This window comes from Poecilia reticulata, chromosome 5, assembly GCF_904066995.2.
Source record: "Poecilia reticulata chromosome 5, P_reticulata-male-v2, whole genome shotgun sequence".
Taxonomy (NCBI): domain Eukaryota; kingdom Metazoa; phylum Chordata; class Actinopteri; order Cyprinodontiformes; family Poeciliidae; genus Poecilia; species Poecilia reticulata.
This window is the reverse complement of record NC_088834.1, coordinates 12,397,992-13,526,396: the sequence shown is the minus strand read 5'-3', so window position 1 is coordinate 13,526,396 and position 1,128,405 is coordinate 12,397,992. Positions and strand designations below refer to the sequence as shown.

Here is a 1,128,405-nt window from a genome sequence, read left to right as displayed (position 1 = left end):
GTGCTATTGTTTAGAGGGGGGAAATACAGAATGCGTGTTTTATTTAATCAGTTGTTCTGCAAACATGTGTTGCAGACGTCTTGAACATGTCCACATTCTGTCATGTTACAAGCACAAACTTTAGTATATTTAGTGTGACATCTGCATGGAAGTAGCACATAATTGTGAAGTGCAAGAAAAATGACGCATGGTTTCCAATTTCCTTATTTGAAAAAACCCTGAAAAGTGCGGCGTGTAAGAACGTATCCAACACTTCTGAGTCAGTACTCTGGAGAATCACCTTCAGCTGCAGCTGCCAGAAGAACGTCTTCCACATGTTTTCCTCTGTTTATTGCCGCTGTTGCGTACATTTTTTAGATTTGTGGAGTTCGAAATGAATAATGATCTGAGTTGTGCATCTCTACATCTTCTCCAAAGTTACTATTAGCATCTCGGCTGCTTCTCTGATTAATTATTTCCCCACCTGGAGTGTCAGTTTAGGTGCACAACTGAAAACTTTTTCAGTTGTGCAATGCAGTTCTTATTTTCTTATATTTTAGGGAACAGTGTCCTCTCTCAGGCTACATTTACATGGAGTTCGACAAAAAAAAATCAATAACAATAACAATATTGTGATAGGCACAATAATAAATCTGAGAGATTATTCAATATTCAATAAAATATTCTGACCCAAAACCGCACAGCATTCTGGGGGATGTAGGCAGAGGAAAGGCTTTTGTGGATCAACAGCAAGCTAGACAAGGTTGGTGGATCAACTAACTCACTGGTTCCTTGGTTACCTAGCAACTCAGTCATTCTTTGGTTACCTAGCAACAACCTGCTGAGTAACTGGCAGCAGTTTCAGGTTTTGCTTCTGTGCCACATAATGGCTTAAAAATAACAACAACAAAAAAGAAACTGTGGTCACGCCACCAGTTTGGCAGTATTAAAAAAAATAAATAAATAGATAAAACAAAAAGCTAATCAATAATTGTCAATAACAGTAATTATTATGACATCATCGTATTAGTTGCATTTTAATTTAGGGAATCCAACCAATGGGAGCTTTATACGAATGTGTGCTTCAAGACATGATTTCTACAACACTTATCAGTGTTTTAATATATATTAAAACATTTTATTTGATCTATTTTGGAGCTAGCTTAAACCACACAGTAAAACTCACTCGTTTTCCTTCAGCTTTATGTGGAAGTTTACACAAAGTGATGAATTCAGATGAAAAGAGTTTGCAGCTCACATTCCGGCGGCAGCTAATGCTGGACCTCTAGTGGAGTCATGTCAGGTGAGCCTGCTGGCAAGAGCCCAGGATATAAAGCTGTACGTTACAAAAGATGGAGCCCACCGCTGAGCTGGAACCACGGGAGTGACAGTTTCATGATGTAATTCAGAAATACCCAGAATGAATATCCAGTGAAACCACAATATTACACAATGTTACATTCAGTCAGAAACCAATACGGTAAAGCGTTTAATTCACTAATAATACACGGGACTTCTCAAGTTATTTTAGCAAAAAGCAGAGTAACAAGGAAAACATTTGCATAATTTTGTGGCAGTTTTTCTCAGCATTTCAGTCAGGGTTACCAGAAGCTTCTGCAAGTGCTGCTGAGAACTTGTAGTCATTTATGAACTGGACCTGTCATCATCTTTACGTATTACTAAGTGAAAGAGAAGAGAAATCACCCATCAACGTCCACAATAAGCCTCTATTAGCTTCTGCTTGTGCAGAAAAAAACAAAAACAAAACATAGTTGTCGTATGCACAGGTAAAACGTTGGTGCCAAAACCAACAAGAGGAAGACACTGCAGGGAGCTTTTTTTTTTTTTTTGTAGTGTGTCCACATGTGAGAGTTCAGTGGCCCTCTGCAGTCGGAGATTTGGTCGGACTCTGATCTTGAGGTTTATTTAAGCTGAATTCCGTGGGCTCATCAGGACCGGGTTACAAAAATCCTCCTATAGAACTAGAAAGAATGTGCAGCGCATACAGTTCTGCATAAGGCACAAAGGCATGTCTTTGGAGGTGGGGGCAGGCATCAAAAGACAGGCAGAGGAGGGATTTCTTTTTAGAGGCTGGGGGCAAAGAATGTATTTTGGAGCTCCCACTCAATGCCAAGGCGAGACAGGGGGAGGCGTACAGTTTTGTAGTAATGGGAGTACTTACAGGGGGGGGTGAACGTTCGGATCTTTAAAACTCCGCTGTAAACAGAACTTTCTCTTGCTGTGCTTCTTATCTCACCCAGATGGGAAACAACTCATTTGATACAGTTCTTTGCAAAAGTATTCACACCTCTTTAACTTTATTGGGATTTTGTAATGGGTAATTAGAAAGTGTAAAGAAAATGCTTTCAATTATTGGTGTGGATATGTATTCATCCATCGTCTATACCAGGGGCAGGCTGACGACTGATATCCTCTCCCTCCAGTAAAATATGGTGGAGGCAGCATCATGCTCGGGGGATATTTTTCTTTGAGGATGGATGGAGATAATCATAAGAAAATCCTTGATGAAAACCTGCTAATAGCTTCACCTTCCAGCAAGACAGCAATCTTAATCTTACAGCAACAATTAAATGGTTTAGCTACAAACATATTGATGTGTAAAACTGGCTGAGACCTAATCAAAAATCTGTGGTGATACTTGAAACCTAAACGTGTTCTTTTTTAATCTGACGGAGCTTCAACCATTTTGCAGAGAAGCATGAGGACAAATTTCAGTCTCTAAATTTACCAAGCTGGTAAAAATACCTCAAAAGATTTGTAGTTGTGATTGCAATAAAAGCTGCTTCAAGGTTTTGAGACAAACATTTTAGATTTTAATTTACATTAATATTGTACAAACCAAGTGTGAAACTTTGTGTTGGTCTATCAAACAAGATCTCAATAAAAGACAATACCATATTCAAGGTGCTGTTCTTGTTTCAAATCCTTTTTTCTTTTTTTTTTGTTAATTATCTTTTCATATTTGGCATGAGACTACATTATATAACTTTAAAAAACAATAGTTATTCTCAGGAAGAACATTTATTAGAGCAGGAGTCAGAATGTAGATGTACCTAAATTAATCATGTAGATGTATGCATTAGCATATTATATATTTCTATACAAATTTGACTCTGAAGAACAGAAAAATCCCAGAGGATGCACCAAAAAGTTGGATTTCCAACTTGGAAAGTCAGAAATGCCTCATCTGCTCCTCTAAAATGTGGTTAGAAATTGGAGATTTCACCTCTTACACTTTTGTCTGTCCCTTTGTCATACAATTACTCCAAAACATACTTAGCAACTTCTGTTAGTAAACGTGTTGCTGGAGGGATTGAATGCATTAAAACAGATCAATATGTACTTGCAGCTTCTCCTCGTTTCAAGATGCAGCATTCAGCTCCTTCAGACTAGCCAGCAGCAATTAGCAGACACCAAGTGGATCTACGTCTGCTCAGTTCATTATAGGAGCAACTTCTGAGTGAAACTCTGGTAAAAACGTTGTTAAAGGGTTAATGGGGGAACGTTGTTGTGATGACTTTCTGAAGGCAGAGTTTCAAAAAGAGCAAGAGCTTCTTAAAGAGACAGAGGCCCAATTCGAAGGCATTAAATTAGGAAGCAAAATTTCTTTTAAGTTGTGTTTGACATATGCAGTATTTTTATAACGGCTGGAAGTAATGTGCTATCACATGCTACTATATGTCTTGAAAATACTGGCCCTTTAAAAGGTAAGGAAACACCAACATTTTCAGAATGAATTATCTACAAGTTTAAGTGCAATAAAAGAGCTTAGAGCAGATACAAAACAACAAATCACACTGTGTTAATGCTTACAGTAAACATTAACACTGTGGCATCTTGGCTATAAAACCCTGGACATAAACCTCAATTGTACGGTTTGATTAGCACAAGTTTTAACCGCTAACAGAATAAAAATGTGCATCTCTTGCGAATGTTCACGCGTTTGCCAGTTCCTAGACGGCTAAGCCATCTCCATGACCTTCTTGATCCAGTCTACGTACACAGACACGCGGATGAAAATGTTGGGCTGCCCCGGGTGTCCGCAGCGCCTCATGGGGATGATCACGCCCTCCAGCACCCAGCAGTCGGCGTTCTGACACGCCAGAGGGCCGCCATAGTCTTTCTGCAGACACACAGCAACAACACTCCGGAGTCATTATTTGTCTCTGTTATGACTGAGTGTCACTGCCGAGGTGGGAAACATCTTGCAGTCACATCTTGCCAGTTCACTTACATTGGCCATATGGTGGATGTGTTTGATTTATAGGAACTTATAAATAGCTGTATGTTCTCTCCTCAAAGCAGGATAAATCAACAGGGTTTTTTCTGTATGAGGGGATTTAATCTACAGCAGTTCACATGCTTTACTTGTCAAAGGAACAGTTTCATATTTAGTTTTCACATTTAGTCACTTTTTATGAAAGATTTGGAAAGCATTATTTATTAGCTTTTAATTTCTGGAGTGACATTTCTATTAGTGCTTCTTTTCTGTTATATCATTGTTTTGGGCTATTGGAGACTTTAGTAAGAATAAAAGAAAATGCTAAGAGTTTAGGTTGTCTTGTGGGCTTGGCAGTGGGCAAAGTCCAATGTTCTGAGTTATATATGCTGGTGTGTAGTAAACATAAGGTTTATTTCCTCTCCCTGTCATCCCAATAAACCAGAGATCTAAAACAGAGTTTAAGTATTTGGCTTTTTGGGCCCTTCATAGTGACTCCTAACCCAACAAAAAAAAAAAAAGCAAAAACAATTGTGCTTTTAACACTGCTTCTAAATAGAGAAGGTAATTTAAAACACAAGTGTATTTTAAATGTAATTTTTGCGCAGAATTTCCACAACACATTGACAATAACGATGCAAGAAATATTAGAAAAGGAATGGCTATTTAATTAAACCACAAAATAAAAATTTTCTAGCACCTAGAAAATCAACCTCACGATCTCCATGATGCTGTTTGTTCACTAAAGTTTTCTAACAAAGTTGTGAATTCTTCATCTGCTTACTAAGTAGACAACCTCTGAAGTCAGTTGGTGGCACTGGATTTCATTTAGGGGCATCAAAGTGCCACGGGGTTGGATTACAAATGCATGAAATACGTTTTATAATTTTCACTTGTGGTTAAAGTTGAAAACTTTGTTGTATTTTCTTTTCAATGAATCACTCTGCTGGTTTATCACATTAAACCATAAAAAAGTGCATTGAAGCTTTGAAGAGATAAAGTGAGAATACTTTCGCAAGACACTGCATACCTCTAGGCTACACAAGGGGTCAGCTTAATGCTTGCATGATAGTCAAAAAGTGTGTTTATTGTATTTATAATGTCCATTATTTCTGTAAACGTAAAGAAAACTGCATGAACTAAGAAGAAGGCAGCCATCGACATGTTCACTGCAGACACCTACCTCACAGGCACCAACTCCAGCCTGAAAAGAGTTTGTGCACATCTCATTTTCTCGAACGCGACCTCTGAAGTATCTGTTGCATTCAGTGTTGCTGATAACCGGCACGTGTGCAACATTGAGGACAGTCTCATCTCCTGTACCTGAAGAAACAGCGACAAAAAAACTACAGCAAGCAGTACGCTCAGAAAAGGCGTGGAGATTTCGCCCTCTCTCTCATTTGCATGCAACGTTACTTCAACCTCAAGTTTTTAATCTTTTGCAGGAAGTGCATCCGTAGCCTCCCGACTCCAGAGTCTCTCTTACCTCTTGTCTCACCCCATCCGGCTATTTCACACTTTGTGTGCTCGGGCACTATGTAGCGCTCAGGAGGGAGGCAAATCTGAGAGACGCGCTCGTTGAACTGGGCCGGACTTGAGACAGACAGAACGCACAGTCAAAGGAGAAACTTTGGTAGCTATTATGTGCAAGTGGTTGTGTGTGAGGGTGTGTCCTGATGCACGATTATACACACTACTCCAGCTGTAGCATGACCAGCTGAGACTCAGAGGGTCCACACACAATCTTGGTGAGAGGAATGGTTTGCATGCCAGGCTCTCCTTCCTGCGGGTCACGGAAAAGAGTTCCCATCATGGCGGAGTACCCAGGAAGGTCCACATAGCTGTCAAAAAATAAAAAATAAACATGAAGACAAGCATAAAAAAGGCTGCTGCTTATGTATTTAAAATAAAACGATAAGATTATGTCATGTATTTTTGTTTTAAATCTTTTCTGTAAATACCTAAAGGGTCGTAATTTAACCCAAGGTTATCATAAATCTCATACAGGCCGGTGCTTGTATATAAATGCAACAAATAAATAGTTATATTTTTATGGAAAAAAAAATCCTGTGTTACAATACACTACCACAATAAAAGATTATTTTATTTTATTTTTTGCAACTACCAATCTTCGTTTGAAGATTGGTAGTTGGTAGTTCTCGATGCTAACAAATGCATCGAGAAAAGGACGCCATTTTTAAACCAAACTGATGTAAAATGTTAGATCTTCTTTTCATTTTCTGTGTTTTCAAAGTTAATAATCTGACAAGAACTTAAAAAAAACAAACAAAAAGCAGTTGTAGTTTGAAACTATTACAATTTATAAACCAAAAGTAAAGGTTGGTGTACCACACTCACTGACTAAAAAAAGGGTTTTTCTACCTGATATTTATTTATATGTTAACTAATAAATTAGCCATTGTACATTGGCATTATTGCTTCAATTGAGCTATGTTCACTGTTATTATATTGTCGATTTTTACATTAAATACATATAAATTAGCTTGCTATCCCAGCTCCACGTTTGACGTGTAAAATCTTCCTAAATGAACTACCAGGAGGAGAAGCACTGCTTTGTGCTGATCACCCATCTGGGATTCACCAGAGATCCTCCACAGAAGTGGTTTCCTTTCCTGCACACAAAGAGGTCAGAGGTTATTCACAGCGCAACAGAGACTGTTTTGATAGTTCATCACCAAACGCCGTCAGCTGTCAGCCTGACCTGTCTCTGAGGCTCACAGTCCACGGCGAGTTCCCAGGGATTCCATTCACGATACGCAACCTGGTCGGCTGGGGACGGTCGTCTCTCTTCCCGCACTCGCTGAACTCCACCGTCTCTGTGTTCACAAAAAGACAACAATGTGACCGCGCAAGAAAACCACAGCGTCTTCTGAGCAGCTTTTAGTCCATGTTAATTTGCAAACTAACCTACTGTTTCTGTCAGTGGCAATTTCTCTCCAGCTGTTTGAAAGCAACAGAAAACAAAACAAAGGCATTAAAGTAATAAAAAAAGAGGACTGGATAAATGGTTTTCTTGAACTAGTTTAAACTTAACACACAAAAAGCAGAGGTAAGTACCACACTGTTTAATGGCGCAGTAGTCAAACTCAGTTTTGGGGTCAGTGGTGTAGCACCAGGGCCCGTGTTGGTCCCCGTCTGGGTTACGACAATAGTTCTCCGTCAGGTTGGCGTCCGGGTGCGTCCGTGGGTTTATCCTAAAAAAAAAATTTTAATCGCACAAATCTAAATATATTAGTCAGTAATGTGCTTTGCTTTGTAGGAGGAGGTTGTCTGTTACTGCGGATTGTTTGTGTAAATGCCCCAAAGTATCACCACACCTGGTCTGATGAGGTGTGTTCACGTTCCATTTCTGACAGGTGATGCCTTTGCGAGTTTTGCGGACGACGCCTCTGTAGTTTTTCCCATTTTCATTGTAGCAGTCTGGGAAGATAAAAAGATTATTGTCTTAAGTAGAGCTGGACGATATGGCTGAACGACTTATCACAATACAGGCGTCTCGATACAAAACTTATCACGATACCGGCGTCTCATATTAATCGATATTGATCATTATTGATTTGTTTTTTTTTTTGTTTTAAATATCTGAAATACTGTGAAACTGGTGGCATGACCTTTCAAGTTTTATTTATAGCTTTCACTCCATGCAATTGTTTATTATTTTTAAGCAGTAATGAATGACACCTTAACCTGCTACAAAAGTTACTCAACAGACTGTTGCTAAGTAACCAAAGAACGAATGAGTTGCCAGGCAACCAAACAGCACAGTGAGTTAGTTGATTCCATCAACCTTGCTTAGACCTTGCTGTGAGAGATGGAGCATTTAAAGACTTTCATTAACCTGTATCAGACGTATTGTCTGTTGATATTGATCACGTGTCTATTGCTGTATATATTGTTATTGATTTATTTAGCCCTAGTTATAAGTGAAATAAAACTGTCACGGAAGCGGAGGAGTGCATTGAGACCTTCACTGGATTTATTCTCAGATCATTTCTGAATCGAGGCGACGTACCCTCGGCCTCTATGTCGTCAGCGCAGCGTTTGATCTGCAGGCAGAGAACAGTCCTCATCTCTGGCACCGACGTGAAACACCAGGGAGCCTCAGAACCGTCTGGGTTACGGCAGTAGTTCTCCTCTAGACCCCTAGACGAGACGTAACCAAGAGTCAGTTTAGCACACAAATGATCCTGCTAATTTAGAGAATTAGACAGCCCACCAAATTTGCACAGTACCTGGCAAAAAGTGTTTTCACATCTTAAATATTTTCACATTTTTCCTGTTACAGTCACAGTCTGCTATATTTTATTGGGATTTTATTCATAAAGTAGTACAGAATAGTGAAATAAAAAGACAGCTGGCAAAAATAAAAATAAAAATTGTGCTTGTATTTTGATCTTTTTCTTATGGTTCAACATGTCTTGCTACATTTAGTTCATCATTATTGCCTATCTAATCCTTCTATTCTTCTGTTCTTTCTCTTGAATGTTGGTATTTATATCCATTTTGGTTTTAGATCTTTTCAGTCCATTTCAGCCATTTCTTTGTTTTATCATCCATTTTCCCTAAACCTACCTGTTTGTGTTTTAATCCTAAAGCTAATGATGCACTTCCACCCGAACACACCATGTTCACAGCAAAACACAGTGATGGCAGCATCGTGTTGTGGAAAGAATAGTTAATGGGAAGATTAAAAACTTGTTGTTAAAGGTGGTAAAAGTAAACGATGTAACATTTCCCTTCAATGATCCACTACTTTGTGTCGATCGATCACGAAGAATCCCAATAAAGGATATTGGGAGTTTGTGTTTGATACGCAAGCTAAACCAGTGTGATCGCTTTTACAAGACACTATACCTGGAGAACATTTAGTAAATGAAATTAAGTAAATCGTTGCTGAACAAAAAGTCTCAAGAAAACTTAAAACACGTCACTCTGCGGCCAACCAGTTTCACTCTGGAAATGCTAATAACCTGCCAGCAAGTGTTAGCAGAGAAATAAGACTGCAAGTTATTCCCTGCAGCTGCACTTGCACTAATTATCCTAATATACCGCCCCTTCCATTAAAATGAACGCAGTGCTTACTTGCACTCATAGATGTTTGGGATGAAGGGATGCCGATGAGGAACCTGGACGTCCCACCGCTGACAGGCGATGCCCGACGCCGTCTCGTTGACTTTGCCCCGATAGTCTTCGCCTCGGCCTCTGAAGCAGTTGGTGGTGAAGCTGGAGCGCTGCCTCTTCTCCACAAGGACTTCAGCTAAAATCAGGGAGAAGTGTTTTGAAGAAAAATTTGCTTTCGCATGCACATATATGAAGAAGGACAGATGCTATCATCAGAAGACACCTAATTTATTTAGCTGCAGCATTTTAAAGGGGAAGTATTTTGTATTTTCCATGGAACGTAATTACATTTTTATAGCACAATCAAGTAACTATGTTACCTTTAGTTGTTATAAACATGCAATATACACCAAATAGAACTTAAAATGAATTTAACTTTGTAATTTAACACCTTGAAAATGGGTCTCTGTCTCTTTAAGAAATCCCTGCTCTTTTTGAAACTCCGCCTTCAGGAAGTAATCACAATATGACTCCTCTAGCAAACACTTTTACTAGCGTTTCACTGAGAAGTAACTCCTATAACGAGCTCAGCTGATTGTCTACCAGGCGTTTGCTAATTGCTCCTGGCTAGTCTGAAGGAGCTGAGAGGGGGAGGGCTGCTCTGTGAGTAAGTTCAGTAGCTTGGAAACTGCAGCTCTCAGGATGAATGTTGAAGGTGGATCTATGTCCATTCAAGCATTTTGCATAGCTGAATGGTTACCATGGAGATTAAAGGATTTCTCAAACATGCATGAAAGAATCGAGTATTAAAACATGACGTAAAGCTCAAAAAAGTTGGCTTTACACAAAACTCAAGTCATATTTTAGACATGTCGCTGCATAATTCAGCCTTTAGACTTGGTGAAACACAGTGAATTAACACCCAGCTGGCAGTGTGGCCCATGTCTTTGTGAATCGCATCTTTCTGTTGCGGTTCTCATAGTTCATCTCAACTGAAGCTTTTGAATGTTCTTTCCTTTGCAATACTCTCAAGTCCACATTTATATCCATGTTTTCTGCATATCTTTTGCCACATTTTTCCTTCCACTCAACTTTCTGTTATATGCTCAATCACAGCCAACTTTTTCAGTGATTATTCAGTGATTAAAGAAGACAGCAGTCTCCCTAACGAATGGATAGCTTACATTTCTGTTTAAAAGATGCAATTGTGTTGGTCTAGCTATAAATCATATTAATCCAGATTAGCAGAAAAAAAAAACATTCTACGTTACTATGTTGCTATGAAAACAGTTACTTTCCTACCATGGACTTTCTTTGTTGAAACTTTTAAACATTTATTAAAACATAGCCAGCGTTTCTGAATAGATTTAAAAGGACAAAAAAAAAGTCAATAAAAGGGACTCAAGAAAGCATACAATGCAATTAAATAATGTAAAATAAAGTATTAGTGGCGTGTAGTGTTTTCATCAATTATCTCACCACAAGATGGCGCTCTTTTCAAGCTTTTGTTGCGCCATTGATCTGTTTTATCGCCAGATAAGTTTGTGCTGTTATTGACACGTTACACAACTCATGCTGAATGTTGTTGAAAACATTGAACTGCTGCTTAAAAACAATTACATAAAAATAATCCTTCACATTAAATTCTATTAGTTTTTTATCGATCAGTCAAAACAAATCAGCAGAAAAATAATAACAAATAAGAAACCAAGCAAATAAAAACTAATTTAATCCTTAACAAGTTGCATGAGCAACAAAACAGCTTTAGGGAGTTTGCTTCAATTAACCCTCACTGAACCGAAAAACGTCTGAGAGTCAAACTTAAAATCTTGGACAAACATCTGTTTGGTTCTGCTGAACCCGACACACCGGTACCAACCCTGAAATGGGTCAGATTTAAGAAGCTAATGTGCCAGACAATAACAAGGTGATTTAATTACTGCAAATTAATAACACAACCAGTCCCATGGTGTTTTTCAGGAATCAGTTTTTTTTCTTTCCACACTAAAGCAAATAAATAAATGAAAACAGTAAACTAAACTATGTAATAAGACAAACTATTGCAACTAAATCTACAGTCTATAATTATTAGAATAAAAAATGTTATCCACAATGTTTACATTTAGCATTCAGTGACATAAATCTGTACATCCAGCTTTAAACGTGGAAAACATGGACAAGTTTAGGATTTTTGTGCAGAAAAATGAATATTTTCTTACTGCATTTGCTGATGTCGCAGCTCTCTCTCTCTGTTTCCGGGTCGGTGGTGTAACACCACGGCACCGGAGAGGCGTCCGGGTTACGGCAGTAATTATCATCTAAGCTCTTGTCAGGGTACCTGAAATAGAAACACATTGCATTAAAACATAATAAAAGATTAAAGCCAAATATTAAACAGTGTTGATTAAACTGCCACAACAATTATTTGCACCTCTTGTAAAGATATATTTTAACTTACTGTTGTTTCTACACTTGGGTCTGTGGTCAGCCTTGTTTTTCCACAAGATTTAATAATTTTTCTGACTGAATATATTGGTCAGTTGCTTTCTCTACATTTATGTGGTTTACTTTAGAAGACATGTTGTTTTGTGTTTTCCATTTCAAACAATGTCTACAGAAAAATAGGTTTCAATTTTGCATCCTACAAAGACAGAAATGCCTGGATACATTTTTGAAGGAAGTAAAAGTTCCTCAACACTGAACATGAAACAGTAGCAGGTAGATAATTTAAAATTTGTCCAGCTTCATTTATCCTGAAAAAAGTAAATTATTTGAGGTACCAAAATGTGCAGCTAATTTAAAACAAGGTTATTTCATAATCCCCCCGTGTCTATGCTAATAAAAATTTTACTTTACTTTAAATTTCTACCCTGAGGTGCATTTCTTAACCACTCAAACACAATCGAGTGTAAAACTAAACGAAACTTAAAACTTTAAAGATCATTACTTCGTCTGCTGTGCGTGTATTTTGCTCAGTGACATCACAAGAGGCACAGGAATCAAAGGTTCAGCAAGCATAGTGTTAACTAACACTATGCGAATTTGACAGACTCTGATCCATTCAAGTTGCGCATGAAGGGGTTCAACCATAAATGAACCAAAGTTTTACTCTGATGACTCCTGCGCCTTGGAAGATACTGCCACTGATGACAAAGTAAAAGCTAGAGCTGAAGCTGAAGTAGTTTTTTAAACTACAGTTGGTACTATTCTGATTCTGAAAACACTCTATTCTACATATATCACCTTAAACAGCTACGTTATTTCCCTTTACAGTAGAACTGCAGGTAGTCTGAACTCATATTCCCAGAGCAACTTCTCTGTTGCTCTTAGGCTGAGACATTTTTATTTATTATCTCCTCTAGTTTGATTGGAATTATCCATCGGCTAATAAAGACACAATAACGGCTGAATATCTTCCATAATGAAATTTGTCCTTTTCACAAACTGCTTCTATGTTTTTTTTTATTATTATTATTATATTGGACGATCTTATTGAAATCCAAGATAAATTTTCTCCTAGAGCACAACTACTTTGCTACTGCTATAAGGTAAATAGAAATGGAGAAATTTGATTGAAAACATGCAGAAAAAGGGAGGAAAGACATTTCTGCAGAGGATTTCAAATAAGTTGCCTTATATCTTTGTGATGTCATCCCAGGATATTGCACATGGAAGCTTAAATTGATTGTTTATCCTGATTGAAAAATTTAAAACTGAATACCCGGAAAAATAGCAAAACCACAACACATGTCCCTGTCGGTGACCAGCAGCATCTAAAGAATAGCAATGCATTGCAGCAAAGAAGCCAATCAGTTTGGTAAGCTCACTAAAAGCAGAGCAGCCATGCATGAACATGTACTTTTCAGGCTGGTAGATGTGTTGATGAGGGAATTGCTGATCCCATCTCTGGCACTCTTTGCCGCTCTCAGTGTGATCCACCTGCCCTCGGTAGTCTTCTCCGTTGCAGGTGATGCACACCTCTGCAAAAAGTCAGACATTTTTATACAAGCAATGAGAAAAACTCAAAAATAAGCAAACCATCAGTTGTTGCTAATAGAGTTAAACTTTTTTAAAAATCTGTTATAATCTATTTGTGAGACAAAGTAAGAAGAACAGGAATTGATTCATATTTCTGTCAATGATCTGTTTTTTTAGGCAAATGTTTTTACAAAGATGCTGAAACTCAGCCAGAAAACTGCAGCCATGTTTTCCATGCATATGATGTTTCAACAAATCAAAAGCTCTAAGCAGCGATATTTTTAGTTTCTCTTCCCATTGAAGTCGTACATATAACAATCTGCTTTGCAAAAAGATGATTTTCACAAAAAATATCTTTTGTGAAAATGAGTGAGAACCTGAATTTTTCTGTCAACGACTTTTTGTTTGTTTGTTTGTTTGTTTGTTTGTTTGTTTGTTTGTTTGTTTGTTTGTTTGTTTGTTTGTTTGTTTGTTTGTTTGTTTGTTTGTTTGTTTGTTTGTTTCAGGCAGATATCTTTACAAAGATGCTAAAACTTGCATTCAACAAAACTTCAGCTACTGTATGTTTTCTGTACAATATTTCAACAAACCAGAAGCCAATACGTAAATCAGTATATAATTTGTTGCTAATAGAGGAATAGTTTTTTTTTTTTTTTTTATTTGTGAATATAATCTTCTTTTTATGAAACAAAGTGAAAAAACAAACAAACCCCGAATTGTTTAACTCGGGCATCCTTTTTTTTTTTTTTTTTTTTTTTTTTAAGAAAAATGTCTTTACAAACACGCTAAAACTTGCACTAAAAGCTGCACCCATATTTTCTGTACAACATTTCAACTACGCGTTCTTCAGTTTTCCATCCTGTCAAATATGGGGTTCCATTCGTGTCAAAAATAAGTAGAAGCTATTTGTGTAGATGTCGTTGGTCTATGTCGTTGCTATGTGTCTTTCGTAGAGGTGGTTGGTCTATGTTGCATGTAGATGATGCATATGTAGATGTTGCATATGCGTTCGCTGCATATGTGGTTCATGTCAAAGTCGTACCGTCTTTGCACTGTGGGATGTTGCAGCTTTCGTAGCGCCGCTCCGGGTCGGTGGTGTAGCACCACGGGCCGATCCGATCCCCATCCGGGTTCCTGCAGTAGTTCAGCTCCAGACCGTTGGTGGGCGAAGGAGTCCATCTGAGACAAACAGGGTGACGGATTGACCCACATAATGTGTGGGTGGTGACATTCACTTTACATGCTCACGGCGGCTGGATAAACACAGGACTGAGAGAGAAAAGCCGCAGCGCTCTGAAGAGTCACTGCGATGTTTGTTTTAGTAAAATCGACAGAGATCTGGACGTTTCATCTGGAGTTGCACAATTTGGGTTTCCCATGAGGTTGGCACACAGTTGGGCGAAAACAACTATTCAAATGTAATCAGACCATCTTTATTTATTACATCTGTTTCTTTTTGCATAATTTTGATGTGTGTTTTGCATGTTTATGAAGAAAACCGGGACCAGATTGCTTCTGAACAGCTTTCTTTCTCTCTCTCTTTTTGACGTTAACATTGGTTAGACTGGAAACTGAAGGCAAAAACAAAACGGATAATCCAACTAAAAAAAAAATTAGTTAATAAGTTACAAGTAATTAAATCAAGTTTAACCGAGTAAATATATTAAGTGTAAGTTGTCATGTTAAACAAATGTAAATAATTAAGTAAATATTTTATATCAAGATTTTAGTTGTTCATATTTTGTTTTTGCAGTGCATTCTATGGAAATCATTCAGATTTACTATCAAGTTTTGATATTTTTCTGTAAAACAACTGATTTATGTACACTTATTTGTTAATAAATATTACAAACAGAAACAAGAATTAGATACTCTTAAGTATTTTTTTATTTATTTTGTTAGTTTGAAGTTAATATTTTTCTATTTCCTTCACTGATTTAATTTTAAGCAATCAAAGCAAAAACCGGATCTTCCAAAAATAGCCAGAGAGTAGACTATCCTCACTTTATCTGTGTTTATATTTTTTTAATGTTTGAAAAAAAGTTATTTTTTTGTTAAATAAATATAAGATAGGGATATATAAGGAATACAACTTGACATTTCTCAGTAAAGAACTGACTATATGATGATTTGTCATTTTTTAAATTATTTGTTCGTCACATTGGAGTTTAAATGTATTTTAAAATTGAATTGAATTCAAAATTAATTTATTAATTATTTATCAAGATAACCTCAATCACAATTAATAACAATAATAATTAAAATAATAGTAACACCTCTAATTTTAATAATAAAAATAATGAATAATTAAGTTGGTCAAGTTTAAAAATAACTGAAAACAGACATCCTGAATGTGGGGATAATAAATCAGATCATCTCATCTTTTGCAGAAGTTTTTTTTAATTATTATTATCTAAATCATCTTTTGGCAATAAAACCTTTAAAAAAAATTTCTTTTCTTTTTTTTCTCATTTTTATGCAAATATCAGTTTTGGCAAAAGGAAGAAAGTGAATATTCTTGGTATTTTTAAATAAATCATTTGCAAAATCAAATTGACAGAAGTAAATATTAGAGATAAACTCTTAATAAGTGATATCTTTAAAAACCCCTCTATATGACGCATGTTTATGATACTTGCTGACTTGTACAGGAAAAACAAATCACCTGTGATCGTGAGGAAACTTTGACCACCACTGCTGGCAGGTGAGTCCACTTTTAGTGGTGAAAACTTTCCCCCGGTAGTCTTCCCCTTTACCTACAATGCACTTCCTTACATAAACTGCAAAAACAAACCAAAACAGTTGTTTAAAAAAAAAAAAAAAACAATTCCTGCGAAGCTGATTTTCACCAGTCACCTCTTCACCTTTCTTCTCGTAAAGATCACAGTTGACGTTTCTCTTTACTTCTGCGTTGCTTCCGTCGGCAACCCAGGGCAGATGTTTACAGGTGCCAACCGGACGAATCTCGTAGTTGAAAGCTCTGGAGATGAGAAATGTTTTTCAGTGTTTTTTTACAACCAGATAAATTACTAGTTATGCATGTTTGGAGAGGGAAACTGTGAGCGATGTTATCGGGTGTGGGAGATTCAGTGTCTAGCTGCAGAGCAGGGAGGAAATGTGTGCAAATAAAACACTTTTTTGTCACAAACAAAGCTACAAAAACAGTAACTTTGAGGACAAAAGTATATCTTACAGACTGTTTCCCTATTTAGGAGCTTTGGCAACTGCTCAAACTTCCAACTCTGACAGATATGGATGAGGGGTTTAATGCTGAATTTGCATCATGATTCATCACGATGTAACATGAGGGGCGGGGGGGCGGGGGGGGGAGTGTACGTGGATAGAGTTTTTCCTCTCTTTGGGCAGCAATTAAGATGTTTAAAGTGACAGCAGGAGATAAAATTAGCCTGGAAGAGGACAGCGCTTAGTGTAGGCTGATGGCAAGACACGTTCTGCACATGCAGGCTATGTTGGCGCTTGTTTTCTGCTCACTTTTAGAAAATCGAACTAGAAAATGCTGCAGAAATCCAGAATATTTATGTTTAAAGTGAGCATAAAAAGAGATTGGAGAAATTTTACTTAAAAAGGTTCAAATTATTATTTTGTTTTGAAAAATTTCAGTGCAACTAACAAACAGGGATATGTTTACACAAATGAATCTAATTTATGAGCTTTATAAAGGTTTAGTTGGGCAGAAAAGTGTGCTTTACATCTCTGTTGACTTCATTGATATCTGAAAGCAAACCTCTGGTTTTAATATGAATACTACTGAATATATTGACCCTTGCAAAGGTTTTCAACCACATTAAACTTGTTTTATATTCGGTAACAACAACTACTAACTCTGATGTGTTTTATTGGGGATATCAGAAAGCACTGGTTGTGTTTTTCATGTTATATCTGAAAAGATACCAAAAAAGAAATGCTGTATATCTACCAGACTGAATTTTATGCCCATTTTTCTTTTCAAAACAGCACAACTGTAACTAAAATGAAAGGAAAGAGTCTGTAAACATAATGTTTACATTTTTGTAAAGTATTGTCAAGTGGTTTTATGTTTAGACTTTGACTAGGCCATTCAACTACAACTTTGTAGATCTGGTTTTATATTTAAGTAACAAAAAAACCCAAGTAAACAAATAAAAACTAAATCAAGCCCAGTGTTAGTCTCTTGCAGCCTCTAACAAGCTTTACTTTACATACATTTCCTGTAGTTAACCATATTCCCAAAGAAAACAATTCCCACAGCATGATGCAGCCGCTACCGCACTGAAGACAAGGGATGGTGTGTATTCAGAGAAATGCGAAGCGATTCTTGTCTGCAGACGGTGCGGTTTCACCTGCAGTCCTGAGATTGTGAGCAGCGGCTTGCACACTCCTCCAAGTTCAAACCCGGCAACATCTGCATCCGAGCCGCGTTCCAGGCGGTGGGAACGAGCTCCCTGCCCTCGGAGCGCTGGTAGTCGTTGAGAGAGCTGCGGAGCGCTGTTCATGCACAGCAGAACCCCAGAGATAATGCACATGTGAACGTGTTGATGCTGACAGAAACGGTCAGCAGCAGATCAGTGGCACCATCAGGAACGTTTGGACATGACCCTGCACACATGCAACCTTTGGACCAAGACTCTCCTGCTGCTGTTTTGTGTATTGTGACAAAGGAGAGCTTCAGATAGCTGCATGTTTGCACTTAGCTGCTGAAACACACCTAATACTTTTGTCATTTTTTTTGTCATGTACCCAAAACAAATCAATCTTCTAACTATTTACTGGGAATTATCGATTACTTTTTCTGATTTCAATTTTTTAAATCATATTTTCTGTCTGCGATACAACTTAATTTCAGCGTAAATCTGGTAAAGTGTCTCTATAAGTATATAAATGAAACATTTAAAGGTCTTAACTTAGTATAAATTTGGGGAAAACCCAGGATCTTACCAGTAGTCAATCCAGTAGTCAGGAGAATACAGAGCAGAAACGGCTTCATTGTTTGCTTTTGAGGATGATAGCACTCTTTTGAATGATCAACTCTGATTTAATTACAATGAGGTGAGTCTGAATTTTGCACTTCTGACTACAAGCCCACCTCAAATAATTTTAAAAACAATAAAAACCCTTAAAGGTTCAATAAATCGTCAAAAATCTTCACAGAAAGTCAGAAAGCAGAAATCCAACAGCCCAGCGCAGAGCACTAAGCCGCTAACCAAACAGTAGCCTTAATCCCCCAAACAGCTAATCAATAAGCTTATTAATCATTAATAAGCAGTGACACATCGCCCTGTGGTCTGTAGTTGTCCAGACAGCCGCCAGGGGGCAGTAGGGTCGTTTTTAGCTGTGTTTTCCTTCTTTCTTCTCATTTCCCGGGGAGTTAAAGTGAAACTGCAGCTGCTTCCTTGTTTGCATCTTTTTATTTTCTACAGATTAATCATCGCTGTTCGGGTAAGAACATGCTCACAGTCTCACCGCGGTTGTCATGAAGGTGCAAATAGCGTGAACTAAATGGAAAATGAGTTAAGGTGGACTTTGATCAAACCCCGAAACTCTGCAAACCTTTTCACGGTGCAATGATCACACATCAGCTGCAGACAGCAGAAAGAAAAACATGTGGATGAACAATAAATGGAGACATAAAGCAGATAGATGTTTCTTTTTGTGTGTGAACGGTCTAATCTGCAACCTGTGATTTTATTGCCAATCCTTTATTAAATCAGCAGGAAGTCACTTCAACCTGTTGTTTCTCTGCTGAATCAGCGGGAATACTTTAGTTTTTGATGCAGTCTCTACAGGTGTTCCAACACTTATCAGAGCTTTTCTAATTTCTGCTTTGGCTCCACTGGGTCTGGTGTCTTTCTGTGCTGGAAAAATACAAAAGTGTTGACCCATGCTCCACATCATCCATTAAATATTTCTAATTTTTACCCTACTTTTGTATAGATGTTTGTCATTTTACTTTAGTGCTGCTTAAAAGTATTCACTACCGTAGTTTTTTACAGCCTGTAATGGATTACAAGGCCTTTTCTTGGGCTTTGAGGCTGTAAAATCCCAGTGAGATCTTAATAAAATTACTCCAAGAGCATGTAGTTCTGCAACAATGATCCATAACACGTCCAAGTCCACCTCTGAGTTACGTAAAGCAAACAAACAACTAGAAAAAGATTACAGTTGTACACTGGTCTAGTCTAAGTCTTTACTAAAACGAAGCACAGATTATTGATCAAGTCATTAATTCTCAAAATCCCTTCAATATGGCTGAAATAAAAGCATTCTGCAGAGACGAGCGGGACAAAATTCCTCCACAGCGATGTTAAAAAACATAAATGTATGCAAGTGGAAAAATAAATAAAATAAAATGGTGGTACATTTTAACGTAAGGCAATGCAGGTTTGGATAGCTTTTTTCCTAATAAATAAAGGAATCATCACTAAAAATGCTTTTTGCATTTACTCGGGTTAAAATCTGAAGATCTGAAACGTTTAAATCTAACAAAGCAAAAAAAAAATTTTGAAGGGGAAAATAATTTTTCTTACAGAGCTTTGTTTTCAAAAATGCTATTCAAGGTGACGATTAATCTGAAGCTCAGAAATGTCACTTGAATTTTAAAGAATATTTCTCACAGAAGGATTAAAGAATATGAATAAACAAATTAATCTGATTTAATGGCCTCTTATCAGTTTTAAGATGTTTTTTTTCTTATCGTTTCTATCTATTGAGTTTTGTTTTAGAAACTAGCGACACCATAAATAAGTCTTCCTAGGGACAGAAAAGGGATTTTATGTTAAAGCTGCTTCCAGTTCTGCATGTTTGATTGTTTTGCCCATAGATTTAAATTAATCAGCCACTGGTTCTTGCAGAAAATGATGAGCTGATATTTCAACCATTCATTCCGGCCTGCTCCAGCAGAAACACTCCTGTCTTTCAGAGGGGTCAGAGTTCAGACTGTGCAGCTTAAAGTTATGGGGTTTCCTGTTTAATTCGACTTGATTTGGTTGTTTCTCTCCAGGATGTCGGCTGTAAAGATGAGCGAGGGCAGTGTGGAGGTGGAGAGCTGCAAAGCTCCACTTTTCTACAGACAGAGCGAGCCGGGCGCGGGAGAAGCAAAGATGTCGGTTCTTCTCCTTCATGGTATTCGTTTCTCATCGGAGAACTGGCTCAACATCGGCACTCTGGAGACGCTGGCCAAAGCCGGCTGCCGAGCGGTCGCCCTCGACCTGCCAGGTGCGTCCAGTGTGAACAAACGTCAGATCAGTCAGTCAAAGCACGTCGGTAGTTGCCATTGAAAGAGCTTCACAAACGTAAATGCTAAAACTGTTGTCATGCGGATGCATGCAAGTGCAACACCGAATATAAGACAATAAGAGTTAAAGGGGCAGTATTATGTATTTTCCAGGCACATAGTGCCATTTCATCACATAGTCAAATAATTGTCTTCAGATTTTATAAAAAAAAGCTATATATCAAATATGACTTAAAATCAATGTGGGTTTGTAATTTAACGCCTTGAAATTGGACCTGTCTCTTTAAAAGCTCCTGCTGTTTTTGAAATGCCACGTTCAGGAAGTCAACACAACTTTGCTCCACTATTAAGCCTTTAGCAACATTTTTACCAAGATTGCACTGAGAAGCAGCTCATATAATGAGCTCAGCTAATGTACAGCTCCACCAGCTAATTGGTGCTGGCTAGTCTGGAGGAGCTGAGTGGGGGAGCTACATGGGAGGGCTGCTCTGTGAGGCAGAAGTTTGAAAACTGCAGCTCTGAGGAGGAGCTGCATCTCGGAGGCGGGGCTAGGTCCACCCAGGCGTTTTGCACATCTGAATGGAGATTAAAGGATTTCTCTAACATGCATGAAAGAATCAAAGCAACAATCCAGGCATGTTTTTGATGAGGGAATAACATAACATGATGGAAAGCTAAAAAAAAATAGATTTTACTTCATCTTTATTAGAATTAGAAACAACAAAACTCAGAAAAGTAAAGGGATATCAGACCGTTTAGATCAGTGGTGTACAAACTTTTTGCACTGGGACGACACTGGCACCTCAGTGGTTAACTATACTCAATTTAAAACAAAATAATTTTATCTGTGCAGCAATAAATTTAACATGAAACAAAGCAGAACAGACCAAATTACTGTTAGTCCGAATAAGGGTCCTAGATGTTCGCCTTTGCAAAAAAAAAAAAAAAGAAGAAAAAAAAAAGGTTTGCATCTTGCTAACTTTTCTGGTTGAATGTTTTCTATGTTGTTGGTCTAGAAAACAGTTTTCAATCTCCTTTAGGAGTCCTTTCTAAGTCTACTGTGAACTTTCCTGTCCTCAGAACTCGGCCGGTCAAAGTCGGCCAAAGCGCCGGCATCGGTGGGAGAACCGGCCCCCGCAGCGTTCCTGAAGGAAGTGTGTGAGCAGCTGAGTCTGAGCCCCGTCGTAGTGATCAGCCCGTCACTCAGTGGGATGTACTCCCTCCCTTTCCTCCTGGAGCATCAGCCTCTAATACGAGCCTACGTCCCCGTGGCGCCAATCTGCACTGAAAAATTCACAGCAGAACAGTACCGGAGCGTCAAGGTATTTATGCGAGAATGTGCAGAAAATACGGATTTTTTCAAATCTAAAAAATTAACTCTGTGTGTGCGCTTAGGTCCCGACACTGATCGTTTACGGCGACCAGGACACTCAGCTCGGAGAGGCGTCGCTCCGTAACCTGAGCAACCTGACGAACCACAGGGTGGTGGTGATGAAGGGGGCGGGACACCCGTGTTACCTTGAAGACCCAGACACCTGGCACAAAGCGCTTATCAACTTCCTGGAGACTCTGTGAGGCTCTTCGCTCGCTTTCAAGCAAAGAAATTCCCAACTAACACGCAAAGGACTGAAAGGAGCCAAACAAACAAATAACTCACAAGACATAAATGCACTACAAAACTACGCTTGCAAATCAAATCACTGGAAGGTTTTGATGTTTAATACATTTAGAAAGTCAGCGGCTTCTGTGACCACTAAGAAAAATGTCAGAAGTGTGATATCTCTACTGTTCCAGCTAACAGTTTGATCAAATCAATGCCTATTAACTATTTATATGAACTGCTTTTTTCCCCCATGTCGACCATTACTGCCCTCTTGTGGGCTGCATCAGTAACTGTAGGAAAGCCTTAACACCTGAACCTGTTTGTAACTAAACACATACCAGCATGCACATCTATTAAAAACCATAAGAAATAAAATTAACTCATATAAAGTTTGTAATTATTTAGCTTTCTGATATACTAACAGGACTTATTGATGGTTGACTGGAAAACAGACCAAACCAGGCTGTAGGTTTGGTTCTGGTCATTTGACCCCAGTTTCTGTTTCCATCCTTAAATTACGTTTTATTTACTTATATGGACTCCTGTGCTGCACTTTGCATCACGCCTGAAACCGATGTAAAGAATATCTTACCAGATCTATGGAGACAAAAGACCGGATTGTTGCTTTGTGATCCAAACTCATATTTTTAGATTTAAGTAAATTTTGCATTTAATTTGGAAACTGAAGTCCCAGAGTTTGTGCCAAAAGAGGCACATCATCCAGGTTCCTGGAGAACCTCTGATTTGGGAAGCCCTCTGCTGGCTTTGGTCCACTGTAAGGAAAATACCTGGACATTTCAGAGCCCAACATTCCCGTCTGCTGACGAGCTTTATGCAGATTTTAATTTCCTGCAGGGTTTGACACCTGCCCACACTACCAAGAGTACCGATACTTAATACTTAATGGCTGTAGTTTATTTGACAGCAAACATACAATTTAAAAGCTGCTTGAATTCACCTGAATAACATGATTAGGTCATCAACAACGCTCTCTCTAATTGTCTGATGCGTCTGTATCCAGTTATTTACAGGTACTGAATATTTTTGCCCCACATTTTTTGCCTGCAGACAAATAAACACACCACACAGCTAGATGAAGTGAAAAATATGAACATTATTTAATAACTGATTCTCTGTAATAAACAATTTGAAAATATTTTACAAGGAGTCACAGACACAATATTTTACAAATTTTGCCCTCTTCTTCTTTTTGTTTCATTTTTTTTCTTTTAAGCTTCATCTGTACAAAAGAATGGAGCGACATGGACCAGTGCCCAAAAGAGAAGGAGCTAAATCTTCCACGCGCACAAACATTCACGCTCACACACACGTACAATAAGTAAAACAAAAACGGAACAAAAAAAAAAAGAAAACCATTTCGACGTCAGATCTCAAACTTATCAACAGTGCTGTTTTCCTATATATAATTTTTTAACGTCACTTTAACTTCGACTGATTTAACTTTTTTTTTTTTTTTTCTCTAAATGTTGCCGTTTTTTTCACACTCTTTGTCAAACATGGTCACATAGCACCAGACTACAGACTACAGAATCACATACGCACGTCTTCCCCACAGAGACGCACCAACACAGAGGCAGCGAGGGTCGCGGGGGGGACGCTCTTTATGAAAACATTGCTTGATGTCTTAAAGCTGATCCCTCCCTCTCATCCCCAAGCTGGTCCAATTTGATATATTTTTTCTGTTTTTTTTTTTGTTTTGTTATTTTTCCGTTTTTGGCAAAAGGAAATCTGTCAAACCAGAGAAATCAGATGCGTGTTTCCAGTCGGGATTCACGCAAAGATGAAGCTGCAGGATTCGCCCGTGACCCTCAGTTTGACAGAACCGTGCTGCTCTGTGGAGACCCACTCCCCGAGCTCACTTCTGACACCACACACAGGGAACAGGGCTCCTACGCAATCTTGAAAAAAGACACGGAATTATGGGATTTGATCTGAGAATTTTCTCAATCTATGATAAGAAATGGAAGTAACTGTTCCATAATTTGAAGTTCTGGATTCAGGTAAAGCTTCTAAACATCTCAACTATTTTCTGACTAAATATAAAGCTCTGGAAAAAATTAAGAGATCACTGAAAATGACCAGTTTCTCAGATTTTACTCTGTATATGTACTCATGTAGATGTATATATTTGAGTAAAATGAACATTGTTCTTTTATTCTATGAACTATTGAGAACATGTCTCTGATATTCCATGCAAAATTTTAGTATTTATTTAAATGAGAAATGCTCATAATAACAAAAAAGATGCAGTTTTTCAGACCTCAAATGATGCAAAGCAAACAAGTTCATATTCATTTAGAAACAACAACACCAATGTTTTAACTCAGGAAGAGTTCAGAAATCGATATCTGGTGGAAAAACCAGGAGTGCATTTTTTTCCAAAGCTGTATTTCTAAAATTGACAAAGTTTGCACCACATGTCAATAAGAATCCAAATAATTCACACATACAAAGAAACGAACGCAAATTAATTTAGAAATTATGTGAAAAATGTATAAAGACACAGGGGAATAAATGTTAACTGTTGTTCAGAAAGCAATCCTGCCCCCTGGTGGTGCCAATTAATATCATCTGGTTCAAGCCTAATTCATGGTCCATCAAAAGGTTTTCTCATTACCATTACTGCACAAGAAACATCTCACCTGCATCTTTAAATCTTTAAATGTTCCAGTGCACAAAAAGATCTATCGTCTCTATTACAGTCATTGCACAAGACTCCACTGCTGAAGAAAAACTGTGCATCTTAACTATGCTGCGTAGCTTTTGAAAAAGTTGATCAAATTCTGGGAGAATCACTGGACCGACAGTGAAGTTTTGAGGAAGTAACATCATAGTGAGGGGTTGAGAAAAACTTTGATTAGAGGAATGGAGAAAAGATAAAACGGCAGAAGGGATGAAATTCACTTTAACACATTTTAGCAGGCATGTCTTATACTTATTCCCTGTGCTAATTCATTTTGTATGTGTGGGTCACTTGGGTTCATGCTGTCATCTGGTGAGAACTAGTTCCAGTAAAATTACATATTTACTGAGAAAAATGAGCTTATTTTTCATATTAAATCTTTCTATTGCCAAATCTCAACATAAGTATTTGTTATAACACTTTATTTGAAGGGGTGTGCATAAGACTGACATGTCATAAACATGACATAACATCTGTTATGACCATGAAGGAGTCTTCATTAATGGCTATGACTGATAACATGAAGTGCATTTGGCAAATAATGACACTTTCAATGCAAAGTTGTACTAAAAGTTGCATTAAAAGTCCAACTTTGCATTTAAAGTCTCATTATTTACTGAATGACACTTCATGACAAGAATCATTACCATTCATGAAAACGCCTTCATGTTCATAACAGGTGTTACAACATGTTTATGGCAGTATTATGTTAGTCTTATGCACACCTCTTCAAATAAAGTGTTACCGTATCTGTTAACTTTGATGATTTTTAATTTTGAGCTACATATAAAGGCACAGTTAGTCATAAATAAAAATGGGCCATTTTACAGGTTTGTTGGCCTCATGATACCAAACTGCGATAAATCAAGACGTTATAGATCAGAATTGACTTTAAAGACTCTGGACTTGGTACAGGATGATCTAGTTCTGATCGAACAACTCTTAATTTAAATACATTCAGTCCAGATTCCCCAACATTTAAACATTTTACTGTACCGATGAATCAAAATTCAGATGATTTGGGTAATTTGAGGTTAAGGTTTTGTTCTTCAATGTGGCAAAAACTACAAACAGGAAAAGTCTGAAAGCTTTGAGATCGGTAGGAACCCTGCAAAAAACATCTATGGATCGACGTCCCTTCTTCTGTCCGCCCACCGGCTCAGCGTCTCCCAACTGGGCACGAATAAGTGTCATTACCACTTACAGGTGCTTACAGGTGTGTGTGCACAACGTCTCAGTGCAGGTGCACAAAGTGTAGGTTTTCATATTTAGTGTACAGATCCTGGAAAAGAGGGGAAGTAGCAGGGGGTACATTTCCACAGGCACGTGTTTAGCGTTCATTTACACAGTGGAAATAGGGAATTACAGACAGAATTAATGGCACAGGACAGAGACAAACTAATGCCAGGAAAGTAAAACTGCATCAGGCATCAAAAGACGCCAAAAGAGTCCAATTGATAATACTCGTCTTTAAATTTAGCTCCTTTAACAGTCTCTTTTTTTTGTCTCAGGTTTACTAGGAGCTGAGCTGCAGTTACTGTGCCAGCATGATTTGTCACATCAAATAGTACCGACGACTGTACAGAGTGTGTGGCGAAGGTTCACACTGTTGCATGACTCTTTCTCACCTGAACTGCACAGTGAGATCTGAGTGGGTGTGAACATCCAAGGTCAGAGGCTTTTAAAACGGGAAATCTCCCACCTGCGCTCAAGCAGTTTTAATGCAAACATGCATCGATCAACAATTCATCAGGAGAGAAAAATAAGTTAAAAAATAAAACAAAAATCAGAGCTCAGTGCACCTTAATGCATAACACTAAGAAAAGTCTGTGGAGGGAGTATTTTAGAATCGGATAGGATATCCATGAGAAACGGGGTTAAAGTGGGGAATCAAAGCTCCTCACTGAGTAACACTAAGGCATTTAAAACGGCTTTGATAACTCTTTAGCATTCAGACAGAAAACACTAAAACTACACATTCTGCACCTCCTCTACATCAACATTTAAATAGAGCGGCACCTGTCAGTTCTGGTCAGAAGTTTACATGCACACCATCTGTATATCCCATGGATTTAATACATCTTTTTTTCTCTTGCTGGAAAACTTTGTGATTTTTAAACATTTTAGTTTACGTTGGATATTTTCTAGTTCTAGCTCCTTCCATTCCTGGTTAGATGTTTGACCTTTCCTCTTGGCAGGATTGGTAGAGCTCATTATAAACGGTTGGTTTCCTGGCACAGACCACATGTTTTAAGCATAGATCACACATTTTGATGTCAATGCCATTTCAGAAACTTATTGTTAGCCAGCCTTATCCTTTGAAAATCTGGTTCTCATTTGGGATTTTTGTCTTGTTGGGACTTCCATCTATTTCAAATTTCTCAGTCACTTAGATGTTGATTTCTACTGAAGACGAGTAATTTGGAGGTAGTGCCTCTTCATAATTGTTGCACACTGCAAAAACACCAAATCCTACCAAGTATTTGTGGCTTGGTTCAAGTGTAAATGCCTAAGTACTCTTGAAGACAAAACTAGCTTACAAGTGACATTTTAGCGAGATGTTGGAGCTTGTTTTAAGTCAATAATTGATGACTGATTGACTTTGGGACATCGAGGACTATGTTTAAAAGCCAAGTTTGTATCAGAAAACCAGTCAGCTTGACTGAATCCTACCAACAATGCCATGAAGAGAAGTCCATTTCTAAGCAGAATTATGCAAAATGTGCAAAATATGTTTATCCAACTATTAAATGTAGCCAATTAATACATTTGAGATTGAATTATTATTTATCCAAAATCACAGAGGTGATATGTAATTATTCTCAGAATGTAGGGCTGAATGATATGGCTGAAAAAACGCATCACGATATGAGGGTTTCATATCAATTGATATCAATAATGTTTGATTAGATTTTGTTTTAAAGATCTGAAATGCTACCAAACTGGTGGCGTGACTGTTCCTGTTCTGAGCAGGAACCTGGAACTGCTGCTGCGCAAGTTGCTTGGTAACCAGAAGTTCTCAGGTTGTTGCTAGGCAACCAGAAGTTCTCAAGTTGTTGCTAGGTAACCAAAGAGGGAGCGAGTTACTAAATGCCACACATCTTTCTTAGTTATCCTTGAGAGGTTGAGAGGCTAAAACTGATCCTTTGCTTAAATTCCCAGAATGCTGTGCGGTTCTGAACCAGAGTTCAGTGAAATCCCATCAGATGTATCATCTATTGATACTGATCACGTGTTTATTACGACTTACATTGTCATCGGTTTATTGTCCAGCCCTACAAGAACGATTCAAATCCATCGATACCAAATCCGATATGCAGAAGAAGCTCTGTGACTTTATGTAAACTCGCGACCGGAACGTAACGGGTGGATCTTTTAATTTATTTCTCCACCACAACACTAGACTTTGCCTGCTGCCACACAGAAACAGTAAGAAACAGCTGTTCTAGCTCAAATATTACCCCCGACTCCCCGCCCCCAAACCCGCTCACCGAACCCAAGATCCTTTCGAGAGCTTTTAAAACAAATGCACATACGCACACATCCACAAACACACACACAATCCAGGCAGAACGATAGCAGTCAGGTGGCCCTAAGAACACACTATGGCCAGTTAACTCGCTGTATATTAATAGTGTATCATAGCTCTATACATGGTTTAGTAAAGGAACTGTATAGTAATCCCCGTGTGATGGCGGACCGGAGGCTCTGGAGGGGGGGAAGGACGTTAAGCAGAGCCGGTCAGCGCAGCGGCTCAGTGTAAAGCTAGTTCTACAGCGTCAGCCGACATGTTGAGTCTCCTGCAGCGTCCCAAGCCTCAAACATGGCCGCTTCTTAAAGGTACTATACAGTAGCTTCACTCTTATACAGCCAAAACAAAGTGCGTAAAGGCACTATGAAACAGCTCCTAAACGCGGGAGTCTGAAAGAAAAAAAACAATTATTATAAAGAAAATCCATACATTGCAATGGCTAAAGGACAAACTGTGACTACTACTGTACGTGATCACCATATTTAGTGGCCCCTACTGCGCTATAGATGGAAAATAAAAATAAGCCCCTATCCCCCACCAGCAGCGGATGGTTTTAAAGATTAAACAGTGTCAGTCAAAGGTAAAATTAGACATGATCGGCCGTCCCAAAGAAAGGCTTTGATTTTGACACGAGTAAACCACACACACACACGACAACTGTGATTGGTTGGTGAAGTACTTTTTCTTTAAGAGGTGAGTTTTTTTCTTCTTGTTGTTTTTTTTCCGAGGTCAGAATGGTTCGATTGATCGTAAAAGAGAGTAATACCACACGACATCAACAATGTTCCAGCAGCAACCGAATGCTGATTCAGATTTTACAGCCGGGGGGCCAGAAAGCACTAGCACTGATAAACTATAATAAACACTTCAAGAAAAGCGTGGTACTCCGTCGTATAATTACAACAACACTCCCCAGTGGATCTCTTTTGTTTCTTTTTTTTTTTTTAAACAAACAATAATCTGCTAATTAGAGCTGCACAAAATGAGTCAGAATTCAGCTGCTGCAAATCTAAATCTGGTTTCCTCTTTGTGTTTTTGGCTACAAAAGTAAGACCACGTGAAAGTATATCTCATTTTGGCAAGTAGATATAGCGCGTTTTAGGTTAACACTTAACTTTCTTTTCAAATTAAATCCTAAGCATACGGCATGTTTGGAATACTCATCACTTCAGCAGGTAATACTTGACATTTTGAATACTTGTTGAGTTTTTTTTTCTTTTTTCTTCTTCTTATTATTATCGTCTATGGTGGTAGAGCTGGCTGGAGGGTCCACAGCCTTACGAGAGGCAGATGGTGAGACACTGAGATGAAGGAGAAGAAGAAGTCCGGCCGTCGGAGGAGGAGGGCGGACAGTCAGCCTCAAATCTCCAGTCTGTGTCTCTCTCTTATCTAGATGAAGGTGGTGTTTGGAGAACATGGGGGTCGTTTTCTCTTCTCTGGGATGCTTTGACGGTCCTGCACCGACAGCTCGGCTTGCAGATGTAGGTCGGTCGGGCGGAGGACACAAACGACCAGCGCCGGAGCCGGACGGCGCCGCACTCGGGGCTCCGGAGGTCCAGCAATTAACTATGACTAAAACAACATCAGGTATGAAGGCGAAGAGTCGGGAGGGACGAAGGTTTTTTTTTTTTTTTTTTAAGGGAAGGGAGCGAGAATGAGGAGAATGAAGTTAATGTAACAGAGAGTGATGATGGGGGCTGAGAGCTGGATAAAGCAGCAGCAGCTGAATGAGCAGGAGGGTGTAGAGAGGCGGACGGAAGGAGTGACCTCTTCCACAGTCTGACGTGTTCTCCTGCAAATCGACAGAAAAGACGTCGCACTTACACATCTTGTTTCATTCCAAAACACTGACTGCAAATGTAAATTATAGCTCCTGATTGTAGCCTGGAGCGAGCGCTTTTCACTTTGGGATCATTTTGACCAAATTAGTTGGACTAATCTTCAAAAATTACCTCTCTCTGGTTTCAGATTTGTGTCTGAATCTATTTAATCAACATTTCCGTTAATTACTTTCAAGCTGACATTTTTGGAAAGTGTTCAGGGGGAAGCAGAGCAACAACCAAGTCAGGTTTTTAATAACATGTACCTGAAATGCTGAGTGAGCACCAAGACTAACAGAGAAAAGTTGCAGCTGGTTTTACATTTACATCAACATTTGCAAAGTGACACTCACATCTTTAAGTTAGCAAAACAAGCCGTTGTTGATTTCCTTATCTGCCTCAAAGACCGACGAATATTAAACTAAACTATAATCAATGTGGTTATTATAAACCAGAACTGGGTAGTAAATAACCAGTTACATTTACTTGAATAACGTTTTGGAAAAAATGTACGTAAAGTCAGAATCTGCTTTAAGTCTATTTCTGTCTATAAAGGGAGCAGTTTAACGACGCGACTCTGAGTAAACAGCCGTTTGAAATCAAAATGAAGAGTTAAAAAATTCCTGCAGACTAATTATTTCAGAAAAATACAAAAACAAGTAGAATACTTCACTATTGTTGATACCCCAGGTGAAGATCTCAAACTTTAAATAGACATCGTCGACCCCAAGATCACATTTTTCTCTGTAATTCTCTTAAAGAGGCATGGAAATTCATTTTTGCTTCTCTTACCGTCCTCGTCTCGTTTGTCAGAGGACGTCGAGATGCTATACATTTTCTCATTTAGGTTCTTTTCTTTCCAGTTTTAAAGGGAGAAATAGAAATATGGATTGTATCATATTTTTACCCAAAGCAAACAAGAAGTGATGGCGTACAAATCAAAAGTTCCTTGACACTGATCAATGCTTTGGAATCATTTTGTTGAGTTTATTGGGTTATTTATTATCTTTAATGTTGATTTTTTTCTCTCACAGATTTCTCTCCAGAGCACATCCTAAATATTAGGAAAAAATGCAGCTTGTATAGCTGAAATATTTAGCTGCAATGCTACTTGAAGATCGTCATTCATTTTTTTCCATTGCCGTTGCAAGGCTGTAATTTTAGCTTCTGCAATAAAGCTTTTTCTCTGTGTGTATTAATGATTATTAAGGTATATTTGGTGTTAGAACTATCAAAATAGACAGTTGTAAATGTTTTAGAGGGGATCTCAAGAATTTGTTGATTTTAACTATTCTGTGCTGAAACTCCATAAATACCTGGGTCCAGTGTTCTCAAATTAAAGGTATCAAATTTTATGTTTCTTTTTTGCATCACTGCAACACAAAGTGAGCATAAAAGCTTTATGAATAATCCTTACAATAGGATAAAATAAGTAAGCCAAAGAACATCTGTTTTAGTGCTGCAGCTCACAGTTTCATTTTCCTAAGTGATGACAAGTTTATTTAAACATTTTTAACATGTCCTATGTTTCCTTTCCCTCGGGAAACTCTGCGTTGTTATGCATAAAATAACTTTGTCTATTCCTCCCAAGAAAATGACATTAAAACATGTTTTTAAGTTGAATGTGTGATAACAATCGGACACATGCAGACAAGAAAACATGACATGCAGTTTAAAAATAAATGGTGCAAACAAAAGTCAGTTTTATGGGAAAATCTTTTAAGCCAGAAAAGTAGGTGGTCTTTATTCACACAGCAGAACATAAAATAAAATACACTCTATTACATGTTGGAGCATGTTATGTACTTCATTTTGCATATCTTTTTACATTGAGGTTGTCAAACTGAGCCTATAATAACAGGATTTTATGGTTGTCTGAGCCTTTAAAAACAGGTTTTGATGATAAAATAAGGTTGTTGTTTTAATGATTGCTCATATTCTAGAATTTGCGCTCGGTTTTGCAGCTTGCATTATGACACATTTTAAGGGACTATTTTCAGGTGCGGATTAATACACATTTGGGACAATAAAAACGTTTTCACAGCAGGAGACTGCATGCTTTCTTGAGCCAATTTATGCCAGTGTGTTGACAAATTATTACATCAGTATGTGTTTTTTTAAAATAAGCTGTATATCATTACCTTTCTAAAATAAGTTTTTTGCCAAAAGTGTTTTTTGTTTTTTTTGCCTAAAATATTTTGGAAAGAAAGGAAAAGAGGTGGTGATTTTTTTTTTCTTTGTTGACAAAATCACTTGGTAAAAATTACTTATGCCATTATCTTCGGAAAGTGAAGATCTTGAAAATAATGGAATTTTCTATGATTTCCAAATGTGTTATTGTCTGGTTGTTCCTGAACAAGTGCAGTAAAACTGACTGGCTGAATAAATCTCAGTAGCTGCGGAAAAGAATAACATCTAAAACTCTTACAGCTACGTTGCTGTCGAAGCAGGTGGAAGGTCCTTTCCGATACCGTGCAGTCGTCATTTCTTCACACGGATTTTCCTCCTTGACTGATTTATTACTCCATTAAGGAACATTTAAAAATATTCTAATAAGAATTAAAAACCCAACAGCGATGAAGGAGAGGCAGGTTTGTTACTGTGTCTGCAGTGGAAAGGATACACTCCTCCTTGTCCTGGGAAAGATCTTCTATCTCGCAGGAGCTGCATGGCAGCTTTTCTGCTACCACAAACAGCAAGTTGGTGTTGTTTATCCTTTTGGCATGAATCAGCCTGCAGTGAAAAAGACAGCTTTGTCAACAACCTCCCTCTGCTTGCTTGCATCTCGCACTCATTTGCTAATGGATCAGCAAGATTTATGAGACAGCCTTACAAGGCTCATTTAGCCAATAATGTGACCATTTCATTTAAAAACGACGCAGGTTTACAGTCTGCAGCACTTTTCAGGCTGCTTGCTAACCGCGCCTCTGTCTTTCCGCATGATTTGCGTGAAGGGACACGTGCATGACCTGGAACAGTTTCCGCAGTCTTGGAGGATGTTGTAGGAGTTGCTGAGGTTACTGAAGTAGTACTGGGTTTGGATCATCACACAGCTCCTCTCTTTTGACTCTATTACTTCTGCTTCCACCTCGTCTGCAACATCAGCAGAACAGAGAGAGACACGTTGGTCACCCGAGGTTCTGCACATGTCCGATGATGGTGAATTTTAAACTCTGCTCACACACACCTGTGACAAACCAGCTGTGATAAGCCAAACCGTATAAAAGCTGTTGGAACAAGGACCTGTAGCGACGAGAGATGCAATTAAGAACATGGAAGACCAGGAACAGGTTAGAGGAAAATTATATGGAGTTACATTTTCAGCCTTTTTGTAAAACAAACCCATAAAATACAGCATAGAGAGCTGCAGGCAGACATTAATTCAAGTAGACAGAGCTGGAGGGAAAAGAAGACGTTCTGAAACATTTTTCATTCAGTTCATTAAAACAGTTTTTAGTTAGCAAAAAGTGCCACTGTTGATTTCCTTATCTCCCAAAAAGACTGACAAATATTAAACTAAACTATAATCAATGCAGTTACTAAAAATCAGAATTGGATAGTACATTTACATAATAGTTACATTTACTCAATTACTTTTACTTTTTGGAAAAAGTACTTTTCAGAGTATTTTTACTACATTGTACTTTTTACTTTTACTTGAGTAACTTTAGTATGAAGTACTGTTCCTCTTACTTGAGTAAAATTTCTGGTTTCTCAGTAACTTCACTGAATTAAGAACAAGTTTGTTTTAACCAAATATTCACCAGACACAGACAAACACCTGCAGTTTTTGTTAAAGTTTCATAAGTTTTATACTGAAAGAAATTGATTTGGAAATCTGCATGTCACTGTAGTCAAAAGCACTTACACAAATTTACAAAAAAATCCACAAATAACTACTTAGTTATTACTGAATGGGATATTTCTTGACATCAGTGACATTAAGATAATAAATGCACTTAGTCATGTTTTTAAAGATATTGATATTTGTTGCTGCTACCACAGAAAAACAAAGAGCAAAGGTAAAAATCCCAACCTTACTTTGGCTTTTTGTAGTTTGCAAATATCACCATGTATAGTTCAACATTGAAAAGATAACTCAGTTTTTTTTTTTAAATAAATGGCCGGTCACCAGCATTGGCTCGTGTCCAAAATCTGAGGCATTTCTAGTATTTTATGGCTCTGCTGCTAATGAAACAATAACTTAAATATAAACAGGAACAACTGAAGATTCTTTCACAGCCATTTTTTTGTTCTCGTCTACAACAGAGCTTCAGATGGAGACATTTTTATCAGGCTTCAAACTTTGATGTTCTTTGCTGTTGCTGCTTGTATAAAAGTAATAAGTTAAGTAGCTTAAGTCAGCTCAGGTGTGATGGCAGCTACAGCAGGGAATAAATGTTGGCACGAATGGAGCGCTTTAGATTTTTATCATGATTTAGTCATTAAACAAGAAGGACTAGAAGAACATGACTTAAACATGACCTGTTAAATATGGAAATGTAATTACAGTGTGAAGCAAAAAAGGTTTTTTTCTTTTCATCCATGTTACCAAACTGCTACTGCCACAGGTATTACATCTAAACCAGGAAGTCTTTAAGAGCTTTCTGTGCCTCCATGATCGTTTATTATTTGATGAAGAAAGTTGGTTCTATTCTGGGGACTAAAGTGAAGGAAGAACTTCCTATTGTGTGTAAGTATTGCTTTTTATGTCTACAGGTCATAATCATTGTATTTCAATGCTCAAAAATATGCACTGCGTGTCTCTCTTGACAATTTATTTGACCAAAGAAGTAACTGCAGTAAAAGAAATGCAACGAATCTTTGAAAGCACCAACAAAATTGTTTTGGCTACCTAGATAGCCAGTCTCCTACTTTGAATCCAGATACAGCTAATAGCAAAATATGCACATTATTTTATGCAGTTTATTGACCCAGAGTGCAAACCGCAAGGAGCGAGGTGCTTCAGATCTTACCAGGCAGCAGCTGACGTCCACCATGCCAGGTTAACAAAGTCTGCAATCGTAGGCTGCAGACACAAAGAAAAGAAACTTTTATTCATTTCTTTCTGCTAAACGGGTCAGTATAATTTATTTGCAGCTGCCTCTTACATGTTTATCTGTCTAAAATTACTACTTATATTTTTGTCTTTGACATAAAGTAGCATTAATTAAAATGAAGGAAAAAATGTGACTGTTTTCTGTGATTTAACAGAGGAAAATTATTACTGAAGATGAATAAAGAAAAATAATCAACTGCCAGAAGAAAAAATGTTTTGTGGGAGAGTTATTAAGCAATTGCATAATTTTGCTGGGATATTGGAAAAGGTACTGAGGAAAAGGTACTTAGGATCTTGAATACTTTTGGTGGATCACATAAAAATAACTCAAAAACCTGCAAAGCTTTAGCAAAATGAACTCAGTCTCTTGAAACGCTCTCCAGCATTTTGAAAAATCTTTTGCATAATCTTATAAAAATAACTCCGGATCCTGCTAAACCTTTGGAAAAGTAAGGAAATATCCCAATGAACCTTTTCTTTTTTTTTTTTTGTGGGATGTTGCAAAAATAACTACCAGTGTTGCTAAACTTTGCTGGAATCTTAAAACCAAACTTGGATCTTGTAAAAGTGCTCAGTGTGTTTGGAGTCGTGTTCTTACCACAAACACTCCTCGCCTTGCTGCTCCTGCTTCGCTGTTTTGTACTCGTTCACACACAGACTGATAATCAAACGACTGCTTGCGCTTGTAGAAGGAGTTGTTGTAGAGAGCGTACATCAAGTTTGGGTCAACGACACCAAGAAATTTGCCCACCTGCAAGGATACAAAGCTCTGCTCAGCACTTTGTGACGATTAGAGTAAATCTGGGATGTCTGAAAAATAAATCTTATATTTAATAAAACCTCGCTCCAGTCATCCTTCTGATTTGACATGATTAGGAATCCGCCGTCATCAATTAAATAGCACAGGAGATCCTGCAAAAAGACACACAGCAACAGGAGTTTGAAGATGATTCAGGTGAGAAACAGAATATTAAAATACATCATTTAAATTTGTACAGCTAGCATGAATACTCACATCACTATTAGCTTCACAGTCCATCTCACAACCTCTGTTGGGTCCACACTGTCATGGAGGAAAACACAGTTTGGTGCAAGAATTAAAACTCGTCAAAATAATAATTTTTTCATTAAATGAACAGTTAAAGCATGATAATTTATACCGTATTTGAGCCTTGACGGCTGTCTGTGTGGTTGCTGGCAAGAATCTTGAATTTATCGGTCCATGCTTCCAGGTCTAACTTTACTCCAAGAACTGAGAAAAACACAGTAATCAATGCATTAAAATGTATATTTAATGCAGAAAATAACAGAAGAGAAGTTACATACTTCACCTTTATCTTGATATGAACCATTTTCTAATCTGTAATGATGTTTTCCTGTTTGCTCACCTGCAGGTTTGACCGTCTTCCCGCCTATTGTGATATCCAGAGCCGTGCTGACCAAAATTCCCACTGTGTCGTTTTCTGGGTTCAACAGATCGGCCCCAGCTGCATGAGACACACACACACACACACACAAAAAAAAACAACAAGACACATGAAGGGGGATCAGAGGTTCAAGCTGTGGTTTAGTTACGCAACGAAAGAGGATCATTCACCTGATCGATACGGTGCTGTGAAGATGTAACCCTTGTTGTCAAGGCTACGGCGGTAATAGCTGGCGTTAAACGGCTCTGGGTCTTCCTCCCAGGTTTCTGCAGCTCTGAGATTTAAAAGTAACAAATATCTGCTGTTCAAGCTCCCTCCTCGACCTTATGTAACATCCTAACTTATCATCCAAAAATAGAACCGAGTTGAGAAATGTGAGATCTAAAGAAACAGCTGCAGTCAAGACACACAGCAGTGATGAAATCTGCTCTTACTTGTTTGGAAAGACTCTTGTTATGCCTCCATCTGTTGCAGCGAACACAGCCAGGAAGCCGTATCTAAATGTCAGGATGGAGGAGAAACAAACAAGCAGGACTCAGATCTACGTCTTCCCCGCTGGTGATGTTGGAGAATAAACGTCTCTCAAAGCAGCTTGGTGCTACTCACGTGTTTAAGTCTTTATTCTTCCACACTTTATCGACCAGCTGCCGGATGATGCCGGTGTCCAGAATCAGGTTGTGAAGGAGCAAACTGTCACCTGGATGAAAATTTAAGAAACACAGAGAGGATGATGGAGTACTGAGACTGAAACAAATTTTATTACTACCTTGCTTTTTGTAGTCAAAGCAACATTAGCTACACGTGTTTCTGTGTATTTGAAAAGGACAAAGTTACTTTTTTTGTGTGCTATAAAAATAAAAAGTCCAGCAAACCATTTATTAACTGCACCCTTCAGAAACAGAGCTGCGTTCGGGGTTTGACTGTAAAATGCGCAACGCTGAACAATTTCACAACCATTACTCAAAGATGAATCTGTGAGGCATTTGTTAGAGGCTATTTTCAGCTGTAGATTAAAACATTTAAAGCGCTGCAGCATTTCTGGCAGCAGGATGGTGGATGTGGGATTTACTCAAAATAAACTCACCAAAACGGAAAAAAACACAAGGAAACGATACTTTATCAGTGGAAAATGCTACAGAATGTAGATAATCTGGGCTATATTTATTTTCTTAATCAGATTAATTTAGAGATTTTTTCCTTCAACATGCAAGGCTCCAGACTGATGTTTTTGCACTGGTTGTTCTGGTCCACCTAACAGAAATACATATTTTTGTTATTTCATGTGTAATTTTGACAGTATGTAAATAGGAGAGTAAAGATAAGAACATCTTATTTACGATTTGTATGTGAGTTTAACAAAAAATGGTTAAAATCATATCAGAAAAGTAGGATGGCAGGCTACAAAGATTAGCAGTAGTCATGGTAATTACATTTTTTTTGTTTCTGCTTCTCCACAACAGAGGTTTCTGTCTGCATCTGATTATATCTTGTTTATGTCTGAAAAAGGTTTTTCTAAAGAAGTAGCGCTTGTGTTGCAGAAAAAATATGAAGTCAGAAAAATTAATTAACTTCTAGATTTGTGTATCTTCAACAGATTGTGTGGAGGTAAAATCAGTGTAAAGCGACTTCTTTGCAAATGTTTTCTGTGTCAATTTTACTGCTGGGAAAAATTACATAGTCCAACAACTGAATCAGTAAAATTAATTTATTAGATGAAACATACAGCTCTGGAAAAACTTGAGATGACTTAAAAATGATCAGTTTCTCTTATTTTACTTTCTACAGGTAAATGTCTTGAGTAACATGAACATTGTTCTTTTATCCCATGAACTACTGACAACATGTCTCTGAAAGTCCAAGCAAAAATTTAGTATTTATTTGCAGAAAATGAGAAATGGTCAGAATAAGGAAAAAGATGCAGAGCTTTCAGACCTCAAATAATGCAAAGAAAACAAGTTGATATTAATTTAGACACAACAATATTGATGTTTTAACTCAGGAAGAGTTCAGAAATCAACATTTGGTGGAATAACCAGGAGGTTTTCAATGGGGCTCAATGCAGTGGGCTGTTAGTTTATTCTAGAGCTGTATGTGAGGAGTGGATCGCAGTCACCAACACAAATACAAATCACACATTGCTCAGCATTTAAATCTTTTAAAGTCATATTTTATGACATCTTTAAGGCTTATTTTGGAGACTTGACACAGGTTGTTTCTCAGCTTATCTTCTGAGATGTTCCTTTTGATAAAATATGACCACCTGACTGCTTCAGGCAATAAAATGTGTTGTTGTTTTGGTAGTAATCTGGAGCACAGACATGATGACTATGATGCAGCTGCTTCACTGGACAGACAAACCAAAGCAATATGACGACAGCATCCGGCAAAACAGTAACTAATTTAGCATTAGCTGCAGCTAGGGCCGTTATATGTATTTTTGTTTCTAGAAGACATCAAATGTTGGGAAACCAATAAGGAAACGGTTGTTTTTGACAGATTTTTATATGCTTATGCAACCAAACTGCTTAAACTCTGGAGTCCAGACTTGTAATAGGAATAAAACTTACACTGCTTGGAGTCTGGCGTCACCTTCTCCATCAGGGCAATGAAGTTGAGCAGGAACTCGGTGTTGTTGTTGGCAAGTTCGAGATCATTGCAGTACTCCCTGAGAAAAAGGCAAAGGACTCAAATGCGGGAAAGTAAAAGAAAACAACAACAACAACAAAAAAAAGCAACAATGTCGTCATTGCCATCACCGACTCTTTTAGATGTTTCTCATTGAAAGACACAAAGCAGGATGGGGGAAGCATGAGTCCACACTCATGTTGAGTGTTGCTAAAGTGAGTGGCATGCTCAGGTTCACAAAAATACACTTCCACAAAGGACGGGACAGCGAGGCAAAGCATGAGAGTAACTAAACTTAGTTTGGACTTTTTTTAAATGTGGGTTTTGGAGGAGAGGTTATGGGAAGTTTGTATTTTATTTTCTCAGGCTGGAGAAACAGGAAGCGGTTCTGTCGGGATGAAAAGCCAGTCTGACTGGGAAACGCTCCTAAAAGCTTTAAAACAGTTTAAACGACTAGTAATTAAATTAAATTGTTTTAAAATTAGAAGCTAATTTACCTAGCAAACAATCTAACTTTATTGAAAATCACATTGTTCTGCCTTAATAATAAAAATAAACTAAAAAAAAAAAAGATTTTCTTGGTGCGTTAATGATACGTCCATGAACAGCAAGCATGAATTTGTTTCTTCTCTTAACCACAATTCAGTCTAAGTCAATATATCTTGGTTGAACTGCAGGTAAAGTCACATGATGAATGAAATAAGACAATTAATGTATTGAACTGAACAGGAATAATTACTGATCTGTCCTCCAGTGAATGAAACATGGAGCTAGAGGGAAATATTTAAAGTTTACTGAAGGCAACTGATGTCTTGTTCTTTCTTTTAGGCTAAATAGCTAACTATTTCTTTTAAATAATCAAAAAGAAATGCAAGATACAGTTAGACAAAAATGGTTTCTACTGGGCACTAAATGATCAACAAAATGTATTAATTGTGGTTCAGCCTCCAAAACAGAGAGTAAAGAAATAATGGTTGATTACTCCAAGTGATCAGCACAAATACTTTTAAATGTTTCTTCAACTATATTAGATTATCCACACAATCAGTGTGAGGCAAACTGCACTGGATCATAAAAAATATTGAATTATGCTGGAGTTATTCTAGTTCTCTTTCCAGACAGTAGGGGTCACTGCTGATTTCTCCGGGTCACATAAGTAATAGCAGCAGAAGAAGAAACTCTCTTCTTCTGAAGAAATTTCAAACTTCCTTAGCTTTTATTTTTCCTTTAAACAGATTGGATTTTAGTGATTCAAACATTTAAAACTAATGTATCTGCTCTGCTCAATCATTTTTATACCAGATTGTTTTACATCATATGATTATTCTTGCCAGATATGCCAGATTCATAAACTCTCCAAAAGATCCCACTTCAAAAACTCCAAACTCAAAAAAATATACAAGGATTTTTTTTTCTCAAACAGAGACAGACACATGCATTTTTTTCCCCTTTTTGGTGAAACCAAAAATATTTGTGTCATAAAAATAGTTTTTTCTGAGTAGAATCACAATCTAATCTCTTCAGATTGTGTTTTTGCAATGCAAACATGCAGGATCACACAACAGCACCATGCAAACATCCAACACGTTTTTGTAGTTAATTTTTCAAGAATTAAAAAGTACGGAACAACAGTTGTGACAGTAATTGATGATCCAATTCAAAGGTTATCGGCTCCACTACATACATAACAAGAAGACGAGCTAACAAATATAAAAACTACATAAAGTGACTGAAACACGGTGAAAAACTGATGACCATCAACGACAGTAAGCATTCATACAAAGGGCTACCTGGGAGCAATGAATACATGTCCTTCAGACTCAAAACTGTTTGGCAGCAGAGATTCAAAATCTGCAACAGAAAGGGGAGATTATCCAGGAAGAGCAGTGGGCAGAGCAGCGGGGAGTAAACTGGGTAAACAGCAGCTGTTCTTCAGAGGTGCAGGGACGCAGAAGGGACTTTACCATAGCAACAGTGAGGTATCATGGGAACACCAGCGTTAGCCAATATGGTGCCTAAAACACAACCTGACTCGATGCATCACCACTTTTTACTTCCACAAGCACTCGCATATTCTGTTTGACTGGTTGCTTTGCCAACAAAGACCCTGTTTTTCTTTCTGATTAGGTTCGATTTGAGTCTGATTTTATTTGTTTTTTTTCCGGACGTCTGAGAACTGACTTTACCAGGCGTGATGTGTCAAGAAGCGAGTTCTCAGACAGATTGTGCATAATGAGTGCTTTTAGATCAGGCAGGCATCAACATGGCCAACTATTTGCAGGGGGGGAGGAGGTGGGTGAAGGTCCTAATGGAAGTGGTCACCCCTCAGACCGACGGGGGGAGAGGACTCAGAGAGACACTTAATCGGGGGAAATGCATGACATTGTGAAAGGCATGATGTGGGGCAACTTGGGTTGATCCGGCTGGAACAAAACAGCAGAAAGGAATGCCACTGAACCCTCAGAAGAGTCCCATATTTTCCTAATCGACTCAGAAGAGAAATTTAACTTAGACGAAATGGGGTGCCCAGGTAGTTTTCCGCCCACAATGCCATGCACATCCGGGGTCAGGTTTACAGAGGAAGCACTGGGCCATGCCCCTGGCGGTCTGAGGGGTGAGGAGGGAGGGGGAACAAGCCGATGGAGACGAGGAGTACAGAGGGACAACATTTAGGAGTCAGGTGAGAAACCCGACAGCATGGGGAGACCTGCGAGGCCAGGATGGAGCTCAGCCCTGTGGCGTTACTCTGCACACTGCACTGTCTCCAGCTAAAGGCAGACAAACTACAGCAGCCAAGCTGTTACAAGTCTATCAAATTTGGTCAAAGTACATCTGCACCACGGCGTCAGTAGCTGCGTTTCCATTAAAAATAAAACTGTGCACATCGAAATTCAGAAAATTAATTTGCTAAACGGAAACACACCAGTTTTGAAAAACTCAGAAAAAGCAAATTTTTTTTGAAAAAACTGCAACAGAAAAATGTTTTTTTTGCGTCATACGAGTCACGTGATCAACAGCTGGACGTTACTACTGGTGAAAACGACAAGGAAGACGACAGAAAGTAGTAGAAGGATGACGGTTTGTCTTTTTCTGACAATGTGAGGGTCACAGCATCGTGCAGTTCATAGAACATTGTGTCATTTTAACATGTTGAATCCACAACTCTTCTGTTTAATCACCGGCAACAATTTCCCCAAAACACCACATAAGTAGCTCCAACGCCTGAATAAGACGTCAACGTCTCCAACGCCATGACTAAATTATAAATATAGTCTGATGTAGCTGTTAAAATCCGTTGCTGCTATGATTTTTTATGATAATTGCCTGAATAAACTTATTCTTGCGTGCTTTCAATTTAATTTCTTATATAGCAGAGACACTGAATTAAATAAATTGTGTTTTTGTTTTTTTTTTCCGACTTCAGCTGAATAAAGACAAAGATTTGCGCACATTTGTAATGGAAACGCAGCTAATGAAACTTTATGACTATAATCTGAAGTTTCTTGTCTTATTAGAAAAATATGACAATGTTTTACAATTATAAGAAATATGTCTGTTCACCTTCCAGGTTAAAAGACTCACACATGCATCACTTTTTGTTGGTCTAACTCATAACATTCCAATAAAAACACTACAAATTTTAGCTAGACTGTGACAAAATGTGGAAAAGTTCAAGAACTATGCATAATTTTGCAAAGCAGTAAATAAATGTGTGATTGTGCAGATTTGGCACTGAAAAAAATATATATATTTAAGTCTAATACCTGAACGCTAGTGTAAAATGAACTAGTTACACTGTAGGAAAAAGATGAAAAGAAAGTCTGAAGTTAATTAGAGGGGAAAATAGAGAGATCATGGTGAGGTGAAAGAAACAGAGCCAGAGAAGGGACAGCTTCTCTGAAACTGTCCACAAAAGAAAAAGGGATTGATGTGGGAGCGGGGACAGAAGACAAATTTAAACAGAAAACATAAACGTCTATCATCCGTGGGTGCTGTTGCTTTGCTTTCCCCTCAAAATATATATCTATATATATATATATATATATTTAAGGTTCCTGGAGCAGCAGATATGTGAGAGAGAGAGTGAGGTTGAGGATCGGAGGAGTCATTGTGGGATCTGAGCTGCAGCAAGAGGGTCAAGAGGAGAAGGGATTAACGAAGGAAGAGAGGAGGGGAAAAGGAAGAAAGAAAGGTTGGAAGGGCTGAAGGCATGGTTGGCAGGGACAAAGGCAAGCAGGCTGGGACAGGTGAGAGGAGGGAGGAGAGGGAGGGTGAGGACAAGGGGTGAGGTAAGGAGGAGGAAGCGGTAGGGATTAGGAAGTAAAGGTAGGGAATGTGGACCGATATGGAGTATACTTGCCCTTGATGTATGAGACTGTGTGGATCCATCAGAGAAGGAGTGAGCAAGAAAAGAAACAGAGGATCGGGTAGGAAGGGGAAGGGGGGATCACAGACAATATTTTATTCAATAACTGTTTGAATAAAAATATTGTTTTCTTGAAAGAAAAGAAACCAATTCAAGTCAAACCAGACAACAGAGAAAAATAAATGAAGAACAAACATTCTTTCTGCAAGACCAAACAAAGAAAAACAAAGACATCCTGGGCAAAGAAAGCCAGGAAACGAAATGCACTTAACACAAACCGTGAGAAATAACCATGGCAGAACAAAAGAGAAAAAAATAATATGAAAAAAAAAAAACACCAGGAAAAGAGAGGAGAATCAGGGTCTGGACAAAGAAAGAATGAAAGACACAAAATGTGTCCCAAATCAGACCCAGAAAAAAACAAACTCCCACAGTTGGAAAGCCATTTTTCCAGGCCATGTGGGAGTTTAACAATCGAATGATTCCAAAGCTGATCAACATCTCACACCGTCCAACAGAAGAGGAAATAAATTCCCACACATGACAGAAAAAAAAAGAAAGGAAAAATCATAAAACTCATCATAAGGAGTGAAAAGCATGCATTTTTTCACAGCTTTCTGGTCAGAAACATCCAATAATTTAAAACACAGACGCTTCAGAATCATTACTATGGTGGAGAAGAGGCGAGAGCGTTTGGTAAAACAAAAAATAATAGCACAAAGGTCACCATTATTTTCACCTGAGGAGTACAGTAAAACCACAGCTTTCACCTTTCTGTCTGTTCAGTTATTTTTTTCTTCAGCCAGTGTGAAGAAAAAACATCACCATTTTACAGCACAGCATGAAGACAGGAGGGAGCGGGGGGAGCGGAGGAGGAGGAGGAGTCGAGGGACTCGGGAACCGTATGATCCTGCCTATCAGAGAGCATAGAGAAGGGGGAGAGGGAAGCTGAGGGGCCGGGGCAGACCGATCCCCTCGGACACTCCATATGATGATGTTGGAAACCCGCGAAAAATGACTGAATTCGAGTGTAAGGTCACATCGGAAAGAGAGAAAGAGAGAGCAGAGAAAAGAGGAGGACAGACTGAGGGCAGGAGGACGCCGGGTCTGACCCAAAGTACTTACACTGCACCTGGAGGATCTGGTCACTTAGGTTGGCCTTGACATGGTTCTCACTATATGTGGGCAGTACCAACCCTAGACTGAGTTGGGGAAGATAAGGAACAACGTAAGCAGACATAAACATTCAGCTCTGGAAAAATGAAGAGCCCGCTGCACTGAAAACCTCCTGGTGATTCCACCAAATGTTGGTTTCTGAACTGAGTTAAAACATCAGTGTTGTTGTTTCTAAATCAACTTGTTTTCTTTGCATTATTTGAGGTCTGGAAGCTCTGCAGCTCTGCATCTTCTTGTTATTTTGACCATTTCTCATTTTCTGCAGATAAAAATAAAATTTTTGCTTGTAATTTCAGAGACTTATCAGTAGTTCATAGAATAAAAGAACAATGTTCATTTTACTCAAACATAGACCTATAAGGAGTAAGATCAGAGAAACTGATCATTTTAAGTGATCTCTTAGTTTTTTCCAGAGTTGTATTTCACATTTTTGAAGTTTATTTAACGCTCCAATGAATACACCTTCATTCTACGTTCAGATTCTTGCTTAATGCAATGCATTTAACAACAATAATAATGATAATTGGGGTGCACTGATTGCAGTTTTCTGCCCGATCGTCGATTATTGATCTTTAAAAAGCCTGATCTGCCGGTTCCGATTTTGACCATTTTTCTTGTCTGAAATTTTGCTAAATTTACAGTGGGGAGAATATAGTCAACTGAAAACATGCAGAAATGACCTGGAGGGTCAGTCTATCAGTGAAACCTCACTGCAGCGCAGAAAAGGTCAGTGGCTTATCTTTTGATATACATATGTCAACATGTAAATATGGGGTGAGGTAGATGAGCTCAGCTTCACGTTTAAGAATCAGCAGATCACCAATCTCCTAAATCGGCTGGCCAATAAATTTGTGCACCCTTAATTATTAATGACGCTAACAATGCTGTGTAATAACAATATAATACATCAAGACAGTTTCTCATCTTTATTGTAAACCATTTCCTTATACTAAAGTTTGAATAGCTTAATGTTTGGACATTACTTTAGTGGCACAGTCAGATTCTTCTATAGTTTCAAACCACAGACTAAAAAGCAAAAACTTCTTCTCCTGGTTCTGATCTTACAGGCTTTTAATTTGCATTTCCCTCTGGGATGATGAAGTCCTTCTTCTTTTGTAAATATTTTTTGAATATTACATTTTTAAATAAGATGCACACCGTTTGTAAATTTACCATTTCAGTAATAATTTAGAGTTTATAAATACTGGAGTTGTGTGATCCAGGTAGCCAATCTTATTGATAATTCAGCAAAGAATGTGCAGCTCTTTCTGTTTATTTAATAAAAAAATACTCTTTGATATTTTATTTTGTACATATGTATACATATTTCATATAAAATATGCTTTAGGAACATTCCTGCGACGTATGTGGATGTTTTAATTGAAAACATCACTCAGAGTTGTGCAGAGCTTTAGATGTTCTCCGTCTTTGATTTGCTGTAATTTCCTAAAAGCACGAAAGCCTTTGTCTCTTTGTGCGACAGCAGCATTTGATGTGCCACATTTTCAAACAGACCTTATAATCCACTGAATGTGCTATGATTTCCTTTTTTATATAAAAGCAAATCTAATTTAGCGCATCTGTGCAGTGACAACCTTTGCAGACCCCCTGTGATCTCCAACAACCCCATTAGTGATTTCTAAGGATGGGAGTAGTGGAAGCGCTTCGAGTTTCACTTCACATTAGCTAATTTTCCCCAAATGAAAATGAAGCTAACTTGGTCCTCGTCAAACTGTTCGTAAACCCGGATGTTTCGGTAAAAACTGTCCTTTTCATTTTTCATTTAATCTATTTTAAGAGACACAAAATCCTCATAAAAAAAACAGCACTGTCATCAGAAACAGACTGGTGAATCCAAGTACGACTAACAGTTTCTAATGTCATCAATAAGGCCAACTTGTAAACTGAAGGAGGAGAATAATAAGATCCAGACTAATGGTTCGGCCTTTGTTGCATCAGTCTTGCATTTGCACATTCAAGAGAAACAAGGTACTCATCCCCCCAATGCATAAAGCTCATCTATCCCTCTGCATCACCAATAAGCTTTGAGAAACTACAACTGAATAGCCGAAGATTAATGATGGCTTATCTTTGGCCCTGATTCAATTCTCACGATTGAATACTTTTCAAACCCATTTTTAAACTAAACATGAACTGTTCAAAAGGTTCACTGATCCTTTTCTAGTCTTTGTGTTACTCTATTTTACTTTGAAATGTGAATTAATTAGGAGATGCATGAAACTCAAGCTGTCCAACGAAGAGTTTTATGCATCTTTGCACTTTAAAACACGGCATGTAAATGAAGCTCACACATCTGTAAGCATTTCTAGTTGACAAATGATTTATACAGCAGGAAAAGATACATAAATAGGCTTAAAATTTTAGTTTGTCTTTCTTGCAAATAATTGTCTTTGCCATAAATTGAATTAAGTAGTTTTATAAATCATAGTTAAAAATATTAAGGTTCTACAAAACACACACACTGCTTGCATTTGGCTTAAAAGAGAGAATGAGGAAAGAAAAGCACTAATGTATGGTTTATTTATAAAGTGGTGAATAAAAAATAAAAAGGTGAATTCATATGATTTTGTTGTTGATCTTAAGGCAGAATAACATTTTCCCCTTAGGATTCTTTTGAAGGTTTTTATTTCAACACATTTTTCTTATTTTTTACTGAAGCTAACAACAAATAATTCAGTTTCAAAATTCAGTTCTAGTAATTTTTCGGGAATCAACAGGTGATTGATAACTATGTCCATTTGTGAAGAGTCTTAATTTCTCAGATTTTTGTTCAAATAAAATATTCTGGAAGAAATCCAGAATATTTTACTCAATGTGTGCAAACCAAAGACTTTTGAGTAGCACTTTGACCAAATTCATGTGAGGACTTACAGAGTTAGTATAAAAAAAATATATATATATATATATCTTATAAACTGATTCTGCCTAATCCATCAATCTGTTGCAGAACTAAAATTTTGAATTTAAACCAAATAATTCAGCAAATGACATTGCTTTTTTAATTTTGTCCTTTTCAAGGCGTAAATGTATGAAAACATCTGAAGTACAACACATAGCAGGATTGTGCTTTAAAATATCTCACTACTTTAAACCATAACAGTCAGATTTTAAAACTGCATAACCATATAATTTCTTAGATAAATATTAACAGACCTGGGCAGATGTAAATCAGAAGCCGGATTGCCTAACTATGTGCAACTTTAGTATTAAAAACTGATTTGTATTTAAATAAGTTTTAGACTTAATTTGGTAATTTTAGCCTCTAAAATGACCTAGTTTTGGTATTTTTACAACCTATTAAGACAGTAACTCAGTTTGTGAGATGCAGCAGCTGCACTTCATATTTATAACAGTGAGCTGCTCCGAAGTGAAAGAAGATATTTAAAAAAACACTTACAGGTTCCACTATTTTGGTCTGAATGTCAGGTAATGCGTTGTTAGATGCAAACCCACCTGTAGTTTGTACCTTCTACGGGCGTCCATGTGTACGTTCGCATGGCTTCGTCGATGTATCTCTGTGGGCAAACATGAAACGGTGAGCTAACCCTGCTAAAGCATCTGCACATTTCGCCTCCCATAATTAGAAGGAAACAAAGGACAGTGAACACATTGACTGATTCAGATTCATTACAGCGCCATGCAGGAAGGTGCTACTTTGGATCATGATTGAGTCACATATATTGATGACTTGCCTCATCAACTGACTTAATGAGCGTCTTGATTTTTCTTTGCCCCGATCTGCCATCAATCATCTGTCGGCGGATCTGCAGGAAAGCAAAACAGAGGATGCAATGAGAAGGCACACAATACACACAAAAACAAAACAACATTAACTGAAATACACTGTATAAAAATACATGCCACCTTTTTTTCTTGTGTCTTAAATCAGACTACAGTTTTAAGTCAATAAGAACTTAAAACATGAGTTTGTTTTAAGTCCTCTAAGAGTATTATTATCCACAGTGAAATGTGTCCTCAGAGAAAGAAATAACTTATTACCAGGTACCATAAAACACAGATGACCTCAGGGGCAAAGATTTTAGTCTTTGGAGGCATGTCCTGTGTTATGACAACACTAAAATTTAAGTATTTGACCCTGATGAAAGCCTGACGGCAACATCCTAACATGTAGTAGAGGGGTGGCAGCGTCATGCTGTGGGCTGTTCTGCTAAAGGAGGGACTGGTGCACTTCACAAAATACATGATAACATGAAGAAAGAACATTTCAAAACATCAACCATGATGTTAAAGCTTGGACATAAACTGGTTTTCCAAATGGACAATAATCCTAAGTATTCTGTCAAATTAGTTACAAAGAGTCTCATGGACAACAACATTTGAAAACATCAGTTGATAATTATGTATTATTGGAAGAGTAACACTTGAACATTAAGTATAAAGTCTTTAAAAAAGGGACACATTGAAAACAGCTAAAGTAGATAAATGACACTTATCCTGGTGGGGGCACAAGTAAAGCCTGGCAGCCTGCCAGGCTTGTAATACGCTGGGGGAAACCCTGAAGTTTAAATTCTATCAGTCACTGAAGAAATATTTAAAATTACAAATTATTGTTGGTATTGTAGTCTACTGAAATAAGATAAAGTTAGATCGCTTCAGTGTGAATAAATCTCATCTTTCTTATCCAGTTATTTCTGATTTTTAACTATACTAAAAACACCTGAGAACCAATTTGTTCCTGATAACTCGCTTTACCTCCTCCTTGTTGTTATCTTCTAGTTCTGCATCCAGAAAGTCCAGAGTGACGGGCTCCCTGAAGTTAATGATCTGAACAGCACAGAGGGGTGGGAGGTAGTGGGGGAGGATAAACATCATTTAAAACGAATAAAGTTTCAGAATTAGAAAACTAATTAGATGCACAGAGACGGACCTACCTTGGGTCTTAGGTTGGGATGCAGCAGCACGTAACCGTTTGGGTCAGTAGCAAATGTGTAGCCATTGGCCCCAAGCTGCAGACAAAATAAGTTAGAAAATGATTTATTAACCTTTCAAAGATAAATATGTGGGTATGATAATGAGAGCAAAGAATGCTCACTCTGTATGTTGGAGTCTTCTTCTTGATTTCATTAATTGCAACGTCTACTCCCATAACCCCAAGGATGAGCTGATTCTGTAGGATGAAAAGAAACTATTAGGATTCTAATATAATAATATTAAGAACTCTTCTTTTCCTGGAAAAGGAGGAGATGCAAAGTGCCGCAGCTCGGGCTGAAAAATCTATCAGGATAACGATTAGTCATGCATTTCACAAAGAATAAGAAAAAGAAAATCACAAGCAAAATGTCTCTGGTAGACTGGCACAGAAATGTAGCTAACATTTAGTATCTAGATGTCTAAAAGCTGCACGCCATAATGAAACATGATAGTGGCAGCATCATGCAGTACAGATGTGTTTCTTCAGTGGGCACAGAGAAGCTGCTCAGAGTTTGTGAAAAGATGGATGTACAATCTCAACTTTCATAATTTATTTTTAGACGTAATTTGTTTGTAAACAATGTTCAAAACCATGCATCCTTTTGCTTAAACTTTACAAAACGTTGTGTTTGTCTATCACATGAAATTCACTAAAGCTTGTGGTTGCAATCTTCTTCCTACATGACTGAGGAAAACCATTAGGGATATGAATATTTTCAAGGCATTGCGTCGTTGTGGTCAGTGGATGCCACAAACAATTTGTTGTAATGTCGGATGTCACCTCAAGGGGGAGGTGTTGCCACAGAAAGTCAGCGCCGTGTGAACATCATTATAGATGATTGATGATGGTGACACACAGATAAATAATGAATACAAAAGCTGAAATCATTATGTACGTTTGTGTGACTTTAAAGCTTCGCCCACTTAAAGGGCAAGAAAAACTTTTTAACAGAATAATAATATTAATAGATTGGTTTGTGAGTCATACTGATTTGTGTGTGGGTGAGCGTATAGGAGACAGTCAGTTGTTTTTACCTGAGAGCTAGCGCTATCTGCAGTGAGGTTGAAAACTGGCATCGTTCCTGTGATGACAAGACCCAAACCCTGAAAAAAAAGTCAGAAATTTATAACTACAATTAGATTTTAAATAGTCAAAATTTCTCTTCAGAAGAAACTGGAGACTTATAAACAGAAAATAAGTGCCTTCACCTTGATTTTGCTAATGAAAAAACCTTATAATGATACATAATATGAAATAAATTAGCAAAAGCACATATTTTTTGTTTAAATATACATTTTGTGTACTTACCAGAGCATCCTGGTAGACGTTGGTCCACTGCACCTGTTTACCTTTAGGCCCAGCCAGCACCATGGGACGTCCCAGGACATCCAGGTATTCCTGCAGGCAGAAACATTTCTTACCGCTGTGAGTGTCCACAGTAAACACAAATAAACAGACATTTATGGCAGCCGTCGTGCATTGGCTTTAAAGGTAGAGAGCTTGTAGAGCCCTCTGATGTTCATCTGTCATAAAACCACAAGACCCTGACCGGCCTTGTCTTTGTCACCACATAAAACCAGCGGGCCACCACCAGCGGCAGCAGCATCCCGGTCCGACAGAGCCATAAAGAACCTCACCCTCACCCCCCAGTCCCGAAGCCACTTCAGGCAGTTTCTCATCGTTATGAAGCAGCTATTAAAAACACATTAGGGTTGTCAGGGGTGCGACGTACAAACATTTCCCAGAAGCTCTACTGTCAACAATGGCAGTGTGAGAATATCCCACAGCAATTCTGAAGGGAGGTGAAAGGTCAAGTCTCCTGGTAATTTGTTGTATTCTGCTTTTCTCAGGAGACCCCATGTCAAAGAGCTAATATTATTTTAGGTAAACAATTATTGGCTCTTGTCACTTTGGAGATGGTGTGCTAAAATTATTAGGTGCATAACCTGATGGCAAACTTAGGAAACATTATGGAGCCTGATTACAAGCATGAGTCACTACCTTTCTTAATATTTTCAAAAGCATTGAATTCATTCATCTTTTGACTGTTTTTACAGTATAGTGAAAACGTTTTGTTCGTTTTACACACTTAAATATTTCAGATTATCAACCAGAGTAAATGCAATGCAAGTCTTTTACGTTCTTCTTTGCAGAAATGTTGCAATTTAGCAACATGGAAAGGATCTCAAACACTGAATGGCAGATTAATCAATCTGTCAAACATTGAATGGCAAAAACGTTATGATACATAGTATGTTCAATAAAATATTACATTAAATGGCAGGTTAATCTGCCATTCAATGTTTGAATGTCAGAATCTTTCCATATAGAATGGTCACTCCATATTCTTCCAATAAATTTTAAATCCTGACTTTAAATACTCTAAAACCTTCATTTTTATGTGTTTAAGATATTCAGAGTCCTGCTTCATAATTCAAGTGATAAAGAAGAATCAATTATGCCAATAAATCAATAGCAACATATAAAACGATGACACATGATCAATATCAATCTGATAGAATATTCAATATTTAATATATAAAATATTCCCTGAACTCTGATCTAAAACCACACAGTATTCTGGGGGATGTAGGCAGAGGAAAGGTTTTAGCCATAGACATAATATAAGAGTAGACCCCGCACTGGCTGCTCCGGCGCAGGAAATGCGGCGGCCATCTTGGAGCGGTACTCCCTCCTACTTTGCTCAACGAAAACAGCAGAAGATGCCTCAGCACTGAGGGATATTGTTGTTCTGATCTATGAATTATTGATGTGAGGGGTCCACAAACAACATTTCACAAGTAAGATGGACATATTATTGTGTATATATTGTGATTGGAATATTACTTTACTGTATTTATGTCCACTGGCGAGATACCAGCTAATATTAGCTACAGTGCTTGGTATAATATTTGGTTCAGCCCCGCTATGAAGGCTAACTGAGATTCTGTACATCTAAAAAAATTTATTATTCTCTAACATTGACTTAGATTATCTGACACAAGAGCCTATATTAGGCGTCTATTCTGATATTATGTCTATGGCTTTAGCCACCCAACCTCTCACAGTCAGCTAAGCAAGGTTGGTGGCACCAACTAGCTCACTCACTCTTTGGTTACCTAGCAAGTCTTTCACTCTTTGGTTACCTAGCAACAACCCACTGAGTAACTGCCGCAGTAGCAGTTTAAGGTTTTGCCTCAGAACTGCTTAAAAATAAAAAAACAATGACATGGAGTGAAAACTGTGTAAAACAGGAAAAGTCATGCCACCAGTTTGGCAGTATTTCAGATATTAAAAAAAAAAAATTATCAATAATTATTGATATCGAGTTTTTCAGTCATGCTTAAAAGTTGAATTTGTGCCCATGTGTCAACCACTTCAAATGAGTTGAACCAACTCTGCCAAGAAGAGAGGTCAAATATTCAACCACAATTATGTTTACAGAAAGCATCTGATTTGGTAACAAATAACTATGTAATATTTATTCATATATGAATAGAAATGAAAGATTTCGACCCCGTGAGTGTTAAAGAAAATGTATGATAAATCCAGGTACGTGCATAAAAATTTTGAAGTCTTAGAAAAATATTCAGGTTTTATCCTGAATTACCATCGCACCCCGGAGAAGGAACTGTTAAAATGCATAATTAAAAGCTTAATAATATAATAGCAATCAGACTCATGGCAGAAGTATGTAAACTTTAACCATGAAATGTAATTTGACTACGTTTTAACAAACCTTTCCACATTAAAATGAACAGAGAAATTTGTCCAACCCCTGCTTCATGCATAAAAGTAGATATATGCATAAAAAGCAGCCATTTCAGTAAAATGCTTTTGTCCATTTTGTTTTCTATCGTCTGAACAGCGAGGTGCTGACAGCCGTAACCTATTCTATTATTAGCTCAATAAAAGTCCAGTTTAATGCGCCACGGGGAGATATTCCATCAGGACACTGACAGCCAGACCTTTTCACGGGATATAGTGGAAATTTTCCGCCTGGCTAGAACAATCTAGGAAAGCATAACAAGTCAGCAACAGACACATGGCACAGAGGAAGCAGAGCCACACAGAGTTCTGCTGTATCCACCTGTGTTGATTAAATGCTATTTTCTTCCTAACTGGGAACCAGCAGCTATAATTGCTAAAAGTAAACTTATCGGTGTGCACCAGCACCAACTATTTCAAGACTGGACCTGCAGTCCTATAAAAGTGACTCAGGACAGTACTTGTAAAGTTATTCCATCTGCAGTCCATCTGTTATCCGAATGCTGCCATCTTATCCAAGTGAGACGGTGTAATGAGTGATTTTGAAGGGCAGAGTACTGGTAAATGATGTAACGTCTCACTGTTTTCTTCTACAACCACCTTCAGAAAACCTATTAGAGTAAGTGGCAGTTCTCAGAATATAAATATGCCGGAGTTAATGGAACAGCTGACAGTCTATTCCTGGGCTGGCTGGCTGGACTTGTGGGTGGGTGGGTTGGCAGAGAAGTGAGGAATAAAAAACAAGAAAGTAGGAGGAGAGTGATGGCGTCGTAGCTCCACCATCAGACAGAGAGACAATTTTTACGCCTGGAATGAGGCTATACCAGGGGTCTCTAAAAGGTTGTTGCCTTGAACAAATGTGACATTAGTTGAGGGGCAAAATGTTCTGAACGCAAGAGGAAACTCAAGCAAAGTAAATTTTTAATAAGTGTTAAAGAGTGAAATGTGGTAAATCTAACTTTCTGTAGCTAATTCAGCTGTTTATGAAAGTATACCAACTCTAACCATTGGTTCTGCTTTGTGCACTAAAAATACATTTGGAACAAAAAAATATATATTTTTTTATACGTTGCTTTGCAATATAGCTTTTGCTTCTTAACCCAGATAATAAGTGTCTGACGATGGATTTCCACAAATAATCCAACGGATACATCGCTGTTTGGGGACTTGTGAAGCTCTGTCAGCGTTTCAGAGGAAATCTCCTCCCAACTCTTCAGTGAGCTTTGCTTCACAATTATATTAAAGGTGTTGCTTATGCATATAGTTTTTCCTTCCACTCAACTTTCCATGCTTTGCTACAGCACTCAGTTTCTTCAGCAATGGTCTTTTGTGGCTTAGGAAGGTCAACTGTCCTGTCAAACTAAATATTGGGCGTTGATTACCCATAAGTTGCAATTACCATAATGAGAAACACTTAAAATATATTGCTTTGTGTAATGAAGCTGTATAACTTATGATTTGTGAATGCTGAATTGGATTACTAATATGAATTAACTTTTTGATGATATTCTGAATTATTCAGATGCTCCTGTACTATTTAAAGATATGACGTTTGCCATCTGCCCTTAAAGATGTTAAATGCCCTTTGTGTAAGAAGCTGAGCATTTTCAAAACTCAGTGCTGTGAGTCAATCTTACAGAAGTAACTTTCAGAGCACTTCACATAAAACCATGTCATCTGAGTCATCACTACGGTGCTAATCCTGATCGAACCTCCATCAAAACATGAGGGATTTCATCTACTGGGAAGTCAGCTTTGATCCAGGATGCTTCTCAACATATTAAAGTCATTTACACACCTACGATACTCTACTTTACACATATTAACACAGATTTCACAGCACTGTTAATGGATTATGAGTTTGTAGACTTTTGAATTGTTTTTATGCGGTATACAATAATTGTGAAGAAGTTAAAGAAATATCATAATGTAATTGTTGCCCCAAATGTCCAATTTATGCTCAATTCTGATTCTGTGTTGGGTCTATAAATGTACTGTGTCTTACCTGTGTGTTGATTCTGATGGCTCCAATTGATGGTATTTCAAAGTAGTAACCTGAAATAAGAAGAGACAGACAGTAAAGTTTAGAAATATTATCTAATATATTCCACTCTTTTTCTTGGGTATGCAGGTGTCATATTCAGTTCATGCATAAATTTCAAAGTGTGTCCTAATGTGAACCATTTTGGAGACCGGAGCCTCATCTCCTCACGTTCTTATTAGGTGCATGCATGGTCATAAACCCCGGCGGACGACGGTGGGACACACGGACACGACGGCGCTCGTAGCCGCTGACCCTTTGTGTTTGAAGATGTACTGCAGGATGTAAATGTGGAAGCTCATTGAGAATGCTGAGCCCCAGGCACTGCGGCTGATTAGGAATGGACGAGAATGACCGACTGGGTCAATAACCGGGCTGCTCAACAAGTTATTAAAGCCATGAGTGTTTATACAAAGAGCCGTGAAATGGAGGCAGCGTCTCCAGAATGTTAAAAAGCAGAGGCAACTTTCATTATTTCGACACATTAGGCAGCCTTCCCCCTCCCCGCCGCACAGTGTTTGGTGGTGAAATCTCCCTTCTCAGTCTCAATTCATTAGAAAAATGAGAGCACTCATGCACATCCGTAAACATTTTTGAGTTTATAATTCACAAATGCACACACACTGGCATAATGTTTGGTGCCAGGGCTCTTGTCTGAATGCTAGACAAGCAAAGCACCACAAAAAGGTGTAGAGAGGAAATTATGATTTTGATTGTATAGGTTCACACAGCAACGGATGTGATTTCAGAGTCATGGCTACACTCGATGTTCAGTGTCCAGTCTACCAGATAACATTGATTTAGATCTGAATACAACTGTTTAGACGACTGCTAACTGAAAGACTTCAGCTTTTACAACCTCAAAGAAATCTAGAGAAAAACTACCACTGACTGTATCCTACTAAAAAACAGATCAAATTATACAAAGACACTCTTAAATAAGGTACAATTAATTGTGACCTGAATGTTAAAGATAAAGATAAACCGTCTTGTTCAGATTTTAAGGAAAATTGCAATTATTTAGCATGAGACAATCTTTCAAGACATGTCATGTAATCATTATATTTTACTAAAATTAAAAATTTAACAGTCAATTTCAGACGTCTTATACACACACATCATACAAAGACATTTCTTCAGTCATATTAAATCAAATCACTATTTCCCTTAGTTCAGTCAGGATTACTTCGGTTCTTTGTATTGTAGAAGTTAAAACAAACTCCTTAAAGAAATGTTCTCTCATTTGTGTGAAACTGAGAAGCAGCTGTGAATAAGCCATAAACACTTCGCTTTCTTGTGTCACATCATGGGAAAATAAAAAAATATAAATCAACCAAGAAATCAAGAAGATATTTATGGACCTCCACAGATCTGGTTCATCCTTTTCTACAAGTTCTGGATTCCTAAAAAGCAAAAATATGCAAGAATATTTTTGCATATCTCCAACATCTCAAATATGTTGGAGATGTTTATTCATAACTGTTCATTTCTGTGTGCCACAGATGGACGTACTTTAGTGCACAGCCTGTGTTTCAACCCCACAATACACCAAAACACCTTGAGAAAATGCCGACTGAAGCTAGTAAGGAATTCAATTAACCACAATAGAACAAGTTAAGCATTAAGATGGGCTGAAAATGCCACTCAGAAAAGAAGAAGCATTGGCTGCAAAAAGCAACACCTGCCTGTATCCCAGTTATCTCAGGAAGAATCAATTGATTTCCCTCAATCAGTAAATTTCTTTGCAAGAAGCTTCTTAAAGGCTCCCAAAAGGAATCAAAATGTTTCAATTTCAGTTTCTTACCAAATACAATGAAAATATATGTAAACACATGTGTTTATCTCTCATTATTGTGGAACTGAGCAGATAATTTAAGAAATCACAACTAACGTAAAATAGAAAATCTTATGCTAATACAACAGCAGAAAGAAAAGAATAATTTTGTTATATTTCTTTTAAAAGAAATCATTTAAATATCTGGTTTCAGCTGTATAGACTTAAACACTAATAGATCCTTTGCACCTGGCTCACCAAGATAAGAGCAGCACTTGTTACGCAGAGATGACAAAAAGATGCCTGTGGGATGTTATGCAGGACGTAGTTGAGTTCACATTTCACAGAGATTAGAGAAGCGCTTGTGGCCTGGAGCTGGCGAGTTTGATCCTTGTCCCCGGAAGCCTTTATTGAAATCTATATGAATAAAGTCTAAATATAGAGGTCCAAAATTTGATTTACTGTATATGTGGCATGACTGCATAAAATAGCTAACAGTGATTTTAAACCAGCAGACCTTTTCTGTATTTGCTCACTGTCCCTATGTGTATCTAAGAGTCAAATAAATGCAAAGATGATATATATTTTATAAATAATATTATAACTTTAATACTATACTTAATACTATCTTTCCAACAGATGTGATAGAACTAAAAATTTCTTCTTCATTCTTTACGTCTTAATTTTTTTGAAATCCATTATAAAACTGTAACAAAGTGCAATATTGTTAATAAGAGTTAATTATCTGTTTTCTTCATAGTGCATGGCAACACAGTTATGTTTTATATTCTTTGAGCAACTAAGAGTTTGCAGAAAATATCAACATAATGTATGATGATTCTGTAGTTACAAGTTCAAGGATGTAAAATACATTTAGTTCTGTGATTTAAAAAAAGACCTTAATAATCCATGTTAAATTTTTTAATACATCAATACAGTTGACCTTTAACGCAGTTCAGTAAAGTAATGTGACTGAAATACACAACGGATTGTAGCTGTTCTTGTAAAAGCTTTTGGACACTTGCATCCTTTAGGTCAAGCCAGAATGTAGAGATCGTCAAGGATCAAAAGGTATCAGTCAGGAAAAGGGCAGAAGAAAAGAGTAGACTACAGCATTACACACATTATGACAGAGTGGAGTCAGTGATCAATAATAATGGAGAAAATATTGAACAGGGACATGGAAAACTGAACATTTCTCCAAAACTGATGGGAAAACAAGAATGAAAACATTCAGTGAAAATAAATCACTAAACTAAACACTAAAGTACAAGCTTCCTCAGTCAGATGGCTGAGCAAAACCAACATTGTTGTGAAAGGATTAGCATCTCTCTCTCCATGTAAGCTTATTCCTCACGCCTCTGTTATTTATTAGAGCAAAACTCTCAATAAGAGCTTAAAAACACACACAACATGTTCTTCTTTAGACAAGATTAAAACAAAATTCACATTTTGCAAATTTTTGTACTTGTATTTGGGTTCCTACTGCTTCTATAAACATCACAAAAAAACCCTTAAGAAAAAACACTCATCCAGTTTTTGGCAATAAGTTCATGTTTTTTGGTGTCTATAAAACGACCCATTTCAAAAACCTCTGGAATGTAACGTCACAAATCAGTAGGCACTGCCCCAGCCAAGCCCAACCCGTGACCTAGCAACCCCAGAGAAGTCCAGCACATCACCTAGCAACCCCAGAGAAGCCCAGCACATCACCTAGTAACCCAAAATGAGCTTCAGGACATTCGGTCAGCTGGTTTTACTGCTACAAGAGCTGTACAACTTTTACAAAAGAGTGTAAATTAACTAGGGGGCGTGGCCAGCAGCAGCTTATTTGGATATAAAGTGACAAGAGCCCCTAAAAAATCTAAATCGGAAAGGAAATCAAAACATGAAGAACTGACCATACTAAAATTTCATTATGCAAGAATGATTTAGTGCAAAAAAATTAATTATATAGTTTTTTATAGCCCATAGATCTATCATAAGCTGTTCAAGAAAGCCTATTTGGTCCCCTGTAAAGTAAAAATTAGACAAAAGCTAGCGTCTGCTGGAATTGCCCACATGGGTGTCAGCGTCTGTCCACTGAGGCTGGAGCAGCAACACTATTGTGTTTAGTACTATGGTAATCACTACAGTTGTGAACAGCAGAGAGCATGTTGGCTCAGAGGCATAATCCTGGACTTCCCCCTGTCTGTCAGGGAGATGGTATGCTAATCGCTCTGCAACCAGACTTCTGCTGCTAATTAATAACAACTGCTGGGGAGATGCTTCCACGACACTTGGCTCCATTCGCAATAAGCTAATCGACAGAGGAGACTCTTCTAAAGAAACAGCTTCAGATAATTTGCAACATCAATTTGAACCTACCCACAAAAGACAAGACAAATGTGAAGGAGAAGTGTTTATGGGTGAAAAATAATAAGTGTTCAGGAAAAAAAGCACAGCAGGAGCAAGAAGTTAACGCAGACCCACATGAGTAAAGTGGAGATCAGACAACAGAGCCAACAGGAAACGGAGCTGAGTCAACCGTCAGACTGTTAGTCAGAGACCTGCAAGTCTGCTGGGTTATTTCAGAGCTCAAGGCTGATACAACAGATTTTATCACCCACTAAAGTCCGGCAGTCATTTTTACATAGGTTTAAAATAGCCAGAGCACGTCAGTACCGCAGTTTTAAAGCTATTTTCTGGTTTCGTATCATTTGGTATTTCATTGTCTGGAAACCCACTAAACATCCAAGGAGATCGTGAACATTTCCACCAAAGAAGAGCTCTTCTGTTAGAAGTTTGTTACTCATTAAGGAAATCAGACGAACCTTGAATTATATTTTTCAAGCCTAATATTATTAAAAAAACTTCTTATTTATTGTGACTAAAGGCAATTTTGTTGCCTTAGAAAAATAAGGCAGGTAATTAGATACAATAAAATAATTGCAGTAAAAACTACTGAAATATGAAAAAAGCTGACATCATTGCTCATGTTGCTAAACTCTAAATGCTTGTTTTGTTAGAATAAAATCAAGCAACAGTTCATTAATTTAACAAAGAAAACATGGGAAACCCAAGTGGCAGGACCACAGAAGCTACTGCTTCCTCTTGATCCCTTTTGAAATCTTTACAGATATTTTATTTTCACTTTTTACACAATTCAAAATGAGGATTCTCCCATCATGGGTTTTCTAAGGATTCAATACTAAATAGACAACCAACAATATGTCGATCACAGCCACAGCTGTTTTCTTTCTTTCTCTTTCTTTCTTTCTTTCTTTCTTGCTTACAATAAAACTTACCTTTATTAGCACATGCTATCCACTGCAGAGGGGTGACGTCATAGTTATGCTGCCCAACAGAGAAGGTGAAAACTCGAACCTGGTGCAGGACAAGAAAACACACAGAAAAATAAACTATACTACATTGTTTAATTTGATAAAACCAAAAACATTTCACAATTAAATCTGATTTGAACTGAGGTGGACTGTAAGGAAAATTATGCTTCGTATCAGAGTTTTAACATACAGGATAGAATAGAAAGAATTACAGACAGATTCATTTAAATTTATGACACCTTAAATTGATTTCTCCTGCGTTTTGTTATTACATAAAGTCACAAAGCTGACTGAAGCTTAAAATGGCAGATTAGTAAAATGGATGAATTTGGTGTTGACAGCAAGACAAAAACAATAAAATAAGTAAACCAGCGGCTGAACCACCACATGCTCTGATGATATAGCGGCTAATTAGTCATCAGGTCAGAGCTGTTAACACCAGCTAAGAAAGAAAGAAAGAAAGAAAGAAAGAAAGAAAGAAAGAAAGAAAGAAAGAAAGAAAGAAAGAAAGAAAGAAAGAACAAAGAAAGAGAAAGAAAGAAAGACAGAAAAAAGAAAGAAAGACAGAAAAAAGAAAGAAAGAAAGAAAGAAAGAAAGAAAGAAAGAAAGAAAGAAAGAAAGAAAGAAAGAAAGAAAGAAAGAAAGAAAGAAAGAAAGAAAGAAAGAAAGAAAGAAAGAAAGAAAGAAAGAAAGAAAGAAAGAAAGAAAGAAAGAAAGAGAGAAAGAAACGATGGGAAGGAAATCTAAAGACTGGAAGAACGACAAAGGAGATAAATCAAAAGGAAAGGGAAGAAATCTTGGAGAGGACGGTTTGTGCACAGATTGGGATGCTTGGCATGTCTGACTAACACAACTGTCTGCTTAATAAAGAGACAAAAACATGGAGACAGGAATCGATGGACAGAAATCAGCCGAACTGAGACATACTCACAGTTTTGTTGGGCCAGTTATACTTCTCAAAGATTTCCTGAGCGCGATCTTCACCGCCATCTGTAAACATCATTATCATCTTATTGCAGTTGGCCCTCGGGGCACTGCTCTCCTGTGACAGGCGAACGGAAGACAGTGAAGGAAAACAGAGAGACAGATTACAGAAAGTATAAAGCAGTAATGATATAGCTATCTTACACCACACCATCTTTTCAACACCAGCTTCACTTGTTTGAGTTTTGCAGAAGTTTCATTGCTAAATATTGAAAATTGCCCAGTATTTGTGAAGTGTTAGGAAAGTGTGGCACCCCTTAATTAAACTCTAGTGCAAATAAATATTCCTCATAAGTCCCTTAATTAATAAATAGATTCTACTTATGTGAAATATAACTTCATTTTTAATGCTATTAACTAAACCGAGGCATCATTATAAAGCATGGTGGTGGCAGCATTGTGCTAGCAGGGAAAGTGAAGTTGGGCAAAACATTGCCAGACATTGCAAAAGATAACTGTTCATTTTAGGAATAACCAAGGAAAGTTTGAACCTAAATCCAGATGAGATTTTGTGGCGTCTACAGTCTAACTGAGCTTGGGCTTTGAGAAAAGGTCACTGGACCATAAGTATCTTTATGATAAAGATTTCTTTATGAAAAAAAAATAATGAAGAAGGAAGTAATGGCTGAAGGAATACCAAAAGAAATCCGTTTCCAGTTTGCCTAACCAATACAGCAAATATGTAGGAGAAGGTGCTCTAGTCACATGGGAAAAAATTTAACTTTTTAATCTAAGTGTGTGGAAAATTAACACTGCTTCTCAAACACACCATTACCAAACACTCTTACACATGAAGCCTAACCTACAATGGAGGTGGGTCTCCAAAATACTGATGAAAATTGAAGCTAGGTAACCAAGTGAGTTGCTAAGTAACCAAAGAGTGAGTGAGTGAGTGAGTTGATGCCACCAACATTGCTTAGCTTACTTCCCCCAGAATGCTGCGCGGTTTTGGACCAGATTTTAAAAAATACTCTACTGACTAAAGTATCAGATGTAACATCTACCGATATTGATCATATATCTATTGTTATTTATGGTCCAGCCCAAGGTGTGGCTGGTTTGCCCTGTGATGGACTGGTGAGGGTGGATAAGTGTGAATAGCTAATGGAAGGAATGATAATTTTAAAAACCATGTAACAATTTTCTTCCACTTCACAATTATGTGGACATTAATGTAATTAGTTTGCTTTGGTCCATCAAAATTTACAGTAAATTACAAATACAATTTGAGAAAGTTGTATAATTTTGCAAAACGCTGTAAGCGCTCAACCTAATCTTACAACTTCACTGCTATAAAAGTGTGTATATCTCTCTTTATTTGCAGCACGCACAAAGTTAGAATTAAATCTACAGTACATTATATTAATCAACCATTAAATACTGCTGCTCCCCTCCCCCCCACGATACGACAGCTGCGGCTGATATGCAGGCCAATCTGACAAGATTCTAATAAAGATAAATAATATTGCTGCGATTACATATTTTTATTGTGCTTCTGCCACAAATCATTCAGCGAGCCGGCAACAGACAGCGATTAAGACCCCCTCCCTCCTCCTTTTTTATTTCTCTTTTCTCAGACAAAATGCGAGGATTCTTGGCTCTGTGCCTCCCAAAACGCACAGAGGAATATAAAGTGTCTGTGGCTGATCTCCTCTGGGCTACGCTCATCAATCATCCTATCAGAGCCCATTAGCGTGGCAGCCTCAGAAAATGCGCCGCAGCATACGGAGCTGAGGCAGCACCTGTGCCGGGAGCACGTGGACGGGCTGCTGCTGAGAAACCTCGTCTCCATGTCGGCTGCCACTCCGCCGCAATGGCAGCCATAATCAAGCCTGCCGTTAGAAATGACAGCCTTCTGGAAATGTCTAATGCAAACCTGGGCTGCTCACTGTCAGACTTGTGGTATCACCATAGTTTGATTAATTAGATTAGACAAAAGCATCAGCCTTAGAAAAACAAAGCTGCCTTTCCAAGAAAAGCTTGTTAGCTCTTACATTGAGAAGTTGCTCGAAGGCAAACGTGAAGCCCGATTTGTAATCTGTGGTTCCTTTGGCCTGCATATGCATGACGGATTCCTTGAAGATCTTTTTATTGCGGACGTTGGCTTGGACCAAAGTCCTGAAGCACGGGACGACAGCCTCGGCCTTTTCATTAAACTGAAAACAGAGGAGAAAAAAAAACAAAAAAAAAAACATGTATCTGAGCATTGATACAAAAGAATACCACAAAGTTTGCCAAAACACAACTGTGTCCAGTTGAGTATCTCAGTGTTACTGGTCTGGTGTGTGCAGTTCATGGAGGCAGGATGCAGACGTGGGTGTGTGCAGATGCAAGCTGCCCTGCCACTCTCCGCCTGGCAGTAAACACCGATAATTACAACTTTCCCCCACAAAGAACAGGTGCGCCTGAAACGCCGCTGCAGCGCTCCGAACGGAAACCCAGCCAAGGTAATATCATCTGTCTCATCTCATCCACCAAATTAGCCTAAAACTGCGCTTCCGTCCCTCCATGTCTGTGTGTTTACATCTGTGGCCATGTCTGCATGCGGTGTCTATGCATGATTATGACATTAGCAGCGATGTCTGAAACGCCGAGTTTCAAATGTTTCTTCTTGAAGGTCAGATTCAGATTTCGCTGACATTTTCAACACGGATTGATGTGAAACGCTGTGTGTGAGAAAAGCTGACATTTCTCATAGGAGTCGTCGTCGTCACATATTTAAAGAGGCAAAGAAATCAAAAGCAAAGAGAGTTAATATTATTACATTGTTCGTGCGCATAACGTAAAATAAAGCTGAGTTCATGCACATAGGATGAAGAAAAAATTATTTTATATCTATTAAAGATTAAACATTTATTAATTTTCCAGTTTCAGCTTTTTAAAGCTGATTTTAAACTACAAATTACTGAAATTAAATATTATGTTATTGGAAAATAGTAAATATTATAGTGGTAGTAATGGTAGTATAAAATAGATGGACGGACGGACGGGAGGACGGAAGGAAGGAAGGAAAGAAAGAGAGGAAGGAAGGAAACAATAAGAAATGGTGGGAAGCAGGAAGAAGCAAAGTGCAAGGAATGAAGGAAAGAAAGAAGCAAGTTAGGAAGGAAGGAAAGAAGGAAGGATTCCATGATAAATGATGGAAGGAAGGAAATGGGGTGCGAGGAATGAGAACATGAGGAAGGAAGGAAATAAATTATAAAATGGAGGACAGAAATAACAGAACAAATGAAAGTAGGAGACAAGGAAGAAGATGGAAGAGTGTTGAACACAGACAGGAAGAAAGGAAGGACACAAGGAAAAAACAAAAGAGAAAAGAAGAAAGGCAGGACAGAGATTAAGATGGAAGGAAATAAATAAATGAGGATGCAAAGAAAGAAAAAATGACACGGGGAAAGAATGAAAAAATTATAACTACATAAAAAAGAAAGAAAAGACACAAGTAGGGAATAAAGGGAGCAAAGATGGAAGGAGGATAGCAGGAACAGAAGTTGGACAAAAAGAAATGGAGTAAGGAAAAGAAAGAAGATAGAGTAAGATGAAAAAAAGTGAAGGAAGAAAGGACTGAAGAGAAAGTTCTGACACAAGAAAGGAAAATAGAAACAGGAGGGGCACAAAGAAGGAGGGAATAACTCACAAAACGAAGGAAAGAAGGAAGGACACTGGCACTGTGTAGGAAATGAAAAGTAGGAGAGAAGGCTGCAAAGAAGGAATGATGAAGGAAGAACAGAAGAAAGGAAAGAATGAAAGACAAGAACAGGAATGAAAAGCAATAAGAAAAGAGGGACAGAAATAAATTAGGAAAGACAGAAGCTGAAAGAAAGAAGATAAAATTTATTAACAGAAAATTAAGTTTGGAAATACAAATATGTTCCATACTTATCCAAACCTGCCTGTTCAGGAGCCCAAATTTATAGAAAAAACAATCATTGTTGTAACTAAATTTGTGTCAGAAGTAACGTCTTTAAAGTCTTGAAGAACGGAGATGCAGAAGTCGGTGTTTGGTGATAATTTTTGGGTAATTTCTCATGTCATTAATGCATTTTGTGTTGTGCAAATAATGCGCAGCAGGCTTGTGTAAACCCTCACTTCCTTCACAGTGGTGGAAATCAGATGCGTTCCCACCCAGATTAGCATGCTCATTTCTTGCTCTTGGAGATGGGATTTAGGGCCATACAGTGGCTAAAAGCAATGGATTATGAAGGATTACCGAAGAGAGTCGACAAACAGAAGCACCACACCAAGCAAGCAGACGTGTATAAGTTAGGGAGTGTGTGGGTGTGTGTGTGTGTGTGTGTGTGCGTGCGTGAGTGCGTGTGTGTTTGCACTGCAGAAAGCAGGTTTTGTGTGTTATCTGCCCTGCAGAATAGAATAGCAATCATATTCCCACACATATTAGTTCTAGTAATAGAAAACCTGGTGTTCAGCAGTGACAGAAAGACACAGATGGACACAATCCTATATGGACATAAATGTAGGAAGAGCAAATAGAGGAGAGACGTGGTTTCTACCGCAAATAAAGAACTGGGGACAGAATGAGCCCACTGCTGCGCCTAATGACTCCCAGCTTAATTAGAAACCGCCAAATAAAAACTGCAAATACTGGCAGTAATATCACTTGCAGTAGTGAGTCATTATAATAATTGCAAATAATGACTTTACAGCTTCGACGTACCTTCGCCACATTGACATAGTCATCGTCTGATAGCGTGTCAAGCATCTCCATGACGGAGGTTTTCATGAGCTTCAGAGTGAGTCCGCTGACACTGCCGCTCCTGCAGAAAGCAAAGAGACAACGACGCTCAGAAACATGCAGAAATATTAACATTTGTTTTCTCGCTTTAGAGGTTATAAGTTGGAACTTTACTAACATTTGCATCTATTTCCCCCCACGATCCAGTTTTTATTCTTTGATGAGCTGATGATGAGGATGCAAATAAAGGATAAGATGTAGAATAAGATCAACTAAAAAAGTTAAATAATCCCAATTAAACTGTAGTGAGTCGATAAAAAGAAGTGAGATAAGTATTAGATTTGTCCATTTAGCTATTATTTCTCTCATATTATATAATATGCAGGTATATACAGCTCTAGAAAAAATAAGAAACCACTTAAAATGATCAGTTTACTCTTTATAGGTATATGTTTGAGTAAAATTAACATTGTTCTTCTATTCTGTGAACTACTGATGCAAAGAAAACAAGTTCATATTCATTTAGGAACAATAATGTTAATGTTTAAACTCATGAAGAGTTCAGAAATCAAAATTTGGGGGAAAAACCAGGAGGTTTTCAATGGGTTCAGTGCAGTGGGCTCTTAGTTTTGCCACAGCTGTATATATAAATCTACAGCTATAACTGAAATGGACAAATTATAAATACAAAATAAAGGAAAATTACACAGAATATTTATGTGTGTTCTTTAAATTTCCAAAATACTATAATAGAAATCAATCTCTTTTATGGCAGCAAAGCAGGCTACTTTTAGAAAGTCATCACAATTTTTTAAGGTTGATAATATAATTTAATGCTAAACAATTATCCATAAAGAAATAAATGTGAAAGAAAGAAATATGAATGTGTTTGAGTGAGAGAAAAAAAGACTTTAATAACTACATTTCTCATCATAAATCGCATTCAGCTTGCATATTTAAGTCCTCTGGTTCTTAACTTGTCCAATGTCACTTTTCTCTCCCACATCTCGAAGGTTTACCTGAACCAATAAATCAGGATGTAAGGCTTAAAGGTCAGAGGATAAGAAGCAATCATCGTCTTAAACTTTCGCCTCCCCTCAGACCAACAGGTGGCACTGGTGTCCTTTGAAGGCAATAATCTCTGCTGGATCCAGGGACAAGGTGAGGGAAAAGTGAAATACTTACACATCTACAATGATGACCATGTCCTTTGGAGACGATGCACCTTGGATATACCTGCACAAAAGAGGCAAAGAAAGGGCTTTAATTCGTTCCCATAATCTCTGAAAATTGCACTGAAGAAAGAGGCCAGAGTCACAATGAGCCCAGTCATAATAGTACGGAGCAGCCATAGCTGAGCCCACTTAAGCTACAGAATAGTGAAAAGGCTTATGTGCTTAGAAGAGTTAATAAGTTGTTATATACTTCAGTGTTGGCTACAGCCGCTGTTGGCTGACTTCAATGCAGATAGTCCTCTTCAGTGAATACCAGAGCCTGGTCTGAATAATTGTTGCATAAGCCGGAGTAATTACTAGTTGATGGTTTCAGCATGTAGCAACACATCTGGCACAATAGCCTGCAGTGAACTGTAAAAGCCTCCAAACAAATGTGGAGATGGCCCTTGTAATGGGCCCAACAAACACATCTTTAACACCATATTATCAGCGTTATTATACTGTTAAAAGTGCAATCATCCCTTTAGACAAAGGCTGAATGTGTAAAATGTCTTAGATATTTAGACCGTATTACACTAAACAGCAATCTTAAAAGCTGCTTAATTATAGAGATTTGTTTTCTATTTTGGCATTAATGACAGAAGAAATTTCAGGGCAACTTTACACAAAGTCACATTTATTTAAGGGTAGAATAACTACACTTTTTTTTAACCTTTTTTCTGATGCTAATTAAAAGACAGCGGGATTGTTAGAGTCACTTTTATATACGGTGCCTTGCAAGGCTATTCATACTACATGAACTTTTTCACATAATTGTCCATAATTCATTACAATTCTACATACTTGTGGATCGGAAAGAAAATGAGACATGCTTTCAAACATTATTCACAGCTAAAAACCTAAAAAGCTCCCTTTTCTCTGATACAGTCAAATAAAATCAAGTGCAAACAATTAAATCCATCATCTGAACGTGGAAAGAGCTAAACGCAAATGGAAAGCTGTACAAAGACATGGCTGTCCAACCAAACTGACTGGTAAAGGAGAAAACCAATCAGGAAAGCATGATAACTCTATGGGAGCTGCAGAGATCCACTGCTCAGGTGGGAGATTGTGGGCAGAACAGAACAATATAGATAACATGAAAAAATTTACTTAAGTACATTCCCTCACTGGATATAATCAACTTACATGCACATTTATGGTTGCTTAGCAACGTATTATGAAGAAGTTTGGTGTTTGGTGCGTTCACACCAAACACGTTACGCGCATCAAAAACTCGTCCGACACTTCAGGTTCAATGCACTTTGAATGCAGATGCTTGACATTTCGCTCCACACTTAGTGTTTCATGTGTCTGGTTTACATTCAAAGTCTATGTGGAGGCGTCAGACGGATCAACATTGCTCTAGCCGTTGTTTTCCGTTGCAGGCCTATTTGTTGGACACGCTCGACACGTCAAACTCTTCAAATCGTGCCGCGACTCTGAATGTAAACCAGATGCGCAAAACGTGTTTGGTGTGAACGCACCATAGTACCTGACTCAGCTCCCGGATCAGGTCTTTAAAAAGCCTGACCTGTCGATTCTAACATCGGCCAATACCAAATGTTTTTGTCTGAAATGTTGCTGAATAAAGCAAGAAAGTTGCTGATTTTGTAACAGTGAGGGGGAGGGGGGGTGTGACTATTGCTAACTGAAAACATGCAGGCATGGACTTTTGGTTGGTTCTGTCAGTCAAACTTCTCTTATGGGAAAGCAAAACAGGACAGTGGTTGATTTTTAGACTTTCATCGAGATAAGAGATAAGATAAGATCACAGATAAGATCATTGGATAAGATCGACTTCACATCTAAGTATTGTCCAATCACCGATCTCCCAAAATTAAGGAAATCAGAGCCAATTTATTGGTGCACTCTTAGACTAAGTGATTTTTCTCAAAGGGGATGCCATAGCCAACTCTCTGGTGCGTTAGCCATTGAAAACATGCTTTTTTTTTTATTATTTAAACATGCTTAGGACTTTCATAGACAACACCTGCAAGACCAAAGTCTCTTTGCACCTTTTAGTTGTAACTGGGAAACTAGTAAAACCTCACCTATCCACTCAGCGAAAATTTACTTGTCAAGGAACAGCCAAAGTGGAGCTGGCCTGAAAGCCCACGGTGACCCGAGTAATTTCAGTAAAATAAGGTAGCCGATGTTCCGTTCCCTTCGCCGGCTCTTCAGCTGGGTGTCAAATACGTCATTGAGTCTGGCAGCGGCCCTGTTGCTGCTTCAGATTGTTAAACGAAGCACCTTCCCAACGATGTGTGTAAGCTCACCGGACAGAGACGGTAATGAACTAGCCGGCGCGTGTAACATCTGAACATTGTTGATAGAGGATGACATACAGAGGGAAATCAGAAATCCCTTCAGTCTCTTCCAGTGGCAATTAAATTCACATTTGCCAGCGATACAAAGAGAGCTAAGATGGATGGACAGCCGGGGCTTTTCTGCAGCTCGGCGGCGGAGGGGAGGGTTGTCTCAGATGTGAGTCTTAGTTTGACATTCTGAGGAAGTGAGCAGGCGAGCAGTTAGCAGCCGTCTTAGGCAGAGCCAGAGCAATCATCAGGGGTCTCTTTCTGCTGATTATCGGCCGTTCTGCTGAGTGCGGAGGGAAGCCAGCTGCCCGCGGGCCAAAGAGGCTCTTTTTGCTCACTCGGCCAGGCTGATATGGAGGTTTGAGCGACGGAGCCCCAGTAGGCGCCACTCTAAACTGTTGAGTGACCCCTGACCTGTGTTGACATCTCATTGCCTGGTCTGCTCGAACCGCTTTGGTGAAAAGCTTAAGTGGAAATCTCAGGAGAAACAGAGGCTGCTTCATATGAGGTCAATAATTGCGCTCAGCTGTTAGTGAATATAGGCAAAATATATGTGTGTGTACATAAGAGGGAGATGGAGAGAGAGGGAGGAAGATGGAGGAGTGAGAATCCAATTATTTTCAATAATAAAGAATGCTACATCAAAGGTAGAACTTCCACAGCTTTCCACTTCTGTGTGGCGACAGAAATCAGGTCTGGAAGCATGAGGCATATAGGCGTGCATGACTTTTATCAATTTAATTACTGAAATCTTAATTCAAGGCAGTGAGGGAGAGGGCGGAGGAAGGACCTGAGACTCCACGCGGCGGGGGCCGCTTTCTTTTTAGCAGACCGAATTTGTGAAAGCGATCATCGATGCGGGACGGAAAGCTCGGTCAGAATGAGGCACACGTCTCAACTCCCCGAGGCTCCCAAACAGAGTCACCTCGTCTGGAGATTAAAGGAGGGTCATTTGGCAACGGCTGATGCTCGCAGACCAACTGCGAGATTTCATTAACTTCCTTGGTCAGTCTACTTCTCATCGAGGAGAATGGTCGTTTAATGGGAATTCAACTTATTTTGGAGGGGGTTAAATGTTAATTATAAGGCAATGCGGGCTTTCATTACCATGTCATTACAGGTCATCTTCATCTCCACCATTGCAACAATCTCAGACTAAAGAACTATGCAGGCTGCACACCTAAAATATGCTGAGGAGATATTACTTTCAAGCAGATCATTTCTCTGCAGCTGTGAAAGAGGCAGCATTGATCAGTGGTAATAGGGTTTAAGAGAAATGTGTGAGCCGTGATGGAGTAAGAAGAGTAAGGCATGAGTCAAAGCTATATAGTGCTGCCATGGCTGATCTTCCACACAGATTGGCCTGGCATATCGGCAACGGCCCCAGTTTTTTTTTTCCTCGTCGCCTGAAGTGCGACTGAATTTTGTCTCTGCCTCTGAGCGGGAGAACATCAAGATCAGAGGAAGTGGGATATAGAATCAAGGATTTTCAGTCTACGGACCTGATATCGCACTTCTGACGGATAAAAATCACAAACTGCGGCTGGTATCCGGGTATAATTCACCACATTTTTGACTCGCGGATCCAGATGTGTCGTTTCTGCATGGATTCCAGTCTGTAATTACCTCTCGGCTCCTGCCCACTGATGCCATTCTTTCCCTGTCATTACCCGGTATCCTGCATGCCAAGGCCAGGTGACAAGCAGATGGGCCTGGCTGGTGCTGAACCGAGCCCGCTTGCCCATTCAGTCCCCAGCAGGCAGCAGACCCAGCCTTTCAGCTTTTTACCATCCACTAAAGGTTATAAAGAACAACTCATCACTGCCAGTGAGCCATCAAGAGCAGTATCCTGTTTCAGACATGGCCGCTGTATTTCACATCAGAATAAACAGGAGCTGACACGTCATTACGTGTCAGCTCCTGTTTATTCTGATGCACCAATTAGAGAAGATAAACAACTGCCATCCCAGAATTTATATCAGTGCCACGGTTCATTATAAAAAATCTTGGATCAAGATTTAGGTTGACATAACACGTTAAGTACAAGTTGAGTCATGGTACACCTCCAGTGATTTTTTTTTTAAGTAAACCTTACTGAAAACCACAAGTCACGTCTTCAGTGAGCTAATGAATGAATCCAGCTTGCAATAAATAAGTAGTTAACAGCGTCATTCAGTTTTTGCAGTATTCCTGTCAATCTAGTGGATTAATTTAATCTTAGTAGCATGTTTACCGAAAGGCAGATGCAGCAGACCATAGATGCAAAGAAGGATTCTTCATAAGCTCAACAAAATTATGGACAGCCTTGACCATCCTTTTCATGAAACTGTCTTGGGAAAACAGAATATCTTCAGTCAGAGGCTTCTTCAAACTCACTGTAACACAGACTGCTACAAGAGCTCTTTCCTGCCTACAGCCATTACTATCGACAATAACTCTTTGACGACTTTTAAATTAATGAGTTACAACAACATTTAATTTTCTTTTGGGGATCAATAAAGCATTTTTGAATTTTAGTTGAATTTGACTTTGCATTGAAATCTCTTTCTTGTTTTCTAAAGACTATAACTGTGAATCTAGTAGCTAAAGGATAAATATTTTACTGAGATCAAGACAGATTTCCTGTAGCACTATCAGCCTACGTTAGGGTTAGGGCTGGAAAATATGGCTAAAAACGTATCACGATATCAGCGTTCCATATCGGTTGGTATTGATAACTATTGATTTACTATTATTATTTTTTCTATATCTGAAATCCAGCCAAACTGGTGGTGTAACCTTTCCTATTTTATCCACAGTTTTCTCTTCAAACCGTTGTTTAATTTTAGGAAGTTATGAGACAAAGTGTTGAAACCTTAAACTGCTGCTGCTCAAGTTACTCGGTACTTTGTTGCTAGGTAACCAAAGTTTGAGGGAACTTGAAAGCTCTTGTTAGCCAGCAGGTTGTTGCTAGGTAACCAAAGTTTGGGGGGAACTTGAAAGCTCTTGTTACCCAGCAGGTTGTTGCTAGGTAACCAAAGAGTGAGTTGATTCCACCAACCTTGATTAGCTCACAGTTAAGCAGCTAAAGCCTTTCCTCTGCCTACATTTCCCAGAATGCTGTGTGGTTCTGTATCAGAGTTCAGTGAATATTCTTACTGAATTTTGAATATTCTATCAGATGTATACTCTATTGATCTCGATCATGTGTCTATCAGAATCAGAATCAGTTTTATTGCCATTGCCAGCAATCAAGTTCACAGGCCAGGAAAATGTTTTGATGTATTGATGCAAAAATAAATACTGAAATAAACTATGATAAAAGAAAAATATGTATCCATGTGAGAAAAATATGCAACCACGTGAGTGAACGTTAGAGAGAAAAATCCAAGGTAACAGAGTCCATGGTCCCCGTCTGCGAAGACGCACAAGAACCCTTAACTCTTTTAGTCAAGAGATGCACTAAATCTGCTGCAGATGCTAAAAACACAGGCAGTAAATCAGTGGAGGCAGTAGATCTAATGTTTAGGAGCTCTTCACAGGTGAAACAGCTTGCTGACACTGTACTTAGACATAAAAACAAACAAGGCAGCGAGCACCAAGACATATATATCATGTTGTTTATTGTTATTGATTTATTGTTCAGCCCGAGCCTATGTCTAGTAAAGTCACAATCCAGATGCAACAGCATCAGATGGATTTTAAAACATGCTGAAATGCATTTACATTGTTTTAAAAATTCATGCCCAGATATTTAATGTTGGCTTGTGATGTCATCCAGAAGTATTGGATCCCCAACAGATTTCTGTCATTGCTGCTCCTTTTTCCAACCCTTGAATGCGGTGAAGAGATCAGCACAATTTTATCTAGATGGAATAAAGCCCAAGACTATTTTTTATATATCTGTTTTATTTTAAGACATATGATGGCAAAATAAACACAGCAAGATATCAATAAAAGCTAACCGCTTCCACATTTTCACAGAAATCATCAATAGGAAAGATTTTTGCATTATTTTCCAACTGCTTACATTACTTTGGCAATAATAGCAAAATTATGTAATTAAACAGGGAAATCCTTGATTAAAAATGTTGAAAATAAAAGCCCAACTCCTCACATATCTGCATCCTCAGCTTGTATAACCATAAAATACTAACAAACTCTAAAACATATCACGCATTTTGTAATATAAAAGGGTTCCCAATGTAACAGATCTGTTTGTGACAACATCTCTGATCTAGATAAGGCCTGGTACAAGCATGCAGCCAACTTGTGCTCTTTACACTGAAGGCAGAATAAGGTATCGCTCCGAGAGAGACGAGATTAAAGCGGCTACATTCACAGCCTCCCCCTCCCTCACGACTCCCCCCAAACCTCCACCAAAATAAATCTAAAAGAAATGCATTATACAAGCGATGAACACAACAACATATTCTGCGTTGCGGTGATTGCAGTTCGCTGCTTTTGTAACAGTCAGGTAAAAGAGTCTCATTGGAATTCATGAAATAGTTTTATCACAGCCCAGCGCTGTACAATCAATACATTAACTGCGCTGGGAGGGGCCGACTCTCTAGCAGGAGATTGTGTTTATGCACCCTGACCCATTCTGCAAAGCGTTGAGCGTTACATTTAAACGGAGGGAATAATCTAAAGCATTTTCAGAAACATGCAACAGATGCACGGGATGGTTGGGCCATGTTTTATGGTGAAGCTTGCTGTTGATGGTTTTTACTGGTAATCATGGGTGTGCACACGGTGAGCATGCTTTGACATTAATGCATCATTTACAAAAGATGTGAGGACAGTAAGCACCAAATAATGGGGAGACGCTATAGAGCGCAGTGAGAGAGCGAGTGTGTGAATTTGTGCTGTGCTGATGGGCTTATTATTTTATGGACTGCTGCTCTCTTAGTGCTCCTGTGGATGTGCAAGGCGAATTGAGATTGAATTAAGATAAAAATATAGGGGGACAGTTCCCAGCGAGCCTGCAGGAGACAGAGATGTTGTCTGCTGCTTATTTATTCAACTTTGTGTTGATTACTGGAAGCGTTGCTGCCACCGTTCAAATTTCCGTATTTTCGTGTCGAGGAATGTGAAAAATGTTCTCTCTTTCAACTTCTCTGCTGTTTGAGTATTTCTCATGCAACCCGTTCACAGACCATTGCAGCCCTTGATGCACTTTAATCTTGCGGTAAAGCTCTTACAGCCTTGTGTCACCTTCAGCAACAACAACAGTGATGTCCTCTGACTCAGCGTCCACCTGAAGTGGGGTGAAAAAAGGAATGAAAGGAGGAGGCAAGGCTCCGGGCTCGGGATATTGGGAATAGTGTTTTAGGGAGCCTCTGCTTCAGGGACTGACCAGCAGTCATAATATTTGTGACGAGGTCAGATTGACTTTTTGAAGAAATCAATATGTGATATAGCCTACATGCTGTTGTGAACCTGGGAGGTAATGGGATCTTTGCAACGCTTGGCTAACAGGACTCCGTGCCTTTTCTCTTGTTATTCCTCTTTCTATTTTCCCTTTCTTTTTCCTCTGCCTCGCCTTACCCTCTGCTTTGCTTCCTTTGGTGAAAAAACCAGACATAACAATGAATAATGTTAATATTTAATATCACTGTAATTGGTGACAATTAAGTGCAATGACTGGATCATTCATTTTCTCGAGGGAGCTGCTGGAAGAGCGGAAGGGGGCGGAAAAAAAAAATCAGATTTTTCTTTTTTTTAAAGCCCACCTGGTCAGACAAGAAACTGTCAACTGGAACCAGTTAAAGCCACAAATTTACAATCCAACAAACAGCAACAACTTCCTCCATGCCAACCAGACTGCAGCTTTGACAAAAGGAGGACAGCTACAGGTCTGCATCAATCTAGACAGAAACATGTGATTAGATCTGTTGCAATCTGCTTGCAGCATCTCTCTTGCTCATCGACCAATGAGATCTCACACATATAAGAGAGGTACTGTTCTACACTGTTCATCATCAAAAGTTATAATAATACATTTAATCAGGGCTTCTAAATGTTTTATTTCACATGTTTTAAGCTTAAGCTTTCCAATTTTACTGTCTATTTCTGTGACAATGTTGCATCCAGGTCACTAATTTGTTTTTCCAGTTTTCAGACTGATATCCATCTCTAATTGTAATTAAGAGAAAAAAAAAATCTAAAATAAAACTGTCTGAATACTTTTTACTGTTAATGTGAAGTGACTTATGTCCTTTTTGTCCCTGGATTGAATAATCCATCCATCCATCCATTTTCTTTACACCCTTGTCCCTTAATGGGGTTGGGAGGGTTGCTGGTGCCCATCTCCAGCTAACGTTCCGGGTCACCCTGGACAGGTCGCCAGTCTGTCACAGGGCAACAGAGACACACAGGACAAATAGGACACACACAGTCACACCTAGGGACAATTTGGAGAGGCCAATTAACCTGGCAGTCATGTTTTTGTGGGAGGAAACCGGAGTACCCGGAGAAAACCCACGCATGCACAGGGAGAACATGCAAACTCCATACAGAAAGACCAGGACCGGGAATCGAACCCAGAACCTTCTTGCTGCAAGGCAACAGCTCTACCAATTGCACCACTGTGCAGCCTGGATTGAATAAATAAAGAAATAATAGATTCAAATCTGTTTTTTATATGAATGAATATAAATTAAAATGCTACATTAGCCAGTTTTCCAAAGTAGACGTAAAAACAACATTATTGCAGTCTTAGTGCGACGCTAAGGAAGATCGAAGCAGATGTCAAAGACCGACAAGGATGTCCCGTCAGACCATCAGTTCCCAGAACCACAGAAAAAAAAATAAACGGAAACCTTCTTGGGACTCTGGAAGGATTATGAACTTTACAATTAATTTTAAAACAAGACATAAAATAAAAACAATACTGAAGAACCACGCCTATCAAAATAAAATAAAAAATCAACTACTTAAAATTTGTAAGTCTTGTTTAATATAATGAAAACTTCATATTTTAAATGTGTAATTTTTGCTTGGAATTTCAGAGACATGTTATCAGTAGTTATTAAACAAAAGAACAATGTTCATTTTACTCAAACATATAGCCATAAAGAATAAAATCAAAAAATCTGCATGTAGTGAATCTAAAATAACCTCAACCAACCAAAACAGATGGATAAAAACAGCAACAATCTTTGCAACAAGTAGGAATGTAAAACTGATTTTATGCTCTATGCCTGTGATCTGTTCACGTTTTATGCAAACATTGAAAGTGCTATTCATGTCACTGTCACTCTGAAGGACGCTGGCCGCCTCTGATATCACAGAGACACATTCGACGACCTCACCTGACCCCAACCAAATGTTCCCGCGACTGTTCGACCTCCACAGCGAATGTCAGTCAAGAAAGCAGCATGTTAGGCTATAATCACACAAGCCTGACCTGACACATCATGACCCCGCCTTCCGCGCGCCCCACTACTCCGCTCTGCTACGCTTTGGCACAGGTTGCTAAGCAACAGGCTACAGGAGCACCTCTGAGTCCAACATGAGGAAAAGCTCAACACAATGACAGTGACAAACATGGAGGGCCACGGAGGTGACAAGGTGTCCCTCTGCAGAGAACAAAAATCGCCTCTTCCTCCGTCTATCCTCGTCACACAAGCCGCTTCCGCTCATCCTTCCCATCCATTGTTTCTTCCCATCTCCGGTCACAACACTCACAGGAATTAAGCTCCGGTGTAGTTTGGGTTTTGAGCTGACAGATGAGAGACAGGATTAATGTTCGAACTTGTCCTTCAGCGCCGCAATTTCTGTTTACAGCAGTTTGCATGTTCACGGCGAAGCCTCAAGTGACAGTGCAGCACTAAGGAGACTTTTGTCTGCTGTTAACTTAATTAAGTTGTCAGAGGGAAGCCTTGTTGGTTTCATGCTTGTAAAAACAGTGCTAAGAGATTTATTTATTTATTACTTAATTACAAGCAGTCTGACATGAACTGATACAACAAAAGAATCTCTTTGCATGAATTTGACTCTGATGTCTTACAAAATAAGAGATAAAGGTCGAACCATTTTACTTTACTTTTAATGAAATAATCTATAATTATGAAGATTTAAAAAAAAAACTGAAACATTGACCAATAAATTTGATGTGTACTGATGACAAAATGTAATGTAAAATAAATAAAACGTTGCTGGTTTTTTAACTGTGACTGTATGATGTTTTTGTGATTTTTTATTTTTGTGTTTTTATGATGTAAAGCACTTTGAACTGCCTTGTGCTAAATAAACGTCATTGATTAATTGATTGATAATACAGATGATCACTAAAGCCGTTTTCGCACTGCAGGGAACGGAACGGTTCCAGCCCTGATGTGTTTGCATATACACTGAGGGCGCCATCGAAGCGGTACCTGACGTCATTATTTTTTAAACTAAACAATGGTTTCGATGTAGCGGCCGAAGTCTTTTCCTCAGAGATGCAGCGGAAAACTTTCTCTTTCCTCGCTGACCGATCTAGTTCATTCTGTACTCATTCATCAGCGAGTAAGCAGAGGAAAAAAGTACCTCATCATTAGACCAGGTGATTGCACTATATTGAGACGAATCCATTGCTAATTAAAACTAATAATAAAAATATTGAAAACAGCACTCTTTACAAAATAAAATACAGTTTAGTGAGAGCCAGCTGTCAACGGAAAATCAACGTCTGACTCCATAACAACCAGCGGCCAATCAGCTGCTGGTTCTAAGCAGAACCGCTTGGCCGGCCCGATTGGAACCACAGCTCTTGTGGTTCCAAGGGGCCGGGTGGAACCGGTTGCAAATTCTAATGCAAACACGGTTGAAACCGTTCCGTTCCATTCCTTGCAGTGCGAAAACGTCTTTAGTTTATGTTCTGAGTTCATGCTTCAAATGGCTCCAATGTGCTGAAAGAAAACAATTAGTTTAGTAGAAAGTTGGACATCTATGACAATAAATAATAAATCAATTCGATTACAAGACGTTTAATTTCAGTGTTTTCTATTTGCTCAAACCTTTAAAACGTAATGTTTCACATTTATTTACCACCAGTTTTCTTCCACTTTCAGTCCGTCTCAAAGCTCAGGTTAGTGTACAGATTGAATATTTGCTTAATAAAAAGAATAATAACACAATTGAAAGTTTCTCCTGTGTGTGTTTGTTCAGTGCGAGCTCTCTGGCCTGACCTCAAACAGCCACTCAATTTAAACCGGCCGGAGACCGAGATGGAAAATGGGGTCAGGTCTAATCAACACCGCTGTCATGATTATGTCCACTCCACTCCAACCTGTAACCAGGCAACAGGCAGGGCTGCCACAAAACCGATGTGACAGCTGCAGGTAGATTGAAAGTGTAAAGGGTGGACAGAAACCCGTGGGTGGGTGTGTGAAGAGGGTAAAGTGGGTGAATGGCCTCGTTTTTTTTTGTTTTTTTTCCCAGCCAGATTTTCTTTATGCGTCTCTGTTCGTCGTCACTTACAGGTCAGAAAAAGGCTTTTTTATATGTATAATAAACAACACTTCTGAACCCAAGATTACAAAACATACATAAGGATGGATTAATAAAGCTAACAAATATAGAGTTATAAAATCTTTCACTCCTATGTCACTTTTATTGCTGTTTCTTGTGCTATTATCTGGTTAATTATTTTGTAGATCAGTACCCCTTTTTGCTTTTGGTCAGTTTGTAATGTTATTGTATACACGCTAATTGGTGAATTTAAGAAAGTGCATGTTCACATGTGTTTTGCAGGTTATTATGATTAAGTAATCTTATGGTCAGGTTCTTTCCAGAAGTCAAAATGCAGTTCCAGTACATATTCAAGAATGTCAAATTAATTTAAGGATTTTTATTTTCATTATTTTTCTGAGGTTTTGAAGGTTTTGCAACAAAAAGCACCAGTGATTTTTAAAATCATGAAGTGGATGCTCATGTTTTTGATTTATTTGAGAATATTGTCTAATCCATGCTGGCTGAAAGAATTATACATGCAGGTTAATTTTACTTCTTGAAATGTATATTTTTATCAGAACCAGAAAATGTTTAGCTAAATTGCAATTTTAGGTAGTTTAATAACTTGAAACTGAAAAAAAAAAAGTAAAAGTTGACATTCATATGTGTTTGTTGTCTAAGCAATTAGGCAGATTATAATGATTAAATAATCTTATAACCTTTCAAATCTGGAGCTGCTGAATGATTGTGTCTCGTCTCCAGAAAGCTTAGCACAGATGATACAACAGCACTATAGAGTTCACCATTTTCACCACTTTTATTGTTGTTTTAATGTTTGGACTGATTTCTCTAAACTGCAGGACAAATTCAACATTCCTCCAAAAGGTTCTTAGGGCATTTCAATTCATTTTAAGATGAAAACTTTACGACTTATCTGGGAGTAACAACAGCACAAACCCATATTAAAGTCAAGCTTTAAAGGTACTTCACATTTTATCAGAATTTGAATGAGCCAATTTCATATTGAGAGCCAGAAACTCTGTTATTAAAGCATGACCACCGTGTAATACTGTATCCCCAAGTATAAAATCCCCAGTAGATCCTTCTTGTAATAATCTGGAAGGTAAAAGCTACTAAACATGAGTTCATTCCTACCATGGCCTTCTGCGAACGTCGTAAAGGTCAATCTTGTTGGGCGCCCTCCAAGGAGTGGCTGCAGAGAGCAAGAAAATAAGTTCAAATAATCCTCTCACTGTCGGACAATTTCCACCAGATCAGATCAAAGTCATCATAATTTCATTCTCTCCGTCAAGCCACTAGCACAGGAGGCTGATAAGACGTTCAGCAGCGGAGAACCGGATGGATTCATTCAGATTTTATCTTGCCATGAAGCAGAGGGCAGAGTGTCGACCCGATGGAGCCTACCTGGGTAGTACCGCGTCACGCCCGTGGCGCTGCCGAACACCTGCCAGCGCAGAGAGCCGTCCTCGCGCCGGTTTTCGATGAAGACTCGCTCCAGAGCCTGCGTCCAGTTGAGCTCATTCAGGATCACAGGCGCTACAGAAGAAAGAAGATTACAAAAATATAATAAGCCCCAAAATAACAGAGTTATAAGCTTTAAAAAAACATCTCAAAGTAATTTGAGATTTAAGTTGTTTACAGACTACCAGGCAAACCTGGAACTATGAAGCATGTCTGCAAAAAAAAAATATATATATATTTATTTGGGAATAAAGCAGGCCGGTGAAAATAGCAAATATTAGACACGTTTCTTCATTGACTTCATTCAAGTCATTGAATTAAAACTTACGGTACTTACATAATAAGGCTTTTAGTATTTTAATCATTTTGTATTTTTATTACTTTATTTTGTCTTACATTTTTATGTATTTTAATTGATTGGGTGTATCTTTTGTGTATGTTGTGTCATTTAGGATGTTTTAATTAATTTGTTTTAATATGAAGCAATTAACATTTGTTTAAAATGTGCTATTATTTATTATTATTATTATTATTATTATTATTATTATCTCATCTCTGTTCAAAAACAAAGAAAAATTATAAATTCATAAAAAGTTGCATTAAAAAAAGTTTGTTTCTGTATAAAATGGTAAAAACACTTTTCATAAGCTTTCTATTACATTTCTGGTGTGAAAAGTTACTTAAAATTTGACTCAAAACTTGACTTTTTTAATGTTATAACAGTATTAACCATTTGTTCAAACTAATAAAAGCTCAATTAGTTCTCTGAGTTGTTTCAGACATCTTGATCTTAATAAATGTATCTTTACACCTTCCCATTTTTGTACATTGGTTCTCTCCTTTTTTAAATTTTGTGTTATAGTCTAGTTAAAAATCCCAAATAAAAAAACACTAAAACCCGTTACAAAGACACTGGTCAATAAAAGCCAACACAACTCCAGGTTTATCTCTGTAAATAAGCCAAAGGTTGAGGTGAACAACCTTGTCTCTGCCAGCAGAAGTGGGTTGAGAGCATCAGGATGGATGCATGCAGGAACCTCAGGCCAGCAGCGCGTCTGAGCGCCGCCTTAGTCTAATCTGGGTGATCTCTGTGGCGCACGCAGAGCAGATCACCTTGAAGGAGGGTCATCCTGCACGTCGCTCACAGCAGGCGGAGGAATCTGCTGCAGGTCGGACAGCAAACTACTGCAACTTTTTCTGCAAGTTTGGTAAGAAATCTGTGGCTGTTTGTTTAAAGCAGAAAAGTTACTGCGTGTGCTCCTGCAATGGTGGCCATTTTATAGAGAGAATATAAAATTTTTAACCTTTAAATATTGTAATTATGAAACAGATGAATCATAATTGGATTTTCTGGTTTTGTTTAGTGTTTAAAGGCATATTTTTGGACAAATATTTAAAGCCACAGTCACTTTAACTGCTGGACACATTATTATTAGCTTGATGAAAAAATGACTTTTTCCTTTTTCAACAAGAACACGATGGATGGATGTGCACTGTAAAACATTTCAGCCGCATTTAGTTGCATCAAATAAATTTTGTGAGTTTTAGATTTTGAACCTGAATGTGAGTTTGTGAAAGATAAACTTATAGTAGTAAGTTGTGTTAACTTTTTATTATGAGCTGAGAAACTAGAGTTTTTATGTTAGCACTTAAAAAAACTGAAAGAAGAAAAAGACAGGAGTGGGAACTATTTCCCAGAATGCTTAGCGGCTTGTTTTTCCTCCTGAGATGGAAATGCGTTACATCGATCTGACTCCTGTGTTATTAAGGCAAATGTTTATTTTTAACCTTGAGGATAAAGTCCCCTTCACAATAAATGTTCTTAGCAGAATTCACTGTGATTTTTAATAAAATTCATTATCAGATCAGAAATGTTGTTAATTTAATATGAAACAAGAATTTAAATTATTATAAAATAAAATAAGCATTTATTTTAGGTTGGTAATGTGAGTGAAAATAATAAAGGAATGTGGCTCTAACTAGTTGAGGGAAGGTTTTTCTTGCATATTGTGAAATAATTATTTGGTTTAAATTGCAGCATTAAGTTAAAACTCTCAATTCAAGATTCATGAACTTAAAAACAATGTTTAAGCAACTTGTCTCATGTTGTTAAATCAACTTTATGAACTTTAATTTCTGAGTTAAAACCAAAACAATTTTCTGTTCAACTTAAATTTCATTTTCAAGTTAAACCACCTTCAAATGTTTTACAGTGTGCAGCTGATTATTGCAACACAGAAAAAGAATGGAGTGAGTTGTTTTATTTCACAATGATTTTAAAACTTCTGTTTTCCATCAGTAGGAAATGGGACAAAACGAGAATAATTGCTTTTCCAAACGGGTCCCAGTGAATGATATTTGACTCCAGTTTCAACCTGAGTGTCTATCAGTATTTTAACTTTCCATCCATCCACTTTATTATTAGAATTACATAAACGTGAAACATGTTGTGGGAAAACAACATGTTTCCCACAACACTAAAAGACAACGATAGTCTTTTAGTGTTAAAGACAATATCGTTGAATTATTATTCTGATTCCGTTACTGTGGTTCACTTAAATCCTTAGGAGTAAAACTACAGTTTTGTTCTACATTGTGGAGAATTACAGGCTGGCTTGGTTCATCACATAGCGTTTTTAAATCTCTCCATAGAGTACCTGCTTGCTATGTCTCCATGGTGCTGCTCTCAGACAACATCACTTCTTCTTACTGGATAAATCAGCATAAAAATCTCAACCGTATGAGATTAAGCTTGAACTGGGGACTGGTTTGCGTTAAGAGTTATAAAGTATCATTCCTGTGTATCACTCCTATGCAAGCTACATTCCATTTAAGTTTAAAAAATAAGATTTTAGGCATCTGAAGTTAGAGGTAGGAAAAGTGTGTGCATGCAGAATAAAGCCTTCATCGCCTGTTCAACAGTAAGTGGTGTAATACACCACAGGTGGTGAATAACACAAGTACCGCATCAATATTCAACTCTCTGACTTCTACTTTGCACAGTCCTTATTTTCCTTCCACTTGTCGTCTCGGTTATTTTTTATTTTTTTTCTATTCTAATAAATCCCTTCAACGACACACGACATGGAAACACACAAACACACACATATCCAGACACTGCAAATGCTTTCAGTCTGTGTTGAATAGCCAAGCCAAAGTCAGAAGACGGGAGTGCAATCAGAGGTTTAATAGCCACCTGATTAAAGAGGAAACAAGAAGAGGCGCTGAGCTGCGGAGAACTTCACTCGCTCCTCTGATTTAATTACTCAGCCAACCAAAGCTAGATAAGCCTCAGAACAGACAAGTCCAGCTTTTCTCAACGCTGCGTTTTAATTTTACACAAATAAACGATCATTATCCACTTTTCCCATGCTTCCAATTACTGCAGCGTTTCTGCCGAGACGTTGGTCTGAAGGTAGCAAATAGGCAACGAGCATTTTCTCGTTCTGTTTGTCCGCTGAAAGGTCACGTTTTAAAAATATAGTCAGGCAGAAAATCACTCAATCGCTAATTTATTTTCTTATTTTGCCACCAGGAAGCCATGTTCCGTCGTGCAAAATTTACAAAATTGCAGCGCCTAAAAAAAGCTTGGCATTATTACTGTCTATCAGAGCGCAAAAACAAACAACACAACAACAAACACACAGCCAAAACAGTATCTGGAGGACATGAGTGTGTGAAAGCCAAATTGCCGCCATCACCGAGGGGAGCTCCTAGATGTGTTTTTCTTCAAAATTCAAAGACAGGAGCACAAAGCAGGAGCGGAGGAGGTTAGAAACGGCTCTACAAGTGAGCAGAAACTTAAAGACCGATCTAGAGAGGAGGTAACGGATGACTGACGGAAAGAAACAAAAAAAATCAACGTGAGTGAGTGGCTGCTCTACAGAAAGGAAAGGGGACATTTCTAACCCATGTAATCAGAAGTATAAAAATCAACCAACTGAACAAAATCTAATAAAACACCCAAAAAATATTGATCAAATTCTAACATTTTCAAATAAGTTTTGTAAAAGTTAATGACCGCAGCACAATTGGTGATTTATCATGAAAACATATTTCCATAAGTTTTGCCTCTGTAGCTGTTTGATGATTCATGTCAAAAGGATTCATGCCAGTGATTCACTGCAAACTCCCAGAATGAGAAAGTCAAAGAGCTTCACCCCTCATAACTCAGTGTTTACATTTGCCAAGAGTCCAGATGGCGTGAAGAACCAAACGGTCGGAGCTACGGAGAGACATTAGTGAAGGTTTTAGTGTCAGCAACATTTACAGCATAAAATCTTCTGACTTGTGATGCTTGTGCTCTAAATATTTGTGGGTGAAATCATTGAACCAACATTTCCAGTTTTATCTAAACCTGAATAAATAACCACTAACTATATACTACAACAGGATGTCAAACTCATCATCGTTTTGGGCCAAATCAAGATCATCAATGCTCTTAAAGGGCCGGTTCTGCCAGAATGTATTGATAAAACCTGTTCACAAATTTCTAAAATATCAAAATCTGCAAAAAACTCCCAATTATTAGCACCCCCCCCCCAAAAAAAAGGGATTTGTTGTTTTTGCATGAATTTCTACGGTACTTCTCAAGAACCTGGAGAGGGACTGATTGATATAATTTGGCAGTAAGCAGATAAAAAAAAAAAAAACTTAATTAATTTGATTGATAACATAATATTTAAGTGTTTAGAACCTAGAGGACCACATACAAAGCTGTGACGGGCCGGATTTGGCCCACGGACCTCAAGCTTGACACATGTGTACCATAACAATAAACTATATCCATCAATCAATTAGCTTCACCTACTTATCCTTGCAGGGTCGAGGGAAAAAAATTATAATTTAACACACTTTTATTATACTGTATTTTCCGCACTATAAGGCGCACCTAAAAACCTTCAATTTCATCAAAAGCCGACAGTGCGCCTTATAATCCGGTGCGCCTTATATATGGACCAATATTGAGCCACAACAGGTCTAGCAACTACGGTAAGCAGCCGCCAACTTCATTTTCGCCCGTAGAAGAAGCGCGCAATGCATGCTGGGATAGTTGTCAGAACGCAAAAATAGGCCATTATAATCCGGTGTGCCTTATAGTGCGGAACATACGGTACTATAGTAATGCTACAATTGTATCAACCAGTCAGAAAAGAAATCATAAATTTCAAAAACAGTAAAAGATTCCAACTAAAACCTGAAATACGATCAAAAAAAGTTTTATCTTTTAATTGTTCATAGCTTATTATATTCTGCATTAACTGAGAAAATACGTTAACGTTTTAAACTTTATCACAAGTCTTTTTATAAAGACCCAAAATGGTTTCTTTTCAAGATTTTTGGTAATTTGTCAAAAAAAAAAAAAAATCCTTTTTATGTAATTTAGATTACTGACTTTCAGAAAACTGCAAAACAGCTGAAACGCTGAGTTGCTTTGACCCGTTGACCATTTGAAGCGTATTGAATATTTTAATCGTAAATAATTCATAATTGATGACTTTATGATGTTTTCATGATGTTTTTAAGTTGAGGCAAAGTGTTTTGAACGGCCTTGTTGCTTAAATGTGCTGCAAAAATACACCTGATATAGCTTGATTTATTAGTGAGTGGCTTAAAGTTAAACAAGGTCAACAAGCAGCCAAAGTGCAACGAAAAACAATATTCAGAAAACCTGTAGAAATGTTAACACATTATTTTAAAAGATTAAACAAAAGCAAAGAAAAATCTAAAGAACAAAGGTTTAAAACTTTCCCACATTGTTACTTAACTAACCTAATGAACACTTCATTCAGTACGAGTCTGCGGCTGCCGGCTGATAAGAGCCATAAGGAGGTCCGTGTGTGTTTAGGCTGCTAGCCAAAGCTAAAACAGTCACATTTGAGCCGCCTCCCGCAGCGTCGGGGCAAATCTGCCAAAACACACACATCCGCACGCGGGAACGCATATCTGCAGGTGATCTCTGCAGAAAAACTGGCACATCAGAGATAAGAGAACACAGCAAACTAATTCTCTTTGATTTATTCAGTAAGGATATGCTGCGACTTCTCTGGACAGTTGATAAAAAGACAAATTTCCCCTGGGTGGTGGAGGTGGTGGGAGGGCGTGCTCACCCAGTCAGACGGGGCCCAGGAGCGCCGGTGTGGCCTCATCTTTCACCTGAAATGCGCTTCCCTCTGATATCTTTAAAAGGTGATTCATCAGCGCGCCGCTCCCTTGACATTTAAAGCACCCTTGGCTTTGCACCTTTATGGAGCAAGACTGCACACCAAGTAGGGAAACAATTATGAGCAGGATTTATGGAGCATCGCTGCATGAGATCATTCCTCAACTCTCACCGCCGCGGCCGCTCCCCTCCCCCGAACGCCGGCGTTCGTACATTCTTCACAGTGATGTACCTCAGATTAAGACTGAAGCGATCTGTCCCTTATGCCCTGTATTAATCCAACTCTATAAAAATAGGCACACGGCCTTATTATGCATACAGAGCAGAGAAATAGCACCATAGTAAAGCCACAAGTGGTGCCTCATGGGAAATCCACGATGGTGTTAGAAGCCAAACCTATTAGCTGAGGCACTTTGAAGATTTATAATCATTCACACTGAACTGCTTACACATTGTGAGAAATTAAGTTTTAGGAACATTCTGATACAATCATTGAAAACTTTACATGAAAAGAGGAAAACAGATCCTTAGATAATTTAATAAATTGGAACAGAGTCACCTGAAGGTGGCAGTAAAGAGTATGTTAATAGGGATTGTAACTAGTTACATTTACTTGAGTTATTTTTTTGAAAAAAAAAGAAGAACCTTAGTAGTAGCTTTACTACACCATACTTTTGACTTATGCTTGAGTAATATTATTATTTATTCTTATTTGAGTAAAATTTCTGGATACTCTATCCACTGTGAGCAGAGCCGATCCAAACCTTTTCGGGGCCCCGAGCAGATGTCCATATGGAGCCCCCCAACCCCGATGCTTTATCACCTCTAACTTTTCTGTTGCAATGTTTCGCTTTTTCTTTGTTGATTTATTCTATTGTGTTTTTAAAATGCTATGTAAATAAATTTGACATTGACATTATGTGTGTAAGACTGCTACTGTTATTAGCATTGGTTGTAATTAGTGTTGTTACTGCTATTGATTTTAACCTTACAGGAGAAGCAAACAACAAAACAAAATGATTTTGAGAAGCACAGTGGTGTTTAAGTGCGCCATGTCCCTTTAATTATTTGAAGGTAACATCAGCTGATAAATACTAAATTTACAGTAAACAACAAGATTGATATCTCATATTTCAGTAGCTAACATACTTCATATTTATTGCAGAGGAGGAATATTACTTTCACTGGAATACGGCTCGATTAATTTTACTTCATGTCTTCAACCTCTGCAACTCGACGCAGCTCTGCTTGTTAAACTTTTCAGCCTTTTGTCTGCAAGTGATCACCAACACAATACTGCTGACAAAGACTGAATTTGATTAACTAAAATATCTAATCAACATTCCACTTTGCAATTATAGTTATTTTGCTCTCTTTCTGTAAATAAATGCCACATCTTTTCAAACTCAATTGGTTGGAAAAATGTGGATTTCAGTATAGACCACAAGATTTGAGATGATTTTCCTCCTTAATTATGAACAAAACAATTATTTAGCTGATAAAACAAAGAAAAGCAAGAAGGTAATTCAACGTGAGCAGCCCAATCATCATCTCAGTTTGTGGCTGTTTCTTATTCTTGTGTCAATAACAATCATAAAGAAAAAATCATAAAGTTTATAGATTCCAGTTCAAGACCTTAAAATCTGATGACTACAATGTTCACACAACTTTTAGCACATTTGTCTGTGCTAGAAGATTATAAGCTAAGATTTTGTTATTAAATGCATTTGTTTTAAATGTAGCATTCTCTATTCTAATAGTTTAAGTTATGAGCTGTATTTTTCCAATCCAGATGTTAAAGTTAATACTTTATAATAAAGTGGATTTAAGAAGAAAACTGGACACCTGATCACCTCAGATGACCAACAAAGTCGGGTCCGGACTCCAACTTGGACAAGCTTTGGTCCAACCAATGTTCTTGCAAAGATTTAATAGAAAATAATCTTATTCCCATTCAAGTTTGTTCCTTTTGAAAAGATTGGGGCCAATTTACTTTGCCAGTGAATGGGAAACTGTTCTGCGCTTACAAAGGAAGGTTCTTTTCACACTTTGTATGTTTTATATTCATATTTAAATTTCAAATTAAATAAAACCCTTTAAGCCTTTTTTTCTTAGTTACATAATCTAAATCATCTGACGGTAGCTCTGCTGCTGTCCAAGTAGAAAAGCTGTGCTGCACTCATTCAGCTTGCTCTCCACAGGAGACGGTTTATATCTGAAATTCAAAGCATTATATGCTCAGATAATACACCAATGCTCTATTTAAAATAAAATAAAAAATCCTGTTAACCTTACTCTGATTTTGTCTATATTCACTCATCTTGATTGACTGTTACAATATTTTCCATATTTCTAGTTTTTCACTTCTCATATCTTTTCCGTTTGCGCCTCTGAGCTGCAGATTTTTTCCCACAGCGATGTGTTTTCTGAGCAGCAGAGATCAGATGCTGCTGTTTATTCTGAAGACCTCACAGACTCCAAATAAAAACAAACCAGCAGCCTGATGTACCAATAACTTCCTCCACAGTTCAAAAACCACTACGCAGCGGCACCTCTGCTTCTGCTGCATGTATCACCTTTCTTCTCTTCCCCGCCGTATTGTCAGCACAGTTCATTCTCCATCTCTCTCCTGCTGTTCTCCTGTTTCCTTCCTGTCTCCTCTTCTTTCCTTCAGGCCTGATTTTGAGCATGGCTGAGTGTTAAAAGAGCCTGAACCTTAAAGCCTTTCATCCCGCGGAGGGAAAACGGCAGCAACAGGAACTGGCAGCATCTCACACATTCGAACGCACAGATTTTTTTTTTTTTTCCTCCCCCATCTTCAGAGAGAGAGAGAGAGAGAAAAAAAGTATTTTTATGGCTTTGTTATGAGGAGAAACAAAATGTAGAGAATAATCCAAGTTCCAGTTTTTATTATTTAAAGTTCACAAAACTGTCAAACTGTAAAGCAGCTACTTAAATTATTTTTAGCCTTAGAAATATCCTTTTGTCAACACATTGTGTAGGAAGGTGAATTTGTTGCACTGGGTATTTACTAACTGGAGAAAACTTTCTCTAAGCTAAAACCTGAAGCCATAACACAAAATATGACTTCACTGGTTTGAAAAAAGTATTTACACCTTTTGATCTTTACCCCAATTTGTCACAACGCAACAATAAACTTCAAAGTATTTCACAGACATTTTTGGAGAATAAATAGAAAGCAGGAAGAAAATAATGCATGACGGTTTTCAGTTTTTTTTACAAATAAAAATTAGAGACTCGGTCTGGATGTGTGTGTGGACTTTGACTGGGCCATTGCAACTCTAATAGTGCATTCACACCAAATGCATTTTGCCTATCAAACCTCATCCGATGCTTCGAGTTTGACGTGAGCACTTTGAAGTCCGACGCTTGATATTTTGCTCTAGATGCGCATCAGTCTCATCAAAATCTCTCTAGACGGGATTAGACTCAAACGATTCCACCATCTCCTGCATATTTAATCCAAATAAATACGTTTATTTAACATTTATTTAGCGCTTGTTCCAGCAAAAATTAGACATTTCTGCTGGATGGATTTGGATAGCTCAAATGTAGGGAAATATTTTCAAACTAACTCAACATTCCTACTTCCTCGCTGATATTTCTTCCTGCTCCTGCCTCTGTAGTCATAACTGAATTGGTCGTAGATTACAGAACGAGGGCAAACACCGACAATTAGTTTATCCTCCACAGTTTTTTTGTTTTGTTTTGTTTTTTCTGAGATCATGTTAGAAAATGCACCACTATGTGCCGGTTGATGCTCAGCATCGAGTGGCAAAAGTTCAGATTTTCCAATTCCAGCGTCGGATGCGTCAAATGCTAAAAACGCTCCAAATCGCAATGCTAGATGCACAAAATAAGCCTCGATGTGCCTCCACAAGACGTTTGAATGTAAACCAAACATGGCTGACGCTCAAAACGCGTTTGGTGAAAACGTACCATTTGATCGACTGCATTCTTCTTCATGAATATTAACACTGGTGTTCATCTTTGTCTTCAAGTTGCTGCTGGTTCAATAATGCTCTGTAACAAAACCTCTGAGTCTCCACAGCTGGACGGGGAGGATTTAAATTCACACATAGGGACTCTATCCACTAATTAGTTTTGACTGTTTGAACTGGACTTTTTAGGGGCATCAGTGCAAGGCAGCTGCATATAAATGCAAACCACATTGTTCAGATTTTTATTAGTAAGAAACTGTTAAAAAGCCTATGAGTTTTGCACAAATTCAAGTTGTTCTGCTACTCAAAATCCAAATAAAATATCCTTAAAATGTAGTTGTGACTCTGCATTTTGAGCTTTTATGTAAAACCTTAAAGATGCAAATCATACAAAAACATAATTTATTATACATTATGTCCCAATTTTTCCGTCTGACTAATATTTTCTGGTGAAAACACTTTTTTCCCCAAATAGTGTGCTTGTTATTAACAATTTCAGTTTTTGTAAACATTAATCTCATCCTCCGATGGCGGGCAAACAAAAGCCAAATCTGCAGAGGAAGTGCGATAATTCAGAGAGAAACAGACAGGAGACCTCCTGAGTGCAAGTCAAAGTAGTTTTTCCAATTAAAACCACAGCAGTAAATAACAAACACAGAAAATGTAATTTGTGAGCCTGGTGGTGAGTGAAGAAGAGTTTGCCGTGCTGACTGTTCTAATTAGAGTGAGGGTAAATGATAGTGCCCCTTCACTGGGCACACACTATAGGGCTGGGATGAGTGCAGGGCAGAAAAAGAGAGAGAGAGGCAGACAGAGAGAGAGAGAGAGAGAGAGAGAGAGAGAGACAGAGCGTCAGTAAAGTCAGGAATGAAAGAGATGCAGCCCGCGGGTTTTAGACAGTCTTTTGGTTTTACTTTAAATCCCTTTTCCTCACTTTTTTTTTCTATTTTCACAAATTACTTTTGCTTTTTTCCCCCTACATTTAAATCTGGTTTGATGTTGAGAGAGACTGAGTTGATCTCCAGCATGGTGTGAGCTGGTTGACAGTGAAGCTTCCTCTGCTGGAGGCGATGTGTTGAAATGAAAACAGACTGCATTTGTACAAATGGAAACACACATACAGATGTACTCACTGGCTGACAAAAGCTACACTTATCTATTTGGCTGTGCCCAATCCCTAAACTGTATTTGGGTTAACTTTAATAAAATATTAAGGGGACATTTATTAAGTAAGTAATAACAAGAACTAACAAACATTTTGTTGTGGACAAACCTGCATGTCTAAAATGTTGCTATTTTTGAAGATTCACTTTAAGCCAGGTAAAATTTAAAAGTCTGAATCATAAATAACCTGACAAATACGCATCTTTTTCTCTTTGTTTTTGAAACTTCACACATCTCAACCCTCTGTTGACTTTATCTGCTGCATCTCTTTCACTCAGTTTCTCCACGCGCTGCATATGATCTTCCTCCAGAGGTGCCCCAAATTGTTATTTTTTTATTCTGAAGCTTCTTTGCTGGGAGGCAGCCACAAAGCAGACAGAACTGCAGCAACATAAAAGCAACATTTCAACAAGCAGCAACTTTAAGGGGCTAAATGCAACATTTTTTGTTGTCGTTCGCTTCATTGTGAGCTTGAATTTTCTTGGAGTTTAGACTTTTCCATGCTGATCTCATCTTAGATTTAGTTTGATTTGATGCATAGCCTTTTATTTGCATGCAGTAATAACAATACGTCGCTGTTGTACGACAATGTAGCTGCAGCCAAATGCTAAAATGTTTGTAAATAACTTTAAATTATGGTTGCAAACCCATAACTGGAAAAAGTCAACAAAATTTTAATTTATGATGTTCCATCAATTTAAATCCATTTTGTTTAGATGTGAAGGCTAGGAACGACTTTTTCTCCATTTCGATAAGGCATCAAGTGTGATTACCCCAATTCCCTAGTGAGCAGTCAGTCAGCTGTTTACAGCAACTAATTATATTCTGTAAAACATTTTCACAGTAAAAAAAATGTAAAGTAAACAGTTTGGAAGTTGTTTTGTTTTGTTTTGTTTCCAATAGAAAACTCAGACTGCCATGGCTCGGCTTATAACATGGGGAAAATGTCTTGCAAGTGAAATAATACTAATAATAATAATAATAATATTTCTTGCTGAAAAGTTAGTTTTAAATTAGTTTTGTCTTATTTCAAGTGCACTAAGATATTTGCACTGCAAACTAGATCAAAATTACATGCTAAGATTTTGTGTTTTTGCTGTGAACAAAGGCTCGCTGTAGAAAAAATAAAGAACCAGCTAGATGTGGAACGAAGTCTTGCAATTTTAAAACTTCTTTCTTTCTCAAGAAAAGGCGACTTTAGTGAGGTAAGTGTAAGCTATTACGATGAGGCCTGAATATGAACCGGGTGCCACAAATGGCTCAAAACTCTTAATTTGAAGTAAAAACAAAAGAACTGCACTTTGCATCTGGTTAATAGTTTGTGTGGCAGCATTTTGAATATCGGATACAAATTTGTGACAGAATGAGTGATAAAATACTAAAAAATATTTGGAAACAGTAAATTAGTAACTTCATTCAAAACGGCTTGGTAGTAATGATAGGTCAGCATCTGAGCTACAGTAAGTAAAAGGCTGTTTTATCATTTTAATCTGCATGAAATCCTCTGGTTTAAAATCTAAAATTCCTTGACATGTCAATATGCAGGGCTTTTATATTTGTTTCTGTACAAACAAAGGTTTTATATGCACATTTCTAATATTTAGTAGGATTGTCTTTTACACCTTGGGGGTCTTGGGTTTAAAATTTAAACAAGGAATTGACAGACACGTGACAAATATTTTTTCACAGAGAGGCATATTATTGAGTTCATATTCTCAAATTTCCTCCTCTGCAGTTATTTCCAACTTTAGAAACTTACTTTGAGAGAATAAAACCCGTTTCTCCAAGACAACCGTGCCCACATCAGTTTATTCATCTGTGCCAGTGTGGCGGTGCCCGTTTTGTAATCGGCAAAGATAATTAGAAGTAAACTGCACAAATGTTTGACCTGAGCTAATTAGGAAGTTTGCAGACTTTGCAGCAGAGATCAGTAGAGGGATAATGAATTATAAAATGGTTCATTACTGCGCTTAAGGGACCTGCTCAATCTCAATAAACGGACATGGGGCCTAGCAGACACATCAAACCAAAACGCACACGTCGCCTCATTGAGCCGCTGAAAGACTGCTATTAAAAGAGATTTTTTTCCACCTTTTATTTTACTGAAGAGTCTCCTCTTCTTCTCTGACATCTAACCTTTGTTTTGTTACAGCTTTTCAATTTGTTCATGAATATCTACTGTGAAAATGCTGTTTTGGGGGAATTCTCCAGATAACCTAAAAACAAACATCAGCTGTTTGCATTATACTGTACTTTATGCTCCACATTTTTAGCTTTAACTTCCCCTGCCTTTCCTCCAGCGTCTCCCCGAGGACCGAGTCTGCCCACTCGCACTGCCCGTCTTCTGATAATACTAAACCCACAGATTTATTGTAGATCTGGACCCATCAGGACCCCAGAGGACAACAATCTGCCCACATTAGTTTCCCCAGACATGCTCTCCAAGGCAGCCTGCAGGCTGGACGTAGAGCCAAGCATGACAGAAAATAATCCTCTTCTACCAGCCGACACAGCTCCTGTTAAAGCCGTTTGGTTTGGGTTTAAAAATATTACGCCGATTCTGCAGCTTGGTTTGATACTCTCAGACAAAGCTATCGAAAATAATCAACTGAACTTAAGAGCCCCATGCAAATAGAGATATTAATTAAGTTTATGTCACATCGTTTTTAGTCAAAATGTGGGGTCTGCATGAGTGAGTCTAATGAACCTTGAACTGCTGGATTTCAGAAGTTATAGCAGCGGATGCTAATTCAGCCGCAGGCTACTAACGGCCAACAGGGATGAAGAGCGGTGAGCTTCACAGCCTTGGATTTGTCTAATTCTTTAAAAGTTGGCTTGCAGGAACAGTTGCTAACCTCAAATAGATGAACAGATCCTGGGTACATGCAGCTTGTTCAGATCTGCCATGAGGGAAACAGAGACAGGCACCAACATAGACACTTTGTGTGAATGAATTAATGAATACAAATATTTCACCAGGGCTGCAAAGTGACGCAGTTGGTAGAACTGTTGCCTTGCAGCAAGAAGGTTCTGGGTTCGATTCCTGGTCCCGGTCTTTCTGCATGGAGTTTGCATGTTCTCGCTGTGCATGTTGGGTTTTCTCCAGGTACTCCGGTTTCCTCCCACAGTCCAAAAACATGACTGTCAGGTTAATTGGCCTCTCCAAATTGCCCCTAGGTGTGAGTGTGTGTGTGCATGGTTGTGTGTCCTGTGTGTCTCTGTGTTGCCCTGCGACAGACTGGCGACCTGTCCAGGGTGAACCCACCTCTCGCCCGGAACGTTAGCTGGAGATGGGCACCAGCAACCCTCCCGACCCCACTAAGGGACAAGGGTGTAAAGAAAATGAATGGATGGAAATATTTCACCAGCAAAAATCTAACACAAGATGTTTACATCTGAGGTTTTTGTTAAATATTTATCAATCAAAATACTTCATGTTGACTTTCTGATGTCCAGCAGAGAGAAACATTAAACAAATGAATTATTTTTACCAAGTCATGATTGGTTTGGCTGATTTAAGGAAACTTTAACTCTATCAAAAAGAGGTCAGCTGTCTCTTTTTTGCAGAATTGTTCTGCAAAAAATAAAATAAATAAAAATAAAATAAATAAAAATTTTGAGCATGAACAGCTTATTTAAAACCATGTTTCAGCTTCCAGTTGTATTTAAATCCAGAGAGTAAAGTAAATTTGCAGTATTATTCAAAATGGTCAAATGTACCTTAGAAGCTTATAAAATATAATCTGAACAACATTATGTGTTTATGGTCCATAAAAACGATGTTACCTTTAAAAATCTTCCTTTCTTAGAATACTTAAGGTTGTGCAGTAAAAATTAAATTTTAACACTTTTCACATCAACATAAGCTTAAAAACAAAACTTTTTATACAAATCCAGGTGTTTGCATCAGAAGCCACATCCATGGTAAAATACTGATTTATATGGATTTTACTGTATTTATACTGTAAACTTCTGATAATCACAGCTGCTGGTGTTTTACCAGAAATTACAGCTGTGTTTTTACAATGTTGGTAACTCCAAAAAAAAATCTAATTTTAATTTTAAAATGTTTTTTTAATGATAAAAAAAATCACTACCACTACCTGTAATCACTTCCCATGACTTCATATGCAGACGTGCTGCAGTAAAAATTTTCAATATTTACTGCAATATGTCTGCACTTCAATCATTTGACAGCTCAAATCAGATTTGCAAACATAATGCATAAAGAAAACATTGAAGCAGCTCAATGCATGTCAGAGAAAGAGGATCACAGATGCACAGCCCCAAATTTTTATTGAAGTAATTTTTAAATGACTGAAAATTCAGTTGTACTCGGCTTGAAAAGAGACTCGTACTGTCATCTGGGGAGCAGGTGTCCTGAGCTTCAAGCTGCAGTTTAACAAGCTGCAGACAAACTTACATTGCTCTGAGCTGAGAGGCAAAAAACAAAACATCTGATCCAGGATCCAACCCTCAAACGTTTTACGACTTGTAAATACGGACAAACTGAGAACTTGAGGTTCTGCTTAGTTTAACAACACCTTCTGTAAAAAAATTTAATAAATCCTTCACCTTGCAGCTGTATAAATAACATTAGCAAACTGATTGCCATAAAACAAAGTTGGAAATTAAGAAAATCATAGTAAGATGATGAATTTTGCATCAAACCAAGTCTCTGAAAAGATGCAAATGTTTGATCAGAACTTTGCCAGGGACATGCAATTTGGTTACAAAGGACCTTAAAGAATGGCTCTGCACATGCAAGGCTAAAATAATTCTCAATTGCATTTTTATCAACAACTATAACACAACACACATGCTTATAATTGGATTGGCACAAATCTGCAGTTGGCAATCTGAGCAGTGCAGACCGTGCAATGGGAGCTAACTAAACAACATCAATAGTAAACATTTTCCACAGAGAAGAAGGGGAGAAAAAATAAGTAATTCCATGCACCGTGCCACTCTACTCCTTTAGATTTCACCAGGCTCAATCAAGAGCCCTTTATCCTCTGGCTCACATCCTCAGACAGGGGAACCAGAGCTGCCATAAAATGGTTCTGGGAACAATGCACAGCCTTGATTGCTCTATTGTGAGTTAGCTTTGGCCTTTGACATCTTCTCCTGAACCAAGAGTGTCTAATTCTGACAAGATTTGTCTGGAGAGACGCAGCTGGAGGGCATTGTTACAGACAGGTGCCATACACTGCCTGCTTGACAAAGAAAGTCAAGAGTAAGACAATGACGGAGAGGAAGAAACCGCTGCAGTAGAAATGTCTGCTCAGTCCCTGTTTCTCCTTTTAGTTTTTTTTAAGAGTCAGGGTGAAAGTGTCCAAAAGGTTAGAGAGGTGGATAACACAGGAAGCATGTCAATGAAAACCCCAGAGGGTACATGCGCAGCGTTTTGCTCATTTAGCGGCTGCAGACTAAGGATGGTGTTATGTCTGCAGGGCTGAAGAATGCAGCGCAGGAAGGGCAAGGTCTACGATAAAAAGCATGAGCGCAAAAAAAAAAAATAAAAAAATACAGAAAATACAGTACGAATCAGTTTGGGAGCGAGTATCTGTCATCTGAAATCACTTTACTGTGCAAAAGTGCAAACCGATATGAAAGGAGATTAAGTTACTGAGTGAGAGTGGAGAGGATGTGTCATCCAGTCATGACCCGAATGTCTGAAAAGACCAGGAGGATGATTGGTTTCACCGGAAAAAACAGACGGCAGGCATTCATCGTTATATACATTCAGTATTTACATAAATATTAAACTAAAAACGAGGCTGATAATGAGCTTTATGACAGGACATTTTGAGCCTAAAACAAAAACAAGAGTCAAAAGTGTTTGACATGATCGAGTGGCTACAATATAAAAACTGAAAAGCATTAGTTATTCCCATTAATGTTAAAATAATAGACTATTACAGTCATAATGTCTATAACATTTAATCAATGCTACTTTAAATTCCATACATAGAGGACAAATATAGAGTAATTAAAGCTAAATTAAGTGTTAGATTATAAGTGATCATTATGCAGTTAATTAGTTAATTAAAGTGAATGTCTGCAGCGCTTCACTGACATGCTGCTTGCATCGCAGCTCGTTAACTGTACTTCTAAAACAACATGGCGGACCAAACAGCAGACATTTACTCCTTTCAGATTATCTCTATATGCAATTTTTAACCCTGTAATATCACAACATTTCTATTTTGACTTTAAAAAGATGCACAAATGTTGACTTTTCTTCACATTTTTTATGCAGACTTGGAGATTGCACTTATTTTTCAGTGGCAAACGGTAGTTTGTGCCCCACAAGACCACAAACTACGATATCTTGCAATATCTTTGCTGAGCAAGATATCTGTGAAAAACTCTGATTTTCTGTGCAAGAGTTATCAGAAAGTATGTAAAACGCCTTCCAATTTTTGGGTGATCATTTCAACGTCTAGAAGATGAGTAACTTTTGTACAACAAATGTAGAAAATACAGAATAGAGCATGTTTTATAACATATTTAACATTAAAACATTTTCAGAAAACCTTACAAAACAAAACAAAATCTGAAAACATCCTGTTTTTAATCTTCAAAATACCCATCTAGGTTTGTTTTTCTATGCCCAGCTCTTCCACACATTTACAAGGTCTTGGATTGAGGTTAGTCCACCATTATTATGTTGCTGATGTAATAAGAGAAAAAACAACAATCTTTCTAATTACGTTTATGAATTTGGGTTCAACTTATTGCAGAAACTTCAACCTGTCGTACTACTTTTTGCTCATTTGAACAAACTCATGATAGTAATAATAACTGAGGAATTTTCACACAATGCACTGTAAAACATCTGAGCTGCATTTAGTTGTTTCTACTGTTTTCTACTCTTTAAGTCAAATAAATGTTGTGAGTTTTAGTTTTGAACCTAAATGTGAGTTTGTGAAAGATAAAATTAAGTTGTGTTAACTTTTTATTAATTTTGTCAAACCTCCAAGGGTTTAATAAACTAGTTTTTATGTTAGCACTTAAAAAACTGAAAGATGAAAAAGTGGGAACTATTTCCCAGAATGCTTAGCGGCTTGCTTTTGCCTCCTGAGATGGAAGTGCGTTACATTGATCTGAGTCTATATGTTATTAAGGCAAATGTTTATTTTAAATCTTGAGGATAATGTTCTGTTCACACTAAATGTTTTAAACAATTCAGTTTCATTTTTAATCAAATTTATTATCAGATTAGGAAGCAAGAATTTAAATTATTCCAAAGTAAAATAGTTAATTTAACTTGATAACGTGAGTGAAAATAGAAATGTGGCTTTTTAACTAGATGAAGGCAGTTTTTTTTTCTCTTGCATATTGTGAAATAACCATTTAGTTTCAATTGCAGCATTAAGTTAAAACTCACAATTTAAGATTCATGAACTTAAAAAACAAAGTTTAGAGAACTTTTCTCTTGTTGTTAAATCAACTTCATGAACTTTAATTTCCAAGTTAAAACCAAAACAAATTTTTGTTGAATTAAATGACATTGTCCAGGCAGCAGGTGGACTTTCATTTTCAAGTTAAACCATCTTCAAATGTTTTACAGTGTACTTATAATGATACATTTTCTAATCTCATGTAATACAGATGTAGTTTTTTGAAGGATATTCTTCTGTGTCTCAAACAGTATTTTTATTACATTACTGCTGTTCTGAAAAGTGAAACAACTTACAGCCTTTGTATATATCTGTAGGAATCTGGACGGCACTGGAGGAGTAGTTGACCTTGTTTTTAAAATTTGGATCGTCGACAAACTCCAGCTCCAGGGAGGACGAGGTCTCTAGCGGAGCTTCCTCCTCTCCGTCCTCCGTCTGCTGAAACACACAGAGAGGGAATAAATAAGAGATGAATCCATGTCAAAAACAGGATTACAGAGCTGCATTTTGTGGCTTTCTACACTGCGATTATGGGAGACGCGTATTTGTCCTCAGCATATCTTAGCTTTCTTCCTGACTTTTTGAATCATGTTAAGCATAAAAATGTCAATTATTCTGCCTTCTGTCTGACCTCAGATTCAGTGGTTCTGTTCTCTGCCTCTAATCAGAGAAAAACAGCAGGTATGAGCTCAGTTATGAAACAGAGGGAGCCATTAGTAGCTATGATAACCATCACACACCAACGTGGTGTTAGAAGAATTAACCCCAACAACTGGCATCACTTAATTACTGCTTATTTTCTCGCCCAGCATATTTGATTACAGACTTTCTTCTCTCCTGCCTCACAATGTGAGTATCAAACTCCCTTTTTTGGGTGTGTTGTTTGCAATTTGAAGCCATATGTTGCATCTCAGAAGAACCAAATGTCAAACAAACCCAACATATTAAAAAAATTTAAAGTTTGTGTGATTTGTTGGATGAAACGATTGGAAGAAATTTTTATTTGCTTGTTTCTGATCTGACATAAAGAAGTGCATCCAATAAATAAAAAAATAACTACAACAATTTCTACCACTTATAATTAATGAATTTATTTTATACTTGTTGAATAAAGAAAGAATGTCCTCAATCCTGACAACGGCGAAGCTTCCTGGGTGATGCAAAAATTTCATTTTGATAAAGCAGCAAGGGTTAATTGGATGTGACACGACTAAAAACACGTTTGTTTTGTCCAAAGAATGTGAATCAAAACCTCTTGTCCACAGCAGAAACTGATTGATGGGCTGGCTGTAATTGACTATTAAAACGCAATTACAAACTGCTGTCGGGACGAGCCAGGGGACGTTTGAGACGGAGCAGCTCTGTAACAAAACAGAGGCGGCGATAACGGTATGAAAGAAAACGACCCACGAGACGATTTCCAGCTAAACAGTTGGCAAAAAAATCTGAGGTTGACCTGAAAATGAGCAGCGACATTTTAAAAAATGACAAAAAACTAAAAAAAGGCTTATTAAAACATAATTCTTTATATTTCTCTTGCTCTTAGATATTTCTGTAGTTATGCTGCTATAGAGTTGGGCTGCTTGAGGACAAACCAACCACTTTTTCTCACTTCCTTCTTCTTCTACTCTCCAATTTGCATTATTGGCTGTTATTTGAATTGTTCATTTTATGCTTTAAAACTTGAAGAAGACATCAGTTGAGATGTTGCTGCCAAAATCTAAATATTCTCCCTCCCTGCTTTTAAAGTTTTACTTTTTATGAACTTAGAAAATAATCCTACTTGAGAGCATCTGTTTGTTTTTTGTGCATCTGATTTCCACTCGGCCCGGTTCTGCTGCAGGTTTCTTCTTGTTAAAGGGGAGTTTTTCCTCTTCACTGTCGCCACATGCAGGCTCAGCATGATGGGTTGCAACACAGGCGACAGTCTGCTGCCTCCATCTGGTTGTCCAGGAGGAACGAATGGTAGAATAAAATTTTGTGAAAAAAAAAAAAAAAAAAAAAAAAATATATATATATATATATATATTTTTTTTTTTTTATACTGATGTATTTCAGGTGATCAATTCTAATTTTCTCCAAATACAAAGTTGTTATTTGAAAAATACATCAGTAGTATTGTTCTTTAGCTGTTATCTGATGTCACAATATTTTTTTTTCCCGTCTACACTAGAAGAAGGGACCGGGTCGGTCGGCATGCTTTTTTTGTCTGTCGGCCATATTGGATTTAACAAAACTAATTTCTTGCATTTGCAGCTGATGGCCAGTAGTTGATAGTGTATTTTATGATGCATTAGTGTCCACACTTCAGTGGTCTGTGTGCATTTATAACATAAAACCACAAGAAGCTCAAGAAAATGGATTTTAGACAGCTGTCCACTGTAGAGACCACTATGCATGAAAGGGTTAAAGAAACTTTAATTTCCACAAATAGCTAAAAGTGTTTGTTTTTTTGTGCTTTTGCAACACAACTGGGTTTTAAAATGTTGGCTTTTCCCTAAGTTGACTGTCAGAGCTCAGTATTTGTTTGTCATTTAGAGTGACTAATTCTCTCAGTGTTGAGCTGGCGCCACCCCCTCCCTCCTCCTCCAGTAGAGCCCAATCATAATTAACCAAGGCAGTGTCTAATTAGAAGCTGAATAAATCCACACAGGAAAGACTGATTGGTTCATTTTCTTCAACCATCTACCACCTGTTTTGCTCGATCCATTACCCAATTTGTTAATTTTATCTCCCCGTTCTCGAGGTTTAATTAAAGGCTGAAGGGGCCAGAGATGACATTTCAAAGCTTCTTCCAGTCCCGCCCTGAGCCGACCACGGCTAACCTGAAGCATCACTCATGGACCTGGGTGTGCGTCAGATCAAAGCGACATCACACACACCTTCTGCCAGGGTAAAACAAACATTCATCACTCCACAGACGGGAGCATTGTTACGTGACGGTCCGGGATATCGCGCCAGTCATGCTGTAACAGCCTATAAGCAGAAAAAGTTTGATTGACCAACATCATAATCAAAGTTGTAGCAATTCATTTTATGTGTTTGAAAGTCCTGCTGCAAGCAAATTACAACCTAGAGGCATGATTGGCAGTATTTCTCTACCAGGCAGATTAAAGTGCTGCATTTAATGTGAAATTATGCAGACCAAACAATATTTTTATGTTTTAATTGCCCTTTGCTATAGAATGAGGCGTAGCCATTTCTTTCTAAACATACAGGTCTGGAAAAAATTAAGAGACCACTTAAAATGATCAGTTTCTCTCATTTTACTCTTTATATGTAACTGTTTGAGTAAAATGAACTACTGACAACATGTCTCTGAAACTCCAAGCAAATATTTTCTATTTATTTGCAGAAGGTCAGAAAGCACCTTTGAATTGAGGTGCTTTCAGACCTCAATGCAAAGAAATCAAGTTAATATTCATTTAGAAACAACAATACTGATGTTTTCACTCAGGAAGAGTTCAGAAATCAACATTTGGTGGAAAAACCAGGAGGTTTTCAATGATCTCTTAATTTTTTCCAGAGCTGCCACCATCATAAAGATATTAAAAAAAAACCTTAATTTAAATGAATTACTGCTGAGACTCACTCCCACATAATAAAAAAATGTAAACAGATCTAATCTTTAACTAAACACATCTATTTAGGAATAAACTCTTACATAAATAAATTATTGTAGAGTCTACATGGGTTTTAAGGATTCAGAACTAGATCACCTTGTTCTTGTTCAACAGAGGTAAGAACAGAGTTCATGTCTTCTGCACACAGTTAAACTGGTTTCCAGTGCAGTTTGGACTCCACCAGTCTGACTTTTTCAGACAGAATATAATCTAAATATATCGACAAAATCTGTTCTGTTGATATATTTAGGACAGTGGTCCAAAGTTGGTCTTTGAGTGCTGCTGTCTTGCATGTTGTGATCTTTCTCTGGTTTATCACAATGAAAAGATCAGAACCGTCGCTCATTGCAAGGCTTCAGTAAAACCCGATGACATGCTGAGAAGGTAATTAGGCTGTCTGAATCAGCTCTGTTAGAGCATGGACACATTTAAAACATGCCGTGACCTTCAGCATGCATAGAAGCACTTTGCAGTCGAGTGTTGAGAGTACAACCCAAAAAGGTTAAGTGCTTTTTTTAAAATTAAGAAATGCTGGTGTCTTGTTCATGAGAGAAGGACGGGTGCAGCAGGAGAGACGAGAAGGCAGGCTTGGGAATCTGACAGCGTCAAGCCAGTTAGGCAAAGAGAAAAGGCCTTTTAATTTACCATGTTAAGACTCTACTTGTGGTTATGTGATATGGATCCTTTCTGAAAGAATCGCCAATAAAAGCGCCTGATATGAGTTTGCTGTGTTGAGCAGCTGTACCTGGATTTTAGGATGTGGTGAGGCGCTAGCTCATCCATAAGGAACTAAGGGTGCATTCACACCTACCCTCTTTAGTTCACTTTAATCAAACTCTGGTTTACTTGCCTAGAAAGTCGAGTTCATTTGGGGAAGTGTGAATGTGCAATTAAAACCGAGGACTCTGTTCGCCTGACATGAACTCTGGTGTGGTTTGAATGCACGTGTGAACGCCAAGTGAACTGGAGACCGCTCCAAAAGCAGGAAGTGAACTGTAGGGCACGGCATTCTGGGTAAATAAAACCTAAACAAATGCTAGAGCTAGACAAAGTGTCTAGCAGGAGAAATGGATCATGGCCTTTTACGAAAAACAAAAATATTACAATTGCTAAAATTTGATGCCACTCCATTTTTTCAAAGAAGGAAGTTGAGGTCATTTCTTCTCCACAGCTTTCTGTGTCATTTCCTTCAGCAGTTTCTGATTCAGCGCCACCTCAGGCGAGGAGGTGAACAGGTTTTTCAAAGAGCTCAGATCGCTTCATATAGTGCAGATTGAAATTTAGCCACATGAAAATGTGACAAATGTTGAAATTTTGATCCCTAAATGAACAGAGTCTTCCGGACTGTCAGGTGTGAGAAAATCCTGAGTATTTCTGCTGCTCATCAGCACAGAAAGGAGTCGGTTGTGGTTCCAGCATCTCTTTGGAGGTTTTTTTAAGAACATCGCACTAAAAGAGAGAAGCTGTCTGTCCATTCTGGACTGGGTTGTTCGATAAGGGATGTCTGGGTGTTTCTTCTTGACCTGCTTCCCCAATGAGCCAATTCACAGCAAATACATATAAGGACGGATACATTTATTGTAAGACTTTATATACAACTTCACCAGGATCACCAATAATTGTGGATTGTACTGCATATTTTATTCAATACCCAAAAAGGTTTCTTTGTCTGGTTTACAGCAAGTTTTAACAAAATGTTAAGAAAACCTGAAAGTGTCAATAAAAAATTCTTTACCATAAAAATGAATATCGGACATGCTCGGGTACATTACACTTCACTTTTGTAATAAGGGTGAAGCGACAGGGGGAGAAATTAACGAGGTGCGGTGCACAGGAGGGGAAAAGAGCCTGACAATGACTTACCTTTTGCTTGAAACCAATTTCATGTGACATCCTCTTTATAGTTCAGGATTATATTCAAGCATCAGAGCTTAACCGCAGAGATTCACCAAGTGAGACCGACTGGGAGGGTTGCTGGTGGGGACTCGGAGAGGAACGACCTCTGCCTGACTCCCGCCATCGGTTCCGGGAGGTCGTAAAGTTGTAGACGAGCGGGTCAGAGGTGCGTCACAGACTCGGCCTCAGTGTGCCATGTTAATGATGACCGATGTTCTCCAATTAGATGTGCTGACAGGCCCTAAAGCGCTGTGTCATTAATCACGACACTGTCGTGCACAAAGAGAAAATCACACCATGATTTATTGCTCCTCTGCTTCTCTTTCCTCACTCTCTGCTCCATCTTCTCCCTGCTCTGGTGATCTAAAGGGGATTCTTCCCTGCCTCCTTGAAACTTAATCAATCAGTCAGTGTGATTTCAAAACGCACTCCGTGCAGGAATTCCAGGAAAAATCTATGTGTTTAGCATCTGAAACTTTTCTTTGACTGACATAGATAAGAGAAGAGCTTTGCTGCCGCTGGACGTCGACGGCAGTAGTTCAGGTTGACCGCCAACAACAGGCTCATCCATCGGACAAAAGAAACTCTGGAGATACAATCTGGGGGAGGACACCAGGATTCACAGACTCATGCATGTCGACCTGGCCGTGCTCACCAGACAGCAGTGCCAACTCACTAATGCACACAGACAGCGCAGGATCCTACGACCCGAGAAGGAAGGGCATCAACACCGAGAAGGCCAGGGGAAGGGGCGGGAAGGGCTTGCAGGAAGGGGTGAAAGGGAACAGGAAGTGGATTGAGTGGGATTTTGTGCGTCTGGAGGGGTCAAGGCAGGCAGACGGTGTGAGGAAACGGGATGAGGGGTTAGGGAGCAGTCCATACTGTACTCACATAGTCTGAATCCGCTTTCGAATCGTAGTATGAAATGGCATTCTCCTGTGCAGAAAAGAAAAGTAAGAAGAAGAGATGGTGAGAGAAGATATAGCTGTGCCTATATCAGTCCCGACCTGTGGCGGTGAGCAGGAGAGAGAGAGAGTCATGGTTATATTCAATCACACCGTTCAGCATGAGAATATAATCAGCATCACAGAACACAGGAGGGGTAGTGTGATGTAAAATGATAGTCATGACGAGGCAAGATGTACGAAACTTGTGTTCAGCACAAGTTTGAATCTCATAGTGTGACGTCGGATGGTCTGAGATGAACCAGAAAAAGGACCCGGCAGCATAGTACTGTATTTTTCTCCATCCAGATTTTGGAAACCAGAAGGTGGTATAACATAAAAACCAATCACATAAATACATAAATACAGGGGAAGAACGTTCTAAACATGGAACATTTTAGTCAAAATATAAATTAACGAATATTTATATCAACACGGAACCAAAACATTAAGAGTCTCGCATACAGTGGACCCCGTGAATAATGTTCATGGATTCACCTATTTGCAGATTTTTCTCCAAATTATTTGTAGATTGTTTTGTAGAGCAGATCTAAAAAAATTAAAGATTATGCAGCTTAGGCACAAAGCTAGTTAACAAACCTATTGGCTAAGGTTTGCCAAGCAACCAATCCAGGAGCGCTATATATTTTCCTTGGCTCTGATTGGCTGTATTCACAAAGGAAGATGCATTTACTAGCTCCTGCTATGCTACTAAGACAGTTTCCAATACATATATTAATGTTTATTAAGGTGAATTTGGTGTCTGAACTACTAAAAACAGTTTTAGAGAGGGTTTCAAGAACTTCAGCAATTTGCAGGCGGCTGCGGTCTGCAAATTGGGGTTAGAGGTTGCAGTGAATACAAAATATTCATTTGTCGCATTAAACAAAGACCTACAGTTTTTTTGAGTGTTTGGATAAAATGCTTTTCTATTTTTTTTGTCTAGATTTTAAGTCTGTTAACATTGAAACCTGGATGAAGTCCTCCTCATTGAAAACGGCCGAATTAAGAGATTTTCATTTTTCAGAAAATATCACGCTATAATGGGCAAAATCCGTACCAATCTTGAACTGCAGTCAGCAACCTCACAAAATCATTCAAGGGTTACAAACGACCTTGGAAAGAGTTTCAAACAAATTTAAATTAACCACATATTTTAAACCAAGTCAAATGTTGCACAAAAGCACGTTTGAAACAAATAAATATTATTTTGTAGAATCTTTTAGCAGCCAGTAAAATTTTTGTCTAAGCAGCCACAAGGGGGTGGTTTCTGTTGTGGGTGTGGAGAAAAAAGTCAGCTGTGATTTTATGCTTTCTCCATTTACATAACTACATTATAAAAAAAAAGCTTTGTAAAATCTTCACTTTGGAAAATTTGTTTTTCTCTTTCTCGCCTACAAATTAGTTTGCATGTAAATGAAAGAGTCAAACAGAAAAAAGACTTCTTTGAAAAGCATCAGTGTTGGTGTGGACGGGGCCTTTTCCTCTACTTTCTCTTCTCTGTGGGGGTTTTATCACCCTCTGCTGTTACTGTGGCGTTGAGGTAAACAGCTCCCAAGCAGAGAGCAGAAATGCGCGTACCAAAAGTTAAGAAGAGTGAAAATTTATCCCACTGTTTAGCTGTTCTGTTCCACTTAACCACTTGAGTTTTCAGCTACCAGGTTCAGATTTTTACACCAGAGCTTTCAGACTTCATCCACCCTCGTTCTCAGCAGGTCGGCTAGCCAGTCGTCCTCGTTTCCCTCTCAGCTGGAGTCCTCATCAGCTTCCAGGTGGGCGTGAGGGTTTGGCGAGCAGCAGCCGCCGTGAGGTCGGCCTCATTATGATGAGCAGAGACCGGCTGAGGACGCGCTCTCAAGGGCACCGGCTGAGCTGCGGTCGCAGTCTGGTGAGGGAGGCCGGCTGACAGAGAACTGTGGTTTAGTGTTTTACACACTTTCTATTTATTTCTATCTGAGCCTTAGAGCGAAGTCAGGGGTGATAACTTTCTGATTTTCACACGTGCATCCTCTTCATTTTAAGTTGAAATTAATTTCTCTATATTCCTTGACACTTAACTCAAAATTTCACACTGTAAAAAAGGACACACATTGGAAAGACTGATAGATTATCATAATTAGTAAACATGTTTGGTTTAATACGCTGTAGGAGTCAAGTTATTGATCTCAGATCAGGTGCTGCATTTTGTTTATTATGGAGGAGAAAAACATATCAGCAAATGTTGCCTGTTAAGAATATAACATCTATTTGGATTTATTTAAGAATGATTTAATTTGATATTGTATCGCAAAATATGCTAACAAAATAATTAAATGTACCTTGAAAAACTATCAATGCCCGTTTTCACATTTTGTCACAAAGGTTCTGCAGAATACAGCTCTGGAAAAAATTAAGAGACCTGCAAAATGATCAGTTCTCTGATTTGACCTTTTACAGCTATATGTCTGAGTAAAATTAACATTGTTCTTTTATTATGTGAACTACTGACAACATGTCTCTGAAATTACAAACAAAAGCAGAAAATGAGAAATGATCAAAATAACAAAAAGATGCAGAGCTTTCAGACCTCAAAAAATGCAAAGAAAACAAGTTAATGTTCATTTAGAAACAACAACACTGATGTTTTAATTCAGGGAGAGTTCAGAAATCAACAAAACCAGGAGGTTCAGTGCAGCAGGCTCTTAAGTTTTTCCAGAGTGGTAAATTACTGGGATTTTTCATCACAGTAGTAGTGCATATATGTAGAGTAAGAGGGAAATGACACATGGTTTGCAAAATTTGACACAAATAAAAATATGAAAAGTGCAGAATACATTTTAATTTGAGCCCTTTTACTATTTTACCCCTGGATAAATTCAGTATAAGGTGATGGGAAAGAGGTTCAGGACAACATCTCTGAATATACAAAGAAATGCTTTAGATCAGATCATATCCATGTGTTTGAATGACCTGCATCCAATCTAGACGCCTGAACTGAGACCAGACTGAGAAACGAGTTTTCACAGATATCCGGTTTGACTGGTACAATTATTTGAAAGGGAGAATGAGCAAACATTTGGGTCTGAGTTACTGATGACAACATCATTTTCAAATTACTTGCAAAATAAATTAAAACCCATGTATCATTTTCCTCCCACTTCATAGTTATGCTTTACTTTATGCTGATTAAACACATGAAATCCCAAATAAACAAACTGCAATTTGTGGATGTAATCTGAGAAAATGTGGAAAACTTTGAGTCATTAATACTTTTCCAACACGCTGCACTATAGGGTATAAACTTGTCCAAAATAACAGACTTGAATTATACTGATAATTAATCAGACTGCAACCATAACTCAGTGCAGAAAAATTTAATGCACGTCCTGCAATAGTTGTCCTCTTGGATAATTAATCAAAATACTTTATCCTTAATTTAGATTGTTGAAATGAACAATATACTGGTGGGTATAAGGGTGAAATATTTTAAATTGAACATTTCCGCTATTTTCTGTGGCAATCACCAACAGTTAAAAAGTATTTGAAGACTTAAAACGAAACATCACTGCTGTTCCTGTCCATGAAAATATGTTTATGTTCAATTTCCTTCTTTTATCTCCTGCTAATCTTTGTTATCACGTGTTTAGTTTAAGAGTCCTCCCCCTTTTTTTCTAATTAAAGACACTAGCACTTAAAAACGTAGCACTTAAATTTAAGAGCAAGCGATAAAATGGGATTCAGACACACCCTACCAATTACAGAGATCATATTCAAAGAATAACTATTTTACTTTTCTAAATTTCTCTGGGTTACTCTCAGGATATGCCGTCTGAAGACGTCACTGCTAAGGTCTATAGCACAGGTCAGCCAAGAAAGTAGTACAGTCCCAAAAGAGTTGAAAAAAAGGAAAAGGTGTGATCAAACTGAAACTGACACCAACACAGCGGACCGATTGTGTTCAAGTAGGAACAAGAAGAGAAAGAACGGATTCTGCCTCCCTGACACACATCTTCAACTTACCAGCAGCTCCTTCTTCCCTCCAGCTCTGAAACGGATCAGGAGTGAAGATGGAAGGAAATGGGAAGAGCGGAGGGATCGGAGCGGATCAGTCAGGGAGCAAGCTGGCCGAGTTGGAGGTTAGGTTTAGGTCGGGCTGATGTGAGGGGATGGACGGAGAGAAGGGAGATGTATGGTGGTCAAGTGCGTGGAATGAAACAAAAAAAGAGACTGCCAGGGCTAAAAATAGCCGATGCCTTTGCAGAAAGAGTAGAGGAGAAAATCAGTGAAAGAAGGAGGGGTGACGGGGTGTTGTGTCTGCCAGCAGGACGGATCCGAAGCCCAGTCCTGCTCAGACTGCTCTGTCATTTCTAAGGAGTTTACTCTTACAGCGGCAGCGTTACAAGTCCTAATTCAGGACAGCTTCCTATCGAGAAACGTCTGGTTCTCCACATCCAGAGCCCAACACGAACAAACACCAGACAGCAGCTGTGTCTCCATGACAAACGTGGACAAATCTTTGTTTATATTCTGCTGATTCCGAAAAAAATATGTTTCGCAATAAGTAGTTCTCATGCGACGTCACACGTCCTTGAACAGCCACCTTGGCAGGCGGTTGCTATGACAACAATGAACAAGCCACAAGCTTAGAACGAACTGTTGCCTTGTTCCTAACTTATAAACAATACCATAAGTACATTATACGTATCACTTAGTCGCAGATATTTATGCTAAGATAAATATCAGCAATGTTTACTGTAGTTATTACTGTCGAAATAGCAAAATTAGCTTAGCTAATGTAGCTTTTATCTGGCAAGCAAAGATGAACATGTAGCCTACATGTATGTTACTACATGTATGTGCTTTGTGAGTCACCAGAACCTTTCTCAAGCACATTGGTCAAGAGTGTCTAAATATTTTCCTTTTGTTGGTCTTGAATCCATGGGTCCGCTATGCACTGCACAAGCATTTGCCTACTAAGATGGTGCAGATCAGAGTTGTGGGAACAAGGTATTGCTGTGTTTACATTAAAGAAATAAAATCAAAGTCACACTACCATAAGCTTACTCAAGTGATAAGCCATCAAAAATCATGGCAGATCCGGATAAAAACAGCTACATGATATATGTCCATATATCTCATATAGCTGATATTGTCTTATCAGTCGATATAGATAATTATTGATTCTTTTTTGTTGTTTTAAAAATCTGAAATACTGCCAAATTGGTGGCGTGACCTTTCATGTTTTATCCAGTTTTCACTGCTGCTTAAGCTGCTGCTGCGCAAGTTACCCAACATGTAGTTGCTAGGTAACCATAAGTTACTTAACAAGTTGTTTCTAGGTAACCAAAGAGTGAGTGAGTTGATTCCACCCACCTAAAGTTTGTTTTTCCACTGCCTACTTTAGACTTTAAAATTAACTTTAAAATTAAATAACAATATTGTCTTTATGTTGTTTCACTGTAAAGAAATTAACTATAATATACTAGAAGCTATTAAACGGTATTACCAAAAACAATGCTTTCACTGCCTGCTTCTAAACAGACCACCCATGAACTAGATGCCTAAGCTATTCTGATAAAAGCAACTAAGCTGTTAAGGTCCAGAAAGGCAACATACGTCAAGACAATATTGGACTAGATAAAGCCATATTTTTATCCAAATATTCCACAGCTGCACATTGCAGTTCTTTCCCTAGCAGCCCTGGGTAATTTGTAGTTACTCATGAATGCAATCTGAGCACACATGCACAGACGAGACGGCTCAATGCTTGTGCTTCCAAAGCCACCATGACCCTGAGTCATGACCAGGGTCAGCGGAGCCATCTGCTGCAGCTGGTCACAGGTCTCTTTGGGTACGGATTTAGGTTAAACACACATCTGATTCCACATAAGCGCAGCAATTATCCTTCGCTGATCTCCTTACCCTTTATGTACATGAACTGCATGTTGTTTACATACAAAGAAAATTGCATAAGGTATTGATTTAACTTTTAAATTCATTTGCACACATATAGACTGTGCATGGGCTCAGTGTTGAACGTAGGAGAAATTGCCACCGACACAAAGTGCTATCAGTAAATTAAATCTATGACTCAGAGTGAACCAACAAATACAAAAAGGGAGACAAACACTGAGGTCAGGTGATGATCTCCTGCCCCTCCCCTGCATCAATCTCCTCCGCTCATCTTCTACACCTGCTATCCTCTCCTCACTCTTATCTCACTCTGCTTCCTTTCCTCTCATTTTGCTTCATCACTCCTTATCCTCTTCCTCCTACCCTCCTTCTCCTCCCTGCCATGTCTTATCTTCATCTCTCTCCTCCCATCTCCAACCAGCCTCCTCGCACCAATTTCAGACTTCGGCAAAAGCAGCAGCGTGTAGGTTAGATGTCTAGCGTTGCTATAGAAACCGCCTCTCTGCTCCAGATTACAATGTGACTTTGTCGCTGCTGAAAATGTCTGCTCACTTGAACATGTGAGCGGATACGTGTCCGCCTGTCTTTCGCTTTGTTTTTTACTCAGTTTCAACATGAGAATGATTTTTTTTTAAAAAAACATCAGATGGGAAGAAAGAATATCCTTCACCTTAAAGCTGCAGTATGTAACATTTACCAAAAATATGTTTTTTTTTTCATTTTTATTAAAACTGTCACCATGTTGTGACAGTATGAGACAAATAAATTGTGAAGAGATTGATCTGCTTCACCTCTTTCCAGAGCTACTACTGCTGTCTGAAGAATCACACAGTCAAAAACAACCAATCACCGCCAGGAGGAGGGTCTTAGTGCTGTCAATCAATTCATGTACGCTGCTTAATGTGCTAATTTTGAAAAACAATTTATTGCTACAGAAAACATTTGCCCAGGGTCATCAGTGGCTATGCTAACTAGCATTAGCAAAACCACTGTTGTGGTGAAACAGCTTAGCAAAGAAGAAGAGGGAGGTGGTGAGCATGCGAGTGATTGACAGCGCTAAGACCCTCCTCCTGGCTCTGATTGGTTGTTTCTGACTGAGTGATGTATTTCTGCAGGTAGCACTGGGTAAAGACACAAAAGTTTTATTTTTCATATATTATCTGTCTGATATTACACTGTCACAACATAATGATAATTTTAACAAAAAATTTTTTTTATAATAGTTACTGAAGATTTAAGGTCACATCCTTTAACACCTAAAATTTCAATATGTGCAATTTGTTCCATTAATGATTCGTGTGAGCAGGGCAACAGCAGCGACTGAAAAATGGCCGACACATGGAGACGGCTGCCACGTTGGGGTCCGCGCCATGAGTGAGTAGTCGCTAGGAGTAAACCTTTTGAATCTGAACTCCCCCGATGTGCAGGTGGAGACAGGCTGACATTTGAGTGTGTGACAAGCGCTCCATCATGGGCGAGGACAGATTACAGTCATATTCATATCTCCTCTGGACACCTGCTAATGATTTTATAATTACAGACGACACTCTCTGCCTCTGCTGTGCCCTGGGGTGTCCACACAAGCGTGAAGTAAAAAAGCCAAACACACACAAGCGGCACACCCTCTCCCAGATAGTCTAGCAATCATTCCTTACACCAGTTTCCCTAATGGAAGCTGACATTATATCAAACACAATAAAGGATTTCATTTACTGCTCTTCATTAACCCGCACGCATCGGCCCCGAAAGGTAAACACCCAACCGCCGCCCAAACACACATGCGCGCGCGCACGCGCACACACACACACACAACTCAGTTGCTGTGGAAATTCAGCAAGAAAATACAAGAAAATCTTAACATTAGTTTGTAAAGTTTTCAGTTTGGATGCATTAGGAATGGCGGTACAGCAGGTAACAATGCAGTCCAGCTCCTGTGTTTGAATCCTGGCCGTTTTTTTCATGTTCTCTCTCTGACTGTGTGGGTTTTTTCTGGGTACTCTGACTTCATCCCACAGTCCAAAAACAGGACTGGGAGGCGAGTTGGTCTCCAAAAATGATCTAAATTGCCCTAAGGTACGAGTGTGTGCGCATGCTTGTCTGATGTGTTGGTGTGTTATGGGCTCCAATTTGACCTCGTAAGGTCAGACACTGAAACATTTTACCTGTTTCCAATCAGTGAATGCAGCATTTTAAAGGGTGAGGGAACAACACTCCTTGGTGTGGTTACAGATTATAAAAGACTCATAGTTGGCTCTATTGGGACCATAAAATACAGTTAGAGTAAGAACAGAGATTTAAGAAGAAAGACATTTTTATTTTCTAGATACCAAGCGACTGATTGACTGAAGCAAAGTGATAGAACGAAGCAAAAATAAAATAAGATGTTATGTACATGCTGTTAGAATGTCTTAATAGACCATAAGGTAAAAAACAAAACCATACATACAAAAACTAAAAGAAATAACTAGAAATACATGAAAAATAAAATAAAAAGAATGGCTGTAAGAAAGAGCAATTCCTTCAGCAGATAACAAGAAGGTCAGCTCCATAAACATTTGTCTAAATACTTAACGTCTGCATGCAACAAATAAATTGTAAAAATGCTTTTCTTTAAAACTTCTAACAATAATTGAGAATGTGGAATCATCTTAAATCACTGTTGAACAATTTTATTGTTGCATCTCTGCTTCTTTCTCTGTCACTTTTTAGACCCCGGAGAACCTTACCGCCAATATTAAGTGGTTAAAAGTACAAAAAAAGTAAATTACTCAGTTTAAGCAACAGATAACCTCCACCTCTCAACCATCACTTCTATTGCTCACACACCAAACTTACACCTTACAATTTGCATTATTTTTACTCGGTAATGACTGACATCTAATTTCTTCTGGAACACAAGGGCACTCTCACTAAAAGGACAGTTGTCAAAAAAAGAAAAAGGAAAATCACACAAACGCCATCAGAAACTAATTTGCTCAGCTCATTTCCTTTAGTTTATGTGGCCCAGAGGTTTTTCCCAGTGTGAAAAGGTGAATGTGTGATTTTTAAAAGGCTGTAAATTAATCACAGACATGTGAAAAATGTCAGAGATCTAAAAGCCCTTTAACTGCTGTGATCTTGAACTGGGGAGGTCATCTGTGAATGAGATATAAAACATTTTATGTTTTCAAGAAACAAAATCCTAGAAAAGGTGCAGGTGCTTAAACACAAAATATGCCCTGTTTTCCTGTTTTACCCTAACAGGAGGGAAAATACACTAGTGCAGTTCAGTCAATGCACAAGCTTTAAAAACACCTTTGTACATTTTGTACTTCATTTGTTGAAATCGGTCTGCCCAGGAGAAAAGTGACTGGACCACAACAACACATCCTTTGTGAAGGATGCACAACAATTTTGTGCAGGGCTGCTATTGAATTTGAATTTCTTTTGTCTTTTGTTTTTCATGTTCCAGCCTCTTTGTGATGAAATCCACTGTGATTGTCTCCCTTTGTATCAAACATTCAGCCAATCGCTACACACTGTGTGTATAAAGAAGGAAATTAGATGCAACTCCAAACGTTAAAGTGTTGTTTCACTTGATTCTTGGGGATTTATGTTTATAAAGATAATGTATCTGTAAATATCTCAGTTCTTAAAGGGCCAGATGGAAAATGCTCTAAAACCAGAATGCACCTGTTGAGTAACCAGAGACTGAAGTCTGTTTTTCTTCTTTTTTTTCCTGGTACTTGAATGTGCCTGTATGAAGTGGCCAATCTGCACTAGCAATAAACACTTCTTTTATGTGAAAGAGAGTGAAGAAGTATCATTTCCAGATAACTTCATGTGTTTTTCACAGAGAAATGTGCTATTTATGTTAAAACAATGTTTTACAAAGAAAAAGATTCCCTTATGATGCAGGGTGGATGGCGTGGGAGATAAAATGGTCTGGCTAGTAAACGGTGCAAAAACACAAAATATTACCAAGTATCTTTGGTCTAATCTCTACTGCAAATATCTCAGCACACTTGAAGACAAAACTAATTAATAAATCATTTTTCATCAAGAAATATGAGCTTGTTTTAAGTCAATAAATCCTTAATATTGACAAAAAAATTACTAGCTCCATTGGAAGATTATTTCTCTTACAACAAAACATTTTTCCCATGTTAGAATAAGTTAAATAATTTACCAATATTATGGTAATATTGACTCAAATAAAGCTCATATTTCTTGTTGAAAAGTTAGTTTTGCCTTATTTCAAGTGTACTAAGATATTTGCTCTAGAAACTAGAGCAAAAATACTTGGAAAAATTTTGTGTTTTTGCAGAGAAGGAAGCATATTTGAACATAAATATTTGTTTTTCCTGTTTGTGCTTTCTGGGTTTTTAAAAGCACACAAACAAAAATAAACCAAACCGATATAATTTTTTGTGCCTTGTAGGTCTAAAAACTAAATGAAATGTGTGTTAAATGAAGGTGGGGAGTTACTGTTGCACAGACAGAATCCCACTTTTTATCTTCTTATTGCACTGAATCACAATTGGCAATTTGGATGTTGGCCTCAAAACTGTGTGGCCAATTTGAGTTAGAATGCTTTTAAGAAAATGTGTTGTCTCACAAAATGCCTGCCCATAAAGTGAAGCCAATAAATAAAACAACCAGGCGCCTTTCTATAAAATTAAAACTGTTGGCCTGCAGGAGGAGAAAGAGGGAGAGAGCGACTGAGCTTAAGTGAGACGCAGATAAAGGAGTGCATGACAGCGGCCTTGGGCGCGGCTGAATCCCTCTTCTTCTGTTTTCTCGTTGGCATGCTCCACATCTCCAGGCTCTCAAGCGATTAGGGAGCTGCGGAGACCGTGCCGTCCAAGCATAGCTCCATGCAGATGTTCATTTTTATGCCAATAAACAAACGTGCCCCCAGATTAAAGCTCCAATGCACAGTGCAAATTCAGCAGAGTGAATGGCATTCTCCATGCTTGTGTCATCAGTGTCCTGCCCCCTCTTCAGACGGAGCCTCATGGCCCGTTCCAGCTGCACACTCACTTGAATGACTTGCACAGGGACGGGCAAGACGAATACGGGTTGAATAAAGAAGGGAAAACAAAATGAAAATAAATGCTCAATTTTAATAAATGTGGCTGAAAATGCTGCAGTTATATCTCATGCCCCCAATTTTACCCATCAATCTGCAATTTCCAGCCTTTTAACATCTCTTTGTAAACATCCTGCAGGTCTCGTTATTTCTTTCCCCTCCTCTTTTCCGTCTCTGCTGTACCGTCTCTCTCTTCCTGAGCCTGACACTTCCCCTTGGTAAAAGCAGCTAAATCACTCTGTGAATATTCCAATCCCCGAGATAAGAAAAGGAGGCTTTGTCCTGCTGCACTCTGGGTAATGCTGTTCTCCATTGTTGGATGACAGGGCTCCATAGAGAAGCAGGTTTTAATTCTGATAGCATCTCCACCCTGCATGGACACAATGCCAGATAAAAACCCCTATCCGGCGTGACACACACATGCCAGCGTCCCCCAAACAAGCCTCAATCTGTGCAGCACAGGAGAAAGGTGGTGCAGCTCCGAAAAGAGACACACAAGATAAACCGGTCACAGCAAAATGAACGCTATCACATGATCCCAGAGCAAATGCAATTATTGCCCTGGTCTAACATTTTACATCTATCGCCACACTGACCATTTATGCACAATCTGAACCTCCACATCCAATCCCACCACAGCCTCTGTATGACACGGGTGCACCAACGTTTCTGAGCGGAAAACGATGCCAGGTTCTACTTTTGCAGATGGGCTGAATGCCGATTTTCATTCCTCTGAGATTTTTTAAGCCACATTACCTCTGCTAGTCCTGAAAAGTCAGTCGCCACGTCCCATCCCCCACCCGCTGACCGAGTGCCCAATCAACAATCAGCGCTGGCCAAAGGAAACCTGTAATTTTCGACCCTGTAATCATTTCTATCAGATGCTTTGCTGTCCTTCACAATGATTTGAAAATTCAAATGACAATGGCCACTTTGCTTTAACATATCTGCAGGCAGCCACCAATGACAGCAGGGATACAATACGGCACGAGTAAAACTCCAGCTGCAGCTTAACAAGCACCTGACCACTCAGAAACGTAAAACATGGCTCCACAGAGACAACACATCCTCACAACAACACAGCTGATGGAGGGAAAAAGCTTCAGAAGATACACAGATTAGAGCGCAAAAGTATTCACATCCTTCAACCATTTTTTACACTGTCTCTTCAATAAACAGTCAAAGAACTAAAAAAAAAAAATTACTCTGGTCAGATGAAACCACAGTTAAAGCAGCATTATGCTGAGGAGACTATTTTCAACAGGAGCAAACAAGTTGGTCAGAATTGATTGAAGTTGATTTGTGCTTAACATGAAGTAAAACTCAAAGAAAACCTGTTAGAGGCTGAAAAATCCTTAAGACTGGGGGAAGAGCTTCACCTTTCAAAAGGATAGCAACCTTAAACATACAAGCAGAGAAAACACTTTAATTTAATTCAAGGCCGGTAAAGTGCCGCTGTACTCAAGTAAAAGTAGCACTACTTCAACATATTTTTACTAAAGCAAAAAGTAAGTAAAAATAAATGACTGAAGTAAAAGTAAAAAAAGTATATGGTAAAATGTCTACTGCTGTACTGAGAAACTGATCATTTAATATTTAAAAATCAGACGGGCCAAAGTATAAAGTTAAGTGAAAATTTTGGTATTTTAAGGTAAAAATTACAATAATACATGTAAGTAACAAAAAATAAAATCAGGGAAAAGAAAATGTATTCAAAGCAGTTTTTTTCAGTATAAAAACTTATGAAACTTTAACAAGTTTGTTCTTCATTCAGGGAAGAGAAACCAGAAATTTAACTGAAGAGCAGAAATACTTCATAATAAAATTACTCAAGTAAAAGTAATAAGTACAGTGAAGTAAAAATACTGTTAAAAATAATTTAAAAAGTTACTCAAGTAAAATAATTGACTAAATGTAATTAGTTACTACCCAACTCTGAAGTGAATTATTTTGCCCCTGCTGCTACAAAATAAAATTTGTGTAAAGCGAAAAAGAAAAAAAGAAATCATGAACAAAAATACTAAATAAAATCATCTGTAATGAAAGCTAAGGGAACCGAATGAATCATCTAATTGCTACAAAGAGGAAAAAAAACGTAATTTTGAATGACTGAAAAATGATAAAAAAATATAAAGAGGATAGGAGCTAAAAAACATTAAATTGGTTTTCAAAGTTTTGTTCCAGTGGCATCCATCTGTTGTAGATACTCTATGTTTTTATGTTGTACTCTGGATGTACTGCATAAAAACATTCAGAAGAATTGGTAAAATCAGATCATTTTCCCTTTATAATTAAAAACTTTTCTTATTTGGCTCTATAGGAGCCCAAAGCTTAATGTGGCTACATGTGTAGTTTCAGACTCTTGGTATAGTCAAAGTTCAGATGTAAAGTTTTGAGTTGTAAGGCTCAACAAACATGCACGCCACACTTTTCAGATTTGTATCACATGTCCTTTTCCTCTGACATGCCACTATGCACTGAGGAAAATCCTAATAAGATTCATGCTAATTTGTAGTTTTAACTTGACAAAGTGTAAAACAATCAATGAAATTAAATAACGCATACAGCCACATTTAATAAGAGGCTCATTTGTCAGATTAAAAGTCAGTTTTGGAAAAAAAAACTGACTTTTAAGCAAGTACTAAATATATTTTACTTTGATCTCACATTTCTGGAGTAAAATGTTTTTTGTTACTCATCTGATGTAATATTCTTAAATGTCATGCTTTTATTAGCTCTACACAGAAGATATCATTAACAATAATAAAGAAACAGCAGTCTGTGTAATGTATCCATATAATGTGTCTCACTTAGTGCAATGAATTACAGAAATAAACGAACCTTTAGACAATATTCTTCTTAATTAATGGATCTCTAGCAGTGAAAACAGATATGCGTCTCGAATTTTGTTCCTGAAACTTAAAAAACGTTCCCTCTGTAGCCAAAGTGAGATATTTGTCATATTTGTCCGGCTGTCAGTGGAGGCAGCAGACAGTTACAGCCAAGAGCATAAACAGAAACATATGTGATTCAGGTCTCGTTTGTGACCCATGCATCAACCATCTTTCTCATCCATCTTTTTCTCACCTTTTTTCCTCACTATAAAAAGACCAAAATGGTTTAAAAACTTGCCTCTGGCCAGAAATTATTCTGATAATCCCCAAGTATTGAAATCTGTCTCACATTGTGTAATGCCAACTCAGAATCCAAAAATGTTTTTCACCGAAGAAAGTTATCACCAGTCCATATTTCATTCTTTTTAGGAGTCTGCCCCAAATGGACGGCACAAATAGAACCAGGTTTACCCTTTAAAATGACATTTCATGGGTTTTGACCATGTGGCGAAATGTGAAAATCAGGGTCTGCAACATGGCTCGCTGGATTCCTCTGACTATCGATTCCCATCTTCTGTGAGGCAGTGGATCGATTGGAGGGATTTAGACATGGGGGCCGCTTTCTAAACATTCCCTCCTGGCAGGCAGGCTGCATCCCAGCTGGCCCGACTCCGCCTGACAGAAAGCTTCACCGCCACACCTGAGCTTTTTTTATTTGCACACATTTTCCATCTCAGATTTTTTTCATTAGCTGTTTTCTTATTTTAAAGCATCTTAGGCAACATTCACACTGCAGGATGAAGTGACCCAATTCCCATTTTTTGTCAAATCTGTGCTCATATTTCTTCTTTTTTTTTTTTTTTTTTGCAGTGATACTCCCAAATATATGCAACTTGGATGTGATCTCCGGCGTGAACTGCAAACAAGCTGAGTTTCCTGCATGTGCAGTAGAGGGCGCAATGATGTCGTACATAGAGAGCGCGCTCAGTGTTATGCCAACCGTCATAAACAAGAAGAAGAAGAAGTGCTCAGTCTGCTAACGGTGGAGCATTTCTTACGATTTTAAAGTCGTTCTCCAACCGGAGCCAACACTTAACAACTCAAACCTCATTACTGTCCGCCATGATTGTTGTTTTCATTCCCGCTTGTGCATATCAGGACGCAGAATAGTGACGTATGTCGAGAATCAGTGACGTTCTGGTAGGATGAATGTGACCTAAACTGTGATTATGACCAGACTGTCATGATCAGATGCTGAAGATCATTGATACTTGACAAACCTCACTGTTCTGCATCCTCATACGCGCAAGCAGGAAGAAAAAAATCATGGTGGACCATAATGAGGATTAAGTCGTTAAGTGCTGGTTCCGGTCGGACAACAACTTCAACATCGTAAGCTATGCTCCACCGTTAGCATCCTTGTTTACTCCCACTAACACTTAGCACTTCTTCTCCTTCTTCTTTAAAACACTGAGCGATATTGCGCCCTCTACTGCGCATGCAGGTCGTTTGCGGTTCACACCGGAGATCACATACAAGTCGCATATATTTGGAAGTGTGAACGACCGCGGCAAAAAAATACAATTTCACAAGAAAGTCAGGCTTGGTCACTGCAGGCTGCAGTGTGAATGCAATCTTAGATTCAACATATTCCTCAATGTACCTGCAGTTTTTGTTGAGAAAAAATATTTGAGACAAAATTGAAACATAAAAGGGAAAAAGACACAGGAGCAGCAGCAAGAGGAAAAAGAAGCTCAGAAAAAGCAGGAAAAAATGTAAGTAGGCCATTTCAAGACTGTCAAGCACCACTTAAACAAATTACAGAAGCTTACAATCAAGATACAGAAATTACAAAACCGTTGGGTCACCACAGCAACCAAAAGTCTAATCAAAGCTGTGATCAGTGTAGTAGCTGATGGAATGAGAAGAGGAGGAGATGATGAAGACGAGAGAGAGGCTGCAGTCAAAATGGACCTATATGCCGTAAATTGGGCTGAGAGAAAAAATCAGCTTTGCTGGTCGGTCAGTCTGTGGTACACAGGCTGGATATTAGAAAACACTGAACTGAGATAATATTCCTGAACATTGCAAAGATAATATCAATCACATTTCACCTTCTTCAGGGAGACAAAATGCATTGCTGCTTTCAATTAACCTCAGACGTCAGAGCAATGACATGATCGTGTTCAAGGTTCAAATCAGACAAAAATGTTGAACTTGCTAACTGCTGTGCTCTTCGATCAGGTGTAACATAACAAAAAGGACTCAATAATGATGCTTTTATCAATATTTCTACATTAAAGTGGGCAATAAGCTGATCAGGTCCAAAGTTTTGGAAATATTTACAAATATTGAGACATTACTTCATCATAGTGTTAGCATGCTTAGACGGCTCTGTTTTCCATGTGTGCAAGTGTTGCACAATTAATAATTAAACTAATATCTGTTTGTGTGATTTCAGAGGTTTTTTTACAGTTGACAAATAGCCGTGTGTGCAACAGTTACAACTGCATAACAGGCAGTACACATAATTTGATGAGCTAATTTCTGTACATTTGGTAAGTTAAACTTAAGACTTTTGAAGCCATGATGATCGAAAACATAAACAACTCTGGAAAAAACTAAGAGACTATTTAAAATGATCAGTTTCTCTGATTTTACTTTTTATAGGTTTATGTTTGAGTAAAATGAACATTGTTCTTTTATCCTATGAACTACAGACAACATGTCTCTGAAATTACAAGCAAAACTTTAGCATTTATTTGCAAAAAAATGAGAAATGGTCAAAATAACTAAAAAGATGCAAAGCTTTCAGACCTCAAATAACACAAATAAAACAAGGAATGTTCATTTAGAAACAACAAAACTAACGTTTTAACTCAGGAAGAGTTCAGAAATTAACATTTGATGGAATAACCAGGAGGTTTTCAGTGGGGTTCACTGCAGTGGGCAGAGATGCATAAAACAACTTAACATGTTTGATACCTTAAACTTGAGTAACTTAGTGATTTAAATAAATTAACTTAATAAACTTATATTGGCATTTTTGAATCTGGTATGTGAGTCACTTAAGCTAGTTAGCTTGTGTCTGTCTGTCACTGCAAACAGATTTTAACCAACTATGTGTCATTATAAATGCACACTCCTTCAGCTAATTTTTTTTCTAATCAGAGTGGAATACATAATAAAGTCCATCCAATGAAATAATAATAAAAATAAACAGGAGGCCCTTTTTCTCTGAAGCATTGGAAATAAACAGCAAAAAATGTTGTGAAGCCAAACTAAGCGCATCACAGCCACACCACAGGTGGCGTTTCTTAAATGAAAACATGCTGTAAGTAACAGCATTAGAAACAACACGACGATCGCACATAATAACAAACAATTTGTATCCCTTACAGACTGAGAGGGTGAGCTCCACCAAATAGTGCCAGAGACAAAGTGATGATCTAGAAGAAAGAAATGAGTGAGAGGTAATCTCAACAGATAATTAAAAAATGATCCTGCAGCTGCAAGTTCTCTTACTTTTTTGCAGGCTTGAAATTTCAAGCTGTAGTTCAGTCACACGTCTCCTCAATACGGTTAAGGAAATCTTCATCAAGAATAAGATAATTCACTGCTTTACATATGTTGTATTTTTATTGAAATGGCTTGCTGTATGTTGGTAAAACCTAAAAACCGTTGGAATGAAACTCAGTCAAGCTCCATTCATTTAAATATAATTATCAAATAAAAACAACACAGTTATATTCCTATTCAAATGCAGTTACTTTAACAATTTTAAAAAACTAAATACCAGCGTACATTTTCAGGCGAGTTTGTTTTGTTTTATGGCTAAAATTCCAGTTAAACATAATTTACAGACAAACGCGACTAAAGTTGTTCAGTTGCTCAGCAGTTTAACTGACAGCGAAGTGACGCGATGCGGTCGGGAAACATTTTACGATGACAAAAGAAGAAATTAAAGTGCAAAGAAAACGGAGACATAAAAACAAAACCATGTGTGAGCGTTGTGACATCTCTTCATTTCTGTCTGTTTTACCAGAATCTGAATCGGTCCAGCGCAGCCCTCATGAGATTAATGTATTCTGTGGATAATGGAGCTGGCAGCCTTGAGGGCTCGGCTGAGAGTTGCCACAATGATTCTCAGTCATTTCCTCTGAAGGACCAATTTACGTCAAATTGAGGCATTATAAAAGGAGTCAAACTTGGACAAAGTGAACAAACCCTTGCAACTTTCACTTGCATCTCTTCAGGTCATGCTTCACCTCTTAAAGGGAATTCATTGCGAGTTCAAAGCGGGTCATATTAAAGTTTCTATTGAAATCGAATTATCTCAGAAGTTTTGCAGAATACCATTTTGAGAACTGCCAACATAACTTTACAGGCTGAAAATGTGAACTGCTGGTTATATTTTACAGCACTGTAAAACATTTGAAGGTGGTTTAACTGGAAAATGAAATTTCACCTGATGCAGTTAAAATGTAACTTAAGTCAACAAGAAAATTGGTTTGGTTTTAACTCAGAAATTAAAGTTCATGAAGTTCATTTAACAACAAGAGATGAGTTGTTAAACAATTATTTCACAATATTCAAGAAAAGAACTGAACTAGTTAAAGAGACACATTTCTCTATTATTTTACTCACATCATCAAGTTAAAAATAACGATTTTACTTTAGAATAATTTAAATTCTTGTTTCAAATTGAATGAACAAAATTTCTGGTCTGATCATGAATTTTGTTAAACATCACAATGAATTCTGCTAAAAACATTTAGTGTGAAATAACACAGGAGTCAGATCAACGTAACACATTTCCATCTCCGGATACAAAAACAAGCCGCTAAGCATTCTGGGAAATAGTTCCCACTCCTGTCTTTTCTTCAGTTTTTTTAAGTGAAGTAAAAACTCTAGTTTATTCAACTCTTGGAGGTTTGACAGGATTAATCAAAAGTTAACACAACTTAAGTTTATCTTTCACAAACTCACACATTTAAACTAGCTAAATGTATTTGACTTACAGAGCAGGAGACAGTAGATACAACTAAATGCAACGTTTTACAGTGAGGCTGGATGCAGCTGAACATGCATGTGTACAGAGGCAAAGCGTGAATATTACTCCTATGCATCAGAGTGGGTGGCTGAGTGGAGATGAAGGGAGAAACGGAGAAAAGAAAGGAAAGAAAAAGAGGAGACTGTGTTGTCCTATGATGAAAGGCTTGATTGATTAGAGAGTGATGATTGCAGTAAATGGCCTGGAAGATGGCTCCATCTCTGTTTCCCGTTTCCCCCTCGTCTCTTCCACCTTCTTCCCCCACGCCGCTTTCTCTCTCCCTCTCCTGGTTTCATCATGGCAGCCCATCAGCAGAGTGCCCCTCTCTCTCTCCTAATGGCACAGCTATTAGCACTAATGCATTTCCCAACGTACAGCAGCTGCCACATCACAATCTGAATGAAAGGACATGTCTTCCTCCAATCTCCACAATCTCCGTCCCGTCTTTCATCCAATCTCGTCTACCGGTTCCGAGGTGCCACGCTTCATGTCAACGCCTCTTCATCTATGTCAAAGCAGTCATCATCAGAGCCGCGGTGTGACAGAGGGGAAGAGCGGCTGATGATAATGTAGCAGATAATATATTGTTGATCATGTCATCAGTCTTAAGGTGATGATGATGATGATGACCAGAGACGATGTTTCATTTCGTGAATTCAACCTTCGGTTTGCTCAAAGTTGTTATCTTAGTGACTCCAGGAAACACCGTCTAACACTATTTGTACATGTGTCAAGATTCTCAACAGGCTTCATTAAGCGTTAAACAACTGGAAGTCAGAGGCAGATCACAAATGACAGCTCCAAGCCAACAATCTGTGATTGCAAAGCTTTCTAAGAGAGCGCATAAACAAACAGCAACAAACTACCAGTGTTCAAGCTGACATGTGTTTGCATTTGCGTTCTCTGGATTTTTTCCTTTTACTTGTAGCAGATAAATTCAGTTTTCAGTTGTTTTTGGATGTTAAGGGATATGCACGCATACAAATCCAGAGCATGTACTTAACTACTATTTTAGCAGGAGGATAAGTAAATACCAAGGTGTTCAAAAGTTACAGCTTGAAACGGCAAGAAATAAATAAAAAAAAATAAGATAAAGAAACAAAAGGTGCACCGATTGCAGTTTTCTGGCCATTAGTAAAAAGCAGGACCTGCTGATTCTAATTTTGGCTGATACTCTTTTTATTTTTGTCTGAAATAATGTTAGATATAGCAGGAAAGTGGATGAGTTGGTAACTGTTAACTGCAAACATGCAGATATGACCTGATGGGTCAGTCTGTCAGTCAAAACAGCAGAGCAAAAAAGGCAGAGTTTGATAAGATCAGTGGATGAGATCGGCTTCACATTCATGTATCAGCTGATCACTGATCTCCCATAACGAAGTAAATTAAGATCAATTTATCAATGCACCCCTAATAAAACAAAATGCCAAGGAATGCTCCAGATTGACCAGATTTCTGCAGCTGCTGCCCTGCTCTTCAGGGTGTGTCACAGCTTTGCAGAGGTTGCAGAAACCCAAACTGCAGTCGCACCGTGTCTTCCCTCGTTGTACATGGTGCCGTTTTAAAAAGTGCAGGCTACAAGGCAACAAGCATGAGGAAAAGAAAAAGCTGTGTGTCCTGCTGGGTTATAACATTACTTTCACTTGGCCTCCTCATTTGAAGTTTCGCTACAAGTTTATCTTCTGAACGTGTCTTCAGAGCTGGAAAGCTGCTTATAAGAGCATGAAGGCTGTTTCTACACTAAATTATTCGCATTCTTTATGCTGCTGTAATGTTCATCTGTTTATTTTTGCTTACATTATTGCAAAAATGTAAGCATTTTTGCTGTAAGTGTTTACAGTAAGTGTTTACTGAAGCACAGTAAACACTTGTGCTTCAAGTGTTTACTGTGTCTTTACTTTAGCGAAATGTTAAATATCTTCTCCATGAAAAGCCCTACCACACACACACAGATGTTACAACATTAAATGTTTATCTAATACCATATATTCTATATTAAACAAGGAATTAAAAAGTGGAAGTTGTCGGTCAGCCCTAACTTTCAACTTTAATCATTTTTATTATTTTTTTATGGTTTTAATGAAGATTGACTTTCACTAATTGTACAAAGAGCCACCAGTGTCTGCAGCTGAAAACGATGAATACAAAAGCAAATACAAAAATAAATCCTTCTGAAGTCCAAAAATCTATTTTACATCCAGTATTTTGCATCTTTTATGTGATTCATATTTTTTTTCTCCATTCACATAAATCAAATTTAAACATTTTGTGTGTAAACTCTGTGCTAGAGGGAGTTTCACTGATAGAGACATTTTATCCTGACTTGGCAAACACCCAGTTAATCACATCAGCCAGAGAAACGCATACTGGCTTTCAGACAAAAAAATATTTTAAAAGGATTTCATCCTTTAAAAAAGGCATTTTGAAGATTTGTTAAAGGAACCAAACCAAAAATGATCTAAAAGCATAAAAATTAGTTGCATCTGGATGCTCCTCTCAAAGGCCTCATCATTTTTTGTCTGCCATCTTTTGTGAACAAAGGAAAGAATAATGTGACATTTGGCTGCAAGCCAAGGCTCTCTCTCTTTCATCCCAATGAGGATTGTAAATCGGGAATGAAAATCACTCTGCCACCTTAGAGCAACTCTGCTGCCAGCGCCATTTTCAGAAGGACGGACACCTGACCTTGACAAATCATCAGCTAGCTGACACTGAAATGTCTATTTCACACACCATTTCATTCCAAAGGATTTAAAACCCTGAACGGCCATCGCAACAGTTGTTACAGTCAACATTTTGCCATCCGTAACGTCCAGCCGGTCAGACGCTGTTGGTCCAGGAAGAAAGGAAGGAGCAGACCTTCCCGTCGTTACCAGAGCAGCTGCCGTGGCAGGAGGACCAGACCGGGCCAGGCGCGGCGCGGCACGGCCGGTTTGGTGAGGTAAGCAGCTGGGCGGGCCTGGTGTTGAAGAGGCCATTACTGAACACAAACTGTGGATCTCAAAAGTGTGCACGCCTGCAAAAAGGTTAAATCTGAGCCTCTCTCAATCACAAGACCAAACAATTTTGCCTATGGAGACAAACTTGGATAGATTATGTGAAGATCTGATTATATTTTCAGAGACCAAACTTGATGAAACCACCCTGGCAATCCACTCTAGATAAACCTTATATGCTTTTGGTTCGTGTATTTTTGTTTATTTTTCTAGTTTTTCTTTTTTTTTTTTTTTTTTTACATTTTTCTTCTTTCACATTCAGTTTTTTATTCCCATCATCAAAATCTTTCTCGGGGAAGTGGAGTTGATACTTGCCCTCCTTCTCCCAAATGTTAAAGTCGACTTTGTGATGTTTATGCATATTTGGGTACTAACTAGTTACATTTACTCAATTACATTTACTCGAGTACTTCTAGAAGTACTTTTATTGTGCTGTACTTTTTACTTTTACTTGAATACTTTTATTATGAAGTATCATTACTCTTACTTGAATAAAACTTCTGAAAAGTGTGGCATGCATATGTACTGAGCCCGTCCATCTCAAGATGTTGTAGAAACATATGATGCATCTGGACTTTGACTATACCACACATTAAGCTTTTGGGCTCTTATAGAGCCAAATAAGAAACATTTTTAATTAAAACAGTAAAATGAACAGATTCCAGCGGATCTTCTGGATGTTTTGATGCAGGACATCCAGAGAGCGTCTACAACAGATGGGCATCAATGGAACAAGGCTTTAAAAAGCTATTTAATGTTTTTTAGCTTCTATGTGCTTTATATTTTTAAATAAACTGCATATTATTCTTAATTTTTCATGCTGAAAAGAACTCATAAAATTTTTTTCTTTGTAAGTCAGGTGATTAAGTTTGTTGTAAAATTAAAAATACATTTTTATTTCATTCCATTAGCTTTCATTACATATTATTTGATTTAGTCTTTTTGTTTATAATTTCTATTTATTTATTTATTTTTTCTGCTTTATACAACATTTTATTTTGAAGCAGCAGGGGCAGAAGACATAAATTCAGAGTTTGTTAGTAACTAATTACATTTAGTCAATTACTTTTACTTGAGTAACTTTATTGAAAAAAATATTTTTAGAAGTAATTTACTACGAAATACTTTTTTATTTTTGCTTGAGTAATTTTGTTATGAAGTATTTCTACTCTCACTTCAGTTAAATTTCCGGTTTCTCTTCCCACTGAATGAAGAACAAACTTCATGAAGGTGTGTGTCTGTGAAGACACAGACACACACCTGCAGTTTCTGTTAATGTTTCATAAGTTTTTATTGAAAGAAACTGATTTGGAAATATTTGTCTTTTACCAGATTTTGCTAATTTTTCTTATTTATATGATATATTATCATTTTGGGCTTTAAAATACCAACATTTCCACTTAATCTTATAAATTACTCTGTCTGATCATGTAATTTTTAACTATCAAATGATTGATAATTTGACTTTTTACCAAATACTTTTATACTCTTACTTGAGTAACTTGCTGGATGACTTTCACTTGAGTAAAAATATGTTGAAGTTGTGCTACTCTTGCTTACAATACAATTTTTGGGTTCTCTGCCCACCTCTGGCCACATATGCTCTAAAAACAGACACACACACACATCCACTCTACCCAAAAAAACCCTCGTCTCTCATGCATCAACACCTTTTCTTTCCATTTGACAGGCTGCTCCACCCGCTAGTTTAAGATGCAACGCGTTTCTCCTAATATGCCCAAAGAGCACGAAGCCCTAATCTAATTAGAGTGTCAGTCAGCAGAGTGTTCAGCCAAAGAGAAATTAGGAAAGCACAAAATCTACAAACAGGGGAAAAAAAATCATCTAGCAGGGATGTAGCATATCTAACCGCCCCACCAGATTCTCCCCTCCCCGCCCACCACCACCTTCTTTTTGTGATATTTTTTTAATGGGCTCACTCTTGCCCCCGCTGAGATTCATTACCTGGCCTAATTATAAAGGCAAATGAAATCAACTCAATACATTATTAATAGAGAAGCACTATTGGGATTCATTTGCAGCATTTGCAACAATGTGGTATATTCCAACTGTTTTCATGCCTGATTTAGCACGCACACCGATAAGAATGAGGTACGTGAATAAGGTGGAAGTGAAGAGAGTGAGGACGACTACAAAGCTGGACCGGACAGAAAGAGTTTTGAGCAGAAGAGAGGGGGGGAAAGGATGGAGCGAAGAAAGGTTTTGGAGGAGAAGGAAGAGGGGGTAGGGATTAAAGAGAGAGCTGGTTTTTCCACTTGAGGGTCTATTGATGCTATATTGGATGCAGCTACTTATGAACAGGTGTGCTATGTGTGGAGGACTGTGACCCAGGCACCACTTCCTGCATGGCTACACATCCGATTGAGGCGCATTGGAGCCGGACAGAGAGAAAGCCAGAGAGAGGGAGAGGCAGGCATCAGCCCCCTCGGGCCTAAGATGAAGGGACAGCCGTGCCGCATCCTCCCTCCTTCAAACCAGGAGGGTGAAAGCGAGGAGCGCAGCCCAGCCACCGCAAGACTACAGCTTCAGAGTGTAAGCAACCATGAATAAAAACGGACTTTGCAGAGAAGTAGGGCTTATAATTATTCGCTCTGAATCAGTTAAAGCCTTTTCTCAAATATCCCCCAGGAGGCATCAGGTTAAAAATCCATTTGTGGGAAGTGTAGCATGACAGTGAGCTCGTCTCCCTGGAGACCGACGATATGACAACAGGGGAAGTGTATAAATATCTGTTTTACATATTTATATGAAACATATACTACAGACATGTGGAAAAGGAAGGGCGTCGGTGTTCAACTGGTCTGTGTCTCTGCGACATTAAAGAAAAGTAAATGTTCTTTAAACTGGACAAGAAGATTTTATGAGGATATCATCTGAATTTCAGTTGTTTATAAACTAAATATTCTCCTTGAAAAAGGAGAAAGAGCTCAGATCATTTACTGCTTGAGCAAAACCAACTTAACTGCAATTAGTTTAAATATGAAGACAATTTAGTTCATTTGAAAACTTTTGTTTATTCCAAAATACATGAAATCAATTCTTCCTTAGTTTTATTCAATAGAAATCTTTTAAAAAACTGAACCGTTTCAATGTTTTGACATAGTTTTACGTATTAATCGAAGAGTAAATGTACTTAGGGTACAGTTGGCATATTTAGGTTTAAATGAATCTTTTTGATTTTTGATTTGGAGTTTCGACTTTAATCTAACTGAGAATCTGTGAAGGGAGTAAAAATTAGGGTGATGGTAAGGAGGGCTCCTAACCTCACAGACTTTCAGCTGATTACCAAAGATAAATGGCACCATTTGCCAAAATCCAGTTTGCATTTGTAACAAAGGTTTATGGTTGAAATACCAATAAATATTTTCCAGTGACTAAAGAGAAAAATGAAAACAGCTTCCAATATCCAGTTTTTAATGCTAAAATGTAGATAAAAATGTAAACATTGTTCAAAACCGAGCCTCCTTTTACATTGTTTTATTATCTTCTGAGGAACTCCTGTCTCGTTTCCTATCAGATACAAACCTTTAATAAGTGTTCACTTCCTCCTACTCCTTTTCAAACAAAAAATAAACTTGGTTATGTATGCAGATGTCTTCTCTGTCCTACTGACCGCTTGCCCTCTTGTTTTTACAAACCTTTTTGAAATAAATAAATCAAATAACTCAAGCTTTGGCTGCATGATCTAAATCTAAATCTGCCACCGGTATGAATAATTTTGGGCTGAACAGGAAATGTAGGAGTGAATGTTATGTTGGCATTTAAATGTTTATAAATTGAACAGTCAGCGGACCACAGCAGCATACACATCACAGTATTTCATTTTCTCCTTTTCTAGATTAAAAGTGTGCACCCTCTTGCTTTAAAGGTCAACTGCAAGAAATGCAAAGTTCAACACATTGAAGAAATGAAGCCCTACCACAAGGTTTGATATTGAAAAGGGCCATAAAAATACCAGCGTTAAAAGTGAACAGCTTCACTGAGTCTGAGTGTAAACAGAGCTTGTTATTGCACTAATTATCCTTGTGATGCTGATCACATTGTCATTTTGCACTAACAAGTTGGAAACTGCCAGACTGAAGGGGAGGTTGGTGGGAAGTTATGTTTGTTTTTAAGGTTTACAGAGAGGAGGGAAAAAAAGATCCTGGGAAAGACGAAGACAAGCTGGAGGTCTACTTTACCGTCACGCCGTCTTTCCACACATGCTCCTTCTGCAGCTGCTCCGCCTCTCGGACCAGTTTCTGGAAGAAAACACACAAAAATCAGAAATCTGCAGCATTTGGATTTAGAGACAGGATACTGATCCAGGAGAACCTTTTTGAAGTCATCACATTATTTTAGCCGCATTACAATTGTTTATTTTTATTTTTATTTAAATTTTGCTGCGGCCCGGGGGTGGGGGGCGTGAACCGTCAGATAAGGCTTCTGGATGTTGGTGTTCCCGCTAAATCCTGAATATACTCAATTTGGGTTGTCTTGGCCCTTTTATCGCAGCCTGTGGGGTTTTCCCTGACTGGGAACGAAAATACAACCTGCTGAATGTGACAGGTAGCCAATCAGAAAGCGCGGTGACGACAGAACAGAGGGGAATCCCAAACAGCTGACATATGAGCAACTGAGAGTCCGGTGGATATTGGAGATGATATGTGGAAATGTTTATTATTATATGGAAAAGTCATTATTATATGTTTATGTTTATTCAGTTAAAAATGTTAACTATGAAAAAACATATTCACCTCCAAATCATAGTGCAGCAAATAGAGCGGCTGCTCCCGTCGTCTTTTATCCACCGCCTTTTCTTTTTGTTACATCTTTTATCTCTTAAAATGAGTCCACAAACTATCACTATTGCTTCTACATCGTCATCCGTGTTTAGTTATTCTAAATTCCCGTATGCTATGTTGGAAGCTTTGTGGAGTTTCTTCTGGAATCGCGATGTTCGTGTCTGGAATCGGTTCGTGTTGCTCCTGCCTTGGAGACACGAACCGATCGAACCTGTTGTTCTTTTATCAGCTCTGTGGTCACAGAGGTTTGGAGAATCGGTCGACAAATCTTAAATCTTTCCGTCTAAACCAGACTTAAGACTCAAGCTCTACTCATCTCCTCTCGACCGCAGCCCAAACGGTCTCTGACTCTGGTCGCTATGGTAACATTTACATATCCCTTCAAAATAAGATACAGATGCGCCACAAAAATTTACATTTTACTTTCGTGAACATTTTAACTCACGATAATGACTAACGGTAGCCCTGAGCTTGTTTCTCTGCAACGAGACAGTCCCATCTGGGAGTGACGAGAGACAATGACACCCGAAGTGTTGCTTATATCCACAGCCTGCTTGGCCTCTATGTGGCAAAACAGTTTGAAGCTTCACTGCTTCATTAGCAGCCGGTCACCGCATGTTACGCAGAGCGGCTTGTAATGTGGGACTCACCTACAGCTCCGGGATAAATTCATTCTCCTGTCTCTTCTCTGGGGCTTTTCCCCTTTGCAAAGAAACTTTCCAAAGACATCTGATCTGTTTCTTACTCATTTTGCTGCTTCTGGGCTCAGTGTTGGCTCGCAAGTAACCAAGAGAATCCGGTTAAACGATTTTCAAAATAAAAGATCCTCCAGACTCAAATAATACATAAAACGGAAATGCTGAATTATTTATTGTGCGGCCCGGTGCCAATTGGTCCACGGATGGGACCACTGCTATACGTGATATTTACAGTTTTGCTCCATGCAATTAATTTTATTTTGTTTGTAACTGTGGATAACACAACTATTAAAGACTTTCTTTCATGCTTACTAGCACAAACACTGTGATTTGTAACAAAATGTATTTGTAAATGCAAATGTATGAAAGAATACGAAATTTAAACAATTATTATATAGCCTTTTATAGCCAATGCTATAAAAAGTGTAGGCTACATTTTTCTACAAGTAGTAATCCAATTAAAACGGTGCCAAACAACAATGCTTCAATACCTTAGTTCTGCAAACCTCTTATCAGGTCATATTGAGATAAAATGTTCAAATAATTAGTATTTTTATCTTACGTTTGCTGTGTGTTTTCATCATAACACTATAGCAATAAGTTATAACACAGAAGTAAATGAGTAAAGTAGTTGAGGGAAAATTCACTTCATATTTGTGTGTTTACAAACTTTTACCAAGAAAGAGCTTCATGTTATCCTGGCATATAAACATGACGTGATACAAAAGCCCTTTTCTTAGCCTCTCTTCAAAATGGAAAATATGAGAAAACATGGCATTCAAAGAAAGGAGGTGTGATGATCTTCACAAGTCAGGAACACCTAGTCACTGCAGAGCAATAATTAAATAGCTTAATGTGACAAACAAAGCTGGATGAGGATGAGAAGGATGGCAGCTGATGTGAAAAACTCTCCAACACTCGCTGGTAAAGAACTGCAGCACTGAGTGACATTTCCAGGTAATTTAGTCGACCATTAGATGATGTCAATAACACCAACCTAATGATATGGAGACAAGCAGGAAAAAGGTTTTTCTGTCCTACCTTCACAACTGCTGGGTATTTAGGCAGATCTGAGCTCAGATTAAATGAATAACTTCAGCTTTTAAGTAGCATTTACTCTTCTTGTAATTGCAAGTGATGAACATGTGGAAAAGAACCTCAAGCCCATGTTGAGCATGGTGAAAGATATGTGGTGCTGTGGGTCATTTTCCTTGCATTTGCCTTTGTAAATGGCATCATAAACTTTTTTAAATGCTAGTACACTTTAAGATAAAGTCTGCCAGGTTCTACCAGGAAAAGAAACAAAAATGTGAAACAGGTTTGCTTTTACAGAATCCAAACTCTTTCCACAGACATTTCAGTACTCACTTCAATCTAATGTGTCTGTGAACGTTTTATCCTAAATTACCATAAAGTACCCCTGCAAGGTTATGTTGTTGCAAAATGTTCTGTCATAATGTATTCGGATCTTCAGCGCTTTTTGGATGACCTTGAAGAACCCTCCACTCTCGACTGGGAAGTAATCCAAGTAGCAAATACATCTCAGCCTTCGAAACGTCCCATCCTTTCTCCTCTTCTCCCTCACTTTCATCTTGTGTCTGTATCTAGGTTTCCACAGGCCTCTAGGGGGCGATGGTGAAATTATTTTTGTCCCAGAATGGCGTGATTGGCCACAAATCCCCAAGGCTCTGAAATTACTCACCCCATTTAGACCCCCTGTTACAGCTAGAGCTCATTCATCTGAGGACGGGCCACGAAGACTCCCGTCGCCTATCGAGAGAGACGTTTTATCTACAAAAACACTCAAAATATAAACTCCCACTATAATAGAAGCTATCTTATTTCCTGCCCACCTCTTCTTAGCGGTTCCAACAAAGCCTCTTCATATAATGTAAACAATTTTCCCGGGATAAGAACGTAAAGCTCCTATCATGAGGCAAACATACTATGCTGACTTAAAGCGTCAGCACTGTATGTTTTAGTACATATAAAAGTGCAATATGAAGAGGAATTTGCACTGATTTTAATCCCTTGGTTGCATATTTTTATTTTTAAAAATAGCTAAAAATAATTTTAAAATGAACCGATGTTGGTGTACATTTGATAGGAATATAAACAACAAAATAAAGTGCCAACACAGCACAAACATAAGCTTGAGACGAAAGCCAAAGTAAGGAGATTTAAAATCTCAACCGTCTGTTAACTGGGGTAAACCGTCCTATAAATTTGGGGCAGCCAGTGGAAAAGTCTAATCACCTTTATGTTGGATCTGCAATGCAGAGAAACTGGCTGGTTGGCAGCAGCCTTCTTATGTTTATTAGACTGGATAAGAAAGATGGAGCCAGTCCACCAAAACTTTGAAAGTAGGAGCTACTTTCAAAGTCAGTCTGGAAATGCACTTAGAAAGAGGGCAAAGATACAAAGACTGGATGCAAATGACTTATTAGAAATTCGTTTGTTACTTTTAAAGGTTACATTAATATGATCAGCCCACCCAATGCAGATATAAATGCTCCTCTGGGAAGGCTTTCCATACAATCCAGGAGTATATTTTGGAAATTTTAGAAAAGAAATACATCACCAAGGCAGAATGGATCTATACTTTCATGTTGTTTATATAAAATTTTTACCCCATGCTCTGAATGGCACAGCTAGAATTGAGACGCAGTGGATCAGGAAACGCTTTCCAGACTTTTCCTGTCTAATTTTGGTCAACCTATGCAAATTTTATTCTTAGTTTACTATTCTTAGCTGACAAGAGTGGGATTCGGTGTTCCCTTCTGCTGCTGTTTCCCATCTGCTTCAAGGTCAGAAGTGTGGTACATTTTATATGGATATTTTACATACACTGGTTTTAACAAGAGGTTATTGTTTGAGCTGCTCTTGACTTTCTATCAAATCAAACCAGGACTCATTCTCCTCTGACATCAACAAGAGAGATTCACAGTTTCTGAAACATTCAGCACATCAGCCACCAACAACAGTGACATGTTCAAAGTTACTCAGAGCTAGCCTGTAGTGCTTCCTTGTTCAGGTTATGTTAATGGTCTATAAAAAACATGTTCTTAGATTATGAGATTTCAGTCTGGTCAGTTCTGCCAATTTTGAGCTCCTTCCAGAATGAGCTGGTTTCAGGGCGTCTTGTCACTTTAAATCCAAATGAGCTCCAGCCGGCCACGCCCCCAACTCAACGTCTACACTCGCATGAGACAAAGGCTGCAAACAGATGCAAAACTATATAACTGTGCATCGTTGAAAAGCAGAGCTATATGCACCTGCACAACCAACAAGAATGCAGCAAGTGGTTTCTGAATAGTAAGTCAACAACAAAAACACATGTCTATTCCAGCAGCCATTGTACAGCACATTCAGCAGTAAAACCAGCAGACCAAATGTGCTGGAGCTCTGCTTGGGTTGCTAGGCAACACTCCTGAAAATGGCTGGGGTTGCTAGGTAACAATGTGATGCCCTTGGAAAGTGACGTAACAACAGGGACGTTTTTGAAACAGTTTATTTTCAGATACCACAAAAAAAATGTGGGTTTTTAAGCACTTTAGCTATGGAAGCAGTTGAGACCCAAATGGAAAAACATAAAAAAGCAAAATATGGATTTTGAATAATAGGTCCCATTGAAATCTCCTGATTTAAGTAATATTCCGATACTCAGTTTGAACGTAAGGTAGTCACTTAAGTAAATTCATTGAGTTGCTGCCACATGGTCGGCTGATTCTGTTTCTGTGGTTGACAAGCAACTCTTCATAATCCAAAATATCTCCAACAAACACACTTATTCAGTTTTAGAAAGAACAATTCAGCAATTTTTCATTAAACAGGACGAGTTTCGCAGCAGTGGAATCACAGTGGTAATCTCTTGGTAAAACTATAAACATTACAGGAATCAGTTTGGGATTTAAAAAAAAACAGCCACACAATAATCTCCAGGGACATTTGATTTCATTTCGCCGTAACAGTATATATATGTGACTTGGATGTTTTTTAATGTATTGTATTTTGCATTGGTTGATATTAATCACATGTTATCTTTAATATGGCAGCTCTTTCATCCCTTTAGCTCAGTCTTTTTTGGGAGATTTAATCTCTCGGCAGAACTGTACTTTGTTCTTTGTGAATTTTCAGCTCATATTTCTATCTCTATGTTCCTCCAGCCGTTTCTCCCCAAGCATTCCTCCAACCACTCCTCCCTCCTGGTGGACAACCATTTCTCAAAGAACCGCTCTCTTCCAGAGCAGGGTAACGTAGCCACCCCGCCCCCTGCTACAAAATTGCCATGTGTCTTAGCGTGGCGTTCGCTCTTCTGTGTTAGCCCAGATGGATTGGCAAGACAAACAGCCAATGAATCACAGTGAGAGATGTGGGAAGGAGGGGGGAAGGGATATATCATCTATGCTGGTGGCTGGAGCCCAAGCAGCTTAGAGCGCCGGATGAACATAGTGAGATCAGCACAGAACAGCCCAGATAAGCTCTGTACTGGCCCACACAACACAGAAAATAACACAGGCACAACCACACCACAAGCGTCAACAGCACCAACTTGTACTGCAAAATACATCATGTTGTTGGTTATTTGTCACCCAGCCAACAGTCAAGGTCAAGAGCCAAACAGAGTTCTGTGATGGATAGCTAAACGTGAAGCGTGGGCATTTAAACACGGAGGAATCTGACATATACAGCACTGTGCACATGTTTAAAACCACTTCTGAGGAAAAAGCTAGACATTGTTTTAAAGATGATTTCATCAATAGTGTGGAAGTCTCCGGAGGTCCTAAAGGCAGACCTGCTTTTAATTTTACTTATGCACAACCACAGCAGCTTCGAAGCATCTCCTTAATAAATGTGACAGTGTGGACAGATGGAGGACAACAGAAGAAGAAGAAATTAAAAACTATTGACAGATGATAAACAGTATAGCATTAAGTAGCTAATATATTTAACAAAAAGGACTAAAGGACATGAAGGGATGATCATCTGCTATTTACCGAGATTTAATCTAATGCAGACTATGGCTGCATCTAAAAATTATTTTAGTAATCAAGTATTCTAATGATTATTCTGATGATTAATTGAGTAATCTTGAAAAGAAAATAGGCACATTCAGCAGATTTTTCATGTAACCACTTAAGTGTATTTCATGCAATATTACAAATACATAAGAAAACGTAAATAAAAAAGTAATTCAACTCCTTTTGTAAGTAAAATAAAAATTGTATTGCTTAAAATGCAATAGCAGGCTTCCTTTAGTATACGCTTGATAATTTGAAGAAGGACGCATCTGTGGCTGGAAAAAATACTTCTGACATCAACATGTGAAAAGCTCAGCCTTTCTGTTTGACTTAATACAGTGTAGCCCTAATGTGTTGATTAGTTTTTGATTAACCAATTAATAATCGACTGTCAAAAGGTCCTAAACAGGAGATATTTTTACATTTGAACCAGGTAATGCCAAAGCTATGCCACGTAGGACGTTTAAAATGCTTACAGACGAAGGAGGTTTGTCATCTAAACTGAAAAATATGCAAACTTTTTGTATAATTTTTGCCTTAACATCAGATCTGAGGTTGATGTTCGTTCAGTAAATGGCATGTTTTAAAGTTTGTATACTCCAGATAATTATTTGATGACTAAATTATTTGAGGATTATTTCAACAACTGATTAATCTCGATTAATTCAATCCCATTAATTGTTTCAGTCCTAATACAGACCTGGTTTTCAACAGCCCCTGGTCCTAAAACAGCCAAATCTCTGGCAGCTTTTGTTGCTTTAGATTTCTGATATGACCTCACAACAGTCACTTGAGAATTTGAACTTCAGCCTGTAAAGCATGTTAAATTATTAAAGAAATCAGAAAACACAGGTTTAATCTTGAAGGCAAATAGTTATTTTCTGTTTGGTAGCTACATTAGCTACCAAACTAAAGAACACAGGGTAATTTTTTAGTAAAGGCTGCAGTCCACATAAAAAGTTTGCACAAAAATACAGAGGAGTGTCCAGAATGCAGTATTTATTGAAAGTTGTTTCCTGGTGTCAATGTGACATTAAGCTGGATGGAGGCCCACCTGACACAGATCAGTGCCCAATGTGCTAAAAAGGTTTAATCACATTCTTAAGTATTTACTTAGCAAAATCAAAGGTTCATGAAGAAGAGACTGGGTAACACTTTATTTGAAGGGGTGTGCATAAGACTGACATGACACTGTCATAAACATGACATAACACCTGTTATGAACATAAAGAAGTCTTTATGAATGTTTATGTCAGTTGTCATGAAGTGTCATTCGGTAAATAATGACACTTTTAATGCAAAGTTGCTCTAAAAGTTGCATTGAAAGTCCATTAAAAATGCCAACTTTGCATTAAATTATCATAATTTACAAAATCATGCAAAGTTAACGGCACAATAAACGGCTTTCATGCAACAGTAACTTCTTTCTCCGGCATTAGCGCATTTAGCGCTAGCATGCTCTTCCTGGCTCTGATTGGCTCTGATTGACGGGCAGCGGTGCATTTCTTCAGACAGATATAGTAGGTCAAGGAGAAAGTGGAGAAGCCTGACTTTTTCAGGATACTTTATGGGAAAAAAAAACAAAACATTACTGTAAAAGTTTCATCCTGCTGCTTTAAGGAAGCCCAGCTGATTCCAACCATTCAATAACTTTTCAGCAACCCATCCTATTGATCAGGAATGTGATTAATATAACCAAACAAATCTATTATAGGTTTATTAATCTGTATTTGTGGATGCTCCATGCACAACCAGGTGATCTCTGATCACCGTTTTCCAACAGGGCAGCGAACGAGAGCCACACACTGCGATTCAACCAGGATTTAATGAGATTCAAATATTGGCAAAGCTTTTTCGGAATGGATTTGGAAAAGTTTTTGGCTACAAACAGTAATTGTCAGCCCAGGTTGATCCAGCACATTGACATTCATATAACTCTGTGGCAGGATAGCTTCAAACAGCCTCTTTCTAACTATACATTAGTGTTGAAATTTTGAAGAATTGCCTCAAATTAGGCAGAATAAGCAACAAAAGTGAATGATTCAAGTCTTTATGGAAACACTGTTTCAACAAACCCCTTAAATGGCCAAAATACAACAAGCTGTTGAGGAACTCCACTGGTGAAGAAGTTGTGGTCGTCCACAGTTAATTCACAGAGCAAGACGGCAGCGCGGAGGAAATAACCAGAATAACGGAAAGCTCAGCAGGGGATGATCGGGATCTTTAATATTCATAACAGCTGAGTTTGCTCCGTTCCGGAGGGGAGCGGTTTAATCACTCAAAGTCATGTTGTTTCTCAGGGAATGACAGCACAACAGGGACGACCGGCGTCATGCTGGTGAGCGCCGACTCGACACCGGTCCGCCTTCTGTGATTGCTGCAGCCCATTCGGCCCCTTCACTGAGCATTAACTTAAAGGGCACTCGACACACCGCACCGTCGTCCGCGTGAGCCGCAGGGACTCTTCGAAACGGCCCCACAGTGTGGGTGTTTGAACGAGAGGGCACTCGAGAAAGACGCAACATGGACTGTACATGTGATTGTGGCTTTGAATAAGGTACTCAACATGTGTCAAATTAACCCCCTTTGCCTAGTCTCTCAGAGCACTCGAGTCACCTTGGGGACCAAAAAGACTGTGAAATGACTCCGCGGGGGTCACTTAACCTTCTCAGAGCCACTAAGGCAGCAAGGAAAGACCTCTGGTGAATTTTGTAATGATTGGCTACAATGAAGAATCACAACCACAACAGCAAGTTCCACAGCTCATTGAAAACGATCCCTTAATATAGAACTAGAAATCCATCTCACATTACAGAAAAAATAAAGATCTGATACGATTTAAAAAAAATCTTTTTATACTCACATGATCAAAAAGAGCCATACTTACCAGATTATTTCAAAACATCTCTTAGGGATGATCAAAGATTTTTCATTACAGCTCAAAATGCAAAGAGATTTAATACTTAATTGAAAATTTAATTTGATGCTGATTATTTTATAAATTAGTTTTCTGTCATGAGCTGAAAGAGTAGTTCAGAGGAATGCGTTGCCATGCAGCGGTTGTCCATTAGGGGGCAGCAGACGGAGGAAGTGAGCAGCAGCAGCCAGTGGAGCCTGTCAGAGTGAGAGCAGTCTGCTTTAAGCTCTTCATTCTGTCTTCTCCACTCGGCCGGGATTAAGGCCAATCATAGAAATCACTGAGTCAGAACCGGCCCCACAATAACAGATGGAGGGACTTTCCACTCCAGAATTTTAAAACATCACAGACAAACTCACTCTCACTTCGCCTGGCAGCTCCTCGTCGTCACCATTCCCCCCGTTTCCCCGCCTCCTCCACCGTTCTTTTTTATCTCCCCTCTTCGCCCGTCTTTTTTTTATCCTGCCATCATACCCCGTACTCCATTTCTCTCCATCTGTCTCAGTTTGCTGCCCTCAAACTTCCCCCCACACCCCCTTTTCCTCTAATGCCTTATTAATTCCAGCAACATAGTTACAACTTCAACTTCAAAACAGTTTAGCTGACTTCACAGGGAGCGGGGCTTGTCAGGAACAAATTGCAGAGTTGGGAAGAGGCTTGGGAAGTTGAAATGGACCCGTTTGTGTTGCTTGTCCTATTATTAAATGATCCCATTGCACCAAATACAAACAAATTGGTGTGTGGTGGTAGGGCCGAAGGGTACAGCTGAAAAACGTATCCCAGCATGTGTTTTATATCAGTTGAAATGTAGATAATTAAAGTTTTTTCTTTTAAATTCGTGATACACTGCCAAACTGGATGTGTGACCTTTCCTATTTCACCCAGTTTCCACTCTGCTGTTGTCTTTTTATAAGGCTAAACCTTAAACTTCTGCTGCGCAAACTACTCAACAAGTTGTTGCTAGGTAACCATAGAATGAGAGAGTTGCTAGGTAACCAGAGAGTGAGTGAGTTGAAACCACAAACCCTCCTTTTCTCATTGAGCTGCTGAAGCCTTTCCTCTGCCTACATCTCCCAGAATGCTGTTTGGTTCTGGATCGGAATTCAGTGAATATTTTTTTGACCCTTTGCACGTGATGTCACGCTCTCCAGAACTCCGCCCACTCCGCCATGACGGATGTCAAAACAACCAACATGCTCCTTTAAAGCTAGTCTAAAAACAGACATCTGCAACCTGACATCGCTTCTATTTAGTTGACGTCACTTTAATAAAGGCTATAGGGTGCTGCACGATTGGCTGCACAAACAGACAAGGATAGAAACCAAACTTGTCATTTTATTGTGTAACTTAATGAGGAAAGATGGCGGCGATGGACAGCAGCCATCAATCATAATGACTATCCGCCCTAGATGTGATCATGAATTTGCAGAGAACACTTTTTACAAACAGAAGACTAACTTTCATGACCTGTATAAGTAAGCATTTTTAGAAAGATATCAAATATTGCATTATAGAAAAGGTACAAGTGTAACTGTTAGTAACCATGGAAACAATGCCGCACCGCCATGTACCCTAGCATGTACGGAAAGAACTGATAAGCATCTCGTCTTTTGAACGTTTTTAATGTTGCTCCAGTGTAAAGGAGTAACGCTGTTTATGACATGTTGATATAAATCATGAGGTGTGAATTCAGGCAAAGTTGGTAATTTGTTCAACACCTCAGGAGGGATGAAGAACGGGCCGGTTTCTAAGCTAGTTGTTTCAAACTTTTATAAATACCGCCGTCTGTGAGCCACAACCAGGTCTGTTACGTTCACAGACTAATAAACTGGACTGGAACAAGTAGAAACCATGAACAAACTGGAAAAAACAATTTCAGTCACTCTGTTCAATACTCCCATCCCTCACTCCCAATTTCCATCACGGCATCTTGAATTATTAAATTACATAGTTGCAAAGGGTCAATATATTTATTATTGAATATTATCTTTTGGTATTAATCAAGCCCTCCGTGGTGGATATTTCTTTAATAGATGCTCCTCTTCAGTGTCACTACACAATGTACATGTCCGTAATGGCAAAAATAATGACCCATAATTCCAGGTCTCTGGTCGAGTGACAACTGGCAGATGGGTATTGTAGTCCTTATTAGCAAACTGTAACAGAGGATGTTCATGGATGGGTGGGAAAGCACGTCTTTGTTCTGAGATCCAGAGCACCCTGAGGCAGGCCCGTTTGCAGGCGCCGTGCATGTATCACTATTGTAGCATTTGCTCAGATAATCCCTGCCTTTGTTTCTATCCCATAATCTTCCCCCACCACAACGGAAATGTGAACAGTTTCTTTAGCCGTTCTCCAGTCGTTTCTCACTCCACTTTAGCTGTTTCTAAAGAGACTGGATCTGGAGCGAGCTCTCACCTACCCACAGCAGCAGCAGCTAGTCACCAGCTTTTCACAAATCAAACAGCAGCTTTTATACGCTCAGCGAAGACCCAGAGAAGCACCATATTCCAACAGCAGCCTGCCAGCATTGTTCTGAAGCCTCTGTGAAGATCTCTGAGACAAAAAAGGCAGATGTCTTTACTTTGGAACAATACAGTGAAGCTCTGCAGCAGCTATATTCATTTATAATGGATCCTAAGAGTTTCACTGACAGTAATTGACCTTGATCAGAGGCTGTTGTGTGCTCATCACTCTCCTTTTAAATTTATGATGACGGTATAATCAAACTACGATTATGTTAGAAGCTCAAGTCAAAGAAGCAAATAAGCTTTTACAATATTCTGACTGCTGATATATCGCCATCAAAAGCAATTTCTGAGGCTTTATTCTGTAGATGTTGGGATGCTAGAGGTCGACTTTATGACAATAAAGACCCAAAACTATTATAAATTGTGGATGCTCAGACAAAACGGAGAGCAAAAGAGCATTGTATATACAAACTGTCCTTACGATCCACTGACAGATAAATGCATGAAATTAAGTGGCATTATATTCTCAAGCCGTAAGGAATACCATCATGTACGACCACTCTGCACAATTTATTAAATATTAATCCTCAATATCAGTGTGTGCTAAATTGCAGTTGCTATAAGAAATGCTTGCATGTCAATTTTATAAATTTATATTACATATAAATGAAAGGTTTATATTTTAAGAGCTATTTGTTCACACTTTGTACATTAATGAAACATTCAGATAGTTGTGCCTCCCTCTACGCCCACAGCCATTAGAGATTTAATTGGCTGAAAATGACAGTTTTTAATGAAGCAAATAAAGTTGAGGTGAAAACATTCATTGATCACGGCCAACATTGCAATATATAGCAATACTGTCATTAAGCTAAGAGCATCATGCATTTAAATTAATCTAAAGGTATCTTTATTTTCTTAGTCAGCTTTCAAATGACCTTCCATTCTTTAGCAATACAATATTGATATAACATTGCCTTTTTTACTAATTAGTAAAAAAAAGTACAATATTTACAATAAAACTACAAATACCTCTGTGTATTTGTATTTTAATTATTGTATTATTCATTTTCATTAACTTATTTTAACATCACATGAATATGAACAGTTTAATTTTCTTCATTGTCAGCAGATTTTTATATATGTGTGTTTGTTTGGTTCCTTACGCCATGTTTTTTATTAGATAAATGTTGTTTATTAATACTGGAGGCAGTTATTTGGGTCAAGGGTCTGATTTTAAATCAATAAAGTACTTTTCCTTGGTTAATTGGCATTCAGCACAATCTGTCCATCACTATTCTTCGCTCTTGCTCCGACTCACTTGTCTTATTTGCTTCCTTTCCCTATAGTTTCATAAACTACTTTTTATGTAGGCGTACATTTAAGTGGAGAGTTTCTGCTGCTTTTCACTGTTTGAATCCAACTACAGGGTTTATCTAATCACTCTAGACTGTCTAAGACAGAGCGTGCTTCAGATCTGTCAACCTACTTCTTAAATGTCAATTGTACTTGACAAAGGCTGGCAAATTTGCACAAGCTGATGAAAATGAGATCTTCTGTGGCCTTAATGCTTTGTTATACGACATTAAGTGAGATGTATTTTGCACAGGAAAATGGTGTTAAAATCATGATTCTCATTTTACCGTGCAGAAGAAGAAAAAACACATGGCTTTATGTTGTTACCAAATTGCCCACTTCAATGCATTTTATCTATTGAATAAAGCTTTTGCAGGGAAGTGAGAATGAGAATCCTCACGTTGTACAACCAAGCAATGTAACCACTTCACTGAACAATCCGCAGAATTTACATCCAAAGGTTGACACAGTCAACAATGAAAATTTACCTTTAAACTGCATTCACATTTACAGCTTATAATGGCTTATTATTTTAAAACCTTCTGAATTGAACAAAATACAATTTTTGCTCTCAATGACGCTCTGTGCTCAGTCTGATCTGAGGGAAACTGTCAAACAAGCGGGCAGCACTTGGACAACCAACTGGACAATAAAAGTCAAGAAAGATAACAGACTCAGCATGTTTCCAGATCACAGCCTGAAACCTGCATTGAATGGAGCTTGTATTGATTATTTATTGGTTTAAAGTGACCTACAAAACCCAAGTTCTAAGCTAAAATTAACACCTCGTGAGTGAGCTTTGCAAGATTACGTAGTCCTATCTGCCATGTCTGTCACTTTTGCTGTGTGAACACGGATTACGTGACCATACAAGCAAGGAACGTACTAGATGACATTTGCGGATTTCCTGAAAATAAATGCTTTGAACTGGATTCTAATTTAGTTTCTTTACTACACTATAAATTTTCAATTAAAAACAGGCAGTAAAAGTTTCAGTTTAACCCAAAATTCTGGCTCATCCAGACCCTTTTGGGCAAGTCAGAGCTTAAAAAAAAAAGAAAATGAAATCTGAAATAAAGCTCTTCTCAGTGTACATCAAACCAGACTGCGGCTCAGGATCATTCATCAAAGAAACCATTCTTCCAAACCAGTTCTTCTTTTTCATCTTTCTCCATCGCAGAAGTAAGTCCATGTAAAATTACACAGATATTAAGGTCAGGGTGCATGTATGCCGTACCAGGAGTACAGTCTCCTCATAGGTAGCATGAGCTGTGAATGCAGCAGACCTGTAGGGGGCTCAGGATGAGCAGCAATGAGTGTGCTGAAACAGGCAGAATCAGCTCACTGACACGAATGTCTGGTTGGGTGGACTCACACTCTATTGTTTGATTCACAGTCATGGCCATACGCAGCCTTTTTGCAGGAATTAACGAGACAAAATCAGAGAAATGGAGTGAGAGAGAAGCGAAGCTTAAGAGTGGCATTTACATGAGAGCAAGCACAATAGTTTCATCCCACTCTAGCAGTATGCAACGCGTCTCAGACGGACAAAATTGCTCTGTCTGGAGCGAGTGAGAAACACATAAAACAAAACACAACACAATATTATTCCACTTGAAGGAAACTGAGCCCATGACCGCTAACAGATGCATTAGATTGCACACTTGTTTTGTCCACTTCCTCAGCAGTGTGAGGGGGGAGGAGCAGATTGAAGTGAGAGTGATGAATGGAGGATGCTCTGACAGAGCAGCCCAGTTAGATTTAAAGGTGTCGCCTGTAAACTGATGCAGCTGAAAACATATTTTACAGGAACTGTACAAAAAGTCAATCATTGCTACATGTCACACTATGTATTTCAGAGTTTGGGTAAATTTCCTTGCAGTTTCCCTATATTAGCTCAGTATTTGGTAGCCTTCTATTTGAACTGCATGACTTGGGTATAACTTTTTTCTAAAAGCTTCTTAAGATCTGGCATTTTGGCTCATTCCTCCTGACAAACCTGGTGAAGCTCAGGCCTCAATGCTTACATTTTGTTTTTTTACCTCTACCCATACATTTTTTTATGAATCTGAATTGAAGACTGAAGTCGAATAAAAAACAAGTATTTTATTGTTCTTAATCTACTTTATAAGAAGATTTTGTGAGTCATTGTCCATTTTAAAGACCCATATAACTTCCTGGCTGATGTCTTGAGATGTTGCTTCAATATTTCCACATAATATTGTTACCTCACTATGCCATTTAATTTGTGTGAACATCTTCAGCAGCTTCCTTGCTTTGGTTTTGTATTCACATTTGGCTTTAAACACGTGTCCCAAGTTTTGCCTCAGATTAGGGCTGAACAATATCAAAACATGCGTTATGTGATAATATTGCTAAATCTTGTTTTAACAACATGACTTGCAACGAATAAGCAATTAAAACTGTTTATGTCTATCAGCCTTTGATTCATATTAAATATAGTATGTGGGTAAAGAAAATGTTATGCAGCAAATTAAAAAATAATCTAGTATTTCCATCTCAATAATTTTAACATAAAAGTTGCTTCTGATTTCTGGCATTGAAACAAGTTAGTTGTAGTTATTTTAGCATCTCACTGCCTCTTTACCTTGTAAAGCTTCTTGTGTTGCATTAAACAACAAGTGTCAACAAATATACAGGCGCATGAAGAGAGCCTGAGTCCAATAATTAAATAATTGCCGTACACTTATTGTGGTCTTAGCAATTCTTCAAAAAATGCAGATTTCAGACAATGATGTTGTATTACTAATATGTGGCCCTAGCACTGATTAATCAAAATGTTGTTACTTAATCAATCGGAAACTTTTGAAAGCTGTGAATTCATCATCTAGTTTTTCTCAATGTTTTATAAAGGAAAAGCAATTTAAACCTTTGAATTTGAATTTACTTTGGTAATACTAACTGATGTAAAATGGAAAACATTTAGTCAAACGTTAATTTAGACAGTGAGCGAAAGACACAATGTGCACACACTGTATGGATACATCTGTTTTCAACTTTATATGCATGTTCTATATTTGTAATCAGGTCAGAAACGGCCCCACTAATCAACATGCAATCAGTTAAACACTGGTATTTGCATTGCAGTTTCAACAAATATAAAGGTGGAAAAAGCCACTGCAATCTTCATTTCTGAAGACTGGCTTTTAGAAATACTGAATCCACTTCCCTTTTTCAGTCTATAATTTCTTTTATGTAACCGTTTCACCAAATAGTGATTTGAATGGGGAGTCGGAACAGAATAATGTCACTGCAAAATAGGCAATTCACTGGAGGAAGTTGATTTTATTCCTCGTCTCATTCCCACCTCAAAGCCAGACTAAGATAATCTCCGTCCATCAGTTTAGAAACCTGTCATTTCCCCTCACCTCTGCACAGCAACGTCTGCAGTTCAAGGGTAAACAGTTTATTTTTTGCCTCCCGTTTTTGCCCTTTCACTTCAATCAGCTTCATTCTTACTTGGAGATTGCTGATAGATTGCTGAACGCAGTTCGCGCCCATGGCTTGCGAGGGCAGTCGTTATTCAGTTAAAAGGTCACAATGTGTTCCAAGAGCAATATTGTGATGTATTGCAGACGTACTTTGCTCCCTCCTTCTGTCTTCGCTGCTTCAAAGGGAAAAAAATATGACAAACCCATTGTCAAATCGTCAGGGAGCCCGGTGACAGAAAACGGGTTTTGACAAAGTGTATCACTGACAGTGTGTGGCCGGTCGATTGTTCAAGACTTTACACACACATGTGCCCACACACACGAACACACACCCACGCACGCACCCCACAGAGTATTCCAGCAGACATAGGAGTGGAAAAACATGCAGACACGGCCGTCTCTCAAAGCAATTACAGCAGATTGAAACCAAATTAAATTTGAAGCCTAGAGCAACACCGGCGACTGAACGCCCATGACAGATATGACAGGGGAGGAATGGGAGTGCTGCGGGACCAAAAGTGGGAGCAGTGATGTAGGAGAACGGCAGGTGTGGGTCACAGGGGGAGAGAGTGGCGTGGAAAGAAGAGAAGGTAGGGAGAAGTAGGGCAGAGAGTCGGTGTCATGCAGAAGAAACATCAGCAGTGAAGTCTAGCAAGATTTAACACACCATATGGATGGCTTTAACTATATATTTTATGTGATTCTGCAGAGACTTTTGAAAGCAACCCATATGTTTCTGGTCGTACCTTAAGGGCTGCCGCTAGTTGAAATGACTTTGCTTTACATTCATTACCAAAATAAACCACGTTGTACATTTTAAACTGGCTTACGATGTATCCTCCATCACATTGCGTTTCATTATATGCACTTTTCCACAGCTGGAGGCTAGCATGGTGAACATTGTTTTTTAATTCAACCAGTGACAAAATTCACATGACTCAAATCACAAGCTGTTTTTTTCTTTTGTTAAACTAGTTTAAGTTGCAACTACAAGCTGTTGTTGTCCTGCAGATGAAGCCACAATAATAAAGGGAAGAAAATGAAGTTTTTCAATATTAATTTAAAACTAAAGACTGAGACTAAATTTATTTTGTTAATTTTATATTGGGAGGAAATCACATTAAATAATCTCTGCAAAGACATGGACACCATTTTTACTTACGCTGGAACTGTCTCTGAAAAATAATTTAGATTTCTGCAATAATAATAATAACAATAATAATAATAAAAGGTTTTTTGTTTAGATGGTGTTTCATTGATCCATTATACTTCAGTTTTGTTTGATGTTATAAACTGTATTTCAGTTGTTGTTGTGTAAATGGGCAAAACCGAGCAAACACAGGTGAGCTGAGCTGTGGATCAACAAAGTATTGAGTGAATACTTTGGTTTCTTGGTTTCCTATTTTTAATACATTTCTAAATCAGCCAAAACTTTTTTCCCGCATTATCATAATGGGTTGTTTGTGTGTAACAAATCTGAAGATCAATTTCTTACAATTTAAAAAAAGGCTGTGGCATAACAAAATGTGGGAAAAGTGAGGCGCTGCGAATATTTTCCTGAATTCACTGAACACCAGGCCAGTGAAAGCGTACAGCAATCTGGACAACGGGAAAAATTTAAAACACAGTACATGCTTGGTACAGTTAAGTAGATTTTCACAGTTTTTAGTCCTCCACAAAGTATCACTGCTCCACTTTCATTATTCCAGTCAAAGAAATCACAGAATTAGTTCTGGTGGCTCTTAAACATCTGATGTTATCTCCCCCTCCTGAGTGAACAGCTAATCCTCCTCTCTTCATTTTTTCTCTCTCTAACCAAGCTCCATCTCGTCTCTGTTTCTCCTCCCCAACAGCAAACTGTCTATCTCCCCCCGAGGAGGTTTTTCCTTTTTAAAACTGGAGAGGAATAACGCTAAGTGGCACAGCATTAAAGTACAAACAGAGTGTGCTGTGTAGCTATGTGAGCACACATGAGGAAGACTCCAATCACCAGCCAGTGGACTTAAAGTGTCTGATAACTCAGGAGTTCTGGCTCTTCTCTCTCTCTCTCTATCATTTCCTTCATTGCTTTAAGTCTGAATTTTGAAATCCAACCCCAGCATAAAGAGCTCTGTTAGTAAAAGCATAATCATGGATCTATACTGAGGTCTATACTTCTGCAGCAAAATGATGTAATTTCAATTGATAATCTGCTGCAGCTTCCTGTAAGTATGAACAAATTAAAGATGAAACAAAGTTTATGCGGCAGGTATTTTACCACTTCTTCATAGAAATATCATTTTGCAGGCAATCCAAATGATCCGTCTGCTCTGTGTCCTCCTCATTCAGTCGTAATCTATCACTAATAGTTTGTAAAACAAAAGCAAACCAAACATTCGAAGAGATGCAATTTACAAACTATGTCACTTTCTTAAAGAAACAGAGGCCCGATTTCAAGGCGTTAAATTACAAAGTCATATTTCTTCTGTAGAGCATTTTTATAACTGAACATAGATACTTGATTGTACTATAAAATGACACTATAGTATTGCCCCTTTTTGACAAAGCTAACACAAAGTGCACAAACTCTGCAAAAACAAAAAAAATGGTTAATTTACACAAGCTGGCACCAACAAGAACAAGAGGAAAACTTCTGTATTTTTGTCATATCAATAAATGCATGTTGTTCATTTTAGCTGTAAGAGAATGAATGCATGTCTTCTGATTTATAAAAAATTATGAATAGGCTATACACAATATGTTGTGGTTTTCTCTTGATGGCATGTGTTATTTTACTGTGGCCAAATTGCATCAGGGGGAGGTTGTTACCTTGGAAGAGTCAATGTTGGAGCAGACATACCTATACATCTAATTTTAGATGTATAGATAATTTTAGGAGCACAAGCAAACTCAGACTTAAAATCATTTAGCACCATCTGTTCCTAACAGAAATCATTAATGGTCACTCAAGGCAGGATGAATAAAAAGAATACTGTCTCTTTTTCTTACATTACGGTTCTTAAAGGGAAATATGAATATATTAATACCAGTATCAGTAGGTCCAAGTGTTACAAACCCTGAAGATTTGAAATAGGCAACAGACCAGTGAATATTTAATTATTTGTTTGTTGGGCCTTTGATAGATTTTTGGAAAAAATCTCTACTAAATCTAATAGAATGGCTTCTAAAGCTACAGAAAAGAACACAGCAGAACACATAAGCAAGTCAGATACTTCAGAAACACATAAAAAGCGAGAAGGAGGGAGAGGCGAGACGACAGGTGGGCAGCAATGGCGCAGTATAACCTTGACGAAGAGCGTCTTCTGACAAGCATCTGCCTCGCGTAATAATTTAGAAATAATCTCCATCCACAAAGGCCCAGCAGTCTGGCGAGGAAAGCGCTCTCTGGCTGATCGATCACTCCGATTCAGACAGCTGCCGCTCTCATTGTGCACAGGCCTGACATCGATCTTAGCCCGTTCTCCTCCCCCCTCCGTCGGACGGAGGAGGAGGATGAAAAAGTGGGACAGAGTGAAGCTGGCGGTGCCAAACTAAGGGAAATAAAAAGGCATGCAGATTGGAAATCTGATTTTAGAGAATATAGAGCAGAGAAAACTGGCTGAGGGGGAAACAGAAAACCTTAACAAAAGCAAAAGGGCGCATTTCCACAAACTATTAAGCAGGGCAGACGTTGTCCCCCATGACGCTTCGCTGTTCAACCAATATCATCCACCGGACAGCAGACAAAGCTTCTGTTGAAAGCCTGTGAAAGAGCAGCAGGTGGCCACCCACTTTCATAGAAGAACACACACTAGCACACACAGGCACAACCCTTCAACACATCCAATTACTACTCAGCATTGTGACAGCATTAACTGCCACCGTGCATGTGGCCCCTGGCTATTAATTGACTTTTAAATAGTCTGCCATTAGCACCAATTTAAATGAATAGATGTACTCCTCCGCCTTAACTCAGCACACTATGGTGAGGCTGCTGTTAGGAAGCAGAACCACTGAGTCATCTGAAAAAAAAAAACACACTGCGCAACAAGAACGGTTTAAAGTAGCAGAGTGATGACAAAGTGAGCCTCTAAAATATGCCATTATCATACACACCCTGATTGCAGAATTAGAAATGCAGTGGAAAGCCTCACTGAAACCCCTGAATGTAGCACTTGTCCTATCTAGAGTTTTCAGCTTCTGGAGGACAAGAATAGAAATTTTAGCCTTTCATCTTTGTTTACTCAGTAAAACTTGAATAAAAATTAAAAAGGGAGAAAATGCAGAATTTTTTTCCACCCCCCATCTTCAAAACAAACTGTTGACACTAACAAGAAAGCAGCAATTATCTGATTAGTAGCCTCCAGCCTTAGCCAACATTTAAGAGTTGGAAGTGCTCTTGAGAGAGAAAAAAACCCAATTAAGCCAAAAGAATACAAGTATACTTAAAAACACAAAATAACTGGTTTCCATGGATATGTTGTCAGCCATTTTGTATGCAACATTTTTGCACTAAACTGCATATTAGATTTTTTTTGACAGTTTTTCAGTTTGACATTCAGCCTGGTTCGGTTTATCAACTCTGCTGGTTTTGGGCGTATCATAGGTAGTCAGGAAGCTGAATATAAGGAGACAAGATGTGGAAACAATCATCTTACCTTCAACGTAGGTCTAGACAACATGGATGAAAAATTTATCACGGTGAATGTGTTTCATATCAGTCAGTATAGAAAACTATTGTTTAGTTTTTGTTTCAAATATTTTAAATACTGCCAAACTGGTGACATGACCTGCTCTGTTTTATCCACAGTTTTCACTGTACACTGTTTTATTTTTAAGCAGTTATGAGGTTCCTCAAAAACTTAAACTGCTGCAGTTACTCAGCAAGTAATCGCTAGGTAACCAGAAGTTCCTCAACAAGATGTTGCTAGGCAACCAAAGAGTACGTGAGTTAGTTGATAACACCAACCTTGCTTAGCTGGGTGAGAAAGCCTTTCTTCTGCCTTCATCCCTCAGAATGCTGTTTGGTGTCCAGGTCAGTGAAACTATTGAATCTATTGATGTTGATCACGTGTCACAATATATATCGTTATTGATTGATTGACCAGCCCCACTTGAATGTGAACAAACTAAAGGAAATAGTTGTAGATTTCAAGAGAAACAGGTAAACACTATTTCCATCTTGGGAAACGACATGAGAGTGATGGAGGAGTTTAAACACATCCGTGGTCACATGGACAACAGAATGAACTGGAGTTGTAACAAAGCCGTCGGCAAGAAGAGAGAGTAGACTTTACTTGAGGAAAATGTTGCATATCTTTGATAAGTCTATTGTGGAGACTGTAACCTCTTCTGCCATCATCTGTTAAGGTAGCATCATCAGAGCCAGGGACTTAAAAAGGCAAAACAATCCACTAAGTGTCTCCAGTCGGAGGCCTCTTTAGAACCGCTGCAACACAGACCTCTACAGGAGGTCTTTTGTCCAAAGCCATCAACAACTCTGAAGAAAATTGTATGATACGAGTTATAACAATATTTAATTTCTCCCTGGGCTTAATAAAGTATTTTTGAATTGAATCGAATTTGAACAATGTTGTAAAAATGAAACTACATCCGGTTAGTTTTGTTTTAAAGTTGCAGTTGAAACAATATCTAGACCACCATCCATGACATTTTATAAATGTTCAATGGGGGTAACTGGGAATTTATTTCTGAGTTCTGTCCACACATGATTTGCTGGAATGCCACAGGAATATATTAGAAAGAGAAGCGTATCAGAGCCATTTTTAAAACACACAGTAAAAATGCAAAAGAAAAAACTTTAAGTCATGAACTTTAGCAAGACAGAGGTTTAATGAAGACTGTAGCTGCATGTTTCAACTCAGATATATCTTTGGAAAGAAACAACTGTCTAGCAGAAACTGGAGCAAAATATCTGTCATGGGGGAAAAAAGAAAAGAAAAACATAGTACAGCATCTGAAACATCAGGGGGGAAAGAGTTTAGTAGGTCACAATCACAATATGTAGGCCAAACAACATGTTTCTTGCATCACATGCAAGCTACTGAGTATTACAGCATTTTCATGAAACTCATTTCCATAAAGTATTGTTGAATGACTAAAATTTGCATCAGGAAATAAAATCCTGACCAGAGCATCCCTTGTTATAAACATGTGATCCAGGTGGCTGGAGGATAGAAGGACCTTTTGCTGGAGGTCAAAGGGTCACAATGAGAGCAAAGACTGTTTCTGTGGCATTTTATAAACATTTTTCTCCTCAAAATATATGCAACACATATATATAAATATACGTATGGAATTCTGAAAGATTATTTTTGTGGTTATAAAGTCTTATTTTTGAAAAAAACTTAATATTCCTTGATATTGGTAACCAGCCCCAAAGAGAAATTAAATGTTGTTGTAACTTATTTTATTTCATTCATTCATTATTTCTACAAATACACTAGCACACTTCCATTTCCTCCTGGCTTTTTGGTGTTCTCATCCAGGCAAACTAATTTAACAATATTCCTCCTTTAAACACATTATAACTCTTAACATGGTGGTTCTGAATTTATGCCTTCATTTAATTTAATACTTGAGATTAAGATTAACTTGGATATTTGACAGTGACAACTTTTCTGCTTAAAGGCATACTTTTGTAAAAAATAATCACCACAGGTCAGTTCATAATTCCAATATGGACACTTTGTGACAAACAAGGATTTAAAGTCATTTTCTATAATCTAATATAAGCAACAACAACAACAACAAAAACTGGTTATGTGACTAATATATATATTTGCAACAACTGGGAGTTGATCAGAGTTATTTTAGTTTCCACTGTGATCATATTTGGTCATATTTCCGTGAGTCTCCTGGTCCAAGTGGAGATCAGAATCACAGTGAATGGAAATTGAGTGTAATTTAAAATGTTTGGTAACACATTATTTGAAGGGGTTTGGATAAGACTGGCATGACACTGTCATAAACATGACATAACCATCGTCATGAACATGAAGGAGTCTTCATCAATGTCTATGACTTGTCATTCAGTAAATAATGACACTTTTAATGTCATTATTACTAACTTTGCATTAAAAATGTCTTTATTTACAAAGTGTCACTTCATGACAAGAGTCATAAATATTCATAAAGAATCCTTCATGTTCATAGCAGATGTCATGTCCGTATTATGCACATCCCTTCATAAAGACCAAATGTTTTTAATTATATATTTGATTTGTTTCTAATCAATTACCAATAGTTCACTGCTGCAATGTCTGGCGTACGGTACAACATACGTCTTTCAGCATGAGAAGTAAGAGGTCAGATGTTCTGGTCTTATTGAGATAAGTTGAACTCTAGCTTGTAAATTTGTAATCAATGATAGGGATTAATGTGTATCCAAGGAGGAGAAGAAGAGGTAAGTTACCTTTATCAGCGGCTGCTAAGATTACAGAAGCAAGAGACGCCGACAGAGAAAATGTGCACAGAAAAGAAGAAAAAAAAAAAAGAGGAACGAGTGAGATAATTATTATCACAAAGGTGGTTTTCCAAGGTCAATATTTGAGATTCTCCTCAACTATCTCTTTGAAGCAGAAACCCCCTCCAGTGTATCGTCTCTCCTTCGTTGCCTCCAGGTAAGCTCCTATCAACCCTTCACCGCCTCTCCAGCTACAACTGTCATTCTCCCAGTAGGAAAAACTGCCTTCAGTCCCTGTGGTCACCACGGCTCACTTCTTTTCAAGCACAATCATCCGTTTAGTTGAGAAACAACAGGGCTTCTCTCCATGCAGTTTGGGTAACCACCGGCCGATGAGGAAATTGGGTAACTTGGCATTAAAGCACTTCTTTTGGCTTCAACTTTATTTGCACAGAGGGAAAACAACTGCCAGTCATAAAAAGTTTCAGGTTATTAGGTTCATGCAGGCTAAAACAGGGTGACAGAGTTATGACGAGCTGTCAAAGTTCAAGACTGGGGGGCAAAACCATAAATGAGGAAGAGGAGGAGGAAACTTTGGAGGATGAAGGGTAGTGAGCCGTAACAGCGAGGCAGGTGAACTGAAAACTCCTCCTGAGGACTGAGAAGTCTTTCTGTCTTAAATCACTGAAACAAAATGATTTGCAAGACATTTAATTAAGTATTCTATATTTTATATATTTATCCAATATTCTGTATTTTACGCTTCATGTATTGAGAAACAGCACAGTTAAAGACACATCAAGACACTACAGTGTTTATTCGCTGCACTGGCCAGCTTATATGAGTGATTTTTCTCCCTAATTGACACAAAGTTGCTTAAAATGAGCTGAAAAATAGCCGTAAGTGAATCCAAGAGAATGAATAATGCCATGCACACTAAAATAAACTAGATCGCAGTTCTGCAACGCTAAGAAGATACTGAGCTCTTTAACATCTCCACATTTTGAGACTATAACCACAGACCTTTGTGATTTATAATTTTATGTAACAGATCAATAAAAAGTTACACATACAGTAATATTCAATAAATTAGAATATATCTCCCATTGAGTTTCTTTTGTTAGACTAAAAATAACTTTTGAAATTAATAACCTTCAAGCAGGTATTACAAACATTTTCATTAAGACAATATTTCTGTTGACAGTTCAAACGGTATGAGTAATTTCTTAAGATATGGCATATTGTAACAGGGTTTCATTTTAGCAATATTATAGATGGGAAAGTTTGTCAAAATTAGTTTGTTTACTCTTTGATTTTATTTTTGTTAAGTCAACAAGTTGTTTCTTCAGACATTTATTGGTATTGTCTGAATTTATTGGTGTTTTAAGTTCTGTTCCTCTGCTTTTGGCAGTTGGTGGTTACCATAGTAACCAGTAACTGGCAGCTCCTCCCCCTTTTTTCTGTTGCTTTCAGTAACTGTGGTATTTATTATCATCAGCTCCGTGTTTTCTTTACAAATATTATGTTTTAACATATATTTTAGACTGATTTAATAATATACATTGTTTATGAGTAATTTGTTTATCGTTTGTATATGTCTCATTAATGTTCTCCATTTTAATTATGTTTAATTTTACGAATGTTAACTGCTGTTAACTGTTGCTAGCTGCTCATTGGGAGCCATTGCTTTGTAGTTTGTTTAGGGTTATTTATTTTATTTTATTTTATGTATAGGTGCAGAAGCTGCTGAACTGATGTTAACCACCAGCTTTATTTCCTCTTTTGTTACAATAAATACGCTAAACCTGAACGTGTCTGTCATGAAGTGAACCTACTGGACCTGAGACGAACATAGTAGGGTTACACATACTAAAAAATAGTTTGTTCAGGATCCAAGCTGTTTTAAAACAGAAACAACAAAACAGGCTTCACACATTCAAGAAATTTCCTGTTAACGGGATGCCAGCATATGTTGCTCCTAAACCTGTAATAGAGTTCAGCCTCAGCGGCGCCTTCACAGATGTGCAAATTTCCCACACCTAGTGCAACAACGCAGCCCCAAACCATCACTGATGCAGGCTTCCTAACTGCTGATAACAAACCACTCACTTCCTCTCCCCTTCAGCCCTAAGAGGATGTGAACTCCACAATTAAAAAAAAAAAAGATTTAAAATGTTGATATTTCAGACCACGTCAGTTTTAAATCAGGTCATGTTATGAAAGGCAGCAGTGTTTCTGAGTCCTTAATTGGGATTTGTTTTAAATCCTAGAGCATTTGCACATCATTCACCTGCAGTATATATTAGAACTTATTCGGACACGTCGCCTATGTAAACCAGCAGTAGGAGATCAAACTTTGATATTTATGTTTGTACAAAAGGAGAGAAAAATATGGAGCTGAAAATGTCCTGTTTACTTTTTATCTTGAAAAGATGCTAATTGGGAGAATTTGTAATGCAAGAAGATAAATGCTACTGTAAAAGCAAATAATTTAAAAAGGACAAAAAAAAATAGAGTATTTATTTTTGTGAATTTTTGTTTATGTACATTTTCATGCCCTCTATTTTTTGTGCAGCATCATAAGCTTTTGGAAACCAGGTTGAATTTGCTCATACAGTTACAAATTATGAATGAAATGCTTTGTTTTGAACTTGAAGAAAAAAAACACTTACTGCTTATCTGTTAAAGCAGGGGTGTCCAAGCAGTGGCTCGGGGGCCATTTGCAGACCTTGGAATGATCTTGAATGGTAGAATTTTTTTCCCACCAGCAGAAATGGATAATGGAAAAGGACATATTTTTTTTTACATTTTTTCTGGTATTAGTGGCCTCTATTTACAATAAGTATGGAACACCAGCAATGTCAAATAAAATCAATACTCGAAAAATCATGGCAAAAAATTTACTACAGGGTACTGTTGTACATTTCTTGTTTAAATGCCTTTAAACAAGAAATGGTTTGTCGAAACTGGATTTTTTTTTTGTGACTACAGCAATCAAAACATTTTGAGTAACTAAACAAACATTGCTAATACCTTGATCAACTTCAAATGTAGCATATTTAAAAACGATTTAGATACATATATTTGTTTAATTCAGATTCAAGATTATATTTTTCTGTTTTTGTCAGTTTAACATAAGGCTGCTGCTGCAAAAAAGCACATTTACTTAAACGCCAGTGTGCCAGTAATCACTGTTGTGGATGTTAGTGTCAATAGTTGCCTTAAACCTGTAGGTAAAACATACTTTGTTTATTTTCCTGAAACACACAGACAGTGTGTGTGTGAATCAGTAGGCAGGCTCTGGCCAATCACTTCAGCGAATGCCTTTATACATCAGTAAAAGCCCTGCTTCTGTTTCGTATAACCACTATTCCACACCACTGCCAAAACTAATATGAGACGAAGCAACAAGCAGAGACAGACTCTGAATGGCTTCCACTTAAGGAACAAACACAACAGAAGAGAAGCGACAGCACAGTGCAAATAAATGAAAATGTGGGAGAAATGGAACGGAGAGAATAATTTAATCTGAATCTCCTTCATCCAGCCAAGGAGAACCGAGCTCGAGGGGGAGACACAGGCGGGGATAAAGAGGTGAGGAGCCCCAGGCGTGTCAAGTGCTCTCGCTCGCAGGGCAGAGCTGAGGTGGTGGGGGTCCAGAAAGCTGGGGCCAAGAAAGATTAACTACTTTCTCTGATGAAAGAAAACCCAAACCAAAATAAAAGGCAAGCCAAACTTTAACCATCATTGGCCTCTGAACAGTGTCCTAACCACACCTAACAATTCAGTTTATTTATGTCGCCCCAAATAAAATAGACATATTAAAGATCAATATTCACATCCATAAAAGGTTTTCCATCCAATTAAAACTGGTTGATTTCAGGCAGCAATCCCTACTGAATGAGAATGTGGCTACATCCTGATAGCATTGGGTCTTTAGCTTTGCAGCAATCTTTCACACTGAACATGCATGTAGTGACTTTAACAGAAGGAAACCTTATGAAGTTTCTGGACCATGATGAGCATTTTACATAAAACAACTCAGCCAGAAAAATAGAAAGAAAACGCTGCCCCTTTGAGATATAGGCTGTATGGGCCTCGAGGGGTTGATAACATCAGTTTAACTTTTACTATTATTGTATAATGATACAACAGCACAAGAGGCTAAATAAGAAATATAAGTGATGTTGTAGATCCACCAATTAGAGAAATCATATTGCAGAAAGATGAAAGTACATTTTTGGTTATCTTTTTAATGGTCTTCTAAAGAACCATTTTCATTTGGTGTAACTGAGCTAACATTTTCTAACTGAACAGATTTTTCAGAGCACTACTTTTCACCTGTAATGCCGTGACTTTAAATGATACAATTGTTTGTACTGAGAAAAGCCACAAGCTTTTCACTCAATTAAAAAGTCAAAATAAATGTCATGTTTTCTGAAGTTCAAAGTTTTTCAAGAATTCAATTTTCTTTAAAAGAGCTTTTGTATAAAGTGCATAGAGAAACATTTTAAAAAGTGCTACTAAGATGCTGGAGGGTTCACTTTCCAAATGTATAAAAAGATTTTCTCTAATGCTACCGCTGTTATAGGTTAATCCTACATTTATCTAGATCGGGTGAATTGAACCTTTTTTTAAACGTATGGCTCACACAAAAATGTATTACTTCAGCTTTTCGCTCTAAAATACAACAATAATCTAACATTTTAATTAATTTGTTGTTTCCAAGTACATGACTTGAGTTTAGTTTGTTTTGTCCAAGTGTTTAAGAGCAAAACCTATCTGGGTGTCCAAAGATTATTTTTCATTTCAATAGATTTCTTGCAACTGGAGATACTTTCCAACAGCTGAATAGATGTAAGCAATTACTGCGTAATTTAATATTATCAAAGCAGAAAACATATAAATGCATTTTGTGATTTATCGGGTTACAATAAAACGTAACTTTTGGATACCCCCTGCTCTGACATATTGAAGAACCTCCAACCACAGACAGTGTGTGACTAAAACTTGTAGTTTTTAGTATCTTAAAAGCACACGTGTACTTTAGTAGAAAAAAATAACCAATGCTATTTGGTATCTTTGAAAACAGTAGTAGTAGATCTACTTCATCTCTAATCCTCCTAGATTTCCATCTTGTAAGTCATTTAACTTCATTACCTGGCTGATGACTCAGCTTATGAGGATCAACCAAACGGTTCTCATTGGAAGACGTTGAGTACAGATGTTTCTGTATTCAAACAACACAGATGCTTCGATAGAAAGTCCTTCTATCTTTGTTGCTCATAGATAGTAAGTAGCCGTTGTTAGTGAGTAAATGTTTCCTTTCGCTGACAGCTGGCCTGTTATCCGCAGTCCACCTCCGATCCTGGAAAGCTGGGATTTATTCCAGTCGAGTTCTGCTTGAATGAGAGCCTTTTCTTGTTTCTTGTGGAAACAAAAGGGACAAATAATGGGCTTGTCTTCTAATAAGGAGCTCTTAGTTTCTGACAGAGCATTGATTGGGAGAACAAGGGCTATTTTCACAGCATGTCGCTCTTTGGGAGCACGATACATGCAAACGCACATAAAAAAAAAAAACACCATATTGATGTTACTGTGAAAGCTGACGTTCCTAACCAGTGTTCAATGTTCTGGATCTCCATAGACAGCAGGGCGGCCTGCTCTGTCCCTTCCTGAATATCTGCAAGATTTTTGAAATCTTTGAATTGGGGAACTTGATGATGGATCTACTAATTTGTGACAGAAAGGCAATGACAATAGTTTGTGGGCTATTCTTAACAAATAAAAAAATAACACTTGCCACAGCATTATGCTGTGTTTCTTCTGTGTATTTTGGATTTCCCTCCATGTTTCCATCACCTCGTTTTCTGATTGTTCAACAGGAATACCATAAGACAAGATGATCCAACGAGCTAAATATTCCCAATTTGAGGTCGGAGCAGTCCTGACGTCCATCTGAGCAGACTAGGTCACTCTTAGTGCACCACACACAGCAGGAATATCTTACTGGATTATCCTTAGAGCCGTCATGATAATCTGCATAACTATGTTGCTGTGTAAACCAGGCATTACCTGCATGTGCTAGGTCAGAGTTCCTCTACCAAATGAATATTTGACAACAGGTTAAAAAAATAACCTGTTGTGCTTCTGTAAATCGGTTAGGTCAGTTTATACCAAGCATGTTGCTAGGTGATGAGCTGGAGTTCTACTTGGGTTGCTAGGTCTATCAAATCTAAATGAATCGGTAGGTTTTTGAAACAGCTCATTTTTCTGACACCAAAAAAACATTGCCAGAAAATGGTTGTGTAGTATTTTAAGTCTCTTTTGCTGTTTTTAGAAGCAATTAAGACCCAAATAAAAGTACAAAAATATGAAAAATTTAAATTTTGCATAATAAGGCCCCTTTAATAAAATAAGTCTGCCTCTAGCATCAAAATGGAGCGGCCAGATTGCTGGAAAAAGAACGTGTTTGACTATTTGTGTATGTGCAAATGGGAGGTGCTTCTCATTTATTGTCACCATAGTTTTACTTCAGCATTAAATAAATATAAACTTAATAGCCATAGATTTGGAACTACTTAAACTCCTCTATTTCTCTGTGTTTTTCCTTTATTATTGAGTTATACCAAATAATCATTGCACCTGAGGCACAGTCCTGATTATTTTGCAGATTTCTTATAAGATAAAGGAGAAGAGAACCCTTTAAGTATAAAAACTTTCTAGCTATAATAAAGTACAACATGCCTGCTTACCTATTAGTTTCTGATTCAAAACATTAAGCATTGGTTATTAGACGTTTTATTTTGAAACAACATTAATCTGCTGGGGTTTTTTTCAGGTGTGTTTGTGGGGTTTCCAAGAGCGACATACTGTGAAAATGGCCCTTGTTCTCCCGATCAATGGTCTGACAAAACTAGGAGCTCGTCTGCGGAAGACAAGCCCATTATTTGTCCTTTCTATTCCACAAGGAAGAAAAAAGGAACTCACTCAAGCAGAACTCGACTGGAATTATAGCACAGCTTTCCAAGACCGGGAAATACTGTGGATAACAGGCCAGGGTTTCACCAAAAGGAAATATTTAGCTTATCAAAATATATTACAAACTGCTAACCAGCATAACATTAAAATTTTACAGCAGAAGCATGCTCTCCACAAAAAGATGCAAAAATAATGGCTTACACCAGTATAGTTTAAAAAAGGTTCAGAATGTTTTGTTCTGTGCATCCTTCCTAACTAAAAAGCTTTGTCCTGTTTGGTTTCTCAGTCGATGTTACTTTAAAAAAAAGGAAGTGAAAGACGACCAGTGAGAGGACTGAAGGTTTGAAAGGATTATGACAAACGTGGGAAGTAGGACAGAGTAAATGCGTTTTCATTTATCATAAATCTGAGCAAATCGAAATTACAAAAATGCATTTACTTAAAGGAAATGCACCAATTTTGAAAGAAAACACATTTTTGGATAAAGAGTTTTTGTGACAGGATGAAGTGGTTTTTCAGCCATGTTAGAATTTTTGGAAAACTACAATGGAAACACTGCTTTTAAAATCCTTCCAGTTTGTGGATACAGCAGCAATCACTAGAGGTCTCATAACATCTCAGTTCATCAAAAATTGAGTTTGTCATTTGAAAGTGTTGAAACCATAGCTATTCTATAAAATTTCCAACTACGATCTCTCCAAAATGGCGCACCTATACGTAGCCGCTTCAATGGCTGAATAAGACGCCAACGTCTCCACTGATGGCTTACGACAAGCGCTGAACTATAAATATATTATATCTCATGTAAGTGTTTACATTTGTCATCATCATGAATTTTAATGACGCATCATAAGAAAAAGCGTTTACATGTGTGATTTTGATTGCATTTCTTGAGTAATAGAAACACAGCAAATGTGACATCAGCAAAACATTGGAAAAGTTTTGCACACATTTTTAGTGGAAATGCAGCAACTGTCAGTTTAAAAAAAATAAAAAATACCCAAATGTTTTACAGCAGGAACACAGAAAAACAAATTTCATGTTGACCCATGACGACTAAAAAAACAAACCTAACAAGTCGCTACTTTTACACTGCACTTACGTTCTGCATAGCACAATGTCCACTTTTTTTATTTGAAAGCTAAGGCAGTTTTCAAAAAAGCTCCTTTCCTAAAATTGATCTTTTCAATTGTGCCTTCTAGAAGAGAAAACAACGAGTAGACTGCCTTACGGGGAGGGAAAAAAGGGCTGCGTTTTAGCACAGCAATTCTCAATTCAAGTGTCTGTGTCCTTTTCTCTCCCCGCTCTGCCGATACAAAATCACAAATGGGAGACTAAAAATATATGTTTCATGCCGCTTGGAGAGACAGCTGCATAAAAGCAGAAAGCAGTCATTTCTATTCATTTGTCTCTCGCTGACGGGGAAATGAAGGAGTGAAGCAGATGCTATGGATACGTGAACGAGTTGCTTAAACAGGGAGGGTCTTTTTTCACTTTTGTGTCAAGTAGAAGTTTGATAATTAATTGCTTTTAACACCAGTCCACTTCCCACCACCACAGCTAAAAAAAAATTGGGGGAAGGAGATAGTGAACTACCCTGCTAGTCCAATTCACTGTCCAACTGTGAGTCCTTTTAACTTGCATGAATGCAAATTAAACAAAAAAGCAATCAGGAAGAACCAGTGATGAGACCAAAGTTGCCTTTGACCCATTTTTATGGCAATTTCTTCCATAGTTCTGCATTTAGCACCAGTTTCACTACAAGTAGCATCTACCAGAACCTGAATCTGGTTTATCATGTTGTCCAGTTTTCGCAGTATTTTATAAGATTGATTCCCTGCCTTTACAGGGAACCATCATTTTATACAAAGATACTGTAGCTGGTCAGAACCTAAGAGATCAAACTCGTGTTTGTAGAAACAAAAGAAGAGATATACCCTCACTGGTCACGTTGTTACCTGTCTCACTGTTTAACACAAACTGTGACTGGTTATATTAGCAAAGCAGGAAGTACATTTAGGAAGATGTGGTGAAGTGCAAACTGAGCATCAGGATGAGAGAGAAATGGGATTTAAGTAACTTTGAACGTCACGTGGTTCTTACAGATGGACTGGTCTGAGTATTCCAGAAGCTGCTTAAACTCCTTGGATATTAAAACACAACCATCTTTAGGTTTTACAGAGAATGGTCCAAAACAAACAAAACAAAACAGAGAAAATATCCACTAAGATGTATGGAGGAAAATACTTTGTTGATTTCACAGAGTTTCTGTGAACTTCAGATGGTGTAGAAAATGCTGTAGTGTAGACCACATAGCAGTGATGTTTAATATGTTTAATATTTAATATGAATGTGTTAAATAACGACAGGATTCATTTCCTCCAGCTCCTGATAGGCTGCTGATAACTTAGCAGATAATAGGAACTTGTTTAATACTTTGCTGATTTAAAGGAGAATGTACTCGATTTCTAATGAATATCAGATTGTTTAGCTTTAAGATGCTTTAAGTTTATAGTCTATTTTTTTAATCCAATTCTTGGTGGTATAGTTTATGTAAGGGCACAATGACCTTATCTGGCTTTTCCTATTCCCCTGCCTCACAGGTGAAATGCCTCTAAATAAAAACCTCGTCTTTTTAACAGAAGAGGAGCACTTTGAATTGCCTTGTTGCTGAAAATGTGCTATATAAATAAAATTACCTTACAAAACCTTTTACAGGAACTTTACACCTCCTGATTCTAATATTTTACTATTGTATATTCTTCTTGCCACGATTTATGTCTCATGTTTACTTAAGAGGATGTAGAAAGTCAATACCAATACTGATTCAGACTTTTTACAATATTCTTTACAGAGAAGGATTAGTACTAATGTTTTACTCTTTTTAGTTAGCAATAAAATCCTTTTCAAAGATATAAAGAGGTTCAGCCAAATCAGTATTCAGCTTGTGTAGCAAATACAATAAAAACAAAATGTTTATGCAATGGATATGTGAAGAAAGGTGACTGCGGCTGCATTCAGGAGCAGATTAAGCAGTGACATTTTGCCAAGGTACGCTGGGTGCGGCAGCGTGACCTTTATCAGTGAGAGTGATTGAAGGACCAAAACCTGGAGTTAATGTAATCTACAGATAAAAGACGAGATACATACAGTATCTGTGTTTACAGCAGAATGCTAAGACTTGCACCTTTGTGTGTGTGACCTCACATTTTGTCTCCACGTACAAGTGCGTGTCTTAGGGCTGGTGACCCATTAAAGCGTTCGCAGGGTGGCAGCATAGCATATCACAGGTTTTTGTGAATCTGAAGGTTAAACAGGCAACGCTTCAACAATCTCTCTCAAGGCTTGGAAGAAATTTGCCAACCACACTTTGGGTGAGGTAGATGCTCCCATTCTTATCGTTTTTGGTGTGTGTGTGTGTGTGTGTGTGTGTGTGTGTGTGTGTGTGTGTGTGTGTAAGCGTGTGAAGTGTAATAGCTTTGCTGCAGGTTGTAACAGATGGTTGCTAATGGAAGTTCATAGATCTGAATGACAGGGGCTAGACGATCAGGGATGAGATTAGGGGAAGAAATCTGTGATTAAGTGCGTGGCATGTTTGTACGTGACAGTGTGCACAAGCGTAGTTAAGAGTTTGCCCTTGTTTCCATGTAGAAGCTCAGTCCGACCGCATAGGAAGAATAAAACCCAGCAATATTTTATTATTAAATGACTGCAGTTAAAAGGAAGAAAATGTCAATAATTCCTTCAAGCTTTATAGTTTACAACATGAATTGTTTAGCTGGATTGCAACTTGATAAAAAAAAAACAACAACAACTGTATATTTTAGTAAGGTTTTTATGATGCTACATTTTGGAATGGCAAGCATCCAAAACAAGGGAGTTTAGTTTTGCCTCTTCCTGGTTGGGAATGACTGACTGCCCTAATGGAGAAGATCAAGCATTTAAGGATCTTTCTGGAACAGAACAGGAGCGTGAATAAGGAAGGTTGTTACGAAATATTCTGGTCATCTTTGGATAAAGAAGACCATCACGGGATATTTCAAACCAACCAAGCATTACTCCATATCCACCTTCATATTTTAATTAAATTAAATAAAGTGAGCATTATCTCTATCATCAATAACAATACTTCTTTAAAAACAAATTATGATCCGATACTCAATGATTTAGGTATATGGGTATAAAGTGGATTGTTGACTGGAAGTAGAAAGGCAGGAAATACTAATGGTTGTCATAAAATGAAGGTACAAATTGGTTAAACGGCAAAGTGACCCTGAATTATTTCAGGGTGTGTGGGAAGAAATGCTGCTTCAAGAATACAAACCCTTCATTTTTATCTTTCTATGCCTCTAAAACTGCAGAATCAGCATTTTCTGTCTTTTTTTTATCTTGAATATTTTCAGATCATGAACTCTTGAGCACCATATTTCCTCAAGAGTATGTAAATATGTACCCTAATGTATGGAACTGGTACAAGACCTACTATAATGTCACAGCCTCACTATGCAGATGTTCTGTTTGCACCACTGAAAATCCACTCACATCAGCATGCCGATTGCTTAGTTTGGGTCCACTTGACCTTCATTCTGCTTATTTCACCTCGTAATAATTAAACCAGTTAATGCTTAACTTTCTATAACACAGATTAACATTTTTAGAAGATTGAATTTCTGTCAAATAAAACACATTTTTGACAAAGCAGCATACTTTAACATGCATAGATCACAGATTTATGCATGTAACACATAGCTCACAGATCACTTACACCCATAAGTGGCACATACATATTTCATAGAAGTCGCAGGACAAAACTGTATTTCTTCACATTTAGACCCACGTGAGAAATGTGTTTTTTGATACCCACATAGCGGGGAAATAAACATTATGACAGCAGCTTTAGGGGTAGGATGAGAAATGCAGCACATTTATGTGAAGCTTATCTGCATCAAAAGTTGCCAAATAAGTTGTTTTAGGCATCTGGGTTGCTTCCCATTAGGGAGGCATTTTATCAACTTGTTGGAAAAGTGGATGGATGGATTTCAAATATCCAATCAAAATCGAGAAACTGGTTAGCACCTGATTTCTTTCCACAATAATTACTGGAAAATTCTCAAAATAAATGCCATGTGTCAAGACACAGTTTGGCCAATTCAGTTCAGTTTTCTCCGCTATTTTTACTCAAGTAGAGCTTGGCCTACTTCCCCTGTTCTCCGCTGATGGGACCTGGGAGTTATAACTGCCTCTCAAAAGGCCTACAGGAAATGGAAAATCAAATTTCTTTGTTAGAGTCTCCTATGTCGTTTCTTCACTTTCTCGAGGTGGTAATAGTGGGAGGTTGTAGTATGTAGCCGTATACTTTGTCCAGCCGCTCTTACAAAATGTTCCAGTGCATGTTAAAGTCGACTTGAGACCTGGTTCATTAGTTATTCAAACCATCTGACCTCCCCACAGCACTGCTCAGACACAGTCATTATAAAGCCCTTGTAATTCATTAGGCTGCCTAAATGAACACAAACCATACCAAGGAGTTCTCGCTGTTACCAAGTGACATGCTGTGCCTCGGGGAGGGCAGTAGTACATTTGAGGATAAAGTTTAAATGCTGTGATGAGGGTAGGGACGGAGTGTAATTTAGCTACCTAGACCCCAAAAGGCTGTAAAAGGTCACACACTGTAAACAGAGTAAATAATTAAGTTAGAAATCCACTTTTGTGTATGTAAGTACTGTGATATTCAACACAATGATCAGACGGTTCCTGCCCAGATTACCAATCCCATATTGAGTCCCCGAGTTTACACGTCTGCACGGTGTGTGTGTGTGTGCGTGTGTGTGCAGTCCTACTGTATTCCCACAAAGGCAGAAAACCAGACAAGGTGTGTGAAATATAATGTATTAAAATAACAAAACACATTTCAATGCAGGGTCACAAAACACGCCGACCTCACTTAGCAGCAGGGAGGTCAGTTCACTGCTGCTACAATCTAATCACAAAGCAACAAACTGATCTGGCCAGTAAGAGAGTTAGACACAGTCTGTGCTGGGCTACTTTCACACAACAGGTCTTTTGTTTGTTTTTTTAAGGTTTCATTGGCTTTAGTGTACGGAGCCCCCTAAGGGACATGAGGAAAAATGTTCTTTTGCCTTAACTCGCGATAAGCAAATACACCCTGTTCTATTTGGCATAGTCACAAATGTCAATGTAAAAACATATCACATTTAAAGAGCATCAGTGTAAACGTGTTTATATATTCTTAATTCTTTGGTGAAAAAAACTGATTTGAAATGTTGGTAATCTGAATAGTTAATAAAGGGCTGCCTTCATGTGCAGTTTCATCCCAACCTTACACAAACAAACAAAACTGTATTTTTTGATTGTTGACTTTATTACCCCATAAAAAGTAACTCAGAAGTAGTCCAAATAGTTTGGATGTAGTTTTTCTTTCTTTCCTTCTTACAGAAAGTTTCTGTTTATATCTTGCCTAAGCTGTGTAAGACGCTTATCTGTTAAATAAATCAATGAATAAAAATGCAAAAAAGAAATAAAATATTCTCTAATATTCAAAACAACATATTGTAATACCATATTTGCTAGATAAAAAAATATGTGCATACTTTAACCAGTGATGGTTGGAGTTTCAAGCTTCTGCCACTTTACTCCTAGTCTAAGCCACATATTGGAAGAATTACAATTATTTATCACACCAGCGCCATTCAAAGGAGAGTTTCACTTTATTAAGCCCCTCTCAGTTGTACACTCGACCACCAAAATCCCATCAGGTTCCAGTGACAGCTTGCACTTGTTTCAGAAGCTTCGCATTGGTCTGCTAGCAGGATCCTGAGTTTTCAGAACGGAGAGCTCTTCAAAGACTGAAGGCTAAATTTAGATGGAATAAATTGGTTATTTGTGCCGGATGCCTGTTCAATTAAAGCCAGGCATCACTGAGGCGCCTGAGATCTCCCAAGGATGACAACCTCCAGACGTCAAGCACACACACCGAGGAAGTGGTTATATTCCCAGAGTTACGTCAGTCAAGGTTAATTAAGTGTGCTTTTTTTTCTATTTATTCCTTTCTCTGCTGAAAAATAAAACTCTCTTTGTTCTTTTTATGTGGCAAAGTAATATAAAACTGATTTCTGAAAACAAGAATTGTGTGCACTTGCTTGAATTAATTATAAATTTTCTCAAATGCAACAAGGTATGAAATTATAAATACAGAAAACCCAATAATATTTGAATAAGTACTATAAACATTTAGTTTCCAAAACAGAGACAATACACTGTGTTTCCTGACTATAAGTCACACTTTTTCACCTTGGCAGTTTGTTAAAAAGCAGGTAATTGAACACAACGTGTCATCAAATCATCCACTAAACTGATACAAATATTTAAATTGTGATTCAATTTTTGAAATGTTTCCATTTCTGAAGCCTAACTTGTAGTTTTATATCTATATAAATTAAATATAATTAATTTTGAAAAAGTAGTACATGAACACACATGTACATATTCAGCTACTGCACTGAACCCCATTGAAAACCTCCTGGTTTTTCCACCAAAGGTTGATTTCTGAACTCTTCCTGAGTTAAAACATTAGTGGTGTTGTGTCTAAATGAATATGAATTTGTTTTCTTTACATTATTTGAGGTCTAAAAGCACTGCATCTTTTTGTTATTGTGACCGTTTCTCATTTTCTGCAAATACTAAATTTTTGCTTGTAATTTCAGGGACATGTCAGTAGTTCATACAATAAAAGAACAATGTTCATTTTACTCAAACATAAACCTGTAAAGACTAAAATCAGAGAAACTGATTATTTTGCGGTGGTCTATTAATTTTTTCCAGAGCTGTATTTTACACCGTTTATATTCAGGAGCTTGTATGTATAATTTTGAACCTGTGATGTTTGTAGAAAAGCAAGAGTAAATTCTAACATGTTAATTCTTACTGCTATAATTGAATTAAATTGCCTCGGTCATTAAAAGCTCGCCTTTCTGCAACATTCAAGTCATGATGAGATTATCTCAGCTCTTCAATAGTTAGCAGTTTTACATCTTCAACCTTTCTCCTCAAAGCTTTACATCCCAGTGGGAAAGTGACTCAACTTCTGAATATTGCATGTAAAATGAAGTCACAATCCTTTTCAGTTTTCAGGAGGCTATGTGTTTTCCTAGACATGGTAATATAAAACCAATAATGGGGTCTATGATTGCCAAGATGCCCTACTTAAAAAGTATTCAAATGCAGGTCAGAAATAAAACAGTTTCGTGTTGCACCTGTTTTGCAGTTTACTGATAGTTATTAAGTTCCTTCTTTTGTATATATTTAAATTGACATTTCAACCATTATTTGAACATAATGTAAAAATGTTAACCTGCTGTAGAGTGAATACTTCCAAATGTTCATGCCTGTGTCAATAGGAGCACACTCAGACAAGTTGGCAGTGCACGCGCTGGGAGTCGGTGTCTTTGTGAATTATTAATGATGGTAACGTAATGTCAGATGAGATGACTCTGAGAGGCCTGACCCACCCCGTCTCTGGCCCGGCTGTGTCATGTTGGTTTCCATGGTCAGGAGGAGACAGAGGTCCACACATGCAGCCTGAATGATTAATACTGTCAAACACACTTCTGCTGTCCTTGCACAGTGTCTAGCCAACACTCTCCAGTGATCTAAAAACAATCACTGTAAGCATGACCGCATTCATTTCCGTCTGGCTTCAAAGCAGTACATGTCTATTAAAACTCCTGAATATTAAAAAAAGAAAGGAAGTAAAATTGTAGAACAAAAATATTCTTGTAGTTGACTCATTTAAATTATAGCTGATGTAGGGCTGAAACAATTCCTCGAATGATTTGAGTACCTTGATTATTAAAATTTCTCGAGGAAAATTTGTCTGCCTCGATGTTTCGTTAAATTATGTAGCGCACCCTGTTCCGCCCAGATCATTTTTGTGGTGGGCAGCGCTGTGAAGCGCTAACAGCATGGTGTTGAATTGTGCGGCGCTTTGTCAGGGTTTGGGGACAAATAAGGATTGTTGAATTTAGCGGCGTGATGGTTGGAGTATGATAGCGTTTCTGCTGTCGGAACCGCATCGTCACAGTTTCGGAGCGAACGAAGGAATGGCGCTGAGAGAGAGAGAGATACGATTCCTCGATTATTCATAAAAATATTCTATAGAGTATTCGATTACTAAAATATTCTTTTACAACAGCCCTAAACTAATTTAAAACAGGGAAATTTAGTTTGATTCAATGTCAGCCGCTGAAGAGAAAAAAAAGATATTAGTCAAAATTTAAATTTTCTACTGTGTATTTTATTTGTAAGTGTCCCAGATTTAACTCCTCTATATCATGAAGATCTTTGTGTTTTAAGTTGGGTTTGTTTTTTGTTATCTGTGAGGATGTTTTCTCCTTGTTTCTCCTCCTCAGTTCCTGTTGGTCTGGCTTCTTGGTTCTGGCAGTCCATTTGGCGCATCTGATTCTCATCAACTCATCGCCACGCAGTTTATCTTCCCTGGGATTCACTCAACTCTTGAGTAGATTTTTGTACTTGCCAGTTGGATCTTCTGCCACTTGCCTTCCTGCTCTATTTATGTTGGTCCTTTTAACTCCTGATAAAGAGCTGATGCAACGTGAAGAAAGAAGCATGCTGACTGAAGAGCCGTCCAGCGATACTGGGGCAAGAGGAAATGCTGCATTGGAGTCAGTCTGGTCATGTTTCATGTTGTATTTGACCAGGAGATTAAATAAAAGTGAAGTTACATCTCCCACTCAACTTTACCATCCACTAAGCCTGTGTAAATGCATCCTGGTCATTTTGGCCCTTCATGATTTTGTACCGGACTTTTTCAGTGGCTGTCTAATACCGTAGACCACATGGGTCAAACCTGAGGCCCATGGGCCAAATCCGGCCCACCAGAGTTTCTTTTGTGGCCCTCCAGATTATAGACTAAACACCAAGTGTCTCTAAATATTATGTTATTAATCAAATCAATGCAGTTTTTATCTGCTCACTGCCAAATTATATCAATCAGTTTCTTGAGAATTATTGTGGAAATTCACTCAAAATCAACAAATCCCAGCACTTTTTGCACTAATAATTTGGAGTTTATTGTAGATTTTTCTCAAAAATTGTCAAAAACGTTCTTACTTGTACTAAACAGCTGCCTGAGCCTTAACCAACATCAGATTACAGTCCATGATCTTTACAGTGAGTAATAAAAAGTAATAAATAAGCACAAATATTTCCAGATTTGTACCAGAAACACTTTCACTTTTATTGCAAAAAAAAAATCACAAAAAGAATCATGAAATCCTGGAAGTACTGAAACTATGTTCAACAATATTATTTAATTTTAAAAATGTATTAATATTTTTAAAAGGTTTTATCAATACACTCTGGCACAACCGGCCCTTTAAGAGCGTTCATGACCTTGATTTGGCCCAAAACGAAAATGAGTTCGACACCCCGTCATAGACTTTATTATCATTCAATTGTGCATCTAAAATATGCATACTGAGTGAAATTGTGTTGCAATAATAAATAATAAAATAAACAATACAAAGCGTCCATAAATTGTACTTTACATATCAGCCATGCCTCAGTTCGTACCCACTAGGGAAACATTTTATACTCACTTTAAAAAATATACAGGTATACTGTAGGGCAATTACATAGATGCAATATGATTTCTTTGCGTAAGGAGAGACAGATAATGGCAATTAGCAGGATGTGGACTACAGCGGAAATACATTTCCTGCTTACTGCAGTCAGGATTCTCCACATTTCCTCCTTCAGAAACAATTGGGGCATTAAAACTGGTTGGCATTTGGTTGAACTGACCCTAAAATAACATGAATGAAGGTGAGTGTCTTTGCAAAGTCCAGGAATCTAAATATGGACACAACAGATGTGTCGCAAATATAAAATAAAATAACTTCACTAAAGATCCTTTTCCATCACAGTAATATTTCCTCAGCCATATAAACTCTCTGCTCTTGATTGTTTAGTAAGTAATTTAGCTGATGAAACTTTTTTTAGACTTCAGTGTAGCAGCCAGAGTCTCCCATAACAGAGAGCGGACATTAAGCATTAGCTTGTTGCTCAGGTAACGAACAACACTAAGCTCATCCTGTCTGGTAGTCATAAGGAATCGATCCTCTCCAAACTCATTAACCCTTAAGTCTCCACCAGCTGGGAGTCACACAGTTCAACGATCACCGGGATCCAGAAGTCAGCTGCAAGACGTGCAGGATATTTTCTTTTAGTCTTGAATTCAGTCATTCTGTCTGTTCAATGTCCTAAATAAATAATGTTTTTTGTAATGTCATAAAAATAGGAATTACAACACTCTGCCTCTACTTCTTATAACATTATGACAGCAGCCAGAAGGCCCATCATCTCCCAACCTCTTGCTTTCATGGGCTGTTATTTCTAAAAAGTACACAGAAGCCATCCTGCATTTATTACCAAGGTCTCATTAGCGCTACAGGATACATACCTACTTGAGTATGCCTTCCCAGCCACCTGCCTTAACCAGAGAGTAGAGCCATTTACTCACCTAATCTTCCTGCCTTTTCTGAAGCCCTGAGGCCAAACAAGCTTTTAACCAGAAAAATGTACATAAAATTAACTCGTGGCCTGAGATATGTCAGACGCAGATCTCCAGTTACAGCGCAATGTGCAGTCGGAGTGAATCATATCCAATTATATGGGTCAGCCCTCGTTTCTCCAGAGCACAGCATGAACACTTGTGAAATAAAAAGGGTCGGTTCAGACGGCGCTCTTCCTTGTGGCCTCTATCTGTACCTGCTTACGGCTCGGCACACTGTGGAGGCTTTTCAGTGTTTCCTTTTGTCAGAAAATGCTGCATTTAACCCTCAAGCCACACTTTATTATCTAGAGTTTGACTCTGTAAATGTCCAATTCAATAACAAACACAGCCGAGGACATGGTGGTTCATTTTTACTTCTGCAAAGCTGGATTACATCAACATTTGTTTTCTTTTGTGTTTTCTATCAGTCATCTCTGTGAAACCAATATTAGTTTTGCTTTGCATCTGTGGAAATGTCACTTTATGTAGCTCATTGCTTTTCTCGCTGGTGCTAGAAAGGCAGCAGCATCAACACCGCCTTGCTTTGACGGCACACAGGACGCTATGCTGTCTCAGCTGGTTCTGAAGCGCCTGACTGATCTCCAACCTCTGTCGCAGTCATATGACACATCACAGACAGGAGCAAAGAGGAGAAGAGGGCCTGTCAGTGGGAGGTCTGCTGTACAGCATTACGCCGGTTTGGCTTATTGCACATGGCAGATTAAGCTAGGCTGGGTTATGAGGCGTCCCAGAGTGATACTTTTGCAGAATTGGCCTAAAGCCTGTTGCTCTCATGGCGCTTACAGGCATTCAAAGAAAACATCAAGACAGAATACTAGAGTTACAATCAGAAATACTAAAAACTATATTTGAGGAGAAAAGAAATCAGCTGCTGACTGAAATTAGTTGATTATTAGGAGGGAGAAAATAGGGTTAGCTGTTTTCAGTACGAGGAAGGTGCTGAAAAATGAAGTCAGAGGAAGAACAAAAGATGTTAGAAGCTAAAGAAAATGTCTATGGAGGTCCATTCAGGCTGCTACGGCAGAGATTTAGACTTGGTACTGGACGTTTCACTTATTTGTCATCTATTCATTGGAAATGTGGTTATTTTGTACCAGATCTTTTCTTGAAAATAATAAACAATCTGCCTTGTGAAGTAAATTTCTGTCTGCTGTGAACTACTGAAGGAGAATATCAAACTCCCAATAAATAAACTCAAAAACTGAAAGGTGTTACAGAAAAGTTATGTTTTATTGTTTTACTCCTTCAAGCTCTATGATGGATTATGATTGGCTTGTTGGCATCTTGGACTTAATGTAGCAGTCTGCATCCTTTTCACTGAGAGTGACATTTACAGAGTGCTAACCATGCTAACCACACTAATCATGCTAATCATGCTAATAAGAGCCTAAAAAAGTTGTTTGTTGTTTCTTTTTACTTTGTGAATGAGAAAAATACATTTTCTGCTCCTGAAATACATAGTTTCTAAGTAGTAGCGATAGTAAGAGTGAAAAATAAATATTTTGAATTTTGTTGTTTATAGTTGAGAAGAAATCGGAATTGGCTAAAACTGACAACTAGTTGGTTTTACAAAAAAAAACTTGAAACGGAGACCTCTAATCTCTAAGTATGGAACTTTTTGCAATAATTACAAAAATACCACTTATAAGGACAGATTCAGTTAAAGTTTGAATTTTTGGATGGTTGTACATTTACTGTTGATGAACTTAAGGTTTTGTAATAACCAACCACATGACATTGTTTAAAAGTAAGTGAATAGAGGTAATCTAATGGGATAGTTTCTTGTTCTGTCTGTAATTAAATGACCTTCTTAAAAGGTTATTTAGAGATCAAAAAGTTGTGTAGCAAGTTAGCAGTAAAGGCTCTAAATGTTTAACTGCAAAAGGATAACAAGCTAAAACCTGCACAGGTAATGAATGCAAAAAATAAAAACAATATGCAACAGTGCTGTGAAAAGTACGAGTTCCTTTTACTTCCTGTTTTGCTTCTTGTCATAAATAAATGCTTCAGATTATTAAACTAACATTAGACAAATATGTCTGGGAGACATTAGGAATAAATTTAACCACAACACTATTGCTGAAAATTGTGAATATGACATTAAGACATGTACTGACATTTATTTAATTGCATTTCACAATAAGCATCTCAGTTAGGTGACAATTAAGACAATTAGAGTACTTCAAATTGGCCAGATGTATTATTAATATGAGTTGTGTGTTTATCTGACATTTGAAATATAATCGCCTCCCTAATATTTAATGCAAGCAATCCTTTACCGGTGTAACATTGCACATCAATGCTACAATGACTTGAATAAATAGAATTTAGTTCTCAGCTGGTGTCCCAGTTATCCAAACCAAACTGGCTCTACATGAAACTGCAGTTAACCTCTGAATGGCTCGAAACCATCCAAGACATGTTGTAGAGTGGCCTAGTCAAAGGCAGGGCTTGAATCTCATTGTGATATAGCCTTGAACAGGTCATTTATGCTCCAGTGTGGTTGAATTAAAACAATTTTCCAAAAAGAAAAAAGAAAAAAAAACGTGGGTTAAATTCCCTTCAGTGATTCAAAAGTCTCACTGCCAGATTCACGCTGCTTGATGACAATTGTTGATGCCAAGGGCGGCACAAGCAGCTATTAGGTTAAGAAGGAAGATTATCTTACTACATACTGCTGGGTTTGGAAAGCAATGTTTCTGTTATAAGTGTATTTATATTTTTGTATTGGTGTGTAACAAAAACAAAACAAATCTGCAAGGAAGCAAACTGTTCTGCCAATTTCAAATATCTGCTAAATAAAAACATGGTGCCAGGTGGACAGATTTTTATTTTTTTCTGAAACTGATCAGAGAAAAATCAAAGAGATTTTATATTAAATATCCATTGGCAACTTGCAAGTGTTTCAGCCTGTGGCAGTTTATGCAGCGTTTTAATTTTGGCACTGACCGCAGAATCAGATCATTGTTTAAGACGACTAAAGCCAGAGGCAAGAAAGGAAGAAGAGCGAACACGGACGCAGAGTGGGGGAGATTAAGAAAAGGGAAGAAGGAGAACAAATAGTGGCTCGACTTTTGATGAGCAGTAAGTCAGATTATGGCGTTTCCATTTTTAGAACGAGGGCTACGTCGAGTGCAATGACACCTTACATATGGCTTTGTGGATCAATCTGTTGATTACAATAAATGTTGAGATTACAGCTTAAAATATACAGCACAGAAATAATGTGCATTAATTGCGCTCCCTTTAATAGCTGCAATAAATAGTATTCTGAAGAAAGAGCTGGACAGAGCAGCCAAAGAAAACAAACTAAAAAAATAAAAACATTTTTCCATTTGAACTGCAGGGGGAAAAAAACGAGCTTTTAAATGAATAAAACGTTCTACTAATTAAAAAAATGAGAGACTAAATCATATAAATCTGGAACATGGAGAAATATTTCCACTATAAATCAGTCACTAGAGTCTAGAGTTGATGTGTATTTCCTCATTAGCAATATAAACATGGATTACAAAGAACCACCCGAAGGAGCAAAAAAATAGGTTGCAGAAGAGTAATTTATTTCCTTCGTGCTTTCAAACACTGTCTACAAATACACACACACACACACACACACCCACACACACACACACACACACACACACACACACACACACACACACACACACACACACACACACATTCCCCTTTCTTAAATGTGTCTCAGGAAATTTTGGGGGACTAAATAACCATTACAGGGCACAGAAACTGCCTGGAATATAAAACACTGTCAATACTGAGCCGAGGAGAGTGTGAGACCTTCTTATCTACAAACTGCATTAAGACATGGCTTTCACTTTTCCTCCTTGAATGAATAATAATTCCACATAAATATATTTGCCTGCAGCCTTAAATATTCAGCTGGAGCAAAAATAAAAGAAAATCACAACCTGGTTCAATTAAATATTGATTTGTTGAATATTTTTTGTACTTTTATTGGTGATTTTTGTTAAACTGGTTACTCCCCTGTGATGCTTTTTTTTTCTATCTATCTGCCTCTCTTCCCCGCTCTTTCCATCTCGCCTGCTGCTCATTTTTAACATCAATTTCTTGATTTTCTTTCCCATGCCCCAGGGAGACATTCTCATTCCAGGTCTCCTTTTTTCTCACCCCATTTCCTCTCGCCCCTCGAGTCTGAATCTCCCAGACAGGATGTAAGGTGACACTGTGGAGGTAAAGGTGTGGCGCTTGGATTGTTTGCATGTGACTGTGTGTATATTCAAGAAGTCGGAGGAGGTGAAAACCGGAGAAAAAAAGTTAGTGAAAAGAGAAATGTTCACATAGATGGTCACCGCCATTCCAAATCCAATCCCAAACTTGGCCAAGAGACATGAGAAGGGACGCCTTCTTTTACTTTAGGGATTCAAGAATTAAGTATGCTTTTCACAGACTCATGCTCCTTACTGTGAATATGCCTCGTTTTATCCCACAAGGCCTCGTGCTCCTGAAAGATATACACTTCTGCTCCTTTATGAGGCTTTAAACCAGTGCTACAAAAGTACTGCTTTGGCTTGAGTGGTCATACTAAAGCAGAAACAAAAAGGTAGAAAAGTGGACAGATCCTTTTTATGCATACACTGAAACAGTTGCAAATGTATCCGTACACATTTTTATACTCATGCATGTAGAAATCAAAACAGCTCAGTGGGAAAATAATACAGCTTTGTGACACATAAGCTCTGGATGCAGAAGTTAACATGCTGCTTTGTAAAGTATGTCACTGTTTTTGCTTGTTTTCATTGAACAACCACAAACCTTGATGCATTTGAATGGGATTTTATATGATGAACCATCATTAAATCCACAAATAATTATAACATAAAACCTTCTAACTGCGTCTCTACCAGGTTTGTCCATTTAGAGACCCAAATGTCTGTGAAAAATAACGTAAACTCATCTGTGAAATAACGTAAACTCATCTGTGAGTAGCAATTCTCAACTATTGACTAACTAAGCTTTGATATAAACCATGTATGTGTGTTATTGTTGTTCTGCTGCGAGATGAAACTTCCTTAAAATTCACCCCGTTTACTGGGCAAAATTAGAACATCAGAGTAAACAGAGTCAATCTACAGAGATCACACTGGACCAACAAGAAAATAAACAAACACAGCATTCGTCAAAGGAGCAACATTCAAGGTAGATGAAGCGAGAGGAAAATGGACAAAGAAATATTAATTTTTGAAGTTGAGAATTACAGTATTTTATGACACCACTCATTCTTATTGTCACTGACTTTATTGCACAATCTTTAATTTCCCCCACATGCTTTTCGGAGCACCTCTGGGCTTTAAAATGGAGCAGAGTCACACGTAGTGTAAGTCAGAGTGGCAATGAATGGCGGTGAAGTGCGCACCAGAGCGCCGCTGCATGTAGTGTAAATCCGGGGTTAGCTTCATGTGTTTTGAAGACTTTAGCATCGATCACCCTGCATTTAGCTTCACTATCAGGGTGATATGCATTCTACATTTTCAGCAACATGCAGCGTCTTGCATATACATCAAAACGTTACATTTTTCTCAAGTTTTCCGAGTCTCAGGCGCTTGCAGCAAACTGCAAACAGGACTATTTATAGATATGTTACTGCACAAGTAATTGATGACTGCTGTTGTTAAAATTGATGTTGTTAATGTTCATTTTCACAGATCTTTTGCTGCTTCTGTAATAAAACACTCTCCTTGTCAGCACTGTCCGTTTATGTAGACCAACATGTTTGGTTGGGTTTCCAGCAGTGCTGTGTAATTTTTGGATGATAGATAAAATAGTGAGATGTTTGGAACATAGTATATTATTTTATGATTTAATTCGACTTCAAACCTCTTCGCAACTTTCTGCCAGCAGTGTTTCTTGATCTTCATGGTTCTCAGACCTTCTCAGGACAGACAAACATGTGGACGCTATAATTATTTGTCTTCTGAAAATAATTATTTGCACTGTATTTTGTTTGGGATTATCAAAGTAAAAGTGGCTAAGAATGTTCTGATTTAATTTGAAAAAGTGTTTGAATACCATGCGTCATTATTCCTCCACTTCACATTTCATGATTACTTTGTATTGGTTTATCACCTAAAACTCTCAAAAAGTTAAAAGGGTTTTAATAAGTTTACAAGGAATTGCATATTGATTGATATACAGATATAAATACAACAGCATCCATCATCTGCCATTGTAGAGAGAAGGGACGAGATGTTGTGGTGTCAGCTGAATTTGTAATGCTGTTCTTCCCAATTAGAGCTCCCCTACTTTCCCCCTCGATTTCTAAAATTAAAAATTGATTGTTTGTACTTTTCTCATTTCCCTTCATGTCACTCATCCTTCCTGAAACTGTATCCCCACCTTTTTTCTCAGAGCAGTGAGAAATTTCCAACTGAGAGACCAAAATGCATTTTTAGCTAATCACAGGGCCTGCCTGAGCATAACAGTAGCAATAATTATACAGCAAAACACAAGACACTGAAATGATAACCTTTTCAGGCACAGTCTCAGTAGAATGTATTGTTTTAATAAAAAACATGGGAAAAACTCTAAACTGATGCAGAATTAAATGAGAGAGGTAATAGCATGAAATTATATTTTTTTTAATTGAAAGTAAAAACATCCTAATGCTTTCTGCTTGTAATATGAACATACCTGTTTAAAGCAGCAGTACAGCCTTCAACAAAATGGAAAGATACTGTTTGATGAAAATCTTCAGTGGTGATCAGTGATCAATACTGTGTACCTCAACGTAAAGCAGAACATTTTCTTCTATATAAAGTCACACCAAAGGTTTTATATTAGGTAGGAAGTCACAACTCTGCTTGTTTTAGCCAAAAATATCCAACATAATTGGCTAAGCTACATTTTTATGCTGTCTTTTGGGTTTATAGCAGTCTTTCTCTAACTGTGATCTGTGGGCGCCCCGTAGTGGTCCATGAGGTACTGCATGTAGACAACTGTTTATTTGCCAAGTCCGACGCTGCAGCTAGCTTACCAAAGGATTGTGTTTAAAAGTAATAATGGGACGGTGTGCTGTGGTGGCGCAGGGGTTGAGCACAACCCATGCATGGAGGCCCTAGTCCTCGACACGGCTGTCGCAGATTCGATTCCCAGCCTGGCAACCTTTGCCGCATGTCTTTCCACATTACCAACTTTCCTGTCAGATAAAGGCCAATAGAGCCAATAAAACCTTTTAAAAAAAGGTAATAATGGATAAATGGCTTAAGACCAGGACATTGAAAAGAACAACTGAAGAAAAAGGTGGAAAGTTTTTGAGTTGAGTTGCAAAACTTGTTTTTTTAACACTCTCATGTTACCCAGCATGTCAGGGTCATGCAGATCAGCACGGTCTGCGGCTGTGCTGAATGCAATGTGACGAGGCGGTGAACAGCACTGCGCCAAACTGCGCCCCACGCTGACTAATTGCATCTTAACACCTAAAATTAGAAACAGCCCTAAAAACAATATCAGACCACTCTGTAGAAAAAAAAAAAAATTTGATTTCCACGTGTTTTATATAATTGAAGAGCTTAGAATCCAAACTTTCAGAATCTGTAAATAACTAAAAACGCCCAAGTAGATGTGTTCATGGTTCATGGTTACATTTACAAAACAGCGACTCTCTTCACATGAGGCGGAACAAAGACAGTTAAGAGACTAAGAGTTGTGTCACTGAATTTGAGAACCTGGATTAGATATATATTTTTATGTATGTAAAGTGAAGGCGCACACAGCTTTTAAGGTTACTGGAAACCTTGACGTTAAATCGCTGCAGGTAAACACAGCGGCTCAGACTGCTTCTTGGCATTTTCCTTTTGTCTTTGTTGTTGAAACAGACAAATTATCCTTATTTGTATGAAAAGCAACTGAACATTTCAAAAGAGTCCATGATGCATGTGGGAAGTGAGGCATGGCATCAGCTTGCAGACAGGTGACAGTACGTGAGGAGTCTCTTACCTCTAAGGCTTTGCTCTTGCTGTTTAGCAGCTTGGAGATGTCCCGCGCCACTCGCTCCACCAGATCCTTGGGGTTGTTTCTCTTGATTTCAAACTGGCTCTTCTTCTCATTATAAATCTGCACATGGAGAGGAAAAAGGAGGGATCAAAGGTCACGCAACCACATCCATTAGCTTAATTAAAGAGATCACAGAAGGGCTGTTTGCTTATTTTCAAGGTGGAACACACGATGGTAAACATTTACTGTAGAGTGGGCCGTCTGCCGGCTGCCATTATACCCACAAGCCTCTGCTCTGTAGAGGAATTAAGCGCAGAACAGAGCCTTAATGGCAAAACACTTAGCTAGCCAGCTGCAGTCTGGCAGTCAGAATGAAATTAAATAAACGAACACCCCAGCAGATTCTTACTGCTGGGTGAACACCTTGTGTCTCTACAGTTTTAACTCTTAAAGAACAAATAAATGGGGAACATTTTAAGCAGTTTGGGAAGAAAGTCTTTGCATTTTGTCCTTTTTTTGTAGGAGATCCTTCCACCCAGCAGATGTTAGACTTTGCAACCATCACAGCTCTCAGCACACTCAGTGAGTGTTAATGTACTTGCCGTTATCTGTCCAACATCAACGCTGCACAGCTTTTCATTGTCACCATTTGTGAATACATGCATATTGTGCACATTTTTTACATTCTTCAGAACTGGAGTTCATTTTGTCTTTATGTGAGTTTGTTTGCTTTTATTGCACAGAAATGTCCCCATTCTGGGACAATAAAGAATATTTCTATTTATCGCCTCAGATTAACCAACACAGTTAAATTCGCAGAGTGGAAAATCTGAAGCAGCACAATCGTACAATGTAAACGTACAAAAAGAAGTATCTCCAAAGGATGGAAGTTATATTTAAGACATTTAAAAGAAAGTCAAGATTTGTTTGAGTTACACAAATAATAGTTATTTTATCCAACTGTTAAATTCCTTATTTTATAGGTAAACCTCATAACGTGCACTTTCCCATCCACTAGATGGGAATTTAACAGTTGGATAAATTCCCATCTAGGGTGTTTCTCAACCCTGGTTGAGAAACACTCAACCAATGTTTCTCAACCCTGGTCCTCACCGCCCTCCCTGTCCTGCTGTGTTTTAGGTATTTTCCTTCTGCCACACACCTGAATTGTATCTCTGGGTGATTAACAGGCGTCTGCAGTACTTGTTGGTCATGCAATCATTTGAATCAGCTGTTCTGGAACAGAGGCACATCTAAAACATGCCGAGCAGGGGGGCGCTGAGGACCGGGGTTGAGGAACACTGCACTAGAGGAATATTGATTAGTTACAATCGTCTGACTTTAAACATACAAATTAAAATTCTAAAAATTTAAATAAATTTGATGGCAGAAGCAACAAATTAATGAACACATATTTATGTAACTAAATAACATTTTGGACCTGTCCAAAATGTTATTTAGTTAATTTATAATGGAAAATGTGGGCATATTTAAAGGGGCGGTATTAAGTATTACACCTGGAGGAACTGCAAATCTCCGGAGCTTGCAAACTCCTTCTCAGTCCAACGCACCTAAGAACGGTTTTAAACGGCATAATGGAGGAACACTGTTATGGAGACATACGGTTTTGGAAAGAGCAGGAGCTTCTTAAAGAGACAGAGACCAATTTCAAGGCATTAAATTGACGTTTGCAACATACTTGCTTGATTAAAGTGAATAAAGGAAAATATAGTTACCCCAATTGTTAAACAAGTAATAATTAATCAGACTTTCCCGATAGATTAATCAGAAAAAAGTAACAGCAAGTAGAGCGTTGGTTCCATGAGGGATGGGAATGTTTGTAAAGCAGGATCAGGAAGTGATCGAGTGGCAGTGGACTGGATGGCTGACAGAAGAAGGTACTTGGAAGATTAATGAGCTTCTCTGTAGGAAATGTGAAGGCTGACTCAGCAGCCTGAACTCCTCCTGTAGCCTCCGACGGAGGGGAAGACAACATTTCCTGCTGCCTCTGAACACCGAAACATCCAGCTTCATAACAAAACTAGCTAATATTTGCTTTCTAGAATAAAATCAAGCAAACGTTTATCATTTCTGCTATATATTACAATGACAAAAATGTCTGTTTCTGCCGGTTTTCATGGTATTATATTTGTCTGCCCATATTTAGGCAACTATTAAACTGTTCCTACAGGGGAGGAGCATGGTACAGGGAAACACTTTGTTTGACTTAACACCCGTCAAGAACAAGAATGAGTCTTCATAAATGTTTGATTGTTGTTGCCATTCTGTAAATAACAACACTTTTCACTCAAATTTAACATTTATAATGGACTCTTAATGCAACTTTGCTTTAAAAGTGTCTTTACTCACCAAGTAAAGCAAAACTGACATTTTTAATGTAACCTTTAATGAATCTTTGCATTACAAATGTTATTATTTACCAAATGACATAAACAATCATAAATAGTCATGAATGCTCCTGGTCATGGCTCTGTCGTGTTTGTCATGTCAGTTTTATGAACACTCCTTCAAATAAAGTGTTACCCAAAACAGGATCCACCAGCAGAAAAAGATTCACAAATATAAATGCTCTTCAGTAAAATAGCATCTAAAGCTTCAGCTTGCTGAACAAAATACATCATATGTACGTAATGATCACATCTGGTTGGAGGCGGATATTGGTTCATAGTTTCAATATAACCAAACAAATAAAATAAGTTTCTTAAACGTCGACTGTCATTTATGCAAAGCGAAGCAGGTCGTTTTCCAAATCCAGACATTCGTGTTACTGAAACCGGTGGATTTCATCAACTTTGTAAGATTTTGAATAATAAAAGGTTTAGGTGCTTCTGACAGCTGAACGCGTTGAGGTTTCAAACCTTTGACAGGTAAAAAATGTTTTTTTTTGTTCATAGTATTGCGAGTTGAAAAGTATCATGACCCAAACACTCTTTTAAATGAATCAATTAAGTGATTTAATGTGCCATCTGTGTGTCACGGCACCAGGACACTATCTGGTTTGTAGTTCAACATTTGTAAACCTGTCAAGTGCACACTAATAAAAAATACGATTATTCTCCAATCCAGAGTCCTACTACACACCTGATATATGAAGTGAGGAAAGATAAGCAGACAGTGATAAAACTGGTTGTTAACTTTATCACATTTACTCAAGATAAAAAATATAAAGTATATCCCTCAGACAGTAGCAGAGACTCTGGGTTTGTCTAGAGAAACCATTGAAACCTGTATGATTGTTTTATTTGTCTAATTACCTGCAGAAAAAATATCTAAAAGGTTAAAGTTCTGAAGTTGATACAATGCTAAGTTGTGGTATGTAAAAATGTGGACTGCATCATTTTGATCAGCTTCATGTAAAACCCCTGCTGTGCAATCTGTTTGTTGACGGCCTCATTAAAGGTCTTAAAGTGTTGAGGAATACAGAACTACAGTAAATAACATAACCACTGTAATATTTCATAATATTACAGAGTTCATGTCGGACTGTTTGTGTTGTAAACCTGATGCAGCTCAGAAACAGAGATGTCTGAACTTTCAGAGAACCTGCCATCAACATACCAACAACACTCGCGTTCTCGCTGTGCACTTTCATATCATGTTAAAGCGCCAATACAAATAAAAATTAAACATTCTGTAATGTTAGGATCAATATTTATACTTAAACATAACCAAATGTGTTCTGTGTAGACAGAAATAAAACTATTTAATGACTGCTTTCATTCTAAGGGCAAAGATTTGTTTCATTTGCATCAACACTTTAGTGCCATTAACTTCATCTTAAAGATTAAAATTCAGAAGTTTTCATGAATTATTGTAACATTTGTTGTTATTCCTATCAGAACTGGTGTAACCGAGTCAGGTTTGAAGTTAAATTTAGCTGGACAACAAATTGTCCCAGTACTTGTTGAGATAGACGATAATATTATTGTTTTGAGAATATTTTCAATTAATTTGTTAATAATGGCATAGTAATGTAAGTTCACCCTCTCAAAGACCAATAAACTTTGATTTTGTGAAGAACCCTCCGAACTGGAACCAGATAAATAAAACACAAAAAGCAAAAACAGATAATAAAAGGAAAATAAAATCACACACAACTGAAACCATGAATAAAATGGATTATGAGGTCTAAACAAAATTACTCTTCAAAAAATAGTAACCATTAGAGCGCAAGTTATTGAGTTCATTTTAATTTAAAATGTGATTAACAGATTAATTGCTTATTATTGCAACAGGCTTCAATGGTAATGCAGGAATGCATCCTTAAAGACCAATAAACTTTCAATTCTAATGAATATTTAACACTGGAGCCCAAGACATTTTAAATATCCAAAACAAACAAAACAACGGAAACCACAAACAAAATTCATGATATGGCCTCTGTAAACAAAACTGTCCTTCAAAATAGTTGCTAGGTGAAACAAATTGAAGACTTTATCTCCCAGTTTGAGGCAGAAAGAGAGAAAAGGTATTTGACATGTTGCTAATTGTGACAGGCCTGATCCAAACTTCAACGTTCCTGCTGATGTCTTGAGATGTTGCGTCAAAGTTTCCACAGGATGTTTTGTGGTCATGATGTCAAGCGCACTCGTCTCTCCCGCTGTAAAACAGCCACATGATGCTGCCACCGCTGTACTTCACAGCTCGGATGCTTTTCTCGGGCCTGCTTCCCTTTTCTCCCTCCAGATGTAATGATGATCATTATGACCAAATGCTTCATTTGTTTTTTCCATCAGACCACAGGACATGTCTCTAAAAATAAGATATTTGTCCCTCAGTGCTTTTGCAAACTGCAATCTGACTTTATGTTGCTTCTGAAGTAATGGCTTCTTCCTCACCCTTCCTCATCCTCCTGGTGTTTATGCTTGCATGTGACCACAGAAACGTCAAATTGCCCCCAAAGACGAACCAGATTTGTGAAGTTCTAATATTTTCTTCCTGATTTTACTTTAAACGGATCCACAGGTGAGAATCCAGTTAACACAAAGGTTGTTTATTATGATGCTATTTTAATGTTGTTGTATCAGAAGCTAACAAAGAAACTACATCATCAACCTGTCAGTACAAATTCAATTAAAAAATACTTTGTTGATTCTGAATGGAAATTAAATAAGTACTGTAATAGTAGTAATCTTAGTGTATGTAAACTTATGACCTGGAAGAAAGTTTAGGAGGAAAAATCTCAATTTCTGGCCTTTAGCAAATTTAAATATTTTTGGAAATCATAACTGATCTAAAAAATATTTAATTACAGATGTCATTTAGAAAAAAAACATTTTTTTTAAATACATTTCAGAATAAACCAAGAGCCCACTGCACTGAACCGCATTGAAAACCTCCTGGTTTTCCCACCAAACGCTGGTTTCTGAACTCTTCCTGAGTTAAAACATTAGTGTTGCTGTTTCTAAACAAATATAAACTTGTTTTCTTTGAGGCCTGAAATCACTGCATCTCTTTCGTTATCTTGACCATTTCTCATTTTATGCAAATAAATACTAAATTTTTGCTTGGAATTTTTTGTCAGTAGTTCATAGAATAAAAGAACAATGTTCATTTTACTCAAACATGTGCCTATAAAGAGTCAAATCAAAGAAACAGGTCATTTTAAGTGGTTTCTTAATTTTATCCAGAGCTGTATGTGTACAGCATATATAAATATAAATTTTTCTCACTAATCTAAATCCTGGGGTCACTTTAGTTTCTTCACCAACTGGGACAGAATGGTGGGCTGAGGAATCCATGCCCCAACTCTGAACTCTCCTTCTGTCAACCTCACACAAAATCAGACCTCGATGCACTCGGTCCGCCTCTGCATTCATGCAGCAGTGTGACTTCACATCCGCTGCCTACTTGCATCATGCAGAGCACTGTTGTGAAAGCATTTGTTTCTGTGACACTCCTCTCATCTCATTTATTTATATTATTCTTTAATTTTCAGCCCATTTGCAGTTCATTAGTTGGCTGATGCATTTGGACCAGTTAAGAAGGGTGAGTACGCACTTATCTTTGATCTGATATAATGTTTCATTCCCGCTCAGCACGTCATTATAATTAACAGCAGCAGGATAATTTGTACAGTAAACGAGACCGACTTCAAAATCTGACATTTTTTCAATTAAACAGTTGATGACGAACAGAAAGGTGGAGTTTGAAAGCTCAAAACCTCATATCACGATTCTGCAGAACAAGCAGCACAAATGTTATTATACACATTATTATCGCTAAAACCTGGGTAATATAAAAACATATATACAGAAAAGCAACTGCGTCACTGCGCAGCCATGTTGGTTTAGTGGTGAAAGGAAAAGACCTGAGTTGACCAACTGGGCAAAGCGTTTTGCTGTGTCAACCAACATGTCTTTGTTTGGTAGATTAGTATAAATGAAGCCTTCTGTTGTGAGCACTGTTGCCTTGCTGCAAGAATGTCCTCGGTTCTGATCCGATATCAAAATCTGCCCAATCCATGAGGGCAGATCTCTTCAGCCTAATTCTATGCTTTGTGCGACGTCATGCTTTTTTGTTTATTTTACATTATATTTTTAATTGCACTTTCTGGACCATTTGGAAAAAGGTTTGTTGCAGTTTATTCTTTAGGTACTAAACCTATTAGGTTTGTTAGTTTCAGTTTCAGCTTATTATTTAGTTTTCATTGGCTGTTATACTCCTAATTTAACCGACTGAACAAACTAAAGTTGTGTTTTTACACGTTTGGCCAAACTTGTGAAGCTATTGCTGAATTTAAGTGTGATGTACTGGTGCAGAGTTATCAAATAAATTTGTCATTCAGTACGTTTATGTTTGTGTTTAACAAAAGGAAAAATTTAAGTCAATTATGTTTTTCTGTATCGAATCGGTATCGACAGATGCAAAACCCCATATCTGTATCAGTATTGGAAGTGAAAACAGCGGATCAGTGCATCCTTAGCGAATCCTGCAAGGTTAAGTTTTACTGTGCCTTGCCATAGTATTCATACCCACTTAACGTTTCTACATGTTGTGACATTACAACTCAAAACCTCCATGTTAGGATTTTATTATTGGATACTTGTGAAGTGGAAGTAAAAATCATTCATCATTTACAAAACAATAGTGGTGTGAATTTATAATTACCATGCTGGAGTTCAGGCTCCAATCCTGTGTCTGTGTACTGACATAAACAGCGTTCATTTACCAACTGGTTCATATTTATCCATCACAGGAAGTACGAATAAAATAGAAAAGTTGAAAGAGTACGAATAGTTCTTCAAGGAACTGTAGAAGGGCTAGTGGATAAAAAGTTTCTGAAAATCTGCAGAACATCCCAAACAACTACATGCATCTACGTCAAGGATCAGTCGCTCAGTTATTAAATATTATGTCAGAGGGATTGATGAGTTGATGTGCTGCAGTTAGGAGAGGGAGAAAAAAAACAAAAAAAAACAGCGTCTGCACAATCCGTCTCTGTCTAACCAAAAGCTGGACGAGCAGCCGGGGGGAGTTTCCTTCCACCGGCCCACTAAGCCAGCAAACTTGGCCCCGGAGACTAAAACCACGCAAGCAGAGCCGCTTCAGTGCGATCGCCTGGTGTCTTATTCTAGCAGCCATCAAAGGGACGAGGAACGAGTTCACACATTTTAAATGACTTCAGGCAAAAATTGTGTTTTTCCCCCCCCAATAGAATTAAAGCGTTTGTAAAAAAAAAAAAAAAAAGATCTTTCTAAAGCACAAGGTGGTTTAATTTGGTTCAGCTTTAAATGAAACCATCACCTGCTTTCAGTAAAAGCCTCGACTGGAAACCTATCGCACCATAAAACAAGAGCAAAGTTTCTTCCCACTCCATTGGCAAACTGCGAACCGTGACGTCTTCAAGTGAAGCATTTCTCGAGTCGATTTAAAAACCCCATGTCAACTTTGTTTTAAAAATCAATATTAATTCTACTAATGTGCTGATAGTCTCCAGATCTGCCTCCTCCTGGAAGATTCATGGCAGGCTCAGGGACATTATAGACAAAGAGAGATTTTTCTCTTCACACCTTAAAGACAAAAACCAAAGAGGAGGAAGAAGATCAATAAACGTTATATCCAATAACACGGGAATCATTTTATTGGCTGCACAAAGGTCATTATTATTTAGTATTTTCATTCTTGTGTCATTTTTGTAGCAGTTTCCAGCAGGGAAAGGAATTCTCTGAAATGCCATTTCCATCATTTAGGGAGTTGAAATTATGCCAGTGTTGCTGTATAATTGTGCTGCGACTACAGAGTGAACTCCTCAGACGGCCTCGCTGGAAAACGCCTCGCCCTAATCTCATCATCAGAAAATTGAGCCAACGCACTGCTGGGAAATTAAGCCGACTACTGTCACTGCGGTCCAAAATGTATGGAAATTAGCTCCAGCCACACAAGCTCAAACTACCACATGGAAAACGCAAATAATAGAAGGATTAATAAACGAATGCTGCAAACTGCATGGCGGAAGAAAAGAGCGACGTTATCATGCATCATCTTTCAATTTTGTGACATTTTTGTTAAATTATTACTAATTAAATTATAATTTTACACTAGATAAACTTGTTAAGAATAGAGGAACTTTACTGTTTTGTTTATTGACTGAGTCGATGGTAATATGTACTTATAGATGCAATACTTATGGATTTGATGAAGATGTGCCAGAAATATTCTGGACTAAAATCCTTACAGAGCTACAATTATTAACATTTATTATTATTAGAGCATATTAAACTGTAGTAGAGGCACTGCTTTTAAATAAATTCAAACAGCTTAGTAATATGTTTTTTCTAAATGTTGTAAATTAGATCTGTGTTTTGAAAGATTTAGGTTTCTCTTTTACCATAAGCCACTTGTCATTTCTATTGTGTTTCAGGTATTTATCTTAAATTTTTACATATTACTTTCACTGTAAGCTGCTCAAGAAATTTGTGCAACTGTTTAAACATCATACGCTAAAACGAAATGAATACATTCAGATACTTAGAATAGTCAGCTAGGTTTTTTTAAATGATAACTTTTTAATCAACTGGTTCATAAGTTACATTTAATCGAGTATGATTATTATCACGTCCATTTACCTTTAACTTGCTGAATTTTCCCACTATGAGGCAATAAAGGAAGTTTCTCCTCTATTCTCTTTCTAAATGTGCAATAAAGCAGATGCACAGAAAAAAGCTGAACTAAAGAGCAACTAAAGCACATCAACAAAAAATTTATTTAAATACAGTTTCTGAGTTAATGGCTTTATTTCCCACTATAATTCCCACAGTATGGGCTTGAAGGCTGCTTCACAGGGGAAAATGCTCAATAATTTATTAATTTATTGACTTGAAAGTATGTTGGTGATTGATGTCTTTTCCCCCTCCCCTCACAAAGATTAGGGGCATGGCTAAGCCCCATTTACATTACACAGACGTGTCATCACTGAGCAGCAATTTACCATCTGAAAAAATAAAACCCTGGAAACAGAAATCATCTGTTAAAAGTGGTGCCCACCCCTTTTTTCTTTTCGTTTTTTTTTTTTTTTTTTTTTTTTTTGCAAAGACCACTGATAGCTTATGGACTGGAATGGCTGTGGAGCAAATTAGCAGTCTTAATCAGTTATGCTGTTGGCTCAGAGCTCCGCGGCTCAAACAGCTTTCTGTGTAGGCCTGTCATTCTCATGGGGGAAAGAGGAGAGGTGGCTCGGCTGCCTGCGCCGCTAACAGCCAACCCAACCTTCTGCTGCTAACGCTCACACAGGACACGACAGACGTAACTATGCCAATCGGCACCAATATGCTTCCTCTGGCAGCCGGGACAGTCAAACACACAGAGAGAGAGAGAGAGAGAAAATCCCACACGCATGCAAATGGACAAAACAAACTTGCATTTCCACTCTGTGCAGCTCAGACACGTCAAAGAGAATTCACATTCTCATCATTAGCTGTGATGACTGGTTTCACTGTGCCAACCTCTGAGTATCACTGTAAACACACAGATGGAAAGACAGAGGGTGGCAGGACTCCAGGAAATTACTGTTAAAAGTGTGATGCAGATTCATCTGGCTCCAAAAATTCATCAAACGATCGAGTTCTCCTTCTTTGCCAGTCAAGTCCTGCAGCTCAGGCAAGTAAATGCTGCATAAAAGTTTAGCACCAAAACACTGTCAGAAAAAAACTCAAATCTAATGGTGTGACTTTTCAATGTTTAGTTTTTCTCCTGGATTTCCTAGTAGTGCTCATGCTCTTTGGAAGAGTTGGTTAATAACTGTTACATTTACTAAATTACATTTATTTGAGTCACTTTTTGGGGAAAAAATGTACTTTTAGGAGTATTTTTACTGCGCTGTACTTTTTACTCTCATTTGAGTAAAATGTCTGGATTCTCTGCCCACTGAATGAAAAAGAGCAGCATAACAATTTAAATGTCAATAAATGTCAGGCAGAGTTGGGTAATAATACAGTTACTCAATTACATTTACTTCAGTCACTTTAAAAAAAAAAAAAAAACTTTTAGGAGTATTTTTACTATGCTGTACTTTTTACTCTCATTTGAGTAAAATGTCTGGATTCTCTGCCCACTGAATGAAAAAGAGCAGCATAACAATTTAAATGTCAATAAATGTCAGGCAGAGTTGGGTAATAATACAGTTACTCAATTACATTTACTTCAGTCACTTTAAAAAAAAAAAAAAAACTTTTAGGAGTATTTTTACTATGCTGTACTTTTTACTTTTACTTGAGTTTATAGTTTATAAACTAAGTGTAGTTTATAAACTGATTAGAACAAATTAGTTTATAAGATCAAGAGAAACTCCTATTAGTTTGTACATTGTGGATTAATTATGCTTACTCCTTACATAAACTCCTATTAGGTTGTAATTGTGAAGTACTTTTGTTGTCATTTTGTTTGTATTTCCTCTAATAAAACACTTTGAAAAGTTTTGTTGCTGAAAATGTGCTGGATAAATGAATTTATCTTACCTTACCTTGAGTAGTTTTATTATGAAGTATTTCTAATCTTACTCAAGTAAAATTATGGATTTTCTACCCACTGAATCCATCCATCCATTTTCTTTACACCCTTGTCCCTTAGTGGGGTTGGGAGGGGTTCTACCCACTGAATGAAAAACACATTTTAACCAAAGATTCACCAAACAGAGACACACAGCTGCAGTTTTTATTAATGGTTTGCAAGTTTTTCTATTGACAAAAATCTGATTTGGAAACATGTTCTTTATTTGATTTTGTTATTTTTTGTTACTTTAAGGAATTATTGTCATTTTTGTGCCTAAAAAATATCGAAATTTCCACTTAACTTTATGTTTTGGTCTGTCTGATTATGTAATTTTTAAATATTAAATGTCAACTCTACCAAATACTTTTTTACTCTTGCTGGAGTAATTTCTTGGATGGCTACGTTTTACTTAGTAGTGCTACTCTTACGTATGTACAGTTTTCTGTACTCTGCCCACCTCTGCTCCTTGGTGGCACTGATATTCTTGACTTTTCGCCCGTGTCTAAGAAACAGCGACATGCTTATCTCTCTTTGAAGTCAGCCACAACAGGGCGACGTCTGGCTGCGGCAGTGCTAAGAAAGTTGACAGAGACAGATGGCGCGTCATTAAGGAATATTAGTGGGCTCCGCCAAGCAGACCCAGCTTCCACGGGCCCCAGGAAGAGTTCAATAAGAGAGAACACGTAGGGAGAGGACGCGCCCCTCGGAGGAGCTCGATAAGAAACAAACACACCAGAAAGCTGTGGTAGTTCAAACGGGATGGAAGCCTCCGGAGGAGTCCAGACAGGCACATAAAACGCTCAAACGTTGACTGCTACCGTCAGACTACTTTCTCTGGGAGGTTTTTCTCTGTAAATCAGAGACAGGAGGAGAGAAAGAGCCTCCTGTGTGACGGTGATGGACAATTTGCCACCAGCTTTGATAAAACACACGACTGACTGCATCTGAGATTTGATGGTTTCCTTTAATCAGCAACTTTTCACAAACTGATATTTTATAATTAACAATCTGAACATGGTTGACTTGAACTGGACTTTATTTAATTGAATATGAACCAGTCTGCTTCTGATTGGACTGCGCTGGAATGAAGTGGGTTGATTATAATTAACATGGTCTGAATTTAATGGAAATTTCACCAGTTTCTCTTTATAAATGCCTTGTGATTATGTTTGTTATTATTTGGTACAATATAAAAAGCAGAATTGGTTTCAATTAAGGACATTTACAGGATTCTCTCAAACACATACAGCTCTGTAAAAAATGAAGAGTCCACTGCACTAAAAACCTCCTGGTTTTTCCACCAAATGTTGATTTCTGAACTCTTCCTGAGTTAAAAACATTAGTGTTGTTGTTTCTGAATGAGTATCAACTTGTTTTCTTTGCATTATTTGAGGTCTAAAAGCACTGCATCTTTTTTGTTATTCTAACCATTACTCATTTTCTGCAAATAAATACTAAATTTTTGCTTGTAATTTCACAGTTCACAGAATAAAAGAACAATGTTCATTTTACCCAAACATAAACCTTTAAAGAGTAAAATCAAAGAAACTGATCATTTTAAGTGGTCTCTTAATATTTTCCAGAGCTGTATGTCAAACTCAATACCAGCCGTAGCTTTTAATGTGGCTCTCTGTATTACAGGGAACCTTCAAGATAAGTTTATCAATCAAATCAAAGCAATTCTTATCTTTATGCAACCAAATTACATCAATGTGAAAAGATGTTCCACATCACTTAATTTTAACAAACACTTATTGAATACAGAGATGGTTATTTTATTAATATTTAACCGTTTCTTTATGGGGTTTTCTGCCACAACAGGCCCTTCATGTGACCGAAAATGAAAATGAGTTTGACATCCTTGCTCTAAATGAAAAACACATCAAAAAACAAACCACAAATTAATGAAGCCTTGCTTTCTGGTGATTGCTTTACATTATTGGGCACTAAAACATGAAATCTGACAGGAGTGAATCAACGACCGAAGAGGTAAGATACTGCCTTGCTTCTTGTTCTTTCACCTAATAATATCAGATAGCAATTTGTACAGTTTAACAAAAACATTTCCATCACAGATTTCTCTCAAGACTAAAGTATGTTGATTTGAAAAGAAGGAAAACTGATCTTTTCTTTTAATCATACTTTTCTATTTATATTGTGCGGTATTTATTCATGCCTTAATGATTCACTATCAAAGTTTGGCTAAAATGAACTGCAGGTCAAAGCAATCAAAGAAAATATAAGATTTAAAAAAAAAAACTATTCCTGAACCTACCAGGCTTTTCTATGTTTAAATATGTATCATCTCTTTTTAAGATGGATAATTTGGCAGGTAAATAATCTGAGTGCTTTGACAGACATATAATCTGCATTATGTGTTTTCCTATCAGCAGTAACAATGGAAAGAAACTCATCCTTTGCCAGTCCAGCGTGCAGCGTGCAGCGTGCAGCGTGCAGCATGCAGCGTGCAGCGTGCAGCGTGCAGCGTGCAGCGTGCAGCGTGCAGCGTGCAGCGTGCAGCGTGCAGCATGCAGCGTGCAGCATGCAGCGTGCAGCATGCAGCGTACAGCGTGCAGCGTGTGCAGGATCTGCTGCTAATGTCCTGGTGTCAGATATCAAGATGTTTGGTCTTGTACAAATGCATGCTTCAGCAGGCCAGAGCTGTAATGTTGGTGTAGAAAACACTATGAGGGGTCAGTTTGTTTTCGCTACAACACCATCCAGCGCAGGGCTGACTAAACAGATCAGTGGAAATTCGGTTCGTTTTCTGGCACGCAGATTTTGCCTCAGTCTTTAAGAATGACTTACTGACAATAAATTAAAGGAGTTGCTCACTGAACTTTTCCACAGTTACAAATTTCAAAGTTTTTAATTGGGATCTTACAAACAAATGGAACAATACAAACAAACATTGTGTTTTCCTCTCAGCTAGAACTTTTCACTGCAATCACAACTGGAAGACATCCAGACTTTTAATTTTTGCCCGTTCATCTTTGTAAAAAGGTTCAAACTGAGCCAGACTGGATGACATGCAGCTATGATTGCCAACCTTTTCAAACCTTGCATTAGACTCTTATTCAGCTGCCTGAACTTTGACTGGGTCACTTCAATCAAAGAACATCCTCTGATCAACTCTGGCTGGGTGTTTAGGATTATTGTCCTACTAGAAGCCGAGTATTTGTTCCAGTCAATGTCATGTATAAAAGCCCAAAACTTAGGTTTTATCTCGCCACATTTTTCAGATATTTATTAAGCCTGTTGCAATAAGCAGTAATTTACATTTTATTTTGGATATTTAAAACGATTTTTAGTGTTTTCTTTAAAAAAATGTACTTTATTAACCTGTGAGAGGGTAAACTTGCATTATTATGCCATTATCAACATATTACTTGAAAATATTATTGTTTATCCCAATAATCAGTTGGACAATTTATCATTTAGTATTATTTATTTTTGTGAAGAAAATGGGAAACAATGCACATTTTACCCACTTGACAATTTATTCATTCTGTTGTAATGTTTAATTCAGGGGTGTGAATACTTTAAGACACTGAATAAACAAACTTTCATAAAAGATGTTCTAAATCTAGTAACCCTTTGTTGTGCTTGGATAAATACGTTTTATTTTTTCTTCGCCTTGCCACAAATTTGAAATATTTAATTTTATTGTATTCGCCCTTCATATTTTAATGCAGCCAAGTTCACTTTATAGATGATTTCTTTTTTTAATCAAACAATTTCTAATCTTCAAAAGCTACAGATGTAAATTCAATAAGCTTCTAAACCAAAATCCCTGAACTGTGTTCAAAGATGATCCTTGAAGAAGTGCTGCCCTCTTACCAGTAGGCATAAAAAAGCAACAGGGGTCCAAGTGAGCCGAAGCTCAGCCAGAACATGAAGCAGAGGCTTCCTGTGGACATCTGAGTAACAGTATGCAAAGGAAACAGACATCCCAGCACAGTTTGAAAAGCAACACAGTGTGCCAGCGCCTACAGAAAATAAGTGAGCGCAGACCCTATCCTGGCAGCTGATCCTGGGAAACAAAAGGCTAGGCTAAATATTTACATAGAGCCCGAAGGGAGAGTTTGATATTAGAGAGAGAGGAAAAACAAAAAGATGAAATGGAGGGTGGGGTTAGGATGGGCTGGCTGCTGCAACATTATCTGAGGGGCTGTTAACCTGAGATACAAGCAGGTCAAAACAAAGGAAAACATTGTTCACATGCACAAACCTGCAACTGCACACAAACAGGATCCTGCATTCGCTCAGCTTCGCCTCATCCCCATGGTCCTCTTCGACTGCAGGTAACAATATGATCCTATTCAAATGTCTGACTGGTCTTATTGTGTCTCAACAGGCCTGAAAGCATCTGATACAACCAGAAGGATATCTTTAAGCTGAAACGCATATGCACCACGTTTTTCAAACTTCAAAACAATAAAATTGTTTTAATTCCAATTTCAATTATCCTTGTTATGACATTTTAACTCACAGATAATTGAAATCTTTAACTGAACAGAAAATTTCATAGCTACACTTCATCATCTAATAAATAGAAAACAGACAAATTTAGGAAAACATGGAATCACGCTTGAATATTCCAGTGATGATTTTGTTGTCATAACTCTCCATGACCCAGATTTTAAGCCAGGTGTGAGCGTTAAGAGCAGACGAAATCCATCCAACTAACTGGATGTATTATTATCATTCAAAGTATAAATGTCCCTGAAATGAAACGCAATAAAATGCAAAGCAAATATAGCATCAACGTTTACTGTGGGATTAAAATACTGAACACACAGGGTTGACAGCCGAGGTTTGATGTACAGGTACATCTCAATAAGTTAGAATATTATCAAAAAGTTTATTTATTTCAGTAAATCGTTTTAAAAAACAAAACTCAAACTATATTAATTCATCACATATTAGATGATTATGGCTTACAGCCAATCAGCAGACAACATTCACTTTCTCAGGAAATTTAAACTTTACATAAAACCAGGACCAGGTGTTTTAACACAGAAATGTCAGCCTTTACAGAAAGGTGTGTCCTATTGCGCAAAATTCACATTTGTAATGTTTTTGTACTTTCATTTGGGTCTCAGCTGTTTCTAAAGGCAGCCAAAGCACAACAGAAAAAAAGAAAAAATATCCACCGTTACCTAGCAACCTCTGCCAAGCCCAGCCCATCACCTAGCAACCGAAGTGGAACCCCTCCCCATTTGGTCAGTTGGTTTTACCTCTGTATTCTCTACAGGGTTTGGATCAAGTACAGTGACACAATGGTAAATAAACCGGGTGTTTGTACGTTCGGTGGTGAGGCCAGGTGCTGGAAAATGAAATCAGAATCTCCATAAAGCTTGGCAGCAGAGGGAACCATAAAATGCTTTAATATGTCTTTGGTGGATGGCCACGCTGACTTTTGACTCCATAAAACGCAGCAGACCAAAAACAGCAGGTGACCCAGTTACCCAGATCGTCACTGAGTGTGGAAATCACACACTAGGTCTTGATTCTGTGCGAAAGTCAGTCTTTCTACTGACTTTTATTTCCAAATATAACTGAAGATCGACAGTCACAAGTAAAGTATTTGAACCAATGAGCTTGTTTTTCTTCTCTTTGTTATAGTTAAGACATCATCTCTGGTTGAGAAGAGGTTTGACAAACTATTGAATGGACTCTGCTTTTAAATCCTCTAAACCAGACGTGTCAAACTCGAGGCCCGTGGGCCAAATCCGGCCCGCCACAGCTTTTTATGTGGCCCTCTAGATTCTAGACTAAACACTGTATGCTTAAATACTATGTTATCATTCAAATCCACACAGTTCTTATCTGTTTAGTCCCAAATTAAATCAATCAGTCCCTCCCGTTTTTTGAGAAGTATCATGGAAATTCAAGCAAAATCAACAAATTCCCGCACTTTTTTGCAGTAATGCATAATTGGGAGTTTATTGCAGATTTTTCTCAAAAATTGTCAAAAACTTCCTTACTTGTACAAAACGGCTCCAGCCTTATTTGATGTCAAATTATAGTCCATGATCTACACAGAGTAATAAAAAGATGTATTTACCGTCACAAATATTTCCAGATTAGTACCACTAGCACTTTGACTTTTATTGCAAAAAAAAATAAAAAAAAAAAATCACAAAAAGTGATCAAGGAGGGACTGAAAATATGGTCAATAATATTTAATTTTAAGAATTCATTGATATCTGAGGTCAAGATATCCACTATATCATGGCACAGACAAGGTGAACCAGCAGACACAGCTGGACCCCAAAATGTTTTTTTAAATGCCAGTTAGTATCCATTTATTAATGAACGCTGGGAGAAGAACCAAAAAGGGTCCAGCTAAAGTGGAGTGTAATTACAGAGAAAACCAGTAGCCAGCCAGTTGGGAACCATCAAGCGGAGGGATTAATAGTAAAAGACTTGCTGGGAAGAGGAAGTACCAAGGTAAATGTGGGGTATCTTCCTCCTTTTCTCATCTCCGTCCCTCCATCCTGTCTCAGTCAGGACATTTGTCTTTCAGACAAAGATAAACTGCAGTTCTTTTATTAACTTGCTGATGGTTGGGAATTGTTTCTTTCCCCTCATCCAGGAGATTTACTCAAACAGACAGCTGCAAAAAATACCCACCCTATAATTATTCCTCCTCCCCCCATTCAATAGTTTATGTTGGACCAAAATTGCATGCAGATTGTCACAGTAATGCCATTGTCAGGAGCTGCTGTGTATCAAATGCACAATCATCCAAAATCCATCACATCCCATCGCATTAGGGCACAGACGAAGCAAAAATAACCTGTGCCTGTGAGGGATCGAGTACGTTATGTTTTGGGACGTGGATGCATGTTGTGTCTGTGTCAAACAGACGTAATTTAATTTGCAAAACAGTAGATTATACTATAAAATCTGCATGAATTTGTGAGTACATGGCTGCATTTTTATGTTCGCGGGTCGACAGAGGTCCTCCTGCTGAGGAGACACACCCTCAGGGGGATTCGCTCTGTGCAGCGTCTTCTTCCCTTCCTCCTCATTTGACAAATTACTGTGCCGATTCCACTCCACTGAGGCAGCCTGGCACCTGTCCATCAGCCTCACTGCGAGCTCGACTTTTCTCAGTCGAAAACGGTTTGAAAATGCTGTGATTGGGAAAAGATTTGTGATATTTTAAAATAGCGCTCAGTCGCATTATATTTGGTTTACACGCTGATGCTCATCTTCCTGACGCTCATCTGAGGTCATCTGTAAATTAGACCTTTCTCGCATCTGCCCGTCTCTTCCTGAGGTTTTCGTCATCTTCTTAAACAGAAAGCGTTTCTCTGCCAAAACAATACATACTTGTCATGTAAGGTCGCACTTCTGTGAACTTTGTAACTGACAGGCAGTTGCTTGTGGCTTGTTTAACATTAAACAAGCCACAAGCTTAGAACTAGCTCTCACTTCATTCCTAACGTAACAATATAAGTACATTACAACTGTTACTCAGTCGCAATTTTTAGTATTCTAACCACCCCTGTGTAAATACTAAGTTAAATATCAGTGATATTTACCTTAGTACTTACTACTGAACTAGCAAAATTAGCTTAGCTAATGTAGCTTTTAACAGCGATCTAAGGCTGCATTCCCATTGCAGCCTGAAGTGACATAATTCCAGTTTATTTGCTTTAATGTGACCTGCATCTGATCTTTTCATGACAGTCTGAATAACACAGGTTGGACATCTGATACGGATCAGATTCAAATGCGACCTAACGTCCAGGTCGTGTTCATCCAACCTGAACGTCACTAATACTCGACAAACGTCACTATTCTGCATAATGATACGCAAGCCAGAAGAAAAACAACAACCATGGCGGACCATAATGAGGATTAAGTCGTTAACATACTCCCTCCGGTTGGACAACATCTTCAAAATCGTAAGCTATGCTCCACCGTTAGCATCCATGTTAACTTCCACAAACACTGACCACTACTTCTTTATGGTGGTTGGCTAAACACTGAGCACGCTCTCTAGCAATATTGCGCCCTCTACTGCGCATGCGAGACACTTTCAGGTCGTTTGGAGTTCAAACTGGAGTCACATATTTGGAAGTGTGAACGGGCACGGCAAAAAAAATCTGATTTGACAGAAAATGGGAATTGGGTCACTTCAGGCTGCAGTGTGAACGTTGCCTAAGACAGACATGTATGTGTATGTTACTACATGTACCTACTCTGAAATTCACCAGAACCTTGTTATTTACTTGAAGAATTCATAAGTCATTGCATAAGTATGCATAAGTACCGCAAAGATTCTCCATATGGAACGCACGCTGTGTTCATTAGGAAGTGAACTATGAGATCGGATGCAGCTTAACAACATCTTCTGACATATTTCTTCTCAGTTTGTTCATGTATCTGTAGCACGTTGGTTAAGAGTGTCCACATATTATTTTTTCGTTGGTCTCAAAGCCATGGCTCCATATGCACCTACCTCTTTTACCCTGATGTCTGGTATTCAATCTCCCACGCAAAATTTGCTCTAAAAAATACATCAGTGAGTATGACATGAGTAATGACCAACAGGAGAAAGCAACTTTTAGAGCCAAGTATAGATTTACTATAATCTGGAGTTCAGATGCTGAGGCCGGTGATGTGGTGTTACATAATTTAAATGACTGAAAATCTGCTGCTCCTGATGTTAAGAAGTGACAAAGTGCTCATTAGACCGAAGCTCAATATAAAAAATTTATGTAAAAACACATTATAATCAGTCAGCAACATTTCAAGATCTGGAAATGACTCCAATTAATTTGCTAATTGCAATTTTATTTAGAATTTGAATTTTTTGCTTTTCACACAAACCCTCAGAAAAATAAACCCACAAAATTTGGCTGGGCTTAAATGAGATTTAAGCAATATATACAACATGATGGTAAGTTATTAATAGTTTTAAAACAAACTTTTTAAAACAAAAACATCATCTAAACAATAACTGGCTTTTCAATAAATAATTTTTATCTAAGAATGAGTTCAATCACCAATTTTTCAAGTATTTTAAAATTTTAACTTATATCAAGGAAACCACTTTCTACAATCAACAGTCTAACTTTGTTCTTTTCTTTAATTGCTTTTTTTTATTCCAGGTTCTTGTAATTCAGTCTCATCATTACATACATTAGAAGAGCACTGATTACAGTTTAAATAATTTGATTCAATCCCTGATTTTCCAAGATATCTTAGAAAAGGCATTTAGGCAGTTTTAGGCCTAAATGCCTAAAACTGCATTTTAGGCACTTTATCACCTCAACGCAATAACATAGTTTTCAATTTTGTTATTGTTACTTTTCATGCAAATGCAAGCAAGAATACCAGCATAACATTATTTTAAGTAAAGAAACTTTTATGTTTACATTTGTCTCTCAGATGCAAATTTTGGTTTTGTTTTATCTAATGAGTAACTTACATTGTTTTTATTCAATCTAGAAAAACCGGGATATGTATGTTGCCCATCTACGTATGGAAAAGTAGAACAAAATATGAAAATTTATTTGTGTCTGTCTATTCACCCACTCATGTATCCACCCATTCATCCATGCATCAATTCATCCACCCACTTCATGTTTATGAGCCAAAACAGTAATAAAATGATATTTAGGGGTTTTAATCAGCCACTAAGCCAGTTTGCATAAAATAAAATGGTCTGATTTGTCCAGCCCAACAATTTACTGGTAGATGAATTAAATTTATCCTTTCATGAAAAAATATATCTGCAAAATTTAAATTCTCTTAAAGTTTAAAGAAAATTAAATTGAACACTTTGTTAGGAGCCAACTGAACTATCTCTAGATTATAAAGGCATGTCATGTTTTCAGATAAAACGTGAATATTTTCATTTTTGCAGTCTTGAGATAACAGCTAATGTGGTAGTAAAATTAATATCACGGTTAAAAATGGAGTCCAGGATGTTGGTTTGTAGGTTCAGTTTAACGTGCGACTCCTGTTGGCCCGGCACACCACCTGACTGACAGCCACTATGACAGCTATTTTCCTCCGGCCAACTTATCTCTGCCTTACCACAGGCACAACAGAACAGAAAGGGGCGAATTCAAAGACAATTTAAACTCGGTGCAGATTACGTTTCAAAACCCCCCAGAATGAATATTTAACTGGTCTGCCTTTCGATAAGCGATATGGGGAAATTTCACTGAGTCAGGAAGTCAATTTAAACTCCCCTGAGAGAGTAAAGGCTACTTCAACGTCCTGCAGGCTCGCCCTTGGGGACGGACGAAGCCCTTCCTCCCTCCTGCTGCACGGTGTGACGCTAACGGTGACTGTCTGCTCAGCCTGATACAGACAAGCTCCATGCTAAGTCATTATACAAGGTGAACTGCCTAATTACAAATAGACAGTCCCCTCCCTGCACCACCGTGACCTACCAACAGGGTCACCGCTGCTCTTAAAAGCGTCTCAGAGAGGAGCAGTACGAGTCCTGGATGAGAGAAGAGGAACATTCGGGACGTTTTCTGCCTTTCATGGGAGTCTCTTTGCTAAGATTGGGGTGTATTTTCCACAGAGTAAGGTCAGAGTTGCTTCTTTTCCCTTCTGCTTTATGACCAGCAACTGAAGCAGGTTTAAAGTGTCAAATGTAACTGGACAAAACCGTCAGTCGAAAGCAGACAGTCCTTTGTGAACGGAACATCAGAGGCCTGTTTTTATAGCGCGCCAGCTCCTGCCAAACTGGTTGTTTCCATGGAAACCTAGCAGCTAATGACCGGTAACGAGAGAGAAGGGCTTGTTTGATAAAAAAAAGAAAAGAAAGGAAGGTAGTTGAGGACGAAAAAGAAAGACAGTGACAGAGACGGATGGAGGGAGAAAGACAGAGATCTTGAGGAACAAAAGAAGCAATTTAGTATCGGCGGACAGCGTAAAGCCTGATTATGTCATCAGTGTAAATGATCATTAATTTCCTTCTGTCCAGCTGGACCAGATTAATGTCTATCCATTTGCTTTGGAAGACGGGAGCCAGCTAAACCATTTCACTGGGAAGCAACACAAAAGCAACCATAGACAAATATACCATGCAAGACAAAAATACTATACTTTCATAGCATTACAGAAATAATAATAATAAAAAAAACTTAAAAATATTAAGCATTAGGCAATCTTATTTAGTTTAAATCCATATTTAGGAATACATAAGAATACCATAAAGGTTGGAAAAACTCCTGCAGTGTTATTTATGGAGCTGAGATTTAAAGTCACTCTAAGCTCACACACTAAAAAGTAAACAGCGTTTTAAAATACCATAAATGCCAGTGGTGGTATTAAATTAAGTATGTTTGTTTTACAAAACATTTGTCCTTTTCTGTCTGTTTGATAATTTTAAGTCAAAATAAGTCAATTTTAGCTTCAAATCCTTTGTAATTTCAATTTGAGGCACGTCTCCTGTCTACCCTTCGAAGCCAACCCTTTCCAAAAGATTTATTGCAGGCTGAACGGGAGATTTTTCTTCTTGTACCAATGACGCACAAAGCAGGAGAGAAGCACAGTTTTATTAGGCTTTTATAATTTTCTTAAGATATGTTTGTTAAAATAATTATTGTAAAAAAAATTTAAGGATTAAATGAGTAACAATAAAACTCAAGATTTTGAGCTGCATTTTTGCCAGCTTGAGTTTAGCTGTGTCGCGGTTGCTAGGCGACAGGACGTGCACCATGGTAATGGCAGTAACAAATCTAAAGATTAGACAATCCAGTTTCACAACCACTCACTGCCGGTCTTTGTGGTCGACAAAGGACACAGCTACTGAATCTGGACAAACCCGGTTTGTTTACCAACAGACATGCTAACTGCGCCAGCTAACATTTATTTAAGCAGTGTTATTTTAAAAGACTGGCAATTAGCTTGTCTGTTAGCGAATGAATGACTGGTGTAAGTTTCACTAAGAGCTACTTCCTGCTCTACCTAGCTTATGCTAACAAACAATACTATCACTAAATAAAAGTTAAAAACACAAAAAAAACAAATAATACATGCAGTTTTTTGAGCTATGAATCATATGGATCCTTTTTTGTTAAAACAGCTGAAAAATTATGCTTTCAAACATAATTTATATTAATAAAATTGGGCTGGCCTTTCCAATGGAGGGTTTTAATCTTCTGAGAACCAACAATAAGCGATTCCAAAGATAAACATTTTATTGTAAACCACGCCCTCACAATTTCATGTTAAGTTCACTTTATCCTCCTGCAAGTTCAACAACGGACATACTCCAGATTATTAAAAGACAAAATATATTTTTAATGTCTTAAAGTAATAACATTACTGACATTAAAAGAAAATTAAAGAACTAAAATGCCATTCAAACAGCCCATCTCTAGCACCGTGGTGAATTCCTGTTTTTACATTGACGCAGAACTCTTTCACTAGTTTCCACATAATAAAAGTTTTAACCTTAACATCTGAACCAGAATGCTGCCTGGCGTGTGAAAGCCCGCCATTTCACTTCGCTTTACATCCTGATCCAATTATTCATAAAGCCGGCAATTATGCATCCATTAAACCTGTGAATCCAAAGCTCAGGATCAACAGCGGTGTCATGTGGATCGGCTTCATTACTTAAAAGCTCAACAACCTCTGTGCAAGTGAAAATACGTGTGGTTGACAATCAGTTCCAATACAATGGCCACATATGCTTTTAAAATATTATTCATAAGGGCTTCACGCAAAGTTTTAAAATCTGCAGGTCAGGTTCACGTAATAAAACAACATTAACAGGAGTTAGGAGCAATTATATTTATAAAGACGTAATTGATTAATATAATAACAGGCTTTCGGTAAAAACAATATTCCACAAAATTACATAAAAAATTTATTATTAATAAATTACATAATTTAACTAATCCTGATTTAATTCATCTTTTTGTGGTATAAAATGTGTTTAATACCAAGTCATTCTAGTCAAATCTTTCTCACAGTGGTTGATTTTTAAACCTTTGCTTCAGTAGATAAGATCAGTGGATAAAATCAGATCCACATGTAAGTATCAGCCAATCTTCTAAAATTAAAAAAAACAGTTGATCTATCGTGCACTCCTAACTTTTATCTGAAGCATAGAGTACTGCAGCAAGCACTTTCCCACCAGCTGCTGTGCACTGCCATTCAGATGGCTAAAACAAGCTGAAACTTTGCCCCAAATTTGACCAATTAGAAATATTTGGAGTCAAGTGATTTTTTTCCTTTTCTGCTTTAATTAAAATCTGTTATTATCATTTTCTAAGGTGAGTTAATTTTACTTATAAAGGACATTTTCAGCAACAAGGCAATTCAAAGTGCTTTACGTTAATTATACGGAAATACAAAGAAAACAACAAATAAAAAGTATAGAACTACATATTGTATCCCCATAAGAATACAAGAACAAGTAGCCCATAATTTATAAACTATTCAGGGTTTCTCTGGATAATAATCTAAAAAGTATAATATTGGACTAAACATAATAAAAATAATTATATTAAGTATGTTTCCTTAACCTTTTCCTAATTAAAGTTATTTTACCATTAAAATAACGTTTCATACTGGCAAAGGTTTTTTCAACAAAATAGAAAATATGTTTTGTTTTTTAAATATTCCCATACTACCCAGAATCTATACTTGCAGTGAATCGAAGAGCAAAACCACGTTGACATTGTCTGCACAAAGCTGTGCAATCATCGCAATAATTCAACAACAATATTGCACATAATGTTTTCCACAATATTGTGTTGCCCTATTATACGCAGACATCTAATCACAACATATTTTTTCTTTAAGTTTCATAGCATTCAAGTTAACAGCTTTCCCAGCAGCGGAGGAAAAGAACGCTGAAGTGTATTTAGACAAGATCGTGATGTAACATCTCATTTTACAGAGATAATTGGAAATACTGTCTTCTGCTACTTTTCATTAAGACAAGGGCAGCTCAGTGCAACTGACAACACTGTGTGTGTGTTTTAAATTAGGTGTTTACCTGTTTTATGAAGTGTGTAAATGAGCTCTCTTCGTTTTCTAATACTTAACAATGTGTCTTTAATGCAGCCGCAGCCCAAGTTTCTCCGTCAAACATCAGATTCCTCCAGCCACAAGCTTGACATGAAAGATTTAAGAAGTCCTAATTTTAGCTTAGTTAGATAACCTTATAAAATGATGACAGCACACGCTCATTCTCAGAGAACAGAGATAAATTAACACAAAAAAGCAGAACAGGATTAAAGATAACCTAATTCAATTTGAATCAAGAAATTCAGATGTTCACCCAAAGGCTGAGTGAACTTTAAGACGTTTATATTTCTGGGTGTCGCAATATCAAAATTGGAAGAAATTTGCCGTCTGGTTCCAGTCAGCAAGTGAGAAGAAGCTGGAAAATATAATTATCTGATCACCTTTAGCTCATAATATAAAATAACTGATCAAACCTAAAGAGAATTAATCTACATTGAAAAGTCTGAAGTTAATGTAAAAAGTTTTAGATTAAATAAAATTATTCTAAATTCTCATTCATTGAACCTCAGATTTACCACATACCTCTTGTTTTTAACAAACTTGACATAAATGTGAGGGGAAGGGCTCCATATTATATCACAAATATGTCACTACGACGACATTGTGTGTAATATCAATATGACAAAGTATCTTCTTCAGTCAGAAGATGGTACAGACACTAAGACTGACTGCTACAGACAATCTACAACAACTCTGAAGAAAATTGTACTTCCATTAAGATTTAATTTATCTTTGTGATTAGTACTGTTGTTAAATAAGATATTCTGGTAAATGCATCATGAATGTGTCAGGTGTATTTCAACTAAAAAAACATTGTTGGAATAGAAACTGTGGCATTTATTCCAGTATCTAGATCAGTGGTCACCAACTCCAGTCCTCGAGTGCTACCGTCCTGCAACTTTTAGATGCGTCTCTGCTCAAACACACCTGGATCAAATAAACTACTCATTTCCAGCTTATTGCCGAGAGGAATGAATGCTGGTGAGGAAATTCAGACATTTTGGAGCAGAGGTGAATCTAAAAGTTGCAGGATGGACTGGAGTTGGTGACCCCTGCTCTAGATGAATTATTTGCTATGTAGGGTCAGTATTTGCTGCATTTCGCATGTTCTCCTTATATCACGCAGCCCAAGTTAGCAGTTAGTGGTTTTGATGCTTAAATTGAGATAATTTAATTCCTTTAAACTAATGCCTCTTCAAAATAACCTGCAGGACTCAAACAAAATCTGCAAATTGGTATCAGTGGAAAAAAAGCAGGATTTTTTCTATGTTTCATTTATACTTTTTGGCATGACAAGTACGGAGAGCCATTCCAGCCAAAATTAAACAAATAAATTAAATAAGTAAATAAATAAATGATTGGCTTCTTTATCCTTACATTCATGTATTATTTTATTTGTTACTTTATTTGTACATTTATTTATTAATTAATGTAAACATTTATTTATTATTTCATGAATTTATTTGTTTATTTCTTCCCACATTTATTTCTGCCTGTCCTTTTTCCATCTCCTTTTTAATTTCTGCTTCATTATGATGAGACAAGAACCTAATCAATTACAAAAAGCAAAAAATGAACTAGCCGACACCAGAGCAGAGCACTTTATACTTTTTACAAATTCCTACTTTGTGAAATATTTACTGGTGAAAAGAGGGAAAGAATGGTGGCATCCAGACTTTCTTCCATAAATAAAGCTACAATCTTATAAACCCATTTTATTCGTCACGGGTCGTGAGCTGAACGTATCCAACGCTATTCAGACTAAAAACACACGTCTTTTAGTTTCCGTTCACCTTTTATCAACTTTTGGAAAAACCAAAAAGCTCCTCGTTTTATGTGTCAGGATTGTTCGCCATTTTCTCTTCAACAACAACAGCTCAGTTTTGAAAATGCATTTTAGAACAACACATTTTAGAAAGGCAGCTTCACTCCCCAACTCGTAAACCATAAATGAAGACGGTATTCAAAAAGCAGCTGTCGATCAGCATTTCCACAAAGGCGTGTGACTGAACAACAATCAATGCCTTGAAAACATGGGCTGCTCTGTGAAAAGCTCTCCAAACACACTATTAAAATAGAGATCAATGCCGGGCCTTGCTTACAGTGTTATCATACAACACAGACACACATGCTGGGTCCAAACGACGTCTTTGTGCTGACGAAGACCAAACAGAAACACTTTTAACAGCATCCCTGCACAGACGGTTCAGACCCAACATAATGACCATGTGCCTCAAATCAGCTGCATAGCATTCTGTTTATTTCACAACAAAAGACTAACCTTCAATTTATTTAAAAAAAAAACATATTTGTTAAACAAAGTAAAGGGTCATTCTCATAAACATTCAAAAAATTCACAATGTAAACACAGGAAGCTGCAGCTTTCCAATTCCAATAATTGATTAAAACTTAAATGTTAGGCTGCAAATTTCACTCCACCTATTTAAAAGGAATATAAATTTATATTGGTTCCAGCTGATGTATGTTTATTATGTTAAATTGTTTAAAGAGAAGGCCTCAGCTGGATGAGTGTGGCGCTAAGTTGTGCTGATTCACTGATGAAAAATGTCATTATTTCATCACTCGTGTCTCCTAAGTATCCCTTTGTGTCAGAAATATCTGCAGGAGAGGGACTGTGAACCTGCCTTGCCTGAATAACGGCTGGAAAGAATTATCGTCTTCAGAGCAATAACGTTTAAGCTTCACTGCAAGCAGTCGCCAAGCCGCAGCACAAAGAAAGAATTCCTCACACCGTTCTTTTTTTATATATAGTTTTTCTTTTTTTATTTATAGTTTCACTGAAGTGGCTCTGGAAACGCGGCCGCTTTCCGTCTGCAAGACAAAAAAAAAAGGCTCACTAAAATACTTACACCTAAGTTACCTCTTTTGTATTTGATATTTTTAAATTTTTTGCCTCTCTGGAATAAAATTGAAGGCAGAATGAGGTCATTTGAGCACAATAACTTATTTAATAGGAGCCAGCTATTACATATTTCAATTGCTCTATAGATGGAGCCTAATTTGCACTTAAAACGATTCTGAACTGCATATGTGTGACTTCATTACACCAATCAAGAGCAGATGGCTGAAAAGCATTTTTATGCTTTTGAGTGTTTGCCTGAATACCTGTTTCTTTCACCATAATTTGAAATTATGTGTTATGTTTTATCACTTGACTTAATGGAGATGGTGCAAACTTTCAGTTTATGTTTCACGTGTAAACGGTTTGTCCACACTGAAAATAAATTACTGACAATATTCACAGCTTTACAGTTACTGTGAAGTCTTATTTCTCTGTCCTCGCTGAAACAAGGTTGTATTCTTTTCTTTAGGTTTTTAAGCCCCTTATACTGGACCAGTTTCATGGTGTATGGTCCCAATTTCTTTCCTCTGTATTTGTTGTGTTTGGAGAATTGCAAATTATTATGCTGGTCTCTGTTGCGACAGTTTTCTCTTGCAGCTTAAGATTTCCACGCTCTGGAGCTGCTGCAGAAACTCTGCAACACATGCAGGCTTTTGTTAGGCACAGACCTTTATGTTATGTTGAACTTTAATTCACAGACATGTCATGGCCTTTTAGTGCTTCACAAATAAAATTCACATTACTACAAAAATAAAGCTGGAACGATTAATTCAATTAATCGTGATTAATCGATAATTGAAATAATCGTCAGCTAGTTTAGTGATTTATTAATCGTTAACTGGAGAATACAGACTCTTAATGCCAATTTGGTGGAAAAGCAACATTTTCAGAGCAGTTTTTTGAATTTAAGATGAGAAAAAATATCTTCTTTGTCTGTAAATATATTCTACCCAGAACTTCTCAGGTGGCATTTAAAGCTCAACCTGGTTAAAAAAAAATAAAAAAATCTCCTACTAAGCACATTTTGCTGTCCAATTATTAATCAAAAATAACCACAGATCAGCTCTGCATTGTACTGATGTTAAGTCAAGAAGAAAGAGCTGAACTTTTCACATGTCGATGTTGGGAGTATTTTTAGCTGCACATCCATCATGCTTTGCTACAAATGATCAAATGTACACTACACAAAAGCTGCTCTTGCATTTTAGGCAATAACATTTTTATTTGCTTATTTAAAAAAGGAATTGAATTATTAGTTTGAGTATTTAATGTATTACTAGTGTTGTATAAAAAGGATCAAATCTGCAGCAGGTAACCTTTATAATATGTATATATGCAGGTCTGAAAAAAACTACTGCAGTGAATCCCATTGAAAATCTCCTGGTTTTTCCACCAAATGTTGATTTATGAACCGAGTTAAAACATCAGTGTTGTTGTTTCTGAATGAATATCAACTTGTTTTCTTTGCATCATTTGAGGTCTGAAAGCACTGCATCTTTTTCCTCATTTAGACCATTTCTGATTTAAATACTAAATTGTAATTTCAGAGACATGTCAATAGTTCATAGAATAAAAGAACAATGTTCATTTTACTCAGACATAAACCTATAAAGAGTAAAATCAGAGAAACTGAAGATTTTAAGTGGTTTCTTAATTTTTTCCAGACCTTATATGTACATATAAATACTTGTATGTATTTGTACATGTATTTGTTAAAACTGTCACCATGTTGTGACAGATTAACATGAGATAATCTGTGAAAAGTTTGATCACCTCCTCCCTGAGCTGCTATTGCTGCTGAAGAAATGTGTGGCTGCAGACCAAAAACAACCCATCTGAAACAGGAGGAGGGTCTTAGCGCTGTCAATCAATCTCATGTACTCGCTGCTAAATGTGCTAATGGTGGAGAAACAATTCACCATTTCAGGAAAATCGTTCATTCATTGTCAAAAGTGGCTATGCTAACTAGCTTGAGCTTTCACAACAGAATCTGTTGACAGAAAAAAACTGTAGCAGCAGAGAGCAAGGCGGGAAGAGGGTGAGCAGCGCCACACGAGATTGTGATTGACAGCGCCAAGTCCCGCCTCCTGTATCTAATTGGTTGAATCTAGTCAGAGGAGTTCGATTTTTTCACAGGTCGTCTCTCTCTTACCGTTCTGCCTCGACATAGTGACAGTTTCAACAAAAATATTTTTCATAAGAGTGTCACACTGCAGCTTTAAGCAGGCAAACGGAAAGTCTCCAGAATGCGACAGTTTTTATCAGATCAATTATCAGAATAATCGATTGATAGGCTGATCATTAGTTGCAGCTCTATTCTGAATTATTAACAAATCCATCTATTCTTCATAAATGTCCATGGATAAAATGTTGCACTCTTTCATCGGTTGTGCAGTGAGAAGACCCTCCAGATAAAGCACAGTTGACCTTAACCTTGGCTGTCTCGCTCTCACAGAGCCCTCATTGTTGAGTCACACAGAAAGCTGTGACTAAAAGCTGCTAATTTGAGAGCAGCAGTCTGCTCGATACAGATAGACTCTTGCTTGTGTTCGATACAAGCCTTTTGAGGCGAGAGTCGACTCTATCTTAATGGCATCACAGACATAAGCCCGAGTGACTAACAGGCTGTTAGAAAATGTAGACATGGTTCTGGTAGAACAGGAGTGGCTAAACCTCGGAGGCCAGCGCGCAGCTTTCAAGTCTGTGTGTCATTAGCTCATGTGGACTCGTCTTGCGGGGCTGAGGGGATCGCAGTCTCAACAGGAAGCCTCTAAACACTGAAGAGTGAATTTAGCATTATAGACCTTAGAGGCCATGAAGGATTTACATCACTGGCAGGCAAGACTGTTCCCAATCCCCGAAAGACCGAAACGCGCATGCCCCTGAGCCACCTCCGGCTCCAAAACCTCTTCACATCGCGCCGGTGAACAAAAGGGGATTTTACCATCAATGTTTCTATTCTGTCTTCCTCCTGATGATGTGGCTGTGACTTATTATCTCCCTACGTAGACAAACATAGATCTCAGCTGCACGCACACACACATGCATGGTGCATTACAGCGTCCTGGCTTCTGTTTCACATTACGAGGCTCCACCAGCCCTGGTTGGACTATTTATCCTCCTCATTTGACGGTAAATCCTATCCAATACAAACAGCTTTATCCCCTTCCTGACTGTGCAACCCCAGCTACAATCACAAACACACGCAACATAAAAATACACCTAGATCGTTTTGGCTGAGTGTAACTAAATAATTCATATGGGACAAATGTACAGCAAACCTTCATTATGAGCAGGAACAAATGCTTGTTTTGAGGAGGCTACAAAACATGTTAGAGCAGGAGTTTCAAACAGAGATGATGAATGTTCTCAGAATGTTTTGATGAAAACCCATCAGGAAACTGTTAAAATGCTAATCAGTAAAATATCAAACATCTTTTCACATTGATCAGTATCTTCACGAACTTTATTGTGATACATTAGAAATACTTGGAAGAAATTTTGCAATATTAATGCTTACCTGTGACAGTTAATGTGACTTTTTGCCAATCATGGACTTTAACTTGACATAAAGTTAGACTTGAAATAAGACAAACTAACTTAAAAGTAACTTTTCAGCAAGATTCAGAAAACTGTTTAAAGTATATTTCCTCAAACAACCAAGTCAGAAGTGTGTGCAAAAACCAAAACAGCCTTTATTGGAGGTTTTTGGTTTTGGAAGTGAGACGTGTCGATCAAAAAGTTTTTGGCTCCTCACCTTTGTTGTATAAAAACAATACAAACAAATGTATCAGCCTAACAAATCTCCACTGCAGGAGTTTTAACATCTACTTGAAATCATGTTGCATAAATCACCCAGAAAAGGCAAAAAAAAAAAAAAAAGCATTCGCTGGTGATTTGTCAAATTTACTCTCAAACTCCAGAGCTGCTCTATGCAGCGCCGCCCACAGGCCCAAAAGGGTTACATAATGTTATATCATCCATTGTGTGCTCTTTGAGTCTTTCTCTAGTGTACTAAATGAGAAAGAATATGTGGGTGAACAAATACCCACACAAAATCCACACAAAAAGCATCTTCAACATTTCGAAATGTTATGAATCAAATTCCTTAATAGCAATTTTGATAATTCAATCAAAGACGTGTCTGTACGCATTTAAAACGAGTAAAATGGCTTCCATATGAGGGTGTATAAACAATGTACAGAGAGGGCTGAATGCATGTGGGAGTATACAAATAAGGGATGCACACAGTGTTAAATTTAGCAGTCATTCAAACAAGAGGGTGTAGCAGAGAAACAGTGTAGCATTTTGAGCTTTGTGTGCGTTTAGGTGTTAATAACACAGAGGGATGCGTTGAGGTCTCAGTGGATTACCAAACAACCTCTCAAGGAGACAAACAGGCCATCAAGGGGAGGATAGAGGAGCCGCAGGATCAATGAAATATTAATGTGTTTGCTGAACAGTTGTTATGGCAGCCTGCTAATGTTTGGACTATATTAGAAGCACAGAGTGCGGCTGACACGTTCACCTGCGCGGCAGCGACCCCCGCCATCTTCAGAGGCCACTCTAATCAACATACAACTCCTCGCAATCACGGCCGCCCAAAGAAACAATCATCATCATCACTCTCTTCATCATCATCATTTCCATCTTCGCCATCACCAGCCTGTTCATCTACATTATCGCCTCCGTCGTGCAACAGGATCGAGCCGCTACAGGAAATTGAAGTTGCGCCGATCAATAAATACAATATAAAAATTAAATTAGCTGCCAAGATGGGAATGAAAACATGGAAGCGAGTGTTTTTACTTCCACGTGAGGTAACGGCTTTCAGGGAAACCATTAAAAACACATTTCAGGCGCAAGCAACCAGTGTTCACGTGTGAAAGGTAAAGGTGGTCCAACATGTTGCAAAAGCATTTTTTCTTAAAAATGTCCACATTTTGTCAAGTTCCAGGCATTTTACCAGGATTTTTTTATATGTTGGAATGGATAGAAGAAGCACATAACAGAAGGGGAATGAAAGTGACAAATTTTTACAAATAAAAAGCTGCAGAGGTGTCAGAGTAATGTACTGCAACCAATTAATGCGCCTATATGGGGGCTTTGGGAGACAGCATAATGGAGACCAGACAGGTAAGAGATAAGGTCACGGAAACATTTTAACATTTTAAGCTTTGTACATCTAATGGAGCAGTCCATCATCAGAAAGAAAAAAAAGGTTGTAACAACTAGAAAACAACCAAGATTTAACAGTCCATCTGATTTGTTACTTTATCAGTGAAGAGGCTGAATCTGTTGGAGGAATAAACAAAACATTTACAGCAAAACCTCTGGAAAAATGTCCTCTGGTCAACTAGACGTTTTGGTCTAGAAAAATACGCAGCTTACTCTGCATCCTGAACACACCATCCCTATGGTGAAACATGGTGGTGGCAGCATCATGCTGTGGGGATGCTTTTCTACAGAATCCCAGAAGCTAACTTTAGTTAAAGGGAAGCAAACTGCTTCCTGTTGGAGCCAAAAGGAAAATTTAGTTTGCAGAAACTTAACTGATTTGCTGTTTCTGTTGTTTTAGTTATTTTGAATAATTAAAATGTCTTCCAGTTCCTTTGTGAAATGTTCATTAGAATTTAAAGTTCATTGTTCTTTAAGAATGTGTTCTTAAGTCGTTATTATATTACTTGAAAATGGTTTTGAAACAATATTATCGTTTATCGCAATATCTTGTGGGACAAATTATCATTCAGCAAAATGTCTTGTGACAGGCTTAAAGATTCTCTCCAACTAATCTGACTAAAGTTAAGCTATTTTCAAAAGAATAATTAGTCAAAATGTAATCAGATTTTCACTTTTCCATTTTACAATTTTTAAATGTGAAAAAGTTTAAGAGGTGTGAAAACTTGCTTTTAAGAGTGTCTCTGTTTGGATCTGCCATTTCCTGCGGTATTTAATCAGGGAGAAAGTGAGTCAGGCTTAATAAGAGTGGTCTAATGGAAATACAATTGACCCTCTTTACGCTGGAAAAACAAGACAGTTGCACTTTGCCCACACTTAAAACAGAGACAGCCAACATTTCCACTTCACCTGCACCCAGAGTACACTCGGCAAAAACTACTGAAAGATCCATATGCATCTCGGCTCGTTTGAAGTTTTATCTCCCCTCAGCGAAGGATGACGATTCGCTGCATCGCCAAACTCCATTTGTTCATTTCAATATGAATGGGCATGTAAGTTTGGTGCTGCTGGAGCGACGGGGATGTGAAATTGCGCATGGCATGCAGAGTGGCCTCGACACGCAGGGTTAATTCAAGGCCCCTTTGATGTCTGGCTGCGTGTGAAATGAGCTGCTGGTCCAGAGTTCACACAGGCGCTCTCCAGCACACACATCACCGTGCGGCATGTTCGAACCGTCACGCTGAACACTCAAAAGACCAATCGCACGAGGCCACGTAGCCCGAACCGCGTGGCGAGTGAAACCGGTTCATATTCCAAATAACAAAAGTTTCTTCTGTCGTGTTTCAGTTGAGCAGCAAATCCATTGCACTCCTCGGGGTTTAACTCCTGAGCATCCCCAAACATTCACTCACATCGCATTCACATGACAATAGGAGCTAAGCTGCCTGTAGGCAATAACAGACTGCAGGCTTACGCACACAATACCTATGTATAGCAGATGGAGGAGCTATAGAGGAGCTGCAGTCAGGGTGAAATATTATCTGGCACACACCAAATGTATTTCTTTGCTAAATGTCATATTGTGAAACTGAGGTTATCTGCATAAAAACAAGAGACGAACCAGAGCATACCATTGTTAAAACAAACAAAAGGTGCTGAACTCTAATAACCGTTTTTGGGATAGAAAATATTTACGCCCATGTTACAAGCAGAGAAGCAAGAACACAAAATTCAGCTTCTATTTACAAATCTGGGACAAACTTACAGAAAACTGCAAAACAGCCGAAACACTGAATTCCTTTAAATCGAGACTAAAAGCTGCTGTTTAGAGTTGCTTTAGAACCTTAATAATATTGACCAAAATATCTGATGAGTGTGATTTTAGTGATGGCACAAATCAAAATGTCTGTTAAGCTGTACGCCGTTTTCTTTATAACTTTGAAAGTTTCTGTTTTTATTGTGTGAAGCACCTTGGACCACCTTGCTGCTGAAACACTGTAAAACATTTGAAGGTGGTTTAACTTGGAAACGAAAGTCCATCTGCTTGCCTTGAAAATTAATTTAAGTTAAACAGAAAATTGTTTTGGTTTTAACTCAGAAACTAAAGTTCATGAAGTTGATTTAACAAGAGACAAGGTGTCTAAACATTGTTTTTAAGTTCATTAACCTTTAATTGTGAGTTTTAACTTAATGCTGCAATTTAAACCAAATAATTATTTCACAATATGCAAGAAAAAAATAACTGCTCTCACCTAGTTAAAGAGACACATTATTCCTAATACCAAATTAAAATAACTACGTATTTTACTTTAGAATAATTTAAATTATTGTTTCAAATTGAATTAACAAAATTTCTGATCTGATGATGAATTTTATTTAAAAAAATGAAACTGAATTGTTTAAAAACATTTATTGTGAAGGGGACGTTATCCTCAAGCTTTGAAATAAACATTTGCCTTAATAACTCAGGAGCCAGATCAATGTAATGCACTTCCATCTCAGGAGCCGCTAAGCATTCTGGGAAATAGTACTCACTCCTGTCTTTTCTTCAGTTTTTTAAGTGCTAACATAAAAACTCTAGATTATTCAACTCTTAATAAAATAAAACTCTTACTACAGTAGGTTTATCTTTCACAAACACATTTAGGTTCAAAACTAAAACTCACTAAATTTATTTGACTTAAAGAGCAGGAGATAGTAGACCCAACTAGATGCGGTTCAAGTGTTTTACAGTGTATACAATCAAAACTTTAATTTGAACACCATATATCGGTAATCATTACAAAATTTACAGCATCCTGGAATGAGATCAATAACTAATACTTGCCTTAATTGATAGGAGTCGTTCAGGTCCAATGTCACTATAAAAAATTCAAACTCTGTGCCAGTGTCTTCATATATCTAATCACTTTGTGCTTGCTTAAGCAGCCCTGTCCTCTCACATTTTAATTTCACTAATGTGTTTTGACAGGCCGGTTCCAACACAGACAGAGGATCAGATCTTAAGTGATATAAGAAGCACCTTGGCCAGATTTCAGCTTCAGGAACCTGTTCAGGGAACAAGGCGGTCATTTTTCTGGTCTTTCTTTTCCCAGAGTATCAGATTTTACAGCTTTGGTATGGAGGTTTTGCCGTTTTTTATCATGAACTATTAAATGATTTTCAAACTGGTTTCTCAACATTTTATTTAAGTTTTCTTTCAAGAAAACTTGAACCCCATTGAAAACCTCCTGGATTTTCCACCAAATACTGATTTCTGAACTCTTCCTCAGTTAAAACATTAGTGTTGTTGTTTATAAATGAATATTAACTTGTTTTCTTTGCATTATTTGAAGTCTGTATCTTTTTCCTTATTGTGACCATTTCTCATTTTCTGCAAATAAAAACTAAATATTTGCTTGTAATTTCAGCGACATGTCAGTAGTTCATAGGATAAAGAACAATGTTCATTTTACTCAAACATAAACCTATAAAAAGTTTAACTCAGAGAAACCGATCATTTTAAGTGGTCTCTTAACTTCTCCATCACAGAATGTGCAGATCTGTTTGGGTTTAAACATGCAACACACACCGTTGCATGCAGCATGTAAATGTAGGTTTACAAATCTATTCAAACAAAACAGCCAAAGGGGAAAAGATAAATTAGTCCAAGCTGAATGTAAAATGAAGGAGGTTGATGGGAGTGTGGAGGAAGAGGAAGGTTCACCTCCACCCTTTACTGGGAGAAGAGCAAACAAGCCAGAGGCCATCAGGAGACCAGCGTTAAAACATTTGGCTTACAGAAACTGCTCTCAAAGGCAGAGGAGAATCCTCTCTGCCTACATGGTGAAAATTCAAACACTTTGCTAAGTCTTAAACAGAATCTGTGCTCTTAAGAACCACCCACCACTGAGGGAAGCCAGTTAAACTTATTCAGAGCTGTGACCAATCAATGGCAGACAAGAGCAGGTGGAGGTGGAGGGGGAGAAGAAGAGGAAGACAAAACCTCAGAGTAAAACCCAAAACCATAAAAAAAGAGTCTCTTTTACACAAACAGAAACAATAGGAATATATATATAAATACACATGCGATCAAAACGGGAAACAAACGTCACGGCAGCCGAGCAGAAACGCCCCCTCTGCAGTGAAATGAATAAAACACTTCACACCTGGAATTTTCTAGGGCATCACGCCACTCCACATTACCACTGCAACCCACACAGGTAACTGCACCCCGTTGTTTCCCTCTGTCAGGCACGCACAGTACCAACGACTCCCGGAAACATCAAACAAGATGGCGAGTGGAAATTACACACGCATGTGAACACATATACTCCTGAAATATCTAAAAAAAAAATGCATGGAGATGAGAGAAGAGAACTGCAGCGTCTGCAGAAACACTGAATCTCTGTTTCTCTGAAGGGGCTGGAGCTTCAGCTGAGCCCTAATCCTGTTTTGACACGTAATGCCATATTGTCTCCTTTTAAACAAGCGCATGGCCTTTTTTCCTCCCCTAAAAGCCACACGGACACACTAGCTTTTTGTTTTCTTGAGCTCATCAAAGCAGCAATTAGCTACGCAAATGCAGTAACCAAACGTCGCCACAGTGAGAGTCAGACGCTGCTCTGCTCTGCTAGAGCTGAACTCTGGTTGTTTCCTTAATTCAGAGCCATTTTAAGATATTTCAGCCACTAGAAACACAAAAAGAAATGTTCTATAAAATGTCTGATAATTTATGGAGAGACAACATGTTACAGTCAGCGCTGTGTTTCCAAGATCTGAATTATTCGTCCCAATCAGCTCACTGACCAAAAAACACAGGAATGCAAAATATATTGTTTTATTGCAGTGATGTCACAAAAAACTGAAATTACAAGAAAATCTCACAATTTCTCTAAGAATGTTCTGGTGCAAACAGAAAACAAGGTAACCTTACAGAGTGCATGCAAAAGAAAAACAAAGGGGATTAAATGCCTAATATAAGAAAAATTTATGTAAAAACACAAAAAATACATGTAGTTAAACATAATTCAATGTTAAATTAAGCATGAGATTTGAACAGTATGATATCATCAAGTATTAACTCAAGAATTGCTTTTTATTTTAAACAAACAACTGTTTGATTGATTGATTGATTGATTGATTGATTGATTGATTGATTGATTGATTGATTGATTGATTGATTGATTGATTACACACGTTACTTGTCAGCTGGCTGAAAGCGGAGCCCAACACTTTTCCCAACCTTATAAACTCAGAAATTGGGAAATAAAAAAAACTTTTAAAAAAACAGAGTCACAGTCTGGAAACAACCTGAGGACCATCAGTCACTCTTCTTAAGATACCAAAGCTTTAAAATTACTGTTTTCTAGGGCTGAAACGATTCCTCGAGTGATTCGAGTACCTCGATTATTAAAATTCCTCGAGGAAAATTGACCTGCCTCGAAGCTTCGTTAATTTATGTTTTATCATTTAGAGCACCATGTTTCAGCCGGAACATTATTTGCGTTGAGCGGATCTCTGACTTCCGCCTCTGAGTTGTTGACGGAAGCTACGTGTTAGCGGCATAACGTCCAATCTTCAAGTTCGGCCCGCGGGGATTTTACTGATTGGTGATAATTCCGGGTTTTCATCATTTTTGTGGGACCAATAAACATCCTTAAAATGACCGGCGCGATGCCGGGAGTTCTGCTCCAGAGCTGCTGGTTGAACGGCGGGAAGAATCTGAGGAGGATTTATACAGGTGAGCGGAGAGACTGAACACGGCGGGCGGCTGAGGGTTGATGCTTACAGGGTAAGTGCAGCTTTACGGACGAACCGCACAATAAACTTATATCATCCCGGTCTGAACAAACGGGAGGCGGAACATGGCTGGTAGATGAGTTTCTGAACGGAGGAGCCGTAAATATCCCGTATTGCTCCCCCGGTCTACAAAAAAGTAACTGGTAGGGAAGCTCAAATGTGGAAAAAATAGACTGATGTTGATATCCGATAGTAACACTGGTGTTATGGAAGATTTACCAATATTTTATTTTATAATTGTTTTTATCCGATTACTCGATTAATCGTAAGAAAAATCTATAGATTACTCGATTACTAAAATAATAGTTTACAACAGCCCTACTGTTTTCTTAATTAAAAATAATACAATTAGTATGTATTTTGGCAAGGATTTTATTTAAAATCAAATAAATGAAATTAAGTAAGTTGGCAGTTAGAGTATTTGTTGCCTTTTGTTTGAAAAAAATATATCATCTTTTACACATTTGTTGTTATCTGTGGCAATTACATAAAGCCATGTTATCATAATCAGACAAATACGAGAGGCAAAAGTAAAGATTGCAGCAGATGTTTTTGCCTGTGTCATGAAATATCAGTGGTCAATTTGGCTTTAAACTTGGATAAATTAGCATAATGTGAAGCCAGGGACAGAGCAATGGCATTATACAATGCAGTTCTTTCAAAACCATCACATTTTCATTGCAAAGCCATTTTGGAATAATTCCATCAACACCAACTCATGGTTATCTGCATGCAGGGCTGCACTCTGCAGATATATGTATTTTCATTTATATAAACACCGCACACCAGTGCCAAGCCATCAAGCTGGGGAGCTGAGGAATCCTTGTAACCTTCCCCGGTGTCAGAAAACCAATAAAAAGGCAGAAAAATAAATACGGAGGGTTTGTGTACCCTTCTGTTCGGCTGTCAGCCCAGGGGAGTCTGGGCTGGGTGTAATGGTGTTGACTGGCTCCCGCACTCTTTAACGTGGAGCCGATAACTGGCTTTATGCGGCGCCAACGCCCGCCATTATTTTGTTGTGTGCTCGGTTTTTACAGGTTGGTGTGAATATGCAGCGAATGGCACACAAACAAAGACAGACCTGCGTTCTAAACAAATAAAAGCTGGATTGGTAGCAGAGCATGCCTAAGCTTTTACAACCCTGACGTGAAACCGTCAGAATGACAGGAAGTCTGCGTGCACGCCGAGCCAGACAGCAGGAAGCTCCACAACGACTGGCGAAGCATTTGCAGCCGCATCAGCGTAACATAATTAGTTATTTGCTCTCTTGATTTGGGATCGTTTTTGAGCCATTCCTCGTTTGGCACGTTTTAAATTGTTGCTTTTAATTCACATTTAAAATGAATTTACAACAACTCGCAGACCCCTCGTTTATCTGACATCTCTACTCACTTCACAGTGTGAAATCCAGCAAAAAGCCTAGCCATCACCTTTTACAGGAGCTGTGCGATTAGAGCGGTTTCCTGCTAAATTCATTAACATTTCCTTTTAACTGCACATTCGCTGACACTTAGACAAAAAATTTTTATAAAAAGCCCAGAAAATTAGCAACCCGTCAAATATTTTTTTATGTAATATTTGGTTTTAAAAATTCTGTGTGCAAGTGTTGCAGAGTATACTAATTTGACCTTGTTAATATTAGATCCAATTGTTTTGATTATCTGCATTAATTTAGTTTGGTTTGGGGTATGCAAGGAACGTAGTTGGGTCCTTTGTCTGCAAGAGAGGTGCGTTGGCGCCATAATCAAAAGAGTCCACTAGGGGGCCTAGTGAGCTCTTCTCTACATTCAATAGAAGAGTAAGTGAAGGCGCACTCATTTTATCTTGTGATCATTTCTTCTCTTATAATTGTCCATAATTGTTATAAGGTAATAAATGGGATCTAACTTTCAGGAGAATGACATGCATGAATGTTAGGCCTGATGTGCGACTTTGTATGTATTTAGTTTGTTTTGCGTCACGGAGTAGTTTATCTTGCTTTAATGTGATGTGGAAGAGTGTTTGGCCAGCTAAGTTAGCTCTGTTGCTAACGGCAGTAGGCCTCATGTTCCGTTTCATTTGTTTAAATGGGAATAATAACTTGTGATTTTTGTGAAGTACTACAAGTAATGTACTGTTTTTTTTTTATCATTTTGATTGGAAACATATTTTTTTTCATTATAAATTTAGTTCTGACTGTACCATAAAAACTTTACTTAAATAATCCAGCGTGAAATGTTTAAATATTGTTAAATAACTGTAATGTGAAATACTTGATTTTGTCTAAAAAAATATATATATATAGTATCAGTAACTTGCAGTTAGAAAGGTTAAGAATTGTATGAAAAGAGATTTCTGTGTTCAGCATCTGGACATTAAGTACAAGAGTAAGTGAAAGCGCACTGATTTCATCTTGTGATCATTTCTTCTCTTACAATTGTCTGTCTTATAAGGAATAACACAAGTGTGTAAAATAAAAATAATTCCAACAAGCTGAATTTCTGTTCTAACTTTACCATAATTTTGATTGTATGAGCAATAATCTATAATTGTTGTTGCAAAAATACTCCTTAAACTTTTTCACACTTTGCTACAACTACCAACAGTAATGCATTTTATTGAGAGTTTATGAAATAGAGCAGCACAGAGTCGTGGCTCATTGGGAATTTGAAGAAATAACACATGGATTAAAAAAAGGTTTTACCAAAGAACATGTGAAAAGTCGAAAGTACATTTGTGTTTAGGCACAATAAGAAAAATAAATGCCAAATATGTCCTATCGCCTGAACAGTTAGGATGGGGATTAATAAGAGAAAAGAGTCCTACAGTAAAGACAGGACGACTATGAGACCATTTTCTCCATCATGGGTGAGTAGAAAGAAAAAAATATATATGCATGGTCATTTTAGGGTCATATTTGGATTTATCTATTTTAGAGGCGTGCCGATGGATCGGCCACCAAACATAATCGGCCGATTTCCGTGAAAAAGTGTATGATCGGTGATCGCCGATCACGGTCTCTTATTGCCGATCACACAAACCGATCACCTGTATCTCATTTCGCAGCCTGCCTGTGCAGCTGGTCTCCTCTTTCCTTCACTCTGCGCAAACGCGCAGCAACAAATCCTAAGCGATGTGGAACTATAACGCACTGAGTGAATGGGGAAGTTTGCGTGTTGTGGCGGAAAATTGAAGCACGTGGGGTGAAGCATGTCAAAATGCATCAACACAAGAAGCTAATATGACATAAAAACAATGCCATACTTGAGGAGTTTGGCTACATTGAGGCTCACTGCAGTATAAAAGACATATGGAGGATCAGATGGCAGGTAAAGCAGCGCACAGCTACAAACACTCACCCGGATTAGCATGACGGTCAGAAAGCTAAACCCGCAAAATTATTTAAGTCTTCGAGCTGCGATGTAAGACGCTGGTTCTGCTCTCGTTGAACCGCTGCTATGCGCTACAGGTAGTAATATTTCACAGACGGAGCGCCACTTCTGCTCCACCTGGTAGTGACTCTCACACCGAACCTGTTTAAAGCTGCAGTATCTAACTTAAAAAAATAAATTTTGCAGACGTATCAAAACTTTCACTGTCCTAACATGAGACAGATAATCTCTAAAAAAACAATCGATCTCCTCCCTGCTCTGCATAATTACTCCGCTCAGTCAGAAACAGCCACTCAGAACTAGCAGTAATCAGCTAGCCGCCATGCAATCAGGAAGTTTTCATTCAGTAACTCTGGGTTGTTTATTGTAATGGATCCTGTATTTGCCTTTGAATGCCAAGTTTTATACTTGAATTTTTTTGGCAATGTTGAGAGGTTTTATTTTGGCTCTTTGCATTATTTAGCCTCTTCAGAGCCTTCATATGTTTTCAGTCTGTTAAAGATAGTATTACCGATAGCAGTACAATTTGCAGAATGCCTGTTTTTTTTCTTGGAAAAAGTTATTAAAAACAAATTTTTGTCTAAATTAAGGTGAATTCATGGTTCCTTTTTTCCACATAATGTAACTGGTAGTGTTTATGATTTAAAAAATAATAATTATGTGATTGGTATCGGTGATCAGCCCTCACATCTCTAATCTATTTCAATCAGCAGGTCAGTTTGAGTCCAGAGAAAAAGTAAAGGATGGAAGATGATTGTTGCAGCTACATTTTAAAATTGTTTGGGTTTTTATTCATGCTATTAGATTTTGGTATCTCTGTCAATTTTATATTTGTCTTATTAGTTTTACTAAACTTAATTTATTTTTATTTTTTCATTTATCTGCCTGTGATGTTTGTTGTGAAGCACTTTAGTCAGCTGAGGTTGTTATAAATGTGCTATATAAATAAACTTTGACCTGACTATTTGTGCACAGAACAAGTCCGAATCCTGCACCATGTTTCAAAAAGTGCTTGTGAGAAATGAAGGAATAAAAACCAATATATTGGTTATTATAATATAATATAGCTGTGCTGACTAATCGTTATTATATATCCAAAATGCTGCAATTTACATGTAAATGCCTGGGTTTTAAGCTCACAGAGCTATTTTCAATATTTGTAGAAAAACTAAAGGCTGATCCGCAAACGTGAAGCCGATCTTATCCAACGATCTTATGAACCTCAGCAAAGGGCTGAAGATCAATCCTCTTCTGCTATCGCATGAAGAAGGTTTGACTAGCAGACCGGCCCTCCAGGTCTTCAGATAACAAGTCATCCTACTGTTACCAATTCACCAACTTCACTGCTACATTTAGCAACATTTCAGCCAAAAAAACAAACATTTGAATCGGCAGGTTGGTCTTTTTAAAGATCGATAATCGCTGATGAGCTAGAAAACTGCAACCAGTGCATCTCTATTAAACATACAGCCAGATATAGCGCTCTCTGTGATTAGGGATCCGAAAGACAATAAAAAGAGAGGGGCAGGCAAATGTGCTTTCAGAGCGGTAGCAGACTGTAACTGAAAGCACATCTCTGTCTGTTCTCGCGAGTAAGCCAAGGAATCCAACTCTTTCCTGTGTTATTTAATCTGTGTTAATAGATGTCAACTCTGACAGAATGGCTTAGATCAAAGCACATGTATGTTAGAATGGCCCAGTCAAAGTCTGAACCCAAACTAAACTTTGAGTCTGTGATCAAGTTTGAGCGTTGGTGTTCAGAGGTGATCTCCATCCAATCTGACGGAGCTTGAAATATTTTGTAATAAATGGACAAAACATAAAGCAAAAAATGCTGGAGCGGCATTAACAGTGAAAAGAGGATATACAAAGTATTGATTCAGGGATGAACACAAAGATATGCCAAACCTAGAATTTTGAAAAAAAAAAAAAAACATGCATCGTTTTGCTGTTATGCTTTAGTCTATCACATAAAATCCTTACAAATTAAAGTTTGAGGCTGTGACTTGACAAAGCGGCAAAAAGTTAAAATGGTATTAAAACTTTACATCAATGCTTATGTAAAGGAAAAGAGGTTTTCCATTCAGTTTTTAGTAAACATCAAATTGCTCAGTGGAAACCATTAACTATTTATCCCTTTCAACAAAAAAAAAAAAAAAAAAAAAAAGCGGCACAGAAAGGATGACGAACTGAACCGATAAAGTAGTGACTAAGGGTTGCAGGAAGGAAGCCAGAGCCTCAGCGATGAAGCTGAAATAGCCTGTGATGTTTCACATAAACAGATAACTTAAGTGTCAGAGTCCAAACCAGAAGATAGAAGAGGAGAAATCAGAGACACAGAGAGAGAGTCACCAAATCTTCTCCCTCTCTCCTTTAAAGGCAACGTCCAACTCCTCTCTCCTTGCTTTTATCAAAAGGAGCTCTTTGCAGTAGCCAGCTCATTAACAGTGCTCTGAAAAAACGTTTGGACTCTTATAGATTTACTGCTCACTTTATATATTTTCTTTTATTAAAGAAAAAAATGTTACCACAACCAGCAAGACCCCATGTTAAGAAGTAATTGCTCAACTAAATTTAGTGATTCTTTGCTGCAGCAACACTTGGCAGCAACAAACAAGTGTTTGCAATAACTGGGAGTGAGTCTCTGAAATTGCTCTGGAGGACATTTGACTCATTCTTCTCTGCAGAACTGCTTTAAAGGAGCAAATTATGTATTTTCCACGCATGTTGTGCCATTTTACACCACAATAAAATACCTGTGTTACCTCCAGTTCTTATGAAAATGTTGTAAATATCAAACTATATATATATATGTGTGTGTGTGTGTGTGTGTGTGTGTACCCCTTCCAGACTGAACGTGTAACAACACGTTCAGACGGCACTGTTTTACAAGCTAAATTTGCTTTACCGTAATTCCAAGACACTGCACTATCTGAAAAATTTCAACGGTTTCTGAAAGGGGAGACGTTGCGGTTTCCAGCCAATATTGGGTTATTACGGTAATTTCTCTCCTGCCGTAGCAACGGAGCATGTGACGAGACACTCTTTTAATAGACAGTAAATTGCAAAAATAAGTTGATAGATATTGAATGTTCCAGTTGTTATGGAGAAATGGGCAAATATATTCACTCACAGGACATTTAAAGAACTTTGTACAATTAAAATAAGCAAAAATATCCAGGCGGAGAGTTAAAACTTATGGTTATAGAGGTGGGTAGAGAACCCAGAAACTGTACTCAAGTAAAAAAGTAAAAAGTAGCCATCCAAGAAATTACTAAAGTAAGAGTAACATAGTACTTAGTAACTGATTAAATTATCAATCATTTAATATTTAAAAAAGGTTTAATCAATTGGACATTTTGGTATTTTAAGGACCAAAATGACAATAACAAAAAATAACTAGAAAATTCCTGCAGAAATTTTAAAGGGGCATGCCAAAGTGTGCCCGTCGGCTTTGAGCCAGTGTTTTTATACTAAAATTAGCATTAATGCTAAAGAAAGCTGCAACGTAGTCAATAACCTGTGGAGAGGCAGAAGCATGTAGAATAATCTGTACTTGTACCATTCATTATGTTAAAATTGATGCATATGCTAAAATTAGCCAATATGCTAATGTTAGCTCAAATGCTGGCAGTAGGATGTGGAGCAACACGACCATGTTGTTTTAATTTTACTACTCTATTCAGTATACTAAACATTTCTAATTAATGAGAAAATTAGGTAAAAGCTAACTTTAGGTAAAAGTGCTAGTGCACTAGTCATAGACAGTGAAATGCTAACTTTTGTACAAATGCTAATGACCTGCCTTGCTGAGCATCACCGCTCTTTTCCTACGAATCCTCTTCTGCTCTCTGTCAGGTTTGTGATCTGTAGCATCGCAGGCGCTGCGTCTGTGCCGCTGGTTCCTTAAAGGAGCAGCGACGTTATTTTCTGTCCATAGACTTTTAATCAGCTATTTATTCTTATTTATGTCAGATTTTAACATGGGGGGACATATGTGTAATGGTTATAGTCTTGAATCAGTAGTATAATGCTGAAAACACAAGCAGTTGTAAATACCAGTAAACCCTACAGTGCAGTCCTGGGGAGCTGCAGTTCCAGACACTCTGTTCTTCTGTTGCTATGGTAATTAATCCCCTGCAGCTGTGAGAGCCAAAGAGCGGGAAAATCCTCTTCAGACACAGTTTCTATACTTGGGAGACACCAGGCGTCAGTCTGAAGGACCCTGACAAAAAGCATAAGCCCTAGCAAATTTTTGTAAACATTGTACATGAGCAGGCATGTGTATCTATGTTATGACCAACTTTCAGACCAATAGGGCGATATTTATGCCTGTGAGGGGGATTTAAAAAGGGTTTTTGAGTCAGCCATAAACAGTCCTGTGTGTGTGTTTCATAGAGAAAGATTACTGATTCTGTGAGACACAAAATCTCAAATTTTTTCGTTTTTATTAATTTATGTAATCATTTTAACTCCAATCCCCAATAAAAGTAATAGCTCACTTGCCGGGATTGAGCCGCACGTTTTGATACCACTTTTGTGGGTCAGCATGCAGCGGTACGAGCCGCATTAACGGTAACGGAAGAATAATAAATTATATTTATAACTAGAAAATTCCTGCAGAAATTTTAAAGGGGCATGCCAAAGTGTGCCCGTCGGCTTTGACGCAGCGCTATGATGTTAAAAATTAGCATTAATGCTAAAGAAAGCTGCAACGTAGTCAATAACCTGTGGAGAGGCAGAAGCATGTTTAATAAACTGTAGTTGTACCATTCATTATGTTAGAATTGATGCATAAGCTAAAATTAGCCAATATGCTAATGTTAGCTTAAATGCTGGCAGTAGCATGTGGAGCAACACGACCATGTTGTTTTAATTTTACTACTCTATTCAGTATACTAAACATGTCTAATTAATGAGAAAATTAGGTAAAAGCTAACTTTAGGTAAAAGTGCTAGTGCACTAGTCATAGACAGTGAAATGCTAACTTTTGTACAAATGCTAATGACCTGCCTTGCTGAGCATCACCGCTCTTTTCCTACGAATCCTCTTCTGCTCTCTCTGTCAGGTTTGTGATCTGTAGCATCGCAGGCGCTGCGTCTGTGCCGCTGGTTCCTTAAAGGAGCAGCGACGTTATTTTCTGTCCATAGACTTTTAATCAACTATTTATTCTTATTTATGTCAGATTTTAACATGGGGGGACATATGTGTAATGGTTATAGTCTTGAATCAGTAGTATAATGCTGAAAACACAAGCAGTTGTAAATACCAGTAAACCCTACAGTGCAGTCCTGGGGAGCTGCAGTTCCAGACACTGTGTTCTTCTGTTGCTATGGTAATTAATCCCCTGCAGCTGTGAGAGCCAAAGAGCGGGAAAATCCTCTTCAGACACAGTTTCTATACTTGGGAGACACCAGGCGTCAGTCTGAAGGACCCTGACAAAAAGCATAAGCCCTAGCAAATTTTTGTAAACATTGTACATGAGCATGCATGTGTATCTATGTTATGACCAACTTTCAGACCAATAGGGCGATATTTATGCCTGTGAGGGGGATTTAAAAAGGGTTTTTGAGTCAGCCATAAACAGTCCTGTGTGTGTGTTTCATAGAGAAAGATTACTGATTCTGTGAGACACAAAATCTCAAATTTTTTCGTTTTTATTAATTTATGTAATCATTTTAACTCCGATCCCCAATAAAAATAATAGCAATAATGCCGGCCTCGAGCCGCACGATTTGATACCACTTTTGTGGGTGGGCACGCAGCGGTACGAGCCGCATTAACGGTGATGGAAGAATAATAAATAATAAAGAGGCGTTCTATTGGGTGTAGAACAATAGGTGCCTGCCATGCAATGCATGGAGGCAGTACTGACTTGCTTCGCAAGTCAGTACTGCTCTCCTTATGCATTGCTATGGCATGCCCCTAATAACTAGAAAAATAGCTGTTCCTAGCGAAACAGCCGTGAGAATGCATATTTGCAGAATGACTGCTGCAGAAATGCAAGAAAATGTGGAGAAAAGCTTAAGAAGTAGAAGAAAGCATGAGAAATTGCAATAGTTGAAACAGTTGAATAGTGAAACATAGCAAACTGCAGAAATTAGCTGAAGCTGAAATTAGTACACAAACAGAAATATTTAAAGATGTGCAACATAACATAAAGTGCCAAATAAGCATATTTGCAGAATAATTGATGGAGAAATATGAGAAACTTGAGAACAAAGAGTAAGAAATTGGAAAAAAGCATAAGAAAGCTAGTCATACATTGTAGAAATCCTTTGCCAAGTAGTGAAACTTAGCAAAAGTATTGCAGAATTCAGCTGAAGAAGCAGAAGTTTGTGTGCAACATGAATTATTTGATAAAGTCAAAAAGTGAAACAGAGCGTAAGAAAGAGCACAATTAGCACACGAGGAAATTAGTGCAAACCCAGAAATAGTTGAAACAATTGAACAGTGAAACAGCAATAAGCATAAAAAATTAGTGGAAACAGTAAACCAGAAATATTTGAAGGAGTAAAACAGCAAAACCAAAAGCAAAAAGGGTAAGAAGAAGCAGAAATGTTTGATATATGAATTTATAAAATTGATTAAAGATTGTAGAAGATCTTAAAAGATAGTAAAACCAGTAGAACCAGAAGGCAAACAGAAAGTAGACAAGCAAAATGCATAGAAACATGGAAATAGTTGAAACAATTGAATAGTGAATATACTATATTAATAGTATAATAGTGAATTAATAGTGAATTATATTGTATAAATTATATAATATATAAATTATAGCAGAATTCAGCAGAAGAAGCAGAAGTTTGTGGGAAACCTGAATTATTTGAAAAAGTCAAAAAGTGAAACAGAGTTTAAGAAAGAGCATAATTGAAACAAAAGGAAATTAGTGCAACTCCAGAAATAGTTGAAACAAATGAATAGTGAAACAGCAATAAGCATAGAAATTAGTGGAAACAGTAAACCAGAAATATTTGAAGGGGTAAGAAGTAGAAGAAAGCAGAAGAAAGCGGAAGAAATAGAAATAGTTGAAACTATTGAATAGTGAATATACTATATTAATTTATTTAATAGTGAATTAATAGTGAATTATACTGTATAAATTATATAAATTATATAATATATTAATTATAGCAGAATTCAGCAGTAGCAGGAGGTTGTGTGCAACCTGAATTATTTGAAAAAGTCAAAAAGTGAAACAGAGTTTAAGAAAGAGCATAATTGAAACAACAGGAAATTAGTGCAATCCCAGGAATAGTTGAAACAATTAAATAGTGAAACCGTAATAAGTATAAAAAAGTGAAAACAGTAAACCAGAAATATTTGAAGGAGTAAAACAGAGGAAAACCAAAAGCAAAAAGGGTCAGAAGAAGAAGAAATGTTTGATATATGAATTTATAAAATTGATTAAAGATAGTAGAAGATCTTAAAAGATAGTAAAACCAGTAGAACCAGAAGGCAAACAGAAAAGTAGACAAGCAGAATGCATAGACACAGATAAAAACAGAGCACAAGAAGAAAATACATTGAAAGAATAGGAGAAAGTGTGACAAGGTTGTACTCCAGAGGAGTTTAACAGAAAACAGTAAATCCTGTAACAATCATAGTAATAATTCCATAAAGTAGACACTAGTGGCTACATTTTAAAGCATAAAATATTTCTCTACAGTGAAATATGTATGAACAGCATAATTTTGTTTCTAAAAGAGCTGAAAAAGTACAAAAACGGCAGTTACTAGAGTGGCCACTCTAGTAACTGAAATCAGTTACAGAGTTCCACCATAGGAAATAATGGGGCAATAAATTTGCACAAAAGGGCAATTATTTCAAAAAGTATAATAGTGAAGTTTACCAAAAGATATAGCTCCATTCTCCTGAAGAAGCTGAACGTTTTGATATATAAATTAGTACAATTAGTGAAAGATAGTGAAAGTAGTTAAGCGACAAAAAACGTACGGAAGACAGAATAATAACTAGAAAAATAGCTGTTCCTAGCGAAACAGCCGTGAGAATGCATATTTGCAGAATGACTGCTGCAGAAATGCAAGAAAATGTGGAGAAAAGCTTAAGAAGTAGAAGAAAGCATGAGAAATTGCAATAGTTGAAACAGTTGAATAGTGAAACATAGCAAACTGCAGAAATTAGCTGAAGCTGAAATTAGTACACAAACAGAAATATTTAAAGATGTGAAACATAACATAAAGTGCCAAATAAGCATATTTGCAGAATAATTGATGGAGAAATATGAGAAACTTGAGAACAAAGAGTAAGAAATTGGAAAAAAGCATGAGAAAGCTAGTCATACATTGTAGAAATCCTTTGCCAAGTAGTGAAACTTAGCAAAAGTGTTGCAGAATTCAGCTGAAGAAGCAGAAGTTTGTGTGCAACATGAATTATTGATAAAGTCAAAAAGTGAAACAGAGCGTAAGAAAGAGCACAATTAGCACACGAGGAAATTAGTGCAAACCCAGAAATAGTTGAAACAATTGAACAGTGAAACAGCAATAAGCATAAAAAATTAGTGGAAACAGTAAACCAGAAATATTTGAAGGAGTAAAACAGCAAAACCAAAAGCAAAAAGGGTAAGAAGAAGCAGAAATGTTTGATATATGAATTTATAAAATTGATTAAAGATTGTAGAAGATCTTAAAAGATAGTAAAACCAGTAGAACCAGAAGGTAAACAGAAAAGTAGACAAGCAAAATGCATAGAAACATGGAAATAGTTGAAACAATTGAATAGTGAATATACTATATTAATTGTATAATAGTGAATTAATAGTGAATTATATTGTATAAATTATATAATATATAAATTATAGCAGAATTCAGCAGAAGAAGCAGAAGTTTGTGGGAAACCTGAATTATTTGAAAAAGTCAAAAAGTGAAACAGAGTTTAAGAAAGAGCATAATTGAAACAAAAGGAAATTAGTGCAAATCCAGAAATAGTTGAAACAATTGAATAGTGAAACAGCAATAAGCATAGAAAATTAGTGGAAACAGTAAACCAGAAATATTTGAAGGGGTAAGAAGTAGAAGAAAGCAGAAGAAAGCGGAAGAAATAGAAATAGTTGAAACTATTGAATAGTGAATATACTATTAATTTATTTAATAGTGAATTAATAGTGAATTATACTGTATAAATTATATAAATTATATAATATATTAATTATAGCAGAATTCAGCAGTAGCAGGAGGTTGTGTGCAACCTGAATTATTTGAAAAAGTCAAAAAGTGAAACAGAGTTTAAGAAAGAGCATAATTGAAACAACAGGAAATTAGTGCAATCCCAGGAATAGTTGAAACAATTAAATAGTGAAACCGTAATAAGTATAAAAAATTAGTGAAAACAGTAAACCAGAAATATTTGAAGGAGTAAAACAGAGGAAAACCAAAAGCAAAAAGGGTCAGAAGAAGAAGAAATGTTTGATATATGAATTTATAAAATTGATTAAAGATAGTAGAAGATCTTAAAAGATAGTAAAACCAGTAGAACCAGAAGGCAAACAGAAAAGTAGACAAGCAGAATGCATAGACACAGATAAAAACAGAGCACAAGAAAAAATACATTGAAAGAATAGGAGAAAGTGTGACAAGGTTGTACTCCAGAGGAGTTTAACAGAAAACAGTAAAACCTGTTGCAATGATAGTAATACTTCCATAAAGTAGACACTAGTGGCTACATTTTAAAGCATAAAATATTTCTCTACAGTGAAATATGTATGAACAGCATAATTTTGTTTCTAAAAGAGCTGAAAAAGTACAAAAACGGCAGTTACTAGAGTGTACACTCAAGTAACTGAAATCAGTTACAGAGTTCCACCATAGGAAATAATGGGGCAATAAATTTGCACAAAAGGGCAATTATTTCAAAAAGTATAATAGTGAAGTTTACCAAAAGATATAGCTCCATTCTCCTGAAGAAGCTGAACGTTTTGATATATAAATTAGTACAATTAGTGAAAGATAGTGAAAGTAGTTAAACGACAAAAAACGTACGGAAGACAGAATAATAATAATAATAAAGGGAAACAGAAACACTATAAGTGAGAATGCATTGAATGCATTCTCACTGATAATAAAGGGAAACAGAAACACTATAAGTGAGAATGCATTGATGCATTCTCACTGATAAAGAGACATTCTATTGGGTGTAGAACAATAGGTGCCTGCCATGCAATGCATGGAGGCAGTACTGACTTGCTTCGCAAGTCAGTACTGCTCTCCTTATGCATTGCTATGGCATGCCCCTAACAAAATCAGGCAAAAAAAAATTTTTCCAAATCAGTTTCTTCTTTCTGTGTCTGGTGAATTTTGGTTAAAACATGTTTGTTTTTAATTCAATCGGAAGAGAATCCAGAAATTTTACTCAAGAGTAAAAAGACTTCATACTAAAACTACTCGAGTAAGAAGAGTATTTGTAAAAATACTCCTCTAAGTACATTTTTTCCTAAAGTAACTGAGTAACTAAGTAGTTGCTACCAACTCTGTACATGTAATTTGACTGTCGTATCCAACACCTTGAAATTGGTTTCTGTCTCTTTAAGAATCCCTTTCTCCATGCCATCCATTGATGACGTTTAAAACCTTTCTAAGGAACGTTTCAGTTTATAGTTTGTATAATAAGCTCAGCAAATGTTCCACAAGGTACTTGTGAATTGTTGCTGCCGCTAGTCCGGAGGAGCCGAGAGGGAAATGAGGAAATTTCTCAAAAATGCGCTAAAGACTCAAAGTAACACATCAAGCTGTTATGTTTGCATAATGCCTCCCCTTTAACTTTATTTTTTGCAGCACTGTATGCATGTCCACACAGAGACAGATGAGCAGGCAGGGTTAGAGCTGACATCACTTTCAGGAAAAGAGGAAGGGGCTGTGGGCAGAGAGCAGGAGTGATGATGTCTGGCAGAGCAGACTGGGCATTTGAGACAGATTATTGGAAAACTCTGCAGTCAGCGATACTGTATAAATCCACCAGTGCACTTTATGGAGTTATCTGTTTGTTGGGGCCGACTGCGGTGGCTGGGAGCAACACAGAGGAGCAACAAGAGACATCAGAAATTGTCTTCAGCCTACATCTAACGTCGCCCTCCAGCAGCAGCTACATACCTGCGGTGATCAAATGGAACAAGATGCCTCGGCAAAATAAACAAAAAAAAAGACCTGCTGCTCAGAAGCACACACACACACGCACGCACACACACACACACACACACCAACGCAGACAGACGACATGCATGTCATGAGCATGCACGACGCCTGGCAGCACTGGAGGCGAGAAGGTCTGTGCAAAGCCGAGATAAACCTTGAGCCAGCATGTGGTCAGCAGGCCAACTGATGTGGTGCTGACAAAGATACGGAGCGAAGGGGGAAAAGTGACAGAAAGAAAGCAAAAATACGGAGCAGATGAAGCTCATGCAAACGCTGAAAGCATCTTTTGGCAATCTGTCTCCCCTTCACATCGATTGAGAAGCCGCTCTCAGGTTTCATCCAGAGCAACAAACACGGAGATGACGAAGCATGGCAGCGGAGCAGACACACCCTAACAGAGCCGAGCCGTCAGCCTGGAACCGAGGAGTTCAGGATCCGTCCTCTTCTGCAGCTTAAATTATTCATGCTGACTAGACTCTTCTCATTGAAATGAATTTCAGTTTCACTTGGACTGATCGTTTTAAACATGTTTAACAGTCGTGCTCTGCTAAAACCGTGGAAATCGCCCTGACACTATGAGCCCCTCTGTTTGTGAAAAGTGCAGGTTTTACAAAATGCAAGCGGAGAATTTGGCTCAGGATATTTACTCATAAACTTTACTTTAGCAGAGGGAAACGTCGCTATTTGTTCAAACTGCAGCACATTCTCAAGCATTTCAGGCTAAAGGAGTTTAGCCTGAAATGCTCAACGTGTTTATTGGGTTTAATCCTCTTTTTCTTGTGTTTTAAATTGTTGAACATTTTAACCAACAACTAATTTGCATTAAAATTTGTCTTAATTTCCAACAGAAAATATAAATAGCAGAATATATATATAAAAATATTTAAATTACTTATAAAGCATGACCTGGTATCATTTTAAAAATACTTTATGCTCTGATATCTAGGAAACCGCAATAATATTATGACCCAGTTGTTTTTATTTTCAGTAAAATAGCTAGTTTTGCAGCTAAAATTCAATCACAAATTTAAAGGTAATTATTAAAAATAATAATGATAATGCATCATTATCAAACATTTATCAATTTAAAGTAGGTCTTACTTATGTCAAAGCAGAAAAATACTATAAATATTAGTGAATTTTGCTTGTTTCCTTGAATTTATCTTCTACATTTTTAATCCATTTTATTTTATTCTGATTTCGTCTTTGCCCTGAAAGAACAACAATTTTGTAGGACATGAACTATGACAATAAATATTAAATTAAATGACTTTTCAAATTAAATTAAAAGAAAAAAAAGAGTTAAATATTACTTCATAAAACTTTAGCAACCTGAAAAACTGATGTTAGGTTAAAAAGTAAGTAAGTAAGTAGAGTTTGTTTATAAAGCGCTTTTTACAGACATAAAATCACAAAGTGCTGTGCAGCAGAAATCAACCTTAAAACCAGACAAAGCATAAAACAAAACATAGCAGGTTGTCTCCAGTATTTTGTTCATACAACTAACACATGCTAACTCTTGCCTTTCTAAAGATTTTACAAAAACAACTTTTTTTGTTTTAGTTTAATTAGAGGAAAGCTTCAGGCTTTGACCATCGACCGAATCTTTTGTGCAACTCTTTCCTCTGTAAACCTTAAAACAGAAACATTAAAATCAGAATCTAAATGAGCATCTACTTACACAAATCAAGCTAATAAATATGCAATATGGAGCATTTTTGCATATTTATTTTCCTCGTTTCTTCTGAGTGACATCCTTTAATACACTTTCTTCATTCATTCCTGTTATTGTCTAACATACACTACAGTGTTGTGGTTTGACAAAACACTAACCATTCATGAAAGAAGAAAAATCAAACAATTCCCATTTTGGAGCCAGGAACCAGTAACTGCTCTGCATTTTCACCTAAAATAACAAAAATATGCTAATAATAAAACGGTGATTACTGGACTAATCTGATTGTTGAAGCTTAGCCTGTATCTCTGATAAAGCATCGCTAATGACAGCTTACGAGTGTGGGCGCACTATTGTGAATGTGCCTCAGGATATGAAAACAATGGAAGTGTCCATCAGCGCCTCTCATCTCCGCGTTCTGCAGCACATCAAACCTAGCAGCTCAACAAGACGAGCAAGATAAGGGCCATAAGCAGCTTCTGCGCGCTCACATTTGAGTTTATCCGTCTGAGGAAGTTTGACACACATGAGCATCCGTCTCACTTGTCAAGCCATCGCTCTGTGCCAACCCCCCCCCCATCACCTTCCAAAATGCCCACCTCCTCGGCTCCCGGTCGCCCACTCGGCTCGTCTATCTGAGCGCCACGTTTCTCCATTTTGAAACGTCCACCTCCTCTACATCACTCACCCTCCGTCTCAACAATGAGAGCTTGACTTAACCCGTCTACAGTAAATTTGAGGGCGTTTAAAACCCATTTTGGACAAAAAATAAATAAATAAATCTAGAAGTAATATAGTTATTTTTCTGATTCAGACCTCACTCCCACATTCGTCCGCTACTTTGCTTGTCAGAAAAGATAACATCTCAACCCGGAGCACGAACTGAGCACAGCGCAATACATCCAACTTGGCTCACTTGTGTCCCTCCATGTAAGACAAACCCAGAAATAATTTGCACACACTTTACATTATTATTATTATTATTTTTTGTCTCATGTGAGAATAAACTGCGCATGAAAAGGAAGGGGGCGCAGAGGGAGGCAATCTTGTTACGAGCCGGCATAGCCCTGGGAAGATTTCTATCAGACACACGTAAAGAGAGAGGCATCCATTTAGAAAATGGCTTTTCTAGGCATGCTGGGCCATTTAGCACACCCTGTGACGACTCCTGTTTGGGGCAATGATAAATGTTCCTTCACACACAGTATGTGCACGCAGTCAGACCAGCACACACACACACACACAAAGCCATATGGGCAGCCAACACAAGACATCTCTGGTAGTAACACTTTTAGAGCGAGACAGGCTCCATTGGGTTTGGCTAACGGACACGACCTCACACACTTGTTGACTCGGTTGGTTTACATACGAGGAACTTCACGTTTACAGAGCGCTGAACAACGAGTCGGTACTCAGAAACAGGGAATCGGTTCACTTAAACATGGGAAACTACGTCCCACTTTTAGGAAAACCACAACTAAAAGCCACAAAGAGCTTCCTAACAAAACCAAAGCAGCATTAGTGTTAATGAGGATTAGTGATCAAATCAGTCATATCGAAAAAGCTCAGTCAAAATCTTGTTTCCATTTAAAAACTAAACATTATCAGGATGCTTCATCAACTTTTAACATTTTGGTGTTTAAATGTATACATTTGTATTTATTACTGGAAAAAGTGCCACTTCCTCTTAAATCGCATCCAGCGCTTGTGTTTTAAATGCATCAAAGTTACAGATTTGCACCAATTGCAACTTTCCAGCCTGATTCTAACTTCAGATTGTTTCATTAAAGTTTTAATCCGCCTCTTTCCATTTTAGTTAATTTGGGTTTCTGTCTCTGAAAAAGTAATAGTTTTATTTTATTATTGCAAACCCACTGTGTGTAAGATTGCGAAGGACCTAACAAAGATGGAATATTTGTAATAAAAGCTGCATAAAAGCTCTGGTTTTTAGTTATATGTGTGGCCTCTGGGATGAACTTTAAGGTAATATGGAGGTTTGTCAATATCCCTAGTTATTCCATCAGGGATATGAATAATTGTGGACTTACTTGTAGATTTTAGCAGCAGTAATAATATGACTTATCTGCCATGCTCTTCTATTTGTTACTTTACTTTTTTTACTATCACAATTCTTCTCAGAAAAGCCCTAAATCAACACATTTTGGGGGAAGCAAATGTCAATTTGTTCCTCTCATCTATTCTACAAGAATACACATTTTTTTGCTAATGGTTGAGAAAACTTTTTCATGTTTCAAGCTAACAAAATGTTTTTAAAATCTCACCTGTTACCTTCCACATCTGCAGTTCACCATGTCCAAACCAGCAGCTTTTTTCACACCTTGTAGCTCAGAGATGCATGATTTCTATTGAACAGAGTCAAGACGCCTTCACCTTGAAGCCGTGTTACTTAGCCAGTCTACTCCTCAGCACTACTCAGGAGGAGTACTGAGAAAAATATTTACACACACTGTGAAAAGCAAACATTTTGACAGGTAAATTCTCCGCTCTGCTGTGTTTACACTGGATAAGTGCTAAAATCAACCTTGCTATATCAGACACTCGGAGCGTCTGCCTTATATCAACTAATGGTCATTACCCTTTCCACCGGGACGAGCTCCGTCCGCTCTCCTCCTCCTTTCTGGGATCCATCAATGTCGCCGCCATACGACCGGCTATTACACAACCCACTGTTACTGCTAGCATTAAAGCCACAGGCGTCGCACAGGCCCGATGAATCACACTCACCCAAACAGCAATAATGAAGCATTTATCTCAGGGTGCATTACAAACCCTGGAAGCATGGCAAATGTGCACATGGCAGAAGTACGATGAAACAGTGTCAATAACACGGCGCTCCACCATCTGCTCTGCCACAAGACACACACACGTTACACAGAAACTGTGATACTGGAGGCACAGTAAAACCAAATCTGCACTCCGGAGAGTCTGCCCATCTCATGAATTTTATTTGGTTCTCATGTGTTTTTATCTAAAAGAATAAAAAAAGTGTCAACACTTTATCTGAAGGGGTGAGCATAAGACTGACACGACACTGTCATAAACCGGATACAACATTCATGACGGAGTCTTTATGAATGGTTATGACTGTTGTCATAAACATTGTTTAAAGCAAGGCTGACACTTTTAGTGAACTGCATGTTTTAGTACAACTTTGCATTAAAAGTGTCATTATTTGCCAAATGACACTTCATGACAGTCAGAACCATTCATAAAGACACGTGTTATAACATCTATATTAAAGTGTCATGTCAGTCTTATGCAAACTCCTACAAATACAGCGTTACCCAAACCGTTCCTCTTAAAGGAAAACTAATCAAGTGTTTAATGTTTCCAGTTTCCATTTAAAGAGCAAATATTGATACATTTTAAAGATGGAAAACATTAACATTTTAAAAGTTACATCACTATTGGCCTTTCTGTTTGTGTTCAGAAATGTTATAATTCACTTTTCAGAAACATACAACAAAAAACAGCCTCATAAGTGAACCTCGCTAACAGGAAATGCTTCCATATATGGATTGATGGCAGTGAATGTAACCGTACTATACTGAAGATTATCACTATGAGGCTAGACATATAAAGAAAGTGTCTTATATTTAGCGGAAATGTGTTAATATTGATAACATAAAAAGGTTGTAGCGACCACCTTCACTGTGAAGATCATCTCTGCAGCAAACATGGATGATCTCTGTGAAGAAAATGTCTCTCCACTGAAAACTGTAACTGAGGCTACAGATAGAGGTGCATCGATTGCCGATCTTTAAAAAGCCTGACCTGATGATTCCGATTTTGGCTGATACAGATTTTTTTTGTCTGAAATGTTGCTAAATGTAGAAAGAAAGTTGCTGAGTTGGCAACCCCCCTGTGGGGTCACTATTGTTAACTGCAGACATGACTTGGTAGCCGGTCTGTCAATCAAACCTCTGTAAAGGCAGAGCAGAAGAGGACAGTGATTGATTCTTAGATCTTTCCCAATGTTGATAATATCTGTGGATAAGATCGGCTTCACATGTAAGCATCAGCTGATCACCAATTTCCCAAAATTAAGGAAATCTGCACCAATAAATCAGTGCACCCCTAGTTACAGGTATTGCATCTCCAACAGGAAGTCAACAGCCAGGCCAGCAAGACAAATGAGAGCAAGAAATTTTAAAAAATACACTTTCTTTTCCATCCATCCATCCATTTTCTTTACACCCTTGTACCTTAGTGGGGTCGGGAGGGTTGCTGGTGCCTATCTCCAGCTAACGTTCCGGGCGAGAGGCGGGGTCACCCTGGACAGGTCGCCAGTCTGTCGCAGGGCAACACAGAAACACACAACCATGCACACACACATTCACACCTAGGGACAATTTGGAGAGACCGATTAACCTAACAGTCATGTTTTTGGATTGTGGGAGGAAACCGGAGTACCCGGAGAAAACCCACGCATGCACAGGGAGAACATGCAAACTCCATGCAGAAAGACGGGGCCCAGGAATCGAACCCAGAATCTTCTTGCTGCAAGGCAACAGCTCTACCAACTGTGCCACTCTGCAGCCCACTTTCTTTTACAATGATTCTTAATTGTATGTGTTTTCTGAGCAGAAAAGATGACATAATTTCATGTGCTCACTCCTAATGTTTCTCCTTGTTGTTTCATCACAACAATTATCTGCTCAGTCGCTGAGCCACTTAGATTTTAACGACCACACGTGAAGTTACCTTTAAGGCCAAATGAAATGACACAATTACTGCAAACTGTCTGAGTTTCAGTAGCATGAAAAGTTGTGCTGTAGTAGTAAATGTTTGCCACTGCAGTGCAACTAAATCCTAACAAGCAAAATCCACTCGTTATGTGGAGAAAAGTGAGACTTACACATCCACTGAAAGTCTAATGAAGAATACTCCAGTGGTAATAGTTTGCAGAAATAGGAAGAGCGATATCCTTTTGAATCATGTCAACAATGCTGGTCAGAACTGGAGCAGAATGTCTGCATCTAACCCAAATGCTGCTGTTTCACGTTAGAGTTGTCCTACACATGATTGAGGATTACATTCAGGTTGTTTACCTTAAAACACTTTTAAATCCCTCAGTAGGGATCTGACTTGCTGGGTGTCAAACCTTCTGAACCGAGCCCGCAGTTCTCCTTCTTCCCAGAGAATAAATTATCACATAAATATTTACTTTATGACCTTAAGCAGGAGACTTTGCTATCACAGCACAGCAGTTTGTTTTTTATTTTATTGTATTTTACATGTTTTGACCTCACATTTTTTTCCATTTCTATAAAGGTTTACCTACTAGGGCTGTAGCGATACACTAATCTCACGACACAGTATAATATGCGATATTCTGCTCACAATACGATATATATCATGATATTCAGCAAACGATACAATGTGATACATTTTTAAGATTTTCTGAAAGATTTTAGAGTGAGAGTGATTTTGGTGACATTTTGTGACTGTTTCATGGACTTGGGTTGAATTAAATGAACCAATGGTGTAATAACTGTTGTTTTTGTTATACATGTGCTTTATTTAAACGTTAATTGTGTGGCTTTGTGTATTTGGTTATGCAGAAAATGAAGCTTTTTTGCCTTATTCATTTATATCAGGTTATGTAATTTATCTATTTCGTTATTTAATTAATTGTAACTGGTTGTTTTATTACATGTCATTTTTAATGTACATGTGCAACTGGGTAAAAAATGTCATGTGCGATAGCTGTCGTGGATTTGACAGCTATCACTCAAAGATTTAATGCTTCAATACTCACGGATGAAAAATCGATACTTTGAGGAAAAAATGTTTTATAAATATCATAGAATTGATAAAATTACACAGCCCAATACCTACTTTATGATTTTATCATGGAAATAAATCTAACTATCGTGAGCTGCAAACCTGAACATAATTTGTAATAAATTACACTTTTAAATCTGCATTTTGAATGTGCATTTCAGGTATAGTTCAAATGCAGACACAGTTACTACATTCATCCCCAAAGCTATCCAGAAGCTCAAACAGTGCAATAAGAAGAGCAACAATCGCAAAACAAAAAGCACTGAAATTAAATTGAAGCTCAATTTAACCAGAAATCAAACTAATAAAAATTAGAGCCATTGCTGAATGTCATATGTGCTAAAATAAGAGAATATTACAAGAGATTTACCAATCAATCAGTTGACTGACTTTTATAAACGGTTCAAACACTGAAAGATCAGTTTTTTGTGTTCACTAAATGCATCAGAACTTAAAACTCCCACCATTTTCTGTCCACTTATATAAATGAAAGAAAATCTTATTGCATTTGCTTGTTACATAAAGATGAAAAAGCTTGTTGTTTTCTGCTTGATACTCACACACATTCATGTTGTACAACCAAGCCCAGAGGAATCTGATTAATAATGCAAGCAAACGCAGCTCGTCACATGACCGCGTGACGTCAACTTACCGATCTCATCTGCTGAGCTCCGGTAACGTGCTGAAGAACCTTTTCCAGCTCCTTCTCAATGCGTCCGGCCCAGTGAATCATCCTGCAAAAAAAACAGAAACCACAACACGTCCCTCAACATCTTCATCTGAACAGGTTCTCACACAGTTCTCTGTCACTACGTATGAATAAACGAGTGAGTGTCTGTCCCAGTGTGTTCTGCTGGAAAGCTGCCACAATCTGTGCCAATGTTTCCGGACGAATCCTTGTCCTAATGTCCAACTTTCTCATCAGCACCTCCTGCGCCCGTCAAATCCTGCATTCATCTGTCTGGTTGGGCCTGGCAGGACCGGCGGCGACTGAGCCCGTCTTGGATCTCCGGTTTCGTAATAAAATTGCTGGGGTCTGACAGAAGAGCACCCTAGGCAGAAGCTGATCTCCGTTAGACGGAGCCAAGTTGGGAATTAAGAGATCAAACGCCTGGAGCTCATCACTGTATATCTCTCGCAGAGCAACAAATGACTTAATGGACCCAGATTTAGATCATTTTAAAGCAAAGGAGCCAACCTGACAACCTGGATGTGAGCTGCTCAGCTCGCAAAACGGTTTAAAAGCTTTCAGCAATCAGATGGATAAACTCTGTCATGCGTTCACCGTCCAGCCATCAGCTGCTAACCTTTTGAAGATAACCAATCAGTCGCATCAACATCTCAACACAATGTGGTCGCTCGTCTGTTAATGCGATGACAGAAACAAATGTCATCTTCAAATGTCAGATTTGCTCAGAAGATGAGAAGGAAGAAGGTAGAGTTAACAGAACGCAGAAAAATGCCTTGCTGCCAAAAGTGGGGAGTGGGAACCAACAGATCCAAACATGGAGGCGGCTCGTCTGTGCTTATCGCACAAGTTTAGGAGAAAACAAGAGGTGTTCAAAGTGAGAGTGTTTACTGTGAAAAGGCCAGAAAAAAGGCAGGACACTGCGAGTCCGGGGCAACACCTGGGTCAGACGATCTTTAATACGCCAAAGCTTTAGATCCAACAATCAATTAGTCCGACTAGGATTTGCTAATTTTCCCATAATTACCTCTGAGTGATGGAAAAAAAGATCAAAACTAAGATCGACTACCACTTTAAGCAAACAAACGTGTCAACAAACCGTCTGAGCCAGAAAAATCCTGATCTCTGAATCTCTGCTTTAATTCATCATTAAATTAAATTTTTTTTTTTTTTAACTTTTAAACTAGAAGGTCAATTTCAAACATGAAAACTGCTGATCAAAATAAAAAGTGGTTTAAATGAATGAAAACTGGCCAATTCTCCCAACTGTTTGGCTCTGATTATTGATTGGCAGGTCAATTATTGATAAATCAGATTTAATGAAATGCATAAAAACTAAACATTTTCACCATTTTCTATGTATTTTTGCTATTTTAGTAGTTTGGTCAATATGCTGTGATGAATATGGGGAGGATTTTATCAGTCATTCATATTAGTTGAATTCAAAACAACTAATTGTGATCATGTGGTGCTGATATTGACTAATTAACAACACTTATCAATTTGGTCATGTTGATTATTAATCTCAAATATATGGTGGAAAACCAAATGAGTAGAAATGAGTAAATCAATCAGCCAAATATTTTAAAAAGATGTTTATGAAATCCATCAAAGCTACAAACAACATTTTGGTCTAAAAACTCAACAACAAGAACTTTGATTCACTTCCTGAATTTATTGTTAGGGACATGAGTTTTGAATAAAAATTTATTATACAGTGTTGATTCAAAACAAATTTCTGAACATAAAACATAAACAGAGACGTTTGCTCAGTATAATTCAGTCAAATAGATTCAATATCTATGATATATTAAAACTTGATTGAAGAAATAAAATAATTCAGCCAAGTTGATTTATAAACAGATTTATAAACAGCTTTCTACAAGCACGTGGCGACAGTGGAAAGTAAAGCGCCGTTATAATGAACTTTATATAAGTTGATATAAGATGAGAGTAATTCTTTAACTTTCCACTGGATTCAAAACTCATTTGTCTATCATACAAGCTGCAGATCATTTTTGTGCTGCAATCTATAAAATGAAACCCTGGAATTGGTCAAAATGGAAATCAGCAGGTCAGACTTTAAAGAAAACTGAAAACTCAGTGGCAATGCAGAAAAGTTTACATTTATAAATATCCAACTGGCTAGAAAACTATATACATCCCCAATGCTATCCAGAAGCCCAAAAGGAGCTAAATATTTAATAAAATGATCAACAATAATCTCAATACAAAGGGGGAGTTACATTAAAAGCATTGAAATTAAATTTAAACCAGAAATCAAACTAATCAAGCTAGTAAAAACTGGAGCTATGTCCATATATTATCCCATGTGGTAAGAAAGAAAAAATAGAAATAGATGCACAAATCAATCAGCTGATTTGAGTTTTATAAATGGTTTAAAGATCGGGGGGGGGTTTTCTACTCACTGAAATGCATTTTCTGTCAATGAATGTGTCACCCACCAACAGCCTGCACTTTAATAGACATGTTAAATAAAATACATTCCTATGAAGGTTAAAGGCATTTAAGGCACAGCTGGATTCAGAACCTCTACCTCTATTAAAAAAAGCCTGCCACACTTTATTATTCTCATTTAATTCTTGGATGAAAATCTCAGAAGAAGTTAAGATCCAAATTGGTCGGGAAAAGCTCGACTGCTGCATCTCTAACTACAGGGAACATCTGAACCGCCGGGGGAAATAAGCAGTCAAGTAATATCTGTTAAAATGTTATTTTTCCAAACTACTTTATCATGACTTCTGAGTTTTACTGGACTAAATCGAATGAGCAACACATCCTCCAGTCTCAGATGTGCAGAACTCCAGCTACTGAGATATCAGGACACGGTTGTTTAGGAAATTATATGCACTACTGGGGCCCGATGCTAAACGCACGCCTTTAGACCTCGTGTGTAATGAAAGCTGTGATATCTTTTTTTAAAACAAAGAAGTTTTCATGGTTCAGCACATTAAAGCCGTCTGCCTGCTCTCTGCCTCTTTCTAGTCTGATGTAGTTGTAGAAACGCCGCCATTTGTTCCCCTGCGTTTTTGATGTTTTTCCCCCCCAACGCATGCTGATTTATGCCCTGCCCAACATTACGGAAAAGCAGAAAATGTGATGAAATGAGTTCGGATGGGAGACCTGTGTGCCGGCAACATGCTATCACTGTGTCCATTCTGCTGCGATGGATCTCATCACTCGCGCTGCCACACTCAAATATCTATTAGGGCAGGAGGTTGACTATTTTTTGATGCGTGGAAATAACATTTTGACAAGATTGCTGTTGATATTTTACCATCACTGGAAAGATTTACTTTCTGGGGAGGAAAATCTGCTATCAGAACCGATTTCTCTACATCATTTAAACATATAGAAACTTCTCCCTCTCTCTGCTAGAAACACACTGAAGTATAAACTGAAGCATTACCACAACGCAATTTGAGTTCTCAGAAAATGTGAGAGCTGCTGGGAAATTAAGTTTGCCTTTAAAACAAATAAGAAACTCAGATAGGTTGGCTCAGAAGCTGCACACACACACAGACACACACACATGCTTCAATTATGTAGCAAATTCTGGCAAACGTAATGTGGGTGACCCAAAACCCAGTTTAAAAACCCCAAGAGGAAGCTGAATATAATACAGACTTGAACAAGGGCACCTCAGACCTGAAGGGAGAGAGGAATAAGATGTTCAAAAGAAAAAGGGAATCAACTCGGAAGCTCTTCAAGCAACAACTGAGTGACATAAATTTCCTGCGCCACCTTTTTCATTGGGCTTAAACAACCAAATCAGCGATCCAGCTAATCTGAGTCAATGGCAGTCGCACTGAAAGTCACCTTGGACGCCAAACTAACAAACCCGTGGAGATTTTCACCAGATAATCCATCAGGATGCATCAGGAGTCACTTAAATATATTTTTATTTCTCTGACATCAGAAACACTTTCATCAAATGTGCTCCAGAGTTCAGCAACTGATGCACTTAGAGGGATTATTATTGAGAAAAAGGGATAAATAAATCTAAAAAACAAAACAAAACAAAAACACATGTGTTGTGTTGCCATCAGTCACCTCAGAAACGTGGTAATTAGATTATGCTTTAATCAACCAATGTTCACCCTTCATTTTGTCAAGGAGAAGTAAATTGGCTTTGCATTTCGCTCAGTTGTCGGAACTGTTTCCCAACAGGTGCGCTGCAAAAGTCAATCTTCAGTTTTCCTGCTTCAGTTTCAGGTTTTACTGACAACAGCTGGCCTCATCAGAGCGTCTGATTTTCATAATATCCATGCATGTTGAGTTTCTGGTATAGCATAAGTTTAAATCCGCAGCTTTTACTTATACTCTGTTATTCCCACCGTGTGTGCGCGTGCGTGTGCGTTATCCGGAGGACTTTAAAGCTTAGATCGGATGTTCTTCCAAATGCAGAGACAACCACATTTCCATTTTCCATTTCATCCCCTTATTAATATTTCTCAAAATCCGCCTCCAGCACGTGTCTGTGCACCACGATGCCATATTTACAATTATTCTCAGCATCGGTATCAGATGTCTCTACAACACAGGATGCGTGGGGACTGATGTGGACCTCGCTGCATCAAACGGAGCATCAGGAAACATCAGATCCTGCGAGGTAAACTGCGCTGCGCACACAGCCTTGTTGGGGGCCACCTGTCCTACTTCAGCCCTCCCTCTCCCCTCCTACCCTTACACCTAAACAGCGCTTAGTACTTACGTGTAGTGCTGTGGGAAGTGGTGGGTCCCGGCTGTCGGCGTGGAGACGCATATAATAAGTACAGTTTGTACGGCGAAGAGGCAGAAAACGCCAATCGACTGTGCGCAGATCGCCATTTTCCATTAAATATTCAAGAAACTGGGAGAAATAAGAGAGAGTACCGGAAGGACAGACGGTCTCCCACTCTCTCTCTCTCTCTGTGTGTGTGTCTCTTGCAGCTGAGCTAAGAATAAACCGAGCTCCGGAGGAAAGTGAGCGGTAGGAGGTGAACGGTCGCCGGACGCTTCTGGACACTTCAGCCCCGCGGCTGTGAGGGGCTCCGCCGGAGGCGCACACGCCACGCAGAAATTTGGCACCAAAATAAATGATGATAGAAGCAGAGTCAGGAGGCGAGGATCGGGGGAAAGATGCTCAGCCGCTGTTGCTGATGTGCCCGCCTGGCTGCTGCCTGTTCGCGCACTCGCTGTCCTCCCTCCCCTCTCTCTCTCTCTCTCTCTCTCTCTCTGTCTGTCTCTCTCTCTCCCAGCTAAAGCGCACATTCGCTCCCTTTTTTTCTCCTCCGTCGTCTCCAGTGTAACAACAGCCATACACGGTGAAGCTCAAAGCGACGCCACTGTTCCCCATTACGCTTTCAAAATAAAACCATTTGTAGTTTCTGGTGCAAAACGTCGCACTGAAGTGACTGCGCGCAGCCCATTGCGCACTGCTTTTCCCCGACAACGTTTTTAAAACATTTTAATCTTCTCCTCTAAATTATGATGTTAAATTTGACTGCGCACTTATTTTACGACACTAAATGCGCAAAGCGAGTTTGAGAATTGCCTCTTTTGTTGACTCAGCTTTGACCTGTTTTTAAAAATGTTTTTAATATTTTATTTTGTAGGTCTAACTTCCTGTGTTCCACCCTCTGGCTCACTTGATTCATCTTTTGGCACATCAGAGGTCCTTCCTCCTTCACCAAGCGGCCCGTTCCTGTGCGCTAGACGGGGGCGCGCATCAGGCCACCTCCTCCTGACGTCCCCCCTCCTCTTCCTCCCCGTGTGCCTTCTTCACAAACTCTGGATTAGAGGCAGAAATCAAGGCTTTATTTTGCTAATTAGAGGCTCGACTCTGGAGGGGCCCGTTGTATTAACTGGAGTGTAAACATTCAGCAATCACAGGCTGATCCGCAACTACATTTGTTCTACTTAATGTCGCATCTGGTCCAGTGAACGAGTTTGAATGGATGCAAAGAGAATTAATAACGTTATTTTGGAGCTGAATGCGAATGTTTCATTCTTTTAAAAGCTATTTGGGCGGAGGAGATTTGTGTTGAAAGGATGAGCACAGCTCTATCCAGACATGTTTGGAGTGCCTATAGTTAGGCCTGTCACAATAAGCAATAAGTCAATTAATGATAAATTAAAACCGATTTCCATTTTCAATGATTTTTCTCTTTCTACCAAAAACCAGATGACAAAACTCTTCAGTCTGGTGTTTTGGTTTCAACAATCTTTTTTTAAAGGATAATTTTATTTACATAGACATCATAATTCATTGTATTTGTTTTATTATTTTTTTAAATGTTCATTAGAATTTAAAGTTTATTCATCTTTAAGAATATGTTCTTGCATTAATTACTTGAAAATAATCTCAAAAACAGCAATACTATCGTTTATCGCGATAACTTCTGGGACAATTTATCGTCCAGCCTAATTTGGCCGACCTATACTTCACATTCTGCCATTTTACTACACAAATAGAGCATAGAGCAGGAGAAAATGATCCATAAGGGAAAATTATTTTCATCATTTTTGCAACTGAACGTTTAAAAAGTTTCCCAAGGGTTTGTGCACAGCACCCCTGAACTGTGAACGGTATTTGGAAGAGCTTTCACCTTCAAGTCTTTCTAGATATGTCTGGACCAGCTTTGTCCATCTGGATAGACTAGATTTAGGTCTGGACTTTGACTGGGCCATTCTTTTATGCTTTAATTGAAATTATGAACCTTGTTCAGGATCTTGTGCGGTGACACATCGTGTTTCACATCCAGGTTGAATGTTACATTTTGTTCCCCAATCAGAGCATCTTTTATTTCCTGGGTCCGTTGCATCCACCAATTTGTTCTCATCATTGTCTAGGTTAGTTTTTTGACCCAGATGCAGAAACCACTGTCAGAGCATAGTAGGGTTTGGACATTTATTAAATAAATAACAGGAATCCGTTTTGGCAAGGTCAGTTCGTCTGAAAGGATGAGAGGAAGAGATGTTAGCGAAGCGGCAGGAATAATGGAGGAAATGTTCTGAGGATGAGATTAGAGCGCCGGGTTTGAGGAGAGGTAACAGCGCAGAGGTGGAAGATCCTGTTGGTTCAGAGGTAAGTGAAGTTGTTGATCCAGAGGAGATGCATCACCTGCTTGTTGACAGGTGATGTGTGGGAGAGGAACTCACAGATAGACAGCTACAGACGATGACTAGAGGCTGAGCTTCTTACAGGGAAATATGGAGACTTTGGTTTTGGCTTAATGGACACTGGAGATGTGGAGGAAGCAGAAAGCTTCAGAAAGTGAGAATGTGGTTCGGATAGATGGTTAATTTTATTCAGTTTGGGAGATGGGTGATCGGTCGGTACTTAAATATGAAGCCAATCTGATCAGGTGTAAAATTATCCACTGTTTGACTGACAGACTGACCCACCAGCTCATTTCTGTACTTTAGTTGCTCCACTGTTGCCAAATCAGCAACTTTCTCGCCATATGTAGCAACATTTCAGCCCCCCCCAAAAAATGGTATCAGATAAAATCAGAACCGGCAGGTCAGGCTTCTTAAAGATCGGTAATCGGCCAGAAAACTGCAAATCAGTGCAGCTCTACTCTGCTACTTTCTTCGTCTACAACTTCCATTATTTACTGTTATGTTTGCAGGCTTTATATTTTCTCTCATTTTTCTTTGTACAAAAGCTACATGTGGTTTGGTGTTTTGCTGTGTTGCCTTCCTGGAGGAGGACATCGGCTGAGATGATGCTGCCAACAACCCAACGTTAACCCTCTCCTGACCCTTTACTGTCCATTAACACAGATTGTTCTCCTACATCAGTTCATCTGTTTCTTTTTTGTGTGTCTGCTCTGACTTCTCAAACCCCCAGTCGGTCGTAGCAGATGGGCGCTCGGTTCTGCTGGAGGGTTTTCCTGGTAAAGGGGAGTTCTTCCTCTTCACAGTCACTACATGCATGCTCAGCATGAGGAACTGCTGGAAACACAAGCGATTGTGCACCATCGCTACATACTCGTCCAGGAGACAAACTTTTAACTAATAATAATGTACTGAGGTTATTGCACAGTTTGATAACTACCGTGTTTCCCCGATAGACACCCCCGATTGTAAGACGTATCGGGGGCTTCAGGGGGGTCGGCTAATATAAGCCATACCCCGAAAGTAAGACGTATCTTACTTTCGGGAAAACACGGGGGTATTGCCGCCTCCCTCTCATCTAGCTGCGCGCCGCCTCCTGCCCACGTCCGCGCCGTCCCCCTCTCCATACGTCACCGCGCCGTCCCCCTCTCCATACGTCACCGCACCGTCCCCTGCACTTGTCACTGCCGCCTCCTGCTTAAAATATGATAATGCACACAGGAGACTGTGATACGGAACCACAAGCAGTGCTTATATCGTATGCTATATTTTTGCCCCTAGACATGAGCGCTTCCGGTTCCAGTGGTAAAAGGAAGAGTTACATTCGACAATTTTTTTCCAATATAAGACATACCCCGAAAGTAAGACATAGTGGGGCTTTTGGGGATAAAAAGAAAGTAAGACACTGTCTTACTTTCGGGGAAACACGGTACTATGTGTGACTGAATTAAAATAAATTGCTTGCAAAGTGCCTTGACACATAATTTGTTGTGAATTGGCGCGGTATAGATAAATTGAATTAACTCTGGTAAGACATTTTCCAGAGTTGATCTAAAGAAACACAGAAAACAACATGGAGCCTGAATGTTTGGTTTGATTCCACCAGTCCAGATCGGCCATTAGACACCGAGTGGTCGTCTCGCAGCTCCTTATGGACTCAGCCTCTCACACCTGAGAGCAATCAACTGCATCGGGAACGCCCACTTGTCCCTTGAAGTGGAGGTCAACACACACACACACACACACGCACGCACACACACTTCAATCATGAAGCGGTCAGAGGATGAGAGGGAAATATAAATCTTTAAAAACATGCCTGACTTATCAGATTTGTACTTATAAATACATGAAATCATAAGCCTGTCACAATAAGCAATAAATAAATAAATTGCACAACAAATTAAAATAAGCTCAATAATTTCCATCATGATTGATATATTTTAAAGAGGAATTTTGTTTATGCAGACTTCACAATCCAGTTCATTTATGGTTTTGGTTGTGTGTGATTTTCATTTCCATTTTAGAATATCCAAATTGTCCAGCTTAATCATAACATAATCTGTAACTAATAATGTAAATTTAAAAAAGTAAATAACCCAGTGCTGTGCTGGTAGGAGCCACCAGTTGGAATCAGGGAACGTTTTCTTGTTTATTATTTATTTTGCATATGACTACGACATGATGCTAAAAATAACGTAGATTTCCTTTTTTATTTCCCAGCTGTCCTCCTGTAAAAGCTGCGGACTGAAACGCATGAGCCCCTTCCTGGGGGTCGACTGGAGGAGTCTCATCTCGCAGCGCGTACGGCGACGGCGGCAGAGAGGCAGCGGCTCTGTGGCTGCGTCGTCCTCGACTCGGTCAGTCAGCAAGGAGGTACAACACAGGTGCTGCGCCACAGAAAGCCACGCAGCAGTCAGCAGGGTTGCTGCGCTCCGTTTCTGTGCCCTCAGTGACAGACGAAGAAGAAGAAGCTGTTCGGTAGAGAAGCGCTGTGGGGCACGGGCCTGCATCGGGACGGGGAAACCTACCTGACGGCAGGCGGACGGAGAGATATGCACCTCGATGTCACGGGTTGTTCAGTCAAAACAAATCTGTGTGCTTTCTCTCCCGGGGTTACGGGACCAAATAAAATCTTCAATTCCTGAAAGCTGCTAAGTTTGGAGACATATTGTGCAAGAGTCTCCCTCCAGACAAATGTGGCAAAGAGACAGGACAGAGTTTTGTTTTGATTTATATGAGCTTCCTAAGCTGAGGGAAATAGCCCTAATTGATGGCTTCTTTCACACATTAATTTACACTCCGTTACTTCCCATCACCTTCCTATCACATAAATGATGGCAGCAAGCAGACGCTGGCTGAGCGATGGAGCCTCCAGTGAGGTTGACTCACACTTAATTTTCTGCTGAGTCACACCCATTGTTCCCTTCCTCTTTTTGTTCTCAAATTTGCACAGGGCAAACTTTTATCTAAATTTACCTGCAGCTGCGACAAAGATAATCAGGCACCAATTTAGCTTTGAATAAGTAGCTTTTTGTCTTATTTAAAGAGCGATTCGGTTTCTTTTTTTCAAGCTATGGAAAACAAAACACCAGGGGGTTGAGAGTCGGCCTCCCGCTGAAAAAGAGGTAATAATCCCAACAACGATACAGGCAGAGGTGGGTAGAGCACCCAAAAACTGAACTCAGGTAAGAGCAGCACTACTTTAACATCTTTATTCAAGTAAAAGTAAAAGAATATCTGGTAAAAAGTCTACTCAAGTGAGTCAACAATCATTTAATATTTAAAAATTACATCATCAGAAGAATCGAAATATAAATGTACGCGGAAATTTTGGCATTTTAAAGACTAAAATAAAAATAATTCACATAAATACCATAATTACGAAATAAAATCAGGCAAAATATTATGCAAATGAGGTGAAGATGGGTCACTTTTTCTTTTTACAACTTTATAATCTTTCAATACAAAGGTGTGTGTCTGTGTCTGGTGAATATTTGGTTGAAACATGTTTGTTCATTCAGTGACGTTATTGTGGGTAAAGTGTCCAGAAATTTTACTCAAGTAAGAGCAGCGATGCTTTATAATAAAGTTACTCAAGTAAAAATATATCATATAAAATACTCCTCAAAGTAAATTTTTCCAGAAGTAACTGAGTATCTAGTCACCACCCCGCTGTGTGTGACTGGAGCGCTCAGAGATCTGAGACCCTGATCCCAGTAACACTTTCGGGAATCCACTCTCCATCGCAGCTGATTGATCCGACCCGTTTAGAGATCCGTTCAGTGAAAACACAGAGATCAATGACGGCTGAGTCCTACAAACGATCAGTGGGTACACTGTAAAACATCTGAGCTGCATTTAGTTGTGTTTACAGTTTTCTACTCTTTAAGCCAAATAAATGTAGTGAGTTTTAGATTTTGAACCTGAATGTGAGTTTGTGAAAGATAAGCTGACAGTAGTAAGTTGTGTTAACATTTTATTAATCGTGTCAAACCTGCAAGAGGTTTTATGTTAGCACTTAAACAACTGAAAGAAGAAAAAGAGGAGAGGGAACTATTTCCCAGAATGCTTAGCGGCTTGTTTTTGCATCCTGAGCTGGAAGTGCGTTACAACGATCTGACTCCTGTGTTATTAAGGCAAATGTTTATTTTTAACCTTGAGAATAACGTCCCCTTCACAATAAATGTTCTTAGCAGAATTTATTGTGATGTTTAATAAAATCCATTATCAGATCAAAAATTTTGTTCATTTAATATGAAACAAGACAAATTATTCTAAAGTAAAATATGTATTTTATTTAATTTGATAATGTGAGTAAAACAGTAGAGAAATGTGTCTCTTTAACTAGGTAAGGACAGTTTCTTTTCTTGCACATTATGAAATAATTACTTGGTTTAAATTGCAGCATTAAGTTAAAACTATCAATTTAAGATTAATGAACTTAAAAACAATGTTTAGACACCTTGTCTTGTTGTTAAATCAACTTCATGAACTTTAATTTCTGAGTTAAAACCAAAACTATTTTCTTGTTGAGTCAAATTGCATTTTAACGGCAGAAGCAGTTGAGACACAACTGCTTCTGCTTCTGGACTTTCATTTCCCAGTTAAGCCACCTTCAGAGGTTTTACAGTCTGGTTCTCTCTCAGATTAGCCGGTTCAGTTTCTCATGAAGAGCTTGACCTGCCAGTCTGTTATTGATTCAGGCAGTGAAAGCAGACAGGCCAGGCTGTGCTGCGTCAGGCTGCAGCCTCCTTTCTGGGGAACGCTCCCCCAGACGGAGGTCAAGCAGGCTGGGGAAGAATTAATCACACCTTGTTTCCTTGTCTGCGGGCCGCAGGGAAGTCACGAGTAAAGCTGCACACCCCACAGAAACACAGCTGCGCTGGCTGCTTATCTCACACTTCTTCCACCATATCCATCTTTTTTTCTCTGCCTGACCTCTTGCTTTGTTTCTCTCTGCCCTGCGCTGATGTTCAGACAGGAAAAACAAATGCTTTACATGATACAAACCAATGCAGAGGTTTAATATTCGGGATTAGAGAGGCGAACAGTGAATGCTTTACCGTGTCTTGGTAGATTATGTCCTACAAGAAAATTGCTGCTTTAGAGGGTCAATAAACCTTTTGTTCACTTTCAATTTTGGTTCATTTTCAAAACAAAATGTTTAAATAAATTTATTTCAGAGTCCGTCTTAATATTTTCAGTTACAATCACAATTTTTTTAGTGCCAGGATTTATTTTCAGATTCATTTTAAAGGGGATTGCCTCATTTTTTATTTCATTTTTCATTTTTTTTATTTCACTTTCATTTATGTCTCAACTACTTCTGAAACCAACCCAAATGCTTAAAAAAAACACCCAGACATTTTTTGGGCCAGAAGTTAAAGTTTTTGGTGTCTGGAAAACGAGCCGCATTAAGAAACCTCCCATTTGTTCCGTCACATTTGACAGGCAGAGTACTGTTGCCTAGCAACCCCAGCCAAGCCCAGCCCCGTTACCTGGCAACCCAAGCAGAACTCTAGCATGTTTAATCATGACACATATGCGCCATTTCATAGCGCTATATGAACTGTGCAGCAGCTGCTGGAAAAGAGAATTGATTTGATGCTGAATTAACATTCAGAAACCACTGCAGCATTCTTGTTGGGTGCGCAGGAGACTCCACTTCTGCTTTTCAAAGATGTATGGTTGTATGATAGCGCATCTGTTTGCAGCCATTATATGTGAGTACGTTGATATCGTTTATATCAACACTGAGTCTGTTATTGTTATAGTAAATGATCAAATTATTAATTATTTAATATTTAAAAATTACACAATCAGACGGACTGAGATATAAAGTTATGTGGAAATTTTGGTATTTTAAGTACGAAAATGACAATAATTCACATAAATAAAAAAAATATATAAAATCAGGCAAAAGAAAAAAAATCCAAATTAAGTTTATTTCAATATAAAACTTAGAAAACTTTTAACATAAACCTCAGGTCTGTGTCTGGTGAATTTTTGTTTTTCATTCAGTCGGTACAAAATCCAGAAATTTTACTCAAGAGTAGATATACTTTGTAATAAAATTACTCAAGTAAAAGTGAAAAGTACAGCGTTGGAAAAAAATACTCCTAAAAGTAACTTTTAAAAGAGAAAGTTACTCTCAAGTAAATGTAATTGAGTAAACGTAACTAGTTACTACAAAACTCAACCAAATTGTAAGTTTTTTTGCTCCTCTGTTCATTAAACTATAATTTTTATGGCTTTCAGCTCGTGTCAGTACTGGACTAATGAGACTCTCAGCAGCTTCAGCCAGGATCTTCACAAGGTCTTTGGCGACAATTATGGGTATGATGTGCACATTTCACACCTGAAGACATTCATCTGTTTTTCCATGATCTCACAGGAAAGCCATGTGTTGCACAGAATCCATCTGCATGTATCTGCATGTGTTTAACAACCAACAATCCAGCACCCAACCCGCGACCACCACCAAGGAAGATGTTGACGCAGACAAACCATCTTCACCAGAGCGCCACCACAAATGGCAGACACGTTGCACCTACGAGACTCAAACCCTTCAGCAAACGCCATCAAGAGCTCTCTGCCAAACAGGGACTTGACAAACTTGTCACACCTTTTCTTTAAGGGCGGCGAGTTTTTTAACAGCTGCAGAAAGTCCAAAAACATTTGTGCTTCATGAGGAAACCAAGTTTATCTGCCTTATTTGTCACATTCCCACTTTTTTCATCCTAGAAATCATCAACATCCACTTATCAGATAAGCGAGGCCGCGCTCAATAATACTAAAAATTTAAAGTACATAATTTAGATTAAATTTATATTGATTCCCATTCGTCTCGTTCTTCGCTTCCCCTAAAAACTTTTTTAGAGGAATCAATAGGAAAAGGCTCTCCTGTCCCTGCATTCTGCTATTCCTGTAAAACACAAACCAAACCCAGAGATGCTGATCCACAAGGCATTCTGGGACTTCTTTCATGCTCAAATGTCAGAGCGTTTCATTCTGATGATGATGACTCACTGCCCTCGATCTTTGTCTGCATGGGAGAACAACACCATTAAACAACGACCCGGCGTCCTCACGTGAAAAACCACAATACTACAAACGTTACGCAATAACACTGAGCTGTGTACTCATGCTTTTACAACTGAATAAATAGACTTGTATGCATTAAGAACAGGATTTTATCATCTCTCTTACCTCCTCACACAGACATATTGGTGGTTGGGGTGGAGGGGAGATTTGAAAACAGAACAAGACTAAGCAGTCATTGACATGCTCTACTAGAGGCCTAATGGGCCCTGGGTAATGGCCCTCTCTGGGCTCCAGGAAATCCTCCCTCATGCAGACATCAAAGCCGGGATTGAAAAGGATACAGAGTGAAAACGGAGGAAAGGAAAGAGATATCAGAGCCACATTTGTCCTGCACATTTGTTTAGCGTATAATCTTAAATTGTTACGAAAGACCATTAAAAAACCAGTTTGGTGATGTGAAGCTGGACGATACAACTCATTCGAACCGTTCTTATTCTTTGGAGTAAAACTGTTGTGTTTGAGATCTATTAGCAGATACTAGGCAGATCTACACTGCAAAAACACAAAGTCAATTTTGTCTGGTTTCTAATGCAAATATCTTAGTAAACTTGAAATAAGAGGAACCTGACTTACAAGTAATTTTTCAGCAAGATATAAGAGCTTATTTCAAGTCAATAATTTCTTAATATTTCACTGGCAGATTATTTCACTCGTAACAAGACATTTTTCTCAAGTAAAATAATCTGTCAATGGAAATGGTTCCTTTTTCAACAGTATTAAGTAATTGTTTACTTGAACTCCAACATCTTCCCAAAAAGTTACTTAAACATTTGTTTTGTCTTATTTCAAGTGAACTAAGATATTTTCACTAGAAACTAGACAAATATTACTTGGTAGATTTCGTGTTTTTGCAGTGTTCTCTACATGTGGAGGTCACTCAGAGTGGGTTACATTATAAACTTTATCATATTATAGTCAAAAACAATTTGAAGCAAAAAGCAAGTTAAGAATATTTTTCTCTTTGAGATTATTTAGTCATGATTCCAGATTCAGCTGTTCATTAATAACCAACACCAGACAAATTGAAAATTAACCGTCATTACACTCACATACTGTATTTTGGTTCACTTTCACTTTTTAAAAGCTCCTAAACAGAACCTGTCCCTCATCATGAAGTAGGCCTAAAGATTCGTCTTGCCAGGTGCAGACTGAACTTTTAAACTCCTGGGTGGGGTTAGGGTTAGGGGTTCATTAGGTCTCCAAACAACTCCTATCAGATATACAATACTTCTCAGTCTGAGAAAATAAATCCAGAATAGTATACAACTGGAAAGAAAAAGATGCAAGGCCATTACATTTGCTTCTTAAAATGCTAGTGAGTTAAACGCTGCAGGTGCGTGATGACATTTCAGATGTTTTCATCTTCAGCCCAACCCTTTCTCACCAATATTGTCCACCTGACTTTGCTGACACATTATTTGTCAGCCAGCTGCTGCAAAACAAGAACTGCAGCTCATCACCCTGCAACATCCACCGCCTCTCCTCTCACTGCCCATGAGCCATCTGCTTCATCTGCATAAAGCAGATCTGTCAATAACATCTAATTGTGATTCACACACAAGTGTTCAGTGTGACCCTGACTCTGTTTGCTAAAGTTTCCCCTGCAGACCACATACGACGATCGCCTTTGTGCGCTGCTACGTTCTCAAATGAATGTATCTCTATGTGGGATCTTTTGGGGGTGAATTCAGTGAAGAAATCCTCACCCACGTTCAGAAAACGCTGGGACCTCCATGTGTCCTACTCAGTGAAGTGGAGCATGTAAAACCTGCCGCATCCGCCGTGATTGTCGGCTCTTCCTCCAATTTAACCTTTGACTTCTGTTCCACCGTCTGGCGGGACGTGTCTGAGAAAATGTTTCAGTAGTTGAGAGCAATGTTACACTGAGGAGAAAATGAAGTACAAGCTGCCTCACAGTGCCACGCTGACATTAAATTATCCTTCAACAGTTTAGCGGCGAGAGCAGTACTAAGTGCCATCACATAACGCGTTAAACAGTGTCGGCACTAAAGAGACAAAACTAACAGGCCTGTGCAGCCTTCGATGGTTTGATAACTCGAGAAGGTGGTTCCATCCTAGACTTCTCTAGTTACTGAGGAGCGCACAGACAAGAGCCCGCCGAGCCATCAAATTAGAGACAATTTTAATTGGCATTAAGCCTGGTGATAAGGTTTTAATGAAGGAATTAACAGATAACACAAGTCAAGTTCTGCAGCTTCAAACTGAGTCACTTTATGACAGACAAACACACAGATTTTACAAATTGACTTCACAATGTTGAAGGAAGTGACAAATTTACTGGACAAATCCAGATTGTGTACATCCGGGTTGTCCAAAGTGAGGCTTTTTAAAGTACATTTTATCAGGACGGAAACAGATTCACCACGCTGACATTTTATTGCTTGAATTTGAAAATAATTTGATGTCAAAAGCAGAAACTGCTGATATAAAACGTACGTGGTAACAGGAACAAAATAAAGTGGAACTTTATTTACGTCCCGTTTCCAGCTTGTGTGAAATGGAAATGAAACGGGTTGCTTTGAGTTCGAGAAGTCGTTTCTGTCGTCTTTAGGATTTCTTCTGACTCAGTGACACAAATCAGATGTTTGATGGAAACAGGCAGTCGCACACAAGCTGTTTCCTGGCAATTTATCCAGATTTTTATCCAATCATTATATATAAATACACATATATACATGCATAATGCATTGCTGCAGCCAATTACCATAAAAAATCTCAATATTACTGAACAAACCCCAACTGATTTTATCCCAGTATGAAAATGACTGAAGTTTCTTAGAATTAATTAATAAAGAAAAGGAAAAAATAAAGACCAAGGAAGAAAGCAGAAAGTTGGGAGACAATTTAAAGCAGGTTTGGGTTTTAAAAGATCATCCCAGGGTTTCCACACCTCACAGACATTGCACCGTTTAGTCCAATATCTGAAATAGAAAGAATATACGGCACACCTGTAAACCTACCAAACATGGTCTTCCTCTGAAACTGACAACTGTGCAATGAGAGCATTAATTTAATAATCAAGGGGCAGACAGCTAAGGTAAGAGGATCCGTTGACTACAATGTTTTATAAGATAAAAGTCACTGCAAAAGGAAATCTATGAAATCTGGTGGATAGCTTTTTTTTAAGTTTGGATAGCAAGGTGAATGGAAATATAGACTAAAAATAATTTAAAATAAGAATGCAAAAGTTTTTAGAGTGAGGTAGGACAATGACACCACCAGAATACAACGGCCTAGTCAAAGTACAACTCGTCTACTAAAAAAGAAAAGAAAATTGGTCCAATTATGAATACAAACCATATTTTTCAGATTTTCATTTTGCATCTTTTTCCTTTCCACGTCACTGTGCGACTACCACATAAAACCTCAATAACTCTGCATGATGAAATGAAACAAAGGAAAAGTTAAGTACTTTTTCAGGACACTGCAAAATGAACAATAAGTTGAGTGAAACAACCACCGTCTGGTTCTATGATCCGTGATGTTTCCCGGTCTGAATGATGTCTGCAACATTAAAATAAATTTACAAATAGAAGAGCTAATAAGCAGGTGAGACCCTGAGCTTTGTTCTTATTGGGGAAGCTCCTTCTGAGCACCTAATGAAGCCTGCAGTTTAAATCTCCCCTTATTACAGCTAATGGATTGTTTATGTGGTTATTTTATCCCTGGCTTAGAAAAGTATTGCATAAATCCTCATTGTTATCAGTGTTATTACCGCATCACCTCAAGCATGTAGGGATAAGCAGTATTACAAGAATCGGTAATATACAATGATAATTAGGATGCACGGATATATCCACACAAATGATTGTCATTTTTGTTCTGCTCAATATTTGTTTGTTTTTTTGTCTCCGCCTCCTGCCGAGCTGCGAATTTAGGCCATTTTCCCAGAAATGTGTCTGACAGAGAGAGGCAGATGCTTTCCTGTCCTCCCAGAGGAGACCGAAGCACATGTGGATCGTCGCTAGGCTGGTCATATTAAACACACCATGTGCACACTGCATGTGACTTTGTGTGTGTCTGTGTGTGTGTGTGTGTGTGGAAAGAGCACAGCCATGGAGTGAGACATCTAGTGGGAACCTTGCAGCACTTCAACAATAAATACATCTTTAAACAATAAAAAAAAACCTAACTTGATATTTTTTTTATCTGTCTAATGCAGTTTTAAAGAAAAGGGGAAAAAAGCAACCTTAATTTGTGTTTGCTTCTATTCACAGTATGTTAGCTGGATTGTGGATATTGTTGCAGTTTGATACCATCTTCCCCTGCTGTCATAACAATAGCTCTTGCAGTTGATATCATTTGTCAAGCTATCAGTGGCAGAATATGGTCCACTGCTCCCATGAGGCTGCAGACTTGATACACAGCTGCTGTTTAGTTTTTTGTTCTTTTATTTTACCTTGGGTGTCTTCTTTCACCTCTGCAGTTGATTCTGGAGTTCAGGCTTTCATCGCCCTCTGCACACAACCTGCATGAATGATGCAGCAGAAGGAAGATCTGTGAGCAGAAAGGCAGAGTTTAACTAAACTGGTCTAAAGGGCTGATAGGCATCTGAACGCAAAACAGCCGCATTCCTGCATATTCCCCATTACCATGGAGATGGATTCATACTCTTTTCTACATTTTAACAGATGTAGCGCCTACTGGCAATGTTGAAAGAAAATACAAAAATAAAAGAAGTTTCCAAAATTGTTTCCTACCAGGAATATTGACATTTTGCATGTGACGTCACGCTCTCCAGAACTCCTTTAAAAAAGCCTGTCAAAAACCAGATATCTGCAATATCGCTTCTATTTAGTTGATTTCACTTCAAAAATGGTCATAGGGTGCTGCACGATCGGCTGCACAAACAGACAAGGACAGAAACCAAACATTTTATAATAACTTTTAATGAGTTAAGACTGATAGCAGCATCAGTCATATGACAGTCAGCCCTCGGTGTAACAGCGGTTTGCAGCGAACGCTTTGTACAAGGTAAGAAGATAAACGTTCATAAACTTTATAAGTATGATTAGAAAAATGTCAAATATCGCATATAGCGAAGGCAGGCGGTTAATAATTAGTAACCATGGGAACAATGCCGCACCGCCATGTAGCCTAGCATGTATGGAAAAAAAAAACTGGTCAGCATCTCGTCTTTTGTGAGTTTTTTTAATCCTGCTGCGTTTTAAGGTGAAACACTGTTTATGACACAGTACTATAAATCATGTGGTGTGAATTCAGGCAAAGTCGGTAATTTAATCAACACGTTAGAAGGGAGGCGGTATGGGCCGGTTTCTAAGCTAGCTGTTTCAAACTTTTCTAAATACCGCCGTCTGCTAGCCCCAACCAGGTGTGTTACGTACAGACTAATTAGCTTGACTGGAACAAGTATAAACTATAAATAAACTGGCAAAACAACTTTAGAAAACAATTCAGTCTCGCTGTTCAATACTGCCGTTTCTTACTTCCGACGTCCATCATGGCAGCCTTTATTAATTTAGTGACATATTTGCAAAGGGTCAATGTTATCTATGTTTTCGCATCCACCTGAATAATGTGTAGTTGCGCCACTGCTTACATGTTTTACTTAAAGCTAACGCTTTTTTACTCACCATTGTTTGTTCCTTTCAGATGGACCTAATAGGAGGCCCAGAACTTCCTGAATGACCCCACCATTGGTGATGAACCCCACCATTCATCACCAATGGTGGGGTTTTCTTTAAGTAACTTTTTGTCCTGTATTACATGTTTTACTTTGCAGACCATTTGGTTATGCAGATGAGTTTGTAAATTAGATTATTAATCTTATTTCAGTTTCTCTGTTTGGATTTAGTTGTTTGGTTTGACCTGTTCTTTCTGTTATGGTATGGTCTAACGAAGTGCAGGTGTGCAAAGATTTCAGACGCTCAGGAGCCTTAAAAAAGTTTAATAAAATTCACTAGAAGAACCTGAAATTGGCAGCTGCTGCTGTTTTTGTTTTTTGTTTACCTGTTTAACAATTTGACTCCACTACCTCACACAAGGAAGGAGAAAATTAATTTAAAAAAAACCTTGACCCTTTGCAGCTATGTCCCTTAAAACTGCACTATGCGAGTTTTATTACTATATATATCGATACCGATCACCCATGAGGGCCGATCACCAATACCGATCACATAATTATTATTTTTTTAATCAAAAGCATTACCGGTTACATTATGTGGAAAAAGGAACCATGAATTCACCTTAATTTAGACAAAAACTTGTTTTTAATAACTTTTTCCAAGAAGAAAACTAAACAAAACAGGCATTCTGCAAATTGTACTGCTATCGGTACTATCTTTAACAGACTGATAACATATGAAGGCTCTGAAGAGGCTAAATAATGCAAAGAGCCAAAATAAAACCTCTCAACATTGCAAAAGAAATTCAAGTATAAAACTTAGCATTCAAAGGCAAATACAGGTTCCATTACAATAAACAATCCAGAGTTACTGAATGAAAACTTCCTGATAGCATGGCGGCTAGCTGATTACTGCTAGTTCTGAGTGGCTGTTTCTGACTGAGCGGAGTAATTATGCAGAGCAGGGAGGAGATCGATTATTTTTTTAGAGATTATCATTCTCATGTTGGACAGCTAAAGTTTTAATACGTATGTAAAATGTATTTTTTTAGGTTAGATCAGTGTTTCTCAACCTTTTTCGGGCCAGCACCCCCCTAGCCCTTATCCAGGTCCCTCACCGCCCCCCACCAAAAAATTTGTAGGCTACTTTGCACTGACTATTATTTTATTATTAATGTTACTATCATTATTGTAGATGTTTTGAATCGGCGCACCGATTATGTTTTCCCGTACACTTCGCGCCCCTTACGCTCCTTCACCTCGCGCACATAAGAGGTAAATGTAGCGAGTTTTGCCCTAAATGTATCGGCGTATGGAGGAGGGGGGTTGGGGTGGGGGCGAGCGTAGGTTTTCTACGCTCCTTTGTGGGGTTGTGCTGATTTATGTTTTCCCATCTACCTGAATAATGTGTAGTTGCGCCCCTGCCCATGGCACTTCAACAATATTATTTTACCTTTTATCTGGAAATAGTGTCTGTTTATTTTTGCCATACACTCCTCTGTATTAATTATTGCTCAAAAGGTCTTGCCATACCAGTGTATTCCTCCGTATTTACTTTAGTTTCTTAGTTTATTCTTGCATTTTGTTTTTCATTCATTTTCATTTAGTTTCATTTGATTAGTATTATCCTCTCTCGGTTTATTGCTATGTTCACTTTAGTTTCTTTCCTGTTGCTAGATTTATTTTATTGTTTATTGATCATCAGTAATATTCATTCATCACCTGCTGCGCCGCTTAATCGTCATGTTTTTCACATCATGTGTTGATTTTTCACGGTTCAGCGTCGGATTCTCTGTTTTTATGCCATAATTCACATCTAGTTTGTCGCTACGTTTTGCCGGCTTCTCACGTTTCAGAATTTTGCGCAATGTGCTCGGCTTTTTTTTTTTTTTTTAACTCCCTAAGATGCAGGGCGGTCGGGAAACATATCTTTGGTGAAAAGGCAGACTGACATAAAACTTTTAAAACAACGGAAACAATTACGGCATTCTGATTATTGAAATTTTAAAGTGATGTGGTACCGTTGTTCCATCACACCCGTTTCACGTCGGACCACTTACAGCACCGGTGTTAACGCTATAAAATGAACGCTCTCTATCGTGGTATCACCCATGGACGGATTTCTTTATTTAAATGGGTTAATTTTTCAGAGGGATACAAAGTGAAGGTATCGTGATTTTAGTAATTAAGAGCGATTTTCTGTTGTTCTTCCATGGTAGCAGGCAGCTTTCAAACGGAAATAAAACACTTTTTAATATAAATTGCTGCTTTGACATGATCATAGAACTGCCAAAACGTAGCCTACATAAATACCAGACAAAGTGAATCACAGCAGCGTCATCAGCCGGTGTAACGCTGAACTGATGCGGAGCGGAGCTGCGCCATGAAGCTACAAACACTGAATAGAAGAAAAGCTGCCATCGATACAGTTGCAGCCAAGCATGATTTAATGTTACACAATACATTTTTACCAAGTTGCTCAAAGTCTAAACTGGTATTGTTGTGGATTTAAGGTGTAAAGTTTACCTTCGACCAAACGCCCCCCAAAGACATCCCAGCGCCCCCCTTTTGTAAAAATGTCCGCCAGCGCCCCCTGCCGGCCTCTGAACGCCCCCTGGGGGGCGGTACCGCCCACGTTGAGAACCGCTAGGTTAGATGCTGCAGCTTTAAGCAGAGGTTCGGTGTGAGAGTCACTACCAGGTGGAGCAGAAGCGGCGCTCCGTCTGTGAGCGCGTAGCAGCGGTTCAACAACGAGAGCAGAACCAGCGTCTTACATCGCAGCTCGAAGACTTAATTAATTTTGCGGGTTATTTGTTTAGCTTTCTGACCGTCATGCTAATCCGAGTGAGTGTTTGTAGCTGTGCGCTGCTTTACCTGCTATCTGATCCTCCATGTCTTTTTTACTGCAGTGAACCTCGATGTAGCCAAACTCCGTCAAGTATGGCATTGTTTTTATGTCGTATTAGCTGAATTGACGTGCTTCAATTTTCCGCCGCAACACGCAAACTTCCCCATTCACTCAGTGCGTTATAGTTCCACATCGCTTAGGATTTTTTGTTGCGCGTTTGCACAGTGTGAAGGAAAGAGGAGACCAGCTGCACAGGCAGGCTGAGAAATGAGATGCAGGTGATCGGTATCAGCAACAAGAGCCAATGATCGCCGATCACCGATCATGCACTTTTTCACAAAAATCGGCCAATTATGATGAGTGGCTGATCGATCGGCACACCTCTATTAAATACAGTTAGTGTGTGCAGTTTAGTGAGATTTAGTAAACAGCCAGCCACTCAGGAACAGCCAGCCATTCAGGACCAGCCAGCCATTCAGGACCAGCCAGCAACTCAGGACCAGCCAGCCATTCAGAACCAGCCAGCCGTTCAAGACCAGCCAGCCATTCAGAACCAGCCAGCCATTCAGAACCAGCCAGTCACTCAGGAACAGCCAGCCATTGAGGACCAGACAGCCATTCAGAACCAGCCAGCCACTCAGGAACAGCCATTCAGAACCAGCCAGCCATTCAGGACCAGCCAGCCATTCAGGAACAGCCAGCGACTCAGGAACAGCCTGCCATTCAGAACCATCCAGCCTTTCAGGACCAGCCAGCCGTTCAGGAACAGCCAGTGACTCAGGAACAGCCAGCCATTCAGAACCAGCCAGCCGTTCAAGACCAGCCAGCCATTCAGAACCAGCCAGCGACTCAAGAACAGCCAGTCATTCAGGAACAGCCAGCGACTCAGGAACAGCCAGCGACTCAGGATGAGCCAGCCATTCAGAACCAGCCAGCCGTTCAAGACCAGCCAGCCATTCAGAACCAGCCAGCCATTCAGAACCAGCCAGCCACTCAGGAACAGCCAGCCATTCAGGACCAGACAGCCATTCAGAACCAGCCAGCCACTCAGGAACAGCCAGCCATTCAGAACCAGACAGCCATTCAGGACCAGCCAGCCGTTCAGGAACAGCCAGCGACTCAGAAACAGCCAGCCATTCAGAACCAGCCAGCTACTCAGGAACAGCCAGCCATTCAGAACCAGCCAGCCGTTCAAGACCAGCCAGCCATTCAGAACCAGCCAGCCGTTCAAGACCAGCCAGCCATTCAGAACCAGCCAGCGACTCAAGAACAGCCAGTCATTCAGGAACAGCCAGCGACTCAGGAACAGCCAGCGACTCAGGACGAGCCAGCCATTCAGAACCAGCCAGCCGTTCAAGACCAGCCAGCCATTTAGAACCAGCCAGCTGTTCAAGACCAGCCAGCCATTCAGAACCAGCCAGCGACTCAAGAACAGCCAGTCATTCAGGAACAGCCAGCGACTCAGGAACAGCCAGCGACTCAGGACGAACCAGCCATTCAGAACCAGCCAGCCGTTCAAGACCAGCCAGCCATTCAGAACCAGCCAGCCGTTCAGGAACAGCCAGCGACTCAGGAACAGCCAGCCATTCAGAACCAGCCAGCTACTCAGGAACAGCCAGCCATTCAGAACCAGCCAGCCGTTCAAGACCAGCCAGCCATTCAGAACCAGCCAGCCGTTCAAGACCAGCCAGCCATTCAGAACCAGCCAGCGACTCAAGAACAGCCAGTCATTCAGGAACAGCCAGCGACTCAGGAACAGCCAGCGACTCAGGACGAGCCAGCCATTCAGAACCAGCCAGCCATTTAGAACCAGCCAGCTGTTCAAGACCAGCCAGCCATTCAGAACCAGCCAGCGACTCAAGAACAGCCAGTCATTCAGGAACAGCCAGCGACTCAGGAACAGCCTGCGACTCAGGACGAGCCAGCCATTCAGAACCAGCCAGCCGTTCAAGACCAGCCAGCCATTTAGAACCAGCCAGCTGTTCAAGACCAGCCAGCCATTTAGAACCAGCCAGCTGTTCAAGACCAGCCAGCCATTCAGAACCAGCCAGCGACTCAAGAACAGCCAGTCATTCAGGAACAGCCAGCGACTCAGGAACAGCCAGCGACTCAGGACGAACCAGCCATTCAGAACCAGCCAGCCGTTCAAGACCAGCCAGCCATTCAGAACCAGCCAGCTCTTCAAGACCAGCCAGCCATTCAGAACCAGCCAGCGACTCAAGAACAGCCAGTCATTCAGGAACAGCCAGCGACTCAGGAACACCCAGCGACTCAGGACGAACCAGCCATTCAGAACCAGCCAGCCGTTCAAGACCAGCCAGCCATACAGAACCAGCCAGCCGTTCAAGACCAGCCAGCCATTCAGTACCAGCCAGCGACTCAAGAACAGCCAGCCAATCAGGAACAGCCAGCCATTCAGAACCAGCCAACCATTCAGGACCAGCCAGCCATTCAGGAACAGCCAGCGACTCAAGAAAAGCCAGTAAGATCAAGGCAGCAGTTTTCCAGACTAACCAGAAGAATTAGACAAGCCACGGTGGGACCCAGTACCTCAGTGTTCCCGACTGGTACATATTCTTTAAAGTGGTAAATGCCCAGTTACCTACTTTTCTCAGAGCTGAACCTCGTCCCTGGTTGCCCTCCTCTGCTGGTTTTCTTATCTTTGACTTAAGAAGAGCATTTATCTGCCACAAAATCATGTTCTGCCTGTTTAACGTCTCAAGATCTTCACTACAAAAGGCAATCAGGCTCCTGAGAACGTTGAGTTCTTCATGAAGATTTTTCTGCTCTCCAGATTTCTCATCCAGGATCCTCTCTGCTGTCTTCAAATCTGCCAGAATCTCCTTTAGTTTTCTTTTGAGAGATTGTTGAGCGGTTTCTAAAAGACGCCCCTCATCTCTTGTGTTTTCATATTCGCGCTCCATGTTATCAAGTTCTGCACATACCGACTCGTACTCCGCACGGAGCTCTCTGTTTCGACTTGCTGCCATATCATATTTTGCTTGCAGGTTTCTTTCCCAGCAAGCATTTTCACTTGACTTGGAGCGCTCGAGCTTACAACGAAGACATTCCACGATATGTTTTAATTCGCTATTTTCCTTCTCCAGTCTGTCCATGCTGTCATCAACTAATGTTTCTTGAAAAATGCTGGCAAGCTCACCCATCACATCTTCGTCTCTACCTTCTTCTCTAGACATTGTTTTGTTTGTTGCTCTAAAGTCCAAGGATGTGAAATTGATTTTCGGTTTTCTGACATGTAGATCAAATGAGTTGCTCTGTGGAACTTGGTATTAAAGGGTGATGTATCACAGTCATCAGTGATGTCATAGTGCATGAGTGACATCACTGGTTCATCAAAGCCACTAAAAGCCTGTTGTGTGTGGGTGTGTGTAGGTGTGTATTCTGTATTTGATGCATTCTGGGAACCATTTTCCTGGCACATACTACATTGTAGGAACTCACTGCTCCCAAAGAAGAAATGCTGTTTTGGGGTTAGGGATAAGGTTTAAGTCCAAGGTGTGAATTAAGTTTTGGTTGGGGTTAGGCTGTAGAAATGAATGGAAGTCAATAGAAAGTCTCCACAAAGACAGTGAAACAAATGTGTGTGTGTGTGCGTGTGCGTGTGCGTGCGTGCGTGTGTGTGTGTGCGTGTGTGTACCAGGTTTTCATATCCTTATGGGAACCTATTTCTGTCTACAATGTGGGGTTATGGGGACCATTGCACCTTGTGGGGACATTTTCTTGGTCCCCAAGAGGGAAATTGTTGTTTTTGGTTTAGTGGTTAGGTCTGTGATGGTTAGGTTTATGGTAAAGGTTAAGGTAGGGGTTAGGTATGTTATGGTTAGGGATAGGATTAGGATTATGGTAAGGGTTAGGCTGTAGTTAATGGAAGTCAATGCGAAGTCCCCACAAGTGATGAAAACACGACTGTGTGAGTGTATGTGTGTATCCTGTTGTGAAAGTTGTAGAGATGTTTAAAGCATCTGGAAACACTGTAATTTGACCAAAACATGGCTGGTCACCTAAACTAACTACACATGGGTATGAATACGTTAGGAAGATGCTGCATGTCTGTAATTCACATATTAAATACTAGAGATGTGCCGATCAGGTTTATTCCTTCCGAATCCGATCACATAATAATTTTTTTTTTAATCATAAGCACTACTGGTTACATTATATGGAAAAAGGAACCATGAATTCACCTAGACAAAAACCTTTTAATTACTTTTTCCAAGAAAAAAACTAAACAGGCATTCTGCAAATTGTACTGCTATCGGTAGTGCTATCTTTAACAGACTGATAACATATGAAGGCTCTGAAGAGGCTAAATAATGCAAAGAGCCAAAATAAAACCTCTCAACATTGCCAAAAAATTCAAGTATAAAACTTAATATTCAAAGGCAAATACAGGATGCATTACAATAAACAATTCTGAGTTACTGAATGAAAACTTTCTGATAGCATGGCGGCTAGCTGATTATTGCTAGTTCTGAGTGGCTGTTTCTGACTGAGCGGAGTAATTATGCAAAGCAGGGAGGAGATCGATTATTTTTTTAGAGATTATCTCTCTCATGTTAGGACAGCAAAAGTTTTAATACGTCTGTAAACTGTATTTTTTTAGGTTAGATGCTGCAGCTTTAAGCAGAGATTCGGTGTGAGAGTCACTACCAGGTGGAGCAGAAGCAGCGCTCCGTCTGTGAAATATTACTCTCTATATATATAGATATAATATACTGCAAAATTACATCAGTCAGTCCCTTTTTCATGATTCCCTTGAATTTATTGCAAATTTTCTGCAAAAATGGTCGAAAACATCAGGTTTAAGTGATACTAAATCCTACCTGAAGGTGGCAGTATTTCTTACTTTTACTCCTCCACTGCTGCCTCCACCTAACTTGACATTAAGTTAAATTTCTTGTGAATATTGATAAAGTAGCACCACAAAATTAGTGATTTCGACAACAAAAAAATTAAAAAATTGCGAAGTCCTGAAGAGACTGATCAATCTCAAAAGATGTTCAGTATTATTTAATTAATTAATATTTTTAACAGTTTGCTAATGGGTTTTATCAATACATTCTGGCACAACCGGCCCTTTAAGAATATTCATCATCTTGATTTGGTCCAAAATGAAAATAAGTTAACATGAATGGTCCAGTCAAAGTTCAGACCTAGTTCCATTAGAGAACAGATGAGAAAAACGTAAGTTCTCTCCATCCTGTTGGACTGAGGTTGAACTGGTCCACAAAGAAACACTGGAAACAATATTCAGCGTCTCGATGGGAAAAGCTCGATGCCTTTAAAACCCGCAGCTGTAATTACAGTAAACGACGGTTCTGCAGTGCGAGTCCTGAAACAGAAGGACTGAACGTAAATGCATTCAGCAGCCAGGTATTTTGCATAACCGATGTTTCCTGTTGCATGTGAACACTTCAAAACACTCTCCGAAGTGGAGATGTTTTACAAACTGCAGCGTATCCAAGAGGAATTTACAAACAGAAACTATTATGGCTGATAAAGCCATAATAGTTTCCACCTGCTCACCGCCGCTTCCTGTGTGAAAGCACGAGAACACCAGAGCTGATCTGGGCTGTTTGCACTTTGTTCTGACTCCAAATCAAACTTCAAATGTGAGCTGAAAAAGTTTCTGAGAGAAAACTGTAAACAGAGTGATTATATAAAAAATAAAAAATCTTTAGCTGCTTTAAGGTAATTTTATTTTAGACATCATCATCTACTGAACTTGAAGAATTCAATCAGTGAAGACATTTTAGATATATATCTGAATTTTTTCATTAGTAAGGGGACTTTTGAACTCTTTCCACACAATTTTTGTAATTTTTATTACTAAATGGGAGTACAGTGGGTTCAAATCCCACCTTGTTTTTCTTTTTGCATGGAGTTTGTATGTTCAAATGGGAGCCAGTTCTCCTGGAAAATCAATGGATGGTTGGACCAGAGAACAGTGCAAACTTGATTTTATCTGCATGCTCCAAAGATCATGAAACATCCAAACAGGGCCTGCAAACTTCATAAATAAAGCTTTAAAATCGAGGCTTGTAAATTTGTCATTTCTGGACAAGCCAGAAATGACAAAGAAACATTCGATTTGCCTTCAATGTCAAAATGCTTTGGTAAAAAAAATGAAGTTTTCCGTTTTAAAAAATAGAGCAGGGAAATTAAAAGTTTTTCCTAACTCTGTTATCTTTTTCCCTTCATGGAAACGCCTACAAACAAACTTCAATGCTACATAAGAAACCCTGCAACAAGATTCTTATTATTAGGTTAAATTCTAGAAAAATATGAGGACATTTTGATTTGTGAGATAAAAACCACGAAAAGCTATCTTTAAGGAATCAGCATTATGTGATTTTGAGCTTCACATCATGTTTTAATGTTACTCTCTCATCAAAAACATACCTTGATCTTTTCATCTCTATGGCAACCATTCAGCTACATAAAACGCTTAAGAGAACGTAGCTCCGGCTTTGAGGACGAAGCTCCTCCTCGTAGCTGCCGCGTCCAACTTTCCAAGCTTCCTCCTCACAAAGCACCCCTCTCTCTCCCACTCAGCTCCTTCAGACTAGCCAGCAGCAATTAGCAAACATCTGGCGCAACTGCACATCTGCTGAAATCACTACATGAGCTACTTATCAGTACAAATCTGTTAAGTTAAAACGTTAAGTGGTTAATAGAGGACAGATGTTATGATGTCTTCCTGAAGATGGAGATTCTTAAAGAGACAGAGACCTAATTTCAAGGTGTTAAATTACAAAGTTTTATTTATTTTAAGTCAAATTTGATATTATCAGTCTTTTATAGCATCTGACTTCAACATAGCTCCCTGATTGTGCTATAAAATGTTAATATGTGGCTGGATAACACATAAATCTGCCCCTTTAGCAGGTTGTTTCATCTGCAGGTGAGTCCACAGACAGTCGCTGTGGTTACAGCAAAGATAAACAGGTCTTAGGTTACATGCTGCCTGTTTGAGCCTCTTCATGAATCTCCAGCCTCTTTGTTACTACTAAGCTGGAAGGCGGGACCTGCCAGCAGAGGCAGACAGCAGATTAAGACCTGAATCAAAAAGCAGATTAATGTTGATGTGACTGCGTGCGTGCGTGCGTGCGTGCGTGTGTGTGTGTGTCACTGTTCTCAACCCAAACAGATCACCTAATTGAGTAAATATGTCACTTTGAATACTACTCCTGGTTTCTCCTGACACAGTGTCGCAGCAGCCGACCAGCAGCGGTTAAACAAACAAGCAGACCTTCGTCTACGATTTGCACGCTTTCCTAAAATATCACATCAAAGCTGGAAAAGCTGATGCACAATTATCCCCATGCAGCTTGAGGAACGCTGTGATGCAGCAGATAGTTTGAATGTTGCAGCAGCTGCGTGAAAGGTTGCTGAGTGCGCCGACATGCGCAGGGCGCATTTAATCACCGGTGACTGGTGGAGGCGACAGCGTGGCAGCAGGTGTGCAGGACGGCACCAGCAACAGGTTTACTGGGTGACGGGGCAAAAACAAAAGGCACACCTTGAATTTAAATCCCTCCTCGGATGTTTTGATAATTGAGTTCAACTCCACTGAGCGAGAATAATGAGTGGGCTTATCAGAAAATCCCGTGTCTGGGTCGCCTCAAGCATGTCTTGGACTGCAGTGCAAAATCCTCACAGAAACCTGATCGCCTTCCCTGCAGAAGATTGTGCAAGTAATTAAGATAATAGAGCAATAAAGCACTTATTTCCACCAATTAAAATTAACTGACCAAACAGCTGGACTCATGTACCAAGACGATATAAAGAGAAAGACAGAAAAAAAAAAAAAAAGTTTAGATAAAACCTTACAAATATTTTCCTGCCTGATCTGTTAAACTCCAGCAACACATTTCAATTAAATCTACCAGACTTTATGTGACAGACTGAAATTTGCATAATTTTAAAGTGAATATAGTTATTCAGTTACATTTACTACAGTAATGTAACTCAAGTAACATTTGCTTAATGTTACTTGAGTAAATGTTTCTTTGGAGGAAAATATGCTTCAGAGTAATTTTACTGTTCTGTACTTTTAACATTTACTTGAGTATTTTATTAAAAAGTATTGTTACTCTCACTTGAGTTAAATTTCTGGATTTTCTACCCACTGAATGAAGGACAAACATTTTTTTTATCAAATATTTACCACACACCTGCAGCTTTTGTCAAAGTTTTACAAGTTTATAATAAAAGAAACTGATTTGGGAAAATGTTTCTTTTACCTTATTTTGTAATTATGGTATTTATGTGAATTGTTTTCATTTTGGTCTTTAAAAAACCAAAATTTCTGCACAACTTTTTATTTCAGTCTGATGATGTACTTTTAAAATATTAATTTATGTTTTGATCAGTTACTCGGTACTTTCACTTGAGTTATTTCTTGGACGGCTACTTTGTACTTTTACTTTAGTAACTTTAGGGTACTTCCCCGTCTTTGTAATAAACCCACTCTTTGTCAAAACTTGGGAAAAACACACAAGAAATGTTTTGTAGGGGGCTGCACAGTGGCGCAGTTGATAGAGCTGTTGCCTTGCAGCAAGAAGGCTCTGGGTTCGATTCCCGGCCCCGGTCTTTCTGCATGGAGTTTGCATGTTCTCCCTGTGCATGCGTGGGTTTTCTCCGGGTACTCCAGTTTCCTCCCACAGTCCAAAAACATAACTGTCAGGTTAATTGGCCTCTCCAAATTGTCCCTAGGTGTAAGTGTGTGTGTGTGCATGGTTGTGTGTCCTGTGTGTCTCTGTGTTGCCCTGCGACAGACTGGCGACCTGTCCAGGGTGACCCCGCCTCTCGCCCGGAACGTTAGCTGCAGATAGGCACCAGCAACCCTCCCGACCCCACTGAGAGACAAGGGTGTAAAGAAAATGGATGGATGGAAATGTTTCGTATATTTGTATATTTCCAAAACCAACATGGCCGTCACAGTAAGAAAGAAAAAAAACATAAATGCAAAATGGCTGAATTTTTTGGAAGAAAATTTGTTAATTTATTTTAAAGTGGAAGGAATCTGCTCTGGAAGTGGCATAACTCACTAAAATTAGCTCAGCTCTCAAGGGAAAACAATTCTTTTTTCTTTCTCTAATCCTCCAAATCCTCACTGAAGCTGAGCAGAAACCTGAAGTAGCTCAGACTGGGCCGCACAGCCTGGTCTGCAGCCAGCAGCAACGTTAAGAAAAAAGAAAAAATAACAGCGAAACCTTAAACCGTTTACTCAGAATCAGATTCGCATTCTGAAGAGAAATGGTAAAAAAAAAAAAACAAATACGAAGGACAGAGAGTTCTGATGATCTGTGTTGTTTCTACGATACCGTCATGAAAAGCTTTCAGTTAATATATTGCAGGATGACTCAGCTGACCATCTCGCTCGTTTCCACGTCTCTGTGAACCGATGGCTGCGGTTCTGCACCAGTGGGCTCTCAAATCTGCATTCATCTTCATGAGAGGCCGATGCGCCGCAATGCCATTTTACTATTCATCTCCAGATAACCATGGACACACTCTGGCTGTTGACAGTCGGATCACATCCGAGGTTTTCTGTACACATCACGAGTCAGTCAGAGCACTCCAATTTTTCAACCCATTTACTGTTGTCTTTTAATGGATGTAAACACAGATGTTATTCGTTTATCAGGAACTTTCCTTTCATTTATCACAGTTTGTCTATGAGGGATTTAATTTAAATGAGGATGTTGCATTTGTGTTTTCTGCCGATGCCCAGAGGCTGTAGACTGAAATACGATGTTAACTGTCCAATTTGAAATATCACACGTATGTTGCATTGTTGGGGGGAGGGGATATTTACCCAAACAAGTGAATGAATTTAGATTTTCTTCTTTTTATTTGTTTTCTGTGTTTAGAGAAGTGATTACAGAGCTGAAGTTTAGTTTTCATAGATGTAAAAATTGATAAAGTGATTAAAAAATATATTAAGTCGTTGAAAACATTAAAACAATAAAAGTGGAAACCACTGTTGGACAGACTCGACCTGAACTTTACGATTACTTTTTGCTTGTTTTCTGACTTCTTATGTGTTTAAATGAATAAATTTTAAAAAAGAGAGTTTGGGGTTTTTCCTCTTATGCCAGACCTAAATGTTTATATATTTGTTCCGAAAACCTCAATAAATATATCTTATAAATATTTTCTTTTTTATATGCAGATGTAAACAATAAAAGTTTCATAATTGTTGACCGTTTTGACATTTTAATTGTAATGATCCCCTTTAAATTATGCACAATATCAGTGGCAAACATGCTCAGAAAAAATCTTAATAAAGCACATTAAATATTTTGAATGAGACAAAATCTGAATTAGTTAAATGGCTTCAAGACATGACTTTGCATTTTTATGATGTAAAGCAGTTTGAAATGCCTTGTAGCTGACAGATGCTACACAATTAGAATTTGATTTAATTTGACGAATACTTCTGCATAGTACTGTACTGTTAGTTTTCTTTAGACGTTATGCTTCTAAAACCCTTTAAAAGGTAAGAATATCTCTTCCAGCATGAATAGATTGAGTATAAATGTGACCGGGCTGAAAATAAAACATGTTTTCAGCAGGAAAAATAACTCGATGAGGCTCAGGAAATTAATGTCATCCTCATTTTCATAATTCACTTCAACAAATGAAACTGAAAAGTATTACATATAGCTGTGGGGAAAAATTAAGAGACCTCTTAAAATGATCAGTTTCTCTGATTTTACTTTTTATAGGTATCTGACTAAAATGAACTTTGTTCTTTTATTCTATAAACTACTGACATGTCTCTGAAATTCCAAGCAAAGATTTGCAGAAAATTAGAAACTGTCAAAATAACAAAAGAGATGCTGAATCCGTCTGGTCTCCAAACACACTGCAGCCTTTACCAGCTGAAACGAAGAGCCTCTCAGACGTTTCCCATCAGATCCGCCCTTGACTCGTCTCAGGTACGGAGGGGAGATTTTCTCCTGTTTGTCACCCCAGAGACACAGACTGACAGTGACCATCACAGAATGTAAAACACTAAATAATGAGGCAACGCCATCCAGGCTGCTGTAGTCTCCAGTCCAGCTCCAACTCTTAACCCCAGGATATTAGCAGGTAAATCTGAAACGTTTCTATGAAAGGCTTATTGATCAGAGGGCAACATGCAGGACGGCGGCGGTGAGTTTATTAATTAAGGATTTGCAGCCAATTCCCTTCTCTTATTCCCAGATGGACAGCTTGGGAATCCTGATGAGCCTTTGCCTCGCTGCTGCGAGAACCTGCAGAGGGAATCCAACCAGTCGACTGTTCAGAGCCGCCAACCTGTAAGCCTGAGGGGCGATAAGAGATCAGCGGGCAGCCAGGTGTAAAATTACCACACGCCTCGCTCTCGACAAGTTCATCCTGCTGCGATCGCCTCAAAATGTAATTAATCATATGCATGTTTTTAGGATACGACAATCAGAGGTGAGTCGACAAAAAGTTGACTCAGGTAAGAGCAACACTACTTCAAAATAATATTACTCAAGTAAAAGTACAAAGTAGCCATATCCAGGAAGTTATTCAAGTCAGAGTAAAAAGTATTTGGAAGAAAGGCTGAAAGTATTATCTCATGAAAACATAAATCACTTAATCTATATAGTTATGTGGACATGTAGGTATTTTAAGGATAAAAATGTAAATAATTGATAAATACCAAAATTATTAAATAAAATCAGGCAAAAGAAATATTTCTTTTAACTGTTTCTGTGTTGAAATATTTTTTTCTTCATTCCGAAAAGTTACTCACAGTGGGTAAATTTTACTCGATAATTAAAATTTTACTGAAGTAAGTTTAGCAAAACTTCCTAATAGAGTTACTCAAGTAAAAGTAAAAAGTACAGCGAGGTAAAACTACTCCTAAGTGTATTTTTTTTTTCTCCAAAACATTACTCAGGTAAGTGTAACTGAGTAAATGTTATTAGTTACAACTCAACTCTGATAATTATTTTCATTTTAAAGATCAAAATGTAAATAATTGATATAAAAAACCATAATTATAACCTGAAGTCAGACAAAAGAAACTTTTTTCACACTTTTTTTTAAACAAAAACTGTATGTGTATTTTTGATCTAAACATGTTCATTTTTCCATTAAGTTTAGTTACTCACAGTGGGTAAAGCATTCAGGAATCTTACTCATGTAAGAAAAGCGATACTTCATAATAAATATATTCAGGTAAAATTTTAAAGTACAGCGGGTTAAAAATACTCCTAAAATGATCAAAGCATTGCTGCAGTAACTGAGTAACCGTAACCAGCTCCTGCTCAGCTCTGATGGCGGTTTCTGTAAGACGTTTTTCAGGTTTTGGCTGTGAATTCATTCATTCATTCAGCCGTCTGAAGTGAACCTCTTCAGTTCATTTATGTTTCCTCCTATGTCCTGCTGGCTCTCTGGATGTCTTCATGGCCGTTCTGCAGCAGGTCTGCTTCTCCCTCCTAAACTTCAGCCTAATAGGATACAGGGCTTTTCCACTGATTGGGTAGCCAGAGAATAAAATTGGCTCTTAACTGTACCGCGGTGCCGAGCGGCGCCCTAATCCCGCCGCCCCCGGCCCGCCGGGCTCCGTTGTTCTCCCTCAGCTCCTCCGTATGCTTCGATACGGATCTGATCCCCTGCACAATTTCATGCCTGCTTTGCCCTCTTCTCCTGCAGCAAAGCATCAATTACCCTCATAAAACAAATTCTGCCCCCCTTCAGAAGCTTCAGCCAAACGCAGCACCCTTAACAACACACACACACACACCCCCGCACACACACACTTCATGCTCCAGCCGAAAAACCACGACTTTGAGCTCAAAATCACAAACATAAAGGTTTAAAAGTATCAACTCTGAGTCTGACATCTAGCAAACAATGTTAAAGAGATAGTTTGGATTTTTGTGTGTCCAATTATTTTTCAATGTATTGATTTATTTTTATGATTTATCTCGTCTAGTTGCTATGAAGATGATCAAATCTCACTTTTAATTTTATAAAATTGTTCATCAGTATTTAAAAACATTTCAAAAATTCCCTTCATTTGCATACATTGTAATTCCCCACTTTGGCTTGTTGACGTCTTTAAAATCGATTTCTTATCAAAACAACATCTTGACACAATCTATTGCAGTCAAATAATCACTTTTGGTTATAGTAGATTATGAAAAAGGTATACGAAAGCTTGTATAAGGCATCCATCAAGGTAAATTTCCCATAGAAAACTAGATCAGTTTCTATATAGAAAAGCTGAACATCCTGGATTACAACCAATCAGGGTTTTAACAGATTTGTCTTTTCATTATAGTTTAGTTTAGTTGTGACATTTTGTCAAATTCAGTTAGTTTTAATCAGTTTTTTAGATTGGGTTTGCTAGTTTTTATTAGTTATTGCTAGTTAGAACATTGCTTAGTTTCAGTTTAGTTTTTATTAGTTTGAGTTTTTTCATACTTTGGTTAACTTTTAGGTGCAGAATTTAAAAAGGTCAAAGTATTGTTCTGTGATTGTATACCGATTGAGTAATTAATACTCAGCAGAAGACACTGTGATGGAGACCAGGGGGTTCCATCCCATGTTGATTATTGATATTATGTTATTTTCAGTTCAAATGTATTTTGTATCAGTTCTTTATTTCAGTTACTTTGACATTTGGTGAACATTCTTTTTGGGTAGGGAGACTGGCCATCTTTCCTGTTCAGAGAATGTGGGGGGGAATGTCAGTTTGTTTTGATTTAGATTAGTCAATTTGAGTTAATTGAGTACTTGCCTTTCTGGGTGTGTCTCAGCAAGGTGGAGCAGAGAGGGAGACAAATGCTCCTGGAACATACCAGCTTCCATTAAGAGGGGTAACACTCTGAGGATTTATTTTGTTAGTTACTTTTTGATTGACCTTAGAATAGTTTAGTTTTAATAATTTGCATGCATGTAAATATTTGTTGGATCATTTATTGTTGGTAGGTTTGTGTAAATAGTGTTTGTTTGTCCTTTTTTTTGTGGTCACCCCTTCACCTGGTGTAAGTGGAACTTGCCTCAGGTATAAGTGTAAGCTGCTGTGTTTCACTAAGTGTGGTTGTTGATGAGGATGTTGGTGTAACTTGGAGCTCCGAAATAAAAACACCTCAAAGACATATTGTCGCCTCACTTCCTCCTTACCAAAGCAGAGCCTCCGCCGGTCAAAGTGACAGACACCTTTTTCAAAAAATGGATTCAATTATTGCTGAACGACAACTGACTGGTATTTTCTCCCAACTTTTACGGTCACCACCTTGCAGACTACAGCGTAATCGCTGGAGGAATAAGGAGCGCCTTCATTTTTAAACTGCTTCGGAAAAAAAATGTTTACAAGTTCAAAACAGATTCATCAACACAAAAACAAAGAATACTACATCTATAACTTCACTTGGTTTTATAAACATAACATGGTTCCAGATAAAGGTTTTCCCCCTTTAATCACCGTTTTTATCTCAGTTAAAGGAAATATTTTCTAAAGTTCAGTTTTTGTGATTTTGTTTTAAATATAATCAAAGCCAAATATTTAAAAGTCTCCTTGACTTGAAACAAGAAATAAGTGCCATTCACTTGGTAATAAAAAACATGTTTATATTTTACTGTTGCATTTCTGTTACCTATTTCATAGTTCAGCTTAAAACTCTGCAAACTATTTTAATCTGCATTTCAATTTTAATCTTGCTCATAATTATCAAAATAACATCTTTGACATTAAAACTGCTTTTCCACATTCTGCTACACAATAACAACAGCACATTTTATTTACATTTAAAGACAGTCATAGATGCAACACAGTAATAAAGATTAAAAACAAACATCAATCAAACAATGAATAATCAAGTAAAACAGTGAAATAATCATGATTCTTTCTATGATCAATTGATTACAGTTCAATCAGAGTATATATGTGCCGTTTTTCATTCCTTCCAGGTCTGTTTGGAGCGGCTTTGGTTCGGTTCCACCAGGAGGTTGGAAACACATTTCAGGCGTCATGAGATGATTTATGGGAGACTACAGAAAAGCAAACAATTGTGTTAGACAAATGCACTCCTGAGATGTTTCTCTGTGATTCGTGAATGTTCCAGGGTTCTTCTGGGTCTCTGGCGGAACCAGCAGAAATTTTAAAATCTTGCTGTGGTTTTCAGCAACAGCTGTTTCCCTGCACCAGACGTTTCATGAGCTTATTATTTGTTCCACTGTGCAGAATCCTAATCAGAAGCAGTGAAGTTAAAATAAAAAAAAAAGATGCCTTTTTTTAATTATTTCTACTGCAAAAAGAGAGAAGACATTCTGTCTTTTTCAGCTGCAAGCAAATTGCAAATGTGTTTATTGTGGATGTACATATATTGATTCTTCTTCTGGGGAGGAGAAGGTGCTAGTAAACTGCACGAAAAGATGATTTCATTTCATTAATCATTGATTTGATGGAGCACTCACCTGTGTGAGAGAAACTCAAATTCACCCAGGATAATATGCAACCAAAATGTTTGACTGCTGTGGAAAACAGCTGCAGAATCTGCTTTAAAGCTCAGAGGCAGTGCGACTTTTATAAAGCCTCACTTTTATAAATCCGCTTCTCCTTTTTCCACTGATTATGCAGGAAACGCAGCGGACAGCGCTCTTCCAGAAAGATGCACAAGCAGCAGCTTACTTCATATACGTCTCAAACATTTAAGTGTTTTTATACGATCTCTATCGTTCCACCTACACACATGCATCAGGCCCATTAGGAACAAATAACAGGGTTTTTAATGATGTTTCAAATTTGGTAATAACTGGGAAAATGACTTCCAAATGTTAATGGTTTATGCTGCAATTAAGAGACATGTAGCAAAGAAAAGCTCAGTGCTAATTTTAATCCAAGTCCAAGCCGCTCTAAATACTGAAGTGATGTTCATTGCTGGCTTGTTGTGTGTAAGAATGACAAAGAATGAGTTAATTATTATAGAAAAACATCAAATTCTTCACTGAGGAAGCACAAGAGTCATTCTAGAAGGTCCTCAGCCTCTATCAGTGGAAGAGTGTAAAAAATAAATGACACACAGGGAGGTGTTTTATTGGGACTTTAAAGCCCAATAAAACACACAACTTTTATAAAATATGTTTGTTTTTACATATTTGTTAAAAGTGTCACCATGTTGTAACAATTTATGAGATAATCTGAGAAGATCATCTATCCTTGAGCTGCTATTTCTGAACAAATGCACCAATCAGAGCCAGGAGGAGGGTCTTACCGCTGTTGATCAACCTTGTAAAAGTGCTGCTAAATGTGTTAATAGCAGAAAAACAACTAACCTTTACAGAAAAACCGTTTATCGCATGCTAACTAGCCTTGGCGTTCTCCTAAGTGAAGTTCACCTTCTTCAAATCAGACAAAATCAATCAACTCGACTACATTTGAGCAGCAAAAATATTCACTTGTGCTGCTTTGTCTTTGAAGATATTAATAAAACCAGCATGATTGTCAACACTAAAACCCGCCTCCTGGCTCTGATTGGTTGTGTCTAGTTAGCACTGGGTGAACGCAGAAGGACTTGGTCTTTTCACAGATTATTTGTCTCATATTATACTGTCATGACATGGTGACAGTTTCAACAAACATGTAAAAAATTATATATATATTTTAATAAAAGCTACTGCAGCTTTAAAGTCGCAGACACAAACCCGGCACACTTGAGCATCAAGAATGTAAAAGTTTGAACTAAAACACTGTTTTAGTTTTTTGTTCTGGTTCATTGGGGTTCTTGTAGGGTAGATAATATTTATCAATTAAAGTAACACAAAGACTTGTTTACCTACTTACTGTAAAATGATGATACAGGATGAAATAACCTGCTTATCTTTACACAACAACATTTCAGGTAAGCAATGTTGAATAAGGTTGTCTTTAATTTTTTGGGGGCAAGCATTAATCAACCATAAAATACCTCTGTTTATCAAAATGTTGTTTCATAGTTTGACTCCGATAAAAATGTTTTTATTGTTACCAGTCTGGGTTACTGAGCACAAGCTCCATCATAAATCTCTATGTTCATTTTAGTCAAACTTCCTTGTCTATACATATAAATAAGAAAAGTGCAGAGAGTTGATTTCCTATTGTTTTGATGTGCGAACAGTTCATCTGGCTGCTGTCTCTCACTGCGGCCGCACTCACTTCTCGAGTCCAACAGGGTCCCTTCCCATTACTGACCTAATCTCTCCAAAGGATATTCAAACGATTTTCTGTGCAACGCGAATCACTTCTGGAGGAGGTCGACATGAGCGACTGTGCAAAGTAAGAAAGCTAAAAGTGAGAAGCTGCTGCAGAAACTTAGAGGTCAGAGCAAAGGTCAGTGAAAGGTGAAATTAATTGACATGAATACAGTTAATCACAAATTAAAGAATCCAAACATTTATGTCTGTATTACTCACCAACCCTAGAATTTAAAATACAATCTACTGACTGTGTTATTATGGTTTATATTTTTAACTGTGAAACATTCTATTTTATGCAACTTAATGATCAATTCCAGTTTTAACTCATCGTGTTCAACAGTCTGTCTGCAACTGGTTCCTAATTCTCGAGTAATCGATTCGCTCCAAAGCAATCACACCAGAAAAAAGCTGCACTAATAAACTTTATTTAAATAACCTGCATCAGCTCTTTGGACTTTCTACAATGGCTCTTAAAACTTAAAAATGAAAACAACTATTTTTAAACATCGATGGATATAAAACAAATGCATGTGCATAAACTAAAAAAAAAAGTTCAATAACATTTAATAAAAACTATGAAGTTACAGAATAACTTATAATTAAGCAAACTTGAGTTACAAGTGCTTGAATGAGAAACCCCTGCTGTACTTATCAGATTATTGCTCTGCTTGTCCAAACATATACAGCCCTGGAAAAACTTAAGACACGACTTAAAATGATCAGTTTCTCTTATTTTACTCTTTATAGGTTTATGTTTGAGAAAAATAAACATTGTTCTTTTAATCTATGAACTTCTGACATGTCTCCGAAGATCCAAGCAAAAAATTTCGCATTTATTTGCAGACAATGAGAAATGTTCTTAATAAGGAAAAGTATGCAGTTCTTTCAGACCTCAAATAATGTAAAGAAAACAAGTTCATATTCATTTATAAACAGTAATATTAATGTTTTAACTCAGGAAGAGTTCAGAAATCAACATTTGGTGGAATAACCAGGAGGTTTTCAATGGGGTTCAGTATTTAAATTTTTTCCAGAGCTGTATATATTTTACATTTTAACTGTCTAAAACAAAAAATAAACAAGCCAGATTTGACTACTTATGTTGCATTTTACTACAAAATCTGCTTGACCATCTGCCTGCGACTCATTCCTTAAATCAGAATCTTATACTTTAAATTCTTTTTAGTAACTCAGTGACATCTAGAGGCAACTGATTACATTAAATTTTATTTCGGAGCATCAGAATAAATAACATATTTCATATTTTTAGTCCAATTTAATCCAATACTCTTATCAAACAACATTTTATTACTTGCATTTTTATTGTTCGTCTCGACAGACAAATTACAATCCATCACTCTGTGATTTTAAGGTTCTGGCTGTTCTTGAAAAGAGGTCAAATTTTTAAGCAACAATTTTGTGAACAAATTATTTTTGCTTTAATTGCTTATTGAGTATTTCTTTTCATCAGTTAATTAACATTCTAACTCAAGAAGGTGCTTAATTTTAAGGCAATTATTGAGTGATTGGCGGAGCCGTTGGAAAAGGCCGCCTGCTCTCCGTTCTGTAAAACCCTTGTGAGTTTCTGCCTGGCTTCATTGAGTTCGGTCGACTAATGCCGAAGGAGCGTGTGTAAGTGTGTACTCAGTATCCTTCACGGCGTCCATGTAGGTCCTTGACTTTTTTTATAATTACTTCATGGAGCAGGTAGATACCACGTGGCAGGTGGACAACATCTGCTGTGTAAAACATTGTAACCTCGAGGTTTTCCATCACCATAATTGCTTTCACACAAACTCGTGTGAACACACACACCTCTAACGCGCAACAGCGGGCCTTCGATGGTGTTCTGACGCGTTTTTAAGTCTTCAAACGTCAAATCCTTTAACCGTCAGCTTCTTTGTCTCAGCAGCAAAGAATCTGGCGTATGTGTGCTAGAAATATCCTGAGATTTTGAAAGTTAATTACAGCATCAAATCAAGTGCAGGACAAGTGCCAACAGAGGGCCAGTGGAAGGGTTTTTAATCCCCCTCGCTCCCACCCTCGGCTTCTCAAGCGCCACCTTGGCCTCTGTTTACCAAACGACAAAAAAAATCCCAGCAGTAGGAGGCAATCATCAAGCCCGTGGATTTGCACGACTCCTTCCCCCTCCACTTTGTTTGTTTGTGTTATTGAAAAGAAAGTGATGCATGATTCAATTGAACGAGGTCCCCTTTTGCAGCCGGTTTAGGGGGTAAATTTGATTGCGGTTTTAATTAACCAGCATAGTTGGCCCCTTTCATCGGTCCAAGGGATTACAATTATGAGCACAATGAGGCGGCGGCGTTGTGGTGATTTGGTCGTTTGTGCTCAAGTGAGGGCTGTCGAAGCCGCACTGATGCCTGAGCTATTCATGGCCGCAGTGAAAGGTGGCAGCAGTGGGGATTCAGGGGCTCTTTCATCCCAGCTATGGAGCCGCGCATTTTAACTCGCGGCACGGAAAACTGCCTGGAGAAAAGAGCCATGAGTGGGTCCAGATTGGAGGCATACACTGTTTTTACATAAGATAATTCATTCTTGCCTTTTACTGTGCTAGATTTTCCATCAGCTTCAATATTATGCACATATTTACTGGCAGAAATAAAGAAATGAGGGAAAAAAAATACTTAAATTTCTCTTTTACTGCAGCATTGTAATCTCATTCTGAAAACATTGCCCCAGTTTTCTGATACTGAGCTTCTTTTTTTTTTTTTACAGGTTTTCCTTCTCTTTAGAGATCTTGGTGGAAAGATAAACTTTGTTTGGCCGCCAGCTATGAAGGACGAACTACAGAAGGCTGCAGTTAAGGACTGTTAATCCCACAATGCACTGCATTAACCCACTTTTAGCTTCAACAGGAAGAAGATGAGTTTCAGGAAGAAAACGCAGTGATCATAGAGAGCTGACATAAACAAACAATGCCACTCGGGGAAAAACAAAAACCTGCTGAAACTCCCCAGTCCTGTTGGCAGAGAGAAGACCGGCTTCAGGTCTCAGGATCCAAAACTAGACGTCACTCTTGGTTCCCAATCAAAGCTGAAGGAATAAACATTGATCCTGGTTTTATTCGGAATCCTGCAGAAGGAACCTTATAATTGCAGGTTCCTCTAGGTTGCCATTGACAACCAACATCGACAGTTTGCCTTCATCTATTGTTATTTTTAAAACCTAAACCTTCTCAGGTAGTTATTCATAAACAATTTCTGAGACTGGACTATTTGGTGTTTTTCTGACTAATCAAGTGGTACCCCGACTGGGTCATTTGTATCTAAATTACTGGATTTATCAATAACTTTCCAAAGCAAGTTATTGCTTAGTTATTGCTCTGAACTCATGTGGATCACATGGAAATTGCTGTGATCCACAGCGTGTTGGTCTTGATCTCCAACAGATGACGGAGAGACGACGTCCTGTAAAACTTGGATGCACATCCCTTCTTCAACACACACAAAGCATAAGACAGAACTATGTTCTCATTTAAATCAGCTGATTTTGGCTGATCAAATTACAGATTTCAGATGTTGTTGCATAAAAGATATTTAGCTATATCTGAAAGTAATGCACCACATGGATGATGTTTGAATAATAAAATGAGGAGGAATAACAGAAAGCTTTTTTCTGGGTGTAAGTACAAAATCGAATCAATAAAAAAGTAACAGAAGATAAAAAAAAATGCACGGATGAGCAAGTAAGTTTGCAGGTTTTCAAAGTTTTCTTTCATTATCTTTCTAATTTTAAGACACAGCACTGAGTGTGGAAGAAAAATGAGACTGACCCAAATGCTTTGAAGTTTGAAAGCTTCGGCTGCTGCCACCATAATCAAAACTCGGTCAGCGTTTAAAAGGTCAGTTCAGTTAAAGTTCAGATTTATTTACGCAGTGGCTGTTCAGAGCCAAAAGTCGTCTCACAGCATTTTATGCTGAGAAAAAAAACAAAAACAAACAATTATCTTTAGGCAAACAGCAGCAACACATTTAGAAAAAAGAAGAAACAAATTTAGGGTCTGGGAAGAATAAAAACTCTAGACGTCGGGTTGAAGTCGGTTTCTGTGCAACTAGTCTTTGCTTAGGCCCAGACAAGGACAAGAAGGTGAGGCGAACACAGACAGACACCCCCCTCTTCCTCCTCCTCCTCTTCCTCTCTTCTCCCTCACTGTAAAAGAGCGACGCTGGTGTAGATCAGCTCCTCTTGTCCAAATGGGTTGTGTCAGCTCACAGAGAGCGTCATCATCATGCTGCTTAGTTTAGAGCTGCAGTCTATCGGGAGGAGTGAGCTAATGCATTTCAATATATACACACACACACACACACACACAGACACACAAATGAAAGAGAGTAATAAGCTTCAACAACAGAGGCAGAGGTCGCTGCAGAGAGCAGGACAGAGGTGGCTCTGAATTTCGATACAATTGAGAAAAACGTCAAGTGAAGGGTGAATTAAAGTTGTACATCATCAACCCATTCCCACAAAACAAACGCACTTCCTATTGAGCACCCAAAGTGTTTTAACAAGCACGCGTGTTTTTATTTAACGTGAATGTACGCTCACACCCTGCCCGCCTCTCTGTGCAGCTTTTGCAATGCGGCACAGGACCCCAGTGACAGTCTGAGTTTAATAGCACACTGATGAGGTCAAAAAGAGAGGGGAGTCAGGTTAATTGGGAGCTGCTTGGGAAGTCTCAGGTTGAATGATGATTACAAATCCTGCAAATGTTAACTGGGGGAGGGAAAAAATTGGATAAATATAGCTTTTGGTTGAGCTGAATGAGAATGTGGAGCAGCGTGGCGACAGAAGGAGCCCTCCTAGGAGATGGTATCGCTCAGAATTAGGTTATGATACTAGATAGAGGAAGGGACAATTATCAAATCTCCTCCCGTCCAGCCGCAATCAGCGATTGATAAGACGTCCTGTGGGCTCAGACACTTCTTATCAAGATTAGACAAAGTCAAGGGTGGCTGTAATGATCCTTTTAAAGCCAGAAAGGAGCATTATGTTTACTGATGATGCTGCTGCTTTATACTTGCAAATTGTGCCGTTGTCACTGCAGTTTTAGGAGTAGTTATTGTCCTCGCTTATGGAAAGATGTCAGCACTACGGCTTTATATTGTGAAGGATTATTTACACTTTACCTGATTTGTAGAGGCACAAAAATGATTTTATCAGATGATGTAGATGCGTTACATTTTCTGTAATGTATTTGGGTGTGTTTTACACATTTTTTTTACTTGTGTCTCGTGTTTAAATTCTTCAGAGTGTTTTTTTTTCATCCAATGTGAGTTTTCAAAAGTCAGAAATGTTCAACTTTTGGAAATTTCAACTCAGAAAATTAAAAGTTCTACCTGGAAAATTTCTGAGACTGATCTCAAAATTTCATTTTTTCCCCCACAAATTTTCTGCTTTTTGAGCTCAGAAATTTTCTTTATTTGTTCTAGAAAAATTCTGAGAATTTGGAAGAAATGTATAATGTCCCTAATAAACCATCGTACTTTTCTCTGTAAAAAGTAGCTGCATTGGTAAATGTGCAATATCTTTGGCTACATCTCTTTTTGTTACCTTGTCTTTCACTCTTACCAGCATTCAAGCAACATATTGTTGACATAACAATCTTATTTCCCAGTAAAGAGTTTTACAAAATATATTAAATAAAAATGATCAAACTAAGCGCAATACAATTTAGCTCAATTTGCATAAATCCACCAAGAGTTATGCTAAAATAAAATAAAACACACAAAAACTGGGAGAGTTGAATAAATTTAAATAAGCAGCATAATATTTATATTTTATTCTGTTCAAATTGTTTTTTTCTTACTGCAAGTCCAAAGAAGAATCGTTTCAGGAAAAAGTCTCTTCCTAAAAGGATCTAATTTTCTTCGTAGACACTGAAATGGATATGAAATATTCCTCAACTTTCCTAAAATATTATTTAAATGTCATTAAGCTATTTAGCGAGGATGACATAAACTCATTCTGGGAGAAACTCTCTACCACAGGGGTCCCCAAACCTTTTCCTGTGAGGGCCACACAACTTTTCCCTTCTCTGGTGGTGGGCCGGACAGTGGCGGAGCTAGACTTTTAAAGTTGGGTGGGCCAAGGGGGGGGCCAGGACTACCTCTGGGGGGGCAACATTTAAAATGTGTGTGTACATCTATCTATCTATCTATCTATCTATCTATCTATCTATCGTCCTGCAACTTTTACATGTGTCTCTGCTCAAACACACCTGGATCAAATAAGCTGCTCATTTCCAGCCTATTGCAGAGATGAATGAATGCTGGTGAGGAAATTCAGACATTTTGGAGCAGAGGTGAATCTAAAGGTTGCAGGATGGTAGGTAGCCCTTGAGGACTGGAGTTGGTGACCCCTGGCCTACTGGATCATTTCAGTGGAGATTTCAGACTGTGGCAGGAAGCCGGAGTGCCCGGAGAGAAACCTGTCAAATCTTTTTACATTTTGTCCCATAAATTTAAATCAGACACATGTTTGGTCCCAGTCAGATTTCTCCAGCTCAAAATGATTACTAATTAGATCTTCTAGGATTCTTTTCTTCTTCCGATGTTAATATTTGTAGCTCCGTTCCAAAGGGCCCTTTGTCTTCTTCCAGAGGAGGGGCTGGAGAAACTAACCTCTGGTGTCTGATCACTTCTTTTCGTAAATGTAAATGAAACCGTTGTTGATCATGTCTTCACTGCAGTCGCTGTCTGCAGTGAAGACATGCTCGTTGTCTGCCTTCACGGTTCGTTCTCCCTTCATTAAGTAACAGTAAATGTCTGTCTGCTTTGGATCCCCACAGATGACGGAGGACAGGTGGTACGTCTCCGTCCCACATTCTGCAGGCACATCGATGGTCTGAGTGGCTTTTGTTCGGTATTCCCTGGTAAACCTATGCAGAAAAAACACCAGGACCTTGTTATCGGTCAGACAGTGTTTCTTCTGCCAGGGTGACCCGCAGCCTGAACAACGGCGTTTGCACGCCAAATCCAACCAGTATTCAAGCAGTATAGAAATACTGGTTGAAAATAATACTGGTGGAAGTGAAATGAGGGCGCCGTCGTTCAGGAGCCTGAGGGAAGTGGCTCCACAGTTAGAGCAGGAGTCGTTGTCATACAACTCTCTATCTGTGTCGCCACCAAACGAATCCAGCCAGACCAGCACAGACTCCAGCAAACTTTTTGTGTCGAAATCCTTTCCCCCGCCTGATGGCAGCTTCTTCTCCCTCAGCTCCATCAGAACTGGGGAAAGGTCTTCCTGACTAAAATGCTTGCCGGGCTGGCGGACAGCTGAGAGGAGGAGACTCCCACAGCAGGGGATGGACGATGCCTCCAGAAAAACCCTTTCCTGAGCGAGACACCGCTTGGTGACGCTCAAGTTTAGGACGCTCTGGAAGGCAGCGTTCACCCAGCTGTTCTGGAGCTCATTGGAGAACTTGAAGTTCTCCTCCTCTTGTCCTGGTCCTGCAGATGTCGTCCCTACATCTGGCAGATCTGAGCCAACGTCATCCACTGCATTAACGTCAGGGGAACAGGAAACCTCGACAGCAACAGAGACATTTACATTTAGAGCTGGTTTTTCGGACAAACAAGCAACTCTGTTGTGTTCTGAAATACAACGATCCCCGTCCGGGAAACGTTGTATTTCAAAGGACCCTGAGAAAGTGGCCTTCAGAGGACTACTATCCTGTAAGGATGGGACCAGCGAAACCAAAGCTTTGGCTGTAACTTCAGCCACAGCTTTGGCTGCGAGATCAGCCGCAGACCAATCTTCCCCAGCCGGGTTAGATTTTTCTGCGACTGCAGTCTCACCCTCACGTTGTACCATCGTTTCTGAACAAACCTCCCCAGCCGGGTCGGTTTGTCCAGAGACAGTACCATCGTCCTCTGTACTGTCTCGTTCAGAGGACGAGATGGAGTCCGAGGTCCCAACATCCAGCGAACAAACCTCCCCAGCCGGGTCGGTTCGTTCTTTGGAATTGGATGGAAATCCATTCCAAAACAGATCGTCCTCTTCATTCTGATCGTTTTCTTCGTTGCCATCCTTACCTGGAAAAAAACGATCGCACACTTTCTTCATCCCAGTCGTCACGGCATATCCGATGCCCCAACCAACCGGGAATATCAGGGGAACAAGCGCTGTCGCAAAACTGAACATCGTTGCTTTACACAATTGTGAAACTCCAAGAAATGTAGAAATGTCTGGATCCTGACTGATGCTTAGAGATTCCAGCATTCAAGCATTAGAACTTCTTTGATCTACTGTGATGTACATAATGTCACCTATGACCTCATCAGTGAGCTCACTGGACTTCTGGTGCAACGCCTTGCTTCTGATCGTTGCTATGGAAATGATCAGCTCAGCTCTGCATGACTCAAGCTGGCATAAATATTTAAATAAAACATTATAATTTTTATTTTACATGAAGAGATTAAAGGATTTGTATATGATTTAAATTTTGCTTTTGTGGTTTTCCATACCTGCTGTGGTATAAATGTTCTGAAGCCTTTTTCCACTATAATTTTTAATTACAATTACGGAAATTTATTAGGATTATTAATGTATTAATAATTGCACAGTGCTAGGAACAGTCTGTGACTTATTATATTTATTTGTATACATTTTCGCAGACAATTTAATGCTGTGACTATTTTACGAAACATAAGAAACAACAGGATCCAGCCCTGCACTTATACATCATTTTATTGAGGTCCAAAACTTAGAAGTTCTTGTCTTGCGTCATTCAGGAGTCTTGGGTATAAAAGGGCTTCATGATTGTATTTCAAAGGCAGATTTCAAGAACAACTCGGGCAAGAGTTTGGGTCAGACTGTGCTATTCCGGGATGTTGAGGTGTGCAGGAATCTTCACTATATATATATATATATATATATATATATATATATATATATATATTATAAGTCCCTATGTTACGGAGAGAAAGCTTCTTCAATCAAGACAGGGCTCGGATGTCTTTTACTGAACATTTCTGTTCAGTTTTTATTGAGGAGAAAACGGCCCATGCTGATAACGGCAACAGCTGTTCGTTACCTAGCAACTAAAATCAACAGAAGCAAGACAGTGACAAAAGACAGAACCAGATCCTGTTAAGCATTCTTCAAAATAAAAGACTTCCTCTATCCAAATAAATCACACTTAAATATGTTTCACTTCACCTTTTGTAATTATATACAATCATGTTCAATTCAATTAATAATAATCATCATGTAAATTTTGGTTGACATATAATTGTAAATCAGCCACTTATCATGCAAATTATACTTAACATATAAGTGTAAAGACCAGTGGCGGAGCTAGACTTTTAAAGTTGGGGGGGCCAAGGAGGGGCCAGGACTACCTCTGGGGGGGCAACATTTAAAATGTGTGTGTACATCTATCTATCTATCTATCTATCTATCTATAATTTAAAAAAATAACCAAACTGAATATTTGGTTATTTTTAAGCCCCTCTGTCATTTGACATGTTATAATTAACACCTTTGACTGGCGCACATGGAGACATGATAGACTTTATGCAGAGTTCATCGCAGAGGAAACTAAAATCAATCAAATAAAAGATCCTTTCTGAATATCATCTCATGGACACTGAACTAAATGCGTCTTTCTGACCGAGAGCTGACAGCGTGTTGAAGAGTTATGGACACCTTGGTTAGGAAGCTCTGGTTTGACAGGTAACAATATTTCGGGTCGGACCAGAATTATTTGCCTGATGGTGGTTCGGGCTTCTAATGAGTTTACATTTAATGAGTTTGCAGCACACAGAGAAAACCTAAAGAGAATGTGATCTACTTATTGTAGTTTAAGTAGAGGAATAACAGCTGACTGTTGAGAGAGGAAAGAATTTAAAGTGCAGATCTGTTAGGCAGAAACAAGTGCAGTGCGCTGGGCAATAAATGCGCGTAAATGCTCCACCGTTACGCTCCAACTAATCACACATGAGATGACAAACGCCAAATATACAATATATAGTTACACTGCTTAGTTAATGGTGTTTTAAAAACAAAACCAGTAAAAACTAGTTAATATGTCAGATTCCCTCCTCAGCCTCGTCTTGATAAGAACAGAGAGCAGTCCGCTGGTTTCTGTCCAGACTGTGGTCAGCTGACCACTTGGTACGCAGACAGTTTCAACTTTACGCACAAAGAACATCGTGGAGCTCATTATTAATCATACTAAGAACAATATCAGTCAGAGAATCATCTCTGATCTGGACGCTTTAACGGACCAGAGACTTTGGAGCTTCTAGCTCAGCTGATCCGCTTCTGCGGAGTTTTTCTCCCGCTGAGGGAAGTGATGCGGGATCAGGAAACGATCAGAGTTCTGTCGTCTTCTAATCACGTCATTTCGTGAATTGTTACCCGATTTCAAAAACGTTCTAACAGAGAAATAATAAATGTTTCGTTTGATGACTACAAATTGGAAATAAAATTATTTTTTTCTTTGACGGACAACGAAAAAACTCTAGCGCCACCTCTCCTCCAAACTACGAACATCGTCGGCCCCTCTTCGGTTTTTTCTTTTTTTTTGCGGAGGATCAATAAATAACTTATTGGTGTTTTACAACCACCAGGTATGAAGTGCTTTAGCCTTTGAGTTGCACCACAGCGCAGCACAACTGAAACACCCAGGACAAGAATTTCAGCTTGTTTTTATGAGTACAAAGGAGGCTGGTATCGCGCCTGATCTAAATCTATTTATTTATGTCATCACATGGACTTATATAAAGTTTTATACATTTTCTTTTGATATATTTATTATTGTTTTTCTTCTTTAGATATTAGGTTGACTTAGAATGATTCCAAATAATGTACAGGAATAACCTGGTGCTGTTACATGTCAATCATCTGGGGGGGCCACTGGGGGGGGCAATCAGATGACAGGGGGGGCACTGGCCCCCCCTCTGGCTCCGCCACTGGGGCCGGAGTCAGTTTGTAACAGAAAATGTGACGATTGCAGAAGTGCCTAAATGTAAAAATGTATTGTTTTCCAGAAAGCACAATAAAATAACATTCGCTGGGTTCTTCACAAACAAAAGTCAGGAAATAAATAATAACACTATTAATGAAATAAATAACAACCAAATAACTCTCTCTGGGTTCTTCACAGAATAAATCCAGGAAGGATTATAGTCCGTATTTTCTGAACTATGAGCTGCACTGGACTATAAGCCACAACCCCAAAGTTGTTTTTTTTTTTTTAAAACCCAGTAAATATACACATATAAAACGCAGATATCTCTGCCGCTCCAGGTTTTCCACAGCGATGCAGCAGAGGGGGGCGGACACCCAAAATTTGAGTCATAACAGGTCAATTGAATATCACATTTATTACGGTTGAAAAAGAAAAAGTTGCCAAGTTTAGATTTAACTGAACTGATTACGGTAGTTTCCGAACGGTAACTGTGACAGTAAAAGTGCTGATCCTTTGTGTTGCTACTAGCATGTGCTAAATAAAAATAGGTGCCTTCTTCTTCTTGTTTAGATTTCAACAGCAGCTTGCATCCATTATTGTTGCACTACTGCCATCTACTGGATCCTAATATCTATACCTCAAATTCTCATAATGATCCCAGTATTATTTAAAAAAAATAAAATAAAAAAATAAAAAAAATTTCCCCTCAATGCTATTTAACTGATCAACAACATTCTCAAATTTCAATTCCCTATTAAAACCCAATTCTGTTTTAATGGGCGCTTTCTTCTTTTATTTCCAATTTTGACTTCCAATGATTCACTTCCTGCTAAAGAGCCCCCTGGTGGTTGAAGAAAAATCCACATATAAGCAGCTTATTGTCCGGAAAATACGGTATATGAAAAAAAAAATCTGAATGCTCTCCGGTATTGTTCAGGGGGCCGGACCAAATGTGGAGGCGGGCCGGATCCAGCCCACAGGCCGTAGTTTGGGGACCACTACTGTAGCGAACCGTCCAACACATCCTTAGAAAACCCTGCCCACTCTTTACCTCCATTAGGTTTCCAGAGAGCTGTGAAACTGCTAATTGTTAAAATGAGGTGTGAGGGTCAGAGTGCTTTTGAAAGCCTTCAGATTTTTGTCAGATGGCTTGTTCTAATATTAAGATACCGCTGCTCTAACGGGCTAATTAAAGTCCGGCACCTCTTTGGAGGTTATCTCACAGTAAAAATCTGTTTAATGGATTCCTTTTCTCATTTCCTGCTCCTGGAAAATATCAAAACCACAGGAACATGAAAGATGGGTTTGTCTATAACGTCCTTTTTTGTAAACAAGTCCAAATCTGGTTGTAAGAACTATTTTGACCACGGATGTTTGGCTTTTATCAAACATCTATGATTCTCAGGAAACACAAAAACAACTTGAAACAGCTTGATTGCTCCCCATCTTTCAGATTGTCCATGAAGTTTAAATTGCAGGAGCAGACTGAGAGCTTAAAAAAATAACAGAGAGAGAGAGAGAGAGAGAGAGAGAGTGACACATAGAGACAAGAGACAGAGACAGAGAGAGAGACAGAGAGAGAGATTGATGGCTTCTCTGGTAAATAAAAACGGGGATACTGAGAACAGTAACCATGACAGGTTAAAAGCTGGAAATGTCACGTCAGAAAACAAACTTGTTTGTATTTTGTTATTGATGATCAGCTGCACAAATAAAAACATCTATTTTTATCCTGGAAAGACTCAGTACTATATTTCTACTTTAGTTAAAAAATGTTTGCATCAATGGGATGAAAACATATTAAGATTGTAACTTATCAATTCATGGAGAACTCTCAGATAGATTTTGTCATTTTTGTTTTATTAATTATTGTGTAAAAGCTTGTGTGAATGTGCAGCTGCCACTAATGCTTGTTGAATTGCCCCTCAGAGACCCAATAAACTGAACTGAATGCTTGTTAATACAGCTGAAATGAGACAAAACTAAGATATTTGCACCAGAAACCAAAAATACTTGGTAAGATCTAAAATACATATACAGCTCTGGAAAAAATTAACAGCCCACTGTACTGAACCCCAATGAAAACCTCCTGGTTTTTCCACCAAATGTAGATTTATGAACTCTTCCTGAGTTAAAACATTAATATTACTTTTTCTAAATGAATATGAAATTTTCTTTGAATTACTTGAGGTCTGAAAGCACTGCATCTTTTTTGCTATTTTGACCATTTCTCATTTTCTGAAAATAAATACTAAATTTTTGCTTGAAATTTCACAGACATGTTGTCAGTAGTTCATAGACTAAAAGAACAATGTTCATTTTACTCAAACATAAACCTATAAAGAGTAAAATCAGAGAAACTGATCATTTTAAGTGGTCTCTTAAGTTTTTCCAGAGCTGTATATATAGAGACCTTCTACTGTTAGCAAGCACTTTTTGTCTCTATCATTTATTTCCCCTGCAGTCTAACAGACCATTTGCCTTCGTCAGACACTAAAAAATGTCTCCAGCAGTGAGTAAGAACATTTATTTATATGAAAACCCACCAACTCCCTGGTGTCATGAACCTACGATAGGACAAAGATGCAGTGGGACATTTCAATAAATATATGCAAATAGCGATTCTTCTCCTGAGATCAGCTGAAAGTGCTGAAATCTCACTTTCCCTGCATTTTCACAGAATCATCCACATGAATATCTGCTCTCTGCTCTCTGGCGCAGCAGCTTCTCTGTCCTCCCAACATCTGAGGGAACATCAGGAAGCGCCGCCTGCATCTTTCCCCGATGGAGACCTTATCAGTGAGAGGCGTTTGTGTAATGGGCTTTAGCAGGCCCGTCCTGCAGGTCACGCAGTCTGAAGCAAACAGAGAGCCAAAAGGAAAACAAAAAAAGAAGGGCGCAGGACAAAGGGAGGAAGAATTACGTAGGTTGTAGGCCTTATCATGCCTTACACGCTGGCTTCTCTGTTCAACGCCTTTCAGCAGGATTGCATTACTGAACCGTGGCTTAACTGGGGGAAAACAAAGACGAGAAGACGCACTCCTCTGACTCACGCCAGTGTTTGATTTTTTTCTTGGTAAAAAAAAATGTTTCAAATTGCAGCAGTGTCAGTTTTTCATTATTATTATCGGTATTATTATTTGCTTTTCTCACTGGTAGCACACATCCCACACGCATGCACCCACATCCACACAAGCAGGACGCGCAACATCTCAGAATACTTCCCACAAGTCCCCACCTACATTCCCCTTCCGAACGGCGATAGCGGGCGCATGTATAATTGCAGTCGGCAACGGCGTGCACCTTGGAGGAAATAATTACCACCATAAAAAGAGCAATTACTAACCTGGCAGAGAGCTGCAGTGGATTTTAATGCCTGTGCCGGTAACGTCTGTTGCTTTTTGTTTGTTTGACTAATGGTTTCTTTTGAAGGATAAACAAGCCACATTTACCAAAATGTCCTCTGTTTCGCACACACGTTTAGATGTAGAACAGTGTCTGCTTGTTTTGAGACAATCAGAAAAAAACCCCAACAACAACACTGTGAATGCTGGGAAAGATGAGCAAGGCTGAAAGGTTAATATGAGCTTGATTTATATAGCCTAACATTAAAGAGCCTTATAAGAATTGACTGTTGAGAGAGGCCGGCTTCAATTCAATACTTAATATCCAGTTTTGATTAGCTCATGTTTCATTTCGCTCCTTTCATCTGTTTGGAATAAATGCTCACCAAAACGGCTGTCAGTGTAAGACAATTAATTGCTTTCTTCCTCAGTGTCATTATGAGAGGATCACTAAAATGATAAGAACGGAGCGAGCGAGAGCGGCTTTGTGATTTGCATCAGAACCACTCAGCTCCATGAGCGAAGCCTGGGCAAGATGCATTAAGGCGCGCGCCCTCTCCTACGTGCGCCATTACCCGACAGAAAGGAGGAAATAACGCTGGCAACTCTTTTTCTTTAATACTAATTTCGCCGAATCAGTCATAGAGAATTAATCACCGTCTGTTCCCTGTCTGTTTCAGAGAATATGGCCATCTATCAAAGCCTTCGCTTGTCCTCAAAGAAACGTCTAGCAGCTATTGTCTCCGGGCTTCATTGGTTTGATGGGTTTCACAAAATGAGGACAGATTACCCACATATCCTTGGTTTAAGCTCCACCGCAAAATCCACGTTAAAACACACACTGGACAATAGGAGAGCTGCTATTGTTAGTTTTAATGTGTTATTATTCAAGAGTGAGGGATTAATTTGCCTCATTATTGACACAAACTGATCAAAGAGTTAAACAGAAACAAGCCCCGCTTAATGTTATGATCCCTCTTAATGAATCATTTAAAAAAGTCTTTAGGATTATTATTACTGGTTAGTGTGTTCAGAAAGATGCACATTTTATAACATTTGTTACCAAGTTATGTTTAAAGCTGCAGTATGTAACTTTTATAAAATAATATGTGTTTTTACATATTTGTTGAACCTGCCACCATGTTGTGACAGTTTGGTATTAATCTGCCTTCTTCCAGTGCCAACTAGAAACAACCAATCACAGCCAGGTGGCGGGTCTTAACGCTGTCAATCACTCTCAGTGTGATGCTGCAGCTAGCATAACCTGTTGCAACATTCACATGTGAATGCTAAGGCTAGTTAGCACAGACACCAATGATGGCACATAAACCAATTTTCTGTAGCGTTAAGCTGTTTCTCTGCCATCAGCACATTTAGGAGTGAGTACGCGAGAGTGATGGACAGCGCTTAGACCTGCTTCCTGGATCTTATTGGTTATTTTTGTTCAGGAGCGGAGCAATAGTAGCTCAGGAATTAAGTGGAGGAGATTGATCTTTTCACAGATTATCTGTCTCATATCACTGTCACGACATGGTGACAGTTTTAACAAATATGTAAAAATAAACTATTTTTTATAAAAGTTACATACTGCAGCTTTAAGAAATGAGGAAGGGCCCCAGCTTATCTCATCACCATGGAGAGGGAGGAGGAAGGGAAGTAGAGAAATATCTGAAGCTCAATGTTTGAGAGCTGCAGAGTCTAGGTCTCCATGGCAACCACAGGAGTCAATCTACAGCTGGTTGTTTGGGACGTATGGAGAGACTTTCCTGTCAGAAGTTGGTCTTTTTAAAGGGTAATAAACCAAAACATCCTAGTGCACAGAACGCACCTTCTTCTTCATGGTTGCTCTTTTTTTTTTCCACAACACTGTATATTTAGGATTTAGATCTGATTGTAGAAGAATCTCTAATTGACGTTTGAGGAACGTTTTGGTATAGGTTTTTAAAGCTGCATCGCAAAATGTTGAATATTTGTTTTGGTACACTGGTAAATAACTGGGTAATAAAATCTTCTGGAAGGAAGAGCAACATATATACAGCTCTGGAAAAAATGAAAATATACACTTAAAATTATTAGTTTCTGTGATTTTACTCTTTATAAGTATATGTTTGAGTAAAATGAACACTGGTTAGTGTCATTTTTAAAAAATGGCACTATGAGCCTTTTTCATTTTGGGCCGTATAAGAATGAGAATGTTCTTAAAGGGCTGGCTGTGCCAGAATGAATTAACAAAACCACTTAAACTGTTAAAATATGTATAAAAGCTGTTCCTCTAGGATTTTGTGACTGCTTTAGTGTTTTTTGCAATCAAAATTACAGATTTTGTGGTGCCAATTTAGAAATGTTTGTAATGTTTTTACAATATTTGTGCTAATGTATGATGTAAAATGTGACTTTTTTTAAAATTGCTGTATTGATCACAGACTATAACTTGACATCAAGTAAGAATGAGATCAGTTAAACTCAATGTTTTTGACCAAATTTGAGGAAAACTTGCAGTAAAATCTGAATTTGTGTCAATTTAGCAAATTTCTGAAAAACTGGAAGGACTTAATGATGTAATCTGGAGTCTAGAGGGCCACATAAAAAGCTACGGCGGGCCAGATTTGGTCCCCCAGGCCTCGAGTTTGACACCTGTGCAATAAAGTAACTATTTGTGTGTTACTTTCGGTTGTTATAAAGATACTGTAAAACCAAAAAGAAATCTTGACAGTTTATCCCAACTCTCCTGATTACCACCTTATTACATTTCAAATATATAAAACTACATCTGTTAACTGTGATAACAAAGCCAGAGGCTGCAGAAAACCAATCAACCAAGAATGGTAAACATCTGAGATAGCTGCCCCATCAGTGCCTGATGAAAATGTGAATCTAATATAAGACATTCAGACCATAGACATAATATAAGGATAGACGCCTCATAGACGGCTCTCGCCTGTTGTCACTGACGAGATTTAGGGCGACCATCTTGGAGCGGTCCACCACTCCACTCAGCGTTATGTCGATCATAACATGCTTTTTTGTTACTGGAAACCATATTCAAACATTTATCAAAGCTACATTTATAAACAATTGTATTATTTAAGTATGTTTTTAATACATAGTTCAGCATATTTAAATATGCTTAGTGGCTATAACAATAGAATAGGAATGGAATATTCTGATATTGATGTATGATGAGCATAGTACAAAGCACACAGCCATTCATAATTTATTTAATAAATTATTTAGTAATATCAATACATATTTATATAACTATACAAACACAAAAAAATGATTAATATTGAAGACAATTTTAGAGAATAATTAATTTTTTAGATGTACAGAATCTCAGTTAGCCTTCATAGCGGGGCTGAACCCGTATTACACCAAGCACTGTAGCTAATATTAGCTGGTATCTCGCCAGTGGACATAAATACAGTAAAGTAATATTCCAGTCACAATATATACACAATAATATGTCCATCTTACTTGTGAAATGTTGTCTGTGGACCCCTCACATCAATAATTCATAGATCCGAACAACAATATCCCTCAGTGCTGAAGCATCTTCTGCTGTTTTGATTGAGCAAAGTAGGAGGGACGACCGCTCCAAGATGGCCGCCGTATTTCCTGTGCCGGAGCAACCAATGCGGGGTCTACTCTTATATTATGTCTATGATTCAGACTATGTCAAAATCTTTAGGAGGCCGTCTGAATACAAAGAAGTGCAAGAAATTGAACAATATTCATAATTAACAGGAAGAATTTACATTGAAATCTATCCAAATAGTTTGTTTTCTGTTATTAAAGATGATTATAATTACATAAATAATCTCTGACTTGGACTCATTGGATGTCTGGGAAAGCTTGACTGCTCCGAGCAGCTACAGGCCATCTAGACCAGAAACCATTAAACAATCTGCCAAACATTTACAGCCACAGACAGGCTGACAAGTTTAATTGTAGATGACTGAATTAACATTTGCCGTCAGCTTTTCAAAGACTTTTATGGCCATTTGGATTGACATTTTCCTAATGTGTGCAATTTAAATGTAATTTAATGCACTTTATTAATGTTTCATTATCACTGAAGCCAATTTGTAGCTTTGACCAAATGTTTAATAAACTTGCTGAATCGGAAAAAAGCTCCTAAATGTATTCAGAAAAGTCAAAAAGTTGGATATCAAACATCACAGACACATAAGCAGCGTTGCTATCAGAGAGAACATCACTCAGGTCCGCTTCAATGGAAAATCAATGAGCGTAACGGCATAAAAAAAATCCAAATGAGGGGAAATAGGATATGCTCAAAGGAATAAATACAGATGCAAAAACAAACAGCATCAGAGAGCAAAAGTGCCAGTTAGTCAATATCACATTACCTGTGTTTTATGGCGACTAAATGGTGTGATGCTTTCTTCCAGATGGGACTGAAAGGGCCAAACTGAAGGAGAAATGTCAGCTTATTTCAATAGTTCTAATAAATAAACAGCAGCAAAAGCAACATAGTATTAGTTACAGTTTTGGATTAATTGGCATTCATTTATTTATTATTTTGTTTCATTTGGAAAGACACTTTTCCATTATTTACAACTTTAGGTCCTAGATAAGGCTGGAAGCAGAAAGTCCAAGTGATTTTATTCATGTTGCCTTTCTGGTATTTTCTTGCACTGTTCATGTTTTATAGTCATGCAAGAATAACAAAAGAACTAGAGAAGTGACTAAAGCCACTGAGCAAGAAGAATACAATGTTTACTTATTGCAGAATTGATCCAAAACCAAAGGAAGAAAAGCTTTGGTACATGAAAACACGTAGCTGTGTTTGTGTCCTTCTTTAGCAAAACACTTTGCATGAATATTGACAGCACATATTTTCAGGAGGCTCAGCCTCGTGATCACATGTCCAATATTCAACCTGCTAACAGATTGCTTGCTGGGTTTGGGAGCAATCAGCACCACTCCTGCTAGCAGTTTAAGTAACACAATCTGGTGTCTAATTTCCAACAGCTGTCCTCTCTGCTAGAGGACAGCAGCAAGGGCACAGGGCCAGAAACACCTTGATGAATCAGAGCCTGCAGAATTAAGACGAATATTTCACGCAAACCGACATTAAAGGGGCAGTATTATGTGTTTTCCAGGCACATTGTGCCATTTTATTACCTTCAAGTGCAATAAAAAATGCTGCATATATATCAAATGACTAAAAACTTCTGCTCTTTCTGAAACTCCGCCTTCAGGAAGTCATACAACACTCCTCCTCTACTAACCCTTTAGCAACGTTTTAACAAGTAGAAGCTAGTATAATGAAATCGGCAGATGTGCAGGTCCACCAGGTGTTAGGTGCCAATTGCTGTGGCTAGTCTGAAGGAGCTGAGTGGGAGAGTCGAGGAGGAGAGTTGCTCTGAGGCAAGAGCTCAGAAATTTGGAAACTGCAGCTCCAAGGAGGAGCTACGTCGTTGAAGGCGGGGCTAGGTCCACCCAGGGGTTTTGCACAGCTGAAAGGTTGCCATGGAGATTAAAGTATTTCTTAAACATGCATGAAAGAATCAAGGCAACACTCCATGTATGTTTTTGATGAGGGAATAGCATTATAAAATAATGTAAAGCTCAAAAAGTCAATTTTACATAATACTACCCTTTAGCTTCCATTTGATTAAATGACAGCCAGGTAAATGGAGGCTGGTGTGAAACTTTCTTTGCCCTAAAACTTAATGACAAGTATTCATTCATGAAAAGAACTCATAATAGATTACAGGAGGAAAAGAACGGACATCAAACCACTACACATTGGGGGAAAATGTGTGGAAAGGGTAGCTGACTTTCGTTTTCTGGGGGTCCACATTGAGCAGGGCCTCACATGGAACGTGAACACCTTCGAGCTGATAAAAAAGGCCCAGCAAAGACTTTACTTCCTGAGGGTTCTCAGGAAGAACAGCATCAAGGAGAAACTGCTGGTGTCCTTTTACAGGTGCTCCATAGAGAGCATACTGACTTACTGTATCTGCGTATGGTATAACAACAGCACTGCGGCTCAAAGGAAAGCTCTACAAAGGGTTGTGAATACAGCCCAAAAAATCATTGGCTGTTCTCTCCCCTCACTGGAGGACTTGCACAGTGACCGCTGTCTAAAAAAGGCACAACTCATCACAAAGGACACTTCTCACCCCGGATATTCTCTGTTTACACTGATGCCTTCAGGCAGACGATACAGAGCAATCAGAACAAGAACCAACCGATTCAGAGACAGTTTTTATCCTACAGCAATAACAAAACTAAATGCAATCAAATAACCATTAATCATTATGAATGATGTGTGTGAGAATGTGGTTATTCTTATTTATTAGTTTTATTTTATCACCTACTTGTTATGTATTTCTTACAGTATATGTAAAGTGTGACACAAGTTTTCTTTTTTTTAGCATATGCACTGACTTACGGCAATTTTTAAATTTCGTTGTTCTTGTGACAATGACAATAAAGATTTATCTATCTATCTATCTATCTATTCTTATGTTTATTACTTTTAGTACATTTTTGCCAGTGTAGCAAAATATTTCGTAGTTGCCTGAAATAATGCTTCATTTCAATTTTCTGCACAAATTAAAAAATTGGATTTAATTTCTGCCTTCATTTAATGTCCTTAATCCTGTTAGGTAATTCGCAATGCATGCACTTATGGTTGCATGCACTGCGGGGTAGAAACGTGCATCCGCGCAGCATGTGTACGCCTCCTCGTCTTTTCCCTTTCTAACTAAGTTTGCAGGGGTAAATCGAGTGTGTGACTGCATATAATTCACTCTCAGAGCGGCCCCATTTCCTGCTGCCTGCCTGCTTGGTCACGCTGATTCAGTGCACCAGCGGCAGAGCAAAATCTATAGCAATACATTTCACCTCCAAGAGGCTGTGTGGCACATCAGCAAGAGATGGCCCTGCTAGAAACCAAAGCATTAGATGGTTAGCCACAAGAAGCCGGCTGCAATCGGCGGCCGCCGCTCCTCTCAGAGTTTTTACCCTTTTTGTATTATGGTTGACTGTTATGATCACTTAACCTTGACAGCCCCTTTAGAATACATCCACTCTCGCTGCTGCGCTTATAAAGTTAAATCAACATGAACCCGCAGATGGCTGACTGCGTCGGTCATCTCATCTGGCCCGTAATGGCCAAACGCCGTCTCCCTGATTGATTCTGCTTATTTGATGCGCTTCTCGACAAGGGTCACAGGCCAGGCACAGATCAGCCGCGACAGTAAGACTTCAATGCTCCGAGCTGATGCATGCTCCACTTTCTGCAGGTAACAGTCTGGATTTTATATGTAACAGTGGCTTCACACGCCATTAACCTGCACCACGGCTTGTCGTGTTGTTATCGATTCTTAAAGGGCCGCACCGGCTGCAGACGCTCCCGATGCCCTTCAGAGATATCACTCCTACTTGGAGCGGGACAAGAAGACAGAGAGGCAGAGCCGTCCCAAGGCATATGCGAGCTAAGCGGCTGCTTAGAGAGCATCATTTGATTTTATTTTCTAGTGATAGATTGAACATTTTTTACATCTGTTCCAAATTTTAAAAACAAAAAAATATTAAACTCGCCAACATGTTTACGGTAAGTGTTTGTAGGCCTGTCATGGAGCTACTGCAATAAATGACAGTATTGTTGCTTTGAGACACGTTTCAAGTAATATAATGATAATGGAAAAATTATGCAAGACATATTCTCAAAGAAAAAAATTCAATTCTAATCAACATTTAAGACTGGAAGAACATCTAAATAAATAAATAACAAATAAAATTAATTATGAAGTCTCTGTCAAACTTCTTCAAAAAAGGGACCAGTTGAGACTAAAATACCAGACTGAAGATTTTTATCATTCAGTTTTTGGTAGAAAGAGAGAAAAGAGAAAAATAATAACTCCTGCAAATGGAAATTATTGAGTTTGTTTTAATGTATCACTTGATTAGTTGATTCATTGCTAACTACGACAGGCCTGGGTGTTTGTCTGCAGATGTTACTTTCAGTTAGATAAATTAATATATCGCACTCAAATAGCACTCTGCGTTTCAAAATGCTAATTAATTAGAGCCTCTTTGCTACTCCTGTTATGTTAAAATTAACAGGTAATTTTATTTATAGAGCACATTTTCAACAAGGCAATTCAAAGTGCTTTATGTGAATTAGAAGTACAAACAAAAACAAACCAAAAGAAAGACAAAAAGGTAAAAGTATAAAACTATTGGTTTCCCATATTTAATAAGAATAAGTAGTTGATCATTTATAAGCTAATAGAGGTTTCTCTGGCTCTTGAGAGAGCCATAATAACAGACATCAAATGACACTAATATCAGTAGGTATGTTACAGGCATAGTGTAGCCTAAAAATGATGAAGCATCTAGTGCTGACATGTTGGTATGGAGGCCCCCAAATTAAAATCTGCTTAGGGCCCCAAAAAGGCTTGTGCCGGCCCTGCAGGGATGCGATCTCTGTAATTAATGCCATCTCATTCGCTTTGTTTTTATTTATGAAACTGCATGCTGTTGCTGACACCCAGACACATTCTGCCATTTTCACACCAAAAAGTCACAGAAGAAAACAAAGATGGTCGAAATGAGCGCAGAGCAGCCGCGCCATCTGCCTCCACGGCCTGAGCCACGTTTGAGATTCAAGGCCTCCCCTCGTCCCTCAGAGCCCTTATCCCATATTCACAGACACGATTGTGGTTAAGCAAAACATTATCACTGCTGATTAAGCGCAGATTGGAATAAAGGGCCAGATTTTCCCTGCTATTTAGATCCATGTCTTGATTTTTCAAGCAAGTTGAACTCTGGATGTGGCGCTTTATTGCCAAACGAATTAACAGTAATCAGTCTAATTAGACACATTGAGATAACAGCGGTGTCTTTCTTTACTTTCCCCTGAGCTTGACCAGAAAAGTGTATTTTGTGTCACTTCCTGTCAGCGGAGACAGGCACTGTAGCGGAACGCCAGATGGGTACACAGCACCACGGATGTTTGACGTGCAAAAGCTGGTTGGATTTCCATCATTTAGACTGCTTTCATCCTGTTCTCCTTTTAATCAATGTTTCCCATCTATCACCCAGGGGAATAAATTTTACTTACACCGCACAAGATCTATTTACTTTATTTAATTGCTGTTTAGTTTGCTTCAGTATGCAAAGTATGCAGAGCAGCGTTTATTAAAAACCTTGAAAAAAAAGTGCTGGAAACTGTTGAAACAGAAAAAGAGGTCATTCTCCTCGTATAGCTTCTTATAATAGCTAACCTAGCCACACACTGCATGTTAGCAATCACTTACCTGCTATTATATTATGAATAAGGTTTTTATCAAACTACTTAGTATAGTTACACATACATTGGAGTGAGAAGTGGTTTGTTGCCCCCTACTGGTGGCGAGAGGACATAACATAACTATTTGAACGCTATTATGGAAGAGCAGAATAAAATAAAACAACTGAAGCAAGGTCTCATTTCTCTTCCTGTCAGTACCTCATGTTGGCCAAGCAGCACAGCCAACTGTTGCAGGAAGCTAGTAGAGTGGCAGTTCAGCAAAACTCCAAATACAGAAGGTCTTTCTTTGCATTTTTTGTGTTTTGTTGATTTACCAATCAGTCAGACATCGATCAGTTTATGAATCTTTGCAAAGATGAGCTGACTTGAACAATGTAATTTTCACCATTTAGAATGTAGTCTTACAACAGCATACAAAAATGGCATTTTGAAGGGATTTAAGGCGTATTTTATAACGTTCTAAGTCATAAACCGGGTATTTTATCTGACTCTTTAGCCAGATGTGTGGCAAAAGTTGCAATTTGTGGCCCTTTTGGTCTTCCATACTGCAGCACTGATCAACTAGCTCATCAAACTTGCTAATATCCATTTGGATAGTTGGAAATGAAGGAGTTTGTCATGAGAAATGTAGCAGTTTCAGGTTTTACCTCCTCACCTCAAAGCTGCTTAAAAATAAAAAAGTAACCAGGTGGAGGGAAAGGAGAAAATTAGTGCAACAGCTTAAGATGAAACTGTGGATAAAACAATAAAGTCTGTGTTGTCTGGCAGTATTTTAGACATATAAAAAGGGTTTTAAACAGTAGAAAAACATATTTCCAGGGTGTACAAATGTTATTTTAATACCAGATCTTTTACATATTAAAAACTTAAAACTGAGGAGATTGTACTTTCTTTTTCCCATGATTATAAACAACAATGTCTCCTCAGGTACCCAATTCTGCTCAGATTCCTAATTTGGGTTTACCTCGTAAACTATATTGCAGATCTTTGTGAACATATGCTACTGTGCATGTGTTAAGCCATTAGAGGATGAAATAATGCTAAAAATATACAACCGCTTGCCGTCCATGAGGGAAAGTGATAAATATGATGTATGTCTGCACATCTTGTGCCGTCAGCTGGTCACTAATGGACCAGTAAACAGGCTGACGGGAAGAGGCAGGAGACAATCAAGCCAATGTCTCTTTCTTTCCCTGCTGTTGACTGTGTTCATGGTTCGCTTCAAATCAGTAGTCCTATTATGGATAATGTGCCTTATACCTCTTATCTGGGTCTCCTGAGCAATGACCCAGCTAATGCTAAATGGGTGTCTTAAGCTGTAGTTAATATCTCCATGTAACATTAGCAGCAGCCTTATTAGATAACACTATTAATGCTGGAGGGATGATGAGAATGGATGGTATCAAAACAACCAAATGTTCACGTGTCTCTTCTGGATTCGAAAAAATAAAAAGGTAAAGAGGAAAACCGGCCTCTGTTCAATGAGGTTTGACCACATCGAGGTGTACGCCTGTTTTGTGTTTGTGTATTGTTGTGCGAGCGTGAGTGATGCAGCAAATTGTCCATTTGCAGTATATCCGATGGGCTCAGGGATGTCATTAGTCACAGCGTGCTCGTTTTCATTAAATGGCCCAGTCGCCATGGCAGCCCCACAAAGGCCAACCTCCTCCCCGCCAGAGCAACAAGAGTGACAGGCCAATTAGAGCGGGGCACCGTGACACGCAGTATGCTGTGATTACAGCTCCGAGGAGACGGCAGCCGGGCAGGAGGGGGGGAAGGATACACTGACGACGGTCCCAACGCGATCCATCTCCAAACAAACACGATGAGCCCTGACCCCGGAGGTCAGGCCTGCTCGGAGGACGCCATATCTTCATCCCGCCATTACATGTGGCACCTGCCATCGAGCGCAGCTAGCAGCGGCTGTTCAAGCTACACCATCCAGAAGGCTTCAGGCTAGCATCAAACAAACGTCAGCCTGTCCGGCAATGTTCTGTGCTGAAGATCTCTATCGCCTCGCAACGCAGAATACCACACACATCTCCTAATCCCCTGCAAGCATCCATGTTTTGTGGAGAGCGTGTGACAGTTAGGTGTCAAGAGACGCAGCAGGGGAGTGAAGCGGGGCTCTAATCTTGGTGATGATGAGAGTATAATGGAAAAAGAAAGCATGACACAAAGTATGGCATTGAATCTGTCAGCCTCTCTGAAAAACACATTCAAGATATAACAGTCATTATGCCAAACCCAAACAATGGAGACTCATCACCGTAATGTGAAAAACATGGCTTCTACTTTTAAGCAGAATAAACTTTTTAAAAAGCATATCCCACCTTAGCTCCAATCGTCACCAAACTGTAGTGACGATTTGTCACCCGTTACGGAGTTTAACTTGAGACTTTATGGATGCAAATACGCTTTGAATTAACATGCTTGACATTTTGCTTTACACTTAATGTCTGGTTTACATTCAAAGTCTGTGGAGGCGAGTCAGATGCGTCAAAAATCGCTCTAGCAATTGTTTCCCGTTGCTGGCCTATTTGTCGGATGCGTTGGATGCTCTTGAGCCGCAACAGGTCATCGACGCGCCTCCGTATAGACTTAAATGTAAACCAGATGAGCCTGACGCGCAAAATGCGTTTGGTGTGAACGCACCATTAAATTTACAAAGCAGGCCCAAATATTGAACTCTGGAGCAATGGACGAAGGTCATGTGGTCTGATGAATCCATATTTTCTCCTCCACCCAGTGGAGGCAATGCTTTGACCTCTGGTTGCTGCCATTTGTCAGATTCAAGTTCAGCAACATTATGTGCCCAAAGAATGAGGTCGGCTTCCAAACACCTTTTTGTTTTTATCTGACATTAAGATTTGTTTGTGAATCATTTCAATGTGATACAACAGGATATTTTTACAGCACTAAAGTTTCTTTACCATTAAGAGGCTGTGCTGTAATCTGCTTCAATCTAGCTCACAGTGATTTTTTTATTGATTTTAGCTGTTAGTTAAATTATATAGTTACAAGAGTAACTATATAATTTAAATAGTTACTATTTTTTCAAAACGTTGCTATTTTTTTTCTGTAAAAGGTACTGAAGAGTTAGTTTTAAAAAAAATATTCCAAAGATGACGGTAATGCTTTGATAGTGTGTGATTTTTACTCAGTTTTCCCAAAGTGATGATTTTAAGCTTATTCAGTCGAGTTCTGGCCCAGATTTACCCACGGCTCATATTTTAATCAAGTTTTACTCAACAGATGGTTTGCTAGGCTGAACCATGTTGGCATTGGGAAAATATTTAGAAAAAGGGCAAACATTTTTAAATATTACTTGGCCGCCCACTAGATAAACCATCCTTCCAACACATTTCTTCAAACCATCTTTACTGGATCAACAGACTGGACTCTTTAAATTTTAACTCTAGCCAATATTCTCCCAAGAAATTACAAACATATGGCAAAGAAAAGGCATTAGTGTTGTAAACATTGCTGAATTGGCTTTTCTTCCAATGAAAAAAAATGTTTCCAGCTCTGATCAAACAGGTTTTATAATAACACCTAAACACCCACATGTATCTGCAAGGTCAGGACAGGTTTTCTCACGGTTGGGTGAATTTCTGCAGAGTACAAGCTGTGCTTCCATATCAATCTGTTTTTAAAGACTTGTTTATGTTTTGGAGATTTTGAATAAATTCTGAATAAATAAAACTAAGAAGTAAAAAAAAAAATTTGAATTGGAAGTTTATGAAAAGTAAATACTCCACTGCATATCAAGATGAAGGTCTGATGAATATCTTCTTTTAAAATCCTGTTGTTTTTTTTCACCATAACAGTGCTAAACTACTGAACTGGATCTGGTCCTACAAAACCAAATAAAAGGAGTAGATTCCTTCTTTAAAGAAAAAAAAGAAACCAACAGAGGAAAGACACTGAATATAGAAATATTGCCATTTGAGAAAAATGAGTTTGCATCATTTTTCAAGCTGTGTTCTCTGTAAAAGTCCAACTTCCTGGTAAGAAACATGAACTGGGATGCCCTTGAAAGTCTGATTTCCCATTGAGAAACTGGAAGCAACTCCAACTACCCCGAGTTACAACTTTTATGGACGACTTTGTGTTTCAATATGGCCGCTTCTCGCATAAACAGTTGTAAGCCGTTTACGCGAGAAGCATGGTTATTTTACAAGACACACATGTAAGAGTGCGTCAAAAATCAATGTTACATGCAGAGCCTGCAACTATAAACAGAACCCATTAAAAGTGATGTTAAAAATGTTTGTAAGTGGTATGAAAAGCAATGCTTATAGGCATCGCCATGTTGAAATTCTTGGGGGATTCTGACAGATTTAAAGCTACCAACAATCGGCGCCAAGGGCTCTCTGACCTTAATGCATACTAAAGGATATTTGGTAATTGAACAATTAAAATAGACAATTTTAAGTGTTTTTAGAGGAAACTAAGTATTTACAATTTGGGGCGGCTGTGGTCATTAACCTCTGCAATAACCAGGAATCCTGGGTTTTAGGTGGAAATCTTGTTTTGAAAACGTGTGTCATTTAAAGGCATTCAGTTCAGGAGACTCTGGAAAATTGTGCATAGAAAAACAGCCACAGCGTTCGCCTTCAAAGCAATTTTAGTTTCTACTTTTTGTGTTTCTTCACATTGTTTATTTAGGATCTTTTCTGGCATAATCACATTTTGAAGACCAACAAGCCTTCCAGCAACTAAAGTCCAGTAAAAAAATAAAATAAAATAGTGGTTAAAAGTACAATGTGAATTAATTTCAGGTACTGGCAATTCTTAAGGTGAGACATAAATGCAGTTTTTATAATGTATAGTTAATTCAATGTCCTAATACAGCTAGAAATACAAGAACAGACATTTTTTTCAATGCAGTTACTGTCAATCATGGCTTAGACAGAGCTATCTTCATCCAGGGATTAAAATGAAAGATTAAAATGTGACCAGCTTCAGCTTGAATAACATGCATCACAGTTGTCAAAACAAACAAAAAATAGATTTCCAAGCATGTTTACATACGTATGCAGAGATCTAGGAAAGTACAGCAGCCGCAGGGCATTTTTACAGCAAAAAGAATAGAGTTAAATACCAATTAAGGATTTTTTTTCCCTGTGAACCTCATTGGAAAAATCAGAAAAAGGGAAGAAGAAAAGAACATTCTGTCAGGGCAGATCGAGCCATTAGCCTCTCTCACTGTACATCTTTTATGTTTCAGACAAAATGGTTCACTGCCTTCTGACAATAAAAACCACGGGTAGAAAAAAAACCCATAATTTTCTCCAGGCGGTTCTCTGCGCCATTGCTAGCTTCGGCATGAAGAGCCTTACAATAAGCTGGAAATTCACATTCTGGCCTCACATTTTGTATGAATTGCATCTCTAATTGTATGTAAATATGCTGGGATCCTTTCATCTTGCAGAGGCGGTTATGATAGGGAAGAGCAGACAGGCTGCGACAAACTAATGATTTAATTGTTGGCGCGCCGAGAAAAACATTGCAAAGACATCAAGTTATTCATCTTGTTGTCAAACAAAATTACATCCAAGTGCAGAGGTACGTCTGCAGCTGAAGGAACAATTCAGCTTTTCTCTTTATGGATTCCCCTGAGACTCAATACAAAATCAATAAAGTATTTCTTCATTTTAACAAAAATTATCTGTTTAGATATCACCATGTCAAACATTTGTAGATCTTTAAATTTTACACCTGATGTTTGTGAGGAATAAACATCTGATTCATTTGTTAAAAGGGGACAGACAATGCATGCTTTGGTACTTCCAGATGTTTTTTTTAATAAATTTATGTTTTTGTTTGTACGGAAAATAAGTCGTTTCAAAAACCGCCTGATTGTTGAGTCATATTCTACTGGCCCTGCACCGTTACCTAGCAACCCCGGCTGAGTCCAGCCCATCACCTAGCAACACTAGCAGAGCTGCAGCACATTTGGTCAGCAGGTCTTACCACTGTATGAGCTGTACAATGGCTGCTGGAAAAGACAAGTGCTTTGATTTTGACTTACCATCCAGAAACCACTACAGCATAATTGTTGGTTGTGCAGGAGGCTCTACTTCTGCTTTTCTAAGATGTACAGTTTTATAATTGTGCATCTGTTTGCAGCCTTTTTCACATGCGAGTGTAAATGTTGTTTGGGGGCGTGGCCAGCAGCAGCTCATTTGGATTTAAAGAGACAAGGGACCCTAAAACATCTTCTTGTGAAAGGAGCTCAAAATAGGAAGAACTGAGCAGAATAAAATCTCATTATCTAAGAATGACTATGTCCAAAAAAAAATTTAATGAACATGTTTTATATAGCTCATAGGTCATCTTTTATTGAGTCAACTAACAATATTGTTTTACCTACTTTGTCCTTTTTCTGCGTTGGGTTTAAAATGTAAGATGGGAGCAGAGGGTGAGAGACGAGACATGAGGCTCTAATTGGCATAAAAATCAGAGCAGAAAAGCAAAACCATAAGAACCGTGAAGTGTGAGTTATAAAAGAAAGAAAGATAGATGCATGAGTGCCAATAGAGGACAGGAGTTTTTCTGGAGTTTTGAAAAATAAAGAGCAAAAGTATGAAGGGGAAGACTGAAAGAGAGAACGAGGGAGAGGACGCCGTCTGAAGGGTTAAGGGCGACGGTGGAGTCTATGAGACGGCACCAAAGCCACAGGAGCAGCAGAGAAAAGCTGTTAACGGGAGCTCACCGTCCCTTAATCGATTGTGAACAGTGCTGCAGAGCACAGCCAATCCCGAGAGCTCCTGCAGACTTCTCTGGGTTACAGCACTTACACGCTGTCTGCCGCCTGATCAGGGAGACGTCGCAGGGAAAGCAGAGTGAAAAAGACAGAAAAAGAAGAAAAAAACAAAGAAATAAGGATGGAGGGCTGTGATTGTGAAGGAAAGGGAACAGGGGGCTTTGAAGATTTAGTTTTCATCTTTGCGACCTTGAAAGTCTTCACAGGCAGATGTAAATGTGGAATTAAGATTCTGTAAAGTGTCTCTTCTTGCGCTTCATTTATGTATTCCTACATTATTTTTCTGTTTCTACTTTAGATCATGAGGACCTGCTTCTGTTCTGCATGTGGCTGGTTCTAAAGCAGAATCTGATTTGGGTCTGCTCTTCCTTTTAAAAGTGATTCCTTGCTTCCTTGAACAAGTTTGAATACTTCTACAGACTGTACGAAACATTTTCTTGCACGAAATCATTCTTGGGTAAAGAGATTTCTGCCTGTTTTGAGATGTTTTAGGGTCCCTCGTCACTTTAAATCCAAACAAGCTTCTGCTGGCCACGCCCCCAACTCAACGTTTACACTCGCATGTCAAAATGGCTGCAAACAGATGAGCAATTATACAACCGTAGATCCTTGAAAAGCAGAAGTGGAGCCTCCTGCACAACCAACAAGAACACAACGAGCGGCTGTGCAGCGCATACACAAGCATGATTGACAGCACTAGGACTGTTCTCCTGGCTCTTATTGGTTGTTTTTCCAGATTATTTGTCTCATACAGTCAGGACATAATGAATTTTAACAAATACATAAAAAAACATTAAAGTTACATGCAATACTGAAACTTTTACATACGAGATCATCATCACTTTCAGAGTTTTAAGTATCTAGTGGTTTTTTGTATTGTTTATCTCAAACATTTATGTGTGGGAAAAAAAAACTAAATCAGAAGAAATCTATAAAGTGTTAAAGCTTCTGTCAGCAGCAAAATGAAAGATGTGGTCTGCGAATGACTGAATGTTCCTTTACAGTAGAAACCCAGTGGGCTGGGTCATGTTGTTTGGACAAAGAAAGAAGCACTAATATTAATGTGGCGAAGCCAAATTATGGAAACCATTCTGTTATGAATTTCTAAAGAATGTTTTCCCTACATTTCAAATGAATGAATGACTAAATTACACCAACCTTCCTCTTTCTTCCTTTTGTTATTTCAGCAGAATAATGATTGATTGGACTTTTGCTGCAGCACCTGGCATGGAGGCCCCCCTGGGTCAGAGAGATGCTGATTGCCTTGACCAGCGCTATAGTGCTGCTGCTCCTGGTGTTTCTTTGTGTGATCCTGCATTTTTGTCCTTTTTTAATCTTTGGACTGTTATTAGATTTAGCCCTTTTCTTCTCCCTGCCTCTTTTGTTCCTCTCCATGTCTTTCGAGGTATGACCCCATTTTGGTTCACAAGGTAGAAATGAAGAGTTTTACCCCCCTGTGCACGGCTTGTGTTGTCCTGAATAATTATACCAATTTACCAATTAAATAATCAAAGTTTGGAATAGCACCAGGCTTCACCTGCAGTTATCCGACAAGATTCACAAAATATATCGGGTTGATTTTCTTCATACATCTACCCAATCTATTTAATAACGTTAGAAATCCAGTTTCCCCTTTGAGGTGAATTATATTCTCTTTGTTCTCTGTAAAAGCAGAACAGTTGTATCTGATTGGCTTGATAGTGTGAAAAAGAAGATTTATAATGGGAGTAATGTGAGATTATTGAGAAGAAGAATCCAGGTCAGGTAAAAAAGAAAATCTGATTTTACATTAATCTTTGATGGTTGCATTCAGTGGTGGGATTTCGTTCCTAAAAGCTCGAAGGTTGCGTGTTCAAATCCTGATCAGCGTCTTTCCGTGTCGGGTTTACTTGCTTTCCCTTTGGAGGCATTTCCTCCATGTCTTTGTTTTCGCCTCTTGTTCAAAAACATGCATCCTAAGTTCACTGGCAGTTTTGTATTTATGTATCTGAGTGGTAAAACGCTGCACTTTATAAGGTAATCCTGAGCCCACCTCCATGCACAGCACTGAGCAGACACAGAAAATTAATGGACGGATTATACATGATAGGTTTTTCTTGTTTTGCATTTTATTTAACAAGTTGTTTAAAACTTCTAGAACAGGGGTGTCCAAAGTGTGGCCTGGGGCCCATTTGTAGTCCATTGAATGGTACAAGTTTGGTTTTCCTGTGGAAACTTTTGTAATTTTTCAAATTTAATTATTACCGGAAAGTGAGTGTTGTGGTGCATTCATGCTCAAATGTGTTTTGAGCATTGAGTCTGGTTTATATTCAAAGTCTATGTGGAGGTGCAACGCAGCACGTTTCATGCATCTAGCAGCGGTGCAATTTTACTGCCCAACACGATAAATCAATTAATCGCACGATATCAACCTCATTTTAATGATCGGCTTTAATGTCTCTTCCTCCCTTTTTTCTTTCTGTTGATGACACTTAATGAAAAAAGGCTCAACTCTGGTGCCTCCACTGACCCTCCCTTCCTCATTTTCTTAGTCTAATGTGCCATGTGGTGTCCAGCCACATGGGCACAAAATAATTTCTACAATTCAGTTAACTAATTTTAAAATTAGGCATTAATCTACTAAAATCTACCTGTGATGCATGTGGCTAGATTCAGCGTAAAGTCCTGACTGAATGAAAATCATTGTAACCTATTTATGTCACGTTAACAAAGAACAGCTGAAAACTTAACGGGTTCATCAACTGCGGTAGCAATTTGGCTCCAACTCCTCTCCTTGTCATTTCTATATCCTTTGCACGGAATGTTGAATAAAAATTAATGTTTCCACATATCATCTCCAATGTCCGTTGGATTTTGGGTTGCGCCGTTTCAGCTGTTTGAGATTCCCCGCCGTAATTTCCCCTCAGAAAGCACGGAGGAGAATCCGCGCTTTCTGATTGGCTTCCTGTCACATTCAACAGGCTGCGTTAAGCTCCCAGTCGGGGAAAAACCCCCGATTTAGATCGGAGCGGCCACGACGATCCAGACTGCAGGATGATCGGTTACGAAATCACCAACGACAATCTTAGATCGGGCAACATTGTAAGGGGAAAATAGGGGCAAAAAATCGTGTAATGTGAACTATTGCATTAGGTGGTAGAATGTGCCCGTCTTCTCCATTTAAATCTAGTGATTACTGAAGGGCAATATAGTATACAGACTTTATAATCTGCACTCTTTTGGTTGAATGCAGCATTTATTTCCACTTTTGCTTTATGTTGTTAAGTTTTTATTCAAGTACGTCTTTTGTTAATGGAGACTGAGAATCCATTTGTTTTTTGGTTGTTTTGTTTATTTAGTTGATCAGTTCCAGTGTTGTGTTCTATAAAGTGTATCTATCTATTGCAGGAAACTGCATCCATTATTAGTCATTTCCATTAAATCAGTGTCAAAAGGTCTTGAAACAATATTGTTTATCACAATGATTTTTTTAGACAATTGCTCAGCAAAATTTGTTATTGTGACAGGCCTACGCCTAAGACGCGCCTAAGACGTGAAACGCTAGGTGTAGAGCAAAATGTGAAGTGTCTGCTTTCAAAGTAAACACACGACAAACCTGAAGCATCGGACGCATTTTTTATGTGCGTAACACGTTGGTTTCTCCAAAAGTATTTTTATTTTAATTTCATACTAAGTAAGGCTATAAGCATCAAGCAACTTCGTACACATACAAAAAAAAGACAAATAGACATTAATCTATTAAACTTTTAAGTTTTTAAATAAAGTTCTCATGTGGCATATGGTCCAAAACCAGCACTGCTGGCAAAAGTCCAATAAGATCTTACAAAATAACTTGTTAAATAAAAAATTTTAAAAACTTTACAACAATAAAGTGCAGCCGGTTCTAATATTGTTTTATCAGGTAAAAGGTTTGATTTTGATTAATAGCTTCTACAACGATGCTACATAGTTTACATCTTGTTATTCATTAAACAAGTAAAAATCTTAACACCAAGTATATCCCTTAAAAAACATAAAACATGGAGGCTCTTAATTCTTTTCCCCGTCATGTTTCTAGCATAAAAGACACATTTTCTCTGTTCTTTCTTACAGTAAACATCAGGTTTTAAACACAAAACCTCTGTTGCTATTCTTAGATGAGAAATCCCATTATTCCTGCTTGACTGGTTTCACCTGTCAGTGAATAATTTCCTGGTAATCATCGGCAGGAAACGGGAGATGGCTGCCAGATTGAAACATCAGGCTCTGTGTTGATAACATAAAAGAACATACAAGGAGGCTTTCACCACGAATCCGAGGAGGGAAGGAACATTCTCCATCACATTCATTTAGCTCCTTTAATTTTAATTTCAAGTCATACGATCCCAAGTCTACATAAACCTGTTAGCTAGTTAGTCAAGTGAATCAACGGCTACACCTACACAAGAAATGTCCTGCCAGCTGATTTTGGCAATGCAGCTCATTTGTTTTCCCAAGTTAGGCAGATTTTCCACCTTAAGCATAAACCAGGACTCAAATCTTCTCTCATTTTGAAACATTTTCTTCAAAAAAAAAAAGAACTAAAATGACGCCATTTCTTTGTGTTGCTCCGCCTAAAATCTAAATGTTTGCGTGCCGTTTTTGCTCGGTGCCGTGGCAGTGATTTGGCAAAGTGGCAAGAACTCAAATAGTCAAAGGCTAATTCAAACAGTTTTTTAAGAGCAAACAGAGTGCTGGTCAAGGTCAGGCAGTCAACAGCCAGAGCTGCCCCTTTAAATGTCAGTTGTCTAGGAAACAGCTGCAGAAATGGAGTATTTGGACAGTGGCTAAGCCTCCGTTTAGCGATGCCCAAGAACAACAGCGTGCCGAGCCAATGTCACCCTCAGAAAGCTGCAATTGGAGCAAACTGGGATCTGGGAAACCATAAAAAAGGAGAGAAGTCACTTGATGGTATAATCCACATTTGAAGTATGACTCATAACAGATGTGAAAAATTTTAAATCATGCCGAGATGGTTTGAAAAGCAACTGGCTACAACAGGTTTAGATCAGCTACATTTTTTATTAGATTTTTTAAGAACCACAATCACCTAAAATCCACTAATCCACCTATCAGAGGTTGATTTTATCCTGAAAGATGAAGTGCAGCATTTACAGCGATAAAGGAGAAGTACAATCTGGTGACCTCGCCCTGAAATACCGGCACAAAACCAGAACCACGGAGCAGAGTTTCTCACTGCGTCTTGCTTCGGAAACTCTATTCACTGCTGCCCCCTGCTGTGACCACAAAGGCCAATCTGGGCATTAATGGATCAAAAACGACGAACACTTTGACCTGACATGATGGATGTTATTCTCTCCTGAAATTTACTTGAGCTGGGAGACAATTTCCTCAAGTTTTAGGAGCAAAACTTGAGGAAAAATGGGAACTTTGTCACCAGTGACAGAAATGTGAGACAATAAAGAAAGTCAATTTAAAGCTGGCAGAAAGGAGAAAGCTCATATCGACTGAATATATTATGAGACACTACATCAAATACCTCTTCTGCTTTTATAGAAGCAGCCAGGAAAAAATGCAAATAATCAGAAATCTGTAAAAAATAAAAGCACAAAGAGCTTCACTTCATGAAAGTCAAATAGGTTTTTAGGCAGGGCTTTCATTTATTGTTTGATTTCTGGGGGGAAAAAAATCTGTATTGTGAACAACCATTTCTGTCTTTTTAGTTTCAAAAAGCTGCAAGTTTATCTCTAGCATAAATCATGTTTACACAAACGAGGTTGGTCATTTTAATCAATGTTCACCTTTTTTAATCTACTTTTTTTTTTTAAATATATCCAAATTAAATACTTTATTATAATCGGAGTGATATAAGAGCCTGAATCTAGTTTTACAGCAATAAATATATTGCAATATATGGGTCTATATCTCCATATCCCATATATATCTCCATATAGACCCCACAAACTTAAATGAAGTGATTTTTAGAAATATATCTTTACAATAGGTAGCATTTTATATTTCACAGAGAGAGACCCGCTCTAAAACACCAAATAAATTTAAAAAAATTAATATAATTAACTGCAGGGTCGGAAATTAGTGTGATATGTTTAAATTAATTGTTTTACTAGTAGTTCACTTGAAGAATAGCTCTACTTTCTATTAAGCATATTTTACTTTCCTGTCTTGAAATGCATGTTCTCTTGTCTTTCCTACTTTGAGAAATGGTTAAAAGAAATTGGGCTTGTGTAACAATATACTGACAGTCAAGGGAAACAGGAAGTAACTGAATAAACATTTCAAAACAATAAAAAAAAACGGCATTCAGGTTAAAATATGCTGCAGTTGAATTTATTTTTAATAAAGTTGCTAGAGGTGTAGAAATTTGTGGCAATGGAGATTATGTAAATATTTTTAAAGATGGTATTTTATGTTCCAAGTCAAACTAAAAGTTGCATTTTCCTCCATTTTGAGTGAGAGCATGCAACTGCAACAAATGATTAATTCATTCTGGGGTTTTTATGCCCGTTTTCCAGGGGTGCCAATTAGTTTTGAGGTTAAAAAATAAATGATGGAGAGCGATTTCGCACGTTTGATGCTGAGGAAACATTTAGCGATTCTAAGACGGAGAATCACATCCCTGCAGCTGCTTTCTTAAATTTAACATGCTTTGTGTAATTCAGATTTCCATTTGTCTATCCAAGTTGACATCAAGGACATCCTCTGATCTCTGTAGTTTAGGCAAGTAGCTGGCATTGTCAGCTTCATAACTCATGAGCTGCGATGACATATATACATGTCAGCAGTTCTGCAAACAGATCTGCATTTATTTACAGCAGCTACATCTGTCTTTCCTCCCTGCAGCCTCTTCTATATTCTTCTATCGCAGCATTTAAGCAGGAAAAAAAAGAAGAGAGCAGCTCAAACATGTCAGACAGATTTTTTTATGAGGATCCTCTCTGTGTCATGTTTCTTTGCATCAAGTGTCAGCTCCTCTTGAGCACAGGGTGACCCAGCTCCACTTCTCCACCCTCAGCTGATTAATTAGGGCCAGGGAGACGTGGATCCAGAGAGACAGATCAGATCCTTGAAACTCTGTGGCATGTCTTTGTGCTGGTGTTGCTGAACTGTGGAGGCAAGATAGCCGGTGGGCACGACTCGGATGGGGACCTTTCAAATCCAATCGCGTGGTGTTGGTCCCCATCCCGGCCCGGCCGCGCCATCAGAGCAGATAACGTGCTCCACTAAAGGTTACGACTCACTATGACATTTCTCTTGAGACCAAGAAAACCCTGATTGCTGAGGACTAATCTTAATTCATGCAAGAGCGCATTTGTTTGAATTTGTACCTCCTGTGCAGCGACATAAAGACACCTCATTTATTTTTCTTTACAATAAAAGTTAACTAAATGAGCAGATACAGTTGGGAAATAAAAACTAGAAGAGACAATTTGTCTGGGATTGTCAGAGGAACAATGACTACTGATAGCTTACGCCTAATCTGAGGTGGGTAAAGTACCCTAAAATTGTACTTACGCAAGAGTAGCACTACTTCAACATATTTTTACTCAAGTAAAAGTAAAAAAAAAAAAAAAGAAGTAAAAACTCGAGTAAAAATAGTATTTGGCAAAAAGTAAAATGATCAATCATTGAATATTTAAAAATGACCCCATCAGACAGACCAAAATATAAAGTTAAGTGGAAATTTTGGCATTTTGAGGATGAAAATGACAATAATTCATTTAAGTAACAGAAAATATCAAAATCAGGCAAAAGAAAATTTTTCCAAATCAGTTTCTTTCAATGATAAACGTATGAAACTTTAACAAAAAACTGCAAGTCTGTGTCTGGAGCATTTTTGGGTAAAACATTTCATTCAGTTGGTAAAAAAAAATCAAGACATTTTACTATAGTAAGAGTAGCGATACTTCATAATAAAATTATTCAAATAAAAATAAAAAGTACAGTATAGTAAAAATACTCCTAAAAGCACATTTTTTGCCAAAAATAAATAAAGTTACTCAAGTAAATGAAACTAGTTACCACCCAGCTCTGCAGGTAATATTAGAAGTTTATTGATCTTTGAGAGTAGAGTGGATCCTGGGGGGAAAACAAACTTCCTTACCACTTTTTACTGTTAACTTTAAATGATTATTACCAATAAAACGTCCATTTGTGCTTTAAATGCATCTCTTTGTGTCTGTGGCCAATTGTCCTAAAATAATTATGCTAAAGGTTCATTTAGCATTACCAAAGTTTAAAGCACATGTGTCAAACCCAAGGCCCGCGGGCCACATGTGGCCCGCCATGTCATTTTATGTGGCCCTCCCGGCGTTTTATAGGCCCATGATTGACTTAAAATAGGTTTTGAGCATGAATTGACTACAAACTACATCTCCCTTAATGCATTCCGATTGTTACCAGCCAACATTACGGCTTCTCGCCACTAGAGAGCAGCAGAGTCACCTCAAGCTGCTTATTGATTTTACCAGCGAATAAAACAGACCTCGACAAGCTAACATCAAAATCTCCAAGAAAAAAAAAGTCGATTTACAAGTAAGACTGTGAATGAAGATGTGTGTGAGCAGATAAATGCATCTACATTTTTCTCCGTAGTGACAAAAACCACTGACTGTGGCCTCAATAACTTTTAATAAATTAAGCGGCTTCACTTAAATTAGCATCACTTCACCCGCTGGGGTCTGAACGCACTTCCTCCTGGTCCTCATCTGCAGAAAAATCTGCGCTAATTCATCAGTCAGTTGGATCTGTCTGATCCAAACAGATCAACTGAACTCTGAGTGTTTTACCCTGTGCGCGGTCCGGTGTGCGCTTTTTCCATTATTTTTATTTTTATTTTTTGCTTGGTTTCGCTTCTCCGAAACGGACAGATGTTACGTCTGCAGCTCCTCCAGAGCGCCGCTCTCCTGGGTAACACGCACCAAGAAGGCTCCATTTGTTAAATCTTCTGGACGAGTTATTTCCAGCGGGTTTTAATTCTTCGCAGCGGCGGAGCCGCGTCCGCAGTGGTTGAGCAGCGGACTGCGCATGTTACAGTCTAATTAACTTCTGCGTCCTCATTTATTTCCTCAAGATAAACTTCCGGCTCCTCAAATGGATTAACACAAAGTTGCATTCTCTTTAGTTTTCTCTGGTCTGTAATGGAGACTTGAATTTAACGCGCCATTTCAACCAAAGGTTTTGAATGCGCTTCCTAACCAGACGCCCCAACGCGTTATTCAATAATATGAGGTGTTTAATTTATTTTTAACATTGTATTTTCATACATTTATGCTAGGGCTGCCCACGTCTAGTTTTCCAGAGCTACATCTGCAACTTTAGATGCGTTCCTTCTCTAACACACCTGAATCATTGACTCATTATAAGCCTCTACAGAACTGAGTTGCCGCTAATGAGGGAAGTCAACCTTTTGTCTGGGGTGTGTTTTAGCAGGGATGCATCTAAAGGTTGCAGCCTGGAGGACTGAACCTGGGAGCTCCTGATTTGTACAGTCAATGTGGCCCGTTGAGGGAGGCCAATATGCTGAAGTGGCCCTCGGTGAAATTGAGTTTCACACCCTTGGTTTAAAGGTTTTTTCTGCGCTTTAAGAAAGCCAGTTCAGTGTCTAGTAATTTCACTATAAGTGTGCCAACAAGGTAAAATTTTTACAGCAACCTATTCGATACACTATTGACTACCAGCGTGACGGTTTTGGTTATTTTTAGAAACATTTGAAAATACTCTTACCGCTAATGAAGTGAGAGCTCCGTCGTTGATTAGCTAGCCACAGTCGTCTATGCTTCGTAGCAAAGTTTGCTCACCTTCACAGAGGTCAATTAAAACTTCTCTTTACTGTTTTGTCGCCTTTGTGTTTACATCCTTGAATCCAACAGTATCCAACCGTTTTCTTCAGTCCGATCAATGCAGTGGAAAGCAGCCGTACTGTCAAGATGACGGCAGAGCACCCGGATGTAGGAGGAGCGACGTTCTTCTTCTTCTTCTTTTTTTTTTTTTTTTTTTTTTTGATTTTAACGGCAGCTTGCATCCATTGCTGTTGCACTACTGCCATCTGTTGGATCCTAATACTTTTTCCTCAAATTCTCCTAATGAGCCCGGAATTATTTAAAAAACAAAACAAAATATCTTCTCTTTTCTTCTTCTCTTCGCTATTTAAATGAGCAACGACATTCTCAAATTTCAATTCCCAAGCCCATTTCCATATTCAGTAATCTCTTTTGATTCACATATTCCTACAGTTAATAAAAACATGCTCCATTGTTTCTATATTATCACACCAATTACATAAACCAGGAAGATGTTTCCCCATCTTAAAAAGAGTGCCATTCAAAAAACTGTGACCGGTGAGATGGCTGATCAAAGCAGCCAATCAATGAAGTTAAACATTATTCCATGTTTTTCTCACAATGACTATCAATAACCTATGGTGGATTCTGCCATTCAATGTTATAATATAATGAAAAATATCTCTAAATATCAAGTTTTCATATCCAAAATAAAAACAGGTGGTAAACCCACCATGTTGTCATCTTCTGTTTCACTGATTGTTTGAAGTGAAGAAATTATAATTGCACTTGTCCATTGAAATGCCCGAACCATGAGCTTTTCAGAGAAAGTTTACCTTTTGGGAACATAAATTTAGCAGAAAATGACTAATAATCAACAATAATAAATTTATTGTTAATTAATAAATCATAAATCTACGGGTTTCCATTTAAGTTTGTGAAACATCATCATTACCTCAAAGAAAAAGCAAATTTTTTATTATGATAAAATTTGTATTAACAAATCCTCCCTTAAAATATTAATATTTCAAAGATATTTCTACTCATCTCCTTCGTTCTTGCTAATTTTGAAGTTCTGAACTTTTGGCATTCAGACTTTGTCCAGAAAAAATTACAAATCATCGTTGGTCCTCAACAATAGATTAAATCTGATATCCAATTAGCAGTTCCCCCGCTGACTTGACCAGTTTGACAATCTTTGAGCAGCAGCAGTCTCTGCTCTCTAACAAAAGCATTTTTCTTCTGAGATCCACTTCATTACCCACACTAATATGAAGCAAAATGTTTATTCAAATGAGCTCAGATCAAATCCGGTAAAATGAACGAGAAAAAGGCTAAAATGAATTACGCTTGAGGAGAAAAATACATCGGAAATAATTACAAACTAAAGGAGGATCGTGGATTTTTTTAAAAAAGTCATTTTCTCATTATAATACTTTTATTTATTGTCATCAGCCAACTGTGCTCAATGTCATCAATGTGTATTCATGGAAGCAGACCATATTTAAGATTCATCAGGATAAATTTGATATCGGCATGCATTTTGAGCACCTGCTTGGAAACATATTATACTTTTTTAAGGTTTGATTTGCCTCTTCTTTTAATGACTTTTAGGGGAAATTATTTTCCATCTAGATGTGAACTTCATTGTGTGATTCTGCCACAAGGAGGTTTAGAAGTAATGTTTCTTTTTGGTCCTAAATGGAGACACTTTTCAGGTCTGACAGGGTTTTGCAGGACTGTGGTTGAGCGCAGTCATCTCATGATAAGCCGCATGTGACAGTCTGTCAGGTCGCCTCTCATCAGGAGGTTTTCAGACAAGGAGTCAAATGTACAACAGAAATAAAAACCATGGATTAGACCCCACAAGCGCTGTTTATCCCTATCATCTTGTACTTTCCTTTAATTGAAGGTTGAATGCCCAGATCACCATGAGTCCATCAGCATCCACCCTTGCTTAGAGGATGTGGTGTAGCTGTGATTGCAACTGTGGGGAAAGAAGAAGAAGGGAAAAAAAGGAAAATTACAGGGTTGTGTACCGTAACAAGCAGGATGCTGTGACCTCTGTGCAAATACGTCTTTCAGCCTTTACATTTAATGTCACTGATCCACTACTCTGATTTGATTTACATGAGGTGGGATGTTATTAAAAGGTAGTTCCAAGGCTGCTTTCCTTCAATTTAATTGCATTTCTTTCACAAAATAAGATTTTACAAGATTAAATGCAAAAATCCATCAGCACTTTTTATGGGAATAAAAAGGCGTTCTCATCAGCAGCTTAAAATCAAAGGTCAAATTTAGAACGTTAATTGAAAAACTGAGTAGCACAAGCCTGAATATATTTATACCAACATATTTTATCTTATGTTTAAAGGGGACCTATTATGCAAAAATTCACATTTTGCATATTTTTTTACTTCCATTTAGGTATAAAATGCTTATAAAAATAGCCTAAAAGCTTGAAAGAAAACAAACACAGCCATTTTCTGGCAATAAATGAATGTATTTGGTGTCTGGAAAATTAGTCGTTTCAAAAACCTCATGACTCTTAAGTCACATTTGACAGGATTTGTGCCGTTACGTAGCAACCCAAGCAACTGGTTTTATTGCGGCATGTGCTGTACAATGGCTGCTGGAAAAGAAAAGGGTTTTGCTGTTGACTTACCATGCAGAAATCTCTTGATGCATTCTTATTGATTGCGCAGGAGGCTCCACATCTGCTTTTCAAAGACATACAATGGTATAACGTGCATTTGTTTACATGTGTTTTTACGTGTGAGTTTAAGCTTTGAGTTGTGGGGCGTGGCCAACAAGATCTTATTTGAATTTAAAGTGACAACAGATGAAAATATGCAGAACTGACCAGACTAGAATCGTATTATCTAAGAATGATTTTGAGCAAAAAATTTAAAAATGTTTTATAAAGCCTTTAGACCTAAGCTAACTTTTTCAAGGAAGCCTACTTGGCCACATTTAAATAAAAATGACCAATCTTAGATTTTATTTTATTATTATGAAAATAAAGTCACAATATAACCAGAATAAAGTTGTAGCATTAGGTGAATACATTTGTAATTGTATAATAACTCCTACACCAAAAGTAACAGAAAATTGAATGATAAATGTTGAACATCTTGTGAAGTTATACTCTGGTACTAGTTTTACACATGGCACTTAATAGTTTGATGCTGATGTGTTAAAAGATCAAGTATTTCTGTTATCAGTAGCAGGACTTTGAAACTATTTGTGTCCGTTTCCAAGAAAGAACCACACAGAGTGAGGTGTGACATCAAATTTAAGATATTTTTTCAAGTAAAATTACATCTTTATTCTGACTCCATTGTACTGATGGAAAACAACAAGCATTAGCATGAATGACCTCTTTCTTTACACAGACCTGAAATCTGACCGCTTAACAGGCACATTGACCATTTCAAGGCAAACTCTTTGCTTTTAATAGCCTGATCAGTGCATAACACTGAGGGCTTTGATGACTTACACAAACATAAATTATGTAAACAAGTGTGAGCACAGGATCTTTAAGAGCCCCGATCAGAGAGTGGGAGTCCTCTGAAGGACACTGAGACGGAGCGTGACAAAACCGTGATTAAACCCAGAGCAAGTGAGACGATCTGCAGCCCGAGCGGCGAAGAAAAGGGAGGACGTGACCATGGAGGTGGGTGACAGAGCGAGATGCCAAAATGAAGAAACGCAGAGATGGAAGGGATAGGAAAATAAAAGAGGCCTGCCAGACCTGGCAGAGGCTGGAGAAAGACGAGGGAACCACTGAGAGCAGATAAACAGATCACAAATGGCCTTTGTGGAAGTGTGAAGGCAATTCTGAAATGTGTGATAACGCATCGAAACTCGGCTCGCAACAGGTAAATCTTACTCAAACTGTAAAGTTTCATGTCTTGATTTATAATCCTGCAACAATGAAATATATTTTTCAAATTATGAAACCAAGCTTTGCAACAAGTGTCGAATTATTTGGCTGTGTCCTGTTCTAATTTGGGTAGAGGAAGTGGATTTTAGGTTGCCAGGGTGAGAGAAAATTTCTGCAACCACAAAGTGACTGACAATCAGCCCTGAACGTCTATCAGTGGGAGCCATTTTGTATGTTCCCAAATTCATCAAACAGCTACAGGTAAACATTTGCCCTTGGACTGAAAGAAACAAGTTCAGCAATTTGTCTTGTTCAGACAGTTGCTGCAGTAAATGTTCTTTTTCTCTCTATAAATATATATGAAAAAAAAACAGAAAGCAAAACTGCAAATGTGTTGCTTCTGCTTGCAAAACCAAGTGCCCACTTTGTCCTCATTTTGTAACAATTCAGGGCAATAAAGCTGGAGGCTGGGGACAAGGGAGTCTGATCTTCCAGTCGTCTAATCCTCGAGGGACACAGGAGGTAAAATCACCGTCAGTGACATCAGTTTGCAGTAGTGGTGGATCTCAGATAAGGAGACATTGTACATGGCATTCCCATCCCAATCAAGGTCTCCTCACGCCCTCTGAGGTTCAGTCACTTGAATTTATTATAAATCTTAAACTGCTGCAGAAATAGACGATAATCTGAATCACGTAATGAGTAAAATGTGTTTTTACCTAACATGATCTGACTGCTGCTGTGATTTAAAGCTCCCGTAGCCGTGACCTTGATGTTTGTCTTTGTTAGTAGTCCAACAGCGCCACCTGCTGGTCACGAACCAACAAGCAAGTGATTATGAAAGCTCCAGTAACTTCAATAAATGGCAACTTCTATTTAAAAAAACAGTATAAAAGAGTAACTAATTGTTATTTCCATGCATGTCTTTAACTAATGCTGTTCAGACTCTTTGAAAGTTCTGGTTTTCATTAACTTAAAGCAACAATAAAACACTAATTTAATTAATTAATGTCATTTCTCAAAACATTTTTAGCGCTGGTAAAAAAAAAAGGGAAAAAAAGGCCTAAAAGGAGTTAAAGTAAGCATATTGATCAGTTCTTAAGTGATCAGAGGTTTCTGTTTCCCACAGGGGTAAAATACGTCACTAAACAACAATTTTCTGATAATTACTCTTCAAAATGGGAAAAACAATAAAATATCCCCTTTTTTCTTCTGAGTACAATATACTACAAGCATGTAAATATATTATCCTCACAAGATATTACATACATTTAGTCTGGTGTTTCAGTAATGAGAAAGAATAAACTAGTGCTCATTTAAAGCCAACAGCAATGGGAACAGCTATTAAATAAAGAGTAAACATTCTTGCATGATGCTTTTTAGAAGCTGAAAGTTAAATCAAAACAGCAAATCTTCCACTTGGGAATTCATTTTATGACTTGTGCTGTTGTGTTTTAAGTACAACACAACAGCACAAGTCTGCCTGGGAAACTAACAGGATCTGTGCAGTTTGCAGAAGGATTTGATTAAGTAGGTAAGTAGGAAGACACCAAAACAAATTAGTGGTTTATGTAAAAAAACAAACAAAAAAAATACACACATCCATATCAGTCCATACAGACAATAAAATAAAAAAAAAACAGATGCAAAAAATAGGTCATGATTTTTAAAAAATGTAGCTGTTTTGAAATGAGCAAAGAATCAATCAACTCAGTCCATTCATCTATCTTCAAAACCCATATGATCCTGACTAGGAAATGCAAACCCATCACAGAACAAAGACAGAGACACCGATACCTAAAAGCACAATTAGAGTTTCCAGTACTGCTAAAAGGCACATCTTTGGGTTCTGAGAAGAAGCTGACGACCCAACAAGCAACAAGTAAACTCCACTCAGCAAGACTCCGACTTCCCCTCTTTATTATTTAAAACTGTTGTAATCTCTAAACTGGCGTGGAGCAGTTCCTCCCTCCCCACCCAGGATAACACCTGCAGTAGAAGTCAGACTTCATCTGCAGCACACTTTGTGCATCCATCTGCCCTAAAACCCTGTAGTTGGTCCCTCCTGCCGGTTTCTTCTCAGACAGGATCTTCCAGGCTGCGGGGTCGAGGTGGAGGTAGGCACCCGACTTCAGGTCCGACCTCTGACACCGTCCCTGAGAGGAGCACAAAGTCTGGCTGCAGAGCATGGCAGCTGAGGTCACGTTGACCACGTAGGGACCTAAAGTCTCATCGATGTAGGACTTGACTGCTTCACATGTAGCCTGGACAGACACAGCAAATAGCATAGAATAAACAACTCTCTGTGTTGGAGCACAGCAACAATAAATCTGCTCTTCGTTGTTCCTATAGTGTTTGTTTTAGAGTAAATAAAGTCATATTGCACATCTAGGGTCTAAAATGTTTTTGATTCTTTTCGTTTTTATGATTAACAGATTTAATTTACACATATATAATGTTTTCTATGTATTATTTGTTGTCTACTGCCGCTACTTTGCAAAGGCTTCAACTTTTTCTCATCTTATAACATTACAACCCAAAGCTAAAGTGTATTTTACAAGGATTTTGTGAAACAGACCAACATAAAAGAGTGGATGATGGGGAAGTGGAAGCAAAATGATGCATGGTTTTTAACTAAATATTTAGAAAACAAAATATTTAGCACCAAATTAAATATTTAGCTTCAAACTAAATATATAGGTTGCGAACAAAACATTTAGTGCCAAACTCAATATTTAGTTATTAAGCTAAATATTTAGCTTTGTGCTAAATATTTAGCTTAAAATATTTAACTAACTATTTAGCTCAGTGCTAAATAGTTGAAGTTAAATATTTTTGCTTAGCAAGCTAAGTATTTAGCTTTGTGCTAAATATTTAGCTTAATATTAAGCTCAGTGCTAAATAGTTAGCTTGAAGCTAAATATTTAGCTTGAAGTTAAATATTTTTGCTTAGCAATCTAAGTATTTAGCTTTGTGCTAAATAGTTGGCTAAATATTTAGTATATTTAGTAAATATCTTTACTTCAAAAACAACCTTGAGGTTGTCACCGAATAGCTTGATTTACACTGAGATTATAACACACACAGGAGGACTTGAATAAGACAACTTCTGAAACCAATTGTTTGCACTAGATTTCACTTAGGAATAGCAGAGTAAAGGGGCTAAAAACTAATTTGATCCATCCCTCAAATTTAGATTTTTAATTTAAAAAAATATATATATATGTTTTTTAAAAGCAGTGACAAATTTTTCTTCCAAATCACAACTTCTACTTTATATACATAAAAGTAACAGAACATGAAACACTTTCAGGAGGAGTGAATACTTTTGCATGTCACCATAAACTGCAAATTTTACAAATTCCTCCTTTTGGAAGGAGTTTGACTACAGTCGAAGCCAATAGGTGCCTGAGATGCTAAAGGTCATCAAACAGTTGTACTACCACTTGAGAATATAGGAAAATTATTTGTTACAAGTATCACTTTCACAACAGCTTTCCTAATAACAAGTATTTTAACAGATATCTGCAGGATTATGTCAGTGTTATACAGAGGGAAATCAGCCATTGCATGTTTCATACCTTAGATTTATCGAATGCATGGTCCCCCCACAACACGACCCCAGCAGATCCTAAAGCAGCGCTCTCTCCTACAGTATAGACCAGATGCTCCTGTGTTGTGAAAACAGAATATCATTTACATCGGACCATGCCGAAGATTATATGAACCCGCCACTCACCTTGGAGAGGAACTCTAATGTGTAGGTGTAGACGATGCGGGCGTAGGGGAAGATGGGCAGCTGCCACGGGGTCACCTGGTCCGCTGCCCTCATGGCCTCCAGGATGCGGTGATGAGCGTAGAGCAGCACCTCTTTGCCGAGGCCTCGCAGGTCCAGGCTCAGGTATATGTCAGGGTACAGCGCGGAGGAGGCGTTCCACAGCCAGAACAACTCATCGTTCCTCTTCAGCTCCACATCTGGACACTTACCTGTGTAGTTTACGCTCCTGTCGTTGTAATAGTTGTAGCAATTGGGAAATCCATAAAACCCCCACAAGCCACTTGGCCTCATTTTCTGCCCCAGTTTCTGTGTTTCCTCCATGAATTTCCTCCCAGATTGCTCAAACTCCAGCCGAGCCGCTGCCTCCACCTGAGCAGGACTCCAGTCTGGATGCCTGGCCCTCACCAGGGCTTTTGACCCCTCCTTGTACACTTGTTTACTGTCCCAGTTTCTCTCCCACACCGGCCGCCAGCTCTCCCAGTCCACCACCGCCAGGCCCTGGAAGTCTCTGTCAGGAATGTAGTAGCGGATATTTTCGCTGGCAAGTCGGAGGTGTCCGTCTAGGCTGCTGTTCTGAGGAACCCCGCCGTTGATGGCCTCACCCTGGGCTGAGTACCGCGGGTACAGACCCAGCTTGTCAGCATAGAAAATGGTGATGTTTTCACCTATGAAGGTTTCATTTTGGTTCTGGACAATGCTAAACATCCCCAGGTCAAGATCCACGCCATACTGGGAGAGGCAGTTCTCTGTGGGGGCATTCCACACAGTGAGAAACGGCGCCTGGCTGAAACGCGAGGCAACAGGCAGCCCTGAAGTTAGTCTGAGCAGACCAAAGAGGACCAGCACCTCACGGAACCGCATGGCTGAAAAGAGGAACAAAGAGCTGTCACTAAAACCTGTTATGAAATTTCAGGTAGTTGCAAAACAGTGTTCCGTTTTTGTGTTGGTAACTCAAAATATCAGTCATTTCATTAATTTATGCCACTTTTTTTTTTTTGCCTTGAAGGAATAAAATCCTCAAATGCAAAATGCTAAATTGTGTAAGAATGTAAAAAGCGTCAGAATGGTTAAAAAGTCCAGACCTACAGCAAGTTGTGAATGTGCAATAAGACTTGTGGATTTCTGTAGAAACAACTCGCAGAAAAACTGGCAATAATTTCATAGACATGTTGAATGCTATTGTTTACATCCGGAAATATCGCGCATGCGCACAATGCTGGGGGGCAAAAAAGATGATTCTTCAACTTGCCATAACCACTGCTCTTCGGCCATTGAGTAGTTATGTTAACAAATTGAAACCTGGATATGTATAATTAATTTAGTGCAACGCGCCACAGTAAAGGTAAAACATCGCAGAGAAACCGCTGAAGAGCAAGTTAAAACCGCTCCTCTTCTTCTTTTGTATAGCTGACCAACAGCTCGGCTAGCTGACAGAGACTCAACACCAAAATCTTTAAGTCTCTTTCGAGTTTTACTGTTTTCATGCTAAGGTTGTGACAGTCAAGCTAACATAACTGACTTAACTCCCTCTCCTTCGCTTTTTTTTTTTTTATTAAAACCTTTTACTGACCAATAATCTTTATTTCTTTATTTCTAGTTGTCATAGTGTTGACAATTAGTAGCAAAATATTATTATGCATACATTTAAGATTTAGCGCATTATGTTGACAGCTAAAACCAACGGCATCGCCAGAGAGGAGATTTTTTTTCCCCTCCAACAGGAAGCTGGGGGCGGGGTCTCGCGCGAATGACGTCACGTTTTAACGTGTCAAATAAAATGATGCTAAGCAATCAATCAGTCATATATTTATTTATATAGAGCTTTACACAACCAATGTTTGTAAGACTGAAGTGTTTTATAGGGCCAAAAGGAACATAAAAGAAACAGCAAGAAGTAAATTACAAGAAAATAAACACAGAATAAACAAAATAAAACAAGACGTAAGAGGTAAAAAAAAAACAAAAACAAAAAAACCGGAGTACTAATCAGAGAATCAGATAAGAGGCCGAGCTAGCCATGTTGAAACATGTTGGTGGCAGAATTATGGTTGCTGAGAATCTTTTTTTTTTCAACAGAACAGTTGCTCAGTTAATAAATAGATTAAGATAAATCATCTTAATCTATAAACCTGAATGGAAACCAAATCTAAACTGAAAGAGATTTGAGCTTTATTTCCAGCAGGACAACAACTCTCTCTCCAATAGAATGGTTTGGAACAATGCACATTGATGTGTCAAAATGTCCCAGTCAAAGTAAAGACCTAATCCCAATTGAAAAGTTGTGGAAATACTAATGCTTTGTTGGAGAGATTCTTAACTCTTCAACAACCGATCTTAAGTATTGTCAAGTAGTCTGAATTTAGGGAAGACAAACAGCTACAAAGAATGATCCAGTCATGAATTCAAATGCATCAGATTCTCAGCACTGAAACAACAGCTAATCCTTTCACACAAAATGAAATAAGCAAGCATGATTAACAGAAAACGTCAAACTGGTGTGAATCTGTAACAAAAACAACCCTCTTACCTACTGTAAAACCTTCAAGAGGTTCTAATTTGTGGTTTGCCAAAGACACCAGAAGTCTCATGATCTGACTGAAACAGGGAGGGAAACCAAGCAGGGAAAGGGGAAGTGAAACACCAGAACTGGAACCAATCCGACGCAAGCTCAACGTTTCTACCAGCAAATGAGAAGAGACATGCAAATCCTGCAAAAGCAGCCTTAAAGTCACAGGCAAGATCAAACCGAATCCAGCAGTTCTCTCCCTCCTGCTGCGTTCAATATAAACACATAAACAGAGCTGGAAATAACGGGAGAGGTCACAGAGTACTGAGAGACAATCAAGAAAGCCATAATGAACTCCTACACATCCAAATTCACATGTAAGCTCTGCTCAGCTTATTAAAATAGTATAAATAACTTTTGGCCAAGAACACCCTGTAATTACAGAGGGAAGGAGTAAGAGGCTGCCGCTTGCCTCCCGGGAGCAGCGCGCTCCGCTCGGACTGTCCTGATGAATAAGTCACAAAGACTTCCTATTGAAACTTTGCTTTCATTTGCAAAAGATAACAAATATGTACCTTTGTAATAACAAAGTCAGATCTTGCCATTAATCCTTCCAGTGATTTATACAAGAAACTGCACAGGCTCACAAAAAAAAACACTTTATTTGTAGTGACAAATCAGAAGAAAACAGCATGTATTTCTGCATGCATAGTTATAGCAGTTTCCAAACTTACCCTCAAATGAAGTTCTTGCTTTGTGATTCTGAGGTAAAAATACACACGCACTGTGAGCTGTATAAAGGCATTAGTAGTCATGACTCAGACATACAAATAAAAACCCAATACATTCAAATAAATAGAAATGCGTGGAAAAACACACGACGCCAGAGAGTGGTCATTTTGGGAGGTTGAATTTTCTGGTGTGTATGCACTGCTCCAAGCTGATTTAAGTGCTTTATTCCCACTCTGACCACCCAGCAAGAAACATGTTCCTTCACTTTATTCAACACATTTACAACAGAAGCTTCAGATCCTGCACAGAGACGAAGAATCTGACACCTTGGGAAACTGACCCAGGGGGAAACGGAGAGCAAAATGTAAACAGTGTCATTTCCAGCGAGCCCTCTGCTGTTTAAAAAAACGCTTATCATTTATAAACAAACATCACTTTTCCATCCCGTTTGTTTATAATACAGTTTGACTTTCTGTCATGAAAGTTTTGCAGTAGAAAATTACTCACTAATCCCTCTTTGTGCTTTGTGTGCTGTGCTTTGCAAAAGCCTTGATATCTTCTGTTTCACATTTTGTCACAACCGCAAACTTTAAAGCATTTATCAGGGATTTACGATATGGACCAACACAAAGTGTTACATTACTTTTTAATTCACTTCTCATGCACATCATAAATCTGGCTTTTGTGGCAGAAGAGGAAGAGACAGATAAATTAGAAAAAATGGTGAAAGAAACCCTGTTAGATGCTGCAAAAGGATTGAGACTTGAGTTCCCCTTCCTGAAAGATGAATGCACTGCAAAAACACAAAATCTTACTGTTGTTTTTTTTTGGTGTAGTTTCTTAGTACGCTTAAAATAAAACAAAACTAATGTACAAGTATCTTTTCAGCAAGATATAGGAGCTTGTTTTAAGACAAAAAGTCCTTGATGTCGACAATAAAGTTGTATCACCAGCGGCAAATAATTTCACTTATAAAATGGAAAAATTGTCCACCAGTGGAACTAGTACTACTCTGGCAATATTAAACAATTAATTAATTAAAACTTTTTCATCAATATCAATGAATTATTAATTTAAAAGAAGCTCTTGCATGAGAGTTTTGTTGTATTTCAAGATATTTGCACCAAAACCCAGGCCAGAAGTGTCCACGATGCGTGTCCACTGTGAACCTTCTCAGATCTTATGCACCATTTTGTGCTGGTCTATCATATAAAATATTAACCAAACACACTCAAGTTTCTGGGACAATAAAAATGTGAAAATCAATGAAAATAAATACTTCTGCAAGGCAGTGTATTTGCAGATACAGTGCAGCTTGAAAGTTTGTGAACTAGTTGAGTAGCTTAGATTTTTCTTTTTACCATGATTTTCTTATTTTCTCATTACCAGTTTTTGTATATGAAATGTCAGGTTTATGTTCATCGATTCCATTTGCTTCTCTTGAGGGAAATGTGTGAATTGCAAGCAGACTAAACGACACATGGAGTCAGAGTATCTGCAAACGTAAATGAACCACAGTTGCACTGGTAAAGTCAACTAGGTAAAAGACTCCGGTGAAACACATGCGAGTGCTCGAGTAATCAATTAAGCAGACCAATCAAATGAGACGTCCTTGACTATCAACCAGGACTATCAACAAATTCTTGACCAGAATCTCCTGCCATCAGTCAATGAGTTGTAGCTGGGACAGAAATGGATTATGCAACAAGACAAAGACCCAAAGCATTCCAACAAAAGTACCAAAGAATGGCATAAGAGAAAGAAGATTCGCACTCTGGATTGGCCCAGTCAAAGTCCGGATCTCAATCCCATAGAAATGCTGTGGCAAGATCTGAAACGGGCAGTACATGCCAGATGTCCCTCCAACCTCTCTCAACTGGCAGAGTTCTGCAAGGAGGAGTGGACAAAAATCCCAAAAAGCAGATGTGAAACACTCGTTTGTGGTTACAGAAGAAGTAATGGCTGCAAAAGGAGATGCCACAAGATGCTAACTGAAAAAGTTCACATACTTTTGCACTTGGCAGATATTCTGTTTTTGACGGATAAAATAACTTTTGTTGAATAAATAATGAAAACATGCATCTCTTTTTCTTTGTGTCCCTTATTTACAAGGTCTGCTTTATAATTTGAGGTTTGGATGTTCGTTTCACATGATTATTATAATTTTTCTTTAGAAAACAATGACCACATTTGGGTGGTTCACAAACTTTCAAGCAGCACTGCATGTCCTGGACATTAACACAGGAGGAGCACAACGGTTATCAGGAAGATGACACACTGGAGCGCTGAGGTTCTGGTTCGAGTCGCCGCCCCTCTTTGGTGCAGCGGGTCTTTGTGATCACAGCCTTTCCCCTGAAAGCCGCTGTAGCACTGGCACTGAAAGTCCATGTCAAAAAGCATCTTGTCTGGGTCTCCCAGCTCGCTGGCGACCGTCAGTTTGCCGTTTCGCCTCTCGATGCGGTGTGTGAGGGGGTTAAGGTGAAGGTAAACATCACTGTCCGGATGTTTGCGAAGGCAGCGGCCGTGGAAACCGCACAGGGTCTGGCTGCAGAGCTCTGCTGCCGTGGAGACGTTGAGGAGGTATCGGCTCAGTGTGTCTTGAAGATACGTGTTCAGGTCAGAGCAGGTGGTCTAAAGGCAGGAAGAAAATTTATATTTACAGCAAATGTTAACATTTTACATCACAACTGCAAGCCACTTCTTGTAAGAGTAAATATAATATGGCCAAATGCATTTAAATAATTGTTTCATAATTGCTTATTTAACTGTAAAATTTGTACCTTGTGTTTTATTTTCTAAATCTGGGCTCTTATTTTGGTAGTATCTTTAGCGGAAGTAAGTTTAACTGTTGAAAATGGGGAAGAACAACAAAAAAAAGAAATGCCAAACTGGTTTGAAAGTAATTTTAAGCTCCTTGCTGATGTTTTTTCCACAGCTGTATGTTGTGGTAACTGGATTGTGGATAGGTTTGAATTGAATACTGAGAAATACATGGTCACCGTTTATCCATGTCTTTGAATACTAAGCACAAAAATTAAATCTCACTACTGTTTTTTTTTAACTAAACTATGTTAAACTGGGATTAATTTACATCCCAGTTTAACCTTTGAAGATAAATTGAAGGCAGCATGAGCCACTGCTGGTTTTTAAAGATATTGTTTAAAGGTATCAGTTATAGTCTCACAAAGAAATCTTTGAGGTCTGAGTTGATTTAGGCCCTGTCCATGCTTTACAAAACAGATTTTCTGCTGTTTGTTCCTCCTACCTTCATACAAGTTTATGGTGAGAAAAACTGATATTTAATTTTAAAAAAACATGCTTTCTGGAGTATTTTTGGTGTTATCTGTGAAGAGTTACTATCTTGAGGTTATTAAACATGAATAAGAGGTTTACTTTACACATACCCACAACTCAAAAATGTATGGGGAGCAATAAAGCTTTCCCTTTTAATTATATTTTAGGCTACATCCAATGATTGTTTCAGTTTTCTCATAAAAGTAGAGAGACATTTTGCTTACAACCTGTACCAACATTTCTCTCCAAGAACAAATCGGTAAATAATGTGTCTATGAATAATGTGTTCTAAGGCACAAAGACATGCTCGCACCAAATTACAGCCTTGCACAATAATGGAAGAAGCTCCTGGATTGATGGATTTTACATACAAACCTCTGTTCTGCCAAGTGAGCACAGATGTGCAAACAGGGAGAAAGCAGACAGGAGGGAGGAGATAAAGATTTGAACTTTGCACAAGGTTTTTATATCCCACTTTCATGCAAACTGTCCCACACTGACGTCTACACACTCTGAAGCTAAAAGCAGCCCATCAACTCAGCAAAATAAGAAGAAAAACTTATGCAAACGTTAAATAATCACACTTTTGTTTGAGTCTATACAGCATGTGTTTTTCTTCATTTTAAACAGTTTCCTCCTTCCACCTTTAGCAGACTTTAATTTTCCTTCAGACAAGCATCTTCTGTGTATCTGCAGAACAAGTGGCTTACAGTATAATTAGTGACTGACTCAGGGTCCTGAGTGTCAAATGACTTCACATGTGACAGAACAGCAGAGGATCACAACTCCAGATGAAAACTGCCTGCCAAAAGTAATCATACCTGTTCAACACTTTTTCTCATATTACAGCCAAAAACTTTGATATTTCAGGGGATTTAAGTCAGTGTTTCCCAACCCTGGTCCTTAAGGCTCACTGCCCTGCATGTTTTAGGTCCTTGCTTCAGTCCAGCTGATTTCAATAAATGACTGATTAACAGGCGTTTGCTGAACTGCAATCAGTTGAATTAGGCACATTAAAGCAGGGAAACCTCTAAAACATGTAGGACGGTGTGCCGTGAGGACCAGGGTTGGGAAACACTGATTTAAATGACAGAACAACCATCATCATAACAAGAACGGCAAGTGGTACAACATTTTAAAATAATTACAAAATACAAATCTGAAAAGTGCGGCATGCATCTGCCTCTTCTAGTTAATTTCCCATAAATTAAAAGTAGGCTACAGCGCAAAGTTTAGGCTGTAATCTAAAGCTTCGGACATCTCAAAGAGTGCTTCAATCCATAATGTGAAACACCAAATTTCCCCATCCCCTCTGTGAAACACGGTGGTGGCAGCATTATGCTGCAGGCATGCTTCAGAAGGACAGGAGAGTTGGTCAGATTTTATGGGAATGTAGTAGAAAAACAGGTAGATTTTTAAAGAAAACTAGTTTGATGCTGCAAAAGACTTGACGTTGAGTTGGAGCAGAACAACAACCTAAACATGCAGCTGGAGCTACAATGAAATTGTAAATAAATATTTATCTTTTAGAATGGGTTAGAACTAAATCTACTTAAAATTATGGTGAAAATTGAGCTAATCTGCTAAGGAAAATGGGCCAAAAATATTAAGCATTTTGGATCCCAAACCACTTTAATGAGGAACTGGTGTTGATCTGCTTTCTCTGACTTTTGATTTTTTAAGTTTATATCTTATATAATGTAGTATATTACTGCCGTTTGTGACTGATTATACATTTCTCACAGTCACAGATATCTTTTATATGGACTGATTGCCCATCCTGTCTCTGATTGGCTTAGATTCCCTTTCATCTCTAAATAGACACATTGTTTGAGAAGCTGATGACGGCATGCACCCGAAACGCGTCCAATTTTTGCCCTTATTTAAAACCTAAGACTATTTTTATGTAGTTCTTCAGAACCAGACAGTCATTTACTCTTCTCCTTTTTACATTATGCTTGTGCTCACTCACTTCCTCCTCTTAAAAAGACTCGGTCTCTAGATGTCCAAAGATAATAGAGATTTACCCCAAAAGGCTTGCAGCTGAGATCACAGCATAAAGTGGTTCAACAAAGTGTTAACTAGGAGAACTGAATAAAATACTGCACATTTAAAATAAACAAAGAAAATTATGTATCCATTTCCCTTCTGGTCCACCTGCTTTATGTTGGCCTATCATATAAAATCCCATTAAAATGTACCGGCCTCCATGTTGAAAAAAAAAATTTCTAGATTAGGCATCAGTGACAATGTGCCTAATCCATAAAGGCAGATCTATTCAGTCTAATTCTATGCTTTATTGTTTATTTTACATTATATTTATAATCCTTAATTGTTCTTTCTGAACCATTTGAAAGGTTTGCTGAAACTACTGTTTTTATCAGTTTCAGTTTCTTTATTAAATCATTTGCATTGGCTGTTGTACTCTTAATTGCGCTGACTGAATAAATTAAAATTGTGCTTTTACGTTTGACAAATCTTGTGAAGACATTAGTGTATTTAAGTGTGCTGTAGTCAGGGGTGGAAATTAAACATTTTCTCCACCAGCCACTCAGACATTTCACCAGCCACTGTTTTTTTTTTCTCTTCTGATTACAAACCCCACCAGTACAAGCAAATTATACAAAATATATGATTTATTCTTACTGATTTACTGACAATAAGTTTACCATACACATACATAATAATTTAACATAAAGCACCGACACCTTAACAGGGTTGTAGAGCAATAAGTTCATTTGAAGTAATTACTACAGCAAACTTTAACTACATAATCCTAACATTCTTGTAATCATATATTGAACATTTCCACATTTTGGATAAACCTCCCCCTGATAGTTTTTATTAAAGATGTGGCTCGTCATTTATAAAATATTGTTAAATGGTATCAATAACTGTTTTATTTGTTTTCCCTTACTTATAACGTTTCTATTGAAATTCACAATTATTACTAAAATATCTCAGAACGTGGTCATTTTTACCGGGCAGCAGCAGCTAATCTGAACTCTTCCTCAATCTGTCCCTGGTCTCTCATAATCATCATCCTCCGACGACAATAAAGCCCCTGGATCGCTAATTCTCTCTCCATCTCCGCTACTGAATCTGCCGTCAAAGTTTGTGTGGTAAACATATCATATATTTCATATATTTCAAACATATCATTTTTCTGAATTGGCTTGTGTGCTTTTTTAGCTTTTGTCGTAGTTTTTCTGACCCGCCCCATCTCATATCCTCTCACTTTTCTCGGACTCCGGTTAGAAGCTAATGACAATTTATAACTTTAGAGGGGAGGGGCAAGGAGAACCGAGAGATTTCATTGGATAAGCCCCATGTTCGTCAATAAAATCAACCAATGTGCTGCCGCGGTCGACAAAAATTTTAATATACTTTTTTTTGTTAAATCATGACAGCGTAGGCCCGCCAGACGGTCAGCTCTCCCCTGGACAGAAGTTCAAACTGAAAGCTACTTTTTTTTTTTTTTTGTCTGTTCAAATTGTCAACCCGCTTTTACCCGCATTTGGCCAGTGGCGGGTGCTAATTTCCACCCCTGGCTGTAGTAGTGCAGAGTTACCAAATGAATCTGTAATTCAGTATGTTTATGTCTTAAAAAAGAAACCTTTAAAGCTCTGTTTTTCTGTATTGGATCGGTATAGGAGGTGAAAAAAGTGGACCAGACAACCTGTGAAGCGTGAGTCAGTTTGTGCTTACTTTGTTTTTTCCATGTGTTGCATCTCCCCACAGGATGATTCCTGCAGCTCCCAGAGCGACACTCTCCCCGATGGTGGACACCAGGTCAAACTAGAAAAGAGGATTCAGCTCTTGAAATTCACAGGTCAACAGAAATTGAAACTTAAAGAAAAAAAAAGGAAACAAGGAAGAAAAAAAAAAGAAACAAGCTTTTATTTTTTCCCCCTTTCTATTTTTATGGGTGATTAGACAGATCTTCAATGTAACCAACACCCTTCCTGCTAGCTCCACACAAATTAAAAGGTATTAGGGACGTCTGACTGCTACCAAAACAGGAAAGGACTGCGCCTGCCGATAAGGAAAACTGAAGAGCTGTAGCTTCACTCAGCATGGGAGGGGGGTTGTGAGCTAGCGCTCCTCTGTGATTGAGATTTGTTTGCTTGAGGGAGGACACAAGTGCATTATATTAACTTTCCACACAGTCACTTAAAGGCAAGTGTAAAACAGGATATGAGTGTTTCTGAATGATAATTTAAACGTATCAGCAGGAGAGGCTAAAGAAGGCGGCGTGTCACCTCTGTCAGCTGTTCCAGGGAGTTGGCGTAGGTGGGCTGGGTGTACACAAAGACAGGACGTGCCACCTCGTCGCCGGATGAAGCCAAACGCATCCCTTCCTTCACACGGTTCCGCACAAACTGCCGTCCTGGGGAAGAGGAGCGCAGCACTTTGCCCATGTAGACGGAGGGGAAGAGCGCCGTGCTCTCTGTCCACAGCCACTTCAGCTGCTCGTTGCGGGCCACCTCCACGTCAGGGCAGCGGCCCGTGTAACCCTCCAGGGAGCGTAGGTAGTCGTGGTTGTAGCAATCTGGGAACAGGTAGAACCCCCACAGATTGTTGGGTCGCAGGTGTTTGGCGTGGCGTATCGTGTCCAGCATGAACTTCTTGGCAGACATCTCAAACTCCAGCTGGGCCACTTTCCCCACCTGTTCTTCGGCCCAAGTTGGGTTCTTCTGGCGCACCAGTTCACGGGAATGTTTGCGGTAGATGTCTTTGGGTCCCCAGTTTCGTATCCAAAGAGGCCGCCACTCTTCCCAGTCAATAACCGCTAAACCTACAGCGTCCCGGTTTGGTATGTACTTATCAACACCTTTCTGCATTTCGCTGAGGTGCTGCGAGAGACTGGCGATCTGTGGCAGCCCCCCGCGCACCGGCGTCTCATCCTCCTCAAAGTAGGGGTACAAGCCCAAACGGTCCTTGTAGAACATGGTCAAGTTCTGCCTGACGAAGCCCTCATTTGGTGTGGCCACAATCTGGAACTGGTCCAGCTGGAAAGAAATGCTGTGCCAGGGGCCACATTCCTGAGTCGGGACATTCCAGGCGAGGAGAAGGGGCTTCTGGGAGAACAGGGGCCATCTTGTAGGTTTCACTTCCAAAGCGCAGACGCCGTCCCCGAGCAGAACAATCAGGAGCGGTAATCTCCAGTCACAAAGAGTCCGATACAGCATGTCTTCAGATGTATCTCGAGTGTCCTTCTCGGCCCTACAATGTAGACAGGAAAATTTAGGTTTAGAAATTCTTTCGCTGTTTGTTTCAATTAGGACAAAACCTGAACTGCTTGACCATGTTCTACAACAGTGTTTCTCAACCCTGGTCCTCACCGCCCCCCTGCCCTGCATGTTTTAGTTAGTTGAAGCCACTAACTTTGCTGTGAGAGGTTGAGCGGTTAAAGTGTTTCTTCTGTCTACATTTCCCCGAATGCTGGTTTCAAATAATCAAACAAAGCTTCAATATCAAACAGAACTAACCAGAATAGATGAAAAAAAAATGTTTTCAGATGACAATTTAATTTAATGAGAGGCAAAAAATCCGTTTAAGCCAACCTGACCCTATCTGGTAAAAGTAACTACCCTCTACCACTTAAAAGGTAAAGGTAATTTTATTTTATTTATATTGCACATTTTCAGCAACAAGGCAATACAAAGTGCTTTAAATAGAACCTATTTGACAACAAGAGGCTAAAAGTTGTCAAACAGCAACACATCATGACCTGACCTGATCTAAAAAAAATTCAAGGACAAAAGACAAAATCGTTGACGTATATCAGCATGGAAAGGGTTAAATAACCCAAATACAAACTCTTAAGGGAATAACAAACAAACATGGTGGTTGTGTGATTATCAATGATTTTTAGTACTACGAAGTTTTCTCTCCATATGGAGTTTTATCAAGATATTTTGTGGTTCTATTCTATTATAATAGCAGTCTGGGAACAGGTAGAACCCCCACAGATCATAAAGTTTTTATGATTAAAAACTTTTATGATAGTTTTTAATCATAAAAGTTATGATTAAAAACTATTTACTTCTTCTTTTTTTAGGTAACTATATGGCTTTGACTTCATGGCGCCACAAACATAAATACTGCTCTTGAATTCCCATTTGAAACAAGCTTCGTCAGGATGCCACTTACTTCAGGAAGACTGATCAACATCAGTAAACCGACAACAGTAACCAGATTTAACTGTATTTTTTTAACTTACTGACATCAATTGATGCATTCATGAAACAGTGAAGAAAATAGTGAAAATAACATTTCTAATACTTTAAGTTTTGTTTTTCTTTAATTAACCAAAATTGATCAAGACAACAATAAATCAAAATTCTTATCATTTTAAGGAAGTTTTTGTGATAAATGACAACATAAATGCCAACCCAGATTCTCCAGTAGAAGGAGAATGTTGGACCATTCGCTCATAACCTTAAGCTCAAACTATGAGGAGGTAGTTGGACCATTTCAATCATCTGTGTTGGAGCAGACACTCATCTAAAACTGGCAGGACAGCGGCACTGAGGCAGGTCAACGATCCATAACGCAGCAACAAGTCAAACTCGGTTAAACATGAAAAAAAACAAAAACAAGAATTTAGACTGACCTAGTTCAAGTCTGCAGTGGAATAACCCTAACCACAAAACTCTCCAATCAGAATAAATTTAAATAGATGAATTAAAATTTCTCAATACTCAATGCCAGATATTGTAAACACTTGCTGCTAAGGTTGGAACAGCCAGTTATTAGGTTTTGTGGGGATAAAATACTTTTTCAACTTTGTGTATAAAAGAAACTGCATTACTTGTACTCAATTTAAAGTATTACAAAGTTACAAAATATTAATAAAAAACACTATATAATCGCCATTATATTTAAAAATACAATTAACAATTTAAAAGGAAGTTAACAAAATTTTGTACAACCGCTTTTAATTATTGTCAAACTTGTCAGATTAACAGTTTTTACTTACTGAGAACATATAGACTTTGTCATGCATTTCTAATTTATATGTAAGCAAATTAACAAAACAAAGATTCAAAAAGTCCTGCAGTCGTATCCACTAGACATTTTATTACTCCGCTCCATATTTTTCTTTTTCTTTCTTACAGTTTAGAGTTTAATAACAGCCAGTAAAGCAGTTTTGAGATCCAAGTGGATGGACCTACCTTTAACAGCAGACTGGGGAAGCATTCCCATAAAAAAAAAAAAAAAAAAAATCCCAAAACTTCAGGCGCGTCTCTCCAAAACAATCATTTCCTCCGGGTGAGGAAGCAATGGTGGAAAAACTTTAGAAAGGCATAAGAAAGCGTGCTGGACCGTGTCAGCTCGGCTCCCGGTCTTCCCACGGCCACTACAGCGGGGAAAGAGTGAACTTACCCCCCGCGATGTTGTCAGTTCAAACTCCTTCAGTCAGAAAAGCTCAAACCATTTTCAGGATGTTCCATTCAGGCCGGGAAGAGAGGGGGGGGGGGGGGTACTCTCCGGACATCCTAAAAACTCCGTCAGCGCGTTTAATTTCTTGGATAAAACGCGTTTCCTTTGCGTAACTCCTCACGTATCGGATGAGTGATCTAATCGACCTTAACTTGGTGGAATTTTATTCACTTTGTAGGAGTTAATTTATTGGGCTCAGCCCATAATGTTTCAGTCCAAGAAGCTGACCAGCAGGAACAGTGAAACAGACACCCTAACTATACCAAGATCCACGCCAGGACAGCTTGCAATGTCCCAAAAATAAATTCACTAACGACATTTCAGATACGTTATATCCCGCAGTACACATGGGAGCAGTTGACTGCTGAATTTGAACCCCGAAACTCAAAGATTTTGATAGTTGTTTTTTTTTTAATTATCAAAATGCAGACATAAATGTGTGAGTTTGCAGTTTACGTTGCTATAACTTGATGTAAAATGGATTTTATTCAGATACTACTGAATAAAATCCATTCAAATCAGCCGCCATTAGAAGTCCCCCAATTAAAATCTACATGCATGGACTTTAAAGAGGACCTGTTTATGGAAAATTCACTTTTTACACATTTTTATTTGTGCTTCTAGAAACAATCTAAGCACCAAAAAATATATAAAATAAAATAAAAAAAACATCCAGACATTTTCTAGCAATAAATTAATGTGCTTTGGTGTCTAGAAAACAAGCCATTTCAAAAGCTTCTCTATATTTAGAGGTAAAGGTAATTTTATTTATTACCTTTTAAAGTGCTTTACAGGAATACAAACAAAATAACAAACCAAAGCAAAGAGCAAAAGAAGAAAAATCTAATAATGTGATCCAAAGTAAGAGATTAAGTCACAATAGGCACTGTCCTGTTACCTAGCAACCCAGGCAGAGCTCCGCCCATTTCATTGTTCGAGGATCAGCAGTTTGGTCAGCAGGTTTAGCCATTTTATGCACTGCATAATAGCTGCTGTTGTTGACTTACCGCTTGCTGCATCCTGGCTGTGCAGGAGGCTCCACTTCTGCTGCTTCTTTAAAAGTAGTGAAAATGACCTGAAGAGCGAACATTTACAACAAAACAACTAAGGTCCCAAAACAGAGACAAGAGATACACCATCCATAACTACAGTCATGGCCAAAAGTTTTGAGAATGATTCAAATGTTAATATTTACAAAGTCTACTGCTTCACTTTTTATAATGGCAATTTGCATGTACTCCAGAATGTTATAAAGAGTGGTCAGTTTAACAGCAATTAATTGCAAAGTCAATATTTGCCTAGAAAATGAACTTTATCCCCCAAAACACATTTCAACTTCATTGCAGCCCTGCCTTAAAAGGACCAGCTAACATCGTTTCAGTGATTGCACCATTAACACAGGTGTGGGTGTTGATGAGGACAGGGCTGGAGATCAGTCTGTCATAATTAAGTAAGAATGACACCAGTGGACACTTTAAAAAGAGGCCGGTGCTTGGCATCATTGTTTCTCTTCTGTGAACCATGGTTATCTCTAAAGAAACACATGCAGTCATCATTGCACTGCACAAAAATGGCCTAACAGGGAAAAGTATCGCAGCTAGAAAGATTGCACCTCAGTCAACAATCTATCGCATCATCAAGAACTTCAAGGAGAGAGGTTCCATTGTTGCCAAAAAGGCTACAGGGTGCCCAAGAAAGACCAGCAAGCACCAGGACCGTCTCTTAAAAGTGTTTTAGCTGTGGGATCGGGCTACCAGCAGTGCAAAGCTTGCTCAGGAATGGCAGCAGGCAGGTGTGAGTGCATCTGCAAGCAATGTGAGGTGGAGACTCTTGGAGCAAGGCCTGGTCTCAAGGAGGGCAGCAAAGAAGCCACTTCTCTCCAGGAAGAACATCAGGGACAGACTGATATTCTGCAAAAGGTACAGGGAGTGGACTGCTGAGGACTGGGGTAAAGTCATTTTCTCTGATGAATCCCCTTTTCGATTGTTTGGGACATCTGGAAAACAGCTTGTTGGGAGAAGACGAGGTGAGCGCTACCACCAGTCTTGTCTCATGCCAACTGTAAAGCATCCTGAAACCATTCATGTGTGGGGTTGCTTCTCAGCCAAGGGAGTCGGCTCTCTTACAGTCCTGCCTAAAAACACAGCCATGAATAAAGAATGGTACCAGAATGTCCTCCGAGAGCAACTTCTCCCAACCGTCCCAGAGCAGTTTGGTGATGAACAATGCCTTTTCCAGCATGATGGAGCACCTTGCCATAAAGCAAAGGTGATAACTAACTGGCTCAGGGAACAAAACATAGAGATTTTGGGTCCATGGCCTGGAAACACCCCAGATCTTAATCCCATTGAAAACTTGTGGTCAATCATCGAGAGACGGGTGGACAAACAAAAACCTAGGAATTCTGACAAAATGCGATCATTGATTGTGCAAGAATGGACTGCTATCAGGATTTGGTCCAGAAGTTGATTGAGAGCATGCCAGGGAGAATTGCAGAGGTCCTGAAGAAGAGGGGTCAACACTGTACATATTGACTTGCTGCATTAACTCATTCTGTCAATAAAAGCTTTTGTTACTCATAATATGATTGCAATTGTATTTCTGTATGTGATGAAAACATCTGACATACACACATGAAAACCAGAGGGCAGCAGATCATGTGAAAATATAATATTTGTGTCATTCTCAAAACTTTTGGCCATGACTGTACATGAAAGGTTAAAAGTTAATTCCAGCTCAATTAAAAACACTTAATTTATCCAGAACATCAGATACATAGATGCTTAGTCATAATCATGTAGAATATTACAGTACACTATTCAGATTGGTGCATTGTGAAAACATAATCACTTCATGCATGGAAACATCAATAAGGCCCAAATTGCTTCCCTCTGCTTGAAATAGATAATTAAAGCCTTTATTCTCACCACAAACAATGAAAGTTTAGAAACTAATAAGAGGCTTAACAGCGTCTCATAAATATTGTTCTAAATAAATAATGGTTGGTTTTCTGTTGCTTTAATCCCTTTCTGTAATTACAGCAGTTAATCATTTTGCATGACAACTTCAAACCCATCTACAGTCACATCCAAGAAGTATAATATTCATTCCTATGAGGCCCGTTTGTTAAAATTACTACTGGAAAATAACAACCATTAAGCAGGTTTTAAACAAATGTTTATGAAGCCTATATTTCTGTAATGATTTTTATTGGCCTAATGTAATATTATAATCTTAAATATTTGTGTTTTTATTAGCCTGTCACCCCTATGTCTTTCTGTAAGTAAAAATGTTAATATATTTATCTAAATCCTCCATAAATACCTTTCAAATTAATTATTACATGCATATTATGAGTCTTGCATTCATGTTTTTTTCCTTTAGTTTGATATAAGCGATGTGGCTCCCTGCCCAGGGCTTCACAACCTGAGGGTGTCACAAGCAGTCAGAGAAACAATTTTAAAACACAGAAAGATTTTTCTGTCACATATTTGAGTAAAAAAGGAGCAGGGCAGCTGCCACCGCAGCGCTTCTCTGGTGAAATGTGTCGAAGTGTGGCACAGAAATAGAGACTGGCTCAGGCGACAAGTTGACCAGAGTTCTGAGAAATATTTATTTTGAAATAAAAGACCTCCTGATTCTACACTTCATTTCTCTTAGAAACTTCTCAAGATGGGAAGTTTGAACAGGCCATTCAATAATGCAGACATGCATTAATCTTCATAAATCTGGAGATTTGGTTACAAGAAAGTTGAATAATCAGCAGAATCCCATCTATCAATGTGTGCAATACAATAGTAAAGAAATATGGGCGTGATGAATATTTGGTTTGCTATCATATTTCAAGTCTGATGCATGCAAATTCTACATACCAGTGGATGTATTAGATGCACATTAATTGTAATCTATAAATGTTTTCACAATGTCCTGAAGTCAGACTGGCCCATGGCTCCAGTCAGCAATATCAAATCCAAAGTCCACTGTTGAGAAGTCAAAGGAGGCATCTTGGGTTGCAGTTCTCCATAGCAACGTTTTACATGGTCCACATTGAAGATACAACATGAAAAGTCTTTTCTGTTCCACCATCACAAAATAAACACAAGACGTTTGCTTAACGCTACAGAGACAATGTCTTTTGATCAGATTAGACTAATATTGACCTTCAGCTGGGTGTGACCAGCTAAACACATGGAAAAGTACCTCATATCCACTGCTAAAGCTGCAGTGCAAAACGTTTATAAAAATACATGTTTTTTATTTATTTGTTAAAATATCACCATGGGGGGACTGTATATTATGAGGCAGATAATCTGTGAAAAGGTCGGCCACCTCCTCCTTCTACTAGCTGCTGTTACTGTCTGAAGATATGCACTCCTCCCAACAAAAATCAACCTATCAGAGCCAGGAGGAAGGTTTTAGCACTGTCAATCAATTTTGTGAACGTGCTGCTAAATGTACTAAAGGTGTAGAAACAACCTACCGCTAGGTACACAAAACCTATGAAGTACACAGCAAATCCTGCAGAGTTTCAGAATTGGTCCTTTTCAGAATTGACATTAATTTAACTCTTACAGAGTTATTTCAACAACAGTTTGAGTAGTTAGAACTATTACAAGTGTTACAATTACTACATTTCTTGTTAAAATAACTCTGAAAGAGTTAAATTAACACCAATTCAGATAAGGACCAAATAAACTCGGCATTGAGTTGATTTAACTCTGCAGAATCTGCTTGTGTATTTCTGATTTAGTTTCTAGTGAAAATATCTTACTATTCTTGAAATAAAATGAAACTAACTTACAAGTAACTTTTTTAGCAAAAATATATAACAAGACATTTTTCCCATGTTTTAAGCTAATTTATCTGCCAATAGAACTAGTGTTTTTTCATTAATATTAAGAAATTATTCACTTAAAACAAGCCTCTGTATCTCACTGAAAAGTTACTTTTAAGTTAGTTTAACTTATTTCAAGTTTACTAAGATATTTGCACCAGAAACTAGACCAAAATTGCTTAGTAAGATGTTGTGTTTTTGCAGTGTACCTTCACAACATAAAGACATTTTCAACAAATATGAAAAAAGGGTACTGCAGCTTTAATGTATAGTGGAGAACCTGTGTTGCTGAGGGCCTCTTTCTTTTCCAAATGTCCTTGGAACCTCTTTAAAGTGCATGGTTTCACAAATACCTTTTAATACTTCAAGTGCACTAAAATCCAAGAGTGTCCCCATGTTTATTTCCTCTTCGGTAAAGTAGATAATTTGAATTTAAACTAGGTTTTACTTGTAAAAATCAAAGAGTGTGAAAAACTCACATCTGTCCTCATGAAGGAGTTAAAGTGCAGCAGTTTCCTTTCGAGCACAAACTGAAAAAAAACCCTTAGATAAAACTTCAAGGAAGGAAATTGCACTTAAAGATATTGAGAGACATCTGGCAGCAGCACTAAAAGTAATGCCTAACCCTAAAACCAGTGGTGAAACATCAGTGTTGGCTGTGTATTTAAAACATAGACGAATGCGCAAGCAGTCATTCTGTTCAGTCGAGTGAAAAATTGTATGCAGGCCTTTTGCTTTTATTCAAGCTGTGTTCGTGGCTGTGTTTTTCCACAAGCGCTTTGAGCACACTTCAGACAGTGGGTACACAAGGCATCTGGTATGCAGATGTCACTGCTGCCTGCCGGCATGTGATGACAGCCAGAGGCAATGACTCACTGAAGTACCCAAGTACCACATGCTGTCTTGCTGCCAAGTACAGCAGATATGGATGGGGACAGAGGACGTCTGAAACCACTGAATTAAATGAGCAGCTAGAGCTTGTTTGCCTTTTAGATTTTTAATCTGGCCCACCACATATTTTTATGTGGCCCTCTGGACTCCAGACCCTAAATTACATTGATTAGTCCCTCTGTTTTTTGTTTTTATTTGTGAGTTTAATGAACATTCTCTGCAGAAATGATCAAAAACATCAAGTTTAGGTGACTTCTAACTCCCGCCTGCAGGTGGCAGTATAGCTTACTTCAGCTTTTCTGGGTGTAAAGTTGTAGTCCTCATTGAGTAACAAAAAGTTACACTTAATGACATACAAAGCGCAAATGTTGCAAAATCTTTAAACTAGCACCGCAAAATCTTTTTGATTGCAAAAAATTACAAAAACAATCACCAAATTTCACAGAGAATGGTTAATGTTAAAAAAAATGTAAATAGTTTTAGTACTTATAGAATGCAAAGACAGCTATTTATTAATATTTTTAATGGCTTGTTAAAGGTGGCGTATCACTGCCAAAAAGTGCAATTGAAGTGCACTTTTTGTACTTCAATTTGGGTTTCTATTGCTTCTGAAAACAGCGAAAACCCTTTAAAAAAACAGAACTGGTTTTGGCAATAAGTTAATGTTTTTTATCTTTTTTTTTTTAAAGCCATTTCAAAATCTCAATAATGTAACGTCACAAATAAGCAGGCACTGCCCCTCACCTACGAACCTCAGCGAAGTCCAGCCTGTTACCTAGCAACCCCAGTGAAAGCGAAGCTCCAGCCCATTTGCTTGGCTGGTCTTACCACTGTATGCGCTGTACAATGGCTGCTGGAAAAGATAAGTCTTTTGTTGTTGACTTACCATCCAGAAACCACTTGCTGCATTCTTGTTGGTTGTGCAGGAGGCTCCACTCCTGCCTAGCAAAGATACATGTATAGCTGCGCATCAGTTTGCAGTCATTTTCACATCCGAGTTAAACTTTGAGTTTTGAGTTGTGGCCATCAGCAGCTCATTTGAATTTAAAGTGACAAGATGCTCAACAACAGCTCATTCTGAATGGAGCTCAGAAAAGGCAGAACAGACTAAAATCTCATTATCTAAGAATGATTTTATTTTAAAAAATTAATTAACATGTTTTTATAACCCATAAACCTATTTTAATGTCTTTAAGGAAATATAATCGGTCCCCTTTAATGAGTTTTATTAATACATTCTGGCACAACCGATCCAAGAGAAAATTTCTGATCTTGATATTGTCAAAATGAAAATGACTTTGACACCTCTAGATTATTTAAAGTGCTGCTGTTTCAACGTTTCTGGTCAGAGGTCAAGGCTCAGCTTGTGTCAAAGGAGTGTTACTTGTGATGTCTGAACACATGACCAGGGTAGCTTTGACGCAGGAAGATGCTGTTTTCCCTGTCAGGGTGAGTTCCTCTGCTTATCCTCCGAGCTCTGCTGACTCACCTCACCATGTCATCAGTTTGTCCCTCATGCTCTTTTTCTCTGCAGAGAGGTTAAGGGAAATCTAGAACGCGGGCGACCGCATGATTGAGGACAAAGAGGGAGGAAAGGAACAGAGATTCGCCTCCGTTTTCCTCTGGTGTCAGCTTCCCTTTGACTTCAAGCTCCTGACTTTACATCAGCAGGAACAAGTGAATGCCAGGAAGCGAAAACAATGGGAGGGAAAATGGAAGTGCACAGTGCCACTGTTACTGTGTTTCCTAAACACTGTAAATCTCATTGCCTTATGGGTAAACCTGGACCCAAATCTTTGTCACTCCCACAGCGGCAAATAGATTTGAACATTAAAACATCTGTTTTATTTACTGGAACCTTGATGTTTTGGAAAAGTTAGTTAAAACATTGCTCAGATAGATAATGCTTTATGAAAAGGCACAGTACCACTTAACAATATGTTATCCATTAATCTATAAATACAATTAATAACTGTTTATTATGGCTTTATTCAGGATAAGAAGGAAACTGTATGCTAAAAACTAAGTCTACAAATGCTTATTGTGCTTCAAGGTAGTCTGAAATGTTTACTATAACAACTCCAGATAAAATATGGGTGATTTCATGGAAAAAATGTAAAGAACATGTTTTTATAACCCATAAACCTATCATATGGGTTTATGGGCAGTTTCTTGCCAATTTCTACTTGGCAAGAAACTGGTAGATTTTGTGTCTTCACTCTTAATTAATGCATAATAACCAGCTATTAATGATTTACAAAGTGTCTAAGATTAATGAATAACATAACTATAAGAGGAGTTGTATTATAAAGTGGTACTAAAGGCGTTTGAACAGTACATTTGGTCAGAACTCATTTTAGTGAACGTCTTAGTGTTTTCAATCATTTTCTACTAACTTAAAAGTGTGGCTCATGTTCTTGATTCTTATTTATATTTTTGGTTTTTTTATGTATTGTTTGTATTGTGGTGAACTTTTGGGCCATAAGGTATTATTATTATTATTGTTATTATTATTATTATTATTATTATTATTATTATTATTATTAACGGGTAAAAGCTTGTAGATTTTTTACAATGTCATATTGTATTTATATGGATTTTACCTTGAGGTACAACAGATATAAACTAGCCTTTATGGCTAACTCTGACATATTTTATGATGCGTATTGTCCATTTAAATAAATAAACGACAATAACAACTGTTTCATATTATAACTACATTCAGAATGGAAAGAAGATAATTGTGCTGTTACAATATTGAGTGCCAAAAAGGTAAATAAATGTCTTAAATTGCCAGATTTGTTTTCTCTTTGTGAAAGGGATTATAGTTTCCTATTTATCTATTTTTTTATTTTAGGCAAGAGGCTTCAGAGGTTTTATACTGAGCCCTATATACAGTATATACGGAGCATATATATAGATGTATATATATATAGAGAAAAAAAAATAGAAATCCCAACTTACTTTCTCGAGATCCCGACTTTTTTTTTTCTCGAGATCCCGAGAAACTTTATCCGAATCAGAATCAGAACATAATGACATAATCACAGTAATGGAGGACACACACCCATGGGGTAGATATACAGATTTTTATTTCGAGCTTGGGCTTGAGTATAAACACATCAAATCAGTGCTTGACAGCAGACATGGTTTTTGTATAAGTGAGGGACATCTGAAGAGAGTTTTCAGTGAGCAGGGACTCATTCGGCGCAAGTCCTATTCCGACTGGCAGAGATTTGGTTGAATTCATTAATAACCAGCTGCAGTCCTATGGACAGCTTCATGGTTACCGATGGATGCACGCTAAATGCAGAGAGCATGGACTTCGTGTGAGAAAAGAAGATGTGCGCATGGAGTTGAAGGAATTGGATCCCCAAGGGGTGGCAACTGAGGCAGGCAAGAAGTCTCAGACGGAGAAATTACTTTTGTCTCTTTGCACTTGCATGATATTCTCCTCTGGTACATCTCTGGACCGCAGAAAATGATATAAGTCGTCCTCCATGAACTATGTAGACACACTTTACCACATAAAAAATGCCTTTCCCGCCAAAAAAAAGTAACTCATAATTTTTCAAACATTTCGTGGGACCTCGAGAAACTAAGTCGGGATGTCAAGAAAGTAAGTCGGGATTTCTCTTCTTTTCTTTTTTTCTCCATGTCCCCTTAGGCTTAGGGGCTCCGTAGTTTTATGCCAACTGCTGGAAAGGTTGACAATTGTTTTATCTTTTCCCTATTTGTGAATATCGGTTCTCACTGTAGTTCACTGGAGTCTCAAAGACTATTTTTCTCTTTTTCTCGTTCTTGAATTTCTTTAACTTAGGGCTCGATGTGTTGGATTTAAGGCTTTAGTAGCCTACTTCATCTCACCAGACAGGTTCTATTTAAGCGGTTTCTTGATCTAATAAACATGGCAATAACCAGACTTGAGTAAAACTCAATTTCTTTTCCAATGGTATAATGTAATGTGACTTTGAAGCTGGAATAAAATGCAGAAAAGAAATCTGAATTAGCATAAAAAACTGAAAATATAAAAGTACCTGCAGACAAAACATGGAAGGAGGACTAATCAAAGGAAAATGGGGAACAGCTGAGACAGACAGAGGAAAATCAGGTGGAAAAGAACAGCTGTGAAGAGGAGCAAACTGGCCAGCTGAGGAAGGTGAACGATAAACACAGGAGACGAACTGAGACACAGGGAAACAATAAATCAAGAAGGGAACGAATCCAAAGGCACAAGGAGCAGAGCATTACAATAAACTAGAAAATTTCTGAAGTAATATAAACGGGACCTGCCAAAGTGTGCCCGTCGGTTGGAACCCATACTAAAAATTAGCATAGACTGGCGACCTGTCCAGGGTGACCCCACCTCTCGCCCAAAACGTTCGCTGGAGATAGGCACCTGTACCTCCCGACCGGACTAAGGGACAAGGGTGTATAGAAAATGGATGGATGGATATTGTTCAATTACTTGAAACATTTAAGCGCTATAAAGCATTAATAAGAAACTTGTAAATAGTTTTTCAACAGAACCTCCAGTATAAAATGATGAACTATTCCTTTATTAAGTTACTCTAATAAGCAGAACTGTTTCTGAGAAATAGTTTTTTCAGCTCCCTCTCATTCAAATGTGCTGTGTAAGATATATATATTGCAACATAATTCATCAGCAACAGCACTCACAGATGTTTCACTTTAAACCGCTTCAGCCTACATACTTCTAGGAAAGCGGTGTCTCCTTTTTCACTCTTTATAATTCGAAGCACATTTCCGTACTTTTTCGAGGACTGCAGATAATTCATGACGACCGACTCTCTGACTCTCATCTCCACATTCACATGGACGATTCCCCCTTCCCCACTTTACGCTCACATTGTATACATCAGGGAACACATTCCACAGGTCAGAACAGTGCTTCACGTTGTCACTTTCACGAGGTTCATAACTTCTATGCCTCATCCTTATGGTGGAGGGGGAACTTGCAGCAAAACTTCAAAACAGGAGCGGAGAGGAAACACATCAAAGTGACTGACCTCTGACCCAAGAACGCACCCAACCACATTCCACTCAATTACAGACACCAGGGTAGGGCTGCAGAGGAAGCCCTACCCTTTTATTGTGGAAACTCAGCACGCACACAGAAATATATATTTACATTACCATTAAAGTTTGATCCTCAGCCAACTGGTAACCACCTGAAACACGTCATATCTCTTTGCACTCAGATCACATAAATCCAACCTTTGTATTCTGGATATCTTGCTTTAACAAAGTTATCACTAGATAAAGAGAAAACGTGATAACGGTGGTGTTCATGTGAGTGAACACAAAACCACACGGTTCATGTCTCAGGAGGAGTAGCTTTTTGCTGCCATCTAGTGGTAGGAAAGCGTTAACTAGATTTTATGACGTGATTGTTTTATGACGTGATTGTTTAAACCAGGAGTGTCCAAAGTGTGGCTAAGGGGACAAACCGTACTTTTTTCGTCCAACCATCCATTTTCTTGTACCCTTGTCCCTTAGTGGGGTCGGGAGAGTTGCTGGTGCCCATCTCCAGCTAACGTTTCGGGCGAGAGATGGGGTCACCCTCGATAGGTCGCCAGTCTGTCGCAGGGCAACACAGAGACACACAGGACACACACACACACACTTAGGGGCAATTTAGACAGACCAATTAACCTGACAGTCATGTTTTTGGACTGTGGGAGGAAACCGGAGTACCCGGAGAAAACCCACGCATGCACAGGGAGAACATGCAAACTCCATGCAGAAAGACCGGGGCCGGGAATCGAACCCAGAACCTTCTTGCTGCAAGGGAACAGCTCTACCAACTGCGCCACTGTGCAGCCGAAGTGCAGACTTTTTTCGTCCAAAAAAGTTATTTTCTCCTGACATTCAAGTTAGGTTTCGCTGCTCTTGATTGTTGAAGGTTACCATAGCAACCAGTAACTGACATCTCGTATCTGTTTTTTTTTTCCTGTTGCTGTTTGGACTACAGTGGGTTTTTTGCACCTACGGTGTTGACGTCACATCTCCAGGAGCTAATGCGGCTCACTTGTTTCCGCTTTGAGTTACCATGACTGCTAGAAAAGACTAAGTCGTATTTTAGATGCAAAAAAAGCAATACTATGAACATTGTTGTCTTCCTAATATAATGGGCTTTTAAGATTTCATTAATTTCCAAGCGATCCTGAATTAAGAAGATGGTGGCTTGTAAATATTTGTCACTACCAGTTAAAGCTAACGCTGCACAACACAAAGTTTGCAGCCTTCACTTCACTCCGGATCAACCTAAAAATAATTTAAAAAAAAGTAAAAAGTAGTCATCCAAGAAATTACGCAAGCAAGAGTAAAAAAAAGTATTTGGTATACTCAAGTTCTGAGTAACTGATCAAATTATTAATCATTTAATGTTTAAAAATTAAATTTTCATATGGACCAAAATACAAGGTTAAGTGCCAATGTCGGCATTTTAAGGACAAAAATGATAATTCATAAAAGCAACAAAAAATAACAAAATCAGGCAAAAGAGCATTTTTCCCAAATCAGTTTCTTTCAATAAAAAACGAATGAAACTTTAAAAACTGCAGGTTAAACTGTAGGTTTAATGTTTAATTAAACATGTTTTAATTAAAACATTAAACATGTTTTAATTTTTGGTTAGTTAGAACATGTTTGTTCCTCATTCAGTGAAGTTGCTCACAGTGGGTAGAATATCCTGAAATAAAGTAAAAATAGCGATACTTCATAATAAAATTATTCAAGTAAAAAGTATATATATTTTTTTCTTTTTCAAAAAAGTTAAGTAAATGTAAATAACAACTCTGCCAGTCATTCAATGGACCTTACCAAGCTCCGCCTAGAAACGCCCTCTAAAATTCCACGTGGCTGCAGGTCTCACAAGGAAAGCCTCGCGGTGCTTAGTTTCTATGTAAACATGGCGTCTTTCATTTCGACTGACTCTCTGCAGAGTATTTCTGAGTTGATTAGTTTAGCATTTCTGCCGGATTTTCACAAAATATCAGCCACGACAATGGACAGGGGAACCAACAAGTTCATGTCATCTTTTTTGGACGACATCAAGGTGTTTGAGCCACGCGATGCCTCCAACATTGTGCGCGTCACAGCTAAATGCTACTGGTCGATGAGGAAAACAGTAGATCCTCCCACCCTCAGCATAAATATAGCCGTGGACAAGATCACTGATGCCTATTGTTCTTGCAAGTCTGGGTAAGTCGGGCATTTGTGGTTTTGAGGGTTATTTTTGAAACCAATGATTTCTGTTGTTGGCAAATGTTTGAGTGTCCCTAGGCCTGATGCTAGCGTGGCTAACACGATTACAGTTTAGTAAAAAGCCTTTTCAGGTCAAATAAAATCTTTAATGTATGTCAGATACGGTACACATTGCATATTGATCTGTTTAGCTAACGTAAGACTGTGTAACAGACAGGCTTCAGGATGTAGAAGTTGTATCGGTACTGCCATTATGCTGTACTTGGCTAAAATGTTTTCATAATAGATGTGTTTATTATTGACTTTATTATTTTTTTCATTCACTAAACATAAAGAAAGCAAAGCAATAATACTTACACCAGCACACAATCCTTTGTTCTTATTGAACCTACGATGCGGTTGTGCACAAGCTTTGATCCAAGCAAGGCTTTCAGTTTCAAGGAAGCAGGAGCCTCTGGGAAAGGTCAGTCGGCTCCCAAACCAGACACCATCATTCTCAATCAGTTCTGCTGGAATTAAAGGTTTTTAAGAAATAAATGGCCCTGAGTGTGGGATAAGTTGCTAGCATTTAAAAAAGCTTTAAAGGAAATTACAAAAAAATACCTAGAAAATTACTTTAATGTTTGTGGAGTCATTTAAAAACATCTTAATGCGTCTCTGAATCCCCAAAACTCTGACTTAAAACAAGCCGATCAAATAAAGACAGCCAAGCAAAACTAGCTTCCATTATTTATGTGTTTTGTGTATTTCTCACAGGCAAAACTAATTGACATCACACACTCAGTGGCCACTTAGGCATCTAGACGAGACAACGTTCAGACTGAGAACTTTAACAGGATGGAAAGGGGATTGAAGTGACTTTGAACGCAACAGTTGTTGGCGCCAGACAGGGTGATGTGAGGATTTCTCAAACTATTCATTTATGAGGATTTTCCTACACAATGATCTCTAATGTTACATAAAATGACCTGTTATAAAACAAGTCCAGCTTTTTGTCCTTTTGTTGAGGTCAGATGAGAATGGATGGACTGGGTGAGGACGACAGACAATAGTAGCTCAAATAACTTGCTATAACTCAGGTACGAATGGAGAAAATGTCAAACCTTGATAACAACATCAAGCTTTACTAAACTGGACAATAGTTTGGGAAAAAATGTCTAGTATGACGTGTCTCGATTTCAGCCCAAACATTCATATTGTAGGGTCACAATTTGGTCAAAACAATATAAATGCATGGATTCAACTTGACCCATTTTGAGTCCCGTTAGCGCCAACAGAGCATTGCATAAACCCTACAGTGTTGTGAACCATGTCCTGGTTCACAACAATGTTGTGAACCAGGCCCAGATGGGTACACTGGGTACACAAGCCCAGTGTACCCATCTGTCTAGAAATTGTACCGGACTTGGAACTCGCCAAACTGTACAAGACTGATATTCTAAAAATCTTAATAGTAACTCTTGACAAAGCGTATCCAAGAAGATAATGGATGTCAAAATTCATCACAGCAGTTTTGCGTGTCAAATTAGTTCATGAGTCCAAACGATGAATTCAAAAGTGAGCGTTAGTAATAATTTTATGAGATTCAGAGTTTGAAAAAGAGCGAGAAGATTCCCAAGAAATTTCAGGTAATTTTTTTCAGGTCATGTTTGGTCATTTGAATGCTAAACTGACTGCTAGTAAGCTTGTCCCACTAGCTGCGTTTCCATTGACCATAAAATCGTGCAAATTGGAATTACAAAAATAAATTTGCCCACTGGAAACACAATGAAACTGTTAACCAAATGTTATCAGAAGTGGACAATGGAGAATGAAGACTGGTTTTAACGACTCATTATGTGAACAAACTTGTTCACGCTTGATTTAAATTGCATTTCTTATTTAATGGAAACGCCATAATTTTTTTCTCCATTAGTGGAATATCAACATTTTGGGCACATTTGTGCGCAAAATGCACAATGTGCATTGTAGGGAAACACAGCTAGTAATTGACCAAAGACCAAAAGATCGACCGAAGATGCTGACTCAAACTTTCAGCCAAATATTTCCCTACAATTCTCTCACGGTAAAAGATTTTAGCAATAATTGCAGTGTGAACCAAGCTTAAAGGGAAAAAAAAAACTAAAATAAAAACCTGTCAAGACGTAGATTACAAAATTTAAAAAAATGGCATTAATGCAAAGATTTGAGTCCCAACTCAGTTCATTAAAACATTTATTCAAGTATTTCCAACTAAGAAAGTATTTACAGTACATTATGTTCACTAGTGCAGGTCTGAGCTCCAGAAGCTAAGACAAACTCAGACATGACGATACAGAACATGAGCATATGCATAAGAACTTTAAAAAAAAAAATCCACTTTTATTGCTACCCTTCATTCTGCCATCCGTCTTCCACAGGTCTAACCAATATGTAAAAAGAACCGTACAGTTTAACACACACACACAGTTTAGCGTTTCACCGAAGGCAGAAACAATTACAGCCTTTTCACATCATTTTAGTTTCTCCCAGCACAAAAGAAGAAGAAAAAACTTCACAGGGGAAATACGATGTGGATACTTCTCCAAGATGGCTTACATGTCAGATGATGTTTTGTAAACCATTTCCGGCACCACTTCTGCAAAGTGATAGCAAGGAGAGTAGAGAACAGAACTATCTGTAACCACAGTTTAAATGGAGCAATTTAACAATACAGGCTGAGTGTTCGATGTTTTCCCAAGCAGAACAATTTTCCCAGACTTAACCACGATTCTGTCTGTCTGTAGAAGTTTTGCTGTAAAGTTTTGAGAAGATCAGAGCTGAGAAACTCCTCACCCCTCACAGAGGACGATGGGGAAATCTACATGAATGCACGGGTGATCGAGCTTCACGATTCCCTGGAAGATTAACAATTTCCCAATTAACAAACGGAGCAGTTTCTGAGGAAACATGCTGGGCAATTGCTGCTGTGTGTCCACGCTCACCTGTGGAATCAGGTTCTTCTGGATCCTTTTCAACTTCGACCTTTTCCTGCCGTTTTTTGTCACCACCGTCTCTTCGTAGAATTCGTGGGCTAGATCCCCATCCTCATCGAAGTACAAGGAGCTGAAAAAACAAAGAGTTTTAACACCGAAATCAAAATGAGGCATTTTCATTTAGATTTAGGATTATTACTCCAGATTGGTTCTGTTGGATTTGCTCAATAATCCACTTAATTACTGGGTCATAGTGGTTTCACCACCTCTGATGTGTCAACCATTAAAATAAAGAGAAAATTCAAAGACAGGACAGAACAACACAGTCAGCTTATAACAGTCTAATATAGAGAAGTTGCAGTTGCCAACAATGATGACTTCATAAAAACACCCATACAGAGGGGTGTAACCCAGACATATAATGAACTTTTAGAGACCTTAATGTTTAATTGTATGCAAAGTTTAAATGGTACATCAAACAGTGTTACTGTGATGATTAAAAATCCCCTTTAGACCTTTTCCAAGGAGATCCTCTGGTTAAAAGGTTTATGCTGACATTTACAAGCATTTCTTTAGATATGATTAAAAAAAAAGTGTCAAATTTTCTTTAATATTGGGTTTTTAAATGATTTAATGGATTAAAAATTGTTCATTTAAAACAAAAACCTTTCTGTACCTCCTTCTTGTGAACACAAATGGTGTTGCATTCCTGGAGCCTTTCAGTCGGGCCACAGATTGCTCGTTTCCATCGGCCCCTGAATCCCCTCCGCTGCCTGAGAAAGGCCAAGAACCTTTGACTTTGGATCCACTTCCTCCCATTCTCAGAGATAAGACATTATTTATCTCCAGTCAACGCTTCCGCTCCGCTCGGTTGGCCAGATGCTCTCAGTTTCTCAGCAAGGCCAGGAGCTGGAAAGTGAAAGAAAGCACAAAGAAAAAGAGCGTTCCTAATCAGACGACGGCCGCCTGGTTAGTGTAAAGCAGCAGCTGTTTGCTTAGTGGCTGCTGACAAGCTGCAGGATAACACATGGAACCAGATTCCAGCTCACACATTTCCTAAAGACTGTGCTCAAGCTTTTCATTACAAGATCACAAAGTGACGTTCTCATCAATTATAACTTTCACAAACGGCAAACTATACAAACCATTTCTCCTGTGAAAACAAATTTTTTTGGAATAATAGCAAGATGGTCTACAGAAAGAGATCTTGTTTGCTCTTTAATTGCGGTTTAATAGTGTTATCAATTAATTCAAAAGATAATTTTGATGACGTATGAATAAGTTTTATCCACTTTCAGACTTACAGTTACACCAAAACGGTTTTACCTTATTAAAAAAAAAATTGGATTTTCTTAATTAACCTAATTAATAATACTACCCCGAAAATATCCTCCAACTGTGAGAGTTTAACCCAGATCTTTAAATTATATGTTAAATAGGTGATCACAGCTTTGTGTGTATGAGATAATCTAAAACAGATGAGTATTTGAGCTAAAGTAAATTTATTGTGTTTTAATGATATCCAAATTGTCTTTGTTGATATTGTCTCATCATGTAGTGACTTTCATTTGCTCATTATGAATCTTCTGAAATAGAAACCTCTATAAAACAGAAAAAAAGAGAAAAACTAGACTCTTTATTTACGCCATTTTATTTCAAGATATATATTTTGTAACACATTTGAATATAACCAAAGTTATTTTATTTCAGTAATTCAATTCAGAAGCTTAACCAAAAGTTAAATACCCCTGTAAATGTTTAATATCTTAATGACTATGACTTACAGCTAGTGAAAACTCACAACATACATAAATGAATGAATGAGTATAACAGGTTTTACAATTTTTCCAAAGCTTCACCTATTCGCAAAGAACAGAATATGAACAGCAGATTCCTATGATTATTAAGTTAGGCTCTCTTTACTCAAATTGGATAGCCATTTTATTTCAAAATGTATATTTTGTAATTGCTCTTGCCGTTATTCTGTGACCCTTGGTAATTGTATATTTTAATGAAGTAAAAAGAAAAACGTTCAGAATTAAATGGACAGTGAAAGCACAAATTTTAGAGTATTACCGCTGTCGACATGTCGCTGGAGTAAACTGCACCATATAAAAGCTAATAAAACGCAGCACATTATCGTTATGCTAGCTTCACTGTAAGCTAACCAAGTGGGCCGCACACAAAAACAACACCAGACATTTAATTTATTACGCTCGATACCTCACTATATCAACTAATGAAAACACATATTTTCCTAGGCTTAATATATTCAACAAAAAAGACGATTAAGAAGTAAACAAACGGAAACGTCCATACAGTCTTAACTGTTAGCTTCAACCACTGACGCATATTAGCTTCGACGGCTAAAATAATTACTTGCACCGAAGCTTCACCATTGACACACCAAAATCCTTCTTTCTCACACAACAACTCTTAAGATGAATAGACTTACCTTATTATATAATGTTAAATCGACAAGTGGGCTCATAACTGCCAGCTGTTCCGCTAGCAGCAGAGAGGACGAAGCAATCAGCTGATCTCGGCGATAGGCTGCAGTCAGACTCACTGACCTTTAACCAATCAGGTGGAACATTCGTCTCCTTGACAACGCTCAGGCTTCTTAGTCGTCCACTATTTACGGAATGCCATAAACTACAAGGTAGTGATGTAAAATAGCTCAAACACGATTCTAAATCAAATGTTATTACTGATATTGGAATATGGAGTTATGATTTATATTTCGGTAAAATTAATGAACGATGAACACATATAATGTGTGGTGACAAACACATTGTGTGTATACATAGTGATCCACAAAAATGATCACCTTGTATACTAGTGATCCTTTTTCTTTATTCAAGAAAAAAAGGATCACTACTCAAACTTAATCCCGTGTAACTGGGATACATGTAGAAATATGTCAAAAGCCCATGTTACATTAATTCAAATTCTTCAGTTATTGTAGCTAGTGATGACTATATTCATATAGAATGTTCCTCTGATTCTTGACATTAAAATACACACAAAAAAAACCATTACCATCCACCCCCATCAGTACATCTTAAAAAAAACTTTCTACACTTTATTACCCTTCTGTTACTGTCAGTGAATATTTGCTTGTGACAAAAATCTTTTTAAAAAAGGGAAGTAATTCCTACTTAGTTTGTTGATTAGCATTTCCCTTCAGGAGTTGTCTTACCCATTCTTGTCTCTCAAAGAAAACCACCGCTTAGTTTGTTATCTTTATTAAATGCTGTGCACATCTGTCACACATCCATAAGAATGCTACATTTAAAACAGGAAAAGTGCAGGAAAAGTTGAAGAAAACAGAAGACAAACATTTTAGTGATTAACAGAGAAAAACACAAATATAAAAGGAATGATAAGCAGCGTCCAGTTAAACACAAGTATGGCAACAGTCATTCATAAATCCAGTCACGCAGCGTGACCTGTGACACAGCTCTCTGACATTCATAATCTCATACAAATGTCCATACGTCAGTCATACTCACAAAGTGACCGCTAAGTAAAGAGTTGCACCCATCAGGGGTGTGGAGTGGACATGGCAGCTCTTCAGACTTGGATGCAATGAAAATTCAAATACCTTTCAGCTACAGACAAGGGATTTTTTTTTTAATGAAGAATTACAATCCAGAAATGTTGATCCAATCTAAGATTTTTGGGGCATTTGAAATAAAAACAGAGGGCAAAAAATAAAGGAATTTTATCCTTTCCGAACATGTCAATTTAGTTGTTTGTTTTTAGAAATGGCTCCATTACAGTAAAATAAAGCTGTTAAGTTTTCAAAGGATTTTAAAAAAAAAGCTGCATTGCTTTTTAAGATGAAGTCTGTCAGCTGAAGTCCAGAATAATCAGACGGCACCCGTTGCAGAACGTCACTGTCCCGTCTGCCAGTCTCAGTCCGCTCAACTCATTCTCTCAGGCACATCAGACTCTCCAGGTGTAAGGCACTTCTCATCTCTCGCATCATTTCACACCAACATACGCGCTAGCTCTTACTCTCTCATAGTCTTGCGCCCTATCTCACACTCTCGTTCAACCAAGAGGTGTTTTTTTCTTCCGCTGTTTTCTCCGGAGTCTTTGAATGCAGCAGCGTCCGGTCACAGCTGGCCAGCCAGGCTGCTGCACATCAAACTCCGTGCGCAGAGAGGTTTCAGCCGGGGGTCGAGCCGGACAGCGCCTCCAGCATCTTGGTGCGAGCCAAAGTGTATCGCTGTACGATCTGCTTGACGTGCTCCTCTTCCTCACGTTGCAGGATGAGCAGGAAGTTCTTCAGCTCGGGCATGGAGAAAGCATGCCACTGCAACAGAGGGGGGAAGGACATGTGAATGCCTGGAAGATTCATTAGAAGTTTGGATTTGGTTCTTTTAAGCGGATGCTTCGCTTACATTCACTTCACCAGTTTCATTTTCTTTGAGAACAAAACTGAGGAGCTTCTCATTGGGTCCAGCATTCAGGCGTAAACGGAGAGGACGCTCGTCGTCAGAGAGCTTGCGAACATAAACTGGAGGAGGCAAAATGGAAATGATTATTTTCTGAAAGAGCAAAATAGGACCAGATTTTTCTTTAAAAAAAAAAAAAAAAAAAAAAAAGAAACACTACCTTGGTCATGGCGCTCGCTGCGCTCAAACAGTGCAAACTTGCCAGGATTGTCTACCACAGTAAACTTTTTCAGCAGAGCCTCGATGACCTCGCGAGCAGAAGTACGGGAGCTTATGTGCAAATGCTTGGAGGCGTCCTTTGGCAGGTAGAAGGAGGTGCGACGCTTCACTCCGCTGGCTCGCTTCCCTCCAGCATCAGCACCTCCTTTTTTTGACGCTGGGACCGACACGGGGCGTGCTAGCTTGAATTGAACCTTCACAAAACCAGTGTAGGACCCATCCTTGTTCTGTTAAAAGATATATATAAATATTTTAAAATAACATTACACCCCAACAAAAAAAGCCTTTCTGCTAAAAATTAGTTTTAGATAACTACTCACCATGTTCATGAACAGATTGCTATTGATCTGGGAGTTGTATTCCTTCACTTTCTGCAGAATTTCAGCAGTTGTTAGCTCCTGTTTCTCACATTGGATTTGTTCATCCTACAAAGGACAGAGAGGAGTTACAGTGATGATGCACCAGGTGGCGCTGTTTCTCTAAAACAGCACAATATCTTTAAGTAGAAATGTATACATGATGAAAGCAAAAATAAATAAATCAGATGTCTAAAATTTTGCCACCTAAAAATGAAATGATATATTGTTGAGGATATTTTATTGTTTTTATTTATGTAGTATTTAAAATTTCAAAGTGAGAAAAAAAATTACAGCAGTCAGAAATACTATCATGAGAGATTTATATACCGGTGTGTGTGTGTGTATATATATATATATATATAGATAGATAGATATATGCGTTTTCTTCCAAATAGTACAAAATATGACACAAAAATGTAATTCTTCTAATCTATACACAAAAGACTGTAAATTAATTTCACACGGGATTTTACAGACAGGGGAACTTACTAGACCTAAAACAACTCCATCATTGTCGTTTTCCTAACATGTTATGAATTTCCCCCTATGGGTTCACACAAGTTGCATCAGACTCAACTTCCTGACAACGCAGCAAAGGGAAACATGATGATGTCAGCCCTCACTAGTCCTGCTTAACTCCTCTGATCCCTCTGCGTAGGAGGGCTGAAGGGAGGAGGAAGGGAGGCTGGCAGGGAGGATGAGGAAGAAGGGAGGGGGAATAACTTGCAGCTGTGCAACGACTGCGACCAACAGCATTGCATTCCTCAGCCTGGTGTTCATGTAAAAATAGCCTCTGCCCCCCCCTCAACTTCAGACTCTCACGAGACAAAGCTAGCCCTTGTTTCAAGCCACATCCTATTAGGTCAGCTGCCCGACAAACCACACACCTACAGTCATGTTGCAGTCACGCACATTTGGCCTCTGGCAAGTAGACGACCAGCAGCCTAATTTGGCCTGGTGTTGAGGCACAAATTCCTGCTAGTCACACTATGCAACATTTACTAAGCAGTCGTTACAGCTGAGACTTCAGAAGTGTTAAATCCATGTATCTGTACTTAGGGAAGCACCAAAAATGGCTTCAGCTGATTTTTGAAATGGAAGATAACATAAAAAAAAAGAGGAAGAAATGTTCTGCAGAAAATTACAAGATTATACCTCTTTATGCATAGCTTTAATCTGATCTTAAGTGCATGCAGGTAGCAAATGCTGGTACCTTTTTAGAACTAAAAACCCACAGATGTTTCAGTGTTTGACTTGCCAATGAATTGAAAATTAGAAATCCAGCCCTAAATTGTCATTTCAGCTCAAAATTTAACCTCTTAATTTATTTATTTAAAAAGAAATTTGCAACACATAAATCAATATCAAGTGGGAGATCAATAGTAATACTCCTAGATGGAGAGTTAACAATTGTTCCTAATGAGTCAGTAATTTAGTGAGTCAGCGGAAACTGGCATTTTGCAATGTACCTGTGCTAAGGAACATGCAATAAAGCTGTGCCTCCACATGCCTGCATAAGGAGCGCCAACAACATAAACAAGGGCTTCCGCAAGGCAATATATTTACTGTAAACTTAATCTGTTTCTCATCAAGACAGAATCGGACACCCCAGTGTGGGCGTGTGACTAAAAGATAGAGATACTGATTAAAACCATCAGATTTTATGAGTCACTTAGAATTGTGAAATTTGCCAAAAACCAGAGTCCAGATGACAATGAATGGTGGGTGTTGGGCTGGAAACTTGAGAAGCAAATCTGCGTCACAAGAACATAACATGTGGGCTGATTTCAAGAAGAATGCACCAGTGGGCCTGGAATTGTAATAACGAAAAAGAAAGCAACCCCTACTGGAATTTTAGTGTTTTGTGCTCTACAAACTTTTTTTAATTACTAAAAATTAGATAAAAGAATAAAGTTTCTGAGTGCTGAAACCAGAAAATAGAGGAAGCAGAACTCCACCCAGAACCAGGAAACTTGCTTGGCAACAATCAGGCCTGCTGGGGTTCCCTGGAGCTAACATATGATAATTAAAGGTAGAAACAGAACAGGCTGTGCAAATTCTCCCCATGTCAACAACTTTTTAAACTACGAACTCGCCTCTATTTGATGAAAACAGAAGACATATATAAATGAAACAACGCGAGAGTTGACCACCCAACCCGGTCTGCTCTCACTTCTCCTTTCCAAAAACTTTCATGAAGAATTATTCTGTTTGACTTTTTTCTCCGTCTCACCTTCTTAACGTCATTAGTAACAGTAGGTTTTCGGGGTTTGGGGAAGAAGGACGTCCGGGCGGTGAAGTACTGCTCGAACTCTGAGTCCGAGTCCTCCTCGCTGCAGTAGCCGCTGCTGGTGGAGCTGCCCCAGGTCATCTCGAAGGAGGGAGTCTTGTCCGAGCTGCTCGCCTCGCTTGCCATGGTTCTTATCGCTAATGATAATAATAATCAACTCACTTTTCAAAACTAAACTTTAAACGACCTTCTGAGTGATTTACCGACACAAAATTGGCGAAAGTGGTTGTTAGCCGATGCTAAGTAACGGTCACTGTTAAAGACTTCCAACGGTTATCTCGCGCACGATAAAACGTCTCTATGAACGCCCAACAACAAACCGCGCAGACTCACCCAGTTTTTCTCCTCCCTCTTCCTCTCTGTAGCTCTCAACTACCGGCCACGTTTCCAGTGTGTGTGAAACAGGATGTGTGGAGCTCTCGGCCCCGCCTGCCGCGCTTCCGTCCCCCCGCCGAGGCCCCACCCAGGCCGTTGGTTTCCAGTTTAGAAATACACAAAACGCCGGAGAGGGTCCGGATTGGACGGAAATGCCGGAGAGCCCACCATGCGTCCCCCCCCCATCCGCAAATAATGAAACTGGTTTGATTTGAAGCAGAGGTGGGTAGAGTAGCCTACTTCTGCACATTTTTATTCAAGTAAGAGAAAAAAGTAGGCTTCCAAGAAGAAGAAAAAGTATCTGGTAAAAAGGCTTTAAGTACTGACTAAATGATCACATCAATCATTTAAATCTTATAAATTACACAATCAGACGGACCAAAATATACAGATATGTAGAAATTTAGGTGTTTTAAAGATCAGAAAGAAAATTATTTATATAAATACCAGAATTACAAAAAAAAAAATCATGCAAAAGAAACACTTTTCCAAATAATTTTTTGAAACTTCAACAAAAACTGCAGATTAACTGGTGATTTTTATTTTTGTTAAAAACAAGCTTGTTCTTCAATCAGTGAAGTTACTCACCTTGGGTAGAGTACCCAGAAATTTTACTCAAGTAAGAGTAGTGATATATCATAATAAAAATTACTCAAGGAAAAATACAAAGTGCAGCATAGTGACAATACTCCTAAAAGGTTGTTGTTTTTTTCCAAATGGTTAAGTAAATGTAACTGAGTAATTACAACTCAACTCTGGTCTTAACAGAGTTGGGTTGTAATTTAAATAAAATATTTCATAATTAGAAATACATTATCTCTGATCATAAAGTATTAATCTTTATGAAAATCACCAGTTAATCTGCAGTTTTTGTTGAAGTTTCAAAAAATTATTTGGAAAAGTGTTTCTTTTGCATGATTTTTTTTGTAATTCTGGTATTTATATAAATATTTTTCTTTCTGATCTTTAAAACACCTAAATTTCTACATATCTGTATATTTTGGTCCGTCTGATTGTGTAATTTATAAGATTTAAATGATTGATGTGATCATTTAGTCAGATTAATACTTTATGATCAGATGGCATATGGACTCATATTTCACAATATGGTAACTCATATTACACAATTTTCTTCAAAGATGCTGATGGCTGTGGACGAGAAAGGTTTCCTGTAGCGGACTGTATTACATGGGTTCTATTGAAGCCACTGACTGAAAGACACGGTTGAATAATAGTCTTATATAGGGGATGCTCAGGGTTGTCCATAACATTACACAATAATCTCCTTAGGTTCTAGAGCAATCCCCAGAACACAACCAGGCTGCTTTATTAGATCGTTAATCCTTTTTAAGTCCCTGGTTCTCATGGTGCAGTGCACTCTCCACTTCAAACTTATAGAATACATGAAATATTTTGATGAAACCTTAAAGGATCTAAACCTCCTCAAGAAGCTCTGTCCCTTCTTATAATCTAAAACTCATTTGTTTAAAGTAATTAAGATCAAAAAGTGAGGATGACATATTTTACTGAGTCATTGAGTGACATTAGGCACAGGTATTGAAAACCAAATGTAGAATTACTCAGAAAAAATGATTTTGCATAAGGCCAATTTAAAATATATAATAGAAATATAATGTTACGGCCTTGAAGGCGGTCCAGATGTCAATGACTAACACCCTCCATAAGGACTGCTAGAATATTCTAGGGTAAGGCTTAGTGGAAGGAAAAACTGCATACAAGCAAACAGATAAATGAAGCTTCAAAAAGATTGTGAAGGAAAGCCCATTCATGAGTTTTGCTACAGCTGTTGCATTTCTTGTGTTAATATAACTGAGGACAGGACTGTGCTTGTGTAAGCTTTATGGAAATGTACAAGGATGGTAAAGACTTTACTTCCTTACCTAATTAGGCAGTATTCAAATTAGCCGTCAGCTAACAAAAATGTTTTTTTAATCAGCTATAAAACATGGTAATCAAAAAAAAGAAACACCCTAAATATCACTCTTTGTGCAATCATTTTAAAAAGAAATCAATAAATCAACTGTTTGATTATAAGTGTATTTCATATATGCAGTTAAAAGCAAAAATGATTGACTAATACTTAGCCTTTTATATTAAATAACTTATTTTGACCAAATTTTATAGACAAAATCACATCCAAATAACTGAAAGTTCATATTACAAATACTAATTTTCCTCCTATGTAAGAAGTAGTTGTCTATTTTACAAATTAGCCAACTACTTCAGATTTAGTTTAATTTATCATGATTTTCCCTCTGTACTAATGAGAGTTTGATCTAAAGCCAGAGGTTGAACATCCCACATGGAGGAAGGATTCCCCTCCTCCTCCTCTCCCGCCTCCTGAATGTCATGTGATGATGGGGGTTTCCGTGGCGACAGCCTGGCCAGCATGTGAGCTTTCTAGACCAAACTTTTAAAAAATGCACTCTGCCATTAATTCACACCCAGCCTGTTGTCACATGGTTATTATCTTCAATGCAAATTCAAAAAGAATGAAAAAACAAATCTGTTTGAAAAGAAACAGTGGGAGTCAACGAATTTTTGATTTAAAACGTGATTTTTAAAAAGCTCTTGTTGCGAGAGCCGAAGCTGCAAATTTAGAGCTTTGCATCTATTAGTGGAGAAGTGTTGTCAAGAAAACAAGTACCAAGTTAGGACTGTTTGAAGAGGGAAGTAAGAACAACAAAGTTCCCGTTTAAGTTTCAGCTGTAAGCCTGGTCAAGTTGCAGTTCCTGCTCAAGAAATCAGGGAAACCTAATTTAGGTTTTTATTTTAAATGAGTGCAACTTTGGTCAGGATCTAACTTTTTATATACGGTTATCACTAAATGTTACTATTGGTATCTAATAACGGGGCTGCACAGTGGCGCAGTTGGTAGAGCTGTTGCCTTGCAGCAAGAAGGTTCTGGGTTTGATTCCCGGCCTGGGGTCTTTCTGCATGGAGTTTGCATGTTCTCCCTGTGGGTTTTCTCCGGGTACTCCGGTTTCCTCCCACAGTCCAAAAACATGACTGTTGAAGTTAATTGGCCTCTCCAAATTTCCCCTAGGTATGAGTGTGTGTGTGCGTGGTTGTGTGTCCTGTGTGTCTCTGTGTTGCCCTACGACAGACTGGCGACCTGTCCAGGGTGACCCCACCTCTCGCCCGAAACGTTAGCTGGAGATAGGCACCAGCAACCCTCCTGACCCCATTAAGGGACAAGGGTGCAAGAAAATGGATGGATGGATGGTATCTAATAACCTCTAACATTAAATACACAACTGGCCAGAAAGCCAACTCCAAACAGTTTTTCTGATCTTTTGCCTCAATGTCTACAATGTAAAACGAGTGAAACAGCCTAAATTAAACATGTGTCGTTCCGTCTTTACGGAAAACTGTTTAAAATGTAATATCACCAGATGGACTCTCAGAAGAAGTTCATTTCCAGTACCTACTTCAAATCTCACATCCTCATGAAATTAATAGAACAACAGAAAAGGTCATCTGAAAGTACCCTTCCTTTAAACTAAAACTCACTTTACTTTCAACCAACAACAGTATTTAACTTTTATAAAAAATGTGTTTTTATTTGTTGAAACTGTCAGTATGCTGTGACAGTATAACATGAGACAGATGATCTGTAAAGAGATCAATCTTCTCCACCTCATTTTGTCCTTTTGGTTTCAGTCCTTTTCATTAAATATAAAGTAGAGCAGTGCTATCCCTCCCCCACCTGTTTCTGAGCTCTGCTGCTCAGCTCACTGAAGAGGTGTTACTACATTTTGCTTTCCTGAATAATCAATGTTACTTTGATAGCAGCAGGAATAATAAAAAATGTGTTAGCATGCGGATATGTGAATGATTGACAAAACTGAATAAAACCAACATACAAACAGAAGTACAAACGTATTTAATTTCCTCTTAACATAAGTGATCTTGGTCTTACCAAAAAGTCCATGTAATCTGAAGTACTAATACTACTACTATCAATAGTATTAATAATTTTACTATTATTATTTTTAATATTTTGAAGCATGAAGATTTTTTTTTATTACAGTTTCTGGTTTGTATTCTTCAACATGGTTCTCTTTTTATGATCTGAAGCACTTTGAACTGCCTTGTTGCTGAAATGTGCCATACAAATAAACTTGATTGACTGATCAATTGATAATGTCCCCTCCACACCAGTTTGTGTCAGAACTGAGCAGAACCAAAAGCACTAAAGGTATTCCAGGTTGGAAGGTTTTTCTTGCATTTATCTGTATCATTTTTTTCAGCAGCTGAGAAGCTGGTTGTGTATTTCTGCTTAAAACTGAAGCGAGAAAAAGGAAATGTAGAAAGAAGTATTTTTTAGAAACACATTATCTGACGTCCTAGTATAAACTAGAGGTATGTTACACCCAGAAATCTTCCACCATCTTCCTTGACACAAAGCAGACCTCACCTATGCAACTTATAGATTACATAAGTCAGTAAGCGTGGCCTGTCAGTGTTTTTATTTTTAGTTTATTTACAGATTATTTAGTACTGTGAAAGAGCATATAAACGATACTTTTCATCCAACTACTTTTCTTACCTTTCTTTTACTAGTTTATGTGGTTCTGTACCTGGAACCAAATGGGTTAAAACCTATGACTTTATTTGTGTAAAGATATCTGCAGCTAATATTGCGTTTTCTAAGAGCAAAAAAAAAAAGCTGTTGGGCAAAACATAAGACAGAAAAGAAGGTGATGTAATGGTGGAAATCGCATTAAGCAGGAAAAGACAAACTGTTTCGACACATTGCAGGTCATTTCTAAAACTCTCTTCAAGCAAACAAAGAATTAGAACTGATCACTGCATAAAAATTTTAATGTGCTCAGATTTTTCCCCACAGATTTGCGTTCTCGTTTAAAACCACTGACCCAGATTTTTGCACCAGGTAATTTTTTGGTAACAAACTTCTCATTTGAATCATCTGACTTTCCTTTTCAGAGCTGCTGCTGTTTATTGCAAACCAGCTTGAGATGCAGCTTTCAAGCAAAACGGTGTGTTGATATAAGTAAACTTACTGACCTTTGGATAAATAAGATAACGGATATTTTTTAATGCACTAAAGAAATGGTTCCTGTTTTTGGTTGTAAAGCAGGTCTATTTAAAGCAATCCAGCCCTGCCATATGAGAGGCTTATAGAGAAGTCCTGATATGACGTCCATAAATAAGAAGAAACAGTGCCTACTAGAGTCCTGCCTGTGGGCAGTGCTCACTTCCACTAACAAAGCTAGGAAAGACACTGCAGTGAAACACGAGAGGGCTCACCACATTGGTGTCGGTCTCGATTGTGTGCTCCACGACAGCGGTGAGGTCCGCCGTAGAGCCTCGCTCCCAGCTGCAGTCCAGCCGAATCAGCGCACGGCAGCGATAGTGGCACGTGAATCTGCAATCTGCACATTCAGAAAGTTTAATAAGTTCAGGACACACACACCTAAGAATACAAAAACAAAGAAGAAAAATCTCAGGTTATGCTTGTAATTTGGTGACCCATAAATGTTGTTGTTGCTCTACAAGCAGAGTTTTACATTTACTTGAGTAACTCTTTTGAAAAAAAATGTTTTAGGAGTAATTTTACTGCACTGTACTTGAGTAATTTTATTGTAAAGTACCACAAGTCTTATTTGAATAAAATTTCTGAATTTTCTACCCACTGTGAGCAATTTCACTGAATGAATAACAAACATGTTTTAACCAAAAATTCACCAGATAGTGACACACATCTGCAGTTTTTGTTAGTTTCATTTTTTCTTTTTTACCTACTGTATATGAAGTATTGTCATTTTCATCCTTAAAATGCCAAAATGTCCACTTAACTTTTTTGTTTGGTCCATCTGATTATGCACTAAAATTAGTATCTTTTCAAATGATTGAGAATTTGAAAAGATACTCAGTACCGGAGTAAACTTTTTATGAAATGCTTTTTTACTCTTGCTTGAGTAAAAAAGCAAGAGTAAAAAAGCATTTTTTTACTTAAGTAAAAATATGTTGAAGTAGTGCTACTGTTACTTGAGTACTCATAAATGGACAAATAGGAATCACTTATCTCAGAAGTGTTACTGTAGTTGTTAGAAATAAATAAATGGAGGTTAAATTTAGACGAAAGATAAAAGATTATGGTTGGGCACTTTAGATTAAGCACAAACCACAACTGCTTTCTTCTGTTCAGGTGCTTTCAGACGCCTGAACGAAAGTTCTGCGAAGCTCAGTGAGCAATAAAGGAAACAGATTTGCTGTTTTGATTATGACCAGAGCAACAAACCACCTACAGTGTGCTAGAAACAGCCTACTTTAAACCACTATTAAAACCAAAACAAGCACATAGGTTAGTGCTAGCATGTTTCTGTAAGCAACACTCATCCTTGCTCTCTTTGTTGTTTCTGAACTCTAGAGATTCAACTAACGATTATTTTAGTAATCAATTATTCTGTAGATTAATCAATCATTCTGATGATTAACCAATTAAGCGTATAAAAACGGTCACATTCTACAGATTTCTCTTTCATCCACATAAGTGAATTTTATGAGATATGATAAAACCTAAAAAAATTACAAATAATTTTTTAAAAAAATAAAAAAATACATATTTTATTGACTGAAATGCAGTAACATAGCATCCTTTAGCTCAGCAAAGAAGCATCTGCAGGTAAGAAACTCAACCTTTCTGCTTAACTTAACATCAGCACAGTGTAAGGCTAATCTGGTGATTATTTTTTTTTTTATTAACAGATTAATATTTGGATAGCAAAAGGTAAGTAATAGGATTTTTTTTTATGTACATAATTTGACCCTGGTGAAGTACAAACTATGCCACTTAAGGAAATAGAACATATCCATCCATCCATCCATCCATTTTCTGCCGCTTATCCGGGGTCGGGTCGTGGGGGCAGCAGCTTCAGAAGGGAGGCCCAGACTTCCCTCTCCCCAGCCACTTCTTCCAGCTCCTCTGGGGGAACCCCCAGATGTTCCCATTCCTGCCGAGAGACATAGCCCCTCCAGCGTGTCCTGGGTCTTCCCCAAGGCCTCCTCCGGGTGGGATGTGCCCGGAACACCTCACTAGGAAGGCGTCCAGGAGGCATCCTGACCAGATGCCCGAGCCACCTCAACTGGCTCCTCTCGACGTGGAGGAGCAGCGGCTCTACTCTGAGTCCCTCCCGGATGACCGAGCTTCTCACCCTATCCCTAAGGGAGAGCCCAGCCACCCTGCGGAGGAAACTCATTTCGGCCGCTTGTACCCGTGATCTCGTTCTTTCGGTCATGACCCAAAGCTCATGACCATAGATGAGGATGGGAACGTAGATCGACCGGTAAATTGAGAGCTTCGCTTTTTGACTCAGCTCTCTCTTCACCATACTTCACCATAGAACAGAAAGTTTTCTTTACCTTAAATGTTTGGCTTAGTTAAATACTGCTGTGAATATGTTTTCCTTTCAGCATATGGCCTTTTTAGAGTTGGTATACTCTAGTACTTTAGAGATTGGTTGAGAATTATTTCAATAATTGATTCATTACGATTAATGCAATCAGCCCTATTGAACACACGAGGTAGTAATATATGCATCACAACTTAAAACTAAATCTGTCTTCCTGTCAACTCTGACAACCCTCCCTGACCTTGCAACACAGCATAATCCTGCCACCACCATGTTTCACAGTAGGGGTGGTATATTTAGGGCTGGGGTACTCAAGTCCAGTCCTCGAGAGCCACCATCCTGCAACTTTCAGATGCATCTCTGCTCCTGCACAGCTGTATCAAATGAATGGCTGCTGGTGAGGGAATTCAGCCATTTGATCCTGGTCTGTTGGAGTAAGGATGCATCTAAAAGTTGCGGGATGGTAGCTCTCGAGGACTGGACTTGAGCACCCCTGGTTTAGGGGAATGTGCTAGTATTCCCGTCACACATTGTGTTTTGTACAGATGTAAAAGCATGCCGCCTTGTTGACATGACATAAAACAACAAAGATAACAAGTGTTGAGAGTCTGGGGCCATTTAAAGCTAAATCTGCAGAATTAATGGCATTTTCCTCAGTTTAAGTTGCCTCATTGTACTGATAGTATAGAGTAAGGTTTTTATTCTTGTTCTGAGTTTTTTGTTTTGTGTACCGAGGGCTGGACAATAAATCAGTAACAATATACATTGTGATAAACATGTGATACGTTTGGTAGAGTTTTCAATAATTTCACTGAACTCTGATCCAGAACAGCTTTCTGGGAGATGTATGCAGAGAAAAGGCTTTGACCACTCAACCTCTCACTGTGAGCTAAGCAGAGTTGGTGGCATTAACTAACTCGCTCATTCTTTGGTTACCTAGTAACTCACTCTTTGGTTACCTAGCAACAACCTAATGAGTAAGTTGCGTAGCAGCAGTTTAAGGTTTCACTACTAGGTCTCATAACTGCTTAAACATAAAAAACAGTGTGGAGTGAAAACTGTGAACAAAACAGGAAAATCCACACCACCAGTTTGGAAGTATTCCAGATATTTAAAACCAAAAAACGAATCAAAAATGATCAATAGATCAATATGAAATGCTTTTATCGTGATAGGTTTTTCAGACATGTTGTCCAGCCCTACATGTAGCACAACATTTTTAGCAGACCTAAAAAGTCATAACAGAAAAACATATTTCATACAAGCTGTCTGAAAATCTCTCGTTGCTCTCCCCGACCATGCAGATGCACCAAAACTTTAAACGGACTCACTGACACACCGCAGGCTCTGCTTGTAAAGGCCCCAGATGAAGTCGCCGCACAGGTCGCACCATGTTGGCTGAGCGTGGCTGCAGGGCTGAAAGTTGTGTCCCTCTCCTTTCTCCTCCACAAACTGGGGATCCTGAGAGCTGCTCAGGACCCGGATGATGCCCACGCGGCTCAGCAGGTCCGGCACCTTCCCCGGGCTGATCCTCAAGGCGTTGGTTCGCTCCAGGCGTGGGGGTGAGCACGGCGAACGCGGGCCTGCCAGTTCTATCTGCTCTCTGCTGGAGTTCAGGTCCCGCAGCTCGATGAACTCCCCCCAAGACATGGTGGCTGTCAGAGGTGAGCTTCCAACGTCATCACTGTGAAAAGGGACGAGGAACATGAAGCAAACTGTATCAACCTTCCAGACAACCTCCTGGTTCTGGTCTGCTCTACATCAGAACCAGAACCAAACAAGGAGAAGCACCATTCAACTTCTACGCACCACCACAAATCTGGAATAATCTTCCAGAAAACCACAAAACAGCTGAAACATCTTTAAATCTAGAGTAAAAGCCCACCTGTTGAGAGTTGCTTTTGAAACAATGCCAACTTTGATCTGATTTGTTGGTGAAGTGCACAATACAAATAAAAATAAAAAGAGGAAACATGAAAAAAAAGGGTCATATTGTCACCTTCCTAAAAGATGACGATATGACCTTTTAGGAAGGTGACGATATGAAGTCACCTTTAAGTCATGGCCATTTAAGCCATGACTTAAACGGATTAAGTCATTTTTTTGCCAAAGGTGATTTTTTTTGTTTTGCCTAAGACATATTTTAGAAATAAAGAGGTAGTGACACGATCTTCAATAACTCTTTGAAAAATCTAAATTATTGAGTAACAACAACATTTTATTTCCCTTTGGGATTCATAAAGTAATTTTGAATTTGAATACTTTTGGTAAAAATTGACTAAGGCCGTCATTTTAGGATGGTGACCAGAGGTGCACCAATTTCCAATAAATAAATAAACAGCACCAATAAATTTAAAAAATAGTACTGACCAAAAACAGAATCAGCAGGTCAAGTTGTTAAAGATCGATCATCGGTAATCAGTAATCGGCCAGAAAGCTGCAATCGGTGCAGCCCTAAAGGTGACAATATGGATATTCCTGACTAACGTGGCACTTTTTCATTTTATGACAAACTAAAAGCCACTAAAAATAAAAATACATATGACTAAACCTGTACAATCAGTGAATGAACCTCTGTCTTTTATCAGACATCCAATTGTTTTATATAGGGATGGATGGGCGACATGGATTTAGGATTATATCGCAATATTTTGGGATAATATTGTGATAACGATAAAACTTATGATTAAAAAACTATTTAAGACAGCATTCATGGGATCAACAACATAAATAATGTTCTTGAAAAACATTCCCATTTGAAACAGGCTTCTTCAGGATTGTGATTTCAAATGTACTTTTTGCTGTGCAACAGACAGAAAATAATACAAATAACACAATTATACTATTAGCTTTGTTCCTTATTTAACACTATTAATAGAAATTTATCAAGACAAAGCAAAGTTCTTATCATAATCAGAAATTTTTACAGTAAATGATAAATATCCACCCAGTCTGATATTAAACAGCCAGTGAGATTAGAAAAGCCACGACAGAAAACCAGAGTGTGAACACTCCCTGTGGAAACTGTGATGATATTCTTAAAGGTGATGTTCACGTTCTGAAACTTTCAAAAATAAGATGACGTGAAACACAAACCAAAATCGTTTCCTATTTATTATGTTAATGGAAAAACTGATCAGCTGTTCTACAAAGGACCTGAATAACACGTTCATTTTAACTGAATAATACTGCTGAAATTTTGTCAAATCATAAAGGGAAGAAATTATTACATTTATTTTTGGTTCTTTATTTGATAAAGGCACAACAACATGACTGTAGCACATGTGGAGGAAGTGAAGTGTTTGCATAATGTTTGGCACACAAACAGATGTGAGAAAGAAAGAAAAAGAAAGGAAGAAAAAAGGAAGAAAGAAAGAAATATGTTTAACTCATATTTATTTATTACAAATCCACAAAATACACTGACTCACATTTCAAAGAAACAAAGACACTCAAAATGTTTTAATGCCTTTAACAAAGGTTTGTTTAACATAAATTATCTCATTTTAATTGTTGAGAGCCAGAAATAGGTAGTATTGATCGAATAATCGACTAATTACAAAATCATTGGGGCAAAATAACTGAACCCGTCCTCAGTGAGGCTTGCTTGTCCCAGTTCCTACAAACTTTCCAGCTAAGGAAAATCAACACACCAAGCTGTTCTCCCGTTTTGCCAGTTTTGAAGAGGGATGCGTCTTGTCGTGCATAGGTCAGATTTTACTCATTGTGAAAATAATGCAAGAAAATAGTTTGGTTACATTTATTAAATGTACGGGTAGCAATAACAAAAGCGACGTATTTTCTTATAAACAAATATTTAAATCTTAGTTCCCCAAATAAATGCAACTTACTCAGTTTAAGGGGGTTTTCTTTTCTTTCTTTTTCTTTTTTACGGGAAAAACAAGTTGCTTCAAGAAACAATGAATAAATTATACCGGTTTTATATGCTGTTTCTAAAAAGTGTGGTGGATACGCTGTTATCGTTTCTTCAATCCATATTTCTCACGTAGCCTATTAAAAAAGTTCTTAAGGAAAAACAGATACAGTTACGTGTCACTTCTATAACCTGCTAAACATTACTGTAAACAACACGCTTTCCATAAATTAAAATACAAGAATGCTGCTGTGATGAGAGACTTTAGTAAGAGCAGTTCTTCAAGAACAAATCTGTAACTATTCAGGTTTAAATATGTGACTTGTTAAAACTGTAGGAGGTAACTTACCAGAACAGAGGAGAAAACCACGCCGTGTTTGCCGCTTTGTCTCAAAACTCCTTCCATCCGAGGAGAGAAAAAAACTTTCCGCAGAAAAATGTCGGACTGTTTCCAAGTGGCGGAGGTGTTGCTGCCCCGGCTACATCTCTGGAAATCAGCCGACCATCGCCGGCTAACGGGACCGCGAGGCTCGGAGGAGGGACGGGGACAGCGGGGCTCAGCCTCGGCAGAACATCACTGAGAGTCGGTGTGAGCCGCCGAAGGAGGAAGCGGGTGAAAAAACGGAGAGTGAAAGATGAGACTGAGCTGCGATGACATCCGGAATGTCTTCATGTAGGAGGGGGGGGGGTTGCTGGCTGCTGCGTCTGGAGAACAGCAGCTGAGTGGGCGGACAAAGTCCCCCGACCCCTCAAACCCACGGTCTCTGGAGGGACGGATCGAGGTTTCGCTTGCACCGGCAGCAGAAAAAGCTTGAAAACCACAAGCAAAAAAAAAAAATGCAAATGATGTTTATCTGCGATCAGTTCCACAGTCTTACACATTTGCCTACTTTTAGATATGAAACCCCCTGCGAAAAGAGAAACATTTCAGCAACCAAAGAGGGTAAAGGCTAATGAGTAGAGTATTATTCTAGTATGAGTAGAGAGGAGTCAGAAGTACTCACGTTCTCTAACAGATACTTGTATGAAAAATTGGTAACACTGTGTTTGCATAAGACTGACATGACAGTAACATAAACATGACATAACATGGAGTCTTTATGAATGTCTATGACTGTTGTCATGTAGGTGAATGAAATTCTTATGCAAAGTTGCTCAAAAAATTGCATTGAAAGTTCATTAAAAGTGCCAACTTTGCATTAAAGTGTCATTATTTGCTGAATGACACTTCATGACAACAGTCGTTCATAAAGACTCCTTCATATTCATAACAGGTGTTATGTCATGTTTACGTTTCTGCCATGTCGGTCTATAATCTATAAGTAAACTTACCTTACCTAAAAGTAATTTTTACCTTCAAAAATATAAAATGACTTTTGATCAGTCTGAAATACTTAAAAAGTTTTAGTCATACAAAAAACTTTTTTTTTCTTGCTGACAGGCATTGTGTTGGTCGAGAAATCTAAAAAGATACCGATACGTTTTTTCTTCCAACCAACCAATGGAAGGATTTTTTAAAATAAGGTTACTGATGGGGAAAGTGTTACGTCTCTGAATGTGCTCCTCTGTTGTTTGTGATGTTACTCAGGTGAAAGTCTCCATGCATGCTGTTTTCCTCAGACAATATAATGCACTTGTGCAAGCCACAGATATTCTTTTCACCATGGAAGTAACAAGGCATATGTGACATGACAATAAGGAGTAGAAAGTGTATATTTCTCTTAAAATACAGGGAGTAAAGGTAAAAAGTTCTCAGAAAGATAAATAAGCAAAGCACAGAAAATCTAGTGAAGTACTTTTACTGCTTCATCTCGTCCTAATCCCTGCTGGCTCATTTTATTCTCTTTTTCTCCAAAAAAGAGGAACTGAGACAATGTTGGGCTCAGTTCCTCGGATATAAATTGGCTGTAATCGTCCCGGGATGCAGACAGAAAAGTGGATCTGACTGGTGGTTTCGCTGAAGGCTGAGCGTCTCTGTTTCTGTGGAGATCACAGCTGAAGTTGGTAATGATCTGCACAGCTCTGGATGTTAAACCTTGAAGATAAAGTTAAACATTGGGGACAACTTTATTTTCGCTCGAATGATGAATTTGATTTCAAGTCTGAAAATCCTGGAGCCTTAAAAAACTGTTTCAAACATCCGTCCATCCTGTCTTTTCCTGACCTCCAGCGATGTGCTGCTGCTGATGATCAGATTGGAAACGGCCGTTAAGGTGAGCCAGCAAGGAAGTTTAGAAAGTTTTCTGAAATATTTCACAAAAGCATCACTTTCACCCTCGTTTGAGCAAGAGAGTTAAGAAATAAAAACTGAACGAAACGAACAAGTTAAAACTTTATTGCATCGCGTTTGAAACCAAAATACTAAATTCTATAATAATAATCTCTACAGATATGTGAGGGATTCCTGTTAGAAAAATATGAGTTTACCTAAAATGTTGGGATTCAGTGTCACACAAATAAAAGCGGGTTTGTTTCCTAGCTTTAAACGTTAGTCGGTTAAATTATCCGAGCTGTTTGTCTTCCTGGATCTTCTGCATGGTCTCAGTCATGAGCTGACAGGCCTGCTTGTGTTTAGGCCAGTGCTTCACCTGACACTGTCTGTAGGAAACAAACACAACACAGGGTAAAACTTACCAGCCAGAAAATCACACAAGCTTTTAATTACAAATAAAAACAAAAAGAGTGACATACATTTGTATTCAACTCCCCTGAGATAAACTAAATGAAACACAATTGGGGACCCATTTGAACAACTGGGTTTTAATTAGGGGTAACCCTAACCCTAACATTTGACATTTTTCAGGATTTTATTTCTGAAAGACATTTGAAACATATAATTTGCCTAACATGTAATTATTATGAATTACTGCAAAGCCTGTCGCAATAAATCAGTTAATGATAAATTAAAACAAGCTCAATAATTTCCATTGGTATGATTTGTCATTTTTCTATTTTCTGTCTTTCTACCAAAAATTGGATGACAAAAGTCTTCAGTCTGGTGCTTTGGTCTCAACTAGCCTTTATTTTGAAGGACAATCTAGTTTACAGAGACTTTATAGCTGTTTCTGTTTTAATTTAGTTTGGATATTTAAAATGTCTCCCAGTTCTAGTGTTAAATGTTCATTAGAAATTAATTATTATTATTATTATTACTATGGCATTACCATTATACAACTTTAAAATGGTCTCAAAACAACAATATTATCATTTATCGTAAAAACTTCTGGAACAATTTATCATCCAGCAACATTTGTTATTGTGTCATGACTAATTGCAGAAATTAAAAGCTCAGTAAAATACAACATTCTGTGATGTTTTTACACAAAATGTGTGTGAATATTCTTGCCAGGCAGTCTGCGTGTGGGCTGTGTCTCACCTGCTGCAGTACCACTCTCCCTGGCATCCAGAGCATCTTTTTGGAGCCTCCTTCCCGCAGCATCCACACTTTGGTTTCTCCGGGAGCAAACGCTCCATCACATCCAGGCTGTAAGTCTGCGCCAACCTTGGTGAAACATTTTGAAAGCAGTGGCTCATGAGCTGTTCCTGTGCGCACCTTGACCTCACAGTGTCTTCAGCGTTACCTCTGGGCCTGTCGCTGCAAGTCGCTGTCAGACGGGCTGAATGATTCTTTAACCTGATATTTAGCTATTCCTTTCCACTTCCCAGAATTCTCTCTGATAATCTGGTTCCACATCTCTGGGATCTAAACGTAAATAAAACCCAGAGGGTGAGCGTGCAGCAGCAGGGACGACGAGTGCATGTCTGAGCCAGTGACTACCTGCTCCAGAACCAGGTCTCTCTTTGGTGGGGCTGGATCTGTCACAGCCAAATGGGCCAGGAAGCGCTGGAGCTCAACCAGGTTCGGTAACTGATCGATCAGCACGTCTGTCAGGAAACGCCTGAGCTGTGAACAGCACAGCAGCAGCAGGAGTCAGGAGGAAAAAACATGCTTACGAGAGGATGCTTAAGGCTCTCTGGTTATATAATTACTGCTGCAGGAAGAGAAGCTAATAATAGGAGGAAACTGAGTAATAAACAACCTTTAGAGAACGAATCTGTGCTCTACAAGAGAAGGAGATCAGATAGGAGGTAATGAACAACAACCTGGAGCAGTGATACTTCCAAACCATTAACTTTGACCAAACCTGTGAAATTAGACACACAACTCCCTGAGAGTGAAGAAACAGGTAAAAAGCCACAGTGTTTGTTTGAGTGCAGACCTTTAGGAGTTGGTTCTTGTTGAAATTGTTGAAGTCGTATTTTCTTTGGCACTCCTCCTTCAGGATCAAACTGTAAAGCGCCAGCCAGACCTGGCCGTCAACTTTAGTCATCTTCACATGGTCCTCTGCAGGAATCCTCTGCCATTTGCCATTCTTGTACTTTTCTACTTGGCCTGCAGGGGGCAGCAGAGAGAACAAAGAGGCTTTCAAAAGTATTCACAATGTGGCAATAAATCGAATGGTAAATGAATATGAGCTCAATAATTTTCATTATTAGATAGATAAATGGTTCAATCAGTCTGTAAAGTGTTTAGAGGTCTGAAGGTGAGCTGTAGGATTTTATATCTTTCGTACAACAGAGGATAATATCTCTCTGCTCATCCGAGTTGCAGATGTTGTGATCCACCTTTGTTGCTCCGACTCCAGGGGCAGGACTCGACCAGCCGAACCAGCACACAGGGCATGTTGTGTGTGCAAAGCATACGGTTGATGACGCTGATGCTGGGAGGGAAAAGATGACATTTGTATTCTGCACCCCGCTTGTCATCTGTCACATGTTTAAAGTTTTCATTTTACTTTTAAAAATGGAGGCCAAGCACGTAGCTTTAAATCGTTTCCTACCTGTCGGTATGATCTGCGATGTAGCTCAGCACAGATATCGCTTTCAGGGAGATGTCAAACTCCAGTGCAGCACTCTGCATCTGCAGCTCCTTGGTTAGGTCAAAATAAAAGTCATGCAACTTCTACCCCTGTTTCAAAAAGTGCTGCAGTGAGGAAAAGCTGCAGAATGCAGGGAGAAGCATCTAATTTTACCTCTAGAGAGGATATCTGGTTCTGATGATCATGAGCAGCAGCAGCATGGGACTTGGTTGCTTCACTGGCCAGCAGGGTCAGTTTACGATGACAGTAATCCACCAAGTCAAGGAGAGAATCATCAGCTGCCTCACAGGAATCCTGAACAACCAGACACACAAAACACTGACTTCCTACAGGATTCACCCTGCACCAAAACACGGGGGAAGAAGCCGCTCTGGTCAGACTACAATATAGGTCAATACTGGAAGGAAACCTGTTGGAGGCTCTAAAAAGAGCCACAGTGGAAATGCTTTAGAATATATTCAGAAGGTAGAATGGCCCAGTCAAAGTCAGGACGTAAATCCAATTAAGAATCGGAGGAGAACAGCTGAAAATGTATGTTAACAACTGATAACAATATTCATCTTGAGCTGTTTCGTGAAGAACAATGGAGACGGATTATTGCCTCCAGATGTTCAAAGCTGGTTGAAACATTCATTTTAAGAATGTAGTTTCCTAAAATGAAGGTCTGCATGAACAAGATGCTAATAAGATGACAAAGATGGGTCTCTGTTTATGTTCATGTAAAACAGCTATTGGAACGTAAATTAAGAGTAAAAAAAATAGATTAATTTCAACAATAGGTGATTCAGAGAGACTGAATACAAAGACCAACTTTTCAGATTTTCATTAGCAATAAAAAGATGAAAACCAAACAGATGCATTTTCTTCCACTTTGACCATTACGCAATTTTTTGTGTTGGTTTGTCATACACAATCTCAATAAAATACAGTTTTAGTTCAGAGAATGCAGGGATTATAAATATTTGAGAACTTACGCACCTTATGAAACAATATTGTTTCAAGCAGGTTAATAATTGTGGCTTCATGGTGGATCTAAGAAAGACAAAAAGAGAAATAAACAAACTAGCATGAGAAGCTGATTGTAGATGTTGCACATCTTTAACTTACCACCATGTAAAGATGAAACGTGTTCTTAGGGTTGAAGTCCTGCAGCTGGCATAAGATGGGAAACACTTTCTGCTTCCACACCTCCACAAGGATCATCTCATGGACCAGAACTGGTATCTGCAGAGAGGGATTTATCATGCAGTAACATCGCTCTGCATTCACATGTTTGCACCTTAAGATGTGGAGGTCACCTTTCCAAAGGACACCAGGAGCTCCTTGACAAACTCATCATGCATGGCCGAAGCATTCAGGATGGCCTGCATGTTTAGCTTTTCAATAAACTCATGCTGTCTGAACCACCTGAGGAAAAGAAATGAGGACGTTTTATAAACAGCTGCAATGTGAGACCCTTTCTTAATCAAATCCATACATAAGGAATCAGTTCCAGCTTTTCATGCCATAAATGTAAAATGTATTCCCAGTGTAGCTGAGCTCTGCCTCAACTCAGCGTTCAGGAATTTCTTCCAGCTTGGCAGCAGCTGGGATGGTTCTTGAAAAGCGCGTTCAAAGAGAAATGAAGTACATAAAAACCTAGATTAACTCAACGGACTAAAAAATGAACCACATTAACAGGCTTTAAGCTGTAGATTTTAAACTGTGCCAGAAAGAATCGCTGACCAAAGGGTTTCTCTTACAGATAAATGAGCTTTTTGGGATTTTACAGCTGTGGGGAGGAAGTCGTTTCTTGCAGTTCGTTAGTTATTTGCATAATGTTGAAGGAACCTGCATGGCTGAAGTGCACAGAAAATAATGAATGCAAGTGTGTTTTCTTCAACATATCAGTTTATGTTACTATAAAGGATGTACAAATTTCACCTCTAATGACCACAACATATGGAATAATCCTCTACAGCTTCAATCTGATGCAGAAAAACAACATTTTAATGTTTAGCAAAACAATGGACATCATTGTTCATGTCTGCTGAAAATAATTAAATGTTTTTTTGTGTACTTTTCAATCCCGTCAATGACGTATTTTTATATTACAAACATGTCCTGCAAAAGTATTTACTATCATTGAATTGTTTCACATTTTGAAACAATTCAATGATAGTATATAAAAAAGGAAAACAAAGAAGTATGCAAACTCTGTAAAACTACTTTTTATTGATTACAGCCGTCTTTTGTAGCAAGTCTTCAGCTTTAGACATCTCGATAAGGAAAGCACCAATATGAAAATTTGAGCTTTCAACGTTGCTTCAGTTAAACTCCCAACAATCCTGCAGTGCATCACTGTCACATGACCAATCGCCTCCCCACGAAGCAAATGGCAACAAGCTGGAAATAAATATTGACTGTTAATCGGCTCAATTTTGTCAGACTGATAAAAAAAAAACAACTGTCAGCCAATACCGACATATCGTGATCTAGATCTAGACAATCTAGATAAATACATTTTTGCTCATTCTTTGCCGAGTAACTCCAGCTCAGTCAGGCTGAAAGAACAGCGTCCGTCAGATTTTGAGTTTGACTGATGCTTGAACTTTGCCAGGACATTTCAGATTTATCCAGACTTCAATTTGAAAATTGATTATACCCACTTAAAATTAACCCTTGGCAAATGACAAATTAATTTTTACAAGAATGACCTGTATTAATATTAAAGACAACCAATGCAAAAAGAATGGGGGAAAGAAACAAAAACATTTTATCCTGCTGTACATGTATGCACATAGGAGACATTAGTAAAACTTCCATTACAACAACAAATAAAAAAGGTAACAGGCTTAAATTTTAATACAATTGGTGTCGGAGTAAGACATTCACAAAAAAAATAAACAGCATTTTCAGACATCATTGAAAAACACCTCAAGATCTACAGAACTGGAGTATAAAAGTGAACATAGACACAGAAACTATAAAAAAAATAAATTGCAACCAAAAAAAGATTTGTTGGTTTTGTCTTTGCAACTAACCGATCAGAGGATATGACCCTTGGATCTTTGACATCTAGTGTAATTTGTCTTAAAGAAATTGAAAGTGCTCGTGGTTAAATAAACTCCAGACCAGGTGCGGAGCTATGAGGGAGGCAGGGGGGCGGCTGCCCCCCCGGCCCGGATGGGTGCCCATGGGGGCCCGGGCCTGGGGGTGCCAGGGAGGGAGGAATGGTTTCAAGTGGCTTTAATGTCTGATTATAGACGGAGGAAGTGCGCCCTCGCCTGTTCAGAAAGGTGTATGTAATGTTAAAGTTACTGTCCCTCAATGGAATATATAGCAGTCAGTCCCAGTGACTGTTTGACTCACGGTTTAGCCAATGTGCTTCCTGGGTAAAAATGAGACGAGAAACGCGGCCCAAACCGCACCCGCTCAACAGTTTCCAGCAGCGCAGGTGATACACGTGAGGGGCCCCCGGTCATTGGCCCCGCCCCCCGGCCCAACGCTGACTTGTTCTGCTAGTGCTCCAGACCGATAAAACACTGGTGTGTAATCTGAATGTGGTGTGTGCAAGCAGGGCTCCAGGTCCCCTTGTTTTTGCCCATCCTTCTCCAATTCTGCTGAGATGTTTAGTGTATGCGACTCGTTGGTTCCATTGTGTTTGCTCCCAATATTCTTCCCCTCATTTCTTTGTTCTTTTATCCGGGGTAGGAGTCACAAAGTACCAAACCTAAAAGGAAACAAAGAGAAAACCTCCTACAGCATTTAATCTTCCTAACCTGCTCAGTTTATGGTCCAAAAAAAATATTCCAAAACTTCTGCTCCTCACTGGCGCTTTCATGTTCTAAGCTGATGTATTGGCTAACTTGTCTTCGCGACTCTTGGAATATTTCAGCCAACCTCCCACCACAGCCTGGATTTCTGTATCAGTCAGTGTCTGATCCTTGGTTTTTTTGCACGGCCTCTGAAAAACAGACAAAAGTTGTTGTTTTTTATTTGGGAAGTGAGGGAGGAGAGTCAGTGCCTGGAGCTACTGGACACACAGGTGTAGTTGGAGAAAGTGGTGGAGGAGTTGGTAGCAGTGCTGGTCTTGGGAGATTTTTAATTTAAATCTGTGGCTTTCCTTGCCTTCACTCTCAGAATCAAGTAGATCCGAGTTCGCCTGCAACAAACAAGCGCTCCGTTAAAAAAAATCTGCACAAACTTCAGCGTGATTTATTTAAATGAGGCAAGTTTCTTGATGTCAAGTGTTTTTGAAGGAACACAAAGAAATTAAAATTCTAGGAAACCGTGAATCACTCCTTTTCTTTGTAGCCAACAATCCTGTTATTAGGCCTAAAGGTGCATGAGTGAAGTCACACTAATAAATCTTTTGAATACTTTTCCTGCAACGGATAATTACTGCCATACAGAAATGTACTTTCTTTCACCCCTACGCTGCTGAGCTTCTGCTTCAGTCAAGCGATATCTCTGTCTCGCCTTTAAGTAGTCATCTGACATGACATACAACAAAAGTAGTCACTACTTTAATCAAATTTATCAAAGCTAATATTCAAATAATGTAGCAATATGAATAGAAACACTTACACATGACCTGTGTGTTCATCTCCATCCTCCTCTTCATTATTTGTTCACAAATATTGACGCCATTTTGTGTACGCTTCTCACAGCCAGAAGAACCAGAATGACCCTTTCCGCATTTCCAAAATTAACATGGAGGTGGATCACAGAGTACGGTGGAGACTCTCAGTTGGTAACGGTGACCAGCAAAACATGAAACTACTTGCAGAGAGAGCTACCAAATTCAGTTATGAATGGCTCACGGTATTCATGAACACCAACAGGCTTTTGTTTGCCGCAAAACAAGCCTTGTAAGAAGGGCTTGTAAAGGGGAAGCTCCTCAATTAAGCATGATATACCTGCTTAATTGAGGTATACAGAAAGAAATACAGGAACCAATGACTTACAAAACAAGTAGATCCAACTGAGTTAAATGCAGAAAAGCTTGGAAAGTTGTCAAGCAGTCCACTGAATGGCAGTCTCATTTATATCCTTATTACGCGCGAAACGGTGGTGGTGGTGGTGGTGGTGGTGGTGGTGGTGGTGGTGGTGGTAGTAGTAGTAGTAGTGGTGGTGGTGGTGGTGGTGGTGGTGGGAGGGGGGGGGTCACTCTGGACTGCTCAGGGGAAGTACTACCAAAAAATGTATGATTATTTTAGGTTGATGTGTCGCAATTATGAGACACAATTATTGGATTTTTTTTGTTTTGTTTTTATTTGTATTTTTGCTTTAGTTTTGCTTAGTTTACTAGCATCCCGAGCCACACTCCATTCCAGTAGGTGGCGATAATGCACCGAAGCAGCTATTTATATATATATATATATATATATATATATATATATATATATATATATACGATTTAAACCTTAAACAAAATTAAAATGAAAGTAGATTTATTTGATCTACTTAAAAATAACACAAGAAGCAATTTTGTTCTCTTAGCACATTGTGGTTCACACTCCACCAATTTCCTGCTTGCTAACCACAAATAAACATAAAGGAGAATATTCATGTTTTCTTTAAAGGGTGTCATGGATTTGCTAATCGGACAGATATAATCCAACAGATATAAATTCAGAAAAGGTCAAGAAGAGCACACTTTTTTAAGAAGACAAAATAAGACAAATAATAATGAACAACCTTAAGACTAAAATATATAAATGTTGACCAAATGTTTTCTTCCATGGCTAAGTGAACGTTCATTTTTGAACATTGAACATTTGATTTTCAGGGCACAGTCACTGGACGTCATCTGAACCATTCGTTTTCAAAACAGTCAAAATTTAATTATACACATATGGACTCTATAGGTTACTTGGGGGAGAGGGGGATTTTATGCGACTTTTATTAAGGAGTGCCAGAATGAAAAGGATTTTTAAAAATGTTTTTGTAAAACTTTAGAGAACAGTAGATCTATTTCCTTTTATGTCAGTTACAATCTTCCTTGCTCTATCAACGTGTGTAATTAAGCTAACGAAGCAATTTGAGTTACTTCTTCAGCAGTTTTTCAGATCTTTATCGTCTTCTCCTACTCCTAATGTAAGCTAACTTTACGTTAGCTTACATTAGCTGGTGCTAACGTAAGTTTCTGATCTTACCTCACAGAGCCCACTTCTTTGAGGGAAAATGTTTCCAGACTTTGAATAAACCCCTCAGCTTCAACCGGCAGCACTACCGATGTATCCATTTTAATAGTCTTGATTATCCCGCAAAATGTCGGTAAATATATAATATTTGCAGCTACTTCAGTAAATTTCTTTAGAAGTGACCAGCAACTGGGAAAGAGATACAGGTAGTTGTCAAGGTAACCGTACACCAAGTACAGTTTGCAGTGGTGGCCACTAAGGGGCGCCAGATTATCATGTAAATCACAAGCTGGAACTTTTTCTCATAGACATAAGTTATGCTGGTGGGTTTTATAGAATGCTGACGATTTGATTGGTTGGTACGTTGTTAGGCAACGGCGTCTTAGTTGTATTGCAGCCAATCACAGTCAATCATTTGATACCCGAGCACAAGAAGGAAGGCGAAGTTCAAATCCCTAGTAGTGAGCTTTCCACATGCACTTACTTAGAAAGTATTATAAATAGTTCAACCTTCTTAAAACTATTTATTGAGTAAACCTTGATTAGTTTGTTTTTATTTTAAAGAATGGTGTTGAAAAATTATTTTAATAGGGAGCTTTTTTCTTGTTAAGCAATGGCTTATGATAAAAACAACATATTTCCTTCATACTTTCTGAATGTTTTAACATTTAACTTTGACTTTCGTCTGCTTCTTTGTTCCCATTTCTTTTGTTCAATCTGTAAGTATATCACAAAAGCTATTACAGTTTACCAAGGTTTTTCCAGCTTCAGTTTTACAGCCTGTGAAACCTAAAAAAACCCCATCAAAAGTAAAAAATAATTTAAAAAAAATCAAGGTACACTTTGTTTTATTCAGTCTTATAAAGACAAACATTGTGTAGTTACTTGCTTCAATGCAAATTTCAAAACAAAAAGAAAAAATTTCATGTAAATGGAGACTTTAAATGCAATCCCACTATTTGACATTATCTTTATTCAACCCAACTTGTGCCTTGGTATGAAGAGCCATTTAAAATTAATTTCTGCGCAGCAATAAGTTATCCCAACAGTTATGTAAATATAAGCATTTCCTGCTCAGTATTTCCAAGTCTGCCGGCCATGTACCAATGGTTCTGTGTAGCTACAAAGGTTAATGTTGTCTGGCATTTACAGTAAATACAGACCTTTTTTGTCACAATGTAAGCAGGATATGTTACAGGAATAGCCATATTTTGGTTTACACAGTAACAGTTAAAAAAACGCACACAGTAAACCTAAGTAGGAAACAGTTTAAACCGAATTTTAACATATTCTAGTTAATACCCGCTTTTGCTCTCTTCTGGACTATTGTTTACAAAACAAGGAGAAGATAATAACCAGACTCAGGCTAAAGTTAGTCACAGTCTTTTAATGATGGAAATAAATAATTAATAAAAAACGAAGCAAAGAAATTTACAAAACATAACTCGATGTTTGAGGCGTCTCGCTCTTGGCTGTATTGGTGGTGGCTTCTTGGTAGGTGGCTTCATTTAACATCACTTCCAGCAGATGACAATATTAGGGTCATTTTCCAAACGTTCATCCAGCTCCTGGTAACTAATCCCTGTAAAAATCAGCACATACTTCAAAATACATATAAGACTTTCATGCCGAGTTAAAATAAAATTTATTTATTTAAAGTCACGCTGCAGCATTTTAATGTGATTCAAATCCAAACTTTGACTAGGCCACACCAAAACTTAAATTCTGTTTATTTTGTTGTACTGTATAACTCAAGTAATTTGGGTTTAAGGCCAAAAACTAGTGATTGGTCATTTTCAATTTGGGATTTGACTGACTTCATGGTTGATGTTCTCTTTTTGAAATATTGTGTTTGTTTTACACCAAAACATTCCACTTTTATCTACTTTTTATGTTAACAAAAGTCATGGTGATAATAAAGGCACATCAAATTATATTTGTGTGTTTTTTTATCTGCATGTGTTTCAACACTTTGTAAATGTTTCAAAACTGATAGATTTCAAAGACTTTGTTTGTCCCAAACTAAATACATTTAACTGGTTAATATCAGCAAATTTATGACTTAAAAAGGGAACATTCATTTTCACATAGTTAGGTTGCTATGAAAAGCTTTTAAAATCATAAATTAGACTCTGCTTTTTGAATTTACTCACTTTATATTTGTCAAATATTACAATTTATCTGAAATATTCACATTTAAGTGAAAATAAAAAGCAAAAGAAATCTGTAATACTTTATGAAAGTCTTCTTCTGATTGGTGGATCAGCCCAAGTGACGTCTCCTCCCCTGAAGCTTGGACACGCAGTGACCAACTGAGTTCAAATTCAGCAAAACAGAACCTAAGAGCCCATCGGATATTGAGTCAGAACCAGGCCTGATTATCTCTGGCAGATTCAGTTGGGATAATTTTTGACCAAAGCTTGAATGTTTGCTCGGCATCACTCATTAACTCTGTTTAAACACTCCTTTCCTTTGTATCCGGCTCAGTTTTGAATCGCAAGGTGGAAGAAGAATCAAGACTTCCAAAAGAACTGAACCAGAACCAACAATCTTTTGGTTTTTGAGAGACATTTTGGCCAAATAACAGCAATTTAAGAGTTCCTTCTTTTAGACAACATTGAGACAATGAGTGCTCCGTTATGGCTCTGGTACTTAACACAAACAGGTGTTTCTCCAAGACTTTGACTATATCACACCTCAGGGTAAAGTTAAACATTATATCTCAGAATTAGGCCATGAAGCCTCTTTCTTCATGCTCCTGACAGACCAGGAAACTATTAATAACAGAGATTTTTATTCAGTTTAGATTATTTTCTCAACATTCCTCCCCTCACAGTTCCAGTCATGTGTTCACTGGTCATGGACTGAATATGTAATCAGTGCAATGTTTCTGTAATTTGTGCTATAAATAGTATGCTGAACTTTAGCAAGAATTTTTTAAACCAAGGAAGTGTGTCAGCATTCCTTTCCTGAACGCTGACACACTCTGAGAAAATACCACAATGGGTATCAGAACCAGGACGAGCTACATGGCCCAATCTATAATGAATAACTGAACTGCACCAGGTACAAACACAAACAAACCCAGAGTTTAAATAGAGCTGCTGAACTTGCCTGTTTTGCAGCAGATTTCATCATAACTATGACAGCCAGTGTAGAGACGAGGCGGTCTGCTTCTCTCATCCCGCACCACCTTCACAGGATACTTCTGAAGCCGTCGGATGAGACTTTTCATCAGTCCGAACTGGATTAGCCTCCTGGGAAAAACAAAACACACACTTTGTTCAACAAGAGTCACACTGACCCGACATTTCCAGGGCAGCAGAGTCACTTCAGGAACCGATACGCTGACCTCTCATCAACCCTTTGAAGCTGCTGCGAGTAGCGAGAACAAAGGTCCCGCACCGTCGTTCCAGGACTGAGGCCGCAGTAGAGCTGGAATACGTCCCGAAGACTGGCACGCTTCTGACCTGATCAAGACCCAAAACGCTGCAGTCAACCTCTGGAAATCAATCAAAATGTCGTCTTCAAGCAGACGTTTTTCCTTACCCTGTTTGGAGACGTAGCTGAGGCATTCGTCCTGAAGGGATTTGTCATCAATGAGGCTCTGAACCTTCGGGGTTGTGCAGTAGACATTGGAGTACTGAGAAAAGGAACAAGATAATCAACATAAAGACAGTCTGATTACGGAGTTCCTACAAAAATGTTTTTAGACAGATTTTCATTTTTGGCCCTTTTTTATCATTTAGTTATCTCTGTGCAAGCATTATTTGTAATGGATGCTTGGACAACAATAACACTTTAAATATATTTGTATAGAACATTAAGAAACAACAACAACCAACATAAACAGAATAAAATAATAGGTATAATTCAATATAATTTACAACATTAAGCCTCTCAGAATTAAAAATTTTGCTGGATGATAAATTGTCCGATAAACAATAATATTGTCGTTTTGAGACCATTTACAAGTAATATAACGATAATGGCATAATGGCTAGTACGCCCTCTCAAAGACTAATAAACTTTAATTTCTAAAAAACAATTAACATCGCAAATGAAATCCAAACTAAATAAATGAAATGAAAATAAAAACCAAACCATTCCAAATATAATGGATTATGAAATCTCAATAGAGAAAATTGCCCTTCAAATCCTATCAAATTAAAGAGAGCACTCAGTACTACTAAAAGTAGGAACTCAAAATGCGATTAAAGATTAAAGAATGACGTAAATTCAAAGCTAATTTGAATTTGATTCTGAGATTCCTCACCAAATGACCCATTTTATTTACATTTAGGTTCAGAAAGCGTAACATCATTCAGTTTTGATTTTTTTCAGGCAGTTCATGTGACAGGATAAATGCTGTTCATCTTAACTGGGAGGCAAGCCTGAACAGAAATGAAAAACACAAATGTGCTTCCTTAAGATTCACCACAGATTCAGCACAAGATGAGCAGAAATGGACCTAACACGCAGCCCTGCAGAACCCCAAAGTTTAATGTGAGGTATCAATAAACCAGGCGAGATTTAGCTGTTCTAATCATTATACAAGGATATTACGATCCACCGTATCAAAGGATGCTGTTAAGTCTAAAAGCACTAAAACAACAAATTTCCCAGCACTAACTGCTCTACATAGGACGCAGCTGTAAACGTAGATAAAACATTGTTTTCCAATAACTCCTATGGCTTTGATTACATAGTTAGTACCTTCTTCAATAAAATGTTTTGAAAATGATGTTAGTATGTGGTGCAAAGGTTCCCAAATGACATGCTGCAGTTTTGATCCAAATAAGGCTTTGAAAGGATGTTGTGAAGAAAGTACATTTTAAAATTAAATATTAAGATAAACTGAGCAACATTTTGCTTAGTTTTTACCATGTCTGAAATTTTTGGCTTTTATAAATTAAGATTTTAAAAATAAAAATAAAAATTTCCTCACATGTCCATGCCTGGAAATGGTAATTACTGCTAAAACCAACAATGTTTTCTATAAATTCTTAGAAATCCTGTTAGCGTGAGCTAATAATTCTGTTATGCACTAATATTTTACATTTTGAGGTTGGCCTTTGGGTTATTTCATGAACAGTTTCACAACACTAAATCTGCACACATTGGAAAACATTAAACAACATGTTGTAAAATTAGTTCAGTACCTGGAATATCGAGACCAAAGTCACAACACCATAATACCTGGAAGGACAAGACAGATGCAAATTTATCAGTTTTTACCGTTTGTCCCAGAAGACGTGAGGACTTCAAAAAGCAGCGCAAACAGCTGCATAATTTAAATAAACCGTACTAAAAATACCAAAATCAATAAGAACTACAACAGATTTGCCGGTCCGCTCATAAATAACAGGAATGAACTCACAGCAGATTCTGCACAGCGATACGAACGAGATTCAGCTCGACGTCTGCTTCGGCAGAGATTTTCTGAATGTGTCTAAATCCATCAATGTAAGGCAAAATCTAAATAAAACAACATAACAGAAAATTAACATCTTTACCCGAAGCTCTGCAGCCTCATTTGTTTGGAGAATGCAAAACTATGTTTGCCATTAGCGTGAGAACATCGTTTTATTACAGTAATAACACTGTACTGCATCAATAAAGAGACCGTTTCCTATAAGAGAAGCTCATTTCCACGCAAAAAGAAATTTGGAAAAGTCATCACTTTTTCCACCGTGATAAAAAGTGTTACACACTAATCTTTTAACAGCTGCTTCTTGGAAATCTAGGACATGTCTTATCATGACGTGTTGATATTAGCGACCACAAAGTGCTCATCCTGCCTGCTGAGTGGTGAGGTCCCAGTGAGACTTTATAAAAAGCTCTTTGCATTCGGTGAAGACGGGGACGTCATACTCCTGGACAGTGGGGGGGTCCTTCCGCTGCTGGATCAGTTTTAGCTGGATGGTGTTGGAGTCGTCTAGAGGAAAGAAAAAACAGCGTTACAAACCTCCCTCTAATAAAGGAGTTATCCCCTGTTATGTAATTATATGTTTAACTAATGTCCTGAATCACAAATCCAGCTTTAAAAAAACAAACCTGACAGGCTGAAGGTTAAAATGGCTGACAAACATATCACGATCACGATGTAAGTGTTTCATCTCAATTGATATCAATAATTACTGATAACATTTTTGTTTTAAATATCAGAAATACAGCCAAACTAGTGATGTGACCTTTCCTGTTTTATCCAGTTTTTACCCCATGCTGTTTACTTTTAAGCCGTTATGAGGCACAATAAACTGCTGTTGCTGGTGCACCAGTTACTCAACAGCTTGTACCTAGGTAACCAAACAGTGAGTGTGTTGCTAGGTAACCAAAGAGAGTGAGTGAGTTAGTTGATTCCACCAACCTTACGCATCTCGCCCTGAAAGATTGAGCAGCTAAGCACTGAACAAATAAATAAGAAAACAGGAGGATAAAGTGACAAAGCTAAGCGCACAATGAATTAAAAACTCGATTCAAAACACAATAAAATGAACCAGTAAAGCAGATAAAGTTTAATAAAAATCAAGTCTCAATTGGATTAAAGGCAAATGAGTAAAAAGTTTTCAGATGAGTTTTCGCTGAAGAGCTAGAGTATACATTTATTCAGGTTTTTAAGGCTATTAATATTTATTGGCATTCTCAAGGATTCATCAAGAGTGAAAATAGTGAAAGTAACTACCCTGATCCCTGACAACACCGTTTTTGGTTTTATCAGACATAGACTGTCATTTATTATTTTAACAATATTGTCATGATAAAATACATTTTTACAAAAATGACAAGCAATAGAATAAGTGCCCATCTGTACTTTGACAGTTCCCGTTTCTCATGCTGTCACAAAGTAAAGTGGCTCAGTAAACGTTTTCACATTTTGCCACATTACAACCCCAAACTGTCGTCTTATTTTACTTTTGTCTGACAAATGAGCACAAATCACTGCCAAATTGTAAAGCGGAAGGAAAATGAAGCATGATTTATCATTTATTTCTAAACACAAATCTAACATGCGAGAATAAATTTGCATTGTAATTCTTCAGTCTTATAATCATATCCTAAATATAAAATCTGGTCCACCATCTGCCTTCACTTTATTAGAGTAAACATCTGTCCAGCTGTGTGTGCTGTAACAGTGTTACTGCACATCAACCCTGTGAACCATGGTGGCAGTATCATGCTGTGGGGATGCTATTCTACAGTAAGAAGATGAAAGCTGGTCAAAATTGTGACTGCTTCTGTTTATCTGTGCGGTTAGTAAACACAATAATTACAATGACAAATGCAGCCAATGGTGCAGCTTAGCTCAAGATAACCTTGGGTTTAATGACTGCTTTTGTTTTAATGATAAATACTTCCCATAACACTTGAAAATCTGGCACAGGTCCAGGTCTGGCAGAACAATAAAGATAGAGGCAAGAAAATTGGTTATAAAAAAGCACATTCATGGGTTTGAAAGGTCCAGTCAAAGTCCAGACTGAAGGTATTGACTCAGCGGTCAATACCTTGTTTCAGTTTTTATAATTTTTCACATTTTTATTTAACAAACCCAAATATTCTGCATCCTAAGGGCACAAAGTAGCATTATCAAATGTCCTTCATCCCACCAAACAGTTCTATAATTATCAAAGTTGTTTGCAAACCTGCTATTATTTACAGTTTTCCATCTCTATCTTTTTTTTTTGTACAGCCTAGGTATTTTTAAATTAGTTTCTTGAGTTGGATATTTCTAAGAACCTGCACATGTTTATTTTCAGAACAGTGTATCTCTTACCTTGTACATTTGACCTCACTGCAGAGTTTAGCATATTTTTATTATTACTTATCTTTACGTGCGTCATGTTTCCACATGATATCTCAACGCTCCCTTGAGGAACAACAATTTCTACTTTCTATGTTTCTATTAAATTATATTCTACAATTACACACTGCCTTGTGTTGGTCAGTCACATGAAAACCCAATAAAACAATTAAAACGTGTTAAAATTTGAAAGAAGTTTCAGGAATGCAAGCACTTTGTAAGACACTGCTCCTACATATTCAGCAGAAATATGAGATTCACAGTGAGTTAAAAACGTGAAATTACCAGTGGTGGGAAGTAACGAAGTACAAGTACTTATTTACTGTACTTAAGTATAATTTTCGTGTATCTGTACTTTACTTAAGTAGATTTAATAATGGATATTTTCTACTTTTACTCCACTACATTTTACAGCAAGTATCTGTACTTTCTACTTCACTACATTTCTACAAAAGTTTCGAGTTACTCGTTACATCCAAGTCGCATTGTTCTTTTTTTCCGTTAAAATGTGAAGTTCAGGGACTTAAGGTGGCGCCGTAAAATCCAAGCTATAACGTGACTTACTGTTGTCACCCATCGGCTCCCCCTTTACTCGCACGCGGAGCTCCAGACATGCGCAGTGGTTTCCTCTGAGCGGGAGAAAATGTCTGTCTAATCGTCAGTAATATAATAGCGCTGCATAAATCATAAGATATGGCGACATGTAAAATAAGCAGCGCTTCGCTTTCACAGATGGTGGGGACTTTGTCCAACTTTTAGCGTCACTTCGAAGGAAAGCTTAAAGAAAGGTAAGATCTGTGGACGTGATGTTAGCAAAGCTAGCTGTACAGAAACACATGTTGCATCTGCAATGAAAAACAGTTGTCACTCATGCCCTGAATTATTGTGTGGAGGTGTTGACTGAGGTGTCACATATATGGGACAACGCTGTGACCAAAGTCTGCATTGATATGACATTCAGGAACGATCCGATTCTTCTGGACGGATCTTTACTGATTAATTTCATTTAAGCTCTAAGTATTTAATATCTTAGTGTTTTATGGGAATGTGGATCTTTCAGATCAATTTGAGAAGCAATTTTGATAGGTAAAACTTAATTATTTTGTGTCACATAGAGCGGGGTGCTGATCTTGACTTGGTCTTGGGTAGGTGGTCTTGACTACAACTCTGCTACGTGGCTCCTTGGTTGCCTGTCCTCTCCCACCCACCTTTTTTCTATCCCCTTTCTGTTGAATGTCTTTCAAAATAAATGCCACTAGTGGCAAGAGAAGTGAAGTTCATGCTGTTAGGACAGGAGACAAGATGCTTCCATCCCTAAAATTATGATGCATAGAATCACATATCTAAGTCTAAACTATGTTACAGAGAGAAAACACAACATGCTTTATCTGTGGCATTGTTCATTTAAATGGCACATTACTGATATGTATTAAGATCGGTACACTTAATGATATTAGCGATTAGGTAATGCATTCAGCAAGTACTTTTACTTTTAATACTCAAGCATTTTTAAAAGCCAGTACTTTTTTCTTTTACTTAAGTACAAATGTTAATGTGGTAGTTTTACTTTTACTTGAGTACATTTTTGTCTGTGTATTTGTACTTTTACTTAAGTAAATTTTTTGAGTACTTTCTCCACCACTGGAAATTACATAAATTGCACGTGTGGCCTTGAAGTTGTAAATCATTGTTTCACACATGAAATGAGAGTTTTAGTAGCTGGAAACTGACAAGCAGAACTAGATTATAATCACTATGAAGATTTTATAAGCGGGTTATAAAACCACCAAGTTATCATTACCTGGAGTAGACACAGGGGAAAAGTGCACAAGTTTACTCTTAAGAGTTATTGTGTCATCACCTAATAAAAGTTATTAGCCTCCGCCACGTTTTAAAACCAGAGAAACACATAACACTTTACAACCTATCACTGCTTGTAAAGTAAAAATCTATTTCTTATGTAATTTCTTTGAAGTTTCCTCCATATAATTTCAGTTCTGAATCATAAAATGAGTCTTGAGTCACATATTTCACAAATATTGAGCCGTATGCAATCATAATACAGTAATTATTATCATTATCATTGCATAAAAGCCTTTATGCAATGATCACTATGCAAATATATGCAGTAAATAAGCTTATCATTGCACACATTAGTGCAATTCAAAACTTGACCATGTGACAACTAACAACTATTTATCTTTTATTTTGAAACATGTAAGACATCTTTAGCCACTTCCATCCTGTTCAAATGCAACAAAACATATTTTACAATATGAATTAGGCTCTACATTTTAAAGATAAAGAGCTTTTTTGATTACTAGGCTTTAATTTTTATGGCATTTATAGGATTGGTTGTGAGATAAAAGTCTTTTTTTTATCTTCAGTTTGAGAAAACTGAGATTTTTATAAAGAAAATAAAATCACTGGGAGAAAGTCACAGGTGTCTTTTGAAAGTTTACGTTATTAAAAACCTGCAACAGCTGCAAGATCGAATTTCTTCTGATTTTATCCTAACAGTTTTACTTCCTTCTTCAACTTCTTTTGGACCATTTTGAGCTGATTTCTCTCTCTTTCTTTTTTAGAGAAACTAATTTCTGGTGTGAAACTTTCGGTTCTGCATTCGGCATCATCTCATCTGGATTAATTAAATAGAGTTTTTCTAACCCAGGACTCGTGGTTATTGCCATCATCAACAGCAGCTTAACTTCAAGCTGGTGTCTCCACACATTAAACATGCTGCTGTGGAAACTTAGCTGAAGAAAACTTGGCTTAAACAAAATAGTCACTCTTACAAAAGACATTTTATAGAGGTGACCAGGCCAATAAAAACAACAAATGAAACTTAATCAAGAGAAAGTTTCCATCTGGGATTAAATGACTCCATAGCACTGATTCTGCTCCACTGAGAGTTTTTAAATCTTTCAGTAACAGACTCTGGCGATATTTAACTCCTGGTTTTACTGGATTTAACGGCAGCCTACGATACTATTGATCAAAACGTTCTCATCTTGATGCTGGGCCGATGGATCAGGGTCGCTGGTTTCAGTCCGACCGCAGCAGCAGATGTTTCTGTCTTAGTTTCTGCGGTTTGAGCTTGAACTCTGCTGCACTGACCTGGTACACCCCAGTACTTTTTTTTTCTCTTTACCAGCTGCCAACTTTGGCCAAGTTAGTTGTTTTTATAGATGTTTTATAAATAAATGTTTTTATTGTTGTTTGGATCAGGAGGAATAAAGGTCTAGAGAGAGATCAGTCCTGTTTTAGGGCTTCCTTCAGCTGGGATGTCTCCCATAGAGATGGTTCACTGTAACAGCAGATCTATTTCTAATGCCACTTTCAGCACAATTTAAATGAAAGCTGCTTCTTTGTCACTGTCCCTGTCATGAGTAATGGTAATAACAATAATGGTAATAATTCAATAATAATGCAAGAACATATTCTCAAGGATCAATTCACTTTAAATTATAGTGAACATTTAACACTGAAACTGGAAGACATTTTCCATTCATCCATCCATTTTCTTGACACCCTTGTCCCTCAGTGGGGTCAGGAGGGGAAGACATTTTAAATATCCAAAATAAACAACCAAAGCAACACATAAAACTAATTATGAAGTCTCTGAAAACAACATTGTCCATCAAAAAAACTGCTAGTTGACCAAAGTTGACCAAAGCACCAAACTGGAGACCAGATTTGGTGGAAACAGAGAGAAAACAGAAAAATTATAAATCAAGCAAATTAAAATTATTTGGTTTGTTTTCATTTATCATGTGATTAATTCATTTATTGTGTATTGTGACAGGCCTATCCGTCACTACACAAAATGGGAAATATCTAAGTATTACCTATAGGTAATGTGCAGGCTCCTGTAGCATTAAGATCCTCTAACAACGTCGACATTATGGGTAAAAGTTTCTGCTTGCTCTCCTCCTTTGAAATAAAGCCACTTTCCAACTGCAACACAGTAGGGAGAAAATATTAATATCATCTCCAAGTCATTTTACTATAAAAATATGAAGAACAAAAGCTCATTACAGCTGTAACAATATGACAGTAAAGTTTTACTCCTTACCTCCAGAGTTGTGAGGTACCCAGCCAGCTTTTTGACAATTGGCTCAAGAGCGCACGTGTTGGTCTGAGCATCACAAACAAAGCCGAGGTTAAAGAGAAGAGCATTTCGGCTGTACTTTTTATGCTCGATGCACACTGGACAGCCAATTAGCTTCTTCTCCATAGCAGTGCTAAAAAAAATAACAAATGTTTAAAATAAATAGCTATATTGAAACAGAACCAAATCAAAACATTTAAAAACTGAAGCAAAAAGACAGTGTTGGATGACATACACTGTAATTAATTTGTTTTGTAGCTCTGGCTTAGTGATGATATAAACTTGGACCGTGTCGAACAATTCCCGTGAAATGTACTCCTCTGGTACCTGCCAGGAAAAGGACAGAGAAATAAATAAACACCTAAATATTTTGGGATTAAGTCCTTAAAAATAACTACAAACACTAAAACAAACAAAAAAACTCACAACAACGAAAACAAAATTTACATTTATGCATCAAAAACCAAGTAACTTTGATCCTGACTCCAGCTTTTACAGACACTAGACAGTGAAGTATTTTCCTCCAGATGTACGCTGGCCATGAAAACACAACAGAGTAATTTAGCTCTGCACAGGCCTTTGACTAATTTACAAAGCAGAACTTAAAAAATGCATTAAAAAGTTAATTATTTGAGCTTTGACTGCCTTTCGAGAATTGGTCTGATTATCTAGTGTCAGCAAAAAGTTTGCAAGACAAATTCAAATTCAGAAGTACTTTATTCTTTCCAGAAGGAAATTAAATGTTGTTGTAGCTCATATTCTGCAATTGTTGTAGATGCTTGTGGCTAAGAGAAGGAAGGATCTCCTGCAGCTGTCTGTATCGCTGCGGCACTGAAAAAGCCTCTGAATGAAGACACTTTGTTGAGGTACAACAGTCTCATGAAAAGGATGCTCAGGGTTGTCTGTAATTTTATGAAGAGTCCTTCTTGTTCCAGAAAAGTTCCCATTAGTTTTTTAGCCTCTATTTTGTTTGCTTAGATGAGACATTTAGCAGTTTTATTATATATTCTCAAAGATGCTATCAGAATATGAGTTAAAGGGGTATCCAGCTTATGGCTTTAAGCCAGTCGATGTTCCTATGAATGGAGAAGGTGAGATAAAAAGTGATATTGACCATTTTCAGAATAGAAACTGGTACAAATTTGTCAAGATTCCCGTTTGCTTATTTTTCCAAATGACTGGTTTCCGTGCACTAACATCACTGATAAGATCATTAAAGATATTTGAAAATTAAATCTAGCCAATCCAGTCTGAGCAGGTACACTTTTCCAAATGGTTTGTTTGTGTTTTATCGTTGCAACATTTGCTGTGATTTCATATGCAACTCGTTTTTTTTCTGGAGCCGTAAAGAATATACATAAACACCTATAAAGGATGATATCTGAAAAAGGAAGCATTTAAAGAGGAAAAACAGCATTAAACTATTTTAAGGCAACAACAACATAGAACAACAAATAGAAAAACTGATCAGGGTATAGCTGCTTTAGTGACAAACCATTAAGTTTGTCACCAAGTCTGGCTAGCACAGGGTTGTCAAAGTCTAGAACTACTATCCCGCAACTTTTTAACGCATCCCATCCACGATACCTCTAATAAGTATGTAATTTAGCTCTGCACAGGCCTGATAATTAGTCATTCATTTGACTCAGGTGTGTCAGGGGAATGGTGCATCTAAAAGTTGCAATACAGTAGCTCTCCAGGACTGGGCTGGCTGCTTTAATAGGCATACGTGCTTACCTGATAAGTTATCTTTGGACCCAGAGTAGGGTGAAACTCACTGAAGAATATGCACTCTATTCGAGTTGTCATATTCAACATGGACCTTTCACTTAACTTTTTAAACTGACGTGAAGATTACTGGATCCTCCCCACGTACGTTATGCTAGCTTCTAGCTATAACGTTAAAAACGAGCAGGTGGGTTCTTCTAAAACAACCTACAAACAGCTCCAAAGTTGTACGACGTCTACATAACAGTGATATTTAAGTGATATAGAGATAAGTGACGGTGGTTTGTTGTTTAAACCATCTAAAAAAGCTGCAAATTTTACAGCAAACTGTCCAAAGTGACAAGACAACAATGCTGCGTTCAGAGTCTCCATGGAATTTACCCTTTTAAACACTCATCAGGAAAACAGGATCATGTGAAGACTAAAATTGGTTATAGTAAAAGTACATATTTTAATCGTTGAACTATGTTATATTTGCTTTTAGTGGTTTTTGAATGTATGACCCACTCTGTCCTCCAGTAGGATGAAATGTCCCCTTCAAGTTACGGAATTGTAAGCTAACAGTTGGATTTTTCATATAATTCACACTAAAGCGATTTCATGTGAGTTTAGACACGCATTTTAACGTTTTCTAAACTATTTGACACCCAACTACGAGACGACAATTCGTTTAAAAGTTAGATTTACCACAGTCTTTAAAGGGAGCACAGCTCCTTCCTGAGTAGGGCACAAACGTTTTTGCGTCATAGGGACGTAAGTGGTGTTTACTACATACGTAGGACGCACAACAAACGTGCTATCAGTTTTTGTAACTGTCTGAATTTTTTATGGGTTTAGAAATGTTTTTTCAGAGCTATAATCGGTTATCTTGCTTTAAGAGGGGAATGAAAGCTGATAACTGAACAAAGATCTAGACACTTTTTCTATTTTACCATGTGGTGGAGACGGACCCTTAGCTCGAGCTACCGATGCTATTTGGGACGCAGGCGCAGTGGGGCAAAGGTAATTCCGTGTTTGCTGTATAAACGGCTCAGCTGAACGTACTGTGAACAAAGCAGAAGACGAATGTTTTTTAGCACATCACTGTGAATGACTAAAACGAGAGGCACAACAAATTTTATAGTTTCTGTAGTCGGGCAACTCGGGCAGAATATTATATGAACACACAAAATGGTAATATTATTAACGTTTCTTCATTCGCAGCTGGTTGCCTTTATATGCGCGCAGAAGAAAAATAAAAATACCCTGCATCACTGAGATCTGAAGCGTGTGGAGAAGATCTTACTTCCTATGAAAAGCTTCATGTTTGGATATTTAATATCACTTTTAGCAATCCTGGAGCAGTCAAGTAATATAAGACATCAAGAAAAGGCATTTTAAGATGTCTGAAAAATATAAATGTTTGATGAGGAATAAATTAGGTTTATTCCCACTTAAAATGGCTAAAGTCACACATAAAGTCAAGCGTACATGATGAAAACATTATTCTGTATTTTGAAGGAGGATTTATTTAGCTTTGTGTGCTCCTGACTTCTGAAATGAGAGTAAACACCCTGGTAAGACTGATCAAGATGAAAAATAAAATGGATATTTGCAACTATATGTGCATATATATGTTTTAGCACATCAGTTCCATATATACTTATGAGTCATAAGATGATGAACCCTGACGGATCATGTGAAGCAGCTCATCTGGTTACAAAACAGCACTCTACTCTGCTGCACATCTGAACGTCACCCAAAACACACAGTCCCTTCTCTGAAACATGGTTGTGGCGTCCTCGTGTTGTGAGGATGCTTTTCTTTACCAAGAACAGAGAAACTGGGAGGTTGAAAACGGGGAACCCTGCAAGAACACTTAGAAAAAGAGGTTCACCTTTAGGGAGGGCAAAACACTCCTAAACAAACACCCAGAAACTGTCTAATGTTTGTCTGACTACAGAATAAAGTCCCAAAACATGCACTGAAGTGTATCGGCAACAACTATTTGCAGAAACATGTATATTAGGATTAGGATTAGGGTTTATTTCAGATTTCACAAAAGCAAAACAGTCAGATGGAAAGACAATAATGTCCGTTATTCATCAACCTGAAAAGGAGTGGATTCAAGAAAACACTTTATTTCCCTTTTAACGTCTTTCCTCTACTCAAACAAAATACCAGTGAAAATAATAACAAAACAACCAAAGAACTACATTACAAAAAAACAGTACAATGTTAGAAATAAATAGCATTCAGTTTTTGTCCTCATTCCAATATTGATCAAAAACCATCACATTATTTTTAACAGTTTTAGGTTTTCACTCTGCTTTGGCTCATTTCTCTTTGTTGTACGTGCTGGTAAAACTTATAAATAAAAACATTTTTTTAAATAAAAAAAAATAAAAATCAGTTTCCAGCTTTCATTTCAGGTTTCTGCCCATATTTTAGTAATTTTATAAAGCAAATTTTTTATTGTTTTTGGATTTGTTTTTGGTGTTGGCATTTATTGCATCGTTTATCATTCATTGTAATATATTTCTTATCGTGAGAATTTTGACTTATTGTTACAATAATAATTGATGTTTGAAAAAAAAACAGTATTTTTTCACTGTTTGTTCAACGAGAGTATCAATAAATATGAAAATATGATTAATGCAGTTATCTGCAGTTTAGTGATGCAAATCACGCTTCTTTATGTGAATATTGTCCTAAAGAAGGACTTTTGTTTTCAAAAGCTGTCTTTGTGATATTCATAAAGTTACCTGAAAAAAGAATCAATAAATAATTATCACTTTTATCAAAAGTTCCACTAAATATAATGACACAAATTTAAGCTCAGTATTTGTAAACGTACCACCGACATTGAGATATTTAATTTTTTTCTCCAATAAAACTCCTTTTCCAGATTTGGCGCTGCCTTACCAGAGCCACATGCAGCGCTCCGGCCCTTCCTGCAGGCCGGATCACGGCACTCCAGGCTCTGGATGTCTGGAAGAGGCACTTTGTGGAGAACGGTGTGACGGAGCCTGAACAGTCAAGCCAGTACATCATCGCTCATCTGCTTGGAGCGAAAACAGTGAGTCAGTCTTTCCTCTGTTCCTTATTGAATCCCTCCAGGACAGCGACAGCGTCTCTTCCTGACCTGTTTCCAGATAGAAAGTGTCGAGCAGCAGAGGTTAGCAGCGTTGCTCAGCAAAGAGGAAACGCAGCAGGTGTGGCGGCTCTGCTCCAAACGTCTCTCCAGGTGAGCGCCTTGCTGAAATGTGTGAAATCACAGGTGGTAGTTTTCTGCAGCAGGCCTGGGTTTGTGATGCGCAGGATGCCGGTGCAGTTCATCATTGAGGAGTGGGACTTCAGAGACCTGACGCTGAAGATGAGGCCTCCTGTTTTCATACCCAGGCCTGAAACCGAGGTGAGTGACGACAAAAACAAAAAGACTTCGCCCTGGAACATGCCTCTTTGTATATTATCTACTTTTTTTTTAAGGTTTTGTTGGCTCTAGTGGCCTTTATTTGAAAGTAGTTTGACAGGAAAGAGGGTTATGACAGAGGGGGAGGACATGTGGCAAATGTCACCAGGCTGGGAATCGAGCCTGCGACCACCAGCATGAGGACTAAAGCCTCAATACATGGGTTGTGCTTTGCCCCTGCGCCACCACAGCACCCTGTTTATTATCTACTTTAACCTCTGGACCCACACATATTAAAACAGACAAAAACTAGTAACAACAGTCATAGTAAAACAATGAATAATTAACAGAAGTGATCATTTCTAGGGAGCAAATTTGTACAGTGGCTTGTATTCAAACCTTTCTTTCTGCTTCACAATTGTAATTCACCTTGTTTTGGTCTTTCACATACATTTCTAATAAAATATATTTATGTTTGTGGTTGTAATGTGGAAAAAAGGCTAAAATGAATGCTTCTGAAAGCCAAGCTGTGTAAATATGTGTGTTTTTATTAGTGCTGTCAACTGATTAGAAATGTCATGAGGTCAGTCACACTCTAGAGCTGTGATTAACTTTCTAAAAGTAAAATGCACATTTTCAAAAATGTTTAATTGGTTTTAATGTTTAAATAAAAGTGATTTTGTTCCAAATACAGTGAAACCGTCGCCATCGGTGGCTACGCTAACTAGCCTGAGTGTTCATGACAGTCTGCTAACAGAGAGAGGCTGTAGGAATAGCAGCACGTACATGAGCATGATTGACAGTGGCTCTGATTGATTTGTTAGCACTGAGAGCTAACAAGCCAGACGAGCTTGATCTTTTTCACAGGTTATCTGTTTCACAATAGTTTTAAACAAATAAGTAAAAAATTGAGAGACCACTTGAAATGATCAGTTTCTCTGATTTTAACTTTTTATAGGAATATGTCTGAGTAAAATGAACATTGTTCCTTTATTCTATGAACTTCTGACAACATGTTTCAAATAATGCAGAGAGAACAAGTTGACATTCATTTAGAAACAACACTAATGTTTAAAACTCAGAAATCAACATTTAGTGGAAGAACCTCGATGTTTTCAGTGGGGTTCAGTGCAGTGGGCTGTTTTTCCAGAGCTGTATTTTCATAAAAGTCTGTGTTTGGTTTGGTGCAGGAGTTGGTTGAATTGGTGCTCACGGATCTGCAGAAGCGTCCTGGATCTGCAGAGGCGCCGCCAACGTGTTTGGAAGTGGGTTGCGGTTCTGGTGCCATTTCTCTCAGCCTGCTGAAGAGCCTCCCTCAGGTGAGCTTTGTGGTTATAATAAGAACCTCGCCGCCATGCGTCATATTACTTGAAAGCTGCTGGCTGCACATTTAGGAATTGCATAATCTGTTTGTTCAGAGGCCTTTTAGAAATGCAGGAACAAGCTGCGGATGAATCACCAGGAAATTCAGAGAAAGGCTCTCTGGCTTTTCGTTTCTCTCTGCTGCAGCAGCATCTCCACTCGGATGCATCGCTTCAGACTGAATGGAGGAAATATTACCAGAGGCGGCTCTGTAGAAGGAATTACAGGAATTTATTGTGTCTTTTCAGTGTAACTTTATAGCATAGCTGGCACCTGTGGTTGGAAAATGTTCCCTGAACACTCCCTTGAATGCTCCCTTAAATGCTCTGCCTGTAAGCTGACATTTGTGGCTAAATATTTAGATGTCAGCTCATGGTCAGAAAGTGAAACAATTAGCTGCGCTTCTCCAGGACGCTTTCACAAAAGGAGAAAACATTCCTGATTGCCGAAGGTTCCTGTGCTTACATTCATTTATAACAACACTGTTTAACAACAGGAGCAAAATACTATCTAAAATATTTATGTTTAGTGTGCAAGAAAACCAAGGACATGCATATTTTATGGTGGAAAACGTATGAGAGTCCTTGTAGGAAAAACGAAAAGAGAGAAATGCAGATGAAGGAGTGGAGGCCTGTCTAATTCTAGGGGTGAAAAGTGTTTATTGTTGCATAAAATAAACATTTGAAAAGCAGGAACAGTGTGTTATTTAGCTAAGAAGAGAATGAGAATAATCCTGGACTTGTTTTTGTGCCGTTAGCCAAGGCAGAGTCAGTTTTCCTTTGTTCTCCGTAACAAGCAGACTTCTAGGAAACTGTGGAAAAAATTGAGCTCTGCAATCTTAAATGATTCATTCCTAATCTGGAAAATGTAGTTAATAACCGTATAAAAAGCTTTTCATAAGCTACAGTGTACATTCATCATAAGTAAAGGATAAAAGAATCATTTAGTGTTTATTTTGAGACTAATAGACCTGAAGCTCAGCTGAGTCATGCACTTTATTCTCTCTTTCTGAATAAAATGTTTCCTATCAGTGCAATAAAACAACGAATCCTGTTTGTGTGAAATCTGCACAAACATTCAATGCAGATAATTTAACAGTTGTTATTACATTTAGTTTAATCCTGGCTGCTTGTTTTAAAGCAAACGTCTAAGAAATTTGAGAAAAAAGAAGATCAGGATACACATTTACTGGAGCTGTCAACTTTAAATAAATGTAGCTGATTCAAACGGTGTTGCTGTCTGCAGCTTATCCCTATAAATGTATATAAATCCTTTAAAACGAAATTGTTTATGCTTTGATAAAACCCTTCACAATATCTAATAACCATAACTAGAGGAGAAAATAATCTTTTTTGATTCTGTAGCCAATATTTCTATTAGGAATTAATGTTGAAAAGTGATCAATCTCATCTGATAAGCAGTCAATGTCATATTTTATCACCTTTTGCTCGCATAATTAGGGCCCTGCTCCTGGAAAGCTAATACGTGAGTTCAGCCAAGGCTCTCGAGGGACGACTTAAGATGTCACGTTTTTCTCTCTCTACTTCCTTGTTAAAACCTGTCGGATCAGCTGGGTGTGGGTCGCCGTCGTATTTGCGGTTGAGCCTGCAGCGGCAGACGCCGTGTTCCCAACCCAACTTTCACAAACGCTTTCATCACGCCGTTTGCTTAAGAACAGAGCCGCCTCTGTGCTTCACGCCGACTTGCATCAGAAGATTCTTTTTCATTTTGGTTAATAGATGCAAAGTATGGAAACACATGTTGATCAAATAAAAACAACGTTTAGCTGGTGACAAATGTGAGGGGTGAAATGCTTTTGTGTGTTTTAAAATGTGAGGGAGCAGCAGGTTATGAGAAATTCCTCCTGAGAACAGAACGTTTTTACTCGGCGTGCTTGTTTCTCCAGCTCGAAGCCTTTGCCTTGGAGCGAAGCCAGGATGCGGTTGACTTAAGCCGGGAGAATGCGTCGAGGTAATTGCGCCACAGTAAACAAACTGACTGTCCCAGAGGTTCGAAGTTACTCTTTCTATGATTTAAAAAAAAAAAAACTTTATTAGTGTTGCTGCTGTGTTGTTGTTTCTGCAGGTTGGGGCTTCAGGACAGGCTGAAGGTTTATCATATGGACGTTATAAAAGGTATAAAAACATAGACTGAGACAAAATGCTGTGTTTTTCTCTAGTTAACCAGACTTATCAGGTTCTGCTCTCTAATGCTGTGGGTTTTTTTCCAGATGCAGAAAAGATGCCAGGTCTGTTTAGCTCCATTTCAGTGCTGGTCAGTAACCCTCCTTACCTGTTTTCAGAGGACATGGCAACCCTGGAGCCGGAAATTTCTAGGTGACCTGCAAACAAATCTCTGCATTTGATCTGAAGATGTTTTAAAACCGATTCCTGAAGCTTCTCACATGCTGACGCAGCTGCTCTCTGGAAATCCAACCAACACAAAGCAAAAGACAGAGATCACAAACTCGAGGCCCGGGGGCCAAATCCGGCCCGCCACAGCTTTTTATGTGGCCCTCTAAATTCTAGACTAAGCATTAAATATGCTTAAATATTATGTTATCAATCAAATCAATGGAGTTTTTATCAGTTTATTGCCAAATTATATCAAGCAGTCCCTCCAGTTTCTTGTGAATTGTCGTGGAAATTCAAGCAAAAACCAAATCCCAGCACTTTTTTGCACTAATAATCGGTATTTTATTGCAGATATTTCCCAAGAATTGTCAAAAACTTTCTTACTTGTACTAAGCAGCTGCCTGAGCCTTAATTGATGTTAGATATGATCTATACAGCGAGTAATAAAAAGTCATAAATAAGCACAAGTATTTCCAAATTAGTAGCACAAACACTTTGATTTTTATTGCCGAAAATCACAAACCAATCGTGAAATCCTGGAGGGACTGAAGTATTATTTAATTTTAAGAACTCATTGATATTTTTGAACAGGTTTTATCAACACATTCTGGCACAACCGGCCCTTTAAGAGCATTTGTGATCTTGGTTTGGTCCAAAACAAAAATGAGTTTGACATTGATCGCTGACATAGACACTTGATTCTAGACATACAAGAATGAAGCAAACAAATCAGCCCAGTTATAGATTTCCATTTGTCAATAAATATCTAGAAATCAGACCATCTGTGTTTAAGGACACGTGTTTAAATTATCAGCTGTTTGTCCTGATAGACGAACTAATAACTTTATAAATAGCATTTAAAGGTTTTTGTGCTGCTGGAGACACGCCAGATTTAGTTCATAAAATATGAAACTGTCCAACCAAAGCCAAAAATGAATAAATGAGACATTTGGAAGCGTTTTCAGCATCTGGGCAACGTTAAGGGTTTTAATTTCCACCTGTAGTCGATGGAAAACTCCAGGTGGGATTTATTTTTACTTTCAGGGCTGAAACGATTAATCTGATTAATCAATTATTGAAATAATCACCAACTAGTTCAGTAATCGATTAATTGTTATCAGAGCATAAAGTCTCCAAAAAAAAGAGTAATTTCTGAAAGAATAAAATACTCTAATTAAGACAGAAATGTAGACATTTTGTACTTGAAATAAAAATAAAACACATTTTTCTGTTAATATGTTTTATCATAAACTCCTCGAGTTGCACAGATTTAACTTCACCTGGTTCAAAGTAAAGCAAATGTTGCTATTCAGCTGATAATCAGTTAATCCAATAACTAATCAACAGATCAGCCGTATCAATAAGTCAAGCAGAAAGCCTGAGATTTCCACATGTTGATGTTAGAAATATTTTTATGATGCATCTTTTGCTACAAAGTAATAACTTTTATTTAAGAAAGGATTTTATTTGTTTTTATTGCATTTGTAGTTTTGTTTAAAAGGAAAATCTACAGAATGTGCCTTTTTTAATCATTTTAATAATCAAACTAATCAATTGATTTATCGATTACTAAAACAATCATTAGTTTACTTTATAAGAGCCCAAGTTTTTCTCTGCAGCTCATTAAGAGTTAAATCTGGATTTTATTCACTAAACTTACAAAGACAGACGTTTGGATTTCAGTTTTGCTCTGTTTTCTGTTGGTCTGTCCAATAAAATCCAGAATAAAAATGTGTTTGGGTTGTAAATATATTGATAATCTGGTGAATAAGTCCAGTGACCAGCTGCATGCTTTCCTGCTGCTGTCCTGCTTTGTGAAATGCTGCACATAATTAAACGCTGCTGCAGCTGCTGTTGCTGCTGCTGTTGCTGCTGCAGTTGCTGTAGCTGCTGTTGCTGCAGCTGTTGCTGCTGCTGCAGCTGTTGCAGTTGCTGTTGCTGCAGCTGCTTTTGCAGCTGCTGTTGCTGCAGCTGTTGCAGTTGCTGTTGCTGCAGCTGCTTTTGCAGCTGCTGTTGCTGCTGCTGTTGCTGCTGCAGTTGCTGCTGTTGCTGCAGCTGTTGCTGCTGCTGTTGCTGCTGCTGCTGTTGCTGCTGTTGCTGCTGCTGCAGCTGTTGCTGCAGCTGCTGTTGCTGCTGTTGCTGCTGCTCAGTTTTGTTCAGGGTGAATCAAAACTGTAGTACAAATTAAAATAGAGTTTATAAATTAACTACACAGAATTCATTCAGCCAAGAAGTTTGTTTCTGACATTAAGCAGTTAAACAGCTGAGACTTTGAGCAGCTGAACTGGTCGATGTTTTATTTGAAGGGTTTCATGTTTCCTCTGGTTCTCAGCATTTTGGCTGATTTACGTCCAGCCAGAGGAAACATGTTGGTAGAATTAAAAGATTACTTTAAGCCTAAATCTGGCAACGCTGAGACATTTTCTGGGCTAAACTTTGTTGTTTTTTGTTCCCTTTAATCAGCAGAATGATAAAATCTGAATATTAAATACTGTCAGAGATGAAAAAGGTGCATTAATAAATTATTTATGCACATCAAGCAGACTTCAAGTGTTTTCTTGTGATTATAGTTTTGAGTTTTTCATTATAGCTTGGTTTTAACTTGTTTTTTCACAAAGTATTGCATTGTGATTATGTATACATCAATTGGAAAATTAATACTTAATAGAAATAATAGAAAATATATTCAATTATTCAGCTAATTGACTCTGGCGTTTTATCCCAGCTTTTGCGCACTAGCATAATTGCCGCCATGATGAATACGGCGCACCGCATTTTGATGAAAGCTGCTCGTGTGAAGGAAATTAAAGAATCAATTTCGGATGAGTTGGAAATAAATTCATGGACACGAAAACGAAGGATGTCATCATGTCTGTAACTGCATCATGTTTTAGTTTAATAAAAGGACAACATAGCTCCAGTTAGTTCTTGAAAATTTTTTCTGTTTTAGTTTAATAAAAGGATGATATAGCTCCAGCTAGTTAGTTTTTCCCCGTTTATCTCAGTTAATAAAAATGTTTTATCAGTTTTAATAACTTTGATGTTTTCCAGGTTTGAGGATTGCGCCGCCTTAGATGGAGGTGAAGATGGACTAAATGTGATCAGACAGATTTTAACTCTGGCTCCAGACTTTCTGTCAAACAGAGGGTAAGGCAGCCAACACACACACACACACACACACACCTGGGTTTAATTCCAAATGGCACCTTCACGCAGAACGGGCCCTCTCTGAAAAACACGCGTATCATGTTGCATTTTTAACGAGCTTTCTGCGAGGCGTCCCCTGAACCCAGTTCCAGGCAGACGCTGCCTCCTCTCAGGGTCACCCGCCGCCTGTAATCCTGTTGTGTTAATTTGATTTTAAGCCTTTTTCGTCTCAATCCTCCCTTTGATAAACAACAGCCGGGTTTACTTGGAAGTGGACCCCAGACACCCTGCGCTCATTCGCCGCTGGGTGGAGGACAACGTGGAGGAGCTGCGGTTCGTGGAAACACGGCAAGACGTCAGTGGCAAGTCAGTGCTTCAAAAAGACAAACACAAATTCAGAGTATTTTAGATTCAAACTGGGAGTTGTGTGATGTAAATCTTTGCGTTTGGTGTGTTTTTGCTTCCTAGGCCTCGTTTCTGCATCCTCCAGAAAGAGGAGTCACATAAGGCCCCCGAGGTGGATCAGGATTGAGAAACCCAGATCCTATTACGCTGGCTTTAGCTCAGGTCGTCGCCGCCTCGGCTCGCCCCCCCCTGGCCCCCTCCCCCTCCCACACCTGACCCCATCTCCTCAAAATTAACAACTTCACACAAATAGTTTCCATATCGAGGCTGCACTTTTAACCCGTCGACAGACAGCGAACACGCCCCATCTCGCAATAAAAAAAAAAGAGAAATGTGTGTGTGCGACGGCACAAAGCAGGCTCAGAGCTGAAGGTAATTACCAAAGCTTTTCTTAGAACGCTCCCTCTCAGAATCCGCCTCTCTCCTCCCAGGAAGCATTCAGTAGTTCTGTGAATCCGCTGATGAGCGGTCCTCCCCCTTCGCTCATCCACCCCGCTGACTCAGATGCTGACCAGATTGCATCGTTGAGCAAAAAAAAAAAAAACACGCTCAAAACGCGGTCCGTATTCAAGCTCAGAGGCTGCACAAAGCCTTTGTGTCACAAAGGTTTTATGTGGTGAAAACATTTCACAACAACGAGCGTCACAAGAGCCGGCAGCATGTGATTGTTAGTGGGGGGGAGTTGTTGAAATAACTGGATTTTAAGCAGCACAGAAATTGTAAGTTCCAGTTTTAATAGAAAAAAATGTACACATGTAAAAAGTACAAAAATGCTTTTGCTGAGAAAAATAAAATGGCATGAAAGACATCTCAGTGAAATCAGTGTCATTTCTTAACCAGTATGTACATCCAGACGCGGCCGTGTCCATGTTTGAGGAGCCTACAGTACCGACCTCCTGCCGTCCACAGGAGGGTTGAAGTCTGAACCCAGACATGTCAGAATGTCTCTGTGACTGGCCTCCGCAGGTCCAAACTACCTGCTGCGCAGCGCCTTCTCCTCCTTCAGCGTAAACCGGGTCAGTCCAGCTCCGCTCCTGCTCACACCTTGAAGGGATAGTCCTGCAGGAAGCGCAGCAGCGGCTTGGGGAGCGGCAGCTGCTCCGTGCCGGCGCTGTGTCTGTTGATGACTAGGCGTGTCAGGTGCTGCAGACTCGGGAGGTTCTGTGGTTTGTACACGGCCCGCTTCAGCTTCAGCACCACCGACGCCTCCTGGGCCGACGGCTCGGAGGGTTTCGCCGGCGCCGCCTGCTCCTCCGCCCTCCGCTCCTCCGCTTTCCGCTCCGCCCCCATGTAGTGCTGCACCAGGCTGGGGACGTTGGGGAAGGACGAGAGGCTGGCCCGCGCCCCGGAGCTGGAGTCCAGCAGGAACTGGGCGCCGCTGTACTGGATCCGGATGCTGGTGGGTCCGCGCGCCGTCCTGACCGACAGGGTCAGCATGTACAGGGGGTGGCTGCTGTCCCGCACCAGGAAGGCTCCCTCTGGGGCGTCCTGCAGGGCGGCGTGGGCCTGGGCTGCAGTGATGGCTCCCCAGTACCAGCCTGCACACACACCATCACATTATGAACAGTTCTGCTCTGATAAACATGAAAACACTGCAGAAAATCGACCAAACAGTGGATTAAATGACAATTTCACTGATTTTACACGTTTTTACAACACAGAAAAATAAAACGAGAAAATTATTAAAATGAACATAAAGCACATTTAGCCTGTCATCAATTAATCACATAATAAATTAAAATCAACTCAATAATTTATTTTCTGATGATTCTTTATTTATTCTTAACATCCCAGTTCTGTTTCTTCTATAGTTGCTGCTTTTTAAATGTTATTGTGCTTTATTCTTGGAAAATGACATTAACAGGAACTCTGAGTCTAATTCTGATATTTTGTTTACAGAAAAAGAAACAATCCATTTTATTGATGGTTTCACTGGAATCAAATGTGTTTTCCACAAAATGGGCAATGCAAATCAACGAACATGAATACATCATGTAAACATGCCAGGTTCAGCCACAGAGGCTAATTCTCATCTTTGATGGTTTTTGGTGGGTTGTTTTGTTTTAATTTGAATATTTATATCATCTTCCAGTTACAGTCTCAACTGTTGTTTACAAAATGTAAATTTATTTGCCTTTTCAGAGTTCCATTAGAGTGCATTTATCAATACACTACTTGAAAACTGACTTAAAACAGCAATATTGTGGTTTATCACAGTAAATATAGGCACAATTTATCATCCAGCTGAATTTGCAATCATGATAAGCCAAACAAAAAATATTCATCTTGTGACTGGAAGACCTTACCTGAATTTTCTAGGTAGCAGAAGTTGCTGGCAATCGCCCGCAGGTCCTTGGTGGGGTCCCATTTGGGGGGTTTGCTCTGAAAGCACGGGGCAATGGCGGCTGTTCCCTCCCGCATGCCCCACGGGGCCTGAGAAGATGGAGCAGCAGGGAGAAGAGACCTGGGTCTGGGAAAATAAACGAGAAGAAAAAACCATGGAAAATTATTATAAATGGCACAGACAAACCCCCTCCATAAATAAACCAGGCGTTACACGTCCAGGCTTTCTTTAAGGGCCACATTTTGACCTTTTGTTCCCAGATGATTTTGGTTTTATGGCGCCATGAGGTACGAGAGAAATGTTTTTATTTCAACGTCTGTATTTGTGTTAATTAGGAGGAATGTTAAATTTAGACAACTCTGTTCTAGACATGTTAATCTCGAAGGAAAAATACAGTTCCTATTTATTAATATTCATGGTTGTTTTTTTATATGTATATATAAATTTAGAACAATTTTTACAATTTTGCCATTATGTCACGGCATTTTTTTGTCTTCAAATATCAAACCAACACACACACATGTATAAATTTATAATTATATTTTAAAATAAGCTCGGTTCAACTGTGTTATTTCTTGAAGTGAGGCGCTTCAGTGGATTCATTTGTTTGTTTTAATTGCGCCTTTCTAATAAACTTGGGATCCAGTTTAACCCGAAAAATGATTCAGTGCGGATAAACATCCAGGACAGATTTGTTCTCAGATATGCGCACTGGCGTGAAAACAGCGAAAACAAAGAAGTCTACTCACCCTCGTTCACAAAGAATCATACTATAAAATCCTCCGGGGGGGAAAAATACTATTTGTTGTTTGGATTCAGAAAATAAACGCAAAAAAAAAAAGAAAAGGAAAAAGAGAGAGACGCGATATGTCTGTAGAGACAGCTGTCTTTCTATTAAGACAGAAAACAAATCAAACCTTGTAGTATCGGTTTTACGTGAAAAGGCGAACACGAAGCCGACCAGGATATGTTGCTGTCATGAACGAGAAAAAAAAAAACGCCACTTCCCCGGTGCGAAGCGGCGCAGGTTAAAGAAATACAAAACGACTTTTCTCTCAAAAAGCTCGGTCCGGCTGTGGCGGCAGCGGTTCGGAGTGTGTTGTCGCCAGACTGAGATCCAAATGTGTGAGGAACAGAGGCTAAAGGATCGGCTTTTAAAATTTACCGTTTCCTAGAAGTCGATTCTGAGAACTCCTCACAGAACCCGGCGGCTCTGACGTCACCGCGTCTGCTGCGTTCGTCGCTCCCGTTCGCTCGCCGCGTTCGCGTCACGACGTGCATGCGGTACTATGGAAGGAGCAGGATTTATGGCAGGCCGTTTTAACATAAATTCGGCCTGAAATCGGATATCCTGATTGCAGATAAGTGAAGTCAGAATTCATTCATTTTATTCTCGTTGTACGCGAAAGAAAGCACAACAAATTTTAAAATATAGCAAATCTCGATGACAAACCAAATAACTGAATAAAAATAATAATAATAATAATAAGTATATCTCAATGAATATAAAAATATAGCAGAAACAACTGGGAAGTTAAGGAAAAAACAAATAATTGATGATCAGGTTCTAGATGGATTAGCTGTGTCCCGTCACTTGAGATGTCTTGAAAGGAATTTTAACTCGTCAAAATGTAATTGAAGATATCGTAAATTATTATTCTTACAAGTCAGATCAGAATGTACGTGCAGATATTTCACATTACCACTCCAGATTTAGTCAAAATTTTTAGACACCTAGAATGTAATGACATGACGTTGGCTCTGTCAATCTTCCGTCAATCATTTAGGGGGGTTTTGTGAGCAACTGACCAATCAGCGGTCGCAATTTGTCCTGAAGTACATGCACCTTATCTGGAGGAACTGAACCTCCGACAACATTCCCAGTGTTTATCATAGCAAACACACTGCTGTTACTCAGATTTAAAGGAAAATAATAGAAAGTCATGGTCCAACGTTATCAATATGCAATCCCAACAGCCGTTATCCAGAGTGTATAGAAGGCAGAATATAATTTATTACATTTCCAAATCCCAAACTGAGTCTGAAATAATGCAAGAAATGGATCAAGGCCTGCAGCCGACCTCATTTCCAGTTGAATGAAACTGTGATTAATGGCAACTTCCACACGTTCTGCAGAATGTAAACATCCCATTTTTTTGTCATAATGACACTTATTGATAGTCAAATCAAAGATTAATAAGTGAAGCTAGTGTTGCTTCATTCTATTATGTGTGTAAATTCCAATGGTAGCTCTGTGGCAGAATAAAAACATGTGCTGCAGTAACTGCGGTATTTACAGTTAAATACCGAAATGAGGTTGCGAGGGGTGCTGGTGCCTATCTCCAATGGTCAACAGAAGAGCAGCAACCTGTACAACCTGGACAGGGATGCTGCTGCTTATTTGTAAGCATTTTCCTGAGAGCAGATTTTATTTAAGTCATTACTCACCCCGTTTTGTATGTTCAAAATGCACCCGACTGTGTTCACACTCACAGTCAATGAGACTTTGTGTCCCTCAGCATTTTTCCTCTTGGGCTTTATCGGTGATTTCACTGTTGTTTCCCGTTAATAGTAGACCTGGTGTAGGACTCGTTAGAGAATTCTCTTGCCTCAGTATTGGCTGATAAGGCAAAAGTGACAGAATTTTTTTTTCCTCTACCTCTGTTACTATAACAGTTTGTTTGTCGGGGTTTGCTCTACTTCCCCATGGGGCCTCCTTCATGTCAGTTGCGGATAGTCGGATGAAACCGAATTTATGTTAAAACGGCCTGCCATACACATTCGCCTCTCTCTCTTCGCCTCTCTCCTCCTCTCTTCCTGGTGTCTCGCGCGGCTCCGCTCTGTTCGCTGGAGGACGGGCGCGCGTGTCGCTCCCAGGAACCGCGCGGCAGCTTCTGCCTACCGGCTTTCCAGGAATAATTGCGGGGCCTGGCTCCGCCCCGCCGGGCGGCCCTGACAGAGCCCTTATTCTGGGAATTCACCGCCTCGACATTAAAGATAATAGGAATGCGCTCAGGCTATTTCCACTTATATAGATTTCCCTCGATCCTGTTTGGAAAAAAAGGGCTGGAGCTTTTCGCAGAGCTTCAGAGCAAATTACGTTCGCGAAAACAGGTTGTTGTTGTTACAATAGCCTGAAAAACGGCCTGAAGTCTACTGTTAGGTCCGAGAAAATGTCGTTTACGTTGTAATATGTGCCACTTTGTGGATTTTATTGGATTATGGTTTCTGTATTCACACGTGTGACCCATTCCTGGAATGATTTAGCACTACTCAAAGTGCTCATTTTATCTCTCCTGACATTCCCTGCGAGGTAATCTAGGATATTTAGTCTTCTACAGTAGATAGCCACTATTATTTACACTGTATCAAGCTAAATAAGCCCCAGATATATTTGTTCCTGCTGGTTTTATTCTTTTATCCATAGATATTCATTATATTTACTGTATTTTTCACTAACTAATGTTCTTGTTGGCTGGATTTTTCTCTTTGTTGTTACAAATAAAGGCTCCTGTTGATTGTGTATTTAAAACATTTTGCCTATAGACATGTAATATAGTGGATTGAAGCTCAGATGTAGAGTGATATTCATAAAAGTCTCCTGACCTCAGCGAGAGGAATCTCAGCCTCGTCCCAGGAATTTGGGAATGAGTGTATTTCTAAGAAGTCTTGTGGACTTTATCTATCCCTTCTGGATGTCACTGAGCAAATATTTTCTTTTGTGGTTCACAAAGGAAAAAAGAACATTAACAAACGGGGACAATGTACTTACACCCTCCAAAAAAAGAATGTGGCAAGGTTGACTTTAAATGTGCTCCGTTTGACAAAATCACAGATTTAATCCTGATTACACCAGCTTAATGTTACATTTCTGAGTGAGTACGGTTAGATTTGCTTGTGCTCACATGACAATGATGTCCAGAAGCAGAAGATAAGCAGAGCACCTCTGCACTTTAGGTTCAACCGGGACGTTTTGTGATTGTTTTATCTGCTCTGAGTTCCCTGCATGTGGACAAACTTTCTTTTTACTCCTGAAAGGAGTTTCTAGAAAGTCAGCAGGCAGCAAAAAAAAAAGAGCTCATAAAACGCTCCTCCGTCTTAAATTGTCTTCCTGTTCTCGAAAATATTTAATGTGCTTTTCCTGGAAGACGGAAGGAATCTGGCTCCAGCAACCTAAATGTCAACATCTGCTGGGTTTATTGTCTAGCTGCTTGAGTCGAGTTAAAACAGCAGGTAATAGTTACAGACTAATCATTTCAGACTTGAAGCAAAGGCCCCGGATCGCTTTTTCTTCTACAATATACGCAGTTCTTCCAGGTTTGCAGGATATTATTACATATTATATCTTGATTGATGTTTATCCTCATGTTGTTCAAGTGGAACCTGATGCAATTAATGATATCTGAAACCCAGATTCTCAGAAAACTGGAATATTACATGAGATAAATTAAAAATAGAGCCGCGCTACTGTACTGGAGACGTAGGTCGACTTGGTGGACATCGAGCAGGAAGAGACAACTTCCACAAGTAAGGGTGAGCAACAAAAGTTGCTTGTTTACAAGCATATTAATAGAAAGCTGAGTGAAAGATAAAAGTATAATCAATGCACATGCAAAGCAGGTAACTGCAACGCTGTTATTGTGTGTGTAATAATAACCTTTATTTCTGTTAATTATTATTATTTTGTACTTGTAATTAATGAAAACATGACATTTAAAAATAGAATATTATAGCAAAACTAAGTATTTTCAAGACAGAAATGTGGGATTGATGAAGCGCGCATGTCATACCTGCTTCAAGGTTGAAGGTTGAAATCCAGTTTCTGAGAAACTTTAGTATTACGTAAGACAAATTAATAAATAGAGGCGCGTTGTTGTAATGGAGACATGTGCTGACTTGATTCATATCCAGCAGACAAAGATGGCTTCCACAAGGAAGGCTGAGCAACAAATGGGCCATAAAAGCTGCTTGTTTACAAGCATGTTAATAGAAATTTGAGTGAAAGGTAAAAGTGTGGTAGGAACAATGATGCACATGCAAAGGAGGTAACTGCAGACTTGTTCATTTGTGTGTAATTATTCAACCAAAACACTCAATAATACTGAAAATACATGTATTTTTGCAACTTTTTCACCAAGTAAAACACGTTATATAAGTTAAATAAACACAGATGGATGTTTGAAAGCCTTTATTTCTGTTAACTATGACGGTTTTTCACTTACAGGTGATGAAAACATGGCACTTAAAAGTAGAATATTATGTCAAATCATCAAAAAAGCTATTTTTAATACAGAAATGTGAGATTAATTATACACGTGTTTAATACCCGTTTGAAGGTTGGAATCCATTCTCTGAGAAATTTGAGTATTACATAAGATACATTTAAAAATAGAGACATGCTGCATTCCAGCCCAGACATGGAGACAAGTGTCGAGTAGATGGAAGTACGGCCGAGCAACAAGGGGCCATAAGAGGTGCTTGTTTTCAGGCGTATTGTTAGAAAGTTGAGTGGAAGGTAAAAGTGTGGTAAGAAAAGAATTATGCACATGCAGATGGATGACTGAAAGCCTTTATTTCTCTTAATCATGATTATTTTCGACTTACAGACATTTAAAATTAGAATATTACATCAAACTATTAGGAAAAAAAAACATTTTTAATACAGAAATGTGGGATTAGTGAGACACATGTTAAATATTTGTTCAAAGGTTGCTGTTTTTAAAAGGCACTTGTAATCTGACAAACAGGTTTTACCTGAATGTATATTCTAATTTACTGCATATGACTGCAAGTTTCACACATTTTATTTGAAATGCTAAGCATTTTCCAGTGACGTTCAGATTAATTAAGATGCATATTTATTTTGTATTATAGCGGTGCTGCACAGTGATTTGAGTAATCTGAGTTTGATTCACTCTAAAGTAGATAAAAACCTATATAATTATTCAACTTTTCTCTGAAACTCCACTATATTCACTATAATTAAACTTGTTTTAAGTTCCTACAGCAAGATTATAAAGCTTTTGTTCTTCAAATATGATATTGAAAACATTTTGTGTATTAAAATGAATCATGGATTACATCTGCATAAGATATCTCTTTTCAAACACCTTATAATCTAATTTTTTCCAACAATTTCAGTCTTGTGCAATGCACTTCATGCACAAAAAGCCTATTATATGAGATATCTTTAAAAACTTATCACAATTTGCAACACTTTCCCAAAGTGTCCTCCTCTTCTCTGTGCAACTTTCTGTCATTTTCTTGTCATTTTCCACTTTGCACCACCAGATGGTTGCCGGTTAAAACGTCACACAGAACCCAAGGCCACGCTCGCTTGCGCTTGACTTGAATGTGTCTAACTTTTCTCGTGTAAACACCCTCCCTTTACCCAGAACTTACTGAGAACTGGGTGCTGTCGGGACTCACTGAATAACAGCTCTCCTCCCTCGGTGTTAAAAAAAAAAAAAGAAGAAGGAAATTCTGAGAAAACTGCTCTGCAGAATTTCATCCTTTGTGAGTTAGGAGAGAAAAAAACCGTAGTCATCCGCAGACGTTTAGTCAGAGGATTGGCTGGACTGAAATGCTTAAGCAGGGCTTTCAGCAGCAACACAAAGTGTTTGTTTATGATTTTCTGCTAACTGTGGCTGATTTAATTCAGAGAATATGTCAAATATGTCTCTTTTTTTTTTTGCAGGTTTTGGATGAAGTTTGGACATTTTTCCCACTGGAGCTGAAATTTTACGAGCTTTAACTATTATTCACAACAGGAACCAGATTTTACGTCTCACTATAAGAAGCAGATTAGTTGATCTCGTTTTAAATAAATAGTTAATTTTCCAGATGTGTTGGAGGTTTTTAAACCACAATCGTTACATTCATGTCTTATTTTTTTAATTCAGTGATAATAAAAACACTAATGCTGTTGCTGAATGCTGTTGCTAAAACAGCATTCGTTAAGCTGTTTTAGCAACAGAATAAAAAATGTGTTTTTAGACAAAGTTTTAGACCTTTTGTTTCCAGAAATCCAGATTTTCTTGCAATCTGTTCAAGTCCTTCTAATTAATGTTTATTTTTTGCAGACTTTTTAGTCTTTTAAACTTGTTTTTAGTCTTTTTGACCCGCCATAACTGTATCAAGCTGTGCACTGCAAAAACACAAAATCTCACCAAGTATTTTGTCTAGTTTAGTGAAAATATCTTAATAAGTAAGTTTTTAGCAAGATACAGGAGTTTGTTTTAAATAACTAAATCCCTAATATTGATGGAAAAATATTAGTTCATCTGCCAGATTATTTCACTTAAAACAAGACGTTTCTCCCCATGTTATTAGTGAAATAATCTGCCAATCTAACTACCACTTTTTCATTGATATTAAGAAATTATTGACTCTAAATATCTCCAAAATCTGGCTGAAAAGTTACTTATAAGTTACTTTTGTCTTATTTCAAGTTTACTAAAAATTTGCACAAGAAACTAGATCAGAAATACTTTGTAAGATTTTGTGTTTTTGCACATAAAAACGATCAAAGGGAGCAAATTATGACATAAAAGAAGACTAAATATAAAGACTAAAAACTGTTCAGCAGATAATAAAGTATCTGAAAGTTATTTTCAATCTGAAGTCGTAGAAGAATCTTTCCTTTTTCAGATGATTCACTGAAATGTATTTTAATAAACGTTCTTTGTTTAGTATTTTTTTTTTGACAATGTAACCTTGTTTTAAACTTTTCATGGACTTTATCAGTGACCTGTCTGTTGTTTTCCTGGTGCTGTTTCCTCTCTAAACAAACCTTCGCCGGGCAGCTGGATTAAACTGAGATTAAATCACACGTGTGGACTCTCTTTACAAATTAAATGACCTCTGAAGGGAATTAGGTGACCTTTATTTTATTTAAAGATGTCAGAGAAAAGGAAGAGAGAGGTTTTGTCTTTTTTTTTTGTTGTTAAAAAAAATAGAAGTTAAAAACAATTCCCTCTTTTCTTCATAATCACGACTTTTAGACCATTAGACTTTAAAAGCATCGCTGTTACCAATAAACTCAATAACTGTTTACAGCTATACTGCTATCTGTACAACTTCACTAACTGTAAATAGCTTGTCTTTTAATGCTCAAACATTAAAATTTGTAATTAATAACCTCATGATTTGTTTGGACAGGAATTCATAATTTTTTATAACTATATATACTGTATTTATGTTGTAATTTTGCCCTAATTACAATATTCTTATTCTTTATTATATATATTATATCTCTGTGTGAATTTATTTGCTGTGGTCGTGTTGTAAAATACCTATGAGATAAATTAGTATTTATATGTTGTAGCATTACAACGTGTGAAGAGGCTGAAGGGAGTGAAATCTAATCATCTAATTTGAATCTAGGTTGTTGGAAATCCTGACATCACCGCTGGGCTCTTTATGCCTGGATAAGGTCAAAGTTAAAAGGCTTAATAGACACATAAACAAACAAAATAACATTTACTTCAAAATAGTCACTGGAAAGTAAATGTGTTAGAAAAAAAATGACAAATTCTAAGAAAAACCATTTAGAGACCATTTTTAAAAGCCTATAGGCAAGTCTGACTACTTGGAAGCAAAGCTTACAGTCCTCTGTGTGGTCTTTTTATTTACATTTGTTTAAACTTGTGATATTTAGGGTTTTATCTCATGCAGGGAACCATCAAGAGCTGCAACCCTGACCTTTCTGCACCATCATTTGTTTAATAATATCAGGCACTACAATGGAAAAAAAACAGAAAGTCTGCAAACGTCCTTCCATCCTTGAGGATCACTGCATCTAAACGCTTCAGGGGGTTTCTCAGTCATTTGTTGACAGACTGGGAAGTTTCTGCAAATCTGCTCCTCAAAGAAGCAGCCATGATACCAACAATCTGAGGACATCAGAGATTTAATATGACTCGATTTGTTTTTAAGGTAAATGTCCCCTATTCCAGCTTGCATGTTGAATTATCCATTATTTCAGGGGGGGAAACTGTGACTCAGAGGGCAGACAGATCAACTTTCAGCAGAAGAACACTGAACCTAAAGCTGCTGCTGCTGCTGCTCTGCTCTCATTAGGTTTAATAATTTAAAAAACATTTTTATTTTTAGAACATCAGTCAACATATTCAATTATTTAATATGTTGATATTCTGAAATGTTTTTTTAAAGAACTGAAAAGGAAATTCTCAACTGTGCACATTTGAAACTACTATTGACCATTTGCACGTGACGTCACGCTCTCCAGAATTCAGCCCACTTCGCCATGACGTCAAAACAATCTACGCACTGTCAAAAAAAACAAGCAGCCCGTATCTTTTTTTTTTTTTTTTTTTTTTAGTTAATATCAACTTAAAAATGGTCATAGAGTGCTGCCCGATTGGCTGCACAAACAGACAAGGAAAGAAACTAAACTTGTAATTTTATTGTATAACTTTTAATGCGAAAAGATGGCGGCGATGGGCAGCAGCGGCCGTTAATCTCAATAACTGGCAGCCCTCGGTGTAACCATTGATTTGCAGCGAACACTTTTTACGAGGTAAGAAGATTAACATTCATATACTTTATAAGTAAATATAATTAGAAAGATATAAAATATTGCTTTATGAAAAAGGTATGCGGCTAACCATTAGTAACGATGACAGAGCAGCACCGTCATGTAGCCTAAGGTATGAAGAAGAAACCTGGTAAACAAATACCACAACGAAATATGGTGGTGGCAGCATCTTGATTTCTGTTATACGGCAAAAACACAAAATCTTACAAAGTACTGGCTACACTGGCAAATTATTTCACCTAACAAGACATTTTTCAAATGTTGTAAGTAAAATAATCTGCTAGTGGATCTAGAACTTTTTCATCAATATTAAGTAAAACAAGTTTCTATTTCTTGCTGAAAAATTACTTCTAATTTAATTTTTTCTTATTTCAAGTGTACTAAGATATTTCCAGAAACTACACCAAAAATACTTGGTAATATTTTGTTTTTGCAGCGTAAACCTTCTTTAAATTCCAACAAACTGAGGTAAAGTTTGTGATTTAGCACGATAAATTGGGAAAATGATTTGAATCTATGAAAACCTTTGCGATTTCCTCTTATTTTTTACAAAAACCCAAAATCTTACCAAGTATTTTTGGTCTAGTTTCTGGAAATATCTTGTACTTAAAATAAGACAAAACCAACTTACAAGTAAGTCAATGCTTCCAGAATATTGCTAAAACAATTATTAGCTCCACTGGCAGATTATTTCACTCATAGCAAGAAATTTTTCTCATACTATAAATAAAATAATCTCCTAGTGAAGCTTATGCTTTTTCATCAATATTAAGTGTTAAATTATTGATTTAAAATAAGCTTCTGCATTTTGCTGAAAAGTTAGTTTTGTTTATTTCAAGTCCATTTAAATATTTGTACAAGAAACTGGACCAAAAATATTTTTGCAAGATTTTGTTTTTGCAAAAATCGTCAGAAAGGTGTGGAAAATTGTACACATTCCTTATTTTCTGAATAGTTTTCGCCTTCAGGCATTAAAGTTCTCAGTTGCTGAAATTCTGTTCATCACAGTTTTCACTGCAGAGCAGATACTTCAAATCGGTGGTGTGGACTGCAGGACTTGTGATGTGATTATGATAACTGCACAATCAGATGTGCAGGATGTGATGTTTCTTTGAAATGAAAACAAGGTTTCCTGGAAAACTTGTCTGGACTGAAAGGCAGGATTATTGTTGTTCAGGGTCTTTTATTTGGCGTTGGATGTATCATCAGTCTGTATTCAAGATGAAAAAGGATTACTCATGCGGCCTCATGCCCTGTCAGATGCTCGCTTTCAAACTCTGTGTGGGCAGGCAGTCACTCTTCTCTCGGGCATCCAGGGTTGAATTCAGGCTTTCCAAGAAAACTATTAAATTTTTATGTGACAGACCACAGAAAGGTTTTCAAAAATGGTTTTCAGAAGTTGTTCTGACCTCATGGAGTGCTTTCAATTGCAAAGTATTTTCAGCTTTTTCATTATTAGCCTTCAAATGTTGTTTTCGTCTCCATGCAGGAGTTCGGAGAAAACTGCTGGATTCTCTGAACCTTTTAACGGGATCTGTAATTTATTTATTTAATTTTTTTTTCTTTTGGCAGCTTGACATCAATAGGAACACTGCAAAAACAAAGACATCTTATCAACTATTTTGGTCTGGTTTCGAGTTCAAATATCGTACTATACTTGAAATAAGACAAAACTAACATGCACGCAACTTTTCAGCAAGATATAGAAACTTGATTTAAGTAAATAATTCCTTAATATTGATTAAAAACTACTAGATACACTGGTAGATTATATCACTTAAAACAAGACATGTTCCCATGTTAGAAGTCAAATAATCTGCCAGATGAACTAGAACTTTTCAAAAATCAACATTAAGGAATTATTGACTCTGAACACTCTAAAATCCAAGTATGTTTTGTTTAATTTTGGGTGCAAATAGTTTTATTTCACTTAAAATAAAACATTTTCCCATTTCGTAAGCAAAATAATCTGACAGTGGAACTTATACTTTTTTACAGGTCAATAATTAAAGAATTATTGACTCTAAACAAGCTCTTATGTCTTGCTCAAAAGCTACTTATAAGTTAGTTTTGTCTTATTTTGAATGCACTAAGATATTTGGACAAGAAGCTACTGAAAATGGAGATTTTCTGTTTTCGCAGTGAAAGTGAATCTATCTCATATTTCAGCTTTTTCAACTCAAATCATTAGAAGCTCATTTTGTCTTTGTTCTGATTCCTGATAAAAGACTTTAACGTTGTTTTGTTCCAACATGATTTCTCAGACTGGACCATAATTTCCGAGCTGACTATAAATTAGCTGCTCAGTTAGCAGCCAAAACCAAATGATAAAATCTTCTTAGAAGGAGCGACCGCTTCATTCTGCAACATGACCAAGAGACTGAATTACTCGCCATTAAGCACACTGATCTTGACATTAATGCGAGAGTTTAAAATGTGGCATTTGTGTGCTTTTAAAAATGATGAACGAGAGGAAAATGTTTGCAGTGACCAGTGTTTTCATCAGGCCTCCAGACTTGTAGCAAGTTTCCTGTAGCAAGTTGTAGATATTTCATCACTTTTCTTAGCAGAAATCGTAAATCTCATTTAACGTTTCTGATTTTTAAACTAAGTCCATTTATTTTTATTAAAATGAAGTTCGGAGGGATTCTAGATGCTTAATAGGACCTAATTTTTTTTAGGTCACGATCAATTTGATTTCATTGGTAAGACTCCAGCCCCTCAGTTCTGTTAGATTTGAAAGCTTTAACTTGATGCCTCCAAAGATGCCTGATTTTATTGTGGCCAAATATTTAAATCTTTGTTTCTCAGAAAACTTTTCCCCAAGAAGCATTTTGCTTCTCCTCAAGGGGTTGGTATTATGCATCTTTATTGCACAGTTCAATAACTGTTGGTATGAAAATGCTGTATATATCAAACATGGCTTAAAAGAAATGTAACACCTTGAAATTGGGCCTCTGTCTCTTTAAGAAGCTCCTGCTCTTTCCATCACTCCACCTTCAGCACAACAGTGCTCCTCTATTATGCCATCTAAAGCTGATATTAGGAGTGCTGGACTAAGTATGATAAGTTCAGCGGACTCACATGTGTTCACTAATTGCTGCTGCTGCTAGTCTGGAGGAGCTTCTTTAAGATACTCTTTGTTTTTATTATCTGCCTGTAGCTGGAAAAGAACAGTTCAAATGCATCAATAAAAGTTCACAAGAAGTGCAAACCTCTCACTGTCTGACTGCAGACAGTCAGACTGCGGGTCTGCTTTAATTCACCTTTAATTAAATGTCCAGACTCTAACATTAACAGGTCAACATACAGAGTGTTTAATAAACATGTTGGATACCTGCAGACAATAAAAATGCTAAAATCTTAACAAAAAATACCCGACACCACTGTGTAAACAAAACAGTATTGTTCATTTCTCCTAAATGCCGATGCAAACATTGAATTTAACATTTTGCAAATCACAAATCCTCAGGAGCCGATTGTCTCGCATGAGTGACGATTTGTCTGTAAAACATTATCACAAAGACCAAAGGAAATTAAACAGCGCATCCCAAACAAATTTTGTTCTCCATATCTGGAGAAACAGGAAGGAAGGCCTGAAAATGCTACAATAAGATACTCTCTATTTTCATTATGATCTGCCTCTAGCTGTCCTGAATGGCCTCTCCTGCACCCTTAATAAGACGCTTATGTCCCCGTTTTCCTGCTGGGCCTCGGGGCTTTGCAAAGGCCTGCTTGTGAGCGTACTGCTTAGGATGGACCTCGTCGTACAGAAATTCCTCCGTCAGGTCGTCTCCATCGTCAATCTCCAACTGTACAACGCCACAGAAAATTCATGATTCAGAATGCAACTTTGACCTTCTATAATTCATTATAATCCACTACAAGTACAAAGTGCAAGTACTGTGACATGAATAAATCATCGTCTGGTTGTATAAGTTTTAGCTCATCTGTCACCTGTTTATTTCTGGCAATGATTTTAAATAAAGCCAGATGTTTAAGCCTCAAAATCCAGCTACTGTTATAGAAATTCAGACAGAAAGGCTCACCATACTGCAAAAAACCCCATAAAATCTAAGTATTTTTTCTAATGCAAATATCTTAGTACTCTTAAATATAGATAAAAGTAGCAAGTAGCATTTCAGTAAGACATACAAGCTTGTTTTAAATCAATACTTCATTAATATTGATTTTTAAAAATGTACTAGTTCCACTTATAAGACATTTTCCCCATGTCTTAAGTGAAGTAATTTTCTAGTGGAAATAGTTTTTTTTAACATCAATATTTAAGAATTATTCACTTCAAACCAGCTCTGATATGAAAAGTTACTTGTCCGTTTGTCTTATTTCCAGTGTACTGACATATTTGCACTATAAATATCTTGGTAAGATTTTGTGTTTCTGCTGTGTGTGTGGAAGAAACATACACAGCATGAGCCAAGTAATGAATCTGCATGTAAAACTATGTTATCTAATGTTGTGGCCCATCTGCCCCCCTCGCCGGTTTGTCCATCTGCTACCTTTTTGGCTATTTCCAAGCGGTAATCCCTCTCCACATCCTCCAGTAGTCGACTTTTGCAGCTGGAATACAGCATCCGCTCCTTAATGCTGCAGCTGTATCCTGGCATGGAGTATATGAAGACTGCAGAGAGCGGAGAGCGTCGAAACAGTCAGAAATACACACGACTGGAAGGAACTTATTATGTAAAATCCACATTGTGGCATGTTTTTATTCTTCCATTTGGGTTTCTACTGCCTATAAAAATAGTTCAAGCTGTTAAAAAAAGAACCAGAGTTGTTTTCTGGTAAGAAGTTTGGAAATTTACCCGTATCGAAAACCTCCTGATTGAGGCACATTCTATGGGCACTGCGCAGTTACCTAGCAACCCCAGTTGAGCCAAGCCCCGTTACCTAGCAACCAAAGCGGAACTCCAGTGCATTTGGCCAACTGATTTTACTGCTTCAATTCAAATTCAGTTCAAAAATACTTATTGATCTCAAAGAGAAATTAAATATAAGTAATTTCAAATTACTTAATGAAACTAAAATCTTATCTAAGAATGATTTTTGCTAAATATATAATGAACATGTATTTTAAAGCCCACAGACCTATCATAACCTGTTCTAAAAAGCATAATAGGTCACCTTTAAGTTTTGTATGTATTTTTTTCTGTGCATTTAAGCTATACTTAGAATAATAAATATGTAAATCTGATTGGCGGTAAACTATTAAATGTCTTGCACAATGTCTGTGGGTTCTTATCTTTTAAATATCCAGAAATGTTAGAGCTCTGTGAAATATGATTAAAACTAGATACTACTTTAACCTTTTTCTATTTAATTTTTAAACTTTTAAATAAAAAATTACATATTAAGTGAGGAATCTGAGAAAGGTAATTTTCAATTGGGCAAAAAAATGTTGGAACAGTGGCAAACAAAAAGTCGAAACATGGATATAAAATAGCAGAAAAATGCAGCAGAATAAACACATTTAAGCTATTCAGCTTCAGGCTCAGAAGGGCCAGGGTTAAAGCGTTTAAGGACAGAAGGGCGAATAAATATAACTAGTTTGTATAATAGAGATGAAGCGTTTAGAAAATCCAGAGAAAATTGAAAACTCATCCTGAATGACCAGAATCATTGACCTTCTGACCCTATGGAGGATTTCAATCATAAATGTTTATGGGAAAGAAATGCATTCAGGACTCATTCAGAAAGCCGCCGCTGGATTGAAAAGCTTCTTGTAAAGAGTGTGACGGCATAGCGGAGTATTTCACCTCAGTGAAACCACAGCTAGTCCTAATTGATGTATATACATTTTATATCAGCAGTGGCTTTAGAAAATGTTCACAACCTGTTACAATCACGCTTTTTGGGATGTAAAATGTATCTATCTTTTAATTTCCTTATGTGGCCCTTATAAAAACAAATCTTTTAAATAAAAATAATAATAACAACCTACTTGGATAAGTATGCTCACTCTTGAACTAACCACTTGCTAACAACGACTTGATTTGGAAATATTTGCCTGCTCTGCTTTGCAAAGGTTTTCCAAATCTACCTGAATATGTTGTTTGAAGTCAATAATTTCTTAACAATAATAAAAAAGTATTAGTTTCACTGGCAATTTTTTTCCACTTAAAACATTTGAATAATGTCTTGTTATAAGTGGGAAAAAAATCTGGTAGTGGAAATAATACTTGATAAGATTTTGTGTTTTTGCAGAAAAATGAAAACTTTAGTCTCATCTGGAGAAAAGTAGCTCCAGATCATGATGCTGCCACCACCATATTTAACTGTGGTGTTGCTTTCTGTTGTAAAGGTTCTGGTGTGGTTTCATCAGAACATAACGCATTAAAATTTAAATGGAGCATTTGAAAATCTATTATAATTCATAAAATAACATTGAATTGATGAAATGGGTGAAGGTTGTTATTGTTTGTTTTTTAATCTATCTTTTAAATTGTTTAAATGTTGTATTTTAAAAATGTTACAATTGTTTAGTCTGTTGATTTGAATTTTTGTTTTAAAGCTATTTCATTATGTCTTTTTTCTATAATGTTTGTAAAAGTATAATGTTATTATAATGCTACTATGCCACAGAGTAATTGAAATTAGTCTTGAAAAAATAAACATTCTCATGCAGGTTTTAACCAGATTAAGGGATTTTCTTTGGAAGAAAATAATTTTATCTTGCAAACCAGAAAAACACAGAAGAGTGTTTTCACGTCTTCAACACTCTGCAGCTTCTTCTTTTCATCCGTTTTGGAGAAACGCTCCGTTTTTGTAAAGTCACAGCCGTCCCATATTTTCCCCACTTATCGATAACGATCATCTCTGTGCCGCATTTAATGCTGCGGGTTTTTGTACAATGGAACCATTTTGATCTCCTTGCAGGCTTTGGCTTCGACTGAAGGAAGTAAATACGTCTCGGACCACAGCTGAACTTTATTTCCACTTAATCAGATTCTCCATAATTAATGGCAGGTGTGAACTCAGGAAGACTGAATACTCTCATTGTATCAAAATATGTTTAAACCAAGAACAAGTTTAAGAGTCTGTGCACTTATGCTCTGCTGCTTTTTATGACACATTTACAAATTAATTTTTTGTTAAATTGCACAGGATATTTGCCATTCTGTGGAAAAAGTTTTTACTCGAGGGTTCGCTTTACTTTGGGGTCTAAAAGTAGGCCGCCATTAAAATGTTATGTTTTCCTGATACCAGGAAAAGGTGGAATATGCACGCAGCTTTAAACAAATAGTTTCGAATCCAGCGTTCAGGCTTCTTGATTTCATTCCTGCCCTCACTTGCAGAGAATCTGACTACATGGAAATAAAGTTCTGGTTTTTCTAGTGAGATTTTCCTGGAAATTGCTGATTTGCATACTTTAGCTAAAGCCATCATTTGCGGAGAGGTTACTGAACGTCAAAAGGATCTCATTGCACAAATATATCAGTCAGCAGAAGGATACAAATAATTCAAAACACGCGGCAACCGTGACATTTTAGAGACTCGATGTTTCTCTGTAATTGATGAAAAGAGTGAAGCTGGGCAATGAGCCAGCAGAAGCTGCAAGGATCTGCTGGCCGGGATCTTCATGTGAAAACTGTCGTCTGCGTTTTCCACGTTTGTTGACGTAGGAGTGAAGCTGCACGACGGAAAGAAAACATCCGGACCCGGCCAACGTCCCTCAGAACCATCTGGGAGAACGAGCTGCTATCCGATGAAAGCCGTGACTCCAGAAAGTGTTTTTAACCAAAACAACAGAACACAAGTGAAACGTGGAGGTGGCAGCAGCATACTGTGGGACTACTTTACATCAGATTCTGTCAAGGGGAAGTCGGCTTTTACCCTAAACCTTCTGCTAAACTGCAAAAACACAAAATATTACAAAGTGTTTGAGTTTAGTTTTTGGAGCAAACGTCTTAGTTCGCTTAAAATAAGACAAAATTAACTTACAAGCAACTTTTCAGTGAGATGTAGGAGCTTGTCCTGAGCCAATAATTCCTTAATATTAATGAAAAAGTACTAGTTCTACTTTCAAATTATCTCACTTATAAAATGGGAAAAATGTCTCATTTTAAGTGAAATAATCTATCAATGTAACTAGAAGTTTTTCGTCAATATTAAGGAATTATTTACTAAAGTCATGTTTCTAAATTTTACAAAGTACTAACTACTTGGCAGGTTATTTTACCTAAACCAAGATATTTTTCAAATGTTTTAAGTGAAATAATTTGGCAGTGAAACTAAAACTTTTACATCAATATTCAGTAAAAGAAGCTCCTGTGACTTGCTGGAAAGTTACTTCTGAGTTAGTTTTGTCTTACTTCAAGTGTAATAAGGTATTTGCAATAGAAACTAGATCAAAAATACTTGGATTTTGTGTTATTTTAGTGGAAAAAGCTGGAAATACCTTTATTTTTATTTAATTTTTGAGCATCACAGCAAACATAGATGCAAATGAACAAAACAAAGACGTCAGAATGACCCTGCAAGAGTTAAAAACCACATCTGTGGTCACTTGAAGGAGGCTGTGAACCAGAGATGTTCTCTCAATCTGACAGATTTGAAGAGCTTCACTAAAGTAGATTAGGAATATATTATGAAGTCAAACTGTGGGATGCTGATGAACTTCTTACCCAAAAGAAAGCTGCAGTTTAAAGCTGTGCACACTTGTGCAAACAAATTTATAACTGCTTTTTTGTTGTTGCTACACAAGATACATGTTACATTAAACATAGAAAAGCTTTTGAATTACCTTATTTTTTCTTTAAATTAAAGAACGTTGCATGTGAAAGGGGTGTGCACCGTTTCAGATCCACAGTGTGGAGTCACAGCCGTTTTTTCTCACTTAAATATTTGAAACGCAGAAAACTAAGCTTTTACTTTAAAAATTAATGAGTTAACTAAACATTTCTTCATGTTGTCGCAAAGTCATGCAAATGAGAACTCATTTGCATGAGTTGTCATGCAAATGTTGAGATGGAGCACCAAAGCAAAAACAGGATTATTACGGTACAGTGATCAGGAGCGTACCAACAGATTCCAGGTAATCTCCTTCATGGGAGTGCTTGTAAAGGAAGAAGTGGTATCTGGGAGTGTCTTTGGGAACCCGGCGGGGTAAATCACGAGTTTCTGTGGGGTTGGCGTGGACCAGCTCTATCGTCTCTTTTTCCACATCCAGCCTCTGAAAACACCAGAATAAACAACAGAAAGCTAAGCGGCTCTTTGACTGTTGGTTCAGAGCCACGGCTCTTCCTGCTCACCAGCTGCACATAGTTAATGCGCCTCTGGGCCAGCAGGTGTAGGCTTCTTTTGGCCGACTCCTGCAGAGGAAAAGCGAGGCCCTGAAGTGTCTGGTGTTTGCTCTCCACGCTGATTTCTGTCTTCACCTGCAGGGGGCAGCACAGCATCGACAGGATACGTGAAATGCCTTTTAGAGATGCTCAAAGTCTCAAAGGAATGTCTCATTCAAAGTCTCATTCAAAGGAATGGCAAAACTTTCTATTTCCCAATATTCAGAGCCAATAAAGCTGGGGGTGTCCAAAGTGTGGCACGGAGGCCCTTTGCGGCCCCTGAAAGATACAGATTTGAGCCGTCAGTATTTGATATAGGTTGATATTTTCTATCTTTAATTAGGGCAAAATTATCACAATAAAATCTTGGCTATAACATAAATGTTTTGCTTTGTTAAATATACCAAGCATTTTTGTAGAAAGAGTGACCTAAATCCTGATTTTATTCATCAAAATTGATTAATCTGTGATCTATATTTTACATTCGATGCCTAGAAAATTAGCAAAATACTTTTAATAAGGCAAATCTGCAGAACCATTTTTAAGTTTTGGATTTTGAATAATTTACAAATCATTTTCTAGCATCAAATCCACTACTTTATTTGTTTAATTCAAGTATTGCATGTTCAGTTTATTGTTGAGTGAGTAAAAATTTATATATTTTTGTCCCTGGAGGCCATTTTAGCCCATGTGACAAAAAGTTTGGACACCCTGCACTAAAGCATAGAGATATAGTAACAATTAATGAACATACCTGTTTTACCTGGCCCTGGAAAGGAAATAATAACAAAGAATTACCTTTCAAGTAAAACTGGAGATATAAAATTATGTGAAAAAGAATTTGCCTCCTTAAGCCTTTGTAATGTTTTTGTTTAACTTCAAATGTTTCAGAGCAACTTTAATATCAGAAAAACATGCTGAATAAGTAAAAAAAAAAAAGTTGAATCCTGGCATGTTCTCTCAGGGTACTCCGGCTTCCTCCCACAATCCAAAAACATGATTTGGTTTCTTTAAATTACCTTCAGGTATTGGTGTGTTCATGGTTGTTTTTCCAGTGTGTTTCTATGTTTTTTTTGTATGTGTAATACAAGAATATAGTTTTTAAATGGAGATTTAATTTATTAAGCGATTTAAGCCAACCTGGTCCTATGTGAAAATATATTTCCATCCCTTGTTAAAACATAAATGAACTGTGCAAAACCATGTTTGTGGTTTTTAATAAACTAGCCATTTCCAGGCCTAATTACAGTCTGACCTGTAGATTCAAGAAATCACATTAAAACCTGGCTGAAAACCATCTCTGTGTGATGATCTGAAACTATTAATTGTGACAAAATAAACCAAATAAAAATAGAAGAAATGTCTTTTCACAGCTGTATAATAAACACATAAGGAGTCCGATGCGAGCAGTAAAAAAGGGAGGCTGGTCATACACAAAGCTATGTGCAGGGATGACGGCACCACGGCAGACAGTCTGACCTCTCACCTCTGTGATTTTGATCCTCTGCAGCTCCTGCTCAGCTAGCGTGAGCGGAGCTGGACCCGAGCAGGACGACACGTAATGCTGGTAGCCCTGCAAGCAGACATCCTCCTGCAGCAGCAACAGAAGAAAGCGATCACCATAAAAACGCAGACGCATCGTGAAATCGGCGGCGAATTTAAAAGGTTTTTCACCTCCGTGGTGCCAAATAACTCGTACTTCACGTGGCCGCCGCCAAACTCTTTCTTCACTGTGGCACGAGTGGCGGCGTACAACATCTTCTGCTTCACCTTCAAGCAGCAAACGTGAATTCATTGAGCCAAATCATGTAGGTCACAGCAGTCAATTTGTACATTTTCTTGAACTCTTTCATTCTTTCACCAATTAAACAATTAAAACTGCAGGGTGTGACTTTTATAAAGTTTTACACATTTGTTAAACCTGTCATTTGGTCGAGACACCATATTATTAGGCAGATAATCTGTGAAAACACATTAGCTCCTCAGCCTTGTGCTATGTGGAGAAATATACAACTCTGTCAAAAACAACCAATCAGGGCAAGAAGGAGGGTCTGAGCACTGGCAATCATCCTCATGTATGTGCTGTACACATCCTCCGCCTTGCTCTTAGCTAAGCTACAGCTGGTTAACCACACCAGAGCCGGCCATGAACGCTAAGGCTAGTTTGTATGGCCATTGATAACATATTTTCCTGCAACAGTAAGTTGTTTCTCTGCCATTAACACTTTTAGCAGCGCATACACAAGATGGATTGACAACAGTAAGATGCTCCTGTTTTGAATCAGAATAAGAGCATTTCATCGGACAGCAATAGTAGGAGCTAGATTTCTTTCGCAGATTGCCTGTCTCATATTAAACTGTCATGACATGATGATTTTAACGATGAATATGTTAAAAACTTTTTTTTTAAAGTTACATACTACAGCGTTAGCAGTTGTGATGGTGTATTCAGTCTTGCAAGTGCAACTTTCACCCTTTCTTCTCCAAATGTAACGAAGATCATGGACGAGTTTGTTCGGTCTGTAGGACGTGTCCAAAACATGAAGTTGTTCTGCACTGCAAGCTAGATTTTTATGAAGCTTGCATCTTCCTCTCTGAGTGGCCTTTCAGCCTATGTTCAGAACATGTTTCAATGAGAATAATGACACTCTCTGACCAACTTTAGCGTTGTTAGCATCTCGTTTTGCATTTGTGCTGGAGTTGTGATTTATATTTCACACTAACACTCGTTCATCTCTAAGTGCCAGAACCCGTCTCCTTCCTAAACGCGATGATGGCTGGACGTTCCCTCACTGCTTACACTTCTGTAAACACCATGTGATTGTTTGAACAAATCAACATGGCAACTTCAGACATCTGGGAATTGTTCCCTAAGCTGAACCAGAATTGCTCCACACCTCTCTTCCTGATATCTCAACATATTTATTTTTTATTTAATTTGAAGAGAGCAACAAAAAAATCTTAAAAGTTATGTTTATCATTATTTTGACGTTTAGCAAACAGTTTTGGTGATCTCACACAAGAAATGTAGCTTGATTTTTATGTAATAATGTAAACATCTATTTCAACTGGTTACAAAACTAAACATTCACAAAGCTTTTAACAAAGCATTAAAATGTGATTACTTCAGCTAAATTTAAATTAAAATAAAACAGAGTTAATATAGAGTTTCAGATTAAATTTTTGGGGTTGGTGCGTCTCCATAAAGTTTTGTTGCCGTTAGCAACATGTTTTTCTTTTCCCTTACTGGAGACTGGTCAGGAGACCAGGAGATGAAAATCCACTCGTAGCCCAAAGCATTCTGGGAGTCGAGACGGTACAGGATGTAGCAGGGCTCCTGGTCGTCCAGGAGAGGAAGCAGGAAGTGGTCATAGTCCTGGTCCCAGTGTTGCTGTGGCTCCCTGTAGGCTCCCAGCACCAGCTGCTCTGAAAATCAGACCAGTACTCATCACATACCAGAGCCTCTCTAGTGCAACACGTAGAGCCGCCACGTCTAGATTTCACATCAGCAATAAACATGGAGAGAGATTAGAGTAACCAGGATGATTTTAAATGTGTTTCCTTTACCACTGAATCTAATTAAGTAATTAGAGAAATAATTTTAGGAAGGAAATAGAGAAACAGACTAACTATTAAAACTTAATAGTCAAAATGTTTTTGTTTTAAAGCAAATAAAATTAAAAATGCTTCATATTTAATAAATTTCTATGCGATATAATCTATTTTTTATGTTTTGAGACTAATAAAAAAATCTCAATTATTTTTCAAAAAAATGTTTTATTTTTTGCATCTCAAACCCTCGAGAACAGGGGTGTTCAAAATGTGGTCCAGGGGCCACAAGTGGCTCTTTAGAGCTCCCACAATGGCCCTCAAAAACTTTAGCTAAAAATATTTTTAAGATATAATAACAAATGCAGGTTTTAACAGTTTCTGAGCTTTTTCATGAAATTATTTGAGTTCTGCAACAGAATTACACAAAAATTACAAATAATATTTATTTTGATCAGTATTTCTTTATATTGGAAACTAGAGGCTTTTTTAAGTGTCCACAAATATTAACATTCCATAGAATAAAGTTTTACCATTTTCTTTATCTTAAAAGGTAAAAAAAAAAAAAAAAAGTGAAAAAACCATGGCTCTGTTGTTTGTCACCACAGCGAATTTTGCTGGAAAATAAATTGTTCCAGTAATTATTGATAAATGATAATAAAAGGTGTTTCAGAGGAATAAAGAAAAAAAAACTGTTTCCATCCAACAGATGTTTCTGCTAATTCATCAAAACTCTGATCATCATCTTCTTAACATCCTGGTTGTTTTCTGTGCACTTCTACTACATTTTCTTTTCATAATTATTTAAATATATTTATTTGCACTGCCTTTGAGAGTTGCTATTTTTTTTATTTTGTTGTGCTTTCTTGCTGAATGACAAATTAACAATAACTCTAATATTGTTATTTTGAGACAATTTTCAAGTAATTTAATGATACCAACATAATAATCAAGTTTTCCCTCTCTAAGACCAATAAACTTTAAATAAAAAAACACACTAAACACTGAGGCTGGAAGATATTTTAAATGTCTAATATAATAAATAAAACAGGAATAAAAACCAAAACCAATAGTAAACTGGATTATAATGTAATCAAAATGGAAATTATGGAGCTCATTTTCATTTATCATGGGATTAATTGGTTAACTGCTTATTGTGATAGGCTTGTACTTTTTTTGAGAGGTCATGTGACACGACCTTTATTTGAGGGCCAAAATGGTTGCCGACCCCTAATCTAGAATATTAGGGAAATTCCCCTAAAATGAACTGCTTGACTGCCCTGGAAAGTTAAATAAAAGCAAAATTAAAAACAGATTAAACCAACAGAAATATGCATTTGTTCCCCGGATATCGACTGCACAGCTTTCCTGAGTAAAATCTGAAAGCCTTGGCTGCTATGATAAAAGAAAACAAAATTAGGTTTGGAGTTAAAAATGCAGCTGGGATATTTTGTGTGAAACACAAACAGAAACCTGGAGTCTGGTGTCCTTTGTTGGGTACTGGGGGGTTTTCCCCTTCGACTCTCTTGGGGCAAGTTTCTATTCTGAGCTGCAACACATTCCAGCTCTGCATGCACATACTTTCCATCAGCCATTCTCTGCAGTCTTTATGCGTCTAAACAAGTATGAACCCAACTACTGACGGCTCTCTCACTTAAATGTTTCTGTCGGCTCGGTGAACACGAACCTCAGGGTGATGCAATCAGATGCAGAGATCCTGTTTTACCTTTGACACTGGAACAGGCAGAGCGCGTCACGCGTTGGTTCAAATAGCTGAGCGGCGACCCGAGAGAGCAAAGTGCATTGGGGTACATTTAGGCTGATCATCCGGGTGAAGGGTTCTGTTTTCAGCACTGGTACTGCCCAACTTCAATATTCATGTTAATCAATTAAAATTCAGAGAGTCTTTCATAACTGCAAATTGGCCAACAAATAGCAAATTCTTTAAAAAAAAAATCTAACTTCTTACGGTAGATATTTATCAAAAATTATAAGTGGAGGTTTTTCAGCAGGTCGTAACATTTGTCTCTAAGTTTTATGGAGCTTAACTGAGAGCAAAATGGCTCTTTGGATTGTAAAAGTTGCAGCCCTTTGGTCTAGTGAAAGTCTAGATCATAATCCTACTGAAAATCTGTGAAAGTCCCTGGATGCTCTCCATCCAATCTGTCTGAGCTGTTTCACAAAGATTGGGTGAAAATGTCTCTAGATGTGCAGCTCTAGAAGCTTTTACAAAATACTGACTGAGCACAAATTCACACAAATGTAAGTTTTTAATTCATAAAAGTCCTTCTACTTTATCTTAGTCTATCATATAAAATCCCAACAGAATACATTTTATTGGGGGTTTGAATACTTTAGCAAAGGACTGTATGTATGATAAATATCAGATTAAAAAACCTGCCCTTCTGTCACTATGCTGTCTGACATCAACCCTATAAATATGCAACTAAATACTTCAAGTGATCTCTTCTGTTCACAAAGATAGCCCCAAAAACCTCCCACATTGCATCTGATATGAATCATATTACAGCGTGACATTGGTTCCACACAAAAACATGATGTAAACACCTCAGGAATAAACAGTTGCCTAGAAAGTTATTGCTTCATCCAGCTTTTCTTCTTACAGGCTGCTTCGCTTTCAGACGACAGCTGCTCTGGTTTTCATTTTCCAGAGGACAGGACTAACTTTTCCCCTACTTTCCTTTTTTTCCCCCCCGCTTTGTCATTGCTGTGAATACCAGGGAACTTAAATGCTCTCGACACATGCTCTGTTGCTCGAGGGAGGTCAGCCATGAAAACTGAAAATAGTTTGGAGCCGGTTTCATTTGAATTAGAGAGAATCAGCTGTTTTCTAAGATATTTAAAAAGGTTATTTTCAGAGTTAGCTCATACTCAATTATATTTACTTGACTAACTATTTGGGAAAAAATTACTTTTACAAGTATTTTTTTTGCTATTTTTTTAGTTTAACTTGAATAACTTAAGTATTGTTGCTCTTACTTGAATTAAATTTCTGAAGTCACCAGACAGTTTTTGTTAGTTTCATAAAATTTACATTGAAATTAATTATTTATTATTTCTGAATATTTTAATTTTTGTCTTTAAAATACTGAAATTTACACATAACTATATTTTGGTACATCTGATGACGCAATTTTTAAATATTAAATGATTGTTTTAATCAGTCATTACTTGATAGCCTTTTAACCAAATACTTTTTTCTCTGAGTAATTTGTCAGCTACATTTTACTTCTACTCGAGTAAAAATATATTGAAGTAGTCAATATATGTTTATACACTGCTCAAAAAAATAAAGGGAACACTTTAACATTTAAGTGAACACTGAAGTGTTCCCTTTATTTTTTTGAGGAGTATATTTCTTCTGTAATCTACCCCATGGTAATTTTACCAGATTTTATGGAGAAGTAAAGTTATTTCCAACATTTTAAATTATCTTCAATGTAAAAAAAGTAAAACTAGCTACATTTATAATCAGATTTTAACAATTCCACTAAAAGTAGAGGAATATCAAAACTGTACAAATATTTTTTTCTGTGAAGTACTGATTTATTTTTGTAAACTTTAAACTTATCAAAACTCAGGCTTTGTCCTTGAAGGTTTATTTAAGTCAAGGTTCAAATAATCTGTGCCAACCAAATTGATCCAGAGGACCGGCTTGTCCACTGCGAGGTATCCGATGTCAGCAAGTCAAATTTAAGACTTTTTAAGGCCAGCTTGAATTAAATTTCAAACAGAAAAAAAAAACTATAAATACAGGGGATTATCGAGTACAGTGAAGTGACAGCCAATGGTGATACATTTGTACTTAACCGTTACAGACGTAAGCTAGTTAGGCTATATTAGCAGCTAGTTACCAACCGCCGCCATAGAACGCACTGAAAATGTCTGCGCGCGCAACTTTTGCCACACAGAAAAGTTCCAACTGCATATCAGATAACACAACTTAAGGCCGGTGGTTGGCACATTTTCTGTTTGTTACGTCCATTTAAGGGTTTTTAAGGCTGCGTGGACACCCTGCACTGGGTCACTCACCGTCCTGGATGCAGACTTTGATGAGGCGCGCCGCTCCGCCTCTTGCCCTAGCCAGGAACTGCCGCAGTTCCGGCGTCACCACCAACGCAAGAAACATGGCGGGTCAAGTTGGGTCTTCCTCCCGCCGGGAGCAACAAGGCGCGGGGGTGTTCAAGAAGGGAGGCGAGGATGGTTTAAGACGAAGCAGAACCAGGAACTCCACCGAACCAAAACAATCAGTCCAAATTAGGATGAAGTATGAAGAGTCGTCCTTTTTTTGATGCAAGACTGCAGAGCGTCTGTGTGTGTCTGGACTCAAAGTGTGACGGAATGAGACGGGACACTGCTCAAGTAACTGGGACAGTGTCATGTGGACAGAGGTGGAACCTGATCACCTCCCTACCAAATTTAGCTCCATCTCTGACTGTCCAGGCAGGGGTGCTGGCCTGTGAAGAGTCAGAGACCCAAAACTGTGGTGATGTAAACCCAAAGGCCAGCCAATATTTAATAAAGAGTGACCAGCCTGGGTTGAGAACGGGGATAGATACCGGTTTTTCTATTATATTTAGTGTTTCGTGAGTTAATGTAACCAAAGTGACTTTAAGGAAACTATTCCTGACATTTAACTCAAATATTTCCACATAGGATGATTCTGATTGTCAACAGATTGTGTAAGATGTTTATGCTCCAATAAAAATCAGGTCATACTGGGTTTCAACATAACTATAGCTCTAGCCTTACAAAGAAAACACATTTAAGCCACACTTTAAATTAAATTCAATCCTATTAACAAATCTTAATTTATAATTTTGAATCTAAAATTTATTTCCTTCCCAGATGCTCTAAAAAACATGGAACTATGTTATTTTAACCTTTTTACACTAATTTCAAAAATACCAAAGACCCAAAAAGAAATATAAACTGGCACAATTTAAAAGAAGTCAAAACTGTAATTTTTTTTAACAAAGGAAAACAATTTAATGTTAAATAGAAATATAAAAAAGCAAACATGTTTTATTCCTACAACTGATTATTTACAATTTGATTTTGTGACATTCACACTGCCCCCTGCTGGTCAGCTGCTGCTCCTACTCCTCAGTCATCAATGGTCGGAAGCCAGAAAGCCTGAAAGATTAAATTCATAATCACATTTAAGTCACTTCAGCCATTACCGTTTACATATTTGACTGTTTATTTCTACAGAGGCAGAAAATCTCTTAAATATTTTATTAGAAATTGCACTTAAATTCTGTTTTAGTAGAAAAAGTATTCAATTAAAGTTTTTCTCCTTTTTTTTTGCTTGTTTCATGTTTTCATTCTTACAGAATCTAAACAAAATCATAGAAAAAAACCCCATCATATTTAGACCAATTAAATCAAATGCACAAACATTAGTAAAATGTAATGGTCTAATGTTTGCCATTTTTAATAATTCATCAGTTTATCTAATAGCTTAGCTTTTTTCTCAAAGAAATGTCTGTCAAGCTTGAGGCAACATTTTGTTTCTCTTAAACTCACCATGTTGGAACAGGCACTGGCAAAGGTCATGAACTTTGGATTGAACTGCAGACAGGTAATGGGGCCTGTGTGCTTCCCGTCTAATAGCGCCACCTTCATCCCGCTTTCAGCGTTCCACACGTGGATCTTTCCATCTTCAGAGCCTAAAACAAATCAAATGTTGGAGGTAAGCATTCACATTCAGTAATAAAAAGCAGATTATTGAATTAGTGAAAGTAACTCAGGTTAACCAGCATCTCCAACATGACTGGGATCCGGTGCAAACAGTGAGTCTACAATTCTACCAAAATGCAGCATTGGCAAGAAAAGTTTTAATGAATTGCACAGTAAATACCTTAGCCTACCAAATATTGCAACAAAGCCATTCTTTATACTATTATATTGCAACAATGCAATAATATGTTGCTGTTAGAGGTATTTTTTTTTAGCTGCAAATGATCAAGCGTTTGCTGAAGGAATGCAGTTTTATTGCATTGTAGGCAACAACATTTTTATTTTCCAATTTAGAAAAAATTCCATAGTGGTATTTTATAATGTATTTTTAATAACAGTGGTTAAATCCAAAATAGAATATGCTGATTTTTTATCTAATTAATCACCAGAATAATCAGTAACTAAGTAATTATTGAATGCAGTCCTACTAAAATACAGAATTTGTTTTCATAATCAACTTTATATCTTCTTCAACTACTGGCACATTTAATTTTCATCTTTTATTGGTTCCATTTTATTTTTGAGTTTAAACAACAAACAAATTACTTCATGTTTACAATTAAAGAAATTTCCCCAGATATTGATGCGTCTATAAATGAAACAACCATCCTGCCTGGACTCAGAGCAGCTGTAGGATTTCAAAAAAGCCTGAGATGATATCAAATGATCAAAAAAACAGTAAAAATTATATTTTGTGTCATCATGTGAGCAAAAATCTGGCCTGTGCTTCAGCTGAAAACACTTCCATCCTTATTCCAAATAAATCAAATGTTCTTTTTGCTGAACTGTTAATTTAAATCACCAATAAAGTGACGCATAAATGCACGCTTCTCCAAACTCACCAATCATCACAAACTGAGAATCAGGAGTGAAAGAAGCCTCTAAGGTTACGCCTTTACTGTTGTTGTAGCCCTGTGGATAGAAAATAAAAACCCTCAGTATTATTTTTTTTACCAGATTTCTATTCTCCATTTTGCAGTGACTCCATCCTTACCCCAAAAGAATGCAGCACCGCCCCTTTAAAAGCGTCCAAAATGCGAAGCGCCCCGCCGTTGGTTGAAAGAAGGATGAGTTTTCCATCGTTGCTAAACTTGAGTCCAGTCCACTCACACGTCCGATCGTACTGAAGCTTGAAAGTTGCAAACGGACCCTGTTGGCAAGAGGGATCGATTTAGTTCTTTTTGGATCAATTTAACTAGTCGAGTGTCAAACCTCCTTCCATACCTTATCAAATGAGCGCAGATCATAGAGTTTAACCATCTCTGAATTTATTCCAGCTGCAAAAATGAGACCCTCTGGATCAAATGAGCACACAGGCTTCCCCTGCAGGTGCATCAAACCCTAAAAATGGAAAGATAACAGCAAATACAGCATTCATTTTCTGAACTCGTGGTGCAAGACTTCAGAGAACAAAAAAACTTCAAATTCAATCTGTTAGGAAGGTTTAATTTTCACAGAACAAGTGTCAATACTTCTAACAAATGAGTAAAACTAGATGCCTACCTGGCAGTTTGGTGAGCGCAGATCCCACAACCTGATAGTTTTGTCTAATGAGCCAGAAATAAATGTGTCATCCACAGGAGACATGGACAGAGACGTCACTCTGATGAAAACACACAGGAAGAGGAAACGTGAAAACACAGAAACATCGAACCAATCGCAGAAACACGAGGACAGCACTCACCTTTTGTTGTGTCCAGGAAAATACCGGATATATTTGTTGTCATGAAGAGACAAATACCGGATAGTGTCTTAAAGACAAAGAACAAAATAAGTGGCACCAACATACCAAAATCCATGATCATTTCATGCATAAAATAAATAATCAATCCGAAGCTCGTCTGAAGATTGCACTCAACCGTAGGCAAGGCAGTCACTTGTACAGTTAGCTCCTGTATGGGGTAGAATCACAGACCCTCAAACTGTACAAACAACTACCTCAGGCTACAGCAAGCAGCGCGGCGAGCAGCTACGCAACACAAATCACCACCTGAGCCAAGGCAGCAGTAAATTATGCAACAAAACGGAAATTAAAATCAAAACGGGATGCATTTCAACATGCATCTTCTGAATACATACCATCGATTTTGTTGGAACTGTAGACCACTGTGTTTGCAGCATGCGTATACCTGATCAGATCCACGCCATACTTTTTACTGTAGAGAGTTCTTTTGGGTCTGTCATAAATGGGGCACACAAAAAAAACAATAAATTAGAGGAAATTAATCAACAGCAGTAAGCAGCAGCACACTTCTATAATAATTTAAAAACCTTACAAGGTTCAAATTGGAGTCAGAAGCGTCAATGTTTGATACTTTTTACTGAAACTCACCTGAAATACTTCAGGTTTCTAACAGATAAGGGGGCTAAAAACCAAAAAACACCACACTTTCCAGATTTCTGCCTGTAAATAATTTTGCAAAGCACTGAATCATTTCTCTTCCAGGTCGCGATGATGCACTACTCAGTGTTGGTCTATCACAGGAGTCTTTGGACCTTCCTCTAGGACTCTTAATAACTTTGGCTAAAAATGATCAAATGTTTTAAAATGTATATTTAAACACAAATGCTGGTTTTAGCAGTTCCAGTTTTTTCATGGAACAATTGCATTGAAATTCCACAACATAATGACACTAAATATACCAGTAATAGACTTTTAGATCTATTTTTTTAGTAAGTTTGTCAAATTTTCTTTTTACCAATATTCCCCAGATGTCAAAAAGCGCATAGAAGAAAATTTATCCATACTCTTTTTAAAAAAAGTGTTTTTCTTTGTTTCAAAATAATCAAAAAGGAATAAAATGATTGTTCTTTAGAAATGACATCATTGACATCATGTTTATCAAAAATTGTGAAAACAGCTCTTTGGCTCATAAAGGTTGCCAATCCCTAGCCTAGGCTATCAGATAACACTTGTGATTGTAATACAAAAATGTGAAAACTTTAATCCTTCCAAACAAACAAGTTGGTATTCACAACTAAATCTAATTTAAGTCACAATAAAATTGACAGACATCCATTTAAAAAAAACTATTCTACATTAAATGGAGAGCCCCTTCAGTGACACGTTCTGTATCTTAAGTGCACAAATGAGCGTTTTCGCAGATCCTTCCTTTCAGCAGACTTTATAAACATCAGAGCTTCAACAAGTCTTATAAGTTTGCTGTTATTTGCAGTTTTTCTAATTTCAAATAACATTGTTGATCATATTTGAACATCCCTGTTTGCATTTGTTTTTACTTCCTGTAAATAGTCTGTTTTTTTAATAACAAATATCTATGCAAATGTACATTTTCTATTAGCAACCGCATAGTATTATTTTTCTTATGTTATAAACTTTCCTTTACCTTTCTGTAAATATGCATATTGCCACTTATCCTTAACTTGCTGCTGTGACAACTGAATTTCCCACTATGACAAGTATTTCTATTTTAAATATGCTAACCCCGTTTAACCAAAAGGAGAAATGGCGGCAGAACAGCTTAAATATTAAAGCTCGAACTATACAACGCTCACTTGCTACAGCACCAGTTTGCGGTCTTAATTATGCGATTTGTTAGAAACTCTAGAAATATTAGGTGAAATTAAAGCGCATTTTCTCAATTTAGCCACCCCCTCTCACTTAGTTTAACAGTTATAATATTCATCAGGTGTTTAACTTGTGATGAATATAAAACTGAATATTTGATGGAACACAGTCTTTAAAAAAACAACAGAATTAATACTGGATCAGTTTTAACCAGCAGACTCATTTATTTTTAATTTCATGCTGCATCGCACTAAGCACCGCAGCAGGCCTCAGCCATTAGCTTAGCATAAAGCTAACATAAAAAACCAAGATGAGCTGCTCTTACTTTCCCTCCTGGCAGTCGTACAACACTAAGGAGTCGTCGTCGCTGCTGGAAATGATTGCCTCTCCGTTGGAGCAAAAGTCGAAGCAGTTAATTTTGTCCGAGTTTTCTCGGAACACTTTAGCAACCCGAAAGCTCCGCAGCACATTGTCCGTTAGCTTCATGGTGGCCTGTCTGTGTCTGAGGGGAAGCTGGCCCTCGCCCCGCTTTAAATCGACTCAAGGGTCACAGTTACGGTGATTTGTGGAGATATATGAACAAAAGCGATGCAAAAAAGTTGTTATTGGGAAAATAAAGTCCCCAAAAACGACAACCAAATCCCGCCTGGGGTAGTTTGAGTCCACGGCAGAGGAGGGACGAAAGTGCAACGCCTTCGCCACGTCAGTGACGCACAAATCATCACCTGACCGCGCAGTGGCCCGAAATTATGTTTTATCGCGAGATTTGCGTGGTACCATAAACAGCATAAGCAGCAGGATTTGATATGGTTTTCCTGCTTAGTTTTAAATGTCTCAAATAGTTGCCAGGTTGTGTGTTCACTAGCAGCGCTTCCTGTCACATATAAGGACAGAAATTTGTTTTCTGTCTGTTTCTAAATTTTACTCCCGCCGCAAAATAAAGACATGATGAAGAAAGTTCCTGGAGGACTTTTGACCCCGCAGAAGGGAAACTCCAAGGTATGAACTACATATTATTGTTTTGGTTGGTTGTGCATTATCCAATAAAAATAATGTAGTCGTTCAGAATTATAATTGTAAAAATAAGTACATTTAATTACATGTCTATTCATAATGAGGACCACTTTTCTGGACCTTTAATTTTATTAATATTTATATGCCTGGTCTGTATTTCTAAAATATACACTCACTGACAATACATTTTGCTCATACTGAGCTGGACCTTCTTTTGTCTTGAATTTTTTATGGCACACATTTAACAAGATGGCTGAAAAAAAAATCAAGAAACAAACAGGGAAGTTGTTGTTATGTCAAGGAAAACAATGTGACATTGGGTAAGCATTGGTCTTTAAACAATTTGTACAAAGGCACCCCAAGTGTGTCAAGAAAATGTCCCCTGCACCATTACACCTCCACCACCAGTCTTCTTATTGATTGATACAAAACAAGAGAAATAAGGCCACATTCACTTAAATCTCCATCTATATGGTAGAAATTTTAATCAGTGCAAGTAAAGAAGAGATAAATGGAGAGCTGAAATGCATGTTCACAGGGGCAGTGATCTCTTTAAATTAATCATTAAACAGAGTTTAAACAACTCCAGTTACTGTTTGGTTAGATTTTTGCTTCGCTGCTGAACTGGAACACACACAACAGGCTGCTGCAGGAATCTGCAGGCTGCAATCGTCCTAAACCACCCACACAGGTAGGCAGGCTTAAAACCAGATTTGAAGAGAGTCACAGTAGCTGGGTTTGTAAAATATACTCAATGTTTAATTTTTGTTCATTTGTAAAACAATTTAAGGTAGTAAATGTACATGCATTTTATCTATGCTTTCTAAACTAACTTGTCAGATAAGCATTTGAAATGTTTTTTTGTGTGAGTCCAAACAGCATGTTGCACATCTTGACTGTGGAAATTTGCTTTAAATTTGTCTGAAGGTCTTTGGAAGCATTGTAATGTTTACAGGAATGGATCATTTTAAACTGATGTACATTTTTACAAATAACACTACTATAACACTTTGTATGCATGTAGTTTTCATAAGGTTTTAAATGGAAGATATTTAATAGCATCATGCAAGTCTCACCTTCCTAATTTAACATGCTTTTCTATCTCGACACATCTTGCTGTATCGATTCCTCAGACCTGCTGAGGTGGCAATGGCCCGCATCCTGTCCTTGTTTCGGCCTCAACCTTTTCTGGGCCTCCTGGGAAGAAGAAACCCCACGTTCTGCAACATGTCCATAGACTCACAGGCGCGGGAAACCTTCAGAGCCGCAGTGGAAGCTGTGCAGCCAGACACCGTGGTGCGGCAGAGCATAGAGCGCAACGGCGACTCGGTCGTTATTGACGGACGCAGACTCACACTCAGTCACAACCTGCACCTTGTGGGCTTCGGGAAAGCGGTTCTGGGAATGGCTGCAGAGGTAGAGAGGATTCTGGGCGATCATCTAGTTAGAGGAGTCATCAGCGTGCCACATGGGATACAGCAGACGTTACAACAGCATGGAAAAAGGTGAGCAAATGATGCAGGAGCCATAGTGCATAACAAAAATATTCTTAGTAGTTTTTTATTATTATTATTTTTAACAAACACCAACTTAATTTTCAATTCAAATGAATCCAGTCAGCATCTTAAATGGATAGTGATCACCTGTTTGTAATTAAAGCTCAGTATAAGTCCAGCTTCTCTGTGAAAGCCTCTAGAGGAGATGCAGGAATCCACAGCTCATGAAGACAGCTATCAGTCATGCAATCTGCAAATCCAACTTTTATGGAAGACTGTTAAGAAGAAAGCCATTATAGAGAAACATGAAAAGTGTATTTTGCAGTTTTTCACACAAACTGATCAGGTGAAACCAAAAGAAAACCTTTTAGGCCTACACAGGAAAGATTAAAGATGAAAAACTTACACTGAACTACACTCTAAACTCACCATTCCCACCATGAAACATTGAGTTGACGGCATCATGCTGTGGGACTATGTTTTTTTTCCATCAGGGACAGGAAAGCTGGTCAGAGCTGAAAATCAAGGAATCATGTAATAAAGACTTTCTTTTTATATATATATGTCAATGTCAGTTTATTTATAAAACAACAAATGTTGACCAAGTTGCTGTACAATTCAATAGAATGAAGTAAGATTACAACACTAAGAACAAGAAAAAAAATAAGATTAAAGCAAAAATGCAAATATACTCCTCAACTCGCATTATAAAAGAAACTCAAACTCTTGTCGTTTGATTAATTTTTGTTTGAATCAACGACAATGAATAAAAATGGGTCTTTAGTCTTGACAGTCTCAGCATTCCGTACTTTAAACTAATCCAAAGCTTAGGAGTACAAATTGCAAAAGTCCAATCACTTCGGCTATGCTAACTTTTACCTATTGCTATTATTTACCACTTTGTGTTAGAAAGTGTGAACAATTTCCGGGAATGTTTATCTAATTTCTGAAAACTACCTAAAATAACAAAAATAATATGGATATATGTGATATTTTATGCTTTTTATCCATCACAGCCATTTGTTGCTAGAAGCAGACAGTCGGATCAAAGTCATGGAGGGAGCCAAACACAACCTACCTGATGACGACTCATTGAAGGCGGCCGAAGGCATCAAGCAGTTAGCTACTGACTTGACAGAAAAAGATTTACTGCTTGTACTAATATCAGGTAAAGGCGCATGATTTTCTTTTAAGAGTCCCACAGATTTCTACCCTGTTTACTGTTTATTTATTTACACACAGACAATGTACAACATTTCAGTAATCTTTTAAAATAAGAGATGTGTGGTACCAGGTTATAGCAAAAAAAAAAAAAAAAATGCTAAGGAAGTAAACCAATCATACTACAAACCAACAGACAGTTCTCGGAGCAACTTCATCAATAATGACTGCAAATGTGCTTATTTAACAGCCATATTATTAGCCAAATGTGCAAGCATTTTATAACTAGAACATGTTATAATGTCATTTGGACAGTGACTTGCGGGTTTGTTTCCTTCTAGGCGGAGGCTCTGCACTGCTACCAGCACCAATACCTCCAATCTCGCTGCAGGAGAAGCTTGATGTAACTCGCAGACTTGCAGCTGCTGGCGCGACCATCCAAGAGCTCAACACAGTTCGTCGAGCACTCTCTTTGCTGAAGGGTGGAGGGCTTGCACACCACGCTCACCCCGCACAGGTAACTCACAGCAGTTGTTTAAAGGGGCAGTATTATGTAAAATCTACTTTTTTTGAGTTTCACATCATGTTATAATGTTATTCCCTCATCAAAAACATACCTGGAGACGTGTTGCCTTGATTCTTTCATGCATGTTTGAGAAATTCTTTAATCTCCATGGCAACCATTCAGCTCCGCAAAACACCTGGGTGAACCTAGCCCCGCCTTCGAGACTCAGCTCCCCCTCCTCTGAGCCCAAGTTCCCCTCCACTGAGCTCCTTCAGACTAACCAGCAGCCATTAGCAAACAGCTGGTGGAACTGTGCATCTGCTGAGCTCGTTGTAGGAGCTCCTTCTCAGTGAAACACAGCTGAAAACGTTGCTCAGCGTTAATAGAGGAGCAATGTTGTGATGGCTTCCTGAAGGCGGAGTTTCAGAAACGCAGGAGTTTTTAAAGAGACAGAGGCCCAATTTTAAGGTGCTAAATTACACAGTCAAATTTCGGGGTGCACCGATAAATCAGTTCAATTTCCTTAACTTTGGGAAATTGGTGACTGGTCGATATTTACATGTGAAGCCGATCTTATCCACGGATATTATCTACCTTGGCAAAGTGCTAGAAATCAACCACTGTCCTCTTCTGCTCTCCCATGGTAGAGGTTTGAATGACAGTAGGTCATGTCTGCAGTTAACAATAGTCACCACACTGTTAACTTTATTGCTTTATTTAAAAACAATTCAGACAAAAAAATCAGTATCGCATAAAATCAGAATCATCAGGTCAGACTTTTTTTTTCTGTGATCGAAAAGAAAACTGCAGTCACTGAACCTCTACTTTTACGTCATATGCATTTTTATAACAACTGAAGGTAGCAAAGTAACTTGATTGTGCTGTAAAATGTAACTACATGTGGCTGGAAAAAACATAATACTGCCCCTTTAACAATGTTTGCTTATTAAAAGAGGAGCATATTTCTGATTTTCCAATCATTTCATCAAAGGTGGTTTCACTCATACTGTCTGACGTGATTGGGGACCCTCTTGATTTGATAGCAAGCGGTCCAACAGTGACATGCGAGATGTGGCCGGAGGAGGTTTTATCCATCCTTGAACGACACAAACTTCTCAGCTCCATGCCAGCTTCAGTCACGCAGGTCCTTGCGAGACAGAGTCCCCGCTGGAAAGAGAATGACAAGCACTCAGATTCACCTGGAGAGGCTCTCAATGCTGTGATTGGCTCCAACACCGTTGCGCTCACCTGCGCTGGCCGGCGAGTTCGAGAGTTGGGTTTCCGTCCTGTTGTGCTTTCACCGGGAGTCTGCGGCAATGTGAGGCTCGTCTCCAGGCTGTATGGCCTGCTGGCCCGGTTCGCCTGTTCCCGCGAGGAACCGCCTCCGGAGATCGCAGCCGAAGTGCTGAGGCTCGGACCGGAGGTCGGCGTGGAGAGCTGGGACCTGTGCCGAACCATGCAGGTGTTGGGCGAAGGGCGCGCCGAGGGTTGGGGCGCCACATGTGTGTTAGCTGGAGGAGAGCCGACTGTGGAGCTAACGGGCAAAGGGCGAGGAGGTCGAAACCAGGAGCTGGCTCTCCGAGTGGGACTGGAACTGAGAGGCCTGGAGCTCCCGCCGCAGGGGCCCGTGTTTCTGAGCGGCGGCACTGATGGACAGGACGGACCCACGGAGGCTGCGGGGGCCGTCACTGATGCGGGGCTTTACGACGAAGCCCGAGCCCAGGAGTTAGACATCGACAGCTTCCTCAGTAATAATGACTCCTACACTTTCTTTTCCCGTCTGTCAGCCGGAGAGCGTCTGCTGGTGCCTGGCCTGACCTGCACGAATGTCATGGATGTTCATGTGCTGCTTATCCCAGCTATTCCCATTAAAATTAGCTAACGCACAGGCAAAACAGTGCAAAAATAATGAGTAGATCACCATGTCAGTAGACACAAAAGGCTTTTTAGGGTTTTCTATTTTTATATTTGACACTCATGTAAGCAGAGGTGAGTAGAGTACCCAAAAATTGTACTCAAGTAAGAGTAGTGATACTACAACATATTTTTACTCAAGTAAAAGTAAGTAGCTGTCCAAGAAGTTATTCAAATAAGAGTGAGAAAGTATTTGGTAAAAAAGGCTGAAAATACTGAGTAACTGATCAAAACATAATTTAATATTTAAATATTACATCATCAGATGCAAAGGGGCATCTCATATAAAGTTTGTGGAAATTTTAGTATTTTAAAGATCACAATGAAAATAACTGATATACAATCCCACAATTATAAAATAAAATGAGGCAAAAGAAACATTTCCCCAAATAATTTTTTGAAACTAACAAAAACTGGTGTATGTCAGTGTTTTCCTTCTTAATGTAAAATCATTCTGTTATATGCTAGCTTACAGCAAGATAGTACATTAAAGTATTAAATATTATTCTGACCTCATCTTGCCGTTCAATAAAAATGAAATGACTACAGATTTATGTGGAGTTTTTTTTAATTAAAAACATTAACTGAAAAATAAAATAATTTTTTTTTATCATGGTAAATAAATTTTACTCTCAATGAAATGTGTATTTGATTTTGTTTTAGAATATTTTTATACAATTCTTTGTTTTCTAAGCATGCAAACTGTGTATAATCATTTGCAGTGATTTCCTCTTTAGGTCACAAATTGGACTGACAGGGAGACACTGAATAGGCTTCCTCCAGAAGGTTTACTGCCAAATGAGCAGCAGCTCTGTCCCCTGTATTTGTCTGGGAAATTCATTCACCACTTTGTGCCTCTTTCCCATCCCTCTTTTTAGATGGGAACATGTAGAAAAATCCCCCCATTTCCCAGAAGAACTGACGATAACAACAAAACAATGTTGCCCATTACTAACTTCCCTCCACTTTAGAACTGCACTATTTTATTTTGGTAAATTAAATGAGCTCTTAATAAAGTCAACTGAAGTCTGTTGTGGTATAACGAAATGTAAAAATGTTGTAAGACAGTAAAAATCATGAAGGCTGTTAACAAACACAATAAAACTGATTTAGACAGGATAATTTATTCAGCAAATAGCATAAATAAAACTGGCTGCAAATGATACTTCAACAGTAAATATTTACACACAGTATATATGCTGCCACTACTACTACTAATGCCAAATTTCTTAATAAAAACTGTTTTATTTTGTGTCCTGACTTCAAAAATACATTTGTTGCACCACACAGGCATGGTTTCTGGTTGTATATGACCTTGGAAGTGATATTAAAAGTTGCATCAAACCCCAAACCACAACTCTTTCACATTACCACTGCTGCCGCTCACAAAATTCACAAGTGGTCCATGTTGACAACACGATTTATTTCAGTCATTCTTGCTGAAAAGTGTCCTGCTCTGTGACTGGTGACCAAAGTAAGTATCCCACAAACTTTGTTCGACACCATGCCAGGAGAACTGGTAGATGTTCGTATCTACAGATGTTCAAAACTGATCATGTTCATTTAGTGTCTGAAGTAAAAATATCCAGCCCAGATTTCAGGATGAGTACTCAGTCCTTATGGGTCTTCATAGGGTCCCCAGCTTCACTCACCCTACAAGATAACAGATAAAAGATCATACAACAATAGCCATGCAATACATGAAGAATTAACATAAACGACACTAAATTAAAGCGGGCTATCTCCATGGAAACAAAAAGTAACCTTTTGAATTAATGTGAGCCACATAATTCCAACATCGGACACTCACCATCCGCCCAGGTGGGAAGCTGCTTCGGGTGTTCCTCCGTTCTGTCCAGCCCCTGGATGTAAACACAGAGCATGCTAACGCGGCTAGCTTAGATTTACACAGCTAAGAGTTCCTGTGCGGTACGAATAACACCCACCTTGTCGGTAATACATGTCGTTCACTGTGTTCCCGTAGACTTTCCATGCAAAGTGAATCGCGATCAGACTAAATATCAGCCAGCTGAGCAGGATTTTGAATATGGAGACCCTCATGTCGTTGGCGAGCCAATCGTCCACAAACTCGGAAATAAACGACAGACAGCTGTCAGCGATGCGGGACAGAAACTCAAAATCCCACGACTCCTCCATATTGTCCACTTATAATGTTAATGTCGAGAGAAGCGGGCCAGCTGCTTGTCCATTCACTTTGAAGACATCGCTTTGGTTAGGCAGGATGCGTTATCTGTCCCTCCGCTGTTAGCTTTGTTTACGTACAACATTCTTCTTCTGTTGCTTTTTGTTCGTTAGTAAGAGCGCAGTACCGCCACCTACTGGACGAGATGCATATTATCACATATAAATTCACAAGAGATATTTCAGGGGTTTCTTGTCAATTTTTCTTATTGTTAATTTTTTTTTTGCCCAATATCTTTATAGTTTATTATTACATTTTATATGAAATTATGTATTAATTTTGATTATTATGGCTTACACCTTATAAAAACCCAATATTACGTTTCTTCAAAATTTAGAATCCAAAACTAATAAAAAAGGATTTTTAACATCAAAACATTAAAGCGTTTTATTGGAAGATTTAGTGGAAGGAAAACACATACAAGCAACAACGTTAACTGCTGTCAACTGTCTTGAAAGGATTATGAAGGAGAGCCCATTCAAGAGCAAAAGTCATTAAATTAAAGTCAGTGCATAGATTCATGAGTTTTTCAGCTGAAACACTTAAATTAATCACCTTTTGATGAATCTCAAATTTATTGAGATGGACCTGTAATTAATAAACTTTAAACAGTTTGAAAACCCTTTCACAATTAGTAATTACAATTTTATGGATTTTTTTTCTTAATTAATTCTAATAGTTCTATACTTTCTTCATTTAACCATTCCATCCATCCATCCATCCATCCATCAGGCGTTCATGAGGCATCCTAACCAGATACCTGAGCCACCTGAACTGACTTCCCTCCACGTGGAGGAGCAGCAGCTCTTTGTCAAAGAAATACCACAATCTTCACAAACTAAATACAATTGTTATATTTAAAATGCATTCTAGCCCAGTTAATATTGAGTTAATAAATAATATTCTAAGCTAATTTATTGTTAGCTCATTAGCTTAATCTATAACATGTCTTAAATGCAGATTAAATAATTAGGTGCCTTCAGGAAACTCTGCATCGGCCCCTAGTATACCTAGAATAGGCCCTATCTCGTTCCTGTTGTGTTTTTTTATACCAACCGCTCAGATTTTAAGGCTTCCTGAGGGGGAAGGACTGACAGGCTCCTACCCATAGACATCAATACGTAAACCCCTCATGGGGCGCTGAGTCCTACGTAAAAGCGTCCGCCATCTTCTATGTGGCAGCAGGGTGATCGGAGCTCCTTAAGTCCTGTACTGTGTGGACTTGTTTCAGTCTCTGTTTCCAGCTCAACTTCACCATGTCGGTATTTAGCTATAAAGATGCTACGAGTCAGAGCCCAACATGCTGAAAATGTCTTTTTCTGAATGTGAAAGAAACATATACGAAACATAGATCGTATGTATTTTCTATTACACTTTTGGATAATTTCTCTTTTATTCTTGGCTTTAGTCTGTGAACCAGGACGTCTCAGAAGTCACTGAAGTTCTCCCAGTGTGACCAGCAGACTGAAGCCCTGCCTGTGACCATTGTTCCCAGTATAATAAATAAATGTTTTATTCTTTCACTTTTTGTGTATTTTTAAATATCTCAATCTGAAGTATTAGTGTAATAATGTAGCTTTTGTAATGAAATAAACATAATTTACTCTGTTAGACTTATTTTCACTCTTTGCTGTCAATAGCAGAGTTGACATACTGTAATAAATATTTATTCTCTGGAAAAAAATAAGAAAAATATGCAGTTTAATGTTTGACAATGATTGATTTATAAATCAAAAGTCATTTCTCAATAACGTATAAAAAATAAATACAGAAAAATTATTTATTTCTTGTCTTGAAATGTTAAATGTACATTAAATTATAAAATTGTGTAAATATATAATTTAATAAAACACCGTAAACGTGTTTCTGTTCATCAATTTCAATAAAAAAATTATCAGAATCATTTCTGTCAAATAAAACACTGCTCTTTATTCAGAAATGCCCCAAAACAATTAAATAATCACATCAAAAGTTAGAAACGCTGCCTTTGATTGCCAAATATATTAATGTGTGTTCGAAAATGTGTCAATGGCAGGTATTAACTTTAAATACTTTGTAGAACGGTACTTATAAAGTTCGGTCAATTCACTAGTATTACCTTACTGGCACATATTCCACATTCAATATGACGCACCCTGTTACGTATCGCAGCAACGGGCCGGCCCGCTCCATGAGGGGTCTGCGTATTAATGTCTATGCTCCTACCAACGTTCTGATTGGTCAGCTGAACCCGTCATCGTCGATTCCGGAAGTCCGCTGTTGTAAGAGCAAGATTTCGGCTTCTTATTCTTGACAGCTCATTTGCCTCCGGGCTGCAGAAGAAACTTAAATGTAGCTAATTGTATTTTTTTTTAAAGGCAACGTTTTGACAATTTACAAACGTAAGTGTTGTTGTTTTTGTTTATTTGTCTAATTTAAGAAGAGGAGCTCGTTTAAGCCGAGGCCATGAAATTAATCTGTGTGTGTCTCGCTTGTTAGCAGCGAGCTCTGTTAGCTTCATGTCTACAGTCACCGTTTGCTGAGTTTTATTCTAATTCACCGCCACACATCTATCATTATAAGGAGGTTAACTGCATTAAGCGTGTTTGTGGTCGCAGATATGACGTTGGTTACTGTTGAGAAACTTATTTTAGCACAATCCTTATCTCCCTCTCGCTTTCTCTTGGTCTTACCGAGCTGTGTTGGTGTGTAACATTAGATCGGCTGAAGCTGTAATCAGATTTGAATTCCAGTGTCTGTTTGGTGTCCTGGAGCTGTTTCTCTCCTCTGTTATCATGTGACCTCCAGAATAAATGCTCTCATTCATGAGCTCCTCACATCTCAGTGCAACTGTGCTTTAATCGTGAACCTGAACGTGGATTCTTTTACTTATTTGTAGTGACTGGGATGGTATCATGGAGGAAGACCACCATCAAGACAGCGAAGCGCAGGCGGTGAACATTTCTGATCCTCCAACGGAGAACAATCCACCTGGTAAATATGAGTTCATTCTGAACGCTGAAACCCAGCATTTGTTTTGCAAATTTAGCATATTCATATTTGCTTGCAAATAAGGATTACAGGTTTGTATTAGTTGCATTTGAGCTTTATAGTTTTTAAAGTATAAATTTGTTGTCTTATGAATCTTGTTTTAGGTGAACTAAAGATAGGGGGACATGTGATTTATTTAATTGGGTTATGGTAAAAAATTCAAGCTATTACTGAAAATATTCATCATAATAATAATGTAGAAATGAGCTATTATTGAAATATTCCATAAACTTAAATATGTAAAATCATGTAAATTTAAATGGTTAGACTAAATTAAAATAGAAATGGTAAATAAAAAATAAGTAAAAAAGAAAAAAAAATTATTTGTATTTATTCAGTTATTTCAGAGTTTGTTTTTCTGTGCTGCTGTAGACGAACAAAAACTATTTAGACTGCCTCTGTGGTTCAAGTGGTATAAGTTGTGATATTTTTAGATTTTTAAATTATGAATACATTATGTTGAACACACCTGAATATATAGTTAACATGTTTATTTTATTTTAGAGTTGTGCACTTTTGCTCCTGAGTTATTGTTTATTTACATTACAATTTATTTTTAAATTGAAGATTGAAAGGTTTGTGATGATTTTCACTTGTGATGCTTTTCAAATCTGCATCCTAATGTTAGCTAAAAAAAGAAGAAAAATAGTACAATACACAACAAAAAATAGAGGCGGGAAAAACTCCCTGTAAGGTTGAAATATTTTATTATTCCATGAAACTTTGACCAAAAAGACTGGAGCAAAACCACTGCAAGTTACAAACTGCAGTTCGAATCCGAGATTAACAAACCAAAACAGACTTTGCTTCTCAAAAACTTGGACTACTATTTATATAGTTATTCTGCAGAAGTACAAAATAACAGAATATTCTGTTGAAGACAAAGATAAAGAAAGGACTTCAAAGAAAAAGCAATTTGCTATCATAAAGCCTAAAAATGTGAAATGAACATTTATTTTTGACTTCTTTCAGTAGCCGATTATAAAATCTCCTCAGTTAGGTTTTTAAATAAACATTTTATTGCATATATTCAATAAATTTAATGCCTAATGCATTTATCATTCTTGGTTGGGAGTACTACTTGTTTTTGTTTTTTTTTGGCAAACACTTGAACTAAAAGTTGTCCTGCAAATATTTATTTATTAAAGCTCATGTGTTAGCCTGTCAGCAAATTTTGCAGGACGATACATTTCCCCAGAAATTATTGCAATAAGTGATGATATTGTTGTTTTGAGACCATTTTCAATTAATGTTATGATGAAGACATAATAATGCAAGAACATATTCTCAAAGATTAATAAGCCATAATTAATGAGCTCTCAAAGTGGAAGACATTTAAAATATTCAAAATAAATAAAACAACAGAAACGTTATATAAAATGAATTATGAAGTCTCTGTAAACTAAGGGGGCGTTTACACGACAATGATCCAACAAAAACGGAATTTTTGTTCCGTTTTTGTTGGATAATTTACATGAAAACGTTCTAATTGCAATCTTTGTTTACACAGTAACTGTACACATCAAAAACGTGTTATGCTCTCGCTGCGCCTAGTATGTGCTAGGTTCTTTGAAACTAAGTGCGCATGTGTTTAAAAAAAACGTTCTACTTGAAGGCACGTGGATTCGCGTTTCCCCATCAGGTACCGTTCTCCCATAGATTGGGAGAAAACACGCATTGTGTGCGTCTGATTAGGGCGCATGCAGTTGGAAAAAGTGGGATAACTTTGCTGAAACACCTTGTTTGAGCTTTCACTGTGTCTGTAACGAGCCCCGGACTGGAAGCTGTTTATTGTTTTTACCTTGGAATGGCCAACAGTCTGTTATTCCTTTATCAATTTGATAAAATGGGAGCTTCCGCACTTCCCATATCCGTGTCCTGTCACCTTTTTCAGCAGTTAAAACGGTTTAATCCGTTGTTAACAAGTCGTAACCTGTTTTTCCGAGCCGCTTTCAAACGCAACATGAACGCTGAGACTCTCGCGCTGGGTTTACACCAGTGAGGCAGCAAAGGAGACCTGCTGCTGCTGCGCAGGTGTGTGTTAGAATCATGGCAGCAAACCAGCAAAACGCAAATAACTTTTCAGTTTTTTTCCCCCAAACTAACCGACTGAGTTGAGTAAAGCTGTTGGATGCAGGCAATGATAGCTAAACAATGACTAGCTAATATCAATACAACACCTTAAGCTTGTTAACAAGTAGCCTATGTTCTATGTTCAGCTACGTAGATTCATTTTGCCCCCCCAAAATAAGTCGATGCCCCCCCTGTTAAACTGGTCTGGAGCCGGAGCTGGTCCGTAGTTCTCTAGATAAGAGCGCTGAACAAGCAGCCGTGTATTTTGCCACCTGGGAGGTGAAGAGACGCTGAGGGAACCGTATCTGATGGGGAAACATGGATTGTAGTAACACCAGCATTGTGAGTAGTTTCTTCTTCTTCTGTGGATTGTAGGAAGCAGCTATGTTTTGCGTCATATTATGCATGAGCTGGGGATTCTCTGGAAGAAATGATCAGTTTTCTCTGTTTACACAACAATGGACATCGGTACGTTTCAGAAACATCGCACTCTGGAACCCGTTTTCAATCTGTGCCGTTGTTAGAGAAAACATTCGGTGGATTCGTGTAAATGTACAGTACAAACGCAACAAAACTCTTCCGTTTTTCCCCGAAATTGTTGTGGTGTAAATGGGGCCTTAACTGTTCTTCAAAAAAGGGTCCAGTTGAGACGAAAACACCAGACTGAAGACTTTTGTCATCCAGCTTTTGGTAGAAAAAGAGAAAAGAGGAAAAAACAATAAATCATGCAAATTAAAATGATTGCTCTTGTGTTAATTGATCCTGCGATTGATTTATTGCTCATTGTAACAAGCCTCCTCATGTGTTTGTGTTTGTCGTTTTCCTTTACTTATTTCATAATTTAGTTTTGCTTTCATTGCAGCCGACACCCTGGCCACTTCTCTCTGTCTTTTGGGGAACCACATGTTTCCCGATCCAGTGGCGACGAATGCTTGCAGCGGCGTCAACCGGAGCGAGCCGGCCAGTTTGCAGCCGTCTGATGTTACAGCAGAGGATCCAGGTCCGGAGGCAGAACCTCCTTCCAACCTGGGAACGGAGTCAGAGACGCCAGACTGTCAGAACAATCTGCCGGCCCACTCAGCTGGCAGAGGGACCAAAGATTCTGGCGTTGAGAACGATCAGAGCGACTCGGGGGAGTTTGTTGTTACAATGCTGGCCAAGGCCAAGCTGGAGGAACAAGGTATAGGCGTGAAGGGAAGTTCATCTCCGTTACTGGAGGCGGGAATCCAGGAGTCTCCTTCGTTCACTTCTCATCGAGATGAGGACGTCACGGCCGACAGCTGGCGGCAACACAGGAAGCACGTGTTTGTGCTGAGTGAAGCTGGGAAGCCTATTTATTCCCGATACGGCAGCGAAGAGGCTCTGTCTTCCACCATGGGCGTCATGATGGCGCTGGTGTCGTTTGTCCAAAGTGGAGATAACATCATCCGCTCAGTGTATTCAGGTGAGAGCGTTGACTGTCATGGTAAACATCAGGGTGGACAATAAATCGATTGTATCGTGATAGATCAATAGAATGCGTAATATATATTCAATATAATATTGAATATATGGAGTATTCACTGAACTCCGATCCAGAACTGAATAGCATTCTGGGGAATGTAGGCAGAAGAAAGACTTTAGCCACTCAACCTCTTTTTCTTCTTTTTTTTCTATTATTTTTATTTATTTATTTGGCTTGCCTTCAAGAGCTGCTATTTTTTTTAAATCTCGTTGTGCTTTCTTTCTTGCACAATGACAATAAAATAAATTCTGATTCAGACTTTCAGCTTCTCACAGCCAGCTATATCTCTTTCTCAACGTCAGCAGCTCTCCTTCGCTCCGCACAGGTGTAAACCCAGCGCGAGCGTCTCAGCGTTCATGTTGCGTTTAAAGGCAGCTCAGAAAAACAGGTTACGACTTAACAACGGATTAAACTGTTTCAACTGCTGAAAAAGGTGACAGAAGACACGGATATTGGAAGTGCGGAAGCTCATATTGTATCAAATTGAATAAAGCTTGTGGAATTAACTCACTCACTCTTTGGTTGTCTAGCAACTCACTCACTCTCTGGTTACCTAGCAACAACCTACTGAGTAACTGCTGCAGCAGCAGGTTAAGGTTTTGCCACTTTGCCTCATAACTGCTTAAAAATAATAACCAATTTTGTGGAGAGAAAACTGGATAAAACACTAAAAGTGTGGGTTTTAATTTTTGTCACATGATTTATTTTTCAAGGAAGTTTTGATAGTAAATAATTTGAAAACCATGTATTGTTTTTTTTTCTCTGCAGTTCACAGTTTTACATGGCTTTGTGCAGATAAAATACGCTGCAGCTAATTTTAATTACCAAGTCAAATTTCTTCTATATGATTTACCAGTGTTGTAGTACTCGAGATCGATCTTGGTCTCGGGACCATTATTTGATGGTCTCTGTCTCGTCTCGGACTCGACCGCATTTGGTCTCGGGCGCTGAGGACTCGGCATTTTATTTCAAGACCAGTCGAGACCGCAACTGTGAAAATATCACTGAACACGCAGCATACTATCCGCTGGAAGCCGTCTGGATGAAAAAGAAAAACAAAAAAACATGAACGTTGTATGTGCTGGGTTTTTACCTTAGAATGGCCAAGTCTCTGTTATTCCTCTGCCAATTTGATACAGTAGGGGCTTCCACACTTCCGATATGTGTCCTCTGTCACTTTTATCAGCAGTTAAAACTTGAATCCGTTGTTAACATGTGGTAATCTGTTTTTCCGAGCCGCCTTTAAACGCAACATGAGCGCTATGACGCTGGGTTTACACCTGTGCGACAGTGAAGGAGACCTGCTGCTGTTGTGCGGAGCTGCACAGGTGTGTTAGAATCATGGCAGCAAACCAGCAAAACGCAAATAACTTTTCACAGTTTGCCCCACAGTTTGTTGACGCAGTGCCATCCTTTTTAGGGATAGCACAAGACCACCGCGGATCGTAGCACAGAGATGGAAGCAAAGCAGAACAAAGAGTTTGTTAAATTTAACATTGGTTAAATGTATTAAGTATTTAATATCTATGTGTTTTTATGGGAATATGGATCTTTCAGATCAATTTGAGAAGTAATTTTGATCATATTTCACATTTTATCATATGTAGAGCGCGGCGCTGGTCTTAGTCTTGACTCGGTCTCGACTTCCCTCGGTCTTGGTCTTGACTTGGTCTCGGACCCTAAAAGTCTTGGTCTTGTCTCGGTCTCGATACACTCTGGTCTTGGTCTTGTCTTGGTCTCGATACACTCTGGTCTTGGTCTTGTCTCAGTCTCGATACACTCTGGTCTTGGTCTTGTCTCGGTCTCGATACACTCTGGTCTTGGTCTTGTCTTGGTCTCGGGTTAGGTGGTCTTGACCACAACACTGTGATTTACATTCAGCCTATTTTTAACAACTGAAGTTACGGTAGTGACTTGGTTATGCTATAAAATGTGTCTGTAAACCTTTAACCTCTTGTCCTGTTTTGTCTCGGTCCGACCAGAGGAGCACACGGTGGTGTTCCTGCAGAAAGGACCCCTGGTTCTGGTGTGCGTCTCCAGCAGTCGTCAGTCTGAGCAGCAGCTGCGTGACGAACTCCTCTACGTGTACTACCAGATCATCAGTATGCTCACCCAGGCCAGCATATCCCGCATCTTCGAGCACAAGAAGAACTACGACCTGAGGCGGCTCCTGGCCGGATCCGAGAAGATCCTGGACGGCCTTCTCAACCTGGTGGATTCGGACCCGAGCTTCCTGCTGGCGGCAGTGCACTGCTTGCCTCTCGCCTCCTCTCTCAGGGACTCTCTCAGCCAGATCCTGCAGAAAGCGATCACCCCCAACCTGGTTTTCTCCATCCTCATCGCCAAAAACCAGCTGCTAACCATCGTCCAGGAGAAGACGGTGATCGAGGATGCGAGGCTGGCGCCGGCCGACGTCCACCTGCTGCTCAACCTCATCGGAGCCTCGTCTGCGTTTCAGGCCGGGGAGATCTGGACTCCGATCTGCCTGCCCCTCTTCAACCCTGACTGTTACTTTTATGCTTACATCTCCTATCTGGACCCGCCGGAGTGTACCGTTTGTTTGCTGCTGCTTTCCACGGACAAGGAAGCTTTTTACGCCGTAGCCGATTGCAAGAGGAAGATCGAGGAGGCCATGCTGGCGCAGAACTCCCTGAGCCTCATCGCCAAAGCTCAGTCGTACAGCGTGAGCCAGGTCGGTGTGTCGGACCTCAGACACTTCATGTACAAGCCCTTCGACGTGCCGGACAACCACCGCCAGCTCACTCAGTTCACTAGGTGTGTGTTGGGAGATGTAGTTTTTATTTTAAACCCGTAGCAATGACAGGATACTACGGAGTATTGGAACCACTGTGGAATTTCTGCCACAAGATCTCAGGAATTTTATATAAAAAAATTGCACGAAATTACTCAAAGGTGTTTAGATTAATTTTAGAAAATTTCTAAAAACAAATTGGACATTTGAATTAGAAAAGTCAAAAATTTGCTAGATAAAAATATTCAACTTCTGAATTTTCTAGAAAAAAAAAAACATGGAAACTTATGAGTTTGAAATGTCAAAAATGTGCTAGATTAATCTTAAAAATTTAATTGAAAAAAAAAAACGGAAAATTTGAGTTTAAGTCAAAACGTTTTGAATTTTTCAAGCTCAGAAATTTTCTTGTTCTTTTTCTGAAAAATTTCTGAAATTAATCTAGAAATTTCAACGTTTTTTATGGCAAATTTTTGACTTCTCAAACTCAGAAATTTCATTGCTTTTTCTGAAATATTTCTGAGATAAATCTCAAAATTCCTATGTTTTCCTTCTATTTTTTATTCCATCTACAATAGCCCTAATACGCCATCACAGTTTCTGTAGGTTTCAGAAAGTCATGAAATACAAAAAACCCTACAAATATTAGGGATAGTTGGAGGATCCTGCTGCATACAATCAGGGTATACTTGCCTTCTAAAGTTGTCATATTACTTGAAAATGCTTTCAAAATAACAATATTGTTTATCGCAATAACTTCTGGAAAAACTTATTGTGACAGACCTATGCGTGTATGAATATGTGGCAATAATAATCTGTGAGCTTCATACGACTTTGTTTGTTTAACCTGCTTCCAGTCCAGAGATGGAGGCTCCCTACAGCAGCGATGAGGAGAAAATGCGGCTCCTGGATCTGTATCGTTACATGCACAGCCGCATCCACAGCACCTCACGGCCCCTGAAGCTGATCTACCACGTTGCTGAGAGGGAGACTCTGCTGGCCTGGGTGAGGAGCTGCGCTTTAGGTTACTGCAGTCATGCATAATGTATACGGATTTTAGAAATTCATGGATGCTGGTGTTCCAATCAGTTCATTTTTAAGACTTCTAGCCTACTTCTTCTTCTCCTGTTTTTATAAGTGATTAAACACATGATCCACTCATCATTGATAGGGATTTGATCACTATTTGGTGCTGATTTTTTTCTATGAGCGGGATGTTTTAGCATATTCATTACTGTGCAACAATTCCTTAATTCCTTAATATCAACCAAAAAAGGCTCTGAAATTAAACGGTTGAATCAATGTTGTCTGCACATAACTTAAAAGAAAAAAACTGCTTTAAATTAGATTTTATTCTCTTTTTCTTATTCCATTCACACCATTCCAAATTAATGACCATATATATATATATATTAAACTTGAGATTTTCGTCTGCTCACTTCTGCCTATTCGAGCTCATTTCAAAATGAGCTATTTTAGGGCGTCTTGTCACTTTAAATTCAAATGAGCTGCTGCTGGCCACTCCCTCCCCGACGTAACGTTTACGCTTCACATGAAAATGTCTGCAAACAGACGCGCAATTATACAAAACGTATATTTTTGTAAAGCAGCAGAGCCTCCTCTTCAACCAAGAAGAACGCAGCAAGTGGTTTCTGGGCGGTAAGTCAACAACAAAACAATTGTTTTTTCCCAGCAGCCGTTGAAACCAGCGGTGAAACCAGCTGACCGAACGGGGTGGAACTCTGGTTGGGTTGCTAGGTAACGGGCCTGGGGGAGATTGCTAGGTAGCGGCGCAGCGCCCGTTGAATGTGTGAAACGGCTAACTTTCCAAGCAGTAACAAACATTAACTTATTGAATTTTTTTGTTTGTTTGTTTCTTTTTGAACACTTAGGTTTGTTTTTAGAAATAGTTGAACCCCTAATGCAAGTTTTAAAAAGGTTTTTAAAAAATCGGATTGATTTTCATATTTAGTTAAGTCTGTGTTGTTTTTTTGTTTTAGGTGACCAGCAAATTTGAGCTCTACACCTGCTTCAGCCCTCTTGTGACAAAGACCTGTGCCATTACTGCCATCACTAAGCTTCTGAGATGGATTAAAAAGGAGGAGGACCGCCTCTTCATCAGATACCCTCCTAAGTATTCAACCACTCCGAACCCCAGCAAGAGCTCAAGAAGCAGCAGATCCGAGCAGCAAGATACCACAGATAACGGCTTCCTATCTCTGCTATAGGACTCTGCTAGCGCTGCTCTGAAGCCGCTGCCTCACTCAATGATATTTTTTACAGTGACTCGCTCTTATTTTTCATAATCAGTTTTGGAGAGGTATTGGACTTGACGTAAACTGACGAGTAGAATCAGACACTAAGTTTTAGGCTATTTAAAAAGTCTCTAGTATTCTCCTCTTACTGGGAGCGAGAGCATGTTGTTTCATCACTGCTTTCCTTTAGAGACAGTCGGGGCGAAGAAGCGGCACTCGTAAGTTTTAGTTTGAACTGTGGTAGAACCTAATTGAAAAAAAAAATATTTAAGTGAAAAAGTTTTTATATTGTTTTATTACAGAGAAAAAGAGAGTTTCCTCACGGGCTGTGAATGTATCACTCGGATGACAGTTCGATCATAAGCTACATCCAAGTTCATTTGATCAAAAAAAAAAAAGTAGGTCACATGTAAACGTTTTGGGAAGCGGGGAGTTTGCAATAATTATTATTTTTTGCTTTAAGATCCACATAAACTGGAATAATGACACTGGAACAGCCACATATAGACTCTCGGATTATGTTTTACAACCAACTGCAGGGTTTCATTACTGCTGATATTTGTACATCCAGCTGAAAGAGAAGTTACACATTTTAGCCTGATGACAAAGCATTCCCATCCTGGTGTCTAGTCAGAATCATGGTCACATAAAGACAACTAGATTTTATTCACTAAGACAAACTCAGACTTCACATCATGTTTATCTGCAGATCATCTCACCTCTGAAGAGTTTGGCTGTTTTCTCTTTATGAATGACGTCTTCATACTTTTGTCTCCTGAGGAGTTTTCATTCATTTCAAGTTTGAAGAGTTTGTTTGGTTTCATGAAATAAATTTCAGATTGCACATATTTTTGCGTATGTTTCTTTCAGGGATCGTATGTGTTGTACTCAACGTCTTGATCCTGTTTATTTTAAATGACAAAAGTTAACTAAATTTAGTGTGGAGATTTCTTTAGTAGTCAGCTTGTAGGTACATTCTAAACAGACAGGAAGGACAGAGACAAGGAAGAGAAGAAAGGAATGAGGATAAAAGGAGGAAGCTGAAACAAGAAAAGAAGAAATAAAGGAATTTCCTAACAAAGGTAAGAGTGAAGACATAAAACATGGTCAAAGATTAGAGAAATTAAAAGCAGAAAACAGGAAAGATGGAAGGAGGACACAAGATATTTAGACTATAGGGTAAAAAAAATTAGGGAAGGAAGGAGAAGAATATACTCCAATGGGATAAGGAAAGTTATAAAATACAAAGACAGGTCGCTAGCATGGAAGGACAGACACAAGGAGGTAAGGAAGGAGACAGAAGGGGGAAAATGAATACTATTCAGGTGATGGGAGATAAAGTCTTGAAAACCAAATGTTTTCCATACTTTCATTTAGGAGTCTTATTCAATGACCTTATGTAAGAATCCACTACTGTCCTCTTCTGCTCTCCAGTGAGGCTTGACTGACGGACTGGCCCACCAGATCATGGCTGCCCGTTTGCAGATAACGGTAGTCACCCCACTGTTGCCAACTCAGTGACTTTCCTGCTGTAATTTTCAACATTTCAGCCAAAAAAAAAAAAAAAAAGGTATTGGCCAAAATTAGAATCGGCAGGTCAAGCTGTTTAAAGATCAGTAATCTGCAATCTTGATCTTTGACTTGCTACATCAAAACTTTTAGGTTTTGAGTTGTTTACAAAGCCCCAAACACATCAGGAGTTATTTCTACCCCCTAAAGATTTCACATGTCATTATAGACTAACCGCAAGATATTGCATAATAATTGCACGGTTTTGATTTAGTTTTTATAAATAAACATTTGTTCAGCCCCCTGTACTCAGGTATTTCTAGAAAAATAAAATCCAATGGAATAAATTACCTTTAAAAGTCAGGTAATTATCAAAAACAAAGCACTGTATGCAATTTAACTCAGTTAAGTTGCCTACTCCTCAAATCTGAGTTTCATCAGAGTGGAAACAAAAAAACATGCCAAAGGAAACTGAGGATGAGCTTTTATGAGCAGCAGAACACGGTGGAGGCAGCATCATGCTGACTACAAACTCATAGCACAGCTTTCAGGTTTTCCATCTGTCAAAAAACAAATTGCTTTAAATTACATTAAAATTTTGACCAAAGGTCTGTCAGAACCCGATACGTTCTCATAAAAAAACACCACCAGTAGTTGTTTCAAACAGCGTTTATTCCTGTGAGAAAATATTGTCTCAGGCAGACAATAGATCTTGCGGTAGACTTTAAATGACAAGATCAAAAAAATCTGTGCCACCGAGAAAAATGAAAACAATCTGTAGTCTGCTGTCTACAGTCGTGCGTCACCGCGCTTTCTGCTGACATGTTGGTAAAACACCGTCACTACTATAAAGAGCTACTCAGCGTCATACATAAATCTTTTCAATAATTCAGTTTTTTTTTTTAAATAACTCCCTCTACGGCAACAAATTATAAATTAAATTCTATATTTGATTTTTGCATTCCTTAAATTACTTCATGTAAGCGAATATAAACATACATTTACATATTTACAAAACTATACACATGCACTTTTACCACACTGAGATTGTATACATAGATGTATCAGCTGTACATGAACAGATGCAGTAGGTTTTGCCACATATTTGGCTCCAGGAAACACCAATCGTATAGATTTTATTAAAACTAGACCATTTGTGCTTTTCAAGTCTTTCCAGCCAGATTTACTAGCAAAGTTCTTCACCGGTGGGTAATGGCTTTTCTGAATCACCGCTGTAGTGGTATCTGCGCCGACCGCTCTCAGTCTACTATCATATTACAGTTTCACAATATGGAAAATAATCAAACACGAACAAAGTTTCACCAAAAGCGTCTCATAACTGGACCTAAAAGTTGCAAAAATGTTGGCACTGTCAGCTGGAACAAAAATTATTTCAGCTAGAATTGAAGAATTTTACAGGCTAATAAAAATAAACCTTAGAATAAAAGAGATTGAGTTTAAAGAAAATGATAACAATGTGATGACTTTATATTTAGAAAATTAAAACGATTTAAAGAAAATGTTTGGTGGCCTCCACAGAAACCAGATATTTACATACTCCTCACTGTCTGTCTGACTGACCTTCTCCTGTTTCCTCTGCTGAAGAACTCGAATGAAGCTGATAAAAGTGTCGCTATCCACAGTGAAACTATCCCTGAAAAGCCACGCAGAGAGGAAGAAGCCATTACTTGAAGAGCAACGTGAAAAAAGCTAAACCACAGTTTAGATTAAAGATCAACGTCCTGCAGTCTGAAGGCGGCTAAGAAGGGGCAGATTACAAATCTGATAACACCATTCTAACAGTGAAGTAGAATGGTGGAGGGATATTATTTAGAAATATTGAAGCAACCTCTTAAGACATCTGGAAGAAATTTAAAGCTGTGGCACAAACTGATCGTCCAATAAGATGAAGTCTTCTTGGATGATCAGTGAGTCCAGTGTATGTAAACATCTGGTTTCAGCTGCGTGTAAAACTCCAAGTCCAGGTGTGGAACGCATGCTAAGGTGAAACTTTCACACTTCATTATACACAGTGACATTTCAAGAGCAAATACAATCTAAATATGTTTGGAACCATAAGCAATCCCTTTGACACGCATCTCTCTGTCTGGTCTCCACCCACTTTGGCCTGATGCACAAACTTCATATCAACACACAGCAACAGTGGTTGTGGAAAACTCCATTTTTAAAAATGTACATAGAAAATAATTAACAAATTGATTTATGAAAAACATTTATGGAACCTCTACCAAATCCAAGCATAGCAAACCTCCAAACACCATCAGCTTTAGCGGTTTTAAGAACTTTAAAGGAGCTGCTGTGTATTCCCACAAACAGCTCATTTAAGATGATAAAACCCTTTTAAAATAAACTTTATATAAAATTGGAGGGAGTGAAGTTGAGATTTCGTCTCACGTGGTTTAAATGCACCATGGCGCGGTCGTACGCTGTGTGGACCGACTTGCGAACGCTGGGCTTCTTGCCCTCCATCAGGCGCAGCTTGTCTACAGTGTCATCCATCCCCAGCGGCAGCAGCTTGTTTCGAGGGAGCCACTGCCTAAAAACAAACACAGGTAGGTTTGAAACTCAGCCTTTCACATTCAGACTAAAACACCAGGCGTTTGCTAATGTGTCAAATGTATCTTACCAAGTTCTCTTTGTGTCGAAGAAGAGCACCAGGAAGAGCTTGTGGCCTTCGTCAGTGTGCCTCCATTCCCCCAGTTTGAGCACCTCTCCAGGAGGCACTGGGATGGGGATGCCGTTATGGAGCAGTCCTTCCTGAGGCATGTCGGGGTCAACGATCTGCAACAATCACTGAGGTCAGCTGCACGGCTGCTGGTGCTCATTCAGCAGTTAGCTCAGCTCTTTCCACAATGACTCTGAATAACTTTGGCTAGAAACCAAAACAAACCAGCTAAAGTTTCCAAATTTAGATGCAACAAATTCAGGTATTTAACAGGTTTTCAGTTTATTCCTACGATATCTGCACTGAATTTCTACAAAGGACACTAAAAATACAGGTCCTTCTCAAAAAATTAGCATATTGTGATAAAGTTCATTATTTTCTATAATGTAATGATAAAAATGAAACTGTCATATTTTAGATTCATTGCACACCAACTGAAATATTTCAGGTCTTTTATTGTTTTAATACTGATGATTTTGGCGTACAGCTCATGAAAACCCCAAATCCCTGTCTCGAAAAATTTGCATATTTCACCCGACCAATAAAAGAAAAGTGTTTTAATACCAAAAAAGTCAACCTTCAAATAATTATGTTCAGTTATGCACTCAATACTTGGTCAGGAATCCTTTTGTAGCCTTCAAGGCGGCGTGGCATGGAGGCAATCAGCCTGTGGCTCTGCTGAGGTGTTATGGAGCCCAGGATGCTTCGATAGCCTTAAGCTCATCCAGAGTTTTGGGTCTTGGTGTCTCTCAACTTTCTCTTCACAATATCCCACAGATTCTCTATGGGGTTCAGGTCAGGAGAGTTGGCAGGCCAATTGAGCACAGTAACACCATGGTCAGTAAACCAGTGGTTTTGGCACTGTGAGCAGGTGCCAGGTCGTGCTGAAAAATGTAATCTTCATCTCCATAAAGCTTTTCAGCAGATGAAGCATGAAGTGCTCCAAAACCTCCTGATAGCTGCTGCATTGACCTGCCCTTAATAAAACACAGTGGACCAACACCAGCAGCAGACATGGCTCCCCAGACCATCACTGACTGTGGGTACTGGACACTGGACTTCTGGCCTTTTGGCATTTCCTTCTCCCCGGTCTTCCTCCAGACTCTGGCACTTTGATTTCCGAATGACATGCAAAATTTGCTTTCATCCAAATAAAGTACTTTGGACCACTGAGCAACAGTCCAGTGCTGCTTCTCTGTAGCCCAGGTCAGGCGCTTCTGCCGCAGTTTCTAGTTTAAAAGTGGCTTGACCTTTGACCTGGGGAATGCAGCACCTGTAGCCCATTTCCTGCACACGCCTGTGCACGGTGGCTCTGGATGTTTCTACTCCAGACTCAGTCCACTGCTTCCCCCAAGGTCTGGAATCGGCCCTTCTCCACAATCTTCCTCAGGGTCCGGTCACCTCTTCTCGTTGTGCAGCGTTTTCTGCCACACTTTTTCCTTCCCACTGAGGTGCCTTGATACAGCACTCTGCGAACAGCCTATTTGTTCAGAAATTTCTTTCTGTGTCTCACCCTCTTGCTTGAGGGTGTCAATGATGGCCTTCTGGACAGCAGTCAGGTCAGCAGTCTTACACTATGATTGCAGTTTTGAGTAATGAACCAGGCTGGGAGTTTTTAAAAGCCTCAGGAATCTTTTGCAGGTGTTTAGAGTTACTTCGTTGATTCAGATGATCAGGTTCACTGCTCGTCCAGAGAACCTTTTCATGATATGCAAATTTTTTGAGACGGGGATTTTGGGTTTTTATGAGCTGTACGCCAAAATCATCAGTATTAAAACAATAAAAGACCTGAAATATTTCAGTTGGTGTGCAATGAATCTAAAATATATGACAGTTTAATTTTTATCATTACATTATGGAAAATAATTAACTTTATCACAATATGCTAATTTTTTGAGAAGGACCTGTACAAGTAATATGTTTTTAGTCGAGCTAAAATGATTAATTGTGATTAATCGATTATTGAAATAATTGTCAACTAATTTTATAACTGATTAATCACTAACTGGAGCACACCGATTCAAAAAATGACCACTTGCTGAAATAACAACATAGTCAGAGCAGTTAATTAAAACTGTACAAAAAATTATAGACATTATGAGTAAAAAAAAACAAAAAACCTTTGTTTCTTTTCCTTTGCTCAGTTCAGATTTACCAAAGGAATGCCATGGTATTGCATTTTAGGCAATAAAATGTTTATTTTGTTGTTTAAAATAGGGATTGGATTATTTTATTGTATTTCTAATATTGCATAAAAAAGGCAAAAAACACGAGAATGTACCATTTAAAAAAGAAAATCTGATTTTGTCAGAATTATCTAGTTTAATCAATTACTAAATAATTTAGTTTCACCCCTATTTTACATATGGAATCCATGTGTTTTTATTTTATTTTATACATCATTTTCCATCTTACAGAAAAAAAGATCAACCCTATTTATGTTAAATATTATGTTTATCTTTATTTTAAATCCTAAATATAGAACTAAAATGGCAGTTCTTTAAAAATTTCCAATAGTAGATATTTATCTAAAGTTATAAGTTGTCTTATTTTAAAAACCCATGTGGTATTTGTGGCTCTAAACGAGTTTCATTTGTCTGCTACGACAGTAAAAATGGCTCTTTGGGGTGTAAAGGCTGCAGCCCCCTGGGTTAGCTGTACACAGCAGGAACTCACCATTGCTGGATACGACGGGTATCCTCGACATTTCGCCCAAACCAAGTCCAGTGGTGAAAGTTCGGTCTCACTATCTATAGACAGAAGCGCAGACTTCCCTGTGAACAGGACGCTCCATTAATAGTCCTCATCTCTATTCACTGCAGCTTAAAAAATGAGAGTTTATTCAAACTGTATGGCATGCAATCACGTTTGGTACAACATGATACACACCAGAGCTGGAGATGTCTCCATTTTCCTTGCTGGGAACCTTGGCCAGAGCTGGCTTACCTCGACTGCGTTTGGGAGGGGAAGCACTACACACGAGAGAAGCAGTAAACATGGATCATTTTTACCTTGGAGCTAATAAAGTCAGTACTAACATAGTTCTAACAAAATGTCTAACATAGATTTAAAGATTTCCTTTGTACTGAATGTTTTTATTCAAGTTTTCATTGAATTTTCAGAAGCATTGATCCTTTTTGTCACATTTATTATTACAGCTAAAGGTTATATTATATTGAGGTTTTATGTTTCTTAACCAAGTTTTCTCTGAGACACAAGATCTGAACTAGACTAAAGGCATTTCAGGACGAGATCAAGCATTTTTTTTTATTAAGACATAGAAATGATCCCACTGTCTTCTAACTGAACCACAAATGGCTACATTTGTATTATTTGGAGAACAATACAAATTTGGTAAACCCTACTGTAGTCCTCCATTAAATTTGGCTAAATAAAGCAGCCATTTTAATAGAAAGTGTGGCACAAATCATGTTATTAATAACATCGAACGGATCCTACAGGAATTTTCTAATTTATTAAAACAAACGCCGACTATGACCTGATTTTTCATGTAAATGTTCTTTAACACCACCACCGGACAATAAATCAATAACATGCATCACACTTGTGATGCATGTGATCAAAATCAATAGAAAATTCTGTAATTTCACTGAACTCTGACTCAGAACCGCACAGCATTCTGGGAGGTGGAGGCAGAGGAAAGGCTTTAGCCGCTCAACTTCTCACGGCCAGACGAGCAAAGTTGGTGGAATCAACTGACTCATTCTTTGGTTACCTAGCAACAACTTGTGAGTAACTAGCGCAGCAGTTTCGTGTTTCACTACTGTCCCTCATAACTCCTTATAAATAAAAACAGGTGTGGAGTGAAAACTGTGGATAAAACAGGAAAGGTCACACCACCAGTTTGGAAGTATTTCAGATATTTAAGACCAAAAAAACTAATCAATAATCATCAATATGGCCTGATATGAAACACGTATAATGTGATAGGTTTTACAGTCCAGCCCTTCCACCACTACGCTGGTATGAAGTTATTCGGTTCATTGCGTCTGATGTCCTGTACTCACGTTAGGTTTGGGTCATCATCCTCCTCCTCCTCCTCCTCATCATCATCATCATCGGCACCTCCATCTTGGTTTCTAGACATGTGCTTTCCATTCGTGAGTGCTAGAAAAACCAAACATTGAAACTGATCAAAGATGACCTTTCTGAGCAGCCTAATGTGTACAGTGTAGGGATGTGTCCTGCCTTACCTTCTTCTCTGGGGGTTGCAGTCGGTTTGTCATGTTCGCTCTCGGTGCTGGGGCCTCTGGACCTCAGGTGGTGTGAGGAGGGAGAGGAAGGAGCGGGAGAGGCGTTGGGGGTAGGAGGTAAGGCGGTGATGTTCTCACTGGGGGGATTTGAATCGACGGCAGCGCTGTCCAGCCCGTTGGTCTTCTCTTCAGATGTTTTCCCATTTTGCCACTGGGACAACTTGTTTTTTCTTGCCCCGTTTTTAGCTTTCTTAAACAACACGGACGTGCGCCGGCCGACTCCAACCAGCGGCAGAGCCGGAGGCGAGCCGAGCGGCGTCACCTCGTGAACAGCCTCTGATTGGGAAGATGGCGTTTCTCCAACTTCGGCCTCATCCTCACCTTGGCTTTTGCTGCCGCTGCGCGAGGACCTCTGACGCTTGTAGGAGCGCCCAGGTGACCTCTGACCTCCGGTTACAATGCCCAGGACAGGTGGTTCCAGGGGAGCATCTCCTGGTAGAGGTGACGACACTGGACAGGTGAGTTCAAGAACGGGCGGCGAGTCATCTGCATCAGGGAGAAATCAGTCAGAATATTTAAAAATATAGTTGTTGGTTTTTTTTACACAAATATTTAGCCATTTACTGGATTCACTCAGTAATCTGACCTCTTCTAATCAATGCTGATAAAAATGTCTTCATCATGATCAATAGACTGTTAAATAATGTCCACATACAATCTTTATGACTACAAAACATAATTTAGATGCAAGTCCAGCTTTTTAAAATGCAGATCATATTCTGATATCCTTACAACTCAATAAGCTTTTGATATTAATACTTTATTCATGATTAAGCATAACATTAAGCAAAAGTTATTTTATTATAATTCCTTACCTCCTTAATAATAAACTAAAAGTGCAATATTATTAAAAAAAAAGAAAAAAAAAGTTTTTGCTTTTATTATAAAACACTTTATAATATACGCAAAGGTATGCTGACCTGTAAAATTTGTTAAATAAATAAAATGTTCTTACAAAGTTTATTTTACTAGTAGATTTATATAGAAAAGTGATCTTTATATCAATCCTAACAAATACATTTCAGGATGATTTAATTTCCTTACCAGGGAAAACATCACTCTACAAAATAAAATTATAAAGTGTTAAAATAATAAGAGTTTTCCTACATCAAGCTCTAAGCTGGCAGGGCAAATTTGTTGTAGTTTTTTTTTTTTGTGGTTGTGCACAAAATGATTCCAGCATTAAGTAGAGCCCAGGTGAATTTTAAATTGATCAAATCTAGATCCAGGCATTAAGTCTGGTAGTTTATCTAAGGCGTCCAATCAGATCTTCAAAGTTTCCTCCACTTGGTGTTAATTCTTTATTTTTCTTCCCAAACTACTAAAAAAGTTTGAGAACTCCAAAATGTGCACCTATGTTTACGATAAGTAAACATTTCGAAGACATCTTCACGCTATCGACATGCTAAACGTTTAATTGTTCGATTCCTTTCAAAAATCCCCTTGAAGTGGTCAACATTTTACATTTGATTGTTTTGTTCTTTACTTAATTAAATGTTCAGACATATTAGTGTCATTACAAATAAAATAATTATTGTTGTTCAATAATTTATTTTTTTTTAATCTATTCCTGTCATTCCTTCTAATAAAATATGCAGCAAGGACTTACAGATTTAACATATTATTTTTATTGTTAATCTATAATAATGATAAAAATGCTGTGATGATCCTACCTGACCCAGAGTTTGGCACGTCAGACAAAGGCTCAGTATCAACGTCCACCTTGTCTTTTATCTTTATTTTTTCCTTCTGTTCCTTCTTCCTCTTCTTCTTCTTCTCCTCCTCCTCCTCCTCTTCATCATCGTCGTTGTCCTTGTTATTTCCGTTGACAGGCTGAACGTTTTGCTGCTGGCTCATCTTCTGCCTCAGAGCGTTAATCTCCCGGCGCAGCAGCCGGATGCGTTTGGTGCGGCCGCCGCTCGTTCGCATCGACGTCACCATGTCCAGTTTCTCCAGTAAGGCCTTCAGCTGCTCCTCTGTGGTCAAGTGCAGCCTGTTTCCAGGGTCCAGCACAGAGTCGACTGTGGAGAGAGAAACAAACAGTGATCAAGGTCAGTGGTTTACATACGCTCATCACAGGCATGAACAACATTAGTTTTAAAATACCTTCATACTGCATAGGGTCAAAAATAAATATGTAACCTCCACTAATATTTGGAGAAATGTCCTTTAAACTGCAGAAAAAGCTAGATCTAGTTTATGTAGACGTAAACAAAATCCTAGCACAATTGTGCCTCAATATTAGACCAACTTCATTCAGAAAAATGAAGTTTTATTGTCAGAGGAAACAAAGATTAAGGAGGTCAGCACTGGAGGGTTTCAACCTGAAGAACACTACCAACTGTGAAGCATGGTGGCGCTAAACAGCAACCTTAATGCTTCCTGTGCCTAGACCAATCAAAATGCTTGAAAGAATGCATTACGCCAGCCAATCAGTGATGACTCATTGGAAAAAAAAAAAAAAGTCAGACAATCTGCAGCTTTGAATTTTCAGCTGTTTGTTTTAAGGGTGATGAATATCTGGAGGTCAGGGAGAAGCAGCTCGTTAAAAATGTCCACTGTTTAAATTTTTATGTAAAATTTTACATTTTAAAATGTGTCTCTAATGTCCGTCTATCCAAGTTTTTTTCATAAAGACTGATTTATGTGATCATGCAGTTATACTTTTAACCACGTGGATCATAGAAACTTCACAATAAAATCTAAAAATGTAAAGTATATGTGTGCTCTTGTGGCGCAGGGGTTAAGCACAGTCCACATATGGAGGCCTCAGTCCTTGACGTGGCCGTCGCAGGTTCGATTCCCGGCCTGGCGACCTTTGCCGAATGTCTTCTCCTTCTCTCATTACCCACTTTCCTGTCAACTAACTATCAAATAAAGGCCACAAGAGCTGATAAAACCTTTTTAAAATTTTTTTTTTAAGTATATAATAACTCAACACTGAAAATGATCACCAGGACAATCATTGTCATGCGCTGTATCTCACCAGCGCTGAATTTATAGAGTGCTTAGGAAAGAGTACAACTCATTTTTCAGCTCACCGTCCTCCCATGTGCACTGATAGAAGCCGTGTTTGTTCGGTGCCTCAGGCAGATGCATGCCAGTGCTGGGGTCAAGGCCGATGCTCTGATACTGCCTCTGAGCGTGACGCAGAACGGCTCCCCCCACTTCCCTCAGCTGTAAGGCTGTCTTGTGGAACAAAGTGTCCTTGGAGTTGTATTTGAGGCAATTGGAAATCATCAGCTCAAAGTCTTTCTCCAGGTCCCCAATGGAGCAGTAGGCGTGTCCCTCCAGTTTGCTTCGCATCGTTGAGAAGTCCATGGGTTCGGATATAAACTCGAGGTAATCTGGGACCTCAGTATAAAATTCAAAATAAAAATGTTAGCCGGTCATACTCGCAGGAAACATTTGTTAAATAAAACGTGTATTTCAGGAACTCCACCAACCTCTGACAGATTGACTGGCTGAGAGAAGATTTTGGCCGAGTCCTTCTCCTGTAGTTGGTCCAAAGTGGATTTGAGAAGCACCTGTGCAGGAGTCAGTGACAGTTCAAGGGCAGCCTGCTGGATTTTCATCTGATGACGTAGAAACACAGCAGAGAGCAGAGAAAATTAAAGGTTATTCTTTAAGACTTAAACTAATAAATGTTACAAAGGGATAGTTTAAACCTCTTAATATTTAATCATACAGAATATAAATCATTTTCTGTATTATATATACGTGATGTTTTCAAAGCCAAAAATTTGTCAATTTATTAATATTTTGACTGGCGAATGAGAAATGAGAGTGTCCGAAGACAGTCCAGTAGACTGGGTTTCATTAGGGATCAAAATTGCAACATTTGTTGCATCTTGATCTGGTGCGGTTCACTTTCTCACTGCACTGTTTCAACCGATCCAAATTAATAGAAAAACCTGTTCCGCTTCTTGCCTGTGGTGGCGCTGTACCAAGAACCACAGAGGTAAATGACACAAAAACCTTTGAAGAAGACATGAGCGCAACTCTCCTCTTCACAAAATGACAAGAAAATGAAATGATGTCAGTTTTAGCAGGATTTCTATTTTGTCTTCGGTAAAAGACCAAGAGCCATTTCTCCTGCTAGCGCTAGGTCTGCTTAGGTTGTATTTACCCAGAATGCCCTGCACTGTAGTCCACTTCCTGGTTTTGGACCGCTTGGTATTCACATATGCATTCGAACGGCACCAAACTTCACTTCAACCAGAGATCAAGGTTTTTGTCTTTTTTTTTTTTTTTATCTGCATCAGAGATCGATTGCGTATTCACATCTCCCCAAACAAACTGGACTGTTGTAAATGAACTCTAAGTGATAAGGAACTGTTTTAAGAAACACATCCCTCCTCCTTTACCTGTTCTCTTTTAAGCCTCTCTCTCTTACGGATGAGTTCCACTAGAAGTCGAGCTCTTTCCAGGTCTTGCCTTAACTTCTGCCAGTATCGTAACTCCTCTCTCGCAGCACTTAGCTTCTCATCGGGTTCCTTCTGAACATCGAAGTAAAGGCACAAAAGGTATTTGCTGTTAATTCTTCAAGTATGAATAATATCTCCTGCAGAATTTGTTATGAGGAAGTGATAAAGTTTGTTAATACTGGGATGAAAACCTATAGTTAAAACTTCTGCTAGTGGCATTGAGTCCACAGAGTTTTGGTGCTACTTCTTCAAACAATGAGACAAACATAAATCTAAACAGTGTGATGTGCATTTGTACTCGGTCCCCTTTTTTCTGATGCTACTAAATAAAATACAAATGCAAGCAAGATGTGGTCATCCACCTAAATCGACAAGCTGGGCAAAATTAGTATTAAACCAAAAACTCTGAAGGAGCTGCAGATATCCATTGCTTAGATGGAAGAATGTATGGAGAACACATGTATTAGTTCAGCAATCCACAAATCTGACCTTCATGGAGCATTAGCAAGAAAAAAGCCATTAAAAAGACTTGGGTCGAGTTGGTAATAAGCCTACATGGCAAGACGCTTTGTGTGTTCTTCAACGAGCCTAAACATAAAACAAAAGCTTCAATAGATTTATATTGGTGAAACATTTATTATTACATCTCTGAATGGAAGGTAATTCCATCATTTCAATCAGCTAGGTGACTGATTAGATTTGAACAAGTCTAGTTTGGATCAAAGCAAACTGACGTGTTAAAATGGCTTAGTCAAAGTCCAAACCAAAATCAACTGACTCTTTCGCAAAACTTAAAATAATAATAAATATTAAAAAAACGCTATCCGTCCAATCTGACTGAGATAATAGAAAAGGAAAGTAGCTCTACAAATAAACTCTTTTTGGATTGTGGTGGACATTGAATTTAATACATTGCACATCATACTATTAAGATTATTAATTTGCATAAACTTTTGAAAACCCATGTATCTACTTCCTTCCACATGACATTTAGACAGTGCTTTGTGTCGGTTTATCCAATAAAATACATTGAAGTTTGTGGTTGTATCACAGGAAAATGAGAAAAAAAGTTCAAGAAGTAGTAAGACATCTGTAAGGTACTGTATATTATTGAAACACTTTGATTGTGTTTGAAAACATTGAGGGGTTAAGCTTCATGTATTGTAGAAGAACTGAATGAAAAGAAGAAAACAGAGGGCAGCTGTGCTCACCTGCTCTGCGGCCTTGTGAGTCTGTAGATGGGAATGAAGTCGGCGTATTAAAGGCATGCCATTTCGAGACTGTCTTTTCAGCAGCCAATAATTATGAAGTCTCTGCATGAACTGATTTTTTCTCTGTACTTCAACTCCTGTGCAGATCTTGTTTAGCCTGTGATGAACAATGTAACAGTTACTTATTAAAAGGTGATTTTATAGCGGAATGTAAAAATACTTTAATGTAAGAAGATGGAAAATAATTCAAGAAGTCTGTATAAGTCTGACCTGTGAGAGGGGATCTGAGGCACAAGCAGCACAGGAACATTCGAACGCCGTGTCGACCCAGACCCTTTAGTGTTCTTCTTCTTCTGGCCTTTGGTTGGCTTCTTGTTGGTTGGTGACGGAGGGCTCTGAGTATATGACCTCTGGCCCCGACTGCCCCGCCCTCCCACCAGTCGTCCTTCCACAGACTCATCCCCGGACGCATCCCGCCGAGACCCGACAGGGGAGTGATTCTCGCAGAAAGCTGTCTTCTTCACAGAGAAGGTGGTGCCGTTGACGCCGGTCTCTCGGACCGGGTCTATTTTCATGAACAGTCCTGCCTTCTGGGCGCAGGTCACATGAAAAGCTCTGTAACAGTTCGCTTTGTGGCACTGGATAGAAGCTCCCCTGCCTTTCTGCTTACAGAGGTAACACGTGAGCTTCCAGCGAGCTGTGGGGATGTTCTTCACCCCCTCAACGGGCTCCAAGAACACCGTGTTGGCAAAGCATACCTCGGGGATCCATATGGCACAGACGACGTGGGCCCACCGTCCGTCGCTCGTCTGTTTGAAGGCACCTCCTCGGTTGGGGCAGAGTACACAGTCTACAGGGCGGGAGGGGGACTGCAGGCAGCAGCGGCACAGCCACTGGCCTTCAGGTACGTAGGGCACACCGTAGCACTCCTGGTGGACGGCCAGGTTGCAGATGTCACAGAACAGGATGACGTTACTGTTCAGACACTCATCGTCCAGGCAGACGCAGCAGAAGGCGTCCTCATCGACTGCGTTCTGAGATAAAGCCTGGCTGCGTGACTCCAGGACGGACTCCCTCTCCAGGCGGTCGATCAGAAGCTCAAACGTGTCTGGAGACACAGACGCATGGCCGTCACACACCCTCTTTTGGTTCACCATCTCCAGCCAAGCCAGGTCCTCCTCGTCCATGTCGTACTCAGCCACATTGTCCTGCTCCTCCCCGGACTTCTCTATGTAGCGGTAATAGGCTGCCGGGAGAGGAGGCGCTTCACAGGGGGAAACGGAGCTCAGCTCGCGGAAGGTGGGCTCCGGCAGGGGGCTTTGGTGGGACGGGTGCTGGAAGGAACAAGAAGATCCTGTTTGCTGCTGTGAGCCAGACCGCTGGTTCTGCTGAGATGTATTTTTACCACTCCTTCGGCTCTTGTTGTTAGGTTTCCTCCATGATCTGTTTTTACCTTGCATTTGCTCGCTGTTCTCCTTGTTGCTGTTACACTCTGCAATGTCCTGAGCCATCATCTCATCCTCTGTGATGACCGGGAGAGGATCTGTGATGTTAATCCGATGGAGTCTTCCATCGAGATCCACTTCCACAATTTTCTGGGCCTGAGCGTACGTCAGAGTCTCCCGGGACGGGGAGAGCTGCAGTCGATAAGGCGAGGGAGGCCTCGGTTGACCCACCTGTCTACCTCTTCCTCTCCCCCTGCCTCGACCCCTTCCCATTTTGAGTCCTCTAGCAGTCGTCTCACATTCCCACCTATTCAGTCTCCGCATGAGACTTTACTCCTGCTTTCTAAAGGATAAAAAGAAAGAATGACATGATTCAAGTTTCTGCAAAAACACTGATGTTCTACTTTCAAGAAGTAGCAGTACAAAAAGCCTTAAAATTGTTGAATATTTCAATCCGGCTGTGTAACCTCATGCAAAAATGTCATGTTAAAGCATTCAATGTCAGTATATTTATTCAGAGGGATAAAATGCCATCCCAATAAATAATTGTTTTATTTATTGGGATAATAATTGCATATAATTGCACATAATTGCAAATAATTGCATATTTTGTTTACATATTACTGTAATAATTAAAATAGTCTAGATATATAATGAATTTCTATTTAACTGACAATTTATTTTGATGCTTAAATGTTTTTGGAGTAAGTGCAACAGTCTTAGAAAGTAATATAAACAATAAACTACGAAATGTCGCATTTATTTCTAAGTAATTAATGTATTGAATGACAAAATTTTTTGCTTTACATTTTAACTTTATTCCAATATGTATTTTATTATCGAAAACTATAGTTAATATGTAAAAAGGGCTCAAGTCTTGCGCTTCGCTCTGTAATAACAGTTTGTTACCTCAACCAACCTTGCTGCACAAACACAAATACAGCATATAACTGCTTACATGCGTTTATCTCTGCTTTCTTCCTATTGGTCCCTCTAAGCAATCTGTGACGTGACTGTATGTCCATGTGACCAATCACAAGACAGCACCGTGTTTTTTTCCCATCTTGTTGCTGTGCATAGTTAGGTTGTAGAGTGCTAAATACCAGCCCAAGCAGCTAACATCTGTCAGCCATTTTAGGCGCACAACAGTAGAGACAGCGCTTGTGTTGCAAGTTCATTAGCAGCCCAATTATACATTCAAACAGCAACCAGAGAGCAGGTGCTCTCTACTGCAACGTGCCTTAATGTATTGACTAATAGCACGTATACACTAGATCACCACAAAGACGCCGAGCAACGTTTCTGGTATTTCTTTGTGCTCCAGACCCCTGAAAAAGACTTGTCTCTACCGTGTCTGAGGTGATAACGTTGCTCGGTCGGACAGGACACACGAATATAGAGCGACAAAACGGCAGTTATTCTAAACGGTGCTGAAAATGTCGAGAAAATAATCACCCGCCCAGCTTACCTTGATGAACCGTCCTCTGCGGTGCCAAGCAGGGGGGGAAAACTGCACCTGGCTAAATGTCAGCTAGTGACAGACTCCGACCGAGGCGGACATGCTAGCCGTTAGCAGCGTCATCTTCAGCGGTCCGCTTCTCCGCCGCCGCTCCGCTTCGGCACACGAACTCCGCCCGGTTTCATTGGCGCGACTTCAGCCTTTGGAACGACGGCGGTGGGAAACTCTGGGACGGCGAAATCCCAAAGATATCAATTTAAAGTACCTAGGATGAGGCTAAATATTCAGTCAAGATGGCTTAAAAAATACGCCCCTTCAGGAAAAAAAAAATCACCTCGGCCAATTGTTGGTCGCCGCTTTACCTCGCACGCGACGCGCACCGGTTAACGGTTGGTCCGAAAGACCAATCGGACTCATCGGAGTCTTTTTGGAGCTCATCACCGAAAAAAGCGATGGGAAAAGCAACGGGACGGCTACTGCGCGCCCTCTGGCCTCGTCTTCGTCCACGGCCACCTTACCACACACCTTATTCACTCCTACAGTGCATGTGTACCACTTCATATTTAATTAATATGTAACGTCAGCAAAACATGATAAAATGGTTTTAGATCAGTTAATTTATATTGCGCAAATTCACAACATGACTTCTCAAGCTTACGGCACTTTACAGAAAATTAGTCTTTATCAAACACTGCAGTCAAGTTCAGTTTATTATTCAAATTGGCTACAAAAAAGCAGAGTTGGTTCGTAGTAACCAGTTACATTCAGTTACAATTACATGAGTAACTTTTTTTTGGCCGGGGGGGATGTACTTTTAGAAGTATTTTTACTACGCTGTACTTTTTACTTTTACTTTAGTAATTTTATTATCAAGTATTGCTACTCTTACTGTGAGTAACTTCCTTAAGTTACATTATGGGTAGAGTATCCAGAAATTTAATTAAACTTAATTATCCAGAAATTATTCAGTGCACTAAATAAAGAACAAGGTTGTTTTAACCAAACAATATCACCAGACACAGACACATTTAACATTTTATAGGTTCTGTATTGAAAAGAAAAAAAAAGAGTTGGAAAAATGTGTTGTTATTTTGTAATTATGGCGTTTATAGAAAATGTTTCCACATATCTTTATGTTTTGGTCTGTCTAATGGTGCAATTTTTAAATATTAAATCATTTATCTTTTGATCAGTTACTCAGTACTTGAGTTGCCTTTTTACCAAGTACTTTTTTGCTCTTACTTGACTAATTTCTTTCTACATTTTACAAGTAGTGCTACACTCTTACGAGTGCTATACTTGACTAGTATGTAGCAGGAGCAGAAAGAAAAAAACTCCCCTTTAACAGGAATAAACCTCCAGCATATTTGAGAAGACAGATCAAACACACACAAAAATTATTATAACACTCCCTTTTGGCAAGCATTTGGAAAATTTGTTTATTTCGCTACAAGTGTAAGAAAAAACACATTGTGGGCTCAACAACAGAACTGACTTTGTGGGTTGCTTCAATGAAAAACCTGCCAAATCCTCTCTGCCTTTGCCAAAAATATTATTCTCCCATTGACTCATGCTAAGTGTTGGACTGGTTATATTTGTTGGTTCCCTTTAAATAAATAAAATATTATACTCATCTAGAGCTTTGATTCTCTGAAAAACAAATGAGACAAACACTTCCCAATGTACAACAATTTTGGGGGGGAAAATAATCTGATTTTATTCACGCCTTTAAAAAATTTATATTAAGCAACACATAACACCCATCTTCATCTTTATTTGCAATACAGCAATACTGTTCCGTTTTGAAGTTATAAATGTTGTTTTTAGTACGTATACAAGAAAAAAGGGAGAAAGCCTGTCCTTTCATGTTATTTTCAGGTACTACAACGTAGTAAGTTTTTTGTTGTTCAAAACAAAACTTTATTAAACGGTAGAAATAGACACCGTTAGTGTCCGTTAGTGTAAGTTACTGTTGAACTCTTTCATGTATGGTTGCATTGCCGGTATGTATTAAGTTTGTAACTTTGTAACATTGTTTCTGTCTAGCGATAGCGCTTTAATGTGTTGTTTTAAGGTAGAGTATGTTTATGTTAATTAGATGCGAGGTTATCGTGAGGTTATCAGGTGCGCAATTGGTAGCCTAGATGTACGCATATAGATGTGATGATCGGTAGAAATTGAATGTAGTGTATTTTATGCTGCATATGATCGCATATTTACTGTATTTTTTGTCTTGATTTCAGTTTTACCCTTTTTATTGTCATTAAACCTGCTGACAACGTCCTTCGGTCTTCAGAGTCGAGAAAGGCATTAGAAAGCCTTTGCATCAGACATGCACCAGTAACGGCACAAATACATTTAATGATCTGACCAGCTGTTTGCATGTCTCCATGCAATCATAATGAGTCTTTATATCTAGTTACCTGCTTATTCAATATTTGGTAGTTTTTATGAATTATAGCCAGAGAGATCAATCAATCAAAGATCAAAATCTGCAAAAAAAATAAAAATAATAATAATGTATTGGCCTTTACAAATAATAATAATTTTATATCAGACAATGAATAAATAAATATTATTAAATATTGCAGTTTTAATTTATAATTTTTCACATCTATGTTAAGAAATTGATATGACTCCTACACATCGTCACATTCCTAAAATAATGGCCCAAGTCATTTTTAGCCCCCCCAAAAAAATCACTTTTGGTAAAAAATGACTGAGACCATTATTTAATATCTATTTGTAGATTTATTTATAACTCTACATCTCAGCTACTCTTAATATTTATCAGTCATGTGTGGTAAATAATGTATTTGGTCAGATATAGAGTAACTGGGGCAGCTTCGTGTTTGGACCTCATGCTGTTTCTCTCCACCCTTTCATCAGAAATCCAGTTTTTATCTCCTCCCACCAAACCTTCATTGGCTCTGCTGATGGACGTGAAGCTGAAAAACTTCGGCTCTCAGCATTTTGGGTTTGGTCTTCGGCTCGCCGTGTTGGATTCATCTCAGGTAGAGCTTTCATTTCATTCTTCCTCATTTGGCTCAGCTCACTCTTAAGTGACTTTAAATGCAATAACACCATTTTGTACCTCAGACAGTCCTGTTTTTGTAGGTTAAAGGTCAACAGAGCCAGGATGCTGTTTGCGTTTCTTCTTCTGTCCTCTGGGTTTTTCCTGGATCTGGTGGTGGGTACTGCAGGTAAGAGACGCCATCGCTTCAACACAAACTGCACCAGTTTAACACATTTGCTGTACGTTACTGCTGTGGACAGAAGAAAAACGAGTTTGTTTTTCTCTTGACCTATGACCCCGGTCAAGGCATTTTTCATTCGGTGTGGTGGCAGCTTCCCTTTTCGTTCTCTGCCAAATCCCTCATGTTTCTCCACAGGATGTGGTCCAAACTTCTCAAGCTTGACAAGACTTAAATACATGCACTGTCAGCTCGGATGAATATCAAAGTTTAGCGCCGCATCCTGTCCAACTCTTGTGGAAAAACGGAGAGGGGAACGGGCCAACTGACAATCTCGCAAAATTGGTAATAAATCGAGCCTTTGATGAGAACAAAGACGCTCTGATTCAGAGAGTGACAGGGCCTAGAGGAGCCCTTATGACGTGTCATCTTCTGAAAAGGAGGATCTGATGGTTGTCAGGATCACCCTGTGGTGATGGATCCCCATGGCCTTGGCCTGGATTCAGGCTTTTGATACTCTTTGTCTGCGCTCCCATCAAACACTGCCATGCCACTGAGGCTCTGTAAATTAACACTCTGCTCTAAATAGACTGCAGAGTCTACTTTCAGGGGAAGAACGTGGCCAAATCTCCAGGATATCGGAAGCACTTTGTGACTTTTAAGGACCCCAAATCCCACCTCAGATTAGTCAGAGTTAAGCCAGCTGGTCAAGTGGTTTATATAGAAAACATTTAGTGACCAGAAGTGAAAAATTAAGCAGGATTAGCTTTATGACTGAGGTGTTTACTGTCTCTTACCTATGCCTCTTAAATTATTACGTTTATGACGTTACCTCTGCAAACTTTATCAAGATTGTATGTTAAATAAACACATTTGTGATGTAGAATAAAACGGACATGATTTTTGTATTTTTTCACACTTAAGAATCAGTCAAGTTTGGTCTGTGTGTATGTGTGTCTAATGCCACATACTACTTTGTAGGAAAACCTTTTACTCAAATTAAAAAGGTTTGTTTTAGAAGTTCAGTGTTTTTACCAATTTGTCGTTGCAGTACAGCCAATGTTGAGTCAGATTTATTTGTAAATCACATTTCAGCAACAAGGCAAAGTGCTTTACATCATAAAAACACAAAAATACAAAGTCATAGAGCACACAGTCAACAAGTGAAACATAGCATTTTGTCAAGTTACACATCAGATTGTTGATCAATGTTTCATTTATTCTGATACAAAAGCAACTCTACACCTGGGTGTTTTTAAGTCTTGATTTTAAGGAACTCAGTGTTTCAGCTGTTTTGCAGTTTTCAGGAAGTTCGTTCCAGATTTGTGGTGCAGAGAAGCTGAATGCTACTTCTCCATGTTTGGTTCTGGTTCTGCAGATCAGAACCAGAAGACCTGAGGGGTCTGGAAGGTTGCTATGACAACAGCAGATCTTTAAAGTATTGTGGTGCTAAGTCGTTCGGTGATTTATAAACTAACAGTATTTTAAAGTCTATTCTCTCAGTGTAGGGACTTTAGAACTGGATTGATGTTCTCCATCTTCCTGGTATTAGTGAGAACATGAGCAGCAGCGTTCTGGATCGGTCATCAGTAATCAATGCGACTAACAATAAGTCGCATGGATGCGTTTCTCTAGATCTTATTGAGACATTAGTCTTCTATTTCTGGAAATGTTCTTCAGGTGATAGAAGGCCAACTGTTAGATGGAGACAGTCTGTGAGCTTCAGGTTTTCAAGATTTTCAGTTTGATTCAAGTCTGAACTTTGACTAGGCCATTCTAACACATAAGTACGCTGTAATCTAAACCGCTCTATTGTCGCTCAGGCTGTGTGTTTGGCTTGATGATCTGCTGGAAGGTGAAAATCCACCACAATCTCAAGTCTTCTGCATCCTCCAACTGGGTTCCTTTCCAGTCTCCTCTGACCTGAACACCTTCTTCTACATGTTTCCTGTTTTTCATACAAACTCAAGAAAGACGTTCTTCTTGCCACTTTTCAATTAAGGCCAGAGTCATGGACTGCACAACCAGTTTTTGTGTCCACAGATTCTCCCAGTCTGAGCTTTCTGTCTCTCTTCCACCAGGACAAAAGGCCTCTCAGTTTCTCCTCTAATGCTCACATTTCCTGTCAGTTTTCTTCCACCAAAATTGACAGGAAATGTGAGTAAAAGCATAATAACACATTCGAATGTTAGAAAAGAACAGAGCGTGAGATACTGTTTTATAACCAAATCTTGCTTTAAAGACTCCATTTCTTCACCACTGACCTGTCTGCTGTGCTCCATGATTCTGTTTGCTCTATAAGGTTTTCTAGGAAAACCTCTGGAGTCTTCACAGAACAGCTGTATTTATAATGGGATTATATTACCCACAGGTGGACTCTGCTTACTAATTAAGTTACTTCTGATGCTGCGTTCAAGTTACCGTGGAAGTTGGAACTTGAAGCTGGGTTTGACGTCAGACCAGAGGAAACAGTGTCAGGATTTCAACATGGCGACGCCCGTAGACGTTTTTCGCAATACTTCTTACCACCATTGTTTTACGCTACATATGCAAACGCCACTATTAATCTATTTGGTTTTAAATTGTACGTACTTCATGTGCGCACTCCTACATGTGTACATTTTTACCACGGCTTACTTTTGTTGATGCGTGGAGCGGCTATATTGAAATACAAAGCCAGTCTTACTGGGGGTAGCTGGAGTTGCTCCCACTTTCCCAGTGGGAAACTTGAACTTCGGAGGGTTTTCCAGCTGGAAAGTCAAAATTCCCAGCTCTGACCACAACTGGAAAGCAGCATTAGTCAACTGGTTGAATCCTTTCTCTTTATTATGCACTAAAGTACTTTGTGATGGTCTCTGACATAAAATCCCAATAAAATACTTGAAATCTGTTAGTAGTAAGACACAATGTTTAAGGTTTACTTATGAATACTTTTGCAAGGTACTTCAGTTAAACACGGTTAAAGTTTAAGAAAGTTTCATCCTTTGAGAGCTACAGAAGAACTACAACACTGCAAAAACAGAAAGTCTTACCATGTATTAGTCTAGTTTCTAGTTCAAATATCTGAGTACACCTAAAATAAGACAAAAATAACTGATAAGTAACATTTCAACAAGATATGTGAGCTTGTTTTGAGGCTCTAATTATTTAAAATTGATTATTAAAAGTATTAGTTCCATTGGCAGATTATTTCACTTATGACATGGGAAAAATGTCTTGTTATAAGTGAAACAATCTTAATATTAACCCTTGTGTCTACAAATGGGGTCCAACTGACCCCATACACGTAAAACTTGTATAATTTGCCTCAGTCCTGCACGCACAAGGGTTTAACAATTATTGATTTAAAACAACCTTCCAGATTTTGCTGAAAAGTTACTTGCAAGTTAGTTTTGCCTTACTTCAAGAGTACGGAGGTATTTTTACTAGAAACTAGACCAAAAATAAGATTTTGTGCTTTTGCAGTGCGCTCATGTTTAATTCAACCTCTGAGTCTAATCCCAAATTAGATTATGGCACTGTGTTGTTGTTTTATCACAATCTTTGCAACTACTAACCTAACATACTACACTATCTAATTTATTCCATATTTCCTCTTCCAAATCAGCGCAATCTGAACTGAGAATCACAACCATTAAGGTAGTTGGTCTTCCTCTTTTATTTCAATCATTCTGATCATTAAACAAACGGGGTGCAGGATAAATGAAGTTGTGTCTGTATGCATTACCAGCAAGATCCATATACAATGTCCAAAGGAGGTCAGCTGGAAGGCTTCTGCATGGATCTGCTCTCTGAAGTGGCCAAGAAAGTTGGACTCAAGTACAAAGTGAAGCTGGTGAAAGATGGCGCCTACGGCCGGCAGGATGAGAGTGGGAACTGGAACGGGATGATTGGAGAGGTGGTGAGAGGGGTGAGCACCGCAGCAACCATTAAACCAGTCAAAACACTTCACAAAAGAAAAGACATTCATCGATGTTTTCATTTCACAGGAGGCAGATCTTGCGATTGCGCCGCTGACTCTGACTGCAGCGCGGGAGAAAGTTGTGGGCATGACCAAACCCTTCATGCAGACTGGGATCAGCATCCTGCTGAGGAAGGACATCTCAGAGGGAGCGGGTTTCTTCGACTTCCTGTCGCCCTTCGCGCCTGAAACCTGGGTCGGCATTCTCATCGCCTACATGACTACTGCTGCTAGCATCTTCATAGCTGCCAGGTTGATAACACCGGTTTATATTACCTGGTATTACTAGTTTATGCCGTCGCTAATATCTGAATTGTTGTTTGTGGACTTTGTTGCAAACTTTTACCATTGCCAGCGGTATCAATGTAGGTGCTATTTTGATAAGTGTTTTTTTTTCTTATGGTAAATACAGAGTGAGCCCAGGTGAGTGGAATGAGGCTCAGAGTGAGAAAAACAGGTTCAGTTTCCTCTACAGCCTGTGGTACGCAGCTGGAGCTCTGACTCTGCAAGGTGAAGCAAAAACAAGACTTATTAATTGGTTAACTGTCACTCACTAATAGCTTTTTATTACATTTTTTTTAAAAATCAAGTATATTGTTACATATTATGACTGTTAATAAATATTTACTAAGAATATTTGCCAGAAAAGTTACTGGTATATTAGTTTAGTCTAATTTTAAGTATACTGAGATACTGTAAAACTGGACCAAGAATACTTGGTAAGATTTTGTGTTTTTGCAGAACAGCCATATTGAAGCAATATTTATTTACTCTGGTGCATCTCAGGTGCTGGTCCTCACCCTAAAGCCCTTCCAGGACGTGTCATCTGCAGCAGCTGGTGGCTGTTTTCTGTTGTTCTCTTGGCTTGTTATTTCTCCAACCTCAGCTCCTCCAAAGCCTCAGAGTCCAGTCACCTGTCTGTGAAAGGGTTCGAGGACTTGGCCGGTCAGGACACGATCGAGTACGGATGCCTGGCCGGTTCCTCCACTCTTGCTTTCTTCAAGGTGAGTGTGGCCTGGCGTTGCTGGTCTGCCCCGTTTGGACTCACTGGAAATGTTTCTGTTTCTTTCCTTCACCCAGAATTCAAACAACCCAGTATACCGCAGAATCTACGAACACATGGAGAGAACGCAGAGCTTTGTGTCGTCTGTGGACGAGGGGGTCAAACGAGCAAAGGACGGAAGCTTTGCCTTCATTGGAGAGTCTGTTTCTCTGGACTTGGCTGTAGCGCGTCATTGTGAGCTGGTGAGAGTGCATGAGGTCATTGGCATGAGAGGATACAGCATCGCTGCCCCACTCGGTAAGGATCATCCTCTTAAAATGTCATTCATTTTGATTTACCAAATGTTAATCAAATATAAAACATTAAAGGTGACCTACTATGCTTCCTTGAGCAGGCTAGGATAGAGCTATGGGACATATAGAAAATGCTTATCACTTTTTTTGCACAAAATCATTCTTAGAATAGAGAACATGCATTTCTTGCAAAAATGCAGTGTGTATGCTGTAAGTTGAATATATTAGTAAAAATTGCAGAAGAATTTGAAGTCGACTGCAAAAGACTTGTAGAAATTTAAGAAATAGTCAGTAATAGAAGAATAAAGCAAAAGCCTGTAAAATGCTAAAACTGTAGAAGAGGAGTGAAGCTTTTCAGTCAATGCAAAAATTTCATCCAGAGTATTAGAAATGTGTGCAGAGCAATGCTTACAAAGCTACGCTGTAAAGTTCCAACAGTTTATAAGCTAAAATGAGCTGAAACGCGAAAGCTAGCTAGGGAGCTAGCTTTAACAGGAAGGAGGGTTGGCACTGGGGTTTAAATGGGGTTTGGAATTAGGTTTTGAATGAGGGCTGCACAGTGGCGCAGTTAGTACTGTAGAGCTCTTGCCTTGCAGCAAGAAGGTACTGGGTTCGATTCTTTCTGCATGGAGTTTGCATGTTCTCCGGGTTCTCCAGTTTCCTCCCACAGTCCAAAAACATGACTATCAGGTTAATTGGTGTCTCTAAATTGTCCCTAAGTGTGTGTGTGCATGGTTGTTTGTCCTGTCTGTCTCTGTGTTGCCCTGCGACAACCTGTCAGGGTGAACCCGGTTTAAATTGGAGTTAGAATTAGGGTTAAAATAAAAGTTTCTAACGTTAAAGTTAGAATTAGGGTTAAAATAAAAGTTGGAATTGGGGTTAACATTAAAGTTGGAATTATTGTTGGAGTTAAAGTTGGATTTGTAAGGATTGGAATCGGGGTTGGAAGGAATGAATTCCAACCCTCTTTCTAACCCTATTTTCAATTCTAATTCATAATAATATATTTTCTGATGCCTTATAAAAGTAATTTTTTGTACATAAAAATAGCCAAACAAAATAAAAGCATGAATTGATATCTTGATATAAAATGTTGCCTTTAATCAAGGTTCCCCGATCATAAAGAACCTCAGTGTGGCGATCCTCCAGCTTAGCGAGGCGGGGGAGCTGGACTACCTGCGGAGCAAGTGGTGGGCCAGCAGCTGCATAGCAGACAAGGCCAAACCTGCAGCCGTGCAGCCGCACAGCCTGAAGGGCATGTTCCTGGTGCTTGCTCTAGGCCTCGGGCTGGGGACCCTCCTGGCTGTTCTGGAGCTCACCGTCAAGAGTCGCAGAAAGGCAGCCGAAGTGCAGGTACGAGCCAGGAGGCAGTAGCTGCGTTTCCATTACAAATGTCTGCAAACCTGTATTCTGCAAATGTTGAAAAAACATAATTTTGAGGTTTACATTAAAAGAGAAAATAAATGTTAAGTATTTCCATTGCAGTTTTGCAAAATATGTCTATTTTGAAAACCACCTCATCCCAGTCCAACAACTTTATTTTTATTTTATTTTTATCAAAAGACGTGTTGTTTTCTAAATTGCTGTGTTTCCATCCATCAAATGTGTGTAATTTCATTCTGTGCACTTTTATGGTTTATGAAATCGCAGCTATAGTTTCAGATGTGCAGAGTTGTAAAATTACAATTTCTTCAAGAGCTGAACTATTAGAACTAAATGAAATCACAAAGAACTCGGGTGATTGAAGGATTTGATTATCTGAGGATTGTTCGGATTTTAGTCATCAGTGAAATTATTTGCTTTGTTGCTCCTCACTCTGATTTCTGCAGAAGTCATGCTGCGCCGTGCTAACCGAGGAGCTCAGTCTGCGCCTGAAGAACAGCAGTGCAGACAAACCCCAGGAGAACGCAGACAAAGAAAAACCATGAAAGACTCAAACGTTCTCTAGTCTGAAAAGTTTCTCCTTTTAAATGAAATCAGACGTAACTTTATAGATTTTTAAATTTGATACTAAACTTTTATTCAAAACAAAAACATTTAACCTACAGCTGGGTGATAAAATTATTTTTATTGCTATATTAGGCATTTTAATTCTTGGAAAATCAGTATTTGTTTTCTCCAACACATTCCTTGGTTTTCCTTGTTCAGAGTGATGTTAAAATCTGCCATCTTGTTTGACAAGCGCTTTAACATCTTTTATTTCAACTTGAAATTCAGAGCTTGAAATTCATCTTTTCTCAGAGAAAAGCTGGTTGAAGTCAAAGCCAGTTTGTAAAACTACTTTCTGTCATTTGTAATTTCCTTTTAAACAAAAATGATAAATTTGATTTGGTATTTAAAAGAATCTGAGATTTCATTTTTAAACCCAGCTGTAATTTAACCCCTAAAACTCACAATGCTTTTTACTAATGGCTTCTAAATGTAAATAAGAATAATAATAAAAAGTCGCTGTTGGTTTTTACAAAAAAATAACTTTTAGTCCAAGTTAACATTTACAATCTGAAAATACAACTTGCATATAAAGCTTGACTACTAACTTAACAGTTTGCAAGCATTTCTGTACAGTTGGCAGCAGCATCATTTGATTTCAGCAGTTTCTTTTCACAAACAATGTCTCACAATAAAAAGTTCATTACTGCAAACAGTCCAGCTACACTAGAAAAATACAAGTTTGTATTTTTGCTCAGGCTTCCTGCTTTTCTTCTTTCCTCCATTTGTTCCTTCTTGTCGTGAACGTTGATGTCTGTGTTTTCTTCAGTCAGAGTCGTGATCTGATCAGGAAAGGAAAAGGTGAAAAGCCAGGATTAGGAGTGAAAACTTTACTCTTGTATCACTGCTGGTGTTTTTACACTGCAGCTTCAAGTGTTGATATTTTCTTATGAATGACTCACCGTCAAAGAAGAGCGGCGATTTACAGCGAATCTCCTTCATCCTCTGGTCGAACAGCGCCTTCATCTCCCTCTGCAGCGTCCCCTCTCGCTGTTCTGACCCGGCCGGCGGCGGGCGGCTGGGCAGAAACTCCAGGCTGTCGGTGCTGCCCCCGCTGTTGCTGGATGAGCTGCCGGACAGGCAGAGGCCGTTGGGAATGCGCCTCACCTGGCTCTGCTCTTGCTGCCAGAGGAAGGCAGGCTTCCGGGTCACAGCCGGCGTCTGGGGGGAACAGGTCTGTTTTCTGGGGCAGCTGTGTGAGCGGGTTTTGGTTCGTATCGGGGTTGACGGCCGATTGGACGCTGGCGCCTCTAAGGTGCGTCTGACCCTGGCGGGGGACGATGGAGGGATGAGTTTAGAGAGTTTGGCTTCAGGCGGTGGCAGAGTGTGAGACTCTGGGGCAGAGTAAGGTTGAGGTTCTGGATGGTGTTTAGGTTCAATGAAAACCTCACTGTCCTCCTCTGGTTCCTGCTCCTCTGGCAGCTCAGGGTGCTCCGGTTCAAACCTCCTCACTGCGTACTGCTCAGCGCAGCTTTGCAGCACAGATTCATTCTCAGAGTCCCTTCGATCAGCTTGAGGTTGGCCATCAGGCCCAAGACTCTCCGCCAGAGAGACCTGCGACGGGGTGTCCAGGTCAAAGCTCTCCTCCTTCACGCAGGGTGCCGCCCCGCTGCTGTTGTGAGAGTCGGTGGAGGACATCCGGCTGAAGAAGCCTCGCCGTGTCTCTGGAGGCTCGTGGATCTTCACCCGGTGCGCTCGCCTCACAGGCTCGCTCATCATCCCCCTGTGGAAGGCAGCTTTAGCCGCTGGGCCTTTCACCACCGGAGACATTTCTCCATTTCTGCTGTCCTGAGACATGGTGTCCAGATCCCGGTTGAAAAACAGAGCACGTCCATCTTCGGAGGACTGGACAGAGACGTCAACAGAAGGGTGTCTTTGATGGCCCCTCATGTGCTTCTGAGCTGCTTTCTGGATGTGTTTTCTAGCTGCGTGCATGGCATGAGCAGGCTTGATCTGTTTCACAAAGAAAGTTCTGTTCAGGACTTGAAGATCGTAAATAATACGAAGGTTAATTTTAAAGGTGACCTTTATGCTTCCTTGAACAGGTTAGGATTAATCCATGGCCTATTCAAAACATTTTATGCACAAGATTATTCTTAGAGATTTTAGTCTGGTCATTTCAAATTATTTTCATGAGTTGTTCTTATCATTAAATCCAAATAGGTTGCTGCTGGCCACATTCCCCAACTCAATGCTTACACTCACAGGTGAAAATTGATGCAAACAGATGCACAACTATGCAACCGTACATCTTTGAAAAGCAGAGGTAGAGCCTTCTGCACAGCCAACATAAATGCAGCCAGTGATTTCTGGATGGTGAGTCAACAACAAAACACTCGTCTTTTCCAGCAGCCATTGAAAGCGATAAAACCAGATGATCAAACGTGCTGGAGATTGACTTGGGTTGCTAGGTGACGGGCAGGGCTACGCTCGGGTTGCTAGGAAATGGCGCAACAATTGGGAGATTTTGAAGCAGCTCATTTTCCAGTCTTCAAAAAACATGAACTTATTGTCAAGAACAGCTGATTGATTTTTTTAGACACTTGGGCTATTTATAGAAGCAGTTAATACACAAATAAAAAATGTGCAAAAAGTGAATGTTACATAACAGGTTCCCTTTTGAGTAGCATACCTTTCCTGTCATGTCATTAATGCCAACATGAACAAAAATGGACGACTCTGCCATTCCCTCCAGGTAGACGTGCCGATAACCTGCAAACCCAATCAAACTGGTTATGATCTTTGTCCTTCATCTTCTTTCAGAAACATTTTACAATCCAAGTCTGATATTATATTTGCTCTTTTACATCTAGATTTTATTAGAAATTTATTTTTGTGAAGCCTTGGGGAAGTGAGACTGGAAAATCACACAGAAAATTTTGAGACTCATGTAATCACCTTCTAGTAAACGAAGTGTGGGGAACTATTGGACAATAGACTTTGCTAGTGGATAAAAGTTCAGACAAACCTCAAAGACAAAGATCTACCTGCTAACAAACGGTTTATGAGGTGTGTGAGGTAAAACGCTGCGTCCAGGAATTATGTATCAGTTTTACAGAGAAGAATCCTGGAGGTTAACAAATAAGGACAAACAAAGTTTTCAGGTTTGAAACTGAAATAAAACATTATATGCCACCATCTCTACTGCGAAGCATGGTGTTAGCAGCATTATGCTGCGGGGGCATTTATTTGGGCAGCGTCTGCAACATTTACAATCTAATGAGCCATTTCTGCTCTCAGGTCAGTCAAATTAATTTTGTTTGGAGCCACGACTTTTTGGAGAAAATAAAACTTATAATTTTAGATAAATATCTAATCTAGGACATTATAACCTATTTTTTCTGTTTTCATGATTTAAAACAAAAGACTTTTGAAAAAGAAATTCATAGATTCCAACCTAATGACAAGAAAAACGTCTAAAAACAAATTACGGGAGCTTTTAGAGTCAATCTTTGTTGAAATTCAAAGCAAATGTAGCAGAAAACCTGCATTTGTTCATATGTCTATGGTAGAAAATAGTAGAAAACACCTAAAAACAAGTGTACCAATATGACCTGAGGCTAGGATTTCTGATTAAAATACTAAGATATGCATAAGAATATTTATGAAAATGTAATTTTTAAAAATAAGCTAAAAAATGTTTTCTTTGTCATTATGGAGTATTGTGTGTAAAAATAAAAAAATGGAAAAAGAGAAGTGCTGTGAATACTTTCTGGATGTTTGGCATCTTTTTTTGTTAATCAGAATAAAAGAATAAAAGATAAAATACTTCTCACGTTAAACTTTTACCATTGCAACAAGAACAAGAAAACTATCAGAATGTGCAGTGAAATAAATTACAAGAACAGAAAGGAGACAAAATTTACTAAATAAATATTTTTACATATTCTGGCAAACAAATCATCAGTACACTCATGTAGATTATTACAGTTACTGATGTTTAAAGTTACTTATGATGGCTGGTGCATTTCTCCAGACTGAGACTTTCAGCAAAAAAAGCAAAAACAAAGAAAAAACAAACCCAAACATTTCAGCTGGGTCTGATCTAAAACTGAAACATGAACACCTGGATAAGCACCTCACGCCCACAGAGTGGAGGACCAGCGATGCTCTGATGCTAGTTCAATACAAATATGTCATAGAGCATCGTAAAGAAATATTTTAAATACAATAAATACAGAAATAACTAAAGCAGGTTTTTGTCACTGGGACAGACACTGATCTTCCTTCAAGGTCACGTCTTAATCCCCACATTTAAACTCCAGTCCAACTGAGGAGATTTGAGCCGACAGCCTACCTGGCATCATGCTGGTGAAAGCCACCGTCCTCTGGCCAATGAAATCCCGTCCAATAGGATCATGATCCCAGACCTGGAACCTCACCAGGGCGATCTGAGGCATCAGGATGCTGAAAACCAGGGTCTCCTCCCACATCGGATTGAAGCCTACATGACAAAAACTTTCAATAAATGTGAGAAATGGACGTAAAGCGACTTAGACAGGGAGTTTCTGCGCTCACCGTTGTCATCAACCACTCTGGTTTGCTGCTTGGAGCAATCGACAGGCAGACCGATGATCTCGACTTCAACAAAGGGATCGATTATCTGAAAAAAGGTCAAATCAGAGGTAATATTTTGTTAATAATTTAACTCAGATTGGTTGTTCTGGCTCTTACTTCTCCTCTGTCTCCAAACATTGAGTCTTTGGGTTTGGGAAGTTGCTGCCCACTGATGATCTTTAGCACCAGCTGAGTTTTTCTGTGTCCTGGCAATGGATCCTCTGTCATCGGGTTAAAGGCAGCTGAGAAAAACCAGAAGCATTTAGCCACTCTTTTGCATAATCACATTTATTTTTCTATTTATACACATCCATACCTTTACACATGCACTTAGGCTTCAGAATATATCCACAGTTTCCATTGCTTGAAAACTTGGCTCGGTTCAGTTCAAGCATTCGGCCTTCTGTTTGGTAATTCATTGCAACTAGAATTAAATAAAAACATTCAAAATAAACATGGAGACCTTCTGGTAATATCACACAGCCTTTAAGGACATGTACTGTGGCTTATTTACTGTTATATGCAGAGAAGAGAGGTAGAGTACCACAAATTCAACAGATTTTTATTCAAGTGAAAGTAAAAAGTAGCCATCTAAAAATTTATTGAAGTAAAAAAGTATTTGGTAGAAAGGCTACTTAAGTATGAGTAGCTGATCAAATTATCAGTAATTTTAATTTAAAAATTACATCATCATATATATATATTATATAAATTTAAGTGGAAATTTTGGTATTTTAAAGATCAAAATGAAAATAATGTGTATAATTAACATAATTACAAAATAACACAATCAGGCAGTACAGCATAACAAAAAATACTCCTGAAAGTTTTTTTTTTTCAAAACAGTTACTGAAATAAATAAATAAAACTAAGTACATGTAACTACCCAACTCTGGTTATATGGTAAGTATAATTTACATGATTATTATTCAATTCAATTCAAAACTACTTTATTAACCCCAAGGTGAAATTAAAGTATTATTAAATTATAAATAAATAATAATTTATAATTCAATAATTATCTATAATTATTCAATTTATTATTTAATTATTGACTGAATTAAAAATTATTGTACATAAAAGCAAAAAAGTAAAGCGCCTATCATGATTTATTTTTGAAAAAAGGAAGTGTTTTATTTTGAAGAGTGCTTAACCGGATATGGTTTTGTCTTCCGTTATTTTTTGTTGCTAGGGTACGAAATGTCCGTTGCCGTTTCTTGTTCAGTAAAAACTGAATCAAAAGTGTTCAGCATAGACATTTGAGCCTCCGTCATGACTGATTACGTAAGTTTTCACAACGTAACGGTCTACATCGATTACCCATATGGCATCCAGTATTCCAATATGGCTGCGGGTTAAAGTTGCTCGAGTCCACTCTGAAGTTCGACGGATAGACTCTGATAAGCTGGCGCTGGTTGAAACGCACCAGCTCGCCGGGTTTCAGCTGTAAAATCTGGTTCATTACAGTCTCGTTAAGAGATGACACCTGCCAGCTGCTCAGAAATCCTGCGAAACAGATCATGGGTCATTGTCGATAGAAGAAAGCGTATTTGTGCCAAAAACACTCAAAAGTTTTAGAATAATAACATTTGCTAGGTAAAAAACATGTACATTTTTGAAAAGTCGAAAATTTGCTGGTGTAAAATTTAAGGGGGACATTTTAATGGGAATTTTTGAATTTTGAAACTCAGACATTTCCAAATTTTTCTAGAACATTTCTGAGACTAATCTCAATCTCAATTTTTTTACTTTCTTGACCATTTTGACTATTCAAACTTAGACATTTCCAAGTTTTTTTCTACAACATTTCTGAAATTATTCTCTAAATTCCAGATTTTTTTTTTCTAGAACATTTCTGACTTTTGAAACTCAGAAATTTCCAAGATTTTTTCTAGAAAATTTCTCAGTTTTTTTGGGGAAATGTACTCATTTGTTCCTATCTACAATGGCCCCAGTATGCCATGATATAAAATACAGATGTGATGATATTCGCTAAGCGCTGCTGCGTAAAGCCTCTTTGATTTTTACCTTGTGTTTCTATTTCATGCACTCGGACAGATTTAGTGTACTTGACCAGGTCAGACAAAGCTCTGGAGAGTCTCATGGTTTTCCTTTTTCTGAAGAAATATTACAGAAACACAAATGTAACTTAAATATAAAACATCTTTTAAGGCTGATGCGTCCAGTTCAGGGACCTTACTTAGGATGGTAAACAATTTGGGTTCTGTCTCGGCTACTGCTGTGGTCTGATTCACCGTCAGACATAGCCTTGCTCTTTACACGTATTTTCTTTTTTCTCTGAAAACATGAAAGATAAATGAAACTTTTTCAAATATGATTTTTTAATGTTAAAGGTTATGGATTAGAAAATCTGAAGAAATGAACTGGCACCTTTCTTTTGAAGCTTCTTATGATTGATCTGCCAAACCGCCTCTTCTTTTTGGGCTGATTAGTTGATTCTCCACCGTTCCCAGGCTGAAAAAGTTCAATGCTATTTGTTAACACATCCATCCGTCCGTCCATTCATCCATTTATTTATTTCTTAATTTGCCTGTAAGTCGTTGTCACTATCATCATCATCATCATCTTCCTCCTCCTCGTTCCCTGTGTCTTCATCAGATACGTCTCCCTCCTCTGCATCAGGGTCAAGGTTTGCTGGCAGTTTCTTTCCCTGAAAAACAAGAATTTATTCTCTTTTTTTTCACACTTTATCACTTAATTTGACCTGTGAAATAAACAGATTTGCACCTTGATTAAAATCTTCCCTTTCAGAACCTCAGGTGAAGGCAGCTTCTTGCATTCCTGCGCGCTGACGTTGGTCAGGTCCAGTTTGTCCTGCAGCACCTCTCTCAGGTATTCTGCCATTTTTTTCTGCTGTGGCACAGTGCAGTGGTTCTCTATGGAGAGGATAACGGGGTACCTGGAGGAGAGTCATCATGACAAACTGAGGATTCAAAACCAACAGAACTGATATATTAAAACTGCACCATATATCTTTTATAAAGAACATGTTTTTCACATATTTGTTAAAACAGTCACTATTTTGTGGCAGTAGAAGACAGATAATCTGTGAAAAGATCCTCCACCGCCTCCCTGACCAAAAACAACCAGTTCTGGTTGTTCTCGCTCCTGGTTCTGGTTCTGCTCTGCATCCCCAGAACCAAACATGGAGAATCAGCATCCAGCTTCTATGCGCCACAAATCTGGAACAAACTACCAGAAAACTGCACAACAGCTGAAACACTGAGTGCCTTTAGCCCTTTCATTAATTAATTATGATCAGGATGTCAGAATTTTTTTCCAAAGTGTTTTTGATTTTCATAAAAAGGTGGGATGTTTTATTTTTGTAAAAACAATTTTTTTTCTAGGATTTTTTTCCTAGTTGATCAGTTGTAAATTTCCAAATAAAAAGTTATTTGGAGAAAAAATCAGCAGTATTAGTCTGTCTGCCATATTGGATTTAACAAGAATGTTCTTGCACTTGCAGTGGATGGCCAGTAGTTGGCACTGCATTGTATGAAGCACTAGTGTCCACTTCAGTGGTTTCAGTGCATAAAATCCACAAGAAAAAGGGTTAAATCTCGACCAAAAACCCATCTGCTTTTGAAACATTATAAATAAAATCAATATATCTGACATGTAACAACAGCACTAGACAGAAAGTAATGCTTCAGTTGTTAGTGAGTTCTGTGACTTTGTGTTTTTCTGAAGTACTCTGAAATGCATTGTTGCTGAAATGTGATATATACAAATAAACTTGACTGACTGATTGCTAAAAGTGCTAACAGCAGAAAAACTATTTGTCATGACAGGAAAACTGTTTATCTGCTGTCATTGGTGGCTATGCTAACTAGCCTTAGCATCCACAACAAGCTCTAGTAGCTGCAGAGAGCAAGTAGGGGAGGCGAGGGTGACTGACAGCGCTAAGGCCCGCCTCCTGCCTCTGATTGGTTGTTTCTAGGTAGCACTGGGAGAAAGCAGAGGAGCTACATTTTGTCACAGATTATCTGTCTCGTACCAAACTGTCATGACATAGTGACAGTTTCAACAAATGTGTAAAAAATATATACTTTCATAAAAGTTACAAAGTTGCAGCAGGGCTTACGGTGACTTAGTGAAGGCATATTTGTTAATCGTTTCAACAACGTCTTTGAAGAGAATTTTGGATGTCAAAGTGTAGCCGTGATGAATGATGGGTTCACCATCCGGCCCGTCCCAGCAGTCCACTGGAAGACGGGAAAAAATAACAAAGAGGTGCTGATGTTTCTGCAACGTCACGCAAAGCAAACACTTGCAGTGGCTTTTGCAGTCTCTCACCCTCCACGCAGCGGCAGCCCGCCTGCAGAACATAGGCGTACATTTCCACCCTGGACTGGGACAGCAGCTGGTCTCCAGTCAGGTAGGTGTTGTGCGACGTGGCAATAAAGTAATTAGTGAGAGGCTGCGTCATGTCCTGGTTCACCTGATTGTGCTCGGGGTTAAAGATGTCGCCTGCAGGACTTCGCATGTAGTTGGTGAAACCTGAAGGAGGAAGGATGGAGCGTCATAACGTGCATTTGCACACTGGTGGCATGTTCATGTTTCTGTCATTGTTTGCCTAAAGAGCAACGTGTACACACCGTCAATACCCAACACCGTATGCTGGAGGTTCCCAGGACACGGCTCAAACTTGGCCACAATGTCGAATAAATGCTCTCTGCTCAGGCCGCGCATCTAGACAGACCAAAACATAATGTGTTCACGTCTTCTGATCACTTAAAATAATGTTTTACTCTAAAGTTCAGCAGCAGTAAATGTAAAAATGCACTAAAGTATTGAAATAACTTAATATAATCTCACATTTGCTCAGGAAAGAAGAAGCAATCCATGCAATCACATTATTGTTTTACAAAAGTTATGTGCATCCATTATCGTCACCCCTAACTTTTTTTGATTAAATAATTTATAAACGACATATTTTTTAAATTTAATTCTTTAAGAGACACTCTCCAAGCTATTAAATTGAAAAAAGACAAAAAAATATATAATAGTTTTTAAAATGAGCCATATAAAATATTTTTTGCAAATTAATAATTACAAATAATATAAATTTTTTGCAGTTAATGTGACTATTAATTGCAAAAATATAAATAATATTTACATATAACAGATAATAAAAAGAGCAATAAAAGAACATTAATATTTCAAATAAAACATACATAACATACATAAAGTAAAAATTTGAAAATAAACATGCAAATGTAAGTTTTTACATTCTTATGTTATTAGAACAGTTGATGAAATTGTGAGATTCATTCAAATTAAAAGCTTAATATTTTATACAATTTGTGCTTTAATTTTTCAGTTTTACATTTCTTTTAGGAAATTTTAATTATTTTTAAAGTGAGTCCTAGTTGACCGAACAATGGGCTTCAGATGGACAAAATGACTGTGTAATAAAATATAAATATTATTAATTATACAAGTATTATATAAAAAGAACACAACGTACAGTAAATAGTAAACTAAAAAATTATACATTTGGAAACAGTGCTCACACAATGACACAAAAATCTTGATCAGTGTATTGACCCTACAACAGATTTTGAAGTGTAAACAATAATTTTAAATAAATTAAAAAAGACACAAAAAAAATAGTTTTTAAAATGAGCCATATAAAATATTTTTTTGCAAATTAATAATTACAAATAATATAATTTTTTTGCAATTAATGTGACTATTAATTGCAAAAATATAAATAATATTTACATATAACAGATAATAAAAAGAGCAATAAAAGAACATTAATATTTCAAATTATAATTTCTTACAATAATTTCAAAGTTGCATTAACATCAGTTGTGAAAGTTAAGACTGAATGCATGCATTTAAGAATTTAACATTTCAGTTGTTTTTCCTAAAACCAATGAAGATTGTGTCTCCTACATTGTAGGAAAACAAAGGTTTTCTATATATCACAAAAATTAAGAAGTCACACCAATTGAAGATTAAGTAAACAGAACCAGATGTAAAAGCTGGGAAAATTTATAAAACATTTTTCCCCCCCAGAACATCGTAGTTTAATTTTTCTAATCTTTTTTTATTTTTATTTTTATTTTTACCTTTTGTTCGTTTTCCAGAAACCGCGCGAGGTCGTGCAGATCCAGAACTTCTTTCTGGTTGCTGTAGGAGATCATGAGCAGGTAAAGATCTCTGCGTGTGGAAATCATCTTGTAGAAAGAGCAAAATTCATCGAAGCCCAGAGAGCCCTGGATCTCATCTGTGTCTGCTTCCTGCAACAGGAAAGTTTTATTACAAAGGGAATAAATCAGCAGAATAGGATATCTCTCATACACAGTTATTGTCGTCAGGAGGAATCCAGTTAGCTGCTGAACTAATGCAATAACACAGAGCAGTTCAGGCCATCTGTGGCGGCCATATGGCTTTCCTGCAGCAGTCCCTGGTCTTCTTCTGCCAAGTAGCTGAATAGATGTTTATTTTCCTGCGTTGCTTCATTTCATCTTTCTGCTGCTTTGATTGAACTGATGGCCAAACCACAGAGAAAATCTCTTGATGGGTTTCTGATTTCTGCGAATGTTCTCCGAACTCTGGCCTCGATTTTCCTCATCATTTTCCACAAGTATTTTGCCAACATCTGACTGAACTGAAATCAGCTGATCACTCTGAAGACAACTTTCATATGGTGGCAGCATCATGCTGATGGACAGAGAACTGAACAAAGTCAGTCCTGGAGGGAGGCATGTTAGAGGTGAATAAAAACCTATACAAGGAGCCACCATGACATGGCTTAAATCAAAAGACATTTATTTATCAGACTAGCCTAGTCAAAGTCCAAACCAGAATCCAATTGAGATTTGAAAATATGTTTTCATTTATGCTATTTATTCAATCTAGCCAAACTTGGACTATTTTCCAAAAAAGTTTAATCTCCTGATGTTAAAGATACTTGAGACAAATCTTAAGCTTGCAGTAATTACATCAAAAAATAATTTTACTCAGTACTGGCCCAGGGAAGCCAATAACAAACACAGCTATCACATTTTTATTTCTAAAAAATATCTGAAAACCATTCAGCCTTTTTATTCTAATACTTTACTTTAGAAATACAGGGAGGGGGGGAAGAGGCTAAAGATTAGCATGTTAGCACTGCTGGTGTTTAGTCCTATTCACTTTCAACTAATGGCTAATTTCGGCTAAATCATTAATTTGATGTCAGTTATTTTATTATACATACTATAAACTCAAATCTTCCTAACTTTATAGTAAATAACAAGATAAATAAGGATCTGAAGTTGGGTTTACAATCTTTTGCTAACAACAGTTATTTTGTTAGCAAGAACGATCATTCAGATCGTTTTTTTTGCTAGCAAATATTAGCAAGCTAAATCTGTGTGAAATGTCAAAAACAATCCATCCTTTTTATTCTGCTTCACAATTACGTTCTACAAACTTTGTGTTGATCTGTGACATAAAATCCAGCAAAAAAAAAAAAAAAAAAAAAGTACAAGTGGAAGTTTGAACACGGCACAAAGCGGAAAGCTACGACTACTTTTGAAAGCCACCACAGTTAGCCTACATGCTAGCTCATACTTTTTAACATCTGGCTGCTGCAGAACAATCAAATGCTCAAATATTCCTTTTAAATATGAGCATACATCTCTAGCTGTGTTTCTATGTATTAGAAAGCGGTGTAAATGTTCTCACTTGAAACATGTCCTTGACTTTCTGCTTGGGTAGATTGACATTAAGCTTATGGAGCAGCTGGTGAACTTCCCCAATGCTCAAGGTGCCGTCTCCATTTTTGTCAGCCTCAGAGAAGGTCTGCTGCAGCCATGTGCAACCGCAGTTAAGGCTCAATCAGAAAACACAGCAGGATCTCAGCTGTTAATCACTGCACTGTTGGCATGAAGGAGTGGATAAAGGATATTGATCCCGGGTGCGCTGTCTGCGGGCCAGACTGTCTTCATCGCTGATCCCGGCCATCAGGTACTTGAGCCCCTGGATCCAGGTGCGCACCTCTTCTGCATTATTGGAGACCAGGTCCAGGGACTTGACTCGATCCCCAAAGTAAATACTGAAGCAGCAGTTTGGGTCGAAACGGTTTTCTGCGTAACGCCGGAAGATCTCAGATTTCTTCCCCTCACAGACCTCATGGATGGAATCGATGGATACTGGAGCAGAAAAAAGCATTCAGGTTTTCAGACCGATTTCACAAAGTCAGCAGAAAACAGAGGAACAGAGAAATCTGAAAGAACTCACACCCCCCTTGACTTTTTTTTTCACATTTTTGTTTATAATTCAGTCTGATTCTAAAATCAGTTTGGGGACAGTTGTCATAAAGAAAAATGAAAATAAGTTTTAAGACATTTTGTATACATATATACAAAATATACAACATTGAGGGCGCATTAGCCTTTGTTTTCCGTGCAGGCCTGTTTGCTGGACGCGTTGCATGCCCCTGACGCGTCAAACGCTGGAAATGCTTCAAATCGGCGTTAGTAGCAAACTAAAAAAATTATATTCTGGAATGCAGAGTTGAATTTAAGCCTGCCATTTAAAAAAAAAAACTATTTGAAAGTTACATCAGCTGATAAATAAATTTAAATTAAACAAGTTAACAAGTTTGAGAGCTTATATTTCCCCAATATTGGTGGCAGTCAACAGCAGGAAAATATCACACTATTATTTGTGTAACAACTATAAAAAATAATATATAAATCATTTTTCCATGTGTAATAGTATTTAGTTTGTATTATTCAATGTTATTTTAAGTACATATATATATATATTATCATGCTAGCTTGGTGCTCTGGGGGGCCCCCTGGTTGTGTGGGGGACCTAAGCAGCTACCCAAATCTTCACAGCCTTGGTTTGGTATTTATTTGAAACGCCTTTGCCACAGCAGCTTCAGCAGCTTCAGGTCTGCAGGCTTGGTGAATCTATCATGGTATTTTCTGACATTGCACATCCTCTCCTGCTCCGCTGAGCTGCATGGGGCGGAATTAGCAGACAGGCATTTTCAGGCCTTTCCAGATACAGTCTGTTCTTTTGGATTTAAATCTGGTAACTGTTCCTGAAGCCGCTCCTTCAAAATCCTGGCTCTGCGCTTCGGGTTAACTTTGTGTTTTCACCTCAGTCTGAGTTACAGATCTTTCCTATGGAACAGGTTTATTTGAAAAGTTTCATCACGTTCAGCAGATTTGATCACAGCTTCATAATGCCGCCACCGCTGTGCTTCACAGTAGAAATGGTGTTGGTTGGGTTATATGAGCACAGAATGTCTTTATCCAAACATGATGGTCGTTCCAAATATCTTTTCAAATACTGGAGAGCACAATACTTTTTAAGTTCTTCAGTGCAGTTTGTATTTGTTTTTATTGGTTCATTTTGTATTTTTGGATTTATTTACAGACAATTACTCTGACTTTAGAGGTTGGAGGTTGGTTTCTGCTTTGGTATGTAGGAATTTATAAAGAATTATAAAAGCTCCCCTACAAATCATCTTCAGTCAAATGAATTTACCACAGCTGAAGCTTTGGACTGTCAAGGAGCAAAAGGTGAAGTTGCGTGTACGTATTATTATTTTTGTTGTTATTATTATTATTTTTCCTCTTGTAAATCATCTTTGATTGTCCCAAAAAGCAAAATATAAATTTGATGTTTTGTTGTTGTTGTTGTTATTATTATTATTATTATTATTATTATTATTATTATTATTATTATTATTATTATTATTATTATTATTATTATTGTGATATTAAAAAGTAAAATAAAACTGACAATAAATAACATTTTTATTTAAAAGTTTGCTTTTCAAAAAACAACTATTATAGTTGTTTTTCAAATGACTTTATAGTTTCTTAATTTGCAAATTAAGATTTGGTGATAACATCCAGATTTGTCATTGTGTCTTCATGCATGTATAAAGCGTCAACAATGATTAACATTTTTGTTAATTTCAGGGGAAAAAGGGACTAAACTCATCTTTTTGGAACAACCTGACTTTCCACTTCTCCAAACACTTACATTATATTTTCAGTTTTCTGAAGTCTTGGTTTCACAGTCAACCGTGTTTCTAGCTCAGCTTTGTTTGGTGTTATAAAAAGGACTTTGAACTCTCACTTTTGGCCTTGTCGTGCTTTTTGGAAGGCCGCCACCGGATGCAGGACTTGTGCTCGTCCAGGAAGAAGAACCGGACCAGCCCTTTCTTCTTCCCCTTAAGTTTGGTCATCTGGGTGCCGGTCTGCATGGTGCACATGCATCGCTCCACTGCAGGGGCAAAGATGGTAAAAAGGGTCATTTTCTGTCCCTCAGAGAGAAAAGCATGGAAAATAAATGTGATGCACTGACAGAATAATGACAAAATTAAAGCTAGATTCAGGTGTTGTGATCAAATATGACTGCAAAAAGTGTAAAAATCCACCTTTGTTAAAACTGATACTTGGTGTAATTTGTTATATTTACATTATTACATAATTTTGTGTTTATATCCATTAAACACATTTAGTAAATAAACCAAGCATGGTCTGTGTCAAATGCTTTTAGGAAGCTGCTTATATTGATAAAATAACAACAGCAGATTAAAGTTTATATCGTCTGACTAGATTTAACCCTTTAACACCAAATATGTCATTTTTGATGATTATTTCTCTAAATATTTTCCTAAAACAATCTGCTGATTCAAGTAAACCTATCACATAAATGTATACAGCATATTGTAGATACAGGGGCGCTGCCAGGAACTGTGGGCCCCCTGATAAAAAATTTGTTTTGGCCCCCCTGCGCAGCTGCTGTTACAATTTTTTGAGTCTATTTGACCCATAAAAAGCATCACAATTTTAAAGGCTTGCATCTGCCTTTGGTTCAATGCTGATAATTAGCACAATATTTACTGCTCATGAATTTAACATCCAACAGTCCACATCCAGTATGCAAGTAGGTTGTTTAATTTTTTCTATTAGTTTTAGATACTGAAATGTCTCTCCCCAGTCAAAAGCAACGTGCAACTGCACATAAAACACTCCAGACTTCTCAAAAATGTTATGTAGCTGCATTTTATTCAAGCTTAAATAAAAAAAATATGTTTTCTCCATATTTGTGAAGCTCTCCAAACAGGAGCGAACCATTTCATGCAGATCCAGGGGGGTTCGGGGCAAAAACGGATGTGTGTTTTTTGGTCTGGGAGGGGTAACATTACATTTTTACTGCTAAAAACAATCTTCGAAAATACAATATGATTAATTTTGTACTTGACAGGACCCCAATTTTTTTATATTATGTCTATGAACAAAATATAAATAATTAAATTGTGGAGGGCCCCTGCTGGTCATGGCCCCTAGAATCGTCATCACTTTTCACCTCTTTACCACGCCGTGTAGATATGTATAATTTCAAAAGTGTAATATACTTTTTAAATTGGTAAATTTGGCAATCAATGCTTTTGGCTATGATGATTAAATGAATGCAAAAGTCTGACGTATTAAACAAGCCAATGAGTGAAAAATGATTTATTTTGTGTAATAAAACACATTCAATGCTTAATTTTGATCATTATCATCATCAGTAACTTTAATTATAAAGCGCTTTAACTGAAACAAAGTGTTGAATATCAGTAATAAACAAGAAAACATAAAGATAAAGTGGCAAAGCTAATTAAAAACTCAATTCAAAACACAATAAAATGACACAATTAAATAGATTTTAAAAAGCAAATAATTTTAAAAAGACTCTGAGTTTTCTGATGCTTTTTGTTATCAGTCACATGCATACAACATTTTTGCTGCTGCATTTTCTCGTGGTGAGTTCAGGTGATGGTCAGGTCAGTGTTTTTGTGCGCCATGAGCAGGTAACCTTTGTTTGTAATCTGAAGATACATGTGACGCAACCTGGCACATCATTCAGGCTAATCCTAAAGGATTGTCTGCAGTCCATATGCTCATTATCTGCTTCTCCGCTTCCCTCTCTGTTGTTTGTGCAACTGACAACCCTTAAAGGTCACCTAAAAGCACATATCCAGAATATGTCCAGAGGATGAATTGTTCCCGAAAGGTTAGCGGAGGCTTACCTATTTGACCCAGCCTCCATTTGGGTTGTGCAACCACACTGCCGCCGATCCAGAAGAACTCCTCAGCCAGTCTGGAGACGGACGCTTTCTGCCAAAGTTTGGGCGAGCTCATGATGGAGTGGGTGGGCGAGTTGACGGGGCTGGAGGTCCGCTTGGTTTCCCGTTTGGCCCGTGACGGGGAGAACATCCCGGATGACCCCAGAACCTGGAAGGTGGTCTTCTTCGGGGTCGTCCGGGAGGACGGCGGCGGGCTCTGGCCCAGAGACGGCGGAGCCATCGCTGAAGGCCTGTGGTTCATCTCTGAACTATACATTTGGTTCCGGCTCACCTGTCCCATTCGCAAAACATGGACATACCTTCCTCCTGCCTCCAACAGAAAGCTTTAGTCGCACCGTGGTAGCAGGTCCTCCAGTTCCCATCAGTCTCCCCAGATGAGCAGATCATTCAGTCAGGATCCGGTGCTTCGTCCATAGGTTCCTCCTTTTATTTACTTTACCACCTGCAGAGTGCTCTCAGTGAGGAAGTGTGCAACTTGTTTGAGTCTCTAAATCTTCCTCAAGCTGTAATCCTGCAGTGAGGCTTCAGCCTGGTCTTGATAGAGGGATTTTCTGTGAAGCCAGTAAGCTCCTGAGGAGGGAGACTGAGACCAGAGGGCTTCACATGCTCAATGTACAGCTTAAAAATCTTCACATTTAAAAACCTGAAGATAATAAAATGCAAAACTAAGACTTGAGATTTAGGGTTTGTTAGGTGGTGTAAACAAGGTGGAAGTGTTTTCTCCTAAACTGTGAGTTAGGATTTCCCTCTAGAGGCAACAGGATGATGTGCAGCTCTATTATTTAAATGTCTCTCAAAAAACAATAAAATATAAACTATAAAATATAACATGATCTAACTTTTTTCACTTAAAGTAAAGGAGCAAAAATTGAGTTTAATTTTTTTTATTCACATTTAATACATAAACTCAAGCAAAATATAGAATAAACATACAAAATTTGTAGTAGTTTTACTCCTTATTAAGCAGATAATTCTCATTATTTTGGTTTTTATATTGAGAAGACTAGCTAATTTGTTCAGTCATCTGCTTTACAGAATCGCCTCTTGCAGCTTGCTAACTCTATTTTCAAAACATTATTGATTCAAAGGGAAAAGAAATAGGAGTGGAACTTTTCACACCACAACTGTCTGTTTTTACAAACATTAAAATTTAGATTTGAGGTGAAAAACAAAAAGCGTTGCAGTTTTTTTTCAGCCAGCTGGCTGGCAGTGTGTAGCAGCAGGTAGGAGAAAACTCTGGTCACTCACAGCGCTTTCTCCTCCATCTTCTTGAAGTGATTTAAAACTATCGGAATGTTATGGAACATTTTTTGTGGTTTTGAAACTTTAGAAACTTCTGTTAGCTTGATGGTGAAAAGCGACTCATGGAAAAAAGAGAGCACTTTAAATGAACAGTTTCTCTGATTTTACTTTTTATACGTATGTTTTATTCATTCAACAATAATAATGTTTCCACTCAGGAAAAGTTTGGAAATCAATATTAACCGTGAGGTTCTCAAAGGGGTTCAGTGCAGTGGTCTCTTAATAATTTTCAGAGCTGCATTACATGCTTTGTGAAACAGTAGCATTACTAGTAATTATCTTCCTGCACACTAGACAAAAGATTATGGACACATAATTTATAGCTAGTTGGAGTTTTAACCTATAACTTTCTGAACGTTTCATCATCTGAAAATGTGATCTGGTCACAAATGATCAAAACTATAATTTTGATGGGTTTCAGACACGTGACCCGGATGACGCGCGAAATTCAAATTGGGTCCGGAAGTGGATTTCTCCGGATCCAAACAGAGCACAGCCAGTACGCTAAGGCCCTAAATGGGCTGGAACCAGGGGTGAAATAGTTTTAAATTCTTGGGGGTAGTATGACAAAAAAAAAAAGCACATATGTTATATATATATATATATATATATATATATATATATATATATATATATATATATATATATATATATATATATATCATATATATCATATATATTGTAGTTGTAATACCCTATATAACCCTAACCCTAAACCCTAACTTTTTAACACAAGCTTATGTTTACCAGACAGACAAGATGATGTGGCCCTGGAGCTGCTGCCAGTACTCCGCCCTGCTCCACTTTACACATTTGGGAGATTTTCAGACCCATCAACCTGGAAGTTCAGAAGGTTTCATTGATATCCAGCCTGTAAGTCAACCTTCATCTCTGAATCCTGCTCAAATTGTTTGCTATTTAAATAAGTGCATCACTAATAGCCTGTTTTTTCTGTCTTCTCTCCATCAGGTTGGGACAAACCTGGTGGCGCATCTACAAAATGTGACAACATGGAACCAGTATGTCCTCAGGCAGGGACACAGGCAAAAATGCTAAAGTGTCATTACAAATGCTCCTTGTTTAATGGCTGAAACTTTAACTTGTAGTTTGCTTTAAAACAGACTTTTTACATTAAATGTTTTCTAATGTGTAGTAACAGATACTTCTGGAGTTAATACTGAATATTCTGAATTGAATACATTAAAATTAACAATGATATCACGTGTCAAATAGATTTTACAAAACAGTGTTTCTTAAAATATGGAGCGGATTGTTTGATTGCTGCCTCTCTGTCTCTTGCTATAATTTGAAGCAATAGGTTTTTTAACCAAGTCATGCAGAAAGGTCTAACCTGAGCATTTATATCATTTAATAAATTTAGTTGTATCAAACTTCTCCTCAAAACTGCCAGAAACGTATTGATAAATATGATAAACCCTACAAAAGAGGGTAATTTGGTTAAGTAAATAACAGATGTTATTGATATATTGATGCTCAGCAAAAAAGAAAAAGCTTCAAGGAGCAGCCTTAAAAAAGAAGAAGAACATGTTTACTAATCAGATGATGCACAATATTAAAGAATCTTCCTTGCTCTCCTCATCACCTGTGGATGCTGCTGTGTTCCCTGCCTGATGTCCTCGGCTGTTCAGTGCATCCCTTCCAACACAGAGAAGGGCAGTGGTACCAATAGAACCCCACCTGTCTATCAGATGGTTTCCCAAAACCAAAAGACGATCGTGGAACTCTGGCTTTCTAGAGTATAAGGGCAGTACTAGTATAGGATAAAAAAAATAATAATTTCCTTTAGTATTCATTATATAAATCCATTAATTGTGCTTTTGTTGTTTTTGTGTCGCAGAATAAAGTCCAATCCTTTCTGGGTGTGACAGGATGTGAGACTGTGGACCAATTTAAAGCTGAAACGCCACTGAAGCCTGGCGGACGCTGTCGGGGTTTCCTATCTAGCTGCACCGCCTCAACATCTGGACACACGCAGAAACTGATCTGACGTTGATAGGTTTTACTATAACAAAGACTGAACTGATTTGATTGTATTAATCTCATTATATTTTTATCAGACTGCATGTAATGCTTATTTACTCTATTGGTTTGAAATTTTAGCACTGTATTCGTTTTATATTCTATACCCTTAAATACTCATTAACTCTAAGATTATCTTAACATTTCATTTCTTAACATTGCATCCTTTCTATGGTTTATTAATTTTTAAATATTATCTTAACATTTTATTCACTTTTTAAATATTACCGTAACACTTTAATTTTACATTTTCTTAACTTTTAAAATATTGTCCTAACATTTGATCTGTTTTACATTTTATTAACTTTTAAATATTCTTTTAATATTTTACTCTTTTATAGCTCATTAGCTTTCACATATCATCTTAATATTTTATTCTTTTTAACATTTAGCTATTTTTTAACACTTTAACATCTATTAACATTTTATTTCCTTACATACTCTTCATTAGATTGTAAGGGGGACATCGTGGTTTCGATCCACCGCCTCGGAGGCGTGGGGTGCCTCATCTGTTTTTACCTCCACCAAATGCAAGTGAAATGAAATGAAATGAAAGACAACATTTCAATGCTTAATTTTTATCAGTATAATCAACAGTAAATTTAATTATACAGTTACTGATGATGATAATGATCAGTAACTTTGATGAAATGGAAGAGAACATCAATGATCAATACATGTGAACATCTGTAATAGCCTCGGGGGATGTTTCCGGATAGGGACAGTGTCTGCTCAAGGGTTTGTCTCCCCCTTTTGTTTTGGGCTCTTCAGAGCCCAACAGGGGGATGTTGATACGCTTTACCAGGTCCAGAAAGAGTCACACGTTGTTACACAAAGAGTTACATTTTTGATTCTGTTAGACGTTAAGGCCCATTTCTCAGAAAAACAGAAACTTATCAGGCCACAGAGACATGGTGTGATTTCAAGGGAGAGTCTTCAGTCCATATAGTCAGCTGCCCTCCTCCTTCTCCTCAGACGCTGCACAGACTTTTTTAGAAACTCTTCTCGAATGTAATGGTTAAAGCGTCTCCTTTCAGCGCTGAAAGTGAATAAAATAAGTAAAGTCGGAATGCTTTTCCATGTGTCAATATAAATTATGATTCATCAATTAAGATTTCCATTCTCAACATATGTAAAAAAGAAAACCATATAAATATATTTTATAAAATGCATAAATATATGCAAATATATGTCAGTTATGACATCACTCTCTCTGTGATGTCATAACATCATTCTCTTTTGTTATGACATCATAAAACAGTCTCTAAGTACTTGAACTTTCCCAAGATCTTTCATTCGAGCACTGGAGAAAGACTGAAGAAAACTTTTAACATGGACAATAATCTCATTGAAGAACTTAAAGAATTTTACATCAGGGTTCAAAGAAGGAGGTTAGGATATTTAAGTACAGAGGAGTTACTCGATGAAATTGCTGGACTGATGAAAAAACTTAAAAGATCTTACAATTTAAATCCGTCAGAAGAAGAAGAAATGGTGGAAGCTATTCTTGAACATCTTAATCAAGAGCGGCAGCATCCGAGCTGGAGTGTGTGGGGCTTTTTATCTAATTGTGGAGAGTCGTTTGTGAGCGGGTTGAGTTTTGGCCTGGGTTTTGGAGCGGCTGCAGGCATTGCTCTGATTGTGTGCACAAAACTCCTGTCCTAAACTGTCCTGTCCTCTTCGGAATCTGGATGGGGCTTGAGAGAGGGGTTCCCGTCGACCTGATCTTCAGTTCTGCAACTGAAGATTAGGTCTTCAGTTCTGCAACTGAAGACCTGTTGCAGAACTAAAGACCTGATCTTCAGTTCTGCAACTGAAGATCAGGAATGTCTTGACGTGGAATGTCTTGTCACGTCCCAAGACATTCCACGTCTTGGGACGTGGAATGTCTCCTCTCTGGGAGAGATTGGGAGAGGGGTTCCTGCCTCAAGTGGAGAAGTTTAAGTATCTGGAGATCTTGTTCACAAATGAGGGAAAAAGGGAGCAGGAGATCGACAGGCGGATTGGGGCAGTGCCTGCTGTGAAGCAGGCGCTGTACCGGTCTGTGGTGGTGAAGAGAGAGCTGAGTCAAACAGAGACAGCTCTCGATTTACCAGTCAATCTATGTTCCCACCTCAAACGAACAAGATCACGGATACAAGCGGCCAAAATGGGTTTCCTCTGCAGGGTGTCTGGACTCTCCCTTAGAAATAGGGTGAGAAGTTCCAACATCTGGGAGCGACTCAGAGTAGAGCCGCTGCTTCTCCAAGGTGAGAGGACCCAGTTGAGGTGACTCAGGCGTCTCGTCAAGATGCCTCCTGGATGCCTCCCTGTTGAGGTGTTTCGGGCACGTCCCACCGGGAGGAGATCCCAAGGAAGACCCAGGACACGCTGGAGGGACTATGTCTCTCGGCTGGCCTGGGAACGCCTTGGGATTCCCCCCGAGGAGCTGGAAGACGTGGCTGGGGAGAGGGAAGTCTGGGCCTCCTTTCTGAAGCTGTTACCCCATGACCCAGAAACAGCAGAGGAAAATGGTCGGATGGTTGGACAGAGGTTTTTGTTATCATGCAGTTTCTAAGGGCTCGGCATGTAAGAGGATGAGGACGTTCTACAAACAACTCTACGGATGATTTTACACTTTCACTTCTTTTGCAAGACCTGTGGAGGTCAAGTTTTATTCACCAGTTAGTTGTTTTCTCTGTTTAATTCCCTGAAATTGATTCACTTACCTGGGGATTATATTGTTTCTTCGGTGGAAACTGAAATCCTGGGTACGCCTCGCTGGAGGAGAAAGGTTATCTGACAAAATTAATACAAACACGATAGAAGAAAAGACTAAATAGATTCCTCAAAGTGAGTTCCTTACCTGGGTCCTTGGGACTTTCTGTTTGGAAGCCACGTCGTTTACTGGGTCTTTTGGACCTTCTTTCCTGGCATGAAGAGAAAACGACGTTACTCACCTTGAATGTATTGATTCTTCTTGTAATGCACAGCCAGGTTGTTTACCTGTAATTTTGGGTTTTGTTTGGTTACCTGCAGCATCCCCTGAATTGGGTGGTTCATTTGGAGGTACTGGTTCTAAAAAGTTTTAGATACTTTGATGGTAATGTGGGCTGCACAGTGGCGCAGTTGGTAGAGCTGTTGCCTTGCAGCTAGAAGGTTCTGGGTTCAATTCCTGGCCCTGGTCTTTCTGCATGGAGTTTGCATGTTCTCCCTGTGCATGCGTGGGTTTTCTCCGGGTACTCCGGTTTCCTCCCACAGTCCAAAAACATGATTGTCAGGTTAATTGGGCTCTCTAAATTGTCCCTAGGTGTGAGTGTGCATGGTTGTTTGTCCTGTCCTTGTTGCTTTGCGATAGACTGGTGACCTGTCCAGGGTGTACAGAAAATGGATCTCCCTGTGTATGAATGGTTTTCTCTGGGTACTCCGGCTTCCTCCCATAGTCCAAAAGCATGATTGTCAGGTCAATTGGCCTCTCCAGCAACACCCCTGATGGTGCCTATCTCCAGCTAACGTTCCGGGTGAGAGGCGGGGTCACCCTGGACAGGTCGACAGTCTGCCCACTAAATAAGAGGCAAAAAAAAGTTTGATAAAGGAAAAGTTTTTCAGACTCTGAGCTCAAAGCACCAAACTATTTTTTTAATATTAGATAATTAATTTAATTTCACATAATTATCGCGTTAGAAGCCATTTGTTTGTTAAATACTTAATGAAAAATATTTACCGTGTTTGATGTTTGTTGTAAATGACGTAAACTCACAAAGAACGAGGTAATTAGTCCAAGTTTGTCGTTTATTGAACGTTCAGAAATTACAGCGGCTGTGATGCGCCAAGACAAAGGAAAACAACCCGAACAGATGATCAACTCTAAACCACTCGCACATTTTTACTGTCCGTCTCTCTGTCCCATTTAAGCATACCCGTTGCCATGGCAACCTCCTGCGCTCTACAAGCCGACCAGAGATTATGTTAAAAACATAACATTCAGTCCGTTACGATATCAAGTTTGCAAACTTGATATTTATGTTTGCATCATTGATAAGCCTCCCTGAACACAGCGGTGATTGATTAGTTAATTTTATACTCCTGCTCTGTTATTTTGGTAATGGAACCGAAACGCAATTGCGCAAAACCTTGTTGAAACAATAATCACTGAGATTATTATTGTTGTTGGGTTTTTTGCTGTTGTTCTTTGACAAAGTTACGAACGTTTAAAGCCAGCCAGAGGAGGACGTGCTGGCAGTGGCGCAAAAAGTGGGTATGCAGGGTATGCAACGCTCTATGTCGATCTATGTTTTCGCATCCACCTGAATAATGACTAGTTGCGCCACTGCGTGCTGCTCTCAGCCTCCTGGCGGAGTTCAGTTTGTCACCTAATGCCGAGATCGACTCAAACCTTCCGCGATCGACGTGTGGAAGCCCTGCTCTTGTAAAGCACTAACAGTTCAGAAACAATATGAAATGGGGAAAAAAGCGATTCATTAACTGATTAAGTCGTGTTTTAGATTGTTCTCGAAAAACGAATCAGTCACGGCTGATGGGCTCACTCACGGCTGCACAGTGAACCTATTCATGTTTTACAGCAGACAGCCGCTCCCCTCTCTTGCTGGTACTGCGCACCCCCACTAAATCTTTTAGGGGTACGCAGTGCCCTGCCGTACCCCCTTACTTTCACCTCTGGCTAGAACAGATGAGGTATCTCAAAATAATTTGCGTATATTTAGCATATGATCCTTATTGTCTAGGAAAAAAAGACTTGTCATATATAATCTTGAGGATTTATCCGGCGTCGAGGCGATCGACGCAACAAACTATCTGGTGCTGCAGCCCTCATGTTATACGAGTCGGAAGAAAGCTTTCAAAAGCCTGGAAACATACAAATATTTTTGTTTCAGGTGGGTCAACCAATGAGTATCAAAAGAAGCATTAAATGGCTGTCGACTTGTTTCTGCCCGGTGAGTAGTGAGTTAACTAATCTACGATCGCTAACGCTAACAAGCTAACTAATGTTATTTCTATGAGCTTGGATCTAAATGATTTATTTAGATTTTGTAAACCCAAATTCACGCTGGAGTTGTGTATAGTCACATCTCACTGTGACTTGCATTATGATCGCTTATCTTTATAATTACTATACTTATAACTTAGTAACTGTCCAATAAAATATCTGAAAATACAATTTAAACGATGCGATCCTTACCTGTTAGAAAGTGGTCGCTACAAACTGGTATTGTTAGTTTCCGCACCTCCTGTTTCTAGACGTGGATTGTTGATCCACTATTCTTGTCTCTTTTCCGTAAGTTTTTTTTTTAATTTAAATTAACTCCTTTATTACCTTCAAAACACGAAAATACGTTTATCTTTCTCTCTGTTAGAAAGGTTGGAACTACCGTATACGACACAGATTTTAGGCATTTTGAGGCTGGATCAACAGAAGTAAACGGGCTGCATTTACTTCCTGACCCTCATCTGCGTTGCGTGACGTCAGCACTACGTCATCCACAACCCAGCAATAGTGGAAATAAAAGTGCATGTCCCCTGAATACACCATTATCACAGTGCAACATGGTGGTGGCAGCATCATGCTGTGGGGAGGTTTTTGAACTTGTATCCAAGTAATAATTTGTGACAAGAATCAAATGTTTTACAGATGTGCTCTATTGAATCTTACTAAATTTGATTTATTGTATAAAGAATAATGGACAAAAAGTTTAATCGTACCAATATCAGTTTGGATTTGAAAGAAAACAGAAACAAACAAGCACAACAAACTGAACTGAGTAGAACTGGTTTAAATTTTAATGGGTATTATACAAGTTTTCTGAAAGGAAAAGGAAAACACTGAAACAAGAGGTCAGTGAAAACCCACTTCCAGACCCCAGAAAAGTACAGGAGCATCAGCAAATTAACACGGATACCGCTATTATACTGTACCCAACAAATACTGAGCGAGGGTATCGTAATGATAAGACATGAAAGTGTTTCCTGTCTATTACACATGAGAGCACCAAAAAGGTTCAAAAACCATCGGAAGGTCTGAGTTAATCTGTGACGGAGCTGGAAGTGCTGAGAAGTATATCATATATTTGTGAGTTTTTGGTCAGAGGTGAACTATATACTCTATAATTCATCAAATAATTAATCTATAACATCAAGTGAAAGGTTTTAAAGTTCTTTTGGTGAGAGAAACTCACAACTACTAATAGTTTCAATTGATAAATCTACCCAGCTTGATGCTCTGTGACTGCGGCAACAATCAAATTGCAGTTCTGCAAATTCAAATAGAGTCTCTCTGTCTTTTTGGTTTCAAGTAAGAACGAAAAATAATATGCATAATCAACTTAAGTCTGGGGCAAGCAAACATACCATACCAACAAACATCTTATTTACAATACTGTATTTACATCAGACGGTATACTGAGGGAAAAGTGAATTTAATTTCAGAGCTCGTGTTACTTTCTGATTCTAAAAATGTAACAGGGAGTACAATGCTAGGTTCTGTCTTTAAAAAGTGCAATTACTTTTCTCAAAGTAAAAAAATAGATATCCATATTTCGTATATATGTAAAAATGTTTTTCATACAAACAGCCACTGTTGATTTAAGAGCCCTAAAACCAGAGACCAAAAAGAAAAGAAACCAAAAAAAAAAAAGGTCGCTTTCTCTCAATAGGCAGCGAATTATTGTAGGTTATAAATTACTTAAAAAGTCAGAAGTACCATTTTATAACATTAACAGCTGTTTAGGACTTTTTCTTTAAAGGAGTGTTATTTTTTTTCTTTACTTTTGTAAACTAAAGTGGGCAAAACAAAACCAAAAAAAACATCCTCTGCATGGCTTGGGAGTGAAAAACAAAACAAAACCACAACGAGCAACAAAAACTAGTACTTACATAAAATACCTAGGAGCTAAACAATGATGAGCACGAAGGCCGCCCACCGAAGAACCGCCAATACTTCAGGTTTATATCAAATACAAAAGGTAGATAAGCTGCTATATATGTTCGTATACGGTTGTTTTTTCTCTTGCTGGTGGAACTGAGCGAGAAGTTTTCCTTAAAATGCTCCACGTGTTTCTGGAAGTGGAGCAGATGCCTAGTGGTAAGCTTCCAGTGGTCTGCAGTGACACCTCGGAGTGGCAGAAGACGCTCGTCGCCCGCTCCCGTTCCACCAGTGGCAGCCGGTTCCTTCCCTTCATATTCAAGTAGTGTTGTGTTGCTGTGTTTCTCAGAATAGCTTATACCGAAACCAAAACTCTGGGGCAGCGCCAGGAGGACGGCTCGCTGAACCGGTGTGTGTTTATCGCCGAACAAGTCTCTCATAGCTTCACTCTGTTACATGCTCATGCTTCTTTCCAGTTCATGTAGTGATTTTTTTTGTCATATTCTCATAATAATATTGATGTATACTATAACATATCATATATGACAGATTTATTTCCTCTACAAAAGTGACTTTTTATTTATTTTTTAAATTTCCCAACAGAAGCTCCTTTCAATTGAGTCTCTCCGTCCAGTTTTCTTTCTTTCTCTCTCTCTCTTTTTTTTCATTTTTTATTTTACATGTGCGTGTTTAGGATCCTCTGCTGGACTGTGTGGCTTGGCTTTTTGTGTCTTTGTGTGCGTCCTTGCTCTCTCTGGGAGGGCTGCTGCTGGCCTGCAGGGCCAGCTGGTTCTGCAGGTCTTTCACCACGCTCTCCAGGCTCTGTCGAGCTTCTCTCTCCTGCTGAAGTTCCTGCCTCAGCTGCTCTCGGTCGGCCTCCGCCTGCTGTAGCTGCACGTGCAGCTCCTCGATCTGCGCAACAAAACCACACGTGCATAAACTTTGTTAAATCAATTTGTAAATACATGACTTTAAAAAAAACGTTTGAAAAAAAAAAAAATCAGCAAATTTGTTCTGTCCATGAGTGACAGGCCAAATAAAAATTAGATTAATTGACAAACTGAATTTTTTGTCCAATATGCCTGATAAACCTAACAAGACATAATCATTTCATATCGGTTGATATAGATAATTATTGATTAAATTTTTGTTTTTAATATCTGACAATCTTCCAAACTGGAGGCGTGACCTTCCCTGTTTTATCCAGTTTTCACGTCACAACGTTGTTTTTCATTTGTAAGCAGTCATGAGGCACAGCAGTGAAACCTTCAACAGCTACTGTTGAAGGTTACTCAACAGGTCGTTGCTAGGTAACCAAGGAACGCATGAGTTGCTAGGTAACCAAAGAGTGAGAGAGTTGATGCCACCAGCCTTCATTAGCTGTGCTGTTAGAAAATGGCCAGTTAAAGTCTTTCCTTTGCCTATATCTCCCAGAATGCTTTGCAGTTCTGGAGCAGAGTTCAGTGAATATTCTTTATATTGAATAGTCCCTTAAAATTCAAATTCACAAATATTTTACTGACCCCCAAAGGGAAATTAAATATCGTTGTCACTCATATAATTATAATTCTTCAAAGAGTTATTGAGGTAGTGATGGCTGTTAATTATGTTGTATGTCTATTGTAATTTATTGTTATTGATTTATTGTCCCGGCGTAGTCTAATGTAAGCCTTGTTATCTGCAGCAGCTTAGAAAACCTTCTCATTTTCATACTTGGAAAATGTTCCTAGAATTAATAAACCAATAATTTAACATATCTTTTTGTGAAATAGATATGGGCGAAACAAAAACATCCTAAGCACATGCACATCAAACATGCCAGGCCTACATTTTCAGCTTATCCTACTGCTACTCATTCATTTCATTGTGATTTTCAAACTCTGCTCCAGCTTTGATCAACAAATGAAAACAAAATTGACCAAATGTTGTTGCTGTAGTTGCTCAGTAGTTTCTAAACAACAACAATAACCATGAAAAGACCTGATGTTGATACTGAGTGTCAGGGCTGAAATAATTAATCGGACAAATTGTGATGGATTGGTTATTGTAATAATTGTTGACTAATTTAGTAATTAACTGGATTATTCAAACTCAAAAAAAAAGAATAGTTGCAGAAAGAACGACACTCTCAGAGCAGTAATTAAGCAAGAAAATCTGCACAAACAATATTTACAATAAACCTTATTTGTTCAACCCAGAACTCCTGCATAGTTTTAGCTTCACTAAAAATCTCCTATTAGCACCATTTGCTATCCATTTATTAATCAGTTAATTAAAAAATAATGAACAGATCAGCCCTACATTGTATTAAAGTCAAGCAGAAAGGGTTGAGCTTTTCACATAACTATAACTGCTCCTCTTCCTAGTGATTCGGTGGCGTTGCGTACCTGAGTGGAGTACTTGACTCGAAGACGTTCAGCCTCACAGCCCTGGTCACAAACTCGAACTTGTCTCTCTCTGTCCAGCTCTCTCTTCAATCGCCCACAGGATTCCTCTGCGTCCCTCATCTTCCTCTCCCAGTCCACACGGAGGCGCTCAATCTCCTTCCTCAGGTTGCGCTTCGCTTCGATGGCGTCGCGCAGGCGGCCTTTCTTAGCCACCCTCACAAACTCCAGCTCCTAAAAAAAATCACAAAGATTTGGGCTTGTTAACACCGGCTTTCATGCAGCAGCCTCATTGGCACCTATGTGTGTGTTTTTAAATGGACTAATGCTTTATCAAAGTTGTATAATCTCAAATTGAAAACCCTGATTAGAGATTTATGCTGTATTGGGAAAAATGTAATGAAATAATTGCTTCCTATATGCCTTGTGTCCCAAATAAATACAACAAACGTTACTTTTAAAAGCTAAACAGAGAGTAGTGCAGGATAAGATATTTACCCATTAAATTGACATAAAATGCAGATTTTTGGTCAAGGGTGTTCAAAGTGAGGCTTGGGGCCATTTATGGCCCCTGGATTTATTTTTTCCAGCCCCCAAGATCACAATTCAAGAAAGATTTGAACAAATTAGGGCAAGATTATGACTGTTAAATTAAAATCTTCTTACAAAAATGTTACAACATAAAGTAATCATCTTTTAGGAGCTTTCTACATTTACTTATTGACTCATACTCTAAAGTACACCTTGGTGCACAAAAATCTGCTTTTAACTGATGTATTAAAACACGGCTAAATACAGCAAGTGTTTTCAAATGAAGACTGAACTAGATCCTGTTTTTATTGCTGATAATATCTTTAAATGTTCTTTAGATGCCTTTCATTTATCTAGAAAAACATGCAAAAACCATTTGGAGATTTGGATCTATGACCCCATTCCTACACAAAATATGATCAATTTGTTTAAAGTAGTCCGTGCTTAGTTAACTGTTGAGTAATTTAAAAAAAAAAATGGTGTTTGTAGTTTAAAATAATATATTTTTTTGAGATTTTTAAGCTGCTGATTTTAGCCCATTTGACAATTTTTACACGTTTTTATACTTCCATTTGGGTTTCTACTGCTCCTAAAAACAGACCAACTGCTTAAAAAGCAACCAGTTCTTCTTTTGGTGTAGTTTTAGAAATCCTCCAATTCTTGAGTCACACTATACCGTTACCTAGCAACTCCAGCCTACCCCTGTCCGTCACCTAGCAACATTAGCATCGCTCCAGCATATTTGGTCAGTTGGTTTTTCTGCTGTATGCACTGTACAATGGCTGCTGGAAAAGGCAAGTGTTTTGTTGTTGACTTACTTCTCAGAAACCACTTGTTACATTCTTGGTGGTTGTGCAGGAAGCTCTACTAATGCTTTTCAAAGATGTACAGTTGTATGATTGTGCGTGTATTTCCAGCCATCTTTACATGTGAGTGTAAACGTTGAGTTGGGGGGCGCTGGTGGCCTGCAGCAGCTTATTTTGATTTAAAGTGACAAACAGCTCAAAATAGGCTTAAGAGACTGGAATCTCATTATCTAAGAATAATTTTGTGCAAAATGTTTTGTAGCCCATAGAGCTACACTAACCTTCTCAAGGAAGCATCATAGATCACCTTTGTGGTGCTGCAACAACAGCTGCATTTATTGCAGAGTTTTTAGCGTGGAATGCTTTATTTTATGTCTCACAGAGTAACTATAAGGCGAGGAGTTACCTGCTGCAGGCTGCGTTTGGCTTGCAGGGCAGCCGCCAGCTTCTCCTCCTGCTTCACTCTCATCCGGACGATCTCCTGCAGGACCTTTTCCCTGGCCTCTCTGGTCTCCATCCCAGCATACAGCATCTGCCTCATGGTCTCGATCTCTGGGCCAACCGGCCCCGACTGCCAGGGAGCCAGATCCTGGGTCTGCGGAGGCCTCTGGGGAGACAGGCTCTGAGAAACGCCGCCGTACGCCGCTGGAGGTGAGGTCAGGGAGGAAGCTGGAACCGGACCTGAAGAGATTTCAGAGGAATGTGGCAGAAAATATTAGAACAACAACAAAACAAAAAAAAACAAAACCCAGTGAGTTTTCCGTTTTCTTTAACTTTTAGTTCTTCTTTCGAACACCAGATGGCGCAGTTGTTCTGGAATCACCCTTCAATAGCTGTTCTGTGATTCATCTACTTTGCTTACAATGAAAGACACTTGCAACTAAAAAAAGTCTCTTCATGGACTGGTTGTGTAATGCTGAACTTATTTCTTCTTTAGCCTACCGTCATCACAGTCGTCCACGTCGATCTCTCCGTCCGTGTCCATGTCCATGTCCTCGGCCTGACCAGAACACATCGAATGGGTCGGTTTGCTGTTATGTGGCTCTTTTATGGAAATGTTTTTGGATCCTGAAACGTGGCTGTCGTTGGGATGGAGCGGAGGGGAAACCAGAGTCTCACGATTCCTATTGTTGGGTCTGTGGAGAAAGTATGCATAACTCAAATATTCTGTATTTTATACGCGCACACTAAAACAGATCTGTTTAGAGGACTCACCTCTCAGCTTCCTTGTGAGGTACCGGTTTCTCCTTTTCCACGGCTTTTGGAGACCAGGGGCGGAAAGCAGAGGGCCTCTGTTTCAGCTGGACCTGTTTCAGATCCTATTGAGAGCAAAAAACAACTTCGGTTAAACTCTGTGAACTAAGAACATTAAACCAGCCATGCAGAACACAGTCAAAGGCCCCTCTATTTTAAACACAGCCATGTAATTGGAGGTCATACATATATGATAATGAAATGACTGGAAGGAGAGCGAGTCTTGTGATCTTTCAGCTTTACATCGGCATGAAACGGGATTCATAACCCTTGAACTGTTTCGCCTTTTGTCATGCTGCAGCCACAACTTCAGTGGAGATTTTATAGACCAACACTGATGAGTGCAAAACGGAGACACAGAAGAAAACAGCATAACTGTGTTCAACTGAGACGAATAAAAAACAACTGAGATGAATAAAAAACACCTTCTGCTTCATCGTTCGCAGTAAAATTCAAACACTTTTCAAACATTTTACACTTTTTCTAGCATCACTTTGGAGATAAAACAACACAAATGAACTAAAAACAGATTCACTAATAAATGATCTGATTTATTATTAAAATGTATCGGTATTCTACGTTCTACAGCAGGGGTGAGGTAAACTAAAATATAATAAAAGTTTATGTTTTTAAGTGTCTCAAACACATCGGACTAATTCAACAAAAAAAGACAAGATCAATTACACAATCAATACGTTGCTGAGAAATTAGGAATAATAAATATTCATTACAACCACAAGATAAATGACCTTCCTGCTCAAATTAAACACAACATACAAAGAAAGTTGCAAAAATTATCTAAAAATAAATGTTCTTACTAAGTTTTCTAAGGGTTTTAGCAAATACAAATAATTTTGGTAATTTTAAGTAACCTTAAACGATAAAATTTTAATCTAATTTAACTTCAACAGCGAGAAAAAAAACTGAAAATGTTTGTTTTCAGCTGTAAATAAAATTTTCTAATTTTTGGCTTTTAATCAAATGTTAGATTGCAAATTAATACAAAACTGTGCAGTTTGAACATCAAGCACTTTCAAGGACTTTATAGAGAAATCAAGCTCTTTCCAAACCTTGAAAACACCTAAATAAAATCCCAGGATTTTTATGGATTTAAAGCACCTGAACGAACCGGGCCTGCTGGAAGGAAAACCTCTGCAGATTTTCTGCGAACTCCACTAGGTTATGTTTCAGCATTTCCCTGTTTTCAGCTCCAGCCTCTCTCTCCCTGTTGAAGCATGATGCTGCCATTACCGTGCTTCGTCATGGAGGAGGTGCGTTCAAAACGACTTAGTTATTTCACCAACAAAGTTGTGGGTCTCTGCAGCTCATCCAAAGCTACCATGAGCAAGTTTTCACTGGAGTCGGTTTAATTTTATTTTTTAACTGACGGAGTGAATATTACATTCCAAAACTTGGACTTCTGTTTTTTAACCTCATCCTGTTTTAAACTTCCTTCCTGTCTTCATGTGTCGTCATGAAGCTTTTATTTTTCTCCATCAGACTTTCACAAACTCACTGGATTTTTACTGAGGTTAAACATGGATGTCTGTTGCAGTAAGCAATTAATCAATTGATCAATTAATCACATTATAAATTACAATGATGGTTTTCTGATGATTTAGGAGAATTTAGTTGAAAGGCTTTTTAATACGGTTTCAGTTGAATTTTGGTTTTATTTCTTGCTTTTGTAGTGTTTTATTTTGGTAAAATGTCTTCCAGTTTCATTGTAGATGATACTTTACAGAATTAAAGTTTATTAGTCTTTCAGAGGGCAACCTTGTATTATTATTTTATGTCCATGAAAATGGTCTCAAACCGACAGTATTGAAGTTTATCATAAAATCTTTAGGGCCAGTTTTTCAGACAGGTCGACTCTACTCACTAATTATGTGACTTTTTAATGCAATCTCTGAAACTGGATTATATTTAGAGGTATAAGAGTAACACAAATAAATGCCACATGATTCAGTTTTATTTGTAAAAAACAAAAAAGCACGCGTCATTTTCCTACTTTCATGTTGTCACATTAATCATGAAACAAAGTTTATGTAAGCTGACAAAATTAAAAAAAAATGTTCATGGGTTATAAATACTTCCTTTAAGATGCTGTAAAGCTTACAAACCTTGTGTGCAGACTTGGACATGGACTGCAACCAGTCAGGCTTCCTGTCTTTGTCAGATGGCGGAGACTGTAATTTGTCAAATTTGGCCCTCTTGGCCAGGATCGGGCTGGGGGACTGCAGAGAGAGGCAGAGAGTGGAGGTTTAATCATCGACATCCTCGCAGAGATGAAGTGCACACATTACATCACAGAGTACAGTGGATATTTCAAGAGCCTGCAACTTCTAAAAACTACTGCCCTGTGACTGTGAAAGGTGTTATTCATGAGAGGCACACAGATTTGTCAGAACATGAAGAGATGTTTCAGAATTCCTTCCCACAGTAAATAAGAGACGGTCATGGAAAGGGAGCAAATTATAGAGCCACAGTGAGGCAAGGAGGATGGAAGATGCGTCTGTGTAAGCATTCAATCTCTGGGCTTGGCATGCCTGCATCTGTGTGTGTTTTTGTGCGCTTGTGTGTGAGCGGGCCTTTGAGCTGAGCAGACACTCAAGCTGGCCTGGCTGGCAGCCAGCGTAGGGCTACACTGCTGCCTGCCAAGGAGAAGAGGCGCCGTCAGGTGGAGCAGATCGACTCCCCGAACCACAGAGACACCGCAGTCCAAAGGCAGACAGGGAGGAAGACAAATTAAAGTAATTGCAGTCGGATCTGACTGCAGATGGGATCGCACGGTTGACGCAGAACTGCAGAGTCATGTGCAGTTCGGGGGCATTCTCAAAACCAGAGAGGAGTTAAAGTATCCGTCTGGATGCAAAGTGCTGAATCCTGTAAAAACTGTGGCGTTCCTGCAAGCTGCAGGATGGCTAACCTGCTCTCAGCCCTCCGGTCTGCACTTGTCAGACAGAGGATGTGTTTACCTAGTCAGGCGCAGAGGCCAGCACAGACCTGCTTCCCGCTCTCTTACTCACTACTATGACATCCTGCCTGCAGGAAGGGCCAACACTCCCATCTTCCCGCGTGCGATTCAAGAGAAATGATTACTTCCCTTCAGAAATCCTCAATGAAACACTCTCCTGCAGGTTTATGTGTGTTTGTGAAAATCTTTATTGCTGCTTTGCTGTAATCATCTAAAAATAGAAATTTTGCGAGAAGCCTGGCTGGTAATGAATCACGTCTAGAATGGTTTTCTACACAAGGCCACGCTCTGTGCATGTGTGTGTGTGGATGCAGCTGTGAGTGGGACGTGTGGTCAGGTGGGTGGTTAAAGGAGTGTAGACACGTATGTGCATGTGGGAGGGTGTGTGTATTCATAGGAGCGTGTGTGTCTGATGGAGGTGGAGGTGGTACATTGGGTCTGGCACAGCACACCTAAAATAAAGACAAAAATGTCTCATATGCACTGTAAAAAGGAATTCAGGAGGATGTTCAATATTAGTCATTAAAATTATTTAAACTTTTATCCAATGTGAGTTTTTAATAGCCAGATTTAGGCAATATGTCACAGTTATTTTCCATCATCACTTAATCACGATAAAAAATTTTCCCTCCTAAAAGCTTCTATGTGCTTATTCCTCTGGTGATGTCACATAAGGCAGCTGACCAGAACTAGTTATATTTTTATTTTACTTTACGATTTTTCCATAGAGCTTATCTTAAATATTCAAAAGAAAATGCACGCTATTGACTAGCATTTCCAATCAAAGCAGCCAATCCAGATTTGGCACTGATCGTTTGTATCAACCATTAGTGGAAATAAGGACGATTATTAAATTCTGTGGAAGTACTTTGATTGTTTCCATTATTCTTTTTAACTCATATTAAGATATATTTGGTTTCTGAAATAATAAAACATGTAGTTGTAAATCAACATCCAGCTCAGGCATGTGAGATAGAGCCCCTTAAAACTTAAACATAGATTCAATTCTTTAGTCTTTGTTAAAATCTGGCAAATGGTTAGCATAATGCTACACCCACTATGTTTCACAGTAGAAATTGTGTGTTCAGAGTGTTTCTAAATTGTTATTTTGTGAATTAATATATCAGTTGGATAAAAAAATTAAGAGAGATATAAGATTTTGTGGCTCAGAAAGTTCCTGTTTTGGAGCGAGAATTTTGGCTTGTGTACAATTTTAACTAATTTAGCTACACAGTAATACAAAAGACAAACTCGCTGGTTAAGTTATGTAGTAGCTGTTACTTAGCTGTGGTTTTCAGGAAAATCTTTAATCTTTAATATGCTATATACTGTTATAACAAATTTTAAAAGTTTCAGTTTTAAAACCATATTTAGCAGCTTAATAAGAATGCTAACATTAAGAACAGATTTTCTTGCTAGTTAACATTTTAACCTTGAGGTAGTTGTTACTGATAAGCAGCAAATCTTAACTGTGGTTGCCAGAAAAACATTTAACCTTTGATGGATCAAAATGTTAGAATAGATTAAAAAAGTTAAGTTTATATCCATCTTTAGCTAGCTTAGCAACAGCTACAGTTAGGCTTTAGCACTTGCTAATTCAAACTTGTTAGCAAGCTGAGCTCAGCAGTTTCATATTTCTATTTTAGTGACATTTCATATCTTAATCACAAAATAATAAATATCTTTTTGTTTCCAGATGGTCTTAATAAAATGGTCTTAATAATTTATTCGAATGTCTTTTAGCTGGGCAGTGAACGGCTTGGTTCAAGGCAAATTTCTCCTCAGGCAGACAAATACAGAGACTTTAAATATGATTAAAATATACCCACATAAAATCTATGTCAATTGTGAAACCTGTTAAACTCTATTTTATCAGAGCAAATCACAATGTAAACATAAAATAACTGGAAATAGTTTTAACAGCTGTTTAATAAATAACTCCAGTTAAACATACGCAATGATAAATTCCCGTTTTTATTTGCTTTGTATTTACAAGTGCAGGCTTAGCGCTTCATGAGGTGTGCATGTTTGTCGGGACACTCCCCTCATGTCTCCACCTGTCTAACCAGTCGCCACTTCACACACCTTTCACACACAAAGCTCCGTGTTTGTTTTTGCTACTGTAGGTTAAATCCTTTAACCCAGACCTCCTCCAGACTGCGTCCCACTCAACGGCGACTCGACCCCTCACCTGTCTTTGGGTCCAGGCCAGTGGTATTCTAAGAGCTGCCGGGCCGCTGTAATCAGACTCTGTAATTACTGACGTGACTGCTGTTTTCCTGACAAAGGATGTCTGCTCGTCTGGTACTATTTCTACCCTGAGGTTTCCAGCTCCAGGAAGGCTGTGAGCACTAGACATAATAGAGCCAGAAAACAGACACTCCCAGACACCACAAGGGACCTGCTGGCTAAATATGACACTGACCTCACAGGAGAGCAGCCGCACAGGCTTTACTCACCACCACATCATAGACACAGCACGGCCGCGGAGCCATAACAGCCTCCCCGCACATCCTACCGCCTCGCGAGTCCCACAGGGCCCGGATTGGACATGCATCCCTTTCTTTCCCCTCACACTGGAAGGAGAGGGAGACTTCCTCTGAGGAGTTTGCTTTGGCTGCGTCCCCTGTGGGAACTGAGTCTTGAGTGGGAGGGGGAGTGGGCCAGAAGCGGGGGACCACAGAGGAAGCACTGAGCCGAAGGAATGTGTATTTGAAGGCCAAGTACAGCCTCCCCTTTCAGACTCCATTCAAGCATTGCCCTTTTCAACTCGCTATTGTATGATATTTCTTTGAGAAGCAGTAATGAGGGAGCAGTTCAAAGCAAACCTGTGGGCTAAACAGGGTCTAATAGCAGATGGGCAAGAGCAGACATGCATTATTTTTTAATTAGTGCTATATAACAGCAAGCCAATACTGTACAAGCACAAGGCCTTGGCAATTTTCATGCCAGCGTGACTTATAATCACACACACGGCTCACTGCAAACACATCAACATCTGAATGGAGATCCTGCTGTTTATCCAACCTGCTGAATAACAACTTGAGGCTTTTTTCATTTCTGATAGAGGAGTGTTAAGTATCTGTGCTGTGCAAACCATTTTGTACTTTGGCAGAGCTTCAGAAAACAGATATTAATAGCAAATTCTGATAATAATAAAAAAAATTAAAGTCTTCCAATAAAGGATGCCCAATTATTTGCCCTTGATTGGTTATATCACAAAAAAGAATAAGATTTTACTAATGCACAAAAGACAGAATAAAGCTAATGTCTCCAACGCAGAGGAGACGACTTATAAAAAGATTACTCATAAGGATTAGTGAAAGAATACAGTCAAAGCATGATGGCTGTAAAAACGCTGTAGGTCTGACAGGTTGTAACAAGAATGTTTCCCAGTAAAAACTAACACTAATTCTGGCTGCTACACCCTCAAACTGGAGCAATTTCAAACCTAAAACTTATAAGTTAAAAGAAAAAAGGGCAATCTGACAAACAGACACAATACAAGAGACAGCCTTGCCAAAAAGCATGGTGACAATAAAAATATTAAATCTTTTCATGTGAAAAAGTTAGAGAGGGAAGTAAATACTGAAATTCTCCCTGGAAGTCGTAATTCTGATTTATAATGGCAGATATTCTAGTGCAACATGTGATCTCCAATCCAATATGGCTGCCTGGTGTTTTAATGTAACAAAAGTTAGTGAAAATATTCATCTTACATCTTTGTGTGTCATTAAATCACTCACAAAAACCAACTAAAACTAAAATATTTTAATCATAAAGCTACATTTAGATGTAAACTAACAATTAATTTACATCTTTAAGACCGAGGTTTTTTTTAAAGTTTACATCTAGACTGAGCGGTTTTACGCTTTTGAATTATATTTAACACAAATAAAATATGCAAACTGATGACTATATACATTTTTTGAGATACCTCCACAATAATATCACTGTGTGTAAAAGTATGTATGAATCTTTATGTATCTTAGGGTTAAAAGTTGAGAAAATAAGATAAATGCCAAGATAAATTAAATGGAAACAACAAGGATTGTTTTTTTATTAACAACTGCGATCTTATTCAATAAGTCTGTAAGGCATAAAAAGATCTGTAGATCTTTATTTGTTAAAATAAAAAAATACCTATTTGAACAATAATAACCTAACAAAGTCCTGGATTTATCCATGTGTTTGTGCGTCACAGACTGAGCAGCGCTAAACTGAATACAATTTAATATGTATGGTTACAATGTTTATATTTAACGAAGTGGCTTGGCGTTTTTTTAAGGATCAGTCTAATTGTTTTAGAGTGGCTACGTTTTGGTTTTTAATGAGAATTGTTGTAAATTAACTTCAATATTAGTAATGAAAAGACACAAAAAAACAATCTTAGAAAATCCTCACTTTCCTAGCAAACACCCAAGTCAAACTTGCCACTCGCAAAATGGCGGATGCAGTGACATAATGTTTCTACTCGGCAATGAAGCCAATGTGGCGTCTCGTCTTCTGTATTGATGGAAACTGTTTATCTTGGCTCTGTAACATGGCACAATCCATTAAACTAAACAAGTTTGACAATAAGCTTCTGACAAACTCATAAACAGATGGTTTGAGAGTTTCCTTTTCTTTCCTGGAGCTGCAGCTAAATGCCTTGTAGATGCATGGTTTATATTCATTATACACATGAGAATGTTACGCCGCTGAGAGCATAAATGCGAGCTAGGGTGCTTCACTTTATGTAATCTTGCCAAGTCTGTAAATATTTCATGCTTTTAGGAAGCACACACACACAGTTATGGAGGGCTAAAATGTAAGCCACTCACATCTGCTGTGGCTCTAAAAAGCACTAATGAAATTAGGAAGATACAAAACATGCTGCAGCACTCATCTGGCGAGACAAAAATAGTTTCCACAGATGAACTTCCTCGGGCAGTGGTCATACAATACCATTGCACGCTGCATGATAGCACAGCATTAAGAAAAGTGCACAGCAACAAGACACAACAGTTTCAGATTACGTCCTCCTTTCCCCTCCTAAACCCCTGAATGTAATCCCCAGATCGACATGTGCTTAGTGGGGCGCTGTCTCACTCAAGGGCACAGCAACTGGCAGGGCCATTCGGGTGACAGCCTTAGTTGGAAGTGGGAGAATACTAGTTTCAGTAACCCGATCCCTGCGGTTCCGTGTAGATGTAGTTGCGGTGATGCCTTGAGCTCTCCATTCAGTCGAACAAATCGTGTGACAGTCCCTTGATTTATATAAAGCCCCGTACAGTAACAGCTGGGCGAAAACCATCGCTGTGTGCTTAGAATATCCCTGAAACCTCATCCCTGTTCCGCGCAGACGCATCTCCCGTTTCCCCTCTCTAAATCTTAGCTTAGTTTATCAATTTACTCCGCCTCCGCTGCGTCCAGTTTGAGGACGTTTTATTTATGTGGGCTAGTTATCTGAGTCATGGAAGCACAGTCACAGAGAGGCAGCCACAAGGCTTGGCATAAGGTCGGCATTAGAGTAAAGCTTATTGGATTGTCCTAATTGTCTTTGGGATTGAGAATTGATGAGGTCTGAGGTGGATGGAGGACAAGCTGCTCTCCCTAAAGGTGGAAAATCTTGCCAGGAACACACAGCTTTCCAACTTCAAGGCAAATAAACTTTAATGAAAGCACTCAATAAGGTAACAAAACTTCACAAAAATTACTCCTAACTTAACATCATTCTTTGTTATGGCCATGTTTCTTTTGGCTTGGGCTATACGGCTGGAAAAAAACGTATCACAATATGTTTCATATCAGTCGATATTGATACTTATTGATTTGTTTTTTGTTTTAAATATCTGAAACTGGTGGCGTGACCTTTACTTTTTTTCTACTCGCAGTTGGTTTTTATTTTTAAATCGTTATGAAACCTTAAACTGCTACTGCGCCAGTTACTTACCAGGCTGTTGCTAGGTAACGAAGGAGTGAGTGAGTTGCTAGGTATCCAAAGAGTGGGTGAGATGGTTGATTCCACCAAGTTTGCTTAGCTGGCTGTGAGAAGTTGAGCAACTAAAGCCTTTCCTCCGCCTACATCCCCCAGAATGCTGTGCGGTTCTGGATCACAGTTCAGTGGATATTCTATCACTGTTCCATTATCTATTGATTTTGATTTTGAGTCTATTGCAGGATATATTGTCACTCATTTATTGTCCAGCCCGACATTTATTCAGAAAATATTTACTTATTCAATCAGAAAACCTAACTTTATATTACGGAAAAATTGTAACCAAAAACCCTTCAAATGTTCCAAAATAGAGACGAGTGGTCAATGTGACAACAGTATAGAAGAACCACCTATATTTACACTCCTCCATGTAAATATAAACAAAGTCATGTCCTTGACTGCTCCTTGGTGGACAAAAGCTCAATGAACGGATGCATTTTAGAGCATGGCTACCTTGCCTCAAGTAAAATCTCAGTCAATGCACACAGAAAAGTTGACATTGTCTTTCATCAGCCCGTGTCACACTGTGGTTGAACTGTAAAAAGGTGAAATGGTGTCTACATGAAGACATGTATTCAGATCAGTAGCACCTACTCGGCGTGGCTCTGCTTGGTTACTAGGGTTTTCCACAAGCTACATAGCAGAAGCCTCTATTTTTAGTACGTACTTCACATTTGGTTCCAAGCCGAGTCGGGCTGAAAATGTGACGTCAGACGGCTGTCGTCACTGATTGGCTAGACGGTGAAAGAACTGGTCAAATTCAAATTAAAAAATACTTTAGTGATCCTAAAGGGACATTAAATATTCTCTCAAGGGCAACTATTGATGACTCCTGATGGGTCCCAGCAAATATGTAGGACTGAGCAATAAATCAATAACAATATCGCAATAGACACATGATCAATATCAATAGAAAATAGGATAATAGAATTTTCAATCCTTTCACTTAAACTCTGAGTCAGAACCGCACAGCATTCTGGGGGATGTAGGCAACCTCTCACAGCCAGCTAAGCAAAGCCGGTGACATCAACTAACTTACTCGCTCCTCTGTTACCTAGCAACTCACTTATTCTTTGGTTACCTAGCAACAAACTGTTGAGTAACTGGCGCAGCAGCAGGTTAAGGTTTCACCGCCTCGTGCCTCACAGCTGCTTAAAAATAAAGAGAACTGCATCGAGTGAAAGAAGAGAATGAAAACAGCTCGAAAGGAAACTGTGGATAAAACAGGAAGACAGTTTGGCAGAATTCCAGATATTTAAAACTAATAAATGTATCAATAATTATTTATATATGTATAGATTTTTTTTCCAGCTACATTGTCCAGCCTTAAATATATCTAGCATTTTATATCTCGATCAACGCTCCGTTGAAGTTGGTGGCAATAATGCAACAAAACGCTGCTTTTCAACCGCCGTTAGACAAGACCGATCACTTCATAAATCCTAAGAAAAGCCACAGTGTTGCACAAAGAGTAACATTTAGGAATTCAGATTTCCGTTTTTTTTTTTTTTTTTGTTTGTTTCACAGCAAGAACATGTTGCAGACCCATTTGTGTTTTTTGTGTGTTGTTAACTCCATTCACTGCTATTGTGCGTCACATCCAAATCTGGCTTAAGAAAATAAGACAGCGTGAACTCCCCATAATCTTTCGCTGACAAGTTTCATTTCAAAAAACCTGTTCTTGAATGAAGGGAACTGCCTGTGTGCCCGAGAAAGGATCATCCCGCTGGTGAGAGCAAACAAAAAGAAAAGAAAGAATATATACTGTACTACTGCATGAGAAGAAATGGATTCCACTTCGGGCCCAAACATGGCAACTATAACAACAAAGACACGCATGCCTGCCTTCCTTTCAGTACAGTATGCCGACTGTGGCATCACTCCCTCTGCTTCGCAGGGTGACCTCTCCGTAAACCCCAGACAAAAACACACCAAACAGAAATCTCTGCAGGTTATATTTTATTAATGGCAACATTTTTAGTGTGATTTTGAGTCCTTCTCAGGAGATGAAAAACAGCGATTTCAGTATTTAGAAGAATGTAAACCAGAGCCTCATTCATGAACGTTTAAACGCACATGAAAGACACAAAATCTTGCACAAGTATTTTACATAAAGTTATATTAAATATGATGTATATTTTGTCTAGTTTCTGGTACAAATATCTTAGTGCATTTGAATTTAGTCAAACCGGATTACAAGTAGCTTTTTAGCAAGATATCAGAGCTTGTTTTAAGTAAATAATTTCTTAAAATTGGTTTTTTAAAAAGTACTAGTTGCAAGACATTTTTCCCATCTTACAAGTGAAATATTCTGCCAGCAGAACAAGTATGTTTTCACCAATATTAAGTAATTATTTATTTAAAATAACCTTCTACATTTTGCTTAAAATGCTTTTGTAAATTAATTTGATCTAATTTCAAATGTACTGAGATATTTGTACTAGAAAGTAAACCAAAAATAGTTGGTGAGGGTTTGTGTTTTTGCAGTGCACACATATACACGCAATATTTATGCTTCCTTTAATTTTTAGCACATTGTCAGCTCAGGCTCAGAGCAGCTGCAGAGCTGACCTGAAGGCCAGAGGGGATGAAGGTTAATGAGAAAGAGAAGGAGTGTGCATTAATGGGCTTTTTAATTTAGCATAGCCTAGGTAGATAAAATTAATTTTAACAACAACAACAAAAAGAAAATTCTTGGAAAACACACAAATGAAAGGAATGAGAATGTTAGAAGTTGTGGGAAAATTCAACCTACTTTGTTTTTCTTGGATAAATCCGACATTAGCATAACTGCTTTAGGCTTCTCTGTTATTCCCACACCTTCTCTCTCACTTTGTAGCATACATTGATTAAAGAACGAGCTCCGACCCGGCAGTTTTGGATAATACACACATAAATCAGATGCTAAATGTTAGCCTTGCTGCAGGACATCTCCAAAACACAAAGTGGAGAAATGTTTAATATATTTTTATTTCTTTTTATCTATTATTTAGAGTCTGGCAATCAGCATGAATAAGTGTTGCAGCTTATCTGGTTTGGTGCTTTCATGTATGTTTGTGTGTTGTGTTCATGCCCTCACATAACTTGATCTCTGCAGTGCAGCAGTGCCAGCGCCATCTTTGCCAGCTTAATCCCTTGGCATTACGTTTCTTCCTTATCTCTGCTTACATCTACTGGTAATACATTTCAGCTTTCGCTCATATAAAACATTCTGTAAATCGTTTTAATAATTAAAATCTGTAATATTTAATAAGCGCAGTATTTCTAAAAACTGCGTTGAATTATGTAGACGTCTTTTACAGCAAAAAGCTGCAGAGTAAAGCAATACTTTTGCATATCATTAGCATTATGTTTCATGTGAGAGTTTAGCCGTGAAACAATAAAATGAAACATTTTCTAGGTATGTGTTTACTCTTGGATGTGTTGAAAGGGTCTGTTTTTTCCTCTGCAGAAAACCCATTTCACAATTTTTTCTGCAATCTGATTTCAAAAGAAGGCTCAGTCTTTTGCAAATCACAAGAAAACTGGTATGTATGATGGAGCATTTACAAAAATGCGTCTATGAATAGAATTCTTTTCAATGCGGCTCCGAGTAATGCAGCATTGCACAAAGGAGGAAAGGTTAAAATCCTCTTTTTCCCAGCATCAAAATCTCAATAACAACCTCCCTGTTGTTATTAATGTCTTGATCTTTCAAAAATAATTTCCAGAAGATAAGATTTGTGATTTTCTCAGACCTATGGAGACAGAGAATAACATTTGAGTGTTTTTGTTTAGGATCTCAGCTCATGAAATTGATCACAGCGATGAAATTGCAAACAATAACTCTTCGTGTCTGACATAAATGAATTAGTTTTGATTAAGAAAAGGCAAACGTTAACCAACAAAAGGACGACTCCTGTTGTTAGATGTGCTAACAAACCATAATCTCAGCAGTAAACTGCATTTTCCAGACTTTAAACCTCTCTTTGTCACTGATAAGCACATCCTGCGTCTACATGCAGTGAATCACACACAATATTCCCACTGTTATTAAGCTCCACCTCGCAAAGAGTCAGCGAGTGCAGAGTCCAACCAGCTGGGTTTTAATCCCGCAGATTAATACCAGTGCCAGGGCAAAGGAGACAGATTGACGATTAAAATGTCAGTGGATAACCTCTTTACAACCCAAACAGCAGCAGCTCCAAAACACGGGCCAGGATCATCCTCAGTACCTGGTACTGAATCACTCCTCTGCCTCCAGACCGGCCCCCCTCCTCCGTTCACAGAGACAGTGAGGAAGGACATCACAGGAGGAAGAGGAGCAGGAGGAGGGGAGGAAGAGCAAGCGGTCTCAAAGAAAAGCACTGCAGGGAATGAAGAAGAACATTCTTCCAAATGATGAACTGAAAACCTTTAGAGTAGAAACAAAATGTTTAAAATATGTATTGGGTACTTATGCTTGTAAAAAACATTTATTTATGTGTTATTTGTCAGTTTAGGAAGGAAGCATCACTAATACGGTCAAATAATTGTCTGCTTCACTTGTTTTGTAGAAAACATGAAACCAAAAAGTTTCAAATTTTGTATTTTATGAAAGACGAAATTAACCAAGATGCTAACAAACAATTTCATCAACACTGTAATGTCTGTTTTTAAAACAACAAAAACTTAGTGTTTATGCAAACTGTGCTAATAGCTAGTATATGACGGCAAATACAGTTTTTAGAAAGTAGAATATAGTTGTGTATATTTCTACTGCTGACTGTGTTAACAATGCTAAATGTGTTTAAAAAACAGAACCTTAATGTTTACAGTTACTAATGATGCTAATTTGGCTAACTGCTAATGCAAGATGCTGAAGACAACTTAATATATCAACTTCATAATAGCCAAGTTTAAAAAAATAAAACCTTAAGAGCAACAAATGCTAATTGTGCTAATGATGCTAATAGCTAAGATGCTAAAGAGACTCCATAATATCTGGGTTTTAAAAAGGCAAAAGCTTAATGTTTACGGTTACTAATGCTAACTGTGGTCAGTCAGTAGCAAAGAGAAAAGAGAGAGATGTATTTTCCTAAATAAACGACAGAAGACAATGGATGGGTATTACAAAAAAACTGTCGGTTTTTATTCTTTTTACTTGAGAGGCCTGTTATAATACTCTCCTTACAACCTGCTAAGCCTGCAAACTGCAGCGTAAAGAAGCCAAGATGTGTCTTAAAACCTGTTTGACCACATTTAGTTTCTCTGAGATTTATTAGGCAAGTTGATTTTTTTTGTAAATGATCATGAGCTTCACAACTACAGAGACTGAAAGGCCAACGATTAATCATTACATTGAGATAAATTAACAACAAAAATACCTGATTAGCCTCAGCTCAGCCACTTTGAGTAAACCTGCTGGATTTTAATGCACCAGCTCGTCCAATTCCATCTAATTTAATGGCATTAAGATGTTGTAATGGTGCTGGTAACTACCGGCTTGATTTTAAAACCACGATCTGAGATGTGCCACTTTATTTCTCCACAGCTTTTTCTCCTCTCTTGGCATTTTCCGCTTAGTCAGCAAAAACCAGGTTACAAGCTAAACTGCTTAGTTAATGTTTTTACCAGCAGATCCGGTCTGCCATTGAACCATTGGCTGTCTACTTTTAATTTTGGCAAGTTCCTGCCGTTTTACTGCTGCTTCTGGGTTGCCAGTTGATTATTGTACAAAATACGTTAAAAGCCCCCAAGAGCTTGTGGTTCTGCTGCCATCTGAGCCGACTGTTTATAATTTCTTTATAAGTTTAATCACCAGAAACATTTGTTCAGGATTAAAAAGTAACAAAGGATGCCAGTGTGTTACAGGAGTCCTGACCAAATGTTCACTTGCTGGGCGTGAGACCAGATTTATGCTCTTAAAATCTAGCACCTCGTGCTAAAACCAACCATTTATGTGAAATTTAGTCGCTTTGGACTGAGCACATTTTTCTGTCACTGACAGATCTCTGCAAATAAAAACAAGGCAAGGTAGCACTTCCTCATTGTGGCGTCTTGTGAAGTATTTAAATAATCTGAGTGGCGTTTACCTTCATGACAAGAAGCTGTGCGACCAAAGAGCCTTTAATATGCAAAGCAGCTTCCTGCTCGGCTGAGCCTCGGCTGGCGACGCTGCGCCTTCGCCGTAACCCGAGCCAGACGAGCACACCCCCTCCCCGAGCGAGCGAGCGAGCGGCCAGCGGAGAGGAGAGGAGGGCAGGTGGCAGGTTTATTTGGAAAGATGAAAACAGGATGAATAACGGAGGTTAAGAGGTGTGCGGGGACGGGGAGGAGAGGCGGGGGGAGGTTAAAGGGAGGCGGCCGTAAAAGCTGTGAGAGGGCGAGGTGAAGTTAGGGTCACTGCTGGAGCAGGGTTCCCATGTGAGGTCATTTCACCAACACAGTACGCGTCCTGAGAAACTGCTAGAGAGCTAATTGGCTGAACTGAGGCCATAAATCCTGCTGAAATTTATAGACGCCATTCTGTTTTCTTTACTGTTGAGAAGGAGCCCTTCTGGCCGCCAGGTTCAGAAATCTGTCCTCTGCTTCTGCCGTCAGCAATGGACGACTTAATGCAGCTCAAGACAGTTTTTAGTCTTCAAATAACTTTGAACTTCAAATGCATATTGGATATTGAATATTGGAGAACAAATCTCCAACTCTACAACTAAACATAGATAAAAAACTAAAATAAACGTTTTTTCTAATTCAAAACGTGAGAAACATTATTTGGTTCTTTCATTTATCATTATTTAAATCTAAATGTCCAACAAATACACAACAATTTCCACGCTGTTACTATTTATAATTCTATATTTACTCAGTCAGGTACGCTACAAGAGGAAATGAGGTTTATTTTAGTTTGTAGAAAACCAAAATTAATGTTTTTCAAATTCAAAACATGAAAAATATAAGTTGGTTCCAGGTTCTTACACATAGATAGACCATTAAAATCCTCATAGATCCATTAAAATCTAAACATGCAAGAAAAACACAACAATTTCCACATTGTTACTATTTACAGATTATTTTTACAACCAGGTGAATTACCAAAAACAATTAGCTCTATTTAGTTTTAAGAAAACTAAAACTTTTTTCTAATTCTAAAACAAAAATAAGTTGGTTCCAGATTCTTTCATATGTATTGTTTATTTTTTTCCATTAAAATCTATTTATTGAACCAGGTAAGTTACCAAAAACGACCTGGAAAAACCAAAAATTACATAAATCCTCCATTATCAGCCCGGTGCTGGTAAGGCATCAGATTAAGTGAGTTTTAGCAGCAGCTGCTTTTTGTTGCAACGTGGAACTGATCAGTGAATAATAAATAAATATGAGCTTCAAAATTTTACATTCTGAACATTGTTATTTTTCAAAGAGCAAAATGAATTTTATTTATGGTTTCGGTTGTGTGTGGTTTTTATTTCCATTTCATTTATTGCTTTTGGTCGTCGTGTTTAATTTTGGATATTTATAATATCTTCCAGTTCCGGTGTTTAGAGTTTTTACAAAATTAAAGTTTATTAGTCTTTGAGAGAGCCGATTGAGTTATTACGCCATTATCAATTTAACACTTGAAAATGGCTCGAAACAGCAATATTAATGTTTATTGCCATAATTCCTGAGACAATTCATCATCCAGCAAAATGTGTTATTGTGTTAACACAGTGCCAAGATGGAAAGACAACAGAAATGCACTGAAAAACATCATAAGTTGTAAACAATCTGCTCTGGTCTCCAGTTCCAACTGTAAAAAGTGATAAGAAGTGATGGGCTTTAAGGGAAACAAGGAGTTTTAAGGGAAAGAAGTGGATGAAATGGATCGTCTCTGCCAGAGAAATAACCGCCAGAGGAAAAGCCCACACCCATATCTGCACTAATAAAACAAACTAATGGGCCTATTTAGATAGCAGAGTAATGGATATAAGCAGAAAAAAACTCAGTTTTATGAAAGAAATGAGGAAATACAAAAAAGCATCTGGGTTTTATAAACCCAGATGCCCAAATGACCACAATTAGCCGTGCGTAAGCTGTGAGAATGTCGTCATTTTGAAGCAGAAGTGAGTTTCTGCTCACGTGGTGCGTCTGTGCGTTCGGCAGCATCAGATCAAATAGCATCTCTCTTGTTTCCACATGTTCAAGGAATTCTCTGCAAGGGAAACGGGGGATAAAACACCCACAACATCCGCTGCTATGATCACGAATCTCATGCCTGAACTCCAGTTTTGTTTCCCGTCTCCATTCATAGGAAAACATATCTGCTTGCAGAAGTAATTAGGCGAGAGGGCTCGAGCCTCACAGCCTCCATAAAATGAATATGAGCGCTCTGAAATGGAGGAGGGTGGGAGGCGGACCGCAGCACCTCATGAATTCTGCAATTTGCCGTCTGTTTTATCCACTCTGAAAAATTCTTGGAAATGTCTTTTCCTGGGCCATTTTATTGCACAAGAGGCTGTTTTTCTCCATGGCAACCGCATAACAACAGAGCCCGGCTAAGCTCTGACTCAACAAACAGAACTTCGCAAAATACTCATTTCAGCGCCAGGATTCCCCCTCTTCTTCGCCCAGCGTTCCCTGCGAAAGCGGGGAACAATCATGTGAACTGGAAGCATTCGGGGCTCATATGTGCTGCAGGGGAAAATGTGCAGAGCCTGTGGATGACGAGCCGCTGAGCTTGAGTCTGTCGGTGAGATGAACCCTGAGGCGAAACGTAACTTTTATAAAAATGGTATGAAACAGATCATCTCTGAAAGAAAAAAATCTAACTTCCCCACTCCCAGTCAAGATAACAAATTTTAGTGGACGATAAATTGTTCCAGAAATTATTGTGATAAATGATATTATTGCTGTTTTGAGACCATTTTCAATCAAAATTATGGCATAATAATGCAAGAACACATTCTCATCGATCAATAAGCTTTAATGAACGTTTAACACTGGGGCTGGAAGGCATTTTATATATAATGAAGAAATATAAGATGAAATATAATGAAATATAAATATAATGATTTAAATCAAATAAAATAAATAAGACAAAAGAAACAACGAATAAAATGAAATATGAAGTCCTTCAAAAAAGGGCTAAAAAAACTGATCCAGTTTATGGTAGAAAGAGAGAAAAGAGGAAAACAATAAATCAGGCAAATGAAAATGGTTGAGTTTGTTTTCTTTTATCATGCAATTAACTAATTTATTGCTTATTGCAAGAGGCTCAATCTATAAACAACCAATCAGAGCCAGGAGGTGGGTCTTAGTGCTGCCAATCACAGTCTTGTGTGGAGTTGCTCAAACCCTTGCTTTCTGCTATGCTGCAGCTAGCAGAGCCTAAAGATAGCTAGCATAGCTACCGATCACAACGTTTAAAAGTTTCTATGCCATTATCACATTTAGCAGCGAGTAAATGAGGCTGATTGACAGCGCTAAGATCCTCCTCCTGGCTCTGATTGGTTGTTTTTGGTTGGTGCATTTCTTCAGGCTGTAATCGTATCTCAAGAAGGAAGTGAAGGAAATTGAACTTCTGACAGATTATCTGTCTTATATTAAACTGTCATGACATTTGTGGCAGTTTTAACAAATAAGTAAAAAAAAATATTATTTATAGAAGTTACATACTGCAGCTTTGCAGCAACAGCAGGTGTAGAACCGCCACACCGGACCAGCCGTTACATAAAGGTCTGTGCGTTTCATGTGGAGGTGAGCTGGAAGGACGCAGGCGCTGTGCGTCTCTTGTGTCGCCGCTAAACGAAGGCCGGCCGGTGGCCGGCCGGCTGGCCAGGGATTAGTGCTGCAGGCGGGCAGGCAGGGACCGAGCACAGAGCAGGACGTGTGTAATCTCCAGCTACAAGGCAAGAGCAACCGCAGCGCTGCTAACGCACATGCAGCACAATGAGCACCTTCAGGTTTTTGTTACAGCAAACCTCAAAGTAGAACAAAACAAAGTAGCGCTTACTTCTAAATTAGACCAATAATGAATCACTCAGTTTTCTTTTCCATACATTTCCAGACCCAGCCCTGCCTGTAGGTCCAATACGTTGGTGTGATTAGAACCGTCCACATGTCTGCTGTGTCCTCTGCATGGCTTGAGGCAAACTTTATATGGGACTCATTATGTATTTCTTTCAAAAATGTTTTTTTCTTGAAATATTGAGTCCATGTCCATGTTGTGTCAACAGATTGTCCCAGCTGAGCTGTGGATATCTGCAGCTCCTCCAGAGTTACGATGGACTCTGCAAGATGTTCAAAGCCCTAAAACAGAGCTGGACAACATGGCTGACAAACGAATCACGATATAGGGGTTTCACATCAGTCGATATTGATAATTATGATCGATTTGTTTTTGTTTTAAATATCCAACATATTGCCAAACTGCAGTGGGGTGACATTTCCTGATTTATCCACAATTTCATCTCCAGCTGTTTTCTCCTGTAACTCCACCTCAATGTTTTTATTTTTAAGCAGTTATGAGGCATGGTGGTGAAACTTTAAACTGCTGCTGCCCCAGTTACTCAGTAAGTCGTTGCTAGGTAACCAGACGTTACTTAGCAGGTTGTTGCTAGGTAACCAATGAGTGAGTGAGTCAGTTGATTCCACCATCCTAGTTTAGATCGCTGTGAGAGGTTGAGCACCTAAAGGTTTCCTTCTGCCTACATCTCCCAGAATGCTGTGCGGTTCTGGATCAGAGTTTAGTGAAATTATTGAGTATTCCTCTGAAATTATCCATGGATTGTGATCAGGAGTCTACGGTGATATATGTATATACGTGTATATATATATATACAGTGATTGATTTATCATCCAAACGTAGTTTCATAACCTTGATTTATGTTTAGATCAAATTACATGCAAAGTGTTTAGTAATCAGGAGAGCACTGAAGGTAACTGGCTGCAGTGGGTTTTGTTTTGCATTATCTGAGTAATTTTGTTCTATTTCTGTTGATCTATCTCCCAAAATCCCAATGAAAAGTATTGACAAAACCTGGAGAAGTTAAATATGTTTGCACACCACTGTGTAACCCACAAACCTCAGAGAATAAGTCATATTTTCATCTTATTAAAATGCATTCCTCACCCGTAACACACTCAGGCGAACTTATTTTAAGGAGTAGTTTTCCTAACCACCTGTCCTTGAATCATACTCCTCACTTAGCCCGCCAGCAGAGGATTTAGTTCGTGGCTTTGGTGAACCGTCAACCTTCTTGTCTCAACTAGTTACGGCGAGTCCAAAGAAAACAGGACGTCTGCTAAATTGTAACTCAAGACAAGAGCGAGCGAGGCCGCAGTTTCAGCTGCTGTCGAGCAGCTGCGCGGCTGCTAGCAGTGTGGCTTTCAGAGGCTTCACCCATGCAAAGGCATGGAATAAAACAAAATTACTCTTTATTTGTCATATTTAAGGTCAATGCAACAGGACGCGGGAGCCTGCCAACTTCTGCCTTCGTTTGTGTCGTACTCCCTTGTCTACCTTGTAGTGAATACAGAGGAGTATGCCACAGGGAGGGGAGGCCCTACACAGGAACTCAATAATAACTTTCAGCAGTCTAGCCAGGAGGCTGGAAGCCCAGACTGCGGCTGTTCCCTCCTGTCCTCGTTCCTCCCTCCGCATAAGCCCCACGCTCCTCCCCCCGTCCGCTTGCTGGCTTGTGTCTGCTCCACAGGACTGATGCATTCTGCAGACAGGCCAGTGCTCTTAAAGAGACACAGGCCACATTTTTATCCCCTGAATCACTGCAGCGGATCAAACGGCTAAAGCAAGACCTACTTCATTTGCAGCCTCTCAGTCAATCAGCAAAGCTCCTTCCCGTAACGACCGAGACGACAAGACGGTGCAAAATACGGAGCGATTAAATGAGCGAAAGTATGTTGAGAGGCTCTCGGCTGAAATGAAGCTGGATTGCCTGACTGCGGCGGAGTCTGAAGGTGCCTTTGATGGTTAAGAGAAAAGAAAAGGAAAAACTTTTGCAAGTCCAATCAGTTTGCTTGTTATTTAAAGTGTTTTTGTCAACAGTTATAATGATAATCTGAAGAGCCTTCAATAAATTTGCTAATGAGAAGTTGGGAGTTTCCGAAAATAAAAACCGTCTCCATTGTTGCACTTAATTAAAATGCGGTTGCTAAGAAACAACAGCAACAATAACTATTATCAACAATAATCACACAGAAGATTGCCCATTCACTAAGCTTATTAATCACTTGTATAGAGATAATTTTGTCTTTTTTATTTTTCAGGCAACAATCTAAAACTGTCCATCCATTAAAATAAAATTTACCGCCGAGGACTCGTGTCTCAGATTTTATTTGTGGGGGAAATCCCATTTGAATTAAGTGAATAAAAAGTATTTTGAACATTTAAAACGCTGTGAAGAAAGAAAAAGGTTCCCTCCCTTTTTATGTCTTGAGCAAGTCCTGTGTTATAAAGCAGAGACTGACTCGTTCACGGTGAGCTCTAAACTGCGGTAAGGAAACAATTAAAATTTTAAAAGAGTGAAGTGACACAGAAGCCTACAAGCTTATTTTCTTTCTGTCAGCACTTTTTCTTTCTATCATTCGGAGCTGCGAGGGAAGCGACTGAAAGCCAGACTCCAGATTGGCGAGAGAAAGAGGTCGATATGACTAATTTAGATTGATATAGTTTATCTCCCACACTGCTTCAGGGGATTTGACTTAATTTCCACCAAGTCTGACCTACAACAAAAATCTACAGAAGAAATTATTTCTGGTATTGACCCTTTGCAGCTACGTCACTAAATCATTCGAGGCGCCATGATGGACGTCGGACCAGAGGGACGGGAGAGTTGAACAGAGCGACTGAAAATGTTTTTTTTGCCAGTTTATTTATGGCTACTACTTGTTGGAGTCAAACTAATTTGTCTTTCAACGTAAAACACCTGGATGGGGCTCACAGACGGCAGCAAAGTTTCCCCCAGAAAACTTGCTAAGCCTGGTGGTTGGAGCGTTACGGCAGACGCTCATCCAGCGGCCCGTCGTGTTTTTGAGTTAAAAAAAGTTTAAAGTTTGAAAATATCACTCGACAATTATGTGTCATTGAAAGATTGGAAGATTAATACCTGAATACCAACTACAGTATAAAGTCTTAAAAAATGCAAATATTTTAAAAAGACGTAAATAAATAAGCAATGCTAAGCCTGGTGGGCCGCCAGGCTTATAAAACACTGGGGGAAACGCTGGACGGCGATATTTACAAAAGTTGGAAATAGCTAACTAAAGTCATTATGTTGCAAGAACAGAGTTGTGGCAATGCAAGAACAAAGTAATATGACAATAAAGTCGAAATAATACAAGAATAAAGTCGTAATATAATGAGAATGAAGCAGTAATTTTATGAAAACGGCAACACAAAAATAAATAATTTTTAATTTTTTTAAGTAAAACATTTTTTCCATTTTAATTTTTTTACATTCTTCTGGTAAAACAGCACTTTTATTCTTCTTATTTTATGACTATATTATTGTAAAAAAGTAAATATTTTTCTAAGCCGGCTCTAATACTTCATCGTACAACTCGTAGAAGGCGTGATTGAAATAAAATCCACTTTTTGAAAATATTTTCTGTCATTTGAAAAAAAAAAACTGATTAAAATCAAAACTTTGACCTGGTATAAAAACCCTGATATTTTATTTTTAATCCATGTTGCTCAGGCTTAATGTTTAAGGCTTGTTTAATTAATGTTACTTTTGGTTAACAAGCTTAAACAAACAGCTTTTGCATGTCAGCCCTAAATTAAATTAATTACCTTTTTTAATGTGGATGTTCCTAATTCTACGCAGCTGAAGGGGATTCCTCTAACTAAATGCAACTAATCTGTAACAATAAAACTGAGTAAATGTTAATAATAGAAAAGGTCACATCACAGGGAGAATGCTTCGAAAGGTTTCACCAGTGAAAGTGGAGGCTGCTGCACACACCAGCTGCAGCATACCAACAATTGAAATGATGACTTCAATCTGGAAAAGCTATCAGGCTGAGTTTGTAGCTTCAGAATCAGGCACTTTAAAAGTGTTTAAAAAAAAAAGAAAACTCAGCAGGGAACATGACTAAGACTCTCAGGAGTGTCCTTGGCGATGGCTTCAAATCAAATCTATTGCTGTCAGAGCTCAACAATGCTGTTATTCCCACTTGAAACGCTCGTGCCAACAAAACGCACCGCCACCTGACTGTAAGGCTGTTTCTGGACAAAAAGCAGAGAGGGCCAGAATGTGTAGCTGAACAAAACAACTTACTGTGTTCGTTACTCTGTGGCGCGCAGGGCAACTTGAGAGGGTGACGCATACCCAAACAACACCGAGTCATTGAGTCACCAGTGTTTACGCAGCCACATAATTCTGCACCATCTGCAAGGCTCAGGTCTGATCTTCTGACATTCACCACTTTGCAATCCTCAGAGACATTTCAAAAATACTCCAGACTTGGGTCTTTCTATGCGGCAGAGATATGGGGTCGTACTACATGACCTTTAACACTTTTTGCTCCATTAAAACCACAAACTTTAACGTATTTTACTGGGACTTTATGTGTTATATCACAAGGAAAACCATGATGGTGAAGTGAAAGGAAGAGGATATATTCTTAAAACAGGCATGATTTGTAATCTATTAATCTGTTGCCTCTAAATATTAGACTTTAGATCCGGCCCGAGCCCGAGGCATCATGTCCGATCTGACGAATTACAAGCCCAAAGTAAAAACAACGTATTACGATTTTACTGCTTTCGTTTTTAGACTAAGCTGTAAGTTCTCACGTTTTTAGGTTTTGTTCAACATTTTCTGGCTCCATTTCTTTGCTTGTTGTAACCATAGGCTGAGTCAAGTGCAAGTCATCCGGGATGCGTGACTGATGGGAGCGGAGCAGGGTGGGACCGCAGTGCGCAGCCCTCCTTACAGTCTCGTAAACGTCTGCTCCTTACTTACTTTCTTTCCTCAAAAGCGTCAGTTGCCTATTCCTCTATCTGGACTATAATAAGTAGATTAACACAAGTTTACATTGCACATTTTCGCTCGGCTTTTTCTATGCTGCATGTATTGTAGGCTTGTTAAAAGCGCCACAGAAGCCCAGCCCGGCCTAAATTTTGGGTTGGGTTCAGGTTCGGGCCATAAATCTAAACTCTACTAAATATAATCAAGTTGCCTTTGAGTCGGAAACGGCCACCAGGAACCAAAGGATGACAGATGCATCACTTTGGTGGCAAACATTTTAAGGTGGAGTCTTTAATGAGTTTGTTAAGTTTAATTGCTTGTTTGTTGCCCTTGGATACCAAAACATCTGAGAGCAACAGCTGGTTTGAACAACAGTGGTTGTCGGTAACATCGGTCACCAACTTTGGTGACCAATGTAACATCGGTCACCAACGTTGGTCACCAATGTAACATTGGTCACCGATGTCGGTAACATTACTTACTTTGGTAGCTAACCAACTGTTTCATGTTTACTAATGTAAGCAGTTGGTTAGAATTGATTACAAATGATACTTTTATAACCAATGTTACCAAAGTATCATGTTAAATCATGTAACCAATATTAGTAACCAATTAATAATTGGTTACTAATATTGGTTAACATGAGTTACTAATTGGGTAATAATCAACTCTCATGTTTGAGTGGTAAAGTTCATGTTTATGTAAAATAAACATGAACAGAACAACTGTTAGTTGTGCACTCAAAAAATAATGAATTAAAAATGAAGCTGTTAAAATAAAACCATAAGAAACCGGGATTAAAGTTGAGCAAATTCCAGGTAGGAGACACAGCAGACCGGAATGCAGTCTCCCCACAGGGTGGTGATGGTATCATGCTGAGGGCCTGCTGGCCAAAACTGGTGGATGGAGCTGAATAGTGAAATCTGTTTGAGGCTATAAAAGACTTGAGTCTGGGGTTGACCTTCCAGCAGGACAATGACCCTAAACACACCGCCAACGCTACAAAGGAATGGCTCAGACAAAAACATACGCATGTATTAGAATGGCCTAGTCAAAGTCTGGACCCACATCCACCAGAAAATATGTGGCAAGATTGAAAGAAAATCTCAGTCCCTAGATTTGCAGCTACAATCTACTGACTCAGGGTAGCTAAATGAATATGCATGCCACACTATTCAGATTTTTACTGGCAAAACAAGAGAAACAACACAACATTTTTCTTCCAATTTGGAGGTGGGAGAGGTATGGACTTAGAATTTTATCACAATATCTTGTAATACTATTCCAACATCATAACAAACTATTTATTACTTATTTTTAGGTAACTATACGACTGCGACTGCACGGCATCCAAAGCTCCACAAACACAAATATGCTGCTTGAAATCGGCTTCTTCAGAATTCCAGCCGCATGAAGAAATTTGACTTTTATCACTAAACTGCATGCAGAGACTTCATTTAATCATATTTTCAAAATTACTGACACTTATTGACGCTCTCATGGACAGAAACATGTAGAAAACATTAAAAATAACATTTCAGTCAGGTTTACCGTGACAACAATAAATCAAAACTCTTATGACAAGAAGCATTTTCAAGCCTATTCCAGTTCAACGTGAACCATCTTATGATTTCAAACTAAATAATAATAATAATAATAGTTAAAGAAGGCAGTCTGGTACTCCTGTCAGTCTCTAACTCTAAACTCGCCGTCACCTCCTTCACCTTACAAGGCAAACGCAGGGAGGAGAAAAAAAGGCAATGAACTTCTGACCTGTCATTGAGACGGCAGAGGAAGCTCTGCAGCTCAGGGGGCAACCAGAGTCCACTCTGTCACTCCTCCCCTCAGCGTCTCACCCTGCCATCTCATAAAACCCCAGTAAAAAAAAAAAACCTCCTGCTCCCCTTTTTTTATGGATGCCAGATGGTGGGGAGGCCTCCTTTGCCTCTGGACTTGCCTCCCAAGTCTAGTAAAACCAGTTGACCTCAGTAAAATAAAAACTGCTATTTATGAAAAAAAAAAAAAAAAAAAGGTTTGGAAGAAAACACACAAACATCCTGCCACTGAAACAGTCCAGCGACGTCTCATCTTCCAAAGAGCTCTTTTACAAGACGGGAGTCGCATACGTAAGCAGCCGAGCTCTCACGGTAAGGCGGCGAAGTCCAGATGTCATAACTTTACCCAGGAACGTTTTTATTTTCCTGTGTGAAGAGTTTTTTTGGGGGGCTAATTGCGAGCTTTGGGTGTGAGTGCAGGACCTTTGGCAACGTCTTTAATTCTCCCTGAGAAACAGAGAAGCAAAATAAACAGAGCCGTCTGCGTTCAGGAGAACGAAGCCGAGCCGCAGAGCCGCAGTCTGGCCTGCGGTTCGCTGCATTTTTGTTCCAGCACTGACTTCACCTAAAACAAACCCTCTGCAGGACGCTACAAAATAAAAAAATGATGTTTACCCTGGGTCTTCATTAACTAGTTTAGCAACTAGTTTACTTGAGTAACCTGTTTGAGAAAATTTACTTTTACTACGTTGTACTTTTTATGTTTACTTGAGTAATTTTATTATGAAGTGTTTCTACTCTTACTCAAGTAAACATTCTGGATATGAGCATATTAAATATTCACCAATCATTGCCAGAGTTGGGGAGTAACTAGTTACGTTTGCTCAGTTACATGAGTATATACATATTTACTTTCAGGAGTATTTTTACTACACTGTACTTGAGTGAATCTATTATGAAGTATTTCTTACTTAAGTAAAATCTCTGGATTTTCTAAACACTAAATGAAGAACAAACATGTTAAAATTCACACATCTGCAGTTTTTGTTAAAATATAATAAGTTTTTAATTATAAGAAACTAATTAAAAAATATATTTTGCCTTATTTTGTTATTTAAATGAATTATTGTCATTCTGTTCTGTAAAATACCAACATTTCCACTTGACTTTCTATTTTGGTCTGTTTGATTATGCAATTTTTAAATATTAAATCAATAATCAGATTACTCAGTACTTGAGGAGACTTTTTACCAAATACTCCTGAGTAATTTCTTTACGGCCACCTTTTACTTTTACTGGAGTGAGTTTCTGGGTGCTCTGCCCTCCTCTCACCCTGACACCAACAAACACACATGCGCTGCTACCTCTACGTTTCCGCTGGGCAAACTCAAATCTTTTCACTGACTTGTCCCTCGTGTAGGCATTGTGCCCTTTGACGACTCGGACTGAGTCCAGCGTTTGAGAGCGAGCCGAGTTTGGTGGGAAAGAAGGTTAAAAGGCCGCGGATCGCCTCGCTATAAAAGAGCCGCTGAATCAATAGCTTTCTTTTACTGCAAATCAATTGAAGTGATTATCCTCTCTTCCAATAACAACTGTCTTCACCCTCTGCTCACCTCAGTTGCCCCTGTTGTTTTTTCGTCCCGTCCTTTTTTATTTGTCCCACTAGTTGGGATCAACCATTTATGTCCTGCAATTCAACCTGACCCCTGGGCAACCCCTGCCATGGCTGCCTAAGCCATTAGGTTGGCTGTGTCTGCAGGTTATTAGTGTGATAAAAGTTTACTGTCCTTCCAGCCGCTCACTGTGGCTCCAGTTTAATGTTTCTGAAGAGCAAGTATAAGAGGGGACAGGAGGGCATCTGGTCAAACACAAAACACCTAGACGCCACATATTACATCTTAATAAGCAGGAAAAGGATGTAAGCAGAGGAAGCTGTCTGAATCTACAGCCAGAATTATGGCTGCAAAAAGCCAATAAAGAGAAAAAACTGTCTGGTGGCCAGAGTTATGTACTTTCAGATCGAAGTTTAAATCTTTTTGCACCACACCGAACAGATTCGCTGCCGTTGGTGGGGAAGTTATCAAGAATCATTGAAATTTAAAATAATGAAGTCTGTTGAAGCAATTTCAGAGGCAACATTTTTTAAACTACTACAGTCATGAAAACGGTTAATTCAGGCTGAGAGAGAGAACGACACTAAAAGCAGAGAACAGGAAGGCTCTGCTTTATCATACTGAGATTTTTAAGCTTAACAGTGGAAGATGCTGGATTGGGAAATGTTGACGGCCTTTTGACAATCTCATATTTAAAATAAGGATCTACATTCGGTCAATACACGCAGTTTAAGTTCTGCTAACCACAATTTTCTTCTGATTCTGAACATGAAATGTGAACAGCAGTTTAAAATGTCAACTCTTCAATTACTGTGTTTTTTGTTTTAGTAAAACCCAGTGTTTATAGTAACTAATGCTACATGTGGTGTAATTATGGCGCTAACTGCTAATATAGCTTTCGAAAAACTGAACTTTGTATAAGTTTGAAAATAATAAAATCCCAATATTTACAGTAACTAATGCTATCTTTGGTACATGATAACTGCTAGTATACCATTCTAAAAATGGGTGCTTGCTTTAAAATAATAAAACCACAATGTTTATGGTAACTAATGCTAACTGTGTTATATGCTAACTGCTAATGTAGCATTCTGAAACCTGAAATCTGCATGCTTTTTTTGAAAATAATAAAACCCTGATGAATACTAACTACTAACTATAACTTAAAGCTAGCTTTGCTAATCTGCTATATTAGATGCTAGCAACAGCTTAAGATGTCCATAATTTTACCAAGTTTCGCTTAGCGTTACTGCTGCTAGCTAACAGCTAGCATTGTACAAAATGCTAAACAGTTAAAAATGTGAATATCTGTTGTGTCTATGTTATAAAAACAGTGAAACCCTCATGTTTACAATTCCTACTGCTAACCACGCTAATTACGGTCGATGGCTAACATAAGCTTAACATGTCAGCAAATGTAACGTCTGCTCTTATAAGACTGAAACACTAGTTTCATGTTGTTCCCACATATATATTCTGATATAATTTTCAAAGTGAAATTAGAATCGGTTGAAATTGGTATCAACGGATCAAAACCGGTCTTTGGAAATTGGCCACAACAATCTGATTGGTGCGTCTCTAAGGAGCTCTCTTGGTGCGTTTACTTTGGGGAAGCAGAAAGACAAGAGAGCTTAAGTCTGTTAGCGCCTGTCAGTGTTGTTCCCTCCTGTGCGGCAGAATCTGTGGGCAGTGACACAAACTGCAGCCTCAGCACTTTTCTATATTCTCTAGTTTCAAGCCAAGAGAGAGAACAAAGGCAAAGAGTTAAGTTGCTGCAGAGGTAACGGGGACAGCGCAGGAGTCTGAGCGCCCCCAATAACGAGCGCCGCCGCCTGCTGCAGTCTGTGTGATGGAGTCTTGTTGGAAATCCATGCAGCTGCTCCGCACAGCCACTCAGGCCGACTGTAGTCTGCCCACAGACAGCAGTAACTGGAGCCCACCCCTTTTTACACTGCAGCCCTGTCTACCACAAAATGGAAACCACAGTGTGCCTGGAATTTGCTTGGAGACACATGGAGATCCATGTAGCGCGGCAGTAAAACTCCATTAAAACTGTTAACTCCGCTGAGGTTCCCGAGCAGCACATTATCTGAGAGAGGCGAAAGGTTTTAACTGTGAGCTCCAAGCAGAGCAGCGCCTCCACTGAAACAGGGCTTCAAAGAAGGAACAGTGATGAGATGAATCTGCTAATGCTAATGATGCACTGTCAAAACATGCCAAGATGTGTCAGGAGGCAGAGCGTGGTTTTCAGCTCGCCGCTGAGAACTGGAGAGATGTGCTGTGAAATATTTTGGAGACCAGAAATTTACACAATCAATGTGATGATAAAAGACAAACCCAGCCAAACTGTAACTATTTTAGTTCCAAAATGTCAGCAGAGATAGCAGCTATAAGCTCGTGTTCCCAGTGGGAGGACTGTGATTACGCATTAAAATCTGAGGCCACGCCCACTTCCGTTGTTACAGCATACATTTTTTAATAACTTTTAATCACTAATGCCTTGAGGACACACTGATTCATGCTGAAATTGATAAGCAGACACCAGGAGTTTACTAAAAGTAGAACGTGAGGAAAGTTCAGGAAATGGCGGCCTTGATCCAAGATGTCCGCCCTTCTACTGCAGCGCAGCTGATGTTTCTGTGGAACGTAACTCAGAATTACTCATGGAAAGCATTTGTGTATTTTTTCATAGGACAGATGTTAAATATTCAACAAAAAAGCAGCTTGGGAACTGGAATACACAGGAGAACGCTAAACATGCATCAATAATCAGTTAATCAATTGGTAAATTAAAATGAGCTCAATAATTTCCATTCAGATTATTAATGTTGTGTGAAGGACATTTTTGTTTTCCAAAACTTCATATTTAAAATGTTCCATTTCCAGTGGTGTTTTTTTTTCTATAAAATTAAAGTTTGTTCCTCTTTGAGAGAGCAAACTTGTCAATATATTAGTTGAAAGTTGCCTGAAAACGAAAATATTATTGTTTTTTCACAATAATTTATCGTTTAGCAACATTTGTTGTTGCCAGATTTGTTGTGATTGGCCATCTATTCGCTGCCGTTCGATAAGCAGCCAATCCAGGAGCTTCATTTATTTTCCTTGGTGCTGATTGGCTGGAAACAAGGAAGTCAATTTCCGCTGCATATTTATAATTATTGAGGTATATTTGGTGTTAAGTATTAAAATAGGCAGATTTTAGGTATTTGCAGGTCATAACCTTTACGAATACTGGGAGTAAAATGTATTTCTTGAGAGGTTTCATATCATTGTCTTGAATTTGTGGATGTTAAATCTATGTTTTTGTCAAATATGAGAACCAGAACCTCCTTACTGTAAGGCTTCATTGCCACCACATAACAATGTTCCTATTACTATTTACACCAAACGATGCTGCAAGAGTAATCGGGTTTTTTGCTTAAAGTGAAAGATCTCGCCTTGTTTTCAGTATTTGAAAGAGTCGTAACATTTCTCCCCTCACGGTGGTTCCAAGCCGTGCCCGCCGTGTCGAACATTGTTTTAAAGCTTCTCTCTGCCAAAGTGACTAAAATAACTTTTAAATCTCAATTTGCAAGCTGAGCCTTACTTTGTCCAAACCGAGCGTTATTAAAAACACCCATACATCCTGAGCATGCTGGCTGCTCCTTAGTGATAAAAACAAGTATTCTAACATTATTAACCCCAAATGTCTTTCCTTTTAAAAGTTGAGGCGTTGCATGAGGAGGCCGCCTTGGCAGTTCTTGGCCGTTAAGTGCGAGTGAGTGCCAGCCCCACCCCATTAAGAGCGAACCCCGCACGTCATGTGTTTCCACTTTACCGACAGGGTGGAAATGACCTCAACGCAGTAAAAAGATGACAAGGGTGCTGGTGCTGTTCACCAGATGTGAGCAGAAGAAGGAGGAGGAGAACTGAGGCAGGGAGGAAGGGGGGAGAGAAAACCATTCGCCTGAAGAATTTACTGCAAACCCCCGAGGAGCCCTGTGATTGAGGGTTCGAGTCGAGCTCCAGAGGTTTCTGGTGTATCTCAGCGGCACTCAGGGAGTGCAAGGAAGAGAGAAAAAACTTCACCCACCCAAAATAATAAGCATAAACCACTGTCATTCCACTGCACCTGCCTGCAAACACAAAAGCCACTTCCTCCCACCGTGTCCAAGCGAGCGCCTTTATCCCATTTAGCGCAGCCTGCGTCGCGACAAAAGGCAGAGAAATTAGGGAGTTGCACTGATGATAGGGCGACTAATCTCTTTGGAGGGATTCATTATATCAGCGGAGCGTACAGTTGAGCAGCTGAAAGGGGTGAATTAAATATGGACATGCAGAGATGGCCGCCTTTGTTGGAGATGAGCGCAGGCAACAATGCCCCGTTATTACCCCTGGAATAATTCATGCATTCCTCTCAGGGCAGACGCCGCAGTGAGACCACCGTCCCTGCAATTGATTCAACACAACGGCCTGTCACAAGGTCACACACACACTACCTAGAAAACATCTCTAGAAAGTGGAGATGCACCAATCCACTGGCCAGAAATCATGATGTGGTAGGCTTCATCTGTTCTGGTTGCTGGTGATGAAAAACACTAAAATATAAATTTTTCCTGCCTAGTTGCTTCAATATAAAAAAACTTTGACACCAATCAACTTTTGTTAATATAAGTTCATAAAAATCACATAAATCCTGTGCATTTCAGCCCTTTTACTCAGTCAAAACCATCCATCCATTTTCTTAAACTCTTGTCCCTCAGTGGGGTCGGGAGGGTTGCTGGTGCCCATCTCCAGCTAACGTTCCGGGCGAGAGGCGGGGTCACCCTGGACAGGTCACCAGTCTGTCGCAGGGCAACACAGAGACACACAACCACGCACACACACACTCACACCTAGGGACAATTTGGAGAGGCCAATTAACCTGACAGTCATGTTTTTGGACTGTGGGAGGAAACAGGAGTACCCGGAGAAAACCCAGGCATGCACAGGGAGAACATGCAAACTTCATGCAGAAAGACCGGGGCCGGGAATCAAACCCAGAACCTTCTTGCTGCAAGGCAACAGCTCTACCAACTGCGCCACTGTGCAGCCCAGTCAAAACCAAAAAAGGAAAATTAGAAATCTAAGCTAGAAGGTTTTTATTTTTGGTTCCGTATTTGCAGATTTTTCTGTGGAAAGTGACTCCAAACTATCAGTGGATTTGTTTGTAGCATATCTCTAAAGTATTTTTAAAAATGCAGCTTCAGAAGCTAAAATACTTGAGAGTAAAGAAACTTGAGATCCTACTGGCTGGTGAATGTCTGAATGAAGAAAAAATAAACTTAATGTGACAAAATATGAACTAAGGAAAAATAATAATCTATGTTTGCTTGTTCTGATTGTTGCATAATTCTAACAGATTTATATTATTTCAGTACATTAAAGTCAGAAATATTAACGTGTTTAACGTGAAAGTAAAATAAAATCAAACCTGATTGCTTGGATCTCAGTGATATCTGTAAATTAGTTTTGGCCCGAGACAACTAGATTGGTGGATATCTTTTTTTTCTGTTATTATTAATATTATTGGTAACAAATAAAATAAAGGCATCAAGACAACAAAATGTGTTTAAATATCACAAATTGTGCAATTCTTAGTAGCACCACTTCAACATATTTGAGAGAAATTACTAAATTTAGACAGTTTGTAAAAAGTGTCTGCTCAAGTACTGATTATCAGTCATTTAATATTTTAAAATTACATAATCAGATGGACCAAATTATGAAGTGAAAGTGGAAATCTTGGTATTTTAAGGACCAAGATGACAATAAATGATATAAGTAACAAAAAATAACAAAATCAGGCAAAATAAAATGTTTCCAGATAAATTTATTTCTCTACAAAACTTTAATAAAACCTGCTGGTGTGTGTCTGTGTCTGCTAAAGTTTTAACTAAAACATGTTTGTTTTTCATTTAGTGGGTCCAGAAGTTTTACTCAAATAAGAGTAGAAATACTTCATGATAAAATTACTTTAGTACGGTGTAGTAAAAAAGTTACAAAAGTAAATGTAGCTAGTTGGCACCGTGTGAATGTGATTGGTGAATATTTAATGCGTTTTCGTATCGTTTTAAAAGGTCAGACCTAAAAAAGAAGCAGAAACCAGTTCTGACCTGGAAACGCCTCTATTATTAGATTTATATTCTGTTCCTAAGTTACAGCTAAAACCGTTTCACTCGACTGGACCGAATGAAGGAAAATGAAACGACGGAGCCAGCAGTCGGGACGGACCTCCTGGTCTGTGCATCTTCTTCTTCTAACAGGTTTATGTTCTTCCTCTAAGCTGCAGCTGAAAACTTTGGACTTGTCTGCAGTGAGACGGAAACAAACAGGTGACTTAAACATGAGCGGCAGATTAGATCCGCTGGCACCAAAAGCAGAGGTGATTAGTTTTCATGATTATCTGAAAAGCAGCTTGAGGTTTTTTTAAGATGATGTGAGCGCGTCACATCAGCCCTCCTCGCTGCTTTAGACACACGGCTTATAATAGTCCCCTCATTATAGGATAAAGGGTGGGCCTGCTCTATTTTAAGCTGCGGCAGCAGGTGTGAGTATCTGTGCTTGGAAATAAAGCCAGAGGACTGTCAAAGCCACAAGCAGTGACACTTTGGGCAGTCGTGGAAGTACCAGACACCTGCGACAGGAGAGGCGGGCCGGGCGTCCATCTTTCCGCCTGTCGTTTGAATGGAGAGAAAGGAAGAAGAGCTGGGTGGGGCAGGTGTACTCTGCTTTTTAATGCAAGGTCAGGGGCAGAAAAAGCTCCCCACCTGACCAGATGATGCTGCGGAGAGGGACAGAACCCACAGTGACTGTAATACTGAATAAATAATGTTCCTCCACTCGCCTGCAACAGAGACTGCTAGGACAGCTGTGCTGAATTCATTTGATACGGGCGCCTGCTGACAATGCGGCATTGCTTCATCTCTGCAAGAAAGCGTGTTTAGCTTAAGTCTAGGAGCGCACATGGTGGAGGGGGGCAGAATAATTATCGTGCTGCGAGCTTTGACCCAGGCTGGAGGAATAAAACGTCCTGGAGATCCGAGCGCCGTTCAGAAGGTACATCAGGTACAAACGGGGAGCGAGTCCAAAAACCCGCCGAGCCCACTCGTTTGTGAATTTAGCCAGCACTTGAAATGAGAGGAAGGACGGTTATGAGGTCATCCTGACAAAATATCTCCATCTCCATCTATCTATTTGTAATGAAGGGGATGGATGATGAGTTTCCGTCCCCCAAAAGAGACGTGTGCCTGTATGTAGGCCAGTCTGAGCACAGACTCACGCTGTGCGCTCACCAGAGTGGAGGTGGAGATCTAAGTATAATGCAGAGTGAGGGGGAGTGCAGCAGGAGATCTCAGCGGAGGAGAGGAGCACAGTCCTGGGTCTGCGCCTCTGCGCTAACGCGTGTCCTACGGGGTCGAGGAGGAGGTGTCAAACCGAGGAGGTGAGACAGGAGAGGAGGCGTCAGTCAAGGTCCGGGCGATGCGGAGTGAAGTGGGAGAACGGGATGCAGAGAGGAGCTGTCGAGTCGCAGCGCAGAGGTCACAACGAGGGAGTTTGGGCAGGGGGTTGGGGGAGGGTGAGGTCTCTGAACTGTAAGAGGGCCATGCACTGTGACTTCTGTGTGTGTGGGGGTGTGTGTGTGTGCGTGCGTGCGTGTGTGTGTGTGTGTGTGTGTGTGTGTGTGTGTGTGTGTGTGTGTGTGTGTGTGTGTGTGTGTGTGTGTGTGTTCTGGCACTGTTCTTTAAGCCAACCAGCCAGAGAGCACAAAGTTCTTATTTAGCACAGGAAGAGCAGCTCTGCTTAGCAACCACAGGCGCCCTCCAATCACGAGCGCAGATGAACAGACTCCGACGGAGGACGAGTCCTCTCAGAGTCTGACAGAGGCCTCGAAATGTTGTGGTCCAGGCCTGCCCACACGCACAAACACACAGAGATCTGGAGCTGAACGCGCCGCCGCCGCCGCCGCTCACAGTCAGACTCCCCCGCTTCACCGTCGACTGAACCCGCCGAAGAATCCAAAGTTAATCTGAACCCTCTTTAATCCCAAAATAAATTATGCATATCCCGAAGAGCGACGTAGTCGCGTAAATCCCTAAAACACAGATTCTTCTCCCTTCTCCTGGCTCGGCACCAGGCCCGGATGAACCGACGGCACCCAGCCCCCGATTGGGATCTGCTAGCCATCAAAACAGGAGGCATGGATGAGATTTGGCCCAAAATGCCGTCTGAACACTGAGCAGTCTGTTTGGTTTTAGCTGCCTGAGCTAATCCTCCTCCCGATAGCTTTGAAGGTGTTTGGTGGGCGGATTGTAGGCGAGAGCAGCATGCCGATTTGTCATATGGCACCAGCAGGGCCTACTTCTGCTCTGGCTGGAGCTCCATTAGCACATCTCCAATGTGGTCTAACAGTTCTGCGGCGCTGCAGGTCAACCAAAGAGACGGGCTTTGGAGGGACGAACGTCGCAGTCCGCTCCGTGAGTCTGGTGACCAACCTCTGAACCCCCCCCCCCCCCGTCAGGCAGGCGTTTGTGGAAGGGGGAATGAACCATTGTTGGTTTTCTCCGTGCGGTATCACTAATTCATGCTCTAATTAGAAAATTCCAGCGGGAACGGCTATAAATTGTCAAGATGCTATGAACAGGCTGGAGAGGGAGGAGTGACTTCTGAGTGTTTCTGCAAAGAAGGGAAAGAAGGCAGAATGTGTCCAGAGAGCATGTCAGTTTTGAGGCGCACCATGGCCTCTGCATTCCAGGAGTTATGTGGGATTATTGGAGTTTAAAGCCCCCCGACTGCAGCAGCTTAGTAGCTCAGCAAGCAGCAGATGCAGACTCCAGGATTTCCTGTCTATGCACCAGATGGGTCTGACTCTTAATCACAGAGTTGGAAACCAGGAGGTTATCGAGGAGGAATTGATGATGATGATGATGATGATGATGATGATGATGATGATGATGATGATGATGATGATTGTGGTATTACACTAACCCAATACAGGCATCTGCTCTGCAGCTAACAGCCCGACTGACTAACTAGCTTGTCGGCTGCGGTCACAGAGAGCGCTCGTCTCTTCTTTGTCCTCCTCCTCATCCTCCTCTTCGTCTCCTCCTCGTCTGCCTCTTCATCTTCCTCCACTCACACAAGAAGTTTTCACAAGTTAGCTCAGCGGCTAACCGTCATTTTTACTCCCTAATCTGCATGTTTGAGTATAAAAAATGCAAAATAATCCTCATTTCTTTTTATACAACCACAGAATTTACATTCAAATAGAGTTTAAAGGCAATTAAATAACTAATTAAATCTGCTGAACTGTCCCAGGTAATACAGCAGAGGTTTCAAGATGGTGTGAGGTTCCACAGGGAGTTGTGCTGGGACACCTATTTTTAATTTTGGGTAATAACAACCTTCATGGAAATATATGAAGTTCTCCACCTTTAAAATACACTGGTGATCAAAGGGAAAGGCAGAAACAGCTGTTTGGAAATATTTAAGGGTTAAAAAAAAAACAAAGCAGCTCTTTATCGCTTCATTTCCACAATCTAAAGGAAACTATTATCCCCACAGATGATTAATTAACCAGGGGAAAGAAAACTGAAGAATACCTGGAATACCTGGAAACACTTGCTAAGTTTAACAAATGCTAATTTAAATGTCTAAGTAATGCCTGTATTAATAAATATGTCATGTTAGCAGAAATAGGAATCATTTTTGCTTTTTAAAATAAAACCATCTGGAACATGTTATACGTTTTAAATACTGATTCAAATCAAGATTATAACACTGTGAGGATTTCACATTAGCCCATGTTCAGCCTATACACAAATGAGTTTTTCTGTGTTAGAAAGAAAACTGGGGCGGACAAATCAGAACTGCAGGACACGTTTTGGATGCTGGTGTTTCTGAGGAAATGTCTAACCTTTACCGCTGTGTTAAACAGATTTAGTTGTGTCAAAATGAATGTTTTAGCTCCACTAACACTGAATGTTCAGAGAGTTTCACTTGAATTTGAGGATATAATTACCTGGAAGTTCAGGGCTGAGACGATAAATTGAATTAATTATGATTAATCGATTATTGACGTACTGGTCAACTGATTTAGGAATCGATTAGTCGTTTACTGGAGCATGCAGACTATGAAAAGGCAGTGATTAAACCAAAACTATACAAAAAATAACTATATTTTACATTTAAGATGAAAAACCTTTTTATTTTCCACCCATAACTCCTCAAGTGGCTTTTTTAGCTTCAATCGGTTCAAATTGTGTAAAGAAAAATTTCCTATTAAGCACATTTTCCTTATTATAATTAATCAAAACAGATTAGTAGACTGTATTTTGTTGTTGTAGATGCATCCTTTGCTACAAATGAAAAACCGTTTACTAAAGGAAAGTTGTGCTATTGCAATTTAGGCAATAAAGACAATTAATTGTTTTTTACATCTTTATTGTATTCTATATTGTGTAAAAATAAAAGGCTAAAGTGGTTAAATAAAAACATGTGCAGAATGTGCCATGTTTTATCTGATTAATCGTCAGAATAATCAGATACTAAGACAATCCCTGCTGCAGCACTGCCTGGAAGCTTTACATTTCTCTAAGTAATTCAGTTTTCATTTTTCTCAGGCCTTTATTTTCAATCAGACATGCAGACACCACCATGGGCTCCTGTCTGTCTTTTCAGGACGCAACAAGGAAAGCGGTGACGCAGCAGCAGCCTCACTCGTGTGGCTTTCCCACCCTGAGAGGGGCTGGAGGTGACGGACCTTTCCACGCAGCGGCCAAAGAAACGCGGCGCGCTCAAAGAGCCGCTCGCCGCACTTCACAGCCTCTGAAAGCCTGCCCCTCTAACAAAGGAGGCAGCAGGTCTTTAGCACACATTACCCATGAGAGAGCCCCAGCTGACACCCTTTTAACATGGGGTCATTGCTGCCAGAATGAAGGCCACAACCCCTGGGAGCCGCTGACACCCCTCTGCCTCGACGGGTCACCTCCGTTCGGCTGCAGCGCTCCGGTCAGCAGTCACAAGACAGGAAACCACAGGGGTTACCAGAGCTTTGGGTTTCATTTAGTTTAGTTTTATTTTGTTATGACCGCTTGTTTGTCTCATTTAATTAGTTTCAGTTCGTTTTTAGTGGGCCTGCTAGTTTTTATTAGTTGAAAACCAGCAGTTAGCTTGTTGGGAAAAACTTGAGTCATGTTGCTAAAAGTGAAGAAGCATCATGATTATTAGTGATTCAACAAGGATGTTGAATAAAAATACAGCTTGGAAGCTGAGAGTTGTATTGTTGTAAAGCAACAGACTGCAGGCTAGCTGCCTCAGCAGCTAGCTAATTAGCAAACTATTATGGACTTTTTCGTTTTTATTAGTTAAAAACTAGTTTGCTGGTTTGAATTACTTGAAAATTTGCAATTTGTTTGTGTGGAAAATTTTGAGTCATGTTGCTAAAAGTGAAGAAGCATCACTCACTATTATTAAGCTTCAAAGCTGTGAGTTATATTGTTGTACAGCAGGCTAGCTAGCTAATTAGCTAGCTAATATTGGCGTGATTTGGAGTTATTAGTTTTTATTAGTTAAATATTATTTAGTTTTAGTTTAGTTTTTATAGTAGTGGTTTTAGTATAGCATTGTGAAACATTGTAATGAATATTCAACAGAAGATGCCATTTTCAAAAACATTTTTTTCAACTATTGTTGAAATTGAGTCTGGCATTTTCTCCCAACTTTTACAGTCGCCATTTTCCGGAACAGACATAAGGAGTGCCGTAATTTCTCCGATATCTGACGTAAACTGCTTGTGCAGAAGGAGAGAAACAATCTACTTCACGTCAGTTTAAAAAGCTACTAAACAGATTCATAGGATACTATATTTGTGATTTCAATATGTTTTAGTTAGTTTTATAAAGGCACATTTTAGCTCCAGTCAGCTTTAGTTCTACCCCGTTAATTACTGTTGTGATTTATTTAATGAAAATGTTTTCTCCATTTCAGCTTTAGTTAACTGCAATAACAACGATGGTTTAGTTTTTAAAGAATAATATTCTTCCGAAGACATCCGGACCGGCAGTGGTGGGATTAAAGAATACAGTAAATGTGAACCAAGTCCGTCTGGTAGCGTTTAGTCGTGTTTGTGTGGTTGGGTCAGGTTTTAGCTGGCTGGGTCAGACAGACCCATCAAGGTCCGAAGTGTTGAACCGCGGCGGCTCTCAGGACTTAGCGAGAGGTCAGCAGACAGATGGGAATGGAAATGAGCCGGCGGTGAGCTGATTTTAATCTGGCTCATACAGCTGATCCAGCCATAACATTCGGCTGTTTACATTAAAACACACAGGAACCTCGATGCACACAGCGGCGCCCACACACGCAGTCTGAGGATGATGGGAGCTAAAGGGAATTCAAAAAGGAGAATAATTCATCTTTAATAAAACCAAATCCTTCTCCTGCGCCAGCCTTTGCTTCACTTCAGTCCAGGTTTGAGGCTTTTTGCATCGAATGAGGAGAACAATGGGATGGGAAATGGCATAAATTGGCCTCAGTTGGGTGGTTTTAATATCCATTCCCATTACAGACGGTCCACACGGAGCCCCCTTTAGCTCTCCACTCGGTCAGATGATTGATCGCATTGGCCTCACTTCTTAGGGATTTTGTTTTTACAGTTAATGCTCAGAGGTATTCCACTTTGGCCCGAACGAAAAGTTTTTATTTCAATTCCAATCCTCTTTACGAAAGCTTTCCATGCTAATCAGAAAAGTCAATATTTAAAATCGCTACATGCAAAGGTCAGCATAATGGAGGAAAATTGGAGTTTTATACAGCAAAAATCATGAGGGATCTCACTCAAAAACAGCAAAAATATGATTATTACGGCTTCGCAATATCAGCAAAACCTGAGGTAATATTCTAGTAAGGCTTGCAAAAATAATTAAATACTAAAATATACAATATTAATGTCGCTTTGCTTTGGCTTCCCTGCAAACATTGCTGTTAGACTAAGTCTAAGCTCTGCAGAAATGATTAAAAAATGATAAATGATAATCCTTCATAGAAAAACTCTTTTGGCAGTGAAACAAATTATTTTGTAGCTAGCAAGTTGTTTAAATGGCTAGTTCTACAAAATATTGGCATACACATCCGACTGTTTAAAATTATGATTCCAAAAGTCCTATGAATCCCCTCCCCCACCCGTTGCTGGACACTTAGCAGAAACCTGGGATCCTACAAACTTCTTAAGCTTCCAACAATTTGCTTGTTTGGAAAAATTTGAGTCATGTTGTTGAAAGTGAAGGAGCGCCACCGTACTAGGAGCACTACTATTGAAGGTGTAAGGAAGCTGAGAGTTGAATTGTTGTAAAGCAGCAGACTGCAGGCTAGCTACATTAGCAGCTAGCTAATTCACAACATTGGTGCGATTTGGATTTAGAATTGAATTGGAATATTACTTGTGATAACATACTATTGTGATAACATAGATTATGAGAAAAACAATATATATATTTATTTCTATTCTTTAGGTGTGGCTGTAACGTACGTCACTAAACTGAATGCTGTAGCTGCATTTAATAAAACTGTCAAATTTACTGGTATTTATTGGTTTTGTGGAACCATCAAAGAAAATGGCAAAAATAACATTTCTGCTCATATTCTTAGTTTTGTTTTTTAATTTACCATGAATAAGTGAAATTTATCATGATGACAATAAATCAAAATTCTTATAATTTAAAAAAATTCACAATAAATTATTATCTCTAGCTACAAATCATTTTATTCTTATTTTAAATTGGTGAAATCTTGTTTTTAAGGCGAATATCAGATTATATTAATGAATAAGAATTTATCACAGGAAGAAATACTCTATTTTAAATTGAATTTGAAAAGAAAAGCCACAAATCTAATTTTTTTATCCCCAATGGTGAAATTTAAAAACAGCAAGCTGTCGTTGGGAGCGGTGTTTGTTGTGTACTTTTCTCCATCCTTTATCAGGAAGCCATCTGGCAGCTGGGGTGGACACCAGGCCGTGTGATTGGATGGCGTAAAAAGAATGGGGGGTTGGCTGGGTCATTATCTTTGCAGGGGGAGAAAGGGTCAGAGGTCACAGCCCTTTGACAACACATGTCGAGGCCCGGCTCACACACCTTGCAGCTTCTGAATGGGGCGGTCTGCGGCGGCGGCCCCCTGCAATCTGCCCCCATCTGCAGCTAACTGACCAAATGCTTCATCGAATGCAAAACGGAGAAACTTTTAATTAACACTCGGATCAGTCAAGAAATCCTTTAAAGCCACGTCTGCGCCGACGCGCTCAGCAGCTCCGCTCCTCTTTCAGCGCACAGGGAGGGAGTCTAGACAGATGATCCAAGCAGACAAGGTATCCTGTCTCTTATTAATAAAACACCCCTGACATCAGAGAGGCTGTGGCAGCCCGATAACATTGTGTCTTCATTCGGGCTGGGTAAGCCGAGCCAAGCGCAGCCACGGCGAGTCCAGTTGGGCCTTTCAGCAGCTCGTCCTGTCAGGCTGATGTATGGGCAGAGCGCTGGCGAGCGGCTCCCCGAGGATCAGGCCTGTCTGCTAACTGGGACACCGGTGACAGTGAACCACAGCGAACCCACATTACCAACCCCCCAACTCCACTCCTTCCTCCCCCCTCTTGGCTGCGCTGCCTCCATGATGCTCAGTTCATCACACACACTCTGAGAGAGCGTCTGGTCTGAACGTTTAGAGAGAAACCATAACGGCACAGGTGATACATCAACTCTGCTGTCTGAAGTTAGAAAGACATCAACCACATCTGTAGGAAATAAAACTGCAGACAATTATTTCCTGTTAGAAATCTACGAGTTAGCTTGGAGTTATGGATGCAAACAATCATTAATCGACTTACGACTAATTAGCTTAAAGTTAGTTCCAGTATGTAGATTTTATCAACATTTCTTTTTTCACACGTCATGACAGCATAGTATGACAGATAAACTGAAAAATTGAGCTCCTCTGCTTTTCCCAGAACTCCCAGTGCTCATTAGAAACAACCAATCAGAGCCAGGCGGCGGGTCTTAGCGCCATAGACATAATATAAGGATAGACGCCTCATGGACAGCTCTCGCCTATTGTCGCTGACGAGTTTGGGCGGCCATCTTGGAGCGGTCCACCACTCCACTCAGCTTATGTGTTTAGCAGGCACAATGACATATCAGCGCATTTAATCGATCATAACACGCTTTTTTGTTACTGGAAACCATATTCAAACATCTATCAAAGCTACATTTATAAACAATTGTATTTTTTAAGTATGTTTTTAATACATAGTTCAGCATATTTAAATATGCTTAGTGGCAATAACAATAGAATAGGAATGGAATATTCTGATATTGATGTATGATGAGCATATTAAAAGCATGCAGCCGTTCATAATTTATTTAATAAATTATTTAGTAATATAAATACATATTTATATAACTATACAAACACAAATAAATAATGATTAATACTGAATAATATATATTGGATACATGAATAATATATATATATATATATATATATATATATATATATATATATATATATATATATATATATATATATATATAAACATCTAAATCAATGTTAGAGAATAATTAATTTTTTTTAGATGTACAGAATCTCAGTTAGCCTTCATAGCGGGGCTGTACCCCGTATTACACCAAGCACTGTAGTTAATATTAGCTGGTATCTCGCCGGTGGACATAAATACAGTAAATTAATATTACAATCACAATATATACACAATAATATATCCATCTTACTTGTGAAATGTTGTCTGTGGAGTGTGGGGCCCTCACATCAATAATCCATAGATCCGAACAACAATATCTCTCAGTGCTGAGGCATCTTCTGATGTTTTGATTGAGCAAAGTAGGAGGGAGTACCGCTCCAAGATGGCCGCAGTATTTCCTGCGCCGGAGCAGCCAATGCGGGGTCTACTCTAATATTATGTCTATGCTTAGCGCAGCCAACTGCAATCTCATGTAGCAGCTAGCATAGCCTGTTGTAAATGCTCAGGCTAGTTAGCATAGCCACCGATGACAGAAGATAAACAGTTTTCCTGTAAAATGAGTTGTTTCTATGCTATTAGCACATTTATCAGCGAGTACATGAGGATGATTGACAACCAATGAGAGTTCATCCTGACTCTCATTGGTTGTTTCTGTTCATTTCTTCGGACAGTAATGATGGCTCTGGGTGAAGGTAATCAGTCTTTTCACAGATTATCTGTGTTATATTAAACTGTTATTGTTATAGTTTTAACAAACGTAAAAAAAAATCAATTTTTTTTAAAATAAAAGTTACATAGCCTACTGCAACTTTAACTAATAGTCTCTTATTGTTGTAGTTTGGCCGCAAACCAGCAGAGGGCGCCCGTTTATACAGAAGCAAAAATGGCGTCCATAGTTACCCGAACGAGAAAGAGAAACGGTCCACACCGGTGTGGGATTCAAAATTAACTTTATGTAATTCTGTTTAGAAATATAATCTCTCGACCAGCCTCTTAAGTTTCACTTTAATGGCGCTCAGTCATCCGAGCTGCGTCAGCTTCTTATTAAAACGTTACTGATTTGCTGCGAAGACGAGGATGATGCGTTAGGAAAGCGGAAACAGGAAAATGGCACCGTGACGGAAAAAACATTTTGAGGGCTGTCGTGAATTAACACATTTCATGGACGTTCCTTCAAGAGCAACCACAGACGGGACTTCTGTATAAATATTTCTATTCATGGGAGATTAAGTGTTTTGCTATTCTTATCACATTTTATTTGTTTATTAAGCAATTTAAGAGATTCCTGTTTTATTATATTTTTCAAATATGTCTGTTAATAAAGTGAGAAAACCACAACTTTCTGTTTATTCGGTCAGTATTTAATATAGCTGATGTTAAAATAATATTTTTAAATTCCATTACATGAAAAAAGTAGTGCTTTATATTACGGAAAGACTCAGGTTTTTAAGATAATGTCCACTTATCAATTAATAGTTAGTTGATCCATAAGATTAATCTACATTAGATTTACTCATGAATCGATAACTTGCATCTATAGTAGTAACTAGTTAGATTTACGTTAAATATTTTATTATTTTTACTATGCTGCACTTCTTACTTGAGTAACTTTATTACGAATTACCGCTATTTTTGCTTAAAATTTCTGCATACTCTACTTAGTATGAGTAACTTTATTAAATGAAGAACAAGGTTCTTTTAACCAAAAAGTCACCAAACAATCACCTGCAGTTTTTGTTAAAGTTTCATAAGTTTTATGTTGATGATGTATTTTTTTAAATATTGAATGATGTTGAGTAGACTTTTACTAAATACTTTTTTACTTGAGTAAAAATATGCTGAAGTAGTGCTATTTTTACTTGCGTATTCGTTGGATACTTAACATTTTGAGGGAATCCATAACTGCACAGGTGATACATCAACTCTGCTGTCTGACGTTAGCAAACACATAAATCGCATCTACAGGACGCTTGGAAAAAGAAAACCGCAGACAATTATTTCCTGCTAGAAATCTATAAATTAGCTTAGAGTGCTTCTTTTAGGACACTTAAAACCAAAAAGTCTTCATTTTTCCTAGCATGAGACATCTTTTGGGCCCAGCTCAGACTGGAGCAGCGCCACGGTGATGCATTCAGAGGAGTCCACTCATTATCAGAGTCCCACATAGCAGCTGCTCTGTGACGAAGAATCAGCCACCTCGTCTCTTGGCCCCGAGCTTCCCTGATCCACGCAAACCCCCTCTTTTTTTTTCTTTTTTTTTTTACTTTCTCCCACACACACACACATATACACACGCAGATTTCCATATTCTATAAACCTCATTAAACCCTGTTCTCCAAGCCTTCTGACGCTGCCCCGCCTCCCTCAAACTCATAAAATATGTCATTGAGAGGTCATTCATCAGGACCCAGATGACCTTCGATAACCCTGAGGAGTGAGAGGGGGGAGGTGGAAGGATGGATGCTTGATTTTTTTTCACATTTTGTCACAAGTTCCCCCAATCCTTCTGTATTTTAATTGGGTTTAATGTAAAAGACCAACTCCAAGTAATAAGTAAAGTATAAATCATGTTCAGTTGGACTGATGGAGAAAATCTGCAAACATCAACTCTTTCCACAGATTCCCAATCAGATTTAAAGAGGCGGTATCAGGGATTTTCAAGGCACACAGTGACATTTTATAGCACAATCAAGTAACTCTGTTACGTACAGTTATTGTGAAAATGTTGTTTATATTAAATATGACAAATAAATTTGACTTTGTAATTCAACCTTGAAAATTGGGTCTCTGTCTCTTTAAGAAGCTCTTACTCTTTCCAACACCCTTCATAATAATGTTCATCTATTAAGCTTTTAGTAACATTTTTACCAGCATTTCACTGAGATGCAGCTCATATATGAAGCTCAGCAGACTCACAGTTCCATCAGCTGTTTCCTAATTGCTGCTGCCACTAGTCTGGAGGAGCTGAACGGTTGCCATGGGAGACTAAAGGATTTCTCAAACATGCATAAAACAATCAAAATAACTCACCAGGTTTGTTTTAATGAGGGGATAAAATTATAACATAATGTAAAGCTTAAAAAAAGGTTGATTTTACATAATACTGCCCCTTAAAGTCTGAACTTTGACTAGGCCACTGGAGCTAAACCCCACATTGTGCTAAATGTTGAATCTTCACCCCAGTTTCAAGTTTTTTTAAATTTTCCTTTGCATTTGCCACTCAATCAGCCCATCAATTCTGACCAGCTTCCCTGTCTGTAACAAAGAAGAACATTACCACAGCATGATGCTGCCACCACCATGTTTCATTGTGTGGCCAATTGGGTCATGACGATGTACCAGAGTGGTTTTCTACCACACAGTGGTTTGAATGGACCAAAAAGTCCAATTCTGGCAAACCTGAAATGTTTTCACAATCAAGTGGCACTTTTTTAATTCAACGTAAAACACAACAACGTCTGTGGTCATAATGTTTAAAAAAGGAAAGAAAGAGTATAATGGTGCAGAAGTAAACTCAAAGATAGTCTAGGGGGAAAGTCAGAATTAATGCTAATCAATGCACATAATGCAGCAGAGAGATGAGGCTCTTGAAATATCCAAAAATCAAATTTTTCAACAAAAAAAAAAAATCCAGTAATTAGGAAGATTACTTACTCTGCAGGATTTACTGGACAGCTTCCCCGTCAGATCATATTTCCCCTTCAGCTCTTTCAGCAGCTGCTCCAGGTGACTTTTCTCCTCCTTGTCGCTGTAGTCCGGGTCCAAGAGCACGTAAGCCCGCCAGTTGGCCGAGTCGAAGCCCCAGTGCACCGTCCGGTTCTCCAGCCGCTTGTGGCTGTGCACCACAAACTTGTGAGGAGGGAACATGAGTCTGCAGTCCATGCACTGGATGCAGGCGGCGGCCGGACCCGTGTACAGCTCCGGGACGAACAGGCCCTTGCACCGACCGAAACACTCGTGGTAGACCTTGAAGCTGCGCTCGGTTCGCTCCAGCTCCAGGGAGCCCAGCTCCTTGTTGCAGTGAGGCGGGTACGTCCCGCCGTAGATGAGCGCGTTGCACAGGCGCTCGGCGTCCGTCTGGGTGATGAGCCCGCAGGACGGCGCGGAGAAGGGCAGGATCCCCACCACTTTGAGGATCTCCAGCTGGTCCGCCGTGCACCGGGAGCAGTAGATGTGCAGGTCGTCGCACACCGAGTTGATCTGCTGCAGGGAGAAGTCTCTCAGGACGCTGTTGAGGATCTGCGGCAGGCACAGCCGCTTCTCCCCGCCGACCACGAAGCAGGAGATGGGCTCCCGCTCCAGCACCGTCTCGCACCTCTCGGTGGAGCGGTCGGACGGGATGAAGAGCGGGCCGGACATCACCGGGGGCGTCTGGGCCGGCAGGGAGAGCATGATCTCCGCGGATTTGCCATCCTTGGCGAAGAGCGAGTCCTGGTGCCACCGGGCGGAGAACGCCGCCGGTCCGCCGAGGGAGCGCATGGAGCTGATGTGGAACTGCTTCAGAGTTTGCTGAAGTCCGGGATGGGGCTGGAAGCCGGAGCCCTCCATGTTGTCTGTGGCTGGAAACTCAAAAATGAAAGCTGGGGGGAACTCTCTGGGTCTTTCTTCCTCAGCATCCGGCAACAAGCTCGCTAAGGCGCATTTCCATGTCGGCGGAGAAGCTTCCCAAGCGCGTCCATTCAGAAAACTGAAAGCTGCCGGGATCACAGGCCAGTTCCTGTAAACCAAACTCACGAATAAAAAAAAAGTGGTGAAGCCGAGGCGAGAGAAGTCGTTCAATCAGCGGGTATTCTCTGCTACAGAGATCCTGCGGTTTTACGCACTCCGAAATAAGGCTCGTCTGCTCAGTCTGGCGTTACTCTCAGTCTGTCTCCCCACTCAGCCAGTCAGTGTGTGCGAGTCTCTCCCTCTCTCTCTGTTTGTTTGTGTCTGGTTCAGTCATTGAATCCCAGCCAGGAATGTGACTGACTCCCCGGGCTGGCTCTTCCCTCAGCCAGCTGTTCCTCCCTCTGCTTCATGGCAGCTGCACACAGAGAAAAAAGACCAAACCCAGGCGAGGGTGGAGCTCCTGGAAGTGAAGTTGAGTCGGCAAATGTAACGCAAATTAAACACTTTTATTATCGTTACTAACCTGGAAAATCTTGACTTGTGTTGCAGAAACTCCTGGAACTGCCGCCAGCATAAAAATAAGGAATTACAGAGAAGCGAAAAATATTTCATTGACGTCGTTTGTCAGGATATAACCAATTTATTGGCAGAAATTTGACATTTATTTCCATATTAAAAATAAAAAGTCTGTAAATAGTCTAGAACAATAACGTTCTCCACTACTTGGTTTCTTTTTCTCTGTTTTGGGGGCAATTTGAATGTTTCCTCAAGAATTAGCGTTTTTAATTAATAAAATATAAATAAAACTCATTATCAAACTGGTCTAATTTGCACAAATGTGTATAGATGTAAAATTGTATACATTTAAAAAGAAGTCTGTAAATAGTCCATTTACAATAAACTCTCTTCAAATATTTTTAATTATTTGGTGGTTTGTTTTATGGTAATTAGTGTTTCCTAGAGGACAGGAGTTTAGTCAGTAACTTAAAGTTAAAATAAAACTTTTCCATCATCAAACTGGCTTAATCTGCACACCAGCTCAGTAAACACTGCTAACCAACACGCTTAATATAGAAACTTTGATATTTATTGATACCAAATACTGCTAAAATTTTTATTAAGTATCTGACACTGTAACATTTATCAAATAGAAACAGTTTGGGGTAATTATGACCTAAAAGAAGAAAAGATTGGTCAGATTTACCTTCAGATAGTGAGAAAAAATCTATATTTTCCTTTATTTAGTGTATGTAAACTTCTGGTTTAAACTGGAAATGAAGCAATAAGTTTATTTTTATAAAGGAATTATAAGATACTGAAAAACGTATAAATATGCCAACATTGGAAACCACATATAGTCAAGATCAATACATTTTCAGATTTAAAGTAATATGTCAGCAGGTATTAAACTTCATTTTACTGTAATAAAAGTGGCCTGATCTAATATTAAGAAATTAAATGTTTCATTCGCTGCAAGCATAAAATCATCAAAGTTAACAGAAATAAACTTTGTATTTTAATCTGTTTTTACTTATTGAAATAAAATGCACACTTATCAGAGCCTTTAATTTAAAATAAATAAATCATGAAGTTTCAAAATAAAATCCAGTGCAACCAGTTCCCTTTAGTTTAGTCCACTTAGTAAGTATATCAAGTTACGTCTGTCGGTGTAACTACAGTGTGAAACCGTCAGAGGTTGATGGAGGGAACAAACAGAAACCAGAGGAAACTGCAGAGAGGTCATAGGTGAAGGTGGAGAAGATTTCAGCAGGATAAAATTAATAAACATTTTACCAAACCATCAACATCTTAAAGAGACATTTTAATCCGTCGTCTCCAAGGAAAGCATTAATCAGTGGAGCAGTCGCATCAAACATGCTCTGATCACCTACGTTAAACTATCGGCATTTTATAAACAGTGCAATATGATATTTTTTACAAGCACAAAACATATTTTTACAAGCATAAATGAAGGCTGCATCATGCTGCGCGAATGTTTATGTTCTGCAGAAACTGGTCAGACTTGATGGAGCTAAATATAAAACAAACCAAGAAAACTTGTTTGAGTTTGCAAAAGGCTTTAGACAGAAGCAGAGGCTCACAAAAACACAAATCTGCTGCAGTTACTTGATTGTTTTAAAATAATTTAAAAAATAGCACTAAATTACTAACCAAAGTGAAAAATGTAATAACAAATTGAAAATCTTTTAAATTAGGTCACTTTTATGCATGAAGATGTGAAAACTGAACAGATATTGTTCAGACAACAACTGATTTGTTGTCTGAATCATAGCTATGCTATATTGGAGGGATGTTAATAAAACTACAACACAAAAACATTGTTCCAACTTTTTAAGTAACATCACTGATCTAAAAACATAAACAAAAACCATTTAACCCCCCAAAATTAGCATAGAAGTAGCAGGTATTAAAAAAATTAGGTGCAGCTCTTAACACATTTACTCATTTAAAAACAATATATTTTCACATTGACATGGGGCTGGATTAGAAAGATTCACATTTCTACCACTAGAGGGCGGAAAAGTAACTAAATTAATCTCAAGTGTGAGGAAAATTTGATTTGTTGGGGAAAAAAAACCTCTAAAAACTTTAATAAATTTTACTACCCAAAATATAACGTTTACTTGAATTTTACATGCAAATAATAAAAAATAAACAAAAAATAGAAGTACAACAATCCTTGAGCATGAAAATGGTATCACCATGCATCTTTTATTAAATTCTGCAACAAGTTTACAGCATAACCAAACAGAAACTAAAAAAGAAAACATTTATTCACCACCATTTTAAAATATTAAAACATATCTGCTTTAAGATTTAAACACATATGTATAAAAAAAAACAACAAGTAAATATCTCAACAAGAGTTCAAAGGTTATCTGCATCCTCGTTTCTTTTCATCACAGTTTTTACATCTCAAACTGAGCGAGTCGAATATCTGCTGGATAATTTCCCGTTTCTCCCTCTGTACAACACATGGTTCCATTCTACGAACTAAAGCAACAACAAATTTTTGTCAAAAGGCATTTTATGTGAGTAATAAATAAAACTGAAATGCTGTCCTGCTCGGTTACTCTTGCTCTGATGCATTAATGTGAGATGACAGAGCTAATGAGCCGACCTGAAGCTTCATTGATAAAGCAGAAAGTGTTCTCGTTTCTGGAGTGCGTCTGCCTCCATCATCATCCTGCCCAACCGCCACATCTACCTACTTCACGGCACCCTTAAAACAGGCTCTCAGAAATATCACCGCCAGTCCTCTAAATCCATTAGATATTTTCATAGGTTTTAATCAGCCGCAGGCCAATTGGGAAGCCAGGAGAGTGAGCCATTACTGTAACTCAGGCATCTTGTTATCGTACTGCGGGGGCGGCGTGATGGGCTCTATGGTCACTGGGTTCTGCGTGGGGGTGCGGATCTGGAGGCGGAAGTCTTTCAGATGCAGTTTGTCCGACTTTATCCGTCTTACTCTGAGGGGCTTCAGTAAGCGGCTGGCCCGGCTGGCGCTGCGGGTCGGCAGGCTGGGCTGTGCCGCTATGCCGGACGGCCCGGCGGCAGCGGGTGTCTGGTCGTTCAGAGGGTTGTTCTCTGAGGAGTTGTTGGCGGGCTGGGAATCCTCGTTTTCCACAGCTGCCAGGATATCTTCGTAGGACGGCAGCTGAGAGGTGCTCTGCCTCAAGTTGCTCTGGCGGACGGGGTAGTTGCCGCTGCCGATGACCTCTTCATAGCTGGGCACGCTGTACGCCTCTGGGTTCCTGGGAAGGGATGCAACAGGTGACTCTCAATCAGAAATCATTGTGTGAATAAACAAATGCCAGCATATGTTACATTTACAAACCATCTGGAGGGAAGGTAATGCTTAAAGGAGCCCTATGAAGCTTCCTTGAACAGGTTGGGATAGGTCTGTACAAAACATGTTCAGCACAGATTTTACACAAAATCTGCTCAGTTCTGCCTTTTTTGAGCTGTTTTAGAGCCTCCCGTCATCTTAAATCCAAATAAGCTGCTGCTGGCCACGCCCCCAAATCAACGTTTATACTCGCACGTGAAAATGGTTGCAAACAGATGCACAATTACAACAACTTTGAAAAGCAAAAGTAGAGCCTCCTGCACAACCAACAAAAAGGCAGGGAGTGGTTTCTGGATGTTATGTCAACAACAAAACATGTATTTTCCAGCAGCCATTGTACAGCACATATAGCTGACCAAATGCTTGTCACCTAGCTTGGGTTGCTAGGTAACAAGCTGGGTTTTGCTGGGGTTGCGAGGTGAAGAGAAGTGCCTGCTGATTTGGGACTTAACGCAAAATTTTCGAAACAGCAAATTTTCCTGACACCATAAAACATTAACTGATTGCCAAAGAATTCCTGGTGTACGTTTCTTTTTTTTTTTGTTTGACTGTTTCTTAGAAGTAAATAGAAGTACAAAAACATGCAAAAAGTGAATTTTGCATAATAGGTGCCCTTTAAATACATCTTGCTTGAATTAAGCCAGATTTTCTTGGCTTTTACTAAAAAGGTTTTTACTTTGGTTAGGTGGGGAGAGTAGTTTATGGAGTTCGTGAGTGACAGTTTACTTAAAATTGGCTTCTTGCTGTATCAGTTGCATCCAAATAAAAGCTGTGAAGTGAAGCAAAACTGAATGTGAAACTCAGAATCAAAGGCCGTCTTCAGGTAACCCATAAAAGTCTGTCTGCAAACACTTAAACCCATAAAAGCTCGTCTCTGATTAGACCTCAGACCACTTGGCCAAACAGCTAAGAGTTCATAAATGTTGCTAACAGCTAGTAAAGTGTTGCTAATGCTAACAGGACTAAGCCTACATGTTGCAAAGACGATCTCGTTTATTTATTATCATTTTCTGGTTTTGCTTAGCCATGTTCCAACTTCAACCTTTTAGGCTGTAATCTAGTGCTGGGCAATAAAACAATTACAATATTTTATCAAGGAACAGAAAACAACAACAATGATAAAGACAGCCTTTAAAATTCAATAAGACAGAATATAAATGAGGACAGATATGTTCAAACATTTTTACTGCATGGAAGTGATTTCAAACTATGATTTTTTTCCCCCATTGACACTTTCTGTCCTGCTTCATAAGAACTCTTTTTAAGAAATCTTAAGATTCAAGTCCAAAGAAATGACCACATTTAAACCTCATATCATATTTTAGCCAGAAAACAAACGTCTTGAAAATGGGAAATACGAATCAATGACAAGCAGTCTTCCTTTTCAAAGCAGAAATATGATCTAAAAAAACTTTTTATGAATTAACTTAACTCCACCAATCCCAAAAAACAAAAAACAACAATAATAATTAAAAAAACTACAGGAAGTACAGCCATGTACGGTCAATGGTGATGCATCGGTACCAGACCCAAACTGAAGGTTGCTACTTATAACGGAGAGCAGGAAGTCGACAACCGCACCACGCTGCATCCAACGCAGTTTTTTGCAAATAATTAACTAACATATTCCATTTTTCTCTGTATCTGAGTTAAATGAAGGAGATAATATTTGACTGTAAACACCATCTGGAAACTTGACTAGCCCTGTGCTAATGTGTGCAGCGTTAGCTAAAGCTAACCATAGAGAAAGTTACAAAATGACTGAGCTACAGCGGACCGAAAAATCTGACTGCTATATTTCTGTGGTGGCATTAATTGCTCGAAAGTGAAACACATGTTGATCATGTAGGAAAAAAAGGAGACTTGCACAGTTACTGCAACATAGAATATCTTTGCAACACAGCTGTTAATGATCAGATCCTCAAAACAAGGACAAAAGTTACTCTTATTATTTTCATGAGAAGTCTTTTACCACTGAACTGAAGGCAATCTGGGATCAAAAGAGAGCGCGTTTAAAACCCTCGATTGAGTGCTGATTTGCTAGATCTCCAAGCCAGAGCATTCAGCCAACATTTCTTCTGAGTTTCTTCTTGTCTTTGGATAAATCTCCAAATTAATCCTCACTTTATGCAATTAAATCCTGGCGTCAGACTTTACAGTGATTACATTTGTTTTAGTGGCCATTGCTCTTGGGCAACTTTGGCAATAATGTCGAAGTTGGTCTTTACAGCCAATATAAAGGCCAATATGCTTGTTTACATATTTTACATTTATCTTTACACATTTCACACAAAACAAAAATTACATGTGCCCTTAAAGTCAGATTATAAAAGAGAAACCTCAATCAACCAGCTCTTCATCAGTTTCTGATTAGAAATGCCTCCATGATTCATGGTATTTGATTTCTTAAAGAAAAAAAAAGAAAGTTATATATTTTTTTGATTTTACCAAAAATTAAATACAAATATTTTGGATTTAAAAGGATATATTTTTACAAAGTTTCCAAAATAGAAAATGCTTTTTGCTGGGATTTTGCTCTAATGACTCTTCCAGTTTTCACATTTCAGTCATACGTTGGCTGGAGATGGGCACCAGCACCCCTCCCGACCCCACTGAGGGAAAAAGGGTGCAAGAAAATGGATGGATGGATCTACATTTGTGGCAGCAGGGGGCGCTAAAATCACAAGATATGGACGTCAACAATTTGCATATCCTAAAATAATGGCGGAACTGATTTTTTTTTTTCTTTTTGGAAAGAAGGAGGTGGTAATCCCCCCCTAAAGTTTTTGCATAAAAATATTTTTAAAATTTTTGTTTAGGAATGTGGTAACATTATGCTGTTAAGTTCATCTAAAACATTCAGGAGCAGAGCAGGGAGCCGTCGTCACTCACTGCTGTTCCTCTCCTGCGACGTGGTCCAGGAAGGCGCTTGCTCCTCTCGCTGGCTGGGCGTTTTGGTTCCGACCTCTCCTCTTGCTCCTCAGACCGAGGAAAACAGACAGCAGCAGCATCACCATTCCCACTCCGACCAGAACCAGAGCAATTGGGGAGGCGAACAGTGAGGTTTTCCCACTCTCTGTGGTCGGGCCTACAGTACCATTTGGACCTCCAGTTGTACTCTTATCTTCTGGAATCATAGTCCAGACAATCATAACGATCCCCAGGGCAACGAGTCCCACTCCCAGGGCGCACAGCGCGTAGTGGGCCCCTGAGCCTCTGGACTCGGACCTGGTTCTGTTGGGCTGGTTGTTGCCCCCACATATATTTCGACTGGAACACATGCTGGCCGGACTGCAACCAAACAGAAGACAAGTTGTTTTAATGGCACTAATCATAAATGTTTCTACTGTTTTGCTCTTTAACTTATAATGTAGATAATTAATAAAATGTTTTTGCATCAAGCAAGGCTGCAACTATTATTGTAGCTGATTATTCTACAGATTAATCCATGAGTCGTATTTTTAAAAAACTAGCACATTCTGTAGATTTTTTTACTTAACCTCTTAAGATTATTTGTGACAATATGAGAAATGCATATATTCTATTATTATTTGCATTATTACAAAGAATAATGCATTGAAGTAATATACGTTATTATTTGTAAAATACACAAATAATTGAATTCCTCTTTTAAATATGAAAACAAACATGCTATTGCCTAAAATGTTATGCTATAGCATTCCTACAGTGAACGTTTGACCATTTGTAGCAAAGGATGCATCTGCAGCTAAAAAACCTTTTCTAACATTTGAAAATATCCTTTCTTCTTGACTAATAATAAATACAATTTGGAGCTGATCTCAATGGATAATTTGTTAGGAATAGATATTTCTTTCAATACATTTAAACAAGGTGAAGATAAAGCTATGCAACTAGAGGAGTTCTAATACATTTACAGATAAAGAAGGTTTTATTAAATCTAAAATGCAAAATGTATATATTTTTGTACAGCTTTGGTCTACTTACTACTGAATATGTTTTTCTTTCAGCAACTGGCCTTTTTGTGAGTCTATATACTCCAGTTACTAATTAATTGATTACTAAATTAGTTGAAAGTATTTCAATAATCGATTCATCTTGACTGATCTAATGGTTTCAGCCCTGGAGGTAAGTGTGGCGTGTTACGCTGTGACGAACCTCTGATAACACTTCAAAGTAGGTTTTCTTCCTCAATTTCACCCCCATTGAAGCAATCTTACCATCTATAATTACCATGTAGTAGTAATTATACTACCGTTCCTGCTTTTAGCATCGTTCCTGCTAAAAGCAGGAACGGTGTTCGGATCGCTGCATTTTTCAGCGGTGAGTGTGCATGAGAACGAGACGTGAGGTGGAAGTTCTCAGGCTGGCAGAGCACGTCCGAACATGACGAGCACCGGCTTGAGAGACGGAGAGGAACCATACTCAAAGAACGACACGCTGGCTGTCTCTGCATAACCGATAACATCTAGCGGAAAAACAACAACACACGCCGCTACGTATGCCGGGATTATTCAAGTCAATGACAGGAAAACCACAACTTAAACTTAGATAAATTCATGTGTTAGAAATCTGGTATGTATTACAATGTTAATGTACAAAAAAAGAGGATTAACATCTATCACAATATTCGTCTATGGCCGGACGTTATGTTTGAAAAACTTATCACCACTTAAGCATTTCACATCAGTCGATTTCTCTAATTATGAAGTTTTTCACATATCTTAAATTCTGATAAACTGGTGACGTGAACGTTGCCGTTTTATCCAGTTTTCACTTCACAATGCTGTTTTTTAAAATTATTTTTAAACGGTTTTGAGGCAGAGTGGTGGTTTGAGGCAGAGCTGCGGCAGTTACTCGACAGACTGTTGCTAGGTAACCAGACAGTGAGTTGCTAGGTAACCAAAAAGTGAGCGAGTTAGTTGATGTTACAAACTTTGCTAAGCGAATCATGAGAAGTTCCCAGAATGCCGTTCGGTTCTGGATCGGAGTAGAGTAAAACTATTTAGCTTTCCATCCGCCGTTTTAATAAATTGATATTAATCACCTGTCTATCGCAATATATTTACATTTTTAAACAGGAAAAGATAAAAAAAAAAACAATAAAAAATCTCAGTATAATTTCTGTTTTACAGCAGATTTCTTTTCTGTTGAATGAAAAAAAAAAACAGATATCCATCATCACATCACATTAATAGACACAAAGATAATTTAATATTGTTAATGATTTATTATCCAGGCGCATCCAACAAACTGGATCATCAACAGTTAATTCACGTAGATCAAAACTAAAGAAGGTCGAGTCATTTTAGAAGACCTTTATATGCTTATTTCTATCCATTTCAATTATTATAGTTTACAGACAATAAAAAACTAAATGTCTCCTGAACTAGAGACAATGTTACAAATATCTTAATCAGACAAAGAATACTAAAGGCCTGGAGAGGTCAAAGGTCATCTTTTCTGATTAAAGTTTCTATTTTACATTCAAGTCTGAGGTAATGGAGGAAGAGTGTTGGTCCCATGAGTTTTATGCCTGCATGCTTCCTTCTGCTGACCAGCTTTATGGAAATGCAGGATTCATATTCCAGCTGCTGTTGCATCCAGAATGGGAGCTTCCTGAAAACCCGGTTACAGCCGCGGCGCCGCCTGCCCAAACGCTGCTCTCCTTGACTTAACGGGAGCAGAAACCACAGTCTGCATTTTACGCCAATACTTTTAAATATTGGGGGAAAAAAACTACGTTTTTTCATAATATCTCACTACTACTAAGATGTATTAAGTTTGATTTGGTCTTAATCACTAGTTATCATACAGTGATTTTTTTTTTCTTAAATTGAATTATCCACTTCAAAAAACGTGACTTTTTTAAAATATAAACTTTATAAAGATGTAGTTTAATATTAAATAAATGCTACACATTTTTTAAGAGTTGTGGCTTTTATCTACAATCTTTTAAAAAGATTGCAAATTTTTTTTGTGAATCCCTGTTTTATGTCATTTTGTAAATTGTATACATTTGTGCAGGGGATTTCTGTTTTAAGGTTTGAATTTAGTATTTTGATTTAATGGTAATTTTTAAAGGGTATAAATTGCCATAACCTTGAAGTTGACGAATAAGAGGGAGAAGATTCAAACGAGATAAATCTTTGGAGTCGTTCCAGCAGCTTCTCTTATAAATTGTGGAGACGTTTTTACATGATGAAAGAAGTTCTGAAAACCCACAACTTCAGACCATTATCAGGCCTTAGGTTTACTTTGCTGGACAGAAGACAGTTTTAAGGCTTTTTGTACTCCTTCTGACGTTCGTAATATCTTTAAACATTAGGCATTAAATCTAACATGCAAAATGTTTTCTACTTTACATTATGGAAGGTTTTGTGAAAGTAGAATTTTTTTATAGTCCATATTTTTCAGCTAAAAGGACAGAAACACTCGCCTCTAATATTTATTTGGTTTAGAATCTAATCAGCATTTTCATCTCCTGTGTTTTATGACTTAATTATGTCAAAAGGCTTTGAAAAAGCCTCCAATGAGGTTTATTTCTTTACTGGTAGGTAATTTTTTTTATCAGTTTGACTATCCATTGCGGTTATGTCATTAAAGTTCACTGACTTGCACATCAAACTGAAACTCATATAAATGTAAATACATGTCTGTCACAATAACTTCTGCTGGGATTAAAAATGTCCCAGATGTTATTGTGATAAACAATAATGTTGTTTTGAGACCATTTTCAAGTAATATAATGATAATGTCATAATAATGCAAGAACACAATCTCAAAGCTCAATAAACTTTAAATTGTAATGAACCTTTAGAACCAACTGTAAGACATTTTAAATATCCAAAATAAATGAATAAAACACAAACAAAACGAATTATGAAGTGTCTGTAAAAATAAATTCATTCAAAAGAAGGGCTAGTTGACTGAAAAAAAATTATATTGCACACACTCGTAATATACGAGCTGCAGATTTACACCCACAGTTTGTGCTAAAGTGAGATTTTTTGCTTGTTCTCATTATGTTATTAAGCTATTTGTTTGTAGTAACTATTTTCAGAATTGGCACATATATTTTTATCTAACTGGCTGCACCATTTGAAATCATCTGCTAGATAAAAAAAAAATCTGTCTTTTTAACAGATTCTTAACCTCTTACTCTTCAGTAATTTCTTAATTCAGATTAATCATATAGAACTTATTCTAGATTTAATTTCCCCTTTGAAAGTACCGAGTGTCCTAAAGTTTAATGAATAAAAAACACGTGACTTTGCCGTTTTATAATCCCATTTTCAGACATGTGGTTTACCAGCAGCTGTCAAACTACAGAAGCCCACCCATCTGTCCATCTTTGTCCGGTTTTATGATCCACCAGGTTCTGGTTGTTTGCGCCAGACCTGTTTGACAGCGTGTCTGGGCGTGACCTGTCCGACATTAGTACATTTCCAAAATAAAATAAAAAAACCGTCTATGCTGCAAGTTTAAACGCCATTCATGCTCATTAGGGTGAAAAATGAACAGCCCCCCACCAATGAGACGCTGCAGGTGCAGAGAGGCGATAATCGGACGGAAAGTGAGCGGCTGCTCCTTCCATTTTTGTCAAGTAGGAAGGGAGGACCTGTCCCACCTCATCACAAACACTTTATAACAACAATCTAATTGGGCGACTCTTTACAGTGAAAGGACGCTTTAAAACTTAAGCAGAGTACAAAGTCGTCCCGGTTTTATTCTGTCAAAGTTTAGAAGCGGCCTTACCTTTTTACCGCTCACCGCCCAAGGACTTCCCTCTTCATCGGGGAGTCACCTGAATCCCGCAGGTGTTTTTTCAGGAAGACCAAATCACAAACAGGAAAGAAAATAAATAAATAAATAAAACAAAAGACAACACAAACGCCACTACTCAAACCCACTTGCTGTGTTGTGAAATTCCTGATGAATATTCTTGCTGTGACCCCCTGACCCCCGTAATGGGACAAACGCGACCAGGGAACTTTGAACAGGTTGCGGCCGCAGCGAAACCTCCTTCTGCCTGCCGTACCGGAACCGGCGCGTTCTGCCCGGTCCTAGTGCCACTCCGCTTCAAGTCCTGTGTGAGGACAAACTAAAAACACCGCAAAAATAACACAATCGGCGGTACTGAAGGGGATCCGGGACAAAAATAAAATAAAATAAAATTCTAACTTTCTTTTCTGAAAATTCAGACTTTATTTTCATGAGAATTCTCAGTTTAAACTCATAATTGTGACTTTGATCTTCTGAGATCAAAATTAGTTTTTTAAAGAAAAAAAAAAAGACAAATTGAGAGATGAAAGAGAATTCTGATGAAAGATAGAATTCTGAAATTAAAGTCAGAATTTTTTTTTTCTTGTGACCCTCATCCTTTTCGTACTGCTGTGAAGTGTTTAAGTTTCAGTTTAAAGCCAAACACAGTAAATCTTTGATATAGACTTAACTTTAATATATTTTATATATGAAAAATGGCCCATTTAATGTGTGTACTTTTGTCTCACTATTTACTAAACACACACTCCTTGACCTCAACGCCTTTGCCAGCGTGTCTTTGTTATATCCTACCCAATGTTGTCTTTTCATCCTACTTATCAGTTATTATTTAGAAACTGGGGCATACTCACTTTTAAACGAGAAAAGAAATTAGATTAGTCACTCTTTAGCTTTTTTTTTTTTTTTAGAAACTGTAGAGTACTCACTATTTAGAGAAATATTCTACTTCTTGGATTAAGTTTTAGATTATTATGCAGAGAGACTCCTGTTCTTCCAACCTAGAAATGGACCAGAGGAACTGAACAGGAGCGCCTCGCCTCGATTACATACTTTAGATCAACATTATATTCTTTTTCTTCCTTTCCTCTTTCCTTTGGTTTGTTATTTTGTTTGTATTTCTTTTTAATTCCTGCAAAGCACTTTGTATTACCTTGTTGCTGAAAATGTGATATATAAATAAATTACCTTACCATACAAATGCCTATAGGCCACATTATTCACAGCCCTCCACAGGGTTAACATTGTAATAAATGTTACCATACATTGCAGGTGGCAAATGATGCTAAAGTTAGAGTATGAATCACAACTTCAGATTAAGGTTAAAGATGATTTCTTAATTTTAATTGTTGTATTTAACTAGAAAGTCAGTAATGAGATTAAAAATGTATTTTTAAGGGAGACTGGGTAACCAGTGACAGGCAGCAGCTTAAAAAAGGCTGATTTTGTGTATTGTTTTAGTTGTTTTAACATTTCTTAATCTTTTGTTTCTAATCTGTAATTTTTAGACTGGTCACTGCTGAACTCCGTAGAGATTCTTTAAAACACATTTTGTGTAAAATGAAACCTTTGTTTTATTCTTAAACAAACACAAAAATATTCAGTGCATCTCTTGCCCCAGCTCCATCCTTCACTTAAGAAAAAGAACCAAATGCAGACTTGACTAGTTCCTATATTATACTAGATGTCCTTATTTTATTAAATCTAATGAATTTGGATTATTTGTATTGTTGCAGAGTGAGTTTCATCAGGATGTAAACTCTGTTTATATATAAACACTGTTTATGTGTGGGATATAAACTCAGCTCCTGACTAAAGAAAAGCTAAAAGTAGTTCTGAACTAAAATCTGATCTACAACATGTACCACTGACAGGATGAGACTTTTACATTTATTTTCCCAAAAACCTCAAAACAACATTTTTTTTTGTTTGTTAGCTTGGCTTTAATTATAAACTTTCCAGAACCAGTTAAAAAAAATCTTTATCAATATATAAACAGATAACACTAAAAACTCAAGTTCAATAAAAACTTTAGAATGGATTGAAAACCAATAGAGTTACGACTAAGTCAATTTTGCAAAAGTCTGCTGCCTTTCTCAAACTGAGTCTGTCAACTAACTGCTAAGACCAGATAAATGCTGCTGTCTATCAACCAATGGGTGACCAAACTACACCCGTCTACATACAATCACTTCACTGCATGTTTAGGCCAGTACAGAGAACCAGACAGCAGAAACTCAGTGGAATCAGACGTTAAAGAACAAACTGGTTTAAGGTGGCAGACAGTCAATAACAGCTCAAATAACGGTGTGCTACGTATGCATGGCATCTTTCTGAAAGCACAAAGCCTTGAATCTTTGGAACAACGGAGAGGTTGCTTTGAGAATCTTAGTTCCAATTAAGCCCCAGAGTTACCAACTTGCTGGAAAATCAAAGATCCAATCTTCTCAAACTGGTCTACTGAGCAGGTTTCCACAGTCATTTGAGATTTAAATCACATATCTGCAGGTTACAAATCTAAAGAACGAAGTTTATTTTATAGAAATTTTAAAAGCTGTGTTAGATTCACACATTGTTGTAAACATGTACCAACATTCACGCCAACATTTAGGATTTAGCTTTTACATCCGCTGTTAGTGGAGTTAGTGCATCATGTAGGAAATATGTAGAGCTGTTGACAGTTTGGAGAGGACTATTAAAGTCATAGGTCATGTTAGTCTGTGTGCAAAAAAAAAACCAATCACACAATGTGAAATCCTTCCCTCTTATCCCTCTGAACAGGCTCGAACTCGTCCGATCTTCCCGCTTAAACAGTTTTTGCTGTGTGACTGGAGGCGACGCCTCGAATCTGGCAGCCGAACCAGTTCTGCAGAACATGAGGGGGCAGCGTGGGCTGAGAACATTTCATGTTTTCACAAATATGCAAGCAAAATCCAACTCTGCAACCGATTTATTAATAAAACAGCAGTGTTGCTTTTATTGAGGATGTAAAGAACATTCAGGTTTATACATTATAACTTTTATAACCAAACCACCGTGAAATTTATCAGATGGCAAACATCAAGTTCAGAGAGAAAATTTTATTATAATTTACATTTGTGCAAAAACACAATAATTAGCCTTGATGTAATAGATAAGAGCAATAAGAAGGCAGACTATAACAGATTTAGAAAAGAAAGACTGTCTTATTACATTATGCAGATGTAAAACTATACCCCTGATATCTCTATACTTTGCATCAAAGAAGCCTGAAGGTCTTGATCAAGTTTTTTTTTTTTTGGCTTCATTCATATTCATGTTCTACCTCTACATGAAAATCACATGATACTAATATTTGCTTATAAACTGAGGAAAGTGGGTGAAGTACACTGTGCTGACTCAGCAGAACGCTGACTTCCACACCCATGATCCCGACATTGGAGATGTGCGCTATTCAAAACAACAGCATATGAAACTGAATTGAATTTCCTTCAATATTGTATCTTTAGAATATTATAGTCAGATTTTAAGTTTTTTGTTATTTCTAACCAACATGCTGGTTCATCCCTTCAGATTAAGAGTCTTTACAGTCTTATAGAAACCAAAAGTCCAAAGAAAAACATTGAAAGACCTTCAGAAAAGTCTGGAGAAATATCGCTCAAGACCTATATTTAGACACGTCCTGGAAATGCTTCGTAGTATTTTCAGGAAGTTCATGTTACTCACAAAGACCTGCTGACAAACGGTTATTATGCAAGAAGTATTTATCATAATTTTTACTCATCTGTTAACACTTCATTGTCACCCATTTTGTTCTTACTTTGCAGATTTTACTGCTGGATTTGATAGGTTCGGATCAGATCGTTAAAAAATTTTTTTTTTTAGCTTTTTAAAGTTTGTAGTTTTGAACATCTGCGCCTTCTGATTCTGGTTAAGTTTAAATTTTCATCTGATTTGAGTTCTTATAAAGCACATAATGAGTTCAGGTGGTTAAAAATGCTTCAGCTAATCTCACCAAAGCTCTTTGATTTCAATTATTCTCAGTCCATTCATGGGGGAGGTTGTTGCCATTTTTTGTCTGAAAGATCAAAGCTAAAAACAAAATAAAATAAGGAAAATAGATGATAAAACGTGGCTCTTGATTAATTGATTACGGTGCTATGCTGTTTGAGACAATTGGAATTCAAAATCTACATTTGCTTTTAGGATTTAACCCAATTTTATAGAAAATATAAGACGTTTATGCATGAGGGATTGTTGCTTTGACAATCTTTGTGCATTTACAACAAGATAATTTGAAACATATGTGGACTGAAATATTCTAGTTTGGTAAACGTATTAATTAAATAAAGAGCATGATCCACGGGGTCAGGGTGTTGGCCTGCTCTGCAGTTTACATTCTAGTTTCGGTCAATTCTTATGTAAACATTTAGGTCAGTTTCTGGAGCTTTTCAGTTATTTGTCACACTAGACATGCTGACGGTTTATGAAATACTGGATCATAATGGTTACTAATCATCAACAGCACTGAGCAGCACCGATATTTAAAACTAGTGACTACTCTGTCTGGAGCGAATATCTACGAAAATGATTAACAAATGGCCAGATTGTAAACACGCCTTTTTTTCTTTTGAAGTTGCCACGTCCACCAACTCAAAGGTTGAAAAGACCTCCTTTGTTGTGCTGAAATCAATGCATTTTTAGTTTTTACGTTCACACTGCAGCCTGAAGTGACCCAGTTCCGATTTTTTTGTCAAATAGTAATTATTTTATTTTTGCCGTGGTCGTACACGCTTCCAAATATATGCGACTTGTACGTCACAGTGTGAACTGCTAACGACCTGAAAGTGACCCGCATGCGCAGTAGAGGGCGCAATAATGTCACACATAGATTACAGCATGGATGCTAACGGTGGAGCATAGCTTACAATATTAAAGTTGCTATCCGACCAGAGCCAGCGTATTGACAACTTAACCCTCATTACCGTCCGCCATGGTTGTTTTTTCTTTCTCCTTGCTCGTATCAGGACGCAGAATAGTGACGTTGGTCGAGTATCAATGACGTTCAGATTCAGGTCACATTTAAAAAGATCGGTGGCCTGGGTCGCATTAAAAAAATCCGACCTGTGTTGTTCAGACTGTCATGAAAAGATCAGATGCAGGTATTGTGTCACTTCAGGCTGCAGTGTGAACACAGCCTATTACACACTAAGACTTTTCCCCTAATTCCATGTTGTACATTTGTGGGTTTAAGCAGCAAAGCTCAGTATGACGGTTCAATCAGAGGCAGTATGATGACCTCCCTCAATTAAAAACAAAGTTTGTCATCAATGAATTCAATCTGAAACCAGTGGCAATCCACTGGTTTGCCTGCTGTATCTGCTCTCCAAGGAAGTGAAGTCTATCTAAAAGATGTCGATGCTCACCCCAACAGAGCCAGGTTTTTGGACTCTACATCCAAAATTTGGGAGAGGAAACAGCCTGCATTTAAAACTTCAACCCATGGAGCACTTGAGGTTATTCAGTGAAGTAAAATGGGAGGCAGATCTTTTAGTTATCAGGCTAGACTCCTGCTTAGTCTTTATATCTACTTAAAAGTAGACAGGTTGTTTGCTTAAAGGCTTAATTTTCCAGAATTAAAACATTCCTTTTTGATAAAGCTTATATTTAGAACAACTTAGGTTTCCCCAATCTTCTCTCTCTAGCTATGCTACTAAAGGTTTAGGCTGCTGGAAGACATACAGTAATGACCACATTTCATCATTCTAGCTGCTACATTCTCCTACTACTCTCCAATTTTACATTATTTGCTGTTAATTCAGCTTTTAGCTTCATGTTTTCTCTCAGCTTTTCACTTTTCAGTCGCTACACCTGGTCTGGCGCTCTATTTGGCTGAGATGCTGCTGCCAAAACGTAAAACATTCTCTACAGATGATAAACCTGCCTGTTTAACTCTGTCTCTCTCCTAGACAACGCTACCGAGTGAGCTTCTGCTTTTAAATTAAATTAAAACCGACTCGTTTCTCTCAGAGATGAAGCCACCAAAAAGCTACTACTTGCTGTAACTTTTTACTTTTCTCTGATGTAGAAAGTACTGCTTGATCAGTGCTTGTCTCTTTTTTTTGCGTGTGTATGCTATGTATTTTCAAACAAGCCAGTCAGTCATGGTCGTTAAAGGGGAGTTCTTTCTCTCTACTGTCGCCGCATGCATGCTCAGTATAAGAGATTGCGACACAATGTGACTGACTGTCGCTACATGTTGGTGTAAGAGGAGTGAATGCTGCAAGTCAGTGACTCAATATATTCAACTTGGTTTCCTTAGACAGAAACCTTTAAAACTAATAATGAATAATGAACTGAACTGTGACTTTCTGCTACATGCTGTAAATAAACTGAACTGAATTGGGTTTGACTTGGGTTCATGCCCAAAACAAATCCTTGTTGAAGAACAGGAAGGCATCCCACTGCAGTGTAAGCATAAATTATTAATTTGGCATGTTTCTTGGTTTTCCCAAACGTCAATAATCATATCTAATAAATAGGATTGGCATTGTGAGGGAAGATATGGCGAGTTTTCAGGGGCCTTCTTACTCAACTCTGCTGCTCAATCCACAAATGAATTTTTCTAGCAAACATGGCACCATAAGAGAAATACACAGACTTTTAAACAGTATAATCAACCCGACGCAAAAGTCCTTAACGTTAGTTCTAATCTATGAAAGTAAAAACATGTACAAGTTTTATGTAAACAAACAACATACCTCAGTTCACATAAAGTAGACAGAAGCACTGAGATCATGAGACTTTTTACATAAGGCATCACAGGGGCACCGAGTGCAGTTTTGAGTTATTTTTTTATGATTTCTGCTTGTTTTTATTAATTACATATAAACCTCAGTCAAAAAACTATAACTTAAAAAACAAAAATGACTTTAGACAATTCATTAATGTACAACAGCTACATCAGGTCTGTTGAGGTGCATCATTCCCGCTTACAGAAGTAGATCTGATCTACAGAAAAACGTTGGCTAAACCTTCAGAAGAGCTCCAACCAACGGCACCGTAAACAGAGGAGACCTCCACGGCTCCTTCACACGTTGGTGATTTCGACGCTCTTGAAGGTGTGCATGGGGCTTCCTTTGGCGCGGGGAACAGCGTGAACTCTGGCCTCTCTGGGCAGAGAGCCGCAGTTGCCATGGAAACCCAGGCCACGCTCCACGGAGTGGCTTTCTGCGCGTAACCTCAGCGGACTCTGAAAAGAAAGCACAAGAAAGTAAACTGCTTGTTTGTTTATTTTTCTCCGGACTCAACGCAGTCCCTCCCCAACCTGTTGCTGGAGACTGCTGGTCAGCTGTCTGAAAAAAAGACTTCTCTCCGAAAGAGAGAAAATGTTAAAATATTTTCAGTTGAAGGATTTTGTCTTCTCTGTTTTAGATAAAAGCAGTTACATGATGTCGTCCATTTATGTTTTAAATTTGTGTTTGAATACTGTGGTAGTAGTACTGAAAGTTATACTTACCAAGTATTTTAGTCTAGTTTCTACAGCAAATAATATTAGTACAGTTTAAAAGACAAAACTAACAAGCAACTTTTACTATTATAGTTTCATTATGCATAAGTCTGCTGCCTTCATGGCTCCATCTTGCATCTGGGACCTTCACCACCATTTCACCAAACCATTGCACCACTGGGGACATTTTGTTCTACTTTGCAGAAGCTCACCCGAGCAGCAGAGTGGTCATCAGCCTTGAGTTGGAAAGGTTTGTATCAGAGCAAAAATTATATAAAATGCAGCTGAATGGTAAAAATGATTAATTAGCTGAAGTATCTGATAATAGCTCAATCCTTCTGGTGACAGATTTGATATTTCAAGCTTAAAGTTTTGGGGGGAAGTTTGGTGAGTTCAAAAGCTTCCAGTATTAATTTCAATTGGTTTGTGTCTGAACAGGACTTTGCATGTTTTTTTTCTTTTACTTGATACAAAAAGGAAAAAATATTTATATTAAATGTGGAAACTAGAAATAGCTTAATTTACAGAGAGTGAAGTGAACTGAGTTCCAACTCAACTCAGTATTTTCATGAACTCAAAATGATCTTCCAAAACTATGTTTATGTCTGTTTCTCATTTATTCTTCAGTTTAATTACCGTATTTTCCACACTAAGGCGCACCTAAAAACCTTCAATTTCCTTAAAAGCCGACAGTGCGCCTTATAACCCGGTGCACCTTATATATGGACCAATAATGAGCCACAACAGGTCTAGCAACTACGGTAAGCAGCCGCCGACTTTATTTTTGCCCGTAGAAGAAGCGTGCGGTGCATGCTGGGATAGTTGTCAGAACGCTGGTTTGTTAATAAAGTTTGACTGACCTATTTACCTACGGACCCGATAATCAGGTCGTCTGCAGATCATTTAGCACCACGTTCTCCACGAACATGCTGTGCGCAAATGGAGAAGGGTGACCATCGTCCAGCCACACCCCGGCCCAGTTACGGAAGGCTCTCCTCGCCGACCGAGGGGGGAGGGAGGGCGTGGAGGGAAGAGAGACAGAGACTGCAGCGGCAGCGTGTCGGTTGGTCTGTGTTACCCAGAAAGCAGTTGGGCACAATATCGCAACACCAACACCATGAGTGAAACAATGACTGGGGCAGCCTACTATATAAAGCACTCGGGGATCACTTTATTATTACAAATCCACATTTGTACGGGACGGGTGGCAGCCCTAACTGTAGCGTCTATTCTATGCGCCTTATAATGCTTAATATATGAAAAGTTTTAAAATATTGTGCGGAAAATATGGTATTCTAAAAGCACTAATTGTGCAGTGAGGTATTTCCAGACTATCTTCTCTCTGCTGTAACAAAGAAACTGACTCCAATCTGCAAATTAAAGCCTTCGTGGGTTTTGAGATAATCTCCTAAAACTAAATTGTCGAGGTGTTTAATTTGTCACTGTACTCTTGTTAGCAATGTTGTGCTTTAACAAGCAGAAAGGAACCAGTGACTTCAGCTTTGGACTTCAGACTGGTGGGCTAGTCGTTTACTGATAGGTGAGAAATGACAAGGTACCTTTCCTAATCTCCTGATGGAGGACCTTTCATCAGCAAAGCGGTTAACAGCCACAGGTGAAGAAGAGCTGATAACCTCAGAGCCCTGCTCTGTGTTACTGTAAACAGAGAGGAAAGAGACTGTTTGTCATTTATGTGTCAGAGATTAACAACACAAAAGAATTTATGGGGCGTTTCAGACTAGCAGCAATGTTAATAAATCATTTATTTACTGCACAGTGCTGAAGGGATGAACGTCACCAGCAGGGGGCAGAGTGTTCATGCTACCTGAGCGGGGCGGAGAGTGACTTCATTTCTTCATACAGGTGTCTGTGCAGCATGTGTTTGTTGCTGGGGATTCCCAGAGCGTTGGCCAGGGCCTCTGTGTCGAAGGACTGGTCCAGAGCGATTACTGCACCGTGAATGCCTTTTCCCTGAAGGTTTTCTGCAAACTCCTACAGAGAAAAATGAGGAAGAAATGAGTCACATAAAAGTGTCTGTGATACTAACAAGCACAACACTGTGATGTCACTGTGACCATACCAGGAAAAGAAAGCTTTAAATCCAGTATTTATTTATTGTGGGAGATGAAAAGTTTAACATTTACACTTTAGATACAGATTGATGAAATACAGCTATGTAAAAAATTAAGAGATCACTTATAATGATCAGTTTCTCTGATTTTACTTTTTATAGGTATATGTTTGAGTAAAATGATCATTGCTCTTTTATTCTATGAACTACTGACAACATGTCTGTGATATGCCAAGCAAAAATTTTGTGTTTATTTGCAGAAAATGAGAAATGGTCAAAATAACCCAAAAAACAAAAAAAAAACAAAAACAAATGCAGTGCTTTCTAACCTTAAATAATACGAAGAAAACGAGTCCATATTCATTTAGAAACAATAACACTAATGTTTTAACTCAGGAAAAGTTCAGAGATCAACATTTGGTGGAATAATCAGGTTTTCAATGGGATTCAGTGCAGTGGGCTCTTAGTTTTTTACAGAGCTGCATTTATATCACAAATGTGAAAAGTTTCAATATCCTGTGAAGGTCTACAGTTATAAAACAATGGTGGTGTGTTGGGTTGCTCCTACCTTGAGGTCTATGTCCTTGATCCACTTCATCACTCTGTGACACGTCCAGACCAGCGGGTCCCGGTTTTCATGCTCACATTTTAAGCGCCGTAATTGCAGGGCCTTGAAAAAAAGGAAAGAAAGAAAAGCGACTTCTTAAGAATGTATTTAATGAAATCATGGTCAGGCTTTGATGACACGTTGGTATAATTTTGTTACACCCAACAAACACAAATGTGAACTAAAAATTAAAACCTTGGTCCTTGACTCTCAAATTTTAAAGGATTAAGCGATATTTAATCAGTGTCTTTTTGGTTAAATTTCCTGTCTGCTGTACAGTTATGTGATTTTTTTAAAAAGTACAATTTTCATTGTTATTCACACCAACAGTCAGCCACTGTAGCAAAGTCCATGACCTGACCTCTTTGTCGAAGCTGAGCATCTGCAAGAGCTGGATAGCCAGAAGCAGACTGGTCTGGTGGAAATGGTCGCCGATGTTCAGGAACCTCTCCAGGTCTCTGCGGCTGAGCGAGTTCAGCACCCGACCGTCCACTAAGTTGGTCTGGAAGGTTTGGGAGTACTGAGGCAGACCGACGTCACTCAGCCACGACGTCGAGACCCAATGATGGTCCAGCTCAGATGCTTTAGAAAGTCTGAGGATGGCAAGACACAGATTAGAGACAATTTATTCCACCTAATGAATCAGAGTCAAACATCCAACAGACTGAATAACAGCAGGTATATTATTAAGTTTCACGAGGAGAGAAATAAAAACTTATTATTGATGAACAAGCTTAGACTCTAGACTCTATGTTCAGTTCCAGTGAGGAGTAAGAAGCGGCTTAAAAGCAAATTGTTTTCTATTTTTGGCAAATAAAGTGAGAGAGATCTAGAATTTTAGAAATAACAGGAAGGCTGAATGCAGAACAGGAAAAGTACTCTGTTTTATCCTTTTGAATATTTAACCTCCATCCGTCATGGAAAATTATGAATTTTACATTTTTGGCCTTACACACAATTTGACAGCATCGGTGCTCCATATATAAGATGTTGTGACTTATCTACAGCTATATGTTGTTACATGATTATTATTCACTCAATTTAAAATGATTATATAAATTCATTTCACTTCCATTTTATTTTTTATTTGATTCACTCAATAAAAATATTAATAGTTAATATAACTTCTAAAAGAAATCATGAATGAAAACCAGCAGGAAAAAGTATTGTAGTGACTATTTGTCCAAAACTCTAACTCAAAAATAAAAAAACTTAAGACTTAGAGGTGATCAAAGCAAAAGGTGAATTCAACTCAAATAGTCACCTGATGCTCTGTGGATTCTGGTTTACACAGTGCAAAAAATCAAAAAAGTAAAAATGCAGTTCTTTGTTTGTTTTATTCTATTGTTCAGACAAAACAAGTTACAGGCTTCACAGGATTCTGCTTCTCCTGCTTTGATTCCTGCACCTGTTCTCTGACTGATTGACTGACAGACTGACTGGCAGACTGATGACTGAAGTGACTAACTGATGACTGGTAAAAAACCATATGACCACCCACGTGCATAATGAGCGACCTAAAACCTACTTATACCGTGAAACACCCATATCCCAAACTGAAATTAACTAAGTAAGTGAATTATTAACCAAAGAAATAACAAATTAAAGAAAAATTCTAATTATAAATCAACTAGAAAATAAGCAAAAAAGTTAAAAATAAACTAAATAATCTGAATTAAAATAGAGAAATAGCTCTTACAAGTATTAATCTATATTTTCCCCCTATTCACATAACACGTAATAGTATAATTTTAAAAGGTGAAGTGAAATGTATTTAAATGCCAAACATGATTTATTTTGGAAAGAGGAAGTGTTTTATTTTGAAGCGTGCTTAACCGGATCTGGTTTCATCTTCCTTGCGTTGCTAGGATACGAAAAGCTGTTGTTGTTGTTTTTTTGTGTTGTTTGTTCAAAAAAAAACAAAAAAAAAAACAACATAAATGTTCAGGAAAGAAAACCGAGCCTCCGTTATAACGTCACTGCGTAATATAAGTGACTAATTACAGCTAAAACATGATTTCCAGGGGAAAAAGTAGCTCTGATGACGATTTTCTCTTTTAATTCTCACAGGCTAAAGTTCGCTGAGACATTAAAATCTCAAATTTCTGAAAAAGCAATGTTTGCTTACCCCTGCTCCCCCTCTGCTCTCCTGTAATCCTCAATGGCCAGCCTAACTTTTCTGCGGTGAATTTGATTACTGATACCCAGACCCAGCTCTAAATCCTCATCCGTCAGGCTCAGCAGCACCTAAACAGCCAAAAAAACAAAACAAAAACAAAAACCCCGTTCTTAAAGAAAGGAATACTATTTTAAAATTCATAAAAACATAAAGAAAGGTCGTAAAAGTGAAAGTAAAGGCAAACCTTTCCACTTTTGACATTTTCTGAGCAGGCTCGGATGTACATGGGCATCCCCATGACCACCTCCATCCAGGCCTGGACGGCCCCCGCCCTCCAGTGGGACATGCAGGTGGTGCGGGTGAGCTCCGCCTGCTGGAGGCGGTCCAGCTGCTCCTCCCCGTCCGACATGCTGTGCTGTGTGTCAGAGTCTGGGTTGGTCAGGAGAAGTTAGGGCGCGGCATACAGGAGAGGTTCAGGACCAGAGGGATATGGAAATCAAACACAGTGACGGTCTAAAAAAATCTCCTGAGAATGTCAGGTAAAAAAAAATAAACATGTGAGGCTTAAAGAAAGATCTTTGATTCCAGGAGTTTTGAGCTGGATTTTTGGTATCATTTCATTTGAAGGATTGTGACATGACACCGTCAAGAACAAAACACCTGTCGTGAACATGAAAGAGTCTTCATAGATGTTTATGACTAATTAATAATGCAATTAACTGCATTATTCAGTAAATAATGACACTTAAAGTGCAACGGTTTTAGTGCAAACTTGAATTGAAAGTCCGTTAAAAAATCGATTAAAAGTGTCAACTTTACATTAACAGATATTGACACTTTAAATGCAAACTTGCATTAAGTGTAATTGTTTATGACTGTTTTAGTGAAAACAGTCATAAACAAATAGACTGCTTCACGTTCATGACAGTGTCATATCTGTGTTATGGACACCCCTTCAAATAAAGTGTTACCAATATTTTTTCTATGGACAGATGCATCTCAGTAAATCAGGATATTCATAAAAAAATAATTTATTTTAATAATTCACTGGGTTCATTACACGTGGAGTGATATATGTCAACAGTTTATTTCTGTTAATGAATTAATAAGCATTAATTATACCTAGTATAAGTATGAATTATGCAAGTGTGTGTCTGTGTCTGGTGACTTTTTGGTTAAAACATGCTCGTTTTCCATTCAGTGAAGTTACTCACAGTGGGTATGGTATAAAGAAATTTCACTGAATTAAGAATAGCAATACTTAATAAAATAAATGTAACTACTGTGTACAACTTTGGTAGGGATCAATCATCTTGTGGCTCTGCTGAGGTGTTTGTGTTCTTCAGGTCGGCTGCAGTGTTCTGGTGTTTCTCTCCTTCATATTGTCCATGATCCACTGTTAGGTGCAGGTCAACCCAGTTTGGCCACTGACTGCAGAAACTTCACTCTGAACTTCAAGCAACATGGACTCTGTGCCTCTCAACTCCTAACTGATGAGACTTTTATTTGTAAAAATGAAATCCAATCTGTTCACACTGAGTTCCTCTCCAGTTCTTTTCCTCCTTGACCCAGATGAGACACTCTGGACGTTGTTTCTGGTGCAGCAGAGGAGAAATGTGACAGTTCTAGTCCATGACCTGGATGGACTAGATACGTCTGTGAAGCCCTGGCTACTGCTGCAGTCTCCACCTTGTGCATTTCTCCCAAACTTCCATCAATCCATCCAGCCATACCTCTCTGCTTTCCTGTGCAGAGTTCTGGGGGCGCTGGTACCAATCGACAGCCGTTGTTGGGCCAGAAACGGTCGCAAGTCTCTCCCAAAGTTTTACATGGAATTTGTTTCATAACTCTCCAAAAGTCACTATCATCCCTGTCACTTGTGCAGCCATTTTTTCTGCCACACTTGCTCCTTCCACTCAACTTTCCACTGAACCAGAAGTGATCTGGACCATCTTGGTGAGCAACGCAGCGCAAACACCCCATAGAGAAACCATGGCTTCAAGACCAACAAAACAAAGTATACTGACACTCTTGACCAATGTGCAAGAGAAATGTATATCAACAAAATGGCTGCTGTCAGAATAGACTTGTGTGAGACGGAGAATGAAAACGTCTCACACGGGTTAGCTACTAGTGAACATGAAGAAGTGTGTAAACCATGGAGAAGCTTCATGACCTGAAATCCTACAATCAGTGTTTCAATGGCCTTGTAGAGGATGAACTCGTCATGTGAACGACACGGTTCTGGTGACTGGCAAAGTTAGTACTAACACGTAGGCCATGTTCGTCTTAGCTTGCATATAAAAGCTACATTAGCTAAGCTAATTTTGCTAGTTCGGTAATAAGTACTACTACAGTAAATTTATCTTGTTACACAGATGTAGGTACTCAAAAGTAGTGACTGAGTAATACTTGTAATGTGCTTATATTGTTAAGTTTGACAGGAACGAGAAGAGAGCTAGCGCTAAGCTCATGGCTTGATTATTGTTGTCATAGCAACTACATAGCAACTGTCATGCCAGTTAGTTACAGTATCTACCAAGACGGCTGTCGGCTACAAAGCTCCCTGAATCGAGGCTCCTCACATCAACACTGTTTATATGATGGGAAACAGTCCAAACAGTCAGTGATGACCTTTAGTGACTTTTCCTCCTGACATTTTCCCCCAATAGATTCCTTGTCGTTTTCATATGTAGTATTCCAATTATGTGAAATTTAATTTGTAATGTAATTATTTTTGCTTTTTTAAATTGAATTACTAAAGTCTTTGGACAGAGGCTTCTTCAAAATCGCAGTAATACAGACTGCTACAGGAGATTGTTATGGCCAACAGGTATCACGATCTACAATAACTGAAGAATTTTAATTACCGAGTTACAAGAACATTTAATTTTTCTTTGGAAAATTCTAATAAAGTATTTTTTTAATTTGAATTATTTAAGCACAAAATACATTTATATAGTTTGATTTAGTGAGATGCATCTGCAATCGTAGCTAAACTGTTTATAAATGTTTTTGTTAAATACAAAGATCACACCGTAAATCCACCAGATGGCGCTACAATATTTGTGTTGATGTATTCTGTTTTTTGTTGTTGTTTTTGAATAAACTGAAATCAGCAAACATTGTTTAATTTAAAAAAGTGAGAATAGTCTCTCTGAACATGTCAGGTTGAAGCTAGATTTGTCAAATTTGCTTTGAGATTCACAGCTGACTAAAGTGTTAATTATTATTATTATTATTATTATTAACTATCTGATGAATGTGACAAGACTTACTACCATTAGGAAAATGTATTACAGACACAGGGATCATTCATAAAACCTCATGCTTCTGCCCATTAACCGCCTTCGTGAAAGACTAAAAACACTGACTCATCGTGAACCGACGAATCCAGGGAGATTCGTCTCCACATGCTGACACAAAGGGCTGCATGCAAATCCCAGCCTCACTGCAAACTCCTTCCCTTCTCTTTCCGTCCTTCTTTTCTCCTCAACGAACAGCGACACAAACTTGTGTTTTTCTGAATGGACATGAGCGATATGAATAATCCCCGAGGTGCAGAAACAGACAGCTGGTAATCACAGATGAGGAGTTACTCACTGGCTTAGGAGGAGCTGCCATTAGGGAATGGCAGGAGGAGCGGGAGGAGACACACACGTTAGACTGAGACACAGGAACAGGATTACTCATGGAACAGAACAACGGCCACAACGTGTTCACTTTCTGGTTTTATTTTTAAAATAGGATTTTCATTTCACTTATAATTCACTTGGAAACCTCCTCAACATTTGACTGCAACAGCTGCAGGCAGATAAATATCAGGAATTAACTCTGTTTATCTTTTCTTTACTCTTTAAATAAAATACTTCAATAGATTTCATCTTTTGCGCATGTATTGTTATCCTAATTTACAAAGCATTTTAACAGGTTTATTGGAGCCACATTTGCAGGAATTGAGGAGGGCGTGAACAAAAAAATAAAACAAAAATAGGAACATTCTTAGTAAGTCAGGGTGCAGGCATTGGTGATGCAAGGTTTGGTATAAAAACGGGAAAAGTAAAACAGAAGGGATGTTTTCATGTTGCTTAACTTGACAGGAAATGAACAGATATCTAATCAAAGCAACACGGAGGGACCATGCATGTATTTAAAGCACATTCCTTTGTCTCAGATTGGCACATGTTAGCTGGAAATGAGTCGAGACATTAACAGAGTTACATGGCTGTTGCTATGACGAAGCTAAAGGTGATGAGGTTTAAACTTTTGGCACTTTTTGCACATGGTTTGGAAAGCTAGCTAGCGCTGTGTTTGTGTTTTCGACTCACTGCAGTTGTGCTTTCCATAAAAAGGCTGCTGGTCTGCCTGTGGCTTTCATAAGGCTTAGGGATGTCCCGATCCGATCCAGTCCGGGCTCCGGATCGGTCTGAACAATGGCTGATCTCGTTCTCTGGTCGCCGTAGCAACATTCACAGTTTAGCCCTTGGAGCCCAAGTTTCAACTCTCCGCATGGATATTTCTGCTTATTTTAATTGTACGCAGTAATTTAAATATCTTGTGAGTAAATATATACTGCCCATGTCCCCCTACAACTGGAACCCTAACCCTAACAATCACATTATTTTCGCAATTTACAGTCAATTAAAAGTGTCTCGTCACATGCTCCCTGCTACAGCGGGAGAGAAATTACCGTAATAACCCAATATTGGCTGGAAAGCGCAACGTCTCCCCTTTCAGAGACCGTTGGAATTTTTCAGATTGCGCAAAGTGTCGTGGAATTACGGTAAAGCAAATTTAGCTTGTGAAACTGGGTCGTCGCCGACACTTCAGGTCAAACGGGCGAAACCAGTGACGTGCGGTCAGGGGAGGCAGGTGAGAGCCTCACCTGTCATGGAACATAATAATGAAATCATTTATATTGCTATTTTCACCTTGTGGCTTGTACTATAAAGTACCCATTTTTTTTACTTAGTGTAACCAATTCTGATTATTTTTTCTTCAAAATCGCTGGATTTTTGCAGTTTTCCATTCAAATGCTCAGAAGTGAAGCCGGTGAGGCAGCAGCGAGCTGAGCCTCAGCTGGGATTGCGCAACCTCTCGCTAACTGCCATTAACTGCAATGGCAATCTGCATTACTGGTGTTTTTCAGAAAAATGTACTTGTATGGGACTGGTTCTCATTGGTTTTAGTCTGGCATTATATGACAAAATAAAGCTATAAATACTATGAGTTTTTTCACAATCCAGGGCTGAGCTGTTTTCTGCTTTGACGCCCGAGTTCAGAAACTTTTGATTTTGAAATTTTCCTCAAATTTCATCTAGTTGACCTGGGTTTCTCATCTCACAGCGGTAGAGGAACGGCAGCAACAGAGAAAATTGTTGGCCATTTCAAGTTTCACCTGAAATGATCGATCGGGACATCCCTAATCGTTTTCAGTATAAAATGCAGGAGATCTTCAAACCCCTCCCTGCTGCACACAGTGTAATATGAATGAACACGAAGCAGATCAACATAAAGTCCCAAAGCTTTCTTCTAATGCTTCCTGATGTGTTGCAGGAAAAAGATTTAAAAACTGGCAATAAAAAAAGGAGAAATAAATGCTGCAAACCATGATGAAAGCAAGTATAGAGTAACAAAACCCAGATAACATTAACATTTAAACACTATTTTTCACAATAGCTCCTATATGTACATATAAACAGCAGTCCTTCAAGTCTCTATTTATAAAAAAAAAACATAAAACATGAAGACATTTAGAAGATAATACAGCATAAACATGTCTACTCATTGTAATAACCCTGTATATATATTTATATGCATGTAAACATATATACATATGCATACATGTACAACTATAAATATATATATTTAATTTACAAACATACATTTTTCTTGGGTTGTGTACTGTACATTTACGGCAACAGCAGTCTCTGTTTTCATCAAAATCCTCCATCTCCTTCCTCCAGACACACAGTTAAAACATGGGGATGTCCACATGTAACACACACACACACACACACACACACACACACACACACACACACACACACACACACACACACACACACACACACACAAACACGCACACGCACACACACACACTCATTCAGCTTCACCAGTCGGCATCCTCCTCTATGTAATAATCAGGGGTGGCTGTACCATCAAACAAGCCGGGGTCCAGTGACTTGCGCTGCTTTCCTCGGGTGAAAACCCGTGACAGAGATCCCAGAGTCATCTTGTCCTTCTTCTTCTTACGCTTCTGGTCTTCTAGGTCTTCCATGGACTGAGACGGAGACAGGAGACATGCAGGAGCATGCAGTGAAATACACAAACACAAACCCTCAGGCGTCTACTAAAGTAAGTTTGATGTGAATGTTTTTGTTTTCGTTCATGAATCCAGGTTACAGACTGGTTCTAGGGTTGTCATCTAATGTCGAAAAAACCTCAATTTTGCAATTGTTTCCATTAAATAAGAAATTAAATTGAAATCATGCGTGATTAAGCTTGTTAAGTCGTTAAAAATCATGACAGAGACGGATGTAAACAGTTATATGAGAACATATCCATCATCTATCAGCCAATCATTGGATTAATTAATGTGGCATCAGGTTTTAGATCACTGAGGGAAATCTTCAACCTGCTCTTCTCGACAGAATTGTTTTAATTCAGTTTCACTGAAACTGAGACCCCAATGGAAATATAAAAATGTGCAAAATCTTCAAAAGCCTTTATCTCTGATTAAACGATATTATCATCGGTAAACTTATCTATTTACTCAGGTTTTTACTGATGCTCTGGATAAAAAATAATGCTACAAAAAGTCCGTAACGTTTAAGAAACGTTAAAAGAAATGTTATTTACATTGATTATAAAACCATAACTTTTTCTTTGATTGATGCATTGCAAAAACGTGAACAGGAGTAATTCAAAGAGCTTGGAAACCAAAATATTTCTTTAAAATAACTGAATAACCACTTATTGATCAGTCAGACTGAAGCCACCAAGCTGACAGGACAGAGAAGGACAAACCAAAGGAAAGGAAGAGAAGAGAGGAAACCTTGGAGGTGCGGTTACTGGGGCTGCTGGGGCATTTCTTACGTTACAGAGGGAGTGCGTCCGATGACGAGGTGAGTTGATGTCGCTGGGTGTGGACGAGCGGTCCCCGTCAGCTGCTGAGGCGTCGGAGATCACAGACGGCTGGCGAGTGTGGCAGGGGCTGATCCTGACCACAGCTACACACACATCCACACACATTGGAAATTCCCCACAGTTAGTTCAGGAAACCTCCAGAAAGCCCTCTGTTAGTTCGCTGACTGACGGAAACACCAAGCAAGATGGCGGCGCTGCAGGGCGGCGCGGCGCTTACCCTGCCGGTCAGCGTTGTGTCCGTGGTAGAGCGTCTGCTGGCTCTGCCGGATGGCGGCGGTGAGCGGCAGGTCGGCCTGCATCACCCACTCCTGGCTGCCGTTCACCAGCGGCTCCGGCTGCACCACCAGCGAGTGACGTTTGGGGACGTCTTTCGTCAGCGTGGCCAGAGACTGCTTGGCCTGGAAAACCAAGACACACAAACATCACAATTTATTTTTATTTAGTTTTACTTTCAGATTTAAAAGCCACAAACTCTAAAATGATTAGTTTTAGCATCGGGAATAATCAATATTGTCTCAGGAATATTGATCAGACATTTCGGAATTAAGAAAGAAAACTGTCGTCGTTTATTTCAGTTTAAAGATCCATCAGGTTGGAGTAACTTTCCTCACTTAGATCTACAACAACACAAAATCTTATTTTCTATTGAAATTATATTAAGACATTTAAAATAAGACACAACTAACTTATAAATATTTCTTCAGGAAGACTCTGAAGCTTGGTTTAGGTCAATAATTACTTAATATTGATGAAAAGGTACTGCTTCCTTTGGCAGATTATTTTACTTTTCTTTTTTTTTTAAGGTTTTGTTGGCTCTAGTGGCCTTTATTTGAAAGTAGTTTGACAGGAAGGAGGGTTGTGAGAGAAGGGGAATACATGCAGCAAGCGTCACCAGGCCGGGAATTGAGCCTGTGACCACCGGCATGAGGACTAAGGCCTCAATACATGGGTTGAGCTTTTGCCCCTGTGCCACCACAGCACCCCAGATTATTTTACTTTTAACGAGACATTTTTCCCTTATTACAAGTGAAATAATCTGACAGTGAATCCCGTATTTTTTCAGGAATATTAAAGAATTACTGACCTGAAACAAGCTTCATATTTGACTGAAAAGTTTCCTGCAAGTTAGTTTTGTCTTATTTCAAGTGTATTAAGATGACTGCAGTGGAAACAAAAAATACTTTGTAAGGTTTTGTGTTTTTTTTTTTTTTTTTTTTTTTTTTATTTATTTATTTCTGATTTTTAACAAAACAATGAGCATCATACATAGACATTCAAGTCATACTTTAGACAGTACTTTGTAGAATAAACATAAACTAATAAATGACAAGAACCAAAAATAGAACAAGACACATACAAACAAAAATCTAGCAATTAATTCCATACGTACATGGATACAAAGTAGATAACTAAAAATAAACAAGCAGAGGTAACAGACAGAAAATAAAATATAAATTAAACAGAAAACAACTAAAACGGGGCACTTAAAGGGCTTAATGTATTCTGCGCTACTAAAATTGTTATAAGACTTAGATAAAGGGTGTATGCCATTACAACTGGTAAGTAAGGGGAGCACCACTCATGGGGTCACATCGAGTGTCAAAGACCTGACATGGTCCAGAAACGGTGACCAAATTCTTGAGAATGTGATTTCAGAGCCTTTGACAGTATGCCTAATTTTTTCCAGTTTCATGAACGAAAGGGCATCTTTTATCCAATGAGAATGTGAGGGTGGGAGAGGATTCTTCCAATGCATCAGTATGATACGTCTAGCCAGTAGCGTGAGGAAGGCCACGAGATCAGCATGATGGGGTGGCAGTAACTGGTTTTTGGGGAGAACCCCAAATAAAGCAGTGAGTGGAGATGGCTGTACTGTGGTCGAGGTGATTACAGAAAGTGAGTCAAAAACAGATTTCCAAAATTGAAATAGAGAGGAACAGGTCCAAAACATATGACCGAGAGTGGCTGGACCCAAACAACACTTCACACAGCTTGAATCCACATCTGGAAAGATTCGAGCCAGTTTGCTTTTGGACCAGTGTGCTCTGTGGACGACTTTACACTGAATAATTCTATGTCGGGCACAAATTGATGAGGTGTGAATGCGTTCTAGAATAGTTTGCCACATTTCATTATCAATCTCTGTGTTAAGATCATCAGACCAAGTAGCTTGAAGATGGCCAAGCCCAGGAGTCGCATTGGAAGTTAAGTGGTTGTATATTTTTGATATTGTACCCTTTGGAGTGGGACTTATTTCTAGCAGTCGATCAACCAAATTGGGGGCAGGAATTATTGGAAAACCTGGGAAACAATGACGAGTAAAGTCTCTAACTTGTAGAAATCTAAAAAAATGGGCAGCTGGTAAGTTCAAATTTGAAGATAATTGAGCAAATGAGGCAAAAGTACCATCTAAGTATAGATCTTTCAGAGAAAAAAGTCCATGGCTTTTCCAAACTGAAAAAGTTTTATCAATGAGTGAAGGTGGAAATAGAGGATTAGAGTTTAGTGGTGATAAAAGAGGTATTCTCTGGATCCCAAAATGTTGCATAATCTGAGCCCATATTCTAAGGCAGTTCTTAACAATTATATTGTTAGTGTAAGTTATAGGAGATGTTGCAGGGGGAAGGCATAAAAGAGAGTGCAAGGAAGCAGAGCTACATGAGGCCTCTTCTATCGGTAACCATTTGGGAGTCTCACAGTTCGCATTGCACCAAAATAACATTGTACGAATATTAACAGACCAATAATAGCATAAGAAATTTGGTGTGGCAAGCCCTCCCATTTCCTTACTTTTCTGTAGGATACTCTTTCGTATTCTAGGAGGTTTTCTGTTCCATATGAAATGAAAAACTGAAGCATCGAGTGTCCTAAAAAATATTTTGGGGATAAATACTGGTAAACACTGGAAGAGGTACAAGAATTTCGGCAAAACATTCATCTTGATACAGCTGATCCTGCCTGCTAAAGAAAGTGGCAGCATGGACCAGCGCTGTAAGTCCTGAGTCAGCTGGTCAAGTAAGGGAGTAGAATTAGCTTTAAAAAGTTGTGAATATTTCTTAGTTACATGAATTCCCAGGTACTTAAATGCTTGCAGAGAGATCTTGAATGGTAAGCTAGTGAGTGGGTAGGCCATAGCTGCATCATTAATTGGAAATAATTCACTTTTATTAAAGTTCAATTTATATCCAGATATTTGTCCAAACTTTTCAAGCAGGTCTAATACTGGAGGCATTGAGGGCTCTGGGTCTGAGAGAAAAAGTAACAGATCATCAGCATATAAAGAGACTTTATGGTCCAGACCACCTCTTGTAATGCCGTGCATGGGACTGGATCTAAGGGCTGCAGCCAGAGGCTCTATAGCAATTGCAAACAAAAGAGGTGAGAGTGGACAGCCCTGGCGAGTTCCACGGCCTAGGTGAAAATATTCTGAGTGGTCATTATTTGTGCGGACACTGGCTAATGGAGAAGTATATAACAGTTTGATCCAGGAAATAAAGGAACAACCAAAACCAAAACGTCGTAAGGTGTAAAACAAATAGGACCACTCTACTCGATCAAAAGCTTTTTCGGCATCCATTGAGATAAGTACTTCTGGGGTATCAGCTGATGTAGTTGAATATATTATATTTAGCAACCGCCTAATATTATGATAGGAGTGTCTGTTTTTTATAAAGCCTGTCTGGTCAGGGTTGATGATTTGGGTCATGATTACCTCCAGACGTTTTGCCAACATCTTTGCCAAAATCTTGACATCTGTACAGAGCAATGAAATTGGCCGGTAGTTGTTGCAGACTCGTGGATCTTTATCTTTCTTTAGGATAAGGGAGATAGTAGCTTGTCGCATTGTGAGAGGGAGAACACCAAATTCATATGCTTCTTTAAGCATGTTAAGCAGAAGGGGAGATAGTTTGTCTGAAAAGACCTTATAGAATTCTGATGGAAAGCCATCAGGTCCAGGGCATTTTCCACTCTGCAATGATAATATAGCACTCTTGATCTCAGCGAACGTAAAGGGTTTATCTAAGTCAGAGGCAGTTTCTGGATCAATTGTAGGGATAGAAAAATTATCAAAGAAACTTTCATAGTGAGCTTGATCGGGTGAACACTCTGAACTGTATAAAGTGGAATAGTAGTCTCTAAACTGATTGTTAATAGTTTGTGGATTAATAGAAGTCCCATTGGAGATGTTAATTTCAGTGATGTGCTGGTTTGAAGCTCTCTGCCGAATCTGATGAGCAAGAATTTTGCTGGGCTTGTCACCAAACTCATAATAACTATAACGGCTTTTTAATAATAGTGCCGCAGCTGCGTCAGAGGCTAGAGTGTCAAATTCAGCCTTTTTTATCAACAAACTTTTTATAAGGTCTGGAGCAGGGGACTCTGCACATTTTGTTTGCAGGTCAGATATAGCACTAGATAGGATAAGCCGTTTTTGTGTGGTTGTTTTTCTATGATATGCCGAGTAAGCTATTATCTCCCCCCGTAAATATGCCTTACATGCCTCCCAAACTGTTGCTGCAGATACATCTGGAGTAACATTAGAGGAGACAAACAAGTCTAAACGGTCATTCATAGTGTTGACAAAAACAGAATCACTGAGTAAGACTGAATTAAAACGCCACGGAGGCCGTGAAGCAGGTCTACCCGGGAGAGAGATATCCAAGATGACAGGAGAATGGTCTGAGATTACGATGGGATTATAGCAACATGACCTAACTGAGGAGAGCAGTCTGTTATCCAGGAGAAAGAAGTCAATTCTAGAGAAAGTAGAATGCACTGGGGAGAAAAAGGAAAATTTTCTGGTGTTAGGGTTGAAATAACGCCAAACGTCTGAGACTGCATATTGCTGCATAAATGTATGTAAAACTTTGGAAGACTTAGAGACTGAATATGACTTGCTTGAGGAACGGTCAAGCAAAGGGTCAAGGCAGCAGTTAAAGTCACCCCCGAGAATGAGCTGGCTATTATTCAGATCAGGAAGTGAGAAGAAAATGTTTTTGAAAAAGTCCTCATCATCCCAATTCGGACCATATATGTTTACTAATGCCAGATTGCTACTGCTAATTCTTCCCAAGACAATAATATAACGGCCGTTAGGGTCGGACATGACTTTGGTCACAGAGAGGGGAACAGATTTATGTATTAAAATAGCAACCCCACGTGCCTTGCTATTAAATGATGAATGATGCACCTGGCCAACCCACCCACTGCGAAGCCTGAGCTGGTCTGACAGTTTTAAATGTGTTTCCTGTAAGAAAGCAATTGTTGTGTTTAAGTGTTTTAGATGATTAAATACTTTTTTACGCTTTATAGGAGAGTTCAACCCTTTAACATTCCAACTAACAAATCTTAACGAATCCCCTGGTGGTGCCAATGGGGCGTCAGTACTTGGCATAACACCCTAGGTGTGATAGATACGAAAAAGACAGAGAGCTATGAACTGTAGCACATATGTAATGAGTAGCACCAATACATGCAGATAAGGAAGACCCGCAAAACACACATATAAAAAGAGGAAAGAAAAAACAATAAAAATAAAAATGGGAAAAAAATGGTGTCGCAAAAGGCAGGCACCAGAACTCTGATAAACCTATCAGCATATTTTAATACTTCCTTTTTCCTAAATTCCAACTCCTTGCAACCGCATTATGGAAAAACAGATAGATTAGAACCCCACTCCTTATATCTTAGAGTGATCAAGCTGTGTATATGTAATGTAAATACAGTATTATTCACTAACAAATGGACCAAACAAGCCGCACTGAATTAGGGAAATAATTAAACGCAATTGAGAAAAGAAAGGAAAAAATGTTAGATTTCCAAGGCAACAGAATGTTACGCTTTTTTTTTTTTTTTAATCCTGACCCAAATCCTGGACGAATTTAGCCGCATCCGCGGCCGACGGGAGCCACTTCTTATCTCCGTTCGGGAGTGTGATGCGCAACTTCGCAGGAAATAGCAACGCCGGCTTGTATCCCCGCTTGTACAGTTCAGTCATGGCACCACTGTACTCGCCGCGCTGTTTCACAACCTCTGGACTGTAGTCATCATAGAAGCGGATCCTATGCCCCTGATAAGACAGTACGCCCCTCTTGCGGGCTTCGCGGATAATCAGGTCTTTCTCTTGGAATCTATGGAAACGCAGGATGACAGGGCGAGGACGGGATCCCGGGGCGGGCTTAGGGGCGAGGGTGCGGTGCGCTCGATCTATTTCAGGGGGGGAAGGGAGCGTGTCTTTACCGAAGACTTCAGTCAAAAGCTTTGAGAAAAACGAGGATGGCCGGGGACCTTCTATATCTTCTGGTAAACCGACAATGCGAATGTTTTGGCGCCTGCTGCGCCCCTCCAGATCCACCACTTTAGCTCTCAGCGTCTCATTTTCTTTTTGAAGATTAGCACACACCTTCTCCACCTGCAGCAAGCGCGCGTCATTAGCAGTTGCATTATCTTCCAATGAGCAAATACGCTGACCGTGATCTGTCATAGTAGAGTTGATGCTGTCCAGTGTGGAGTTCAGAGACTCAAAAGACAACTTGAACTCCGCAGACAAGGCCTCTTTATGACTGCCAAGGAGCGAGCTAATGTCCGCGATTGTTATGCTAGCAGTAGCCGGCGGCGCATCTCTTTCTCGTTCAGAGGATTTTCCTTTGGCCTTGGACATGACGAAGTAAGTTTGAAAGAAATATTAACAACAGCAACAAAGAAAAAATGTAATCTTTATAAAGGAGATGGGGTTCTAAAAAGGTATAGAAAGCAGAAATGTAGCAGCAGTCCAAGCGTGCGTCTACTCCTCACGCATTCCAACCGGAAGTCCTCAGGTTTTGTGTTTTTACAGTGTAGCTTGTCTTCCTGTTGAGAAGTATTAAAGTAAATTAGACTGAATATTAAAGCTCATTCCACTGTTCTTTAGATTTTTATCTGTAAAATAAATCATGTTGCTTCTACTTCTCACTATTTAAATTAATTGACAACTTCTGTTGATCTGTGATATAAAATCTGAAGTTTTAGGTTTGTTGTAACACAGCAAAATATAAAAAAGTATGAGGGGAATTTACATGTTTACAAGGAACTGAATACAAGAATAAAACCTATAAATAAAAGGATAAGAGTAAAAAGCTGTTTTATTTTTTACTAATTTAACCATTTAAGTTTACTTCATACAACAGACCATACTAAGAAAAAATAAAAAGAGAAAACAAAATGACGAGATTAAAATCATAATATCAGGAGAATAAAGTTGTAATATGAAGACTTTATTCTTATACGACTTTATTATTGTGAAATGACTTTATCCTCTTCATTTTATTACTTTAATCTCATATTTATTTTTTTATTTTTGTGGTGCGGCACTAATAATCAGTGGAAACGTCAAAATTGATAACTACAGAAAAAAGTGATACATTTTTCTGATCAGCTCTAAATATTCAGGTAATAATTCTTTGTAAACCACCTCGTTGTTACATTTTGTCACAGATTATTTATTTACCAAGTTATTTATGATTTGAAGTCAAAACTGGTTAATCTCGTGAACTTTGAACACTTTTATTGACTGAATGTTTCGCAGGTCAGTGACCTGCGGTATTTTCTCTTCAAACGATCAGCTTCAGTCCTGAAAATGAAATAAAAATCAGCTAAAGAATCAAATGAAATGCACAAATAACTAAACAGTACAGCGTCATGCTTTTTATAAACGTTTCCATCTTTGAAAATGCTCAGTGGCACCTAGCGGAGGGGGAGAAGGAAATGAGAGTCGACGGATTGATATTTAGCTACGGATTCGGCGGCGATGTGCCAACAAATCAGATCTGCACTGCAGCTTGATGTGAGGGTCTGTGGGCGGCTGCGACTCGCGACGGGAGGAGAGATTAATGGCTCACAGAGTGGCAGCTGAACCTCGAAGGAGCCGACGCGCCGCAGAACAAACACACACACACACATCCTCCTGCTAACCAGAGGAAGTTCTCCACAGAACCCATCCCGCCGCCACGTTCACATCTCACGGATTCTGAGAAAATCTTTCACTGATGGCGTGTTTTCTCTGCGACTGCTAATGTTCACGATGACTCACCATGGTGAGCTCGGCCTCCAGCTCCTTAATCCTGTTCTCCTTCATGTCAATCTGAGAGCGCAGCATGTTGGCCTGCTCCGTGGATTCTTTGGTTTGCCTCCTCAGGTCCCATTTCTCCCGCTCCAGAACATCCTTCTCCTTCGCCAGGACTTTCACCGCATCCTCGCTCTCCTGCAGAGACACACGCAGAGCAGTCGCTGATTAACGACGGAGCTGCTTCAATTAATCGCAGGAGCTACAAATGCAATAAAGCTGCTGCACACTGCAAAGACACAAAATATTACCAAGTGTTTTCATCTGGTTTCTAGTGCAAATATCTTAGTACAGTTGAGAAAACTAATTTACAAGTAACTTTTCACCAAAGTACAGAAGCTTGCGTTAACTAAATAATTCCTCAATATTTATTGAAAAGTACTAGCTCATCTGGTAGATTATCTCACTAATAACATGTTACTCTCTGTCACAGATTATTTATGATAATCAGGGATCATCTCCTGAATTTTGAACACTTTTGCACACATATTTCTGTTGGTCTGTCAAAGAAAGGGGAAAAAGTAGCTGTTTATAGTCCGAACAATACGGTAAATACTTTTTGTAAACTTCAGAACACCGGGCTGCTTTTACCTTTCTGTGCTGGTCATAGTTTCGTATGAACTCCCTCAGCTGCTCCTCTCTGCTCTCCAGTGTCGTGTACAGCTGCTGCATCTGATTCACCAGCTCTGATTTTTCCACTTTTAGCCGCTTCCTGTCCGCTTTCATGGCTGCAGCACAAACACAGACAGAGACGCTCACAACAGCTTTACAGTCAGAGCAACACAACACTGAGCAAAAGACTAAAAAAATGCTTATGACAGATCATGGGACAGAAGGTTATAATCAAAGAGGAGACGGAAATAAAACAACAACAATGTATTAGAAAAACCAAAAAGAGTTATTAGATATCAGTGTGTGAGATAAATTATGAGCTTAAACAAAATACAAATATAAATAAAAAAACTGTTCAAAAAGGAGCTTATTGGGAAATATGTTGGATGGTTTCAAACACCAAAAATGTTATTGATATAAAAATGTATAAATACTTTTATAAAAAAAAAAAAATAATGCTTTTGTTTAGATTTTTATAAATAAATATAAAAAAGAAATATTTATTTTATATCTTCTTATCAGCAAGATATAGAAGATATACAAATTATTTTTATATTTACATTTAAAAATAAATGAATAAAAAAAAAGTTAGATTTTTTATATAAAATTATTGTTTATTTGTAAAAAAAGAAAAAAAAGCATAAATGTGTAAAAGTGTCATTCAACGTGGGGATAATTTACGTTTATCTGGTAAGGTAAATGTTTGAGTTTAATCTTCTACCTGCTCCTTTTTGAGCAAATCAAGTAAAATTACAAGTCAATTTACATGATAATTAGTTTTATTACTGTTTTTACTTTTTGACTGACATACATAAAGATGTGTAACTGCGGCTGAAAGCCACTGGGTGGCGCTGCGTCTTCTGTTAATGAAAATATGCTTTTTTTTTTTTCATTTTAAATCCGCCAGAAGAAGCAGGTAATCAACACAAAAACAAGAGGCACAGCTGGACGCTCCGATTCATCGGAGGCAGCATCTTCAGAAAGCGTGTCGACACTCATTCCCAACAAGTAGGAAAACATCTGATCGTCTTTTCCCAGATCCACACCGAGACGAAGCAGCTCGGCGGCAGCAACAAGTGGGCAAAGAGGGAGGAAACGTGTCTTCCTGAGGAGGAGAGAGCCGCTGCTCATTCATGAGCCGTGTGCGACTCCAGCTGCATTCCTGCTGCCAGAGATCACCGCGCTGTTACCGCGGAACCCGGAACCTGTTCTGCGGGAGTCGGTGACGGTTACCGGGCTTCCAGCTCAGCACCCGCGGCCTGCTGAAGTCTGAACAGGAAACCAGGGAAACCACCGATAATCACCGCTCCTGTCAGCCACTTTCATTTTAATTCCTCTCATCCAGCACAAACATCTCATTTTGTTGTTTTTCCTCTTCGTGAACAACACATTTAAGCATTTTTATCTCATTGCACTTGAATTAAGACAAAACTAACATAAAAGTAACAGCAAGATATAGGAGCTTGTTTTAATCACTGATATTGATGAAAAAATAGTTCAGCTCTGGAAATTTTTTTTTACCTCATGATTATTATTGAATTAAAACATAAGTATTGTTGTTTCTAAATGATTATAAACTTGTTTTCCTTACATTATTTGAGGTCTGAAAGCGCTGCATCGTTTTTGTTATTTTGACCATTTCTCATTTAAATATTACATTTTTGCTCGGTTCTTCAGAGACATGTCAGTGGTTCATAGAATAAAAGAACAATGTTCATTTTACTTAAACATATAAATATAAAGAGTAAAATCAAATAAACAGTGCTCTTAATTTCTTTCCAGAGCTCTCTATATATTTGCAGATTATTCCATTTATAAGATGGGAAAATTGTCTTGTTATATGTAAATTTATCTGCTAATGTAACTAGAACTTTCTCATAGATATTAAGGGATTATTTACTTAAAACAAGTGTCTGTTTTGTTGATAAATTACTTGTAAGTTAGTTTTGTGTTAATTCAAGTGCAATAAGATATTTGCAGTGGAAACTAGACTAAAATATATTTGTTGTTTTTGCAGTGCAGGGAAGAATAAGAAAGAAAGGATCCAGTGATCTCACCGATATGAATAAAAATGTATGATTTATGTCGGTAAAATCTGGCTCTGCTGAGCAGCTGCTGGCTGCTCATCAAGGACAACACCTACTTCTCAGAACGAGCAAAATATGAACGAGTTCTGATCCAATTAAGTTCATATTTGATGACTTTTGTTGTGAACTGATGTCAGCATAAAGAAACTGAACAGAACTAGAGTCACATGAGAGACTCTTGATATTATTCAGACAGTAATTTACATTTATTCCTAATGAGGCGTGTCAAAGGTTAATGAAGTGAAACAAACATGGATGACTTTAAAACAACAGCACTGGTAGTTTCTGTTCTGAAGGTAAAACTACAACATGAAGAAGATATTAAAATATAAGAACACTGTTTGATTGGGTTAAAGTATAATAACACAATACTGTCTTATTATTTATGATTATAATGAGGCATTAAACTGATGTTTAACACGACTTCAGGGATGTTTAAGAAAGGAGTAACAGTATACTTCAGTGCACTGGGTTTTCGTTTTACTGAAGCCTCATATTGACAGACCAGAGGTTGATTTTCCACACAGATTAAATTAGACTAACTGTTTCCTGTTTTAGGTCATTTTGGATTAACTCATCCTTAAATTAATTGGTTTCCATACATTTTAGTTTAATATTTGCCCTTTGAACTGACTTTTTATGTATTTGAGAGTGTAAGTTTCATCTTGTTCATCCTGTGTAGATTAAAAAAAATCCACCAAACAATTTCTGTTGATTAAAAATAATTGTAGTTAAACGTTGCGTAACAACGACCCTCTAAAAGAGAAACAGTCAAATAAAAACTTTGAAGCAGAAAAACGCTCATGGTATTCACCTGAACCACTATTAACTTGAAGAGTTTTAGGTAAGGCTGTCACAAAAAGCAACATGATTAACATGAGCTTAATAATTTCTATTCTGATTATTAATATTTCTGAGGAGCATCTTTAGTAACAGAGACTTCATAATCCATTTTATTTTGGTTATGATTTTGTCTGATTTGTATCCTTGTCTTGTTTATAGTTTTTGGTTGTTATTTATTTTAGATATTTAAAATGTCCTCCAGTTCTTTAGGGTTCTTTAAAGTTTATTGCTCTTTCAGAGGGTGAACCTGCATTGTTACACTATATTCCTTGAAAATGGTCTCAAAACAATAATAACAGGACAGTTTATCCTCCAGCAAACTTTAGTGAACAAATTTCCCGTAAACTGCCTCAGTTATTCTGACTCTCCTTTACCGAGGAGCTGTTTGTTTTGAAACCCAGCTGTGTTTGCTGGAAACAAAAGGAGCGCGTTGGAAGAGGCGACTCTCCTGACCTTGTAAGGCCTCCTTGGCGCGGTCCAGCTCCTGCTCCCTGTCACCCAGCTGGGCCCGGAGCTCGGTGGCAGACAGCAGGTTGGCGGAGCAGCCGCCCTGCGTCTCCTCCAGGTCTTTGCTCAACATGTCCTTCATTTGCCTCAGCAGGTGGACCTCCTCCTGAAGCTGGACCACCTCCTCTCGCAGCAGCGCTGAGGGGCAAAACGAGCAAAGATTCAAAAAACAGACACAGGACAAAAGTAGAATACTGGTATATCTGGTATAGATAAAAAAAAAAAAAAAGCTTATTAAAACCAAAATAAATGCTTGAATGCTTGATAAGGGTGCACCGACTTCTGGACGATATTTCTGATCTTTTAAAAAGCATGACCTGCTGCCGATTCAAATTTTGGTCAAGACCAAGTTTTTTTATCAGAAATGTTGCTAAATACAGCAAGAAAGTCGCTGAGATGGTTAAAAGTGGGTGACTATTGTTACCTGCAAACACCTGGTGGTCTGTAGGTCAAACCTCTCTAACCGGACAGCAGAAGAGGACAGTGGTTGATTTCTAGACTTTTCCCAAGATTGATAAGATCGGCTTCACATGTAAGGATCGGCTGATCCCAAAATGAGGAGATCTGGGCCGACTTACTCAATCTTTCAAAAACGTAAATCACAAAACGAATCCAAGGCTGAAAATGCTGATGGATGGCAGTGAAATAGCAGCATCACTGCAAAAACACAGAATCTTACAAAGTGTTTTTGGTCCAGCTACTAATGCAAACATCTGAGCTCACCTGAAATATGACAAAACCAACAAACAAGTAACTTCTCAGAAAGAAACGGAAGCTTGTTTTAAATCAATTATTTCTTATAGTAATAAAAAAAAGTACAAGTTCCACTGACAGATTGTTTCACTTATGATGAACCAGAAGCAGCATTCAGCTTCTATGCGCCACAAATCTGGAACAAACTTCCAAAAAAAAAAGCAAAAACATCTGAAACACTGAGCTCCTTTAAATCTAGACTAAGATCCACATTTTTAGAGTTGCTTTTGAATCATAATAAATGAAACATCGATCAACACAGTTGATGATTTTGGTGATGTCTGTTCAGTTGTTGACTGGTGCTTTTATTCTGTAAGGTACTTTGAACTGCCTTGCAGCTGAAATGTGCTACACAAATAAACTTGATTGATTGATATGAGAAAGTGTCCTATTACAAGTGAAATAATGAAACTAGAACATTTTCACAATTATTAAGGGGTTATTAACTGAGAAGAACCTCCTATATTTTGCTGAAACGTTACTTGTAAGTTGGTACAAATAAGACAAAACTACGATATTTCCAGTAGAAACTGGACCAGAAATAGTTGTTAATGTTTTGTGTTTTCGCAGTATGTGACTGCTTCATGCTGTGTTTTCTGCCCGTCTTGTGTGCTATGCCTCCCAATCAGCAAGGGAAAACACCGGCAAGCAATCAGGAGCAGGAAACTAAGGAGACGACACTCTGGAATAAAGAGTGATCTCATCCGCTGGTGCAGGCTGACAAGCTCGTGCAGCCAGAGCACAGAAACGACAAAAAAAACAACGACCAATAAAGGAAACCCATACCAGCAACAGTGTCATAATGATTTATATTGGGAACGGGAGGTGGAAGGTCTGTTCCAGGAGAATGCACGCTTTTTATAAGGGGAAAGAAAAATGAAAAAAGGCAGTCAACCAAAACATTCAGCTTTTGGAGGAAAAACCTGAAATGATGAATTCAGGAATTCTGGAAATGTGACTGAACACATGTGCAATCCGGAAAACATCATTTCAGAGATTAATGGGATCTAAAGAATGGAGATTTATGAACCTTAAACAACGCACAATGAACTACTCGCATGCAGTGAGTACAACACAGCGTCGCCCTTTGTCATATTTGATCAAATTAAGAGGAAATTTAGCAGAAACAAGAGTGGAAACCTCCATAGGGAGCTGCACGGAGCTGATCACTGAGGAAGCAGAAATGCAAAAGTGTCTGCATGTGAAAATGAGAGAAGGTCTCTGCAGCCAGACGCTGCAGCAGCTCCGATAAGAGGCGCAGGGGCAGTCCATCGCTCTCTGTCACTGTGGAGAGCCCACCAGGCTGCGACTAACAGAGTTACGTCCCAGAAAGAACAATCTTTCACGTCCTTCTCCTGGTTCTGATCCACTTATTCCTCTGTTTAGCTGCAGGGCTCTGGCATGCCTTCGCCTCGGGCCGAGCCGGCAACACCTTTGATCATTCAGGACGTTTTGGAGGCGGTTTTAGCCGTCCGTGTAATTTTGGAATCTGTCGCCCTGGCCATTAAAGATCAAACGAGAGAGCAAAATAAAAACGGTGAGGATTGTCTTTTTGTCATTTCAAAAAGGTTTCGTTCTCTCACCGTTTCATCAGTGTTGGCTCAAGTTTGGGAGCCGAAAACGTAAATTTCACGATGTTTATCCATTGTTATCTATGACTTTCAGCTAAACCCACACACTGCAAAAACACACGAGCTTACCAAGAAGGTTTTGGTATAATTTTGAGTACAAATATCTGAGTGCACTTTAAATAAATTACAGCATTTGAATCGTCCAAAATAATTCACCATGTGTATTTTTTTTTTGGTTTTGTGTAACTTCTCTTTCCTTTTTTTTGTGCAACAAATTGAATTATTTATTTTAGATAATAGTATTAAAAGTTAATGTAGAATGCTGGTTTCACTGCAAAAACACCAAATATTACCAAAATGTTTGTGGTCGAGTTTTTACTGGAAATATCTTAGTTTTGTCTCATTTCTTGTGCACTAACAGGTAAAATTTCAGCAAGATATATTATTTTGTTTTAACATCATTATAAATGAAATAATCTGCCAGAGAAATGAATACTTTTTCATAAATATTAAGGGATTATTGCCCTAAAACCAACTCCTATATCTTGCTGAGAAGCTATTTGTAAAGTAGTTTTGTCTTATTTCAAGTTTACTAAAATATTTGTACTAGAAACTCGACAAAAATTTTGTGTTTTTGCAGTAAAACCAGCATTCTACATGAACTTTTAAAGCTAAAATCTAACATGAAACAGGGTTTAAATAAGTCAACATGTTGCATAAACAAAAGGAAGGAGAATTCACGCAAACAAAAACACACAAGGTGAATTATTTTGGATGATTCAAACAGTTTCACAACCTTTTCACTCTTCTCTTAAGGTCAGAACTGCAGCATACACAACAGATTGTCCCACTTGAGCCGTGAATCTCTACAGCTCCTCCAGAGTGGCCACATTGTTCAGATTCATCCACCAAATTTACCGTGAGCCTGCCGGCTCTCCTTGATGAACAGTAAAACTAAAGTTTGGGAGAATGTGAAGTAGTTTCACACAGATCCGTTGTATTTGTCTGTATTCCAGAAAACGTAAAGTAAATCAAGTATCATCACAAAAACAGAAAAACAAATCACGGCCTTTACAACTCATTTTGGTTAGGGCAGAGCGGTTCCTTTGTCGCATGCTGACAGCAGGCGGCCCAAAGATAAGAGCCGTCATCTGCTGGCGGTCTTATTTGATCAGAGGCAGATCATGTAAACAGCAGAGGCAGCATGCTGGCTGATCCCAGCTCAGAGTGGCGGCGCCCTGAGACCAGGGAGCTCTCAGAGTCTCCCGCATGAAAAGAGAGAGCCACTCATCTTCCATCTGAGCGCCGGCCGATTCAATGAACACCAGATTTAAGCCTCTCATTAGGGCCGGTCAGGAACAGGTAACCTTTTTCCTTCTTGCTTTGCAGCCCTGTCAAGATGCACGCACACACACACACAGCTGAGAGCTTATTGAGGCCGTAAGCTCATGATTAGAGCTCAGAGAAAGCAGGGAAGGTGAAGTGAGAGTTGGAAAAGTGTTGATTGGTGGTCAAAGAGCTGAACTAGTCTGCTGTGAATGCTATGAGGGATTAAAGTGGTTCTATTTATATACATGAAGGATCAAAGATGCCTCGTGTGCATTGGGCTGGAATATTGGAATGAGACGCTTAAAGTTGTTCCTTTTTATTAGCAAAACCAAAATAAAAAATGATATTTTTATAAATGAGTTTATGGCTGACTAGAGGGTGAAAACTAACGTGATCTTAACTGGGTCTATTAGGGCGTTTCATTCGTAACTTTGGAGACAGTCCTGTTCACAAAGATGACCTGACTAAGTAACAAAGAAAGGACTAAGAAATCTGCTGCTCTAAAAAATACATTTATGGAGAAATATGTAAAATGAAATGTAAAAAAAGCTATTTCAATTTTAGATGTAGTGTTATGCATTTCAAATGACAGCAACCTAAAACTAAACTCTTCTTTGGTTTATTTAAGCTGGTTTGTTCATATAAGAGGAGATATAATCACTATTTGACATTTGTAAACAGGACCTATAATACAAAATTCACTTCTTACATGTTTTTATTCTTCCTCATTGTCTCAACTGCTTCTAAAAACAACCCGAGCGCTAAAAATTCATAAAAGACAAATACTTTTTGGCAATAAGTTAATGTTTTTTGGCGTCTAGAAAACAGAAAATGAAAACAGATCTCCCGATTGTTAAGTCACATTACGCCGTTACCTAGCAACCCCAGCCAAGCCAAGCCGGTCACCTAGCAACCCAAAAAAGATCTCCGGCACTTTCGGTCTTCTTTGGATTTAAAGTGACAGAGCCTTAAAAAAATACACAGAACGAAACAAAAGAAAATCTCTAATATGTTCAAGGAGGCATTGTAGATCACCTTTAAATAAAAACAGACATCTGTCAACAAACCCAACACTGCAATAATCTCAGATTATAAGATGCACCAATGTGGAGTTCCCTGACCGATTTCCAGCATTTTCAGTTTAGACTAGCTCAGGTTTGTTTTAGCATTGTGGACTAAAATACATAAAAAAGAAAGAAAATGTGCTGTAGTGTATTTGTTGTTCTGAATCCGACATAAAGTGAAGAAATTATAAAATAATCTTCATCTGTGCATCAAAACACAATCAACCGTGATCCTTGGGGATTTAGGTTTTGATCATTTCCCTGTTCATTTATATTCTAAATTTCCTGCCATATTAAACTTATTTGTGTACATTGTTGTCAGGAAGTTGTTGCCAAATTAGTGTTCAGTTTCTTAGTTTCTGTTTTTTTTATTGTGAATCTTGATTTTGATCAGCGTTTCTTTTTGAGTCTCAGTTCAGCTCCTCGGTGTTGTTGGTCTCCTCCCTCAGTTTTCCTCCTTGAGCCAAAGCTGCTCCGTCGCTCCTCGTTTTATTTTCCATCTCTGCCTCAGTATTTAGGGATTTTGTTTGTTTCTTGCTCTATTCTTCTGCATGAACTCCATAACCTGATGTTCCTGCTAGTTTTCCAATAATAAAGAAACTCCGTTCTTCACCAGCCAAGCAACATTTCAGTCAATAACACACATTATTACGTACAGCATCGGGATAACTGTCTGTGGTTTGAGAACTGAACCACAACTGGATGTAAAAAGCAGATTAAATCCTGTGCAGCGACAGCAGACTGCTGTTTTGCCCTGAGGAGCTGTGATGAACGCCGCTGTCAGTTTTCCATCTCGGACTTACTGACAATTACAAATCTGTGTAATTATGGAGAGTCCCCCTACTGATTCCAGTCATGTACAACCCAGAGCTGCTGGTTCTGCCTGTTTCTTTCCTCCGAGCTTGTAGGTACAGGCACTGGAAGCTGGATAATGAGGTCACACGCAATGCATAACGCAGGACTGCAGACTTTTCAGAGGGTAACGCATCTATTGACAGGGTTCTGCTAAAAGTGTCCAGGTCACAGTTTTTAAAATATCAAGCTTTCTCTCATTTTATGAACCTCTCTATATTGAGGAAAAACATTTACCTGCCTTTAAAACTAACCTTTCAACCTTCCTTTTTTTAAAGCTTTTGATAATTTCAGAGTGTTATCCTTGCGGCGAATAAAACGGATCAAATTGACCTTATCCGTTCTTAGAAAAGCACATTTTAGCTTTTAGAAGTGCATGAAAACATCCTTTATCGTAAGTATTACAGCGAACGATGATATTATGAGCACTTCCTTGTAAAACAGGTATTGATTATCCCAACTGCCACCACATATTTGACTGCCCAGACAGAAAAAAATAAGCGTAGCTGTTAAAAACGGGTTCTGTGTCTCCTGCAGGAGCGTCGATCTCTCTGGTCAAACAGCTTCGACTTTCATCGAAGAAAACAAACAACATCTCAGTGCAGGAGTCATTAATGCCATATGAAAACAAAAACAACCAATAACTGAGTTTACAAGGTGACACAAGTTAAAACTTTTCCTCATTCAGTGAATAACAGACTCCACCGTTCTGCTTCACCAGGCTGGAGCCCGTTCTGATGTCAAAGTACTACATCTGCACTTATGGAGCGCAAACAGAGGGTGGAAAATTACACAAACTCTGCAAAGGAGCAGATTTACTTATTTTAATGTCTATTAACAAAACTAAAGTTGCATATCTCCTTTTTATGAATGTCTGAACAGATCCTTCCTAAAATACAAAAATACTGACAACAAAATATATTTAAGGTAAATATGCAGCTCTGGGAAAAACTAAGAGACCCCTTAGAATGATCAGTTTGTCTGATTTTACCTTTTATAGCTATATGTTTGAGTAAAATGAACATTGTTCTTTTATTATATGAACTACTGACAACATGTCGCTGAAATTACATGCAAAAATTTAGTATTTATTTGCAGAAAATAACAAATGGTCAAAATAACAAAAAAGATGCAGAGCTTTCAGACCTCAAATAATGCAAAGAAGTTCATATTCATTTATAAACAACAATACTAATATTTTAACTCAGAAAGAGTTCAGAAATCAGTATTTGGTGGAATAACCTGGAGGTTTTCAATGGGATTCAGTGCAGTGGGCTCTTAAATTTTTTTCCAGAGCTGTATCCAAAACACCACCTATTTGCAGTTCAGTATTTGCAGATTTACATTTTCATACATGTTTTCATGGAACGTACAAATTATTTGCAGAAAATCATTTGAAAATTGTTTTTTTTGTTGAGGATTGGTATATATATATATATATATATATATATATACACACACATACATACACACACACAAAAGCAGCTTTAGAAGCTAAAATAGCTTTAATACTACCTGACATCCTATTAGTTTGTGTTCGCAAAGCAGCCAATCAAATAGTAGCATTTATTTTCCTTGGCGCTGATTGGCTGATCACCCAAGAGCAGAAATAAGTAAGGCAGTAGATGTTAGCCTCTGCATTAGCACTACAATGGTTTCCACTTTATATGTTAAAGCATATTTGGTGTTTGAACTGTTAAAATGAGCATTTCTAAGTTAATTCTGCTTCAGGATGAATTTCATTTGAAAAGCTGCTCTAATTTTATTCCTTCAAGCGTTTTACCATCGAGTTAGCATAAATAAACTATATGTCTCTGTTTAAATTGACTTTTGGAGAGCTGGTTTTATTTAATAATGTTGATATTGAACTCTAGTGATTTTTGTTACTAAATGTATTAACTGCATTGTTGTCAGCACTACAAAAACATAAAATCTTACCAAGTAGATTTGAAATAAGACAAAACTAACTTAAAAGTAACTTTTCAGGAAGATATAGGAAATGATTTTAATCAAGTAATTTAGAAAAAAAGTACAAGTTACATCAGCAGATTATTTCACTTAAAACATTTTAACATGTTATTCATGAAAATCTGTCAGTTAAACTCATACTTTTTCATAAATATTAAATGTTTACATAAAACAAGCTCGTACATCTTGCTGAAAATTGACTTACATGTTAGTTTTGTCATATTTAAAGTGAACTAAAATACTTGGTAAGATTTTGTGTTTCTGTTCTTGTAAAATACATTTTTGATCCGAAGTTGTTTTATCCCAGTTAAATAAATAAAAGGCATTTCTAAGTGTTTCATGCATTCATCTATATTTATAATATATTTAGAGATGAAAACCCAAACAGATGGTTCATTCTTTTCCACAGTGAGGTGAGGCGGCCCGTCCGCCTGACCCAGTTGCTCCAGTTCTTCAGGAGAAATGGGCCAAAACTCCAGCAAACTACTGTGAGAATAAGAAGAAGTGATGCAGTTCAAAGGCAATGCTTTCAAACTCCTCTATGTTGTGAACGCCACACCAGCCAAAGCTGTTTTGGGTTTTTTTGTCGGTAAGACGTGGCTTTGTTCTCCTAACTACATGCCTGTGATGCACTATCTCTGCAAACCGGATGGGATGTTTTGTAATCGAGGTAAAGCTCCAGCATGAAACTGGTGAAGCTTTCTATCAAACTGACTGAGAGGAACATCAAAGCACCGGCATTTAATGCCGAATTTTCCCACACTATTTTTTACGCAGTAAATATTTACATGTAGGTAGGATTTATATCAGCCCAATGCTTACCGCTAAATAACAAAGAGTTGGACATGTGTTTAGGAGAGATACAGAAACAACAAAGTACAAGAAAGTTTCCTGACAACAGCTCTTCTGAAATGTTAAAAAATTCTTCACTGCCTCCATTTCTAATAGTTATTTCCCAGAATGAAGCCATAAATGCATATTTTAACAGCTCAGAGGCTAAGCGTAAAATTAAACACACACTTAGGTGTGTCGCTGCACTGATGGCTCAAAGTGTCAGCCTCCTTGAGGGAAATTGAGCTGACATTTTCTCTGTAATTGCTGCTGAACTAAATGATTTCATTACCAAATTCCTTATTGCTTAAGTTCATCTGGAAAAAAAAACACACGCAACATCTGTCTGATTTTCAGTGCAATCAAAATCACTGCAAAAAGAAAATTATTACCAGGTTTTTCTTTCTACTGAAAATATCTTGACACATAAGACAAAACTAACTCGCAAGCATTTTATCATTTAAAAATTTTATTTTTAAATGTATTTTGTACTGAAAAACAGGATATTTAATGGGATATCCTAATTTTTCAGAGGATTGGAAACAAATCAGCTGATTTATTCTTCAGAAGACAGCGGCGTGCTTCAGCTCCTGATTAAACCCATCATGCAGGAAATGATGAAGCCTTGACATGCCAGAATAAGAAAGCTGGGCAGAGAATACGTTAGATATGTACATAAATCAGCAGTGATTGTATCAGGGGCGTCATTTTAATGAGAGCCTGTCTCAGTAATACGAAGCTAATGCGCTAAAGTATTGAAGACGCAGCGACTGGCGAGTCTCTGACCTTTACTCTCTGCACAACAAGCAAATGGATAATCCAGAGATTTTAAATAAATGATCCCTTAACATGATTCTTTCCCTCCAAACACATTTATTTCTGGAGCAGCCGCCTGGAAAATTTCTAAATTTCCCAAAGCATTAGCTTTGAATTTCAGTATGTTTAGCAAATGGGTCAATGTAAGGTTGTAAATTTTCTTAAACTGAATAATGTAATTTCCTCCTGTGGTTCAGAAAATAGTCAACAAAAACAGGATATAATAAAACCACCTGGTCTTTTCCAGGTTCAAAAATTATTAGTGATAAAAACGCTCATTATTGATTAATTAAAGATGACAGCAAAATGTAAAAACTGCTTGTTGAAAAACAAAGTTTATTTTTCTGCTTTCATAGGATTTTCTGGTCATTAAAGGATTTCATTAACAATCCATTAAAGAGGTGGGAAGTAACTAGTTACATCTACTCAGTTTCATTTACTTAAGTAACATTTTGGAAAAAGAAAAAACAGAATAGATTTACTAAAGAGTACTTTTAATCTTTACTTGAGTAAATTTCTGTCTCATTCACTGAATGAAGAACAGAAATTTCTGTCTCATTCACTGAATGAAGAACAGACATGTTTTCTCCAAATATGGCCTAAAGACAAAAACACAGTTTGTGTTGAAGTGAGACCTCTAGTTTGTACAAAAGCTTTGTTGTAGACAAAAAAACACACAGTTTGTGTCGAAGTGAGACCTCTAGTTTGTACACAAGCTTTGTTGTTCTAATGTGACGTTTAAAAGTGAAAATAAACACTAGAAACTGTAACTGGAAGTATTACACCCATTTCTATCACACACTGTAAATAAAGTCTTTCTTCTGCCTGAATAAAGAATACTTTTAACTTATTTATTTGCATTTTTAAATTTCTGTCTTGAAAATACCAGAAGTTGCACATAATTAAAATTTTTTCAGCTTGATTACATCATTTTAAACCATTAAATCAAATGTTATGATCGATTACTCTGTACTTAAGTTGAATTTTCATAGAATAGTTTTTCACTCTTCCTTCAGTAACTTCTTAGATGACTACTTTTTACTTTGAGTAAAAATATGCTAAAATAGAGCTACTCTTACTTGAGTAAGTTTTTGGGGATCATCTCTATAAAAGCAGGAGCTCCTGCAATTTTCATGCATTTGTTAATGTAATACAAAAAAAGAAAACACATCAGCAATGACCTTATAGAAGCAATTTCTGCTGCCCAACAATCTGGGAAGACTTATAGACAATTTCCAATCAACTTGAGGTTCATCACTCTGCAGCGGTGAAAGTTATTCACAAGTGGAAAACATTTAATGAAGTTTTTATGCTCCACAAAACCTCAAGGTCAGACATGCTATGCTCCAAGATGCAAAAAGCCCAAGAGCTAAATCTGGGCCTCGGTTATAGTTTATTAAAATTAAAATTAACTACAACACAATAAGAAAAAAGCTGAAGACAAAAGGGTTGTTTGAAAGAGCTGCAGAGGGAAAACACTCTTCTTTCTTAAAAAAAGACAAGAGCACGACTGTAGATTAGTGTGACTCAAAGTACAGCTTAAATGTTTCAAATACATTTCTGGAAAATACCATGAAGCAAAACTCAGAACCTTCTGGAATAAACACAGTTCCTTCTGTAGTTTCCTGCAGCGTTTCAAGCCCGAGAGAGCAGGGCTACATCTGTGGGATGCAGCGATTAGTGGGTCTTTTTAACATCAGCCACAGGTTTATTTTTGGTGTCTGTATTGTTCAATTGCACTATAAGCTGAGGAGTGACTGGAGCAGTGATGGGTTCAGTGTGGAGGCAGAACACACTCAGAGCAGAACCTGCTGGCATCAGAGCTACAAGGAAATACAAAAGAGCCAGAAAAACAACAGATATTCAGAGCGTCGATGATCTGACATTCTTAGACGTGTTGAACCTTCAGTGCAGAATGTCGAAATGATACAAGCTTCATAAATAAATTCATGGCCCGATTCCTCCAGTGAAACGTCACTCTGAAGCTGCAGGCCAGTGACTGATGAACCTGTTACAGCCCTGCTCAAATGGGTAAATAAATAACCAAATTAACTTTAAAACAACTGTGTACGTCGCCGTTTGGTTTCTGGAGAGTTATAAGATTCAGCTTCGATTCTACTTGGCTATTTTTATCTGTTAGTCAGAGCAATAATTTATAGTAATGTTACAAAAGACCTTAAGCACAGGTGTCAAGCACATAAAAATGGCTGCAAACAAAATCTGTTCATGTTTGAAAAGCAGAAGTGGAGCCTCCAGCACAGTCAACAAGAATGCATGAAGTGGTTTCTGGATGTTAAGTCAACAACAAAATATGTATCTTTTCCAGTAGCCATTGAACAGAGCATGCAGCAGTAAAACCAGCTGACTTAACAATGCTGGATCTCTGCTGGGGTTGCTAGGTAACGGGTTAGGCTTTGCCTGGGGTTGCTAGGCGACGGATAGTGCCTGCTGGTTTGTGACGTTATAATCAGGAGGTTTGTGAAACGGGTCACTTTCCAGACACCAAAAAAACAATAACTTATTGCCTAAAAACTGACTAGGTATTTTTTTAAGTGTTGTGTTGTTTTTAAAAACAGTACAAACCCAAATGGAAGTCTAAAAATATGAAAAATGTGAATAATTTAAAAAAGAAACGAATGATCTGAGCTCAGAAGAGGATGCTCAGTGAAGAAAACTTTGTTGTTACTGTTAAAAAACGTATTTCTGAGTGCTTGAGTGAGGAGGAAATTTCAGTTCATGCGTAGTTAACGACTACAGTATGTTCAGGTCTGAATTCCTTCGGCTTGGGAGTAAAACGTTTTGTTCCTGTTCAACCTGCAGCAGTCCTACACAGAAGCACAGTTGTGTTTGGCAGAAGATAAACAGCCCAGTTTTGGCATGAATTCTCCCCCAATCATTTCTGCAGAGCTTAATTTGTTTCAATCAGTTTATTTACTTCTGTTTTATTGCTGATAAAAAAACATGCTCGCCTCCTTCCTGCAGAGTCAGAAAAGGTTTTTTTCTTCAACATGATTTACTCCCTGCTTGTAGGAGACTTGCTCCACCAGTCCTTTCCCGTTCCCATTGCTCCTACACACACCTTCTTTGGAAGAAACCCAAACTCTCCTTTGGCGAACCCGCTCCCCTCAACATCTACGATAAACATTTACTTCCTCAATTTGTTTCTGCGGTTTGAACATTCTCTGTTAAACTCAGACATTTGCAGACATTTCTAAATCTGTTCAGGCAGGAATGCAGACCTTGGTGATTTCTGCTTCATGTGCATTTCTCTTGATGATAAATGTGCTGAAAATCGATGAACAGAAACTGTGCATTCATCTAAATTCATGCAGTCTAAATCCATTTTGTACAAGGATCCGTTGAGAAACAGCTTACACAAACTAATCACCTCTGGGTTTACATTACAACTGAGGTCAGAGCAGAAGAGCTAGCTGCAGATAGGTGTAATTGATTCAAACATTTATTATGTGCAGATTAGGCAGACTGCCAAGGACGTGCCACTAGAGGAGCACAAAGAGCACGAACAAGGATATTTCATTATCTAATACAGTGAAGAGCTTCGTCTCACCAAACCTCCATTTCACTCATAAAGAATAGTTTACATTAGAGGTGTGCCGATCGATCGGCCACCGATCATAATCGGTAAATTTCCGTGAAAAAGTGTATGATTGGTGATCGCTGATCATTGGCTCTTGTTGCCGATACCGATCACCTGCTTCTCATTTCTCAGCCTGCCTGTGCAGCTGGTCTCCTCTTTCCTTCACACTGCGCAAACGCGCAGCAACAAATCCTAAGCGATGTGGAACTATAAGGCACTGAGTGAATGGGGAAGTTTGCGTGTTGCGGCGGAAAATTGAAGCACGTCAAAATGCATCAACACAACGAAGCTAATACGACATAAAAACAATGTCATACTTGAGGAGTTTGGCTACATCGAGGTTCACTGCAGTAAAAGACATATGGAGGATCAGATAGCAGGTAAAGCAGCGCACAGCTACAAACACTCACCCGGATTAGCATGACGGTCAGAAAGCTAAACCCGCAAAATTATTTAAGTCTTCGAGCTGCGATGTAAGACGCTGGTTCTGCTCTCGTTGTTGAACCGCTGCTACGCGATACAGGTAGTAATATTTCACAGACAGAGCGCCGCTTCTGCTCCACCTGGTAGTGACTCTCACACCAAACCTCTGCTTAAAGCTGCAGCATCTAACCTAAAAAATTAATTTTACATACGTATTAAAACTTTCGCTGTCCTAACATGAGACTGATAATCTCTAAAAAAAATAATCGATCTCCTCCCTGTTCTGCATAATTACTCTGCTCAGTCAGAAACAGCCACTCAGAACTAGCAGTAATCAGCTAGCCGCCATGCTATCAGGAAGTTTTCATTCAGTAACTCTGGGTTGTTTATTGTAATGGATCCTGTATTTGCCTTTGAATGCTAAGTTTTATACTTGAATTTTTTTGGCAATGCTGAGAGGTTTTATTTTGGCTCTTTGCATTATTTAGCCTCTTCAGAGCCTTCATATGTTATCAGTCTGGTCTGTTAAAGATAGTATAACCGATAGCAGTATAATTTGCAGAATGCCTGTTTTGTTTAGTTTTCTTCTTGGAAAAAGTTATTAAAAACAAGTTTTTGTCTAAATTAAGGTGAATTCATGGTTCCTTTTTCCACATAATGTAACCGGTAGTGTTTATGATTAAAAAAAGAAAAATAATTATGTGATCGGTATCGGTGATCGGCCCTCATGGGTGATCGGAATCGGCAGGAAAAAACCTGATTGGCACATCTCTAGTTTACATGTAACTCAGAAAGTAGTCTCACTTCAGATATAAATGTCCACTTAATGATAAAAACTGAAAAAAACTGGCCACTGAAACTGGAAAAGGCCAAAGGTCGATCTATTCGGCTGTAAAGATTCACCTTCTCCAATGAGTAATAAATCCCTACAGAAACCATTTTGTGTCTAGCCTCAATAAAAAGAAACAGAAGTGAATCATCTGAATACAAACAACTGCCAAACTACAAAAAGTGTCATTTCTAATTGGTAATTTTGTAGATCAATACCTCCGTTTGATAATCTGTAATGTTTTGTGCTAATTGGTGCATGAAAAAAAAGAAACATAATTTGGGGATTTAACTGTACAGATTCCATTAAAATCACAATAAAAGAGAAGCTTGTGAAACACAATAAACTGTAAAAACAAAGTTTTACCAGGTATTTTTGGACCCGTTTCTACTGTAAGTATCTTGGTACATTAGCACGATTTAATTTTTGTTGCTTGTCTTTGTATCGACTTTAATATTTTTCTTTGTTCTTTTTTGTTGTTAGCTCTCTTTGCTTATCTAATTAGTTATTTGGTGAATAAAAGTTTAAATTTAAATAATACCTTTGGGCTTACCTGTACCAATTCAATGCAAATCACAATAAAAATTGAAGTATTTGTGGTCCAGTATCTTAGTACACTAGAAATAATTCAAAACATTATTTCTATTTCAGCAAGAAATAGAAGCTTGTTTTAAGTCAGTAATTCGACAAAACTGATGAAAAATGACCAGTTCCTTTTACAGATTTCTTTACTTATAACTAGTCATTTTTCCTTAATGGAATCACTGACTTAAAAAAAGCTCCAAGTTTCTTGTTGCCGTTTGTCTTAAATGCAAAATGTACTTATGTTTTGGTTTAATTACTGCTCTGAGTGTGTTGATCTTTTATGGCCTTTCTATACTCCAGTTAACAATTAATCAATTGCTAAATTAGTTGCCGATTATTTAAGTAACACGATTAATCTGATCAGTTGCTTCAGCCCTAATTCCATGTTGAACTTGGAGCTTTCCTGACTTTGTGATGTATAAGTTTATTTAAATAAACAAATCAATTTACTGCTTGGTTGAATTAAGGCACAAATATCAGGATGGAAAACCCTCAAAACAAATTGTTGAGCGTTCTCCCATCCAGATCCTTGTGTGTCTGTTACAGAAAGAAGAGCGAGATAAATGGGAGGCTGCAGCAGCGAATCTGTTTGGTTCATAGCTGCTGCAGCCTCCCACAGAATCTGGAGCCAACATGAAAAAACCGAATAGATGGAGGATCAAAATCTGCAGACAGGAACATCTAAACACCAGCAACACGTTTAGCCTTTTGTTTAGAATCTTGTTTGCTCATAAAATCAAAACACTGCATTTCACCAGTTTTACTGTCATTATCAATAAAATGTGAAAACGTTTGCTATGTTACCAGAGACCTTAGAAATGACACAAAGCCACACCGAGTGGATAAATCAACAGAGGAGTAAGAACCATGTAAACCATGGAGGAACAACGTGGCACTGCGCCCTGTTTCTGTTTTGAATCTGCAGCAGAGACTAAACATCTGTCAGCCTCAGAAAAATACCGTTTATGAAGCTGGAAACCAAAATTATTTGATCCACCACCTCAGGCTGCAGAAAATGGGCTTATACTGTACTTAAAGCGTGACTGTTTAAGTGATCGGTGCAGCTGTGATGTTGGAGTCTGACATTTTGAAAGCCTGACCGAGAGGTAAAACCGAAGTAAAACTTAATTCATATTCTCAATGGACGAGCGCGCGATGAGAACAGAGTCAAAACCAAACCAAACCATCCAGATACTGGTGAAAAATGTGATGCTAAAAGTGACAGAACCATCTGTACCGATTGAAATACATCAAACTCTGAAGGTTTAGAGTTCATCATCCACCTCAGGGAGAGTCCCGGTGAAACCACCCATGATGTCAAAGCAACAATGAGAATTCACCAGAGATGGAGCAACTTCTCAAGGGAACGGCAGAGACGAAAACATGCTGCATCTCACGAGCTCAGCATCGAAATGAGCAAAGACTGTCTGCTGGAGAACAATGACCTAACACATCTACTGAAGTGCACCTGTATCTGATTTCTAATTTAATGTTACTTCAAATATTTGACCAAGTGTTGTAAATAAATTTTTATAGCTATAAGTTTGATTTTTCTCCTTTTGGAAATTCTTGAATGTCTGATATTATCTACTAAAGTCATAAATTCACAATAAACATCAGTAAGAGGATAAAAGATCATCTACATGGACATGGAGTCAGCAGGTTCACAGTATTTAGATCTTAGCTGAAATATGGGTTTGTATTTGCATAAATCAACATAAGATAAAAATGTAAAACATTAACATTACTTTACCATAAAGAATCCAATAATCACAAATTAAAAATAAAGAAGTAAATACTACAGGCCTGTACAGAGTAAACAAGGATCAGACAATGGTAACAAGAAAAAGTACAAACACACACAAAAAAACAAAACAGATAAATATGTTCTTATACATTTACAAACTAACTTCTCTTTTGCGTTGAATATTTTGCTCCTTATAAATCATAACCAGGCAGAGATGATCCTTAATTTCACAGGTTTATGGTTCAACTGACCACATAATTCATAGACTTAATTACTTGTTTCAGTTTCTAAATACAGAAATGTGTGTCTAATTTATTTTACACCAAATCTCTGTGGTTACTTTACACCACATCTCTGTTATTTTACACCACATTTCTGTGGTTATTTTACACCACATCTCTGTGTTATTTTACACCACATCTCTGTGGTTATTTTACACCACATCTCTGTGTTATTCTACACCACATCTCTGTGGTTATTTTACACCACATCTCCGTGTTATTTTACACCACATCTCCGTGTTATTTTACACCACATCTCTGTGTTATTCTACACCACATCTCTGTGGTTATTTTACACCACATCTCTGTTATTTTACACCACATTTCTGTGGTTATTTTACACCACATTTCTGTGGTTATTTTACACCACATCTCTGTGGTTATTTTACACCACATCTCTGTGTTATTCTACACCACATCTCTGTGGTTATTTTACACCACATCTCTGTATTATTCTACACCACATCTCTGTGGTTATTTTACACCACATCTCTGTGGTTATTTTACACCACATCTCTGTGGTTATTTTACACCACATCTCCGTGTTATTTTACACCACATCTCCGTGTTATTTTACACCACATCTCTGTGGTTATTTTACACCACATCTCTGTGGTTACTTTACACCACATCTCTGTGGTTACTTTACACCACATCTCTGTTATTTTACACCACATTTCTGTGGTTATTTTACACCACATTTCTGTGGTTATTTTACACCACATCTCTGTGTTATTTTACACCACATCTCCGTGTTATTTTACACCACATCTCCGTGTTATTTTACACCACATCTCCGTGTTATTTTACACCACATCTCCGTGTTATTTTACACCACATCTCTGTGGTTATTTTACACCACATCTCTGTGGTTATTTTACACCACATTTCTGTGGTTATTTTACACCACATCTCCGTGTTATTTTACACCACATCTCCGTGTTATTTTACACCACATCTCCGTGTTATTTTACACCACATCTCTGTGTTATTTTACACCACATCTCTGTGGTTATTTTACACCACATCTCTGTGTTATTCTACACCACATCTCTGTGGTTATTTTACACCACATCTCTGTGTTATTCTACACCACATCTCTGTGGTTATTTTACACCACATCTCTGTGGTTATTTTACACCACATCTCCGTGTTATTTTACACCACATCTCTGTGTTATTCTACACCACATCTCTGTGTTATTTTACACCACATCTCTGTGGTTATTTTACACCACATCTCTGTGGTTAATTTACACCACATCTCTGTTATTTTACACCACATTTCTGTGTTATTTTACACCACATTTCTGTGGTTATTTTACACCACATCTCAGTGTTATTTTACACCACATCTCTGTGTTATTTTACACCACATCTCTGTGTTATTTTACACCACATCTCTGTGTTATTTTACACCACATCTCCGTGGTTATTTTACACCACATCTCTGTCTCTGTGGTTATTTTACACCACATCTCTGTGTTATTTTGCACCACATCTCTGTGTTATTTTACACCACATCTCTGTGTTATTTTACACCACATCTCTCTGTTATTTTACACCACATCTCTGTGGTTATTTTACACCACATCTCTGTTGTTATTTTACACCACATCTCTGTGGTTATTTTACACCACATCTCTGTGGTTAATTTACACCACATCTCTGTTATTTTACACCACATTTCTGTGTTATTTTACACCACATTTCTGTGGTTATTTTACACCACATTTCTGTGGTTATTTTACACCACATTTCTGTGGTTATTTTACACCACATCTCTGTGGTTATTTTACACCACATCTCAGTGTTATTTTACACCACATCTCTGTGTTATTTTACACCACATCTCTGTGTTATTTTACACCACATCTCCGTGGTTATTTTACACCACATCTCTGTCTCTGTGGTTATTTTACACCACATCTCTGTGTTATTTTGCACCACATCTCTGTGTTATTTTACACCACATCTCTGTGTTATTTTACACCACATCTCTCTGTTATTTTACACCACATCTCTGTGGTTATTTTACACCACATCTCTGTTGTTATTTTACACCACATCTCTGTGGTTATTTTACACCACATCTCTGTGGTTAATTTACACCACATCTCTGTTATTTTACACCACATTTCTGTGTTATTTTACACCACATTTCTGTGGTTATTTTACACCACATTTCTGTGGTTATTTTACACCACATTTCTGTGGTTATTTTACACCACATCTCTGTGGTTATTTTACACCACATCTCTGTGGTTATTTTACACCACATCTCTGTGTTATTCTACACCACATCTCTGTGGTTATTTTACACCACATCTCTGTGTTATTTTGCACCACATCTCTGTGTTATTTTACACCACATCTCTGTGTTATTTTACACCACATCTCTCTGTTATTTTACACCACATCTCTGTGGTTATTTTACACCACATCTCTGTTGTTATTTTACACCACATCTCTGTGGTTATTTTACACCACATCTCTGTGGTTAATTTACACCACATCTCTGTTATTTTACACCACATTTCTGTGTTATTTTACACCACATTTCTGTGGTTATTTTACACCACATTTCTGTGGTTATTTTACACCACATTTCTGTGGTTATTTTACACCACATCTCTGTGGTTATTTTACACCACATCTCTGTGGTTATTTTACACCACATCTCTGTGTTATTCTACACCACATCTCTGTGGTTATTTTACACCACATCTCTGTGTTATTCTACACCACATCTCTGTGGTTATTTTACACCACATCTCCGTGTTATTTTACACCACATCTCCGTGTTATTTTACACCACATCTCTGTGTTATTTTACACCACATCTCTGTGTTATTTTACACCACATCTCTGTTATTTTACACCACATCTCTGTGTTATTTTACACCACATCTCTGTTATTTTACACCACATCTCTGTGTTATTTTATACCACATCTCTGTGTTATTTTACACCACATCTCTGTGTTATTTTACACAACATCTCTGTTATTTTACACCACATTTCTGTGTTATTTTACACCACATCTCTGTGGTTATTTTACACCACATCTCTGTGGTTATTTTACACCACATCTCTGTGGTTATTTTACACCACATCTCTGTGGTTATTTTACACCACATCTCTGTGGTTATTTTACACCACATCTCTGTGGTTATTTTACACCACATCTCTGTGGTTATTTTACACCACATCTCCGTGTTATTTTACACCACATCTCCGTGTTATTTTACACCACATCTCCGTGTTATTTTACACCACATCTCCGTGTTATTTTACACCACATCTCTGTGGTTATTTTACACCACATCTCCGTGGTTATTTTACACCACATCTCCGTGGTTATTTTACACCACATCTCTGTGTTATGGTACCATATTTGGTTCCCTTATCTTTTGGTAATAAATAGTTTTGCGCATGTGAAACGTCTGCAGAGCTACAAAGCTCAAAGTCCAAACCACAGAAACATTTTCTCACAAAACTGCTGAACTTTTTATAGCATCAAATGTTTTAGATGATATTATGATGAAACCAATTCGGGACTCTTGTGGTTACCATGGTAACACATAGATCCATTCTATCTGAACCTGCAACTAACAATTAAATTAGTAATTGATTTTTCTATTATTCTGACCATTAATCAATCGGATTTAAAAGAAATTGGCATATTCTGCTGTTTATTCATTGAAACACTTAAACTTGTTTTATATAATATGAAAAACCTACAAATAAACAAATAATTTGATTCCTTTCTAAATAACAGAATAAAGATTATTTCTTAAAATGCAGCAACACCTGATCATTTGTAGCAAAGTATTCATCTGCAACTTAAAAAATACTTCTAACAACAAGATGTGAAAACCTTCAGATTTAACATCACTATAATTCAGGGTTAATCTGTTGACCTTTTTTTTTACATTAATTGCAAAATGTTTATACTTTTTGTACAGTTTTGGCTTAATTACTGCTATTAGTGTGTTGTACCTTCAGCAAATAGCCCTTTTTAGAGTCTGTTTTCTCCAGTTAACGATTAATCGATTATAAAATTAGTTGATTATTTCAGTAATTAATTCATCACAATTATTCCGATTAATTGGGTCAGTCCTGTCGTGTTTATGTCTGTCTGTCTTGATTTATACATATTCTGATATTAATCTTCATATAAAACACAGAAAACTACAAATATGTTAAAATCATTTAAAATTATTCACTGTCATTGCAAGTGTAAAAAAATCACAACTGACTCATGGTTGGTAATAAATGGAAAAGTCAAAGTCAGATAAAAAAAGAAGTGCTAAGTGCTAAAACACTGTTTTCATAACGACTGAGAGGTTTTGATTTGTTTACAAAACATCCAGCAGAAAATCACACCAACAATAAAACCTCTTCAGATGAAAAATGTCAAAAAGTACTCAAAATATTTATACCTCGGCAAAAGTACTCGATTGAAATGTCAAAATTGGAAAATCTCTAATCTAAACTGTGTAGAAACAGCAGGCAGACGTTCTGTTGGCACAGAAGATTGATCAGTCATGTATCCGATAAAATAACTAAGTTATTGAGTGCAAGTTTCCCGTTGAGGAGGAGCAACAACACGTTCCTAATGGATGAGTCCTTTGGGAGAAAATGTAATCTCCACCTCTTCACACAATAGAGGCGGACGTATTTTATGAGGTTAGTCACAAATCCTGACTCACATGGAGTTTCTCAACTGAATAATTCTTCATGTTCCTGTTACGTAATACACAGATAAGCACCTCAAGCAGATAAACCCAACACACACACGCACACACAGCAGCAACCTGTTTCTTCAGCCAGATTTCCCTTCCTTTCAAACATGAACTCACCGGCCTTCCCCTCCTCCTTGTCGGACCTCATGTCCTCCGCGGCTCCGGCTCTGTTTGACTCCACTGTCAGCTGTGGTGTCAGCTCTCATATCAGGTGAAAAAACAGAAAGAACGAAGGGAAACACGCAGACATGCAGGCACAGAGCGGAGAGCTCACCATTCAAACCTCACACTGCTCAGCTGCAGCCGGCCGCTCCCAGCTCAGCTCCATCAGGCTCCTCCCAAACAGGTAACCAGGAAGTCGTCACCTCACCGACTCGCTCTCTTTTATGTTTTTGTCTCTTAGTGGCTCTTCTGTCTCTCCCTGGACACACCCAGAAGTAGCCAGGACGACACTCGCCCACGCCCGCCTGAGGTTTCCATCTGGCCCCCATGAATAAAGGGCGGTGGGAAGGAACCCGAAGCACACCTGAGGGCTCAGGTAGAAAACCAGGCGTGGAGCTCGTACTCCACCTGACGGCTGACCAACAACGCAGCAAACAGAGGAAATCTCTGCCAAGAAGAATAAAACCTACTCCAAATCCGTTCACCTCTCTGAATCTGATGTTTACATCAACGCATTCCTGATTTTTAATTGGGAACTCTGGCCAGAAGCTACAGGAAGTCAAACTGGATGTTTTTATAATGTAACTTTTGTACAATGTTGAGAAAAAATGTTTTTACTTAAGTGTTTCATATAACTGCATAAGTAGAGATAACATTAGATGAAAACTAGATTAAAAAGTACATTTTATATATTCACACCCGCTACGTTACAGGTGTCAAACTCAAGGCCTGAGGGCCACATCTGGTCCACCGTAAGCATTTAAAGTGGACCAGCAGATCTTAAACTGAACATTAAGAGTTAACAGTTGTATGCTTAAATGTTATCAGTCAAATAAAATCTGTTTTCATTTGTATGTTTTCATTTATATGTGAAACATCACGCTGATGTTTCACAACACCAATGTGAAAACATGTAAAAATTGTTTTTTAAGAATTACAAATTGAAAGCAGAGAAACTTTAACAGGAAGTTTGTGACCTGAATGCCTGAATAGAAAATTAGTTGCTGCTTCAAGACCTGAACAACCTGCTGTAATCCTGCTTTCCTCTGGCTAGAAAATCCTGAAATGTATGCATTAGGACAATAATGGAACTGAATGGAGGTTTGGAAGTGTCCTAGTCAAAGTCTGGACACAAATTAGTTTGACCTGCTGTAGCATGAACAAGCCATTTGTGTTTATCTTGAAAATAAAATCTCAGATTTTCTCCATACCGGATTCAATTTACGATTTTAATCCATTTTTTTTCAAAAAGTGGATTTTATTTAAAACATACTACAATATTTTTTTGTTTAATTACAAGAATATTGTCATAATATTAGCAGAATAAATATAATTTTACTTGAAGAAAGTCTTAAAATTACAAGAAAAAAGTCATTTTAATGAGAAGCTTGAATAATTAAGTTGTTATTTTTTGTATTGGAGTTCTCATAAAATTATTACTCCAATCTCCAAATATTAAAACTTTGTTTTAGTAATATTAAAACTTTATTCTCGTACTAAACAACTATGTTCTTGTAATGTTACGAATTTATTTTCAATTAAAAACGATGAAACAACTCAAAGTCCAAATAAATAGAAGCTGTAAAAAACGCTCGTCAAGCAAGATGGACATACGGAAAGCCAGTGATGGAAAAAAAAATTAAGATATTCCATAAATTAAATCTTCAACAAAACAAACATTTTATTAAATGATAAAACCGATTTACCACAATTTCTTTAATTAAATTGAAACCATTCTGTAAAACTCAGATCACATTCCCTTACAGAGGCAGTTTGGTTCGAATAGCCTTTTTCCTCGTATTAGCTGAAATCATCATTTGAAACTGCCTTGTGTATTTATTCAGACCATCTATGGCTGACTTCAAGTGCAGTCTTGTGATATGATCTCACCAGTGTGACAAAAACACAAAAACTAAAGACGTCCTTACGCGGGTAAATACGTTTTCACAGCTCCATACGGATAAAGATGTATGTGCAGCTCCTGCTCTAGAGCAAATCGCCTCAGCTCTGTCTGCACACAGAGATGTGTTTATTAATATGGACTTTCTGTGTTATCTTAAACCCTGCGGGCGTTTGATTGCTTTGCCGCTTGTTGCTGACTGAGGTCAGTCCGTGTCGTGTCAGAGGAGCGCCGGGATGTGAGCGGACAGAGTAAATAAGCTTATTCCTCTGCCGTTTCACCTCTTTCTGCCGCAGGCAGGGAAAGGCAGGTGGTTTTAAGCGAAATTAATTCAGCCTGCAGGGTCCAGCTAGATAAAAACTCATAACAGAGTTTTGGGTTTATAAGCACTTGAGCGACGCAGCTGGAATACTAACGGGGAAGAATCGTGCGCATGGAGTAGTTTTGGTTAAATCCTTTATATTTGTGGATTTGTCAGGTGTTTACAGCAGTAGTATCACTTCTGCTGCTACATGTCAGTGGTTGAGATTTAGCTGTTTAGCTCCACTCCAAGATCAGATGTGATCTAACCAAATAGTTGTCGCATGAGGCAATGCATCTGCCAATCACTCTGACTGCTCCAGGATCACTGCCAGACAAAGTGTTGCAACAGAAGCTCTCCTGCTGATGCAATGAACTTATCCTATTCAGCACAAAAAAATTTACAATTTAATGACTTAGATGATAAAATTACAAAACATTTGGACCTTTTGTTGTTTCTTGAAATAAAAAAGTTAAACTTTCTTCACCTGATCAGAACAAATGTTCATTGTTTTGTTGTTGTACGTAAGTGACAAAACATTCGACATTGTCTGTCACAGTTTATTGAGGAAATCGATTCATAAATACCATCTGGAACAAGAAAATTGATAAAGAACTTCTCTGGCTTTGTAATGTCTTTCGTTTGGTTTAGACCAAATTTACATCAACTTTTAGTCTGTCTGTGAAAACTGAACAATAAATCAACTTCCACTTTGACAAGTTTATCTACTTTTATTTAAGTCAATTATAATTTGGTTGTGTAAAACTGTCAATGAATAAAATGTATGTCTTCTTCATAAGATTTAATTCAGTTCGATTTAAAAATGTGTTTTGGGATAAAAAAAGAGAAAAAGTAAAAGTAAAAAGGTTTTAAAGTAAAACGCAACACTAAAACAACAACATAAATATAATCGAGCTCCAGGTATGTCGATTTAGTTAGTTAGTAAACCAGTGGGAGGAAGAGTACACTTATTACCTCACCTCTTCTCCATCAGTCTACAGTTTTTCTGATTGAATTTCAAACATATTTTTATTCTTTAAAGGCAACATAAACATAAAAACTGTAAACTGCTTCTGCAGCACTCAACAGGTTGTTGCTAGGTAACCAAAGAGTGAGCGAGTTGCTAGGTAACCAGAGAGTGAGCGAGTTGCTAGGTAACCAAAGAGTGAGCGAGTTAATTGATTCCACCAACCTTGCTTAGCTGACTGTAATTTGAGTAGCTAAAGCCTTTCCTTTGCCTACATGTCCCAGAATGCTGTGCGGTACTGGGTCAGAGTTCAGTGAAATTTTTTGAATATTCTATGAGACACATTTGTCTATCACAATATTTATCATTATTGATTTATTGTCCTGCTCCAGCTTCAATATTTTGCAGTATTTGTACCATTTTATTTAAGACTAATATATCTTTTAAAAGGTTTTGGCTCCACTTTGACTTCTCAATCTAAAATCGAGTTCACATACCAACATGTTTCCAGTATTATGAAAATGTCTTACCAATAAAACTGGTCATTATTTTTTAATATATTATTATTTTGTGGGATTTTCAATAAAAAGAAAATTTCACAACACTTGCAAATTAAATATGAAATACAGAACACATAAAACTAACACAAATTGTCTACACAGAATGTCTTGCTCTTTGTTTTTAAGAACTTTAACAGTGTAACAACACCGTTTGGTTGTAATAATGAGGCATAATGAGGCATTTTTGACCAAAGTTGCTGTTTGAATGTTTAACGTCAAGCTGCAGCTGACCTCTAAGCTACGCTGAATCCTTTCCACAGTCCTGCTTTTTTCCTGACGCCTCCTCAGTTTGAAATTTTCTACTCCTCAGTGTCCTTACGCTTCTGCTCAGCTCCCCGTGTCTCTGTGTCATCCATTTGCTTTGCTCATATTCAAAGCCTGAAAAAACGGTCTTCTGCGTTGCGCTCCTCTCTATCATTGGCACACAGCTGACCTGCAGCTCTGCATTAACACTGCTACAGCGTGTTGATAGAGAGCGGCATTAAGACACAAGCAGGGTTAGAGACGGGGAATCAGGTGAAAAAGGAGGCCATGGAGAGCGAGAATTAGTTTTTAGGGTCACATCTACCACTGCTGCAAAAACACAAAATATTACCAAGTATTTTTTTCTCTAGTTTTGGAATAAGACAGAACTAACACACAGGGGTTTTCAGCAATATATAGGAGCTTATTTTAAGTAAATAATTCCTTAATATTGATTAAAAAAGTGCTAGTCCCATTTCAGATTATTTCACTCATTTTCTAGTGTTAAGTGAAATAATCTGCCCATGAAACTACAACCTTTTTATAAAAACTGAAGAATTATTGACTTAAAACAAGTTCCTACATCTTGCTGAAAGTTACTACTAAGTTAGTTTTGTCTTACTTCAGGTGTACTCAGATATTTGCACTAGAAATCAGACCACAAATACTTGGTAATACTTTGTGCTTTTGCAGTGTAGAAATAATAAGATGCTCGTCTTTCTGTCCTGTGGCACAGAAATGAATTCAGTTCAGATTAACCCTTATGCGACTCATAAAGTTGCATAAGGGTTCAGTTTAGTTGAAAACTGAAATAAAAACCTGTGCAGGAACATTAGGTTCTAAAAGTCTGAGGTTTGCCGTGTGTCTTGCGATGTCACCAAATGAGATTAAAAGTAAATTTTAGAGTTTCTTCTAGAGGATAAATCCAGTTTGAAAGAACTTGTCTCTTAAAATATGATGGACGAGCTTTTTTTTGCCGGACACTGAAGCCACTTCTAGTTCCACCTGTCATTAAACAAATATTTATATCGTATAAAGATAACCTGAGTAGACACAAAAATCAGCTGTCAAATAAACATTTAAAGCTTTTCAAGCCATGCTTGCTGTCACACCTCTAGGAAAGTCCACTAAGTGTTTGTCATGAATGATAAGGACTGTTTTGTATTGATGTGGACACATTGATTAATTTTTCGCGGCTTTAATTTATTCAAACTGGGAGGTTTTCAATCATTAACAGCGTATTGGGGACTTTTCCAGAGTATGTCAGTAAGATTTGATTCCAGAGTTTGACTAGGCCACTCTAGGTTTTGATTATTTTATAATTTCAGCTATTCAGAGATGAACTTTCCGGGGTGTTTTGGTTTGTTTTATGATGATGTTAGTGTTTCTCTAGTTCAGTGTTTTTCAACCACTGTGCCGCGGCACACTAGTGTACCGTGAGTGATCGTCAGGTGTGCCGTGAAAATTATCCAATTTCTCCTACCGTATTTTCCGGACTATAAGATGCAACTTTTTTCCTACACTTTGAACATGCTGCTTTTCTGTGGATTTTTCTTCAACCACCAGGAGGCTCTTTAGCAGGAAGTGAATCATTGGAAGTCAAAATTGGAAATCAAAGAAGAACGCGCTAATTTTAATTTAGAACAAGCACATGCTAGCAGTCATGCTAGCAGCAGGCACGACGGAGAAATGTTATCAAACTCATATGATGCAGCTTCTAAGTTGAGGAGTATCGATCTGGCAGTACAGGAGGGAAATAAAGCCGCTGCGCGTAAACTCGGCGTGAACAAAACCGGATTTGGAGACGGAGAACTGCATCCTTAATATAGCCAGCAGTTATTAGGACGCAGCCCTCTGCTGGGTCCTTATGGGAAACCGAGAGCGGCAGCGATACCAGCGGCCTGTAGCCCGGTGCGGATGGTATATGCAAGTTTACAGGGGGCAGGGGGGTACAAAAAATTTGAAGGTACGGTTTATAGTATGGTGTGCTCATAGTCCGGAAAATACGGTAATTGGTCTTAAAGGTTTTTGAAAACAAATTTATTATCTGCAAATAATCCCATCTTTGAGTGTCTCTAGTAGTGACTAGCGGTGTAATCATGTAATTTTATTATCACTAGATGGCAGTAGGTACAGAGCATTTTACATTAAAACAAGAGAATTAGTGATGCATGAATGTTACTACATTCATGCATCACACACGACAGTGTTGTGGGCACTGTTCATTTTTGAAGTGGACACGTTAAGTGCAATTTGAAATAAGAAATGTAAAATATGATAAAAATAAATGTTTGTGTTTATTTGATTCCTATTCAAGACACTTTGATAGGAATGACTATATATCTAATATAGACGGCTACAGAGTATCTTTGGTCACATTTCTGGTTGGTGGTGTGGCTCGTGATTGTTTCAATTAAAACAATGTACCTTGGGGCTCAAAAAAGGTTGAAAAATACTGCTCTAGTTTTAAAGAGATAGAAACTTTCTCAAAAGTTCCTCTTTGTCTCATCGGTCCACAAAATGTTTTCACAAAAGTTGTGTGGATCATAAAGACGAGGATAGTAAAAGTGACTTAATGAGTCATGTAAGATTCAGGCTATCTTCTTCTAAATAAATTAAGTCATCAAAATGACGTCAAGTATTAACTTGGCCTATCTTTGTCCATTTCCTGCAGGGAACAGCATTTCAAGCTCTTCAACTAGCAATGAGAGTTTTTGTGTTGAGAAGAAGAAATGGACGCGCATCTTAAAGATTACGTAACAAACAGAAGTAGTGATTTGTGATCAATACTTTAGTGAAGTGGTTGCATAATGGTGGGACGATTACTGCAGCAGACAAAGTGAAAAGAGGCCATCATCATCTTGAGCTGCACTCCTCATAAAACACGGCATTTCTCTCGGTAATTGTGGAAGATAAGCAATCTTTTTGCGACGTTATAACAGCCCATTACGATAAAACTGGAGAATGATGCATTTCAGTGAACTCCATGCCAATCTGCAAAGCAAAACTCCCCTCTGTGGACGTCTGGTGATCAATATGACACTGCGAAATAGGTGACAGAGCAGATTAGGCGCTGGGCTGAGATAAATCCGGGCCTGCGGTGAATGCTAAGGGCCCTCATGGCCAGACACCAAGTGTTGTTATCTGATTGTTCTCGCCTGCGAAGGCCTTTCGCTCCGGAGTTCACCCCCCGAGCCGAGCTGACAGCTCGGCGTCCTTTTAACTGCCAGGATAAATCACCGTGCTCACTTCCTGCTGTCACCACGGCAACGCCTTGTAATTTGGAGCAACAATGTACCTTTGCCTAGCGAGCAGTCTGCAGTGCCAAAGTCCATCAGGCTGGATATCTCTGTCGGGTAGCACATGTCCGTCACCATCGTCTTCTGCCTGTGATGCACCGAAGGATCTGCAGAGATATGAATGCAAGTTTTAGAAGAAATGCTTAAAATCATATCTGGACGTCGTCTTTGCATAAAAATCTGATGATATTTACACAAGAGTAGGCCTCTTGTGCGTGAATACGAGCCATTTCTTTTTACCTTCTAATGATTTAACTTAATATTTGTTGTTTTATGTTGGGATTATTATAAAACAAACAACTTACAGGATTTTATTGAACAAGAATATGACAAAAAAAATTAAGTAGCTTTTCAGCAAGAACTCATTTTAAGTGAATAACCCCTTTATAATGATTTTAAAAATTTCTATCTCCACTGGGAGATTATTTCAGTTAAATTAAATACATTTTCCCATGTAATAAATGAAATAATCTGCCAGTCAAACTGGAATTCATTCATCAATATTAAGGAAATGTTGTTGACTTAAAGCTATCTCCTATATCCTGCTGAAAAGTTACTTGTAATTTGGTTTTGTCTTATTTCAAATTTACAAAGATATTTACATAAAAACTACACCAAAAACACACGGCAATATTTTGTGTTTTTGCTGCTATTTTCACAGATCAATGTATTTTTTGTGAATAACGTCACGGATTTTAAGTTGTCTAAAAGACAGAAACTGGTTGACTTTTAAGCGTATGAATTAATGTTTTCTTTCCTGATATGTTTAATATTCTGCAGAGCAGATAAAGCTGAGCTCATATTTTGTCTCACTCGTTCTTTCTACCAAACTTAACTGAAGTTTTCTGCATAATAAACATATAAAATATGCCACTAAAATCCACAAAGTTTTACATTTAATCTTATCCACAGTAGCTGCTCTTTCCTTTATGGCTGCATTAAGCCCTCAGCTGCTCCCTGCATAACATTTCCCACCGTCCGTTCACGCTCCAGCGTGTCCGTTTCACAGCTGTATGGTAATTATCGGCGTTACTGACCGTTCCTCCCCTCTCGCCCCGCAGCATCACTCCTGACCTGTCAATAACTGTTTAGACGGGGCCAGGCTGACCTTTCCTTTGGTCCTTAATATGGAGATTGGGCGGCAGGCCGGCTCACACTTGGCTGCTCTGAGACTACTTCGCTGAGCGCTGTCAATAATGAGCGGGTCGTGGAGGGGGAAGCAGAGCGCAGCGAGACAAACTCCAAGGGAGGAACAGCTCACCTCTTAAAATTGCAGTATTTAAAAGAATATATAATTTTACAAATTTGTTAAAATTGTCACCATGTTGAGACAGTTTCATACGAGACAGATAATCTGTGAAAAAGATCGACGTCCTCCTTCCTGAGAGATTATTAATGTCTGTAGAAACGCATCACTTCCGACCAAAAACAACCAATCAGAGCCAGGAGGCGGGGCTTAGCGCCAGCTGCTAATGGTGGAGAAACGACTTACCGTTACAAGCCTGGTTACAAGACCGTTTATCCGCCGTCATGCTAGCTAGCCACACCATTCACTTTGATTCATTTTGATGTTTAAATACCAACATTTCCACTGAACTTTATATTAAGTAACTTTTAAATATTAAATGTAGACTCTACCAAATATTTTTGTACTCTTGAGTAATTTCTTGGACAGCTACTTTTTACTTTAACTTGAGTAAAAATATGTAGAAGTTGTGCTATTCTTACTTGAGGAAATTTTTTAGATACATTTTTTATGCATCTCATACAAAACCCACCTCTGGAGAATGAGCAGATTGTGATTGACAACGCTAAGACCCGCCTTCTGCCTCTGATTGGTTGTTTCTAGTTGACACGGCAGGGCAGCTCAATATTTTCACAGATTGTGTCTCATAACATACAAAATCTAAAAAGGTATTTTAAAATAAAAGCTACAGACTTCAAAGTTTTATCTCTTACTGAGGTTAAAAACAAATATTCCAGTAAATAAATTAATACTTGCAGTCATTAAATATCTTCACATTTAGATGCGTGTCTTCTCCAATTTGTCAAAATGTGCAAAGTAAAATTTTTCCTGACGTGAATGTTTTTGTGGGAGGATTTTCTGACCTCAGAGGAGCTCATGATTAGCTGCAGTTCATTGTGTTTCACAGGGAAACACCCGACAGCGTGTCTGCTGCAGTAAGTGGGCTGCAGAGAAGAAACCAATGAATCAAATCAAATTACTTCTGCCTGGTTGGACCTGAAAAGTGAGAATTTTGGGGTTATAATGAGGCCAAGCAGTGCTGAATGCAGAGTACTGTAAGTTTTACTTTCTTTTTCCATTTGCTCTCCACAATGTTCCTTTCAGAAGACATTTAGCTTTCCATCATGAGGCCAACAGTTGGCATATGTGGTAATGAAATGACAACTAAGGGCACAGTCAAAGTCACTGATTGCAGAGATTTTCTTTTTTCCAGCCAGTGTTTGCGAAAGAAAAAAAAAAAAAGAACACTTTCGGCTGTATTCAGTAAAACTGTTTTGAGTCCTCTGAAGCTGAAAGTTAACGCTCGCTCTCTGTTTGCATGACATGCCAGTCGAGTAGACGCACGAGGTTTGAAGCTGTTTTGCAATCAAATGGGAATATCTCAAAGTCAAGCTGTGGATTAAATAAGTTCAGAAGAAGTCATGCTGTCTTCTGTTAAACTTTTATCACAGAAGAAGATTCATGCATTTCTGGTCACTGCACATCAAAAATTAATGTTTGTTAACTTTTTACTGAAGAAAAAAAGTTTCTTACATGTGTACTGGGCATTAAATGAAGAAATAACCCAAACATATCAGAGCTACAATTATATCACTGCGTTTTGCCAGCTTGAACAGCAGGCGAAGAAGAATTTCTGAGTACCATAAGCAGCAAATAGTTTAGACACAAATACACACTATTTCGTCATCTGACTTACTTTGAAGTGGGTTTTGTTTTGGGTTTGCAGAAAGAAAATTGTTCGCAGACTCTGCCCTGATGCGTTTCCTGTTTAGCAACATACCAAACCCCCTCAACCTGATCATGACCTGGCTGGCATTTTTTCCATGCCATGGTATTTAATTTCCCTTTGGGATAAATAAAGTATTTTTGAACTGAATTAAATTTCCAAGCAGCTCTTCTATGTCTAAAGTCGTGGTTGAGAATCAGGAAAAAGGAGGCAGCAGGGAGACAAAGCAGACAGGAAGAGCAACACTCTTGATTTAAAGGATCATCTACTTTCCTGACCTTTGACCTCCAGTTAGGGATCATGTCCAAAAGATTAAGGAGGAGCATCGTCACCTGTAGGGAGCTTGACGTAGCGGCACTGATTTGATATTAAAAGAAAGTAAACTGAGTTATTCAGGTGTCGGATTGACGGACGGACAAACTGACAGAAGGTCAGACATGAACAATCGGTCACCATGACGACACAGAGTGTTTTAAAATCTGTGATCAGTCTGCAACAACAAGCTGTGCACTGCAAAAAAAAACATACCAAGTATTTTTAGTTTCTAGTCCAAATGTCTTAGTTCACTTGAAATAAGACAAAACTAATTTACAAGTGACTTTCCAGCAAGACATAGGAGCTTGTTTTTAAGTAAATAAATCCTTAATATAGACGAAAAACAACTAGTGTTTCTGGCAGATTATTTAAATTAAAACAATAATAAAACTTTAAGGAATTATTTACTGAAGTAACCTGCTGTGTCTTTTCAGAGCCATCAAACAACAACAGAAATTCAGGCCTTGAGTTTTATTTGTAGCTTTTCCATTGTTGAAATGTGACAAATGTCCTTCCTGCATAATTCAACCAACAGAAAAAACCCTGCAAATCAAAAAGGTTCGGAGCAGATTTTCTGCTCCATTATGTTCTGCATCTTCCTGTAAGTTTCCTCCTCTGCTGGCTCCATCTTGTTCATGACCTCATTAGACAGTAAGAGGTTTTCAAAACACTTGAATAACGCGCAGAGACTGAAGATGCAGATGCTCTGTTGCGAAGCTGTTTTTGGTAAATGGTTGTATTTTCAGCTCTAATCAGAAAAAGTGAGCGACTTCTTAAACCCGGTCTGAAAAACATTTTGATTGGTTTTATGGAAATAAGCGCATGATCTACAGGCGGACTGGTGAAGACGTGTCAGACGTAAACGTCTCAGTTTGGGTTCAAGAAAATAAATATTTTAAAACTAAGCTGAGCCAAAAACAAACACATTTATTCATATTTCTTACAGGTTCTCTGTGATTACACCGCTCATACTGGAGTGAATCTGTTCTCTTATTTCTGATTTGTTCTTTTTCTCGACTTTTGTTCAATTTGTTTTTGAGCTTTTTACGATTTTCGGACGATTTCTCCCTCTGGTGTTAAATACTGTGCAGCTTGGAGGATTTTTGCTCTTACTCTTTTACTTTCGGACAATTGTATCGATGCATAACCATGGCAACAAGGCACTTTTGGGAGAAGCTGACCTATAACAATACCTGAATTTTGACCCCAAAATCCTCAAGGAGCAGCAAAAGCAAATGAGGTGGAGTAGCAGAGCTTCCTGTAAACTGCAGCCTGGAAATTAAACTGTTCGACAGTCATGGGACTGTTATGCAGAAAAGTCTTCAGTCAGAAGCTTCTTTAGATTTGCTGCAAAACTGACTGCTACTGGAAATGCTTCCTGCCCACGTCTGAAGATATTTGAATTATGAGTTATGAGTACGACATTTAATTTCAGTTGAGATTAATTTGAAAAAATATTTATAAGTATAAATGTTAGTATTAATATTTGTGCTACATTTTATTGATATTAAAGGTTTTCTATGAGATGTAGAGAGATCTTCAACAACTACACAAATAAATACAGAAGATATTTGATGGTGTTGCAATAAAGGTTTATTCTGATCAATTTGTGTGTTTAAAAAAAGTAAAACGCCACAAAGAAATATAAATGTACTTTGTGGTGTTGCTGATGACTGTTTTTATTCGTTCACTTGCTAAAGAAAACAATAAAAAAAAAGTTATTGAAAGTCTAAGGAAGTCCAGAAGATGATGAAAATAAAAACTTGACAACAAATCAGGTAAATACTGTTGTCGCCAACAATAAAATTCATAAAGAAAAAGAAGGAAAAAAAACACCTGAGTAAATGTCAGAAGAAGAGAAAAAGGAAAACGAGGTTCTGCAGCACCACCAGGGAAAAGTCTTACTTCTTATTACAGAGAATATGCAGAAGAGCCGGTCTGTGGAAACAGCCCAGAGCCGTCTGAGCAGTAATGAAACCCAACGCTACCGCTGACCCGGGGGAACCAGGCGGCACATATGGGAGCAGACGGGAAGAAGACAGCAGCCTATATAAGAGACCTCTGCATATCCTCTCATTTTAGTAATGTGAGGATAAAACAGAACGCAGTCTGCAATGCAATGCTGTGATTAAACATTATTTTAAACATACACAGCCCTTTTGTTTATGCAGCTTCAACATTTTCATCTTATTAGCCGCCATCTCTGCTAGTAACTGGAAGGTAAAGCAAATGTATTAACCCCCCTTTCCTCAGACGCTCCTAAATAAAATCTAGTACAACCAAATGCTTTTAGAAATGCAGGTGTGAGTAGTTTAAAGGGGCAGCATCAAGTAAAACGTACGTTTTTTGAGTTTCACATCATGTTATATTGTTGTTCCCTCATCAAAACCATGCCTTCGGTGTTGCTTTGACTCTTTCATGTATGCTTGAGCAATCCTTTAATCTCCATGGCAACCACTCAGCTGTGCAAAACGCCTGAGTGGACCTAGCCCCGCCTTCGAGACGCAGTTCCTCCTCTGAGCTGCAGCTTCTGAGCTTCCACCTCACAGAGCAGCCTGTGAGGTGGAAGCTGACCCGCTCAGCTCCTTCAGACTAGCCAGCAGCAATTAGCAAACACCTGGTGGACAATCAGCTGAGCTCGTTATAGGAGCTACTTCTGCAACGCGATAAAAAAAAAGCAATTTTGTGATTACTTCCTGAAGTAGGAGCTTCAGAAAGAGCAGGAGCTTTTAAAGAGACAGACACAAAACTGAAGACATTAAACCAGGAAGTAAAATTTATTTTAAGTCGTATCTGATATATACTGCATTTTTATAACAACTGAGGGTAACTTTGTTAATCTCACTGTGAATCCACCAGTTGTGTGAAAGCCTTAGAGTTTTGTCAAAGAACATCAGTGAAAATACTTTTGAACATTTCTGGTCTTTCTGAAAGAGAAGCCAGAAGAAATCCATTCAGGAAATAAAACCACAAGAAGTCTCATTTGTACAACAAATGTAAGAAAGAAGAAAATCCACTCAATAAGACTTCAATTTGAGTTTTCTGCTTCACATGATAACTACATGATTACACCGTCAATGGGACACACGGTGGTGGCAGCATGATGGTGTGGATTTTGTGTTGGTCTAATGCGCAACATTACAGTAAATTAATTCAATGCTTGGGATTTCAAAAAAAAAAGAAGAATTGAGAATAATTTTCAAAATATGCAGTAAAAAGTAACTTTACTATTAATATTTGCAAGTCAATGAAATCTTAAATCTTTAAACTGATTTATTGTTTTTTAATCAACAATAAATAATTAACTCAGCTTAATGTACTAATTGATCACTAGGATCAATTTCAATATATCCATGATTGGATTGAGATTATTTTGTGTTAAGAGCCACAAGATGACATTTGTTGTGAATTTGTGCCATTTAAATAAAACAGAATTTAATTTCATTTATATATAGACAAAAATGAAGAAATCAGCTTTCAAAAAGTTTAAAAGTTATCTGTAAACAAATTTTGTAGAGTAACAAAAAACACTTTCATTGCAATTTTTAAATGCAATGAGAATACAATTTTATTTCAATTGAGCTTATTCAGAATGGACAACAAGAAAATGTTTTAAACTGATTTAATTGAAATGTTTTTTAATTGACTCAGTTTTTCTTAAAAGCCCTGAAGACTTTAACTATTTTCTCTTCTGCACAATAATTATTTTCCCAGCGGCTCAACAATAACCAGTGTTCAAATTTCAATTACCTCCTCTCATGCATTTAAGCTGACGCAACATAATGTGAGAGGAATTTGAAACACTATTTAAATCGCGTTTCACAGACACAAAAACATTGAATAAATTAACAAAGCTAAGCGATGTGAAGCCTTTTGGGTTTCCAGGCCTCTGAGGCTCAAACTCTGTCCTGGTTATGGGAGGAAAAAAGAGCGAGCTCGTTTGAAACAAGCAGCGTTTTAATATTTCACAGGAGACATTTCCCATCCCTGACCTGATCGCTTACAGGTCCTGCATCGTTATCATCAGGCATCGACTCATGGGAGCGCAGCCACGGCTAACAAGACAGCAACTGTGTCACTAATTACTTTTTACAGCTATAAAAAAAAATTATTTAATTTTAATCCCTTTTGTCACTGAGCAGATTGAGTAAGGGGAAAAATAGCACTTCACAAACTATAAAACACGTTTCTGAAAGTATAAAAATACATTTGGGAGAAGTTGGTTTGGTATTCAACATAACCTTTATGTTAAAAGAAAAAAACAGCAAAGATTTCTCCTCAGGGACGCCGTGAAACCTAACAGCCTCCTGCACTTTATATCACTGTCACAACTCTATTATTCAGTTTCAAACATCCAAAACTGCTGCTGCAAAATGTCATTCTTCCAGCATTTTACCCCGCCTGCAGCTGGAAGCCGACTGTCTATTAATCTGTGTTTGTAATAATCCGTGTCACAGGGAATCAATACTCCCAGCATCTTATAATGCGCGTTTGGAAAGCTGCTCCAAGGCTGCTGTGATCCATCGCCTCTGGATGTTGTGCTGCCATTAAAAGGCACAACATCCACCTTCCCCGAGGAACCATGAAGGGAGAAAAACCCAAACTGGGAAACATCCATTACATCAATGAGAAAGAAAACGTTTCCAGGGTTCATGCTGCTACGGTCGGTGCTTCTCAGTGAGGAAGGCTGCATGTTTGTAGCGTTTCTCTTATATGGTGTACAACATGAAAGAGTGGTTTTAGAAAGCACCCCGCCTCTCACCCAGTGACCACTGGAGAGAGCTGCCCCCGCCCCATGAACCTGCAAGGATGAGCAGGTGTAGATGATGGATGGATGGTTTTAGAAACCAATATGTGGAAGAAAACGCTTTGCAGTAAAAGCTGCAGTATGTAACTTTAAAAAATATATATATATTTTTTATATATTATTTATTATGGGACAGATAATCTGTGAAAAAATCTAGCTCCTCTGACTTCTCCCTGCGCCAACTAGAAACAACCAATCAGAGCTCGGAGGCGGGTCTTAGCGCTGTCAATCTTAGCGCTGCTCATCCCCCCTTGTTCTCTGCTACTGCTACAGCTTCTCCCCATCAGCAGATCTTGTTGTGAATGCTAAGGCTAGTTAGCACAGCCACCAATAAATAACGATGAGTTGTTTCTCCACAATTAGCACGTTTAGCAGGGGGTACATCAGTTTGATTGACAGCGCTAAGCCCTGTCTGTGGTTGGTTGTTTTTGGTCAGGAGCACTGCAGTTCTTAGCTCATGGAGGAAGTTGAGAATTGATCTGTCTCACAACAAACTGTTACGACATGGTGATAGTTTTAATAAGTATATAAAATCCATTTTTTAAAAATAAAAGTTATGTACTGCACCTGTAAGTGTTGTAGTATCAAACCTACATATGATTAGCTACAACTCCTACTTCAGCACCTTGTAAACATCTTATGTCAAACTGAATGAAGTATCCGCAAATACTCTAATAAAAAGATTAAATCAATAACAGATTGTACAAAGTCCATCAAGGACTATGTAAAAATTGAAGGTAGGATATGTAAAATCAACTTTTCCAATATTTATATCTAGTTATAAATGTTATGTTATTCTCTGCAGGCCACCAGACCTGCGGCAGCAGCAATTAGCCAAAGCCTGGTAGAAGTGAATGTCTGCTGAGCTCATCTTACAAACTACGTCTCTGTCCAACTAAGAACGGTTATCAGTTCACTGAGACACATCCAGCACATTTCTCAAGCTGTTTTTAACAGAAATAATCCCCTGAACAGCTACAAAGTTTGTTTATACCCCAGGCCAGCCATCTATGTTAGCATTATTCCTATTTCTATAAGTGTAAATATGTCAAATTGGTGAATTTGTGAAAATGTCAACCATGCAGTTACAATCAGAGCCAAATCTGATCACAGATATGACCAACATTATATTAAAAATGTTATCCAAATAACATGTTAGTGAAGATTAAAACCCCTGTACTTTTTTTCTGCAAAGAAAAACTATGGATCTTCTGAGTCTCACATTCCGTTTGCACAGAGCTTTAAAAAGCTTCGAGTGCATTTAGCTGCATCATATTAACTTGTCAGGGTGTATATATGTGTGTGATACAAATAATAGTAAACCATTCTGCAACACAATCTGTGTTTACATTCAATCTGGCTTGACAGACACTTGAAAAAGCGTCCCTTCAATCACCTGCACACACATGCTCAAATCAAAAGCACATCATCATCATCATCATCATCATCTCCCAGTGACTAGGCTCCGCTGCAATGTGTTGTTCAGTAACAACTCAAACAGCCTCTGGGATCAAGAGAGCAAAAACTATCAGGGTTTATTATTCAGAACAATATTAACAGGAGAAGAGCAGCTCAGATTTACTGGCTGGTGCGATCCACTGAGGCAGATGAATAATCAGAGCGACCAGCCTGCCAAACTTGTGGAGGGAGGCCGAAGATTAATGAAAAGCAATCCATGTGCAGTGATTAAGATTTAAGTTGGCAACATTAAAGACGCAAGGAATAAAAAACAGAAATTAGGCGTCTCGTTATGATTGTTTGACTAGTAAAAATGATGGATTCTGATAATAAATGCCTCTGTAATTCTTGGTGAATTAAACAAAATGCAGTTTAATCCATCACAGTGTTTCTTAAAAAGCAGAGCTCAAGTTTAGCTGGAATTTAACAGACTGAGCAGAAAATCAGCTAAAATTTCCTGAATATTTCTTTCTCGATTCTTTAACTTACGTCAGAAAAGCTTCTTCTTACCCTCATTAGCAAAAACATCGTCAATGAAACATCGTGATTGATTCTTTGAGCCCCAGCTGGTCAACGCGGGGCGTCACACATCCGAGTCGACCCGAAGGCTTTACCGGCCCAGTAAAGCCTGATGAGGATGGCTTTAACACTGAAGATTAAACTGGAAAATCCTGCTTAAGAAACACAGACACAACTAGGAATCCAAACTTTTTTGGGGGGCAAAAGCTGCAGAGTGAACACTGGTGTAGAAAATAGTCACACACTGGCATAATTACCATTTCAGGATAGCCAATCAGCCTGCAGCGCAGAAAATATGAAATAATAACATAACTAATGCAATTATGCATGATTTATGATGGATAATGAATTAAAAATGTAACTATTGCAAATTTGAGAAAATGAGAACTAAGTATTTATTTATTATTAAATTGATCTAATATTTATTTAAATGTTATTTACATTTTCAAACATAATCATATTTATTAAGCAAACTATTAATTTGCTACACTGTGGCACTTTTGGTTCTTGATAATCTGCAGCTAACGGACATAAAACTAAAAGCTAGACCAGGTTTTTATGCTCTACTGGTGTAAAAAGTGACTTCCTGAGGTAATTTAAAAGATGAATGACTAGGTACTTGATGTAAGTTTGAGGGCCTCCAGTGAGAGCAGGGCTTTTTTTTCTGTCACCGCTCATAAAGCTGAGTAAGACGTGTTAGCCCTGCGAGTCAGAGGTGGGTGTAACACAGAGAATATATACATACACATGCACATCTCTAGTGGCTGCGGCAGCACAACAGCTAACAAAACATAATTTATTGCTGACCAAGAGAGGAGCTGGTTAAAGGTGTGAATAATAGAAGTGAGACCAATCACTGAAGACTGGTTGTTGCTCGGCACCAACTGGGAGATTAGCTTCCAGCTCCATCAGCCAGCACACCATCCGTCTTCAAACAGAATTTAAACTAAGCTAAAGTTTATAACGAAACAAAACTGGCAGCTCAACTCAGGAAATCCATCTCTGTGAGAATGTATGACTATCAAATGTAAAGAAGGCATGTTTGTTTTTTATTAGCACTTTGGCCGCGACAGAACAGATCTGGGTTGGAATCCCAGTTGTCAGGCCGTTCATATTTCTCCAGCAGAACAAAAGCATGCATGTTTGCTGCAGGTGCATCCATGCAGAACAAACAACCAAACAAACCCCCTGATGAACAGGTAAACTGTGTTGGCTTGGAGATAAATTCCCCATGAAAAATGGATGTTTTATGAAACAATTTGTTCTTTTGATGAACTAAACTTCCATTTCCGTCACAGCAGGAGAAAAACAGAAACAGCGCTACCTCGTCTTCAGTAACTAACAGGAAGTATGACATAAAGCAGCTAATGCTACCATGGCAGCACTGCAAAAACACAAGCTCTGACCAATTACTTTTGGTCTAATTTCTACTGCAAATATCTTTGTGCACTTTAAATAAGACAAAACCAGATTAGAAGTAATTTTTCAGCAAGTAAATAATTATTTAATATTGATGAAAAAGTAATAATTGTAAGTGAAAATGAGACATTTTTCCAACATTGTAAGTTATAATATGGGAAAGTCAACCAAAGCTTCTTCTGAATGCTTTAAATTGAAGCATATTCAGGTATTAGAATGGCCTAGTTAAAGACCAGACCTAAATCTAAATGAGAATCTGTGGCAATAATTTGAAACTGATTTTATCAGATGCTCATCATGCAACCTGACAAAGCATGGGATATTCATGAAGAAAAATGACAAAGAAAAAAAAAAGCACTGGATATATTGTTCCCCATGTTATAAGTTAAATAGTTTCTACTGAATGAAGTAGAAACTAGATCAAAATTACTAAGTAAGATTTTATGTTTTTGCAGTAGAAGTGTAAACACCATTACAGCCATTTAACACACCCTCTTCCCATCCAGTTTACCTCATGGTGAGTAATTTTGCAAAGACGAATTGCCAAAAATCTCCCTGATGTGCAAAGAAAGGGAGCAACGCTTTGATCTGGAACTGGATCGTGAACTGTGGCTGGTGGATGAATACGAAATTGTATGCCACATTTTTCAGACTAGATATTGTTTACAATATGAAATGCATCAAAGTTTGTGACTGTATTATGACTAACTGTGGAAAAAGATGAAGGAGAGTGTAATGTCTTCAGTTTTTGCTGAGATTGTTCTGCAGCCAGTCTTGGATTCTCTTGGAAAATAGATTTTTAATCTCAGTGGGTTTTTCATGGTGAAATAAAGGTTAAAAACTTAAAAGAAAATGGTTAAACATACAGTATATTGACTCAGGAGAGCTAGATACTAATGCACATCATCGTTTTACTTTTTTTAAAGTATAATTATCCACTTTACGAGCATATGCTGTGCTGTGTTGGTTTATTTCATGTTTATCTGTGGTTGCCAATCTAAAAAAGGCTTAAGGGTGTGAACATCCATAAAAATATTTTTTTTAAATGCCCCTTCAAATGGCTAAATAAACATGTTTCTCTATTTAAAAAAGAGAAAGAATTGTGAGAAATACAGGTTGAAAAATCATTCTACATCCTTAGAGAGAAGTAAATTACTGAGGAGTGGAGATAAATCGTCTTCTGTTGCGGCTAATTCTGCTCTGATGATGAAAAAATGATCAGCAAATGAAAAAGGACCGCGCCGACTGTCCCCACTCCCAACAGCCAGCGCTACACAAGATGCTAAAGTCTTTAAGGTCACCGCCTTCTTACTGCAAGGACCTTATTCAGCTTTTCCCCCGGCGGTATGCAGCACTCAGAATGACTAATGTCTCTGCACACTTAGCTCTACTTTAAACCAGAGTTGACCAATTACTGGTGTAGAAACGGTGAAAAGACGAGCCGCTGCGGAGCGACCAGGCCGTGTGAGAGCTGCAGCGCCGCATGAGACCGTAATCAGCAGGATGACAGACGACGTGCTAATTAGCACCTTAGCCAAGTCTTACAATTTAAACACGGTGCTTCACCCTCATGTCAAACAATCTGTTTTGCATGGTGTATTTTACACATATACCCATTGCTGCAGGTACTCTGTAATTTATCACATTGATCTCACTTTATATTGTGTTATAATAATAGGGCATGTAATAATTTTGCCAAAAAAAAAAAAAGCGGCGAGTCAATGTAAAATGAGATCTGTGTTTTTTTTATGTCAGACTTGGGGGATGTGCAAGAAAAGGCTTTGAAAATTCACATCGGAAGCATTTCAGGGTTGCATGACTCAGTGTGCGAGCCAGAGATGTTCAATTTACATACGACAGAGGCATCATTTCGAAGTAGTTAAGATAAAATAAAACATGAAGGACCGGTTAGCTGCTGTGGCTGTTTTTTTCTTTTTTTCAAAGTGAATTAAACAAAAAAAAAGTTCAGAGAAGCCCTTGTAATTATGCTCAAAGCAGCTGGAGAGAAACTGAAAAGATTACAATTTATGCAAAAAGTACGTGATCCACCTGAAAGATGGCACCTCTTGCAGCTCATTTTTTAGAGTTTTGTTAGATTTTCATATCTGTTTTTCAGGCCTGACCCTTTTTTCTCTTCTCACTTGTCTCCTCTCCATAGTTTCTGCACAATATATGCAGCCATAATGAGGCACATGGCTTAAAATATAAAGAAAGTCTAACTTTAAAAGTTTTTTCAAACATAAAAAAAATATAAAATCCCTGAAATTAGACGCTGGCTCCTTTTTGGAAATGCTTTATTCTTTTTTAGCTGTTTAATCTAGATTTTAGTCATTATAATTAGTAGTTCTTTCAGTATCAGAAGTTGCTTTTTAAAAATAGGTTTTAACTGTTTTCATAAAAATGAGCAGCAGGAAGGAGGATTCAAACAACCAAACAGCTGAATCCCACAACTCTGTTTTAACAGGAAAACATCACTGAGAATCACTTAGGTTGTCAACAATATACGAAAAGGAGGCGCAAAAAAACTCAGTTAACACGAGAAGAATGAGCAAAAATGATCAGAAAATGCCAAAAAGTGAAAAACGTCCAACAAAAACAACTGCTAGAAACTGTTTGTGTGTTAGAGACGAATCTGGATCCAGATTTTCAGTCAGGAGAAATTAATCAGAATGACCTCCTGAATTCATCAGGCTGATTAATAAAACTCGGTGGTGTATGTGAATAAGAACGACTGATTGCCAAACTGAAAACAAATGAAGAGCAAAACAAACGCAGGAGGCAAACCAGACATGACAAAATAATCTAAAAATGCAACACAGAGTTTGAGAAAAATGGCGAAACTGATGAATTAATAATCAGGTCATAGAAACACAGACAATTTTCACGGCAGTGTGGGAAAATATATTAATCCCTGAAAGATATTAGGTTTTCTGACGCAGAATACATTTTTCCTCAAATAGAGATAAACAATTTGTTTGCAGCCAGGAATGAGGAGTTTGGCAAATTGGCTAGATTTTATAAAATAAACAGATTGTTTTGTGTTAATGGATGAAACTGAAAGATGTTTGAATAATTTAAGCAGATTTTATAAAAAATGGCAGAGCTGTTTGGGAGTGGTGATGGTGTATCATTGTTGACCTCAACATTACACTGTAAAATTCACCTCAGCCCCGTGAACCAGGCAGCAGGCGCTTTTCTTCTGCTCACCTAAAAGACTGAAAACAGTCGGAAAAATACAGAAAATGCAGGAAAAACTGTTGGAATAAAAACGGCTGAAGGCAACTCTCTTTTTTGGCTGTCAGATTTTTAACAATGAAAGGAAAATGAGACATAAACAAGGAGGTTTTGTTTCTTTTAACATAAGAGCGATGAAAAATAAAGGTAAGCTCATACACAATTAGCTATTTTAATCTGAAAAGAGGGAGGGCAGTCTAGATAAATATTTAAATTTATCAAATGTAACCTTATATTAAATATTCTTTCATTTATCTTGCTATCACATTGTCGAATTATTGATTAAAGCATTATTAAAATTTTAATCAGTTAAGGTCAAAACTGAAATAAAAACTTCTATTGACCCTTTGCAACTACGTCACTAAACCATTAGAGGCGCCATGATGGACGTCGGAAGTGAGGCATGAGTGTGTTGAACAAAGCGTCTGAAATAGTTTTCCAAAGTAGCTTTTTCCAGTTTATTCATGGTTTCTACTTGTTCCAGTCGAGCTAATTAATCTGCGAACGCAACACGCCTGGTTGTGGCTCACAGAAGGTGGTAAATGTTGGAAACAGCTAGCTTAGAAACCGACTCGTTCTTCCTCCCTCTTGATGCGTTTTTCAAATTACCCACTTAGAATGAATTCACACCACATGATTTATATCAATATGTCTTTAACGGCGTTTCCCCTTAAAACGCAGCAGGATGAAAAACGCACAAAAGACGAGATGCTAACCAGTTTTTTCCATACATGCTAGGCTACATGACGGTGCGGCATTGTCTCCATGGTTACCAGTTGTTAGACGCGTACCGTCTCCATAATGCGACATTTTACATCTTTCTAATCATTCATACTTATAAAGTTTATGAACGTTAATCTTCTTACCTTGTAAAAAGCGTTCGCTGCAAATCCGCGGTTTCGCCGAGGGCTGACTGTCAGATGATTGATGCTATCAATCTTAACTCATTAAAAGTTATTATAAAATGTTTGGTTTCTGTCCTTGTCTGTCTGTGCAGCCGATCGAGCAGCACCCTATGACCATTTTTAAAGTGAAATCAACTAAACAGAAGCGATATTACAGATGTCTGTTTTTTGACAGTCTTTATTAAAGGAGCGCATTGGTTCTTTTGAGGTCCATCATAGCGGAGTGGGCGGAGTTCTGGAGAGCGTGACGTCACGTGCAAATGGTCAATATTGGATTTTGGATTAGTCCATCTGACAGACGAGTCGTGCCTCGCCAGCCATGAAGGTTACTGCACGCCACTGCTGTGGAACTAGTACCTTTTAATCTGTATTCCATAATTATTGGCTTAAAACAAGCTTCTATATCTTGCTGAAAAGTTACTTGCGTTGGTTTTGTCTTGTATTTTGTAAAATGCTTGGTAAGATTTCGCGTTTTAGCTACTTTTCTCTGCTGAATATTTCTATTTCACAGCCAAGCATCTATTTTCTCAGCAATAAATACACACAGAATGTCAAAGTTGGTAATACTGATGTTTTATCATTACCCTGATACTGTTTACGGCAGTATTTCAGATTAACTGTCGTTTTTATCCTCACTGTGCTTACTGTCAGAGCTCCTCTGGCTGCAGGCTGTAATGATAATTAAAGACGAAACATGTTCGCTGGTGCACCTTCACCTATGGAGGACGCTGACCTTCTGCGTATTTGGGTCTGCAGATAATGGCCCACTGGCCTAGTGGTCCACTGGGTGATTGATGTCATCTCATTAGCTGCACCGCTGAGAGAGACGCAGGCTCTCTTTCTCTGCACTCTGAATCCGGCCTGCCGTTTGCTCATCGCCCCCAGCGTGACGATTCTGCTGCAGACCCCACCGGTCTTTTATGGTTCCTGCATCCTCCTTCATTAATCAGCCTCTCCTTCTAGTTTTAAACTCTCCCAAATCCCACAACTCATCTACTTCTTTCTCTCAGAGGATATTTGCTGCTCATGATTGTTAACATTCCTCTCGCGTCTCTGTGCCGTGACACCCGCAGTGAGAGATATTTCCCCTTCCTCTTGGTCTTTTACAGTCTCTCGCTCTCTACTCTTTTCCACCTTCCCTCTGTTTGGCTCTGCGTCACCAATCGTCATCTGGTCGATCCTCTGAGGCGTTTTCCCCTGAGAGAGCTGCCGCAGAAATAAGATCTAAGGGCTGCAAAGCTTGGATCCTGCTGGGCACACTGTTATGCCCTTCAGTCAGGAACACTTGATGATCGTAAACAGAACGAACAGATGGGAAAATTATAAACAGTTAAATGTGAGATTCTTTTAATTTACTGTAGCCCCAACGTAGAGAAATCATTGAGGCTTTTGTTGCGTCTCTTTGGGGCTTCGCAGTCTCAAGAGACACCAGAGCTGACAGGAGACCTTCATCGGTTTCCCTTTTTTCTTCACATTTCATAGTTAATTACTCACTCGCAGTTTTATCTTCCTTTTTGCTTCAGTGTCCTGGAGGCAAACATATGAAAATACTCCAAAACACCGGAGCAACTTACTGTGTTTCACTCTTAACAGATAATTAAGGTCGATGTTCTTTAAAAAAACTGAAAAAGTGTAATTTATTCTCTGAAATATAATGAACGAATGCTTATATAAGTCAAAAACTGTCTAAAATAACTTAGGACCTTAATCTCCTTGAAAAGACATAAAATTAAACATTATTTTTACAGTCACTTTCTGGACGGTTCATTCAACTTCTATGCACCATAAATCTGAAACAAACTTCCAGAAACTGCAAAACAGCTGAAACACTGAGTTACATCAACCTTAAAACCCACCTTTTAGGAATTGCTTTTGAACCAATAAATCGAACATTGACCAATATATTCAACATTTATTAAAGATTTTTATGATGGCACTCGTGAAAATGTGACGTTCGTCACTGGTTTCTCAACTGTATGCTGCTTTTATGAATTTTTATTTTAGTGTTTTTATTATGTAAAGTATTTTGAACTGCCTTGTTGCTGAAATGTGCTGTAAAATAAACTTGGTTGATTTAAATTTTATTCACACTGAAGCTAATTCTCCGAAAGGGTCAATTCAAGTCAAATTTAAAAATACTTTACAGATCTAAAAGAGAAATTAAATGTTTCTGTAACTCATTAATTAAAATTCTTCAAAGAGTTATTGTAGATAGAGATGGCTGTTGGCAGAAAAGATCTCCTATAGAGGTCTGTATTACAGCGAATCTGAAGAAGCCTCTGACTGAAGACACTGTTTTCTCATGAAAGGACAGTCAGAGATGTCCATCACTTTCAACTCAATATGTCATCAATCTAATTATTAGCTAAACTCCAAAATACATTCTATATACTCTAAACATAACCGTTATTTGGGGCTGTTTGCAGCAATTATTGCAGCTGAACAACAAAGTGTGACATGTAATGGTGACACTAAAACCTTATATTACATTACTGGTAATCAAAACCTATTAAAATGGGACATTTATTCCACAAAGATTCACTTAACATGGGACAGGAAACACATTTTTCACAGTAAAACTACAAGGTACTGGAAATTACATAAGACTATTATTGCGTCCAACACTCTTTGTGACCTTTAGTATCTTGATCTCCATGAATTATGGCAGGTGTTAGCATCCGTTGATGTGAGACTCTTTGCATGACATTCATCTGGACAATGTGCATTCATGATATTTTGAAATAAATAAATGCTTCAATCCAAACCATCCTTTGCAACATTATTATTGTGCACACTGACATTACAATGCTGACATGTTCTGTAGACAACGCTACGTTCTGCAGGAATCTCTTCATTGCATGACACAACACAGAGGAGGCGCTAATGATGCTCCACAGACAGACAAACGACAACAGGCACCTTCGAAATACTAGAAACGTATTTAGATTTGCAGAAATAAGAATTTATGTTTAATTTTAGATTGTGTGAGGACTAAAATTGACAATTTTTTTTATATCTTTGCTACCCCATAAATAATAAAAATAGTAAGAAACATTTAAAACTGCCTGTGAGACTGTTCTATTTTGTAATTTGTAATCCTTTTCACTTGTTTTGCCGATGCTTGATCAATGCATGACCATCTGCAGATAAAAGTTCAATGCTCCACACAGTCCGAGTGCCAATAAGTAGTCAAATAATTATTTTCTTAATTATTGAGAATGTGGAGCCAACAGGCTGGCCATGTCGGCCAATCCAAGCATTCACCAGGCAAAGAAGCAGGGATCTTTATTAGAGTGACAGAACGACAAATAGCAAACAAAGAGGCATCAGCTGAACAGTTTTGACTTTTAAAATGCAAAATGTGTCAATTTGCTGCAAGGGCAAAATAAATATTAAATTCAGCTACACATATTGCATGTATTTCAGAATTTAGGGTGTAAAATGTGCAATCTGTGTCAAGAGGAAGTGAGTTAATTTGACAACAGCCGTTTAAACTGTAAAATTGCACGAGTTGAAATTATGACAATAAATTCTCTTAATGAAAACACACCAATAAAAAAAAAAATCTAGTTTTTTTTAAAAGTTTTTTGCGCTAGAATGAGGATCAAATGAGTCATGTGATCAGCAGCGAGATGCTACCACTGGCAAAAACGACAAAGAAAATGACAGGAAGCAGTAGGAGGATGATGGTTTGTTTTTGCTTTTTTCACGAGATTTTAATGTCATATCTTATTTACTGCAAACAGCAATTATGAAATCATGTTTTTTTTTAAGAATATAAGATTTGAGCACATTTGTCATCATCTCAGTTTCTTTAGCCATACTCAATATTCACCTGAACAACGGAGATAAAAGTTTAACGTCCGGTGTTTGAGCGCACAAAGTTGGTAACATAATTAAACAAATCATTCAGAAAATAGACCCAACTCCTGGGCCGCGTCAGTCACGTTAAGCATTTACAGCGGCGAGTGAATCTTCATCAGCACACACTGAACGTATGCATAGTGTAGTCATTATGGTAAATGGACTGAAATAATATTGTTTTCTTTAACTCAATGTTTCTTTACACATGCACCCACACTTACAACATACACGTTTGTACACCGATACGTAGAAAAGCAGGTAATTCTGGGAAAAGAGAACGACGACATCTGACTCAGGAAAAGCTGGAATCAAACCCACAACTTTCTGACTGTAAGACAATATGCCTGTTGTGCCACAATTCGGTCAGTTCTGGGACATTTGCGTAGCAGTTATGTTAATATATGGTGCAATATGTCAGGTCTTCAGTTGTAATTTTTTCCAGCACATCAAAAAAAAAAGAAAAAAAGAAATCCATGTAAGGCTGGAGATCAAACTGTATCTCCTACATTGTCAATTAAGTAGAAAAGCAATGCTGGATTATTTCTTACTTAAAGAAACAGGAATTAAAGAAATAATTCCTGTGCCGTGGAAACACAAGGCAGATATGCAATAATGTGACTGTGGAATCATTAAAAACACAGCAAAACCTAAATATATATACAGACTGAGAAAAAACAACTGGGTGGAAAATAATATGTGCACAATATTTGTGATGTTTTTTCATTGAACATATGACAGGAAAATAAATTGTAGTGTGTCTGAAAAAGACTCAATTAACCATTAAAAAAATATTTTTTATATTTTATTCCACCTAATCATCAGTGTTATGTTTCCTAAAAGTAACATTTTGCACAATTATCCAAATCCTGTTTTTAAAACTTTGTGAAATTTAAGTTATGGAAAATAAATCTATCTATAAATTATACATCATGCAGTTTTGTAAAGAAAAAAAGACCTCGACTTTCTCCAATTCACAACTATGGAAAAAAACCAATTGCTTATAAAAACCTTTCAAGTCTTTTCAAAATATCTTTGTGCCCTTTTTGTTGCATTTTCCACTCACTTGATGGGAATTCTGTGGTCTTATTTATTTCTTTTTATAGAAAAGATGAAAACTGAGACTCCGTGGCCTCAATCATGGCTCAAAAATAAATGTTTATCTATTCAAGGTTTTAATAGCAAATCTGTAAAAAGATTCAGTTCAATTATGGTGTTTAAAACCCAAATATTGTAAATGCCCCTGGAAATAAACTATGATAGAAATTATATCATAGTTTTTTTTGATGGAATATTTTCAGATTGACAAGAATTAAACTAAATATTAAAACTTTGAAATCATCTATTCAATGTAAGGCTGTAACATATCAGCTGTAGCTGATGCCGTTCCCTGATGCTGGCATAATACTCCCACTCTGCATAATGGTGAAGTTTAAACATGTAACTGGGAGCAAACCAGCATGCTCCATGGCTCCAGTTGGCATTCTGCCTCACCACTGTTGCCTAGCAACAGCGGAGCCGTCAACCTTTGGTTTAAAAGTTAATCCTCTCCGAGGAAAATGTTAAAGGAAGGCAGAGAAAACAGAGCTGGGGAGTAAATCACCATGACTGACGATTAGCGAGAGACAGGGAAGAAACAAAACAATGGATGACGAGGATTAAAAACTAAAAGTCAGAAGAAGAAACTTCAGACTTTCAGCTTCATACAGAAACTATTCACCTCGATTCTGAGCATCTTTGAGTTTAATTTGCATTATATTTTATTACTTTCCCACAGCTTCCTCATTTTCTACTCCTTAATAATAAATTATTCACTTCCTGAAGCTACAATTTATTTTTAGCATAAACAGCAACAAATAATGGCCTAACAAAAATATTTTATGGCAAGCTGTTTTCTCACTTTTTCACCCCGTTATATGTATGGAAAGCAGTTTTAATACATATATTAACCTCCAATATATTTTAAAATTATTGATACCTTTTGAACTATTTCACATCTTCAATAGAATTCAAAAATATGTTATTATAACAGCGTAATAGGGTTATTGTAGGCAGAAAGAAATGTGAAATTTCTGCCCAAAATTCAAATATTTTGATATTAATCTCATAAATTTTCTATGAAAAACATATGGAAATTTTCAGATTAATTTCAGAAATTTCATAGAAAAACAAACATTTCTGAGCTTGAAAAGTCAAACAATTACAAAAGAAAAAAAAATACAATTTCAACATTAGTCTCATAAATTTTTTAGAAAAAGCTTGGAAATTTCTGAGTTTCAAAACTTTATCTCAAAGTTTAATCTCAAAATTAATGAAAAGATTTTGCAGAGGTTTTGTCCATTTTTTCTATCTGCAATGGTCCTAATACACACTGTACTAAATTAATCTTGATTAATCTTGATTAATTTAGTAGGAAAGTCTAATTAAAAAGATTGTTGTGACATTAAAACATAACTTCATTTTTACTATTTTAACTACAAAATTACGATTCTCATACATAATAGTGTCATAAAAATGTCTTTTAATAGTTAAAGGGACTTAATTCAAACAAAATCAAAATAAGAGCTAAAAATTTCAAGAAGTTCATCCATAGAAAAACAGAAATGAACAAAAAGTCAGTTTCTCACCCTTATTACTTTTAACATGCAAAAAGTACATAATCTATTAAGACTCCAATCATTCACATATACAATATGCACCCGTCGCAATAAAAAATGAATCACGTGATAAATTAAAACGAGGTCAATAATTTCCATTTGCATCAGTTATTTTTCTCTTTTGTCTCTTTCTACCAAAAACTGGATGACAAAAATCTGGTGATTTGGTCTCCACTACTCCTTTTTTCTGAAGGACGATTTTGTAGACAGAGACTCAATATTCATTTTGTTTGTTAGTTCTGTTGTTTATTTATTTTGGATGTTTAAAATGTCTTTCAGTTCCTTTGTTAAAATTTAAAGTTTAGTGATCTTTAGGAATCTGTTCTTGCAATATTAAGCCACTACCATTTTATTACTTGAAAATGGTTTGTAAACAACATTATCATTTATCTGGGATAATGTATGGTCAAAATCTGTTATTGTGACAGGCTAACATGGATAACTACAGCAATTGTCCCTTTCAACAGAGAGAAAGTCTCCCGTGTATCAGCTGTCCATATATTGCTGATCACAAGGTTAAACGATAGCACAGCATGTTCACATCCATATCTGCTTCCATCACAGCACAAGGATGCAGAAACACAACCACATAAATCAAAGGTTCCTGCACAGCAGATGGATGACAACCTTAGAGGTCAGAGGTGGACGGCAGCGGCCGAATTGCTCTGCATTGCTACGTTTATGAGCCTCGTATAAAATGTAACGGATGGCTGCTGTACCTCCATTCGTCTCCGCTCCACGCTTCCACGGCACGCAGCTGGGGCGCAGAACCTTCTCGGTCGTCAACATGGAAGTAAAATCCATATTTCTGCTGCTGTTGCAGCCTCAGTTTACAGCAGTTTACTGCTCTGAGGATCTCAGATAGAGATTATCAGGAGGACCAGACCCCGCCCCTCCTTTTAGCCTCTTTTCAATCTAAATTAAGGGGTTTTCTGCACCCTGAATCCGTCTTGCCAGTATGACGCACCACACTCCCAGTTAAACCAGCAGTCTGGGAATGGCAGATGGGCCAATCCTGTCGCAGGCCTAAGACACTTACTCTTCACAGGCTTAATAAGTGTCACAGTTAAGTCAGGGCCTCCATCGTCCTGCAGCATGGGCCGACAGCTGTTTGAAACTGTATGAGAAAGCTAATACCTGACAGTAACAGAGGGACATGAATAAGGCCGAAGACATTCTGGATTTAATCCTTTGATGTAAGCCGTATTACAGGATTCAACAAGGCACAGATTAACATGAAAAGACTTCGTAATGGCTACAGAAATATTGATAATCACCTTAGAGAAATACTGTCTCCTGCTGCGTTTCCATTATTGTGCAAACTGAAATTATGAAAATAAATTATCTTAATGGAAACAGGCCAAATTTGGAAAAAATTACAAAACATGTTTTGCACAAGTATGCAGTTGTGTTTCAACTATATCAAAACACCTTTTTTTGTGTCATATGAGTCGCGTGATCAACAGTCGGATGTTACTAATGCTGAAAACGACAAAGAAAACAGGAAGTAGTAGGAGGTTGATGTTTTTGGTTTTCTTTTTACAAACAGTATCTCACAATTCATAAAAGTTATGCGTCATTCGAATGTGTTGAATCTAAAGCTCTTCTGTAAAATCCTCGACTAAAATTTCCCCAAAACGCAGCATACGTAGCAGCTCCCAAGTATGAGGGGTTTGTCGCTCCAACGCCTGAATGAGACACCAATGTCTCCTCTGATTGGCTGATAGATGCTGAGAGCTAGTGTCATGGCTGGATTATGAAAATATCTGATGTAACTGGTTACTTAGCAACAACCTGCTCAAGTAAGCTGCCATCATTTTTAATGACTTGAACAAGAATATTCACGTGTAATTTTAATCTAATTTTCTTATTTATTATTTATTATAGACAGATTTGCACACATTTGTAATGGAAACACAGCTGGTGTCTGTTATTCACCAGGACTTTTTTTCTGAACACAATTCTTCCTTGTACTCTGTTCAAATGACAGTATACCCATTTTGCCCCATTTACTGCCATTTAAGCAACATCCATTTCCTTCCTTGGGGCTCATTTTTCAGCTCAATCCAATACTGTACGTTTTCAGCTGACAGCTCAAAAATGTTCCCAAGTCTTCACCTTTGAATAACAAAGAAAATGTCTCCAGCACACGACTTCCACCATTCATGCACAATTTACTCAAGCTGCTTTTGGCACTCAGGTTTTAGCCACGTGCCAAGATTTTTACTCTTGAATCAGCACTAATTTGTTCCAGCGACGGAGTAGAAAGTCTGTTTCTCCAAGCTTTATACGTTATACACACAGCTCGCTCTACATGATGTGACAGCTTTGACAGGAGCCAAGGTGGACGTCAGGAGACGAGTGACAAGGTTTTAAAAATCTACATATAAATGAAGTTAGGCCAAAGAAGTACTATAATTTCCATTGGCTTTTTGGACTGCTGCATGAAGAGGACAGAACAAGCTCACGACCGAGAAGAAAGTGTTACTACTTTCGTCTCGGTCTTGAGCTTGTTCTGTCGAAAGGAAGCGTGTGTGACCAGTAACACCTGCAGGATACTATCGGACGGTACGCACAAAAACAATCAGCGTACCGCAGCCAAACAAGTAAGCCGAGTGCGATGCGCCTGGCGCACAGGAACAACGCATCTAGTCCACACAAGTCTATGTGACTTTCAAAAGATAAGTAGGTGAACTGACAACATTTGCTTCATTTCTACTCTTTCTGGAAAACATTTCCTTAAGATTTGACCACTTAAAGGAAACCTATTATGCAAAATTCATATTTTGCACATTTTTAAATTTTCATCTGGGTTCAACTGCTTCTAAAAACACATGTTTTTTGGTGGCTGGAAAATGTGTTGCTTTCAAAGACTCCCAACTGCCAAGTCAAGTTTGAGGGACATTGTGCTGTTACCCAGCAACCAAAGCAAAGCTCCAGCACATTTGCTTTGTTGGTTTTACCACTGTGTCTGATGTACAATGGCTGCTGGAAGAACAACCCTTTTGTTGTTGACTTACCATTCAGAAACCACATTCTTGTTTGTTGTGCAGGAGGCTCTACTTCTGTCTTTCAAAGATGTGTGGTTGTATAATTGCACATCATTTGCAGCCATTTTCACGTGTGAGTGTAAACACTGAGTAGGGGGGTGTGGTCAATAGATAATTCTGAAAGGAGCTCAAAATGGGCAGAACTGAGCAGCCTAAAAAAACTATTTTGTGTAAAAATGTAATGAACATGTTTTAGTCCATATACCTGGCCTAACCTGTTCAAGGGAGCATAATGAAGGTTTGTTTGCTTCCCCGTACAGTCACATTTAGCTTATGGAAAAAAGCACAAGCCACCAAATAAACAAAAGTGAACAAGCCAATAATATTTCTGCTTAGGATGTTCGTGCAACGACCCCCTCAGTCGCACACAGGCATACACAGAGGATGTATACACACAGGATGTTTACTTTAAGTTTCTCCACAGCTTTACTTCTGTTCGCCTTTGTTCCTTCATCTTCATGATGTTGTTCACTAATATTCTCTACAAATCTTAGAGACCTTCAAAGAACAGCCAAATTCATACTAAACTATAAGCCGGTGAACCATTTCATGATAAGATGATTTCTGAAGGCAGTTGCACTAGGCGGTTGCAATGGATTTTTTGGGGACATCAGAGTAAAGGGTGTTGAATGCACATGTGCAGCATATTTCTGTACAAAGTTTATTTTGCATAGCATTGAAAACCCCAAATCATTTAAAAAGGCCAATGAATGACACATAAGCCTTTAATGAGAGGCTGAGCTCTGTTTTTGGACAGTAAAATAAAGATCCACATATCAAGGCGTCATGTTTGTAAGAGCTCACTCAGCAAACAGCACAGCCAGCGTTTAGCTGCACAAGGACGGACAGGAGTGGCGCCTGAAGGAAAGAACCAATTAGTTTTGACCCGTCACCTGACAGTCTGCTCATCCTCAGCCTGATGGAAGAGCCACTCCTGGCAGCTCATTCAAACCAATTAAAGTCTGGGGGAGTCGCCCCCTCACATACTCATTACCTGCCTCTCATACTCATCTGCTGCCCTTCATCTTGATTGTCTATTAAGCGTCTCTGAATTTTAACCCTCCAGATAATTATTCCTGCTTTAAACTTTCAGTTTCTGTTTTTCTTGTTGACATCCTCACAGTTTTTCGTGTTTTGGTCTTGCTTTGTATTTTTCTCACTGCAAAAAAGTGAGGCGACGGCCAGAAGAATGCTCTTACATTAGCAGTGTTTTTTACTGCAAAAACACAAAGTTTTACCAACTATTTCTGGTCTAGTGTCTAGTGCAAATATTTAGATGTACTTGAAATAAACAAAAGTAACTTAAAAGTTTCAGCAAGAAATAGAAGATTGTTTTAAGTCAACAATTTCTTAAGATTCATGAAAAATTACTATTGTTTCACTAATAAGACATTTTTCTCATCTAAAAGTGGGAGTGGAACTAATACTTTCTTTTTTTAAACACTAAGGAATTATTTACGTAAAACAAGCATCTATTTCTTGCTGAAAAGTTACTTCAAAGTTGATTTCACCTTATTTCAACATTTTTGCCCTGGAAAACTTGACCAAACGTACTCTAAGGTTTTGTGTTTTTGCAGTGTTGTTCCTGAAAAACATTAGGAATCATTTTGGACATTTTTTATGACAACGTTTTAAACCATATTTAACACAGAAACTAAGAAAGACACAGTCCCTCTCTAATGTAACAAGAAACAGATAAACTGTGGGAAAACAATATTGAGAGAGCAAGCCCTCTACGACCTGAGCAACCCTTGGATGTTGTGGTACGACGAGGTGAGCTCATGTCAAAGACTCGGCGTATTTATTTGTAAAAGCTTTTTAAGATGTCCAAACAGTTTATCTGTCCGAGATGGATCTGGAACGAGCCAAATACTCGCATTCCTTCTTTCAAAACTTACTCCAAACAATGTAAACATGAAACTTCAACATTGGAGAAGATTTCTACTAAGCTGTGAGATGTTTGGAATTCCCCTGTTGTCAGCAGAGCTGCAGGCGAGCGGAAAGATGTTTTTCCCACCACAACACATTAAAAGAGAAGGGATGGGAACGGGAACAAAACATTTTACTTTCAAAAGAAGCGCCTTATGGTCATTTCTGCTTCAAAAGAGGAGTCATAATCAGCGTTACCTTCTGGTTTCAGCCTGTTACAGTGAATCCAGCCTTAATAATTACTGTTACTCATTCATATTTTCATTTATTTATAGAGGCAGCGCAGTGTGAGAGAAGGCCACTGTAATTCCCCGTAGTGTTTGTGTTAACTTGTTGAAAGGTCAAAATATGAGTAATAAGGAAGAAAGTTGCATCGATTAACAGGAATTAATGGTCACTTGAGCTCTGGGGTGTATACCAGGAACGCTAATTGAATCCAGATGGAGCATTCAGTGAAAACACAAAAGATTTGGTGTTCATGCTGTAAAAAAAAAAAATAAAAAAATCAAGCATATTCCACATGACTGACATCATTAACAGCAAAGTGTCCGTTTTGCATGTTTGCACTAGTCTACAAGGTAAAATTTCACTGTGATGTAAATGTTTAACATCTGACAAACATCTGGAAAAGAATCTGATGACGTCCACAAAATGCTGTCAATATTCGGTTAAAGACAAAAAAAACACTATTTCACAATTGTTGTGTTTCCATAAAATAAGAACACAATTAAAATTGCATGTGATTGAGTTTGTTCATGTGATAAGTCATTAAAAAACATGCCCTCATTCTCCTACCACCAGTAGTAACACCTGGTTGTTGATCACAAGACTGGCATAATGTGAAAAAAAGTGTTTCCATTGTAGTTTTGTGAAATGTACCAATTTCGATACAAATGTGTTTCCATTAAGCACATTTATTTTAATATTGATTTGAGCAAAATGCGTGGAGATGCAGTTAGTGACAACCAGAACCAGACAAAAACACATCTTCCCATGTTTTTAAATGATTAAAAATTATTTTCTTCATCATTTTTTCCAGTTATTTTTGTTGTTAGCTTCATGCTCTCGCTTTGTTTTTATTTCTCTTCATAGAGTAATGCCGGGCTGTTCTTTTGTTAAACTGACACCTTCAGTGTCACAGCTGTTTTTGTCTAAAGGTTTATTTCAGGACAAACACACTCAGGTTCACTGTATTTATTCTAACAAGAGAGAAAATCAAGCTGCTGGTCACCATCAGTCCAGCAGCTTCAGCTCTACAGCTACAAACAGCAACAGAAAAAAAAGGGGGCGGGGTTATCAATTACTGGTTGCTACGGTAACCACCAACTGTCGAGAGCAGCAGCGTAACAGAACCTGAATGTCAGGACAAAAAACAACTTTTTTGACTCAACAAAATTAATTTGATGAATAAATAAACCAATAAACCAATTTGACAAACTTCACATATAAAGTAAAAAACCCTGTTAAAGTAATTTTCAACCCTCAAAGGGTTCTCACTGAAATACAATGAAAAGTATAAAGCATAGTGCTAAGTGAGATGATCAAAGCTGTTTGTTGAATTTTACCCCTTCACTTCATAATCAGACATCTACTTCAGCTAAAATGCACATTCCTGAGCTCAGTCAACGGTGTGGAAAGTAATTTTCCTGCTGAATTAAGACAAAGATAAAAGGAGACCAACAGTGTTCAGGCAGCCTCTCTGTGTAATTGGCCCACAGGAGCGTGACACAAGTGTTGTGACCAGCAGCTCACCTCTCCTCTCCCTTTCTACAGCTACTGTGTGTCACACATCTGTAAAGCACTCTCACAGCCCCTCCTTCACTAATAACACCATAATGATGCCACTGTTAGCACAGCGTTGAGGCAGTGTGCTTTATGGACTGACCTCTAAAATCAATTCGGCTGCACACAGAATGTAATAATGGAGGTCGGTCTGAAGACTCCCTCTCTCCAATCCTCGAATCTGACAGCATTATCTCACAAAGCCTCTAACATACGTCCTCTTGTCGTTGCTTAATTCTTGTTTCTTATGTGTTTTACTTTAGGAGCTTTGGGGTGGACAGTAAAGTGGTGGAAAGTCTGCAGCCCAGTGACTCACATCAAACTCAAATGGATCATTTTATATCTCCCTTACATTACTTATGTAACGTTAAAGCTGCAGTATGTAAGTTGTGTAAAGTATATGTTTTTTTTACGTTTGTTAAAACTGTCACCATGTCGTGGCAGTATGCTATGAGACAGATAATCTGTGAAAAGATCGATCTCCTCCACCTCCTCCCTGAGCTGCTATTGCTGACTACAAAAATCCTCGGCTCCCGACCAAAAGCAACCAAGCAAAGCCAGGATGAAAGTCTTACCGCTGTCAATCAAACTCATGTACTCGCTGCTCAATGTGCTAATGGCAGAGAAACAGTCAATCAAGTTTATCTGTATGGCACAGTTCAGCAACAGTTCAAAGTGCTTTACATCATAAATACATAAAAATACAAAGTCACGAAGTCAACAAATGAGAAAACCAGTAAACATTACAATTTTCCAAGTTCCATACATCAAAACATTGGTCAATTTTTCATGTACTACTGCTGAAAAGCAACTAAACAGGTGGGATTTTAGTCCAGATTTAAACAACTCACTGTTACAGCAAAACTATTTATCCACCTTTATTGGTGGCTATGCTAACAAGCCTGAGTGTTCACAGCTGTGGTAGCTGTAGCTAAGACCCTCCTCCGGGCTCTGATTGGTTGTTTATAGTTAGTGTCAACAAATATGTCAAAAAATATTTTAATAAAAGTTATATACTGCAACTTTAATAGCCAGAACTTGTTTTAGTGAAATATGCAGAAGTTTTTTTTAGCCCTCCATGGAAGACAAAATGGACGGAAGACTCTACCGTAGAGGCTTTACGTGTCCATTAGAGTTTCCAGTGTTTCTACTTTTGCAGCAGGGATGGAACAGCGGCATATTTGGGGGTTTGAGAGCACATTCCTGGACAGAGAGACTCAGTGAGTCTCTAGCTGCGGTTAATTATGGGAGTCTGTGGGAAACCCCTGAATCTGGAAGCCTCTCCCAAAAAATAAAAAAAGCACAACTTGAAGTAATAGCAGCTAATGTGAATGAAACTGATTGCTCAGTGGGGACAGCAGAAGATTTCATCGTTTATGTCCAGTCGTCAGAGCTGTCATCATTGCTCAATGTGGCAGCCAGTAACAGAATATATAATGACCCCAGACAGCAAAACAGGCAAATTAAAAATTAAGGGTAAGACTTTAAGGTGTAATTTTGTTAAAATACTCTGAAAACAAATAGTTTTTATATCTTTTACAATTTGGATTATACAGAACCAGTGAATAAATTAGAGTGGTATTGAAAAGCCTATTTATTTCAGGTGCTTTAACACTAAGTGGAACACATTATTTAGATTAATTACACACAGATGGTTCTCTGAAAGCCATGATTTAAGTTAAATATGATGATTTATAATGAACACATGACATTTATAATTAGAATATTACACCAGACTAAGGCTGGACATTAAATTATTAATATATATTGTGATAGACACTTGATAAATATCAATAGATAACTTGTCTGATAGAATTTTCAATAATTTCACAGAACCGCACATCATTCTGGGGGATGTAGGGTGAGGAAAGACTAGACACTCAATTCTCATGAGCAGCCAAACAAGATTGGTGGAATCAACTAACTCACTCATTCTTTGGTTACCTAGCAACTCACTCTTTGGTTACCTAGCAACTCACTCTTTGGTTACCCAGCAACAACCTGCTGAGTAACTGGGGCTGCAGCAGTTTAAGGTTTCACCACTGTGCCTCATGACTGCTTAAAAATAAAGCAATGGTAGAATTCAGCTGCTTTTGTCAAGGAGAGCAGCCATTTGTGAAGAAAAACATGAATGAAGCTTCAAAAGATTCATTTGTATAACTGCTATTTATGAACAGAAATTAACACTAAAATATGTGATGTCACCAAAAGCCTGATGGGATAAATGATGCCGTTTTCTGTAATCCTGGTTTACTCTATCCCTTTAAATGTAAATTACACACAGCTCAGTTGGTTATAAATAGAAAGTAAGAAAAAAAATCTAATTTTTAATCCTTTTTAATTCAGTGACTATTCCACAGTTAGCTACACTGGGGAATATTTGCACACATTTATTATAATTCTCAGAAAATTATTCCGTCTGTTAAAATAGATTTGTAGTTATTTTTTGAAAATGCCGATCTACTTTAATCATTAAATATGAAAATGAATGTAATTAATTGCCAGAGAGGATATTAGCATGTGTTTCTAATCAGATCATTTTATGTGGAAAATTTCTGCTGAAAGCAGATGCTTCTTACATAAAGAAAGCAATTACTCCAACCATTGATCTGCCTGCTTTCTAGCTAAGAGAGGCTTGTGATAAAGATGATATTTTGAACTGGCTCCACTAAAATAGGAAGTCACGAAAAAGTATCTAAAAAGACCAGAAGCCTGGACAAAAATATGCTTTGGGGATCCAGATGCTCTTATGGTTGGAGGCAAAATTTACTGCAGACAATATATATATATTGTATATCCACTGGAGTGGATATACAGAGACATTCTAGCTATGAAACGTTTGTATATATGGCTGTGAACGTTTTATGCAGTAATTGGGAACAAGATAAATATTAGTGTATGGAGCTCCTCACCAGGAGGAAACGGAGAGAAATGGTTTAACACTAACGCCTTCAGGCTGCAAACAACAAATATTTAATAGGATGGAGCGTGTACATATGCTTTCAGGGGTCTGAAAATACAAGAGAAATGCTTCACTAAATATTTGCATTGTATTCTCCCTTTAATATTCCTAAAATATAGGCAGGCTGATAGAATAGACTGCTAAAGCAAAGCAGGATAAAGTTCTCCCAAGCTTTCAAGCAGTGCTTCATCAGGAGTGCGTAATCTTGTTTGTGAACTTCATGTTTTTCCAAATGATGAGAATGAAGACTGGATCTATTTATTCAGACTAATTGGAAGCAGAGGTGCTCAGAGGAATGCCCATCAGAAAGTAAACAGAGAGGTATGTGGCAGTGTGAGCCATCTGTTCTCATCTGCAACAGCGTGAAGAACCAACAGCAGGTAAAACACAATTATTCTGTAGTAAACGCAGACTTTGATGGCTACGTTTTTCATTCTTTCATGTCTCTCTCTGGGCCTTTTATTAAACAATAAAAAGCTTTGACATGAAAAGGTCCATTTCTTGACGTACACACACAAGCAAAAACAAAATAAGCACAAAACTATTCAGTACAACTTTAAATAAGCTTAACTCTTCTGCTAATATCATTAAAGTTTGAATAAAAAGTGGCCATAAAGAGATTTAAAGCTTCAGTTAGACTACTCCAGGCTTTTTGTGTGGTTGCAAAATCTAAACTTTCAGTAAAAACCACTGAAATAACAATAGCATGTGACGTTACCATCAACTATGAGTGCACCTACTACAGTTTTTAAGCCAATCGCCAATCCCTAAAAAGCTTGAGCTGCTGATTCTGATTTTGGTTGATATCATTTTTTTTAATAACTCACAACCTCCTAAGTTTCTAGAGGGGTCAGAAAAGTCGCAAAATGTAGCAATAAAGTCACTAAGATGTCAACAGTGGGAAGAATATTTATATTTCCCACAAGTCTGAACCGGAAGTGATTTGCGCCATTGAACCGCCATCTTGGTAGGCGAGTGCAGCACAAACCAGAGATGAACCACATCTTTGAGACCAACAAAAAGAAAATATATTGACACTCTTAACCAATGTGCAAGAGAACTACATATCAACAAAATGGCTGCTGTTGGGATCGATCCATATGAGATGGAGAATGAAAACATGTCAGACGAAGTGAACAAGCTGCATCCAATCTCCTACTACATGGTTAACTACTTAGTGAACACGAAGAAGTGTGAAACCATGGAGGACCTTCAAGACCTGAAATCCATAAACGCCCATGGATCGATATTTTGTAGGACGTCTGAACTCTTCAAGTGAACGACACAATTCTGGTGACTGGCAAAGTAAGTACTAACACATAGGCCATGTTCGTCTTAGCTTGCAGGTAAAAGCTACTACATTAGCTAAGCTAATTTCAATGGCTTGGCAGTAAGGACTGCAGTAAATATCACTGATATTTATCTTAGCATTAACACAGAGATGGGAATAGTACTTAAAAATTTTAATTATGTAACAGTTGTAATGTATTTATATTGTAAGTTAGATAGGAAGAAGAAAAGAGCTAGTCCACAGCTTGTGGTTTGTTCATTGTTGTCATAACAACTCCATGGCAAATGTCATGACAGTTGGTTATGAATGCCTACCAAGATGGCTGTCAGTTCCAAAGCTCCCGGAAGTGTGATGTCACATGAACTATGTATTGTTAACTGCGTATATGAACATTTACCTGGTGTTCAAATCTATACAAGCAAAGGACATGAACTTAGTTCGTCTTAAAGGGACTAAACACCTGAGGTGTGAAAACACCTCCAAGTGTCATAGAGGATAATTAGTTTGTATTTATGTTTTGTTTTTATTGAAAAAGCTACAAAATAAATTATAAAGAGATGTAATATGAAATCTTTTTAAGATTCAAACCAAGCTAAGCTCTTATTGATTTTCTGATGCTTCATCAACACTCTAATCCTAATGGAGTTTCACATCATTATCGTACAAAAGCAGAATAAATAAACAGCTGGTTTTGACATAAACAAAATAATTGAATAGCGTCCTCCTGCACCAAGAGATTTGACTCTTGGTATTGAACTTGGACATTGTTGCCATTTATGGATTGTGGATGCATAATAGGGGTACAGCATCCTGACAATGTTTTGCGTGTTTTCTGCCAATCAGTCTTGTCGGAGGCCAGCGTGAAGCCGATGATTTAGAAAAGCAGAGGAGTCTTCTGCTTATCGTCAGCTCTGCGGGAATGTCACGCTTTGCATCCTCTGTATACAGAGAGGGAGCCCTGCGCTTCCTCAAAACTTATTTTCCTCCACTCCTCATCCTTTTTCTCCTTGGGGGGAACGGATTTACACTGCAACCGCGGCAACAATATACAGCGGCGATAAAAAGTCTCTGCTGTTAAAGCAATGAGGCATTTTAATAGGATCAGCCAAGACTGTTGTGAAGGCAACCAGGATGTCTCTGGTTCGCTGTCTGTCTGCTCGTCTCTTTCTGAGAGCAAAAGTTTGGACTCGACAGGGATTTGGATGACTTCAGGTGAAAACAACGTGTTAGATGTGATGAATGGCGGCATGGCAGAAGAAATGTGATCATTATCTGCGTCTCCTGTTGTGAAGAAGAGATAGCTGCATTCAAACAGTGACTCTGAAAAGCTCCTCTTGGGAGAATCACGCTAACCCCTGTACAGCAAATCTCTTCCCCCCTAAACGAGTGTAATTAATGGAGACATGAAGAACATCCTGCACACATTCCAGTCTGCTGTGCGAGGCGTCACTGAGATACCTGTACATCCAGCAGACCTCTCAATCTGCCCGGCTGGAGTTAAATCCTTTGATTCGGCTCATTTCTTCCTTTTGAAACAGCTGCCTGATCCTCTGCAGAAAGTGGTGACTCAGAGGTAAAGGTAGGCAGACAGATTAATCAGATTTGACCTTTTCATCTACAATCTCGGTGTTTTTCCGGGACTCTTTAAAATGTCCTTGCTGGTTTGCAGGTCGAAGCAAAACAAGCTCTTATTCAAGGCGTCCCAGGTTCTTCAAATTATACATGGTTTTATGTCCTTGATAGTTAATTTGCTCAGAAATTTTTTGAATTTTTACAGTTTGGGTCGTTTTGTTGCTTCTTTTAAGTTAAATTAGTCTCGTGTAAGGAAATGCAACTTTATAACTTCAACTAAAAGCATCCACCAATCAGGGACCCTGTTATGTTTTATGAGTCGGCTGGTCCAAACAGGTGTCAGATTAAAGTTTTCAAATGATAAAGTACAATTTAATTACTTTGAATGTAAGATTTGAGCAGTTTTATTACCATTTATTGTCATAGTTAGTGGAAATTACAACAAAATTACAGGTTCAAAGGAGAGAAATAACAGCTTCCTTGATGTGTATGTAAATAACACGTTCCATGTTATAAGAAAAACAAATCTGCCAGCATAACTAGAACTTTTAAGAACTATTAACTTAAATCAACCTATTATATCTTGCTGTAATATCTAGTTGTAAGTTAGTTTTGCCTTATTTCAAGTGCATTAAGATATTTGCACTAGAAACTAGACAAATACTTAGTCAGATTTTGTGTTTTTGCAGTGAATAAACTGTTAAATAATTGTTTAGATATTTAAGAATAAGTCTGTATTTTTCTTCAGTAGAATGATTGCCTGAGTTTGGAAACTTAGCGGACTGAAAATTGCAGACTATAAATTATTTCATCACACTGATTGGAACGATTCCATTTTGAGGTTTTGTTTTAAATCATCTGACTTCCTGCTGGCTTCACTGCTCCTGACATGTATTTTCAACAGGTTGAGAGTTATGCAACGTCTTTCTACTACAGGTGTGCTACTACTAGTGATAACCTCTGAAACTCCTTTTTAAAAGATGAAAACCTTTAATCTGATCAAAGTAAAGCAGTTTTCTCTCTTTACTCTGATCTTTGCTCTCAGACCAGTTAGATCTGAACCATTGACATCTCCATTTTCTTTTTCCTCCAATAAACTGTAATGCTGTGTAAGAGTATTTCTCAACTGTTTTTTCTGCTCTTGCTTTTTAGTCACACGTTTCACATCATTTAACAATTTAATTTTCACATCAAACACAGATAACTTGAGCCAATACAAAGAGCAGTTTAAAGTTTAAGTGAACCAAACCAACCTGTGAGAATAAATCCTTGGTAAATCATGAATTAAATGTATTTAACCACATTAATTGGTTTCTTTTTTTATATTTGCTTTAGTTTATTTTAGCCCTAATCAGTAGATATTGGAAAGCAGATCAAAGTTTGCTTAGAAATAGATTTAATTTTTGATTAAACAGTCATATTAAAATATTATAATATTATTAAACATCATATTAAAATATTTTTTAATGTTCATTTATTTCAGTAACTCTATTCACAGCTGTGAAACACATTACATTAGGGGTGTCTAAAGTGCGGCCTGGGGGCCATTTGTGGCCCTTGAAATGATTTTAATCGGGCATAGACCAGATGTCAAGAATGACAAAAAGTTGGTCAACAAAACAGAAAACAATTGATGACCGCAGAAAAATTTAGAAATGATCCGTTTTTCTTGTAATATTGAAACAATCTGAAGCTCTTTTAGGTTTTGAGTCTTTAATGAAAACACAGATTTCATAGAAATTGTCTTTATTGTTTAGAAGGTGAACTAAAAAAAGAAGAATTACATTTTAATCCAATGGATTTTGTGGCTCATCAGTAGTTTAAATATGCCAGGGCAAAAACGTCAGACACCACATCATATGCTTCAACTACATGTTTTCAAGCCTTTATTTCTGACTGTTAATGTGATTTTCCATCACAGCTGATGAATAAGATCATAATACTTAACCAAAATAATAATAAAAAATTACAAAAAAGAAATGTGTGCTTACTGAAATATTTTAAACTCTTGCAGTTTGGTTCATTTTGTGCCTGGCTCTCAATCTTCTAGTTTTCTATGAATTATTTCTGTTAATTTTAAAAAGGTGTTGACAAAATGCAGCATCAGAAAGCATATCCTAATTATGACACTGGCTTCCATATTTTTCTCATGATCTAAAGTGTAATTATTCTAACTGATCCTAAATACATTTTAAACTTCATGCTACAATAAAGAATTTATTCTTCAGATTTATCTTTATACAAGAGACAAATAAACCTTCTTTGGGTTGTGAGACTGACTGGCTTATAAAACATATCACTTGACCTTGACCTTTGGCTTACTCGACCTTCAGGCCCATTCAGTGACATCAGTAACTTTTACTTTTCTCTTCAGACAAAATATCTTCACTATTCGTTGTCTGTCGTTCCAAATCCCCTGACAATTAAAGCAGCTGTCATGATGTGCACTTAACTCGAGTCATAACCTAAAACTGGAAGCCTCTATTTAAGGAAATCATTTCTCGTCAAAAACTCATCTGGGAACCAAAAACTGCTCTGTGCCAGTGGAAAAGACAGGCTTTCATGGATATAATTAGCATATAGAGATATATCAGTCTCACTGATAGGAAAGCTATTATCCCAAAGCAATTTGATGCTTTGTGTCATGGTTAGCGTTCTAGAAATGACTCACTGGGCAACTTTCAGCTCAGTGAGGTCAAATAAAGACTGACTGGACAATTTTACTCCTGAGGAAAGTATGCTAAAGATCCACACTACAGCTGCATTTCTATTGACCATACAACTGCAAACTGAAATTACGGATATAAATGCTTAATGGAAAAACAGAAATTTTGAAAAAAAGGCAATGTTTTTGATAAAATGTGTTTTCACTATGATGAAGTGGTTTTTCAGCCTTATTGAATTAGATGCATTTCACAAAATTGCAGAGGAAATACTTTTTTCACATCACAAGTCATGTGATCAACAATCAGATGTTACTACTGGAGGAAAAGACAAAGAGAAGACAACAGGAAGTGGTAGGAGGATGATGCTGCGGCATTGATTTTAATGACTTATTGCATGAACAAACTTATTCGCTTGTGATTTTAGCTGTGTTTCTTATTTAATCAGGTATATTTGTATATCACATTTCAGGGCTTCACATCATAAAAACACAAAAACAAAAAGTGACAAAGACACTGTTTGGACAAACATTACATTTTGTAAAGCGTCGTCATCAAAATCATCAGGACACATCAAACATGTTGGTCAATGTTCCAGTGATTATGGTTTGAGAGCAACTCTAACAGCTGGGTTTTTAGGCTTGATATAAAGGAACTCAGTGTTTCGTCTGTTTTGCAGTTTTCTGGAAGTTTGTTGCTGCTTCTCCATGTTTGGTTCTGGGGATGCAAAGCAGACCAGAACCAGAAGACCCGATCCTGGTTTGGAAGGTTGATACAACCTTACTGGAAACGATGCAACTGCAAATTGTGTGGATTTGTTTTTGACATTAGGAGAATTTTTACCACGTTTGTAATGAAAGCACAGCTACTGTCTGGTGAAACGGCATCTCAGCAGAAACTGCTAACTGCATCACTCCCTGTCTTGTTTTTTTTCTTCATAGGAGGACAACAGCTTGTTGCCACCCAAAATGACACAATCTGAGCTCTTCCCTCTTGTAACCTTGCCACGAGGAGGTCAGCTGTTATCTTTAACCTCTGACCTTTTCTGAGAGCTGCAACCTGAAATCAGAGCCTTTCCGATGAGAACGAGGAACCTGTAACGATTTCAGAGCAATTGAGACGAAACAAGCCGGCTTGCTTTTGGCCCTGTAAGGACACGAAAGTGGATACGTGCTGCTCAGCTGTCCTCCCTGCTGTCAGAGGAACTAAACTCAGAAATGGAAACTTTTGGTCAAGCAAGAGTCCACCAAGCTTGAGCTCCCACTGGCAGGCTGTGCAGCTCTCCCAGTTCATTAATGAAGACTGGATTCCACTACAAATCAAAACAAGTGACCGCAGAGCCATTATTCATGGAGTTCATTACCAACCTGAAGCTCATTATCGACTCAAGAAGAGAAAACTGTCAGGGACTGCACTTTGCTGATATCAAAATAATATGATGAGTTGTCTTCATATGAACAGAGGGCTTAGGAAGAAAAACAAACTAATTCAGACACTGCAATAAAGATTTTTGATTGACTTAATTTTTTTGGTTGCTTTAATTTTTTTCCTGACAACAAATTTTTTATTTTTTATTTTTTTCTCTACAAAAACTTTTAATTGATATATTTGTTAAGTAGAAGGAAATGGAAATGTGGTTTTAAATTTTTTAATAAATAAAAACCTAAGAAATGTGGCAAAGATTTGCTTTGTTACACAGTCAACAATTGAAACATTACATTTTGTCAAGTGTCCTTGTTACACATCAAAATGTTGACCAATGTTTCATTTATTATGTTTCAAAAGCAACTCTAACCGGGTGGGTTTTTAGTCTTGATGTAAAGGAACTCAGTGTTTCGGCTGTTTTGCAGCTTTCTGGAAGTTTGTTCCAGATTCATGTTTGGTTCTGGTTCTGTGGATGCAAAGCAGAACCAGAAGATCTGAGTTTTCTGGAAGGTTGATTCAACAGCAGATCTTTAATGTATCATGGTGCTAAACCGTTCAGTGATTTTTAAACTAACAACAGTTTATTCTTCGTTCTTCTGGCGGTTCAGCCATGTTTGCTTTCACCTTTACAAATTGAATTTCGCTGCATGATTGAAATGCCAAAAAAATTAGCATATCACCATAAAATTTATTTTCCCGGACAATTTGTTTTTACCAGTATTATTTTAACAACGTGCGCACAACAAAGCCAGAATCCCGACACCCACCAAGGATTTCTACCTGCTACTGGAGACCCAGCTCTGCTTCTACTCGTCCTTTATACTGGAGGGAGTTTAATGGGAGAGGAGGAGAGCGGCAGACAGACTGGGGGAGAGAGGGGCCGGCTCTCTCTGGCTATTGTTTGGACACACTGTCCCACACACCGCTGACCTCAGACGGGGCGTGGCCGAGGCAGCCCAGAGGTGGGGGATTCGAGGTACGGCCAGCAGACTTGCTCTGCATGTGGACAGAGAACAGGAAGACGGGCGGTCTCTGGGGAGCGTTAAAGAGAAAGAAGCAGAGTGAATGGGATATTGGCCCTGCAGTTTGGCAATATGTTCCCAACCCTGTACATGTGCACAATGGAGTAATGAGAGTAGTGGGCCTCTGACAAACACAGGCCAGATGGGGAGAGGATTCTTTTCTACAATTACTCTGCAGAGGAGAGCATTAGAGCCACTGCAGCTCCTCTTGTACAGAGAAAAGATAATTATTGTTTTTTTTTAGAGAAATGCTTAATGACTATCTGTGCCTAGCAGCAAGCCTTTGTACAGTCTCTTAAGGTTTCATCGGCGGTACCCTCCGCCATGCGGTGCAGGATGACTGTATTTTGCAGCGTTTCAATGACAGAAGAGAGGTTAAAGTAGCTTTTTAATTCTAAAGCTTTCGTGTGATTTTAAATTGGAGATGGTTTCTTTTTTAAAAGTAAAGTCTCTCATGAATCTGATTAGAATAAATTTAGTTTAAAATCCTTTACATTTGTTCCTCCAGGGAATACAGAGAGGGTGACATTGTAAAGTTTCTGTTTGACAATGCTAAAGCTCTGGTTTAAAAAGTTTTTCTTATTTTGTTTAGCCTGACAAGTTTCCGTCTCTGAAACACTCTGATGTCACAATATGGTCAAAAATAAATGATCAGTCGTTCGGATCAGAGATGCACCAATCAGGCGATTAATATCGACTCTCATTTTCTTCCAGGTCTGAACTGAAGATTTTGTTTCTGAAGCACTCCAGTTGACTGTCTAAGATATTCAAACCTATTTAGACGTTTAACTAGATTTAAATATAAAATAGCCCTCATAATACTGCTCTATAGCAACCTTGAGTTTTCATGGCAGAGTAAAATAATAATGAATAATTTAATTAGATCACTCCAGCGAGGGATAATATACTATATATATATATATCTTTTTTTTTTACAAATTAAATAAATCCAGTAGAATATGTGTTGCAGATGTGAGACACAATATCAAGGAGATATTTGAACCACGACTGCAGAATTTATGCAAAAGAAACTAAAATAATGAAGCAAAGCCCTAATAATGGTGTTTTACTTTACTTCACCATACGCTATGCAGACCCTCTGTCTGCACTGATGAAGATTAGTTTATCATATCTTATATATTATAAGAGTGGGTTTGATTAATTCAGTGAATATTTAACATTTTTCAAAGTGCTTGCTTGTTATTATTTATTAGTATTTTATATTTAGTATTTTAAATTACTCACAGCTATGTATATATTTTTTTATTTTATTTTACTTAAAGTGATATTCTAGCATTTTACACTTCGAATGGTGCAGCCTGTAAACAAATAATCAATTTCCCCTTGGAGATCAATAACGTATATTGTTTTTTATTTATTGAACCACGTGGGAAATCAGAGGCTGTGCTTTGAACTTTCACCCTCTGATCTTCGTATCCAAGTATTTTCCCCCCACTTATGTGACATGAGGTCAAAGGTCAACATTTTCTTGAGGGAAATTAAAACAGAGCTGTCATCACGTCAGTTAAGGGGTTAAATTATGTCGTATAAAGTTTAAATTGTAACTGAGCTGCTGCTTTTTGTATCCAACCATCAGAAAGAAAAAGATTTGAAGCATTTATTTATTATCGAGTTCAGATTTTACAGGATCAAAATACGGTGCAGAATGCACAGAAATTTTAGATTTTAGTTTCAAAGTCTTGTTAAACAACAGCAGCAAAAATAAATATAATCTAAATACATGGAGATGGAAACTTGTTTTATAATATTAGCCACAGAACTGTTCGATATCTCTCTCATATATATATATATTTTTTTGTGCTATATTTTAATTCTACTTAATTCAGCACCTGGTCTACATCTAAAACACGGTAAAATATTTTAATGATATTGCTAATAAATCCAGGCAGTAAATATTTACATTTTGGAAAAACTCATTAAAATCAGATGATGGCTTTAGGTGAAAAGAAATAAACTGTTTCCTTACAGAGCAAAACAATTCACATTCTACGCTCTTCATCCTGGTGAACATGCACTATACCAAACAGAGAAACAACAAAGGCAGAACATATTCCTCATAGATGTGACTGGATTTAATAATTTATATAAAACCTTTCATTTCTTCACATTTAGACCTACGTAACATACATTTTAAGAAATGCAGAAATAGCGTAGCAGCAGCTTAACACACAACGTAGAGCACATTTTTGATGGAAGAATTAGTTCTGAAAATGAAGAGATTACAAGATTATCCCTGTTCATCCATCAAAGCATATGTCTCTAATCTTTACTGGAGTTTAACTAAACCCAAATAAGCATCAAAGATCATGTAGAAAAGTATAAAAAGTGGGAGTTTTCTCGTTTTGATGCTTTTACTGAACAGAAAAGAAGTCAATAATCAATATGGCTCATTTCTATCACTGTCTGATTAACTGGAGCATCACTAAATACGAACGCTACAAGATATTTTAACCAAACGCTCGTGTTGTACCCTGAATATAAGCAGCTCTGACTCCCAGCGACGTGTGAATCACTTGCAGTAAAGGCCGTTTTAGAGCGTCTATCGTTTAACTTCATGCCGTCTCCTTCAGTAATCACGGCTGTGTGTCAGCGAGGCTTATGCCTCACTATTGGCAGCCTCTCCTGGTCAGCTCCGTCCTACTGACTGACTGCATGGCATTAATCTAACAGGAATTAATAATGTACAGACTTGTAAGGTTAAAGCGAGTGGATTTTAGAGGACACAACATTTTCAACCGGCTCCCCGTTGGAGGAAGTGTATAACAGGAGCGTAAACATTAGTGTCATTTGTGAATCCTAAGCAAGGACTTGACATCAGTGACAGATTAAGAGGAAGAGGCACTAATGAAATGAAGCAATGAATAAATTACTGTCAATAAGTTGAATAAAAGAAGGCAGGACTGCTCCATCACTCATCCACTGCAAGTCTCCACTGCAAGTACAGCCTCTTGTAAGGAGATTTATGCTCCAAAATGTGACAATAAACCTACAAAAAAACAAATAAAACCATCGTGAAGTTATGCGCCTAGAAACAGATAATTTCCTTTATTTTCATAGGAGGACGACGGTGGCAGGAAGAACAGGCTTGTTGGATGCAAAGTTATCACAGTCAACTAAAACTGACAGAATAAAAACTGAAATTGAGAAAACATTTTTGTTAACTGAAATAAATAAAATCAGTAATTAATGGGGAAAACTGTAACTAACAGGAATAAAATGGTGTTTGTAAAACTAACTAAAACATAGTGAAGTTACAGATATGATTTTCTTCATTTTTGTGTTTATAAATCTATTTATTATAAACAAATAGATTTGTGAGCAGCAAATTACGGCACTGCAGATTCCTCATGGTGGTAATTAATTACACTTGTCCGCAAAATACAACAGCAAAAATTGCTAAATTTGTGAGAAAACGCCGGAGACAGTTGTGATGCAACAATAATTACATTTTTTTTTATTGTATCTCCGTTGAGTATTCATTAAAATACTTTTTGAATTCTCCACCTAAAAATTAATCACAGTATGAAAAACTAAAACTATTGCTATAAATACCTTATAGCAATAGTCATAACTGATAAAAACCAACAAACACAATCTAAAAAACAAAACGTCACAACAACATAAAACTGTAATGTAAGAAAACTGTTGAACTAGTTACTGCTGAAGCTGCACAGTGAAGTCAAAACACTTGAGCTGGAAGTCACTTAATGCATGTAAAGAACCTCGGCTTCATGTTCGCTCCAAGCATTAAAACTAACCGGCAGCCTGGTTTGGACAGAGATGCAGAGCAAAAAATAGTTTCATTTCCTGCCAGTGCTGCTCATCATGGTGATGAATGATCTTAAAACAAGCTCAGCGTAATGCAGACCAGGTGAGGCGTCTGCAGCAGGAGGCGGGGGGATTGTTTGGCTGCGTTTGGTTTCATCAGTCACCTGACAGAGAGAGCTTGCCTGGGCTGTGGGAACAGGAAATGTGACATCACCAGGCTGACATTCAGGAATGTGGGAATGTCAGGCCGCCTGTTAACAAAGCTCCCAACAAGACGCAGAGAGAGAGACTGACGGACAGCGGCTAACTCAACCCGGCTCAGTTATTTCAAACCTGAAGAGTTGGGAAGCATTTGGACCAACTTTGATCTGCCAGGAAGAAAGAAAACATCGTTCCTCCTCTTATTTGAAATGAGACGGTTTGGTTAATTTATCATCCGTTAAGGTTCAAAACCGCACGACATCACAGACACAAACACAGATCCTGTCATCTCAGAGCACTTTAAGAAACAAACAGTTTATAAACATAAATATTAGAGGTGTGCTGATCGATCGGCCACCGATCATAATCGGACGATTTCTGGGAAAAAGTGTATCGCCGATCATGGTCTCTTGTTACCGATCACCAAAACCGATCACATGTATCTCATTCGCAGCTTGCGTGTGCAGCTGGTCTCCTCTTTCCTTCACACTGCGCAAACGCGTAGCAACAAATCCTGTCATGAGGAACTATGACGCTCTGAGCGAACGGGGAAGTTTGCGTGTTGCTGCGGAAAATTACCTCGGAGGTGAAGCACGTCAAAATGCATCAACACAACAAATCTAATGTGATATTTAAATAACAAGCACTTGATGGAGTTTGGCCACATCGAATGCAGGAAAATGGACATCCGGAGCGGCCGGTAAAGCAGCTCTGACCCGGATTAGCATCACGGTCAGAAAGCTAAACAAATAACCTGAGAAATAATTCAAGTCTTCGAGTTGCGGTGTAAGGGTCTGGTTCTGCAAGTAACTTAAAAAATAAAATAAAAAGATTTTAGATATGTATTAAAATATGTCTATTATGTCTAAATTAGGTGAATTTATTGCCAGATTATTTTTCCATTTTGCGATAGAATCATTTATACCTGAAGCAAAAAATCAACAGCCATTCCAGTCGATCGGCAGTGATCGGTGATCAGCCTCATGGATGATCGGTATTGGAATCAGTAGCAAAAAAAATCTGATCATAACAGCCCTAATAAATATACAATGAGACCAAATCAATCAGACACATACAGTCTGTTTCCATCCAATCAAATTCACCCCATAATGCTTTAAACACAAAACTCTACCATGTAACTTTTGTCTAATGTCTTATATAGCAATACACTTGAAAAAAGACTAAACTAACTTTTCAACAAGATACAGGAGCATGTTTTAAGTTAATAATTGTTTAATATTGATTTTAAAAAGTATTACATTCACTGGAAGATTTATTTAACTTGCATGGAAAAACTGTTTTAAGTAGAAAAAATCTCTGAGTGGAACTAGAAGGAATTAATGACTTAAAACAAGATCCTATATCTTGCTAAAATGTTGCTTGTAAGTCAGTTGTATCTTATTTCAAGTGTACCAAGTTATGAGCACTAGAAGCTTGACTTGGTAATAATTTGTGTTTTACAGGTATATACCTGGAGAAGCCAGAACCTCCCAAAGTATTTTATCTAGTTTTTAGTGCCAATATCTTAGTTCACTTGAAATAAGATACAACTAAGTTACTTTTCATCAAGACACAGCAGCTTGTTTCAAGCTTAATATTGATTTTAAAAAGTAGTAATTCCACTGGCAGATTATTTCACTTATAACAAGAATGTACCTATACGTGGAAAAAATCTGCAAGTCAAACTAGAACTTTTTAAAAATCAATATTAAGAAATTAATGACTTAAAACAAACTCCTATATCAAGCTAAAATGTTTCTTGTAAGCTAGTTTGGTCTTATTAAAAGTGTATTTAAGATATTTGCACTAAAATCTAGACAAAAACACTTGGTAGGATTTTGCGTTATCTTTCTGCTGATTGCAGCAATGAATTATTATTTTTGCCATGATACTTCATGCGAACTGCATCCTCAACATTTCCAAATGCCGGGCCCATCTCAGTAAATTGGAAAACACTTCATGATGAAGCTCATTTGTCAGAATAACATTACCTTTTGAAAACAACTTTTTAAACAGACTATGTTGTAATTTGATAGGTTTGATGTAATGCTTTATCATAAATGTCTTGTTTTCATTAGCTGTAAGTGGAAAAATAATCATAATTAAAAAAATAAAAGTTTGAATAAATAATACGATGTGACTAACTTTGTGAATTAAGTAATTGTAATGAAGTCACTATTCACATTTGTTGTCAATCTGACTTGTTGACGTGAATCTCCACCTGCTGGTTTGTGTCCAGAGCGTCATTCTGCTATAGGTGCCACATTCCAGCAGGACGTTTTTTTGGCAACTGGATCCTTGTCCCAAGAATCGAACTTACAACTTCTCCCTCCCTGCCTCCCTCATACGTCCTGGAGGCTTGGCCAGCAGTGAAAACGTGGGTGGCACATTAGGCTTTCATTTCTTGGACGACGCGTGGAATGTCTCGGCCACTGGAGACCAGGAGCGTCAACGAGGAAGTGAAGCTGAGTGGGTGGACAAGTACGATCCACCCACTCCGCTCTTTTATTTAGTCCTGGATGAAACTCGCTAACTCTGCTTTAACTTCATACACTGTAAAACATTTGAGCTGCATCTAGTTGTGTCTACTATCTTCTACCATTTAAGTCAAATACATTTATTGAGTTTTACATTGTGAACCTGAATGTGACTTTGTGAAAGATAAACTTACTGTAGAAAGTTGTGTTAACTTTTCATTAATTCTGTCAAACCTCCAACAGTTGAATAAACTAGAGTTTTTATGTTAGCACTTAAAAAACTGAAGAAAAGACAGGAAAGGGAACTATTTTCCAGAATGCTTAGCGGCTTGTTTTTGCCTCCTGAGATGGAAGTGCGTTACATCGATCTGACTCCTGTGTTATCAAGGCAAATGTTTATTTTAATTCTTGATGATAATGTTCTGCTCACACTAAATGTTTTTAGCAGGATTCATTATAATGTTTAATAAAATTTATAATCAGATCAGACATTTTGTTTATGCAATTTGAAACAAGAATTAAAATTATTCTAAAGTAAAATAAGTATTTATTTTAACTTGGTAATGTGAGTAAAATAATAGAGAAATGTGTCTCTTTAACTAGGTGAGAGCAGTTTCCTTTTGTTGCATATTGTGAAATAATTGTTTGGTTTAAATTGCAGCATTAAGTTAAAACTCACAATTCAAGATGAATGAACTCCAAAAACAATGTTTAGACAACTTGTCTCTTGTTGTTAAATCAACTTCATGAACTTTAATTTCTGAGATAAAACCAATTAACTCTTGTTGAGTTAAATTACATTTTCCAGGCAGCAGGTGGAATTTCATTTTCAAGTTAAACCACCTTCAAAAGTTTTACAGTGTAGCATCAACATAAAATAATGTGACTCTTGACTCTGCAGCTTAGCGCATCTGAATCTGATCAGTCTTTCACTTCAACGTCAATATTGTTTGAAAATATGATCTGAAAATCTCCTGAGAGTAAATAATTCAATGCTTGAGTAAAAAGTCAGGAAAAGTGATTAAAACATTAAATTATCAGAATACCTGTTAGCGACAATGACTGCTTGCATTCTCGCACTCAATCCTTCTCTAAATGATAGAGTCAAATTATTACTTTATAAACTTGTATGAATGTGAGAAAAACTTTATTTAGAAGTTTATTATAGTTATGGAAATGTTGAAAAGCAGGTAGCTGGAGTAATTCTGCGATCTTTCAGTAATCTGGTCACTGCTTAGTGCTTGACCTCAAGAGAAAAACTGATTACTTTACTTCACTGTTTCTGATATCAATTTACTGAGGAATGACATGATGACCACTGATAGGAAAAGATGAAAAACAACAATTATCTTTTCTTAATGAATCTGTTAGTGGATGAGAATCCATGTAGGCCACCAAGTTGATATTATTTCCTATAAATAATGTGTTAAATGCAGACATTTTTGGCTGAGTGCTGCAGCTCTAGTGGGCTGTTCCTCGTCTCCTGTGGCCTGTATTTCTTAAAAAGTGGTGCAGAGAAGGAAGAGAGGAGAACTGGTGACCAGATAATTAATGACCGTTGAGAGAAAACAACAGATGGCTGCTAAGGCTCAAAATGCTAAAGAAGAAAATGCTGGTTCTGGTAAATAAAGGTGTTAGAAAGTCCAGAGCACTGGTGGATGATGAGTCATAAAGCCTGGTCATAATGTAATGTTACAAAACTTCCCAGATGTGAACAAAATAATCATTTTAATCTTATTATATTTTGTTCTGAAAATATCCATTAAACTAATATGAAACTTTACTCAAAGCAAGAAATCAGACAGAAAAGAAACTAGAAAGTGTTAAAGGAAAAAAAACTTTCTAAACACTAAATTTAAAACAACAAATATTCATGAATGAAAAAGTTTTAAGCATGGATGAAACCAAAAGTTTCACATTTTCCTCTAAAACTTGCTGACATCATCTGGCTGTTCCCGACTCAACGACATCGCCATGGAGCTGCCAGCCTCCTCAACAGACACAAACATCCACTCTCTTGAGTTTCTCTGCGCGGAGCAGCTGCCAAAACTTGAGCAAAGAGTCAGACACGGAGCCCCAGAGGAGCCCAGCTGCTGCCTGGGAAACCAAACGGAGCGACTCCGGCCCCCACTCCGGCGCTCACCCCTCCTGTCTAACAACAACAGACCGCCCGCCTCTCTGCTCCCTCCGTCGCTCCCAAAGCCGAGTTTAAGGGGAAAACGAGTCAACTGAGGAAAAAGTGGGGGGACATTTCCCCACCTTCGCTCATGCTCTCACTCACACAGAGCTGGTTTGCGAGCTGCCGGCGCCGTGAAGTGACACTCACCCCTGTAGCGGAGGCTGTCATCGTGGTGGTTGTGCTGGAGGTGGTTCTCCAGCGCCGGGGGGCTGCTGGCGCCCAGCTCTGCCAGTTTGCGGCTGGTCGCGGAGAGCTCGGATCGGAGGTTGGTCACTTCCTGACTCGCTGACTGGATGGCCCCATCGATCCTCTGTGCCAGCTGCTTGTTGTCGTCCATCATTTTAAGGATTTTCCCCTGAGGAGCAAATCCACACAGAGCAGCATGGTGTCAGCAGGAGCGTTACTCTGGGCGAAGCTGACACCCTCTCCTCTCCCTCCTCCACCTGCACTTCTTCTGTCTTAGTGTTTAGTTTGCACATAAAAAGCAGAGCAATGTCCTTCCTGTCCACCGGCCTGACCTGTTACTGCACAAAAGACCTGGAGAGCATGTGTGTGAGGAGGAGGAGAAGAGCTGCAGGGCGGCAGGCGGAGGGAAAGCGAACGCTCCCGCCGTGCAGAATGTCCTGCGAGCAGCTGCTCTCTGAGAGGACCCCGCACACCCAGATGACATGCAGCCTTTTAAATGGACTGTACCATGTGGTGGAGGAGCGGGGGACTCAGACGGGGGACTGATGTGCTATCCGGCAGCAACTCTCCAACTGCACCGTGTGCTGCAAACCCCATATCCTGCAGAGCCTGTAATGAGTGAGCAGCAGCGTCTGTAGCCGAGGAAAAAGTCCTGATTGTTTCTCTGTACTTCTGTTTTCAACGTTTGTATCTTTCTCACATGTGCTCCCACTTTTCCCCCACTTCCTCCCCGCTCACTCGCACGCCCGCTTGTCTTTTGTCTCTCCCACCCCTCCTTTTTCTTTCTATTATACATCCATCTCTTTGTCCTGGGAAAGCTCACCCCCACATCGGTGGGAGGGGAAGGGGGCTGGCACAAGGCGCCCAGGGGAAAGCATTTCCACACACAGCAAACTTCGGGAAAGGACAGAGACGCAGCTCCATAAAGGGGAACACACAAAGAGAAGAGGCCTGGAGCCTTACAATCAAGTTGTGAACATGGAGGAGCTTTCCTGCTTTGATCAAAAACAGTTGAAAGGATTATTTTCCAGCTTATCTGTGGGCTGAGTAAACAAACCGCACCGCCTTCCTTATCTCCACTGTTATATAAAAAAATAAATTCCATCACACAGACAAAAGGTTACACTGGCAGCGTACACCGCTCGTCTTATCTCAGAATATCCCTAAATACTGCTGAGCCATCGCAATTTCAAATCTACATTTGACATTTTCATTTCCTCGTGAGAACAAAAATGGATTCTGGCTGCGGTGAGAAGCTGAAGCCATCAGTCGGGTCCCATCATCCTCCACTCGGATGATAACAGCACGGGGTTAATATTCACACATTAAAGGTGACATAATGCGCTTCCCTGAACAGGAAGGAAACATGTTCATTACATTTTTTGCACAAAATAATTCTTAGATAATGAGAGTTTAGTCTTTTTTAAGCTCCCTGAGCTGTTTTAGGGCGACTTTTCATTTTAAATCCAAATACGCTGCTGCTGGCCACGTCCCCAACTCAACGTTTACACTTGGCTGTGAAAATGGCTGCAAACAGATGTGCTATTTGTTACATGCAGTGGTGGGGATGTAACATATCATACACCCGTACATCTTTGAAAAACAGAAGTGGAGTGTCCTGCACAAACAAAAAGAATACTCTGGGGGTCGTAAAACTTCATATTGTTTAAAGTCGATTACAACACAATAAAAGTCGAGTCGACATCGACTAGCCGCAGTCGTAGGAACCTAAGTGAAAATACGTCACAGTAATTTATCAGCTTTGTTAGCTATATTCATGGCAAATATTGACAAAAACTCACTTTTACATTGTCTATTATGCAGAATTAAAAGAACAAGAAGCAGAACATTACCCGCACTTATTCATCAGAAGTGGAGCAGAGGTTGTCCAAAAAGTTGCACAAAGTTGGGTCTGACTTTTTTCTGGATTTTTTTGTCACTAGTTGCCTTTATTTGCCAGTAATCAGATAAGAGGGGGACGGAGCAGGAAAGAGAGGCACCTCTACTGCTGTATGAAGAAAGGCATTGCTCTCAACCAAAAATAACCAATCAGAGACAGGAGGAGGGGCTTAACACCGTCAATCACGCTCATGAATGCGCTGCTAAATATACTAATGGCAGAGAAACAACTTATCGTTACAGGAAAGCCGTTTATCCACCAGCAGAGTAATGCTAACTAGCCTTAGTGTTACTCTTCTGGCTGCAGTGTAGCAGAGAGCAAGAGGGGAACTCGAGAGTGATTGACAGCGCTAAGACCCGCCTCCTGGATCTGATTGATTGTTTCTAGTTAGCACTGGAAGGCAGAGGAGCTGGATTTTTTTTTCACATGGTGAGAGTTTCAACAAATATGCAAAAATATATGTTTTACAAAAGTTAGATACTGCAGCTTTAAGATGTTTGAAGGTAAAAAAATATCTTCCCTGTTTCCTGGGTCAGCACTGGGCTTTGTTACCAGACCTGCCCAAAATACCTCCCACAGAGGGCATCCCGACGGCCTCCTGAGCACAGAACCGGTATCAAATGATCCCTATCCGCCTGTCTCATCCGTTCAGCGGAAGCTAATTTCTGCTGCATGTATCTACAGGATTATCTTGTTCTTTCAGTTTTCAATGAGCTGCTTTATATTTCAGGGGCTTTGTCCGCCAGCAGCAATATTGTCTGGGGAACAGTCTGGTGCAGGTAGGCGCTTTATCAGCAAATCTGTCCTGAGCGAAGGACCAAGTGTATTCAGGACAACATAAAGGATCAAAGAAGTTTCAGTTTAAAAGATACAGCTAGTCCTTTCAACAAATCAGGTCCAGAGTTAAAGCTAGAGTCGGTTTCTAACTGAGCTGTACAAAAAAAAACTGCTGAGAATTTGTTTTTCTACACAGCAAGAATGTAAATAAATGACTAAAATCCATTTTCCAGGAAATGTTTTATCTCAGTAGCATATATTTGGAGTTTCTATTTTAACAGACCCTTACTTGCTGAAACCTCTGGTTGGTGTTCATAAACATAAAAAATTAACTAATAGTCAAGCAGTGATTATAAATACAATTGAAAACACTGATTACATAAATAGATTTATGCAGCCCACATGTGAGCTGTTCTATCCAAACAAAAAAGGACAGGCACTGAAGTCAATGTAAAATGCATTTTTCATCCCTTCATTCATCTTAAAACTTAGTATTTCAGTCTTAATATTACCAGTCTAACTAGTAAAATCTGGTCTAAAGGACATGTGGTGTTTTGAATGATTTTAATAATGGCAGTGGAAATATCAAGGGTGCTGCGTTTCACGCGTCCGGAGTGGCGAAATCTTTGAAATTTGACATTTTTATTCGAACATGATACAAATATAAAAATAAAATAGTGCACAGTAACAAGAAGTGCATAAAAAAAGAAGAGTAAATACAGATATTTTTTTCAATTAACATATGCTCAAAATGGGGTAGGAAGAAGTGAGAACTTATTAACTCCTACCCCCTAAACACTTGAAAACCTACAGTCCTACTGTTATTAACAAAATCAAAGTCAAGTCAAAGTCAAGTGGCAGTCAGCAGTTACTAATATTTACCTATATATTTTCCCTTTTTATGCTGGTTTGTCTTTCCAAACCCTTACACCAAGTGTTATCTTCAATACACAAATTATTGCTTTCTCTCACCCATATGTCTATCTCTATTGAAAATGACCTCCTTCACTTCCATGTATTTTGGGAGTGTGCCTACATGGTAACCTATTGGCAGGACGTAAAGAATTGTATGGATAAAGTACTGGGGGTGAATATTCCACTTACATTTGAGGATCTGTACATGGGAAGAGGGATGAAAAGGCTTACAAGAGCAGGTGATGGTTATATGTATAGGATTATGTTGATAGCAAGCAAAAAAGCCATTACTAGGAAATGGCTGAAGGCAGAAGCTCCTAAAAGGGAAGACTGGGTTGACGTAATGCATAATATTTATATTATGGAAAGGCTGACGTTTTCCATCAGATTAGAATCTGGAAAATTTAAGAATTATTGGAGAAATTGGCAGGGTTTTATTTCACCATGGAGGTCAGACTTTATTGATTAATAGTGTGGTTACAGGAGCCCTTATAGAGCTACAGACTGTAAATAGTTTGCTTACAGTTCATTTCCGATGAGAAGAGAGTTAAAATTGTGATGACTTGGAAGAGAGGAGCGAGGAGAAAGAGGGAAAAGACACAAATATTGGATGCTCTCTTTATTTGCTCTGTTTTGTCTTATGTTTTTTCTCTTTTCTTTTTTGTAAATCAACAAGTGAATGGATAGACTGGATATTATCTAGAATGGCAAAGTTATGACTAAGGCAGGTATAGATAGTATATGCATCTTCTCTTGAATAATATGTAGGTAACACTTGGAAAAAGAAAAGTGTAAAGTTTGTATGTACACTTGTATGGAAAAATTGATAATAAAGAAAATGAAAAAAAAAAAAAAAAAGAAAATGACCTCCTTGTATTTTCTTTTGAATTGTACTAAACTATTGCTTTGTTTTAAATCTTCATTTAACTTGTTCCATAACTTTACACCAAATTGAAGCGTTTTGATTGTTCAACGCGTGTCCAATGCTGGAGTTGGAAAATCTGAACTTTTGTGGAGCATCTAACCAATCACAGAGACTCTGCTATGTGACGAAGTGGCCTGTAGTTGGTGTCCTGCCAGGAGTTGGAGGCACCAATACAGGTTAGCAGGTCATCCAACTGGATTCAGGTGAGACGAAAACACCACTGATGGCAAACCTCGTCAGCGCCCAGCGAGCCTGTGAAACTCACCAAACTCACAATTTCTCTAAATTATATGGTGAATTCAAAACATGCACCCAATGGCCACATTTTATTTATTTCAGTAAATCAAACATAGACACTCTCAATATTTCATCTGCATTCTTCAAAGTAACCGAGAGAGGAAAAAAAGGCAAGAGACTCCAGCCGTTATCAGCTGTCGCCGTTGTTTGTTCAATAAAAACCAAACCAAAAATGTTCAGCGAAGACATCTGAGCCTTTGTTGTGACTGCAGAAAGAAGCTTTCACGTTTCGGTGCAACTTTCTCAATTTCATCCGCCATTGTACAAAGAGACCTACAACGGAAAACAACAGCTCATCGAAGTTTGATGCGTGTCGAGAGCAATATGTCAGGCGTTTGACTTCAAACTGCATCTGACTTCAAGCATCGGATGCATTTTTGACGCGCAAAACGCGTTCAGCCTGAACGTAGGATTAAAATGTTTCTATTTAAACACAGACACTGAATTACATGTTTATGTGATAACTCTGCACCTGTACAGCACACTTAAATACAATAACAGCTCCACAAGCTTGGTCGAACATGTAGAAACAACACAACTTTAATTTGTTTAGTCAGTGCAGTGAGGAACCATGGCATGAAATGTACCAGGTTCTTTTGATGCATTATTTCTCAAGCAAAAACAAAAAGATTGGTCCTAAACTAAACAAACACTGGCTACGATTTAGGCCTGATGCCACCTTTCTGCTGCCAGGCCCGGCGTCAGTAAGCACCCGCTGGTCCGATCTCTGCTCGCAGGAGGCGGGCTGGCCCAGAATAAAAGAGTGGTGTAAGACACTGTCAGAATATTAAATCGAAAGTCAAAAACATCAATTTTGAGGCAATCATTGAGGAAAAGGGAAGGGATGATGAACACAGCAGCAAAACATAAACCGTCGTGACAGAACAGCTGTCGAATGCATTTTGACCAACAATATCATCCATAGATCAATTCTGCTAATTAAAATAGTTTGCTAAATGATTTTATGAGCTATGCGTACAAACAGATTTTGTGTGTCACAGCCTTTCTTTCTGCTGTCTGTCTACATGCCCAACATCTATGACCACACATGACGGTTTTTGCTTCTACCAAAGGATATCTGCAGCCGCTGGACTGTCATGTTTGATCGCATGTTAGCAGATCATTATCACTGTCTAGACAGTCACATCACTGGCCCCGAATGCTGCCCTGCCCCTGACTTAAAGCTCACTGGCAAAGGAAAAATGCAGGACAGCAACAGAGCTGGACAAAGGACATGTCTAATTTTGTCCAATTTTCCTGCATAACATAATCTGTAAGTCTTTTCTCTTAAGAAGCCACTAACCCCAGCCCGGTTTTAACCTCATACGACTGCAGTCCCAGACGCTCAACTCTGGAATGCAAGGAAATAAATAATTCATGGGTCAAAGGTCACAACTTTGTCCCAGATTCACATCAATAACCACACAAATACTCTGAGGCCACGTTCAAAACATGCAACATGTCTCTCTGCGTCTGCGAAGTTGTGAAAAGTATGTGCGGCCTCGGCCGAGACCTCAGGCCGGTGCCCAGTTAAACCCTCAGAGTCACTGGTTTCCAGCTGTTCGGGGCTCCGTTTGTTCATTTGTTTGATGCTGTTAATGGGAAGTTTAATTAAGTGTGCCATGGGTGTGCAGTTAAAAAGAGGTATTGATAAACAGTCACCATGACCGTCTGCCCGAGTTAATTGAATATCGACTCCACAGACGGGAATGCTCCCCGTATGATCCAAATAACTAAGTGATATGTGGCTACGCTCAAAAATATACACTCGTTTTAACCGAGGAAATCGCTGCACTTCAAACTACTGATGCCCAGCAAGCACAATGAAAAGGTGAAAGGCTCATGGAGCAGTGGCATTAAATGAAAGCAAATCATTCCAGAGATATATCTTGCTGGTGACCTATTATTCTTCTTTGAACGGTTTATGGTACTTCTATGGGCTTTACAAAACATGTTCATTACAGTTTTTTCACAAAACCATTCTTAGATAATAAGATTTTAGTCTGCTCAGTTCTGTACGGAGCTCCCTACGGCACATGGAGGATTTTGTTTTTCTTTTGCGTTACCTTGTAATAGGTTTTTGTGTTCTCTCGCAATAATGTACTGATCAGTTCATGTGGCGTGATTAAATACTAAAAGTCTATTTAACGGTGGCCACCATACTTTCTGCTATTATATAAGGTTTTCGATACATTTTTCCATGTATGTTAGTAATGTTAATATCTTACGGAAAACATGTTTATACTTTTTAACTCTTTGGGGCAAAAAACTGATTGAAAATCGATTTATTCACTGCATGTTTATGTTTGTTTGTGTAAAGTTGAGATGGAACTGCACATGAAGCCTTAGATAACAGCAGAAAGTACAACGGCTTACAGTATCCAATTATACCGCATGAACTCATCAGTACATTATTACGAGAAAAGCAAAAGTTTTGCAAGATAACACCCACAGGGGGCTCCGTAGTTCTGCGTTACATTCACAGATTAAATCGTTTTTTTCTCAAGTTAAATCTGACCAAATTTGTTTTCGGTCAGTTGGAATTACCAAAGTTATTTCTATTTGCTAAGTGCCACAGGAATTAGAGAAAATATGTCAGAAATTAAAATATTGATGTTTTCAAAATGTTTACATACATTAGTTGGCGTTCAAAGATTTTGGGTTTCTTTTCACAAGCTTTCAACAACAGATTGTTCAAATTCTGATCCATTCCTCCTGATAAAACTGGTGTAAAAATGTTTATGTCTGCATCTGGTGTATGTAAACTTCTGGCTTAGGTTACATGGTAAATTTACCATTTATATAAACATTAAATCCTAAATTTTACCTGAATATATCAGGCTGCGCTGAATCAACTTCTCTTACACTGCAGTAGCTCATAGTTTTCCTGCAACTACTTTTAAAATACATTTAAAATAGAAAATAAACAAACCTTAAACAACGTAGCTTTCTTGAGAGATCATATTTTACCACCTCACAATGTTTGTCATAGCTTTCATTGCATTTTATTTAGTTCTGTTTAGTTTATATTTTTAACACTTCTAATAAGTTCCAGATGAACAAATCTGGTTCTTTGTCCTATTCAATGTTAGTTTTTACCTTTTAAATAGTCAAACAGATCTTATCTTTGACAGAGAAAAGCAAGATTAAGAGCAACAACATTAAACCACAATGGAAAAACAGATAGAGGGCAGTCAGGGTGGAAAACTTCAGGACTAAGGAGAACCACAAAGTTTGGGTGTAGTTTTCCTCTCAAAGTTATTTGATACTTTGTTGATGTAGGGAACATTAATCTTTACTCGCTCTAAAGCTTTTTCAAGGCCGACTGAGGTGCATGGCACGTTGGGGCTTTAATGACAACATGATACACGTATCCAAAACCTAAAATATTCATGGTACTAGGGTTGTCTGGAGGAATCTGAAAAAATTATATTATGCAAAATGATCGTTTTAGATAAAGTTTGGTATTAAATTGTGCTTTTAGGTCGTTCTTTTTTTAGGTGGTCAGGCTTCTAAGTTTGGGTGAACAATGAGAACGATAAAAATTCCTTCTTCGGCCTGAAACCGGAGAACGTCTCTGGGGGCTTTTTTACAGCCGAGTGCTGATATTTTATTTGCTTATACATTCCAGATAGAAGTGGATGTATGTCTCGACCTCTACGCTACGAAGCTTCGCTTTTACTGACCGCAGCTCTGATGTTTCGAGATGTCTCGTCTGCTAAAGATTTGTACAAAAAAAAAAAAAAAATCCAGGATGTTTCATTCTGGCAATAAAAAGGTTTTGTCACTAACACCAAACACTGTCTCCAAGCAAGAAATACTACAAAGGTTTCCATTTGTTTACCGTGAGATGGCATTGCATTTGGGTTGGAGCTGTGTGAATGTGATGGAGGAGCAGAGCCAGAGAAAGAAAGGTGGGTAAATAGGAAAGTGTTGCATGCAGAGGATAAGAGGTATCATTTGAGAGAGTGTGTCCATCTCAAAGTTAGAAAAGAACAGGTATTTTCTCTGCCATTACTTCTGCATTTTATTTGCCAGTACTTGTCTCAAACAACACTCTCAAGAGGAAATTGCTTTTTTTCTGGCTTGCTTTCAATGCAACATTAGTTTTAAACAGCAGCATGGAAATAAAGAGGTCCTGACAACAATATTCTGGATGTTTTTACATAATTTTTTTTTACTCTCTTTGACAAAATACATCCATTAAGATTATTTTGAAAATTATTTTTAGTGATGGGACTTAATGGATTTCGAATGAGTCTTCAGGCTGTGATGACTTCAAAGAGTTGCTTAAATTATCCATTTTTTAAAATGTACATTTTTCTAAGCGCAAGTTATTTTTTTATCCTTAATGTTGAGCCTTTGTGGTTACGTCATTCGAGGCGCCATGATGGACGGAAGTGAGGATCGGGAGTATTGAACAGAGCAACTGAAATAGTTTTCCAAAGTTATTTTTGCCAGTTTATTTATGGCTTTTCCTTGTTCGAGTCGAGCTAATTCGTCTGTGAACGTAACACACCTGGTTGGGGCTCACAGGCGTTTCCCCTTAAACGGGAGCAGGAATAATAACGAACAAAAGACGAGATGCTAACCAGTTATTTTCCATACATTTTACATAGCGGCGAGGCATTGTTTCCATGGTTACTAATGGTTAGACACGTGTCGTACCTTCTCCATAATGCCATAGTTCATATCTTTCTAATCATACTTGCTTATAAGGTATATAAACGTTAATCTTCTTACCTTGTAAACGTTGTAAATCCGCGGTTACACCGAGGGTTGCCAGTCATTATGACGGCTGCTAGCTAACGCTGCCGCATCTTTCCTCATTAAAAGTTACACAATAAAATGACAAGTTTGGTTTCTATCCTTGTCTATTTGTGCAGTCGACCTCGCAACATCCTATGACTATTTTTAAAGTGAAATCAACTAAATAAAAGCGATGTCAGGTTGCAGATGTCTGTTTTTAGACTAGCTTTAAAGAGGCGCACTGGGTGTTTTGACGTCCGTCATGACGGAGTGGGCGGAGTTCTGGAGAGCGTGACGTCACGTGGAAAAGGTCAATAGTTTTATATCAATAGTGTTTGAGTGAAGTTCACAAAACCAACTGAATCGTCTAGTCTTGCAGCAAAATAATACATATTTTAATCAAATCAAATAAATATAAATAAAATATAAAATTAAAAAAAATAAATGTCAGATATAATCATATGCTTGTGCATATTAACATTTAACATTATAATGTAGAAACAAAATAAAAATGTAGCAAGAAAAAAGTGGACTTGAATGGTTTTGGCAGAAAGAAAACATCCTCTTCTGCATAGTAAAGTAACAACTATTAAGGCAACGCATTAATGGTAAACAGCACAGGTGATGACACCCCTACTTTGTTTTTCCATATTCAGAAATATTCGACTTGTAATAACTGAGTTTTATGGGCAGCCCACAAAGGGTGCTGTTTGACATTCTCAACCATGTGTTTCTCCAAACAGTAAAGCCATTTTGAACTGATGCGGCGTACAAAGATCATCAAGCATTCGTTGCACATGTGACAGAAAAGAGCCACAAACAGCTGAGCTTCTGTCATATGCAGTCGGCCTCTTCTAGAGCTCACACTCTGCACAGACGCACCAGCTGGAAAAGCCTCAGTTGGTGGAAAAAATGGCATTCATCAGAGAAAGTCAATGAAGTGCAAGAGCCGTTGGTCTGAAGTGTGAAAACACAAGGACAGCAGGCCATTGATGGAGTAAAATACACACAGCAGGGAACGGAAACTCAGCTCTTTTTTTTCTTTTTAAATTTCACAATAAGCTCTTTGCCTCCCACTCTTTCTCTGTCACATTCTGCCATTCTGTAAGATACCCAACTCCACACTCTTTTCAGCGGTTTCTTAGCGAGGAGCTTTACAGTTTATGGTGTGGAAAGTATGAAAATGTAGAAATCGCTTCTTATTTTATGGCACAGCAGCCAGTATTAATGAATCCATTGTGTCCCTTGAGGCGATGCGCTCAGGTAGACGCGGTACCTGTTCGAACTCGCTGCAGCCAGGTGGAGGCGAAGGCAGAAATATGTGGAGCGACCAAAAATGTAGGAAACTGTTTGGGGTTTTACTGGAGTCGTTTTGCGTTTATTAACACATAAAAACACAAGGGACAGAAGAAGTTTTGTTGTCGAGTACTGAAAAATATCTTTGCCCACTTTAGCTGTTTTTAAGGCGCAGTGCTCTGAATTAAAGTATAACGGACTGGAGAGTATTTTTGGTTTAGCTTCTGTCTTATTAAAAAGCTAACTCAAAAGTAACTTTTCAGCAATAACTATTAGCTTGTTTTAAAGTAAATGGTTACTTAATATAGATTTTTTTTAAAGTACCACTGGCCGATTATTTCACTTATAGTACTGGAAAATGTCCTATTAGTGAAACCAGTACTTTTACATGAAATGTCAGAATTCACGAATTATTGCCTTAAAACAAGCTCCTATATCCTGCTGAAAAGCCTTACTAAGATATTTGAATTAGAAACAAACCAAAAAAACTATGTAAGATTTTTTTTTTGCAGTGTTAACCAGAGCGTTGATGTTGAGGGAAAACATGATTTTCTTCTTGCAGAAATACACACTAGTCTGCCTCCATAACACTTCACTCAGAAAAGATAACTTATCCAGACTGAGGTAAACATCGAATCATATATTAACTTTATTATAAATGCCAATAAGCTTTATTTTTTCTTTGATGCTAGTTAGATTTTTTCTCCTTGTTTTGGTTTTACGTTACAGTTTTTATCTGCTTATTTGCCAACATCTCACCTGGAATATGAGTGTTGAAATAAATATTTGTGTTCTTGATTTTACCAAAATCAGTTTTATTGATAGGCTTTAGCACTGCAAAAACAAAATCTGTCGTTTTGTCTAGCTTTTAATGAAAATGCTAGCACCCGTGAAATAAGAGAAAACTAACTTACAAATAACATTTGAGCAAAACATAGGAGCTTGCTTTAAATAAATAATTTTATTGATTTAAAAAATTTACTGGTTTCACTGGGAAATTTTTTTCACTTAAATCATTGGAAACATGTGGGAAAGCTAGTACTTTTCTGATCAACATTGAGGGATTATTGACTTAAAACAAACTCCTGTCTTGCTGAAGTGTTACATAAAAATAGTTTTGCCTTATTTCAAGTTTACAAAGACAAATGAGAAACTAAATCAAAATATAGTAAGATTTTGTAATTTTGCAGATATTCCATTGTGAAACAGCTTTAATGGATTTTAAAAACAACAATTTGATGGGCACATTTGAATTTGTTGTGGGTTTTGCCAAATTTATACAATTAAGCGCAAATATATACATACACCTTGTGGTTAAATTACAGGGTTGCGCAGAGGAGTCATGCTGATTTTTACTGGAGTTTTCTCAGTGGGCTCCCCCTGCTGCTCAACTATCACAGTTTAAAACAACTGAGACGTTTTGGCCAAATCCGGGGTTTGCAGATGCATGTTTCTGAGTGAGGAGTTTGTCTGAGTTATGGAGAAGAGAAGAAGAAAAAGAAGGGTTGCAGCGCTGAAGACCAGTTCCTGGCAGCATCCATTACCGATTCCATGGACGTGCTGCTGTGTAACGTCAACGCATGCGTTTACACAGAAGTATGACTGAATCACGGTTAATCTGTAGCATGAATAATGCCGCAAAACCCCCCCAAAAAAAAACATTTAAAAAAAAGGAATTTATTATCAAGACCTGCTGTGTAAACGCAGCCTTTGTGTCCAGAGTAAAGGTCAAATGTGTCTTTTCTTGAATATCCTCCACTCTGCTATGGCATAGTAGATAATAAATAAATGCTTATAACTACATAAAAAATAGTCAAATCCACTTATTTTATTAGGTTAAAATCAACATTGCAATTCACTACACACCCAGAAATTCACTGGACTTCACTAACGTTAAGTTTTATTCACTCTTTCTTTAAATGTAATGTTACACTTTACAGTGTACCATCAGTTATTTCCTTCCAACTGTGTGTGGTGAACTTCTAGCTTTTATTTAATGTCTAAAAAATGAAAAAGCTGTGAGTTTCAAAGCAGGAAAAGCCTGAGCTTTATTCAGAAAACAGTCCACAGTCCAGATTTAAAGTGAGGTTAAATTATTGCCACCAAATTGTTTTGCTTTTCATTTTGAGATCATGCTTTTGCAGCAAAAGTCATTTATTTCTGACTTTAACAGTAAATAAAACTTGTTTTCCTGTGTCGTATTCAATGTTGAACTGCTTTACAAACTGTGTAGATGTGAAGAGTTTTATAAAAGGTGCTCTGACTGCGTTACGTTTTCCTCTGTGAGCGCTGAGAAAAGATACTGAAATCACTGCAGCTTTATCGCCAGTTCTGACCAAACGCATCTTGAGAAACGATTAAATTCATATCTACCTCTGCATCGTTTCTCACATTCATCTCTTTTCACAATCTGTGTAATTATACACACCATGGTGTTTAATCGCAGGTTTCCGTTCGAGCCCTGAGGAGCGAACAGCCAACAGGTTGGTGAGTAAAAAGCCCCAGAAAACAGGCGCTGCACTCAGTCGTCTGCAGCCTGAACTTCAGCAGAGTGCCAAGCTCCGATCTCCGCAGGTTGTCTTTGGAGGCTGAGATAAGACCCGTAGAGAAACCCCCATTATCAGCCGCCTGCCTCAGTCTGTCTATCGCCGTGTTTCACTCCAACACCTCGCAGTCATGCTCATCTACTATCACCGCCAGTTTGGTAATGATAAACAGTTTGACAACCTCTCCACACGGCGATAACAGCTGACGGGACTGCGGATGAAAACGCTGCCAGGAGCCGCGATGAGCATCAAGATATTGGGACTCTGCTGGGAATTGAAGGAATATATGGATGTGGAAAGGTGAGCGTGGGCTTCGATGAACCCCAAGATTTGCAGGATGGAAAATAGATGGAATCAAAACGATGCTCCCGTCTCCTGAGACCAGCATGATTTAACCTCATTTGCCACAAGCCTCACTTCTGCTCCCTGTGGATTGTTTTCTGTAAAATGCTCAGGTTTCACCTGCTTTGAAACAGACAGGTTTTTATTTTTTGGACATTAAATAAAAGAGAGCGAAGTGTTAAAGGTAACACACACGGTTGGAAGGAAATAACTGATGGTACACTGTAAATTGTAACATTATATTTAAAGAAAAAGTGAATAAAACTTGACTTTGGTGAAGTCCAGTGAATTACAATGTTTTATTTTATTGAATAATTATTTTTATGTACTAACAATAAACATTTGATTTAAATAAGTTGAGGTACAACTTACCACATTATAGTTAATTTGAAGATATGTGACAGTGGGGATTTGCCAGCAAGGTATCCCACAATGCATTGCTCGGACTCTGCTCGCTTACGAAACATGGAACTACCTTTTGGCACCGTTGCCTGGCAACCTCTCAGCCAATAGAATGACAGTGTTGTACTGGATGCATTTATTTCCTTCTAGCGGCGGTACCTGTGTGGCTACTATCGATAATAGTGGACAACAACTTCAAATGTGTAAGCTAAGCTCCACCATTAGCATCCATCCGCAAACACTGAACACTTCTTTTTATGGTGGTTGGCAGAATACTGAGGACGCTGACGCTATTGCGCCCTCTACTGCGCATGCGGGACACTTTCAGGTCGTTTGAAAACCATTGGAATGTCTCAGAAGCGCTAAGTGTCACAGAATTATGCAAATTCAGATGGATCTTCGCTGTTCTGTTTGGAAGGGTTAACTTAAGTTACGCTCAATAAAATCACACAAGTTAGTCGGCTAATTTAATGAAAACATACAATTTAAGGCAAAGAGCATGAATATTTTTTTTTATGTATTTACAATTGTTGTATTGCTGTTTTGCTATATTTATGCTGCAGAAATCCCTCCGATGGGAAACTAATATAGAAACTTTGACCTTGAAATCAGGAGTGATGCGACCGAACCGCGGCTTTCATGTGACGTGAAAAATTTCCTCAGAACGAATCCAAACAACATCAACCAGCTGAAAAAATTTACTGGCAGCTTTATCAGACCGCACAGAGCAGCTGTCTGTGTAACGCTTCAGGAGGAAATCCTTCAAGTCAAAGCATATTTTTAAATCGTACAGTCAACCTCATTCATTCCTATCCGTTCTTCCATTAATCTCTCTTCCCTTTCTTCTCTTCAAGCAGTAGAGTCGTTTTCAGAGAGCACTGCAGCAGAAATCTCCCTGACAGAGCTCTCCCTGTTGATTTATGATGTACAATTACTTATTTATTGGCTAATCACAGTGGGCTGCTGAGGGCAGGTTAGAGTACAGGTCCTCAAGACAGCAGGCCAAGTCATGCAGAGATGGATGGGAGGAAAGTTGGAGTTTGGCGTTTCAAGAGTTCCTTTTTGAAAGCATCCAAGTCAAAATAAAATGTGCATAATCACATTCATATTTGACAATGAGCTGAAAAAGAACAGATGCACAATGTAATCAGAGGCTGGCACTGATTACACTGCAGCTACAGCAAAATGAGTTTTAGTTGAAACACGACAAAAAGAAGAGCATAGCCAGACCAGGAGGAGAAAAAAGCAAACCCCGAGAGCTTTTCAGAACCGTCCATTGATAAAAAGCTTAAGTCCTGGCAGGTGCTTTTCATGGTAGAGCTGCAGGGTTTATTTAAGATGGATTCATCTCACTATCACATGTTTCCACTCTACAGGACGGTTCCAATGAATAGCAACAATGCAGACAAGAATCGCTGCTTTATCTCTGTCCCCCCACAGCTGCTTTATATGCATGTCAGTAGATCCACAATACAGAGACGGATTCCTCATATCTACAGAGTCTGAGGAAACATAAAACCTCAACAAGTACTTTACTCTATGGTGGAAATATCTCTCTACACTTGAAATGAGACCAAAAGAAAAACTACTTACTAGTAACTTTCAGCAAGATATACACTGTAAAACACTTGAGCCGCATTTAGTTGTGTTTACTGTTTTCTACTATTTAAGTCAAATAAATTTTGCGATTTTTAAATTTTGAGCCTAAATGTGAGTTTATGAAAGATAAGTTGTGTTAACTTCTTATTAATTTTCTCAAACCTCCAAGAGTTTTTATGTTGGCACTTAAAAAACTGAAAGAAAAAAAAGACAGGAGTGGGAACTATTTCCCAGAATGCTTAGCAGCGTGTTTTTGTATCCTCAGATGGAAGTGCGTTACATTGATCTGACTCCTGAGTTAAGGCAAATGTTTATTTTAAACCCTGAGGATAACGTCCCCTTCACAATAAATGTTTTTAGCAGAATTTATTATAATGTTTAATAACATTCATGATCAGATCAGAAATTTTGATCATGCAATTTGAAACAAGAATTTAAATTATTCTAAAGTAAAATAAGTATTATTGTGAATAAAATAACTGTGCTCTTTAACTAGGTGAGGACAGTTTTTTTTTTCTTGCATATTGTGAAATAATTATTCGGTTTAAATTGCAGCATTAAGTTTAAACTCTCAATTCAAAATTAACGAACTTAAAAATTTGTAGACACCTTGTCTCTTGTTGTTAAATCAACTTTATCGTCTTTTCTTTATCGTCTCTTCCTGCCTTTTTTTCTTTCTATTGATGACACTGAATGAAAAAAGGCTAAAAAAAAACTCCACTGACCCTCCCTTTTCCTTAGTCTAATGTCCAGCGCACACTACACGAGTTGTTAGCCGATTGTCGGCCCATTTTCAAACCCTGAGAGACACATTAGCCGACAGAAATCCCAGGTATAACGGTTTGATCGGGTTTGTCGTGCCATGTGGTGTCCAGCCACATGCGCACAAAATAATTTCTACAAGTCCAGTTAACTAATTTTAAAATCAGGCATTAATCAATGCTTTACTAGACTCTACCTGTGATGCATGTGGCTAGATTCAGCGTAAAGTCCTGACTGAATGAAAATCATTGTAACCTATTTATGTCACGTTAACGAAGAACAGTTGAAAACTTACCGGGTTCATCAACTGCGGTAGCAATTTGGCTCCAACTCCTCTCCTTGTCATTTCTATATTCTTTGCACAAAATGTTGAATAAACATTAATGTTGTTTCCACATATTATCTCCAATTTCCGCTGGACTTTGGGTTGCGCCGTTTCAGCTGTTTGGGATTCCCCTCCGTATTTTCCCCTCAGAAAGCACCGAGGAGAATCCGCGCTTTCTGATTGGCTAGCTGTCACATTCAACAGGCTGCGTTAAGCTCCCAGTCGGGGAAAACCTCCGATTTAGATCGGAGCGGCCACAACGATCCACACTGCAGGATGATCGGTTACGAAATCACCAGCGACAATCTTGGAACGCCCAAGGTTGTAAGATTGTCATAAGGGGAAAATAGGGCCAAAAAATCGTGTAGTGTGAACTATTGCATTAGGTTGTCGGATGTGCCAGTCTGCTCTATTTAAATCTCGTTATTACTGAAGGGCAATATAGTATACAGACTTCATCATCTGCACTCTTTTGGTTGAATGAAGTATTTATTTCCACTTTCGCTTTATGTTGTTAAGTTTTTATTCAAGTACATCTTTTGTTAATGGAGACTGAGAATCCATTTTATTTTTGTTTTTGGTTTATTTTTTCAGTTCCAGTGTTATGTGTTCTTTTGAAAATAAAGTGTATCTATCTATGGCAGGAAATTGCATGCATTATTATGTCATTTCCGTTAAATCAGTGTCAAAAGGTCTTGAGACAACATTAACGTTTATCGCAATCATTTTTTGGACAATTAATCGCTCAGCAAAATTTTTTATCGTGACAGGCCTAGTAACAAAGCTGTTAAAATCCAAAACAACAAAAAAGGAAAGAAATATGTATATGACATGTGTGCAGGTGTTTAAAGAAAAAGTTATATTGCTAGTAGAAATTTACAAAGCTGTTGTTTACTAGTTTATAGTGAAAATATCTTAGTACACCTGAAGAGACAAAATATAAATTAATATAAACAAAAAAATACTTGTTCTAGATTTTTTTTGCTTAACATTGTAAAATGTCTTTTTATTATTAGATAATAATAAATAAAATAATAAAAATAGTACTTTTTTATCTATATCATAAGGATTTATTGACTTAAAATAAGCTCCCAAGCTTCTGAAAAGTTACTTGTAGGTCAGTATGCTTCAAATGAAACAAAACTGAGATATTTTCTCCAAAAACTCGACCAGATTTAGTTGGTACGATTTTCTGTGTTTGCAGCGTCAAAGTTGATTCCTGTGAGAGATTACTGACTTTATTTGCAAAAGCTAAGAGATATAAAATTTCTTTAAAACGGTTTAAAAAAAAAAAAAGCAAAAGAAGAAGATAAATACGACAAAAATGTGGAAGTAAATAAAAACATACAAAGCTGCTGGCAAATGTGAACGAGAAGTTTCAAGTCACTTATTTCATTGAAGCATTTATCTCAGGGAGAGACAGAGCTGACTTATCGAAGGGCCTAAATTGAAACCTCTTGAAGCGTGCAGCAGCAGCAGCAGTAGCAGCAGCAGCAGCTGTGATGACCAGACCCGCACACTCGCTGTACTCCTGCCTAAGTCTGTTGTTCTGCATGGACAGTCTCTCACACTGTACAACAAAAAACAGAGAGAGGGAGGGAGCTGCACACTCTGAGATAGCGCAAACATTAAAATGCAAAAGCAATTAAAAGAAGCAACAACACTGCTTATGACGCGCCGACCTGACAGCAGGACTCTGATTATTTTAATTAGAGCAATATGGCTGAGTCATCCGTGAACACAACTGAGGGGCGAAGGAGGAAGATTTTCTTCTTTTAACTTCAGCGAGACGCTACAAGTGCTTTGCACAATTTATGCCTCGACGCGAAAGGGCGAAGCACTTATGCAAATGTGTTTAGAGAGACAAACTGTGCTGATGAGCTACTTTTCTCACTTCTGTGTTTTATTTGATAGCCCCAACTTATTCTAATTGTAAACGTACGCGATTAAATGCGTTTATTAAGACGGTTCCTGCAGGAGATGGGAGTTGCATTAATCTGCATGCTAAATGACTTTGAGCCCAACACTCGTCAGGCTCAGGGAGCCGAGCTGTAAGGGATTAGAAGAAGGAATTAATATTGAGATCAATGGAAAAGAGAAACAATGTAATGTTCTCTGCTGCCCCTAAAATGTAAAACAAACCAATTAGCATAATATGATTTCACAAGCTAAATGAATGAAGGAGCCCCAGGCGATGTCCCCTGGGTGGTTTCCTTGCAGACAGACCCTTGTTTGTTGACTGTCCTTGTTGCCTCGAGTGTTTATGGATCCAATATGTTTGTGCACCTAATGTGCACTCCTGCTTCTTAAGGGAAGAAAATAAGAGCAAGCCAGACCAATTGGCAAGAAACTGCACGACAAAAAGAGGATAAACACTGTTTATCACCTTTTCTCGAAAGATACAATCAAAGGCTGCTTGTTTACAGAGGATTACAATCATGCTGAACTGATATCTGCAAGCCTTAAGAACAACCCTTCATAACACAAATCCTCGTCAGCTTAATTATACGACCCAGAAAAAGCAAATCGCCGGTTAGACATAAACCACAGATGAGGTAACGACTGAGAGACCTACATGTGGTTTGCACGTTGTTTACAGCCGCATAAATGCGTTTATAAACAAACCACGTTTCACCTGGCTCTGGTGCCTGAAAGTCCGTTTAAGCTCTTTCTAAGCTCACTTACAGGAGAAAATAGAGCGCGTCTTCCCAGTTGTGAAGTAAACTGGTTTCCTGTAGCGCATAGAATAGATTTTAAAGGGGACTTACTAAGCAAAATTCACATTTTGAAACTTTTTGTGCTTCCACTTGGTGGCTCTACTGCTTCTAAAAACAGCTAAAGCGCATAAAATAGAAAAAAAACTAAACTAATAAGTTAATATTTTTTGGTGTCTGGAAAATGAGTTATTCAAAAACCTCTAGATTAAGTTATATTCTACAGGCACTGCACTGTTACCTGGCAACCCCAGTCAAGTCCAGCCCGTTACCTAGCCACCCAAGTGGAACTCCAGCCTGTTTAGTCAGTTGGTGTTACTGCTGCATGTGCTGTACAATGGCTGCTGGAAAAGTGTTTATTGTTGACCTAACATCCAGAAACAACCTTTTGCATTCTTGTGGGTTGTCAAGGAGGCCCCACTTCTGCTTTTCAAAGATATACATTTGTGTAATTGTGCGTCTCTTTGCAGCCATTTTCACGGTCGAGTGTAAATGTTGAGACAAAACAGATCATTATGAAAGGAGTTCCAGATAGACAGAACTGAGCAGACTAAAATCTCATCATCTAAGTTTGAATTTGTGCAAAACATTTAATGAACAGATATTATGTAACACATAGCTATCATAACCTGCTCAAGGAAACATAATATGTTCACCTTTAAAGTGTTTTAAAGGAGAAAAGATTCGTTTTTGTATCAACTTTCCAAACTATTCCGGTCTTTTGGTTCTGGTCTGCTCTGCATCTCCAGAATCAAAGGAGAAACAGCATTCAGATTTACAAAGCATAAACAGAAGAGATGCTACAGATGATCTGTAATTCATTGGAGGAGAGAGAAATCTCTTCTGTCATGAGGCAGCAGCTTCAGAGTCGGGGACTAAAAGAGGCTCAACATCCTGGTTCTGTTCTGGAAACCACTGGAGATGATGGTGCAAAGAGGATTCTTCATGAAATTATGGAAAATTAAGAAAATTATAGACAAGAAGCAGCCTCTTTGTGAGACTTCAGTCAGAGGTACCACAGTTTCACTGCAATTCTGACTGCTACAGAAGATCCTTTTCTAATAATAGTAATAATAGTAATAGTAATAATAATAATAATGGATTACTCAAACATGCAACTCTGGAAAATATTAAGAAACCACTTCAAATGATCAGTTTCTCTGATTTTACTTTTTATAGGTTTGAGTAAAAATGAACATTGTTCTTTTATTCTATGAACTACTGACATCATGTCTCTGAAATTACAATCAAAAATTTAGTATTTGTCTGCAGAAGATGAGAAATGGTCTAAATAAGGAAAAAGATGCAGCGCTTTCAGACCTCAAATAATGCAAAGAAAACAAGTTCATGTTCATTTAGGAACAACAATACTGATGTTTTAACTCAGAAATCAAAATTTGGTGGAAAAACCAGGAGGTTTTCAACGGGGTTCAGTGTCGTGGGCTATTAGTTTTCTTCAGAGATGTAAATGTCACCATTTGATGCATCAGATTATAGCAATAAGCTCATTCTTATCTGCTGTCCTTCCTCACAGTATCTACAGCAACTCCTTCAAGAAACCTGGATAACAAGATATACAAGAACATTTAATTCCCTGTTTGGGTTATTAAAGTACTTTTGAATTTAATTTAATTTGACTTTGAGAACATCTGCACACCAGTTTGCCTCAGAGTTTCAAGGAGACAAGTAGTTTGGTACAAAATATATTTTGTGGAGTTCATTAAAGCGCCATCTGCTTACCGAAGCAGCACAAAGGTTCAGGATAGAACAGAACGGTTCTCCAAGGAAAAGATTAGAAAAAAGGGTAATACAAATTCACTGAAAGATTTAGTAATCTGGCAGCAGCGGTATCTGACGATGTATAATTTTGTATGCCGAAAAGCTTTCTGCCGAGAGTCCCACTTGAGCAGCCAGACTTCAGTAAATGGAGCATCCAGGCAGAAAAGAGCACAGCAACCAACTATCAGCTAGTAAATTTATACATGTGAAAATGCAGCGAATGTAAGAGGATTGAGAGTCAAACTGAGCAATCGCAGTTGGATTTATGAATACTAATGAGAGTCAGGAAGGGCAAACTGGAACAAGATTCACGACGCAAACAGCACAATCAAACCAACAGTTTTCATTCCTCTAATAGGCCAAAAAAATAAAACATTAAATTGAGTTTTAATTTCCTGTGTGACATTTCTCATCCCATTTTCTGCATTTGTACTTCACCGTGCCTTCCTTAGTTAATCTTTCCATTAAAATGCCCGTTTTTAAATCTAACACGTCCTCCTCCTCCCAGAAATTGATGATGTGCAGCAGTGAGGCGTTAATATGGTAAACAGAGTGAGAATTATGTGGATTAGGGCTAAGTCAAGCATGCTTTTTTTCCTGCTTTCATACCAAAAATAAACTGATTTAAATGAACATTTTATGAAGAGAATCTCAGTCTGGATTTGCATCACACAACCAGTTGCTACATGAAGGAAGTAATACAGAACCGTTTGAATTCACGAGTTAACGCTAATGTTTACTCTAATTGCGACATTTATAGCAGACATTTAGTTCTGACTTTAGTTGCTTTATGTAACAGTAAATAATGAGAATAACTTTCCTCTAACTTCTCAACAGAGCCAACAGAGCCTTTAAACATTTGTAACATTTCTTAAAGGTGAAACTCAATTAAAGCCCAAAGTTTGATTGTTTCTGCAGTGGAGAACCTTTATGCTGCTCCACATCCCAGATGAAAGATTTGCTTTTAAAGCATATTCAAACAAAGTGTTAGCTAATGAGAATATGAAACCTCTGAACAGGAAGAAACCAAACAGGACGGGGCATTCGTCACTCAAAATCATAATTACACAGTTTAAAGTTACCTGCTGATGGTTTTAGCTGTTTTTTAACTTTATTTTCTGTTTGCAGTCATTGCATTTTGCTGGGTTTTGTTTAGCCAGGATGATGTCTGTGCAAATAAAGTTGCTAGAAGACTTTGCAATTTACTTAAAATATATATTTCTAACAAAGATCAGGAGGTAGAGATGTTGTCTTTAGTCCGAAATCAACCCAATGCTATTGTTTGGTCAAAATAAAATAATAATAATAATAATAATAATAATAATAATAAATGTACATGTATTATTCTCTGTTCAGTCAAGAACAACATGACTTCTAGTTCCACTGACCTGACAACATTTTGACATTTGCTTCAGTAGAGGTATTTAAAAATAAACCTAGAGAAAGAGAGAGATGAGAAGCCATACTTAATGTTGTAGAGACCAAGACTTCAAATGATAACAGGAAGGCTAAACACAGGACAGAGTGTTGTTTTTGGTAATGTTATGGTGCGTTCACACCAAACGCGTTTTGTGCATCATAACTCGTCAGAAGCTTCAAGTTTGAAGTCAGATCCTTGACATTTTGCTCTAGATGCATCAAAATCGCTCTAGGAGGGCGATGAGAGGAAACGTGTCCCTCAAACGCTTTCCCTGTCTCCCGCATATTTCGTCTAAATAAATATGTTTAATGTTTATTTGAGGTGATTTAATGTGACTCAATGTTTTCGCTGGATGGATTTGGATAGCTCAAATGCAGGGAAATATTTTCAAACAGTAAGAGTTATAACTAACTCGACATTCCTACTTCCTCACCGATCTTCCTTTCTGTTCCTGTAGTCATAACTTGATTGGTCGTAGATTATAGGACGAGGGCAAACAGCAACAATTAGTTTATACTCCATAGTTTTTTTTTCTGACATCACGTCAGGAAATGCACCACTACGTCACACAGCAGAGTCTCCCTGATTGGTTGATGCTCTGCGTCGAGCGGCGAAAGTTCTGATTTTCCAGGTCCAGCGTCGGACATGTTTGATGCGCGTTAAACTCACGAAAAGCTTAAAATCTCACAGCACTTGACGCGCAAAACACGCAGCGCCCTCAACACACCTCCACATAGACTTTGAATGTAAATCAGACACTGCTGACGCGCAACACGCGTTTGATGCGAACGCACCTTTAGTTTCACTGGTGGATGAAACTAAATGGAAGACGTGAAAGTAAGAGGGAGATATGATTGCTAAGATCTAATAACTTTGTAACATGCATTAAAGAAAGAAGACATTTTTATCTAGCCAAATATCTCATTACCTCAGGAAAACACAGTTATTCTGGGTTAACAGAAATATGATTCATCCTCTTAAGATAACAAAGTAGTTCTCTTCTCATCTTGAGAAAAATACACCAACATGTCTACAGCAGGGTTAGGTCAGTCTTTGTAAACTTTTTGTAAGGTGTTTGTAACCAAATTAATTCAAAAGTGAACAAGTTTGTAAAAGAGCTTTCTGCCTGGGCGGAGGGCGCCCCCTGCTGACAGGATCTGTGGCTCGATTTGCCATGAGGCGACATTCAAGAGGACAAACGTAAACAGGCATAAATTTCCCCCCTCTGAACGAGCCTAAACCTTCGGAGCATGATTTTAATGGTGGGATTAAAGCCAATCAGCTTCTTTGTTCTTTTGTGTTGCAGCAGATTACGAGACCAAATTAGACTGATAAAATGTAGATCCTTAATCAAACACAGTGTGAATGAATTTTATCCAACAGAACAAGCAGCCTTCGCATACAAATTACACGGCTGCTTGAAATGGGTATTTATGATATTTTATTTTTCTTGCTGATAAAAATAGAGGTTTTCCAAGGGGGAAAATATTGTAGCATGTTCCTGATTTTCATGTTTATTCATGTATATTATTTATTTATCTTCGAGTCTTGAAACAAAACATAAAAATACGCCATAAAAACATGCAAACATCAAGACGGCCATGCTTTTAAAGCTTCCCTCATGATTACATATAAAAACACAACACACTTTAGATCATCATTGACCAACCGGAGGTGCAGCAGCACCTCATAAAAACGACAGAAGTCCGTTTTAGTTGAGCCTTCAGAGACATTGCTACTGATTCTGAAAGGGAGCTTTTATTTCCTGCAGCAGACCAAACGATGTGAGGGCACGGAGCATTTAAATCTCGTTTAAGGTCAACAGGGAATTCAGTGGCTTTGATAACAGGTATCATCTTTAATTCCACGCTCTTGTGAACTCCACAGACGCTCCGGCTTTGAAAGGAGATTAAAGCAAACAAGATAACATGGATGAGCTCAGAACATGTGTTCAGAAGAAGAAGAAAAGGTTACGACGGAGTTAAGAATGGATGTAAATGTTGATGTATTAGACAAAAATGTCTCCACTCCTGTTCTGCGCATATTGACTGATGCTTCAGTCCAAAGGCGACTGAGATCTTAACAACCAATCGATCATTTGTACGTGACATCCAGAGCTCCGCCCACTCCGCCATGATGGACGTCAACCAAGGCGTTCCTTTAACGCTGGGCTAAAAACAGACATCTGTAACCTAACATCGCTTTTATTTAGTTGACTTCACGTTAAAAATGGTCATAGGATGCTGCGAGGTCGGCTGCACAAATAGACAAGGATAGAAACCAAACTTGTCATTTTATTTTATAACTTTTAATGATTTAAGATTGATAGCAAACATCAGTCATATGACTGTCAGCCCCCGGTGTAACCCCGGATTTGCAGCCAACACTTTTTACAAGGTAAGGAAATTAACGTTTATATACTTTATACGTAAATATGATTAGAAAGACATCAATGTGGCATAATGGAGAAGGTAGGCGTCTAACCGTTAGTAACCATGGAGACAATACCATCATGTAGCCTAGCATATGAAACAAGAAAGTTGAACCAACTTGATTGAATTGCTTCCATTGGTAACGAATAATTCAAGTAAGTTTATCCAACTTAAGTTATTAAGTTAAGCTTGACAAATTTAAGTTAGTTTTACTCAAATCATTGAGTTTACATGAAAAAGAAGTGAGCTAATAAAGGATCTTTTTAAAGGTTTTTTTTTTGGCTCAGATGGCCTTTATTTGAGAGAGTTAGACAGAAAAGTGAGTAATGACAGAGAGGGAAGACATGCAGAACTGAACTGTTTTCAAGTCAAAGCAATTTGACAATTTGTAACTTTTAAGTTAATTCAACACTGAACCAAAAGAATCAAGTGAGATTAAATAAGTCCATAACATGAACTACAGCTCAAATACACTTTTTAGAGTGTAACATGTATGGAAAAAACTGGTTAGCATCTCGTTTTTTGTATGTTTTTAATCCTGCTAAGGTGTAAATGGAAACGCTGTTAGTGATATAAATCATGTAGTGTGAATTCATTCAAAGTCTGCAATTTGATCAACACATCAGAGGGATGAAGAACGGGCCGGTTTCTAAGCTAGCCGTTTCAAACTTTTATAAATACCGCCGTCTGTGGGCCACAACCAGGTTTGTTACGTTCACAGATAAATCAGCCATGAGTAAACTGGGAAAAACAACTTTGGAAAATAATTTCAGTCGCTCCGTTCAATACTCCCGTCCCTCACTTCCGACGTCCATCATGGCGTCTCGAAGTGATGCTGCTGCAAAGGGTCAACAGATCAGCTGGTATCTGAATGAGTCCAAACAGAATGAACTCAAAGACAGAAAAAACTCTCCAGGAACTTTACGCTTCCTGCTGGCAGAGAAACACACGGATGATACGAATCCCTCCCTCCACAGTCACTGTCAATCTCCTGCATGAACACGTCAATCCTGGACGTTTCCCCGTCTGCGCCAGACACAAACAACTCCAGAAGACAAGGCAGCAAAAAGCACAGAGACGCCGTCTGTCACTCAACAGGAGATTGACAGAGACGTGGGCTCTTTCATTTTACCCGATCACCGTCTGAAATTGAGGTGAACACCTTTGATCCGCAGAAAGATGTGTGTAGTGATCTGGATCGGCTCAGAGTTCCCTTAGAAATGTGTGAGCCCCAAACAAGCTGCAGAAACGGATGATAGATTATGAATTCATCCTCCACAGAAAAGCTCTTATTCTCCAAATCTGAGCTGAGAGAGCATATGATTCACATAATGAGGGATCATTGTGTGCAAAGGTAAAGAGTCAAGCAACACTTGAACTACTGAGTAAACAACCAGATTAAGTAAATGGTCCATTTTTAAAGCACCCTTCACAGATTAATAACGATAACACTTCAGACGGTAATTATAAGAAAAGCATCAAGATGAAAACCAACATTAGAACAGCTGGAGATAATGTAATGAAAGAGTTTTCTAGCTGAAAGTATCTATGAACGAAAGAGTTTTTAAATTCAGCACTGCTGAAAGCAAACGTTACACCTCAGCCAGCTTCTATGCACCACGAATCTGGAACAAACTTCTAGAAAACTGCAAAAAACTGAAACACTGAAGCAAGACTAAAATCCCATCTACTGATAGCTGAATTTGAACCATAATAACTGGAACATTGACAAACCTATTTAATGTGTATTAATGAAAGCCACTTGACAAAATGTTACTGGTTGACTGTCTTCATGAAGTTTTCATGTTTTCATGGCCATTTTGAACTGCAGTGATGCTGAAATAAACTTGATTGATTGAAACTTAACTGATCATATTCCCTGTCAATAGGAAGCTCACACTTCAGCAGCTTCCTTTGAGTTCAACAGAAAAAAACACATGCTGTAGAAATAACACATCTGTGACTCAAATATTTCAGCATTGATCCAATAATAATGTTTTCATAAGCAGATGCTTCATTCAGCTTAAGAGAGTTATGCAGCATTTTTCACTCTGATTAATTTGGATAACAACGCTCAAATTATTTTCATGTGGTCACTTCAGCCTTTAATATGAAGAAAGAAACAAACAAACCAGAAAGTATGTTTGACCATAAAAGTGGGCAAGTTGGATTTAAAACATTAAATTCATTTGATGGAAACACAAACTCATGTTTTTTGATAAAACTTGAGTTTTTATGTCCTCTGACAGCAGATGATGAGCTGTCATGGCTGAAACATACAGCTCTCGAAAAAATTAAGAAACCACTTAAAATGATCAGTTTCTCTGATTTTACCTTTTATATGTTTGGGTAAAATGATCATTGTTCTACTGACAACATGTCTCTGAAATTACAAGCAAAAATGTCGTTTTTATTTGCAGAAAATGAGAAATGGTCACAATAATGAAAAAGATGCAGCGTTTTCAGACCTAAAATAAAGTAAAAAAAAAAAAAAGTTAATATTCATTCAGGAACAACAACACCAATGTTTTAACTCAGGAAGAGTTCAGAAATCAACATTTGGTGGAAAAACAGGGAGGTTTTCAGTGCAGTGGGCTCTTAGTTTCTTCCAGAGCTGTATTTTGTGTTTACATCTGTTGCCGACATAGTTCCTAATGACTTAAGCCTGGACAGACCTGTCCATGTTTGTTCAACATTAGCAGACTATCAAAAAGGTTTTACGCTCCTTTGTAATGGAAACGCAACTAATGACGTCACAGAAAAGTGACGTAATGAAGCAGCAGAACTGTGTGAACTCCACTGATTTCAGCACAAATAAACGTTTCACTAAAGTAGCATCAAAAGCGATTTATACACATGAGACGACTTAATGTTCCACAAAATCTCCTTAATTTCTTCCCTTTTAAACCTGCATAATCAATAATAAAAAAAAACAGACACAAAAATAGGGAACAACATGATTGCAGCTTTTGATTAAAAATCCAGAGGAGATTCATAGCCAGGGGCGCCGCCAGGAACTGTGGGCCTCCTGACAAAAAATGTGTTTGTGCCCCCCCTGCGCAGCTGCTGTTACAATTTTTTGACCCATAAAAAGCATCACAATTTTAAAGGCTTGCATCTGCCTTGCTTTCGTTGGTTCAATACTGATAATTAGTACAATATTTACTGCTCATGAATTTAACATCCAACAGTCCACATCCAGTATGCAAGTAGGTTGTTTAATTTTTTTTATTAGTTTTAGATACTGAAATGTCTCTCCCCAATCCAGACTTCTCAAAAATGTTAGTACAGTAGTTGCATTTTATTCAAGCTGCAGTACATAACTTTAATAAAAAATATGTTTTCTCCATATTTGTTAAAGCTGCCACAATGTCGTAGCAGTTTGTTATGAGACAGATAATCTGTGAAAACTATCAATCTCTTCCATCTCCTTCCTGAATTACTATTACTGGTTAAAGTAATGCACCGTTCTGACCAAAACAACCAATCAGAACCAGTAGGACAGGAGGAGGGTCTTATCACTGTCAATTAGCCTCATTCACTCACTGCTAAATGTGCTAATGGTGGAGAAACAACTTATCATTACAAGAAACCGTTTATCTGCCGTCATTGGTAGTTATGCTAACTAAACTGAGCATTCACAGTTTGAACCTGCACAGCTCTGTGCTATGCTAGCTGCAGCACGGCACAAATCAAGGAGGAGGAAGGATGAGCAGCACCACATGAGATTGTGATTGACAGCACTAAAACTCTCCTGCCTCTGACTGTTTGTTTCTAGCGCTGGGAGAAAGCAGAGGAAATAGATTTTTAACAGATTGCCTCTCATACCATACGGTCACAACATAATGGCAGTTTTAAAAAATATGTGAAAAAATTTTTTATATAAAAGTTACATACTGCAGCTTTAATTTCACTCAGGAGAGGACGGATCAGGAGGGACGTGGGTTAGAGCTTCTGCTCACTCACTCATCTGTTAAGTGGTAAAAGGCACAGGGAACACATTCAATACATGAATATGTCGGTATTTTTTTCCTGAATTCATTAAATGCTAGTGAAAAGGAGGCAAACAGTAGTGTGTAGCTAAGCTAATTATGATAACATAGCTCTGATAACATCTACATTAATCCACTTTTGGCTGTCTTTGTTGACTTTAATGTAAAAACGTCAGAATGATGTTTTTTCATTTTTGTTCATATTACACTTGATGACAAGGATTTTTCCTGCATCAGAAGTAAATCATGTCAGCCTCATTTCTCGCTTTATGAGAAATGATGCGTCTATGAATCCATTAATGACTCTGGGATTAAAATAAATATTGCGTTGTGCTTTTGAATGATTTTTCAGAGATTAAGATCTCCACTGTCTTCCACCTCTTATGCACATTGCATGTGAATCTTTCCTGTTTCTATGGTGTTTCTGGGCGCAAAGCAACGCGGAGGGTTTGACAGACTTGCTAGTAAAAAGGAGAAACTCCTTCTCTTTGAAGCGCCGCCCGCTCCGACAGCATAATGGATGTAACAGTGGAAAGAAGATGTAAAAGATTAGAGGTGGAGTGATTTTCATATAGGCAGGGACATAAAGGCTGTGAACGAGGAACGAGATGAAAGCAGTGGTTTTTCTCCAACATGCTCCCTTAATAACTGTTCCGTTGTTCTCAGAGACAGAAAGATAGATTTCAGAACAAAGACGGCCTCACATGAAGGGGATCCTGTAAGTGATCAGATGGTTTTCCTGCAGGCAGTCACACTCAGGAAAAAAAACTGGAATTAGATTGATTCCAAGAAGAGGCTACAGTTCTGCTGCAATCTCTCTTTTTTGTATTTTATCTGCTCGTTTATCTTCCTCTGTCTCTCTGCTGGTGTGTCAATAGCTTATCAGATCATTAGGTATGAGATCTGAAAAGATGCATTTTCTCAAGTGCTGCAGAACCCAAATTTTCACTTTTTGGATCATTAATTCTACCTTTCCGTCTCTGAGCTCATTTAGCTCCAGAGATATTTGGCAAGTCAATAAAAAGTTTAAGAAAAAAGAAGACGTGCCCACCCTGCAGCTGGAGTCTCACTGCTGAGATGGAGAAATGTCTCCAGGTGTTAGTTTTCATCTGTCTAATCCTCTGTATTATCACAGTTCATTTAAAACTCAGTAAAGAATATTTAACCGTCATATGTAATGTAATTAGTTAATGCATCTAAAAGCACAACTTTTTACACTTGACTTGAATTCTGTGATGTTTCCTATATGATTAAAAGAAGATTCATTAAACTAATACAATTTGGCCCGTTTCTCCAGATGGTTCTGCTTAGCCGCAAGCTAAATATTACTTTAGCTTGATTCACATTTATAGGAATGTGAATCAAAAGTAGTATATTTGGTTTGAGCCTCTTGAAAAGCTGCACACAATAAACCCCAGTTCAACTTTTACTGAGTTTATTTCTGCAGCTCTCATTATTGTCAAACTCGAGGCCCACGGGCCAAATCTGGCACGCCGTAGCTTTTTATGTGGACCTTTCAGTTCTAGACTAAACACTGTGTGCTTAAATATTATGTTATCAATTAAATCAATGCAGTTTTTATCTGTCTACTCCCAAATTATATCAACTAGTCCCTCCAGCTTCTTGAGAAGTATCGTGGAAATTCACGTTAAATCAACAAATCCCCGCACTTTTTTGCGCTAATAATTATTTATTTCAGATTTTTCTCAAAAATTGGCAACAATTTTATTCTTGTTTCAATACTTGAAACAAGAATAATTTAAATTCTTGTTTCCAATTGCATGAACAAAATTTCTGATCTGATAATGAATTCTATAAAACGTCACAATAAATTCTGCTAAAAACATTTAGTGTGAACAGGACATTATCTTCAAGCTTTAAACTAAATATTTTCCTTAACACAAAAACTCTAGTTTATTCAACAAAATTAATAAGAGTTAACACAACTTACTGCTGTAAGTTTATCTTTCACAAAGTCACATTTAGGTTCAAAATCTAAAACTGGCTACATTTACTTAAAGAGTAGAAGATAGTAGACACAACTAAATGTTGATTAAATGATTTACACTTTATGTCTTGCTGAAAAGTTTCTAGTAAGTTTTTTTTTTGTCTCATTTCCAGTGTAGAAAGATACTTTTATTATAAACCAGACGAAATGCACTTGGTCAGGTTTTGTTTTTGTAAAGTGTAGAGTAGCTGCAGGTCACGTGTTGCCTGATGAATTTCTGTCCATGATTCATTTGAATATAATTAGTTTATCAACAAGCGAGGACAGTCACTGAATGGTTGCAGTAAATAGATGTTGTTGCTCGAGCTGCCAAGGCTGCGGAGCGGCTTCAGCTGTGATCACAGTATGCCCTTTGGAAATGAGTAACTGCTAATTAATTCATTGTGTGAAGAGTTTCCTCTACGCTCTTTTTGGTGCCTTTTCATTCACATCGACTGAAGCTGTTGGAGGAGATAACGCAAAAGCTCTAACAGCAAAAAGCACGAGAAGTTCTTCAGCAGGATCCTTTCTAGATTTCATAAAATCCCCTGAAACGAGCGGCGAAGCTTTTTGTAGCGCGGCACGCGGAGCGAGTTTTGTAAATGTGTTTGCTGACCCTTATAACTGGCTGTTCTGTCTGAGCTGGTCGGCTGCGCACGCTGCAAAGATGACTCCAAATCATCACCTGGGCAGAGTCTCTGCTGTCAGCCCCTTGTCACGTCACTGTCTGAGCTTTTCTGACTTTCACAAAAGCACCAAATGAGGTCCAGTGTTCGCCGTTTCACAGCTTCCACACCCACAGAAAACCATTTGATTATTCACCCGAGCATAGCAACGAGCACATGCATAATTCATCTGTGCACATGACGAATGAGGCAATCAAGTCGAGGACAGCATTCAGAAAGAGGGCATTTACAATTAAATTTCAGCATTGTAGTGGACACATCGGTGATAATCTGATCATTTCTTTAAGATGCAGTATCAGGAATCTGTCAGATCATCTACATAATCCATGGTTCATCAACAAAGTCTCCACAAGCAATTTGCACCACAAAACGCTGGATGCTGCGAACTGGACTGCTGGCACTTCAACTGAGAGCGCAGATGTAAAAAGAGTGGAGGATCTAATTTCATATTCCATCTGACAGCAGAAACATGACTCTTCATGGATGCAGTCCCCTCTCCATGACGAGAGCCGCTCCTCTACACGGGACGCCGCTGCACTTGACTTTGACCCCTTCAAATGTGCAGAACAAAGAAATCTGATTCATAATTTGGCCGCATTATAATCGTTGATGACTGGCAGGCTGCTGCAGATCGCTCAAACAAGAATCTGTGAATGATTACATCTGGAGATTACAGCAGGACAATCAGGGTCATCTGGAGAACCTTTTTCAGTTGTTTACCAGTGAAACCATAAGTTTACATGTAATAGATATAATATAGATCAAACTTCTCTTGTTTTAAGTCAGAGTTACCAGAATTATTTACATTTTATTTACATGCCACAATAATGTATGTATACAATAAAGTTTACATACAGAATGATTACTGTCTCGTCAAACAACGAGGGAAAACCCAGATATTGATGCCGTTTAAATTTCTGATAGGTTAACTGATACGTTGGAGTTAATTGGAGAATCGCCTTTGGACTGCTTTCTTGTTTTACACGATGGGAAAGTCAAAACAAATCCACCAAAATATCAGGAAGAGACCTGTGGAGTTGAACAAATTTCCTATTATTTACTCTTTGAATTTATTTTGTTTAGTCAACAAGTTGTTTCTTCAGACATTTATTGGTATTGTCTGAATTTATTGGTGTTTTAAGTTCTGTTGCTCTGCTCTTGGCAGTTGGTGGTTACCATAGTTACCAGTAACTGGAAGCTCCTCCCCCTTTTTTCTGTTGCCGTTGGCAACTGTGGTATTTATTAGGATCAGCGCTGTGTTTTCTTTACAAATATGTTTTAACATATATTTTAGACAAATTTAATCATATACAGTGTTTCATGAGTAATTTTGCTATGCTTTGTATACGTTTCATTAATGTTCTCCATTTTAGTTATGTTTAATTTTACAATTGTTGACTGCTGCTAACTGTTGCTAGCTGCTCATGGAAGCCATTGCTTTGTACTTTGCTTTGGGTTATTTATTGTATCTTATTTAATGTGTTGGGACAGAAGCTGCTGAACTGATGTCAACCACCAACTTTATTTCCTCTTTTGTTGGAATAAATACAGTGAACCTGAAGCCCAAGTCGAACATAGAAGGGTTACTCATGCAGGTAGTGATGAAAATTTGACAAATTAAATCAAAGTCCGTTGGATAACTTAACAGAGTATCTTTTAAAATTAAAACCAATCATGACTGTTGTCTAGTTATTATTAAAATAAAAAACAGATGCTTCAGAATGAATACACAACACACTTTGACTTTGGATAACAGAAATTATTCTTTATCACTCATTGATTCATTGGGTGGTTATGTCCATAAGAAGAGGAGCAGATAAAAAAAAAATCAGCATATTTATTACATAATGTGTATTTTGGGACATTGTACTAGTTCTGTCATTTGTAAATGTTACTGAGCTTACAGCAGATAAATGTCAGAACCTCATTATAATAGTTTTTCTCCTGTCAGTTCAGAGTGATAAGCCTCCAGCTGAAAGAGCCGGCCGTTTGTCGCCCCGTCGAAGTGAAAAACAGGAAACAAGCTAAAGCTGTAGGTGTACAACCCGACACAAACAAACCCAACAGGCAGAGTAATCTGTCAATCTGAGCACTGTGCTTTATTTTTCACAACAAGTACAACTTCTTGGTAAGATAATCCGCGCTCCTCCCAATGCCACGGATATTCCCAGCTAACAGGAAGAACAGACTGCAGGCTAATAATCTTTCACCTCTGAGCGGAGGTGAAAGCAATGGCCTTTTGCTGAATTACCTTCCCTTTAATCAATGACACTGCGTCTGAGAAAATATCTCCAGGAGGACGAGGGCAGAGCTCGACATCCATCATCCACGACGCCGACGGTGCTCGTACAATTGAATCAGTGTGTCGGGATTAATTTAGCATTCATCAAAAAGTAGAAGGAAGTTAAAATAAAGTGACAAATGAGAGTCACTCCTCACTGATCGATTACAATCTCATCTGTGGCGGGGAGAACGGAGGGACACTTCAATCAATATTTCAACTGAATGAATGAATGAAAGGGTTTATATGCCTTAATGCACAAATAAATAACTTTATAAGTGAAATAAAAAGGTGTAAAAGGAGAAATCATTCCTTGTGGCGCTGCACAGAGATGTTTTTAGTCTGCTATGTTGACCTATCTCCAGGCGGAAAGCGAGGCAGGTCGCCAATCCATCACAGTTCAAACTCACACCTAAGAGCAATTTAGACTCTTCTGTGAAGAAAAACACTAAAAACTGCAAATTTAAAACTACTCAGTCAGTGTGAGGAGGTCATGATGCCGGTAGCTGAGTTCACAGAGTCACATATTCTTCAGAAACATTCAGTAATTCATAAATGTTCTTCATTCTGCCTGGATTTTCTCTTGCAATCAATAATAAACCAAATGGAAAAAGCTGCAAAAGCATTCATACCTCTTGACCTTTCCGTCAAATTCTGTCACCTCATAATAACAAACTTTAACGTGCAGAGATGAACTCACCTCAGTGAAGTAAAAGTAAACTGATTCATGGTTTTTGTAACAAATAGAAATTTAAAAATGAGTATTTAGTCCAACTCAGTCAAGACGTTGTATAGCCAACGTTTGCTACAGCTCTAAACCAGGTTTACACATTTTTCACCTTGGAAACACATTTTGCCCTTTCCTCTTTACAAAACATCATTCAGATTTAACAGAAAGCTTCAGTTTGCAAGTGTTTCCACAACTCTTAAATTTTGGACTTTGATTAGGCCAATCCAGTGTTCACCAACAATAAATAAAAATTTGACAGGTGATTTAACTTTAAAACAATTACTTAATTTGTTTCAAATAATCAAATCAAGTTCAGTTTATTAAGTTGTCAATTAAACAAACTTCAATTAAGTAACTTAATTTGCTCACATGTGACAAATTAACTCAAGTTTTTTAAAACTTGGAGCTCCATTCTCCTTTTTTAGTGTAGCATATTCACTTTGATGCCAACAGGACGCACCAATCCCTAAACACCACGATAATAAAAAGACGACATAAATTTCACTCATTAGCAGCAATGAAATGTTTTGAAACAAAATAACTTGTTTTAATCGTAAAAAGCAGCTTTACTAGTGTGGATACCTCCAAAATGTTCTGTATTTTAGATTAACGGCTGCTTGGTAGCTCCAGTCTCTTTAGTTTGGGGTTTTATATTGCTTCAGAAAACCAATTAATCTTATTTTTAAAGAGATTGAAACTTGAGTTGCATGTTAAGTGTGGATCATAAAGTCACTTTTTCAGTTTTATTTTTAAGTGGGTCTCATATATTGTATTTTTTGCTGCATAAACGAGCTGCAGATATTCAGAACTGCTTGTTTTAATGGCTTTTCAGACGCTGAAATAAGACTGCAGAGCATGACGATGTCTGCTTTTGTGCAGAAGACTGAAATGTTTCCAACGTATTAAATTAGCAGATGAAAAATGTGGCTGAAATGGCCAACAGGCCTACAAAATGTGCCTTTTCATTCCAGGAAGCAGGACCATTCAGACCCTGCAGTTTACATGTGATTGGTGTCAAAACTAAACAAAAGAGAGCACAAACAGCTCTGACAAACATTTTGTTCACATTTTAAACTGCAGTGGTTGTAATTACACGTTTCCACTCGGCTGGTTAATTTCTACTTTGACATGATCGTGAATTAATGTGAAAAGCTACATTTTCTGTTCACAATGATCTGCAGTTACATATACATATCTGAGTGAGTGTTTTTCTCCCCTACCGCTGCTCTATCTAGACAAATAGGTGCACATTTATTGCATTTAGCCAATGTCCACCATGGTGGAAGGTTTGAGGGCAAAAAAGCAGGTGAGTCAATTGTTGAAGTGTGACATTTTTTTAATTTTTGGCTGAGAAAGTCAAGCGCCGGGTCATTTTAACATGAACGCAGACGTCCCTGATTGTTCCCACAGTGCAACAGCAACACTGGTTTCGCTGGTTTTGCACAATTTTCTGCTCTGAGAGAAAAACTAGATTACGGATTTGACTAGATTTGTGTTTTTCAGAATTTTCTCGTCAAGAAGGGGAGAAGAGGGAATTTTATCTTCCTGGTTTGTTGTCTGTGGAATCAACAATTATTGGGTGAAAGAATAGAAATCAGATTCAGAATAAGTTATTAACAACGTTACAAAAAGAAAACAAAATATCCTCCTCAGACTTCCTCGTTGGACGTCTGCAAGTCTAATGTTTGTCCAACTTTTCATGCTTTGCTGAGGAATTTCATGTATGAATTTATGTACCGCTTGGATTTATCAAACAACTTAATAATAAGAGCTCTAACAGCTGCTACACTAGCAACGATGTACTTCAAGCTTTTTCTAAACATTGGAATAATTGTTTATATGCTTTGTTATAGCTGTGTTCTTCTTTTACTTGATTTATTTTTATTTATTTTTATAAATATACAGCTCTGGAAAAAATTAAGAGATCATTTTCTCCGGTTTTACTTTTCATAGCTATCTGTTGATGAACATTGTTATTTTATTCTATGAACTACTGACAACATGACTGAAAAAACAAGCAAAAATTTTGTATTTATTTAAATGATAGAAGAAATTTTGTATTTATTTAAATTTTTGTATTTTATTTAAATAATAAAAAAAGATGCAGAGATTTCAGATCTCAAATAATGCAAAGAAAACAAGTTCATGTTAATTTAGAAACAACAATACTGATGTTTTAAATCAGGAAGATAAAACATTAAAATTTGGTGGAAAACCCAGGAGGTTTTCAATGAGGTTCACTGCAGGTGGCTCTTAGTTTTTCCAGACTTGTATATATAATATTAACTACCTATAAATCTCTAAATAAAGATTTTCTGTTTCTGTATTACTTTACAAACCAATAATTTACATAAACATGAACAGGATGAAGCCAAGGCTCCTCTCCATTCCCTCTGCATTCAAGCAAAAAAAATCTTACCAACTTTTACAAGTTTTTTGCTTTACATTTTATGTTTACTTTTATATTATATAATTTTTACTTTTATTGCTTCTGGTACACTATGTAAGGCACCAACTGGGTACCCACTGCTTTTTGCAAACTGCTTCTGCATTTATGTTTTGTCCTCTTTATCCTTTAGATCTTTATTTATGCGTCTTGCCTTTGCTCTGCAGAACAATTCGAGTTGCACTTGTATTTTAAAGGTGCTAACAGAGAAAGTTGATTATTTATTATCCATAAAAGCAGCATTCCTCAGCAGGCGGAGACAGAGAGAAAAAAGTTATTACTTTGGAAAGGATTCCTTCTTTAAGCTCAAAAGATTATTCCTGTTCAATATGTAAGACTATTAAAGTAGCTGCGAACAGAGAGCAGGCAGCCAAGAAGAGAATTAAAAACTAACTTTTCAAAGTTCAGCGGCGAATTGTTTATCGCTTCCCTCAGATTGGTAAAGTTCTCACAGAGCTGGGCCGACTTTACTGTGAGAAATGAAGAATGACTCTTAGTTCAGTCCAAAGAAGATGTTGCTAAGAAAACCTTTAGAGAAAGTGTGAAAACATATGGAAAAGCTTGTTCTGTTAACGTTTTCCCTCAGCTCTTTGGAAACTTTCCTACAAATTAATACAAGTAACTTCTAAAATACAAAATGTGACATAAAGGTATAAACAAAACTCGGAGCTTTCTTATTAGATTTGTTGTCAATTCCACCTGTTTTTGAATAACTTTCAGCTTTTTTGTAAAGAAAGATAAAACAAATCACAAACTACTCACATTATTTTTAGTTTTCTTTGCTTCATTTTCACACTAAATTTATGTGGATGTAAAAGATGAATCAAGTCCAGCAGACAAAACTATTTGTGACTATTTTTTATCACAACTCTCCTTCCTTCAGACACAAACTTAGCAGCTTAAAAAAAAAAAAAGAATAACTTCTCACAGAAATCTTTGAGTAAGATCCGGGGCTCTCCAAAGATTTGAGGACTGAATCATGACGAGTTTTTGTTAAGAAAAGTGTTTCTAAATCAGCAAGTGGTGATTAAATTATAAAACACTTTGGGACAATTAATCCCTTTTCTAGATTTATTGATTAACAGGTCGATGATGTAAACAAAGCTAAAATTAAAAAGAAACATTGGTGCTTCTTTTTGTAACTTAAATAGCAAAGAAAAATTAGTTTCTAATAATGGGACTCTTATTTTAGTTTAGTCATTTTCTCCTCTTTTGTTAAAATTACCACCAGTGGAAAATTATTTTGTGACACAAAGAGCAACTAATCTTGTATTGTTATAGGATTGAAGCATTTTTAAATTAGTATTTTGACTTATTTTAGCAGATCTTACAGCGAACTCAAAAATCTAAATTATTCTGGGGAGACAAGTAAAATAATTTATATTTACATTGATTTTAAATAACAAACTTAGACAGTTGTAGTGGACAGAAAACAAAAAGCAACAGTTTTTGTATATTTCTGTCTGATCCAGATTATTCAGTACAAATGTAGCATTTGTTAGTTTTTTACAAACTTAGAGATCAACATTACGCTGTTCCAGAAGCCAAAACTAAACCACAGAAACTTTGTGCCATTAAACTGTCAATTACCCAAAAAGAAAAGCATGATTGTGAAACTGAATGGTGTATTTCACAGGGCCAGTTGAATTATCCTGCCTCTCACTGAGGGAAGGCGTTGTTACCTGAGCATCCATCAGCAGGTGTCTCATCAGGGTCATGGACTTCCTGAGGGTGTCCCTCTCTCCGGGGATGAAGGCCTCCTCCTCATCAGCCAGACTGCAGGGTCGGGTCACCATAAACTGAGCGATCTGGTCATTCAGGCTGTTTAGAGACTGGACAGCTGCAAAAAAAAAAAAAATACACATTAAAAAAACGTCTTTCTTTGTGTCTCTTGTCAAGCTTTTGCCCTTTTCTGGATCAGACTTTAGTGATCTGAGACGTTTCCTCCGTCCACGACAACTGTTCTCCTCCTTAGAATAATCCCTCATTTGGACAAGACGGGCATTATTAGGCTCAATCAATTACAGAGACTTAGAAATTCACTTTCAGTCCGTTATATAATCCGCTGTGTAACGATTAGAGCCGCTGTAATAATGTCTGCTGTGTTTTTCTTCTTCCGGACTTAACACAATGCAGCCCTCAGAGCTGAGAAGACATACTTATCCCCCAAGAAGCCAAAAATGTAATAAATCATTCAATAATTGAATAAATAAAACTGGATACAAAGCAATTATTTTATCAAAAAATATAAAAAAATGTATTATAAACTTTTAATTTATTTTCAGAAGTCTGTTTAAACTTATTTATCAATGCAGCTTTTATTTAATTATCTAGTGATTCGTGCTATGTTACTGTTCAATGTTATAAAAATTCCTGGTATTTGATTGGCTAACCTGATTGTTTAAGTTAAGCTCAGACCAATCATCTTGATCTGAGTGATTTTAGCCCCGCCCACTAATAGCTGAAATGAAGTGAAACAGAAACGAGGCTGATCTGATCACAGAACGAGAATACGGCAAACAAAGAACAGAAATCAGACCCAGAATCAAATAATCAACACAGAACCTGACAAAGAACACTTTTAATAATGAAATCTACAATATTAGGGTAGTTTGGGAGTTTAGAAATTAAAGGAATAAGTTATTTACAACAGAAGTTGTCAAACAACAATGTGATTCATTTACACAGTAGATTTTTCCTCAGTGTCCTTGAGCAAAGCACCGACTCCGAGCTGCCCACTGATCTGCAATTAAACAGGTGATATATTTCATTAAACTGAGATAAGGGGCAGGATTAAATAAGTGTCCACTTCTTCCTGCTCCTTTTCAAACAGAAGAGTAATAGGAAACAAACTGTTTTGTTCTTGGCCACGTATGCACATGTTTTTCTGTAACCTACTGTTTGTTTTCTTGTTTTTGTTTTTTTTTTAAACCTAATAAATAAATTAGGTGAATAGGAGTGGTACTATTATCAGTGGTATCATTGAATTGATTCATGTGTAAAAGTATTTTAATCTGTCATGTGACAAAAAAGCATTTTATTAGTTGGTCCATTTAAGATTCACATGTAAGTCCATGAAGGGGTGCACCGATTAAAGTTTCCGATTATCGATCTTTTTAAAAAAAAACCTGGACTACCTATTCTGATTTTGGCTGATACCAATGTTTTTTTGTTTGAAATGTTAGAAAGTCACTGAGTTGGCAGCAGTGGGCTGACTATTGTTACTGAAAACGTGCTGAAATGACCTGGTGGGCCAGTCTGTTAGATGAGGACAATGGCTGATTTCCAAGGTAAATATCGGTGGATTAGATCGGGTTCACATGTGAGTATCAGTCGATCTCCAATCTTCCAAAATTAACTCTTACAATCACAGCGTTCACTGCAGTGGACAGCCATCTAAAAGTCATTTTCTTGTGTTGCTTGTGGATTTCTATGTTATAAATGCACACAGACCACTGAAGTGGACACTAGTGCATCATACCATACACTGCCAACTACTGGCCATCCACTGTGAGTGCAAGAAAATAGTTATTAAATCCAATATGGCCGACAGACAAAAAAGCAACTCAGGAACATCTAGTCCTCCATTTTACTTTAGAAGACTCTTAGAGGTGTAAAAAAAATATTGTGACATCAAGTAACCCCTAAAGAACAAAACTACTGATGTAAATAACAACTTTGTATTTAGAAAAAACTACAACTGATCACCCAGAAAAAACTTTTAACAATATTTTTCCTACCTTTTTTTTAAATGTCTTAAGAAAAACTAAATCAAAAACAAAATAAATCCTGACATAAAGGTTCATAATTCATGTATGAAAGGGTTGAGGAAATTGGTGCCAATAAATCGGTGCGCCGCTAATTCTATGTGTTCATTAAACCATCAAAATGCTCAAAATCACACATTTCTCTGATGCAAAACATGTGCTTTGCATATGTGGTACATAATTATATGTAGCATATAATTCATGTGTTATTTTTTGAGGGCATTACTTTGTTTTTTCTCAGCTCTGTTCAGGCTGAGAGGAGAATTTGGACAGGAGTGACAGAGTGACTGAGGCAATATGTGAGTCACCAGTGACAGTCAAGGTCGGGATTTATTTATTTATTTTCCCACAGAATTGATCAAAGATTTTTGGCCGCACCTTCCAGGCTTCTCTTAACCTGCAGAAGCTCAGCAAAGGGAGGCATGTTTACAAGCAGCGAGCAGCGAGAGCATCATCCTGCGGATCAAATCAGAGGATGGCGGCGAGGTTTAGGAAGGGGGTGTGAAGACACGGGGGTAAACTGTTTACGACAGCAGCTGATGACTGGATTCCCATTTCACATTCAACATTTACAAGGTGGACCTCTGCAGCCAGAAGATGGCCAAACACTCCAGGTAATGGCATGCTGCTGCTGAAAATGACATGTTGTCAGAGCGAGGAAGCAGGCGCTGCCTCCCATTTCAATTTCCCATCTTGAATGCATTCTTCCACAAACAGACAGGTGGTTTTTTTATGATGAAAACTTTGGGATGACAACCACGAATAGGCCCATGTCAACACTCGGCATCACCGAGCAAAATCCAACCACAAACAAAAAAGTCCTGAAAGAAAATGTCAGAAACGCACTTTTCATTTGCAACAAATGTTTGCCTCAGCCTTGTGCAGAATCCTCTCTGATCAATGCTCGACTCCACACTTTCACTTTTAATAATCATGCTGGAACAAACCAGACCAGGCGACAGCGTAAGCATGGCTGTTTGCCTCGGTTCCCTGAACCCAACGTGGGAACGTTACTGCTCCAGTTCATGCAAATGTTCAGACAGTTTTGACTGGGTTTGGTCAGTAGAAGTTCATCATGCAGATTTTTTTAAAATAACAGAAAGTGTGAATAAAATTACACACTTCATTTTGTTTGTTTTTGAAGCCTTTTAATCCATTCTCCCAGATATCCTGGGTTATTACCACCTTTCCCAACAACATTAATACTTTTTATCTCATACTGAAGAGATCTCCTGAGTTACTTAGTCTGCAGTGTTGGTTTCAGTGAGGTCAGAACAGAAACACATTATTTATAAAGGTAAATAAATGAGCAGGGGTGTCAAACTAATTTTCATCTTGGTCCATATTAGAAATCTGAATGTTCTTAAAGTTGTGCCAGGATCTATTGATATAACCCATTAAACTGTTAAAATACCAATAAACATTTGTTTGTTTCTGCATTCAGTAAGTGTTTCTAAAAAATGAAATAACCTTAAACATCTTTTCACACTGATCAGTCCATCCAGGATTTTGTGATTGTTTTTGTAGATTTTTGCTATCAGAATAACAAATTTTGTGGTGTTAATTTAGAAATATTTGTGCTAATGTTAAATGTGACTTTTTTCTTAATCGCCGTACTTGACATCAAGTAAGGCTAAGGCAGCAGTCACTTAAACCTAATGTTTTTGGCCAATTTTGAGAAAAATTTGCGGTAAGAATCAGAAAAAAATGCGGGGATCTGTTGATTTTGCTTGAATTTTACAGATTTGTGAAAAACTGGAGTAATTTGGCATCTGGAGAGCCACATAAAAAACTACGGCGGGCCAGATTTGGCCCACAGGCCTCGAGTTTGACAGGTGTCATCTACAACCTTCAGATTTATTCCCACCTTTATCTTAGTATATCTAGTTGCCTAGCAATCATGACAGCCCAGACTAAAGCTAGTAAAAGATTTTCTTTTTTACTTATTCAAAACTTTTTAACTAATTAAATGACTTAATTAAATAAATATATTTTAATAGAGTTAAAATACATGAGTAATAAGAGCCTAACAACACAACCACTTTAAAGGTGACCTATTATGCGTCGTTGAATAAGTTAGGCTGGGTGTATGGGTTATACAAAACATAATCTTTCTTAGATAATGAGATTTTATTCTGCTCAGTTCTGCTCGTCTTGAGCTCCTTTCAGAATGAGATGTTTTAGGGCGTCTTGTCACTTTAAATACAAATGAGCTGCTGGCCACGCCCCCAACTGAAAGTTTCTGTGAAAATGGCAGCAAACAGATGTGGTATTACATAACTGTACAGAACGGGCAGCTTATTAGTCTGGGGGAGTTCCTTGGGTTGCTAGGTAACGGGGCTGGGGGTTGCTAGGTAACGGGGAATGCCTGCCGATTCTGACTTGACTATTGGAGAGGCTTTTGACACGACTCATTAACCAAAAAACATTAACTTATTGCCAGAAAACAGCTGGGAGGGTTGTTTTTAGCAGTTGGACTGTTTCCAGAAGCCATAGAAACCCAAATGAAAACACAAAAACGTGCAAAAAACTGAATTATGAATAATAGATCTCAGCTTTTCATGTTGTACCACCAGATTTTAACACACTGAAATTTTAAGTTCAGCCTGCAATGAATCTTGGGATTTGCTGTGCTGTGAAGAATAAGACAGACCAATTCTTCAAATTGATTAAAAAAAAGAGGATGTATTTGTGGACCACATATGGGAAGGTTTTTAAATTTAGACAATATTGTGACTTAATTTCAAAGGCAGGCTTTAAAGGATGCAGCCTCTGAATTTGGATGGAAATAAGCAAAGATTTGATTTAATACGTGAGGTTTTTATTTTATTTACTTCTGTCCCAGCACACATTGTCGTATTGTTCATTGATGCTTCAGTAGCCTTGTTCTCACCCAACAACCAATGGAGATTCTCTCTGACTCTGCAAAGATGGATGGATGAAAATAGAGGGATGGATGTATGGAAGATACTTTGAGTCGAAAACAAGTTTAAAAGTTCAAGTTACTAGACTTACTGTAAATTTACTTTTTGCTAAAAGAATAAAGTTTCCAAAGGAAACAGTGTGTATAAATATGTCTTGGATGTGTTCATTCCCCGCATCTCTGTCTTCTTAATTGTTAGAAGGTAATATTACCATGATGTAATGGCACGCAATCATTTAAATCAGAGGGATATTGTACTTTTTGTGAAGCGCACTCCTACACACAGGTGGCCCTCAGTGGCTGCTGACTGTGAGATGTAGACAGCTCATTACAATCCTTGTTGCCACCCACAGCAGAAAAATAACATCAACAATGAGACTCTAATGAGGCATGTTGGTGTTCAGTCAGCCGATACAGTGTTTGTGAAGACAGGATTTAATCTCCATATTAAAAAAAAAAGGACAAAACTCTCTCATAACACGATGTCCCTGCACACAGAGAAGTAATCACTCCCATTTTGTGTTATCATTGTTATCACTGGAGTCTTTTTACATGCAGATGTCTGAGATGCAGCTAAATGAGTTCAAACAACTCTCTTGTGAGAAACCGTGCTAAAAAGCAAATAAAACCAAATCCTCGGCTTCTGTTGGACTTGGAGTCCGCTCGGTTAGGCAGTCAGGCCGTCTCAGCCAAAGCAATTTGAAGCTGCTCCAAACACGATGCTTTTCAACGCCAAAAGGGCCCAGAATCAGTGGAAAGGATCAGGAAGTTTGTCAAAATCCACAGCAATTCCAAGAGAGAAAACTCAGCCACGTTTTAATCACTTCACAGCTAAATATTCACAAAACACTGAAAAACAGACTGCCGGATAAAGCTGCTACTCTCTTAATTACAAAGGTCTTGTGTAAAATTTGGGAAAACCTCTTTAGTCTTAAATCCATTAAGGCACTGCTATGAAGTCCTGTCAGAATAAGCAATAGAACAATTTCTCTGATTCATCATTTTCCTTTCTGCCAAAAACTGGTTAACAAAAGTCGTCAGTCTACTTTGGTCCAAACTAGCCCTTTTCCTGAAGGACAATTTAATTTATAGACACTTCATGATTCATTTTATTTGTTGTTTTGTTAATTTATTCTGGATATTTAAAGTGTTTCCCAGGTCCAGTGTTAAATGTTCACTAGAATTTAAAGTTTATTCATCTTTGAGAATGTGTTATTGCATTAAGATTGATTAAAAATGGTCTCAAAACAACATTATAATTTATCGCAATAACTGGACAATTTATCATCCAGCTAAATTTCACATGGCGACAGGCCTACTGTTATTTGTTTTGTTTTCACCAAGTTCCTGCAACAAAACATTGCAAAATGAACAGGAAATGCTCGTCTCCCTTTTAATATTCTGTTCGCTTTAAACAGGATATTAAAGTTTGTATTAAAAAATACAGGTGAGGTGTGGTTAGTCAAGCCAAAATAAATGAAAGTAAATAAAATACACCTCATAAAGGCTTCTAGTTTTCTGTCTGCCGTTGAGGGTTTTTTCTTACTCCTCCATACAATATTTATTCAGTCCATGAATCTTGCTGATGTTGGTTTATATAAACATCCTCAACATTTAAACCAAGTTGAGCTCTGGGCTTTGACCGGACCATTGCAACAGCTCAATTTTTCACTTTTTTCAATTCTGCTGCAGATTTGCGGTTTTGAAGCGCAAAAACATAAAATCTTACGAAGTATTTTAGTCAAGTTTGAAATAAAACAAACTAATTTACAAGTAACTTTTCAGTCAATAATCCCTTAATATTCATGAAAGTACTACGTAGTTCCACTGGCAGATTATTTCACTTTTAACAACACATTTTTTCTAAATTACTAGTGAATTAATCTGAAAATGGAACTTTTTCATGAATATTAAGGAATTATTTACTTAAAATAAGTTCCTGTCTTGCTGAAAATGTACTGATGAGCTAGTACACTTGAAATATCACAAAACTAAGACATTTGCACTAGAAACTAGACCAAAAGTACTTGGTAGGTAATTTGTCTTGGCACTGCACAGCTTTGGGTCAATTTGCTGGGAACCTCTAATCCTGGGAAGATTGACTGGCAGCAATAACTGCTTCACTGGGATCACTGCTGACGTTTTTCGCTCTTGGTTCTGCGTCAGCTGCCGTCTGCGTTCCAGAACAGCAAGCCGCCAAACTCCTGCTTTTAATCGAGAGAGTCACACTCGTCTGGGATCAATTAATCAAAAACAGTTGACCCGCAACACCGGCCTGCTACCTTAATTTGTAATTTTTGTATTTTGTATTTTATTGAATGTGCCAAGTTATAACTAAATTTACAGCAATATAATAAATAAACTTTCAAAGGGGTGGGTATATAAATCTATTAAAACCTACAGCAACATCACAAAAAGATCTCATCCTAATTATAAGTATAATATCAGTATATCTTAATTCTACTTTCAGATTCTTGCAATACATTCAATGACATGCTAATAATAGCTCTAATAATATTAATACAAATAGTGATAATGTTGATGCCAACAATGTTGTGTAACAACTATATAACACATCAAGACAGTTTCTCTTCAGTTTAAACCATTTCCTTATACAAAAGCTTGAATAGCTTCATTTTGTCATATATATTGGGCAAACAGCAAGAAACAAGCACAATTTTGTTTTTGCATTTCAAAGAAACTCTCCATGCCTTTGAATTTCTGTGTCCATATTTGTTATAAAAATCTAATTCCTTGCTTGTGTTTGTCCATCTTCCACCTCTCATTTCTTCCTTTAATTGGATGAAGTTTTGTCTTCTTGGCAATAAGCCTCCTCCTCTGTATGGGTTCTTCATAAGTCGACTCCCTCTTCAAAACACTGTTGATCATGCCTGGCTGATGATAATAATCCCGTCTCTAATTTGACTAGAGTTTTTTTATGTTACATTCATAAATTCTAAGTCTAATTTTATGTCTGCAAATAATCTCAGTCAGTCTAGTATTGTTTACCTGTCAGCACATCTGTAAAATACCTACAGAAAATCATCTCTGATTTCTTTAACTAACCTTCCAGCCATTACTGAACATTATTTTAACTTTGTTTCTTATATATCTTTAGACTTTTGTCTTTGTACGAACCTCAGTGTCCCGTCACTTTGCTGCTTTAACACTTGAATTTTCCCACTGTGGGCCAATAAAGGCTTTTTCCTTTCTATTCTAACACCACAGCCATTTTATTAGAGTCCTGCAAATCAACTTTTACTGTTTCTAAGCTCCACTTTCTGTTCCTTTCTGGATGTAAGCTGCAAAGCTTGTAGTCCAAGCTAAATTTCTTGTGGCATGCTGGTGATTTACATAATTAGCATTAGGACCCCCTGCCTAATACTGCGTGGGTCCCAGTTCTGCTGCCAAAACAGCACTGAACCGTTAAAAAGGCATTAACTCCATCGGATACATGAATCTATGTTATGGTATCTGGCGCCAACATGACAGCAGCAGATCCTAAGTTCTGGGTTTAGCGAGTTGATGCCTCCGTGGGTTGAACTCGTTCACACTCTCTCGTTCTCGATCCTTGTCTTTAGAGTCGACCTCATCAAGCTTCCTGAACCTCTGCTGAACCATTTTTGGTTTCTGGAGGGGTGAATTATTTTTCTGAAGCAGAGCTGAGGCACTGGAGGCGGTAATCTACATCAATGGGAGGAACCGGTGTCAGCAGGGGTCAGTCTCCGTCTTACCATGGAATGATCGACACCGACATCAACCGAGAGAAGTGAGGTCTGCACTGCGGCTGATGCTCTTCGTCACCTCCTGGACGAGTCGCTGATGAACTCTTGGAATTATTTTGATAGACGAGCCATTTCTAGAAGGATTCAGTGTCCATGTTTTCTTCCTTTCTGGGTATCGGATGGTGGCTTTTTGTGTTTCTGTTTAAGAGCTTTTAGCAACGTCATGTTGTCAGACAGGGCCTATTATAGGAAACCTATGAAAGATTTTTATTTTGTACTTCCATTTGAGTCTCAACTGTTTCTAAAACCAGCTCAAACGCTTAAAAAAAAAAAAAAGTAACGTCACAAATCAGCAGGCACTGCCCTATTACCTATCAACCCCAGCAGAGTTCCGCCAGTTACCAAGCAACCCCAGCAGAGTTCTGCCGGTTACCAAGCAACCCCAGGAGAGTTCTACCAAGCAACCCCAGCGGAACTCCAGCCAGCTGGTTTTACTGCTGTATGGGCTGTACAATGAATTCTGGAAAAGACAAATGTTGTATTGTTGACTTACCATTCAGAAACCACTTGCTGTATTCTTGTTGGTTGTGCAGGGAGGCGCCACTTCTGCTTTTCAAAGATGTACGGTCGAATTATTGCGCATATTTTTGCAGCCATTTTCACGTGTGAGTGTAAACGTTGATTTAGGAGCGTGGCCAGAAGCAGCTTATTTGGATTTAAAGTGACACAAATATATGTTTTCTACAGTTATTTAAGATTTAACAATGATTTTGTGCAAAAAATAAATAAACATTTTTTTAGACCATTAACTTGCTCAAGGAAGCGTAATAGATAGTCTTTAAAGTGTTTTGTTTATGAGTTTAGCAGTAATCAGGTTAGTGAAGATGAATAAAAGATGTGCTTTAGTCACTGTTAGTTCATGATTTAGCAAAGGGGTCAGTAACTCTTTCTTTTAATGAGTAAAATCATCTGAAATTTGTTTGAGAATAAAATAAAACTAATGAACAAAAAAAACAAAGACTCCCTGAACACATGAATCTGATCTCCAGGTGTGAAGGATTTAATTTTCTTAAGGATTTCATCCATGAAGCCAAAACATGAGGATGAAACCAGACATCACCATAATCTGAAGGATTTAAGATTAATGGGATCAGCCAGACATCTGATCAAACACTTCTCTCAACATTTCTGCTCTACAGCAGCTTCGCTTCACTCTTATCTGCAAATGTAGAATATGCAGATCTCATTTCCAGCAAAAAAAAAAATCCAAGCAGAGGAGATAAAAGCCTTTCTGGCACTCTTCAATTGAGCTATCATAATCTCAGCATGACAACTTTTCTATCCGAACATAAAAACCCTGAAACGGGGAATCCAAAATGCCCGTGGCAACACTGCCACCATCTGGTAGCTCTGACCTTTCGCTGCAACATTGAAATGAAAAACATCCTTCTCTCTTACCATTTATTAGAAGCTTAATTCATTCTCACTTTTATTACCATTACAAAGCATATTCCAGTAAAATATTTGACATTTAAGACATACATTATTTATTATACTCGATAATTTGAACCTTTTATCTTTTTAAATGGCCCCACTTTTAATAACATGCAATTACCCACAAAGATGAATGGGAAAAACTACAAGAAAAAGGTCACCGCACATCCATTCTGACGCTAATTCATGACTGAGTAATAACCCGTACTTTATTCAGACTGCGCTCTACTTCTGTTTAATGGGTGAAGCTGGTTTGCTATAACTTTGATCAGTGTGCCACCTAGTGAGGAGAATAAGAGACAGAAATACCTCGCCGCTCTTCTACTCTTTGAGTCAAAGACTTCAGAAACACAAGAGCTCAGAGGGGAGTCAGATCATTGATTGAACATAAAAACTCTGATGGTTTTAATAATCCTCCAGCTGATGAAACCACTCTACACTTAAATTCCTCCTCTCAGCTCTGAGTAAAACTCACACAGGTTACAGATTTCCACACTATAAGTGCAGGGGAGTCAGAGAGAGAGAAGGGATATGTGCCCGAACAAAAGGTTACGAGCTCTTCAGCGCGTGCATTATGTGTTTAAAAACATCTCAAATTAATTACAGAGGACGAGAAAGAAAAGGCAGCACAGAGGGAAAAAAAATACCTGCAGTTATTGCTGCTTGCACTTTACCACAATCTGCCTCATCTACTTCTACTTTGCTTACTTTAAATATCTCCCACTGTGACTTTGATGAAAAATCTTCAAAAGTGTCTTGCTGTGTAGGTGGAAGAAAAACAACATTAGTGACAGGCACAGCCGCGAAGACAGAAGCTTACATAAAAACAGTTTATTCCCTTTGCGAACTATTGTTTAGTCTGGTAGACTAAAGCTGTTCTCTGTTATGCAAAAGAGTTTCCCAGCTAAACATCGCTGCTAGCAAAGCAACCTGCAAACTTATCCGCACCGCGCATAACAAGAAGTCTTTACATAAATTGGGCCTGTATGTACAATAATCCAACACTGAAAAGTAAAATCTAACTTTAAATTTGGTTTAGGCAATTCAATTGACAAAGAAACATAAAGTCATCAGTATCACACTTATTAAAATCAACAATTCCAGTGTAATAGAAATATCATTGTTTTGTGTGATACATTATTTTAAGTTGGTCGCTGAGTTTTTTTTAATAGTAATTTAGGACTTCTCATTTCCCTTTGGGGTTTAATTAGGATGCGACACAGAGGCCCATTTCTCTTGGCTACTGTTCAAAATGGGAAAGATAGGCAAAGGTGTCTATCACGAAGCAAATATGAAAGAACAAGAACATACAACGTTGACTCAAACACATGTCAAGGCTGAAACGATTAATCAAATCAATAATTGAAATTAATAACAGATTAATTGTTAACTGGAGCATACAGAGTCAAAAATGTTAATTTGGGGAAGTAACATACTCAGAGATGTAATTAAGCTAAAAGTGTATTAAAAACATGTACATCTTGCATTTCAGATACAATAAAACAAACTTTCTCTGTAAATATGTTCTACACAGATCTATAAGTGACATAGCTTTAGCTTCACCCAGTTCAAATTCTTCCAATAAAATAAAAATCTACCTGCTAAACACCTTTTGCTGTCTAATTATTAATTGGTTAATCCATAATCAACAGATTAGTCCTACATTGTAATGATGCCAAGTCAAGCAGAAACATCTGAGCTTTTCATGTTGACGATAAATATGTTTTTAGCTGCAGACACATCTTTTGAAACAAATGATCAAGTGTGCAACTAAAGGAAAGCTGTTATTTAACTTCATTCAATATAATTTTTTATTTTATTCCTAAATAAGGAATTGAATTATTAAAATTCAAATTTAAAAATACTTTATTAATCCCAAAGGGAAATCATATTTAATATAATAATAATAATAATAATAATAATAATAATACGTTTTATAATGATATAACATTATATTTGCTGATTTGAATCTTTTAATATATTTCTAATATTGTATATAAAGTCTTAAGTGGTTAAATTAAAAGTCTGCAGAATGTGCCAATTATGTCATTAATCAATTTATGTTCAGAATAATTGATGGAATAGTCAGTTATGAAAATAATAATTAGTTACAGTATAGTAATATATATAATCATTTAAAAAACTTTTTGATCTCATGTTGAAACAGGCGACGTCACAAGATGAACACATTCTTTAGTGGTGAAATGAGGAGAAAATGCTAAAAATGGTAAGAATTAAATAAAGTATAAAATAAAGTTTGCATTTTATTTTAAAAACTGTGACGTCCCAGAAAATGAGAACGATTTCTATCTGTGCCAGGGTCACATGAAGAACAGAGCCAGTCCAAACCTGGTGTATGTCGAGCTGTATTGCAAGTAGCAAAAGTTTGTTTTTAAAATTTAAAGTGAGCAAAACCAGCCATAGATCTGGAGGTGGCTGTAAGTCATTGGTGAAAGAAGCGAGGACAGAGATGCAAACCAAAGGAGCTGACAAACGTTAGCCAAGAAGCTAATGGGAGGGCAGATTGTCTACTGGTTTATTTTTAACAGCTCAAAGTCATTTAATGTACATAAATGTCATAATTCAGATTCCTCTGAGTGGCTCTGAGCTAATTAACACTCATGATATGAGAAGTAGAGGAGAATAATATGAGAAAGTTCAGCGTCAGCGCACAGAGGTGCCAGGGCATTGTGGGTACACACAACCAGAACAAACACTTGGAGAAACTGATCGCAGTTACAGGTGGAGGGAAGACGAGATAAAAACTCAGGATAGCAACATGGCCTGATGAAAGTATCTCACAACTGCTGCCAAGCACGAACAACAACGAGGAAGATTTCAAGCTAATTAGTGTGAAAGCCGAGGCTGTGGGATTCACCCAGACACAAAGGTGAAAAACCTCCGCCAACAATATATAGAAATACATGACATGCTCAGATGAAGTGGCAGCTCAGGAGATGAAAAGAAGAAAGATTTCTTTACATAAAGAGCTGCATATCAGTGCCAGCATCACCTCAGGGGAAGACGTTTTTCAGAACTTAGGCTGCAGCTCATTTGACAAACGGTTTGGTGAAAACAAACTTGCACCAGCAGACAGAATGGAGCAACTCTGATCCAACTGAAGCCCAAAACATCCACAGGACTACGATGTGAGAAAACGGATTAAATCTCCATGACGACCGTTACGGTCTGTTTGCGTGCTGAATGGATGCTTTAGTCCCTACATCACACCGCTAGCTTTAACTGGACTTGTTAACGCTTCAGGTTTATTTGTATCACACACTTCAGCAACAAGGCATTTCAAAGTGCTTTAAATCATAAAAACTCAAGAATACAAAGTCATAGAAAACACAGTCAACAACTGAAACATTACACTTTGTCGTCGTTACACATCAAAATGTTAACTTTCATTTTATTATGTGTCAAAAGCAACTCTAAACAGGTGGGGTTTTTGAAAGTTTGTCCAAAGTTGTGGGGCGTAGAAGCTGAATGCTGCTTCTCCTCGTTTGGTTCTGGTTCTGGGGATGCAGAGCAGAACCAGAACCAGCAGTCCTGAGAGGTCTGGAAGGTTGCTATGACAACAGCAGATCTTTAATGCATTATGGTGCGAAACCGTTCAGTGATTTATAAACTAACAGTATTTTAAATTCTAACACTACAGGCGGATCTGAAGAGACATAAAATGGGAAAGAACATAATTTCCACTCTTAAATCTGCTGGAGGATCAAGGATTCGGTACATTTACTCAGTTACATGAGATTTATTTGGGGAAAAAATACTTTTAGAAGTATTCTATTACACTGTACTTTTTACTTTTACTTGAGTAACTTTATTACAAAGTATTTCTACTCTTACTCAAGTAAAACCTGTAGATTTTCTGCCCACTGTGAGTATCTTCACTGAAGAACAAACATGTTTTAACCACAAATTCATCGGATACACACCTGCAGTTTTTGTTAAAGTTTCATTAGTTTTATGTTGAAAGAAACTGATTTTTTTTTCCTTTTGTCTAATTTTGTTATTTTGTTATTTTGTAATTGGTATTTGAATTATTTTCATTCTGACCTTTAAAATACTTACATTTACACATAACTTTATATTTTGGTCCGTCTGATTATGTAATTTTTAAATAGTAAATGGTTGGTACTCAATACTTGCGTAGCTTTTTTACCAAATACTTTTACACTCTTACATGACTTCTTAACTTCTAGGATGGCTACTTTTTACTTTTATTTGAATAAAATATGCAGAAGTGGTGCACTGTTACTTGAGTACATTTAATCCAGTGTGTTGGAGAAGGAATGCATCTCAAAGTTGCAGGATTGCAGTTCTCCATGGCTGGAGTCGGGCCCTCCTGATCCAAAGAGAGATGGTTTGCCAGACACACAATCGACCTTCTTTAATGGCCGCCTCAGTCAGCAGTCCACATGTTTATCACAGGTATCGCAGTAAGACTGGAGGGAGCTGAATGGTGCTGAAGCTGCAATCATCAAAGCGTGATGCAAACATTTTGCTGGTTCTTCACATCAGTAACTAATATGCAGATCTGGTCGCACATAAACAAGATGCTTCACTTTCAGCTGCTTCCAACCGCAGTTTTAAAGGATGAAAACATGAGAAGAAACTCTGAAGACAGTTGCGGCAAACAGAGTAAAAGCGACGTCTCTTCATCTGCTGCTGATATGAGGAGAGCAAATGAGGATCCTCTTGTCTTCACAGAGCCGAGGTTAACGCTTGCTTGTTAGAGAAGAGCTGTGTGAGCTCACACATGACATTTTAAAATCCTGACGCTTCACGCTGGAGTGCATCTCAAAAGCCGAGGCTGGAAGCAGCACCGGTGACAAGCCTTCCACCAATTAGGACTGTTTGCGCGAGCGCGCCTGAACCCGTCTTTTAGGACAGATGAAAGTGGGTCAGAGCCGCTGCGTATCTTTGTGCTGCAGCACAATGGCAGGTAGAGCACACAACTCATAAACATTAAGTACGACAGACGAGGATTAAACAGAGAAACTTTAAATTAGCTCTAATATGGGGTGACGGCTCGGAACCATTATCATTATCAGCCGCTTTGATGCCGGAAATTCACTTTCTGAGCAGGTGTCGTCTTATTGGAAGTGCAGGTATTGCCTCTATCATTCATTACCACGTTTATCTGCAGGTAAACAGCCCGGCGAGTTCAAAGGCGCTTCAAATCAACACTTTTACCGAGTTAGACATTCCTGTGAGGTAAAAAACTGTTGCCAGCCCGTTCTCTGGGCTTTTCTGACTCCTCTCCCACATCAAACAGTGAGAACTCTCCATATTCACATGCCTGCTACTCGTGAGCCTGAGAAGAACAGAGCAGAGTGCTGTTTAATGATGCTCAGCATGTCTCTGTATGCCAGAGAGTCTGTGGAGGACAGAGCCAGCCGAGGAGACATCAGAGCCGAGGTGGACAGCGCCAGAAATCACTTGACTTAATAGCCAACGGCCGGCTGTGGAAGTGATCCGGGTCAGGGCGAGTGACTCTGAATTTTAGCCGGTGTTTAATGTTTTTGAACTCAAATCTCCACAGATTTGCAATGACTTGCCCACTGGGGATAGAAAAAGCAGCATAAGACGTTTATAGGAAGCATCTTCTTTGGTTTAATTTTCTTTTTCTTACATTAAATGTAAAGACTCGACTAAAGAAAACGCAGGTTCTCCAGTAGAAGCCGGGCGGCACACAAAGATCAGCTGCAGATCAAACTGAGCACCAGAACGAGGAGAGAAGGGTTTAAGTGACTTGCTGTTGCTCCCAGATGAGCCGCTTCAACAAACGGGGATTTTCACTCGCATCCATCTCAGGTTCGCAGAGAACGGCCCAAAAAAGCATTGAGACAGTAGCCGTGTTTCCATTACAAACGGACTAAACTTTGTCGACATTTCGCTAATATATATAAAAAAAAACACTATTTCATAATGGCTGAATTTCCAATAAGAAATTCACATTTGAATAAGTAATAAAAAAATCCTCCAACCACTTCCTGTCGTTTTCTGCATCTTTTTAGCAACATCATGTTGCTGATCAAGACTTAACCAGACATTGATTTGCAATGAAAAATATTACAAATAAATTTAGCATTTTTGCATAACACACTAATTTTGATCACAGCTGGAAAACCACCTCATCCTAGTGCAAACATCTTTTATCAAAAAATATGAGTTTTTCTGAACTTGGCATGTTTCTACTAAGCAAATTTATTTTTGAAAAGTTAAATTGTGAATTTAAATGGTCAGTGGAAATGCAGCTACTGTCATTCAACTCATTAAAAGCAGTATTTAGACTTTTACTGGTACTCTTGTAAATCTTGTTGCTTCCGTGTGATTTTTTTGTTCAACTCTGGCTCCCTGTGCCCTCCATGATTTTTGTTTTCAATGTTTTGTTCTCCATTCTTTCATTGAAATCCACATAATCTACTCGACGCCTCCGCCTCCTGCGTCTGAGTCCACTTTAAATCCACGAAGCAGGATAGTTCATTTGCCGTTCTCCGTCACTTGGGTTGAAACGTCCAGAAAGCTCTGCGAACCCGGCGCCCTCCGAGACGGCGTTTGTATCGGCTCTGATTTGCTCGCTATGCAGTTTGGTTCAGGACAGAATCACTCAGTCGCTCTCATCTACAGGCAACAGCATGACTACATGACTTCCTGCAGCAAAATGAGAATCGTATCTTCACACAAACTCGCCAGCCGACATTTTCCTCCTACTGGGCTTTAAACCGGTCTGCAAGCAATATTTCATTGAAATACTTTTACACCAACAAAACCTCCAATATCTTATCAAAAAACATTTTTAGGTGTTTTTAAACAGGAAAAAAAAACACTGTAGTATTAAAAAGTTGTAATCACAGAGTGATTTTTTTTAAAAACTCAGCACTTTAAAGCTTATCACTAAACTGCACAGCCTGCATGTTGAGAAGAACACCTGAGAGGATCAGCCGTAGTTTCTCTAAAGATAGGAGCTCCTCCAGTAAAATTACCATCCATAATTATAATCCATATATGAAAACAAGATTCACTGGATCAGTTTTTGACTAAAAGTGGCTTCAGTTTTAGAAAAAGGGTTGTTGCTGTAAAGCAGGGTGAAATTAGAGAGTGAAATGAAGAGTCTGTCTGAGTTCAGGGTTTTCATCCCATAAATTCTCCAGAGATTGTCACTGTAATGGTTTAAGTCATAAACCTTAATGCATTTTATTGGAATGTGCGATCAATACAAAGTACAGAATAACTATGAAGGGAACTAAAATGTAATAAACCGCAGGGTCGTTGTTGCTCAGTGTTTTATTTCACATTTGCTCATCTGGACCCATCTTTGTTTATTTTTCTTTACAAAATAACTCAAGTTCAGTCAGATTTTCACCAATTTTCAACTTTCCACTTGGGTTTCTGTATGGACTTTGACTGGGCCACTCTAATTAATAGTTTCAAAAATAATTAAATGCAGATTTAGCTGCTCAGGACACGTGGTGAATGCAGATGGAAACTTTATTCAAATTGAAATCATCTTAACTTCTCTTTTAGTGTTCATCTTTAGATAAACATGTTATTTGCAATCTGTTACAAGAATATCTATTCCGTTTCAAAGACAGTCACTGAAAGACTGTTATTGCACTGAACTGACAAACTTTTAGCCATTTCTTTCATTTGGCACCTGACAAATATTTCTTAGAAAAGGGCAAACCTACTAAACAGTTGCGTTTTGGCTATGCTAAAAACAAATTTGTTTAATTAAACTTTTTATATTTTTGAGTAGGTTAAAAAATATTGCAGTGTCAGTTTTTATTAGAAAAAAATATATATATATTATATATATATATATATATATATATATATATATATATATATATATATATATATATATTGTTGGCCAACAGATATTGTTTTGGCCCACGTTACAAAACGTTTGGACATCCCAAGCCAGTTAGCATAACCACTGATTACGGCGGTTAAACGGTTTTCTTGTAACGGTAAGTCGTTTCTCCACCATTAGCACATTTAGCAGCATTGATTGACAGCGATAAGACCCGGCCCCTGGCTCTGATTGGCTGTTTTGGTCATTAGTGGTGGTGGAAGAGATGCATCTTTTCACAGATTATTTGTCTCATACTGAACTGTCCACAAAGTGGTGACAGTTTTAATAAATATGGAAAAATATATTTAATATAAGTTACAATCTGCAGCTTTAACTAATGTCTATTGTTTCTATTGCAAATTTGATTTTATTTATTTAGATTCTGTTCCAGCAAACAGAACCAAATAGTGCCATCACTGTCGGGCAAAAACCTTGTATCTCCATTTTCATACTCATTCTGGTTCACCCTTCACATTTATCTCTGGCTTCACTGACAAATTTCCAATGAAAAGTTTCCAGAAGAGCTCATAACTATGACCAGTCAGAATAAATTTACGTTTAGGAGCAATATGTTTTTCGAGTTATTTGGAAGCGTGGCACCGATTTGAAATTCACACCACATCTCTGCTTCTGTTTGAAGATTGCTCTGCAGCTTTTTTCTTATCCCAGTATCCCTCTCCTCGTCTGTGTTACTTTTTCTGCTCTGCGGTGGATTGTGACAGCATTGTGGCAAAACTCTGACAAAAACTGATGTTTCGAAAAAGAAAGAGAAGCGAGGAGAAGTGAGCAGAGCGATGCAGATTTGCAGAGTCAGCACGCGGGCAGAAAACACAGCAGGAATGTGAACAGCACACTGCAAGCTGCTCCTGAGGTGTGTGCACTAAATTAGACCAGTTTTCCTCTCTGCAGCATGGAGTTTTGCACCATGGGCTGGTGGAGCGTACAGTATGCTCATGCAGCAACGAAAAATGTTGACACAGTTACACAAACCTCAAAATACAGTAATCATCCTCCAAAAAAAGCGGGATTAGTCCCCGTGTGAAATCTGCTGATGCTCATACCTTAAGCACTCTCCACAGCAGATCAGGCAGCGACAAATTTAGCTGCTTCTTGGTGCTGCAGATGAGTGACTATTAAATCCAAGAGATGTGTCCGCTGAGCGAGCAGAATTCAGCTTATGCGCATTCACTTAAACTTTTCCCAATAACCCTCGTTTTGTGTGAGTGTGTGTGTGGAAGAGATTAACAAAGAGACATAGATTATGGTAAGAGGCAAGGCGGTGGGTAAAATATGTGCAATCTTTTAAAACAATGCAGAGCCATGTAGGAATAAAGAGAATTAGAAACAGGAAGGTGCTTTCTGCAGGAAATGCATTTAGAATATTATTTTAGAGCATGAAAAATGTCAATCTCAACAGTTTTGACCCTGAAATTCAAATTAGCTTTCCGTGCAAAGAAGTGGATCATGTGATTTTATGTTATGTGAAAAATTATTTTTTCTCACATAACCACAAACATACTAGTGGTTAAGTTATAGCCTAATCCTGAAATAAATATGGCAAAACAACACACAAAAAAACAGTTATGGTTTACAGATAAGTTTTAAAAGTGTGGCATGCATTTGCATTAAGCGCCCTTTACTGTGATACTCTTAAAAGAGATCCAGTGCACTCAATTTCCTTTTAAAATAACCTAACTTATAGTAAATAGTGTCTGTAGTTGTGGTTGTAAAATGTGAGAAAGTTCAAGGGGAGAGTAGCAAGAAGGCAGTGTTGAAATAAATCCTGTTCCCAGTTTACGATAAGCCATGTTGGAGGCGCAGGAAGAACGTGAAGCCGTCATTTCAGACCAAAATCTAACTTTATCACCTGAATACAAAATGGTGTGTGCAGAGGAAACTTAACCCTGCATATCAACTTAAACACACACTCTCTAATGCTGCGTTCACGCTGAACACGTTTCAGGCATCAGAAATGCGCCCGACGCTTCAAGTTGGACGCGTGTGCGCTTTGAAGTCAGAGGCTTGACATGTTACGCTAGACGAGCGTTGGGACGAACCGCTGTTTCCCCTGGCCAGTTTCTTTGTACAACGGAGAATGAAATTGAGAGTGGCAGCAAAGTATCATGTTCTCAAAGCTTCTGCAATCACAACAAACGCTCAAATGTCTTTGCTGAACATTTTGTGTTCAGTTTCTATTGAACAAACAACAGCAACAGCTGATAACGGCACAATGCGCGTTGGAGCCTCTTGCCTTTATTTCCTCTCCCGGTTACTTTGAACAATGCAGATGAAATGCTGAATGTACAGGTTTGATTTACCTAAAACAACTAAATGTGGCCATTGGGCACGTGTTTTGAATTCACCAGAACCTGAGCCCAGTTTGATGACCAGCTAACCCATCATCTCCTGGCAGGACACCAACTACAGGCCACTACGTCACATAGCAGAGTCTCTGATTGGTTGACGCTCCGCGTAGAGCAGCAAAAGTTCCGATTTTCCAACTGCACGCGTTGAACGCTCAAAATGCTAAAAACACTTCAATTGTGCAGCGCTAGACATTCGAAACCCAAAGCAACGCTCTGCGACGCACAACCACATACCTTTGAATATAAACCAGACGCTCATGACACTCAAATCGCATTTGGTGTGAGAAGGGAAAGGTTTAGATTGGGCTGGACAATAAATCGATAACAATATATACAGCGATAGAAATGTGATCAATATAAATAGATAATACATCTGATAGAATATTCAATGTATAGAATATTCACTGAACTCCAATTTAAAAACGCACGGCATTCTGGGAAATGTAGGCAGAGGAAAGGCTTTAGCTGCTCAACTTCTCAAGGCCAGCCATGCATGGTTGGTGTCCTTAACTACTCACTCTTTGGTTACCTAGCAACTCACTCACTTTTTGGTTACCTAGCAACAACCTGTTGAGTAACTTGCACAGCAGCAGTTTAAGGTTTCGCCTCACTCTGCTTACGAATAAAAACAGTGTGGAGTGAAAACAGGGAATTGGGAGGTTTTGGGTTCAGTTTTGATTATTTGTTTTGTGTGTCAGCCTTAGTTATTCTTATTTTGATTTGATCAGACTTGTTCTGTTTTTCTTATTGTTGATATAGTTCCCCTGTTTGTTAATCCCTCATCACACCTGGTTGTTGGATTCTCCTGTTATTTCCCAGTCAAACTCTGTTGCTCCAGGCTATCCGCTCACTGTTTTTCCCGGCTGTTTGTGTTTTCCTTCCAGTTGCAAGTCGTTTTTGGACTTTTTAATTAAACTTCATTCATTATTATTCACTTTCTGCTTCCGCTTGCATTTTGGTTCGACCTTCACTCACAACATGACAAATATATTCATGAGTTATTTATATACTACACAAAAAATACAAAGATGAACTGAATACAAATGTTGGGAAAGGTTCAGACGCTAAGTAGGATGTTAAATGTAACTGATAAACTTTACTGTAACTTAGTTTATTATAAAACACAGACATGTCAAAACCCGACATGAAACATTTCTGGTCAGTCCAACAAAGTAAATTTCAGATTCAGATCCACACTGTAAAAACACAAACTCTAACCAAGTATTGTCTAGTTATAGTGCCAATATCTTTACACACTTGAAACAAGACCAAACTAACTTACTATTAACATTTGAAGAAGATGTAGGAGCTTGTTTTAAGTAAATAATTCATTAATAATGACGAAAAAGAACAAGCACCACTGGCAGATTAAAGGTTTTAATCAGGACACTTGTTAAGCCTGGTGGTCGGGCAGTCATTCATCCAGCGGCCTGCTGCATTTTTGAGTTAAAAAATGTTTAAAGTTCACAGAAAATTTTAAAATATAATTTGATAATTATGTGTTATTGGAAGATTAGAAGATTAATATCTGAACACCAACTATAAAGTCTTAAAAACTTCAAACATAAAAAAACATAAATAAATAAACTAAGCTAAGCCTGGTGGGGGCACAAGTAAAGCCAGTTGACCCGCCAGGCTTATAACACACTGGGGAAAAAATGTTTTGTCATAAGTGAAATAATCTACCAGTGGAACTAGAACTTTTTCATCAATATTAAGCAATAAGAGCTTACTTAAAATAAGCTCTTATATCTTGCTGAAAAGCTACTTTTAAGTTAGTTTTATCGTATTTCAAGTGCATTTAAATACATTTGCAGTAGAAACCACACTAAAAATATTTGGTAAGATTTTGTGTCTTTGCAGTGCAGTTACATGCAATCCATCAAGTTCTGCTTTAATCTAATTATAAAAATGCAATTAGCAGCAGTCAATCCAGCAGGTTGAACAAAATCTATAAACAGTGCATAACACACTCTGTTCTTAGGGCTACATTTTGCTTCCAGTGTTTCTAGTCTGCAGATGTTAATCTAAAAACACCAGGGTGACTCAATTTAGCTCAGGGCAGACTTTTACTACAAGTAAACGCAATTTGGTTAGATTTAAATTAAAGTAGTGTGGTAAGTTTATTTAGAAAACATGCAGAGTCTACAACTATACCTCCTCCAGCTTAGCGTCTGTCTCATCATGCGATGAACTGAGACGTCTGGAGTTACTGAAACTTGACAGACTCTCCTGTCAGTCATCGAGAACGGCTTGATCGCTTTTACCGACAGAAACCAGAGCTTCTTGTTTCTGCTGAGCAAACAACACGGCAAGTGAGCTCTCGAATCTATTCATCGATTGTTTACTAATGTGTACTAATGAAGATAAATGTGACTGATGCAAGAGTCTCAAAAACCTGTAACTACACACAACAAGTGTGAATGTGGAGCCTGATAACTTTACAGATGTGATGGTTTGTTAGGAGTTATGCGGCTTATGTGACCTGCTGAGTTTCAGCTCCTGATTTTATCAAATGCAATATGGAAACAAGAGGAAGGAGGGCTGTATAAATTACACTTGTATTGACTCTGAGCAAGTGATTCCCAGTGTGGGAGGCTCGTTCAATAAAGTAGATTGGAGTGAATGTAATCAGGCAGGTTCAGCGGTGCTTTGTGTTTTTGCTAATTTAATATACCTGAAATAACATTTACAGAGAGCGGCATCTAAGAAAAAAAAATACAAAGACAGCTTCCTCTGATGGGATTTGTTTCAGGAAGCAGCTGCAGTGTACGCCGTTCTGTCAAAGACGCCCTCACTCAGAGTCTCTAAATGATATTAAAGCCGATGGCCAGCAGCCCTGGAGTCTAACCGGGATGAAAACACTGGACGAAAGCCAGCACCTTGACCTCCCGCTGCAGCGACACGACGATGATAAAACACAGGAGGGACAATGACAACATTCAGAGTTATAGGCGTCCGCGGATCCCATCTTCGGACAAGGGGGGCAGAAAACCGCAGAGCGAGCCTGTTCCAGCACCGCCGTGGCCCAGCGGAGCAGAACGGTGACTACGGGTCACTCTGGGAGCCGAACTCCGGCTGTGACGGAGCGGAGGCTGAGCTGGCAGGGATTTGTGCAGACGCAGTGATCGAACACATGAGGCTTGTTTTATGTAGATGTTTAGCCTCAAGAACTTTGAGTAGCCGCAGGCAGTTGGAGAGAAAAAATTAAAACTGCAAAGACGCTGCAAAAATTATAAGCTGAGCTGGTGAAGAGTGTGAGCGGAGGTATCCAAAATTAGATTTTTACTTTTATAGATTAGCTCGACTGCATATATCAGACTAAGCAAGTTTTATTTTGGGAAATGGGGCTGATGTAGAAGGAAGGGTCACTGAAGAAACACACTGCAAAATCAAAGTCTTACACTTGATTTAAGTCAACAACTCTTGAATGTAGATTAAAAATATATATACTGCTCAAAAAAATAAAGGGAACACTTCAGTGTTCACTTAAATGTTAAAGTGTTCCCTTTATTTTTTTTGAGCAGTGTACATACCTCCACTGGCAGACTATTTCACTCATAACATGAAAGATGTCTATACGTAAAAAGTTCTGACAGTGGAATTTTTAAATAAATATAAAGTTCCCGGTTGTTTTATTATTGGTTTATTTCAAATGCATTAAAATATTTGAACCAGAAACTGGATGAAAATACTTGGTTAGTTTTTGTGTTTTTGCAGTGTGGCATAGTTTGATCTTTTTTTGTCTGCTGTTTTCATATGAAACACTGCAAAAAACACAAAAATCTTACCAAGTATATTGTTTAGTTTCTGGTTCAAATATCTTAGTTCACGTGAAATAAAACAAAACTAGCTCACAAGTAACTTTTCAGGAAGAATAGGGAACTGGTTTCAAGTAATATGTCCCTTAATGAAAATATTGTTCACTTAAGAGAAATAATCAAGTAGAACTAGACCTTTTTTATCAATATTAATGAATTATTGACTTAAAACAGGTTCATATCTCTTGCTGAAAAGTTACAAATTAGTTTTTTCTCATTTCTTGCGTAATAAGATATTTGCATCAGAAACTAGACTAAAAATACGTGGTAAGATTTGTTTTTTGCAGTGATGAAAGTATGAGGCCTGGGCTGAGTGGGATGCAGAAAGCAGTGGGCTATGAAGAACAAAAAAATGACAACGCACAAATGAATAATATGAGAATGACAATATTAAGAAGAAGTGTCATCTCTAAGTTTCTCTTCCAAATTACTTTTTTTTAAAAACTGTTTTTCTTAGAGGAACTAACTATATCTCTTAGAGGAAGTTTCAAAACAAACAATAAAATCTTCCAAACAACTTAAATATTTATAAAATTACCAATTATAGATACAGCATAAGAGAGCGATTCAGAAATTAAAAAGGAAATTGAGTTTATTCCTGTCAGGAGTCACCAGAGCCTCAGCTTCCAGCAGAAAATGTCACGTTTTGAACCAGGACTTTTGAACATTTAGCTGAACCCTCCAGTGAATTTCTTGAACTCCTGGCTGCCTCACAGCTGCAAAGCAAAGGATTTCCACCCACCTTCGACTGTGAAAACGGGCAGACTTTCATCCATCCGGGCAGAGCCTTGATTTCTTTTTGGTTACACGAGAGCTTTCATATTCTGGAGGTCATGGCAGCCTGGGGCCTGACAGGAGTTTTTAACCTCTTTTCCTGTTTTGCTAAAATAAATCCTGTTTGCTAAAGCCAGTACAATGAGAGACAGATTTTGTCTATGTTCAAAATCCAGCATCTTTTTTTTTGCTTGTTGCCTTGTCTTTAAAAGGTAAGACTTGAGCCAAACGTTTTGGTTTCCTTCCAGAAGTTTCTCGCAGTAGCTGCTGTTTTGTGAAGCAAACGGAGGATAACGAGAAGCGACCGGCTCCCGATCAGCAACACAGAAACCGAAGACACAGAAAAATACTTTTTTTTACATTTTTCTCCACACAGAAGGTTTGCCAAGTTGCTTTCTCTTAGCAAAAACATCCAGATCTATTTTGTATTGAATTACTGTGATGGCAAATGTAAATTTGAAATTGCACATGTATAGACATTTAAAGAGCCTCAGTGAAAACGTTTACACATTCTTATGGTGCAGAACCTGGTTGAAAATAGATTTATTACTGCGTTTTCAAGTTAGTTTGTGTAAGGTGGAGCTGGGATGCACATAAAAATGGCTCTTTGTTAAATATTCAGACTAGCAACAATGAAAAAGATAAAATCAAAGCTGCCAGATGACTTTATTCTCTCTCTTCTTCTTACAAAAAGTTTCTGTGTATGTCTAAGGAAAGAAAAGAGAGAGAAAGCAATCATTAGGCTGTTTGCTTTTCCACATCGGTTTGAGGTGGGTTTGTATCCCACAGGATTTAAAAACTTCCGATATCTGAGATATTAACATGCATGGAAAAACCTTTTATTGTCGTAGAAAAACTCAGTTTTCAAGAAGTGAAAGTATTGCAAAGTTCTGAGAGACAATGCAGAAGAAAAACATGTCCCCATGTCCCTTAGAGGCCTCCGTAGCCAAAGAACCACGTTTGATTTTGTTGAGTATCCTCTTATTCTCTGGCGATTGTCTCCTCACTTCCGGGTTCTTCCTCCTCTACTTTGAGTCCAACGTATCGCGCATCAGATTGTTGCTCACCAAGCGAGTTTGTTGCCACATTTAGCAACTTTACAGATTCCTCTGGAGCAACTTTTTTTCTGTGACAATCCAGGGAAGCACAGATGGTACTAATGTTACAGTGAGCGCTGCGGTGATCTGTTCACTGGAGCCTAAAGGAATTTGAAAACAACATGCATGTCTTTTAATACACAAATATGCAAATACTTTTCAAATTTTGTATCTACAATGAATATGATCCCACAAAAATAAATTTGACTACTTTCTTTGCCTTTTCATTTTCTTGGCCCGCGTTTACTAGTTTTAACTCAACAATTTAGGCCCATGTGTAAAACTTTTGGACTAAAATAAATCCCTGCTTTTGACTCACTCAGGTTCAGAGTTAAATTTTATATTATTCAAAACCCATTTATGCGCTGCACTCTCGTGAGGCTAACTATTTATATTATTAAAATCACACTATTAAGTTATTTCATAGAGTTTGTCATTCTAAATCAATATTTTTAACCACTTTTGTCTTGCCAAAGTAGATATTCCTTTCTTCTTCTGCCAAATATGCAAATGAGGTGATGACGACTTCCAGCGACTGTTAAAACGGCTGATATCCATTTTTCTTGCTGACGAGTTGGCAGCAGTGCAGAGAGCGGATTAGGTAGCATCCGAGCCTCAGGTTGTACAGTGAGAGCACACGAGTCTGGAGCTGTGAATTATTGAACCCTGCGATGTAGTCGAACAGTTTGAGCCGGAGCTGAATACAGCTGCTGAAGATATCTGGCAGTGAAAGGCCAGATTAACAGGACAAAGGCTGGACATTCCCATGCAGCTTGAACTTGCTTAAAAATGCATGAACAGATGAATCTAGCACCTTCTCACTTTCTGAGACTGAACCAGAGTTTCACACGATTTCCTTAAGTTTCTCTGTGATTTCACACAGAGAAGCTGTTCGAGGTTTTCCTCCGTTGATGAATTAACCTCTCAGAAACTTACACAGCTACGGCATCAACGTTATGACTTTCGTAGTTTGTTTGGTACAGTTATCTTTGTACAGAGAAATGCGTAAACAAGGAAAGAAAGGAATAACTTATGGCCTTCAGTACGAGTCAAAATTAACAGAGAAATGACTCTGTGGACTAAAAGCACAACTGAAAGACAGAAGAAGAGTTTTGTTGACTGCCTTTGCTTTTGATAGTCGTGATTTTATTATTTTATGATCTGATGCTTTTAAGATGAAAGAAATCTATTTTTATGACTGAATGTAAATGTTGGTACTTGTTAAAAAGATTACTCTTGTAAGAGAGACTGTAGATCTCAACAAGATATCTGGTTAAATAAATATTAGGATTATTGTTATTATTATTAAAAAACTGTTTCTAATTGTTCTGGCTTTAAGCAAATAGAAATAATTTTATTAATCCCAAGTGTCCCAAACAATAAAAAGTAAGACTGATAGTGATAGAAAATGAGAAAAAAATCATGTTTTTTTGTACATAATGAACATGAATATCTCATTTAAACTGTTCCTATAGATTATTGTCCAAAACGTTTTCTTCAAACATAATTAAGTGCCTTTAATCACAGAACTATCTGATGAAAACTCTTAAATTTGTTGCTTTTTTCATCTCTGCAGCTTTTCAAGATGTTTTTGTCCTTTTATAATAATTTCTGGTCAATATAAAGGCTGTTAACTTCAGCACATAAACAACTCTCTCTTTATATATATATTGATATTTATTTTTTACACACATGCTCTTTAACACAGACGCTCCTGGACTTAAAGCCTCTTTGAGGAGCAGCGTTTCTATCTGAGCGTTTTTGCTATTCTTTCAGATCTTGTCTTTATGTCCACATCTCTTAATGTCCTTTCAGGCAGTAAAAAGGTACAAAGCTTTTATATCTTTTTATAGCCTGCTCTTGCTTCATTGGGCATCAATTTGCTTCGTTTTTAGATCCAAACGCGGTTGCTAAGAGAAGTCTGACGTGGTTCAGTGTTTTCACAAGCTTAAAAGAGACTTCATTAGCAGTCCACAATTATCACCAACTGGAAATATCTGAGCACAATACTTCAACTTCTTCACTGCTGCACCTGATTAATGAGAGTCAAAGGTGATTAAAGATCATTGATTGTGTTTGAAGGAAGGAATCTGAAACACAAACACCAGCCTTGGTTTTAAAGTAAAAACCGAGCTGCAAAAGTAAATGTTGGCACTAATAGTACCAACACTACTACTTAGGGATGTGCGATAAAATTCATATATTGTGATGGGTGGCGGTAACAATATATATGACTTATATAAAACTTACAACAGAAATAAAAAATAAAAAAATCACACACTACTTGAGTGGAATGTTTCTATTTGTATGCGTTAAAACTTGTTTAACACTCGTTTTTGTGGATGTTTGTATGTAATGTTTAACTTTTTTATGTTGTTGCCCATTATTGGCAATGACGGGCAGCAGCTGAATCTCAATGGTGGCCACCAGGTTAAATCAAACTTAAATAAATAAATGAAAAATAAACCTCTATATAGAAACACAATCACTTTAATGAAATTAATGTCAGTGCTAAATCAGGCTTTTTGTTCCCAGTGCTGTGACTGGAACTTGTAGTTAGCTGCATTTCTGGTATTCAGCTAAATACGAGCTTCGCTTTAAGGTGGTAAGACACGCACTTTGCAGATTACATTTTACTGTTTAACCCTCCTGTGGTCTTCAGAGACGGGGTTATTTAGATCGGACTCTGTGCACGGTCTGGCGGGGTCGCACTGAGCCCATGTGAGACTTTACGAGGTTTTCTTTTTGTGGTTTTGGAAAGACTGTCAGACCGTCACCCGCCCCGACCGTGACATCTGCTGCGCTCCTCCTGAGCGTCGTGGTGAAACTGCGGGAGGTTAAACCCAAACCAGATGCAGATAATTGATCTGCCTTTTTCACAAGCTCTTCCGATTACGTCATCAACAGGCATTACTGTGGCTAGCCGGTAGACTACAGGTCTCTATCGTAGCTCAAATTTCTATCATTTCTACCGTATATATCGCGCATTCCTACTACTACTATTAAAAACTACTTCATGACCCAAATGAATTACAATTTCACTTGGTAAAATATAATTATCTACTAATAAATACACAACCATCTTTTAGAAAAAATAAAGTACTTTCATTCCCACTACTTTTCATAACCCTAACCCTGGAGTATAATTCTCATTATTGGTTGAACCACTGTGACCGTCAGCATTAGAGATTAATGAGAAGCTGTTCTAGTTTTATCTCTTCATTCATTATGATCCTTCAACAGTCACATTTGGTTCATGAAAAATGAAGATCTGTGCAGGTACTATTATGTATTTGAACTGTGTACTGTTCAAACTATTTCCACAAAAGTCCTGGAAGGGTCGGCATCTCTATTTAGCAAGCAAACATGAAAACAGAGGCAGAAATAAATCAGCGGCGCTCCATAAAAATCCTCATTTTCAAAAACTGCTTCCAGCATTTGGTCCGTCTGAAGCAGAATTTTAATCAGAGCCCAGCAACGCTTCAATTCAAGCCTGCTCTCATGAACACAGCATTAAGCCTTCAGATATGTTTAAACAAAGTGCATTATTTATAAAAGGCAGCTCTGAAGCAAAAAGAGGGTTAAGAACTTAGCAGAGACAACAATCCACTGCAGCACCAATCCAGTTTATCTCCCAACATAGAGCGCAGTCACAAATCCTATTGGATGAAGTCCTTCAGTGATAAATGTGTCGAGATAGTTTCTGAAATGCTTTCCAAAATAATTGCTGTTTCCAATATTAGCTTCTCGGTTGGATTCTTGTCTGTAATACTTGCTTTGAATCAGAACTGTTTCTCTCCAGGTGGTAATGATGAGGAACACAGGAAATTAAAACTGATACAACAAAGTGTGTGTGTGAGGTGCAACTCAAACGCCAGGATCATTGTGATATTTCTGCCTCCTCATTATCCGATGTGAGGAAACACTTTGCTTGTTTGGCTGAGCTCTGAAAATAAGGTACTGACCAAATCTTCTTAGAGAAAAATACTTGAGGAAATGTATTTCTGTAGACACTTCTGGCACCGTTACATCTGTTTTTGTTCCAGTTAAATCTGCAGCCTGTAACTTTTATTTAAAAAAAATGTGTTTCTTGCATATTTCTTTAAACCATTGCCATGTCGTGACAATATGAGACAGATAATCTGAAAAAAAAAAAAATCCAGTTTCTCTGTCTTCTCCCTAAGGTCCTGCTGTCATCTGAAGAAACACGCGGCTCTTACAGAAACAGCTATTCAGAGCTGCAGTAAATAGCTTTTACAAAAATATGCTTTTTACATAATATGTAATATGAGACAGATAATCTGAAAACATTATAAAAAGGAGGTGAAATACTTAACCTGTTAATATTACCATCTGAAGAAACGTACTGCTACCAATCAAAAACAACCAATCAGAACCAGGAGGAGGGTCTTAGCGCTGCCAATCAATCTCATGTATGCACTTCTCACACCCTCCCTCCTCCTTCCACACATGAATGCTAAGACAATTTCTTTAAGTTGTTTCCCGCCATTTGCTCATTTAGCAGCAAGTACATGAGAATGATTGACAGCGCTACGACCTTCCTCCTGGTTCTGATTTGTTGTTTTAGACCAAGAACAGTGGATTCCTTCAGACAGGAATAGTAGCTATGGTCTTTTCACAGATTATCTGTCTCATGTTGAACTGTCACGACATGGTGACACTTTGAACAAATACAAAAAATATATAGTTTTGTAAATGCTGCAGCTTTAAATGGCTGCATAATCAGTATATTCTCTAGAAACTATAATTCTGACCATGTGCTTTGTAATCTAAGACAGTTTTGAATCATATGGCTGAATTTCCTCAGCCAATGTAGCAGCATGTTGTTCAGCTCTGGACAGGCCTGGTAAAGAGCCAGTCGTTTGATTTAAGTCCACTGGAGAAGGGATGCATCGAAAAGTTACAAGATTGAGGACTGGACTTAAGGAGCTCTGATCTAATAATCAGAGCTCCTTAAGTCTGAAAAAAAGATTAAGAACTGGGGGGTTCTTAACCTTTTTTAAGGTACCGAACCCCCCAGTTTCATATGCGGATTAACCGAGCCCTTCTTAACCCCTCGCCCCCCAGGTTAAGAACCACTGCCTTAGAATAAAAGGCTGATTTGAGTTTATCCATGTGATCCCAAAATTGTTAAATATTTCTACTAGAAAATAGTCACAAATGTAGCTTAACAGAGGTTTTATGCTCTGAAAGCCGTCCTGACAATGAAACACAAGCTAACATGCTCGGCCTGCCTCTCATAAGCCGACTGCATCACCTCCAGAAATATCAACATCATGCATAATAAATGCTACAAAAGCTGTTTTATTTTTCTGTTTCATTCAAATACCATAAATTGGCATTGTAAATGTAAACGATAAGGTGTAGTATGAAACTCTCTGTGGTTTATATTGTATGGCAACACAATGTGATATGGTATAGTAGTACAACATGATACATTATGTAAGCCTGAGACAAAAAAAATTTTGGGGATAATAAATTGCCCCAAAAGTTATTGCAATAAACGATAATAATGTTGAGACCATTTTCAGGTAGTATAATGGCATAATAATACAAGAACACATTCTCAAAGATCAATAAAATTTAAGTTCAAAGTGTTAACTTTAACATTTAACACTGGAACTGGAGGGCATTTTAAATATCCAAAATAAATCAACAAAACAACAAATAAAATTGTCTTTGAAAAAAGGGAAATGTTGAAACCAAAGAACCAGACTGGAGACTTGTCATCCAGTTCTTGGTAGAAACACAGGGAAGAGATTAATCATGGAAATGGAAATTATTGAGCTCATTTTCATTGACCATGCAATTAATTGATTTATTGATTATATTATGACAGGCCTAACATTACGTATATTACACTGCAGTATAAGACGCTACATGATAGTACATTATCATAAAATGTGCTTTAATCTTCTCTTGTAATATCTAGTTTTGATTCAGTGGTTTCCCAGTCACTGCTTTCACAAAGCAGCAAAAATATGTCATAATAGCACTTCATATGTAATAAAAGGGATAAAAAGGAATAACTTTAGCCTAACAGCAAGAGAAGCCCAGAAGATCCTGCACAACCATTAGAGAAACTAAATGAAAACATAACATGTGAAATATCAAACATGGATCTGAAAATATGGAACAGAAACACAATCATTTAACGCCCTCTCTTCATAAATGATTTGGTATTTTAAAAACATTGCATCAGATAAGTGTTCTTCCAATTTTTCTGTGCTAACTTTTATTTCAGATAAATCTCAGGCTGGCTGAGTTAGCGTCACAAACGTAGCTCAGCTCCTGACAGCAAACAGAAATGCTCTGAATACACCAAGATGCTCAACCTGCCTCTCATGAACTTACTGCCAACGTCATCAACAGCAATCATTCAAAACTTAAGATGATCCTCTCCCTAATCATGCAACCACAACGGCTTCTGTTTTCCTCATCCTACTGTAAACTGGTTCTGTGACATGTTTACAAATGCTTGTTGCACAATATCAGGATCACTCTAAAAAGAACAACTGCAACAAGCCAAAAAGAAAATAGAAACTGGATCAACAAAAGGTGGAGAGCAGATACTGACACATGATACATGCAGCTTTTATCAGGAGGTGCGTTTCCTGTCACTTACTGGCTTGCATGAGCTGCCCCTGGCGTCCAAACACCTGGGAGAAGGTGGCATGGCTGCAGGTGAGGGTGTCCTCCATGGCAGTCCCACTTGCTGAGGGGCCAGAAATAGAGAGCGGAGAGATAAGGGAAGGTCAGGTAGACTGCGTCACTCCAGGATCGGTGAAAGGAGGGAAAGTGGAGAGCAGAGAACAAAAGAGGAAGAGAGAGAAGGTTGATGCTTGCCTTGAGCTGCTGTGTGATGTCTGGTGACAACCGCACTCCTGTGGAGCTGTCCTGCTGCTGCGGATGGGGAGTGAAATACAGCTCCTCGCTGCACACACCAGTACGAACAGAGCTGCTCGCCTGCACTGATAGGTGGTGGTGGTGGTGGTGTGTGTGTGTGTGTGTGTGTGCAGGGCTGGATCCTCGTCAGCATGTAAGTGAGCGTGCAGGAGAGAAAGTTCTCTACGAGAGCATCTCAGAGGACAGGTAGCAGAGCTAGAGGCGAACTCTGATCGTGTTCATCTTCATCCATACAGATCGACAATCCTCCACGGTCCGGTCAGGCGGCGTTGGACGGAAAGAAACAGCAGCTTCTGCCAGATGAAAAAAAAAAAAAAGTAAATCCTGCAAGTGCTGACTCTGATGGAGACAGCTGTATGAATAGGGATGAAAATAATTAATCGACTTACGATCGATAAATGGCTTACTAAGCTACATTCACACTGCAGCCTGAAGTGACCCATTTCCGATTTTTTATTTATTTTTTCCCTTAATGCGACCTGTATCTTTTCATGACAGTCTGAACAACACAGGTCAGATTCTTTTCGAATGCGACCCAGTCCACTTGGATATCCAATTTGTATCCGATTCAAATGTGACCTAACGTCCAGGTCATCCGAACTGAACGTCACTGATACTCGACAAACGTCACTTTTCTGCGCCCTCATACGCGCAAGCGGGAAGATAAACAACAACCATGGCGGACCATAATTTGGATTAAGTTGTTAACGTGCTGGCTCCTGTCGGACAACATCTTCAAAGTCGTAAGCTATGCTCCACCGTTAGCGTCCACGTTTACTTCCGCAAACACTGACCACGGCTTCTTTATGGCGGTTGGGAAAACACTGAGCACGCTCTCTAGCGTTATTGCGCCCTCTACTGCGCATTCGAGACACTTTCAGGTCGTTTGCAGTTCACACCGGAGATCACATACAAGTCACATTTGGAAGTATGAACGACCAGGGCAAAAAAGAAAAAAAATCGGATTTGACAAAAAGTCGGAATTGGGTCACTTTAGGCTGCAGTGTTAACGCAGCCTAATAACATCCGCCTCTGTTTGGCCGTCATCCAACAGAGGGCGCCACTCATCTTCGTTAACGCAGCCAGAACCATGATAGTGGAAAATGTTACCTTCCTGTTCAAATAAAACCTTGGCTCCAGCGGATTTCTCCTCTTCACTCGGATTCTCTCCAGTTGGTCTTAGCGCGGACCAATCAGCGAGCAGAAGGAGTCGTCGTGAACAATGATGTCGATTTTTTTTCTTTTCCTTTTTTTTGTGCTTGTTTTATATTTTAGCAATGGCAGCGGAGAAAGTAAGCGAAGCCGTTCAGTCCGCGTTGATTCGTTTCAAAATATTGAATATAACAGCCGCATGGTTCGAATTGACCCAATCTTTAGCAGACACATTTTTAAAAAGTAAAGAATCTATGAGAATAAGAACAGTACAGAAACAAAGATGGTGAAGCAAAGCTTATAGTGGGAAAGAGAAATAATCCAAACAAAGTCCAGAGTGGGTTGGGAATTAACTTCTTGCGGTTCTGTTTTGAAATATAAACACTGGACAAGCGCCTAAAGTTTTATCTTTTATTTTTCTATTCAACAACTTTAGAGGTTCTTGTTATGTTTTATAAATATCTCTAAGTTTAATAATGTAAGAAAACCCACATTTTCAGTTTATTCTGCTAGCATACAACTGACATAAAATAATGTTCAAATTTAATCATGTTTTTTTTTTTTTTTCAAATTCAGCATATTATGAAAAATGTAACTCTATGTTATGGAAAAATGGTCTATCCTCTTGATACAAGAGAAAACTCAGCCGATTAACAATTAATCATTAGTTGATTGATAAAATCAATCTACTTTAGATTAACTCAATAATTGATTACTCACATTCCTGGCATGGACACACTTTTATCTTATGATCTAGGTTTTCTCCCCTCCCCCTTCTTTCCAGACCTCATTTGCTTTGCCTCAGCAGGAACATTTCACTCTCTCTCCCCTCACATCTCTATCACTACCCCAGCCCCACCCCATGCAAATCCCCACGATCCATCTCAAAGCTGGGGCCGCTGCTGGAAAACAGACTCCAGGCAAACTGGAGCGCTTCATCTTTCCCTCCACCTCAATGCAGACGAGAATTTGGGAGAGAGAAAAAAAACGGAGAAAGAACAAGTCTAGGAGTTGTATTAAAAGTGAAAGTAGGGCTTGTACAGCTGGTAGTTTCCAGAGGCTTCAACATGAAAAGGCATTGTAGAAAAGTGCTGAGTATAAAATAAAAATCAGCTCCTCCTTGGCTCCACTGGAAATACAACCCTTGTGAACACGCCTCAGTATGCAGGGAAGCAGCAGAGGAGATCATGAGGCAGACTTCCACTCGCTGCAACGTAGAGGAACACGATCGATTTAGTAATAATCTACATCCTCACATAACCTCTCCGACCATGAAAGACACGGTTATTTATTCTAGTTTAACTTTCCCCATTTTGTGAATTCAGATCCACAAACTACCAGAGGTGGGTAGAGTACCCAAAAAATGTACTCAAGTAGGGGTAACTCTACTTCAACATACTTTTACTAAAGTAAAAGTAGGAAGTATTTATTCAAGAAACTACTCAAGTAAGAGTTAAAAAGCATTTGGTAAAAATGCGACTCAAGTGCAATTTTTGGCAGTAAGTCCCTAATCTAACACTTCTGTGGCTGGCAGCTGGTTTACAGACAGTTTCCTCCCACGCAGGGAAACCCAGAGACCCGTCGTCACGGAGACGTCTCTCACTCCTCGGCTCAGCAGGGTGGACACACCAGGGATCGCTTCCTCAAATCCAGACCTCTTGTTTTGAAATAAACCGGCAGGACGCTTCGCACAGCAAAACCTGCAGAACTCAAACTTTTGAAACAGAATCCCAGTTTGTCATTAAATCGCAGTAATGGGTTTTCAGATTGACTGAGCATCCCTCGGAATGGGGCTGCATACAAAACACAACTAAAAACTGCAAAATGCAAAGATCAAACCAGACATTTCAGAAACAATGACAAATCTCAACACCCATCTCCAAGTTTGCGAGACTAATGCTCAGCAGAATAAAGCTCCTCTCCGTCTTCATCAGCTTTAATGCTATTCTCTTTGAACAGGAAACAGGGGCGCAGGGAGCTGTTTTTGGAGGCTCTGTATTGTCACATATAAGCAACTGCCACTGCAGCTTCTCTCTCTGTTTGCTATGTGGGTTTTTTTTTTTTTTGCAGTAAACAAATTATATTTTGTCTTATTTAAATCCCCCACAAGCCAGTGGGTTGCAGGTTTTCTATTTTATTCTCCATTCCGTTGCATGAAATAGTAAAACGCTACAGGTCAAATTTTCCAGAGGTTATTCAAGGTTTATGAGCCGTCTGACAATTATCTGTTTAAGTATCGTCCATGCCACCAGGCATTTTGAGAAAGGGAGAGTAGGTAAAAATGAACAAATGTCATTTTCTTAATGTATTAATTATGTAGAAGATAAATAGTAGGTTTTAGTGAGTGGTAAAATTCAGATTTTTTTTTCTCTCTTTTTTGTAGGTTATGACATGTCGATAGATTTGTCTCCTGTTCTTGCTAAGTGCTCAGACTGTAGTTGGTGTTGCCTGTAACTTTTCCAATTCAGAAGAGATTTTGGTATGAGCTATTTGCAAGTTAAATAAGGAAGCGAGTCAATTACAATAAACTGTGATGTGAATCTATAACATCTCATCACACAGTTGTGACTCTGACTTTCATTTCTTTTTCATGGTTTAGAAGGACAAGAAGCTGCTCTGGCATCAGCTTGCTTTGCTGCTGCAGTGAACACAATGACCAGACGAGTGCGACTGCTACAGATTTTACTGCAACCTAAATAATTCAGCAGGTACAGCAAATGGATGGATAGATAATTACCTGACCTCTTGGGGAAACCCACTAAAATTATTTCAGAGGCAGACACAGTCAGTAGGTTCTTAAACATAAAACAAAACAAAATGAAACAACTATGACTGCAAAAGTATCGAGTCTGATCCTGATGCAGCAGAACACTGTGAACTTCACTCCTGATCCTAATAGATGCGCACTATTCAGAACTGGGGTTCAACAAAAGTAACGTATGCTTCATATAGGCGATAAGTCTTGATGTTCCATTTTTATATAATTGTGCAAACAAAACCAGACCCCTTCATACATCGTTTAACCAATCAGGCAGGTAAATGTTCATATTTCCTTCCTGTTACCTTGGATGATTTCTACTGATTTTCTAGTGGAGTAACAAAATGAAGCAGACTGAGATTTAGCTAAAAACACACACAGGTGTTCCTCCATTTAGATCCAATGTTGGGAAATAAATAATGAACCTATCAGAAACTTACAAGGCAATGACATCATTATTTGGGCCTTTCTGAATAATTTAAAGGTGCAGTAACCTCAATGTGTGTAAACTCCTGATTTAGGGACAGAAATAAAAAGATATCTTTAAAAAAAAACAAAAAGTACTATTGGCATTTAGCAAAAATAAAAAGTTTTAGTAAACTTAACTGTTTTAAAACAGCAACAAAAAAATAGCCTTATTTAATATCAGATATTGAGAATGATTATTTTTTTATTTAGTGTATGTAAATTTATGCTCCAGTTGTTTGTAATACTACCATTAAAGCTTTTCTGAGGGATGTCAGTTCGTTTAGTTAACCAGACAGACAGATTTCTGCCAAGCTAAAAACGTCACTGCTGCTTTGCATATTTACATAGAAGTCTGGTTATTTATAAGTGAGTGGTGAGTCAGTTCATAACAATAACCTTCCTGTTTGAAACTCCCAAGCTGAAAATGCTGAGTGTCTTTATGAAGAAGAAGTGAAGCAATAACTTGCATGTTAGTTTTGATTTTTCTGAATTTTCTCTGTCGTGTGATGACCTCTGAACAGAAAGTCACCCTCAAAAAAATCTGAATTTTCCTTTTCTAACTGACATAAATCATCAGTTTTACCCAAAATAATTGACAAAAGATTTATTTTTATATTAAATATGCAGCTGTAAAGGTTTTCCTCCCCACACAAAGAGCTCTGTAAGTTGAGTTTATGCCCTGTGAAGACCTTGCAGCGACAGTAAAAGTCAGCTTTTCATCTTTCCAGAAGGGGTCTCATCTTTGTGACAGTTTTAGCTGTGTGACTGGATCTGTGGATGGCGGTGTCAGCATGTTGCTGAGTCCATCCAGCACACGGGTCCACTCTGAAATATTTGTGCAGACAGTTATGCCTCCCTCAGGAGCGTCTAACTCCCGCTCTCTTTCCTCCATCAAGTTAAAATTTCAGTTCTCTCAATATTTACCTGCAAGGCTAACGACATTCCCATCGCTCTCTGCCGCCAAAGCCAAATCCCAGCTTTCACCAGTCGGGTTATATTAACCTCAAGTTCAGCGGCGTCTGACAGTAACGCAGGAATGTAAAGATGGTGAACATTTCACATGCCTGTCCTTCAGCAGGACAGGTCAGAGAAACAGTTTAAGTCCCTTCAGAAAGGCAAGTTTATTTCAGGTTAATCTGATCCACTGCAACTCAAACAGACGCAAGAAGACTGGATATTTAAGCAAAATGTTCTTCAAAGAAAGAAAACGAGGAATGGTTTTAAAGAATGTTTACAAATAAAAGTCTGAAAAGTGTGGTGTGCTTTTATTTTCAAGCCGCTTCTGTTGTGAGACGCATAAATAAATCATGTACACAAATCACCTTAATAAAAATAAATGTGCAAATAATTTTTCAAGTCAAATTAGAGCAAAATTTCTGGCCCAAATTTCAAACTTGAAACCCAGCAAAGCAAAACCACCCAAACCCCACATCTCCATCATGAAACATGGAGGTGGCAGCATCATTCTGTGGGGAGGCTGGTTCTAGTTGATGGAGCTAAATACAGCAAAATCTAGGAAAAATACCTGCTAATGGCTGGAAAAGACAAGAGTGTGTGGAGACTCACATTACAGCAGGAAAATTACCTTAACCTTACAGTCAGAGCTGAATGAAAGCATGTTAGAATGGCCTAGTAAAAGTAAAAAGCTAAATACAACATAATTTGTGTGCAAGTCTTTAGCTTGAACTATTCTACAATACAAATTAGCAAAAATGTCTCCTCTAAAGGTGCAAAGCTGATGACACAGCAAAGTTCGTCCAAAGTGCTGAATACAAAGGCACACCACACTTTTCAGATTGTAAGAAATTATATTAGGATTTACTCTTATGCAATATTTTCTGTTTAATTTATAAAAACAGATAAAATACCTTGGAGTTTTGGATGTGTTTTGGATGCGTCACATGAAAGGACTAAAGTTTTGGGATAATTTATCTAATTTTCTTTGTATTTCGGAAGCATATGAGTTACATTTTAAATGATTATTTTTAATATTTTCTGAAGTCTTCCGTGTAAACATAATTAACTTCACATGCTCTGTTTTTAGTAGAAATACAGATAGATAACAAAAAGCTGTGATCGCTTTCCTCCAGCAATAATGATGAAAATCTTTAAAACTCTCCGAGTTGCAATAGTTAATCATCTCAATTAATTTGTTTTATGAAGCCATAAAGCGGGGGAAAAAACTAATTAAATTTCACATTCTTGGAATGCTCTCCCATTCTACGCATCATAATTGATGCCTTTACATTTTTTTTTTTTTTTTACTCTTCTAAATCCTAAATCTGCTTCTCTGGCACATCGTCATTCAGTCAAGTCGGGCGCATGGAGTTGTGTGGAATTGCATTTTTATGAATAGAGCAGAAGCAATGTGCACAGCAATCAGGGGAGAGTGCAGCCATATTTCACCCTGACAGCATGAGTATGGTGTAGCGCTCCTCCAACCGCACCGATCACCCATAAACAACATCCGGCTGTAAACTCCAGCATCACGTCAGCGGGGCCAAATAAACACGACTCCCTCCGAAAGACGAAAAATCCAGCCCTGCGGACCGAACCTGGCGCACAGGACGCATCGTTTCATGACCGCATCGCTTCATGACCGCATCCATCAGCAGGATCTGCATGCACGTGTTCAGTACAGATCCAACTCGTTTCCGGTGTTAAGACTCAGGTTTTTGGTACCAGGCAGCCGCCGCGCAGAAGGTTTGACAGGCCATTAAAGGACTGACGGATGAGATCTGACCCAAAAATAAACTCAGCCGGATCAGACGAGTGTGACGTCACAGGAACGGAGGTGTTTTAGTTTTAGCCATCAAAATCTCCAGCGTGAGACTCTACACACACAGTTAAAGCTGCAGTATGAAACTTTTATTAAAAATTTACACACACACACACACACACATATATATATATATATATATATATATATATAAACTATGACCATGTTGTGACTGTTTGTTATGAGATAATCTGTGAAAAGATCAATCTCCTCCACTTCCTCTCTGAGCTGCTACTGCCATCTGAAAAACAACCAATCAGAGCCAGGAGGAGGGTCTTGGCGCTGTCAATCACCCCATGAATGCGCTGCCAAATGCGCTAATAGTGGAGAATCAATTTACCAGTTTATCCACCGTCACAGGAGACTCTGCTAACTATCCTGAGAAAAAAGTGATTGGATTAAAGATGGCAGCCATCTTTCAACCAGATATATTTTTGTAGGAATATTTCTGCAAATCATTATAGATTGTAAACACAAAGATGGCCTTGCGTTTTAGTCTTGCTATAGAAGAAAGATGAATGGATAATGTCCTAAACATTCTGGGTGGTTTATTTAATTTTTTCTGAAACTGTTTCACTGCCTGGATCACTTCTTTCTGTTTTCAGCCAAACTCTTCATTCTCTGTTTTTGAATTAAAGTTACTCGATGTTTGTCGTCCTTTTTCCTATGAAATTAAAACAAAAGCAAATAGCAGAGTTTGAAAAACAAACACTTAGATGGCTGAAACTTTCCAAAAGTAAAGCTGGCAGTTTTACTCTTGGTGATTATGTCCGACGTAATTTTTACGTTCTGTTACTGCTGGATATGTACTCATGCTTTAAATTTTTAACTTTCATGCAAGACTATCCAGCTGGGATGTTTATGCATATTCCAGATTTACTGTTTTAATATCCTCTCACGTCTTAAGTTTCCAAAAATGCTGCTCCCGTAGAGTCTCGCAAATATGCACAGCCTTACTGAATAATTTATACTGATTCATGAGTATATAAAATTGCCCATGTGACATTTGCCAGGACGTTTTTATGACTAAAATATTTTATTATAGTGATGTTATTTATCAGAATAGCAGCAGCCATAATATTTTATGATAAATTTTAATGCTAAGGCTAATTTTCTATTTTGGGTAATTATGTAACACAAACTCCACTTTCCTTCAGCAGCTAATGTAATAAAAATTGATTTCTTAAGTGCTAGCCAAATAATCTCCTCATGAATCTTTCAACTGTGCAAACGTTTACTCCTTATTTCTCTGCTGATTCACAGAAAACTGCAGAAATGGAGAATTTAAAGCACTTTGTCACTCACATGTCAAACAGTGAAAAGTAAATTGATACAAATCTGTCAGGAACATTCAGAGGAAGGGCAGCAGAAGCCCCCCTGGACGGAGGCTGCTGACCTGAGCAGAGGTAAACGGTAAGGCTACCAGAACATTTCAATAAATCAGAATATCATCAGAAACTGGGCTGCGCAGTTGGTAGAGCTGTTGCCTTGCAGCAAGAAGGTTCTGGGTTTGATTCCCGGACCCGGTCTTTCTGCATGGAGTTTGCATGTTCTCCCTGTGCATGCGTGGGTTTTCTCCCGGTACTCTGGTTTCCTCCCACAGTCCAAAAACATGACTGTCAGGTTAATTGACCTCTCCAAATTGCCCCTAGGTGTGAGTGTGTGTCCTGTCTGTCTCTGTGTTGCCTGGCGACCTGTCCAGGGTGACCCTGCCTCTCGCCTGGAATGTTAGCTGGAGATCGGCACCAGCAACCCTCCCAACCCCACTGAGGGACAACAGTGTAAGAAAATGGATGGATCATCAGCAACTTTGTTCTAATTTATTATAGTGCTTTATGTCCTGTACGGTTTTAAAGTGCTACATGTCTATTTGACATTATTTCTGTAGTTATGTTACCTGTTATTTTATAATTGCTGTTTTTAATTAGTACAACTATTTGATTCAGTTTAGTTATGTAGTGCCAGTTTACATCATGTAATCTCACGGTAATTTACAAAAAAAGTCAATTCAGTTCTATCATGCATATATTCCAACTGATCCTAGTTATCAAACAGCATCGCAAAAAAAAAAAAAACTCTTACCAAGTATTTTTGGTCCAGTTTCTAATGCAAACATCTTAGTTCACTTGAAATATGACAAAACCAACTTCTAAGCACATTTTTAGCAAAATATAGAAGTTTGTTTCAAGTCAATAATTCCTTAATATTCATGAAAAACTACTGGTTCCACTGGCAGAATAATTCATTAGTAACATGGGGAAAATGTCTTGCTATAAGTGAAATTATTCACCAATGAAACAAGTAGTTTTCATCAATATTAAGGAATTATTTACTTAAACAAGCTCCTATATCCTGCTGAAAAGTTTCCTGTAAGTTACTTTGTGTGCTAAGGTATTTGCACTAGAAACTAGCAGTACTTGGTACTATTTTGTGTTTTTGCAGTGCGTGCATCAAGTTCAGCTAAAAAGATTGTGTCGTGTCAGTAACTTACAGCATTCACCCGTCGTGGATGAGCATGAAGCGACAAACAATCAGTTGTGTTGTTGACTTTTCAGCAAACAGTCATACCAAGCATGCATGAAGCGACAGTGGGAAGGAAAACCTCCTCTCCAGCAGAACCCGACTCGGCGTTAATGACCATCAGGGGGGAAACGGAGAACACACACAAAAAGAGAAACAGTGATTCAGGAGTACTTTCAAATGTTAACGAAAAGTAAGAATTTAAAGGGGCAGTGTCATGTAAAATCTACTCTGTTGAATTTTGCATCATGTTATTTCTTCATGAATAACATGATGCACACAAACTGAAAAACATTTTTTTATTTATAATTTCAATTACAGCAAAGTCTTACTTGAGGTCATTTGGGATTTTCGTCTTTGTTCATCCTTAAATACATAATCTTAATGCTGAGAGGAAAAACATAATTTTCATGAAAATATAAATTAAGTTTAATTCCTAATTAAATGTCCAAATAATTTCCAATAACATGCTACAAGTTTTTAAGCACTGCTTGGGGTTTCTTTCTTTTTTTTTTTTTTTGCTTTATCTGTGGTACATGTAGACATGATTATAATCTAAAAGGGGCTGAGCACCGAAAACCCAAAAAATACAAATGTTTCCATTCACAAGACAAACGCAAACATACTCCAGGAAAATATAAAAAATCTGTCCTCCCAGCTGTTAGTGTGGCTCTTCAATCAACGTAATGTCTACAGACATCTTATTGAACACATTTTCTATGCTATGAAGTATAAAAATCTGCATTTTCCATGCATTTAAATACCTCAACTCAGACGCCAGTTCAGAAATTCGGCTGCAGAATTTGCACTCTAGATTAGTTTTGCGTGATGGTTTGGGCAAACCAGAACACACTCCGTCACACACACACATCCTGCTGACCCGGCTTAAAGTTTTGGCAGTTTTAAAGTGCTGTAGGAACATTGGGCTGCTTGAATGACAGATACTTTAAAGGAGATCACAACATCTCTCCCGTCGGGAATCACCTGCTAACGTCAGATGAAGTGGAAAACATGACACATTTGAGATGCAGACATGAAGGAAGAGCGGTCTGGCTGCACATACAACCACAATACCTACCACACGCTATCAAAAACACACCTTGAGATTTTCCCTAATTCTTTCTGCCATGATAACCTTTAGGTTGTGCAAAAAGGACGGGTGAACCCTCCACCTGCAGCTCCCCCACTCAGCTCCTTCAGACTAGCCGGCAGCAATTAGCAAACACCTGGTGGATCATTATATGAGCTACTTCTCAGTGCAAATAGAGCGATGTTGTGATAACTTCCTGAAGGAAGGAATTTCAGAAAGAGGAGTTTTTAAAGAGACAGACGCCCAATTACAAAGTACAAATGATATTTGATATACAGCTCTAGAATAAACTAAGACCTCTGCACTGAACCCCATTGAAAACCTCCGGGTTATTCCACCAAATGTTGATTTCTGAACTCTTCCTGAGTTAAAACATTAATATTACCGTTTATAAATGAAAATTAATTTGTTTCCTTTGCATTATTTGAGGCCTGAAAGCTCTGCATCTTTTTTGTTATTCTGACCATTTCTCATTTTCTGCAAGTAGTTTATAGACTAAAAGAACAATGTTCATTTTACTCAAACATAAACCTATAAAGAGTAAAATGAGAGAAACTGATCATTTTAAGTGGTCTCTTAATTTTTCCCAGAGCTGTATATTGTATTTTTTTTAACAACTGAAGCTAAGTTACTTGATTGTGCTGTAAAACGGCTCTATATGCCTGGAAAACATATAATACCGCCCCTTTAATGCTACTGTAATTTACTTTAATGACAGTAGCAGCTTCTTTAGTGGAGAGACATGTCAACAGAGGAGCTGTGAAGCAGTTTTCCAGTCTACAGATAGTTATCTGCAGCAAACACTCGGCCAATAGCGTTGTCCAGAAGAGAGGCGGGGTTAATCACTGATCGACAGGGTCAGGTGTATCATCAATAGAGAAGGGTTTGGTGTTGGCAGCATTATAATCAGCCGATTCCTCCTCCAGGAAGGCGTCTAAACAGAAAATCAAACCAGATGTTGCTTCTAAGGAGAGAAAAAAACAGAAAACAAAGCAACACACTCTGTTAGGAACATATGGACCAGTCTGGTGAATGAAGGAGGTTAATTATTAAATCTTTATAAATGAGGAGAAACTTAAAATCTACTCAGGATTTAACAGGCAAAGGGAAGCTAAAACAGGAGATTTCAGTTTTAATCAGAGCTCCTGTTTTGGATCAGCTGAAGGCTTTTGGCTGCTTTTTGATGGTTCCCTGAGAGCAAACATTTACAGTCGTTCAGCCTTGAAGCAACAAAGTGTATTAATTTATCAGTGTCTCTCTGAACGGACTGTTTCTAATTCTGGCAACAGAAAAAAATGTGTTCTTTGTTACAAAATAATTTATTTGTACTGGGAATAATATGTTTAGTATGTATCTACAGTTGTATCCAATATTATACTTTTTTTATGTATCGAGTTAAAATTCAGCCAAGACGTTAGTTTCTAAAAGTGAAAAACAATTATATGGTTATTTATTTTGTAGATCAATACACCTTTTTTGCTTTTTGCTAGGCTAATATTTGTTTTATATACACTACCTGGTGAATAAAAAAAAGGAATAAGTTTTAATGTAAATTCTTCTTAAAGATAGCATGTCGAAAATGTATATAGGAAAATCTTTGCTTCAAAACCTTCAGAAGGGTGTTTCCCTTTATTCCATGTAAACTTTTTTCTGCCATGTATTTTCCTTCCACTCAACTTTCCTTTAATATTCTTGGGAACATCACTAGACTCAACTGGCTTCTTCAGTGACAACTTCTTTTTATTGGTCTTATGTAAAATTTTAACTTTCTGAAAAGGTTTGGGGTTTTAACCTACTGTAGCCTAAAGTCGTCAAAAAAAGCCGTGGGGGAAAAACAACTTAATTTCAGCCTTTGTGGCAGGAAAACTGTTTTATAATTATATAGAAGATTAAGAATCAGCCATAAACAGAAACCAAAACTTATGACCACAAAAAAAAAACACACACACAAAAAAGTATAAATATATTAGTCCATAAATGATGACAATTAATGCAGCATTTATAGTAAAATCAATGTAGAGACAGAAACATCCATCCCAGTCCAACTGAAACCAAAAGCTACACACAAACTGAAAAACATTTTTTTATTTATAATTTCAATTACAGCAAAGTCTTACTTGAGGTCATTTGGGATTTTTGTCTATGTTCATCCTTAAATACATAATCTTAATGCTGAGAGGAAAAACATAATTTTCATGAAAATATAAATTAACTTTAATTCCCAATTAAAAGTCCAAATAATTTCCAATAACATGCTACAAGTTTTTAAGCACTGCTTGGGGTTTCTTTTTTTTTGCTTTATCTGTGGTACATGTAGACATGATTATAATCTAAAAGGGGCTGAGCACCGAAAACCCAAAAAATACAAATGTTTCCATTCACAAGACAAACGCAAACATACTCCAGGAAAATATTTAAAAAAAATCTGTCCTCCCAGCTGTTAGTGTGGCTCTTCAATCAACGTAATGTCTACAGACATCTTATTGAACACATTTTCTATGCTATGAAGTATAAAAATCTGCATTTTCCATGCATTTAAATACCTCAACTCAGACACCAGTTCAGAAATTCGGCTGCAGAATTTGCACTCTAGATTAGTTTTGCGTGATGGTTTGGGCAAACCAGAACACACTCCGTCACACACACACATCCTGCTGACCCGGCTTAAAGTTTTGGCAGTTTGTTTTAAAGTGCTGTAGGAACATTGGGCTGCTTGAATGACAGATACTTTAAAGGAGATCACAACATCTCTCCCGTCGGGAATCACCTGCTAATGTCAGATGAAGTGGAAAACATGACACATTTGAGATGCAGACATGAAGGAAGAGCGGTCTGGCTGCACATACAACCACAATACCTACCACACGCTTACACAGTGTTCCTGAGGACCATTTGATGCAGAACAACATCGTTTGCTGCCATTTCCCCACAACAAAAAATAGCCAATGAGATATATTCTACAATATAGCGGCTACAAAAACATACATACTTTGCAAATCATGTTTAAACTTAAGTACTGCCCACAGGGAGACGCGTTAGGACTGGATCATCCTAGTTTTTCCTCTACTCAGCTCATGCATTAGGAGAATCAAAAACCTAAACAATTCAAAGAAGGGAAAAAAAAAACGAAATAGAGAATTCACCCTATCTGACACATGATTGCCATTTGCAATAGATCAGCTTACAAAAAACAAAGCCCTAATCTTACCGTTTTGGGTCAAGTATGACACAAATTGTTCATAGAATGTCACCATAATCTACAGTTTCCTTTTCTTTCTTTTTTTTTTTGCAAGGCTGGCAGAATTCAAGGCTCAGTTTAGTCCGTAAGATAAGTGGAAGATACAAAGAGTTCCCTCCTTTAGTCCAGCAAAGGCAGCTGAGATAGGCAGAGCTGGATTAGATGGATCAAAACCATCACGGTCCTCAGTGCCTTGGTGAGTCCGGAGGGTTTGCCTGATAGGTGGAGTCTGGAGTCCACAGAGAAACCCGACGCGGTCGCCATGGCTTACTTCATCGGCAACTCCTGCAACAAAAAAAACACAGCAATGACGCCTCAGAACTGCATGACCAAACTTTCAATCAGTGTTTTCTATGTTTCAATATGTAATTTGACATTCCATTTTCAAATGATACAATGATAATGGCATAATAATACCAGTTTGTTCTCTCAAATATCAATAATTAAATTTTGTAAAGAACAATTCAATCTAGAACAGGAAGATATTTCAGTTTTTAGAAAAAAAAGAAAGAAAAAAAACCACAACCAAAATCATAAATCAAATGGAATATGAAACTTAACAGTCTTTCAAAAGATATTAATCATCAGAATGAAAATTACAGAGCCATTTTTAATTCATCATGGCTGCCAGTCTTAGCCAGGATTTTCTTGCAAAAGAGATTTTTAATCTCAATGGCATTTTCCTGGTGAAATGAAGGCTAATAATAATAATAACAGTAATTGATTTATTGCTTAGCATCTTCTCCCTGTGCATGTTGGGTTTTCTCCGGGTACTCCGGTTTCCTCCCACAGTCCAAAAACATGACTGTCAGGTTAAATGGCCTCTCAAATTGCCCCTAGGTGTGAGTGTGTGTGTGGAGTGTGTGTGTGCATGGTTGTTTGTCCTGTGTGTCTCTGTGTTGCCCTGTGACAGACTGGCGACCTGTCCAGGGTGACCCCGCCTCTCGCCCGGAACGTTAGCTGGAGATAGGCACCAGCAACCCTCCCGACCCCACTTGGGGACAAGGGTGTAAGAAAATGGATGGATGGATGGATTTATTGCTTATATTATTTTAACCCGCTTGCCTAAAAAAAAAAAAAATCCTTTAACATTAGGTTGCTATTAAAGGAACTATAAGAGAAAATGATATCCAGAGCTGTATGTGGAACAGGGTTTTATTTTAGCAATATTATAGATGTGAAGTGTGTCAAAATGTTTTCTTCAAATTCATTTTGTTTAATCAAAAAGTTATTTTCTCCAGACATTTATTGGTTTAAGTTCTGTTGCACTGCTCTTGGCAGTTGGTGATTACCATAGCAACCGGTAACTGACAGCTCCTTCCCCTTTTGCTGTTGCCTTCAGTACCTGTGGTATTTATTACGATCAGCTCCTCGTTTTCTTTACTAGTATTACATTTTAACATATATTTTAGACAAGTTTAATTATATGCAGGGCTTTATACACACTTTTGCCATGTTTTGTTTATGTTTTTGTGTGTTTTAATTAATGGTGTGTGTTTTAGCAGGGTTTAATTTTACAATTGAACTGCTGTCAACTGCTCACTGGGAGCTATTGCTCTGTAGTTTGTCATTTATTGTATTTTATTTAATGTATAAGGGCAGAAACTTTCTTGTTCTGTTATGCATGTTTTAATTTTTGATATAAAGTTTCAGTTATCAATTGTGTGTTAGTTTTTCAATGTTCCATGTGTGATTTTATTTCCTGTACTAAAAATGTATATTCATTGTAATTTATGTTAAAGATTAGACTGGTTATGTGGATATATTATGTAAATTTTGCTAAATACCACTACGTGATCACAGTCAACCCATTTTTTTCTGGAACCATCTGCAACTGTGGGGCAGAAGATGCTGAACTGATTTTAAACAAACTTGATTTTCTCTCGTTATAATAAAAACAGTGAACCCGAGTGTGTCTGTTGTGAAGTCAACCTACTAAACTTGAGACGAACAAGGAAGGGTTACTTACGTAAATGCTTTATGTGGGGGAAAAAAAGTAAATATTTCAATACAAATGTAGGGCAGTGGCTTAAATATGTCAGCAGACGGCTCACAGTAACAGAAACCAAAGTACGGTGTTCATTAAAGGACACACTACACCAACAGCCAGAACCCAAAGATCAAATATAACATCTTAGTGGCTTCTGCTGCCCTACATAAACATACTAAAGTGAAATCGTTTACCTGGGGGTCTTTCGTCTCATGCAGCGGTTGCTCCTCAGTCTTCACCTCAGCAGGAGGAGCAGCATTGGCCATCTGTGAGCTCCTGGTGACCGGACCCCCGGCTCGGTCCCTCTTTCTGAGCGAGACCCGCTCCTCTTTCTTCAGCTGTGCCGGCAGCGCTGCTGGTGGTGGTTTGACCACTGCTGATCTCTTAGTCGCTGGCTTTCTGCCTGTACGCTGCATTCTCATGGTTGGCCGTTGTGCTGTGTCACTGGGAGTGTCAGGAGGAGGCGAAAGGGGACGAAGAGCCGCAGCTTGGCCCTTTTTGGTTTTTTTGCGGGCGGGAATAGGTGCAGAGAGCGCGGCAGGCCTTTTTAATCGACCCACTGCAGAAGGAGGCTTTCCTTTGCTCACCTCAGTGGATTCAGGCTCTGCTGCAGTTAAACTTCGGGCTCTTCTCTTTCCCGCAGGTTTAGCCTGTGGCTCTGTCTGCACATCGTCTTCTGGAAGTCTCTTCCTATTTGTGTTCTTATCCACTAAAGAAACAGCCTCTTTTTTCACCTCTGCCAACCCTTTCTTGCCCTTTTTAGTGACGGCAGGTTTCATGGGGCAGCTGATGACCATGTGTTTATGCAGACTAGCCGTGTAGGTGAACTCCCGGCTGCAGTGGGGGCAGATGTTGGACAGCGGCACGTCTTCAGATTTGACCACCACCTTCTTTGCAGTACTGACGGTTCTATGTTTCTGCGAGATCGCCTTCTGGACCAGCTGGTTTTTCTTCTTACTCAGGGAACTCATTTTCGTTTTCCCCGTTTCCTGATTGAAGTTGAGTTTCTTTGGTTGCCCCATCCGACGGAACGCACTCTGACCTGCGACGGCGGCGGCCTCCGGTGCAGCTTCAGCTGTTGTGGTGGGCGACACCATTCCATTGGGGCTCTTCACAATTTGCTTTAGGGGAATCGGGTTTTTCTTGGGAGTGTAACGCTTCTTGTCGCTGGCGTTGGCACACACCAGTATGTGCTTGTGCAGCTCGGGCATGTTGTCGAAGCTGTTGCCACATTTGGTGCAGCGGATGGCAGTGCTGAAGGTTTGCGGTATGTTGTGGGTGGTGAAGTTTGTAGCGGAGGCCACCGAACCAGTGTGAGAGCGGCTGTGGTAGGGGAAAGGTGGCGGTTTGAAACTGGGATAGTGTTGATTGATGCCAAGTCGGACGTCGGGACCTTTAGGCTTCCCTCCCTCTGAAGCCATAATCTTTATTGTAGTGTACAGCTCCTCGTTGGGGTCCTCCGTGTTATTCCCATTCACATCGGCTTCCTCTTTTGCCGACACGTCATTTTTATTGGGCGTTCCTGGCACCGGTGTCGAGGGAGCGCTCTCCTCTTTGGCTCTGGACGGATCAGTGTAATTCTGCGGCCTCAGCTTGCCGCTCTCTACAGTAGTATGCGTGCATGACTCGCTGGGGTGAAGGTCCTTTTGGTGCTGCTGGAGGTTACAGAGGAAGGCAAACTCTTTGGAACAGACGGAGCACAGGAAGATGCGACCCACCCCATGCAGCGCCGTGCGGTGGGTCAGAACTGTCGCCTCGTCGCCAAACAGCTGGACGCAAAATTCGCATTTGAAGGGCCAGTCAGCAGCGTGATCTGTGATGTGGCCGCTAAGCTCTTTGATGGAGTCGAATGGCTCCTCGCATACATTGCACACGAAGGTCTTGCAGTACGTGGAGTCCACTTCCTCCGCCTCCCGGGTTTCAGTGGACAGTTTATCGAGGACAGCAGGCGGAAGCGAGGAGTCGTGAGGTGAGTGGTTTACAGCAGGCAAGTCGTCTTCACAGTGAAGAGGCTCTTCTTTCACTTTAATCTGTGGGGGAGATTGCAAAGCGGCTGATGGAGAGGACCTGTGTGATGCAACAGGAGGAGATTTGGAAGATGACGGTAATTCTGGTTGAGGGGAAAGAGCAGCAAAATCGGCTTTCAAAGATATTTCCGTTTCTTCAACCTGGGTTATGCTGCCATTTGTTAGACTGTTACATACTGCAGAAAGAGAAACATCAACATTTCTAGCCAGGTCTTCTGTTGTAGGTCCAGGTGGACTTGATGCTACCGACTGATTGGGGGGACTTTGGAGTGGAGTGCTTGGGTAATCTTGTGAGTCAGAAATGTTACTCTCCTCTTCATCCTTGTTTTCCTCCGATGAGAAGTTTTCGTTAGACTCCGACAGATGCTTAGGTTCATCAGCTTTCGGAGACATTTTTGGTGAGAGGACCGGGAGGGGTGAATCCGAAGGCTGCGGTGAGCTGGGGAGCGTCGGAGGAGACGGTATAGTGGGCAGAATGGGCGGAGGCGGCGTCGGAGACGTTACGCTAGAAGAGCTGGGCGAGGAGGGGTTTATTGTGACCGGAGTCAGGGAGGGCGGAGACGGGTGAGCAGAATCCGATGCAACATTTGGCGACTGAGTACGAAAACAGCTTAGGGTTGCCAGGTTTGAAGGCCCCTCCTCTCCTGGCAACGGTAGACCAACGTACTCGTTCATTAGCACCTTTTCCAACATGCTCGTGTTTGGCTTTTTCTTCTTTGCCAGCGGTTGTGGCGCTGGCCCGCCCTTTAAATCGGGTTCTGCGGCGGCTTTTCGGTTTACACTTAAATCCAGAGCCGAGTCTCCAGTCGCCTGGTTTGGGCCGTCGTTTCGCTTGCAGACAGAGCTGGACAGATCCAAGGGCTGCTGGTTGCAGGAACTCCCCCCGCCGCTAGAGGAGGCATGGCTTCCGGACGAGCTTGGAGAATCCTCATCTTCCTCATATAGGAGGCTTTCAGGAGGCGGCACACTATGGCTTTCCAGCTTTGGCACCTTGAGGGTGTTTCCGCTCGCTGCTTCAGCTTTACAGCTTTCAGTTTTGACAGTCGGACTGAGCTGTGGGGATGAAGGCGGAGAACCGGTCCTCCTTTTGAACTTTCCAGAAGCGCCTGGAAGCGCGGCCAGTCTGTGGCTCTCGGTAATAAGGGCTATTGTTGATTTTTGGAAGTCTTGTGTCTGAAGGAGCTGTTTGAGTTTAGGGGAGAGATAAATGGTTTTCTCCCTCTGAAGTGTTGATGAATCCTGCTGGAAAAGTCCTCCTACCAACAGGTTGGATGAGGACGACGTCGAGGATGAAGGCGAAGGAGCCGTTTCTGTCTCCACTTTCAGGCTGGTGACGAGGGGGGGAGTTGATGTTCTTCTTTTTGCTGCAGGCTGCTCATTACTAGTGATTGGCTTTGTGGCGTTCGTTCTCGCCTCCACCTTCAGTGCTTGACTAATCTGATTTGGGCTGATGATGACCGTGTCCAGGCCAAACAAAGCCGCCGACCTCGTGTCCACTTCTATCACCTCACAGCTGCTTGCCGTGCTTGTTGACACAATCTTGCCATCAATGTAGAAACTGAGGTTCTCCGAGATGTTTTTGGATATGTCGATGGCGTAATCGTCTCTGTCTGCCTCGTCCTCCGTGTCGGCACTGGGCATATAGACCAGAGGAGGGCTGGCGCTCGGGGACGTGCCAGGCTGCTGCGCCGACGCCTCCTGCAGCAGCATGCCTTTCCTGCGAACTCCTTTCGGCAACAGGTGGCGCTCATGTATTCTGCGTTGGTGCCTGCGCATGTTGGTGTGTGTGCCGAACGCTTTGTTGCAGTACTTGCAGGGATGAAGCTCCTTTGACTCCCCGTTCTCATCAAACATCGATGGACGGTCGGTGTGGAGTCCCAACTCTTTCCTCTGCATGTCAAACTGGGACCCTATGGCTATGAGCTGACTGGTTGGACTGGTGCAGTCAGGACTTGAATCAGTCTGCCCTGCAGGACTGAGGAGGCTGCCAACTCCAGCCTGGGAGCCGGGCATCTTCTTGGATCCGTTTTCGTGCCGTCTTTCATGCCGCCGGCGCCCGACTTGTGAGCTGAAAGGCTTATTGCAGTATCGGCACTTAAAGACTTGTGCTTGTTGGTTGCTGATGCCATGAACATGTATATGGCGCTCCAGACCTTGTCTGGAGGAGAAGTGGCGCTCACAGTGGTCGCAGGGATAGGATTCTCCTTGGAGGTCTTCCTCCAGCTCCCCGTCGGGGTCCTGCTCAGTGTCTCCACCCCGCTGGGCTAGCGGGGGGCTTTCCTGTGGATCCTTATGGCTTTCTCCACTGCCAGATAGCAACGAGCTCGACTGCTCGGATAATTGCTTTGAGGTTTGGTGCTGCATTTCACAACTGTCATCGCCATTCTCTTCTTCCTCGTCCTCTTCATCTTCCTCATAGTTTCCCCTGTCCACCCATGATGCGGACGTGTCCTGAAAATGCTTGTGGTTGGTGCTTCCTAAAGGATGGGCTTCATGGAGTTCCTGAGAGGTCCCTGACGGTCTCTCACCCTCCTCTTTATTACCTGAGTAAAATAAATGAAAATTGTGCTCCCTTAGTGAACATATTTTGAATTAATGGGTCAAAGTAGAGCATTAATTACCAAACATTTGTTTAACTAATGAATAAATGCTCACCTTCTACCCCCTCCCACATTTCCCTGGCAGTAGTTTTGGCTCCACTTGTTTTCTTGAATCCACCCAAACCAGCCTGTCTGGCTTTCTCCACCAACTTTCTTCTAGCTGAAACACACACACACACACACGCACACAATCCGTATTAGTCATGATCACAACAAAGGTTTACAAGGAAAAGGCTCCAATTATGTTGACAGAACTACTAAAGAAAATAGTTCATCACCAAATTTTATTGGGAAATTTGTCATTTATCAATAAATTATAATAACCAAAAAGGTCAAGTTTCACTGCAGGCACAATAATAGCATGAAATGTCAATGAACCTCTATGAACACATTTAAATCTGCAACTATGGATGTGTGATATGGACTTTAAAGTCATGTTGGTACATAGTATACTTATTTAACTGTACCACTGTACAGTCAGAACTTCAGAAAAACAAAACACATGCCCAAAAATAAAACTTTACAAACATGTAACTATGCTGCTTAACAGAACACTCACTGCATTTTATCATATTTTGACATGTAAATTGCATCATTTACCGACGTTGTCATGGAAACCAAGGGAACCATAGCTCGGATAGTAAAAGTAACGCACCCAACCACACAAAAATTTCTCAGTATTATCACAGGTTGAATAATTTTTATTATAACAATGTGAGTGCATCCCCATTTCTAAGCTGCAGTCTACTTCAGAATGACACCAGAAGTTAGTTTGACTGGATCAGCTATTCACTTTATTAAAAATTAAATCACTGAATGCATTAGGAGGAACCTTGATCTGAGAATCATTTTAAGACGACAGCATTGTAGATACATTGTCTCCATCTTTTCCTCACTTCACCAGGTCAACAATATCAGAAACTGTCCACATCAGGTTTACAGTCTTGTGATTATTTTGATGATAGATTGTAATGTCTATATTTGTCCTGATTAAAATCAATGAGTCAGTGATTACTTTATTCCCTCTATGCTTTCTGTGCATGAACTCTCTGTTTTTAGAGCCAGCAAACATTTTAAATAAAAACTGTTTTTTTTAAGAACATACGTTTAGTTTGAAGACTTTCTATTTGTTAGATTTTAAACTACAGCTGAACAAAGATAGTCCAGATTCCTTAAAGGTTGTGAAACATCCCTTTAATAAAACGCCAAGTTGATTTAAAACTTCAGAGCTGTCCACTTGTCGACTGTATTGGTATTTACATAACTACTGCTGGTTGTTTTTCTCATTTCAACACTACTCCACAACATTTAATCTTTCTCATCTCCACCAGATGTTTTTATGCTTATACCAACCATGACTGGAGTTTGTTATCTGTTGAGTCTCGGACATTTCAGTAAAAGTTCAGTGTGTGCTAATGGTGAGAAATGATGCAGCGCACCATGGCGGTCCCTGTGAGTACCGGTCCAAACACGGCCTGCGGCTATGCAGTGTTTAAGACACTCATGCAATGCAGTGGTGCTGCAACTGAAGATGAGCTCCGTTTTAAACAAACAATCTGAATTCAACGTACTGGAGATACTGGAAATTATTCTGTGTAAACATTTTTTCAGAGTGCTACTCCACACATTTTTAAATTGCGCAGCTAAACTCCGGCTTAAATTTGTGATTTGTCATAAAATGCTAAAGGAAACCAGATGTCTCATCTTAAACTGTGCGATATTAAGCCTCAATTAAAGTGAGTGCATCTTTAATTTGAGCTCACGCTGAAAAAAAAGTTGTTTTTCCAGAAACAAGCCGATCCCAGAGCAAACCGTCTGCCCCACTCCCAACATCCTGTTTCTCAGTTTGAGGTTTAATTTGGGCTCCTTTAATGAAGGCTCCTTTCATCATCTCCTTCTGCAATTGTTTAATCACACTTAAGAACAGAGTGAGCAACAGCAGCTATTTACCAAAAGGTTGTGTGATGACAGCATATGTCGAGAGAAAACACTTTTCTACAACCTTAAACCAACATTAAGACGAAAGTCTCCTGGCATTTAGTTTAGTTTTGATCTTAAACCAATTTTTAAAAGAGTAAGTATAATGTAATTATTTAATAGTTGTTTTGTTGAACTTGCAGCTAGACAGGTTGTGGTCTGAGGCCTAAATTCATATAATTATGTTCTTTACTTCCTTATGTGTATTATTAGACGTGCATTAGATCTGTACTATATAAAGTCATGAAGGTCAACTTAAAAAAAACCAAACATTTCTATCAAAGTATAAATAATAATTACTGATATGGCCATTAATAATCATCAAAAATTACATTTCCTTTCCGTTTAAATATGCAAAGCAGTATATTGGTGGAAAAATTTATGACATCACAGTAGTTGAAGTTGTTGAAAGGTGTTTTGCCTGCAGGGCTTCACAGAAACGCAGCCCTGCAAGACAGAAGCATCAAAAACAAGTCCTGGTCCGTAAACTCAAAGGATAATTATTCTACTTTAGAGCTATGAAACGTAGGAATATCAGAAGCAAACGTGTGAAACGATCATAGTCTCTCTTTTTCAACTAGATAAACCATTTTAAAAAGCCTTGTAGCCATACCTAACACACAAACAGGAAGTCAATACCAGCTATCTTGAACTGCACTGTGTGAAAAAATCATTATTTATAGGATGATGTTCTGTTTTGATTAAACTTTTTTTAGTGAATTTATGTCAAATTGCTGTTTGGCTGCTTAATATAATAGTAAGGCGGAACAAAGATGGAGTGCGGACTTTTGCGACACAGGTTAGGTAAATAGTTTTTCACTAAGGTAAAATCTAAAAGAAAATGTTCTCTTCTGGCAAAAAAAGAAAATAAAACAAAACCTGCCCATGTCTGTGGACCACAATATGTCAAGCTTACTTTAGCAAAACCTCTTAGCTTCAGCTGTGATACATTGTTTTTCTCTGTGTTTGAGCCAAATGCAGCTGGTGTCTGATTATCTGTGAATATTTCAGCGTTCCTTTCTTCGTTTATGTGAAGCATTAACTAGAAGTAACTTTCCATGGTCACACAACATGTTGAAGGCAGCAGATGGACTTGAGCTTGAATGGCATGAACGATGGTTTCCTAGAAGTAATGTTTAGCTACGTCACTGCAGAGTACTTAAACACATCAATAAATTATGGACTTATGCAGAAAAAAGAAAGACTGTACGATCAGTGAAAGCTATTTTGGTGGCAAAGTTTAAACATTCTGGTGCAGATAAAGTTAACAATACTGGTGAAAACTGGTGTATAAATTACATCTAAATTCTTTCAGAATTTTCATATTTTTTGAAAGTGCTCGTATGACTGAGCGCACCACAGAGAGCTTTTAAAAATCTCCTTGAGGTGCCGGTTTGTTTGGTCTCCAAGCTGCCGCTACCAGATAATTCCCCAGATTTCCTCCCCTTTACTTTGTCATTGAAATCCTCCCATTTTGAAGCCAAATTCTGGCTGGAGACTTTTAATATTGCTACTTTTATTAAACCCTGTGTTCCAAACGCACGGCCGTCACCCTTAAGCAATTTTCGGCTGCATTCTAGATTTATTTTCCCCTGATTGCATACTTCTCAATTTCCGTCAACAAAATTCAAAGAACTGAACACAAGTGGGAGGGAAAAAAAAAAATCACAATTTAAAAGTTAACATTATCACAGATAAAACTAACACTCACTTTTACAAACTATCATCTTAACGCTTCTTTGATAAGCATGGCCTTGAATGCGTCAGGAATAAAATGATAACAAAATAAAGGAGTCTGGAAAAAAAGATTAGCTCACTTAACTTTCAGTCTCAATGTTTCCTTTTCATGGGGGATAAAGCAGGATTTGTCTCGCCATATATCTCATTACAACAGAGTCAAGGTTTCTGTTAGCTGTAGGACAAATGATGACCTACACTGGGCTAATGTGACTGGAATAATCTAATGATATAGGACATGTTTATAAGTAAAGCTTGACAGCTCTAGCTGTCTTCTCTGAGTTAACTCGCTGCTTTGCTTTATGGAAATACATGTTCAAAGTTCATACTTGTGAATGTAGGAGCACATGACAGCCATGTTGGATGTGTTGACACTAATTTGGGAGAAGAGTTGACAACATAACCCGTGTGTTTTCATTAGCCATGATTGAGTTTCTGAAATAAATTATTTAAAACTGTTGTGAAACAGACGTAAAAACAAACATAAAATTTGTGGCACTTTGTTTGAGTTGGCCGATTTGAATCCATTGCTTTAACGGCAACTAAACGAAAATATTAGAGATTAATTTCGTTGATTTTGACTGAATTAGCAGTGGTTTCATCCACCCTGTATGCAATCTGCTCCTCCACACCGAGATGTCCGTGCGTCCAGACTAGCCGTTTTTAGCCTCATGCTAGCGTTCAACGCATTAAACTGTAATAACTCGATGAATTTGTGATTACCTACCGCAACCACAGTCAGAGCCAACCCGAACACGCTACACAGCCTCTGTATTTTAAGGCTGCAACCAAATACTGAGCCCAAACGAGACTACGGTCGGGATAAGGAAGCTGGCTCGTTAGCTAACTTGCTAGGCCATCATCAAGTAGAGAGGCTCGGGCGATGGATGAACTCAAGGAAGGTCACATCATCAACAACGTTGGGTCCAGGGGAAAAAAAACCCAGCTCGGAAACTCTTTAAACACCTAGATACGACAATCCAACCCACTCTGCTGGGGTAATACAGCCAAATTAAGCAGTATTAACGAGTTTTGGGTGAGGTGTGAAAGTGGAGAAAAGCCCCATACATCGCACGTTAGCTTCCTTTTAGTAATAGCCAGCTAGCTCCTCAGTTATAACTTTGGACCGAGTGGCGGAGGAAACAACACGCAGAGTGAACTCAAGCTTTCAGCGTGGGTCTGTATTAAGGCCTCACCTCGTTTCGACCTGGGTGAGCTCCTTCTGCTGGCTCTTTCTTCTTCCAGCGCAGCTGTTATCTCGGGGTTGTCTTCCACTGTGTACCACACCAGCAGCTCCTCTCCTGGCCCGATAGGCTGCAACGATGTGAGATGAACCCGGCAGCCAATCAGAGCGCGGCTTGCTGGGAGGCAGCGCTCGGGTATTTGGACTACTGTGCATCTAATCTGTCTTATAACGCTTATGGAGCAGGGTTATTAACAGAGCTGGGTACAGCACCCAAAAATTATACACTCCAGCAGGAGTAGCAGTACTTCCGCATAGTTTTTACTCAAATTAAACTAAAACATATTTGTTAAAAAACACTACTTGGTGGGCAGAGTACCCAAAAGTTGTACTATACAGTAGCACTACTTAAATGTGTTTTTATTAAAGTAAAAGTAAAAAGTAGCCATCCAAGAAATTACTCAAGTAAGAGTAAAATGTATTTGGTAAAAAGGTCCCTCAAGTACTGACTAACTGATCAAATTATCAATCATTTAATATTTAACAATTACATTATAAGGTGGACTAAAATATAAAATCAAGTGGAAATTTTGGTATTTTAAGAACAAAAATGACAGCAATTCATACAAGTAACAAAACAAAACAAAAAAATTATCAAACTCAGGCAAAAATTATGTTACTCCAAATCAGTTTTTTCATTATAAAATTTATGAAACTTTAATAAAAACTGCAGGTCTGTGTCTGGTGAATTTTTGGTTAAAACATGTTTGTTTTTCATTCAGTGGGTAGAGAGTCCAGACATTTTACTCAAGTAAGAGTAAAAAGTACAGTGTAGTAAAAATACTTCTATAAGTTATTTAAAAAAAAGTTATTCAAGAAAATTATAATAATAATATAATAATAATAATTATTATTATTATTATAAATGTAACTAGTTATAACCCATCTCTGGTAGTTGGAGTTTCATCAGTTTCATATAGAAAGAAATTGATTAGGAAAATAAAAAAAGGTTTGATTTTGTTATTTTGTAATTATGCTATGTTTTCATTTTGGTCCTTGAAAATTCCACAATATCCACATAACTTTATATTTTGATCTGTTTGATTTTTAAATATTAAATTACGTTTTGATCAGTTACTTGGTCCTTGCCTATTCACCAAATACTATTTTACTCTTGAGTAATTTCTTGGATAGATATTTTTTACTTTTACATGAGTTAAAAAAAACAACAAACAATCAACCTCATAGGTGATGCATTTGTAAAAATCCTAACTACTTTACAACCTAATTAACATTAATGCTGCTTGGAGCTGCAGCAGAACAACGAGGTTTAATTTTAGGAGAATTAATTTGACAACTTTAATGTGAATCACTTTTTTTCTTAACCCTAACATGGGAAGGAAAATAATATCTTTAAACTTGTTTTTACATAAAATTCTAAAGATATTAATTTCACCAAAATGAAATAAAAACATACACAGATTAGTTTGATATTTCTGACAAGGGTTTGAATTTATTGTTTAGAGTCAATTTATTTCTGGTGTCTGTAACATCATCAATGTCTGATCCATTTTCTAAAGCCAAAGTGTGAATGATGGCCTCTAAAATCTGGGAGGATCCATCAGGATGATAAAGCTTTACTGTGTGGTTAGCAGCTGACAAGATAAACGTGTAGCTGTGAAAGAAAATGGGAACAAAATGTGGAGGTAGTTTTTCCATTTCACAGCTTCGAATGAAAAAAATCAGCAGCTTTACCAACTAAATTAGGCAAAGCTTTTGACATGTGAACCCGTCACATGTGGTACCGACTCCACCTGCTTCACATGTGTAGCAGGAAAGTTTTTACCAAAACTATCAGTGACTGAGGATTTACAATCACTAACAGAAAAAAGAGGAAATGGTAGAAGAACAGACATCAGAGGATATCAGTGGTGGCATCTAACATTGAGCCATAGGAAGTTACAGGAGCAGGTAACATTTTTCAACCAGCTGAGACCAGAAAATTAGTTTTATCTAGTTTTATCAGCAGTTTTGCTGCTGAATAAGATGCATCCAGTAAAGATGAATCCTTGCTGCATTCTTGATGGTTATGCAGGAGGCTCCACTTCTGCTTTTCAAAGTGTGTGATTACGCATTGAGTTGGGGGTTGTGGTCAGCAGCAACTTATTTGGTTTTAAAGTGACGGCTTATTCTGAAATGAGCTCCAAGCAGGCAGAGCTGAGCATTTATCTCATTATCCAAGAATTATTTTGTGCATAAAAAGTAATAAACAAGGTTTATACAGCCCATAGAACCTATCCTAACCTCTTCAAGGAAGCATTATGGGTCACCTGTATTTAAATCTTAGTGTATGTAAACCTGTGGGATTGAAAAAAGGAAAAAAAAATCTCTCTCATTATGCTTGTATTTATTAAATAGAAATTGTTTTGGTCATCCAAAAAAAACAACAGGAAATTTTAGACAGTGTATGTAAATATGTGGTTTAGGTTGTATTTTAGTGTGTTAATTCAGTACAAACTAAACTATGACTTCATGTAACAAGATGTCTGCTTTCCAAAAACCAACCCAGATCAACCAGTTCATGAATCTACAGCGTAGCGGGTTACATGTCCAGACGTCAGTCTTTAACTTACCCTCAAAACTTTGTAGTAAATGGCTCTGTTGATCTCCAGTGGAAACAGATTCTGCTCCTCACTGGAACGAGCCCAGTTCACGTACCGGAGCCAGTTCCCCTTCAGCGGGTCTGTGGCGTCGATGCACATCCATCCCCGAGCCGGGAAATAAACCTGCAGCGCACCATCGAGACGACCAGATCAGAACATGAGCCGCCGGGCCGCGTGACGCAACTTTTAGGGTAAAACTCGGGTCACGCTTGAAAATTGGAAGCTGAAATATTATTTATGACATTAATCACAAGTACACTGCAAAAACACAATGAGTTTGGTCTAGTTTTTAGGGCAAATATCTTAGAGTTGAAATAAAATAAAACTAACTGAAAGATAACCTTTCAGAAAGATAGAGATTGTATAAGTAAATTATTCCTTCATATCTATGAAAAAGCATCACCTTTGTTGGCAGATTATTTCACTGATAACATCTTGTTATCACTGCTAGTTAAATAATCTAGTGATCTAGTAATAATCTGACAGATTATTTCACTTTTAACTGTGAAATAATCTCCCAATTGAACAGTCACTTTTTCATCAATATTAAGTTATTAGTGACTTGAAATAAGATCCTGTATTTTTCTGAAAAGTTGTTTGTAAGTTTATTTTTCTTATTTCAAGTGTTTTCATATATTTGCCCTAGAAACTGGACCAAAAACTTGGTAAGATTTTGTGTTTTTGCAGTGCAGTAGCAGTGGGGGTGTCAAGAAGTTTTCATTTTAACCTGTATTAAAACTCCTGCACTTGACTAAATCATTTGGAAAGTCTTGTTAAATCCAGACACTCGTGTTGTTTTAGATATCCAGGCTCAGATTTTTGGCACCAGGACGGCAGAAATCTTGGCAGAGATACTTAAAAATAATGATTATAGTAATTCATCAAACGTTAATTTATTGTTTCCCAGACTGTGACTCAGTGAAGGTTTTCAGACTGTTTTGTTTTCCATGTGAAAATGAATTATTGTGCTACGCACCTCCCACATGTAAACATTACTGGTGACCTGTGACCTCTTCTTCTTCTCTCCAATAAATGGACCAAACCGTTTCCCCTTTGGGATCACTTTGGTGGCCCAAACACCTAAAAATACAAAATACATTATTATTATTAGTAGTAATAATAATAATAATAATAATAATAACATCTTTACAGCAGTAATTAATTTAGATTTATCTTCTATTCTGTTATCTAATTTCTGTTTTTATTTTTAACTGAGTAAACACAGTTTAGTTGCACCAAACTAAACTAATCTTTTGAAATCTGCTTTTGCTTAAATTTGTTTGTTGTAATTTTTATATTGGAATGTGCCACATAGAGTTTTACTGACCATGAAAGCTGACATATGAGTTAATGCATGACTCCATGTTTATTTATCAATTTAGGACAAATCAATGTTTTGTTTTTTTGCTACATTTCAGTTTATAGATGTATAAACTCAAACAATTTAATCTTTGTTCAAAGAATTACATTTACTTTCTACCCTTTTCAAAAAAGAAAAACATTAAAGCTCCTAAAACCTGCAGATTTTATATTTTCCATTACATTCGTTCAATAAGCAATGAGCTAGCTCGGTAGATCCTACTTTTGCTCTTTCGCTGCACTTCTACCGACTTCAGTCTAAAATGGAAATAAGAGAGGAACGTAACATATTACAATTCAGTTCTTTTTATTGGCATTTTATTTCTAAAATAAAACTTCTAAGTAGGTGTTTTGGTGTTTCGACTCTGGTCACTTTTATTTGGTAGGAGACGGAGTGAAAATGGGTTCTGGGGTAATAAAAGCATGCAGATCCCTGTACTAACTATTTACTAGATATAAAAGTTAAGCTCAAAACTGCTACTGGATTACCATGATCATTTAATTTAACCACCGTGTTTATTTTGGCTGGCAGTAATGTTAACCGTTTGGAGTGACCAGACCTGAACCCAACAGAATCTGTGGAGGCACAAAACATTAGGATGAGAAGGAATTTACTGCTGTAACGCTGATACAGATGTTATTTATGATTATGATGGGTTTAAATAAATGTAAATAAATTCCAGACACAAACTTCTTATTCAAATTTATAATATGAAGTTGCCATGGGTATGAATAATTCTGGCAAATTTTGACAAAATGTGTTTCTCATTTAATTATTTTTGATGTCTTTAGCATTTACAATAACAATTTTTACTGTAGTGCAGCCATGGATTAGCAACTACAGAATTGCTGATCTTAGTTATAAAAACGTGGGAGAGCAGGAAAACTCACCGATGCGGCTCGGATTTACGGCTGACGGTCCGAGATTCAGATACTCTGGCAAGCCGCTCCACACATGAGCAGGAATTTCCTCCAGACTCTCCACTGACTCTCCAGAAAAAGCCATGTTCCACCCTAAGTGACACCAAAAGTGGGAGGGGGTGACAACACACTGAAAGTTACTCAAGTTATCAGAAAAGCTTCAGTTTTTAAAATGTTTCATCGTCACATCAGCAGCAACACGAAGCAAAGTTTGAAAAATGGGTAAATTCATCGTTGTTCTAAAAAACCTGAAGGTAGATGCCACATTTATCAGACTTATACTTTCACTTTATTTTGTAAAGATCATGTTTAGCATGAGGAACAAACTTCCACTATTTTTGGTCAATTACATTTAAAACCCAATATTTATGCCCAATTCAGGAAAGTCTAGAAAGATGTCATGGCTTTTTAAACTTTTAACAGGTTATTTTACAACGAGACAATAAATCAACTGTGTCTTTTTCTGCTGACTTCCACACAATAACAGTATATATTCTGATAAACAAATGATCAATATCAATAGATAATATATCTGATAGAATACTTAATATTCAAAATATAGAACATACGCTGAACTGCAATCCAGAACCGCACAGCATTCTGGGAGATGTAGGCAGAGGAAAGGCTTCAGCTTTTCAAGGTTAGTTAAGTAAGATTGGTGGCTTCAACTCACTCACTCGTTACCTAGCAACTCATTCTTTGGTTACCTAGCAACAACCTGCTGAGTAACTGGCACAGCAGCAGTCTAACGTTTCGCCTCTGTGCCTCATAACTGCTGGAGAAAACAACAACTTTGAATTTAAACTGTTGATCAAACAGGAAATGTCACGCCACCAGTTTGTCAGTATTTCAGATATTTAAAACAAAAACTAATCAGTAATTATCTGAAATTATTATATCGTTTTTCAGCCATATTGTCCAGTCCTATTCATAACATTTGAATTAAATGGGCTGCATTTTAAGAAAACACCTCAAGCACTCGTTTTCTGAAACATCATAAAATAAAAAAAATAAAAAGATTCAAGAATATTTCAGGAAGAGAAACTCATTCAGGTGTTTATCCACTCTGGCTCCCAGAGCTCAGAGAATAGACTTTAAAATACTGCTGTTCGTTTATAAATCACTGAACGGCTTAGCATCACAGTACATTAAAAGTCTGCTGTTGCTATATCAACCTTCCAGAAAACTCACAGTTCTGGTCCGCAGAACCAGAACCAGTGAAGCAACATTCAGCTTCTATGCTCCACAAATCTGAAACAAACTTACAGAAAACTGCAGCAAAACTGCCAGAACACTGAGTTCCTTTAAATAAGAATCAGAACCAGGGTCTTAAAAAGGCTCAACAACCATAAAGGAGGCTAGTTCTGGTTCTGTTCTGGTTCTGTTCTGTTGACGACCAGATCCACCGCACATGATGGTTCAAAGGAAGATCTTCACATAAAATCAAGATGGTTCTGGACAATCCTGACCATCCGCTCCATGAATCTTGAAAAACAGAATCAGAGGCTTTTTCTGAATCCCTGTGATGCAGACAGCTACAGGATATTTTTACTACCCACAGCCATCAGCTGCTTTAATTAAATGAGCTACAACAACTTTTAGTTTCCCTTTGGGATCAATAAAGTACTTTTGAATTTAATTCAGTTTAAACGCCGTCTGTTTAGAGTTACCTTTGGTTTCTAGTAACTATCCATAGAGATCAATACATTTTATGTGGATTTTATTGATGATTTTGATGATCACGTTTGACTAAATGTAATGTTTGTTTCATAATTATTGACTATATGATGTTTTTATGGTGTGAAGCACTTTGAGCTGCTTTGCTGCAGAAATGTGATAAACTGAACTCAAATCTGCTTTAAACTTATTCAGTTTTTACTGTTTGTTTTGTTTTCATGATGACGTTTGTTCACAAACGTCCTCTAACAAGACTGTCACAGAACAGCCGGATCTATTAAATTACATTCAGGGTACTTTAATTAGTTGCATCTGAGTAAACAACAAAAGTCATTCACAATAACATTTATGCAGTGTTATCATGTTGCTCTGGCACTTAAAATCCAAATAACAGGAAAAAATGAGAAAAGTTAAAAGTAAATGAAGAGTTTTAGTAATGCGTTACAAAAAATAATTTTAAAAAAGGATTTTTTCTTGTAAGAAAGATTAAAATTCTCTCCTCAGCCCCCATTTTCTAGAATCTTGTTCACTCGTCTTAGATCTCCATCCAGGAACATAAACATGTTTTCTTCCTCCAAAGTGGGAGGAAAGCAGATTGTTGAGGACAACAATGAGCTGCTGAAGTGAGGTGGGCTGGGCTCTCACTCATCACCTTCATTAAATATGAATCCATCCCACAAGGTCCCAGCGCAGACATCCCGACCTGACCCAGTCCGACCCGACATAAACATGAGGAATCCACCATGGAAACCAGCAGACAAATGACAGCAGAAACGCACATTATTCTCTTTGTCTCCATCTGACTGGATCACGCTTCGCCTTTTTTTTTTTTTTTTTTTAAAGCTGATTTCTGCTAATAAAATGGATCAACTTTTTATTGGCCAGCCCATTCACGTTGATTAATTAATTAATTAATTTTTTTTTTTTTTTACTGAAGTTGCGATCGGACATTTTTAAACCTCCCTCGTAACTGAAGTTCAATCAACAAACCATTTTTTGCACCGCCTCTGCGCGTACAGCGGCGTGCGCAAAGCGGGTTTTTACACCGTTTTTTCTAAAATAAAAGTTGAATAAAAGACATTATTTAAAAGGTCCAGAGCAGCAGCGGCTGAGGGATGTAGTTTATTGTTACCCCTGGCTGTATGCAAGCCGTCCTCTCCCCTTTTCTCTAACTCTCTCTCTCCCCCCGATCCTGCTGCTGCTGCTCCGGAGTAAGGTGGTTTGTTGAGGCTTTTTCTGCCCCCATGTTCCCTCCCATAAGGTGGCTTTTGGGGAGCGGGGTTTAGGATACTCGGAGGCGCACTTACCTGCGTTTGTCTGGGACCTGGGGCTTGGGGTTTTAATGCTCTACCTGCTTTCCATCTGCTGAAAATGGCGGATGGAGGCTTGACTCGGGAGGCTTTTCAGTGGAGTCCGGATCGTGGTGCGGTGGAGTTGGGAGAGGCAGTCTTGTCGGAGCCGATGGTGGAGCTGCGAGGCTCAGGTCAGACCGGGAAGGGCGAGAAAAGGCAGCTTTTCTAGGAGGCAGGAGGCTGTTTTCCTCCTGCAGGTCCGGTCCACTCTGCAGCCCCACAGCCAGAAACCAGGCCAATTAAGTAGATTCATCTGTGAGCATAATGGGCCTGTAGGATGGTGCCATCTGTGCGTCCATGAATAGCCGAGACGAACTCAAGAAAAGGAGGAACAGAGTGATGTTTAACTTGGAAAAGCAACAGGAAATTCACGTTTCTTTGCATTTAGTTAACATTTTTAAACAAATACGGGATGAAAACAACAAGTTATTGTCATCTCAAGAACTGGTTGATCTTCAAATCTGAATGAAAATCATTTAAAAAAAAGAAGGTGGGAAGTAATTAAAATAAGTTTATTTTAAGGATTGGAGTTGGTTTATGAAAGCTCATTGGACTATATTCAACAACATTTCAGTTAAAAAAAAATAAATAAATAAAAAATTCAATTCAGATCAGCTCAAAAAGACGCCAAGCAAGCACTGAACCCAGCGCTCAACACAAACCAAGAGCAAAAAATAATGTAAAAACATAAAATACATTTAATTATTTTTTTTCACGGCTACTATCTATAATATGTATTAATATTTACTGGTCTCCTTATTGAGTGACTACAGCAATTAATTTTTCTCTGCACTGAAAAAGCAGCAAAATCTTACCAAGCATTTTTTCTTTGTCTAATTTCAAATGCAAATATGTCATTACACTTTAAATAGGACAAAACTAGTTCCAGCAAGGCAGAGGAGCTTTTTGTAAGCAAACAAATCTTGAATATTGATTCTGAAAAAACATTAGATCCACTGGAAGATTATTTCACTCATAACAAAACATTTCTGCATGATACAGAGAATAATCTGCCAGTGGAACTAATACTTTTTTAAATCAAAATTCAAGAACCATTTACTTAAGATAAGTTCCTCTGCGTTGCTAAAGTTACTTGTAAGTTAGTTTTGACTTATTTCAAGCGTACAAAGATATTTACAAAAGAAACTTAGACAAAAACAATGCTGTAAGTTTTTGCAGTGCAAAGAAAAGCGAATGTTTGTTGTGACTCAAACTGATACAGGAGACGTCTGGTGGAGACGAATAAATGATGTTAGACCTTAGACATATAGCTAGAGAAATTATTCAAATACTTTTAGATTATTTGCTTATCTAGCAACCCTGAACAGGATAATCTGGTTTGTATCAACATTACTAGATTATTTGTCTCCTTTTGCTCTTTTCTTCGGTTTGTTATTTGTTTGTATTTTAATTCATGTAAAGCTCTTTGAATTGCCTTGTTGCTGAAAATGTGCTACATAAATAAAATGACCTCTTATTGCTCTTGGTTCAGGCCCGGCGTCGTTGACCGTTCTTCCCAGTGCATGCTGGGTTTCTCTGGGTACTCCAGCTTCCTCCCACTCTCCAAAAACATGAGCGCATGGGTTAACTGGTTTCTCCAAACTGCCTTCAAACATGAGTGTGTATCTGTGTGTCCATTAGCATCACAGAGGTCAAATGTCAGCCTAACAGTGGCGTGACTGGACTGTCGAGGGAAGCTGGAGGGAATCCACTCATGCAGAAAAACCAGAAAGGGGATTTAAATCTTTTTGTTGCAAGGAAAAATATTGTTAGCAACATAAAGAAAGGTGTGTTTAGTAATTTACATCTGTAGTTTCTGCTTTAGTCAGAGTAGGGGTGTCCAAAGTGTGGTCCGGGGACCATTTGTGGCTCTCTTGATGATTTTATGTGGCCCCCGGTTGCATGCAGTGAGGCACAGCTGGTTGCTGTGCTTCTTTTATCACAAAAACCCCACAAAATAAAAATAAAAAACGTTTCAGTGTTAGTGGTAGAACAAACTAACTCTCAGGTTTCTGCGTTTATCTTATTTTTGCAGTAAATAAAACCAGAAACATCCAACAGCTTCTACTCAAAAGCTACATTAATAAACAAAGAGCAACTTCCTGTTCTTGTTTAAAGGAAAATAAAATAAAATAACTCAAAAAACAGTGCTGTCCTATAATTTATGTTTTGGAGCTACAATCATTTATTGATCAATTTATTTTTATTTTTTTTCTAAAAAGCTGTCGGTTTTGTTCAAAACATTGTTTAATTCAATATTGAGCTGATGAAATAATAATAAAAAGCTACAGCATGCTTTATTTTTTTTAAATGCAATAAAAATGAACATTTTGCGTCTCTCCTGTGCTTCTAGCTTCATGATTGTGATCCTCTCGTTGTTTGGACTTATCAGCATTAGAAACTAATTTTAATCTCCTGCTGAATAAACATTTCTCTGTTTCTTTCTTCATTTATTTTTTTCCTGTTTGTTGCATGAGAAACTCCTGGATCAGATCGAGATCAGCAACTTTGGAAGATATTTCTGTGATTTACTTGCTTGGCTGCAGAGTTTGTCCTTTGCAGAGTGTTATGAAATGTTTTTATTTTCTAACAGCTCACCAAGAAGGGATTTATTTCCTCCCAGAGTGCAGCTGCTGGTTTTTCCATCCAGTTATGGCTCTGAAATATGTATTTCATTTCGTTTTTGCTTCTGGTTTTATCTGGAGTCAGATCCGGCTGCAGATGAGAAATGTAACAGAATATCTCTCATCTGTTCAGTGGATAAAGATTTTCCCTCGATCTGCCTCTCTAATTTACGCTTTTGAAATTAATTAATTTCCATGTAAAGCAGAAATCAACACTTTAAGGTAAATTAAAAAAAAAAAAATCTTTGTTCCACAATTCCTTTAAGACTTTAGCCTTTGTTTTAATCCTTTAAAGTGTTAGATTTTCTTTTGTCCTTTAACCTTACAGTTACAAGTTACTATTAAAAAAAGTATCACAACCAGGCCTGATTACTACTTTAGAACCAAGAAATATTTCAACAGAACCTCAGATAACATTAAAATTAAAGAACAAATGAAGAACAAATTCACTGACGTCTATCCAACTGGAAAAGTTTACAAAGCCAAGTTTACAAAGTATTTTGTATTTTCTGAAATATGTTTGGCCCTGCGACAAATTGGCGACCTGTCCAGGGTGACCCCGCCTCTCGCCCGGAACGTTAGCTAGAGATGGGCACCAGCACCTCCCGACCCCACTGAGGGACAAGGGTGTAAGAAAATGGATGGATGGATGGATGGATGGATGGATGGATGGATGGATGGATGGATGGATGGATGGATGGATGAAATATGTTTGACTTTGCAGTTTACCGTCTTCAAATTGGGTCTCTGTCTCTTTAAGAAGCTTCTGCTCTTTCTGAAACTCTGCCTTCAGGAAGTTGTCACAACAATGTTCCTCCATTAAGCTTTCAGCATCATCTTTAGGAGCTTTTTTTCACTGATAAGTTGTTTGTATTAACAGCTCAAAACATGTGCAGTTCCACTGGGTGTTTGCTAATTGCTGCTGCTAGTCTGAGGAGCTGAGTCACCATTTTTATTTTCCATATTTCTTGTAGTTCAAGTTCAAAGATGCTGAAACTACAAGTGGATATGTCAACTTAATTCAAATCAATACTGATGTCTATCCTGACAGACACATGATCAATACCAATAGATGAAATAGTTCGAAGGTTCAATAATGTCACTGAACTCTAATCCAGAAACGCACAGGATTCTGGGAGATGAAGGCAAGAGGCTTTAGCTGCTTAATCTCTCATAGACAGCTAAGCAAAGATGGTGGAATCAACTAACTAACCCCCTCCCTCTTTCGTCACCTAGCAACGCACTCACTCTTTGGTCACCTAGCAACAATTTGTTGGGTAAAGTTTAAGGTTTCACCGCTGTGCCTCATAACTGCTTAAAAATAAAACAAAAGAAGGCTGTGTAGTGAAAACTGTGGATAAAACAGAAAGGTTTGGTTGTATTTCAGATATTTAAAACAACAAAAAGATTAATAATGATCAATATCGACTGATAGGAAACCTTATGTGGTATTTTTCAGCCATATTGTCCAGCCCTGTTGAATTATCTCCCGCAGTCCCACCCGGCATGGAAAAAAGGTAAAACACACATCCAGCACACAGGGATACAGCAGGCACGACTTTTTAAAAGCACACTGTTCCTGGTGAAAAACCCTCTAATGAGGATAATTTAAAGCAATTTTCCAAAGAAGAGTTGGGTCAGCATTCCTCCACTGTGATGTGAAAGGCTCATTACGAGTTATCGCAATGGTGGAACAACCAGTTATTTAGGGAGCAATTACTTCTTCCTCATAGAGCCAAGCCGAACTCAAGCTGGTGGAGAGGCTGCAGTCAAAACGAAAACGATCCGCAGATCAACTACGATCAACTACGGAGCTTTAAAATGTTGTATAAACTCGGTTTGGAGAAAGAGTGACTCAAGACTTTTGCACATTAGTGAGTACAGAGAACTTAATAAATCACTGCCGACTCATTACCTTTACATTTGTTAAAGTAAAACCTTCTTTTTCCTGGCTAAACTTCTTAGTCATCATTGTAGCTTCTCCGATATAATAATTTTTTTTTGCGTCACATTGCAACTTTTCTAATTTAAAAACACGCATGTTGTGTTTGTGGCCACTAGAGGCCGCTGTGCGACCACAATCTACCAGCAGCAGCACTGAACTAAGAAGCAAAACCACTGAATTATTGTTCTGTTTACATGTTCCTCCTGCAAAAGAGTAAACATGTTCTACTCTTAATGATTATGAGAGGACTGCTATAAAACATGTTTTATATTGTGATTTTTGGTGACCAAAACCTCAGACATCAACTTTCTGACAGGCAAGAAAGGGAGGAAGTTACATAAAGCGTGAACTTCAGAGTCTGGTTCTGAGTTTTCAAGGTTTTTATTTAGAAGTGAACGAACTTTCTGGATTATGCACAATTTAAGTAAAATGTGTATGTGGTAGATTAAAGTCAGAATTATGAAAAAAAAGCAACAACAAAAAACAAAATAAAAATCTGAATTATAAGAATAATTACAATTCTGATGCTAAAGTCATAATTATGACAAAAGAATATGAATTCTAAGAAAAATAACAAATTGTCTGACTAAAGACAGAATTTCAATAAAAAAACAGAATTCAGAAATTAAAGTCAGAATTCTGAGAGAAAATCTAGATTGAAAGAAAATTGTTAAATTCTAAAAATAAAACCTTTTTGAGATTAAAAGCAGAATACTGAGACCACCATGTGAATAGTAAGGAAAAAAATATACATTTTCTGATCAGTCAAAATTCCAGGAAAAGATAAAAATAACATCTGAGATTAAAGTCAGAATTCTGAGAAAAGAAAATCTAAATTCTGAGAAAAATTCAGAATTCTGATATAAAATCTACAGTTTAAGGAAAAAAAATCTAAATTCTAAGGAAAGAAAATCAAAATTTAATGCAGAATTCTGAGAGGACAAGAATAAAGTATTCTGCTTGAGGTCATAATTATGTCTCTTTTTCTAATCGCCTTCAGATTCTCCTCTGAGTCTTTACAGATGACTTTCTTCTTCTTGAGACTTTATTAATGAACTTTATAAAGGCTGTTGGAGCTGCTGACGCTGTCAGTCGGTTTTGCTGCCTCATGTTTAGTAAAAGCAGACCAACATGGATGCAGGTCGCTGCCGTTTTGGGTTCCTCGTCATACAAACTCGTCTGATGAGAGCAGAAGTGATTGATCCGTTCTGCTGCTGAAGAACTCGACATGTAAAATAAAACGTCTGGCTGAGCGACACTTTGCACTTTATCTGGTTTCACGACGAACTCGTCGTTCCTGAAAAACATTTCAAGACTCCAGTCTTTATAATCACACCACAGAGCTGCAATCAAATCATTTCAACTTTTTTTTTTTTAATTATTAATTTTGTTTGTATTAATTATGTCTATAGTCAGGCTGAGATAATTATTGCCAACAAATGCACAGTTATTTTCTTATCAGGAAATTATGACAGGGATGTTTTTCTGCATAACCTACATAAAAGTAAAAGCATGAAACAATTTCCAGAATAAAAGGTTTGGAAAGTGAAAATTTTGCAAATCAATAACTGTAAGTATTAAAATGTGTTTGAATTATATATAATGAGGGATTTGTGTCGTTTATCCTCTGCAGAGGATCACAGATACTTGTTTTGTACAGCAGCAAAGTGTCAGTTTTATTTTTATCTAAGTGCTTCATGTGATCAGGGACAGTGTAGACATAAAAAAACGAGGAGTAAATTTCTGCCCAAAAAAACTCAGAATTTTAGATTAAAAATTAGATTAATCTAAAAATTTCTTGAAAGAACTCTATCGAGTTTCTGTGTTTGAAAAGTACAAAGAAAAAAAAAAAGTTAGAAAATTTAGAATCCCCCCCTCCCACCCCGATAATTTCTGAATCTGAAAAGTTGAAAATTTGCTAGAACTAATTCAGAAATTGTCTTGAAAAGAAAATTTTAAATGTATTGATATTAATAGTTTATAAATTGCTAGGAAACTCAAAAACCTTTAGATTAATCTTAGAATCAGGAAACATTTTGAGTTTAAGTAAAAAAACAAAAACAAAAAAAAACCTTTTGAAACTTCTGAGATGCTTCTACAAATTTTCGACTTTTCAAACTCAGAAATTTCCAAGCTTTTTATAGAATTTTTTAAAAGATAAATTTCAAACATTTAATTTTTTTCTTGCACAAGACAGTTAGATGTGACTGTATGTCTTGTGCATACAGTCACATGCACGCTAGCGCCCCCTGCAGCCAGAGAATACGCTGGGGACAGATTTTGATGCTACACTTTACCTGCTGCAACAGAAAAGTAACAGCGTCTTACGATCCTCCAAACTTCACTGTTTTTTGTTGTTGTGATTTTACGCGACAGACTGACAAACACCAAGTTATCTGTAAAGGAGAAAGAGAAAATTCACGTTTAATAAAAATGAATCCCAGATGTCCGACCGGAGCTTAAAACAAGGTCAGTTTCCAGAATAAATGCTGCGTTTTAAATTATGCACAGCTGAAAATCACCTGAAGCAGCATCAGCCTGTTGACTCACCGGCTGCCTGTTGTGCAACAGCAGAGACGCTTCATCCTTATTTTATAAATAGTATATTTTTTTAAAGATGTCTCTGAATGCAGCCAAAAAGGTTAAACTTTTATTGAGTGATAATTTATCGTTGTAGGAAATGAATAAATGCAGCTGAAGTATGATAAAGTATTTTAAAATCTGAATTGTATAATGGAAAATACTTTTAACTTGCACATGTTTACATTTGCACGGTTATCAGTAATCTGGTTTTACATTTTATTCATTTATTACATGTTTATATTTGTAAGGTTATTTCATTTTGTACTTTAAAGAAAAAACCTTTTCAGTGGCGTTCTTGCAGACAGAAAAATCAGGTTTTCATTGTACAACAAAAACCGTGAAAATGACAAACATTAATAGTTTGTCCACTTTCTCCTTTAATTTGCATCAAGTTTTATTTTTTGTTCAGCTGTTAAAGTCTTTAATCTGTAGTAAACACCAGTGCAGTTAGCAGAATATCAAAACATTCAATATTCTCATTTTGTAAGAAATGTTACTGTTGATTGATCCAAGTCGGAATCATGAAACTGAACTAAACTATTAAAATGAATCAGTGTGTAACTAAAACAAACCATCTTCCTGGCGAGTATCAAACTCATTAAAATTCACTTTTATTAGATGTAAAACTAAAAATTTACGCCTCAGATCAGCATTAAATCCAGCGTCTGGATTTATTCTCCATTCAGTCTCTTTTAAATGTTTAATTCATTTGAACACCTGGAAGAAAACAAAAAAAAAAAAAAAAAAAAAAAAAACGAGCTCAAATATCACATTATTCCACAGTGAAGTTACCATATTTTATTTCTTTAAGTGCCATTCATGCATATTGGGGAAAGGGGAGGATGGGTCGGGGCGGGCGTTGGTATCGACAATTTTCTAATAACACTTGAGTTATTTTACAGCACTAAACGAATACAAAGAGTAGCTGTGTCACCTCATCGGACAACAAAAGTAATAAACCGTGCAGTAAACAAACAAACAGGGAGACAAAAAACAACAAAAAAACAAAAGAGAAAGAAATGACAAAGACGAAATAAAAACAAAACACAAACCAAATATATACTTTCAACACTGAAAACACTGAATGTAGAACCATAGGTACAGGTAAAAGGTAGTGTCACACAAAAAGCCAACGCATTTTCATCACATATATACAATATAGATATATACATACTGTCACCCTCTGATAGGACAATAACAAAATATTCTTTTCCCGCCTCTGTCTTGTGAATCCCCCCCCCCAGGAGAAAAAAGGGGATGATTGAAAAGACACATTATGTACAAGCACAACGACACACCAGCACTGAATAAAACAGGCCCCAATCAGCAGTAGATGTTGGCAGTTCTCTCCAATGTTGTAACAAGGTTTATTTTATTTTTTTTATTGTTTTTTTTCCTCCCCAATAATAATAATAATAACAATAACAATAATAATAATCTCTCTGGCAGGTACATGTCCAGCTGTATAAAAAAAAAAAAAAAAAAAAAACACGGGAAGAAGAAAAGTAAAAACTTCCACAAGAACGCACACAAACGGACAAAATGTAAAAACTGGGATCCAGTCGTTTCTTCACCTTTTCCCTTTTTTTTCTTTTCTTTCCCCTTTCCTCCGATCGTCTCCCGTCGGCGGATGAGTTCGTGTGAAAGTCCGTTTTCTCAGTCTTCGCCTGGAAGAGCTGAAAGGCGTCGCCGTGACCCCGTGCCGACCTCCCAGAAGATCCACAACTCGGTTCCGAGAAATTAGTTTGATAGAAACGCAAAACATGAGCGAGAGAGGAGCCGAGGCGAACACACGAGACTGGCAGGAGGTTAGAAACAGAGAATACATCGAGAAATGATGATAAATGGCAGTTTTATAAGCTTAAATCAGAGAACCTTGATTTTCTTCTGCACAGTGCAGCTTCTGGGTGTTCAAGATCTACGATCCACAGTATAAACCAGGCAGAAAAACAGAATCTACAGAGTTTAGTTCTGTAATGTTCGACTAAACTAAAAAAAAAAATAAAATGTTCGATCTCAAAGTGCCTCGTTTTCACAACATATTGTGATATTTTAAAAATAATAAGAGAACTCAATGATTGTCACTTTAACATGAAGTCAAACGGCACAGCAACACCAGGAGACGAAACCCCGTTAAATAAAACAAACTCGTTCAGGTCGACGCAACGTTTGGTTAGAATAAAGACAAACCGAGAATAAAATTATTGTGCTTGAGCTCCAGACATTAAAAGAGTTTCATGGATTTAACAGCCAAATAAATTTAGGTTTAGTGATAAATTAATTTACTGAGAGGAAACCAGGAGACGCACCGATCAGCCAGGCGGAGACCGAAACCGATCGACTTCATCGAAATATTAAATATTCAGTTTGTACTTGCAGATCAAATTAATGTTAGTCATGAACAAATGAATGCATAATCAGGGCTTGTACATTTTGCCAAACTAAAAACTCACTTTTCAAATTTTTCCTGGAGATAAAAATATGAAACTAAAGTTTCAATCCTCTGCTATTTAATTTATTACTGTTAATCATGTTTTGTGATAATATTTGATATTCTACAACTAAAATTTTAACTGATCTAAAACTAAGAAAAGTTTAATCTGATTTAAATTCAGATTGTGAGGAAACAAAAGTGTTTTTATGAGGTGCATTTTTATCTGGTTTCAGCCGTAAATAATTGTGTCCAAATTCATGTTTTCAGCTAAACGTTAGATTGGACTTAAAAGTTCCTGAATACCAGGAACTTTTAAGGACTTTAGATAAAAATCAAACGAACCCTGATAAATGGAAATGATCAATTTATTTTCTGTTGGATTCAAAAACAGGAACCTGCAGGCAGGTCAATTATTTTTTTTATGTATTATTGCATGATAAATAATAAAAAAATAATCACTAATTTCTATTTTCATGATTTGTTTTTTCTCACGCTGGACGATAAAAGTCTTCAGTCTGGTGTTTTGGTCTCAGCTAAGGCTTCTTATGAAGGACAGTTTATAAATCATTTAATTTGTCGTTTTGTTTATTTACAATGTTTTCCATTTCCAGTGTTAAATATTTATTACAATTTAAAGTTTTTCGATCTTTTAGAATCTGTTCTTTCATTATTATTTGAATATTATATTGATTGAAAATGGTCTCAAAACAACAATATTACCGTTTATTAGAATAACTTCTGGGACAATTTATCGTCCAGTAAAATGTGTAATTGTGACAGGCCGACCTGCAGGTAATGTTTTCTGCTCTATGTGCTCTAGTTCTTTAGCAATATTAAAATCAGAGTCCGTCAGGAAAAGTCTCCTCAGTGCATCTTCACAACTGAATAAAATAATAATCTATGCAGGTTGGGGTAAACGTTTCTATGTGCCATTTACTAAAATCTGATATGAAAATAATACCCTTCACTTTATAAAATTAAATTTATCACCAAACATGAACCAGGTTTGTTTTATTTATTTATTCTCAGTCCTTTAAACTGAGAATAAACCTAATCAGATTAAATCTTGCAGGTTATTTAGAGTAGGGGTGCACCGATTGTAGTTTTTAGGCCGATCGTGGATTACCGATCTGTAAAAAACCCGAACTGCCGATTTTGGCCGATACCGATTTATTTTGTCTGAAATGTTGCTGAACAGAGGAAGAAAGTGGACGAGTCGGTAAAGTGCAATGAAATCGGCTCCGATAAATCGGTGCACCTCTAATCTGGACAACAGCTGTCAGTCTTTACGCTAAACTCTGCTGACCACTTTGTTAATCTTTCAACTCCCAGATTAAAAAGCCTGAATATAATCCCAGAAACATTGTGCTACTCCTTCAAACAGAGACACAGTGTTGCAGCTGAAGAAGCACCAGAACGGTAGAACCCGACGCGGCGCAGGAAAGCGGCCAATCGGAGCGGCCGCTGCGGGACGAAATGGGATCGGCTTTGCGTCTGGAGGCCAAGTAAACAAAAGGAACTCATGTGCAAAGGGCTCATCCTCCTCTGACCATAGTGTCTCTTCAGGCCAGCAGCGGTTCTGACCGTGGAGCCGGTTCTGGAGAACCACCGGGTCGCTCCACTGCTCTGTGCTTGAGAAAACCTCCTGGGTCTGCCTGCGTGAGCCGCCTGCCCTCCTTCGCCATGTGCTTCACGCTCACACAGAGCAGAGGTGAGTGCAGCCAACAATCGGAGCCCTAAAATCACAATTTAAAGAAAAACGACAACAAACTCCCACAAATGCCTCGTCTGTTTCCACCGACACGTGAATTTTATCCCGTCCTGATCGCATCGGACTCTGCAGGGAGCATCAAAAGGTCTCTAATGTTCACAAACAGACGCTTTGTTATTGATCATTAGGGCTAAAACTAACAATTATTTCAGTAATCAATTGTTCTGTTGAATAAATCGGATAAAAAAATGGCCACATTCTGCAGATTTTTCATCTAAGCATAAAAAGATGCAAATAAAGAATGCAGTTCCTTTTTTAAATTAGAAAATAATCATTATTGCTTAAAAAGCAATAGTAGCTTCATTAACGAATCATTTGTAGCAAAGGATGAATCTGAAGTTCAACACTTAATGTGAAAAGTTTCTATCAACATCTGCTGATTATTTTTTGATTAACCGATTAATAATTGGTGCTTAATCTGAGTTTTTACATAATTTGAACCAGATTAAGATCAATCTACCACTTATGGAGAATATATTTACAGAAAAATATTTTTTAATCTTAAATGCAAAATGTGTATTTTTAATACAGTTTTGGCTTAATTACTGCTTTGCCTTCTGTGTACTCGAGTTAATGATCAATCAATTACTAAATTAGTTAATTATTTCAATAATGGAGTCATGATTAATCAGACTAAGCCCTATTGATCATTACATAAAATCTCATTTAAGTATTTTTTTTCCCTGAATCATTTTTTCTCTCTTTATGTTTTCTTGCAGATGTTGCTCTATTTATTTATATATTTATTATTTGGGATCTGTGGTGGAGTTTCAGACGTTTCTGTGGCTGAATAACTGAGATGTTAACGAGGTTCAGACTGATCTTTATTATTCATCTATCTGTGTATTAAATGTCTTAATCTGGGACCCGAGTCCAAATTTCGTACCACAAACGAGCAGAAGTGGTATGACAATAAAAAAATCCTTGAATCTTCATCCAAATAAAACTCAGATGTATCGTGATTCCAATCTTATCGTTTTTTGAGCGGTAGCATCTTAGTTAGTGAACAATAGAGACTGAAACAGTTCGAGTTTGGTTGAATTTCTAAAGGTGCTACAGTTTCCGTCACAAATCTAAACAACTCTAAACTTCACAAGACAGATTCAATTCAAAGGTCTGTTTCCACACTCCTGATTTTATCTCCTCAATGTCACAATTCATTCATCTTTAAGTGTTTAAGAGTGAACAATGAGAGTCTCTGTTCTCCCATGACACACAGAGAGCCGATCACAGCGCCCTGTGGGATCCCTCTCTGGCTCGACTCCTGGGTTAAAAAACCCCCAACATAAAATAAAATCAAACCAGTGGGGATAAAAACAAACAAACAAAATAAAAACACCCTGTTCAGATTTTAAACATTTGTAAACCTGTTTTTCCCAGAAGCGACCAACGAGCACCATCACGTTACTCACAGAGACAGACGGCCTGTGTTTTCTTAAAAAAAAAATAAAAACAAAGAGACAAAAATATCATATAAACACAAAAAATTAAACAGAGGGGAGAGAAAGTTGGAGAGAGAGAACTTCATCTTAGAGGCAGCTGAGGCCTATGTCGACACGAGAAGAATTACAAGCTGAACACGTCGCTCAAATCACATGACAGTTAAGGAGCAGAGGGGTCAGGGGTCGGGTGGGGGGGGGGGAGGTGGCAGGAAGAGGATGGTCTGGGTAAGAGGAGGGGGCTGGCTGAGGAGGTTCACCGTCAATGAGCTCCACTCGTCTCCAGACGAGAGCAGGTCTGGCTGAACATGATTGTCTTCAAAGTAACAACGTTTTCTGGTTATGGTTCGCCGTGTCAGGACTCTGAAGTCTGTGGGGCTTTTCGCCGTGTCAAACGTTCCTCTGCATCACACAACCTGCGGCCTCGTCGGCTCAGCCTGGCCTCCTCCGGGCTTCGCCCCCCCCCCCCTCCTCGATCGGCTTGGACTTGCTTTGACGGGGAAGTGGAGCGGCTAGACGATGGAGTCCCAGTCGAAGTCGTCCTGGATGTCGTCGGCTTGCATGCGATGCATCTGGAAGGTCCTGGAAGGTATCATGTGCTGCTGGTTCATCTGTGCATGGTGTCCTGCAGGAAACAAGCGGAAAACATGGCAGGTTGTTGTTGTTGTTGTTTCACTTTAAGAAGCCAAAATTTAAGAGTTATTTTGAAGGTCTTGAACGACGGTTCTCCAGGGTTTTGATATTTTCTTTGGACTATTTGACTGTTTTTTACTCATTTTCTACATCAGTGGGCGTCGCTCTACTGCGCATCAGAACAGACAAGAATAAATTATAATTATTTAAACTATTTACAATTAGGCTAATAAAATAATTTACATCCAGTAATCAGTGCACATCCCCTCTTTGTCTGGTGAAACTCCCATATGCAGCTTTGTGGCGTCTGCAGTTAGAGGTTTTATTTTCAGCACATCGTCTCTGTACCTCACTCTGCATCCGGTTCAACCTGCTGCATTTTTAATTTCTGAAGTCTTAGTTTATCACCTGCAACTACGTCTTCATTTCTCTCTAATTGTGACCAAACTAGGAAGAATTGGTTTTATTTGTCCTCTGTATGCTAACTACCCGTTATTTTTAAAAAAATGTACATATTTTATTTCTTATTGTTCAATACGTATATGTTTAAAACATGCTAGCTAATGTTAAAACAGCAAGATAAATGCAGGTAACCATGGAAACCAGAGAGAATCCAATGGACGGCTCAGCTCTTTCTGCAGTCAAGTTGTGCGCGCGTCCGCTGTGTTTACAAACAAATCCTCCTTCTGTAAACACGTCGACACAAGAGATGGGAATCGAGAACCGGTTCTCAGTAGTTCAGCTCCTTGGAATCGATTCAACTCATCGGTTAACGCGCGACGCATTTGCGTGACGACGTGTTGCACACGATCCGTATTTTGCTTCAGAAAATATCCAAGATGGCGTCGCAGCAGAAGCAGCATGTTCAGATCTTTAATCACAATAAGAAGGGGGAATACATCCAACATCCTCAAACCACACAGCATGTAACAGATTTGTACAAATGTAGAGGGTTGATATGTTGCTTAGCAACAGCGGTGACTCTGGAGGGGGGCGGAGCTTTGAGCATCTCCAAGGAAACGTTAAACTACTACTATTAATGTTATGAATAATCTCCATCTCATTAACATTTGCAGTCGTATTAAATATATTAGAATATATTTTCAGATGAGGCTCGTTTATTATGTTAAAGGCATAAAAACTGTTGATGTTAAAATGTTTATTTGACAGAGGGATTCTTATTGCTCAAGTTAGTTTTTATTTAGTTTGAATCAAACATGGTGCATATTTTGAATTAAACAGTCTATTTCCTAACTCAACGAGAATCGATAAGGAATAAAATCTACAACCTGACTAATCGACTCAGCCCAGAGTGGAGATTCAGCTCTCCCAGTTTTATCAGTAAAACATTTTGTATGTTGTCAGATTTTCTTGAAGTTATGAATTGTTTCAGTTTGTGAAAAAGCCTAACGCCACATTGAGGTCTGACACCATTAAAAAGTGAAAAAAGTTTAGGCGGTGTGAAGAGGGAGTGATTTCTCAGAGCAGGGTGTTTATGGGGCGATTACCTGTCATTGTGGGTCCCGTGTTGCTCATGGGGGGCATGTGCGGGTATCCGGGGGGACCCATCATGGGGGGCATACTCTGTCTTGTGTCCATGTAGAGGTTTCCTGATGATTACATTAAACACAATCAGAAGCTTTCTCTGATATTCAGCAATACTGAATCTATAACACGTATATTGACTAAAAAAACAATGTCAAAATAAAAGAGCATGTATAGTTCACTGTTCACTTTAGGCTCTGTCGTTTTCTCCTACTACTCTCCATTTTAACATTATTTGCTGGTATTAATGTGCTGTTTGTTTTTCTTTTTCTTTAAAAAGTAGAACCGGATCAGTGATTCTGCATTTAGTCTCTTTCTTTCTCGCTGCCAATATAAATGTGACCTATTTGTCCCGTAAAGTGCCTTGCGATGACGTTAGTGATTATTTCACGTTATTTAATTAACCTACACAACCCATTTTTAGCACAGACACTCCAAATAAATCGCTTTTTAAAACATAAACGGCTTTAACCTTCTGCAGGTGTACAGACCTGTGTTGAGGTGCTGGCCGGGTTTGTTGGTGTGCATGGCGCCGTGACACACAGGGCTCTGTACCGCCCCCTGCTGCTGAATGACGCCGGTGCGAGCAAAGAACTGGTTGATGGACGAGCAGAGGTCCGCGATCTGGGTGGGTTCAAGGCACCAATTGTTCAGCTCGGCCTGTCTCATGCTTTCTCTTAAACCTTTGGAGACAAATACAACATTTCAGGAAATTAATGAAAACTGGAACAGTTTTGTTCAACAGAATGTAAACGTAGCAAACGAACGACGTGTCTGCAGCATATATTTATCATATCAGCAACCTTCCAACCTCCCTGTTTAAAAAACATCCTACCTTGCATTCCTTGACTCTTAATTGGATAAACTGACCTGCTGAGCTGGGTGTTTTGGTAATTAAACTTGAAGGCGGTGTTATTTAATTGAAGAGCTCAGTTTAATTAAAGTTGTAATCAACTCTGGAGTGCCGACACATCAGCACTCAATCAAAGGCTGGAGCAGAGCTGTACATCCAGCCTCTGCTTTTAACGTCGGAGGAAATTAATCTGGAGTCCAGATCACTCTCAGGTGAGTCTCACTGTGTGGATTCATCACTGATTTATTTCAAATGTTTGACTTGAAGCAAACAAAAAAACCCAAAATTCATATGATGCAAGACTTAGAAATGGATTATTAATGTAGAAATGTTATGTTGACACAATCATCCTGAGCTGAACTCAGAAAGTGAAGCATTACGGAGAGGAGGCTGTGATGAAGATTACCTACAGGTCGCTCCGTGCCACACCGCATTGATGCAGTAAGTCAAGTTGGAGCAGATCTGCTGCGTTTGTTCTGATTTGATCGTCATTTTATCTTGTTTTCATAACTTTTCTTTCTGTTCATCAGTTATTTCTTGTGTAAATGTTTTATTTTGTTGATTTTTTTCTTTCTTGTCTTAGGACAAAGAATGAATTTAGCTATTGTGCTAAGTCCTGTATATCTACTCTGCCATGAATTGTGTTAAAGTTGATTAATGTCAACTATTTTAATAAAAAAATTTTTATCTTTTATTAATTTTTTTGGTCAAGACATTGCTTTTATTTTGGACAGTTTTTTTTAATTGTCCAAAAAAGCCATTAAGATAATTTCTGTCATTTTTTTAAACAACCGGGAGCAACCGATTAGTATCTCAAAGCTCAAATGAGCTCGACTCCATCGCTCCGTTTTCAAACCACATAGCCAGACAGATTTAAAAGGAACGGCAAAAAGCAAAAGAGGTGGATCAGCAGTCTTTGCCTAGAGCTGATGATATATGCAGATGATTCTGTCACTGGATGGTGAGGTGTTGGCGTTCTACATCATCATGAAACATACAGCAACAGTCTTTAGTCAGATATGACGCAAGACTGACTGCTTCTGGAGAGCGAAGATACTTCGATGATATGAGTGAATGAAAAGGCTTCTTCAGAAAGCTTACATTTCTGTATTAAAATAACTTGTCTTTTGTTTTTCCTCCTGTAATTGTCTGATGAGGTGAATTTTATGTTTACATTAGTTGTAAGCCCCCCCCGCCCCAAATAAACCATTAAAAACTATTGAGCCGAGTTACAAACTTCAAAAAGTTTCACATTTTAAATCAAATTAGTTAGAAATGGGGTAATTCTTTATCCTAATCCTTTTCAAATTAATGGAATTACAAACAAAATATTTTTATATTATGCTGATTTTTTTTAAACTGGATGACAAAAGTCTTCAGTTTGGTGTTTTGGTCTCAACTAGCTCTTTTTTTTAAAGGAGAATTCTGTTTACAGAGACTTCATAATTAATTTTTTTTGTTGTTTCTCTAATTTTGTTTATTTATTTTGACTATTTGAAATGTTTTCCAGTTAAAAGTATACTAATTTGACAATGTGTTCTTGCATCAGTATGCCATTACTATTATTTTACTTCAAAACTGTCTCAAAACAACAACAACGTTATCATTTATCCCAACAACTTATGGGACAATTTATTGCCCATGCTATAGTGACAGTGTTGTTATGAATAATAAAATCCTGAGCGCAGGTTGAAATATAAACTAATGGTGCAGGGTTTATCAGTGCAACGGACCTTGGAAAGGAGAAAGGTCGACATCAGCCCAGTTGTAGCTGCTGGCAATACGACAGCTTTCTTTCAGGGCATCCAGATTCGGGTACCACTCGGACCGTAAACCTGCAACACAAACACACAGAACATCATATCTGTAACTCTAAGAAGAGAATAAGAAGTCATAAAATCTAATTCAATTCTGGAGGAATTACTGGCTGCTGAATAATAACTACTTTCTTTTTTATTTGAATTTTAGCAGACTGTAAGGTCAGATTATGCATTTTCACTGCATTTGTGCTTGCAGTAATCTGGAGCAAAACGAAAGAGGAGACATCAACTAATCTGATGTTCGAACAGTTCCTGGAAGTGGCCACTAGGAGGAGCCAGTGTCTCTATAAATCCTGCTGAAGTCGGGGCTTCAGCATGGCTTTGTTCTCCACACCAAAGGTAATAAATTAAAAGATAATTTACTGTTTAAGAAATTAAATTGTTTTCTTTGAGCTCTCTGGCGAAACGGGGAGAATCACCTCCAAACACGATCATGACTGCACCTGAGCGCCTTCGTCCAGCCGTGTGACGGATTCAAACAAAGGGAAAACAAAAGCAGACGCCGGTCCAGCAGAAAGAGACGGAGGGCCTCACCTGTGTTGCAGGCCATCTGTTGCGGGTGGGAGAGGCTCTGGTGCTGCTGTCCGTGTTGGGAGGGGTGCTGGTTGTGCTGCGTGTGCTGGGCCGGGTGCGCCGTGTGCTGCTGCTGCGGGTGCTGGCTGTGGGTCGGGTGCTGGCCGTGCTGGGAGTGCGCGGCGTGCTGCGGGTGCTGAGGGTGCTGGCCGTGTTGGTTGTGCTGCGTGAGGTGCTGGGCGTGGGGCGAGCCGTGGCCCGGGTGGGCCTGGGTCGGGTGGGACAGGGGAACCTGGCCGCTGTTGGCGGGGTGGTTGTTGTGGTGGTTGTTGGGCTGGTTGTTTGACAGGCTGTTCTGAGTGTTGATGGTGCCACTGGGGGAGTGCTGATAGGAGCAGGAGGTGTGGGTCTGCTGGGAGTTATCCGACGGCATGCCCATCAGACCTGAAACACACACACACACACCGAGCTCTGAAGACACGCAAACAACCAGAGACTCAGCCAACCTCCCAGTATACGACACTACAAACCTCAATGTACCTTACTGGAATTTAAAAAAATAGGCCAATATAAAGTAGAACATCAAGTGAAAGTGGATAAAAATAAATCTAAAAACAATCAGAGGGATTTTGTTTTAGTGCTGGGTGATATCGTTGAAAAACAAACTATGACATAAGCCAGGGTCTGCAACCTGCGGCTCTTTGGACCTTCAATGGCTCTTAGCTTTGGCTGAACAAATAAATAAAACCAACTGATACTTTTAAATACGGACATAAAAATAAATCCAGCTTTTGGCAGTTTTACAGTATTTTCTTTGAATAATTTAACTGAATTTCCACAAAAGAATGAGATTAAAATGATCAATTCTTAAACATAATTATCTTGTCATTAAGTTGAAAACAATGTGGTTTTCCTTTGCCAATAAAAGAGTTCTTTTTTCTAAAAATGTTTTTCTGTGTATTAAAACCTAAAAATAGAAATAAAATGATGATGGTTCCTTAAAAATAAATTTCCCACAGTGGATAGGAAATTTGACATTTTTTAATTAAAAATATAAAAATGTCTCATCAAAAGGTCATTTTTGATAAGTTTATTTATTTACCTGGACGGGGGGCAAAAATGGGTCTTTAAATATGGTAAAAGTATGGTATCAATAATTATTGATTAGCTTTTTTTTATTTAAACACATAAAAACCTCCCAAACTAGTGACCTGACTGTTCCCGTTTTATCCACATGTTCCTCTAGAGATGTACTAATTTTCTCCTTTCACTCCACACAATTGTTCATTTTATTTTTAAGCAGTTATAAGGTACCGAACTGCTGCGCCAGCTACTGAACAGGTTGCTAGGTAACCATAGAGTGACTGAGTGAGTTGATTCCACTAATCTTCCTGAACTGACTGTTAGGTTGGTTGGGTAAAGCCTTTCCTCTGCCTACATCTCACAGAATGCTGTGTGGTTCTGGATCAGAGGTCAGTGAAATTATTCAACTTTTTATTGAATCACGCGTCTATGGCGAGATATATATATATATATATATATATATATATATATATATATATATATATACACACACACACAGTGGGGCAAAAAAGTATTTAGTCAGCCACCAATTGTGCAAGTTCTCCCACTTAAAAAGATGAGAGAGGCCTGTAATTTTCATCATAGATGTACCTCAACTATGAGAGACAAAAGGAGAAAAAAAAAATCCAGAAAATCACATTTTCTGATTTTTAAAGAATTTATTGGCAATATATGGTGGAAAATAAGTATTTGGTCAATAACAAAAGTTCATCTCAATACTTTGTTATATATCCTTTGTTGGCAATGACAGAGATCAAACGTTTTCTGTAAGTCTTCACAAGGTTCTCACACACTGTTGGTGGTATTTTGGCCCATTCCTCCATGCAGATCTTCTCTAGAGCTGTGAGGTTCTGGGGCTGTCACTGGACAACACGGACTTTCAACTCCCTCCACAGATTTTCTATGGGGTTGACATCTGGAGACTGGCTAGGCCACTCCAGGACCTTGAAATGCTTCTTACGAAGCCACTCCTTCGTTACCCGGGCGGTGTGTTTGGGATCATCGTCCTGCTGAAAGACTCAGCCACGTTTCACCTTCAATGCCCTTGTTGATGGAAGGAGGTTTTCACTCAAAATGTGACGATACATGGCCCCATTCATTCTTTCCTTTACACGGATTAGTCGTCCTGGTCCCTTGGCAGAAAAACAGCCCTAAAGCATGATGTTTCCACCCCCATGCTTCACAGTAGGCATGGTGTTCTTTGGATGCAACTCAGCATTCATTTTCCTCCAAACATGACGAGTAGAGTTTTGACCAAAAAGTTCTACTTTGGTTTCATCTGACCATATGATATTCTCCCAGTCATCTTCTGGATTATCCAAATGCTCTCTAGCAAACTTGAGACGGGCCTTGACATGTACTGGCTTAAGCAGGGGGACACGTCTGGCACTGCAGGTTTGAGTCCCTGGCGGCGTAGTGTGTTACTGATGGTAGCCTTTGTTACTTTGGTCCCAGCTCTCTGCAGGTCATTCACTAGGTTCCCCCATGTGGTTCTGGATTTTTGCTCACCGTTCTTGTGATCATTTTGACCCCACGGGGTGAGATCTTGCGTGGAGCCCCAGATCGAGGGAGATTATCAGTGGTCTTGTAAGTGTTCCATTTTCTAATAATTGATCCCACAGTTGATTTTTTTACACCAAGCTGTTTACCTATTGCAGATTCAGTATTCCCAGCTAGGTGCAGGTTTATAATTTTGTTTCGGGTGTCCTTTGACAGCTCTCTAGTTTTGGCCATGGTGGAGTTTAGAGTGTGACTGTTTGAGGTTGTGGACAGGTGTGTTTTATACTGATAACGAGTTCAAATAGGTGCCATTAATACAGGTAACAAGTGGAGGACAGAGGAGCCTCTTACAGAAGCAGTTACATGGCTGTGAGAGCCAGAAATCGTGCTTGTTTGTAGCTGACCAAATACTTATTTTCCACCATATATTGCCAATAAATTTTTTAAAAATCAGAAAATGTGATTTTCTGGATTTTTTTTCTCCTTTTGTCTCTCATAGTTGAGGTACATCTATGATGAAAATTATAGGCCTCTCTCATCTTTTTAAGTGGGAGAACTTGCACAATTGGTGGCTGACTAAATACTTTTTTGCCCCACTGTATATATTTTTTGTTTACATTTGCAGTCTGTCCCCTTTACTCTGACGCCCCTGACTAAAATCCAGTGTTACCACTGCCTCCAGAGATTGCCTAATTAAGTTTATTTCAAAGTGAAGAGGCAATAGGGGGCACTAGGGAGTCTCAGAAAGTTGGAGGTAAAATAAAAACTGCAAAAATAAATCAATATATTTTTAATCAGAATTTTTTCACCATATAAAAGAATGTTTTTTAATCAGTTACAGACAAACCGTACTGTTTTTGGCTGTATCTGCACTAAAAACCAGCTGTTAGTTTTCTCCTGCTTCATGTTTATTCACTACTTTGTGATAAAATCCCAGTAAGAAACATTGAAAACTGTGGTTTTGATGTGATAAAATGTGGAAAAGTTCCAGGGGTGTGAATACTTTTGCTAGGCCTTGTAACTGCAAACAATACATTTGAATGCAGACGTGAAAAGTGGATAGTAATGTAGTTAGGCTCTCTCTCACTGTTTACTTTCACTTCTTTCAGACTCTGAGCAGCGAGGGTTTGAATCCCTCATAAAATTATCATCAATGCAAATTCAGTTTATGCTAGATCTTTGGTTACTTCATAAAAAGTAATCAACTCAGTAAATATCTGAAAATAACTCATCCTGGAAGCATGTTGGGGGGTTTTTAATGGAGAGCTGCTGCAGGCGCGTCAACATTTGAAAAAGACCAGTTGCCATTTTGTTGCGTCAGGGAATGACTCAGCTTGGGTTATTGGACGCTTCACAAGCTGGAGCTGCTGCTCTCTTTCCTCCTCAGAGTCCTGTATCATCTCTGACTATCTGGTTGTACAGCTCTTTAAGCAGCACGAACATCTGCGCAGCCCGCTGCAATCATCTGAGCGGTGGGTAGGGGCCCTTAAGAGGCCCCATCCTTCACAGTTTTGGCACCGCGAACCTATTCCACTGGAGTGCTTTCAGAGCAGACTCTGGGCCCCGCACCTCCACAATCGCCGCAGGGGTGACAAAGGGGCATCTCTTATCGGTACAGAAAGCCCATTGTCCAACCAGGGAAATACAGAAAGCAATTAACGCGGCACCGGAATAATAATGCGAGCTCATTACCTATTATCAAAGCCAGTGAATTAGCTCACTGTCCACAGCGGCAGAGTGTGAAATCCTCCATGCTCGATTATTTACGCTGTTTAATTGCAGGAGCTTGTCTGAGAGAGATTTCACTTTTATGCACGTAAAAAAAAAAAAAAAAAAAAAAAAAAAAAAAAAAAAAAGGGTTTTTAACTAATAAAACGCAGATGATAGATTAAAGCAGACTCTCATTAGCATGAAATGCATTTGATTTGTGAAAGTGGGTTATCCACAGAAGGCTCAGTCTGCTTTCCTCCTGACTCGCTTGTCAAGAGCTTCATGTTCATCAGTCAATCAGATTATACACAAACTGCTTTTACTTCTGCAGGGATTCTGATGTTTTCTTTGCCATGTTATGCATTAAAAAGAAAAAAAAAATCCTATCAATGTAAGTAGTTTTTGGGATGCCAACAAGCTCTTGACCTCCGTTTGAAGCGCGACCAGACGCTTTTAACTTTCACGTAAGGGCGAAAATAAAATGTAAAGAATTAACAATAAAAAGTGCAGGCATATCTCTTTATGTCCTGCAATAAAATATTTCAAGCATGAACTCTCAGACTCCAGCTCTAAATAAATACATAAGTCTTAGTATTTCCCTGGCAAGAGCTTGAAAGTCCTCGGTAAAGGTTTGGATTAAAGCCAAGTGAGCCGAGCCGAATACCTGCACACTTAGAGTAAACCTCATTAGTTCCTAAAGACTCTCTATAGCCCCAGCTGTTAAGAACAAGCCCACATTAGGAAAATCACTTCTAGAGTCTTCGGCTCGCGATAGATTTCCCCCCCCCCCCCCAGCGCCCTGGAGAGGCCGCTCACCTTGTTGGCTGAAGGACTGCTCAAAAACAGACTTGTAAAGGCTGCGGAAGGAGGCACTGAGATCTTCGAAGTCTGAGAACGGGAGCTGCTTTTCCCTGTCTGGCATGCTGTACTGGGACTGGGGGGGCTGCTGCAGGCTCATCGACTGGGACACGGGCTCCGGATGACTGGTCACCTGGGGAGATGGAGGGAGACAAAGGAGAAGCTAGGTTTAATGTTTAACATGTGAAAGGATCTACTGCTGGGAAGATGTTTAAGCAGACATAAATTATATGTAAAGAAAAAAAGTAGATATGTCTGTCAGCGTAATGTCTGTCAGTAGATAAAAAAGTAGCATGATATGTATTCAGCCGCCTGTAGCTGTAGCTGTGCGTTGGCTTCAGAGGTTTGTTAGTGAACATTTGTGAAAAACGTCATCATGATAAACAGCAGACAGGAAAAGAAATTTAGAGCGAGGTGAGGTTATAAAGCAATATCCTAACCTATAAAAAACATGTCACGCATTGCTGTTCAATTCATCATCTAGAAAAACCCCCACAAAGTCAACGTGAGCCGACCGGCCAGACAAGGACGGCGCTAATTGGAGAAGCAGCTTCTGCACCGCAGCAGGAGCTGCAGAAATCAACAACTCAGCTGGATTATTTAATAACTTTTAGTTTTGCACTTCATGAATCTGTCTTTATTTTAGGCCGCCATCAACACCACACTGGTTTGATCCGCTTTAATCAAACTCTAGTTCATTGGTCTAGAAAGTTTGGTTCGATTGAGGAGGTGTGAACGCGCAACCGAACTCTGAAGTGGACCAAAGATGTGAACTCTGGTCCAATTAAAAACCTAGGTCTCAGTTCAGCTGAATTGAACTCTGGTGCGGTTTAAGTGCATGCTTGAATGCCAAACAGACCAGAAACCGCTACAAAAGCAGGAAGTGGACTACAGCATTGTGGGTAAATACAACCAGAACAAACGCATGTGTCAGGCACTAGAGGGTGAAATGGCTCTTGTTTTTTATTTTTACAAACGACAAGAAAAATCCTATAACCACTAAAATCTGCTGCCACTTCATTTTTGTTTACAGTTTGTAAAGAAGGAAGTTGTGCTCAGTGTCTTCTGAGGTTTTTGTGTCATTTCCTTCAGTAGTTCTCGGTGCAGTGCCACCACAGGTGAGGAGGTTAAAAGTTTTTTGGATAGTTTGACGTAGCGCAGTATGAAAGTGAATTTCACCAGGTGAAAATGTAAGAAACGTTGCAATTTTGGTCAAAAAGATGCAAGAAGAAATCCAAAATAAGCCAAAGGTAAAGTTTTGCTCTCATTTGCACATTATGACTAGATCGTCACCACTATGAAACATGGGGGCGGCAGCATCATGTTGAGGGGAAGTTGTTCTTCAGCAAGGACAGGAAAGTGAATCAGAGTTGATGGATTTTTGTTTGCTTCCTGCGGCGGTTCGAATCCGCTTCCTCCAGAAATATTCACATTATTCTGTAAATTTCCCTGAAGTCAGAGTGTGTGCGTGGGTTGTGCATATAAGTTTCTGTTTGTTGCGTTGTTGGAATAATTTTTGGAAGGCACTGCAGCTGCCATGGTGCAACAAACAAAAAAAAAAACAACCTGTAAAATATTTCATGTAAATCAGTGATAAAACTCAATGATATCTCCATTCTGTGAAGCTGCGACTATCGTGCTTCAGCCTGAAGATGCGTCCCTCATGCAACATAAAGAACAAATTACGTACACCATAACAATGCAGGTCAGTGCTTACCGCCTTGGCTCACACAGCATTAAGAGAGCAACTCGAACGGACATAAAGCCAATACTCTGGTGGCCGAGCAAAATGTATTTAAAACAAAATCAATAGCAATACCTTGAACAAATAAGCAGCCATTTTATCCATGTATTTGTGTGGGCAGTCAATGTAACACACCGCCTCTGGGTGTGAGACAGAAGCACTGTTCCCTCCAGCTAAGGGCTTGTCTGAGAGATTCACCGCAGCAAAGGCAGCAACTCAGACACAGTCCTGTTTCACACAGCAGAAACCTGACCTGTGTCCACTGTGGGCTCGCTTTACAAGAGAGTTCGTGTTCAATTTTTGATCCTAACATCTTCCTCTTCTAAAATGCGGACAGGCCGCTGAAGTGTGTGGCTCGCAGACTGGCTTGGAGAAGAGTGGAGAGGTGATAATAAAGCCAGAGTGTTTACTGAGAGCTGCCGCTTAGGCTGGGAGAGAAAAAGAGAAAGAGAAAGAGAAGGCGGGCGGGCGAGCGAGCGTGAGCGCATCCATCAGGCTGAGCCGATCGATGCTCGGCGCCTGGAGCGGGGAGCACTCCAGGATGCAGGGAGGACCACACCAAAGAGGGGGCATCTCTGGTGGGAGGACATCAGAGGGAGAGCTTCTCTTTGTCTGGCTTCCAGGAGCGAGCGCAGTTTTCTTTGTTTCTCTTAACCCCGTTCCTGATGTTGTACTCTCACTCATGTCCACCCTGAACCTCGGTCTATTGCCGTCTGCAGCTGGTTCTTCTGAACAAAACCTCCTGGGGCTTTCCCATCAACTCTCATACAGGATACAGACGGCTTTCTACGACTCGCAGGGTTTCGTTTTTAGTCCTTTTCGTTACCGTGGCTCTCCAGCAGATGAAAACTATTGATCAAAATGTATAATTTACTACTCTGAACTAAAAAAAGAAAACAAAACAACGCAAAAGTTTTAACGCACCTTTAATTAATTTATGTTCTGCTTTCTTGCTATTGATCAATATTCCTTCAGGATTTCTGTGGGGTTTTGGATTTTGGCTGCTTTATCGCTCATTTTGTTTTGCACAGTTCTAGAAGTGGAACCGGCAACGTCAGGCCGACAGTTCCAGCTCAAGTTCGATCGAGAAACTTAAAACTTTGCTGAATTTTATAAGCTGCAAAGAGATTTTAAGACATATCTTTAATTTTGTGCACTGGCCTTTCTTAAGCAGGGGAAGCTCCAGAAAAAGGACTGACCATCAAAACTAACAGTTCAGATCAGAATTTCCTGAGATTTATTGTGCTTTTATTTATGTGAACAGATACTGAATACTGGGAATCAGTTTAAAACAAATCTGCAAAATTCAACCTCCATCAGCTCTACTTTGAGTCTCATTTCTTTCCTTGACATGTTTTTTTTTTACTGAAGTCTGTTGTCTTCTGAGAATAAAGACTGTTGGTAAGCTCTTTGATTCAGGACCAAAACTGCAACATTTGTTACATTTTCAGCTGATCTGTTTTAGCAATGCACTGATCCTCTTTTTTTCTTCCGATACTGATACAGATATCTGTGGTTTAGGATCAGCTGATGCCGATCCGATACAGAGAAACTGTGCTGAATCGAATTCAAAGTTTCTTCTTATTTAAACAGAGGCATAAAAGTACTGATTTACAAATTTATGTGGTAACTCTGCACCAGTACAACACACTTAAGTACACTAACAGCTTCACAAGCTTGGTCAAACATGTAATTACTTTAATTTGTTCAATCAGTGCAATTTGAGAATATAACAGCCAATAATGAAGAAACTGAAATGGACAAAAACAATCGGTTTACCACCTTGGTAAAAAATTAACAAACTTTGTTTCAGCTTGTTCAGAAAGTACAATTAGGAATTATAAATATAATGTAAAATAAATAAATCATGACGTCGCTCAGAGCACGAAGCATAGAATTAGACTGAATAGATCTGCCCCTATGAATCGGGCAGATTGTCACAAATATCCGATCTAGAATATTTTTCAACATCAGGACCAATACAGATATTAATATTGGATCGGTGCATGTCTACACAAAGCAGATAAAAGCAACCTTAATATTAAACACATCATAAACAGATATAATTCATGTGTTCTGGTTCATTTATGTTTTATTTGCTGGTTCTGTCAAACTCCCACAGTGCATGCTTCACCTCCATAAATAGGATTTCCAAGTAGCATTGCGCTGACAGACATTTTAAAATAGTGCAGCAAGACTTGGGAATAAGGAAAATGGATCATAGGACTGGTCGAAGGATAGGCTGCAAGTCTGGAGCTGGAAAAATAAAAAAAGGTTCTGAAAAGTTAAACATATCCAATGTCTGTCTAGAATCTAAAACCTAGTGATGGGTGCAATAAAGTAGTTTTTGCACTTCTGATGATTTGTTTCTTATTAAATCTTTCCCACACATTGGTATACAGTCTCCTTCACTGAGCACACTGATAAAGTGTTTTATTGTAAAAAAAAAAAAAAAATGTAGGAGAAATTGGCATTCGTTGGCAATTATAGTTTGCTTTTCTAACCTGGTTCCTTTCATATCGAATCAGACACTTCATCTGCCAAGACATCATTTGTTAGAAAGTTTAGGAATTTAAAGATAAACTAACCCTAACCCTAACTAACCCTAACCCTAACACCAAGGCATCTGGCCAAGTGGTCAGTTATTACTGCCTGATAGCAGAAAAATAAAACAAAAAAACTGGTATCTTCAATTATAGGCCTGCAGCTCTTGCATTAGACCATAGTAATGTGATTAAAAATAAGTAATGTGGAGGAATAATTCACCAAAATCAGAGCATCTGGCTTATTAATCCATCTATAGCAGAAATGCATCATTCTTCAACATGTCAATTATTTATATGTCAAGTTTTCAGCTAATAGCGTTCGCTGAATCACTACATTGGTAATGATTTAATAATATCTTTGATATTTTTCTTCAAATTCAACTAATAAAATAAATAAACCACCATTTAAGATTGGCAGTAATTAGTAAAATGTTAAAACTGTCCATTAACTTGCCTGTTATTTGTAGAGATGTCACTGGTTCAGTTTAGTTGGCCTTTATTTACTGTCTATTGTCTATTCAAAGGTCTGACTTTAAACATCCTTCATGAAAAAAGCAAGTGATTAGTTGAAGAAAACTAAAGGTTTTCCTGAAAGCCTGGTGAACTTTAAATCAACACAACTTGATATTTCCAAGGAAGTCTGGATGTTGGGAAGGAAAATTCAAAGAAAGGATTTTCTGAGACATAAGAAATAAAAAAAACTTTAATGTTTAATAAAGTGCTTTTTTTTTTTTGGTGGTAGCTCAGTTTTGCCCCAGTTTTGTAGCCAAGAGTTAACATCAATTTGTATCAATTTAAATACACACCCATTTGTTATCATTTAAAGTTAAACATTTCCATGAATTTTAGAGATTATAAAATGCTGAAATTTCTTATCACTCATAAAATATGACTGATATGAAACTTAACCACACTTCCTTAAAGCAGATTAGGATCAGGATGTAAAAAAGCACTTTACTTGAGCTGCTGGCAAAGGGGGACAAAATATATCTGGTTATGTAAAAAACACCAAAACTAAATTTTTTTTAAAAAAAAAAGGTGAAGGGGTGAAACGACCAGCATATGTTCCTGTTACATCGATGTGTTGCTGCAGATGATTGTGATCCTGCGTGGCTTGTATCTCACATTAAAAGAAATAACACAGTTTGAGATAAAAGCTGGTGCTTTGAATCTTTTTGCACTTGTAGAAATCTGTTTTCCAAACAGACAAATATGACATTGTTCTTACCGGTGTGTAGCTGTGAACACTGCCCACACTGTTGAGATTGACAGAGGCTAGACTCTGATCAGACAGGCTGTTGTTAAGGCTGCTTCTCGGACTATCGCTACCTTCCTGGTCTGTGTTGTACAACGCCACCTGGAAAACATAAACACACAAATGCATAAGAAAAGGAAGACATTAAATAATTTAATTTATATAAAAACCATAAAGGCCTTTGGGTGTGTGTGTGTGTGTGTGTGTGGTTTTTTTCAGGGGGTATGGGAGCCACAGGGTGCTGCTTAACGCAGCCCACAGCCACTGAGGGGTTTTGTAAAAGGGAGTCTGGAAACAGCTGAGACATTCCCACCGCTAAAGGTCAGGGCACTGGCGATGTCAGCCACATCTGCTCACAGAGCGCAAATCGGTTTGGGACAGCTAACAAAGGATTTCAGTGCAGCCGAGACGCTGACCTTTCAGTGTAGGAGCGAAACTAGCTGAAGCACTTCAGGACGACAATCTTAATTATCATCTAAGAAGGTTCTGTTCCCCCCACCGACGCCTAATAAAGTGCTCATCAGACTCTGAGGACAACAGTAAGCACAATCCAGATAATGAATGTGATAAATCCCAGAGAGGTTAGCCTGTGTGCTGAGGTTTATTTTGCCAGAAAGGAATGGCAGTAATGCACTGATGGCTGCTGCAGTGGAGGAGAAGAGCCTGGTATTTTAAGACTGGTGTGTGTCTGTGTGAGCCTGTCTGTGTGTGCTGATCCATGACTGAGTGCAGCATGGTGGCTTCTGCTCATCACTACGATTGGAACAGAGTGGGCTCTGTGCTGAGCACAATGAGACAGCAGCAGCAGAGTCTTCAGACCGACCTGGGCCTGCCAACATCCTGCCTTCCAGCAGCAGCAGACTGAAGCCTCTAGTGTTTCTGCAGAGACGCAGCGAGCTGCCACACAGCCTCCACAGAAGCTGGGGAAACCAAGGCAGCCCTGACTTCTTCCTCTCCTCAGACTGATGTTTGGCCCGCTGACAAACATGCTGGTTCACTTCCAGGACGCAGAGTTAGAGCCCAGATACATTAAGCCATTAGAACGGAGCTTGGCTCCTGCACTGGTACCAGGGTTCCCACACTGTGTGTCTGTGTGTCAATATGCCCAAATTCAACATTACAGGTCTGGACGCAAGTATGCAAGTAAAAATACATGAATAGGTGGAGGTAAAAAGTATGCAAGTAAAAGTAAATATGTGTAAGAATGTGTATGTAAAGGTATGCTAGTGTAAGAAAGTAACTAAGTGTACAAAAGTTTAAGTACAAGTGTAAGTAAAAGTAATTAAATGTAAATGTGAATAAGTAGGTGCATGTATGTGTACATGAGTATGTAAAAGTACTTAAGTAAAAGTACTTCTGTAAGTAAATGTATGTAGGTGTGTGTATAATTATGTGTACGCAAATATGTAAGTACATGTAAGTAAGTAAAAGTATGCAAGTTTACGTAAGGGTATATAAATATAAGTAGGTGTATGCAAAAGTACGTAAGTGTAAGCAAGTACGTGAAAGTATGTGTATGCAAAAGCAAGTACATGCAAGTAAGTATGGGAAATAGTAAGTATGTAAGTGTAACTATGTGTAAGTAAGCATGTGGATGGATGGATGGATGGATGGATGGATGGATGGATGGATGGATGGATGGATGGATGGATGGATGGATGGATGGATGGATGGATGGATGGATGGATGGATGGATGGATGGATGGATGGATGACATAACGGCAGATGGAGGGATGGACAAAGACAGATGAACAGGTACGTGGATGGGGAACTTTTAGAAAACGGAAAACGAAATAAAGTCTGTAAATGGAAATATTTCCAAACTATGTTTTTCATCCCTCATTATCCAGACTATGTGGGGTTGGGGGTCTAATTTGATACTTTTGCATTCGTTTTCTGACTGCATAGAAACTCTGTGGTACAAAGAGTTCGTTAGCAGTGTTCATTAGCGTGAAGAAGAAACTGAATGAGCAGCTGAGGATAGAGACTCGAGCACATCTACGTAATCAGCTCCACAATGCTAATCAAAAACACCGTGCCACAGAAACATAAATGTTGTTTAATGAAGTCATAAAACAGGCTTTTATGTCTCAAGTCTCTCACCACAACCTATTTTTACTCTACTCAACCATAAAGTGTGTGATGATTTGAAAAACCTCGCTGCTCTGTGGTTTAGTCAAGCCCCCGAGTCCCCTGAGTGAGGACACCCACTTAAAGCATGCATCAACAGCCTAACAGAGTCGCAGCTTACCCACAAAACATACGAGCTTGCACTTACATACGGCAAAAACACTTAAATACAATTAAGTGTGCACACACAGGTAGAACAGCGCACATAAACACACGCAGACAGGTTCATGCAGGCAGGAGCAGCGCCGCAGTAAATGCTGTGCATGGTTATTAGGCTACTGAGTCAGAGATCTATTCTTAGCAGTGAATTAAGTAAAAAGCCAGAGGTGTCTTTTACATGGAGGGGGGCTAATCTACAGCATGAGACATGGATTATGGAATCAAAGCAAGATTGGCCCAGGTGTCTCCAACAACGCCGGAGCACAATTCCTGCATGCAGGATTGAACAGAGGAAGAGAGAGACGACAGACACATCACAGAAAAGGAGAGGAGTGTTCATCTGTAAATAAGCCTAATTACAAAAATCCCTTCCTCTGCTCAATCACCACCACACTTCAGTGGCGAAATTTCAACACATTCACAGCAGAGTCTTGGGTTCCCACAGAAGATGGCTTCAGAGAGCTCTCCATGAGAAGAGGACAAAAGGGAGAAATTTAGCATGGAGCGTCCTACAGACGACAGAACGAGAGCAGAGGTTCCTGCTGGTTCAGTAGTCAGCCTGCAGGCCTCTCCCATTGGCCTGTCGGGGAAGGCGGGAAGGAGGGACTGAGGGAAGGAGGGAGAGAGACTGGAATAGAAAGACAAGAGAGAAAAACAGAGAGAGGGAATTCCTGTGGCTTGGCACGGTGCACCGAAAGAGGCGTGGCCTGTCGTGTGTTTACAGTGTAAAGCAGTTAGAAACAAGCCCTCTCCTAGGAGTTTGGGCCTCAGATCTGTTGCTCATTCTGTCTTCTGCTCGCAAAAACACAATCAAACAAACGGAAGGAAAACAAAGAAAAACCTGTCACTCATCAACAGCACAAGTGTCGGGTTATTTTATAATCTTCTTGCTCATCTGTGCCATTTCACTTCTTTTCTTTTTTTTTGCACTTGGCGGCAGAGTCTGGGCTTCACTGTCAACACTTAACATCAGGGCTCCATTATGTGGTCACTGCTGGTGTTGTGGACTCAGAAAAAGTGTCATCTTCCCTTACTGCGTCTTGCAAAACTATCCATACAACCTAAACTTTTCCACATTCTGTTGTAAACACTAGCTTCAATGCGACTTTATGAGATAGATGAAAAAAAAAGTAGAGCGTATTTCCAAAATGGAGACAAAATGGCTGGCTTGAAATGAAAATAAATGCCTTCAACCCCTCTTGTCAATGCAATCAAAGCTTTAAATTTGCTGAGACATGTCTGCACCACGTTCACAAATCGAGACTTTTTAAGCAAATATTCTTGCGAAACAGATCAGTTTGCTTGGATGGGGAGTGTCTGACAATCAATTTTCAAATCTTGCCATAGATTATCTATTGGAGATAAGTCTGGGTGATGCTAACATTTTAGTCTGCTTTGACCTAAACCATTTAACTCTAAATCGAGAGACTTTTCAATACCATAGCAAAACAAGTCCTTAAAACTTTAATATTAAAAATAAAAAAACTTTTCCACTGGCCTTTGAAGGACACAGTTTAACAATGTTTTTCATTGGAACTCAGAAGCTGAAATTTCCAAGATAAAATCATCAACAAAGTCCCTAAAAATTATAATTCTACTTGAATAGTTATAAATTTCTCACCAATCCAGACCTCAAACTCTTACATAATCATCTTGCTCACAAAATTAGCTGATGCAAAAGCAGTTTATTTGCATTTCTGATTTTTTTTGTCATTAATCTGCCGCGCACTGTTGTACACAATGCAGCTGCAATGTAGTGAGAAATTTATTATCATCAGATTGCAAAGGTAATTGTTAGCAAAGTCACACGCATATCAATTAGCAAATTTCTCTTTTTTCCAAACTTAGAACTGGAACATGATTATATTAAAAATTTTTTTGGGGGGTAAAATAAAGCAGCATAAATATCACATCTATGTTCCAAATATCACTAAATGCCACTTGTATCACAATCTGAGTGCTACATTTGAGAATCGTGTCGTTCATGATGGCAGCATGAACGACATGCTGCCATCATGCACAGCAGATCTAGCTCAGCTGTGCTAGATCTGTTTTGTTTTGTGTAAACTTCTGTTGATTTATTGCTTTTTTGGGCAATTATTCCAGGATTTTTGTTCTCACTTTTTTATATTTTTGGAAAGTTACAATGCACATCAAGTTCAATCAATCTCTTCCAATGATCAGATTGGGCGAGGATTATATTCCCGAGTGCAACATCTCTAGTTTGGGTTTCCAAAAGCAAATGAGGTTGGTTAGCTGTGATCGTCAACTGATGATGTCGTCCATGTGAAATATAATCTCTGCTGCCGGGATTTTGAACCGCATTTTAGGACAGTTGGGAGACGTGTCAAACAACAATCTTCAGTCAGAAGCTGCTTCAGATTTGTTGCAACACCAACTGCTACTGGAAGTCTTTCCTTCCCACAGCATCACTATCCACAACGACTCTTTGAAGATGGGTTATTTTGTAAAAGTTTCTTTCAATTGAATTGGTCTATCTGACCATCTGGTTGGGGGTTTTAATGAAGTGAAAATGTTTAGGGGTTGTGAATAATTTCATAGGGTGCCGTATATCTGAGTTTGAGAACATTTCTGTTACAGAGACGTAAGAAAAAAAAATCCAGTTTAGTTCAAAGACACAGCCTGCAGCAAATAGTCTGACACTTGTCAAAACCAGCTAAATATAAGATACTCTATCGTACATGTACACACTTGCTACAACACGGCAGACATATGCTCAGCCTTCATAAGTCTCTGACACACAACACCAACACATATTTCCTATGAGCGCCGTGCTAACGTTAAATCATTTTTTAAAATTATTTGTAGTGCTTGTAGCAAATGAATAAGCGACTCTTGTAGGCTTTTTAAAAGTGCTCCAGAGAGCTGCCCCCACTGGGCCCAGAGGATGAGAGCTTAAGGTTAAAAAGCCTATTTAAATTTCAGAGAGAGACACATACTCACAGCTAACAGCTAGCGGTCCCTGTAGCTTTGCTTTGTGATGTATAAGTGCTTCTAAGCTTTTACAGATGTAAAGAAAAAACGAAGCAGACAGTTGTCAGCGGGGGGTGGATGGGTCACCTGTAGTTGGTCACAAAATGCCAAATAACTCTGAGCGAAGCCTGGGCTTCGTAAAGAGTGTCAAACTCATCATTTTGGGCTGCATCAAGATCATGGATGTCCTCTAGGGCTTGTTGTGCCAGAATGCATTGATAAAACCCATTGAACAGTTAAAATACCAGTACATAGCTGTCTCTGCATGCAATAAGTATATCTAAAAATCAAATAATGTTGGACATCTCCAGGATTTCATGATTGCTTTTGTGATTTTTTATTTTTTTTTGCAATATAAATCACAGATTTTGTGATGCTAAATTATAAATATTTGAGCTAATATGTGACATTAAGTGCGACTTTTAGTTACTCTCCACGTCGATCACGGACTATAACGTGATGTCAAGTAAGGCTGAGGCAGCAAGTTTGTAGGATCAAGAAGTACTGCCACCTGCAGGTGGGAGTAAGTATGACGTTTTTCACCATTTTTGAAGAAAGTTAGCACAAAAAAGTTAATCAATAAAATATATCACAATAGACAGGTGTCTATATCAATAGATGATCTGATAGAATATTCACTGAACTCGGAGATGTAGGAAAAGAAAAAGCTTTAGCTGCTCAACCTCTCACAGTGAGTTAAGCAACTGTGGAGGAATCAACTGACTTATTCTTGGTTACCTAGCAACACACTCACCCTTTGGTTACTTAGCAACAACCTGCTGAGTAACTTGCACAGCTGCAGTTTAAGGTTTCACCACTGTGCCTTATAACTGCTTAAAGATAAAAAAACAACGATCACGTCTAATTAATAATTATTGACAGACAATTATTGATATCGACTAGAGGTGTGCAGATCGATCGGTCACCGATCATAATCGGCCGATTTTCGTGAAAAAGTGCATGATCGGTTATCGGCGATCATTGGCTCTTGTTGCCACCGATACCGATCACCTGCATCTCATTTCTCAGCCTGCCTGTGCAGCTGGTCTCCTCTTTCCTTCACACTGCGCAAACACGCAGCAACAAATCCTAAGCGAAGTGGAACTATAACGCACTGAGTGAATGGGGAAGTTTGCGTGTTGCGGCGGAAAATTGAAGCACGTCAAAATGCATCAACACAAGAAGCTAATACGACATAAAAACAATGCCATACTTGACGGAGTTTGGCTACATCAAGGCTCACTGCAGTAAAAGACATATGGAGGATCAGATAGCAGGTAAAGCAGCGCACAGCTACAAACACTCACCCGGATTAGCATGACGGTCAGAAAGCTAAACAAATAACCCGCAAAATTATTTAAGTCTTCGAGCTGCAATGTAAGACGCTGGTTCTGCTCTCGTTGTTGAACCGCTGCTACGCGATACAGGTAGTAATATTTCACAGACGGTCCGCCGCTTCTGCTCCACCTGGTAGTGACTCTCACACCGAACCTCTGCTTAAAGCTGCAGCATCTAACCTAAAAAAATACCTTTTACGTACGTATTAAAACTTTCGCTGTCCAACATGAGACAGATAATCTCTAAAAAAAAAATAATCGATCTCCTCTCTGTTCTGCATAATTACTCCGCTCAGTCAGAAACAGCCACTCAGAACTAGCAGTAATCAGCTAGCCGCCATGCTATCAGGAAGTTTTCATTCAGTAACTTTAGATTGTTTATTATAATGGATCCTGTATTTGCCTTTGAATGTTAAGTTTTATACTTGAATTTTTTTGGCAATGTTGAGAGGTTTTATTTTGGCTCTTTGCATTATTTAGCCCCTTCAGAGCCTTCATATGTTATCAGTCTGTTAAAGATAGTACCGATAGCAGTACAATTTGCAGAATGCCTGTTTTGTTTAGTTTTCTTCTTGGAAAAAGTTATCAAAAACAAGTTTTTGCCTAAATTAAGGTGAATTCATGGTTCCTTTTTCCACATAATGTAACCGGTAGCGTTTATGATAAAAAAATAATAATGATAATTATGTGATCGGTATCGGTGATCGGCTCTCATGGGTGATCGGTATCGGTAGCGGCAGAAAAACACCTGATTGGCACAACTCTAATATCGACTGATATGAAACTTTTATGTCGTCATAAGTCTTTCAGCCATACCGCCAGCTTCAACTCACAATTATGTATTAGTAGGCCTCTCACAATAAATTTAGTTCAACAATAAATTGTCTCAGAGGTTACTGAGATAAATGATAATGTTGTTTTGAGATCATTTTCAAGTTAAATCATTTTGATGTCATAATAATGCAAGGACACATTCTCAAGAATCAGTTAACTTTAAATTCTAGTGAACATTTAACACTGGAACTCAAAGACATTTTAAATATCAAAAATAAACAAAAGCACATAATTAAATAAAATGAATTATGAAGTCCTTCAAAATAGCACTAGTTGAAAGACATCCAGCTTTTGGTGGAAAGAAAGAAAAGAGAAAATGATAAATCATGCAAATGGAAATGATTTAGTTTGTTTCCATAATCATGAGATTAATTGTTTTATTGCTTATTGCGACAACACTACATAAAGTGTGGGAATGTATTGATTTTATGTGAATTTCCACAATCAAGGAACCTCAAAAGACTGAAGGGACTAATTGATGTAATTTGGGAGTAAATGGATAAAAACTGCTTTGATTTGACTGACAACATCATATTTAAGAACAGAACTCTTATCCTGAAGCTTCTTGTCATGTGTCCCTCTATTTAGAGGGCCACACAAAAAAAACTTTGGCGGGCCAGATTTGGCCCCCGAGCCTCGAGTTTCACACATGACACAGAGCGTGAGAAGCGCTCAGTTTCAAGTGTATGAGAAGGTATAATGTCTCAGTATCAGTGTGAGCGTTGGATTTCTATGCAGAACATTACAGGAGTCTGGTTGTTGTGCAGGAAAGAAGTAGAACAGGGGCAGCTCGTTGTGTATTTTGGTGTGGGTTGCAGAGGAGAGAAGCTTTAGGCACATGAGCAGATGCTTGTGAGTGCCAGCATCTCCCCTCCACGAGAGTGTGCCTCTCTCTGTGGGGAATAGTGCTGTAGGTGGTTGGAGAAGTGGGCGGGGTCAGGGTGCAGCCGTGGAGCCAGGTGTGTGTTGGAGCTGGAGGCTGGATGGCTTGCTGTAGTACCTTGTTAGTCACAGTGTTGATTGCCAGCGTTGGAGAGGCACTTCCAGAGATCATACAGTCCATCCCCAAAGACTCTGAATCCAGGCTGTATGGTGTGGAAGCCTGTGGAGGTGGGGAGGAAAGAGGGGGGTGTAGAGGCAGAACAATAAAAAAAAAAAATAAATAATCCAATTATTACAAACACTGGATCTCACCACAGAGGGCTGAATAGAGCGGCCTATATTAAAGGTATAAACACATAAACTAACACCAGATGCATCTGCAAGATACCAAATATAAAACCAAAATGGAGCAACACCTTTATTTAGGTCATCTTTGAACTGAGATTTTTTTTTTAAAAGATCCCCCCCTTCCTCCCCGACTCTCACTCCCAATCAGACATACAATGTTGCACATACATGCCCTCTTCTTGCCGTATATGCAGTGTTGTCAAAGATAACTCTGCTATGCCCGTCTCCCAAAACTGCTTACTGTAAGAGGATTGGCTGCCAACAATACCACTTTTTAAATTCATGATAAATATAAATGAGATTTCAAAAAAAGAGAAAAACTCAATTTCAATGTCTGTGACTCTTAATGGAAAGCCTTTTGGGCAGACGGTGCCTCGGTGGGGGAGGGGTTTAAACACAGAGCGTTTGTATTACAGAAAAACATTCTCTTCACTTTGTGCGCTCTTTTGTGTCGCACTCAAATGAGCAATACTGCATCAGGAGGGCTTTGCTGAAAACTGACGGTAAAGCTGCATTTTGCATCATGTCTATATGAACATATCAGACAAATGTGTGACTTATGCACACTAGTGTCCTTAATCAGCGTAATCAATTGCTTTAACACACCGTGTGTGTACAGCGATGCTCCAGAGTCAGGCTATTGCAAAGAGTGTATTTAATAGCCTGCAGATATATGTACAAGTAGAAAAAACTCATGCAATAGTTCTTGGTTTTACTGATGTATTTGAGCTGTGCCCTTTTCCAGAGCTGGATCATTCTAAACTAAACTGCAGTGGTTCTGATTAATTAAATCTGATTGCACAATACACCTAAAGACCCAGATGTGTACATACATCCTCACCAATATTTGGATAAAATGTCCAGAACTAGCTCAAGAAAAAAACAAGCACTTTTTGCAATCAACAAATTCTAACATATTTCTAGATAGTTATTTGACAACTGCTAAGCCTAATTAAAGCTGAGCTGAAGTCAGTTTTTTAAAAAAGGTTAAAAGATTATGAGCAACACACTTATAGTTGAATTGTTAATTATGGTATATTTAATGTATTTATCAGCTTTCTGTATAATCTGTAATAAATTTTTTAACACTAAATATGTTAAATCTGTCATCCGTCATATATTTCAATCAGTTTTTCTTGCATGTGGGTTTTAAAGATGAACCACAGAGAGAGTAGCTGTATGTAAAGTTCTAGAAAAGTGAAATTAGGATCCTCCCATAAAAAGGCATATAAATAAAATCTCACTTTTTTTTTCCATACCAGATTTTGATTTCAAATTTTCATTGATTTCTCTTATTTTTTGCTAAAAAAGAAATTACAAATGACATTAAAGCTCCGCGGAGCCTCAAGCGGCCCGAGCAGCCAAGCGCCGCTCCGGCCTATAGCCACCGCGGGGGATCCAGCACCGCCGCCCGCCTGCCACCGCGTACCCTGTCGCACAGATGAGGCTCGCGTCCGCCATGCAGTTCGCACCGTTCACTTCGGCATGGTTCCCTGAGGACACACCACAAATTTGGTGCAGATCGGTCGATGTAGAGAGGAGATATTGATGATGGGATAGTCTAGGGGGCGCTGTAGAGTAAAATCACAATTCAATCCTTTTGGGCTCTTTAGCATTGAGTACAGGTCAAACGTATCCAGTCTGGTGCCAATCGGAAGATGCGTGTGTGATTCAGAGACAATTGCATGAATATGGCGAAGGACAGCCAGTTGGCCACGCCCCCATGAGTCAGAGTTCATCATCACAGTTCATCATCAGGTCATATTATGTCAGGTGGTAGAAGATTAATTCCATATGTATTACTCAGTAAAAATAAGACATACAGTAGAAAAAACAGGTAACTTCCAGTCAAAAGTGGGCGGAGCTAAGGTTGCGTCATCATCTGACCATGAGAATGTAATGAGGGTTGGTTAGTATTGAGACATAGGAAGTCTGAAGCAGCTGTCACCTTGTATGTGGAAGTTATGTCACTTTGATGTTTTATGGCGAATAGTTAAAGTTTTGCACTTAGCCACGCCCACATGCTTTTACATACAAAAATTCCTGTGATAACTTTAGACCTTTAATGTCTGAACTCTCTGCTGACTGAGTTTGAAGTCTGTATGTCAAACGCTGTAGGAGGAGTTCGATCAAATATGACGTCTCTGAAAAACAGCAAATGGCGGCTTTGATCCAAAATGGCCGACTTCCTGTTGAGTTTGGACCATGGCTCCAAGAGACTTTTTTGTAGGTCTTGACAATATACACAAGTGTACCAAGTTTCATAATTCTAGGTTAAAGAATGGCTTGGGGCTGATTATTTAAAATCTTCAAGGGGGCGCTGTTGAGACATTAGGCCACGCCCACAAAAAATTACACTGGATTCCTGTCGAGGGGCCCACAAGGATCAAACCTAGTGAGTTTGGTGCAGCTGGGTTTTAAACTTTGGAATTCAAGGCCAAACGTAAGGAGACGGCGTTAAAGGTCACTTCGCCACGCCACCACGCCCACCTGCTGCATCCAAACCAAACGGGGTTGGACACCCTGACACACCAACATGTCTTCTGTCTGTGGACACAGTTTCATGTTGATTAGGTCAAAGGGGTCAGATAGTGAACGTTCGCAGTAAAACATGACACTTCCTGTTGTAAGGGGGCGTGGCTTAGGTAATCTAAAAATTTCACAACTGGGTGTCGTAGGTCATCCAAAGGTGATCACACACAGAAAGTTTGGTGGCTCTGTGAGTTTATTTGTAAGAGATATAACAGTTTATTACATTCTGGCGAGTCGGTGAACTTTGACCCCTGGTACGACCCCTTCAGCATGCTCGAAAACTCACGAATTTGATAACTTTGAATCGGCCATGCCTTATGAACAATCTGACCGAGTTTGAAGCCGATCGATCGAAATCCCTAGGAGGAGTTCGATCAAATGCGACGTCTGTAAACGGCCAAAATGGGCTCAAAATCGGAACTTCAATCCAAAATGGCCGACTTCCTAGGATACTTGCACTATGACATTAATTGTAAATTCTGAGTGTCTTGGGGAGCTCTACAACTGTACCGAATTTCAAGTCTCTACGATAAAGTAAGTGAATAGAAAAGGGTCTTTTGAAAGTTTCTAGGGGGCGCCCTTGAGCAGTTTCTTGTGCGATTTTTGCGGTGACTTTAAAATACGTAAATTTTAAGTTTGGTGAGTTTTTGAATATGATAAAGCCCCCAAAAAGCCAATTTATTTTACGTTAGAATCATAATAATAAGAAACAGCACGATTACAATAGGCCTTCGCAGCGCTTAGCTGCTTGGGCCTAAATAATATTTTCAAAAAGTGTTTTTTTTTTTCCAATCATCCCTGTAATTTTTGTATAATCCTAAAAATATAGTAATAATATTAGCAGAATAAAGACACAATTTTACCAGAAGAACATCTTAAAATTTTGAGAAAAAAGTCATATTAATTGAAAAAAAAATCATGGATAAATAATTTATGTTTCATGTTGGAGTTCTCATAAAATTACTTCTTCATTCTGATATTTCAACTTTATTCTGGTAATAAAGACTTTATTCTAGTATTATTTTATAATATGACCTTATTCTAATAAAAAAAATACAAAAAATAGCCGGCCCTTTTAAATTGTTGCAGAGTTGACCTGAGTTCAAAGTTCACATAAAAAGAAGCTCTAAAACAGCTCGTCAAACCAGATGGTGGGCCTTGGATATGCTGACATTATTCTACAGAAGCACAAGGGGTGTATTGGTGATAAAGAAAACCCAGATTTTCAAAAAATTTACCAAAAATTTGATCAACTGACAAAATTGATTTTACCACTCAGTCCTGTTAAAACGGATAATAGCTGCCAAGTTTCAACAATCTGACCCAAACTGAAAATTATATAAAAAAATTTGGGAAACCAAAGTCTAGACTAAAAATAAGTCTAGACTTGTTTTTATTTTCAGGATACCAGAGTCCCTGATGCCCATCTCCAGCAGTTGTTGGGTTCATCCTGGACAGGTTGAACCCAACAACCTACCAGTCATGATTTTGGACGGAGCACCTGGAGAAAACCAGTCCATGGACAATCCATAAACCACCAAGTCTTTCATACACTGGAACTTCTTGGAAAACCAGTGCAAATGTCCCCGGTCAAGTGAGTTTAATTATTGAGTGGACACAGAAATAAGGCATTGATCGAAACCTAATCAATATGTAGAATTTTGACCTGGCTTGGATTCTGATGAAGAATGTTTGTGAACTTTTGACTGAAATTGTCAAATGTGGTGAGATGTACCCACCAGTAAAAGCTGAACCAAGCTGATCTCAACACTTGAGTTAAGGATGGATGCAGAAAGAGTTTTCTTTTGGATTTGAAGCAACTCACCCGCTCTCCAGACCGTGGCCTCTTCTTTGGCCGAGTCGGCAAAGCGTCCTCCTTCGGGTTGGTGTCAATGGCCCAGTAGGAGCCCTGCAGACAAACAGCATATCTGTGAACTGATACCAAGGATTGTTTTCATAACTTTATTACAGTGGAATATAAACAATTTGTGTACAGCCAGACAGGAAACCAAGAAAAGGAAAAAGGAAGTCAGGAAGTTTCCCCTCTGCCTTCACCGTCTGCCTTATCAGCCGAAATCTTTATTGGAGCTGATAGTCGAGTGGTTAAAGGTTGTGCTGAGTGTAGGAGGTCTTTGTTAGGAAGAAAGGCTGGGCTTTCTCTCCTCGCTGAGCAGCGGCGGTGGTAAAATGTTAAGCCTTTCCTGCAGCTGTGCTTCCTGGGCCTCGGGTACTGAACCCAGAGTGAGCGCTGCTGCCAAGGATGAAGAAAATAGGCTCAGCAATCAAGGTAGCGCTCGCATTTCCGTGCTGCTCCCTTCTAGGTCTGAGCAAGGCTAATGGAGAAGAGGGAACTCCACCACCAACCTGCATTATTTACCTTTCCATTTGGCCTCAATTAATTTATTTTTCAATAGCGTTACACCTGGAAGGCAACAGGAATAACGCTCAACTTTATAAAGAGCAAGATTCTTACCCTAAGGCTGTATGGGTTGTGAATTTGTTTTCAATATTTTTCACAATTCCTGATAAGATCTCAACTGTCGAGAGGAAATAAGATCAGCGCCTTGGAAATCACTTCCTTAACTGAGAGAATAATTGATATTTCCATAGGAGATTCTCAGAACAACAGACCCCAGAACTGCAGCAAACACATCGCTTTGCTCTGTTACACCAGCCAGTGTGTTATTTTCACAGCTCTCACACACCAAGGCTGGATCTGGTGGGTTTAAATTCTAACTTTGAGAATGTGCGCAGCTTTGGGGTCAATTAACATTGTCCTCAGAGGATAAATAATTCACACCACAAATAAGCAAACACATGGATACTCCTATATAGATATGGGCCATGGCTGAATAAAGCACACACTCTGATGAAAGGTTCAACTAGAGACGAAAAAAAGTTTTGACAAAATCTCTACATTTGATCTTCTCTCAAACCGCAGTGGTTAAAAATCGGCAAAACGGACCGAACGCTTCCTAGTTTTTTGTCGCACAGACAAAGCTGGGCATGGTTGTTGTTTCTTTTAATTGAGAGAGCGAGAGGAATAAGTTAACCCTCATGGGATGAGAGTTTCTGCATTTCCCTCCACTCAACCCAAGAGAGTTTGCAGGAAAAAAAAGAATAATATATAAAGACTCATTAAATTATTCACAAATACAGCAGTATACTGTAGCAATGCCAAGTCAAGTGTGTCGAAGTCTGGGGCAAAAACAGAGCAAAGCCGCAGCGTTTTCTGTGGTCAGAAGACGAAGGAGGTAAAGTTTGTTTTGTTTGTTCAATGAAAACAGATCCCAACAGCAGATCTCCTCTTCCTCCAAATGACACAGCTCATTTTCATGCGTTAGCATAAATTACGTCACCTGCTTCCTCTTTTTAATGTAAATTTCGGAGCGACAAACAAACAAGAATGAAGCCGTAGCTCAATTAAAATGAGGATTGTTACAGGCAGACTTCACATTGCGTTTCTTACCTCTGCATGTGCACAATACTAACCGTCATCTCTTACACCATCTCACTGACAGGGAGCGACATGACTCTCCTATCTCGTGCAACCAGCAGTTCTCATATTCCTGCCACATTACAATATTGATGCAACATATCAAGACCGGCTAGCAGCTCTTTGAAGTTGTCTTCAGGGGGGGAAAGGCAGTGAGGAAAATTCCAAATTAAACATTAAGGATGCGAACATGTTGGCCATGCATTTGGAATGGGATCCATACTGCAATAGATTATTTTGTATTTAGTGGAGCAGCTCCCAGGAGTGTCAATATCAGAGGATTACAGCAAAACATGAAATTAGCATTCAGTCCCCATCCTCTACACAGCCTGGTGTAGCTCTTCACGCGCGTGTGTTGGTGTGTGCATATAATTATTTGTGTTGCTGCCTGAGCATATGTAGTGTGTGTTCTGGCAGGACATAGATGATATCTGGGTTTGGCTGCAGCTGGACCTATGCACACAGTCACCATACAGGTGAAGCTCAATAAATTAAATCATCATTTAATGGCTTATTTGAGTAATTTGGCAAAAAAAAAAAAAATTGTATATAGGTTAATTACAAACAGCAATATATTTAGAGTTAATTAAAGTTGAAGATCATTATTTAAAGCTTTAAAAAAAATCATGCTGAAAGACTACAGCATATCAATAAAAAGATGAGTGGAAGGAGAAAGTGTCCAAAAGTAATTGAGATGTAATTGCAGCCTTAAGATTGTGAATCATAACCCATTCGAGAAGTAGGCATGTCTGCAGACAAAGTAGGCGTTTCTAAAGGGAAGCGTTTTTCATGAGCCACACCTGATTAGATTAAATTAATATCTGTAATTGGACTTTATTTTGAAGAAACATTGCTAGATTCCTTCTCTGGCAACAGACTTTTATTTAATTATCTAATTTCCCAAGCTGAACGTCATAACTATTAGAAGACTTATTAAGCACTTAGATATGATAATGGCAGGTCACGTTTAATCCTGCCCCTCTCAACAGAACATCCAGTCACATTTTAATATAAGAGCATCAACAAAATCACAGTGCTTTAATAACCAGTGGTCCGCAACCTACTGCATGTAAACAACCGTTCATTTGCTGTGACATGAGCTCAAAGTGCGACACTACAGCTGGCTTACTAAAGGATCGTGTTTGAAAATAATAATGGATAAGTGGCTTAAGACCGGGTCACTGAAAATAAAACCTGAAGAAACTGGTGGAAAGTTTCTCAGGGTGAGTTTCAGAGCTTATGTTTTTGAACATTATTATAAAATACAGCCCGCCACAGGCATCAAGATCTAGGTCTGCGCCCCACGCTGATTAACTGCATCTGAACACCTAAAGTAAAACTATTTACATTGCGCTATCTACTGGCTGAAAGAAAGTGTTTATTTTTGCCAAAGCAACTCGCTTCTAATTACAAACAGCCTTAAAATGGTATTAGTGCACACAACTCTTGTAGTAAAGAACTTTTTTGTTTTCCATGTGTTTTCCATCATTGGAAAGCTTAGAATCCACAATTTCATAATGTGTAAATAACTCAAAACACTCCAAGTTGTTCATGGTTTTATCCAAAGCAGAGCCACCCTTCACATTAGGATGAACAAAGACAGTGAGTTAAGAGACTAATATTTTCATTTCAGGTTCTATATATTAAGATTATGTGTTATTGTGGGGGCAATTTCAAATTAGGTGGTTTGTGAATGTTTGCCAAGTGGTCCAGAGCCTGAAAACGTTTGAGAAACACTGCTTCTTAGTGATCCTGATTTCATCTTCCAGCAGGATTTGGTACCTGCCCACATTGCCAGAAGCACCAAACCCATCTTGACCATTAGTGACCATGGTATCACTGTGCAGCATTGACCAAACGCTGGTCTGACTTAAACTCCATAGAGAAACTATGGAGTAAACGTGAGATAACAGAGTCAACAATGCTAACAAGATGAAGATCAGTGTTAAAGCAACCTTGGCTTTTTTAGCACCTCAGCAGCCATGCCTCGCTGCACTGATGCAATAATTCATGCGAAAGGAGTCACAAACATAATGCAGAGCCACTTTTCAGTCAGTTCGTATTTTTATATAAAAAGAATCCTTTTTTGATTAGTCTGATGTAAAATAATATCACCAAAATAAACAAAAATAAACGCTTGAAATATTCATATTCCTCTGTGTATGTAATGAATTTATCACATATCTGAGTTTATCCTAAAGACGTTCTAGGTTACTGAGCTGCCCCTCTGAGTGGGGGTCTTTAAACCCCCTCGCAGTCCATCAGGGGATCTTTCTCATCAGGCTGATGTCGCTTGAGATTGGGAAGTAGATCGAGCTAAAATAGCAACAGTAGGTGGTCCTACTGAGATTTAAATGTCAAATTAACATGGACTATATATTCTTATAGAGAGGAGGAAAACAGGAGGAGAGCTGAGCTGGAAACAAATGAGAGCAGATTTATTTATTTTTTTTAATACTTCAGGGACAATTGTTTCTGGAATCGTTCTGCCCTTCTACATTTTTCTGTCCAAAACTTTTACTTCATATATCTACGTCTACTGCCTGTGTTGGTTCAAAGATAATAATAAAATAAACATCCATTTCATTTCACATTTAAAACGCATGTGTGTGACGTTCGTAAGAAAATGAGCATTCCTTCCGTTTTCAGTCTGTCAGAGTCCTGGCAGTCATTCAAAGGTAACATTTTTCTACCAGGGAGAGCATAACACACAGACCCCAAAAATGTTTCAGCTGTGTGTTCAGCCAACAGAGTCTGCTTAGTTGAAATTTAACACATTTTCTCCCCCCCCCTTCACTTTCATGCAGTCTTTAACTGACCGTGATTAAAATAATGTATCAGTCTTACCTTTCCAGGGTCATCTTTGGAGCGAGGCACTTTGAGAAAACATTTGTTTAGCGACAGATTGTGCCGTATTGAGTTCTGTGGGGGAAAACAAAGAGAGAGAAAGGTGGCGAGGTAAGTAAACCTATCAAAAATGCTGATTGTACAAAGTATTTCGTAACAAAGCAAAAACACGGGTGCCCATAGCAACGAGTTCACACACTTTTACATCTTCTTTCCCCCATTGATTTACAGTCAAACAAGGGCTTAAAGGCTGTGAAACATAGATTTCATCTCATCGAAAGAACTCCATTTGGGCTGCACATCATATCAAATTCCACGGGTGCCAGAAATAGGAGCAAGAAGGAATCCCACACTGGGATGGCTGCTGATAGCAAGGCCTGATATTAATTAATGCTCTAGCAGCCTCCTGTGGGGGCTGGAAATAAATTATGTAGATCATTCTGAAAGTTAACTCATTACTGTGTTACGAGCTGGTCCACACTGGTGGATTGGGAGATGCATCCAGCTGCCTGATATGAAAGGAGGGATGGGTTTAAGAAACTATGCAGGTGAGATTGCAGATTCTAGGTCCCCCAGCAACAGCAAGACCCCCCCAGGCCGCCACCCCATGAACCAGCTGCAGCCAGACCACCGGAGGGCTCGACATCGCCAGTGGATCTGCATCCACTCCACTTTATGGGCCGGCATTGACTGATGGTCACAATGAAATGCAAAGGATAAGCCGAGAGAGGCGCTCTGTGAGAGACAGACGAGAGACACCACATTTTTCATGTTAGCATTTCAGACCTTTACAGACTTGAATCAGTTAGGTTCTCAGTGCCAGGAAGGAATACAAATAAGAGTTTACTGCTGGTATTTAGGTCAGTCTTTAACTATAGAACCTGTAAGGATGAATGATTTATGGAAACATAGATGGAAAGATGAGCGAAAGGAACAAACACAATAACGTATGGCTGGATGGACGTCGAAATGAACCAATGACCAGCAGAATGGATCAATTCATGAACTGATGGAGTCAGACATTGGGACAGGAAATTAAGTGTTTACGATTTCCCATATTTAACACTTATCCAGACATGAAAAGTAATAAAATTTTATGCTTTTCTAGAATGTGAAAGAACCCTGGGTAGAGAGATAACTTCCCACTGATTCATCATAAAAGTTAACCACATCATCGGAGAGAGAAATGTTGTCAATCCCACTGACTAAACCTCTGAATGACCACAATTCAGCCAACATGGCTCTTTAATACATAATTATGGCTTGGTGAAATATTCAAGGATGGGTATTATGTATTTTCCACATAATGCCATTTTGTAGCACAACCAAGTAACTATGTTACCCTCAGCTGTTATGAAAATGATGTACATGTCAAATTTGACTTCACATCATAGCCATATCTGACACCTTGAAATTGGGGCTCCGTCTCTTTAAGAACTTTCTACCTTTTCTAACACTTCCACTTCAGTAAGTCAACACAAAAACCAGGCCATCCATAAATACAGTTTACAACCATTCTTAGGAGTGTTGTAGTTCCTATGATAAGCTCAGCAGACATATGGTTCCACCAGGTGCTGCTGCCGCTAGTCTGCAGAAGCCGAATGCTCTGTGAGTTGGCAGCTCGGTTGGAGTCTGCAGCTGAGAGGAGGAGCTTTGTGGAAATAGGCGAAATAAACACCTCCAAATGGTTGCCAGAGGAGATTCAAGAATTTCTGAAACATTCAAGAAAGAATCAAAGCAACACTCCAGGTATGTTTTTGATGAGGGATTAACATTAAAGCATGATGAAAATCCCCAAAAAGTTCACTTTTCATAATACCACCCTCTTAAACAATTCTGAGGATCAAAACGGATATAAATCACCTTTAGTATGAGGCAGACTTTACAGCATGAAAGGGCAACCCTCCTCACCTCCAAGCTACAGTCATCCTCCACTGTGTAGGATTCAGTGATCATTATTCCTTTAGTAAATCAGCTCATTCAAGGCTCTGACTTTTGTGACTGAAATATTGAATTTCTCCCAACCAGAGAAAGGCCTTTATGAACACATGGGCTAAAACTGAGATTTCAGATTGCATATTGACACTTACATTTTAGTATTCACTAAAAGATCATTTCACTTAAAGAAAAAGCTAACTACTCTCTTGTACAGAAACAGAGTAAACAGTTCAAGGCGATAACTGTGCTGTTGCTTTCATTTGATTTCATTTTGGACATCAGAGCTACTAAAGTAAAAAGAAATATATCTGGAGTGGTTTGTTACATTGTATGCTGTAAAATTCACAACTAGTGATGTTCCAGCCCTGACAATAAATTGGGTTTTCAATATTACAAAGATTTCATTTAAGCAACAAGCCCCATCATCCATTAAGTCCACATTGAGCACCAGATTTAAGTGAGTTTGAACATGGCTTGGTTGATTGTGTTCAGAGCCTTTCAATCTACTGTGATTTTCATACATGACCATCTCTTGGTGGTCCAACACAAACTAAATATCCAGGGAGCAGAAGTTGTATAAAAGTGTCTTGTTGATGCAGACTGGTTTGAAATGACAGAGGCAACTGCAGCGCCATCAGGCAGATGGGATACAGCTGAAGGACCAAAACAAAAGCCCCGGCTGTTAGCTGTAACTGTAGAGTCCAATCCAAACAGGCTGATCAAAAATGGACAACAAGAGATTGCCTGGTTCGAAGACTGTTCATCTCAGCTGCAACACTGAGATGGTAGGGTCAGAATTTGGTTCTGGTATCGGGGATGTATTGGTTTGGTAGATATTTCTGATTAGCACACTTTGGGACCATTAGTTTATGTTAGGGGTGCAGTTTTCTGGTTGATTGTCAATTATCAATCTATCTGCCAATGCCGATTTTCCCTGATACCTTTTTTTTTTTTTTTGTCTGAAATGTTGCTAAATGTAGCAAGAAAGTTGTTGAGTTGGCAACAAGAAGGGTGACTATTGTCATCTGCAAACGTGCAGACACGACTTGGTGGGCCGGTCTATCAGTAAAACCTCTCTAAAGGCAGAGCAGAAGAGGACAATGGTTGATATTTAGACCATTTCTGAGGTAGATAAGATTATTGGAAAAGGTTGGCTTCACATGGAAGTATCGGCCGATCAACAATCTCCCAAATTTAAGAAAACCAGCGTTGATAAATCGGTGCACTCCTAGTTCCTGTTGAACATCAATAAACCCTCACAACCTACCTGTGAATCGTTACTGACTATTTACATCCCTTTCATGACAGGTGTTCCCCACCCTTTAGGGGATAATGTCACAAAGTTCAAACAGTTTGACAATGAGTTCACTGTCCTCCAATATCCTCCACGGTCAGCAGTTCTCAGGTCCATATAGCACCTTTGTAATGTGGTGGAACGGGAGATTTGCATCGTGGATGTGCAACAGACAAACCTGCAGCAAATGCATGATGCTACCGTGTCAATATGGATCAAAATCTGAGCAATGTTTCTTACAGCTTGCTGAATTCATACAATGAAGAATCAGGGAGTTCTGAGCACAAAAGAAGGACCAACCCCACTTCTGGTAAGGTGTACCAGCGGCAGAGGGTAAATGTTTATAATAAAACGTTACATTTCAGAATGCTTTTGTTGAAGCACAACAAAATTAAGTTCAGCTCTGCCCATCCAAAGAAGACAAGAAACAGACAGAACAAGGAAGTTCTAGTTATTTTGGCATATTTTTAAAACCAAAAGTTGTACACTTTTCCAGCCTCAAATTAAACAACTTTTTGGCCATTTTACATTTCCATCTGAGTGAATGGCTGGACAGGTGGACAAACATTGAGAGATGGCTGACATTATAATCTATACAAGTTAAACAAGGAACAGAAAAATGTAAAAGGCACACGATTTACAACAACTAATTTAAACCATCATGTTGACAATTGGACAGTTAAGTTTATTTTACATAATTTTTTAAATAAAACATTAGTAAAATGATGTAGTAAAATTAAAGACATGAAAAATCCTTTCCTCTCACCATGATAATGTTATGGACACCTCATAGCATTATTATTTTGGCCACAATGCTCTCTGAGCTTCACATCGAGATAAGGAAGTGCTCAGACTTGCACTGTGATCAGAACTCTGTGGTCTGAACGTAATTAAGCCACGGGCGCCTCACTTTTCCTACCAAGTGAGATTGTGCACAGTTGTGAAGCAGAAAAAAAAAATCCAAGCTTGCAGAATCAGATCTAAAATGTCATGCAGACTTGACAAATAGATCCACTGAGACCCCAGTAACCTGAAGACTCCAGGGCAGCCGAGGTAAACAGTTAACCTTATTGTTGTGTGTTTGCTGATGCAGGCCGCTTGAACCAACTCTGGCATCTCCGCAAAATACAGCATGAAGATAAATGTTTTGTTCTTCTGGTTGCATTTCCTCCCCTACTCCATCAATAGTAAAGCCTCAGCTTGGATGAACACAGCAAAGTGCCTCATCATGCATAGTGGAGAGTGACAAACAGATAAGACATTCTTTGCTTGGTCAGCCAATGCTACTTGGAATCCCTGAAATGTGTGAAACCAGAGAGGATCTGATGGGACGGTTTCTAAAACAAGCTTTACGGTTCCACAGAACCACAAGTACTCCACAGACATTTTCCTCCACAGTCTGCATCTAAAAATGGGGGCCACCTAATGCCACGCAGATGGGAGGTGAAGAGAGGTGGCTCGTTCCATTAAGGAACGTCTGTTTGTTCTAAATCATTGATACAGTCAAGCGGGAGTGGCTTGGTGCAGAAGTTTATTTTTTAATGAACCATACTTTCCTGCTCCACTATGCTCCTGCTGGGCCATAAGAGATGAAAAACTAAGGATATAGAAAGCAGGTCTGTGCAAAGTACAAAGTTCTTATGCAACTTTCATTTTAAAAAAATCCCGCAGCAAACTATTGCCCTAAAACCTCCAGAGTTCCAGGTCTTTATTTTAAAACCTGCTGAAAAAATGTCACTATGAAACTACAGCAGATCTTCCTATAGTATGCAGGATTTAAATATGTAGCATGTTTAAATGGAAGAGCAAAGATGACGATAGAGAAGAAGGCTAAAGAAAACTAAAAATCTTCCTCTATACCCACAGAAAGAGAGAAAAAACAGATTGGAAAGCCGTCTAAAAATAGATATAAGGAAAGAAAGACAGAAGATCTGAGTAAGCTCCTCACAATAAGCAATTAGTCAATTGGGCGAGTTTGTTTACACAGACATCATAATCGATTTTTTTTTTTATTGTTTTGGTTGGGATGTTTTATTTTAGATGTTCCAGTTCCAGTGTGAAGTGGTTTCACAAAACTAAAGTTCATCAGTGATTGAGAGGGCAAACGTGCATTTTTATGCCATTGTTAACACATGACTTGAAAATGGTCTCAAAATAACAATGTTATTGTTTATGGCAATAATTACTGGGGCAATTTATCATTCAGTAAAATTTGTTATTGTGACAGACCTAGATAGGATACAATCAATGGAGGAAAGCAGGACAAGCATGATGGACAAAGGGACATGAGCCAAGAAACAAAAAGAAGGAAGGAACATTGAGACAATGGGAATAAAGTCTTGAAATTCACTTTTTTTAGACACCGTTCCCCCCATACATATCCAGACCTGAAAGATGCTGCAATCACATTCCAGACTTGTGTAGGAACCCCGTAGACAGCAGGTTATCAGCAGATATGAAGCAGGTATGTAGATCTACGGCAGAGGGAAATTAAGTAGGAGGAAGAGGTCAGAAGGTGTTAGCAGACGTACACAGAGTGAGAGAGACAGAGCTCTCTGCAGGGGGTCTCGCCCAAGTGCAGCCTAGCATCTTACCTGCAACCCCCACAGAGTTCTCTACATCCAACCTCAGAGTGAGCCTTTGAGTGTGTGAGTGTGTGTATGTGGGATACCTCCTACACACCTTGAAAGCCGCGTGCGCACACAGGAACGTGTCTCCGAACAAATGCCGGTGATTTAACTCACCAGGACAGTAGTGGAGGCGTAGGCAGCTCCGCCCTCACAGCCAGCACCACCCCCCCCCTCTTCCCGCTGAGAAGCGCCGCAGCTCAGCAGAAGGGCCGCCAGGGAAAAAGTAGGTCAGGCTGACCTCTGAGCTCGGCGTGTCAAACGTTCAGAGTGAAGCTGAAGGGACAGGCCGTGTCAGAGCCCTGCTCCTCACAGCTGGGGAGGAAGAGGCACCCCGCGCACCCGGCCAGGAACCCAAGGGAGAGAACTCAGCAGACTGCTTATACAGACGAGCGTATACACAAATATACCAGCCATGACGTATAGGCGACGAAGACCAGCAACTGAGGGAGAGGAAGGCCTCGCAGACTGGGCCGATGTGAATAAATCAATGCCACTCTATGTTTGAGCTCTTGCCAGCTTCCCACCATCTATTTGTAACTTCATGCCTCCGGACAGAGCGTAAAGAAGAGAAGGCTTTATTCAATCAACGCTCGGTTATTCAGTTAGAAGTCGGAAATTTAACTGTCAGTCTGTAAATGCAAGATTACCCGAGGCAGTTCCGAGGCCATGCAAGAGTTTGAGATGATAAAAGTTCAAAAAAACCTCAAATGACGATGTCAGAGAACATAAGGGCAAATTATTTTACTTTATTGCCAGAAAATCTAAAAATATAGAAATTATGGAACATAAATCAAAACAAGCACTTTTATCGCTTTTAGTTTTTAACAACTCTTCTGACACAAAAAGGCCTTTGAGTTTCGCTCTCTTAACTGAATTATGCATGCATGTTACGGATGATGAAGCGCGTGCAACAATTGTTTGGATTCAGGCGTTTAGCCCTTTTTGGGTTACGGTTCCCACTAAATACTTTTTGTATTAACTAGCACCGTGTGCTGTGCAGAAGTGTTTTACCCATGTGTTCTTTGTCGCTCTGATATCTCAGTTCTGTTTTTTTATCGCTTTCTGCAGGTGTAGACCAGACTTCTAGTTTTCGTGTATTATCTTTATCCGTATTTGTCATTTCTGCTGTTTCCCAATAACATTTTGCCCCGCCTCTCTTCCTTTCTTTTGCCTCTCTGTGTCCAGTGTATTTAAAATAACCTACAACACTATAAGAAAAGAAGTCTTGAAAAACCTTCAAGAGGTCTTACAACTGTGGATATAAAAGTGCATACCAGTACAATCAGAAAGATGCCAGGTGAGTTTAACTTCCATAGAGGGTCGTGTGGAGGAAAGAAACCTTTGCTTTGCAGAAAAAACATGAAATTTGACAGAACATGGAGAAAGACCAGAACTTCTGAAATCGTGTTCTTTGGACAGATAAGTCTATATATTTGAAATAAACCAAATACTTAATTCCAGGAAAAGGCCCTCATACCAACTGGAAAGTATCGAGCTGGAACCATATCAGAGGTGCATAAGCAGAAAGCGAAAAAAAAAAAAACAAAAAAACAAAAAACTAAAGCTTGAACCCTGTGGTATGATAACAACTTAAGACACACCCATAAAAACACTCAGGACTGGCTGAGTGTTAAGTGATAGTCCAAATCTTGATGTTATTGGTATGATGAAGGGTGAAACAGGTTGCACATGCGAGAAACTGCTTAAATATCTCACAACTGAAAGTGAGAAGTGGGCAAAACTTTTATAAGACCGTCAGAGACTGGCAGAAGGCTACAAGAAGCATCTCACTAAAACTCATTATTATAGATGGTCGCATTAGCTTTTAGAGCACAGGGTGTCCTAGGGTTTTTACAAAGTAAAAATTGATGTTTAATCCATTTGATGAGGTTGCTTAAGGGTTATAAAATGTTTCTAATTATAAAAGAAACATTTCTTTTATAGAAATGTTTCTTTTATAAGCCTCATGTTTGAGGCTCATGTTTTTGCCTCAAACATGAGGCAAAAATAAAGAAAAAATATGCAGAACTGAATTAAAATTTTGGAAATATAGTCAAAAGTGTATAAACTAATGTACATCATTAGGTTGCCACTGAAATAAAATAAAATTTTGAATCATTAAAAAACAAATCCTTTCATCAATAAAGGCGAACTAGATAGAAAGAAAGCAGCACAGGCTTTTTGGAAGAGAAAAAACAGCCAGGTCGTTTCACCAAATCTACGAGCTTGTCTGAAGAACTGGTGCAGGGAGTGGAACTGAAGCAAGCACTTATGCAAGCTGTGATGGTTGGAAAACAGGAGCCGAGTTTCTGACCTGACAGCAGGTCTGAATGGAACGGGGATATGAAAGACTCGAGAGCTAGTACCGAGGAGGACGTGTTCTAAAGCAGCCTTTGAAGGAAGATCTTTGAGGTCAATGAAGGAGAGAGAGGGAAGTAAGACACAAACAGAGAAGGGGAAATGAAAGAAAGATAAGGATAGGTCTGTTTTAATTAAAAACTGTGTTTTTTTTCAATGAGATGATCTTGAGCCACGGCACAAAAGAGTGACCTGTGTCAAAGTCAAAGCGGTGAAATATTATGCAAGCCTGTCGAACACAATCAGCTTCTGCTATATTATAGTGAAGGCGTCAAGAATAAAACAGTTTTTAACTGTTTAAGCTCAAGAGGCAAAGAAAAAAGACTCACCGTGCTTAAAATAAAATCAAACCAGAGTTATAGTTCAATAGACTATAAGTGTCAAACATATAAACCCATACTTCCTTTTCTAAAAGTATCCGTACCATTTGAACTCTGATTTACATTACAAGAACAAACGTCACTGTAATTTATTAGAGCAGATCAATACAAAGTACTTTTGCTCATCTCCTTTTACTAAACCGCCCCTAAATAAAATGTATCTAATTAGTAGGGCTCATAATTATGATGAATAAATGTGCTAGAATGGCTCAGTTATGGCCAGACTGAAATACAACTTTAACAAATCTTTACAGACGTACTAGATTCAATCAGATTGAGCTCCTGTGTAAAGAAAGATGAGCAAAATGTTAGCGTAGTGCATTTGTAAAGTTTCAAGAGAAATACCCAAAAGAGCTGCAGTGTAACGGTAACAATTATTAATTCACAAGTATTATTATTATCTTTAGTAGTATTATTAGTACACTCAGGGGTAGAATGAAAGTACCTGCACACCACATGTTAGATTTTTATTCAAATGTTACCGGTTGATCTAGGGGTGGCCATTTATCATATCAGTAATTGTGATAAATTTCTTTTAAAAAAATTATTATTGTCACAATAAATTCCAATTAATTATGTTTTTAAAAAATTTCCTTTTTTTCAGGATTGACATTTGTATTTTATTCTCCGCTGTTTGTTCAATGAAAGCATCAAGGAATACCAATACATTTTAAAATACCGAAGGCTATTTTAAAGCTATTTTAAGGCTATTTTAAAAGCTACACATTGACTATGTGTAGCTTCTTAATATGACTGATGTACTAAAGAAGAGTATTACAAGTCAGTTTGTTTTTCCTAGAGCACTATTTGTGTTTGTTGGAATATACAATCACAGTTACCTAAAAAATACATAATAAATAGTTATTATCGTCACTATTGTCATTATCACAATAATACCACAAAATATTGTGATAAAATTTTAAATCCAAAATTGTATCTATTCAAGGAGTAGAATGAAAACAGCTGAACACCACACTTTTCAGATTTTTTTCCATTTCTGTGTTGGTTGATCACAAAAAAATCCCAATAAAATACACTGAAGCTCAAACAAAACCAAAAAAAAAAAAAAATCAAGGGGTATGAATATGTTTGAGGCGCTGCAGGTCTCCTCCCAAAAAGAAACAGATCTTTATAGAGAACAAGGCCACACTAAAGTCACCGGTGAGTGAATCAGAACCGATACAGTAACACATTCACATGCGCGCTGCAACACAAAGGCACACCGGTACATGACTGTATTTTTAGGCCTTTGGTATTTCGTAAGGACCCTGTGACATGCCCACCAACACAGAACGTAGTCCTCAGCCTCGGGGATGTGCACCCGGACCAGGGAATGTAGCACCTTCACTGTCTATTTGTAGTGGGTGTGGGAAGGCATGTGGGATGCCACAGCATTTACTCAGCAAGGGTTAGGGAGAAAAAGGCTCAGACAGGCGGGTAGAGGAGGTTTGCTCAGGTAGAAATCACAATCACAAGAGCTCTGATACCGCTTCAACCCTGTCCTGCAATTATTAAGGTTGTTTTTAGTATTCAGTTTTATAAATATAAGGCCATTATCAAAACCTTGCTGTTTTAAGAGTGGCGCGCTACAAGAATGGCTTATAAAATTGCTTGTGTTAGTGTTGAGCACTTCTAAAAGAAATACTTACTACAGTTAACAGAGATTTCTCAGTATGAACCTTTTCTCTTCATCATAATGGTATAGCCAAGATGCCTGCCAAGGCTCGCTGCCCAGTGTACCACAAAACCTGCATTTATCAAAGTCGAGAGACCTAAAGCTCACACTCAAATACCAATGAAGTCAACTATAACGATTTTCACCTTTCATTTTTTCCCCCATCCATCTTCAAAGGCATTTGATCTGCCTCCCTTGGCATCTCGTAGCTGCGTGTTGGCATGCCTGGTTTAAAACCTCTCACTCTCTGATCTTTAAGCACTTGTATGTTGATTAAATAAAACATGAAGCGCTTGCTTACCAGCTGAAAAAAAACATATACATATTTACGTGGGTCAAATCTGTCATAAACATACATAAACAAACTTGTTAGTGCAAAGAGCGCTCAAGTTCAACATCCACAGAAGACTGGGACAGAAGGTCAGAAGAAATTAAAATAAAGAAATCAAACTGATGACTGAATTTTGCCATCTGCACCTTTGTTATCTACTGTCAGACTCTGAGGCATTATAGTAATTAAAACTCAACAGCCACTTTTGCAGAAGTACATGACACTATGGGGAAATTGTGTTTCCCCCATCCCCCTTAACAGGGGGCATTTGGCAAAATTAAACTCATTTTTCATAGCAGGACTCATTTAGCGAACGCAATACATGCAAGAAAGAAATTAGTCTGATAAGGGATTACATGGGAACTTTAGAAGTTGTCAAAGTAGTGGCAGGAGAAATGTGGAATATCATAGATACAACTGGTAAGTCGTTTTATTTTCATAAAAAAACAGCAAAGATATGAAAGGTTTGCATCAGCTGTCTCCATGCAGAAGGTAAAAAGCATAGCTACAGTAGGAGCTTCTGACTAAACCTCCTAAGTAAATACAGCATCATCCAAGCATCCAAACTCCCCTTGAACTTTCTAAGATTTTGTCACATTGCAGCCATAAACTTTAGTGTATTTCATTGTGATTTTAAAAATTGAGGTAGTGCATAGTTTTGATGCAGGACAAAAATGGACATTAAACATGAGTTTAATGTTTTCAAAGAAGTCTGTACTGTTTCGTATTCAGATCCATTTGAGTCGGTACCTTGTAGAAACCGTATGATTAGGGTTGATTTTCTGATGGAAGGTGAAGGTTTTCTGGCTGATCAGCAGTTACAGATCTTTAAGAAGCCTGACCTGTCGATTCCGATTTTGGCCAATACCAATTTTTTTTGTCTAAAATGTTGTTAAATGAGGCAATAAAGTCAGGGAGTTGATAACAGTGGGCTGACTATCGTTAACTACAAGCATGTGGACATGACCTGGTGGGCCAGTCTTTCATTAAAACCTCTCTGGGCAGAGAGAAATAGGTCAGTGATTGGATTTTAGACCTTTGCTCAGGTAGATAAGATCATTGGATAAAATCGGCTTCACGCGAGTATCAACCAATCACCAATCTCCCAAAATTAGGGAAATTGCCACCTATAAATTGATGCACTTTCCTGGTAAACTTTCGGATTTTACCAGGAAAAAAGAAAATGGGAAACCTTCCCGTACTTCCAGTGTTACATAACATACCAATATAACACCGTTTGTGGCTGCTACTTGATACAGAAAGCTTCAGGAGGTAATAATATTTATTTTAACGTTAACATGACCAATTCTCAATGTTCTTACAGGACCTCACCATCTTCATATTAACCAGCATCTGATGCAGATTAACCACAGAACCTGAACACAGCAGAAGTGAATCTGCTCTGCCTGATTGTGCAGACGTCTTCAACATCATGCAACCAAAACGATCGAATTTCATCAGCCAAGTAATTTTGTTCTGGGTAATTCAAGGATACTGCAACTTACTGAGCTCCAACAATAGGCTGAGCTAACAAAAAAGCCCCATAGTTCCCTCATGGCTTCTAAGAAGTTTATGAATGCTGCACCAAGGATGTTCCCTTTTCAACAGAGGCAACGGGGTTAAAGACCAAAATTTCTACCACAAATGCTCTGAACTCAATTTCGCTAAGGCACTGCATCCAGATTCCTTTTTCTAACACATTTACTTTTTTTTTATATTTAAGGCCAACCTTGAAATAAAAATAAACCAAGAGAAATTCTAGAGAGGGAAAAAAACCTTGTGCATTATTTTCCAGTTGCACTCAAGGTTACAACGCTGACTTGAATGCGACATTTGAAATTCGAGCATTCCCCTTTTAAATTGGGAGTCGATCACTGTAGATGTGAAAAGCTGTGGGGAAAATTCCCTTAATGCAACGCTGAATGGCAGGTCACACCACCACAAAAGCCCCGAGGCACTCGCATGAGGCCTATTTGATCAAAGTCACTCAAAAAGCTATCAGTCTTTGTCTCCTTTGCTTTTTTTGCAATATTTTTGTGTCTCCTCCACCCCCATCTCACTCAAACGAAACCACACAGAATAAAAATGCTTTGTGCAACCTCTGGTGTTGCTAAACTTGCTCCGCTATTGCATGCTGCAGCGTGTAGAATTGTAGCATGATTCCATTAAGTGGGTTATTACAGAACATCCCTGACCTCTAACATGATGATTGTCCAGACAACTTCGGAAATAGGTAGCTCTGAGTGACGCAAACGCAGCTCAGCGGCGCAGCAATCAAAGTTGACAAGAAACACCAAGTCAAATATGGAGACGGACTCAAATGAAAACACAAGAACCTCACAACAAAAATGTAAAAATGTGAAAGATTCATAAAAATACATCAAAACGTCAAACTGCAGATTAAAAATATGACTTTAATATCTGAAACAAAATCACAACTACGTGTACATCAGACAATTTTCCTATAATCAGCTCAGATCATTACTCATCAGGTTACATAAGAAAAAAAATTACATTTTCTAGATAATATTGGTAAATATTAGGCATCAGACATAGCAGCAATATTATCAGAAATCAATACTGGCCTAAATCACAACCACGAATCCATAGTTATATTTTTTAGATGAATAAAAAGGAAAACTGAAAAAAGGCTGATCTATTTAGGATTTAACCATTATATTTGATAAAGGTAATAATTAAATAAATTAGAGGTTTGCAACTTGATGCTCTGGCAATAAGCTGCATTGAGCAATGTTTAAAATGTAATAGTAGATTTAGCAGTTTTTGATACATGTTTCATGCAATATATGTCTAATATTTCCACAAATGACACTAAGAGTTTAATACATATATTTTTACGAAGTCATTTTTTTCAATAGGTGGCAAACTAATTTAGCCTTTTTACATACTTTTCAATAAAAGCTGAATTGAACATCTATTGAACCTGAAGACAAAAATGTAATTGTTTTTATTGAAAAATCTAGAAAAATCTAAGAGTAGATCTTAATTTATTAATGTACTTGAAAGGGACATGTTGCTTTTTCAGAACTAAATTTGTTCGGCAAACTGAAGATAAAAATGGCTCTCAATGTCGTAAACGTTGCCGATCGTGGCATTAGATGAAACTGAGTGGATCATGTGAGTTTCTGCTAAATTACAATTTGTCTAAAGTTGGCTAAAAGGGAGATCTGTTCAAGTAAGATATAATTATGTAATTGTTTTCTACAAGTTTCTCAAATCCAGTCTAATAAAAATTACTTGAGATGCTCCCATTCATCTCCCAGAGTCAGGAATCGATTGATTTTCATTTGATCACCTGATCAAACGCTGAAGAATATTTGTCTTGCAAAGTTATTAAAATTAAGAAGAACTCAGACTGGACTCAGTCTGTGGACACAAACCAAATCCATCTACTTTTAATGCATTTGTTTATTTTTAGAATAAAACAAATCACTGCAAATAGCAGAGGGTGATGCTTTGCTGCAGTACTTCTTTTCCCTTGGATTCAGCAACGACATCGTCATCTTTCAGCCTGATGAGTGCACTTCATTTTAATAATTTAAAACGAGTAAAAACATTGCTGCATTAAATCTACGCACCCGCTCAGTGAACACATATTGGTAACCTGCTGCCTCAAAGGCTGCACAGAGCTGTAAATTGAGTGAATGATGCAGGGTCGCCCTCCCTTTCTCCACGACTGCAGAGGCAGCGCAAGGCCGTGAAAGATTGGAAGCAAAGTGACGTCCTCCGGTTTATCCTCCCTGAAAGCCTTCGCATGCTCTCAGTTCCACATGAGGGATCTGATGAAAGCCGTTTGTCAGTACGCCACTTAATTATCAGCCAGAAGAGGAGCCTCTGATGCCATCCTCTGACGACTGGCTTACAGCCGCACGCCGACAATGGGCCACGCTAACAATGAACAACCGAGCTGCTCATAATGACGATGGGATGGTGCCAGCTATCCACTTCAGAGTCAAAGAAATGGGAAACCTAACAGAAAGAGTGGTTTCCACTTCAAATTCAAAGTTTTTTCCAGCTCATTAGAAGCTTGTGTAATGAAATATTTCAGAGGACTGGCAGTGTTCTACCCGTCTGCACAAAGGTGTTCAATATGCGTGGAAACATCAGTGTGAACTTAAAAATAGTCGTATGGACTCCTTTGACCTGCTACTTCTCCTTTTTCTTTTGACTATAGAGCTTGTTAATATCTAAACATGAGATTACGAGAAGAGAGGCTTGTCTCTTGTTTTCATCTTGTAGCTCAACTCTTACAGACACTGAAGTCAAGTAAAGTTCCTGGAAATGTTTGGCCTGAAGCCCTTACTTTGGAGGAAACAGTAAGACATTTATTATTGTGTGCATTAATGTGATACGATTCACGGATGCTCATTTACCAGAGGCAGGAGCATTTAGTGACAAAGCGCAATTATTCAACACTAACCTGGGATTTCCAATAGCATTCAGGCAGCAAAAAGTACATACATTTATGACGTATATTACATTTATGAAACGTAAAAAAAAAAAAAAAAAAAAAGTTTGTTTTCTCTGTATGGCATGGTGCTTTTTCAAGAATATTCTCAACCATTTCATTCAACTAAATGCACAAAAAAATGATCTAATTTAAATAAATTGCTTCAGCTGGTAAGAATTAATTGAATTAAGTTCATCTAAAGAACTTGACAACTTTATAAACTTAATGTATTAATTTGGATACTTATTTCAGTGCTACCAACTTAATTTATTTAATTTGGATAAACTTCTCTTTTCTTCAGTGTTGGACAGTGTCAACTCTCACATGCATGTAATGTAATGTTTTATGAATGCAAGAAAAAAAAAAGGGAATTTATGTTTATTTTTCACTTATTTTTCTTTTACAACTAATGTACAACAAGTAATTTAATTTCTGACATCTGGATTGGATTATTTTACAACAATAAAATATTTTCTAAAATAGAGTTTTTAATCCAAGATATATGTAGTTTATAAAAAGAAAATGATGAGCAACAGCACTCTGTTAGGCATTTAAACCAGAGTTGTTTCAAAAGCAAATCAAGAGGATGAACTCTGGGGGGGAAAAAGTTCCAATTTCCAATTTTAAGATTGTGTAGGAACCTGTAGTTAATTAATTGGATGAAGAAAGAATGGATTACAATTGTTCAAAGTTAATTTAAGTTACATGATGCAGTAACAAAAGTACATAGAGAGCAGACAGAGGAGGTTAAAGGTAGCTAAAGGAAGACATAAGTCCTATGAAGTCGTAACTTAGCAAATTAATTTATAGAAGAAGGTTTTCAGCAGTATTATGAACAATGAACTGGGTGTCATTATCAATAAGCAGCTTTATAGCATTGACTCAGGGGAACAGTTTGAAATAATTATAAAATAAATTATAGAAGTGTGGCTAAAAGCACATTTTGTAAGGCGAGGACATTTCATCAATAATTTCTAATCACCTAATTCTTTAGTATTTGTGCAAGAGTTCAATTGAAATTGTAATAAAGCATTCCCTTTATATCAGATCTAAAATAAAATATGCTCTGACAGCCCTAAAACATACATTTTCCCAGACGCTAAACCTCAAATAATCTACATAATATGCATCAGATTTGATTTCCTTCTGAAAGCAAATCACAGACCCACTCTATAGTCCATTAGCCAAGTTAATGCAGAGCTACCAGACTTGCTGACCCATTAATAATACATCGCAGTGGTCAAAAGAGGCCAGACACCTCTGTGCACCCTTTCATCCCTCTACATGGCCACATTAATGGACTAATTCAGATGCAATTAACTGGTGAGGAGAGGCTGTGGCCTTGCGGCTGGTGGAGCGCGAGCTGAAGGGGCTTAAAGCCAGGACTTGGATTATAATCACTGTGAACAAACACATGAACACACACAGACACAAAACTATTTACATACCATTAGAGGAGCGCCTCAACAGTCTGCTGAAAAACCTCAAGCAGCGTTTTCAACTCAATACCAAGAAGGAACGCCAAAACCCGACAAATTTTAAACCACAACACCTTCTGCACCAGCAGCACAATTTAAATTAGAGTTTTTTGTTTTCAACAATTGTGCAAATATCATAAAAAGACAGAAGGATAAAAAAAAATACGGCCTTCCAAGGGGGTCATAAGGACTGATCAAAGATGTGGAAGTAGCAATAAAATTGCGCAAAAATGAATATATAATAGGAATGTGGGAATAGTAGCAAACAGTCAGGTTTCAAGGTGACTTTTGCACATCTTATTCTTGCTGTAGTTGCAAGAGGTTCCAAATGACATGTCTGAGCCAGAATGTGACTAATGATCCACAAGCCATTATATATGCCAAGACTAAAGTAACTGATGAGGATAATGATGACATTAATAATTCAGCCCTTTTCAGTCTCTGTTATAGGGCAGTTATTTAAACAAATTACTAAGTTTTAAAAACGGAAAACTAAAATTAACAGCACAGCTAGTGTATTTTTAAACTGGACGGTAGCGCCTTTTGCTGCTTGATCTGGTGATCTCACTGACTGGGTGGTTGAAGTCGACCCACTGATAGTATACAGCTGAGTATGGCTGACTGTAAGCCATATTCATATGTAAGCCATATTGGCTCTGGTTCCATGATCCCGGCTGCTTGGTCTGAAAACACATGGTGGTTTTGCGAGATGCGACTGAACAAACTGATCTGTAATGGAGGGATTATAGCTGCAGGTTTATTAATGAACTATGATCCAAATTGTCTATAATTGTTGTGGTAGATAAAAAGTTACTTCTTAAGCAGAAGTCAGTCACATCCAAGTCTTTTTGAAGGTTTATATTTGGATTATTAAACACTTAATATTCTTGTTAGTCTTGGATCTGGCTCATTTTTGTGCATCTTAACATATGGAAAGCTGATATTACTTCAACCAGTTCTGAGACCAGTTAGTACAACAATCATAACATTAACAAATTCAGTGTAATATGCATTAAACACTACAAATTGCATGAACAAGCATAACTTATTTCTGCAGTTTGTAGACAAATAAAAATGGGTGATGCGCTCTAAATGTCTAAATGCCCACTAACTACAACACACCTCGGTTTTCAGGGTGCAGTTAATTCTTGTTTTAACTTGAAATGTTTTTTAAAAATATTCTTGACAGGTGTAATTGACGAGCAAGTTGCAGCAAAAAACTTAATTAGCTAAAAATTTGGTCATTTAGGCCAGTCTCGATAATCTCTTAATAAACTGATTTCATGTGTTTTTGGTGCCAAATTATCCTAAAACTTATGGAGAGTTCTCACTTTGGTCTTAGCTTATAGACTGGAGTAATGTGCTCAAACTCTGACTTTTTGTGTTCTGCAACCAAATCCTTTTGACATTTGACATTTTTGACTTCGCAAAATTAAACACTGTGGCCTTTGGACAAACGGCATGCAACATGAGTTTTTAGCAAACACTGGCCAGAAAGCTTAAAACTAAATTTTAAGTAAAAAACTACATGAAATTCACCATTACCTTTGATTTTCTTTCATCGCAACCCATTTCTACTCAGCGACATAGCTGTGAAAACCCATTTTTCGGTTCCTCCCAGATCTGACGGTGACAAATGAGCAATTAGAGGAGCAATATTCATACGTCCCATTCGTGGCTCCGATGACCGGGGATTAGCCCCGTTGATGCCAAATGCGAGATGCGAGAGATGTGCCTGTCAATACAGGCGCCTGGCAAGGCAGCGTGGCCCTTTCTGGCACGTCATCCATCACTGGTTCCGCTCGGCTGCCGCAGCTGTGTCACTGTCCCCGCTCCGACAGACCGCTGACCCCACTAAGGACGCGGCAGCAGGATGATCGGATGACACTCTGGGAAAAGAGACAGCTATCCTGGTTCTCTGACAAGGCAGAGAGCGAAGAGGAAAAAAAAAATCTTTCCCTACACCTCGGCCTCATAGCGACACAGTTCTCAATAAGCAGGTGTGAATATCAGGAGTCATGGAGAAAAATGCTGCTTCTACATTTTTATCTTAAAGGAAAAGAGGGGCTTTGATGAGCAGAGGAAAGCCGTTAGCTGCACTGAAGGTGACAGGTGTTAAATAATTGCCAAAGAGAAGAAGGAGGGCGGATGAAAACAAGAGCAAATCCAACACTGACCAGTTTTCCACATTAATTACTTGCCATGCAGATTTCATCAACATGCCAATCATCTGGTCCAATCTGCTTTTCTTTTTTTAATTCTCATCAGATTTAAGTGACCCACAGTGTGGATGTCAGACTGTATGGGTGAGATGCCAGGGCCTGTAAGTGGATTTTCATCGCATGTTGAGACGCAGAAAGAAATCAGCCGAGGACCAGAGTCTGAAGGCCAGAACTCAAAGATCCAATCTTTTTCCAATTAGTGAACGAACACTCTTCGATGTGGAAGTTCTCACTGTAGTAATGCTAGCTATTTTAGGTATCAGGAAGTTGCTTAATATAAAGTCAGTCAGTTTAAGATATAAAAAAAGTTATTTTAGGAGAAACAGACCCCATTTTCAAAGAATGTTTGTTTTTGGTGGAAGTATGAAAGAAATGGTTTGGGTATCTCATCCCTCTGTTGTGAAAGAAATTGCTCTGATTTTTATATATATATTTTTTCTTCTTTTAAATAAATATATGAAGGAAGACATAAAAGAAAGGAGCCAGTGTCCAATAAGTTCATACTTCTGTCTACCTCCTTTTTAAATAAATAGCTATCTAAACATTTATTATTATTCTTTTTGTGGTGTGAATGTGAATATGTTTGACATAAATAAATAAACTAAACTAAGGGGAAGAACAGATTTCCTGCTAGAAGCAAAATATCAGACAAAAACTGTCCTTTGTGAATCAGCCTCTTTCTGTGCATGAAAACCTCTGAGCACACATCACTGTATTTAATGAGGTACTGATTGGGTGATCACTTGAACTCAACAGCAATGTGAGCTTTCAAGACGCCTGGAGACTGTGTTTGAAAAATCAGGGTTATCCTTCCTCAGTTGAAACATCAGAATTTTGTTTTAAAAACATGAACTTGTTTTATTTGCCTTTTTTGTTGCATTGGCTGTCAATTCTCAGAAAATAAATGCTCAAAGTCAAAATTCTTTTATCTGGAATTTGAGAGAGTGTCAGTAATTTCCAGAAAATTAAAATACACAATTTTACTATTAAAAAAAAGCAAACTTAAAAATGTTGAAATGCTGTTCTCTCAGGCAGAATCTGCATCAGCAGGTCAAAGCTTTAAAAAAAAACAAGAGCAGTCTTAGGCTGTTCTTGACTTGACAGCCTCTTCTAATTAGTCCTGCAGCCCATATCCTTTTCATTTCCAAAAGGTAAACGCTACGTGCAAGCTACGGTGATGGCAGATCAATTAGCAGCAGGCTTCAGAAGAGGCAACGGCTCCCCAGGGAGAGTGGGCTCGCATAATTAAGAATATTATTAATTATATTTAAAGACAAAAGGGTTACAAATAAGAAAACGTCTGGAAAGAATCGCAACAAAAGACTGTGCATTGTGTGCAGAGACCACCACAGCGGCAGCGTCTCCTGCTCCGACTCAGCCTGGATTAATCTAACAGGGCAGAATCAGTGTTAAAGGGAGATTGCAAGGACTGCAATCTATTTATAGAAAGCACAAATCATTGCCGTACCTCCTTCCTTCCTTCCTAGTCCTCCTCGTCAGGACAAAAAAAAATAAAAATCTGTGTGCATACAAGAGGCAAAAGGAGCCATCTGTGATCCCAATGTAAACAAAGGTCAGGTGATATTAACAACTGAGAAATCATTAGGTTGCCAAGCCATTTTTAATCTGCCACTGTGGATGTATTTCAGGAACGGAGGACTTTATTTTACTCAATCAATAATGGCCTACATTTAGAGTGAACTAGCTTATAACCCAACATATAAAGTCAAACATATAACACTTTCAGCAATGTATTTTGAATAATACTGTATTATTTTGCAGAGGCAGTGGAGTAATGCCATTGAGTTCGAAGTTAATTCTAAGGACAAAGCGCTAAACTTGCAGGCAAATGCAACTAAATATAAAATATGCTCATTATAAAGAAAACAGATGCAGAAAAAGAACCAAATATTACAGTTGAAATATTTCTAGCCAAACACCAAACATTTAGAAAAAAGTGCTTCTGAATGCTTAAAAGCTAAGTAATCACTAATACATTTTATACTTTGTTTCTATAAAACGGTACTGAAAATGTGATGCCCCAATATGTACAGTAACTAAAACGTAACTGAAACGCATTTTTTAAATATCCATCAAAATAAAGATACGTCATATAAAAACATCCAAAAAAAAAAAAAAAAGGGGGGTTTTCAGCTCACAAAAAAGTCCTACTTCATCGAATCATCAGATTATCTAGCATGCCTACATGATGTAATTAAGCAACTTCAGATAAAGTCTCACCAACTAAAAAAAAAAAAACAACAACCTCTGAACCTTTGAACAAGAACACGGTCAGAGATCAACAGGCGATCGTGTCCTTACGTTACATGAATCGTTGATGCTTTCTAGAAATTACTAAAGGGGCGTGGCAGGTGGGGAAGCAGCAGCGCAGCTAGCGTGTCTGTATCGACTCCAGCATATCTCATTATCACGGGGGAGGAAGTTCTCTGAATCAATTGATGACCGTGATCAGCAGCCTTTTACGACTGGCTGTTGCATCACATCCAAGTGAGCAGTGAGAACAGATGGGAGGGAGCTGCTAACAGCTAATGACTGCTTAGAACGATAACACAAGTCACATATGTGTGTGTGTGTGTATGTATATATAGCGGCTGAACAGTGAAACCAAAGCAGTGCTTGTCAAAGTGACGGCTAGAGTTTCAACTAGAACTGCAGCCAACATCTCTATACAGGCCTGCAGGCCACCAGAGGAAGCAATAGAAGCCTCAGGCCTTTTATGTACTGCACTGCAGTCAGCACTTCACTCGGCACAGTGTGGGGACAGCAGCTCCTGCCAAAATCTATCCATGCCAAGGCCTGCCAGCTTGCTCTCCCCACCCACTCTAAGGGCCAGAGCGTGAGCGGTGGGGTGCCAGTAGGCGGTGCAAGGTGAGGCTGGTGGGCGGGTGGCCAGGCTGGAGCTTCCTGACACGGGAACCCGCCTCACAGCGGGATCAAGCGAGCTGCCGAGTGAATCACTACCTCTCCCACAAACTGAAAAATAAATAATAAAAAAGTCTGTGCCGGGCCAACAAGCAGACACTTTTTCAGGCTGAGACAACAAAAAATACAGCTTTGAGAGCTTGAAACGCAGGCTGAAACTTTCATCCAAGGTGAATGTGCAGGTGAATGTCCATAAATTAGAAGCTAATTAACTGTAGCAATGCAATTCAAGAAGTGAAGCTTCACTACTTAGAGAGGGATGTAGCTTAAGGGTCGTTTCCTCTGGATTTTACAGTTCCTGAAAACCTAAAATTTAGCATCTCATAAAACTATATTACTACGCAAGACTAAATAAAGTATTTTTTATGCAGGAATGTTATGTCACAGGAAAGACTGCAGACTTGGTGAGGCTGCAACACTTCAAACACTGAGAAAAACCAACTTTCTTCACAGACCAACAAGTTTCAGCTGCTGGGTCAACAAGCTGAAATGTGTTGGTCTGTTAATAAAGTCAGTTTGGTGAGTCTTCACCTCAACAGATCTTTGTTTCTCTCCATTCACCTTCAGAGTTGTTGAAGTTGTGCCAGAAGCGTTTGGAAGACTGCTGACTCCAGTAGAAAATCACCGACACCCTTCGCAGCGAAGGCACGCCACAAACAGACTGCTGAAGAAGGTGACTGTGTTCATGTATGAGAAGATGAGTGGAAGGAATATCTGTGGTAGAAAAGCTGAACAAGCAGCAGACATACGCTGCACAAACAACATCTTACCAAGTATTTTTGGTCTAGTTTCAAGTGCAAATATTAAGATATTTGCACTTAAGATATACACTCGAAATAAGATAAAACTAACTTACAAGCAAGCTTTTAGCAAGAAATGGGAGCTTGTTTTAAGTAAAAAGTTCCTTGATATTGATGAAAAAGTTTTAGTTCCATTGGCAGATTTATTTCACTAAATATATTTTTCAAGGTAATTTATCTGCCAATGAAACTAGGACTTTTTCATCCATTTTATAAGCAAAGCTGATTTAAGAGTTTAGAGTAGATTGATAAGACATGGACTGTGGCTGTCAGTGCGCTGCAGCCGTCACGTTCCTTAAGCCATGACAGAAACAGCAGAAACCCGACTAGAGATGCACCGATCCGATAATATCTGTCCTCATCAGCCCTGATACTGGAGAAAAAAATAAAATATTAAAAAAATCAAGATTGGCTTTCTGTGGCAATGTGGCCAATCCTTAAGATCAGATCTATTCAATTTAATTCTATGCTTTGTGCTCTGAGCACCATTATGCTTTTTAATTTATTTTACATTATACTTATAATTCCCAATTATACTTTCTGAACCATTTGAAATGTTTGTTTTTGCATGTTTGACCAAATTAGTCAACCTATTGTTTTTGTCAGTTTCTTTACCGTTTAATTTATATTGGCTGTTCTATTCCTAACTGCACCGTTTGGCCAGCTTGTGAATCTATAGGTGCATTTAAATGTGCTGTACAGGTGCAGACTTGTATCAATTTGTAATTCAGTACATTTATGTCTGTTTAAAAAAAAAAGAGAAACATTTTAAGTCGATTTGGTGCCATTTTTCTTTAATGGATCGTTATCTGCTAATACTAAATCACAGATATCGAAAGTGAGAAAAGTGGATCTGTGCGTCCCTCACCTTGATTACACCCTGAACTAAGACAACTACTCCAAAGTCTTTGATTTAGTTTAAAGTTTGTTTAGTATTCAATTTAAAATTCAAGGTGAAAAAATCTGGAAGAAATTTGAAATTAACCTTCCTTAAAGCTCCACTGATAATTTAGGGGACGTGTTGTTTCAGATGTTGGGTTACTGCGTTTCATTAAATCCAGAGTCAAAGCGGGCATCTACCAGGAAATTTCAGAGCCCTTCATGCTTCCCGGTGCTAACAAGCTTTATGGAGACACCAATTTCATTTTCCAGCAGCACATGGCAGCGGCTTACACTGCAAAAAAGTAAAATACCTGGTTTAATGTGCATGATTTAGTCTGGCCAGCAACTTGACCCGACCTAAACCCTTCGGAGAATTTATGGAGCCGAGTCAAGAGAAGGACGAGAGACACCAGAGCCAACGATGCAGACAAGCTTCAGGACGCTATTAGAGCAACCTGAACCTAACGCCTCAGCTGCAGGCTGAAAGAACCTGCAGACAGAACCACAGCAGAGTACTGACAACACACGAGCAGTTAGCTTTTTTATTATTGGTTTAACCTAACTGGAAAACTGAATGCAGGGTTTTTATTAGCTATGACAATCGGGGAAAAAAAACAATTTAAATGCATCACCATGGTGAGTACTGGATTTAACTACACTGCAAAAACAAAATAAAGTATTTTTTTCTAGTTTTTGTGCAAATAAGAAATGAGCCAAAACAAACTTCCAGATAACTTTTCAGCAAGATTATGTCAAAGCTTGTTGTAAGCCAATAATTTCTATACATTTGTCAAAGAATACTAGTTCCACTGGCAGATATTTTTCACTTATATGAAAAAAGTATTTTTGCAAGTGAAATAATCTGCCAGTGAATCTTAGGGAATTATAGACTTAAAACAAGCCGGTATCTTTCTACAAGTTACTTCTAAGTTGTTGTTTTTTTTATTTCTTATTTGTACAACAAACTAAGCAAAGAATACGTGGTAAGATTTTGTGTTTTGCAGTGTAATGTGTGGTTTTATTTGACTACAACAGAGCCCATAAATCAAAATTCCCATGATTTACGGTCCTGTAAATGTGCCAAAATTAGCACAATAGCAAAATGTCATCTTTTTTCCAAAGATAATTACAGAGAAAAAAAACTGATTAAACATACTAAAAATACCTCACTAAACATTTCACAAGAAATGACAACTTATATTTTATGCAGCATGCAGTTCAGAAAGATTTTTGTTTCTGAATTCATTCAGTGATTTTCCAACATAGAGATACATTTGCAGGAAAACACGGATAATTTTTGGGTGTGGAAGCTAGAAAGTAAAACATTTCCCCAAAATGTGTCTCTACTCATGCTTTGAAAAAAAAAATAAAAAATCCACATGAGTAAGTCCTTAAAATTTAAATGCAAGCTTTACAGCGTAATGATGATCCTGGCTAACGGAGCAGACAGACGTATCAGAGTCAGCATGAGCACTGAAGTAATTTTACACTTTTAGATTTTAGGCTGCAAACCTGAGCTTGAGGTGGGAGATAGAGGCAGAAGGTACAAATGCTCATACCTTCCCAATCTTATTCAAATAAGCAAATGCAGCAAGGATTTTCTGAGCCCTGGCAAGCCACCAGTCAGAAGCTGGAACATTATCTCCAGAGTAAATAATGTCCTGGAGGACCAGTGGCTACCCAAAAATCACTTTTTAGAAAAATAGAGCGCTGCCTCAGGCTACCATTATTAAGCCTCAGATCCAATAGGAAGTTGAACCTTTGATCTGTTTAGGGTACTGCGTATTTGCATTTTATAATGAGATCAAAGTGAAGTCCAGGACCAATGCAGAAGACAGCTCTGTGCCCTGTATCTGCACGCCCAACTACTTGCAGACTTCCCAGTTATCAAGATCATGCAAGCGCTGAGGACCTTCAGTGGAAAAAGCAGAGCGGGATTCAGAGTTTGTTGAGCAATCAACGGCAACCTAGTTTCTCATCCAACTAATTTTCTTCTCTTGTACACAGGTGCAGAAGAGAGAGAAAAAAAATATAATGAAGTCATGCCAGCAGCAAAAATCTCCTCAACGGTTCAAGTTCAACAGCAAACATTTCAAGCATTTTCAGACCAGTTGAGAATTGCTTTAGATTTGATTTGGCATTCTTCACCTGGAAGAAATGCAGAGGGGAATTTACACACTCTACCTGAAGAGAGCCCACGAGGAGCCGAGGGAAGGTTTCAGATGAGTGCGGAGGTCAACATTTCAGAGAGGATTTTTTTATTTTATTTTATTTATTTATTTTATCTCATTTCTGCACTGGTAGGAAATTCACCAGAAAAGAAATCACATATACGGTCACTTTTTTCTCTTTTTTTACTTTGGCATTTCACATTTTTAGACAGTTAAAAAAAAAAAAAAAACAGAGCTGGAGATTTGAGCAGGACTGGGTTTTTTAATTTATTTTTATTTTTTAAGAAATATAAAATCACTGAATTTCTTGTTTTAGATCCAGAATATGAATTCATGTGGCTTCTTGTTAAAAATGTGGCTCTCAAATTAAGTACATTAAGCTATTTTTAACCAAGTAAAGGGTTCAAATATGGATTTGTGAACAATTATTAAAAAGAAAAAACAACACACAATTAAGCTTCAGTGACCGTAAAAAACACTGAAATCATCTGAATAAAATCCATTTAGTTTTTTTTTGCCATATTACCCTCCATAAAGCATGCTGCTGCAGTTAGAGTATCGGTGGATCCCCCTCACTTGCAGAGCCTTTATGCAACATTTGCCCCATTACCAGGTGTAGCTCAAGTGCTGATTAACCATTTCTGACACGCAAGATTACGTTCACAATGACAAAGACCAGATTTGAAACTTCTGACAACTCATTTGGAAACTTTAGGCAACACTTAATCCGTTTACTCAATTCATACCGAGACTTAATTATTATTATTTTTTTTTTTGGTATATTTTACTCAATTGGAATTGCATCAAAAAAGAAATTCCAGAATGCAAATTAAAGTACATCATTTACTGATTTTTTTTTTTTTTTTTTTGTTAAGACATACTGATATGAATGAATACATAGTTTTCTGACCCTGTGCTGGAGACTGCTCCTGAGATTAAAAATTAATCTCAGTAGTTTTCTGGGTCAGCTTCCATTGCATGTAATAGCTTTGAAGTTGAAAAGACAGAGCTACAAATATTTATTGTGACAAAGCGCTCCTTCCATATTGCATTACAGGAAATGGCTGCAAGCAGATGCTCCTTTTGGTAACAAGCATTTAGAAATCCTTGCATGTGAAGTACTAAAGCAATCTGGCAGATTTTCAGAAACAACGTGCCTCACATGAAGGAAGCTGCAGCGTATGAGCTGAATCACGCACGAGGCTGCTCAGACAAACTTGCAAAACATCAGTCAAAGGCGCCTCCGAGAGCTGCAGAGGGTGTGAGGAAAATCAGCCACTAATTGCTTGCTCATACATGCCGGGCGCATATTCCTCGCTCTTGAAGAAAAAAAAAAAAACAACAAAAAACAAAACACTGTTCACATTTTTGACCTTGATGAATTATATGTTTTTATTGACGGCACTTATTGATATTTCTTAAAAGCGGAGGCTAATGGAGTTGTGTTGAGAAGATTAAATGGGTTGCTGGTGTCCAGATTAGCCAGGTCTCATCTCACAGGCACAGCTTGCATTATCATACAGAACTGACGCATGTCTCTGTGTGTGTGTGTGTGTGTGTGTGTGTGTGTGTGTGTGTGTGTGTGTGTGTGTGTGTGTGTGTGTGTGTGTGTGTGTGTGTGTGTGTGTGCAGAGTCTCAAATTGCTGCGAATGGCATCTCCAGGGGAACAGAAGAGCGATGACTACATCCGACCTACATTCACCCCATCCTGGCATGCTCGCTTTCAACTAATTACACACACTAACATGCATACTCAGTCAGGCTATCGGTGGAGTAATATCAGGGAAAAGCTGCAAGGAGAATGCTAATACAGCATGCATGCTGCAGAATAGCACATTATTTTGGTGCTGTGAAAGTTATGATGTCATAAACCTTTTACAGCTGTGCAAAAGTAATTTCCAGATGATTTGGAGAGGAATGTATCTTAGTGCTTAAAAGGAGTAAAAACAAAACTTAAGGCTATTGGAGTCCATTCAAAGGCCTCGAGGATAAAACATCTAATAATAGATTCCATTCAAACATCTTGTGTGTTGAGAGTAATTCATATTTTAAACACATGGCTTTACTTGCTTGATTTCTCAGAATAACTGACAGGGAAAATACGCCATTAACAAGAATTAAGAAGAAAAAAGAAAAAAAAAGTCTGACGCAGGTTAGAGCCTATGAGCGCATCTCCTTACCGCTCTTTCAGTTTCCTGAGCTGTACAGCATCCTGGTTAGAGTGATGTGGTTTTTCACACTTTTAATGTGCGGGGCATTTCTACATTTGCAACCCATGTGTAGGCTAGAATCTGACGATCTGTGCAAGCCATAACTAAACTTGAAAGCACTGGAGGAGCGTCAAACTGCACCGCCACTGACTAATTTTGTGACTTACACTTTTACAAAAAGAACAACCTTATTCCAGTTACGTCAGCTCTTTTTTTTTTTTATTTATACACCCAACTATGCAAAGGATATCCACTGCTTCTGACTTTATACATATGTGGGTAGGAATGCAATGATGGAGACCCCAAACGTCAACCAGTCAAGAGTGTATGTCGATCCCAGTCAATTGCATTTTAAATGCAAAAAAAAAAAAAAAAAAAAATCACCTTAAACATATTAAACATGACAAAGCAGCTGCTAAAGTTGCGGTATTCAAGATATGTTTGCAAAAATCCTTCCCACAGTGTAAAAATCTGCAGCTTAAACAGGACACCAAACGGCGCAAAACCACAAATAATCATGGGGGCAGTGTGGCGCCCCCAAGATTTTAGCTCAGGTTCAATCAGCGAAAGCAATGAAGATGGAAATGGCTGACCGTCTCGACCTCTCAGTCTACTGTACTGACTAGTTATGGTTTTCTAAGAATACACATTAACTTGATTTCCTCCACTGTTGCCATGTTTGCTGTTGTCTGAAACTTTCCTGTGAAATCAGTAGCTAGCTCAGAGCTAAATGTAGTGGCTATGTTGCCTAGCAAACAGGAAATTTAGTCACTCATTTTGTTGCAGAAGGTTGCAAAGAATGATGAGTAACGATAGCGCCTTTAATGGCCAGGTTTTGGTTTTCTTTGAGGTCTTATCTGCTGATTGGGATTTTCTCCTGTGCATCCTTACTTCTGCATGAAGTCTGAATTTATGAGCTCATGCTAATGACAAGTTACGTGCCCATTATTGATTAATAATCAACAAGTGATCTACCAGTACACCAATTCTGAAACTAGTAAACTCTAAAATATATAACTGTATTCACGAATAACTTTGTGGTATGTTATACGTGTCAAAAGTAATCAGATTGCACAACTCCATTACTAAGGCTGTCTGAAAATGCTTAGTTACAGTTCTGAAAAAGTCCACTGCACTGAACCCCATAGAAAACCTGCATATTTAGCGACATAAATATACATATTCTTTTCTTACCTCCACCAGTAACACTTTTAAATATCTATATGTATTTATAATCGCACTTGTATAGTTTTTCAGCATTTTTTTATGTGTACTCCGGTAGCCAAGCAACGATATTTTGTGGCCAAATTCACTGTTGTGTATTTGTGCAATGACAAGTAAGTCTAAGTTTTATATTTTATCCTCTGAATAATAACCTGAATACTTTGAAGAGCACACTATTGTCCAGACTATCGAGGCTGCGATCTTGATAAAAAGTACATTTATTTGTAAAGTTTGATCAATAAAGGTCATACGCGCTTTGCACCTGGATTTGTCCAACAACAACAGTTGAATGTAACACTGCAACCCTAAAGCCAAGGTCTACAGAAAACCATTTAGCACTGAATGTAACAAGCCACTGCACACAAAGGTGGGTGGCACACAAAGCACAGAGCTGAAATCAGTGTTGGGTGAAAATGGCTGCAACTCAAATCAAGACTGCACGTACGCCGCCGGGTTACTGACAACTAAATAAGTAATGATGAAGGCAAAAGAGGAAACAACGGCTGCAAAATGAAACAATTAATTTCCTTACAACGTGCATTTTCACAAAAGCTCAAATCAATCCATCTATAACAACACATGCTTTCTCATCTCTGCCTCACCTACATTCATTCACATGCGAACACACACAAACACACACACGCACACACACGCACACACACACACCAGATCTTGTCGCCCAAGGAAATGGGTTTCATACATCTTGTCTGACTGCAATAAAGCAGTGCCTAAGATTCTATTTCCAATAAACGTCGACTGATTGGAAAACTCATTCTAATATCAATTTCCATCTGGGGCCTTTAAAAGGCAATCAGCATAGCTTCATCTCGGTATATCATGGGCTCCTTGAGATGATGACACAGCACTGGCTTTCTCCTTCTGCATAATGGCCTTCTCCTATCAAAGCATCTGCAATGAATAATACCACCCATGAATGGGCTATTTAGTCTGTGTTCGCACAGATAGGGGCCACTTGTCTGAATATTAATCCAGGGTTTTACACTTCATATGGTTCTCTCAGGGCTGCAGTGTTTTTCATTCAGAGGAGTGAGGCACTTAGTGTGATTTGGCACACTCAGTTTTTTCCTTTTTTTCCTCTAAGCTTCCTAGGATGTGACAATGGTGATTACCAGAGGAACTACACTTTGTTTAAGATGCTCCCGCACCCAAAAAGCAATGATTTGAGTCGGGCAACATCGGTTTCAGCAAAATGCAGGTCCCAGAAATAACTTCCACAGGTTAAGAAAAACAAAATATCTCCTAACACAAACAAAAAGGTCGATATTTCATCTGTGAACAACAGTAAAAACAGCAAAAAGCACGAGACAGCAACAAATATTAAGATCATTCATTTATGCTTTTACCCTTCGGTGTCCTCTTGAAACAAGAGCAACATTTTATTGCATAAAAACTTCTGTGGCTGTTTGCTTGTTGATCAAGACCAAGCAAAAGTATTCAGACCCCATGATGTCGTGATTAAATCAATGTGTAGAGCATTCTGGGCAGGAGGAAACTGTGGCATTGTTTTAATTTTTTTCATGAGTAAAAAAAAAAAAAAAAAAAAAAAAAAGAAAGTAAGATGTGCATTTGTGGCCTCTGGTATTGAACACATTGTAGAAACTCCATGCAAGTCTATTAGAGGACCAGCTTTGGACATGTAGATATGGAAAGTTTTCTCCATCTTTCTTCACAAAACAGATCAAGCTCTTTCCGACAGAAAAGGTCGATATTTCATGCCCGTTTCTTGTTCCTTACCTTCCAGCCGCTGCCTGCCTCCCTGTAGTAGGGGAAGTTATCACAGATCCACTGGTAGATCTCGCTCAGCGTCATCTTCTTCTTTGGCGAGCTGTTGATGGCGAACGTGATGAGGCTGGCGTAGCTGTACGGAGGCTTGCCGTCCTTGTGCTGCTGCACCTCCTCCTGATCCAGCGTGGTGGTGTGATCCAGTAAGGTGCTCTTCTTGCCCATGCCGGGCCCGTGGGCATTCTGGGCGTCCGTCTTGCGGATGGCCGCCTGCATGGTCAGCTGAGGGAGCCAGTCCATGGAGGTCAGGCTGCTCTCCAGCTCCGACGTCATGGTGACGGCAGGCTGGGCAGAAGGGAACGGGGGTAAATTAAAAAAAAAAAAAAAAAAAAAAGCCGGAGGAAGTGGTTAACGTTGGTGAAAACAGTCCAAGTGTTGGAACTGACGAGGAAGAGAGATGAAATGAGGATAGCTCAGGACGTCAGCATAGCGTCTTCTGTGCGTCCCTGGAGAAACAAAGAGGAGAGAGAGACGTGTTTTTATTAACCAAAGGTTTATTTCATGGAGTACATTACAGCAGAGAGAAAGAAACCGTTCATCTGCCACACAGCAGCAGACGAAAAACACAAGAAAAGCTCCTTCGCAGTTTCCACAACATCACCCAACCGCCTTTATGAAGTATCCTCATATTCTGCACGCTAGAGATCACAAGCCCACCACTTTCTCCACCACTTGCTGCTCTCAAAGCTGACTCATAGCTGGGACTCCATCTGCACAGAGAGAGTAAATGCCAAGCAATTGTTTTCACAACTGCCAGCCAAATGGGGGAACGGCTCAGGAGGAATTCCGACTCTCTCGAGGGTAGTAAACCCCTTCTACATTTTTATCCCTGCTGCTCGCCTAACCGCCCGCCTCCTCCAAACGGAGCTTCTGTCGTAAACAAGCCAACTAGAGTCATCTTGCAAACTGTCCTCCACTATGCGTGTGTGTGTGTGTGCGTGCGTGCGTGTGTAAGCCATGTTGCGCAGAAACCAGCCAGCAACAACCTGTCTCGCTGTCTCTCTCGGCACACCGCCATGCCGCTCTTTAAATAGATGATCCGTGTAGAAAGGCCAAAAGTTATAAACACAGGAATGTAGGGGTAAAAAAAAAAAAAGAAAAAGAGAAACTGGGCGGGATGACACTGCAGTCTGTTGGAGAGGGGTCTGGCGGGAACATTCGGGAGGGTGAGGAATCCCCACTTTGTTGTGGGATATTTTTTTGCTTCTCTTGACTAAATATGCTCACAAGTGTGCGTTTGTTGGTGTGTGGCAGCTTCAGCATTTTCAAGTCTGAGTGTGTGCCGTTTGGCTCTGAATAGCAGGAGACTTGAGGCCACCTCATTGGTTAAATCATGCATCTTTCAGTGACATGCAGGCCTAACAAGCTACCCCAAGATTTCATGACTTCACTTGGACTTCAAAATATATTACGATTCCAATCAGTGTGTGCAACATTCACGTTGCAAATCAGTGTATGGCTGCAGCTAACAATTAGTTTAATAATCGACTATGCAGATTTTTTTTTTTAAAAGTCTCATTCTGTAGATTTTTATATTAGAAATACATTAAAATCTTATTGCATAAAACAGCATTCCTTTAGTGAATGCTTGAGGATAGCTCTGCAGCTTAAGGAAAAAAGCTCAGACCTTTCTGCTTGACTGAACATCAATATAAGGTATGGCTGATCTGTTGATTACTTGGATTAACTGATTAATATAGATCTTTTGAATAACAAAAGGTGCTAAATAGAATTTTTTTTTTTTTACAGAATCAGAACCAGGTGAAGCTAAAACTATTCTGCTCGAGTTCAGGGTAGAATATATTTACAGATCAAAGTTTTTTCATTTTAAGACCAAAATGTGGATATTTTCTGTACATTTCAACGTAATTACTGCTCTGAGTCTGCTGTTCTTTCAGCAAATGGCTTTTTTGAGTCTGTATACTCCAGTTTACGATTAGTCAATTACTACATTAGCTGGCGATTATTTCAATAATCGATTAATCCCGATTCATCCTTTAATCCCAGTTAATCCCTTCAGTCCTAAAGGAGTTTTTGGAGCGCAGTAACTGTCGGTGAATATATTCCAAGTGTTTTGAACCTGCATGTTTCATGCTAAGGTAATATTGAGCAAGTTGGACAGAGTCTCAGGGCAGCAGATGTTCACACTGAACACTAATGACGTCGCCCAAAATGCTAAAGGTCACAGAAAGCTGTAAACTCAGATAAGGACAGGAAATAGGCATATATGGCAACTGCTTTAGTCATCATATTATTTACCAATATTATTGTCAGTGCAGGATATTTTAATATCACGCAGGTCTAACAAGAGTAAACCTGCTGGTTAATTGCCAACATCTTGCCAATAGCATAATCGAAGGCGCTATTCAGATCAGATGGTGAAAATTCATGTATTGTTTTTTTCATATTGCAGGATTACAAAAATGTCTTTGTTTTGTCAGTTTCTTTCCAATATGCTGCAGCTCTACTTTTGACGTTAATCATACTTTTAGAAATCCCAGAAAGGAAGTCATGTCGTTTCAAATAAAGCTGAAACTGATTAAATAAAATTCCATAAAATAAAAATCAGCCGTCAAAAAAGCCGGGTTCTCTGTGTGAACCAAGGAGCGGCTGAATATTTCTAAGCGCATCCCGAAGTCGCTGCAGTGTTGTGTTATGTTAGCCTGGTAACAGCTCCGGGGATGACATCACGTGCAGAGCTGGCAGGTAACGCAGGCGGAGCTATGCTCGATGACAACGGGAACAAAGACTTTCAGCTAACAGTTTATTATTCAGGGATTAGAGGGATCATTCTTAGCAACTTGTCCAGGTTTGTAGCGGCTGTTTTTAGCAAGCATGACAATCCCCTCCACCTTTACTCCTGCCGCTCTGTCTGTCTGAGGGCTCAGCCTGCAGATATAATGTGAAAGGTGAGTAGAGGAGCTCTGAGATGTTCAATTTGTTTTCCTGCATATTCTCAAATCCCCATTTCCACATGTCCTGACATTTAAACTTCCTCCTTGATGACCGTTGCCCTTCTTCCCTTCATGTTCTCTTTTAATTTTGTAAAATGACTATAAATATTTTTTAGATCTCTAGAAAACTTTAACCAGAGCCACATCATGTAAACAACTTACTTGTTGGCATGGTTACATAGCACAGCGGATATCATAAAAACTACAGAAATACTACACAATATAATCAAAGCAGCAAAGGGTATTAAAAATGCATTTACTGCCAAAAGAATGAATAAATTCTGGTTTTGCATGTATTCAATCAAACCTACTTCTTTTCCAAGACCTTCTGTATTATCTGTGGTTCAGCTTCACAGGGTTTCCACATATTTATCATTTCAAACTTTTATTTACAGACTCAAATATCTAGACTTTATTCTGCTTTTCCATAACATTTTGGATATTATGGATATTTCTGAGAGTAATTTGTGAAAGGCTCATCTTGTGAACTTAGACCTTTTTTTATTTTGTCTGTAAAATTTCCAAATTATGGCAGTGCTTTGTTAGCAGTTTGGTATTTTAATAACACTTAGTCTAAGGTCCAGTTCAAGCTGAATTTGGTTTGAAATTTAAAAAATAAAATGTTTCTTTGATTTTTCAATTAGTATGTATTTGGACAGTAGATCAAATAACAAAATAAAGTGTTAAAAATCTGGGTTTGATTTGACAATTCAAAGCTGAATAATATTTAAATACAAGTCAATTTAAAATTAAGGGAGAAAAAAACAGCAGAACATTTTTTTTTATCTTTAGTTTTGTATTTTTCGTGTTTTCCCAGAAATGAAAAATAGTCGAAGGAAATGCCAGACCTTTCCAGACTGTAGGAGCCCTAATGCTAGCATTACAGGAATGAAATGAAATTATCTGTAATGTCATTAAAGTCAACATATTATCTCATGATTTCCTTTGAATAAGCTCCATCTAAGTCAAAATGCAGCTGTTGGTCAGAATCACATTTGGTAGAAATGCAGCCAGAGTTCAAGCAGTAGGGTAAAAAATGGCCACAAAAACCAAATGTATCTTTTCATAAATAATAATTGAACTATAATAGTACATTTTTATCACACATCCAAAATGTGGCTTAAGTATATTAAATCTTATATATATATATATATATATATATATATATATATATATATATATGTATAACAAACGCAAAGTGCTTCAGAAAACAAAAATATAAAAGAAGATTCTGCAACTTTTTGTAGCAATAAGCAACAACAGGAATCATGAGGAACTCCCAAACTGAACAAACTCCTCTGGCAGCATTCGAACAGAAACTGTTTATGTTAATACTTTTCAGCTGATGTTTCACAGCAGGGGGCTGCAAGGGCCCGGCAGCCAATTCAAGATCCTCCATTAGTGCGGACGAGCGGAGGATAAGATGAAGGCGTTTCTGCAAAACTAGACAAAATTCAAAGACGGGAAATACCAAATTTGACGGCAGGAGATCATTTATTGCAAAAGTAACTGGTCTAAAATCATTCCCTTATGATCAGAGCCAAAATTCATCAGAAACATTTTAACAAGAAAGGCGGTTTACCATTTACTTCATGTTTAGACTAGTTTTAAAGTGATGTTTCTGTTTGAAAAGAGTAAAGTTTTAATCTGGAGGGCTGAAATTGGGATGGCATGTAGAAGACATTCATCTGAGCAGAGGTAAATTGGATGGTGCATTGTTGTGTTTATCACCATGTTTCAAATGTTAAGCTTTCAAACCAATTTTGTGTTTGCAAAAATCGGACTGAAGAGGCTTCTTTTGGCTGCAGCTTCAAGTTGGCAAAACATTAAAACAGCTTGTTGAGCCATACTGGATAAAAACGGGAATATTCGGAGGGCGCACACACAAAAAGACAACAAATAAAAATATTGTGCTAGAAATGAACAAGGATGTTGAGATGAATTAGCGTTTTGACTGTCCCCTCATCACATTTCAAAACATCCACATTGGTTTTGCATATTTTCCCTTTAGTGTGTTCACTTAAAAGCCGGGCATTTGGTTTCTGGTGTGTACCGTTAAAAATATCCCATATTTACATACTCTGTCTAATTTTACACACATGACCTTTCTCAAAGTGTCACTGAGTTTAATACCCAATGAAGTCACAGAATGCAGTTTGTAATTCCCTGTTGTAAGACAACGTGAGAGTCCGACTGAGACGGTCCTGTTCCTGACAGAATATATGGAATCACTTTGAGGAAGTTCAGTCTGTGGTTTCATTTTGCAGCAGTTTATCAATCTTGTTTTCTGTTTGAAGAAAAAGTACCTCTACTGCATTAATTCACACTGACACAGTGGACACCCAGCTGCCTGTGAAAAGTTAAATCTGTGAATACAGCGGTTATAAAAACTCCTATTTTAATAGTTTAAACACCAAAAATAACTTATTGTACATTAACGCACACAGTGGAAACCATCTTAGCATTACCACAGAAGCTAACATCTAAAAGTTATTCCTCTTGAGAGTTAATCAGCACCAAGAAAAATAAGTGGAGCTCCTGGATTGGAAATGCCACCCAATAGACGGTCAAGTATAAATGCTAAAAGGTATCTCAGCTTCCAAACTGCATTTCAACCACTGTGAAATGCAGTTTCAGCACACTAGTGTACCGTGAGTGATCATCAGGCGTGCCGTAAAAACGATCCAATTTCTCCTACCGTATTTTCCGGACTATAAGATGCTACTTTTTTCCTACACTTTGAACATGCGGCTTTTCTGTGGATTTTTCTTCAACCACCAGGAGGCTCTTTAGCAGGAAGTGAATCATTGGAAGTCAAAATTGGAAATCAAAGAAGAACGCGCTAATTTTAATTTAGAACAAGCACATGCTAGCAGCCATGCTAGCAGCAGGCACGACGGAGAAATGTTATCAAACTCATATGATGCAGCTTCTAAGTTGAGGAGTATCGATCTGGCAGTACAGGAGGGAAATAAAGCCGCTGCACGTAAACTCGGCGTGAACAAAACCGGATTTGGAGACGGAGAACTGCGTCCTTAATATAGCCAGCAGTTATTAGGACGCAGCCCTCTGCTGCCCTCTGCTGGCTCCTTATGGGAAACCGAGAGCGGTAGCGATACCAGCGGCCTGTAGCCCGGTGCGGATGGTATATGCAAGTTTACAGTGGGCAGGGGGGTTCAAAAAATTTGAAGGTACGGTTTATAGTATGGCGCGCTCATAGTCCGGAAAATACGGTAATTGGTCTTAAAAGATTTTTTGAAAACGAATTAATTATCCGCAAATAATCCCATCTTTGAGTGTCTCTACTGTAGTAGTGACTAGCGGCGTAATCATGTAATTTTATTATCACTAGATGGCAGTAGGTACAGAGCATTTTACATTAAAACAAGAGAATTAGTGATACATGTATGTTACTACATTCATGCATCACACACGGCAGTGTTGTGGCACTGTTCATTTTTGAAGTGGACATGTTAAGTGCAATTTGAAATAAGAAATGTAAAATATGATAAAAATAAATGTTTGTGTTTATTTGATTCCTATTCAAGACACTTTGATAAGAATGACTATATATGTAATATAGGCGGCTACAGAGTATCTTTGGTTACATCTCTGGTTGGTGGTGTGGCTCGTGATTGTTTCAATTAAAACAATGTACCTTGGGGCTCAAAAAAGGTTGAAAAACACTGCTTTAATGCAAACATAAAATAAAGCAAATTTTTCAAGATTTAGAAACAATTCCCAAACAAGTGGCAATCCACTGTCCTTAGGCTTTCCATACATAAATATAATTTTGTTCAGCTGGTTTCCGAAAGCCAACTGATAAATTTTGTCTTTCTTGCATGGTCCACCTGCATATTTCCCAATTACAACCTCTCCATCTTCTTTATACTTTCTCCAAATTTTACATTGCTGATTGGAAACAATAACTTTTTAAAAGTTCCCATGTTAATTTACCTTCTTCAAATAATGTCTCTTTTTTATGGGTTCTACGCTTATCTAAGCGTTGCCTTTTATTACAGAAATTCAACTTGCACTGTAATTCAAGAGGCACCATTTAAAATCATCTTGTGTCATATCTTCTCTATACAATTGTTTCTACTAAAATTAATGGACTACACATCCTCTAAGAGTTGTGATTTCATATTTGAATTCCTTAATCAACCCAGAAGTTAATATATTCCTGAATGATACAAGTTTTTATGCACTACCATGGTATTTAACTTTGCATCTTTAAATTCTGCATTTTTTTTTGTTTGTTTAAATATAGTTAAAAAAAACTGAAGTTTCTTTCCTATTACAGCATGTCAATATGAACAAAGAAACCAAGAAAGAACCAAACTAGTACTTCTGGAAGCCAGTGTAGGTGATGAGATTAGAAACAGATGAAAAGGCCAGATTCATGGACACACATGCCATTTGGCCCTTCATGCTAATGATCCAGCTGCTACATAATCCGTGGAGCCAAGATACCGTCTTCATTAGAGAACCTTTAGGCGGTGGCAGTATTGATAAGGCACAACAAGAACAGGCAGTTAGAAGGCCCCCCTGCTGCCTTCATTCCTCAGACTGGGGTACAGCCAGGCCTGCTGCTACATCGGCAGGGACAGTCCAAAAATGTTCACCAGTGGGTCTGTGGGAGGGCAGCCATGTGGAAGCGAAGGAGGCAGGTTGAAAGATAATAAAAGATGGAAGTGACAGATCACTATGAGTGCTGTAAGGGTGAGTGTGTTTAGCAACAATCGGAGGTGGCAGAGAGCAGAAAGAGGTCTGAACACGAGCTCGAGCGAACACACACTGAAACCAAACGAAACCACCCCGATTCAGATTCAGGAAAACGTGTGGCGTCAGTCATTCTAAATAAAAGGAAATGTTTTATTAATCACCAATTTGTTGTCAGGAAAGAGGTGGATTTAATCCTAGGGCCGGGAAAAAAATGGCCCATTTCATTTTCTATTCAAAACACTCAGAGCAAAATCTACCATTAAGCCCTGAGGGATAAAGGATTGCTGAGTAACACACTGAATGTATTTTTTTTTTTTAATTCTTAATTTTCCAACTTCTTGACAGGACTCGTCAACAGCACAGCTGCTTCGTCAAAGCATTGCTGCTTTACCTGTGCCAGGTTCTCTCAGTAAAGAATCCCCAATGAAGCAATAAGATGAGCAACACCCTGGGATTACTCAACGCAGAACATTACATCAACTTGACCATGTTAAGCAAGGATGTCCGGAGAAGCAAGTCAGCAACTGCGTCAGAAAAATCACTGCCGCTCCCCCTCTCAGCTATTGCAAAATTGATGCATCTACTTAGCATGCACTTAAAATTTTAGTACCCATAACAATGCACGGGCCCAGCTGAAATTAATATTTCAACTGAAGAGCTGCTGCTGTGACTGGCACTTAGTGTGAGGACAATCACCAACCATTTAAGTCTATTTCAGACATGACAGACTGTGGCTAAAAGTCTAAAGACTTGTATACTGCAGCAATTACAATACAATGAATTACCAGGACAACACTGCTGAAGACAACAAAACTAAAAGGCAAAGCATTTTCATGCCCGCTTCAAAATGTAAGATCAGAAACAGATCCAGTAATTGCAAGCATAAACACCAAACCATAATTAATTAGAGATGAACAGCACTAAGATAGTGAATGCAGAGCACGTTTGATCGTCATCAGATTTAACCTTTGTGGTAACAGGCGAAACTTTGCTCAAAAAAAGGGAACTACTCAGTGAAGCAGAAATAGGGGAGTCCCGCTTAAAGGGAAGTACGTCAATGAAATTGGTTTTACTAACACAGAGCCGGTTTCCTTTTTCTGAAACCACACAAACTTTAATGCTTGCTTAAACCGCGTGCGTTTAAGCAAGCAAGAAACTGTATTGTTATAATTGTTCATTTTTACCATTTTTCTAAAAGAACGTTGATTTTGCAAAAAACACAACACCCTTCCCAGAGCGAACACGGTATTCAGATCAATGGAGTCTGAGTTTAGAGACATGTGTCGACTGAGGTCGTTGGCACATCTGAGTCACTCCTGACATATTAACACTGCGCAAAAAAAAATACCTTTCACTCTGTGGTGAATGGTGGCTCTTTTAAAATGCAAGTAGGTGTTCTAAATTTTGCACTTTCATCATCTTATCTGCAGACTCAATAATGCCTTCTTTTATGTACGAGATCCAGAAATTACTTGACAAAACCCCACTTGATTGGTGCATCTCTGTCATAAATAAATTGACTTAATTTCCCACTTATTAGAAAGTAAGAATGCATTAATTAATCGGACAGTTATCAACAGACCTAATGCTGGAAATTTTATTTTTGCTCAATCAAGTCTAGTACCTCAATCACAAGCATGTGCAACATTTTCTCTCTTGACATCTATAAAAACAAGAGGAATCTGAAATGCCAAAAAAAAGTCTGATTGCAACATTTCCACTTCACACTGTACGTTAGCTGCATGGCAGTTCCTGAACCCTTTTGTGTCCTTATGTGCATTTTACATGTACTTCAAGTTTACAATTTGTGATCATATATTTAATGCAAACATCAAGTCACTGAGCAGAATGGTAAAGAGTATTGCTTTCTTTATCCAATGTAAATTTTTACTATGTAATAAATGTTTCTTCCATTCCCTGATAAACATACAAGCTACAGGTTTAAGAAATGAAGCGAAACGCTTAAAACTTGTAAAGTAGGATATACCTCTGGAAAAAATTTAGAAACCACTTAAATTTTTTTTTCCAGTTTCTCTAATTTTACTTTTTATAGGTATATGTTTGAGTAAAATCAACATTGTTCTTTTATTCCATGAACTCTGAAATTCCAAGCAAAAAATCTTTGCATTTGCAGAAAATTAGAAAAAGTCAAAGATGCAGCGCTTTCAGACCTCAAATAATGCAAAGAAAACGAGTTCATGTTCATTTAGGAACAACAATACTGATGTTTTAACTCAGGAAGAGTTCAGAAATCAATATTAGGTGAAATAACCAGGTTTTCAGTGTAGTGGGCTCTTCATTTTTTTCACAGCCGACATACAGCAATGAGTTCTGTAAAGTTGCTATAAAGCGGAACAAACATCAGGAGCACCGCTTGTAAATTTTCTCCCTTACCACTTCGACTGTTTAAAGCTCTTTTAATAAGATACGTGAAGTTAACATGTTTGAAAGTCCAGTTTTCTCCAGCTACACAAAGCATAGAGTAACGCACTGCTGCTCCTTCTACATCTGTTGCAGTGCACTGCCAGTCAGCTGGCCAAAAGCTTCTTAAAATTTTCTCCTAGTTATTAAAAAAATATATATATACATTTGGCCATCTGGAAACGGAGTGATATTCTGTCCAATAAGTTATTGAAAACTGCTACAAAATGTACTGGGTATTAATAACATTATTTATATTATATTTAGGTGTATAATAAAAAAGCAATATAAATAACATATATATATATATATATATATATATATATATATATATATATATATATATATATATATATATATATTAGGAGGATCAGGCCTACTTATTGCTTTTCTACTTTAATTGAAAACAGTTGCATCATGCTGTATATTTTGCAATATGTGAATATTTGAATATTTGTGGTGTTTTTACTCAAGGTCATAGGTTTCCACTCAGGTCATGCTTCCTAACAGGTTACACTGGTTAAATGTTACATTCTTGTCTCCAAAATGTGATGAAGTGGTCACAACTTAGTGGTCTGATAAATAACAGGATAATAAAAATAGCAGCTCAGTGCTGGGAATATCAGCTGCTGTTTCTGTGTCCACTGTGTGAATGTGACCCAACGTCAGGACATAATGCACTACTAGTACTATTAACCCTGTTAAAAATTAATAGATTGTATTACATGTACTTCACTAGTTTTGATTATCATCTTATTATATGCCATAATATCTGTAATTTTGTTTCTGCTTGGCCCCACCAAAGAAACTGATAACAGAAGCTTTTTAAAGAATTATTTTCTTGTTTCTCTCCCCCTTTTAGCTTATGTTAACGTCACTGGAAAAAAACCTGATTTGGATCATTATTGAAATCCAGTATCATAATGTAAACTGTTTTAAAAAAAAAGCACATTCACTTTAGTGAGTTTTTTTTTTGTTTGCTAAATTTGACAAAAAGAGTTTCTGAAATTAGAAAACACAAAAGCTACGAGATTTTCAACATGTAATAAATAAAACTTGTACGTTTTAGAGTTTATAGAATGCATATGATGGTAAATAAATAAAACAAGTAGTAGTGAGTGAAAAATATTTGCTTTTGAAAATTGATCCGCTTAATCAATGCTTCCATTTTTTGCCCTGATATTAAGTATAAATATACTTTTTAAACAACATTTACAGTTGCAATGGCAGAGTATCAAGTTAAAAAATTGCGAAACCTCCAAACTGACAAAAAAGACAGAAATTATTGCGTATTTACAAAGATAAAAATAGTCCAAGTGGGTAAATTCTACTCTCTACCGAGAACATCTGGTTGCCTACTGAGAAGAACTTCCTGTCAAATACCTGTGTATTACTGTCATCATTTCCTCTCTGAGCAAAGTAGGCTATTCAGTTCACATTCTTACTCCCACTAGCAGACAGACGACTGTTGATACATACCAGGCCAGCGAGCTCCTGCGTTTATCTGCAATTTCCGAGATTAATCCCTTTTTACTGCAGTCAAGCATCCGTCAAGAGCAACGCTCCGACAGCGTGCGTCTGCTCAGCCACAGAGACTCGACCATTAAGACCCGTGATGACTGTGCTGTTGTATCTGCTTCTTCAGAACTGCAGGCATGATGAATGATGTATTAAAAACAGTGTCACTGCAATTCAAACATGCCACAATAAATATTTACACCAGTGATTCTTAAATGCTGCCCAGAACCCAGAGACGGCAAGGAGGGAGAACTCATTTGTGACAAGAATCTTCTTGTAGTGTGACGGTAACTTGGCGGAAAGGAGGGGAAACGTGAAGCATGCTCCTTCTGTTATGCCTGAAGATTTGGCACATGCACTCATAACAACAACAGTGATGTAACCTGGTAACAAGGCTCTGGCATCCGCGCTCTCGACCGAAACCTGGGTCATACCTTCCATATCAGTGGCTTTATATTAGTGCGGGAGAAAGCCCTTGTTTTCCTAGCGATAGCCGAGGGTATAAATACGGAGGGGTGGGGACTCTGCTCACCTGCCCTTCAGTCAAAAGACACTCCTCACTTTTTCCACCGCTGCAGTAAAAGGACTTAAGTTATTTTTGACATCTCTCAAATAGCATAGAGCCTTGGTATTTTTTTTTATTTTGCACATGAGCTCTGCAATCATGCAGCAAATGGCCTCAGGCCTCATTGCCATAATTAAAAAAAAAAAAAAAAAAAAAAAAAGCAGGTAGCAGCCATGCCAAGGCGACAGCTTTTAATGTCGGCTTTCCTTCTCAATTAAAGGCTTAATGGTTCCGGTGAAGCCAGCCCCAGGAAGAACGCATTAATACCCCGGTCCTTACTAGCATTTTTAGGATGTGTCAATTATCACTTTGCCACTCTCGCTGCTGAACCCATTGTTCAGATTACTGCTCCGTGAAACAGACTTGGCTGCCCAGCAGAGGCCTTACACCTCTGAATATGTATTCCAGAGTACTTATTGTCCAAGTAGTATAAAGGTAAATTAGATTTTTTTTTTTTTAGGATGCAAGCGGGATGCTGCTGGTCAATTAAAACCAAAGTGGATGCATGCTCTTTAGGCTCCAGCTTCACCCATCAATGAACGAATCGAGTCCGTAATTATTCTGCCAATCAACGTGGAGTGCGACTGTGAGGCAGTTTATCGCTGCGTCAGAGGAACAAGAAAGAAAGAAAAAAAGATGGTGACAAAAATTTAGAGAGCTTCAGAAATGGAGCGGTGACCAGCTGCAACCTTTTTAAATGAATCTTAATGATTTTCCTTTTTTAGATAAAAATGTGCATTCAATTTTTAAACATCACAAAATCAAAGAACCAGCGCAAGGAATCAGGAAAATAGCCAAAGTATTCAACATTAAACTAGAAATCGAAAGCAAACTTCAGTTCAGAAAAAAATCCAACTCGAGGAAAAATTATCTGATTCTATTGCACCCATTTTCTGAAAATACAATTATTAAGACTACAAGATAAATTGTTCTTATTAACCAACTTATGATTTTACATTTGAATAATTTAAATATAGGACAGTGTATATTCAAATATGATTAAAACAGGATTAGGAATGGAGCAACTAGACATAAAAATCTTAAAATCACTATTTTATTTAGATCATTTTAATGAAGTTCTCTTCACCTGAAAATTCCTAAGAAAATGAAAGACTCTAAACTGGAATGTTTTCTTTCTGCAGGTTGAAGCTGGATGTGTGCATCTGTCGAAGCTGCAACTGTGTTTGGACAAACTAGTCTAAAGTATGTTAGTGGTCCATAGTAACTTAGGTGACAATAAATGGACTCTCTACGGTTCAGTTGCTGAAATACCATGAGCCAGACTCACTAATGAGCCAAAATAAAGAGCAGTCAGGGTCTTCTCCTAAACCCCAACAAAGAGGAGGAAAACTATTTTACCTTTGGGTACAAAATGTAAGAAGAAGATGCATAACGACTAATGATGAAAGTAGCGGTGGAATTATTAGATTTGATGTCACCGATTACGTCAGCTGACTGCAGCAGTCGTGCTCCAAGATAAAGACGGAAAGCTTTCGACCGCTGCTAACTGACAGCTGTGCCGGGCAGAGGTAGGAAAGGCGGATCAGAGTCAGAAAAGATCTGTGAGCCGTCTGAGGATCAACTGAGGTGCTGCAGGCTGTCTGCAGAGGCCACAGTGCAACCAGCAGGGCTCATAACCTCACAATTCACTCAGCAGAAAAATGTGAATGGACACAGCAGAGAAAGTCCTCCGAGAGGCGGTCTCCACAGCAAGCTCCCTTCACTGCTGACATGGATTCATCACAGGCGTACAGATGTATACAGACAGAGGTCTAAGCTGCTGAGGCGAGCACAAGGCTGCAACTCTACGTGCAATCTCTTAAGGTCAACGCAAAGAAAAGAAAAAAAACACACATTCAGCATAGCAGTAATTGAATAAGCCTTTCCAGTGAATCAGAGCAGTGATTGTGCAGGATTGGCTCCACATCCCTAACAGCTTGCCTGGGAGGTGGTCTTTGTTTTGGAGGAGGCAGGGGTGTCCTGACACCAACCATGTGAACCCAATTACCCCGGTCCCGCAGCCTGGGGGCCCACATTAACAAAGTCCCTCTGGGAGGTTGACTCCATGCCAGCCTGGCAGCCGGCAAGATCCTGCTGCTGAATCACAACTAGACCACTTAAGGAACTGGCAGGCCAAGCGCTTGGTGGCATTCTCACTCTCTTCCATGTTGACTCCATCCCGGTTTGTTTTTGTTGATGTTAAATACTGAGCCAGTCCTAGAGCTGGGATTGGGTTTTACAGTCAGCATGAGTTAGGCTGATGACGACGGAAGATTTTTTACATGAACTGAAACATTAAACTGTACATATTGTCACATTTTGGAGCCTACAAAATAGGGGTGCACCGATTTATCGGTCAGAGAATTTATCTGTGCCGATTTCCTTAATTTTGGGAGACTGGTGATCGGCTGATACTTGCATGTGAAGACGATCTCATCAACCTTAGCAAAGATCTAAGAATCAACCACTGTCCTCTGTTCTCCCGTCAGAGAGGTTTGACCGACAGATCAGCCTACCAGGTCATCTCTGCACATTTACTGTTACCAATAGACACACCACTGTTAGCAACTCAGCTACTGCTGCAGGTTAGGCTTTTTAAAAGACCGGTGATCAGCCAGAAATCTGCAATCAGTGCACCCCTACTAATAATTATTAATCATTTTTGGAAAGAAGAGCATTTTGATTGAGGCCACTTACAAGAAAGAGGAAGACACAAATTTTTATGAGCGACGACAGGCTCTTTAAAGGCAATCTATTCTATTCACAGAATAGACCAGAAAACATTGATTCAATGTGTCGCCACTTATTAGAAACACAGCAGATGGTATGTAGTGAGTAGTTTCCCCATGAATATCAGAAAAGAAAGTAAAGAGACAAGAGCTGGTGGTTGATTTTTCTCAACCACCAAAAATTTAGTTCTAAATGAAACAAAATTATTAATTTAAGGAACAACAAATGAAAACCAACAATTTATAAAGCAGCTACTACAGATATGCAGGGAGGCCCAACAATCACAACTATTGTTTGTGAGCATAAAGTTTATCAAGTAATAATATGCAATTTTTTAACGGTGGTTTTTACTTTTCGTGTCCCGTCATTAAAATGTTAGCTGATGTCCACGGGTCAGATTTAATGCATAGCTTCTCTCACCAAACAATTCCTTAGTACCAGTTATTACGTTCAGGTGTGACAGGGTTTTTTTTTTTCCTGTGTCAGGGCCAAATTAAGGAGAGGCTGTTTAACTGCAGCTGAAGTTGGATTTTATTTCATGATTTTTAATCCCTTCCATCAACCACATGTGTATTATTAGCTTAAAGTGACTTTAAAGGGTCAAGCATGTTGGAAAACTATCAAGTTGGAGAGGTGTGGCAGACAGTGTCATCAGAATACTGTTTTGACAGCTGAATTTAGTGTCCTGTAGTTAAACCGTCACAAATAAAACAGAGATTATGAGGAGAAAAGTGAGATGTGCATAACTACTGCTTGGCTCATTAATTTAAAATCATCTATTATGGCGAGCTGTTGAAAGCAACTTGGTGATGCATGCCTGCACACAACAGAGTAGCGAGTCTTCTTAGAGGTGAAGTAGAAATTACAATATCCGACACATTACTGTCCCAAATTACATATTTTTTGTCACAAGCAGCCTTTTCCAACTGTGTTTAAATAGAAATATACTTCACATGTGACAGAAAACCTTTAAATCTCTCTATATGGTACCGGTTTGGTAAGTCTCGAGCAGTAATTACCATCCATCCATCCATTTTCTTACACCCTTGTCCCTCAGTGGGGTCGGGAGGGGTGCTGGTGCCTATCTCCAGCTAGCGTGCCGGGCGAGAGGCGGGGTCACCCTGGACAAGTCGCCAGTCTGTCACAGGGCTACACAGAGACACACACACACTCACACCTAGGGAGAATATGGAGAGGCCAATTAACCTGACAGTCATGTTTTTGGACTGTGGGAGGAAACCGGAGTACCCGGAGAAAACCCACGCATGCACAGGGAGAACATGCAAACTCCATGCAGAAAGACCCGGGCCGGGAATCGAACCCAGAACCTTCTTGCTGCAAGGCAACAGATCTACCAACTGCGCCACTGTGCAGCCCGCAGTAATTACCTCACTGGATAATTACCATACAAACCTTCACTTTATAAACCATTTTCGACTGAAGACTTTCACAATTTGTCTTGTGGTCGAAGTTTGTCTTCACCATTCAATAATTTTTAGCTGCCATTTTGGCCGCCTTGTGCCCCCTTTTGTTCTTTCCACTATTTTGCTTTTTCTTCCTCAATTTTGTTCGTCGAAATTAACATAATTATTGTACCAGACAAGTCTCATTAAAATTAAAATGGAAAACTTATAAGCACATAAAAGCTGATCAGAAAAATACCTAAAGTGAGCATCTGCCGCCTGGGCCTGGGTGATATTTTAAAACGTTAACCAAAGTGATTCTAATCTGCCAAAAATCAAAGGGGGTTTTCCCTTGATCATGCCACAAGTCATTACCAACTAAAAAAATGGAAAGGTTTTTGTTTTTCTCATAAACAAACTGCAGCAATCAACTCTTCCTTCTCCTTTTTTTCTTGGTAGAAGAATTATTCATGTAGTCAGATGGAGAACAAGCTGGGGACATCTTTGACAAACCGTTTAATGTTTTAAGTCATTTTTTCTGCAAAACATTGTTATGCTTCTTAGTTCATGGGGTATTTTGCAGCTTTTCTTTTTAGCATGCTAAATTTTTAAAGCCTAATTTGGGTTTAAAGACATGACAGCCATTTCTTCCCAATCTTTTCATGGAATAAGACGTTGTATCATAACTCATAAGACTGGCTGGCATTTAAAGTTATAGTAGAAATATTTTTTTCTGATAAATCAATGTGTAAGAAGCAGCCATGAGTGAAACAGATCACTTTTTTAATTTAATGTTGGTGTTTGTGCATGGATCGTTGTGCTTAAGGAACATTTTCAGTCTTCCATTCAGTCTAAGTGTAACATTGTTCATTTTGTTTGACCCCTGGAGAAAACATGCATTAGCACTTTTCTGTATGCGGGGGAAAAAATAGTTCTGCTCGAATTACAAAGCTTAGTTTAATGTGTGAGTGGGCCGCATCTGTTCTGAGAGTGAGTAAATCAATCAGGTCAACTTTCAAATTTAAAGAGTAGAATAGTACAGATATCTTTAAAGCTGGGGATAGGAAAACAAAAGCATGGGAATGGTGGCATGACAAATATGTCTTTCAAAATCCAAATCTCAAAGAAAATCCGGATAAAACCCGCCTGAGGTTTAGATGTTCCCGTCACGTACTGCCTAAAAATCATCTTTATTTTGGAAGGCACTGGAGCTGGAGTTATAATTAAAACCATTTTGGTTTTTAATCAATACTCAATCTCTCAGAAATAATTAACATCATATTAAAGAGTTTACTGCCTGACAGAGCTGGACGCCTCTACATCATTAAGCTGTTGAAGCGCTGCTCTTTGACTCCTCATGTCCCATTTCAGTGGTTTACTGCGCCTCCATACAGGCGATTGAAAATGCTCCCACAGTTGCACTGTACCTGCAGATAATAACACAGCTCACTGACAACACGCAGCATGCGCTGCATACCTTCTCTATGCAAGTTAAACATAAAACGCAGCTGAAGCTACAATGAGAAACTGCTGAGTAACAAATGTAAAGCTTCATGAAATGAGAGTGAAAGTTGTAAAAAAAAAAAAAAAAAAATGGAGTAGGTGAAACTAGGTCTAAAGTATTCAGGGCATTTGAGGCCAACTATAGTTGAGGTGATAAAGCTGGCCACAGATTGCAGTTTTAGTGTCCTTGGGCTCAACATTGGCCTAATCTCCACCCTCAGACTTAATTACAAAACTCATAATTACAGCTCGGGTGTTGATTGTATAAGTTCAAAAGGGCTAGGAAAACATTTTAAAGGAAAAACTAAATCCACCATCATGGTTAGCGAGGTTGCCTGGAAACGATGCTTGACTGGAAAAAATTTAAATGAAAGCAGCCCACATCTGCACGTTTCGACAGTCTGGTTTACATCCATTTTATGACGATATTTACGCCTCTTGAAAAACAGGAAAAAACACCATTAAAGCCATGAAGTCGAGATGCATGACAAAACCTGATTCTGAATCTCAGAAACTGAGAAATCCAAATTTTTCTAATCACAAAAAGCTTACTAGGTTGAGCTAAGAACACCATCCTTTGTGTGGCTGTCGTTACTGAATCAAGTTAGAGGAAGCAGAGCTTGACGGTTTATCCTTAGCTTACAAACCGTTATGATTTAGAAATATTGAGGGCTTTGAGACATCAGAAATAAGGCAATAATTTACAGTCTCTATTAAAACACAGAGAGACTGCTATTTTAGTAATGACTGCTGTTTTGGGGGCAAAACCTGATACCGGAACACCACTGTTCTGCTGAATTACAACCCCTCAGCTTTGTCGGATGGAGTGAGGGACAATATAAATTCAGATCATTACCCATTTCAGCTGAGAGGTCATTTATCTTTGCCCTTTTCTCCTGAGTGATAGCACACAATTCCTTGGAAGTTACACAACATATCAGCAGGATTAAAAGTCACACCTCAGTGGTTTCAACATTTTTTCAAAGTCTGTTAATAAAAACTAAAACACGCCATCCACCAACAATGACGGATTAAGGGTTTTCATAACCAGACGATTTTCCACAAACGCATAAGAGCCGAACGCATGCAAACATATGCAAGCCATCATACATGCTCATGTATATTGTGCCTTCGATTATTTTGACCCCCAACTTTCAAAACTGCAGCTCATATAGTCCTGCAGAACACCGTATGAAAAGCACCCAATTATCTGTAGAACTCATCCAACGCCGTCTTGCATCACAAAGAATTGTGCGCGTCTACACAGCCGGATACATTTCTTGGATATTCTCCAGATGACTTCTGTGGTAATTTGGAGCCAGCTAGTTTTTCAGCTGCTGCTGCTGATTAAGGGCAGAGAAGCAGTGGATGAGTGTGTTTACACCGTGACCTAGAATAACTGACCAGAAATTTGTTTTCACTTTGAACAGACAGCTGTCGGTGTCTATACCTGCTCCTTGCATCATGCTCCGGTGCAGATCATTTCAATTAATTTTGGTTTCCCGGAGACAATGTTGGTATTTGTCAGGGTGTGGATAAGAAGAGGCGGGAAGGCAGTAGCAGTAGTTGTTGTTTTAAGCTCTGCAGTCAAAATACTTCTTGGCAAAAAATGCATTCAAAAAGCGTGAGCTCACCATGTTACCATGTTGGAGACACACCAACTCATCACAAAACTGGAGGATTCCATAATAAATCCAAAACAAGGAACTGACTCGACAGGTACAAAGTGCCGATTTATTATTACACAAAACATACAACATCAACAAGATAATTTTAGATGTTTCCCAGGTCTTTGAAGCCAGGGAAACTTTAAATATGTCAACTAATATTTTTTGTTTTACGTTTAATCCAATTCAACTAATTTAAAACCCACAAAGTCCTTCACAAAAACAAAAGAAGAGATAAGTATATTAAGCACTTAAATATTGCAATAAAAAAAACAAACTTAACCAGTTTTCTATTTTAATTCTTTAAATCACTAAGCACACGATAGTATGCAAGACTCGGCAATAGCTCTGAAAACAAACGGTCAATTCCTCGGCCGACGCTTGAACTCTGTGACAAATTGAGGCCATTGCTGGCTCAGACGCCTTGAGGAACTCCGATGACGTCCACGCCCAGTACTCCCACTGACAGCTTAAATCCATTTGAAACTCGGGAACTCCCTTTCAGCGTGAAGAAGCCATCAGGCAGCTCTGCCTCCGTGCTGTCAGTCAAGGAGGTGCAGCTCGGCTATTATGAAATTGTCTGACATTTTCATTGGGGAACCTCTTGTTTTCAAGCAGGAAGGTGAAGACGCTGTGTGGGCAGCTGCCTTGTCTCAGTGTGACATTAGAAATGATGAGTCGGATGAAGCACAACGACTGGTCAGTTCTTTAGAGTCTGCTTGTTATCTGTGAGTGTTTAGAGCCCCTTGAACCTTTTCCACATTTTTAATCAACGTCAATGTATGTTATTGGAACATACAAAAGTGGTGAACAAATTTTGAAGTGGAATGAAAACTGTTTTACACAAATAAATTTAAAAACTGATATGTATCCAATCCCACTGGGCGCAAATATTTTGTTGCATGTCTTTACCGGATTTGCACATCTAAAAACTGAAATGTTTCATCTTCTCTTATTTGCAAAATAGCTCAAGGTCAGTCATATTTAATGGCAAATAAAATCTAGACATCAATGTATTTTATACGCATTCTCAATGTGATTTGGCTGTGGACAATGACTGGGTCATTTTAACAGATATACTGAAAAACTCCAGGGGTCTCAAATTCTAGTCACTGAGAGCGGTGTCCTGTAACTTCTGGATGTGTCCCAGAAGTTGATCTGAATCAAATAACCAAATTACATCCTCAAGCGCTAGACACCTGCAATGTTTAGATGTCTCTGACTTGACCTACCTGACGTGCATAATTAGGTTATTAGCGGAACACTGGCCCACCAGAATTGAGTTTAAACATCTGAATATAGTAACTTTGGTTGTTTTGGGTCACGGTGGTGATAGAAGATTAACCACCATCCCCATGTCAAGTCTTTTACAGCCTCTAGCAACTTTTCTTCCTGAATTTCAAAGTATTTAGCTCCCTCCATCATGTCATCAACTATGATCAGCTGCTGAAGAACAATACCGCTGAAGGTAACTGATTAAGCTAGATTTTATTCAGTGGTATCCAAGAATACGATTGCATACCTCAGATTCTTTTTTTTTTTTTCTAAACTTTTTGTACCGCTTTGTGTTGGTCTATTACATGCAATCCAAATGACATATGTTGAACTTTGCGTTTGACATCTAGTAAATGTGAAAAATGTTCAAACGTAATGAATATTTTTCCAACAACAATAATAATCCAATAATCAGTTTGATCACATTTTATTGTTTCACTCTTCAGATTATGAATCCATTAGGTCCATTAACTTTCCCATTAGTTATAGGAAAGCAAAGAGCACACAGATCTCAGACTACATGAATTTTCTTCTAACCTTCAACCAATATACACTGTTAATATTTGCATTATACTGGAAACACAGCAATTGCATAAATTCACTGCAGACTGGTGAGTTTTATGATGAACCTCACAAGCTGCTAAGGACATGGCAATTAAAATATTCAAACTTCTAGGATGAAACTGGAAGTTTGACTGAAAATGTTTCTAAGATTTGCCACAGTGACAGGTTAACATGCGTGTTTTTATTGTAATCCTCCAGTGAACCAAAGAGAAAAAAAAGCATTTAATGAAGATAAACTTTTAGCAGAATCAAAACAAAAGCCTGATTACATCTAACAATAATAGCAACACTTTATTATCACTTTCACCCACCTTATCACAGTAGTACTAATCACCAGACTAATTAAGGTTGCACCATTTGCATCTATACCTTTGTGTTTCAACAGCAAGAACAGTGTCACCACATCAGCCTACAAACGTCTCAATTCACCCTGAAGACATTTTGCTACTTTCAAAACTCGTGACATAATCTTCAATTCTCCTGCTTTGTTATCTGCAGCTCCTTTTTCTTTCACCTTTTCTTTCTCCAGTTTAAATTTGTGAGTATATCCCTCCCGTTTCTTCACCCCACCCCTCCTCCTCCACCACCACCACACAGGCTGCGCTCATTACAGCGGATTTGCATGTCTGCTTCGGAGCGGTATGAGGGGAGATGAAACAGAACTCCCAGTGGCTGCCGTTGCAGAGCTTCACTCGTCTTACAGAAAGGACTCTACTCTGGGCCCCAGACATAGTCGGCAAAGAAACGCAGGCACATAAACGGGCTACAGACGAGGAGATATACGCTAACAAAGTCAAAGACGCTTCCCCAGGAAGAACTTAAAGCGCGCTGAATTCAGTTTAAATATATCTACATGCAGGAAATAAGCCGAGATACAGACGCCTAGCTTCCAGCACGTTGCAATAATCTTGTGCTCTACTGATCGAGACTGCTTGGCGGGGACGGCTGAGGCCACGAGGTGTGTACTGTGCCATCACTCTCCACTTCTGCTTAATGATTATACACCCGAGATCAATGGCCGCCTTTCCTATGCAAGTCTAACGATCTCCAAAGCTGTCTATCTGTGAAACAGCAAGCACAGAGAAACTGCAGGAAACGGTTTTGTTTCGTAATTGTGAATAATTGAACAATTACCCATTCAATTAAAAAGAAGTTTACAAAACAGAACAGTGGAACATTTATTTTTGCATATGAAATTATTTTACAGCATTTTGACCTCAGCATCTGCTGGTTTGTTCAGTGGGAGGATAGCGAGCATAAGCTCCTCAACATACTCCATATTCAAATATATTTTCATCATATTTCTAAGAATAATTTCAAAAAGAGTGAAAGCAAATTAAAACTTTGGCTAAAATGAGAGCTAATCTATCAAACTGCAATATTGATTTGTTTGGTCGTAATATTTGCTCTGCTAATATATCTGAAGTATCATGCATCATTACTCCGTATGCCTATACTGTATCTGACTAGCTGGATGGAGGTATGGATATAATAAAGTACGATTGCGGATATCATGGTGTGGAAATAGAGAAGATTGAGGAAAAATGTAATGAGCTGCAATCAGTACTGTCATATTTCTAATAGGGGAGAATTGTTAGGTTGCAATGAATTTTAAATTGTTTTGCTTTTATCTTTTAAAATGAACTAAATAAAAACAACAATGGCACTGTATCATACACTTTAAGATACATTTAGTTTCCCGTTTCTGCCTTCTGCTGAACCAGTAAACTATATGAGAGCACAGACCTCCCTCCCCTGCTTTTCTATAAATGGGGGAGGTGAAAGTGGACCTTTACAGCTCAGTTCACCCTGTCGCCCCAGCAAACCGCCAGACTGTGGATGAAACTTTGAGCAAACGACTTGGGGAAGACAATATCCAACAAATCCTCCAAACAAGAACGAGGTGTTCTTGATTGGAACGTTTAGTTCTCCAAATCTTAGTAAAGAAACCATAAAGTTGGTTTTAGTAATGTGTAAAAGACTAACTTGTCTCTGACACCATGGCTCTCATTTAACTCAGGCAAAATAATTTATAATATATTGGGTTTCAGAACTTATCAGCTTTTTCTGAGAGTCATAGAATAAATCAGGTCTGAGATGGAAAATAAAAATGGGAAGAAAAATAAAATAGTATTTTTTTTTTATTAAATAAAGAAAAATGAAGTAATTTCGTAGACAACCAAAAAAAAAAACAAAAGAGTAACCAATCAAATATTTCTCATGTTCAGTCTTTAGGCAAAAAGACTGCGTATTTTTACAAAGCATACAAAAAGGAAAAAAAGGAGAAAGGTCTGCCAACTATCTGGAGCTTCTTCAACCATGAATTAGTGTACCATTTTCAGGTTAGCAACTGAAAATAATCCAGTCATCCCCAAAGGAGTTTCTGCTGACAGATGCTTTTGGAAAATGGAAAGCAGTGTGTACCGGAAAGGTGGTATCCGCCATTTCTTTGTATTGTTTAAGACTGGAAATACGTCTAAGTAGCCAAATTTGTCTTTCTTGTAAGCAAGGGAAAAAGTGTGGAAGCCATTTTTTCAGCTGGCAGTGACCAGCAACACGTGGGGGAGGGCAACAAAGCACCACTATGTGTTATAAATTCTTGGAAAAAACACCAGTCACTCCATCACTTTCCATGGCATTTTATAGAAAGGACATTAAACCACTAATGCAACGTGATGGGAAACATTTGTTGTTTAAAAAAAAAAAAAAAAAAAAAAACACCTTTTTTTCCAGTAAACAGCCCAATCTTAATGAAAAGACTTTGAATCTGCACAAAAAAAAGTCTTATTGCAACAACCATTAAGGAAGGAGACATCAATTAATCTGGTGACTGGAAAAGTTTATTGTGTGCCGTTTTTTGCGGTTTAGTCAAGTGTTGTAAACTGGGGAGTTCCAACCTTGCATTCATACACATGCAACTCCATTACTACCAAACGGTTGTTTTCAATTTGTCATGCACTGCATTCCTTGGTCTGTTTTTCACTTTTAACCATATAATTGTACAACTTGTTGAAATTCGACCAACTTTAAGAAGCCCTGGCATAAATAGATCGCCTTTACAAGTGCAATCCAATTTATTTGTGTGTCAGTGGTTGAGGTGGGGTGCTTGGGTTTGGGTAGGGAGGGTCCAGTTGAAAGAGGAATGCCTCACCGCCGATGCAAACAGAACATCAAAAGCTCCACGAAATGTCGATATCTGCGGTTGCTCATCTTCCAAGAACCAAAGCCAAGCTCACAATTCTCAAATTGGCCTGGTGAAAAACTTAAAACTACAATTCCCAAAGTAAATAGTGAACTCTTCTTGGATGATAGCAAGAGGTTAAATACTGAGACAGTTTAGTTAAAGAAAAAAAAAAATCCAGCCCAGTGAAAAAAAAAAGCTTGTGTTTTCTTGGCGGTGCTACTGGAGTTTGGTGCTTTTGTTCTGGATGACTCATTTGGTGAAAGTGGCACATCATGTGCCATGCAACATGAGTCACTGTGGAAGAGAGGATAGGGAGCCCTATACATACCAGCTCCTGACCTGGATTGTTCCCTGGAGACCACACAACCAACTTTAATAAGAAACTGAAGAGTGGTAATAGTTATGAAGGACACAGAAAAATGTGTGAAAGTTTCTTATTTTTTGAAGAAGAGTCCAAATTTTATCACAAAAATCAGAAAGGGAAACATTCCTTTATATTTATGCCTATGAGTCATGGATGGCTATGACTCATTAGGATATGATAAATTACTAAGTCGCTAAATAAAATATGGAGAAATTAAAATGGGAACTTAGGCTCATTTTTTAGCCTCAAGACTTTCAGATCCATATTCTTATAACCATTACTAAGACTGAGCATCTGCATAATAGCAGTAAGCTAGTAGTTTTCTATATCCAGAAAACATTCAACAAGCAAGACGGAAAATATAGATGTAAAATAAGATCAACACAAATCTGTCACTCTTAAATTAATCACCACAGAACCTGATCACAAAACTACAAACAAGCATGTGATTTGACAAATGCATAACGCTTTTATAATGGACAGGTTTTAGCACAGGATATTTGTAAAACTATCTGCAGAGTTAGCTTTTTCCCAGAGTAAGAAAGTAGCTGGTGGTGGTTGAAGTAAGAATCAATTTACAAGAGAAACAATTTTCATTGACCGGCTTTGATCATTATGGCTTTGATCAGATCAGACTAAGCAGTATTTCACAATGTTGCTTCCCTTCTACAATGTTTGTATGTAAACATTTGTAAATTCCTCTTGGATTACTAGTTGTAGCCTTTGTGGTGTGTAGCCTTGTATAGGTAAGATGTATATGGCTAAATTGTTACATCGATAGATGCATTTTAATTAAATGCATCCAAACTAAGAACTCCAATCATTCCTAGGCATTAGACACATCAAGCCCCAGCTTTTACTTTGATGCACTTAGTAAAATTTCTATAATAAAAGAAAAATCTTACAAAAAACTCAAACTTGCATCATTTTATATTGTAATCAAAACAGCAACCTCCAACAAAGAATCTGCAGTAGTTTCTCCCTCTTTTGTGTGTTACTGAATCAATCAAACTTAGAGTAAGCAGATAAGACCTCAAAGAAAACCAGCAACTAGTACTAGTCAGACCAGTACCTGGTACTGGCCATGTTATCCTGATTGATGAAAATCCATCTGTACCAAAGAACACTGTGAAATTTCTAAAACTTGCTTATTGAGACGGAACAAAAACATTAGAATCTAATTTACTTTCTCTTCCTTCTTTGTTTCAGGAATATCTCAACAGTTTTCTCCTAAAAAATATGTTAGCATTTGCCTCCAAAATGATACAAAATCCTGTGAACCAGGTTCCCAGCCTTGGTTGGGATAAATAATGCACAGAAATCTCCAATCAGATTCATACAGCAACTAATCCAGTCTCACATTCCTGAGATACCACTTCAAAAAGAAAAAAATGTGCTCAGTTTTAACTGATTTGGTGTAGATAAATGCCTATATGCTGCTTTGCACGAGTGTATTAAATAGCATTGTAGTCAAAAGGAAACAAGTAAGAGGGGAAAGATTTACAAATAAAAGCATTCCTGTCTGTCATGTAAGGTAAGACACAGGGAGTCCTGTAGAGACATTTCTAAATGGCTACGGCTTTGACTTTTATGTCATCAAGCCCTGGCAATGCTTTACATGTGCAGCTTTGATTTTGTGTTTTGTAAGTAACAAGTTCACAACATCAGAAGTGATTTGCATCAAGTATTCCCCGCCTTCAAGATCCGTTTCAAAATGGTTTTCTTCCTTTGTTAAAGCACAACAGTGGAAAAAAAAATACAAATGGAATAACTCTGTGGAATAACATTTTTTTTTAGCATTTGTGGGTAATTTTACACATCTTTCACGGTTTCTTTAGTGCCAGAACTACACATTTTCTCAGTTTAACCATATACATCTCACTCATATTTACAAGATAACACCCAACACAGGCTATGACTAGCAATCCAAGAGAAACGTTCAGAAATGCTGCAACATGGACCGACTTTCATCCTGTAGCGCATGCAGAACATTGTAGCATACAAACATTGTAGGAGGGAAGCAGCATTGTGGTTGCTCTCCATTTCATAAAAAGCCTACTTGACATTGCTTGCTCTCCCCTCTGGCTGCACTACATAGCACAAGCTCATATTGTGCTCAAAGTACTTAAAAAAAAAATGCTTATTATACTTTTCTTGGTAAGCCATCACTACGCATTACACTCAAAAGGTTTTTTGTATCTACATTTTTTTTTTTTTAAAGGTCAAAATTCACAACTTCATAAACACCAATGTTGTTCAACATGTAAATTGTGAGTGTGTGAGGAGCCCTGATTCTGCTGCAGATCTGAAACATCAAAGGTGGGGGACACTCCAAAACCCTTATCAGCTCCCCTCACTATCCTCTGCTGGGCAATCTTACCCGCATCCTTCACACCTGGTTTTGATTGATACACGCATAGATTCCTCACCCTCCTCAGATACAGTGTTTTACATGAGTCGGGTATATCAGGGTGATGAAGATGTATATTTGTCTCCGTATCCACAACGCTCCGCAAAGCTTACTGCAATTACTGCTTACATGGTTTTATTCAGTCAATTAGAAACTGTTGTTAACATGAAGAGCTTAAGTTAGGCCAGGGTCTTAACTGCAATTTCCTTCAAAACAAAGTCAAGCAATATCTGAAACAATTAGAGTGTAATGCAGACATAATGTCCTTTAAATAATGGGAAACCCAACTGCCTCCATAACAACATTACAACTGAATGTTTTACTTTAGAGGCTAAGTAAGGGTTAGTATCAGATTCTCTGACAAACTTGAGTAAAAAAAAATGTATGCAAAAGTTTAAAACAAACCATTCAGAATGCTATCTAAATGCTTTTGTTTAAAAATTTGAAGAAAAAAAAAAGTAATTCTGAATGAATTGCTATTGGAATCTAACTTTTATCTTTTAACAGTATCTTGTTAGATACTGCGCTGGTTATCATGTTCATCATATTTATTCCACATGTTCTTCGTCACCCACTCTCATTTTTATCATCATACTGTCCCCAAGCTTTATGATCCTGATTACTATAACTCATTTCAGCTGTGGGTAAAACAGTGAAGGTCCAGTCAATCAAATTACTGGAAGGCAGGGTTTGAATTGATGGCACCTGGAATATTGTAGTTGCCCAAATGTTGCATCTATGGGGTCTTTTGAGTTTGTGAAATTGCATGTATTAACATTGCGATAAAGGTTTGAATGCATTGTGCACGTCTTGTCAGAATAAGGTCATCTTCAGTGGTCCCTAACCCTGATCTTCAAACCCCTCCAGCCCACATGTTTTAAATGAATCTGTTTCACCACACCTGATTCAAATGATTGCATGATTCCATCTTGCTTTGCTGAAGCCTGCTGGTCACCCACTTGTTTAAGTCTGTTGTGCATCAGCAAGAAAACGCATAAATTTGCAGGACAGTGGGACTGAAGGGCACTGATCTAAAGCATTTGTTTCTAGTTATTTTTGATTGATACACACAGATTTTAGCAAATTTAAAATAACCAAACAACATATTTTAGTAGTATTCAGTTGTTGTGCAAAATATTATTCAGTTTTGTAAAAAGTTAGTTTTAGCTTGTTAATTAGTTGGGCTATCAACCAAAAGAAAATTTCTGTCTAAGTTTGTTTAGTTCTTCTATTTTTGTCCTAAAACCAAATTCAAATTAACAAAAAATAGTACCCTGGAGGCCAAATGTATAGTTTATCAGAAAAAAAGAAAAAAATGGAAGTTGATTTGAGGTTTAGTTACTTCAAGTGTAGTGAAGGGATGCACTCCTTTAGTTTTTACACCATGATAGCGTTTTCACAATCTAAAGTGCAGATATATTTTTTCCAGTAGTACACAGCAACAGGTGGGGTAGGGGCGAAACTTCATGTTCCATAAATGTACAGAAAAGCCAGGTGACTCCAGCACGTTCTCTAGCATCTCATTAAAATGACTTTAAACCATAAGAAGAGGAACTATGGAACATTTTAGTGTTTCATATTCTAGTATGAAATGATTGTGAGAGTTAAAATTATTGTCTACAAATGCTTACTGGCAACTTGCAAGGCATGAAATGCAGTTAGTGAAGTGTTCTTCTCGACACTAATCAAATAAAAGCTACAACCTGTTCAAGTTGAGAAATTTGGCAAAATTTAGGAACAAATATCTTCCCCTTTTTTTAACCCAGTTTAATTGGCTTTGAGGTAAAGCTACGTACTTATATTATGTTGTACAAGTCTGTGTGAACTACTATTTCAAATGAATTGTGATTATTTTAATTTAAATTCACCACTAACTAAAGCTTCAACAATGTTTTGCATGACCTGAAAAGCACATGCCACCGAAGAATAAATATGCTTGCCATAATTAATAATTAGGTTTCATGTTAAGTGACGTGTGGTGCTGCAGTCAATTCGGGCAGTGACAGATTTTATCCTAAAGCCAGAAACAGTAAAGGTCAAGCAGCATCGTCACCACTAGCTTTAATCAGTAGCTCTGCCTTTTTGCTCCAGCAGAAACATCCAGAAAAACTGGGAAAAAACAGCTTTATGTTGCTCTGATAATACAAACAGGCAATCATGGCTGTGTGCACCTGGACTGGGAGATTTCTTGCTTGGACTTTAAAATAGTCTCAAGAGGATTTTAGTAAAAGCAGAAGGAAAAGAAAGTTTCGTGAAAAGAAAATCAAAATCCCAGAGTGGTGGTCAAATAGGTTCACCGCTGGGACCTTTCAAAGAAAAGAAAATATGTGAAAAAATTAATTGCAAATTAATTGCAAACAGACAAGATAAAAAAAAATAAAAGAGGTGTTCAAAGAGGCAGTCATTTCGGCCTACTTAATGGGGATTATCAGGCATAAACCCAAGCTGCAATCAGCATTAACCAGAGAGTTCATAATTTGTTCCTCTCCAATTATTGTCACTTTTGTCAGCGCACCATTTTCACTCTCTGTGAGAGGACGCTTGCAAAGAAGGAAAGAAATCAGAGTAATGCGAGCTGCCAGCAGAAGTTAGCTGGAGTGTGGCAGGGGCATACAGTGCACATTAAGTCATTAAAGTCCTGATGCTTACAGCACCTCCCTAACCCCCCACTGTACATGCCAGTAACTCCCTTTCAGACCAAACACTGCTCTGCCTTTTGCATCCTAATAAGAGGAGGGAAACAAGGAGGGAAGTGAAGGCACGGCAGTCTTTTAAAGAAATGACTGAACACACACCCCGGGGTGGGCATGCCGGGGGGGTTCTAGGAGGTTGGCGCAAACGGGGGCAATCGTGTCAAGACGAAGGCGACAGACTAAAACAAAACTGACAAATCAAAGAGGCAGAGATGTGTAAAAAGGAAGAGAGAAAAAAAAAAAAAGAACAGCCGAGGCGACACGTTCGACTGCGCAGCTTGTTTCTGCATCAATGAGAAACAACACGACCAAAAAACAGCAATTAGCGATTAAAATGGAAATTCCATCTGCTGCAATGCTGCATCTCTTCCCGTTCAAATAAGCGGCTCGAACCACCTCAGTAATCCTGCAGCCCTTTGATCGACTCCGCGCATTCTTTTCACAGCGAGACGCGTGTAAACTGCTTCTTTGCAGGACTTTTATCTCCCGCCCTAATCCACATAAAACACAAAAGCAACTGTTCAAACTTCACCCTTACAGTGCAGCCACAACTCTGTAATTACAAAAACAAACTCACAAGGCCTTCACTCCACTTTCACTGATGCCAACGCTTTGTCTGCATGTAGAAACCATAATCTCCAACATCCCGAACAAAGCAGGAATGAGCGGAAGCGAAATAAAAGCACATATAGCCGGATTATGACAGCACTTAAATGAGTTATATTTTTAATTGGCTTAACAAAAAACCGCTGTGGCCCCAGCCTCGGTTTGCTTTTTTAATGAAACAGCAGCTCTAAACTGTTTACTGCATATCTTCCCGGCTTGTGATAATAAAGGGAATCCTCTGAGGTGGCTTCCATGCTGACACAGCCTTTAGGTACTTAAATCCAAAAATGGGTGTATTAAGTGCATTTTAATTGACTTATATTTACCCTGTGTTCTAACTTGCAAATAAAAAAAAAGAGAAAAATAAAAAAAGCTCTTCTGGCGCTCCCACAAAGTAGGTCATTCAGTCTCCTGTGAGTCATAAGTTTTGGCAGGAGACCAAAGAAAGCAGGTATAGAAGAGAATGAAGTTGAGCTAAGAAAGGCCTCACGCTACACCGACACTTTCCACATTTCATAAAGCTCCAGTTTTTAACTACGCATTTTTGTGGCATACTGAGAAATTTTTATCAATTTCAGAGAATTAGGGAGTGTAAATTTGTGTTACACAACAGAATACTTAAGCCTAGCAACTCCAACCCCCCCCCCCAAAAAAAACAAGAATCTTTGTATTCCATTGTAATTTTTTGGGTTTATTTGTGCAGAGTTGTTTTCCTGCAGAGCCGGGGCCCCGGGCTCTGCTCCGGGGGCTACAGTGCCTCGGCGGAGCGGCTGACCTCGGGTCAGACCAGAGCCGCAGATTTCTAAACAGGTAGTGACTCAGCTTGATCAAAGCCGTCAGTCAGACACTTTTCTCTATGCAGGTCAGATGCAAAAGGGTGAAACCCTGCGACAGACACACCAATGTGGTCCTAATTGCATTAAGCAACAGACAGACCACGTCGTCTCTGCCAGCGAGCCCCTCCTCGTGCTAACCTCTCCGCCCTCTCATTCATCCACCCTGAGGGAGAGGCATCCAGGCCAGAGGAAGTATGACTCATCTGAGTAACAAGATGCATTCTTCTGAATTCTCCACAGACATGTTTGCTAAGTGAAGAGCACAGGAGAGTATGTTGTAAAGAGAGACACAAACAACGAGAAACAAAATGTAGCATAAATCAAGAAACAGACTGTGGCAAGAGAGAGTCATCGCTTGTGTGGGTTCCCTGGTCTACATAGATCAACATTTCCTTCAACTCCGCAGAGAGAATCTTTGGCTTCGGCGAGGGTTTTTCTGAATCACACATGAAGAAGAAGAAAAAAAGCTTGAACATCTAAGGCTAATCCATCAGGTGGAGAAAAGAAATGAAACAAATGACGACAGCAGAGGGGGATTTTGACGTGCGATTCTGCTGAGCATGCAGAGGATAATGAGACCCAATAAGGAGGCAGAAAAGAAAAAGTGCTAAATCATTGGGTCTAATGGACCCACTACAGCTCCGCTGCAAACAACACCACATCTGCAAAGCCTGGCACACACTGCTGCAGATCATGGGCCTCACACGCACTGCAACAACGTGAAGCTATTTCAGGAACAACCCGCGTTAGCACGGTCCGAAATCAGAAAACAGCTGAAGTTTTGGAACAAAAAGATTCTCACCAACACTGACCAACACCATCAGACCCCTGACATGCATCCGGTCTTGTGAAATTATGATTCATGATCCACCCCCCTTCAGTTTGCTGTGAGAGTATCAGCTTCCGTCATTGGCCAGTAAACTACATTCCTAAATGTACCAAACATTAACCAACAGGTCTAAGGTCTGCTTTAACCACATAATCCATCATTACTCAAAGTCTGAAGTCTGATCTGCACAAATCAGCCTCGTCTCATACCTGCACATCACCATTTCATCCCTTCCTACTTCCATTTTGTAAACAAAGTTTGTAACCATGCAAATTACTGCAAATCAGCCATTTTTCCTTATGTCTTTGTAGTGTGCATTTTGATCATCTAAAAAAAAAGAATAATTCATAGTGATGAGTTTATGACATGAACTACAGAATAGCGATCAGTTTCTACAGCTGAACTGTCAAAGCACCTGAACTGCAGGCCTGATGTGTCCATCTCTGCTTCAGACCCGACAACAACAGGAAGAGCAGTGAACAGGGTGCAGCATGCTGCTTTAACTAGTGGTTAGGAATAGCCAAGTTCAAAGCAAATTGCTTGGTGTAAGGAGCAGGAGAACAACTCATCCTGTATTTTTTTTCCCCACATATGAACGACTAAACCCACCAAAAAAAAGAAAAAAAACATGTTACCGACAAGTCATATCAAAACAAAGGGATTAGGAGCTAGCGTTTATGCTAAATCCAAATACAATCAGAAGTAGTAAAATGTGCATATTCTGAAGACTGTAGCTGTTTAGAAAATAAAACAGATTGGAGGAGGTTTTACAGTAATATAGCTCTTTTTTAAAACTCCACATTAGATGGTGGTGGAGGCAAAATATTAGTCCCTTTCAAAAATGTTACAATTACTACACTTGGAACTGTTGACATTTAGAAACATTTTTGATAAAAGGAAGAAAAAAAAAAACTTGAATTAAAAAAATTAAAACACTAAAAAATTAACTTGGGGGATAGGGGATTATGAATAAATGGCTAAGATTGTAAAATAAACAATTGTAACTAGACTTTTTTTAAAATAAACATTTAATTTTGCTTTAAATGTAAGAAGTTGCTAAGGCTTTTCAGCACCAATCACAACGCTCATGAAGATAAGATGCTGATTAAAATGGACAAATCTAACATGATCTATTTTACCTGATGGGGATTTCAGAAGAACTCATATTAGACTCTTTCCAGTTATTGTCAATTCATTACAAAGATTATGAACTGTCACAGAACAAGCATTATTTGCCTATAATCAACATGTAGTGGCAGACATCTTCTTTCAGTATCTGAATGGGTGAAAAAGATAACCATCTCCAAACTTAAAGTGTGAATGTTTGCAAACTGCTACATCATCATAATGAAATGAACAAACTGAAAACGTGTACTGCAGACTTCGTTTCCGGACATGAATGCCGTTGCAGTAAATCAGACATATTTTTACAGCAAACATTAACCTGCAGACATTTCTCAAACAATTTGAACCCTGTTTGGTAAAATAGGATATTTGTATCAGGAACAGCATTAAGTTCTGCTTCAAAGAATAACACTGTGTTTTACCCATTTTTACATTAAATTAAAAATCATGAAGCCTTTGTATTCTCAAACTAAACCTCTCACACACAAGCGCTTAGTCAAAAACCATCTGCTGTTACATCCAAACGCCTCTCCAAGCCTCTTTCAGGTCCAACTTTAAATCTGATACGACTCAATGTGTGAAACTCTGGTTAAATTACTCCCCCCAGGTGATATTCTACAACATTTTGGGTCAGAAATCTGAACAGGCCAGATCCAGTCACATCATGTACGGATCACTTTCAATAAGCCACAATAGGAAACTTTGTCACTTGCGTTGACACACAAAAGACTGCTGGGTAAATATGACATATGATCAGTTTCTTCTCTTCATTTGAGCAAAACGGCAGAAAAAAAAGGCTTTTTTCTGGCCACAAATAAATAGCTGCTTTATTAGAGGATATATTTTTACTGTTAAAATAGCAAGCGTCTCATTTGACACCCTGAACTGTCCCCAGGTAACTGAAGAGATATTTGTCAAGCTAGTGACTTTCTTGTAAAGTTGCACTGTCCTCTTTACTCTGTTTAAAACCCATAATTTCATAATTCTGATGTCCCCTGGCTCAGTTTCCTTTATGCAAACAGTGTTTGCTAGCAGAAAACATGCTGAAAATAAATATTTTGACAATTTTGGCTACAGTACACATTTACCCTACCGGTCAGTCTTGGATGAACACCTTATGCCATTAAATTTGGACTTTTATTGCCTTGTTTTATTGAAGTATGACGAACACAGACATAAAAGAAAGACTCTATTGGCTGCTGCAGTTTTCAGTCACCAGGTCTGTGTTCAAGTCTGCAGCTGTAAGGCAGAGCCAGCTATTTTTAGAAACAAATTACAAAGCTTTGAACATTCTAGTTGAGACCTTGTCATCAGGGTCTCAACCTGATCACAATATTCGGTCCAGGAGATTAGGAACCACAGCCGCCCAGAAGATACCTATAAAAATACCTTTTTTAGTAGTTAAAAAAAAATTAGAACTGGACAATATGGCTGAAAAATTTATCATGCGTCATATCTCTTCTTTTATATTAGGAATAAAAATGTATTGTGATATTCATATCGTGATTAAAAAAAACATGTAATTAATTTCTGCAAATGACAAATTGACATGATTGGGATTATTATTTTTGCCAATTTTAAAAAATGACTGAATAGTTATTGTTTTCCTACTTAATGCAACTGGTAAAGTGAAGATGCCTTTCTGATTATGGGTGTTATTTTTAATAGCAACATTTGCGTTTGTAAGGCTGTGAGTGTATGAATTAAGAAACCACTAACTTGTAATACTGCTCATTTATTTACTTTTATAGCCATTCCAGTTAAAAAATAACGTGAGAACAATGGAAGGTCTCACCTATTTCTAATCGTCAGTACATTATAGTAGCATTCCTCACAAAGTTAACTCTGTGCTCAAGCAGCATTTTACCGCTTTCCTGCAGAATAATATAAAAGGAGAACATCACCGGTACTGATGTAGATGAATAAAAAGTAAAAAATGAAGTGTTATTCTACTGAATTTTCTTAACTTTTCTGCAGGATCAGATTGAGAGTCTAAGTGCAAACCTTCTAGTCTTAGATGACTGATAAGGAAAGCGTGGTCGCATCAGAATAATTAACATTACAGTGGGATTCCCCTCTCCATTCACGTCTTAAAAACCCTGTACTCTGGATCTTATGCTTTGGTCATTTAGGAATAGTGTTGCACAGCTGTGAGCTCAATAAATTTGCTGCATGTTAGCACCACTACTGCATACAATAATAAAAAATAAAAATAAAAAAAAGATTAAGCTGTAAGGATATTTCCCACATGAATTTGACTGCAAACGTATAGTTTTCTTTTACACTCCAAATTTCTTTACTTACGTCTGTTTTTAACATGTTCTTTTTTCGAAGTGTTATCTTAAACCTGCCAGAGCTGTGACTGCAATGAATGAGCACTTATGCAAAATACTAAAATGAAAGCTCCACATTACTTAAGCCGTGTCAGCTTAGTGCGCTCTCCTTTCTGCACGCAGCACAAAGGTCTCCCAAGAGCGTGAATCCTCCAAGAACATGAAATCCCTCCACTGGCGGTAAAACTCAGAGGACCCATCAAAACTCAAGGACAAGGTATAAAAAAAATAAATAAAAAGCGAATAAAACCCTTCTTCACAGCATTCAAAACTCATCCAATGCTTCTTCTTAAGGTTCTTCTATTCATAAATTGCACGGTAAATTAAATCTCAGATGATATAAATGAATAAATAGAATTAAGATGCATAATAAAACTAATCTGAACTGAGCCAATTAGTTCAACTCAGCAACCTTCGGCTTTTCTTCCAACATAAATGTAATTCAAACAATAATGATGAGCGTTAGTTTGAATAGTCAGAACAATTATCAATCATTTTCTCTGTTCACTAATGTGAAATGAGTCAGAGGAACCACCATGTGCTTCAGCACAGAGGCCTCCATCTCCCCCTGCCCATCCTGGCTAAACTTCCCCACCAAGCCCTGCTGTGGGTTGCTACAGTGGTTCAACTGCAACAGAGATGGACCCTGATTAGTCAGACTGGGGAAATAAACAGATACGCTTTCAGATGAAACATATATCTGTGCAAATGTTCCAATAACGTTCGGCAACAGGCCAGCTGAATTAAATATCACAAGCTTCCCTGATTTTATGTCGACACCGCACTCCGAGCCAAGACATGAATCGGAGCGTATTGGACTCGTTCACTGACAAAACTCGGCTCGATAGATTGGGAGGAGGTCAGATGAGGAGAGCTCAGACAGTGTGTTGCTGGATGAATAAAAAATGAAAGTCTAGAGCTTCAGTAAATTCGCTCTCTCCATCCCGTGAGGAGGGCGTGCAGCGGAGTGGAGGCATCGCTTGAAAAAGCGAACCCGCGCCGCATTCCCACATCCAACCGTATCCAGCGAACGGCTCTTTAAAAATTCATTAATTGACAGCAAAAATAGATTAAAGCACCCAGCTGAGTAAAACTCAAAATTTGGCTCCTGAATAACATTAATGATAAAACATCTCCCCTATCCCACCGAAAAAAAAAAAAAAGCCCAGGGGGGACTTTGTCTGAAGAAATTTTTCTCATTGTTCCCACCTTACTTATTTATTTTCACCCTTATATAATAAAAACAATGCATTCCTAATTGTCATCTTTAATTACACTTTTCTTCAGACGGATAAGAAAATCTGAAAGAAAAAAAAAACTAATTAAAACCCATCGTAGGACATGTCATTCCCATGATGCCATGCCAATGCCATGCTATTCAGCTACAGACACTCAATGACAGCTACTCTTTGCCTTCTGAAAAAATAGGATTAAAAAAAAAATAGTGGGAAGAACTGCAGTTACAGTAATTGCTCTGGCCAGCGCTAAATGAGGTTCACTTAAGTGCAATTATCCCCCTCTGATCTCTCAGATAAAGAGACTTCTTTAACATGGAGAAGTGGGCTCACACAATGCCACCGCAAACAAGATTCAAATTGGAATCAGGGAGGCATTTCCAGGAGATGAATTGGCTTCATAGCTCATCTGCATTCCAGTGATGGAGAGCGTCACTAATGAAGACTGAGCAATTCCCTTCTCACCTTCTGCGAGACGGAAACTCCACAGTGAGTCTGAGCCCTGAGAAAGTCTTAAAGCCCGCCATGAAACAATGAGTAAGATCCTGTTTGTTTTGGGTTTTTTTTTATCTCTTTACAAGAAGAATATAGGATAGGCTCCAAAAGCAGTGTGAGGTTAGCCAAAAGATAAGTCATTGTAAAAACATACCAGACGGAGACCTTTGACCGAGAGCATCAGAACTCCTTGAGAATAAATCGCCATCTGCCAATCGGGTAGCACAAAAGGTTTCCCGCCTCAGGGAGGGGGAGATGTGACAGTCTAATAGAGGTTGCAACAGAGATTGCCTGTTGGGTGCCGTCCAACTACACAGCGTGGAGATGAAGGGGGGGGCTTTGATGGCCGCTCTACTTGCCGGGGGCTAGAGGACCACCAGGAGTCTGATAACTACACCTCATGGATGGCCATTTGAATAATCACTTCAACAAGGGGAGAAATTAAAAACAGTCTCGGTGAGACCGGCTCGGCACAGGGCCACATGCAGAATTCAAAATGAGCTGCTTCTGATAGTAAAAACCGTAGAAAACATCAACTTATACACAAACCGCTGATCTGTTGAAGAGCGTAACCCCGAAAGCCGAACATTATCTGCCAATGGGAAGCCATTGTGAAGGTAATGAAAAGGTCATCTGACCTCTATCAACAAAAAGTTACCAGTCTTATTCGATTCATAATTGAGCCGGATTCAAGACCTGTCTTTGATTGGGATAAGGGTCAAGCCGATCCTGACAGAGACAGAAAAACTACCAAAAATATGCTGGAAGTACTTTGATGCTTTTGAATCAAACAGAAAATGAATGGATAACAAGGTCATCCTCACTTTTGCATCAAAGCATAAACCCCATCTGATCTTTCAAATAATCTAAAAAAAAAAAAAAACATCAAAATACATGTTGTGGGGGGTTTTGGTGAATCCAAATTTGTCCGTATATGACCCGCCGATTACCAGTTGGGAGGCTTGGTGCACTTCCATTCACTTGGGTAAACTACAGATTTACACTATTGGCCAAAAACTTTCTTGATCAATATTCCACAGATTAAATACTGAATAATTAAATTGATTTTCTCTCATTTCAGCCATTTTTAGTCTATAAAAGGATTAAAAAAAAAAATTTGTCAAAGTCTGTATTGGAAGACCAAACTACTGAAAAATAAAAAAGAAATGGCCAGTAATAAAAACAAATTGATGCATTGCTAGTAAATACACTTCCCCTAAAGCAAAATATTTACCGAGATCATTTAAATCAAAACTGAAAAATTCTAATTAAAAGATTATGGTGTATGTGTTAACAGACTTTTGCTATCAGATTCTAAGCTAAAAAAATAAATAAATAAATAAATAAATAAGCATTTGCTCTTCAACTCTGAATCGAGACCAACATCAAAGGCCCAAAGCATGAAGAAAGTGAGTCTTTCAAAGCCACAATCCCATTTTGTATGTTGCAACTAAAAGCTTTTTCCTGAAACCTCCCTGTATTACTCCTTCAAATGTGATCAAGAGAACCTGCAGTAGCAGATACACCTTATAAAAGGCAGTGACACATGAGTGAGGCTAATTTTCAGGGGGGAAGCAAAGTGCAGCTACTTTTGGCTGGCGTGTACCTGGATGGAGGACCATCATAACGTAAACACCATGTGTCCTCTACAGCTGCACGCACAAATAGCCTGGATTCAGACAGCACTGTAGGCCTGCTATTTAAAGGATGGGTGATTAAGAAGCAAACCAGGTCTGACCTTTGATTGTTGCTGCTGCCCAACGCTGTGGGCATTTTGTTAGCTGAAGCTGAAGGTCTGTCAGGGTTGGGTTTGTTGAAGGGGAACTGTTTGATTTCAGGCAGAAATTTGTTTCATTTTAGGTTCGCTTTCAGGTAAAAGAAGGTAATCATAATCTGCACTTTATCTGATAGAACAGCGTTCCTACAGCCTGCAGACTGCCAGTCAACTGGCTAAAAGAAAGCTACTGCAGCCGGACCACTAAACTAATATCAGCTTGCTTTACTCTATCAAGAGCAGAACAGTATAAACTGATAAAATCCTGTAAAATAAATATGTTTCTGAAAAGTACTACAATATTTTTAAATTAACTTAAGATATGAATTCATTGGGGTGCTATGGTGGCGCAGGGGTTAAACACAACCCACATATGGGGGCTTTAGTTCTTGACACGGTTGTCGCAGGTTCAATTCCCAGCCCTGGCAACCTTTGTCTTCCCCCTTCTACCCACTTTCCTGTTAATTCACTATCAAATAAAGGCTACTAGAGCCAATAAAACCTTAAAAAAAGATAGAAATTCATTGTTTTAATCCAATATTCCCTATTTAGCCATTTCTCTTGTTTTAAGTAAAGAAATAATTATTGTGTCAATATGGTGAAACCTTGCCATATCACGAGAATATCAGGTCCATGCTGATTTTTTTAAAACTGCAAAACGTGGAGAAATTAAAAGCAGAGTCGTCCATCCAGTGAAAACACATTGAGGAGAGAGGTAATGTTTTCCATTATCAACGGCTTTTGGTTTTCAGGGGCTCCCCGAAGATCATTTGTGGGCCCCATCTGGCCACCAATTACAAAACATTCTGCAAACGCTCCTTGATTGATCTTTTAGTAAAGACTATTAAGGTTATTCTACACCCCAGAAGGTAAAAACATCACAAAGAATTGTTTGAGGTTTTTTTTTAATACCTAGGAGAAAATTTGACATAAAGCATTTTTTGTGACTTGTTTCACAACTTTTCAGAGCATTTAATGTAAACTGAAGAAATTAATTACCCCACAATTTCAGCTTTCAAAGTCTCCATTTGTCGTAATTGTTTACATTATCTTGGTATCATTTGAAGTTTCTTCTGCCGCATTTACAGATAATGTAACTTATTTTGACATTTATTGTAGGCAAAACATGCATTATAAATCATTTGCTGATCATTCAAGTTTTGTGATTCTATTTCACAACTTTCTAAGATTAATTGCAAATTTGAGAACATAAATTCTGCCCTAATGATTATCCTAATGCTTAATCAACATGTATGATCTTGGCATCACTGAAAAATTATTTTGATGGAGGTTCAGATTTTATTGTGTATTTTACAACTCCTGAAAATACTTCTAAAATGTATACTAATACCTAATTCAATTGCAATATCTGGAACAAATCAGGAAGTGTGTAATTTTTGTGTTTAATGTCTTGTTTTGAGTCACAATTTTTTAGGTAAAGTAGTGGAGAGCCTAAGTTACTTCAGAATGCTGCAACTTTTTTTTTTACCTGCATATCTGTTTATGGTATCAACTAAAGTTTTTTTAATCTTTCAAGCAGAATAATTTGTTTTAACATTTTTAATAACCCATAACAAGGAAAAAACATTTATCAGATAATTAAGAGTGCTTTTTGGAAACATCCAAGACTTTTTTTTAATATAGGTCACAACTTATGACAGGCTTCAATGAATAGGGGGCAAAAATTAGCCCTGAATCCCAGCTTTTAAAAGACTTTTCTTTTTTTTTACCTAGAAACACAATATTACCATCATGTGAATATTAAGTTAATTTTAAGTTTGATTAAATTGTTTATTTTGACATAAATTATGAGTTAAATAGATCTGTCTGAACCGAACAAAAATTTTAGAAATTAAAATAAATGATTATCATTCGTTGTTATCTTAGAATAAATCTATAATCAAGACAATCTGTAACAGCATATCACAGTCAAGCTCCAGATGAGTAGCGTGAAATTCATCTGAAACATGTTTTACACTTGTTGATTGTGCAGCCCAGCCTGCAATCCGATCATGAAAGCAGAGCAGTTTTTACAGGAGAGGCTCGTCATTTATTTATTTTTATTTTTTCTGGAGGAATTTGCTGGCCGCCCCGTAAAACAGACGATTGACAGAGGAGAAAACACGCCGCAACAGCTGTGAATCAAACAGCGCCAGAGCACGCAGGGAAAGCCAAATGACACTGGGCTCACCCACTCCATGCTGGACCCACAACGTCTCACATACCAAACAGCTAGCTAACGATGGCTGCTGCTGCTGGGGGGGTTTGGGGATAGGTCACCAAATTCTCTCAAATGCTAACGAAAAAGAAAAAAGCACACCTATTAGCTATGAAAAGCGCCGACAACCCTCAGGATGAGTTAGCTGCCTAGAGAGGCTGGCTAGTTTAGCTGTCAAAGTTGCCCCGCCAGTTGTCACCGGTTGCACGGTGGAGCTAGCAGGCTAACGCAGGAGCTGTCAACTCCGGAGAGTTAGAGCAACGGCTCCGGAGTGAACGTTCACTGACCGCAGGGAAACACTCGCTGGCTGTATCGGAGGCATAATACACTAATTTATCTCCACAAGGACAGCCAGACACGTTGAGTAGCAAGCTTAAAGCAAGGGCCCAACCCCCCAGAACTTCGCTGCAGCTCACTTCCCCGTCAAAGTCGTCCATTTCGTGGGCCTTTAGTTCAACTTCCATTCCCGTGTAGCTCACTTACTCAGGATGAAAGCAGCAGAGACGGCGGCTCTCTCTGGTAATCCTCACGGTAGTTTAACAGCAGCTGTTTCCCCGCTCCGTCCACCACCTCTTGTCCAACACAGGGTGTCCTTCCCCGCCAGCTCAGGAGAACCCAGAGCTCCTGACAGTTGTTGTCCTCTGTGCAGAGATCTTCGCCCGGTGTGCCTACAGTGCCGCGCCGTCCCTCTCCTCGGCTTCTCCGCCTTCTCCCGTTCGCCTTTCTCTCGGCAGCCGAGCCAACATCCGGGACTCTCCCCCCTTAGTTTGGTGCCCGGAACTACTTTCACATATGACGACGCACATGAAGGTTTTTTTTTTCTCCCACCTCTGTTTTCACCACGCCTGCCGCCACAGAAACTAGCGCGGTTGAATGCTCACGCCCGCAAAAGAAAAAGGCATCCATACATGGTTAAACCTCGATCAATAAACCAATCGATGCAACAGATGCATTCGGGGTTTATATTAAGCGAATATACTGAACTGTGTCCTCAAATGAACTGTATGGTATAGCCTAAAACCTAGTCAAATTTACATGAAACAACAGGTTTACTAAATAAAGCAATATAAAAATAGAAAACTGAGACATTACAGCTACACCTAAAATTAGAATATCATGAAAAAGTGAATTTATTTCAGTAACTCATTTCAAAAAAGCACTGAAACTCCTTTACATTTGGTAATTTGGATGATTATAGCTTACAGACAATGACAGTGCATGGCTTTTAGCACAATAACCTACCTAAAAAGAATGTCCTAAATATATGCACAGTACAGATACTTAGTCAGAGCTGTATTGCATTAAATAACCACTACATCAGTGTGGTGTGTCATGGAGGCATCAGCCTCCTCTGCTGAGGAGTTAAAGAAGCATCAAGAATAGTAATTAGAAATCGTCACCTGGGTTCATCGCTAGTCCAGTTATCTTTAAAATGCTACAATGCCAAACAAACATTATTTTTAATTATCTTTTTTTAAATCAATTTTGTATGTTTGTTTTTATCAAATCAAAAACATAATCCTTCATAAGATGAAGAAGAATCATAATTGATCATTTTGGTTTTTCAGCAAATGCAATCTTGATTCATTAATTAAACCAGTAAAGAGCCCATTATTGAAGTTTTGAACCAAACTTTGATCAGATGTTGGTGTCTGATCAGACATTCTTAAAGTAATTACACTGTAGACACAACTAAGGTGTCAGTGAGGGAATGTCAATCACTCCCTCACTGACAGCATGTGAATAATAAAGACACTTACTTGGGGCGGCCCCAGGCTGCGGCCTTGACAAATATACCATGTTGCCCAAATCAAAAACCGCCATTAATGAAACTGTGCTCATTAAAACTGGCACTGGTACATCTGACATTTTGGACAAATGTCAAGCCTTCCTGGAAAATTAAACCAGCATCTCTGTGAAGCTTGCCAGTATGATGTGCACTAAAACCTTCTTCCTGGAAAACAGCTGTGCTGACTCTATTTTTGATCAAACCCCACGTACTAACACCAGTAGATGACATGTCTCCCCAAATTTTCACTTTGTGGAAAATTCACCCAGGCTGCACAGTGGCGCAGTTGGTAGAGCTGTTGCCTTGCAGCAAGAAGGTTCTGGGTTTGATTCCTGGCCCCAGTCTTTCTGCATGGAGTTTGCAAGTTCTCCCTGTGCATGCGTGGGTTTTCTCCGGGTACTCCGGTTTCCTCCCACACTCCAAAAACATGACTGTCAGGTTAATTGGCCCCTCCAAATTGTCCCTAGGTGTGAGTGTGTTTGCATGGTTGTTTGTCCTGTGTGTCTCTGTGTTGCCCTGCGATGGACTGGCGACCTGTCCAGGGTGTACCCCTCCTCTCGCCCGGAACGTTGGTTGGAGATGGGCACCAGCAACCCTCCTGACCCCACCAAGGGATAAGGGTGTTCAGAAAATGGATGGGATGGATGGATGGGAAAATTCACCCTGGCTCTCAGGCTGCGGTTAGTGATCCAAGACTCTTCTCACAAACTGTGGATTTTTCATGGAAATTCAAGGTTTTTTTTCTTGAAGCGTGCACATGTTTATCCAGCACATTTTTTTCTTCCACAAAACTTTATATAATTAAAGAACATTTTATTACATAGACAAAATTAAGAAATAACATAACATCCATTTGTCCATCCATCCACCCCATATAGCATCCATATTTTTTTCACCACCTGCAAAGCCTAAACCTTCAATCAACATTTTGTCAACATTTTGTCTGATAATGGGTATCTGTTTGGGTTTACAGATTTTGTTTTTGAAATATTACATTGTATTATAAACATTCCATGTATGGATGGATGGATGGATTATAAACTTTGTTTACTTTAAACAAGAAATTAAGAGGAAAACTGTTTCTTTGTTCAGTGAAAACCTCAACCTCAGTAAGTGCTGAGGGTGAAATTCATGTGAATACAATCTCTATGTCACTAAGTGTCTGGCCCGTACTCAGAGGATCAAAGTTCCTTATCACGTTGTCCTTGATTCAACTCTGTTATGACATAACATGGAAGTTATTGTTTATTGCTGGGCAATGGCACGCATAGTTTTCCAAAATAAATGTTTTCGGCTTAGTTCACATTATGTAGGATTTTATAAACTTTGAATATGTCTGCTTCGCTAATGAGTTTCTATTTTCATCTAACCTCAGCATGCAATTTAATTTGTACCCATACAGAAAAACGTTATAGAAGAGCTCATACAATACGGGCGTCAGATAGTTTCTAGTTATTTATCTCCCAGGTCATCTGCTGCAGTTCCAGTGTGTAGATTTCCATCCAAACCTGTTGAGATTGCTCTAAGTGGCCAAGTTATCAGATACAAGCTGGAGTTTGCTACAACTTTGTTTTCATCGAAGAGGAAACTCTTTACATTAAAAACTTATATTAATGTGTTTATGTGAGTTGGTGTTGCAACCTTTCTCTGCAAATATGATACAACGTGATAGTGTGAGCGTGAGCACATTTTCATATGCCTGAGGAGCCATATTCTGTCTACATAATCAAATGTTCTTTTCATACATTTTATATAGAAATAAATTTTTTATTTTCACAATTTTTAATTTGACTAACAGTTTTATGTTCATCTTTTACTTTCTTTTTATTATTATTATTATTATTATTATTATTATTATTATTATTATTATTATTATTATTATTATTATTTTAAATCCAGTAGCTGTCTCCTAACCTGAATATTTTAATGCTTGGGCATCTTTTGCAAATTTAGTGGTTGTTTGTATTACGTACAATGCTATGTCACCACCGCAATATTGGGGCCTCTGTCAGTGGTGAAGCAAGCACAGTTTATAAAGGGAAGTGCAAAAAATTTAAATTTAGTTTGAAAATAATTCAAACAAAACCAATCTGGTCAATCACTGCCGTCTCAGAAAGATAAAAACCACATTACCTTCTAAAATTTGCTATTTTACTGTACAACAGCGCCACTTGTTGGTCAATCGTGAATAGTGCATATTAATATTTAATAATAACTTCCATAATAAAGTTATTATTATTTAATTAACGTATATAACTCATGATAATATTATTAAGAGCAAAGTATGCAAAGTAATTGTATGACGGCTTTATGACAGTAAATTAATGTGATATTTCCTTTTGGCTTTTGCATCAAAATGACTTCAAACTGCATTTACAGTTTATATCACACCTTAAAAACTCTTGGTGTGTGTGGAAAGTGAGAAAAAGTTTATGAAATTTATAAAACAAATAACAAAAACAAAATAAAATTCAGTTTATCGCCGATTCTGTTGTAAAACACAGCTTGGCACAGGCCCAGCAGAAAATGCTGCATTGTGAGGTTTTAAAACCATGAATCTATTTTTTTTGTTGCTCGTGTATAATTGTATTCGACATTGTTACAAGAAGTTTTCCAAGCAGGGACTATGTGAGTTGTGTATAAGGATCCTCACAGGAGCTTTTATAAACAGGAACGTTTTAAGAAGAGGGAGAACATTTCTCCATCCTTTACAGTTTAGATTATTCTCACACTGATCTGACATCTGAGTGAGTTAACTGTTGATTTTACTCGCTACTTTCATAACTATGAATAAAAACTATTTAACTAATTCACTGATACAGTTGAACTAAATATTATCTTGAGCACAGCCTGTCCCTCATGTATCTTTTTGTAATGTTTTCTGGTGATTCATGTTCAGTAAAAAGGGAAACATACAAAGAATTTAAATGTGTTAATAAATTTGAATTTAAAAATAATAAAAAATAAAATCTTAATACAGTATTAGGCCATCATTTTCTGATACATTTTCCTGAGAAATTAAAGATGCTTTTCAGGTGAGACTCCACAAAAGGTGGTCCGTGGAAAAACTTGAAGTAGTGTTGTGGAATGACGGAAAATTAAACAGTTTTTCTATTTTATGTCTGAGCTGATGTTATTTATGAGCTGTTTAATTTTCCAGTGACAGCTACAGGCTTTTTCTGGTCTAAATATCAAACCTTGTTGAGTATTTAAGCAGGTATATTTTGTTTGTCTGCCTGATTGCCTCATAAGTCCTGGATTTGACTCCTGGCCATTTTCACAAATTAAATCAGATATAATCAAATTATTTCTCAGTACATTAATGGAAGTTTTTCTGAATATTTTTCTACTTTTAATGTAATATTATTATATTTATTTAATTAATTATTTGATAGGAACAATTATGAACAATTAACATGTTTGTACATTAACATTTATAGCCATGACTAATTTGCAATGCACCAGCATTTGCAAATGCTATACCTAGACTAGCAGGGCTTTTAAGTAAACAATTGTTAAAAGATTATTAAAAGAATCATTTTAAATTACTAATATTGACATATACTTGAGTTCAAACAAATTAAAGCAGTACTACTTTTGAGTCCAATTTCTGCCTACTTACTTCGGCTAATGTTGACAGTTAAGAGGAAACGTACAGTGGCAGTACCGTTTCCAGCCACTGCGGGGCGCAGACGGCTCCCCTTTGTATTTTTAGAAACCGTAGAGTCTCAAAGCTGAGTTGATTTCAGGAAGTAAAATCATCAAGTTGTGGAGGAACGAAAACATCCCTGAAGTGACGGGAGAAACATCTTCATCGGTGTGCATGACATACGTCATTTCTACTTTGCTGTAGTTGTTTCATTGGGTCGCAGTTACGTACAAATAAGAAAAAAATGTAGTAATTTCTGGCGTCTCGTTGTTGACAGTCCAATCTAAAGAGTTAACCATTTAAGACGGTCAAAAACGGTTAACATTTGATTTTAGCTGCGAGAGAATTCGCTTCTCTGCTCATCGGTATATTAATCTAACTGACTGTGACTTTCTGAGCTCCATACTTTGCGTCGTCCGTCTTTAAGTTCTGATTTACAGATTAAACGTGCAGTTTTTATATTTATGGTGCAAATGTGTTTCTTCAAAGATTCCTGACTTATTTGCTGCAATGATATTGATTTTAAACAAAATCATTGCATTGTAGACAGGGCTCGGACAGTAATGTGTGCATAGATTCAAAGATTCCAGACCTTATTGTAATTTTTGGTCTGAATCAATGAATTTTGAGAAAGGAAAAATAAGAATTCTGAGGAAAAAAGTAAATTCTAAAATTAAAATCAGAATACAAAAAATTCAAGTTTCAAAAAATAAGTCAATTCTGAAAAAAAAAATGAATTCTGAGATTCAGGAAACAAAAGTCAGAATTCTGACAAAAAAAGTAAAAATCTAAAATTAAAGTCAGAATTCTTAGCAAAAAAATCAAATCGCCGAAAAAAATAAGTCAATTCTGAAGAAAGGCAGAATTCTGAGATTAAGTTAAGAATGTTAAGAAACAAACAAAAGAATAAAAAAAGTAAATTATAAAATTAAAATCCAAATTTTTAGCAAAAAAAAATAATTTGTTCAAATCAAATCTGAAGAAAAATGTGGAATTCTGAAATTAAAATTTAATAATTTAATAAAAATGGTCAAATTAAAAAGTCAGAATTCTAAGACTGAAATTAGATCACAGCTCATATTTAGCTGTAACGTCACAACTTCATAATGTTCTGCGGGCTTATTTATGTTTCATTCTGTTGTCCCAGGTCAAAGCTATAATAAAAAGCTGGTTTAGCATTAAAGCAAATCTGCTGCGCAGACACAAGCAGCCAAACTTCTCTCTTAATGCCTCTTCTCTCTTATCAGATAATGGCCGAACCCAGAATATCGTCCATTGATGGAAAGCTGACTGAAGAATTTGCCGTTCCCTCCCACGTCGAGGAGGTCAAGGAGAAGATGGCCGCTTTCGCCGCCCGTCACGCCGAAGCGGGCCGCAGAGTGGTCCTCATCACGTCAGGCGGCACCAAAGTCCCCCTGGAGTCGCGCACCGTCCGCTTCCTGGATAACTTCAGCAGCGGCAGGCGAGGAGCCTCCTCGGCGGAATACTTCATCGACTCGGGCTACGCCGTCATTTTCCTGCACAGGCACCGCTCTCTCTACCCCTACACACGCCTGTTCTCCACCATCAACATGCTGGACGCCCTGCAGCTCAGGGCGGGAGACGGTGAAGGAGCGGGGAAGGTGGTGGTCGACCAGCAGGTGCTTCCAAACATCGCCAGAGTGCTGAAGAGGTACAACGAAGTGAAAGACGGAGGACTTCTTCTACCCATCGAGTTCAACACTCTTTCGGAGTATCTGCATTTACTGAAAGCAGCGGCACAGGCGCTCAGCTCTATAGGTACTAAATAATTACTTACGCCAAAATTTTATTAAAAAAAATATCCTTGTACATATTTGTTGAAACTGTCACTATGTCGTGACAGTGAGGTATCTAAAAAAATCTGAGCTCCTCTGCCTTCTTCCAGTTCTACCTAGAAACAACCAATCAGAGCGAGGAGGCGGGTCTTAGTGCTGCCAATCACAATCTCATGTAGCGTCAGTGATGACGGAGGGTAAACTGTTTTCTTGTGGGTGGTTTCTCTCGCGTTAGCACATTTAGCAGCGATTACATAACGTTGATTGACAGCGTTAAGACCCTCCTCCTGGCTCTGATTTGGGTTTTTTTTGTCCAGAGTGCTGCATTTATTCAGGCAGCAATAACAGCTCAGGGAAAATGTGGAGGGTGTTGATCTTTTCACAGATTATTTTACACTGTCACAACAATTATGGAGAAACATGTCCTTTATAAAAATTACATACTGCAGCTTTAATCGGCTGAAGATGTGGAAAAAGCCTGAGTGTAATCTCACAGAAATTATGCACTTTAAATGTTTCTTTTCTATATAAACCACCAGTGAGCTGTTTATAGCTGACCCATTGAACTGGACTCAAGGGTGAGCACAGCAATCATCCCACTTTTCACCTCCAAATGGATGAGTAGAATAAGGTGCAAAATATAAATATTTATACATTAAAAAACAACAGCCACAATAAATTAATCAGCCGAACACAGACCTGTCTTTTTCATCCAATCAGTTTTCTTTGTACTGCATTCCTTTAGATAAATAACAGATCACAACCAGCAAAAAAAAAAAAAAAAAATCCACAAAATTTAGGATTACCGGTAAGTAAATTTCAAAAAACCCTAAAACTATAAATTCTTGAATTTTGTATCATAAGAATATTTTGTTTGTCATATAAGTTCGCCGACTTATCTTCCATGTTAGGTTACATTTCTTTTGATTTATTAAACTTTTGCAAAGGTTTTAAGATCCATGGCTTGTTAAGTAATCAGGATTAAAAACTAAAGGATAATTATATTAATTGTATTTTACTGGGTTTGCCGTTTTATGGCTACAGTTGCTGTCCAAGTATTGTCAATAATTTCTTCCCATAACACAAATCATATTTTCAAATTTCCTGTCAATTTCTAAGATTAAACACAAAAACATGGAAGGCCATTGGTGGATTACCTTAATGACCAGGATCAGCTGTTTTCTGGGTAAACTCTGCTGTCTGGCCTAAATGGCATACTGCTGGTTATGCCTTTTATAAAGAGAATTAATCCTTTGTAATAGCACATTTTTAACCAAAACATAATATTAAAATTTTTTAAGAATTAAAAATCTTAATAAATAAAAAAGGTTTTATTCTATTTATTATTGAAGCACTAAGGGTTTTACAAAATAAGTCCTTATTGAGATTTTCCAAATTAAAAAGTGTTCAAATTAAAGGTTGGATTTTTTTACATTTTTCAGTGTAAAACTACGATGCTGCAATAAAAGATGATTTCATGAGCCTTTCTCCACATCTTTAAGAGCCATACATTTTACAGTTTAAAGCTATTGATTCTGTTTGCATGTGTTTAAAACTTGTTTACAAATGTTTCATCTTCAATCAGGGTCAAAGGCCATGTTCTACCTGGCTGCAGCCGTCTCCGACTTCTACATCCCGGCGTCAGAGATGCCTGAACACAAAATCCAGTCTTCCAACGGACCTCTTCAGGTACATGAAATAAAATAAATAAAGAAGCTATGTCTCTGGACATGCTGCAGTGTGGGTTGTAATATTTAGCCAGGAGGAATAGAGCCTTAAAAAGGCTTTTATTGCTACTGATATTGTCCGGCATGAATTTCTAACACGCAGGACTAAATCCATCGCATGTCATTTATATAATCTCTTTGTTTCTCCATCAGCTCAGCATGAAGATGGTTCCTAAGATCCTGTCGCCGCTCGTTAAGGACTGGGCGCCTCAGGCGTTCGTCACGTCCTTCAAGCTGGAGACGGACCCAACCATCCTGCTGGACAGGGCCCGGCGCGCTCTGGACACCTACAGGCACCAGGCGGTGGTGGCCAACGTGCTGGACTCGCGGCGGGGTTACGTGGTGGTCGTGACCCCGGAGTCCCGGGATGAGCTGGTCGTCACCGAGGGCGACGTGGAGAAGGGCGTGGAGATCGAGGAGCGGATAGTGAGCAACCTGACGACGGCGCACAACAAGTTTATAACTCAGCAAGCCGCTGGACGGAAATGACCCTGACCCAGTCTGCCGTTTGGGTTTAATTCGTGAAGAGTTTCCTCTATACGTTCAGTTTCCTCTACGAACAAATCAAGCCGATTATCGTTAAGGTTGTTTGAGTGTTTATTAATGTCATCAGAAAAATGTGTGATTTCAGGATTATTGACCAATAACAGCTCCACTCTCTGGACTCGCTGCTGGCTACTTGAGCTTGGTGCTCTTTTTGACACCGGCCCGAATCCCAGACGCCTCGCCTCCGTACCGCGTCTCCTCCTTACGGACACTTTGCACCTGGTGAGAACAAACGCAGGTTAGAAAAACCATACAGATGATAGTCTGACATGATTCCTTCAGCGCCGCATGCGATACAAACCTGTCCCCTCCTGCGGATTTTGGCCCGTCTGAACTTTTCTCTGTGCTTGACTCTGGGGTTCCGGTCGATCTTCTTCCTCTTGGGCGTCAGCCCCTTGTTCTTGGCCATCTGTGGAGGCACCAGAGCAGAAAACACTGAGAACTGAACTGGGATTAGGGTAGAAACACGATGATGCATGAGAAATATTTGATCTGTGGTGTTGTCAGTGACGCTTGAGATGATTCGCAAATAAAACCACAGCATTAAAAACGTTGCTGCTTCACTTTGAATCATTTATTAGTGAGACGCAAGAGCCAGAAGATTTAAAAAAATGTTTATTTAAAATATAAGTTTGGGGAGGGGAGTAAATAGTTAAATTTCTTGAGTAGATTTTTAAAAATATGTACTATTAGAAGTATTTTTGCTCTGCTGAACGATTTTACTCAAGTCATTTTTTTCTAATCTTTCTTGGAGTAAAATTTCTGGATTCTTTATCCACTATAATTAACGTCTCTGAATGAAGAACAAGTTTTTGGTTAAAACAGGTTTTAACCAAAACTTCACCAGACACACACCTGCAGTTTTAGTTAGTTTCTCAAGTTTTACATCAAAAGAAATTGATTTCTACCATAAAACAATAGAGTTTTTATCAGGATTTCTAATATGTTCTTTGGATTTTTGTTCCCTTTTCTCAGTGGATTTTACAGTGACGATATGGGGTGCTTAAAAAAAGTGGGAAAGTTGTGAAATAAAGAAGTGTGAGGTCTAAAGAAACTACAGAACCTGAACATGTTCTAGCGACTGATTTGATTTATTTCAAACATGTTTTCAAAAACAAAAGTAATCAACTGAGAAAACATGTGCATACATAACCAAGAGCAAAATAACTAGTTTAACACTTTTCTTTTTGAAAAGGAGTAAGAAGAAATAAACACTTATTTAATCCTACACCATATCTCAATCTAATGAAATGAAAACCCTCTATTGCCTGTTCAAGGATCATCTAGTTGGGCGTAAATGTAACTTTTCCAGACTCAAGTTTCTAGATTTATCCACTAATTTGAATAATTTATTATACATCCAAATGCAAAACATTCAGAGAGAAGTTTTATTTTCACAAACGCTGCACTACATTAAATTACTGCCTCTGTGCTTTTATTCAGTCTCTGGATTAACTTTATTTCAAATGTATTAAATCTGGACTAGATTATGAGACACTAAACAAAATTGTTGGAAGTTTTTAAGGTTTCAATGTTTGGTATCTCATGGCTTTTAAAAAGAGACGGAGGTAAGAGTCTAAATGTGAAATGTACAGATATATTCTTCTTTTCTGCTTCTCCTCATCCAGATGTTTGAGGTGAAATCTGGGAATAATTACTGCATTTTTCATGTAATGTATAGAAATGCTTCAGCACCTGATAAGTGATTCCTCTTTTGGCATCTTGATCCAGCTCTTCATCCCCCTCATCATCATAATTTTCCTCCAGCCTGCATCAAATGCAAGTTTTCTTACATTTCCGTCTCATAATAACCAGCAGACTGAAGGTTCACACCACACTCACGCTTCTGGGTTTTTGTTCTTCCTCTTCAGTTTCACCCGTTCCTCCACTTCTTTGTAGAAACGCAGAGCTGCCTCTTCGTCCAAGTCCGAGTCGCTGTTCTCGGGTGGAGTTTCTCCAGAGTCCTGCATCTAACCACATGCTGACTTTTAACATCGACGACGGTTTCAATATCCGATTAATCTGAAAAAGCAGAAATACGATTTACCTTTTGTTTTGGTACTTTGGTCTTCTTGCCCTCTGTTTTTCTCTTTGCGCTTTCATCGTCGTTCTCATCTTCAACAAGAAGTTTGCGAAACTCTGGAGCCAGATGAGAATCTACTGCACTAAGTTCATTGATGAGCTGCAATAATAAGAAGTAAAGAAAACACTTGAATAGAACCTGTTCAACAACATGAAGTAGGCTGAAAGAAAACCCTCCAGAATTTAATGTTTACTCAAACGCTTTTACACCCAAAGTTGGATTTTTATTTAAAAAAGTGAATTTTTCTGACATTGGGTTTATCAATGGATTAACCACTCAGGTTTTCTGGTTCTGGTCTGCTCTGCTTCACCAGAACCAGAACCAAACATGTAGAACCAGCATTCAGCTTCTATGCACCACAAATCTGGAACAAACTTCTAGAAAACTGCAAAATGCTGAAACACCGTGTTCCTTTAGATGTAGACTAAAAGCACACCTGTTTGGAGTTGCTTTCGATTGGTAGCAAGTGGAATCAATATTGATCAACAAATATATGTTATGCATGTTTTCTGGATGATGGCATTTGACAAAATGCGACGTTTGCTGCCTGATGCGTCACCGTCAGCAGGTGGACTTACGTTTCTGTAGGTGAGCAGCCGTTCGATCACAGGGTGGTTGTGTGCAGGGATCCGCTTTGCTTTCAGCACCAAGTAGAAGCTGATGTTGGTGCAGTAGCTGCAGCAGAAAATGCGCGTTAACCACAGAGCGTTTCCTCTCAACACGTGGAGACAATCTAATCAGGACTCACTTGAGGTAAAGTTGCTGTTTTGTCTCCAGGTAGTTCGCCCACTTTGGGAAAACGAGTAAAAACTCATCAGTTTCACACAAACTTTAAAACACATTGTGCAGGAATACATCTCTCGCAGCAAAGCCCCACTACAGACATCAGGTGAAGAGAATTGGTGTGTTTTGTTGGATTTCAGAGCAATATTCGCTGAAAAAGTGATCTGACTCAGTGTTCCTCTCTTCACCATGGGGAAGCTCAGAAAGGTTGAGGAAAGATTAAGAAAAAAAAAAATGAAAAAATTTAATTCATTAAATTTTTAATAATTTGTTTAGCATAAAATCGAATCTACTTTTCACGGTCAGATTTATCAGGCTGTTTTGCTCCTGAAACTAGAATAGCAGCAAAAAATTTAAGAGCTTCTGTCGAGACAAAGAGCGAAGGAACCGTGCAGCAGTTCTGCTGTGGAGGACGAACTTCTGGTTCCCTAAAATCAGAAGGCATGAGACAGAATTTATGTGAAATAAATATAATAATTATTGAAAAGTGAATGAAAGTGTGAGAGAAAAAAATCTAAAAGTTGATGTTTCTTTAAATATTTTGCGGCATCATGAGTTTGTAAAGTGAGTCCTGGCCCAGAAGCAAACGCTGTTTGGTGGAGGTGGCATGGAAAAGTTTGGGAAGCCCTGATCTCACTGGATTGAAACTTTTTATTTCAACAAGTTGTAAAACAGGTTCTGGTGATTCTGGTTCTGACCTGTCCTGAAGGGATCTTCCCATTTTTGACCATCTGCATCATCGGCTCCAGCTCATCCTTCAGTTCAGTGAGCTGCAAACACAAAGATGTCAAACGCATGAGATGACGTCGGGGGATAGAAGAGTCATGAGGTTTCAGATAAGGGCTTATAAGTCGTACCTTTGCCTTGAAGTCCTGGATGAGCTCCAGCAGCTCCGGTGATTCTTTCTTTAAAAGTTTCATCTTTTCCTTGAGAGACATCTGCTTCAAGTCCTTCACAATTTTCTCCCGTTTCTCCACAGCTTTGTCTTCATCCTTCTCCTCCACTGCAAACTCCTTTGAGGATAAAGTCTCGGTAAGAAACCTCATCCAGAATGGGATCGACCGTTTATGAGGGGGGATCATTTTTACCTGGAGAAAGTTTAAATCGTAATCCTCCTCGCTCAGATTTTCGGCTAAACGTTTCTGGATATTTTTTGCTTCTTCCTCCTCCTCCTGCTCCTCAGCGTCCAACTCTTCCTGTGGTCTCCCCTCTGCAATAACACGACCAAAATCCTAAATCTGCACCGAAACGTCACAAATCGGCCCATTAATGTCACTGGAAGTAACAAAACAATTTACTAGTGGCGACATAATCCGTGTTGTAGAACATTTTCCTCTTGGTGCCCCACGCCATCTCACTGGGAAGATCTGAGGATAATAAAAACAGCTTAGAAAGAACGATAAATAAAAGAAAATCCAACTTAAAACACCTTCCTTAAATCTTTACCTTCTTCCTTTTTCTCCTCCAGATCACTCTCCATATCCGTTCCCTCCACCTCTGCTTCCTCCTCCTCTTCTTCTTCCGACTCCGACTCGTCCAGAGCCATCACCTCCTCCTGGGACGTTCAGGCAACTTTTAGTTTGGGGCGCATTTATCATCAAAATCATCAAAAAAACAGAACAAACTCGTATATCAAAACCTCATCGTCTAGCTCCTCCACGTCGCTCTCCATCTGAACTCCATGAGCGAGAAGTTTCTGCAGCAAAAGATGCGGTAAGAACAAAAAAAATCTCCAACATGATTCACCAACAGGTAAAAGCACCAGAGTGAGCTTACAGCGATCTTCTCGTCATGAAACTCATCGATCTTGTCCTTATAAAACTCTGATGACCTCTGGAAAACAAAGCAGAAGAAAATGATGAAAGTAGAGATTTTCCTCTGCTGCAGTCAAGAATTTAATCACTTGAGAGAAAATCTTTGGTCAGTAAGGCTGCTGAATTAAATCAATCACAGAAGAAATTTAAATGAGCTCCATCATTTCTATTCTGATTAATATTTTTTGATAGACTTCATAATCCATTTTATTCATGTTTCGATTTGTCTCGTTTTTATTTCCTTTTTATTTATCGTTTTTGGTTATTGTGTTTTATTTTGGAAATTTAAAATGTCTTCCAGTTGCAGTGTGGAGATTAATAAACACAGTTGGGTTGCCAGTAGTTACATTTACTCAAATACATTAACTTGAGTAACATTTTTGAAAAAAAATTACTTTTAGAAATAGTTTTACTATGCTGTACTTTTTACTTTTATTTGAGTTTTTTTATTATAAAGTATTGCTACTCTTACTTGAGTAAAATTTCTGGATTTTCTACCCACTGAATGAAAAACAAACAAATGTTTTAACTTAACAATTCACCACAGACCTGCAGTTTTTTTTATTAAAGTTTCAAAAGTTTTCCATTGAAATAAACTGATTTGGCAAATTTTTCTTTTGCCTAATTTTGTTATTTTTTTTTGTTACATATATGAATTGCCATTTATGTCCTTATAATACCAACATTTCCAATTAATTTCACATTTTGGTCCATCTGATTATGTACTTTTTAAACATTAAGTGGCTGATCAGTTTTACCAAATACTTTTTTACTCTTACATGAGTAACTTCTTGGATGGCTACTTTTTACTTTTACTTGAGTATAAATATGTTGAAGCACAATTTTTGGATACTCTGTCCACCTCTGTAAATAAATAAGACTTCATACTTTTTGCACTTCAAAATAGATCATTACAGCATAACGATGCATCGCCTACCTTATCAGGAACTGGCATGTTTCCGTAGGCTTTGGGGTCATCTTCATCAAACTGCTCCACATTTTTGGGCCTCTTCAATTTTTTGGCTCTGCACAGCAAAAACACCAAGATGCTAAACCTCAGACCTCCTGCAGTCACAAATCACAGCACTTCTGCTCGATTTTGTCCAGTTTCATCCCAGTAGTCAGACTTTATTGCTTGTCTGGTCAGGAAAAAATACTAAAACCTCTTCTGAAACGCAGAAAGACTGAGACAACTTTAGAAAAACTCACCGTAATGCTCGAACCATGATGTCAGCGATCGGGGCTGAACTTAAATAAAAATAAATAAATAAAAATACAACTATCTCAAACAGAGATAATATTTCTGGGATTAAAAGAAAAATAGGCTCAAAAATCCAGTAGAGCTCCAGAGGTTTGATCCCCAACGTTGGCTACCATGTGTTTCCGTGTTGTCTTATTCTTCGGTTTGCATCGGAAAACACCGCCACCTGCTGGACTGGCATGAGATTACAGTTAAAAATTCCTCCAATTAATTAACAATCTGTGTTTTCTACGTTAGTTCGAGTTTATTGCGTAGAGACAGAATATCAGCTAAAAACCCAAGAAGAAGAAGAAAATGAAACTTAAAGATAATTTGAGTGAAAAGAACTGACCTGACTGCTCCCAAGTGAAGTAAATAACACTTCTCTCCTTGATTGTATCTGTTTCTCAGCAGGATAAACAATATATCCCAATCTTGATAAACATTTAAAGTTTTAAACATGTAAAATATACAAAAAATAAACATAACAATAGAAACAACAAATAAAATAAATTATGAAGTCTTTATAAACAAAACTGTCCTTCAACTGACCATAAAGAACATTTAAAGTTTTGTCCTCCAAGATTTGTGCCAGTTTGAAAAAATCTGAACATTTCCAAACCTATAGTACTTGTGGGGTGTGCTTGACCTGCATGGGCCTTTAACAGAGGTAGTATATATTTTTGCCTGCAGATTTAAATCAGATTTATTTTCTTATCCATTTCAAATACTCATCCCTTCAAATTTTCAAATTCAGATGTTTTAAGCACCTGGTCTATAAAATCCTATATCTCATCATACAGACTGCTTTTATAAATGTTTGTGGAAGAATGGTACAACTTCAGAATCTCATGAATGTCTAGTATAGGTTTCCACCTGTGCAGTAAGTCCAGTTAGGAAATGTTTTCCCTACTAATTACTCCTCAGTTTAATGCGAGCGTACGTTTCTGACTGCATTGTGTGAAGTGTTAAGTTTGGTGTGGAAGAGTTTATGGTTTATCCTCCACCTGAAACCTTTGGGAAGATTTAGGAATAAAACTGTGAGCCATACCTTTTTGTCCAACATTAGTGTCTGATCTTATAAACGTATTCTTTTGGAGGTACAGTGAAAAATCTCAAAATAGAGATCCCTTAAGCACCTTCTCAGAGTAGTTAGTAGGTTCTCCTATTAACTTATTCATATGAGGAATGGATCAAGACTGTAACTCAGTGTGAAGCCAGAAGAGGCAATATAGTGGATTTAATTCAGCATGTTTGCATATTTGTCATGTTCAAATTCCAAATGTTCATGTATTGCAAGTTGAAAACGGTAGACTCATCTCTTATTTATTTTCCACTTCACAACGATACAATAATTTGTTGATGTATCACATGAAATCCCCATAAGACACATTAAAGTCACTTAGTCGTAGGGAAAAAATTTTAAATACAGTAAAATAAATACATTGAATTTTGTCAAATAACAAAAATAAAACTACACACTGTCCTGAGCAGCATTAATATTTTATTTATCTTTAGTAACATTCAAGCAAATAAAGCGTCTGGGTGTTTATTTTGCACAATGAAGCCTTCTGTGTGTCACGGCTTCAGGAGCTAATAACACTGTAAAGTCTCTGCTTGTCCTTCATCATACTGCAGGTTTTTCTTTGTCTGACTTCAGCTTTCTCAGGTAAAAGTCTGAGCTTAAGGTGGAGTTTAAGGTGGAGCTGCGCGGTCGCTCAGTGGGCATAAAATTTGCTGGAGGTCGATTTAGGGCGGTTTTTACTCCATCGTTCCTCCTCTGCATCAGCGCTAATGCAGGCGTCATTAGATCCGAGTTGAGCTGGAAAACGAATAAACAGAAAAAGAAAAGAAATATTAGTCTCAAGGTGATAAATCTGTTAGTTCACATGTTTCTTTTGGTGCAAACTTGATTTCATGTGCAAACCAGGATTGCAGAGCAAACATGCAATTTATCACCTTTGCCTTCATTAGCATGCAGAACAAATAAGGTTTAGTGAACCTGAACCAGATTGCAGGTGATATTTTTGCATCTATATTTAGAGATGTTGAAAAGCAGCATGAAGACAACAAAGGCATTGCTTTTCAGAATATCTGGAACATTAAAAAGCTATACAATAAAATAATAAAAAATAGATGAGAAATATCACCAGCCAATGTTTATTTTTATTATAATTAACTTTAAATGTTGTGCTGTATTGTAACACTTTAAAATACTTATTTTATTGATGTAATATTGTTATTATTGTAACTTTATGGCTTTCAACTTCATTTTTCTGTTATAGACACGCTGCTCTCTGACTCTCCATGTTGATTGTTTTTAGCACACACAAAATCCTCAGTGTGTACAACTTTTGCACCTGTATTCATCTGTGCATGCAATCTTTATAATCCTGTAACACATTCACTAATTGCACGTGCAATTTAGCACTCCCTATTTTGAATATTTAAAGGTCAAACCCAAAGTAACATATTCTTCATGTTCTCCAAACAATGGTGGCATTTTGGGAGAACAAACATGAAAAAGTAAAACATATGCAAAGGATTATTAATTTTAAAATGATCATTCCTTTTACACTCAAAACAAGACATTATTTTTTGTCACAACTAACCAACATCTGATAGCTTAGTAATCAAACTTGTTTCATAAGACTGTGTGTTTTTAGAGCCTATTTTATTATTATATGGATTTTAAGGTTATTTATGGCTTGAAAATGATTTGATCAATTCTGCTCGTACAGCAACAAATAACAGACTGTTCTGTTCTCTCCATCAGCTGCAGAAAGCATGGGGAGTATCTGTAGATAAATCTCTCACGTTGCTCAGGAAGCGAGGCACTGGGGCCTCCCTGTCGCTGTGATTGTTCTCGCTCAGGTCCATCATGGACTGGGTCCGGTCTGACATGGTGGAGTTCATTCCTTTCCTCAGCATCGCCGGCGTTCCCTGCTTCAGCCTCTTCATGATGTCGCTCACAGAGCTGAAGTTGCCCCGGTGCGGCACCTTCAGGATTAAAGGTTTTTTCTCCTGAGGAAAGCAGAACAGAGTCAGCATTCAAGCAGAGTTGGCAGTAACTAGTTACATTTACTTGAGTAACCTTTTTGGAAAAATGTACTTTTAGGAGTATTTTTACTACGCTATACTCGAGTAATTTAAATTTTCTACCCACTGAATGAAGAACAAACATGTTTTAACCAAAAATTCACCAGACAAACACCTGGTTTTTGTTAAAGTTTCATAAGTGTTTTTATTGAAAGAAACTGATTTGATTTGGAAAAATGTTCTTTTACCTAAATATTTTTTTTACTTACATTAATTATTGTCATTTTCATCCTTAAAATACCAAAATTTCCTCTTTTTGTCCATCTGAGTATATCATTTTTAAATATTAAATGATTGATAATTTGATCAGTGTTACCAAATACTTTGCATTAGAGGATCAGAGACTCACCCTGGAAGTCGAGCTGTGCTCTCTCGAACTGACATCGTCTGTTTTGCTATCCTCTTCTTCAAAACTCTCCATCAGAGCAACTGATCGTCTCTTGTATTGAAACTTATTTGTTGTTTCTGGAGGAACATCGATTCTAGTTACAGTCCGCTCAGGTTTATTTGGCTGTTTCTCTGCAGAAAGCTCCCTGGTGACGCTCCTCTCCATTAGAAACTCAGGCCTGCAGGGAAAACAGATTTTTATTTTTTTAGCTGAGCTACATTTTATTGTGCAAGGAGTTTGGTATATTTATGATTTTACCTTTTTATTCCCTCAGTAGCCAGTGAGTTTGTTGACAGTACTTCTGCATTGCTGCTGCAGAGATAAAAACAATTCTCAGTCAGGTTTTTGGATGAAACAAGTGGTAAAGTTCTTGATTAGTATAATGACAAATACAGACATTGAAATATATATTGGCACGCCTCTAGAAAACTGCTGCACATAGATGCATTTTGGCATCACCAGGTCTCCGTGGCAACCATTTGTGCACTAATGTCAGTAAGCTGTTGGGGAATTATGCTGAAACAAAGCTTTTTCTGTCCTACCATTAAAAAAAATAAACATGTAGGATTTGCTGAACTGGAAGAGGAAAACAACATTAAACTTTCCACACAAATACTCCAGCAGGATTCCCGTAAAAAATGCCGTGGCTCTGTTTCTTTTCCCAAAGGCCTGGGAACATTCTGAGAGTTCAAATCTGTGAAATGCCTGGTCATGTGGGGGGCTTAGTTTCAAAAACTGAAACATGTGGCTCTAATCTTAGTTTAGACACTTGACTGAGCAGAATATCCATCTGTCCAGCGTTTACACCTGCAGAACAAACAATACATGCACTCATACTTGAGGGAAATCTTTTAGAGAGCCCAACTTAACCAAAAATTCACCAGACACACAGCTGGTTTTTGTTAAAGTTCAATAAGTTTTTTTATTGAAAAAAAAAAAAACAGATTTTATTGAAAGAAAGAGTTACCGGAGAAAGTAAGAGTATTTTCTTCTACACAGTAAAACATTTGAGCTGCATTTAGTTTTGTCTACTGTCTTCTACTCTTTAATTTAGTGAGTTTTACTTTTGAACCTAAAAATGAGTTTGTGGAAGATAAACTTACAGTGGTAAGTTGTGTTAACTTTTTATTAATTCTGTCAAACCTGCAAGAGTTTAATAAACTAGAGTTTTTAGGTTAGCACTTAAAAAACTGAAACATAAACACAGGAGTGGGAACTATTTCCCAGAATGCTTAGCGTTTTGTTTTTGTATCCTGAGATGGAGGTTTGTTACATTCATCTGACTCCTGTGTTATTAAGGCAAATGTTTATTTTAAAGTTGGAGAATAATGTTCTGTTCACACTAAGTGTTTCTAGCAGAATTTATTGTGATGTTTAATAAAATTAATTATCAGATCAGACATTTTGTTCATGCAATTTGAAACAAGAATTGAAATTATTCTAAAGTAAAATAAGTTGTTATTTTAACTCTATATTGTGAGTAAAATAATAGAGAAATGTGTCTCTTTAGGTGAGGACAGTTTTTTTTCTTCCATATTGTGAAATAATTGTTTGGTTTAAATTTCAGCATTAAGTTAAAACTATCAATTAAAGATTAATGAACTTATACAATGTTTAGACAATTTGTCTCTTGTTAAATCAACTTCATGAATTTTCATTTCTTAAAACCAATTAACTCTTGTTGACTTAAATTGCATTTTAAAAACAGCAGGTGGAATTTCATTTTCAAGCTAAGCCACCTTCAAATGTTTTACAGTGTATGATGGGATGTTGATGTAACTAAGTTAAAAATATAGTTTCCAACCTAATGACAGGAAAAATTTATCTAAAGATTAAAACTATTATGAATAATAAGAAGAATATAACTTAGTGTCACTCTGTTGTTGATGTCCAATGCAATTATTCCTTGGAAAAAACTACTAGAATATTCATTTGTTAATGTATTTATGTTTAAAAACTTCACTTGGTTCTTTAAAATGTTTAGTTAGAGTTCTGTAGGGCCATTGTGGAAAGTCCAAAGAGCCACTTGTGGCTCCGGAACCACAGGTTGTAGACCCCTGACATAGATTTACAAAGACTTGTAGGTATAATTGCATCAAAAAGTGATTCTACAAAGTACTGACTCAGGGTGAGCTGAATTTAAAGACATGCCGCACTTTTAAGATTCATCTTTGTGAAGCGTTTTTAATATCATCTTTTCACAACTGTACATTATTCTTTGTGTTGGTCTATCATGCAAAGTCCTAATAAAGTTTGTGCTTTTAGAGTGGCAGAATATAGAAAAACGCAGTGGAGATGAACAGTTTCAGCATTACTTTTAAGGTTTAATCGGAGGTGCCAAAATATTTTTCCCATGTCTGTTAATGCCAATAAAAGACTCACTTGATAGTTTTTGAGTTATCTGTCACTCCGGTTGTGAGCGGGGATGTATTTTCATTCATCCTGTTGAATGCAAGAAGATTTCAGAACCAGCAAAAAACATGCATCTGTTGTCGTGGATTATGTGATTAAGAAAGTCAAAAGATAAAATTAGGGGTGTAGTTTTCTGGCCAATCTTTAAAAAGCATAACATACCGATACTAATTGTGACCCATATCCAATACTGATATTTTTGTCTGAAATGTTGCTAGAAAGTTGCTCATTTGGTTACAGTGGGGTGATTATTGTTAACTGGAAACCTGCAGACATGACCTGGTGGGACGAACTTCTCTCACGGCAGAGAAAAAGAGAAGATTTTTAGACTTTTACAGAGGAAGATAAGACTGTTAGATAACATCGGCTTCACATGGAAGTATTGTCTGATCACAGGTCTTCCAAAATGAAGGAAATCAGGACTGATTTATTGGTGCACCTCTAATAGAAATGTAAGTTATATCGATGTTGACCTGTGTTCTCTTGTCTTCAAGGAGAAAGAGAGATCATCCAGCTACCATACCTTCTCCTGCGCCACACCAGGTGCTCATTGTGGGTTAATCTTTCCTCAGTGGGGCCGTCCTTATTTATGTCCAGCTGTGACGTTTTCTCAACTATGTTTTCCTCATGTAGACCCAGAAGAGACGCAGGCCGGCTGCTGTCTCTCTGCAGAACGCCCATCGCCTCCCAGTCCAGAAAGACGTCAGCGGGCGGAGAAGGAGGGTTTGTGATCTCGGACTCAGCAGAGAGCTGCTTTAAGAGCCGGAGGTGTGAGAAGTCTTTGGTCTGGTAGTGGTTGTAAACTTGGGGGCCGGCTGTGACTCCCCAAGTGTCGGGAACCGGGACCGAGTCGGCAAAAAGGATCCTGAACTCTCGGTCAAACGAGTCGATAACCGGTCCCCTCAGGACTGTGACGAGCTGCCGGTGAAGATGAGCGCCTGTCCAGGTGAGGCTGAAGGCAAAACACAAGAAATATCCGGTTAGTTGACTTACAAAAAAAAAAGTGTAAAATGCTTTGAAAATGACATTTTTGTTCACCTGTAGTTGCCATGAATCGCTACCTCTAAATCCACTAGGATGAAATTGTCTTTAATTTCGCCAACCACCATCTTCCCAGTCCTGGAGCAAAACGTTTTCCCTCCAAGAACCCGAACCCGCATGTACTGACAGAGAGAAAAAAATAAAATAAAGTCAAACTGAAGCTGAAAGAAACTGAGTATTGCTCTGTAGGAGGTCTGTCGTCCTGGTTCTTCCTGCTAATGGAGAGTTTTTCCTCTCCACTGTCACCTCATGCAGGCTCAGCATGAGGGATTCCTGGAAACTCAGCAACACAACTTAAGCAGTCGTCTAATGTTTCTTTAGCCAATTTGAACAAGCTGAACTTGATTGCTCTGTTTGATAATTAGCATCAATTAGATTTTATGTATCATTGGAACAAATTAACAGCTTTTTGTCTGCCACATCAAATTGTTTTCTGTGGAAATCATTAAAAAAATGCCTATTGAGTTATTAATTTAAAAAAGCCACAACATATTTCAAAATTTATGTTATTTTAATGTTTTTCTGTTATTAAATGATCAAATGATGTGATGTAAAATGACGTATAAATAAACTGACTTGAAACTGAAGTGGGTTACATTCGTCTCTCTGAACCTGAATGTTTTTGATCATAAAACATTACAAGCCGACAAGAAGGATTAAATTCCTGACAGTACAGAAGAGGAAGATCTAAGCTTGGAAACAATGCAAAGCACTCGGCTGAAACGTTTCTGAAGAAGAGCAAACCGAAAACGTAAATGAAAAAATAAAAATAAAAGGCTGAGCCGACTTTAATCCAGCAGAACAACGTTGTGTTGACAAGAGGAGAGGAAACACGACACGCAGCACACCCGCCAGCAGAGCATCTCTGGCTGAAAGCAGACGGAAAAATGTGGATCATTCGGTTCAGGCAGGCTGGGAAGTTTGAAGGAAGCATCTCTGAAGATAATTAAATATTCTAAATGGGGAAAACACTTACCAAGTACCTCTTTTATTAAAAAATGTTAACGTAAAAAAATATTTCAGCTCTTCTCAAAACTAAAGAAAAAAAAAAATCTAAGCTTTTTTTAGTAATTGCTGAACAGTTTTGTTTTGTTCATTTTGGTTATTTATCTCTAGTGATGAGATTCATGCTAATCTTTTAGTTATTTATTTCAAACAGGAAAACAAGCAATCAGAGGAAATATGTGTAACCAAGAACAAAACAATTAGCTTACACTACTTTACACTTATCTAATCCTACCCCTTATCTCAGTTTAATGAAATATATTACTTACCGACACATTAATTATCAAAAATGTGTAATTAAAACCATGTTAATGTGCTAAAAAAGCCAACAAATGAATTATATTACATATACTAAATGATTACAAACTAATTCAAAACGAGACAAGAAAATTTACGGAAACATAATGAAGCCCTGGATAGATTCTCCAAAATACGAATATTATCTATATGCAGAAAAAACATGTTGGTGAAATAAATTTACATCTAAATCTGCCAGGGATATGAATAGTTATGGCGTAACTCCATTTAGTCTGAGATTGAAAAGTGTCTTTAAACTACTGTGTGCAAAAATTAGTGAGTAGAAATAGGAGCATGATGATTAAATTAAATTTAGTATTATGTTTGTTTGCCTGTATGGACTTTTAATTCTGTCTGTTTTTCTTCAACCGTAACATCGTTTCACACCTGCATGTGTTTAGACCTGCTACTTCAATGACTTATTTAAAGAATCAGACAAACCAGAAAGTTCAGAGTAAGTCAAGAAAAATGAAAGAATATCCACTGATCCAAAACAAGACAAATGCAGGAACCAGACTGTGAAGTTAAACAGGATATGAGAAAGAGAAACTTAACGCATCAATAGATGTTTAGTCATTAGGAAGTCCAGACTATTACTAAGAATATGTAAATGAGTTGAGGAAGCTTCATTTGTAAAACCACAGTCAGGTTTTATATCTAACATGTCACATGTATAAAAGGCAGAACTTGGTTTTGGTCACTTTTATGTGAAAAAGTGACCAAAATCTTAACAATATCATATTTAAATATCACATGTGTAGTTTATTTGTCGAGAACAGAAGCAGTAAAGAGTTTAACAATACAATTATTTCTGTATTTTTAGTAAGTAGACAACTTCAGGACCATTTTTGTGTCCCAATAGTGTTTCAACTTGCTCACAGATGTCAAACTCCAGTCCTCAAGTGCCACTGTCCTGCAGAGATTAGATGTGCCACAGGTGCCAAACACTGGAATGGAATGGCTTAATTACCTCCTTCTTGTGTAGATAAGTTTTCCAGAGCCTTGCTAATGACCTAATTATTTTATTCAGGTGTGGTGCAGCAGAGGCACGTCTAAAAGTTGCAGGACACTGGCCCTCCAGGACTGGAGTTTGATACCCCTGACTCTGTCCTACGTGGTAATTGCTTGGACACCATTGTGTTGGAAAACTGTAAAAAACCGAATGTAGGGTTCAGGATCATCTTCCAGCAGGAAACCAACATACGAAAGCTACAGGAGAATGGCTTAGAAAAAAGTGTTTTCATGCCTTAGAATGGCCTAGTCAAAGTCAAAGACCTAAATCCAGATGGCGAAATTGGCTAACCCAGATTTTATTTCAAAGTATCAGCGTAAAGATGGCTGACTACGAATTCACGTCACAATTTTCTGATTATTATTTGCAAAACTAAACCTTGAATTGCACTTTTTTATTTTTGTTTTTTACCTTTTTGTTGGCTTTTCGTGTCAAATTTAAATCAAATATCTTGCAGAAGTTCAACCTTGGCAAAGCGCTGTATGTGTACTTTATGTACTCTAAAAATCACGTCCCTTTGAGTAGGTCGGAAAACACTCTCATCACCTTAGACTGCAGGTCCAGCCACCATCAGCAGCGAAGATTATCCTTTTCATTTTATCAGACCATATTTTCATCACTCCAAAGAAACAGAGACAGAAATGAATGCAGTGCAACCAGCTAAACCACGCGCGGTTAAATCAACATTTTACATTCCCAGTATAAGCGTGCCCATATACGCAACGAGTCACACACACATGCAATAAATGGGCTGTGTCCGGCGCGGCTTTCATTGCGCCGTGAAGTTCGCGTATCGAACAACAATGGCCATGTGTTCGGTGTTGACTCACGGGATGCCTGAGCCTATTCAGGGTGAAGTTCTGCTGCAGAGACCTTTGGTTCAGGATGATGTAGACGGGCACACCTCGGGAGGCGGCCGTGTGCAAGTCAAAGATTATCGCGTTGTCTGTCAGCTGGTCCGTCACCACGGCGATTACCTGCAAAACACACAGCAGGGTTTCAGAAACCACAACACACTCCCTCCCTGTTGATATTAACCCTTTCATGCACGAATTAGGATCCTTTTGTCAGGATGTTTTTCTAATTTTTTTAATTATTATTATTATTTCTTAAGGCATAAAAAAGGTAGGACATTTTTTTATTTAATTGTTTTTAGGTGATCAATTGTAATTTTCTCCAAATACAAAGTTGTTTGAAAAATACATCAGCAGTATTGTTCTTTATCTGATGATTAAAAAAAATATTTTTTTTACCTGCAAGAGTCGTCTACACTAGAAGGAGGGACCGGGTCAGTCGGCATACTTTTTTGTCTGTCGGCCATATTTGATTTAACAAAACTAATTTCTTGCATTTGCAGCTGATAGCCAGTAGTTGATAGTGTATTTTATTAGTGTCCACTTCAGTGCTCTGTGTACATTTATAACTTAAAAATCCACAGAAGCACAAGAAAAGGATATGCACGAAAGGGTTAAATGTCGGCGTCAGATGCTTCTTAGTGAGTTTAGCTACTATTTAAAAAAAATGCTTCTCACTGTGGGAATGTTTGTTTCCTTTGTGTTTTGGGGTGAGAGGTTAGAAGATGTAAAACTTTCCTTTTTATACAATCTTTGGATTTACTTTACTTTTGTAGATTTCTTTCTGTCTTTTAGATGAAATGCATGGAACTTGCTGCATTTATTTTGTCTAATTTTCATGCGCCATGCAAACATGACTTCAATTTAAGCTCCGTGAATTAATGCAAACGCACTTTGGTTGAGTTAAAACGTATCTAAAAATGGAAACTTCAGCTTTCATCATGTGAAAAGAAATTTAGATAAAATCATTTTGGAAAGTTTTAGTTTAAAGTTTAGCGTTTTCTCTCATCTTTAAAGCTGCAGTATTTTTACATATTTGTTAAAACTATCTTTATGCAGCATAATATGAGACAATCTGTGAGAACACTGAGCTCCTCTACCTTCTTCCCCATGTGGTCTTACTGCCATCTGCAGAAATCAGAACAAGGAGGAGGGTCTTAGTGCTGTTAATCACTCTCGTACGCGCACTGCTCACACCCTCAATCTTTCCCTCTGCTATGCTACAGCTAGTTCATCACTATGGTAAGGCTAGCTAGCATAGCCACCAATGATAAACAGTTTTTCTATAACAGTAAGTTGTTTCTCCGCTATTAGATTATTTGGCAGCGTGTACACAAAGTTGATTGACAGTGCTAAGACCATCCTCCTGACTCTGTTTGGTTGTTTTTGACTTACAGCAGTCTGTTTCTTCAGACAGCTATAGTAGCTCATGGAGGACTTGGAGGAGTTTGATCTTTTCACAGATTATCTGTCTCATAGTATACTGCCAAAACATAGCAACACTTTCAACAAATATGTAAAAAACATTTTGTAAAAGTTTGCAGCTTTAACTGTCACCCTCAAAACGCTTACATGTTGACACCAGAGTCATTATGACAGTTTAGGGGTTAAATAGTAAAAAATTAACCCTAACTGAACCATATTTACTCCCATGATGCTTTGTTTTCAGAATAACATTCACGTACCGTTTTGGCTGCTTGTAAGTGTCGCCTGATGACCTCTCTGATTTGCAGGTCTCCCTCAGCAGGATGGCTGGAGTGGACCGTGACGCTGTTCTTCGGACCCCCGGCGGGTATCTCAGGCCAGCCTAGCTCCAGGTTGGGGACCGGGACGTCCCATTGGTAGGGGTTGTAGGTGGAGCAGATCTTCTCCGAGTCAACGCTCCTATCGACTCCGTTCTGGTCTCCCAGCAGCGGCTCGTGGAAGTGATAGTTCTGAGCCCAGCTGCTTATCCGACTCACCTCTTCAGGAGATAAGAAGTAGCTTGAAAGCTCCGGGCCGATGGAGCCGTAGAAGGCCTCGGGTCCGCTGTCGAGGAGCCTCTCCACGGCTTCGCGCTCTCGCTCAGAGTGGAGGAACTGAGGCGAGGACTCGTCCACCGGCAGGAAAACCACATTCTCATTCAGACTCTGCTCCTGGGAGTTCGACATGATTCCAGATGATGCCTTCACTGTCCCTTCAAATCATTCCCATCCTGTAGAGAAAATCTGGTCTTCCTGTTCGCAAAAGGTCATGCTACATCCAGGCTGTCAATAAATGTCCAGGGTCAGTCATCCATATTGATGTCTTCACTTAGGGGAATTTTACAATCTGTCCAGAGGGCGTCAGATATCTCAGTCTCCACGGTTCCTCTTCAGATGAAGGAAAAACATTAACCACATTTTACAATCTCCAGCAGCTCCGTCTCCATAAACTGAGGAGCAGAAACATCCGCAAGTCCAAATGACAAGTAAAAAAGACTCACAGCATTCCTCCTCACCTGCTGTGCTGCTCTGTGTGTAAGACCTGAAGTGCTGCCGGTGAGCTTGTGTTTCGTCACCAGTCCCTCCCCTTGGGTGAGTTTGATCGCACTCCTGAAACTCCTCCACTCCTTCCTGCTGACATTGTTCTCAGATTCCAGACATTCAGTGCAGCTGACACATGGCTTCGCAGTGTGAGACACCCTGTTGTCGCCCAATCCCTTCAGTCTCCACAGCAATGCAAATACGTTTCATGTCATTCTGACTTTTTCACATTATGCACAACTCTTCAATGGAGTTCATGGGGTGTTTATGGAAAAGATCAACACAAATGGGCACATCATTGTGAATTGGAAGAAGGTTTTTAATATGCATTTTCTTGCACTTAAGATTCTGAAAAGTTTGGAATTCCTTTTGTATTTAACTTTTTTCAGACTGATATTCAGATTTACACCCAAACCGACAGACGGATTGAGATTCACAGGTGGGAGAATCTGTTGAGATGATAATCATTTGCTCCTTAGTGCCTGACTTAATATCAATTTAGATTAACAATAGATATTTATTGTTCATTTGAATGACGCACCTACAGAATGATGCACCCAATTCGCATCATTAGGTATGATGCGAATTAATCACATTAGGCACATACTGTAAACATTCATCCATTCAAAGTGTGTATTCATGTCTAGCGGTGCAGGGCTGCATGGAGGGCTGGACTATCTTTTTAGGGGTCATTCTTGCACCCAGGACACTCTGCACAGCCAGTAGAGAACAAGATAGAGACACACAGAACAAGCAGCCATACACAGTCCTTTCTTAAGGCAATTTAGAGTGATTTATTAATGTGTTTTGGACCTGTGGAGTATGTCACATAAGCAGGGGGAGAACATGCAAACTCCATGTAGAAAGACCCCAGGTACGGATTCAAACCCACGACCTTCTTCAAAAAAGTCCCTTTCCTGCACAATCGCAGAGGCTGCTATTCCATTGCAATTAAAAAAACGATTAGAAATTATTTTTGAATAATCTCTTTGCTTCACACTCCCAGGTACAGGTATCACCTTTATTCATCAAGGAAAAAAAAAATGCTCAACTGTTAACTAGTTCACATTCCAGCCACTAGGTGGTGACAAAACTCCTATTGGGATCCTCGGAAAAGGAAACATAAGGTTCTGAGTTAGCGTCTGTGATTTACATCTTCCACCTTGAGTCACAACCAGTTCGATGCAAATTTTCAACTCTTGTCCGAAAGGGGTTTGTCCTGCACACTACAAGTTATGAGATGTCCCATGTAGAGGGTTCCCTGGAGCCATATAGGAAATACAGCAAACAATAGTGACAGACAATCTGGTCAGCACTGATGGTAAAACGGATTGAGTTTAATGCAGGTCATTAAACTGATGCTGCACAAGACTGCGCTGGGAAGAGGTTGACCTCCACTAAGAGGTCACCAGTAAACACATGACCAGAGAACTAATAAAAAGTATTAGATTGACTCAAAGCCCAGACGTAAATCAATCACTTAAAACTGGATGTTCAAAGAGGCGCTCCCTCAAATCTGACTGAGCTTGATCTGTTTTGAAAAGAAGATTAAGCAAAAGATTCAGTCCCATGTTGTGCAAAGCTGGTAGAGATGTACAGACTTGCAAATGTAATTACAGTGAAAGACGGAAGCTTAATACAAATGCATGACGTGTAATTTTCCTTTCGTTTCATTGATGCACTTTGTGTTGATTTCTCACTCAAAATCCTTTAAAGCACTATTAGGGTTGTGGCTATAGTGTCACAAAAATGTCTAAATAATTTTACTAGACATTTTTTTTAGACAATACTGCATTGGATGTTTGGTTTCTGCTGGTTTCTCCCTCCACCTCTCCTAGAGGTGTGTGAGGTTTGAACAATATTTCCAGGTATCTGACGTTCACCTCATAGTTATCCTTTCAGACTGGTTCAGCCTGACGGATGGGTTAACAGGCAACATTTTACCTTGTAACTGTTGCGAGGCAGCCTTTCTCTCTGAAGGCAACAGGTGCAACCACATCGCTTTCTTTTTGATTTAGTAGGAAATACTTATTACCCCAAACCCACGCAAAGGCCATCGCTGGCAAGTTGCTTCCTTATTTGTCCCCATTCAGTTCTGCAGAAAAATGGTGAGGTCATAGTTTGACAGATAAACAATGAATGCCACGAATGAGCTACAGACTAAAACACAAAGAGTGTGACTCTCGTACAGCTGCATAGTGCCACATTCTTGCACAAAATGAATCCAAATGCAAATTTTAGTCCCATTAACACAGAAACCCTCTCCAGTAAAGTAGAGATCTCACAACGATGTGCTTCTTTGAAAATATTAAAATAAGCAAAGTGAGTGCTTCAAAATGATCCCAAACAATGATTAAAAACAGGTTATGAGTTTATTCTTTTTTCATAATGCTTCATATTACACAATGAGCTTAGAGCTCAAATAATTTCTGAGATGCTATCAAGATTATTTCACCATACAGGAGAATAAAATAAAATAAAATGTGTCGCTCCTGGACATTTAACCTCGTTCTATTTAAAGGTTCTCTGAAAACAGCTCCCTCTATGTATTTATCTCTTCTTGCCTCACTGCTTCTTGCGCAGATGGACGTACAGGACTCCACTGATGAGAAGCAGAGGGACGCACAGCCACGCCAGGATGACGCAGAAGCCAAAGCGTCCGTTGCTTGGATCTCTGGAGTTACTTAGAATCTCCTTTCTGTGGAAGGTGAAGATGAGGCAAGCGGCAAAATCTGTAAAACCTGCAAGAATAAAAAACAACATGTCACATTTACTGACACACTACAGAATCTACCACAGCACCTGAATCCAATACTAATGATCTGGCTGCAACAATGGTTATTTAATTCAGCATTTGATAAAATTTAAGATTATAAAGATAATGTTAAAAAGGTAATGTGACTCAAATGTTAAACTCTTTAATCATGACACGTATGACAAATGATTTCAGGTAGTTTTCCCAGCTTTAATGTGACGTAAATTATTTGCAAAACCAACAAATCTTTGGGATAAAGGTGTAACAACGTGATTGCATAAGTGTGTACGCCCTTAAACTGTGGAAGCACCTTTTGATTCATTCGGTCTTCTTTGAACGACGTCACACATGTTGACTTGGTAATATTTACCAATTCTGCTTCAAAGTTTCTCCACCTATCAGACTGAGAGGACATCTTGTGTCCAAAATAGTCTTCATGTGTCCCACAGAGGCTTGGGTTTTAGTTCTCTAATGAGTTTTTTTTTTTAATAGACATTTTTCTTTCGGTGAACTCATTTTACTGTCAGTTTGGTGTTCCTATGCTTATCCATGGTATTATTATTTCCTGCCTAACATACTTTCTGAAATAATGACCAAAAAGCTGAAGAGTGAGGTCATCAGACAGCTAAGCTAGGCTTGTATCTTATCTTTAGACGAAACTCTGTCCTTAATCCAGAGAATACAGGCGACTGATGTCATAAAATACAGACAAAAACTCTTTCATCATTTTCATTTTTTTTGTTCATGCATTCTGTGATGTACTTTGTGATTTGTATCTCCAAAACGTGATATAACTAGCAGGAAATGTACTAGTTTTGCTATAAGCCTCCCTGACCAGTTTCCATCCTTTCCTTGTATCAGTTTTAGAGAAACGTTCTGTCTTAGCAGTAATGTCAGTTTTGATTCATATCTTTTTCAATCACCAATAACTTAGTTTTCACTGTATCATGTTTCACATATTTACATCGTATTGCCAAATGCTTTTACTCATCTGCCTTCAGACACATTTACCAAATTCAGTTTGTTTAAAAGTGTGGTCTGGAATATTTCTTAGCTATTTTTCCAGAGGTCAGACACTGATGTTGGATGAGACATCCTGGTTCTCATCAAATATAACAGGTCAGTGTAGTTCTTCTATGGGGAAATTTTTCTGCCATAATTTGACAGCACACATTTTCAGTTTGAAAGCAAGATAATGTTTTGTTCTCAAAACTTTTAATACTTGTGCTTATATTTTCCGTTTGAAACAGCAGGACTTCATGTCTTTCTTCTCAAAACTTGCTTGTACTCAAAACTTCTGCTCTCTTTCAAATATTTCCTGTGCTTTCTCGGAAGCTTTCTCCTCAAGGTCCAGACCCTGTCCTGCTCAAATCTCTGCTTGCAAATTCTTTTCTGCTCTTTCGAAACAAAAAGTACCGTCGCCTGGCAACCTCTCAGCCAATAGAATGAAAGTGTTGTACTGGGTGCGTTTGTTTCCTTCTAGTGGGTGTGCCTGACAATATCTGTGCTCTCGACTTGTGGCACCAAGCATATCAACACAATTCCCCCATATTCTTCCACACCAATATTATGTCTTTTAGACATTTCTTTATGAACTTGTGCACTGTCATTTTGAAACAATAGAAGGCAAATTGTTTCTACAAAATTGGAACAAAGGGATTTATTAAAATACCCAAGTAAGCGTGAAATAAAAACAATTAGAAAGGAGTCTGGGTGCTTGTAAGGGATATGGATATTCCTCCAAGTGCCAGTTTAAAAGAAAAAACTTTTTTGAGCTTAATATCATAATATTGATATAACATAGGAGCCAGGTGTGGTGAAACAGGAAGGCAGCTAAAAGCTGCAGGACTGAAGTTTAACACTATGATCTTAAAAAGATAGAAGTCCAATTTCAAGTCGTCAAATTAAGTCATGTTTGGTACATACAGCATATTTACAACTGAAGCTAACACAGTTACTTGATTGTGCTATAAAATACCCTATGTGACAGGAAAATACACACACACACACACACACACACACACACACACACACACACACACACACAAACAGAACACCAATATGAGCCGTATCTAAAGCATTCATAATTATTCTAAAATGTCTGATCTGGTCACTTTATCCCCTGAAAAATTCAGATATGGGAAGATGAGCCTGCTGTGTGAACAGGGCCTTTTGCCAGACAGAAAAGCATGATTTGTCCCTCTAAAGAGCCTTCTCCTCTGCTCCAGAGGACTGATCTACATTCCCACTTGGTGACGTAAGTTTGGGATGCAGCTGCTCGTCCCGAACTCATTCCACATGGAGTTTGTCTGCAGCCACCGGCTCTGCAGAAGACTGGTGACCTCTGAACTGTGTGTCCTGCAGGATCTAGGATCTTATACATACTTTAAGGCTTAGTTTTTGACATTAATCTCTTCTACTTTGTTATAACACTAACAGCAGACTGTCAGTTTAGTAGTAAGAAACTCAAGATTGGACTTTTTGCAGTTAAAACCTTAATTTAATTATTTGGAGGCTTGAGCAGATATTTGTGTTAATAAATAAAATAGAGCAGAAACACAAAAGGGAAATTCAGGTGTAACAGAAGCATCAGTGACAAAGGCTCACACAAAAAAGAGTTGCTGAATGTTAAAAACTACATAAAAAACAAGATCAGCAACAATAATAGTGATGATAATATACTGTACAAAAGTGTAACAGAAAATACTGTGCAGTTCTTAGAAATACTCGCGATCCAAGGAATGTGCAACTGAGCCGGATCATTTTTACAAAATGTACATATTGTACATATGTGTTGAACATTAAAAAAATAAACTATTTTCAGAGAAAATGTGTGAAAATGTTATTTAAAAATGAGTAAGAACTGGGCAGGTGATGGAACAAACGTAATCATGTAAATGCTTAATGATTTTGTTGAACGCAGCGTTTCTTTGTCCTGACTGATACATTTGTAGAGAAATTTCTTTTATCCCTTTGATTCTTTCCAAAGTCCAAGAAAATCTGACTCAGATATCTGAACTTCATTTAAAGTTAATCAGATTCCTTAAAATTAATCTCAGATTTGTTTGTATTAAGTTTTACCGTACATGTTGATGTCAACAGGTTTTAAAACCATTTGTTACTGTTTTGAGATCCACTCTATCTTCAGTATTTACTAAGATAAAGTCATAAAATTACCTGCGAATGCCTGGCAGAGGCCTGTAAAGTAGAAGAGACGTCCCCTGGACAAGAAGATGAGCTGACCGAGAAAAACCAGGAGAGAGACGGACGAAAAGACCACAGACAGGATCATGAGGGCCTGAACGGACTGGAGCCAGTCTGGGAAAAGTGGGGGGGAAAAAAGAAAAGGAGTGTAAGATAGAACAACAAACACAATATTTTACTCTAAAGAAGAATCTAATTTGTATAAGTTGAGTAATTTGTTAAGTTACCGCTTTCGGTGGCTGCTGCACAAACCCAGGTTTGTGTGGAGTTCATGTAGAAGCAGTTGTGCCAAAGGTCAGTGATTTCTGTCTCTGTCCAAACCCACCAGGACTGCAACGATGAAACCAGAGTTATTTAAAAGCTCTGGACAGCTTCCTTTTGTAAAAGCAGAATGTATGATGGCGCCCTCTAGTGTTTAAACAAGGAGAGAGCACATTCAAACTAATTCTCCGCCCAACCTTTTCCAGAGTGGCGATGAAAAGCATGGCCAAGCTGACCAGATGCAGGACAGTCACGGATACCAGCAGACACACCATGGCTGTTTGCAGCAAAATACGTCCTGCGGCCAAGCAACATGTGGTGTCAAAACAGAAGAAACTATTGTTTAACCATTAAATAATTTCCAGCAGACACGGTTTTACCAAGGATAAACATTTTATTTCTCCCTCTGCATGTTTTAAAATGACACATACCAGCGGAGTTAATTTGTGGCTCCTGAGGAAACTCAGCTCTTTCGTCATGCAGCTTTTCATCTGTCATGAGGATCTTATTTATCACAAGACAGAGAGAAGTGGAGGTGGGGCCACTCTCTGAGGCAAACTTTATAACTTCTTAAATCATGCAACAAACAAACATAAAACTTATTCACCAAAGATGTTGGATGAAGTGATTCTGTTAAGGTTGGTAATTTTCTGCTATATTTAACAACCAGAAGGCACAGGAAACGGTTTTAAGGCTTAAGTCATGCTGCTAAGACTAATTTAATTTAAAAAAACTCAACAAAACTAGGAGTTTGATTTATGAAAATTAAGTTAATTTTAATGTCACATATATTTAAAAGTCCCTGCAGGAGAAGAAAAGGCTGTATTCACTCAGTTCTGCTTTTCTGTTGTGAAGGGAAATAAAATTCTATATTTAAATAATCACGTTGTAATATAAATGACGTGTTCAGATACAGCAAGTAAAATAAGTATTAAACATATCACAACTTTTCATTTTAAACATGTTTCTGAAGATGCTATTGACACATTAAAGGTGTTGATGCCAATCCAAGTAGCGCATGAATGAAAAGAAATAAATCAAAATAAAAATCTGAAATTAAGTTATATGTAACAATATGAAATGACACAGGATTTAAGTATTAAACACTTATTTATTTTCATTTAATACTTTGTACAAAAGCCTCTGTTGGTAATGAAAAGCTTTAAAACAAAATTGTTTTAGTTTTAGCTCTGCACTAAAAGCTCTGCATCTTTTTTGTTATTTTGACCATTTCTCATAGATGTTACATTTTTGCTTGGAATTTCAGAGACATGTTGTCAGTAGTTTATAGAATAAAAGAACAATGTTCTTTCTACTCAAACATATACCTACAAAAAATAAAATCAGAGAAACCGATTGTTTTAAGTGGTCTCTTAATTCTTTCCAGAGGTGTATATTTACCTAGATGTTTTAGTTGTGATGGATTTAATTATCCCTTCAGCTGCAGTTTGTCCACATTTTTAATTAGCTAGCCAGCCGTCGTCTGATTATGATGAAAGTGAAAGCAACAACATTTAGATTTAAAACTTGCTCCACTTCACTTACGTATCTGAAATAAATGCACCATGTTGCAAGTGTACAGTTTAATATTTGGACTGTTAGCAAAACCTTTAGCTGGTTGAAAAATGCATCAATTTTTACCGTGATCTCTGGCTTTACTTTCCAATAAATCCTGACATTCAGTGTTATTGTTTAGGATGGAATATGGAGCATCAGTTCATTGCTGCTTCTTCTTGCTAAACTTCACTTTTACATTCCAGTTAGAACAAATTGATTTGTAATAAAGCAATATAGCACGTTGCCATTGTCAGTGTAACATATCCACAGTAAAACTCTAGAGAGGGAGGCTTGATATCCTTCCATGTGCTGCGTTATTGTCAGGAAGTGGTCAGAGGGAAATGTGTTTGAACGACTCTTTATATGCAGATGTAACTTTGGAATCTTACAAATGCAAACCAGTCATAAATGCACTAAACCATCATTCTACTCGTGTAAAACACTCAGTCCAAAGCTATTTTAGGACATTTAATTACGTCTGCAAGCCCTCTGGTTAACATCTTCATAAAAATATCCAGTGACCTATTTTGGCGTACGTAATCTAATATGTCCCAGGCTGTTGCAAAGAGAAAAACTTACCGTTATGTTCAGAGCAACAGGATATAAACTCCTGGATCCTCTGATGGTTCAGCTGCTGTTCTGCTGTTTTCCTCTCGTCTTTCTTCTGCGGAGGCGTTTGGGAAAATTAACTTGAAGAAAAGAGTGCAGAGGGGGAATGCAGAGTTGGGCATAGGAGGGGTTCTCTACACCCATTTCCTCAAAAACATTTCTCTGCCCTCCCCCTAAGAGCTGCGGTCAACAGATTTCTGGTGCTGTGTTGGGCAATTGTACCAGATACAGCGTTTCCCTGGTAATGCATAAACACACAAATTAATGACCAACACTGTACCTAACACAGCAAAAATACTCATGGTTTGATTTTCCATTGTGAACTGGAAACACAAGGATTGCAAGTACAGGGTTTACTACATGTGCAAGTTGTGCTACATTTCTGCAAATGTCTTCTTGGTGTCCGTCCAGCTGTTCATAAAAGCTACAACTTCCTACATGTGGCAGCTGGGAAAGAGACAGGAAAAAGCAGATTGCTTTTGATCGCTAGTGAGCAGGAAGTCTCAGACCACCCAGAGCACAAGACAACAGTCTGAAGATATTCACTTAAATCAAATAAAAGTTTCACTTTTTATTATTTAAGTTTCGCTATTTCTCTCTAAACAGTCTTTTTTTTATTTATTTGACTGACATAGACTTACATTTGGTTGCTTGATGTATAAAATTAACAAATAATATCTGATGCATCTCAAGCTATAAAGAAAATATTTCCAAACTACAACACCGGTGATACAGACAGGGTATCCAAAGTATTTAAAAACTGTACTCAAGTAAGAATAGCACGACTTCAATGTACTTTTACTCAAAGTAAAAAGTAGCCGGTCAAGAAATTACTCAAGTAAGAGAAAAACAGTATTTGGTAAAAACATCTAATCAAGTACGGAGTAACTGATTAAATTATTAATCATTTAATATTTAAAAATTACATCATCAGATAGACCAAAATATAAAGTTTAGTGGAGATTTTGGTGTTTTAAGAGCCAAAAGGACAATAATTCATCCAAAATCAGGCAAAATAAAATTTTTCTAAGTTTCAACAAAACCTGCAGCTGTGTGTCTGTCTGGTGATTTTCTGGTTAAAACATGTTTGTTCTTCATTCAATGGAAGAGAAACCAGAAAATGTACTCAGGTAAGAGTAAAAATACTTAATAAAAGTAAATGTTTTCAAATAAGTTACTCAAATAATGTAATTGAGGAAATGTAACCAGTTACTACCCATCTCTGAATATACTGGCTACTCACACCCTTTGTATTTTTCTACATTTTACCCCTTTACAGCCACAAACCTCCATGTAAACAAACACAAAGCTACTCATAACTGTGAAATGTGGTACAAGATTTAGATTCAGTGCCCTTTACTGTGTTACACTTGAAAAATAAATCCACTGGAAAGCATAGAATATAATATAAATATCTTCTATTGTCCCAAAGTAGGGAGGTTTTAGTGTAGCAGCCAGTTAAAGTTAAATTGAAGTGACATTCAAACTATAAGTTAAATGAAAAAAACAAACAAACATTACATAAAAGAACTGAAAAAAGGAAGAAAGAATGTTTCAGGGTGGTGTGTGCAGCTTAAATGATATGGCACATTTAAATCTCATCTGCATTTTAAACTCCAAATGTTTTTAGCTTGCTACTCCTGTAAGGTTAATCTCAATAGTCATAATAACACCGATATGGTAAGCTAATTACAAATGATGATAATTATAGAAGGTATGTTACACACATAGTGCAGCTGAGGAATGATAAAGTACAGCTGTAGTACACTAATGGCAAATTTACAGTATGGTTATTGTAAATAGTGTACTCAGATTAATAAAAATGTGCAACTGAGTTGAATAATTTTAAAAATGCACAAAATGTGCATGTATCTAGATAGGAAAAAAGTTACAGACTATTTACAAAACTCAGAAAACTTTGCAAATATCAGCTGGAATGTGCAAATACCAGAAGGGAGCAGTGGTGTTACAAAGTCTAACAGCTGCTGGAGCTGCGATGCAGCAATTTGTCACTGAAGGAGCTCTGCAGTTCAGCAGCAGCTTCTTATTTGGAGTGGGAGATGGTGATGTTATGTAGCCAGAGTCCTACTGTCTCCCACCACCAGCACTCAGTCAAGAGGGCATCCGAGGACAGAGCCTGCCGTGGGCCCCTGCCGTGGGCCCCTCCCACGTCCCCGAGCTCAGACAGGTGGTCAGTCCCACAGGTGAGGTTCAGAAAACTTCACCTGCACACAGAGACCCCACCTTCAGGAATAAATGTTTTCCGTGTGTTGCTTTTCTTCTCTGAAAAACACACCAGCAATGAATCTCAGGCTCTGAAAGGAGTGAAGGGATTACTGACATCCACAAGGGGGCGTCCTGAACTGTCTTACACTAAAGACTGAGTATGAAAGAGAATTAAACCCAACTATTTTTTATTGTTTTAGCATAATGTAGAAGATATGACATTAGTTACACACAGAAAATGTGCATTTTAACTCTATTTGTTGTTTATGATGGTATAAAAATATAAAAAAAATAAGCTCTTTGCTTGCTTATATTCTGTGTTGTTCAATGAACTGAGAGACTGCTGTGATTTTCCCCCTCCATGTAGCACTGCTGCCATGACGCTGTGACAGAAAGTTCTTAGGGGGTGTAGCCACGCAGAACTGTTGTCTTGCCTGTTAATACACAATTTGATCATTATGTTGTTTTTATGCAACCACTGCACATCATCAGTTCAGCTTTACTGCTGTACGTTTTAAGTGTGCATATTGTTTAAACTGGCAACACACAGCCCTGTGCACATCATCCCCACCCTGGTGGCAGATTTATTCTGTGGGCCTGCTTAGCAAAGACACAATGCTGGTCAGAGCTGATGGGTAAATAGCTGGAAGAGAAACCTGGACTGAAGCAGATGCTCACTTTCCATCAACAATGAAACAGAACAATGATGTATCAGTGTTCAGAACTAAATATAAAAGACTATAGTTGGACCTAGACATTTATATTTATACCTGAGCTTCCATCTGAGTCTTTTTGCATGGAAGAATGTGGAAATGATAATAAAAATAAGTCTCTTGATGTGCAAAGCCGAATTCGATTAAACTCAGTTCCGAAGAGAGTTTTTAAAATATCTTGAGTGGTATCGCCCATCCCTTTTGGATTCTTGTTTTGTTTTTAGTTAAGTTGTGGAAAAAAAAAAAAGGTAGGAGAAATGATCAACGCGTCACCCAAACAGCGTGACGTAACGAACAGTTTGGTACCCTGTGACGCCGTCAGGGACCACCGGCCAAATCACCGAGGTTCAAACTTTATATCGCTCTCTTGCTGTCATTACTACCACAAAACGTGATTATATATACTTTACATATTCAGCTCATGCCATGGTAATGGATTTTAGTTTGCATTTAAAGTTTTCTTGTCATCACATGGCACTTTTATGGCTGCGGTTACTAAATCCTACGTTCGGGAGTACATTGAACGCACCTCGGTCCGAGTTGATAATTGTTGACCGACGGAAAGAGAAAACAACTTCTCTTCTGTTTATCGTTCTGAATCTCGGTGTTTGTTAGCATTTTGTAGTAACTTGGACGTTTTTGTGTGTGTTTTTTTTTTTTTGTTGTTTTTTGTTTTTGTTTTGGACAATTCCCCCCCAAAAAAGGGCGTCTTTGTTTACACACATCACAACTCAAAGTTGTTTTTCGATTCAAGAGGACTGATGGCTCAAGCAGAGGTAGTGAACATTTATATATTTTCTTAATAGCTGGAAGAGCCGAAGCGTAAAACTTTTAAGACACAGCAGCTCTCCTGAAAGCACGGTTCTCCGCAAAAACAAGAGTGGAAGCTTCACACGGTGTGAAATCACCGTTGTACTTCGTTTTCGGATCCATCCAGCTGAACTTTGCAGACAATCTCAGTCGCAAAAGTAAACAGCGACTCCTCTTGCTAACAGAGGACGCAGTTCTGCACCGCAGACCTTGATAGGGCCATCAAAATAACACCATTTTTAGAAACGTTTTTGTCATGGCTGTTTTAAAAACAAAAATCAGCCACGTCTATTTAGAAAAACGCAAACTTAAAAGGGAAATTATCTAATCATTATTTAGCAGAAGCTAAGACGAAGTGTATTGTGTTTAATAGTGAAGATGTAACAACAGACGAATGTTTTAGCCTTTAATGAACACATAGAACTTTAAACATGCATATTTTTGGAGTTTAGATTCAGCACGTTAAATAGTCATTTACCCAATAATGGGACTTTGCTGCAAGATGACTTGCTGTAATATTTATAGGATGACTGGAGAAGTTTGAATTTTTTCTTTTGCGTTGTCTAAAAGTTATACCCATCTGTTTGACCATGATCATCCATCTATCCAATTATCTATCAAATTTCTGCTGTTAGCTCAAAGTGAATTTTGTTTTTATATTTTAAAAATTGCCCCAAAAAGGCCTGAGAGATTTTTAAATTTGTGCCTGAAAACGTAAAAAAGATCGCAAGGCAAGACCCTATAACAGCATATTTTCTAACGTGCTTTACATGACTAGAAGGAAAAACTAAACAACAATAAAATCACATTGCAGTGACAAAATGCAAGGATAAACAATGACATTACACTTTCTGGTGTTCCAGTTAATATTAAGGCATCTCTAAGCAAAATGGATTTAGCCTTGATTTAAAGAACCCTGTGTTTAATCGGTTTTCTAGTCGTGTGTTCCAGATTAATGAAGTACAAAAACTGAATGGTGCTTTTATTGTTGTGTTTTGGAAGATGTTTATTTCCTTTGTGGATTCTAATTCATTTCCAGAAGCGAAAATCAACACAAGCTCTACAGGCATTAAAGTGCTGCCTATTGCTTCACATAATCCTGTCTATACTTCTTCTTCCAGGAGTTGGAGCAGATCGTGACATGGCTGACTGAGGAAGGTCTTACACCTGAGGCCTCCAAAGAGGCTCAGCTGGCTTTCCTGTGGCATACCTTCCTTCACACTCGCAGCTGCCTGGACAGCGTGACCAAGGATCTGGAAGCGAAACGCTTGCAACATTTCGCAGAGATGGCAGAGGTAGATTATCACTGCTTAGCTAATCGGGCGCTGTCTGGGGCTGTAATGATGAGCAAGGCGATCTTTTTTGTCTGCAAGGTACGCAAGTCCTTGGAGCAGATCAAAATCTTCACAGAGCAGAAAGACGTTTTGGCTCAGGAGATACAAGATGAGAACGAACAGCTCAGAAAGCAGCTGCTGCACCTCGTTTCACTGCAAGGTAGGACTTTTACTTGTAAAAGTTAGAGTAATTATAGGCAGTTGACAAAACATCTGGCATATTTTCAGTGCTTATTTCGGACTGCAGTATGAGCCACTTTCTGCTTCCTTATCCTTTTCCATTCTTAATAATTAATTAAATGTAGCACTTTATTGATGTGCTGTCTCTGCTATCAATATCTGTCTTCATGTTAACACCAGATCACCGAAACACTTTCAACCCCAGAAATGTAATGATTTTGGGTTAAATTACATCCGCCTCTCCGACTCCTTTCTTCCAGATTCCCAGATAAATGAAGTTGCTAAAATGTTGTACCAGCAGGGTCTCACTGAGCTGGTTCACAGCTCGCCCAGTGAGCAGGTGGCGTATCTCCTGGTGGAGAGGGCTTCCCTGCTTGAGACCAATCAGGATCCTAGCGATGGCGACCCAGAGAGTCGACTGAGGGCCCACACAGAGCCACTGAACCCCGACATATGTGCGGTTGGTGAAAGAATAGTACCAAAACTATTATTTTCGTAGTGTAATTTTTAAAGTCTTCACAGATAAAAACTGTCAAGATAAAAAAAAAAGTGAGATTTATTGGGAGTCGAATGTGTTTTTATCTCAGTCCAGTGTTGAGACTCTAATGAATTCTGCTGCACTGGTTTGCAACCTGACCGTTATAAACATTTGTCTGTGATGCTGATTAAGACCAAGAAGTGAATTCACATCACTTTTTAAAGACTCTGCATGAGTGACAGGGGCATTTTTGAACCAATTTTAAGGTGCTTTAATTGCTTTTTGAAAGTAATTAGACGATTCATGTAACCTGAGAAGGATTATTGTGACCATTTCGTGTAAAAACTTAAAATAAATGTTGGGCTGAATTTGCTGACTGGAGCATTCGTCTTAAGAATATTTCTATTTTCCTTGGAGCTTTGTTTTTGTTTGGTTCTGTTGCATTTTTAATATGATCTAAGCCCATTTTTGTCCTTACAATTTTATAAAACAAAGATTTTTTTGTTCAGTTCGTATTTGTTTTTCTTACAGTGAAGTAAAATCTTACAAATTTAGAATTGTAACATTTGTACATTATTTTTTGCTTTACAATATATACTTATCACATACTCTATTTTCTCAATTCCTATATCATTTAGTTGTATTTGCTTAGTAATTATTTTACTTTATCTGTAGTAGCCTGAACATTTTGTTTGCATAATTAGTCTTAAGCTGTTAGCCCCTTTAAAGCACTTTGCATTTGATTGATTGAACAATAGGTTGCAGCGGTTAAGTTAATATGTTTTCCCTTTTTCTTGATTATTATGTAAATAATTTCTGGTATTAATTGTAATTTTGCAGCCCGCCCACAAGAGGTCGCCACGACCTTTACAAAGCTCCTGGAAGAAAATATTTGGACTCCATAAGGCTTTGCAGAGCAAGCACACCTTCGTACCTGTATGTATACGAGCTTCTATATGCGACGCTAAGAAAACGTGCTAAGCTCTCTTACAGATTTCTTCTGTTTTTGCTTCTGTGTTCCCTTCAAAAATGCGAGAGAAAAAAAAATCACGTAAAGAAAACTTGTGTAAATACGAAATACAGTTTTAAAATTGTGATTTTAAAATAAGTGGGAAACGAAACAATCCAAACCGACTCAGCTCTATGTTAAAAACTAATAGCTCACTAAAGCTAAAACCAGGATTTGATGAGTGTTTGGGGGATTTTTCACATAGAGCTCGGTTGGCTTGGATAACTTTCTTTTCTCAGAACATTTGTCCAATATTACAGTTTTTTCAGTTACGTTGGTGCATTTCTCAGAACAGAACTATTCTCAGCAGTAATATTCCCAATCTTCATAATATTGCGTCTCTCATGCACATCAAGAAAAGCAGTTTCTAATTTCTTTCAATCAGTTGAAAATGCTTTGATATATCCATGAAAGTGATTATGTGCACTTCTTTACTTTTTCCTACCTTCTCTGTTGCTTTTGTCATGTTGACTAAAATGGGTAGTTATCTCTTGAATCATCTCAACCTAAGCAACATTTAAGCAAAAGTCTTAACATGCAAAGATGTCTTAACATGTTGGACATATTTCTACTGTATACTTCTTCATTAGCCTTTTCTTTCTAAGTCTGTCCTGAGTTGCTCACAGGTGAATCCTGACGTTCTCCAAATGTGTGAGGCATCTGCTCAACCGAAAATCAACCCGTTTTCTGAAATAGCTCAAAGTTGCACCTCATGATCCATCAACTGGAATGTATATAGATTATGCTGTATAGCTGGAGCACAAGACGATGTTACGTTTCTGACAATGAGAAGTCGAGGGACTGGACGGGGTCAGCAGCCAGAGAGAAGAGGAAGAAGTTTGGAGGCCAAACAGAAGAGGCTGAGGACATCTGCCACTTTCCTGTTGCTCCAACATCATCAGGCAGTGGCCGTGTTCACCAACAGATGTTTAATTTTGAGAAATTAGTTAAGGATTTTGAGAAAGACATTGGCTTTTGCAGGTAATCTGTGGTGTTCTGTTTGAACAAACTGTTTGGGAAACGTGTTTACCGTTTTGCAAATGTTGAGAATGATTCGAGAAATGCACCAAAGCGACTGAGAAAACCTGCTAAATATCTTTATGGATCTTGTATCAGCACTGTCACACTAAGCAGCAGTGTATTCTGCATGCACTAACAAACTGTGGAACTGCTTTTCCACAAAGCACCAGCATGCATCTTCTGCATGCTGGTGCTTTGAATTCCTTAACGTCACGTTTTGTTTTTTGTTTTTTTTCAGTGATACTAATCTTGTACAACAGCATCAGATAAACTTTGCATGACAGAAGTTCAAGCTCCACTCGTGCCTATTTCTCCAGATCGTATCTCAAGGTGTTGTCTCTGCCTCAGCTTGTTTTTCTGAATAATATTACTCAAGTCCTTCGTTGTTATTTGCCAACATTTAAGTTGCTTCAGATTTGTCCATTCTGGAAGCATGTGTCTTCATCCCCTTCCAGGGTGGGGAGACACCTTTGGCTGGTGAACAGAGACGTTTGGAGAAGGAGTGTTCCCGACTGGAGCGGGATGTGGAAGAAGGTTCCCGCAGGCTGGCCATGGCCCACAACGAGATCCGGCATTTGAAAGATGAACTGGAGTTCGCTCACTTTACCCAGAAAATATGTGGTAAAACCTATTAGTCAGTCACTTACAGAGTGGTAAAAATGGCCTCTTACAGATTACTTGTGTGTGGTTTTTTGTGACACCCCCAAATGTTTCAGATCAAATCAATTTTAATGTTAGACAAATATAAAAAAAAAAAGGTCTGTGGGTCTTTTGTGACTTCCTGGATGAGTTGTTGATGCACTCAGAGTATTTTTGGTAAGCTGTATAGTGGCTTTGTCACCTTGCAGGCAAAAACTTTTTTACTAGAATTTCTTTAGATGGTTTATCATTTTTTTAGATGACATTAGGTGTCCCAAAATCAGTGTTAATCCATGATTTAACTGGGAAGAAATTACATTTTCACAAAAGCCCAGGTTTGTTTGAGTAGCTTTGAGCTACTTTGTTTTCAGGAAAGTAGCTTCTAATTTGTGTTTAATTAGATGATTGTCTGAAATAAAACTTTCATTATCGGAAAATCTGTGACAAAAAAAAAGAACAGAGGAAATCTTAGAATTTCTCATGTTTTCACGGCTCTTTTTGCCGGCCACCGTTTTAAGAGGAACCCTGTAAATGTAATATTTCTGCTTTCTGTGTTTCAGAGCCTGAGCTGCAGGCAGCACAGGAGGAGGTGAAGCAGCTCAGGAAGGAAGTAGGAAAACTAAAAGAATATGGTAAGCCATTATTCCCAGTTGTGTTTTAATTAACAGTGTTATTTGCACAAAGTTAAACATAAACCAAAAAAACCACCACAACATGTACAAAAACTGACCAGCTTGATAACATCAGTGATCTGAAAGAAGCATAATTTCCTGCAGAGATCTGTGCCAACATTGGTCCTGATAAAACCAACACTAGCAGATGACTTGACTCCCTGAATCATTTACCAACGGTGGAATTTCTTATCTTAAAAATCTTCCCATTACTATTGAATGGCCTTTGCTGTATGATTACTTCATTCAGCTTTATTTTTAATTGTTTTGGACAGCACAACATGTCACAAAGTAACGGTTGCCCTGGATATAGGCCTTGCATTTGAATAAAAAGGTTATATAAAAGTAAGACCAGCGCCAGTTCGGCTTACAAGCAAACAAAACCCATTTCTTTTCAATTGATGCCTTAAATGTTCACGCATCAAAAAATCTGAAGCATATAAAAGTATACATGTGCACACATAGGGCTGTGGTTACTGATTTGTGGCTACACCTTTTTCTACCACACGTTTTCTTTCACTAAACTTTCCAGTGATATTTTTGAATACAGCCAGCTTCTTTAACAATGACCTTTTGGCTCTGACCTTATAGAAAGTATTTGCCTGCTAGAAAACCAACAGAGAGAGCGAAACTGACAGTTAAAAACTTGCGGAGGAGTGCTATTTCTGACCAGATTCAGGTGGTTGATTACAAACCGTGTGCATCTATGAGGGACCACAAACAGGCAGAATGAGGGAAGGAAACCAACACAGGGCAGCTGAGTCAAGACTCAGTGGGATAAAATAATAACACTGATTAAAAATCCAACTGCATAAAAATCAGAACATAAGATGACAAAAATACAGAGGAATGAACTGAGTACAGTAATATGGATATAAACAAACCACAGGGAATTGATCAAAAATACAAACGAAAACTCAGATTACCCAGGATCGTGACAAACTCAACAGACATAACGGCTTAAAAGTCTAATTAAACTAAATCCTATATGTCTCAGATTTTTAATTACGTAACTGAGAAAAATGTACTTTTATGATTTTCTAGTGTATTGATATGAAGCCGCATTATATTTAAATTGTCTTCTGAGTGTATGGGACATTATCAAAACCAACTACTGCTTTACTGAAAATTAACCAACATAATTTGTGAATATTTATCACCTATAATCAGACGAGTGAATAACTTAAAATTTCTTGTTTTATATAAAGAAATGGTTGAGCTGCGGAAGGCCAAAGAGCTTAATGACCGTCTGGATGTTGAGATCGGAGCCTTGAGAAACAGAGTCCGCTTTCTGGACGCAGAGAAAAAGTCTCTGGAGAAGACGGTAAGAAACTTTCTGACACAAAATAGTTTGCATGAAGGGCAGATATGAACCATCCAAACCAAATTGGTGTTGGAGATTAAAAAAGAAAAAAGGACTGTAGATTCTTCTAGTCTGGAGAGTACATACAACCACAATGTGCGCTTTAATTTACTCTGGATATTTTATGATCCACATTGGATCAAAATGGGTTCAAATGTGTGTCCCCATTGACATTTGGATAATGTCAATAAAAATGAGCAGACAAACTGCTATTTTGGAGCAATCATCAATGTTCATGTTTAATTCTGACAGAATTGGAAGAGTTTGTTTAAATATCTTGGTTTTCTTGCAGAGACCTGCTTTTTAAATACAGTCTATACATTTTCAAATGGGTTTTGGTTGAAATAATATTAACATGCTTTATCTATTTGAAAAAAAAATTCTACCTTTATCGGAAAAGGAAATTTGAAAAAAATAATTTACATTTAAAGATCCGTTTTAAGAAAACTAGGGCAAACCTAGTTTTGCAGTGAGAGCATGCTTTGCTGTTTTTTGTTTTTTTTTCCCCAAACAAACCGTGAAGTGAAGTGAAGAAACAGAAACCACGATCTGGTTTTCTATTTATAGACATTTCAGTAAATGTTTGATCGTCCTTCTGACCGTCTGTAAGAGGACTGCAGTGCAGCGAAATAGTAAATCACAGTATTTGTCATCATCCTTGAAAATCATCCTGGTTTAATTTATTAATCCTGTTTTAAAGAATGCATTTGGTTTGTGGATGGACTTTAGCATTGAAGAGATGAATTTTCATCCTTGAATCATAATTTATAAACTGCTGCAGCCAAATGTTACACAAGATTTATAAACACCAGCTGTTCAAAATTAAAGAAACACAAATTAAGTCGCAAACAGCTTTTATAAATCCAGGTGAAAACGATAAACTCGGATTTTTCTGACTCTTTTCTTTCTTTATCATATCGATCATCATCCTCTGTGAACTTCATCATCTCAGTCAAATATATTATTCTACCAAAGTTTCCAACCAAGCAGCATTGAACTGGACTAAATCTAGAGCTAAAACTGCCAGAGTATAATTTCTTAATATTTCTTAATATTAAGAAATATTAAGAAATTTCTTAATATTAGAAATTTCTAATATTTCTTAATATTAGAAAGTGTATTTTGAACTTAATTTCTGCAGTTATTGTATTAGAAAGATTGATATACTGTCTGAATGGGAATGCTTTTAATATAAGGTGGGAATGTGTTCAAAATTAAAAGACCAGTAATGTGAACCCGGATGATGCATATCTTTCAGTTTATGTATAGATTAGTTACTTTTCTCAAATAATTTATGTAATTTATGTACATGCCTCCTGTTTTTTGTTTTCTATATCTATGCTGTATAAGTTTTGTCCTGTTATTGTTCTTTTTTCTTTTTTTTCTGTATAAAATTTCAAACTATCTAATAACTCAATATTTAAAAAAAAAAAAAAAAGAAAGTGTATTTTGTTAGGATTGTGAGAAGCAGCAATTTACAACTTGACTTTTAAAACGTTGCACATCAATATGAAAATCAGTTTGATCCTGAGCTTCGGTCTAACGGCTAAATCCAACGGCACATTTGAATGTTTTGATTTAAAAAAATACTGGCAGTTGTTATTAGCTGAAGAAGTGCAAACGAGTTGCATCTGAGCGGTGCTGAATCTGTTTGTTTTAGATGGCGTGTCAGCAGGAGGACGTTGAGCGGCTGGAATCAGCCCTGCAGGGGCAGCAGATGTTATTAACGATAGACGTACAAGCTGACCAGGACAGAGGAGATGATAAAGTAAGTCTCTTCACTTGAACTGGAAATGCAGGACATGATCCAATACATCCAGAGCCTTTCATTGGCTGATTCAGATTTGCATTACTGAGGCTTTTAACATAGTTTTGATTTGTCTGAGCTGCGTTTTTCTGGAGATGTTTCAGTCACAAACTGTTTGGAAGCTTCATTATGTAGTTTAGGAGAATAAATTATGTTGGAACATTTCAAAGCTCTGCATCTTAACCCATAAACCAGAACTGCGGTGAAACATCTGATGATAACTTTGCTAAATAAACCAGCTGGTTGCACCACGAAACTAGTGCAGCCAGCTCCAGAAATGATGAAAAGATGCAAACATAGGAGAGAAAAATCACCCGTTCATCATCCTGTTAGCATCGACGGACCAATAAAATCCAGAGTTGTGTCTTTTTGGACCATTCCAACACGTTGGTCAACACACAACAGTTGTTGGTTTGGGCTAACAGGAGTGTAACAGAGGCAGAGGGACTGTAGGGTTGGTCTGTAAATGTATTAAAAAAAACAAAAACAACATTAATTTAAGTATCTGATGTATTGGTGCTGTGTGGGAGACGAGAGCTACAGTTTCTCTGAGGGAAAGTCCCAAAGTTTCTATATTGATCTATTTTTAAAGCCGTTCAAGATGCACATGCAGATTTTTTCTTTCTAAAGACAGAAAGAGGAAATGTGAGGAAGAGCTCACAGTGTCTAAAACCATTTTATTTCATGGTAAAATGCATAGTAGACGCACATACACCCAAAATAACTGGTTTCAGTTCTTAACTGACCACCAGCAGTAGTTAGGTTGGTAAATGTGAAACATTTCAGGCCCGTAACTTTGTAAGAGCAGTTTGTAAATGTAAACTTTTATGAGATGTTGTCAACTAAATGACCAACTACAAGGCAGTCAGACTGAATGCAGCTTGAATAAAGAAATATTGGCATGATTTCAGTTGGTTACAAACAAAAAAACATATTAATTTGAGTACTTGATGGTCCGGTTGAGGTGTTTTCTTTTGAAACAATCTGTTGCGTCTCCTTGGAAACCGCCTGTGCTGTGATTGACATGATTCGAAATATTCACCTAACAAACTGACAGAGATCTGCTCTGGTTTTCCTGCAGATGCCAGGAGCTGACCTGACAACGGATGATAAATCACACGTAATTTTGCAAGAACACTCAACTGCACAGACACAACAAGCCATGGAGAAGAAGGAGGGAGGTGTAAGTAGACACAGCTGCTAGTGAGAGACGGACATTTGAATCTGCTTCTTCACACAGAAAAATATTTGCCGTTTGTGAAATCGTCTTTATTTGAAGTAACGGTGAAAGTTTCAGTGCTTGATGCCCTTATCTGTGCACCTTCTTGAATTGTTGTGAAAACTTTTATTTCCTCTTGCAAATTGAAAACCACAGAAATGTTTAACATCCATGCCAGGTGTTATTTTGCCGCTGCTGATCTGTGTGATGCTGTTGTCGTAGGTTGAATCTCTGCAGGAGGTAGTGAAGCAGTTGGAGTTGGCCGTCAGGAACCTACAGGGTTCTTACATGCTTCCCACAGGCCAAGCTAGTGATTTAACGAATGTATGTTAGTTTTAAGGCTTACTTCTGGCTTTCAGCTTGTACAGTTAATTGGAAACAGTCTTTTCCTCTTGCAGATTTCTTCTGTTTTTACTTTTTGTCTCAGGTTTCATAGCATCAAGCAAAATTTGATTTCAAACGAACGTGAGTAAACAATCTTCTAACTGGTATCGGCATCATTAACTGCTGTTAGTTTGAAGAATGCATCAGAATTGTTTTAATTCAACCACGTTGGAGTGTTTTCACCCAAAATTGGCCTGTTGATTTATTGGCCATCAACAACAGGCTGAGCCAATCAAAAACTGAGCTTTAGTGTTTTTTTTACTGTCTTAATTAATAACAGTGCTTGGCTGAACCACAGGGGGAAAAAGTACCAACATCAAACCTAATGGTGCACAGAAACTCCTGCCATTTTAGCAAAGCTTTTAGTTTTTCCCAAAGTGACTCCAAATGCAGCAGTGATTTATTTATTGAAACTTTTAAGAGAACAGCAGAATCCTGTATTCAGAAAATATATTTATTTAAATGCTAACCACAATGGTTGGCTTTATTAAAGATATTAACATCTTCTTAGTCATTTTATTTTAGTGTTTTTTATCCTAACAAAGAAATGTATTAAGTCAGTTTTTGTTTGGTTTAAATATTTTTTTCCCTCTATAAATTTAATATAAAGAGACAAAAAAGAAGAAATTTGGAAGGGGCAAATACTGTTTTTGCAGCTCTTTGTGTTGCTCTGTTTCCATCTTTATTTATTATAAACACCATAAATATTTTTGAGAGGAAGTGCAAAACTGTTGTTCCATGACTCGATTCCATATCTATTTATTTATTCTTTCAGTCCATAACAACCGACAAAACTCCGGTCGATGAAACCTGCAAGAATGAGCAAAAAGACATCAGTTGTCAAACAAACTGCCCCGTGGAGAAGCAGCCAGAAGTGAGCGAGCGAGCAGGGAAATTCAAAACAAACATAATGTGGTATCTATTCACATGCAGCTTCTTTTTGTCCCTGCAGGACGAGTGTCTTCAGGTTTTACAGAATTACCAAAGCAACATTAACGACTTTCTAACCGTTAGAGACATCTGCTCACAGCTGGAGCAGTCCAGCAGGACAGAAGAGTTTCCCTCACAGGACAGCTCCACACTCGAGGTAACCCGCGTCATCCGGCCGGATCAGGTTTTAGACTGTTATTCATGACATGCAACAAGCCGCCCAGCTGAGCACTCGGGAAAGATACCGACAGCATCTCTTCCTGTTTTTGCTTTTTGTTCTGCGATGAAGGAGTGTTCTGAATGTCCCGAAGGAAGGCAGGCTCTGATGTTTGATGATGACGAGCGGGAGACTTATAAGGAGCAGATCTGTAAAGCCCTTAACTGTATTGATGAGGAGCGAAGGTAACGCGCCCGAATTAGTGATTTGTTTATGAATCTGCTTTTTCAGAAAAGTTGAAAAGTTGCTTTTAATTATGCCACAAAAATACAGAAATTTATAATTGGGTTCTTTGACTCAGTTGCTATAAAATCTACTGGTAATAAAATGTGATCAAGTGTTTTGGACTGGAGTTTCTGCATCACTGAAGCCACGTGGGCAATAAGTCCTTTTTGTGTGAAATTAATTTTGAATGAACGCCTCAGACATTTTTAAAGGTTTGTGTGATTAAAACGCGTCTGTTTTTTCATCACACCTGTTTGTTGTGTCCATCATGTCTAGTAAATACCACAATATGAAGGAGAGATTATTGGAAAAGCTGTCTCGAGCCAAACAGAAACTGGATGAAGAAACAATGTGGCGGGACAAGAAGATCAACAATTTGGAGAGGGAGTTGTCCCTGTGCTACCACTCACTGAAAAAGGTGAGGCTGCTGATCTGCTGCTGCTTATGAAACGTGCATTGGTGAAGGATTTTTGGCTAGCACTGATTATTTGGTACACGGATGTCCAAACTTTTGGTAGCGTGAGCCAAAACTGTCAAGACAAAAATACCCGCAGGCCCCCCCAAAAATTATATTTTTAATAAAAACTCGCACTGTGACTTTTTTTTTAACTTATTCAATAATGTAAAGGTTGAATTATACAAACTGTATGTGTTTTTTTGTTGAAAAGTGATGTGCAAACTATTGTAGGGCTCAAACTCTTAGGAGGTTCACCCTATTGAAAGAAATATTTATCAGGCGCCTCATGAAAGAAATAATAAAAAAAGTGAATCAGTCAACAATTCAAACTCTGTCTTTGGAACTGGATGGATCTTGTTCTTGCAAAGATTACAAATAATTTGGTTATTTAAAGATTAATACTATAAGGAGATTTTAAGATGATTTCAATTTGTCTGTAATAATTAAATATAAAGTTTCCATCTGCATCAGACACCTGTGATGGCGGCGTTGCTCTTGAACGTCAGCCAGCGGGCCGCACAGAATCGGTCTAGGGAGCATAAATGGCCCTCGGCCCACACTTTGAACACCCCCGATTTAGTATTTTTAACCCTGTTTTTCTAAAAGGACTTTTCATAAGCACCCGGTGAACTGGAGCAGTGATTTAACTAAACCTTCGTGAGGATAAAAGTTTTTTTTTTTCTGCTCTCATCTGCATTTGTCTTTCTAATGTGATTTCTAAATCAGCATTTTGAAGGCAGTTGTGCATCGATGAGTCGCCTTCCTGTAACGACTGCATTGTCTGAGTCATATTCCTCTTGTAATGACGAGAATGCTGAACTCTAACTTTATCGTTTTTGTTCCAGGAAAAGGAAGTCGTTGAGTGCATAAGAGTGGAAAACGAACGGCTGCTTAGCGAGAGGAGGAAGCTGTTACAGCAGATCAGTGAGGAGGACGACAACATGAAAAACATCAAATTAACAGCCTGTGTGTCTAAAAACAGGTGCCGAACCATCCACCGAAATTCAACGTTATATTTTAAGTTTCGATCAGAGGACATCACCTGAAGCAGAGCTAGATAATGCTCAAAGTCATAAGATGTGACAGAGACACACGTTTACTTTCTGGCTTTGATTTTCAGTGGTATAAAGAAGAATAATTAAAGAAATTATGTAGTTTTTACGGCTGTGATTAGGAAATGCATCACATTTACGTGAGGATTTTAAATTTGCACTGCCAGTCGTTGTTCGTGATGGGTTCTTCCGGCCCAGAAGTCTTGTTCTGATGTGTGTTTGTTTCCGTCTGAAGGGTGCAGTATTTGGAGACGGAGAACAAGAATCTGGGGAACAAAGTTCTGCAGATGTCCAACCAGATTTCCACCCTGGAACGCAGGATGCAGAACATGCAGTTTATGCATTTTACTGAGGTAAGTGTCACTGTTAAAAATCCACAACTCAATAACAAACCCAGTTTAGAACAATATTAGTAAGACGGGGTTTCATCAACATTAATTTAAGAGCTTAAGAAGCCTAATTTATGCGACATGGACCATTACACATTATGTAGCACATTATATTTAACAAGTCAAACTTAAATGTGTCTTTTTATTAAAATACATTGAAATAAAAAAGTTCTGCAGGTCTTAGTAGATGCATTAAAGAAAAACTGTGCTAGAATCACAATGAAAAGTTTAACGGAGGTAAAACTGTTGAACAGATAAACAGATATGAACTTAAACCTCTAATTGGCCTCAAGTCAAAACGATCAACTACAGAGTGAAAGTAAACTCAAGCATACATTTTTTTAGTTTCTTGGTATTATCAAAGTGGCCAAGAGTTTGAGAATTAGTTTAAAACTGATTTATGTTGCAAAACTACTGCTTTTTTTTGGGACAAATTCTTGTCAAACATGCTGACTGATTCTGTTCAGTGAAAGCCACAAAAGATAATTAGTTTTTATAGGGATTGTCTAAACGAATCTGAATTTTCCAGAGTAAAAAGTTATTTTATCTCATAGCAAGTATGATATAGATATAAAAAGTGAATAATATCTAATGATTTATGAATTATGCAATACATAAGACTAAATAAGGAATAAACTAACTTTTAACCAATGATTTTTCCTTTCATTGACATTTAAAGCTGCGATGTGGTTTTGCGCAGCATGAAGTTTCGTTTTCTTTGAGCTTTTTTTTTTCTTTCTTTTTTTTTATTTTTTTTAGCTTAGTTCTGTGCTGTGGATTTTGATAAGATTTGTTCTAGATGACCAGAAGTGCTAGACAGTGTTTTTGTTTGCTTACCGGCATAAAATATTTATCCACAGTGTCACAAATTACGCCGTTGGCCAAATGAATAATTAATAACAAATCTCATGTCTTGGTTTGACTTCATTAGGAACTTCAGAAAATGTCGACTCTCCCACAGAAACTTTCGCCCGTCTCGGTTCACACAGCGAGGTGAGCCTGACTCCGAGTCCGAACTAGCTGGTCAAACGTCTGATTGGTAGAATAAATGTGATGTTTGTGTGCTTCCTGGTTTTAAAGGATGATGCTGTCTGAGATTCAGGACCTTTCGGAGGTTCCTCCAGAGTGCAACGCTAAGCGGTCGGATCTGATTTTCTCCCCTGACAATTCAGCTTCTGTGGCCTTGAATCGAACCACGGAGCTTGGCTACCTCAACCTGACTTCACTGCAGAGTCTCTCAGACAAGTCAAGTCTAGATTCTGGTCTCATTGCCTCTGAAAATACAGCTCCCTGAGCTTTTCTATCTAAAATATGATAAAACTGCGCTGAAACTATTGTGTTTGCCTTTTAATTTAAAGTGATTTGTCCTGTGTTTTCCCACCACAGTTTGCGAGGAGCGGTCATAGGAAAATCATTTGGACTTTATTTTTGCTTAGGCTTAAACGAGAAGGAAAAACTGAGATGGAAAAACTTACCATCAGATATTAACGATTAACTGTGTGACAGCAAGAAAAGTAAAATTTCCACTGGAATTGTTTTTGTTAAAACCACAAGCAAAAATGATGAAGAAAAAAACTAAATGAGCTCCAATGTGGTTGTGACCTCTTTTTCTTTGAGCACTTCCTGCACTATGTAATGTATGCTTTCTCAAAAACGGCAAAGTAAAGGTGAAAGCATTGCCATATTTTATTTGTTTCAAAGGTTTTTACATTCATTTATTTCAAGCTGTCTTCGACAGAAAATTGATAAACATGTTCAAAAGTTTCATAAATACGAAAATATGATGCTGACTTGAGTGCCGTATTTGAGGTTTCAGTGCAGAATGTTACATTGTAAATATGTGGAACGATATAAATTATTATATATTATTTGTCACTGTCAACGTGACTAACATCTTGATTTAAGACATTAAAATTAAAATTAAAATGTGTCTTCAATAAAAAAACAACAATAAAATCTACCGGTAGAAATCCACACTAGCAAAAACACATTCTCGGAGGTTAGCTCACTGCACAAAAAAGAAAGAACGGCATTGTTTAAAAATTTCACTTGGTTTAAAGATGTAAGTTAACAAAGAAATAAACCATGTAAAAATGTAACCAGCTAAAATCTGGTTCACAGAACAGTAAATAAAAGATCAACAAATCAGAGTTTTAAGTAGTATTTCCAGACAAAAAATGTGAAATAAATAAAATATGATCTGTGGTTCAAGTACCTCCAATCTTAAAAAATAAACTTGAATTTCTTTCCCATTAAATAAAGTACAAATGAAGCAATCTAGTCAAAACAGATTAACCATATTCAAAATTAGCTGCCTGAGTTGAGCTGCAGTACCAAAAACACAGTTTCACTTCCAGTAATTAATCACAATAATAAAATATTAAATATACCATGAAATTGATTAGTTTTATAAAATTGATTGTCACATGTTCCTCCATAAACTATCAAGAGTTTCACTATAAAAAGTTTTTACTCCCTGACAAATTTTTCTGTTTTACAAGTTAACAAACTGTGGTAAAAGCAGAAACAACTTCAGGAATAGATTTGGAAAAAAACTGTCAAATACAAACTGACTCATGTGAATAAAATAAAAATGTCAACAGAGATCTTTGATCTCACTGAGTTTTATTCTGGTTAAATAAAAGTTTAAGAAGGTGATGTAGGAAGCGGCGCTGTAGTAGGGCAATCGTACAAAGACAAAAAAAGAGGGTACTTGAAATTTACTAGAGTAATATTGAAAATTTCTGAGTTTGAAAAGTTGAAAAATTTTGCCTATTGGAAATTAAAATGCAAAAAATTGTAAACTTTTTTTTTCTAGAAAATTTCTGAGATCTCAAATTTTCTTTTTTTCTTGCAAAAAAAAATAAATTCTGAAACTCAAAAATTTCTGAATTTTAATGAAAACATTTCTGAGATTATTCCCAACATATAATTTTTTCTAACAAATTTTTGATTTTTCCAAGAATTTACCTGAAAATTTATGAGATTGTTCTCAAAATTTCAGTTTTTTGTAGCATCTTTTTTTTAATTTTTTTTTTACTTTTTACGCTCATTAATTGCCACGTTATTTCTAGACAATTTCTGAGATTATTCTCATAATTTGAGTTTTTTTTGGTGAAAACATACTCCTTTTTTGACTATAATTACAGCCAACTGCAACCATGCAAAATAAAGTAGAGCTTTAATCTATGACGTCCTCAGGTTATAGTAGTCTTTGGATGCCCACAGCAGCCGGTACACCTGTATGTCGCTCCTGTAGCCGATGCTGGTGTCCCAGCAGTACTCTGGAGAGAGAACCCTGCTGGGCTTGTGAAGCCAAAAGTACCTGTTCAAATGACTCTCGTCGTGCCACAAGGCCTCCACTTCGTTCTCCTTATCCGCTATGATGCTGCGGTAGCAGGCCTCCGTCAGCGCCTTCATGCTCTTCCAGGAGCCTCCAAAGACGGCAGCGTGGTAGTAGAAATCCCCAGTTTTCATGAACGCCTTGGATTTCGGGTTGCGGTCGTAGGTGAACAGCATCCTTGGGAGGTGATAGTAGTGGGCGTGAAGCAGAGCCACCGAGTCTCCCAGAGCTTCGGGGCCAAATCTGCCGGTGAACACCTGATCGACATCGAAGCAGAAGACGTGCGTGGCGTGGTGGCGGATATCCGACTCGATGACGTCTGATATCGCCTTCATCCTCATCATGGAGATGTCCTGCCACCGCGTGTGTCTCTCCACTTCGATTACTTTCAGGTGCCGATTGGGGGCGAGATTGATGTTCGGCACTAACTCAGGCGAGTCCGTAAACACGTAGTATGTCACGGGCAAACTCGACATGAAGTGTTGCTCTGATGAGTTCAGGAAAGCCTCCAGGTAGGCATCCAGGTACCTGCGGAAACAAGATGTCAGCATTTATCTTCCTGTGGTGGAAACCAGGATGTGATCTAACATTAGGACTGGGTAATCAATAATATTGCCATAGACATGGGAATATTATGTCTCATATGGATCAATATCCATATGATGTCACACTCCTGGGAATTTTGCAGCTGACAGCCATCTTAGTAGGTATTCAGTTGCTGTGGAGTTGCTATGACAACAGTGTAAAAAAAGCCACTGTCAGCTGCGATTTTATGAATAATTATGGATTTGCTCCATTTTGTCAGACAGACTAAGACTGAAAAGTCAGAGAAGTTTCCCACTGGTGAACAATGACCATTTAAACCGTGTGCAAAAACGTGTTGGTAGAAATTCATTATTAATGTGTTTAGGAGCCTGATGATTAAATTAAATTTAGTATTTTTGCTTGTTTGCGTGTTTGTAATTATTATTACACTGTATTTTTATTTCTGTCTGTTTTTCTTCAACCGTAACGTCATTTCACACCTGCACATGTTTAGAACTGTAACCTGACTGTGCAATTAAATAGATTCTGAGAAAGAGAAACTTAATCCATCAATAGAAGTACACATGCAATATTTTGACAATAAGGATAAAAGGGACAGCCCCACCCTTCTCCCTGTTTGTGCCACTAGAGCGGATCACTGCTTGTTCAGACTTGTTGAACTCCGATCAGCCACTCAACCTCTTATGGCAAGTCAAGCTAGTTTGGTAGCATCAATCAACTGAGGACGGTGTTTTTCAAACGACCAGGGAGCGTTGTGGGGGCTTAAAAAGTCAGAGGGAAGATGAGGCAAAAAATGAAAAAAAAAAAAAATAAATCACATAAATGTTTAAATCTTAATTTTTACATCATATTTTATGTTATTCAATCAGTTTTTAAAACTGTTTTTAAAGTTAAAATAATTGATTTAAATGTTATTTCATTTTCTGATGGAAAAGTTACTGGCAAGAAAAGAAACCGTCCAGCTGTGGAGAACACTGCTGCAAAAAACCAGAAGAACTGTGGGAATAAAATTAAGTTTTATATTTCATCCATCCATTTTCTTTACACCCTTGTCCCTCAGTGAGGTCGGGAGGTGCTGGTGCCTATCTCCAGCTAACGTTCCGGGCGAGAGGCGGGGTCACCCTGGACAGGTCGCCAGTCTGTCGCAGGGCAACACAGAGACACACAACCATGCACACACACACTCACACCTAGGGACAATTTGGAGAGACCAATTAACCTGACAGTCATGTTTTTGGACTGTGGGAGGAAACCGGAGTACCCGGAGAAAACCCACGCATGCACAGGGAGAACATGCAAACTCCATGCAGAAAGACCGGGGCCAGGAATCAAACCCAGAACCTTCTTGCTGCAAGGCAGCAGCTCTACCAACTGCGCCACTGTGCAGCCTGCCAAGTTTTATGTTATTAAAATAAAATATTGCATATTTACACATAATCAAAAGAGGAGATTGTGACAAAAATTTGTAGCATCTGGTAATAAAGTCATATTATCTGACAATAAAATTTTCCGCCATCTAAAATCGGCATTCGGCAGCATTGTATGAATGAATATGATAATTATTGGTTGTATTAATTATTATTTTGTGGCTTTTTCTGTGGGTTTGCAAAGTACGTCCCCAGCTCTTTTGGAAGCCCTGAACTCGCTGGCTCTTTAGTTGCCTAGCAACTCACTCACTCTTTGGTTACCTAGCAACAACCTGTGGAGTAACTTGCGCAGCGATAGTTTAAGATTTTCTCACAATGTCTCGTAACTGCTTAAAAATAAAAAAAATAACGGCGTGGAGTGAAAGGAGAAAATAAGTACAACAGCTGGAGAGGAAGCTGCGGATCAAACGGGAAAGGTTGTTCAACCAGTGTGGAAGTATTTCAAATATTTAGAACAAAACAACTAATCAATAATTGTCAATATTGACTGATATGAAACTGATATAACCGATATGTGTTTTGTTGTTCAGCCCTACCTAACATTCATTTGAAAACCAACCTGCCGACTGCAAAAACAGTCAAGGCGACAGAAGATCCTTTGTTTCTGTGTATCTGGTCGTAATGACTGGGATTAAACATTCCCTCCCAGATGATGGGAGCGTTCCAGGAAGTGCATGTTTGCACATCATTTCGAGACCTGAAACAAAGGAGGAAGTTGAAGTTTATACCAAAAAAAAAAAAAGAAATAGTGCATGGTGAGTTTATGCCTCTTTTAATAGGAATGCAATTTACAAGTAAAAGCAGCTCAAGGCTCACAGGTCCTGTAGGGACCCTCGATCCAACCTTTTGTCGGCCGACCTCCGGGGCCTCCCTCCCTCCCCCTGCTGGAACGTTACCTTACCAGGGGCACGAAGTCGGTTCGCAGACTAAGTCCCAGCTCGGAGCCGAGAGGGGGCCGGCCGGTCCTCCGGGGCCGGTCGGGGCCTGCCCCACTCCGGTGTGGCAGACCTGAGCCCCCCTCTCCCTCCGTTCCTCCCTCCCGGTTCTCTCCCGGACTGCATGTCGTCCAATCAGAAAAAGGCGTTGAAAGCTGAGCACACCAATCGTCCAATCAGAAAAAGGCGTTGAAAGCTGAGCACACCAATCGTCTGAAAGCCGCGTTCGTCAAAGCGCTGCAACAGGAGCAAGAGATAGAGCAGCGCATTATCCAGCAGGTGTCCTCCCCGGTCTCCCACAGTACCTCGTCATCCACCTGCTCTTTGCAAACTGCTTCTAGTCTAGGGCTCTTTTAGGGCTCTTTGTTTAGGGCTCTTTGCAAACTGCTTCTAGTCTTTTGCCATTGGGTGTTGGGTTGGATTTGATTGGACGCAATGTTTGGATGTTTCTCATTGTCGAGAAAAGTCGAGCTCATCCCACTTCCCCATGCTGGAGATTTTAGTTTAATAGTAATAATAAATAAAATTACCTTAAAATTAATGACATAGGTGACATCAAGACCCAACAGTAGAGTCAGACGGTAATAAAATGAATCTGCTTGTGTGTGTTGTTATTGTGTCCTGCAAACTTTGCTTTAATTCTAATTTTTCTATTTAATTTAAATAGAAAAAAGTCATAAAAAATCATAGTCAGGCAGAGAGAGAGTCATGAAACAGGAAGAGCTGGTTTCCTTAATAAAGAGGAAGTTTCTATCTTGCATCAGTCTAAAAATAATTCAGACCATTCCTTATTTTAAAGCATTAAAGGTTTTTAAAGAATAAAATCTAAACATTTTGAGAGATTGGATAAAACCCACAGTAAAATACTTAAAATAATGACTTATAATTATGCCAATAATTAATATTGGTTTAACCAGTGGTTGATGTTGGTTTGATTATAAGAATATTTACACTTACTCTTACACTTGTGGAAGTACTTAAAGGTAAAACAAGTAACTGTAACATGGTATAAAATAATTAGAATAATGGATTATTCTTGGTTTCTTGTCAGAAATGTCTGTAAGAACTCACATTATGATTATAATAAGAGTAACTAATAAGTTATGGTTATTATAACATTATAAATGAATGTTAAATCAAAGAAACTAAAAGGTTATAAATGTGATTTTGACATTGAACTTGAAAAGGTGTAAAATGTTGTAACTGTAATTAAAGGTCACTGATGTTGTGTTGAAGGTAGATGGTAGGTGAAAGGTCAGGGGAAAAGGGGAACTGATGGGAGAGCGGAGATGACCAAGGCCTTATTGCTAGAACTTCAACTTTTCTAAGAAAAGAGAACAGACATCAGGACATAACTTCTCCAAGGTGATGGATATGAGATCATCTGTCCAAGCAGTCAGCCAATGAGACCGGCACAGCAACAAAGCTAGCCAATGTAAACGCACCAAAAGAGTGGATAAACCCTTTATAAGGTGGGTGCAAAAGAGGAATCTTTGGTTGGATCCTTCAGGCAGCTTCGAGCCAAGACGGAGATGGACAAAGAACTCTGCAGCTGAAGAAGAGCCGGGGCCACAGAGCCGGAGACTGTTCTGCACATGGGGACCAACCCGTTAGCCCCGCAACATGTGGCTTCAAATCGCACTTCTCTCAACAGCTGGGTTTAGACCCCCAAAGACAAAGACCAAGGCAAAGATGAAGATAAAGACAAAGATAAAGACAAAGGCAAAGAACAAAGGCAAAGAGGAAGAACTGGTGTGTTCCTTCCGTGGGACCAGGAAGATCGTGAGACGAGGAGAAGGGAGCTACAGAGCTGCAAGACAAGAAGCTGAGGACCGCTACGCGCATGAGGAAGTCACCCTGAGGCCCGAGACCTGCCGCTCTAAGTCAGTACTCTTCCTGTACTGGGAACCTCCTGCTGCTGCAACACCTTCTTCATCTTCAGGCCAGTTCTGGGGTTCAAAATGCCAAACTCCGTCCGTCTCTCTCAAAGTTTCCCTTTTTTAGTTCTCAGTGTCAGCATTAGGGAAAGATAGGCTAGATTATTGATTTTACTTATTTGATTATTTCTGCTACTGAATTAAGCTGTACTGACCCTTGCAAAATTGCCTTACTAATAAAATAATTAGCATTTAAGAAAATCTAAAAGATGTTGTGGACATTCAATTAATGAGTCGCCTTAAAGTTCTTTGATGGTTGTAAAATAGCTATGAAGTTTGATTCTGGGAGGAAAAAGTAGAAATGTTTTATAGGTTGCTTTTAGCCAAAACTAAAACAACACCCTTGGGACTCGCCCGAGTCACTAAAATCAACCTGGTTCAGTAACAAGTGCAAGTTGTAATAAAGAGAAAGAGCGACCGTTAACAGGTGTGCTCTGTGAAACTAGCTTATTGCAGGCTGCTCAATCTAGCTAATTCACAGGGTGAAGAAGGGTGGGACATCTGGAGGGGGAGGTCGTTAGAAACCAGGCTAGTCTTTCTCGATGCCAGCTTAAACAGAGTTTACTCCGTTCTGTACAGGGTAAAATCCCATCAGATTTAGAAAACTCAAATTACCCGTTACATGGAGAGCTGGCTGCACATCTCCCTCCTCTGAGAAGGGGAAGTAGAGTGAGAGAGAAGGGGGGGGAGGTGTTGCGCAATAACATCATTTTAGGCTACTTTCTGTACAGCGGAGCTGCTGTTTGAACGTCACTAGATAACTTACCAAGCTCATGAAGTGTTCAAATGTTTTTCTGAAGGCCTCAAGATAACTTTTTGGTGTTTTTGGTGTTCACTGCCAACTGAGCAGTCAAACTAAATATCTACACTCCAAAAGGGCCAAATATCTTTCAAAAAATATAATGTACTCAACATATGTATTTAATGTTACATGCATAGTTATTAATTTAGCTTCTTCAATTGGTATTCTACACACAAATTGCCTACTACTGTAATTACATTTCTTAATAAAATAAGTTTCACAAGATCTGACCTTCAATTTCAATTTAATGTTTATGTTAATCGAATTTTGTTAATCTAAATGCAAGTCTTGCACTACTCACAACATGAACACATTTAAAGCAACACACAGAAAACCACCTAAAATTACAACTTGTGCAAGTCATTTAGGCAGCAGCAAGTAATGACTGCAGATTAACTTGGTGGTGAGAAACTGCAGATTAAGACTTCATGAGAAATGATTGTTTCTCATGAAGTCTGTTGCATGCAGAACTTAGTCGTCTTACCACAGGTCGAGGCTTGAGTCTGCACTGTTACCTGAGGTCAGCATCTCTACACTTTCCAAAGTGCATTTGTCCATTGGAATGAGTCCAATTAAGAATCTAAAATCAGAGAAAACTTTTTTACTTTAAATTTTGAACTGATGCATTATAGACTCTAAAAACCAGTGTGAGATTACATGCTGTTAGCTGATGTGCTTAAGATGGGAGTTCTTAGTTTACATTGAGTCTGAATCTGATCTCTTTGGCTTGATTGGTGAAAATCCAGTCTAGGATTTTAATCTTACCTTTAGGTATGTGATGCAAAACAAGAGCAAAATTGTGTCAATGAAACCATGTTTACCTTCAGGTGATATATTTGTGACTCACAACGTTTGAGTTGTTAGTCTGCAGTACAGACCTGACAGATTAGTGAGGTCTGGTCGTAATGACTGGGATTAAACATTCCCTCCCATTTTAATGCCAGGATCTTTTAATGACTCACCGAACGGATGGAGGTGTAAAGAACATGATGGACGTTGCAATTGGAAATAAAAACAGGAATTTCCAAATTGTCTTTGACCTCTGAATGCTCCTGTGGGGAGAAAAGATGTTAAAGCCCCAGACGGCGTCAAAAACCCCAAAAACAAATGAACAGTGGATATAAAAAGTTTACACGCCTCCGTTTATGTGCCAGGCTTTTGTAATAAAAAAAAAAAAAGACAATTAAAACGACTTTTTTTCACTTTTAAAATTCATCTGTTTGAGGGAAAAACACAGAAAATGCTGCAGAAACTCAGCTGGTTAAGTCAGGATGCGTTTTAAATCATCTTTCGGTTCAATTTCAGGATGTAGTCTTCTTAACTGGGAGTCTATCGTCTGGATTTAATGGTATTTGCAAAACATCTGCAAATATATCAGATTGAACTTGATTGATTTTGTAAAGATCTCAGATTGTCTGATTGTTTTGCAGCGGCACTCTAACTGGGATCAGTAGACTTTGTTATATGTTTTAAGGTAGACATTTACCCACATTGTTGGTTGTTTGTTGACTTCAGGAAAGAAAACAGACTGTAGGCTGAAGGTGATGGCAACCGTGGATTATGGCACAAAAATGCTGGAAGAGAAATATTTTATGAGATCTGAACGTTATTCAATATTTCTAACAGAAAAAAAGGTTCACAAATTTATCCTGGATTTACAAAGATGATTAATTTAATATGAAAAATAATGAATAATAATACCAACACATTTTTATCAATTTACGTTTTCAGTTTGTAAGTGTCTGACATGGTTTAAAAGAGGAAAAAATCCCATTTAAACTCTGTTAGGATATTTTCAGGTTACAACACAGAAAAGAGCCGTGGAAGAAATCGTAGCTGTTGTGACAAAAACAAAACAATCTTTTCATGTAGAGACATCTGAGTGGTTTGGATGGTTGACCCTGTGGTGTGCATTGTTGGCTTAAAAAGGTTTTCTTTGAAGAAGTACAACTCAATTCACGGAAAGACATGAAAGGAAATGTTGAGTGAAGGTTCTGAGAAATACCTCAGTTGGAGAAGAGCATCATGGGTAATGCACAGACTGTACTAATTGCCTTGTGTGCCTGTTTTACTTCTGGTTCTTCTCTAAACAACCCGACATTGAAAGAGAAAATGTTCATTGAAATGAATACTGCAGAAATTATACACTGTAGAACATTTGAAAGTGGTTTAACTTGAAACTGAAATTCCACCTGCCTGGAAAATGTAGTTTAAGTTTTAACTCAGAAATTACAGTTCATGAAGTTGATTTAACAAAAGACAAACTGTCTAAATATTATTTTAAGTTCGTTAATCTTGAATTGTGAGTTTTAACTTACTGCTGCAATTTAAACCAAATAATTATTTCACAATATGCAACAAAAGGAATTGCCTTCACCTATTTCTCTATTATTTTCACTCACATTACCAAGCTAAAATAAATACTTATTTTACTTTAGAATAACTCAAATTCTTGTTTCAAATTGAATTAACAAAATTTCTGATCTGATGATTAATTTTATTAAACATCACAATGAATTTTGCTAAAAACATTTAAAGTGAAGGGGATGTTATCCTCAAGGTTTAAAATAAACATTTGCCTTAATAACATATAGACTCAGATCAATGTAACGCACTTCCATCTCAGGATGCAAAAACAAGCCGCTAAGCATTCTGGGAAATAGTTCCCACTCCTGTCTTTTTTTTCTTTCAATTTTTTTAGGTGCCAACACAAAAACTCTAGTTTATTCAACTCTTGGAGGTTTGAAAAAATTAATAAGAAGTTAACACAACTTACTACTTTTAGGTTTATCTTTCACAAACTCATATCCAGGTTCAAAATCTAAAACTAGCTAAATTTATGTCTTAAAGAGTAAAAGACAGTAGACACATCTATGTAAATGCGGCTCAAATGTTTGACAGTGGATGTGCAAATGACCTGATGCAAATAGGTTTTTTCCCCTAGGTCCTCTTTAGATTATAAAAACAACATAATTATTCAAATTCATGCATCACATTTATGTACTTTATGCAGGGCTGCAGAGACTGAAATGGTAAGAAACCCTCCTGCGTTATAACGTCGCTAGACAAAAAGAACAATTTGCAAAGATTGTCAAAAATACCTGAGATTGGACAGAACACCCCAAACCCCTAAATTAGAAGAATTAACAGTAAGATAATGTCTCAGTGCGGTGAAGGAATAAATATCGACCCGTTATGTTGTGTGTGAAAATGAGCAGCAGTCACAAAAAGGGAAACTTCATGAGCCTCAGATCAATGCGTCTCCATGGTGACGGGGCCTTGAGAAAGTTTGGGTGTGTGTGAGAGCTCTGAGAGTTAAACTCTATTTACTTATTAAATAGTTACTCAGTAACTTTCTGACTTTACTTTCTGTAAAGTCAAAGTTTTCTTCTTTACAGCTTAATGTCGAACATAATCACTTTAACATTAATGGAGAAGATGCCTTTCTTATTGGAAATAAGTTTATTATAAGAATACAGGGAGATTTGATATTAGGATGATGCAACCCCAGGCTGTATGGGTTATATAAATGACAAGTCAAAATTGTAGATAACTGGAGGGCTGAATGCTAAAAATATCAATAATGAATTCATATTGAACAATGATATCAATGATGCGATTGCTAATGTATAAGATGTAGCAATTGGTAGGATGGGAAGCAGAAAGTGACTCAGATGAGTGGTGAGAAAAAGGGAAGTTGTTCAGGACAAAGTGCTGGAGACTCTTTCACAACAGTTTCAACTCCTAAAAAAGGAGAATTTTCCAGTAAAGAGGGATGACTTGAATACGAGAAGTCACATAGGGATTCTTCCAAACCACATAAATCAGAAGCACTCGCTTATATTCGGGAGGTTTTGTGCTTCTAGGACATTTTTCATGTTCACATCGGGAGAAAGAATCATGGAGACCATCAAGGTTTTCAGAGAAGAACTGAACCTCCACCAGACGGAAGAACTGATTTACTCTCGGGACCACTGCTTCACGCTGTTTTTTTTTTTTTTTTTTGTTGGATCCAAGAACTTTCACAAGTTGAAGGACTTTTCAGTTAGATTCTTGGGGCTACATCTGGATCAACCCAGGAAAGGGCTTTCCATGAGTCTCTCTCTCTCTGAGTCTCCTTAGAAATATTCAAAATCTCCAAAGTTTTAGAGTGACAGAGTGAGTACGTGATGGGTTCGGTCACTTCCTCTGGTTCTGCAGCTCTTTCCTGTGGGATTTGGACTTCCTTGACAGCAGAAACTACGGCGTTTAGTGATTATCTTTTTCCTGTTTTCTCTGAATTTCTTACTGCGTTGTCTGCAAATGACTGCGTTGCAAATCTTACTGGAATTTGTGGAAATTTGATCATTGAGATTGTCACCTTTAAGAGTTCATCGTGATGGCAAATGCTGGTTGCTGTGCTCAACAAAATTGTCAGAGGGTTTTATCGGTTTTCATGAAAGTACATGCTCCAGATTTTATGTAGCAAATCATCATAACTTTGTGCATAACTAAAAAATCTTGATAACAGAGCCTACATTTTAACTGAACTTTGTAGCAATGCCGCAGAGCCTCAATGAACATCAGTTTTCCAAGTTTTGTTACTCCCAGCTGGATTTAGTTCTGATTTCATCCCGCTGCATGATGCTGACACTGAACGCTATAACTTACTCATCCTTCCACAAAGCATGTGGCAAACAAAGAAAATGGGTGCTTTCTTCTAAAAATAGCTTTCAGTTTTTCTAGTGAGGTAAACAGTCCAAATTCAAGACATAGACTAATTCGATACCTGTTGTGTCAAGGAAGAATTTTTGATTTGACCTAAAAAAAAGTCGAAAATATTAGATTGCATTTATGATATCTATTTTTATGAGCAGAGTTGAATCACAAATCAGATGAAAAATTAAATACGGTTAATTTTTCGTCTTAAAACAGTGCAGTTTGAGCGAAAAGTCAAGCTCAGGATCTGATCTGAAAGTGTGTCAGACTTCCACAAAATCACAAACGACTTATCGCACCGTTTTTAGTCATCCTGAAACTAGTTTTGAATTTGATGATGAAAGGTGGGACAGTAAAACAGATTTGATGTCAGTGGGACAGTCTGGCACTCAAAGGCACCAAGCTGCCTTAAGAATTCAGGTTCAAATGAAAATCATGAGAAATAATGACAAAAGCTGCAAAGATGTGACAAATTAATGCATGTGTCGCCTGCTGCATTTGTCCTGCTTCAAAAAGAATTTACTCTGGACAAAAGTTGAAAGTAATACGCAACTTAATGTGAAGATGTTCTGCAGATTTTGACTATTTTCCGTCTGACTGTTTGAAATGGGACATTTTAAAGCCACAGTGACTTTCAAATTCCACTGTGGCTTTTGAAAGTTTCTCAAGCCACACATTGGCTTAGCAGACAGTCCATTTATAAAACCAGCGTTAAATGTTATAAAGTGCAAAACCTAGTTGACAAAAACGACATCCAAAAGGCTGGACAAACCATTTCCAAAATAAAAGCAGCATATTTACATTTCGTGTGCAGAATTAAAATAACTTGCCATACTTTTCTGCAAAACCATTTAGTATGATGACAAGTTGCTTAATCTATTTTTTTCTTTTTTGTTATCGCCGCTAACTTTGGTGCACACCAGAGGATGTTGAAACAGCTTCTCAACCTGAGAAAAAACGTCAGTCATTTTCAAAAAAATTTTTTTTTTCTAAATAAAAGCAGTGAATTTTGCGTGCAGAATTAAAATTACTTGCCACATTTTTCTGAAAAATCACTTAAATTCTCTTTAAATATGTCATTGTCGGTTTTTCTATTTTGTTTCTTTTGGAGTATTTATTTTTATCTTAGTCTAAACCAGTCTATCGTAAGTGTGACTGTATCTTTCTTTGCTCCGCAGGAAGTAAGACTATAGCGAACATTAAAATGATCGGCGGTGTAATCTGGATTATATCAAAACAAGTTATGTTCGGACTTAAATCAAATTGGGAATCTGAGAATAAGACTTCAAAACGATTGCTCAAGGCTGCTCTACTTTTCAAAGAAAATGCCGATTTTGAATAGGCAACAGTTTATTCAGTATGCAACAACTGTCAGATTCCTGTGAAATATATTTTAAACTATATACCACAAATGCACAATTTTGTTTCGAACCCCCACCCCAATAAACAACATCGAAGTTTGACGAAATTGTAAATTAAGAAAAATCAGACGTGTGTGAATACTTTTACAGTGTAAATACTGCGCGCTTTGTTTTCATACATTTTGACGTGAGTCTAAAACTTTTTCTAACACCCCACAAATAGGGAAAAAATAAAAAATAAAAAAATACGCCCCGCCAAGTTTGTTTTCTATAGATTGATTTTTCTGATTAATAACTTAATTTTTGCGCTAAATGATGGACAGACAAATTAGGGTCATGAAAAACAATACTTCAAGAATGAGTCCTACACAACATTTTAAAATGAAATTTAAAAAAAGTAGCCTACCTGCAGGTTTCTTTTGTTAATCCAAACGCTTCGCCTTAAACGCCGCGGCGCATACAGCTCCACAGTATGTCTAGAAGCAGGTTGTCTGTACAATATTCTAATTTGCATGTCACTCCCTTTTCAAGGAGGCCATTACTTCGAAAAAGGGATTGGCTTCAGACACCGGCGCATACTGAGAACAGTAGGATTTTAGTGAGAATCACTTCAGTGATTAATTAGCCTCTTTGGCTAAATCTGGCATATTTACGCAATTCATGTTGATTAATATGCATTGTCCTCTTTATTTTTCAAAAGTATTATTATTATTATTATTATTATTATTATTATTATTATTATTATAAAATGAATGTATTATTATACCATATAATAAGTTTATATATAATTAATTACAATTTTATTAATTAATTATCAAATTGTATAATAATAATAATAATAATAATAATAATAATAATAATAATACACGTAAATTTACTACAAAGGTGCATCATTTTCTGTAGGTTTGTCGACGCACTGATGGCCTATTCCAGTCAAAGGTTTTACTATTTATAACAGACTCTGTTTTCGCCTTAAAAAGAGAAAAAAAAACCCCGACAAGCCTGAAGTATCACTACATCCTGAAAGAATCAGATAATGACCAACAACCTGCATGCTGACGGAAAATTACTTGGCATTGCTTTGTTGTGTGTGTGTGTGTGTTGGGGGGGTGGGGGGGGGGGGGGTAGAACAGAAGCAACGGATTTTCGTGGCCGTTTATAGTTACTCAGAAGCGTAAAGAAAACGTGTTTACATTTTAACATGAACAGCAGGTTTCTGTTTTCATGCTCGTCTTTTGTCAGTGAATCAAGAAGTTAAGCCCATCTTGACAAAGAGGACCATCGCTTCTTTCCCGTCATTGTGGTGTTTCATATCTGTGTCAGAAAAAGCAACATTTACTTATACCTCATCATGACATTTTTATATCCTTATACAGGAAAGTTTTTTTTATTATTGACATCGGCACTTTGACTTGTATACAGTAAGCAGATAGGTGGAAAACAGTTAGACTACCCAAAATTATGCATAATTGCGGAATGTCAGAATAATAAGGAAAAGATGGATGTTTTGGTATCACTTTATTTCAAAGAGTGTGCAGAAAACCTACGTGACAAAACATGAACAAGAATGTTCTTGACTGTTCGGTAATGGCACTTTCAATTCGAAGTCGCATTAAAAGTTGCATTAAAAGTCCATTAAAAGTGTCAATATTGCGTTAGAAGTTTCATTATTTTCTGAGTGACTGTCATAATCTTTCATGAAGACTCCTTCGTGTTTATACCAGTGTCATGTCATTCTTAAGCAGACCCCTTCAAATAAAATGTTACCAATGTTTTTCCTTTAAATCCATAACGTTGCCATTTCAGGATGGTTAATTTGAGTGACTTTTAGGCTAGTTCACACCAGTGCCCAACCGAATGACCCAATTCCGACGTTTTGTCAAATCGAATATTTTGGGCGTGGTTATTCACGCCCAAAATAACCACTGTTTGAGATTTAAAGCTCAAACAGCTTTTAATCTGTTTGAGATTTAAAGCTCAAACAGTCAGGCTAATAATTTAGGCAATTATGCTATTAGGCTGGCTTGTATGTAATCTCCTGTATAAACTGCAAATGACCTGAAAGTGTCCCGCATGCGCGGTAAAGGACGCAATTACGTCACACATAGAGAGCGTGCTCAGTGTTTGCGGAAGTAAACGTGGATTGCTAACGATGGAGCATAGCTCCCGATTTTTAAGTTGTTGTCCGACCGCAGTTAGCACGTCAACAACTTAATCCTCATTACTGCCCGCCATGATTGTTATTTTTTATTTCCTCTTGTGCGTTTCAGGACGCAGAATAGTGACGTTTGTCGAGTATCAGTGACGTTCAGGACCTGGCCGTCGGATACGCATCGGATATCCTGGCCTGGGTCGCATTCGAAAAAAGAGGCACACTGTCATTAATTATATTTAAGGCAATACCGCAAGCACTTCGCTTTCTTTTGTAGCATAATATAAAAAATAAAGTTAGTAAAAGAGTTGTTGATTGACTGACTCATACTTTGAAAGTGTTACATGCAAGAATTAAAACCGTACTGGTGAAAAAGTGTCTTTATCCACAATGAAACAGTCATATTAAGGCGAAGCCATTTGTCGGATTAAAAGCACCATTAAAAAATAACCTTTAACAGTATAAATAACATGTCTTGCTAACTACGATTTAAAGGGGAAGTATTCAGTGTTTTAAAATCACAGTGCCATTTTATAGTACAATCAACTTTCAGTTGTTGCAAAGAAATTTGACTTTGTTATTTAACACCTTGAAATTGGGCCTGTCTCTTTAAGAAAGCATAGAAGCATCTCGAAGGCGGCGTTCGGTCCTCCCAGGATTTTTGCATAGCTGAATGGTTGCCATGGAGATAAAACATGCACGAAAGAATCAAACCAGCACTGATTCTGCATGATTTTGATGCGGGAACAACAATGTCAGAAGATTTAAAGCTCAAACAGTCGATATTATATTGCACTGCCTCTTTAATCTCGTATTTGACCCATGGCAGAAAAAGGATATTTTAAAAGGCAATTTTGTAGTCAGAGGAGTTGAAGGTACATCAAGTGGCGAAAGCGGAAGCGCTCAGTGAACACACGCCTCTGAGCTTTCGCAACTGATGAAAAATGATAGTCATGTAATAGTTTAGATGCGATCTATGTTCGAGAGGTTTTAGTTATTCTATTTAGTTCTTCTGCTAAAACTGTCCTTCAGATATCAGAGGGGAACACAACACTGACTTAAAGGGTGCAGTGAAAAATACCTCTAGAGCAGGGGTGCCCAAACTTTGAGAGCAAGATCTACTTTTTCTCTCACCAGCCGCCTGAGATCTACCTCATGACACAAAGACATAAAAATTGCTAATTAAACTCTATTGACTTATTTTATATGTGAATATACATCAGTTATAGCAGAAATAATAAAGTGACAGAAAACCTAATCCAGTTTCTTCCTCAGTGACATTCGGACACTGGGAGCAGCTTACTGGTTTCTGGTTACTGGTTTCTCAGTCAGAAGCTGGTTGCAAACCTGAGACCATGGTGTCAGTCAGTCATGGTAGATCTGAAATTTGTTTTGATGACCTCAATATGAAAAACTACATACTGATGGGAAGAAACACAAAGCCTAATAAAGGTGAAGGCAAATCTTCTGAAGTCGGGATATAATCAATTTCACATAATTATCGCGGTAGACTTTGTTAAAACGTAATGAAATATATTTGTCCCATTTGATGTTTGTTGTGACGTATGCTCACAAACGAGGTAATCAGTCCAAGTTTGTCACGTTCAGAAACTACAGCAGGTGTAATGAGCCACAGCAAAGGTAAACAAAGGTAAAACAACCCGAAAAGAGATCAACTCAAAACCACTCCTACCTTTTTACCCTCTCTCTCCGTGTGTCGTTTAAGCACACCCTTTGCCGTGGCAACCGCCTGCGCCCCGCAAGCCGAGCAAAGATTACATTAAAAACACAACATTCAGTCCGTTAGGATATCAGGTTTCCAAGCTTGACATTTATTTCTCGATTATTAATAAGCCTCTCATGAACACAGCAGTGGTTGCGTAGCTAATTTAAACTCCTGCTCTGCTGTCAGTCGGTCTTTGAGTCGCCTTTTTATCTTTTTTTTTTGTTAATGGAACCGAAACGCACTGAATTGCACCTTGTTGAAACAATAACTACTGAGATTATCAATTTTAACACGTTTCGTTGACTTTTTATATTTTTAAATGAAGCTACAAACGTTTAGGATCTTAGTGTGACCAGCAGGTGGAAATCTTTTTTAAAAGTAACAAGATGCACCCGAACACAGATTTAGCAGTGCACAATATTTTATTTAACAATTCTTTAAAATATTTCTTTTTAAAAACGAGGCTTCAGGCCTACTACTTGGTCCCTGGAACACACAAGGGGAAAAAAAGGACAAGTTAAATTATTCAAAACATGCAAAAGAAATTAGTAAAACATAACAAAAACAAATTAGTAACTTCAATCACAAAAACAAAACTAAAAGAAAACAATGGAACAAATCGTCATCCACTTCCAAATGCCCTTCTATGGGGCCAGAGGAGTAACGTCCCGCCTACACAGCCGGTCCAATCCGCAACAGGTTTAGTTGAGGGCGGTCCAAACAAACAACGGCAAGACAAGACAAGACAACAGAGTGTCCAAAGCGCTGCAGCTCCAAACAATCAGTTGCCTGAAACAGAAAACCCATTAACGGTGGATCCAGATAAAACAAATCAAAAGCTAGATAGCAGGTAGCTTACCCGGGGGTGGAAACACAGCCCAACCCGGGAGGAAGCGGGTCAGCAGGTGAGGACCAGACGGAAGCCGCACGTCACAGCAACCCCCAGCTGCAACAGGTGTTACGTCAATCCGCGTTTCCCCATCAGATACGGTTCCAGCTGCGTCTGAGCTTTCACGGTGTCCGTAATTCCCCACGCGCGTGCTTTCTCAGTGCTCAGTGTCGCCGTATCTGATGAGGAAACGCGGATTGACATAACACCGGCAACGCCATCAGAGCAACACTGCAGAAACGCACGATAGTTGTGGTACCCAAAAACCAACCATGATCTCTGCCACGGATAGCAAAACTGCCACTTACGATCGCAGACGAGTCGACCAAACTCACAAGCCGACATGTAGCCGCATGTCTCCCAACAGTGGGAGAAACAAAGACTCACGCACCCTGCAGCGGCCCGCCCAACTTTAAAGACATTCGCCTCGCCCACCAATCAACAGTGCCCGGTGCACGGAGTGGGGGAGGGTCGAACACCATCCCACCACATTAGTGAAGTGCTGGTCTCAGGGTCCTGGCGGCGTTCAATTTGTCACCTGCCGAGATCGACTCAAAACCTTTCTGCGATCGACCGGTCGATCGCGATCGACGTATTGGGCACCCTTGATAGAGTTAAGAAGTGTTTGCCACTTTGACTCAGAGTCTGTTTTGGTGGTTAATTTTTAATGAATGTAATTAGGTATAATAATGTTGTAATGTGCACATTAGCAACAAGAGGAAGAGGTGAAAGATTAATTTTGTGGAAGCTCCAAAAGATGCAGAAGAGAAAGACTGAAAGAAATACCAGCTAAGAAATGTGAAACACCAATAAAGAAATGACTGAGACAATGGAGCATTGATAAAATGTAAAAAATCAGAAATAAAAATCTAGATTATCTCTATAAACCCTGCAGAGTTAATATTTCCCAAGCATGTATTTTGTTTTTCAAGATACGTTCTTAAAAACAAGAATGTATCTCAAATAACACATAATAAAATAATACAAAATAAGGCAAAATGTGCAGAGACTAAATACATTAATACGTCCTAAACTTTTTCACATCTTTTAGTTTTGAAACTCCAGAGTTTAGTACATTTTACTGGGATTTTAAGTCTTTGACCAACACAAACTGTGACATATTCTGAAATGTGAAAAAAGGCATACAAAAATTTCAAAATGTTTTGAAATAAATAATCTGGAAGGTGTGGAAAGCGTATAGTAAAAGAATAAAAATATATACTTAGCCACTCTGAGTTTGGATTTTGAGGAACCACATTTATCTACAATTAAATGTGCAAGTCCTTTAGGGTGTATCTACCAAATTTGCTCAACTAAAGACTGAAAATAGTTCAAGCCCAGTCAGACTGGGTGGAGAGCGTCTGCGAAAATCAACTAAAGTTTAGCCAGTTGTATTTAACTGAGCAGCAGTTCTGCCTGCAGACTTTGGGTTTTTGTCAAGTCTTTTGCAAGGTTTCTTCCAGGATTTTTCTGCTTTTAGCAGAACAATCACATCATTATCCAAAGGCCTCATAATAAATAATGAAATATTTCCATTTCACATAGCCTAGATGTAACAAAAACAAGGCATGATTGACAGCAGGGAAGTTCTAATTTCCATAAATTGTCATTATTGGTATCAACGGAAAAACATGACAGCAGAGTTAAATACGTGCAAAACAAAACGCATGTTTTACATGCAGTTAAGATTTTATGAGTTTACAGGAAATCAGATGTGTTTTGCATTAGAACAATATCTGATTTTCTGAAAGCAGATGTGATTCCTAAGAACAAAGATGAGTCATTTGTTTTAGGTTTAGGTTTCACACAGTTCTGGTAAAACTGAAGAGTCCTCAGCACTGAACTCATTGTTATTCCACCAAACATTGATTTCTGAACTCCTGCTGAGTTAAAACATTAGTATAGTTGTTTCTAAATTAATATGAACTTGTTTTCTTTGCATTATTTGATATCTGAAAGCAACTTGTCAATTTTTTTATTTAAATAAATACTACATTTTTGCTTGGAATTTCAGAGACGTGTTGTCAGTAGTTCATAGACTAAAAGAACAAACATCCTCAAACAGTAAAATCAGAGAAACTGATCATTCTAAGTGATCTCTTAAGTTTTTCCAGAGCTGTATTTCATTCTCCAAGCTGAGTGTGTCGGGATAAAATTAAGTCATTTGTCATTAACTGTGTTGGTTGCAGTTTCAGTCAGTGAAAATGTTTCAGGTCATTCTGACACACAAACACACTCCAGGTCAGAATAACCTGGTAAGAAGGTCTTTGAGCGGCAAAGCAAACCACTCTGCCCTGAAAAGTTGAATCCTGACATTTGGTCTCCAAAATCCTGCCTGAAAAGTGATTAATTTAAAACCAAATATCAGAAATGTTTAATTTCTACTCTGTTTAAAACTGAGCAGGACTCATTCTTGCTGCCTAAACAGCTTTCTACTAACATGATCACACTGATAAACTTTTCAGGTAAGGCACCTTAAAAAGCTCTGAGCTAAATTATCACACACTTTGGCTAATTGTGATAACTTAAGCTTTTATATAATATATATATATATATATATATATATATATATATATATATATATATATATATATATATATATATATATATATATATATATATATATATATATTATCACACGACACCAAAGTCCAGTTGCATGTGTTACCTTTGTGTTTTTGTATTTATTTTGTTTTTTGGTAATATTGTGATATTTTGTTTCAGATCTATGTTGTTTTGTAATTTCAAAAATTTTAATTTTACGATTGAAAAATTGAAATTGTTCTTCAGATTGAAGAACGGAAGGGTGGCACTTTGGTGAAAAGGGCATGTTTTCACCAAAGTGTCGATTATATCAACTGAATTCAAGTCATGTAATAGGGCATGTATTTTGTCTGATGTGACGCTTTTTACGGTTTCTAAGAGAGAACAATTCAATTTGAACCACAGATAGAAGTAGAAACAAATGTACACTCACTCACCTCCCAGCTAATAAATACATTTTAAAAACTGTGTAGTTTCAAGTGATGATACTTTTGTTAGATACAGATATGGTGATTGAAGCTGTGGTTTCTTGGTTCTGTTTTTTTTCTCTCTCTTTCTGCGAGTGTGGAAGCAGACTACACTCGTATAATCTTCATCATCCACCATCAAGCTGTGGCGCATGATGGTGGAAATCTGTTGGATTTATACTTCACACACCAATTCAGACTGCTTCCACTCGACTTACATGAAAGTGTTATGAGGGTGACGGTTAAAGGATTAGGAGACTGAAACGTTATCCCCCTTGTTCGTCACCTTTTGTTTAACAGAAAGGTGACGAACATGGACACCGGTAACCCAATGCCACTGGTGGGTCCGATTCTCACACCGTTCCCATCATGAGCAGATGTCTGACGAGAAAAGAAGCGAAAACATTATAATAAATCACTGGTCAATCTGGACTGGGAGGAGAGACTTACAAATTAACTCAGGTGACGTACACAAAGTTAAGGCCGTAAACACTTGTAAAATAAAGTTTACTTTTATAAGTAAATGGAAAACTTCATGTTTGATCCTTTCTTTTCCTGAGGTGGAATGATTGTACAGTTAATGGATTTGAAAACAATTATTTAGAATACGAGATCTAATTTAAAGCTTGATTGGTTTATTTTTCTTTCAGGTTTTAAAAAACTTGTAGACTCAAATAAATACATTTAAATCCCCACTTATGTTCGTTTCATAACCCTCAGCAAGTTGCTACTTAACCAGCATTAAAAAGGCCCAGCCATTTTTATCTCTGGCTGGTTGTTTGACCACTCCTCTTACTGAAATAGTTCATTAAAAGTGGTTGGTTTTCCCGCATGAACCTGCTTTTTAGACAAGCTCCATACATTTTTTAATAAGTTTGATGTAAAATCAGTTTTATTCCATCCACAAACAGTTTTAATGTGCATTTGGGATCTTTATTCTGTTGTTTACAAGTTCCAAACGTCTAGATGTTGATTCAAAGTGAAGTTAACGCATTGCCTGCGTAGCATAGGCAGCAAGTCAGACCATGATACTGCCACCACCGTGCCTTATAGCTGGTCAAAAAGGGTTTGTTTTAAACAAAACATCTCAGTCTTTGTCCAGCTGAAAACGTTTCTAAAAAAAGTCATCAGTTCACTCTTCATTGTTCCGTTTTTATACTTACGATACGTTCACGTTTAACTAGTTCCTGGATTACTTTTTAACATCCCAAACAGTTTCCTCACATCAAAAGTTAGAGAACAGAAACTCAGAGGCAGTTTGAGCATTTTACTGGATAATTGTCCCAAACCCAAATCCAAACTGGTTTTGGCCCGAATAAAGCAGGATAATATTAAGCTTCTGGAGTGGATCCGACTTCAAACTTGCTGAATATTTTTGGATGGAAAAAGAAAACGAATCAATTTCAACAAGTTCTTCCAACTTTAACAGTATTCAAATATCCAACAAGAAAAACAGCAGCGCCTTTGTGACGGCAATGAAATATAACCAAATATTAGTGTGCGCTCACATTTCTTGTAACATTTTAACACAAATTTCAATTATTGTTTCTTAAATTAATTCACAGAAGTTGTTTGATGTGCAATGAAAACACTTCCTGAGTGTATATACACTTCTGTTTATATGATTGCCATAGAATGATCTACACATTGTTTATCTGCTGATGGTAGAATAACATCAGATCAGTAAAAACACGTTTATTACAATTGCTTTGACAGTTAGTAGTTTATTTACAGAATTTATCATGCTCCGACATAAAAGACAAATGTTAAGTAGGTTACAAATTAACTCAGGTGTCGTACACAAAGTTAAGGCCTTAAACACTTGTAAAATAAAGTATACTTTTATAAGTAAATGGAAAACTTCATGTTTGATGTGTCCACCTCAGTCTGCAGCTGTAAACCGTAACGTCTCATCAACCTCAACAAAGATCAGGGTAACGATGTTTAGCTCGTCTATGAAATATATCCATGGATTCTTTTTGTTTCCACAGTAGTGACTAATTCTGACAATTAAACAGAGAAACTAACTTGTGAAGAAGAAAACACGTTTTTGATCTCTTTATTTATCTTCTCATGTCTCAGATTCTTGGTCATAATTTCAGGTTCAGGTTCAGGAGAGATTAGAGATTATTTGGTATTTTAACTTGGCTCAGCCTCGTTAGTAATACTGCAAAACCAGTCACTGAAAAAAAGCCCACTTCCTAGAAACTGTAGACTTTTTAACCCACTTATACAAACTAAAACATGATTTATGGATAGAGCCCATGTGTCTAAACACAATACATAAACAATGCATGACATAAAACAAAAATAACTCATCAATAAATAAATGTGGCTATAGCAAAAAAGGACAAGTTAAACGCTTGAATGTTTCCTGGAAAAGGGGGAATGCCTAAACGTCCCTGCAGAGTGTTTACTAAACCTGGACAGCTATTTGCATCGATGGGCAACGGCTATTTTTATCTTGAAAAACATCAAAACATCACTTTGCATTCGAGGAACTGGATGCTTCCTCGAAGAATAATTTTATTCTTGGACGGCATTTTCTGTCCAAGAATAAAACCACAGCAACTGAAGGGCTAAAATTATAAACCTGACTTTGTCTCATTATTTTACAAAGCCTCACCTAGATGTAAACTGTTATATATATTTTTTTAGATTAGAAGGCTAATGAAAGTATTTTTCTGCAGCTAGTGTCTAGATAACGCTTCTTTACCAAAGTATAAAAAATAAGATGTAAGGACAGATATGCATGCAAAGCATATACGTACATACTTGTAAATGCTTTGCACACCTCCGTATCAAATTAAACAGTAAAAGTTATTCACAACACGTAAGCTTTGATCACAGCTGACAGAAATAATTAAAACTGAATCCAAATATGTTTGTGTCCAACGTGAGTTCAGAGAACAAGACATTGTGTCTGAGAAAATTTTATAATTTAAAATGGATTAATAATGGTTTTATTCCTTGAACCTGTTTAATCAAAGTTATATTTCTGAAGCAGATGAAAGCACAGTGTTTGAAATTATCCTAAAATGAGATTAAGATGAGCAGCCGTGTCACACAGGCCTTTCACAGTTATGATAAGTAAAAAAGAAAAGGTGGTAAAATTTAAGTAGCTTCATGTCAACTTGTCAGAATACATTAAAGATCTGCTGCGGTTGTGTCAACCTTCCAGACCTCTTAGGTCTTCTGGTTCTGGTCTGCTCTGCATCAGAACCAGAAGAAGCAGCATTCAGCTTCTGTGCACCACAAATCTGGAACGAACTTCCAGAAAACTGCAAAACAGCTGAAACACTGAGTGCCTTTAAATCTAAACACCCACCTGTTTAGAGTTGCTTTTGCTCCCAAACATATTTGATGAGTAATGACGGAAAAATGTAATATTTCAGTTGTTGATTTTTGTGTTTTTATGATGTAAAGCACTTTGAAATGCCCTGCTGCTGAAATGTGATACACAAATAAAATCTGATTTGATTTTTGATAACTTCTTATAGTTTCTGCATCAAGAGAGCACAAGGATATTATTAAGAGAACGTCAACTAAAAACGCTAAATAACATGATTCCTTTAAGTGAATTACATCTAATTCTCAAAACACCACAGAAACATACTTTTGTCAAAGGGAAACGGATCGAGGCGTTCTGCCTTTACCCTCTGAATACTTCAGCTTATTTCTGGTCTGTTTGCAGTGATGTGAAAAACTCAACAGTTTCCTCAACCTAGAATTTTTTCAGATGACTGTCGGTGAAGTTTAATCAAACCTCTCCATCCGATTCTGAGCTTGGCAAGAAGGCGAAGACATCACTGGAACTGAAGATGCTGACACATTGTTAATGAATGCCTTAGTGTTAAAACACACATGAATACAAAAACCTACACTTTTATGTTAACTTGCAGGCAAATATGTTGACAGTCCACCTAAAAAAAAAAACTTAAATTAATCTTTTACTTTTGAAAATGTAATAAAAATTCAACCTTTAATTGGAGAACATTTGCCAATTAGGGAAATTATCTTGTTTTCCATTTATGGCATCTAGATCCTACAGACTCCAAGTTCTTCCCACAGGATCACAGATCCACCACCATGCTTAACTTTGGGGATGAGGCAAATTTCCAAACATTCATCCTTTGTTTCAGGCTCAATTTTACTCTCAAAGCAGATGTTTCCAGTTAAGGTCCCAGTAGTGTTTGTGATGGTAGGTCTGATGAGGCTTTTCTTTGGCATAACATCAGATTTACAGCTCTGAAAAAAACTAAGAGCCCACTGCACTGAACCCCATTGAAAACCTCCTGGTTATTCCTCCAAATACTGATTTCTGAACTCTTCCTGAGTTAAAGCATTAGTATTGTTGTTTATAAATGAGTATAAACTAGTTTTCTTTGCATTATTTGAGGTCTGAAAGCACCTTTTGTTATTTTCACCATTTCTCATTTTCTGCAAATAAATCCTAAATTTGTGCTTTGAATATCACAGACATGTTGTCAGTAGTTCACAGAATAAAAGAACAATGTTTTTTACTCAGACATAAACATATAAAGAGTAAAATCAGAGAAACTGATCATTTTAAGTGGTCTCTTAATTTTTTTCCAGAGCTGTATGTCCAAAGAAGCCAGAAAATCATAACTTAATAATAAATCTGTTTTTCAAGTTTTGATTTACTTAAAAAGCATCTTATATGTTTCAGTTTAGATCATTTAAAATGTCACCTAAAATAAAAGCCTAACTTATTTTCGCCAAGGGAAAAAAGGAAAATCACTTTTGGCAAATTTTTTTTGGTATGATTTTATGCCTTAACATGAATTTATTTTTGTTATACTCATTTAATTATTGGATTTTCCTTTAATTTTAAGTTAAATTGTGGCAATGTGGTAAAAGATTAATTTAAGCCATTTTACACACCACACTGTAAAAAAAGTTTATAGTTTACAGTAAAATACCGGCAGCAGTAGCTGCCAGAATTTTCCGTATAAAACAGTAAAATCCGTATAAAAAGTCTGTCTAAATACGGATTTTACCGTATAAAATCGGTAAATTAGAGACATTTTTTTACACACCAGGATTGTCAACAAGATTGCCTTAATTGTAGATAATGGAAGACTAATATATGACTTAAGGGGAGTTAATTAAAGAAGTTTTTTAAAAAACACAGAGTTATATGTATAACACAGAACTTAAAAAGATTCTTTATGTAGCTGCCTGGAGCAATACTTGTTTAAGTCCCATAAAAAAACTAAAACAAAACAAATATCCGGCCCGTCAGTGTCAGGCCTGAAAGTGCTGAAATCACCTTTGGATGATCCCGTTAATACTTTCTCTTTAGCAACAAAGAGAAGAAGGAAAAACTCGTCAGACGAGAACCTCTTCTCCAGATGATTCCTGCCTCCGTTTGGAGCCGAGCGGTCCGTCAGGCAGTAGGAGTCCGTGATGGGAGGAAAGACGACGGCAGTGGAGCTCAGATGAGGGAGATCCGAATGGGAATATTGGGGGAACCTGTCCTATTCTGAGGGGAATGATGGGACATGACATGCTCCACCATTGCGTGTTTCGGCATGTGCTTCATGAGGTACGTCTCCTGGAGAGAAGAGGATAAACAACTTTACACTGCAAAACGCAGTGGTTTTAGAGCAACTATTATTTTTAAAGAACCCACATAGATTACTTTATAAAAATATTACACAAAGCACCTTAAATACCTGCAGTACCAAATATGTTACACAGATTGTAACATTATTTAAATGCAATATACCAAATAAATAATTATGTTACTGTGCATTGTCTCAAAATATAAAGCATTAATTAAATTTTTTTTTATAACAATACATATTTAATTTTACCCAAAATTGTCTAAAATTGGCCGTTTTCCCTGGAAAAATTGTGACCAACCTCATGCGAGCGGACATTTTGAAAAGAGAAAAAAAAAGCAGTTTCACTGCCTGTAGTGCAACGGTTCTCCAGTAGATGGCAGAATACAAGTCTCAAATTAAATACAAAAAAGAGGCCACAGAAACGTATCAAATGGCGATATATTAATAAAACATTTCAAGTAAACATAACTTGAAAATAAAGTGCTTGAGAAGTTAATCTACTAAAGTTGAGTAAATGACAAAAAGTTTAATATTTCATAGGCCAGCAAGGTGTCCCACAATGCATTGTGCCACCAGCAGCAGCGACTACGCTCTTAGAAATGGCTGTAAATTTACGAGAAGGACCTCGCTGCAGCAAACAGAAAGGGGCGGGGACGGACCACTGTCAATCTCTGACCTTATTCGGAAATTGCACTCCGGAAGTGAAGGGGGCGCTATTTCCTATATTATCCGCGGTCTCCCGTTTTAATTTTCTTTCTAAATCTGTGATATAGCCTCACCTTTAGGAAGGAGTTTCTCTCTCAGCATGTATTTGAACTGAACTTCTCTCTTTTATTTACTTCAGCGCAGCTCACAGTTTTTAACAATTTCCGTTGCTTTCTGTGTACTTCTAAATCTGCTCCTTTTTCGCATCTCTGCTACTGCCTCTAGTGGCGTGGAGGTGGTAGCACAACTAAAATAAATACATTACTAAATGAGAATACCAAAGCCTTTATTATTTATTATTAATTCTCGCATAACTGGAACCGCAAAAGATAAAGTCCCTCACAAAACACCATACCTTTTAATTTTCTTAAGGAAGTGGAGCTAATTAAATGACATAAACAATATTTGAAAGTGGTTCCAGTTTCACTTGTTGTCCAACCTGTTGAAACTATGGCAAATTTTAAATACCTTGGATCATTCCTGGACAGTCAGCTCAATTTTGCTGAAAACACTGGCTACATTTTTTTAAGAAACGTCACTCTATCTTTTAAGAAGACCCAATGATCTCGGGGTTACCTAACAAGTGCAACTCGACCAAAACCTCTAGTTAGTTAGAGGTAACATTAGCTAACATTACCTTTAGTTAAGTAATGTTAACATTTTCGCAATGAGTTAAAATGTTAACATAAAATATTTCAGTAGAGAGCATCCATCCTCTTTTTTTTCGTCAGTTTGAGCTCATAAAGGCGTTACTGTGTTTCTCTGGTAACTATAGAACATCTATTAGAAGTCATTCATTGACAGTGCAATAAGTATTCTTAGCCAAACTAAACGATAACATTTACCTGTAGCATGCTAAGTGTTTACTTGATGCACAAATTGTTGATATTGTGATTCTACTAATGAGTTTTATTTTATTGTTTTAGAGTCAAAGAAAAATTTCCACCTTGGAAGACTAAATAGGTTAATCATATTTTTTCCTATATAAAGGACTCTACCAACAAAACAAAAATGTTGCTTATTGCGTATTTAACAACCCTGGTTATTCGTCTGTGAACCTAATTTCTTTGTTCGTTATTGACTTTTGCTCAATTAAATTTCTTATGTATACATTGTATATGGTATTTTTTATTGTTGTTGATAATGTTGTTTTTCCTGCATTTCTTTTGTTCCTCCTATAATTGATGGAGATACATAGATGTTATTTATAATGTATAAAGGTGTTGTTTATGTCACCTAATTAGCTCTACACCCTGAAGAAAAATTTGGTATTTTAGAAGATAACTTATCTTTCACGTTGCCAGTAATGGCGAAATTAATAGTAAATAATAAAGATTTTGTGGTATTCTTGTTTAGTGACATAATTATACTAGTTGTGTTACCACCCCCTTGCCACTAGAGGCAGTAGCAGGCCCGAAAAGATGCGACTAAGAAGCAGATTTAGAAGTACACAGAAAGCTACGGAATTTGTTAAAAACTGTGAGCTACGCTGAAGTAAATAAAAAAGAGAAGTTGAAATGCATGCTGAGAGTGAAACTCCTTCCTACAGTTGAAGCTATATCTCAGATTTAAAAAAAAATTAAAACGGGAGAACGCGGATAATATAGGAAATAGCGCCCCCTTCACTTCCGGAGTGCAATGGTCCCATTTCCAAATAAGGTAAGAGACTGACAGTGGTCCGTCCCCGCCCCTTTCTGTTTGCTGCAGCGAGGTGTACTTGAAATTTACAGCGGAATTCCAGCAGTAACATACTGTTATTCCAAAATACCGTAGGATATTGTCAATTTGATGTCTTCTTCTCTTGTCACAATCAAGACTGACGACTGGCAGTAAACTACCGCAAAAATAATTGTACAATACAGATTTTTCCCTAGGCAAGACATTTTACTTGTATTTGCATCCAGTGGCGCAACTACACATTATTCAGGTGGATGCGAAAACAGATCGGCGGCCCCCCCGCCCCCGGGAAGGAACATCAGGGTGAAGGAGTGACGCTCACTCGCTCATCTTTGGGTCCTCGACGACCGGAAGAGAGAAGCTGTAGCTTTCAGCTAGCTGCTTAGCCTCTACCGTGGCGTTATGTTGCTTAGCAACCATGACGACGTGAATCACATAGCGGCGAAGGAAAAAAAAAAAAAACGGACTCGAAGTATGTTTTTTTTTCTCCCGATTTCTCTATTACTCTTCACCTTTTGTAATAAAGGCTGTTGCATATTAAAAAAAATCTTAGCCTGATTCTAAAATGTTCAAACACGTATAGCACATTTACACAAGGAATGCAAGCAAAGTATCCCTTTTCAAACACTCTCCAAATGTCAGGTAAGACAATACAGTTTAATAAAACTATTATGTTTTTAGGCTTAACTTTAATCAGTCAAACCGATTTGCTCAGGAATAAATTATATTTGAGTGAACCAAAATATTCCAACTAGATGTTACCTGACTTAATATCTGTGTTTAACTGTCATTTGGGAAAGCCTAAATGGGTCAGGTGTTCGTTCTCCCGTGGTATGCTAAACCTGGACCAGCTGGCAGCAGGCGAGGGGAGCTGGGTGTTAGTACAGCGGGAGCAGACGTCACCGAAAACGTCGGAGCAATATTGCAATTAGGTGATGCACTGATGAACCGAGCAGAAATGTGAGATTTATACATCTACATTCTCGCCTACAAACATTGTTTAATGTTGCGTCACGGCTGCTAAGCAACATAACGCCGAGGTGGAGGCTAGGCAGCTTAGCTGAAGGCTACAGCTTCTCTGCAATGCTCTCTGCCTTCGCAGGACCCCTCTTCGGTAGACCGGGTCGTTTCTCAAGCCCATGAAAGAATGAGCTTGGAAGGATGCAGACCCTGAATAGGGACACAAAGCTCTAGTGGTCCGGAACAGTCATTTTTATAAATTTTTTTGCATCTCTTTTTTGTTTGCGTCTCATCTTTGTTGTATTTGTTTCTCTCGTATTTGTTGCGCGTTTGCACCTGTCGAACACCGTAGTGTTTTAACGATTCTGTATTTTAGTGCTGGGGTTCATATGGTTGTGTGTATTTGTTATAAGTTGCATTGTGATCACTGTTATGTGTAGAGTGTTATGGGGTTCACCTGTCTGACTCTGCTGACTTTCACTCACATGTAATGGACCTGTCATGTGGGCGGGGGATCAGGGGAGCAGGAGGACCAGGACCGATGCTGAGTTGTTCTTTCGCAAGAACGGTAAACTACTGGCAGCTATAGACGCCAGAAGTTTACCGTTCTTTCACAGTATCCCTACCGTACTTGCATTGACGGTAATCTACAGTCAGGATTAATTACGGTACAGCTACTGTGCATTCACAGTAAACCTCTGGCGTCTGTAGCTGCCAGTATTTGACTGTAAATTTACAGGATTATTTCTTAGTGTAGTTAAACCACTTTTGTCACAAAAAATGTGTTTTAAGATGTTTTAAGGTTACTCCAAAGCTCCATGTATGCAATCAGTTCATCATAACTAGCAGTGCAGCTCATACTACCTATCTTTTTGGTATTTACATTTTCATACATGAAACTGCGCCATGACCAACCTGCTCTGCCTTAAGGTGTAGCGAAATATGGGATTGTTTTACTGAAAGGAATTGAAAAAACTAACACTGCTTCCAATATTGTCAGTCAAATATTTTAAAAAGTGATTATGTAAAAGACATTTTCTGTATGTTTTTCAATGTCTGAGTATCAATAAATCATCTTGGAAGAAAAAAACATAACTGCTTTCAATATTTTCTGTCAAAGTTTGAGTTTAAGAAACAAAAACAGAAAGCAGGAATTATTTTGATTATGTTGTTTTCTTTTTATATATGTAGTTTATAATTAAAAAATTAAGCACTGGGTGTCATTTAAGTACTTAAAATATACTTGGATACATTATGTTAACTTAAGTAAAATTGCACAAAGTTGCTCAATCAGTTAATTTTATGAAAACTATAAGATTTTGAGTTTGCAACTCAGGAGAACTAATCAGGTTTTGCAGAACACACATGTACTATTATATAATCACTACTTCCTGATGATCAAAATTTAAGTTCTGCAAAATTAAATTTTGAAAACTTGGTTTCTTTTTTTTGAGGCTATGAGTTTGCATACATAGTTTAAAGTGAACTCCATTTATTGTGCTTTACGGTGTTTCCCCTGCATGTAAAACGAACACAGAGGTTCCTGTGAACTCACTGAGGTGTACGCCCGGCCGCACATGCTGCAGCAATAGGCCTTGGCGTTCTTGATGGCATGTACAGAGAGATGGATCTGCAGCGAGGCCGAGTCTGAGTAGGCACGGAAACAGTTGGAGCATTTGAAGGGCTTGTCCTTGTTGTGCTGCCTCTGGTGAGACTTTGAGAAAGAAAGCAAACACATTCAGTTAGTCTGTGTGCTTAAGGACAAGCTGGAGACAGAATGGTTTTCTGAGTCAGTTTGTTCAACAAACCTATAGAAGAAGTCACATAAAATGAACTTTCCTGCTGATTAGGAAGCAACTTTTACAACCATGAGAACCGTTTTGACCTCTGTTCAGGTAAATGCAATCTGATAAAAGTTGAAAAAGCTGCAAGACATTCTGAAGTAAAAACAACTTCAAAAACACATTTCTTGCACCGTTTGTGTCATTCAGATATTGCATAAAGATGCATAGAAAAACTGCTAAAATATCCTGCTAGACTTTTTTCAAAGATTTATTTGAATGATTTCTGGTCATTTTTTCCAATGAGCCACTGTAGAAGTTTAAAGAGCCGCAGGTTACAGATTCCTGACTTTTTTTAAATCAGCTTGTGGGGATACTTTCTTCACAATTTGCAATTTAGTGTATTTTACCTTTATTTAACCTGGTAAGTTGAGAACAAAATCTAATTTTCAACAACAACCTCTTCAGAAAACATATCACACAGCAGAAAACAAAAGAATATCATGACACATGAAAATACAACCATATTCATACTGATTAAACATACATATCATAGTTTTTAAAAGCAGGTGCATCATCTTTGTTCCAAATAATTGCACATACTAGTTGGTTTCAGCCACAAAGCTTCAGTTTAAAGTTAAAGTTGAAGAGGGATTTTACTTTTAATCATTGCAGTGAGCCAGAAGAAAAAAATGGGAGAAAAAATTTAAAGTTTGGCACGTATTTTTTAGTGTATTTTCAGATATAAGCCACATGATGTTGGTGGGAAATGGACGACTACTGGACTTCTAGAAAAATTATTTTGACTGTTGTGCAGTAAAACCAGGCCATGTAAAATCTTACGCTGAAAAAAAATTGAGACAGATGCAACAAATGTAAGTTTTTCTGATTTAAAGTAGGTTATTATAGTGACATAGTTGTTGGGTGAAAGATGTTTGTCAGAATATGAGTATAAATTACAAGGTACTTTTTTCTAAACATCAAAATGCTATATATAAATAAACAATATAAACAAATGAGGTTCAGATGAAGATGTTTCTGATAAGATCTGGTGAAACAGGAGGCTTCTTTGTGATCCTTTGTAAAAAAAAAAAAAAGGTCACAAAGATCACATTACATGTAATTTTCTAAACCATTTGCCTTGGTTGTTATAATGGGGCAGAGAGTCAGAAAACGGCTCATGTTTACCTGCAAATTAGAGAGTTGCGTAAAAGCTTTCTCACATCCTGGATGGAGGCATTTGTAAGGTCGGTCACCTGTGTGGATTCTGAAACACAAAGACACAAAACCGGGTAGAACGGGAAGATAAAAGCAACCTACATCAAATATGAAGTGATAAGGTGATCCAGAAAAGGCTTTTTATATTTTAATTTTGGAAAAATACAAAACTACATAACCCTGACCCTAGCCCATTTTTACATCTAAAATGACGTTTTGGCTCTTGAACGTTGCATCAACACCAACTCGGTATATTCAAAATAACTACAAAATAGTGATGGAAACGGGTTACTCAAAAGAAAAGCTGCAGACACCGGTGGAAAGAAAACAACTCCAGGAATATTATATTATCAGAGGAAGCTACGTCATAGCTGCTGTGTGTTGGTGTGTCGTTCACTAGCGCTTGGATTCCTTTGAACGACTGTAAGCGGTTAGCATTAGGAATCGTTCTTTGTTGTATATGACTGCTTGGTAATGAATGATGCTCTGCGTTTAGGCCAATTGTCATTTTCATTTAGTTAAAAACTAATTTCAGGTTAGGTGGTCTGTGACTGTTTGTTAAATGGGTTAAGTGGCCCTCGCCCTGAAAAAGCTTGAGAAACGCTGAGCTAGATTTATAAACTAACAGGACTTTCTCTAGGTCTTAATCTATGGCATATAACACTATCAAATACTGCATAAAAGCAGTCCTTTGTAATTGCATCATTGCAGGTGTTAATGTTAGTATTTTGTGCAGATCTAAGACTGAACCGTTGCAGATGAGCTGTGTGTTTGTCGGAGGTCAGACCTGGTGTGCTGCTGCAGGTGGGAGAGCTGGCGGAAGCATCTTTCACAGTAAGAGCAGCGGTACGGCTTGAGGCCCAGGTGGATGCGCAGATGCTGGGCCAGGTACGAGGCGTTCGCAAACGTCTTGGTGCAGTGAGGACACTTGTGGGCTTTTGCCTCTGTGTGCGTTTTGGAGTGAATTTGCATGTCGGACTTGGAGAAGAAGGTTAGGGGACAAACTTTACACCTGAAAACAGGAAAACAGAAAACATGCATCAGGAAGAAAACACAGAAATCAATAAATCGTTAATAAAACTTCTTATTCTCCAGATTTTTAAATTAAACAAGTGGGAGAATAATATTTGAATATTAAGCATGTACGATGATGTGTTTCAAAAGTCTGTTTCTCTTAATTTTGATGATTATGACTTATTGCCATTAAAATACCCAAAAGAAAATTAGGTGCTAAAGATGGACATTCAGAGACTAGTGGGAAATGAATGAATGTATGTATGTATGTTTTTTGTGTGGCAGCTTGGGTCACATTCCTGTTTCCTGTTTTTTTTTTAAGCGGAGAGAGAGAAAAAATAGGACAGGAAATGGTTTCATGATCAAGAAACAGACCTGAACCGAGAAAAACAGAACAGAAGATCCACTAAGAAACTCTAAGAAAACATAAACATACCAACACTTACTAGACAAAGAAATATTAACAGCAAACCTAAACAGCACAAATTAATGATGACTAAGAAAACTGATGCGAGAACCTGGCAGAAATAACCCAAATGGAAAAATCTAAAAGTGAGGGCTAAAAAATAAACTATGATGTGGCAAAACCAAACCTAATGAGCAAACAGATGCAAAACTTTGATAAGAAACCCAAAACAAAACCACAAACCAAAACCCACAACATCTGAGCATCATGACAACAGGAGCCCCAACAAATCGTCCAGCATGTCGACCTACTTTTAATACCCTGAGATTTATGGATTAAAAATGATCTTTTTATATATATATGTATATTTCCAATGTCATATTCTAATTATCTTAGAAACAGAACTTTGAGTTTTCAAAATGAACCCAAAGAAACAAATAAAAAATAACAGTTTCGGTGTAATAAATCTATTTAAAATGAGTTAATATGAGTTTAACTGCTACAAACTGTTCTTTTAACAGACCAGTAAAGACTAAGAGATGTTTACCAATTAGACAGTTTGAGTATTTCCTTAACTGTTAGATTTCTGTGTGCTCTCCTTGTTTTAGTTTCCCTTTTTTAACAGTTTCTCCTAATCCTTGTTCTCGTTATCTTCCTCTTTGCTTAATGAGGCCCCAAATGTGCTGTCCTGTATTTGCATTTGTTCTGGCCATGAGAGTGTGAGCCTTTCCTCTGCCTACGTCTCCCAGAATGCTGTGCGCTTCTGGAGTTCAGTGAATATTCTATATATTGAATACTGAATATTCTATCAGATATATTATCTTGATATTGATCATGCCTCTATCGTGATCTATATTGGTCCTGATTTATTGTCCTGCTCTAAACGGAATACAACACTTTTTCCTCACCTGTAGGTTTTGCCCTCCTTAGCGGTGATGGTGACGCAGGACTGGTCGTTGCCCGAGGCCAGGATCGGGTACGGAACCACCAAAAGCGACGAGCCGTTCTCTGCCTTGATCTTCTTGCGCCCTCGTTCCTGCTTCGGAGGCGGGCCGAGGAGGCCCACAAAGCCCCCGTTGGTCTTCCCCGGCTCGATCCCGTGGCTGCCGGCTAACCCTGAGATGAGGTGAGGGGTGGGGGCTCCGCCCAGTCGGCTGTGGCTGCTTGAGGTGGGCGTTGTTGGGGTTATGATCTCCGAAGTGCTGAGGTTCCCGGTTCTGGATGCCAGTGCCACACCTGACGGGAACAACAGTGAAGATGAGAACATTACTGAACATATCATAGCTGTTATAATAACGGCTGGACAATATGGCTGAAAAATTGGTCACGATGTAAGTATTTCATATCACTCGATATTGATTATCATTGATTCGTTTTTTTGTTTTAAATATTTCACATAATGGCAAAGTGGTGGCATGACCTTTCCTATTTTATCCAGTTTTCACTTTACTTTGTTGGTTTTTACTTTTAATTAGATATGAGGCACGGTGGCAAAACCTTAGACTGCTGCAAGTTACTCATCAAGTTGTTGCTAAGTAACCACAACTTACTTAACAGGGTGTTGCTAGGCAACCAAAGAGTGAGTGTTAGTTGATGCCACCAGCTTGAGGCTAACATTTTTAAGTTCATTAATCTTGAATTGAGAGTTTTAACTTAATGCTGTAATTTAAACCAAATAATTATTTCACAATATGGAAGAAAAGAACTGCCCTCACCTCGTTAAAGAGCCTATTATTTTCACTCACATTACCAAATTAAAATAACTACTTATTTTAGTTTCAACTTGCGTGAACAAAATTTCTGATCTGATAATGAATTTTATTAAATATCACAATGACTAATGCTAAAAGCATTTAGTTTAAGGACATTATCCTTAAGCTTTAAAATAAACATTTGCATTAATAACAAATAGACTCGGATCACTGTAACGCACTTCCATCTCAGGACACAAAAACAAGCCGCTAAGCATTCTGGGAAATAGTTCCCACTCATGTCTTTTTCTTTTTTCAGTTTTTTTTTTAAGTTTGACAAGTTTAATAAAAAGTTAACACAACTTACTACTGTAAGTTTATCGTTCACAAACTCACATTTAGGTACAAATCTAAAACTCACTAAATGTATTTGACTTAAATAGTTGAAGACATTAGAACTAAATGCAGCTCAAACATTTTACAGTTTGAGCTGCCTCTGTTGGCTATTTCTATCTTCTATCTCCACCTTCCATACATTATTTTAACTTATATTTAATAATAATAATAATTGAAAAACATATTAAATGTATAAAAAATGAATAATTAAATTTTTTTTTGAAAGGATGCCGTTTTTTACATTTTCATATCTTCCCTCCAGCTTTCTGAGGCGCTGCTAGTGTCGGTTTAATCTACAGCTAATTGATGAATGAACGCTTCCTCTTTATTTCTCTGCATCATCTGGAGCATTTAAGCTAAGAGGAACAAAGAAAAGAAAAGTCCTCTGAGGCAGGTGAAGTGAACCACTGAGGAAAGGTGTGTCTTGTTTGCACAGCTGGGACGTGTTTGCTCACCTGAGACGTGGTTTGTTCTGGAGGGATGGTCTATGAGCTGACGCAGGTGCCAGTCCTCCCACAGACCCCGGGCTTTCAGAGCTGCCTTGTCGTCCAAATTCAAGTTCACATCTCCAAGAATACGACCTAATTAAGGAGAAAGATATACGTCTTAATCAGTTAGATAGTAACTAGTTACTTTTATTCAACTACATGAGAAACCTTTTTCAAATAAAGTACTTTTAGGAGTAAATTTACTACCTTGTACTGGAGTCATTTTGTCATGAAGTATTGCTACTCGTGAGTATAATTTCTGGATTTTCTACCCACTGAGAGTAACTTCACTGAATGAAAGACTAACATGTTTTAACCAAAAATTAACCAGGCGAAGACACACACCTGCAGTTTTTGTTAAAGTTTAATACGTTTTTATTGAATGGAACTAATTTGGAAAAATTTCCTTTTGTTATTTTTTGTTACTTAAATGAATTATTGTCATTTTCATCCTTAAAATACCAAAATTTCCACTTAACTTTATACTTTGGACCCTCTGATTATGTCATTTTAAAATGATTGATATTACTAAATTAAAGTTTAAAACAAAAAGATTTATTTTAAATCTTTCTTAATATGAAAATTGGAGAAGTAAGAAAATGTTTTATTGTCTGAAGATTCGCAAACATTTTCTGAAAACTTGCATATTTGCATGTCAAGTTAAAAAGTTAAGTAAACTGATTAAATATGATTAATCACAGAGTGTGATTAATCTGATTACAGTTTTTTAATGGATCGACAACGTTTTTTAATAATTATTTAGACTAATTGAATCTGTGGACGTAGTTGGAGTACCTGTGACGGAGCTGGAGGCAGGGCGGGCGTGCAGGGCGATGTCAGGCTGCGACGGGCTTGGACTGTGCAGCCCGGACCCCTGCTGAGCTTTGGACATCCCGTGCTGGCTGCCTTCGGCCTGGCCCGACGGAGACATCAGAGGCTGCTGGGAGGCGGCCGAAACGGCGGGCAGGTGTGGCGGCCGGATCTTCTCCGCCATCAGCTGCTCCTTGATTTTATTGATCAAGACTAGGTTATCCAGCTGACAGCCAGAAACCACCATTAGTGACAGAAGAACAGCCATCATCAGTTCAATCAGTGACACTTCTCAGGGCAATGGTGCCCTCTATTGGTTGACACCAGACATTGCAGCCAAAGCTTTGAGACTTTGAAGAAATGCCTGTTTAGCTTTTTCTTTGTTTGAATCCTCTTTATGCAAATAAATAGCTACTTTTGAAATTGAGTTAGATATTTATGTACTTTTAAAGCCTTTTGAAACATAGAGGATATAAAAGTCCCTGTTTTTTCTTCTTAGTTTTATGGTTTTGTTGAATTGATGCTTCAAAGATTTTGAGAAATACATTTTAATGTTTCTAATTTTTCAACTGAAGTCTAATCTATCTTTTCTGTAAGACAAACGTTTATTTTATTATTGCAGAAGACAAATGTAATCCAATAAATCTGCTGTTTCAGTCACTGGTTTCTACATTTAGGGCAGTGAAACATGCTTTTGATGTGGTTTTGGGATGAAATCCAGGGATTAAATGAAATAAAAAAAATAAAATGCAAACATTCTTCTTATCAAGTATTGGCTTTTGTGCTGGTGAATGTCAGATAAGTTATGAGCTGAGGTTCAAAATGTTAAAAAAAAAAGAAGGAGCAGTATAGGGAAATATATTATATTGTATATTATATACAGTATATTGAAATTTGACCTAAAACTCAAAAATTCATCAAAAGTTTGAGACCATATATGGCTTTCATGTCATTTCATGTTAAATATTCACACTTTACAAAAGTAAAAATGCTTTCTGTCTACAAGTGAGGCAGGGTTGAGACAGTCATTATGAACTGCTTTGCATTGCCAAGCAATAAAAATGAAAGAAAATACTTTCCTCCAGTCTAAACTGTAACCTGTAGTTTTTTTTTTGTGGTTTCAAGACTTATTTGGATTTTATCATGTTTTTTATAGCGCTAAATGCTTCCTAATTAATATAGCTATTACGTTACTGAGTTTGTCTACAGACTTCGCTGGGGTTCCTTGGAGATATAAAATATATTCTGCTGCTTTGATTTTGATCATGCCTTATGTAAAACAAAGTGACGGTATAATAAGCTTGTACTTTGACTTACACTTTTTTCACTTTGATATCAAAAGATATGACTAAACCTTTCAATTCTTTCAACAAGCTGTAAATTAGCATTAAAAATAATATGGTTCTGTGCTTTTCCAAGTCTGCTTATCCAGATGAAATCAAACAAATGTCTAATTTACAAATTGGGTAAATTAACATCCAGGTTGTGGATCCTGCTGATGCGTACATTTTTAGATTAAATTGTTTCACATTACTGAACTCAGCTAAATCAAAGAGGTGCTATCCATCTGAAAAGCTGTTAGCCTACAGTAGCTCTGTAAACATCTTAATTTTTCTACAAGCTCAATGAAATAAGAAATCCCCCCTGCCACAGGTATGTAAACTATTCCTTTAAACTCGCTTTATGGTGGAGACACTGTAGCATGCAGTTATGCTCCTATTCTCTTGCTTGCTGCTGCTGCTAGCTGCCAGTTAGCCGTTTCTGATGGTCAAAGAATTAAAACTTTTTAACTAATTACAAATGACTAAATCAAGCTTTTGGCATATTTTTTGTTACCAAACCCACACCTGGTCAGTTGAGCTGTTTAGGTACTGTGAGTTAAAGAGGCTATATACCATAACTGTCAGTTAGCTAAACAGCGCACTGCTGCTGGCTAGCTAACGCAGCTAGCACAGCTAACACAGCTAACAAACCTACTAGCTTGTCCAGCTTAACAAAACTCAAAAACAAACAGAAAAACTAAACTAACTGACATTAGGGGACATTATTTTTACTGGTTTTGTGTTTTTTATTATTATGAATATAGCTAACACATATGGTCATATTCAATAATGTGAGATTAAAAGTGACTTTTGAAAATAACAACCTTAACATGTTTTTTGTAAAGGACATATTTTTTTGTATTAAAATTGCTATTCTAATATTATGATGTGTTTTAGTTGCTGTAAGTGGAAAATCATCATAAATGTGTTTCCCTTAGAGTTAATAAAATAAATAAGCTTTTCAATAATATTTTAAATGATTGAATATAACTGTATTTTTGTTGAAAAACTGCTGACTCTTGGGAGTTTTAGCTGACAGCAGAAGTGTCCTTCCCTGAACTCCTTTCAGGAGTTTACAGCTCAAGGTAGCTGAAAGATGTTTTGTGTTTACTAATTAATCTTTCAATTAGAATAAATATATTTTTCAGACTTTTGGACTCAGAGGAGCCAGTAGGTTTAACTGAAATCCAGTTTATAAGATCATTTATTGGTAAAAGCCAGGGGATCAGATATCAAGCTTTGCAATGTGCTATTTAATTACATTTTGGTCAAAATGATCTGTTGACAGCTCAAACAATTAAATATTTTCAATATTCCTTCTTTATCAGAGCTTAGAAACAGAAAGCCTGTTATTTCTTATAAGCATAATTCAGTCATACAGAACTGTATTTTTTCATTGAGGTCAGATTGGTTTTAGTTGTGAAAGGTGGTTCTCACCTGGCCAGGCATAGAAGGAGGAGGAGGCCAAAAGTAGGGATTGTTAAAGCGCGGTTCAGCCATCCTGAAAGAAATACACAGATTATAAAAAGTACAATGTCAGGCGTGCTAAACGGCAGGAAATATTATGCAAATATTGAACCAACTCTTGTCGCCGTGTGTATTGTTTCTTGCTTGATGACTCCCGTTTGTTCAGATTTTTCTATAGCTCATGTGACCTGTACACTTCTGTGTGTTTCTGTTGTTAATGTGGTTAAAAGCCACGTCGGTAGCCCTACAACTAAACAACAGCCGACTGCTTGGTGCAATAATCAGTCTTGTGATAGCGTATTTCCAAGAATATTCAGTATTAAGGCTCCTGTTTGACCCAGCTTTGCATCCTTGCACTATTTTCAGTCCAACATGTTATATTGCTAGCAGGGAGGATGTTTATGAGCCATTCTGCAGGATTTGTACGTCTAAATTAAACTCGCTGAGGATTCTCAGACACTTTTGCAGGATGAGCATGCAGACTTTGAGATAGGTTGCTATGTGATTTCAGCTGTTAGTTGTGCAACAGTTATCAGAAAACAGAGCCTACTAGTTTGACTTACAGTGGTGTGAAAAAGTGTTTGCCCCCTTCCTCATTTCCTGTTTTTTTGCATGTTTGTCACACTTAAGTGTTTCGGAACATCAAACCAATTTAAACAATAGTCAAGGACAACACAAGTAACCACAAAATGCAATTTGTAAATAAAGGTGTTTATTATTAAAGGAGAAAAAAATCCAAACCATCATGGCCCTGTGTGAAAAAGTGATTGCCCCCCTCGTGAAAATATACTGTAACTGTGGTTTTTAACACTTGAGTTCAATTTCTCTAGCCACACCTAGACCTCATTATTGCCACACCTATTTTCAATCAAGACATCACTTAAATAGGAGCTGCCTGACCCAGTAAAGTCCACCAAAAGATCCTTAAAAACTACACATCATGCCGAGATCCAAAGAAATTCAGGAACAATTGAGAAAGAAAGTAATTAAGATTTATCAGTCTGGGAAGGGATTTATAAAGCCATTTCCAAAGCTTTGGGAATCCAGCGAACCACAGTGAGAGCCATTATCCACAAATGGCGAAGACATGGAACAGTGGTGAACCTTCCCAGCAGTGGCCGGCCCCCCAAAATTACCCCAAGAGCGCAGCGACGACTCATCCAAGAGGTCACAAAAGACCCCACAACGTCCAAAGAATTGCAGGCCTCACTTGCCTCAGTTAAGGTCAGCGTTCATGCCTCCACCATCAGAAAAAGACTGGGCAAAAATGGCCTGCATGGCAGAGTTCCAAGAAGAAAACCACTGCTCAGCAAAAAGAACATTAAAGCTCGTCTCAATTTTTCCAAAACACACCTTGATGATCCCCAAGACTTTGGGAAAACATTCTGTGGACCGGTGAGACAAAAGTCTGGCGTTAAAGGAACACTGCATTTCAGAAAAAGAACATTATACCAACAGTAAAATATGGTGGTGGTAGTGTGATGGTCTGGGGCTGTTTTGCTGCGTCAGGACCTGGAAGACTTGCTGTGATAAATGGAACTATGAATTCTGCTGTCTACCAAAAGATCCTGAAGGAGAATGTTTGACCATCTGTTCGTGAACTCAAGCTGAAACGAACTTGGGTTCTGCAGCAGGACAACGATCCTAAACACACCAGCAAGTCCACCACTGAATGGCTGAAGAAAAACAAAATTAAGACTTTGGAGTGGCCTAGCCAAAGTCCTGACCTGAATCCTATTGAGATGTTGTGGTATGACCTTAAAAAGGCCGTTCATGCTCGAAAACCCTCTAATGTAACTGAATTAGAACAATTCTGCAAAGATGAGTGGGCCAAAATTCCTCCAGAACGCTGTAAAACCCTCATTGCAAGTTATCGCAAACGCTTGGTTGAAGTTGTTGCTGCTAAGGGTGGCCCAACCAGTTATTAGGTTTAGGGGGCAAACACTTTTTCATACAGGGCCATGATGGTTTGGATTTATTTCTCCTTTAATAAAAAACACCTTCATTTACAAATTGCATTTTGTGTTTACTTGTGTTGTCCTTGACTATTGTTTAAATTGGTTTGATGTTCTGAAACACTTAAGTGTGACAAACATGCAAAAATACAGGAAATGAGGAAGGGGGCAAACACTTTTTCACACCACTGTAGATGCTAATCTGTCACTTTCTGTCTCCTCCTTTAAACAAGGGGCCCTGACTGGTTAAGGGTGAGGAGAAAACCAGGGTAAATTTGGAGTAGTGTTTTCTGAAGAAGGCTGCAAACCCAACATAAATCTCCAGAATAAGAAGCTGCAGAAACTTGTAAATAAGGAAAATCTAAATTGATAACATGCAGCATTTATTCCTAAATTTTTTTCTCTCATCTCAAACCTTCATGGAAACAGTTATAAATACCTACAATTTAGCTCTGATTGCGAGTGATAAGCATAATGATTGATAAGGCTTCTGTTACATTAATCAAGTTTAAGACTGAAAATCTTTCTTCTTTAAAGGCAAAGCGAAACACATAGAGTTTAAGTTTTGCTCTGAAGGCCTTTCTTTCCATAGCCTCTCTTTTCCGACCCTCTCGAAGATCTTTTTAAAACATTTTGCCTTGCATGCTTTGGCACACAGAGCCATTCCTAAGTCTGTTTGGCTTAGCAGAAGCATAACACAGCCCACATCTGCAAGCCAAGAGAAACAAAACCGATACATCTAGAGGTACGGCCGCACAATGCACCTCCCAGAAAATTTCTTTAACGATGGGGGCTTTCTGCCTCAGGGGAGTTTTTTTCTGCTTTTATGCATCTTTGTGTTGCTTTCTGAGCCACAACATGATTGTAGTGAGGGTTTTAGTCAAATAGGAAACTGGCATTTCTGTTTATTGTACTTAATTACAGTTTATTAGGCTGTCCTGAATAATTTTCTTTTTGTTTGACTTTGTTCTACATCCATTATTTGTAATGCTGAAAATGAGCTTCATATGATATACACGTTTTCATTTTTTTTGTTCAGTTCATCAGAAGTTTAATTTCTTAATCAGTTTGTCATACTATATAGAAATGCCAAACAGCATCCAATCCAGGCTATCAAAGACTTTTTAGATAATTTTACATAAACAACTTAATCTTTAGCATTTTCTGTCTTATACTCAGACATGTCATGTAATTGTATCACTGTCTGAAATCATTATTTACCACAGTGTTCATATCCCTTTAACTTTTTCCCCTTTTTTTCACATTACAACCACAAACTTTAGGACTTTTATTAGGGTTTTATATGCTACGTCAACAGAAAGTAATAATGATCTCATATGGAAGTAAAATCTACTTTTTTACATATGAAATCAAAAAACAAAATCAGCGTCTTCTTGTAGTTAACCCCCTTTACATTAACACTCTTAAATAAAACCAAGTATGACTAACTTCCTAGAAGTCAACTAATTTGTAAACAGAGTCCACCTCTATGTAACTTAATCCACACATAAATTCAGCTGTTCAAGTAACTGTGTTGTAAAAATGCTGTATACATCAATCATGACTTTAAAAAACTGACTTGAAATTAACGCCTTGAAATTGGTCCTCTGTCTCTTTAAGAAACTCTTGCTCTTTCCAACACCTTCAGGAAGTCATTACAACATCTCTCTTCTGTTAAGCCTTTAATAATGTTTTTACCAGCATTTTACTGAGTAGTAGCTCATCTAACGAGCTCAGTGGATGCTAAGTTCCACCAGGTGTTTGCTAATTGCTGCGGCTAGTCTGAAGGAGCTGAGTGGGAGAGGGCTGCTCTGTGAGGCTTGGAAACTGCAGCTCCGAGGTGGAGCTGGGTCTCGAAGGCGGGGCTATGTCCAACCAGGCGTTTTGCACAACTGAATGGTTGCCATGGAGATTAAAATGTTTCTCAAACATGCATGAAAGAATCAAAGCAACACTACTGGCATGTTTGTGATGAAGGAATAAAATTATAACATGATGTAAAGCTCAAAAAAGTCAATTTTACATAATACTGCCCCTTTGATCACCCCTGCAGAGATGCAAGGTATTGGGTTTAGATCAAAAGCATATTTGTGTGGGAACGGACCAATCAAAGGAAAGAGCTTAATCCAACAGAAGAATTTGCACAAAAACTTAAGAGTGTTCACAGATTCTCTAAATCCAATCTGACTGAGGTTGAACTAGAATTGTGAAACTTTTAAAAGCAAATGTTCATTTTCCATCCACTTCACAATTATGAACCATTTGGTGTTGGCCAGCTATAGAAAATCTCAACAAGAATGTAACATGAACATAGGTGGAAAATTTAAAGGGGTATGAATACTTGAATATACATGCAAGCACATAAATGTTTACATTTTTCTCAGAGCTGGAATCAAACTCAGAACCGTTCAGCCACAGGTCTCCTCATGAGCTCCATAAATTGTGTTAAAAGCCAAAAGGTGTGATTAAAGTGCTGAGATGTTATGGATGTTAACTGCAAACACTGAAGCAATGCCCTCAAAAACACCAGAAACTAATGTGCCAAATGGAAAACAATCAATAAACCAATCACAAACCTCTGTAGCAAAGGATCATGGGAGGTTTAAACTGCTAATGTTTCTATTTATTTCTATGTTCCTCAACAATATTGTTAAATGTACAATGATTACTTAGGCAACAATATGGTCTTTGCAGCTTTTTGTGTTTAAAAAGAACAGATCATTTTACATTTTATGTCATTTAGTTGAAACAGAAGAGCCTGAAAATGCAACATTAAAGTGTTTGGGTTGCAAAGAAAACACACAGTTTCACTAAACTCCACCAATTTAAAAGTTTGAAAATATGCAACATGCATATTTTCATTTTTAATTGTAAATTTTAAACTGTTTTCAGAAACGGCAAGATCAAATTTGCCTATTTACCACCTGAGTATCAGAACTTAATAATCAGTATATTAGGGCACAGCCACATTTTCACATCTGTTCACTGGTGACCAAGCATTCAGCTTGAATAAATTAAATATGAGCGTCCACTATGCTGTCTCAATTGGACTCTATTTGGGTAAAAACAAATCTGCACCTTGTTTTAATGATGGAAATGTGCAAAAATATGAATAATATTGACCCACTAGTTTAATACACATGAAAAGTGCCACATATATATTTAAAATAAACCTTTAAAATACAGTAGTGTAAGTTGTTATAGAGAAAGTGAAAGGTATCTCAAGTGCAGTGGTTATAAAATGTCATGACATCTCTATAAAAATGGCAGGTTTACAAATGTTTTCACAGCTTTAATTCCAAATCAGTTAGCAGAAATTAAAAAGTAGTAATAATCTGGTTTGCACAAGTGTCCTTAAATTAATACTTAGTTGAAGCACATTTTGATTCAGTTCCAGTTTTCAGATTTATTTGGCCTTATAGAGAATCTTATCATCAAAAAATAAAGTTTAATAAATAAATAAAGTAGGATTTCCTAAACATTTGCTCATCCCCATGTTTTACCTGATGTCATTATTTACAGAGAGGGTACAAAATTCAGCTTATTAAACAAAGGTATCAGTCAGGAGAGGGGGACAAGGACAAAAATAGCTAATTTGACCTAACTATCATAGCATAGTGAGGTTAGTCATTAGTAACTGGAGAAAATATGTAAAAATAGTCACAAATGGAAACTGGATATTCCTTCAAAACTGGTAAAAGACCAGTTAGAAACTGGTGTGATGCTGCTAAGAATCTAAAATAACACTGAATTGCATCCTACATGTGACACCAATCTGCTCTGCACTTCATATATCTGGACTAAAGCGTAGGATTCATTTAAATACCAAACATAAATACCAGGGTCTGAAAGGAGATAGGTCTACCTATTGTAATTTATCATTTACCTCAAAAGCTTTCTTATTAAACTGGACCAGACAGCAAAAATGTTGCAAAAAGTTATACATTTATGTACTATAGTAAAATTATTATTTTTTTAAACGTCGATTTATATCCACTTCAGCTGCTGTGAACGCTTCATACACTGGGTTCTTGAGAAATGGCCTACAGTGAGTTTTTTTTTTAATTAAAAAAAAAAAAGGTGATTAAAAAAAAAAAAGTTAGGAGCAACTTAAGCTAGTTATTGCTTAGAAAGAAACAGACGCAAGCTGATTTCCACATTTAGATTTTCCCCAGCTTTAAAGCATCTCCAAGTGCGAGTTTCCCCCTACAGAGCAGCAATCCTGCAGCGCCTCGGTCTGTCCGCCGCCTCTCCCACATTCTCAGACAGTTTATTAAAAAAATCAGACAAAAGGAAAACAAAAATGGCAGCCCTGTCTTATTTTTATAACCAGCGGACGCCATATTCTGCAGAAAGGACTATTACAAGCAGATAACCCTCCGGGTGTCATTAAAGGCCACTGCGACGCGAATGCATGCGGCAAATTTGCATAAATCGCAGGGATGATTGTTTACTTTGATTTGCAGGTTTGAATAGCCCGGCTTGGCGAGGGGAAAAAAAAAAAAAAAAAACACCACCACACTGACACTTCCTACAGCCATCAGCGTGGCTCTTACACAGCGCCGAGCTGAGCCATAAATCCGATCATCAGGAGGGCTTTTATTTGCACGGTAGCTTAAGACGTCATCTAGTAACATTTAAGCATCGCAAATGCTTATTTTATTATTCCAAGTTCTGCACGACTTTTAAGAGAAGCGGCGGTCCAGCGCAGCGGCTTTGAGCGAGAGGAAAACGGCATAAAGAGGCGGATAATTTTGTACGGAGAGACCAACATACCTGCGCCAGCGAGAGGAGAAGAAACGGAAATTTATAACGGAGCAGGACTCTCCTTTTTCTGCCTGCTTTCAGCCAGACTTCAAGCCTTCCGGGTCGCCTGCTGTTCACTTCTGGGTGCTACAGGCGAGAGGCAGCTGAGAGCACAGAGAGAAAAACCCGTTCAGACCGATTTTTAACCCATTTTCTGGCTCATAATTTTCACCCGATCCGTGCAGATGCCGCAGATGTGCGCGTTGGCGCCGCGGCGCTATAGTAAAAATGAGCGCATAAATAAAAAGGGGGGGGGGGGTTCTACTTTTTTACAAGACCTTCCTGTAGGAGACTACTGTGGGAATAATGAATTATAATATGTGAACGTCTCTCACTTTTTCTCACCCCATGTTTAATATAAACCTCGCAAGTAGTCATTACAGTCAGATGGAGTTGGAGACTAAAAAGGGATGCGCTTATTATATTTTCCGTGTACTGTATCATTGCTGCGTGTCTGTCGGGAGATAATGTGCATTAAAAATGAGTAATCCTGTGAGCTGCAGCAGCATGACAGGATGCTAATGTGCTCTGTGCTTAGCTCAGCAGGAGAGGGCACTGCTGCCACACTGAAAGCCACAGAGCAGCAGCTGGCGGTCCGTCCGCAGGACCCATCACAGGAATGATACTCACAGAGGGAGCTGTTATTGTTTTAGCTTTCAAATTGTTTTATTGCACAACCCTTATTGAGTGTTAGCTGTTCTATAAAAGTGTAAATTGCTCTGGAGCTTTGTTTTAGTTTGAGATTATAAATTGTAATATTGCAAGTACTATGGTGATCAATTATAGTAAAATGTGACAAAAAAGACAAAAAACAAAACAAGAAAAACAGCAGAGCATGTAAGAAACCTGTATTTCATAAAGCAAAATCGGTAGTAGTAATAATAATAATAATAATAATAATAATAATAATAATAATAATGACAACAAATAAAATCTAGGAAATGTAAAAAAATCCAAACAGCAAATTTCATAATATTGCACTAGATTTTTATAAAACATGATGTAGAAAATATATCTTTTTAAATATTTACCAAAAAAAAGCCCAAAATCCTTAGGAGAGCTTTGTTTTTAGTTTTTATTTTATTGAGTTTTTCTGGAATTTCAAGTCATTACTGATAGAAAATGGGACATGCCTCTTTCAATAGATATTAAAACAATCAACTTTCTAAAATAATATTTGTTGTTTATATAGGTATTTCTTTACATTTCATTTAAAAATGTCAAAATGATTTATACGATTCTCAATAATTAATTGACTATGTGATACCACTTTGTTAAATAAATCGATTCGGCGATATATATCGATATTTTCCGCCCTCAGAAAGAATCGATTTTTCATCCGCGAGTATCGATCCGTTAAACCACAGGGGTTCATAGCCTTATAGCTCTTTTTAACGTCTAGTTTGTTACGGCGTAGCAGCAAGGCTCCGCCTCCCTCAGTCTCACTTTCAACATGAGCTTAGAGTGCATATTATAAACTACACACCAGTTTTTAAATTGTGTTAATAGGCCAAGTATAACCGGAGTTATGCTAAAATTAGTAAACCATATTTTTCCGAATGTCAGAGAGCGCTGTGTTTTGAGCAGGAAGACGAAGAGGAAAACCCCCCAGCCGGAATCCGCGGCGCAGTGAGGATTTCCATGATAACAATGGCTGATCGATCATTCTTATTAGCAACAGACAAAGAGTATCAGAGACTGAGAGAACGATGAGATCCTGGCAGTCTGAGAGGCAGCTACTCAGAGATCCAAGCAGGGGAATAGCGGCGCTGCGTAGCTGCAGGGAGTCGATCACTACGGGGTGAGGCGGAGCCACTACTTTAGCAGCTAGTAGTAAACAGCTTACAGCCACGGCTAACTCCGGGAGCCAAGGTAGAAAAGCCTTTTTTCCCATAGTCCAAAAGACTGCATTTGCCAGTGTTCAAAAGAAAAAACACGCAATTATTTGCATATTGAGAGTCTACAGAGGCTGATAATCTCTCCACTCTGCTCCTGGTTTACCATTTAAACTTTTGAGTTTTATGTCAAATCCACATGAATTAAATGACAGAAACTAATTCTCTCACTGCATCTTTGATTCATTTTGTCCAGCTGCAGACTGTTAGACTGTCCAATCAGAGTCAAGTATTGTGTAGTTGGTGCTTTTAATCAGTTTTCAGTTAAGTAAATTCAAGCCTATGGAACACAAAATGTCACTAAAATCACTGTCTTTCTAAAATCTTTCAGAAAATCGCGAAAATGCACTGAATTGTATCGCTCAACAAAAATCGTGATACATATCGTATTGTGACCAGAACGGTGCGGACGTGGGCAGGAGGCGGCGCGCAGCTAGATGAGAGGGAGGCGGCCATACCCCCGTGTTTCCCCGAAAGTAAGGTACGGCTTATATTAGCCGACCCCCCCTGAAACCCCTGATACGTCTTACAATCGGGGAAACACAATGTTTTTTATAATTGCTGACCAGTTTGGTTTTTTTTTTCCAGCAGTTTTTACGGTTTATTTTTGCCGATGAGTTCCTGGTATGTGAAGTCGGATGGCCTCCTTCCCATCACCCTAATCATCAGCTCCCTGCACAGATTTCAGTCAGGACTCTAGTTGGGCCACTACGACAAACTCAAATAAAATAAATCGTTAACATGCACCTGTTATCATAAGTGCTCAGCGCCTACATTTACATTCATGGAAAATGCAAAACTCAAACTGGCATGAAATGAAATCTGGCAGCTGCAGGAAACAAATGCATTTAAATGAAGTTGGAGATATGGGGAGAAGCAAAACAGAGTCCTGTATGCACTGCTAAAACTGGCCTCCTGCTGGACACAGTTTCAGTCTTACGTCTCTGAATCCCCCCTGACAATAAAACACAGTAAAACAGGTGTTTTATTGTCTATGGGAGGAGCAACGTCAGGGTGAAACAACAGAGCAACGTTAGAAAATGGTGCACAGAGCAGAAACATGTCTTGTTTCTAAACAGGAGTATCTTCTGTGTCGCAACTCCCATTCATCAATGTTCCATTAAGTATTTAAAACAATTGAAATCCAGTTGCTTAGAGTCCCAGTTTAATTGATTAACTACAGCCGATAGTTCAGGGGTCTGCAACTTTTACAGCTGCAGCTGTTACCTGACTTCTTGCAAAAGAGACAGCTTGTATGGTGCTGCAGAGGAGGAGCCGCGACCCAAACGCAGACCTTAGTTCTTGACGGGTCGTCACGGGTTCAGGTAAAAAAACTTTTTCTTATAAGTTACTTACCCCCAACTATAACCAAATATGACAGTCTGAGTAAATTAAGGCAAATTAAAACAAATACAATCTACTGGTCCATCCGTGTCCCCCTTCCTCCGCTCACAGTTGATTGTCTCATTATTGTAGAAGCTATCGGCACCAACGCAATGGTTGAGTCTGAAGACGAAAAAAAAACCTGATGACCTGATGACCTTTGCTGCATGTCTTGCATCAAATCACTCTCAAATGAAGGCTTGTTGTAATGCACCCATTCCCCCTTCTGTGCAACACCCAGGTCCGTTTACCAGTTCAGGTACCCGACCAAAACCCCTCAGTGTTGTTACCTTGAGAAATAAGGACATTTGGTTAAATATAAAACAGGCTTTAATGTTGAAGATCATAAAATGTCATTAAGTGGAGCAGACACAGAGTGACGTTCATCGTAAAGCGCTGGGCTCCAATCAGCTCACTGTACGAATGCAACCAACAGGAGCAAAGATTGAGAGTTCAGCTTTTTTTTCATGTAATGTCACAAGGTAATAAATCAGTTTGAAGTTTTATCACTGTCTCTAAGGGGTGTTGTCCTGCCTTAATCACTTTTTGTTATGAGTACGATAGAAGACAGTCGCCAGCCTTAAATGTTGTGCTTATGTGAGCGTGCAGCAGTGGGTATGTGAGCAGATAAAAGAGACGGAAGGACACCAGATCATTTATCCATAACAAGCTGATAAAACATTAAAAAAAGAACTTTTAAGTTTAGATTAAAAAAAACTATGGTGGGAAACTTTTATTTATTCTTTTACTGATTAAAGATTTGCATAAAAAGTACTGACATTTTTTCTGTGTGATGGAAAATGATGTAAAAAAACACACCTATTCCAACCTAATAACAATAAAAACAGATCATAAACTAATTATAGATACCTTTAGTATTATTCTTCATGGAAATTAATTACAGGAAAAAAGCTTAAAAATCTACATGCATTATTATATCTATATTCAAAATCATCTTTATCATTTTAATCCAAGTTTTTAAGAGTCATTGTAAAAAAAAACATCCAAAGAGCCACAGTTTAACAAATAACAGCTTCAAATGTCCCAGAATTTACTATTCAGTACAACAGTTGTGGTTTCTTCACTCAAGGTGGTCAAATGCAAGTTCAGCTGTGGCTTACAGTCTCATAAATAACACTGAATATGACATTTTTCATAATAACTATTATGGCCTTGACCAACATGGGTCATTTCCTCGGCCATTTTCGAGTCCAGATATTGACATGGCCTTGATGAAACCAGATTGAACAATGTTCAAGTGAATCCCCTTGAAAATTATGGGCTTAATATTTTTTATTCACTTGTTCACTTTCTGCGGTGAAGAGTTTGTTAATGTAGAGGAAAAGAAGTACAAATAAATTCACTTTATAACAACATTTTGCTGAAAGGATCACTTTAAAGAATGTATCACTGAACACATTCCTATAGAATCAGACCAGGAAACTAAAGATACAAAAATAAAAAAGCACAAACTACATGAGACAAACACAGCCAATGTAATGTGACTGTTTCTGTAAGACGTTCAGTGGGCAGCTGAGCAGACATCGATGTTTTGATGAGCAAAACATTGACTGGAGAGCGCTTATTCAAAAGATACAGAACAACTTCCGTTTAAAACTACAACATCCAGTCTAATAAAACCTCTGAGATGAGGACGAGATGAACTCATCTGAAAATATTTGACTTGTTTATTTGAAAGATCTTCCAAAGTTTGCAGATTCTCACTAGATTATATGAGAGCTTTTCATGAGTCTCTGCAGAATGTTTCCAGTATAGAAGTGTTTATTTCTGTATGCATGAGCTGAATAATGTACCCGGTGGCACTGCATAGCAACTATTTCTTACATTTATTTAATATAAAATAAATTATTGTTTTAAAGGTAAAGGTCATTTTATTTATATAGCACATTTTCAGCAACAAGGCAATACAAAGTGCTTTACAGGAGTCAAAAGGAAATACAAACAAAATAAACCAAAGGGTATTTGGTTTATTTTGGTATTACTTTGGTATTTGGTATTATTTTGGTATTTGGTCTGCTCAGCTGCCCACTGAACGTCTTACAGAAACAGTCACATTACATTGGCTGTGTTTGTCTCATGTAGTTTCTGCTTTGGTTTGGTTTATTTTGTTTGTATTTCCTTTTGACTCCTGTAAAGCACTTTGTATTAACCCTAAACCAAAAACAAAAAAAGAATCTAATGTTGATCTAAAGTATGTAAACTAAGTGCTCCTGTTCATGGTTTCATGCTCTGGTCTAATTCCATCTTTGGGTTGGGCTTTAGATGTCTAGTTTGCTTATTGATGACTTGGAGGTTTTGAACCTCCCGTCTCAACTTGAGATCGATTGTTCAACTCAAAGAAAAAGGTTCATTCTTTCAATTGAAAACTCTTTTGTTGTCCAGTTTACGTATCACAAAGAAACTGAAACCTTCATGGTATCACTAATCCTGGGCCTCCAATATATCTTGTATTTAAACATACATTTATGACTTTAAATGTATGAGTCTTTGTAGAACGATTATATTGTTTGTGCAGCTTTAGTCAGGAAATGGGTTATGAAGTGTTCCAGGTCACTTTGACATGAAAAGAATGGTTGAGCTTCAGTAAAGGTAATTTGGATCCAAGAAGTTAGAAGGAAGTTAAGTTTGGATAGATGAGGAAATGACAACTCGACAATACTGTAGCTGTGGGATTACTGGAATTATCCATACACTTCGCTGGGACGTGAGCCAAGAAAAAATATCCTGTGATACTGTTGGTCGAAACTTCTAAATACAATAGACATAAAATCTTGTAAAAGGTCTTGGAACCATTACAAAGTAGGAGTAACTATTGAATTTGTAACCTGTAGGTAGAAATAAATCTCCAGGTCGGCCTGATTGGAGCAGTGAGAAATACGAGTCCTGTGTGATAATTTTTTTCATTCCCTGAGTTTGCCACTTTTCATCCCCCACATAAAAAGGTTCAGAAAAATCTACAGCAGTACTTCAAAAGGAGGTGATTTGGTTACTCTGTGTCAAGGTAGAGGAGCAGAAATCTGCTGTGCTGCCTTGACCTTTAGTTTTCTGCAAATAGAACAACTTGAAACAAAGTCTTTTGCAAGCTGTCTCCCTATCCAAATCTAAATTTGTTCTCTGACTTGAGTCAGCGTGTCTCTTACACCATGTAACAAGGCGGCCGTTTTGCGGTTGGATTTTACAATGATGAAGATTTCAGGAGGCAGAGTCAGGTGGAAACAGCAGTGGGTTTATTCTCCTCACAGCATCAATACACAGACAATAATTATTCTCTTCACAGGTGAAAACTGAAGGCTTAAATAGTCTCAGCTGTGTTGGACTCAACCACTTCCACTTCACAGTGGGATCTCCCTTAACAAATCTCCACCTATTTAAATAAAATACACTTTAATAAATATAAACATTTAAATTTACTTTTTATAAATATTTAATATTTTATCCTACACCAAATGAAACACCACAAAAACCCATAAACGATTATCTCCCCACACTTTTCAATGGCCTCTCCCAGAACCTATAAATGGTGTCTGGACCCCTGGGGTAGTATTTGCCCAAACACCCTGGAGAGGACACAGAAAAGACAGGCGAGTCACTCAATATCAGCACTCCACACTTTACAGATTATGCACACACATTTGTTCAGTTTTACCCACCAGTAGCTCATTGCTCTGAGTAACAATTATCCTCCCTCCACAGGTAACCAGCTAACTTTCCAATGAGGAGCAGCTGTGCAGAGCCTAGAACAAAAGGCTACATGCTAATTACTAAAAATACTCAATAAATACCATTAAAGCTTCTCGTGTGCAAATTGCTATTTATGTGCAAATCTCTGCTTAAAGTGCAGTGCTAAATAAAGTGCTTGTTCATAAAGTGCATTTAAAGTGCTATACAGTGATTTAAGTAAAAGTAGACCCAGTAATGAAGCTCTCTTCATTACACACCAGAATGCCTCACCCTTTCATGACATGACTGAACTAATAGTTCAGAATATTGTGATTTGTTGGCAGTATCCAGGTTGTTCTCTGAAACTAAGATCTGAGTTCTGCAGTCTTCCCCCAACACTTAATAGACCATTTTAATCTAAAAATATTTTCAAATTTTTGATTTCAGAATCTGCTTTCACATTCTGTTTTGACCTGGGATATTTCAGACCTAAAACAACTCTCTTGTGTAGCCTTTATGTGGTACATTTCATTGCACTAAGTTCTTCTGCAGTTAACTCTCCCTGAACCTTCTGACAAGACCTTGTGTTGGTAACAAATCGTTTTCAGGGATTATTAATACAGTCGTAAGCTTGCTGTACCTCTCTAAATTTGACAGAGGTTTAGTTTGCTTGCATCACAGTAGTCATGCAACTTTACGTTGTGGTACCACCTGGGAATGGCACCAGATGCAACAGTGGTAGCTCCATACGCCACTGTTCCCATTCCTCTGTCAAAGCAGTGACTAATGGTTCATCCCAGCTGAGTCCTCTCTCCCACATTTCTTGGAAAAGGCACTTCACTCTGACAGGAAAAGGAGTAAGAAACTTAATAGGGTCAAATATACGAGCTGATGTCCGTAGTACACTTCTCTTTGTATTTTCTCTGTCCTCCAAAATGTCCATTAGTGCCTTTTGATTAAACACAAAATAATCGTGTTCCGGTCTCCAAACTAGGCCCAGTAGTGTAAAGCACATTTCCACAGGACTATGTATCACTCACAACTCTACTCCATCCTCTTTTACCACAGCATGATGGAGCATGTAGTATTTCACAGTGTCTTGGTTCGCTTCCCCTGGTTTGTCATCCAGAAGCTGGTCTTTGGCTATGTTCACACTGCAGTCTGAGGTGACCCAATTCCGATTTTTTTTTTTTTTTTTTGCCTTAATGCGACCTGCATCTGATCTTTTTATGACAGTCTGAACAACACAAGTCAGATTTTTTTCGAATGCGACCCAGGCCACTTGGATATCCGATACGTATCTGATCTTTTCAAATGTGACCTGAATCTGAATGGCCAGATCACATTCAACCAACTCGAACGTCATTGATACTCGACAAATGTCACCACTCTACGTCCTGATACACGCAAGCGAGAAGAAAAACAACCCTGGCGAACCTTTATGAGGATTAAGTTGTTAATGTGCTGGCTGGATGCTCCACCATTAGCATTCATGCTTACTTCCGCAAACGCTGAGCACTTCTTTTTTTATGGCATTTAGCAAGACAAGTCACATCTATGTGTGACGTTATTGTGCCCTCTACTGCGCATGCGGGACACTTAAAAGTCGTTTGCAGTTCACATTGGAGATCACATACAATCGAAGCCTGGACTCTCCTTGTCCACCTCCTCCTCCTCTAGTCGGGTTAACAGCTTAGTCGTTGCGGTACGGATGGTAGGCCGTTTCCTCTGTTACCGCACTAATGCTTCCGTCATGATGGCTGCTAAACTGAACCGTTAGCTTCACTTCATTCAGAAAAATAAACAAAGTCCTTATTCCCGGGTTTCAGCAACAAAATATTGCACAGTGAAAGCTTCTTCAATCATAACGGACGTTGTTAAGATGTCTGCTGGACATCTGAACTACAAACAACGGCGACAGCTGATAACGATAAAGGCTGTTCGTAACCTAGCAACCGAAGACACCAAAAGACAAAAGCAGATCCTGCTAAGCATTCTTCAAAATAAAAGACTTCCTCTCTTCAAATATATAATGCTTTGCACCTAAATATGTTTCGCCTCACCCTTTTGTAACAATTCTGTTAAATTCAGTGAATAATATTAATCATGTAAATTATGCTTAATATTTGACTGCATTAAGTGACTAGTCATGTAAATTATTCTTAAGTGCCAAGTCACAATACAGATGTTAAATATAGAAACTTTATAGGAAATAAAGTATTTTTTGTAGTATTTTTCTTTTCTTTTTACAAATACAAACATCCCATAGAATAACTCACTTTATTGCAAAAATGTTGTGTCTTTCTTTGTTTTAAAACCTAAAAATTATGGTTCTTTAAATACAAGAATACATTTTCTATTGCAGATATTTATCAAAAAATATAAGCAATCTTTTTTTTTTTTTTTTTCCAAAAGCCTATGTAACATTTGTGGCTCAAGTTTTGGCTCTTTCTATTACAAAGGTTGCAGACTCCATGTTGCTTGTAAAAACTGCTACAGGATACCTTTGCCTTATAAAGTAATTTATAATTCATGCATAGATTGCACCATGGCATTAAAATGCGCCATTTGACCTGGCTTTATATAACGTCCTGCATGGTGTGTATTCAACATTTAACCTGAACAAACTGGATGCAGAGGAGTTGTTTTCACACCCATGGCCTACATCAGCAGGTTTCTCTTTAAAGACTCACACATAAACAAACACGTTGCATCTGTTTGCATGGCTAGCTAGTTGTTCCACTGGTTTTGTAGCTTGCACAAACACAGCCACACCCTCCAGAAATGCACAAGCGCTGTCACCTCCAAAGGCCAGGTGCAGGAAGGGCAGGGGCGGTGGCGGCGGGGGGGTAGGGACGGCTCGTTATCCCCGTGAGGGTGGAGCAAAAGGGGGAGGTGAGGAAAGCGGATGAAGCATTTGAAGCTTATTTTGACATGCCGCTCGTCAGGCTCTTGTGAGAGCAGGTAAGAACTAATAACCCCATGGCAGCTGTTCTCTTTCTCTCTAGAGATTTATTTGCTTCAGTAAGGCATTTTTTAATCTCTTAAAGATTATGAAAATATCTAACCTCCGGTTTGAACCAGTGTGAATGTGCGGTTTTGTGGTTTGGTTTATCTGAATTATTTGAATCATTCTTGTTGACTCAGGGACACAGCTGAACTCGTCCCTGAGCTCTGTCTGGTCCAGGGTTCATCACCAGTGGACGCAAGCAAATATTGATCCAAAACTCTTGGAGCACTCACTGACGAGTCTTTTTTATTATGATTAATTTTAGCACAATCTCACAGAAGATATTCCACTTGTGTAGCTGGATTATTACCTGCAGCGTTCCTGACATTCTTGAGCTCCTCCTCCCCGAGGCGGAAAGAAAATCCTGTTGGTCCATGTTTGTTGTTTCCTTGCAGCCATGGATGGTGTGTTGGAAGGAGCGGTGGTGTTGTCTGCGTGTAAACTGGTCTGCAGTTTTCTCGTCCTGCCGTCTCTGGCTGCGTCCCACAGTCCTGTCAGCTTCTGCTGCTGCTCCCTCTTGATCTTCACAGACTTCCTGGTCACAGGTAAGGACAAAGTCAGGTGCACCACTTAACCTGCACCTCTAATTCAACATGTTCGTAGTTCATTTTTGTCCACAAAGCGCTCCCAAAGCCCCAGTAAACAAGCTAAAAATGTAACACCAATATCAGCAAACTGCTCCTTCATGGTGTTTTAGATTTGCAGTCCTGATGCCCTGAAGGTTGGCGTTTTGCTGACCTCCAGTGGTTCTAGCTTTCATTTTGCTGAAGTGATGCCAGTGGAGTTCAGATGTGGTCGCAGGTGCTGCAGAGTGTTTATCCTTCACCCCCACCCAAATGTGGTGCAGGGCGTGATCAAACATTAAACCTGTGTGAAGCTTTTAAACACTAATTTACCTTTTGATCCTGGTGACTCAAAGCCTTCTGCAGGTTTAAGACGATTCGCTTCAGTTATGTGGCAACAATTCAACGATCACCCCGACAAATCTCAAATCACATCGAGCTAAATTTAATCCAATTAAATTCCAAATACATTCAAATTAATCCAGTTGTGTAATCAGATCCAGACAATGTTTGACTCTTTAACTATTGCATTTGCTGTAAGTTATATAAAAACCTCTGAACTTTTAGTCAACTGGCCGCGATCTATGAGAAAGTGACGAAAGTTGTGATCTGTCAAACAGGTGAACTTACTGATAGTGACATGTTGGTTTAAATCTTCCTTAAGACAAATGTAAGATTCACCTTAACAATCAAAATCTAAGAAAACATTGAAGCTGAGGCATATTAAGTTAGTATTATGTGAGCTTTAGTGAAATTTATATAAAGCAACAAAGAACTTTGTTAATCTAAAGTACTTTTTAATATTTTTGGACAGGAATCTCAGCTACATTTTAACCATATAAATGTTTGTATTTGTAAATATTATGCTCCATAAATACCTTCCATCATTTATTTAACTTTATGTCAGGGCGTGTTACTGAAACTGCACAATGATTGGCAGATGTGTCACCATTGAAATATCAAATATTATATTTATACCTCAAAGGACTGTTTGGATAATAATAATTGTTCCCTAATATAGTCCAAGTGTTGTGAACTTGTATTTTTCACACTAATGTAATATTCAGCAAGTCTCACAGCTACAGATGTTCACACCAGAAAAAAATTATGTTTCACAAATGCTAAAAGTAATAAAGTTATGGAAACAAAGGTGAAAAAGAGAGAAAATAAAAACAAACTGATATCATCATCTGATGCCTCACAATAATTAGCACTATCTCAAGATTTTCTATTATTGCACAATGCTGCTGTGTAAGGCATTACTTTTATTTTTAAATGTCAAAAATCTGCCACACACTGCAAAAACTCAAAATCTTACCAAGTATTTTTGGTCTAGTTTCTAGTGCAAATATCTTAGTTGTACACTTGAAATAAGACAAAACTAACTTATAAGTAACTTTTCAGAAAGACATAGGAGCTTGTTTTAAGTCAGTACTTTCTTCATATTGTTGAAAACGCACTAGTCCCATTAACTGATTATTTTACTTATAACGCGGGAAACATCTCTTATTATAAGTGAAATTATCTGCCAATGATGGAACTAGTACTTTTCCATCAATATGAAGGAATTACTGACTTAAAACAAACTCCTAAATTTAGCTGAAACGTTACTAATAAGTTATTTGTGTCTTATTTCAAGTGTACAACTAAGATATTTGCACTTTGCATGAGAAACTACACCAGAAATACTTGGTAAGATTTTGTTTTCGCAGTGCAGATTTTCATTTTTTAACCTTGATCTCAAATGTATGAATCCACAAATAAAAAAAAGAAATCATAATCTACAGAAAAATGTTGTCAAACTGTGCTGTCTTTGGTATTTTTCATAGATTCTCTCAATGAAATTGGATCTAATTTTGTCTTTGACGGAGGCTGTGATTATCAAAGTGCCTAAATTTCTCAGTCAGAAGAGAACTGGACTTCTTCTTATAGACGTTTCACCTCTGAATACAAGCACACACCAAATGTACTAAAAAGAAACATGGATCTTTGCTTTTACGCTACATAATTCTGCATTACTTTGTGTTTTTTGTGCTGTCTGGAAGGAGGTGGATCAACATGATGTGCATATCTAATGATAAAAAGGTTTTTAGCAAATAAAGGGCTTGATCAAAAGGACTTTAGGAAGTGAACACATTTAAAATCTGAACTCCTTACCTTGAAGTACTATCTAAACACACGTCTTGGATTTGAATGTGTAATGCACATGCCCTGTTTCTCTCTGTCTGCACCTCATCCACTGATTAGGTTCTTGGCCAGAACAGCAGAAGCTTCTTATCTGAATGTTCCTGCCTGTTCAGGGTCAGCGTTGCTTCACTGATCACTTTCTCTGCTTTCACTTGGTTCTTTCTGCTGCTTGTGAATTTAATGTAGCTTATTGAGGTGAAGCTGTGTGCAGCTGGTATCAGTATTAGCTCTCTTGCTGAACATGCAACACAAGCCAGTCGAGGTTCTGCACTCAGGTGGACCCGACTCGACCTTTTATCAAGAGTTTCAGTGAAGACAGGTGTGCACCAAGGAGATGTCCTCTACCCACTCCTCTCTGGTCGACGTTATCATGTGGAAAGCATTCAAAGGCTGGGTGGGAGTTGGTTTTGGTAATTACAGCTCACATTTTGCAAACACTGATGCCAAGGCTTCAGATTTCTTACATGACATCATACCTGCCGATAAAGCAGCTCAGATAAAGTAACAGTCTTCCACTACTTTGAGGATTTCTTAACTTTTCTCTAAGCTTACTGCAATATGAAATGCTTCCATTGAGTTAATTCATTGTTAAAAAGCCAACCTATGTGTTTTTACTGGTAGTTGGGCTTCTGCTGACTCTCTGTTTTGTGTTCCCACAGGTTTCCTGAGTTTTCTTTGCATCTTGAAGTTCTGGCTGACTGAGCTGAACCCACCAGGTGACGTCATTGCCCTGCGTTTCCTGCTCTTCCTCAGTCACACCTATGGAGCAGTGCTGCTCCTCACCACGTTTCTGACCGCTACGGAGACCCTGATCAGGTTGCTGTGGCCGCATGCTCCAGCTGATCCCAGGACGATTTTCTGTAATGGCGAGGAGGAAGAGGACGGCAGCGTCTCGGATGAAGGCGAAAGCTTGCCACAGGTGGTGGGGTTCTTCTGCTGCCTGTCGGTGTGGATCGCCGTGGCGTTCAGTGTCCGGTGGCACTGGCAGCTGGAGGAAGGGTGGACGGCGGCTTGTCTGGACAAAACCGACTCTCTCATCAGATGTCTTCCTAACCTCTTCAGTCCCATGCACAGAGTCATGGATCCCTACTGGAGCCTGGCCTTCCTGGTTCTCCTCGGGCTGCTGATGACCGTCAGCACGGGCCTGCAGAGGAGAAACCAGACCTCTGCAGAACCAAAGAGAACACAACCGTACGAGGATGGAGCGGCGCCTGCAGCCTCCAAGCCGCTTCATCCAGAAATGTTTACCTCAAAGTGTGTTGATGGAGACTTTCCCCTCATCTCCCATGACTGCTTGTCCGAAGAGATGGGAAGACAGGAGTTCAAGAGGACTCAGAAACATTTTCCCCTGGATTCAGCCAGAGTGCAGAGCTTAGATTCGAATCAAACCCGCCTGAGCAGACGGAATCGGTGGGGTTTTCCAAACCTGGAGGAGAATACAGTAATAGCGCTTGTTAGCGTGCTCTGCATGTTCACTCTTCCCTTCTACCTCAGCGTGAACACTTTTCTAATCAGGACTATAGACTCTGTGCTGAATGGATGCATCAAGTTTTTACTTTCGTCTGTGGCCAACAGCAGTGACACGTCGGCCTCTCTCAGAGTCTCACAGGTTTAAGAAACAAAGCCAGACTTCAGCCGATGAGCGTTTGCAGCAGAACCATGAAGAGTGGTCCCAGTGTGCAGACGGCTGTTCTACCTGTTGACGCTGCTCTGACAGGAGAGTAAGCACACCTTCCCAGGCAGCTTTTCACATGTTGGGGATAGTATTTGTAGAGTGCAGAGAGGTGCTGAGGAGGCAGGTCGAGGCGTGCTTGCAGAGAGACACCAAGCACTTTTTAAACTCCTCGGGGCATCGGCTTCCTCAGACGTTTGTCTTTGCACAAAGCCACAGTTTAAGTGAGATGGATCCAGGGGCAAACAGCATCTTTCAATGTGTAACATAAAGTCTGCTGATGCTGCCTGACATGAAGATATGTGTAATGAAAACCAAGGGACTCCAGGGCAAACAGATGGAGTTTTTTCTGCTATTATGGAGTCATCCAGACCGTCTCTGTGCCTTGAAAATCATCCATGTTTGTTTTTTACATTTTTGCCTTAGTGATGTTTGAGTGGGGTGTTAAGGGAGAGAACAGCACTAAGTTGTGTATGAAGTGAAATAAAAAAGGAGAAGTTTTCACCAAGAAAAATCTGAGAAGTGTGGCCAAATTAACCCAATCACACACATTCATACACCAATAAGCTGATCAATAAGTAATGTGGGGTTAAAACTAAACTTGTCATTCTAAAGAAAGAAGCATCATTCAGTTCCTGTTTCAGATTCTTCTGAAACTTGTAACTTTAATATTCTGTTCATCTGCTGGAGGTGGTGAAGAGGCTGTTTTGCATAAACAAAATGTTTTTTTTTATTCAATTTGCATTTCCTGCAGACATGACCACTCTGCAACAAGAACAACCAGGTGCAAAGTTAGAAGAATATCATGTAGTTAGAAGACATATGATGGCTGAACATGTCTTTATATGCAATGACTTGCCACAGGCTTTTGTAAGATTTAAGTCTAAGCAAAGTTGGTACTTATTTCAGCCATAGAGGAATTAAAATCCTCTACTGACACTCAAAGCAAGATAAATGGCACTTGTATCTCACTGACATGAAGTTAAAGTAAACATTCCCTATTTTAGATCAGTTGCAACTTTTCAAATACATAGGTTTACTCACACTAATATTTTTACCTTTAGGAAATTTGTGAAATCTTGAATGATGATGCAATAGCTCCTGATAGGCTGATTCACAATATCTGAGTTTTTATGGACGTGTGCTCCTGGTTGTATTTTAAAGCAACAACCTTAAACACAAAGGCCTCTTGTGTGACCTCACGAAAAATCAGATGAATTCAGGGACGATGTCAGAAAGAAAGGTGACACGTTCATCTGTTCAAACAGCTATGAACACTGAAAGACGCCATGGAGACGTGATTTGGGGCGAAATGTGAAAAATCAAGAACAAAACGAAAATGTCGCGTAAAGATTCTGGCTGAAGCTGGTGAGAAAAGCTACGTTTACATTTCCCATAATTTGACATTTTGAAATTAAAATTGCTTCATAGAAACACACCGATTTCTAAAAAATTGGTTTTTCGATAAAATGTTTTGCTGCTAGGATGAAGTGTTTGAAATTAGTGTATTTTGCAAAACTGCAATGGAGACACAAGTCACATGATCAACAACCGGAACGTTAAGTACGTTGCTCAATAATAATTATATGACTTTTTAGACATTAAAGGACAAATAATTGAATTTCCTCATTTTTCCCCACTGTATATCAATACTTTTTGACTTGCTGGTTTTTTTTTTCATTACTTGTGTCCAAATTATTACATGAAGCCAAAAAAAGGTCAAGAAGACCTTGGTCCTTTTAAAATGGTGCTGGCTTAAGTGTGGATTAGTTAAGCAAACAAGATGTCGCGTCTGCAAGCATCAGCAGATTTTTTCCAGCCCAGACAAGGTGGTATCTTTGTTCCCAGCATCCTTTGTGTCTTAGTTCAATATTGTGTTTACCAACATTAACCCTTCCACAACCTCTGACCTCACCGGAAAGGTTAACCTTACTCAATCCGCTGGATTTAAACGTCTGTCCGCAGGTTTGCTGCTGTGAGTTTTAGCCTCTCATTTCAAGGTACAAGTTCTGGTCCTGCCTTTTACTCCCATGCCAAATCAGACATGTCGGTGCAGCATTCTGCTCCAAACCACTCAGGCTAATTTTAAAGTTTGTTTTATTTAAAAAGTTGGAAATTAAGGGAAAAAATCAAGACATAATAGTACGAGATTTCAGTAAGCACATTCCAAACAAACACTTTCAACATGAAAACACAGAACTGAAAGGAAAATCCATGTTTGCAACACTTTGTTTCCCTTTTGTGCCTCAATTCAGTCTTTCCCAATATTGCTCATCGAGGAACGCGGTCCTGCATGTTTTCTGTCTTTACACACTCTTAACACGCTGTATGAAGGAATTAATAACTCCATCAGGTTCTGCAGCAGCTTGTTAGCGACTCATCCTTATAGATCAGGAATATTAAAGCAGGGAAACATGTAAAACCTGCAGGGTGTCCTCAGTTTGTGCTCTGAGGACACGAACCAGGAAATAGCATGCAGGTTTCTTTATCTTCACTTTTCAGGAATGTCTCGGCACAAAAGTTTATGTTTTAGATAAACATTAAAACTGAGTGAGAATCTGTTGTTTTACCCTTAGCTTCTAGGAGCTGGTGGATCCACTCAAGAGTCCAGAAACTAATCAAGGAATCATTTCTCTATCTTATTACGAAGTTGTAATACATCATAATTCACAAATAACACAAGAATCTGATCCAATGCATTAACCAAATTCCTCAGCTTGGTCCTGTCAACCCATTAAAGAGAAATGGCGGGTCAGAGCAGAGCAGGTCAAAAGTAACTTGACCTGCTCTGGTGAGTTGAGGACATAACTCACCACCAGATGGCGCCCTTTCCCAGAAAAGGACCAGAAACTCCTGTTGTGTTGGTTGTTAGAGATCTAATACGAGAGGAATGAAGGGAATGAGGGATTGTTAGCAATCAGGTTGTTGACTAATTGTAAAGTTATCCTCTGATTTTATTTGAAAGGGAAGCAGACATTAACACGGATAGCTTCTTCAAGTCATCTGAGATTCAGTTCAGGGATTTTTACACTGGGAGCAAAACACCGAGTTATATTTGGCTCAGGTTTGTTTCAGCTGCTCACAGCAAGAAGCTCCTGGGGTTGGATCCAAGTCCACTCTCTCTCTCTCTCTCTCTCTCTCTCTCTCTCTCTCTCTCTCTCTCTCTCTCTCTCTCTCTCTCTCTCTCTCTCTCTCTCTCTCTCTCTCTCTCTCTCTCTCTCTCTCTCTCTCTCTCTCTCTCTCTCTCTCTCTCTCTCTCTCTCTCTCTCTCTCTCTCTCTTTCTCTCTCCATTCTTCCTAAACTGTAGCTCAAAAATATGCACAAGTAAGAGCTTGTGGAAGCCTCTTAAAGGATTGCAGACTAATTTAAGTCAGATAATAACATTTAATTTGTATATCATTTTACAGCATTTACTGAACCAAACTGCTTTTCTTTCATGCAGGATTAAACAGACTAGAATAAAAACACATTTGGTAGAAACATAAGAGTCACAGTGTGCTAAAGCGGCTCTAAACAAATGTGGTTTTTAGTTTAGATTTAAACAAAAATAGATCATTGATGAGCCGCAATTAAAAAGGTAATGAATTCCAGAGGTTTGGACCATCTCCATCAAATAAATGGTCACCCCACGGTTTGGACTTTAACTCGAGGATTTCCAAAAGATGTTGGTCAGCAGAACGAAAAGCCCTGACTGGGCAAGGTGGTTGTCACATAAATAAGAAACTGCAACACCATTAACGCCTTTAAAAACAGACAAATGTTCAAAAACAACTCTGAAACATCATGGGAACCAGTGGAGTGATGTGACTGTAGCTGTGTTTCCATTGTATATAAAAATACATCTGCATAATAGAGACACGCCAATTTTGGGGAAAAGAAAATTCACGTTTTTTGATAAAAATGTTCCACCAGGATGAGGTGGTTTTTTTCTCCAAATTGCAATGGAAAGGCTTTTTTCACATCACACAGAGCATGGGATCAACAACCAGACAGGAAGTTGTAGGAGAATGACGATGCAGCATGTTTTTCTAATGACTTATGGTGTGAACAAACTTAATCATGCGTGATTTTAGTTATGTTTCTTATTTAAAGGGGCAGTACCATGTAAAATCGACTTTTTTGAGTTTTGCAAAATGTTATAATCTCTTCCTTCTCCTTGGAGCTGCAGTTTAAAAGCTTCCAAGTTTCCCCCTCACTGAGTGGCAGTTCCCCACGACTCCTTCAGACTAACCAGTAGCAATTAGCAAACACCTGGTGGAATTGCGCATCTGCTCAGGCTGTTAGTAAGCTCAGTAGGCTGGTAAAAACGAATTATTTCCCTCCTGTACTACCAGATCGATAGCCTTCAACTTAAAAGCGGCATCATATGAACTTCTTCGTGTGATTTCCATGATGAGGGGGTTTGAGTTGAAGAAATTTCTCCGTTGTGCATGCTGCTAGCATGTGCTTGTTCTGAATTAAAATCAGCACTTTCTTTGATTTCGAATTTTGACTTCCAATGATTCACTTCCTGCTAAAGCGCCCCCTGGTGGTTGAAGAAAAATCCACAGAAAAGCCGCGTGGTTCAAAGTGAGGGGGAAAAGTAGCGGCTTATAGTCCGAAAAATACGGTATGTCTTTTAAGTCATGTTTAATACATACAGCATGTTTATAAAGTTACTTGATTATGTTTTAAATAGCACTAAGTTCCTGGAAAACACATAATACTGCCCCTTTAATTGCATAATTGTGATTTCTTTTAGTTGAATATTGACAAAATCTTTTTGCACATTTCTAATGGAAACACAGCAAATGAGGGCATCTTTTGTCTCATTGTTTCACGTTTAGAGCTTAATAACAGGCCTCCAGTCCTATGTCACCGAGCACTGTAAGTAATCCTAGAACATTCAATAACACAGATGATGAGTCTGTTCATGCCACCAGCGTCATAGCTGAACGTCTTGTTGTGAAGCAGAATTAAAATGGAGGCTTCATTTCTGCTTTTCACCCCCAGATTCAGTGGCGGCTGGTGCTAAAAAAACTGAGGGGGGCGCACACAAACAAACAAACAAAACAAATATTAAAAAATAGCACTATTTGAACATGAATTTTGCCCTCCTTTCCTTCTGCCTTGCAAATTTCTCAATTACATTCTTGTTAAAGTCAGTCATCTCTGTGACCAGTCTTTTCTCCATTGACAACATGGCCAATGCATTCAGCCTGTCCTGAATCATTGAGTTTCTCAGAAAAGTCTTGATTCTTTTCAGAGTTGAAAAGCACCTTTCAGCTTCTGCTGTGGTCATGGGTGTGGTGATGAGGATCTTCAAGAGCGTGACAGTTTCTGAAAAGACTTCTTCTAGATTGTTTTCCATAAACAGCTGGAGTAGGCCCACAGCACCACAACAGGCTTTGAACTCTTCCTTGCTGTAGATGAGAGTAAGCTCAGTCTTCAGCTTACCTCGATTGAGCACTGGATAGGCTTTTAAGGTGTTGCTCAGTGCATCTTCAGGAAATGCTGTGTTGTATTGTTCAAATCTGTCCCCCTGCAGGAGTGTGGCACTAACAAGGTGGTTTGTGAAAGAAAAGCGCTCCCTGGTGTGTCCCAGTATGATATCACAGACCTTAAGAGAGAAGGACAAACATGAAGATTATGATTTTATAATCACATTTTTCATTCTAAATATGAAATGTTATTTTGTCCTTTCTATTAAGTCATAGAAAGAAGGAACACATTTTATTTATAAACTTACTGATTTTAATAACATTTGCTGCCATTTTTTAAGGCTGTGTTATGAAATGTGTTACAGCATTTTTGTGGGACAAGATTATACAAAATTCAGTAACCAAATGTTTTATTCCCCATTACCCATAAACTTCAGTACAGCTTAAATAATAAAATATCTTGCTGACAAACATTACATCAACATACCTACACAGCATAGACACAACTAAAGGTATTTCTAACTACAACGCACATCTTCCTAATATATTAAATAACACTACTATAAACCAGTGTAACAGTGATTTTCCACAACAACTCACCTCTGCAGCAATCCTTTCATGGTCTTCTACACTCAGTGTCCGACATCACATCCAGCTAGCCAACTCCGCTTGTCATAAGAAGAGCTGGAAAAAGCCCGCGTGTAGGATCGTCCACGATCACTTGCCTGCTGCTGAATTTGTAAATTGGGACGATCCGGTCCAAGCTCCTTTATCCTGTTTTTTTCTTCAAGTGAACGCTTTGTAAAAGCATTTTTTGTAAAGACAAAACAGAATTTTCTCTCATTTTGAAACTACTCCACTTTGCAAACGTAAACGTGAATCGACCTAACGAACTGCAGCTGCGCTAATGAGTCGAATCGGGGATTGTCCAATCACACAATGTTTTAAAAAAAATTAGCCAGTACTGACACTCTACCAGTAATGACACAACAGAATGGGTGTGTCCGGGACGCAGAGCGCTGCGCCCTGTGGAAAACCTTAAATAACCAATTAAAAGTCAGCCTCAGATCACCTGCTTGCCAAAAGTTGATGCGCCTACATACACTCTCATTAGAACGGCGCCCTGCACATAGGAAGTGTGCACAATGTGAGCAATTAAATAGAATTATGTATTTACTATTTTAATACATTCTAACATGTCTATTGGACACACAGTATGAATAAATACATTTCTAAGTATTTTGCAGTTAAGAATTAAATTATTTATTATCTAAACAATTTAAAGGGGGCGGCGCCCAAGCGCCCCCTACTGGCCAGCCGCCACTGCCCAGATTGCTTGCAAGATTAGAAACCTCACACTCCTGCCTCAGGAGGGCCGCGGCACACAGGAATCAAATCTCTCTAAGGAGACTTCAGTGGCTGTTTAATGGACACTTTCCCCCCCCAGGAACAACGTGTCCATGACAGGACAGGCGTTCTGTCCTCTGATAAAAATCACAGCGTCGAGCTGAGAGACGTACCCACATCCAAAGGCAGCAAGATGAATATGGCCTGTTGTCTGAAACTGTGCGCTCTTTGTTGAGAAGTGGCTGCAATCATGATGCAACAAGACTCAACTGCTTTCAAGTGTGAAGTAATGAAGCAAAAAGGCATGGCTGCCCACTTTTCTAAAAGTACTCCGACACGGAACGTGACTCAGGCATCAACGTTTTGTCACGATTTTTGAAACATCAAACCATTTATTTTGCAGTTCAACAACCGCGTACTTGGATGCACCACAGATGGCAAACGAAGGGGGACTTGTTGGCAGCTGTGGCTGACTCGCAGCGAGAAAAACACCGAACTCCAGGAGACATCTCTTTCATTCCGCATGTCGCACGCCCCGAGCCTCGCGCGGTTGCCAAAAACACGAGGAAGAGCGCTGAAAAAGATTGCACAGCTTCCCACCTCCCAGCTGGAAGTTTGGCACCGATCCACTGAAATATGTGCCATGAAGCTCTGACAGGGAGGGGATCAAGTGTTAACAAGCAGAGGCAAAGCATTCCTGCATTTCAATGGGGACTTATCTGCTTCTCATATGTTTCATTTTTGGCTTCTCAGTTTACAAAAATCGGCCTTATATTTACAGAAATCTTTGAAATCTGCTAGGCCACCCTACCTGGCCACTGCCACAGGAGCTCTTAACCTTATCATATCATATTACCTTTTTATTTTGAATGTTTCCAAATCCCATCGCATTAAAATTGATACGCTGTACAAGATACATTTTTCTAATTGAAGTATTAGTGACAATACCTCTTATTTACATACAGCATAGTAGAATAAAGTGCTTTTTTTTATCATTGTTTATCCCTTTGTTGTATTTAATGTTATTGAAACAGGTCATTTTGACGTTTTGGCGAATGTTGTATGCAAAGGTTTTGATGGGCATTGAAATGAAAATAGTTATCATGTAACGTCACTTTCGGGAACTTTTGTAACTGACAGCCATCTTGGTAGAAAATTGCTATGTAGTTGTTATGACAACAATAAACAAGGTACAAGCTTAGCTAGCTCTCTTCTCGTTCCTCTCCAACTTATTAAATATAAGCACATTACAAGTATTATTCAGTCACAATTTTTGAGTACTCTACCCACATTTGCGTAACAAGATAAATTTACCGCAGTAGTACTTATTACCGAACTAACAAAATTAGCTTAGCTAATGTAGCTTTTATATGCAAGCTAAGACGAACATGGCCTACGTGTTAGTACTAACTTTGCCAGTCACCAGAACCGTGTCGTTCACATAAAGAGTTCGAACGTCCTCTACAAGGCCGTTGAAACACTGATTTTAGGATTTCAGGTCATGAAGCTTCTCCATGGTTTACACACTTCTTCGTGTTCACTAGTAGTTAACCACGTAGTGGGAAATCGGACGCAGCGTGTTTTCATTCTCCGTCTCAGGATGCTGTTTGAGCGTTCAGTCGTGCTAGCTAGGTAGCATATTGCCCAGACTCCTTGTCCATTCATTGCAAAAATGCTCCTGTTGATTTTTTTAACAAGTGCCATGAATTATTCAAGTTAACATTTACGCGCAAATACACAACAGACAAGTGGCTAATTTCCACCCCTAGTCCCATTAGCAAGTTCATATTGTGAAATAAGAAAAAAAACAGCTCCAACACACACACAAGGAGAAAAGGGATCATTTTCCTACAAATTTAACATTTGTAGTCTATAATGGCTCAATAATTTTCACTTTAAGTTCATAAGTTGCAGAAAGTTAGCAGAAGGGCACTAAAAATAAGACTTTTACAACTATATTTTTTAGCGCCATTATGCTAACAGCTAAGCTATGCTAAGCTAAACAGGCTAAGCGAGTGACTAGAAATATTAGCCTTTGTCTTATGCCGCTGTAAACAAACAATATGCTTCGTAGTTTTCACATGCTAAACTAAACAGATCCATGTGTTTTGTTTGGTTAAGCTTTGTTATTCAAGTTTTTGCCCACTGTTTCATTTAAGACTGCAATGCTTTTAGGTGATTTTGCAATTTTAGTGTGCCTCTTCTACAGGTTCTGTCCCTGCCTTGGCAACTCTTAGAAAAAAAACCCTCAGTTGATGAATAATTTAATTATTTTGTAATCTATTTTAAAACAAACGCAGAACTCAATTAAAATTTCAATCAACATTTAATCTTCATTAATATTGACATGTTTATGGAACTATTGTATAATTTATTGTAATACATTTTTTGTATTTGTGCTCTAATCTCAATATCTTGATCATATTTAAAAAATTAAAAAGAAGGATTGTGCTCGTTTTGTTGCCACCACAGTCAGTGTTTGTGCTTTTGGGAATAAAAAAAAAACTGAAGAAAAGTTTAAAAACAGAAAAAGTTAATTCTACACACGAGACTGACAACACCAGGTGGTTCAGTTACTATTAATGATTCTTTATGAATTATTACAAATCCAAATATTTGTAAGAATCTCAACATTGAATATTTTTAAGAAATAAAATCGCTACAATTCAAAATGCATTTTCTGCAATGAATTGACAGACCTGTTTTTAATCACCTGGTGGTGAGATTTACCCACAGATTTGTCGTTTTTATCCTGACGCACATAAGCGCCACCCTGACAGAGGAATTTGACTTTGCCTCATCCCTTTCCAGAGAGAAGCATTGCCCTGCAGCAAGAATATTCATTTCAAGACAAACTTGAAGACACAGTGATGTTTTTACAGTGGTTTATTGTACATTAAAACATTTCCCACAATCCTCCAGCAGCAAAAGCCCACTGGAGGGTTTTTGTTTTTAACACAACAAGTGCGAAGAGGCCATCATCAAAAGACACAGTCATCATTATATCCATATAAAGTGTCATAGTTATGAGCATAATATATATATTTTTACCAATAGATTCAACAGTGACCCAACACAACTCCTATTAATTGTAATATTTCCACTGAATGCAGCAAAACAATCTGGAGTCAAATTCTCTTTAATCTTTAAACATCAGAAAGCTCTCCACAGTGTCTGCAACTTCAGCCTAAAACCTTAAAATAAACCTAACAGCAGGCTTTTCATGGGTAACAAGCAGATCCAGGTGTTGCTCTGCAAAAATGACTCATAACTTGAGGATCATCAGAGACTCCTGCAGATCTGTGCATGTTAAAACAGCCACCGACTCGCAGCTTGATTCGCGTCCTACGGCACATACCAGAATCATTTCCTATCGAAGTGAGGGCAATTTTCACTTTATAAACCAACAAAGACGACACACGCACAAATGCAAACATAAAAAATACAGTAGCAAAGGAAGGCTGCTGCTTTTGTTTCATTATTTGTTGATTGAGATCGACCTGATCTTGAACAATTGTGCAATTATTACCACTTCCCCCCCCCCATCGCTTGGGCGGTTCGGCTTCACTAGCGACAACTGAAGTTGGATTTGCGACCCCAGACAGCAGGACTCGTGTGTGACTAACGATAAAACAAGAGCACTTGAGGCACATGGGACAGAAATGAACATGACCGAGCCTCAAAAGGAATGATCTGTGATTTTTATCATCATGCAACACCAGCACATAACTCACCCGCCCACTGCCTCTTCTCTAAACATTCAGCTCAATTTCATCTAACAAATGAGGGGAATTAATAGAAGAGGACACCGGTTCTCTCCTCACATCTCCCTCGACAACAAGGATCAATATTTACTTAATTTAATATTCATTTAATATTAAGACAAGATGAGGGAAGAAAAACATGTGGACGTCTCAGGAAAAGGACAGCAACTTAAATATGAACAACTCCACGGGAGACTTCTTCCTTTTTACTTTATATACAAACTAGAAGGTCCTCGCTTCACCAATAGCAGCATTTGCCTAAGCAACGTCCTGCCTCTACCTACTGAGCACAATGCATTAGAAAAGTATTCACACCCCTGATGCAGCCATGTTTCATGAAGCTACAGCCAACATTTTATGTTATGATGTGAAAACAAGAGAGAGTAATGCTTAGTTGTGATGTACAAGTAGGATGATGATGAGTTTCTATGGTTTTTACACACAAGTGGGGAAAGCATTCGTTTTTACCCCTCTTAAACACTTTACAAATAAAACCTGTGCAACCATTTTCCCTCAGAAATTACACAAAAAGGCAACTCTGGAGGGTATGTAGAGATTCATAGCTCAGGTGGAAGAATCTGTCACTTATATTCTTCTCAAATGTCTTATGGAAGACTGGCAAGAAAAAAAAACAGAACCAAGCAACTTTTTGACCAACATACAACCCGCGCCCTCCCACCCCCCCAAAAAAGACACACCACCCCCAACAAGAAAGATGGTAGTGGCAGCTTCATGCTGTGTATTTCATCAACATGGAAACTGGTCAAAGTTGACAGGAAGCTGGATGGAGTTGAATTGAGGGCAATCAAACCAGGGCAGAGGTTCTACTTTCGTTTTGTAGCCTGAGATCAAAATGGATACCTGTGTTAGAATGGCCTAGTCAAAGTTCAGACTTAAATCTAGTGGACAATCTATGTTAAAACTTCATCCAGTTCTCCATCCAGTCTGAGCTTGACCCGTTTTGCAAAGAAAAGGGGTCGGCTACAAATGCATGCCACACTTTTCAGAGACCATGTATCCCTTCTTCACTTCACATCAAACTCACTTTGTGTTGATCAGTCACATAAAATACCTTTAAATTATGTTTGTAATGGGACAAAATATAAGAAGTGTGAATACTTTTGCAAGACACTGCAAGTAGTGCTCTTCTACTCTTAAGTGTTTAGAAGTAAAACAGACAGAACACAAACACACACACACACACACACACACACAGGTTTTCTTCACAATGACGGACTACACAGAGAGCGACCGCAGAAAGAAACATAATAGTCCAAAACAAAAATGATACTCTCTTATTTAAGGCTCTTCTGAAGCCAAAATCCACAAATTAACTTATAAAAAACAAAAGAGCAACAACCCCAAGATACGAGCACACTTGACACGAGTGAGTCACCGTCTGAAAAACGGAGAAAAAAAACAAACCAACAGGCGTGCTGTCAATCACAGCTAGCACAGGAAGCCAGCAGTATAGCAGGAGACAAGTGCCTGTTCTTCACTGGTGCACTTGTTTGGAAACAAACAGGCGACATGGAGCCTGACAGGCAAGAGTTTATAGTGAGAGCGAGTCGCCTGGGAGTGTGAGGTGGGCCTCAGACAGCGACTCTGAGAGGAATGTTCTTCGTCTCCGTCTGTCAAAGCCCAGGAGAACCGACGACGTTTCTCCACTTAGTGTCATCTTTGTTCCCAACAGGATGCTCAATGAGGTCCAAGTGCAAACGACAACTTTAAGGTCCTTAAAAAATAAACATTTCGCAAAGCATGATTCTTGACAGAACTGAAGAAAACATTTTAACACCCCCGATATACATTTTTAAACATTTCTGTCACCTAAGATTCAATCATCTGTTTGGTCATCTGCAACCAGCCGGCGTTTCCCCTTAAAGCCGCACGGTGTTGATGCGCAGCGGCTGCACGTTCTTGCCGTTGGCGTGGCTCTGGCCGGGGCTGAAATAAGGGAAGACCTTGGAGATGAATTTCTCCCGGTACGTGTAGAGCCAGGACATGTCGTCTGCGTTGTAGAAGATGAGCAGGCCTTTCGGGTAGTCCAGGAACACCCCCACCTTCTCCAGCTTGCTCTTGACGTTGAGGCGCGTCCAGGGCTCGGTGCAGGCGCTGTACTGGTTGCCGTCGTGCATCACGATGCAGTAGAAGCCGCGGCTGGGCTGGATCTGGATGCTGCCCTTGCGGCTCACCGTCTCGTTGGCCACGCCGATCATCCACTGCGTCTTCTCCGACACCATCACTTCCCAGTAGTGGACGCCCGACACGAAGCCCTCGGCGCCCAGAACGGAGACCTCCACGTCGAAGCGCCGCGGCGAGTCCTGCAGAGGCTGCGGGTGGAGATTCCCGTAGGCCACAATGGTGGAGTCGTCTGAGAGGATCAGTCTTTGGTGGGCTGTGATGGGGTCAAGGGTCAGAGCTCCTGGCACTGTTGGCGAGAGAGATTATAGGTCACATATCAGATTTCAGAGACAGAAAAAAAGTGATCAACGGACATGAAGATCAGCCTTTCCATTGATTTTCAAAGCATGGTTAAATATTTTAAAATCAACTTTTCTAGGGGTGTTTTTACACCTGATAGTTCAATAGATTCATTTCGATTGGCAACCAAAATTGCAACATTTGTCATGTTTTCACACTGCACTGTGTCAAATGAACCAAACCCTTCCAAAAACCTGTTCCCCCACTTGCCTGTAGTGGCACTGCACCAAAAACCACTGAAGGAAATGACACAAAACCTCTGAAGAAGACATGAGCACAACTTCACAAAATATTAACAAAAATGGTTAAAGAAAGAGAAGTAGTGTCAGATTTTAGTGGCTGCAGGATTTCTCTTTCGTCTTTGGCAAAAACACTACGAGTGTTGGACTCTTACATTTTTGGTTGTATTGACCCAGAATGCCGTGCGCTATAGTCCGCTTCCTGCTTTTGGAGCAATCTCCGTTCTGTTTGCATCCACATATGCATTCAAACCACACCAGAGTTTACTTCAACCAAACCAAGACCTGGGGTTTTAGGTGAACCAGTGTTTGCTTTTCTTGGTCCTTATCGAAGTTTGATTGTACATTCACGCCTCCCCAATCGAACCGGACCTTCTAGGCAAACAAACTAGAGTACGAATAAAGAGAAACAACTTATTCTGAGCTGAAAACGAAGAGAACATTTAAATTTTCATTTAACTAAGGTTTAGCATTTAACTACTGCAGCTAAACTCTTGTGATTAAAACACATGTGGAGCAAAGTGAGGCTTGAACAATCACTGCAATGTTTCCTAACATGAAGTATTCTGGTAACTTGTTACTGTGATGGGTTCCAGGCAGACAAGTTTTTAAAATGCTTGGGTAAGGTGGTGGTTTGTTAGGTCTCGCACAGTTTCAGATCATTTTCAATGAATAAATCTCCATGTAAAACGTAATTTAATGAAAACAATTTATAGACGAAGACCATTTTCTCAGGCCCAAGTTTGGTGTTCCAGATGTAACTCATTCACTCTTTGGCTGCGTTCTCAGCTGCTCTGTAGTCAGTTTACAACTCGTCTAGTGTTAGCATTAACTTTATGAATTGGATAAAGGCTCCAATGTTATTTGAAGTCATGCCAATTCAGAGCCCACTGGTAGAGCTGCTGAGAAACTTTACAAATCAGGTGAGGCAACAGCCTGAAATATTCCTGCTGATTAAAATGATCAGGAATGAGAAACAAACCACAACGTTTCACAACCGCTGCCTCCGTGTGACCACCGCCACGCATCTGTTTTATCTTTAACCACTGGTCTTCAAAGAAAAGTGTCCTGCAGGACAGCTCCGTTTCTGCTACATCAACCCACGCCGGGAGTGTAAACAACACACAGAGACAGTAATTACAGAGAAAGGAGGAGCAGTTTCAGTTCACAGCTCCGTGGGATGTCTAATTCTCTGTGCAGTTATGCGTTTTAGGAGGGTTTGCACCCAGTGGAGCCTCTTTCAAGCACGTCTTTCCAGATGTAGAGCAGCTCAGAGCTCCACCAGGGCTGTGACAATACATCCAGCTTAACATACGAGATTAAATTAGCTTCTTCAATTAAAGCAAAAGCTTTCACAAATCACAAAATGGGTTCCAAAAACTCCTTATGTATAGAACAGTTCAGAGTAAAAACAGAATAGCAAACATTTTCACCACAAAGATTCACAAAGCTCATCTGAGAATCGAATACAAGAGGACAAATATTTAGTGAACGCACTCAAAATATTGTTTAAGATTTTACAATTTAAATCTCCGATTGCAAAAAACAACCCAAAGCAGAAGGATGACAAACAGCACAGCTAGCACACGCAGGGAGTCAACAGCAAGGCCAATGTAGGCGTAGTTTATAATTAGATTAAGTATACAAGATAAGAAAATTAAAATTTTAACATTTTAGATTCAGATTCATGTCCCAAATGAGCAATTAATGTTACAGCAAGTACAAACAACTGACGAGTAAGTGCAGCATTATTTTTCTCCGTGTCTGAGCCAAATGGAGAGAATATTTGCTTGTAGATTTTGTTTTTCTCCACTTCTTAAATCTGCAGTATGAAACTTTTATAAAAAAATATCTTTTTACATTTTAATTAAAACTGTCACTACATGCAGATTTATGTGAATACTTCTTTCAGCTCCTTTTAATTCATGATATCATTTAGTTGTTTCATGAACTATTCATATTTATTGAGTGAATGAAATAAGAGAAATGATCTGAATTATATTTAAAACATCTCAATTCAGCGCCTCCATATCACTATGTGACAGGAGTTTAACTTTTAGGTTCATAACTACAAATATGGCTCTTTTACTTCCTTACATTAATCATCTTTAGGGTGGTGATACATCTTTTATTTTTTGAAAACTGTTCTGCAATTACGTCGGCAAGGATAGATGGAGGTGAATTTTGTGGCAAACTGCCAGCAGACAGGGCAACTTGTTCACTGGTCAATGACAACTCAAGTGTTTGTTGCAATCATTAAAGATTCATAGCCTGAGCGCCTGCTGGGGTCAAATGAAGAAACGGAGGAGATTGGAGCTGTCCTGCTAAACATAAGTGGGGTTTAAAACCAGCTCCGGGTCCGCTCCTGCTTTCCGAACAGTGAATTTTGGAGCTGATGGGCGGAATGTCTTTGTTGACGCTCTGGCAACTGCTGCTGATGGATCGCAACCGATTGTTCCATTTAGCAGCCAGTCAAGTGAGGCCAAGAAACTGTCTGGCCTCCCCGCGGGCAGAGAACTGATTGAGAGAGCAAAACAACATTATAAAATCCTCAGTGCGTTTGTTGAGTTATCTGCTGCGAGTGGGAGAGACGGCTGCGAGAAGAAGTCCTGCTCCTTCAGGACCTTCAAACACTGAAATGCATCACAATTTCTCACCTGAGAAGGAGCCGCAGGCTGTGCAAAACACATTTTGACTTTATCAAAGCACTCCGCTTTGATAAAGCTAGACTTCAATACTTTTGAATGGGAGAATAGAAGTCTAGCGTATTTTGACTTCACAATTTTATTTCACTCTGGAAATTTATTTAAATCCTCTCCCGCTGCAGATCTCCCTGTAGCTTTTCAATTAGAAACGGGTCTGGGCTCAGGGTGAGGCATTCAGAGCGACGATCTGCCGCTGAAGCCCTTCAATTTTTCATTTGGATGTACGCTGCGGCTCGTTGAGCTCAAAGGCAAAATCTGTCTTCATCTGCAGCTTCGAAATGCAGCCCCAAGCAACATTATCCATTATCTTATTACCACAACATCTGTGCGGTGTTGTTTTTCTGCTCCAAATAGTTTACAGAATTATAACCTGAAAAATAAAACGCGGTTGCTTCAGACAATAGCAAATGTTTCCAAGTCATCATTGTACACTGGGTATATAATTTTTGGAACTTGCAGCTTTAATTAAAAGTTAAGTTGTTAGGTGAAAGTCTCAGTGGCCCAGAAACACGAGCGAAAAACAAAAAAACGCATCACATTCTGGGAAAAGACGTTTCCACTTTGCATTTGATTTTTTATATTGCTATTTATACGACCACAGGAATCTTGGCTGTCCTCCTGTACAGTTTTCTCTATATATCAGTCTTTGTAAAAATGTCTGGTAAAAACCACAGCGGCTGCTTCACTAGCAGGAAAATTTCCCCTTATTGCTGGTAGAAGTAAAAACTGCCAACAAGTATCGACCTTAAACTGGTCGATTCTGAGTGCAGCCACCTCTACAGTTACAAAGAAATACACATTTTTCATATTTTTTTTGCAGAACACAGAAATATTGAGAAAATATTTTTATAAATCACTTTTTATAATACTGACAACAAAAACATAAAACTGAAAGGTAATTTTCCTTAATAAAAGATGGAAATTTCCCTCCTGGTTGCTCAAGGATGATTAAATGCAACAGGAAGTTTATAATTTATTAACAAGCAGCATCTTGTTTGTTTAATCTCAAAGCTTATCTAGCAAAATGGGATGGCCAGCATGTGAGCGACCCCAATAAAGCTGCTTTAGCTTTAAAAACAAACAGCTAAACATTTAAATCAGAGCACGTTTCCACATATTTACTGAAGGATATAATATTGATCCGTTTGTCTAACGAAGCAGCAAACACACAAACAGTCAGACAACCTTTAAGCCTGACAGCTGTAGTTTGTGCAGCGCTCCCTTACCTGGTGAAATGTCTTGGAAGAGCGATTTCCAGATTGTGTACTGCAGGGGCCCCATGTACTTGGACGTTGGGAAGTCCTCATAAGTCAGATTGGTCTCGTGTATCTTCCCTTTAACCCTGAAAAACAGACCAACAACAGTCTGAGCTGACGCTGTCATTTGTAATTTAATATCGACTCGTGTTGTGCAGCTCCAACTTTCAATGCTTGATGAATTTCTTTTCATTTATGCTTTTTGAAATCTTCCATTAGCTGGTAAACAGCATCAGTAATCACGAGCTGAAAGGATGAAGCTGGCAGAACGGGCGCGGGGTTGCGCTGTGCAAAAAGAAAAAAACTTTGTATGAACCTTCATGTGAAGGAGAGTAAGCTACTCTACATGCTGACACATTTCCGCTCACCTGGGACACATCCTAGTCCAAGAAACAGGCTGTAAATAATTAATGACTCCGCTTACTCCGGCTTCTCCCTTACCAAAATGTGCATCTTAACCTGCAGCCGTCCTGTTCTGCATTAATCCTCCTGCCAGAGCTGGTGTTGTCTTACAGAGCGACAGAAATAGAAACGGTCTAATCTATTGAAAATGGAGCCCAAAAAAAAGCAACAAAACCTCAAAACTGCTTAGAATAACCTGGAGAATTGAAACCAGTTTAAACGGTGAGAGCAAACAGCATGAATAAAGGTCAACAGTCCTGCTGTTTCCACACAATGATGCAATCTCCAACCTAAACATACGCGTTTTAATTTTAAGGCTTATATTTTAACAGATGCATTGTTCCTACAATATGTCCTCTTAAAAGCTCAACAGTTTTCCAAACTCAGTTTCAGAGATCGTCTTCAGCTGCATTTCATGATACTTTATTTGAGTCTGTTGTTTTTTTCCTTCCAGAAATAAACAAATTGTTGAAGCTGGTTCCAAAAGGCCTTTTGTCTTCTATGTGAACTTATAATCAAATAACACAAAAAAAAACAACAACAAAAAACTGTAAAAGCTGAACTTGAACTTAACACAGATCCTTGAAAATCACACTTTGAAGCCAGTAATAAATTTCTCAAAACTCAGAAAACGTAGACATCCTGATGCTTTGCTTTTAAAGCAATTTAAAAACCTTGGATTTGGTTTCAAACATACAATTAAAGTGATCTAAAGAACAAAGAGTAAAAAGTCATTTTATTATTTTAGAAGAGTTTTATTCAAAATCTAAAAGAAATGAATGATAAAAGAAAATCAAATTCTAATGTGTTAAACTGAAACTGGATTATAAAAAGCATATTTGTTTTCCAGAAATTCAGTTTTTTATCTAATGGAAGAAGAGAAAGTCTGGAAATTCAGCTATTTTCCGAACCACAATTTTAATTTTTTTCATACTTTTCCAGAACTGGAATATAATAAAATCACACTTCATACTTTCCAATCCAGTGAAAAGCCACTGAACTGGTTCTTATAGTATTTTTGTATTTGTCGTAAGTGTCCAGATTTTTCCCCAGTCAATAATGAATATCTGACGTCTCTCCATTTTCCTTTTCTGAGAAATGAATGAACCCCACACGGCGTTAACGCTCTCAGCACAGAGGACTTCATTTTATCAGAGACACTCAGCTGGACGTCAGACAGAACCATAAGAAGCATATTTGTAGTCAAACATGCCATCACTTTCTATCTCAGCAATGCAGATAGAAAGTGACGCAGTAAGAGCTTATTCTGAGATTTCCTAACTCTGATTGCCGTCTAGAATCCTGAAATTACAGATTCGACTTAAAGCTCGTACCTTTACTGAACTTCAGGGAAGTTCTTGGTGCATTTTTATGTTACAAATACAAATTTTTGAGGAATTTCAGGCAGACAATATTTACACAACAGAATAGAAAAATGATATAATTAATATAATCCATACTTTTCTGTATTTTTACAGACTGGGGAACATTTCTAAAAAAAAAAAAAAAAAAAAGAAGCCATTCCCACAATTTTTTTTTAATAGAAATTTGCCATTCACTGCCTGCTTTTTGCTCTTACACTATTTTATGCTTTAAGATATCAAACTGTTCCAGTAAATCCTCATCATCCACCTCCTGATTAGACATTACAGCTGGTTTAATTCGGCCCCAAAGCTCCATCTGTTCAGGGATTAGCTGGAGCTGTTGCTCAAATCTCTACTTTCTCCAACCGGTTGCACAACGCTACCCACACGTTCAACACATTTATATGTGCATTAGTTTTAAAAATGATAAATTTTTCAAACTGTCTGCCTTTATATCCACTTCTATTTTTTAATGGGTTATCTTGACCATATTTAATGTGAAGTTACTGATGTGCCAGTAGTTTTTCCAAAGATTTTTTTTACCAAGTCTTCTCATATTCGTATTTCTTCTGTCTGTGACTTTTACTTAATATTGGGGAGAACCGCAATTAAGCAAAAATAAGCTTAAGTTTGGAATAACCCGTCACCAGCTCTTCAATCCACTACTTCCTTCATTCTTTTAGAAAATGTTTAAAACTTAATTTCAAACGGTTGGTGATTTTGTTTGCTTCTTATAAACTTGTGTTGTATGTGACTTTCTTTCATTGGTTCTTCACCTCACCTCCACAGCTGCTTTTTATCCGTCTTTTGATTTTTGTACTGCAAATATTCTAATCTACTCTCAACACATTTTGAACTATTTTAACAAACCAATACTTTAGAAATCCAACTTTTTCAGGCTGAGGACGATTTAACCCATTTAACCAACCACAAACCACCTAACCTGAAATTGCCCCAAATGAACAAGTTTATTTGGGGCATTTTGAGTTACTTACATATTCTGAAAGTCTGGATTCTAAGCTTTCCAATGATGTCAAACGCATAGAAGTCAAAAGAACAAGTTGTTTTTACTACCAGTTGTTGTGTGCATGAATAAGATTTTCAGGTCTATCTGTAATTTAGAAGCAAAATAAAAAAAAATAGATTTTAGTTGCCGTGACAAACAAAAATCATCTTCTGCACCATTAAATATAAAATTGTCCACCAGTTTCTATCAGTTTTATTTATTTAATAGTTTTTAATTAAATAAAAATAATAGCTGTTGACATGTGAGCAGAGCATTATAAGTGAGCAAAGTAAAAAAAAAACAAATAACAGTTCTTATTTTACTGGAGACCGTTTAAAAGAATCGAATCGCTATTGAACTTCACATCAAAACTCTCAGCAGGTACGACTTGGCTTCCTCCAATTATATAATCCTGGCATTGTTTTTTTTCCATCTTAAGCTTTTATTAGCACAATCCTTTGCTAAGCTAATTGTAGCGTCACACTTTGAGCTCACATCACAGCAAACAAATGGTTGTTTATATGCAGTACCTCGCAGACCAATAGGGGGTGCCTGTGGACCTCCGGTGGTCCAGGGACCACAATTTGAGAAACACTGCTTCGGAGCAGATCACGCCCACCTCTCGGATGTGATGGCCACGCCCTCCAGGAAGTCGTGGCGGCCCGTCTCGCTGAGGCGCTCCTGCAGGATCTGGATGCCCTCCTTGACGTCGCGCAGCTGCTGACTGTAGCACTGGATCTTCTGCTCGATGTCGGCCAGCTTGCGGGCCGTGTCCATCTCCAGCTCCTCCAGCATGCTCTTCTGGCGCTCTCGGAGGAAGCGGTGAAGCCGCTCGAACGCATCGCCGATGGTTGCACGAAGACTCTTGGCTGAAGACTGAAAAAAAAAAAAAAAAAAAAAAAGAAGAAAAGCATTTCCTGGTTATAAAAGCTGAACCCATGTAATATGGTGAATGGATAAATGCAGGTCAAAGTGCTTAAGTGCAGATTTCCTGACCGCTGTTAGCTTGTATGTAGAGTTGAGGTCACAATGGCTGAACTTTAATTACACAAAAATCAATAAATCAAGGGTTTGCGCAGCACTCTAAACTCTGTTAATATTGCATAAACAGTAATTCATTGATTCAGCATGTAGATGTATTGATTTTGTGAAGCTCTCGGGAGCAATACGTGTACACAGCCATCTAACCTGAAAATAAGGAGTATTTCAGACGACTGTACAGAAGCAGAAGAAAAGGAACGAAAAATAAAAGGCAAACATGAACAGTCACTAAAGAGAAGCTGAGTGGGAGGACAGGTGGGCAGACAGAGGAGATGAATCCATTAAAAACCTCAGCAGGTTCAAGTAACAGAAGAATCCTAAGAGGAGAAACGTTTAAAAAAATAAGATGTGCATTTAAAGAAATGAGTGTTTGCATAGAACAGAAGGCCTGATTAAAATCAAACAAAGCTGCATACATGCAGGTAGGCCTGTAGCTGCAAGGAATAAATGAAATAATATATCAAATTAAAATGAGCTGCATGCTTGTTTGTTTTCATCTTGTTTCTTTCAACCAAAGAGGCTGGAGAACGAAAAGCTTCATTTCAGACTCCTTCCCTTCTCTTTTCATGGCTCAACACACACAGGAGGCGACGTCGTCCCTCTGCATTCGTTTCCTATGGAAACCGTCCAATGAGGCGACTGTCGCCTGCGCTCCTACAGTCAAACCAATGAAATTTGAGCATGTGAAATTTTGAGCTTGTTGTGACACAAGAAAGCTGAAAGTGAACCTGTGAGAGATGGTATATTGCATTTGATGTAAAACAGAAGCAACTAAAAAGACATCTGCATCTAAAATGTAATCATCTAATGCAGTTTTCCCAAACTGTAAAAAAACCCTACAACCAATGGACTGTCTCTGATGGTTCACAACCACTGAGGCGTTTAATCGACAAACTGTAAAAAGGCACAAAATGGTGCACAGCAAAACGGTTCGCTTCATCACACAAGAGATGTGAAAAAGGGACGGAGACTTCATAATCCATTTTATTTGTTTATTTGGATTATTAAAATGTCTTCCATTTCCAGTGTTAAATGTTCTTTAGAAATTAGTTTATTGATTTCTGAGACAGTATAGTTGCATTTTTATACCATCATAACATCAGTGGAAAATGGTCTTAAAATAACATGATCTTTTATCGCAATTCATCATCAGGCCAAAACATCGTGACTTGCCTACATACAACCACATCTCAATAGATCAGTCAAACTCTTATATTTTACAACTTCTACTCTAACTTTTTGAAAAACAGCAGCTGTATCTCTGAACTTTTAATTCCTCACACCCACCATTTCCTCCTTTCAAGCTGCAGACGTGATCCTGCTGGCCAGTGCAGACAGGTAATCTCTCACTTCCTGTGTGAGCTCGTTAGAACGACGATCCCTCGGCGAGCCAAAGATTTCCTACCTAGTTAAGAGTTTAACTGATAGTGTGGAGAAAGGGGAGGACGACTGCAGCGGAGCAGCTATCAGTCACACCGACATGTTTGTTGTTTTGGCCCAGCAGGCCGTGATGGCACTGAGTGGGTGGCTGCAGCCTTCAGAGACGTCAGGCTGAGTATTTTTCATCCAGTAAACCCCTGGTGAGGTTAGAGAAAATCTCAATTTACAGCACAAAACGGCAAAAAGAGTTGTGAAATAAAGGTAACGATTTGGAGCTAAAATCACCGACTTAAAGAAGAGCAGGAGGACAGCAGATGTAAAGTTTAAATTGCTTCTGGCGCGAGAACTCGCCCCTTCAACTCTGAACTAAATGAAGAGCAAAAGCCGAAAGTCATTTCGTTGTCAGCTACCTAAATGCATCAAAGATCAATGCTGTCAGTGTGGCCCACTTCCAGGAACAGCACTCTGTGCAAATGGATGTAAAGCTAATGAGATCAGCTCATTTCCAGTGAGCTAAACGACCTATATCTGACGGCCGGAGAAAGTCGATAAAACGGAGAAGACCAGGACAAGAAGGCGAGCGATGCAGAAACGTCATGCAGCGGCTTTAACAAAAATGTTTGGGGGAAGTAAAAACTCTAAGCTCCTCTTTGGAAATCAGACATGAGCCTCCAGTGAATCCAACTCAAGGGTTTGTTGTGATGGGACAGAAAGATGAGTGTAAGGATGTGTGAGGTGGTGAGCAAATATTAACTTATTAACACAATGACTGGAGATTAAAAAGCTACTGAAACCAGGTCATGTTAGAAATCACCTGGCAATCCAAAGCACCGGGGAAGTGAGATAATCAGTGACCAAACACTCCACACCTACTTAATAAACGATCCATTTCCTACATATGAGCAGATTGAAAACTGGGTTTTGGCGTTTCACCTGCAGGATTTGATCTGAGCTGGATTCTCTTATTTTGAAAGGCTGCGTTCTGGTACTTGTTTGTTTGGATCTGGTAAATCTCAAGCCTTCTAATTATAAAGTTATTAACAGGTTTGACTCAACAAAACCTACACTGGGCAAGTGATGTCTAAATAATTACATAAAACATTAACTTTAAACATAACAAGCATTCGGAGCGTCTTAATATGACATAAGATCTGAACCTTCAAGTAAGAAAATAAACCGCAGCACCTAAAAGTCCAAAATCAAGGGCTTTTTTAATAAAACAAAAATACAACAACCCCATATCGACGATAAATACAGCTTCTCTGGGCCTTCAGATATCAGTAATTTGGAGCTGCTGAGTTTACACACTGCAGAGAAAGCGGCAGTGATCTCAACAGTTGAAGTCTCTGTGTGAGAAATGACATTTGTGTTTAAAGGGAAATGCTTACTGTACCTTGGTCTCCGTGAGCTGTCTCCGCAGGAGATGGAGGGCCTCAGAGTGTCCCTTCTCGCTGTCCTGCAGCGAAGCCAGCTGCTCCTTCATCTCCCTCTGCAGCACAAAACAACAGACCATCAATACATGACCAGAAATGTGTCAGAGCAGCAGATCCCCCAACGCATCCAAACATGTTTTGTGGTAATTTTAAAGCACTCGACTTTTACTTTGAGCTGAAAGATTATAGCTACTCTGAAATAACAGTGGGGAGACATTTCCTCCCAAATCCTGTTGTGTTAAGATAAAATTATATTACTTGTTACAGCTCCGTTTGATCGGATATGAGGCGGCAGAGATTTAATCCTCAACTCCCAAACAAATAAGCCAGATGGAGAGAGAGATATGAAAGAGAATATGAAATCTCTGGAGATTTCAGGCTGTTGTCAGAGAAAACTGGGTCTCATCCCAAGTCAGCAGGCAAAAGCTTCAGCAACCTCCACCTCCAAGTCTGCCTGAGGCAAGAGACAGGTGCCGAGATTAAAGAGAGTAACAGAGATTAAACCCCAAAATGTCTACGGACCGAGGCCTGCATGCACTGCCGCTAATAAACAATGGCTACAACGAGAGATTACTGAGCAGAACCTAAAAATCACTTCAAAGAAAATTCATTTGGAGTCCAGAATTCATAATTACTTTATAATGAGATGTTTTGCAGAATTAAAAAGAAAACATGGTTTAAGTCCTGAATGGAAATATGAAGAAAGCCGTAAAAAGAAAGATGAATCAAAACAGGCTGCTTTTGAAATTAAAAATTATTTTCACTACGTTTAATTTTTTATGAATGAAGTCCGAGGTGAAACAAAGCAAAAACTTCAAGAAAGGAGATAAGACATGAGTAAAATCCACAAACCAGAAGCAGGTAGAAAACCCTCAACATCTTATTTGAATTTTTATTAATCCAATAAAAACTAATTTATGTTGATCATTTGATTTGATTTAGGTGGAAAAAACTTAACGTGACAAAGTTGGATGTAGGTCACATATAAGCAAAAATAAATTAAAATAAACCCTGAATTTGGGTCGCATTGCTGTGTGAAAAGCACAGCAAAGGAAGATTTTTTTTCTCCTGTATCGTTTTGATGAATTTGTAAATTTAATTTGTTTTGTTCTGTTTGAGGCGCTGGTATAACCGGATGGTTGGAGGCAGAAGAGGAGGATTGCTTTGGATGTCATTCTTGCAAGAACCGTCACTATAAGGTGAGGGTAACAATGAGGGACATATAAAGTGAAATGAGATTTGACCTAAGAGTCACTTCTGAACAAAGGCACAAAAACAAAAAAAAAATCCAGCTGAACACTCAGTGAAAAACTGGAATAAATGCAAGAAAAGATCTTTGATGGAAGACGATACGCAGAGGTTCCATCAAAATAAGATTTTTAAATAAATCCCTGCAAAATTTAAATAGGTGTAAATGTAGATTTGTGGAAGTGAATCCAGGTTTCTTTCAGAACAGAAACGAGGAAACCGTGTGTTGGTGCAGAGAGGAAGGAGCGTGACTCTCCATGTTAATGACAGGAGTGCGGCAGGCTCAGTGGGCTCGCCGTCTCATCGCTGCACATTTGTCTGCAGCCGTTCGTCGGCTGCTGAGGTAGAGTGGGAGTGACAGACTGGCAGAGAAAACATGCTGCTCCGCTCCTGGCTGGCTGACTGATCAGGGAAGGGCAACTTTGACCTCAAGTGAGGTCACACAGGCAGACGCAGCAGCAAGAACTCGTCAATAGACGGCTTTTAAGTTAGATATGGATTTACTATTTCATTACAATATCTTGTGGTATTTTTGCGATAATAAAGGTGACGATAAGTAGTATTTGCTACCTTTTTTGTTTAGGTAAATGTATGAATGTGACTACATGACACAGAAACGATGGCCCCTACAAACGCAAATACTGCTCTTGAAAAACATTTCCATTTATAATGCACTTCTTTAGGGTTATTTGCATCACTAAGATTATGCATGAACTATATTTAATTATATTCGTACATTTATTGATAAATCAGTGGAGAAAAACAAAAGTAAAACATTAACAATACACACAATATAGGGCTGGATAATGAACCAATAAAATCACAACAGACATGTTATTAATATCAATAGCTAATACTTGTGATAATATCCAATATTAAAAATAAAGAATATTCACTGAACCGCACAGCATTCTGGGGGATGTAGGAAAGGCTTCAGCTCATCAACCTCTCACAGCCATCCAAGCTAGGTTGGTGGAATTAACTGACTCACTCGCTCTTTGGTTGCCTAGCAACTCACTCATTCTTTGGTTACCTAGCAACAGCCTGTTGAGTAACTTTGGTAGCAGTTTAAGGTTTCACCACTGCTGCCTCATGACTGCTAAAAAGTGAAAACTGTAGATAAAACAAGATCAAGCCACCAGTTTCAGATATTTAAAACAAGAAACTACCAGAAATTAATAACTATCAATAAACTGATATGAAATACTTACATTGTAAATACAAGTTTCATCGCCCAGCCCTACAATAATATATAGACAGCTTTTTAATCATTAATTGGAATTTAAGAAATCATGGTAAAAGATAAACATGATAAATGCTCAACTCTATTTTAGCCCTCTCCTCCTCAAAATAAGACGTACAGTTTGAACATTTCTCTCCATTATGCTAATGACAGATAGCACTTAAAAATAAACTTTTATTGGTAGTGTGTGTCCGGATTTAAAAAGGCAAAGGAAGCTTTTATAAGGAGTAAAAATGAACCTTGGTGGTGCCATTATCCCCTCTAAAGCCCTAAACCTCATGTATAACACGCAATTACATAATCCTATAATCTTCCTGGAAGCAAAACACATCCTTCATATGGAGATTTTACTGGAATGACATTTCTAGCAAAGTAAAAAGCGACACTTTGTCAGAATGCACAAGAAAATATCTTGAAAATACAGAAAGATGGGATGTATGACTAGGAGAGGTGATGAAACGGAAACAATTAGTGTGTATAATAACATAAAAACTACAAACACAGGTAACAAGTATAAGCAAACACTCGTAGCAGAGTCTGTGTGTGTGTGTGCGTGTGTGTGTCTCCCTCCTGTCCATCCAATCTGACCAACACGAGTCTGACATGACATTTCCCCAGGACGTCAAGCTGCAGGAAATGGGGGTCACGTCTGAAGGATTATAAATCTAAAACTCATTTCATCCTTCTGTCATTTCCTTCCTCCTCTCAGCCTCCTGTCATGTCAGCTGCTCCCAGGTAGATATACATAGAAGACATGAATAAAAAAGCAGCGTTTTTTTCCCCCCACAGGTTCCTTAATAAAACTGCACAAGGCAGCTCTGAGCTTCATTACATCCACCAACCTCACAGCCAGCCTCCGCTAAGAGCTAAATAAAACTACATGTGCCGCAGTCTGCATCATTAAAAGCAAACAAAGGTAATGAAATCTCACTAAAGATCCACTTACTGGACCAGGAATACAGAACAAATCCATCCTCTAATGACTGGGGAACCTTTCATGTCTGTTCATTGGTACGTAACCACAGAACTAACCAGCAGAAATCACAGCGATTTAATGGGGCATCATTAAATCAATTTGACAACATCCATTGTAGTTGCAATTCTGTTGCAGATACAAAGGTAAGTAGAAGATCAGCAAATAACAGCAAGAAGACCTTTATTATTGCGGTACCAGTCATCTCTAGGACATATTTTACATAAAGAAAATACCGTCAAGTAAGCGTTTAAGCAAAAGGTTAAGTTAGAATTCATATTTGTAGTTTTCTGAATGATCGTGAATCTTTTAGCATGGACTGCCAATTTCAATTATTACCAATATTTTGTCTGAAATGTTGCTAAATATAGCAAGAAAGTTGCTGATTTGGCCACAGTGAACATGCAGACATGACCTGTAAGTTGGGTCTGTCAGTCAAATCTCTGTCACAGCACAGCAATAGAGTCAGTGACTGAGTTTTAGTGACTGATGAGATCGGCTTCACTTAAGTATCAGCCTATCACCAATCTTCCAAACTTAAGGGACTCAAGGTCACTCCCAGAGAGTACTTAATGAATGCAAGAAAAAAATCTTTAGTTTTCACAAAAAGTAATCAGTTTGGTTGTAAAAAGAGTGCCAAGAATATTAAAGATGTTATTACTTTATGTGTGGTGCAAACTATTTAGTAGTAGGAATGATAATTAGTAAGATATTGAATACACTCCCAAAGCTAAAATGAATAATCTTCATAAAACATCATAATAGGAAAATACAATTTGGGAAAAGTAAAATATGAGCAGAAAAAAACTGATGCAAAAAGAGGGGGGGGGAGTACTAAATGTTGAACAGTTTACAAATCAAGCAGCCACTTTGCTTATCTCAGTGGCCGGCTGTTTTGACGATGACCGGATGAAAAGTGACAAGCTCGCGTGTGTTCCTGTCTGCACAGTTCAAGGACCTTTCACATCGCTCAGCGCCGCACTAAGTGAAGCCTGAGGACAGACGGCAGTCAAAGAACTAGCAGCAAACCTCGATCGGTAAATAGCAACGCTAACAAACTTTCACATAGATAAGCTGTGCATTTTTACCTCAAGCTTGGCTTTGTTTTATTAGCAAGAAGGGTAAAAGATTAACCGATAACTGAAAATTCAGCACTAATTATTATTTTTGTGTAATTTTAATCAGTTTAGCTAAACAGTTTATCTCAATATGTAAAATTAGGGTGTGAATCCAAAGACGCACCCTAATTTAAGTCATTCAAAAGCATCACCTACCTAGTAGAGGTGGGCATTTATATCATTTCAGTTCTTGTGAAAAATTTCTAAGGATATTGATTTATCGTCATGAAAAATGTAAGCTATTAATAGTAAATAAAAAAAAAACTTAGCTTGATCTTAAATGTTATTTTTGATATTTTCTCCATTTTGTTCCATTAGAGTGCTGATAAATAAAAAAATATAATTAAATGTAGTTACTGTGCAGTTTAGTAATATCACACTTTTTAAAAGAAGTGGTGTACCGAAGAAGACTATTTCAAATGGGAATGTTTTTTAAGAACAATTTCTGTGCTTGTGGCGATATGAATGCTGTGCCATTAAGCCACCGCCATACAGTTACCCAAAAGAGTAATAATAAAAAAGTTTTTTAATCATATAAGTACAGTTTTTTTTCTAATCATTATCACAATAGTACCACAAAGTAACACGGTATAATTCTACTACACCTTGAGTAGCCAGTGTAGTCTTGGTTGCTCTGTTCTGCAGTCGAGCGTTGAAGATAAAGTGTGAACAGTAAAGACGGTCCAGCAGCAGCCTGGTTTTGGGCTTTATTTTACGTACAATACCGGTTGGATGCAAGCGCAGCATGATTTATGTTTTTAGCAAAACAAACAGCCCAGACTGTGCAAACAAAGTTAAGGTAAGTCAAAAATGTCTACTCTCCACATCTTTTTGACCACTGAACTCACTACTAGAGTTTATGCTGCAACCTTAGTGTGCCCTCTTCTCCAGTTCGGGTCATAAAAAAAAAGCATGTACATCTTTAAATTGCACCGAAAATCAGCTGCTAATTCCTAGGAAAGAAATTTGCAAGTTTATTTAGCTGCAGCAAGCATGCAACGTAAAAGAAAAACAAAGACATCATTCAAACAGAAGGAGGAAGAGGAAGCAGACATGCAAGCAGTGGTTAGGAGTATTTAGACAATAAACCAAAATATAACTGAGCCTTTTCATCAACACTTCTCTACAGCATCCAAAAGAAAAAGTTAGAAAAATACAAAAATCAGGGCAACAAAAATAATGCAGTGTCAGACTCTAAGCTCTTGTGTTTCTGGTGAATATGAATAGGTTCAAGCTGTGCTTTACATTCCAGGGCGTCACTTCTTCCAGCATCAGCAGAGCCTGCAGTCTCTCCGGGGGGGAACCATTGTGTCCACGCAGCCTGAGCTCAGCCATCACAGCCGGCCGGTGACAGCTGAGCTGACTAAGCAGGCCGGGCTCAGGGGTCTGGAGGAAAGCTACACTGTTCCCCTTTAACATCTGGCCCAACAAAACACAGGCAGGCTGGTACCAGAGCACATCGAACACGGCTGCTAAACCCGAGACGAATGACGTCATGATGGAAATATTTGGAAAAGATGCACTGAATATAAAAACTAGAGATGTGCCGATCAGGTTTTTTCCTGCCGATTCCGATTCTGATCGCATAATAATAATTAATCACATAATTATACATTTTTTAATTATAAGCACTACGGTTACATTATGTGGAAAAAGGAACCATGAATTCACCTTAATTTAGATAAAAGCTTTTAAATAGCTTTTTCCAAGAAGAAAACTAAAAACAGGCATTCTGCAAATTGTACTGCTATCGGTAATACTATCTTTAACAGACCAGACTGATAACATATGGAGGCTCTGAAGAGGCTAAATAATGCAAAGAGCCAAAATAAAACCTCTCAGCATTGCCAAAAAAATTCAAGTATAAAACTTAACATTCAAAGGCAAATACAGGATCCATTACAATAAACAATCCTGAGTTACTGAATGAAAACTTCCTGATTGCATGGCGGCTAGCTGATTACCGCTAGTTCTGAGTGGCTGTTTCTGACTGAGCGGAGTAATTAGTGAGAGTCACTACCAGGTGGAGCAGAAGCGGCGCTCCATCTGTGAAATATTACTACCTGTATCGCGTAGCAGCGGTTCAACAGCGAGAGCAGAACCAGCGTCTTACATCGCAGCTCGAAGACTTAAATAATTTTTTGGGTTATTTGTTTAGCTTTCTGACCGTCATGCTAATCCGGGTGAGTGTTTGTAGCTGTACGCTGCTTTACCTGCTATCTGATCCTCCATATGTCTTTTTTACTGCAGTGAGCCTTGATGTAGCCAAACTCCGTCAAGTATGACATTGTTTTTATGTCGTATTAGCTTCGTTGTGTTGATGCATTTTGACGTGCTTCAATTTTCCGCCGCAACAAGCAAACTTCCCCATTCACTCAGCGCGTTATAGTTCCACATCGCTTAGGATTTGTTGCTGCGCGTTTGCGCAGAGTGAAGGAAAGAGGAGACCAGCTGCACAGGCAGGCTGAGAAATGAGATGTAGGTGATCGGTTTGGGTCATCGGCAACAAGATACCGTGATCGGCGATCACCAATCATACACTTTTTCACGGAAATTGGCCGATTATGATCGGTGGCCGATCGATCGGCACACCTCTAATAAAAACCCCCCTAAAGTAGGACTCAACCTCAAATCTCAACTGGATATAAAAAAAATACTCCATACCATTTTTGAAACCACAGCAACATTTTTGAACAGCCAGGTCTAGTTGAGTGCAAAGAATATTAATTAAAATTAGGGCTGCAACTAGCAATTATTTCAGTAGCCCATTATTCTCACAAAGATTAATCAGGTAAGTGGAACTGATTTTTCACTTGATTATTAAAACATTTTTATGCAATATTAGAAATACATAATATATATATATATATATATATATATATATATATATATATATATATATATACATACATATATAAAAACAAATTTAGTTCATTTTTCAATTATTATTTTATTGCCCAAAATGCAATAACAGCTTGATCATTTGTATCGAATGATTAATCTGCAGCTAAACTACACTTCCAACATCAACATGTGAGAACATCAGCTTTTTCTGATCGATTCAATATCAATACAATATAGTGTGAACCGGATCTGTTGACTATTTTATCCAATAATCTGATGGAAAAGGTGCTTTCTAGGGGATTTTTTTTAACAGAATTTGGCCCAATTGAAAGTAAAAATATGCAAGTTCAATTCTGGGTAGAACATATTTACAAAGTTTTGTTTTTTTTTACCTTAGATGCAAAATGTAAATTTTTTTGTTCAGTTTTGGCGTAATTACTGCTCTGAGTGTGTTCTTTCAGCAAATGACCTTTTAAGTCTGTGTGCTCCATGCAGTTGACTGATAAATTACTAAATTAGTTGACAATTATTTAAATAATCGATTCATCTTGATTAACGCAATTAATCGTTTCAGCCCCATTTTCAATATGCCAGTATTTTAATTTTCTTGATCAGGATGCCTGTGATCGCACCTCAATTGTGGGCATTCCTTTCAAGCAAAACAAAATACTGAGCAACAGCTGGACAATAAAACTGTATTTTAAGAGTCAGACAACAATTTTTTAAAATCCAGTTACTTTGGAATCCTTTTACCATAAAAACTAAGTATAAAAGAACCAAAATCCGACACTAAGCTAAAGAATATCCTTCATAAAGCCTGAAGCTGTAGTGGTGAAAGTTACTTCCATTTTATAAGAGCCTGTCTAGAGAAATCCGACGTTCATTGAATCCAGGAAAAACTATTCTCCAAGTCAGGTTTCCTGTTTCGGTACATTGCAGAACATCTCTCTCCGTTTCTGCAGAATTTCTTTGAAACAACAATTGCCTGTAAGCTCAATATTAACACGAAAGGTTACACAACATTTTCACACAGTACTCCATCCATGTGTAGAGAGTAATTACAGTTTCAGACTGTGTATAAAAAGGGAAACTCATACCGGCAGCAAATGACAGGAGTCAAAAATGGGTCCCTTTTTCTCTAAACTATCCACACCAACGGCTCTGATCAGTGGCCCAGGTAACTCTGTTCAATTCAAAAACGTTCATGTTCTACAGAAAACTATTAACGGTTGTTCTGTCTCTGGGCACTGGAGCACAACACGTCCAAGAAATGTCAAATAACACGCATCAATTGTTATGACAGTTTAGATGAACGTGTTTAAAAACAAAAGTCCTTCAAAATGGAGCACATTGTTTTGTTGAACAGACAATCTGAAGATATACAAAATAAAACCATAAACACACCAAACGTCCACAGTTTTCTCAATAGATGTTAGAAATGCAGAAAAATAGCTAAATAATTCAGCATAAAGGTTTGAGTAGTGAAATTTGGAGCAAGTATCCCTGCTGATAATGAGCCTGAGTTAAAGAATGTGGAAAAATGCCACTTTCAAAGAGATTATATCAAAACCAGCAGAACCCAAAGAATCTGCAGCCAATGTCGTTTTTGTGGAGACACCGAAGATGTTTTATGTCCATGACCTGAATGATCAGATCAGAAAAGTTATGACTACTCACCTAGAGTTAGATGAAAACTACAAACCAAACAAGGTATTTAAAGGGCTGCATTGTGTATTTTCCAGCCACATAGAGCCATTCTATGCACAATCAGGTAACTTATTTTTGAAAATGCCACAAGGCAGCTCAACTTGCAAGAAATATGACTTCACAGTTTGATGCCTTAAAATTCGCCTGTCTCTTTAAGAAGCTAAAGCTCTTTCCATGCCATCACAACAAAACTTCTAATTATGCCGTTTACATCTGTTCTTAGGAGAGTCCAAGTAGTTCATACAGAGCTCAACAGACTCGCCATTCCACCAGGTGTTTGCTAATAGCTGCTGCTAGTCTGGAGGAGCTGAGTGGGAGGAAGGGGATTTTGTGAGGAGAAAGCTCGGGTGGAGATGCAGAACAAGCATTCAAGGATGCATGAAAGATTCAAAGCAACACTCCAGGAATGTTTTTGATGAGGGAATACCATTATAACATTATATAAAGCAAAAAAAAAAAAAAGTTGATTTAATTGAATTCATGAAGGTCAACTTTCAGGGTTAGAAAGATTAGAGCAGAAACCAGTTGAAATATTGCAGTGAAGAGCTCAGTTTACAGATTATAAGGCCAACATGCTCACTTAGTGGTAAAACACCATTGAGAAGATTTGTAAAAAGCTGCAAGTTGAGTGGAAACCTAATGCTGGCGGCCTTCACACGTCCTCTGAATATGGGGCACGTCATGCAAATGATAAATGCTCAGAGGCCGCTGCTCCACTTCCTGAAGGGAGAAAGGACACGCTGTATGCAAAGGTTTCATCCCAACCGCGAGCAGCAAAAATAAAAACTGCAAATCGGTTGAGCTTTTTAATACTAGATTTATAGCAGCTCAACTGCTGACCAAGGTCTACAGAGTCGGCACAACAAGTTGAGTCAGGTATCAGACATCACAGTGCAGCAAAGTAGGGTGATGTGTGGCGGGTTTAAGACAAACAGATCCCAGAGCAGCGAGTGTTGGATAATCAACACAGAGAATGAAGAGCCATTAAAGAGGAACACAGGCACTACTGTTGATTGTGGAGTGGAAATCTGAGGCGTTTCCTGATAAGAGCGAGCCGGCTGCTCGCCCCTCGCTCCCTGTGCTTCACCTTCAGCCTGGAGGCTTTTCCAGCTCTGCTGCCTGCTGAGACGTTCCTACATTGGTATTCCAGAATAAGTTCCCAAGATGTGCATATATTTTTAACAGCTGAAGCAGAGCGACTGACAGGTGGACATTTCAATTTGTTACAAGCTTATTATAAAACTTCAGAAATATTCAGAGTGTAGCAACCAGTTCCAGCTTGTTTCGAACAAGCCATCAGTCAGCCCTGTCAGGAGTGAAGGGCTAATCTCAGAGAGGGTTATACATTACATCACCTAACAGGGAACTCATTAAAAAGCCTCTTCCTCTGCGGACTGGAACACACTGATGCCTAAAACAAACTAAGGTTAGCTGCAGCAAACTAAACCAACAGCAGCCCATAATTAGTGATTTACTACTAGATTAAACTTTATAATCCAAATCTATAAACTATCATACAACAAACAACAATGGTGAATTGTTGGTCATTAAAATAAAAAGGTAGATTTCAGTAAGCTTTTATTCAGTCTCTATTTGAATAGAATCAGTTATACACAGGGTTTATCATAATGTACAGGAAAACAAGAGAAAAGAGAAGAAACGTTAAAAATAGAGGGCACACACAAAATATACTAAAACAATACACCATATTATAAAATAAACTATAAAAGTAAATGAAGAACTGATAGAAACATCTAAACTTTATGGGTAAGATGTTGATTTTTGATTCTGTGAATGCAGTGCAAAATGGGAGATATAATCTGATACAGATGGAACCATGTACAGTAGATACTGAATATCCACAGCCCAAGAATGGAGCCTACTTTGTTATCTTGGATTTATAATTACCAATTTACAAAGTATTTCCAGTCTGTGAAAGAAGATCTGAACCAAACAATGCTATCAACTTCTTTTAATCTGTCAATCAAGATATTTTAATCAACTTTACCCAATGTGGCAATCTGATTCAGTAAAACCAAGATACAGTGGCTATTCATGGATCAGTATTTAATTATTTTTCTGTGGAAAGTGATTCCAAATAATTTTTTGTGGCATATATGTAAAGTATTTGAAAGAAAATACATCTCAGAAAGATGAAATACATAGACAAAATACTACTTGACATGCTATTGGCTGGTGTTCGCAAAGCAGCCAATCAAGAGGCACCATTCACTTCCCCAACAGCTGATTGGCTGTTCACCAAAGGGGAGGCATGAGGAATGCGGTGTACGTCAACTCTGGCAATAGTGTCAAGAAGATTTCCAATATCTTGGTGAATATTAAGGTACATTTGGTGTTTGAACTATTAAAATAACATAAGAGTCAAGTTTTCTCAGATTCCAGATATTAGTTGGTGGTGAATACAGGGGACCACTGTAGATGTTTTTTGATGTATTGTTGCTACGACAAGTAATTATGTCCGTAGACTGCCACATAATAATAATAATAATAATAATAATTCTCCCATCGATTCACACACATAAGCAGATCTGCCTTAAAATGACACTAAGTAATGAAACACTTGGCCATCAAGCACAGTGGGTGAACCCAGGCTTTCTGACTGGATGTCCACATGTTTACCTAAACTGGTTGGAGCTGGAATCAGAGGATTAATTATAATTGAAAAAAGTAAGCAGGCAAAAACAAGCAGCCAATTGCAAGCTTAAGCGTCCCAATATTAATGCGATGCCATTAAAGCACAAATGGATTTCTCATTGTGTAGACCTCTTTCATTACGTTAATAAGCAGCATGTGCTTCCGATCAATGAGGCATAAAAGGAAGCCTAAAGCTTTATAGGAAGCAAAGCTTTGAAACCGGGGACTGTTTTACTCCTCTAACCTGAGCATGATGCAGTCCAGGAAAAAAGGTGAAAGTAAAGGTTTAAGGAGTTTGATTAAATATTTCACAGCCTTATGGTTGACAAATCATTTCAGGTAATGCACATGAACACTTGGTGCATCATTCATGCCAAAGCACTAAAACTACATCTTTGAGCCCATATAATGTCATTTGTTATGGACAAATTGAGAGAGAACCTGTAGCAGCTCAAACATACATACATAAGCTGTAAAGAAGAATTTAACCCCCTTACAGATTTTTGTTTTTGATTTCTTGTACTTGTTAAATGTTTTGCAGATAAACAAATGTTGATATTAGAATATCCAAACCGACAACTGTAACTCCGTCTGGTTTGGTTTTAAGAAATAACTTCCTAAACCACGTAAAAGTTTTGTTTTTTTACCCACCATTGGTAGAAAAGCCTACCATTTGTGATTACTGGTTTGATCTAAAGAGGGAGCAGAGTTTTACTTTTTCACAGATTTTTCTACACCTTTAACTAAATACAAAAAATGTTTACATTTACGCAGGTTATCTTTGTATAAAAATGTTTTCTTGACAATATGGAACATCCAACTGAGACAAAGAGAGGAAAAACAAACAATATCAGTAAGGGGGCAAAAACATTTTGTGATCATGGAAAAGAAATTGCCTTTGGCTCTCAATTTCTTGGCAGGATCAAACTTTGGAATAAGCCATTCCTGTTCTGGTCAATATTTGAATCATTCTGCAGCGATTTTTCTCATGAAGTGAAAGTCAAACAACCGAAACTGAGACAGAGGAGATTTCTTCACTTTTCTCCCATTTTCTTCCATTTTCTTCCATTTTCTCAGGGGATAGACTGGTTGAGAGGCAGAGCTTTCTTATCTGGAAACCTAACCCACTGCAGGTAAGGCTCCCAGCATAAATTACTGTGGTGACAGATTCACGAAAGATACTGAAAATCCTTAACTGGGCTCAACATTATCAAATATCACCAAGAATGTTGAGCAATATTATGCATGAAAAAAGAATGGAAGAAGTGTTAAACACTATATAACAATAGGCCTGTCTCGATAACAAATGTAGCTAAATTGTCCCAGAAATAACTGATCACTGACCTTTTGAGACCATTTTCCACTGATATGACAAAAGCATAATAACGCAAGTACACCGTCTTTAAGATCAGTAAACTCATTTCTAAAGAACATTTAACACATTCTAAGGCATTTTAATTAGCCTGTAATTATTCTAAACAAACAAGCAAACCAAAAACAAATTAAATGGATTATGAAGCCTCTGTAAACAAACTTGCCCTTCAAAACACATTAATTAAGCTCAGATGGAAAGGAAAGGCAATGCTGCCAGTTACAACTTATTAAAATGTTAGTGTTATAGGGCAAAATCTGTTTAGCAATTACAAAAATCGTCTTTGAATGACCTTTTTTGTAGTTTGCTGATTAAACACCTCAATAACTGCAGATTGTCGGTAAGACAGAGGCAGCCCATTGGTTGTAGTTTTTCTTTTTTTTTTTTCCAAGCTGGGAAAACTGCATGAGATGATAATGTTTTAGGTGCAGATGAATGTCTGTTGTATTGCCATTTTTAGTAACTGTTTGGTTTGGTTCACCACGGTAATTCGGTTTGAGATTATGAATAAGATATAGAAAAATTACATTAAATAATCAGTTACTATTGAGGAAAAAGTTAAGAGCTTCTGATTTTGAAGAAAACTAGACTGATGAAGATTATTTAGGATATCAGAGTTTCTGCAAATATGCAGTTAAACACTTCGAAGTTGGGGGAAATTTGTGACTGAAATCTAGATTTAAAAAAAATATGGATTTGCTTCAGTCATCTTAAGACATGTAAATGTTATTTGGGGAGCAAACCAGAACCGCACAGCATTCTGGGAGATGTAGGCAAAGGAAAGACTTTAGCTGCTCGACCTCTCATGGCCAGCTAAGCAAGGTTAGTGGCATCAACTAACTCACTCTTTGGTTACCTACCAACAATCTGCTGAGTAACTTATGGTTACCTAGCAACAACCTGTTGAGTAGCTGGCACAGCAGCAGTTTCAGGTTACGCCACCTTGCCCAATAACTGCTTAAAAATAAACAGTGTGGCGTGAAAACTCTGGATAAAACAGGAAAGGTCACACCACCTGTTTGGTAGTGTTTCAGATATTTAAAACAAAATAATAATAATTATCGAATCATTTACTGAAACTCTTGGGTTTTTAAGCCATATCATCCAAGAAAGGTTAGAAATCAGGTCATTCTTCAGACCACTTGGATACATATTTAAGTTCTTTATTTAAGTTATCAGACAAAATTGATTATAAATGTGCATGACCCGTTTAGACTGGAGAAACTCTGGATAATTTCAAACTCCGAGTTTGTTTAACGGTTAAGAGATGACATGCTTAAATAAACTGGTGACTAAAGAATTCCCAATCAATCAATAACAACCATACACACAGAAATCCGGGTGGCTCAGTGTTCTTCCAATCTTACCTTTCCCCTGGATAAGGTCCAATCACAACTCAAACAACATATCCTTTTTTCCTGCCACAATGTGACGACAGTATTTATTAACCCTTGATATGTTCATGGTCAACTCCTTTTAATTGCAACCAACTTCAGTGAGATCAACCTCCAGAAACAGCTTCAGGAATAGCAAAGACTTCACGTACATTGTGTGTGCCCAGGGAAAAAATATCCCCATGTGTAAAAACATGATGTTATTGCAGGCCATCCGGAGCCCAAACAGCACAGATAACTGGTTTATTTGCCTTCATTTCATCTTAGCAGCTGGAGCCCGTTGTTGTATCTGGTGTGCGGCTTGCTGCAGGCTGCAGCTCGTCGCCAGCTCCATCCGGCCAAACAGAGCGCGTGCCTGTTTCTTTTCCTCTCAGTCCTCTGACTTCACATAAATATTTACAACCTGTGCCTCTTTTGTCATGTCCCTCTGTGACACTGCAGACCGAGCCAGTTCTGCTGGATCCATTTTAATTCTGGTTTCCAGTCAGCTCGGCAAGTTTGTAGATCCCTGATGATTTCTAATAATGTGTATTCTTCTTTTTTTTTAGATGTTGGCCCAGCAAGCAGAAATCAGCAGATTCAATCAGCACAGCTCTTCAACTAAATATGTTGAATCTCTACCTTTACGAGCTAGTTTTAAAAGACCATCAAATGCAACAAAACATAAAAATACACACATTGTATTAGGGCTAGCTAAATGGAATAGAAAATTTGAATCACAATAATAATGATAAATATGATAGTAAAGAGAATTTACCTCACATACAAAGAGTCTGAGCCCCAGACAGATAAACAATGCTCTAAAAATAAAGCTAACCCCATTATCAAACAGGTTACTTGTTACATGAAGTGCTTCCACTGATTGCATTTAACAATATTTTCCCATCTACTGGTATTTGCTAATGCTCTCCTGGATCAAACAATGAAAAATAACCAACAAACATAATCCAGTCACAGTTCTTTTGGTTTTTAAGTTACCTTACTATATTTTACTTATGTATTCTTTTTTTATTGAATGTCAAAACTGAATATACAGTTATAAGTGTTTTTATAGGCTCAAGTACTTGAGGTTGTGATCTCCAAAGTCAACTGTAGGTCACTTTTTGTGGGAAAAAATAAATATTGTATAATAACTGCAGCTTACCACAGCGGGCTTAGAAAAAATAGTTTTTCGATGAACAAGCAGTAAAAAAAAAAAAGTGCATTACAACCTGGAGCTGAAAACTGTGTACGGCATCAGAGTTGTGGGAATGTTACCAAGTGTTTTCAGTTCAGCAGAGATTAACAAAAGCTGCCTTTTGTTTTCACAATTTTAGTAATCTGATGTTAAAGAACTGTTTAATTTTGCATAATTTACCTAATCCCACTAAACAAAACTCAAAACAAGATTTCCAAGAGGGAAGGGTCTAACCGGAAACTTGGTGCCGTGGGAATATTACCACATTTTTCATCAGCTGCACTAAAGCTTTCCATGTGTGAGCACAGAAACAGAGCAACAGACCTTCTACACATCACTGAATGGATACAAGACTAAAACTATTGTAGTTGAGTACAAATGTTTTCAGTCTTATTCTCCTTCGACAATCTCTTTTTCTCAGATAAAACTAGAAAAAAACTAAAGTATACCCAGAAATAAAATATTGACCAAGTCTAAGTTAAAATGTGCTCTGAAAGTAAAGCTGTACATTTTCCAATTGGGATTTGAATGATCAAGTCACATATACTTTGTACTAGACTGTCAAACCATGTGCAGCAATTTTTAGGCTTTTGCAAGAGCTTCAGGTTTGTTGGTAAACAAACTCTGGTTGCATTGTGACAGGTGAAAATGTCCAGGATTCAAGACTTTCTCCCAGTGACCCAGTAGGTCAGAGGCATGCATCTGACTGATTGGGAGCTTAAAACGAGGTCTCCTATCAGCAGCTAGCCTAATTAAATCAACAGCAAATCACGAACACTGGGAATTACAAGAGATTACAGCCTGTCCAGCCTAGCCCAGACCTCCTGAGAACAATGGCCTGTAATCTGTCTTAATTCCCCAGCTAATCAAACCAGGGCTCACAGTCTCCTGGCTGCAGAGGGAGGGAGCACCAGCTCACTTCCACACAAACATCAAAACATACAAACAAAAGCAAAGACATCGATCGCTCTTCAACGTCATTTGCTTCAGATGAGGAGCATGAGTCTGCATTAAGTTTAATACAAATCCACGGGACATCTTTTACACCCCGACATCGCCAGAAGATTTATCAAGCCTGAAAGTTTAGTGCCAACAAATAATGTGACCCAGGAACACATGTTCCATTTAAATCCTATACAGAACTGTAATAGATTGAGCTACAATGATTCATCAGGACAGCAGTTTCATCAAAACCAAAGAGTCCTTAGCAAATCGCTACAACTATGAAAAATTTACACTATTTTGAACTATTATGAGTCAGAAGACAGACTTCAAATTACAATATTTACTTTCACCTTGAATGTTTACTTTAATATTTTTGTCTTTTGTACTTTTTCTTTAACACAAGAACAACGTTAATTTAGCCTCATCCTAGTAAGTCAACTTGCAGTGTTGTGTGCAAAACAGTTTTTCAGAGGACTGTGTAGATGCATTACTTGGTATGCTGCTACATTTGCAATGGGCTTATACAATTTACACATTTTAGTAATGAAACAATCATCCATAAGCCTTGCAATTCCTTAAAGCTGTTTGAATTAAAAGCTGTACCTCGGTCAAAAAACCTGTAGCTACCTAGCAAAAAAACAAACAATAAAACAGGAACTCATTTCCTTTGAGTGAGACCACCCAACCGGGTTAAAACTAAAATATTGAAGGATTAAAAAGACCAATTATTCTTGCCTATTTTGCAGAATATCATCCATCCATTCACAGTCATTGATCATATGATATCAGATGTGTTGGACATAATTTTTGCAGTCAAAGTTTAGGGGTGAAATCACAAATATCAAACTCATTGTAACATCAGTGCGTGCAATATTCATATAGAAACTGACTATTTCGAGCACAATAATTGTTGGTTAATATATTCCAGGTGTTATAAATGTGCATTTTTCATGCTAAAGTAATATTTAGCCAGTCGAAAAGAATCTATTAGCAGAAAAAGCTCATATGGGTCAAAAAAAATGGCATTGCCAAAAATCCTAAAGGTCAGATAGTGATGGAAGCACAGATGAGAAAGAGAGGAAATAAGAAAATGCATATATTTCCCACCTGATGGCATCATCGCAATATTTTCCAATATCTTGCAACCCAATACAGGGATTTATATCTTTTCAGCAGCTTTCGCTGTCATCTTTTCTGCCCTGCATTTAAATGTTCATTTGACATGAAACAAGACGAACTGCGATATTTATTCCCCTTTACAGATTGAACACAAATAAATGTAATGCACAACAGATGCACAGACATCTGACTCACTTAAGTGAAGTGCAAACCGAGTAATCATACAAACAAGACCAAGTGCTCAATGCAACGGATGTGGCATCAGCTCCTCCAATCGGTGCAGCTGTTTATCTGTTAATCTATCAACAGCGTGGGCTGAAGTAAACAAGCCGCCTGGTTCTCTCCCGCCTCGAGCATCATCAGCGTCATCAGTAATAAGTGCGGTACGAGCCGCAGCTTCTTCCTGGAAGGGAATATTCTGCCAGGAGTCTTCTAATGAAACGTGACTGATCTGCCTTTCCCAATGGCTTCACGTTGTGGATGAAAGAAGCCTCTCTGACATGCCACGCTGACACACTGCCAAGCTGGAAAAAAACTCATTTGTTTTGGAATTGGTTGGGTGGGAGCTGAAGTCTAGCTGCTTTATAAATAACATTCATCCACAGACTTTTAAAAAGAGGCTTCTTTTCACAGGAAGTTATAGAGAGCAGAGCATCAGCTGAAAGAAAGAGGAGCAGACTAAGGAGAGCCACGGGGAATGGCAGCCATGGGTGCCCTTGAAATTGCCTGACTCATTACTGCAGCAGCAGCAGCAGCAGCAGCAGCGGCAGCACTGCCATGCGTGGTGATGGCAGAGCTCACGGTCAGGCGCTGAAAGCCGGAGAGTGAATGACAGTGTGTATTATTATTTTTTTATTCCACCAGGTGAAGACTTCAGAGACTGCAAAGCTCAACCTCCATTTCAAATCATTAACACGTAGAGAGGCAGATGAAAAACACTGCGTTAGTGCTTTTAACATTAATCTTCTGTTTGCTATTTGATAAGGGAAAAAAACCATTGACTGACATGTCAGCTGCAGTTTGGGCTTTACCCAAACTAAAACTCAGCATGACTGCACAGTCAATCCATCCTCCAAGCACCTATAGAGCAGTATAGAAGTCAAATCCACAAATATGCATGGATAGCAGCAGGCTGCAGTCCATTTCCTCCGTTATCTGCTGCTTTTCTGCTACTAGGTAGAGCGGAAACGTATCCCGAGGGTGAGCCGACGGCAGGGAAGAGACAGTACAGGCCTGCAAGACGGAGGACGCTCACAGCTCACTGGCAGTCCCCATCATCCCAATTAAAGCTCAGAGGATGCTGTGGCTTCCATTATGTCCTCTGCAGGATCTCACTGTCGACTTTAGGCCACAGCTGTTTGGTAAAAAAGAAAAAAAAAAAAAAAAGCCTTGTTTTTTTCCAAACCCAGCAGTCTGGGCAGTTTCCATGATACAACTCAAGAATTTTAAAATAACTACCGTCAGAGTGTCATGCTGTGATACAGTGATCCACAAATGGGAAAAACTTCTTCCTCTGTGATCCAAACATGAAACCGCATTGTGTTAAATGCAGAAACATCTGATTGGGCGAATAAACCCTCAGGCCCATTCGCTGTGCGGTTAAAACTCTCTTTGCCATATTAGACCTTCATCCTCACATATCTAATCAATAAAAAACGACTTTGTTCCACGATGCGATCACTTAAAAAGCTATTCTGTTGTGTATGTGGTTGGGTTAGAAATGTAGTAGAGGAAGTGTGAAACAGAGTAAAATTACAAGCAGTAAAAAGATGTGTAAAACCCTCAAATAAAGTAAAGTCTCATTAAAAGGAGGTAATAAAAATGTGAGAAAGTGGCAGGGCATACCAGAGAAGGATATTGACGAGGACTCTCTCTCTCTCCAAAAAAAAAAACACCCCCGAATGTTTGTGTCCAGCCACGTCATCGAAACCTTTTAGGTTTAAAACCCTTTGAGTCTTTTTAATAAAAACCTTCTTATATGACATGGTAATTATTTAAGGCTAGAAACAATTTTGCTCAATATATTACTGGTTATCTGTGTTTATTTAGTGGTAAAGTTTATTTTTTTCAATGATGTATCTGTCCTAAATAAACATAATATATAATATTATACGTTTTTAATTTCTCAAATGACATTGAAATGCCCCTTATTTACACATGCGGAAAAACAGCATTACAAGTTTTCTTTTTTTAATTAAAGGTTATTATTTAAGGAAGACTAAATGATATCATAAAGATGCAAAAACCAAAACAAAAACTTCAGATGAGAGGAAAGAAAAGAAGTTTGGCAGAAGTGGCAGAACACACCATGGAAAACAGTGCAGAAGCAGAGCTGACTGGTTATAATGGAGCGCCTGTGACCCAGAAATATGACCGTTATGGTGGAAAGCTAACACCTTCTATTCCAGCTGTGTGCCACAACACAACCTTGTGTTACCTCTTAGGGCAAATCTGTACTCTTTAGTCTGTTTTTAACAGTCAATCAATATTTAATGTGGCAAATCAATTATGTAATATTAAAAAAAAAACTGCTTTAGTGATTTTCTCATCTATATCTTTAGTAATTTATTGCCAAAATTGTGTTGAGTATTACAAAATAAAGGTTAAACATCTATTGGAGTCCATTAACGTACAAAAAATTCTAGAAATATGTTCCATCCGTTTATTATTTGAGAGTGATTTAATAGCAGCAAAATTGGATCCAATTCTAGTTGAAGGTGCATTTTTTTGTTTTGGTACTCTACATACAAATAATATTCCGTGCCATCCCAGATGATCTCCAGATTAAATTTGATCCCAATCAGAATACATTAGCTCCAAGGGAAATCTCCGTGCAACGATACAAACAGGAGACAAATCCTCCCCGATCCGTCTGCAACATCCTTCATGTGCAAGCAGGCAATTATGTGCCGACTGGCCAGGTGTGCACACATCACCATGTCACAATCAGTGGTGGCGTGAGTTTGTGGTTTAAAGCGTCGGCGTCGTAGGCACTTACGGGGTGGAAAAGGCCGCAAATCAGCAGGAGGTAAAGCTCTCAACATGACGAGGCTTACGGCCTGAGGTCAACATAGTGACATGGCAGGCTTAGTGGATTACATCCTCCACACACACACACACACCAAAGGCACGTGCTGCTGGTCAGCCAAAAACCCGTCAACACAGAGAAACGGCGGAGACGGCCTGACGTAACAGATGGGTGACATAACTGAAGGACTGGAACGCCTCGTCATGTCGGCATTTTAAGAGTTTCATAATAAAACGGTTCTTATGCAGAACTGTTTGGCATGAAAGCAACCAATTCTGCAAAGAATAGTGAAGTCCATTCACTGTTAATCTTGCCAGCATATTGAAAGCTTTGTTTACTCCGGATGTGGAAATTAAACTGTAGCTGTTAAAAGAATGTGAGTACATTCGTGAGCTGTTGTCTAAAGGATGCCATTTTACAAAAAGGTAAACAAGTGCATGTCAGCACCATTCTGCTCTTTAACTGTAACCTGGATCTGTGTTAGAAGTAAAAACAAATAAATCTATACAGTCTTCTGCATGCCTTTAATGAGAGTGCTTTGAGAAAGACGTCAGTTTCTAGTGTTTCATCATACTTTGTTTTTCCACTTAACAATAAGACAATATTTCCCTCTGTAAGATGTTGAGTAAAGTATAACTTGCACCTTTGCACAGCTGATTCAACATGATGATGTTTGCACAGGATACCAGTCCAACAAGGACTGTTAACATCTTATCATGCAGACTAGTTCAATGTTTTTTCTTCAAAAACAACAAAAGACAATTTCTAAAGCTGCAATGGGCAACTTTTATAAAAATGTTTTTATATAGTTGTTAAAACTATCAGTAAGTCTTAACTGTAGAATTTGAGACAAATAGTGAAAAAAAATAATTAAAAAATGAAGTTCATGTGCTTCAACTGTGTAGTCCTACGATAATCTGCAGAAACAAAAAATCAGAGCCAGGAGGAATGTCTTGACACAGTTAATCATGCCTGTGTACTTGCTGCTCACACATTAAAGTGTCATTTCACAGTTTTAGGGAATCAGGACAGAAAATGTGAATTCAAGTCTCAGATACTCCAAAGTTGTTAAAATTGGCTGGATAATACCTCACTTTATGAAAAATAAATAATTATCATTTCATACACAGATTTCAGAGTAAAGGACTTAAAAAAGCTAAACAACTTGATAAAGAAGGCTGGTTCTGATTTGGAACAACCATGAAACCTCTGGATTTTACTGTGCAAAGACGGATTGTTCATAAAAATAAAGAATATTATGGACAACCCTGAGCGTCCTCTTTATGAAGCCAGTATACAACAGAGCGTATTCAGAGCCACAGTAACACAGACTGCTACAGGAGATCCTTCCTGCGTACAGCCATCAACAACTATAACAACTGTTAAGAAATGGAGTCCTATTATCTATGATTTTTTTGGCATTTAGATTACATAAGAATTAGATTTGCTATATTTTAATTTTACATCTCTTACCCATCATTAATGAAACATCAAAACAATAAAAGGTGGCTTTTATATATTTCCTTAATAATGTAACCATTCATCAGTTAGAAAAGAATTATGCAATTAACTGATTAAAAAGTGAGGAATCAATTAATCACATGATAAACAAAAATGATGGGCAATTTTCTTTACAAAAACGTAATTCATTAATTTTACTTCTGGCTTTGGTTGTGAGTGCGTTTCATTTCCCTTTTATTTATTGTTTTTGGTCATCGTGTTTTATTTGGGATATTTAAAATGTCTTCCAGTTCCAGTGTGGAGTGTTAATTGATCTTTAAGAGGGTGAACTTGCACTATACTGCCATTCTCAATAAATTACTTGAAAATAGTCTCAAAAAACAACAATGTTATTGTTAATCGCAATAATTTCCTGGACAATTTATTGTCCAGTAACATATGTAATCGTGACAGCTGTAGTCATGTATTCAGTAAATGAATTGAAGTGTAGCAGAAGTTTGATGGTTCCTCCCCCCAACAATATAACCATCTATTGCATCTACCAACCAGTTCCTTATATGCAAAACAAGGAGGCACAATAGATTTGTCGAATTGATTCCTCCATCAGCAGCTGCGTAGTGTTCCCAATGCAAATGCTGGCTGCTGCCACTAACAGCAGGGAGCAGCAACACCTGATTGACTATGAATCACCTCTGCAGAAAAATGGAACATATAAACTGGTGGCAGAAAAAACACAAAACGGGTAATGAAGTGAGACGATGAACGACAGAAAATGATATCCTGCTGGAAAGATGAACTATACAATTGTTTTGGTGCAATATCTGGAAAACTGGGTGTGCTCTTTTGTTTTTGGTTTATTCCGACTACCCTTAAACTGATTTAAGTTATCAATATATATATATTTTTTTACTGAAAACATTTCAAAGACGAGTTTCGTCTCCAAAACAAAGGGAAATTCAGAAAGCATAGGGAGGAGAAGGAGACACAGCCGAACTAGACTTGAATACAAAACAGCTCAACAAATAGGGGCAAAGTTCTGGCTCTCTACCTATCAAATCCTATTTTGCTCGTCAGTGAACTTTCCCACACTACAGAAGCTCTTAAGGTTTATTTCATAACAGGCCACCAAGCTGGTTTGGCATGTGCCCCTCTGGCCACATTAATGCTGCAAAGAGACTCGATTGCTGCTGCTCTTTAGCACATCCTCATCATATTGTTTTGGCATTTAGCTAAGCACTGTTAAGCCTCATGTTAAGTGAAGTTTGAGACTGCAGGCAGAGCTCACACATATTTGTTTCTATTTGACACAAATCTCTCGTCTGTTTACTGGAAACAGAAAAGAAAGAAAATTATGTAGGCACAGCCACTATGCACACATACATCGTATTACGGCTCAAATGCGAAAGAAAACACACCCACTATGAGCCGCTTCTATCTCATGCTCGTTTGTCGATTAAGATTTAGACGTTGCATAACAAACTATCCAAAAAAAAGTCGAGAAGATGCCAAGCTTATCAAGGGTCAGGGCCGTTTCCGACGGAGCCTGAGCGCTCAGCATTGTGGAGCTGGGTAAGCACCCAGAGCTCTTGCCAGAATACAAAATGCCAAAACGCCGCCTTGAAAAGAAGTCCAAGCCGCAGGAGGAGCTGCTGTCCAAGAGGAGAGCAGCATCTTGTGTTGGGCCTAATTACTTCTGTTCAAGGATTTCACAGTTTTGACCTTTCTCAAGTCTACCGTACAGAGGCTGATGTAAAACTGAAGAAGACTGCACTGATATTCACAGAACCTGGTTTTATTTATGTATTAAGGAAGAGCTGGAGCTCCATTTTCCCCAGCAGGTTATGCTTCTGACTTACCAATGTGTTTACTTGTTGGTGTGTTTAAATCCCTTAGTCAACTCTCAAAAGATGTGTGAACAGGTCGTACTACAAGTAGAGCTGGATGGTATGGATTAAAAACTTACGACACAAGTATTTCATATCAGTCGATAGATAATTATTGATCAGTTCTTCGTTTCAAATATCTGAAATACCGCCGAATTGGTGGCATGACCTCCTGTTTAATCCAGTTTTCATTTACCGCCGCCGTTTTTGATTTTTAGGGAGTTATGAGGCAAAACCTGAAGCTGCTGCTGCGCCAGTTACTCAACAGGTTGTTGCTAGGCAACCAGAGTGAATGAGTTGATGCCACCAACTGTACTTAGCTGAACAGCTAAAGCCTGCATACATCTCCCAGCATATAGACATTTTATCTAGTGATATTGATCATGTGTCTATCTCGATATATACCGTTATTGATTTATTATCCAGTCCTAAATTACAAGCAAATGCTTTTTTGCCAACATGAATTGGGGCTTCTCTATTAATAAAAGTTACAAATTATTCGGTACCAACAATTTTTAGAAACATTTCTGAAAGTTTCAGCAAATTAAATTAAGACTTAGAACTGTAAAGTTACTGATTAACTGTCAAACTATATTTAACTTTGTAGCTAAATCTTAGTTAAATATGACTTAACATCAGAGGGTTTTTTTGGCTCTGGTTTGTTGGTCCACTGGTTTTCCTCTTAGGCCATTGAACAAAAATATTGTGTCTCGTGTCGAAGGAAAATGTGGGTTATAATTTAATTGAAAATGAAAAAACTTGGGTTGGAAAATCCAGAAATCGAAATTTTTTTAGGGTAATTGATTCAAGAAGAATTTGAGCTGCTTTAAGTCTTGCGTGGATGTTTTTGTACTACTTAAAGACAGTAACTTTTAGGTTTCCTATGCTGTAAGTTGTATTTAAAGTGATAGAGGAAGGATTCTTAGTCATCTGTTCCATTAATGGTTATAAAGGTAGTCAAAAAATAACTTTGAAAAAGCTTAAAAGGATCTCAATAACTCACTTTCCAAAAACAGTGACCTTGAAAAAAAACATTAAAAATCGTGATCTCTTTTTTTATTTTGCCAAAAGATGATTTATGTAATTTTTTAAATAAATCCCTTTTGGCAAATAAATAACTTGGGCCATTATTGTAGCAAGGTGACAAACTGATAAAAAAAACACTTCAAGAAATTGGATCTGTGTAAAATACAGAAAATGAAATTATTAGAGACAAATTGGCTGATGATGGAAGTCGGATGATTTTCAGCTTCATCGGTTATTTCCAAAACCTTTCGGATCAGTGAATGCACCACACCAACGCTCCAATTTACCGGTTCCCAGGAACCACGCAGAGACAACCAGGCCTCCAACCTCCACTGCTCCTCGTGGGTGATCCCAGGCCAGCTGGGAAACGTAATCCCCCCTCGTCAGCGCTGCTCTGAGCCTGGTAGACCTCTAAATGACATGACGGCTATTATTCAGCAACTCAGTTCCCCCATCGGACAGAGTTCATAATTCAGTCACAGTCTGATCTCTGATTCGGAGCGCCAGAGCAGAACGAACCTCTCCATGTCGAGGATGTATTTTTAGATGACTCTGCATCATGAATAGTCAAAGGCTGCAGCAATCTCAGAGATGCAGTCTGAGCTCCGATGAAGTAACAACGTTGACCATGTGAGTTGGATCCACCTGGTCCAATTACATTTAATGAGATTTCTACACTCTACAAAAAGTCAAAATATACATAAAGAAAGACTGAGAAATTTGCATATAAATCCAGACTAATGATCATTTAAACCAAATACTGGCATGTTCTGGCAGTATTTGTTATATTCATTAAGACGGACATGGAATAATTCTAGCAGATAGTTGACCATTTATAAAATGAATTGAAACTGGTTGGTTTCTTAGCTCTGATTTGGCTGTTAGTCATAATCCCCAAATTTCAGAGGGGGCTGAAATGATATCCAGTAGGGATGCACCGGTATGAAAAACGGCCATATTGCCACTATTGCCAATAACTGATATGAGTCTCTAAATGACTTCCAGAAACAAATGCAACAAGATGGGAGCAAGTATCGGATGTTAAATATTGGTTGCACAGTTTTATTCATTAGACTGATAATGGGTTAACAGTGGCCAATACTGATGTTGGTGCATTCATCAAAAACAGTTTTGATGCATTTTTGAGATCAATGTCCTGCTGGAAGATTTAGGTGTCCAAACTCAAAAAGGTTTCTCCCAATTTTAAGAAAATCTAATAATTTAGAGGCATTTATTTCTCTTGGTTAATTATTCCCTTCACCTTGTGCTCAAAGCACCATGCTTTGCAATTCATATTAAGGGCAGGCGATGCAGACTTTAAATCTTTTCGCTACATTATTTGTGATATTTATTCCAATAATAAAACTGATATAAAAAGATATCTGCAACATTTTTGCAGACTTTGAATACCACAACAACCATAGCCTCACAAACAAAGAAAAAAAAAAACTGGGCACTTCAGGACAACAGTTACATAAAGAAACATGATTTTTATTGCAAAGTTGCATAATGCATCTGTAATTATATTTCTGAACGTAATGAAACTCTTCTGGACAGAATAATCAATTCTTATAATAAATCTTTCATGATACAAGACTTCTTTCACGATAAATGCTCATCACTATTTGAGGTTTCTCAACAACTCCAAATGTACTGCAGGGTGTCATGGCCGAATAAATCCAGATTTTTCTCTGTTTTAACAGCCGTCTTTAATCCAAAGCCTACAGTTTGGTTACATGGTTGAACATGGGACACAATTTGGTGTTCCAATAGAACAATAGGAAACAAATCTAAATGGGTTTTGTAACGGATAAAGCAGGACATATCGGGCTCCTGGAACAGTCTTACTAAAGCCCCGAACTAAATCCTATTTAAAATTCCTGGAATATGCTGAAAAGCCGGGCCCGTCCCCTGAAACGAATTTAATCAAGTCCAACTCTTCCGATTCCGACTAGAGGAGTGGACTGAATTATACCAGAACCTTGAGTTCAATGATAAATATTGGCTGTGTTACAAGTACAACTTGCTACAGGAAGCTGAACCAAGCATTAGAGGCTGACGTTCACATTTGAGCCTGTTCTCATTTTTGACTCAATGTGAATAGGAGAAAGTCTTCTTCAAAAAAATCACTGAAGCAGTTTGTTGTCTCATTTCATCCAGGAAAAATGAATAAAAACACAATAGACAAACCCTAATGTACCCGAGAGTCATACCCATGAAGAGTGTATGTAAACTTCTGCTCCATAGGTAACGTGAAGCATGAAAATTTGGAAGCACTGAGGTGAGGGGGGGGGGGGGGGGGGGAAGCTGGAATGTGTTTCTATGCATACTAAAGCACCATAGGAACCGGATTAGGAGCTTTGTTTCACAGTTATTGGATTTTGGCTCAGCAGGACAGGAATTATTCAAATACAGAAGGGAAAGAAAGAAAAAAAAAGAAAAAACAAGAACCATTCTTGCATATGTGGAAAAAAAACTCAACCCAGCATGCAAACATACAACACATTTGAGCTTTTTAGAGGAGCTTCATATGCTCACAGCTGCCAGCTACTGTCAATGATCCTGGATGTGAAGAGAATGAATCATTGAGGAGCCAATGCTTTTCACTCCTTTTACTTCACAAACACTTTAAATCTGCCAGCACATACAAATTTAATGTGGTGTTGAGTCAAGATCTCTGAACTGAAACAAACCAAATTTCTTTTAATTTTTAAACACGACTGGAGCGCAGACCCGGCAGGAAATGAAGGGGGAGAAGGAAAAGCGCTGATGTGCAACAATGACCACGATATTGTATATTCTTAGTACATTTCGTCATTGGGTTATTTAGATGTACTATGAAAAAAATGCATTTCCCAGCAGAATTGTTTTTTTGTATTTGTACAGTTAATTAAAATGTTGATTTCTTAATACCCTGTTTCACTTTAAAATCATTTTTAAAAGATTTTATTTGCATCTGTATGCAGCAATGAGTAATGTTGAATGAAAAATGACGTTTCCCCTCGATTACAAGGAATTAATCAAGAAATAAAAGTAATACATAAGAAATATTTCCAGTTTGGTAAAATCTTAGTCACTCAGAAGCAGATTGCCTGACTAATAAACCAGCTATTATCAGCTTCTTCTACATGAATTGCTCTTTAAAAAGCAAAATAAAAAACAATATTCTAAGAATGAAGCAGCTTTACTTTAGGAGTGTATTAAGATTTACTGTTTATTCTGAATTTTTCTAAAGTATTAAAATAAAAATCACTATTTATAATCCTCAAATTGTAGCAATCTGTATCTTTTCATCTGCAGTAGGAATAATTATTGCCCCTAGGTCTTGAATAAAAGAAATTAATTGAGTATTTGTTGTATTTCTGTCAATTATTTCTCTTAAAGTTAGCATGTAGTGAGCATTTCATACCAGTCTATTAATACTTGCTATTAGAGAAAAGCAAAGCAAAGGATTAAATTAAAGCTCCTCCTTTTTTCTCCCCACAGTATTTACCACCTTAAATCCCTGAAAAATTAACTTGGATGAGATTGTTTACGCTTTGCAACTTCACGGATGCTAAATGCCCAAGTCAATGATTCATTTAAGTGATCTGATATAATCATTAAATATGATTAATATTTATGCTAAGGTTAGCTGATTTTATTTAAAATCTACGCAAAACAATAGGCAGATTTTCAACAGATTTTTTTTTCCCCAACAGAATTTAAAATCTGTTTGCAAAGTAAAATACCAACTCCTGTTGTGCAACTTGAAACCAAGAGGAAGCGAAAACTTTAGAGTTTAAGCTTGGAGATGACTGAAATTGAAACCAGAAAATATTCAAACAGTAAAAAAAAACATTCTGCATCTTCTATACTGGTGATTCAAGAGGATTACCAGAAGTGCTTCCCCCTTATCGCAGCCGTTATCTAGATTCCAGCCTTGGTACCCTGATTTATCGCTACAGTGGAAACAGTTGAAAAGTTCGGCCCCAGAAAACCACCCTGCTTCCTGGAAAAGGTTCCGATAGCTTGCAGAATGAGCTGCATTTATGGTACATTTTTACTGTACAAACAACGAGTTCAAACCACTAAGGTCAGTGGAGTCATGCAGAGTTTTGCAGATAAAAGCAAAATTAGATTAACCAATTTGTAAAATTATCTTAAGCTTTTGCTTAAGATAATTTTGGTAACCAACAAACCAAAGAGCTTTAGTCAGCCTTTTCTTTAGTTTCAACTCTAATCAGATCAGGCAGCTCATGGGGGCTGAAAGAGGAAAAGTAGTTAAATAGAAAAACGTAATTCACAATTATTTTAGTTCTTGATTATTGTACTGATCAGATTTTTAAAAAATGGCACATTCTGCTGATTTTTTATTTAATACCTTTTTATACCATACTAGAAATACATTAAAATATGCAATTCCTTTGCTAAAAAATGAGAAAATAAACATTTGATTGCCTAAAATTCAGTAACATAGCACGCCCTTTAGTTAACACTTAACTTGTCGCAAAGGATGCATCTGCATTTAAAAAATACTTTTATCGTCAACATGTGAAAAGCTCAGCCCCATCTGCTCACTTATCAATAAAGTGTGGGGCTAAAGTGTTGATTATTTATTTAATTTGAACTAGGTGAAGTTAAAACTATCCTTCTAGAGGAGTTTTGGATTAAACACACTTATAGACAATGTTCTTTTTACATCTTAAGTGCAGAATTTATAAATTTATTTGTTCCACTTTTGGCTCAATTACTCCTCTGACTACTTGTTCTTTCAGCTAAATGTCTTTTATTGAGCTTTTGTACTCCAATCGATTGCTAAATTAGTTGATGATTACTTCAATAATCAGAATAGTTATTTCAGCCCTACTTGAAAACAAAACAAAGTTGTCACTATAAACAAGCATCTGAAGTGTGTTTGCGCCCGCTGACCTGAATCTCCTCGTACGCCTCGTCGATGGTGGTCACCTGGTGCTGCTCGTGAAGCGCCGGCTCGTCACAGAAGAAGCACACCAGGCTTTTGTCCGTCAGGCAGAAGAGCTTGACCTTCTCGTGGTCCTTGCAGGGGTAGGAGCTCCTCTGCGCGTTCAGGATGGCGTCGAGCGGGAAGGCCGAGTAGCGCTCCACAATGTTGGACAGCTTGAGGCTTGGCGACAGCAGCGGATCGGCGAAGGTCCGGCGGCACTCGGGGCAGTCCCGCGTCCCGTGCAGCTCCTGCCTGCTCCAGTGCTCGGTGATGCACTTCCTGCAGAAGTAATGCTCGCAGCCAAAGCTGACGGGGTCCTGGTAAATGCTGAGGCAGATGGAACAGAGGAGCTCGTCCTTCAGACAACAAGCCATTTGAGAAGGCTGTGCGGCATCTAAAAGGACGAAGGTCTGAAGCGAAGAACCCTGGGTTTTAATCTGAGAGCGGATGGTTCGTGGCCAAGCGAGAGCAGGCTTAGAAGATCTACTGGAGAGAGAAGAAAAGAGAAAATGATGCATTAAATCTTTAATCTGAGGTCAGATTGGTCTCGTTTTCAAAAACAGTAAGAAATATTTAGTAGTAACACATTAACTAAATGGACTTTGGTAAGAACTCATTAAACATCAAATATGAGTAGAACCAACAGCAATTAGTCTAACATTAACTATAAAAGGAAAAAAGAAAAATCTTACAGCTCCTCAGAGTCAATATCTGACTTTCCTTCTTGATATGATGCTTGATCTTTTTCCCAACCTTTGAACTTTTTCATATCACAACCACAGACAATGTGCAGTGCTGACATGGTTTATGAAAGTAAAAATATTCATGGTTTTAACAATATTTTACAGAGAATTGCAGCATGCGATTCTGTTTATTCTCCTGAGTCAATAAATTAATTATTCAATTTCACATTTTTAAAAGATTATATATATATATATATATATATATATATACCCATCAGCCCATGTTAAACATTTTGTCCAATTTTCTTTGCAAAATATCTCAAGCTCAGCCATATTGGAGAGCATCTGTGAACATCAATTTTCAAGCCTTGCCACAGTGACTAGACCAGTCTAACACACGGATATACTTTGAAGTCATCAAAGTATTGATGTTACCGTAGTTGTGCATGTGTGTTTTAAGTCACTGTCCTGCTGGCTTGTGAGCATTCACCCTATTTTAAAGTCCCCTGCAGCCTTCAAAAGGATTTTTTCCAGGATCGTTTAGTATTTTATCAAGCTTCCTTTATATAAATTCAGACCAGAGAATGACTTATGTTGCTGCTTGTTTAGTAATGTTTTCTTTCCTTTTTTTTGAGAGTTGCTTTTAAACCATAATACATGAACACTGACCAACATATTTGACTTTTGTTGATGATGGCTCTTGACAAAAAATATCCGTTATTGGTTTTCACAACTATTCACTAGATGATGTTTATGTTGTTTGAGTTTTTGCTGTACAAATTAACTTAAGTGATTGGAAAACAGACGTTTTTGCACACAGGTTGACTCCAATCACCAATTAGCTGATTAGCGTTACTCTGATGATGGAATTTATTTAGGGCTGCCATAATAAAAGGAGCTGAATGCAAATACACCAATAGTTTAAAGAAGACTGACAACTGTTACTGTAAATGTTGCAGCATTATTTATAGCCCAACAATGCACATTATCCAGGTGGATACCATCTAGCCAGCGCTTATAGCATAAACCCGCAGTTGGTTTCACTTTGACAGCTTCCCCTTTACCTGCGTCAACACCTGGAAATGTCGAAGCTTCCAAGGGAAAGCCTTTTCATTTTGCTAAAACACTTTCCAGATTCGGGTATTTCCCCACCTCTCTTTTATCCCCAACCTCAACAAACAGCCTGCCAGGCGACCAACAGGCAAACACCTGCAGCCCTGTCCTCTGTTGCTGTCGACCTCCTTCCCCGGTGTTGAGGAGCTTTCATTTTATTTTCCCCCAAATCAGGGGAGTTTTAAACAGCCGGGAGCAGGCTCTTTCATTCTGACCATCATTTAAAAACTACACAGAGTTTGACACATGCTGTAAAGTCGTGGCACATGCTTTATTTAACTAGCTTGACTCGACACCTAGCTGGATTTGTAAACACAACAGACAAGACAAAAAAAAAAAAAAAAAAGCAACAACAGGAGGATGAATGACACAATAAAAGGCGAAGCATTAATTAATTTAACCTGTTCATTAACAGTAAATAATATAACTTAAACATAAACGGTGGGAACTTATCTCAATGTGACATTTCCCACAACAAAAATGAATAAAAGCGGAGGAAACGAACCTTAACCTAGCGACCTCTCTGCGGCGACATCAGCGGCTTCAATGCGAGTGTCTTTTCAGGAAGAACACCGACACACATCGGCAACAGACGAAACCAACTGCCTCACACAAGGAGGGGTGTTCAGAGAGGATTAAACATTATTATGTTTCCATCATTAACGTCGTTCAAACTACAATAAAACAACCCAAGATATTCAAATGACCAGCGTTATTTTAAATTAATCAAAATCATTTAGATTCTTTGATAGAGCGGTTAAAATTTAAACGTTGACCCCCGATTTCTAAAATGAAGTGACCCACACTTCCTTTCTCCTGTTCACCCGCTGTTAGCAGTTTACCTTTATGAGAAGAAACAGCAAAATACATAAATTAAAACCGAAACAGTTCATTAAATGGTCTGAATTGCATTTTAGTCGACATAAATAAAGAGACTGTCACAGCTCCGTAAAAGCGTTTTCATGAATCGAATGAGGAATACTTGATCAGTGGCTGCAGCGCTCGTCTTCCACCAGCAGGTGTCAGCAGTGTCCGTAGAAATCACAGTCAATTCAGTTGAGACACTTTAAATATGGCTGGCAGAGATTAGCGTCGGTGTGAAGTATTTTTAAAGGAAACTGTAATAAATTCATTTAACAATTTCGAAAAAAAATATTTCTATAAATAAATACCCAAATTAATAAAGTTAAAAAAGTATGTTATTTATAAATATTATAAATATTTTCTATTTAACTATGCTTTCATTAAATAATTTTGATCAAAATTGCAACACTTGATTGGCACAGCACTTCAAGTGCAAACTAAACATATGTCCTATTGTTATAGCTATTTTAATATCTAAACAAATAATTACAGCTACATTAATTTATTTAATCGATTTCAATTTGTAATTATTAAATAGTTTTTATAATGCCTTTAATTATGGGACACTTTTAGGCACATTGCTGAAGATAACTCAGGTTTTAAGGAAAGAAGAATATCATATTAAGTTAAAATATTTTAATGTTGTTTTCTTTTACAAAATATGCTATTGAAAATTATACAGTTTGAAATATAGTTGTTCTAAAATTGCTGAATTTAGGTGTGATGATATTCAAACATTCTTTACATATATTATGCTATATATGTGTGTGAACATGTATTCAAAGTATTGCACTTGGCAAAATTATCCATTCCCTTTGCACTTTTTCACATTGCTTCATGTTATAACCACAAACTTCAATCTATTTTATTGGGATTAAATATAAAACCAACACAAATGTTTTTGTATAACAAATGTTGCATGTATTTTTAGATGCTTTTTTTGTATGTTTCAACTAGCATTTGCACATGTAGATACTGGAAAGTATTGCTACTTCTTTGCATAACTGAAGTTGAAGTTCAGTGAGATTGGATGGAGCATTGATTTTCAAATGACTGTAAATCTGAACATTAACTTGGCAATCTTAATGCTGAGTTTTACAAGGGATAAAGTGAGAATCAGCGCAAATATCATTTCTTTTGCTCTGTTTTCTAGCCTAAAATACTGAAAAATATAAAGGACTGGAAAGATTTCAACCATGTTTCATCACAAACTTTTCATTCTAGTTTCATTCTTTTATGATGGGTCATAAATAAATGTAAATAAACTCCAAATATGCTAGGCGAGAAATACAGGAGAACTCTGAATGCTCTCTTGAATGCCCTTTTATTTTATGTCTTCTGTACAAATCAGAAATGTATGTAAAGAAATGTTAAATAAATCTATATTTAGAACATTTATGTACAACAACACACAATATATACACATACTCATAAAGTAACAGCTGAAGGCAAAACAAAGCACTGAGTTTTTGCTGCACATTCTTTCAGTCAAAGCTTTTTACAGTAATGTTAAAAAAATGTTCAGATGGCACAGGAGTTCTCATGTGCTATAGCTGGGGCTCTCTTCGACTGACATAAACGACAGTTTGCCTGCCTCTTGCTGAGGAGAGCTGACGGACTCCTCTTCCTGTCCAAAGGGAAGTTGATGCTCCGCTTGGTTAAAGTCTGTCGGCTGAAAAGATGGCGTCCCACAGGAACCGTTTCCTATATGCAGAGTGATGTTGACATTGACGTGGGGACTGTTCGTTACGGGGCTGATGATCTGTGGGCTGGTGGGCTGAGAGGAGCTCTGTGTGCTGATGCTGCGCTGAGGAGCGACGGGGTCCGTGACGGACTGTAAGGTCAGGGGCTCCGACAGGAGAGACGCTGGATTGTCGAGACCTAAAGTTGGTTGTAGAGGCCTGAGGGACTCATGGCTGCTGAAACCATCCGCCCTGGTTGAAGTTTCGGTATCGCTGCTGCTCACACTTTGGTCACTGGCGACTTCCCCTTTCTCCAGCAGACACATTTGCTCCGGTGATGTACGTTTGAATGAAATCATCTGAGAATCTCCGAAGTTGTTGTGGCCGTTCTGGTGACGAAACAAATCACGAGTCAGTGTTTTTATATCGTCACAAGCATGACGCACTCAGCTAACTTGAGGCTAATTTGATTTTTAAATTAGATTAAAGACATGAATGAAGTCTAGCTTTTCTATCTGCTACAGTTTGAGCAAAAAACAAAAACAATTCTTCTTCTTTCACATTTTTTCTCTTATGGTAAATATGTCTAAAAAGTCTTACTTTTACGGTAATATAACCTCACACTTGAATAATTAATCCTATCCAATCCAGTCATTTACTCAGTGGTGGAAAGAAAAAAAACATGTCGAACTCTTAAGAAATAAAAACATGAAGTTCATCAGATTGTCTAGAAAACATTTAATTATGAAACAATGAGTCTTAATTCCCTTGGTTATAAATATTATGTGACACATAGTCTCATTTATGTAACCCACTGACCACAAGGGTGAAGGAGGAACTAAGTCTGTTTAGTCACCACAAACACACACAGCCAGCAGGATCTTAAAACCAGTCAACAAATCTCTCTAAAGCTCACTGTTGGAGAACGGCAGGGAAGTTACCAATCTTCAAAACAATCCTTATATTATTTCTATTCAACTTGTTTAGTTTGCAAAACTGTTTTTAGTTGCCAAACACAGTTCAAGGAGATCAAAGGATAAATATGAAGCAAAATACATATAAATTATATGGAACGTCTTCCCAGAGGAGCTCAAATAAAAAAATAAAATTAAAATTAAAATAAAAGCTCAGTGTTTTACAGCAGCTTAAATAACTTAAAAGTGTCGTATAACAGAAATATTACTAACAAGAACCAAACGTTTTGTAAACATCTGACAGAAAAATAAAATCATTGACTCACAACCTCCAGTCCAGCTAAATAAAACTCATTTAGAGCCACAAGTTTTACATCATGTAAAACCTGTGGTTGTCAAAAGAGTCATTTTATCAAAAGGTCATGTAACTTACACGACCTTTTGACAAAGTGACTCTTTTGTCCTTCGACAACGGTCCAGAGATGGAAAAAAAAATGCTTTTAAACATAGATATAGAAACAAATGCAGCGTTGTATAATTTAATTTAATTTTTGCAACAAAATGACACTAAAGGTATCAACAATATTCTTATATCTAATGATCTTGTCAGGAAAACAATGTGTTTTTATTTTGCCAATATCAACATCCCATTTATTTTTTTACAGGTTTTGTTTTTCTGTATTTTAAAACCTACAAAAATTAAAGTAAAAGTGTGGTTCTTTAAAATAACTAATTCCCTACTGTAGATTTATACCAAAAATTAAAAACATTTACATTTACGGCTCTAAATGAGTCCTGGGCAAAAATGGCCCTTTGAATGGTAGAGGTTGCAGACCCCTGAACTATAGGACATTTATTATTTTTAAATAATCACCATTTTATTTTTATTCACAGGTTTTAAAATACAGAAAAGGGATGAATGTAATTTTTGCACGGGATGTTGATACTGATACTGGAAAAGAAAAGCACATGTTTTCAACTTAATGACAAGACAATTAGATATAAGAATTGATACTTTTAGTGTCATTTTGTTGTGGAAATTCAATTAAATTATTCAAAGAAAAAGCTGTAAAATTGCCAAAAAGCTGAATTTGTTTTTATACCTATATTTAAAAGTATTAGTTGTCTTTTCATCATCTTCAGACAAAGTTATTAAGAGCCGTTGTGGAAGGTCCAAAGAGCCGCAGGCCGCAGATCCCTGGCTTATTGAAAGAAAGGCATGCTGGGAATGCGCAGAGACAAAACTCACCTGTTCTGCTGCCTCACAGTTTCCATTTGCATCTACTTTAGGTGATAAGTGTCCAGAATCTGGGAAAACAGGAGAGAAGGGACATTCAGAGATGCCTGTGCTCAAGTGTGATTATGACCACAACAGATTCAGTTAACAAATTAAATAATAGGGACCATTTTTATTCAGAAATGTGGGTTAAAAGTCTATAATTATCAAGACTGGAACGGGTGATGTTACCTCTAGCTTTCTTTCGTTTGCAAAGTATCAGCAGGAGGAAGACGATGATAAGAAACAAAAGGAATCCAGAGGCACCAGCAATGACTGCAACTAAGCAGAAAGTGGGACACGGATGCAAGTCAAGACCAGACACGAGAAACGGGCGAACCGAAACACTGATCAGGCATTACAGTGAGCTTATGAAACCTGTACCCATTTCGCTGATGGGTTGTTCTGCTTTAGAGCCTTTGGGTCTCATGGTTAGGAGAGGCCTGTCAGGCTGCTGCGTCGTCTGCTGTGGGCCTCGTGGCGTCGTGGCGTTTACTGTAACTGTAGTCGTCACCGTTTGTACTGTGGTGCGAGGCGGACAGGGATCGGTGGGGCATTTCTCACACTTCACATCAGAGTTCAGCGTGCCTGATATGAGCACACAAACATTTCACAAGGTCAGTGCATCTCATAAAATACAAATAATGACCTACTTCTATAGATGTTTAAACAGTTTTGTTTAAGTTTTAAGAGTTTTACCTGGCTCAGAAACTCTAAATCCAGGTCTGCAAACTTTATACGACCTGCAGTCTGTGCAGTACGGATTATCAAACCCGAACTCACAGAACATCCCACGTTTGCAAACACACTTGGCGTTTCTGGTTGGGGTGCAGGTCTGGTTATTCTCAAGACCTTTTTCTGGTTCAACATGAGGGAGCGTAAACATAAACCATCAGTAGGAAGTAAAGCTATGGAGCGGATGAATGAATCAGTACGTATTATAGATTCTCAACACATCTACTGACTGTCTTTGCACTTGGTGCAGGACAAGCAGTTTGGGGTGTAGTTCCAGGTCTCGATGTACTGCTCTGGTCCACATGGTTCACACACTGTGTCAGAGCTTCCAGAGCACTCCTGCTTCAGTCGTTGCCCTGTGAAAACATCCATTTGGTTACAGGACAGACAATTAAACAACATATACAGGAAAGAAATTCTGCTTAACTGAACAAAGTCAACGGGTCGAGCCTGAATTTGGCTCCAATAAATCAATTTATAGTGGCAACAAGAACCGAAGTGGCGCCAGAAAACGTCTTGATGTGGAAAAGATAAACTCTGTTATGGAGGTCAGCATGGCTCAAGCAAACAAATGAGACTACCGAACATACTAAAGTGGGATTAATACCTCCCAATCTATTCATTTAACACTTCACAATTATGTGGTAAGCCACCGTCTTCAAAGTAAAAGCATAATTAAAAAACATCGAATGAGTCTGACTTTGTAAAACAACAATCAAAGAGAAGTTAGAGCGGGGCTTAACAGCACAAAAGCTTAGCATTGCTAAGACGCAAAATATGTGGATGTTTGATGGAGCAATTTCAGAGTAATGGGATATTATTTTAAACAAAAGACACCCGTGACCTCGTTTGTAGCCTGGATTTAGAGTCAGCCATCGACTGCTGGAGTTCCCCAGGGTTCAGTACCGGGCATTGTTCTTTTTTCACTCGACGTTCTGCTCCTTGAATCTATCTTAAAAAAAAACTGTTCTACTTTTTTATGATTGTGAGGATGCCTGTAGAAAAGAATGTTATGATCCTGAATAAAAGATAAATCTGTCATTTTAAACTGAACTCATTTATATAGCCAAGTTTGTTTCAACTCACTTTCCTCCTCGTTTTTTTATTCCTCTATGATTTTGATTCATTATATCTCTTGAAGCTTGTCTTAAATGCTGCTCATTATCTTTTCCCAGAACTTGCAAACGAGGACATTTTTTCAATTTGTTGCAGCGCTGCATTGGCTCCATGTTTACCAGCTTTTAAAGTCCTCAGTCACCTAATAAATCCACACATTAGGGAACTTTTAGAAGATTGAAGACTAGCAACCAGTTTCCTTTTGGCTAGAGAACATTTTCAGCCACAGTGGAAAAGTTTGCCTTTCCATGAATTTTTTTTATACCTCTGCTAAAAAGTACACACTTCATTTCTACTTACTGGTTTTACCAGTTACTGTAAGTCGTCCAGGTTGTGAAGCAACAAAGCAGCCTTAGACTTTCCCCCTACTGCCACACACACCTTCCAGAAGGTGTTTCTTTTGTCTCGCTGTCTACAGAACATTTTCTTGGGGATCATCTCGATGTCTTTTGTCGATGTGAGACGGTCCTTTAAGACCTTTTGGTCAGCAGTGGATTTGGTCTATAAATCGTTACTGCTGAGTCTCTTTCCTTTAATCAAGCCTGCAGTATTTTACATGTGGCTCTTGGTTCTTTACTGACCTTCTGGATGAGTTGTTGGTGCGATCTTGGGGTAATTTTGGTCGGCCGGTCATTTCCGAGAAGCTTCAACAAATTTTCACGTTTTCTCTGTTTGTGACTAACGGTTTTCACTGTGCTTTGCTTGAGACCCAAAGCCTCAGGAGTGGCTTTGTAACCGTTTCTAGACTCTTTCAATAAATATGTTGCTCATCTGCTCTTGAATTTTGATTTTGTTGCTTCTTGAGATCTTTCTCGAGAAAAGATCTTGAGAAAAGACCCCGGCCATTGATGCCATCAATACTTTTCATATCAAGGATCAATTGCCTTTATTTTACCATCTTTGTTTTATCAGGTGGATTAAAAATGACTTTAGCTGGACTTTACTCCACGGAAATCCAATGGGATGAGCCAGATGAGAGTCTTTGTAGCGGCTTGACTCGCCAGTAATCAAGGCAGAATATTAGCAACGCTGCATGAAAATAAATGTTGCAACATTCAAGATTCTTGTCACAATATTGTACCCACATGTGAAACATGTCTGCGTTTTAAATCACCACAATGATTAGAAGCTTAAAATGTGAGTCATTCGTCATGTGAATGTGGGCTGAGTCTTGATTTACCAAAACAAAATGATAAGACGTCAGCCAAAACGGTCCAGGAAAAGCTGCGTGTTAGTCGAACTCACTGAACAATGAATCAGGATGTGAGGTTCACTCTGACGTGCAGAGATAAGATTAAAAGAAACAACAGATCGAGTTAGAGCTTGAACAGGAGCAGCGGTTGCAAAAGCCTCCAAGTCAAACTGCTTTCCTCTTCCACACAACCCAACGCATTGCTAACGCCGCCGTTTTGTCGTTAGCAAAGATAAACTTCACACAAACTCTGCTGCTGATCCTTCAGGCGAATACTCTAAAGAACAAATAAATTCAAAAATAAAGAGGAAAATAATAAAACTCTCAGCGTGTGGAATCCCCATCGAAAGTGTGGAAGGAAGTGAAGTGTGCAGCTGTGATCTCAGATAGCTCAAATGTGAACAATCTTTGTCGAACATCTAATTTACATACCTACAAACCCTTTTCCCAGAGAGATCAAAGGCAGTGCTGTTCACAAGCCATTCATTTCTGGGTTGCAAAAGAATTTGTAAAAAAGAAAGAAATCAAAAATCCCCTGGAAATTAGCATCGGTTTTCTGCATTTCCTCATGATAAAGATGCATTTAGTTGAAACGGCTCCCCATTTCCAATAACGATGGTAATTTTACAGCCACTGTTCGTCTTCATGCTTCCAGCTCTTAAACTGAATGCTCTCAAAACCAACAGAAGTGGAAACTGTGAGATCATCATCATCATCACTGTGCATGTTAGTTTCTTTTGAATACAGAAAAAAAACTACAATAAACAGAGAACACTCCGTTCTGTGACTCATCATTAATTGCAATGAACCCATTCAAAAAAATCTGCTGGTTGGCGGTAAAAATTACCAAGAGAACCAGTTCACTCAAAAAACAACTTCATAGGAGAAAAAATTTCACTCCAACAACCAAAGATTACTCCTTTTTTCAACAGGACTTTAATTCAGATTTTCAGGTAATGAACTACGTGATGAAGTCGTTTCCATCTGAGCGGTAGTTTTTCACAATGATATGAAACCTTTCAGTTTGTTGGTAGCGATCAGCAATCATGCATGTAACCGCTGTGCCACTTTAAAACCACAATGCAGGATTTTTAGTACCACTTTAAACTAAAAATAGAATTTTAATATTAGAAAGCGAATGCACCGTGTTGCAGAAATGATTTGCTTAAAATTGTAAAGTTAAATAAATATTTTTGTCTGAAAAACACATTTTTGTTTAATTTTATGCGTTTTATTTTTTCAAAATTGTACTTCTGCAGATAATGTTGTACTTTTAGGCAGGTATAATACCAGTACCATATACTTTATGCAAAATTAGAAAATTTGACCAGATATTCTTAAAACTTCAAGTTAACACTTTTGCTTAGCAGGTCTTGTTCTGAAATTCAGTGGGTGCCTTTCTTTTTCTGTTTTTAAGATTTTCTCTCACACCTCCACGCCCAAACCTTCACCGCCGGGTTTCAAGAGGTGCATCATTGCGCAGCCGTTTACACCGTAACTTTTTTTAACAGTTGTGTGAGGCGTCTGAACTTCACAGATTGCATCTGTATTGTATTTTGTGTGGAAATACAATACACAAAATACAACACAATACTGGTAAAGCACTTACCCGGGGGGCATTTCTTGCAGCACAAGTTAATACCATCATGCAAGTATTCTTTTGTCAGGTCGAGACAATTTCCATAGGAGTCAGGCAGATATGGGAGAGAGCAAACCTGTGGGAAGAAAACAGAAAAATGTGCAACTTATTATTTAAGGGTAAAACAAATAAACTCGTTTTATATTTTAGAACATTTGTCCACTTTGACTTACAATGATTAGAAGAACTCAAATCACATTTTTCTTCCTAAAAACACTAACTTCAGTTTTTTTTTTGATAGTCCGACATATAGTAGTACATATTTGTGAAGTGGATGAAAAATATTACATATTTAAAAAAATAAAATTCCCAGTAGAAATCTCATGTAATCAAACGTGAGGTCCATTTGTATTCGGCCGTCCTGTGTAAGTCCTTTGAAAAACACTGCAGAGCTCACTCAGATCGTTAGTAAATGTGCATGTTTACCACAGACTTTCAATTAGTTTTGTACTTTGACTAGGCCTTTCTTACATAAGAATATGCTTTGATTTAAACCATACAATTGTAGCTCTGCCTGTTGATGGTTAGCCTTTTGCAGCTTCTGTTGTTTTCCCAGGATTGCCATGTGTTTCACTCTTTTATTATTCCCATCAGCTCTGAGCAGCTTTCATGTTCTTGCAGAAAAAAAAGAGCGTCCCCACAGCATGATACTACCACCACTAAGCCTTTACGTGGTAGTTCTGGATGTAGGAATGATGTAAAATGAACCTCGAGTCTTTTGAAGCTTCTAATTTGCATTCAGTTCCATCTATAAAAACTGATCAGCTTCCCTCTCCCTTTTTACTAAAAAGAAAAAAATAAATAACCAAACTAAAAATAAACCTGCCATATTTCCCTGATTAGATTTTTCGGTGATGTGCCACGTTCATTTCCCTCTGCAGAGCTTTCTGCATACAGGCCAAAAACCTCCGTGTTCGTCTCATCTCTCCAGAGTATATTCTTCCAACTTCTTGTGTTTCTCCTACAGTAACTGTACTGTATTTTTTTCCATTATGACTTTCTTTTTGTGTTCTGCCACTATTATAAAGGCCAAATCACACATCTAATAGTTTTCCTGCCAACCGATTCTCGCACTTGAGCTGTGGGTCTCTGCAACTCCTCCAGAATAACCAAGAGTCTGTAGCTCTAAAATAAGAGCTAAATTTATACTAAGACTTTCCTGTTTGCTAATTATATGCCTTATGAATACAATAGACTGCACTGTATTTTATTTATAGGGTTCGAAGGAAAGGGGGCTGAGCGCCTACACATTCATGATATTTATCTTGAAGGCCTTACTTTGTGTGGTATTCGAGACACCACACAAACTCTGCCTTACTTTGTGTGGTGCATCACAGAAACCCCCAAAATACATTTTAAGAAGCTGTGTATTCTTTATCAGGACACAGTAAACCCTGGCCAACTGCTTGGTCAAAACAGCCTGAATTTAGTCATTTGCTAATTAGGGGAATGGATCAAGTGGCCCCTGAGTTTCTCTGTTATTTTAAATATAGAAGCGTGATGCACCAGAGCACCCACACCTGCGCCCACCTTTTTCTGTCCTAGTGAAGCCTGAGCTGCAAACTCAGACGAAAAAAGGAGCCATTGTCTGATTTTCCGAGGTGCTTTTACCTCTGCATTCCTTTCTGTGGGGAGGCTCTGCGGGAATTGCACGGATGCATAAGCTAAGACGTTATTTGGCAAGGCAAGAGGGAGCGTGGCACTGCAACTCTTCACACACCTGACATAGAGCTGTCTCACCACAGCGCCAATGACAAGCAAAAGATGCAGTTATGCTGACAGCAGCAGCAGCAGTTTCTGGTATTACAGGAAACAAGAGGCGTCAGTCTACAAGCCCCGGGTTTTCTTTGGTAAGTACAGGGAATTGTGCTGTTTGACCACGGACTGACGAGAAACGTCATCTGCATAAATAAACACTGATAACTGGATGTTCCCTCAGATAAGCTATTTCCTCATGGCTGCATGTCTGCAAAAACTAAAACAAAGTAACGGCTTCATTTTAGATGTCTGAGACAGAATCATTCCAAGTAATTGAAACTACTCGCTAGAGTTACTCCTTATGTGTATCCCACAATAATTTGTCACACTTAGAATAAAAAAAACATAAAATCTTTATGACAATTGATTATTGTTACATGTGTTTATTAGATTATAGAAACACATGTAACACAGACATCTGAGCTTCTATTTTGACGCTGCAATTACTTCCAATGACATTGACCCGACTTTTTTTGCTCAGAAACTTGTGGCGGCACAGCCTGCATTTATCCCCTCGTTATAAAGCCAAACTGCGATTACCTTGATAGTTCGGAGTGTCAGCAGAAGTAGCAGAACCAGTATGTCCTTCATCGCTTCTCCAGAGTGAATTACAGAGCGGAGCGGAGTTTGCAGCAGGCAGCGTGTGTGTGTTGCTCATGAGGGCGGGTCATCTGAGCTCAAACCCGAGGCATTTCCTTGCACTCAGATGAATCTGGAGGGAGGAAACGAGCAGACAGGCTAACCCACATTCACTGAACTGATGCGAATAACTATAATGAGAGTACAGTGGCAACTGTATATGTGTGTGTTTCTCTGAGTTTGGTCTGGTTAAAACGTGTTGCACCTGGAAGTAAATTGTGCTCTCAGCAATCTGCAGCTGGTTACAGGAAAACTGCAGCGTCCGAGTCTTTTCCTGGAAATGAAAGCTTCTGGATTTGATTCTGATCAGAAAAAAACAAACAAACATTTTTTAACAATGTTTGGCTAGAACAGTGTGTGTTGGTAAATACCTCAATAGCTAATTGTTCACCAACTGTGTCAAGACATCAATAAAAGTCTAAAGTTCAGCTTCAGGGAATAAAATCAGTTAAAGTCATTTAACTTGACTCCACAAGCAGAGACAAGTTAATACTCGCTTTTTGTATTGGCAAGAGGAAAACATGCACTGCACTGTGTATCACTAGATTCCTCAGCCTGAAGAAATCATGAATTATTTGGATTTCATTTGGCTGATAATTTTACATTTTAAGAATGGAACCAGTAGCACCCCCTCTTGAAAAATGTCAGCCACTCCCCCATGAATCATGTTCAGGTCACATTAAGGCATACAGAGCCATTTTCTGCAATCAAGACATACACGTGAAACCCAGCAAATAAATAAATGTATAAAATTAACTAAATAAAAAAAATATATATAAATACATTTATATCACTACTGAAAATTAATATCTAGAAAATGATCTCCATTAAGAAAAAAAATAATAATACAATGGCTCTCAAACATTCACACAATTGGACCTTTGTTACAATAAAATTGGAAATCTCCGGATATTTTTGTTGGATAGTAGACATGATCGACATGAACCAGGTCGTAATTGTGAATAAGGACAGAAATTCTGGATTTTATTTGATTGTTTTTCCAATAAAAATTTGGAAAGTGTGGCCTGCATTTGGATTTAACCCTGTTACTCTTAGGTTACAAGATGGAAAGATTACATCACAGCTGCAAAGCCGAACCCTAAACTTACAGACTGGATAAGTAGAGAAGTAATCGCAGAAACAGCCTAGAAGTTCAAGGTAACTCCAGAGGAGCTGCAGAGATTCACAGCAGACGTGTGAAAATCTGCTGACACGATATGTCTTAGTCATGAACTTTACAAATGTTGCCTTTATGGAACGGCGTGAGGAGAAAAGCCACGATGAGTCCACTGGACATGTAAGGGACAGAACATGTGCAGGACTTTGCTCTGAGGAAACGAGATCAAATTTGAAAGTTTTGGCCTGCATGCAAAATGCTATTTATGTCAGAAAATACATCACCCTAACACAGATCAATAGTGGAAGAAAAGCAGAGATGCTATGCTGAGGTTCACTTTCCAGCATGACAAATATTTGATACACACAATGGGGAGGCAGAGGATAAACCATATTCATGTGTTGGGATGATGACCTAGTCAAAGCTCAGGCCTAAAAGGAATTTATGGTAAAACTTGAAAATTTATGTTCACAGATTTTCGATGTACAGTCTGACCGAGCTTTCACTATTTTTGTAGAGAAGAATAGCTTAAAAATCAGTCTATAGATGAAAATGGTAGCAAATCATAGTTCTACATTCAGGTTATGTTTGAGTTTGTGAAGTTTGAGGTATGTTCACAGTTAGCTTGATATCTTGGAGAATACATTTTATACATTATGCAATACATTTAATTAACTCAAATCTCTAAAAACCGATTTGTCGGCAATGATTTCCTTAATTTTGATCGACCGATACTTGCATGTGAAGCCGATCTTATCCAATGATCTTATCTACCTTAGCAAAACTCTGAATATCCACCCCAGTCCTCCTCTGCTCTGCTTTTAGAGAAGATTGACTGACAGACCGGTTCACCAGGTCATGACTCGTAAACAGTTAACAATAGTCACCTCCTGTTGCCAACTCAGAGACTTTCTTGCTATAGTTAGCAACATTTCAGCCAGAAGAAGCTGGTATTGGCCAAAATCTGAATCGGCAGGTAATGATCAATAATCGGCAATCAGCTAGAAAATTGGAATCGGTTCTTTATAGTCGGTAAAAACAATTATTTATAAAGAAAAAAAAACTCCATCAGAGATGAGAAAACTTCTTGTGTGCGTGTGTACATGTAAACGCTGATATTTTCAGTCTGCTACACATGATGCGCCGATATAGCCACATACTTGCTTTGTCATGAATCCCAACCTCTTCTTGTGTTTTACTATCTTTATATATATTACATATTTAAAAATGGTTGAATCTGTCCAAATGAATCTTCTGCCACCATGTTTAATTCCTAGCAGGACTTCGTCGTCTTGACGCAATCTGATTGGCTGACATAGGTTTGCGCTACACTGCCCCCTATGGGTTTGGCATGTTTAAAACAGCGCGCTGGGACGGATTTGTGTAGGTTCATATCGATTTCAAACGTCCGAAACCAGTCATGTGTGTACAATATTATTATTTTTAACGACATAGTGGAAATATTTGTTTTTATTGAAAGCAATACACTGAGGGATAAAACGATATGAGTTTGGCTGCATGTAAGACCTGCGACAGTGGAAAAAGTCAAGAATAATCATGTCATTTTCACATATTGTGAACACAGACCTCAAGTCCCAATAAACTACATTGAAGTTTGTGGTTGTGAGATGACAAAAAGTGAAAAGGTTTAAGGTTCAACTGAACATCACCACCACTTTCCAGTTTAAAATGTGTACACTGCCACAGTGCGGGTTTGAGCACATGTCGTGCCCAGCAGCTTCTTGCCCCTGTGACTAGCGGCTTGTTCCTGTGATGCTGACATTTCAAAATAAACTTCCCCCTCCCACATGTGTAGATGTTCTCTGGTTGTGAAGTAAAACAGAAGCTGCCCTTTTTTGTCCGTGTGAGAGTTACTTTGTTTACTTTGAGTCACCTTTACCAACACCGAGGTTCAAAATATGACCCAAACAAGCAAAAACTTTGTCTTAATATGGTCTTCACATATTAGTGCACTGATTTAGTTACAATGCATGAGTAATTCTTAACACTAGGGTACTAGTGGGTACACTAAATGACACACTCAAACCTCATGTTACTAAGGTATGAAAATGCAGCTTTTGTTTTCCAATCATCTTATTAGGCTGCAGCGGTAAAAACCTTCAATACCAAAATGTGATTCTGTGTTTCTATTACTCCACATACATAACGAGGGAAGATGATTGCAGAGGAGATTTATTATTCAGAAACTACATTCAGATCCCGCTCATGTGGAAGGCAGCTGAAGATTTCCTGAAGGAGTAAAATGCCTTTTCATCAGCGGTAGCAGCAGCACAGCGGAGCTCTCAACTAGCACTGATGAGATTCTAGTTAATTTCTCTGGTGTCTTTCAAAAAAATTTTCCCCTTTTGTTTCTCAGAAGTTCAGCCCCCAGTGATGGGATGATTACAGTTCGGCTGCAAGGATTTATAAAGCGAAACTCCGTCACTTAAAATCAGAAACGGAGCGCTCAAAGAACACACTGTGAATCAACCCATCGTCGCAAACATGTTCAACAACGGTGGCCTTTTCGACACAAACCTACAGCGAGCGAGGTGGGATCTCAAAAGCACATAAGTGTTAGTAAGTATAGGTGGTTGTGGTTTCCTGTGAAGGGCAGCTCCTGTATTATACATGTAGACCCTGTTGAGGTGCAGAGCTCCTCGTCCCACAGTAAGGAAGTTAAAAGCAGAAGTTTGCAAAGACACAGCAGCCAAATGACACGTCTGGAGAGGGCAAACACCAAGAGGCTGGAAGTGACTCAATGTGATTTCCTTAGTTTTGTAAAAAACAGCTCAAACATATGCTAAAAGTTCCTTATGTTGTTCTAAAACCGGTGTTAAATGCTGCGCGTCTCCACAGTGTTGCAACTCTTGCTTCACTTCCACATAAGCTGAGGTCACATGTGCTCCAGCTTTAATTCACATGAACAAAGAAAAGGGGAACTGAGGCAACATGATTTAAGTCAAAGTTTAGAGTCAACTCATATTCCAGTGCATTTACAGCACCTGATGCACTTTATGCTTAGCTCCCTGTTTGAAAAACAGCAACAACAACAACAAAAAAAGTACATGAAGGACGTCTGGCCGAGACAGACGATGTTGCACTAGAAATGTAAAAGTAGCTTCTCAGATTTTGATCCCTTAAAAATCCAGAGGTGATTCTTCAGCCTACAGGGAAAAAAGAGGCTCTTGTGTTTCTTTTTGGAGAGAAATGTTGAAAGTTGAAATTAGCCAAGCGACACACATCAGGGGTCTGCTCAAGGTTTTGGTTTCTTCTAGATGAAGATAGTTTCTGGAAAATAAAAGAAGAAAATAGAGTGAGACACATTTGCACCCCAGTGACTATGAATATGAGCTAAAAGCCTTTCACATTGCATGACCTAAAACCGGAAGAAAATGTGACCTTTAATGTATGTTTTGCTTTAAGCCAAATCAGAAGTTTTGTCTTCATCTGGTGAAACATTTCTATCAGAGGTGCACCGATTGCAGTTTCTGGTCAATCGCTGATTATCAGTCTGCAAAAAGTCCAACCTGCTGATTCCAATTTTTGCTGACACCAGTTTTATTTTTTGTCTAAAATGTTGATAAATATAGCAAGAAAGATGCTGAGTTGGTAACAGTGGGGTGACTAAAGTTAACTGGTGGGCCGGTCCATCAGTCAAACCTCTCTCAAAGGGAGGAAGCAAAACATTACAGCAGTTCATTTTCAGACCTTTGTTGCTGTAGAAACGATCAGGGAGTGAGATCGGCTTCAGGTATAAGTATCGGCCGATCACCGGTCTCCCAAAATTAACGAAAACATCTGGCTGATAAATTGGTGCACCACTAATTTCTACCTTGTAGGTTTTGGATCAGTTTTCCTGTTTTCTGTCTTTGTTGAAAATCACCTGGTATTTCAGAGTTCAAGATGCCCTGCAACGTAACAATGAGCTCAGAGTACTAGAGCCACAGCATTACAGGCCCTCCGCCATGCCCAACACTTGACATCCACTGTTAAAGTCAAACCAGCCTCAGTGCCAGTTGCTGAAAAGCTAATATTAACCTCATCTGATAAAAGTGCACTACCGGTAATCAAGCTCCACGTTTACATTTGTGATGGTAGGAGAGAAGTAACTGTTTTCAAACGAACGTTATAAAGCAAAGCGTCTGATGGTTGTTAAGGCGACTCAGTGACCAAAGAACCTACTACTTGCTGATTTCTCCAGAAGCATGACTTTCACCTCCCTTTACATGCTGCTCTCTGTGTGAGACGCCAAGATAAATATGACTCCTCGTGTGGCCTGGTCGGCAGTGGCCAAAAGAAATGGGCCTCTGTGTCACGGTGTATTTATATCCCAGTTGAACGGGAAGCCACAGATTATTTATGAGTTTAAAACTTCCAAGAAGTTCAAGAAAAACAGAATTAATTAAACAGATCCTTCTGATATATTCACTCTGAAAAGGTTGTTGACAGGCACATGTATTTCTGCTACTGGTGATTTTCGTTAATTACTCCTCAACATTAGATTTCCTTCCCCACTGAATAGATGCACTCTGATGACAGATTATAGTGTGCAATCAAGCTACTGAAATAAAAGATGAGTTTATTTTTCCCAATCTTTCCCAAGGTTGCAGACGAATGTTGCTCAGACTCCACAGTCACTGGTGGTCTGACAGAAGTTAATCACTATCAAACTGATGATCTGGTGTTTTTCTGTTGCCTGATTACTACAGCAGGTTTTCTCAGTCTTACCTCCAGTTGCTGGCTCAGGGGCCCATCAGCGTTCTTCGTCTGAATGCTGCTCCGTAGGTCAAGGCTTCTGGCCGGAGGCAGGATGTTCTGACCTGGATTTGACCATCCTGAGAGGCAGTGCTGCACAAGGACAAGGAGATTAATGGCAGCAGGACAAGGAGGCACATTCAAATGGCCTCTTCACTTGACTTAAAGTGATCTTTTTTGCATCCTCAGCAGAAGCTGGATGAGTTTTGTAAAGGCTTATGAAACGTCTTTTATGTTCAGCACAGGAAACAGTTGGTCATCCTTGAATAAAGGAATAAGATAGTGCTGTTCAGCTAATCACTGCAGGAACACAGAAGCATTTTATACAGTTTACAAAAATAGTATTTTATGTGACATTAGAGGTTTTTATTAACGATAATTAGCAAAGAGGAAAACCTAGACACTTTCTGAAATATAGCCTCTGTATATCCGTCGCCTTCTCTACTGCTATGCAACACGCCACAAAACAAAAATAATTTTTTTTCAACGTGACAAGTGCTACATATTTTCAATGATTAAATTTGAATTTGCCATTTATATTACAATTAATTCACAGAAACACTCTTGATATCTACTGTAAATATGCCCTCCAGAAGTCAACAGGACAAGCAAGAAACCTCTGATTGTGAACTTTCTGTAGTTTATGGATGTAAAGTTTTACTGCAGCACAACATGAGCAACAGCCTAAATCGAACAATGATGGCAACGGGGAACATTCAGGTTGTTTAATACAAAAACAAAGAAAAAAAAGATGTTCAAATTAAATATCAACACAAATATAAACAGATTTAATGATTTTTTAAAATGTTAATTAACAACTTTAAAAATGTTTTAAAATGTGAAAATGTATCTCCCAGATTTATTAAACAGAGAGATAAATATGTACCCAGTTCAAACCTCAGGACAAGTAGATAAAAAATAATTGACTAGTTGTTTGTTTTAAATGTTTGAAATACTGCTAAACTGGTGGCGTTTTCACTCCATGCTGTTGTTGCTAGGTAACAAAAGTTGGGAGGGGACTTCAAACTTACTCAGCAGGTTGTTGCTAGGTAACCAAAGAGTGAGTGAGTGAGTTAATGCCACCAACCCTAGTTTAGTTTGAGCGGATAAAGCCTTTCCTCTGCCTATATCTCCCAGAATGCTGTGCGGTTATGGATTGGAGTTCAGTATTGTTGTATAAAATGTTATTGGTATATTGTCCAGTCCTAATAAGGAATGTAAAAAGTTCAAAGTTTGAATGATTAAAGCAACATTTTTGAGACAGATGCAGGCTAGAAACTGAAGAAAACTACAAATGAGGGATCCACTGAGAATAAAACAAAAAGGACAGACTCAGACAGAAGCAGCATTATTTGTTTCCAACTCACTGATGGTAATCCCAAACTGTCTGAAGGATCGAAGCTGCTTCGCCGATGAGCTTTGTACTTGTAAGCTGGCAGGATGTTGGCGCGAGGAAGGCTGACCCTTTCAAAAACAAAAAACACAATACAAAGAAGTAAAGATTTATCTTAAGGCGACAGAAATACTGAAAAGAACACACAAACACTCTGACACAGCTTGCCAAAAAAACAACAACATATGATCCAAAATAACAGCATGAAATGGCTTCAATTATAGCAGAAACTCAAGATTTTTAGATGCAAAGAAACAATCTGATAATACAGAGATGTAAAAAAATGTTTACCAGTTTTCATGTAAAAAAAATACAACACTTTTCCAAAACTTATAAGTGTTCTAAATTCCTTCTTAACAAGTAAATACAAAAAAAAGGTTGAAATAAGTTTACTGCAGAGTTTTACACAAAGGTCAATTTAAATCCACAAACAAAGAAGGAGAGAGACACACAGACAAGGAATGGGAGTCAGGAAATATTTTTAAAAATCCTCCATGTCCTGTTTAAATGTTGCATTCACATCCAGATCTAGAAAATACTTGAATCTAGATTCCAGCCTGAAACGCTGCCCATTATATTGAGCAGTGCAGTAAAAATGTCCTCCAGAACAGATATATGATTATGAAACTAACTACATATTTACATAAAAAGTCCTGAAATAAATCTGTTCTACTGCAGCCAATTCTTCTTAATATTAATGACTTTTAATAAAAACTACCAGAAAATACATTGGCCAAGTGGGAAACCAGCTGAGAATAAAAAATGGGACTGACTCAGAAAGATAAATCATTTTCAGTTCCATTTCGAATATTACAAAATTGTACTATAATCAGTCTGTACTCTCAGTACTTTGTAAGCAAAATTAAACATAAGGCAAGACTATTTAAGCTAAAATAAAACTGTAATTGTACAGTTTTAGATTTCAGACTTCAACTTTACCAAAGCCGTAAATTTTACAACAACATGTAAAGTTCAGGGAAATGCAAACATGGTTTGTGAAGCAGAGCGGTCTAAAAAATAAAAAAACAAAACAAAAAAAAAACGTAGTGAAAAATGAGAAAACAACCCTGAGTCTGATTTTCTTTCCAGGCAGCCGAATATTTCAAACATCTGAAAATGTTTTCCAGCAAGTACCAAATGTTTGGCTGTCTGTGGGCGGTTTCAGAATCAAACCTTGTATGCATAGCTGTCACAAAAGAGAGCTACGATTTCATTTTCAGTGGGTGCTGCTGGTACAGTTGTTTCTAAGACGTTTCACTGCCCCCCTGTTCGTCGCCCCCATAAGCTGCCACCTGCTGCTCAACCACTGTAAGCTCTCCAAGTAATTTCTTAGATTACACAGCACAAAAATGTCAGAGAGCAACATTTAAGATCTGAAGAATATTTGACCTGTCCTTCTACAGTCTGACACACATATAGGTATCAGTATTACTGGTAATCAGTATTACCAGTAATACTGATTAAAACAAAAAAAAAAAAAAAGATTTTTATGATTGTGAAGAACTTATTTTATGTTGGAAGGACAATTTGATTAATCATTTGAGCTATCCAGGTACTAAACTGCTTTTGAAAACACTCCACCGAACGTCATTTTTATTATACTGTGACTTACAATTTTTTTTATGAAGACAATATTTATTTTACAAATTAATCAAATTGTTTGTTGGAGTTTGTTTCTTTATATTGTGTGAGACTGACATGCAGTAGTTGACAGGAACACCTGATGCTCAGGTGGGGAACAGAGGCTGATACTGAAGTTCAGATGAGTGCAGTGATAGTGACAGTGTCTATGAAAGTCTCTCTGAAAATCAGGGAAGTCCAGGACAGCTAGAGATTAGGATGATCAAGTAGCTTAGGATTCTGGAGAAGTCAAGGATTTATCACCTGACAGAGCTCAAAGACAAAAGAAAGCAATATATATATATATATATATATATATATATATATATATATATATATTAGTTTTTACTCAATATAATGTGTTATTAATTTGATAGTCACACATGCAGCTCTGGAAAAAATGAAGAGCCCACTGCATTGAGCCCCACTGAAAACCTCCTGGTTTTTCCACCAAATGTTGATTTCTGAACTCTTCCTAAGTCAAAACTTCAGTGTTGTTTCTAAATGAATATGAACTTGTTTTCTTTGCATTATTTGAGGTCTAAAAGCACTGCATCTTTTTCATTATTTTGACCGTTTCTCATTTTCTACAAATAAATACAAAATCTTTGCTTGGAATTTCAAACACATGTTGTCAGTAGTTCACAGAATAAAAGAACAAGGCGTAAGCGCATGTTATTATCATTCCTGCATGAAAGGGTCAAGGGTCACTTCCTCAGTACCTGATCAGAGCCGGTTCAGCTGCAGTGTGAGGGTGGGAAGATTTGTGTCTCTTGCACACGGGGCAGCATTCCTGAGAGTGAAACGGGACAGGAAACAGCCTGCTGTTGATCCGGTAGGAGAATGTACCTAAAAAAAAAGAAAAACACACAGAGGGGGGAAGTGTTGGACAAATTGAGATAATCAAAACAATAAGGCCAATCTAATAAATAATCCATCTTACACTGATGAGTGTCTGTATCTGCTTCTTTGCTGTCATCTGTCAGGAGTGGTCGGAAAAACTGGCTTTCCTCTAGAGACCTAAAATAAGTCAAGAAAGTGTCAAATGAAGAAGCTGCTGTTCAACAAGGATCCTTTGAAAAGTCTAACATGAGCAACGCGGTGAGGAGACTCACTTTGCTGGTCCAGAGTGAACACACTGGTCCTTATTGACCAATCGAAACCTGCAGAGATCATTGAAGTACTCATCAGAGTGTTCTAACAAGGAGTCCTCGGTATCCAGAACTCCTTATGAGACAAAGAAGACAGCCGTCAGTCGTCTACTCAGGAATGAAAGGAAAACATTTAACATTTTTCTCTCATCTGACAGCGTATTGTATGTGTTTTACAATTTAGGGATATTAACCAAGTAGGAAACAACTGGAGCAATATAAAGCATAAAAACTATCTACAGAGGGTGGAAAGGATCTAGAAGTTATTTCTTTAACAAACAGGAGAAAAAAAATCCTACAAAACACTAAAACAGGACCTGAGAAATGCAGCATTTTTCAGTTCTAATTTAAGTAAAGACTTCAGCTGGAGGCAGCTTGGGAATCATATGGTTGCTTCGTCACATTCAATTCAAAAGAAATCCAAAGGAAATAAAAGAAATAGTGTTTTTGAAAAGGTCAGACGATCTAAATAAATGAATTCTTGACAAAATAGTGGGTTTGTCATAGACAAAACATAGTTTCAGTTTAGGAGGTTTTGTACGTAGACATAAATCAGAGAGAAATGGCTCAACAGACAGATATAAACTTCAGACTTATGGTGCGCTGTATTTGTACTCAGAAGCCAGAATTTCAAAGATTCATCTGGGAAAATTAAAATGTAAAAGTTGGAATTTCAACCGAGAAAAGCAGATAATACAAATTCAATGTGGCTGCTGTGATTCTAAAACATAAGGAACGTTGCAAGAGTTTGTCTTGAGTTGTCAAGATCTGAATCTCTTTAAACCAGAGGAACACTTGGTACTGCACAACCTCTATTTGTGAACATGTCGCAGCATGTTCAGTGCCACTGAAGAAACCAGACTAGATTGAACTCAGATGCGAGTTCATCCCCAGATCCAAGATTAACTTCTGAGATAAATCAAATGCAGCCAGTTAAATAGAAAATTACACAAAGGACAACATTTGAAATATTGCAAACCTATCACCCAGGACTCTGGCTTTTTGGAAGCAAATAGCAAATAAACAAGTGAAAAATAAATACTTCAACATTGTGCTGTGTTCAAGTCAACTGAATAAATGGGGTGCACACCTGCTATCCAATCATATCCAAGCAAAGGCTGCACATGACGTCTGTCTGACACAGGTTTGCTTTCAGATTCTTCTGACTGAAACTTGACTCGATTGTGTATCCCCCTCTGTGAAAAGAAAACACACGGCCGATTTCTTAGCGGCATCATCTTTCAATTCAAATATTCAACATTTTATTTCCCTTTTCCGTAAAGTACATTACTTTTCCGTAAAGTACAGTACTTTTCCGTAAAGTACAGTATATTAGTAGGTGGGTATTTACGCAGCAGCTAATCAAAAGAATTTGTATTTTTTTCAATACAATGAACATGTAAGATGACATTTATGAATACCTTTAGGATCTTTTTTTTTTTGAATGATTATACCAAATGGTTTTTACTACAGCAACAAATTCAAATATCAGTCCATTTACAATGAGACTGGAAATTCCAAGAAATGACTGTGAAATCTGAATAAAAAAATCCCAACAAGTAAAATTTCCAAGTTGGGAATTCCAGTGAGATTTATGAACAATGACTTCCACATTTTAAATGACGGGTAGCTTACCAAAAAAACCTAAAATAAATAAACAAAGCTTTCTGAATGAAAAAGTACCAGTGAAGAATCCTTAAATAATGTATTTAAGGATATTTGGTGCCCATCTCCAGCTGACATTCTGGGCGAGAGGCGGGGTTCACCCTGGACAGGTCGCCAAGTTTGTCGCAGGGCGAGTTTAATTTTTCATTAAAATTTTTATGTTTTCTCTTCAATTCTTATATTCTGTGCTAGTTGCTAATTTAACTAAGAAACAAACATGCAACTGTCCACGTTAAATAAACTAATAATGAATTATTCTGAGAGAAGTGAAACGATGACGGGTTTCCTTATTTGTAATAGTTTGTGCTCATATTTCATTTCATTCATGATGTTTTTAAGTATCTCAGAGTTTTACTGTGTAGCACAGAGGAAAATAAAAATAATATGTGACTGAGCATTAGTGCGCTGACGTTTTAGCTCATAAAACAGCACTGCAGAAAAACAAGTGATGGGTTGCTCACACAGCTTTTAGTTTACAGGAACATTGATGCATCAAAGTAAATAGATACAACAGTGTTTGTGCTTTGTATGAGACATTTTATATTCCAATGACCACAGCAGCGAAAAAAAACCCCCACAACTAATAATAAACAATATATCAGAGAAAAAAAAAAATCTCATGTGTACAGAATGTAGATATCACCAGATCAATATTTTGTTGCTTTTCTTTACTGAGAAAAAAAATCCAGCAAGTACAAATTTTAAACAGGAAATTTAAAAAAAAAACTGTACGTGTGCTCCTCTATGTAGCGATAGCCAGACATGATTAGATCACTCAGCACATATAATAATGAGACGTATGTTGGACGTGGCAACGATTTATTTATTGTGAGGCAGCAACTGGGATCTAGGAAGAACTGCTGCTTATGTGCTTACCTTCATTTTATTGGGCCTAACTTGGGAAAACTGCATTCTCAGTGACCAGGGGTCTGGTAGTGAGGAATAGTCCAGAGGGTTTCGGTGGCTGACTGACAGTGTTGAAGGTTCAGCAGGTGCTCTGTGTTTGGGGGTTCCAAAAGAACCGGATGACTTCCAGTGGGAGTCTTTGTGCATCTCTTGAGTATCGGAAAAAATGACATGAAGACTTCAGGAATATTTAATCGTCATCAACATACCAGCTAATATGTCTACTTTAGCTGCACAAATATCACCGGACAACACTTTGAACAACAAGAAAACAGACCAATAATTGTAAAAAAAAAAATTGTTAAAATATTATATCCAAAATATTTTAATATGTGAATCCTAATTCAAAGAGTTGATTGGAACATCACTCAACAGTACAATGAGATCTGCTTCACAATCATCTAAACGTTGCAGTTTTGCTAATAGTTAGCATCAGTAGGGCCATATTAACGGGATATTTACCAGTAAATCTGACTGAAGGTTTGGCCAGGGCTGCCCTGGCAGGACCTCCGTGTCCCTCCGTCAGAGTTACCATAACTTCGGGTTGCCTCCTCTCCTCCTTCTCCTCTTCCTCGGCCTCTCTCCCCCTCTTGCGGCTCAAACTGCTGCAGCTCACCCGCTCTAGTTTCTCTCTTTGCTCTCTTAGCTGCTCCAACAAATATTTGTTACGCTCTCGCAGAACGTCTGTTAGATCTGTTGACATTTTCTAAACAAAAAAAAAAAAATCTGCAAATCACAATGACCTTTAGCTATTTGTAAAGCACACACTTAACTACGGGTGTAGAACTTTGTTGTGTTTTGAATGCGCAGACTCCACCACGTCCATAGCAACGCTTTGGCAACAGCGATTTGATTGGCTGAGACACAAAGTCTTTGTAACCGCCAAAAAGCTTCTTTTTCTTAAAGTGACAGGCGCAGATTTCGGTGAAACTGCACTAGAAGGTAGTGAACAACAGAGGGCGCCGCAAAGTCACTGTAACATTCAAACTATGACCAATGACTGGAGTTAGATTTACAAAATACTTATTCTTCAGGAATTTATTTAGTTATTTGAATAACTTTCAAGTGATATTAGATATAAATCCTCAAACACTGTTCTGATTTTACACATTAAGGCTATTCATTTATGTCAGAACCTAATAATTACAAATGTCTGTTTGAAAGAACAGTTTTCTATTTCATACAAATTGATCTAAGAACAGCGCACGTTGTTTAATGTATTAATGAAAGCTGTAAGCATTCACCAAAAACTAGATTTATATATACAGTCGAAACCAGATACTTACGCACATTCATTTTTAAATTTAAAATCAGTGTGTGAGAAAATGTCAGTACATAAAAAAAACATCAAAGAAGGCCTCCTTTCAATAATGATGCAAGTGATGTCTTGCCAACTTAAATTAGTTCAATAGGTGAATCTGTTTGTTTCATAGAACAAAACAAATCATAGGCAACAAAAAAACTAAAGAACAAAAATGCTAGAATTAAAAGAGTAACAGAGAAAAAATAGCTGTAGGTAAACCTTCAAAGAAAGAAGCCTCAAAATACTCTGAAGGAAACCATAATAGGCATGAGAGGGCTCAGTGATAAAACCAGAAGGACCAGCGGTCTATTTAATAATAACATAATCAAATCTTCTGGTATGCAAGAACATTTTGAGTTCATTCTGTTCCTGACATGCTATGGTTTAAATTTTTGTTGATCATGATAAAAATAAATATGTCTGCTGTTCATTTTTAGAGATTTACTGTAAGCAGATTTTAAACATTGAAAGACAAAATTAAGCTATGATTCGGCCTCCCATCAGGCAGCAAACACAGTTTCACAATAACATTCTTAGAAAACCACTAATAATCCATTTCAGGGTTTGATACTCATTTTTTCCCCCAACAGGGAAGTCACAAGTCAGGAGAAAGAGTTAATTCTCACACTCATCTATAGTTTCCATTGATGCAAACAGATAAATTTTCAGTTTCATTGTGTATCCACTACTTTGGTTTTTCATTTTCTGTGTGTCATAGTTTTATATGAATCTGAAACATCTTATCATGTGCACACATGAATGCATAAATATGCGTAAGTCTGTCTGTCTGTGAGTCAGACCTGCAGATAAAACAAGATGTTTTGGTTCAAAACTAAAACATCTTGGACAAAAGTGATGTCCTTGAATTTAGGGAACTAAAATGTGAGGTTGTTGGAACATAAAGTAAAAACTAATGCGCAATGAAGAGATAAATTATAACAATTTTGTATAAATACAGCTCCAATTAACCCCACTCGTGATTTAAAGGCTGTTTATATTACAAGGAGATCAAATTTCAGTTCAAATTACACAGAATCTCTATAATAGAGCGTTCAATAATTTCATTTTATACATTTCACACCAAATACATGAACAGATTCAGACCCAAATACACAAAATACTGTTTAATCCAAACTATGATCCATGTGATCATGTGAAACCAATTATCTGTCAATTGCCGAACTAATTGTGCCAAGTTGTTTAATTTCCAGCAATTCCTCATCCGGAGTAAACATGTGGGGACAGAGGAGAGCATCAACTGCCTTTTAATGTAAAGCAAAGCTCAACATGACTACAGGGATTCAGAGGACAGAAAAGTAGCAGTACCAGTTCAAGATGACCTTTTATGAGAAATAAAACAAAGACTACACAAAGTTAAAAGCAACATTAGCTCCAGGAAAGACTCAATTTAGGAACGAGATACTGCTAAACCCAGTAAACTAAGCTTTGGTAGAAAAAAGTCAAGGGAAGCAAAATCTCTATCAGTTGTTTCATCTGAAAGAGACACAGTTAAACAAACGGATTGAGCAAGGAGTTATTACAGGTTGGAAAGAAAAAACAACGAGAGTACAGAAAGTTAATGGCCGCAGCAGCAGGGAAAGGGAAATAACTGATTGCAGAAATACTGACCCAGGTGTGTTTTTATAGAAAGGAAAATAAAGAAGGTTCCCACATTCAACTGCATCAATACCTCTGTCAATACTTCTGTCTAGGAAAAGATAGTTAAACACAAAATCACTGAGCCAGGACTACTTTCTTTGGAAAATAAGCTCTGTAAATAGTTCATTGTACTAAAACGTCACAATTTTTAAAAAATGTACTAAACTGGGAGTACTTTATAGAGGAAAGAAATACAAAGAGAGTATATCAAGACAATGTTTTAATCTTGGAAAGAAACACAGCAAAGCACCAAACAAGTTGTACTTCCTATGAAAGAAATACAAGAGAGAGAGAGTACACAGAGTCAATAGCTCCAATATTTCTGTCAACTGTCCTGTACCAGGAAGAAAAACAGCTAAACAAGCAGAGCAAGGTGCATTTCCCATGGAATAGTAAAAGTAATTCACATATTTAGACCCGAACTTTAGAGAAGTAGCTCTTTCAATGTTTGCTAGGAAAAACACCCACAACTTATCAAGGAGGTTTGGAAAACCTTTTAGTTTCTATAGAAAATAAGGTCAGAATGCCCAACAAGTAGCATCACCAGTGCTTTCATCTGGGATGCAGCTACTTTCAACAAAGAGAACAAAAAAAGATGTAAAACAACATCAATGGATTCAAATAACTTACAGTGGCTGAAGAAAACAAAGTGAGTAAAGTGTACTATGCTGACAGTAAAGCTCTTCCTCCCTGTAATGTCTGCAGCGTTGGTGGATCAACACGTTATGTTTCTCACTCTTACAGGACAGGGAGTGCTTGTTGAACTGTTGACAGTAGTATTCCATCTTGTGGGCGGCTTTTATTTATTTACAACAAAGCCTGTCCATCCATGACGGCTCTAATGACAGTGATGTGGGTGATGCTGCGTTGCAGCCATAATCTGAGGCCTGATCCCCCGCAGAGTGAATGGTGTAGAACAGAGCCGTCGAGCTGCTGCTCTGCATTCTGGTCACGGCTCGGACGCACGCAGATCTGTCCTGACCGGCCTGCTATGATTAGCTGACCACGGTACTGTGGCGTTGCGCCCCATTATCATTAAACGGTGCCAGCCGTGAAGCCATACTCTCCTCCCTGCCTCTCTAATTACACCCCCACTGCTGGGCTCCAAGCAATTACACCTGCCGCCAGGTCGCTTCATTGTCCATTAAGCACAGATAACAGACACATCAACAACAAAAACATTGAGTTACTCATTTTGTGCTCAAGAAATACCAGTTTACTATGCAATGGTGTAAAATGGGAAAATTACTCTCATTATTAATGCTTATATTGTTCTTTATGTCCAGAAGGAAAAGATTATCTGAGCTGTTGTCAGGGCCACTGCTCATTTCTGTGCAGTTTAGGTCTTATTTTGTATAACTGTGAAGCAGATTGTCATCACTTGAAGATAAAAGGCCTCGTTGAAGTGGCTTTCTTAAAGCTGAATTCATCCAGGATTAATAAGAAATGTTAAGCTGTTGTAAGTCTAAGAAACAAACACAGAACCTGTCTCCATGCTGCCGAAGAAAGCTATCAGGATTATAACTATGTCTGATTATTTTCATCCAACTACTGAAATATTCTATAGTTTAAAAATATTTAGGATTTAGTAGAGGCAGGATGACTATTGAAAACAATTGTACTGCAGATAGAGGTAATCAGGTCAGGAATAATTGTTGTGAGGAGTCAAAACTGTTTCTCACTCTTAAAATTATATATGTATAAGATAAGATAGATAAGATAATACTTTATTTATTCCTTAAGGGGGTTATATATCATTTTGTTTATATCCACTTTGGAAAAAAAATAAAAGACCACTTAAAGGTTTCTCTGATTTTACTTTTTATGTGTATGTTTGAGTAAAATAAACATTGTTTTTTTTTATTCTATGAACTACTTACAACATGTACAATCAAAAATGTTGTATTTTTTTGCAGAAAATGGGAAATGGTCAAAATAACCAAAAAGATGCAGCATTTTCAGACCTCAAATAATGCGAAGAAAACAAGTTAATAATAATTTAGAAACAACAATATTAATGTTTTAACCCAGAAAGAGTTCAGAAATCAATCAGTGCAGTGGGTCTTGTTCTTTTTTTTGGCTTGTGTATGACAAAGTAAAAAATTACAGAAAACAAATATTTAATGAGTGGTCAAGACGGTTGCATTAGCCAATCAGGTTGACCTCACAGGACATAAGACGTGCAAACCTGGAGTGGCGTGTAGTCAAGTCCTGGAGGTCACGATTGCTGAAGAGCGAGAGTCGAAGTGACAGGAAGGCAGGCAGAGCGAGGTGTTGACTGATGGTCAATTTAGCGAAAAGAGGCTGTAGACCTGAAGCATATGGAGAGGAGCTGCTCACAATCTCTAAGAATACAGAGGAGGATTTTGGTCCCAGTTTATTATCACTCTGGGCTGATGAGGGTAAAACCAGGAGAATAATGCAACAGAGAAGCAGGAAAACACAAAAAAGGACATAAAATGAGAGAGGCACAGCCATGATCATTGAGGATATTTTACAAAAGCGTAGCCAGAAACCAACATCAAAAGGCAGAACCCGACTACAAACAGATAAGACAAACAGTTAGTCAAAGTCTGCATAAGATATTTGCTAGAAATGAGCTTACAGTACAGGACGAAATAAAACAAGCTTAGAAAGCTCCACTGAATCCTATCATATGACAACCTTGTGAAGATGAAAGCAGTTAAATAAAATTCTCATTTTCACGCTCAGACCTTTCAGTAGCAGCAACCTTTAACGCTTAAAGTCAAACAATCAAAGACAGGATATGATTCTGAAACAAAACTTCACTTCAGGTTAGCTTCTGAGCAATGAAACGAGGCCAAGAAAACCAAATAAAACTCTATATGACGTATTGCTTGAGAGAAATCTTTTAGAAAAAAACAGACGGCTCACTCTTGTGTTTGCTTTATGTATCATTCACAGCGATCCTGAGCTCCTGAAATGCAAAGCTGAAGTGTTGATCCTATTAACGTTTCCACGTTTCCCTAAAAGCCCATATAGATAAAGCAAAGGACGTTTAAAAATAATAATAAATTATAATAGCTAATAATACTTTATTGATCCCCTACTGGGCAGAAAATTAGTTTGTCTCAGCATAGCATGCAATAAAATTTTAAATAAATAAATAAACATATGACAATAAATAACAACTGACACGTCATTCAGTATATTGCTAAATATATAGCAATGTACATTTAAATGCACAGCTCTAGAGACAATGTGTATATTATAAAGTATAAAAATAATAATAAATATGATGCAGGAGTCGCCTAATAAGACCTTATATGAAATCGATCAAATATTAAGCTGAATGTGTGAAACTGTTGTTTCCTGAAAAGCACAAAATCGCAATTCAACTTTAAAGTAGGAAAATTAAAGCATTTAGATTATTTTTCTACTAGGCTACTCCAAGACAAAGCACAAACTAAATAAAGATCTGATGTTTATTTTATGGTGGTAAGTGAAATGTTTACCACCATAAAATAAACATCAGATGTTCAAAGTTCTCTGGGTTTCAGTAGTTTGACTTGACTTCGATGTTTGCTCGTTAAAACGTATCTTCTGCTCTTTTCTCCAGCCGTCCAGGGAGTTTGCTGGTCCAACTCTCTCCGTGTGCGGCCTTTAGAGAAGAAAACTTCGTATCAACTCTTGGTCCTTTTCTTCCGGCTATCTCTGCTCAAACTCCCCTATTGCCGACTGGCTGTTATCAATGAGAAGACACAGTATAAAGCATATAAAGCACATATTCAGGATATGCATTTGGTGTGTGTGTGTGCGTGTGTGTACGTGTGTGCGTGTGTGTGTGTGTGGTTGCGTCTCTCTTTTTAAAAGCGCGCCTACAGCACCATATCCTCACAAGGTTTCCAGACTTTCCTGGGAGCAGGAGACTCCACATAAATAACACCAAGATTTTGACTGAGTACATGAAGATAATCAGAGGGCGAAAGGCAATGGAGAGGGATCTGACACCAGGGGTGGGCGACAGGACTGGAGAGGGAAGTGTTTTTTGCTGATAAAAGAGGGAGCAGGTCGATTGTTCCTGCAGCTTTGGCGATAGCACTGGAAGTCATTAAGATAAGGAGGATTAGACCCACCACAGTGGCGTCCCATAGCTGCCACCACCTGAAGGACAGGAGGAGAGTAAAAGACCCCGGTGTGCAGGCGGGGTGCTGTCATTCCAGCTTTCACAGAAAAACTGACTCATTGTAAAGTTTGGGATGATTGAACTTCTTATCATTGTCATTGTAGCTGAACACGAGGGTGAGTCCTTGTAAACGGTGGAGCATTAAACATACGGATTGATGAGGCTGTTTAATTATGTGCTTCTCATCTGTCTCATGTTTCTCAATGATCAATTTGAAGGACTAAATTCTTTCACTTAATCAGTTAATCGTGCAATTTTTAGAGACATTCCTGCTTAATCGCAATCAGATGGTGGAATCTTCTCATCAGCTTGATATTCTGCATCTAAAAGTTACTCTAAAGGTCTGGAGTTCGGCACACCTGCAAGGAAGAAAAACAGATTCATATATCATAAAAATGTGTTTTTAAATCACAATTTTAAAGTCTTTTTTCACTTACAGTATATAATCAAGAATAAACCTATTAGTTAGTACATGAATGTATTTTATGAATTAATTTAGTACACAAATCAAAACAGGAGTAAGTCAGACAGAAATAACACTAGAAAAATGTTAGTTGACTAAAAGTCTGGTCTTATTTTCAGTATCGCTTTTCTCACAATATAAGTTTTTATGAATAAACGTTTTATGACTATTGCCCTGTTTTATTATTATATCATCATTATTACTATTATTATAATTATTATTATCAAGTTTTTGTGTATAATTTCGATTTTAAAGCATCTGTGTTGACACCCGTCCACACTGTAAAAATACACAAACCTCAAAATAAATTTAATTTACTTTAAAGTTTTGTTGTAGATTTGAAATTATGGCTCTGCAATAACAGATGTATTTATTTTAAGGACTTCTACAAGTGGAGGGTCTTTTCTCTGCTCTACAACATAAACATTTGCCAATATTTTGTCTTGGATGCCAAAATCAGTAGTAGGCTTTGAAAATAAAGGATCAATAAGTATTTATTTAATCTCACTCTAAGCAAACAGAGAGAAAAAGATACTAATAAACTAAGTGGTTTTCATCCCCACAGCCTTTGAAGTGATTTATTTTTCTTTTCAAACGTGTCCTTTTCAAATAATTCATCCCACAGGAATCGTGCAGTGCCATGCTTGTGTTACGTCTGCAGAATGAAGGTCCTGGTCACGCTCTGATCAGCTGTATTTCATCATGTTGCTCCAGCAGACACTTATCTAACACAAGCTGATTTCCAGCACGAAGACGGACACCGGGAAGGATTCCTGGCATCAGGCTTGCCGATGTTAGCCTGGACCTCATTTTGGGGGCTTTTATGCCGGCAGGATGCTTCATAGCCTGCTCTGCTCTGAGGCCTGTTGCACACAAGCAGTGAATCATCTGAGAGGGAACACACCAGTTAATCAGTGCCTTTGTTTCAGGCTGAGGGAGCACAATGAATCTCACTAAACGCCACCAATCTGACAAGAAGTGTGTAAGGACAACCAACACTGTCATGTCGCGCAGACGGACGGCCTCAGTAGCCGCCTGCGCTTAATCAGAAAGGCTGCTGCTGCTTCTTCCAAATGCTGAGCCTCTTGATGTCATTGGAAAACTGAACTAAACGAGATATAAAGCTGTGGAGGAATTTTACAGAACGAAACCGATCGGCTTCTGGGACTGTGTGGTTCAACCTGAGGTTCAGATACAGCTGGTCATTATGTTGACTTTATGATAAAATGATTCAAACTTGTATTTGACAAACTTGTGTTTATTAAAGATGTGAACAGAAAAAAAATCTTGTGAGGTTCCTCAAGGCTCTATTCTCGAGCTGCTTCGATTTAATTTGTACGACTTAATTTAGAAAAGAGAGAAGTTATTATTTTTAGTTATTAGTTGCTGTATTACCAATAACTAGGTTTTTTTGATCTGTCTGTTTACATTATTTGATCATTTTTTTGTTATCCTCTACTTATTTTACTATGTTTTGTTCTTTGTTCTGGCATATACTTTTATTTGTCTTTTTATTATTTCTCTCCCTATCTCTTAGACTAAATATCAGTGACACTAAGTTAATCAAGCAATATTAGAGAATAGGAAAATAATAATTCAAATGAGAAAATAACTGCAAGATAAAAAAAAATTTATATCCTGATTTTATTGTTTTTGCTGTGACACTAATTAATTATGTTTTGTCTTTGTTTTGAATGTATCCATTTTAATCAATAAATCAATCAAATTTTATTTCTATAGCACATTTCAGCAGCAAGGCATTTCAAAGTGCTTTACATAATTAAAATAAAAACAGAATAAACAGTTAGAAAGACAAAGAGAATTTTTAAAAAGAAAAAGATTAAATATCAAAAAGATTGTGAAAGAGAAATAAAAAGAAATTAATAAATAGATAATTAAAAACATCGAAGACATCAAAACCTGCACTCTTACCCTAATTTAGCCATAAGCAACTCTAAACAGGTGGGTTTTAAGTTTTAGATTTAAAGGCACCCAGTGTTTCAGCTGCTTTACAGTTTTCTGGAAGTTTGTTCCAAATCTGTGGTGCATAGAAACTGAA

General features: G+C 38.3%; 35 protein-coding genes and 4 long non-coding RNA genes across 89 annotated transcripts; 12 read left to right on the top strand and 27 right to left on the bottom strand.

Moving 5' to 3' along the window:
• Positions 1 to 2,780: 2,780 nt before the first annotated feature.
• mst1 (macrophage stimulating 1) lies at positions 2,781 to 18,480 on the bottom strand. Its single transcript, XM_008408676.3, has 18 exons — positions 18,215 to 18,480; positions 17,620 to 17,764; positions 16,144 to 16,259; positions 15,945 to 16,059; positions 14,322 to 14,458; positions 13,161 to 13,281; positions 11,521 to 11,639; positions 9,323 to 9,497; positions 8,253 to 8,383; positions 7,558 to 7,660; positions 7,298 to 7,434; positions 7,148 to 7,180; positions 6,942 to 7,056; positions 6,775 to 6,852; positions 5,914 to 6,060; positions 5,706 to 5,812; positions 5,403 to 5,542; positions 2,781 to 4,123 (listed from the first exon to the last, which is right to left on the bottom strand). The coding sequence occupies exons 1-18, from the start codon at positions 18,261 to 18,263 to the stop codon at positions 3,962 to 3,964; spliced, it is 2,130 nt and encodes a 709-aa protein (XP_008406898.1). The 5' UTR covers positions 18,264 to 18,480; the 3' UTR covers positions 2,781 to 3,961.
• Positions 18,481 to 18,590: 110 nt separating this feature from the next.
• abhd14b (abhydrolase domain containing 14B) lies at positions 18,591 to 22,466 on the top strand. The gene is made up of 4 exons (XM_008408675.3): positions 18,591 to 18,715; positions 20,277 to 20,491; positions 21,591 to 21,832; positions 21,906 to 22,466. The coding sequence occupies exons 2-4, from the start codon at positions 20,278 to 20,280 to the stop codon at positions 22,083 to 22,085; spliced, it is 636 nt and encodes a 211-aa protein (XP_008406897.1). The 5' UTR covers positions 18,591 to 18,715; position 20,277; the 3' UTR covers positions 22,086 to 22,466.
• Positions 22,467 to 23,207: 741 nt separating this feature from the next.
• cacna2d2a (calcium channel, voltage-dependent, alpha 2/delta subunit 2a) lies at positions 23,208 to 263,980 on the bottom strand. Of its 11 annotated transcripts, none has more exons than XM_081607057.1 (40): positions 263,883 to 263,980; positions 262,688 to 262,756; positions 244,003 to 244,084; positions 182,493 to 182,609; positions 132,001 to 132,060; positions 105,900 to 105,944; positions 99,786 to 99,927; positions 80,738 to 80,869; positions 80,468 to 80,525; positions 67,546 to 67,596; positions 66,343 to 66,442; positions 63,662 to 63,823; positions 61,615 to 61,725; positions 60,647 to 60,725; positions 55,550 to 55,599; positions 51,085 to 51,174; positions 50,811 to 50,879; positions 49,897 to 49,971; positions 49,736 to 49,810; positions 49,557 to 49,628; positions 48,536 to 48,607; positions 48,297 to 48,358; positions 44,772 to 44,848; positions 43,641 to 43,655; positions 41,071 to 41,131; positions 39,223 to 39,320; positions 37,262 to 37,352; positions 37,090 to 37,152; positions 36,826 to 36,929; positions 36,617 to 36,715; positions 36,389 to 36,480; positions 36,244 to 36,291; positions 36,069 to 36,140; positions 35,827 to 35,979; positions 35,146 to 35,198; positions 33,357 to 33,412; positions 33,139 to 33,262; positions 32,793 to 32,902; positions 32,598 to 32,680; positions 23,208 to 30,141 (listed from the first exon to the last, which is right to left on the bottom strand). In XM_081607057.1, the coding sequence occupies exons 1-40, from the start codon at positions 263,963 to 263,965 to the stop codon at positions 30,019 to 30,021; spliced, it is 3,378 nt and encodes a 1,125-aa protein (XP_081463183.1). In that variant the 5' UTR covers positions 263,966 to 263,980; the 3' UTR covers positions 23,208 to 30,018. The 11 variants fall into 11 exon arrangements, with proteins under 11 accessions (XP_081463183.1, XP_081463184.1, XP_081463189.1 ...); XM_081607058.1 differs by having other exon boundaries at positions 99,786 to 99,924; XM_081607063.1 differs by having other exon boundaries at positions 262,688 to 262,785; positions 263,883 to 263,900.
• A 65,528-nt stretch (positions 263,981 to 329,508) lies between these two features.
• hyal1 (hyaluronidase 1) lies at positions 329,509 to 334,402 on the bottom strand. Its single transcript, XM_008408658.3, has 4 exons — positions 334,261 to 334,402; positions 331,695 to 332,596; positions 331,537 to 331,626; positions 329,509 to 330,219 (listed from the first exon to the last, which is right to left on the bottom strand). The coding sequence occupies exons 1-4, from the start codon at positions 334,319 to 334,321 to the stop codon at positions 329,899 to 329,901; spliced, it is 1,374 nt and encodes a 457-aa protein (XP_008406880.1). The 5' UTR covers positions 334,322 to 334,402; the 3' UTR covers positions 329,509 to 329,898.
• A 480-nt stretch (positions 334,403 to 334,882) lies between these two features.
• Positions 334,883 to 349,185, bottom strand: hyal2a (hyaluronidase 2a). The gene is made up of 4 exons (XM_008408657.3): positions 345,447 to 349,185; positions 342,528 to 343,491; positions 341,974 to 342,063; positions 334,883 to 337,602 (listed from the first exon to the last, which is right to left on the bottom strand). Exons 2-4 carry the CDS (start codon positions 343,455 to 343,457, stop codon positions 337,207 to 337,209), a joined length of 1,416 nt encoding a protein of 471 aa, XP_008406879.1. The 5' UTR covers positions 343,458 to 343,491; positions 345,447 to 349,185; the 3' UTR covers positions 334,883 to 337,206.
• An 11,681-nt stretch (positions 349,186 to 360,866) lies between these two features.
• On the bottom strand, positions 360,867 to 364,239 carry tusc2a (tumor suppressor 2, mitochondrial calcium regulator a). The gene is made up of 4 exons (XM_008408656.3): positions 364,079 to 364,239; positions 362,300 to 362,532; positions 361,633 to 361,753; positions 360,867 to 361,545 (listed from the first exon to the last, which is right to left on the bottom strand). The coding sequence occupies exons 2-4, from the start codon at positions 362,440 to 362,442 to the stop codon at positions 361,480 to 361,482; spliced, it is 330 nt and encodes a 109-aa protein (XP_008406878.1). The 5' UTR covers positions 362,443 to 362,532; positions 364,079 to 364,239; the 3' UTR covers positions 360,867 to 361,479.
• A 616-nt stretch (positions 364,240 to 364,855) lies between these two features.
• On the bottom strand, positions 364,856 to 381,267 carry LOC103464507 (ras association domain-containing protein 1). Of its 2 annotated transcripts, XM_008408653.3 has the most exons (7): positions 380,956 to 381,267; positions 378,064 to 378,416; positions 374,628 to 374,752; positions 366,629 to 366,733; positions 366,250 to 366,535; positions 366,036 to 366,151; positions 364,856 to 365,947 (listed from the first exon to the last, which is right to left on the bottom strand). In XM_008408653.3, the coding sequence occupies exons 2-7, from the start codon at positions 378,380 to 378,382 to the stop codon at positions 365,801 to 365,803; spliced, it is 1,098 nt and encodes a 365-aa protein (XP_008406875.2). In that variant the 5' UTR covers positions 378,383 to 378,416; positions 380,956 to 381,267; the 3' UTR covers positions 364,856 to 365,800. The 2 variants fall into 2 exon arrangements, with proteins under 2 accessions (XP_008406875.2, XP_008406876.2); XM_008408654.3 differs by lacking the exons at positions 374,628 to 374,752; positions 378,064 to 378,416; positions 380,956 to 381,267 and adding exons at positions 368,901 to 369,094; positions 369,291 to 369,450.
• A 1,122-nt stretch (positions 381,268 to 382,389) lies between these two features.
• On the bottom strand, positions 382,390 to 392,842 carry zmynd10 (zinc finger, MYND-type containing 10). 5 transcript variants are annotated; one of them, XM_008408652.3, is made up of 14 exons: positions 391,627 to 391,718; positions 389,512 to 389,630; positions 389,248 to 389,432; positions 386,785 to 386,893; positions 386,594 to 386,710; positions 386,465 to 386,518; positions 385,640 to 385,780; positions 385,448 to 385,536; positions 385,233 to 385,327; positions 384,827 to 384,999; positions 384,385 to 384,510; positions 384,188 to 384,309; positions 383,983 to 384,108; positions 382,926 to 383,204 (listed from the first exon to the last, which is right to left on the bottom strand). In XM_008408652.3, exons 3-14 carry the CDS (start codon positions 389,307 to 389,309, stop codon positions 383,108 to 383,110), a joined length of 1,311 nt encoding a protein of 436 aa, XP_008406874.1. In that variant the 5' UTR covers positions 389,310 to 389,432; positions 389,512 to 389,630; positions 391,627 to 391,718; the 3' UTR covers positions 382,926 to 383,107. The 5 variants fall into 5 exon arrangements, 3 of the variants coding, with proteins under 3 accessions (XP_008406874.1, XP_081463180.1, XP_008406873.1); XR_533675.3 differs by lacking the exons at positions 389,248 to 389,432; positions 389,512 to 389,630 and adding an exon at positions 382,390 to 382,849 and having other exon boundaries at positions 383,034 to 383,204; positions 391,627 to 392,842; XR_533672.3 differs by lacking the exons at positions 389,248 to 389,432; positions 389,512 to 389,630 and adding an exon at positions 382,390 to 382,789 and having other exon boundaries at positions 383,034 to 383,204; positions 391,627 to 392,842.
• Positions 392,843 to 392,981: 139 nt separating this feature from the next.
• On the bottom strand, positions 392,982 to 405,636 carry nprl2 (NPR2 like, GATOR1 complex subunit). Its single transcript, XM_008408650.3, has 11 exons — positions 405,264 to 405,636; positions 403,762 to 403,853; positions 403,491 to 403,659; positions 403,264 to 403,372; positions 397,416 to 397,552; positions 396,995 to 397,092; positions 396,777 to 396,813; positions 395,164 to 395,257; positions 394,967 to 395,084; positions 394,729 to 394,871; positions 392,982 to 393,196 (listed from the first exon to the last, which is right to left on the bottom strand). Exons 1-11 carry the CDS (start codon positions 405,342 to 405,344, stop codon positions 393,129 to 393,131), a joined length of 1,146 nt encoding a protein of 381 aa, XP_008406872.1. The 5' UTR covers positions 405,345 to 405,636; the 3' UTR covers positions 392,982 to 393,128.
• A 370-nt stretch (positions 405,637 to 406,006) lies between these two features.
• Positions 406,007 to 416,721, top strand: hemk1 (HemK methyltransferase family member 1). Its single transcript, XM_008408648.3, has 11 exons — positions 406,007 to 406,256; positions 408,142 to 408,312; positions 408,389 to 408,480; positions 408,555 to 408,648; positions 409,836 to 409,964; positions 411,914 to 411,978; positions 412,093 to 412,142; positions 412,238 to 412,343; positions 415,413 to 415,508; positions 415,764 to 415,874; positions 415,977 to 416,721. Exons 1-11 carry the CDS (start codon positions 406,188 to 406,190, stop codon positions 416,038 to 416,040), a joined length of 1,047 nt encoding a protein of 348 aa, XP_008406870.1. The 5' UTR covers positions 406,007 to 406,187; the 3' UTR covers positions 416,041 to 416,721.
• On the bottom strand, positions 416,627 to 419,553 carry cisha (cytokine inducible SH2-containing protein a). Of its 2 annotated transcripts, none has more exons than XM_081607056.1 (3): positions 419,423 to 419,553; positions 418,220 to 418,383; positions 416,627 to 417,451 (listed from the first exon to the last, which is right to left on the bottom strand). In XM_081607056.1, the coding sequence occupies exons 1-3, from the start codon at positions 419,536 to 419,538 to the stop codon at positions 416,952 to 416,954; spliced, it is 780 nt and encodes a 259-aa protein (XP_081463182.1). In that variant the 5' UTR covers positions 419,539 to 419,553; the 3' UTR covers positions 416,627 to 416,951. The 2 variants fall into 2 exon arrangements, with proteins under 2 accessions (XP_081463182.1, XP_008406869.1); XM_008408647.3 differs by lacking the exon at positions 419,423 to 419,553 and adding an exon at positions 419,007 to 419,416.
• Positions 419,554 to 421,160: 1,607 nt separating this feature from the next.
• LOC145551674 (uncharacterized) lies at positions 421,161 to 426,086 on the top strand. The gene is made up of 2 exons (XR_014087568.1): positions 421,161 to 422,784; positions 424,955 to 426,086. It is a non-coding gene; the product is annotated as an uncharacterized LOC145551674 (long non-coding RNA).
• Positions 426,087 to 427,711: 1,625 nt separating this feature from the next.
• Positions 427,712 to 435,603, top strand: LOC145551673 (uncharacterized). The gene is made up of 2 exons (XR_014087567.1): positions 427,712 to 427,798; positions 435,460 to 435,603. It is a non-coding gene; the product is annotated as an uncharacterized LOC145551673 (long non-coding RNA).
• On the bottom strand, positions 431,008 to 445,045 carry twf2 (twinfilin actin binding protein 2). 2 transcript variants are annotated; one of them, XM_008408646.3, is made up of 9 exons: positions 444,721 to 445,045; positions 440,366 to 440,544; positions 438,793 to 438,888; positions 438,605 to 438,709; positions 437,873 to 437,887; positions 437,089 to 437,214; positions 436,859 to 437,009; positions 432,337 to 432,458; positions 431,008 to 431,628 (listed from the first exon to the last, which is right to left on the bottom strand). In XM_008408646.3, exons 1-9 carry the CDS (start codon positions 444,815 to 444,817, stop codon positions 431,461 to 431,463), a joined length of 1,059 nt encoding a protein of 352 aa, XP_008406868.2. In that variant the 5' UTR covers positions 444,818 to 445,045; the 3' UTR covers positions 431,008 to 431,460. The 2 variants fall into 2 exon arrangements, with proteins under 2 accessions (XP_008406868.2, XP_017160468.1); XM_017304979.2 differs by lacking the exon at positions 437,873 to 437,887.
• Positions 445,046 to 445,629: 584 nt separating this feature from the next.
• wdr82 (WD repeat domain 82) lies at positions 445,630 to 450,636 on the bottom strand. The gene is made up of 9 exons (XM_008408643.3): positions 450,285 to 450,636; positions 448,510 to 448,607; positions 448,115 to 448,181; positions 447,934 to 448,033; positions 447,655 to 447,771; positions 447,425 to 447,580; positions 447,273 to 447,342; positions 446,218 to 446,360; positions 445,630 to 445,824 (listed from the first exon to the last, which is right to left on the bottom strand). Exons 1-9 carry the CDS (start codon positions 450,443 to 450,445, stop codon positions 445,795 to 445,797), a joined length of 942 nt encoding a protein of 313 aa, XP_008406865.1. The 5' UTR covers positions 450,446 to 450,636; the 3' UTR covers positions 445,630 to 445,794.
• Positions 450,637 to 450,742: 106 nt separating this feature from the next.
• On the top strand, positions 450,743 to 456,597 carry glyctk (glycerate kinase). Of its 2 annotated transcripts, XM_008408645.3 has the most exons (6): positions 450,743 to 450,958; positions 451,578 to 451,664; positions 452,107 to 452,478; positions 453,486 to 453,637; positions 453,972 to 454,147; positions 455,127 to 456,597. In XM_008408645.3, exons 3-6 carry the CDS (start codon positions 452,123 to 452,125, stop codon positions 456,015 to 456,017), a joined length of 1,575 nt encoding a protein of 524 aa, XP_008406867.1. In that variant the 5' UTR covers positions 450,743 to 450,958; positions 451,578 to 451,664; positions 452,107 to 452,122; the 3' UTR covers positions 456,018 to 456,597. The 2 variants fall into 2 exon arrangements, with proteins under 2 accessions (XP_008406867.1, XP_008406866.1); XM_008408644.2 differs by lacking the exon at positions 451,578 to 451,664 and having other exon boundaries at positions 450,744 to 450,958.
• An 854-nt stretch (positions 456,598 to 457,451) lies between these two features.
• Positions 457,452 to 458,349, bottom strand: tcta (T cell leukemia translocation altered). The gene is made up of 3 exons (XM_008408641.3): positions 457,996 to 458,349; positions 457,860 to 457,911; positions 457,452 to 457,702 (listed from the first exon to the last, which is right to left on the bottom strand). The coding sequence occupies exons 1-3, from the start codon at positions 458,204 to 458,206 to the stop codon at positions 457,660 to 457,662; spliced, it is 306 nt and encodes a 101-aa protein (XP_008406863.1). The 5' UTR covers positions 458,207 to 458,349; the 3' UTR covers positions 457,452 to 457,659.
• Positions 458,350 to 460,472: 2,123 nt separating this feature from the next.
• Positions 460,473 to 470,711, top strand: mon1bb (MON1 secretory trafficking family member Bb). Its single transcript, XM_008408640.3, has 6 exons — positions 460,473 to 460,633; positions 461,131 to 461,225; positions 464,218 to 464,799; positions 466,842 to 467,634; positions 468,466 to 468,613; positions 469,609 to 470,711. The coding sequence occupies exons 2-6, from the start codon at positions 461,147 to 461,149 to the stop codon at positions 469,834 to 469,836; spliced, it is 1,830 nt and encodes a 609-aa protein (XP_008406862.1). The 5' UTR covers positions 460,473 to 460,633; positions 461,131 to 461,146; the 3' UTR covers positions 469,837 to 470,711.
• Positions 470,712 to 472,026: 1,315 nt separating this feature from the next.
• Positions 472,027 to 487,329, bottom strand: brpf3a (bromodomain and PHD finger containing, 3a). 5 transcript variants are annotated; one of them, XM_081607053.1, is made up of 14 exons: positions 486,884 to 487,329; positions 484,241 to 485,758; positions 483,971 to 484,127; positions 482,700 to 482,831; positions 481,779 to 481,907; positions 481,374 to 481,692; positions 480,006 to 480,353; positions 478,273 to 478,818; positions 478,087 to 478,186; positions 476,948 to 477,030; positions 476,735 to 476,832; positions 474,020 to 474,174; positions 473,788 to 473,929; positions 472,027 to 473,026 (listed from the first exon to the last, which is right to left on the bottom strand). In XM_081607053.1, exons 2-14 carry the CDS (start codon positions 485,737 to 485,739, stop codon positions 473,021 to 473,023), a joined length of 3,714 nt encoding a protein of 1,237 aa, XP_081463179.1. In that variant the 5' UTR covers positions 485,740 to 485,758; positions 486,884 to 487,329; the 3' UTR covers positions 472,027 to 473,020. The 5 variants fall into 5 exon arrangements, with proteins under 5 accessions (XP_081463179.1, XP_081463178.1, XP_008406860.2 ...); XM_081607052.1 differs by having other exon boundaries at positions 472,027 to 473,929; positions 476,735 to 476,808; XM_008408638.3 differs by having other exon boundaries at positions 472,027 to 473,929; positions 476,735 to 476,808; positions 481,374 to 481,686.
• Positions 487,330 to 489,770: 2,441 nt separating this feature from the next.
• Positions 489,771 to 498,014, top strand: grik6 (glutamate receptor, ionotropic, kainate 6). The gene is given in 11 exon segments (XM_008408635.3): positions 489,771 to 489,846; positions 489,848 to 489,888; positions 489,992 to 490,077; positions 493,676 to 493,707; positions 493,799 to 493,978; positions 494,058 to 494,281; positions 494,442 to 494,539; positions 494,816 to 495,033; positions 495,110 to 495,329; positions 496,434 to 496,678; positions 497,155 to 498,014. Coding segments are annotated over 11 exon segments (1,479 nt in total). The 5' UTR covers positions 489,771 to 489,810; the 3' UTR covers positions 497,254 to 498,014.
• On the bottom strand, positions 497,777 to 514,805 carry plch2b (phospholipase C, eta 2b). Its single transcript, XM_081607050.1, is given in 21 exon segments — positions 497,777 to 498,096; positions 498,217 to 499,267; positions 499,947 to 500,026; positions 501,612 to 501,758; positions 501,833 to 501,917; positions 501,989 to 502,113; positions 502,188 to 502,295; positions 503,192 to 503,435; positions 503,865 to 503,988; positions 504,072 to 504,169; positions 504,263 to 504,346; positions 504,423 to 504,542; positions 504,620 to 504,791; positions 505,977 to 506,097; positions 506,189 to 506,392; positions 506,491 to 506,584; positions 507,973 to 508,143; positions 509,576 to 509,705; positions 509,799 to 510,042; positions 511,994 to 512,140; positions 513,936 to 514,805. Coding segments are annotated over 21 exon segments (3,903 nt in total). The 5' UTR covers positions 514,273 to 514,805; the 3' UTR covers positions 497,777 to 498,079.
• Positions 514,806 to 516,011: 1,206 nt separating this feature from the next.
• Positions 516,012 to 518,300, top strand: LOC145551672 (uncharacterized). Of its 2 annotated transcripts, XR_014087566.1 has the most exons (3): positions 516,012 to 516,167; positions 516,264 to 516,313; positions 516,944 to 518,300. It is a non-coding gene; the product is annotated as an uncharacterized LOC145551672 (long non-coding RNA). The 2 variants fall into 2 exon arrangements; XR_014087565.1 differs by lacking the exon at positions 516,944 to 518,300 and having other exon boundaries at positions 516,264 to 516,656.
• A 4,790-nt stretch (positions 518,301 to 523,090) lies between these two features.
• Positions 523,091 to 576,977, bottom strand: skib (SKI proto-oncogene b). Its single transcript, XM_008408634.3, is given in 8 exon segments — positions 523,091 to 525,105; positions 526,581 to 526,811; positions 528,321 to 528,595; positions 528,857 to 529,050; positions 529,130 to 529,233; positions 531,292 to 531,405; positions 575,639 to 576,576; positions 576,579 to 576,977. Coding segments are annotated over 8 exon segments (2,100 nt in total). The 5' UTR covers positions 576,601 to 576,977; the 3' UTR covers positions 523,091 to 524,883.
• Positions 576,978 to 579,293: 2,316 nt separating this feature from the next.
• Positions 579,294 to 588,547, bottom strand: tmem51b (transmembrane protein 51b). 2 transcript variants are annotated; one of them, XM_008408633.3, is made up of 4 exons: positions 588,356 to 588,547; positions 588,201 to 588,249; positions 583,356 to 583,754; positions 579,294 to 580,368 (listed from the first exon to the last, which is right to left on the bottom strand). In XM_008408633.3, the coding sequence occupies exons 3-4, from the start codon at positions 583,742 to 583,744 to the stop codon at positions 579,945 to 579,947; spliced, it is 813 nt and encodes a 270-aa protein (XP_008406855.1). In that variant the 5' UTR covers positions 583,745 to 583,754; positions 588,201 to 588,249; positions 588,356 to 588,547; the 3' UTR covers positions 579,294 to 579,944. The 2 variants fall into 2 exon arrangements, with proteins under 2 accessions (XP_008406855.1, XP_008406853.1); XM_008408631.3 differs by having other exon boundaries at positions 588,201 to 588,546.
• A 2,609-nt stretch (positions 588,548 to 591,156) lies between these two features.
• Positions 591,157 to 770,627, bottom strand: LOC103464488 (kazrin-like). 8 transcript variants are annotated; one of them, XM_081607043.1, is made up of 18 exons: positions 769,317 to 770,627; positions 769,096 to 769,185; positions 736,295 to 736,452; positions 697,272 to 697,479; positions 648,635 to 648,742; positions 619,756 to 619,947; positions 616,352 to 616,488; positions 615,728 to 615,898; positions 607,877 to 608,057; positions 607,609 to 607,742; positions 606,670 to 606,793; positions 600,755 to 600,939; positions 600,520 to 600,638; positions 598,753 to 598,984; positions 598,353 to 598,454; positions 597,539 to 597,705; positions 597,273 to 597,369; positions 591,157 to 595,455 (listed from the first exon to the last, which is right to left on the bottom strand). In XM_081607043.1, exons 1-18 carry the CDS (start codon positions 769,507 to 769,509, stop codon positions 595,294 to 595,296), a joined length of 2,760 nt encoding a protein of 919 aa, XP_081463169.1. In that variant the 5' UTR covers positions 769,510 to 770,627; the 3' UTR covers positions 591,157 to 595,293. The 8 variants fall into 8 exon arrangements, 7 of the variants coding, with proteins under 7 accessions (XP_081463169.1, XP_081463170.1, XP_081463171.1 ...); XM_081607044.1 differs by lacking the exons at positions 736,295 to 736,452; positions 769,096 to 769,185; positions 769,317 to 770,627 and adding an exon at positions 706,868 to 707,072; XM_081607045.1 differs by lacking the exons at positions 697,272 to 697,479; positions 736,295 to 736,452; positions 769,096 to 769,185; positions 769,317 to 770,627 and adding an exon at positions 664,226 to 664,380.
• Positions 770,628 to 779,338: 8,711 nt separating this feature from the next.
• Positions 779,339 to 802,959, bottom strand: prdm2b (PR domain containing 2, with ZNF domain b). Of its 2 annotated transcripts, none has more exons than XM_081607041.1 (8): positions 802,823 to 802,959; positions 799,809 to 799,931; positions 798,535 to 798,638; positions 797,529 to 797,681; positions 794,909 to 795,026; positions 790,054 to 790,158; positions 785,566 to 789,941; positions 779,339 to 783,666 (listed from the first exon to the last, which is right to left on the bottom strand). In XM_081607041.1, the coding sequence occupies exons 2-8, from the start codon at positions 799,921 to 799,923 to the stop codon at positions 783,649 to 783,651; spliced, it is 4,989 nt and encodes a 1,662-aa protein (XP_081463167.1). In that variant the 5' UTR covers positions 799,924 to 799,931; positions 802,823 to 802,959; the 3' UTR covers positions 779,339 to 783,648. The 2 variants fall into 2 exon arrangements, with proteins under 2 accessions (XP_081463167.1, XP_081463168.1); XM_081607042.1 differs by lacking the exon at positions 802,823 to 802,959 and adding an exon at positions 800,408 to 800,505.
• A 2,999-nt stretch (positions 802,960 to 805,958) lies between these two features.
• LOC145551671 (uncharacterized) lies at positions 805,959 to 813,926 on the top strand. Its single transcript, XR_014087563.1, has 3 exons — positions 805,959 to 806,861; positions 806,951 to 807,008; positions 813,838 to 813,926. It is a non-coding gene; the product is annotated as an uncharacterized LOC145551671 (long non-coding RNA).
• On the bottom strand, positions 810,803 to 922,380 carry foxj3 (forkhead box J3). Its single transcript, XM_008408620.3, has 12 exons — positions 922,004 to 922,380; positions 880,046 to 880,539; positions 849,283 to 849,357; positions 844,765 to 844,848; positions 840,178 to 840,279; positions 831,697 to 831,825; positions 826,137 to 826,311; positions 821,049 to 821,471; positions 820,428 to 820,529; positions 818,333 to 818,524; positions 817,805 to 817,906; positions 810,803 to 816,288 (listed from the first exon to the last, which is right to left on the bottom strand). The coding sequence occupies exons 2-12, from the start codon at positions 880,364 to 880,366 to the stop codon at positions 816,176 to 816,178; spliced, it is 1,818 nt and encodes a 605-aa protein (XP_008406842.1). The 5' UTR covers positions 880,367 to 880,539; positions 922,004 to 922,380; the 3' UTR covers positions 810,803 to 816,175.
• A 4,603-nt stretch (positions 922,381 to 926,983) lies between these two features.
• Positions 926,984 to 931,581, top strand: ppcs (phosphopantothenoylcysteine synthetase). 2 transcript variants are annotated; one of them, XM_008408619.3, is made up of 4 exons: positions 926,984 to 927,126; positions 928,206 to 928,737; positions 930,340 to 930,443; positions 930,635 to 931,581. In XM_008408619.3, exons 2-4 carry the CDS (start codon positions 928,209 to 928,211, stop codon positions 930,968 to 930,970), a joined length of 969 nt encoding a protein of 322 aa, XP_008406841.1. In that variant the 5' UTR covers positions 926,984 to 927,126; positions 928,206 to 928,208; the 3' UTR covers positions 930,971 to 931,581. The 2 variants fall into 2 exon arrangements, with proteins under 2 accessions (XP_008406841.1, XP_008406840.1); XM_008408618.3 differs by lacking the exon at positions 926,984 to 927,126 and having other exon boundaries at positions 928,170 to 928,737.
• utp3 (UTP3 small subunit processome component) lies at positions 931,061 to 937,127 on the bottom strand. 2 transcript variants are annotated; one of them, XM_008408617.3, is made up of 16 exons: positions 936,917 to 937,126; positions 936,645 to 936,732; positions 935,670 to 935,726; positions 935,533 to 935,589; positions 935,340 to 935,448; positions 935,192 to 935,260; positions 934,982 to 935,103; positions 934,751 to 934,906; positions 934,592 to 934,663; positions 933,859 to 933,899; positions 933,689 to 933,785; positions 933,075 to 933,209; positions 932,870 to 932,997; positions 932,723 to 932,795; positions 931,329 to 931,436; positions 931,061 to 931,246 (listed from the first exon to the last, which is right to left on the bottom strand). In XM_008408617.3, exons 1-16 carry the CDS (start codon positions 936,931 to 936,933, stop codon positions 931,157 to 931,159), a joined length of 1,419 nt encoding a protein of 472 aa, XP_008406839.1. In that variant the 5' UTR covers positions 936,934 to 937,126; the 3' UTR covers positions 931,061 to 931,156. The 2 variants fall into 2 exon arrangements, with proteins under 2 accessions (XP_008406839.1, XP_008406838.1); XM_008408616.3 differs by having other exon boundaries at positions 931,061 to 931,436; positions 936,917 to 937,127.
• Positions 937,128 to 938,252: 1,125 nt separating this feature from the next.
• fam83e (family with sequence similarity 83 member E) lies at positions 938,253 to 951,775 on the bottom strand. Of its 3 annotated transcripts, none has more exons than XM_008408610.3 (10): positions 949,535 to 951,775; positions 948,741 to 949,468; positions 947,032 to 947,178; positions 943,885 to 944,009; positions 943,370 to 943,798; positions 942,817 to 942,876; positions 940,693 to 940,746; positions 940,396 to 940,612; positions 939,765 to 939,971; positions 938,253 to 938,769 (listed from the first exon to the last, which is right to left on the bottom strand). In XM_008408610.3, exons 2-10 carry the CDS (start codon positions 949,203 to 949,205, stop codon positions 938,575 to 938,577), a joined length of 1,899 nt encoding a protein of 632 aa, XP_008406832.1. In that variant the 5' UTR covers positions 949,206 to 949,468; positions 949,535 to 951,775; the 3' UTR covers positions 938,253 to 938,574. The 3 variants fall into 3 exon arrangements, with proteins under 3 accessions (XP_008406832.1, XP_008406833.1, XP_008406834.1); XM_008408611.3 differs by having other exon boundaries at positions 948,741 to 949,406; XM_008408612.3 differs by having other exon boundaries at positions 939,765 to 939,968; positions 940,392 to 940,612; positions 948,741 to 951,775.
• A 137-nt stretch (positions 951,776 to 951,912) lies between these two features.
• Positions 951,913 to 958,098, bottom strand: emp3a (epithelial membrane protein 3a (MAM blood group)). 2 transcript variants are annotated; one of them, XM_008408613.3, is made up of 6 exons: positions 957,916 to 958,098; positions 956,211 to 956,283; positions 955,977 to 956,077; positions 955,746 to 955,848; positions 955,492 to 955,632; positions 951,913 to 952,300 (listed from the first exon to the last, which is right to left on the bottom strand). In XM_008408613.3, the coding sequence occupies exons 2-6, from the start codon at positions 956,275 to 956,277 to the stop codon at positions 952,125 to 952,127; spliced, it is 588 nt and encodes a 195-aa protein (XP_008406835.1). In that variant the 5' UTR covers positions 956,278 to 956,283; positions 957,916 to 958,098; the 3' UTR covers positions 951,913 to 952,124. The 2 variants fall into 2 exon arrangements, with proteins under 2 accessions (XP_008406835.1, XP_008406837.1); XM_008408615.3 differs by lacking the exon at positions 956,211 to 956,283 and having other exon boundaries at positions 957,916 to 958,093.
• A 3,376-nt stretch (positions 958,099 to 961,474) lies between these two features.
• On the top strand, positions 961,475 to 976,403 carry LOC103464477 (coiled-coil domain-containing protein 30). 3 transcript variants are annotated; one of them, XM_008408607.3, is made up of 19 exons: positions 961,527 to 961,660; positions 962,816 to 962,989; positions 963,068 to 963,188; positions 963,469 to 963,668; positions 964,527 to 964,622; positions 966,171 to 966,336; positions 966,915 to 966,986; positions 968,234 to 968,349; positions 970,049 to 970,156; positions 971,277 to 971,378; positions 971,637 to 971,738; positions 972,574 to 972,672; positions 972,751 to 972,885; positions 973,018 to 973,130; positions 973,447 to 973,588; positions 974,473 to 974,609; positions 974,915 to 975,032; positions 976,000 to 976,061; positions 976,149 to 976,403. In XM_008408607.3, exons 1-19 carry the CDS (start codon positions 961,646 to 961,648, stop codon positions 976,360 to 976,362), a joined length of 2,292 nt encoding a protein of 763 aa, XP_008406829.2. In that variant the 5' UTR covers positions 961,527 to 961,645; the 3' UTR covers positions 976,363 to 976,403. The 3 variants fall into 3 exon arrangements, 2 of the variants coding, with proteins under 2 accessions (XP_081463164.1, XP_008406829.2); XR_014087560.1 differs by lacking the exon at positions 974,473 to 974,609 and having other exon boundaries at positions 961,484 to 961,660; positions 976,149 to 976,224; XM_081607038.1 differs by lacking the exons at positions 974,473 to 974,609; positions 976,000 to 976,061; positions 976,149 to 976,403 and having other exon boundaries at positions 961,475 to 961,660; positions 974,915 to 975,033.
• Positions 976,404 to 978,232: 1,829 nt separating this feature from the next.
• LOC103464476 (alpha-1,3-galactosyltransferase 2) lies at positions 978,233 to 994,046 on the bottom strand. 7 transcript variants are annotated; one of them, XM_008408602.2, is made up of 7 exons: positions 993,963 to 993,980; positions 986,064 to 986,143; positions 985,549 to 985,632; positions 985,021 to 985,110; positions 984,543 to 984,638; positions 980,944 to 981,081; positions 978,233 to 978,939 (listed from the first exon to the last, which is right to left on the bottom strand). In XM_008408602.2, coding segments are annotated over exons 3-7 (1,011 nt in total). In that variant the 5' UTR covers positions 985,551 to 985,632; positions 986,064 to 986,143; positions 993,963 to 993,980; the 3' UTR covers positions 978,233 to 978,254. The 7 variants fall into 7 exon arrangements, with proteins under 7 accessions (XP_008406824.2, XP_008406825.2, XP_081463165.1 ...); XM_008408603.2 differs by lacking the exon at positions 986,064 to 986,143 and having other exon boundaries at positions 993,963 to 994,046; XM_081607039.1 differs by lacking the exons at positions 986,064 to 986,143; positions 993,963 to 993,980 and adding an exon at positions 993,351 to 993,467.
• Positions 994,047 to 999,599: 5,553 nt separating this feature from the next.
• Positions 999,600 to 1,024,419, bottom strand: znf362a (zinc finger protein 362a). 2 transcript variants are annotated; one of them, XM_081607036.1, is made up of 9 exons: positions 1,024,153 to 1,024,419; positions 1,017,392 to 1,017,455; positions 1,014,618 to 1,014,858; positions 1,013,790 to 1,013,915; positions 1,012,156 to 1,012,483; positions 1,010,615 to 1,010,839; positions 1,009,798 to 1,009,876; positions 1,008,384 to 1,008,542; positions 999,600 to 1,003,473 (listed from the first exon to the last, which is right to left on the bottom strand). In XM_081607036.1, exons 2-9 carry the CDS (start codon positions 1,017,452 to 1,017,454, stop codon positions 1,003,354 to 1,003,356), a joined length of 1,341 nt encoding a protein of 446 aa, XP_081463162.1. In that variant the 5' UTR covers position 1,017,455; positions 1,024,153 to 1,024,419; the 3' UTR covers positions 999,600 to 1,003,353. The 2 variants fall into 2 exon arrangements, with proteins under 2 accessions (XP_081463162.1, XP_081463163.1); XM_081607037.1 differs by having other exon boundaries at positions 1,014,618 to 1,014,825; positions 1,024,153 to 1,024,418.
• LOC103464475 (uncharacterized) lies at positions 1,016,150 to 1,040,167 on the top strand. Of its 3 annotated transcripts, none has more exons than XM_008408597.3 (3): positions 1,016,150 to 1,016,285; positions 1,034,547 to 1,034,696; positions 1,037,561 to 1,040,167. In XM_008408597.3, the coding sequence occupies exons 2-3, from the start codon at positions 1,034,549 to 1,034,551 to the stop codon at positions 1,038,514 to 1,038,516; spliced, it is 1,104 nt and encodes a 367-aa protein (XP_008406819.1). In that variant the 5' UTR covers positions 1,016,150 to 1,016,285; positions 1,034,547 to 1,034,548; the 3' UTR covers positions 1,038,517 to 1,040,167. The 3 variants fall into 3 exon arrangements, with proteins under 3 accessions (XP_008406819.1, XP_008406821.1, XP_008406822.1); XM_008408599.2 differs by lacking the exon at positions 1,016,150 to 1,016,285 and adding an exon at positions 1,034,035 to 1,034,105; XM_008408600.3 differs by lacking the exon at positions 1,016,150 to 1,016,285 and having other exon boundaries at positions 1,034,115 to 1,034,696.
• Positions 1,040,168 to 1,048,212: 8,045 nt separating this feature from the next.
• Positions 1,048,213 to 1,094,954, bottom strand: trim62.1 (tripartite motif containing 62, tandem duplicate 1). Of its 2 annotated transcripts, none has more exons than XM_081607034.1 (6): positions 1,094,855 to 1,094,954; positions 1,092,520 to 1,093,039; positions 1,062,376 to 1,062,471; positions 1,059,181 to 1,059,437; positions 1,055,760 to 1,055,875; positions 1,048,213 to 1,051,536 (listed from the first exon to the last, which is right to left on the bottom strand). In XM_081607034.1, the coding sequence occupies exons 2-6, from the start codon at positions 1,092,925 to 1,092,927 to the stop codon at positions 1,050,986 to 1,050,988; spliced, it is 1,428 nt and encodes a 475-aa protein (XP_081463160.1). In that variant the 5' UTR covers positions 1,092,928 to 1,093,039; positions 1,094,855 to 1,094,954; the 3' UTR covers positions 1,048,213 to 1,050,985. The 2 variants fall into 2 exon arrangements, with proteins under 2 accessions (XP_081463160.1, XP_081463161.1); XM_081607035.1 differs by having other exon boundaries at positions 1,092,520 to 1,093,036; positions 1,094,855 to 1,094,942.
• Positions 1,094,955 to 1,096,520: 1,566 nt separating this feature from the next.
• On the bottom strand, positions 1,096,521 to 1,110,041 carry tnfrsf1b (tumor necrosis factor receptor superfamily, member 1B). Of its 2 annotated transcripts, XM_081607033.1 has the most exons (10): positions 1,108,442 to 1,110,041; positions 1,106,370 to 1,106,466; positions 1,106,066 to 1,106,237; positions 1,103,738 to 1,103,843; positions 1,100,051 to 1,100,176; positions 1,099,785 to 1,099,943; positions 1,099,470 to 1,099,673; positions 1,099,278 to 1,099,367; positions 1,099,059 to 1,099,117; positions 1,096,521 to 1,097,284 (listed from the first exon to the last, which is right to left on the bottom strand). In XM_081607033.1, exons 3-10 carry the CDS (start codon positions 1,106,114 to 1,106,116, stop codon positions 1,096,754 to 1,096,756), a joined length of 1,326 nt encoding a protein of 441 aa, XP_081463159.1. In that variant the 5' UTR covers positions 1,106,117 to 1,106,237; positions 1,106,370 to 1,106,466; positions 1,108,442 to 1,110,041; the 3' UTR covers positions 1,096,521 to 1,096,753. The 2 variants fall into 2 exon arrangements, with proteins under 2 accessions (XP_081463159.1, XP_081463158.1); XM_081607032.1 differs by having other exon boundaries at positions 1,106,370 to 1,110,041.
• Positions 1,110,042 to 1,110,234: 193 nt separating this feature from the next.
• On the bottom strand, positions 1,110,235 to 1,119,607 carry miip (migration and invasion inhibitory protein). The gene is made up of 9 exons (XM_008408592.3): positions 1,119,237 to 1,119,607; positions 1,118,745 to 1,118,923; positions 1,117,294 to 1,117,399; positions 1,116,168 to 1,116,279; positions 1,115,996 to 1,116,072; positions 1,115,775 to 1,115,901; positions 1,113,407 to 1,113,503; positions 1,112,013 to 1,112,132; positions 1,110,235 to 1,110,572 (listed from the first exon to the last, which is right to left on the bottom strand). Exons 1-9 carry the CDS (start codon positions 1,119,475 to 1,119,477, stop codon positions 1,110,444 to 1,110,446), a joined length of 1,188 nt encoding a protein of 395 aa, XP_008406814.1. The 5' UTR covers positions 1,119,478 to 1,119,607; the 3' UTR covers positions 1,110,235 to 1,110,443.
• Positions 1,119,608 to 1,128,405: the final 8,798 nt, after the last annotated feature.

Excerpts from the sequence above, each read along its gene's own strand:
- emp3a (XM_008408613.3), bottom strand. The coding sequence starts at position 956,277 with ATGACAGATGAAAAGCTGCATGACGAAAGAGCTGAGTTTCCTCAGGAG. Across the intron at positions 956,078-956,210 it reads GCCACAAATTAACTCCGCTG|GACGTATTTTGCTGCAAACA; the intron begins GTATGTGTCATT and ends GCTTGGCCGCAG. Across the intron at positions 952,301-955,491 it reads CCTCTGCCAGGCATTCGCAG|GTTTTACAGATTTTGCCGCT; the intron begins GTAATTTTATGA and ends TTATTCTTGCAG.
- ppcs (XM_008408618.3), top strand. The coding sequence starts at position 928,185 with ATGCCTCTTCTCTCTTATCAGATAATGGCCGAACCCAGAATATCGTCC. Across the intron at positions 928,738-930,339 it reads ACAGGCGCTCAGCTCTATAG|GGTCAAAGGCCATGTTCTAC; the intron begins GTACTAAATAAT and ends ATCTTCAATCAG. Across the intron at positions 930,444-930,634 it reads CTTCCAACGGACCTCTTCAG|CTCAGCATGAAGATGGTTCC; the intron begins GTACATGAAATA and ends TTTCTCCATCAG.
- cacna2d2a (XM_081607057.1), bottom strand. The coding sequence starts at position 263,965 with ATGGTGGGGTTCATCACCAATGGTGGGGTCATTCAGGAAGTTCTGGGC. Across the intron at positions 262,757-263,882 it reads TCTGAAAGGAACAAACAATG|GTTGTGTGCAGAGGGCGATG; the intron begins GTGAGTAAAAAA and ends TCATTCATGCAG. Across the intron at positions 99,928-105,899 it reads CGAAAGCGGATTCAGACTAT|CAGACGGAGGACGGAGAGGA; the intron begins GTGAGTACAGTA and ends TGTGTGTTTCAG.
- cisha (XM_081607056.1), bottom strand. The coding sequence starts at position 419,538 with ATGCACGTCGTGACGCGAACGCGGCGAGCGAACGGGAGCGACGAACGC. Across the intron at positions 418,384-419,422 it reads GAATCGACTTCTAGGAAACG|ACCCAGGTCTCTTCTCCCTG; the intron begins GTAAATTTTAAA and ends TTATTTTCCCAG. Across the intron at positions 417,452-418,219 it reads CTGCTACCTAGAAAATTCAG|GCTGGTACTGGGGAGCCATC; the intron begins GTAAGGTCTTCC and ends GTGTGTGTGCAG.
- LOC103464475 (XM_008408597.3), top strand. The coding sequence starts at position 1,034,549 with ATGGATGGTGTGTTGGAAGGAGCGGTGGTGTTGTCTGCGTGTAAACTG. Across the intron at positions 1,034,697-1,037,560 it reads CACAGACTTCCTGGTCACAG|GTTTCCTGAGTTTTCTTTGC; the intron begins GTAAGGACAAAG and ends GTGTTCCCACAG.
- hyal1 (XM_008408658.3), bottom strand. The coding sequence starts at position 334,321 with ATGAGACTTCTGGTGTCTTTGGCAAACCACAAATTAGAACCTCTTGAA. Across the intron at positions 331,627-331,694 it reads CATTAGAGTTCCTCTCCAAG|GAGCATCTGGTCTATACTGT; the intron begins GTGAGTGGCGGG and ends TTCACAACACAG. Across the intron at positions 330,220-331,536 it reads ATGCATTCGATAAATCTAAG|GCTACATGTGAAGCAGTCAA; the intron begins GTATGAAACATG and ends GTGTCTGTCCAG.
- LOC103464476 (XM_008408603.2), bottom strand. Across the intron at positions 984,639-985,020 it reads TTTACACCTCCATCCGTTCG|ATTCTTAATTGGACTCATTC; the intron begins GTGAGTCATTAA and ends CTCTGATTTTAG. Across the intron at positions 978,940-980,943 it reads ACTGTTTTTGCAGTCGGCAG|GTACCTGGATGCCTACCTGG; the intron begins GTTGGTTTTCAA and ends TTGTTTCCGCAG.
- trim62.1 (XM_081607034.1), bottom strand. The coding sequence starts at position 1,092,927 with ATGGCTTGTTGTCTGAAGGACGAGCTCCTCTGTTCCATCTGCCTCAGC. Across the intron at positions 1,062,472-1,092,519 it reads AGGCGTACGAGGAGATTCAG|AGGGAGATGAAGGAGCAGCT; the intron begins GTCAGCGGGCGC and ends TTTGTGCTGCAG. Across the intron at positions 1,055,876-1,059,180 it reads GTGGCCATCACATCCGAGAG|GGTTAAAGGGAAGATACACG; the intron begins GTGGGCGTGATC and ends TCTGTTTTTCAG.
- abhd14b (XM_008408675.3), top strand. The coding sequence starts at position 20,278 with ATGTCGGCTGTAAAGATGAGCGAGGGCAGTGTGGAGGTGGAGAGCTGC. Across the intron at positions 20,492-21,590 it reads GGTCGCCCTCGACCTGCCAG|AACTCGGCCGGTCAAAGTCG; the intron begins GTGCGTCCAGTG and ends TCCTGTCCTCAG. Across the intron at positions 21,833-21,905 it reads AACAGTACCGGAGCGTCAAG|GTCCCGACACTGATCGTTTA; the intron begins GTATTTATGCGA and ends GTGTGCGCTTAG.
- znf362a (XM_081607036.1), bottom strand. The coding sequence starts at position 1,017,454 with ATGGCTGAACCGCGCTTTAACAATCCCTACTTTTGGCCTCCTCCTCCT. Across the intron at positions 1,012,484-1,013,789 it reads CAGAACAAACCACGTCTCAG|GTGTGGCACTGGCATCCAGA; the intron begins GTGAGCAAACAC and ends TGTTCCCGTCAG. Across the intron at positions 1,003,474-1,008,383 it reads GCGGCCGGGCGTACACCTCA|GAGACGTACCTCATGAAGCA; the intron begins GTGAGTTCACAG and ends TCTTCTCTCCAG.
- mst1 (XM_008408676.3), bottom strand. The coding sequence starts at position 18,263 with ATGAAGCCGTTTCTGCTCTGTATTCTCCTGACTACTGGATTGACTACT. Across the intron at positions 14,459-15,944 it reads AAGTTTCCTCACGATCACAG|ATGGACTCCTTCGCCCACCA; the intron begins GTGATTTGTTTT and ends TGTTTGTCTCAG. Across the intron at positions 9,498-11,520 it reads CTGCGACATCAGCAAATGCA|CTGAAGTCCTTGTGGAGAAG; the intron begins GTAAGAAAATAT and ends CCCTGATTTTAG.
- nprl2 (XM_008408650.3), bottom strand. The coding sequence starts at position 405,344 with ATGTTGAATATGACAACTCGAATAGAGTGCATATTCTTCAGTGAGTTT. Across the intron at positions 403,373-403,490 it reads GGTACCTCACAACTCTGGAG|TTGGAAAGTGGCTTTATTTC; the intron begins GTAAGGAGTAAA and ends ACTGTGTTGCAG. Across the intron at positions 397,093-397,415 it reads GGGACCTCACCACTCAGCAG|ATTTTGCCTTACATTGATGG; the intron begins GCAGGATGAGCA and ends TGTTTTATTTAG.
- utp3 (XM_008408616.3), bottom strand. Across the intron at positions 935,449-935,532 it reads TGGAGGAGCTAGACGATGAG|GAGGAGGTGATGGCTCTGGA; the intron begins GTTTTGATATAC and ends TGAACGTCCCAG. Across the intron at positions 933,900-934,591 it reads GGAAGATCCCTTCAGGACAG|TGGGCGAACTACCTGGAGAC; the intron begins GTCAGAACCAGA and ends GTTTTCCCAAAG.
- twf2 (XM_008408646.3), bottom strand. The coding sequence starts at position 444,817 with ATGTTTCTTGCGTTGGTGGTGACGCCGGAACTGCGGCAGTTCCTGGCT. Across the intron at positions 437,010-437,088 it reads GCATTAACTATGTGCAGCTG|AGGCTGGATGTGGAAAAAGA; the intron begins GTGAGCAGGAAG and ends TGGTGTTTTCAG. Across the intron at positions 431,629-432,336 it reads GCTTGGAAATAGCCAAAAAG|TTGGAGATTGACGATGGAGA; the intron begins GTAGCAGATGGA and ends GGCGTTGTACAG.
- LOC103464507 (XM_008408653.3), bottom strand. The coding sequence starts at position 378,382 with ATGTCTTGGGGGGAGTTCATCGAGCTGCGGGACCTGAACTCCAGCAGA. Across the intron at positions 374,753-378,063 it reads GCAGAGCCTGCGGTGTGTCA|ATTGCAGATTCACGTGCCAC; the intron begins GTGAGTCCGTTT and ends CTGAATGTGCAG. Across the intron at positions 366,152-366,249 it reads CAGCGAGCGCCATGACCAAG|TTTATGTTCGCAAGCTCTCT; the intron begins GTAGTGTTTCTT and ends TGCCTCCTCCAG.
- tusc2a (XM_008408656.3), bottom strand. The coding sequence starts at position 362,442 with ATGGGAGGAAGTGGATCCAAAGTCAAAGGTTCTTGGCCTTTCTCAGGC. Across the intron at positions 361,754-362,299 it reads TTTGTGTTCACAAGAAGGAG|CTCCTTGTACTTCGATGAGG; the intron begins GTACAGAAAGGT and ends TTGTTTTTTCAG. Across the intron at positions 361,546-361,632 it reads AGAAGAACCTGATTCCACAG|GGAATCGTGAAGCTCGATCA; the intron begins GTGAGCGTGGAC and ends TTAATCTTCCAG.
- hyal2a (XM_008408657.3), bottom strand. The coding sequence starts at position 343,457 with ATGCTGTATCGGACTCTTTGTGACTGGAGATTACCGCTCCTGATTGTT. Across the intron at positions 342,064-342,527 it reads CCCTGGAACAGCTGACAGAG|TTTGACCTGGTGTCCACCAT; the intron begins GTGACACGCCGC and ends CCTCTTTTCTAG. Across the intron at positions 337,603-341,973 it reads CAACACATGGAAAAAACAAA|ACCACCTGCTCTGACCTGAA; the intron begins GTAAGCACAAAC and ends TCCTGCCTTTAG.
- prdm2b (XM_081607041.1), bottom strand. The coding sequence starts at position 799,923 with ATGGCTTTTTCTGGAGAGTCAGTGGAGAGTCTGGAGGAAATTCCTGCT. Across the intron at positions 798,639-799,808 it reads CGTAAATCCGAGCCGCATCG|GTGTTTGGGCCACCAAAGTG; the intron begins GTGAGTTTTCCT and ends TTGTATTTTTAG. Across the intron at positions 797,682-798,534 it reads GTAATGTTTACATGTGGGAG|GTTTATTTCCCGGCTCGGGG; the intron begins GTGCGTAGCACA and ends GGTGCGCTGCAG.
- mon1bb (XM_008408640.3), top strand. The coding sequence starts at position 461,147 with ATGGAGGAAGACCACCATCAAGACAGCGAAGCGCAGGCGGTGAACATT. Across the intron at positions 461,226-464,217 it reads AACGGAGAACAATCCACCTG|CCGACACCCTGGCCACTTCT; the intron begins GTAAATATGAGT and ends CTTTCATTGCAG. Across the intron at positions 464,800-466,841 it reads CATCCGCTCAGTGTATTCAG|AGGAGCACACGGTGGTGTTC; the intron begins GTGAGAGCGTTG and ends CGGTCCGACCAG.
- LOC103464477 (XM_008408607.3), top strand. Across the intron at positions 966,987-968,233 it reads AGGAAAACTAAAAGAATATG|AAATGGTTGAGCTGCGGAAG; the intron begins GTAAGCCATTAT and ends TTTTATATAAAG. Across the intron at positions 972,673-972,750 it reads CCGTGGAGAAGCAGCCAGAA|GACGAGTGTCTTCAGGTTTT; the intron begins GTGAGCGAGCGA and ends TTGTCCCTGCAG.
- LOC103464488 (XM_081607043.1), bottom strand. The coding sequence starts at position 769,509 with ATGCTGACGAGGATCCAGCCCTGCACACACACACACACACACACACCA. Across the intron at positions 769,186-769,316 it reads ACATCACACAGCAGCTCAAG|CAAGTGGGACTGCCATGGAG; the intron begins GCAAGCATCAAC and ends CTGGCCCCTCAG. Across the intron at positions 597,706-598,352 it reads TCAAGGACATAGACCTCAAG|GAGTTTGCAGAAAACCTTCA; the intron begins GTAGGAGCAACC and ends TTTTCTCTGTAG.
- fam83e (XM_008408610.3), bottom strand. The coding sequence starts at position 949,205 with ATGTCGAACTCCCAGGAGCAGAGTCTGAATGAGAATGTGGTTTTCCTG. Across the intron at positions 944,010-947,031 it reads TGAATAGGCTCAGGCATCCC|TACATGCGGGTTCGGGTTCT; the intron begins GTGAGTCAACAC and ends TCTCTCTGTCAG. Across the intron at positions 938,770-939,764 it reads TGCCTCGCTTCCTGAGCAAC|CTCAACTCGGATCTAATGAC; the intron begins GTGAGAGATTTA and ends TTCGTTTTCCAG.
- brpf3a (XM_081607051.1), bottom strand. The coding sequence starts at position 485,739 with ATGCGGAGACTGAATAGGTGGGAATGTGAGACGACTGCTAGAGGACTC. Across the intron at positions 481,908-482,699 it reads AGAGGCTTAAAAGAGAACAG|ATGAAAATCCAGCAGGCTGC; the intron begins GTAAAGGAGGAG and ends CTACGTCATCAG. Across the intron at positions 480,354-481,373 it reads TCAGTGCACATGGGAGGACG|TCGACTCTGTGCTGGACCCT; the intron begins GTGAGCTGAAAA and ends CTCTCTCCACAG.
- zmynd10 (XM_008408651.3), bottom strand. The coding sequence starts at position 391,715 with ATGGATACATCGGTAGTGCTGCCGGTTGAAGCTGAGGGGTTTATTCAA. Across the intron at positions 385,781-386,464 it reads AAACAATATTGTTTCATAAG|GATTCCTGTGAGGCAGCTGA; the intron begins GTGCGTAAGTTC and ends CTGGTTGTTCAG. Across the intron at positions 385,328-385,447 it reads ATCGCAGATCATACCGACAG|CATCAGCGTCATCAACCGTA; the intron begins GTAGGAAACGAT and ends TTTCCCTCCCAG.
- wdr82 (XM_008408643.3), bottom strand. The coding sequence starts at position 450,445 with ATGAAGCTAACGGACAATGTGCTGCGGAGCTTTCGGGTTGCTAAAGTG. Across the intron at positions 448,034-448,114 it reads TTTCCTGGACACAACAAAAG|AGTGACGTCTCTGTCCATGT; the intron begins GTGAGTGCTGTC and ends TGTTTTCATCAG. Across the intron at positions 447,343-447,424 it reads CGGTGCTGCATTCTTTTGGG|GGCTACAACAACAGTAAAGG; the intron begins GTAAGGATGGAG and ends TTCTATCCACAG.
- miip (XM_008408592.3), bottom strand. The coding sequence starts at position 1,119,477 with ATGTCAACAGATCTAACAGACGTTCTGCGAGAGCGTAACAAATATTTG. Across the intron at positions 1,118,924-1,119,236 it reads ACCTTCAGTCAGATTTACTG|AGATGCACAAAGACTCCCAC; the intron begins GTAAATATCCCG and ends CCGATACTCAAG. Across the intron at positions 1,117,400-1,118,744 it reads TTAGGCCCAATAAAATGAAG|AGGGGGATACACAATCGAGT; the intron begins GTAAGCACATAA and ends TTCTTTTCACAG.
- glyctk (XM_008408645.3), top strand. The coding sequence starts at position 452,123 with ATGGCCCGCATCCTGTCCTTGTTTCGGCCTCAACCTTTTCTGGGCCTC. Across the intron at positions 453,638-453,971 it reads ACTGCTTGTACTAATATCAG|GCGGAGGCTCTGCACTGCTA; the intron begins GTAAAGGCGCAT and ends GTTTCCTTCTAG. Across the intron at positions 454,148-455,126 it reads ACCACGCTCACCCCGCACAG|GTGGTTTCACTCATACTGTC; the intron begins GTAACTCACAGC and ends ATTTCATCAAAG.
- hemk1 (XM_008408648.3), top strand. The coding sequence starts at position 406,188 with ATGTGGTGGAGACGGACCCTTAGCTCGAGCTACCGATGCTATTTGGGA. Across the intron at positions 406,257-408,141 it reads GCAGGCGCAGTGGGGCAAAG|ATTTGGCGCTGCCTTACCAG; the intron begins GTAATTCCGTGT and ends CTCCTTTTCCAG. Across the intron at positions 408,313-408,388 it reads ATCTGCTTGGAGCGAAAACA|ATAGAAAGTGTCGAGCAGCA; the intron begins GTGAGTCAGTCT and ends ACCTGTTTCCAG.
- tcta (XM_008408641.3), bottom strand. The coding sequence starts at position 458,206 with ATGGAGGAGTCGTGGGATTTTGAGTTTCTGTCCCGCATCGCTGACAGC. Across the intron at positions 457,912-457,995 it reads CGACATGTATTACCGACAAG|GGGCTGGACAGAACGGAGGA; the intron begins GTGGGTGTTATT and ends GTTTACATCCAG. Across the intron at positions 457,703-457,859 it reads GCTTCCCACCTGGGCGGATG|GGTGAGTGAAGCTGGGGACC; the intron begins GTGAGTGTCCGA and ends GTTATCTTGTAG.
- foxj3 (XM_008408620.3), bottom strand. The coding sequence starts at position 880,366 with ATGACGTCGGAGCTGGAGAGCAGCCTGACCTCCATGGACTGGCTCCCT. Across the intron at positions 831,826-840,177 it reads TCAACACTGTGACTAACAAG|GTGGCGTTGTACAACACAGA; the intron begins GTACTACAGCAA and ends TATGTTTTCCAG. Across the intron at positions 816,289-817,804 it reads CACGGGACCCACAATGACAG|GACACCATGCACAGATGAAC; the intron begins GTAATCGCCCCA and ends TGTTTCCTGCAG.
- tmem51b (XM_008408633.3), bottom strand. The coding sequence starts at position 583,744 with ATGTGTTCCAGTCGAAATATATGTGGGGGCAACAACCAGCCCAACAGA. Across the intron at positions 580,369-583,355 it reads GTCGCAGGAGAGGAACAGCA|GAACCCAGAGGCGTACAGCG; the intron begins GTGAGTGACGAC and ends ATCCCTTCCCAG.
- tnfrsf1b (XM_081607032.1), bottom strand. The coding sequence starts at position 1,106,116 with ATGAAGGACATACTGGTTCTGCTACTTCTGCTGACACTCCGAACTATC. Across the intron at positions 1,103,844-1,106,065 it reads TGACACTCCGAACTATCAAG|GTTTGCTCTCTCCCATATCT; the intron begins GTAATCGCAGTT and ends TTCTTCCCACAG. Across the intron at positions 1,099,944-1,100,050 it reads CTGCACCAAGTGCAAAGACA|AAAAAGGTCTTGAGAATAAC; the intron begins GTCAGTAGATGT and ends ATGTTGAACCAG.